General features: G+C 45.0%; 13 protein-coding genes, 2 long non-coding RNA genes, 2 other non-coding genes and 2 pseudogenes across 55 annotated transcripts; 8 read left to right on the top strand and 11 right to left on the bottom strand.

Annotated features, from left to right (window-relative positions):
- Positions 1-79,744: 79,744 nt before the first annotated feature.
- Positions 79,745-222,993, bottom strand: DAPK2 (death associated protein kinase 2). Of its 8 annotated transcripts, XM_033189819.1 has the most exons (13): positions 222,745-222,993; positions 216,315-216,412; positions 158,552-158,773; positions 146,169-146,307; positions 113,301-113,430; positions 103,900-103,948; positions 103,045-103,071; positions 99,461-99,613; positions 98,349-98,394; positions 96,585-96,892; positions 85,073-85,162; positions 84,880-84,963; positions 80,627-81,304 (listed from the first exon to the last, which is right to left on the bottom strand). In XM_033189819.1, the coding sequence occupies exons 2-12, from the start codon at positions 216,404-216,406 to the stop codon at positions 84,915-84,917; spliced, it is 1,305 nt and encodes a 434-aa protein (XP_033045710.1). In that variant the 5' UTR covers positions 216,407-216,412; positions 222,745-222,993; the 3' UTR covers positions 80,627-81,304; positions 84,880-84,914. The 8 variants fall into 8 exon arrangements, with proteins under 8 accessions (XP_033045712.1, XP_033045710.1, XP_033045705.1 ...); XM_033189821.1 differs by lacking the exon at positions 96,585-96,892 and having other exon boundaries at positions 79,745-81,304; XM_033189815.1 differs by lacking the exons at positions 80,627-81,304; positions 84,880-84,963; positions 85,073-85,162 and adding an exon at positions 219,721-219,794 and having other exon boundaries at positions 96,284-96,892; positions 222,745-222,902.
- Positions 222,994-248,079: 25,086 nt separating this feature from the next.
- Positions 248,080-272,886, bottom strand: CIAO2A (cytosolic iron-sulfur assembly component 2A). 4 transcript variants are annotated; one of them, XM_033189810.1, is made up of 6 exons: positions 272,467-272,886; positions 266,646-266,810; positions 258,398-258,447; positions 251,758-251,803; positions 248,705-248,827; positions 248,080-248,269 (listed from the first exon to the last, which is right to left on the bottom strand). In XM_033189810.1, exons 1-5 carry the CDS (start codon positions 272,588-272,590, stop codon positions 248,730-248,732), a joined length of 483 nt encoding a protein of 160 aa, XP_033045701.1. In that variant the 5' UTR covers positions 272,591-272,886; the 3' UTR covers positions 248,080-248,269; positions 248,705-248,729. The 4 variants fall into 4 exon arrangements, with proteins under 4 accessions (XP_033045701.1, XP_033045702.1, XP_033045704.1 ...); XM_033189811.1 differs by lacking the exon at positions 248,705-248,827; XM_033189813.1 differs by lacking the exons at positions 248,705-248,827; positions 258,398-258,447.
- A 73-nt stretch (positions 272,887-272,959) lies between these two features.
- SNX1 (sorting nexin 1) lies at positions 272,960-319,499 on the top strand. Of its 3 annotated transcripts, none has more exons than XM_033189808.1 (15): positions 272,960-272,989; positions 291,808-291,919; positions 298,031-298,158; positions 298,699-298,765; positions 303,407-303,450; positions 305,579-305,720; positions 306,678-306,756; positions 307,222-307,297; positions 309,703-309,816; positions 310,012-310,105; positions 311,470-311,675; positions 315,031-315,174; positions 317,013-317,093; positions 317,547-317,618; positions 318,256-318,694. In XM_033189808.1, exons 1-15 carry the CDS (start codon positions 272,975-272,977, stop codon positions 318,304-318,306), a joined length of 1,425 nt encoding a protein of 474 aa, XP_033045699.1. In that variant the 5' UTR covers positions 272,960-272,974; the 3' UTR covers positions 318,307-318,694. The 3 variants fall into 3 exon arrangements, with proteins under 3 accessions (XP_033045699.1, XP_033045700.1, XP_033045698.1); XM_033189809.1 differs by lacking the exons at positions 272,960-272,989; positions 318,256-318,694 and adding exons at positions 274,757-275,035; positions 318,727-319,499; XM_033189807.1 differs by lacking the exon at positions 272,960-272,989 and adding an exon at positions 274,757-275,035.
- A 13,664-nt stretch (positions 319,500-333,163) lies between these two features.
- Positions 333,164-336,380, top strand: SNX22 (sorting nexin 22). Of its 4 annotated transcripts, none has more exons than XM_033189803.1 (7): positions 333,168-333,335; positions 333,733-333,885; positions 334,134-334,238; positions 334,740-334,834; positions 335,156-335,188; positions 335,439-335,506; positions 335,891-336,261. In XM_033189803.1, exons 1-7 carry the CDS (start codon positions 333,261-333,263, stop codon positions 336,010-336,012), a joined length of 651 nt encoding a protein of 216 aa, XP_033045694.1. In that variant the 5' UTR covers positions 333,168-333,260; the 3' UTR covers positions 336,013-336,261. The 4 variants fall into 4 exon arrangements, with proteins under 4 accessions (XP_033045697.1, XP_033045695.1, XP_033045694.1 ...); XM_033189805.1 differs by having other exon boundaries at positions 333,169-333,335; positions 333,733-333,816; XM_033189804.1 differs by lacking the exon at positions 335,156-335,188 and having other exon boundaries at positions 333,167-333,335; positions 335,891-336,380.
- Positions 336,381-336,913: 533 nt separating this feature from the next.
- Positions 336,914-344,246, bottom strand: PPIB (peptidylprolyl isomerase B). The gene is made up of 5 exons (XM_033189802.1): positions 343,898-344,246; positions 343,089-343,202; positions 341,179-341,272; positions 337,818-338,002; positions 336,914-337,234 (listed from the first exon to the last, which is right to left on the bottom strand). The coding sequence occupies exons 1-5, from the start codon at positions 344,030-344,032 to the stop codon at positions 337,112-337,114; spliced, it is 651 nt and encodes a 216-aa protein (XP_033045693.1). The 5' UTR covers positions 344,033-344,246; the 3' UTR covers positions 336,914-337,111.
- Positions 344,247-347,427: 3,181 nt separating this feature from the next.
- On the bottom strand, positions 347,428-571,665 carry CSNK1G1 (casein kinase 1 gamma 1). 12 transcript variants are annotated; one of them, XM_033189794.1, is made up of 14 exons: positions 571,394-571,590; positions 532,690-532,769; positions 496,098-496,498; positions 447,641-447,681; positions 439,039-439,108; positions 402,631-402,782; positions 399,639-399,873; positions 393,470-393,555; positions 390,990-391,074; positions 390,563-390,711; positions 388,877-388,984; positions 371,861-371,971; positions 363,861-363,967; positions 347,428-347,772 (listed from the first exon to the last, which is right to left on the bottom strand). In XM_033189794.1, the coding sequence occupies exons 3-14, from the start codon at positions 496,276-496,278 to the stop codon at positions 347,670-347,672; spliced, it is 1,428 nt and encodes a 475-aa protein (XP_033045685.1). In that variant the 5' UTR covers positions 496,279-496,498; positions 532,690-532,769; positions 571,394-571,590; the 3' UTR covers positions 347,428-347,669. The 12 variants fall into 12 exon arrangements, 10 of the variants coding, with proteins under 10 accessions (XP_033045685.1, XP_033045681.1, XP_033045682.1 ...); XM_033189790.1 differs by lacking the exon at positions 532,690-532,769 and having other exon boundaries at positions 571,394-571,665; XM_033189791.1 differs by lacking the exons at positions 532,690-532,769; positions 571,394-571,590 and adding an exon at positions 511,587-511,672.
- On the top strand, positions 550,632-550,730 carry LOC117071668 (annotated as a pseudogene).
- LOC117071897 lies at positions 556,553-556,685 on the top strand. Its single transcript, XR_004432622.1, has one exon. It is a non-coding gene; the product is annotated as a small nucleolar RNA SNORA48 (small nucleolar RNA).
- A 9,447-nt stretch (positions 571,666-581,112) lies between the features above and the next one.
- Positions 581,113-599,147, bottom strand: PCLAF (PCNA clamp associated factor). 3 transcript variants are annotated; one of them, XR_004431948.1, is made up of 5 exons: positions 598,891-599,121; positions 598,527-598,607; positions 594,375-594,537; positions 590,361-590,924; positions 581,516-581,606 (listed from the first exon to the last, which is right to left on the bottom strand). XR_004431948.1 is itself a non-coding variant. In XM_033189788.1 (4 exons), exons 1-4 carry the CDS (start codon positions 598,934-598,936, stop codon positions 581,561-581,563), a joined length of 336 nt encoding a protein of 111 aa, XP_033045679.1. In that variant the 5' UTR covers positions 598,937-599,085; the 3' UTR covers positions 581,113-581,560. The 3 variants fall into 3 exon arrangements, 2 of the variants coding, with proteins under 2 accessions (XP_033045679.1, XP_033045680.1); XM_033189788.1 differs by lacking the exon at positions 590,361-590,924 and having other exon boundaries at positions 581,113-581,606; positions 598,891-599,085; XM_033189789.1 differs by lacking the exons at positions 590,361-590,924; positions 594,375-594,537 and having other exon boundaries at positions 581,113-581,606; positions 598,891-599,147.
- A 6,267-nt stretch (positions 599,148-605,414) lies between these two features.
- On the top strand, positions 605,415-675,864 carry TRIP4 (thyroid hormone receptor interactor 4). 3 transcript variants are annotated; one of them, XM_033189787.1, is made up of 13 exons: positions 605,415-605,505; positions 611,121-611,290; positions 612,567-612,700; positions 615,205-615,417; positions 619,047-619,125; positions 624,543-624,672; positions 627,505-627,720; positions 631,965-632,091; positions 637,364-637,551; positions 643,221-643,345; positions 644,738-644,829; positions 665,554-665,656; positions 675,559-675,864. In XM_033189787.1, the coding sequence occupies exons 5-13, from the start codon at positions 619,119-619,121 to the stop codon at positions 675,624-675,626; spliced, it is 1,056 nt and encodes a 351-aa protein (XP_033045678.1). In that variant the 5' UTR covers positions 605,415-605,505; positions 611,121-611,290; positions 612,567-612,700; positions 615,205-615,417; positions 619,047-619,118; the 3' UTR covers positions 675,627-675,864. The 3 variants fall into 3 exon arrangements, with proteins under 3 accessions (XP_033045678.1, XP_033045675.1, XP_033045676.1); XM_033189784.1 differs by lacking the exon at positions 605,415-605,505 and adding an exon at positions 605,526-605,681; XM_033189785.1 differs by lacking the exon at positions 605,415-605,505 and adding an exon at positions 605,567-605,681 and having other exon boundaries at positions 611,182-611,290.
- LOC117070523 lies at positions 665,321-681,979 on the bottom strand. Its single transcript, XR_004431947.1, has 3 exons — positions 681,815-681,979; positions 671,033-671,078; positions 665,321-665,434 (listed from the first exon to the last, which is right to left on the bottom strand). It is a non-coding gene; the product is annotated as an uncharacterized LOC117070523 (long non-coding RNA).
- Positions 681,980-681,988: 9 nt separating this feature from the next.
- ZNF609 (zinc finger protein 609) lies at positions 681,989-916,475 on the top strand. Of its 3 annotated transcripts, none has more exons than XM_033189782.1 (10): positions 681,989-682,136; positions 723,621-724,494; positions 850,377-850,602; positions 901,947-902,034; positions 904,568-906,908; positions 909,309-909,675; positions 910,588-910,763; positions 911,185-911,266; positions 911,731-911,809; positions 912,113-916,475. In XM_033189782.1, the coding sequence occupies exons 2-9, from the start codon at positions 723,748-723,750 to the stop codon at positions 911,802-911,804; spliced, it is 4,101 nt and encodes a 1,366-aa protein (XP_033045673.1). In that variant the 5' UTR covers positions 681,989-682,136; positions 723,621-723,747; the 3' UTR covers positions 911,805-911,809; positions 912,113-916,475. The 3 variants fall into 3 exon arrangements, with proteins under 3 accessions (XP_033045673.1, XP_033045672.1, XP_033045674.1); XM_033189781.1 differs by having other exon boundaries at positions 911,050-911,266; XM_033189783.1 differs by lacking the exons at positions 681,989-682,136; positions 723,621-724,494 and adding an exon at positions 725,478-725,570 and having other exon boundaries at positions 911,050-911,266.
- Positions 749,390-750,395, bottom strand: LOC117070521 (annotated as a pseudogene).
- Positions 851,251-862,970, bottom strand: LOC117070522. 2 transcript variants are annotated; one of them, XR_004431945.1, is made up of 4 exons: positions 862,888-862,952; positions 856,816-856,876; positions 853,491-853,595; positions 851,251-851,338 (listed from the first exon to the last, which is right to left on the bottom strand). It is a non-coding gene; the product is annotated as an uncharacterized LOC117070522 (long non-coding RNA). The 2 variants fall into 2 exon arrangements; XR_004431946.1 differs by lacking the exon at positions 856,816-856,876 and having other exon boundaries at positions 862,888-862,970.
- Positions 902,527-902,631, top strand: LOC117071639. Its single transcript, XR_004432407.1, has one exon. It is a non-coding gene; the product is annotated as a U6 spliceosomal RNA (small nuclear RNA).
- Positions 916,476-918,292: 1,817 nt separating the features above from the next.
- Positions 918,293-934,167, bottom strand: OAZ2 (ornithine decarboxylase antizyme 2). Its single transcript, XM_033189780.1, is given in 6 exon segments — positions 918,293-919,548; positions 919,804-919,889; positions 921,399-921,574; positions 922,470-922,550; positions 922,552-922,627; positions 933,951-934,167. Coding segments are annotated over 6 exon segments (570 nt in total). The 5' UTR covers positions 933,971-934,167; the 3' UTR covers positions 918,293-919,417.
- RBPMS2 (RNA binding protein, mRNA processing factor 2) lies at positions 918,294-1,008,595 on the bottom strand. 5 transcript variants are annotated; one of them, XR_004431944.1, is made up of 12 exons: positions 1,008,209-1,008,595; positions 983,036-983,113; positions 981,814-981,852; positions 980,904-980,966; positions 980,486-980,636; positions 979,908-980,056; positions 971,394-971,463; positions 935,427-935,504; positions 922,470-922,627; positions 921,399-921,574; positions 919,804-919,889; positions 918,294-919,548 (listed from the first exon to the last, which is right to left on the bottom strand). XR_004431944.1 is itself a non-coding variant. In XM_033189778.1 (8 exons), the coding sequence occupies exons 1-7, from the start codon at positions 1,008,293-1,008,295 to the stop codon at positions 971,401-971,403; spliced, it is 630 nt and encodes a 209-aa protein (XP_033045669.1). In that variant the 5' UTR covers positions 1,008,296-1,008,595; the 3' UTR covers positions 970,112-971,230; positions 971,394-971,400. The 5 variants fall into 5 exon arrangements, 4 of the variants coding, with proteins under 4 accessions (XP_033045669.1, XP_033045670.1, XP_033045668.1 ...); XM_033189778.1 differs by lacking the exons at positions 918,294-919,548; positions 919,804-919,889; positions 921,399-921,574; positions 922,470-922,627; positions 935,427-935,504 and adding an exon at positions 970,112-971,230; XM_033189779.1 differs by lacking the exons at positions 918,294-919,548; positions 919,804-919,889; positions 921,399-921,574; ... (1 more) ...; positions 935,427-935,504; positions 1,008,209-1,008,595 and adding exons at positions 970,112-971,230; positions 1,007,624-1,007,726.
- Positions 1,008,596-1,034,188: 25,593 nt separating this feature from the next.
- On the top strand, positions 1,034,189-1,034,601 carry LOC117071610 (ATP synthase subunit ATP5MPL, mitochondrial-like). Its single transcript, XM_033191709.1, has one exon. It carries the CDS (start codon positions 1,034,264-1,034,266, stop codon positions 1,034,438-1,034,440), a length of 177 nt encoding a protein of 58 aa, XP_033047600.1. The 5' UTR covers positions 1,034,189-1,034,263; the 3' UTR covers positions 1,034,441-1,034,601.
- A 24,309-nt stretch (positions 1,034,602-1,058,910) lies between these two features.
- On the bottom strand, positions 1,058,911-1,068,357 carry PIF1 (PIF1 5'-to-3' DNA helicase). Of its 2 annotated transcripts, XM_033189775.1 has the most exons (12): positions 1,067,582-1,068,355; positions 1,065,973-1,066,105; positions 1,065,762-1,065,887; positions 1,064,868-1,065,021; positions 1,064,668-1,064,782; positions 1,064,483-1,064,589; positions 1,063,031-1,063,170; positions 1,062,301-1,062,407; positions 1,061,444-1,061,531; positions 1,061,133-1,061,278; positions 1,059,823-1,060,014; positions 1,058,911-1,059,610 (listed from the first exon to the last, which is right to left on the bottom strand). In XM_033189775.1, exons 1-12 carry the CDS (start codon positions 1,068,137-1,068,139, stop codon positions 1,059,551-1,059,553), a joined length of 1,926 nt encoding a protein of 641 aa, XP_033045666.1. In that variant the 5' UTR covers positions 1,068,140-1,068,355; the 3' UTR covers positions 1,058,911-1,059,550. The 2 variants fall into 2 exon arrangements, with proteins under 2 accessions (XP_033045666.1, XP_033045665.1); XM_033189774.1 differs by having other exon boundaries at positions 1,061,133-1,061,531; positions 1,067,582-1,068,357.
- Positions 1,068,358-1,082,151: the final 13,794 nt, after the last annotated feature.

Below are 1,082,151 nucleotides of genomic sequence, written 5' to 3'. Positions count from 1 at the left end.
AAAAAGTAGAGTTGGCCTGTGCCTTCCAGAAGTTTGCCATCTAATTGGAGGCGTAGAAGAATCACACAAACATACGAGCCATGAATGTGTCACTAATGTAAGAAATTACGGTATAGACAGACGAGGGAGTACTTGCCCATTGTTAAATTAGATATATGTTTGTGTGTCACATGAGGCAGTTTAGTCCAAGAGTTAGGAGCCATGTGCTTCACTGTCAGACACTGGTGGGAATTCTGGAATCCAACTTATCCCAGGTGTGTGACCTTGGGCAAGTTGCTTGACCTCTCTGAACCTCAGTTCCTTATGCGTCAATTTATTATACCAGTTCTTATTATCACAAACTTCCTCTGAGAAGTAAAATATATGTAAAGCTCACATACGGCACATAGTAAGTACTCATTAAATGGTGGGTCTTACGTGTGTAGCTTTTAAGTTTCTATGTATAAAATGTGTATCTATTTCTGGTAAACGATGTAAGGGAGTAGCTACATGAGGAGTGATGTCATTGTTGCTAGTGCTTTATAATCTGGGTATTGTGTGTGAAGCTCACTCAAAAGCAACAAGCTGGCCGGGCGCGGTGGCTCACGCCTGTAATCCCAGCACTTTGGGAGGCCGAGGCGGGCGGATCACGAGGTCAGGAGATCGAGACCATCCTGTCTAACACAGTGAAACCCCGTCTCTACTAAAAATGCAAAAAATTAGCCCAGCATGGCAGCGGGCGCCTGTAGTCCCAGGTACTTGGGAGGCTGAGGCAGGAGAATGGCGTGAACCTGGAGGCGGAGCTTGCAGTGAGCCGAGATCGCGCCACTGCACTCCTTGTCCTCCTTTTAACTCATTAATGTACTCATCTATGCCACTCACAAATATCATGACATTCTGTTTTTCTTGAATTTGTAAAACTCTACTGGTTTTGCCCATTCTTTTTTTTTTTTTTTTTTTGAGACGGAGTTTTGCTCTTGTTGGCCAAGCTGGAGTGCAGTGGCACATCTTGGCTCACTGCAACCTCCGCCTCGCAGATTTAAGCGATTCTCCTGCCTCAGCCTCCCAAGTAGCTGGGATTACAGTCGTGTGTCACCATGCCCGGCTAATTTTTGCATTTTTAGTAGAGGCGGGGTTTCACCATGTTGGCCAGGCTGGTCTCGAACTCCTGAGCTCGTGACCCTCCCACCTCGGCTTCCCAAAGTGCTGGGATTACAGGCGTGAGCCACCGTGCCTAGCCTGGTTTTGCCCATTCTATTTCAAGAAAAGGACTGCTTACTTTATAAGACCAATCAAGAGACTCCCTGTTTTACCCTCTCCTTAGCTTCCACCCTCAGAGCTGTGTGTAAAAGAGAATTGAATACAATTGTGTTCAGTTGCATACAATTAGCAAATACTGTTAGTGTCAGCAAGTGAGCCCTAACTACTAGCCACCATCACCTTGACCACACCACTTTTTCCCAAAACACTGTTTCTTTCTTTTTTCTTTTTGAGGCGGAGTCTCACTCTGCTGCTCAGGCTGGAGTGCAGTGGCATGATCTTGGCTCACTGCAACCTCTGTCTCCCGGGTTCAAGCGATCCTCCTGCCTCAGTCTTCCAAGTAGCTGGGATTACAGGTGTGCTCCACCACGCCCGGCTAATTTTTTTGTATTTTTAGTAGAGACAGTGTTTCACCATGTTGCCCAGGCTGCTCTTGAACTCCTGACCTCAAATGATCTGCCTGCCTCAGCCTCCCAAAGTGCTGGGATTACAGGCATGAGCCACCACACTGTGCCAAAACACTGTTTCATACTCAAATCAGCATATCCTAGAACCTTGTTGTCAGCATTATTCTCCCAACTCCACCAGTTCATTTTATTCAGATTTCCCTAAAGAAAAATGTTGGATAGAGGGATTCAGAGCCACAGCCAAGTCCTCAGCATCACAAGCCCTTGGTCTGATAGCCCTCTGAGCAGCACACTTTGGCCATACCAGTCAGCCACATTTTCCTCCCCTCACACATGTCACCCCCACTTCATGCCTCATATTTCACAGTACCACACCACAGCTGGGAGGTTCCAGGCAAAGGAACTGGAGAATCAACGTAGAATACATAGTTTTCATCTTTCATCTGCATATGGGAAATGTGCAGCTCCTAAAGGGCTTAGTTGGAAGTGAAGAAATCCAGCAGAGCAGTGAAGTGTGGAAGCAGAGCAGCAGGGGTAAACGGACACTGGGAGTAAGTTTGTGTTGCCCTTGGCACTTGGCTCAGGAAACAAATCACTCTGAAAACAGAAAAGAACTCCAGAGCAGGAATCCATGGACATGAGTTCTGGTAGCTCCAGAAATTGCAGCCTAGTTGCCCTCTCATTACACACACAGTCTTTCTGAGCCTAGTCTCACATCTGTAAACAGCGGTGATAATAAAACCCACTGCCTGCCAGAGAGTATCATGGGAGTCAAATAACATAGGGAAGTACCTTATAACCATATTTGTAGCACTGTTTAACCGTGAGGTATGATTATTCATTGATTCATTCATTTAACAGATCTTTGTGGAATGCCTATCATAAGTCAGGCATTGTGCAAGGCACTAAATATGCTATTGAACAAGCTTAAATACCTGCCCTCAAGGAGCTTATGGTCTAATGGGAGGAGAGAGAGAAGAAAATAGATCATTATAATATCACAAGAGGAGAGTGCAAGTGATAAAGGTACAGTGGGAGGGAGCAAGCAAACCAGAAGAAGTGCAAAAAGTGCTGAAAGCTTTTTTGGAAGAGGTTTAGAAAACATACGTAATGGGCTAGGCTTGGTGGCTCACGCCTGTAATCCCAGCACTTTGGGAGGCTGAGGCAGGCAGACTACCTGAGATCAGGAGTTCAAGACCAGTCTGGCCAACAGGGCAAAACCCCATCTCTATTTAAAAAAATACAAAATTTAGCTGGGTGTGGTGGTGGGCACCTGTAATCCCAGGTACTCAGGAGGCTGAGGCAGGGAGAATCGCTTGAACCTGGGAGGCCGAGGTTGCAGTGAGCGGAAATCACACCACTGAACTCCAGCTTGGGTGACAGAGTGAGATTCTGTCTCAAAAAAAAAAAAAAAGTATCCGTAATGAAGATTCGGCACATTTCATGAAGAGCGATTCCTAAATCAATTCCAAAATAACTTCAACAAATTGCTCTGTTGTGGGCTATGAATTCTCCTTGGTTCTAATAAAACTCATATCTCCTAAACCATTTAGAAAAGAGTCTTTGATGTGGAGTCATTATATACACCCATTAGCTTTGAAGAAAGATGAAATTAATGGAGAGAAAAATCAGTGGTATCTTAATTAGAAATATTTTATTGTTACAGCTTGTGTTTAAACACCAGAAGAAGAATTCATTCCACCTCACATACTTGGTGCCCAATAGTTCCCTTCAGCCAGTCTTTCTGATCCAGGTAATATTGCAGATCAGAGCCTAAGAGGCATTTCCAAAATATGATAACACATACCTTATTTTCATTTATGGTTTATTTTTACAGATGGTCCCTGACTTCTGATTTTTCAGCCTTATGATGGTGTGAAAGCAATATGCATTCAGTAGAAACTATACTTCAAATTTTGAATTTTTATCTTTTCCCGGGCAATATGGATATTCTCCTACAGTCTTGGGCAGTGGCAGCAAGCTGCAGCTCCCAGTCAGCCACGCAGTCACCAACACTACAGTGTCCTGTTTTGCCAGATGATTTTGTCCAGCTATAGGCTAATGTAAGTGTTGTCAGCACTTTAAATTAGGGTGGGTTAAGCTATGATGTTCAATAGGTTAATTCTATTAAATGCATTTTTGACTTTTTTGTTGTTGTTGAGACAGACTTTTGTTATTATTGTTGTTGTTGCACTCACAGCTCACTGAAGCCTCTACCTCCCAGGCTCAAGCAATCCTCCCACTCAGCCTCCCAAGTAGCTGGGACTACAGGCACATGCCATCACACCCAGCTAATTTTTTTCTTTTTTCTTTTTTTTTTTTTTTCAGTAGAGATGAGGTCTGCTATGTTGTCCAGGATGGTCTTGAATTCTTGAACTCAAGCAGTCCTCCCGCCTCAGCCTCCCAAAATACTGGGATCACAAGCATGATCCACCACACCTGGCCTGACTTGACTTATGATGGATTTATTGGGACATAACCCCATGGTATGTGGAGGAGCATCTGTACTCTGCTTCTTTACAAAAGGCTTTGAGATAGCTATTAACACTTTATTCATAATCATATTCCCTACAAAGAAACTCCAAGAGAGTGCATCAGTCCATCATTTCTCACAATTATTGAGTGCCTACCATGTGTAAGACATTATGCTAGAACTATAAGCTGTATGAAGTATGTCCATACCCTTTAGGGGTCTGAAAACTATAGATGGAGATATATATCCATGAAAAGATAGCTAAATAATAAACAATTCTATCTTTTTATTCTTACAGTTGATTGTCTCTCTGTATTTCCTATTGGTTGTATGAGCAAAATTATAAAGTTAGGTGCCCAACTTCTGAAACTTTTTCACTGTACGCTGCTGCTTTTCCAGAGAAGCAGGATATCAAAGAAGGGCAAGATTTTAACTTGATAGTTATAGATCTATAATAGGTATTTTAGTAGGTCTTCTTGAATAACTCATCCTTTAAACAGAGCACAACCATGACAATGTTCTCGTGATATAGGTAAAATTTGAAATTGGCGAAACCTAAAGACTAATTTAAATTAATTCTGGAAGACAAAGACTTGCACAAAAAATAGCGTTTGATAAAAAGCAATATGATATAAAGTAAAAGAAAGTAAAGAAAAAAAATAAATATTCCCAGAACTCAAAAGAGACTCCTGGAGAGAATTTCATCCAGGTGGTAGAATTTGAGAGGGTAGCTGACAGCTAAATACAAAAAGTTACATATTCTGATAATAAGGTATTCTCAAAACACCAACCTCCAAGCCACAAAAGTTGCCTAGAATTTTTGTTAAAATTGGCCGGGCTCGGTGGCTCAAGCCTGTAATCCCAGCACTTTGGGAGGCCGAGACGGGCGGATCATGAGGTCAGGAGATCGAGACCATCCTGGCTAACACGGTGAAACCCCGTCTCTACTAAAAATACAAAAACTAGCCGGGCGAGGTGGCGGGCGTCTGTAGTCCCAGCTACTCGGGAGGCTGAGGCAGGAGAATGGCGTAAACCCGGGAGGTGGAGCTTGCAGTGAGCTGAGATCCGGCCACTGCACTCCAGTCCAGGCGACAGAGCGAGACTCCGCCTCAAAAAAAAAAAAAAAAAATGTATCTACAGATGAAAATACATTCATTGCCTCCTATCTCACTAACAGATAATTGATCTGCCAAAGAGGTTTGAAGGGAAGTAGGATACTAAAAATAGGATCATAAGATTGGCAGTTGGTTCTTTTGGAAACAGTTCTTTCTTGCTAAATGCAAACTTTCTAGGGTTTCTATTTGAAATCCATATCCTAAAATCAAATATTACGTACACTAGGACAACCCATCGTCTAAACAGTATTAAAGACTTCCCTTTCTAGCTGTTTCTTAGACCTACAATGCAATAACCATTTTTAGATAAATTATTTTTACAACAGTTAGTGTTGTTTCATCAAAACACAATACCCTGGGGCGGACACAGGTGAACATTTTCTCACTCAGCAGCAGGGAATGGAATGTTGATGCTGGGGAAAGAAAATGAAGCTACAGGGAGAAAAGCCTACTACGTAGGGAGAAGGGAAAGAAGAAGGGCACTAACAGTTATAGAGTGCTATCCATGCCAGACACTGTGGTAGCACATTGAGAAGAAGATGAACTAGGCACATCTTTGTTCTGGAAAGAAAATAATAAGCAGCATATATAAATGGTTTTACCTTTTTTCCACACTCTGTCAAGCCTCAGGATATATAAATAATCATAACACCAGTTAGAAAGTTGTGAGCACAATAAGAGGTATGTATCCCTTTTTCTCCTTTCAAAAAAGGACTAGGAGGCTTAGACGAGGTATAGTTAAATTACAGCAGATTGGATCAGGGACCCTCTGTTACCCAGCCTGGAGTGCAGTGGCGCGATCTTGGCTCACTGCAACCTCCTCCTCCCAAGTTCAAGCGATTCTCCTGCCTCAGCCTCCCAAGGCAGGAGAATGCACCACCAGGCCCAGCTAATTTTTTTTGTATTTTTATTAGGGATGAGGTTTCACCACGTTGGCCAGCCTGGTCTTGAGCTCCTGATCTCAAATGATCCACTTGTCTCGGCCTCCTGGAGTGCTGGAATTACAGGTGTGAGCCACTGAACCCAGCTAGAAATGGGTTCTTAAAGGTTGAGTGGTTAAATTTGGACAGTGGGAACAGGGCACATTCTAGGCACAAGAAATAGGATAAGCAAAAGTGTTCTCAGGATCAACAGGCAGTCCAGTTTAGTTGTAGCTCTGTGATGCTTATGTTTTCCAAAACTCTTGGTTGCAAGTGACAGAAACCAAACCTGAACTTGCTTAGGCAAAAGTGAAGAAGAATTAACTCAAGAGATCCAAAAAAGGGTTTAAATGTCAAGCTAGGATAGGGCAACAAGCCAAGGCTTCAGGAACTTCTGGAGCCAGGAACTCTCTTGCTTCTTTGCTCACCTTGCTGTCTTGGCTTCAATTTACCTGAACATAGACCGGCTTCCTTCATATAGCTGGATATATGGCACCCCTTAGCTTTATGTCTTACCGTTTCCACCCCTAGAATGGGAATAACATTCTTAAGTTTGAAAAAAAAAATCCTGTGGGAAGAATGCTAATTGGCCAGGCTTGGATGAGTGCTCAGCCTTAGACCAATCCCAGGGGACACAAGGGAGGGGCAGGGCATAGTAAAAGAGAAAATGGGTGATGGGGTCTGGAAAGCAGAGTCTTGTGAGGCTGTGTTCGGAGAATTGATAAGGACTGAAAGATTGCAACTTTACAAGAAGCATATCAACAGGTGAGGAAACATGTTGGCCCAAAATTATGGTAACATTTGCTGCACTACCAGGTTAAAATGAGGTTGAATATTTTATGGCATTGTTCAAATTATTAATGTTTTGTCATTTCAGTCAAGATGTGAAACTAGGTGGATCTCTCACACTGGCTTAATGACAGTAGGACCTGGAATCCTTCATCACTTATCTAGCCAGATGACTTTAGGTGAACATCTTAACCAACCTGAGCCTTGATTTCCTCACTGAAAAATAATAGTAATAATTATAGCTAACATCTGTTGAGTCTTGGTGTTCTAAGCACTTTTCAAATATTTAATATTCAAAACAAACCTATAAGGCTCTATAAATCTGATACAATAATCCCCATTCACAAGGTTATTGTAAAGATGAAAACCCATGCAAGGCCTGGTGTGGTGACTCACGCCTGTAATCCCAAGACTCTGGGAGGCCGAGGCAGGTGGATCACGAGGTCAGGAGATCGAGACCGTCCTGGCTAATATGGTGAAACCCCATCTCTACTAAAAATATAAAAAATCAGCCGGTCATGGTGGCGGTGGCCTGTAGTCCCAGCTACTCGGGAGGCTGAGGCAGGAGAATGCCGTGAACCCAGGAGGGGGAGCTTGTAGTGAGCCGAGATCATGCCACTGCGCTCCAGCCTGGGCGACAGAGCGAGACTCCATCTCAAAAAACAAAATCACCATGTAAGATGCATGGCCTGGGCTGGGTGTGGTGGTTCACACCTGTAATCCCAGGACTTTGGGAAGCCAAGGCAGGCAGATCCCTTGAGGTCAGGAGTTCGAGACCATCCTGGCCAACATGTTGAAACCCCATCTCTACTAAAAATACAAAAAGCCAGGCATGGTGGCGGGCGCCTGTAATCCCAGCTCCTCAGGAGGCTGAGGCAGAAGAATCACTTGAACCCAGGAGGTGGAGGTTGCAGTTAGCTGAGATCGTGCCATTGCACTCCAGGCTAGGCAGCAATAGTGAAACTCCATCTCAAAACAACAACAACAACAAAAACAGATGCATAGACCAATGTCTGGTGCACAGCCAGCCCTGAATACATCATAATTTTTAATGATCTGTTGTCCAAAAAAGGACACTCTGCATTTCCTGATTGCTTCGGGAACCAAAATCTTTGAAAAAACAAAAACAACAAATGGAAGGAAAGGACTCTAGACTCTGTGACTCCTTATCTCTAACATAGAAGGGGGTAGATAGAGTAGGACTTATTAGGGACTAAAATAAGCCAGGAGGAGAGCTACTAAAAAATAAACAGAAAGTAGGAAATTGAGAAGTGTGGTAGTGGAATGTCAAGCAAATGAGAGTGGCCTAGGTTTTTGGTTCTTTTTTCTTGCAGGATAGAACTTTCCAAAAAATGCCCATCTATAAAGCTGAGCCATTTAAAGTTCTCATGTCTTTGACCTGAATGCTTTCAAACAACTCAGATTATTCAACCAAGGACAGGAACTAACACTCATTGGCAAAATCCATTGTGTTTGGGCTCTGTGCTGAGCCCTTTATACACAGTTGACCCTTAAACAATACAAGGGCTGGGGGACTAACCACACCCCACCTGTGCAGTCAAAAATTAATATATAACTTTTGATTCCCCCAGAACTTAACTACTGATAGCCTACTGTTGACCAGAAGCTCTACTAATAACATTAAACAGTCTATTAATATGTATTTTGTATGTTATGTGTATTATATACTGTATTCTTAAAATGAAGCAAGCTAGAGAAAAGAAATCATAATAAAGATAATCATAAGGAGGCTGGGCACAGTGGCTCACGCCTTTAATCCCAGCACTTTGTGGGGCTGGGACTGGGGATCACTTGAGGCCAAGAATTCAAGACCAGTCTAGGCAGCATAGCAAGACAATGACTTTACAAAAAATTTTAAAAATTAGCTGAGTGTGGTGGCACACACCTATAGTCCCAGCTACTCGGGAGGCTGAGGCGGGAGGATTGCTTGAGCCCAGGAGTTCGAGGCTGTAGTGAGCTATGATTGCACCACTGCACTCTGGCCTGGGTGACAGAGTGACACTTTGTCTCTAAAAAAAAAGAAAGAAAATATAAATGACTTTCTGCAGGTCACCAGCTAGTAAGTAGCAAGACTGGGATTCAAACACAGGTCTGTCTCACTTCAAAGCCTAGACTAGAAAATAAGTCCTACTTCCTTACCAGGGTGAGATACTCAAGGCATGAGTACTGCCACAATCTGAGAAAACTGATGAAAGAATAGGCCCTTCTTAACTTGTCTTTCTCCTACCCTTTCTCCTGTGTTCATCCCCTTTACACAGCACCTCCTGGCTGCCCAGATCTGGAGGCTTTCCCCAAGGACTGTCTTCTCATCCAAATGTATCTGTCCTATTCTGCTCTTCACCATAGTGATATTGCACTGTAAAGAACTGATGTGCCTTTCTCTCTAGTTCACACATTTTTACATTCTAAGTTGGACTTCCTGGGAGTACTGAACAACATTAAGAAATAATTCAAAAGATGAAATTTAAGAACCTGGAAAAGGGACATGGATAAAACCAAAGCTGTTTACAGAGAAGTAGGCCTCTGAGAGTTCATCAGGTTGTACCATATAGATCTTCACAAACATATACACACACACCCCCAGCTGTGAGTTCCCTGAGAGCTGAAACTGGGGCTGTCTTGTTCAGTGCCTGGAAATTGATAAATATATTATGAATCAATGATATCTGAAATATACAGCTGCACTTTATTTTCCCTGGGCCTCAGACTAACCCAGCACACGGGCCAATTATTTCAGGTAACAGAATTTGTATTCATCTTGAGCAAAACACCCCTTCCTATCCCCTTTCTTAGTGAGCCCTGCTGACCCTCCAACAAGGTCAGAAAGAACCAAGCCTCAGTGAATGACAATGACCCCCATCATTGTGAAATATGGAATAAAGATTTCAAGAGCACTGAGAGAATGAAGACAAACAGGTCTGCCTGTGTGTGGTGGTGAATGTGCGTTACTGCAGACAGTTAAAGCAATCACCAAAAACTCAGCAAAACCAGCAGTTCCTTGAGAAACATTCACTAGCCTTATGAGGATCTACAGATATGTAGATGGACTCTCTTGGTTGCAAAGGGGGAACATTACTGATTCACATCACTGGAAATTCCATGATATATCCAGCTTCAGAAATGGCTGGATTCAGATAATCAAACAAGATCATCACGGCCTTTATGTATCATACTCTATCTCCAGGCACTGCATTCCTTTGGAATGGCTTCATTCCCTAGCAGCTCTCTCTCTCTCTGCATAGAGAAGGATCATGGCATCTAGCAGCTCTAAGCTTATGTTGTCATTAGAATTCTTTTTTTTTGCCAGGCATGGTGGCTCACGCCTGTAATCCCAGCACTTTGGGAGGCTGAGGTGGGCAGATCACGAGGTCAGGAGATCAAGACCATCCTGGCTAACACAGTGAAACCCCATCTCTACTAAAAATACAAAAAATTAGCTGGGCGTGGTGGCAGGTACCTGTAGTCCCAGCTACTCGGGGAGGCTGAGGCAGGAGAATGGTGTGAACCTGGGAGGCAGAACTTGCAGTGAGCCGAGGTCACGCTACTGCACTCCAGCTTGGGTGACGGAGCGAGACTCTGTCTCAAAAAAAAAAAAAGAAATAATTCAAAAGATGAAATTTAAGAACCTGGAAAAGGGACATGGATAAAACCAAAGCTGTTTACAGAGAAGTAGGCCTCTGAGAGTTCATCAGGTTGTACCATATAGATCTTCACAAACATATACACACACACCCCCAGCTGTGAGTTCCCTGAGAGCTGAAACTGGGGCTGTCTTGTTCAGTGCCTGGAAATTGATAAATATATTATGAATCAATGATATCTGAAATATACAGCTGCACTTTATTTTCCCTGGGCCTCAGACTAACCCAGCACACGGGCCAATTATTTCAGGTAACAGAATTTGTATTCATCTTGAGCAAAACACCCCTTCCTATCCCCTTCTTAGTGAGCCCTGCTGACCCTCCAACAAGGTCAGAAAGAACCAAGCCTCAGTGAATGACAATGACCCCCATCATTGTGAAATATGGAATAAAGATTTCAAGAGCACTGAGAGAATGAAGACAAACAGGTCTGCCTGTGTGTGGTGGTGAATGTGCGTTACTGCAGACAGTTAAAGCAATCACCAAAAACTCAGCAAAACCAGCAGTTCCTTGAGAAACATTCACTAGCCTTATGAGGATCTACAGATATGTAGATGGACTCTCTTGGTTGCAAAGGGGGAACATTACTGATTCACATCACTGGAAATTCCATGATATATCCAGCTTCAGAAATGGCTGGATTCAGATAATCAAACAAGATCATCACGGCCTTTATGTATCATACTCTATCTCCAGGCACTGCATTCCTTTGGAATGGCTTCATTCCCTAGCAGCTCTCTCTCTCTCTGCATAGAGAAGGATCATGGCATCTAGCAGCTCTAAGCTTATGTTGTCATTAGAATTCTTTTTTTTTGCCAGGCATGGTGGCTCACGCCTGTAATCCCAGCACTTTGGGAGGCTGAGGTGGGCAGATCACGAGGTCAGGAGATCAAGACCATCCTGGCTAACACAGTGAAACCCCATCTCTACTAAAAATACAAAAAATTAGCTGGGCGTGGTGGCAGGTACCTGTAGTCCCAGCTACTCGGGGAGGCTGAGGCAGGAGAATGGTGTGAACCTGGGAGGCAGAACTTGCAGTGAGCCGAGGTCACGCTACTGCACTCCAGCTTGGGTGACGGAGCGAGACTCTGTCTCAAAAAAAAAAAAGAATTAAAAAAAGCCTATAAAACACAGTTTCAAAAAACAAAACAAAACAAACAGGCTGGGCACAGTGGCGCATACCTGTAATCCCAGGACTTTAGGAGGTGGAGGTGGTAGGATTGCTTCAGCCCAGGAGTTTAAGACCACCCTGGGCAACATAGTGAGACCCTGTCTCTACAAAAAATAAAATATTAGCCAGGCATGGTGGCATGTGCCTCCAGTCCCAGCTACTTGGGAGGCTGAGGTGGAAGGATCGCTTGAGCCCAGTAGGTCAAGTTGCAGTGGGCCATGATTGTGCCACTGCACTCCAGCCTGGGAGACAGACCAAGCCCCTGTATCAAAAAATTAATTAACTAATTTTTTAAAAGCCCACCCAAAACAGGACCATGGTAGCCCACGGATTACAGTGCCTGTAATCCCAGCACTTTGGGAGGCCGAGGTGGGCAAATTGCTTGAGGTCAGGAAGGAGTTCGAGACCAGCCTGGCCAACATGATGAAACCTTGACTGTACTAAATTACCACTTTACTGTATTAGTCTGTTTTCACGCTGCTGACAAATACAAACATTAGCCAGATGCGGTGGTGAGTGCCTGTAATCCCAGCTATTCGGGAGGCTGAGGCAGGAGAATCACTTGAACCCAGGAGGCAGAGGTTGCAATGAGCCGAGTTCACAGCACTGCACTCCAGCCTGCACAATAGAGTGAGACTCCATCTCAAGAATAAATAGCAGCCGGGCGCGGTGGCTCAAGCCTGTAATCCCAGCACTTTGGGAGGCCGAGACGGGCGGATCACGAGGTCAGGAGATCGAGACCATCCTGGCTAACACGGTGAAACCCCGTCTCTACTAAAAAAAATACAAAAAATTAGCCGGGCGAGGTGGCGGGCGCCTGTAGTCCCAGCTACTCGGGAGGCTGAGGCAAGAGAATGGCGTAAACCCGGGAGGCAGAGCTTGCAGTGAGCTGAGATCCGGCCACTGCACTCCAGCCTGGGCGACAGAGCGAGACTCCGTCTCAAAAAAAAAAAAAAAGAATAAATAAACAAACAAACCCACCGAAAACAAATGCATAGCTCAATCTAAAGTGAAGATTCTTGTCAGCACCAAGTCAAGAAATAGAATATCTTGCCACCTACCCCAGAAGTTCCATCCATGAGCTCCTTCCCAATTGTAACCTTCCTCATATCCTGAGTTTTTTATTAATCACCCAAAGTGCATTATTAAACTAGGGTTCAGTCTTTCCCATTCTTCTCCAAGCTAATATGTCCCTAAGCTTCTTTCAACCCATATCTTCCTCTCTGATATGGTTTGGCTCTGTGTCCCCACCCAAATCTCACCTCGAATTGTACTCCCATAATTCCCACTTGTTGTGGGAGGGACCTGGTGGAAGATAATTTGAATTGGGGGGGGTTCCCCTATACTGTTCTCATAGTAGTGAATAAGTGTCACAAGATCTGATGGTTCTATAAGGAGTTTTTGCTTTTTCATCTTCCTCATTTTTCTCTTGCCACTGCCATGTAAGAAGTGCCTTTAACCTCTCACCATAATTCTGAGGCCTCCACAGCCACGTGGAACTGAAAGTCCAATTAAACCTCTTTTTCTTCCCAGACTTAGGTATGTCTTTATCAGCAGTGTGAAAACAGACTAATACAGCAAATTTGTATGAGTATAGGGGAGTGTTGCTGAAAAGATACCCAAAAATGTGGAAGTGACTTTGAAACTGGGTATCAGGCAGAGGTTGGAACAGTTTGGAGGCTCAGAAGAAGTCAGGAAAATGTGGGAAAGTTTGAAATCTCCTAAAGGCTTGTTGAATGGCTTTGACAAAAATGCTGATAGTGATATGAACAATAAGGTCCAAGCTGAGGTGGTCTCAGATGGAGATGAGAAACTTGTTGGGAACTGAAGCAAAGATAACTCTTGTTACATTTTTAGCAAAGACACTGGCAGCATCTTGCCGCTGCCCTAGAGATTTGTGGAAATTTGAACTTGAGAGAGATGATTTAGGGTATCTGGCAGAAGAAATTTCTTTTTTTTTTTTTTTTTTTTTTTAGAAATTTCTAAGCAGCAAAGCATTCAAGAGGTGACTTGGGTGCTGTTAAAGGCATTCAGTTTTATAAGGGAAACAGAATATAAGTTCATAAAATGTGCAGCCTGACAATGCAGTAGAAAAGGAAAACCCATTTTTTGAGGAGAAATTCAAGCTGGCTACAGAAATTTGCATAAAACAAGGAGCTGAATGTTAATCCCCAAGACAATGGATATATGTCTCCATGGCATCTTCACGGCAGCCCCTCCCATCACAGACTCAGAAGCCTAAGAGGAAAAAATGGTTTTTTTTTTGAGACGGAGTCTTGCTCTGCCACCCAGGCTGGAGTGCAGTGGCCGGCTCTCAGCTCACTGCAAGCTCCGCCTCCCGGGTTCACGCCATTCTCCTGTCTCAGCCTCCTGAGTACCTGGGACTACAGGTGCCCGCCTCGTCGCCCGGCTAGTTTTTTGTATTTTTTAGTAGAGACGGGGTTTCACCGTATTAGCCAGGATGGTCTCGATCTCCTGACCTCGTGATCCGCCCATCTCGGCCTCCCAAAGTGCTGGGATTACAGGCTTGAGCCACCGCGCCCGGCCGAAAAAATGGTTTTGTGGGCCAGCCCCAAGGTCCCCATGCTGTATGCAGCCGAGGGACTTGGTGCCCTATGTCCCAGCCACTCTAGCTGTTTCAGAGAGTGCAAGCCCCAAACCTTGGCAGCGTCAACATGATGCTGAGCCCATGAGTGCACAGAAGTCAAGAATTGAGGTTTGGGAACCTCCACCTAGATTTCAGAAGATGTATGGAAATGCCCAGATGCCCAGGCAGAGGTTTGCTGCAGGGGTGGGGCTCTCGTGGAGAACCTCTGCTAGGGCAGTGCACAAGGGAAATGTGGGGTTGGAGCTCCCACACAGAGTCCCTAATGGGACACTGCCTTTTGGAGCTGTGAGAAGAGGGCCAACATCCTCCAGACCCCAGAATGGTAGATCCACTGCTTGCACTATGTACCTGGGAAAACTGCAGACACTCAACATCAGCCTGTGAAAGCAGCCAGGAGGGGAGCTATACCCTGCAAAGCCACAGGGGTAGAGCTGCCCAAGACTATGGGAATCTACCTCTTGCATCAGTGTGACCTGGATGTGAGACATGGAGTGAAAGGAGATCATTTTGGAGCTTTAGAATTTGACTGCTCTGATAGATTTTGGACTTGCATGGGCCCTGTAACCCCTTTGTTTTGGCCAGTTTCTCCATTTGGAATGACTGTGTTTACCTAACACCTGTACCCTCATTGTGTCTAGGAAGTAACTAGCTTGCTTTTGATTTTACAGGCTCATAGGCAGAAGGGACTTACCTTGTCTCAGATGGACTTGGGAATGTGGACTTTTTGATTAATGCTGAAATGAGTTAAGAATTTAGGGGACTATTGGGAAGGTATGATTGGTTTTGAAATATGAAGACATGAAATTTGGAGGGGCCAGGGGTAGAATGATATGGTTTGGTTCTGTGTCCCCACCCAAATCTCATCTTGAATTGTACTCCCATAATTCCCAGATATTGTGGGAGGGACCCTGTGGGAAATAATTTGAATCATGGGGGCAGTTTCCCCCATACTGTTCTCATGGTAGTGAATAAGTCTCATGAGATCTGATGCTTTTATCAGGGGTTTCCGCTTTTGCATCTTTCTCATTCTCACTTGCCACCATGTAAGACGTGCCTTTTGGCTGGGCGCGGTGGCTCACACCTGTAATCCCAGCACTTTGGGAGGCCGAGGCAGGCAGATCACCTGAGGTCAGGAGTTCAAAACCAGCCTGGCCAACATGGTGAAACCCCGTCTCTACTAAAAATACAAAAATTAGCTGGGTGTGATGGCACATGCCTGTAGTCCCAGCTACTCAGGAGGCTGAGACAGGAGAATCGCTTGAACCTTGGAGGTGGAGGTCGCAGTGAGCCAAGTTCGTGCCACTGCACTCCAGCCTGGTGACAGAGCGAGACTCCGTCTAAAAAAAAAAAAAAGTGCCTTTTGCCTCCCGCCATGATTCTGAGGCCTCCCCAGCCATATGGAACTGTAAGTCTAATTAAACTTCTTTTTCTTTCCAGTCTCGAGTATGTCTTTATCAGCAGCATGAAAATAGACTAACACACCCTCTATCCCTTTTCTTTACCCAATCTGTTAAAGAATCGTTTTGACCTGCACAGCTTCCCATGGTCTAGATTTTGCTGATTGCATATTCTTGGTGCAGTTCAACTGGTTTTTCTGTCCCCTGTGTTTCCTGCCATCTGCAGCTGTATCCAAGGACTGGATTAAACTCAGGTTTGGTCCTTTGACAACAGAGTAAGAGGTGTTAGGTAAGACCATAGCAAACACACATGCCTGGTTATCTCCCTTTTTATGTTGGTAACAGCCATGTTAACATGTTATAGTGCCTAATGCCCATATGTGTTAATTCACTGAGGGTTGTTAAATGATGATATTCTCATTCAAGGGTTGGCAAACTATGGCCTGCAGGCCAAATCTGTCAAAATTCCCCTGTTTCTATAAGTAAAATGTTGTGGTCAGGAAGCAACAGTCAGGCATGGAAAGTCAAGATCTAAGGCATAGTCTCTGGAAACACCAGGCTGCTGGTCCCCTCTGAGGTCATGTCATCTCCCTGGGACTAGTCAGGTTAGAGTACAGGACCCCAAAGTCACAGAATCTACAGACTTCTATCCCCTCTTGTCTCAAGGACTCTCCCCTCACTTTCATGGCTTGTGCCTACCCTATCTTAGAACATCTAACCTCTCCCCCTTCCCCCAGAATAATCCCCTCAAAGAGCTCAAACTTTTGGAAACCTAACCCAGGAGAGCAAACCACCTCAGGTGACCCCTTCTGTCAGCCCTACAGTTCAAACTTCCTCTGAGGCAGGAAACTTAAAAACTTGCATACCTTTTTGGAAAACAAGGGGGAAACCCCAAGAATAACTAACTAAACAAATGGCTGTTATCCTTTCTAATTCTTTTTTTTTTTTTTTTTTCGTTTGAGACTGAGTCTTGCTCTATCGCCCAGGCTGGAATGCAGTGGCGTGATCTTGATTCACTTTAACCTCCGCCTCCTGGGTTCAAGTGATTCCCATGCCTCAGCCTCCCCAGTAGCTGGGATTACAGGCGCACACCACCACGCCGGCTAATTTTTGTATTTTTAGTAAAGATGGGCCAGGCTGGTCTCAAACTCCTGACCTCAAGTGATCCACCTGCCTCAGCCTCCCAAAGTGCTGGGATTACAGGCGTGAACCACTGTGCCCAGCCTTTTCTAATTCTTCCACAACAGCAAAGCAAACCACATCTCAGTTTCCTGCCACATTTTATTGGCTATCAAATACAGGAAAAAAAAAAAGGTTATTCTTGAGGGCTTTATCCTTATGAAGGCCACTTTTCTTGCACATGAAAGAAATATCATTTAAATTAGCTGAAGGAAAAATAGGACATCTATTAAAAGGACCAAAAAGGCAGGGCACTGTGGTTCTCGCCTGTAATCCCAGGACTTTGGCAGGCTGACATGGGAGAACTGCTTGCGTCCAGGAGTTCAAGACTAGGCTGGGCAACATGGTGAGATTCTGTGTTTACCAAAAATTTAAAAATTAGTTGGTTGTGGTGGTACACGCCCAGGAGGCTGGAATGGGAAGATTGCTTGAGCCCAGGAGGTCGAGGCTACAGTGAGCTATGATTGTGCCACTGCATTCCAGCCTAAGCAACAGAAACTCTGTCTCAAAAACAATAAAATAAAATAAGGACACAAGGACAGGACTGGAATAGCTGCTCTGAGCACCCTGGGACCTTATGGGATCCCAGCCTCAATTCTTCTGTTTTGCATGCGCTCCATTCTCCTTTCTCTGCAAAACATTTCTTCTCACTTCTCTTTTCTCCTGGCAGAAAACAGCCATCCTGTAGCTCTCAATTCTGTCTTTCAGTTCAAGAGACAGCGGATATTCACTAGTATTTCTCAAGGCCAAAATTTCCAGATGGATAAATCTGATTGTTTCACCCCCAGAGGTTGCACATATCCCTTGCACTCAAGCCCTGTTGGCCAGTACTTATTCATGTGGCTACATCTAGCTGTAAGGGAGGCTGGGTTTCATGGCCTCTAACTGGATGATCACAGGTTCTGTGGCTCTTCCTAAAAGGAAGAAAGGTAAAATGGCTACTGGAGACAGCTGCCTGTGCCACAGTCCGTATCAAATGCTTAGTTGTTTAAGACAAAGAATATGGCACCTCCTAGAGATAAGGCCAAAGACAGATGATAGCCTCAACTCAGGCTGGGAGCTGTAAGCTATAAAGAGAGAGAAAATGACACCAAAAAGAAACAGACCTGGTACCTTCTTTTTATAGGTTAAATTCACAAATATGGGATTCCCAGGTCAAAGATTATATGTATTTTAAATTATAATTCACATGGCCAGATTATTTTCCCACAAGGTTGTAGTAATTTCCATTTCTATCACCTAAGTACAAGGGCATCTGTTTTACTTGGTGCAGTTCAACGGGTTTTTCTGTCCCCCATATTTCCTACAATCTGCAGCTGTATCCAAGGACTGTATTAAACTCAGGTTTGGTCCTTTGACAACAGAATGAGACAGAGCCCTCCAGAATAACCTTTTTTTGTGTATTTGATAGCCAGTAAGATGTGGCATGTTTTCTCAGTCTTACAAGCATTGTATGTTATCTATTAGTCTTTTCAAGTTTTACCAATCTGAAAGATGAAAAAGGTATGCATTACCTAACTACAAGTCAGTTTGCAGGATAAACATGTTTCCTGTTTGTTGCTTTAGTCATGGCCTCAGGACACACCAATCTGTAATATGCTTTCAAGCCACCTCAGTTTGCAAAGCCTGACAGCACAATTCCACCTCTGCCTCAGCAGCTGCACCACTCTCTGTGCACTGATAAAGCCCTTCTGGAAAACAGTTTGCCGAAATAAATCATTGTTCTCACCTTTAGTTCAGTGACCCCTCTTCTGGAAATCTATCTTACAGAAGTAATCTAACTTACAGAGAAAACTATATGCACAAAGATGTTCATTACAGCATTATTTATAACAGAAGAATTTTAAAAGCAATCTAAGTAGCCAACAATATTACACAAGGGATAGTCAAGCTATGGTGTGATGCAATCCTAAATCCATTAAAATGGTAATTATGAAGACTATGGAGTGATATGCAAATTAATCATGATATAAAATATGGATAGAAAAGGTATGCATATATTAATTTGCTTGATTTACCTATATCACAATATATACATATTTCAAAACATCATGTTGTACCTCAAAATATTTATGACAAACCCACAGCCAACATCATGAACAGACAAAAGCTGGAAGCACGCCTTTTGAAAACAGAAACAAGGCTGGTGCTGTGGCTTATGCCTGTAATCCCAGCACTTTGGGAGGCTGAGGCAGGCAGATCACTTGAGGCCAGGAGTTTGAGACTGGCCTGGCCAACATGGCAAAACCCTGTCCCTACTACTAACAATTGGTCAGGTATTTTCGCACTTGCCTGTAATCCTGGCTACTCGGTAGTCTGACACATGAGAATCTCTTGCACTCTGGAGGCAGAGGTTGCAGTGAGCCTACCGTACCCCAGCCTGGGCAAAAAAACAAGACTCTATCTCAAAAAAAAAAAAAAAAAAAAAATTGGCCGGGCATGGTGGCTCATGCCTGTAATCCCAGCACTTTGGGAGACCGAGGCGGGCGGATCATCTGAGGTCAGGAGTTTGAGACCAACCTGGCCAACATGGTGAAACCACGTCTCTACTAAAAATACAAAATTCCCTGGGTGTGGTAGTGCATGCCTGTAATCCCAGCTACTCAGGAGGCTGAGGCAGGATAATTGCTTGAACCCAGGAGGTGGAGGTTGCAGTGAGCTGAGATCATGCCATTGCACTCCAGCCTGGGTGACAAGAGCAAAACTCCATCTCAAAAAATAAAAAAAATAATAAATTTAAAAAAATAAAAATAAGAACAAGACAAGGATGCCTAATTTCATCATTGCTATTCAAAATAATACCGGAAGTCCTAGTCGGAGCAATCAGGCAAAAGAGAAATAAATAGCATCCAAATAAAAAAGAAGACAAATTACCTTTCTTTGCTGACAATGTCATTCTATACCTAGAAAACCTTAAAGACTCTGCCAAAAGGCTCCTAGATCTGATTAATAACTTCAGTAAAGTTACAGGATACAAATTGATGTACAAAAATCATATCATTTTTATACATCAATAGCATTCATGCTGAGAGCCAAATCAAGAATGCAATGCCATTTACAAGAGCCACAAAAACAAAAAGTACCCAGGAATACATCTAACCAAGGAGGTGAACGATCTCTACAAGGAGAACTACAAAACAGTTCTGAAAGAAATCAGAGATGACACAAACAAATGGAAAAACATTCAGTACTCATGGACCAGAAGAGTTAATATCATTAAAATGGCCATACTGCCTAAAGCTATCTACAAATTCAACGCTATTCCTATCAAACTACCAATGTCATTTTTCACAGAATTAGGAAAAACTCTTTTAAAATTCATATGGAACCAAAAAAAGAGCCTGAATAGCCAAAGCAATCCTAAGCAAAAAGAACAAAGCCAAAGGCATCACATTACCCAACTTCAAACTATAAAGCTACAATAATCAAAACAGCATGATACTGGTAGAAAAACAGACACATAGACCAAACAGAATAGAGAACCCAGAAATACAGCCATACACTTAGAGCATCTGATCTTTGACAAAGTTGACAAAAACAAGCAATGGGAAAGGGATTCCCTATTTAATAAATGGTGCTGTGATAACTGGCTAGCCATATGCAGAAAAATGAAGCTGGACCCCTGCCTTTCACTGTATACAAAAATTAAATGAAGATGGATTAAATATTTAAATGTAAGATCTCAAACTACAAAAATCCTAGAAGAAAACCTAGGAAATACCATTCTGAACTTCAGCCTTGGCAAATAATTTATGGCTAAGTCCTCAAAAGCAATTGCAACAAAAACAAAAATTGACGAAATATTTGCAAAAATTGAGAAAATATTTGCAAACTATGCATCCAACAAAGGACTAATATCCAGATTGTTCTACAAAAAAATATACATGCACTCATATATTCATCGCAGCACAATTGACAATAGTAGAGATATGGAATCAACCTAGGTGCCCATCAACAGTGGACTGGACAAAGAAAATGTGCAGGTAGGTGCACTGGTTCATGCCTGTACTCTCAGCTTTTGGGAGGTTGAGGTCGGTGGATTGCTTGAGCTCAGGAGTCCAAGACCAGCCTGGGCAAGGTGATGAGACCCTGTCTCTACCAAAAAAAAAAAAAAAATTAATTGATTAGCCAGGTGTGGTGGCACACACCTGTAGTCCCAGCTACTTGAGAGGCCAAGGCCAAAGAATCCCTTGAGCCCAGGAGTTTCAGACTGCAGTGAGCTGCAATCAGGCCATTAACACTCCAACCTGGGTAACACAGCAAGACCCTGTCTCCAAAAAGGAAAGAAAATGTGGTACATATACACCATGGAATACTACACAGACATGAAAGAATGAAATCATGTCCTTTCCAGCAACATGGATGGGACTGGAGACCATTATCCTAAAGTAATTAATGCAGGAATGGAAAACTAAATATCACAAGTTCTCACTTATAAGTGGGAGCTAAACGCTGGGTACATATGGACATAAAAATGGGAACAATAGACACTGGGGCTACTAGAGGCGGGAAAGGGGGAGGAACGAGGACTGAAAAACTACCTGTTGGGTACTATGCTGGCTACCTGGGTGATGAGATCATTCATATGCCTAATCTCAGCATCATGCAATATACCAGGTAACAAATCTGCACATGTACCCTGTAAATCTAAAATAAAAGTTGTGGGCATGGTGGCTTACGCCTGTAATCCCAGCACTTTAGGAGGCCAAAGTGGGCAGATCACTTGAGGTTAGGAGTTCGAGACCAGTCTGGCCAACATGGTGAAATCCCATTTCAGCTAAAAATACAAAAATTAGCTGGGTGTGGTGGCATGCACCTGTAATCCCAGCTACTCAGGAGGCAAGGTTGCAGTGAGCCAAGATTGTACCACTGCACTCCAGCCTGGATGACAGAGCAAGACTCCATCTCAAAAAATAAAATAAAATAAAATAAAATAGTTGAATTTATTTTTACAAAATTATATTTGTAAATACATATGACTTTTATTCAATTTAAAACATAATAAATGTTAAAGAAAATAAAAATGGAATGAGGATAGCTGCTGCTTTTGCATGCCTTTAAGGAACTGCCCTCTTTCTGGCTGTATGCACTATTCCTCCCAGTCCCTGGCTGCAGGAGTGGGCATGTGACACAGGCCTGGACAATCACGATACCCTGTCATAACAAACTTAATGGCTTAAAACAACAAACATTTTTTATCTTATATTTGTGGGAAGTTAGAAGTTTGAAATAGGTCTAAATGGACTAAAGTCAAGGTGTTGGCTGAGCTGTGTTCCTTCTGGAGGATCTAGGGGACACTTTTTTTCAGTTTCTGAAAGTTGCCTACATTTCTTGGCTCGAAGCCCCTTCCTCCATCTTCAAAGCCAGGAGCACAACATTTTCAAACTGCTCTCTCACCCTGACTCTCCCAAACTGCCTTTTATAAGGACCTTTGTGATTCTACTCAACCCACCTGGATAATCCAGAATGCTCTCCCCGTCTGAAAATCCTTAACTTAATCACATCTGCAAAGCCCTCTTTGCCATGCAAGGTAACATATTCACAGGGGCCAGGGATTAAGACAAGGCAATCTTTGAAAGGTCATCATTCTATCTCCCACACAAGTTATATAACTTGGAACATGTGCAAAAAAGTTACCCACAATTTCTCCATCACCCTAAACACAATCACTAATATCTTTCTTGAGTCTTTCCAATCTTTTTTTCTATTACAGTTGTTCACATAGTTACAATTTCACCATTTTGTATTTAACTTTTTCACTTGATATATGCCACACACCATTTCCTATGCCTTTATGATACTCATTAGCAATGGCTGCATAATATGCCACTGAGTGGATATGTTCTCACTTATTTAACCAACTCCCTATTGTTAGACCTTTAGGTTCACGTGTAAATTTCCATCTTTTCACTCTTATACATAACGAGCCAGTGAACAAATATATGCATACAGCTCTTTCTAAATTTGTGGATTATTTCTTTAGAATGGATTCTCAGAGGTGGGATTACCAAGCCTAAAGAAATAAACAGTTTGATGTGAACAGCCAAATTACATCCCCAAAGACTGCAGTGATTTCACTGCCATCTGTGATAAAGGAGAATGCCTAATTCACTACCCCCCACCGGTTGTTGTCACTCCAGGGAGTGAATTCAAAGCCCTTGCCAAATGTCATTTGACTCATTCTCTATATCCTGTTTGTACTCAGGCATCTTGTCCCGAGTTATGACATTTACAGTAAACCTGAAGTGTCAAGGTTTCTCAGGTATGTTTTCATCACTCAGAACTAAATTAGCCAGTCAACTAAGTCAACATTTCATCCAAAGACATGTAAAGTTACAAATCAACTTCCCAGCAATGATTTTGATTTCTTTTTTTTTGTTTGTTTTAATTTTGAGACGGAGTCTCACTCTGTCGCCCGGGCTGGAGTGTAGTGGAGCAGTCTCGGCCCACTGCAACATCCACCTCCCAGGTTCAAGCGATTCTCCTGCCTCAGCCTCTCCGAGCAGCTGGGATTACAGACGCACACCACCATGCCTAGCTAATTTTTGTATTTTTAGTAGGGATGGATTTCACTATGTTGGCCAGGCTGGTCTCAAACTCCTGACCTCGTGATCCGCCCACCTTGGCCTCCCAAAGTGTTGAAATTACAAGCATGAGCCACCACACCTGGCCTCTTTTATTTCTTTCACTTTAAAAAATTTTTTATTTATTTTTTGAGACAGAGTTTCACTCTTGTTGCTCAGACTGGAGTGCAATGGTACAATCTCAGCTCCCTGCAACCTCTGCCTCCCGGGTTCAAGTGATTCTCCTGTCTCAGCCTCCCAGGTAGCTGAAATTACAGGTGCCTGCCACCACGTCTGGCTAATTTTTGTATTTTTAGTAGAGATGGGGTTTCACCATGTTGGCCAGGCTGGTTTTGAACTCCTGACCTCAGGTGATCTGCCTGCCTTGGCCTCCCAAAATGCTGGGTTTACAGGCGTGAGCCACTGTGTCCGGCCTCTTTTATGGTTTAGTATAATAAACAACACCAATCCCTGCCACAACAGCTGTGGCGCATCCCTGGAACATGTCAACATGTCTTCCTTGTTTGTAGAGCTGTGCCTGGCTGAACCCACCTGGTGGATCCTTAAGCTGCTCACCCTCCTGAACGCTGAAAGGGAAAGGGTCCTAACTTCCCAGACCTTGCCAAGCGTGCAGCCTCAGGCCACTATGACAACACAGAGAGGTAAAGCCATATTAGCATCTAGACTTGTGGCTGCCTCTGGTCCTGAGTTATGGCTATGCTCTGAAAGTGGTAACATCACAATAGCGCTAATAGCAATGACCCACATCTGCTGAGTAATGGCTAAAGTACAGGCACTGTGCTCAGTATGATTATATGAATCATCTCATTTCTCCTTCCAAGAACTCTAGAAGGTATCTACAATAAAACCATTATAAAATGAGGAAATTGAGCCTCAGAGAACTTAAAGAATTTGCCCAAGGCCACACAGTTAACAAGTAGCAAAGCCAGGATGTGAGGCCAGATGGTATCTGACTCCAGAGGAGAATTCTTAACAACATATTAGGTGGTATTGCTGCTAAAAATATCTGCAGCATACTGTCTTAGTGTGTTACTCATCAAAACCCAGAGTCTTAGGGAAAAGCAACCTGGTGCCTTTCTGTACATTCAAAGAAAAGCAGCAGGGTAGGCCCCTAAACAACAGTGAGGCGTTGGAAAAGAATCACAGAAATAATGAAGAGGCATTTGTACCTTGCCCACACATTCTTTTGCTGTCTGATTTGTCTTCTCAACTGGGAAATACAATGAGGAAATGGGTGTGTAACTGGGTTCAGGATCCTGGTTTGTCTCTAAGATCAAAAGGCCAGCACCTTGAATTCTGGCTATGTCACCTCTCTGCATTTCCACAGCATCCCGTAATTCCAGGCCTGGCCGAAGGGCACTGGGCCAGATAGAAGCACAGATGGAAGGCCTTGGTTGGTGATCCCGAGCCAGGGTCTCTTAGCCAGGAGGCTGCACCCCAGACACAGACACTCCAGCAGTGATGAGTGGGTGGATGCAGATGTTAACCTCCTCAGCCTCAAGAGCCCTCAGACCAGGCTTCAGACTCAAAATTCAATCCCAAACAGCAGTGTGAGCTTGTGACTTCCAGACTCTGACCCCTTCTAAGCACATCCTCCCTTATTGTTGCCGCTGTCTCTATTCATCCTTTTTGTGACTTCACCCCTGATCTTCAGGCATAGATTTGTTTTGTTTAGAAACAGTGTCTCGCTCTGTCGCACAGGCTGGAGTGCAGTGGCACGATCATAGCTCACAGCAACCTCAAACTCCTAGGCTCAAGCAGTCCTCCCACCTCAGCTTCTCAAGTAGCTAAGACTACAGATATGCGCTACTACGCCTAACTAATTTTTTCATTTTTATTTTTTGTAGAGATGGGGTCTTGCTGTGTCACCTAGGTGGGTCTCAAATTCTTGTGCTCAAGCAATCTTCCTGCCTCAGCCTCCCAAAGTTCTGAGATTACAGGAGTGCTTCACTGTGTCTGGCCCCAGGCATAGATATTGTTGTTGTAAATAGCAATAGTAATATTAGCAGTAGTAGTAGTAGCAGCAGCAACTGCAGTAGTATTGGTAGTAGCAATGTAACAGTAGTAGCAATGGTGGAGATGGTGGTAGGAGTAATAATAGCTGCCACTACTATTTACCTGAGCCTTTCCTATGTTCCAGGCCCTATGCTGAGTGCTTTAACTGCATTATTTTATTTCATCTTCACAACCACCTTGGGCAAGGTGGCTGTAACATTCCCATTTTATAGATGAAGAAATGAAGCTCTGAACTATCACGTAACCTAGCAGAGCTTGGATTTGAATCAGGTCTGTCTGCCTCCAAGGCCCAGGCTTTTAACTACCATGTTTGCTTCCTTCTTATGGAAAATGTTTTTTGTTTATTTTTTTTGAGACAGGGTCTTGCTCTGTTGCCCAGGCTGGAGTGCAGTGGTGCAATCTCGACTCATCGCAACCTCTGCCTCCTGGGTTCAAATGATTCTCGTGCCTCAACTTCCTGAGTAGCTGGGACTACAGGTGCCTGCCACCATGCCCGGTTAATTTTGTGTTTTTAGTAGGGATGGGGTTTCATCATATTGGCCAGGCTTGTCTTGAACTCCTGACCTCAAGTTACCCACCCTCCTTGGCCTCCCAAAGTGCTAGGATTACAGGTGTGAGCCACCATGCCTGGCCTTTTTTTTTTTTTTTTTTGTCAACTACCAGGCTGTTGTGTTGATTGTCATGGGAATTGATCATAAGTCCTCTATATTAGTTTCCTGTTTTGAAAATGAATTATGGGCCGGGCGCGGTGGCTCAAGCCTGTAATCCCAGCACTTTGGGAGGCCGAGACGGGTGGATCACGAGGTCAGGAGATGGAGACCATCCTGGCTAACACGGTGAAACCCCGTCTCTACTAAAAAAAAATACAAAAAACTAGCCGGGCGAGGTGGCGGGCGCCTGTAGTCCCAGCTACTCGGGAGGCTGAGGCAGGAGAATGGCGTAAACCCGGGAGGCGGAGCTTGCAGTGAGCTGAGATCCGGCCACTGTACTCCAGCCTGGGCGGCAGAGCGAGACACCGTCTCAAAAAAAAAAAAGAAAGAAAGAAAATGAATTATGACCAATGTAGTAGCTTGAAACAATACAAGTTTATTATCTTGCAGTTCTGGAGGTCAGAAGCCTGAAAAAAAATGAGTCTCATGGGGCTAAAAGCAAGGTGTTAGCAGGGCTGCATTCTTTCTGGAGGCTCTAGGGGAGATCCATTCCCTTACCTTTTCCAGCTTCTGATGTCACCTGCGTTATTTGGCTCATGGCTGCTTCCTCCATTTTTACAAAGAACATCACTCCAACCCCTGCTTCTGTCTTTTTTCCCTAGCCTGCCTTTCTTTTGTAAGGACTCTAGTGATTGCATTGGGCTTACCTGGCTAATCCGTGATCATCTCGCCATCCCATGATTTCTAATTTAATTACATCTGCAAGACCTCTTTTTGCTATGTAAAACAACGTAGGTTCAGGAATTAAGATGTGGACATCTTTGAGGGACTGTTATTTGCTCTACTACACTCAACAAGTGCCAGTTTCCGCAACCCAAAAGCTAGACTATGAGTTGGTCATGGGAGTGAGAAGTGAGGCAGGAGGGAAGGCCCATTGAGTGGCACATGCCAACCCTGCCCTCAGATGCTCTCTCACTGGGGTTATGAAACTTGCAGACATGGGGTTGGTCTGCAGAAGGATGTGTCAAGAATAGAGGGCCAGGCTGGGCATGGTGGCTCTTGCCTGTGATCTCAACATTTTGAGAGGCTGAGGCGGGCAGATCACTTGAGGTCAGGAGTTCGAGACCAGACTGGCCAATATGGCAAAACCCCATCTCTACTAAAAATACCAAAAGAATTAGCCAGGTGTCATGGTGCATGCCTGTAATCCCAGCTACTCAGGAGCCTGAGGCAGGACAATCACTTGAACCCAGGAAGTGGAGGTTGCAGTGAGCTGAGATGGCACCACTGCACTCCAGCCTGGGCGACACCAGTGATATGTCTCAAAAAAAAAAAAAAAAAAAAAGAATTCAGAGTTGGACAAAGTTAGAAGCAATGGAGAAGGCATTCGGCAGGCTTTTGTAGGCCGCTGTAGGCTTTCCTCACTGCAAGATTTTTGACAGACCGCTAGAATACCTTCTGGAGCAGGAAGCTCACTCCTTCACAAGAGAGCCAAGGCCATTACTGGCAGCTGTGTTAAAAACTTCTTCCTTAGTTGAAGCCTACTTCCTCAGAAATGCACCCATTGGTCCTATCTCTACTGCGGCTGAACAGCTACTCCCCCACCCACTGCCTTCCGGAGGTGAGGCTTTCAAGTGTAATGAGATCTTTGAAAGGTGCTTGTACTAAATTAAAGACACCAGCTGCACCCAGGGTGTATCCTGTCATCCTCCACTGCCACAGGAACAGTGGATCCTCTGGGTGCTATCAGAGTCCACGCATCAGTGGACAATACTAGTCTGGTACCTGTCATACACTAACAGGCTCTTTAAAGCAGTGCCCTGAATCAAAGAGCAGAACCAGATCATCCTTGGAAGAAAAGGGCAGAGCGGATTTGGAAACCCGGCCAGATGCCCCAGACTCCTCTCCTTACAGCAGCTGTCAGAATTATGAGAAAGTATCTGTTGGTGTCCCTGGTCCCTGTGCCCTGAATACCTTCCTTCTCACCCTCTGGCCTAGGAGAAATGGTTTCCTGCTGCTGCTGATCTGAGTTGCATCATACTCTCCAGTGTTTTCTTGATTCTTCCATTGCTTGTGTGATGTCTATTAACATCTCTCTGTTTTAAATACTCAAGGCGGTATTCGTTTTCAGACTAGATATTACTCATGTAGGCTATGTTACCTGTATTATGGGTACAGTGGCTCAAGCCTGTAAACCCAGCATTCTGGGAGGCCGAGGTGGGTGGAACACCTGAGGTCAAGAGTTTGAGACCAGCCTGGCCAATATAGTGAAACCCCGTCTCTACTAAAAATACAAAAATCAGCCAGGAGCAGTGGCTCATGCCTGTAGTCCCAGATACTTGGGAGGCTGGGGCAGGAAAATCGCTTGAACCTGGGAGGCAGAGGTTGCAGTGAGCCAAGATTGAACCACTGCACTTCAGCTTGGGCACAGAGCAAGACTCTGTCTCAAAGAAAAAAAAAAAAGAGTGGGATCCAGTTCCCCTCAATTCAACAAATATTCACTTGGTTCCAGCATTCATTCAACAAATATCTATTGAGCACTGCTATTTTCCAAGCACTGTTGTAATTGGAGGGATACAGCAGTGAACAAGACAAAGTCTTTGCCTTAATGGAGTTTATATTTAAGTGGGAAGAGATGGACAATGAACAAATAAGCAAATAAATCTACAGTATATCAGACTGTGATAAGAGCTACAGAGAAAATACAAAGCTGGGTAAAGGAGTGAAGAGTGCCCGGGTAGACATTGCTGGGATTGCTTGAGGTCAGGAGTTCAAGACCAGCCTGGGCAACATAGTTAAACCCAGTCTCTACTAAAAATACAAAAATTAATTGGGCATGGTAGCATGTGCCTGTAGTCCCAGCTACTTGGGAGGCTGAGGCACGAGAATTGCTTGAACCCGGGAGGCAGAGGTTACAGGGAGCCGAGATTGGGCCGCTGCGCTGTAGCCTGGGTGACAGAGTGAGACCCTGTCTCAAAAAAAAAAAAAAAAAAGTGAGTATAACAAGTGGGGAGGTTTGAGGACTGAACCCTGAACATTCCTGTGTTCAGAGGTTAGGAAAATATGGAAGAACCAGGAGAGGAGACTGAAAAGACAGGGTGTATGTGTGGAGAGAGGACAGACTGTGAATGATCCCTGGGTGACTGCTGTCCATGGCCGTGTCTGTCTGTAGGTCTTGTACCTCTGAGTTTGTGTAGCAGAGGGCAGCCGCGTGGACTCTGAGTCTGCAAGCAAAGTTCCAGGCATGCAGTGAGAGTTCAGTGACCTCCCCAAAAAGTGTCCATAAACTCAGTTCATGGGTCTCTCCAAGAAGCCCCTACAACTTGAGTTCAATGCAGTCCTCAAGAATGTCCTGTTGGACATGAGCTTATCAGCCTCCCTAGACAGCCTCACAGTTAGAGTCAGCACATTTCCTAAGAACCCCCTGCCTGAATTCAGTAAGCCCCTGCAGCCTCAATTTAGTGCATTTCCCAAAAAGGTCCCACAGCCTCGGTTCAGTCACTTCGCTAGGGTGTCCTTAGAATCTGAGTTGTGAGCACTTCTCAAAGATTCCTGTAGCCTGAGTTCAAAGCATTTTGACCTCCCTGCAGGCAGAATCCCTCTGTGTCCTACCCCCAGGAAACCCCTGTGCCTCCAGTCCCCATCACTCCAGGCTCAACCTCAGGCTCTAAGTTTCCAAGACCCAAGACCAGGAAGGCACGTGAAGCCAGGAGTCTTTTCCTTCAGGGAAGAGAGGACACTAGGTCTCTCTCTCTCTCCTCTCTCTCTCTCTCTCTCTCCTGCTTACTCTGACAAAGGCCTCTGCCCCTTTGGCAGCCTAGTGTCCCCATCTGCCAAGCCCCTAGGAGACCCTCAGTGATGACCACAGGTAGATCAGGGTGCAGACTCAGGATGGTGAGAAAGAAGGATCCCAGGAGAGAAGGGGCTGAGTCTCCCTGGCAGCTCACTTTCTCTCGTTCTTCTCTTTCTCTCACCTCTGCTAGTAGCAACACCCAGGTCATGCGCCCTGAATGGACTCTACAGTGAGTGGGAGGAGCAAAGGGAAAGGGAGGGCATAGAAGGCCAAGGGAGCCCTAAGCTAGGCCAGCATCTTGGCAAGGAGCTGGCAGAGCTCCCCGATGTCAGAGAGCTCGACACCACTCCCCTTGGGAGAGTCTCTGATTTTAGAGGGCTCTTCGCACACCCGCCAACCATCAGGAAAAAAGTTTTGGGCTGGGCGTGCCAAGGGCTCTGGTCCTCAGTCTGCTGCAGGGAGTAGAAAAACATTTATTTGAAACTATTCTCTAACCCCCTCAATGCCAAAACAGTTTATCCTCATATCAACAGGGACTCTTTGCAGGGTTTTAAGCAGGTGAGGGCAAGGTCATGCTGGGGCTATAGAAAGCATCCGCCAGCTGGTGCCCCAGGGAATGGGAGAGCAAAAGCAGAAAGACCAGGGAGGAGTTTGTTGCACTTGTCCTAGCAAGAGATGCAGGGGACTTAGAATAGGGGAGCAGCAGCGTTGTTGGAGGATGCAGAAGTATGTGAGAGAATGTTTGCATTTTATTCTTTTTTTAGGATGGGTCTTGCTATGTTCTGTAGGCCGGCCTTGAACTCCTGGAATTAAGTAATCCTCTTATCTCAGCCTCTGGAGTAGCTGGGACTACAAGTGTGCATCACCACACCAGGAAAGAGAATGTTTAAGGGGCAAAATGAACAGGTCTTGGAGATGGTTTTGGTACATGGGAGAAAGCAAGAATTCATTCAATGCCAGGTGTGGTTGCCCAGGCCTGTAATCCCAGCACTCTGGGAGGCTGAGGTGGGAGGATCAATTGAGGCCGGGAGTTCAAGACCAGCCTGGGCAACATAGTGAGACCCCATCTCTATTAAAAAAAATAAAAAGGAATTCATTCAACAAAGACTTATTAGGCACCTGCTAAGCCAGTTCCGGGTGCTTGGAATATAGGCTTTAAACAAGTAAGAAAAAAATCCCTGCCCTATGAGTTCACATTCCAGAGAGTGACTCCCAGGTTTCTGCTTCTGGTGACTGGGTAGATGATGAGGCGTGTCACTGAGATAGGGACATGGAAAGAGAAGCTGCTTTGGAAGGGGGAGAAGTGCTGAGGTCCATTAGACATGGTTCGCTTGAGGTGCCTGTGGGATGACCAGGGAGGGTGGCCAGGCAGGATTTGAGGCTGGAGCTCAGATGAGAGGTCTGCCCTGGCAGGAGGTAGAGATTTGGTAGTGGCCACACATGGATGGTTCTGAATCTAAGGAAGATGGGAGAATGACAAGGCAAGCAAGTGCAGTCCAAAGAGAGACCGGACTCTGAGGAAACACAGCATCTTAGGGAAGGACAGAGTGAGGGAAGCAGAGGAGTGGTGAGAGTTGGGAGAACCAGGAGAGTGGGGTGCCACTGAGCCACTGGAAAAGCCAGTACAGCCCCGAGAGAGGGATCCATTCGATTTGGTCACCAGGCCACTCAGTGACACCGATGGGGGCAGGTAGTATCAGAGGAATGACGGGATTGGATCTCAGTGGACTGAGGAATAACAAGGAACAAGGAATCAGAGAGAGCTGTGGGTCCTTCTTTCAAAAAGTTTGGCCAGGAGGAGGAGGAGGTAGCCCATCTGTGCCCTCTAGGGAGAACAGGTGACAGGGCACAAAAGAGAGTACATGTCACTGTGGTTCAAAGTCAAGTTAGGCGGGTCAGTGAGGAGCCATGAGGGACCAAAGCATGCTGTGAGGTTTCCCCTGGCTCCTTTAGGCAACGACAACCCCACCTTCCAGCTACTCTGGACGGCTGATGTGCCAGGAGCCTCTCTACCTTATAGAAGGCAACCTGGCCTGCTGGGAAGCACCCAGCCTTCAGCTTGACATTGAGTTTGCAACTCTACTTGGCCGCTTCCTAGTTGAGTAGCTATAGGTAAATTCATTAACTTAGCCTCAGTTTTCTCATCTGTAAAATGGCATCTTCACAGGGATTAAATAAAGGAACATTGTGAATATAATCAACTATGGACTTAAAAACGGTTACAATGGCAAATTTTAGGTTGTATTTTCTCACAATGTTAAGATTAATAAATTAATGTGCCAAAAGCCATTGAATTGTATAGTTTTTTGTTTTGTTTTGTTTTGTTTTTTTGAGGCGGAGTCTCACTCTGTCACCCAGGCTAGAGTACAGTAGCGTGATCTTGGCTCACTGCAGCCTCCATCTCCCAGGTTCCAGAGATTCTCCTGCCTCAGCTTCCAAGGTAGCTGGGATTACAGGCCCTCCCCATCACGCCTGGCTAATTTTTTAAAAATATTTTTAGTAGAGACGGGTTTCACCATGTTGGACAGGCTGGTCTCAAACTCCTGACCTCAAATGATCCGCCCACTTTGGCCTCCCAAAGTACTGGGATTACAGGCGTGAGCCACTGTGCCTGGCTGAATTGTACACTTTAAATTGGTATATTGTATGGTATGTGAATTATATATCCCTAAAGCTGTTAAAAAACATGAATGGGCATATTAATTTGCTTATTTAATTATTCCTATAAAGTGTTGTTTATAGGAATTGTGCCAATTTACTGCCCAAGTTAAGTTTTGTTTGTTGGTATGTATTAACCCATATACACACAGTTTATAATTTAATTTTCACCCTAAGTGGTGTACAGTCATTAAAGGGGCCGAGACCTCCAGGCTGCTCCAGGATAAGCACCTTGTCCACGTATCCTAGACCCTGAGTCCGGTCTTCGTCTCGGAGGTTGTCAAATTCCACCTGCAAAGCCCACTCTGGGGTAACTAAGCTCTGGAGAACCCAGGCCTCTGATGCAGATGCTTGAGAGGCTGATAAACAGGAAATCCAATGGATCCTTTTACCAGTGGGGACACACCGAGCAGTCCTGGGGCAGGGCCCTCCTGTCGCTGCCCGCCCAGCAGAGAGGAGGAACATGGGATGCTCAGTGTTCTTCAGCACCCTCTTCCTGGCAATAACAACCATGGTTTTCATTGGCTGGTTCAAGTTTATTGTGGGATAAAAGTCAATGATCAGAACAGATAGTAAATGAAGAGCATTAGAAAATAATGAATCAGAAACATTTGAAGTTTTTTTAAGAGTCCAGTTGTTCTACAAACCTGTTAGGAAAAACATCAGTCCCTACCACTCCCATTTCCCACTTTCCAGGGAAATCACATTCAGCTCTTTCAGTGTCTTAAAAAAGAAAAAATCTATGCCTTCCTGCTATTTTTCAGATTGGAAAACAGTTTGTAGAAGTCCTGGATGAGGGTCTTAATTTTGACAGCTGCTCTAAGAGAACCTGTAGAGCAATATGAAATCTTGTAGAGCAATAATAATTAGCTGTGGTAGAGGGTAGTTACAATAATGTAACTATTGCCTCCTAACCCCTCTACCACAGCTAATTATTTCACATTGCTGTACAGATTGCAAAGGACTCTCTTCTACAGTAGATCTTTTTTTTTTTTTTTTTTTTGAGATGGATTCTCACTCTGTCTCCCATGCTGGAATGCAGTGGCACGATCTCAGCTCACTGTAACCTCTGCCTCCCGGATTCATGCCATTCTCCTGCCTCAGCCTCCTGAGTACAGGCACCTGCCACCACACCCGGCGAATTGTATTTTTAGTAGAAACAGGGTTTCGCCGTGTTAGCCAGGATGGTCTCGATCTCCTGACCTCGTGATCTGCCCACCTCGCCCTCCCACAGTGCTGGGATTACAGGCGTGAGCCACTGCGCCCAGCCTATATATTTCTTTTTTAAAAAAAGTCATTTTTGGGCCGGGCGCGGTGGCTCAAGCCTGTAATCCCAGCACTTTGGGAGGCCGAGACGGCGGATCACGAGGTCAGGAGATCGATACCATCCTGGCTAATACGGTGAAACCCCGTCTCTACTAAAAAATACAAAAAACTAGCCAGGCGACAAGGCGGGCGCCTGTAGTCCCAGCTACTCGGAGGCTGAGACAGGAGAATGGCGTGAACCCGGGAGGCAGAGCTTGCAGTGAGCTGAGAGCCAGCCACTGCACTCCAGCCTGGGCAGCAGAGCAAGACTCCGTCTCAAAAAAAAAAAAAAAAAAAAAAAAGTCATTTTTATTGTGTTAAAATATACAAAATATAAAATTTATCTTTTTTACCTTTTTTTTTTTCTTTGAGACAAGGTCTCACTCTGTCACTCAGGCTGGAGTGCAGTGGCACAATCATAGCTCACTTCAGCCTTGAACTCCTGGACTCGAGCGGTCTTCCTGCCTTAGCCTCCAGAGTAGCTGGGCATTTTAACAATTTTTGACTGTAAAATTCTTTGGCATTAAGTATACTTATGTTGTGTAACCATCACCACCATCCATCTTAAAACTTTTTCACCATCTTAAATGGAAACTCTGTATCCATTAAACAGTAACTCCTCATTGCTTCCTCCTTCAGTTCCTAAAATGACTATTCTACTTTCCTTCTCTATGAGTTTGACTATTTTAGATACCTCATCTACCTGGAATCATACATTTGTCCTCCTTTTGTGTCTGCCTTCTTTTACTTAACATAGTGTTTTCCAGGATCATGTTGAAGCATGTATCGGAATTACATTCCTTCTTCAGGCTACATGGTATTCCATTGTGCATGTATCATATTTTGCTTATCCATTCATCCATTAGTGGACACGTGGGTTGTTTCCACTGTTAGGCTCTTGTGAATAACGCTGTTATGAACATGAGGGTACAAATATCTGTTCAAGTTCCTGCTTTCAATTATTTTATTTATTTATTGAGACAGGATCTCACTTTATCAGTCAGGCTGGAATGCAGTGTGGTGGGATCACAGATCACTGCAGCCTCAACCTTCCAGGCTCAAGCCATCCTCCCACCTCAGCCCCCTGAGTAGCCAGGATCAGAGGTGCATGCCACCTGGCCCAGCTAATTAAAAAAAAATTTTTTTTGTAGAGACAGGGATATCACTATATTTCCCAGGCTGGTCTTGAACTCCTGCCTCAAGCAGTCCTCCCCCTTCAGCCTCCCAAAGTTCTAGGATTACAAGTGTAGCCACTGAGCCCAGCCTCAATTCTTTTATATACCTAGAAGTGAAATTGCTGGATCATCTAGTAATTTTGTGTTTAATTTTTTGAGGGACCTGCTTTGTTTTTCTGACAATTTTATGACCAAGGTAAGGCAGACACTAAGACAACTGTTCTCATAAACAAGACAGGACACTTGGTGGCTTGCCCAGGGTCTCAAAGCCTATTGGAAAGTACAGCTGGGACTTGAACCTGGCTCTTCTGGCTTTAAGTTCAGCTTCTTTCTCTCTACCATGCTGTCTCCCCTATTGCATTGGCCTTCTTAAGCCTATAGTCCCCAACCAGGGGTCTCAGATAGATGTTCCCATTCCTCCAGAGCATGTAGAGGACCCTTCATTTATGCAGGCCATCCTCCTTTGTTTGCAATCATTGTTAGCATCTGTCAGTGGCATATGGTTGGTCTATTACAGTTCCTGGACTAGAGCCCACCTCTCTTCCATTTAGACTAACTCCTTGATAGGATGTAGAAGTCTCACTGGCACGTTGGGAAGAAGGGTGTGTCTTTGCAACAATTCATGTCTATCTTATATGAACACTTAATCCCTAAGGGAGGGGGGACTGTACTTTGATCCAAATTTTGGTCCCCCTCTATTCTGGACCAACTGCTCCACACATAACTCATGGCATTGAAATAACAATTTCAAAGTAGCTGCCACATTTCAGGAATGGAGGACTTTGCACATATTAGCTCATTTACTCATCTCATCCCAAGAGACAGAAAGCATCTTTCTGTTTTACAGATAAAGAAGCATAGGCCAGAGAGATCAAGCCACTTACTGGAGAGACGGCCCCAGATTTTCTGGGTGCCAACATTGGTGCCTCTATTTCCCCACCTCACAACACCTCCTTCCCAGGGATATCTCGCCACTATGTAAGACATTGTAATCTAAAGCTTATGCTCTTAACAGGAACAGAGGGATTTTTGAGTTGATGGGGTTTTTTTTTTTCTTTCTTTTTTCCTGCCTGGAGTTCAGACTTGATTTCTAATTGGTAGGGTTTTGTCCTCACTTCTTTGGACCCTCTCCTCCAAGACCAGTCACCCCCTGTCTGGGTCCTAATTGTGTGTGACTCTTTTTTCAGGGTGGGAGCAGGGTGGTTATGGAGTGCCCATGGGTCCTGGTATGTAATAGGTGGCCATGACCTGTAGGTCTCTGGGCTAACACCAAGTGTCCCTGTTTAGCCAGCTCTCATTGAAATGTATTGAATGAATAAATAAGCTCATGAAAAAAAATCAACCTAGACAATATTCTTCTCATCAAGAATTAAAAAAAAAATCAACCTGGACAACATTCTTCTCATCAAACAAAAACAAACAAACAAAAAACTCATAATTCTCCCCAGTGTTCTCTGCTTCAAAATAGTGGGGAGGTACTCAGGAGGCTGAGGTGGGAGGATCCCCTGAGGCCAGGAGTTTGAGACCAGCCTGGGCAATAGAGCAAGACCCCATCTCTAAAAAAAATTTGTTTTTTAAATTAGCCAGGTGTGGTGGTATGTGCCTATAGTCCCAGCTACTTGAGAGGCTAGGGTAGGAGGGTCATTTGAGCCCAGGAATTTGAGGCTGCAGTGAGCTATAATCTCACCACTGCACTCCAGCCTGAGTAACAGAGCAAGACCTTGTGTCTAAAACACACACACACACCACACACACACACACTAGTGAGGACAACTTGAATGCTCTGAGAAGTGGAGCGCTTAGGAGGTGAGAGGAGGCTAATTTGCTATGATGAAAAGTTTAGTGCCCTACGTTGAAATTCTAATTTCAGTCGCTTACTGTGTTCTGTGGCCCTGGGCACATCACTTAACTTCTCTGAGTCATATTTTTCTCATTTTTGAAAAGGGGATAATAATTCTTGCCTGGCTAAGACGGTTGTGAGGATTAAATAAAATGAGGGGTGTGAAGGTGAGAGCACAGCCTCCAGCACACAGGGGAAATGAGGAAGCAGAGAGGATACTGGATGGATGAGTGACCTAGCAAACAGTGCAATATAGAATCTGTTTAAAGAAGGGCAGCTTAAAAAATCTTCATATGATGTGTGTTATCTTTGGGGGCTATAAATGGCATTAGGCAATGAGGTATGTCAACGAACAATGATGACTCACCATGGAAATACCAAGTCTTTAAAACCTAAGAACCAATTACCAAATCCAGCATCAAAGACACACTGAAGCACTTAAAAAAAAATTCTTATAGTCTAGGATGTGACAAAATTGCTATGTGTGGGATAGAGCCCTTGATTGCTAAGAAGATTCTGAACATTCACAGTGGAAAATTTTTATCTTCCATAGGATCAAGTGAGAATCCTATATTCTATATGTGGATTAGAACCAATTAGGATGTCAGGGTCTAAAAGATTTTGGTGATCTTGGCCCTAAAGATTGCAGGCAAAACCCAAAAGTCACAGTCTCTGAGCTCCTCCACTAAGGATGTACCCAACCCCCTCCTGCTTCCCCTCTGAAGCACTGGAGCTCCTCGCTGCCGGTGCCAACCTCCTCTTCCAGGAGGGAGCTCCCCACTCTCCCACACCCCACTCTGGAGCTCTGGGTCTGATGTGTGCCTGGGCTTCCATGCTCCTGGCCTAAGGTGCTGTCCAGATGCTGAGAGTTGGGAGCCTTTGCTGTCTTCAGGAATATTAATAGCACAGGAGCTGTCCAGCTTAGGGAGCCAGCACTGAGAACAGGAACTGGGCAGGGAGGGCCTCAGCTCAGGCGATGCCTGCAGAGCCCAGGACCCAGAGCTTCTGAGCCAAGCTAGGATAGTCAGGAGGGCTCCTGGAGGCCATGCGCAAATGTACAAAGGAGGAAACTGAGGCCCAGGGAGGACAAGGCTTGGCTCAGGGACACAGAGCCCATCTGCAGCAGGGAGACTCAGGCCTTCTGACCCTGAGTCCAGTGCTTCTCTCATGTCCTCACATCATAGGCTTCCCCCAGCAACATACAGTATTATATGCTCACCAATGAGGTATGCATCTGTTGACACATACCTACCACTGACCATGACACTCACTGATACAGCCCCTCACAAGGTGCTTTTATCATCTCATTTAATTTTTACCACTACCCTGTGATTAGCTATGGTAGTACTATCATCATCACCCTATTTTCCTGCTACAGAAACTGAGGCACAGAGAGGTGGGGTGCCAGGCCTAGGGACTGGAGTCAGTTGTGAGAACACTGTGTCACGGAAGGCTGCCCAGAAGAAGGGACATTTGAGCTAGATAGAGAAGCAGGTGTTCACTAGGAGGGGAAAGACATTGTAAGGAGAGGGACCAGCAGGAACAAAGCCCAGATTTATGAGGTTGGGGAGAGAGAGACAGAGAGAGAAGAGCACTGCAGGAGCATGAGGCATGCGGAGGATGATAGAGGGTGCGGTGGAGACAGCGGGCAGAGTGGGGCTGGGGACTGCCTTACACAGCCATCCCTAAAGGCTCTCTCTGAGGGAACATGTGCATTAGTCCCAGGGCAGCAGATCCTCTGGACCCCAGCCTGAAAATTTTTGGAGCAGAGCTTCCCTAAGTGTCCTCCCTGAGGGTATTCCCAAGGGGTGTGGCTCATCCTTCCAACTACATAGTAACCTCTCCCAAGTAAGAATAGTATCTGGCCAGATGCAGTGAGTCATGTCTGTAATCCCAGCATTTTGGGAGGCTGAGGCAGGCAGATCACTTGAGGCCAGGAGTTCAAGACCAGCCTGGCCAACATGGCAAAACCCCATCTCTACTAAAAATGTAAAAATTAGCTGGGTGTGGTGGTGCACTTCTGTAAACCCAAGGCATGAGAATTGCTTGAACCTAGGAGGTGGAGGTTACAGTGAGCCGATATCACACCACTGTACTCCAGCCTGGGTGACAGAAAGAGACTATCGCTCTCTCAAAAAAAAAAAAAAAAAAAAAAAATGGTATCTCTCCTTCTGGGGTCTCCCTCCTCCACCCTAGCCTAGCCAAAGCCCCATGTTATCTAGGATAAAGGCTCAAGGCCTGGCTACCAAAACACAAAAACACAAGCACTCAGGCCCTGGCCTTTAGGGCCACATACTTGCCTCCTGTGTGTCTGGCTGGGGAGAGGGAGGAAGGATGACTGAAGGAAGGGCTGGGGACAGGAGTCATATTGCTGTGCCAAACTTGCCTCAGGATAGGTACAAGAAGACAAGGAAGGGAATTTATGTTCATTGAACATTTGTTAGGCAGTTGATTCCATTCTAAACACTTTTTTTTTTTTTTTGAGACAAAGTCTCTGTCACCCAGGCTGGAGTGCAGTGGGGCAATCTAGGCTCACTGCAAGCTCCGCCTCCCGGGTTCACACCATTCTCCTGCCTCAGCCTCCCGAGTAGCTGGGACTACAGGCACCTGCCACCATGCCTGGCTAATTTTTTTGTATTTTTAGTAGAGATGGGGTTTCACTGTGTTAGCCAGGATGGTCTCGATCTCCTGACCTCGTGATCTGCCTGCCTCGGCCTCCCAAAGTGCTGGGGTTACAGGCATGAGCCACAGCACCCCGGCCATAAACACTTTAATTTAAATATGCTATTTTATATAATCCTCTCAAAAACCTTCACTTTATAATTGAGGAAACCAAAACTCAGATAAGTTGCCTGAGGTGTTTGCCCTGAGGCCATACTTCCCACTAGTATCCACCTATGGGGATACTAAGGCAGACCTGGAAGTTGAGATTGAGGGCACTGCTCTGAAGGAAATCTTTAGCTCAAGGACCCCCCTCATCCACTGGCCTTGTTTTGACCTTTCTTAGAACTGCACCACAGTGTAAGATACTTTGATGTAAACTTCCTTCCTTCCCCTTCTCCATCACATGGGTCAGACCTGCATTGAAGTCTGATGGCTCTCTCAGCCTTGCCTGCTCCCTCTCTAGTTTTGCACACTTACCGAATAATCTCCTGCAGTCTAACCCTATCTTGGTGTCTGCTACTTGGAAGACCTGGGCTAACACAGCCACACGGCTAGTGGTAGCTGACTGGGCTTCTTCTGCACCATGTGCCACCTGCCATGACATGGAAACGTCAGGGACTAATGTGAGCTGCTGTCTGGTTTTCTTTAAACAGCACAGGACAGAACTCCTTAGCCCTCCATCCTCACACCTCCCTTGCCTCCTTCCAGAGGGAGTAACCAGCTGCCTCTGGAATCTCAGGGATCTCTTTGTGCCTGCCTGGCTGCTTCTCACTTTTCCCTGGGACTCCAGTGGGGAAGAAAGTCTACGTAGGTTTATTTATATCTTGAAATGAATCCTCAAGCCTGTTTTACACCTGCCTCTCAGTTTGAGGTTTTTTTTTGTTTAGACAGAGTCTCACTCTATTGCCCAGGCTGGAATGCAGTGGCATGATCTCCGCTCACTGCAACCTCCGCCTCCTGGGTTCAAGCGATCCTCCTGCCTCACCCTCCTGAGTAGCTGGGATTACAGGCACATACCACTATGCCTGGTTAATTTTTGTATTTTTAGTAGAGGCGGGGTTTCATGTAGGCCAGGCTGGTCTTGAACTGACCTCAAGTGATCCACCCACCTTGGCCTCCCAAAGTGCTAGGATTACAGGCATGAGCCACCACACCTGGCCTTCAGTTTCAGTTTTTATTTTGCCTCAGGTCTGAACAATTCCCTCCACAATGACAATGTTCCAAGCTTCCTGAGTGCTGCGCAGACTTTGTGACCTGAAAATAAATGAAATAGAAAGTAACCCTACAGATGGTACAGACACCCCAACTAGGAGCAGGAGCAAGCTTCCTGAAAAGCTGTATAAACAGCTCTTTCCTCAAATCGAATTAAGCTTTATAGTCAAGGGATAGAGGGACTCCCTATCTCAAAAACTCCTGAATCTATGGCTTATTCCCTTTTTTCCCCCAGACCCAGACTATACAGAGTGTTACTGGATAAATATTTTTAGTGTGAAAAAATGATTATCCTTAATGAAGTCATTTTACAAGTTCAGATTTTCTCATGACCGGTTTCTGGAAAGCAGAAAATCTGAACTTATAACATGGTTAATAATATGAATATTATTATTCATCAAAGTAATAAAATAATGATATAAAATTATTCCTGCTTTCAGAAATATATAAAGAGGCCACTGAGTCCATATCTTGAATCTATGAATTCTAAATAGCCCAGGCTGCAGTCTCAAGGATCCAGGCTGAAGAAATGAACATGAGTGTTTTGTTTTTTTGTTTTGTTTTGTTTTGTTTTGAGATGGAGGCTCATTCTATCACCCAGGCTGGAATGCAGTGGAGCAATTTCGGCTCACTGCAACCTCTGCCTCCTGGGTTCAAGCGATTCTCCTGCCTCAGCTTCCCAAGTAGCTGGGACTACAGGCTTGTGCCACCATGCCTGGCTACTTTTTTATATTTTTAGTAGAGACGGGGTTTCTCCATGTTGGCCAGGCTGGTCTCGAACTCCTAACCTCAGGTGATCCACCCACCTTGGCCTCCCAAAGTGCTGGGATTACAGGCATGAGCCATCGTGCCCGGCCAAAAGTGAGTGTTTTTAAGGACTCCTGGGAGGAGAGGCGAGAACACCTGGACTAAAAAACACACTGCACTTGGATATCCTGAGGCCAACCTTCATGGTTTTTATGCCCTTACCCACTTAGAGCATCACAAACACCTTTCTGCAAGGCAGCCTATTCTGACATTAGCCAGATTATGTCAGCCCTGGATTGTTCAGGCAAATTGTGACTGCCAAGGAATCCAGCCATGGCCTAGAAGAAAGGGGTCATAGCGTAACTGGCTGTTACAGGAATGCTGACAAACCAGAAAGGAGAGGACACCAGGCCCAAATGATGACTGCTCAGAATTCTATCCGAGGGTTCCAAAACAAAACTGCCCCCAGGCCTGGGCCATGCTACCCTAGTCCATATTTTTCTTTTCTTTTCTTTTCTTTTAAGATGGGGTCTCACTCTGTTGCCCAGGCTGGAGTGCAGTGGTGCAAACATGGCTCACTGTAACCTCAGTCTCCTGAGCTCAGGTGATCCTCCCAACTGAACCTCCTGAGTAGTTGGGATTACAGGCACATGTCACCACACCTGGCTAATTTGTGTAGTTTTTGTAGAAACGGGGTCTCGCCATGTTGCCCAGGCTGGTTTCAAACTCCTGGGCTCAAGTGATCTCCCTGCCTCAGCCTCCCAAAGTGCTGGGATTACAGGAGTGAGCCACTGTGGCCCGCCCCTATTTTTCTTTTCTATCTAAATCCTATCCATCCCTTAAAGCCAAGTTCAATTTTCACCTCCTCCATGAAGCCGTCTGTGGCTACCCCATTCCACAATGGCCTCTAGGCTGTCTCTAGCTTCCCGGGACGCTGTTCTGTACAACATGGCACTTATAGTGATAAGTCCTGCCTTTTATAGCTAGAGGTCTGCATTTGTGTAACATTTGCCTTCACAACTTGATTGCAAGTTTCTAGAGAGCAATAGATTTGTGTTCTCAGTTCCAGGAACACAGTAAATCAACACTTGTTGGTTTGGATATGCAGTAAGCACTCAATAAATGACTATTGATCTGGCATCCAATAGACGCTCAATAAATGCCTATTGGTTTGGTTTACAGAAAGTGCTCAATAAATGCCTACTAGCTTGGTACACAATAGGAGTGCAGTAAGTGATTGGCTTGATCTAATAGGGTTTTTTGAGTCTTTGTTGAGGACTGGCTAAGCCATTTGGGCACCAGGCAGCCAGCGGGAAGCTGGTTGGAAGATAGCTAGGACAGGAGAGCTCTCCATGGCAGGCCAAAGTGGAGAGCGAACAGTAGGGAAAACCCAAGCCAAATTATTGAGAGGGACTAAGAGTCAAGGTCTGGAAAGCCCAGACATAAACATCAGTTCCTAAGAAGCATCTTCCAGTAACTTCCAACAGCACTTCTTCAGTGAAGCCTTTCCTGACCTCACCATCCACAGTAGCCATCCGTCGCCCTGTCACTCTTTTGCACTCTCCCATCTTACTTGCTTCTTAGCATTCACACTACTTGATATTAGCATTTCTCCCCTACAGGGCACCCACCTCGCTTCCCCACTAGAATGTAATCCCTGTGAGGAAAGACTTCCTTGTTCATCAACACTTGCCTTGTTCACCAACATAACCCCAGGGCTACAAGAGTGCCAGCACATAGTAGATGCTGAATAAATAGAACTTGAATGAATGACTGGATGAACTGAGAGAAGTCAAGAGAAAGGAAGTCAGCAGGAAGTGAATTCAGATGGATCTGGATGGGAACTAGCAAGGTCCTAGGCCTCTGGCGAGAATGGCCCATGAGCTTGTGTGGGTGTTTTCCAACTTCCTTTATGAGCCTGTAGGTGCCATAAATGGTCGTATCTGGTTATCTTAAAGCGACGGAGAAGAAGGAAGAGAGGGTCAGCCTACGCCTTTCACATGATTTCTATCCTCAGGGCTGGGTGCAGTGGCTCATGCCTATAATCCCAGCACTTTGGGAGGCCGAGGTGGGTGGAGCTCTGAGCTCAGGAGTTCCAGACCAGCCTGGGCATCATGGCAAAACCCAATCTTTACCAACAACACAAAAACTTAGCTGGGTGTGGGGGTGCACACCTGTAGTCCCAGTTACTTGGGAGGCTAAGATGGAAGGATCATTTGAGCCTGGGAAGTAGAGGTTGTGGTGAGCCAGGATTGTGCCACTGTACTCCAGCCTGGGTGACAGAGTGAGACCCTGTTTCAAACAAACAAACAAACAAACAAAACACATTAATTCTATCCTCTAACTATAAAATTCTACAATGGCCCCACTTTCTTAACCTTGGGGAGCCCCGTAGGATACTCTCTAGTGGGGAACATAAAAACATAAAGCACATCATGTTTGCTTTATTATACAAGTAATAACAACAAACTGGGTTAGTACTCAGCATATACTCACTCCCCTCCCACTCCCACTGTGGGTGGCGTATACTTCCCTGCCCCATTGGTGTTGGGCTTGGCCATAGGACTTGCTTTAGCCAATGAAATGTTAGGAAATGAGGTAAACAGAGGCTTTATATGTGCTTGTGCATTTTGGCTTGTCTCTTGGACTCTGACAAGCTGGAAGGCGAAGCGAAGCAAGCTTTTATAGCTGTTGCCCCTTCAGCCAGAGCCCCAGAATGAAGGCACGTGGGGCATACAGCCTGACCTGTACTGAGAAGCCAGGCCCAGTCCAACTGCAATTTGACTGATTTAGGTTGGGCAGGGCAGGGCTGAGACAGAGCAGCTCTTCCATGCCCAACCTAAGTCAGTCAAATTGCAGTTGATCTGCAGACCTGTGAGCTTGAGAATAAATCCTTGTGTTGTAATCTACTAAGACTTGGGGCTGGTCTGTTATGCATTATTACTGTGGCAATAGCTAATAATTATATAATATATATTTACTGTAGAAAAAATTAAAAATATAGATAAGTGAAGAGGGAAAAACAATACACTCATGATCCTATCACCCAGAATAAGTGCTGTTAGCATAGTAGTATACGGCTCTTGGCTATTTTTCTATATTTCACAGCAACGGGGGCCTTTTTTGTAATCTGCTTTTTCATACCAACATATCGTGAGCATCTTTCTAAGGCCAAAAGCATTGCAGCATTGCCTCGTCACCCCTCCCAGCAACTTACAAGACAGGCGCAGTGGCAACCATATTTGCCCAAGTTCACTCCTCTAGAAATGAGCAGAGCGCACTGTGACTCCAAGCTCAGTACCCTTTCTACCGGGCAGGTGTTCTCTTGGGGCCTCATTAGCATTTTTGTCACCTGGCAAGGTCAGCTCTTTCCCCAGCGAGAAGAAAGTGAAACCTTTATCTTATCTGGAAGTGGAACAGAAGTGTTTCATTCCCTTGATTCACCTGGTCCCTGGGGCTGCAACAGGCCCCAGTTCCAGGGACCTACTGCCAACCTCCCACCACAAGCATCCCGGGGAACACTTGTTTCTGCCTTAGGGTATAGTGGGGCATGAGCAAGTGGTTGGTAAGTAATTTCTGACACCCACAGGTTTCTAGTTGCAGCTGAGGCTTTTTTTTTTCTTTTTTGAGATGGAGTCTTGCTCTGTTGCCCAGGCTGGAGTGCAGTGGCACAATCCCCGCTTACTGCAACCTGCACCTCCTGGGTTCAAGCGATTCTCCTGCCTCAGCCTCCCGAGTAGGTGGGATTACAAGTGCATATGCCACCACGCCCAGCTAAGTTTTGTATTTTTAGTAGAGACAGGGTTTCGCCATGTTGGCCAGGCTGGTCTCAAACTCCTGACCTCAAGTGATCTGCCCTCCTCTGCCTCCCAAAGTGCTGGGATTATAGTCATGAGCCACTGTGCCCAACCTATCTGAGGCATTCTTGTTAGCAGAAATGGAGCAGAGGGGAGCTCCCATTCCTGCAGTAAAGCTGGCCTGGGTGCTTCTGGCAGGAACCTAGGAAGCCCATGAAGCCAGGCTGCATTCCCAATTCAGACAGCTTCAGCAACAGAACCTCAGGGAGGTTGAAGAGAGAGGCACAGAATGACCAGATCAATGGCTGAAGTTACTCACCTAAGCAAAGTGCCAGGACTCAGAGATGGAAGGCCTGTCTCTTAGTAGCTGTGTGACCTCAGTTTTCTCATCGGTCAAATGGTCATGGAACTGTGTGCCATTGAACCCTCTCTGCCGACACAGGGTTGTTGTGAGGATGGTGAAGTAATAAACAGGAAAGAGCGATGGCCCTGCAGGGAGTGCTCACCCTCAGAATCCCAAGAGGCTGTGTCCTCCTGATCAAGCGGAGGAGGCAGGACTTGCAGGTCCCCACTCTCCAAGCCAAAGGGCAGCGGCAGGGAGAAGGAGCCTGGCTTTGGGGAGCTCCCGGCTGAGAGAGGCCAGTCTTACAGAATCCCTGACAGCCGGCAGAAAACAGGCTCCAGGCACAGAGTCTCCTGTGATCAGGGTTTTCCCTGAGGAAGGCCCTTTATTTGTATTTTCCTCCTTAAGTGGATTTTCTAGCCCCAGCTGGTGAAAGGGAAAGAGAGAGAAAGACAGGAAAAAAGAGAGAGGAAGGGAGGGGAGAAGATGAGAGGAGAGGAGAGCAGGAAAGAATAAAAACAGCCCACAGTATGTGGACCGGGGCCATTGCATGTGGGTGGGAGGGGGCATCTGAGAGCATCCAATGGGGCCACTCTGCAGCCAGAACCCCCCAGGAACCAGAAACCTCGATGCAAACCCAACCATAAAGAGTGGGGAACCCCTGGGCCTGGTGGCTCTGCTGGCAATGATTATATGCCCCTAGGGTAGGGGTGGGGCACGGCGTAGGCTTGTTTAGCCAAAGGGCTTCCTTCCTGCCTCCTCCTTTCACCAAGCCCAGCCTCTTTGCAGGATGAAGAGATGGGAGGACCAGAGACAGAGGAGATAAGAGAGAAAATGCTTTTTAAAAAAAGTGTGTAAAGGCCGGGCGCGGTGGCTCAACCCTGTAATCCCAGCACTTTGGGAGTCCGAGACGGGCGGATCACGAGGTCAGGAGATCAAGACCATCCTGGCTAACCCGGTGAAACCCCGTCTCTACTACAATACAAAAATCTAGCCGGGTGAGGTGGCGGGCGCCTGTAGTCCCAGCTACTCGGGAGGCTGAGCCAGGAGAATGGCGTGAACCCGGGAGCCGGAGCTTGCAGTGAGCTGAGATCCGGCCACTGCACTCCAGCCTGGGTGACAGAGCGAGACTCCATCTCAAAAAAAAAAAAAAAAGTGTGTAAAGTATCTTTTTTTTTTTTTTTTGAGATGGAGTCTCCCTCTGTTGTCTAGGCTGGAGTACAGTGGCGCAACCTCCACATCCTGAGTTCAAGCAATTCTCCTGCTTCAGTCTCCCGAGTAGCTGGGTTTACAGGCGCGTGCCACCATGCCCAGCTAATTTTTGTATTTTTAGTACAAACAGGGTTTCACTATGTTGGTCAGGCTGATCTTGAACTCCTGACTTCAGGTGATCCACTTGCTTCAGCCTCCCAAAGTGCTGGGGTTACAGGTGTGAGCCACCATGCCCGGCCTGAAGTGTGTTAAGTATCTTGCACAGTGTCTGGCACATATGAGGTAACAAATATGACCAAGTTTGCCCCGAGAATTAGTGGCAGGGCCAGGACTAGAGCCCAGGTCTCTGGACTCTATGTCCTAGACATGATTCTTTGATCTCTTGTTGGTAGCAGGGAACAGCTAGTGTCCAAACTAACCCTTGGTGATGAGGACAGCAGCTGGTTGAGTCCACAGGGGACCTGCCAGGCACACCCTCCCTCAGGATTCTGGTTGCCACGGCTGCCTCTCACTGAGGCCTGAGCACAATACGTTCACTCTCCCCTGGGCCAGGAGCAGCTCTGCACAGGCAGGGGCGGGCTCCTTAGGGCCAGCCCCCAGCCAGACTCCAGGAATGCTGAGGGAGTACCCCAAGAGATGGGTAGCCTAGAGGCAGCTCCCAAAATGCCCACCGCAGATCTCAACAGCTGTGCCCTCAGAGTCAGTAGGGACAAGTGGACCTCTTCAGAGAGCTGCCCTTATGGGGCCTGAGTCCCCCACAGAACACCTGGGAACCCCAATCCTAGGCAAAACTTGAGAGGACACTGGGGGACCCAAGTTACAGTCTGTGAGGGTCCTTTGCCCAGCTGGGAAGCCTCGCTCTACATTTTTCCTTCCTGTATGGAATTCCTTCATCTCTAAATACCATCCACTAAAAGGCTTTGATTTCCTTACTTCATCTGTCCAGTCACTCAAGGATGGCGATGATGACTTCTTCAGCACAATCCAAGTGCCTTAGCCCAGAGCCGAGATGCACAGTATTTAGAAAATGGGTTAAGTTGAAAGGAAAGAAACCCAGTCAGATTCTTTGGGGATTCTCAAAGGTACTTGGAAGTTCACAGAACCAAAATGATCAAGGAGAGTTTCTGCATCTTGATGCGCCTGCCAATACAGATTTCAGTACTTTATTTATTTATTTATTAATCTATTTATTGAGACAGGGTCTTGTTCTGTCACCCAAGCTGGAGTGCTGTGGTGCAAATATCACTCACTGCAGCCCTGACCTCCTGGGCTCAAGTGATCCTCCCGTCTCAGCCTCCTGTGTAGCTGGGACTACAGGCACGTGACACCACGCCTGGCTAATTTTTGTGTTTTTAGTAGAGATGGGGTTTCACCATGTTGGCCAGGCTGGTCTTGAACTCCTGACCCCAAGTGATCTGCCTGCCTCTGACTCCCAAAGTGCTGGGATTACAAGCATGAGCCACTGCACCTGGCTATTTTCTTTTTTATTATAAATATAATACATGTTCATTGAAAAATACATTAATGTACATAAAGACAATAAAGTCATGCAGATGTATGTATATACAGCATATATTTTTATGGACCCACAGCATACATACAATGCCACTGTTACTATTTCAGTATGTAGACTTGCAGTTATTTGCTAAGTATGGTTTTTAATTTATTTTTATTTATTTATTTACTTTTTTGAGACAGGGTCTCACTTCCATCACACAGGCTGGAGTGCAATGGCGTGATCTCAGCTCACTGTAGCCTCAACTTCCTGGGCTCAAGTGATTCTCCTACCTCAGCCTCCTGAGTAGTTGGTACTACAGGTGTGTGCCACCAGGCCTGGCTAACTTTTTGTGTTTTTTGTAGAGACGAGGTTTTGCCAGTTTGCCCAGGCTGGTCTCAAACTCCTGAGCTCAAGCAACCCTCCTGCCTCAATCCTCTGTACTAGGATTACAGGTGTGAGCCACTGTGCCTGGCGTAAGTATGTTTTGTTTTTGTTTTTGCTTTGTTTTTGTTTTTTTGAGACGGAGTCTCACTCTGTCGCTCTGTCTGGAGTACAGTGGCGTGATCTCGGCTCATGGCAACCTCCACCTCCTGGGTTCAAGTGATTCTCCTGCTTCACCCTCCCAAGTAGCTGGGATTATAGGTGCCCGCCACTATGCCCAGCTAATCTTTTGTATTTTTAGTAGAGGTGGGTTTCACCATGTTGGCCAGTCTGGTCTCGAACTTCTGACCTCAGGCAATCCGCTCACCTCAGCCTCCCAAGTGCTGGGATTACAGGCGTGAGCCACCCCGCCCACCAAGTATGGTTTTTTAAATGTACATTTAGACATGTTCCTTGATCGGAAGTGAGTTGTCTCTCAGCCATCCTGAGGCTCTTAGTGGCATGCCTCCTGAGGCAAACACAGAAGGAAGGGTTTCTGCAATTAGGAATCCAGGCTCCCTTGGGGTGCAAGCCTCAGACCCTTAGCGGCCAGATGAGTTTGTGGCTGAGGGCAGAGAAGAACAGGGGGCATCCAGGAACACATGGGAAAGGGAGTGACAAATGGAGAAGGTGACCTCACAGAAGCAGGGGGAAAAAGGAATTCCTAGTTATTGAACACCTACTATGCGCCAGGTCTAACTGGTCACACCTAAGGGTTCAATCACCACTCTCACCCAGTAGAGAGAGCTGGTTGACACCACTCTGGGCAGACAGCACCAGTTCCTGAAGTTGCCACAGAGTTGCTGGAATCTCTCAGTTTCTTGCCTATTTGGGATAGTGTTCTCCTTTTATGATGAGGAAGCTGAGGCTCAGAGAGATTAGGTCACCTCCCCTAAAGCACTCGGTGGCAAGTGGCAGTGCCAGGATTCAAATCCAGTCTGCCAGAATCCAAAGCCTGAATTCCCCCTCCCTGCTCAAGCCTGGAGACCTGGGATGAGTTCCATGGCAGCGGTCCCGGGGAGATCCACAGTGCTTTTGGAAGGATCTCTTATTTCCATTCCCATTCCTACCACTAGAATCAACAGCAGGGCCTGGCTGGGTGATAAGGTACCTTTAACTCCTGCTCCTTAGAACAAGGCTGGCAAAGAGTCTCACCGTCCCCACCTCACACCAACCATTTCCCCCATCTCCTGCCCTCAAGGATCACAGAACTCGTGCAGATGCCACAGAGACAAGTTGGAGATGCGAGGGGCAGAATACTAAGGCAGACTAGTGCTGCATCCCTGCCTTGACCTCTGGTCTGACCTGGAGCCAACCAGGTAGAAGGGGTAGGGAAGGAGGCTCTTGGGAACTTTCCAGTAAGACTTACAGAGAAATGCCTCAGCTTTAGGGGAAATTCCCAAAAGAAACAGTTCAGTTAAACTACTTTCTACGGTCTGAGGCCATCACATGGCCATGACTGGCTGTGAGGGAGATAGAGAAAGGTGAGACTTGGGTCCACATCTTGGAGCGCCTGGGAAAGAGGATATTATTAACCTATATTTGAATTCCAATGTGAATGAGTTCCCCCACTCATTTTTCCCAGAAACTAAGGAGACAGCTTAAGAGGTTACTTTTTTTTTTTTTTTTGACAGGGTCTCACTCTGCTGTCCAGACAGGAGTGTAGTGGAGTGGTCTCAGCAAACTGCAACCTCCACCTCCCAGGCTCAAGCGATTCTCCTGCCTCAGCCTCCCAAGTAGCTGGGATTACAGGCTACCACGCCCAGCTAATTTTTGTATTTTTAGCAGAGACAGGGTTTCACTATGTTGACCAGGCTGGTCTCAAACTCCTGACCTCAAATGATCCACCTGCCTCAGCCTTCCAAAGTGCTGGGATTACAGACATGAGCCACCATGCCCAGCCCAGAGGTTACAATTTGAATTGCAGACATGTGTGAAAAATCAGGCCTTAGTGATGACCTTGAGCCATAGGATATAAATAACTTCCACCTGCTTAGCATTCCAATAATGGAACACTAGGCAGAAGACCTTCTGGTGGACAGGTACCCATCTGGGAGGCTGCAACAGATTGTGGTTTCAAACACCATTTCTTCTACTTGCCAGCTGAGCGATTTAAGGTGAATGACCTGCCCCTTTGAGCCTCAGCTTCCTCATCCCCGAAGTGGGGAAGTGAAAAGTGCGAGGTTGTTTAGACCACGCATGGAGCTGCCTGAGTGAAGACGCTGGGCATGCAATAGGCGCTGGGCCATCCTACTTGCCAGCCTGCTTTTGTAGGGCAAAGAGGTGTAGTACCTTTTCCTCACCCATTCCAAGGTCCACGGCCAATACCCCCGTGACAAAAAACAGATTAACAAGAGAAAAGCGTAACACATTTATTTAACCTAAGTTTTACGTGATGCAAGAGCCTTCAGAAATGAAGACCCAGAGACAAAGGGAAAATGTGTATTTTTAAGCTTAGGTCCAATAAAGAACAGCCAGTCATGTAGAATTGCGATTGGAAAGAGGGTGTGCTCTAATGGTGATAGACTGAAGGTGGAACCCAGCAAGGCCTCTTGTTCAGATTCTCCATGGCCTCTCTGCATAGCGTTCTTTCCTTCCTAAGAGGCAGGATTCCTGTCATATGAGGGTCTTCCAGAGAGATGGGAAAAGGTTAGAGTGTCCTCTCATGGCTTGCACTGGGGAGAGGAGTTCTAGTTTCTATGACCTCCTTCAGAGGCAATATGGGGTAAGGAGAAAGGAGGGAAAGAAAAAGGAAGGCAGGAGAGGGTCAGGAAGACTTGGTTTCTGAGGCCCTTCCCATCCCTTCCAGTTCAAATAATTCAGAGTGCTAGAGCGCCATATTTTGGAATATTGTGTTCTGAGCCCCAATATTTGCTTGAGTTTTTTTGTCCCTCCCTTCCTTCCTTTCTTTCTTGCTTCCTCACTTCCTTCCTCCCTTCCCCAGGATCTCAGTCCTGGCAGGCTGAGGGGGGCTGCCCCGTCATAGCTACTCCACAGCAAGGCCTAGAGAGTAGCCACTGCGCCGAGAGCCTTGGGCCGAGCTCTGAGCACCCTGGCTAATACCAAAGCTGGAGTCCAGAGCGGGGTTCCCAGCAGGTTATCTGGGACGGGCCTTGACCACATTGGCTACAGCATGGCCTGTGGGTAGACATGCTTTGAACAGCTGAGGCTGACCTGAATGTTGGTATCATCAGCAGAATCATCTTCACCACGCAGGGTTTGAACTTGAGGTCAGTGACCCCAGGCAGTGTGGGAAGAGGGTTCTTCACCTGGCTGTGCCCCATGGATGGACAGCTAGGACTATACTCTGGGCCCTGCCCTATAGCTCAAGAAACATCCTTTACCCAGAGGAGGCAGAGACATCCCAGTTGGTTTTGGGAAACAAATATGAGAGATTCAGATCATATAAATGAAAGCTTGTCAGGCAGCAAGGGAAAGTGGGCAGAACGGTCCCTGCACCTTACACATCAATAAATCTGACCACACAGGAGTTCGATTTACACAGCCTGGCCAACGTGGTGAAACCCCATCTCTACTAACAACACAAAAATTAGCCAGGCGTGGTGGCGTGCTGTAGTCCCAGCTACTCGGGAGTCTGAGGTGGGAGAATCACTTGAACCTGGGAGGCGGAGGTTACAGTGAGCCAAGATCACGCCATTGCACTCCAGCCTGGGTGACAGAACGAGACTCCGTCTCCAAAAAATATATAATAAAATAAAATTAAAAATTAAAAATGTACTGCAATGTTATGATAGTATGAGCTCATGTTGCTAGGAAGTGTGTGTGTGTGTCTGTGTGTCTGGGTTGAAAAAATAAAGAATATATTCTAAAATATTACTAGTGGTTAGGTCTGAGTAGTGTTAATTGTGGAAATTTGGAGGATTTTGTGTGTTTCTCTGTTCTCCAAATTTTCTTTGAGTATCTTGTCTTTTATAATGAGAAAAAATTCTCCACAAAAATATAAATAAACATATTTTAAGAACAAACCTTCTCCTCGGTCTCTGGCACCCATAAGCTTCAGGCTGAATTAGTATGTGCTGAGTGGTCAGAGTCCAGGCTTGGAAAGCAGGGTTTGGGTTTTGTTTGTGGTCAGTCCAAGACTAGTGAAGGCTCTCCTTACCCTGACAGTCTTCAGAGCCCAGGCTCCTGGGAGTGAGAAGACCTTGGAGAGTTAAAGAGGATAAGCTTTCCCTGAGAGCAAGCATCCGCCCCCGGGTGCACCTTATAAAGGACCCAGGCCCATGGCCAGAGCCCACCAGCAGGTGAGGAGCTGGTCTCCAAATCACCAGCCTGTCCTCCCTGTGATCTCCTAGTTACTGTCCTTCTCAAGGCTGGTTCATTTCTTTGGCTTTGGTGAATTGCCTGGTAAATTCCTAACACTTGTTTTTTTTTCTTCTTTAAGTTAGCCCCGGTCAGTTTCTGCTGCTTTCAACTAAAGAACCATGTGATTCACCATTCAGACAGATTGGAGAACAAGAGAGATGAAGGAAGAAAGGAAGCCAGCTTTTAGTGCAGGCCTGCTATGTACAGGCATTGGGCTAGGTACCTCTCATTCATGCTCTCAACTTATTCTGATAACAGCATTTCAAGGTAGGTTTCGTTAGGCCCAGTCTAACAGAGGAGGAAACTGAGGCTTAACAGCGTGAAGTCACTTGTCTATTGCATATGGAGTTGGTGACAGAACCAGGTCCTAAGAGAATCAGGATTGTCTCATCACAAAGTTCACGCTCTCCCCAGTGTCTGAGGCACCTTCCTTTGGCACTTTGCTGATTTTTAGTTGACAAAAGAGAAGCATTGAAGAGCATTCTATTTTTTCACTCTGGAATTCAGAAGAGCAGACTCAGATCTGGCCCTGGGCACAACTGTGAGGCAGACGGTTCTCAGGAACCCTTTCTGTGACTTGTATTTCTTCCCGCCCACCTCCGGGCACTTCCTGGATACGTGTCCTTCTTTGCTTGCCCCACAGAAGCTTGCTCTTGGGAAGGAGCCTTCCTGAATCATTCCCATCCTACTCCCTGTGACGGAGAAGGCTTAAAATATTTTTATGTTCAGGGAAGCATCAAAGAGAACAATTTCTAGTTTTGGGATTGCAGGAGTCAGGAAGCAGGGCAGGGCTGTGAAGAGGACAGTTGTACCCTGAAGTCATAGTCACAGACCTCCTCGTGTTGATCAGGCCTGAGGGGTCAGGGCAAGATGCCCTGAGCAGAGGAGTGAATCAGGAGGTGTGAGACCTGAGCCTGTGAGGAGTGGCCTGTGCTCTGCCTGAGGCCAGGAAAGGCCAGGGCAGGGTGGCTGGCAGGGCCGGCCTCACACCATCCATGGCCAGCCAGGGATCCGGTATCCTGGGTTTTTTTGCCCTGGGTTGGCCCCCTCTGATAGTTACTCTCCCCTGAGGCTACCGCATGTCCTTCTGGGGAAATCCCTGGGAGTGAGGAAAGGGCAGACGGGGCCAGAGCTCCTAGGCCTCCAGAAGGCAGCCCGGCATGCAGAGAATTCCCACCAGGACCAGGGGGGTGGCAGGGCCATCACAACAACTGCTACCCACTACTGAGCACGGGTTGCGCGCCAGGTTCGCTCAGCACTTTCCCAGCATTTGTTGTGAGTCCTCAGAAGCAGATATGCCTCCAGTTTCCAAGTCATCAGGACCAGGATTGTGGCAGACAGCTACACCATCTTCCCACTGCCCAGGACTGCCCCAGAGCCGGTGGAGATGGCAGTGTGGGGAGAATATGACTGTTGTCTGAGAGGGATGGGGTTTGATTTTGCTTCCCTTCACTTTTTACTCAAGAAAACAAGACAGAATAATTTGGCTCTGAACAAACAATTCCCCATGCCAGGTATAGGCCAAAATGCCTAAGTTTGAAACGTAGAAGAAGCCTTGAGCTTATCATTCTAGAGCTGGAGAAACCGAGGCTCACAGGTGAAAGGACTGCCTTGACTTGCTGAACCAGGACTTAAACACAGGTGTCTCCGCTCCCAACAGGTTGCAATTTCCACTCCAGGAGTTGGGGGTCTATTATCTCAAAGTGGTCAGGTTGTAGGCAACAAAGGCCCTGCGTGGCTCCTGTTGTGCCCTCCTCTTCCTGACCACATTCCCACTCAGAACAGGTTGCCCTAGGACCACAGGAAATATATCGATTGTCTCTGGACTGCCACTTTTCTTTATTTTCAAAAAGACTTTTTTTTTTTGGAGACAAGCTCTTGCTCCATTTACCCAGGCCAGAGTGCAGTGCTGTGATCATGGCTCACTGCAGCCTTGACCTCCTGGGCTCAAGTGATCCTCCTGCCTCAGCCTCCACTCGGCTAATTTTTCTATTTTTTGTAGAGATGGGGGTCTTGCTTTGTTGCTCAGGCTGGTCTTGAACTCCTGGCCTTAAGAAATCCTCCTGCTTTGGTTTACCCAAAGTGTTGGGATTATAGGGGTGAGCCACCGCACCAGCCAAAGACTCTTTGCTTTTAGAAAGAAATAAGAAATAACCTCATTGCATCTCATTGAGAGATGCAGAATAGATCACCTCCCCCAAACTGCTCCATTTTAACTTTTTGTCAAGGCAGATAAATCCTTTAATTGTTTCAGATATACTGAATTGAGTCTTCCCTTGCTTGCTGACTAAAGCAAGGGCTGAAGGATACAGGCACCTAAATTTGCTGAGCCTCAGCTTAATGGTTCGTAGAGTGGCAGTGATAAGGAAGCCCACTTTGTAGTCTTGTTGGGGGATTAACTGAGATAACGTAAGGCAAAAGGCTTCAAACACAGTATGGATTTAATAAACATTTACTATTCTTCTTCTAATCCCAGCCAGGCCACAAGCGAGGATATATCATCCTAATCTCCTTGAAGTCTGAGTTCATTAATTTTTTTATTGTGGTAAAATATAGATAACATAAAATTTACCATTTTAACCATTTTTATGGCAGTGGGAAGCGCTGCCTCTCTCTCACCAGTGTCAGGTCTTAGGACCTCTTCAGCCCCTGAGTTGGGTTTCTGGATTTTTCTCTATGGTCTGAATTTACAGAAGGAGATCTCCATTTCTTCTTGGAAAGGCAACAGAAACACTGCCCATCCTCAGGGACCAATGGAAGTTGTTCTTTTCTTCGGTCTTCCCTGCCCCACTAGACTTTCTGTACCCTTCTGCCCACTCCCCAGTAGTGTTCCAGCTGTTCCAGCTGCTCCCAATGTCCCTCACTTTCCATGGGAATTGCTCCCTTTTTTTTTTTTTTTTTTGAAATGGAGTCTCGCTCTGCCACCCAGGCTGGAGTGCAGTGGCCAGATCTCAGCTCACTGCAAGCTCCGCCTCCGGGTTTACGCCATTCTCCTGCCTCAGCCTCCCGAGTAGCTGGGACTACAGGCGCCCGCCACCTCGCCTGGCTAGTTTTTTGTATTTTTTTAGTAGAGACGGGGTTTCACCGTGTTAGCCAGGATGGTCTCGATCTCCTGACCTCGTGATCCGCCCGCCTCGGCCTCCCAAAGTGCTGGGATTACAGGCTCGAGCCACCGCGCCCGGCCTGCTCCCTCTTTTTAACAGTGTTATTGAAATATAGTTCACACACCATAAATTTACCCACTTAAAGGGAATGATTCAATAGGTTTTAGTATGTTCAACGAATTCAGAATATGCTAAAATAAAAATGGTTAAAATGGTAAATTTTATGTTATCTATATTTTACCACAAAAAAAAGCTTTCAGAAGCATTAAGTACACTCACACTATTATGCAAACATCACCACCACCCATTTTCAAAACTTTTTCATCATCCCAAACTGAAATTCTGTAGCCACCAAACAATAACTCCCATTTCCCCTCCCCTGAGGCCCTCATTACCATGATTCTACTTTCAGGCGCTATGAACTTTAGGTGCCTCAGATAAGTGGCATCATACATTTGTCCTTTTGTGACTGGCTTCTTTCACTTAATATATGTTTTCAAGCTTCATCTATATTGTAGCAGAATTTCATTTCTCTTTTTTTTGAGGTCTCCCTCTGTCACCCAGGCTGCAGGCTGGAGTGCAGTGGCACGATCTTGGCTTGCTGCAGCTTCAATCTCCTGGGCTCACGCGATCCTCCCACCTCAGCCTCCCGAGTAGCTGACACTACAGGCGTGAGCCACCACGCCCAACCTGATTTCTTTTTATGGCTGAATAATATTCTGTTGTATGCATATACCACATTTTGTTTATCCATTCATTCACTGAGGAACATTTGGGTTGGTTCCACCTTTGGCTATTATGAAATAATGCTGCATGGTTCATTAATTGTGTAACCAATGTGTGCATAGCATTTACCAATTAGCATTACTTATTTATTTGCCTTAGATGACTTGATGAAGGCAGAGTAGATTCCTTATCCCATTTTGTTGAGGTTCAGACAGATCTGCAAGGCCCAACGCCATACACCTGGTAGAACTTGAACTTAATTCTCCCTTAAAATAGAGGCTGTTCTCAAAATCTAAGATTCTACGATTCAATCAGCAGGCTTCACAACACCCCTCCCTTCTACCAAAAAAAAGTGTTTTATGGTAAATTCAGACCTTGTGCCAGGCCTGGCTTGGGAGTTCCTTGGGGCCATGGCCTGTATCTTCCTGTGCCTTATGTTTGAAAGCAGAGGATGGGGGATGTTTAGTAAACATTTGATGAGAATCTGTTGGCAACCACTGGGACACTCAGGGATCTATGAGGCCACCGGCTGGTGAGATGCCAACCACAGGTCTCCTCTCTGTGGCCATGGGCAGTGCGTCTCCATTCTCGCCAGTGTCAGGTCTTAGGACTTCTCCAGCCCCTGAGTTGGGTTTCTGGATTTTTCTCTATGGTCTGAATTTACAGTTCTCCTAACATGATGCCCATGGGTTAAGAAGGAGCAAGGGGGAGAAGGAGATCTCCATTTCTTCTTGGAAAGGCAACAGAAACACTGCCCATCCTCAGGGACCAATGGAAGTTGTTCTTTTCTTCGGTCTTCCCTGCCCCACTAGGCTTTCTGTACCCTTCTGCCCACTCCCCAATAGGACCTGTTCCAACTGCTCCCAATGGGAACACTCTCCATGGGAATTGTTCCCTTTTTTTCTTTTTTGAGGCAGAGTCTCGCTCTGTTGCCCAGGCTGGAGTGCAGTGGTGTGATCTCAGCTCACTGCAAGCTCCACCCTCCAGGTTCATACTATTCTCCTGCCTCAGCCTCCCGAGTAGCTGGGACTACAGGCGCCCACCACCACACCCGGCTAAGGTTTTGTATTTTTAGTAGAGACGGGATTTCACTGTGTTAGCCAGGATGGTCTTGATCTCCTGACCTCGTGATCCACACCCACCTTGGCCTCCCAAAGTTCTGGGATTACAGGAGTGAACCACCACGCCCAGCCCCTGCTCCCTCTTTTTAACAGTGTCATTGAAATGTAATTCACACACCATACAATTCACCCATTTACAGTGAATGATTGAATAGGTTTTAGTATATTCAACGATATGTGTAACCATCATCGTAGTCAATTTTAGAACATTTTTGTAGCCATAAAGAGAAACCCCACACCCTTTAGCTATCACTCCCCCATCCCCAGGTCCCCTAGTCCCAAAGTCAACACTGATCTACTTTCTGTCTCTATAGATTCCCCCATCCTGGACATTTCATATAAATGGAATCATAGACGTGGTCTTTTGTGTCTGGCCTTTTTCACGAAGCATTCTATTTTCAAGGTCCATCTGTGCTGTGGGAATCTATGCTTGTGCATGTGTCTTCCTTCTCTGCCTGGGCCATGGAAACAAGGCCGTGTAAGCCACAGCAGTTTTCCAAAGGACGTGTCCCCTTTCTTCTCTCTTTTTGACTCCTGCTCTCCACTTCCATCCTTGGGAGGACTTCCTCCTCTTCCGGCCAGGCTTCTGTTGACCCTTCTGCCAACACTTCCTCTGATGGCCAGGCCCTGGGCTGGAGGCCTGGGAAAGCCGCCCCCAGCTCCTCTTCCAGTGCTGGGGCTAGGCCTGGGGAATTCTGCTTTGGAGTTGGTTTCAACATGGGGAAGTGGGTGGATAGGGCCTCTGGTCCTGCTCTGAGCTCAGCCCTTGTCATTCAGAAAGCCACAAGGCCTGGGGCAGGTCCCTGAAGTCCTTCCTCCTGACCCTACCCCTGACCACATGATGCCTCAACGGTTGCAGATGCTCTGGGGAGCCCTCATCAACATGTACACGCCCACACGTACATGCACAGAACCCAGGACTAATGCAACAGTGGAGACCCTTCTCAGTCTGCTGAAAACTGTGGAATCTTATATTGTATTTATAGAATATTATCTTTATTTGATTATGTTTTGTTTTAGATTTTAACTTCCAACATTTGTTTATCCAGGGCTTTTTTTCTGTCTCTCTTTCTCAGAGATGGCCAATGTTAGTTGACCATCAGTCAAGTACTGTGCCCATGCTGGGCAAACTAGGCTCCTTTGTCAGGCTGTGTGGGGAGAATGAGTGTGGAGCTGGCATTTTCCCTATTCCTGCCCGGCCTCAGCCTGGCCCTGGGGACATCTGCCCAGCAGGCCTATGTGGCTGGAACACATGGGTCCCACTACAGTTCACTGCCCTCCAGTCCATGATGAGGTCAGTTGCTCAGACTGTCCCCAGAACTGACTGAGTGGAAAGGTGACTCCTGACAGGGCAGGACTCTGGGGTTAGTCTCCATGAGATATGAGTCCCTACTTGCCCCAGAATATCAGCCTCATTGAGAGCTGCAGCAAATGGCCACCCTCCTTTAGGGCTAAGCATTGTCCTCACCCCACAGGGCCTCACGGGGATGAAGGCGCCACAAGAGGGCTCTTGGAGGGAAGTGACTCGTTGGGAGAGCTCATGAGCTCCCCAGCTTGCAGAAATATTCTTTCTGTACACACATGACACGTGCACTTATACTCACCACCTCTACTGTGGACACACCTCCACAGTGTGCCCCTTTGAATCCCGCCCCACACTTTAATCCGCCCTCTGCCACCATCTCCACAGCAGTGGTCTAGAGCTGACAACAATGGAGAAAAACACACCCGCTGTACAGATAAGATGCCTGAAGTGGAGGGACAAGAGACCTGCCCGAGGTTGCACAGGTGTAGGCAGAGCCAGAGTGGGAGCTCAGGCAGCTGTGGTGTGGTAGAAGCACACCACCTAATCTCTTCTCCCCAGCTGTGTGACCTAGGGCAGGTCACTTACCCTCTCTGAGCCTAGAGTCTGCATCTGTGAGATGATAACACCCACTTCAGAGGGCTTCCGTGAGGATCCAGGGAGTCATGTGGTACAAGCACCTCCTTACAAGCTATAAAGATGGTGAGAGCCAGTGGACAGTCAGAATTCCGGCCTTTTCCCTTCTTTTGGAAATTCAGCTGCAAGTTGTATTGGGACACAAGTTGCACAGATTTTTTTTTTCCTGTTATATCTTTTAACATTTAATGGTATTGTTTATCATATAGAAGTTTGTGATTTGAATGTTGTTACATTTATTCATCTTTTCCTTTAAGGTTTTTTTTTTTTTTTGAGACGGAGTCTTGCTCTGTCACCCAGGCTGGAGTGTAGTGGCGCGATCTCAGCTCACTGCAAGCTCCGCCTCCCAGGTTCACGCCATTCTCCTGCCTGAGCCTCCCGAGTAGCTGGGACTACAGGTGCCCACCACCACACCTGGCTAATTTTTTGTGTTTTTAGTAGAGACGGGGTTTTACCGTGTTAGCCAGGATGGTCTCGATCTCCTGACCTCGTGATTCGCCCGCGTCGGCCTCCCAAAGTGCTGGGATTACAGGCGTGAGCCACCACGCCCAGCCAGTTTTTTGTTTTTGTGTCTTGCCAAAGGTTATAAGTGAGGAACATTAAAAAAAAGGACAAATTCCCCAGACAAATCACAGAAAAGAAAATAGAAAAAGTTCTTGAAAATCTTTTTAAAAACTCACATAATAAGAGAAATACTAAGATGCCATTTCACATTATCAGATTAACAGAAGTTTTAAAGTTTGCTAACACTGTGTTGGTGAAACTGACGAGGAACAGGCACTCTCATACTTTGCTGGTAGATGTATACATTTGTAGAACTCTGATCAAGAGCAATTTGGCTATACTTGTAAAAATTAAAAACATACATACCACTTAATCTAGCAAGTCCACGTCTAGGAATGTATCCTCAGATATTACAGATGTATGAAATGACATCTGTGCAAGGTTATTCATTATAGTATTGTTTATAACAGCAAAGGAAACAACCACCATTAGGGAACTGGTAAAAATATGTTTCATCCATACAATGAACCACTGTACATTTGTGTCAAAGAATAAGGAAGCTTTTCTGAACTGATATGGAAAAATTATCTCTATATCCTTAGGTGAAAAAAGGAAAGTGCAGAACAGTATGTAAAATAGGCAATTGTGTCACCCTGTGAGGCGCACTGTGGCAACCAGATCTCTGGGTCGTGGAATCAGGTCCTGCAGGTCACCGTGGCTGGGGGACAGTGGCAGCTGCTGCCCCCATCTCAAGGAGACTTGAGCAGCCAGCACGTTGGTAACCTACAGCAGGAGATTAAGGGCCCCCCCTCCCAGATAGGCGATCATTAGAGCCAAGGCTCCCAAAGGTCAAGGTGCAGAGCAACACCTGGAGAATCTGCCACAGCCTTCAGAAGTATCGTGCTATTTTGACTTCTATATAGTCAGATAAGCAGGATTACTTGAAAGCCGAATGGGATCAGCCTAATGACCAAAGGTATTGAGACAGTCTTGTGTAAGCAAGAATTAAGAATGCCATACAAGCATTGGTCAGTAACACCGAAGGACGAAACGCACGGGGCACACAAACCTGGCGCCTTAGGCTATGAAACATTCCTAAAACCACAACTGGAGATTACCTAATCAAAAATCAAGTGAATTTGTCAAGTAAGGGTTACGGCTAGGATATTCATATTCCTACCAAATCAATAGCTATTGCTTGTTAATATTTTTTTGTTTTATCTATGTTTTGATGGAAAGCAAATTAATATATTGTTCATATTTTGTTACTTTGGTTAAAATCGGTTTGCTACTTTTGTTGAATATACAATTGACCCTTGAACAGCAAGGTTTTTATTTTTGTATTTTTGTTTTTTTGTTTTTTTTAAAGACAGGGTCTTGCTTTTTTGCCCAGGCTGTAGTGCAATGGTGTGATCTCAGCTCACTGCAACCTCCCCCTCCCCCTCCCAGCCTCCTGGGTTCAAGTAATTCTCATGCTTCCGCCTCCCAAGTCACTGGGACTACAGGTGTGCACCACCATGCCAGCTAATTTTTGCATTTTTAGTAGGACAGAGTTTCACTGTGTTGGCCAGGCTGGTCTTGAACTCCTGACCTCATGTGATCTGCCTGCCTCAGCCTCCCAAACTGCTGGGATTACAGGTATGAGCCACGGCACCTGGCCTTATATACCTTTTTATACTTTAAATGTTTTGAGCCATGTGAATGATATTTTACCAATGCAGAAAATTAACACCATTTTAAAATAATAACAGGTTCCCAGAATCCAATCCAAAATATCAAACCAGACACTCTGGGCCCATATATTTTTTTAAAAGTTTCCTAGGAATCTCTTAGGGGAATCCTGGCCTGTCATGAAAGATCCCTAAGAACCTACTGAGCCTTAGATCCAGCAGTCAAGGTCCCAGCCTTTGCAGCGCCACCTGGTGGCCTTAGTTACCAAGCATCCCTCAGAAAAATGTGTGTGGATGGCCACTGAATGCAGACTAGGGCAAAGGTAACATTGCACGGCGTCCGGCTGAGTGGGGCTGGCCCCAGCGGACACAAGGTGGACATCCAGGACTACCTGTGTGGGTCCTGAGGGAAATGAGGCACAGGTCCTCAAGTTCTACAGCCTCTGTCCCAAGGAGCCACCCAGAGGCAGCCTGCAAGAGCACACACCTGTGGACTTTAAAGTTAGACCTGAGTTCAAACCCCGGCTCCACCAGCTACTAGCCTCGTTATCTCATGCAGCACAACTTCTCAGGTCCTCTGTTTTCTCATATGCAAAACGGAGACAAGTATAAGTCTGTAGACACATCTAGAATAACGCCTGTGCTTAACAGGAACTTGATTAATGCTCATTGTCTTCCCTTTTGTTCCTTCCAGATAGCCTTACTCCCTGGCCCCAAAGAGCCTAGCTGGGCTCCTGGGAGCTTCCTGTGGCCTGGGAGGGTTCAAGCATTGGAGAGACTGAGGAAGAAGAAATCCATATGCTTCTTGTCTTTCTAAACCTCGCCTTCCTCCTTGCCCCTTCTTTAGCTAGCAAGGAATACATTTCAGGCCTGGCTGAGGTGGGGAGGGAGTTCAGGAAGTGGCTGCAGTTCCCACAAGCAGAGTCAGATGGGGTTCCAGTCCTGTGCTATAGGCCTGGGTGCTCCATCAATCGAGTCTTTTGGCCTGGGAGCAAGGCCCAGTCCCTGCCCTCCCTCGGGGAGCACATTATACTCAGGGAGAGCCGAATAGAGCACAAATCACAGTGAATATGCAGGGGACTAAGTGGACTCAGAGGCACTGATGAAGTTACTAAATTGACCATCTGCTCCTTTAGGTTGCGACACTATTCTAGAAGCTCCTGATAAAAATGCAACTAGGAGCCCATGAATTCCTCACCCTTTAGTTCAGATTAGCATCTCCGCTTCCTTCCTAGGTCTTCTGGAAGATGGCAGAACCCAAGACAGATGAGACATTATGAAAACGTAGACAAGACATTGAAACATTTTTGTTCGAAGCTGTAGAAAGGAATGTTCAGAGGACAGAGCAGAGCACTCCTAGAAGGGGTGACTGCAGGGTTCCAGACCCCCTGGCAGTGGGAAGACACCAGCCTGGCCAGAGGAGAGCCTCCCAAAGGGAAACTGGGAGATACTGAGATCGCCTGGGTCACAATTCTGCCCTTTGTACCCATGACAGCAAAGGACCTCCAAGAAGTCAGATGCTGAGAGAACAGAGTCTTAACCTTAGGCATTACCTGATTCCTAGGTGAGGAAACTGAGGACCAGCAAGGGGAGGTGCTTGCCTCAGTCCCATGTGAGTTAGTGGATGACCCTGACCTGGACTTCAAGTCTCCCGAGCCTCACTGTATGGTGCAAAGCACTGAGTCTTTGGAGCCAGGTAGAACTGAATTTGAACCCAATCTCCCCTGCTACTTTGCTAGCTGTTTGGTTTTAGAAAAGTCATCTACCTCTCTGAGCCTTGGTTTCCTGCCTTTGTAAAACAGACCAGAGCTCTTGCTCAGGAGTGTCATCAGGACTCAAGATAATATATGCAAGCCACCCGGCACATGGTAAGTGGGGATACTACGATTATTGCTTCTCCTACACAAACCACACCAGCCACAGACAGGCAGGAAGAGGGCTGGCTGCTGCAGCTGTCTGGCACAGTAGCTTTGCACTTGGTGGTGGTCATGGTAGGGGCATGGGGTTCTGGTTGAAGGAGTCAGATGTGTGGAAAGCAGAATGTGCCTTGTGGCTGGGTAGTGACACTCCTTCACTAACCCTAGAGTTGCAGAGTATGCAGGCCGTGGGAGCCACACACCCAGCCCATGGCATGCAGCAGCAAGAGGCATGACCCCTTATCCGTATGAAGGGCCCTACCAATCACATGCTTTGCAGTCGCCAGAGTGGTTGCCAGGGCCAGAACCACTACAGGGGATCTTCCTTCCCCTTTTGCTCCAGGCTCCTCACTTACATGTCTATTTTTATGCTGTACTGTATGCTGTCAATAAGAAGCATGGCTGTTACAGCAGCAACCACATTCCGAGTGCAACGGAACGGGAACTTCACCTGCATCAGCTCATTGCATTTCACCCTCATAGAAGCCCTGCAGGAGCTTACTGTCGTTCCCATTTTACAAGAGGGAGAACTGAGGCTCAGTTCCTTGCTAACAGTTACCCAGCCAAGAAGGTGCCAGAACTGGGATTCAGACGCTGAGGTCCAAGCTAACTCAAAAGCCAGGGTTTCCATGCCAGCACCTCCTGCCCACGTATGATGCTTCTTTCCAGGGAAGGGAGGTTGATAGAGGCAGGGCCTACAGGTTAACATTATTATTATTATTATTATTTTAAAGATGGGGGTCTTGCTGTGTTGCCCAGGCTGACGTGCAGTGGCATGATCATAGCTCACTGCAGCCTCAAACTCCTGCCCTCAAGTAATCCTCCTGCCTGCAGGTTTTGAAGGCTGTAGCAGGACCAACTCCTGGGCAGGTGTGTTGGGAGTAGGGGGCCTCATTTGAACCCCAGAAAGTTTGCTCACGAGGCAGTCCTGAACAAGTAGAAGGCACCAGCAGAGACAGCAGCAGAGAAAGAGAACTGAAGGAGACATGAGGTTCATCTCCCAGCAGCTGTTCCCCTTCTCTTAGCAATGAGCAGTGTTCCTCCTTCCAGTTTTGGGGGAGTTAACTCTACCTCAGGCTCTAAGGCCCCAGGTCTCACCCTCCTCCATCGCTTGGCCTCTGTGACTAGTCCACAGATAGAGCGTGTGCCTCCACAAGATATGGGGAGGGGCTCGCTAGGGTCTTCAGAAAGCAGCTGCCCCACTTCTCTGAGCAAGCTTCCATGGGCAGGCTTGCTGTCTGGTGTTTAACAGCTCGGTGAACATGATAAAGTCATTCTCCCCACCATCCCCGTATGTGTTGAAGGCAGCTGGGGTGATAAATAAAAAGGCTCCTGTTTTAAAAACCTCCACCTGTAGGAAAGGTGGGAGGCTGCAGTGTCCTGAAATCACCCCACAGAGGCCAGAGCCTGGCTGAGCCACCACAGCCTCTCCTCCGATTCCTGGCCCAGAGGAGCCACCCGGGCGCCCAGGCCAGGACCCTGGGTATTTTCAGCTTCCAGCAGCATCAGCAGGATCAGGAAGGCATCAGCCATATTGTATTTCATGTGACCAAGGTGCCTGGCCAGCAACATGGCCATGGAGAGCTAGCCTTGTATTCTTGTCACTGGCCTGGGCTCCACCTCCCTTTCTGCTCTGGTGTCCAGAGCCTGGCCACAGCAGAGGCATGTGGGAAGGCCTCCTACCAGGCACAGCGGGCACCAGAAACGGGTGACAAGAGGGACAGGCAACTTTAGCTACTACAAAGTCTTCGAGGATGGACTTCAGAGATGCTGGGAACTCCACCCTTCACCCGTTCCCCTCATAAGCATCCTGAGCAGACTTCTTCCTGGGCAGTGTTAAGGCAGGGTGGCTGACCATCCCAGTGTGCCCTGGACTCTCCTGGTTTTAGCACTGCAAGTCCCATGTCCCATGAAACCTCTCAGGTCCCAGGCAAGCTGGGACAGTTGGTTACTGTAGTTGGGAGCGTCGTTAGTGATATCTCCTCCCATGCTCGGGTCCATCCTCCGGCTGTGATTCCTTTTGGAGGATGCAGCAGCACCTGGCGCCTCTTCCAGGCTCCCCCACCTCCCCTCTCTCTCCCTCAGCTCTCAGGGTTGTTCTTCTCAAGCAGCAAATCAGAATCACCTGGAGAGCCTATTAAAGCGGCCTCAGAGTTTCTAATCCAGGAGGTCTGGAAGGCAGCTGGAGAATTTGCATTTCTAAGTTCCCAGATGACCCCAATGCTGCTGGCCAGGGACCACACTTTGAGAACCACTGATCTTAGCCACAGCTCTGATAAAGTCTCACAAAACCTCTAAACCCTTCCCATAACTTGCTGAATAAAGGCCTAAGCCTGGGTTGAAGCTCCTCTTTAGCCCTCATCCCCACCGCAGCAGGCCCCACCCCAACAGGGTGCCCCGCGTCCCCAGGGGATACCTTGCTCTCTCCCACCTCTGTGACTTGCTCAAGCTGTTCCTGGCCCGGACTCCGCAGCCCCCTCTGCCCACGTGAATCCTCTTCTCTGAAGCCCACTCAAATGCTACTTCCTCTGGATGCCTGCCTGGGCCCCCATCCCTTGGAACAAAGGACTCCTTCCTCAGCTCCCAGCTTAGCGCCTGTTTCATCCTTGACACTGCACCGTGGATTCCTTGAGGACGTGAACTATCTTTTCCCATCTTTGTCTATATATTTGCTAAATAGATATGACCCCAAAAGACAGAACCAGGACAATGGATGGATCTGCGGGGAGGCAGACTTGAGCTCAACCCGAGAAAGAACTTGTAACAACATGAACAGTTTGACACCAGCCCTTAAGGGTCCTGCCAAGAGATCCTGAGCTCCTTGTCACCCCTGGGCATCTTGAGTGGTGTTGGACAAGCATCTACAAAGTCTCTGAAACCCCTGCTTAGGCCAAGTACTGACTACCTCAATGTCCCTCTTGGGCCCCTTTCTCCGCAGGAGAACCTGACCCTCCACCAAACCCAGTGCCCCGCATGCCAGACTCACAAGGCCCCACAGGCTGGCTGGACCTTACTGGAGACCAGGGATCACAGCAAGCATGACATTTTGTCAGTGGCCTTCACTGAATACAAGGAGTGACCTGTGGTGAAGCCCTCCGACTCCAGGCCAGCCTCCCTGCCTCCCTCTGATCACTGCCTCCCCAGAAGGACCTCCCTCGATGCACTCACACCGCCTTTCCTTACCTCATCCATACCTCACGTGGCCAGGGGAAGCCGCTCATCTACGGGCAAGCTGAATATCTACAGGTGCGCTCTCAACTCGGGCTCCTTAGGAACAGGAATATCCTCCTGTAGAATATTCTCCAGTGCCTGGTACCATGCGTGTAAATGCTCAGAAGATGTGTGTTTCCCTTCGAGGTCCAGCTGGAATCCTTCCCTCACACTTGGTGCTCTCCCAGGTGTGCTCCAGCGGGCAAACGCCCTCCTCGCCCCTCCCCATCTGATCTTAGGAAAGAACCTGTGAAACTCATTCCAACCAAAAAGCCTGGGACTGAGGCTTTCTGCCTCTGTCATCCCTGGGGAAACATTACTGTTTCAATCCGATAGGCATGAAAGCCTCGCCTGATTGCATGGCAGCTAAGCATACTATGTGTAGTGGTGGGTGGTGTTTATTTGTTGGTTGGTTGGTTTGGAGCGGGAAGAGAAGGATTTTCCAGAGTCTGGACTCTTATGGCTTTGTGGGGCTTTCCAGAGTCAGCACTGATTGTGAGAGTTTGGTGAGCTTGGCAATTTGTATCATTTAAGAAAACCTGCCCATGCTTCCTCCCCCACCAGGAAGTGTCCCATCAGTTCCAAAGCCCACAGTTTAGTTATTGGAAAAGCCTGAGAAAGCCACGACCCAGCAGACCCAGCTGGGGAACGCCTGGGTCTCAGTTCACCTTCTGGCAACCTCCAGGTCTCCCGAGCATTCCTGTTTCCGCTCCTTCCCTGGGCTGCCTGAGGTCATGACCTTCTGAAAGAATGCAGGGTCAGCCAGCCTGGCTGAAATTTCCCCTCCGTGGGTGTGAAAGGCGATACGTCCAACTGTGAACACACAGGGCCCACATCCTTATGACTCAGCAGATGCGGCTGTCCTCAACCACATCACCCGGAATGTCACATTGACCTGCCTCAGAGGTCTGACAGCAGAATAGATTCTGCAAAGCCTGGGCCCAGAGGGCACTTTCTCCATGAGTCCTTTTAGACAACACACGTTCACCCAGACACACACACACACACAAAGACACACGCACACAGACACACACAGACACACAAAGACACGCACACACAGACACACAGACACACACAGACATGCACACACAGACACACAGACACACACAGACATGCACACACACACAGACACACATGCACACAGACAGACACGCACACACACGCACACAGACACAAACACAAAGACACAGACACACGCACACACACAGAGACACACAGACACACATACACACAGACACAGACACACAGACGCACACACACACGCACAGACACACACACACACCCCTACATCTACTACAGAGACAGATGTGCACACACTTATACCCAGACATACCCCAAACGCAAACACACAGACATGCACACACAGACACCCACATACACAGAGACGCCCAGACACCCAACACACATGCACACACAGACATCCAGACATAGCTACACACAGACATCCACAGTCAGATACACACATAAAGACATCCACACACACAACACCCAGACACATCCACACACATGTCCACGCATCCCACAGAGACACGCCCACAACAGGTGCCTAAGTATGCCCAGAAACACACAGATACCCAACTACAGCCACACACACACACACACACACACACACCACACAACTCCTCCAAAGGACTCAGAAAGAATCAGATCTGTCCTGTATGCCTGACCTTGAATGCCTCTGCCAACCCCAACAGATGGCCACTGGCTCTCTGACAGGGCCCTCTGGTCTCTGACCAAGAACCAGGGTCACAATGGACAGAGAAGAGGAAAATGGTAGAACTACGAATTCACCACCATCCAGTTAACCCCCAGAAAAGTAAACCCCCATTCTTTCATTTAATTGGTAGCTTTCCAAAGTTCAGCCACGAGAAGGACAAGCCATCAGAATACTAACCCATAACTTCCTGTCCCTTCTCTTAGCAGAAGCTTACCCAAAATTTAAGGCCAAATTAAAGTTCACCTTGTTCGTATAGTCCTCCAGATCCCCACAGTTAGAAACCGCGGCTTCTCCCATGCACCCCTCAGATCAGGCTTCTTGATCTCTCTCTCTCTCTTTTTTTTTGAGACGGAGTTTCACTATTGTTGCCCAGGCTGGAGTGCAATGGTGCCATCTTGGCTCACTGCAACCTCCGCCTCCTGGGTTCAAGCGATTCACCTGCCTCAGCTTCCCAAGTAGCTGGGATTACAGGCACCCACCACCATGCCCAGCTAATTTTTGTATTTTTAGTAGGGGCGGGGTTTCACCACATTGGCCAGGCCGGTCTCAAACTCCTGACCTCAGGTGATCTGCCCACCTCAGCCTCCCAAAGTGATGGGATTACAGATGTGAGCCACCATGCCCAGCCCACCATTGATTTTTTTTTTTTTTAAGACTAATTGAGTACCAACTGCTCTGTTCATAGCTTTCCTTTCCTTTCCTTTCTTTTTTTTTCTTTCTTTAAGAGACAGGTCTCACTGCGGTGACTATTCACAGATGCAATCATAGTGCAGTGTAGCCTCCAACTCCTGGACCCAAGCAATCCTCTTGCCTCAGACTCCCAAGTGGCTGGGACTACAGGTGCACCACTGTCCCCAGCTGACAGCTTTAAGGTGAGTGCAGTGGCTCTGTCAGTCCATGCCTGCCAAAGGAATCAATGGACATAAAAAGAAGGAGCAAATTCAAACTTTCCTCCTTTTGCCCTCTGTCCTGTGTGGGTTCAGATCCTTCAGGAAGCAGATGCCAAGATGGAATGAGAAGTGCTGGAGACCTGGGGTGGGGGATGAGGAACGCCTATGAAGGATAAAGGGGAAAGGAAGCAGGAGTAGGCAAGGGAGAGCTTTCAGGCCATGATGTAGGTGTGACACCTAAGGAAGGAGGGTGGGAAGGAAGGAGGGCTGGCTAGGAAGTGCCTCTGATGGCAGAGCAACCCAGAGAAGGGCTCAGTCAGGTGATGAGCTGTCCAAGAGCAAAGATTAGAAGGGTCCCACGCTGGGCAGGAATGGCTGGTTCGAGTACCCGCCGCCTGTCTCCCATCCCACCACGCTCAAACCCGCCGCCTGTCTCCCATCCCACCACGCTCAAACCCGCCGCCTGTCTCCCATCCCACCATGCTCAAACCCGCCGCCTGTCTCCCATCCCACCATGCTCAATCACTGGCCAAAAGCAGCCTACGGAGAGCGAAGGCCCTGTGACTACTCTGAGAATGCTCTAAGAACACCTGGGCTGGGATTTTTATATACCCCTTTTAAGGAGAAGGGGTAGAATATACCCCTGCCACCCCAGCCCTGCGTCCTCAAACATCACCTCCCCTTGGAGTTTGTGTAAAGACGTGGGTCTGAGGACAACTTTCAAGATCAGCGAGGCTGAGTTTGTCAGCTCATGCTCCAGGTACCTTCATGTCTCTTTGGACTTAAACCCAGAGGCTAGAACAGCATTTGAAAAGTCAGCTGGCACTCAGCAAACTAATCCAGTACCCTGAAGGTGTGGCAGCTGGGGGCCAGCCGTGAACAGCACTTCTTGCTGTGGGTTCTCTCTTGAAGGCACTTCTGGGGCTGCCACACTTCTTATTTCCTTCCCTCCTTCCCCTCGTTCCTTCCTTCATTCCCTCCCACCCCGCCTTTCCTCCTCAGATCTTCGTACTATCTGCCAGGCACCAGCACACTGCGGGGCCCCATAAATGAACTGACACAGTCCTTCCCTTCCAAGAGCTCCCATCCAGAGTTTCCTCTCATCCACAGACAGGAAGCTTGCACGTCCTGCCGTCAGGCTGCCCAGCCCTTGCAGACAGGTCTTCCAAGCACCTCTACAACCCTCTCTCTTGCCAGCCAGCCCAGAGACAAACACCCAGTTCCTGTTCACAGGGGCAAAGTGTGTAAGTAAGTGAAGCAGCCAAAACAATGAAACTCTTTGGCTATTTGAATTATATTTCTAAGTTTCAACGGCAACATAATTCTTCCCAGCTTCTTCTTCTTTTTTTCTCTCTTTGAGACAGAGTTTTGCTCTTCTTGCCCAGGCTGGAGTGCAGTGGTACCATCTCGGCTCCCTGCAATCTACACCTCCCGTGTTCAAGCGATTCTTCTGCTTCAGCCTCCTGAGTAGCTGGGATTACAGGCGCCTGCCACCATGCCTGGCTAATTTTTGTATTTTTAGTAGAGACAGGGTTTCACCATGTTGGCCAGGCTGGTCTCGAACTTCTGACCTCAGGTGATCTGCTCACCTCAGCCTCCCAAAGTGCTGGGATTACAGGCGTGAGCCACCGCGCCCGGCCAGCAAATGTTCTTTATTAAGCAGTAAGAAAAGAGGCAGGGTGTCCAATGCCCAAGGGTGCCTGGAACACAAAGCCTACAAAGATGCTTGTCTCTGCCCTGCTGTGGTTTGGCACAGCTGACCTCATACACCAAGGATGGTCTGTGCCAGGCTGGGCCCATAGCTCCATCTCCCAGGGGTATTCAGAAGCTGGATGTAAAACAGGAAGGCAAAGTACTTACTTACTTTTAATGAAGAATTAGATAGATTCACATCAGTGTATGGCCTGAATTAGGTCCCCACCAAATTCACATGTGGAAGCCCTAACCCTCAGTACCTCTGAATGTGACTGTATTTACAGAGAGAGCCTTCAAAGAGGTAATTAAGTTAAAATGAGGCTGTAAGGGCCCTAATCCAATCTGACAAGGAAATGTGGACACACGGGGGCACCAGGGACGCACATCCACTGAGGGATCACTGTGTGAAGAGGCAGCAAGGAGGCGGCTGTCTGCCAGCCAAGGAGAGAGGCCTCAGGAGAAACCGATCTTGCTGACACCTTGGTCTTGGACTTCTAGTCTCCATAACTGTGAGAAAATTAACTTCTGTTGTTTAAGCTGTCCAGTCTGTGATATTTGGTTATGGCATCCTTAACAAACAAATACAACACTCAAAATAAGAAAACGGGGTAGGGGCAAATAGTCAAGTCCCGCACTTAGTTCTTGAGTTATTACACGCTTTGTCTTCTCATTCAGAACCTGTGTTGGGTGCTGAATGAAAAGACAAAGGAGCGGGCCGGGCGCGGCGGCTCACGCCTGTCATCCCAGCACTTTCGGAAGCCGAGGCCGGTGGATCACGAGGTCAGGAGATGGAGACCATCCTGGCTAACACGGTGAAACCCCGTCTCTACTAAAAATACAAAAAATTAGCCAGGCGTGGTGGCAGGCACCTGTAGTCCCAGCTACTTGGGAGGCTGAGGCAGGAGAATGGCGTGAACTTGGGAGGCGGAGCTTGCAGTGAGCAGAGATTGCACCACTGCACTCCAGGCTGGGCGTGAGACTCCCGAATCAAAAAAAAAAAAGAGGGCCGGGCGCGGTGGCTCAAGCCTGTAATCCCAGCACTTTGGGAGGCCGAGGTGGGTGGATCACGAGGTCAGGAGATCGAGACCATCCTGGCTAACATGGTGAAACCCTGTCTCTACTAAAAATACAAAAAACTAGCCGGGCGTGGTGGCGGGCGCCTGTAGTCCCAGCTACTCGGAGGCTGGGGCAGGAGAATGGCGTGAACCCGGGAGGCGGAGCTTGCAGTGAGCCGAGATCACGCCACTGCACTCCAGCCTGGGCAACACAGCAAGACTCCATCTCAAAAAAAAAAAAAAAAAAAAAAAGAGTTGTTACACGTTTTGTCTTTTCATTCAGACGTGTGTTAGGGTGCTGCATGGAAAGACAAAGAAACAGTATACTGTCCTCTCAGCACCCTGACTCTCAGCAGCCCTTCTCGGAGGAGTGGGAGGAAGACAGCCAGCTGAGAGGCCCCTCACTGAGAGCCTCCAGCATCAACGTGATGCTTTCTCCCGTGTTTAAACCACTGCTGAGAGTCTGAGAGGTAAGAGGTACACCGATCTCCGGGAGCCCTCTGCCCAGAGTCTAGGTAAGCAGTGTTGAGTCTATTAGCCATGGTGGACTAACTTCTACATTTCTCAGAGGTGCTCTTATTGGGGTGGTATGCTGAGTGCTCTGAACAAAGGAGACCAAAAAGCGCCAGAGGAAAACTAAGGTCTCTCTCTGACCTTCTCCTTCCCACCCCTCTTTTTCTTCCCTAGGGCAGGGAGGAGCTCCCTCTGAAGTTCCTACCTGTTGACTGAGGGATGGTCTTCCCAAAGGAATGGAATTGTCTCGAAACCCTTCCCTAGGAATCTGATCAAATAACCAGGAAATGTTAATAACCACAAGGAGATGAAAAGTCATCACCACCCCTAGACAGGCTATTGCCTATTCTGGAGGAAGTTCCAAAACAACTTGATTGCCTGAGGGGTTTGTATTTGCATAAGACACCTTCAATCTCTGTGCAGTTCTTCCCCTTTCCTTCCCATAACTTACCACCACCTCCCCGGAAAGCCTCAAGGCTCTATTCCTTTAGGCCGTAAAAACTTCAACCACTGGGTCCCTCTCTGGAGCCTTATTCTTCTATGAGGCTCCTGTGTACAGGCACAAAATTAAAATGGTTTTTCTCCTGTAAATCTATTGTCAATTTATTTCAGAAGCAACTGTTGTGGAATCTTCAGAGGAAGTTGGAGCTTCCTTACACTCTTTATGCCTGTGGTCCCAGAGTGTAACTAAATTGTGTAAAAACAAATTCTTTATGCTTGCCAAGTCCTTCAAAGTTGACAAAGCTCGTTTACAAAATTGGTTTCAACAAGGCATTCATGACAAGTAACACTGATATCACCATTTCACAGATTAGAAGACTGAGGCCCAGAAAGGTTGAATGACAAGGCTAAGTTCCAACAGCTGCAAAGTGGCAGGACATAGCCCAGGCTTTTTGGATCTGAATGGTAAAATATAATAAAGACTGTTAAGAACTGGAGAAGGGAATTGAGGGATGATATAGGATCTCCCTGGCTCAATTCCAAAATGAGACAAAGAAACCCAAGTGCAATCCCATCTAGGAGCAGGATAATGGCCCAGCTGACTTTTCAAATGCTGTTCTGGCCTCTGGGTTTAAATCCAAAGAGACATGAAGGCACCCGGAGCATGAGCTGGCAAACTCAGCCTTGTCGGCCTTGGAAGTTGTCCTCAGACCCACGTCCTTACGCAAACTCCCAGGGGAGGCAATGTTTGAGGAGGCAGGGCTGCAAGGGCAAGAGAGTGTTTCCTACCCAGTCTCTTTAAAAAGGAAATAAAGGCCAGGCGGGCAGACCACCAGGTCAAGAGATCAAGACCATCCTGGCCAACATGGTGAAACCCTGTCTCTACTAAAAATACAAAGATTAGCTGGGCATGGTGGCAGGCACCTGTAGTCCCAGCTACTAGGGAGGCTGAGGCAGGAGAATCGCTTGAACCTGAGAGGCGGAAGTTGCAGTGAGCCGAGATTGCCCCACTGCACTCTAGCCTGGGCAACAGAGCGAGACTCCATCTCAAAAAAAATATATATATATATATAATAAAAAATAAATAAATAAATAGAAGGGAAATAAAAATTCCAGCCCACGGATTCTCACACTGAGTGATGTGATGACCTCTGATCTAGGTGCCAGTAGAAGAACACAAAGAAAAGCCCGCCATCGAGTCATGTGGGGAAAACACAGCAGGGAGGGGCACTATGTCCTGTCCCTAACAGAGGCCACTGCAGCAACTGGTGACCATTAGGATGGACTTTTTCCACCTCATTTTCTCCCTTTAACATAATGTTTGATACATGCAAAAGTATAGACAACTAATGTCATGCGCGTCCGTGTGAAGAGACCACCAAACAGGCTTTGTGTGAGCAATAAAGCTTCTTAATCACCTGGGTGCAGACGGGCTGAGTCCGAAAAGAGAGTCAGCGAAGGGAGATAAGGGTGGGGCCGTTTTATAGGATTTGGGTAGGAAAAGGAAAATTACAGTCAAAGGGGGGTTGTTCTCTGGTGGGCAGGAGTGGGGGTCACAAGGTGCTCAGTGGGGGAGCTTTTTGAGCCAGGAGGAGTCAGGCACAAGGTAATGTAATTGCTTAAGGCAATGACCGGCCATTTTTTCTTTTTTTTTTTTTTTTTTTTGAGACGGAGTCTGGCGCTGTCGCCCAGGCTGGAGTGCAGTGGCCGGATCTCGGCTCACTGCAAGCTCCGCCTCCCGGGTTCACGCCATTCTCCTGCCTCAGCCTCCCGAGTAGCTGGGACTACAGGCGCCCGCCACCTCGCCCGGCTAGTTTTTTGTATTTTTAGTAGAGACGGGGTTTCGCCGTGTTAGCCAGGATGGTCTCAATCTCCTGACCTCGTGATCCGCCCGTCTCGGCCTCCCAAAGTGCTGGGATTACAGGCTTGAGCCACTGCGCCCGGCCCATTTTCACTTCTTTTGTGGTGGAATGTCATCAGTTAAGGCGAGGCAGGGCATTTTCACTTCTTTCATGATTCTTCAGTTACTTCAGGCCATCTGGGCTTATACGTGCAAGTCACAGGGGATACGATGGCTTGGCTTGGGCTCAGGCCTGACAGCTAATATGTAAGTTAGAAAGCATTCTAATAAATAGAACTTGCAAGAGCCCACCATGAACTCAGTGTTGACTGGAACACTGCCAACAGCCCAGCGCCCACCCTTGTCCTCCTCCCATCTCAGCCACCCAGATGTAAGTTTCATCCTGAATTTTGAGAGTATTCCCTTGCTTTTAAAATTCCCTTGCTTTTAAAATTCAATTTTAGGCCAGGTGCGGTGGCTCACACCTGTAATCCCAACACTTTGGGAAGCTGAGGCGGATGGATGACCTGGGGTCAGGAGTTCAAGCCCAGCCTGGCTAACATGCTGAAACCCCGTCTCTACTAAAAATACAAAATCAGCTGGGCGTGGTGGCAGGCACCTGTAATCCCACCTAAAAGACAGGAGAATCACTTGAACCTGGAAGGCGGAGGTTGCAGTGAGCTGAGATCACGCCGTTACACTCCAGCCTGGGCAACTAGAAACTGTGTCTCAAAAATTAATTAATTTTATCACATTCACATGTATCTCTAAACAACTTATGGCATAGTTTGTGAGCTTTTAAAAAAGAGTATAATAGTGTACATGGTTCTCTGGGATTACTTTTTCATTGAACACTACTTCTCCAGGAAAAGTAGAGAAGAATGTGGATTTGAGGGTAGGCAAAGCTGGGCTAGAGTCCCGATTCTAAGTACTCCAGCTGTGTGACTGCATATGCAAATTTCCTCACTCCGCGGAATCTCAGCTGCATCATATAAATGGGGCTCTCATTTCCCTTCCAAGACTAGGACGAGGACTAAAGGAAATGTATGCAAAATGTTCCTGTTGCAGAGCAGAGTTTAAACAATTATTATGAGCTTCATTTTTTTTCTTTCACTCTTCCTCTAGCTTAGGGGTGGAGGATCACTGATCCATAGAGGAAAAAAATACTTAAAAAAAATTGTCCCTAGATAATATAATCAGCTGCTTTTTAGATTAAGAACTGGGAACATGAATTTTATTCAATAAGTAAATAAATTACTAAAATATATACTTCAGCTATATATTATGAATTGCTAATAGAGGAAGAGGGAGAGAAAAAGAACCAGTGGGAGAGGGAAAAACGGGAGGAGAGAAACTGTTAAGGGGAGCTTACCAATGGTGTGTCTGCTTTTTGAAATGTCAATTAACCATCGTTCACAGATCTTCAGCTGCTCAATCCTTAAGCCTATTAATATTTGCTTAGAATGGGATCCTCTCAGCAGACCACCAAGGAAGATATTGTCCTTGGGGATGCAGCTACAGTGAATCGAACAATGTTAGGCTGAAATCAAGTTGGGGACTCGATGGAAGGAAAGGTCTCCAATCCTATGCCAGATAAAATTCCCTGTGAGATACGAGTCCTCAAGTTAGTTCTTTCACATGTACTTACTTTGATTGTCTGTGGAGTCCAGGGCCTGACTTTTCCTTCATAGAGATGTTGTAGCTCACCTTACCGTATGGCTTTTGTCATGCGCATCCGTGTGAAGAGACCACCAAACAGGCTTTGTGTGAGCAGCATGGCTGTTTATTTCACCTGGGTGCAGATGGGCTGAGTCCAAAAAGAGAGTCAGCGAAGGGAGATAAGGGTGGGGCCGTTTTATAGGATTTGGGTAGGTAAAGGAAAATTACAGTCAAAGGGGGGTTGTTCTCTGGCGGGCAGGAGTGGGGGTCACAAGGTGCTCAGTGGGGGAGCTTTTTGAGCCAGGATGAGCCAGGAAAAGGAATTTCACAAGATAATATCATCGCTTAAGGCAAGGACTGGCCATTTTCACTTCTTTTGTGGTGGAATGTCATCAAGTTAAGGCGAGGCAGGGCATTTGCACTTCTTGTGTGATTCTTCAGTTACTTCAGGCCATCTGGGCGTATACGTGCAAGTCACAGGGGATGCGATGGCTTGACTTGGGCTCAGACGCCTGACAGCTTTCGTTTGCTTCCAAAATAAGGTTTTCAGCAAATAAATATACGAAGGGAAAAGGCAAAGGCAATCTAAGATTTGGAGTCAGGAAAGCTAGTGAGATTGACATCGAAATGCAACACACTAAAATATTTGTATGGATATTTGTGAAATATTAATGCAGCATCCAACACTCACGTAAGCACACACTCTGGGGCAGGACCCCTCCAGACCTCTTGAAAGAATTGCATTTGGTATGGCTTTCGTCACTGGAATGTTCCATTTGCCTCTGAGGATGCTGTGGTCTCTTTCAGCCCTGAAAGTGTCAGCTGGTCAACACATCCTTCTTCAGAGTCAACAGAACACACGTGGTGTTCTGGGCCCCCCGCGGTGCTCATCCTCACACCTGGGGGCCGCAGCCATCGGCTAGCTGAGAGGCCACAGGGACTGGGCCCCTGTCTGGGAGGCGCATGGGTGCCTGGCTTCTGTCTGCTGGTCCTCAAAGTCATCCTCAAAGGATTGCACATCCTCAAAGGCCCCCCTCGGCCCACTGCCTGGCCCTGTGCTTCCCAAGGGCTTCTGGGAAACACAGCAGTGCCATCCAACATGAGAAAGCTGGGCTAAGAGGACTCAGTCAGCAGGGCTTTATATAACCTGGATGAGAAGAGGGCCAGGAGGAGATATGGGCATGATGGAGTCCTGGTTTCCCAGGGCTTAGAGAACATGGACCCCTTTAGGACAGGGTCTGTGTCTGTCCTGCTCTGTTCCAACCCAGCATCTGGAACGGTGCCAAGCATACAGCAGGAGCCCAGTAAATACTGGTTCGCTGACTGCCTTGCAGCCTGTGGGGGTAGGCTGCTGAGATGCCCCCATCCAGGGGCAGTGTCCTTTACTGTGAAAGATGGGTAGAAGCAAGTGTGTCAATTTATTCCTTTTCCAAGAATGAAGGATGCGGCAAGCAACAGTCAAGAATAGATGAGACTCATTAACAATGAGGCAAAGCGAATGGTTCATCCTTTCCTGCAAGGTACACCGCAGTTTATCAGCTGAAGAAGTGAGCACTGTTACTAGGGGCCAGAAAGTCTGGGCTTTCATCAGATATTTTCACAAATTTGTTGCATGAAGCACTAGTCACTTCCTCTCTCTAGGCATCGGTTTCCTCTTCAGTGAAACGTAGTGGTTGGGCTAGACTAGTTGTAAAAGGCTAACTTTCTGATCAAGACTGGGTTCATCAAAGGTCTTCCCTGCTCTCCTTCTTAGCAGGAGGGCAGTCCCCCACCCCATTACCATAACTGACTTCCTAGGAGCTCCCAGTGAGCCCTGTTCCAGAACACGCCCTGCTGATTTTTGTAACCAACCACAGCCAAGAGCCCCTTGCAGGCCCAGGGCCCTCACCCACAGTCGGCAGTTCTTGGCCTCTGCTCTCCTTCCAGGGTGGAGGGAGGCACAGGACTGTTTCTACCTGAGATCTGGGGAAGCTCAAGAAGTCCAGGTCAGCTGCTAAGCTTTCTGCAACCAGCTTGTGGGCTCACTCCATTTCTGGCTGGACACTTTTCTGAAACTAGGTTGCCTTGCTGTTCCTGTGGGGCCATTTTGCTCTGGACCCATCCACTGTCTGCTGACAAAGAGAACTGGGACCTCTTTCCCCAGGACCCTTTCCTTTTAATAATAGTTTGCCCCTCTCTCCTTCCTGGCTCACTTCCTCAGCTCAGTTTCCTCACCTTCTAAAACTTCTCTTTCAGCCTCTTCCCATATACTTTCCCAACCTCCTGGCCTCGACCTGACTTTATTTCTGACTTCCATGGGTCGTCTCTTGAGTCTGCTCAGCAACACTGTTCTTGTGGCCTGAAAAACAGGGCCCACATTTCGATGCCATTGAGTGAACTTCCCTTGCCATTTCCAAGGGGCCAGGTCATCCGTCTCTTTGTCCTCTCCCTTCTCCCCGTGGATCCTTCTTTGCCCTTCTCCACCTACATCATTAGGAATTCTCCTGCCCCCATCTTGGCAGGTGTGTATTTTGCTAGGGCTGCCGTAACAAAGTACCACAGACTGAGTAGCTTAAAAGACAGAAGTTTATTTTCTTACAAATTTTGAGGCCAGCGTCTAAGACTGAGGTGTCAGCAGGGTTGGTTTCCTCTGAGGCCCCCCTCCTTAGTCTGTTGATGGCTATTCCCCCTCCCACTCCTGGGCCTTCACGTGGTCCTTCTTGCGTGTCCTACCCTCCCCTTCTTATAAGGACACCAATTCTATTGCATCAGGACCCACACCCGTGAGCTCGTTTTAATTTAAGTGCCTTTCTAAAGACCCCATCTCCAAATACAGTGATATTCTGTGGTACCGAGGGTTAAGACTTCAAGAACATGGGCATTTTAGGGAGACACACTCAGCCCCTAACAGCAGGAGTGGTGGCAGTGAGGTAGAGGGAGCACCGGCATGTTCGTGTCTGGCAACCTTTTTTTCTTTGGATACGGTCTCTCTCTGTCACCCAGGCTGGAGTGCAGGGGTGTGATCTCAGCTCACTGCAGCCTCGACCTTCTGGGCTTAAGCAATGCTCTTGCCTCAGCCCCTGGAGTAGCTGGGATGCCAGGTGCCCACCACTACACCTGGCTAATTTTTTGTAAAGACTGGGTTTTGCCATGTTGCCCAGGGTGGTCTCCAACTCCTGAGCTCAAGCAGTTCCCCTGCCTCGGACTACCAAAGCGCAGGGATTCCAGGCATGAGCCACCACTCCCAGTCTCTGGGTGGATTCTCTTGAACTGGACGCCTTCCTGTTAGGGAAGCGAGGAGGAGGCAGGCCCACTGCAGGCCTGCGGGGACAGTGCAGGAGGACCTTCTGAGATTCTGTCCACTCAGCACCCCACTGCGTGCCCCCCCAGAGTCACAGGCACACGGGCTCAAGGAAATCAGATGGGAGTAGCCCTAAAAGAAGCCGAGCATCAGGTAAGCCAGAAGTTTAATAAAAATGAGCAAAATGACACCATGGCAGGCCAGCAATGGGCTGCTTCAGAAGGTCTGAGGTGTTGGTCAGCCTGACGTCCTGGCTCCCGTGGTTCTGGGAGGTCCCAGGATGGGTCCCTCACACCCAAGGTTCACTTTCCTCAATCACCCTGTTCCCAATGGGGAGGACTGTGTCTTCCTGGTGTAATTTTTGGCCAGGCTGGTTCTGAACCCCCTCAGCCTGTGAGGAAGGCTGCCTGAGTCTGACCTTCACCACGTGATGATGAAGATGTCCTTTATATTGTTTTCCTAAGTCCACACCCCTATCCCAGGCTCTGAGGATGACAGACAGAGGAAAGCCCATTTTATGGAGAATTAAGAGCTTTGGGAAAGTCGGAGCCTCCTCCACAGGAGACAGCCACAGCTCCCAGGGTCTCCTGGCCCGCCTGCAAGCTCTTCTGAATTCTGTGGGCCCACCTCTCTTGCGAAGTGCTCAGGATGCCCGGGTGCTGGTGCTGAGCTAGGTCCAAGAGTCTGCACAGAAGGGAGCGCCGCTGGGCCCAGACTTCCCTGGCAGCCACTGCAGGCCAGGCCAGTTAGGAGGTGCTGCTCCTCCTCCGCGGGTGGAGGGCTTTCCTCCTGGCGATGTCCTCCTCAGTGTCACTCTCACAGTTCCTCTGGAGGAAACAAAGAGAAAGAGGTCCAGGGCAGGAGGATCATAAGATGCCAGGAATGGGGCTGTGCCGGGCAAGCTGGGTTGATTGACCTGGGCCAGGGGACTGCAAGCCAGGGAGGCGGGTGGTGAAAGCAAGCCTGTTGCGCCATCCAGGGGTTGGGGGAGGGGAGGGATCTGAAATGAGGCTAGACCAGCTACTTTGAGGAAGGACACTCCCAGGAGGAAGGAAAGCAGCAGGGCATCTAAGGGAAACCAGACATCAGGAGAGGCCAAATTATAATAAAGAAAATTACATCTAGTTCCCCTTGAGGCTGCCACATATCAAGGCCACTTGGCTGAGTGGTCTGTGGCTGCTGGGTCTCCTGAGCTTGGCCTAGAGAGACTGGCTCATGGAGGATGGCTCATGGAGGATGGCCATGAGCCACAGGGTCCTCCCCATGCTCTGACAGCCACCATCCCATGCCCCTTCTTCTTTGATGGGCTGCACCTTTAGCCACCTTGCCCAGTTTTTCCAGGGAAATGACTTCTGAGCTCCATTTTTATAAAAGAGGAAATGAGTCTAAAGTACTGTCTGTTAGCTCCTACATGGCAAACCAGAGCTGAGGCAGCCACCCTGAGGCCAAAATGTCTTTTCATCCAAGTCTTGATAATCTAATATAATTATTAAAATTATTAAAAGAAGTACTAATCCACAATGACTTCGGTCCTAAAATATCTGTTGTCCAATGTCCAATTCCAGTGCTTTTTTTTTTTTTTTGAGACAGTTATACTCTTGTTGCTCAGGCTGGAGTGCAATGGCATGATCTCGGCTCACTGCAACCTCCGCCTCCCGGGTCCCGGTTCAAGCAGTTCTCGTGCCTCAGCCTCCTGAGTAGCTGGGATTACAGGCACGTGCCACCACACCCAGCTAATTTTTGTATTTTTAGTAAAGACGGGGTTTCACCATGTTGGCCAGGCTGGTCTCGAACTCCTGACCTCGTGATCCACCCACCTCAGCCTCCCAAAGTGCTGGGATTACAGGCGTGAGCCACTGCGCTCAGCTTTTTTTTTTTTTTTTTTTAAGTAAAGTCCCTTTGGGAAAACTGTATAACAGATATCTGGGACCCAACCCTTTTCCACTTCTAGGATGAAACTTTGAGCTGATGATGCTTGCTGTTTGAGTAAAAAGAGTACTATTTAAGAATATTGGTACAAGAACAAAAGTTTGGAAAGAAATTGACATTCTTTTTGGCTGGGCGCGGTGGCTCACGCCTGTAATCCCACCATTTTGGGAGGCCAAGGCGGGCGGATCACCTGAGGTCAGGGGTTCGAGACCAGCCCGGCCAACATGGCAAAACCCCATCTCCACTAAAAATACAAAAATTAGCCGGGCATGGTGGTGCAGGCCTGTAATCCCAGTTAATCAGGAGGCTAAGGCAGGAGAATCTCTTGAACCCGGGAGGCGGAGGTCTTAGTGAGCTGAGATGGTGCCACTGCACTGCAGCCTGGGAGACAGAGTAAGACTCTGTCTCAAAAAAAAAAAAAAAAAATTGGCATTCTTCTCAATTACTCTGGTCCTCTCTCCCCACAGATTGCATCTGTCAGGGAAGCAGGGCCAGTGGCTCAGCCTGTGAGGCATGCCCACCATCTGCCACTCATCCTCCGAGGCCTTTTCCCCTTCCTCCAGCCTGAGCCAGCTGGAAATCCAAGGTCAAGATCAACTTTAGCCAAATACATCCTAGACCAAGCCCGGCTCTAACAATAAAAATAACTCAAGCTCTGCTGAATAGCACCTTTTTAGCATGAGTCAGAGCCAGACAGTAAAAAAATAAGCTGGGTAAAGTCTGCTTGTCATTATCAGGGATTCTCAGAGGGACAGCGGTCCAATCCCCTTCATAGGAGATGAGGAAAGCAGCCAGAGCAGGCACAAGGCTTGGCCAAAGCCACACAGTTGTTTGGGGCCTCTGGACCATAAATCCTCAAGTGCTGGCAAGAGATCACGCTGAAGAGAGAAGACCCCAGGCTGTGTGGAGGGAGTGGGGACAGCAGGGCTGTCCTGGGTCTAGCCGTGCACCATGAGGCTGTTCAGCCCTCTTAGGCACCCACCTCCCAGTCCCTCCCTGAGCAGGGCGTCCCCTTCTGTCCTGACCTGTGGCATCCCAGATACTCCTGAGCACCCTATACCACACTCCGTAAGTGGGGAGAGGGGCTATGCGGGGAACCCCTGCTAACTGCATTTTAAAGTCTACAGGAGGATTTTATTTTTAAAATTTTTAAATTTAATTTTCTTTAGAGGTAGGGTCATGCTCTGTTGCCCAGGCTGCAATGCAGTGGCGTGATAATTATTCACTGTAACCTTTAACTCCTGGGCTCACATGATCCTCCCACCTCAGCTCCCTGAGTAGCTAGGACTATAGGTGCGCGTCACCATACCCGGCTCATTTTGTTTGTTTTGTTTTGTAGAGTCAGGGTCTCACTATGTTGCCCAGGCTGGTCTTTAACTCCTGGCCTCAAGTGAACCTCCCGCCTCAGCCACCCAAAGTGCTGGGATTATAGGCACGAACCACTACTGATAGCCTACAGGAGGGTTTTAAGCAACAACAGTAATTGCTAACACTTACTGACCACTTACATACCAGGCTGTAAGAATATGTCATTACTGGGCGGGCACGGTGGCTCATGCCTGTAATCCCAGCACTTTGGGAGGCCAAGGTGGGCAGATCACCTGAAGTCAGGAGTTCAGGACCAGCCTGACCAACATGGAGAAACCCCAACTCTACTAAAAATATAAAATTAGCTGGGTGTGGTGGCACATGCCTGTAATCCCAGCTACTCGGGAGGCTGAGGCAGAAGAATCGCTTGAACCTGGGAAGTGGAGGTTGTGGTAAGCCGAGGTCACGCCATTGTACTCCAGCCTGGGCAAGAAGAGCAAAAATCAGTCTTTAAAAAAAAAAAAAGAATATATCATTATTTAACCTTTAGGAACTATTATTAACCGTATTTTACAAATGATGAAATCTCAGCACAGAGAGGTTAAGTAATTTCCTCAAGGTCACACAGTAAGTGGCAGATTTGAATCCTGGCACTCTGACTCCAGAGGCCACCCTCTTCACCAGTATATTCTGTTACGAGCTACTCCTTTTAAATATATACAAAATGGCAATAAAGCAATCAAATATAAGATCTTGTCTAAATATTATGATGATGGTAATCTGAAGCAAAGCAGACATGGAAATATGGAAAAGAGAACGTAAAGCTCCCATTCTAAAGCAGCTTTTGGGTTGTGTCAGAAACACATCTGAGGCTGTCTGTGGTCAGCTGGCAGCAGCAGCCCCTCTGAAGGCCCACCAGGAAAGGATGGGAGATCCTCCAGGAGTTCACGCTGCCGCATCCGCCCTCCCCTCCCGGCACCACCCAGAGGTCCCCACATTCCTCTGAGGATCACACTTCAGCCTTCAGGGAAGAGGACTGGGCCAGCAGAACTGGCTGGAAACAGTGAACACCCACCTGCCTTGCGAGGGGGAAGGGAACTCACTCATCCCTGAGCTCCAGGCTACCCCAGAATTCTGCCCAAGAAGAGGGCACGCATTTACCCACCAGGTCCTCATCTGGCCTCAAGTGCACCTTCTTCATCAGCGAGCGGGTGAGGTGGTTGCACAGGGACACGATGCTGAAGGAGAGCTGAGGGAGGCAGAGGAAAGGAACGCCCAGGTGAGAATGTGCACGGAGACCCAGGAGAGCCAGAACCTCCCCCCCGAGGTCCCCCGGGCCACCCCAGGCCTGGACACACCTTCCACCGCCGGCGGACATACTGCTTCTTGAAGTTCTCCAGATTGACCACAGACTCCCTGCGCACCATGGCTTGCTGGTTGTCCACCGGCTGAGAGACAAAGCAGAGCATGGCAGCTGCTGCTGGGCTTCAGACAGCAGCCACCCTCCTCGCCGCAGAACCCCCCACCCACCGCATGCCCTCCGCCCTTGGCTTGACCCTGGCATCTCCCCACCAGGCGGGGCACACTGTGGGAGCATCACAGTCAGGGCAACAGCTACACATGTCTCAGCTGTTCAGGAGATGCCTCTCAGCTATTATTACCACAGCCTGACACACAGGCAGCCTTGGCTGGAGGCTCAGCAGCTCCTGAAGGGGAACGGCAGGAGGCAGGGGCTTCAGTCACACATCACTTTGGGGAGAGGGTCATTTTACAGCAGTCTGGGATGCCTTCTGGGCACTGTGGCCATTCTGGGCTTAGCAAAACAAATGCCTTGTTGGTAGATAGAGAATTCATACTCCATTAAAAAATAAATGGAAGGAAATAAGGGCTCTGATGAAAGTCAAGAGGTGACAGGATGTGCAGTTGCTTTTCACAGGCTGGCAATCAAAGCTCAGCTTAAATCTTGACTTCTCCAAGAAGCTTGGGATGGTTTCTCTGAGCCTCAGTTTCCCCATCTGTAATATGGGGATAATAATATGTCACAGGGTTAAGAATTATATGATCACGCATATATAAAGTGCTTAGCCCAGCACCACTCAATACATAGTAATAAGTTATAGCGAGCTTTCCTGCCTTCTCCATTCCCTCTTCAACTCCCCGCTTTTGTAAAATAAGGTTTTCTGAAATCAAGAGAGGTTTCAGGGGTTCTGTGAACAAAATGTGCTATATCCATACAAAGGAATATTAGTCAGAAATACTATTCATAAAAAATTGAGTCCAATACATTTTACAACACGGATGAACCTTAAAAACATTATGTTAAATGAAAAAAGCCAGACACAAAAGGCTACCTGCTGTATGATTCAATTGAAAGAAAATGTCCAGAACAGACATATCCTTAGAAACAAAGCAGATGGGCAGCTGCCAGGGGCCAGGGAAAGGGGAGAATGGGGAATGGCTACTAAAGGGTATGACATTTCTTCCTGGGGTAATGTAACCATTCTGGAATTAGATAGTGGTAATGGTTACACAACCCTGTGAGTATACTAAAAACCACTGAATTGTACATTTTAAAATGGTGAATTTTATAGTATATACATTATAACTCAATTTTTAAAAGTTAGTGTGTATGTACAGACACGCATTTCTTTGGAGGAGCGTTGATAGCTTTTATTGATTCTCAAAGGCCCCCATGACCTCAAGAAAATGAACTGCCCAGAATGATCCCAAAGGTCCTGGGCAGCTCTGGGTTTCTCTGTGCTCTGATAGCCTTCCTGCCACAATGCCCCATTGGGCATCTGGTGAATGCTAAGCGAGCTTGCCCGTTGTTTCCCAAGTGTGGGTCTTGTCTCCTAACCATGCTCCAAGCACGCCTCCATGCTTGATTTTTCATCATGGCATCAGGCACCAGAAGAAAGCCAGTGCACACTGCTGGCCACACTGCTCTGGAGCTGGCACCCTCTGGCAGGAGGTCCATCCCATGGCAGGCCCTGCCGCCCGTCCCCCTGGAAGGCCTTCAAGTATTTCAAAGGCCAATTTCTGACATGATCTCCTCCAAGACAAATTTCAGAAAATCATGTCTCCCTCCCTGACATGAACAAAGCATGTGCTCCTTTATTAAGTCCAGCACCTGTCAGTCAGCCTTGCAGAGGATTCATCCCACTCCTGGAAAATGACTGGAGGGCACAGACTTTCTTCCTGTCTATGTCAGTGCCCCGCCCCCCACTCTCCTCCCAACCCAGAACCTACAACAGTGAGTGCTTAATAGTTGTACAACTAAGTCGTTTCCCCGAGCTGTTGGAGAGACAAGTTGGAATGAAATCCCAGGACCTGGGACCTACTCACTCCCACTGATGAGGTGCCCAGGTCACCTGGTCAGCCCAGTCACACCACCTTGAAAGGGTGTCAGGGCACAAAGGCTCCCCATGGCCCTGCCCAGGAGTCAGCAGGATGTAGAGCTCCACGGGCGGGGGTTGGGGTGACCCGGAGCTGGACGGGGAGTGCATGCCACCTAGAAGTGGATGGGAGATGAGAAACCAGGGGCTATTCACCCTTGAAACTGAAGCACAGTGCCTTGGGCCAAAGAGTGCAGAAGGAAAGACAGGAGGGGAAGAAGAAAGACAAGGAATGGGAAGGACGAGGCTGCCAGAGGAACCGCCAGGCCATGTCCAGTCCTCTAGATCCTGTCTTTAACTGTCACCCACTCTGTGCACCTGCGAGCCCAGCCCTGAGTCTAGTCCCCCCTGGGAGGCACAAAAGTAGGTGAAGGGTGACAAATCTGTGCTGAAGACCTTGCCTTTTTCCTTCTCCAAGCCTTCCAGTGGCTTCCCCGTGCTCTCTATACATCCCCATGAGCTCATGGAGACCCTCAAGGCCTGCACCCTCCACACTGATTTTCTTTTCTTTTTTTTTTTTTTTTTTTGAGACGGAGTCTTGCTCTGTCGCCCAGGCTGGAGCGCAGTGGCTGGATCTCAGCTCACTGCAAGCTCCGCCTCCCAGGTTTACGCCATTCTCCTGCCTTAGCCTCCCGAGTAGCTGGGACTACAGGCGCCCGCCACCTGGCCCGGCTAGTTTTTTGTATTTTTTTAGTAGAGACGGGGTTTCACCGTGTTAGCCAGGATGGTCTCAATCTCCTGACCTCGTGATCTGCCCGTCTCGGCCTCCCAAAGTGCTGGGATTACAGGCTTGAGCCACCGCGCCCGGCCTCCACCCTGATTTTCTACCTCTCTCTTTCCTGTCCATTTGGCTCCCATCGCACAGGTCCACTTGCTGGTCTGTTAATCCAAAGTCTCCGGGTCTTTGCCCTTGCTCCCTCCTATATTCACTTTGTCACGTTGTTCAAGTCTTTGCTCAAATGTTATCTCCTCAGGGAAGCCTTCCTTGACCACCCTATATAAAGTAGCAATCCAACTGCCCCCATGACTCCCTATGCCGGAGTACTAAATCTTCACTACACGTGGTGCTGCCTGATATTCTGTTCTGTATTTATTCACATTCACTCCTCAGTATCCTTGGAGGGTTGGTTCTAGGACTGCCACAGATACCAAAATCCATGGATGCTCAAGTCCCGTATTATAAAATGGTGTGGTATTTGCGTGTAACCTACACATACCCTCCCCTAATGCTTTAAATCTTCTCTAAATTACTTATAATAGCAAATATGATGCAAGTGCTATGTAAATAGTTATCACACTGTATTATTTGCACTTATTATTGTAATGTTATCTTTTTTACTTTTTGCATATTTTTGATCTGTGGTTGATTGAATCTGAGGATGTGGAACTTGCAGGTAGGGAGGGTTGACTGCTTGTTTTTTGTTAGTCCTCTCTCCCTCACACCTCCAAGCTCCTAGAATTTCCTTTCCAAGGTGCTTAGCACCCTCCCCAACCCATCAGTCGTTTCTAACTGTAACTTCACTGACGTCTGCAATTCCCTTGGGCATGAATGATCTTTGAGCCTAACCCTCACAGGGCCACTTGCACCTCTCAAGGACAGTTTGCTGAGATGGGATTAGTAGACTCTGGAGGAGAAGAGATTTCTTTTTGTCCACTTACTGATTGGCACCCTCACCCAGGGGAGGAAGAGCTAAGCCCATGGCTGGAAGGTCAACATGCAGGTGTGGGGGATCTCGTTAATGAGAATCCCACCCGCCTCCTGGTCCAGCAGTGCCAGCCACTGAGCAGAGGGGCCCAGCTAAAATGTCAGGTGAGATCATCTTCCCAGAGGCTATTAATGGGAGGTGATGCAATTCTTTTGAGGGCCCTGTTTATAGCTACACACAACAGCACCAACCCTGAGGCGGCGGCCATGGGGCTATCAATCTGTCAGGCTGGCCTTTTCTAATCAATGGGCCTTCCTGGTTGTTAAGAGCCTCACTAAACGCTGATGCTGACATCTCAGCCTGGAAACATGTAAATTCTGCAGCAGAGGTGAAAATTCTGCAGCAAAATTGTTCCCAGAGGGAATGTGGCACAAATACTTTTGATTCAAGTGGGGGTGTGAGGGGAAGATGGAACTGTGTCCTGCCTTCTCCTGACCCGCCCCTCCCTGCAAACAGAAAGTGCCCACCTTCTGGCCCTGTGGTCCATCTGTGATACCAGGGAGTCCCGGTGATTCTGACCAGGCTCCTAGGAGTGTGTTTGGTGTCTTGGAAAAATGTCCAAAAGGGAAGCAAGAAGACAGAAAACTGTGGGATAGTCAAGTTTTGTTTATGCAGCTGCAAATGCCTTTGACAAAGTCCAGTGGGGTGTGCCAGGTCAGTACCAACACCCACAGGCAGGGGCAGGAAGCAGCAGCTGCTGCTAAGGCACGAAAAAGGAATCCTGGCTTTACAGAAGAGGCGACTCCCCCAATTCCACCCCACACACAACAATTTTCTCTAGATACTAGGCCTCCTTTAGGAACTGCAAGCAGATTGCACCTCCAACCCCCATCTGTGCCATCTCTCCAGCCCCTTACTCCAGTGAAAGCCAGGGCACTCTCACACCCACTTCTCTCCTGCCCAGGACCCCTCCCTGCTGCCCTTCCCTCAATGGAGTTTTACAGGTGGCACCCCTCCACCCCTTCCCTTCACTGGCTGTTTTGATGGCTGAAGCCTGGGCTCTTCTGCCTTCACCCACCTGTTTTCCCAGGAAAGGAGCACATGGGGCTTGTGGGAGGCTTGAGTCTCTGCCTCCTCCTAAGTGGGAGGGGGAACTGCAGAAAGGCTATGAGCCTGCAGGCTGTCCCCTACAGTGAACAAGCCAGTGGAAGGAGGCAGAAATGTCCCTTTCCTTGCTTGGCCTGGTCTCACTTTTCTGAGTTAGGTCTCGACATGGATACACTCTTTTTTATTCTTCTTCTACGGGACCATCAGTTTTCTGAGCAATTTTTTTCCCCAGGAAAAGCTCCAAACATTCTTCCTTTTGTACTGTTATAAAACCCAAGAGACTTGAGAGACGTAGCAACCAAATGCCACATGTGGACTGTTTGGATCCTGATTTGAACAAACCAGCTGTAATGGGACACTGTTGGGAGTGGTGGGGACATGTGAGTATGGAGTGGGAATTCAGATGAGATAAAGGAACTATTGCTGATTTTGTCAGGTGTGATAATGGCACGGGGTTATATTAAAAAGGAAGTCCTGGCTGGGTGCAGTGGCTCATGCTTGTAATCCCAGTACTTCGGGAGGCCAAGGCAGGCAGATCACCTGAGGTCAGGAGTTCAAGACTAGCCTGGCCAACATGGTGAAACCCCATCTCTAGTAAAAATACAAAAACTAACCAGGTGTGGTGGTGGGTGCCTGTAATCTAAGCTACTTGGTAGGCTGAGGCAGGAGAAGAATCGCTTGAACCTGGGAGGTGGAGGTTGCAGTGAGCCAAGATTGCGCCATTGCGCTCCAGCCTAGGCGACAAGAGTGAAACTCTGTCTCAAAAAAGAAGAAGAAGAAGAAGAAGAAGAAGAAGAAGAAAATCCTTAGCAGAGATTTATGCTGGAGAATTTATGAGTTACGTAAGTCTGAAGTTTGCTTTAAAATATCCCAGAAGAAAAGTAATGGGAGAGATGAATGAAAGAGGACCCACATGACTTGATTCCTGCTGGAGCGGGGTCATAGGTCCTGGAATCCACTATCCCATTCCTTATACTTCTGTGCAAGTTTTGACAATTTTCCTGCTGAGGGGACCATAACAAAAAGTTTAAAACTCTCTTTTAAATCTCCGTCATCTCCCTGTCTTTCATCTCCATTCAACTGTTCCAAGTTCCCAACCCCAGTCTGGGCTCATCCCCCCGCCCTTCCAGATTTCACTCATGCCTTCCTCAAGGGACACAGTTTGGGGGTGGAAGGGGGTGGTCACTGGTGGGGACAGAGTCCCTGGGAAGGCCTCTTTTCTCTGCCACCCGCTTACCCTTTCTCAATCAGAATTCCTCTCTCCTTTGATTTCTAGGAGATGAGGAAGCTCTATTTTATCACTCCCCACAGCTTTTCCCATCTAGTTGGCTGGGTCCCCATCTGCCCCAGACACTGAGTCTTTTATTTGAGGTTGTCTTGTCGTTGTCTGTAACCTCCCCCTGAGCCAGAGCACAATTAGTGTTTGTTCAATGGCACTGCACCCTTCTGCAATGTGAACATGCCCACTGTGGGGTCAAGAATTTCACAGACCAAGGGAAAACAGCATCTAGTTCCACAGACATTTACAGCAAGTTGACAGTAGGGGTGACAGCTGGGCACACAGCCACCTCCAGCATGGGCCGGGCCACCTGCGCTGCGTGATGGAGTGAGGTAGGAAGCCACCATCTTCATGATCACCTGCAGGGGTGGGGAGGGCGCCCATGGGGGAGACTCCGACTCTTTCTGCCATTATTCCTCTGCTCATTCCCTTCACTGCCAGGCTCCCGCAGCTGCAGAATCATCAATTACCAAACCATCACCCCACCTTCTGAGACACAGTCAGGCAATGCTAGGCTGTGAGCACCTGCCTCACAGCAGGGACAGGCAGCTGCCTTCCCCAAGGGCCAGTTCACCAGCTTCCTTGAGAATCGTTATTCAGGGCAATGTCATACACTCACTTTCCCCTCCCAAACAGCCCAGAATGGTGTTTGAACAGAGCACAGAAGCCAACCTTTCATTTGCAGGCTGGGCTGGACTCAGTGGCTCATGCCTGTAATTCCAGCACTTTGGGAGGCCGAGGTGGGTGGATAACCTGAGGTCAGGAGTTCAAGACTAGCCTGATCAATATGGTGAAACCCCATCTCTACTAAAAATACAGAAATTAGCCGGGTGTGGTGGTACACACCTGTAGTCTCAGCTACTCAGGAGACCGAGGCAGGACAACTGCTTGAACCTGGGAGGCAGAGGTTGGAGTGAGCCGAGATCATGCCACTGCACTCCAGCCTGGACAACACAGTGAGACTGTCCCCCCACCCAAAAAAAAAAAAAAATTTGCAGTTTATTGAATTAAAAATCCTCAATGGCAGAGGGGCTGCCCACAGAGCAGCACCCACAAGCCTTCCCTCCTCTAGGCACCAGCGAAACAGTCCACTCCCATAGCCCTTCCCGCCATTGTTAACCCTCACCCATGTTGTAAAAAGTCAGCTGAGGGCGTGTGGGGAGCAGAGATAAGCAGGTCCTGTGGCTGCATCCCACAGGCCCCCTGGTCCCCCCAGCATCAGGTTCCGATGCTATGGGAGGACGGGACTTCGGCTGGCCAGGACACAGAAAAAGGTCATGGTCTCCTCTGCTTTCCCCAAAAGACTTGGGGGCATTTCTCAACTCTCTTTGTCTTTAGAAGCTCTTTGTACAGAGAAAGGCCTGTTTATGACACGTCTAAGTGAGAAGCAGTTACAATAACTGGACGTGAGCACAGAGAGGACGATCTCACTGCTGTAAGGAAAACCACTTAGAGTTCGGAGTCCAGCGTGGGGCCGACTAAACGGGTGACTCTCAGCACTGTGTGTAGCTGATCACGATTCTAAAATAACCACTTCTCCCTCCCTTTTCCCAATTTCCCCCATTCAAATCATTGCCGACATTTTACTCTTTTACTGTATTCTACTTTTATTTTTATTTTTTGAGACAGAGTCTCACTCTGTCACCCAGCCTGGAGTGCGGTGGTGCAATCTTGGCTCACTGCAACCTCCACCTTCCAGGTTCGAGAGATTCTCCTGCCTCAGCCTCCCGAGTATCCTGAGTAGCTGGCACTACAGGCACCTACCACCACGCCCAGCTAATTTTTATATCTTTAGTAGAGACAGGGTTTCTCCATGTTGGCCAGGCTAGTCTCGCACTTCTGATTCATTTGATCCACCCACCTCAGCCTCCCAAGGTGCTGGGATTACAGGCGTGAGCCACCACACCGGGCCTGCATTCTATTTTGACCTTCACTAAAGAGCTTGCCCTGTGTTGCCCCATCAGTGGCTTCCTCTCCTTAGAAACCTGGCTGTGTGAAGGTAAAGTTCTGTTAACACGACCAAAGGGACATTTAATATTTGCAGTGTCTCAGCACCAAACATGTATACAACTTCCTGTGACAGGGCAGGTAAGACCTTGCAGAGACTGTAGACAGGTCATTTGAACCAATTCTCTTGGGTGGGATGTAGGAAACGGAGCTTTTGTCATCTTTCATTGGTTCCAAGATGTACATTTTTGGATCTCTGAAGTCAGGAGGCATCGCCCAGATGATGGTATCATATTCTTACTGTTGGCCTGGAGAGAAGGCAGGTGCTCTGGAAGAGGACAGTACTATTTCTGCTAGCCATCCAGGGCCACCCAGCCTCAGACTGTTGGACATTACATTCTCTGCTTGATGTTCTTTTGGATCACACTGATTGTACAAATTCAGAAAGCAAACCTGCATGAGTACCACCGGCTTGGGACTCCTGTTCTCAGGGGAGGATTTCCCACCCCCACTTAGTGTCAAGGTTGAGACACATGGGTTTCCTTGCTCCCCCTTTCTCATTTACCCTCTCACTGAGGGCATCACAGCTCTATTCGGTGGGGATAGAGGGAGGTTCCTATTAGACTCCCCATCTTGGGCTTTTTTTCTTAGTGGTCCATAAAATGATGATGCATCTTATCACCATGGTTTCTTGTAAGTGATGAAGAAAGTTTCTGTTACAAATATTGTATATGATATTTGAAATGATCCTTCATGTGAATAGAAAAGGAGATAGGATTTTGAAGAAATGGTTTCATGAGATGAAACTTTCCTGTCTTGTCCTAAACCACTTCCTATCTGAGCTGTTTATGAGGCATTCCCTAGGGCCCCAGCACCGGGAACCCGCTGGTTTCCCTTGACTTTCGGGATAAAGGCAGAGTTCTTCTACATGGCCAAAGCCCTGCTGGTCCTGCCTGTTCTCTGGTCATTTCCACACTATATTCTATTCTCTCCCCTCCAGCTTTCAATCCTCGTATTCTCAATCTTCCACACCGTCTCTCATCACAGAGCCCTGGCATGGTGGCTGTTGGGAAACTTCTCTCTCCCTGGTTGGCTCAGCTGAGCTCCGTTCCAGTGTCACTCTTCAGGATGCTTCCCCCGACGCTGTCAGACCCCGACGGCAGGCCCCTGCAGCACTACGTGCTTCTCTCCCAGCAGAAACACAAGCTGCAGCTCTACCTTTCTGTGATTCTTGATCAATGTTCAAATCCTTCGCTGGACTGAGCACTCCATGAGGCAGGAATCAGGCCTGTTTTCACTCAACATTGTATCCCCAGAGTCAAGCCAGGCAACTGGAAGTTGGTTGATACCTAAGTATAATTTGTAAATGGATGGATGAATCCAGGTGTGAGCTGCCCCCACAAGCAGGGAATAAATCTCTGGAGCCTGGCGCAGCCAGGAGAAGCAGAAAGAGCAACAGACTTGTCATCAGAAGGCCTCTACTTTTGCCACAATGATGTGACCTTGGGAAAATCCCATCCTCTGTCTGTTTCCTCATCTCTAAATTGGGAATATCATTTAGTCTGCCTGTAAGATAGGGATGTTTTGTGAGGCCGTGAAGACACTTTGAACTATACAAGTTATGCCCCACCCACAAGCTTCTAGCTCAGCAATGGGCTCCTATGCCAAGCTCTGTTGATAGGAGTTGGTTGACTGTCCCCTCCCCCAGAGAAAGGGAGATGAGATCTTATCATCCTTGGGGAGGGGTGCTCAAAGCTTTGGGTCATGAAAGGACCATGTGGCCTTGCGCTTCCCCATCTTTACATTCGCCCTTTTCAAAAACCCTCATGGAATTTCTTAGGTCTTCAAGGCCCAATGGCCTAGGTATATAAGAAAAGGAACCTCCTGTTGAGGACCTTCTGGTCTCTATTCTCGACACAAAGTTGGGGCCGTTAGCCAGAAGAGGGGAAAGGGTGGGGAATGGGAAGACTCCTTCCTTCCTTCTCTCCTGCTTGCAGGCTGGTCTTCAGACAGAGACACAGCTGAGTAGGGACAATGACTGTACCTTCTGGGACAGAGCTCCTGGGACAATCATCTGCAGGTGTATGCATTGCACCTACACCTGGCAGAATGCATGAAGTTGCCTCTGGGACCTGGACTTTAATATTAAGGTAGCTATTTACAGCAAAGCCTTACTACTTTCTCCCATATACCTCATCTTAGAGATGGGAATCCTGGGTTTCTGTTTCATCCGTATTGATTGACTATATCATTTTCCCTCACTGAGTCAATTTTCTCATCAGTTGCATGGAAATAATAATAATAATGCCACCCACCTTCCTATCTCACTGAGTTCTTTTAAGGATCAAGTGAGGCCGGGCGCGGTGGCTCAAGCCTGTAATCCCAGCACTTTGGGAGGCCGAGTCGGGTGGATCACGAGGTCAGGAGATCGAGACCATCCTGGCTAACACGGTGAAACCCCGTCTCTACTAAAAAATACAAAAAACTAGCCGGGCGAGGTGGTGGGCGCCTGTAGTCCCAGCTGCTCGGGAGGCTGAGGCAGGAGAATGGCGTGAACCCGGGAGGCGGAGCTTGCAGTGAGCCGAGATCCGGCCACAGCACTCCAGCCTGGGCGACAGAGCGAGACTCCGTCTCAAAAAAAAAAAAAAAAAAAAGGATCAAGTGAGGTCATTTGTCAGACATATGTGCACGGTAAGTGAAAAATCAATGCAAACGAAAGGCAATATTATTTTCTCTATGCATTTTAAATCCCTGCTTCTGTAGCAGGAAAGCACCATGCTGACTTAGTTATTCCTAATTAACTCAAATACTACCCAAGATCTACAGTCCATAAGGTATGTAGGCAGAGAGTGAGATGTGAACAAATCCTTCATCACAAATCAATTCTCAAGCATCTCTCCAGGGCCAGCCATCCTCCCTCTGGAGAAGGGGACCCTGAGGGGTAATCACTCTCTAATTGTTTTAACAGCTTGGCTGCCCTGCCAGCACCCTCCCAGAAAACCAGATCGGTGAGGGGAGGTGCAGAATGAAGAATTAACTGGCACCTCAGCGATTCTGGATTCTGTGGAGAGGGTGGAAGGCTATACTACAGACACACACCCCTGCAGGATAATTCTAGCTGGATGCTGCAGCAGGATGGATGAGAACATGCTTCTGCAAACCTCTTGGAATGCATCACTGACTAGATTCTGGTGATCAGAGCTTCCAGCCGGCCAGAACTTCCTCAGTGCATGATCTGCTGAGCAGCTCTGACAGGGATTCACTGGTGTCCTGGTGGAATACGGAGCCCAGGCCCTCGGAGCTCCCACTCTCCAGCTGGAAGCTGCCCACCAGCTCCTGGATCCACTGCAGGTCTGCGGAGAACTCCTGCCTCAGAATCTCAAACTGGGTTTGCAGATGGTCCAGTTTCCTGGCCACGCTTCCGAGACTAGATCCCGTGGCCTGGATGTCTTCTCGCAGCAGCTTCTTCAGTGACTCTACCTTGCGGAACTCATACCTGAGCTGGGACAGGTCGTGCCGGGTGCTCTCATTCTCCTCTCGGTACCAAGCTTCCTTCTCATTGAAGATGGAGACCAGGGCCTCCACATCGTCCTGGATGGTATCGTTGGCCTCCACCAGGGCACGGCATCCCAGGTCCACCCGCGCCACGTCTTCCACCACACAGGCAAAACGTTCAAAGTTGACGTAGGAGTTGTTGGGAGGCATGCTTGAGTGGCATTTAAGAGTGTACTCTCTCAGGCGCTTGGTTTTCAGCTGGGTGGGCTCTGTCTTCCGCTCTTCGGGGGCTCTGACTTCTCCTTTTGACTGGTGGGTGTTCAGACAGAAGAACCAGAGTGTTAATTTGCCACCCACCCCAGAGGGCAGTCCAAGGGGCAGGCAGAAGGCACACACAAGCGGCCTCTGGCATTCATTGCATGCATCAGGGTGGGGAGAACCAGGGCGGGATGAGCAGCCCCACAGATCGTAAGTGAGGTCAAGGAGTGTGGGGCTGCTGCCTGCATGCTCATTCAGGGCAGAGGGGTCCACAGTCATTAGAGAGAGCTCCACACGCATAGCATTCAAGGGGTGCTCACGCAGACAAGCAGGTTGCAGCCAGGACTCCACAGGCATCTGCGCAGGGCTGCAGTGTGTGAGGCCAGGGCTCACGCAGCGGGGCTGAGGAGCATCTCTCCTTCAGGGCTCCTTGGGCCTTCCCCATCCTCCAATGAGCAGACGAAGCTGAGCAGATGAAGCCGACCTCCTCTCAGACTACTCCAGCCCTTCCTGTTCTGTCTTCCACAGGCCTCACCTTCTCTTTGTATTGATTGATTGATTATTATTTTTTAGAGAGATGGGGTCTTGGCATGTTGCTCAAGTTGGTCTTGAACCCTGGGGCTCAAGCCATCCTTCTGCTGCCTCGGCCTCCCAAAGTGCTGGGATTACAGGCATGAGCCACTGCGCCTGGCCTGCCTCACCCTCTCTTATCTCCACCTTTCTTACGGTCATTTCATCCTTGCTGGCCTTCTCATGTAACAGTTAAGGTGAATGGGAAGTCTGGTGATGTCCCTGGGTGTGCGTAGTTGGCCAGTCAGCAGAATTAGGGCCTGAATCCTGCTGAGTCTCACCCTCTCAAAGTGCTCTTCACTACACCAGACCGCAAGAGCCTCTGGAAAGCCAGCAGCCGGAAGCCCAACTGCAAGGCGAGTTAGGCAGGGATTCATCTTTTCGCCCCAACTCTCCCCACAGGGAACAGAATTGCCCTAACAGTGGCTGTCTCTCTTCCCCACCAGGCCTCTGTCTCAGGCCCCATTCCTCAGGGCCTGAGGAGGTTGGTGGCTGATTTAAGTGTCATCCTTGACTTAGAGCCCCAAAAATCAGAAGGAAGGAGGCCTGGTCACAAAGTTGGGGTTTTCAATTGTCATTGATCTCTCTACACCTGGGGAGTCCTGATTTCCATTTGGAGAAGTGGCAGTGACACACCCTCCAACAAAGAACACTGTGTAAGTTGGCCCCAAAGAAAAAGGGTTTCAACTGAGGTTTGTGAGAGTTTCATTTCATAAGTTACCTGAATTTGAGACACACAAACTTAAAATGGCAAGCAAACAAACCTATTTGAACAAGCCCAGGCCCTTTGGGGCCCCTGGCTAGCTTTCATCTGTGCCCAGGGTCAGCGTTTCAAGCAAAGGCCTCTCTACAGGCCCTCTGCATCTGGCTACCTAGGCCAACCCTGGCGACAGAGCAGGGACCCTTTGCCCATTGGAACTCATGGCTGTGCCCTTACCGTGATCCAGGGGTGTCTGAGAGCCTCTTGGATTGTGAGCCGTTTCCTGCAATGAGGATTGGGAAACAGTGATGATCCATGAGGACAGAAGTTGGGAGCAACCATCTCCATTCTCACTCTTTTTAGACCTATATTTTGGCATTATTTGGCCACTGCTGTCAAACCAGTGGAATGAAGGATGCAGAGATGGATGGGAACTGGCTGCAAATTCTACACTCCAGGGGAAGGAAGCAGTCCAGGCAGACCCCTCAATAGAGTGGCCTTGTTACCTTAAACCCATACTGTTAGTCCCAAAGCTGAATGGCCTAAGAAGAGTCATAAATGCTTTAATGAGCTTCCATAATCTTCCAAAAGCCAACCCTCCATTGCTAAATCCCTGGTCTCTGTTTTTCTCTTTGCCTCCTAGATCCGTTCTCTGCCTTTTGCTGCTCTGTACCCAGGTAAGCGACTCTCCCTAGCACTGCTCTTAGGCAGGAACATCAGGGCCCTTGCACTCCAGACAACCCCACTCTGGCCCTCTCTGAAGTCTGTGGGATAGAGAGGACATAGTGTTCTAGTCTGTGGACCTTTCTTCCTGCCCCATCCAGGGCATGCTCCGGGTACCCAGCACCCTGCAATTCCCTGCCTATTTCATTCTTTGACCCCACAGCCACGGGGCTCACCCTGGCCCCTGGAGAAGGGATAGGGTTAGCATGTCTTCCACCATCCCACTGTACTGACCTCTCTGAGCCTACTAGCTCCTACTCCCAACCTGAACTGGCTTAAAAACCCTGCCACTTAACCTTTTCAAATCTGAATTCCAGGTGCCTTTGGGACAGACTGCACAAGGTAATGAGCCCTAAAGAAACCCAGGCTGACTTCCAGCACACACACACACACACACACACACACACATTATTTACATTTCAACAGGAGAAGAAAGCAGAAAGACTTAAGCAAACAAGATGAATGCCACGTCTTGGCTAGGCCACACTTCCCAGCACCTGCCCGGATTAGACCACAATGGTGCAGATGACAGCTATGTCAAAGCAGGGACACACTGACAGGTCTTTGCCAGAGGTGACAGGAAGGGATCAGTACCTGAGAAACCAGTGGCTTCTCTGTCCTCTTACCGGGTCTCTTTAACCAGAAGTTTCCGAATGAAGTCCTTGGCCAGCTCACTCGTCTGGCTGAAGAATTCCTCATCAAAGTCGTAACTCACTGCTGTGATATTTGCCAGTGTTTCCTGCTTCGTGTCTCCCAGGAAAGGGGATGCTCCACTTAGGCTGAGTACAACAAGAGAGGGAATCACATAACTAAGGGAAAGTAGGTAGAAATGGCGATGATGGACTCGGGGAACCCTGCCCCATGACTGCTGCATGGAGCTGGAAGGCTTCCAGCAACACAGCCTGCCCGCTCTGGGCAGCCAACCAGCAACCTGTTCAGCTGAATCTAATTCAATACATGTTCACAGAGTTCCTCCTAAGCACCCGACAGAGAGAAACCATGTCTTCAAGGGATGTGAAAGCGGAGGGGAGAAAAACACAGAGATATGTCTCTTTGTGATCCCCAGCAGGACAAAGCAGAATATAATGGAAGGCCAGCCAAAGGACATGGGAGGACAGGAAAGAGGGAGGCCCAGTGCGGCTTCACGGTGGCATGGATATTTGCATCGTTTGTGTCTTGAAGAATAAAGAGGTTGTCAGCAGTCAGAGAAGGAGACAGAAAGGCCTTCTGGGTTACAGGGGCAACTTAAGCAGAGCCCAAGAAGTTTGGAAATAGATGGGCCATTAGGGATAAGAAGGATCTGTGTGGTTCCCCAACAGGGACTGTCAAAGATGTCATACAAATAAAGACTCCTAAATCTACTATCTCCTGATTCAGATTTCAGTTGCTCATGGGATGCCTTGGTGGAGGCATGATCCAGGGGTGTCTGGATCAGAAGTGCCATTGTCCCAAACTCATTGTGTCCAAACCCATTCCAAGCATTCCCTTGATGAATGACATTACTTCCTGAATGTCCCCAAGCTAGAAGCACAGGAGTCACCTTGGACCCTTCTTTCTATTCCCTTGACACATCTGACTGGCCAAAAGCTTCCTTGTTGGTTCCATTTACTAAATATCTCTTGAAAGTCATCCCCATTTTCCGCAGCCACTTTCTTAGCATGGCGGCAGCAAGATGCACTGGAAACATTTTGATATTGCAATCCTGGGTTTGAATCCCAGCTAAGCCACTCATTAGCTGTGTGAAGCTAGAACCCCTCTGAGCTGTAGTTTCCTCATCTGTAAAATAAAGAAAATAAAATTTCCACCTCACATGATTGTTGTAAAGAAAAAATGCATACAAAAGCCTTATGTAATCCTGGCCCGCATTAAGGGCTCTGGAATTAATGGCTATTATTATTGCTATTGTGAGAACACAAAAGCCCTCTATGGCCTTCCATCTTCTATAGGATCACATCTAAACTCCCGAGCAAGGCATCAAGAGTTGGTCCTTACCCCAGGCTTGGTACATTTCAGGGGAATTTAAGGTTTACCATTCGTTTTCTCACGCTGTTTCCCCAGCCAGCACAGCCCTTCCCTCCTTCTCCACCCACATTCCATTCATTCCCTACATCCCAGTTCAAATCGATCCATCAATCATGTACTCTATTTCTCTCTCAATAAACCTTCGGCAAACCAGTGGCTCCCATCTGTGTCTCAGAGAGGCGTGTTCACGCCTCCAGCCTAACCTTGGTCCCACTGGGTGTGAGTTAGGTGTATGGTGTGTTTCCCACACACAGGGAGCCCTGGCAAGCAGGGGAGACCCTCCTTCATGCCGCATCCTGGGGCCTGGTACGGTGCCTGCCATGGAGCACATCTCAACAAAGCGGTTACATTCAAACGAGCCACAAGAAGACCATGTCCTCAGTAGACACTGGGATTCCTTCTTTTTTGAGATGGGGTCTTGCTCTGTTGCCTAGGATGGAGTGCAGTTGTGCGACTACAACTCACTGTAACTTCTGGGCTCAAGTGATCCTCCTGTCTCAGCCTCCCAAGTAGCTTGGGACTGTAGATGTGCGCCAGCACACCCAGCTAGTTTTTTTTTTTTTTTTTTTTGTAGAGACGGGGTTTTGTCATATTGCCCAGGCTGGTCTTGAACTCCTGGACTTAAGCATCTGCCCACCTCAGCCTTCCAAAATGCTGGGATTACATGGGATTCCTTCATAGTTCAAATCAGAGTCCTGAAGAAATCAAAGTTTCAAGAGCCAGCGTCAGACTATTCTGGCTCTGATGTGAAACTATAGGTCGATGGTTCTCAGCCTTCTCTTTGCATCAAATTCAGCTGGAGTTTTAAAAGATGCAGATACTAAGACTCTGCCCCCAGCAATGGTGATATAATAGATCTGGGGTGGGGCCTGGGCCATGGTGGGTATTAAAAGCTCTGCTGTGCAGCCAGGGTTGAGATCTTCTGCTGCAGCTCAGGAGGATCCACCATGTCACACAAGGTTCCTACTCCAAGTGATGCTGGGAGAGTCAGAGACTTGGCTCATAGGGATCATTGAGAGAATGATCCCCTCAGCTGCTGAGCACTAGTGCCCCTGCCCCAACCGGTTGACTCTTACTCCAGTGTGCTATAAAAATAGCATTTTCCACGTGTGCCGTGAAGGGAAAATGGTTGGGAAGGGCTGATGGAATGAATACTCACTAGCCCACTGTGCATGTGCCAGAGCCAGGGCTAGGAAACTTGCACATATTGACTTATTTAGCTTTCACAACACGCCCATGGCAGGAAGTTTGTGATTCCCGTTTTTCTCATGAGAAAAACAAACCCAGAGGTTAAGTCCCTACCCAAGGTCACAGAGATGGACAGTGATAGTATCATGGGACTCCAGCCCCAGAGGTAACTCACTACACACTGGAGCTATGCAGGAAATCTCTGTCTAAGCAACTGAATACTTCAGGGACAGGCAAAGAGGAAGGAGAAAGGAGGAGAGAAACAGTGAGAGGAAGAAAAGGGGATCTGGGGAAATGAGGAAAGAAAGAAGAGGCAAGATTGGGGAGGGCATAAGTAGCTTCACAGGGCTGTCCAAAGAGTTCTGAGTGAAGGGCTGGGCGCAGTGACTCACTCCTGTAATCTCAGCACTTTGGGAGGCTGAAGCAGGTGGACCACGAGGTCAGGAATTCAAGACCAGTCTGGCCAACATGGTGAAACCCTGTCTCCACTAAAAATACAAAATTAGCCAGGCATGGTGGTAGGTGCCTGTAATCCCAGCTACTTGGGAGGGTGAGGCAGGAAAATTGCTTAAACCCGGGAGGCGGAGGTTGCAGGGAGCCAAGATCGTGCCACTGCACTCCAGTCTGGGTAACAGAGCAAGACTCTGTCTCAAAAAAAAAAAAAGAGTTCTGAGTGAAAAGTAACATTCTCCAGTACACCTCAGTCTGGGGGAGGTTAAACACGGGAGCCCTGGCATTCTACAGGAAAAATGCAGACACAGGCTGTACAGAGTGGAGAGCCTGAGGCTGCTCCCGTGGATGCCTACTCAACTTCAATGCCAGGGTCAGATGGATACAATGAACCTACAGCACTTAGCCTCAGGCTTGCTGTGTGGACTTAACGCATCTGGATTATGGTGGGTGCTTAGTAAATGTCAGTCTGTCAGCCTGCCCCTCTCTCATTCCTTCTGGTTCTCCCAGATCTAAGCTGAGCCAGAGCCCCTAGATCAGGGATACTCACAGGATGTAGGTGATGACGCCTATGCTCCTGCAAAATAAAGAACAGTCAAGTCAGGGCCACCTGGGTCCAATCCCCGACGAGCAAGGACATCCTTATGGATCTAAGGGGAAGAGGTCACTTGCCTCCTCCACAGCAGACCCTGGATGCCGTCTCATGCTCCACACCCCTCTCCATCCCTCTCTTCAGCAGCAGCCCAGGATGTGTGTGGAGTCATCGAGCTCCGAATCCTGAGTCTGAAGACCCAAGTTCAAGATCAGACTCTTGCACTTGCAGGCTGTGTGATTTAGGTAAGTCCCTTACCACCTGGGAGCCCTTTTCCCCTTATAAAATGAGGATAATGATAACTACCTCACAGGACTGTTGGCAGGATTTTAGAAAACTAGGTAACAAAGGTGCTTGGCCAACTGTAAAGCAGGGTCCAAATGAAACGAGTCCCCTCTGTGCAAAGAACTAATCCCTGCAGTATCCGCAGGTCCAGCACAGTGCCCAGAATGCATGGACTTTCAGTGACCACTTGGTTGGCCGACTGAGTGAGCTACTATTACTATTATATTTAACCTGGCTGGGGCAGGCCCAGGGGTGAGCCTGCACCCTCCACCTTGCCTCTCTTCTTGCTCCTCCATTCCTGACAAAGCTCTGACCTGGCCAGGAGCTAACTGGCCTCAGGTCCAGGCCTAGAGGCCTCCAGCTGCCCTGGCCACAGGTCTAACATATTGGGGGAGCAGCCAGAGGCTCTGAACAGTGAGTGTGGAGTAAGGGGCTTTCATGGTTAAGGGGATGTCACCTGGAGCAGGATCTGAGGCCTTCTGCCCTTGGAAAGATCGCTAGGTCACCTGGGTGGCCTGTCCAACTTACCACATGTCAGCCTCCAGACCCAGGGGTTCGTAGTTCACAATTTCTGGAGCTGAAAGAAGTCATATTAAATAGTCAACATGAGTGTGAAAATGAGAGGAGAGATGGTTGTAGGGAATTTTAGGGAATTTGGTGCCAAATGTCTCCATCCTGAATCTCCAGGAAAATTAGAGCAGCAGATAAAAGTGATCTGCATCTAAGATTTCTGAGGAAAGGAGTTGCCATGGCCCAAATGTTTGTGTGTCCCCAAAATTCATATGTTGAAAGCAAATCCCCAATGCAATAATATTAAGAGGTAGAGTCTTTAGGAGGTAACTAGGTCATGAGAATGGAAACCTCTCAAGTGGGACTAGTACCCCTATAAAGAGGCCTGAGGGCTGGGTGTGGTGGCTCACACCTGTAATCCCAGCACTTTGGGAGGGTGAGGCAGGAAGACTGCTGGAGCCCAGGAGTTGGAGACCAGCCTGGGCAACACAGTGAGACCCCATCTCCACAAAAAATTTTAAAAAATTACCTGGGTGTGGTGGCACATGCCTGTAGTCCCAGGTACTTGGGAAGAGGCTAAGGTGGGAGGATTGCTTGAGCCTGGGAAGGTTGAGGCTGCAGTGAGCCATAATTGCACTACTACTCCAGCCTGGGTGACAGAGTGAGACCCAATCTTAAAAAAAAAGAGAGAGAAAAAGAAAACGAGGCCTGAGAGAGCTTGTTTGCCCCTTTGGCCATTTGACAACTTAGCAAGAAGGTGCCATCTATGAAACAGGGTGAGCTCTCACCAGATTCCAAAGGTGCCTCACTGGCACCTTGACCTTGGCCTTCCCATCCTCCAAAACTGTAAGCAATAAATTTCTGTTGTTTATAAATGACCCACTTTAAGGTATTTCATTAAAGCAGCCCAAAAGGACTAAGAAAAGAGTTGTCTGTTATCCTGGTAGAAACCTTTTACAAACAGGCCTTGATAGGAAGAGGAAAAGTACACAGAACACCTGAAAAAGGAAGAGGAGAGCAGGGAGAGGAAGGTACAGGAAGGAGAAATGGGGCCTTGGCTATGCGGCCTGCTTTAGAACTCTCTGGTAAAGACCAGTCGTGTCAGTGCTGGAAAGCGATGAAGAAGGCGGCATTTTCCTCTGAGTCTGGTCTGAAAGAGGGTACCTCCCACCTGATGAGCAGGAGGACATTCTTGGGGGCCCCTGAGACAATGAGCTTGAGGTGCCTGAGGGGCAGCCAGGGGAAGATGTCCAGGGGCAGGCTTCAGGGGAGTGGGTCAGAGCCATCATGTTTGGAGCCATCCATGTACAGGAAGAAGCAGGAGCTGAGCCAACGATGTGATGACCAGGAGAGGGTGCAGAGTCTAGGAGAGATGGCTCTGCCAAGGAGAGAAGAAGACCAAATGCTCCCCAGAGATCAAGCAGATAATCCCTGGAAAGTGAGTGTTGAATTTCACAGCCCCGCAGCGTCCAGAGTGTCAAGAAGGTACAGGCTGGGCATGGTGGCTCACACCTATAATCCTAGCACTTTGGGAGGCTGAGGTGGGTGGATCACTTGAGGTCAAGATGCAAGACCAGCCTGGCCAACATGGCAAAACCTCATCTCTACTAAAAATACAAAAAAAATTAGCTTGGTATGGTGGCGGGTGCTTGTAATCCCAGCTACTTGGGAGGCTGAGGCATGAGAATTGCTTGAACCTGGGAGGTGGAGGTTGCAGTGAGCTGAGATCATGCCACTGTACTTCAGCCTGGGTGACAGAGTGAGACCCTGTCTGGAAAAAAAAAAAAAAGGCCAGGTGTGGTGGCTCATGGCGGTAATCCCAGCACTTTGGGAGGCCCAGGTGGGCAGATTACATGAGGTTGGGAGTTTGAGACCAGACTGACCAACATGGAGAAACCCTGTCTCTACTAAAAATACAAAATTAGCTGCGCGTGGTGGCACATGCCTGTAATCCCAGCTACTTGGGAGGCTGAGACAGGAGAATCGCTGGAACCCAGGAGATGGAGGCTGCAGTGAGCCGAGATCACACCATTGCACTCCAGCCTGGGCGACAAGAACGAAACTCCATCTCCAAAAAAAAAAAAAAGGTACAAAGAAGTGGAGGTAAGAGTATAGATGCCACTTTTTAAAAGCTTGGAGATTATGGAGACAAAAGAGAGGACAGTAGCTTGAGAAGGACTGTTCATCCATGCTTTTTACATTTTCACTGCTACACAGTAATCCATCATGTGAATGTGTATCATTTTTTAGTCATTCTCTCAGAGTTCGTTTAAATGGCTTCCATTTTAAAAAATTATTGAAACGACATTGCTATGAACTTTTTTTTTTGCATGTGGTTCCTAATGTGCACATGAAAGACTTTCTTTAGGTCAGTGATAACTCAAAGTGTGGTCTGCAGAGACAAACAGTCCATAGACTGTCACTTGGTCCAACAAGAAAGGCACAGAAATTTGGACTATGCATTTAGAGACTCTTATAGCAATGTGACACTGCTGTGACATCCAAACTGTGGTCATTTTTCTAATAATTTATTTGTTTTTATTTTTATTTTTTTGAGACAGAGTTTCACTCTTTTTGCCCTGGCTGGAGTGCAATGATGCGATCTCGGCTCACCGCAACCTCCACCTCCTGGGTTCAAGTGATTCTCCTGCCTCAGCCTCCCAAGTAGCTGGGATTATAGGCACGTGCCACCAAGACAAGCTAATTTTATATTTTTAGTAGAGACAGGGTTTCGCCATGTTGGCCAGGCTGGTCTCAAACTCCTGACCTCAGGTGATCCACCTCCCTCAGCCTCCCAAAGTGCTGGGATTACAGGCATGAGCCACAGCATCTGGCCTAATAATTTATTTTTTATTGTATCTTACTGAAGTAGCAGTTCAGGACAGACTGATTTTTTTTTTTTTTTTTGAGACAGGGTCTTGCTTATTTATCCAGGCTGGAGTGCAGTGGCACAATCACAGCTCACTGCTGACTCAACCCCCTGGGATTAAGCAATCCTCCCATCTCAGCCTCCCAAGTAGCTAGACCACAGGCATGTGCCCCTATACCAGCTATTTTTTTAATTGTTTTTGTAGAGATGAGGTCTCACTACATTGCCCAGGCTGGTCTCAAATTTCTAGGCTCAAGCCTCTGGCCTCAGCCTCCCAAAGCGCTGGGATTACAGACATGAGCCACCATGTCCAGCCGATTTTTTTTTTTTTTTTTAAAGCTTTCATCATAGATTGAGAAGCAGAACTCACTTTCTCATGCCATTGATCTGAGATATATACACTTTTATTTCTGTCATCAACATGCTTTTATTTGTCTGTTTTTTTTTCTGTGCCTTTCTTTTCCTTTCTTGCCTTCTTTAAAAAATGAAGACTTTCGGTTTTATTGTTTTTCCCCAACTTCTTTTTTTTAACAACTATCTTTGAGACATAACTGTGGATATCTAACAAATTCTAATATAAATCAACATTTTGATGCTCCTCTAACAATCTAAAAACCTCAGAACATTAATTTTAAATACTGCTCCATCTAACATTTTCTTCATGTTTTAGTTTTATCCTGTTTTTTTTTTGAGACGGAGTCTTGCTCTTATCGCCCAGGATGGAGTGCAATGGTGCCAACTTGGCTCACTGCAACCTGCACCTCCTGGGTTCAAGCAATTCTCCTGCCTCAGCCTTCCGAGTAGCTGAGATTACAGGCACCCACCACCACTCCCAGCTAATTTTTGTATTTTTAGTAGAGATGGGGTTTCACCATGTTAGCCAGGCTGGCTGAGCTCGAACTCCTGACCTCAGGTGATCTGCCCGTCTCAGCCTCCCAAAGCGCTGAGATTACAGGTGTGAGCCATAGTGCCCGGCCTATTGTTTTGTTTTTTGAAACAGACTCTCACTGTCGTCCATGCTGGAGTACAGTGGTGCTATCTCGGCTCTCTGCGACCTCCACCTCCCAGGTTCAAGCAATTATCCTACTTCAGCGTCCAGAGTAGCTGGGACTACAGGCATGAGCCACAATGCCTGGCTAATTTTTTGTATTTTTAGTAGAGGTGGGGTCTCACCATGTTGCCCAGGCTGGTCTCGAACTCCTGACCTCAAGTGATCTTCCCGTCTTGGCCTCCCAAAAATGCTTGGATTATAGGCATGAGCCACTGCGCCCAGCCATCATCACAATTTTAGGCAGAAAAAATGTTTATATTTGCTTAGTATTTACCAATTTCTTTGCTTCTCTTACTTCTTGCTTTGAGGCCTCCATTTAGAGTTCATTTCTTTAATTCAGAAATACATCTTTTAGAACATCTGCTAATGATGGTCTATTGGTGGTAAACTCTATATCAATGTTTTGGGGGTTTTTTAATTGTTCTTTTTTGTTTTTCTTACATCTTTGCCCTCATTTTTTTTTTTTTTTTCCTGATACATGGTCTCACTCTGTCGTTCAGGCTAGAGTGCAATGGCGTGATCTCAGCTCACGACAACCTCTGCCACCTGGGTTCAAGTGATCCTCCTGCCTTAGCCTCCCAAGTAGCTGGGATTACAAGCGTGTGCCACCACATCTGGCTAATTTTTGTATTTTACTTGGGAGGCTGAGATGGGAGGATTGCTTAATCCCAGGGGGTTGAGTCAGCAGTGAGCTGTGATTGTGCCACTGCACTCCAGCCTGGATAAATAAGCAAGACCCTGTCTCAAAAAAAAAAAAAAATCAGTCTGTCCTGAACTGCTACTTCAGTAAGATACAATAAAAAATAAATTATTAGGCCAGATGCTGTGGCTCATGCCTGTAATCCCAGCACTTTGGGAGGCCGAGGGAGGTGGATCACCTGAGGTCAGGAGTTTGAGACCAGCCTGGCCAACATGGCGAAACCCTGTCTCTACTAAAAATATAAAATTAGCTTGTCTTGGTGGCACGTGCCTATAATCCCAGCTACTTGGGAGGCTGAGGCAGGAGAATCACTTGAACCCAGGAGGTGGAGGTTGCGGTGAGCCGAGATCGCATCATTGCACTCCAGCCAGGGCAAAAAGAGTGAAACTCTGTCTCAAAAAAATAAAAATAAAAACAAATAAATTATTAGAAAAATGACCACAGTTTGGATGTTGGTCAGGCTGGTCTCGAGCTCCTGACCTCAAGTGATCCACCCGCCTTGGCCTCCCAAAGTGCTGGGATTACAGACATAAGCCACCATGCCTGCCCTCATTCTTGAGATATATTTCTGGGCACACAATTATAGGTTTACTTTTATTTTTCCTCAGCTCTTTGGAGATAATATTCCACTGGATACTGGCTTCCACTGTTGTTTGGAGAAATATGCTGTTGATCTTATTATTGTTCTTTTGTAGGTATTTGTCTTCTCTGACTGCTTTGTCTTGGTACCCTTCAGTTTCACTATAATGTGTCTAGGTAAGATTTTTGTTTTTTCTGCATGGTATATATTGTCCTTTCTGTGTCTGTGGATGCATGGATGCAGTTCAGAAAATTCTCAGCCATTCTCTTCAAATAGTGCTTCTCCTTTTTTTGTCTCTATTTCCTCCTTTCAGAATTCCAAAGAGACCTGTGATGGGTTTTCTCTTTTTACCCTCTTGCTTTTCCTCTCTTTCATTTTCTACATCTTTGTCACTCTGTGGTGCTCTAGCTAACTTTTTTTTTTTTTTTGAAATGGAGTCTCGCTCTGTCGCCCAGGCTGGAGTGCAGTGGTGCGATCTTGGCTCACTGCAAGTTCCGCCTGCCGGTTCACGCCATTCTTTTTTTTTTTTTTTTTTTTTTTTTGAGACGGAGTCTCGCTCTGTCGCCCAGGCTGGAGTGCAGTGGCCGGATCTCAGCTCACTGCAAGCTCCGCCTCCCGGGTTTACGCCATTCTCCTGCCTCAGCCTCCCGAGTAGCTGGGACTACAGGCGCCCGCCACCTCGCCCAGCTAATTTTTTGTATTTTCAGTAGAGATGGGGTTTCACCGTGTTAGCCAGAATAGTCTCAATCTCCCGACCTTGTGATCCGCCCACCTTGGCCTCCCAAAGTGCTGGGATTACAGGCGTGAGCCACTGCGCCCGGCCTCTAGCTAACTTTTTTCAGCTCTTTCAGTTCTTCGACTCTCTCCTTCGCTGTATATAATCTGATGTTTAACCCATTCACAGAGTTTTAAATTTCAGCAATTAAATTCCTTCAAGTTCTATTATCCAGTTCTTTTTAAAATTCATCTGGTCATTTTTGACACCTCTTATTGCTTGCTCATTCTTGTGAGTCTACCTTTTATTTCTATGTATATAAAATGTACTTTAATGTGTGTATTCCACTAGTGTATATATTCCATCCACCAGATGTTATAGTCAACATCTGATAATTTCAATATCTTATGTCCTTGAACGTCTAAATTTTGCTGGTCTCTAACTGAAGTGGTGACAAGCGAACTTGCCTCTAGGGGAGGTCCTTCTATTGAATTTTCTTGCTGCTCACTGCTCTAGCTCTACCTCCAACTCATCAGCTTTTGGGGGTGGGACAGGTGGTGCTGAAGGAGTTACTATGTTCAAAGATTTCTCTGGCCAGGAGCAGTGGCTCACTGGCTCACGTCTGTAATCCCAGTACTTTGGGAGGCCAAGGCAGGGGGATCACTTGAGGTCAGGAGTTCGAGACCTGCCTGGCCAACAGGGTGAAACCCTATCTCTACTAAAAATACAAAAATTAGCCAGGCATGGTGGTGGGTGCCTGTAATCCCAGCTACTAGGGAGGCTGAGGCACGAGAATCACTTGAACCCAGGAGGTGGAGGTTGCAGTGAGCTGAGATCACACCAGTGCACTCCAGCATGGGTGACAGAGTGAGACTCTGTCTCAATAAATAAATAAAAATAAAGATTTCTCTTACTTCCCATGAGACCAGAATTTCATGAAAAAGACAATTTTTCTCAGGAATCCAGTTTTGGAAGCCAGGCATGGTGGCTCACACCTGTCACCCAGCACTTTGGCAGGCTGAGGTGGGAGGATCACTTGGGTCCGGGAATTTGAGATCAGCCTGGGCAATATAGTGAGACCCCACCTCTACAAAACATTTTAAAAATTTGCCAGGCATAATGATGCATGCCTGTAGACCAAGCTACTCAGGAGGCTGAGGTGGGAGGTTTACTGGAGCCCAGGACATTGAATCTGTGGTGAGGTATGATGGCACCACTGCACTCCAGCCTGGGTGACAGAGTGAGACCCTGTCTCAAAAAAAAAGAAAAAAAAAAAAATTCCAGTTTTGTAGCTGGAGGGCTTTTTAGAACACCGAATCCACCCTAGTACTAAAAGCTGACACTAATTTTTTGACCCTGGGTCTCAGGTTACAGTATCAAAGGAATGGTAGGAGCAGGGGAAAATGGTTATAACCTGTTTCTCAGGGATCTTGGGAAAGAAAGTCATCATAATTTAGCCAAGGGTTGGGAGAAGTCATCTTACACATTTTAAGGTAAGACAAAACCAGTGCAAACAAAACCATACTGGCTCACAAAAGCCAATGATGTGTACATCTTTCCAACTCTGTATTGAGTGACAACATGCCAGTATCTTGAAATTGGCCAATGCTATAAATTAGGGAATTTGTTTTTGAGACCTGGTTGTTATTTATCAGCATACCACTGGGCAAAACTCTCCATAGTACAGCCTCATCCATCAATAACCCACTCACACTAACAGTCTAGTGTGAACTCTCAGTTCCATTTGCAGTGGACAGTGACTTGTCCCTGATAAATGGCTTACTCTGGCCTTACTCCCCTGATAGGGTATCAGTGAACCTGGGAGGTGTTCCTCCTCTCCTCTGGCTCCCTCCCCACCCCTCTTCAGATACCTCTCCCACCCCAACACCAGACCTTTTTCCCTCACTCACTCAAGGCCATGACTGATCCCATTGACTTTGCCAGAGTGGATATCTCATATGAACAGTCTTTTCAGAACATCTATTTCACTTGCTTTACACTTAATCACATCCTGTCTTGTGATACCTCTTCCATTATTGCTCTGAGTTTCTAGTTGTTTATTGTTAACAATTAGAATAAATGTAACTAATAGACATGGGTTTTTATCACATATGAGAATGGTGGGTAGCAACCGCTCTTTCAGACAAAGCTTGAGTCTAGATGTCTGTGCCCCGGGTTTAAGTTGGCTTGGCCACCAACTTGTGACCTTGGGTGTGTCATTCTGAGTATGGCTCCTTAACATCACTGTGTCCCCCATACATCACCTAATATCTGTCATACAGTAGGTGACAAATAACTTGAGTTGACCTTAACTAAAATCCCCCAGCCTGCCATCTCCACATTTGTTAAACTGGACCAGAGAATCCAAAAAGATCCTTCTGGCACTCCTATTTGGTGGTTTGATGACTTGTCTCTACAACTGAATTGTAAGCTCTTTGAGGGCAGGGTTTCCTTAGACAACCTGGCATAATGGGAAGAGCACAGGCTTTGCTGTTGGCTGTATCTGTATTTGAATCTCAGCTCCACTGCCTACTGGTTGTGTTGCCTTGAACAAGTCACTTGTTGGAGAAAATAATTAACTCTGCTTCATGAAGCCATTTGAAGATAATTAAGAGAATGTTTGTAGAGCATGCGACATAGTGCCTGGTATACAGCAAGGGCTTCCTGCCCTGGGATCTGTGGGGTCTCTGAACAGCATTCTACAGTGGCTGCAGAGCCTGAAAATCCATCAGGTTGGTCTGACACGTTCTTTCTTTTTGACTTGACCGTGGTCAGAAGTTTTAGCACCCAGATTTTGAGGACATCATGCATGCCCTCCCTATCTCCAAGACTACTCCAACTCCCAAAGCAGATACACAGATGGTGGTTCTCAGGGCTCATTCCTTCCCCCTGTACAAGCTGTTTCTTCATGACCCCAACTTCCTCCCCAAGCCCTGTAAGGAGGCTTCTGGGGTACAGAACGGGCAGGGGCCTGGGCCAAGGGTGAGAGAAACAGAGGGAAGAGAAAGCAGCCAGGGCCCCACTGGAGCTGGGCACCCCCATGCATGAATAAAGCCAGGCATAGAGGAGAGGCGAGTGGGTGGATGTGGAATTTGGCAGATGATTTCCCTTTTCCTTTTCAGGAAATCAAAAGCTAGTTCAGAGAAGGTTGAGTTTATGGGAATTCAAGAGGGCGAGGTAATTTTAAATCTTCACAAGAATAAACTCATCTAAGAGCAGGAAGTGGGGCCAGGGCTGCGAGGGTTTAACCGTATAGGCTGTACCCCACTGAGAGCCACTGGGCCCCATTCAGCCCTTGCCCCACTGAGCACTCAGAGGCTACACCTGGGCCCTCACCCCCAGGCCCAACAAGACATTTCCTTCTCCACCCATTAGGTTTCTAGGGATGTCCCAACGCATCATCTCTTTGCCCAGAGGCCATAGCCCCAAACACAGGTTTCTTCCCAGGATCTCCACCTTTGATGCCAGATTCTTAGCTGAGAGAGAAACAGGCCTAAAACTCACCGACAAATTCCGGCGTCCCAAAAATGTTCTTAAATTCAACCCCATCTTCTATTTCGTGAGCCAGACCAAAGTCAATCAGCTTGATGTGTGGAATAGGAATATTCTTGTCTAACAACATAATGTTTTCTGGCTGGACAACAAAAAGGAGAAAAAAAAAAAGGAAAGAAGGAAGAAAAGAAAAAAAAAAGACGATAATTAAAGGCTGGTTGGTTTGTGTTTTGGCTTTGGGGTTTGGGGTGGGAAACTGAAACAGCATAAACTCTTCCTTGTTTTTGTGTCCTCAGTCTTCTCTGTGAACTCAAAGACAGGCAAAGCATTGAGGGCAAGGCCTGGGTTTTACTAAACCTTCTGCTCACAGCAGAACTGAAGACTCCAGCCTTCATCTCCGTTCTGTCTCTGAGTGGCAGATCCCTTTAATGCAGTGCCTCTGTTTTCCCATCTGTCAAATGGGGTCTGAGATACTTGCAGCGGGCAGCGTTTCCTGTAAACAAACCCAGCACTGCTGTGTGAGTGTGAAAGGGAGGGGGACATCCCAGCTTAGCCTCTGTTTATACTTGGTTTACTGACTTGGTCTTCCTGACCGCCTCTTTCCCCTGGCCAGCCAGCTTCCTGTTGACAACATTCCCCTCCTCTAGACTAACTGTGTAGCCCACATTTCTCTCTGTGTTTAACTAATTTTGGTCCTCAGCAGGACACAGGAAAAAATGCACCTCATTTCCAGGGAAAATACCAGCCGCTCAGGCTATTTCCAGCCCAGCAAGCAGCTGCCAGGTCTGACACAACAATGCAGGTGGGTGCGGGGTAGGGGACAGCCCCTCACACACCCATGGGCCTGGCCCTCGCACATCCCAAACTCCCAGTGAGGCTGCAATGGAATCCTGAGCTCTCCCTTCTCACTCCCACCCAACCACTCAGACTACAGTCCCCTCTGCTTCACCCACTTTCTCCCACCACACAACTTTCCTTCACTCCACTCTAAAGGAAATGTCCCGAAAACACACATCCAACCAAAATCTATATACAAATGTTCACAGCAGCATATTCCCAATAGCCCTGAAGGGGAAACAGTGAATGAATGGATAAACAAGATGTGAACACCCATAGCACATCTAGTATCCACATGTGAATGTTATTGGGCCATAAAAAGGAATGAAGTCAAAAAAATAAAAAGGAATGAAATACTGCTGGGCACGGTGGCTCACGCCCGTAATCCTAGAACTTTGGGAGGTCGAGGCGGGTGGATTACTTGAGGTCAGGAGTTCGAGACCAGCCGGGCCAACATGGCAAAACCCCTGTCTCTTCAAAAAATACAAAAGCTGGGTGTGGTGATGCACTCCTGTAGTCCCAGCTACTCAGGAGGCTGAGGCAGGAGAATCGCTTAACCCAGGAGGTGGAGGTTGCAGTGAGCCAAGATCATGCCACTGCACTCCAGCCTGGGCAACAGAGTGAGTCTCCATCTCAATAAATAAATTAATTAATTAATTAATTAATTAAAATATAAAGAGGAATGAAGTATTGATACCTGCTACAGCAGCAATGAACCTTGAAAACATTATGCTAAGGGAAACAACCAGTCACAAAAGACAAAATATATTCCATTGATACAAAATACCCAGAGTAGGCAAATTCACAGAGACAGAAAATAGATTAGTAGTCGCCTAGGACTGGGGGAATGGAGAGATGGGGAGTACAAGGTTTCTTTTCTATTTTCTATAAATGATGGTGGTGTTGGTTATTTAACTTCGTAAACGGTACACATTAAGTGAATAAATTGTATAGTATGTGAATTATATCACCATAAAGCTATTAAATAAAAAAAATGTTTAAGAAAATCGAACATCCTTGTTTCTTAAAGCACTGAAGGGCTTCCATACCTTGCACCTTTGGCATGCCATCTGCTCTGCCTGGAAAGCCTTCTGTTCAGTCTCTGCCCATTGAAATCCTAGCTGGGCTTCAAAGTCTAACTCAATCCACCGTGTTCTTGCAGACTTTCCTCAGCAACCCTAAGCACCCTCCACCACCCCCAGGAGTGAGCCCCACCCTCCTCCAGGCCCCACCAAGCTTATTTGAACCTTTCTGTGATGAATATTTGGCATGCTTTCTCTTGTCTAGCGGTCCTTTGCTGTTTTTATCATAGCTCCCCTATCAGAGCTGTCTTCAGCTGGAAGGAGGATTCATATCTTTGCATGTTTGCATCTTTGCCCCTGCAGTGCACAGCATAGCAGCTGGCGTGCTGAGGGTGACTCTAACTGTTAGCTGGACTGACACTGAATCTGGACGGATGCCTTCCCCCATGTGCCCCTGGCTGCCTATGGTCTCTGTGACCTTCCAGCTGGAAACTTCCACTCAAGGGAGCTGGCCGAGGCCTTCCCCAACTTTTTTTCCTTTTTTAAAAAAATAAATAACACATTTCCTTTTGCAGTTTTTGCTTTTTTATTCTTCTTCCCCTCTGGAGATTACTCTCAACATGGTTTTGAAAATGTGTCCAAGTCTTTCCCCAAGGCACTGCAAATTTCCCCAAGGCCATACAGAAAGGAGCATGAGGGTAGGCGAGGGCAGCTTATGACCTGGAGAGGATCCAGGAAAGTGGTCCCACTCCAGCACCCCTGACCATCCCACTGGGGGCTGCCCATGGACCCCAAGTGTCCTGGCACCTCATGCAGTCCGCTGCAACCTCCCGACTGCCAACTATCTCCCAGGTAGACAGTTTCACCCTCTTAGGAACTTCTCCTCTCCTCCAGGGAAAAGACCCTGAGACATCTCTCCGGTACTGAAAGGCCATGACCCCACCCCTCCCAACCACCATAGCTGAGGGCCTAGGATCCCGCCACACACCACACGCCGACTGGGGGTGGGAGCCACGGTGGGCAGAGGTGGAAACACTACATGTAGTGATCCCCAGGACTATGGAGCAGCAGGGATGAGGTGGTGGAGGGGAAGAATCGAGGCTGAAATCTCCAAGGCAATGCTGCCTAAGAGATGGGAAGTCTCCTTCTTCACATCCACTCACCTCTGTGGCACCCAGTCCAGGAGAGATGGTTTCCCCACTGGCCTATAAGAACCTCAGGGCAGGCCGGGCACAGTGGCTCACGCGTGTAATCCCAGCACTTTGGGAGGCCGAGGCTGGGGGGATCACCTGAGGTCAGGAGTTTGAGACCAACCTGGCCAATATGGTGAAACCCCATCTCTACTAAAAATATAAAAATTAGCTGGGAGTGGTGGCATGCGCCTGTAATTCCAGCTACTCGGGTGGCTGAGATAGAAGAATCACTTGAACCCAGAAGGCGGAGGCTGCAGTGAGCCGAGAACACACCACTACTCTCCAGCCTGGGCAACAAAGTGAGACTCCATTTCAAAACAACAACAACAACAAAAAAAGAACCTCAGGGCAAGACCATGTTTCCCACCCCCCCCTCTCGCCGAGTCCCATCTGTCCTCAGCCCCACCCTAAGAACCTAACACACAGCAGGTGACTTCTCTCCTGCTTGGAACGCTCTCCCTGCACTACCCCAACCCCAAACCTGGTTAGTTCCTGTTCACATTTCAGCAAAGGTGGTACCTCCTCCAGAAGGCCTTCCCTGCTCTCTCCCTGCCTCAGTTCCCAAAGTACCCTGTAATACCCGAATGCAGTGCTTCTTACTCTGATGAGCTTGTCTGCTTGTCTCCGTCTACTGGGTTGCCCAAGGGTTTTGTTCCTGTCATCTCCCCAGAGGTTGGGATAGAGCCTGATATCCAGCAGGCGCTCAATATATGTGCCCTAAGTGAAGACAGGTGCCGCTGATTAAGCCCCTGCAATATACAGGACCCAGTGCTAAGCAAACATTGGACATACTTTATACTTCATTGAACTCTCAACTACCTCACATGGTGGGTGTTATCATTCCTCTTTTGAAAAAAAAAGAAAGAAACCAAGACTGGCCAGGTGTGGTGGCTCACGCCTGTAATCCCAAAACTTTGGGAGGCAGAGACAGGAGGATTGCTTAAGCCCAGGAGTTCAAGACCAGCCAAGGCAACATGGCAAAACCCTGTCTCTACAAAAAAAAAATTTAAAAATTAGCCCAGCATGGTGGCACACACTTTTAGTCCCAGCTACTCAGGATGCTGAAGTGGGAGGATCACCTGAGCCCAGGAGGTTGAGGCTGCAATAAGCTATGATTGTGCCACTATACTCCAGACCTGGCAACAAAGTGAGACCCTGTCAAAAAGAAAAAAAGAAAAGAAAAGAAAAGAAACCAAGACTATAACATTAGCTTGTATTATCCCTCATTAGGAATTTTAACCTTTATCTCTCCGGCCCCAAAGCCTGTGCTCCTAACCACTAAACTAAATGATTCCCCTTCCTTGCTTCTCAGGGGTTTTATTAATCTAGCCCGGGGGGGCGGGTGCAGTGGCTCATGCCTATAATCCCAGCACTTTGGGAGGCTGAAGTAGGTGGATCACTTGAGGTCAGGAGTTCAAGACTAGCCCAACATGGTGAAACCCCGACTCTACTAAAAAAAATACAAAAATTAGTTGGGCGTGGTGGCACACACCTGTAGTCACCACTATTCAGGAAGCTGAGGCCAGAGAATTGCTTGAACCCGGGAAGCAGAGGCTGCAGTGAGCTGAGATCATACCACTGTAATCCAGTCTGGGCAACAGAGAGGGACTCTGTCTCAAAAAAAAAAAAAAAAAATCTATCCCAGACAGAAGCAGCAATGCCACTCTGGCCTGGCAACCTGGGGCAACCTCGTGCCTGGCTCAGACACAGCTGTTTTCCTCCTCTGGCACCTGTGTCCCACCCCAGGTTGCCTTTTCTTCTGGTGATGCTTCCATGCAAGTGAGTAGCCCCAGACCCCATCCCTGGCCTCAGGAGCTCCTGAGCAGGAGGTCCTCAAGTCAGATGAGAAAACAGAGGTCCTGGCAGGGGGAACACCCAAGCTGGGTCTGGATAAAGGATGTAGCCTGGGGGTTTCAGGCTGGAAGGTGGCCATGGGGCAGCAGGAATGCTCTGTTGGGTGGTCAGGACCCGGGTTCTTGTCCCCACCTTCACCACTCATTGGGCCATTTGGACCAGACATACCCACAGACTCAGACCTACCCTGATTGGGAGTAAAGAGAGGCCATGGCTCCCTGCCATCCAGCGATGTTTCTGCTTCCGTCCTAGGCCACCACGGTGCCTATAGGCTGGCCAGGGGATTTGGGCCCCCAAACCTGAAGCTCCACCTGCTTTCAGACAGGCTTCCTTCTTGCTGTCCCAAGCTCTACTACTGGCCTGATGACAGCCAGGACAGAGGGCAGGGACTAACATTTACAGCATGTTTACTAAGCCAGATTAGATGCTAGTGCTCTGTGTGACCCTTGCAGCCATCCTGAGTGACAGGTACTGTTACCGACTCCATTTCACAGATAAGCAAACGGGGCTCACACAGGGCTAAATGATTTGCCCAAGGTGCGACAGTTTGTAATGTCACAGTCAGTGGGGAGCAGTGGGGTGGGGGCTTCCCTGGCAGTCCAATCCCTTTCTCCCCAACACATCACTGAGTCTGGCTAAATATCTTCAGTGTTCCCACTGGCCACCGGAGAAAGTCCAAACACCCTGCCTGACATTTGAGGTAGTCAAGGCACTGACTGCCCCATGCTCTCTTTCCAGCCTCACCACCCATCCCTTGCCTGTACCTGCTCTATATCCCCGCAGGGTGGGCACTACCACTCCAGAACGACATCTCAGCTCCATCCTTGCTCTGGCTTGGAATGGCTGTCCTACTCCTCTTCATTTTCAGAGCCTCCTCCCCCTCAACCCTGCCTCCTCTTACTCCCTTACTTAAAAGAGAAAGAATCTTTTTTTAAAAAAAAGAGATGAGATGTTGCCCAGACTGGATTTAAACTCATGAGCTCAAGTGATCCTCCCCGCTCAGCCTCCTGAGTAGTTGGGATTACAGACATCAGCCACCCTAACACCCAGCTAACTCCCTTACTTCTCACTGAGCTTCCCCCGACCCTGTGCTCTAACCCCTCAGTGTTAATGACCCTGGCCTGCTGGCAATCCTAAGCTGTAGGCTGTGTCTCACAGGTGATGCCACTTTCCTAGGTGGCAGCCTTTTCTCTGGGAAAATTCAAATTGGTTTTAGGGTTCCTGGCATCCCCTGCGGCGTCTTGCATCCTGCATGTTCCATTAATATTTGGGGAAATGAATTGAAAGAATCCAGGCTCAGAGGCTCCTCTTTTTCTGCCCCATGGAGGCCCCGCACCACCACTAGGGGCTCCAGAGTGCACTCCTCCCATAGGACTGTGATGGGGATTGAGCAGGAGGGAACGGGACTAAGGGAGGGTCCAAAAGGAAGCTAAGGGTCAGCAAAGTGGCAGTTCCCCAGGGATTTGGTCTAAGCTTCTCTGCTTCCTCCCTCCCCAAACAGAGCAGCGTGATGAAAAAGAGGCCAGGCCTGAGGATTGGAAAACTGCAGATCCAGCTCCACCACCCAAGGCCGTGTGAGCTTAAGCAGGCCACGTCCTTTCTCTGGGCCTCAGTCCCCCAACTCTGAGTCAGGCAGTGGATGGTATCCAAAGCCCCTTCAAGCTCTAGGCTCTGCAGTTTCGAGATGGCACAACCTCCCAAGCTGGCTGGGAAAATTCCTACTGCTTTGGGTTCTAAGGCAGGACTTGTAAAGGCCCAGGTCTCCTGGCCCCAGGTCAGGAAGGAAGAACAGGCTGCTGCAACCACACACTGCTGGGTCCAAGCCACAGTGCCCTCTGGGGCAGTCTGATCCTATCCATACTCCTCACTCCTGTCATTCTCCTCCAGCTTTATTTACTTCAACCAAATACTTCACCCACACACCTGACATCACCTCCAAAGCACGGCTGGAAGGAGGGGTCACATTCCCACAGATGCCGCCACTGCCCAGCCCAGGGCCTGCCTGCCACCAGGAGGCAGAAATACCCTTGTCAAAACAAACCCACCCAGCTCCTCCCACCAGGGAGGCACCCATGGGAGAGGCCAATGTGCTCCTTTGTGCCCTGGGGGATCTGGCCAGAGGTGCCTGCTGTGGTGCTGATGAGAAGGTGGTCATCCGGTGGGGCACCCATGGCCTGTGGGCCCAGCACAACATGTCCTGAAGTCTGAGCAGGATGAAGACACCCTTGGGGGGCTATGTAGTAAAGTACAAAAGACAAAGGCAAGTCTGGGTTCAAATCCCAGCTCTGCTATTCACAATATGAAAATTGGACAAAGACACTGGAGCTCTTAGAGGCTCAGTTTCCCATCTACAAAATGGGGGCAATACCTACTAAGCCATGGGTTGCTCTGGGATTGAGAGAGATGGTTTATGTAAGGAGCCGCACCCTGTGAGATTTCAGAGAACAGCGGCTATGTTTGCCCATTCTTTTCTGGGATGCAGCATGAACTGGGAGCTCAGACCAAATCACCGTTGAATGGTGAATTACCTGCACTCAGCTGAAGAGCCATACCCTTTCACACACCCACCTCCTCCTCCCCACTCAGCTTGTTTCCCTCCTCCCACCCCATTTCACCCCCAGACTCGCATTTTTGGGGCCGCAAGGGACCTCAGAGATCATTTAGTCCCTTCATGTCACAGCAGCCCAGAGACATCAAGAAACTACCAAGGTCACTGAGCAAGAACCCCCAGCCGGGCGCCCTCTCCAGATGCCCGTGTGGCCTGCTTGCTGCTGAGTGAGGCTGCTCTGCTCAGCAAAGCAGAGGCCCAGCCAGGGCTGTGCTGTGGGGACAAGGAAGCTACCTACCAGTCTTCACCGGCCATGTCAAGCACAGCCCCAGATTATTCAGGCAGTGCTGGGCAACCTGAGAAAGGAAGGCCGCTCCATGTCAGGCCTCTGTGGACAGGTTTCCAGGGTGCTCAGCTCCCTCTCCTCACACACTGTCGATGGGACCACAGGCAGCACCTCCCCACAAGTCTCCAGTGTGGCCCATGTCCAATGCCTGCCTCTGTGTGGCATTCAAGACCCTGCTGCCCCACCTCCTACTGCCTGCCGCTTTCCCTCCGCTACATCCCTACCACCTCTTCATTACCCCATCCCACCCTGCAGTTCACTCCGCTGGAACAGCCTTCCTGACAAGCTTTCTCCCCCTCCCCACCCAGTTCCCACACACACTGGAACTTCTTCTATGACCTCCCTCCCCTCCAACACAGAGCTAGTTGTTCCCAGCTTGCACACGCTTCTAGCAGAGAGCCAGCTGCACTACAATTCCTTCCTTACATGTCCTATCCCCACTGTATTAAAGCCCCATGAGAGAAGACAAGAGCCTTGCCTTTCATTTCCATCCCCAGCACCCCAGGGTGGCTGGCATTACAGCAGGGCCCAGTTATTGTTTACTGGACAAATAAAGAAATGGGCCAATGCAGTCACATATGCATCTCTTGCACATCCGGCTTTTGAAGAATATAGATAATGGCTAAGTGCGCATGCCTTGCAATCTGGGTTCGGATCCCAGCTCTGCCATTTACCAGCAGCCTGACACTGGGCAAGTTATTGAACCTCTCTCAGCATAGGTTTCTCACCTATAAATTAGGAATAACAATCATAAAACCTACCTCAAGAAGGTTACTAGGAGGATCAAACAAGGCATATAAAGAGGCCTATAGGTGTTATCTTAATTTCTGTGACTATTTCCTTGATGATGTCTCTCCCTCCCAGAATAAGAATCTTTATCATCTGCCTTTTGAACTCCTAACCACATTTCCAGGCCCTGCCCAAATCTTCTGTCCTCCAGAAGCATCATCTGGATATGCAGCCCAGCTCTTCTTCCTTCTCCCATCTCCATTCATGCAACAAGTTTGACCCATAGCACCAACCAATGCCAAGAGTTCTGTGAGTTAGTCTTGCCTTCCCCACTTGTATTTGTTCATTCTCGAATTGCTGTAATGAAATACCTGATGGGCGCGGTGGCTCATGCCTGTAATCCCAGCACTTTGGGAGGCAGAGGTGGGCAAATTACCTGAGGTCAGGAGTTCAAGACTAGCCTGGCCAACATAGCAAAACCCCATCTCTAAAAAAAAATGCAAAAATATTAGCTGGGTGTGATGGCACACACCTGTAATCCCAGCTACTTCTGAGGCTGAGGTAGGAGAATCACTTGAATCTGGGAGGCGGAGGTTGCAGTGAGCGGAGATCGCACCACTGCACTCCAGCCTGCATGATGGAGTGAGACTCCATCTCAAAAAAAAAAAATAAAAAGATTTAACTGTCTCATGGTTCCATAGGCTGTACAGGAAGTATAGCAGCTTTTGCTTCTGGAGAGGCCTCAAGAAACTTACAATCATGGCAGAAGACGAAGGGAAAGCAGGCACATCTTACCTGGCCAGAGAAGGAGCAAGAGAGAGAGAGAGGGGAGGTGCCTCACACTTTTAAACAACCTGATTTTGTGAGAACTCACTATCATGAGAATAGCACCAAGGCACTAAGGGGGAAATCCGCCCCCATGATCCAGTCACCTCCCAACAGGCCCCATCTCCAACACTGAGGATCACAATTCAACATGAGATTTGGGTGGGGACACAGATCCAAACCATATCACTGCCAGACTGCACACTTGCTGAAGGCAGGGCCTGCTTCTTACACTCCTCCTGCGTCCCTCCAGACACCCAGCCTAGAGGTCCGTGTAGAACAAAACTTGTAGCACTTCACATTTGCTCCTCACCCTGTGAAGCAAGTGCTGCCATGACCCCAGTTTTACAGATGAAAAAACCAAGGCACAAGAGATCATTTGCCTACATTGCCTCAGCTAATAGGTAGTGGAGCTGAGATTCAAGCGCAGCCTGACCCCAAATCCTGTGAGCTTTCCACTCTCCCACACAGCCTCCCTTCCTCTAGCTGATGCCAGCGTGCCTTCTGAGATCACCCTTGCCTGCTGGTTTGCCATTTGCAACCTAGCTCTAGTGCCTCATCAGTTTGCTGCCCAGCTCCACGTTTTTCCCAGAAAACCCACAGTTGTGGCTTAGGAAAGGGCCTGAACTCAGTTGCACTTGGATTTCTTAAACCACAGCCTCTGGCTATCACCCATGGCTGCCTCCTCCTCTGGGGTAGGCCACTGTGTGGCTCTGACCTCCTGTTGCCCTACTGGGTAAAGCAGGAAAGAAAACCACTACCTGCCCTGTCTCTATACTCTCATGGGATAAAGGGAGAGAAATAAAAATTCAATTTCAAGGCCATTCCAGGACCACTGGCTTTCAGTCCTGGGCTAAGCAGCACACTTGCTTTACGGTCTGTGCCACACAACACCAGCATTTGCCGCGGGTTCTCCCTGCCCTTCCCTTTGTCAGACCATCAAAGCCAATGGGTGAGGCTGGGATGGACGTTGCCCCCATCTAACCAGCGAGGAGCCTGGGCCTGCATTCAGGCATTCTGAGCACCCAGCTGTGATTTAGGGAGTCCCCTATCTGTGCTAATTGCCTATTGGTATTCCCAAACCAACTAAATCCAACTCACCAGGATCTGGGCTCCAAGAGTCATGACTTTGAAGCAAGCCTGCAAGGAAGTCAAAATCAGTCGGGGTCCAGTGTTTAGAAAACCAGTGCTAAAGAGGGCCCCATCCTTAGGTAGATAGGGGTTCGATTCCACTTCTATCCATCCCAGCTCTGTGACCTTAGCAAGTCACTCATCTCTTTGAGCCTTGGGTACCCTCACTTGCAAAATGGGAATGTTAAGATGGTAAAGTAAATATGGCTGAACGTTGAATGTAGGGAGAGGGTTTAATGATGTCTATCGTATTCTCCCAATTTCTTCAAGTGTTCTGAAATTTTTTTCCCAATAAAAAGTTTTGAAGGAAAAAGACTTCCATGCTGTGACTGCTGATAGAAACTCTTTGGTCTGGCCCTGAACCTTTACAGTCTCATCCTAACAGATCTTGCCAGTTAGATTTCTACCAAGTCTCACCTACACTCTATGCCGTCAGGTTTTAGTATGGAAATAGCTCCAGGCATAAGTTCTACTTTCAAATGTATGCACAATTAATAAATTAATGGTTAATTAATAATTAATTACTACAATACAAATTAATTTTTTAAGTATGAGGGATAACTTATTAGAAAGAGAAAGCAATTTTTTTTTTTTGAGACATAGTCTCACTCTATCACCCAAGCTGGAGTGCAGTGGTGCAATCACAGCTCACTGCAGCCTCAACTTCCTGGGCTCAAGTGATCCTCCCATCTCAGCCTCTTGAATAGCTGGGACTACAGGTATGCACCACCATACCTGGCTAATTAAAAAACTTTTTTTTTTTTTTTTTTTTGTAGAGACTCACTCTGTTGCCCAGAGTCTCAAACTCCTGGAGTCAAGCAATCCTCCTGCCTCAGCCTCCCAAAGTGCTGGGATTACAGCCATGAGCCACAGTGCCCAGCCAGAAAAACAACTATTAGAAAGAAAAAAATACAGTGTAACCAGATGAGAAATTAACTGTGTAAAGGATAAATTTATGGCACAGGATAGGGCTTTGGATTGACTGTGTATAAAAGGCATGACCTAAGGAAGTAAGAAATCTATAATGTTAGAATCTGGTAAAATAAAATTTGGTGACCTCCAGCTTTGTTTAGTGTTTCCTCACTGGCTAAGTTCAAGTCTCAGCCCTGTCACTTAATACTGTGTGATCTTGGGCAAGTTACTTAACCTCTCTGAATCTCCATTGCCTGTATGTAAAAAAGTGACAAGATCCTATACTTCAGTGAGGATCAAATGAGAAAACAGACATGTAAACACACCATGTTCTAGAAAGTTCCACACACATTTGAAGTATTATCATCCTCATGACAGCTTGGCCAGCAGACTTCATCGCACATTATTAAAGGACAGCTCACAGAATGACTCAGGGCATAGAGGAATTCGGATTTTTTGGAATATCTTACTCAAGGATTCACCCCTCTTAACACTATTTATATAAAGCAATTTCCCCCTGCCTGGGGTTCTGGATTCCTGGCCCGCACAGAATTTTCATCAGTTCTCATGATGTGTTATTTTGGCATAAAATGCCATCAGGCCTGAAAACTTCACCTTCCATTTCTGAGTTCTCAAGTTGGATCAGGCTTGGGTGCAGATTGGGAGTGAGGGAAGGACACACCCATACTCGGAGGGGAAGCTCCCAAATCCGAAACAGACAAAAAACCACACAAAAATGCCCTCTACAAGGCCTCTTTGTGTTGGAATCACGCACGGGGGTGAGGTTACTGGGTGATACTGAGCCCTGTTTCCTGGTGATCCATTCCGCGGAAGGTATATCTGGTGCTACCAGGTACCGAAGGGCAGTCAGCCTCAGTATCCCTTCCACCTATATCAAGATAGGTGACACCATCTATGCACATCACCTCCACCTACCCACATCAGAGGGCTTTCTGTGGTGAATGTACAACACACACCAGGATGATCTCCACTCTGCAGAGACAGAGAGCACACTCCTTGGCAGTGAGCGTTTGTTGGTGAGAATTGGTTACCTTTTATTTCCGATGGCACCCCCACCAAGTCTCACTGTGGCCAGCTCCTAGTAGATGATGGGCTCTTGGAAGGCAGGTACCATAGCACACTGATGTTTGTCACTCTACCCCCTGGCATACAGTAGACCTTCAACAAATGTTCATATCGATAACATTGAAATCCACCTGCAATCTCCTCTGTATTTTCCAGGTAAGAGGTAAAAAGGCCTTGGCCATCCGTGTGTGCCTGGTTTTCACTAACGCATTCACTCATTCATTCTTTCATTCACCCATTCACTCATTTGTTCAACACTAACTCAGCATGTGTTGGGCACTAGGTAGCAGAAAGTGACTCACTGTGATCAATACTCAGCAGAAGTTTGTACAAAGGGCCAGGTGTGCTGGCTCATGCCTGTAATCTCAGCACTTTGGGAGGCTGAGGTGGGTGGATCACCTGAGGTCAGGAGTTCAAGACCAGCCTGGCCAACATGCTGAAAACCCATCTCTACTAAAAATACAAACATTAGCTGGGAATGGTGACTGGTGCCTGCAATCCCAGCTACTTGGGAGGCTGAGACAGGAGAATTGTTTCAACCTGGGAGGCGGAGGTTGCAGTGAGTCAAGATCCTGCCACTGCACTCCAGCCCGGGAAACAGAGCAAGATTCCATCTCAAAAAAAAAAAAAAAAAAAGTTTTTACAAAGAACAATGGAAGCAGAAAGGCAGATTAGTTCTTAGTTATGCTTTTCAGAGGTAGCAAGGATGGTGAAGATGTTTCAGAGGAAATGGCACTTCTGTTGGGCCTTGAGTGATTAGCAGGAAGTCCATGAGCAGAAAAAAGGAAGAGCAGCAGCATCCGGGATGAGAATAGCACAAACAGAGGAGAAGAGAGGCCAGGATATGTATCTGTGTCTTGTTGCCCGGGGCTAGGTTTTGGAGAGAGGAACAGTGGACGAGGCCAGAAACAGAGCTAAGGCAGTGCAAGAAAGGCCCGAGAACGCCATGCTAAGAGTGGGTTCATTTATCCTATGGCTAACAAGGACGGATTACAGACTGTTGGGCAAGAGCAAGCCATGATCTGCTTTTTTTTATTTTTTAATTTTTGTGGGTACATGGTAGGTGTATATATTTATGGGGTATGTGAGATATTTTGATACAGGCATACAATGCATAAGAATCATATCAGGATAAATGGGGTATCCATCATCTTAAGCATTTACCCTTTGTGTTACCAACAATGCAATTACGCTCTTTTAGTAATTTTAAAATGTACAATAACTTATTGTCGGCTATACTCTACTGTGCTATCAAATACTAGATCATCTTCATTTATCTAACTATATATTTGTACCCATTAACCAATCTCCCTTCCCCGCACCCCTGACCTGGCCCCTCTATCCTTCCTAGGCTCTGGCAACCAGAAATATTTTTTTATTTCCATGGGATTTGGGGGTACAGGTGGTATTTGGTTACGTAAGTTCGTTAGCGGTCATTTGTGAGATTTGGTGCTCCCATCACCTGAGTAGTATACACTGAACCCAATTTGCAGTCTTTTATCCCTCACCCCCCACCCACCCTTCCCCCAAGTCCCCAAAGTCCATTGTATCATTCTCGTGCCTTTGCATCCTCATAACTTAGCTCCCACTTATGAGTGAGAACATACAATGTTTGGTTTTCCATTCCTGAGTTATTTCACTCAGGACAATAGTCTCCAGCTCCATCCAAGTTCTGGCAACCCTTTTTCTACTCTCAATCTCTCATGAGTTCAACTGTTTTAATTTTTAGCTTCCATAAATGAGAACATACCAAGTTTTTCTTTCTGTACCTGGCTTATTTCACGTAACATAATGAGCTTCAGTTCCATCCAAGTTGTTGCAAATGACAGGATCTCATTCTCTTTATGGCTGAATAGTACTTATTTGTGTATATTTACTACATTTTCTTTATCCATTTGTCTGCTGATGGACACTTTGGTGGCTTCCAATTCTTGGCAATTGTGAACAGTACTGCAATAAACCACAAGTGCAGATATTTCTCCAATATACTGATTTCCTTTCTTTGGGGTATATATCTAGCAGTGGGATTGCTGGATCATATGTTAGTTCTATTTTTGGTTTTTTGAGGAACCTGCAAATGTTCTCCATAGTGGTTATATTAATTTACCTTCCCACCAACAGTGTACGAGGGTTCCCCTTTCTCAGCGTTGTTACCAGCATGTTATTGACTGTCTTTTGGATAAAAGCCATTTTAAATGGGGTGAGACAATGTCTCACTGTAGTTTCGATTTGCATTTCTCTGATGATCAATGGTGTCGAGTACCTTTTCATATACCTGTTTGCCATTTGTATGTCTTCTTTTTAGAAATGTCTATTCAGCTCTTTTGCCCATTTTTTAACCTTTCCTCTGGTGCTGAGTTTGCCTATTTGAATCAGATTATTAGATTTTTTCCTACAGACTTGTTTGAGCTTCTTATACATTCTGGTTATTAATCCCTTGTCACATGGGTTGTTTGCAAATATTTTCTCCCATTCGGTGGGTTGTCTCTCTGTTAATTGTTTTCTTTGCTGTGCAGAAGCTTTTTAACTTGATGTGATCCCATTTGTCTATGTTTCTTGGTTACCTGTGCTTGTGGGGTATTATATTACTCAAGAAATCTTTGCCTAATCCAATGTCTTGGAAAGTTTCTCCAACGTTTTCTTTTAGTAGTTTCATAGTTTGAAGTCTTAGGTTTAAGTCTTTAATCCATTTTGAATTTTTCTACACGGTACGAGACAGGGGTCTAGTTTCATTCTTCTGCATATGGGTATGTAGTTTTCCCAGTACCATTTATTGAAGAGATTGTCCTTTCCCCAGTTATGTTGTTGGCATCTTTGTTGAAAATGAGTTCACTGTAGATGTATGTATTTGTTTCTGAGTTCTCTACTCTGTTTCATTGGTCTATGTGTCTGTTTTTATGCCAGTACGATGCTGTTTTGGTTACTATATAGCTTTGTAGTAAAATTTGAAGTCAGATAATGTGATTCCTCCAGTTTTGTTTTTTTCTCAGGGTAGCTTTGGCTATTCTGCGTCTTTTGTGGTTCCACATAAATTTTAGGTTTTGTTTTTTCTATTTCTGTTAAGAATGTCACTGGTATTTTGATAGGGATTGCAATGAATCTATAGGCTGCTTTAGGTAGTATGGACATTTTAACAATATTAATTCTCCCAATCCATGAACGTGGAATATCTTTCCATTTTTTTGTGTGTCCTCTTCAATTTCTTTCATCAATGTTTTATAGTTTTCATTATAGAGATCTTTCACTTCTTTGGTTAAGGTAATCCTAGGTTTATTTTTAGCTATTGTAAGTGAGATTACTTTCTTGATTTCTTTTTCAGATAGTTCACTGTTGGAATATAGAAATACTACTGATTTTTATATGTTGATTTTTTATGCTGCAATTTTATTGAACTTGTTTATCAGTTCTAACAATTTTTTTGGTGGAGTCTTCAGGTTTTTCCAAATATGAGATTATATCTGCAAACAAGGATAATTTTATTTCTTCCTTTCCAATTTGGATGCCCTTTATTTCTTCCTCTTGTCTGATTGCTCTAGCTAGGACTTCCAGTGCTATGTTGAATAACAGTGGTGAAAGTGGGCATCCTTGTTGTGTTCCAGATTTTAGAGGAAAGGCTTTCAGGTTTTACCCACTCAGTACGATACTAGCAGTGGGTCTGTTATATTCATGCGTGGATGTTGAATTCCATCAAATGCTTTTTCAGCATCAATTGAAACGATTATATGTTTTTTCCTTAATTCTGTTGATATAATGCAACAATGTTCATCAAGGATATAGTCCATAGTTTTCTTTGATGTGTTTTTGTCTGGTTTTGGTATAAGAATAATACTGGCCTCTTAGAATTTTTGGAAGTATTCCCCCCTCCATTTTTCAGGATAGTTTGAGTAGGATTGGTATTAGTTCTTTCTTGTTGTTGTTGTCGTTTGAGACAGGGTCTTGCTCTGTCACCTAGGCTGGAGTGAAATGGGGTGATCATGGTTCACGTGGCCTCTGCCTCCAGGGTTCAGGTGATCCTCCTATCTCAGCCTCCCAACTAACTGGGACTACAGGCATGCACCACCACACCCAGCTAATTTTTGTATTTTCAGTAGAGACGGAGCTTCTCCATGTTGCCCAGGCTGGTCTTGAACTCCTGAGCTCAAGTGCTCTCCCTACCTCAGCCTCCCAAAGTGCTGGGATTATAGGCATAAGCCACACCACCTGGCCTGGTATTAGTTCTTATTTAAATGTTTGATAGAATTTAGCATTAAAGCCACAGGGTCTCAGGCTTTTCTTTGCCAGGAAACTTCTTATTACAGCTTTGATCTTCTTACTTGTTATTGGTGTGTGCGGGTTTTGGATTTCTTCATGGTTCAATCCTGGTAGGTTGTACATGTCTAGGAATGTATCCATTTCCTCTAGGTTTTCCAGCCTATTGGAAATCATATAGTTGTTCACAGTAGCCACTAATGATCCTTTGAGTTTCTGCAGTATCAGTTGTAATGTCTCCTTTTTCATCTCTGATTTTATTTATTTGGGTCTTTTTTCCTCTAACTAGGTCTGGTTAAAAGTTTGTTGATTTTATCTTTTCAAAAAACCAACTTTTTGTTTTATTGATCTTTTGTATTGCTTTCTTCATTTCACTTCTATTTATTTCTCTTCTGATCTTTATTATTTCTTTTCTTCTACTAATTTTGGGTTTAGTTTGCTTTTGCAAACCTCTTAAGACTGCTTTCAATATATCCCATAGGTTTTGGTATGTTGTATTCCCATTATCATTTGTTTCAAGAAATTTTTCAATTTCCTTCTTAATTTCTTCAATAGCCCACTGGTCATTCGAAGCATATTACTTAATTCCCATGTGTTTGTATAGTTTCCAAAATTCCTCTGTTATTGTTTTTTAGTTTTATTCCATTGTGGTCAGAGAAGATACTTGATATGATTTCAATTAAAAGTTTTTTTATTTTTTTTTTTATTTTTATTTTTTTTTTTGAGACGGAGTCTCGCAGTCGCCCAGGCTGGAGTGCAGTGGCCGGATCTCAGCTCACTGCAAGCTCCGCCTCCCGGGTTTACGCCATTCTCCTGCCTCAGCCTCCCGAGTAGCTGGGACTACAGGCGCCCGCCAACTCGCCCGGCTAGTTTTTTCTATTTTTTAGTAGAGACGGGGTTTCGCCGTGTTAGCCAGGATGGTCTCGATCTCCTGACCTCGCGATCCACCCGTCTCGGCCTCCCAAAGTGCTGGGATTACAGGCTTGAGCCAAAAGTTTTTTTTTTAGACGGAGTCTCACTCTGTCACCCAGGCTGGAGTGCAGTGGTGCAATCTCGGCTCACTGCAAGCTCGGCCTCCTGGGTTCACTCCATTCTCCTGCCTCAGCCTCCCAAGTAGCTGGGGCTACAAGCACCCATCACAATGCCCGGCTAATTTGTCTGTATTTTTAGTAGAGATGGGATTTCACCATGTTAACTAGGATGGTCTCAATCTCCTGACCTCATGATCCACCTGCCTCAACCTCCCAAAGTGCTGGGATTAGAGACATGAGCCACCGCGCTCAGCCAAAATTTCTTTTAAAGACTTGTATTGTGGTCTAACATGGTCCATCCTTGAGAATGATCCATGTGCTGAGTAGAATGTGTATTCTGCAACTATTAGATGAAACGTTCTGTAAGAATCTATTAGGTCCATTTGGTCTATAATACATATTAAGTCCAATGTTTCTTTGTTGATTTTCTGTCTGGATGGTCTGTCCAATGCTGCAAGCAGGGTCCTCCAGTGTTGGATGTGTATATATTTACAATCGTTATCTCTTCTTGCTGAACTGACCCTTTTATCATTATACAATAGCTTTGTCTCTCTAAAGTTTTTATCCTGAAATCTATTTTGTATGATATAAATATAGCCAGTCCTGCTCTTTTTTGGTTTCCATTGACCTGGAACATCTTTTTACATCTCTTTATTTTTAGTCTATGTGTGCCTTTGTAGGTACAATGAATTTCTTGTAGGCAACATATCACTGGGTCTGTTGTTTGTTTTATTATTATACTTTAAGTTCTAGGGTACATGTGCACAACGTGCACGTTTGTTACATATGTATACATGTGCCATGTTGGTGTGCTGCACCTGTTAACTCGTCATTTACATTAGGTATATCTCCTAATGCTATCCCTCCCCCCTCTCCCTACCCGACAGGCCCCAGTGTGTGATGTTCCCCACCCTGTGTCCAAGTGTTCTCATTGTTCAATTCCCACCTATGAGAGAGGACAAGCGGTGTTTGGCTTTCTGTCCTTGCATTAGTTTGCTCAGAATGATGGTTTCTAGCTTCATTCATGTCCCTACAAAAGACATGAACTCATCCTTTTTTATGGCTGCATAGTATTCCACAATGTATATGTGCCACATTTTCTTAATCCAGTCTATCATTGATGGACATTTGGGTTGGTTCCAAGTCTTTGCTATTGTGAATAGTGCCACAATAAACATATGTGTGCATGTGTCTTTATAGCAGCATGATTTATAATCCTTTGGGTATATGCCCAGTAATGGGATGGCTGGGTTAAATGGTATTTCTAGTTCTAGATCCTTGAGGAGTCACCACACTGTCTTCCACAATGGTTGAACTAGTTTACAGTCCAACCAACAGTGTAAAAGCATTCCTATTTCTCCATATCTTCTCCAGCACCTGTTGTTTCCTGACTTTTTAATGATTGCCATTCTAACTGGCGTGAGATGGTATCTCATTGTGGTTTTGATTTGCATTTCTCTGATGGCCAGTGATGATGAGCATTTTTTCATGTGTCTGTTGGCTGCATAAATGTCTTCTTTTGAGAAGTGTCTGTTCATATCCTTTGCCCACTTTTTGATAGGGTTGATTTTTTCTTGTAAATTTGTTTAAGTTCTTTGTAGATTCTGGATATTAGCCCTTTGTCAGATAGGTAGATTGTAAAAATTTTCTCCCATTCTGTAGGTTGCCTGTTCACTCTGATGGTAGTTTCTTTTGCTGTGCAGAAGCTCTTTAGTTTAATTAGATCCTATTTGTCAATTTTGGCTTTTGTTGTCATTGCTTTTGGTGTTTTAGTCATGAAGTCCTTGCCCATGCCAATGGCCTGAATGGTATTGCCTAGGTTTTCTTCTAGGGTTTTTATGGTTTTAGGTCTAACATTTAAGTCTTTAATCCATCTTGAATTAATTTTTGTATAAGGTGTAAGGAAGGGATCCAGTTTCAGCTTTCTACATATGGCTAGCCAGATTTCCCAGCACCATTTATTAAATATGGAATCCTTTCCCTATTTCTTGTTTTTGTCAGGTTTGTCAAAGATCAGATGGTTGTAGATGTGTAGTATTATTTCCGAGGGTTCTATTCTGTTCTATTGGTCTAAATCTCTGTTTTGGTACCAGTACCATGCTGTTTTGGTTACTGTAGCCTTGTAGTATAGTTTGAAGTCAGGTAGCGTGATGTCTCCAGCTTTGTTCTTTTGGCTTAGGATTGTCTTGGCAATGCAGGCTCTTTTTTGGTTCTATATGAACTTTAAAGTAGTTTTTCCAATTGTGTGAAGAAAGTCATTGGTAGCTTGATGGGGATGGCACTGAATCTATAAATTACCTTAGGCATTATGGCCATTTTCACAATATTGATTCTTCCTATCCATGAGCATGGAATGTTCTTCCACTTGTTTGTGTCCTCTTTCATTTCATTGGGCAGTGGTTTGTAGTTCTCCTTGAAGAGGTCCTTCACAGCCCTTGTAAGTTGGATTCCTAGGTATTTTATTCTCTTTGAAGCAACTGTGAATGGCAGTTCACTAACGATTTGGCTCTCTCTTTGTCTGTTATTGGTGTATAGGAATGCTTGTGATTTTTACACATTGATTTTGTGTCCTGAGACTTTGCTGAAGTTGCTTATCAGCTTAAGGAGATTTGGGGTGGAGACGATGGGGTTTCCTAAATATACAATCATGTCATCTGCAAACAGAGACAATTTGACTTCCTCTTTTCCTAATTGAATACCCTTTATTTCTTTTTCTTGCCTGATTGCCCTGGCCAGAACTTCCAACATTATGTTGAATAGGAGTGGTGAGAGAGGACATCCCTGTCTTGTGCCAGTTTTCAAAGGGAATGCTTCCAGGTTTTGCCCATTCAGTATGATATTGGCTGTGGGGTTGTCATAAATAGCTCTTATTATTTTGAGATATATCCCATCAATACCCGGTTTATAGAGAGTTTTTAGCATGAAAGGCTGTTGAATTTTGTCGAAGGCCTTTTTTGCATCTATTGAGATAGTCATGTGGTTTTTGTCTTTGGTTCTGTTTATATGATGGATTACATTTATTGATTTGCGTATGTTGAACCAGCCTTACATCCCAGGGATGAAGCCACCTTGATCGTGGTGGATAAGCTTTTTGATGTACTGCTGGATTTGGTTTGCCAGTATTTTACTGAGGAGTTTTGCATTGATGTTCATCAGGGATATTGGTCTAAAATTCTCCTTTTTTGTCATGTCTCTGCCAGGCTTTGGTATCAGGATGATGCTGGACTCATAAAATGAATTAGGGAGGATTCCGTGTTTTTCTATTGATTGGAATCGTTTCAGAAGGAATGGTATCAGCTCCTCTTTGCACCTCTGGTAGAATACGGCTGTGAATCTGTCTGGTCCTGGACTTTTTTTTGGTTGGTAGGCTATTAATTATTGCTTCAATTTCAGAGCCTGTTATTGGTCTATTCAGGGATTCAAATTCTTCCTGGTTTAGTCTTGGGAGGGTGGATGTGTCCAAGAATTTATCCATTTCTTCTAGATTTTCTAGTTTATTTGCACAGAGGTGTTTATAGTATTCTCTGATGGTAGTTTGTATTTCTGCGGGATTGATGGTGATATCCCCTTTATCATTTTTTATTGCATCTGTTTGATTCTTCTCTCTTTTCTTATTAGTCTTGCTAGTGGTCTATCAATTTGGTTGATCTTTTCAAAAAACCAGCTCCTGGATTCATTGATTTTTTGAAGGGTTTTTTGTGTCTCTATCTCCTTCAGTTCTGCTCTGATCTTAGTTATTTCTTGCCTTCTGCTAGCTTTTGAATATGTTTGCTCTTGCTTCTCTAGTTCTTTTAATTGTGATGTTAGGGCGTTGATTTTAGATCTTTCCTGCTTTCTCTTGTGGGCATTTAGTGCCATAAATTTCCCTCTACACACTGCTTTAAATGTGTCCCAGAGATTCTGATACGTTGTATATTTGTTCTCATTGGTTTCAAAGAACATGTTTATTTCTGCCTTCATTTTATTATGTACCCAGTAGTCATTCAGGAGCAGGTTGTTCAGTTTCCATGTAGTTGAGCAGTTTTGAGTGAGTTTCTTAATCCTGAGCTCTAGTTTGATTGCACTGTGGTCTGAGAGACAGTTTGTTATAATTTCTGTTCTTTTACATTTGCTGAGGAATGCTTTACTTCCAACTATATGGTGAATTTTGGAATAAGTGTGATGTGGTGCTGAGAAGAATGTATATTCTGTTGATTTGGGGTGAAGAGTTCTGTAGATGTCTATTAGGTCCACTTGGTGCAGAGCTGAGTTCAATTCCTGGATATCCTTGTTAACTTACTGTCTCATTGATCTGTCTAATGCTGACAGTGGGGTGTAAACGTCTCCCATTATTATTGTGTGGGAGTCTAAGTCTCTTTGTAGGTCTCTAAGGACTTGCTTTATGAATCTGGGTGCTCCTGTATTGGGTGCATATATATTTAGGATAGTTAACTCTTCTTGTTGAATTGATCCCTTGACCATTATGTAATGGCCTTCTTTGTCTCTTCTGATCTTTGTTGGTTTAAAGTCTGTTTTATCAGAGACTGGGATTGCAACCCCTGCGTTTTTTTGTTTTCCATTTGCTTCGTAGATCTTCCTCCATCCCTTTTATTTTGAGCCTATGTGTGTCTCTGCACGTGAGAACAGCACACTGATGGGTCTTGACTCTATCCAATTTGCCAGTCTGTGTCTTTTAATTGGAGCATTTAGCCCATTTACATTTAAGGTTAATATTGTTATGTGTGAACTTGATCCTGTCATTATGATGTCAGCTGGTTATTTTGCTCGTTAGTTGATGCAGTTTCTTCCTAGCATTGATGGTCTTTACAATTTGGTATGTTTTTACAATGGCTGGTACCAGTTGTTCCTTTCCATGTTTAGTGCTTTCTTCAGGAGCTCTTGTAAGGCAGGCCTGGTGGTTACAAAATCTCTCAGCATTTGTTTGTCTGTAAAGGATTTTATTTCTCCTTCACTTATGAAACTTAGTTTGGCTGAATATGAGATTCTGGGTTGAAAATTCTTTTCTTTAAGAATGTTGAATATTGGTCCCCACTCTCTTCTGGCTTGTAGAGTTTCTGCTGAGAGATCCACTGTTAGTCTGATCAGCTTCCCTTTGTGGGTAACCCGACCTTTCTCTCTGGCTGCGCTGAACATTTTTTCCTTCATTTCAACTTTGGTGAATCTGACAATTATGTGTCTTGGGGTTGCTCTTCTTGAGGAGTATCTTTGTGGCATTCTCTGTATTTCCTGAATTTGAATGTTGGCCTGCCTTGCTAAGTTAGGGAAGTTCTCCTGGATATATCCTGAAGAGTGTTTTCCAACTTGGTTCCATTCTCCCTGTCACTTTCAGGTACACCAATCAGACATAGATTTGGTCTTTTCACATAGTCTCATATTTCTTGGAGGCTTTGTTCGTTTCTTTTTACTCTGTTTTGTCTAAACTTCTCTTCTTGCTTCATTTCATTCATTTGATCTTCAATCACTGATACCCTTTCTTCCACTTGATCAAATCGGCTACTGAAGCTTGTGCATGTGTCACATAGTTCTTGTGCCATGGTTTTCAGCTCCATCACATCATTTAAGGACTTCTCTACACTGTATATTTTAGTTAGCCATTCGTCTAATCTTTTTTCAAAGTTTTCAGCTTATTTGCAATGGGTTCGAACATCCTCCTTTAGTTTGGAGAAGTTTGTTATTACCAATTGTCTGAAGCCTCCTTCTCTCAACTAGTCAAAGTCATTCTCCGTCTAGCTTTGCTTCATTGCTGGCAAGGTGCTGTGTTCCTTTGAAGGAGAAGAGGCGCTCTGAATTTTAGAATTTTCAGCTTTTCTGCTCTGGTTTCTCCCCATCTTTGTGGTTTTATCTACCTTTGGTCTTTGATGATGGTGACATACAGATGGGGTTCTGGTGTGGATGTCCTTTCTGTTTGTTAGTTTTCCTTCTAATAGTCAGGATCCTCAGCTGCAGGTCTGTTGGAGTTTGCTGGAGGTCCACTCCAGACCCTGTTTGCCTGGGTATCACCAGCAGAGGCTGCAGAACAGCAAATATTGCAGAATGGTAGATGTTGCTGCCTGATCCTTCCTCTGGAAGCTTCCTCTCAGAGGTGCACCCTGCTGTATGGCGTGTCAGTCGGCCCCTACTGGGAGGTTTCTCCCAGTTAGGCTACTTGGGGGCCAGGGACCCACTTGAGGAAGCAGTCTGTCCGTTCTCAGATCTCAAACTCTGTGCTGGAAGAACCACTACTCTCTTCAAAGCTGTCAGACAGGGACGTTTAAGTCTGCAGAAGTTTCTGCTGCCTTTTGTTCAGCTATGCCCTGCCCCCGGAGGTGGAGTCTACAGAGGCACGCAGGTCTCTTTGAGCTGTGCTGGGCTCCACCCAGTTCCAGCTTCCCAGCCACTTTGTTTACCTACTCAAGCCTCGGCAATGGCAGACGCCCCTCCCCAAGCCTCACTGCCGCCTTGCAGTTCAATCTCAGACTGCTGTGCTAGCAGTGAGTGAGGCTCCATGGGTATGGGACCCTCCGAGCCAGGCGCGGGATATAATCTCCTGGTGTGCTGTTTGCCAAGGCCATTGGAAAAGCGCAGTATCAGGGTAGGAGTGTCTGGATTTTCCAGGTACCGTCTGTCACGGCTTCCCTTTGCCAGGAAAGGGAATTCCCTGACCCCTTGTGCTTCCTGGGTGAGGCAATGCCCCACCCTGCTCCATGGGCTGCACCCACTGTCTGACAAGCCCCAGTGAGATGAACCCGGTACCTCAGTTGGAAATGCAGAAATCACCTGTCTTCTGCATCGCTCATGCTGGGAGCTACAGACTGGAGCTGTTCCTATTCGGCCATATTGGAACCTCTTAACCGTTTTTTTGTTTTTTAATCCATTCAGCCAATCTATGTCTTTTTTTTTTTTGAGACGGAGTCTTGCTCTGTCGCCCGGGCTGGAGTGCAGTGGCCGGATCTCGGCTCACTGCAAGCTCTGCCTCCCGGGTTTACGCCATTCTCCTGCCTCAGCCTCCGGAGTAGCTGGGACTACAGGCGCCCGCCACCTCGCCCGGCTAGTTTTTTTTTTGTATTTTTAGTAGAGACGGGGTTTCACCGTGTTAGCCAGGATGGTCTCGATCTCCTGACCTCGTGATCCACCCGTCTCGGCCTCCCAAAGTGCTGGGATTACAGGCTTGAGCCACCGCGCCCGGCCCAATCTATGTCTTTTAATTGGAGAATTTAGTCCATTTACATTCAATGTTATTACTGATAAGTAAGGACTTACTCCTGCCACTTTGCTTTTCATTTCTGGTTGTTTTGTGGTCTTCTTTTCCTTCTTTCCTTCCTTCCTGTCTTCCTTTTAGTGAAGGTAATTTTTTTCTGGTGTTAAGTTTTAATTTCTTGCTTTTTATTTTGTGTCTCTGCTGTAGGTTTTTTGGTGTGAGGTTACCATGCGGCTTGCAAATACTATCATATAATCCATTATTTTAAACTGATGACAACTTAATGCTGATTGCATAAACAAGCTAACAAGCAAAGAGAAAACTAACAAAAACTCTACACTTTCTCTCCTCACTACTATTTATATCTTATTGTACTGTCTGTCTTGAAACATTGTAGTTATTTTTGATCAGTTCATCATTTAATCTTTCTACTCAAGATACAAGTATTTTACACACAATTACAGTGTTACGATATTCTGTGTTTTGCTGTGTACTTAATATTACAAGTTCTGCACCTTCAGATGGTTTCTTATTGCTCATTAATGTCCTTCTCCTTTAGATTGAAGAATTCCCTGTAGCATTTCTTGTAGGACAGGTCTGGTATTGATGACATCCTCAGATTTTCTTTGTTTGGGAAAGTCTTTATTTCTCCTTCATGTTTGAAGGATATTTTTGCTGGATATACTATTCTACAATAAAGGTTTCTTCCTCAGCACTTTAAATATGTCATGCCACCCTCTCCTGGCCTGTAAGATTTCCACTACAAAGTCCACTGCCAGACATATTGGAGTTTCATTGTATGTTATTTGTTTCTTTTCTCTTGCATTTAAGATCCTTTCTTTACTCTTAACTTTTGGGAGTTTGATTATTAAATGTCTTTATTTTAATTTATGGGAGTTTGATTATTATTTGGGTTTAACCTGCTTTGTGTTCTATAACCTTCCTGTACTTGAATATTGATATCTTTCTCTAGCTTTAGGAAGTTCTCTGTTATTATCCCTTTGAATAAGCTTTCTACCTCTATCTCTCTACCTCCTCATTAGGGCCAATAACTCTTAAATTTGCCTTTTTGAAGCTATTTTCTAGATCTTATAGGAATGCTTCATTCTTTTTTTTTCTTTTGTCTCCTCTGACTGTGTATTTTCAAATGGTCTGTCTTTAAGCTCACTAATTCTTTCTTCTGCTTGATCAATTATGCTGCTAAGAGACTCTGACACATTCTTCAGTACGTCAACTGCATTTTTCACTTCCAGAATTTGATTTTTTAATTATTTCAATCTCTTTGTTAAATTTATCTGATATAATTCTGAATTCTTTCTCTGTGTTATCTTGATTTTCGTTGAGTTTCCTCAAAACAGCTATTTTGAATTCTCTGTCTGAAAGGTAACATATCTCTGTCTCTCCAGGATGGGTCCCTGGTGACTTATTTAGTTTATTTGGTGAAGTCATGTTTTCCTGGATGGTTTTGATGTTTGCGGATGTTTATTGATGTCTGGGCATTGAAGAGTTAGGTATTTATTCTAGTCTTCACCGTCTTGGTTTGTTTGTACCCATCTTTTTGGGAAGGCTTTCCAGATATTTGAAGAGACGTAAATGTTGTAATCTAAGTTTTTGGTCACTCTAGCCATATCTGCATTGGAGGACACCCCAAGCCCAGTAATGCTGTGGTTCTTGCAGGCTTGTAAAGGTATTGCCTTGAAGATTTAGAAAAATTATCTGGTTTAAGAGGCAGAGACTCTTGTTCTCTTCCCTTACTTTCTTCCAAACAAATGAAGTCTCTCTCTGTACTGAGCTGCCTGTGACAGGGGGAGGGGTAACATAAGCACCCCTGTGGCCATCACCACTGGGATTGTGCTAGGTCAGACTTGAAGCCAGCATGGCACTGAGTCTTGCCCAAGGCTTATAACAGCTGCCTGGCTACTAGTTATGTCTGCTGAAGGCCCTAGGGCTCTACAATAGGCAGGTGGCAAAGCCAGCCAGGCTTATGTCCTTCCCTCAGGGTGATGAGCTTCCCCACTGCCTTGGGTGGACCAGAGACGCCATCTAGGAGTCAGGGCTTGGAGTTGGAAACCTTGGGAATCTACCTGGTGCTCTATTCTAATGTGGCCCAGCCGGTATCTAAGCCACAAGACAAAGCCCTTCCCACTCTTCCATCCCCTTTCCATAAGCAGAGGCATCTCTCCCCATGGCCACCACTGCCCCAGGCCTATGGCAAGTACTCCGTGACTACTTCCAGTGTATATTCAAGACCTCAGGGCTCTTCAGTCAGCTTATGGCAAATGCTGTCAGGCCTACGACTCTCCCTTCAGGGCAGTGGGCTCCCCTTTGGCCCAGGGTAGGTCCAGAAATGCTGTCCAAGAGCCAAGGCCTGAAACTGGAAACCCAAAGAGCCCACTTGGTTCTCTACCCCACTGTGGCCAAGCTAGTACCTAAGCTGCAAGACAAAGTACCCTTTATCATTAACTTTCCTTTTCTCAAGCAGAAGGAGCCTCTTCCCATAACCACCACAGCTGGGAATGTGCTGGGTCATGCCTGAAGCCAGCATGTCTCTGAGTGCATGTATCTGAGTGATACACTGGATATCACTGCTGACTATTCAGGGCCCAGGGCCTCTTTAGTCAGCAGGTGATGAATCCTGCCAGGATTGGGTCCTTTCCTTCAAGACAGTGGATTCCCTTCTGGCCCAGGGAGTGTCTAGAAATGTCTGAGATCTAGGGCCTGGAATGGAGTCCTTAAGACTCTGCCTTGTGCCCCATCTGACTGTGGCTGAGCTGGTATCCAAATTGCAAGACAAAGTCCTCTTCACTCTTCCCTCTTTTCTCCTCTAGTGAAGGGAAGGATTCTCTCCTGGAGTTGCAAGCTATGCTGCCTGGGGGTAGGGGAGGTGTGGTACAAGCACTTCCTTGGCCACCCCAGCTGATGTCTTACTAGGTGTACCCTCCAAGTCCACCGGCTCCAAGCACAGCACAGGACCAGGACTTGTCCAGGAATTGCAGTCCTTGTGGCCTAAACCTCCTTTCGAGTTTACTTAGAAACCCAGAGCACTTTAGTCTGCAGTGGTGAGGCTTGCTGGAACTCAGCTTCTGACCACTGGGATGAGTGATTCTCCTCTGTCTAGGGCTAGTTTAAATGCTCCTTCCATGGGTTCCAGCTGGGTTCTACCTGGTATTGCGTTCTGCTGTGACAGGGTAGCACTGACTTTCAATGCAAAGTCCCACAATTGCTGCACTCTCCCTCCCCCAAGTGCACAGGTTCTTTCTCCATGCAACACGGCTGCTGCCAGAGGATGGGGAAAGGGTGGTATAGATGATTCAAGACTGTCTTTCCTACCCTGTTCAGTGCCTCTTTCTGTGATATGAAATTAAAACCGGGTACTGTGGGCTGGGCACGGTGGCTCATGCCTGTAATCCCAGCACTTTGGGAGGCCGAGGCAGGTGGATCATGAGGTCAGGAGATCAAGACCATCCTGGCTAACACAGTGAAACCCCATCTCTACTAAAAATACAAAAAAATTAGCCGGGCATGGTGGCAGGTGCCTGTAGTCCCAGCTGCTATGGAGGCTGAGGCAGGAGAATGGTATGAACCCAGGAGGCGGACTTTGCAGGGAACCGAGATCGTGCCACTTGCACTCCTGCCTGGGCAACAGTGCCAGACTTGGTCTCAAAAAAATAATAATAATAATAAAATAAAATAAAATAATGAATAAAACCAGGTACTGTGACTGCTCACCTGATTTTTGGTTCTCATAAAGGTGCTTTTTTGTGTGTGGATAGCTGTCAATTTGGTGTTCTTACAGGGAGGATGATCAGTGAAGGTTTCTATTTGGTCATCTTGCTCTGTCTCTTGTTTTTACCAATACTGCTTATCTCATATTAATTTGTCCATTTGGGCTGGCCATGGTGGCTCATGCCTATAATCTCAGTACTTTGGGAGACCAAGGTGGGGTCGGTGGGGATCACCTGAGGTCAGCAGTTCATGACCAGCCTGGCCAACGTGGTGAAACCCTGTCTCTACTAAAAATACAAAAATTAGCTGGGCATGGTGGCGGGGGCCTGTCATCCCAGCTACTCAGGAGGCTAAGGCAGGAGAATCACTTGAACCCAGGAGGTGGAGGATGCAGGGAGACGAGATTGTGCCACTGCACTCCAGCCTGGGGGACAGAGCAAGACCCTATCTAGAAAAGAAAAAAAAAAAAATTGTCCACTTGTCTGCTCCCTGCAACCAGGGAGCAGGGATAGAGCCTGACTGTCCATTGCACAATGGCTGAACATAGGAGGAGCTGATCAAATACCAGTTGAAGAGAGGTTGTTCACATTCCAAAGGCAGGCAAGAGAGCGAACCCTCTTCCACTACCTGCCCCTTCAAGCTGGAAGGTGTGCATGGAGAACAGTTACGGGTAAGGGTGTGGAGACAACATGCTGGCTGTGTTCCTTGGGTAGTAAGGACCCTGAGCTTGGCGAGGAGTAACAGAATATAAGCAGGAGAGGAAAGTGAAAGTCCATCATGGAGAATGAAAATCAGGAAGAAAAATGTGGATTCTATATGGTGGGAAACAACACAGAACCAAGAGGCCTCCTCTAAACTACCAGCTGGATCTTAATTGCATGATCCCCTCCAGTTGACGGAATGTTCCAGCCAGGAGGCATGCATACCCACATTCTGGCTCCAGGAAACATCTACCCAATCATGAGGTAATCTTTCTGAGTTTCAGCTACTCATCACTTCCTGAAGTTGCCCAGGTGGGCCTAGGCCAAGGGACCCATAGGTGGAAGAATCAGAAAGCTCAAGTCCTCACAACTCTAAGGATATCTGGCTATGGTGGGGACTAGCAGCATCCTCACCTCACATGCATCCAGGGAAAACCCAGACCGCTGGGTTTTCCACCACCATGCCCAGCTAATTTTATATTTTCCAGACCGTTTCCAGGTCATGGAAAATGTCCAGGTTAGGCCCAGAGTCTTACCGGCCCTCGCCAGCAGTTCTACCTAGCAACCAACTCAGCTCTCTGCTGGGCAATTTATTAACAGAACTGTACTCGCAGGGTTTGTTTTCCTAGTCAATGGGGCCCAAAACACTGTAACGAAAGTTCTATTTCCTTTTTCCTCTATTCTGAGAAGGGGAATAACAATAACAACTACTATTACAGAGCACCTATTCCATATTTGGCACTTAATGCTTCTCTCTAACACTTACAACTCTGCCAGGTAGATATTATTATTTGCACTGAAGCTGAAAAGCTGAGGTTCAGGTGTATCATGGTATATGATAACCCAGCCTGCTAAATGCAAGCCTAGTTAACTCTCCCCACCACAGCGAGCTGCCATAAAGGCAAGCCAAACATCACGAACCTGCTGCGGTCATTGGTGCCTGCTGGGCTCCAGCCACTCCTCCTACCAGACCCATTCGAGAAAAGACAAAGAAGCTCATTTTGAAGCTGGTCTCCTGGAGCCAGCAAAGACACAAGAAAACAACAAGTCAATTGTCCATAGCAGTACCAGGAAGGCAACACAGGTGCAATCAAGGAAGACCATTTCTTGCCATTACCACCCTGAGGTCCAAAGGCCTGCCCAGGCCTCACCATCCTCGGTGACCCCAATTTTTACCCGTGACGCCTCAGTAAAACTCTGGAAGACTTCTGTTGGAGGTATTAAAAAAATACTGTGACAGCCAGGAGCAGTGGCTCATGCCTGTAGTCCCAACACTTTGGGAGACTGAGGTGGGCAGATTGCTTGAGCCTAGGAGTTCCAGACCAGCCTGGGCAAAATGGCGAAAACCCATTTCTATGAAAAATGCAAAATTTAGCCGGCCATGGCGGTGTGTTCCTGTAGTCCCAGCTACTTGGGAGGCTGAGGTGGGAGGATCACCTGAGCCTGGGAGGTCAAGTCTGCAGTGAGCTGAGATCGCACCACTGCACTCCAGCCTGGGTGACAGAGTGAGATCCTGTCTCCCCGCCACCAAAAAAAAAAAAAAAAAACGGTGACAATCATGGCCAGATGCAGTGGCTCATGCCTGTAATTCCAACACTTCTGAGAGGCTGAGGTGGGTGGACCACTTGAGCCCAGGAGCTCAGGACCAGCCTGGGCAACATGGCAAGACCCCGCCTCTACAAAAAATACAAAAATTAGCCAGGTATGAGTCCCAGCTATTCAGGAGGCTAAGGCAGGCGGATAGATTGAGCCCAGGAAGTCGAGGCTGCAGTGAGCTGTGATCACTCCACTGTGCTCCAGTTGGGTGACAGAGCAAGACTGTCTGTATTTAAAAAAAAAAAAAAAAAAAGGTGACAATCAGCATAAGGAAGGGGGACCATGCTAAGGGGACTCATAGAAGGTCACCCTACCAGGCAGAGTAGAGTAAGAGAGGGGTAGGGACTCATATAGGAACTGAGCCCATGCCCCGGCATAGCCACTGTGAGACAATGGACATGCCAGACCCTCTCTGGGCCAGGGGCACAAGCCAGAACTTGGGTGTCATCCAGAACTCTGTCCCCTCCTTCATCTCTACCTCTAATTAGGCACCTAATCAATCCTCAAATTGACCTCTGCAAAAGATCTTGACTCTGTCCCCTCCTCACATCTTACCTAGATTATTGCATTAGCCTCTTAGCTGAGCCCCAGCCTCCAGGCTGTCTTCAGCCTGTCCATTCTCCCAGCCAGAGGGATCATTCTGAAACATGTACATGCTCACCTCACTTCTCTGCTCACTGGAACCCTTATCTCTCAGGGTAAAGTGCAAGCTCCTTGGCTTAGCTCCCAGATTCTTGTGTCTGCCTCCTGCACTCTTCCCGGCTTCTTTCCCAGCCACTCAGCACACACTTCCTGTGCCTGTACTTCCCTGAATGCACTGCGCTGTTTTGTGACCATGTATTTTGTTGGCCTTTCTTCCTTAGAAGGCCCTTCCCTTCTTCGAATTCCTGCCATTCCTTCAGAACTCAACTAAATAGCACTTCTTCCAGGGAGCCCTCTCTGATACCCCGGTTGGACTTAGATGTCCCCTCCTTTAGCCTCCCCACCCACCCTGGGCTTCCTTCTAGCATAGTACTTAGAGTTGCTGGTTTTTCTATCTCTTACACCAAGGTCCCTGGAAAAGAGAAAGTAATCTTAGACAGGGCCTCAGTGAATTTTGTATCTGCAGCAATACCCAGGCACCCAGCACCATGCTTGAAAGACCACAGGGATTTCTGGATAGAAAAATGAAGGGATCTCCCCAGCAAACAGGTCATAGAATTGATCACAAGTTAGAGAACATTTACACATTAAGTATCTATATAGGCTCATCAGTCTGATCAACTGAGCTCAGTTACTAAGGGAACTGTCCTTCTAATTTGACCACATTCTTGCTTTATAAAGTCCTATGCGGTCACAGTGAACTTTCTCAATCCTGAATACCAGTTACCACAAATGATCAGTGACCCCTGGAAGCAGTTTTATGGCCACAGTTTGGAGCAGAGTGGGGGTGGTGAGTGGGGGAGAGCAGCCAGTGGTCCCTGGGCTCCAGGATTTACAAGCTCTGGTCATGGGATGATGGAGGCTGCACTGTGAAAGGGTCTGGTGAGTCAGCCAACTTCAGCAATCCTCCAAACACTTCTAGTTCTTTGTTATCGAAAAGTTCAGTCTTGTGAAAGGTGTTTGGTTTCAAGTTTCCTGTCACTGGTCTACTTATTTAGAAAGCGTTATTCCCGCTCCCTGAAATAAATAAGGTGCCTGAAGTCTGATTTAAGGAGCTTCTTGCAGTCAGCTCCTTGTGCAGAAAACCTGTTATGCGAAATAAAACTGAGAAGGTGGACCTTTCTGTAGCATCATCTCTCCCAGGAGCTCAGGGTTTTTCATTGTAAGATGAGAAAGGAGGGCTGGTGGGCACTGGGCCCATCCTGGGAAAGACACCAGGAGGGACTAAGCCTCTTCTTCCTCAACTTGATTCTTTTCTCTTTCTCCCCTTACTGACCTTGAGATCAAAGTGAGCAATTTTCTTTGTGTGAAGGTAGTTCACCCCATCCAGGATCTGCTTAATGAAGCTGGTGGCCTCCTCCTCACTCAGTGACTCCTTCTGGGCCAGGAAATCGAAGAGCTCTCCTCCAGACACTCTGTAAAACACCAGCGGGGGGAGGGGAGGCCCAGGCCCAGTCAGCTCTGCATGTCATGAGGCTGGGCTGACGGGTGCAAGCCTGATCCTGATCCCCCAGGGACCTCGTATGGCAGAATCCCCCTTGCTTATGTCTGGGGCTTTGTCTCTCTGACCAGTGCCAGGGACTGACTTTGCTTCTATTTGCTTTGTTTTCTTTTGGATCACAAGGGCAGGAATCACTCTGGAGATGTTGTCAGAGGGGCCTCTGCTCCCACTCTAGGCCCTGGTCCCAGTCACCCCGGAGGTTGCCCTCTCCCCCCAACATGCCTGAGATGGCAGGGGACAAAAACAAGCAGATTCTTTAGCCGGAATGTTTGTGTTCCTCCAAATTCATATTTTGAAATTCCAACCCCCAAGGTGATGGTATTAGGAGATACAGCCTTTGGGAAGTAATTAAGTCATGAAGTCAGAGCCCTCACAAATGAGATTAGTGCCCTTATAAAAGAGACCCCAGAGGGCTCACTTTCCCCTTGCACTATGTGAAGTTACAGTCAAAAGACAGCCATCTAATGAGGAAGTGAACCTTCATCTTGATCTTAGACTTCCCAGACTCCAGGACTGTGAGAAATAAATTTATGTTGTTTGTCAGCCACCCAGTTTATGGTTATTGTGTTATACAGCAGCCTGAATGAACTGAGAAAGGAAATTGGTACCAAGTATGGAGTGCTACTGTAACAGATACCTAAAAATGTAGAAGTTGCTTTGGAATCAGCTAACAAGTAGAGGCTGGAAGAGGTTTGGGGTGCCAACTAGAAAAAGCCTACATTGCCACGAAAGAATGGACTGTAAGGGTGGTTCTGGTGAGGGATCACAAAGAGAGGAGATTCTCAATCTTCTTAGAGAATACCTAAGTGGTCATCAACAAAATATTTGTAGAAATACAGATGGAAAGGCCATTCTGATAATGTTTCAGATGGATACGAGGAACTTGTTACTGGTCTGGTCAATGGGGGAAAGGGCGTCCTTCTTATAAAGTAGCCGAGAACGTGGCTGAATTGTGTGTGTGCCCTACTGTTTTGTAGAAGGTAGAACTTGTAAGCAATAAAAATGGAATATTTGGCTGAGGAAATTTCTAAGCAAAGTATTGAAAGAGTGTCCTGGTTCCTCTTGACTACTTATAGTAAAATGTGAAAAGAAATGATTTAAAGACAAAATTGTTACTCAAAGGGAAGAAAGCTTAAAAGTATGAAAAATTCTCAGCCTCCTCATATTGGAAAAACTAAGAAAACCTGTTTGGGAAAGAACAAAGGTGTGACCAAGCAACCATTTGATAAAAAGATTAATATGATTCTCAGGGAAGCCAGGTGCTATTCATCAAGACAATAGGGGGATTAGTCAGCCATCTAAATAGAAGCCAGGACCTATTGTTCAAGACAATGGAAGAATGACCCTGAAGTCATTTCAGAGATCATGGGGGTGAAAAGAGGGGTGTCCCTCCCATCACAGGTTCATAGTGCCAGAGCCTAGAGGCAGAATGATATCAAAGGAGGGGCCTCTACTGCCCAGTGCTGCCTCACATTGTGGGCTTTGCTCTCCAAACTCTGTTGCCACACTCCTCAGACATACCAGGTGTGGCTCCTGGAGGGCAACAGTGTGGCATGCTCTGTGCCAAGCAAAGCTGGTGGATGTGTGGCTGCCTTTACCTGTATTTCAAAAGATGCCTTAAGGGAGCTAGTGGGCCCCTGGGCAGAGGACTGCCTTTCGGGTGGGGGTCAATGTTTGGAGAGCAAAGCCTTATGGGTATGGTTGCCCAAAGTTGCAGGGGCAAGACCTCCATTCTACTCCTGTGGGCCTGGAAGGCAGAGCATTGAGCCAAAGATTATTCTCAATATTTTATACTGGCTCAGAACCTGTCACTCCTTTATTCTTTCCCAATCCTTCTTCTAGAATGGGAATGTGTATCCTCTGCCTGTCCCACCATCATATTTTGTACACGACATGTTTGATGTCATTGGTTCACAGCTGGAGAGCAACTTGCCTCAGAATGAATCCTACCTTGAGTCTCACCCACATCTGATTTAGATATTTAGATGAGACTTTGAACTTTAAACTTTGGAGTTGATGCTGGAATTAAGACTTTTGCAACTATTGGAATGAAAGGAATGTATTTTACATTTGAGAAGGACATTAATTGGGGTGGGGGGCAGAGACAGAATGCCAGAGTCTGAATGAACTAAGACAGATGACAAAGAGGAAAAATGCTGTGCCAGAAACTAAAGACCTAGGTTCCATTCCAGCCTTGCCACTGACCTTAGACAACTCATTTCCCTTCTCCAGGCAGGACCTGGTTTCATTACATACAAAAAAAGCAGATTGGGCAAGAGAGCCCCCAAAGCCCCCTTTCTTTAATTTTATAAAAGATGGCCCCCCTTTATGGGGTTCAAAAGAATCTAAGTATGGCCCCTAACTTAAGCAGAAGACCCCATTAATTATATTAATCTCTAAAGACTCTAGAATACTACTTTTGATGCTTGATAATACTTTTTCACACTCTACATTCTTGCATCCTATAGTTGATGTGACAGAGCAAAAAAAATCTCCCCTGAGATTTAGGATTGCCAGATAAAATAGGTTTTTACTTGCTAAATCTGGCAACCCTACTTGGGCTTGTTTATTCTGTCAACAAAAAGAGTCAAACTCTGTACAATATTTAAAGATGTTTATTCTGAGCCAAATACGAGTGCCCAAGACCCGTGACACAGTCCCAGAAGGTCCTCAGAACATGTGCCCAAGGTAGTTGGGTAACAGCTTGATTTTATACATTTTAGGGGGACAGAAGTTACAGGCTGAATCAATCAATAAATGTAAGGTGCACATTGGTTCCGTCTGGAAAAGTGGAAAAACTTGAAGGTGAGGATAGGGAGTTGGGAGGGCTTCTAGGTCACAGGTGGATTTTATGATTGGCAATTGGTTATTATCAAAAGAATCAATAGAAAAGAGTGTCTGAGTTAAGACAAGGGTTATGGATACCAAGGTTTTTATTATGTAGACAACGTCTCACAGATGGCTGCCCTTGGAGGCAATAGATGGCAAATGTCCATTCACATTCTTAAAAGGTGCTAGACTCTCAGCTAATCTCTTCAGGATCAGAAAAAGACATGGAAAGGAACAGAGATTCTCCAGAGAATATAGATTTTTCCCACAAGAGTCAGCTTTGCAGGGTCACTTCAAAATATGTCAAAAGATTTATTAGGGTAAAATACTTCTATTTATTTCAGGGCCTGCTATTTGTCATGTGATGTTATAGTAGAGTCAGGCTGGAATTTGTTATCTTATTGCTGCAAAGAGTCTGTTTTGTTAGTCTTAAGTTCACTGTTTTTATATTAATGTTGGTCACTTGTGCCCGAATTTCAATGGGTGGAGAGTATAATGAGGCATGTCCAACCCCTCTTCCCATCATAGCCTGAAAGTTTTTCAGGTTTACTTTGGAATCCCGTTGGCTGAGAGAGGGGTCTATTCAGCTGGGGGGCTTAGAATTTAATTTTTAGTTTACAATCCTCTGACAGGAGCTGGGGTATGCTGCCAGCGTGAGCTCCGCTGGGGCTGAAATAAAGCCAAGGGCCCAAAGGGAAAGATCTCAGGAAGGGTTCTAGGCCAAGGGATCCAGGACCTTTGGATCACTTGGAGAACTTGTTTTAAAATGCAGATTTCCAGATCCCACCATAGACTTTAACAAATTAGATTCTCCAGCAGTGAGGCCTTAAAACCTGTATTTTTACTATGCCAACATAATAATAGTAATTACTATTCATTGAACATGTACTCTGTTACATGCCTTACGCACATTATCTCATTTCATCATCACAATATCCTATGATCTAAGGACTATCATTTTTCTATTTCACACTTAAATAAACAAAGGCTCAGAGAGGTTAAGCAACTTGCCCACAGTCCCATAGCTAGTAAATAGAGTCAGGATTCAAACCCAGGCAGAACAGCTCTCAAGCACTACAGCATACTGAGTATTGCAGATTATTCTTTTCTTTTCTTTTCTTTTTTTTTTTTTTTTTTTGAGACAGTCTCATTCTGTTGCCCAGGCTGGAGTGCAGTGATGTGATCTCAGCTCACTGCAACCTCTGCCTCCCAGGTTCAACTGATTCTCATGCCTCAGTCTCCCAAGTAGCTGGGGTTACAGGTGCATGCATGCGCCACCACGCCCAGCTAACTTTTGTATTTTTAGTAGAAATGAGGTTTCACCATGTTGGCCAAGCTGGAACTCCTGACCTCAAGCAATCCATCCACCTCAGCCCCCAAAGTATTGGGATTACAGGTGTGAGCCATTGCGCCCGGCTCCAGATGATTCTTATATGGCTAAAATGGCTCTGACCCAACTTTGGGGATCATTCTCTGCCCCCTAGTCCATCCTAAATAAAGAGCATCAAAATCTTCTTTTCTCCTTTCTTTAAACATTTCCAGAAGCACACTTGGACCCACTCAGTAATCTTAGCATCATGAAAAATAGAACAACCGGACATAAAATAGTGCAATAGAAAGGACACAGCAACACCTATGAGATGTTGTGACTTAAAAAATGGAACCTAAATCTGCTTAAGCCTCTTGTTCAGCACTATCAATAGAACTTTCTACAATGATGAAAATGTTCTAGATATGTGCTGTCCAATAGAGTAGCCACTAGTCACATGTGGTTACTGAGCACTTGAAATGTGGCTAGTGTAATAGAGAAACTGAATTTTAATTTTGATTTAATTTTAATTGTTCTAATTTAAAAACTGAAGTGGTATAAAATATTTTCCATTAAATACAACTTTATTGTTTCAGTAGAACTGCATTTCACTTTAACCGTTGCATTACTTTGCATAAGAATTGAAATGTGGGCTGGGCACAGTGGCTCACACCTGTAATCTCAGCACTTTGGGAGGCTGAGGCAGGCAGATCACTTGAGCCTAAGAGTTCAAGACCAGCCTGGGCAACATAGTGAGACACTGTCTCTACAAAAAATACAAAAATTAGCCAGGCATGGTGATGTGCACCTGTAGTTCCAGCTACTTAGGAGGTTGAGGTGAGAGGATCACCTGAGGTCGAGGTTGCAGTGAGCTGTGTTTGTGCCATAGCACTCCACACTGGGCAACAGAGTGAGATCCGGTCTCAAAAAAAAAAAAAAAGAGGTTGAGATGTGCTCTAAGTATAAAATTCACACTGGATTTTGAAGACTTAGTTTGAAAAATAGAATGTGAAATATCTCATTAATAATTTTAAATAAAAATATTATTAAAATCAATTCACCTATTTCTTTTTGTTTAGTCAGTGTGGCAACTAGGAAATTTAACATTACGTATGTGGTTCACATTACATTTCTATTGGACAGCACCAATAGGCAGGGTATCTCCTCTAGATCTAACTACTAGTTACAGGAAATACAGGGGACAGAGGAATGAGGTAAAGAACACCATGAGGAAGGAAAAAGTCTAATCTAGACTGTGAGACAGGACAAGTGGCCTAGTTTTCCAACATCTCAATGGCATCAAAAAAGAGGCAAAAAAATAGAAGGGGGAAGGGGGAAGGTGAAAGAGTGAAGAGAGACTGAGATAAGATGGCACAGTTGAGCATATGTACTGTCTGCCATAGCTGCAGCGCCCCTCTGCTCAGGGTGAGCAGGGTGTGGCCTAAGGTGGCTGCGTTGGTGTTGGGGACCCGGCTGGTGCACTATTTTCTCAGTGTTTTATGGGTGAGGCCATCCTGTGCCCCACTCTAACCCTTGCCCCCACCTTGGGCAGGTGCTGGAAGCTGAGCACCGTCCCAGCTGCTAGAGTAACCCTGGGTCTGCTCTGCAGGCTGGGGTCAAAGGGCCAAGATAATGGCTCCAATCCTTCAGCAGCAAAGACACAACCTTCACCTTGGGGTGGGGCATGTGAGAGTTCTAGGGCTCAGCTTTTCTTCTTGTGAAACAGGAGTGAGAAAAAAAAAATGCTTTCATTACCTGCTTTGGAGGTGAGGGTGGGAGTGAGAGGAATCTCTATGAGATCCTTGATAAAGTCCTTGACATGAACACCATACATAGTGTCATCATCGGGGTGGCAGTGGTGGAAGGGGGCTTGATTTAGAGTTTATCTGAAGTTTGCCACCAGTGCAATGTGCTTTCCCAAACATTCCCTCACTTGAGCTTGATATGCACCCGGAGGGCATCCTCATTCTCAGATGAGAAAACGGAAGTCTCAGCAGAGCAAGGGACTTGCCCAAGATCACATAGCGAGTAAGTGGCAGAACCAGGATTTAGACCCAGATTTTCCCAGCCCCAGTTCACCACATGTCCCTCTCACCACAGTCCTTCCACATTACAACGGCTGAGGTGCAGATGCAAAACAGAAAGCCCTGAAGCAGCCCCAGGCACTAGGCCGTCCTCTGACATCCCTGTTCTGCTGCATCCATGCTCTCATCACAGTGGGCTTCACTATCTGTCTTTCTCTCTCCCCAGCTAGATTATTTTTGCTTCCACAGCAAGAAAGACATTCAATAGAAGTTTGGTGAATAAAAGAACAAGGAAAGAAATAAAACGTTAAAAATAACACGATGTAGAATATTCTGTATCATATAGACAGTGAAGCCTTGGATTTGTGAAAGACCTGTCCAGAGCCCTCTGAAAATGTTCACATCTGCAGTGCCCCCTCTGAAACATAGAACTTAGCTCCACGCTTAGTCTGCCAGCCCCTGCCAGGTTGTGTGGGCCTGTGACCTCAGCGAATATCTAAATAAATAATAACCCTGCAATTCCTACTTTAAATAAAATGCTGCATCAATGTAAAAGCATCTTAGCGTAGCATTCCCAAAAGCCACTGACATGAAGGCTTGGGTTGAGTGAGGACTTTGGGGGGGCGGTAATCAGTCATCTGTTTGAAGGTGGGATCTGGGCAGGAGACCTGGTGAGACATGATCTCCTTGGGATGAAGAAGGGAACAGCCACTGTGCTCCCTAGAATCTCCCCCAGAAACTCAGAAAGGTGGGAGGCTGATGACCTGCCACCGTCTAGGCCCTGGATACCCAGGCTGGGACATTCACATTAATGCTCAGTCACCTCTTTTCGAAGCCTAATCAAGGAGCCTGGGTGTCATTTCTTTAGCCTCTAAGACCTCTGCCCTGGAGCCACCCCCCCCATCTCTTTCCAAGTTTCTTTCCTCTTACATCCCACATCTCTTTAAGATGAAAAACAAAGCCTAAAGACTTGGCCTCATCTCTTCTTCTAGTGTTCCCAGGATCATCCCCTTCCTGCAAATCTGACCTTTGCCTCCTTCCTCCCTGCAGGGTGGCGTGCCTGCTGGAAATGCTTTTCAGACTCTTCTGGGAATGTATACACGAATGACCTGCACAGGCAGCGACGGGGGGGGGGGGGGGGGGGGGGGGAAATGCTGCCAGAGCTGCTGGGCCCAGGAAGCTGGGCTCAATTCGGGAACCTGGGAAGCATCACTGCCACCGTGGAGCACGCTGCCAGGCAGTTCTCTGGTATGCAACCACTGCACTATTGCTTTCCACAGGCTTGGAATCAAGGAGGTCCCAGAGCAGTCAGGGGCTTGTGATGGGAGGCCAGCCCAACCTTCACAGGGAGACTTACATTTTTCAGGGCTAGTTCCACATGTGACATGAGTTAAGCTACTGAGATTTTTAATATATTCTATACCCCATAGAGAAGTCAACTTACACGGACAATAAAATCCTTCCCAGTCCTGCCTTCAATAGTCATAACCAGAGGTAGCTGCTTCTAGGGAGGTCACAGATGGGATAATAACAGCTGAAAGGGATCAGGGCCAGGCATGTCCTCCTTGTGCTGGCCACTTTAGCAGAGAGCAGGAGGAAGCCTTGCACCAGACAACAGTTGCTGAGAGGGGGAGTGGGATCAGGGTAGACTCATTCATAAAACCTGCAACTGGGCAGCTTTCAACTGAGTAGGTGGATACTAACACTCACTGGGCAAACCCACTAACCTATTAGGAGGCCGAAGACTTCTGACCAGCCTAACAGGTGTCACTAAGTCTAAGCACAAAAGCCCATGAGGCCGGGTGTGGTGGCTCATGCCTGTAATCCCAGCAATTTGGGAGGCCAAAGCGAGTAGATCACTGGAGGCCAGGGGTTCGAGACCAGTCTGGCCAACAGAGTGAAACCTCACCTCTACTAAAAATACAAAAAAAATTAGCCAGGTGGGGGGCACATGCCAGTGGTCCCAGCTACATGGGAGGCTAAGGCATCAGGATCACTGGAACCTGGGAGGTGAGATTGCAGTGAGCCGAGATCACGCCACTGCACTCCAGACTGGGTGACAGAGCAAGACTCCATCTCAAAAAACAAAAACAAACAAAACAAAAGCCCAGGAACTCCTCTCCTGGGAGGTCCTCCCTCTCAGACCCTTGCCATACATGGCTTAGGCAAGTCTTAGAATGCTTGGGTCTTCTCCAATCTCATAAATTCTTAGCAATCCATAGACAGGCACCCTGAGAACAATGAGACAGCTTGGAAGTGAAGGGGGAGACAGAAACGGGACAGAACTTAACAACCACAGAGGCCCAAACAAGTCATGGGAGCACCAGCGTGACAACTGATGTTACGGATGGTGCACCTGAGCTCACAAGAAGCTGGCACATAACTGGCTGACCATGAGCCCTGTTGGGAAAAACATGGACATCTCAAGAGCATCTACCTGCCACACCCCTGCCACCCACTCCTAGGCTTCTACAAACAAGAAGCAGGCAATTTCCCCAGCAATTAAAGACACGCCAGTTACAATAAGAAAGTATCAATTTATAGCTATAAAGATCAATAAATAATGAAGCACGTTTCAAAACAAATGACCCAGGGCTGGCAGGGCTGCAGGCACACAGCAACACTCCTACACTGTGGTGGTAATGGTTAACCAGGACCATCTTTGAAAAGCGAGGATATTGAGTCCCAAAAATGTCAACCTTTGGCCTAGTCATCCCATTCCTGGTGATTTTAGCTAAATCCTGGGGACTCTGCTGAAAGGATTAATTAAAAAGAAAAGGGGAAGATCTTGAGAAGAAAGTTGTTTTATCAGTAAAATTTGTAATGGTTAAAAGCTAGCAAATAAAAACCATGTGTCCAACAACAAGGATGCTATGGTTTGACTATTTGTGCCCTACAAACTTGCATTGAAATTTAATCCCCAATGTGGCTGTATTAGGCAGTGGGACCTTTGAGACATGATTGGGTCAGGGTGTGGTGGCTCACGCCTGTAATCCCAGCACCTTGGGAAGCCAAGGCAGGCAGATCATCTAAGGTCAGGAGTTCAAGACCAGCTAGGGCACCACGGCAAAATCCTGTCTCCACTAAAAATACAAAAATTGAGCTGGGTGTGGTGGTGGGTGCCATAATCCCAGCTACTTGGGAGGCTGAGGCAGGAGAATAGGTTGAACCCAGGAGGCAAAGGCTGTATAGTGAGCCAGGATCATGCCATTGCACTCTAGCCTGGAAGACAGAGCGAGACTCTATCTCAAAAAAAAGAGAAGCAATTGGGTTATGAGGACTCTGTCCTTATGAATGGATTAATCCATTCATGCATTAGTGGATTAATAGGTTAATGGATTAATGGGTTATCATGGATGGAACTGGTAGCTATATAAGAAGAAGAAGAGAGAACTGAGATATCCCACTCTGCCCCTCACCATGTGATACACTGGGCTGCCTTGGGGGACTCTGTAGAGAGTCCCCATTAGCAAGAAGGTCCTAATCAAATGTGTCCCCTCAATCTCAGACTCCTCAGCCTCCATAACTGTAAGAAATAAATACCTTTTCCTTATAAATTAACCAGTTTCAGATATTCTATTACAAGCCACAGAAAGTGGACTAAGACAAGGGAAATACTGGTGTGCAATTCAGTGAAACATTATTGTCAGTTAAAAGAGAAAAGCCAATTTTTAGAATTATGTTAACTGAGGGAAAAAGTAGAGCAGGAAATTATACAAGTACAATCATTGTATACAAATAGATAAAGATTGAGAGGAACCACAGAAAAACATAAATAGCTGCGTTTGGGTTGTAGGATTATAAATGTAATTTCTTTTCCATTTGGCTTAGATTTTTTTTCCCCCCCAAAATAGATTTTTAAGAAGTGGCTTGGCCCTTCCAGCAAGGTGCGCTTGTCACTCTCTGCTGGGAATCAGGATGCTGACTGCTGACCCTCAGCTTCTCTCCGGGTCAGGCAGGGCAGGCATCCAGTAATCCAACCAGCTGGGAGGTCCATGGGAGAAACATGGAGGACACTGGGAGCTAGCGAAGGGAAAAGCACAGGCAATTCTATACATTTAAACACGAGATGGATAATTTAAGAATCAAATGCGAGAGTATGCAAATGCCCATCTGCTACTTAAATCTATATCCTGCCCATACCAGAGCATAGTTCTCAAATTAGAATGATCTCAAATGTCAGGTGGTCCACCCAGTCTGTAGGCAGGTTAAGGATGGCTGCCTGCTTTACAGATGAGATCTAAAGCTCAGGGAATTGAGGTGACTTGCCCAAGGGCACAAAATCAGGGATTCCTGAGAGATTCTATCACTCCCACTACCAGGAAGGTGCATACGTGCTTATGAGCCTCAGAACATTCTTTTTTTTTTTTTTTCCCAAGACGGAGTCTTGCTGTGTCACCCAGGCTGGAGTGCAGTGATGCAATCTCAGCTCACTGCAACCTCCGCCTCCCGGGTTCAAGCAATTCTCCTGCCTCAGCCTCCCAAGTAGCTGAGATTACAGACACCTGCCACCATGCCTGGCTAATTTTTGTATTTTCAGTAGAGACGGGGTTTCACCCTGTTAGCCAGGTTGGTCTCAAACTCTGACCTCATGATCTGCCTGCCTTGCCTCCCAAAGTGCTAGGATTACAGGTGTGAGCCACGGCACCAGGCCAGAACATTCTTTACATAGGCCTTGCTGCTTGTCTGGACACAGCTACTGTAACTTGTGCCACAACCCAACTCAAACTCTATTGTGTGTCAGAGCCCCACCTGCCCAGGAGGATACCAGGGTGGCCAACTAACCCCTAGAGTCTTGGGCTCATCTATCCAAATTCCATCATACACTGTGAGGTCTTCCTCTGCTAAGCCAGCATAAGGCCAACCCGCCTCACACTCATAGCTGTCTGAACAAGCCGTGTGGACTAAAGTCCGGGTTCTGCCACTTTCCGGCTATAGGATCTTGTAAGTGACCCGGCCTGCCAGTGTTCTTGTCTGTAAAATGCGGATAATAAGAGTGTCTGTGCGACAGCATCATTATGAGGATTAAACAAGGTACAGAAGTACTTGGCTTGCACAATGAATACAAAATAACCTGTCTGGCCGGGCGCGGTGGCTCAAGCCTGTAATCCCAGCACTTTGGGAGGCCGAGACGGGCGGATCACAAGGTCAGGAGATCGAGACCATCCTGGCGAACACAGTGAAACCCCGTCTCTACTAAAAATACAAAAAACTAGCTGGGCGAGGTGGTGGGCGCCTGTAGTCCCAGCTACTTGGGAGGCTGAGGCAGGAGAATGGCGGGAACCCGGGAGGCGGAGCTTGCAGTGAGCTGAGATCCGGCCACTGCACTCCAGCCTGGGTGACAGAGCAAGACTCCGCCTCAAAAAAAAAATAAAATAAAATAACCTGTCTGCATTAGTAAGACATTTCCCTCATCATAGTCTTTAAAGATTGAACAAGACGACAGATACAAAGCGCCTAGCAAATTCTTGGCTTACAGTAGGACTCTCTAAATAATAGCTATTATTATAACAATAAAGGTGTCAATCACAGCACAAATGCAGTGGACTTTCCCCCGGAAAGGGCTGGAGAAGGGCTTCACAGAGCCCGGAGATGTTTGTACTTCCCCTCTTCATAGTACACATCCCTCCCTGACAGCCTCCCCTGGCCCCACCCCACCCTCCGTCCCCCTCACCCTCCCACATGCTTCTCCAGCCAGGAAAAGACCCCAGTGCAGTCATTTCTTTCCTTTGATCTCCAGGATCCAGTGAAAGCCAGACTTAGGCCATCGCCCTCTGCCCCTGCTACTCAGCAAACCTGCCCCTCCTTTGGCTCAGTTTCAGAAGAAGGATGGGGGTAACTGAGGCAGAGGGGATCTGCCCACCACTGACTTCACCTCCTCTGGGCTGAGCTTAGGCCTGGTTGCTGCTGCCACCTGGGGCCTGTGACTAGAGCTTCCACCGCCCTGCCTGCTCCTGCTGCCCCCTAACCCTGTGGGTCCTGGGGACCCCACTCACAGCTCAAGGATGAGCACCACGTCGGTGCGGTTCTCGTAGACGTCGTGCAGCGTGATGACATTGCGGTGCAGCACCTGCCGCAGGATGCTCACCTCCCGCTCGATCTCCTCCCGGCTCACACCACGCCGGCTCGCCCGGCTCTGCCGCTTCTTGATGAACTTGGCTGCATACTCAAGCCCCGTGCTCTTCTCCCGGCACTTCTTCACGATGGCAAATTGGCCACTGTGGGGACACATACCCACAAGATGAGGTTGTCACTGTGGTCACTGGGGAAGTGACCCCACTGTCAGCTACCAGGTCACACAAATTCAGAGTGATTCTGCCAGGACAGGACAAATCACGCCACCAGTCTGCATCCCCACCTGGATGACAACCTGTGGCTGAGATGTGGCAGGGACTGGGCTTCCCTTCTGTGCATTCCTTCTATGAGGAATGAATGTTAGTATTGTCAGTCCCAGCGTACAGAGGTGAACACTGAGGCCCAGAAAGGTTATTGATCAGGTGACACAGTCTTGTCATTGCAAAGTCTCAGCTAGCACCCAAGTCTAGGATCCACCAGATGAAATCACAATGTCCATAAGCAGACTGGGCTGATGGGGATCCAGGTTTGGGTAGAGTCTGGAGAGGAGGCAACCTAACAAGGTTAATCATTATAGTGGGGGAGCATCACAGTCAGAGGACTTGGTATAAACAGAGAGTTATACAATCAGGAAACTGAGGCATAAGGATAGGTCATGTGACTCACCTGAGGTCATCGCAGAGTTAATGGCAAAGCCAAGCCTCAAAGTCAGATACCCAACCAGCTGTCCACAAAGCCTCTGAGATAGTTTAGAGCAGTCTAGACCACTATTAGTCCCCTTCAGGCACTAGCACCCAGGGCTGGGCTCAGAAACCCCTCACTCCAGGGACAGAGACAGCAACCATGAAATGGAGTCCATGGCAGAGCAGCAGGCAGCCCTGAGCCAGCTTCCCTGAGTGCTCCAGGGGTCCTCCCCACAGAGAAGGGCACCAACCACCTGCTTCTGCACCTCAGTTCAGTGACCAGCATGAGCTGATCTAAGTACCCAGAGACTTCCCAGTGGCCATTTTCTCAGGGGTCCTCCCATCCCCTCACTGCCATTTGCCATCATTGTCCCATGTTTTCTTGCCACTCAAAATACCCACTGTTTAGGTAACTGAGAAAGTTTTCTGGTTCAGCTTAATGGCTTAATAAGTGGCCAGCAGACTCCAGACTTGCGAGGTACGCTCTTAGTGGCTCTGGGGTAAAAGCTAAATACAAGGAAATGCTTGGGATATTTGCTCCAACCGCAGAAAATAGCAAAATAGCACTGCATCTGGACCACTCCATCATTAGCATCATCCTCAGTGAGACAGTCTTCAAAATACCCGGAGTGGCAATAACAACAACAAAGTCTAGATGAGCAAGCAACAGATAGATAGACCAACACTTATATAGCATTCTATGGCAGCCACTTCAGAGACGTTCCCAAACACAAACTCATGCATCTCTCCATCCCCTCAACCTCCATTCACTCAACACTGTCTGGGCATCCACTCTGTGCCAGGATCTGTGCTGGGCACTACCGGGCAGGGACCAAAGGCACAGACAACAGGTACAGATGGAGCTCTGGGGAGAGAGAAGACCCTGGGGGCTGGACTGGGCAGAGAATGCTTTGTGGAGCCAAATTTATCTTACATCGTCCACTGACTCTAAAGTTTCAGCTATTTCGGTTCCAAATATTGGCTCTGAAATGTCCACACACTGGGGCTGACGCAGATGGAGTGGAGCCAGGCCTCCCAGAGCCAGAGTGAACACATTCAGTGTGATCTCTAACACATATGGTCTCTTGGAGCCACTCTGGGCCTCGAGGACAGCGGGTGCCTTGGTAGGTGCCAACAAACACTTGACCAAACTTCCAGGCCCAGGTGGCTCTGGGTCTCAGTGTCAAGACAGCCACATGCCTCTCCTCTCCCTCTGACACCTCAAGTGGCCGCTGACAGGGCCTGGCTTTTGAGAGTCCCTGTGACCTTGTCACAGAATTCCTGAGCTCCTACTTGACTGGTGGGGAAAGCAAGGCTTAACGGTGGTAAGGGACACACTTAGGTTTACAGAGCACACAGGTAGTGGCGCAGGGCTTGGCTTGGCATCCAAATCCCCCAGCTCCCAGCCCCACACTGTGTTGACAGCCTTAGGACTTGTGAAGGGGCAGAAAAGCTTTTGCAAACTAGAGCTAAACATTTCAGGCCACCTTGACATTGTTTCCCCTTTGTCTTATGAGGGAAACAGAGGCATTTTTTTCCATATCGCATGCCTAAAAAATTCCCCAGACTCTCAAAAAGCAAATGAGTGTTTGCTTTCCTGCCTGAGTTTTCTCTCTGCAAGACAGCTGTGGCAACAAGTGGTGACCGGGGCAGGCCCACTGCACAGGCATCTTCCCCTCCCCAAACGGAGGTATTTTAAGAGTGGGTGACTAAGATGGCGCCGAATACCACACACCACTACTCATCTCACCTGTCTTCACTCAGGCACAGCCTTCTGCTCAACCTGTGAAGGGGAGCCTCAGAGGGAGCCAAGGCCACTGGCTGGTGTCCCCCACTCCTTGGGCTGTTTCCAGAAGAGTGGAGAACACCCTCCACCAGACCCAGCCCCCAGGCTTCAAGGTCAGACAGGCCTGGCCTCAGGAACTTATGCTTTCACCTGCTCTGAACATAGATTTGCTCATCTGTCAAATAGGAATCAGGATTCCCCGCTAGAAAGTTGTGAAGACTGGAAATATTTGTAATATTGGCCCATGGTATTCATAAGTGGTTCACGCGAATGCTAGGCAAGAGACACCCAGAGACGTAAGTCACTGATTCAAATGGTCTGGAATGTGAAACCAGGGAATTGGTTTAATTTTATTTATTTTTAGAGATGGGGTCTGGCTCTGCTGCCAGGGTGGAGTGCAGTGGTGTGATCATAACTCACTGCAGCCTCAAATTCCTGGGCTCAAGCAATCCTCCCAACCTCAGACTCCCTAGTAGCTGGGACCACAGGCACATGCCACACCACCCAGCTTCAGTTTAATTTTAAAAGCACCACCCTATCCCTCCCCCACTCCCCGCCCCCAATGATTCCCACGCACAGCCAGATGTGAAAATATCTCTATTCCAAGCAATTGGCCAACTCCTTTAATCCTAGAGCAGTAGTTCTCAACCCAGGCAACACATTGATATTGCCTGGGGAATTTTAAAATTCCTAGTGTTTAAGTCTCACCCTGAGAGATTCTGACCTGGGTTTGGGCCTGAAGATGTGGGTTATTTAAAAGCCCGCTAGGTAACTGACATGCAGCCAGGGCTGAGAACCATTGACTTACGACAGCTTTCTGATTATCTCCATTTCACAAATGAAGAAACTATACCACTGTTACTCATACTAGTTCCTGCTTTTCAGTATTACACTTCCCCATAGTTCTCTGATCTGATCACCTCAGGAAAGGAGTAAAGAAAGTGAATCAGAGGGGAGGGGTTGTCTCTCCCATCAGCATGATTTTTCCTTGAGGGCTTCACCAGTCTAACCGCTGTGTTATGAATCTGCAAATCAAGACAGAAGACTACTCTAGGTTTTGGAGGATAACAGGAGTGAAAATTTGTAGTCAGGCACTCCCTGGCCACTGTACTCAGCAGTTGCACAAAAGCAGAACCTGAGGTGGCTCTAGTATGCCCATCGGAGGGCCCAGCCAACCCAAGGGCAGGTGAAGACTGTGACAGCAACGGGCCCTTGTCTGCATACAGAAGGCTCTGCAGCCAGAAGTTGAGGACCCACAGTGCAGAAGTCACCAGCTAGGCTACAGGGATGATGGGTGGGAGGCAAGGGCCTGTCCACTTTAGGACAGAGCCACCCAGAATGTCATCCAGGAAGGGAGCAGAGGGGAGCAATTCAACCTCTAATGAAGGTCGTTGCTAACACTAAATCAAAAATGATGGGAATACTGGAATCTGGTATACACATGCAAAGCACACATATTCTAGTATCTCTGCCCCACCATAGCAACAATCAATACCTATGCATGGTCTACTGCAGCACGGGGCTCGTAGGAGGCCCGATTCCTGGTCCTAACCTGCTGTCAAAGTTTCATGGGCTTGACAAGGAGCTGCCTTTTCAGTTCATGTTTCTCCACCTGCCACCTCAGGTCTCACCTTAGAAAGCTTCCTGTCAGAAAGCTCCAAAGAGCCTGGGACAACTCTAAACAGGAATGAAGCCCTTTCCCTTCACTCTCCAAATTCCTCTGGGCTGGTGTCAGGAGACTGGGAGTCTAGTCAGAGCCCTACCACTAACGAGCCAGGACCCTGGGCAGCCTGTTCAACTCCCCGGGCCTCAGTTTCCTTCTTCGTCAAGTGGGGACAATAACACCTGCCCTGCCCACTTCCCAGGGTTGTTTGGGAAATCACGGGGTAATGTCTGAGATAAGACTTTACCATCTAGCCTTGCAGAAGAGCATGAGGCGTGGGTGGGTGGGAACTCTGTGCTTAAGGCTGGCTTGCAAAAGTCACGTAGGATGGTTACGTGAGGGACAGTAAATCCGCAAGATACAGAAAACATCCCGCTTCTGCCAGCACACTCTCCTGCAATTCTGTCAGGAACACACTCCTCTTCCCAGGCAGAGGACTCAGCTCCGCACTCACTCAGCACCCGGGAGGACGAGTGGGCTGTGTCGACATCAATGTTACTGGCAGATGGGCCTCATTCCCAAACTTGTCAGGCCCCCAGGTGGCACCTCATAAGGGCTCTCTAGTTGTCTGCCCAGGAGTCAAATTAAAATGGGTACAGCTAGAATAGCTTCTCAGTGCTCAGAAATGTCCCCAACCTTAGCTCTTAAAGTTCATGGAGGAGCCTGGCTTAATCCCCACCTCTCAAAGTCTTCACGGTCAAGGGTGAATAACCAGGGCATGACTCAAATATCATAGCAATGTGAACATTACAACATTTACATCCAGCTTTTCTGAGACGGAGTCTCCTCTGTGCCCAGGATGGAGTGCAGTGGCACAATCTCAGCTCACTGCAAGCTCCATCTCCTGGGTTTAAGTGACTCTCCTGCCTCAGTCTCCTGAGTAGCTTGGATTACAGGCACCCACCACCATGGCTGGCTTTTTTGTTTTGTTTTGTTTTGTTTTGTTTTTTGAGACGGAGTCTCGCTCTGTCACCCAGGCTGGAGTGCAGTGGCCAGATCTCAGCTCACTGCAAGCTCCGCCTCCCGGGTTTACACCATTCTCCTGCCTCAGCCTCCCGAGTAGCTGGGACTACAGGCGCCCACCACCTCGCCTGGTTGGTTTTTTTTGTTTTGTATTTTTTAGTAGAGACGGGGTTTTACCGTGTTAGCCAGGATGGTCTCGATCTCCTGACCTTGTGATCCGCCCGTCTCGGCCTCCCAAAGTGCTGGGATTACAGGCTTGAGACACCACGCCCGGCCATTTTTTTGTATTTTTAGTAGAGATGAGATTTCACCATGTTGGCCAGGCTGGTCTTAAACTCCTGACCTCAAGTGATCTGCCTGCCTCAGCCTCCCAAAGTGCTGGGATTACAGGCGTGAGCCACCACACCTGGTCAGCTTTTCTCTTAATGAGCTAACTTCATATTCATTCTCTTTTTTAATATTTGCAAGTATCATTTTTAGTTCCATTTCACAGATAAGAAAACTGGAGAGGTATGGTGGCTTATACCTGTCATCCCAGTGCTTTGGGAGGCTGAGGCAGGGGAATCGCTTGAGGCCAGGAGTATGAGACCAGCCTGGTCAATGTGGTGAAACCCTGTCTCTACTAAAAATATAAAAATTACCCAGGCATGGTGGCGTAAGCCTATGATTCCAAGTACTTGGGAGGCTGAGGCACGAGAATCACTTGAACCCAGGAGGCAGAGGTGCCAGTGAGCTGAGATCATGCCACTGCACTGCAGCCTGGGTGACAGGGTGAGACTTTGTCTTCCAAAAAAAAAAAAAAAGCCAGGCAAGGTGGCACAACCTGCAGTCCCAGCTACTCAGGGTGCTGAGGTGTGAGGATGACTTTCAGCCCAGCAGTTGGAGGCTCAGTGAGCTATGATCATACCACTGCACTTCAGCCTGGGCAACAAGCAAGACTCTGTCTCTAAAAAAAGTCAATTAAAAAAAAAGAGAGAAAAAAACCTGGGCTTAGAGAAGTAAAGTGACTTGGTAGTTGGGCCAGGGAACAGGGCTAGGACACAGATCCATGTCACTGACTCCGGCTACAGCGAGGTTCTTGAGGTAACTGACCAGCAGTGTGTACCAAGTAGTGAGGAGAGGGGCCCATCCCAAAAGAGAACAGTATTTGACATTGTTTTTAATTGCTGGCATGTGGTGATAGTAAAAGCAGACTGATTTTTATTTGATTTTATTATCAGTTTGTTTGATTTATTTATACACGCATGCATACATACATACATACATACATACATACATAGTCTCGCTCTGTTGCCCAGGCTGGAGTGCAGTGGTACAATCTCGGCTCACTGCAACATCCACCTCCCAACTTCAAGCAATTCTCCTGCCTCATCTTCCCAAGTAGCTGGGATTACAGGTGCGCAGCACTATGCCTGTCTAATTTTTGTATTTTTAGTAGAGATGAGGTTTCACTGTGTTGACCAGGCTGATCTTGAACTCCTGGTCTCCAGTGATCTGCCTGCCTCAGCCTCCCAAAGTGCTGGGATTACAGGCATGAGCCACTGCGCCGGGCCTACTATTGGTTTTAAATTCTTAAAAAGAAATGCACCCCTCACAGCCTGCATCAAGGTAGACCACTCCCACTGTCCACCCACCCTCACCCTCTGTGGTAAGCCACAGCTAACCAGACTTGTTCTGTCAATTACCAGGGCCAAGCTGCTAAAGTCTTTGAAAGGTCTATGGACTGGGTGTGGTTGTTGTAATCCCAGCACTTTGGGAGGCGGGAGGATCACCTGAGGTCAGGAGTTTGAGACCAGCCTGGGCCAACAGGCAAAACCCCATCTCTCCTAAAAATACAAAAATTAGCTAGGTGTGATGGTACACACCTATAGTCCCAGCTACTCGAGAGGCTGAAGCACAAGAATCGTTTGAACCTGGGAGGTGGAGGTTGCAGTGAGCTGAGATCATACCACTGCACTCCAGCCTGGGTGACAGAGCAAGACTCCATCTCAAAAAAAAGAAAAGAAAAGAAAAGAAAAGTCTATGGATTGAGTGGGTCGACCTCATTCCCTCTCTTAGTCAACTCTAAAGTGTCCACAAATTGAGTGATGTGCCCCTAAGTCACCAGTCTCTCAAGGTGGAAATGAGGCAGAGCTGCAGAGAACACAGGGTCCCAGCTGAGGGACAAGATGCCATCAGAGGTGAGAATACCAAAGGGGAAGTGTTCCAAAGCAGAGGGTCGTGGAGACTGGCTTCCTCCTCCTGCTTCCCCACCGCAGTCATCACAGTTCCTCTTTCCTCTCTGGAGAACAATGAGCTGTGATTCCTCTGGAATTACCCTGTGAGGTTTCAGGGCCATAGGGCAGGGATAATGCTTAGGAACTTCCAGCCAAGGACCTTCAGCCAATGTGTCTCAAAGGCAGGAGCAGCTCAAAGCTGTAGTCCACAAGAACCAGGTCAGCCTGATCCCGGAGGACCCACACCCACATCTCACAGCCACAGCCTGCTTGGGGATGGTGTCACTGAGCCTCCTCCCTACTCCTCTGCCTGGCCAGGCTCTACTGTGAGCCTCCGTGACTGACCCTGTCCCTTATCTCCCACCCTTTCCCAGCACATCCATCTTCCAGCCAGGCCACTCCAAATCCTATGAACAAGAGGCAGAAAACACTTAGGGACACATTCCCCAAGATCACAGCAAGCAAGGGACCAGATATTCAGGAAACCAAAACAGAGTGAAGAAACATAATGTTATCCGAGGTCAGAGCAGGAAACAGGTCAGGGTTTTAGGCCAGAGAGACAAGGGTAAGGAGGAAAAGTTTACCAAAGCCAGGTGGGCAGTGCGCTGGGAACTAGACGGGCAAGACAGGAGTGAGAAACACTCAGGGAGCAGCAGCAAAGTCAGCAGCAGGTGGAAAGTCTGGAACAACAGAAACGCCAGCCAAGAACCTGCAAACAGAAGAGGGCACAGGGCTGCCCACTAGGACTCTTCTCCCAGCTAATGACCCAGGCCCCCCATTTCATGAGCCTGTTTCCCCTCCCTGACCTTGTTGCTACTGTCTTTCCAGTCCCTTGACAATGGCTTTGAAATTTGAGGTGTGGAACCCTCTCTCAAATCTTTCACCGAAGTCCAATATGTAAAACAGATAAAAAGCTGTGCTTCTTTTAGAGAGGCACCCAGAGCCCACCCACTGACCACCCCCACCCATGAGGCCTAAAGGGGCTTCATGGAACCCCAAAAGCTCCAGGGAACACAGTTTGAGAAGTACTGCTCTATAGCATGGAAGCACAGCATGCTCTAGGTGATCCCAAAGAAGTTTCAAACCATCAATGAAAATGAAAAACAGAAATGCAGATACTTCTCAGTATTATTATCTAGTCTTTTAGGAAGTCACTCCAACCAAGCCGAACTCAGGGTCAGCGGTGAGCAGCACACGTAGGCTAAGTACCAGGAGCCAGAGTCTCCAGGCAACTGACTCCTGACCTGTAAATGGCCCCTATCCACAAAGTCACAGGTGGCTGCTCTGTATGGGCCTGCAGCAGCTGCTTTTATGGGCTGGCTTGTTTCGTTCCCAGGTCCTACAGACTAACTTCCTTCCTCTAGACATTTTTTTTTTTTTTCAGGGGACAGGGGTTCAGAAAAACTAAGGCACAAAAAGGAAGGAATCATTTAGCAGGGCCAAGTCGGGTTAAAGGATGACAACTATTTTTCAACTTAAGTACATTTTGATGCTGTTGTCAAATGAGCTCAAGCCTGCAAGTCTAGGACATGTAATAAGTTAGGCTCAATTAAAGTTTGACTTGGCTATGTAAAGAAAGATTTTCACTGAAAATATAGTTCAGTATCCTCTGATATTTCCCTTAGTCTAGAGTCTAGATTCTAGACACTAAACATGATGTAGGTTACTGAGGAAATGCTGGGCTTGGAAGGTACCACCCACCCGCCTGCCCACGTACTCACCCAACCATCCACCCATGCATCCTCCTAACTGTCCACTCACCTATCCATCTGTCTCTCATTTACTGATCATCGTCCTAAGTGCTGTAAACAAGACACACCCCACAACTCAAAAGGCATATATAGTCTATTGCAGAGATTAGACAAACACAGATGAAAAGGAAATATAGCCCGGGCATGAACGAAATATCTGCAACAGCTGGAGAGGCAGGGAGTGATCCACCAACGCTTCATTCTGTGGCGGCCCCGACTAACCTCTCACCTTCACTCCCTCCCTATCAGGTTATGGCTGCTTTCTCAAGGAAATACATCAGCAAGATGAACCTGCCCTTTCCTTTCCTCCTCATGGGAGCACAGGAAAGGAGAGAACAAGCAGTCAAGGGGCCAGTCGTGCTCAGTTGGGTCAGGCGTCCTTCCCACCACCTGAGTTCCTGAGAGTCAGATGTATCTTTGAGTAACAAAAGAACTTCAACAGAACAGGTCAGTTTGCTCCCTCCTAGAAATGCCAGCCAAGCCTATAGCCTGGGCAAAGCCCAGGAGACAGAATCAAAGGATAATACCTTAAACACAAGCTTGTGCTGCCACGCAGGAAAAAGACTGCAGAAAGAAGATGGGAATATCCAGGATGGTTTGAGGCTCTCCTATTACTGTGGGGGTACAGGATTACCCCTCATAAAATGGTAAAGTAAACCGTTCATGTTCCAGAATACCTCCTTCCCCACTTTCCCTCCCCTCTCCTGCATCCAGCCCATCTCCTGTGAACTTTCCGCCTCTTCCTGGCCCACATCCCGGTGATCCTTCCCATAATTCATGTAAGGTGACAAAGGATTCCTAAGGGTTATCCTGGCCTCCCTCCAAAGTAACACCTTCACAGTTTAACACCATTTGTGACCAAGAAGGGGCTTTAATAGTGGCAAGTTTAGGCACACATGGGGCAAGTGGTAGGACGACTTGGAGACAGAAAGGTCTTTTTACTTTCCCAAGATTCACACTAAATAGGTGGCTCTGCAGAGGGCTATGTGTATCTGTGTATGTGAATGTGGATGGTGTACGAATCATAACCAGTTATTTCTTGCCCATTTTCTTCTGTCCACCTGGATCTTAAGGCCTGAAAGATTCTTGATGCAAGAATCTCATTCTTCATTGATATAGTCAGCTCTTAGCCATCTAGAATGGATGGTCTCTGTTTCTCAAAATGTTTGTGAATTTTTTATCCCAAGTTTATTTATTCACCATGACTTGAAAATGCCCAAGATTGCTTGCCTCTCCCAGATATGCAGGGCTGTGAATGGGGAAGACTACGTATCATGGGCAAAGTACAGGGTTAGGAGTCCTGGCTCTACCACCAACTTCCAAGCTTCCTTTTCCCTTGGGGCCTCATCTAAAAATGAAGGATTGGAGCAAGTTATCTCTTTCAGGTCCTCAACCCAATCTCTGTTAGAGTCTCTGATGCAGGTCAGTGGGTGACATATGACATATCAATACATATGAAACATTCCACAGACACACAGGGTGATTTCTGGGTTTCCTACCACACAGGGCCCAGCCATTGGTCCAGGCTACTGACATTGATCTGTCATGTGTCAGCCAACTAAATTTTCAAAGACAAAGGAGCACCAGGGCTTCAGGCAAGGAGAGCAGATCTCAGGCACTATATTCATGGCCAGGAAAATGCTAACTCTCCAAACACCACAAAAGTATTTCTATAACAAATGACCTGGGCATTCATCTTAGTGCTCAACTATCAGCCAGCCTATAAGAGCCTGGAGAGTAAGAGCTGTTATCTTTATAACTCTCACAGGTCCCAGCTCAGCACCTGGCACAAAACAGGTATTCAGCCAGTGTCTGTAGAAATGATGATCTGAGCTGAAGAACTGGGAAGTGTGATAAAGGGCCTTGTCGCCCTTGGCCGGCCCCCAGTGCAGCAGGAGCCCTTCATTGGCAGACTCACTTAAAAATAAAACATTCTTGATTGTTTTTAATTAGAAAAAGAAGACTGTTTAAAAAAAAAAAAAAAAGGAAGGAAGGAAGGAGAAAAGCACAAAAAGAAGCTAAAAATGTTCCTTAGCTCCACCTTCCTGAGATGACCATTGTTATCATCTTGGTGTCTGCCCCCTCAGATGTTTTCCAATACATACTAAAATCTTTTTTACTTTTTTTTTTTTTTTTTTTTTTTGAGACGGAATCTCCCTCTGTTGCCCAGGCTGGAGTGCAGTGGCTCCATCTCGGCTCACTGCAACCTCCGCCTCCCGGGTTGAAGCAATTCTTCTGCCTCAGGCACCCACCATTACGCCTGGCTAATTTTTGTATTTTTAGTAGAGATGGGGTTTCACCATGTTGGCCAGGCTGGTCTCAAATTCCTGATGTCAGGTGATCTGTCCACCTCAGCCTCCCAAAGTGCTAGGATCACAGGTGTAAGCCAAGGTATTGCCTGGCCTGTTTTTTCATTTTTTAATGTAAGTGGGATGGTACTGTAGATACTATTTTGAAGCCTGCTTTTTAAAAATTCTCCCCTTGGCCGGGCGCGGTGGCTCAAGCCTGTAATCCCAGCACTTTGGGAGGCCGAGACGGGCGGATCACGAGGTCAGGAGATCCAGACCATCCTGGCTAACACGGTGAAACCCCGTCTCTACTAAAAAATACAAAAAACTAGCCGGGCGAGGTGGCGGGCGCCTGTAGTCCCAGCTACTCGGGAGGCTGAGGCAGGAGAATGGCGTGAACCCGGGAAGCGGAGCTTGCAGTGAGCTGAGAACCGGCCACTGCACTCCAGCCCAGGCGACAGAGCGAGACTCCGTCTCAAAAAAAAAAAAAAAAATTCTCCCCTTAACAATAGATCATTAACATTTCCTCATATAATTAAAAATTATTTGAATATCTAATTTTAAATGGCTGTATAATATCATATTATACAGGTAAACCATGGTTTTTAAAGCAAATTCTCAATTTTGGACATTTATATCATTTCCAATTTTTAATACCATTATGATACTGTTATAAATACTCACGTGTATACATCTCTGCATACATCCCTGGTTGTTGTTGTTGTTGTTGTTGTTTTCTTTTTGAGACAGGGTCTCACTCTGTAACCCAGGCTGGACTACAGTGGCACAATCATAGCTCACTGTGTGGCCTCAGCCTCCCGAGTAGCTAGGACTACAGGCGCCCGCCACCACGCCCAGCTATTCCTTTTTCTTATTACTCATAAAAGCTCTTTATGTATTCGCGATATTTAACCTTTTGTCAACTATGTTGAAAAGATCTTCCCTAACTGATTTTCTTATAGGCCAGAGTGGTTATGGGTTTATTGTCTAAAGGAGCTATAGGTCTTTCTTAGCATCAGGTGGTATTAACAAGTTTTTTCCCTTCACTTCTCCTCCTGCCTGTTAACTCAGTCACACAACCGCTGTGTCTTAGGGCTACTCTGAAGGGAGCAATTCTGTGCCTCAGTAAGACTCTTGCCATTGCTGGTCACATTGCTGGTCACTCCATGCAGGGTGTACCTTCAAACTTACTGCATGGCCCAGGGGACCCACTGCCATCCCTTGTCCCCCACCCCCCGCCCTGGTCCTTTCCTCAAAGTCACTGCGCTCTTGCTCTGAGCAATGTCCCTCCTGTTAGCTGACTAAAATAAGGCATGGCATTGGAAGGTGAGCAGGCCCTGCTGCAGGAGTGTAGCCCCCGGGTGGGCCACAGCTGTGAGGCAACCAGCACAAGACCCCTTTAGAGAAGCAAAGCATCTCTCCTGACCCCAAATTATCCAGCATGTGTGTAGTGTCCTTTATAGTAGGACTCACATGTTGGCTTTTTTTTTTCAGAAATTACCATAAAGATGTTTGTCTACTGTGGAAAAGTGATACCCTTCCTCATTTCAGATAATGAAAGTGACATCATCTATCTTATTTCCTTTTTGTTATCTTGGTACCAAATGACAACAACTATAATGACCTAGATGTTGGGTGTATTTCCTCCTTCTTCCTTTGCACCATGGATTCTCAAACTTGGGGGCATATCAGAATCATTTGGGGAGCTGGTTAAATATTCGGGCACAGCCAGATGCAGTGGCTCACACCTATAATGCCAGCACTTTGCAAGGCTGAGACAGGAGGATCACTTGAGGCCAGGAGTTGAAGACCAGCCAGGGCAACATAGTGAGATCCCATCTCTATCCCCTCAAAATTGTTTTAATTAGCTAGGCATGGTGGCATGTGCCTGTAGTCCCAGCTACTCAGCAGGCTGAGGTGGGAGGATCGTTTCAGCTTAGGAACATGAGACTGCAGTGAGCTATGATGGTGCCACAGCACTCCAGCCTGACAACAGAGCAAGACCCTAGCTCTAAACACAAAAATATTAAAAATAAATAAAAATAAATGAGACATCCGGGCCTTATCACACATTTGCTAAATCATACTCTTCTGGAGGACATCTGGCTTTTGATCTTCCACTTCTGTGTTCGCTTTCTATCCACGTGCCTCTCATCATAGGGTGCCTCAAATTCTTAACATGCATGAGCAAGAGGAATCATAATGGTTCTGTGCTGCCATCACTGCAGCGTTCACTCCAGGACACAAGCATGGAGAAATATAGTGAGCTGCAGAGCATGTCTTCCAAGACAGAACTTAGCCTGTTTCACAGCCAGCTAAAGAGAGTCCCAAAGTGTGAAACGCTTTGCTCAAGGGAGGACCACTCAATCATTTACAGCCAATCCTAATGGCCAAGTTGATTGCAGAGCAAAAAGCATTTCCCACAGGAATAAAATGGTGCCATCCCATCCCCTTCTGCCTCCATGCTTGCAGGTGGCCTATTCCCTCATCCCCACTCTCAAAGGATTTGGCTTTCGGTCCACACCCAGCCTCTCTCTGCCCACAAGCATGGAGGGATGGGTGGGGACAGAAGGAACAGGTCCAAGTCCTCTTAGAAGCACATCTTCCTCTACACCTCTCTCACCCAGCCCTACTCCCCAGCAGACGCCAGAGCCTCTGTCAGGCAAGCATCTCAGAGTGCAGCTGCGCCATCTCCCCTGTCATCACCACCCCCAGTTAGCAACTCCCAGGTGCCTTCAGGGTTGCCACTCCTGCCCCACTCCTCCAACTGTGCTCTAAGCCATGACAGGCTTTGGCACTGCCTGACAGGTTTCCTTCAAGCCTAATTGTCAGGGCGCAGGAAAGGTATGTGTCACATCCAACGTGATTTATTTGCCCTCTGTCTACCCCAGCTGCAATTTATTTTATTTTATTTTTGAGACAGATTCTCATTCTGTCACCCAGGCTGGAGTGCAGTGGCACAATCTTGGCTCACTGCAACCTCCACCTCCCAGGTTCAAGCAATTCTTCTGCTGCCTCAGCCTCCCAAGTAGCTGGGACTACAGGCGCCTGCCACCACACCCAACTAATTTTTGTACTTTTAGTAGCCATGGGTTTTCACAATGTTGGCCAGGCTGGTCTCAAACTCCTGACTTCAGGTGATCTGCCTCCCTTGACTTTCCAAAGTGCTAGGATGACAGACGTGAGCCACCATGCCCAGCCTTAGCTGCAATTTAAAATGGACCCTAGCCTCTAAAATGGTCTCTTTCTTCTAGAAACACCCCCCCACCCCCATCAAGTTTCCCACACTAACTGCCTCCAATTGCCCTTGTCCTCACCCACATGGCCCACACTGGAGTCACAGAGGGGCAGAGGTTAACTAGCAGTGCTCTGAGGGCGCGGGGGTCTCTGGAAAGGACTCCAGGATAACTCCAGCCCAGTTCTGTCACGAGCTGGCTGTGAGACCCTGGGCGAGTTTCATCATCAGTGAGACAGGGATGAAAATCGCTTCATAAGCTATGACGATTTCAGGCACTGATCCACACAAGTGCCCACAATAGCATCCAGCACGTGGTAAACACCAACAAATAGGATTTTATCCTTAGCACTCTGGGCTCAGTTTCCTTGCCTTTGAAATGAAAGTAATACACTTATCTCATAGTCAGTTAAGAAAACTGAATTTGAGAATTGGAGAACACAGCACAGAGCCTGACATAACCTTGGTGCTGAAAAAATGGTTTCTGATTGATGAAGGATGAAGCAGTCAGACAGTGAATGTCATGGGTCAGAGCAGACATTCTTACCCATGGGTGCAGGCTGCCCTTTCCTGCCCCTCAATATCCCAGAAAATTACCTCCATCTTCAGGGAAGCAGGCCCACAGAGCAGTCATGGGCTCCCACACGGATGTGGGCTGACCAAACAAGCACATTCCTGCCTTATCTTGAGAGAGGGCAGGTCCAGGCTCTCCCTCTGGGACAGAGAGAGAGAAGCCAGGTTGTGTCTCAACATGTCAGGTCCCAGGACAGCCAAAGGATGGACTGTCTCCCTCAGGCTGTCTGCCACCACACTGTTCCTCCAGGCTGGGCACTCTGTGGGGTCTCTCCTGCCAGAGGCTGGGCCTGGCTGGCAAGCCTCCTCTATGCAGAGAAGTGTCCCCACATACGCCAGGCTCTCTGACTCCCTGGGTCCCTGCAGGGTGGACCCATGCTCAGAGGGGACCCAGGGGAATCGCCAGGAAGCCCAGGCACGAGCAGCTGAGGTTGCCATGGCCACAATAGCAGGTGCTTTCCGTGTGCACAGCTGGGCATCCTCCCCCTTACAGCTCGTCCTGCCCAGCACTGTTCTGTCTCTTTCCCCAAATCCCACCGTGGGCTGTGGTCTCCTGAAAGGAAGGGACAGTGCTGCTTGTTCACTGTTGTGCATTTGTGCTTGATGAGGATTAGTTGAATAATGAGTTTTGAGCGTAAGCACCGGGAACAGGAAGATGAACAAGATGCAGTCCCCATCCACGGAAGAACCACCAAATATTGGAAGAAGGCAGCTTCCTCGCAAATCTTCTCTTTCCTAAAGGAAATATTCTATGTATTGACTCTCCTGTGCGCTTGGAGGGCAGAGCTGTTTTGTGAAATTTTCTACCTCCCAATCCCCCACAAAGTACACACTAGGCGCTTTGACACAAAGTAAACTTAGCTCAGGAGCTGGCACGGACACTGTGCTGAAAACCCGCCCGTTCACCCTTGGGCAGTCACTCTCGGGCAGTCACTCTCTGTTCTGGGAGGAATTTTCCAACGGATCCCAGAGGCCAGTAAGAAGCAAACTAATTTGGTCAAAATCTCTCTTCCTCTCCAGCCCAGGAATGATCTGACCAAGCTAGGGCTGGGGGTCAGGACTCTCCGTGGGCCAGGCATCAGACCCGAGCCTTTCCAGAGCATGTGGGGACTAGGAGGACAGTTCTGCCCCCACAGCTGCCAACAGCTGCTTCTCGTGGAACTGCAGGGCCAAACCACAGGGGAGAGGAAGGATCATCTCCCCTCCTATCTCATAATTGAGGAAACACTCACAGCAGCTTGCCCAAGGTCACAAAGCAGTTCACAGTCACACAGTCCAGGACCCCAGGTCTCTTACTCCTATTCCTGTGTCTTTCTACAACAGCTAGGCTTTCCAAACTTACTCCATCAGCAGGGGTCTTTTTCTTTTCATTATTTTAAAATTTTTTTAGCAGAATAATATACACAAACATGGTTAAGTAAAAATGAGATGGCACAGAAAGCCTTATAATGGAAACAAGAGTCCCCTGCCCCATTCCTCTTCTGCCCTAGCTCTGCTTGCCAGAGGCAACCATTTTTAAGTCTTCTTGTACTTAAGATTGCTTTTTTCCTGCTTTTTTTTTTTTTTTTTTTTTGAGACAAGGTCTTGCTCTGTTGCCCCAGCTGGAGTGCAGAGGTGCAATTACAGTTCACTGCAGCCTCAAACTCCTAGGCTGAAGCTATCCTCCCACCTCAGCCTCCTGAGTAGGTAAAACCACAGTCACACAACCACCATGCCTAATTTTTATATTTTCTGTAGAGATGGGGTTTTGCCACGTTGCCCAGGCTAGTCAAACTCCTGGGCTCAAACTATCCACCTGCCTCGGCCTCCCAAAGTACTAGCATTACAGGCATGAGCCACCACATCCGGTCAAGAACATTTTCAAATAAACCTTACATAGATGTTTAATGTACAAAATAGATCAAAGCATCTTGGCTTTGGTTGAAAGGGGGATGATACAAAGCACTTGCTTGACTACTACGACTACTACTACTACTATACACACACACACACACACGCACACAGCCCCTAGGTCTGCTCCACAGGACTTTGTGTAAAAACTGCACCGCTACAGCAAACTCCCCCTTACATCACAGCCTCCCACTTTTACTGGGGCCTGCTTGCTATGGTGTAGAAGAAACCTTTCTCCCTGAACAAACGCCTGCACCACGCATACCTGGACTTTGTCCCCACACCCAGACTCCTGAGGTGTCACCATCTACAGCAAAAGAGACCTCTACAAAGCCTCTGGTTTTCCCTAAAGCGTAGCCTCTGAATGGGAGGAGAGAACTGGGGAGGAACCCCTGTGTGTCACAACTCACAAAAATGCAACTAATAGCTGGTTGGATCAGTAGCCATGTATTCCTTAATATGACTGAATGCGACTGCTTTCCTACCAGTTGGCAGAATTCAGGTATGCAGGGGTAAAAAATGACATTTCAACGTAATGAGAGAAGGCATGATGCTGGGGGTGGGGAGAACCGTGGTAATCAGTGGGAAGGCAGATCAAGATGGCTGCACAGTGGAGGTCTTTGGGGTACTGGAGAGCCACATGAGGGCGCCCAGAGCCTGGCAAGCTGGGAATAGGTGATAACAAAGTGTCTGATGAATGTAAAACGAACGTGGTGAGGGCACCCTCTGATTGCTTACTCCCCAATCCTTCCCTTCTTCAAAACACTTAAGTCAACCTCTTTTTTTTTTTTTTTTGAGACGGAGTTTTGCTCTTGTCGCCCAGGCTGGAGTGCAATGGCGTGATCTCGGCTCACTACAACTTCTGCTTCCCAGGTTCAAGTGATTCTCCTGCCTCAGCCTCCCAAGTAGGTGGGATTACAGGTGCGTGCCACCACACGCAGCTAATTTTTGTATTTTTCGTAGAGACGGGGTTTCACCATGTTGGCCAGGCTGGTCTAGAACTCCTGACCTCAGGTGATCCACCCGCCTCAGCCTCCCAAAGTGCTGCAACTGCAGGCATGAGCCACCGCACCTGGCCAGATTCAACACTCTTTAACCACCTCCACTACCTGCCAAAAAAAAAAAAAACAAACTCTGGTCTGCGCTGGATTCCGCTGTGCTGCACCATCAGATGCTGAAGGCAGGCACTGGCTCAGTCCGCTATCTCTAGATCACAGTCCAGCCATGCTTCCCCAAGCAGCTTGGCCTGACAAAGAACAGTTACTGTATGTGATGGTGTAATCTCCTTCCTTCCTCCTCCTACCCCCAGATGGGGCTCAAGCACTCACAATATACATTTTCTCTCCAAAATTAATAGCAAATACACAGCCTAAGAAGACAACCACCTCTTCCCACTTGATGAGGATGGGAAGGAAGTGGGGCTACTAAGCAGCGATCAGAGCTCCCAAGAAGACCTTTCTGGAAATCTCCCCCTACAGCACAAATAGGTCAGCAGCGTGCCCCCCTCCACATTCTAGGGGCCCTGGGCTGTACTTCCCCTCCTCTCCTCTCAATTACACCCTTAAGAGCATTGCTCCTCAAATGTTGGACAGGCGGCATTGACTCCACCTGGGAGCTTTTCAGAAAAGTAGAATCTTAGAGCTCATCTCAGCTCTACTGAATCAGAATCTGTGTGTTAATACAACTCCCAGGTGATCCATGTACACATTAAAGTTTGAGAAGTGCTGTTTTAGAAAATATTACAGCAAGGCCCCAATCCACTGCTTAACAGAATCCTAGACACCCCAATATTCATGCCACATTTCCTTTGGTTCTGACCCTCTTTGCTGAAAATTTGCTTTCCTACCTTGGCAAAGGCAGTATTATGAGCAAACACAAATTAATAAATATCTGCTGAGTGACTCCTTCTGTGAATAAAAGTAGCCCTTGAAGAGCAACTTCATGATTTGCAAAGTGGTTTCACATGATTCCTCTCATTTTTACATTCTCAAATTCTCGGGAGGCCCATGGGGACAGGTATTGCCAACTCCTACTACAGAAGAGCCAAGCTCAGGGCCCTGGGGAGAGTGGCATAGTCAACCTCCAAGGTGGCATCTCTGATCCACATCTGGTGGAAATGTCCCAGCTCAACGCAGATCAACCATAGTGTTGAGAGGAAAGGATGGACTACTTTAAAACATTTTTATTAACAGAGTTCATCAGAAATTCCTTTTTTTATGTAAGTCTTCTTATTGGAAACACAGATGAGTTTTACATGCTCTAGCAATAAACAATATATGTCCTTCAATAAAATACGTTTTGAAGATGAACACATTTTGAAAGGTTTTAACAGTTTCTTCTATTGTCCCTGTGTCTTCCATAGCATCTATCAGTATAATTTGTACATAATAATAAAAAATATTTCAAAATTAATGGATGGATGGATAGATGACCAACTGGAGGACTTGGCAGAACACATACTAAACTCTACCAGCTCCAATTTCCTCTTCTGTAAAATGAGGCTAATATCTACCTATGTCAGGCTTCTATGAGGCTCACATAGCAATGCAAGTGAACATGCTTTGTAAACTGCAAAAGGCCACACACAGGCAAGGGATGATAGTATGAACTCCCATCAATCTCACACACAGATACAGTAGGCTGCTATTTGGTAAGAGTTCAGGGGGCCTTTGTGCCCCCACCCACCCAGTAAACTCACTGACATCTCATCTGTAAAGTATCATTCCTTAGAGTCTTGGGTCTTTTAAACAGAAAATTGCCTAATTAATGAAACCAGCAGCAGAGGTAGGGGGAGAGACTAAGACTCTGTGTGTGTGTGCGTGTGTGTGTGCATGCGCATGCATGCTTGCACGTGTGTGTCATGGGAGCAGAGGTGGTGGGGTAGTGTTAAGACTGACTCTTTTATTAATTTACCCAAAGCAGGAATTAGCAGGAATGGGACCCAGGCTTGCAGGCTGAGGAGGGTGGGTGGATGCAATGAGGCAATGAGGTAAGGTGGGGAGGAAGTGATCTCAGGGGAGACCCCTTGAGGATAGAATGGAGAGACAACCTCCTACTGGCTCTTCTCTTCTAGCTCTGAAGGCTGGCTTCAGTCCAGAGCACATCTCTAGATTTTGTCCCTCTTCAGTGGCCGAGTGAGGAAAAGCTTGGAATAGCAACACTTCCAAAGGGTGTGAAATTGATCTGCATTAGTGGGAAGGTTTGCCAGTAGCACTCTATCATAGGCACTGCATTGCTCTGGCAGAGACCTAGACACACTTTGCAGACTGCAAAATAATGTCCTTACAGGGCATCCAATGCTTCCAGCATCACCAGGATTCACCTACTTCTTTGCTGACCCATGGTGGCATTACCTGGGTTTAACCAGCTGAGTGATCAAGAGCAAATCAGCTATCCTCTCTTGGGTCTTAAGTTTCTTTTCTTTCCCTTCCTTCTTTTCTTTTCTTTCTGACAGTCTTGCTGTGTCACCCAGGCTGGAGTGCAGTGGCACAATCTCAGCTCACTGCAACCTCTGCCTCCCAGGTTCAAGAAATTCTCTTGCTTTAGCCTCCCAAGTAGCTGGGACTACAGGTGCCCACCACCACACCTGGCTAATTTTTATATTTTTAGTAGAGACGGGGTTTCACTGTGTTGGTCAGGCTGGTCTCAAACTCCTGACCTCAAGTGTCTGCCTGCCTCGGCCTCCCAAAGTGCTTGGATTACAGGCATGGGCCATGGCATCCAGGCTATCACACCTTTTTTTTTTTTTTTTTTTTTTTTTGAGACGGAGTCTCGCTCTGTCACCCAGGCTGGAGTGCAGTGGCCGGATCTCAGCTCACTGCAAGCTCCGCCTCCCGGGTTTACGCCATTCTCCTGCCTCAGCCTCCCGAGTAGCTGGGACTACAGGCACCCACCACCTCGCCCGGCTAGTTTTTTTTTTTGTATTTTTTTTTTAGTAGAGACAGGGTTTCACCGTGTTAGCCAGGATGGTCTTGATCTCCTGACCTTGTGATCCGCCCGTCTCGGCCTCCCAAAGTGCTGGGATTACGGGCTTGAGCCACCGCGCCCGGCCTATCACACCTTTTAAAATTAACAATCATTCTTTAATGTCATCAATATCCATTTGGTGTTCATATTTCCCCCATGTGCCTTAAACTTTTTTTTTTTTTACAGTTTGTTCCATCAAATCAAAACCCAAGGAAGGTCACATATTGCAAATGATATGTCTCTTAAGCCTCTTTTAATCTTTAGGTTCTTCTCTCTCTTACTCGCTCTCTCCCTTCCCACAGCTCCCCTCCATCTCTCCGTTTTTCTCTTTTTCTTATACTTCATTTGTCAAAAATACCAGGTCTTTTGACCTATACCATTTCTCACAGTCTGGATTTTATGGACCACTTCCTCATAGTATTGTTTACATGTTCCTCTGTCCCCTGTATTTCCTGTAAATGAGTAGCTGGATCTAGAGGCTTGATCATTTTAGGTTTGAGTTTCTTGCAAGACTCCTTCATTGGTGGTGCTGTGCGTTCCCATCAGGAGACGCCTAACGTTGGCTATCTCTCCCTTTGTGATATTATCAGCTTCTGATGATCACTGCCTAGATCCATTAATTCAACATGGGGACCCTCACTTTTAAAAAAAATCCTCATCATAATCTATGGCTTGCCTCATACTGATACCTTTGCCTGGATGAGGCAGTTTGGTTTAGACGAGTGTTCTGAGGACTTTGAGCACCTTAGTGGAATGGAGACTTTCAAAGACATTACCGCCCCTCTTCAGGGGTGGAAGTAGGGGTCTCTGCTAGGCCTCAATGGAAACTGCTGGCTGGTTTGGTGGGGTCTTTCCCCTCAGCTTGCATAACAATAATCCCACAGTGGGCCCCTTGGTGTGGCAGTGGGCTTTCGCACAGGCTCCAGGGCACACATACAAAAGCACTAAGCACGTGCAGCACCGCTCCTGAGTCATCCAAGCACGTGCAGCACCGCTCCTGAGTCATCCAAGGACACAACCCAATGATCCTATAACTCTGAGAGCCACACCCTCCCTTTCAGCAGCCACAGGTTGTTCTCTGACCTCACACTCTTGGCTTCAGTGCCAAAATCAGTGATGACTTCTCTTTCCTTTGAAAAGTTAACTCCTTCTACTCCCAGAGTTCCTTTGAGATGAGGGTTTTCATGAGCTTTCAAAACACTCTCACCTAAGCCTCCTAGCACTTAAGTAAGGATGAAAGGTGACTAGCAGAGAGACCCCACTTCCCAAACAGGGAAACTGAGCCCAAAGCTTAACTGATCCACCTGCTGTCATACTCTGTCCTCAGGTCTGCACTTCAGGGTGCAAGATTGTGGGCTTGACAAGACAAAGACATGTCTTCTGAGTGAATCCGATACCCATCCTTGAGTGGTGCTCTGTCCTGTGGTCTTGAGGAAGCCAGGAGGCTCTTCTCAGGAGGGGTATCCAGTTAGCTCAGGGCAAGTCATCCTACCTAGATTCTCCCAAAGAGCAGTAATTTCAAGCCCTTTGATTCACTTCCAGGCTCTGTGTGTGAGGGTGTGTGTTTGATCAAAGGGTTGGTCAGTTCAGCCACCACAGATAGTAGATACGAGAGCAGAAACTTATCTTCCCTTGACCTAAGTCATAGATGCCAATGCAGGAATATCCTGTGCAGTTCAAGAAAGATGTGCAGGTGCTGGAGAAGATGTGGAAAGGGAATATCTGAAACAACACAGAGGGTGGGAAGACAGCCATGTGCCCTCCCAACACGGGAATGTGCTTGTACCAATCTGCCCAGAGTCCCTCATACCTAAGGCCAACAGCAAATACTGGGAGACAGATAGCCAAGGTAGGGGTGGGCAGAGAGGAAAACAAAAAACTGTCTTGCCCACAAATGAGAAGAAGTGAACAAAGACTAGATCTGGGAGAAGAACCAGATTCAACAACCCACGTAAAACTCTGCAACATGGCTGGGCATGGTGGTGCATGCCTGTAATCCCAGCTACTCGAGAGGCTGAGGTGGGATGATCACTGGAGACCAGGAGTTCAGGACCAGCCAGGGCAACATAGTGAAACTCCGTCTCTAAAAAAAAATTTTTTTTTAATTAGCTAGGTGTGTTGGCACACATTTGTAGTCCTAGCTACCTGGGAGGCTGAGGTGGAAAGATCACTTGAGCCCAGAAGTTTAAGGAGCTATATCTAATCAAGCTAGAGTGAGCTATGATTGCACTATTGCAATCCAGCCTGAGTGACAGAGCCAGACCCTGTCTCAAAAAAACAAAAACAAAACAAAACAAAAAACACACAGAAAATCCTCTGCAACACGTACAAACCCAGCCAGCTCAGCATGGTTCTCCCTACAGCATCTCCTGGCATCCTATCACTCCTGAGAGGGTGTCAGGACCAACCCACACTCAGTGGTCTCCACTCACCACACTGGTCCATTCAGCTTTCCCAGGCCAACCTGACCCCTCTGCCACCAAAGCAGCACCTGCCACCAAGATGTGTACCCACCTAATTTCTGACACATGTAGCTTTTGCCAATTTACTAAAAAACAGCCAGGAGGCAGAGTGTCAGCCCTTACCATCAGAGGCCATAGGCCCCCAGACTGACCAGTCAGGGAGCAGAAATGACTTTTTTCTCCTTATATCATGTCCTGGTCTATACAGTATATGTCAGCCCTTGGCAACCACCAGCTAAGGACATACAACATCGTCACCTATATTAGGACGCTCAAGAGAAGGAGAAACTCCCCCAACTCCATTTCCACTTCACTAAAGGAGGGCAGAACCAACCAAGAAAGACATCAGAGATCCCCCAGTATACAATAAAACTTGGCAAACCTCATGGAACCATGGAAATAAAAGGAATTTCTCACCATCACCTCACTTTATAGATGGGGAAACAGCAAAGGAAAGGAACTTGCCCACATCACCTATTCTCCCGGGCAGTGACAGATGCAGGACTAGACAGGTCTCCTGTCAGGTGGCCCCATTCTCTTCCCTTCTCATCCTGCCTCATGTTTCAGACAACTCAGCCTTGGTGCCTGCCGGGGAAGGCAGCTGGAGGAGGTGAGGCCAAGCACAGATTACATCAATCTAGCAGGTAGCCAAGAAGGAAGTAGACATTATTCTTTCCTCCCACACATAGGGAGCCCAACTCCAGGAAGCCACTGAAATGCAGGGAGGCTCAAACCTTAACTCAGAAAAACCTGCACAGGCTGCAGGGGAGTGGAGCTAAAGGCAGTGGTGGGCCCACCCTCACTTTACTGTGCTCATGATCACACAACCCTTTCTCACTCTCCCCAAAATTACCAGAAGGTACAGGGTCCCCTCAGCCTGTTTTCTGGCCCCCACTCAGTTTCCAGTTACCCCCAGTCTTCCTTCCTCTCCCCTATCATGGCAACCTGTCCCCTGCTCACATTTCGTCTTAGCTCTAGCCAGAGCTCTCCATCCTCCAAGGGCCAGTAGGAAGCCTCTTCTGCCTTCTGATCTACCAGCCTCAGAGAAAGTCAATGCTGGGAAGGCAGGCACAGGTCCCCTCCCGGAGGGGACAGGCTTACTCTGCATGGGAGTTTCCCAAAACCCCCTTGGATAGCTCTATGATGCTTCTCCTAACAGTTACCTTATGTCTGCAGTTTGTTTAACTATAAAATTCTGCATAAGGGACCAAGAGTCTTACTTTTTTGGCAGATCAAATAGCTTGGAGCATACGACTATGTTTGCTGTGTGCCATTTAGCACTAAATGTGAAGACCATACAGTCCAAATGTTCATCATCTAGTGAACAGATGAACAAAAGGTGGTATAGCCATACAAATGGATATTATTTGGCAATTAAAAGGAAAAAAAGTACTGATCCATGCTATATCATGGATGAACCTTGAAAATACTATGCTAAGTAAAAGAAGCCAGTCACAAAGGACTGCATGTTGTATGATTGCACTTTTACCAAATGTCTAGAATAGGCAAATCCACAGACAGAAGGAAGATTAGTGATTGCCTAGGGCTAGTGGGTTTGGGAGAAGTGGGGAGTGACTGCTAATGGGTAAGGGGGTTTTCTGAGTGGTAATGAAATGTTCTAAAATTGATGATGATGGTCACACAACTCTGAATGTATCAATGCCATTTAATGGCTTTAATACACTATATGCTAAAGTACTAATGGCTTTAGTATACTATAAATGGGTGAATTGTATATCAATTATATCTGTTTTTTCTTAAATAAGAACCATAAAAATACTCACATACTTTCACCAGGTGATATCAACTCTACCTTATATGTAGGTTCTTTATGAAGCACTTCTCATATATTGGCCTCAGACCATATCTCAACACCCTGCACTGTCAGTGCTATCCCCATTATAGAGATCAGGAAGTGAGACTCAGAGAGTTACGGTCACAGAGCCAATTTGCCACAGATCTAGAACTTAAAATCAGATTACCTGAGTCCAAGTGCATTGTATTCTGGGAATTTGGCCTCTAGAGAGACTTCAGATGAAAGAACATAGTTTCATAGACAAGAAAAAGCTGGAAACAGGCTAAGCATTCTCCACTAAGGAACAGCTGTGGCAATCAGATGTGCTGGATGCAATAGACAATTATATAAACATTAAAATAGCAAGTAGGAACATCATGAGGGACATGTTTATAAAATAATAAGTGAACATGCACAAACGATATGTATGGTTTGATTCAATTTTTGATTTTAAATACACTTGTATTAGAGAACACAGATGCAAAAGTGCATGAGGATAACAAATAGTTGAGTGAAACTTTTCCTTTTAAAATTTCCTGTGTTTTAGCCGGGCGCGGTGGCTCAAGCCTGTAATCTCAGCACTTTGGGAGGCCGAGACGGGCGGATCACAAGGTCAGGAGATCGAGACCATCCTGGCTAACCTGGTGAAACCCCGTCTCTACTAAAAAATATAAAAAACTAGCCGGGCGAGGCGGCGGGCGCCTGTAGTCCCAGCTACTCGGGAGGCTGATGAGGAGAATGGCGTAAACCCAGGAGGCGGAGCTTGCAGTGAGCTGAGATCCGGCCACTGCACTCCAGCCTGGGTGACAGAGCAAGACTTCGTCTCAAAAAAAAAAAAATAAATAAATAAAATAAAATAAAATAAAATTTCCTGTGTTTTAAAAGTAAGAAAATGAGAAGAAACACCTGCATGGACATTCCTAACCAACACAGCAGTGCACTGCTGTCATCCAATCAAGGGACAGGCCACAGAGCTGCAGCATCACCAAGGGCCTTACAGAAGACAGGAGAGGAAAGGGTAGGATCCCCTTTTCAGTCTGCAAACAGAAGACCTCTTTGTTAAAAGGAGGCATAGGAAACTTGGCCAGAATTTATTATCACAACTGATCCTTCCCTCAAGATGTTCTGTGTATCCTGGACATGAGGCCTTCCTCTAATTTCACCTCCTGTGCACACCTCCATCATGGGATTCAGCCCATTTTACTGAAATTCTCTATATATTATTCTTCCTCACTAGACTGTAATTGTCCAGCCTTGTACCCCCAGGCACCAACTACAGTGGATACACAGTAGATCTGCAGTGCATGTTTTCTGAGTGGACTTGGGCTAGTGTCTCTTCATTACCTGCCACCCTCTTGAGCTAGACTTTTACAGACCAACACTTAGTACAGCCTCCTGATCAGTGTTCCTGTCTTCAGCCCTCCACCCACACTCCCAATCCACACCCCACATCCCCTAGTATATTTTCCTAAAATGCAGACATCACCATGTTCTCTGCTCAATATTATTTTCTCCTTCCCATCAAGCCTGAGCTCCTCGGTTGGGCCCCAGGGGCCTTTCACCACTTAGCCCCATTCTACTTGCCCAAATATACTCTGCTTCCCAGCAGACACACCCCAACTCACTCATTCCCACCTCTGGGCTTCTGCTAGCCCTATTTGCTTACACTCGGAGGTCGTCTGTCTACCCAAATGCTACTCCTGTTTTAAGTTCAAGTTCCAACTCCTCCTGGAAATCTTCCCTGACCATGCCACCCCCCAGGAATCCTCACCTTGGAATGTGTCAGCTCCTAAAGTTCAGTACATTTAATTGTCTCTTTGTGCCCTTTTCTTTACTGTGTTTGCCTTTCCCCCGCCCCCAAACTAGGTTAATCTGCTTAAGGGCAGGGCAATGTCTTACACTTCATCTGTGTGACCCACCACACCCACTGTAAGAGAGGCACCTTACAGCAGCTCAAGACTTCGAGGTGGTTAGCCCTAAAAATCTGAAACACAGTCATGATGAGTAATGACAAAAGCAGTTTCCAGTGGCACAAAGGCTTGTTCTAGGCAGCCAGCACAGTTGGGCCATGGGTAAGACAGTTTGTCAAAGGGCCTTAGAATTGTAAACCTATGCCACGGAAACAAACTGAGTTCTCCCTAGCGCCTGATAGTATAAACCAGTGGTTCTCAAAGTGTGACCCCCAGACAGTAAGATCAGGATCATCTGGGAACCTGTCAGAAATGCAAATTATCAGGCCCTAAGCTCAGACCTACAGAGTCAGGCACTCTAGGGGTGGGACCCAGCATCTGTGGTTTGATGAGCCCTCTGAGGATTCTAATACCCACCAAAGTCTGAGAACCACGAGTTCTCCCACAACAGGAATATCCTGGTATGCCAGAAGGTTCGGTTTCTTCTATCTCTAAAGACAGCTTATAAATATCATTTTTAACTTATGTCTTTCTGTTTACTACTACTCCCAATAATAATAGTAATAATATAACAACAGTATTGACTGCTTAGCATCCTCTGCCAACTTTCCCAACTACCGTTTTCAGGAGCAAGAGGTTATCAGCATAGATATAGGCATGGGGATCCGCATTCTTGGCTTTTTCAATGTGATGATGATCCCCACATTTGTCTTTCAGCCTCAAACCAGTTATTTCTCATCACTCCCAAAACCCCAGCTGACCCCTTCAGGCAAAGGCCCCACCCGCCTGCCTTATTGTCTTGATTTTCAGAGTTTGCACTATAATTGTTCTGAGCCCCTACTGCAGTTTTGGTCTCTCATTTGTCTACCCATCCCCACTTTGGACAACACTGGGTCAGTCTGCTACCAGCTTGGGTTTTATCCCATCCATGAAGACAAGCTTCTCATGGCCTCATTCTTCAGCACCTGTCCCAGCTCTGCAGGTGAGTGGGTGGGGTGGGTTTGTGAGCAGAATAGCAGCCAAGCTTCCTGTAATCTTGTTTATAAACTGTTGATGCATGTCCTGACCGCATCAGAAGAGGGTTCACAGGGAAGCCTTCAGTCTTGGGGCAGAATCTGCAGGGCACCAGCATCCCCACGTGGAGGTGGCTGACTCACTCTGTGGTCTCCTGTCTGGGGACACAGCAACAACAGACCCAGAGCTACTTGGCAGAGGGCCCCACTCATGGCAGGCACCCAATCTGAACCTTCCAGATTAGCATAAAGGCAGGACAAGAGAACAGATAAAGCCGTATGCAAAGGGGTCCTCAGGATCAGCAGGGCAGGTTGGAGTGGAAAAAATACAGGTGGAGGATCAGCTGTGCTTGTGGCTTTGCACTCCCAACTACGTGACTTCTGGCACCAAGTCAGCTCTTGCCTGTCAGCCTCCATTCCCCAAAAGTTAGAGAGTAAAGATGATCTCAGGCTGGGTGCGATGGCTCATGCCTGTAATCTCAGCATTTTGGGAGGCTGAGGCGGGTGGATCACTTGAGGTCAGGAGTTCAAGACCAGCCTGGCCAACATGATGAAACTCCATCTCTAACTGAAAATAGAAAAATTAGCCGGGCATGGTGGTAGGCACCTATAATCCAGCCTACTCAGGAGGCTGAGGCAGGAGAATTGCTTAAACCAGGAGGCGGAAGTTGCAGTGAGCCAAGATCGCATCACTGCACTCCAGCCTGGGCGATGGAGCGAGACTAAGGAAAGGAAAGGAAAGGAAGAAAGAAAGAAAGAAAGAAAGAAAGAAAGAAAGAAAGAAAGAAGGAAGGAAGGAAGGAAGGAAGGAAGGAAGGAAGGAAGGCAGGCAGGCAGGCTCAAGTGTTTGTGGAAGTATTTAGGAGAAAAACAATGCTACAGCCTTATAGACACTCTAAGTTGATGCTTGGATAATGAAAATATTCTATATCTGTGCTGTCTAATGTGGTAGCTGCTAGCCACATGTGGCTACTGAACACTCGAAATGTGGATAGTACAACTGAGAAACTAATTTGCAATTTTACTCATTTTTAATTACATTTAAATTTAAGTAGTCAGATGTTGTTGGTGACTACCACATTGGACAGTGCAGCTCTAACTGAATTCATGAAATTCTAGTCCTTGAGAACTTTGTCTCCATATAGTAAGTGAAAAAACAAAACTGCTCCTCCAATTTGCATATGCTTTACTCTAAGTAGGAGAAATTCCAGTGACCCCTTAAAGAAGTTGCAGGAAGCAAAGTCTCTCTTCTTGGGCCCTCAGACCAGCTTGGCCACCAACCACCTTCATGGAAAGTGATGAGTCTCTTCCAGCCCCCCAGCCTTGATCTCTCTGTGTGTCAATTTCTTCTGTAAAGTGCAGACCAGCCACTCTGATTTCCTCACACAGTTGCGAGAACACACTGCAAAGCTCTACCATAAGGAACCTTAAAAGTCCTGGCAAACATACATTACTGACTATCACTACCCCTCACTGCTGCAGCCTTCCTGAAGCCTCAATACAAGACCCATTAACCACTGAGAGGCTGGAAAGAGGTGACCATACTGTGGGATGGGAGAACATCCACTGATTTATCAAACATTCAGTGAAATAGTCTACGTGGCTTACACGCCACATAAATTCAAGAAATGTGATAAATCGATGTGCTAACAATTCCATTTTCCAGAATTTCTCTGACAATTTTACCAGCACACGGATGACACAAGAGTTTGTCTTGTTTGCAGTTAAACCCTTAGTGCCTAGAACCATACTTGGCAGACAGCAGATGAGCAAATGAGGTAGGCAGATGTATGTAGAAAGATGCGCATTTCAGCAACAACCTAAATGTCTATCGAGAGGTGGTTAAATTAATTATGGTCCATTCATAATAGGTGGTCTATGCAGCTTTTAAAAAGATACACATACCCCGATCTGGGAAAATACACAAGATTAAAATACAAAGTTACAGAAAAACATTCTGATCCCATCTGAGTATATAGTCTGATCTACCTTTTGGAAAATATAGACTGTGCATATGTATGTTCATATATGCATTGACAATTTCTGGAAGGATATACAAGAAACTTAATGATCACTTCTGAGGAACAGGACTAGAGAGGTTGAGGAAGATGGTGGGAGGGAACTTTTAAATGCACTATTTGATTTTTTTATTAACTGATTTTCCTTCTTAACTATATAAGTTAAACACAATCATGTTAAACATTCTATCTGGGGCATGGCACAGCCAATGAATATATTTATATAGGGAATGACAGTAAAATGTTTACACTACAACATAAACAGAGAAATGGGATATAAATTGTATCTTTGGTATGATCATGTCAAACAGACAAGAAAGAATTCACAGAAGCAAAACTATGACAGTCCCTACCAGCCTAGTCCCTGAAAGGAGGCCTGAGATCTCTGCCTCCCCAGACCCCCAGACAATCCACAAGGTGGCAACTAAATCATTAAAGAGCCGACTCATTCCACGGTGCACATGCACAAAGCAGTCACAATAACATTTCAGTTGTTCTGTAAAATGAGACCAGTCGAACTCCCTTGTTCTGCACGGGATTATGGAAATGGGGTAACCTGCCATTACCTTTATACAAGGGTTAAGACCTTGTTCTCCATTACTGAGATTTTAAGCTGGGAGGCTGCAAGTCAGAAGACATTAAGTGAATCAGGGCAGTCTTAAGAGACCAGGAACTGCCGGGCGCGGTGGCTCCAGCCTGTAATCCCAGCACTTTGGGAGGCCGAGGCAGGCGGATCACGAGGTCAGGAGATCGAGACCATCCTGGCTAACACGGTGAAACCCCGTCTCTACTAAAAACTACAAAAAACTAGCCGGGCAACGTGGCGGCGCCTGTAGTCCCAGCTACCCGGGAGGCTGAGACAGGAGAATGGCGTGAACTCGGGAGGCGGAGCTTGCAGTGAGCTGAGATCCGGCCACAGCACTCCAGCCTGGGTGACAGAGCAAGACTCCGTCTCAAAAAAAAAAAAAAAAAAAAAAGAGACCAGGAACTAACAGCTTAAACTATACTACGTAACTTTAAGGCTTAGTAATCGGGCAGAAAAGTGAAACCAGGAGAGAAGCTTTCAACAGCTATGTCTGATCACCTTGCATTCAGTCCTATGGAAGCAAATACCTTAAGAAAACATGAGGAGAAGGGGCAAGAATTTTAAAAGTAAAAAAAACTGAAGGGCTAGAAAGGCCCTGAGATACCATCTAGCCTAACCCGCACACTGCCAGAGAAGTAACTGAGCCCCAGATAAGAATGCATTCTTTCTAAAACGATTGCAGACCCGGGAAACACGGTGCTATTAAGTGACCAGAGTTACAGGTTTCCTGGCAGCGGTGACTGAGAAAGCAAGCTGGATTTGAGAAATTATTCATTCTGGAAAACTACAGTTGGCTGCATATCACATCAAAGCCACAGGAAACACGGGCCCAGTCCTTGTAAGCATTCCAGGCTCACATGAATAAATCACGATGCCATTATGAGCAGATAGAAATCTCCTGCTTCAGGACTAATTAGTCATTTCACTTAGCAAATGGGAGAGGCCTCAGCCTTCTCTGGGTGTGGCTGACAGCTGTGCCAGAAAGAAACACCTTCTAGCCAGGGTTCTGGCCAGGAGGTTAGGCTGCCAGAGGCCTTGCTGAGGCTGCACCAATACAGGTCAAGTGTTCGTTTACTTGGTTTTCCTCTAACTAGGCTCCCAGATGGACTTCACCTACCCACGGAGAATCTGATCCTTGGGAAATGGGGTTATCACAGAGAACGCTTTACAGGGAAAAGCATGGTCCATCCTGCAGTTTGGGTTTTTAGGAATACTACCTGTGGAGGCAGCACTGCTGGGGCCAGGATCGGGGAATGGGATCTCTGACCCCACCTTGGCCACAGGGAGAACACTCATGTTGGTCTAGGCCCTGGCCTTATCAGACATGAGCCTTCAGAGACCTGAGAGCTGTTGGGACAATCACACAGCATTCAGCCTGAAAAGGACCTTTGATAGTATCCAATAGTCCAACATTCTGGCTTCCCAAAGGAAGAAATGAAAACCCTGGGAGTAGGTCACTTGTTCAAAATCACCCAACAATTTAGGAACAGAGAGGAGACGAGACCAAACACTTTCCTATGCCAGTTGAGCAGCCAAGGAGGCATTGACAGGTGTTTACCAAAGACTGCATGGTACTGCAGGGGGGCTTACATCTAATTGGAAAAACAAGGCCTGATCCCTCAGAAAAGTTAATATTATTACATAAAAATAAGACCTGGCCGGGCACGGTGGCTCACGCCTGTAATCCCAGCACTTTGGGAGGCCAAGGCAGGTGAATCATCTGAGGTCAGGAGTTCGAGACCAGCCTGGTCAACATGGTGAAACCCCATCTCTACTAAAAATACAAAAATTCGCTAGGCATGGTGGTGGGCACCTGTAATCCCAGCTACTTGGGAGGCTGAGGCTAGAGAATCACTTGAACCTGGGAGGTGGAGGTTGCAGTAAGCTGAAATCGTGCCACTTCACTCCAGCCTGGGTGAAAGAGCGAGACTCCATCTCAAAAACAAACAAACAAACAAACAAACAAAACTGACATTGTTGAAGGAGGACAGATAAATTACCAGATGCATGGAGAGCCAAGAGGCTTGCAGTAAGGAAGAATGCTAAGAGGAAGTGCACAGGGAATGATAGGGAGATCTGGACAGAAGAAGAGAGAAGAGCAGACTTTTGCAGAGTGGTAAGTAAGGATAAGGCAGCAGGAAAGGGTACTGTGTGGTCAGGGATCTGTGCCAGCTGCAGTCTGGCAGGAGAACAAACAGCCTGGCTGACCCACAGGGCCCTGCCATGCCAAGGACATCCTCTCTCTCACTTATGCCACACAGGACAACAACAGCATGTTCAAGGTGGGAATTACCACTCTGATGTTCAAAAGTAGCTAATCCCAGAGCTCTGTGAGCTCTTCATATAAGGTCTTCCCATTGCTGGTCTACAAGGGTCGAGACCACTTGACTACAACATTCAGGACACTGGTATAGGCAGAGCAGAGGCAGCTGCTGTCAGCTCAGGGCCCAGCCTGCAGTGAGTGGACTGACCCCCAAAGTTCTCATGCAACTCCAAGAAGAAACAGGGGTGGGCAGTCATAGTAGGTTGAATAGTGGCTCCCCAAAATATATGTCCATATCCTAACCCCTGGCACATGTGACCGTGACCTCATTTGGGAAAAGGGCCTTTGCAGATGTAATTAATTTAAGGATCTTATAATGAGATCATTTTGGATTACCTGAGTGGGCCCCAAATCCAATGACAGATGCCATAAGAGTGAGGCAGGCAGAGATTAGACAGAGGAGAACTCACAGAGACACACGGGGAGAAAGCAACATGAAGATGGAGGCAGAGACTGGAGTGACATGTCTACAAGCAGGAACATCAAGGATCACCAGCAGCCACCAGACGCTAGGAGACAGGTATGGAACCTATTCTGTCTTGGAAACTCCCCAAGGAATCAACCCTGCTGACACCTTGATTTTGGACTTCCGACCTCTACAACTGGGAGAGAATAAATTTATGTTGTTTGACCCAGTTTGTGGTCATTTGTTATGGGAGCCCCAACAAACTAACACAGCAGGGAAAGGGGGCATAGGGAGGAAGGCGTGAGTTCTTCAGGAAAGCATCCGAGAGGACAAAGCAGCCTCTGCTCTTCAGGGCCCACACAGCACAGGGAGGGCTGGCTCCTGGGGACTGCAGGTCAGCAGGACCATGAGCAGGAGAGCCCTCCTCTCTCTCCGGTACTGCCGCCACCAGCAGGACACATGACCTCTTACAGATTCTCTGCCCAGAGCCATGGTCCTGTCCACCTCTCCAGCATCTTCCACATCTGACCCCCCTTATCTGTGACTTTCCCAAAGTAACTGGCACTATCCTTCTCCAACTCTTACAGTCCATTATCACACAGAGGCAGTGTAGTTCAGTGGAAATTGTTCTGGCTCTGGAGCCAAAGAGACCTGGATTTTAATCTTAGGCTGACTTGGGATATGAGTGATTTGACTTCAGTGAGCCTCAGTGTTCTCATCTGTAAAGTGGGGTAAATAATCGCTGCCTTAGAAGGTTATTGTGACAGTTAGAAATAGCCTAGGCTGGGTGCAATGGCTCAAGCCTCTAATCCGAATACTTTGGAAGGCTGAGGTAGGAGGATTGATTCAGGCCAGGAGTTCAAGACCAGCCTAGGCAAGTAGCAAGACCCTGTCTCTACAAAAAATTTAAAAATTAGCTGGGCATGTTTGCTCATGCTTGTAGTCCTAGCCGCTTCAGAGGCTGAGGCGGGAAGATCGCTTGAGCCCAGGAGGTCAAGGCCACAGTGAGCCATGACCATGCCACTGAGTTCTAGTCTGGGTGGCAGAGAAGAAAGAAAGGAGGAAAGAAGGGAGGAAAGGAAGGGAGGAAAGGAGGAAGGGGGGAAGGAGGGAAGGGGAGAAAGGAGGAAGGGAGGGAGGGAGAGAGGGAGGAGGGAGGGAGGAAGGAAGGAAGGAAGGAAGGAAGGAAGGAAGGACATGTAAAATGCCCAGCATATGTTCTGCTATACAACAGGAGCACAATAAATGGCAGGAATTTTCATCACCACTATTTACATCACAACAAAGTTTTTCTAGAACACTGGCCTGAGCCCTACTTGTTCTGATTGCTGTTGTGGATACAAAGAGATCCACAACGTGGAGGCTGTCCTCAGGGGCTCTCACTCAGCAGGGAGTTCTAGGGACCTACTGTGTTCTGTTTTCTTACTTGCCTTCAAGTCTCTTCCCCAGACACTGGCTGTGACCTCAGTCCCCTAGGTACCTTCAGTAGGCACCTAATACATGTTTGTTTTGTGACTAATAAATACATGATGTTGAGTGAGTCACCCAACCTTTTGAAACATAGTTCCCTCATCTATAAAATGCAGTTAATAGTGTCTACCTACCCTGCTGCCTCACAGGGCAGTTGTAAAGACCAAATACAGACAACAGCCAAGGAAGGCATAGGAAGAGAGCAAAGCACTACACAAAGCCCCACCTGCACCTCAAAGGCTGTCCCACCCTCCACTGAGGTGGCCCTACTGGGCCTAGGACAGTCACAGTCAGGTCTCAAGGTGCTTGCATCTCTTCGTGCCTAGAGAGCCACATTCCAGGACACGGACAGGTCTGCACCTTAAGAGCTGCAAACCTCCCTGCTTTCCCTGGTCTGGAGTCGGAAAGACTTGACTCAACTCTGACGCTGCCTTTTCCTAGCTGTGTGTCCAGGCCACTTAACGTCTCCAAGCCTCAGTTTTCTCTTTTGTAAAAAATGGTCAATTATCCCTGCCTAACTAGAAATGTAACCATGAGCATTGAAACAGACAATGCATGTCAATGTGCTTTGTAAACTATACAGTTCTGTACAAATTCAGGTGATTATTACAATGATTCCCATTGTGTTGAAAAGCAGCCACACTGGCCTGAGTCTCAGAGGAATACAGACTCCTGGAGAAGGAAGAGACGACAAATGCCACTGCTCCTTGCAATTCCTGTAACTTTGAAACCTGCTCCATAAAATTGCAAAATCCTATATGCCTTTGCCAGGAGATCAAAAATATTCTAGCCACGACTCTAGAGAACCACAAGATGAGCCATTTCCATAATGGGCACTGCTGGGCTTCAATCAACTCAGTTGCCTGGGTCAAAAAAGTTATTTTTTAAAAACACCACATACCACAATTTGGCCTCTCCCCCAAAACATACATCCTTTCTCCTAAGAAATTAAGTGAAACCCAACTCTGAGGCATTCATTCTCGGAGAGCAGGCCCCTCGTTCCCTGGTGAGGCGGGCAGACAAGCATTTCCAAATGACAGTTTACACGTAGAGAGATCTCCAGTGGAGGTGGAAGAAATCAGCACCTGGCCAGTCCCAAGGGCTGTGAGGACAGGACCTGTGAGTCCAAGGAAGCAACTGCTGCCTCAGACTCAGAAATTAGCTCTACTAACCCAGCGAGAAAGCTCAACAGCCTTAAGACTCTTTTACTGGTTGTTTTAATCAACCAGGTACGAAGAAAATGAGAGACCAACTCCTCCTCACCCACAGGCCTGGATGCCACAACCGCACACTCCAACTCCCTGCCTCTAAACAAATGGCCTCCCCCATCACACAGGCAGCCAGCAGATGAAAGTCCCTCCCAGACTGGAAATGGCCACCTACCCCACAGTTCTCTGGGTCCCACAACCCAGGCCACCTGGCCCCTCTAGGTTGCACCAGGCTGAGGAAAGCAGACACACCCAGTCCTGGGTTCAGGGCTAACAAGGCCAGGATCTTACCAGCAGCCCACCTTTTACACCTGGGGCTACCAATTACTTCAAAGGTTCTCAGTCCTGGATGGAGATGCATGTACCTTATTTGTTAGCTCAGGATCCCTTTAGCAGTTTCTGTTCTCTGTTGTAAAACTCTGAACCCTTTGAGAGACACCCTAGCATGGTAGAAAGAGCAAATACTTTGAGGTCAGGTTTGAGTCCAGGGCCTGCTGCTGACTGCCTCTGAGGATTTAGAGAAGTGACTTCTCCTGGCCTTGGTTTCCTCCTCCTTAAAAGGTGGCTAATGTCTATCCAATAAGGCTTTGTAAGGTTATAACAATATGTGGATGGTGCCTGGTGTTCGGTTGGTGCTTAACCAGTGATAATTACTACTATAATGCCATTCTCACCCCTATTCCCACCCCAACACTCCAAACCCTGAGGTCTAGTCAATCCTCCAGAACCGGTTCCTTCCACCTTCAGGTCACATGCAACCATTTACCAGAGTACCTTGTCTCAGACCTGCCCACTTCTGGGCCAAGCGGAGCTAGCTGCTGTGAAGTACAGAATGCACCCAAAGCAGTTAAGTGTCTGTTTACACAGAAAAAGATTCTCAAATCTTATACGATTGCAATATTTTCCCACCACATCTGCTTTTATGGATATATCAGTAAACACATTTAGATCAGGATTTATTCAAAAGAGTAGCTTCTCTTACATGGACTTTTCTCTTTTGATAACTATGGTACTACCCAGTGTCCAGTAGGCAAAACACAAAGGTCTGAGGTACTCGCATGATTCTGAAAGTTCCTTCAGACTCTTCAGAAAGAATTATCTTATGTCTAATACATTGTCCTTTTCAGATTACAAAAGTAATATGTGCTCATTGTAGACCATGAGGAAAAGAGAAAAAGTATTTGAAAGTACAAATCTGTGGCAATTTCACTGTCTCTAGAGAATGCCGCAGTGGAGGCCGGGCGTGGTGGCTCAAGCCTGTAATCCTAGCACTTTGGGAGGCCGAGATGGGCGGATCACGAGGTCAGGAGATCGAGACCATCCTGGCTAACACGGTGAAACCCCGTCTCTACTAAAAATACAAAAACTAGCCGGGCGAAGTGGCGGGCGCCTGTAGTCCCAGCTACTCGGGAGGCTGAGGCAGGAGAATGGCGTAAACCGGGGAGGCGGAGCTTGCAGTGAGCTGAGATCCGGCCACTGCACTCCGGCCCGGGTGACAGAGCAAGACTCCGCCTCAAAAAAAAAAAAAAAAAAAAGAGAATGCCGCAGTGAATGCTTTGGTGTATTTCTTTCTAGCATTTTTTTTTGTATATGCCTGTGTGTATGTAGGTATCCATTCATTTTAAAGTGAAGAAATGAATAAGCCAGCCAGACAGTGCAGACAGGAAAGCATCTGTTAATTGCTCATGGAATGCTTCCTTGTCTTGTTTTCCATTCTCCCTGCCCCCAAACAACTTATTTATTAGTGACACACCCATGCGCTGCATAACTACATCTTACCAGAGGTAGGTGAATGTCTATCCTCTGAGTGAGTTGACATAGTCATCTCTGCTTTCCATTTTCATGCCACAGAGTCAATATTTACTAGCCATGTTGCTAAAAACAGCCACTGGTCACAGACTTGGTGCCAAACCGCTGTGTCTAATCTCAGCAGAAGCAGTCTCAGTGGCACCCGCAGGCTTTACTGTGCCATAAGCCATGGCTCTAGATGAGTGATTCCTGCCCCAGCTGAGTAGACAGCCCATGGCCCAGCAAGAACACTTCACATAATCATGAAGTTGCAGGACGCTAAGTGCCAGAAGGCACTTACATGTTAGAGATGGGGAAAGGAAACTTAGGACTTGCCTAAGCACATGCAGCTCCAGAGTCAAAGCCAGGACCCCTTTCTCTCCTACGCCAGCACACTCTTATTGCACTGCCTTGTTGAATGCATCAACATGAAGAAATAGCTGAGAAGGCAGTGGGGGACAGAACCCACTTCATCAGGACTGGAAACTGGGCACTTGCTCTGAGATGGTCAATTTCACAGGGGGTCTTCCCCAAGAGTGGCATGTTCTCTCGAAGTAATGATTAAGGTGATACCATGACATCATCAATTCTCTTGCCTCTTGCTGTCATTTATTCATTCACATCACAGATTTTTATTAAGCACCAACTATGGAAAGGTATCGCTTGCTTCACCAAAGCAGCACTACTTTGCCCATCTCTTCTGGGAAGGATTTATAGTTGACAAAAGAGACACACCCATTTGATAGCACAAAGAAATCTAGGCTTAAAGAAAAATATTTATAGAAAGGAAATGTAGGAGAATCATGGAATGACGTCAGGGTAGCCCCTTGACAGCAGGCCTCTAAAGAAAGTCCCTGTTCTCAAAAGCACCTCAGGTACTAGAAGGAATAAATCAAAAGGGAAAGGATAGGTAACTTGGTATAATACCAAATGCCTATAGTGTTTCTATGGAGTAATGGAAAGGGCAACGGACCCGGAGTGCAAAGACCCACATTCAGCTCTCACTTCTGCCACCAAAATGCCTCATGGCCCAGAGACAGAAAGTGCCTTGACCAAGTGCATTAACGTATTAGTAGCCAAAGCAGTATATGAAGCAAGTTCTTTACTCCAAGTCCATGGCAGTGGGCCAGATGCCACAGAAAAGTCTTTCTACTCCTCTTATCATTAGCCTTAAAGAAAGTTACAACCCCGATCTAGAACATCCATGGCAACAAAATTTCTCTTCATCCTTCCCCTCAGTTGAGATCAGACCTTGCCCACAAGGGGAAGCCCTGGCATCTTCTCCTGGGAGGAGGCACTTCAGTAGGGTTCAGTTTCAGTCACTTTCTGGAGGAACAGGACAGGGGCCCCCAGGCTTACATCAGCACAGGATGATACTGCAATGTGGGGTGACTCTGGCACATGAAAGGGAGCGCAAGTGAGCATTCCATACAGTTGCTGGGATGTCAAGCAGCTCTGCACACTTGGTCTGTTCCCCTGCCCCATCCCCTCCAGGCAAGAAAATAAAGAAGCTCATGTGAGCAGGGCCTTGATGAAAATGTTGCTGCTGAATTTCTACCTTCTCCTGGGCTTGTGGACACAAGCTGAGCGCCCTTGGGGCCTCAAAGCTGGCTAAGCACAGCTGACGGCTGTACCAGTCCCTGTGCTCGTTGAGTGCCTACTGTGGATCCAGCCACATGCCAAAGGTGGAAGGGACACAAAGAAGGATAAAACGTGGCCCCATCCTCAATGGGCTCACAATCTGGCTTGAAATACAGAATGAATCCCCAGAAAACCTTCTACTTTGGAATAACTGTGTATGAGGCACAGACACTAAGGGCTATGGATGCTCAAAGCTGGAGGGATAGATGGGGCTGGAAGGAAGAACCCGTGGGAAGGCCTCAGAGGGACAGGAAGTATTTTCACTGGACTTGAGAACTAAGTAGAATTAGGTAAGTGGAAGACAAGAAGAGACAGAAAGGAGAAAAAGAACATCTCATAAAAAGGCTTAGACTAAGCAGCTAGAGAGGAGAAAGCTTGGAAGTACTGGGAGGTAAGTTTGGCAGCAGAGTGGGCAAAGCAAGGAGACTAAGTTGGTCACATCATTCAGTTTAATCTGCCAGCCACTTTCCTGACTCTGTATCAGACGCTGGAGAGGGTAGAGATGGCCTGGACGTTGGTCTGGAAGCACTTACCCAGGAAGAGGAAAGTAAAGTAACAAAAAGGGAAGGGAAACATATTAGAAACACAAACCACAGGCACAGAGTACAATTTTCCAAGGGTAATCATCCAAATGCTGATGAATATCAACAAGGGAACTAATCTGGGCAATGCTATAGGTAGTGGCTATTGGGTGATCTCACAGAGGCAAAAAGAAATGTACAACACCATTATTACTAAAAGAGCATCTGCAATTATTAACATTTAAATAGTTTAAGTTATATTTTTCTGTTAACAGTCATTTTCTTCAAAGCATTAGGCAAAGGTTTCCTAGACTTATTTCTGAGAAGAGCTTCCTAAAGACAGCATTAGCTGGAATTAGGGCTTGAGCTAGAATACATACAAGTATTCTTCACTTCACCCAACAGACGAGTTCCCTTGTGCATGGTGACTACTTCTGTAAAGAACTGACTACTTAAAATTTTTAAATGATCCTAAAGAGTTCACAGCCCAATGGGCATGGTGGCTCAAACCTGTAATCTCAGCACTTTGGGAGGCTGAGGCGGGTGAACACTTGAGCCCAGAAGGTCAAGACCAGCCTAGGCAATATGGCGAGATGCCGTCTCTACAAAAACATAACACAAATTAGCTGAGTGTGGTCATGTGCATCTACAGTCCCAGCTACTCAGGAGGCTGAAGTGGGAGGATCTCTTGAGCCCAGGAGGCAGAGGTTGCAGTGAGCCGAGATTGCATCACTGCACTCCAGTCTGGGTGACAGAGCGAGACCAAGTGAAGACTACTTGTGTGTATTCTAGCTCAAGCCCTAAAAGAGTTCACAGTTCATCAAAGGGGGTTAGACAGATGATATCTTGGGGCCCTTCTAGTCTAAATTCTAAGATAGCATGATGAGAAATGACTCTTTCCAAACCCTCTTAGGGTATCTCTGCCACAAATTTTCTGGCAAAAGTGCTGGGAGATTCACTGTATGTACCAGTATACAATCCTCACCATCTCTTTACCTTCCCTTTTAGTTGCTGCCATCTTAACTTATTCATCCTTCATTCAGCAAGAGTTTAGAGAGTCTCTTCTCTTTGTCAAGGGGCGATGTGGAGGAGGGTGAAAGCTGACTCTCAGGCAAAGAATGACAACAGGAATACTCACAACATGCTGTGGGAACACAGAACAGGCTTGCCCAACCCTGCCTGCAGTAGTCAGGGCAGGCTTCCCAGAGGAAGCAGAACTTGAGTAGGGCTCAATGCATGGGTGAGACCTAGATGAACATAGGACTCTAAGGAAAAGGTGGCCACTGAAAGGCTACACCTAGGAGTGGGAAGTAAACCTAGAAGCCATAAAGGAATTGGCTTGTGGAGTCACTGTTGGGTGTGGTAGACACATATATGGTGGGGGAAGGGCAGATCCCAGCAGATGTCTAATGTGAGCAAAGGCAAAGAGAGAGAATTAACAGAGCTGGGACAGAGGATAATAAACCGACTCACTCAATCAAGGGAGGAAAGGAATAAACTAACATCTCTGAGAGCCTCTGATGTGTCTCAAGTACCATTTTGAAGAACTAATGGTGGATCCAGTTGTACATTCTACTCAAACTGGGCATATAAAAAATACCGATGCCAGGGCCTCACTGCAACTCCTCCCTGTGAACTCTTCAAAACAACTGATGACCACTGGGCCTTTAAGGAAATGATGTTGATATCTGCAACCATTTGCTGGGCACTTCTCACGTGCCACGCTATGTCCCTTACATCTGTGGCAGGAATGGAAAAGGTGCTATTTTGAAAGGCTGCTCAAAACCATTACCATCTGCTACAGGAGGCAGAAGACTGCATTGTGTGGGTGTCAGAGATGGCTTTTTATTTAAGAAAAACTTTAAAGGACCTTTGGTTCTGCAAAAGAGAGGCCTGGGGTCCACTCAGGGAGGTGCCGCAACAACAAGGAGTTTAACTGCCTATGTGAAAGAAAAGGGGAGTCTCCCTTGTGTGGTAAGTATAAAGGATGGTAGCAGATCTGGGGCCTAGGCTGGGGTCCTGGAAGGCCCTAGTATCACAGCAGAGGTCAGAAGTCAAAGAAGCAGAGGTTTTGTTACCCAACTTTAAGCCATTTCCTTCTCTGTGCAGCAATTCCTCTCATCAACCCCAAGCCTTAGATGAAAATCAGTTCATCCTGCAACCAGTCTCAGTGGCAAGGGAGGGACTCAGAAATGGGCCAGGGTCCTTGCCTGAGACTCTAGGGTCACAGAGGAGGTGCAGCCTTGTCTCGAAGGAGGAAAGTGATCCTCAAGTTGCAAGGGCCTAGGGCATGGAGGAAGATGTGAGCATGCCCTGGGGAGGCTCGGAAAGCCTGGGTTGGGGAACAGGACTTCCTGTTGCCTGGAATGGAATGCTTGTTCTTATTTGGACATTAAAGGATGGAGACCCCAGAAAGCTGGAAAAGAAGAGACTCAGATTCCACATGTGGTATTTCAACAACCCCGTGAGATAGCAACCATCTTACGATGAAGAAACAGAGCCTACAAGTGCAAAGCATCAAGGAGCTCATAGTGGCAGAGCCAGGATCAGACTTGGACTTGGTGATTCCAATGCCCAAAACAGTCACTGCCAGGCTGTCCTGCCCTGAGCCTGTCCTTCTGCCTAGGTCTCTCCACTGCCCTTCTCCCCTCTGCCCAGTCCATCTTGTCTCTTAGCCTGCAAACCATAGACAGGGAGGAATGCTTCACCAACTAGAGACACACCACAGCCCTGAGTAGTCAAGTTCAGCTAGTGGGGCCTGCCCCCAGGGTGCTAAATAAAACTCACCCCAAGGAGGGGAGGATATTTCGTCACCCTTCAGGCCCTGTGGCCAGGCCACCAGGGGCATTTCAGGATTCAAGATCAGGGTCCTAAGGCCTCAGGGTTAGAAGCTACCAGCAAGGAGGTGGAGGTGAGCAGGGAGGCAGTGCCAGCCCTGGAAATGGATTAGACACAGGACAACTGGACCCTCAGCAGGCTCCCCAGTAAACCACCAAGACCCCCAGACACCATCCCTGTTCTCTGGAGGGGATCCCAGGGTCACAGACAAAAAGAAAATTCTAGGCAACTTGGTACTTCAAAGAGAGCACTGGACCAGGAGTCAGAAGTCATAGGTTTAAATCCCAGCTCAGACACTTACCAAGGTAAGTTAGTTCAATGTCTAAGATTCAGCTTCCTCATCTGTAAAAAGGGAAAAATACCTATAATCCCATAGGACTGTAAGAGGATGAAGCCAGGTAACATACCTCAGAGCTTAGTGCAGGGCAGGGCCAAGTGTAGAGGAGACACTCGATCCCCAATATCCAGAGCTCCCTTTCTTCTTCTTACCCCAGCCACACTCCGAAGAGGGCAGGATTGACCGAGGTGGACAGTGCTTCTGGGCTTCCCAGGGCCCTGAGTCCCTGGAGGGATGTCAGGGCGAGGGGCAGGTGGCCTCTGCTCACCGCTGCATCCTCCTTTCCCAACACTGCACCTTCACTTTGATCTGCACCCCATTCCATCATAAATTACTTTTACAGTTTTGCTGCTTCAATGGTAGACCCTACTGGAGTAGATCAGGAGTAGCCCACCTTTTCTGCAAAGGACCAGATGGTAAATATTTGAGGTATTGCAAGCCAAGGAGCAAAATGTAGGATATTATGTAGGCATCTGTATAACAAAGGAGAAAATGGAATTTCCACAAGTTTTTAAGTTTTTAATTCATTAATTAATGAAATTCAAAATATAATAATTGAGTTTTATTTTGTTTTTATAATACAGGTATTCCAATGAGAAGAATGGAAATATGGACATTGTGGGGGATGGATAACATTTTGCTTAATTGGGGTCTAAAGTTAGCATTCTCTATCATCAAATCTATTGGAAACGTTCCTCTGTAAAAGCCAATCTTAGCTCCAAGGCCACTCACACACAGGGTGCTGGCCTGATTTTGGCTGTGGGGCTATAGTTTTCTGTGTCCCACACTCAACAATGTAGGAGCCTTTGCAGGTGAAAGTTCCTGGTTCTAGACCCTGTGGATGGCTGACTGGGGGTGAGGGGCAATCTCGAGAAGAGAGGCTGGGGGCTGAGCCATCCACTCTGTGGAAGGCTCTGGAAGCTGGGGATCTCACACAACCTCCCACCTTCCCTACCAGAGCCCTGGGGTGCTTTGCTACAGCTGAGGTGATAGGGTACCTCTTTTTTTTAAATTAATTTCTTTTTTTGAGAGAGTCTCTTACTCTGTTGCCCAGGCTGGAGTGCAGTGGCATGAACTCCATTCACGACAACATCTGCCTTCGGGCTCAAGTGATCCTCCCACCTCAGCCCCCCAGGTAGCTGGGACTACAGGAGCACGCCACCACACCAGGCTAATTTTTGTATTTTTCGTAGAGTCAGGGTTTCGCCATGTTGGCCAGGCTCATCTCAAACTCCTGGGCTCAAGCTATCTGCCCACCTCCACCTTCCAAAGTGCTGGGATTACAGGAGTGAGCCACCACACCCGGCCTGATAGGGTACCTCTTAAGCCTCACTTTGGTTTCCCTAGCAAGGTGGAGGACAGAAGCTCTCCCTTTTGCCCTCTCAAAAGCACTCCCCATCCCAAGCACCCGCTTCTCCCAATGGTATTCTCTCAGAAAACTTCCTAAGAAAATCCTGTGAGCCAGCTTCTAAAAGCAGAGACAAAGGAGCAGACCCCGTGGCAGGAGTTCTAGGCCCCTTAAAGACATGTATACTCTACTTCTCAGAGAAGGAAGGTGACACCATCAGTCTACAGGGAAGAACTCTGCCTTTAGTCCTGACTGGCCTGGGTTGGGTAGAGCCTCTGAGCCTCCTTTTTATCACTTACAAAATGGGAACTATTATGTTTGCCTTACCTATCTTGTGTTGCTACTGGAACTTCAAAATATCCATTAAAATATAATGGTGACTTACATAGTGGCTCACTGCCTGTAATCCCAGCACTTTGGGAGGCCAAGGCAAGCAGATCACTTGAGCCCAGGAGTTCAAGACCAGCCTGGGCAACATGACAAAACCCTGTCTCCATAAAAAATACAAAACATGAGGCCAGGTGCGGTGGCTCATGCCTGTAATTCCAGCACTTTGGGAGGCCAAGGCAGGTGGGTCATCTGAGGTCAGGAGTTCGAGACCAGCCTGGCCAACATGGTGAAACCCTGTCTCTACTAAAAATACAAAAAAACTAACCAGGCGTGGTGGTGCATGCCTGTAATCTTACCTGCTTGGGAGGCTGAGACAGGAGAATCACTTGAACCTGGGAGGTGGAGGTTGCAGTGAGCTGAGATTGTGCCACTGCATTCCAGCCTGGGCAACAGAGTAAGACTCTGTCTCAAAACAAAACAAAACAAAACAAAAACTCCAAAACTTAGCCAGGTTTGGTGGCACATGCCTGCAGTCCCAGCTACTCAAGAGGTTGAGGTGGGAGGATCGCCTGAACCCAAGGAGGTCGGAGGCTGCACTGAGCTGTGATCACGCCACTGCCCTCCAGCCTGGGTGACAGAGCAAGATCCTGTCTCAAAAAAAAAAAAAAAAGAAAGAAAAGATAAAAATGAAATGCAAACACCATGAAGAAAAGTAAAGTGCAGGAGAGAATATGGTTTAAAATTAAGGAGAAAGTACAGAAAACTTGAACTACTTTAAATTTCCCCACAGTGAAAATGTTAATGTATCTTTACAATATTTATAAGCTACCAAAAATACATAAAAACAATAAAAGAGTATTGGCAAAGCCACAAGGAAATAAGTACATGCTGATGACACTGTAAAGTGATTCACTATTTCCAGTTTAAACCATTAAGGAAATAAGTCATAACCTTTGACCTGGCATGCAACCTCTGGGAATACACCCAACCAAAATAATGCAGAGGGGAAATTAAACAAATATATTCATCAAAACACCAATATTTTTAGCAGTGAGAAACAATAGGGGAAAGTTACCTAAATTGGGCATACCTGGAGAGAATATTATGAAGTTAACAGAAGTACATAAACTGTTATCTATCTATCTATCTGTTTATATTTTTTGAGATGGAATCTCACTGTGTTGCCCAGGCTGGAGTACAGAGGTGCTATCTCAGCTCACTGCAACCTCCACTTCTGGAGTTCAAGTGATTCTCTGGCCTCAGCCTCCTGGGTAGCTGGGACTACAGGCATGCGCCACCACACCTGGCTAATTTTTCTATTTTTCGTAGAGATGGGGTTTCACCATGTCGGCCATACTTGTCTCGAACTCCTGACCTCAAGTGATCTGCCCACCTTAGCCTCCCAAAGTGCTGGGATTACAGGCATGAACCACTGCACCCGACCCTATTTATTTTTTAATAGTGCAGTAGTCTTTAAAAATGTTAGTGTCATGAAAGTCAAAAAAAGGGTGTTCCCAGTTAAAGGAGACTGGAGACATATAACAACAAGATGCAACACATGATCCTGCCCTGGATCTTTCACTGTATGGAGAAAAACAGCTATAAAGAACACTAATAAGAAAACTGACAAAATTAGAGCAAGAGTGATAGCTTAGGTAAAAATATTTTATTGGTATTAAATGCCTGAATTTGTAACTGTATAGTGGTTATGAAAGAGAATGTCCATGTACTTAACACTTCACTAGGAAATCCATAGTGAAGTATTAAGGGGTGAAGAGGCATAATGTCTGCAACCTATCCTCAAATGGTTTAGAAACTAGGATGGATGGATATGTAGGTAGGCAGGTAGACAGACAGACAGAGAGACAGACAGACAGATAACCCACAGACGAAAAGAAGGAAGGAGGAAAGGAGGCAGGTAGAGAAGGGGAGAGAGAGAGAGAGAAATGACAAAATGTTAAAAACTGGTACATATAGGTCAAGGGTATACGGGAGTTTTGTTATTCTTATAACTTTTTTTTTATCACATTTCAAATTATTTCCAAACAAAAATATTTTTAAGTAGATGAACTCTGGATTTGTGGAAAGGTACATATTTAAAAACAACATGGAGTCAAAAAACAACAATCCAACACAAAATGTATACACTGGCAATAAATAAGTAGAAAAGCAAGGCTATCCAGAAGATACAGGCACACTGGTGGTTTCCATTTCCCCCACAGAAGCACTGCCCCCCGCCCCCAGCTCTTACGTTTCCATAATGCAGACAGAGCTCAATGAGACCTACCCTTAGGGCAAGCGATTTGCACTGTGTGCTGAGCTTCTAACTCAAGCTGTGCAATGCAGCCACTTTGTTTGAGTGGCTTTGTGCTTTGTTTTCCTAACAATGGGTGATGAAAGCGCCTCCCTCTCTCATCCACAGCCTCTGTCACCCAGGGCCCCTTGTAGTCGTCAGTCCTCCTGGCAGCCCCATCCCTTCACCCTCTCCATGTGCCCTCTTGCCCAAGCCTGGGCCTCTGTTCCTTGGTTGTGGCAGAGCCCTCACCCTTGAGGTAGTTACCGGCCTCTCTCCTGGATTAGACCCTGCCCCACCCAGGGTGATAGCTTCCTCCTCTGATCTCCTGGAACGTGTTTTTGGGTTCTACTATTAGCACATGGTCTAGTACATCTCATTTCATTTGTTTAGGAGGAGAGTATTCCTGTGCCCCAACTGAGCCTTAGCTCTTCTGGGGCAAGGCCTGAGCCCTAAGTCTCCTCCCCGACACACAGTGGGTGCCCAAGAATATTTATTGTTGACTGTGATAGTGACCTACATACAGTACAGACGTGCACGTACTCATGAGCTCCTTCACACACACACATCCACACACACCCACTAACCTTTTGGAAACCACCAGCTGGTCTAGGGTGCTGCTGTGGTGGAGGAGGTTTCCTTGCTATTAACTAAGTTCATCTAGCTCTCAGTCTACAACCTGAGTAACAAGAGGTCACTTGTACCGTTTTACATTTGGCCAGCTCACAGTTCCTTATACCCCTCAGGAGGACCAGTGTAGGGAGCCCCTCTCTGACACCCCTCTGTCTAAAGTCTGCTGTATGGCTGGGCGCAATGGCTCACACCTGTAATCCCAGCACTTTGGGAGGCCGAGGCGGGCAGATCACTTGAGGTCAGGAGTTGGAAACCAGCCTGGCCAACATGGTGGAACTAGGTCTCTATTAAAAATACAAATATTAGCCGTACTTGGCAGGTGCCTATAGCCCCAGCTACTGGGGAGGCTGAGGCAGGAGAATCGCTTGAACCCAGGAGGCAGAGGTTGCAGTGAGCTGAGATGATGCCACTGCACTCTAGCCTGGGCGACAGAGCAAAACTCTGTCTCCAAAAACAAAAACAAAAACCAAAAACCAAAGTCTGTTGTGGTGTTGACAGGACCAAAGATGATGTAAATATGATACCTTTGCACCTAGATGTTGACGGGGCTGTTGCTCCCCTTACCTGCCTCTCCTGTTTGTGGCCACTCCCCAACCCTGAACTGGGCCCTAGTCCTGTGGCTGCAAGTCTCATGGGTTTAAGAACCTCATCAAGGCTGCAGGATGGAATCCCACCAAGGGAATTTGGTGGCTTGGTGTGGTCCTCACTGCTGCCCTATGCAGAGAATGGATGTATCTTCCCTGCCTCCTTTCCTTGCCTTCCAGCCCCTTTTACTGACAAACTCTTTGACCCCCCCAACCCTACTCACCCTCAACCACCCTGAGCCCTGGGCCTTTACTATAATAGATGACCTCTGAAGAATCTCCTGGATTGATTTTTATTAAATTATAGAATTAGGCTGAGGTGAGAAGATCGCTTGAGGCCAGGAGGTCAAGATCAGCCTGGGCAATACAGTAAGACACCCATCTCTACAAAAATTTTTTAAATTATCAAAGTCTAGGGCACGTGCCTATAGCCCTAGCTACTCAGGAAACTGAGGTGGGAGGATTGCCCCACCTCAAGCGATCTTCTCGCCTCAGCCTAATTCTATAATTTAATAAAAATTCACCTCTATGTGACACAGAAAATCTCAAAGACTGTTGGAAATAAAAGCCAGAAACTTCCTCTGGGCAAGGCCCTGTTCACTACCCTGGCCTGGGATTTTTGTGCCTCTCCGATCACAGACATGTCCACTTGGCATCTCCTTGATGAGGTAGGTTTGTCTTTCTTGAACCAGTTACCTAAAATTTTGGAGACTGAGTTTTTTCATCTATAAAATGGGAATAATAACTACTTCACAAGGTGTTATAAGAATTAAACATAATAATGTATGTCCAGTAAATAGAAGTAATTTCTGTGTTTTGTTTCCCACGTTGTGTTTGGGGAATCCTGGACATTCACGAATTCCAGGGTTTATGGGGGCTGTGAGCTTGCTTGGCTGAGGTTTTCTGCCTTAGATTTAAATTTAACTCAAGGCAGATCCCAGATGTTCTACAGTTAACTCATGGGTGTCTGTGGGTGTTAAGCACTTATCAAGTATAAAAGGCCTGGGCTGGACACCACAGCAGAGGAGATGGATGGATAAAAGCTGATGTACACAGGAGCCCAGCCTGGAAACCTTCAGTCCAACAGGGAGGATGACCAGGAAAACCCTATGTGTAACATGAGGTATGATCACAGACGTGGTCCAGAATAAGAGGTAATTAAATCTGACAGAAGGGAGTGGGATGGATGGGACGGGGCATGGCCGCTTTTGTCAGTGACTGTGTTTGATCTGGACCTTGAAGAAAAAGTATAATTTTTCTAAAAGTGAGGAAACAGCAAGAGCAAAGATAAGTCACATACATTCTGGGGGCCTCTGGCCTCTGTCTTGAGTGCTGCAGTGAAATTCCAAATAGGAGAACAGCTCTGAACCTGCTTTCAAAGAGTTGATAAACAACTGCCAGATAAGTCTCATCTCATCACTGGCTCTTATAGGGCCGTTAGTGCTACTCGGCCCAGCCTCTCCAACCTGCCCCTGCTTAGCACTTGGGGGAATGTGAACTACATGCAAATGCATGTGACACAGTAGCTGCAAAGGGCAGGAGGTCTGTGGGTATGAGAAATACCCCTGCAAAGATCAGTAGGCAAGATTCAGAAATAAAAATAGCCAGGTGTGGTAGCTCATGCCTATAATCCCAGCACTTTGAGAGGCCAAAATAGGAGGACTGCTTGAGCCCAGGAGTTCAAGACCAGCCTGGGTAACATGGTAAAACCCTGTCCCTACAAAAAATTTTTAAATTAGGTGGGTGTGGTGGCTCATGCCTGTAATCCCAGCACTTCGGGAGCCTGAGGTGGGCAGATCACCTGAGGTCAGACCAATCTGGCCAACATGGTGAAACCCCATCTCTACTAAAAATAAAAAAATTAGACAGGCATGGTTGTGCACACCTGTAATCCCAGCTAGTTGGGAGGCTGAGGCATGAGAATTGCTTGAACCCAGGAGGTGGAGGTTGCAGTGAGCCAAGATGGCACCACTGCACTCCAGCCGAGAAACAGAGGGAGTCTCTGTCTCAAAAAATATATATATATTTAAATTAGCTAATCATGGTGGCACATGCCTGTAGTCCCAGTTACTTGGAAGGCTGAGGTGGGAGCACTGCTTGAGCCCCGGAGGTCGAGGCTGCAATGAGCCATGATTGAACCACTGCACTCCAGCCTGAGTAACAGAGAGACCCCGGGCAGGGGGAGGGGGAGGGGAAGGGAAGGAAGGAAAATAGCTGCTGGGTTAACTCCCCACCTGATGATCCACCCGCTTTGGCATCCCAAAGTGCTGGGATTACAGGTGTGAGCCACAGCACCCAGCCTTAAATTGATTAATTTTAAAAAACCATTCATCCAAAATAAGTCTCACAGATCTACCTGCACTGCTATAAAAAGATATTCAACAGATTTCATTAAGTGAGAAAAGCAAGTTGTTGATCATTATGGTCATGTGGTCCCCTCTGTCCACACATACACTTGCTTCACTTAGAAAGGTTCTGAATGGCAATAGAAGAAAACTACCATCAAAGTCTACCTGTGAGGTATGAGACTCGGCAAGAGGGCAGAGGGAGTCTAGTTTTTACTTTATACTCTTCATAATTTTCTGACATTCACCTTGAATAACTTTTTTTTTTTGAGACGGAGTCTGACTCTGTTGCCCAGCTGGAGTGCAGTGGCACTATCTCGGCTCACTGCAACATCCGCCTCCCGGGTTCACATGATTCTCCTGCCTCAGCCTCCCAAGTAGCTGGGATTACAGGCGCCTGCCACCACGCCCGGCTAATTTTTGTATTTTTAGTAGAGACAGGGTTTCACCATGTTGTCCAGGCTGGTCTCGAACTCCTGAGCTCAGGCGATCCGCCCGCCTCAGCCTCCCAAAGTGCTGGGATTACAGGTGTGAGCCACAGCCCCCATCTCACCTTGAATAACTTCTATAATAAACAAACATGTTTTTAATTTAAAAGGGGTCATAAAAGCCCCCTTGCTTCAGGGTTAGTCTCAGAAGCTCTTTTGCCAAGGGCTGAGATGAGTAAATCTAACACCTACGTTTGTTGTTTTCTATAGTGCCCAGTGTGGCTAGACTGGGCTACTGAACCCAGCCTGGGAAAATTTGAACTTCACACGTTTCCTAGAGGATGTTGTTTCTTTCCCCAAAGAGGTTATCCTGACTAAGCTGAACGTGTGGTGGCTGATCTTAACCACAGATGATCCCACTGGGAGACTCCAGTCTGGCTACTCCCTGCCCCCATCAATATGACTGCCTCAGGGAATTCTTTGTCCACGTTCAGGAAGGCTGAGGCTTTAGTGCAGAGGCTCCTTCCCCCACCCAAGTCTCTCATCCCCACCCAAGGAGACTGCAGGTTGGGTGTCTGGCAGGGTGTCTTGCATACATGAGCCTCTTCTAAGTGGTAGCAATTATATGGTTGCTGTCTTCTTCAGGGCAGAGGTGACATGTGGGGTAATGGTAAGGTAAGATCCTTAAGAGAAGTGGGGGCTATGGATAAAGGTTGGATGTAGATTTAAATAAGTTCTTATCTCTTTCTTTCTTTGTTTATTTTTTTAAACCAGCACAGAAGTCAAGAAGGTTCTGCCTTTGAGTTCTACTTCCTCCAATTCTTGTTTACAACCTTAGACAAATAACCTCCCCTCTATGGGCCTCACTTTCCTCATCTATAAAATGGTAGATTTGGATTAAATTTTTGTTGAAATCCAGCTCAACAGAAACGTCTTATGATTTTATGTTAATATAATGTTGTTAATATAATGTAAGTAAAGAAAATCTGGCCCAGTGCGATGGCTCACTCCTGTAATCCCAGCACTTTGGGAGGCCGAGGCAGGCAGATCACCTAAGGTCAGGAGTTTGAGATGAACCTGGCCAACATGGTGAAACCCCGTCTCTACTAAAAGTACAAAAATTAGCCAGGCATGGTGGTGGGTGCCTGTAATCCCAGCTACTCAGGAGGCTGAGGCAGGAGAATCGCTTGAACTCGGGAGGCGGAGGTTGCAGTGAAGTGAGATCATGCGACTGTACTCCAGCCTGGGTGACAGAGTGAGGCTCCATCTCACAAAAACAAACAAACAAACCAAAAAAAAAAAAAAAAAATCCATCTAAGTAAAGGAAAGTAATCAAAGGATAGGAAACAAGGAATCACTCTTCATTATATGCTGCTAACATTAAATTACTTTATATCATCGTGCATGCAGTAGTTGTCTATGCAGAAGTTCACGAAACCATAACTGGGCCTACCTACTAGCACCCTCCCCCTGAGAAACATCACTCCTTCCCAAAGTCTCGTTCTCCTAACTTTGACCGTGCTACACTACCCTCAAGTACAAACAGAAAAGACTTCCTTCCCTTATATTCTCTCCCACTGCTCAGAAGCATTCCAATTAAAGGAAGAAATGACTTTGTGTCTTGTGGGTCCTTAAGATGTGGTGGCCAGAGTCCTGGGCTAGGAGTCAGACTACCAGACCCCACCCTGGTTCTATCACCAGTTCACCACTTCTCCTCTCTGGCCTTAGCCTCATCTATAAAATGAGGAGTTGGATGAGTTTCTCTTTATGAGCCCTGCTGTAATGTTTCCCTGCTCTGCTTTACTGATTGCTACCAAGGCTGGGAGATGCCAACATCTGCAAGCCAACGTTTCTCCAAACACTCCCAGAAACAGCAGACAACCTCCAGCATCCCAAGCGGGCTGGTGCCAAAAGGGTGAGCACAGCCAACTGCCTGCACTCAGCGCTGGAAGCTAGAAATCAGGCAAATGAGCAGAGCCAGGGAGGGTCCCAGCAGAGTGCAGGATGCTCCTGCCAGGGTATCCCATTTCCATCCAAAGCTTTTCCTACAGAGATGCTCTTACTCATAGGATAAGGATAGACAAAGCCTCTAAAGGAATCAGAAACATGTGAACCAGGCCAGGGCAGGAAGTAGAGTTAAAGGTTATTTATTTTTGGGGGGATGCCGAGGCGGGCGGATCACAAGGTCAAGAGATCAAGACCTTCCTGGCCAGTATGGTGAAACCCCATCTCTACTAAAAATACAAAAATTATCTGGGCGTGGTGGCACGCATCTGTAGTCTCAGCTACTCAGGAGGCTGAGGCAGGAGAATAGCTTGAACCCGGGAGGCGGAGGTTGCAGGAGGATAGGAAACAAGGAATCACTCTTTATTATCTGCTGCTGACGTTAAATTACTTTATATCATCGTGCATGCAGTAGTTTTCTATGCTGAAGTTCACAAAACCATCACTGGGCCTACCTACTGGCACCCTCCCCCTGAGATCTCACCACCGCACTCCAACCTGGCGACAGAGTGAAACTTCATCTCAAAACAAAACAAAACAAAAATACATATATATATATATATTTATACAGTTTTAGTTAAGGACTAATAAACAGGAAAATGCCCATATGCATGTATGTCTTCATATAAATACTCATAAAATGAACACATCTGTGAAACAGACACCCAGATCAAGAAACAGAATACAGCACCCCAGAAATCCCTTTTGTGCCCCCTTTCAGTCACTAGTCCCCAAAGGATAACCACCATTCAGACTTCTGGCACCATTGATTCCTTTTGCCCATTTTGAACTTTCACAAATGAAATAAAGCAGTACAGACCCTTCTGAGTCTGCCTTCCTTTGCTCAACATTACGTGTCTGAGCTTTATTCATTGTTACATGTAACAAACTGTTGTACATTTTCATTTTTGCATAGTTCGGACTTAATGAAGAGCTAAAATCAATGAGAGGGGCCTGAGTCTACACTAGGATACTCACTGACAGCCAAGTAAGGAGGTTTACATTGAGCTCCCCAGACATCAGGATGATCCCCCTGCTCTTCTTCCTGCAGAGTCCCACGCCTTCCTCCTAGAAGGCTGCAGAGGCAGAAGATGGGGCCTTGACACTACAAACCTACTTCAAAGGCTCGATCTGGTCACTGTTGAAAGCCAGAAGCTCTTGTTCATGAACACTTACCCCATGCCCAGCTCTGAGAGGGATTCCCGACTTGGCATCTCATTTCATCCCCATGACCATGAGCTAGGTAATGGTACTCTTTCTGTCTCACAGGTAAAAAAGCTGAGGCTCAGAGAGGGCAGACTGTCCTAATGTTGCACAACTAGGACAGGGACCCAAACCCCAACCCATGTGACCCCAAAGGCTAAACCTCTCCACCACTCTGTGTTGGCAGGGAATTCACCAACTGGATCTAGTCCCCATTCCATCAGCCTCATGTAACACTGCTTGCCCCTGGCCCACTTTCCAAGGCCATACCAGCCTCCTGCCGGCTCCCCAGGTCCCAGGCACTTCCCCACTTCAGGGCTCATCCATGCTGCTGACTTGGCTTGTGCATTTACCCCTCAGTTCTCAAAGGAGCAGTCACTTCCTCAGAGCAATCTTCTCTAACCACCCAGTTGGAACTACATCCCCCATCATTCCCTTGCAGGGCATCCTTTTCTCTCTTTTCTTAGCCCTTAACACACCTTATGGTGATTTATCCCTTAGCGTCCACTTATCTAGTGCCTTTCTCCACCAGACTGGGGAGCATAAACTGCCAGAGGACAGGACTATGTCTGTTTTGTTTTCCACTGCTCGGATGGTGCATGGCACACAGTAGGTCCCCAAGAATATGTTAAGTGAAGACCAGGAGGGCAGGAGAGAAGAATAGGACTGTCCCTTCAGAAGCTGAGTGGTCATCCAAAGGCAGCTCTAGTTCTAGCCTGTTCTGTGGCCCCAGGCAAGACCCTTCCCCTCTCTGAGCCTCCATTTCTTCAACTGTCAAGTGAGAGGCCTGAAAGACAGGACCTCTAAAGGCCTTCTAGGTCATCTGACCTCTAGACCACAAATCCTAGGACATCTGGCCACTCCAAAGGCCCCTGGCCCCTAGTCCCTGGGCCTTATCAGCTGCTTACTCACCTTTTGCCCCATTAGCACTTTAGAAGAATAGGGGAGGTGAGAATCACCCCAAGACATCCCAGACTATGAGATGCATGGGATCTCCACGCCCTGTTGCAGGTAGAGGACCAGAAAACATGAGGTCTCTTCTGGGTCTAATAGCACATGTCCTTGGTATATGGAGTCAGGGAGAGACAAGACTAAGAAGGAATCATAAATGCAATCCCCAGGAAGCTGGTTCTACTTCCTTCTTCAGAGTCCCACTCCCCACAACTTCTCAGTTTCTCTGCCCACCCAGACTCTAGTCCAATCCAAGACTGCCCTTGTTAGCATGTGTGTAGCTGTCTCGCTGCCAGGGTGGAGCTCCAGGAGGGCAGAGACTGTCTGATCTTGCTCATCTTGGTACCCACAGTACTCACACGCAGGGCATGGCCAAGTGAGGGCACTGAATCGAGCACCATTGGCAGGGCTGGCCGTGGTTTTTTGCTGAGAATGTCACCTTTCTGCTGGAGCCACCAAGGGCAGAAGAAGAACCTGAGGCAAAGAGAACCTGGCTTCCCATAAGGCAGGCTCCAGTGACCAACCCCAGCCTCTGGTCCTATGTTCTCTTCCTATCCCTTCACCAGGCCCGAGACTGGGAGAAGTCATCCCCCTCTGGGTTCTCTGCAGTTATTTCTCCCCCACGCACCATCCTGCCAGCCAGAATGAGCTCCCTGATCTTGAAGCACCTGCTGTCTCTCATTCTCTTTGGAGTGAAGCTCTTCTGGCTTTGAAGCCCTGTTTTATCTTTGAGAGTTAAAAAAAAAAAAGCAAGACAATTAGTCCTGACCTAGGAGTTCTATAAAGCGAAAAGAACTCCTGTTTTGCCTGTTGGATACAGTAGACACTTGCGAAAGGAAACTAAATCTTGGGGCCTCCACGTCCCTAAGCTAAAGGGAAAAGTCAAGCTGGGAACCGCTCAGGGCAAACCTGCCTCCCGTTCTATTCAAAGTCACCCCTCTACTAACTGAGATAAATGCATATCTGATTGCCTCCTTTAGAAAGGCTGACCAGAAACTCAAACGAATGCAACCATCTGTCTCTTATCTACCTATGACCTGGAAGCCCCCTCCCCATTAGAGTCTTCCCTTTGGAGTTGGAGTTGTCCTGCCCTTCCAGACCAAACCAATGTTCATCTTGCATATTTGATTGATGTCTCATGTCTCCCTAGAAGGTATAAAACCAAACTGTGCTGTGACAACCTTGGGCACAGGTCGTCAGGACCTCCTGAGGCTGTCATGGGCATGCGTCCTCAACTTTGACAAAATAAACTTTCTAAATTAACTGAGACCCGTCTCAGATTTTCCAGGTCTACACACTCTAAATTCCCATGTTTTCATGCTGCACTGTGTGTGAAGGGGTGAGGTTAGGTGCTCTGATGAGCATGTGTGAGTGTACAAATGCCAGGCTTATGGGAGACGGCATAACAGGTGTGCAGGTGCAAAATGGACTGGTCAGAACCTTGGCTATGTCACTCACTGGCTCAGCAACTTTGGGCAACTTGCCCAAATGCTGGACCACAGTTTCCTCATCTGGAAAATGACAGTAAAAATAATGCCTATTTCATGCACTGTTGTGAGACTCAAACTTCAGGACTGCTATTTTGTAATCACTACACTACCACCTAAATCTTAGCAGCTGGTAGAAATGGAAGGCAAGAAAAGAGCTTCAGAAAACCTTAATTTCTATCCAAATAGTAACTATAGTACTATCAGATCTGATTTTCACCCTGGCTGTGTTCTGGGCTCAGCAAACCTGAAAATGCACCAAGTAACAAAGATCCCAGAAAAACTTCATGACAGGGCTCGTGTGGCTGGTTACTCAACATAAATCCATTCTCAGGATTACCTCACCTCCCATCCAGGTTCTGAGCTTAAAACAAAACCCTGGGAACCATGGAGAATCCCAAGTGAGACTCAGAAGAAAACCAACAAGTCAGGTCTCTATCCAGAGCCTGGGGGAACTTCATGAAAAAAGTAACAGATCAAACAAAAATCATGAAGGTTTTCCCTGCCAGCTAGATTATGCTGAAAACACAGAACTCAACAATTCTCATCCCTTTTACTGGCAAGTCATTATTTTCAGAGCAATGACTATGTGCAAAGTCACCCAGGCAGGTGAATAATCCTCAGGTTCATTTTCAAAGCTTCCCACTGGTCCTGTGGCCCTGCCTTCCAACACCAACTGACAATTGTGCTAGAATAAGCATGACTTTGGCTCCCTCGGCATCCCCCCACCTCTTACACAGTCTCCTACCTCCCCAGCTCCTCTCCGATGTCATAAAAGTCCTCCACCTTCTGCTGCTTGAATGGCTCCATGTTTGGGCTCCTCATTGAGGCCTTGAACATACAACCCTGAAATGAGAAGAAACCTGTGGTTAGGACAGTCATCCAAATTAGCACAAGCCTAAGAGTCTAAGGCCTAAACATAATTGGCTGCAAGGGAGCTAATAATTTAGTAATAATCCACAGCCTTGGCTCCTCAAGAACTGCCCTGTTCAAGCCTTTTCTCACTTGCAGCTGATGATGTGTGGTTCTTATTTAATTTACATGAATTCAAATTTGTTAAGGAGACAGGAAAGGAGAGCTCCTCAGGTCTTCAGATCTGTTTGAAAAAGTTCAGAAAAACATCCATGGTGAACTTCAGCTATTTGTTTTCATTAAATTCAAAACTACTGCAAAAAGAGGCAGCTATTGTACAGTTTTATAAAAAAAAGGCCAGGCACGATGCTCACACCTGTAATCCCAGCACTTTGGGAGGCCAAGGTAGGTGGAGCACTTGAGGTCAGGAGTTCGAGACCAGCCTGGCCAACATGGTGACACTCCATCTCTACCAAAAATACAAAAATTAATCGGGTATGGTGGCACGCACCTGTAATCCCAGCTACTCGGGAGGAGGCTGAGGCATGAGAATCACTTGAACCCGGGAGGCAGAGGTGTAGTGAGCCGAGATCACGCCACTGCACTGCAGCCTGGGCAATAGAAAAAAAAGAAAAGAAAAGAAAAAGAAAAAGAAAAAAAGCACTAGTTTTAAAGTCAGAAGTCCTAGGTACAAGTCCCAGTCTTGCTTGGGTAAGCCACCTAAGCTGCCAGAGACTTAGCTTCTTCATCTGTAAAATGGGGCTAATACTGTCAAATCAACTTCAAGTCATGAAATTATTTTGTAAACTAGAAAATGCTGTTAAAAGGTGAGATCAGCCGGGCGCAGTGGCTCAAGCCTGTAATCCCAGCACTTTGGGAGGCCGAGACGGGCGGATCACGAGGTCAGGAGATCGAGACCATCCTGGCTAATACGGTGAAACCCTGTCTCTACTTAAAAATACAAAAAAACTAGCCGGGCGACGAGGCGGGCGCCTGTAGTCCCAGCTACTCGGGAGGCTGAGGCAGGAGAATGGCGTAAACCCGGGAGGCGGAGCTTGCAGTGAGCTGAGATCCAGCCACTGCACTCCAGCCTGGGTGGCAGATCAAGACTCCGCCTCAAAAAAAACAAAAAAAAGGTGAGATCATTATCATGATCTCAGCTCCCTCAGGGGTTGTACCACCCAACTGCGTGTCTGAACTAATCTGTAAACTCTCTCACTCATCACCCCCGAAAGAAAGATGGGCAGGAGGAGCGAGGCAAATTCCAAAAGGTGCCAGGAGTCAGGAGGCTGAGGTGCTAGTTCCAGCTTTGCCTGCAACTAGCCCTGTGATCTCCTCTCTTGTCAGAAGGGCTTCAGTGTCCTCATCTGTAAAATCGAGCCAACTCTGCCTGCCCCAGGCATCTCACTGAAAGCCATAGGCCAACTCTGAGCCATGGGGAGCACTTACCACTCCACCAGAAAAGACTGTCTGCATCCTCTCCTGGGATCCCTCTGCCCCAAGGGGCTTACCCATTCCTGGGACAGCCACGTGCCACTCTGGACAACACCCCAAGAGCAGGGCCCAGGGCATAGTCTGCAAATCGCAAGAATAAAACCAGCTGCCAGTGGATCTGTCTTCCAAGGGTCTTTAGCAAAGGCCTCTCAGAGCTCATTTTGGTTAGCACTGGCAGCTTTTCTGCTGACCGCCAATCAGATCCCAACCACATGTGGGCTCCATGAACCCCAAAAGACTAGTTTCACCAGGCTAGGTGGAGGAACCATTCCATAAGGGCACATCTCATCAACGCCAAGTGGCTGGAGCTGTCCTAACTCTCAGGGGGTATATAGATTTCACCCTCTTTCCACCACTTTAGCCCCCTGCAAACCAGAGCTTCATTACCAAGACGCCATCTGCCTCTCTCCCTTCCACCGAGGCACACAGAACCTGAAGACCCTCAGGAGGAGCTGGCCTGGCTCACAGGGCTTACTCTCAGGGTCACCTGCCTGTGGGTGCCCAGGCTCCCTCATTCATCCTCCATGCTTGGCCAGGGCCGGGGTAAGCATGAAAAGAGCAGGCTCCAGGAGCCCCAGTTCCAGACCAGCGTGAGTGTATGTTAGCCTTGTGACCCACAGCAGGTGGGCACCCTCTCTGGGACTCATCCCCTCACCTGTAAACAGAGTGATGCTATTTATATCACATACTTCACACATCCATGTGGGGATAAGGATATAAACTACTGTACAACTAAGAAAGATTATTGCTGTGATTTAACCCATGCCAGGGAGCCCTCTAGCAAGTTTGGCTTGACCATAATCAGAAGTTTGGCGCCCCCTCACCCCCAACATCCTGGCAAATCTCCTGAGATTGGCCCAGGGAGTAAAGGGAGTACTATCTACCATCTTATTTTTGCTGAAAAAACAATTTTTCCTTCCAAATAAACAATTTGGGTCAGGTCCTGTGGGGTGGGGTTACCAATTTCACACAGCTAGATGGAAGCAGGAAACTCCAAAAAAATTCTGTTGGCAGAAACCCTGAGAGTGGTCCCAGGAACAGCTAAGATCTACCATTTGGTGAGAGGCCAGCTCCATTTGCTGAGAGTAGGATTCAAAGAAGCCCCAGTTCCCAGCAAAACGGTGAGCCTCTGCCTGGGGTTCTACATCCTGGGTGGCTGGGGGGGGGGGGGGGCAGGTGAGCCCCCTAGGGACAAACTAGGTCCACCAATTAGGCTTAGGTCATCTTTCCAGCCTTTGCCTCCTCCCTTACATATCCTATATTCCTGTCAAAGTTGACCTTTCCCATGCCCTTAAAACTTTCATCCCTGCTACGTCTTGGCTGAAGTGGGGACCTTGCCAGGGCAGGCCCAGCTGGAAAGCCCTGGAGAGTGGGCAAAACTGCCCACTTCCCAAAAGACCCAGCCAAATGCTACCATCTCTGTGTGGCTCCATGATCTTTGCCCTCCCAAAAACAGATGACAATTCTCCACCTCTTCAAGTTCCCAAAGAGTGCTCTTCATACATTTTTAGGGCTTGAGTTGATCACATTCTGGCTACGTTTATGTCTAACCCAGAGGGTGGGAACAGATTCCATAGTCATCACATAGACCAGGGTTCAAATCCCAGCTCCTTCACTTACTGGCACATTGTGCTTAGCTGAGCACAGATACCTTTTCTGAGTTTCACATTCCTTCCATGGAAAGTGAACGTAAGACAATGTCTAGTGTTGGTGAGTATGTGCGGCAACTAGAGCTCTCAAACACTGCTGGGAGGGGTATACACTGGGACCACCTTTGGAAAACTGTTCGGCAATTTCTTGGGACATACCTAAGAGAAATGCATGCAGATGTTTTCCCAAATGATCCACGTTAGAATGGTCACCGCAATACAATTAGTAATAACTAAAAATTGGAAACCACCAAACGGTTATCAATAGAAGACTGGATAAACAAATTGAAGTACTATATACCCATACAATGGAATCATTATCCAGCAATGAGATGAACAAACTACTGCTACCTGCAACAACATGGACGAATCTCAGAAACATAATGTTAAATGGAAGTAGCCAGACATAAAAGACTGCGTACTGTGTGATCCCATTTAGGGAAAATTAATGCATGGTGCTAGACGTCAGAAGAGTGGTTATCCCCTTCCTCGGGATAGTTGGAAGAGGAGCTTCTGAGGCTTCAGAGTGCCGGCAATGTTGTTTTCTGATCTGGGTGGTAGTTAGACGGATATATGGGATGTAGGTTTATTTTGTATGTGGTCAAAATTTTACATAATTTTAAAAAATGAAACTAATATGAAACAAATGAGATAACCCATGTGTAATTTTTTAAATGGTCCCTGGATAATGTGAATTCCTTCCCTCCTCTTGCCCCATAAGGGCAAGAATTGTGACATTCTCACCCCTTGTAGTAGGCTAGTATACAGCAGGCACTATATAAGTGTTGGCTGATTTTAACTTAGCTCCCCAGCCTCCTTTCTCAAGGCCGCTGCTCAGATGCTCATCAGATAAAACAACTGATAGCCACTTCAAGCACTTTCCTAACACCGCTCCTAAGGAGAATTTGCATTGTACCAGTTTAGACACAAACTAAAGGGGTGAAATGAGGTGCAATTATTGTCACCAGCTATGACCCAGATAAGGACCCAGAGGCACAAGGACCTCTCCAGCCTCAAAAGCTGAAATCACATGGCAGAGGGGAGGGACACAGTTACAACTTTTGGCCAGAGGCACAGGCCATCAGCTCCAGATGCTCCCAGGAAGACACCCACCTTAATGCCCACATTTCTCCTGAAGGAGTCCTTGGAATTCAAATTCCTGCCTACAACTCTAATAGGAGGCAACACTTGAGGGGGCTACCACAGATTTCCTAGAACTCCACAGAAAGGGATCCCACAGATCATCTATTTAGGGATTTTTAGACCTGCTTCAGGATCACCAGGGTGAGAAGGGGAAGCCAGAGCAGTTCCATGTTATCCATACTACATGTTGGGGTTCTGGGTAAGAATTCACTGTGAAATAGAAGTTTGAAAACCACTGCTGTCTGGTCTAACCCACTTGTTTTTACAAGAGGAAGCTGAGATCCAGACAGGGAAGAGACTCGCTGAACATCACATGTGTGACCCACCCTACTCCTCTTCCCAGGGTTTCTTCTGTTGATTGCCACCCCAACTCCTCCAAGATGGCACCAGGGTTGGCAAAGTCGATGGCCTCCTGAGGGACAAGCTAGGAGGATGTGTCTAGGGCTGGAAGATCACCTCACAGGAAACTCTCAACACTCACGAAGCCCTCTCCCGCACTGGCCCAGCTCACTCTGCAAAGTGAACTCTCTCAGTTCCTCACCCCACCTCACCAAGTGCAAGTGAGTGAAACGGGACCACAGCAAGAGGGCAGGCAATGGTTGGGCCAAACACACACAACTGTCTCATTACACACACCCCCATTAGGAATCAGCATACTCAGGCTCTGGAGAGGCTACCAACAGAAGGGATGGGGTGCTGGCATTACAGAGCTCCTCTCTATATTCCAGGCTTTGACCATCATGGTCTCTGATGAGGAAGCTGGGGCCCACAGAAGGTCAGCCACCTGCCTGAGTTGACCCAAGAGAAACTTGGTCCCTCTGGCAAAGATCCAGCTCCCTTGGGAAGCCTGCTTGTTCACCCCACAGCTAACAAATCAGGAGGCCTCAGGGAGGTGGGCAGGTTGGGTGCGGGTCTCATTCCTGCCAGCCAGGAACTTACCCCAGAGGAGCAGACCTCCAGCCACATCCACACACCCCTAACTCCTCTGCCCAAGTCTCCTCAGAAGCTGCTGAATCATCAGTGGTGCCACTTGAGGTGCTCAAAAAACATCTTGGGAGATGAGTGGTTTGGGGAAGGACAGGGCTCTGAAGTTAGCTGTGAAGAGGCCAAGGCACCAGGGCCTCTTAGGTCAACAGGACTCTCCCAGGAATACCTTCCACAGAGGCAGTTGAGAAACGCAGTGTCAGAAACCAGAGCAGCTGCCCTCCAATGGATTCCAGTGTACAAGATGTCAGGCACTGTCCCTGCATCTGCCCCCGAGGCAGCCAGCTATGATGCCCTCTCTTCCAGTGTGCACCCCTACCTTACCATTACCTGCACGGCTTCAACGAAGCTCACCTCTCTGGGCCTCGTTTTCTCTTTTGTAAAGTAAGAATACCAGTTTCCACCGTGCAGAGTTATAGTGAGGGTTAGCCAGACCTATGCAGGCCTTGGGACCTCCACAACGCCTGGCCCAGAGTCCTAGTCAACTGTTAGCAACGCCCTTCCAAGCCCTTCCACCCCAACCTGCAGCACGCGTGCTTGCTGCCCCTTGCCCACCCTAGCTCTGCCCCAGGCAGGGGCGCCTGACGGCGGGGACCACAGCTTCATTCGGCCCCACAGGAGGCTCAGACATCTGAGCACCCTCCTCGCATCACCTCCTTGTGCCAGGCGGGAGCAGGAGGTGAGAGAGTCGGCCCAAGCTGAGAAGACTTGGCCGGGAGCTGGGCGTGCTCTGCTCGTTCCAGGGGGCCTAACTTGATGGACGTCTGTGTCCCATCTCCCTGCTGGGTGCTTGGCTCTGCCCACCGCCCCTATCCTGTCTCCCAGGTCAAAGTGCCAGGCTCCGGAGGGCGCCCCAGGGCAGCAGCGGGCAGCTCCAGCGCTCGGGTGCCGGCCACAATGCCGCGGGCCGTGGCGTCAGGCACTGGGGCGGCGGGCCCGGGATCTGCGAGCGAGTGCCTGGATCTCTTGGCCCCGCCAGCCCCAGCCCCGGGCATTGCTACTGTCAGGCCGCGCGCCCCGTCCTGCCCGTCGAGCCCGCAGACAGGTGCTACTCACGGCGGGAGGCTGCGCTGCGGCGACCGCGGCGGGCACGGTGGGCAATGGGGACACGGCGGGGTGAGCAGGGCTCGGCCCTGCAGTCCTCTCCTCCCAGAGCGCCCGGCGCCCGCCCGCCGAGCAGCCGAGGAGCCGAGGGGGCGGAGCGGCCAGCCCCGTCCCAGGCGCCGGCTGGAGGCGCGCCCGACTGCCCGGGACGGGGCTCTGGGCGCCCCCTGCTGGAGCCCCCTCCGGACAGCCCCGGGGCAAGAGCCCAGCTTCCCGACCAGGTAGGGGACGCCCCAGGGCTCCCAGGCTCCCGGGAGAGCGGGGAGAGTCGGTAGCAAGACCCTCTGCGCGTCCCTACCGGCTCTGCCGCGCACATGCTACGTGGTCTTGGGCAAGTCGGCTACCCTCCCCCGGCCTTATCTGGAAATCGATTTGAATGAGCTTATATGTGTGATATGGTCTGACACAATCTTCAGAAAATGGCAATTGCGTGCTCCTCTCCCCACCATACACACCGTGAGCGAGGAAGCCCCACTGAGGAATAGGCCGCCTCCTCCCTCCCAGCCAGCTCTGCTCCCTATACCGCAGACTCTCCTGGAAACCTCACGCCCACAGCGCATGGCAAGGTGGAGGCTGCAATGAGAAGGGCCGCTCTGCTCCTCACTGCCCCCGACCCAGCCTGGGAGCAGCCTGCCCTAGTTTGCCCTTTGTCCTAGCATGGTTGGTAAGTGAAGCCCCCATCTCGCCATCACGCCTTCCTAATAGAGGACTTGGGAGGGGTTCCTCCTCTCTGCCCTCGGCCAAAAAATCCTGAAGAAAAAAAGGAATGAGAGTGGAGTGGGTGAAGGGAGGAAGGAAGGGAAAACAGAACTTAAGCCAAGTTCATTAGTCTTATTTCAAAACAAGAGGCTATTTAGAGGAAGCAAACGAGGACCCCCCCAACCCCTGGAATTTCCATCCCTAAGTCACCCACGGGGCTCCTCAAAAGGGCCTTAGATTCAGTCCTACCACCAGGTTCAAAGCCCTGCCCTGCCACTCCGTATATATGTTCTTGGGCATGGCTCTTTCTTCATCAGTAAAGTGGGAGAAATGCTCCTTCCAGTAGCTCCTAATGAAGCTATGGTGGGGTTGAGATGAGATGGAGTGTGTAAGATGCACCTAGAGGACCTCTACCAGTGTGAGCACACACACACCGTTCAGCCTTTTGGACACTGGGACAAATACAGATGGACCCTGCCCTCCAGCTGAGCAGTGCCTCCGCGTCCAGGACATCCTTGAGAAAGAGTTCCTTGTTTACAAACTTCACAATAATCCAGAACAGTGCAGTGAGCGAGCCTCCTCTCCTAAGAGCACCATGATATATAGAGTAATATCCAAGACCAGAGGTGGCTTCTGACGTCGATGGACCTAGGGGAAGGACACCCACTGGTGAAGTTTCACCAACATGGGGAGTCCCCCACCAAACTATCCCTAAACACCTCTTCCTCCATTTCCATTTATCTGTCACTGATGACAAACCATTACCAGCCTTGGTGGCACAGGACAACAATTTCACTATGTTCATGCATTCTGAGGGACAGAAGTTCAGACAGCACAGTGTGTATGGCTTTATTTCTACCGTGCAGTGTCTGGGATTTCAACTGGGAACACCTGAATAGCTGGGGGCTGACATCATCTGGAGGCGTCTCCATTCCCATACCCACCTGAGCTGTGATGAATCCAAGCCTGGACCCAGCTGACCCTGCTGATCACCTACATGTGGCCTCTTCATCTCTTTCCCTTGAGCCTCATGCTTAATACCTCATTTTCAGCAGCAGCAGCCCCTTGCATGAGTCAAAAGAAACATTCCTGGATTTAGCAATTGACAAAGTTAGTCAGAGTCCATTGCAGCTGGAAGGGTCATTGTCAATTGACCCATTGCAGCTGGAAGGGTCATTGTCAATTGACCCATTGCAGCTGGAAGGGTCATTGTCAATTGACCCATCCAGCCTGGCCACTTTTCAGATGAGGAAACTGAAGCTGGGAGAAGGGAAGTGACGTGCCCAACATCACACAGCTGATGAGAGACAGAGCTAGGATTAGAACCAGGCCTCCTCCAGATTCTGTCTGGTGCCCCTTCCACTGTACCTGCCAAAATGCAATTACCTAGGAAGGTACCATCTGGAGATGCATCTTATGCTTGAGGTTGGGTGAGTTCATCAGACCCTTACCTGAGGACAGCGACAGGGCACTGAACATAGGACCAAGGTGGACATCAGCAGAAAAGGGGAGGCCCCAAGGACAGTGGCAATGAAGACACAAACTCCAGAATGAAGCCAGAGGCAGTCCAGGTATTAAGAACTAAGAATTATCCAACCCAGCTCCAGTCCCTGCATAGTTCCCACGGCTGACCAAATCGAGTGTAAATGCCTTACCCTGGCATTTAAGGCTCCAACCCTGATTTTCCTGCCGTGTATGCACACTCTCTTCCCTCCTCTGCATGTATATCCAGCTCTTTTGCCAGGTTGGATTATTGGCTGTTCCTGCCTCCGTGCTTTTGTTTATTTCCACTACCACTCATCCCATTCTACAAAATCTTATCTATCCTCTAAGGGCCTTCTAAAGTATCATGTCTTCCACAGAAACTTCCCTGGTCTGCCCTCTAAATACCTCTCTCCTTTGAACCCCACCACTCTTGGTTCGTAACCTTCTTGTCATCTTCCTTCCTCTATTTTAATTAGTGTCTACTACTCTTTTTCTCAAGGGCAAGTACAATTTCTTGTCCATCTTTGAACCCATACAATGTTTGATATCCCAAACCCAGTAAAAGTTTCTTAAACTGAATTAAGGAAGGTAAATATCACAAGATAAGGAGCCACAGCTGTCTTGTTTTCTATTGTCCCCTAAGAGCACCCAAGCACCTGGCACTTAGTAGATGCTCAATAATCTTACTTCAAGCATTTCCCTTCTAGGGGGGTGTCATTATCCTCTTTTACAGATGATGTAACTGAGGCTTGGGAAAGTTGATTTGCCCAAACTCATCCAATTTGTAAGTGACTGAGCTGTGATGTGAATCTTGCCTACTGGTCTCCAAAGCTGTTCCCTCTGCTGCCTTCCCTCAAGTGAAACTTCCAAGATTTCTAAAACAGTGTTAATATGGGACTTTTCAGCCCAGGCAGTACATCAAAATAACTGTGAATAACATGGGGTGTTTAGAATCCCCCATGCTCAGACTGCACCCTACATCAATTACATCAGAACCTCTGAGGATGGGTTCTGGGTATCAGTTTTTGTTAAACTCCCCACGTGATTCCCAGTGCACAGGTTGAGACCCAGATCCAGTCTGTTCATGTCACAGAGACCTGGGGAAATTCTCAACCCCTCAATGGCAAACGCATCTGAGTACCTGCTTTGTACAAGACATTCCAAGGGACTGTGAGATGGTAGAGTCACAGGAACTGTGCTTCCCAGGAATGAGAATACAAGCCCATATATAAAGATGTAACCATGGCAGGCAGCAAAGGGCACTAGTCATGGTGATATCCTAAAGCATACTTTGGTGGCTGGCACGTTTACAGTGCCTAAAAACCTCCTGACAAGGGGGCAAAGTGGGGATTAAGATGCTGCATGTGTTGGCCATGGCAGATGGCACCTGGGCTGGCTTACAGCATGTGTAATGTGAGGGCTAAATGCAGAGACTCTGACGCCTGACTGCCTGGGTCCACACTCAGGCATCCCAGTATGTAGCTTACGTACCATGTGGTCTGGGGCAGGCTACTTGATCTCTCTGTGCCTCATTATCCCCACAGGTCAAATGGAGCTTCTGGTAGCATTTATCTCTTGGGCTGTTGTGAGCGTGCAGTTACTTTTCAATTAGATCAGTGTCTGGCACTTGGTAAAGTGCTCAATGATTGTTATTATTCCCTAAATGTCTGGCAGTAAGCTCCCCTGGGGAGGAAATGGATCTTATTCATCTCTGCATCCCATCCCACCTCTAGCCGGGCCCAGAGAATTGCCAAATGCAGTCTGAAATGCAGTCTTCTTGACAAGGGGTCCAGCCCTGACTCTCAGGCTCTCCGCCAAGGGAGTGCACAGGTGATTCCTCCCCAGCAGACTTGCCTACTGGGTGGAAGGCCGGCAGGAAGCTTCTTCCTCCCAAACTGACCTGGTGGCCTGGCTTCTCAGCCCTTCCCAGCCGTGCCCTCCCTGCCCTAGATGGGAGGTGTGGAGCAGGCTTGGCTTGGCAACCCTTCCTGCTTCCCCCCGACCCCTGGGCCCACTGGTTCTTGCAGCCAGAGGCAGCTGCTTCAACCTCCAGCCTTGCTGGACTCAGCACCACAGGGATGGGGCAGGGAAGGGGAGGAGAGAAGAGAGGAAGGAGGTGGGGGATGGGAGGCTTTGCCTCTCTCTAGAGAATCTGGGGGATGGGGATTTCCTGGACATGTGTACACACTCATTCACTCTGCAAACATTCAATAGGACCTCCTGGGGTTACGTGCTGGAGCAGGGTCAAATAAAGACCCAATGCCATGAAAGGTCAGATCTACTCCAGAAGGAGCCTCCAGAGAAAAGGGAGGCTTGAGTCAAGCTTGAAAGAAGAGTAGGGATCACCTGGAGGACCAGAAAAGTCCATAGTGGGGCAAGGGAGGCAGGGCACATGGGGTATGAGCAGCTGTGCAGGTAAAGGGCTGTGGGTATGAAACCACTTGTCATTTACCGCCCCTATTTCCACCTAAGCCAGCACAGGGGCCACACTATGGGATCATGACCCATGCATATGCCATTGCCTTCTATTCGGGACGGAGGCTGGTAACATATTGTGTGGCCAGGACCCCTCAAACTATGCCCACCTTCAGGGCTACAAAGTCCAACCACCTACTTCTTTAGGCTCAGAAATCAGACAGGCCTATTTGTATTCCTGCTCATCCGTTTTCTGAGCCTCCGTTATCTCATCAATAAAATGGGAATAATTACGTCTTTTTCTCAGGGCTGATGTGAGGACCAAACTCACAAACACTGTGGCAGATGTTTGAGAGAGCACTGGCTTAGCACCATAGGAAAGGTTTGAGAGAGAGAGAACTGGCACAAATATCAACCTCCCTCCCAAACCAGATCCTTCTGTCCCTGAAGACATGTCGGTCACGTGTGCCCTATCTTTCCAGCCATGTTGTTCCTGCCTCTGTCTCTGAAATGCTTTCTTCTTTTCTCCTTTATCTATCCAAGGTTCAGCTCAATTCCAACTTCATTCATTCTTCAAACCTTTCTCGGTGCCCTTTGGGCCAGACTCTGGGCTGGGCCCTGAGAGAAATGAGACACTGGCTCTGCCCTGCAGGAACTCAGAGCCAAGCAGAGGAAATACCCTGGGAACAAAATGCCTGGAATCCTGTGTTCTGAGACCAGATCAGGGGCTGGGCAGATCCCAGAGGGAGCCCAGACATGGGAGGGGTAGACCCTGAGTGCCTGGAAGGTGGGCGGGGGGGCAGGGAGACTCCTCAGAGGAAAGGACCTCTTCCTAGATCTCATTAGTTAAGAGTTCACAGCCATATCTGCTGAGCTGAAGATAAGATTTCACCTTTCTGTGTTTGCTAATGTGTCGCCTGAGTGACCCCTCTCACCCTCTCCACCGTGCCAGGGATGTAGTTGGAGTCCTCTGGGGCCTTTGGTGGATCCATGCAGGAAGGATGGGTAGGACAGCGACTCCTTCCACACCTGCGCCTGAGCCCTGACCTCTGTGTGGGCTGGTCCTCCCACCTGGGCCCTACTCAGCCTGGGGCCCTGCTCTGCCCTCCCTGACCTGCATGGTGACTCCATCTCAGCTGAGCCCAGGTCCTGACCCAGTTATGAACAGCTGCATCCAGGAAAACGAAGACACAGGAGGCCAAGTTCAACCATCTACAGTGGCCTCTGCCCTAAACAGGACTAGGCCCTGTTCTGCCCCCTCCAGATCTGCTCTCCAAGATAAAGGACTCCAGGCTCCCTCAGCCCTTCTCTTTCATGAGATTTTTTTGGGCTCTCAGCCTTAGTTTCCATCACTCCAACTACATAAAATATTTTCATCCTTCCACCCAGATCAAATCAAAATTTGTAGAGAATTTATCATGAGCCAAGGCACTGTGCTGTTTTCTAATTTTCTCACTTAATCCTCAAGCTGAATGCATTTTTGAGACCAATATGAATTGTTTTAAGTTATATAGATGGGGAAACAGATTCAATCAAAGAGCACGGTGGGTATTTACATTGAGTTTTGCTGCCCAATTTCCAATCCCGCTTCCTATCTGGGAGGAAACGACTATGGTGGCTGTGTAAGTGGATATAATGCACCATCCCTCACCACCAAAGTGGAAGGAAGGCCAGGCATGGTGGCACTTTGGGAGGCCAAGACAGGCAGATTGCTTGCACGTAGGATGTCAAGACCAGACTGGGCAACACAGCAAAACCCCGTCTCTATAAAAGAAAATACAAAAATTTTCCAGGCCTGGTGGCATGCTGAGGCGGGGGATCGCTTAAGCCTGGGAGGTCGAGGCTGCAGTGAGCTGAGATTGCTTCACTGCACTCCAGCCTGGGTGATGGAGCGGCAACACCCTGTCTCTAAAAAAAAAAGTTGAAGGAAGGAAATCTTCTTTCCTCATGTCCATGAGACTTAGGCATGGCCAATCAGATACTTCTGCCCAGCACTTTGAATCCCAAATAAGTAATGCCAAGATGTTCACAGTGGGGTCAGCAGCAGTTGAGGCCTCCTGGACAGATGATTGTTCCAGCCTCAAGCCCCTTTGGTTCCTGCTGCTCCGGCTTCATTGATGCTGTGTCCCCCTCGCCCTCCAGCACATCTTTTGTGCTGAGTTGGCAAGAACCTTAATGATACTGGGAGACCCAAGAGTGTGCTCAATGCTGAAGGGCCAGGAACCATACATCTTCTTTCACACCCAGAGTAATCCACCTCATCACAGAGCTTCCAACACAGGAGAAAGCTGGAGAGAATTCCCAGGCTCCTGGGGAAGGGAAGCCTGGCATACAGCAGGGCTAGAGAGCAATCAGACCTGACAGCCCAGGGGCACAGCAGGCTCCAGGGGCAATGTCTCCAAGAAAAAAGTGAACCTCGTACATCAGGTAATCTGTTTTCACCTACTGAGTGGCGCTCTTTGAGAGGAAAGTTGGGGATGAATTTATTATAAGTACATAGAAAAATTAAATGAATAAATAACAAAGTGATTATTACTTCTAGAAAAAAACAAAAAGGTGTATAAGGAAATGTCATCATTTTACACTATGGCTCAGCTTTGAGTGGTGAATAATGTTTACATGTCATCATAATGTGAACAATAGATTTTTGTCTTGTCTCAATAGACAGAAGGATGGGGTTGGGGAAAAGTATAAGAATTAAGTGGCGGCCAGGCCGGGTGCGGTGGCTCAAGCCTGTAATCCCAGCACTTTGGGAGGCCGAGACGGGCGGATCACGAGGTCAGGAGTTCAAGACCATCCTGGCTAACACGGTGAAACCCCGTCTCTACTAAAAAATACAAAGAGCTAGCCGGGCGAGGTGGCTGGCGCCTGTAGTCCCAGCTACTCGGGAGGCTGAGGCAGCAGAATGGCATAAACCCGGGAGGCGGAGCTTGCAGTGAGCCGAGATCCGGCCACTGCACTCCAGCCCGGGTGACAGAGCAAGACCCCGTCTCAAAAAAAAAAAAAAAAGAATTAAGTGGCTAGGCGTGGTGGCTCACACCTGTCATCCCAGCACTTTGGGAGGCCGAGGCAGGTGGATCACGAGGTCAGGAGTTCGAGACCAGCCTGGCCAATAGAGTGAAACCCCGTCTCTACTAAAAATACAAAAATTAGCTGCACATGGTGCACCTGTAGTCCCAGCTACTCAGAAGGCTGAGGCAGAAGAATCGTTTGAACCCAGGAGGCAAAGGATACAGTGAGCTGAGATCACACCACTGCACTCCAGCTTGGGCGACAGAGTGAGAGTCTGTCTCAAAAAAAAATGATTAAGTCCTCGTCTTTCATAATAGGAAGTCAATAGATACATGAAATTGAAAACTCATGAAGCAGTATTATAACGTTTCTTGGAAATAAAAGAGTTTTCAGCGTTGAAACCGGTGGTCTTGGGGCTCAAGTGTGGAACAAGATGGGCAGGGGATAATGATTCTTAGTTATAAGACTTATAAAGTTTTTGCTCTTTAAAACAATATAAATATGTTACTTGGATAAAAAAATATAAAAAATGGGTAGGATCAGATTGATTTTTTTAAAAGAAAATAAAAATCACAACTCAAGATATCAGAGTTGAGCCAGGCACAGTGGCTCATGCCTATAATCCCAGCCCCTTGGGAGGTCGAGGCAGGCAGACCACCTGGGGTCAGGAGTTCGAGACCAGCCTGGCCAACATGGTGAAACCCAGTCTCTACTAAAAATACAAAAAAAATTATCCAGGCATGGAGGTGTGTACCTGTAATCCCAGCTACTGCAGAGGCTGAGGCAGGAGAATCACTTGAACCTGGGAGGCGGAGGTTGCAGTGAGCCAAAATTGCACCACTGCACTCCAGCCTAGGCAACAGAGCAAGACTCCATCTCACACACACAAAAAAAAAGATATCAGAGTTAATAATCTTCGTAGTCACTAATAATAATTGAGCATTTACTGTACACAAAACACTGCATTATTATTATCCCCACTTTACAGATGATATCTAGTGAGACTCATGTAGTTAACACAAAAAGAGACGGGATTTAAACCCAGGCAGTTTGACTTAGAGCCCCAGTGACAGAATACGCTGAAGCTCCAAATTCCGCATTAAACATTAGGAAGAGCAGAAGAGCAGGACTGGGTGGTGACCATCAGAATCATGCATGAATTACATGAATTGCACAGCACGGTCAGTAGGCTCCTCTCCCTTGTTTCCACCTAACAGTGGCTAGAGGATACAGCTTTGGATTTGGGGAAAAGCTGAATGAGAATAACTCCATGAAGGGGAGAACAACTTGACTAGGGAAACAAATAGGGCGGCCGTAAGAGCCACAGAGAAAAGCAGAACAGAGGTAACTCCGGTCCTCCATGAGGGACAGAGGGGGAAAAAGACAAACACAGCTTCATCTAGAAGGGAGATACACCACAGGGCACTTTACTCAGAGTAAAGCTCTACTTTTTTGGCAGTTTGTCCCCAACCTGTGTGCTTCCCACCCAGTCCCCAACAAGAAAGCTAGTCTAACATGCCCAATCCACTCCCAACCCCCTTACGCAGTTTGTAAACTGGAAAATAAAGAAGTCTCAAGCCAGGTGCAATGGCTCATGCCTGTAATCCCAACACTTTAGCCAGGTGCAATGGCTCATGCCTGTAATCCCAACACTTTAGCCAGGTGCAATGGCTCATGCCTGTAATCCCAACACTTTAGCCAGGTGCAATGGCTCATGCCTGTAATCCCAACACTTTAGCCAGGTGCAATGGCTCATGCCTGTAATCCCAACACTTTAGCCAGGTGCAATGGCTCATGCCTATAATCCCAACACTTTAGCCAGGTGCAATGGCTCATGCCTGTAATCCCAACACTTTGGGAATCTAAGGTGAGAGCGTTGCTTGAGCCTAAGAGTGCAAGACCACCCTGGGAAACATAGTGAGACCCTGTCTTTAGTAAAGATTTAAAAAACAAATTAGTTGGGCATGGCAGCATATGCCTGTAGTCCCAGCTACTCAGGAAGTTGAGGCAGGTGGATTGCTTGAGCCTAGGAGGTCAAGACTGCAGACTGCAGTGAGGCGTGACTGCGCTACTGCACTCCGGCCTGGGCAATAGAGCAAGACACTGTCTCAAAATAATTAAATAATTAATTTTAAAACATCAAAAAATAAAGAAAAGAAGTCTACCCGAACATAACAAAAAGATGAAAAATACTGACAAAATTTTTCAAGCAAGGAGAATATATCTAGGAAGTCTAGTATTTGTTTAAAATGAATACTAGGAGAGAAGAGAGAAAATTGAAAGAAAGAAATAGCAAAAAACATACCAAGAGTAAATTGTCTTTAGCTAAAGAAAAAAGATAAAAATCTTCAGATTAAAGGACCCCACCAATTGCCAAGTATGGTTAAAAAGGGTTAAACAATGCCTATACCAAGGCACATCATGTTGAAGTTTTAGAATTCCAAGAATGTAGAAAAAAACAAGAATTAAGAGGGGAAAAGTAGCTTGATTCCAGGAGTTCAAAACCAGCCTTGGCAACATAGTAAGACCTCATCTCTAGTGAAAACAAATAAAAATAAAAATGAAAAAGAGGCATCTTGCCTCAAGAATGCATATCAGAACAACAACGGACTTTAGTCAAGCCAAACTGTCTTCGAAGTATGACAGCAAAATGAAGCTATTTTTGTAAAATGGCTCAGAAATTTTAACATACAAAAGAGATATGAAAAAATTACTCTAGAAAGTGTAAAAAAAATAGTTTAAAGAATCCAAGAAAGAAGGAATGTATATTCAGAAAAAAAGAAGAATCAAAGAAAGAGGGAAATATGGTATATAAGAAATAGTTTGGGCCAAATAAGACTCAAGAAAACACAGCTAGAAAGAAAACAGGGGCTGACATTTGGAGGACTCTTAGACAAGTTGCCAAAGTTTAATAGCATGAAATTACATTACCTTCTTTCTTTGTATACCCAATAACATCTCTTCAGAATGTACTAGAATCACTGGGCCCCTTAAAATTGATTCAGAACTTCTGGGGCTAAGAAATGTGAATCTTCAATAGGCCCTGAAGGAGATGCATATCTACAAAAATTTGCGACCGAATGTGTAATTGGTTCTAGAGAAAATATATATATAAAATCATAAAATGAGTCATTTATTGGCTTTTAATTTTTTAGAATCAGCCTATGAGCACAAGGGATTGACTAGTTTATAGGCACACATCAAAATGTCATCTTATTCATCTTGACAATGAAAAAAATGTATAGCAAATTTGGGAAGTGGAAAGGAAAAAGGCAATAGAAGGAAGGGAATTTGCTCCAGCTTATGTTATTTTAAGTTATTAATGGTAGCCAGGTGTGGTGGCGTGCCTGTAGCCCCAGCTACTTGGAAGGCTGAAGTGAGAGGATCACTTCAGCCCAGGAGGCGGAGGTCGCAGTGAGCCGAGATCATGCCACTGCACTCCAGCCTGGGTGACACAGTGAGACTCCCTCTCAAAAATAAATACATAAATCTAAATTATAACAGAAGATTCCTAACGGAAATGGCTGATACCAGGGCTGGAACAGGAAGAGTACAAAGTAACCTAGAGCATCTTGTGCCACAAAGTAAGAAAGTGCTCAAAAATGACAGTCACATGCCAAGAGGACAAGGAAGCCAACTTGAAAGGGCTCTCACTGGCCAGATTGGGAATTATTTCAGTATTGAAATAATGACAGGACCAGATTAGAACACATCAGCTAATTTTTTTTTTTCTTTTGAGTTGAAGTCTCGCTCTTGTCCCCCAGGCCGGAGTGCAATGGCGAGATCTCGGCTCACTGCAACCTCCGTCTCCCAGGTTCCAGCGATTCTCCTGCCTCAGCCTCACAAGTAGCTGGATTACAGGTGCCTGCCACCACGCCTGGCTAATTTTTGTATTTTTAGTAGAGATGGTGTTTTACCATGTTGACTAGGCTGGTCTCGAACTCCTGACATCAGTTGATCCACCTGCCTTGGCCTCCCAAAGTGCTGGGATTACAGGCATGAGCCACCGTGCCTGGCCACACATCAGATAATTTTAAAAGAATCTATGTGTTACAATCTATTTTAAAATAAAAATGTTTGGCCAAGTGCAGTGGCTTACATCTGTAATGCCAGCACTTTGGGAGGCCAAGGCAGGAGAATTGCTTGAGGCCAGGAGTTTGAGCCTAGCCTGGGCAACATAGCAAGATTCTGTCTCTAAAAAACAGAAAAACTTAATTGGGAATTATAGTGCATGCTTGTAGTCTCAGCTATGTGGGAGGTTGAGTCAGGAGGATCACTTGAGCCCAGGATTTCAAGGTTGCAGTGAGCTATTATCACACCACTGCATGCCAACCTGGGTGACAGAGCAAGACCCTGTCTCTATAAAAAATAAAAATAAATACTAAAATTTTAAAAAATTAATTTTTTAAAGGAGAAGGAAAGAAAGGAAAATGATATTTTCAAGAAACATGTCAACTAATAAGTACAGAAGAAGTAATGGAATTTTTAAAATCACCACTTTAGCAGCACATAGTAGTAAGTGATTCAGGCAAGGAGCATCACTGGATAATAAAACCACTGAGGCCAGGCACGGTGGCTCATGCCTGTAATCCCAGCACTTTGTGAAGCCGAGGTGGGTGGATTACCTGAGGTCAGGAGTTCGAGACCAGCCTGGTCAACATGGTGAAACCCTATCTCTACTAAAAATACAAAAATTTAGCTGGGTGTGGTGGCAGGTGCCTGTAATCCCAGCTACTTGGGATGCTGAGGCAGGAGAATTGCTTCAACCCAAGAGGCGGAGGTTGCAGTGAGCTAAGAGCACGCCATTGCACTCCAGTCTGGGTGACAAAGTGAGACTCTGTCTCAAAAACAAAAAACAAAAAACCACAACACAGTGAACAATTGTTGGAGAACAGGGTACTCATCTGGTCTCTAGGTATCACCTCACAAATTACTCATTTGTGAGTAATCTGAGAGGAATCTGACAGATACCTCCTTAAGGAAATGACCAAACTAACTTAGCATCAATTATAACAAGACAAACTGACACCAAGTGTCTACTGGTGTGCAACACTAAGATATCACATCATCGCTGGAGTTCTCCTGTCAAAAATGTAGACTCTGAATCTAATCATGAGGACGCAATCAGACAAGTCCAGATTGAGGGATATTCTAAAAAACAACTGACCTGTACCCTTCAAAAATATCAGTGTCATGAAAGAAAAATATAGCTGAAGAGACATAACAAATTCAGTGTCATGTGTGATGAGTGATTGGATCCTGGATTGAAATAAATTATTTCAATAATGTTGAAAGAGACATCGAACAATTATGGAAATCTGAAAATGGACATTTTATTAGATAATCATGTCAGTGATAACATTTTCCTAAGTGGGAGAAGTATATTGTGGTTATAGGGGAGAATGTCCTTAATTCTTTTTTTTTTTTTTTTTTTTTGAGAGTCTCACTCTGGCATGATCTTGGCTCACTACAACCTCTATCTCCCAGGTTCAAGCGATTCTCGTGCCTCAGCCTTCCTAGTGACTGGGATTACAGGCACCTGCCACCATGCCTGGCTAATAGTTTTATTTTTAGTAGAGATGGGGTTTCACCATCTTGGCCAGGCTTTTCTTGAACTCTTGATCCACCTCCTCAGCCTCCCAAAGTGCTGGGATTACAGCCGTGAGCCACCGTGCCCGGCCAGTTTGAAATTTCTTTAAATCAAAAGTTGGGGAACATAGCAGTGATCACTCTGTGATCACCCCCATGTACACGTTAATAAAATGTGTATGTTTTTTCTCTAAACAAAGGAAAAGGCCAGGTGTGGTGGCTCATGTCTGTAATCCCAGCACTTTGGGAGGCTGAGGGAGGAGGATTACTTGACACCAGGGGTCTGAGATCAGCCCGGGCAACAGAGTGAGACCTCATTGCTACTAAAAATTAAAAAAAAAAAAAAAAGTTAGGGGAAAATAAAACATAAAATTTACTACAGTAGGCTGGGCATGGTGGCTCACACCTGTAATCCCAGCACTTTGGGAGGTGAAGGCAGGCGGATCACCTGAGGTCAGGAGTTCAAGACCAACCTGGCCAACATGGGTGAAAGCCCATTTCTACAAAAATTAGCTAGGAGTAGTGGCATGCACCTGTAATCCCAGCTACCCAGGAGGATGAGGCAGGAGAATCGCTGGAACCCGGGAGGCAGAGGCTGCAGTGAGCCAAGATCACACCATTGTACTCCAGCCTGGGCAACAGAGCAAGACTGCATCTCAAAAAAAAAAAAAAAAAAAAAAAAAAATTTACTAATGGTAATTAGCAGAAAGAGCAAAACTAAAAATTTTTGAAAGTGGTTTTCTCTAGGGATATCTTAGTCTATTTGGACTGGTATAACAAAATACCATAAACTGAGTAGTTTAAAACAACAGAAATGTATTTCTTACAGTTCTGGAGGCTAGGAAGTCCAAGGTCAAAGCACTGGCAAATTGGTCTGGTGAGGGCCAACTCTCTAGCTCATAGATGGAGCCTTCTCATTGTGTCTTCACATGATGGTAGGGGCAATGCAGCTGTCCCAGGTCTCTTTTATAAGGGCACTAATCTTTTAAAAGGGCTCTGGGACAGGCATAGTGGCTCATGTCTGTAATCCCAGAGCTTTGGGAGTCTGAGGTGGGAGGATTGCTTGAGGCAGAAGTTTGAGACCAGCCTGGGCAACATAGCGAGACCCTCTCTACCAAAAAATTAAAATTAGCTGAGCATAGTGGTGTGCACCCATAGTCCTGGCTACTTGAGAGGCTGAGGCTGGAGAATTGCTTGAGCCCAGGAGTGTGTGGTTTCAGTAAGCTATGATTGTGCTACTGCACTCTGGCCTAGAAGGCAGAGTGAGACCCTGTCTCAAAAAGAAAAAAGAAAGCAAGGGGTGGGAAGAGGGGGTGTGCTCTGCTCTCATGACCTAATCAACACCTGCCTCCTAATATTCTAATAAATTCCCATCTCCTAATACCATCACTTTGGGGGTTAGGATTTCAACATATGAATTTAGAGGGTACATAAACATTCAGACCACAGTAGTGAGTATCACTGGGTTGGGCCAAAAGGGGTACTTCTGGTTTTCATCTTATATTTTTTGAACTTTTTTGGTTTTGCTATATTTCTATATTACTTCTATGATTAAAGAAAACTAGGTTAATTAATAAAACAAAATATCTATAATAGAAGCTGTTCTGAGGATGGTAAGCTTATATCCATGGGGATCTGTTCATTCCAGAAAAAAAAAGAATAAGCATTGCATTTAATGCCCATTAATGCTCACTGAATTTTTAGACCTACTAGTGAGTGCTGAGGTCCTTAGAGATCATGCGGGTTTCCTTGGCTTCATTTCCGTTCAACAACGGTACTTAGTAAAGGGTCATGTATTCTTCTGCGAAATCTTGCTAAGAGGAAAATAATTGCCAAGAGCATCAAACATTGCTAACGTGAAGACACATTAAGCTGTAAATATCCTTCAGAAAATGATGAAAATGGCAAATAAGTAAAATCATATCTTGATTTTTGTGTCCAGCTCAGTCCCATTTATTTCACCAGGAAGTTCTACGTCTGTCAATCTACCTAGACCCTATTTTCTTTTTTTTTTCTTGAGACAGAGTCTAGCTCTGTCACCCAGGCTGGAGTGCAGTGGCCGATCTCAGCTCACTGCAAGCTCCGCCTCCCGGGTTCACGCCATTCTCCTGCCTCAGCCTCCTGAGTAGCTGGGACTACAGGCGCCCACCACCTCGCCCGGCTAGGTTTTTGTATTTTTTAGTAGAGACAGGGTTTCACCGGGTTAGCCAGGATGGTCTCGATCTCCTGACCTCGTGATCCGCCCGTCTCCGCCTCCCAAAGTGCTGGGATTACAGGCTTGAGCCACCGCGCCCGGCCTAGACCCTATTTTCAATCCACAAAATAGATAAGGAACCTAGAAAATTTTGCATTGTGTTCTGTTAATTCACTTTAATCAGTAGGGAAAATGACTTGCCCAAATCACACTGCTGATTTTTGGCAAATGTTCAACTGGAAATCAGGCCTCCTCCGGTATATCCTAAGCCCATAGGTCCTGACCCCATGGGCTCGGATTCTTCCATGCTATGTGAGTATGGACAGGTCACTCAACATTTCCTGGCCCTCAGAGTTCTTTCCTGGAAAATGAAGTTGTAGGTTTAGATTAACACAAAATTAGCCCTCGTTGTCCCTGATGGTAGCCACATTTTTCAGCGGGAGAAATGCAGGTCTCACAAGGCCTTGCAACTTGGTAAGTTTCACCCTGCAAGGCAATCTTGCACACATATTCACAATACATTCTGTCTCATCTGAATAGACTCAGCTTAATGTAGCCAAAACCAACCAACCAACCAACCAACCAACCAACCAAATCCCACAGTTGTGACAGCCTGAGGAATCCAGCTACAAGAAAACTCAGTTGATAGGACCCAGTTTAGCTAAATTTGCTTAATCAGAACAACAGAAAAAACCTAGGAACCATGACACTCCTTAAAAAACAAAAAGCAGGCTGGTAGCATTGGCTCGCACCTATAATTCCAGCACTTTGGGAGGCCGAGGCAGGCGAATCACGAGGTCAGCAGTTTGAGACCAGGCTAGCCAACATGGTGAAACCCCATCTCTACTAAAAACACAAAAAATTAGCTGGGCGTGGTGGCGGGCACCCGTAATCCCAGCTCCTCAGAAGGCTGAGGCAGAAGAATTGCTTGAACCGCCCGTTTGTTGTTAATGATGCTAAAGGATCCTTGGAACCCCTGGAAAGCCAAGATTTACTGTGGCTTCTATAGTTAGACATTCAAAACCAGAAGGAACTTTAGAGATCACCTAACACATTCACTTTATAGAAGACAGAAGGAGGCCCACCAGAGCAAGAGTGACTTACCCAAGTTCACACTTGTCTAGGGCAGAGCCAAGATTAAAAGTCAGGCCTCTTGACCCCCAGCTCAGTGGGTATTCCTCATGTGAAATGCCAAAGGCTGAAGCCCTGGGTAAAGCCAGGTCCACTCATTATGACCAAGGTGAGCCTGAAATAATTCAACAAGAAATGTTGGAAGGCCAATATTCAAACACTACACAAGTAGCTGTAGGAGACACCTGAGGAGACATGAAAGAGAAAACACATTCGAGATAGCCAAGAATGTGAGCAGTGGGCTGCAGCACCAGCCCCCAGGAATTTGGATAAAATCAAGGGAAACTTTCCCAAGAGGAAAAATACATTGTATTTCCCACCTTAAAAATATATTTTTAAAAGTGGTTTTATAAAAGACACATATACCACAAGAGGTGTTTTGGTTTTGTTTTAAAGACAAGGTCTTGCTCCGTCACCTAGGTGGGAGTGCACCACTGCACACTGCAGCCTTGCTCCTGAGTTCAAGTGATCCTCTGCCTTAGCTTCCCTAGTAGCTAGGATGGCAGTCACATGCCACTATGCGCAACTAAGTTTGTTTTTAATTTATTTTTGTAGAGACAGGGTCTTGCTATGTTGCCCAGGCTGGTCTCAAACTCCTAGCCTTAATTGATCCTCCCGCCTTGCCCTCCCAAAGTGCTGGGATTACAGACGTGAGCCACTGTGCCCTGGCCTACCACACGAGTCTTTTTTGGTGTTTTAAATAATATTTATTAGGGGTTATCAACTTATCAAAAGGAAACATTCCTTGCAGATAAACATTTTAAAAGACAGAAATAAATTCTCTTAAAATGTTGATATGTCTTCTAGCTATTTTTACACATAAATGTACTCTTGTTTTTAATTGGGATCACTTGGCATATATTATTTTGTATCTTGCCTTTCTGTCTTAATTTTGTCTTGAGAATCTCCCATGTAATTAAAGAGTCTTTGAAAACACCAAGATTCCTTAAATAAGTGTAGTATCAATTATTTAACGCTTTACATATTGTTAGTCATTAAGTTGCACAATTTTCATTACAAAAAATAATGCTGTGATCATATGATTCATAACATATGGTTTGAAAATAGTGGTCATGGATAAGATAAACTATTCAATAAGTGATATCAAGACAATAACTAGTCATCTGGATACAAAACTGAGTTGGCTCAGTATTTATACCAGTATAAATTCTCAGTAGTTTGTACTGAGTATTTATACTGAGTATTTAGTAAATTATACTGAGTATTTATACCGAGTATTCTCAGAAAATAGTATTTATGCCAGCGTAAATTCCAAATGGATCAAAGATTAAAATGTTTAAAAATAAAATCATAAAAGTATTAAAGGGAACGATAGGAAAAATATTCCCCTAGGAAAGGGGACCAAAAAAATCCAGGATACATAAAATAAAGGAATGACAACTTAAATGCCATAAAAGTATATTAATGGCAATTAAAAAAGTAAAAAAGGACAAACTGGACACGCATGGTGGCTCATACCTGTAATCCCCACACTTTGGGAGGCTGAGGCAGGAGGATTGCTTGAGGCCAGAAGTTCAAGAGTCTGGACAACACAGCAAAACCCTGCGTCTACAAAAAATTTAAAAATTAGCCAGGCGTGGTGGCCCACACCTGTAGTCCCAGCTACTTGGGAGGCTGAAATGGGGGGATTGCTTGAGCCTGGTGATTGTGCCACTGCACTCTAGCACAACATATGCTAAAACGTAAGCAAAAAAGGGGTATATGTGTTTGTATTGGCTTTTACAGGCATAAAAAACTCTGAAGCTACAAGTACAGAGTGATTAATCATGAAACCTACTGGAAAAGGATGTGAACTAAATCGGGAAGGAGTCTTCACTGTATACCTTTGAATGCTTTTTGATGTTGAACCACCTGTGGTATTACTCATTCAAAAACTGAATAAAAGCCAGGCATGGTGGCACGCAGCTGTCATCCCAGCTACTTGGGAGGCTGAAGCAGGAGAATCGCTTGAACCCAGGAGGCGTAGGTTGCAGTTAATGGAGACTGCAACACTGCACTCCAGCCTGGGCGACAGAGCAAGACTCTGTCTCAAAAAAAAAAAAAAAAAAATTGAATAAAAATATAAAAATCTCAGCTACTTGGGAGGCTGAAATGGGAGAACCACTTGAGCCCAGGAGTTCAAGACCAGCCTGGGCAACATAGCAAGACCTGATCTCTACAAAAAACAAACATACAAAAAGTAGCTGGGTGTGGTGGCTCGCACCTGTAGTCCCAGCTATTCAGGAAGCTGAGACAGGAGGATTGCTTGAGCCCAAGAGTTAGAGGCTACAGTGAGCTATTATCTTGCTGCTGCACCTAGCCTGGGCAACAGAGCAAGATCCTGGTATCTTAAACAAACAAAAAACCTGAATAGGGTTAAACATGTTTACACAAGAAAATAGGAAATATATATGCAGTATATGTGACAGAAAATGCTATTGAAAGAGATCAAATGAAAAGACTAAAAGGCAGAAATGAAGTCCACAGGCAAACAGCCCGGGCGGCGCCCTGAGCCTAGTTAAAGATCGGCCCTGGACCTAACCGATTAGGTTATCTACAGATTCCAGACGTTGTAAGGACAAGCGTTGTGAAAGTCCCTGTCCTGCCCTGTTCTGTTCTAATTACCAGTGTCTGCCATATATCTCAGTCCTGGGCCCAGTACAAACACATTCTTCTATTTGTCCCAACTTCCTGAGCCCAACACAAAGACATCCCCCCATATATCTCAGAAACACCACCTAGAGAGCCCCTGATAAGGTCACAACCGTTTGTAGTTTTACTAAATGCGCGGGAACAAATAGAAAACTGTTAAATGTATAACTTAAAATATTAACCAATTGTGATGCTGCGACCAAAAGAATTCCTTTGTTCCTCTGTAACCTTACATATCCTGTATACATCGGGCTATAAAAAGCGGGCACATGCATTGTTCGGGGCCCTCTTGTATGTTGTGGAACGGAGGGACCAAGTTCGAACTTGCAGTAAAGATCCTTGCCGCTTGGCTTTGACTCTGGACTCTGGTGGTCTTCTTTGGGGAATAAACGGTCTGGGCATAACACTATTTGTATTGTATAATTAGCTTTTTAAAACATGAACATTCCAGTAGAGGCCAGACACAGTGGCTCACACATGTTATCCCAGTGCTTTGGGAGGCTGAGGCTGGAGGATTGCTTGAGCCTAGGAGTCTGCTGCTGCAGTGAGTATGAAAGCACCACTGCAATCCAGCCTGGATGACAGAGCAAGATTCTTATCTCAAAAAAATTTCTACATGTTTAACCTTACAAATAGATGCTAATGAAAAACCTTTTTAAAATCCTCCACCTTGGGCAATTTTGTTTAAATAATAATACCCAATATTAGCATAGGGCAGGAACACCTACCCAACTCTTGGTTGGGTATCATTCGGTACAATTTCTCCAGAGGCCAATTCAACAATATGTATCAAAGCCTCAAAATCATTCACAATCTTTGGCAAAGTAGTTCCACATCTAAGAAAGTCATCAATGACTGGCCACACGTGGAGGCTCACGCCTGTAATCCCAGCACTTTGGGAGGCCGAGGCAGGCGGATCAAGAGATCAAGGTGGGTCAGGAGATCAAGACCATCCTGGCTAACTCGGTGAAACCACGTCTCTGTTAAAAATACAAAAATTAGCCGAGCATGATGGCGTGCACCTGTGATCCCAGCTACTCAGGAGGCTAAGGCAGGAGAATTGGTTGAACCTGGGAGGTGAAGGTTGCAGTGAGCTGAGATTATGCCACTGCACTCCAGCCTGGGTAACAGAGCAAGACTCCTCTCAAAAAAAAAAAAAAAAAGTCTTCAGTGATAATCACCCTGGTCAGAACAAAGGCGCAGGCTGCAATGAGTCCATGGTAGTCTGGTGCCATTTAGCACAGCCTGGTTAGAGCAGGAGTGAGTGTGCCCTCAGGGTCTTTGGGAAAACCCAGGGCAGCTGATGCAAAGTGGGGATGCTCTATCACCAAGAAATAATGCTTTGCTGCCATCTGGTGTTCTCCTAGGCCATCGCATCCACCCCAGAGGAAAAACTCTCCAAGTTTACTTAGCACCAAGCAGCCCTTTCCTCTATTCTTTCCTACCCCGGAAGTTGGGGACCTCGCTCTGTCACCCAGGAGGGGGAGTGCAGTGGCGTGATCAGGGTTCACTGCGCCTCAATATCCTGGCTTCAAGCGATGCTCCCATCTCAGCCCCTCAAGCAGCTGGAACTACAGGCGTGCACTACCACGCCGTGCTAATTTTTTGATTTTTTGTAGAGACAGGGTCCTGCTATGTTGCCTAGGCTGGTCTCAAACTCTTGAGCTCAAGCCATCCGCCCACCTTGGCCTCCCAAACGTTGGGATTACAGGCGTGAGTCACTGCATCTGGCCTTCTCTATTTTTAACAAACCCTAATAAAGCATTTACTAGGTTCCAGGCATTGTGCTCAGCACTTTACAAGCATTCCTTTTTAGTTATCATAAGGGCCCCATGAAATAGGTTAATTTTATCATCCCCATTTTACAAATGAGGGAACTGAAATACAGAGAGGCTAGGTAACTTGCCCAAAGTCACACAGCTACTAAGTGACTGAGTATTGGATTAGAACAAGATGGCATTTTGGCACCAGTTTCTGTGCTCTTGACCGCATCCTTTGTGAAGAGGATCCAGAGTCTGTGTAGTGCTAACAGCACCTGGAGAGAACCTCACCGCCCATACAGCAGCATCCTCTCCACATCCAGTACATCTGCCCCAAATAAGTCCACACCAGAACTGGGTTCGCCCATGCCCTATAGGCAGTCTAACCTGAGTCATGGACAACCACCAGTTCAGGCTAAATCCAATGGAGTTTTTTGGAAAAATCTTTATTTGTATTTCATATATACAAAAAGATATTAGAAATAATGTGGCTGAGCGCAGTGACTCATGCCTTTAATCCCAATACTTTGGGAGACCGAAGTGGGAGGATCACTTGAGCCCAGGAATTTGAGACCCCCTAGGCAATATAGTGAGACCTCATCTCTACAAGAAATTTAAAAATTAGCTAGCTTTAGTGGTGTGCATCTGTAGTCCCAGCTACCCGGGAGGCTAGGGTGGGTGGATAGCTTGAGCCTGGGAGATACAGCCATGATCGTGTCACTGCACTCCAGCCCCAGTGACAGAGTGAGACTGTGTCTCAAAAAAAAAAAAAAAATTAACAGTAGTGGTGCATCAGTAATGAGTTTGAACCCCGACAGTTCACTGGCTTGTTTTCTACCATGGTATTAACACATATGTGGAAAACCACCTGGGATATAAGTGCAATGAGACTTTTATAGCAATCCTGTCCCTTCCTAGTAAACTGTCCCCCACTAACTATAGTTAATTGTGTCCTGCTGGACCCATCTACAGTTTTGGTAGCAGTTGCTTCATGGTGGGGCTGGGAAAGCTGCTTTTTTTTTTTTTTTTTTTGAGATGGCGTCTCACTCTGTCGCCAAGACTGGAGTGCAGTGACACAATCTTGGCTCACTGCAACTGCCACCCCCCAGGTTTAAGCAATTCTCTGCCTCAGCCTCCGGAGTAGCTGGGATTACAGGCATGTGCCACCATGCCCAGCTAATTTTTGTATTTTTAGTAGAGATGGGGTTTCACCATCTTGGCCAGGCTGGTCTTGAACTCCTGACCTCGTGACCCACCCACCTCGGCCTCCCAAACTGCTTGGATTACAGGCATGAGCCGCCGTACCCAGCCTAAGCCACCAGGCCCAGCCATAAGCTTCTTATTTGTAATGGTCTAAGAAAGTAGTTGATAAATAATTAGCTGAGCCTGGTAGCTCTCATCTGTAGTCCCAGCTTCTTGGGCGGCTGAGGTGGGACAATTGCTTGAGCCCAGTAGTTTGAGGCTGCAGTGAGCCCTGATGGTGCCTTTGCACTCCAGCAAGGGCGACAGAGAGAGACTCTGTCTCACAAACAAAAACAAGAAGGTGGCTCCTACTGGGGCTCAGAGAGCAATAATCCAAAATACGGCTCCTTGGCATGCTGTGAATTAAAGGAGAATAGAAAGCCTCAGAAGCAGCATCAAAAGCAAAGACTCTCACGATATCCTGTCCTCCTGTCACCTGCCCCTTCCTCCTCCAAAGGGAGTCACAGAAAACAGAATCTCTCTTCCTCAAGGGAGGTAACAGAAACCAGAACCTCTTTCCAAAGCAAGCCATACCAGTCTGGGAAACATGGGAAAATTCCCATCTCTACAAAAAAATACAAAAAAAAAAAAAATTAGCTGGGCATGGTGGCGTGCACCTGTGATCCCAGCTACTTGGGAAGTTGGGGTGGGAGGATCACTTGAGCCTGAGAGGTTGGGGCTGCAGTGAGCTGTGATTGTGCCACTGCACTCCAGCCTGGGCAACAGAGCAAGACCGTCTCAAAAACAAAAACAATGACAACAACAACAAAAAGCAAATCATAAAACCTAGAAATATTACTCTAAATTTCCCCCGCCTTTCTGTGCATGAGTTGGCCATAAAGAAATTCTGGCCGGGCGCGGTGGCTCAAGCCTGTAATCCCAGCACTTTGGGAGGCCGAGACGGGCGGATCACGAGGTCAGGAGATCAAGACCATCCTGGCTAATACGGTGAAACCCCATCTCTACTAAAAAATACAAAAAACTAGCCGGGTGAGGTGGCGGGCGCCTGTAGTCCCAGCTACTCGGGAGGCTGAGGCAGGAGAATGGCGTAAACCCGGGAGGCGGAGCTTGCAGTGAGCTGAGATCCCGCCACAGCACTCCAGCCTGGGCGGCAGAGCCAGACTACGTCTCAAAAAAAAAAAAAAAAAAAAAAAAGAAATTCTCTGACCTACCTTATCTAACAATGGGTCGGTCATAAGACTGCTCTATACCCAGGAGGGAGGAATGCTACACAGAAAGGCCAAGAAGAATCTGAAGAAAGGCCTTGCTGGGTTTCCCCACTTAGTCCATTACCATTAGATCACACTCTTTTTGTCCAATCACATTTCTACACAATTGTCCACTCTTCATCAAACGTAAGCAGAAAAACAAGACAGTTTTCCCTGGGTCTTTGGATTCTTCCTATCTGAAGCCTGCTGTGTCACATAAAACTTGGATTGACTACATTTGTTGTGCTTTTCTCTTGTTATCCTGTCTTTTGTCATGGGGGTGTTGGTCATGACCTTTATGATGGGTGAGGAAAGGTATCACACCTTTCTGCTCCTACACTCCCAGCCAAAGCTGTGAACTCGCAGGGCTCTGAGCGGTTATTAAAGGAGGGGGAAGCCCAGTGACCAGCTAGCATTACTTGTAAAGCAGAGTTATTAACCCGGATCCACTGGCTCCTTAGCAGTCTGTGAATGTCCTGGAGTCACATGCAGAGTTTCATGTGAGTGCCTTTTTCCCCCTATGGAGAAGGCCCATTCCACATCTTTTATGTGATTTTCCAATTGGTCTGACTTTCTAGAAAGGATAATCATTCTTGTAAATCAGGAGTTTGCTAATGGCACACAGGCCAAATCCAGCCCAATGTTGGAATTTTGTACAACTCACAAGCTAATATGGTTTTTATATTTTTAAACAGTTGAAAAAATCAAAAGGAAAATAGTAATTCATGGCACATGAAAATTATATGAAATTCAAATTTGTGTCCATAAGTTTTCTTGGAGTGCAATCATGCTTATTTGTTCACAGACTATCGGCTGCTTTTGTGCTACAAGGGCAGAGTTGAATAGTTACAACAGAGCATATGGCTTAAAAAGTCTAAAATACTGCCTATGTGGCCCTTTTCCAAAAACATTTCCTAACCCTTGCCAAAGATGGACTATTAATGCAATAGACGTTAGTTTTTTGATCCCTGTCACTCTACTATAGAATTCCCACCATGTGAGTCTTTCTGGGGGGACAGAGTCCACCTCTCCACACCAAAGGTCAGATTTTCTTTTCTCCTACCTCCTTGGCAGCCAGGACACGGACATGTGACTTGAGATCAACCGACTAGAGATCTCAACTAGGACTAGGAAGCTGGAGTGAGTCACACAAAAATGAGAAATCATTCTGGCAGTAGCAGAGACAACAGAAGTCACATGTAGCTTCCAGGAGCAGCAGGGCCAGCAGCTCAGGTGACTCCTGTAGCAATGATCCACTTGGAGTTGCATGTCAGTAGCGTCCTCACCAGACAGTCCCCTAAGGCATGGTTTTGTCTTTGGACCTGCTGCCTAGCTTCTGTTTCTACTTGGCCAGGGCTAGCTCAGGCACTAGATAAGACTGAGCCTGAATCACTCACTGCCTAGAGCAGAGAGAAGCTGAAGGTACAGGTTGATAAGTATGAACTCCAGGACAGACAATGGCTGATTTATCTTTGTGTCCTTGGTACCTAAGACAGTGCCTGGGTCCAGACTTTGGGAGCTAGACAGTTCTGGCTCAGGAGTTCACTCACATGGTTTGCAAACTGGCGCTGGTTGTTGCTGGGAGGCTTCAGTTGCACTCCATGTGGAATTCTCCACAGGGTGGCTTGAGTTCTCGTGACATAGTAGCTGGATTCCCACAGAATGAGCAATCCAAGAGACTAAGGTGGAAACAGCAATACCTTTTATGATCTAGCCTCAGAAGTCACCCACTGTCACTTCTGTTATTCTTTATCAGTCACACCCATCAGCTCTAATTCAATATGGAAGGAAACTATACAAGGTCACGAATACCAGGAAGTGAGGATCATGGGCGCCATGTTGGAGGCTACTGTACGTCACATAACCATTAACCCCTAAAACAAACCAAATGAAGTACAAATAAAGTGCAGACCATACATTTAGGTTGGTTTAATCAAAACTTCTTTGGTGGACTTCTTGATCTTCAAAACTGTGTATGCCATCTAGCCTTCTCCACATTTGTTCCTTATCTATGAAGGGGTCCAGGACTCTCCTTGGAAGGAAGGTAGGCCCGATCTTAAGGGTTCCTTTTGGTTCTCACATCTCTGATTCTACAAAATAATCAGCAAAAATAAAGCTTTGAAGATATCTTTTAGGAGTTGACATTTACACTGGAATTTACAATCCAATAAAAACAGTGAGTCATTACAAGAATCATCTGTTTATTTTACAGAGTAATGATTTAAATTGAGTACATTTGCGCACAGTAGATATTTGACACGAAAAGTAGTTGTATCAGAATGAGCATCAGAAAAATAGCAATTCATCTTACACATAATAACTAGAAAATATTATTCTGTCTGATCATTTAAGTGTTACAAATCCTGAGAATGTTATACATTGAACAAATTAGGTACTACCTTACAATTAAATCTGGCTTGGAAAGAATCCTTTAAAAAATGCTCTGAGGTACCAAATCACCTATGTATTAAACATGAGTCTTTGACATTATACAAAGAGTTTAAACAAATATATCAAACAATTACAGGCCAATGGCTCTTAAAACAGCTATCAGTCAGGTTCAAGGACACACTGTTCCACAATTTCCCGTAAGTTGGGGTTTTCCATTGCAGCTGCCACTCGCTCTTTGTCATTTATCTGCTTATTGACTGAAAAATACACAGACAAAAGTTAGCAGAAGAACTGTGTCAATATACAGCACCAGACAGTATTTTTATTAGTCTGCTGAAACAAAAACTTGAACTCCTTGAGAACTTAAAGCTGTTTTTGGCTAATTACTGATAATGTAATTTCCCATCTAGAAGGCAGACTTAAGAGAAAAATATCTACTAGAATTCTACTACTTACCACATCTATTTTTTTCTTTCTAGTCTTTGTCCATATACATATTTTTATACAGTTATATTCAGAGTAAATACAATTTTGAAAATTGCTATTTTCCTCCCTTAAGCCTGTATTTTAAACTACAGGGTCATTTAACATGGTAAAAGTCTTAAGTGTTCTAAAGTAATTATGAACACAATGCTACAATGAATACCTTTAAACATATAGCCTTCTTTTTGGAAATATTCTCAAAAATGGGATTTTTTTAAGAGTATGAATATTTTTATGGTGTGATTCATATCAATGATTTACTTCCCAAAATTACTCACCAATTTATATTGTCAACACCAATACATGAGCTATCACTTTGGCAGCAATATCTGGTGGTATTATCATTATTATTATTATCCTTTGAGACAGGGTCCTGCTCTGTCATCCAGGCTTGAGTGCAGTGGAGGAATCATAGCTCACTGTAACCTCCAACTCCTGGGCTCAAGAGATCCTCCTGCCTCAGCCTCCCACAGGCATGAGCCACCACACCTGGCTAATTTTCAAATTTTTTTGTAGAGACAGGGTCTCACTATGTTGCCCAGGCTACTCTTGAAATCCTGGCCTCAAATTCTGGCCTCAAGGCATTCTCTCACCTTGGCCTCCCAAAGTGCTAGGGTTACAGGTGTGAACCACCATGCCCAGGCAACAGCTGGTATTATTCAATAAAAACAAATACACACATATACGTACATAAAACAGGAGATGGAAAATGGCTCAATGTTATTGTTATAATTTGCATTTCCTTAACTAATAGGAAAATAGAACATTTTCCATGTGCATATATTAATTCTTCTTGCATGAATTTCCTGTTCATGTCTCTTTCTATTAATCTACTAGATCTTTTTTTAAAATTAGTTTGAATGGACCTTCATATAATAAAGGTATTGGCCCATTATGTTTTCTGTAATTAGCTAACAGCACTCTTAACAGAAGAGTTCAAAAGAGAGACGACTATATTCTTAATGTGGATTGAGTTTTCTGGGATGCTGCTAAAATGTCTCATGTAGAATACACACAAACATACACATATTCCTGTGAAAATATTTTCAATTTAGTTTCTTCCTACTACAATGTAGGCTCCACAAAGGCAGGAATGCATCTCAAAGGCTGAACTGTACCCACACATAGAAGGCACTTAGTATATATTTACTAAATGAAAAACAAGAATCATAAGACTTAATACTATTGCTGTTGTAAAATCCCATCATTCAAGGAATTTCAAAAGGATAACCTGAGTGGATTTATGGTACCTAAATTCTTATTTTCTTTTAATTTTTTTAAATTATTTTTTATTTTTTTATTTTTTAAATTTTTTTATTTTTATTTTTATTTTTTATTATACTTTAAGTTCGAGGGTACATGTGCATAACGTGCAGGTTTGTTACATATGTATACTTGCGCCAAATTCTTATTTTCTAAATTAGAGGTAGAAGCCCTCAGCTCATGGGGTTTAAAGAAATTCGAATCACAAAGAGTATAATAATCTACATGTCTAGAACTATAGATAGGACATGGTTTTTAGCAGCTTTCATGACAGTACCTAAAAAGTTTCCTGGATGGGCTGTTCCTCTGGAAGCAGCAGGCTTCCCTCTCTATAGCTCTCTTTTATGTAGGAGATTTTGTGTCTCTCTCCAGCCCTGTGTATGCCTTTCTGAGTCTTCTGGGTATCTATCTCACTGTTGCCCTTCCTCTATTATCTCTTTCTTCCATTCCTCTGCTATTTCTTCCCACCTTCTCAATTTACTTAGTGATGAAACTTAAGTAAAACGTGCCTTTTAAATGTATTTCTCATTATTTGCACTGTATCATTTGTAGATTAAAAACATTGAAATTCTGTTTCTAATGTAACACATGGCTCATACAGAACATTTTGTCTTTTGCTTTTCCCAAACCCCACTTCTGCTATTTTTAAGTAGCTACTGATTGATTTCTCTCTGTAGGCCAGAGGTCCTCTATATAAAACCCACTCCCATTCTAATATACTAACCCAGAGAGACAGCACCTACCCCAAGATTCACTAAAGCTCTACTTGCTAGACTTTCAATTTCTTTTTTTTTTTTTGAGACGGAGTCTTGCTCTGTCGCCCAGGCTGGAGTACAGTGGCCAGATCTCAGCTCACTGCAAGCTCCGCCTCCCGGGTTTACGCCATTCTCCTGCCTCAGCCTCCTGAGTAGCTGGGACTACAGGCGCCCGCCACCTCACCCGGCTAGTTTTTTGTATTTTTTAGTAGAGACGGGGTTTCACCGTGTTAGCCAGGATGGTCTCGATCTCCTGACCTCGTGATCCGCCCATCTCGGCCTCCCAAAGTGCTGGGATTACAGGCTTGAGCCACCGCGCCCGGCCTTAGACTTTCAATTTCAAGTACACAGCTCTCTATCCTGCCACCAAAGAAAAGAAGCCTACTTAGAGCTCGTAAGTCAAGGTCCCTAGCGCTGGATATTCTTTACAGATGTGTGGCCACTGGCCCAAACCAGTCAACATTCATGGGCTCCAGCGCACTCAAGAGTCCACTGCAAAAATTACTTTTTTGAAATGCCTAGGTTTCCTCACCTAGGAAGGAAGAGCTAATAACTGTGTACCTTTTTAAAAGTAACCCAGTAGATACTTGGCTGGCAGAAGAATCCAATATCCAAGATATTGGATCCAAATACTATCTGAAATTGTTTTTCAATTATTTTTCAATTATGTTTTAACATTCACTTACTGTCTTCTTCTGTTGAATGGGTTCCTTCAGAAATGTAGATTTCCAACTGGAAAGGGAAAAAAAAGTAAAAGAAAAAACATTAGCGCATTCTAAGAGAGTGAAGTGGAATGTACAGTAAATTCAAACATCTAGGGATGAGGGCCCAAATCCTGTTTGTTTGTTTTTTTTTTTCTTTTTGAGATGGAGTCTCACTCTGTTGCCCAGGCTGGAGTGCAGTGGCGTGATCTCGGCTCACTGCAACCTTCACCTCCCAGGTTCAACCGATTCTCCTGCCTTAGCCTCCTGAGTAGCTGGGATCACAGGCGCATGCCACCACACCCAGCTAATTTTTTTTCGTTTTTTTTAGTAGAGATGGGGTTTTGCCATGTTGGCCAGACTGGTCTCAAACTCCTGACCTCAGGTGATCCACCTGCCTCGGCTTCCCAAAGTGTTGGGATTACAGGCATGAGCCACTGTGCCCAGCAGCCCCAAATCTTGTTTCTAACATCAGAGACTTAGGGACAAGCCTCCCACATCCTTCTCTAAAGAAAAAGGACCGAGGCCGGGCGCGGTGGCTCAAGCCTGTAATCCCAGCACTTTGGGAGGCCGAGACGGGTGGATCACGAGGTCAGGAGATCGAGACCATCCTGGCTAACACAGTGAAATCCCGTCTCTACTAAAAAATGCAAAAAACTAGCTGGGTGAGGTGGCGGGTGCCTGTAGTCCTAGCTACTGGGGAGGCTGAGGCAGGAGAATGGCGTGACCCTGGGAGGTGGAGCTTGCAGTGAGCTGAGATGCGGCCACTGCACTCCAGCCTGGGTGACACAGTGAGACTCCGTCTCAAAAAAAAAAAAGAAAAAAGAAAAAGGACCGAAATAAGTAGGATTTTTTATTTTGATCACCTGGGAAAGGGCTGCCAGTGGTACTTCCATTAATTTTTTCATGAATACACAAAAATACCATTTTACACAAATGAGATCTCATATGTGTTGTTTTACTTAAGAATATCTCTCTTCTGCACTCTACTTCTTCCCAACTCAGTATCTAAACTTCCTGCTGTCCTGCCACTGACCCAGGAAATCTACAAGAATGATCTAGTGTGGTTTGTTCCATATTCTTCTCTATACCCACATAATCTTACACGGATTTTACATACACACACACACACACACACATACACACACCAGGGTTGGATGTTTCTTCACATTGCTTGTTTTACAAAAATGGGATCACAATATGCAGTTTTCAGCATCCTAGACATGAGCTACCCTCCAAGACCCAGAGCTTCTGAGACAACCTACAAAATTATTGCAAATCCTGTGGTAAAGACAGTATGCTGGAATGAAGACATCTACTTTCCAGAGAACATTGGAACATATGAACTAATTTTTATCTACTTATTTACTACTGAGATAAATATTTCTCATGAGTGAGAAAAATCATAACTTATTATAGTTAAAAGGGACCTTAAAGGTCATCTAGGTCAATTTTTTTTGTTGTTTTTTTTTGAGACAGGTCTTACACTGTCACCCAGGCTGGAGTGCAGTGATACGATCATGTCTCACTACAGCCTTGACTTCCTGGGCTCAGGTGATCCTCCCACCTCAGCTCCCACACTCCCATCCCTCTCCTCCCTCGTCTCTATTTTTTTTTGTAGAGATACAGTTTCGCGGCCGGGCGCGGTGGCTCAAGCCTGTAATCCCAGCACTTTGGGAGGCCGAGACGGGCGGATCACGAGGTCAGGAGATCGAGACCATCCTGGCTAACATGGTGAAACCCCGTCTCTACTAAAAATACAAAAAAAAAAAAACTAGCCGGGCAAGGTGGCGGGCGCCTGTAGTCCCAGCTACTCCGGAGGCTGAGACAGGAGAATGGTGTAAACCCGGGAGGCAGAGCTTGCAGTGAGCTGAGATCCGGCCACTGCACTCCAGCCTGGGTGGCAGAGCAAGACTCCGTCTCAAAAAAAAAAAAAAAAAAAAAAAAAAGAGATAGGGTTTCGCCATATTGCCCAAGCTGGTCTTGAATTCCTGAGCTCAAGTGATCTGCTCACCTAGGTCTCCCAAAGTACAGAGACTATAGGCGTGAGCCACTGCACCTGGCCCCAATCTCCTTAAAAAAACAAAACAGGCCAGGCGCGGTGGCTCATGCCTGTAATCCCAGCACTTTGGGAGGCCGAGGCAGGTGAATCATGAGGTCAGAAGATCGAAACCATCCTGGCTAACATAGTAAAACCCCATCTTTACTAAAAATACAAAAAATTAGCCAGGCCTGGTGGCATGAGCCTGTAGTCCCAGCTACTCGGGAGGCTGAGGCAGGAGAATCCCTTGAACCTGGGAGGCGGAGGTTGTAGTAAGCTGAGATTGTGCCACTGCACTTCAGCCTGGGTGAGAGAGCAAGACTTTGTCTCAAAAAAAAAAAAGCGAAACAAAACAAAACACCTTTCTCCTACTCTTATTCTAGACCGCAAAGCAACAGGTATAGAATCACTCTAGGCCGGGCGCGGTGGCTCAAGCCTGTAATCCCAGCACTTTGGGAGGCCGAAACGGGCGGATCACGAGGTCAGGAGATCGAGACCATCCTGGCTAACACGGTGAAACCTCGTCTCTACTAAAAAAAATACAAAAAGCTAGCCGGGCGAGGTGGCGGGCGTCTGTAGTCCCAGCTACTCGGGAGGCTGAGGCAGGAGAATGGCGTAAACCTGGGAGGCGGAGCTTGCAATGAGCTGAGATCTGGCCACTGCACTCCAGCCCGGGTGACAGAGCGAGACTCCGTCTCAAGAAAAAAAACAAACAAACAAAAAAAAAAACAAAACAACAACAAAAAAGAATCACTCTATACCGATTTACTTCAGTATAAATTTATGCAAGACTCATTATTCTAAAAATGATAAAGGGGAAGAGGCAGCATTTATGCAGCTATTCCTATATGAACTATACTTCGGGGTAACTAAACAATTGAGGGGAGCTGTCACCAATAATGGGACAAACTGAATTTATAGGCCTCTGATGTGATGCAATGAGAACACACTTACTCAGTATTCTTGCCAAAAATGCATAAACTGAATCTAACCATAAAATGCAATTTATGCATTTCAATGCATAAATTGAAAACTCAATTTGAGGGACAATCTATAAAATATCTGGTTTACATTCTTCAAAACTATCAAGATCATGAAACAAAGGCTAAGGAACTACTCCAAATTAAATGAGACTAAAAGACATGACAACTAATGCAATGTGTGATGGGGAGAGGACCAGAGCCAGGAGGAGGAACTGCCATGAAGGATGTTACCAGACAACAGGGGAAATTTGAATATATGCTGAAGAGTAGATGACAGTACTGTATCAATGTGCTGGTTTTGAAATTTATACTGTGGTAATGTAAGAGAATGTCCTTGTTTTCAGGAAATACATCCTATGGTATTTAGAGTAACGGGGCATTACATCTGCACTCAAACATTTCCAAAAAATGTGTGTGTGTGTGTGTGTATACATATATATAGAGAAATTAATGATAAACCAAATGTGGCAAAATGTTAACAATTAGTGAATCTGAATCTGGGTGAAGGATATATGGAATTTCTTTGTACTGTTCTTCACTATTTTATTTATTTTCTTTTATTATTTTAATTTCAATTAAAAAGTTAAACACTGTAATTAAAACAGTTAAAAATGCAAAGTATAATAAAATTCACAGGGCATCATAAACCACTAGTATTATAATTTATTAATTTACTCAATTTAAAACATATTTATTAAGCTGCTAATATGTATAAGATCATAGCAGGAACACAGAGATGTATCATATATGAATCTTGACTTCAAGAAGCTGACAGCTGGTCAGGTGTGGTGGCTCATGACTGTGATCCCAGCACTTTGGGAGGTTGAGGCAGGTGTATCACCTGAAGTCAGGAGTTCGAGACCAAACTGGCCAACATGGCGAAACTCTGTCTCTACTAAAAACACAAAAATTTGGCTGGGTGTGGTGGGGTGCGCCTGTAATCCCAGCTATTTGGGAGGTTGAGGCAGGAAAATTGCTTGAACCCAGGAGACAGAGACTGCACTGAGCCTAGATCGCACCACTGCATTCCAGCCTGGGCAACAGAGCGAGATTCCATCACAAAGGAAAAAAAAAAAGCAGCAGCAGCAGCTGACAGTCCAGGAGGGAAGATGAAAATTAAATAGTTAGAACACAAGTTAGAAAATGACACTCTCTACATCAGAAGACAAAGAAAGAGCCATGGGGCCAGGTGCAGTGGCTCATGCCTGTAATCCCAAACACTTTGGGAGACTGAGGAGGGAGGACTGCCTGAGCCCAGGAGTTCGAGACCAGCTTGGGCAACATAGTGAGACTCTGTCACTATAAAATTAGCTGGGCATGGTGGCATATGCCTGTGGTTCCAGCTACTTGGGAGGGTAAGGAGGGAGGCTCACTTGAACCCAGGAGATCAGAGGTTCGGTGAGCTGTAATCATACCACTGTACTCCAGCTTGGGCAACAGGGTGAGATCCTGTCTTTAAAAAGAAAGAAAAAAGAAAGAGCTATGGCAATTCAAAAAAAGAAATAGCTTTAGTTATGGAAATCAGGACTAGTAGTATTGAAAGGTGAATACAAAAAATTTTTTTAAAATTAAAGATAAAAAAGAAAGAAATTTAAAAAGATAAATAAAAATTCATTTTAAAAAAGAGAAAGAAATCAGGACTGACATCATGGAAAATAAAAAAAGTATTTCACTGGGCCTTAAAACGTGGGTAGGATTTGGCCAGGCCAGTGGTTCATGCCTATAATCCCAACACTTTGGGAGGCCAAGGCAAGATGATCACTTGAGCCCTGGAGTTTGAGACTAGCTTGGGCAACAAAGAGAGACCTCATCTCTACCAAAAATTAAGAAAAAATTAGCCAGGCATGGCGGTACGTGCCTATAGTCCCAGCTACTTGGGAGGCTGAGGTGGGAGGATCACTTGAGCCTGGGAGATAGAGGCTGCATTAAGCAGTGATCACACCACTGCACTCCAGCCTGGGAGACAGAGCAAGACGCTGTCTCAAGAGCAAACAAAAAGGATGTGTAGGATTTGAACATATGAGATGGGAGGAAAGGAACTCCAAGTAGACAGGGTACTCTGTGTAAAGGCTAGGCAGCAGCAAGATAGAGAAGGCATAATTGCCCAGCAATTACAAGAGGCAATAAGAGACAAGCCTGAATCACTCATGAGCTATAACCAATTACTATGAATTAACTGTGATATTCATATTCTTGCTCAATAGTAGGGTTAAAAACATTTTCCTCAGATATCACACCAGAAGCACAAGTAAAAAAATTAAAAACAAATGAGACTTCATCAAAATTTAAAGTTTTTGTACTGTAAAGGACACCTTCAAGAAACTGAAAAGGTAACACACAGAATGGGAGAACATATTTGCCAATCATATCTGATAAGGGATTTGTATTTAGAATATATAAAGAACTCTTATAATTCAATAATAAAAAGACATCCTTATTTTAAAATGGGCAAGGGATCTGAATAGACAGCTCTCCAAAGATACACAAATGGCCAAAAAGCACATGAAAAGGTTCTCAACATTATTAGCCACCAGAGCAATAAAAATCATAACCACCATGACAGCAGGATGTGGTAGCTCACGCCTGTAATCCCAGCACTTTGGGAGGCCGAGGCAGTGGATTACTTGAGGCCAAGAGTTCAAGACCAGCCTGGCCAACATGGTGAAACCCTGTCTCTACTAAAAATTAAAAAAAATTAGCCGGGAATGGTGGTACATGCTTATAATCCCAGCTGTCTGGGAGGCTGAAGCATGAGAATCACTTGAACCCTGGAGGAGGAGGTTACAGTGAGTCGAGATTGTGCCACTGCACTCTAGCCTGGCGACAGAGCGAGACTGTCTCAAAACTAAAATCAAGGCTGGGTGTGGTGGCTCACCCCTGTAATCCCAGCACTTTGGGAGGCCGAGGCGGGCAGATCACGAGGTCAGGAGTTGGAGACCAGCCTGGCCAATATGGGGAAACCCAGTCTCTACTAAAAATACAAAAAATTAGCCAGGCGTGGTGGCGGGTGCCTGTAGTCCCAGCTACTCAGGAGGCTGAGGCAGGAGAATCACTTGAACCCAGAAGGAAGAGACTGCAGTGAGCTGAGATGGTGCCACTGCACTCCAGCCTGGGTGACAGAGTGAGATTCCGACTCAAAAAAAAAACAAAAACAAAAAACCATCACTTCATACCCACTAGAATGGCTATAATCAAAGATAATAATAAACATTAGCAAGGATGTAGAGAAGTGGGAACCCTTATACAGTGTTGGTGGGAATGCAGAATGGTGTAGCCACTGTGGAAAACAAACAATTCCTCAAAATGTTAACCACAGAGTTACCATAGGACTGGGCAATTCCACTCACAGGTGGAAAAGAAATGAAAACACATGCCTACACAAAAACTTATACATGAATGTTCATAGCAGCATTACCTATAATAGACAAAAAGTAGAAACAACCTAAATGTCCATCAACTGAATAACAGATAAGCAAATGAGTAACAGACAAGCAAAAACCACTGAATTAGTATACTATAAATACGTGAATTATGTGGTATGTGAATTATATCTCAACAAAGCTGTTTTACAACAACAACAACAAAAACACATCTTTCTTACCTTATGTTTAAATGGTAAACATCGCTGAAGTTTTACTCTTAAGCACAGCCCTGTGGAGGGAAAAAAACACCTCCAATCATCTCTTTATTGTTTCTTATTGGTTCTCGAAAAAGCATACAGCTTCGTTTATGTGCCCCCATACACCATAGTCGCTGAAAACAGCTTTGGCTCAATCCAGAGCAGAGCTCCTTTGAGTCTGGCACCACACAAGGACATTTACTATATAATCTTACACATTCCCTAGGATAATCCAATAAGCTATTACTAACCCCCTTCTACAAATTATTAAACCAAGGTCACAATGTAACTTCCTCAAGGTCACTGAGTTACAACAGTGGCAGAATTTGGATTGGAACCTATGACCACTGGAAAGCCCAGGCCATTTTTACTACATTAGTTGGCCTTCCAGCAAAAGTCAATTAACTCATTAAGCCTTTTTTTTTTTTTGAGATGGAGTCTCGCACTGTCACCCAGGCTGGAGTGCAGGGGTGCGATCTCGGCTCACTGCAACCTCTGCCTCTCGGTTCAAGCAATTCTCCTGCCTCAGCCTCCTGAGTAGCTGGGATTACAGGTGCATGCCACCACATCCAGCTAATTTTTTATATTTTTGGTAGACATGGGGTTTTGCCTTGTTGGCCAGGCTGGTCTCAAACTCCCTACCCCAAGTGATCCGCCTGCCTCAGCCTCCCAAAGTGCTGGGATTACAGGCATGAGCCACCCCACCCGGCCAATTCAATTAACTTTTTAAAATGCCCCACAACAGGCCAGGCCACACAAAAAAATAAAACCAAGTCAAAGCCATTTTAAAAGGGCCATATAAAACCTCTCAGATTTGTAATCCTTTATGCCTGCAAGGTACAAACACAGTAACTTCTTTAAAAAAAATTCCACTGAAGTTCAGTTTATCATCCCATGCTAAGACACATCAACAAAACCTCAAACCATACAGCAATACAGCAAGATATAATTGTTAGACTACGTATCTTTTAGGGAGGTAATAACTTGGTTTTGGTTTTCTAAGTACCATTTGGTTTTCTAAGAGAATTTTTTGAAAAATCCCAAAACAGGAAAAAGGATTAGATGAGATATAATGAGGTGGTGCTTGCCACAGGGTCTTTATTTACTTACTTATTTATTTTTTTGAGCCAGAGTCTTGCTCTGTCGCCCAGGCTGGAGTGCAGTGGCGAGATCTTAGCTCACTGCAACCTTCACCTCCCGGGTTCAAGAGATTCTCTTGTCTCAGTCTCCCGAGTAGCTGGGACTACAGAAGCAAACCACCACACCCACTAATTTTTGTATTTTTAGTAGAGACGAGGTTTCATCATGTTGGCCAGGCTGGTCTCGAACTCCTGACCTCAAGTGATCTACCCGCCTCACCTTCCCAAAGTGCTCGTATTACAGGCGTGAGCCACTGCACCTGGCCTCATACAGTCTTGAACACAGTAGTTCTATAATAAATATTAGAGAATTCTAAAGAAAATATATCATTTCCTTAAGAGGGTCTCTCTTCAGAGGATCTGCCTTAAAGCATATTTGGGAGAGTTCCTCTTCCCCCGGCCCCACCATTGTCTCCTTAATTTGTTATCTGTGTACTGTCTGAATATCCTCGTGTATTTTAGTCACTGTTGGTAGGTGTTTTACAATTCACAAAGCACTTTTTTGAGCATCATTATCCTCAAGAGAGGTAGTACAGCATAATTGAGATACTTTAGGTTTCAAAAGTAGCTTCACTTCAGACTCGCTATGATCCTGCATAAGTTACTTAACCTCTCTGGGCTTCGGTTTCCTTATCTGTAAAACAGGTATTATAGTATCAGCTGGGCAAGGTGGCTCATGCCTGTAATCCCAGCACTTTTGGGAAACCAAGGCATGAGGATTGCTTGAGCCCAGGAGTTCAAGACCAGCCTGGGCAATGCAGAAAGACCCCATCTCTAAAAGTAATAATAATAAGAAGAATAATAAATTTAAAAATATAATAATATCACAATATATAGGGTTGCTATGAGGAATAACTTGTTATGCAATGTGTTTAAAACAGTACCTGACACACAAGTGTACAATAATAGTATAAAAATAGCTAATACTATTTTATACTATTTTATAATTTTCATTTTACAGCCAAGAAACCAAGGTAAGTGATTTGTTTAACATTGATTAGTTAACAAGTGGCAGAGGTAGAACCCAAACCTACACCTCTGACCTCCAAACCCTATGACCCTTCCCATTGGACCACAGCTGCCTTCAGCCATTCTTATCTGGAATAAGTCACCACAAATGATTATCAACTTGTTTCCCTGCCTTACCCTCTTGTTCCCTTGGAGTCTTCCTTGTCATCACTTACCAAGGTAACACTGAATAGGTGATACTCCTACTCAGGCACCTTTCCGAGCTCGGGAGGAATATGTCTTAACACATCAGAGACAAAGGGCTCTCTCAAGTTTTCCAGCTGTGTTGACTGAACATAACTAGTATGACACACTATTATACAATTCTCTAAAAAGCCAATAGGCTGGGCATGGTAGCTCACACTTGTAATCCCAGCACTTTGGGAGGTCAAGGCGGGCAGATTACTTGAGGCCAGGAGTTTGCATGGAGAAACCCCATCTCTATTGAAAACACAAAAAATTAGTTGGGCATGGTAGCACGTGCCTGTAATCCCAGCTACTTGGAGGCAGAGGCACAAGAATCGCTCGAACCCAGGAGGCGGAGGTTGCAGTGAGCCAAGATAGCACCACTGCATTCCAACCTGGGCAACAGAGAAAGACTCTGTCTCAAAAAAATAAATAAATAAATAAAAATAAAAAGCCAATGGTCTTCGTCGAAATCCATAACAAAAGGGCTAAGACAAAACTTTCTTCAGGAAGTGTACATATCTGAAATACCAACCATAATCTAATGTTAGCACCCTTACAGAACAGTTATTTTTATTTCATGCACTCTCCTGATATTTCTATAACTGCAATCAAGATGCAATTTGAACTTATTCAAGTTTTTTTCATGTTTTTTTTTTTTTCTTTTTTAGAGATTGCTGGTTTCAAACTCCTAGGCTCCAGTGATCCTCTGACCTCTGCCTCCCAAAGTGTTACAATTACAGGTGTGGGCCACCACATCTGGTGAATATTTTCTTCTATAAAATTATTTCCTTAACTCCTGCATCAAAGAGTATGAACTTCCAAATAGGTATTTACCAATTTATACCATGAGGCTTCAAAATACTTACATAATCTAACCCAATTATTCCATGTATAGGAATTTATCCTGAGGCAATAATGAGATCTATAAAAATATTTATATAAGGCCAGGCATGATGGCTCACCCCTATAATTCCAGCACTTTGGGAGGCCAAGGTGGGAGGATCACCTGAGGTTGGGAGTTCGAGACCAGCCTGACCAACATGGAGAAATCACATCTTTTTTTTTTTTTTGAGACGGAGTCTCACTCTGTCGCCCAGGCTGGAGTGCGGTGGCACGATCTCGGCTCACTGCAAGCTCTGCCTCCTGGGTTCATGCCATTCTCCTGCCTCAGCCTCCTGAGTAGCTGGGACTACAGGTGTCCACCACCACGCCCAGCTAATTTTTTGTATTTTTAGTAGAGATGGGGTTTCCCCGTGTTAGCCAGGATGGTCTCGAGCTCCTGACCTCGTGATCTGCCCGTCTTGGCCTCCCAAAGTGCTGGGATTACAGGTGTGAGCCACCGCGCTCGGCCCAAGAAACCACATCTCTATTAAAAATACAAAATTAGCTGGGTGTGGTGGCGCATGTCTGTAATCCCAGCTGCTCGGGAGGCTGAGGCAGGAGAATCGCTTGAACCTGGGAAGTGGAGGTTGTGGTAAGCCAAGATCGTGCTATTGCACTCCAGTCTGGGCAACAAGAACGAAACTCCATCTCAAAAAAATAAATAAAAAAAAATATTTATACATAAAGTTGTCCAGTCAGGCGCGATGGCTCACTCCTGTAATCCCAGCACTTTGGTAGGCCGAAGTGGGCAGATCACTTGAGGCCAGGAGTTCGAGACCAGGCTGGCCAACATGGTAAAACCCCGTATCTACTAAAAATACAAAATTAGCCGGGCATGGTGGAAGACACCTGTAATCCTAGCTACTTGGGAGGCTGAGGCAGGAGAATCACTTGAACCTGGGAGGTGGAAGCTCCAGTGAGCCAAGATTGCACCACTACACTCCAGCCTGGGCAATAAAGTGAGATTCCGTCTCAAAAAATAAAATAAAATAAAGTTGCTCATCACAGTATTATTTATAATTGCAAAAGGCTAGAAGTAGTCCAAATGGTTACAAAACTTACGATGTATCAATATGATTAGCATGTAACCTATAACTATATAATTAAATAATATTTACTGATGGCCGGGTATGGTGGCTTATGTCTGTAATCCCAGCACTTGGGGAGGCTGAGGCATGTGTATTGCTTGAGCCCAGGAATTTGAGACCAGCCCGGGCAACATGGCGAAACTAGCCAGACATGGTGGCGCCTGCCTGAAGTTCTAACTTTTCAGGAGACTGAGGAGGGAGGATCACTTGAGCCCGGGAGGTGGAGGCTGCCTGCAGTGAGCCGAGATTGTGTCATTGCATTCCAGCCTGGGCGAGAGTGAGACCCTGTCTCAACAACAACAAAAGTTTAAAAAAAGAAATATTTAATGAGAAAAATAATTCAGATATTTCATGTTATTACTTAACTCTTACAACTCTATAGATATCCTTATTATTCCTATTTTACAGATAAGGAAACTGGGTCGTAGAAAAGTCAAGAAACTTGCCCAAGCCCACAATACAGGACAGCCAACAGATCTGGAATTTTAGCCCAGAGCATATATTCTTTTTTTTTTTTTTTTTTTTTTTGAGACGGAGTCTCACACTGTTGCCTAGGCTGGAGTGCAGTGATCTTGGCTTCCTGCAGCCTCCGCCTCCCAGGTTCAAGTGATTCTCCTGCCTCAGCCTCCCACATAGCTAGGAGTCCAGCCACATTCTTTCATAATAGCTAATTTTTTTCTTTATGTTTTTGTGGGGTATCAAAATTACTGCCAATAAACATGTTACTTGTATAATTGAAATAAACGTTAATTTAAAAAATGAATTTGCTGGCTGGGCATGGTGGTTCGCGCCTATAATCCCAGCACTTTGGGAGGCTGAGGCGGGCGGATCACCTGATATTGTAAGTTCGAGACCAGCCTGGCCAAAATAGTGAAACCCCATCTCTACTAAAACTACAAAAAAATTAGCCAGGTGTGGTGGCAGGCACCTGTAATTCCAGCTACTTGGGAGGCTGAGGCAGAAGAATTGCTTGAACCCTGTAGGTGGAGGTTGCAGTGAGCCAAGATTACACGACTGCACTACAGCCTGGGCGACAAGCGTTAAACTCCATCTCAAAAAATGAATAAATAAATAAATTTGCTATAGGTTATTGAACTCTCTATTTAAGAACTCTTGCTCATATGTCAAAATATTTTAAGACATCCCCTCCACAACACCCACAGCAGTACTTTCAGTATCTGTTCGTTCACAAATTGTCCAATGACCAAAAATAACCATGCATTCAACATTCAGTAATGTTTTTTTCTAGCAATGGGATTTTTTTTTTTTTTTTTTTTTTGAGACAGAGTCTTGCTCTGCTACTTAGGCTGGAGTGCAGTGGCGCAATCTCAGCTCACTGCAACCTCCACTTCCCATGTTCAAGTGATTCTCCTGCCTCACCCTCCTGAGTAGCTGGGATTACAGGTGCATGCCACCATGCCCACCTAATTTTTGTATTTTTAGTAGAGATGGGGTTTCACTATGTTGGCCAGGCTGGTCTTGAACTTTGGATCTCAAGTGATCCGCTGCCTCAGCCTTCCAAAGTGCTGGGATTACAGGCATGAGCCGCCATGCCAATGGGAAATTTTTATTTTATTTATTTTTTTTTTTGAGACGGAGTCTCGCTCTATCGCCCAAGCTGGAGTGCAGTGGCCCGATCTCAGTTCACTGCAATCTCTGCCTCCCAGGTTCACGCCATTCTCCTGCCTCAGCCTCCCAAGTAGCTGGGACTACAGGCGCCCGCCACCTCGCCTGGCTAGTTTTTTGTACTTTTTAGTAGAGATGGGGTTTCACCGTGTTAGCCAGGATGGTCTCGATCTCCCGACCTTGTGATCCGCCCGCCTCGGCCTCCCAAAGTGCTGGGATTACAGGCTTGAGCCACCACGCCCGGCCGGAAATTTTTTTTTTGAGATGAAGTTTTTGCTCTTGTTGCCCAGGCTGATGTGCAATGGCATGATCTCAGCTCAGTGAAACCTCAGCCTCCCAAGTTCAAGTGATTTTCCTGCCTCAGCCTCTCAAGTAGCTGGGATTACAGGTGTGAGCCACTATGCCCAGCTAATTTTTTCTTTTTTGAGATGGAGTCTCACTCTGACGCCCAGGCTGGAGTGCAGTGGCGCAATCTCAGCTCACTGCAAACTCCGCTTCCCGGGTTCACGCCATTCTCCTGCCTCAGCCTCCCGAGTAGCTGGGACTATAGGTACCCACCACCATGCCCAGCTAATTTTTTGTAGTTTTAGTAGAGACAGGGTTTCACCGTGTTACCCATCTCCTGACCTCATGATCTGTCCGCCTTGGCCTCCCAAAGTGCTGGGATTACAGGTGTGAGCCACCGCGCCTGGCCTAATTTTGTATTTTTTTTAGTAGAGACAGGGTTTCACCATGTTGGTCAGGCTGGTCTCGAACTCCTGACCTCAAGTGATCTACCCACCTTGGCCTCCCAAAGTGCTGGGATTACAGGTGTGAGCCACTACACCCGCTCAGCAATGGGATTTTAATAACGACAATACCTATGGATTCAGTACCTCCAGTCCCTCAAGATGTGGCCTATATGGTGGAAACCACTAATAGAGGGAACCCAGGTCAACCAGTGAGAAAAGACAGAAATCACAATAGTGGAAATAATAATGAAATAGTGACCTTTTCAATATTTTTTATAAACTTGTTGATTTTTAATAGGTGAGATAGTCCCATGGTTCAAAAATGCAAAAACATGGCCGGGCGCGGTGGCTCAAGCCTGTAATCCCAGCACTTTGGGAGGCCGAGACGGGCGGATCACGAGGTCAGGAGATCGAGATCATCCCGGCTAACACGGTGAAACCCCGTCTCTACTAAAAAATACAAAAATCTAGCCGGGCGAGGTGGCGGGCGCCTGTAGTCCCAGCTACTCGGGAGGCTGAGGCAGGAGAATGGCGTAAACCCGGGAGGCGGAGCTTGCAGTGAGCTGAGATCCGGCCACAGCACTCCAGCCTGGGCGACAGAGCGAGACTCTGTCTCAAAAAAAAAAAAAAAAAAAATGCAAAAACATAAAAAGGTATAAAGTCTCCCTCCCAGCCTTTCCCCCATCTGCCCAGCTCCCACCACTACTATTACTCGCTAACACCCTTATAGGCATTCATTTACGTATTAATATTACTCAGGCATGTGCAATCAAATACAAATGTATATTTTTGCTTTTACACAAATGATAGCAAAATGATACTTGCTTTTATTTCTTAACAGTGTGTCATAGAGATCTCTCCATATCAGTACCTGCAGAGCTTCCTCATTCTTTATAGCTGCATAGTATTCCACTGTTTACATTCACCATCCCTGATTATTTAATCAATCCCCTACTCATGAACATTTGGTTTGAAATAAAATCCCTTTATAACAAAGCATGTGTTCAAAGACACTTACTGTACCTGCTAACAAGTCCAAAATACTGGGAATCCAGCCTCCTAACAGGACTCCTGCCCATACTACGTAGAAGGCAGAAGAGTCACTGAAAGGAGATAGTGATGGCAGCAATGCTAGTCTGACACCACCGACTCCGACCTCTACAACTGAGGAAAAGCACTGGCCCACATGCACTCTCCATTACTTGTGGGCATGTATACCTGGGAGGGGCAACCTGACATAACTAAAGGAGAAGCAGATTTGGAGTCAGGAAACCTGGGTATGAGCCTTAGTTTCACCATTTCCTGGCTACCTGATTCTGTGCAAGTCACTTAAACTCTCTGAGCTTCAGGTTCTTCATATGCAAAATGAAGGTAATAATATTTTAACTCAACGAGCTAATTGTGAGGACTACAGAAGATGAATACACAAAAATACTGTGCAAACCATAAATGTAATACATACACTGTATGGTTTGTCAACAATGATGCAAATTGTTATTATGGGTCAATATCAGCAAGAATAATTTAGAATTTATATAAATATACATGTATGCACATAAAAACTTACCAATAAGAGTCGCCAAAGAGCAATGAGGTACTGTTGGCGTGAACCTGATAATAACCAGATATTCTTCTTCATTTATCTCCTGAACTTCCACACAACTTTCCGAGACCACTTCCAGTTCTTCTAAAGTATTGGGCTTTTCTGGGTCCCGGATAGTTCTAATCAAATCTAAAGAATCATCAGAGATAAGATATTCTATTAAAAATGACTATTCTAAATAAAGATGATTTTGCCAGGCCTAATTTAAGCACTGACTTCTCTTACATTTAAGTAAATACTACAGCAACTCCCAGGTTTCTGACAGAAATTTTCACTACTGGTTTCCTCTTGAGAAAACTGTTTTCTTGGATTACTATAAGACCATATCCAGTTTCTCTAATCGGACATTGCAGAGAAAACATAATAAGAATGGAAACAGTCTCATGGAAGCTCAAGAGGAAGAAATAACTTTCAGCTTGAAATAATGTGGTATCAGGCTTCATAGGAGTGGAATCTGAATAAAACCTTGAAAAATAGGTAACATAATATTTGACATTTAAAGTGAAATAAAGTAGCTGGGCATGGTGGCTTACACTTGTAAACCAAACACTTTGAGAGGCAAAGGCAGGAAGATCACTTGAACTCAGAAGTTCGAGACCAGCCTTGGCAACATAGTGAGACCACCCCACCCCCCCCCCCCCCCCCACCCCCGTCTCTATAAAAAATACACACAAAAATTACCCGGTGTGGTGGTACAGGCTACTCAGGAGGATCGCTTGAGCCTAGGAGGCAGAGGTTGCAGTGAGAGCGGAGATCGTGTCACTGCACTCTAGCCTAGGCAACAGAGCGAGATCCTGTCTCAAAAAAAAAAAAAAAAAAAAAAAGGCTGGGTGTGGTGGCTCATGCATGTAATCCTAGCACTTTGGGTGGATCACAAGGTCAGGAGATCAAGACTATCCTGGCTAACACGGTGAAACCCCGTCCCTACTAAAAATACAAAAAAACAAAATTAGCCAGGCATGGTGGCAGGCGCCTGTAGTCCCAGCTACTCGGGAGGCTGAGGCAGGAGCATGGTGTGAACCCAGGAGGCAGAGTTTGCAGTAAGCCAAGATCCAGCCACTGCTCTCCAGCCTGGGCGACAGAGTGAGACTCCATCTCAAAAAAAAAAGAAGTGAAGGGGCCGGGCGCGGTGGCTCAAGCCTGTAATCCCAGCACTTTGGGAGGCCGAGACGGGCGGATCACGAGGTCAGGAGATCCAGACCATCCTGGCTAACATGGTGAAACCCCGTCTCTACTAAAAATACAAAAACTAGCCGGGCGACGTGGCGGGCGCCTGTAGTCCCAGCTACTCCGAAGGCTGAGGCAGGAGAATGGCGTAAACCCGGGAGGCGGAGCTTGCAGTGAGCTGAGATCCGGCCACTGCACTCCAGCCTGGGCGACAGAGCGAGACTCCGCCTCAAAAAAAAAAAAAAAAAAAAGAAGTGAAGGAAAGTAAAGAAGAATCCTAGTTTGCCTGGAAGCAGGCATAAGTGAAAGGAGTATTAGAGTATGAGATTTGGGTCTGACCATCCAGTGTCTTTTACAGCCAGCTACTGGCAATAGGGAGTCCTCAAGAGGTTTGAGACAAGTGACATGGACAACACTGTGCTGTCAGCTGGTAACTCATCATCAGCTGCTAGACTCAGACTAAAAAGCAGAACCAATGATACCAGCTAAAAACACCAGGCCTAAAATAGTACCTAGGAGAACACTGGCAGAATTAAAAGAAACAGAACAAGGGAGACATCTGGGTGGGGCATAGGGCAAATGAGTTCAATTTCATACAGAATGATTTTGAGGTGCTTAAGGGGTTATCCAGTGGAGTTTTCTAGCAAGTGGCGAACTGTAGCATAGGGTTTAAAACAGCACCAAAGCTAGAGTGGTTGTTAAACCCACCGGATTCACAAAGAATAAGTAGAACCTTGGCTGAACATTGGAATTACCAAGAATGTTTCAAAACAAACAACAAGGCCCGGTGCAGTGGCTCAGGCCCGTAATCCTAGCACTTTGGAGGCTGAGGCTGGTGGATCACCTTAGGTCAAAACTTCGAGACCAGCCTGGTGAACATGGTGAAACCTCACCTCTACTAAAAATACAAAAATTACCCAGGCGTGGTGCTGGGCACCTGTAATCCCAGCTACTTGGGAGACTGAGGCAGGAGAATCACTTGAACCCAGAAGGCAGAGGTTGCAGTGAGCTGAGATCCCACCATTGCACTGCAACCTGGGCAACAGAGCAAAAACTCCATCTAAAAAACAAAAACAAACAAACAAAAAACTGACGCTGGGCCCCAATTCCAGAGACTCTGATTTAATTGGTTTGCTGGTCTTTGAGTTTTAAAAATTCCTCAGGTTGGCCGGGCGCGGTGGCTCAAGCCTGTAATCCCAGCACTTTGGGAGGCCGAGACGGGCGGATCACGAGGTCAGGAGATCGAGACCATCCTGGCTAACACGGTGAAACCCCGTCTCTACTAAAAAATACAAAAAACTAGCCGGGCGAGGTGGCGGGCGCCTGTAGTCCCAGCTACTCGGGAGGCTGAGGCAGGAGAATGGTGTAAACCTGGGAGGCGGAGCTTACAGTGAGCTGAGATCCGGCCACTGCACTCCAGCCTGGGCGATAGAGCGAGACTCCGTCTCAAAAAAAAAAAAAAAAATTCCTCAGGTTGTTCTTAGGTACAACCCAGTCTGAGAATCAGTGGTATAAAGAAAAAAGAGACCCAAAAGATCCATGCGAAGCACCTAATTTAGGGATCAGAATGAGAAATAAAAGCAAAAAGAACTAGAGAAAGGAAGGCAGGGATGGTTAATAATATTAAATGCTGCAGAAAAATTCAGGCTGATGAGAGCTAAAACAGGTCTTTCATTCGTCACCCCGGTCAGCTGTAAGAAAGCAGTTTCAGTAGAGAAGGGGTGGGCTGAAGCTGGATTGCAAAAGGGGAAGCAAGCAGGAACTGAAAATGTCTTCCCAGGGCCTTAGCTGGGAAAGGAGGGACAGGAAAAGGACAGTGACTTTATAAGGAAGCTAGAACAATGACAAGTATAAGGGCAACTTTGAGAAGAGAAATTGAAAATATAAGTGGGGAGGAGGGGAGACTGGTAAAATAAGCAGAAGTGAGTGGGATCAAATATTCAGGAGTCTGGGTTGGCCTTGGAAAAGACAAGATTTCTGTCTTACTCTTGAGGCTGGAGAAAAAGATGAAGGAAAGGAGAACAATAAGGAGAAATGGTGAGGTAGAAAGGAAAGAAGCAGAACTTTACATAGAATGTGCTTGAGGTTCTCAAATCTGAAGTTTTGTTCTATTATTTATCACACAAAATTATATGTAATCAGAAATGCAACTGAGAAAAACAAGAACAAATTCTATTTTCTCTTTAAGTTGCTCCTGGGCTTGTCACTTGATTAGAAACAGAATTTTGCCAAGCATGATGGCTCATGCCTGTAATCCCAGCACTTTGGGAGGCTGAGGCAAGTGGACCACCAACCTGAGTTCAGGAGTTCAAGACCAGCCTGGTCAACACGGCGAAAACCCGTCTCTACTAAAAATATAAAAATTAGCCGGGTGTAGTGGCATGTGCCTGTAATCACAGCTACTCAGGAGGATGAGGTAGGAGAATCACTTGAACCCAGGAGGCTGAGGTTGCAGTGAGCCAAAATTGTGTCACTGCACTCCAGCCTGGGTGACAGGATAAAAAAAAAAAAAGAAAAAGAAACAGAATTGGAAAATACAGGAAAGAAAGTGGATAAAGTTTCTCTTTCACAGAGCTGTGTTATCATGGGACTTAGGGAAACAGAGTTTTCTGAAAAGGAATTTTCTGCCTCTCATACTAGGCTTTCTCCCCATAAGGCTCATTTAACTGTATTATATTCTTTATATGCCACTAAACCCTGAAATTAAATCTCATCCTTATTAAATTTCTCTAGTTTTCTAGTTTCTAGATTTGAGAGGTTTGGCTTTATTTCTTTAAAAAGAAAGAAGGGTCGGGTGTGGTGGCTCACGCCTGTAATCCCAGCCTTTGGAAGGCCGAGACAGGCAGATCACTTGAGCTCAGGAGTCCAAGACCAGCCTGGGTAACACAGCAAAACCTCATCTCTACAAAAAAATACGAAAATCAGCTGGGCATGGTGGTGCATGCCTATAGTCCCAGTGAGTCAGGAGGCTGAAGTGGGACGATGGCTTGAGCCTCGAGGTCAAGGCTGCAGTGAACCGTGATTGCACCACTGCACTCCAGCCTGGGCACCAGAGTGAGACCCTGTCTCAAAAAAAATAATAATAATTAAAAGAAAGCTCTCCTCATACTCCCAAGACTAACATTCTTCCACAGCCCTGCACTGATATTAAAATTCTTCATTTATATTTAAAACCTTTAGTATCCAATTGTATCCCACTACCTAAAACAACATTCAACCATATCTCCACCTTTAACCCCAAACCCTATCCTATAGCCCCATCTGTCATTTCCTATCTTCTTATCTCCATACTTTTAAGTTTCCTCTTAGTATGCCCTCTGACCCTCTACATATCTAGATCCTAATTATTCTTTGAGGCCCAACTCAAGTGACTCCTCTTTATTTCAAAGTCTTTCCAGATTCCCTCAGTCAGAGACTAGTATCTCCCCTTCTCTAAATTTCTGTATCTCTTTTTCAGTCTACGGCCTTCTATTACATACTCTATTTTTGCATAAATAGGTTTCCTTCAGTATCAGTTTGAAGACTAGAGTCACTCTCTTCCAAAGTTATATCTCCACTGCTCTACCATCCCTAGATTATGTGAACAGAGATCTGGCACGACAGGGATGTGGTCTGTCTGCTTTGTGGAGATCATTTCACTCATAATTATCATCTGCCTGGGGGTTGATTAGGTAAGTCCTGCCTCCATTAAGAGAGGTCAACCAGATTAGCTCCCAAAGTATTTCCTAACCCTGGCGTCCTTCTACTGGCCTATAATCCTTACTTGAATTATATTTGTATTCTATGTTTAGATCTCTCAATATTATATCCAGTCTTTTCGGTTTTCAAAAACAATACAACATAATTTAAAAAACAAAAAACAGTTGTAAGTCAATTGTGAAATGGTGGAAAGTGCATTAAGTTTAGAGCCAGAAGGCACAGTCTTCGCTTTTTTGCTCTGTTCCTTACTGGCAGTGTGACCTCCAGGTAGTTCTTTAAACCTTTGTTTCCTTGTTTGTACAATAAAGATGGCCCCAAGGGTTAAACAGAAAATATTTAATATACAATATGTAAGAGTGTGTATGTGTGTATGTGTGATGTGTGTGTATACAAGGCCTCGCTACAAGAAGCCAATCTCGTTCTCTTCTTTCGGGGACCTCTGCTTACTGACTTTGCCGGAGAGAGAGGCTGTGACCTTGGGCCAGTCCCCAACTCGACTGTCACCCATAAATGCCCTCAGCGGTAGCAAAAGTGCTTGTCCAGGAGACAAAGAACGAGGCTCTAGTAGTGCAATCAGGCCAGTTTTGCTTCCTAACCAAGCACCCTAGACTTGTGCTCTTCCCACAAGTCTTGGAATGGTCACTAAGACGTAGGCCACACGTGGAGAATGAAGCTCTTGGGACCTCCGAAGTCGGCTTGCCCCAGGTTTACTTTCAGAGTCCAGTTCCCAGAAAGACCCACACTCCCACGTGACTTAGGACCCCGAAGAAAGCGCCTGCTACGCCCGGGACAAGATCTGGACAAAAAAAAAAAAAACCGGTCTTCCCTCCCAGCCCCCAGGTGAGGCCATCATCCCCGCACCCCTCAGCTCTGGCCTGCACCTATAACGCCAAATGCTGAGCCGGGTAAAATTAATTACCATAAACCTCTAGCGCTTTCTCTTCCATGATCCGGGGCTGCCGGGCAGCTCCCGGCTCAGAGAGGCCCGAGAGCCACAAGACTCTGCTCAGCGTCCAGGAGAGCAGCCCGGACACCCGCTGCATCCTCACGCTCAGCCATCCCTGGCGACTGTCCCACTCGCGCCACCGTCTCTCAGCAGCCTCGGGATTGATCAACTTCCTGGTCTTCAAATGGGCCGAGACGAGCCTAAAGGTTCAGGAGAGCAGAGAATAGGCGGGGCCGGACGGAGTAGCTTGAAGGACCTAAGCAAGGGGCCTCAAGGACTACAAGTTCCAGCGTGCTTTGCTTGGTTTCGGCGGGACAAAATCTTCGCGGCCTCGTTAGCCATTGCATGCTGGGATGCGTGAGCTATTTTCTTCGGAAGGCAGCGAACTGTATTCTGGGTCTTGTAGTGTCTGCCGGGTAGAAGGGGAAGTAACGGTCTGTTAACCGCGACTGTCTCACTCAGTATCCGTGATAAGTTAAAGATGAATCCCAAAGAGGTAGGGGAAAGGAGATCTTGAGTTCTAGTGTTGGAGGAGGTTTCCAGCACGGAAACTCTTTACAGTTATATCTCCGCGGGAGCCGCTAACAGCCAAAATCTTTCTTACTTCCTGATCGGACAGGAAGTGGGTTTCAGTTGCTGTGAAAAGTAACGTCAGGGGAAGCCAGTAAGGTCGTCAGGCATGGCATGGGAAAGGCTTTTTGGCTTTCTCGTCTCCTAGGGAACTCAGTCCAGCACAGCTTCCCACCTTTGAACGAATATTTCTTCTAATGGCCTCCAAAGACAACTTAGAAGAGGAAAACTTTTCCTCTGTCTAATGTGTACAGTGGTGACATAATGGAGATCGTCATCCTTAAAAGTGTATCTTGGCCGGGCCCGGTGGCTCACGCCTGTAATCCCAGCACTTTGGGAGGCCGAGGCGGGCGGATCACGTGAGGCCAGGAGTTCGAGACCAGCCTGGCCAACATGGGCAACCCCCGTCTTTACTAAAAAATACAAAAATTAGCCAGGCGTGGTGGCAGGGACCTTAATCCCAGCTACTTGGAAGGCAGAGGCAGGAGAATCGTTTGAACTCGGGAGACGGAGGTTGCAGTGAGCCGAGATCGAGCCATTGCACTCAAGCCTGGGGGAGAAGGGCGAGACTTCTCTCGAAGAAAAAAAAAAAGTGTATCTTAAGCCCTCTGGTGTTCGTGGGTGTAATGGATGCCAGTAACAAAATCGATTTTATTTTATCCATCCATCCCTCCGATCAAATTTATAGGTACTAATTTGCCATAGGTGATCCATAGGCATGGAAGATACAAAGATAAAACGCTGCCCCTGCCTTCAAACAGCTCACATGACCTGTGAGGGAGTCCATCCCTGAATTTGCAGTTAACAACCAAACTAAACTTCTTGTCAAAGTTGGTGACAAATGTCATCTCTATTGAGAAGACAGGATTATCTTGAAGAATTGTCCCATGCTAACATGCCCATTTATCTTTAAACTCCAGTCCTGTTTGTCTAGTTAATGTAGGCTTTAGGATCACCAGACAATGAATTGCTTAGGTCCCAGGGAAATTTTGATCAGGATTTAATAATTTCCCTGCCCTCTATGCCACTCCACTTACTCCGCAGCAATTGAGAGGATAATCCTAACATTTTTCCAGCCAAATCGAGGACACTGAAGTCTCACTTCCTCTGTGAGGCCTCCCGACTTCTCCAAGCAGAATTGATAATCTCTTTCCCTGTGCTCCCACAGCACACCATAGCATTGAACATGTTGAACTGTCGATTAAATACCTTCCTTATTTCTGTATCTGAAACTCATAGCAAGGTGCCAGGCATACAGTAGATGCTCAATATCTATATTTCTTAATGAATTGACTGAATGTTGCTCAAGGAATAAGTGGTGAAGCTTTCTTCCAGTCTTGTTCAGATACCTCAATCGAAATATTTATTTTTGGGGGCGAGGAATCTAAGGCCAATTTGTGCTGACTTCTGTGAGGGCATTGTGCTTGGCATGGGTAGATGGCATATAGAGGTTTTCAAACATTTTAGTCACACTCCTTCATTCAGACGAACTCTTAGAAGCCTGTTGGATAAAGCTATCCAGAGCACAAAGGGCCCTAGGAACCAGAGCAGCCCCTAACTCCTACTTTTCTGCCCCTTTGGCCCCACTCATTAATATCTCAGCATCGCGATCCAGGCCTCGGATTTGCCGGGCAGCCTCAGTGGCCGGGTGCCGCCCAGCCCCCGGCGCCTGGGCCCCGCCCCTGCGCCTCCGCCCCTTGGATCCCACGGGTCCCTTGCGGCCCTCCCACTCCTCGCACCGTTGGATCGCTTTGCTCACGGCGCTATCTCTCGATAAAGTTGTTGTTGCGGCTTCCGCCGCGGGTGGAGGAAGATGGCGTCGGGTGGTGGTGGCTGTAGCGCTGCGGAGAGACTCCCTCCGCCTTTCCCCGGCCTGGAGCCGGAGTCCGAGGGAGCGGCCGGGGGGTCAGAACCCGAGGCTGGGGACAGCGACACCGAGGGGGAGGACATTTTCACCGGCGCCGCGTTGGTCGTGAGTTAGCACCCCTCGGGGTAGCAGGCGGGAGGGCACCCCGAAAGGGAAGAGACGCTAAGCGAGAATCGGGGAGGTTGGGCAGAGTGGGCCTGGTGAGACCTTGCCTCGGTGTCAGCACTCCGGGCCCGGGGACTCTGGATGTGCTCAGAGCGGTAGGCTTGGCTTCCCGGCCCCCAGGCGGGAAGAGTAACGAATGAGGGTTGTGGTGCCTTCCTCGGCTAGGTCCCTAACAGCGGAGAGCCGCTGACGCCGTCCTTTGACCCTGCAGTATGGTGACTCCACGGATCCACGGGGTTATTTTGCAGGTCGTGTCCTACCAAGGCTGATTTCGTAGGACCGAATAAGCGAATGGGATGCAAACCTTTCCCCCGTCTTACTGCTTCGAAGATGAATAGCGTTATGTGGAGTAGCCTGGGGTGGTGACCCGCCCACCAATTCTTTCTTTAGCCCAGCATTTACTGATAATAACCAAAGTCCCTTTCTGGATCTTAGTTTACAAAAGTTATGTTGATTCATCTGATCTTCAGGAAAATAAGGCCAGAGGCTGGTGGAGAGAAGGCACTGCCAGATAAATCACTACATAGATCAGAAAGCTTTCTCCTTTTTAAATGGATGCGTTCAAGTGCCCAAGTACCTCACTGGGAGCAAATCTGAAATGTGAGGAGGAAATGGTATTTCCCGTAATGTTACCAGTAGGAGGCCCTTGAGTGTAAGGTGTCGAGGTTCTTGGCATTTTGAACAAATAATTGGACAAAACGCACAAAATAACAAAGGAATGAAACACAAACGAAGCAGCGAAAGCAGGAATTTATTAAAGTGAGAAAGCACCCCACAGGGTGGGAGTGGCCCGGAGCAAGGGACTCAAGAGCCCACTTACAAAGTTTTCTGGGTTTTAAGTGCTCCTTTTGTGGTTCCTATGGGTTACCCCTTATCTGGATGAAGGATTTGGTCTGTGGCTAATTAAAGGCCGAGGTGAATTGGCATCCTGCACAGATGAACGATGGTCTCTGCTTGGCCTGTGGCCAGTCTAAGGCACTCTCCCTTTCCATCTGAGATGTGGAAGGGGAGGGTTGCAGGGATAGTAGCCTTTAATCCTTTGCCACTCGGGCGTGGGAGATGGGGTTTTTTCTTTTGGTTTAGCTTTAGGAAGTTGGCCTTAGTTGGCCTTAGGTTCCGTGCCCCCAGACCCAGGGGGTTCCTTTTGGGAATTCAGCTTTGGGAAGTCAGCACGAATTGGCCTTAGATTCCTTGCCCCCAGACCTTGGTGTTTTCTCTTTTAGAAAGTTAACATAAATTGACCTCAGATTCCCTGCCCCCAAACCTTGGTGTTTTTCCTTGATTCAGCATGAATTGCCCTTAAGTTCCCTGCCTGCTGACCCTATTCTCCTGCCTCAATAATAAATATCCGGGTCTCTAATAAGAGTTAGATATTGGAAAAAAACTAATCTTTGTGATGTGGAAATCAGTAATCAGTTATTGGAACCAGTGGAGATGTTTTGGGCTGTTTGATGAGAATATTTACTGATACCACTTGGTATAGGTTGTTCCAGGCTGTAAAAGTCATTGCTGGGTCTGTGAATTTATCTATTTGGATGCTTCTTTTCTAGTACTCAGTGTGTAACCAACTAAATAAAACAGATATAAATTCGTTATGCAACATGTGGTCTGAAAAAGTTTGAGGCTTTCCTCATTTATGTCAGATTTTCCCTGTCCTGTATTCAGAAATTGAGTCCATAATCTCAGCTCATAAGGTGCTTGATAATTCTAATATAACAACTAAAACTGTCAAGTGAAGTCTGTTATTCTGAGAAATAATAAATCTTTGTGACTGTCATAAAACAGGAGAAACTTTTTGTTTGTTTTTAGAGACATAGTCCCCCTGTATTGCCCAGGCTTGTCTTGAACTTCTGGGCTCAATGGATCCTCCCTTCCTCCTAAGTAGCTGGGATTGCATAATTCTTGCTGCTAATTTAGTCTTTCTGTATGTTATTTAAAATAAATATTTAGTCTGTTCCTTTAGTAATTCTCCTGTAAGTCATGGAAGACAGCTACTGTTGGCAACTGCTGGAATGATGTACAGACTGAGAATGTGAAAACAGAAACTCTGACACTGAAAGTGATTGGTCATGTAGGCAAATGTTGATTTATTTTCCAAAAAGGAACCTGGAAGGGTGAGGAGTTACTTTCTAGAATTACCTAAAGCAGTGGCCAAGTGCCATGGCTCACACCTGTAATCCCAGCACTTTGGGAGGCCGAAGCAGGAGGATCACTTGAGGCCAGGAGTTTGAGACCAGCCTGGCCAACATGGCAAAACCTCGTCTCTACTAAAAAAACAAAAATTATCCGAGCATGGTGGCACGTGCCTGTAATCCCAGCTAGGGAGGCTGAGGCACAAGAATCACTTGAACCCGGGAGGCAGAGGTTGCAGTGGGCCGAGATTGTGCCACTGCGCTCTAGCCCAGGTGACAGAGCAAGACTCTGTCTCAAAAAAAAAAAAAAAAGAAATTTAAAAAATAAATATAAGAGGCTTCAGTTTGATTCATCTTACCATACTTTATGGAGTTATCAATATCTCTTTTTTGTAAGACTGTAAAAATCCTTTGCCTAATTTCCAGCTAAAAGGGAGGTGAGGAGGTCAGAATGACCTTGTTCTACTGCAGAAAGCATAATTATTTTTATTTAGGTATGACCTAGGAAAATTGAGTAGCTAAAGAAACTAAAATGCCACCTGTAGCCATTTTTCAAGCTGCCCATCCTGATGTTAATCTTCAGGATGCCAAGACCCCAAGATAACTCACTAGTTTAACTGTCTTGTTAAACAGCCATAAAGAACAAATTATAATCCAATAAATACTTCAGTTGTGAGCCAAAGAAGATAGAGGATTGTAGCACTTGTGGTATTTTAAAGAACAACATTGAAGAATAAAGTAAGAGTGTGGGCTTTGAAGTCTGTTTTAAATCTAGGCTCTACGGCAGGCTAGCTTATCCCTGGACATGGTACTTAATTACTCTCTGCAGTTTCCTCACCTGTAAAAAGTGAGTAATACTAGTATTTACCTCCACCACTATTGTGAAGATTAAATTAAAATGCCGTAAAGTGCTTAGAAGAGTTCCCTCTATAATAAACGTTTAAAGAGTGCTTACTTTTTGAGGGCATGAGCTGTATTTGTTGGTGAGCATTTTGTAAACTGGAATTACTCAAAAAACCCCCACAACATCTAATAGTGGATTAGAAAAGTTAACCTTAAAAATGGGTAACACAGTTGATCAAAGTCAAAACTATTATTAACCTGGCATGGTGGTCTGTAGTCTCACCTACTTGTGAGGCTGAGGTGGGAGGATCACTTGAGCCCAGGAGCTTGAAGCTCTAGTGATTCGGGATTGCACCACTGCACTCTAGCCTGGGCGAAAAAGTGAAGCCCCATCTCAAAACAACGACAAAACTAGTAATATTTATTTGATTAGCTAAAAGCCATCAAATAGACACTTAATGACTTCATTTTTCTGAGATGGAGTCTCACTCTTTTTGTTCAGGCTGAAGTGCAGTGGTGCAATCTTAGCTCACTGCAGCCTCTACCTCCTGGGTTTAAGCAATTCTTCTGCCTCAGCCTCCTGAGTAGCTGGGATTACAGGCACGCACTACCGTGCCTGGCCAATTTTTGTATTTTTAATAGAGACGGGGTTTTACCATGTTGGCCAGGCTGGTCAGGAACTCCTGACATTAAGGGATCTGCCCGCCTTGGCATCCCAAGTGCTGGGATTACAGGCATGAGCCACCATGCCCGGCCAACTTCAATAGCATTTTACTAATTTAAGTTAATCTTCATCTTTCATTTTGTTGCATGTTGGAGACAGAGAGGAGCATTGAAGAATTTTGAAGTTGAGGCATGTAAAGTTAAAACTAATTTATGGTATGCCCGTAATTGCCTGGGCATTGATACAACAACTGCTGCTGTTAATCATCCCATCTGCTCTTTTTTACAGCCCAAGAGGCTTTGTTAGTTCAGTAATTAAAATATGGTTTCATTATAATTGAAAGAGCAGCCTTAGACATGCATCTCAGAATCTATAAACCAGTTACTTCAATGGGAGAGACTTGACCAGGCGCGGTGGCTCATGCTTATAATCCCAGCATTTTGACAGGCTGAGGCAGGCAGATCACAAGGTCAGGAGTTCTAGACCAGCCTGGCCAACATGGTGAAACCCTGTTTCTACTAAAAACACAGAAATTAGCCTGGCATGGTGGCACGTACCTGTAATCCTAGCTGCTGGGGAGGCTGAGGCAAGAGAATCTCTTGGCTTGAACCTGGGAGTTGGAGCTTGCAGTGAGCCGAGATCATGCCAGGGCACTCCAGCCTGGGCAACAGAGCAAAACTCCATCTCAAAAAAAAAAAAAAAAAAAAAGAGAGAGATAGAGACTCAAAAAAATTACTGAAATAAATTTGAAGTCATTGCTTTAAAACTACAAATAGTTTAGAGAGTTATATAAGTTATGTATTAGCATTTAGGCAGGAAAGGACATGGTCTTTTCAGAAACTACTCCTAAATCTGTGATCACTGTAATATCTTGCGAGAGGAGGCGAAAGCTTTTTATTTGTTGATAAATAAATACAAGGTTTCTGTCTGTCTCCCAGGCTAGAGTGCAGTGGTGCAATCATGGCTCACTGCAGCCTTTACCTCTTGGGCTAAGTGATCCTCTCACCTCAGCCTCCTGAGTAGCATGTGCCACCATGCCCAGCTAATTTTTCATTTATTTATTTTTTTGTAGAGATGGTGTCTCCCTATGTTGCCCAGACTGGGCTCTTAACTACTGGGCTCAAGTGATCCTCCCACCTTGGCCTCCCAAAGTGCTCGAATCATAGGCGTGAATCACCACGCTTGGCCCAAAAAAAATCTTTTTGAAAAAATTGAGGTAAAATTCACATAACAAAATTTACCCTCTTAATCATTTTTAAGTATATAGTTTAGTAGCGCTAAGTATATTCACATTATTGTGAAACAGAGATCCAGAACGTCCTCATTTTGCAAATTTGAAACTCTATACTTATTAACAGCTCCCACACTCCCTGGTAATCAATCATCATTCTGACTTTGTTTCTGTCAATTTGTATGTTTTCAATACCTCATATAAGTTGGAGTCAGACAGTATTTGTTTTGTGACTGGCTTATTTTACTTAGCACAGTGTCCTCAAGGTTCATCCGTGTTATAACATGTGACAAGATTTTCCTCTTTTTAAGGCTGAATAATATTGCATTGAATGTATATAGCACATTTGATTTTTCTGCCAGTGGCATTTGAGTTTGCTTCCTCCTCTTGGCGATTGTAAATAGTGCTGATGTCAATATGAGCGTGCAAACATCTCCTCAAAATCCTGCTTTTAAATCTTTTGGATATATACCCAGAAGTGGGATTCCTGGATCTTGTGGTAGTTCTATTCTCAATTGTTTGAAGAACTTCCATACTGCTTTGCATGGTAGCTGCACCATTTTATGGTCCTACCTCAGCATTTTTTTTTTTTTTTTGAGACGGAGTCTTGCTTTGTCACCCAGGCTAGATTGCAGTGGTCTGCTCTCAGCTCACTGCAAGCTCCGCCTCCCAGGTTCACGCCATTCTCCTGCCTCAGCCTCCCGAGTAGCTGGGACTACAGGCGCCTGCCACCTCGCCCGGCTAGTTTTTTGTATTTTTTTAGTAGAGACGGGGTTTCACCGTGTCAGCCAGGATGGTCTCGATCTCCTGACCTTGTGATCCGCCCGTCTCGGCCTCCCAAAGTGCTGGGATCACAGGCGTGAGCCACCGCGCCCGGCCCACCTCAGCTTTTTAAAATCTGTTTAATTTTGTATCCTAATCAACCTCTGGTAACAGATACCAAATTACAGCTAGATAAGAGGAATGAGCTCTCTTGTTCTGTAGCACTGTAGAGTGAATGTGGTTAACTGTATTTATGGTATATTTTCAAAAAGCTGAAAGAGAGGATTTTGAATGTTGACAGCACGAAGAAATGATAAATGTTTGAGGTGCTAGATACACTCATTGTCCTGATTTGATCATTGTACATTGTATGCATATATTGAAATATCACTCAGAATCCCATAAACATGTACAATTGTCAACTAAGCATAAAAATAAAAAAAATTTTAAGAATGATGCTTGTTAAAGATTTTTTGTAGATATCAAGTTTTTTAAAAAAGTTTCCTTCTAGGCCGGGCGCGGTGGCTCAAGCCTGTAATCCCAGCACTTTGGGAGGCTGAGACGGGCGGATCACGAAGTCAGGAGATCAAGACCATCCTGGCGAACACGGTGAAACCCCATCTCTACTAAAAAAAATACAAAAAACTAGCCGGGCGAGGTGGCCGGCAGAGCTGAGATCCAGCCACTGCACTCCAGCCTGGGTGACAGAGCGAGACTCCGTCTCAAAAAAAAAAAAAAAAAAAGTTTCCTTCTGTTGCTGTTTTGATAAGGATTATAAAATATCGAATTTTATTATTTTTTGACATCCCTTGGTCATGGGGTTTCTGTCTTAAATCTGTTATATCATGAGCTGCTTTACTGGAATGGACTCAACATGGTTATGGTATATTGTCTTTTTTGTATTTTTTATTGATATCTTTTTATTGTACATCTTTTTGGGATACACATGGTATTTTGATACCTGTATACAATGTGTAATGATCAAATCAAGGTATTTGGGATATTCATCACCTCAAGCATTTATCTTTTTGTTGAGAACATTAGAATTCTTCTCTTCTAGCTCTTGAAATATATGATAAATTATTGCTAACTATAATCTTCCTGCTATGCTATCAAATACTAGAACTTATTCCTTCTGTCTAACTGTATTTTTGTACCCATTAACCAACTTCTCCCCGTTCTGCCCTGCCTTCCCTTCTCAGCTTCTGGTACTCACCATTGTACCGTCTACCTCCATGAGGTCCATGGTTTTGGCTCCCACAGATGAGTGAGAACAGTTGACATTTGTCTTTTTGCGCCTGGCATCTTTCACTTAATGTAATGACCTCCAGTTCTATCCATTTTGCTGTAAATAACAGGAGTTCATTCTTTTTTATGCCTGAATAATAATCCATTTTGTATATATACCACATGTTCTGTTTTTTTTGTTTTTTTGTTTTTGGCACAGGTTCTTACTCTGTCTCCTAGGCTGGAGTGCAGTGGCGCAATCATGGCCCACTTCATCCTTGACCTCCTGTGCTCCGGTGATCCTCCCACCATAGCCTCCCAAGTAGCTGGGGTTACAGGTGCATGCCACCATGCCCAGCTAATTTTTGTATTTTTTGTAGAGACGGGGTTTTGCCACATTGCCCAGGCTGGTCTCAAACTCCTGGGCTCAAGTGATGCGCCCTCCTTGGCCTCCCAAAGTGTTGGGATTACGGGTGTGAGCCACCATGCCTAGCCTATACCACATATTCTTTAGCCATTCATCCATTCATGGACACTTAGGTTGATTCCGTATCTTGACTGTTGTGAATAGTGTGCTGCAATAAACATGAACATGCAGAAGAAATATATATACTTTGATATATTTACTTTCTTTTGGATACATACCTAGTAGTGGGGTTACTGGATGCTATGGTGGTTCTATTTTTAGTTATTTTAGTAATCTCCATACTGTTTTCCATAATGGCTGTGCTACTTCACATTCCCACCCACAGTGTATGAGTGTTCCCCTTTCTCCATTTCCTTGCCAGCATTTGTTGTTTTTTTGCACTTTTAGGAATATATTGTCAGGGGCCGGGCGCGGTGGCTCAAGCCTGTAATCCCAGCACTTTGGGAGGCCGAGACGGGCGGATCACGAGGTCAGGAGATCGAGACCATCCTGGCTAATACGGTGAAACCCTGTCTCTACATAAAAATACAAAAAACTAGCCGGGCGAGGTGGCGGGCGCCTGTAGTCCCAGCTACTCGGGAGGCTGAGGCAGGAGAATGGCGTAAACCCAGGAGGCGGAGCTTGCAGTGAGCTGAGATCCGGCCACTGCACTCCAGCCTGGGTGGCAGAGCAAGACTCCGTCTCAAAAAAAAAAAAAAAAAAAAAAAAGGAATATATTGTCTTTTTTTATACATTGCTGGGTTTGGATTGCTGTTATATATTCTTTTACATCTGTGCTCATAAGATAAACCTATAGTTTCTTTCACATGAAAATTGTATGGTTTGAGGAATTAAGATTATATGGTACTTTCTTTTTCTATTCTTTCAAGAATGTTTATATGATTGGAATGATCTGTTTCTTAAAAATTGGTGGTACTTACCTGTAAAACTGTTCGGGCTTGATATTTTTCTTTATGCTTTATGGAAAGATTGTTAACTATAAACAGTTTATTTCTTTTTGAGTGTTTACAGGATGACTTCTTTAGATCTGGACAGAGTTTGGTAGTTTTATTAAAAGCCATAAGGAAATTGATGGTTCAGCTTTCTCTGTTCTGTGAAACATGCATGGTGGTTGTTCCCAAATATGTTAACACATCCTCATTAAGTTTCTTGATATTAGCCCTTCTCTGGTCTTAATCAGACTTCTGAAAGTGAATCTATATAACAGTGTCTTTAAACAAAGGTATATCACTTAGTTTGTTTCCTTACTAGTTTAGTCATTTACAGCTAATATTAGTAAAAAGTCTAGTGTGTAGTGTTTTCTACGGGGATATTGCCTCAAACACTTGTTTTTGGAGTTAACATTACATCAAGTGGTCAGATCTGGTCAAATGATCAGAAGTTGAAATTCTACCTTATGGTAAATATATTCTTGAAAAAAGTAATAGGTATATGCAAAGACTCATTTTAGTGCTCAGCTCAAATAGTAAAGTTTTACTTTTCATAAGTTTAGATTTTCCAGAAGTACATAAACTCATTAATTTCTTGATCATTTTATTGTACTAGCAGTTAACTTAGCTTTCAGAATTATGGAGGAAAAGTTAATAAAAGTAATTATAAAACACTACTTTTGGAATAAAGGGAGAAGACTTTTAAAGCTGGCTAATAAGCCAGGAGCTGTGGCTCATGTCTGTGATCCCAGCACTTTGGGAGGCCGAGGCAGGTGGATCACCTGAGGTCGGGAGTTCAAGACCAGCCTGGCCAACATAGTGAAACCCCGTGTCTACTAAAAATACAAAAATTAGCTAGGCGTGACGACACACGTCTGTAATCCCAGCTACTTGGAAGGCTGAGACAGGAGAATCCCTTGAACCCGGGAGGCAGAGGTTGTAGTGAGCCGAGATTGTGTCACTGTACTCCAACCTGGGCGACAGAGCAAGACTCGGTCTTAAAAAAAAAATGGCTAATAACAACCTGACTTAAAATTTATTTAAACTTAGGGTTTGGTGCCAGGCGCGGTGACTCATGCCTGTAATCCCAGCACTTTGGGAGGCCGAGGTGGCTGAATCACCTGAGGTCAGGAGTTCGAGACCAGCCTGGCCAACATGGCGAAACCCTGTCTCTACTAAAAATACAAAAATTAGCTGGGCGTGGTCGTGTGTGCCTGTAATCACAGCTACTCAGGAGGCTGAGACAGGAGAATCATTTGAACCCGGGAAGCAGAGGTTGCACCACTGCACTCCAGCCTAGGGGATACAGCGAGACTTTGTCTCAAAAAAAAAAAAAAAAAAAAAAAATTAAGGTTTGGGGCTTATGAGAGAAACAGTAAAGGTTGCAGTCAGACTTCCAGTTTCTGTAAGGGGTTGCCAAGCCTTCGTTTACTTAGGTGGTAAGGCCACTCTGACAACTTAGTCATTTGCGGTTCATTAGGTTGGACTGGAGAAAAGAAAAAAAAAGTAATCTGATATCTCTTCCTTGGTCCTCAAGCTTCTCAGCACTCTTAAGTCACTTTTGACATAAATAAATCACGAGTAGTTGATAGTTACTAGAGCAAGTAGCCATAAGTATCTCATCTCCAGGAAAAGCTGTTGCTCAACTTTTTCTGGCTTATTCTTGTGCTTCGTCACATGCACAGCTGGGGCTTCATTCTGCTTTCAGAGCAGATTTGAACTGGGTTTGCTTTTTCAGTTTAGAAGGTAATCCATCCATTAGTGCTGTGACTCTTCTGCAGTTTTCTGGGCCCTTCTAAGTTTTGTTAGGTTGAGACCCAAAAAGTTTAGTTGGGAAATTAAACCAGAGAATTCAGTAGAATGTGAGGCTAAATTTGGGGGCTCATGAGGTCTCTAATGGCCTTGCTTATGGTTTTCCTTAACTAGCTCAGTGGTCAGCTTCATGCTATTTTCCCCATCCTTCCAGCTGTCCCTTTTCCATTTTCATTAGTCCCTCTACTCTGTATCTCAGAAGTTCTTTACCTTTTTTGTGCTGTGGGCCAATTGGCAGGCTAGTAAAGCCTGTGGACACATCCCCAGAATAATGTTTTTAAATGTATAAAATAAAATAAATTATGAAGGAAACCAATTATATTGAAATACAATTTTAATACATTAAAACAATTTTACATTAATAATGTACTTAAATAGAGATGAGCATAAATGAGATTTTGAGATCTGTAAAAACCATACTCTCATATAAAAATACCTAACATCAGTTACAGTCTCAGGTACTGCTATTACTATTATGATTTGTTGACTATGATTATTGGAAATGCCAAATTTCAGTTCAAGGTTAATGAAAATGAAATTATAATAATTTAATTCCCATCCAAGTTCATAGATTACCCCCTGAAGTATGTGGCTAATGGACCCCAAGATAACCCCTGGTTTAACTCTTTAAGCTATGGAGTTAAACTAATTTGTAGAGTTAGATACACCCTATTCTGAAGTCCAGTGGATATTGAATGTCCATTCTCCCAAGCACAAATACTTGTAGTGCATCTGTGCCAGTTTTGAAACATGGTGGGAGAGGAGTCACTGTCTGCTGTAGGCTGAATAATGCTCCCCGTCCTTTTCCCAAAGAAGTCCACATCTTTTTTTTTTTTTTTGAGGCGGAGTCTTGCCCTGTTGCCCAGGCTGGAGTGCAGTGGCGCGATCTGGGATCACTGCAACCTCCGCCTCCCGGGTTCAAGCGATTCTCCTGCCCCAGCCTCCCGAGTAGCTGGGATTACAGGTGCACGCCACCATGCTCAGCTAATTTTTGCATTTTTAGTAGAGATGGGATTTCACCATGTTGGTCAGGCTGGTCTCGAACTTCTGACTTCCTGATCCACCCGCCTCGGCCTCCCAAAGTGCTGGGATTACAGGCATGAGCCACTGCACCTGGCTGAAGTCCACATCTTAATCCTGGAACCAGTGAGTATGTTAGGTTATGTAGCAAGCGGGAGTTAAGGTTGAAGATGGAATTAAGATTGCTAATCAGCTGACCTTAAGATATGGAAGTTACCCTGGATTATCTGGGCGGGACCGTGTAATCACAAGGATTGTTAAAAATGTAAGACAGGCTATGAAAGATGATATGGAAGAGATACAAAGAGATGCAATGTTGCTGGCTTTGAAGATGGAAGAAGTGGTCCGTGAGCCAAAGAACCCTAGAAGCCAGAAAGGGCAAGGAAACAGATTGTTTCCTAGAACCGCCAGAAAGGAACACAGCCCTACTGACACCTTGATTTTTTTTTTTTTTTTTGAGACGGAGTCTCACTCTGTCGCCCAGGCTGGAGTGCAGTGGCCAGATCTCAGCTCACTGCAAGCTCCGCCCCCTGGGTTTACGCCATTCTCCTGCCTCAGCCCCCTTCCCCCCCCACCCCCCCAGTAGCTGGGACTACAGGCACCCGCCACCACGCCCGGCTACTTTTTTGTATTTTTTTTAGTAGAGACGGGGTTTCACCGGGTTAGCCAGGATGGTCTCAATCTCCTGACCTCGGTCTCGGCCTTCCAAAGTGCTGGGATTACAGGCTTGAGCAACTGCGCCCGGCGACACCTTGATTTTAACTCATCAAAACCCACTGGACTTTTTCAGAACTGTAAGATAATTTGCATTGTTTAAACTGTTAAATTTGTGATAATTTGTTGCAGCAGCAATAAAAACTAATAGGCTGTCCCGCCTCACTCATTTCTTCCTAGAAGTAAAGGTGGCAAAACCAACAGTATTTCATGGTAAGTTCTTCCAGGGTAATTTTTAAAGACTCCATGGCTGCTCCCTTATGATCTGGGTTTAGCTCCTGGGATAGACTTACTCCTAATTGTTCTTGTCTTGTTACATTAGTGTGATCACACAAACTCCTTAACTCTACTTGGAAGAGTTGCCTTACTATAAAGTATACTAATTTTCCCTCCAAAAATGAGTTACCTCATCCTCCAAGAGCCATGTTACCTGACCATTTAATTTGGATTTGACCTCTAAATACAGTTGAGTTTTAACAGTACCTCCCCTTTTGAGATCCTTTGACTGTAATGTAAGGGTTCTGTGTGAGCAGAGAGCAGTTAAGCAACATGAGGAAGAATCACAACTGGACAACCTTAAAGGGAAGTTGCCCAGAATCACAGCAGTACTTCAAATTCTGAATGGCTTTGTCAGCTCTGAGGGGCAACAAGCCCGTATCTGTCCTTCTCTGAGCTAAGAAAATGGTGCTAGTGGCCTAGAATGGCTTGAGGCTGGTAATTGTGGAGAAATACCTGCTCTCAACAAAAGTGCTCTCTCTTTCTGGCATACCTTTCTAGTACCTCTCTGCCAAGACCACACCACTACACAATTTTAAAAAAGAAAAAGAAAAATGCACACCTAACTAAGTAATGCCAACTTAGCATAGAAAAATAGGTGAAGAACATCAAGGCAAGTCACAGGTTCAAATGACCAGCAAAATGAGTGGAAAGAAATTTTCTCTACTCAACCTAGTGAAAATTTTTTTTTTTTTTTTTTTTTTTTGAGACAGAGTCTCACTCTGTCATCCAGGCTGGAGTGCAGTGTCTCGATAGCTCACTGCAACCTCTGCCTCCTGGATTCAAGCAATTCTCCCTGCCTCACCCTCCCAAGTAGCTGGGATTATAGGCACCTGCCACCACACCCAGCTAATTTTTGTATTTTTAGTAGAGACAGGGTTTCACCATGTTGACCAGGCTGGTCTCAAACTCTTGACCTCGGGTTATGTGGGCACCTCTGCCTCCCAAAGGTTATTTGCTCACCTCTGCTTCCCAGAGTGCTGGGATTACAGGTGTGAGCCACTGTGCCCGGCGCAAAGATTTTTTAAAAGAATGCTTAGTGTTGCTGTGGATGCCGCACGCATACACACTTCTGGGGGAATGTAAATTGTTTGTCTTTCTGAAAGGGAGCGTAGCAGAGCCTTTGAAACTTTTATGTCTGACAATTCTACTTAAGACTCTATCCCGGCCGGGCGCGGTGGCTCAAGCCTGTAATCCCAGCACTTTGGGAGGCCGAGACGGGCGGATCACGAGGTCAGGAGATCCAGACCATCCTGGCTAACATGGTAAAACCCCGTCTCTACTAAAAATACAAAAAAATTAGCCGGGCGAGGTGGTGGGCGCCTGTAGTCCCAGCTACTTGGGAGACTGAGGCAGGAGAATGGCGTGAACCCGGGAGGCGGAGCTTGCAGTGAGCTGAGAGCCGGCCACTGCACTCCAGCCCGGGCGACAGAGCGAGACTCCGTCTCAAAAAAAAAAAAAGACTCTATCCCAAGAAAATAATCAGATGTGGATTTATATATAGGATGGGTCTTACAGTAGTATTTGGTGGAACCTGGAAACTGTCCAGCCTTAGGGGAAGATTATGTCGTATATCCATATAATGGAGAGTTAAATAACTAAAAGTGGGATTTTTGTACACTTTTTAATGACATGAGAAAATGCTCAGGTAGTAGAGGGGAAAAAACAGGATACAGAGTTTTACATAGGTAGAAGTAAGTATGGTCATGTCTATCTTCAGCTCTCTTAGAACTCAGCCATGTGTGATTTTTGGGGTGGAGTCCCAGAGGATATCTGAGAGCAGTTTTCTGTTCTCACAGGTAGTTGTTATCTAGCTTTCTAAGGGAACATAAGTCTGTTTTAATTACAGTTTGGGTTTGTTTTGTTTTTGAGACAGGGTCTTGCTCTGTCACCCAGACTGGAGTGCAGTGGTGTGGTATGATCATGGCTCACTGCAACCTTGACTTCCTGGGCTCAAGTGATCCTCCCACCTTAGCCTCCAGAGTAGCTGAGGCTACAGGTGCACACTGTCAGGCTAGGCTACTTTTTTAAAAAATTTTTTTCTAGGGACAGGGCCTCACTGTGTTGCTGAGGCTGGTCTCCAACTCCTGGGCTCAAGCAATCCTCCCACCTTGGCCTCCCAAAGTGGTAGGTTTATAGGTGTGAGCCACCACATGTGGCCACAGTTTGGGCTTTTGAAAAGGGTTAGGTGAAGGTAGAGAAGTATTAGTACTCTAGTTTTCACTGCAGTATCCCATTCCTGTGGGTCTGTCTCTTGAGGAAAAGATAGAGTACTGTTCTTTTTTTTTTTTTTTTTTTGAGACGGAGTCTCGCTCTGTCGCCCGGACTGGAGTGCAGTGGCCGGATCTCAGCTCACTGCAAGCTCCGCCTCCTGGTTTACGCCATTCTCCTGCCTCAGCCTCCGGAGTAGCTGGGACTACAGGCGCCCGCCACCTCGCCCGGCTAGGTTTTTTGTATCTTTTAGTAGAGACGGGGTTTCACCGTGTTAGCCAGGATGGTCTCGATCTCCTGACCTTGTGATCCGCCCGTCTCGGCCTCCCAAAGTGCTGGGATTACAGGCTTGAGCCACCGCGCCCGGCCGGATAGAGTACTGTTCTAACACTGCTCCAGAAAATATTCTTAGTCATTAACCTTCCAAGTTAAATGGTGGATCAGAAATGGAAAGTTGGCTTTATTCATATTCATATCACAGGAATGGGTCCTTCTAGGCATTTTTTAAATGGCTATATTCTGACCTATGCCTTTTCTGTTGTTTTAGTCTCCCCCATGAGCTACTAGTAAATTACATTTGTATACATGTATCCTTAATGTATACTGGATTTTAATCTCTCATAGATCTCCATTTGGAGATGACTGGTGTCAGTGGGAAGTGAATGAAATCAGGTGGCTTCATATGAGATCTATGTACTGTGCAAGAGTGTAGGAAGGAAGTAGTTGTGGAAGAAGGTGGGTGGTGATTGGTGATGTGTGAAGCAAAAGGGAAATGCTGCTTTTGTATTTATCCTGTCTGTCTTTCTGCAGTGATTTTTTAGTTTTGTTTTTAAGATTGTTAAAGCAGCTAGAGGACAGGACCACTGTCTCTAACAGACTTGGAATTCACATTTAAGCTTATACAACTAAGTGTTCATGAAACTTCATTAGCAGGGAATAGTTCCAGTAGAAGGATTGTTTGCTCATATAAGTCTAAATATTGGTATGTTTCTTTTCTTTTTCTTTTTTTTTTCTCAAAGATTTTTTAAGACTAGTCAAGTGCAGTAGTGAGAAGTGGGGAAATAACAAACAAGGTTTCGATCTGTAACTGACTGTTAACAGTTAATTGAGATAATTCACTAGCTTCAGACCAGCTAACAGTTTCTTTTCTGAAAGGTGTCCCCAATATTTAGATGAAGCTATTTGCAAATTTAGAGTACCCAAATAGGCCGGGCGCGGTGGCTCAAGCCTGTAATCCCAGCACTTTGGGAGGCCGAGACGGGCGATCACAAGGTCAGGAGATCGAGACCATCCTGGCGAACACAGTGAAACCCTGTCTCTACTAAAAATACAAAAAACTAGCTGGGCGAGGTGGCGGGCGCCTGTAGTCCAGCTACTTGGGAGGCTGAGGCAGGAGAATGGCGGGAACCGGGAGGCGGAGCTTGCAGTGAGCTGAGATCCGGCCACTGCACTCCAGCCTGGGCGACAGAGCGAGACTCCGCCTCAAAAAAAAAAAAAAAAAAAAAAAAAAAAAAAAAATAGAGTACCCAAATAGATCTGTCTTTTCACTTTGTTCCGTTGGGTCAGAAAAGGTCTGTCTCCAAGGAACAAATTCCCTCAGATTTGTTAAGGAAATGTTTCATAAAAGGTTCCTTAAGCCAGGTCTTTTAACTGATTTGCCCTTAGGGTCTGACTTCAAAACCCTGCAGTACCATGCCATGGCTTTTGAAGCCAGATTCTCAACTTTCAGTTCATGTTCTGCACAATCCAGCTTTGTTCACTCGGTACCGGTCTGGGGACCCACTCCACCCTTGTTTGCGGCTGATCACTGAGCTTTGAATAAAGGCCATGGACTGACTGTATTTTCACCATGTGCCCACTAGGCTAAGCATGATTAGTTTTTATTCTCCTAGCTTGAAACAGAGTGTTAATTGAAAATTGTATTTGTGTGAATTAAGGATGAAAAGATAAATTATACTTTTAAACAGCATTAGAACGTAGTGTTATACCTTCCTCTGCCTGTTAGATGGGTCAGTAATATCCACACAACTGGGCTTCAGTTAACAGTTTAGCTGAGGCTACAAAGTGTCAAAGCATCAATTTTGGACTCCAGTGCTGTATCCTGGTCACTAGAAAGTGCACAGTCAGCATTTGAAAGAATAAAGGTCATCAACAGAGAAAGAGAAATACATTTGGACAGGTTCTTTTGAAAATTATCTGTGTGTACACATACCCATGTTGGTATCATGTGCTTTGGGGCAGGGCATTTTAGCAAGGTCGTGTTGTTAGAAATTAACCCTAAAATGTATGGACTTCTTTTTGCTCCGTCATTACTTGGGCAGCACTTACTTTACTAATAATGATTTGCTGCTTATTGAACTGGCTGACTGGTGGCAACTGAGGGAGGCATTAAAAGTTGCTTTCTAGGCAAGTTGGGTTTGTTTTTCATGGTAATGTTTTATTCAGAGTATCTCTTTGTTTTCAGAGTAAGCACCAGTCTCCAAAGAGAACTACATCCCTTCTTCCCATCAACAATGGCTCCAAAGAAAATGGGATCCATGAAGAACAAGACCAAGAGCCACAGGATCTCTTTGCAGGCAAGTTTGGACTCAAGAGTTATTCTAGGAACCTCCTAAATGGCTTTGTTAAGTTGCTGAGTTAAAGTCAAAACCAAAGGGGGAAAAAAATATTGGGAACATAACTTTTTGTAAAATACTTTTGTGGAGGATTCCAAAGTACATGAAATACAGGCCCTGCCATCAAGATTCTTTCAGATTTAGGGAGTAATATTTAGGGAGATTTAGGGAGTATTTAGATATAAATACACAGTTGTTTCAGAAGGTGAGTTGAACTGTTGAAACAATAACAGAAATGCAGCTGGAGGAATGATAGAAATACTAAGTCACAGGAGCTCAGGGGAGTGTGAGACCAGTATCTAAAGCAGTGCCTATAGCCTTGTGTGACCAAGACTAGGAGTAAGAAATGCAGGCCGGGCGCGGTGGCTCAAGCCTGTAATCCCAGCACTTTGGGAGGCCGAGACGGGCGGATCACGAGGTCAGGAGATCGAGACCATCCTGGCTAACACGGTGAAACCCCGTCTCTACTAAAAAATACAAAAAACTAGCCGGGCGACGAGGCGGGCGCCTGTAGTCCCAGCTACTCGGGAGGCTGAGACAGGAGAATGGCGTGAACCCGGGAGGCGGAGCTTGCAGTGAGCTGAGAGCCGGCCACTGCACTCCAGCCTGGGCGACAGAGCGAGACTCCGTCTCAAAAAAAAAAAAAAAAAAAAGAAATGCATTTGGTGTCATAATCCAAAATATGTGCATACTGGTACAAAATAAACAAAAGTTTTATTAAATGACTTGCCCTTACTACTTCTAATACAGCCTGAAACTTTTTCTGTTGTTTCCTTTTTCGGTGCTCTTTGCAACACATTGAATTGATTTCACAATCCACCAACAAGCTGTAACCTCCAGTTTGAAAAACACTAGTATAGGACAGTTTCTCAACCTTGGCACTATTAGCATTTTGGGCTGGATGATTCTTTGTTCAGGGGTGCTACACTGTTCTCAACAGAGGGGGTGCTTTTGCCCCCCAGAAAACATTTGGAAATGGTTGGAGACATTTTTGGTTGTCACAGCTGGGAATGCTAATGTTATCTAGGGGGTAGAGGCCATGGATTCTGCTAAACACTATACACAGGACAGGCCCTCACAACAAGGAATTATTTAGCCTAAAATGTCAGTAGTGCAATTGTTGAAAAAACCCTGTCTAAAGTGATCTTGGGCCGGGCACAGTGGCTCACACCCATAATCCCAGCACTTTGGGTGGCCAAGGTGGGTGGATCACTTGAGGTCAGGAGTTTGAGACCAGCCTGGCCAACATAGTGAAACCCTGTCTCTACTAAAAATACAAAAAATTAGCTGGGTGCTGTGGTGTGCACCTGTGCTCCCAGCTACTCAGGAGGCTGAGGCAGGAGAATTGCTTGAATCCTGGAGGTGGAGGTTGCAGTGAGCTGAGATCGTGCCACTGTACTCCAGCCTGGGTGACAGAGCAAGACCCCATCTCAAAAAAATAAAAAAATAAATAAAGTGATCTTGGAAGAAGCAGGATTTATGTAGGAGAAAAGGAAAAAAGGGCCCCATGGTTGGGCAGGAAGTGTAAGGTATGTTTGAGCAGCAGTCAGTAAAGTTGGTGGACCACAGCAGGACATTCTTGGAGAAGTCATGGAAGATAACGCTGGAAATGTAATTTGTAAAGAGATTTGGGAGGACCTTAGACATTAATAATTCGAGTCTGGATTTTCATCTTAATGCCAATTAAAAGCCATTGGCAGCTTTGTGTAAGGAATGTGATATGGGCAAAGTAATGTTTTAGGAAGACTGACCTAGTGGAATTGGAATTATATTAAATTAGTTGCAGTGGGCAGAGACCAGATAATATTTTAGAAGGCAATCACAAGTTAGTTCAAGAATGAAATGGCAAAGACTGAACATAAGGTAATAAAAGCAAGAAAGGAAAGGCGAAAACTTTTCAAAAGGGAAATCAACAAAATCTGATTTTAGTGATTGAATATAATGGGTATCAAAAAAAAATGCGGATTGAAGACCAAGTCAGAGGTTTCAAGTCCAAGGATTGAGAAGAAAATGGCATCGTTATAGAACCCCATTCTAAAGAAAAAATTGTCTTTGGGGAAAAAGTTAGCTTTGGTTTTAGATACTTTAAATTTGAAATGCAAAGGGAAATACCCAGGAGGTGACTTGAACTTGTCTTTCCTACCTGAGGAAAGACAAGCATTGGACATATGGGAATCATCTTTCTAGAGGTGGTAGTTGAAACTTCCATGTGAGCGAGATCCTCAAAAGAGTGAATGATGAGGAGGGAGAAAGACGAGGGTGGAGGGTAAGATCTTGGGACAACTTTTACGTTAGAACTCTGGTAGGAAATTGAAAAGACATACAAGGAAAGGAGAGTAGAAGAAGGAATATAAAAATTGGAATTTTCCCCTTCCCTTCATCCCTGAAATTTAAATATACAGTATTTATTCTGGTACTGATTATTTTTTGGATAAAATTTCCGGAGGAGGCCAGGCACGGTGGCTCAGGCCTGTAATCCCAGCACTTTGGGAGGCCAAGGTGGAAGGATTCCTTGAGCCTGGGATTTAAGACCAGCCTGGGCAACATAGCAAAACCTCATCTCTATTAAAAAATAAAAATACAAGTAAATTTCTGGAGGAGAAGTGATGTGAAGGCAAATAATGAATTTTCTTTGGTTACATGGAAGATTGAAAAGAAAGTGAATTTTCTATCTCTGGGACCTTAACATTTATATGATCCTTCATTATAAGAAGACCTGACCTGACAGTTTAGTGTGATAGTTACCCAGTGATTGGGTTTTATACACATGAACTTGTAGATCTTTATTAGGGGCATACTTGTTCATAGTGAGGATTCTGATTTACTTCATTCCCCTACTAGTTTTATAAGTAGCCAATACCTGCTTCACTTCTAAGAAAGGAACATAAGATATCTCTAGAATGGAATGTCTGCAAGGAGACATTTAGTTTAGGACTTGAATAGCTTCCCAGTTGTTTTAGATATTTGACTGTGGAAACTTAAATGTTCCGATTTCATTTTTAAATAATAAATCTAGTGATGATCAGAGTCTCTGATGGAGCCTGAATGCTTTTCCATTACTCTTAACAGGAGTTCGAAGAAAAAAGCATGTTTTAATATAAGTTTTGGCATCTTTATCATGTGAATTTCAGTAGATGATGCACAGTTCTTCAAAAGGCTGTTTTTTGTTTTGTTTTGGTTTTTGGTTTTTGGTTTTTGTTTTCCCCAAGGCTGGAGTGCGGTGGTGTGTGGTCATGGCTCACTGCAGCCTTGACCTCCCAGGCTCAAGTGATCCCCCCACCTCAACCTCCTGAGTAGCTAGGACCACAGGCGGGCACCACCACGCCTGGTTAATATTTGTGTATTTGTTTTGTTTTATTTTTTATAGAGACGGGCTTTTGTCATGTTGCCCAAGCGGGCAAAAGGTTTTTAGTAGCATTCTAGTAAGTCAAATATTTTAGATGAGCAATACTTCTTGTTTCATTTCCAAACATGTTTGTTAACTGAATTATTTGTGTGGGACCTGCATGATGTGAATATCCAACGCATATTTCAACTGGTTGCTTGTTTCAGAGACTCCTAATATCCTAACATGTTCATTATATATATGGTTAATCCTCGAACAATGCAGGCGCAGTCAAAAATTTGTTTATAACTTCCCCAAAACTTTTCTAATAGCCTACTAATAGCTTACTGTTGACTGGAAGTCTTACTGATAAGATAATCAATTAACTAATCAGTTAACATATCTTCTGTATGTTACATGTATTATATACTGTATTCTTACAATAAAGTAAGCTAGAGAAAATAAAATATTAAGAAAATCATAGGAAATGAAATGTATGTACCTTTCATTAAATGGAAGTGGTTCATCATAAAGGTTTTCATTCTTGCATCCTCACATTGAGTAAGTAGGCTGAGGCAGAGGAGGGGTTGGTCTTGCTGCCTCAGGGTGGCAGAGGCAGAGGAAAATTCATGTATAAACGGACCCATGCAGTTCAAACCTGTGTTGTTCAAGGGTCAGCTGTACTTTTTTGCTTGTTTGTTTTATACTCCCACCCCAGAGTCAGATTATGTTACCACCTCTCTAGCTTTCCTGATAGGAATCAGATTTCATTTCTTTTTTTTTTTTTTTTTTTTTTTTTTGAGGCGGAGTCTCGCTCTGTCGCCCGGACTGGAGTGCAGTGGCCAGATCTCAGCTCACTGCAAGCTCCGCCTCCCGGGTTTACGCCATTCTCCTGCCTCAGCCTCCCGAGTAGCTGGGACTACAGGCGCCCGCCACCTCGCCCGGCTAGTTTTTGTATTTTTAGTAGAGACGGGGTTTCACCGTGTTAGCCAGGATGGTCTCGATCTCCTGACCTCGTGATCCGCCCGTCTTGGCCTCCCAAAGTGCTGGGATTACAGGCTTGAGCCACCGCGCCCGGCCTCAGATTTCATTTCTAACAGTGTGGCAACCCTGTTTGCATACTTGATTCACATTTAATGATTAGAATACTGATCTGGGACTTGATTATGCTATAGGCATATATGCGTAAACCATAATCTCTGCTTTTGTTTAGCTCCAAATGAAAAAAGAAGAAGAAACAGCATTCTTTGAATTTCCTAAGATTAAAATAGAATACCTGCTGATCAGACCAAACCCAAATTGATATTTATGTTTTCTGTTACTAAAAAAGAAAAAAAGTTTGTACTGTTTAGGCTTAGAGCATCTAGTTCCATTGCTCCAAGTTGAAAGTGCATTCTTTTTATTTGCATAAAAAATTTTGATGCCTAAAAATGGTACATAATGCTATTTTTAAAGTCCTTTCTCTGGAACACTGAGGGAATGAGTCGTTCTGTTCAACTGAGTTCTTTCCGGATAGACAAAGGCAGCCCTTAAGCACTGTTTTTTAAACTGTTTTGAATAGAAGGATTTTCAGATATTACATGACTTTTCGCAAATTGGATAGCATATATTAAGTATAATTTAACCTTTACAAGGAGATCTAAACCATTAGGAAAAATTCTTAAATCATGCTAAAATAACAGTGCTGTCATCAGGTGTGGAAAACTTCCCTTTCCCAAATGTTACTATGTTTGTGTCATGGCTCCATGTTTTTCTAGCTTATAGTTTTCCTGACTCGTCCTTTGATGTCATTTTTTTCCTATCAGTACGCCTGCCTCTTCTATCATATTGGTGTGTAAAGCGAATATCTGAACTTCTTTTACAAACAATTTTTTCTTTTTTTGGGGGGGAGATGGGGTCTCCCTCTTGTCGCCCAGACTGGAGTGCAGTGGCGTAATCTCGGCTCACTGCAACCTCCGCCTCCCGGGTTCAAGCAATTCTCCTGCCTCAGCCTCCCGGTAGCTAGGACTACAGGCTCAGGCCGCCACACCCGGCTATTGTTGTTTTGTATTTTTAGTAGAGATGGGTTTTCACCACGTTGCCCAGGCTGGTTTCAAACTTCTGAGCTCAGGCAATCTGCCCACCTTGGCCTCCCAAAGTGCTAGGATTACAGGTATGAGCCACCACGCCCAGCCCTTTACAAGTAATTATAATAAATAGGGCTCATATAATGTTCTAAAAGGAATACTCCTAAGATTAAAATTGACAAATAAATTAGCCAGGCATAGTGGTATGCACCTGTAGTACCAGCTATTCAGGAGGCTGAGGCAGGAGAATCACTTGAACCCGCGAGGTAGAGGTTGCAGTGAGCCCAGATCGTGCCCTGCTGCACTCCAACCTGGGCAACAGAGTGAGACTCTGTCTAAAAAATAAATACAATTTAAAACATAAAATTAATAAAGTTGTTTTGGCTGTGTTGTCTTTTTGTTTATCCTTGGTTCTTGCCTAAATTCTAGGTAGGAGAGGGTAGCCAAGTGGTTGTACTTGGAAAGGAGAAGGAGAGGTTGTTCTGCTAAGCCTGTGCTAGAAGAACACTTCCCTTACCTTCCTCCCCTTTTCTCCTTGTAAACATTTTTATGACTCTTAGTCTGAGAGCCTCTGTGTATTGAGAGTGCTTGCTATTGTTCTTGTAAGTTCTTAGCCTATACAAGTTTAGCCTTCAAAGACCCACTACTGACCTTCATTTTAAAATATCAACTTCATTTTAGATGCCACAGTGGAGCTATCCTTGGACAACACACAAAATAATCAGAAGAAGGTGCCAGCCAAAACACTCATTTCTCTTCCTCCGCAGGAAGCCCCAAATTCTTCGAAGCACCAGCCAACCTATGAGGAGGTGAGAATCTGCGCTGTTTGTCTCACCACTTTTAGGTATTTAGGACTGTGTACTGCCAGTCTGAAGTGTGGTTGAGTATGAACCCTGAGAACATAGTTATGACTCTTGAAGGAGATCTTTATGCTTAATGGACAGCCAGAATCCAATACAGGAGTCTTTCTTGGGCAGGGTATCTATTGCCCAGAGCACAAGGGCTTTCAATGGTTACTCAAGATACTTGGTGTGTGAAGCTTCCATATTCAGGAGTATAGTTTCTCCTCACTCCCTTCCTAGCCTGCAAGAGGCAAGTCTTTCTAAATCTGGCGGTTATTCATTGTCATCAAAATAAGATTTTAAGAGGATAGATGTAACAAAGACTTGTAAGCTGGCTCCTAATTTAAAATTTTGAGGGTTGGTTCATTGGGATTGTTGGGAATGGACAAAAGCTGAACACTGAAGGATACATCTTGATTTTATTAGATTGATATAAGGTTATTAACAGGGTAAAATTAGTAGCTTTTTTTCGTATCAACTCTCATGATTTGTCTTTTCTTGAAAAAGCTAGAGGAAGAAGAACAGGAGGATCAATTTGATTTGACAGTCGGTATAACTGATCCTGAGAAGATAGGTAAGTGGTTCTTAGGTTCTTAGGACTCCTTGTGATGTTAGGATGTGGCTGTGGAAAGCATAGGTAGCTAGTTTCAAGATGGCTACCCTCAGAGTTGAACTAGCCAATGTGAAGTACTTCATTAGTATCTTTTCTGTAAAAGTAGACCCCTTGCTATGCTTCTAAGGCCAGAAACTGCAGTTACTCAATGCATTAGTCAGTCTCTTCTTGGCTTTAGGAAGAAAAATCAGAATCATCAAATACTACTAGAATCCCTTTTTATTTTTATTCTTTTTGTTTTTTGTTTTTTAGAGACAGGGTCTCATTTTATCACCCAGAATGGAGTGCAATAGCACTATCATAGCTCACTATCACCTCCAGCTTCTGGACTCAAGCAATCCTCCTGCCTCAGCCACCCAACTAGGTGGGACTACAAGCATGTGCTACCATGCCGACTAATTTTTTTTTTTAAGAGATGAGATCTTGCTATATTGCCCAGGCTGGTCTCAAACTCCTGGCCTCAAGTGATCCTCCCACCTTAGCCTCTTAAAGCACTAAGATTACAGGCATGTGCCACTGCACCCAGCTAGATTCTCTTTTTAAAAACCCAAACAGGCTGGCTGTGGTGGCTCACACCTGTAATCCCAGCACTTTGGGAGGCCAAGGCAGGCAGATCACTTGAGGTCAGGAGTTCGAGAACAGCCAGGCTAACATGGTGAGACCCCGTCTATACTAAAAATGTAAAAATTAGCCAGTCGTGGTGGTGTGCACCTATAATTGGACCTACTCAGGAGGCTGAGGCCAGAGAATTGCTTGAACCCAGGAGGTGGAGGCTGCAGTGAGCTGAGATCATGCCACTGCACTCCATCCTGGGTGACAGAGCAAGACTGTGTCTCAAAAAAAAAACACACAAAAAAAAACCCAAACATTATCTTCTCCTTCAGGGTTGATAAGACCCTTTTTTTTAAGATAGTAAATTCCATGTGAGCACCCTAAAAAATACATGTTCTCAAATTGAGAGACACTGAACTTATTTTTTCCCTCAAGAAGTTTGAAACTCTCATTTATACACATACTTTTGATAACCTTATGAGGTGGAGAAGTCCATCTGTGGGGTCCAGGTTGAATTGTACTCAAATTGAAGTTAGATCTTCAAAAAGCATAACACTTAACTTTGTCTGAACTTGGATTTTTATGATGGTTTTTCCCTCTCCCAAGCTTGCAAGAGTTATCCCTGAGTGGAGAACAATAGGCCTCGTCTTTCCTTATTCTAGCTGTAGTCCCTTACAGAAGAGGCTATACAGAACCTGTCTTCCTAAACAGGAGTGTTTATACAGTTAACAGGACAAATGTAATTCTCAACTCTTGGTCTATTTGAAACTAGGGACAGGAACTCGTTAGACTTTATGCCAAAATGGTTGTCTTTTTTTTTTTTTTTTTTTTTTTTTTTGAGACAGGGTCTCACTCTGTCACTCAGACTGGAGTGCAGCGGTACAATCACAGCTTACTGCAGCCTCCACCTCCCCAAGCTCAGACGATCCTTCCACCTCAGCCTCCTGAGTAACTAGAACTACGGGTATGCATCACCATGCCTAGCTAATTTTTTTGTATTTTTTGTAGAGACGGGGTTTCACTATGTTGCCTACCCTGGTCTCTGGCCAAAATGATTGTCATTAAACTGTTGATTTTAGGCCAGGTGCAGTGGCTTACATATGTAATCCCAGCACTTTGGAAGGCCAAGGCAGGAGGATCACTTGAACCCAGGAGTTCAGGACCAGCCTGCCCAACATGGCAAGACCATGACTCTACAAAAAATAAAAAATTAGCCCTGTCTCTACAAAAAAATTAAAAATTATAGAGGCATGGTGGTACATGCCTGTAGTCCCAGGTACTTGGGAGGCTGAGGCAGGAGGATCACTTGAGCCTGGAAGGTCAAGGCTGCAGTGAGACAAGATAACGCTACTACATTCTAGCTTGGGTGACAGAGTGAGATCCTGTCTCAAAAAAAAAAATTTTTTTTTGTATTTGAACTGTTGAGTTTCACTTTTCCCAGACTGTTGCACTAGTAGGATGTTTTTGAGCTTCTTACACAGTTCTATCATTTAACAGAAAAGGAAATTGAGGACCAAAAAGGAAGTAGCTTTCCTGTTAGGGCACAGTGTGGCCCGTGGTAGAGCCTGGGCCAGGATTTTGGATTATATGTCTAGATTCACTCTTGCTTCTCTAATATTTATGGATATTCTATAAACACATTAATTTTAAGCTAGTTATTCACTGCTTTAAATCCTTGATGGAATAAGATGAATGAATGGCACTAATTCTCTTAAAATGTGATAAGTCATGATGTCTGAACCAGGAGAGGGAACATACTGGTTTCCTGAGGCTGCTGTAGCAAAGTACCACAAACTGGTTAAAACAACAGACATTTCTCACAGTTTTGGAGGCCAGAAATCTCAAATCCTGGTGTCGGCAGGCCATTCTCCCTGTGAAGATGCTAGGGAAGGACTGTTCATGCCTCTCTCCCAGCTTCTGGCAGCCTCAGGCCTTCCTCCGCTTGTCGATGCATCACTTCAGTCTCTGCCTTTGCTGTCATGTGGCATTCTTCCTAAGAGTGTCCACATTGCCTTCTCTCTATACATGTCTATCTGTGCACACATTCCCTCTTTAGCAAATAAGGACACCAACCTGAGTGGAGTAGGGCCCACCCTAATGTCTTCATTTTAACTTGATACATCTGTAAAGACCCTGTTACTAAATAAGATCACATTCTGAGGAACTGGGAGTTAGAACTTAAAATGCACCTATTTTGAAGGGAACACAATTTATCCCATTACAGAGAGGAAATTAAACAGTCCATGGATCAGATGCCTTTAAACACAAATCACTCTTGGTGATAAGTTTTCATCTCCTTGCACTGTAGTCTAGATTCTTAGTCATGTTGATGCCAAGAAACCAGCTAATTAAAATATTTTCATATTCAAGGCCTGACCTTTGTAACAACACATTTTGTTTGTGTGGGCTGTTTATTCAACATGTGCTTCTTGTTTCTGCACACATCTAAATAATCTAGAATTTAACTTTTTCCAGGATATGCTTTTTAGAGCCTTGGTAATTTGCATGTGTTATCTTCAACTCTGAAATTATTCTGGAAATTTACGTAAATTTAAAACCTTGTATTACTAGCTCATTTGCAGATCTGTGTGCTCTCTATGTGCATGCAGTATGTCTCTTTTCATGTACATTGCCTAAGTAAAAGCAGCTGAGAAACAAAATATCTGAAGATCCTGCTTTTCTATTTTCTCTGTGTTTGCATTTAGACTTTCTTAATTGCAGGCACTAAATTATGGGATTGACTTCTTGGACATTTGACCATAACTATTCTGCTGTGAATGAAATGTTGAGTATTACTTCTATAAAGTAAACTTAAATTTCTTTTTTTTTTTTTTTCTTTTATCAGTAGTAAACATCCTTAGTAGTATTGGGTAATGTTAGTAAGGTGGTTTAGAAGAGAACTAAAGTTGGTAATCCGTATAAAGTAATTTTTAAAGTTTAGCTTATGGGTTCTGTTGTATATACACCCTTTTGGTAGGGGCTGGGGAAGTACAGCAGACAAACCCTCTGTTCCTGTGTAATACTCAAATTCTTGGTACATTTTGCAAAAAGCAGGCATTTCCAGCCATCTTACTGAAACCAAGTTGTAATGTGTGACCCTGCTGATCCAGTACTGCCTGCTCTTCCTTCCCTTGGCCCCTCACCCGTCCCCCCAGAACCAGTTCAGGGACTTAAGCAGCTGGTAACTGTTGACCTAGGTTTTCCTGTTTGATGTGGGAAGGAATCAAGGGTGGGGGAGGCAGGGAACAAAACCAACACCAAACATCATAGTCCAGCACTGGAGCTGTGTCTGTTTGGATTCTAGAATATGTCTTTTCAGTGCTCAGGGTATCAATGGCATCTTTATCTCCTTAAGTGGTCTAGGTCAGGACACCGCCACAGAGAAAAACAATAGCTTGAATCCCAAATTATTTAACAGTCAAAGGCTTTTTCATAAAAATAATTGCTCCAGGAAAGGGAGATTTGTGTGACATTAGGCAGCCAAAGTGTCTTCCTGCCAGACCCTTTGCTCTTGGTGAACATGCTAGATCAGAGAGGTCAGTGTCCCCCCCAGCACCAGTGGAGGGGGTTGCGACGGTATTTCTGAAAGAGCAAATCAAGCCCAGAGCTAGCCTAGGGTAGAACTACTTGTTTCCTTTTACATCAGTTGCTTCCTTCTCCTGCTTTATACAGCAAGAGAATTGTTTGGTTTCGGACAGATGTGTGTAACCAGACCAAATATTGGCATGGTAACAACTGATGGATTGTCAGTATCCAGTGCTGCTTTGTGGAGAGTATAAATGGAGCCTGGCTTTGAAACAGAGGGCTGACTCTCTTGTGTAACTCAAACTGGGACCCAGCCAGCATCCATGGGGGCTTGCTATGTGCCGCAGAGGCCCTGAGGCAAAGTAGGAACTGGATTCTAAGATTGCATATAAAGCTTGGAGATGAAACAAGTGTCCCTTCTTATCCAGGGTTCCTATGGCTTATGATTCCTGGTTAAATGTTAGTTGGATTGGCACTGTTTTGGTTTATAAGATAATCTTCTTCTGCTTTCTTGTTCTCCCACAGGGGATGGTATGAATGCATATGTAGCCTACAAAGTTACAACACAGGTGAGTCCAGGTGACCCTGCTGAAGACCATCTTCGTAGACTTTGGTGCTTATACCAAGGTCATCATTCAGACTATTTCTAGGTATCTCCTTTGTTTCTTTGCCAACATCTTCATGTTTACTCAAGATGGAGCAAACCTGCATCCCCTTGGTAATCTCATCTGGGTACTCCAGACTGAGTCTTTTTAATACTCTTCTAGAAAGCTAACATTTCAGTGTGATTCTATGAAGTCGTGTGGTATATCTGATACAGCTCCATCCCTTTTAGAGAACCATGTGGTGTGGAGCTAGATTCACAGATTGCCTTAAACTATCTTTTAAAATCTTCAGTGCTTCTGAGGTTTCAGAGAACTTCTTGTGATACTTAACCTTTTGCCCCTCTGGTCGGGTCTTCTTTTGTATATAATATTAATGCATAGAAAATATACACAATGTGGTATACAAGTTATGAAGCATAATAAATGAAGCTCTAAACTTACCACTAGTCTTGAGTGCCATTGAATCCACCTAGGTGTTTTTCCATCATATCCCCTGCCTCATACCTTAGGGGCGCCCTTTCTCCTGAGTTGTCTCTCATTTCTTTTATAAGAAATCTTTACATATATATTTATATATTAGACTGTTTTGCTTTGAGTTTCATAAAAATAATATCATGCTGATAATTGTGCTTGCTTTATTTAGCATTGTTTCTTTCACCCATCCTTGATGGTCATAGCTGTAGTTAGTTCATATACCACAAAATATTTGTGTTTTCCTGTTGTGGACATTTTCTCCTGTCAACATGTTTCTGGTTTTTGTAACTGGGAACTGTCTTGCATGTCTCAAGTACACACGTGGAAGGGTTTCTCTAGAGTATGTAACCAGGAGTAATTCCCGTGGGTCATAGGTACTGCAAATATTGGACACAAGGAATACCAACTGTTATTTAAAGTCTTTGTACCAATTTATACCCCATCAGCAGTGTATAAAAGTTCCCATTGATTCACGTCCTTGCCAGCAATTGGTGAGGCCAACCTCCTTAAATTTTGCCTGTCTGGTGAGTATAAAGTGAACTCTCATTGTGATGTAGGCCTAACCTTTTTTGGTAGAAATCTGCTTTATATTGTCTCTCTACTACTTGTTGGCCTGTGTCCTGTGAACTCTAGATTATGATACTTTAGAGGTTACTGTCTACAGCTTAGACATTTCATCCAATTCCCACCCTGCTCCTCACCTGCTTCCCCTTCTTAGAAGTACTTTTTGTCTGTTTTTAGTTTGGCTGCTATAATTCCAGCAGCTAATACCCTTAAATAAGTCAATGAGGCCTGGCGCAGTGGCTCACACCTGTAATCCCAACACTTTGGGAGGCTGAGACAGGTGGATCACCTGAGGTCAGGAGTTCAAGACCAGCCTGGCCAACATGGTGAAACCCCATCTCTACTAAAAAACTACAAAAATTAGCCAGGCATGGTGGCAGGAGCCTGTAATCCCAGCCACTCGGGAGGCTGAGACAAGAGAATTGCTTGAACCTGGGAGGAGGAGGTTGCAGTGAGCCAAGATTGTGCCACTGCACTCCAGCCGGGCATGGTAACGTGTGCCTGTATTCCTAGCTACTTGGGATGCTGAGGCAGGAGGATCGCTTAAGCCCGGGAGTCTGAGGCTGCAGTGAGCTGTGATCGCACCATTGCACTCCAGCCTGGGCAACAAAGTGAGATCCTGTATCAAAAAAAAAAAAAGTCAATAAAAGATGAATGGGTTACTGTAGAATTCTAGCTTTAAACTAGAACTGAACATTTCTTTCTTTAGAACAAGAGTTCTTAACCTGGAAATGAAACTGTATTTGAATTTTTATTTCCTCGAAGGTCACCATGGCTTCAGATGTATTTGAATTTAATTGATTGCCTTTATAATCCTATATATTTTTTGCATTTAAAATCATTATTCTGAGAAGAGCTCCTTAGGCTCCCAGACTGCCAAAGGGGGAACTATAGTTTTAAAAAGTTTAAGACTCTGCCTTGGAGAAAGTTATTTACCAGGTGACTGAAGGGCAGGGATCTGGGAAATGGGTTTCTTTAATGTCAATTGGATGGCTTTCAAGATACCATCTCCTGTTTGGAATGAAATTGCCTTGTGTTTTTTCCCATCCCCAAGACGAGCTTACCATTGTTCAGAAGCAAACAGTTTGCAGTAAAAAGAAGATTTAGTGACTTTCTGGGTCTTTATGAGAAGCTTTCCGAGAAGCACTCTCAGAATGGCTTCATTGTCCCGCCTCCACCGGAGAAGAGCCTCATAGGTAAGTAAGCCTGTGGTCTTTCATTCCACTCGGATTGTTTTCCTTTGCATTCTCTCCAAAATTCACTTACTGTTTAGTATATGAGACTACTTCTATTAACAGTCTTGTGGTGAGAAAAGAGACATTTCCAGTGTTTTCCGACCCTGGAGGTCTAGAGAAAAATAGAATATTTTGGCGTGTTCTCTCCTTGGGTGCAGTAGGAGCTCTGGGTTTAGCCTCCAGAGTTGTTATGTTCGTTTGTTTTCTGGTGGTCTTCAGGAGTCTTAAATGATTGCGGTTCCCTCCAAATTGAAATAGACTACATTGGATTAGGGATCAGAGGAAGGAACCTCTTCATTTTTGTTTGTTTGTTTTTTTGGTTTTTTGGTGTTTGTTTTTGAGGTGAAGTCTTGCTCTGTCACCAGGCTGGAGTGCAGTGGCGTGATCCCAGCTCACTGCAAGCTCTGCCTCCCAGGTTCAAGTCTGCCTCCCAGATTCTCCGGCCCAGCCTCCCACATAGCTGGGACTACAGGTGCCCACCACCATGCCCAGCTAAGTTTTATATTTTTAGTAGAGACGGGGTTTCACCACATTGGCCAGGATGGTCTTGATCTCTCGACCTCATGATCCGCCTGCCTTGGCCTCCCAAAGTGCTGGGATTCCAGGTGTGCACCACTGCACCTGGCCAGGAGCCTCTTCATTAACATCAGTTGATGTTTGTACTCAGGGTTCCATGGCCACCTTTTTAAGAAAATGTATTATCTGCAAGTCCTAGAGTTTAGAACCTTCAGCACTTAGAGACTAGTTTTCAAAAGTAGTTCTCAGGTAAAGAACCTTTTGTTCATCCCTGCACATGACACAGAAGTGGCCTTAGGCTGTATGCATTGCCTTTCCTCCTGTTGACACTTAAAAAAAGAAGAGAGATGTATCCTCTTCATTATGATTTATGGTTATTTTGCTTTTTAAATTCCATTCTAGGGATGACAAAAGTGAAAGTTGGGAAGGAAGATTCTTCTTCTGCAGAATTTCTTGAAAAACGGAGGGCTGCTTTAGAAAGGTAAGTTCCATACAGCCATTTTCCTGAATAACGTGAGGACAAATGAGAAGCTGAAAAGTGAGTCTAAATGATGAGACAGTCCATTGAGTTAGAGATGAAACGTGAATGAATTGAAGTTCCTCACCTCCATATTATCTCTCAACTTTTCCTGAGTTGCCTATTTTCCCACCTTGGGAATAGGCCATCTTCTGTTTTTTCCCCATCCCGAGTGAGCAGGCAGTCTATTCTTAGACAATCAAATATGAATGGCTCTGAGGTTTCTTTCTGACCAGTTATTTTTCTCTCCCTTTTTGGAAATGTCAGGAATGTGAACTTGAATATGCTTACAAGGAGAGTCCTACTTAAGTACCTTATCTCAGGGTACTTTAAGTAACAGAAGACGTGGTATCACTGCCAGCACTGTGTGACGCCCAGAGCCTTCTGAGGCCAGCTCAACTAACCAGATGGAAACTGCTTACCTTGTAGGTACCTTCAGAGGATTGTGAATCATCCTACCATGTTACAGGACCCTGATGTCAGAGAGTTCTTGGAGAAAGAAGAGGTTAGTATTCAGTGCAAACTGAATTTCATAATTTATGTCTGCTCCTACTGAAATGAAACTAGTTCATTCCAAAAATATGTGAGCACTTCACATGACTAGTACCAGACTGTATCCTAGTTTTGTGTGAAACCCTGAGAGTGACAAGTATTTTTCATCCTTTGAAATAAAAGAAGCTCTGCCTGAAGTCAAAAGTAGTTGGTTGTAGGGGTCAAATGGCAGCCTAGTATTGTCTTTTTTTTTTTTTTTTTTTTTGTTGAGACGGAGTCTTGCTCTGTCGCCCGGGCTGGAGTGCAGTGGCCGGATCTCAGCTCACTGCAAGCTCCGCCTCCCGGGTTTACGCCATTCTCCTGCCTCAGCCTCCCGAGTAGCTGGGACTACAGGCGCCCGCCACCTCGCCTGGCTAGTTTTTTGTATTTTTTAGTAGAGACGGGGTTTCACCGTGTTAGCCAGGATGGTCTCGATCTCCTGACCTCGTGATCAGCCCGTCTCGGCCTCCCAAAGTGCTGGGATTACAGGCTTGAGCCACCGCGCCCGGCCAGTATTGTCTTACTGGATCAACACAGTGGTCTCTTTGGCAGGTCCTTGGCATGTCGTAGGTTACTTCTTGGCTCAGGTTGAATGCATATTTTATGCCAGGCGGGGCATTGATTAAAAACCAGTTACCACACACCACAGAACTGCCATGTAGGAAAAGTGTTGATTGAGGTAGACAGTCTTTTTTGCAGGCCATGTGTAGGCTAGTCCTGATTGTCAAAAATGGAAAACAGCTCAATTGCTAACAGTGGAAGAATTAAGTAAAATATATAACCAAATATTTGATTCTCATCATAAACAAAGTATACAGAAATGTTAGTACATGGACGTGTATGTTAAAAGAATTATAAAATGTGAAACATGAAATAGCATGTAAATACAGCTGTAGAAACATGTGAGTCATTAAGGATCAAAAGAAACACTTGAGTGAAATGTTTTATCTCACAGGAAAGCAAACTAGAAGGAAGTAAGTGACTGCATAGGGCTGTCATTTTGCTTTAATTTTTATTTTTAAATTTTTCTTTCATTTGTATATAATATGTGTTATTCCAGTGAAGAAAATGATACTAAATAAATTCGGAGTTTTTTTCTCTGAAATGAAATGTTTTAATTAAAAATTCCCTGTCAAATGCTTCAGATCTTTTAGTCTTCTCTTGTGAATATTCTTAAATCCCTTCTTCCTTTTCACCCTCTCATCTTTACTCCGTACCCCTAAGCAGGGTATGTCTGTAGCAGCACTGTGGACCCTTTGGGTAAGATAGTTCTTTGTCGTAGGGATTGTCCTGTGCATTGCAGGGGGTTTTAGCAGCATTCCTGGTACCTACCCACTAGATCCAGGTAGCACCCCCTCCCCAGTTATAACAACCACATTTTCCAGACATTGCCAAATGTCCCCTAGGAAGCAAAGTGGCCCGACGTTTAGAACTACTGCCAGGCCGAGCACGGTTGCTCATGCCTGTAATCCCAGCACTTTGGGAGGCTGAGACAGGAGGTTCACCTGAAGCCAGGAGTGCGAGACCAGCCTGGCCAACATGGCAAAACCCCATCTCTACTAAAAATACAAAAATTAGCTAGGTGTGGTGACGGGTACCTATAATCCCAGCTACTTGGGAGGCTGAGGCAGGAGAATCACTTGAACCTTGGAGGCAGAGGCTGCAGTGAGGTGAGATCGTGCCACTACACTCCAGCCTGGGCGACAAGAGCAAGACTCCATCTCAAAAAAAAGAGCTACTGCCATAGAGTCCTGAACACTAAAATCTGACTTTTTAGCATGCTATATATGTTATAGATTTTTCAGCATCCTTTCCATGCCCTAGGAGAGTACTGGGGAGACTGAACAGCAATCAGATTGTTTCTAAATATTTGGCATGCTTGGCTACTAGGTCATCCCTGAAAGTAGCCTTGATCTGAATCAGTAATTCTCTTGTCCTTGGATATTTGTTCACTGAAGAAAATTCTAGCACAGCAAGATTTCAATGTCTTGAGACTTTTAAGTCCAGTTGTGTACAAAGTATGCTAATCCAAGGGAACTTTTGACTTTTAACAAGAGTATGCTTGATACTGAGGCAGTTCATGCCTGGGTAGGCAGACAATCTCAATTTGAAGTCACCTGGCTGTGTAACACCCCAGTCTACTTTTTTCTGTATAAAATATCAAAAGCTGAAAATGTTGGCTGATTCTTTTTAACGTGGTTCTTTGATTTTTCTTTACGGATGTGTTGTGGATTCCTCAGACTGCCTTTGAAAAAACAATTTACAGTTCACATAATTTTTCTGGCAAGTTTTGGGCATGCCATCTGATGGATACTAATTCTTCTGAACTTAAAGTAGGGCAGCAGATAACTTGCCATCCCTGCCTTCTTGGTCTTGTAGCTGCCACGTGCCGTGGGTACCCAGACGTTGAGTGGTGCTGGTCTCCTCAAGATGTTCAACAAAGCCACAGATGCCGTCAGCAAAATGACCATCAAGATGAATGAATCAGACATTGTGAGTTAGCCTGGTGCCTCTTACCTTCACCTACACCTCAGGCTTATGGGTCACAACCCCTAAGGAGTCCTGAAATTTCTGAGATTAGAAAGTTTTTTTATAATTTAGTCCCTTTTTGAAAAACAACTGCTAAAGAAAGACTGCACTGCACCTATAGAAGTAATCTCATTAAAGCTCTGGGCTTTTGTGTTTCAGTGGTTTGAGGAGAAGCTCCAGGAGGTAGAGTGTGAGGAGCAGCGCTTACGGAAACTGCATGCTGTTGTAGAAACTCTAGTCAACCATAGGAAAGGTAACAAGCTCTGAAATGCACTTGGAGCTAGGGGAAATTGTTGTCTCTAGTGAACTGGAGATGGGAGGGCATGCCGTTCCAATCCTCTCAGCCATCCAAGTTGAAATTCTCAGCCCACCAGGTCCTTGATGTTCTGATTAAAAAAGGTATGCCCTGCATATCCTGGCAGAAAACATGATTCAACCACTGTGGGCATTGTACTTTCTACCCGGGAGGGGTGCAGGGAAGCCGTCTCAGATACAGCATGACCTGGGATGCTGGCTTCTGTTGATTTTGAGTTGATGGCTTATATCCAAAATGATGTCATACATGCTTTAGCTACATGGTCAAACCAGCAATGCGTAAATGCAAGGAAGCCACCTGTCTCCTAATCCTTCTGCGTCTTTCTTTAGTGAAATTTGCTTAAGAGCTAGTGAAATTTTCCCAGTTTGAATCTTTTCCCTGTCTGCCTTAAACATGCTGATAATTAGAAATCTAAACAGATAGAAGATCCATAGCATAAGACCAGTGTAAGTAAGGGTTGGCAAACTATAATCTGGCCCATGGGCCAAATCTGACCCTTGTTACTATTGCCATGAGCTACAAATTTAGGTTTTTACATTTTTAAAGGAATGAATGGGAGGAGAAAAGAATCTCTAGCAGACTATGTGTAGCCTGCAAACCCTAAAAAAATTATCAGCTGGGCATGGTGGCTCAGACCTGTAATCCCAGCACTTTGGGAGGCCAAGGCGGGTGGATCACGAGGTCAAGAGTTCAAGACCAGCCTGGCCAAGATGGTGAAACCCTGTCTCTACTAAAAATACAAAAACTTAGCCAGGTGTGGTGGTGGGCATCTGTAATCCTATCTACTTGGGAGACTGAGGCAGAGAATTGCTTGATCCCGGGAGGCAGAGGTTGCAGTGAGCTGAGATCGTGCCACTGCACTCCTTTACACAAAGAGTTTACCCTACTCTAGAACATTCAAGACTATACAGTGTGCACATATATTCACTCTTCTCTCTTGTACAGAGAGGCTACCACTCATGAGTTTTAACAAAAATATAAGAATAGTTTATTTGGCCTGTTTGTTATTTAACGAGTGAGCTTTGGTTCTTCAGGGATATTGGAGCTGCTTCCTTCAGGTAGGCCTAACCCAGTAAAACTTGGGACAAGCTGGTGCCTCTCCCTCCTGCTTCTGTGACCAGGCCACATTCTCTTTACTTTCTGAATACAGTTAACTGTGGTGTAAGTGACTGGGTTGCGGAACCCTCGTTTCCCAGATACGCAGTGGGCGGCATTGCTAAGACATGCCATGCAGTGTCAGCTGATTTGTCCCTTTTCCTTGTGAGATCAGAGAGGCCTCTGCTGTCTTTTCCTCCTTCCAGAGCTAGCGCTGAACACAGCCCAGTTTGCAAAGAGTCTAGCCATGCTTGGGAGCTCTGAGGACAACACGGCATTGTCACGGGCACTCTCCCAGCTGGCTGAGGTGGAAGAAAAAATTGAGCAGCTCCACCAGGAACAGGCCAACAATGACTTCTTCCTCCTTGCTGAGCTCCTGAGTGACTACATTCGCCTCCTGGCCATAGTCCGGGTAAGCTTCTGTTTCCTTTTCTCCTCCTTCCCTTGATTTGAATTGTTTTCCTTTTGCTGGTCCCCTTCCCAAGACAGTTTCATCCCATTATAGCTTGTAAATAGGTGTTACTTTTTCTACTTTTAAGCGGAAAGGTATCCTATAAACCAAGCAATCTGTTCACCTGTTAGCTAGTTATCACTGACTCATTTTGAGCCCTACAACCAAGATTCCTAGACGGCATTTGGAGAACAGATCACTCTTGAATCTCCAAATAGGTTGCCCTTCATTGTTGAGGCTGGACGGTGTCCTCTGTGGTTCTTTCTTTTCTTTTCTTTTCTTTTTTTTTTTTTGAGATGGAGTCTCGCTGTGTCTCCCAGACTGGAGTGCAGTGGCGCGATCTCGGCTCACTGCAAGCTCCGCCTCCCGGGTTCACACCATTTTCCTGCCTCAGCCTCCCAAGTAGCTGGGACTACAGGCGCCCGCCACCACGCCTGGCTAATTTTTTGTATCTTTAGTAGATATGGGGTTTCATGGTGTTAGCCAGGATGGTCTCGATCTCCTGACCTCGTGATCCGCCCACCTTGGCCTCCCAAAGTACTGGGATTACAGGCGTGAGCCACCACGCCCGGCCTGTGGTCATTTGTTGAAGGAACATTGCTTATAGTCCTGATCTCTTGGCCCCCTGGAGCAGTGACTTTCTCAGTCCTTTGATCTTTGCCTCCTTAACAGTAACTGGTGGCTTTGGTGGCTTCCACTTGTCCTTCCAGTGCGGGCAGTCAGGTAACTACATGGAACTGGCTTGGCATTGCATGGAGGAGTGTGGCCAGGGACTGAGAGAGCTCGCCACCAGAGCCTTCCTGTGCTGTGCCACCCCCACTGATAACATTCCAGCCTGCCCCTCATCAAGCACCTCACTCTCTCCTGGTGATCTAGCAGTGTGGTTTCCCCATGAGCACTCCCAGGGGTTAAGCTTAAGGAATTTTGACAGTGGCATTAGCTCTTGCATGGCCTCCCTAAGGCAGAAGAAAGAACCAAGAGGAAGCCTGGCGCCTACACTCTAAGGGCTTAAGTCTGTCCCTGATTCGGCTTGGGATCAGGTTGCGCCTCAGAGTTAGAACAGTGCCACCCCTCGGTCCCCGTCCCCAACATATCTCCCATCAGGGAGCTTGTGCGTCGTGTCAGGAGCTGAGCTGCTCCCCGGCTGGCGCTTCCCCCGTGGTGGACTTGCCTCATAGAGCCTGGGAGGTTACTCATTGTCCTCTCCCATTGCTATTTGGTTTGCTGCTAACTCCAGAGTGATAAGAGGTTTTAAAAATAACCTGCTATGTAATTCTTAGAACTGGTCAGGCTACTTAGACTGGAGAGCAAGCCACAGGGAGGGCACTCTCTGGGGGAAGCTTTCTATGCGGAGCGTTGTTTGGAATCTCTGGGGAGCACAGTTCTTGGATATGGCCCCCAGGCAGAGTGAGCTTGTACCACAGGGATGAGGGCCTTGCCTAGAGCTCCATGGGCTGGGGCTGGGGAAGGATGCCTCACGGTACAGAACTGCGAATGGTCTTTTCTCAGAGACCCTCCATCTGCCTGCCTCATGCTTATGAGCCTGGTGGTGGGATTGGAGAGAACAACAAAGTTTTCTTTTCTGCTCTTCTCTGAGCGTGGAGCCGGACCACTGTTAGGCCAGTGGGTTGGGCTTGAGTCTAACTCGGATATGAGATCACCCTTTACCTAATCTTTTGACATTGAGGTGTTAAGATGCTGCAGGGGAACAGCAGTGACAATACTGGGGCAGGTGAATTTGGTGGCATTGCATTCCCTAAGGTTCAAGTTTTGGCATAAACCTGTGCTAAGGAGGCATAGACAATATTCAGGGAAGGCCAGGCGCGGTGGCTCACGCCTGTAATCCTAGCACTTTGGGAGGCTGAGGCAGGTGGATCACCTGAGGTCAGGAGTTTGAGACCAGCCTGGCCAATGTGGCGAAACCCCATCTCTACTAAAAATACAAAAATTATCTGGGCATGGTGGCGGGCGCCTGTAGTCCCAGCTACTCAGGAGACTTAAGGCAGGAGAATCGCTTGAACCCAAGAGGTGGAGGTTGCAGTGAGCCGAGATCGCTCCATTGCACTACAGCCTGGGTGACAAGAGTGAAACTCCGGCTAAAAAAAAGAAAATATTCAGAGAACTTTTGCAGGGCAGCGAGGGAGCTGATGGAACCTGGCTGGGTGGCTGGCCCCAGGCACAGATCGTTGATCCAGGCTGCTGCTTGTGGCCTATTAAGCAAGTCCGGGCGGGTGTGGGTTAGTCAGGCTAGCAGCTTCCTTCCCTGGAAATGTTGATTGTGGTCAAGAAACTGGAAACAAGGGGCCGAGACGGGCGGATCACAAGGTCAGGAGATCGAGACCATCCTGGCTAATACGGTGAAACCCCGTCTCTACTAAAGAATACAAAAAACTAGCCGGGCGACGAGGCGGGCGCCTGTAGTCCCAGCTACTTGGGAGGCTGAGGCAGGAGAATGGCGTGAACCCGGGAGGCGGAGCTTGCAGTGAGCTGAGATCTGGCCACTGCACTCCAGCCTGGGTGACAGAGCGAGACTCCGTCTCAAAAAAAAAAAAAAAAAAAAAAAAAAAGAAACTGGAAACAAGGAAAACTAGCAAATAGATTTTAGGGAGCTTCTTGGAGGCCTTGGTAGCCTAGAGCAGGTGAGTGTGTGGTTGGGAAAAAGCAGTGTGGCCCTATTGTGGTTTTAGGTGTTGATTTAAAGATTTGTTAAGCTAACCTTGTAGATTATTTGGGTGTCAGTTTAAAGGTTGGGTCCTTAGGGTGGACTTCCCTGACATATTTCCCAGGCTAAGCTGGGCCCCTGGTTTTATGTTATAGTACCCTGCTGCATTCCCAGTAGTCTGCATACTTGTAAGTATCTATTTGTAATTGTGAATGTAATGTTGGCCGTTTCCATTAGATGACAAATTCCATGAAAACGGGACCATGAGTTTCATCCACTGTATTCTTAGCTCCTGGCACATGGCAGGCACTCAGGGAAAGTATGTAGCCTTGTGAACTGACTGATCTGAGGGAGATATTTTTGTAAGCCATAGTATTGGTCACTGGCATGAGGCCACCTACTGGCTCCCTGCCATCCAGCCCTGGGAGTAGCATGAAGCAGCATGGCACTGGCCTCCTAGAAGCTTGGAGAGAAGTATTACCCAAGCTTTGCTCCTAGACATTAAACTTCCCAGCTGGGCACTAACATGCGGCTGCAGAACCTGCCCTTGCTCAGTCTGTCCCTGGCGCAGCTGCTGGGAGAGCCTGCCCCGAGGAAGAGCCAGCAGAGCTCTTGAAGAGCTGGTTGTGGTCCTCCTCAACCCCACCCCCACAGGCTGCCTTCGACCAGCGCATGAAGACATGGCAGCGCTGGCAGGATGCCCAAGCCACACTGCAGAAGAAGCGGGAGGCCGAGGCTCGACTGCTGTGGGCCAACAAGCCTGATAAGCTGCAGCTGGCCAAGGATGAGATCCTTGAGGTGAGTCCCCTGAGGCAGCCCAGCCGGGGGTGTTCTGCTGCTTCCAAATGAACCCAGGTCCCATCCCACCCAGAGGCTTGGAACCCCACAGCAAGCAAGAGCGCTGATGGAGTCTAAAGGGCCGTGGCTGCTGAGGAAGCCTCTGAGAATAACTCCAGGCCTTCCTGAGGCCTAGTCCCCCTGTTCTCTTCCTCCTCTACCCAGACTTGTCAAATCAGAATCTCTGGCCTGGCACGGTGGCTCATGCCTGTAGTCCTAGCGCTTTGGGAGGCCAAGGTGGGCAGATCACTTGAGGTCAGAGTTTTTTTTTTTTTTTGAGAAGGAGTCTCACGCTGTCGCCCAGGCTGGAGTGCAGTGGCGTGATCTCAGCTCACTGCAAGCTCCGCCTCCCAGATTCACACCATTCTCCTCCCTCAGCCTCCCTAGTAGCTGGGATTACAGTCGCCCACCACCATGCCTGGCTAATTTTTTGTATTTTTAGTAGAGATGGGGTTTCACCATGTTAGCCAGGATGGTCTCAATCTCCTGACCTGGTGATCTGCCTGCCTCGGCCTTCCAGAGTGCTGGGATTATAGGCGTGAGCCACCACGCCCGGGTTTTTTTTTTCTTTTTTTTTTTTCTTTTTTAGATGGAGTCTTGCTCTGTCGCCTAGGCTGGAGTACAGTGGCATGATCTCAGCTCACTGCAAGCTCTGCCTCCTGAGTTGATGCCATTCTCCTGCCTGAGCCTCCCAAGTAGCTGGGACTACAGGCTCCCACCATCACGCCTGGCTAATTTTTTGTATTTTTGGTAGAGACGGGGTTTCACTGTATTAGTAGCCAAGATGGTCTCGATCTCTTGACCTCGTGATCCACCTGCCTCAGGCTCCCAAAGTGCCGGGATTATAGGTGTGAGCCACTGCGCCCGGCCGAGATCAGGAGTTCTAGACCAGCCTGACTAACATGGTAAAACCCCGTCTCTGCTAGAAACACAAAAATTAGCCGAGGCCAGGTGCGGTGGCTCACGCCTGTAATCCCAGCACTTTGGGAGGCCAAGGGGGGCGCATCACGAGGTCAAGAGATTGAGACCATCTTGGCCAACATAGTAAAACCCTGTCTCTACTAAAAAAAATACAAAAATTAGCTGAGCGTGGTAGCACCCGCCTATAGTCCCAGATACTCAGGAGGCTGAGGCAGGAGAATCGCTTGAACCTGGGAGGCAGAGGTTGCAGTGAGCTGAGATCACGCCACTGCGCTCCAGTCTGGCGACAGAGCAAGATTCTGTCTCAAAAAAAAGTAGCCAGGTGTGGTGGCACACGTCTGCAGTCCTAGCTACTCAGGAGGCTGAGGCACGAGAATCACTTGAACCCGAGAGGCAGAGGTTGCAGTGAGCCAAGATTACGCCACTGCACTCCAGCCTGGATGACAGAGAAAGACTCCATCTCAAAAAAAAAAAAAAAGAATCTCGGCAGGAGGGGTCCTGGCTGGGTCTTTGAAAAGCTACGTAGCTGGTTCAGATATGCCTTCTCATGAGAACTAAATTAAGTTTTCCAGGCCTTCCAACCCTGCTGGTGAGTACCTAAACTGGAGGCTGCTGCAGTATCAGAGCCTTCTTGAAGGACCACACTTGGTCCCAAATGCCTGAAATATAGGCATCTCTTTTCCAATCAGCCCCTAAAGTGGCCCTCTGCTGCACTCTGACTTACATGCGAAATCCTCTGTGACACCTCATCTTACCCACAGGGACAGACAGACATAATGATCAATTGAGGCTTCATATGTAAAATTGATGTCCAAATGTGAAGGCTTAGTAATGATGCCATAATATGAGGTGATCCTTTCTTTCCTCTTTCTTCCCAGTGGGAGTCTCGGGTGACTCAATATGAAAGGGACTTCGAGAGGATTTCAACAGTGGTCCGAAAAGAAGTGATGCGGTTTGAGGTGAGATAGAAGATCCTACTTCTCACTTAGCATGCAGTGCATGTTTTAGAATACTCTTGGTGTTGTCCAACTCTATTGGGTAAAGAGATAGAGGTACCAGTGACTTGGCAATTCTCGTGAGCAGGCGTGGCCTTCTTTGGGGAGTGTGTGTTTGTTCCTAGGCACAGTGGCAGTCTTACACTTGTGGCTGGACCAGAGCAATTAAACACAAAGCTTGCAGCTGCCACATAACCTCGGCCCCCAGTCCTTTCTTCTCCACTCTCCTTCATCTCCTGCCCTCCCACAAAACCTTTCAAGGCCTTGGCAGACCCTCTTTGGCTGGAAATTACAGCTATTCCACCTGCTGCCTCTACTTTCTGAGATTGTGTTTGGCCTTGGTCAGCAATAAACACCATCATCCCATCGAAAGGGAAAGCGAAAACTGGGTGGTCAGTGTAGAATCTTGTCTCCTAGAAAGAGAAATCCAAGGACTTCAAGAACCACGTGATCAAGTACCTTGAGACACTCCTTTACTCACAGCAGCAGGTATGTAAGTTGTGTGTGACCGTCATCCTCTACTGCCCGCTCCAGAGGCGAGCTGCCTCCTTGGGACTTCTACGACAAGATGTGCAGGCCCTGCTTCTGAGGGGCTGTGCCCTCCTCTAGTCGATCATTGAAAATAGGCCCTGTTGCTCTGACATGGAGCATCCAACAGGGTCTTTTACTAAGCAGGAGGGCCAGGCTCTGCTGCCCTCATTCTGAGGTGAGTTAGTTTTTGAGGACAAACCCCATCTCCCTGTAACTGCTTACCCTTCGAGAAGCCACCCCATGGTACCACCTGGCCTTCCTGAGACTGAGGCCTCATCAGTATGTGAAACAGTGGCCCCACTGTGAGGAGCTAACCGAGCCAGGCAAAGCTGTGGCCACCACAGGGGTGCTCCCTCTGGGGTGGAGCCAAGACTGTCTTCAGAGACTGGCCTTGCACTTGGGGCTCAGGAACTGCTGCCTTCCCTGTCAAGAGGGAGGTGTGAGGGTCGTGTGGCCTGTGCAGCTGCTCAGAGCCTGCCTTTGTGGGGCAGAGGCGCTTGGGGAGCGCCAGGGTACTGTGCTTGATTCCTCCCAGGCTGGCTTAGGCTCTGCCACTAGGTGGGGGCACTTGCTTACTGTCCCCACTTCTTTGCAGCTGGCAAAGTACTGGGAAGCCTTCCTTCCTGAGGCAAAGGCCATCTCCTAATGGACCAAGGACCCCAGAGCCTACCTGTGTGACGCTGCCTTTTTATACACTGTCCTCCACCTTGATGGACCCCTGGTGATGCATCCTGCCTAGGCTGGACTTAACCCCTTCCTCCCTGTCCCCACGACCAACTGTCCCCAGTTACTCTAACCGTTATTTCATTTAGCTTCCATATATATTTTCTTACCTAAGAGAATAGTTTCCTGCTTTAAGCAAAAGACCTACAATAGGTGGTGGAATTATGGGATGGGGTGGAGTATTGATATAAATATATAAATACAAATGTATATTTTTCAGGATGTGGTGTAGGAACTGGGAATAACGTTTTCTGTTACTCCTGATGGTGCCATGAAAAGGTTATGTAATAAAATATTTTAAAATCAGGTCACATGACTCAGAATGTTGGTGGTTTTTGCTTAGGCTGGGGAGCAGTTGGGAATCAGGTCTGGAATACTCCTAACAAAGAAGTTGCCCAGGTATAGTAAGTTTTTCTCTACCGTTCATGAGTTTTTTGCTGCTGCTTCCCTCTGGAAATGGGGTTTCTTTCTCTCTGCCTACCTCAGCTACCTGTTCTGAGGGTCTCAATCTGTGTCGTATTCCCACTTCTTTAGGGAAGGAGTTTTAAAAACATCTCTTAAAATAAGAGGAGCAAAATCTATTAAAACCTATTCTCCTGCAAAGGAGGCAGAGACTTTCTCACTCTCTCTTTTTTTTGGTATCCCCATCATTAAGCAAGAACCTTTCTCTTTTATTCTTCCTGTTTTCCTAAGCTGCTCAGGGTTCTGAGTCTTGCCCTCCGATGGCAAGTCTTATTTATAACTAAACCTATTTTTGTCACCCATCAAAACACATCCTCAGTAGACTGTGTGAAGATCTGATAAGGACTTGATGCTTTATCTCCATAGACATGAAAGCCATGCCCTCTGCCTCTAGATAGGGTGATCCAAGAGCTCCTGAACCTTAGGATGTTCAAAGAAGCTCTACTGTCTGTGCCCAGGAGGTAGCCTGCCAGCAAGAGCCCCCAGGAGTTGCACGCACCGCCAAAGGGTGTTCACACAGATCTCTGCCAGTCTAGCCAGGGGAGGCCAGAGTCTCAGGTCAGTCAAGGCTGGGCTTCCCCCTTAGCTGTGTCAACAGCTGCTCAAGCTGTACTGGTCAGAGTGGGCTTTGAAGCTCCTTTGTTAGCTCGAGCTGCTGACTGCCACTATGGGAGCCTTGCGACCTCCAGCTCCTCCAACCCAAAGACACTCCTGCCACTGGGGCCCCAGGTCCTGCTCTATCAGTTCTCTTTGGTGGGGGGCTAAGGTTTGCGGTGAGGCAACCTGAGGCAAGACAATGCAGTAAACATTCTGATTCCCTGTACACTGACGCGGCAGCAGGGGAAGAGCCAGTGATGCAAGTATTTTTTTTAACAGGTGAATTTTTTGGAAAAATTCACTCTCCCTACCCCTCAGTATCCTTATCATCAACTTTGGTTTTATCCTTCCAGTCTTTATTATATGCTTGCTTTTACATAGTTGTAATAATATGCACATAAAATATTTTGTATCCTGCTTTTATCATTCAACATTGTACATGTTATAAGCATTTTTCTATATTGTTATATATCTTCACAAAGTTGATTTGTAAAGCTGTGTAATTTGAAGGCCTCCATAGGGTGACTGTACCATAATTTTGATTGATCCCTTGTTGGATTCTTGGTCGGGGGTTGTTTGTTTTGTTGGTAACCTTAAAATTTTTAATATAATTTCAGATTTACAGAAAAGTCGCAGGAATATCACAAAGAACTCCTATATATCTTTTATCCAGATTTACTGAGTGTTTACATTTTATCCCATTTGCCTTATCTACTTCATGTTGTATTTTCTTAATCATTTGAGAGTAATTTGCACAGATGCCCCATTATGCCCAAAACAGTATGCATTTCCGTAACAACAGGACATTCTCTTCTAAGAGAAGAAGAGAATTATTATTATTATTTTGTTGTTGTTGTTGTTGAGACGGAGTCTCGCTCTGTCGCCCAGGCTGGAGTGCAGTGGCCAGATCTCAGCTCACTGCAAGCTCCGCCTCCCGGGTTTACGCCATTCTCCTGCTCAGCCTCCCGAGTAGCTGGGACTACAGGCACCCGCCACCTCGCCCAGCTAGTTTTTTTTTTTTTTTTTTTTTTTTTTTTTAGTAGAGACGGGGTTTCACCGTGTTAGCCAGGATGGTCTCGATCTCCTGACTTCGTGATCCGCCCGTCTCGGCCTCCCAAAGTGCTGGGATTACAGGCTTGAGCCACCGTGCCCGGCCGAGATTATTCAGTATTTTTTTAAGTATTATTGTCAAAATCAGGAAGTTTAACAGTGATTTAATACTGTTATCTAACCCATGATTCATATTTAAATTTTGTCAGTTATCCCAATAATGTCTTTTGTAGCCATTCATGCAGGATCGTGTGTTAACATTTGTAAACGTGTATCTTAATACTGCAGATTCCTCAGCCTTCTTTTGTCTTTCATTACCATGACATTTTTGAAGAATACAGACTATTTTGTTGAATGTGCCTCAGTTTGGTTTTGTGTGATGGTTCTGCATGGCTAGGTGAGGGTTTTGCATTCTGGGAAGGAACATCACAGAAGCAGTGTGTCCTCAGTGCATCGTGATCAGCATATAATGTCAGCTGGTCCCATTGATGTTGTTAACTCTGTTCCGCGGTTAGGTTGGTGTCTGCCAGATTTCATTTTAAATTTACGATTTCCCCTTTGTAATTTACAAGTAATTTGTGGGGAGATACTTTGAGACTATATAAGTGTTTTGTTCCTCATTCACGAGTTATATAGTATCAGTTGATTAGTCTTGTCCGAGTTATTACTGTCATGATTGACCAACATGATTTCCTAACTCCATAATGCCTTCTACATTTATTGGTTGGCATTCTACTATAAAGAAAAACATCCTTTCCCACCATTTGTTTATTCACTTGTTTATCAATATGGATGCAGGGATTCCTATTTTATTCAGAATTGCAAGCCATTGCTTTGATTTTATCTTGATTCTCAAATTGTCCCAGATGTATAGCAGCCTCTTGTGTGTTTTTAGCTTGCCCCCATCATGTTTTGAGTACTTTCATACCTTCTGGCATAACAAGATGTTCCAGGCTAATCTTGAATGTTCCCTGCCCCAGCCCTGGAATCAGCCATTTCTCCAGGGAGTCTTGGTTCCTTATAATGGAGAATGGTATTTATTTATTTTTATTTGATTTGATTATTATTACTATTTTTGAGACAGAGTCTCACCCTTGTCACCCAGGCTGGATTGCAATGGCACAATCTCAGCTCACTGCAACCTCCACCTACCGGGTTCAAGCAGTTCTCCTCCCTCAGCCTTCCAAGTAGCTGGGATTACAGGTGCCTGCCCCCACACCCGGCTAATTTTTGCATTTTTGGTAGAAACGGGGTTTTACCATGTTGGCGAGGCTGGTCTTGAACTCCTGACCTCAGGTGATCTGCCCATCTCAGCCTCCCAAAGTGCTGGGATTACAGGTGTGAGCCACCGTACCTGGCCAGAGAAGGTTATTTAGAAACCAAGATCTGGGTGCCAAATGTGCTTCTTGTTACTGGAATGTCATTGCCTCTTTGCACTCTCACCATACAGTGCAAAGATATATAGAGATAGATAGATTTATAGAAACAAGATAGGGTAGAGATACCTGACATAAACAGATGTTACAAATCAGGAATTCACATGGATGCTTTGAGTGCGGACCTGTAGGTTTATTCCAGTCTGCCCCCTTTTCCACGTTGTTAACTCTTTCCCCCAGAGAGACAAAGACTTCGGGTTGCTTTGTTAAGTTCCATCTGATGATCATTCTGACTTAAGTCTTATTTTTTTTCTTATTTCCTTGGAATGATGTCTCCTCTGGTTTCAGAACTTCCTCCTCTGCTTCCTGTATCCTGAGGCTGGCGGGGCCAGTTGTCTTTAGGGCTTGTGCATTTTTGTAAAGAGCTTGCACGTGTGGAAATCAAGTAGGCCAGTAGTGGGTTAGGGGTACTGAGCCAGAAGCCTCTCAAGGAATAATAGGAGCACAAAGGAAGAAGGTGGTGTTCCAGCTGGGGGCCCCACGGGGAGGAAGACGGTGGTGCCCCAGCTGGGGCCCCGCGGGGAGGAAGAAGGTGGTGTTCCAGCTGGGGGCCCCGCGGGGGGGAACTTTGTGAAGAACCTGATGCTTGAACTGAGTCTAAAAGGTGTAAAAGTGTTTGTTGCTTCTACCTCCCTGTCTGTCTGGCAGTGTGAGGTAGGCGCCTCTAGGGAAATGTCAAGTGGTTTGGTGTGGGTGAAGTCAGTGAGGCCCATGGAGAAAAATGAGCAGGAGCCACATCACAGGGGTGCCTGATAGGACCAGGGAGGCACTTTCCACATTACCATTGTCGCTTCGTGATCTGGACACACCAGAAGGCGGGAGACTGGAGGCAGGAAGAGCAGGCAGGCTCATCCCTACCCTCAGGAGAGCTAAGAAGGGCAGGTGTGGTGGGGCCAGAGCTCAGGAGAGTTTCGGAACCACTGAGATCCGGTCCCTGAGTTGATGAGAGGCCTGAGGGGAGAGGGAGGTAGCTAGCATGCCCCGCAGCCTTCTGGCTCAGACACTACATTGGGTAGACAGTGAAGCCCTTTGTAACACATGAGGCAATAGGTTTGGGGCAGATGGGAGGGGAAGCAGGGCAGTGAGTGCTGAAGGTGTTTAAGAAGCGGCTCTGGGCCAGGCACAGTGGCTTATGCCTGTATTCCTAGCATTTTGGGAGGCCAAGGTGGGAGGATCACTTGAGCCCAAGAATTTGAGACCAGCCTGGGGAATATAGTGAGACCCTGTCTCTACAAAAATAAAAACAACTAGCTGGGTGTGTGGTGTTGCATGCCTGTAGCCCTAGCTATGCAGGAACATCGCCTGAGCCCAGGAGTTTGAGGCTGCAGTGAGCTACGATTGCACAACTGCACTCCAGCCTAGGTGACAGAGCAAGATCTTGTCACAAAAAGAAAAAAAAAAAAAAAACGCTCTGGATTGGAAGGGAGGCCCGTTGCTTTAAGTAGGGGAGATAGAGTAAAAGGAGGCTTTGATTTATTTAAAGGTGGGGCAAACTTAAGCATGTTAATAAAAATCAGAGAAGAGAAAGAGAATGACTATCAGAGGCATGTTTGGAAGAAAATGCAGTCCAGAGCACAGGAAGGGGACCTGTGTTCAGAGGGTGCCTCACTGCTGAGGCCACAGGAAAGAATCTGTAGGTGGAGGGGAGGCCGAAGAGGGGAAGATTCATGCTTGATAATTAAACTTTTCTGAGCTAGGAATGTCGTGTTTACCTATTTAAGCCAGGTGGTTTAGATAAAAGGTATGGGGACAAGTCGACATTTCCCTGCTTTCCCCTTGGCTAGTTCAGCATTTGGGCTCCAGAGCGCTGAAGATGAGGACTGGACTTCGAGCTGGTGTGATCCCAGTATTCGGTGTCAGTACTCAGTGGCAGAATAAATGAGAGAAATGGTAATAAGACAGAATTGTCGCTTATACAAAAATGCTAGCAACTGTTAGCTCTTCCCAGAAGATTTTCATTCTGAATGCTCCTGGAACTGGGAACCCTAAAAAAAAAAGTCTTTGAAGCAACTCAAGTTTTAAAAAAGGAGAGGAACTCATGGAAATCTCAGGATGGGGCCAAGATGTGGCTGGAGGGCGCGTGGTGCTGGAGGGCGCGTGGTGCTGGAGGGCGCGTCCTTTGCCGAGCACACTCAGGGCCCACGGGAAGCCCATAGACTTCAGGGACATCAAGCCCCAAGGTGGTGGGACTTTCCCCACCAGTACTTGGCAGCCTAGGGGGAAGGGGAGGGCGGGAGAAGATGATGGGGATCCCCGGCTCCAAGCATAGAAGGACACATCTGTGCTACAGCGTGCACATGCCTGGATATACACTCTGTCTTTGGAGACACTGGCCAAGATTCTCTGCTCCATGTTTGGACAGGGTCATGCCTGATCTGAGATAAATGGACAAGAACAACTGAAGCCTGTCTCCTGGTGCACGTGTCACCTGCCGATACGGCATCTTGTGATAAAGTTGGGTGATGTACAGTCTCCACCAAATGGTAAACTCTGGGGTCTTATGCCTTTATAACTCCATGGCCCTGGCAAAGGTTCAGGCTCAAAACAGGTATCAAATAGATAACTGTCAAATGATTGTTCCCTAGTCACAGGCTCTGCCACTTGACAATCATACTGTCTGTGAGAGGACCCAGCTCACCCTTCCCTCCTTATTTCCCAGTCCTTCCCAACAGTGCCGACACCTCATGGAAACTGATTGCAAATGTGCTACTTCTCACTTCTGTGTGGCCCAAGGAGGCTGGGGTAATGCTGGGCTTGGTACCTTAAGCACCCTTTCTCCCTTCCCCATCTTCAGTCTCAGAATTACACCTGTCTGAAGCAGGCATTTTCCAGTGCCCTAGATGAGAGTATAAGTGTAAGGAGATGGGGCGCATTTGCCTGTGTGTCCGAACATTCACCGAGGATCCTCATAAGTGCTTCTAGAAACCAAATCCTTGAAGATGACTAACCAGAAACGCCCATCATAGCACTGTGCACAGTTGCAAAAACTGAAGCCAATTAAAATGTCCATCAGGAGGGGATTAAATGAATTATGGTACAGTCACACCGTTGAATATTTTACAGCCATTGAAGATGATATATAGCTCTATTCATTGACAAGGAAAACTCATTTTTGAGTGAAAAAAGCAGGTTATAGAATTGCATGATATTCACATTTATATAAAACTTTATGGGAAGGATGTTGATTGAATTGTTAATAAATATGGTCACCTCTAGAGATGGAAGTTTGCATTACCTTTAATTTTTAATACCATTTTGTATTGCTTAAAATTTCTATGTATTATCGTTAAAATGCGAAAAATCAAATAAAGCTATTTTCATTATGGGAAAACAATCCAGTGCATCTTTTGAGGCCCGCGTCACATACCTCTTCTTCGGGCAGCTTCCCCTGATCCGCCCCTCTGCCCTACCCTGACTAGCGTTGGGCCCCATGTCCGTCGTCCTCTTCAGCCTCTGGTTTTCCTCTCCTGTGTAGTGTCAGCTCTGAGGCGGTCTCTGTAGCCTCCTGAGCCGGGACTCCCTGGGGTCCTGGACTGCACTGTCTCTGCCCATCCCGGTGTCCTCCTCCACCTGCAGAGGAGCCTCTGGGGCAATGGCTGCTCCTCAGCTCAAGATCATTGCTGTAGAAGCCTGTGGGCCACTGAGGCCAGATCTGGGAATTTTTCAAGAGATCTGGAAATCTGGCCTAATTTGAGGTTTAATAGGCCTCACCATGGTTGGTAAGACTGGTGCTCAGTGCCCTGGGGAAGCCTGCAGGCCCCACAAGGCTTGCCCCAGACAGGCCTTTCACTCCTTTGGCCCTTGTCTGTTGTGGAAATGCTCCTCTGGCTCTGATGACCAGACCTTGGGTTTTCACCCACCCAAGGCTGCTCAGAGGAAGCCAGCTGCTCGCCCTCCACAGGATGCTCTTTGTCTGAGTCCAGAAAAGAAACAGAAAAACCCTGTCCAATCCGAGACAGGACGTTTCCATAAAGAGATGTGACTGTTTCCAACTGACTGCCCCGTCGGGGCTTCAGAGCTCGCTGCTTCCTCTTCCATTATGAGCGGCAGTGGCAATGGCCACAAGGGCCCCACCCGCAGGTTTCCCCTTAGGGGAGCACCGGCAGCCTCTCAAGAAAAATAGACGAGGCTCCTGCGGCCAGGAGCATGTTCCGGAGCAGGGGACAGACTGCCCATGACCGCCCCTTCCCACTCTCGGGCCTAATTATTAACTATAGTAAGAACTGCCTCTGGGTCCTGAGATAGCTCAAATCCAGTGCTGTCACCCTGCCGGGTGTACTCATGACCCACACTAAGGACAGGTTCAGGGAGCTGAAGCAGCTGGCCCAGGTCACACCCCGGAGCTAAGACGAACTCAAGCTCTTCTCATGGCCTCTCTGCCACACCCTATCCTACACAGTCTAGGTATCTAGATGGGGACAGACAAGAGGAACCTGGAAATCAACCCGCTAAGTTTTTTTTTTTTTTTTGAGACGGAGCCTCACTCTGTCGCCCAGGCTGGAATGCAGTGGCGTGATCTCAGCTCACTGCAAGCTCCGCCTCCCAGGTTTACGCCATTCTCCTGCCTCAGCCTCCCGAGTAGCTGGGACTACAGGCGCCCGCCACCACGCCCAGCTAATTTTTTATATTTTTAGTAGAGACAGGGTTTCGCTGTGTTAGCCAGGATAGTCTCGATCTCCTGACCTCATGATTCACCCGCCTTGGCCTCCCAAAGTGCTGAGATTACAGACGTGAGCCACCACGCCCGGCCCTCAACCTGCTAAGTTTTTTTGTTGTTGTTGTTGTTTGTTTTTGTTTTTGTTTTGAGGCAGAGTTTTGCTCTTGTTGCCCAGGCTGGAGTGCAATGGCACAATCTCAGCTCACCGCAACCTCCGCCTCCTGGGTTCAAGCGATTCTCCTGACTCAGCCTCCCAAGTAGCTGAGATTACAGGCACATGCCACCATGCCTGGCAAATTTTGTATTTTTATAGAGATGGGGGTTTCTCTATTTTGGCCAGGCTGGTCTCGAACTCCCCACTTCAGGTGATCTGCCCGCCTCAGCCTCCCAAAGTGCTGGGATTACAGGCGTGAGCCACCATACCCGGCCCTAGGTTGTTTTCTTGAAGACCTGAAGGCATCCACACAGTAGGCCTGTTAAGGACAAGTCCCATTTGTGTACACACCTGACCTGGTAAGCATTGGAGCTTTTCTGACATCTGTGAGACACTCTTTCCCCAGATGGGCAGGGGTTGCCCAGTGGAGTAGTAGCAGAGGCTGGAAGACAGAAGCAGCTTTGCTGAGTAGCTGCAGAGCTTAATGGCAGACATGAAAAACTCCACTTGCTGAGAAGCCACCGGCAGCACCCTGGGGACGGCTAGCATATGAGGCAGGGCCGCCTCCCTTCCAGACCTTGAGGCCTGGAGTTCCTGCCCCTTCTGGCTTCTGCCTGTTGTCCCCAGTTCTTGGTCCTTCAGCTGTCTTCACAATGAACCCCTATTACTTGAGGGACCCGAGCATGTCTTTGTTTCTTGAACCGCGGTGCTTGGCACACCAGAGGGGCCGCTTGGTTGACTGGCTGACAGGGCTCTGAAAGGCACTGGGAGTTGCTGTATCGCCTGGAGAGCTGTGCCGTCAAAGTGCTGGGGTGGCCTCTGCCAGCTCTCCCTGTGCGAGACCTGAGTCATGTTGTGTGAAGCAGCTGAGCTGCTGCTGTCCTATCTGGGCAGGGGATAGGAGACTCCTAGAAGTGACATTGCTGGCTGGAGTCCCGGGTCTGGGGCCTGCCTGTCCTGGGCCAAGCTTTGTTCTAAGGACTTGGACGGGACATGCTTGTCAGAGGTGCCGTCTAACAGCCGCTTCCAATACCCCACCTCTCCCTCACGCCTCGCTTCCGCCTGTTGACAGAAATGTAGAGTTTGGACCAACTTAGTAACAATGCTTTTTAGTAGCACTCTTTTTAAAAGACATGTTACACCAAAATCTAATAAACATAATGATGTTTTTCAATGTTCTATTTTATTATTTTGTAGCAGGACGAGCCGCAGACAAAACTCCTCAGACACTGAAATAAAGAAGGAAGGTGTTTGTTCGGCCGGGGGCATCGGCAAGACTCCTGTCTCAAGAGCCGAGCTCCCCGAGTGAGCGATTCCTGTCCCTTTTAAGGGCTCACAACTCTAAGGGGGTGCGCGTGAGAGGGTCGTGATTGATTGAGCAAGCAGGGGGTACATGACTGGGGGCTGCATGCACCGGTAATTAGATCGGAACAAAACAGGACAGGGATTTTCACAGTGCTTTTCTGCACAGTGTCTGTAATCTATAGATAACATAACCGATTAGGTCAGGGGTCGATCTTTAACTGCCAGGCCCAGGGTGTGGCGCCGGGCTGTCTGCTTGTGGATTTCATTTCTGCCTTTTAGTTTTTACTTCTTCTTTCTTTGGAGGCAGAAATTGGGCATAAGACAATATGAGGGGTGGTCTCCTCAATTTCAATTTATAAAATGTACTTATTAACAAGGTAATCAGTAGGAACTCTGAGGCTGTTCTGATGAACAGCATAATTGGTGATTTATATCAACCTCTGCTTCCAATTTATTTCTTTACTATTTTTGGTTGCACAATATGGAGGAAATCAGAAAAATCCTTATTGCAGTGTTAGTAGTTGAAATTGTTAATTTTTTTTTTTTTAATGCTGACCTTGCCATCTCAGGGTACGGAAGAAATAGGAGAATCTGCTTTTGTTGTCAGTGAGTCAGTATCCATCAGGATGAACCATGTCATTGGTAAGACCCTGCTGTTTTTTGCCTACGAAAACAGCACATTCACATAATTCAGTCAATAATAGCTAACATCTCTCTGCTGTGTGAAGGGCCCCATGCCAAACACTGTGAAAGCTGCTGTCATTTAATCCACACACCACTCTTGTGTGAGGACCCTGGATAAGGACAGATAAGAACCCTGAGCCTCAGGGGGGGTTCGTCCAAGGTGATACTGGTGACCAGAGCTGGGCTGGGGTGGTGTAGGCAAGGTCCACCGTGGCTCAGACAGCCCCCAGTGGCTGGGCCCCTCCTGGCCAGTCCACCCCTCTGCTGCCAACCGCCTAGCCCGGGCCCAGAGAAGAATCCAGCCTCTGTGCCCCGTGGCGCCCACAAGCTCGTGGCCCAGGGGCTGTTTGTTTTCTTAACGAGGTTAACCAAACCTCCTGAGCAGCCTCTGTGGTGCAGCAGAAGCCTTGCCGGTGAAAGGGGGCTTTGTGTGACTGCAGTGGAAGCCAGGGCCTGAGCTAAGGCAGGGCTCTGGGCCAGCCTACCCGTGTACAGGAATGGGGCGAGTCGGGGGACATCTTCACTCCCCAGCCCTTCCTGCCCTCTGCTCAGGCCTTGGTTCTATTTCCAAGTGGTAAACTGCCAGCTCTGTGTCTGCATAGAGGAGTGAGTGGATCCTGGCCCCCGGTGGGGCTGCTGCAGCCATCAGGAGACTGGTGCTTGCTTAGTGTGATCTCCAACCAGGAGCTTCAGCGCCACCAGGGAGCTTGTTGAAGATGACCGCTTCAGGCTCCACCCCAGCCCAGCAATTAGAAAATCCGGGGCCAGGGCACTCAAATCTGAGATGTCATAGCCCTACAGGTGGTGAAGATGGCTAAAGTCTGATAACTACTATAATCTAATATGGAAATACAATCCATGTGCTAGATCGTGGTGGAGAAAAGACAAAAGCTTGTATCGTAAAACAGCTCATTCTAAAAAGAGAAGTTACTTTGAGGTCTGCACACCCGTCACATAGAGTCTGGAATATGCTGTTCATATGCTAAACTGGCCAGAGCTGGAAGTGTATATACAGAAAGCAAACTTTCTTTGATTGTAATAACTGCTATGGTATTTATATCATGTCATGTGTTCCTCTTTATAGGAAAATATTTGGCCAGGCACGGTGGCTCACACCTATAATCCCAGCACTTTGGGAGGCCCAGGCAGGAGGATCAGTTGAGCCCAGGACTTGGAGACTAGCTTGGGCAGTATTGTGAGACCCTGTCTCTAAAAAACAAAACAAAACAAAAATTAGCCAGGCTTAATAGTGCATACCTATACTCCCAGCTACTCGGGAGGCTGAGCGCTTGAGCCTGGCATGTCAAGGCTGTAGTGAGCCACGATTGTGCCACTTCACTCCAGCCTCAAAAAAAGAGTGAGACCCTGTCTCAATAAATTAGTACATAATTGATTTTTAAAAATTGGAAAACATTCTCCAGACCTTGTTTTATCTCCCCAAAGACATCTTAAATGCCTCCGTTTCAAGGATCTTGTTTTTCTTCGTTTGTACCTGCACTCTTGTGCCGTGGAACCCTGTGCAATTAGGAGCTGCAGGTTCACTGTCGCATGTTTGGCAAGTCAGCTGCATGGAATCTCTTTCCACAACTGGTGATGAAAATCAACTGATCTGAGGCTTCCTGGAACACCTGAAAATTAAGTGAATGGATAAAGTAGACAACGATCTGCCAAGAGAGAAGACAGGAGAGGTGTGTTTAACTCTGGAGGTGGGAAGAAGATTCTTGTTGTTCCACCTTGCAGGCAGCCTTTAACCCTTCAGCAGCCCCTGCTCCTTCCCCTCCCTAGTTTTTTCTCAACACACCCCTACTGCCCATTCATTCATATAGTCTTTCAATAACAAATATTCACATAGTCTTTCAACCCAAATGTTTTTGAGACACACAGTAACCAAACAGTAACTGCAGACTGTAATAAGTGCATAGAAAGGGTCGTATGATAGGGTAGTCAAGAAGGAAGCCCTGGTCAGGTGCGGTGGCTCACGCCTGTTATCCCAACACTTCGGGAGGTCAAGGTGGGTGGATAGCTTTAGCCCAGGAGCTCGAGACCAGCCTGGCCAACATGGCCAAACTCCATCTCTACAAAAATTAGCTGGGTGTGGTGGTGCACCTGTAGCCCCAGTTACTCAGGAGGCTGATGTGGGAAAATCACCTAAGCTGCAGTGAGCCCCTTGATTGTATCACTGCACCCCAGCCTGGGTGACTAAAGTGAGGCCCTGTCTGGAAAAAAAAAAAAGTCTTTTTGAGTTGAGTTTTAGGCTAAGAATTGGAGGATGAGTCCAATCCTTGAAGAGTCAAGGAAGAGTGTCCCCAGGTGGAGCAAACAGCCTAATGCAAAGGCCCTGAGGCAGGAAAGAGCTTGTCGGGTTGGAAGAGCCTGGTGCATGATGGGGAGAGGAGAGGAATGAGGTGGAAGATGGAGGCTGGGCTGGGGGCTGGGTGGTTTACAGCTTTGTGGATTGCATAGGGAGAGTGGGTTTTATTCTAAGTGCAGTGGGAAACATTGGAAGGTTTTAAGCACATGCCTTGATAACAGTTTGTGCTGCAGGGTAGAGAATGGACGTTCTATTGGGGATGAAGGCAGGAAAAAACGGAGACCCAGAGACAGAGGGGCAGTCATTAGGATGGGGACCAAGAAATCTGAGGCTCCCTGGAGAGGTCTCCCTGGACAGCGGCAGTTGGGGAGGCCCTGTAGGCCAGGGAAAGCTGGGTGCCTGAATGATGGGGCCCTAGGGAGGAAATGAAAGCACAGCACTTCTCCTCACTCTGGGCTGCTTTTCTTCTAGAGGACCCCACTAGAATCTGGGAAGTTTCAGCTTCCTGATTCTGTGGTCCTTGTGTGATGCAATTTGGAAAAAGAGAGTGTGGGACATGGTATTGGTGAGATCTGTTTGCCCCATTTTGGGGTAGTCATCTCAGCCCTTTTCTGGGGACAGGGCTGGGGATGGAGGTTTTTGCTCCAGCTCAGAGGCATCTCTGCAGGAGCAGGGGAGGGGTGAGTCCCCTCAACTCCAGCCCTGAAAACAAGCACTCTGCTTCCTCCTGCCCACCGCAAGACCTCCCACTACGTATGAGCTTTGGAAGGCAGGGCCTCCCCTCTTCGCATGTCACCGGGCCTTTGTAGGGGAAGTCAGTGGAGTAGAGGACCTGCCATGGTGCTGCTGATGATAGCTCTGCCGACAGCTGGAGGGTGCAGGGCTGAGAGGTGGGAACAGAGGCCCTTTCCAGCACATGGCCTGAAAAGAGTTCTGGATCAAAATCCTGCCGCATATCCAGGAAGAACCTGCCCAGAGAGGTGGACAAGAGCAACCCGGTGCCAACCCCCAGAGTCCCTCTTCCCATCTACTGCCCTGTGCCCACTAATCCTAGTCATCCAGGACAAGCCCACAGTCAAGCTGCTACTCAATGCTTCTGTTAAGGGCCTAACATGAATCATCTCACTTTTTTTTAGACAGAGTCTTGCTGTCGCCCGGTCTGGAGTGCAATGGCTTGATCTTGGCTCACTGCAGCCTCTGCCTCTCAGGTTCAAGCGAGTCTCCCACCTCAGCCTCCTGAGTAGCTGGGATTACAGGCATGTACCACCACACCTGGCTGATTTTTTGTATTTTTAGTAGAGACGGGGGGTTCACCATGTTGGTCAGGCTGGTCTTGAACTCCTGACCTCAGGTGATCCGCCTGCCTTGGCCTCCCAAAGTGCTGGGATTACAGGCGTGAGCCACCGTGCCCCGCCAAATCATCTCACTTTATACACTCGCCTGAAGGAGTCACATTATCCCTATTTTGCAGATGAGCAAAGGTCTACAGAGCTCCTGAAATCCATGCTGTCTGACCCCCAAATCGGAGCCTAGGTCCCTAAACTGCCTCTTCCCCACAAACAGCCTGGAGACCCTTAGGGTTGGAAGATAGGAGTGAATGGATGGATGAAAACAATGAATGAATGTGTGTGTATGTGTGTGTGTGTGGGGGGGTGCTGTGGATGCTGGGGAAGGGGGCATCAAAGCTGGATTTGGGTTCAAGCCTTGCTCCGGTGTGGCCTCAGCCGCGGACTCCATATCACAATCCCAGGGAACAGGCTGAAAGGAGGGAAAGGCTTGGGAAGGGACTGAGGAACGCAAGACAGGTCCCTGGTTGGCCCCAGGCCCGGGGCTGAGGCCCGGGTCCCGCCTCCGGCCACGCCGGGAGCCACAGGCTGGTCCTTAGTTCATAGCAGGCGTTTAACTCAGGATGGGTGACATTTTTGCTCCCCAGTTCCTGGCATCAGTGAGTGCTCCGTCAATGTTTGACAAACGGGTGACTCCACCGCCCTGCGCTGCGGGCGCACTAGACTTTGGGGGCGGTGTCCGGGTCCCGCTTAATCTTCTAGGCTCAGGACCCGCCGCTCAAGGGAACGCCCGGGGCGGGGTCGCCTGGGGGCGGGGCCTGGGGTGGGGCCTGCGGGCCGAGGGGGCGGGGCCGGCCGCGCCGGGGTCCTCCGTCAGCTCCCGGAGAGTTAGGGGTCCGAGTCGAGCGCGCGGAGCGGCCGGGGCCGGGGAGCGGATGCTGGAAGTTCACATCCCGTCGGTGGGGCCTGAGGCCGAGGGGCCCAGGCAGAGCCCGGAGAAAGGCCACATGGTGAGCGCGGCCCCTGGATGGGGAGGGGCGCCCGTACCCGCAGGATTTGCCCGCGCTGCACTCAGTGGGGACCCGGAGCCCTGGCCCGGGTGAACGAGCGCTGCGGGCTGGACCGTCGGGGGAAACCTTGTCAAGGGTTTGGGGGCCGCTTGGATTTGCCAGCCTCGCGGACCGTGGTTCGAGCTCTTGAGGGACCCCAGGGCGCCGAGGGGAGGGTCCGCCAGCCCGTTCTTTCAGGTGTGCGGGAACGAAGCGTCCCCGAGGAGCCGCGGCGCCGCAAGGCCGCTTTGTGCCTTTGAGCGCGGGAGGGTGGGCGCGTCGCCGGGCGCAGGTTCTGCTGTGTCCTCCCCGCGGGGCCTCACGCGTACCCCTGCTGCCTGCCCGCCCGCGCCGCCAGGTGTTCCAAGTGGAGGTGCTGTGCAGCGGGCGCAGACACACGGTGCCGAGGCGCTACAGCGAGTTCCACGCGCTGCACAAGCGGGTGAGGCGGCGCCGACCTCCCACCGGCCCCGGCCCAACCTCCGTCCAGCCCCTGCCGAGGCCCTGTGAGGTGGGCGGACGAGCTCCAGCCCCAGCCTCCGCCACCCCTATTACTGCCTCAGTCCCTGCGAGGCCGGTCAGCCCCCGGGCGTCTGTGGGTGGGTTGGAGCCTTCCTCGCCCTCCGCCTGTCCACCACTCACCAGGGTCTGTCCCAGGGTACAGCCCGAAGGCGGGGTGCGGGAGGGTTTCTGGCTCGGCTGAAGAGGGCTTGAGGGCTCAGTCGGGATGCTGTGATCGCACGGGTAAACCTCCAGTAGATCAAGAAGCTGTACAAAGTGCCCGACTTCCCCTCGAAACGCCTGCCCAACTGGAGGACCAGAGGGTTGGAACAGCGCCGGCAGGGCTTGGAGGCCTACATCCAGGTAGGCGAGGGCACACTTGGTTGCCCCCCAGCCTGCTGTGCCAGGGGTGTGGCCCAGACAGAGAGGTGTGGGGGCATGGCAGGGAGGGAACCCACAACTTGGGGGTTATTCACCACCTCAAGCATCAATTTTCTGAAGAGTAATATAGGTCCAAACACCCACCTCTGGGTTGGTGAAAGGACTGAATGAGGTGATGGACACAGGTAGTCCCAGCTCCATGAAAGCCAGGTCCTGTCCCCTCCAGGGTGAGGTCCTGTGCTGCCCTCCTGATAGGATGTAGGGTGAGGGTCCTTCCCCCAACAGCGAAGTTATACCACATCATGGGGTACAACCTGTGCACACAGGGCCCGGCGCTCAGAAGGGCCCTGAGCCTAGTTCACTGCTCTGCTGTCATTGTCTTGAAGTTCTTTTTTTGGAACAAAGAGCCCTGCATTTTCATTGGCACCGCACTATGCAAATTAGTAGCTGGGTCCGATTGCAAGTCTCCTCTGTCCTCTCCAGGGCATCCTGCACCTGAACCAGGAGGTGCCCAAGGAGTTACTGGAATTCCTGAAACTTCGGCACTTCCCCACAGATCCCAAGGCTAGCAACTGGGGGTAAGGGGGGCCGGTGGCGGGGGCCAGGGGCTGTCGTCAGTGGACAGGTGAGGAAAGGTGTTAGAGGGTAAGCCCTTTCGTCTCACATCTGCCGGGATCCAGCCTGACATGACCGCCGTCACCAGCCTTCTTGACCTGGGTGGAGGGGCTTTTCTTTGGACAGCCTTGGTTACCCCAGCCACCTCCGGAACTGGGGCTTGTTACAAATAGAAGCAGTGGTCCCCTGGGAGGCGCAGTTCTGGGCTCTGGTGTCTCCACCCCTTCCTCACGCTCCCCGGGCATCCCCAGGCAGCTTACAGTGTGTGTTTCTCTTCTCTTCAGCACCCTAGGGGAGTTCCTGCCTGGCGAGAGCAGGCAAGTCAAAGCCCCAGCCCGCGCCTGGCCCCTGCCGCCCCCTAGTGGCCATATGCTAGCAGGCGGGCCTGCTGCCTGGGCCTGTCTGGCCTGGGCCCTGAAGTCTGTTTTCCCTTTGGTGCCTCCTGAGCCCATTTCCCACTCATCTTTTCCTTCATGGGTCCCTGGTGATCTCAGCCCCGTCTCCACCCCTCTGTGGGATTCTGCCCTGCCTCCCGCACCCATGGTTCATGATCCTCTTTCCTCCCAGCTCCCAGCAGCACCAGCGGCCTGTCCTGAGCTTCCATATGGATCCCTATGTTTGCACCCCCTCCCCAGGTGAGGAGGTGCCTAGATACGGGGCTACAGGGGTAGGGTGTGGGCTTGGCATTTCTCAGCTCCTGGGACCGTCAGGCAGCATCTCCTTCCTGCTGCCCACCTCTGGAGCCACTACCTCCTGCTCCTGTTCCCTGGAGCCTGCTTTGTAGACACAAGGAAAACAAGTTTGGCTTCCCTGGTCTCCATTTCCTCAGCAACCTGACTTCTTTACCAAGCTGATGTGAACAGAATGTGACCTGGGAATGCTGAGGCTTCATTTGGGGTGGACAGCTGCTGTCTGCTACCTTGGCAAGGGCTCCTACTCCCAAGTGGGGGCTGAGCCCATATGCAGGAGCTCAAGGAGCTGTGGGCCTGAGGCCAGACCTGCTTAATTCTATCCCACAGAGCCGCTGCCCAACGTGGTGGTGAATGGTGTGCTCCAGGGCCTCTACAGCTTCAGCATCAGCCCAGATAAAGCCCAGCCAAAGGCGGCCTGTCACCCTGCTCCTCTGCCACCGATGCCCTAATCAGTCCAGAGGCCTTTGGCTGCCTCCTAAGAAAGTTATGTGCCTCTGTCCTATGAACTCCATGTAAGGCTAGGTCCTCCCTGGGCCTGGACTCAGGACTTAACTACCCAGTGTCCAGTTGTGCCACATTCCCACTCAAGGCTCAGAACTTAGCTTGCACTGGTAGCTGGAGGTAGTAGAATCTGCATGCTCTTAGAGCCCAAGAACCAAGGCAGGGTCAAGAAGATAAGTAATAAAGGAAGAAGTCAGCCAGGCGCGGTGGCTCACGCCGGTAATCCCAGCACTTTGGGAGGCCAAGGTGGGTGGATCACCTGAGGTCAGGAGTTCGAGACCAGCCTGACCACCATAGAGAAATCCCCGTCTCTACTAAAAATACAAGATTAGCCAGGCGTTGTGGTGGTGCATGCCTATAATCCCAGCTACTCAGGAGGCTGAGGCAGAAGTCGTGGTGAGCCGAGATCGCGCCCCTGCACTCCAGCCTGGACAAGAGCAAAACTCCGTCTCAAAAAACAAATAAATAATAAAGGAAGAAGTCAGCTGGGTACACAGGCTCACGCCTGTAATCCCAACACTTTGGGAGGCCAAGGCAGGAGGATGCTTGAGTCTGGAAGTTTGAGACCAGCCTGCCCACATAGTGAGATCTGTCTCTACCGAAAGTACAGGTATATCCTTAACAGAGACTGGAGAGTGGCGGCAAGGGGAGCAAATGGGGAGGCCCAGTAGCTGGCAAAGTTTAGAAGCAGGGGGCAAAAGCTCCTGCCTGACTTTTCCTGGGTAGCTCCTGGGTCAAAGTTTCAGGCAGGATCCCAGGGAAGGGGCAGGCACAGCAGAGTCACAGGCATGTTGGGATGTAGGCCTAGGGGAAGTGCTGCAGGCTCAAGAACCAGGCCCACACGTTATCTATAAAAAAACCCACATTTTTTTTATTCGTCAGTGTTGGTAGGAGTCTGTTACAAAACTGAGTCCGTGGGCCTGTGGAATGTGAGGGGAATGGGTCCGCTCCACCAGATGCCAGCACTGGGGCCAGTGCAGCTCAGGGCCCTGTGGCAGACTACAGGGCCTGCACAGACGGTCACTCAAAGAAAGAGGTCCCTGGGTCCTACTCCTTGGCGATGGCAAAGGGCTTCTCCACCTCGATCTTGCCGCAGTCTGCGATGATCACATCCTTCAGGGGTTTATCCCGGCTGTCTGTCTTGGTGCTCTCCACCTTCCGCACCACCTCCTGGAAAAGAAAGGTGGAAGTAGGAGAGCACAGTGGGTAAGGAGGTCCACCGCTCAGGAGAAAGGCCCCAGCGTATGACTCAGGAGGGCTGAGACCCACAAGTCATCAACAGCACACAAAACTGGAGGCACCAAAATTCTAACAGACTCCTGGCCAGAGCAGAGAGAATGCAGATTTGACAAGGGGATGCAGGAATTATATTCCTTTGAAGACCCAGGTTTGGCCAAGGGCAAGGAGGAGGAAGAGGGTGACCAGGAAATGTGGCTTCTCCGGGACATTGTGTTCAGCTGCACTCTGTACACCTCAGGGGTGGGACCAGCACATTCCTGAGTAAATGAGGGGAGGGAGGCTCCGGCAGTTGTGCAGCCTTAACAAGGCTTCCTGGCTGGGTTCTGACGGGGCTGGAAGAATGTAGAACGTTGGGCATGGAGGTACAGGGTTTATTCTGGACAGGAGCACTGGGCCGCATCTGTGGGTTAGGTCCTTTTGGGAAAGGGATGGACACATGGAGCTCCTGCCCTAGGGTCTGTGTTGGATCCCCAGTGAGGACAGCCCAGTAGTAGCCCTTGCTTCCAGAACTCACCATGCCCTCTAGAACTTTGCCAAACACCACATGCTTGCCATCTAGCCAGGCCGTCTTGACCGTCGTGATGAAGAACTGGGAGCCGTTGGTGTCTTTGCCTGCGTTGGCCATGCTCACCCAGCCGGGCCCGTAGTGCTTCAGCTTGAAGTTCTCATCGGGGAAGCGCTCACCATAGATGCTCTTTCCTGGGAAAAAAGAGCAGGTCGGGGGCACTGGATTGGGCCAAACCAAGCAGACATTCGGGGCCAGGACGGATGGGGCTTAACCTGTCCTCTGTGCCAGGCTGGGCTTGAGTGGAGTACAAGGACATAAAAGCTGCACCCTTCCTATCTTCTGGACTCAGAGCCAAGCCACGCTGACTGAGGCCAAGTGGGGGCATCAGGCCAGGCTGATGTGGTGAACAGCTCACAGAAGGATTACTTCGAGAGGATAGTTTTGTGGCTTTTAAATAAAGTGCATGTTATCAGCTTCCCTTGGCTATGTGGCCCAGGCCTGCCGCGGAGGGACTTTGGTGGAGGGAGGTGCTGTGCAGGATGCAGGGGCATCTGCAGAGTTGGAACTCTCCAGAAAAGGAGGACTGCTGTGGCTGCCCAGCTTGTTTTCCTATGAGCACAAAAGACACAGGCATAGCTGCAGAGGAGAAAGCAGCCAGAGATGGGTGGGGAAGGGCAGAAAAGAGAGGCTGCCCGGGGGTTCTGAAGGGTCAAAGCCTCTTAACAAGGAATGAACAGGAATAAAAGACAGCTGTGAGTGTGCGTAATGCATCTGTCCACGTGGGGCTTGGGGATATGACAAGCGCAATCCAGGGTGATCTCTACGCCGTTTCGGAGATCCTAGTTCCAAAGCTGCTTCCAGAAGGAACACTGAAACGCTTCTTTTTCCCTGTCACCCCTTGGAGACTGACACTGTGCCTTAGGCCCCAAGAAACTCAGCCAAAAATGGGGTCATTTTCATTTTGTTTTATCTAACACTTTTCAAACGTATTTGCATGCAAAACCCTGTTTTCCTTCTCACTGCACCTACCTTCATCCTGTGGTTCCACAGAATGGAACTGAGCTGGCAAACTGTCCTAGAGCGATGCCAACCAGGAAGGTATTTCTGACTGGGCAGCAAGTAGGACAACTGAAAACCAAAAATGACCAGACTCTGGCTGGTGGGGACAGGGGTGCTTGTGCCTGTGCTCCACCTCTCACCCCCACGCTGGGGAGACTGAACTCTGCCACATGTGCAGTGAGTCCTGGCTGGAGTGCTGGCTAAAAGCCTCCCCCATCTGAGCCAACTGTGGGATTTTGATTATAGTTGTTATCCAGAAAACCCCCAAATCTCCATCCTTAGCTCCAATCACTCCCCCAAGATACAGGGGTTCCAAACCCAAATGGACATTTCTATTTAAACTCAACATACCTTGTCATCTTTCTCTCCAGACCTCAGTTATTCTTTTGATCCCTTTTCCTCTGCACGTGGCTCAGGTTGTCCCCAGCCACTCCCCATGTACTTACTCTTTCTTTCCATTCCCTCGACCACCGCTGCAGTAGGCGAGTGCTTAGGGCGCCAACAGTGTGTGCCACAGACTGTTCCAAGCATCTTACATATTTAACAATCCACCGTATGAGGAGGAGCTAACTCCGCTTCAAAGATGAAGAAACTGAGGCACAGAGAATAAAAGGAGCCCCAGCAAAGCAGCAGCAGAGCTAGAGTTCAGACCAAGGTGGTCTGCTCTCAAATCTCTGCTCTCAGCCACCTCAGGATTAGGCCCAAATCTCCCTGCCCAGGGTCAGCTGCACCAGTGCCCCCAGCAGCCTGCCTGCCCTGGCCTCCACATTCTGGATCTGCCACCACACGACTCCCCTGGCACCCCAAGCGAGGGGTCATCCTCTTACTCAGCTCCATGGCCCTGACTCCCTGCAGGCCGAAGCCCAGGCTGCAGGCCATCACCCACCTCTCTGCACTCTGGGTACAGATGCCCTCACCGCACCTTTGGCCAAGCTCCTGCCACAGAACAGAACCGGGCTCATGCCCTAATCCTGCCCATTCAAATTCTCCTCATTCAGAACCCCACAGAAATCTTCCCTCACATCCGCAAGGCCATTCCCTGTTCCCTGGCCTGAGAGGATTCCTTTGCTTGTCAGCACTCCAACAGTGGCTGACTTCCTGAGCACTCACTGCACGCCAGGCACTTCACATTCCAGACCTAGCCCAGTCCTCATGGCCCCACAACTCTCTCCACCCTCACTGTACAGAACAGGAAACTGAAGCTCCAAGGACTCACTTGCCTGAGGTCACAAAACAAGAAGGTGGCAGACGCTGGATCCAGCCCAACTGCGCCTGACCCCACAAATACAGTTCTTCGGTCTCCTTTGTGAGCTCAAGTCCTAAATGCTGCATCATGGCCTACTTGTACATTTTCAGTTGTTGGAAGTAAAAGGGAACCACTGCCCCATAGGTCTTTACATCCTCAACCCCCACCGCAGAGCCCCACAGACACTCCTCGAGGAGTGAGCTGTGTTCTAAGGGTGCAGCAGGCTGTACCTGAGCTCAGTGAGACTCATGCAGGGGTCCGGGGATCTTTCTGTCTTCCTTGTGCAAGTTAATGCTGAGGTAAGGGTCGGCCCTCACAGAGTGGTCTCTGGTGAAAGACTGTCAAGGAAAGCAACTGCTCCCACTCTTTTTTTTTTTTTGAGATGGAGTCTCGCTCTGTTGCCCAGGCTGGAGTGCAGTGGCGCGATCTTGGCTCACTGCAACCTCCGCCTCCTGGGATCAAGCAATTCTCCTGCCTCAGCCTTCAGAGTAACTGGGATTACAGGTGTGCGCCACCACACCCAGCTAATCTTTTATATTTTTAGTAGATATGGGGTTTCAACATGTTGGCCAGGCTGGTCTTGAACTCCTGGCCTCAAGTGATCCAGCCGCCTTGGCCTCCCAAAGTGCTGGGATTACAGAGTCACCATGCCTGTCCCTCCTACTCTTGCTGGGGCTTCCAGGGTAGCCTGGACAGGCTTTGGGCACCTGACCTAGAATCACGTACCCACGTCTTCACTTTGCTTCCACATGCCTCTCTCCCCAGTCCCCATTCTGAAGAGGTATCAGGAAAGGTCACCAGGCTATAGGCCTGGATCAACAGGACGGCCACCTGGGAAAGATCCTCTTAGGTTTACCATCAGGTCCACCCCATTATTCTCTCTCCTTTGTACTGGGTTCCCTCTCCAAAGAAGGGTGCCGCTGGTCTCAAAGTAGGTAGGTAATAAGTAGGCCTGCCTCTAGAGCTGGGGAAGAAAGAGGCCTTGTCTCCCCAGCAGAGTCTGGCTCTCCCACCGTGGAGGCTACACGGACATACTCCTTGGCCCAGAGGACCTGTGGTTACCTCCTGTGCCATCTCCCCTGGTGAAGTCTCCGCCCTGGATCATGAAGTCCTTGATTACACGATGGAATTTGCTGTTTTTGTAGCCAAATCCTTTCTAGAAAGAGGGAAGAGAAGGTAAGGAGGTGGTAAGGGGCAGCAGTAAGACATTACATTTAATAGGCCCCGCAGGAACAAGCCCACAACTCCTGCTCGCAGAAGAGACACCACTGCTGACCACTTTCACCGTTCAATGTGCTACTGAGTGAGCGGGCAGGCACCATAGGACAGGCATGGCACACACACATGTGGACGTTCGTCTGCCTCCATACAATTCCCAGGCTTTACACAATTCTACATCACATAACGCCTTTCCCTTCATTTCTTCCAATCATAAGAACAGATACAAGAAAACTGAGAAGAAAGGTCACCTGCTGGTTCAATGGAAAGTTAATCTAAACTGAAACAGGGCACTGTTGTTTCCTTAAAACCCATGGCCCTCACCCTAGGTGAAGTCTTCCCAGGCAGCTGTGGACCCCCTACTCTTTTTTATTTTATTTTAAAAATTTATTATTATTTTTTTGAGGCAGAGTTTCTCTCTTATCGCCCAGGCTGGAGTGCAATGGCACAATCTCCGCTCACTGCAACCTCCGCCTCCCAGGTTCAAGCGATTCTCCAGCCTCAGCCTCCTGAGTAGCTGGGATTACAGGCATGTGCCACCACAATGCCCAGCTAATTTCTGTATTTTCAGTAGAGACGAGGTTTCACCGTGTTGCCCAGGCTGTTCTTGAACTCCTGAGCTCAGGTGATCCACCCTCCTCAGCCTCCCAAAGTGCTGGGATTACAGGCGTGAGCCACCACACCCGGCCTATTTTTTTATTTTTTATTTTTATTTTTGAGATGGAGTTTCCCTGGGGTTGCCCAGGCTAGAGTGCAGTGGGCAATCTTGGCTCACTGCAACCTCCACCTCCTGGGTTCAACCAATTCTCCTGCCTCAGCCTCCTGAGTAGCTGGGATTACAGGCGCCTACTACCATGCCTGGCTAAATTTTTGTATTCTTAGTAGAGAGAGGGTTTTGCCATGTTGGCCAGGCTAGTCTCTAACTCCTGACCTCAGGTGATCTACCCGCCTCAGTCTCCCAAAGTGCTGGGATTACAGGTGTGAGTTACTATACCCAGCCTTTTATTTAAAAAAAATTTTTTTGAGACAGGGTCTCACTGTATTGCCCAGGCTGGAGTGCAGTGGTGGGATCATGGCTCACTGCAGCCTCCATTTCACTTCAGCCTCCTGAGTAGCTGCAGCTGGGACCACAGGTGCACCCCGTCACACCCCGCTCATTAAAAATAATTTTTTTTTTGGCCGGGTACAGTGGCTCACGCCTCTAATCCCAGCACTTTGGGAGGCCGAGGCAGGTGGATCACCTGAGGTCAGGAGTTCGAGACCAGCCCAACCCTGTCACTACTAAAAATACAAAATTAGCTAGGCGTGGTGGCGCATGCCTGTAATTCCAGCTACTCGGGAGGCTGAGGCAGGAGAATCACTTGAACTCAGGAGGCGGAGGTTGCAATGAGCTGAGGCCGTGCCATTGCACTCCAGCCTGGGCAACAAGAGTGAAACTCTGTCTCAAAAAAAAAATTCTGGGGGGGTAGAGACAGGGTCTTGCTATGTTACCCAGGTTGGTCTTGAATTCCTGGGCTCAAACAATCCTTCTACCTTGGCCTCCAAAAGTGCTTGGATTATAAGTGTGAGCCACTGTGCCTGGTCAGGGGCCCCTTACTCTTAAGAAAGGACAATACTGTGTTCCCAGGGCAACAGGCAGTCGGTGCTCAGTGAGGTCCACTACAGATGGGCTGAACTCTGCAGGTCAGTTTGCTGCCATCCCCAGTGCCAGCTTCACTTCATTTGAGTTGACTACCCCTGCTCCAGCCACTTACCTCTCCTGTAGCTAAGGCCACAAAATTATCCACTGTTTTTGGAACAGTCTTTCCGAAGAGACCAAAGATCACCCGGCCTACATCTTCATCTCCAATTCGCAGGTCAAAATACACCTGAGGAAAGAGACCACTGCCAACTTAGCTTCTTTAAAGGGGCGTTGATAGGGGACGGAAGATACAAGAAGCTACCCTGAGGATGGGAGAGAGAATAGAGCCATATTTTTAGAGACGTGGTTCTGAATCTGATTTTGGTGAAGGTAAAAATCCTGGGAATCTAATGAAAGCTCCAGACCCTTTTCTTGGAAAACATGCTTATCTACACCCTCCTTGAACTACAGGATAACAATATTTGCTCTAAAAAGCTAATGGACCCAGATTCTAAAAATTAACATTTAAAAACCCATAAGGAGGGGAGTCTAAGTTCACCACTTAAGTTTGAACTCTACATACTGTGCTTTGTAATTGGAAGTGGCTAAAATTTGGCTTAAGGAGAGAAAGGATTAGGAATCTGGCAGGCGTGATCTTTCACCACCTCCCCAGCACTGAGGGGTGTTTGCAAAAAGGCTGCTCTGAGGCTGCTAGTGCCAGCCCCAGATGGGTATTCGCGGATCCAACTAACTCCCTGGGTCAGGGCAGGGGCTGGGGGTCTCGGGGTGGGTCCGGGTCGTTCTCTGGACTGAATGGGCAGGACGGCCCAGACGCCACGAGGCCACAGACAGAAGCCGAGGGAGGAGGGGCTGAACCAAGGCCAAGCCAAGGCCGCCCGGGCCCGAGCTCCGGCACCGTAAATGCCGCGGACTCCACCGGACCTTGACGGTGACTTTGGGCCCCTTCTTCTTCTCATCGGCTGCAGAAGGTCCCGGCAGCAGCAGGAAGAAGACGGACCCCGCGATGAGGGCGGCGGCAAGAAGCACCTTCATGTTGCGTTCAGAGAGGCGCAGCATCCACAGGCGGTGGCGAGCGCGGCCCGGACAGCCGAGGCCGGAAGAGGGTGGGGCCGCGGCGGCTAGGGAGCCGGCGCCGCCACGCGCGGGTGGGGGGGACTGGGGCTGCTCGCCGGCTCCGGGCGGGCGGCGGGCGCCGTTTCCCCCCTCCGGCTCGGCGCCGGATAGTAGGTCCCCCTGCGGGGCGGGCACCGACGCGGGCTCGTGGGTGGTTGCCACGTTATTGCTCCCTCATTGGGCTCCCGGCCGCCCTCTCCCACCCACAGGAAGGCCACCGGCGGAAGGCGGCCCCGCCGAGCACGGGCTCGGGCTCCGAGAAGACCACAAGCCCCGGCATGCTCCGCGGCCCGCCCGTCCGCCCTGCCCGGAGCGCGGTTCCACTGGCCTGCGGTTGCTGGCGCTTGAGGTTAGCAAATACGTGGGCCTGGACCGGGGAACGGGACGTTTGTCACTGTTTTGGGCCCGTCAAGTGTTTGTCACCGCCAGATTGGCTCTAAACGTTGTGACTTCCAAACACTCCAGGGACATTTATTCTTACCGAGCGTGACCTTGTACGGCTCCTTCCACTTGTTTTGCAAAACTTGCTGCACAACCCACTTCCCTTTTTACTGAGGCCAAGTTACTACCCATTTTTCTCTCCCTTCTGTAATCTTGCTGTGCTTACTGATGTATGTATCAATGGACATCTTACTGTATACGCTGTTCTTCCTTTACCTATTTGTTTTCCCCAGTAGACTACATTTTTTTTCTGCGCAAGGGACTGTGTTGCATTTACTCTGTCCACAGCTCCCTCACAGCGCTGCAGTACAGAGTGTCCAACAAGTCCTGGTTGGGATAGCTTCACATCCGCACTGACATGAGAAATAATTTATGTCACGGCCTGAGGATACAATGCCTTTTTTCCAGAGGTCAGGGATATTACTAGATGTCCCCACAGGGCTATTTTCGGTCTTCACACACTTAGTGTTGTCCCACTCTACAACATAGATACTTTGGTACTGGAAGTCTTACACACCAAAACAAACCAAAACACCAACTTCCAAAATTTGGACCTATGGCGTTAAAACGTCTTTAAAACTAATTTTCAAAGATTAACTTCGTAGAAATTTCAGGTCGGCACAGCACAGATTATAGGCAGGGCTCCATTTCCATAAACTATGCAATGTAGTCTTCATGAGGCGCTGACCTGAGACTGATGTTATGCAAGGCCACTGGCATTAACTTTGTCCTTCATTACAGCTGCCATGCACAGGTTGTAGAGCTTCGAGACAATTCTCTTATTTCCTGTCCTTGCACCTCAATTCAGACACCAATCAGGTGGAAGTTTTTTTTTTTTTTTTTTTTTTTGAGACGGAGTCTTGCTCTGTCGCCCGGTCTGGAGTGCAGTGGCCGGATCTCAGCTCACTGCAAGCTCCGCCTCCCGGGTTCACGCCATTCTCCTGCCTCAGCCTCCCGAGTAGCTGGGACCACAGGCGCCCGCCACCTCGCCCGGCTAGTTTTTTGTATTTTTAGTAGAGACGGGGTTTCACCGTGTTAGCCAGGATGGTCTCGATCTCCTGACCTCGTGATCCGCCCGTCTCGGCCTCCCAAAGTGCTGGGATTACAGGCTTGAGCCACCGCGCCCGGCCAGGTGGAAGTTTTAAACGTTGTTATATTGACACAGATGATCTTCCAGATCCATCTCGCATCCCTTTTTTTTTTTTTTTTTTTTTGTCCTATTTTGTTAAGCCTCTTTCCTCACTCGCTGGTCTCAGGCTGCCATAGCCAGAGAAAAATGTTTACTAAATCCTGTTTTCAAAGTAGCCTCCGGCTGGGCACAGTAGCTCATATCTGTAATCCCAGCACTTTGAGAGGCTGTGGCAGGCAGATGGCTTGAGTCCAGGAGTTTGAGCCTGGGCAACATGGTGAAACCTGTCTCTACAAAAAATACAAAAATTAGCGGGGCGTGGTGGTGCGCATCTGTAGTCACAGCTATCCAGAGGCTGAGATTGGGGGATCACCTGAGCCCAGGAGGTCAAGGCTGCAAGTGTACTGTGATCGTGCCACTGCACTCAAGCCTGTCTCAAAAACAAGGAAACACTCAAAAAACCCAAGTAGCCTCCTGCACACGAGGAGCTAAGGCTAAAATGGCATTACAGCAGCCTTTCTCCCATTCCCACTTTCACAAGAAATCAGGTTGATGGATAAAATGCTCTCAACGTGAAACTTTTCTCTCATGATTCTTCGGCTACTTGCCTGTGAAAAAGTAATTAAAGAATAGTAACAAACTGGAAGGAGTCAATCATGCCCAGATTGACAGTTGTTCTGTTGGCTACACATGCAGTATGGTTTTACATTGCTCATCACAGTTCTATCTTCTGTCTGGACACATATTCCGCATTTGTAGAGCAGAATTATAAAGCTACTAAAAGTTGTTCCACAGAACAGATCCTGATTTCCTGTGTTCTACCACCTGAGAACAACAGGGACACAGGAACTAACATGTGAGTGATAATGTCCAAATTCTTTCAGGAATATTTATTTGAGACGGAGTCTTGCTCTGAAGCCCATACTGGAGTGCAGTGGTGCGATCTTGACTCACCACAAACTCCACCTCCCTGGTTCAAGCAATTGGCCTGCCTCAGCCTCCTGAGTAGCTGGGATTATAGGTGTGCACCACCATACCCAACTAATTTTTGCATTTTTAGTAGAGACAGGGTTTCATCATGTTGGCCAGGCTGGTCTCAAACTCTTGACCTCAAGTGATCCACCTGCCTTGGCCTCCCAGAGTGCTGGGATTACAGGCGTGAGCCACCGTGCCCGGCCAATATTTTTTTTTTTTAATTAAAAAATAATTTTATTCTTTAGCACTTGACGAGATACAGCAATATTTATTTTTGAAGTGACTCAAGGGAGAAGACAATGTTTAGTCCAAGGAATGAAACAAGAATGCCAAATTATCAGGCATTTATTTTTGTTCACAGGAGACTTGAATCGCATCAAAGTGAGTTCTAGCTAGATTGTTTATTACAAATGAGCTGAGGGAGATGAAAAACAGACAAACCAGGCCGGGTGCGGTGGCTGACGCCTGTAATCCCAGCACTTTGGGAGGCCAAGGCAGGCAGATCACGAGATCAGGAGATTGAGACCATCCTGGCTAACACGGTGAAACCCCGTCTCTACTAAAAATGCAAAAAATTAGCCGGGCATGGCGGCGGGCGCCTGTAGTCCCAGCTACTCGGGAGGCTGAGGCAGGAGAATGGCGTAAACCCGGGAGGCGGAGCTTGCAGTGAGCTGAGATCGCGCCACTGCACTCCAGCCTGGGCGACTGAGCGAGACTCTGTCTCAAAAAAAAAAACCAAAACCAAAAACAAAAAAAAACAGACAAACCAATCAACCAACCAAACAAGTAGAAGTAGCCAAGAAAGGTAAGACATTTTATTTTACATACAAAAAGGGTGCAAACTGAGTCCTTTCCTCCCCAAACTGGGGAAGAGGTATACTTAAATATCACATTTGTGTTTTCCATGGTGCCCTAGGAAATGGGCTACTCTGAGATAACATATCAGAACCCATTTTCCATTTTCTCCAAAGGCTACTTCCTCTGCAGAGAAGATTTTCCTAATGGTGCACAAGTATCTCTCCTGCAGGAACCATTTCAAATACACTTGAAATTGACATTCATGTTTAAAAATACTACAAATTTCATTTTCACAGCTGAGCTTTGTGACCAGTGCCAGGGTTTATGAAACATTATACATCTAAAAAAAAAAGTAAAAAAAGAGGCATTTAACAATAATCAGACACATCCACACATTAAAACTGATTTCCACAGCTGATTTATACATTATCAAGTTGTTTAAAAATCGCAATCAACATCCCAACATCTTTTTAAGAGTACAGTGGGCAAAGATCAAAGACATACAAATAATAATATAATAAATTAGAGCATGTAATACATCCGATGGGAATTGCTGAATCAACATTATTTTCCATTGGGGTATATATTTTTGGTTTATCTTTATCTTTTCTGCTGTTATTTTTTTTCTCTGCTTGATAAATAGGGCTCATTCCTAAAGCCAGCTTGCTGAGACACTAATTTCAGAAGCTCACTTGTCACTTGTTTACCTCAGAATACTCAGGAACACATGGTTCCGAGCAGATTGGGCTGGATCTTTATGGAAGTGAAATGCACATAGATGGACGCACGCACTCAACGTGCGCACACACACCACACACACACAGACACGCAATCACACACTTCCATCTGTAAATATATTTCTCCCCAAAGAAATGGCTCATCTTTCCTGAGACATTCCTAATAGACTGATAAGCCTTCTAAAAAAGGCTTTTGGTGCAAGGGCCGGCCTGGGATTTGGTCTGGAGCTCATGAACTGAAAATGTTTCACCTGTACTGAAAGAAGGGTGGGTGGGGACATTCAGAACAGCTGTCCTCTTGTGGGTGTTACTGGAATGGCTGCACCGCACCCCCACTTATTACCGTGAATAATCCTCTGCTCTGAGACCTTATAGGTGGTGATGGCACCGGGAAAGTGATTGTGAGGAGTAAAAGAAGAAAAATAAAAGAAATTCTGTCTACAGAACTGAGGTTTCTTTGTAACATCAAGTTTGGTAATCAAACTAGAAATACATGGAACACATGTTCACTTCTTCCTTTGAAAGGTGATTTACAAATACTGGAAGTGGGTTTTCTGGTTGTGTTTTCAGAAAATGTCAACTACCATTGTGTATTATCCAGGGAACCTACTCACTATTTCGAATACAATGAGAAACCTATTTTTTTTTTGTACTTAGTCACCTGCAAAAGCAGTTAGGAAAACATTTTTAAGACTGCTTGCTGGATAAAAGACTTTTAAGATTCCTTACTTGTGGCTAAAACACTGCTCAAAACTTTATAAACCCACGTTAAGGGCCATGGTTGCCTCTTCTTTTTCTTATTCAGAAACAAAATCACCCCCCATACACCAAAAAACAAACTGAAAAAAACAAAAAAACACCAAAACCCCAAGCCAAAGGAATCCCTATTTGATTCCTATCAACCCCTCATGGGAAAGACTAGGAGTCTCTGCCTTCGACCTCTAGATAGGACTTCCCTGCAGTCTGCAAGAGCAAGAACCCGAGAGATAAGTGCCTGTCACTCACGTGGCCAATTCAGATGGGGTGCCTAATTGTCCTGGCTCCCTGAGGGTTTCTAGAATTAATCTGCCCACCATAGGGCAATAGTGGGGATGGTGGCAGTGGCGTGGCAAAGGCAATGTTGGCTGTATGGTGTTGCAGGCTCCCAATCTGAGAAACGAACCCTAATACAGTTCTGACACTGGAGACAATGTTGTTAGGGCAACTCCATGGGAATGGAGAGCTGGTTTAAATGTGAAAATGGAAGAGGTGGCTGGGACACAGGAGGCATGTGGGCTTGGGAGATGCATCAAACAAAAGTTCCTCTGAGAAGACGTTTTCTTGGCTGCCATGGAAGTTCTCATTTTTGAGAAATGCAAGCCATGCTTGCTCACTGGGAGGAGGAATGGATTTTATTTTTTACATAAAAAAGTTAAGGCTATAATCTTTTTTTTTTTTTGAGACGGAGTCTTGCTCTGTCACCCAGGCTAGAGTGCAGTGGCGAGATCTCGGCTCACTGCAAGCTCTGCCTCCTGGGTTCACGACATTCTCCTGCCTCAGCCTCCTGAGTAGCTGGGACTACAGGCGCCCGCCACCACGCCCGGCTAATTTTTTTTTTTTTTGTATTTTTAGTAGAGATGGGGTTTTGGGGTTTCAATGTGTTAGCCAAGATTGTCTCGATCTCCTGACCTCATGATCCGTCTGCCTCAGCCTCCCAAAGTGCTGGGATTACAGGCGTGAGCCACCATGCCCGGCCAAGGCTATAATCTTTAGTAACCACTTTGACATTACATTATCATTGTTACGTATTTCCGGCACTGAAAGTGGTTACTAGCACTGAAAATCAACACTGAATATGCACTACCAGCGTATTTTTCCACTGAACTAAGTCTGGAAATTACTTTAGAGGTGATGGTCACCTTTACTGGCTAATAGGCAGGGACGGTTTTCCAAGTACTTGGAGTTCATTTAGAAAAAAGAGACAATCAACACTTCTAGAAACCTCAGGATCTCTGCTGTCATCTGTAGTTCATGCATTCCAATGTAAAATGCGATTTTAACTGGAAGCTAACCTTGTACCTTCCTAGACCCTGTTTATTGCCAGACAGGCCCCATAATAGCAGAAGAATGTTAAGGCAGTCATGAGTGCAAACTGGCTGTCAGGATGCTCTCTCCACCCTTGGGGGCAGTCTGGAGTGAGATCTGGGGAAAGCGCCAAGGTGCGCAGAGCAACTTGACCAGCTCTTACTGCAAAGACACAAGTGATACCCTGATCAAAAGGGAGTAGGGGGGACCATTTATGCCTTTGTGGAGTCTTGGCCTGTTTAGGATGCAATGTCTGAGGGACTGTAGAGCTTGGGAAAACTCCTAATGTATAATATTAAGGGTTTTTATGAACAGATGCTGAGTTAGTTTTCAGAAAAAACAATTGCATCAATCCCAAAGAAAAAGATCCTTAGGCACCATAGTTGTGAAATGGAGAAAGCTCAGAAACTACAGAGCGAGTGGATGAGTGGGGACAGTCAGCGAGTGCATGCCCTAACCCCAAGGATCTCGCTGAGGCATACAGCTAAGCAACTGTAGCAATAGGGCCGAGAAGGGAGCCCTGATTTGCTGAGGGCTGAAGCGATGGCCAATTGCGTCTAGGGTACTCATGTTTTTTGCTTAATTTTAAGGACGATCACATCAGAATCTCCCAGGTCTGGGACCACTTTGAAGTGCCAATGGCCCTGGAGGGATCACCATTACCCTGCATGCTAAAGGGACCTGGGATTCTTTACCTTTGCTATGAAAACCAAGTATCTAGTAAGAGATCTGTGGAGGCTGTAAGGTGAGAACAGTATATTAGGAAGGACACTCCCCTACAACTGATCCAGTAAAAATTTTAAGACAAAAAAAAAAGTCACAAATCCAGCTGCAAGGAAGCTTGCCCTGCAGCCAAGCTGATCACTGCCTTTGCTTTTGTGTGTGTGGAAGCAGGGTGAGAGGCTGAAGGGAGGCACTCAATAGGGTACAGAGTGCCAGGATGCTCCAGGCATTGCCAACATTTCCCTCTGCCCTTTTCTTTTTTCTTTAAAGACAGAGTCTCACTCTGTTGCCCAGGCTGGCGTGCAGTGGCGCGATCTTGGCTCACTGCAACTTCTGCCTCCCTTGGCCGGGCGCGGTGGCTCAAGCCTGTAATCCCAGCACTTTGGGAGGCCGAGACGGGTGGATCACAAGGTCAGGAGATCGAGACCATCCTGGCTAATACGGTGAAACCCCGTCTCTACTAAAGAATACAAAAAACTAGCCGGGCGACGAGGCGGGCGCCTGTAGTCCCAGCGCCTTGGGAGGCGGAGGCAGGAGAATGGCGTGAACCCGGGAGGCGGAGCTTGCAGTGAGCTGAGATCCGGCCACTGCACTCCAGCTGGGCGAGAGAGCCAGACTCCGTCTCAAAAAAAAAAAAAAAAAAAAAAACAACTTCTGCCTCCCAGGCTCAAGTGATTCTCCTCCCTCAGCCTCCCGAGTAGCTGGGACTACGGGTGCATGCCACCACACCCGACTAATTTTTCTATTTTTTGTAGAGATGGGGTTTCACCACGTTGGCCAGGCTGGTCTCGAACTCCTGACCTCACGTGATCCACTCGTCTTGGCCTCCCATAGCGCTGGGATTACAGGCATGAGCCACTGCGCCAGGCCCCCCTCTGCCCTCTTTTGAGAGGCAAGGCATTTTCTATACAGGGGTGAGGAAAAGTTAAACTTTCTATACAGTAAGTTAGCATTGCCGAAATCCCAACTGAGAAATGATGTAAATTTTAGTGACATGGCTGTAACCACTAGGTAATGGCAAGGACATAAATCCCAATATTCACAGTCCTTGTGGGGAAGGGGTGTGATACTGCATCTCCCTGCCACTCTATGTTCCATATATAGAAACATTTATAGAAATGACATATTACCAGCCAGGCGTGGTGGCTCAAGCCTGTAATCCCAGCACTTTGGGAGGCTGAGACGGGTGGATCACGAGGTCAGGAGATCGAGACCATCCGGGCTAACACAGTGAAACCCCGTCTCTACTAAAAAATACAAAAAACTAGCCGGGCGAGGTGGCGGGCGCCTGTGGTCCCAGCTGCTCGGGAGGCTGAGGCAGGAGAATGGCGTAAACCTGGGAGGCGGAGCTTGCAGTGAGCTGAGATCTGGCCACTGCACTCCAGCCTGAACGACAGAGAGAGACTCCGTCTCAAAAAAAAAAAAAAAAAAAAAAAAGAAATGACATATTACCATCTTTCCATAAGCTAAGCAGGTTTGATGCAAGTGAAATGATATTCCCTAGCCAAGATCCAATGGAACAGATGAAGCCCAGTACCTCTGATACTGTTAATGCTATTTCTGCTCTCTGCAAGGTACATCACGGGAATTTTTCAAGAAATGGCAACTACCAGAAAATATCCCCACACCCTCCAGTCTAAAAGATAGCCCTATACCTCAAGCTAGAGGCGAAGACTTCTATGCTCCACAAACCATCAGACTAAGTCACCCACCAGCCACTGTGCTCCATGGTTAGCTCTCTACTCTCAGATACAAGACCTCTTTCCTGATGTAAATGACCCTTTCTCTTCTGTCACCTCTGGAATGGGGAGTCATTGTTTGGGTAAGCTACTAAACTCAAATGAAAATTGGGTATGAGAAGAGTAACTCCCCACATGAAAGACTTGTCAAACAGTGAATGAGGAACCAAGATCCTTCACAGTAGTACCTCCTATGAAAACACCACGGGGGGAGGCCGAGGGCATACTGGCGAAAACGTGCTTAGAGGCATGGCCACCTTTCTGGAAGGAGTCTATGTCCAATTGAGAAGATAATTTCAGACCTTTCACTCCAGTTTCCTTTTCCCTGGAATATTCCAGCACCAATCAATCTTTCCCTCCTTTTAAATGCAGCCCCATATACTGCATCCTAAGCCTACTGCTATGGACCTGCTGGGAGAAGATCTTCATAAGCTTGGTTTCTGATAAGGCAGGCCAGCCCAAATGCTACAGCTCAGCTATTGGGGGAGATAGGATACACTGATTTTCTTTTCCTGGCCCTATAATGCCACACCCCGAGGTCCCTCTGGCAGGTGGAAGGTAGGTTCACTGTCCTCCTCTTTTTTTCCACTAATGGCAATATGGTGGTGGCTGTTTCATCACTAATTTGTCCCCCAAGTCACCAGGAAATCACATGGCTATCTAGCTGGAAGTCCCTGGCAGCAGAGGAAACAATTTCATTATTATTTTTTTTTTGTTAAGCATCTCCTTCTCTGGGATGAGCTGTTTCCTGGTCACAGTCTGGTTCGGCTGGCTCATCTCATGTGCTGGAGAGCTAGGTTTTCAAACTGTAAGCTGATTAGGTCAAGATGCTCTGGTAGGGACATTCTTCAGCTGCTGAGAAGATGAATGAAAATTCAAGTATGTTTTCTTGCCAACCTGAGTGTTCACTCAGATTGACACCGAGTTTGGCTTCTCTTCTGGGTGGTGCAGATCAAACTCTTTCCACTGAGAATGTCCTCTGGACCCATGTTCTCTCTGAATGGCTTGGCTGGCCCCATCCCCCTCAAAACAGGTAAAAGTGAAACCCCCAATATAACCAGACACAATATGCATCTGCCATGTTTTTGTTTTTGTTTTTTTAAAAAAAAACTAAAAGTGCAACAAAGTCAGTTTTCTTTCCTTTGCTCAGAACAATTTTCATTGTCCTACTACCACCTGGAAAAAAGAATTTGTCAAAAAAGCTAAGAACGCCAACACACAGGGACAGTAGACTGCAGATTGCTCACAGCTTGTGTCCTACAGTGTAACTTCACAGGAGGGAGGGAAGAAGGAACCTGAACCCCATGGCCAGCTGGGATGAATGCTGCACAGGCACAGAAGAAGAGGAAACCATACTGCCAGGCGCACCTGGGACACGGAGAAGGTTCTTCTCCAACCCAGGTCTCCATTTTCCTCCTACCTTCTTGGCCTTACCCCCAGCCTTTTGATCTCCTTCTGCAAACAAAGTCTTTAGCTCACTAGGTTTTATGCTGGAGAGGGTTGAGGGTGGGGTAAAAACCAGGAGTAAACCAAGGGGAGGAAGGAGAATAGTAGTCCTTGAGTTTTTGTGAATGACACCTTCACTGTAAACAATGGGAAGGAGAGTCAACCAGGCAGCCCTATGGGCAAGCAGTGGAGGAACAGCAGCTCTGGGACCTGCTCAGAGCCTTAGGCAGGCGGGGATGGCCAATGACCCACTAGGCCCTGGCTGCCCACACTGGCTCCTTCTGGGGGCATCTGTTTTCTTCTTTTTGGTTTGGATATCCACCCTCCCCCAAAGAGGAGTCCCTTCCAGTGAGAAATGGCAGGAGCTGCAGGTACAATTGAGTCAGAGTCCCCAGGGCCTGAGGACTCCTGGGAGGCACTGGTCACTTGTGGCGCTGAGCAGTCTTCTTCCTTTTCCTCTTAAAGAAACAGCAGCACCTGGAGCACAAGGAACATTGCAAGTCAGTGCGGGAGGCCTGCAGCTTCCAGCAGACTTCTGCCTGCTTCTGCTTACTGCAGGGGGTGGAATTTTCCCCCTGGCACCCACCCATAGGGACCGCCCATCATCTACAGTGCACGCACTGGAGGCAGTGGGCAGTGTCTGCCAGAAAAGCCAAAGGAAATAGCTGCTTGATTTCAATCTGCAGTCATCCTACCTAATTATAAGATGATGAAGGCTAGACAGGGCTGAAATAGGCATTACTGGAAGGAGGATGAAGAAGGTTCATACTTTAGCACCCAACCCAGATGCCTCACCTTATCAAGAGCCAAGACTGGGGATCCTCAGGGCTGCATAAAAATAGTCTACATTGTCTACTCCTTGATAATGAGGGCGCAATTATTTAATGCAACTCACTGGCCAGAGGGCAGGGAGGCTAAATTAAGGCAAACAAATCCCGTGATAAGTATGATGTCTGGAACTCTAGGAGGATCTCAGGATGTTACCAATGAAGGATTAAGGATTCTCTCCATCCCCCTCTCTGCCCTCACCCAAGTACCTGAAGTAGGCAGGAGAGGCCCTGACTCTAATAATGACTGTGAGCCACATCTCCTGACTGACATCAGTACAGCTCCCCCTTTTCATTTGGAGGGGACCACTGTCACAGCCCCAATGGTCAGCTCTCACTCCCCAATTTAGGGAGTGAGATACAGGGCACTCCCCAGTTTAGCTTCCTGAGATTGCTGCTGTGCCAGATGGGGTTTATGAACTGGCCCTGTTTAGGATGGAGGTGGGGTTGGCTCCTTTACGAGTCCTCCAAGTTCTGCTCCCTGGGGACTAGCCACAGTTCTGGCACATCCTTAAGTCTGAGTATCCCCCCTCCTCACTCCTGTCTTTAGAACAGGAATATCACTCTTGCTCAGGCAGTCCAGAAGCGGGTAATGAGTACTGTGGCAAGGTGCACAAGATATGTCCTTTCCAGGGAGCTGACACATGGGGAATGAGAATGAAAGGGACAGAAGGTGGTGGATGAGTCAAAGATGCAGGATGATGGAGGGCAGTAAAGTTGGAAGCATAGCTCAGACTTGCTAGACCCTTGAAAGAAAAGCTTTTCTGAGAAAACTATCTTTGAGTCTCTTGCCTAATCATTGCAGGTGTAATGCCAGCAATATTCATATGGAAATAAAGGCTGTTACTTACTTCCCATACCCCTAGGCATTCCACTGTAGCCAAGATTCCCTCTTTTTAGTTAGACTCCTTGGTATTCCTACATCCAATGTTATCAAAAACTGGAGAAAGTTTCTAAGAATGCAGAAACAAACATTTACACAGACCATGATGGGCTTTAATCATATCTGAATGAATCAAACATGAAAATTTTAGAAATGGGAGATTCTTTTTTTTTTTTTTGAGACAGTGTCTTGCACTGTTGCCCAGGCTAGAGTGCAGTGGCACGATCTCGGCTCACTGCAAGCTCTGCCTCCTGGGTTCACGCCATTCTTCTGCCTCAGCCTCCCGAGTAGCTGGGACTACAGGCGCCCGCCACCACGCCCGGCTAATTTTTTTTTTTTTTTTTTTTTTTTTTTTGAGACGGAGTCTCGCTCTGTCCCCCTGGCTGTAGTGCAGTGGCGCGATCTCGGCTCACTGCAAGCTCCGCCTCCTGGGTTCACGCCATTCTCCTGCCTCAGCCTCCTGAGTAGCTGGGACTACAGGCGCCCGCCACTGCGCCCTGCTAATTTTTTGTATTTTTAGTAGAGACGGGGTTTCACCATGGTCTCGATCTCCTGACCTTGTGATCCGCCCGCCTCGGCCTCCCAAAGTGCTGGGATTACAGGCGTGAGCCACCGCGCCCGGCCTGCCCGGCTAATTTTTTGTACTTTTAGTAGAGACGGGGTTTCACCGTGTTAGCCAGGATGGTCTCGATCTCCTGACTTCATGATTCACCCGCCCTGGCCTCCCAGAGTGCTGGGATTACAGGCATGAGCCACCACACCCGGCCTGAAATAGGAGATTCTTAAGAGGGTCTTTGGAAAGATTTTCTCTGAAAGTATCAATGACATTTGTGAGGTACTATTAATGGGTGAAAATATAATCACTAAGCAAAGTGTAATATGTATATGGAAACTAAATTCTTTTAAATAAAAGTGACCAACATTTTTGATTGTTAAAAATAATCCTCAATGGAAACCCTGGATAAGAATTCAAGAACAAATTTTTTTTTTTTTTTTTTTTTGAGACAGAGTCTTGCTCTGTCGTCCAGGCTGGAGTGCAGTGGCCAGATCTCAGCTCACTGCAAGCTCCGCCTCCCAGGTTTACGCCATTCTCCTGCCTCAGCCTCCTGAGTAGCTGGGACTACAGGTGTTGCCACCATGCTGGGCTAATTTTTTTTTATTTTTAGTAGAGACGGGGTTTCACCATGTTAGCCAGGATGGTCGCCATCTCCTGACCTCATGATCCACCTGTCTCGGCCTCCCAAAGTGCTGGGATTACAGGTTTGAGCCACCGCGCCTGGCCTCTTTTTTTTTTTTTTTTTTTTTTTTTTTTGTGAGACTGAGTTTCACTCTGTTGCCCAGGCTGGAATACAGTGGCGCTCACTGCAACCTCCACCTATTGGGCTCAAGCAATTCTCCTGCCTCAGCCTCCCGAATTGTTGGGATTACAGGTGCCCACAGCACGCCCGGCTAATTTTTGTATTTTTAATAGAGATGGGGTTTCACCATGTTGGCCGGGCTGGTCTCGAACTCCTGACCTCAAATGATCCACCTGCCTTGGCCTCCCAAAGTGCTGGGATTACAGGTGTAAGCCACTATGCCTGGCCCAAATGGCGTTTTTCTATAGGTATGCTTTAGAAATGGACATTTTCCAAGTTGAATGTCCTGAAATTAATAATAAAAGAGGCAAATTAAATCTCTATTTCAATAGACTTACCTCTTTTCTTCTGAACCATGATTTTCAGAGGCATTACTAACTTTTAAGTCAACCTCTATTCTTAATCTTTTTGGAGGATGCAAAGATGATGATTTTGTGTTTTTAAGAAAGCAATAAAAAAAGTTTAAAATACTGTTTAGGTCCACTTCAAACTGTACAATGACTTCTCTTTTACCTCCTCCAAGGCGAGCCATAAGAATTAATGTCTGCTTATATGCATATCATAACTGGATGTGTAATGCTGAACCCACCTGACTAAAAGGGAGTGTGAGCTATGGTTCAAAGGAGTTGGAATATTTCAAATTTAGAACCCTGAATTTATCTTTGCTAGTTATTGTAGTTAAAGCTTCAGCACTGGCAAAGGCTTTTAATGATTCTACCTACAAAAAAGCAGGCCTCACAATCTGCTCTTCAACTCTTTGGTGTCTGTGGTGACTACTGGCAACAGGATCTATTAAATTGGGTCTGACTCTAGACCAAGTCCACTGACTGACTTTCAGATGTGTTCCTCTCAGAAGAGAATGAAGGCAGGTGATGGACCCCTCATGGCTTAGGTTTTCTTCCAGTTGATTAACTGTTTAGATGACTAGAAGTTCTCAACATGCTGGAGTCAAAATTGATCCAAATCTCTCTACTCTTAAGCCATCTAGTGCTCTTACCCCAGGCCTCTGACCCACTACCTTTTCCATACAGCATTCTTACTATGTCATGGCCCTCTCTCTTCAGCTATTCCCTTGCTATGTTCCTTTTCTCTGCCATACGTGTATATTCTTCCTTTCTTCTAATACTTGACTTAAGTCCTACAGTGTTTACAAGGACTTATTTGACTATCTTGTCCATGGTGACCTCCTGGCCCCTCAGTCTCTTAAGGGCAATAATCTAAATGTCCTGGAAAACTCCTTGTCCTTTCATGTGTAATTCTGATCTCTTCAGCTAGATGGTACCCAAGCTCTTTGGGGCAAATTTTGCAACCCGCCCCGCCACCCCGCTAGAGTTCCAAGCACAGGGTTGGATAAGCATATAGGAGGCCCTCAAGTATCTGTAGTAAGGATCATGTGACTGACACCTCACAGGAAAAAATAGACCACCACAATGTCAGATTACACAGACACATATTTGCAAAACAAATAGCCAAAGGGATTCTTTGATCCCCTAAGACTATAAATCTGACCTCCACAAAACCCAGTTGTTTTCTTTAATATATTCCTGTCTCTAAGGAAGCCCCTGTAGGCAATCTGGCTTAGACAGTTAGGGTTCAGAAACCAGTGCCCAACCCAGTCACTGAAGACACACAAACATGGCAGTCATGAAACTAGCAGGCTGTTACCTCCATGTAGAACATGACTTTATGCATGCGGACAATGCGGGAGAGTTACAATTCCAGACTGCTACAGACCAACAAGTTCAGGAGTACCTGGAAGGTCATAGGCTAGAGAGCAGGGGAAGGGGCTATGTCTTGTAGCAAGAATGTTCCTCACCACACATGGATTCTTGAGGGCTTCTCCTTCCATAAACTCCATGTTATTCCTAAAAATACATTCCAGGAACCTTTTCCAGGAATGGAACAGACAGGCTCCAATATATCAATTAGCTGAGTCAGCCCTTGGCCTACTAAACTCTCACATAGGAATAAAGAAAAAGACAATAAACAAAAACAACTCTCAAAACAACAACAAAACTTCCACCTCTCCCTGAAGGAGCTCCCCCTTTTTTGAGGTTCCTACTCTACAGATGGAAGAGCCAGCCAAATCAAAAAAAGTCAGATTTTCCCAAAGCAGCCAATTTCCAGGTTAGAGACCACACTGCAGAATGTGAGATTATCCAGCAACAACTCACTATCCTTGTGGCTGTGAGCAAACACAACTGCTAAGTAAAAACTGATACAGTAATCTTGCCCTTTTACCTCTGTCCCTCTCCATATCTGGTTGTATTAATTGGGAGAAAATTCACTCAGCTAAAAACAGATAATTTTGGATATGTGGGATACTGTTATGGCAGGAGGAGACAGCTATAAGGTGGGTTTGAAAGAAGGAATAGATTATTTCCTGGGTACAGGCCTGCCCCATCCCCACCTTATGGATCTAGATCCCCAGTCAGGGTGGTTATGGCACAAGGAGTCCTATGGAAGTTATTTAATGTTCCTAAGACATTTTGTTTGGCTTTGCCAATCCCAGCCTAGTCTGGTCCACTCCCCTTGCAATGGACTGGAGAGAGGGACTCACCACAGGTTGAGCATTTTCAGGCAGCTACAGAGTATATAGAGAAAAACACAGAAAGGAAGAGAGAGAAAGAGAGAGATATTAGTCCACAGAGGTGAAATGGAAGCGACTCCCTGTGAGCCATGCAAACATGCAGTATGTGTCTGTGTTTAGTTTCTTCTTCTGTCAAGGTAGGGTGAGTAGGCCCAGGCCACTTGGTCCCCACGTTAAAGTGGAGGTTCGGACAGGAGCCTGACAGAAGCATCAAGGTGGGATTTGGATCTCAGGGGTAAGGCAAAACAGAAAGAGTTGGTGGGAGCTCCAGGGTGGGCTTTCCTGGGTAACTTCTAGGAAGGCAGCAGGGGAAAGAGCAAATGACCCTGCCGGTAAGAACTCAATCAAGCACCAGGGGTGGACCATTTTGGTTCCCACATGAAGTCTCACTGTGCAGTATTAAGCTAGCCTCCCAAATATTCTGAGGGAAAAAGAAAGTCCCTAGCCTTTGTACAAGTCCAACATGCCTGATCAAAGCAGCTAGCAGTTAGCTCTTCCTCTAGAGAGGGAGAAAAAGTTTAAGTGACACTTACTTTATCTTATTAGAAGATGAATCAGAGGGAGGAGGGTCACTGCTCTGTATTAAGGTATAACTACCAGAGAAGGACCTAAATTCTACTCTTGTTAATGCTCAGGAGAAATGAGGTTCACATTTGTTAAATTATAGCTAAAGTCCGGATAACCAAAAATTCCTGTATTCTTACTGTAACAAAAATCAACCAAAAAGCTGCCTGTCCTCATCCACCCTTTAAACCATAAACAAGGACATAAGTCCTGGAGCTAGAGAAAAAGGGAATTCACATGTTCATTTTGTACATAGAACAAAACCTAAGACCCTGTTATTTCTTTCAACCTTTACACTAAACAAGCTGGGTGAGGAACCCAAAATCAAAAGCCTGAAAGTGAAGGTTTCACACAGTCTCCCCAGTACTGAGGTGCGTCTCAATATAAGCATCAGCCCCCTCTACCCCACAAGCAGGCTGCATGAACAAATGGCATCACAGCTGCGTGCAATGAGGGGCTGTTTGGAACACCTCGTGCTTCTCTAGCTGTGACTTCTTCCCATGAAAATGATCAACCAGGTGGACATAGGGCTACCCTTTCCTTGCCTCCACACACAAAGGCCAAGAAAAACAACACATGGCTGGGCCCTGACAGTTCTCTGGGCAAGATGGATTGGTAGCCCATGAAATCACTAAATGCCCTAAGCCATGAGCTTCGGGATGACATCTGGTCAAATATAATTGCTCCCCTATGCTTTCTACATCTTTTAGAAGATCCAAACCTGAAGCTGATGGCAAAGAGGCACACTTGTCCTTTTTGCTAAATGACAAGACTTTAAACTCTCCTTACATTCTAGACGTTAAATTATACCAATACAGAATACACCAGATTGAAATCTCTGTGTGAATGAGCCCGTATCTTACACACAGAACACAAATACCACACTCACATACACGATTAGTATACACATTTACCAAAATGAGATGAGATGAATGGGTTCAAAAGATAAACCTATATAGGGCATAATATAAAACTAAAGCCCATTTGATTATTGCATTCAAAGTATACTATTAAATCCAAAGCTAAACTTCTAGCCTTCAAAGTAACAGCCACAAAGGTGAATTGAGAATGGGGTGGGAGCTGGGAACACGTATGGCCATCCTTCAAGCTCTGACAATGTTTGGATCAGACCATGCTTAGTACAGTGGTTCTCAACATTGGCTACATGTTAGAATGACCTGAACTTTTAAAACTATTGATGCTCAGGCCACATTTCAATAAATTAAATCAGAATGCCTGAGGCCAGACTCAGACATTTGTATTTTCTAACATGCCCCAGATGACTCCAAAGTGCAGCCAGTTGAGAGCCGAGAGGTTGGGAGTAACATATTGTTTATTTAAGAGAATGTAGATTTGTATGGAAATTGAAAAAATGTAAGTACATTAATATCTCCAAAGTCCCTGAGAATAGAGAGCATGTTTCCTTACTAAAACGGTCTTTTCCTGGCATAACCAGCTTAACCCTCACCTCCTTACATATCAGTGCCTTACGCAAGCTGGGATAAGAGCTCTGAAGCTGCCTACAGTTAGCAGCGGCTCAACAAGAGACAGTCAAATCATCCTCATTTACTTTTGATATATTGGGTAGGAATCCTTAAGTCCTGGTTTTCCAAGCAAAAACTTTTTTTTTTTTTTTTGAGACGGTGTCTCACTCTGTCGCCAGGCTGGAGTGCAGTGGCGTGATCTCAGCTCACCACCACCTCTGCCTCCCGGGTTCAAGTGATTCTCCTGCCTCAGCCTCCCGAGTAGCTGGGACTACAGGTGCATGCCACCACACCCAGCTAATTTTTGTATTTTTAGTAGAGATGGGGTTTCACCATGTTGGCCAGCATGGTCTCAATCTCTTGACCTCGTGATCCTCCTGCCTCAGCCTCCCAAAGTGCTGGGATTACACACGTGAGCCACCACACCTGGCCAAAAACGTGTGTGTGTGTGTGTGTGTGTGTGTGTGTGTGTGACAGGGTCTCACCTGTCACCCAGGTTGGAGTACAGTGACATGACCATAGCTCACTGCAGCCTCAACCTTCCAAGTACCTGGAACTACAGGTGCATACCACCATGCCCAGCTAATTTTTAATTTTTTTATAGAAATGGGGTCTCATTATGTTGCCCAGGCTGGTCTCAAACCCCTAGACTCAAGTGATCCTCCTGCCTCAGCCTCCCAAAGTGCTACGATTACAGGCATGAATCACCACATCTGGTTGGAAAGGACTTCTTGAAGGTAAAGTGAGTTCATCAAATAGATTGTCAGGGCTGGGCACGGTGGTTCATACCTGTAATTTCAGGACTTTGGGAGACTAAGGCAGGAGGATCATTTGAGCTTGGGGAATAGAGGCTGCAGTGAGCCATGATCATGCCAGTACACTCCAGCTTTGGCAATAGAGAGAGACCCTGTCTCAAAAAACAAATAAATAAAAAAGATGGGCAGGAGACCAGGGGAATAGGCAGGAAAGACAACAATACACAGTGCATCTGGAAGGTGGAAGTCTCAGTGGCATCTCACTAACTTACATTTAGAGGTATAAGAGTGTTCTGGCTTGTATTAAGCTACTTGGGGGCTCATGAGACTACTTCGGTACAATATCACTATAAATACATTGTCTGCTTCAGAAAACGAGACACTGGGATATCCTGAAGGTTCTCAGAGGGCTCACAAGAAAGGTCCTCCATATCAGGGATAGCAGCAGTTACTGACTCATGGTGTGTCTATCTCTCCCTACCTGGTATCTTCTTGAAGTCTAAATCTGGATCTAAATTTGGGATGGGGAAAAAAGGGGAAAAAGTAGAAACACTGCTTTTGCAGCAGAATTGGCAGTTATCTCACCTTCCACCCCAGATTTTAAGAGTTTAAACACAGACCATGCAGCGCACCAAGGGGCTGGTGGTATGGGTGGGGCAAGACATACACATGCAAGAGAAGCAGAAAAGGGCGTGGGGCAACCTCCTTACCCTTCTGAGATGAGTATGACTTCATTCTTTTCCCACACTCTCATTCACAGATGCAGACTATAATATTTTTCTTGCCTGACTTAGTCTCTCTGAAGCCAGAATCATTTGAGAGTGAACAAAATGTCCCTGAACTCCTTGTTCCATGATTATACATCCAGTTGTTAGCCCACAATCAGAAATCAAATGCTATTCAGCATGGCCCATGGTTTAACAGCAGATTTTTCTCTATATCCCATACAGAGCAAGAAGCTCCACAGCCCCAGGAAGCTCATGGCTACTATCTATTGTAGCCCTGATAACATGATTCTTTCGGTTCACTATGTCTTTTTCATGTGAACTAGAAAAATGTGACTGTCTTCCCCGAAATCACAGCTAAAGAAGGGCAGTAGCAGCCTTAAAGTACCATGCAAAAATTAAAACAGTTAAGGAAGAAAGCTGTGGTTACAAGCATGAGAAATCCAGTCTGAGATGAGCAGCACACAGAGAGGAAGAGACAGAAAACGTTTTTCAACCCATAACTTAAGAGCCCCCTTGGAAGATGTACGTACTTAGCTTCCTCCACTACCTCCACCTCGGCATGAGCTGTGATTGGTGCATTGGAGTGGGCTCCCGTGGGATCATCAACATTCAGCTCTCCATTGGTTGAGCTAACCACCTGAAACAGAAAGACAAGAGTGTGTGACAGGAAACATGGCATCAGAAATCTCTTGCCAGCACCAGACAGGGTCACTAAACAGGCAGTGTCTGGAATGTTTGTTTTCCTGGGTTAAGGGATCAATTTAGGGAAGGTTCCCAGGCCCATATCATGTGAGAACACTAAAATCCATGATGTAATCATATAATGATGATAATAACTTCCATACTGAGTGCCTACTCTGTCTGGCACTCTGCTACACTGTGTGTGTAAATTTAAATCCTTACAAAAATCTTATGAAATAGGTCTTTTGACAGATGGAAACACTAACAAATGACTTAACCAAGGTTTAGAGTTAATATCGGTGAATTTCCGTGAGGAAAATTTGTTCTAAACACACAGATTCTTTCATATTGCAAAAACACACACATTATTAAGTTAAAAATAACTGCATGGCTGACTTCTAAAGGTAAAATCACTTGGCTCCCTTGAATGTGATGGGTGAAGTCTCCTTCTCTCAGTTTATGATGCTATAATTATATAGACTTAGTGATGATGTTGAAAGAAAAAGTTCAAAAAAGGAAGTCAACAGTGGGTACCAGAAACTATAAACAATCACACTTTCCTTCAGAAATTTCCTCATGGCTTTGAGCATTGGTTTGAAGTTACACAAATAAAAAGACTGTTACATCCTCTCCGGCAAGAGGGAAGATGGTAAAAAAAATTCTCCCTTGGAAAGCCAGTCTTATTTCAACGATCTTTATTTCAGGTTCACTGTCATCCCACTTCTCACTGATGGTCCCCGAAATGTAAGTGAAGGCTCTCACTCCTGTCATCTGGTTAATGTGGACCCGATCAGGCTTCTCTTGCATGTGTAGCTGCTTCTGCCACCTGGTTGCATTTCCAGCACATGATTCCTGTTTATGTGGGTGCTGGGAAGTGGGAAAAGGGGCCTCACTGCTGGACAAAACACTCTGCTTGTTAAAGACCTTGGCTGAAACATGGGAGAGAACACAAAATAGGATAAACAATTTGGATATCATACGCCCTTGGATAAGTACTTCCATCTATTTGAGATTGTTTCTTATAGGTTGATGAGAGAATTATACAAGAAAATGTATAAGACTATCTAGTATAATACCTAGTAGAAATAAGGGAAGCAGCATAGTGTAGAAATTGCCCTCATTAGCCCTAAGTTTGAACCCCAGCTCCACCACTTATTTGCTGTGGGTCCTTGGGCAAGATCCTCAGTCTATGCCGAAGCTTCCTAATCTGTAAAATGGGAGAATAATGCTGCTTACCTAATGGTGTTTACTGTGCAGACAACCCACAGAAAGTGCTTAGCCCAGTGCCATGACACATAGTAACAGCTCAATAAGTGGTCATCTTACTGTTCCTCTCTCTCCATAACTGTTTATTCTTATCTGCCTCTAGCTCAGGGGTCCTCACCAGCAGTTAATCTATAAAAATTTCCTGAATAGTCATAAAGAGGAGGATGGGAGGAAATATTTAGTACATGTAGCCTTTGGGACAGGTAGAGTGAAAATTACTTACTAGCAATCTATATCTACCATTATTTCTAAACAAGAAATAATTATTGTTCTCATTAATAACACTTTTTTTTTTTGAGAGACAGTCTTGCTGTGCCTCCCAGGCTGGAGTGCAGTGGCACGATCTTGGCTCACTGCAACCTCTGCCTCCCAGATTCAAGCAGTTCTACTGCCTCAGTCTCCCAAGTAGCTGAGATGACAGGCATGTGCCACCATGCCTGGCTAATTGTTTGTATTTTTTTTTTAGTAGACATGGGGTTTCACGATGTTGGCCAGGCTAGTCTTGAACTCCTGACCTCAGGTTATCCACCCACCTCGGCCTCCCGAAGTGCTGGGATTACAGGCATGAAGCATTGTGCCCAGCCTCCAGCTGAATCTTTATAAAAGACTTTTATTTATTTAAACACAGGGAGACTTAAAGATTAAAATGTATTAAAAGAGACTAAGACATTGTAAAAGACTGATGAGGCAAATTGCATTGGTTAATGCAAGGCATGAACCTTGATTAAATCCTGGACACTACAATATTAATTCTGGGGACAACTGGAATTAGGTAGAATGTGATATGAACTGTATCTTAGATATTATGAAATTAACTTTCTTAGAATGTCTTTGTTCTTAGGAGACACAGGCTGTAGTATTTTGGGATAAGATGTAATGATGTCTGCAACTTACTTTCATATGGTTTAGCAAGCCAACACAAAACACACACTTTCACTCACAGATTTAAAGCAAATATGGCAAAATCTTAATAATTCATTCAGCGAGGTTAAAGATACACAAGAGTTGATTGCATTTCCTTCCCGATTTCTCTGTAGAGTTGATATTTTCAATACAAAAAGTTGGGGAAAAACCAGCAAAACCAAAAAGTTGAGGAAAGAGGGTATATGGATTGGAAAACCACAGCTCCTCACTCTAATGCTATCCTGTTAATTTCCTCAGTGCTTCATTTGCTTCTTGTGGATATATTCTGGTTGCACACCAGTGATAATGCTGGTAAGCTCATTCTGTGAGCACAAGGGTTACAGGAGAAAATATAGTTAAGTTTCTAGTGGACAGTTCAGGAACTAGACAGGATGTTAAATAAAATGTCTTGGCTTCTACTCACACGAAGGAAACATTAGTAAGCATCACCACTGAGAACTACCTGGTGACTCTTGGTCATGGGGCCTGCTCACAGAGTCTCTCATGGCTTATACTTCCTAATTTCTCCTCGCTACAAATTACCATTTAGGCCATAAGCACTGTCCTTGGGCAATCTAAGGAATAAGAGGTTATCCCCATTTTACAGACTAGACATCTTGTCTGTATCAATGAGCATCTGGTCTCAAATGACTGAGACATAAACAGAGCTTCCATTCTCTACTTTTAAACTTAATTGTACCAAAAACATACCTAAGACTTAAAGGCTACACATCTGAGCCTTCACAGCATCCGCTTAATTATTTCAGGTTGGAGGTCTGGTTTGTCAAACTACTGAACTGCAGGCAGTGGAACAAATACCATGTAAATGACAGAAGAGTTGGATTCTAGGCCTTGTTCTACCATTAACATCCTCTGTGAGCCCTGTTTTCTAATTCTATAAGACAAGGCAAATGACCATGATCCTATCAACTTCATAAATATGAAGGGAATTAAATACAATGATGTTTAGAAAACAAATTTAAATAATTATAAAGAAACTTATGTATGTAAAAAATTACTGACATTTTGAACAATATTATCTTTATGGGTTTTTTTTCTTTTTTTGAGACAGAATCTGACTCTGTTGCCCAGGCTGCAGTGCAGTGGTATGATCTTGGCTCACTGCAACCTCTGCCTCCTGAGCTCAAGCGATTCTCCTGCCTCAGGCTCCCGAGTAGATGGGACTACAGGCATGCACCACCACGTCTGGCTAATTTTTGTATTTTTTCCTAGAGAGGGGGTTTCACCATATTGGCCAGGCTGGTCTTGAACTCCTGACCCCAAGTGATCTGGCTGTTTTTTCTATTAAATTTTTAGTATAACTTCATGGCTGGGTGCGGTGGCTCATGCCTATAATCCCAGCACTTTGGGAGGCCGAGGCGGGCAGATCACGAGGTCAGGAGATTGAGACCATCCTAACACGGTGACCCCATCTCTACTACAAATACAAAAAATTAGCGGGGCGTAGTGGCGCACGCCTGTAGTCCCAGCCACTCAGGAGGCTGAGGCAGGAGAATGGTGTGAACCCCAGAGACAGAGCTTGCAGTGAGCAGAGATCACACCACTGCACTCCAGCCTAGGTGACAGAGCAAGACTTCGTCTCAAAAAATAAATAAATAAATAAATAAACAAACAAATAAGTAAATAAATAAATTTTTAGTATAACTTCATTATAAAAGATAATAAAAAATAAGCTTCATTATAAAAAGCTTTATTTGTGGCTGGGCATGGTGGCTTGCACCTGTAATCCTAGCACTTTGGGAGGTCAAGACAGGTAGATTGCCTGAGCTCAGGAGTTCGAGACCAGCCTGGACAAGACAGTGAAACCCCATCTCTACTAAAATAAAAAAAACCAGCTGGGCATGGTGGCGGGCGCCCGTAATCCCAGCTACTCAGGAGGCTGAGGCATGAGAATTGCTTGAACCTGGGAGGCGGAGGTTATAGTGAGCCAAGATCATGCCATTGAACCCCAGCCTAGACAACACTGTGAAACGCTGTCTCAAAAAAAAAAAAAAAAAGCTTTATTTGCATACTTCAAATAGACATTTATTTTGCTTTAATCACTTAATTGCTCATTACTCTGGCTATACCAAACAAGACCAATTAATATCTTACAGCATTACTCACAAGAAAGACTAAGGTGAAGGACTGTTTTGACATTCAAACCTGGTAATATCCCTTTTAGGAGTCTCAATATCAATAACTTGGGTTATTAGTTTCATTTCTCAAAATGTCACTGTGAGGAGAAATCAGAGCTGTGTACCAAAGGAAACAGTACTTTAACTCATGTGTCATTCTAAGTCTTAAGTCCTTACTTGGTCCTGAACATTTCTAAAAACTCCCTAAACATTTTAATTTAGACAACTTTAGAGGAATTTCTTGAAAGAGAAAATATATTATCTTCTGGCACTGAGGCCTTCTACACATATAAGATCTGTGGAAATACTGGAAGGATGAGAACCATGGGGGTCTGCCCATTAAATATCTTGGAACAGGAGTGTCCATGTGCCTTATCAGAACAAACTTTTCTTATCTCTTAACATTCTGCACTCCTCCCTGGGTCATGGTATCTGCAAGTCACCCAGGTTAGGCCAAACATGTTTTTACTACATTACCTCTAGCAAGTGAGACAACTCATAAATATGTGGACATCTGTTGTGTTAGGAAAGTATTGTTAATTTGGTTTGCAAAAGGTATGCTAAAAACAGTGTAAGCCCAAAGAGGCCAATGTAATGAGGAGCAGCAGAGCTGAACATAATATTAGGTAAATGGTGAAACTGCCTGTCCCCTATCTAAGTGCCAAGGAAGCTGGTAAAGCTTAGTTTATAGGGAGTAGAGGCAGCTGCATATTTCAAAAGAGCCGATGGCTCATGCCTGTAATCCTTGGACTTTGTGAGGCCTATGCGGGTGGATCACTTGAGGTCAGGAGTTTGAGACTAGCCTGGGCAACGTGGCAAAAACCCATCTCTTTCAAAAATTAGCTGAGTGTAGTGGCAGGTGCCTGTAATCCCAGCTGCTCCGGAGGCTGAGACAGGAGAATCGCTTGAACCCGGGAAACAGCAGTTGCAGTGAGCCAAGATTGCACCACTGCACTCTAGCCTGGATGACAGAGCAAGACTCCATCTCAGAAAAAAAAAAAAAAAGAAAAAGAAAAAAAAGAAAAAAAGAAAATTGAAAAAAAGAAATATGCTTATTTTGTAATTATAAAAAAACAAGGATAAACCATAATGTTAAAAAGGAAAACACCAAAGAGCTGCTCTTGCAGCTCTGTTTTGAACAAGCTGCTCTCTTCTATTGGTGTATAGATCCCAGGATCTCCTAACTTTATTATTATACTAGGGATTCACTTTGTTTCTTTCCTATGCTGGAGCTCTGGTTTCCTGGATCCCAGATATTCCTTTATTTTTATTTTTTTTTTGAGACAGAGTCTCGCTGTGTCACCCAGGCTGGAATGCAGGGGCGCAATCTCAGCTCACTGCAACCTCTGCCTCCCGAGTTCAAGTGATTCTCCTGCCTCAGCCTCCCAAGTAGCTGGGACTACAGGTATCCACCACCATGCCCAGATAATTATTTTTTTTTTTTTGTATTTTTTAGTAGAGACGGGGTTTCACTATGTTGGCCAGGCTGGTCTTGAACTCCTGACCTTGTGATCTGCCCGCCTCAGCCTCCCAAAGTGCTGGGATTACAGGCGTGAGCCACTGCGCACGGCTGCTACTCTCTTGTTCTATTAATTTTGATAACACACATCCTCTTGTGGCTTCATAAGAAAGGGTGCCTGAGAAATAAAATTGAGAGGTTTTTTTTCGTTTTGTTTTGTTTTTTAAGAGACAGGGTCTTGCTCTGTCACCCAGGCTGAAATGCTGTGGTATGATCATGGCTCACTGCAGCGTCAAACTACGCAAGCGATCCTCTCGCCTAAGCCTTCCTAGCAGCTAGGACTATAGGCACACACCACCACACCTAGCCAATTTTTCTGTTTTGTGTAAAGACAAGATCTTGCTATATTGCCAGGATGGTCAAGAACTCCTGGCCTCAAGTGATCCTCCTGCCTAGGCCTCTCAAAATGCTGGAATTTTAAGTGTAAGCCACTGTGCCTGGCTCCTAAGAGCAACGTTTTTTTTGTTTGTTTGTTTTTTGTTTTGGAGACAGAGTCTCACTCCGTCACCCAGGCTGGAGTGCAGTGGCGGGATCTGGGCTCACTGCAACCTCTGCCTCCCGGGTTCAAGTGATTCTCCTGCCTCAGCCTCCTGAGTAGCTGAAACTATAGGCATGCGCCACCATGCCCAGCTAATTTTTGTATTTTTAGTAGAGACAGGGTTTACCATGTTGGCCAAGATGGTTTTAATCACTTGACCTCGTGATCCGCCCTCCTTGGCCTCCCAAAGTGCTGGGATTACAGGCGTGAGCCACCAGGCCCGGCCATCCTAATTTTCTAACTTTCTATAGAGACGAGCTCTCCCTTTGTTGCTCAGTCTTGTCCAATCCATTAAGGTTTTTTTTTTTTTTTTTTTTTTTTTTGACATGGAGTCTCATTCTGTCACCCAGGCTGGAGTGTGCAGTGGCACGAACTCGGCTCACTGCAACTTCTGCCTCCCAGATTCAGGCAATCCTCCCACCTCAGCCTCCTGAGTAGCTAGGATTACAGGCATGCGCCACCAGGCCTGGCTAATTTTTTTTTTTTGTATTTATAGTAGAGATGGGGTTTCACCATGTTGGCCAGGCTGGTCTTGAACTCCTGACCTCAAGTGATCCGCCTGCCTCGGCCTCCCAAAGTGCTGGGATTACAGGAACTACCATGCCCAGCCTCAATCCATAATTTTAACCTATATGATCCTATGTGGTTTTTTACAGGGCCAAAACTGTCTTTCAAGCTGTGATTAAGATCTTTCCATTAATCACTCCTTTTAACAGCATATCCTAGATGATCAAGGCTACCAAGATGCATTTCTATATGCACAAACCCGTCTGCACCTTTATAAGAATTTATGTTTGACAGCTCTGAGGTCACTGTGTGTCCCAACTGACGGTGTCACCAGTATGAGAACAATATTGAGGCTAAGATTATTAAAAAATCCACATATAAGACAAGTTAAGAGATACAAGATGTTCTAGTACTAAAGAGAAAACAAGAGTTTCAGAATAGCCCAAATGAAATCAGAAATAATTTTCTTAAGGTCACATTGATTTCAGGGAGAAAAATGGAAACAGTCCAACTTCTTGGGTACCCACTCAGAAAAAGATGACTTATACAAATTAACATTCTCAGCTTATGCATTAAGGCACATATCATGGAATGAGCAACATATGCAGTCCTTTAGTCCTGTATTCAAAAAATATTTTTAAGTTTCAGGTCTTTAAAATTCACAGACTTGACACTAACACAATTCCACCTTGATGTTATTTTTATGGTTTATCATGAATGCATCAAGGTGGTAGGACTAGCTTAACCAGAAATCAGTATCAGAAATCATTCAGGTGTTTCTCAGTCAATGACAACAGGAAGTAATCATCTTAACAAGCGACTCTTACCCAAGTCCACCTAGACAAAAAATCTGCACAGATACTCAACTAGCCCTTCCTATAAGCTTCCTTTCTAAAGCCGCCAAAGTTTCTGAAGCAAGCCAACATTCTACCAGCCAAGCTGGAAAGGCCAGGAAAAGGCAATAAAGGCAGTAAATACCTGCACTGATCCCCCATGGCGATCTGCAGCCAAGTGAGACGTCAGGTATGAGGTATTGGTCTGCCGGCTGGGCTGAATTTCCCATTCTCCTCGGCGCTCTGATGATGTATTCTGCTTAGGCATTAGAAAGCATGAGAGCAAGATATGGAAGGAAAGGTGAAGCAACAGCAAGCCATAACAAAATCAAGTACATTCGTGTCCCTGTAGGTTTTTCTTTTGGTTTTGAATTTTAAACTAACAACCACTGGAAAGCACTGAGGAAAAGGAAGCTTGTCTACATTCACTTTAGCCTAAGGAGTCAATACATGAATCTATAGCACACCCTTCTTATCCACACCCAGAAAACCAATAACAACCAAAAGAGGAGGAAGGGGGAAAAAACACACACTCAAAGCTGGGATCATCTTTTAGTTTCCACACAGGTAAAATTTCAGTAGCCACTGCAGATCAAACTTAGAATGTTAAGATTGTTGGACAGGCGGGGGCAGTGGCACACACCTATAATCTCAGCACTTTGGGAGGCCAAGGCGGGCGGATCACGAGGTCTGGAGTTCGAGACCAGCCTGACCAACATGGTGAAACCCTGTCTCTACTAAAAATACAAAAATGAGCTCGGCGTGGTGGCGCATGCCTGTAATCCCAGCTACTCGGGAGACTGAGGCAGGAGAATTGCTTAAACCCGGGAGGCGGAGGTTGCAGTGAGCTGAGATCATGCCACTGCACTCCAGCCTGCTCGACAGAGCAAGACTCCATCTCGAAAAAATAATAATAATAACAACAACAAAAAATAGCTACATTGTTTGCCTGGTTCTTCTAACAGTTTCTAAACTGGAATCAGAAAATGTTTACTTATTAATATGATACTATGAATTATTTTCTTCTGGAAAGCAAAAGGAGGGTCAACCTTCAATTAAAAACCTCTTTGGATTCTGCTTTCACCTTAGTATCATTCAAGTCTCTTCCTTCTTTACCTGCTTTTTAGATCTCCTACTATTCTGATCTTGCTCATATGTGACTTTTGTTCAGAAGAATCTGTTTAGGTGCCTCTTCCCCTGTGCCAGATGGCTGAGTTGTTAACATCATAATGCTCAGCTGTAACAGTCCTAAGGCTCTACAAAAATGAAAAATGAGTAGTTGGAGAGTCAGCAATGAGGGATTAGTATATCAAATTTTAATTGCTGCTGATATAAACAGCTACAGGGGTTAGGATGTGATATTGCTGCTCTGCATGAAAACCAGAAAGGATGATAAAGCTTACAAACGTTCACGGCTATAAAAGTTGTATTCTATAAAAAAGGAAGAGCAAGGAAGTAATGGTTTGAGGGTCTATATTCACTCCCCATCAATATCTCATTGACAAGAGTTGCTTAAGGCTCATCCGTAAGTCACCAAAAAGGCATTTCTCATAAAAATCAGAGCTTTGTACACCAGCTACAATTTACTTTTTTTTTTTTTTTGAGACAGAGTCGTGCTCTGTAGCCCAGGCTGGAATGCAGTGCATGATCTCAGCTCACTGCAAGCTCTGCCTCCCAGGTTTACGCCATTCTCCTGCCTCAGCTTCCCGAGTAGCTGGGACTACAGGTGCGTGCCACCATGCCCAGCTAATTTTTTGGTATTTTTAGTAGAGACGGGGTTTCACCGTGTTAGCCAGGATGGTCTCGATCTCCTGACCTCATGATTCACTTGCCATGGCCTCCCAAAGTGCTGGGATTACAGGCATGAGCTACCACGCCCAGCCACGCCCAGCTAATTTTTGTATTTTAGTAGAGATGGGGTTTCGCCATGTTGGCAAGGATGGTCTTGATCTCCTGACCTCATGATCCACCCGCCTAGGCCTCCCAAAGTGCTGGCATTACAGGTGTGAGCCACTATGCCCGGCCAATTTACTCCTTTTTATTAATGGAATATGAAGTCATATGGACAAGAGTACTAAAGAGGATCCTGTTCATATTTTCTCTGCTATTCCTCAGAGAATAAACATATTCTATGAGAAGGCAGCTGTATGAACTTGCATTATAATCTTATAAATGAGGGGTTTGATTTTATGCTGCTAGTTATATTAGAGAGAATCAAAGCTACCCAAAATAAATTATTTCTGCCAAAAGAGGTTCAAATGTTTCATTTTCCAAAATAAGACTGGTGTGTAACATAATCATAAGCTTATTTTTATTTTTATTTTTTTGGTTGAGATGGAGTTTCGCTCTTGATGTCCAGGCTGAAGTGCAGTGGCGCAATCTCGGCTCGCCACAACCTCCATCTCCCAAGTTCAAGCGATTCTCCTGCCTCAGCCTCCCAAGTAGCTGGGATTACAGGCATGTGCCACCATGCCTGGCTAATTTTGTATTTTTAGTAGAGACGGGGTTTCTCCATGTTAGTCAGACTGATCTCGAACTCCCGACCTCAGGTGATCCACCAACTGCCTCGGCCTCCCAAAGTGCTCGAATTATAGGCGTGAGCCACCGTGCCGGCCATATTTTATAAATTTATTGACGTTGTCTATATCCTCAGAGCACTTAGTCTCATTTATTCTGACTGCTGGTGATCTGAGAATAAACCTATTCTTGTAATATTAGAAGTAATATCTATAAACCTATTAGTGATAGACTTTTTCAGTTCTCTAGAACTTTTTATTTTTTTGTAATATTTAAATATAACATTTAAGCTCTTAAACTATTATATAGTACTGTCAGGTTTCTTTTTTTTTTTCTTGAGACGGAGTCTGGCTTTGCGCCCAGGCTGGAGTGCAGTGGCGTGGTCTCGGCTCATTGCAAGCTCTGCCTCCTGAGTTCATGCCATTCTCTTGCCTCAGCCTCCCAAGTAGTTGGGACTACAGGTGCTGCCACCATGCCCGGCTAACTTTTTGTATTTTTAGTAGAGATGGGTTTCACTGTGTTAGCCAGGATGGTCTTGATCTCCTGACCTCGTGATATGCCTGCCTTGGCCTCCCAAAGTGCTAGGATTAGCAGGCGTGAGCCACTGCGCCTGGCTGTACTATCAGGTTTCTAGAAACTTAAGTACTTAAAAAAAATCCAGGCATTGATAAGCCATTTAGTGTTGAGTTCTATAATACATACTAAATGCAATTACATCTCATGAATGCTCTGTTTTTGCATTTGTTTTTTTTTGTTTTTGTTTTTGTTTTTGAGACAGAGTCTTGCTCTGTCGCCCAGGCTGAACTGCAGGGGTACAATCTCGGCTCACTGTAAGCTCAGCCTCCTGGATTCATGCCATTCTCCTGCCTCAGCCTCCCCAGTAGCTGGGACTACAGGCGCGTGCCACCAGGTTGCTAATTTTTTTGTATTTTTAGTAGAGACAGGGTTTCACCTTGTTAGCCAGGATGGTCTTGATCTCCTGACCTTGTGATCTGACCGCCTCAGCCTCCCGAAGTGCTAAGATTACAGGCGTGAGCCCCTGTGCCCGGCCTGCATTTGTTTTTAAGGCAGATAAAATAGAAAATGGCTGGAAATGTATGTTCATGTATGCTCATGGGCTTTTAAAGTTAAGAAAACCCTGGACAGCTGATCAACAATTATTTCCATTTTTACTGACTACACATAAGAACTTTGGTTTTAAGGCTATTGTCTGATTCACAGGGCTATGTGGTTCTTTATATTCATTCTAGTTCAATAAATAATTTGTTAAAATATTTAAGATTTTTGTTTAAATGAAAATAACAAGACATTTTTCAAAGGCCTAAAAATCACATTCCATCTCCATTCTCAAAGCAATATGCTATTTATCTTTTAAAGATAAACAGAAAACTAATGTTAACACTCTAGATTGCCTCATAAATGCTTCCACTATGATGAAAGAAAACATACTATACCATACTACTGCCCACCAATGCCTTCCGTATCTGTTGAAAGCATCAAAACTAAGTATAGATGTGAACGTAGGGGTTGCTGGTTTATTACTTTGGAAACAAGTGTTCAGTAGGACGTTAAACTCTAGGGCTACTGTTTTCTGGAATTTAAGAGCTTGGACCAGTATCTAGAGGATAACATAGTAGAAAGGGCCATTTGCGGTTTTAGAAAGCAACAGAGTGCCTAGGATATAGATGAAACCAAAGAAAGGTGACAACTACAGCAGTCTGCTAGTGTAACTCTCCAAAAAAGGTATTCTAGGCAATACTGTGTACACAGGAGTTATGATTAGGCCTCACTAGCACAGTAGCTAGTTAGATTAAGCAAAGCAGCAGAGGAGATCAGCATGTAAATCCTTCATTCTTAAAGACCACTCATACATACACATCTAATTAAATGTCACTCAAGAGGTGCATGAGTAGAAAAGTCATTCAGCAAAGTCAATTTCTCTGCATTACTTGAAAAGCAGAGGTCCACATGGAGTGTGTAAGTCCCCCAAAGCAGGAGCAGAAATCTCAAGTAGTGGTAACTCTGTGGGGGAATGCTTTAAAATTTTCAGTTGTGATTGCATCACCTTTGTGGAAATGACTGGTTTACTACGCAATAGGTAAATCTTGAAACCACAAAGTAGCAATCCAGCATAGCATACATGAAAGGTAAAGGTAACAAAAATACTTCAGAAAACATAGAAGACTGTTGAAAAAGTGAAAACCCCCACCTATGCCCTAAGGCAGGGGAAACAAATCTCTCCCAGCAGTCATTTGGCAGGGATTAATGGATAGCAGCCAGTAAGAGTGACACTAACAAGGAGGGAGGAAAACACAATCTGAAGACATCTCAAGTATCATCCCTATCTATGGCTTGAAAATTATTTCAAATTCTGTGGGTGTGGTGGCTCACACCTGTAACCCTAGCACTTTGGGAGGCCGAGGTGGGCGGATCACGAGGTCAAGAGATCGAGACCATCTTGGCCAATACGGTGAAACTCCGTCTCTACTAAAACACAAAAAATTAGCTGAGCGTGGTGGCGCGCGCCTGTAGTCCCAGCTACTTGGGAGGCTGAGGTAGGGGAATAGCTTGAACCTGGGAGGTGGAGGTTGCAGTGAACCGAGATTGTGTCACTGCACTCCCGCCTGGCGACAGAGCAAGACTCCATCTCGGGGAGAAAAAAAAATTATTTCAAATTCTTAGTGGGGATAAAGCTACTATTCTGAAGCAAAGGGAGGCAAACACCCTTTCTCTTGTAGCAAAAAAATCACCAGGCCAGGCACAGTAGGCTAGGAGGCAGAGGTTGCAGTGAGCTGAGATTGTGCCGCTGCAGTCCACCCTGGACGACAGAGTGAGATCTGCCTCAAAAAAAAAAAAAAAAAAAAAAAAAAAAAAAATCACCAAATTCTATTCTTCATAAAAAGCTCATTTAAAAAAAATTAATGTTGATTATATATACAAACAACTTTATCTACTTCACTTTATGGCTCAAAAAATACCTTAAAAGCTGCCATTTATAAAAAAACATTTTGGCCTCTCATGTAAGTCTTCTCAGCCTCATTAACTGTCTTCAACTACAAATTAACAAGAATAGAGACTGAATAGTACCAAAAGATTAGCAAAGAGAATATACTGGATTACATTCTGGTTTTATCACATTTCCAATATTAAAATTTCTCTTTCTTTTATGATATGGTAGGGGTAAGATGGAAGATGAAAAGAATGGAACAGGAGCTAGGCGCAGTGGCTCACGCCTGTAATCCCAGCACTTTGGGAGGCTGAGGTGGATGGATCATGAGGTCAGGAGACTGAGACCATCCTGGCCAACATGGTGAAACCCCGTCTCTACTAAAAATACAAAAAAAGTAGCCGGGCATGGTGATGCACACCTGTAGTCCCAGCTACTCAGGAGGCTAAGGCAGGAGAACCACCTGAACCCGGGAGGCAGGGGTTGCAGTGAGCCGAGATCATGCCACTGCACTCCAGCCTGGGCAACAGAGTAAGACTCTGTCTTTAAAAAAAAAAAAAAAGTATATACTTGAACAAAACTAAAAACTTCCTTCTATTAAGATCATGAAACAGAACCAGTTTTCCCATGCCAGACAGGGGTTATGCCATGTAATCTGTCATGTGTGCAGAGATATCCTGTATTCTATAAACTTTATCAAATATGAGGGAAGTTTAAAAATCACTGACAACAACCTGAAAAGGGGATTATTCCCAGGCTCAATACTATCTAGAGACGAGATTATTAATTCTGTGACGCTTTTAGAAAAATCATGGAAACCACCCTAGAAGTCTGCAACTCTCTATTCAAACTCTGCCCTATCCTTACAATGGTGTAAGATACCTCCCTAGGAAATGTTGGTTTATCTAGGTAGGATTACTTCAGAATCACCAAGTTTCCTCCTACAAGGAGCTGGGTTAGAACACAGGGTGTCTGCTGAAATACAAAACACTTAAGAATGCATACAGAAAGAAAAAAACTTTCACTATGGAATACAGAATTAAGAGAAAAGGTGAGCAGCAGTGACTAGGTGATAGAACAGAAGACGCTAATTCAGTTTTGCACTTGCTTGTTTCAAATCTCCTCTCAGAGTAAAGGTCCCAGAAACTAGGAGGGGCAGTCCTATCCTGCACTGAGCTCTATGTGGAGCTGTGGCCATCCTGTGGCCAGGAGGAGTGTGCAATCTCTGTCTGTGTTCCTACTAGATGGCAGGCAGCATGTTAGGAAACTGCACACATGTCAGAAGGAGGCAGATTATCTCTGGGCAAACACATCAGCCCCTTCAACTAGCAAACCCTGAGCCTCAGTCAGAACTAAACAGTGCTCTGTAAAAAGACAGCAACGGATAACTAATCAGCTTTTTAAAAATTTTTTCAGGTATTCATTTTATGAAAATCTCTGACTACCTTGGCTATTTAGCAATCTGGCCTAATGTTTCCTTTAGAAAAATTATGCTCATAACAAGCTTTATTCAGTAAGCATGACAGCACTAAACCACAATATATTTTTCTTTTCTTTTCTTTTTTTTTTTTGAGACAGAGTTTCACTCTTGTTGCCCAGGCTGGAGTGCAATGGTGCAATCTCGGGTCATTGCAACCTCCGACTCCTGGGTTCAAGCGATTCTCCTACCTCAGCCTCCCAAGTAGCTGGGATTGCAGGCATGCGCCACCATGCCCAGCTAATTCTGTAGTTTTAGTAGAGACAAGGTTTCACCATGTTGGTCAGGCTTGTTTTGAACTCCCGGCCTCAAGTGATCCACCGCCTCAGCTTCCCAAAGTGCAGACGTGAGCCACCAACCCTGGCCAGCCACAATATATTTTTCTAAGGCTCCATGTCCTTTAAATGTATTCCCTTACAGTCTAGATACAAACAAATCCAAACCACTCTTTTACAGGAGGCATATCTTCTTCAGACCCCATATGATTTGACTCTTTTAAATTCTGTGTTTATTTTTCCGTGTATTATAAGGTATTGAGTTAGTTTAAATATAGTTCTTTTGGAAGGATGAGAGATTACTTTACTGATCTTTGATTCATATTTTCCTAGTCAAATTGGAGAACTTGCAAGGAAACAGTTCACCCGGTACAAAATTACAAAGAATAAATTCTTTCCCTTAAACACATGCTACGCATCTCTTTTCACACGGCGAATGAAAACAAAACAAAACACCTATACTACATGTACAAAAACACAAAAAAGAGTAAGTGACATTTTGAGGTAGGATACCATGTCTCTTACCATTTAAAAGCTTTTAATAGTCAATATGACTCTCTCCAATGTCAAAATAGGATCTGTTCTCTCTAATCTGCTAGGCTAAGTAGCCCTTCTTTTTCACGTGCCCACAACAAAACCCACCATAATAAAAGAGGTCAGCCAGAGAAAAAGGAAACACTTATCATAACTCCTGAACCATTGCGGTGTAATGTTTATGTAGCATTTACATGAGTAAAGATTGTCATAAGCTTGGATTTAAAGTACTGAAAGGGCAGGAAGAGTGCTGCTGCATGCACATAGTAGTCAACGCAACAGTCTACATTTAGTGTGTTGAACAAGCACACTGAGTAAAACCTATGACAGTACAATATGTTGTACTCACATAGCAGTCAACGCAACAGTCTACATTTAGTGTGTTGAACGAGCACACTGAATAAAACCTATGACAGTACAATATGTTGTACTCTAATATCAGATCTGTGGATACCGGCAGGACTTGCTTCCTGATTGATCAGATAATGCAAAGGAATTTGCCAGGTAGAAGCAGGCAGAACTATTAAGGTTTTCATCCCCTTTCTGCTGGATGGTAATGCAGAGTTCTTCAGAGAGGAATCAGAGCCATGGCAAGATTTACAACATTTTGTACTGGGAAAGGACAAACACGAAGTGTAAAATGATGTAAAGACTAACTCAACTGGGATCTTTCTGAATGGATCTAGCTTTTAGGAACATTTATTCTATCCAAATTCATAGTTTAATTATAGTTCTCTGGTTAAGTAAAATTTGTGTTCAAAAAAATTGTGCTTGGCCAGGCATGGTAGCTCACACTTGTAATCCCAGTTATTTGGAAGGCTGAGGCAGAAGGATCACTTGAGGCCAGGAGTTTGAGGCCAGTGAGGCCCTGTCTCTACAAAAAGCAAATAAACATTAGTCAGGTGTCGTGGCTCACACCTGTAGTCCCAGCTATTTGGGAGGCTGGGGTGGGAAGACTGCTTGGGCCCAGGAGGTCAAGGTTGCTGCGAGCTATCATCATGCCACTGCACTCTATCCTGAGAGATGGAGTGGGATCCCATCTCTATTAAAAAGAAAAAAGTGCTTAAGTATCTGGTATTAAGATAGTTTTAAAAGGTAGATCCAATGTATGTGAGTTCAAATGTAGTCCTTTAGGAACCATATTTGGGATCTATTATTGTATATAGATAACCCAAACAGTACTCAATTGACTATGCCTAAAATCTAAATGAGCAAAGCAAAATTTTCCCAGAATACAAGCAAAATCGGATTCTTGTTGTGATAGAAAACAACTAATAAGATCACCTGAACTTTTTTTTTTTTGAGATGGAGTTTTACTCTTGTTGCCCAGGCTGGAGTGCAATAGCACGATCTTGGCTCACCACAAACTCTGCCTCCCGAGTTCAAGTGATTCTGCCTCAGCCTCCCAAGTAGCTGGGATTACAGACGGGCACCACCATGCCCAGCTAATTTTGTATTTTTTAGTAGAGATGGGGTTTCTCCATGTTGGTCAGGCTGGGCTCGAACTCTTGACCTCAGGTGATCTGCCCGCCTTGGCCTCCCAAAGTGCTGAGATTACAGGCAGGAGCCACCGAGCCCAGCAATCAACTGAACTTTCATTGCAGCAAAAAGACTGCTGTGTGTTTTTTTTTTTTTTTTAAACACCCCTCCCCTTGAGCAGACAATCCAGCCCTACTCTAGCTGCCAAACAGAGGCAAAATGGTTCTTTGTAGAAACAAAAACAAGTAGGAAGAAAAGCTTAAAATTTGTTTTTCAATAAAGGTTAAATAAAAATCTATGCTATAAACAAATACCCGTTTACATCTACACCCTTCATTTGGCAGATTCATTCATTCACTCATTCATTCAAACAAGTATGTATCAAGTGCCCACTATTCTAAACATTGGTTTGGGTGTTAGGGTTAAAGCAGTGAACAAAACAACAAAAACCTCTGCTCTTACAACGTTCCAATTTGAGAATGCTGACACCCTAAATAGGTTAAATGTCCTACGGCCAAAGTTTTGGGATAAGATAAAACCAAGGTCTGAGCTCTTCTTCCTTCTACTGTAAGTATGAGACTAAACAAGTTTGTTGAGCCCTAGGCTCAGATTTCCCAGAATAAGGAGACTCTTTAGCATTATCACCAATATCATCTCTATGCCTTGACTCCCAACTATCTCTCTAGTTGTCTCTGGAAAACCATCCTCTGCCTGCTAGACCTCTTCAGGTGGAATACATTGCTAGTATTTCATACTCAAGATATCTAAATTCAAATTCCAAACAAGTTCCTCCCCCAACTTTCCTATCTCTAGTAATAGTACCACATGCCTCCTAATTATCCAGGCTCAAGATCTCTGCAACAGCTTTGACTCTTCCTTCTCCCTTAATCCTGACATTCATGTGGGCTGCCAACTCTGGTAGATTATATCACTGTAGCATTGTTCAATTTGGTTTCATTTGCCCTACTATAACCCATCTAGGCTCCTTCTACGTCTCAAGGGAATTCACTGCCTGCTTATTGATTTCCATGTTTGCTGCCAGGCTAATACCACATTTTGTGCCAAAATATTTCAAAAGCAGAGTTTTAATCATATCACTCCTTTGTTTAAAAATCTTTAGTCCCTATTCCTACTTAAAATAAGCACCAACTCGCCAGCCCAACATTCCAGGAGCTTTACCAAATGGTTTCAACCTACTTTCCTAGCCTTGTCTCCTAGGACTCCTTTATTCACATATTTTAGAAAACTGAACTAGATACAACTTTGTTGTTGATCATATATTCTTTTTTTTTTTTTTTTGAGAGTCTTGCTCTGTCGTCCAGGCTGGAGTGCAGTGGTGCGATCTCGGCTCACTGCAAACTCCACCTCCCAGATTGACACCATTCTCCTGCCTCAGCCTCCCGAGTAGCTGGGACTACAGGCGCCCACCCCCACGCCTGGCTAATTTTTTGTATTTTTTTTTAGTAGAGACGGAGTTTCACCGTGTTAGCCAGGATGGTCTCGATCTCCTGACCTCGTGATCTGCCCACCTCAGCCTCCCAAAGCGCTGGGATTACAGGCGTGAGCCACTGCGCCTGGCCGATCATATATTCTTCTGCTTGGAATGCCTCTTCCATCTCATTTAATTGTGCTAAGAGCATGTCAAATGCAGATTCTCTCATCAAATTATTTGTCTTGCTCAGACTAGATGACATTTCTTCTTCTTCCAAACCCAGATGACAATAATTTGCAACTTGGGATGCATATCTGTTCTGCCTTGTGTTATAGTTATCTGTCCATTTGGCTTATCTACTTGTCAGCTCTTTGAGGACAAGGACTCCCCGCTTACCTTGGTATCCACAGGATATATATTTTTTTTTTTTCAAACAAAGTCTCTGTCCCACTGGCTGGAGTGCAGTGACACAGTCTCAGCTCACTGCAACCTCCGCCTCCCAGGTTCAAGTGATTCTTCTGCCTCAGCCTCCCAAGTAGCTGAGATTACAGACACCTGCCACCACACCCGGCTAATTTTTGTATTTTTAGTAGCCAGGCTGGTCTCGAACTCCTGACCTCAAGTTATCCACCCCCCTCAGCCTTCCAAAGTGCTGGGATTATAAGTGTGAGCTACGGTGCCACACGTGCCCGGCCCATAGGATACGGTTTCACATAGCAGGTCCTCAGCTCAGATTTACTGAGTCAAAGTAGCTGATATAAGGTTAGCTGTTCCTGAAGTCAATACCCGTCAATCTTGCTCAAGTAGAAACTGTATTTTTCTTTTGCTAATTTCAAAACTTGAAAGGAATTATTCTAGAAAATTATCTTGTCTTAAATTCTTAGAGTAATAAAAGAGACAGATTTGAAGGCTGGGCGCAGTGGCTCACGCCTATAATCCCAGCACTTTGGGAGGCTGAGGTGGGTGGATCACAAGGTCAGGAGATTGAGACCATCCTGGTTAACACAGTCAAACCCCGTCTCTACTAAAAATACAAAACATTAGCCAGGTGTGGTGGCAGGCACCTGTAATCCCAGCTGCTCCGGAGGTTGAGGCAGGAGAATGGCGTGAACCCAGGAGGCGGAGGTTGCAGTGAGCCGAGATCACACACTGCACTCCAGCCTGGGCTACAGAACGAGACCCTGTCTTTAAAAAAAAAAAAAAAAAAAGCGGCCGGGCGCGGTGGCTCAAGCCTGTAATCCCAGCACTTTGGGAGGCCGAGACGGGCGGATCACAAGGTCAGGAGATCGAGACCATCCTGGCGAACACTGTGAAACCCCGTCTCTACTAAAAATACAAAAAACTAGCCGGGCGAGGTGGCGGGCGTCTGTAGTCCCAGCTACTCGGGAGGCTGAGGCAGGAGAATGGCGTGAACCCGGGAGGCGGAGCTTGCAGTGAGCTGAGATCCGGCCACTGCACTCCAGCCCCGGCGACAGAGCAAGACTCCGTCTCAAAAAAAAAAAAAAAAAAAAAAAGAAAGAAAGAAAGATTTGGCTGCAAACATTCTTAGAAACAAACAAACAAAAAAGAGCATAAGAAAACAACCCTAAAGATGGAAGAAATGTAATATTAACACAGACCTAGATGCTGTAAAGGTTGAAGCGACACTAGAAATCCATTATCCACAGTGCAGAAAGAATTTTACCCAACAAGGATTCGGAATCCTGGTGGGAAGGAGGTATAACATTTACATGAACGTGGAGGAATTCCAATCTCTTAGCGGCCATAGGATACTAAAAACTCTAAAATTAAAAAAATAGGGCCAGGCATGGTGGCTTCCAGCATTTTGGGAGGCAGAGGTGGGCAGATTGCTTGAACTCAGGAATTTGAGAACAGCCTGGGAAACACAGTGAAACTGTCTCTACAGAAAACACGAAAAAAAAAAAAAAAAAAAAAAGCTGGGCATGGTGGCGTATGCCTGTAATCCCAGCTACTCACTAGGCTAAGGTGGAAGGATCACTTTAGCCCAGGAAGGTGAGGCTGCAGTGAGCTGTGATTGCCCTACTGTACTCCAGCCTGGGCAACAGAGTGAAATCCTTTCTCAAAAAAAAAAAAGAAAAGAAAAGAAAAAGAGAAAAAAAAAATATCAAAGAGTGATATTCAAGATTCAACTTTTCAAAAATAAGCATATTAGTTAAATAAAGATGAGATTTTCCTAAATAATTATATACCGTGGCCAGAGACTTTTCATTTAAAAGTACACTGAAATTCACTAGTCAGTTTTTACCCTGACAACCGAAGTTTTCAATCACCTCTTTTCCTTATACTTTAAAAATCCATGCAAAACCAAAGCATTGGTTGTAAACTCACTGAAGCAGGAAAGTAAAGGAAACACATATTTTAAGATATTCTGGGCCAGGCGCGGTGGCTCACGCTTGTAATCCCAGCACTTTGGGAAGCCGAGGCGGGCGGATCACGAGGTCAGGAGATAGAGACACTACTGGCTAATATGGTGAAACCCCGTCTCTACTAAAAACACAAAAAATTAGCCAGGCATGGTGGCAGGCGCCTGTAATCCCAGCTACTCGGGAGACTGAGGCTGGAGAATGGTGTGAACCCAGGAGGCAGAGCTTGCAGTGAGCCGAGATTGAGCCACTGCACTCCAGCCTGGGAGATAGCCAGACTCCGTCTCAAAAAAAAAAAAAAGATATTCTAGGACGGGCGCGGTGGCTCATGCCTGTAATCCCAGCATTTTGGGAGGCCGAGGCGGGCGGATTGCCTGAGCTCAGGAGTTCACGACCAGCCTGGGCAACGTGATGAAACCCCATCTCTACTAAAATACAAAACATTAGCCGGGTGTGGTGGCGTGCGCTTATAGTCCCAGCTACTCGGGAGGCTGAGGCGGAAGAATTGCTTGAACCTGGGAGGTGGAAGTTGCAGTGAGCTGAGATCGCGCCACTGCATGCCACCCTGGGCGGCAGACTGAGACTCCGTCTCCAAAAAAAAAAAAAAATTCTATCACATTCTGAGAGAATGGAGGTGAAAAAGAATTTTAAAAAATAAAAAATATTCTAAAAAACAGGTACAAGGGGCCAGGTATGGTGGTTCATGCTTGTAATCGCAGCACTTTGTGAGACTGAGGCAGGTGGATCATCTGAGGTCAGGAGTTCCAGACTAGCCTGGCCAACATGGTGAAACCCCATCTCCACTAAAAATACAAAAATTAGCCAGGTGTGATGGCGGGCACCTGTAATCCCAGCTACTCGGGAAGCTGGAGCAGAAGAATCACTTGAACTCAGGAGGCGGAGGTTGCAGTGAGCCAAGATCATACTCCAGCTTAGGTGATAAGAGCGAAACTGTCTCAAAAAAAAGACACAAGGATATATATTGACTGTGATATCACACTACTTATCTATTTTTTCTTTACATACATTTTCTACTTAAATGCATTTTTTTTTTAAGATGGAGTTTCTCTCTTGTTGCCCAGGCTGGAGTGCAATGGTGCTCAGGCTACAGTGTAATGGCACCATCTCGGCTCACTGCAACCTCCGCCTCCCAGGTTCAAGTGACTCTCCTGCCTCAGCCTCCTGAGTAGCTGGGATTTGAGGCATGTGCCACCACGCCCAGCTAATTTTTATATTTTTAGTAGAGACTGGGTTTCACCATGTTGGCCAGGCCAGTCTCGAACTCCTGACCTCAGGTGATCCACCTGCTTCAGCCTCCCAAAGTGCTGGGATTACAGGCGTGAGCCACTGCGCCTGGCTGCATTTTTCATTATAGAGTAATAAAACTTCATTTAAAATATTTTAGAATATATTACTACACTTCCAACACTATTTCTGTTAATAATTTTGATCTCCTCCCATTGATTCTGCTTATTTCCCCACCCCTCCAGCTCACTTTACTATAACCCAGTTTATTCAATAAAGGATGTGAAGCAGATTTATAACCACGCCTTTATAAGTAGATAGGCAGATCATTTCTATATCTTTGCTACCAATGACAATGCAACAGTTTTATGCACATAACCTACACTTTGGGTTGTTTTACTGATTGATTTCAAGAAGGTATTTCATCAGAGAAGAAAATAACTTGATTAAATTGCTTTCTAGCCAGGCGCAGTGGCTCACGCCTGTAATCCTAGTACTTTGGGAGGCCGAGGCAGGTGGATCAACTGAAGTCAGGAGTTCGAGACCAGCCTGGCCAACATGGCGAAACACCATCTCTAATAAAAATACAAAAATTAGCCGGGTATGGTGGTGTGCGCCTGTAATCCCAGCTACTCAGGAGGCTGAGGCAGGAGAATCGCTTGAATCCGGGAGACAGAGGGTGAAGTGAGCTGAGATCGCACCACTGCACTCCAGCCTGGGTGACAGAGTAAGACGCTGTCTCAAAAAAAAAAAAGAAGAAGAAAGAAAGAAAGAAAAATAAAAAGAAAAAAAGAAGAAATTGCTTTCTAGAGAATTTGCATCAATTTGTAAAATCAGCAGCAATATGTCAGTTTAACTGTGCCCTCACCTGCACTAGCTATTAGCTTTTAAAAAGGGAGGGATGGGAGAGAACTGCAGAAGTCAACATTGTCTTTTGTTGTCAAACCAGAAGTCAGTCAAATTATAAGTCTTAAACAACAACTTTAATTAAAGGATGTGACTATGGACCCAATTATGCCCAGAGTTTGCTAAACCCTTTCTTTTTTGTCTACCTATCTTCTCCTTTATATTTACTCTCTAGTACATGGCTTTCCTTCTTTCACATACCTTTTTCTTACCCACCAAACCACATATTTTGCCAAGAGTATATACTTACTGGTAAGAAAATATATTTGTGGGTGTACTCCACTGGACATATGTGTGTGTGTGTTTGTATATACTATTCTTAACATATATACTTGCACATGTGCATCTATGAAACAAATGTTTTTGTATTTTCTTGTAAAAATGTTAATACAAAAAAGTGAGGTCATAAGGAGAGGAAATAAGCTAATTTGATGTGTGATAATTATTTTAAAAATATGTAATCTGTTTATTATGTTTTGCTTATTTACCTACTGTGGTCTCTGTTTTTCTTTTAGTAATAAATTTAATATAAAGATAAAATCCTATGTCATATTTACTTCCCAAATACATAAGCCCTTTTAAAAAAGGTCAAATTTGTTGATTTTTTGGTGTGTTTGCCTCATCTGTCTCTAAGCTGAGAGATGTCCCTCATTTAGACCACTAGTTTTCCAAACAATGAACACTGAAGGACAGATGACATGACCTAATCTGAGTCTTCACTGCAGGTCCATCTCAAATCTTGACCAGCTCTATAATTTTCCCAGGTAGACATTTCGTGCTCAAGTCAGTTGGAAGTCCAAATTACCTACCACTCTTTTTTTTTTTTTTTTGAGACACAGTCTCACTCTGTCGCCTAGGCTGGAGTGCAGTGGCGCGATCTTGGCTCACTGCAAGCTCCGCCTCCTGGGTTCACACCATTCTCTTCTCTCAGCTTCCCAAGTAGCTGGGACTACAGGTTTTCCTGCCTCAGCCTCCTGAGTAGCTGGGACTACAGGCGCCCACCACCACGCCCAGCTAATTTTTTTTTTTGTATTTTTTAGTAGAGACGGGGTTTCACCGTGTCAGCCAGGATGGTCTCGATCTCCTGACTTTGTGATCCGCCCGCCTCGGCCTCCCAAAGTGCTGGGATTACAGGCATGAGCCACCGCGCTGGGCCTTATCTACCCCTCTTAACCAGCAAGGAAAAACTAGAACTGGCAAGAGCTCTAGACTAGACTACAGATGAGACCCAAAGTGGGCTACCTGGTACATCCTGTCTGTCCAACAGGTCTTTTTTTTTTTTTTTTTTTTTAAACTGTTCCTTGGTGAGCAGGGCTACTCCACAGGCACTGTGTGCCCAGAGTAGCCTCCAACAGGTCTTTTGGTCCTATGGTAGATGCCTCAGATCCTAACATATAGCTAGTTCCCCCTACAGCCAACAGACTCTAACAGGCCAACACTCTTTTTTTTCTTTTTTTTTGAGACAGGGTCTACCCAGGCTGGAGTGCAAAGGCGCAAGCAATCTTGGCTCACTGCTGCCTCAACTTCCCAGGCTCAGGTGATTCTTCCACCTCAGCCTCCAAAGTAGCTGGGACTACAGGCATGTGCCACCATGCCCAACTAATCTTTTGTATTTTATGTAGAGACAGGGTTTCGCCACGTTGCCCAGGCTGGTCTTGAACTCCTGGCTCAAGTGATCTACCTGCCTTGGCCTCCCAAAGTGCTGGAATTACAGGCATGAGCCACCGCACTTGGCCAGGCCGACTCTTTAGACTGGATACTTCATATAAGGCACCTGGCCACATTTCAGTGCAACTATACATGCCCTGAGGGTTGCTTGAGAGTCATACCACACCTGTAAGAAATAGTAAGCATTTGATCTTTATTTTCAGTATATACACTAAAGCAGAGAAGCTGAAGAATTTGGGTTTTAATATTCGCCATGAAGAAGTGGAGTCTCTGAAAGAATGAAGGATTAACACATACCTGATTTCGAAGAGGCTGCTGTTGTGATGGCCGATCCCTGTGTGTGTGGCTTTCTCGAGTTATTGCAGATGCACCAGAATCTACGTGAACTGACCCTACTGGAGTAGGCTGGAAAAATGAAACAAAAAGTCAAATGGGGGAAAGAGGTCCAACTTGATGCATATGCAAAGGACAGAATCATTCTAATTCTAATAGCGTAGTAGTAATTATTTTCAGCTACCAAGAGCACTTTCAAGTTGTCTTGTCTTCTCAGTTTGCTCATCTGCAAAAGGGAGGCAGCCTGGTCCTCAATAGTTCATTGGAGAGTAGCTTACCTTCGAAAATAAAAAACCAGGGTCGGGTGCAGTGGCTCACGCCTGTAATCCCAGCACTTTGGGAGGCCAAGGTGAGTGGATCACCTGAGAGGTCAGAAGTTCGAGACCAGCCTGACCAACGTGGAGAAACCCCATCTCTACTAAAAATACAAAATTAGTCAGGTGTGGCAGCACGTGCCTGTAATCCCAGCTACTCGGGACGCTGAGGCAGGAGAATCACTTGAACCCGGGAGGTGGAGGTTGTGGTGAGCCGAGTTCACGCCACTGCACTCCAGCTTGGGCAACAAGAGTGAAACTCCGAAAAAAAAAATCCTCCAGTGGTATCTGTTTGGCCCTGTGAACCCCTGACCAGAACAACAAATTCAAAAGCTTCCTATGATGCTGGGTTCCACTCCTACAAAGGTCAAGTACATTAACAGCGTATGTGGCATCAACTTCTGAATCATGGGGCCGGGCATGGTGGCTCATGCCTGTAATCCCAGCACTTTTGGAGGCCGAAGCGGGCAGATCACCTCAGGTCAGGAGTTTGAGATCAGCCTGGCCAACATGGCAAAACCCCGTCTCTGCTAAAAATATAAAAATTACCCAGGTGTGGTGGTACATGCCTACAATCCCAGCTACTTGAGAGGCTGAGGCAGGAGAATTGCTTGAACCCAGGAGGCAGAGGTTGCATTGAGCCGAGAATGGCGCCATTGCACTCCGGCCTGGGCGACAGCGAGACTCTCTGAAAAACAAAACAAAACAAAACAAAACAAAAAACAACTTCTGAATCATTCAAATGAAACTTCTTCTAAAAACCGGGCTTTTTTTTTTTTTTTGAGACGGAGTCTTGCTCTTTCGCCCGGGCTGGAGTGCAGTGGCCAGATCTCAGCTCACTGCAAGCTCCGCCTCCCGGGTTTTACGCCATTCTCCTGCCTCAGCCTCCGGAGTAGCTGGGACTACAGGCGCCCGCCACCTCGCCCAGCTAGTTTTTTGTATTTTTAGTAGAGACGGGGTTTCACCGTGTTAGCCAGGATGGTCTCGATCTCCTGACCTCGTGATCCGCCCGTCTCGGCCTCCCAAAGTGCTGGGATAACAGGCTTGAGCCACCGCGCCCGGCCAAAACCGGGCTTAAATTCTGTTATCTTAGGATATACAAGTTATTGTCTTCCTATATCACTAGGAAAAAATACATAACTCCTACCTACTTCTGAACTAGTAAGAGCAACCTATGGCAACACCCAGACAAGGCTGGTAAATATACAGTCTACAATCAAAGGAATATTTTTACTAAAGATTCAAGCAGGAAGACTGACAAGTAAAGGCATGAGGCAGTGCTGGTTGAAGAAAGGAGGTAATGAGGTAAAAAAAAAAAAAAAAAAAGGATACTTACAATAGGTCTCCCAACCCAATCATAGGCATAGTCAAAGGTGTAGCCTTTCTTTTCAAAGAGGTCTGTGAAGAGGGTCCGTAAATACTCATAATCAGGTTTTTCAAAGAAGTCCAATCGCCTGACATATCGAAGGTAGGTTGCCATCTCCTCTGTCAGGAAAGAGATGAAAGGCCCTGCTCATTAGCTGAATGCTTTCCATAGTGGTTGTGGGGAAGTACTGGGCCACAAAGGGGTTATTTATACAGACAATTTAACACTGATGTTTTCTTTACGGACAAAATAAAAGCGATAAAACCTCTTTGGTCTGTATCACAAAAAGAAATGTTAATTACCTAAACAGCACCCTTATCTAGAGATACCCAGTCATGGACTCTACCTACTTTCAAAGCTCAGTCACACTGACTGGAATGTCTTTTTAGCATCCCACCTGGAAAGTTTTCACAGAGAGCTTCAATGGGAGTATTCCTTTTGGTGTCACCAATTTTTTGATATCTCTCTTTTAACGTGTCAGCCTGTAGAGAGTAAAGAGAAAGTTATTTGAAAAGATGTCCTAAGCATGGGAGATTCAGTATGTTTTTGGACACAATGGTTGTTTCACTCAAATTCACAGTATTTGTTGGTCTTGATTTTTTTCTAACACAAATAAGAAATGTAGTAGAAATTATATATTTAGATATATACAAACATCTGCTGTGTTTACTTGTGAAAATACTTAGTTGTCTCAGATAAACACCATCAGATACAATGGATGAGTGGCTAGGATAAGAAAATAACAATATTATGTGGCAATATTTTCAAAATTGCAGAAGCTTAGTAATCTCCCATGGCCACCATAATTCAATGTGATTCAGCATTCTCTCTTAGATCAGCTCTAAAAGTATTGCTAATCCAGGTGGGGGAAACAGATAAGTAATTCTACTACATATATAGAAAGACTTTGAACAACAACAACAAAAAAACAATAACTGAAAAATGTCTTTCAATAACATGCTTCCAGAGGGAAAAAAGTTGTCTATGGTACAGCCATGGCTAACAGTTGGTGTATGTCAGTATCTCAAAAGCAGCCCAAGGCTGGTATGCTCAGAGCTATAGCCAGAGGGCTTCTGAACCCTGGACCAACAGTGGGCTCCTAGGGAATTCTTGTCAGGCTTTACCTAGCTTACTGCACTCAGACTTAAGCAATAGTGTTCTGAAGTGAGTAAGAGAAATGTCAGGTCTACAACTACCACTAAAATGATTTATGGACGAGAGCGTTTCAAGCAATTAATAATACACTAATGCATTGTTTGGCTGTATGATGACCAAGTTTGACATGAAACTCTATTTGAAAGCTATAAACATCAATGAGAAGATGTATATAACAGGAGAGGAATTTAAGAGTGAAGAAATAAAATCTAAAAGGCAATGGGTAGAAGTCTTACGTTTTAGGACAGTATTCTAGAAAGCCTACAGCAAAATGAACCATCCTGCCTTTCTGGAAGACGGGATGTAGGAGTACCCCAAACTGCTGATTAAGTTTCTTTCCATGTTAATATGTTGAAATAAATTACAACCAAAAAATATGTCTTGGGCCAGGCGCGATGGCTCACGCCTGTAATCCTAGCACTTTGAGAGGCCGAGGCAGGCGGATCACGAGGTTAGGAGCTTGAGACCAGCCTGGCCAATATGGTGAAACCCCATCTCTAATAAAAATACAAAAATTAGCCAGGCGTGGTGGCATGTGCCTATAGTCCCAGCTACTCAGGAGGCTGAGACAGGAGAATTGCTTGAACCCAGGGGGCGGAGGTTGCAGTGAGCTGAGATCACACCACTGCACTCCAGCCTGGGCAACAAAGCCAGAGTCCGTCTCAAGAAAAACCCAATAAATTAGCTGGATGTGGTGGCGTGCACCTGTAATCCCAATTACTCAGGAGGCTGAGGTGGGAGAGCTGCTGGAACTTGGGAGGTGGAGGTTGCAGTGAGCCAAGATTGCACCACTGTACTCCAGCCTGGGAAACAGAGCAAAACTCTGTCTAAAAAAAAAAGTCTCACAAAATACTAATGGGACTTACAAGGGGTTAGAAGCTTACCATTTCCTAGTCAAACAGCCAAATGCACAGAGTAATGATAATGCTCATAATTATCATAGTAAACTGACATGTAACCACTGTACTCACACGTACCTAAGGAAGGCTATTTAAACTTTACACATTTCACAATGAATAGCTATTGTCTGAATAGGCATTTATTCAATAATACACTTGAACAGCAATGTTAAACCTGGATTTTCATTTTAGTTCAGGTGAGTTCTTAGCCTACATAGGATAAACAAATATTTTCTAAGTTTTCCTAAGGAGCACACCCTGCTGGCCTTTCTGGTAAAATGTATAGCAGCTGTTGTCAACAATTTGTTTCAGAAATTCCCTTACATACTGGGAACACTCCTCCTGCTACATAATGGTAGTGGAGGAGGAATAGCAACACAGAGAGAAAAGCAGCACTGTCAAGGCTGGGAGGAAATGAGAGAAAAGATCACGGAAAATCCAAAAACAAGGAAAAATTAAGAAAGGGAAGACAAACAGTGAACAAAACAGTTTCTAAAGCCCAGGAGAGCATTTATAATGTAGACTAATGTAACTAGTCCTTGTTTCTTATCTCCATAATCAATAATCCTTTTTGTGTGTTGTTTTAAAAAATATTTATTTATCTATCTTTAAATAGAGATGGGGTCTCACTATGTTGCTGATCTCAAACTCCTGGACTCAAGCAATCCTCCCACCCCAGCCTCCCAAAGTGCTGGGATTATAGGCATGAGCCACCACATCCGGCCAGCCCTCTATGCATTTCTTAAAAACATGAAGCCAGAGGCCTCTTCATTAACAACTGAGCATAGAAACAAAGCCCTCCACTGAACACTTTCAAGGATACCTTGAGTCCTTGCCAGGGGAGGCTGCCTCGAAGGAAATACATGAACATATGGCCTAGGGCTTCCAAATCATCTCTCCGGCTTTGCTCTAAAAGGGAAGACAGATCACACATTATGTTTGCAGTTATTACAGCAGAAAAAGGTTCAAAACCAAGTAATCCCTTCAGAAACCCTTCGGCTCTGTAAAGGCTCTGCTTACTCATTACTTGTATATTTAAACCAAGGATAGTATTTTAGATCAAAACCTCAAACCAATGTGTACTTCCTTTGTCTAGATCTGTTGATGGTAAGTAAATATCAAGAGAAAAGAGCAAATCCTGAATTAAAACCAAGCCCAAATCACTAAACAATGAATTACCACCCCTCACTCAATGCTGTCACCTTCCTGAAAGTGATAAAATTTTAATGAAATGTTATTTCCAGTATATGGGCTACAATTACCCTTTAGTTACTACCACGGAGTGAGTAGCAGATTAAGCAACCCAAACTGTTAAAACAGTCCATTCTGGCTAGGCCTGCAAAGATACAAGATGCAAAATGCCTAGCAAACATGTCAAGTGCTTTTTATTAATCATAAAAATTAACACTTAAAATTCAGTTTCATATCAATGAACATCAGTACATACTCTCTTGGCTCCCATTCAATTTGTACCATGTCCTATAGCCTCAAAAACATTTTAAAATTTATTACTAAGGTCCCCTCAAAATTAGATGGGTAAGGCTGCACACATCTGTAGTCCCAGCTACTTAAGAGGCTGAAGTGAGAGGATCGCTACGGCCCAGGAGTTCAAGATAAGCCTGGGCAACATAATGAGATCTCATCCCAAAACAAAATAAAACAAAAAACCAAAGTCCCTGCATTCTGGAAGCGTATCTAAAACAAGTTGCTGGGTTTTTCTCTCCTTTTAACTGGGAAGGTGAAGATGACAAAGAACTGCAAAACAGTTAACACAAAACTGCAGCTTCATCTCGGAAAACATCCTACACATTCTTTGTTAGACAGAATCTCAGTAGTACACGCCTCGTTTCTTTTTTCTTCTTTCTTAAAGACAGAGTCCTTGCTCTGTTGCCTAGTCTGGAGTGCAGTGTTGTGATCATGGCCCACTGCAGCCTCAAATTCCTGACCCCAAGGGACCCTTCTACCTTAGCTGAGTAGCTAGGAATCTAAGTGTGTGGAACGACACTTGGCTAATTTATTTATTTTTATTTTTTGTGAAGATGGGGTCTTGCTATGGCTAGTCTCAAACTACTGGCCTCAGGCAAACCTAATATATCAGCCTCCCACACTGTGGGATTACTCATGTGAGCCACTGCACCCAGCCCATGCATTCATTTTGAATTTGCCAATTATGGTTTGGTCTCAGACATTTTTTTTTTTTTTTTGAGACGAGGTCTTACTCTGTTGCCTAGGCTAGAGTGCAGTAGCATGATCTTGGACACTGCAGCCTCGCCCTCCTGGGCTCAAGTGATCCTCCCACCTCAGCTTCCTGACTAGCTGGGACTACAGGCATGCACCACCACTATCACCCCGGCTACTTTTTGTATTTTTTATACAGACTGGGTTTTGCCATGTTGCTCAGGCTGGTCTTAAAGTCCTGGGCCAATCTAGCAATCAACCAGCCTTGGCCTCCCAAAGTGCTGGGACTACAGTTGTGAGCCACCACACCTGGCCCATCTCAGACATTTTATGTGTTTATTTTTCAGAATCAAGTTTAGGGCTTTATCAGAATAAACGACAGAAGCAAGACTAAGAGGCTACCTTCAACTTGATTGTGCTTTCTTTGTACAGAAAGTAAAACCCAAGAGAGCCAGAGAAAGCCACTCAGCTAACTGAAAATACAGAAGTGCAACATGTTTAACTACTGCCTTAAATTATAGGAAATTTGCATGAAAAAGAATAGTAGTCTACAGGGTAGATGAAGAAAGGAACGGCAACTTTTAAAATAGCGATTTGATGGAGGCTGTAAAAAGATGGTTACTAATGGAAAGGAGGGGTACCCTGACAGAGATAAATAACATAAAACCAAGTTGGTATACATCAATTGAAACAATCTTAAAAAGAATGAAATAAAACAGCACGACCATCAGAATCCTTTGTCTATATGACTTGTCTGGTGTGTAATAAAATATTCACAATTGAAAACAAAAAAGCAGTTATACAAAAACAGTTTGTTGACAGAATCTAAAGATGCACAAATGAAAAAGAGAAAAGAACAAGGAGAATGAGTGGAGGCCTCCCACAAAGCAGGGCAGATAGAAAAACGACTCTGCAGTTTCTCATACTGTATCACACCCACTCATCGCCTCTCCATTTTTATATCCACTTCCTGTAACAAGAGGCCCCTTGGTTATTAAAAATTCACTGGACAAATGTTTGAATTTTAGATAGCTGAGCACTAGAGGGCAAAACTCTCCACATTTTCAATATTGATCAGGCCTACAGAAAAAAGATTTCACAGCAAAATAAATTATGAGATTAAAAAATTTTTAAACTCACTGGAATAAGTAATAAAGTAACTTTTCAAATCCTGAGAACTATGAAAAAGAACTGTAGAATATGGGACAACAGGAAAAATAAAGGTTCCTAAATCAGGAAGGGTATTTAAATAAGGGTACCTAAATAAGGTACCTAAAATAAGGGTACCTAAATCACCAGCCATGCTTTATTTTCATACGACTTTGAACACTCCACACTTGTCCAATTCATTATTTCTACATGCCCTCATTTCTTCATGCAGAATATTTTCATTTTCAAAGAAGAAAGGTTTCCAATACCAGTGAGACCAGCAGGACACAAAATTCTTCAGTTCTGATTGGTTGAAAGGTGTGCTTTCATCCAATCAGAAAGATGTGCTTGGTTTACATGCATAACATCCCTGATTTTAGGTTAAATATATTTGTTGAAGGCAGGGGGCAAGGCAACCCAGTGTTCTCACCCTAATTTCAACCATTAAATAATATAAATTGGGCTGTCTCAGTCACGGCTTAATCAGTGCAAATGTGGCTGCTATGGTAATGGATTTCTATCTTTCCCCGGACCCCCCAACACACACAAACCTCACATTGAAATTTGATCCCAATGTTCAAAGTTGGGCCAAATGGAAGGTGTCTGGGTCATGGGGGTAGATCCCTCATTAATTGATTAATGACCTCCTTTAGGGATGAGTTCCCAAGAAAGCAGGTTGGTGAGAAGAGCCTAGCACCCCCTTCCCCATGTGATCTGCACATGCTGGCTGCTCCCCTTCCCCTTACACCATGAGTGGAAGCAGCATGAAGTCCCTGAGGCCCTCACCAGATGCAGATGCCAGTGCCATGCTTCTTGTACAGCCTGCAGAACTCTAAGTCAAATTTAAATGTCTTTTCTTTATAATATGACCCAGCCTGAGGTATTCCTTTATAGCAACACAAAATGGACTAAGTGTGGCTACTCTGATGTGGCAACTAATGTAAAGTTTAGGAGGATTCTTCTCTTGTTCTCCTCCTCCATAAAACTAAGAAGTGATTTTCCCAAAGCCATTTGAAAACACACATCCCAGTCTCTTCTTCTTCATTGCAACACAAAAAATGCAACACATTTAAAAACCAATAGCATTAGAGTTCCTACAAAGGCCTCTATCGTTTGAGGCATGGGAAAGGGTTTAAAAAGCAATGACAACTTTCTGTATGTATTCTCTATAATGTGGAGAATACAAAATATGATGACCGGTTAGATTTGATCTGAAAAACTCTGGTACTCAGTAAGCCAAGTCTGGGGGTAAACTCAAAATTTCCGGCAGGAATGGCAGTACACCAAGAGATGAAACAGTCTGATGCACAGTAGATGCTTAAAACAGATTTTGTTGAATAAATAACAATCAGGATAATTACAATATGGACTGATCTTACTATTATAAGGCATTATGCTAAACATTTTACATACATTATCTCACAGAACCATATATTACAGGCATAAATATCATATCCATTTCATACACGAGATAACCAAGGCTAAGTGAAGAAGGTTATTGGATCAAAATTACATAGCTATTAAGTAAGAGCGCCAGGATTTGCATACTTTTTCTTAACCATTACTCTTTATCTTATACAAACACAACATGAACACCCATCCCTCGTCTGTTCTTGTCTTTCCTCTTAAGAACAATAAAATTAGTACACGAATGGCTGAGCCCAGGAAGCGAGCATTAAAACAACTTCTAGAGTTTGTCAGTTAAACCGCACAATCATAAGTTTATTATTTAAGATACAGTTTTTGTTTCCTTGTAAAATGGAAAATTACTTGTCATTATAAAGGAAGAAGGGGATGCTAAGCACTATGCAAGAGACCTAAGTCAGACATGGTGCTTTCACATATATTATCCATTCAACCCTTCAAATATCCCTGTGAAGCTTTACCCTCATTTTACAGAGGAGTTTCAGTGAGATTAAGTAACTTGTCCACAGTAACACTGATAATAAGTGCCAGACGACTTCTAGTCTAATTTTAAAGTATTACATTTATTTAAGTGAGGATTTCCATGTGGTTACTGAAAAAATCCTGATAATATCATAATTTCAAATCAAATTGTATCATACTACTTTGTAATGCCATTTTTTACTCTTCACTATCACTTGAATTCCTCAGGTGAATAACCTGTGTAGTTTACTCAATGAGGCTACTTAGTAGATATTACATTAGTCTTTAAAATACTTATTAAAGTGCAGGCCAGGCACGGTGGCTCACATCTATAATCCCAGCGCGCTGAGAGGCTGAGGCAACAGGATCTCTTGAAACCAGGAGTTTGAGACTGGCCTGGGGAACACAGTGAGATTCTGTCTCTATAAAAAAATTTAAAAGTTAGCTGGACATGATGGCATGCGCCAATAGCCCTAGCTACTGAGGAGGCTCAGAAAGATCTCTCCAGCTCAGGTGACTGAGGTTATAGTGAGCTATGATCACACTGCTGTACTCCAGCCTGAGTGAGAGTGAGATTCTGTCTCTAAAAATAAAATAAATATGCTGGGCACAGTGGCTCACACCTGTAATCCCAGCACTTTGGGAGGTCAAGGCAGGTGGATCACTTGAGGTCAGGAGTTCAAGACCATCCTGGCTAACATGGTGAAATCCCGTCTGTACTAAAAATACAAAAATTAGCTAGGTGTGGTGGTGCATGCCTGTAATCCCAGCTACTCGGGAGGCTAAGGGAGGAGAATTGCTTGAACCCGGGAGGCAGAGGTTGCAGTGGGCTGAGACTGCACGACTGCACTCCAGCCTGGGTGACAGAGTGAGACTCCATCTCAAAAAAAAAAATAAATAAATGAAATAAATACATCTTAGTGTGCAGTAGTTCATTAATATTTAAGAATATTTTATAATTATTTCTGTCTAGGAGTATGGAATCTGAGAATATTCTGCCTGTGTACTCTCTAGAATGTTGATTTTCAAACATGCTTTTTTTCAATCACCTAGGAGTCTTTTCTCCAAATAGAGGCTTCCATGGAAGCCCAATATATGAAACATAAAAAAGGGAGGCTTTTTTGAAGCAGAAAAGCCCAGGGCTCTGCCTGCTTGGACTCCCCACTGTTCTTTAGGCTTCTCTGACAAATACTCTCCCCCTTGGAATAGTTCCTCACAGGTAAGGTCTTCTGCCTTGATTAGAGCATTTAACAACATTTGTGCAAATTGTTTATCCTGAGTAAAATGCAAGACTAATGGGAAACCAAGCATATTTTCACTGAATAAGACAGAAGCTCTTCCTTGAAGACTTCTGTGCAGAACTATGTGCAGTGAACAGAAGTCTACTCCATTTTTAGTGAGGCGCTCTTCCCCACTGCTGACCCAGCCTGATGTCCTTTTCAGGACTGTCATAAATGGGGTCATACATAAGTAAATACCAAATTCATTACTAAATTCACTAAAATGCTATCCTCTTTTTACAATAATTCAAGTACTCACACTGCTCAGAAACTAAACATTTGGAAGCACAGTGTAAAGAATTAAGAACCTATGCATAGTCTATAGGAGTCTTTGAAAAGTCATTAACTTACCATCTCAACTTCTCATGTATAAAAATCACTTAACCTTGTGAAGCAATAAAAACCGCAAGTTGTAATGCACAATGACGATATAAGTGTTACAGGAATAATAAACTGTTCTAATGACTCGCCCCTTTCATGGAACAGAAAAAAACACACCTTTGCCAAGATGCGTGTTGATAGACATATATCTTGCAGTTCCAGTTAAACTTTTGTGTTCCCTATAAGGTATGTGTTTTTTGGTTTCAGGGTCAATGTATTCCTTGGCCAGTCCAAAGTCTATAATGTGTATAACATGTTCTTTCTTATTGCCTTGTCGACCAATCAGGAAGTTCTCTGGCTTGACATCTCGGTAAATGAGGTTCTTTGAGTGTACATATTCCATTCGAGAAAGCTAAAAGAGAAACAAATGATGGAAATACTCTAAAGAAGTATATTAGGAAAATACATCAAAACATTTTCTTTAACGAGACCAAGGTTTTAATTACTGAAATAATGTAAAATTCATCTCCTTTCATCACCCAGAGTCACTTCACTGACTTGTAAACAAAAAAATATTTTGTTATAAATAGGTACATAACAAATATCAAGACTAGGAAAAGAAAGTGAGATAGTACAGATCTGCTAAAATGATAGCTAAATTTTACCTCATAATGTCACAATTTGCAAATGATGAATGAAATTAGTTGTTTATATGCTACTTCAGAAAATTAAGCATTTGAGAGAAAAGAAGTATTCCCAGGTACGATATCAAACTGTTGGTGACCTTTGAGACAAATGCCACTGCCACATTCACCTTCTGCCCACATCTTCCTATCCTTAGTTGGACAAGACTACCCAACCCAACTTTCGGTGTTGTGAGGCTCAGAGAAGTTAATACTGGACTGACATCACATAGCTAATTAACAGCAGAGACAGGGAAACAGTTCATTATTATTATTGTTGTTATTATAATTATTATTATTTTTTGAGATGGAGTCTTGCTCTCTCACCCAGGGTGGAGTGCAGCCTCAGCCTCCTGGGTTCCAGCAATTCTCGTGCCTCAGCTTCCCGGGTAGCTGGGATTACAGGCACGTGCCACCATGCCTGGCTAAGTTTTGTATTTTTAGTAGAGACAAGGTTTCACCATGTTGGCCATGCTGGTCTCACACTCCTGACCTTGGGTGATCCGCCCTCCTCGGCCTCCCAAAGTGCTAGGATTACAGGCATGAGCCACCGTGCCTGACCAAAACAGTTCATTCTTGTTGTTGTTTTAAATTTATTTTAAGATTATTTTTGTAGAGATGGGGTCTATGTTGCCTAGGATGGTCTCAAACTCTTGGCCTCAAGTGATCCTCCCACCTGAGCCTCCCAAAGTGCTGGGATTACAGATATGAGCCACCATGCTGGCCAGGGCTACAGTTTTTATGTTAAGTTAAATATAATAAAAAATAATAGTCATAAGAGTATTTCAAATTTTATTAAGTATTTCTATCTACTAAGCTTTTCTAGTAACTATTTTTTTTCTTTTGGAGACAGAGGCTCGCTCTGTCTCCCAGGCTGGAGTGCAGTGGCGCAATCTCAGCTCACTGCAAGCTCCACCTCCCAAGTTCACAACATTCTTCTGCCTCAGCCCGCCAACTTCCTGGGCCCACAGGCGCCTGCCACCATGCCTGACTAATTTTTTATATTTTAGTAGAGATGGGGTTTCATCATGTTAGCCAGGATGGTCTCAATCTCCTGACCTCGTGATTCGTCCGCCTCGGCCTCCCAAAGTGCTGGGATTACAGGCATGAGCCACCGTGCCCAGCCCTTTTCTACTAACTTTTAGTAGAGAAAGAGAAGCTCAGATATTTGAATTTGGGGCTCAAAAGTCAAAGTCAATTATCTAACATTTCCAAATTTTTATAGGACAGTGGGAGAGACCATTACCATTTCAAACAAATGAAGATATATTTGCATCCTTCCCCAAAGGGCTTGTGTCAAACTTCTCAAAGGAACTGTAGGAACTGCTTATTAAACTGGTATTGGGGGTGTAATTTGGTAGGCGCCACAAGAGCTGCCTCTTCAGCTGAAATTTGTTTTTTTTTTTTTTTTTTTGAGACGGAGTCTCGCTCTGTCACCCAGGCTGGAGTGCAGTGGCCAGATCTCAGCTCACTGTAAGCTCCGCCTCCCGGGTTTACGCCATTCTCCTGCCTCAGCCTCCCGAGTAGCTGGGATTACAGGCGCCGCCACCTCGCCCTGCTAGTTTTTTGTATTTTTAGTAGAGACGGGGTTTCACAGTGTTAGCCAGGATGGTGTCGATCTCCCGACCTCATGATCCACCTGCCTCGGCCTCCCAAAGTGCTGGGATTACAGGCTTGAGCCACCGCGCCCGGCTTCAGCTGAAATTTGTCTCTGAGAGAACTGGAGGCCAGAGAACTACCGCAAATTCCTGGTCACACAACTGTGAATCTGAGTGTTAGTGCAATGGGTTATATCGTCAATATTTTCTTGGTTGCAACACTGAAGGGAGAGAGAGGACATGACAAAACCTTACAGCTATATTTAAAACACATAAATAGGCTGGGTGCAGTGGTTCATGCCTGCAATCCCAGCACATTGGGAGGCCGAGGTGGGAGGACCAGTTGAGACCAGGAGTTCAGACCAGCCTGGGCAACATAGTGGGAGCCTGTCTCCACAACATTTTTTTAAAAAATGAGCTGGCATGGCACCTGCAGTTCTAGCTGCTGCAGAGGCTGAGGCAGGAGAATCGCTTGAGCCTAGGAGTTTGAGGTTTCAGTGAGCTATGATCATGCTACTGCACTCTAGGCTGGGAGACAGAAACCCTGTCTCAAAAACGAAAAACAAAACAAAACAAAATCGAAAAAATTATTCACATTTTTACAACTCTAATCGTCCTCTTTTCCCCTAATCTAAATTATATACTTCCTCTTCAGTTAAGGGCAGAGCATTGCTCCAAGGTGCAAAGTCTTAAAATAGAGCAAATTGCAGATGTAGTGTGACTTCTCTGAATTTACCCTTTTTGCCCCAGCCAGCTTCCCAGAATGCCATCAAGCCTGTGAGTACTAATTCTTGATGTGTCGCTATGGTTAGTAAATCACCAAAAGGCCCACAAGGATGTGGCTGAGGAACCAGCCTATTCTCTTCTAGAATAGCAATTCCAACTTACCAACTGAATGGCTATCATTAACACCGTCTTCAAAGTAAATGTTCGGTCACAGAGGTCAAACAAGTCCTCCAAGCTAGGGCCAAGGAGCTCCAGCACCATGGCATTATATTTCCCACATGGTCCAAAGTAATACACCTGTGGGAGACCTTCACCTGAAAGCAGAGGGGAAATGGGGGTATATAGTGGGAGACACAAAAGCCAAAATATGAGATAACGGTATTAGCACTGAATAAAATATTTTTAAAAGTACAATTTGTGAGATTTCTATTTTCTTTCATAATCCCTACTGGAAACTTAAACTGAGCACAACAGCTTCAATGGGAACTAATAATGATGGGAAAGGCTAAGTCATTGCATAATATGTTCAAATGAGTAGTTATTTAATACCACAGTGCCAAAAACATTTCCACTGCTATAAGACAGAGAATGGTCCCTGATCAATTAGATCTTCCCAAAAGGATGCCTAAAAGTGCAGTATCGTAAAAGACTCAAAGGATGGTTCACTGAGCTCAAAGGCCAGGTAACAGAACTTGTTACGTTAGCTGGTTCATGAGCACTCCCTATGCTTACTGACATAGCCACATGGGTTATTTGGAACTGTTGCCCTATGGAGAACTCAGATTGAAAAGGCAAGGTCACAGAGAATGCAGCCTGGCCCCAGGCCAGCACAACTGGCCCTCTTTTCACAGGGAATCTCTATAGTTTTTTGTTTTCTATCAGCTGGAGAAAAGTCAACAGACACTTAGTGTTTGGTTGCTGATAAGTACTGATGAAAGGAAAAGGGGGAAAAAACACAAGGCTGGGTTTTCCCCACATCTGAAATTCATAGCTATTAAGAAGCCAAAATCCAGACTTTTTCACCTAAGTGGCAAATTGTGAATAAATTTCCTTTATAAAGTGCATCGTAAATATGAGGCATTCACTAAATATATAACTGGTACCATGAGAATAGTAGATACTAAATAAGATTACAGAGGCCAGGTGCGGTGGCTTGGGAGGCCGAGGTGGTCAGGAGTTTTGAGACCAGCCTGGCCAACATGGTGAAACCCTGTCTCTATTGAAAATACAAAAATTAGCTGGGCGTGGTGGTACACACCTATAATCCCAGCTACTCAGGAGGCTGAGGCAGGAGAATCGTTTGAACTCGGGAGGCGGAGGTTGCAGTGAGCTGAGATGGCGCCACTGTACTCCAGCCTGGGTGACAGAGCGAGACTCCATCTCAAAAAAAAAAAAAAAAAAAGATTACAGAACACTTAAAAAATTATCTGGTTTCATAGAGCAGAAACATTCCCATCTCACACATTTATGTATATAGTGGTCTACAGTTGAATATGTTGTAGATTATTGCTTGCTTCTTCCTCTAAGTGTTTTAACTTGAGACAAGGTCTCCCTGTCACCCAGGCTGGAGTGCAGTGGTGAGATCTTGGCTGGCTGCAATCTCTGCCTCCCAGACTAACGCAATCTTCCCAGCTTAGACTCCCAAGTAGCAGCTGGGACTGGAGGTGTGCTCTACCACACCAGACTAAGTTTTTGATTTTTTGTAGAGATGGGGTCTCACTATGTTACCCAGGTTGGTCCTGAACAACTCCCAAGCTCAAGCAATCCTCCCTCCTTTGCCTCCCAAAGTGCTGCAATTACAGGCATGAGCTACTGTGCCTGGCCCCATTCCCTTTTTATTTCTATGGGTGGGATATAGGCAGATGTACATCTAACACATACTTCTCTCAAGGATAGGTCTCACATATTTGGAATTAATAACTATTTCATATATTGTATTAGTCTATCTTGATTCATCAAATCCTAAACAACTTTTTTTTTTTTGAGACACAGTCTCATTCTGTCACCCAGGCTGGAGTACAGTGGCGCAATCTTGGCCCACTGTAACCTCCGCCTCCTGGGTTCAAGCAATTCTCGCGCCTCAGTCTCCCAAGTAGCTGAGATTACAGGCGTGGTGTCCAGCAATTTTTTTTGTATCTTTTGGAGAGACAGGGTTTCGCCATGTTGGCCAGGCTGGTCTTGAATTCCAGACCTCAAGTGATCTGTCCGCCTCAGCCTCCCAAAGTGCTGGGATTACAGGCATGAGCTACCATGCATGGCCTAAGCCCTAAACAACTTGAACACTTTCTTTAAATATGTTTATTCCTAGCTTGTATCCTCTAATATACATTACTCCTGCTAGTTCAACAAATATCTGTTCAATTGTTTTTGTGGTTGTCTTGAGTCTTCCTATCTCCAAAAGAGAAAAGGATTTAATTTGAAGTGTCTTTTTTTTTTTTTTTTTTTTTGAGATGGAGTTTCACTCTGTAGCCCAGGCTGGAGTGCACTGGCGTCATCTCGACTCATTGCAACCTCTGCCTCCCGAGTTCAAGCCATTCTCCTGCCTCAGCCTCCTGAGTAGCTGGGATTATAGGTGCACACCGCCACGCCCAGCTAATTTTTCTATTTTTAGTAGAGACAGCGTTTCCCCATGTTGGCCAGGCTGGTCTCAAACTCCTGACCTCAGGTGATCTACCCGCCTCGGCCTCCCAAAGTACTGGTATTACAGGCGTGAGTCACCACACCAGGCCCCAAAGAGTCTTTTTTTCCCTGTTGTTTTGAAGAAGTCATTTTTCAGTTTTTTAAAAATACACAAAACTCAACAGTTGTTTCCAATGACTCCTGCTGAGACATCCAAAGCAGAACACTTTGTCCTAGAGATTTACTGCTTTTATTAATCAGACACATGGTAAATGCAGTTTGGGGATCTTTTAAATTTATGTCCTATATATGGATTTGATGACACTAAAATGTTATTTTCCTAATATAAATATTATATTCTTCAAAGCAGGTTGTGGCAGCGCCTGTTTGCATGCCCAATACCCACATATCCACTCTCCCTCTCCTTTTTCTTTTGAGACAGGGTCTCACTGTGTCACCCAGGCTGGAGGGCGGTGGTGTGACCATGGGTCACTGCAGCCTCAACCTCCTAGGACAAGAAATCCTCCTGCCTCAGACTCCCAAACAGCTGGAAGTACAGGCACATGCCACCACATTGGGCTAGCTTTTTAAAATTTTTTCCAGAGATGAGCTCCCACTATGTTGCCAGACTGGTCTTGAATCTCTGGGCTCAACTGATCCTCCTGCTTTGACCTCCCAAAGTGAGATTACAGGGATGCCTCTCCCCTTCTTTTTTTTTTTTTTTTTTTTTTGAGATAAGAGTCTCTCTCGGTCGCCAGGCTGGAGTGCAGTGGCACGATCTCGGCTCAATGCAACCTTCACCTCCTGAGTTCAAGTGATTCTCATGCCTCAGTCTCCCAAGTAGCTGGGATTGACAGGCATGTGTTACCACATCCAGCTAATTTTTAAATTTTTAGTAGAGATGGGATTTCACCATGTTGGCCAGCATGGTCTCCATCTCCTGACCTCGTGATCTGCCTGCCTTGGCCTCCCAAAGTGCTGGGATTACAGGTGTGAGCCACCACGCCCAGCCTCCCCTTCTTTTAAAATAACGTAACTTTTTTTTTTTTTTGAGACAGAGGCTTGCTCTTTTGCTGAGGCTGGAATGCAGTGGCGTGATCTCAGCTTACTGCAACCTCCGCCTCCTGGGTTCAAGCCCTTCTCCTGCCTCAGCCTCCCGAGTAGCTGAGATTACAGGCACCTGCCACCATGCCCGGATAATTTTTGTATTTTTAGTAAAGACGAAGTTTCATCTTGCTGGTCAGGCTGGTCTTGAACTCCTTATCTCAAGTGACCCACCCAACTCGGGCTCCCAAAGTGCTATTATTATAGGCATGAGCCACCACGCGTGGCCCAGAACTTCTAATTGTTGCAAATAGCAACTTGCCCAGTTATAACTCCAGCCTCCCTTGACAATTAGGAAAGACCAATGAGATGGAAGGAGAAATGAGTGTATAATTCTTTTTTTTTTTTATTCAGTCTTGCTCTGCTGCCCAGGCTGGAGTGTAGTTGCATGATCGCAGCTTACTGCAACCTCCGCCTCCTGGGTTCAAGCCATTCTCTTGCCTCAGCCTCCTTAGTAGCTGGGACTACCGACTCGGCCTCGGCTAATTTTTTTAGTTTTAGGCTTGCCTCAGCCTTCTGAGTAGCTGGGACTACCGACTCGGCTAATTTTTTTTTTTTTTTAGTTTTTGGTAGAGATGAGATTTCACCATGTTGGCCAGGCTGGTTTCCAACTCCTGGCCTCAAGTGATCTGCCTGCCTTGGCCTCCCAAAGTGCTGGGATTACAGGCATGAGCCACTGCGCCTGGCCACTGAGTGTATAATTCTAAAAATTCTTTCAAGAGAGATGGCTAGAATGAAAGGTGAAAGATGTGACCTTCTAAAGGTCCAGAAGCCATCTAGAATCACCAGACATCTTGAGGATGTAAAGTAGTGCCAAGAATAGATGAGCAAAAAAGAGAAGAACCTAAGTCCCTGATGGCTGTGGAGTAACCATGCCAATGTTGGACTTTTCTTCCCTCTGGATGTTTTTTATCAAAAAGAAAAATCAATCTCCACCTTGACTGAGCTACTTGTATTTGGATTTTTAAAAAGCAGCCAACTTTAATCCTAATTAGTAAACATATTACTACATTCGTTGGCTAAACTACAAATCTAGGCATAATATCCTCTTTTTAAAGTAAAAGCTAAAAGTCAGGCTTGCTTAGAAATATAATATTGGCATAATTTCCTACACTTGTTGCCAATACTTAAGGTTCAGTTTAAATGAGACAACTGATCCTGTTCTCAATGATCTTTAGTATCAAATCTAGATTATCTTTTGCCAGAAGTTTCCATGTTTACAACGAAGTCACAAAAGGATTCTGAGTAATATTTGTAATTTCTAACTATAATGTCACCCATTACTCCCACCTAGGAACTTTGAAGAATTAAGAGTTCCTGCTTGCTGCATTATTGCTTTTATTAAGTACCCTGAGACCTCACAACACACTGGCAGGCTTTGGGATGCTCAAAGCAACTTCTAGACCACTGAGTGGCTTTGAAGCATTTCTAGGGGAAGATCAAGGTCCGAGATCCTAGTGTAGAAAGAGCTCAAGTCTAGGATCAAGGTCCGAGATACTAGTATAGAAAGAGCTCAAGAGTCTTAGATCTAGTATTTGCTTCTGCTTTCAACTCTGGCACATTCCGTAGCCTCTCTGGGTTAGCTAATTCATCTGTAAAGAGGAAGGGGTTTACACAATGAGATACCATCTCAACGCCAGTCAGAATGGTGATTATTAGAAACTCAGGAAACAACACACGCTGGCGAGGCTGTGGAGAAATAGGAATGCTTTTACATTGTTGGTAGGCATGTAAATTAGTTCAACCATTGTGGAAGACAGTATGGTGATTCCTTAAGGATCTAGAACCAGAAATACCATTTGACCCAGCAATCGCATTACTGAGTATATACCCAAAGTAATATAAATCATTCTACTATAAAGAGACATGCACATGTATGTTTATTGCAGCACTATTTACAATATCAAAGACATGGAACCAACCCAAATGTGCATCAATGACAGACTGGATAAAGAAAATGTGGTACATATATACCATGGAATACTATGCAGCCATAAAAAGGAATGAGATCATGTCCTTTACAGGGACATGGATGAAGCTGGAAGCCATCATCCTCAGCAAACTAACACAGGAACAGAAAACCAAACACCACATGTTCTCACTCATAAGTGGGAGTTGAACACTGAGAACACGTGGACACAGAGAGGGGAACAACACACACCAGGGCCTGTTGATGGATGGGGGGTGGGGGGAGGGAACTTAGAGGACGGGTCAATAGGTGCAGCAAACCACCATGGCACAAGTGTACCTATGTAACAAACCTGCACGTTCTGCACATGTATTCCGTTTTTTTTTCTTTAGAAGAAATAAGGAAAAACAACAACAACACAAAAAAAAAAAAAAAAAGAAGAAGAGGGGGTTTAGACTGGTTCCTTTCAAAACCCAAATTCTTATTATGGCCAGGATTTCCTTCTAGCTACCTTCTGGGTTCCTCTCTGTAAAGCCACAGAACTACTATGAATGAAACTCACCTCCATATTTTATGAAATAACGTGTGGCACCAATTCAAACATAAGCTGGTAGTGAAACTCAACTGGAAGTGTATCCATCAGAAATATCTTTAAAACTTAAAAAAAAAAAAAATACCCAAAATGAGATGCAGTGACTTCACCTCCTACCTACTGAGTCAGAATTTCTAGGAGTGGAAGCAAACATTGCTCTACAAGTGATTCTGATGTGTAACCTCAGCTGAAAAACACTATATCTAGAGAGTAGAAATAAAGGGTATGCTTTGTTTTATGATTAATATATCATAAGGATTCAGAATACAGTGACAGGCCTCTTTCAGAAGTTATTTCAGATCAAAACAACTGGACTCAATCCTTTCGAAGGAAAGAATTTTAAGGCAAGTTAAAAAGATTTCTCTGTTTAAAGTTTCTGAGTTATTTTCTTACAGAAAATATACCTTTGAGCATAAAAGTTCCTTTGGGAGATGTAGCTGTAATTTATTAGAACTATCTGTACAGAAAGCTCTCCATGCAAGTTCTACTCTGAGCCTGTTTTTTCACATGACTGCCCATAAAGTGGTCTGTGCTGGTGGTAAAAGACACAAACACAGGCACATTAGGAAAGTCTGTCTCTTTGGTCAGAGATTACCACACATTAATGGTTTATCAGCTGGGCTGCATTTAAATGAAAAAAAAAAAATCCTGTATATTTCATTCTTCTTTTGCAGAGCCATATCTAATCCACTGCTTAAGAAATTTTTAATTAATCAACATTATGCTATGAAATCCTTTAATGAGACTGGGGAGAAGGGCAGATCCTTAAGTGCAACATAAGGTACACATGTGGTAAAAAGGTACTTTCTATAAATAATTATGAGGGAATGGAAAGGAAGTGGGAGACTCAGTCAAGATATGTGCTGGATTCTTTGATCAATGGTATATTGGAAACTAAGGTATTAATAGTTTTATAATCTCTCATCTGCTCTGGGAATAATGTGCTAATGAGGTCTCCCCCTCCTAAATTGGTAAACTGCACAGAAACCTGGAAACTAAAGGAGTGACTACTGAATTTTCCAATAGATTTCATTATATTTCCTTTAACTACAAGTTAAATCTCTTATAAACCAAAACTGCAAGGTTATATATACAGTACATATGTTATCTTGTATATTTTCCTTAGTACTATGAAACAGCCTTTCCATCATCAATAACATGATGTTATAAACCCTGCCGGACATACGGCTCACACATATACCAAGCTGCACAGAATAGGGAATGAATGTAGAACACTAGAGCTAATTTTCAGTCTATACTAAGTTTAACTTGAGTTAAATACACCAAATCAAGGATAATGGCTTCTTTTATAATCCAAGCTGTTATCTGAAAACAATCCATAACACATTATGAACAGTAACTACTCTAAATAGAGATATTATAAAAGGCACATCAGGTTGAGAACTGAAATAGAACCACCTCAAAGGTTTTGGTAATTAGATCCTATTATTAGTCTATCCTAATAATTAGTCTTTCATTCTTTTTTAAAAACTAAATTACCTAACTTTGAAGGACAATGACCTTGGCAAGCCCATTCTTTTGCTTTGTTTATATAGTGTATTATTTAATGTTTAAAGAAAATAGAATAATTTTTTTCCCAAATTAAATTATCTTCTCGGCCCCATCAATGGTAATAGTTTCTAGCACAACTACTAAATGCTCTGTAATGTTTCTGAGGGATCAGGCAATTATTATTATAATACATGGGCAATTATCATTAAAGAAAATAATCTTAAACATGTACCCTTAGCAAGAAATCAGAAATAGGTAGATAAACGAGATGATATTCCATTGTAAGCAGTGAAAGGGAAAAATGGAAGCATAGTCTTTAAAACTCAGAGAATAAATCCATAAAAACAATGCATTATTACAAAGATAGGAGATAACATGTAGTATTTCTTTTTTAAAAAAGAACAATCCCTCTCATGTCTCTGGCTCTGAAAAATGTCTCTTTGCAACATGAACCAGTTAAACATAAGAATTTACTCAAAATGCTGGTTTAATAACAAAAACAGCTAGGCCCAGAATTAAGAAAACAGGATTACTTTGTCCTGTAATGAAAAATGTTTTACAATCATCTTGTTTAAATGCTTCCTGGGAACTGGAATACTGCCAAACATAGGCTGCTGCTAGCACGAGCTCAAATTTGTATGGCAGGGGAAGAGGCAGTGAGGCAAGGCAAAAGAAGAGGAATAATTTCACATTTCTGAGCCACAGACATTGAGCTTTAACAGTGTCTCTATTACATACACATAATTATGAAGGCCTTGAGCCTTAAAGCAGGCTTAACATTTTATTTACCCAAAAGGAGTCAGAAAAGAAAGCCCAAGACAGGACAGATTTCCTCTACACACATTTTTATTTTATTTTATTTTTTGGAGACAGAATGTTGCTCTGTAGCCCAGGCCAGAGTACAGTGGTGCAATTTTGGGTCACTGCAACCTCTACCTCCTGGGTTCAAGTGATTCTCTTGCCTCAGCCACCCGAGTGGCTGGGATTACTGGCATGTGCCACCATGCCTGGCTAATTTTTGCATTTTTAGTAGACCTGGGGTTTCACCACGTTAGCCAGGCTGGTCTCAAACTCCTGGCCTCAAGTGGTCCGCATGCCTCTGAGGCAGGAGAATAGGGTCTGAAAACAGTAAACCTAAGGCCAACCTATGCCTGCCTTCTTGGAATGGACTAAGACAAAAACCCCACCTGTCCACAACCAAGTCATAAGGGGCCAAAGGCCCATCCCTCTCCAAACTTCCCCTCCCCTATGCCAGGAATGGGAATGTCTGGTTTTGGTCCATTCTGGGACCTTCATCTGCATATATGCCATAGGTGAGATGTCTCTGATTGGTCCTGGGAAGAATCTTGCTTCTGACTGGTCCTGGGCAGAATCCTGCCTCTGACTGGTCTGGGGCAGAATCCTTCATTTCCATAGGGCATAACCTATCAGAAGCCTCTAAAGGTACTTAGGCGTCTTACCATGCTCTTTTGTTGTTGTTGAGATAGAGTTTCGCTCTTGTCACCCAGGCTGGAGTGCAATGGTGTGATCTCGGCTCACTGCAACCTCTGCCTCCTGGGTTCAAGTGATTCTCCTGCCTCAGCCTCCCAAGTAGCTGGGATTACAGGTGCCTAACACCACACCTAGCTAATTTTTGTATTTTTAGTAGAGTTGGGGTTTCACCATGTTGCCCAGGCTGATCTCAAACTCCTGACCTCAGGTGATCCACCTGCCTCGGCCTCCCGACGTGCTGGGATTACAGGCATGAGTCACTGCGCCTGACCTACCATACTCTTTTAAATCAATAAAAATCCCAAGGAACATTACTATCAGGGCTCTTGAGCCACCTGCTCAAGCCCACTCCCACTCTGTGGAGTGTACTTTCACTTCAATAAATCTATGCCTTCGCCTTCCGTTGTTCAATTCTTTGCTCAAGGCACCAAGAACTTAGACAACTCACAGTCAAGACTTTCCATCTGGTAACACCTTGGCCACCCAATGTGCTGGGCACGTGAGTCACTGTGCCTGGCCCAAGATAAAAACAGGTAAAAGTGTGTTGTGTATTGGAGGTGGGGTGGAAGCAAAGGAGTAAAGTCCTTTCTCTTTCCAAAAAGACTAACTTGGCTGGGTGCAGTGGCTCATGCCTGTAATCCCAGCACTTTGGGAGACCAAGGTAGGTGGATCATGAGGTCAGGAGATCAAGACCATCTCGGCCAACATGGAGAAACCCCGTCTCTACTAAAATACAAAAAATTAGTTGGGTGTGGTGGTGCATGCCTGTAGTCCCAGACTAGGGAGGCTGAGGCAGGGGAATCGCTCGAATCCAGGAGGTGGAGGCTGCAGTGAGCCAAGATCGCACCACTGCACTCCAGCCTGGTAACAGAACAAGACTCTGTTAAAAAAAAAAAAAGAAAGAAAGAAAGAAAAGAAAAGAAAGAACGAATAAACGAATGAACGAACTCAGCTCTGCTGAGTTACTAACACACTAACTTTACTCAGATGGTAAATTCATGAGATTAAAAAACCCAGTATTTGCCATTTTTCCACCTTCCTTAGTACTATAGTTCCTGCGATTTAAAACACAAAGATGGAATATCTATTGAATTTCAAACTCTGCCTCAAAACCTAAGAGAAGACACCTGACTCTTCTTAAAACACACCTGAACAATTAACAACTAAAAAGTCAAGAAGGTTCCACCAAGCATCTAAAAGGAATGAAAAGGAAAAAACGAGGTTACCCAAAGTACAGTGATCACCTTCCTGACAATCCTGCCCCATTCCCATTACACTTTCTTTATCCATGTGTCTGTGTTCCCTACTAACGGTAGGCTATTTGAAAGCAGCAATTACTGTGTGTTAATATTTTTGTATGTCAGCACCTAGCACTGGTCCAAGCATATGGTAGATATGGTTAAAATAAGTACTAAGTAAATTAATAACTACAACTCAATGCGATGGCACTTGAGTTTTCCATTTGGAATGCCTAATGCTTTCCTCAAAATGCTGAAATACACACAATACATACAGAGCAAAGCAAATTCATTGGATTTAAAATGTGCAGGGAATACTAACACAATTGATTTTTCTGAGTTCTTGCTTACATTTCATGGGAATACTTTTAAAAGACAGTTCTGTTGCGCAAGCCACAAGTATGAATACTTCAAGTAAATTCAGAGTTGCAACATTTCTACATTGACTTCCGTGTATTTTAAAACTTCCATGATGACTATAAATGGTATCTACAGTTTATCTTGCTGTTCCCATATGTAGGTAAGCAACTATGCAGAATTACTTATTTCAGTTAACAGCACTGAAAACTACACACAAACGTCTTCTCCTCTCTCAAAACAGCACCTGCCCATCCAAACAGATTAAATGACCAAAGAAATTAGTCATCTAAATCATCTAATATGAAAGGAAGTCCAGTAACTTCTTCTTATCCTTATTTTCTCCCTCTCAATTTGTAAACAAATTCTTTATTTTGGTCCCATTTAACTTGGAAATACACAGTCTTTTCTTCACCTAAGTAGCCTTTTCCTACCACACTTGAATCTCATGGTCATCCTGTGAGGAAAAACAGGGCAAGTACTAAAGACCCCATTTTACAGATGAAATAAAAACCCCAAGAAATATTGTGTGAACTCTCCTAGGTTCCCAAATAATACAACCAAATCTCTCAATTCCAGATTCACTATTCTCTTCTCTACACTAAGATGTCTGCATTCTCTTACTCTAATGTTCTTTTTCATTTATGTTGTTGTCAAAATTATTCTCCATGCTCCCCAACCCAACTCTTCCAAACCCCATGTTCTGCCCTTTTGGTTAACATTTTATTTTTTTCCAGTAGTTCTTTATCATCTTTCCAGTACATAAATCCCGCCACTATGCTCCACAGGCAGCTTGATTTGTCCTATCCATCCCTTTGGCTTCCCTTATTTTTAAGAAATGTTCTTGCCCTCGCCCCCATTATTTTAAAATCAGCTCCACAAACACTATCTTTTCACCTTTCCTGTCCACCTGTCTGCGGTTCTCAAGCCTTGTCAATTCCAGTCCCTGGTGTGGAACAGGAGCCACCTGGGGCATTACTTTTTTAAATTATAAAAGTGATAAATAGACAGATATAGCAGGGATATCTATATTACCCATTTTTAGACAATCAAACATAACAGCAAACCAAAAGCAGTAAAAAGCATATAAAGAAAAGGTATTCACAGCCGGGCACAGTGGCTCACGTCTGTAATCCCAGTACTTTGGGAGGGCGAGGAAGGTGGATCACAAGGTCAGGAGATCGACACCATCCTTGTGAAACCTCGTCTCTACTAAAATACAAAAAATTAGCTGGGCATGGTGGCGCATGCCTGTATTCCTAGCTACTCGGGGGGCTGAGGCAGGGGAATCACTTGAACCCGGGAGGCAGAGGTTGCAGTGAGCTGAGATCGTGCCACTGCACTCCAGCCTGGCAACAGAGCAAGACTCCGTCTCAAAAAAAGAAAAGAAAAAGAAAAAGTATTCATAACCACAAAGGCACATGATTAATAGTGTACTGAAACTTCATTTTTAATTTAATACTATAGTGTGGGCCACACATGGTGGCTCATGCCCATAATCCCAACACTCTGGGAGGCTAAGGCAGGTGGACTGCTTGTGCTCAGAAGTTCAACATCAGCCTACGCAACATGGTGAAACCCCTGTCTCTACCACAACTACAAAAAATTAGTCAGGTATGGTGGTGCATATCTGTGGTCCCAGTTACTTGGGAGGCTAAGACAAGAGGATCACTTGAGCTTCAGAGGCAGTGGTTGTAGTGAGCTGAGATGACACCACTGTACGCCAGCCTGGGTGACAGAGTGAGACTCTGTCTCAAAAAAAAAAAAAAGAAGAAGAAAAAGAAAAATGCTACAAGAGTGGATACTTTTTCTTATCAACATATGGACCTAACTTATTCATTTTAATAGCTACATATTAATAGTAGTATAATAGTATTCCGCCATGTATCATACCTGTTTAACTCTCCCCCTACTGATGGGCATTTATGCTATTTCCATGTGTTAATTAGAAATATATATTATAGGGAACAGCTATTGCTTTTGCCTGGTCTGCATCCTTTTGTTCCTTCTGATAACACCACCTTACTCTTACAGTAGGGAAGCACCATTTCCCCAGTGTTACTTCATGTGGTTAAAGTGGGGCCAACCCATTTCCCATCGCCGTCCCGAGGATGCAACAAGCCCAGTTAATCAGAATACTCTATCTGCCTGCCTAGGAAAACTGGCTCAGGAATGGGTGCCATGTCTCTCATGTAACAGAAGTCAACTCTAGGACTTTTGTGGAACTAGAGAGAAGAAGGAGTACTCTTTCTCTTTCTGTCTCTCTCCCTGATTGCTAAACTGAAAGCAGTTCAGTCTGGAGTTGCCAGGGACCAGCACATGGAGAAAGCCTATTTGAGAATGAAGCTAATGCAGAGAAAGAAGAGGTGAGAAAAAAAAAAGAGGTAAATGTATCACATACCTATGGACCAAGGACATTATTAGTCCTGTATCTGGATGGCTTGAGGTGAGAATGCTTTTGACTTCTCAGTTCTGTGAGCCAAGAAATTCTCCTCTCCCTCTCTCAAGTGAGCTTGAACTGGGATTCTACTCTTTGTAAATAAAAGCATCTAGACAAATAGGCATGCAATACTACAAAAAAAAAAAAAAGTCCTTATGCCTACGTTTTCAGGCATGTTTGTAAATTTATCTTTTTTTTTTTTTTTTTTAAGACAGAGTCTCATTCTCTCGCCCAGGCTGGAGTGCAGTGGTGTGATCTTGGCTTACTGCAACTTCCGCCCCCTGGGTTCAAGCGATTCTCCTGTCTCAGCCTCTGGAGTAGCTGGGATTACAGGCATGTGTCACCATGCCTGGCTAATTTTTGTATTTTTAGTAGAGACAGGGTTTCACCATGTTTCACCTCAGGTGATCTGCCCTCCTTGGCCTCCCAAAGTGCTGGGATTATAGGTGTGAGCCACGATGCCTGGCCCCATAAACATATCTTGAATGTTCATTTCCTTTTTTTTTTTTTTTTTTTTTTTGAGGCGGAGTCTCGCTCTGTCGCCCGGGCTGGAGTGCAGTGGCCGGATCTCAGCTCACTGCAAGCTCCGCCTCCCGGGTTTATGCCATTCTCCTGCCTCAGCCTCCCGAGTAGCTGGGACTACAGGCGCCCGCCACCTCGCCCGGCTAGTTTTTGTATTTTTAGTAGAGACGGGGTTTCACCGTGTTAGGCAGGATGGTCTTGATCTCCTGACCTCGTGATCCGCCCATCTCGGCCTCCCAAAGTGCTGGGATTACAGGCTTGAGCCACCGCGCCCGGCCGAATGTTCATTTCTTAAAGAGGAAATGCTGAGTCAAATGCTTGCATAGTTAACATTTTAGCATTATGTGCCAAATTGCCAGTTTTTGTTTTTGTTTTTTTTAAATCAGGGTCTCACTCTATTACCCAGGCTAGAGTGCAGTGGCATGAATCATGGCTCACAGCAGCCTTGACTTCCCAGGCTCAAGCAATATTCCCACCTCAGCCTCCCAAGTGGCTGGGACTTACAGATATGTGACACCACCCCTGGCTAATTTTTAATTTTTTGTTGAGACAGGGTCCCACTAGGTTGCCCAGGTTGGTCTTGAACTCCTGGGCTCGAGCAGTTCTCCCCACCTCACCCTCCCCAAACTGCCAGAGTTCTAAATCTTCTTTGGTCCCTATTCTGACTCTAGGCCTGGGCTCATTTTCAACATTTAGCACTGCAGTCCCCATTACTTGAATACTCAGGTCTGTGGGGGTATTTAAAAATAAAATGGCAGCTGGGCACAGTGGCTCACACCTGTAATCCCAGCACTTTGGGAGGCCGAGGCAGGAGGATACAAAAAAATTAGCAGGGCATGGTGGCGGGTGCCTGTAGTCCCAACTACTTGGGAGGCTGAGGCAGGAGAATGGCGTGAACCCAGGAGGTGGAGCTTGCAGAGAGCCGAGATCGCGCCACTGCACTCCAGCCTGGGTGACAGAGCGAGAATCCATCTCAAAAAAAAAAATAATATTCCTTTTAGAATATTAATTAAGCCTGGGCACAGTGGCTCACACCTGTAATCTCAGCACTTTGGGAGGCTGAGGTGGGAGGACTGCTTGAGGCCAAAAATTTGAGACTAGCCTGGGCAACACAGGGAGACCCCATGTTTACAAAAAATAAAAAATCAGTTGGGCATGTGATGCATGCCTGTGGTCCCAGCTACTGAGGAAGCTGGGGTGGGAGAATCTCTTGAGCCCAGGAGGTTGAGGCTGCAGTGAGCTGTGATGACACCACTGCACTTCAGCCTAGGTGATAGAGCAAGACCTCATCTCCAAATACACACACACACACACACACAGACACACACACACACACACATATCTATTTGGAGATGAGGTCTTGCTCTATCACCTAGGCTGAAGTGCAGTGTGTGTGTGTGTGTGTGTGTGTGTGTATTTGGAGATGAGGTCTTGCTCTATCTTATATATATACACATATATAATATATATAAGGAGCTGTGCCTATCTTGTTCACTATTGTATCCCTAAGACTTAGCTTAGAATAGTACTTAACCCGCCGGGCGCGGTGGCTCAAGCCTGTAATCCCAGCACTTTGGGAGGCCGAGTCGGGTGGATCACGAGGTCAGGAGATCGAGACCATCCTGGCTAACACGGTGAAACCCCGTCTCTACTAAAAAATACAAAAAACTAGCTGGGCGAGGTGGTGGGCGCCTGTAGTCCCAGCTGCTCGGGAGGCTGAGGCAGGAGAATGGCGTGAACCCGGGAGGCGGAGCTTGCAGTGAGCCGAGATCCGGCCACAGCACTCCAGCCTGGGCGACAGAGCGAGACTCCGTCTCAAAAAAAAAAAAAAAAAAAAGAATAGTACTTAACCCAAGTGTGATGCTCAAGAATCTCTCTTTAATAAATGCATGAACAGAGACATAGCAGCCTCTGGGCCTTGGTTTATTTTTTGTACTTGGAAAGCTTTCCTTACTCTTCCATTTTTATATGTCCAAATAAATCATAATCCGTTTTTAAAGCTCAGCCCCATACATGCCACTCTCGCTATAAAACCTTTTCTCTTTCCCAAAATTAGAAACCATTTTTTTCTTTCAGAACTTCCTCATTTTATATGTATCTTAAAATATATGTATAACATTCTACTGTTTTAGCTTGTGTTACAGTTACTTACCATTATTGTAATACCATTAACCTTACTGTCCTACCATGAACACACTGTAAGCTCAGTAAATATTACATTTTCCACCCAATGACACTCTAGTCTCCTGAAGGACAGAGATCATCTTATTCGTAATTCTTTGGCCCTCAAATTACCCAGCATAGTGCTAGCTATAAACACAGTGATGTGTAGTGTTTTGTTAGTGAAAATGTCATCTCCTTGCATTATCGCTAATGTAGAAGAGATTACTTACAGGCTGGCCTTAAGGCAGTATGAAGTATAAAGAAAGGACAATGCAGAAAAATGTTAAAAGTGTGTTAGACTGCTGAAAGCACAAGAATGCAGAATCGTGCAGAGCTGACAAACTCTTCTTTTAGTGGGTGGAATATAAATTATTTTTGTAGAAAGAAAATGACAATATAATTGGTCACAAATGTTAAAAATTGATCTTTCTATTGGCTTTTGTTCCAAGCACACTTACAAATAACTTATATTCTACAAATATAAAAGGGCTTAGCTAGCAACTAGATTACTATTATGATAGTAGGCACAGGGAGTTATCTATCTTTAAATAGTTTGTTACTGGAACTTAAGGAAATGTTTTCTTACCAATGACACTGACAGATACTGGAAAGGAACTAGTTAAGTTTTAACATAAGACAGTAGATACATACTTCTGCCTTCTCATAATCATAGGAATAATTCTCTTCAATGACTCACCTTCTTCTTTCCATAGTACTCCACAGCTTTGGGAATGCTAAATGTTAACTCCCTTCTAAATGATTAACCTTGACATACTATGAGCTAGGAGGAAGAGTGACTAACGGCTCTGGTCAGTCCTTTGGGGGTCACCGAGCTTACTTCTAGTCCTTATTTTAGACTTAGACTTCCCTTGTCTTTGACCTCCTTAACAAGCATTCTCTAAGGGCAGCCACTAAAAGCCCTACTCAATGCCAGAAAAATGGCTGTGAGAATACAGATGGAAGAGAAACATACAGATATACAGTAAGAGAGATATGAGTAAAGGCCCAAAAAATGTCAAAATATGACCTAGAATTAAAGGGAGAAAATAGCACCAGAACCTTCAGGGTCTGTGTCTATTACCAAGCAAGCTCCCACTGACAGGTTTTGGTGATCTACCTTCTTCAAACCTCTGCCTGCATAAGCACTATATCGATTTCCTGTAACTAATCACAACTCTTCAGTCCAGTTCACTTATACGTAAGTTACATGGGTGTATTTCTAGAACCTTACCTTCTATTTTTCATGAAGCCCTTTAAAATAAAACAAAATCTAAGTAGCAAATTCTACCTTCACACCGAGCAAATAACCTCAAGCAGTTCTGCATTTTGCAAAATGATGCGCTGAAAAGGTGTCAGTACTTTGTGTTACTGTGGGATGTATGAAGCCAAACAATTTCTATAATAAACTCACAACAGTCTATTTGGAATTAAGGAAATTATTGGTCCAGAATGTGTAAAATATAAGTGTTTTTCTTTTGCAGGAGGGAAAAGGACAGAATCTCTCTCCTCCCCCGTCCTTTTTTTTTTTACATTTTCCCTTCCCCAATGCAAAATTCTCTAAAATTTTATAAATGTAATTAAAGGCAATTACTCTATGTGGCTCAGGTGATTTAGAGCTATTTGAGAATTTCTTTTTTTTTTTTTTGAGATGGAGTCTCGCTCTGTCGCCCAGGCTGGAGTGCAGTGGCCGGATCTCAGCTCACTGCAAGCTCCGCCTCCCGGGTTCACGCCATTCTCCTGCCTCAGCCTCCCGAGTAGCTGGGACTACAGGCGCCCGCCACCTCGCCCAGCTAATTTTTTGTATTTTTTTAGTAGAGACGGGATTTCATCATGTTAGCCAGGATGGTCTCGATCTCCTGACCTCGTGATCCGCCCGTCTCAGCCTCCCAAAGTGCTGGGATTACAGGCTTGAGCCACCGCGCCCGGCCAGAAAAGAAAGCCAGGGACCAAGAGTAGTTGTCTTGGTTCCTAGAGATTCTCCAAGTGCTTTGTTCTAATCTCTAGATAGGCCTATATATTTCCTTTCTTGGTTTCATGACATATCCTGCTGGTCTTCCAGTAAATCCTTTTTTTGAGTTTAAGCTAATTTAAATAGATGCTGTTATTTGCAATCAAAACAGTGTTGACTAAGAACATATATAACTGCTCTACCTCCTCTTAAACCAACATTTTTTATTGGCTTGCTTCACACAATAGACAACTGGAAAAGCATCCAAATGTGAGATAAAATGTTTGATGGCAATTTAACACATGTATCAGTAAAATGAAATTTCAGCTCCAAAGTGGGTGTCTGAGAAATCATGGCAAACCAGAGTGATGCCTCAGTATTTCCAAGGATACTGAAAAGGAAAAAAGCCTCATTGGGCTTTATAAATCAACAAAATATACGTAGATTAAATCTCTTCTATAGAAATATAGCAGAAGCAGAAAGAGTCTAAAATTTTTAAAAGCCATAAAAAGTTTTTGGGTAAAGGAAAGGGGGTTCTGGATTATCTTCCCTGCAAAGTAGAAGTTAAACTCCTGAGTGGATGGTAACTTAAGGACTGTGTTAATGAGAACATATTTGGCAATGATTGTGCAACTCCAAGAGAGGTGACTGAGAAAGATTCAAACATTGAACTCATTTGTATTTTATATATTTATTTTCCGTATATCAAACATTTCTTAAATACTATGTATAAGATGCTACACTAGACAGTTAAGGGAAGAAAGAGAAAAAAGATAAATAAGGTACAGACTCTATCCACAGGGAAAGTAACAGGTAGAAAACTATTAGGTAAACAGCTAACATGGTCCTGGAACTGTTAAGTCAACAAAATTAGCTGGGTGTGGTGGCACACGCCTGTAATCCCAACTACTCAGGAGGCTGAGGCAGGAGAATCGCTTGAACCCAGGAGGCAGAGATTGTAGTGAGCTGAGATCGCGCCACCACACTCCAGCCTGGGCAATGGAGCGAGACTCCATCTCAAAAAAAAAAAAAAAAAAAAAAACAGGAAAAGAAAACAGTGAGGAAAACTTAAGCTAAACTTTTTCTCACTTCAATTCATGGTTTTCTCCACCTATTCACACTATCTAGAATTGGAGATGACAATGTCTAAATCTTCAGTCCTCAAAATGTAATTGCAAAGCTATCCATTCATAGTTTTGCACAGCAAAAGAAATAATCAACAGGTAGAGGAGATACCCTGTTGAATGGGAGAAAATAACTGCAACTATTCATCTGACAGGGGATTAATAACCAGAATATACAAGGAACTAAAATAACAAAAGCTGCCACAAATAATCCCATTTAAAAGTGCGAAAAGAACATTAATAGACATTTTTCAAAAGAAGACACACATAGTCAAGAGGTTATTAAAAAATGTTCAACATTAGTACTTATTAAAGAAATGCAAATCAAAACCACAATGATATTATCATCTTACTGCAGTCAGAACAGCTACTAATAAATTAAGAAAATAACAGATGTTAGCAAGGATGCAGAGAAAGGGAACTCTTTTACACTGTTGGTGGGAATGAAATTAGTACAGTCTCTATGGAAGACAATATGGAGATTTCCCAAAGAACTAAAAATAGAACTACTATTGGATCTAGCAATCCCAGTACTGGGTATCTACTCAAAGGAAAATAAATCAATATATCAAAAAGATATCTGTACTCATGTATTTTTCACAGCACTATGCACAACAGCAAAGATACGGAATTAACCTAAGTGTCCATCAATGGATGAATAGATAAAGAAAATGTGGTATACATACACAATAGAGTACTATCCAGCCACAAAAAGTGTGAGATCCTGTCATTTGTAGCAACAAGGATGGAACCTAAGTTAAAACAAACCAGGCACAGAAAGACAAATACTGTATGATCTCACTCATAAATGAGTGCTAAAAAATCCATGTAAATATGTTTACATGGATGTTGAGAGTGGAATTATAGAGAATGGAAACTTGGAATGGTGAGGGGGTGGGAGGGGGAAGGAAGATGAGAAATTGGTCGGTGGGTACATAATGTATGTTATTTGGGTGATGAATACCCTAAAAACCCTGACTTGACCACTGTGCAATCTATGCATGTAACAAAACTGCACATGTATCCTCAAAATTTGTACAAATATAACAGGAAGACAAAATAACTTTTCCCTGAATTTAGGAGTATATATAATACCTCTGGCAGAGAGATCTCTGAAAAATTTATACATAGCAAGAAAAGATCCAAATTTTACTCTCTTTTGCCAAGTTCACTATTTCATCCTTTCTTCCCAGGTTATGTAAACTTTCTACCCAAATGAAGATCAAAAGGTTTCTTCTAAGTTCCTTAAGCACTCCTGGGGGACAACTAAGTTGAGGTATGTTCCTTGTTCACAACTACCTGTGTTAAAAGAGTCCTCTCTAAGTAAAATTCCCATTTTTTCTAGTGTATCTTCAGAAGTTTGTACTCTTGAATTCTTGTGTTCTGTTTCCTGTGTTGCTCAGCTTATTTATAATGTACTTCTAAGGATGTTCACAACATTATAAAAGGGTCTTATCAATATTACACTTTCTTATGACTTCTTCAGATTTATAATAATTGCTCTGTTGAAACAGAACCATGCTCCTGTTAATTTACAGTTGCCTAGATTCAAAGCTCTTTTGTGGTACTAACCAGCACTGCTTGTCTTTTATGAAGGCATACAAAACCATTCCCTCCAAGCGACTTCAAAATTGCAAAGTCTGATAAGCTCTATTAACACTTACTTTATTCACAGCACAAAGGTTTTGGTGGGTGAAACAGTTTGAATACAGAAGCTCTAAGCTTCTCAGTTGTATACATGGCACATGCATTCAACATGATTGATTTACTGTGGGAAAAAAATTTCAAAACCTAAAAAGCTCAAGGCCACAAAAGGTTTTGGAAGTAACAAAGGTAGCCTTCTGAATCACAAAATTAGGGGGCGTCACGTGAAACAGGAAATTCTGCTCTTTCACTGGGGGAAATTTCCAATCTTTGCCCCAGTTAAAAGCTTTCATGACTGTCTTTTGCCACTGTTTTAAAATTAGGTAAGGGATAATGTGTGGATGGCTCTAGGAATCTGCTGGGTATATCGGTATATATGCACATAAAAAAATCTGTACAAAAATAGAGACTGGGCAACAAAGCAAAACCCCATCTCTACAAAAAATAAAAAGTTAGGAAGGCATGGTAGTGTGCACCTGTATTCCCAGCTACTCTACTTGGGAGGCTGAAGTGAGAGGATCCCTTGAGCCCAGGAGTTTGAGGCTGCAGTAAGCTATGATTGTGCCACTACACTCCAGCCTGGGTGACAGAGCAAGACCCTATCCTTAAAAAAAAAAAAAAAAAAAAAAAAAAAAAAAAACTATGTATGTATGTATGAAAAAAAAAAAAAAAAACCACACACATTCCTAGGGCAGATTTGCTTACTGTGTGACCCTAGGTAAGTCACTAAAGTTCCTGTGCTCAAAAATGGGAAAAAAAGAAATAACCACATAAAGTGCCTACTAGACTGAGCCCTACCGACTTGGGCTCCTGAATTACAGCTATGGCTTGTATTCTGAATTCAAACCTCCAGAGTACCCTTTTTTTCCCCAGAGTTGGGCCAGGGCTGTGCTCTGCCCCCCAGGGATAGAGATTCACAGCTGGAACCCAACCCCCTGGATCTGGGCTGCTAAAGGTACCTCAAGACCCTGAGCCTAGGAGCCTAGTCTCACAGCTGTTTGTAGGCTCTGTCAGATACCAAGAGTCTCCCCATTGTTGGGAAAATGAGAACAGGAGGACCCAAAAGTCTTTATCAACAAGGATATTAACAACCTACTGCCATCACTACCAAAAAATTCTATACCCTAGCCCACTAAGGCATCCACACTTATTCCTGATGTTCAATGTAGCCAAAGAAGTTGCACAGAGACTATATCACTAAACCTACCTGCACATAGATTCATCACACTCTTCCCAACCGGCACACTAAGACCCAACTGCAGGTGAAACTCTTTGTCTATCAAAGCCACTTTAGAAAGTTTAAGAGAGTCAACAGTTCCGTTAGATGCACAAATATCAACACAGTGGTATAGAAACATGAAAAAGGAAGAAATATGACACCACCAAAGAAACATAACAACTCTTTAGTAATAGACCCTAATAAAAAGAAAATTTAAAACTGCTGGAAAAGGAACTCAATGATCTTTTTTGTTGTTGTTGTATGGCTTTTTTTTTTGAGACAGGATCTCACTCTGTTGCTCAGGCTGGAGTGCAGTGGTGCAAACATGGCTCACTGCAACCTCAACTTCCTGGGCTCAAGCAATCCTCCTGCCTCAGCCCCGCAAGTAGCTGGGACTATAGGGTGCGTACCACCACACCTGGCTCATTTTTTTGTTGTTTTCATAGAGATGGGGTCTTGCTATGTTCCCTAGGTTGATCTCAAACTCCTGAGCTCAAGTGATCCACCTGCCTTGGCCTCCCAAAGTGATGGGATAACAGGTGTAAGTCACCCATGCCTGGCCTAAAATAATAATCTTAAGGAAGCTTAATAAGATACCAGAAAATACAGACAGGTGAGTCAACAAAACCAGACAAATAATTCATGATATAAACAAGAAATTCAACAAAGAGACAGATATAAAAAAGAACCAAACAGATATCCCACCGCTGAAGAATTCGATGAATTAAATAAAAAGTACAACAGAAAGTTTCAATAGCAGACTTAAGCAGAATAAAGTCTCTGAACTTGATGACAGGCCATTTGAAACTACTACTCGGTTAACAGAACAAAACAAAATAAGGCTGGGCACAGTGGTTCATGACTGTAATCCTAACACTCTGGGAGGCTGAGGCAGGTGGATCACTTGAGGTCAGGAGTTCGAGACCAGCCTGGTTAACATGGTAAAACCTTGTCTCTACTAAAAATACAAAAATTAGCCAGGCATGGTGGCGCATGCCTGTAATCCCAGCTACTGGGGAGGTTGAGGCAGGAGAATAGCTGGAACCTCGGAGGCGGAGACTGCAGTGAGCTGAGATTGTGCCACTGCACCCCAACCTGGGCGACAGAGCAAGACTCTCTCCAAAAACAAAATAAAACAAAACAAAAATAATGAAAAAGAGTGAAGAAAGCTTGCAAGACTTATGGGACACCACTAAGTGAACAAATATGCATATTATATGATTTCTAGAACAAGAGATGAAAAAAGGCATAGAAAACCTATTTAATGAAATAACAACTGAAAACTGTTCATATATGAGGAGAGATATGAACATCCAGGTCCAGGGAGCTCAAAGGTTCCCAAATATATTTAACCCAGAAAGGTCCACTTTATATTATAGTCCTAAATAATGAAAAGTCAAACATAAAGAGAGTACTCTAAAAATAGCAAGAAAAAAGAGTCAAGAAAATTATAAGGGAATAACAGCATATTTCTCAGTGGAAACCTTACAGGCCAGGAGAGAATGAAATGATATGTGCAAAGCAATGGAAAGAAAAAAAAACCCATCAGCCAGAAATACTATATATAGCAAAGCTATCCTTCAGAAATGAGAGAGCAATAAAGTCTTTCCCAGACAACCAAAAACTGAGGAAATTTTTCACCACTAGACTGGCCTTACAAGAAATGCTCAAGAGAAACCTGCATCTGGAGGTCAAAAGATGATAATTACCATCATAAAAACAGGTAAATCTATAAAACTCACTGATAAAGCAGATACACAAAGGAGAAAAAGAATCAAACTGTATCACTACAGAAAACCACCAAGTTGTGATGGTTAACAGTAAGAGAAGAGAGGAACAAATAATATATAAAGCAACCAGAAAAAGATTAACAAAATGAGAGGAGTAATTCCTCACCTGTGAAAAACAGCCTTGAATATAAACCGATTATATTCCCCCATTTACAAGATGCAGACTGGATGAACAGATAAAAAACCATGACCCAACTATATGCTGCCTACAAGAAACTCACTTCACCTATAAAGTTATATACAGGCTAAAAATGAAGGGATGGAAAAAGATATTCTACACAAATGGAAACCAAAAGCAAGAAGGAGTAGATATATCAAAAGATCTTAAGTCAAAGCTGTAAAAAGGGACAAAGAAGGTAATTATATAATGATAAAGGAACAATTCAGCAATAGGATATAACTAATTATAAATATATGTGTGCTCAACATCAGAGCACTCAGAAAGATAAAATATTATTGGATCTAATGGGAAAGCTAGATTCCAATATGATAATTGTTGGGGGCTTCAACATCCCATCCATTCTCAGCACTGGATAGATCATCTAGACAGAAAATCAACAAAGCAGCACTGGATTTAAACATCACTTTAGACCAAATATACCTGACAGACATTTACAAAACGTTCCATCCAACAGATTCAGAGTACATTCTTTTCATCAGCACATGGAATATTCTCCAGGACAGGCAACATGTTAGGCCTCAAAACAAGTTTCAACAAGTTTAATATAAATGGTATATCAAATATCTTTTCTGACCATAAGGGAATAAAACTAGAGATCAATAACAAGAGGAACTTTAGAAACTGTCTAAACACATGGAAATTCAACAACATGCTCCTGAATATGGTGTCAATGAAGAAATCAAGAAGAAAAATTTTAAATTTCTTAAAACAACTGAAAATAGAAACACCATACTACAGCCTAAGGGGTATAGCAATAAACACATCAAAAAAGTAGAGATTTCAAATAAATCTAATGATGCATATCAAGAAACCAGAAAAGAAAAAAAAAACAAGTCCAAATTCAGTAGAAGGAAAGAAATAACAAAGAGCAGAAATCAAAAAAATTAAGACCAAAAGTTGCAAAAGATCAATGAAACAAAAAGTTGTTTTTTTAAAAAAAAGATAGACAAAACCAACAAAACATTAGCTAGACTAACCAAGAAAAAAATGAGAAGACCCAAATAAATGAAATCAGAAACGAAAAAGGAGACATTACAACTGATACCACAGAAATACAAAGAATCATTAGAGACTATTATGAACAACTATATGCTAACGAACTGGAAAATCTAATGGAAATGGATAAATTCCTGGACATACACCACCAACCAAAATTGAACCATGAAGAAACAGAAAACCTGAACTAATTATAAGTAATAAGACTGAAGCAGTAATAAAACTTGTCCATCGAAGGAAAGGCCAGAACCTGATGGCTTCTGATATAGTTCAAATATTTGCCCCTGTTCAAATTTCATGTAGAATTGTAATCTCCAATGCTGGAGGTGGGGCCTGATGGGAAGTGTTTGAATCATGCCAGTGCTGTCTTCATGATAAGTGACTTCTCATGAGATCTGGTCATTTAAAAGGATGTGGCACTTCCCCCCTACCCCAGTTGCTCTTGTTCCTGCTTTTGTATTGTGATGTACCAGTCCCCACTCTGCCTTCTGCCATGACTGTAAGCTTTCTGAGGCCTCATCAGAAGCCAAGCAGAAGCCTGGTGCCACATTTCCTGTACAGCCTGTAGAACCATGAGCCAATTAAACCTCTTTTCTTTATAATTTATACAGTTTCAGGTGTTTCCTCATAGCAATGCAAGAATGGCCTAATACAGCTTCACTACTGAATTCTACCAGATTTATATAAAGAACTAATATAAATTCTTCTAAAACACTTCCAGAGAAGTGAAAAGGAGAAAATTCTTCCAAACTCATTCTGAGACCAGGATTACCCTGATGCCAAAACCAGACTGGGACACAACAATAAAACTACACAGCAATATTCCTCATGAACACAGATGCAAAAATCCTTAACAAAATACTGCAAATCAAATCCAACAATGTATAAAAAAGATAATTCACCATGATCAAGTGGGATTTATTCCAGGGATGCAAGAATGATTCAACATACATAAATTAATATATGTGATATATCTCATGAATAGAATAATGGACAAAACCATATGGTCATCTCAATAGACACAGAAAAGGCATTTGATACAATTCAACATCCTTTCATGATTTAAAAAAAAAATCCTTGGCTGGGCGTGGTGGCTCTCGCCTGTAATCCCATCACTTTGGGAGGCTAAGGAGGGAGGATCACGAGGTCAAGAGATTGAGACCATCCTGGCCAACATGGTGAAACCTCATCTCTACTAAAAATACAAAAATTAGCTAGGTGTGGCGGCATGTGCCTGTAATCCCAGCTACTCGGAAGGCTGAGGCAGGAGAATCGCTTAAACCAGGGAGGCAGGGGTTACAGTGAGCTGAGATTGTGCCACTGCACTCTAGCCTGGGAGACAGAGCAAGACTCCGTCTCAAACAAAACAAAACAAAACAAAACAAAACAATACCAAACCCTCAACAAACTAGGTACGGAAGGAACATACCTCAATACCACAAAGGTCATATAGGACAAATACAGGTAACATCATTCCAAACACGGAAAAGCTGAATTTCTCCCAAAAAAATTGGAACAAGACAGGATGCCCACTCTTACCACTCTAATTCAACGCAGTACTAGAAGTACTATCCAGAGCAAACAGGCAAGAAAAAGACATAAAGGGTATCCAAATTGAAAAGGAGGAAGTCAAATTGTCCCTATATGAAAATGACATGATTGTATATGTGGAAAATCCTAAAACCGCCACCAAAAAATTCCTTAAATGAATTTAAAAATTTAGTAAAGTTACAAGATACAAAAGCGACATACAAAAATTATTAGCCATGTGCCTGTAGTCCCAGCTACTCAGGAGGCTGAGACAGAAGGATCACCTGAGCCTGAGAAGTGGAGGTTGCAGGTTGCAGTGAGCCGAGATCATACACCACTGCACTCCAGCCTGGGTGACTGAGTGAGACCCTGTTTCAAAAAAATAAATAAATAGGCCGGGCATAGTGGCTCATGCCTGTAATCCCAGCACTTTGGGAGGCCTAGGTGGGTGGATCACCTGAGGTCAGGAGTTCGAAAACAGCCTGGCCAACATGGTGAAATCCTGTCTCTACTAAAAATACAAAAATTAGACAGGCGTGATGGTGGGCACCTGTAATGCCAGCTACTTGGGAGGCTGAGGCAGGAGAATTGCTTGAACCTGGGAGGCAGAGGTTGCAGTGAGCCAAGATCGCGCCACTGCACTCCAGCCTGGGCGACAGAGTGAGACTCTGTCTCAAAAAATAAAAATAAAATAAAAAATAAATAAATTAGTAGCATCTCTACATACCAATAACAAACTAGTGGAAAAAAATCAAGAAAAAATTCCATTTACAATAGCTACAAAAAAAAAAAAAAAAAAAACCCCTAGAAATAAATTCAACCAATGATATGAAAGATCTCTACAAGGGAAACTATAAAACACTGATGAAGGAAACTGAAAAATTAAAAAAAAAAAAAAAAAAGAGTGTAGGCCGGGGGGAGACATCCCTTATTCATAGATTGGAAGAATACTGTAAAAATATTCATAATGCCAAAAGCAATATATAGCTTCAACACAATCTGTATCAAAATACCAATGATATCCTTCACAGAAATAGAAAAAACAATCCTAAAACTCTTAGGAAATCACAGAAGAATCTGAATAGCCAAAGCAATCCTAAGCAAATAGAACAAGCAAGGCCAGGCATAATGGCTCACACCTGTAATCCCAGCACTTTGGGAGGCTGAGGCAGGCGGATCACTGGAGTCCAGGAGTTTGATGCCTGCCTGTGTAATATGGTGAAACCCTGCCTCTACAAAAAATTAGCTGGGCATGGTGAGGGAGGCTGAGGTGGGAGGATCACCTCAGCCTGGGAGACTGAAGCTGTAGTGAGCTGTGATCACACCACTGCACTACAACTTGGGTAACACAGTAAGACTCTGTCTCAAGGGGGGAAAAAAAAGAAAGAACACAGCTGGAGGCATCACCCACTAATCATGTACTACTTGATGTCAAAATATACTACAAAGCTACAGTAACCAAACAGCATGTTACTGGCATAAATAGACAAACAGACCAAGGGAAGAGAGGAGAGAACTCAGAAATAAACCCATGTATTTAGAACCAGCTAATTTTCAACAAACGTGCCAAGAATATTCAGTAGGGAAAAGATGGTCTGTTTAGAAAAATAAAACCAGACCCCTATCTCTAACTATACAAAAAAAAAATCAAATCGAAGTGGATTAAAGACTTAGATGTAAGACCTGAAACTATGAAACTACTAGAATAAAACACTGGGGAAATGCTTCACGACATTGGTCTGGGCAAAAATCTTTCAGGTAAGACCTCAAAAACACAGGCAACAGAAGTAAAAATAGACAAACGGAATTTCATCAAGCTAAGAAGCTTCTGCACAGCAAAGGAAACAACTGAGTGAAGAGACAACCAGTAGAATAAGAGAAAATATAATATATGCAAACCATGTATCTAATATATAACAGCCAGGATATATATGCAATTCAAACAACTCAATAGCAAAAAATAGTACCAATAATAATCTGATTTAAAAATGGGCAAATGATCTTCATAGTCATTATCAAATCAGTTTATCAAAAACATATGTGTACGTCCATGTTTATTACAGCACTATTCATTAATAGCAAAGATAATGCAATTAACCTAAGTGTCCATTAACAGATGAAAGGATAAAGAAAATGTGGTACATATACATAAGGAAATACTATTCACCCATAAAAAAGAATGAAATTCATGCCAATAATCCCAGCTCTCAGGGAGGCAGAGGCGGGAGGATAGTTTGATCCCAGGAGTTCGGGACCTGACTGGGCAGTATAGCGAGACCCTGTGCTCCACAAAAAGGAAAAAAAAAAAAGAATGAAATTCTGTCATTTGCAGCAACACAGATGGAACTGGCGGCCTTTATGATAAGTGAAATAAGCTAGGCAGGGAAAGATAAATATCACATGTTCCCGCTCATGTGAAAACTTAAAAAGTTGATCTCATATAGAATGATGGTTACCAGAGGCTGGGAACGTTTGGCTGTGGGGAAGATGAAGAGAGTTTGGTTAAGGGGTACAAACATACAGTTAGAAGCAATAAATTCTAGTGTTGACAGCACAGCAGAGTGACTATAGTTAATAATAATTTATTGTATATTTCAAAACAGCCAGATGAGTAAATTTGAAATGTTCCCAACACAAAGAAATGGTAAATGTTTGAGGTAATGCATATCTTAACCACCCTGACTTGATAATTATACATAGATATGCATGTATCAAAATATCACATATATCCCATAAATAGGTGTTATTATGTACCAATTTTAAAAATGAACTGGTATTTAACAAGTTCATCGGCTTTCTCTGCCCAATGAGATTTTGTTTTGATTACTGCATTGGTGAAGTTTCAATTATGGTCTTGTTAAGGCTAGACAGAGTGGTTCATGCCCAGCACTTTGGGCAGCCAAGGCAAGAGGATCACCTGGGGCCAAGAGTTCAAGACCAGCCTGGTCAACATAATGAGACTCCGTCCCTACAAAAAACTAAAAATATTAGCCAGTTATGGTGTCATGCGCCTGTAGTCCCAGCTACTTGGGAGGCTGAGGTGGGAGGATCACTAGAGCCCAAGAATTTGAGGCTGCAGCAAGCTAAGATTGCACCACCACACTCTAGCCTCAGAATCAGAGCAAGAATCTGTTACCTTAAAAAAAAAGGGGGGGGGATGGGAATCTTGTCATTTTTTAATTTCAGGATTAGCTTCTCCTTTATAAGAGAGTGAAAGCAGAAGAGTCACTAGATCACAATAGCTGCTGGAAAGCCTGGATATGGCAGCCCAGACTTAAAAATTTCAGGCTATGTCAGAGACCCCCATTTTCCTGTCATTTACTGCAGAGAATCCTATTTTCCTGCCATTTACCTACCCTCTAAACCCTCAATCCTCCTTCATTTGCTCCTGTCTTTCCTGACTCATTCCCCTCCCTCTCTTTTTCCTCCCACTTCAGCTGCATGCTTGGTTCTGGCTTATTCATCTTCTCTTCAATTACCGAATATACACCAGGCTGTTGTCATGTTGTCAGCCCGTACCTAGCTATGGAGTCATTCTCATACTGTCACTCTTCCTAATATGGATCTGTTTCAGCCACAGGCTCTTTCATATCTCTGTCCCAAACCTCTCATCCACCAAATCTTGTTCCTGTGTGCTAGAATACAAGCAAAAGTGAGAGCTATGCTGGACAAAAGATTTGTGGACTGGGAAATTTTTTAATTGATAATGTATGTACCTTCCTAAGTAAAAGACCCTAAGGGAATACTGAAACCTAAAATAATTCCCACAAAAAGAAAATGAAATTAAAACTTGCCTATGGTGACTATAATATAATTAACATAACAATGATTGAAGAAAATAAGAAAAATAGTTACAAGATTTTACAATTTGATTTCCATAAGAAATGAAAAAATGATAGCTAACAGGAAGATAAAATGTTTATTCTGTTTCAAGGTTTTCACGGTCCCCTTTACTTTCTTTCTTGATTATCTTGGAGATATCAACTCTTAAGCATTAAGTCTTGAAAATACTGGTGGTAAAACGATAACCAACAAATGAAGCTTGAAAAGTGCAACCAGTCAGTAGAAAACAAAGTGGAATGGAAGGGAAAGAGTTAGAGGTCACACAAGGAAAAGCAGAGACAATGTAGAAGACCTCCAACCAGAACCACATTCACAATTATCCAGTGCTGTCATTTTTGTTCTATCTCTACATAATTAGAGAACTGGTATGAATTTCTAGATCAGGTGGTCAAAGTGAAACTGGGGTCCAAAAGGCCAAGATAATGATTAAGAGTTGGGTACTGGTCCGGGCGCGGTGGCTCAAGCCTGTAATCCCAGCACTTTGGGAAGCCGAAACGGGCGGATCACGAGGTCAGAAGATCGAGACCATCCTGGCTAACACGGTGAAACCCCGTCTCTACTAAAAAAATACAAAAAAAACCAGCCGGGCGAGATGGCGGGCGACTGTAGTACCAGCTACTCGGGAGGCTGAGACGGGAGAATGGCGTAAACCCAGGAGGCGGAGCTTGCAGTGAGCTGAGATCCGGCCACTGCACTCCAGCCTGGGTGACAGAGCGAGACTCAGTCTCAACAAAAAAAAAAAAAAAAAAAAAAAAAAAGAGTTGGGTACTGAAGAAACTGGTCATAGTCCCAGGACAACAAAAAAGCAAAAAAGTTCCTATTTTTGGAATTTAATGTCTCAAGCTCTGGATATCACAGCAACAGGTATTGTTTAAATTCATAATCAATCATTTCTCCCAAATAATTTCATACATTTATTTTATAAGCAATGATTAATTCACCGAACAAACCTAAGTCACAAAGGGCACAAAGGGCTTTCTGTTTAAGTCTTCCTAATCCAAATATTTTATAATTTATAGGACAGTAATGAACAATTACAGACAAAACACTAGTGAGTAAAAATACTAATTATGTTACTGTGGTCTTTGTGTGGCTCTGGCACAAAAGGTTGTTTATTTACAACGCTGCAACATCACCTTGGTAATGAAAAGAGTGGCATATGTGTGCTGGCTGCTCAAATATTAACTACCAATGAGTCATACTTGCAGCTGAGACTTACTCTGAAAAAAATAGGGGGAAGAATGCTGTGCCTGTAAGTGAGAAACAACCCCTGGTGTTCATGCTCACATTTACAATGAGACATGGTGAAATCTTGTCTATTTTCTTGTCAACTGATCTTTCAAAATAAATTTCCTTTTTTTGACCATCACAAGGAATATTATTATTAATAACATTGGTAAAAATCTAAAAAGGCAAGCTTATTAAATCTTCCTAACTTCTTTCTGACACTAAACTACTTACTGACTGCTTACTATGTGACAGAATGACATCACACTCGGCCTTAAGATACACTTGAGATACAAGGGTGAAGAAGACACAAGCCTTGTTTTCAAGGAGCTTGTAATCTTACGGCAGGGAGTGGGAGAGAGTGGAACCAATATGCAATTACAATTTTAAAAAAGTCAAGGTATAATCATCAATAGGATAATATAATCATGATTTTAAAAATATCCCAATCTCCTTCCTCATCTGGACTCTGGAAAAAATAAAATAAAAAATATGGCCAGGCACAGTGGCTCATGTCTGTAATCCCAGCACTTAGAGAGGCCGAGGCAGGTGGATCACAAGGTCTGGAAATCAAGACCATCCTGGCCAACATGGTGAAACCCCGTCTCTACCAAAAATATAAAAAAAACTAGCTGGGTGTGGTGGTGTGCGCCTGTAATTCCAGCTACTTGGGAGGCTGAGGCAGAAGAATCGCTTGAACCCGGGAGGCAAACATTGCAGTGAGCCGAGATCGCGCCACTGCACTCCAGCCTGGCGACAGAGTGAGATTCTGTTTCAAAAAAAAAAATATATATATATACATATACACACACATATATATATCTGTATATAGATATAGACATCTATCTATCTCCATCCCAGTGAGGTAATAATGGGATAAAATAAAATGACATTTCAGAGGTTTAGGAGCTCAAAATCAATTCTATAACTATAAAGTTCAGAAAGCCTTGATTGATGGCAGTTATGTTTTTAAAAAAAGATTTATAGGTTTTAGCTGAGTACAATTCCATAAAAGCACAAAAGTCAACTATGTGAAATGGCTGCTAAAAAACTACTGTATGTGGTTATCACTTCATAACGTATATCAAAAATCATGCTGTACATCTTAAAATATACAATTTTTATTTATCAATTCTACCTGAATGAAGCTGAGGGAAGAAAAAGAAAATGTAGCCGGGCACAGTGGCTCAAGCCTGCAATCCCAGCACTTTGGGAGGCCGAGACGGGCGGATCACGAGGTCAGGAGATCGAGACCATCCTGGCTAACACGGTGAAACCCCGTCTCTACTAAAAAATACAAAAAAAACTAGCCGGGCGAGGTGGCAGGCGCCTGTAGTCCCAGCTACTTGGGAGACTGAGGCAGGAGAATGGCATGAACCTGGGAGGCAGAGCTTGCAGTGAGCTGAGATCCGGCCACTGCACTCCAGCCCGGGCGACAGAGTGAGACTCCGTCTCAAAAAAAAAAAAGAAAAAGAAAATGTAATTAAAAGAAATGTGTCCAGATGAAGGAGGATAGTAATCCCACTATCTCCATGTCTACAGTTACTTGTGCTATTTTATGAGGCTCACTCAAGACGAGCATCAAAAAACTAGCCATGTTGAATATGTATGTGCCCATGCTTGCTAGTGGAGCACCGATACTGAAGTATCTGTGTAAACCATGTTATGTAAAAAGGTGGATACCTGGCTTAAAAGAAGCCTTAGAGGTGGATGGTAGAGAGGACAATGTATAACAACTGTGACAAATGTCTCTGAGCTGGTAGAAAATTAAAAAAAAATAAAAAAGGCCCCAACGGTGTTTCATAGAAATAAAAAGGCAAATTTGGCCAGGCGCGGTGGCTCATACCTATAATCCCAGCAATTTGAGAGGCCAAGATGGGTGGATCACGAGGTCAGGAGATCAAGACCATCCTGACTAACATGGTGAAAACCCATCTCTACTAAAAAAATACAAAAAATTGGCCAGGAGTGGTGGCTCATACCTGTAATCCCAGCACTTTGGGAGGCCAAGGCAGGCGGATCATGAGGTCAGGAGATTGAGACCATCCTGGCTAACACAGTGAAACCCTGTCTCTACTAAAAATACAAAAAAAAAAAAACTAGCTGGGCATGGTGGCGGGCGCCTGTAGTCCCAGCTACTCAGAAGGCTGAGGCAGGAGAATGGCATGAACCCGGGAGGCAGAGCTTGCAGTGAGCCAAGATCGTGCCACTGCACTCCAGCCTGATCGACAGAGTCCCTGTCTCAAAAAAAAGAAAAAGAAAAAAGGAAAAAATTACCCGGGCATGGTGGCACATGCCTATAGTCCTAGCTACTCGGGAGGCTGAGGCAGGGGAATCACTTGAACCTGGGAGGCGGAAGTTGTAGTGAGCCAAAATCGTGCCACTGCACTCCAGCCTGGTGACAGAGCAAGACTCCATCTAAATTTAAAAATAATAATAATAATAAAATAATAACTAAATAAATAAATGGCAAATTTGGGCCTAATATGAAGGACTTCAAATACATTGGACTTTCCCACATTAAATTAGCCTGAAGAGTGGTAAACTCTATGACTAGAAGAAAGTAGTCAAGCAGATTTAGATGACTATTAAGAAAATCCTGAAAGCAATTCTTACACTAGGAGGTAGGGGTATCAAGGGGATTTGAAACAGATAACTAAAGCTCTTCCTATCTTGGAAAAGTATATAGCTACCTTGTTGGCTGCAGGCAAGGGTATTAAGATGATGCCCACCACAGCTCTTTTAAGAGTAGTGGGTGATCTCAAGAAGCAGAAAAGAGGCCAGTAATCACCACTGAACTGCATATAAGACCTAAAAGGCTTTGTGATCTTTACATGTTTGTTAGAAAAGGTACAGGGAGACAGACCAACAATGGCCAGCCTACCTGACTATGAGTCAACAGTTGGCCTAAACAGTACAACAGAGCCCTCCTATTCCCACTCATGACAATGATGGACGTACCAGTCTCAGAGATTCCAGTTTTTCCTTGCTGCTTAAGTGAAAGGCAATTTGTATAGTCACCTTTCCTCTAATGCCCTCCCTATTTACTCCTTGTTTTTAGTGCACAGAGAATGCTGAAACTTCAAGGGCTTGCAATTTTCTGTATTTGGGGAGAGTACCAACCCGGCAGCACAGATGTTATTCCTACCTAACAAATTCATTAGATTTTTTGGCTCTATATTGAAAAGGGAAGATTGGTCTGATTTGGTGGATCTATTTGAAAGGGCTTACAGAGGAAATCCTGAAAACTGGCCTGTTCACTTCCCCACTTAAACTTCTAAGTTGGACTGGATTAAGCATGTTTTTACCTGACCCTTAGATTTATGAGACATACACAAACATGCTTATCATAAGTGGGCTGTGACAGTCTTTTCCCTAAAATTTATGAAACCTGGAATAACTTAACAACATTATGAAACCAGGAATATAAGAGGAACAACAATTAAAATGTAGTTCTGGGGCATCTGGGAAGATAAGCCTCAAGTTATGTATACATCCTGTGAACTCAGTTGCCAGTCTTAAATCTTATGCCAAAAACATTCCAATCAATTAACAAATATATACTGAGAGGTGACTGTGAGCAATAACTCATACTAAGTTCAATGGAAGACAAGTCCATTGTGGGCTCTCTGGGTTATGACTATAGCTGATTATTGCTATAGTTAGGGTATAATAAAACTTGAATAACACACAATGACTCATATAATTCTAAATATTTTAGGAAGTAGAACTCAAATTCCTTCAGTAGTACCTTCAATAGGGTTACCTGAAATAGAAACCAATGGTATGATGGCTCATGCCTGTAATCCCAGCATTTTGGGAAGCTAAAGGCAGGAGGATCCCTTGAGTCCAGGAGTTCAAGACCAGCCTGGGCAACACGGCAAAACCCCATCTCAACTAAAAATACAGAAAATTAGCCTGGTGCGGTGGTGCATGCCTACAGTCCCAGCTACTCAGGAGGCTGAGGCAGGAGAACTGCTTGAGCCTAGGAGGTCAAGGCTATAGTGAGCTGTGATCCTGCCACTGCACTCTAGCCTGGGTGATGGGAGTGAGGCCCTGTAGAAAGAAAAGAAAAGGAAAGGAAAAAGGAAAAAGGAAACAGGAAAAAGAAAAGGAAAGGAAAGGAAAGGGGAAAAAGGAAAAAGGAAAGAAAAGGAGGAGACCCAAGAAAGAAAGAAAGAAAGAAAGAAAGAAAGAAAGAAAGAAAGAAAGAAAGAAAGAAAGAAAGAAAGAGAAGAGAAGAGAGGGAGGGGAAGGAGGGAGGAGAAGGAGGGAGGGGAGGGAGGAGGGAGGGAGGGAGGGAGGAGGGAGGGAGGAAGGAAGGAAGGAAGGAAGGAAGGAAGGAGGAAGAAAGGAAGGGAGGAAGGGAGGAAGGGAGGGAGGAAACCGAGCTTTAGTCATTCACAGAAAACCTGTCACAGTGAAGGGGGCATAAAGCAGAGGAAATTCTACTAATGTCAAATAGTGAAAATAGCTCTGAAAGATTTCATCTTCTGAGAGATTTGTCTCTACAGGTAAACATTAGCAAAATATTTTTCTGGAAGCCAGTAAGATACTTGAGAAATCAGAGCTTTTAGGTAAAAAACAAACATTTTTTAAAGTGATTAACTTAATTTTTAAAAACTGTCAAAGGTCATAGGTTATTACAGTCATATGGATAGCTCTTGCAAATTAATGAAAACAATGGATAAAATGACAGTGCTGTAGTATTTCAGAATGTATATTTTAGTATGTCTTTAAAACAGATAAACCACCTCAATGTGGTAAAGTATATTTTGCAAATTACCAAAATTTCCTCCTTTCTTTTGGTATAGGTAAAGAAATGAAAAGAGAATGAACTACTGAAAAGCAAATCCTTCACACTATGTGTATTTGACAAGTAGAAAGCATCTGCAGGTTGGTCTGTGGGCACAGTCATAGCAACACAATTCCCCTGTCAACTCAACTCCAGGAACCAGACAGCAAGTAGCTTTGCATTTGACTATGTTTGTTTACCTATCTGGCAAGCAGGGGAGACAGATGGTTTGGTAAAAAGGGTAAACCAGACAAAAACATCTGTATATTTTAGGGCTTCCAGCCAAGCTACATGCTAAGTAAGTGAAGAAGAAAGACTTGACTTACCTGCACTGCCAAGCTGTTTATAAAATCTGTACTCTAAATGAAGCTGTGGAGCACGTGATTTTATTGGTTCCTGAAATCCAAAAAGAAAAACTGATCAGATTTCAACAAATGGGATTTTTCCATTCTTAAACTTTTGGAGTAAACAACGGTTAAGATCACCTGATGTTTTAGAGATGATATCCATATATAAGAGTCTTTTCTAACCACAATTTGTCTTAGACAGTACAGCTAAGAGAAGATGAAGGTGAATTACATACAACTCCTTCCATGGATAGTTAAATAAAAATAGACTTTGCATGAGCTACCATTCAAGGATACCTTTCTTGCAATGAAATATTCTCGCCGGGCGCGGTGGCTCAAGCCTGTAATCCCAGCACTTTGGGAGGCCGAAACGGGCGGATCACGAGGTCAGGAGATCGAGACCATCCTGGCTAATACGGTGAAACCCCATCTCTACTAAAAAATACAAAAAACTGGCCGGGCGAGGTGGCGGGCGCCTGTAGTCCCAGCTACTCGGGAGGCTGAGGCAGGAGAATGGCGTAAGCCCGGGAGGCGGAGCTTGCAGTGAGCTGAGATCCGGCCACTGCACTCCAGCCTGGGCGACAGAGCAGACTCCGTCTCAAAAAAAAAAAAAGAAAAGAAATATTCTCCTGATATGTATTTTCCCCGGAAACTTGATGCCAAACCTTTAAATAAAAAAAAATACCAGAATGTATTTCCTGCTTGTTTGTTCTGAATTTTGGGAGGTTCACCGTTTTATTATTTTTAGAAAAATAATGCATGCTCAGAAGAAAATTCCAATATACAAAAATTAGAAAGCAAAAATCATCTGTGATTCCGCCACTTTAAAGAGTGGCACTATTAACATTTTAGTGAATGCCTTTCCAATTATTTATCTATATATGTATTTATATATAATATAGACTGATGAACTTAATTTTATATAAATGAGATTATAATATATTTGCTGTTCATTAATGTGCTGTTGAATTCAACAATGTAATAACGTTTTCCCATGGCAGTAAATAAACGTGTATAATGTCTTGTTTTTTTTTTAAAGACAGGGTCTCGCGCACTGCAGTCGAAACCTCCCAGGTTCAAGTCATCCTCCTATCTTAGCCTCCCGAGCGGCTGGGACCACAAGTGTGCGCCATCACTCACAGCTAATTTTTATTTTTTCGTAGAGATAGGATCTTACTATGTTGCCCAGGCTGGTCCCAAATTCCTGGGCTCAAGCAATCCTCCTACTTCAGCCACCCAAAGTGCTGTGGGATTATAGGCATAAGCCACTGCACCTGGCTTATATTATTTTTAATGGTTTAAGTATTGCCCTGTATGTGTATATGTATTTTGTATTTACGTATGTACGTATACACACCCTCCCCATAATTTTTGGACATGTGAACTGTTTTCACTTTCCAATACTATGAACAATGCTTTTAGGAACATGCTTATGTATATTTCTTTTTAAACTACTGAGAATTAAAGATTATAAATACAATTAAAATACGTAACTTCAATCAATGTGGTGTTCAAGTTTCCAAACATTGAGTTTTCTAAAAACCTCAGAGATAAGGCAGCCAAACAACCACACTTTGCTCTATACCAGTTGAGCAACTGGCTAGTTGATTATTCTAAACTGACAGTGTACTGGGCAACTGGCTAACAAGAAAACCAAACATTACCCTAAACACATTATAATCTCTCTTTAAAAGCTCAACAGTAGCTGACATGGTGGCTCATGTCTGCAATCCAGCACTTTCAGAGGCTGAGACAGGAGGATCACTCGATACCAGGAGTTTGAGACCAGCCTGGGCAACACAGCAAAACCTCATCTTTACAAATAAATAAAATAGGACGGGCATGGTGGCTCATGCCTGTAATCCCAGCACTTTGGGAGGCTGAGGCGGGACAACTGCTTAAGTCCAGGAGTTGGAGACCAGCCTGGGCAACATAGGGAGACCCTGTCTCTACCAAAAATTAAAAAATTAGCCTGGCAGGATGGCACACTCCTGTAGTCCCAGCTACTCAGAAAGATGAGGTGGGAGGACTGCTTGAGTCCCAGAGATCAAGACTGCAGGGAGCTGTGATTGTGCCACTGTACTCCAGCCTGGGCGACAGAGTGAGACCTTGTCTCAATCAATCAATCAATAAAATAAAGTTCAACATCTGCACACCCATTAGGATGGCTATTATCAAAAACAGAAAATAACAAGTGTTGACGAGGATGTGGAGAAACTGGAACCCTTGTGCACTGCTGATGGGAATGCAAAATGGTGCAGTGACTGCTCGGGAAAATGGTATGGCAATTTTTCAAAAAATTAAACACAGAATCATTATGATGCACAATTCTCTTTCGGGATAGATGCTCCAAAGAAGTGGAAGCAGGAACTCAGATTTATTTGTACATGCATGTTCATAGCATTATTATTCACAATAACTAACAGGTGGAAGCAACCTAAGTGCGTATATTGGATGAATGGATAAACAAAATTGGGTATATACATATGATTAAGTATTACTCAACCTTAAAAAGGAAATTCCGACACATGCTACAACATGGGCAAACCTTGAGGGCAAACCTATGCTCAGTGAAATAAGCCAGTTATAAAGGACAAATATTGCATGAGTCCACTTAATATTAAGTACATAGTAGCCAGGTGCAGTGGCTCATGCCTGTAATCCTAGCACTTTGGGAGGCTGAGACAGGTGGACTGCCTGAGCTCAGGAGTTCGAGAGCAGCCTAGGCAACATGGTGAAACTCTGTCTCTACTAAAATACAAAAAATTAGCCAGGAGTGTCAGCGTGCACCTGTAGTCCCAGCTACTCAGGAGGCTGAGGCAGGAGAATTGCTTGAACCCCGGAGGTGGAGGTTGCAGTTAGCCTAGATCGCACCACTGCACTCCAGCCTGGGCGACAAAGCAAGACTCCATCTCCAAAAAAACAAACAACAACAAAAAATTAAGTATCTAGTGTAGTCAAATTCATAGAGACAGACAGAATGATGGTTGCCAAGGGGTTGGGGGGAGGGGAGTGTTTAACAGATAGGAAATTTCAGTTAGGGAAGATGAAAAAGTTCTGGAGATGGATGGTGGTGATGGTTATACACCAATGTAAATGTACTTAATGCCATTGAACTTTTTTTTTTTTTTTTTTTGAGACGGAGTTTCACTCTTGTTGCCCAGGCTGGACTGTAATGGCATGATATTGGCTCACCACAACCTCCACCTTCCAGGTTCAGCGATTTTCCTGCCTCAGCCTCCCAAGTAGCTGGGATTACAGGCATGTCCCACCACTCCTGGCTAATTTTTGTATTTTTAGTGGAGATGGGGTTTCTCCATGTTGGTCAGGCTGGTATCAAACCCCTGACCTCAGGTGATCTGCCCGCCTCAGCCTCCCAAAGTGCTGGGATTACAGGCATGAGCCATTGCACCTGGTCAATGCCACTGAACTTAAAAAAATTGTTATAATGGTAAATTCTGGATATCATCTGTTATTAGATAATATTATTTTCTCCTATTCCTTTCCACGGGTTGCCCTTTTTAAAATTCTGTTGACAGTATGCAAAAGTTTTAAATTTTGCTGAAGTCCAACTTAGCTAGCTTTTTCTTTTGTTGTCTGTGATTTTGGTGTCATATCCAAGAAATCACTGCCAAATTCAATGTCATGAAGCTTTTCCCATGTATATTCTGGTTAAAAGTATTATAGTTTCAATCTTATATTTAGGTCTTTGATCCACTCTGAATTGTTGAATACAATGTAAAGTAAGAATCCAACTTCACTGTTATGTGGGTATCCAGTTTTTCTAGCATCATTTGTTGAAAAGACTGTCCTTTCCTCCACTGAGTGGTTATTTGTCCTTTTTTTTTTTGTTTGTTTTTTGAGATGGAGTCTTACTCTGTCACCCAGGCTGGAGTGCAATGGCACGATCTCAGCTCACTGCAACCTCCACTTCCGGTGTTCAAGCAATTCTTCTGCCTCAGCCTCCCAAGTAGCTGGGACTACAGACGCACGCCACCACACTTGGCTAATTTTGTATTTTTAGTAGAGACGAGATTTTACCATAGTGGCCAGGCTGATCTCAAACTCCCGACCTCATGATCCACCCACTTCAGCCTCCCAAAGTGCTGAGATTACAGATGTGAGCCCCCATGCCCAGCCTATTTGTCTTATGTTTAAGACAGACTCCAAGGAAGAAGATTCCATAACTTCTCTCAATAATTCATGCTGATGTTGAACAAGTTTCATGGTTTGGAACACTTTTATATTATACTCAAATCTCACTACTGAAACTTAAGCCTATTTTTCTTAAGTCCTCAGCAAAAAAATAAAAAAACTCCTCAATAACCTCAAATACTATTAAGTAGCTCTCTTCAAATAACAAAACAATCTAATGATTTCCTAGACTGTCTTTCCTCAGGCAAAGTAATTTCAAATTCCTTTCACCTTTCCTCATAGGTCCTAGTTTTTAATTCTTTGATCATCTTTGAAGGCTCTTTCCTGAATCCATTTGAAGTTTTCTGCATTTTTCTTAAGATATAGAATCCATTAACCAAATAATTCAGAAGTTTCTCTGAAGTTGTCTAGTCTATCCCTCTGCTTCTAGGAAGATTTTATCGAAATCAATTCAGGCCAGACTGGAATGTTCATATCTGTAGGAAGCGCTAGGAAGAAAGAACTCATACACTTCTTTGAGTATAAAATCAGCAATCATTAGAGTTGGACTTCAAGTGTCTCAAGACTTTTAGTCAAAAGAAAAGTACATGGCCAGGCATGGTGGCTCATGCCTGTAATCCCAGCACTTTGGGAGGCTGGGGTGGGTGAATCACGAGGTCAGGAGATGGAGACCATCCTGGCCAACATGGTGAAACCCCTTCTCTACTAAAAATACAAAAATTAGCTGGGCATGGTGGTGCATGCCTGTAATCCCAGCTACTCAGGAGGCTGAGGCAAGAGAATCGCTTGAACCAGGGGAGTTGGAGGTTGCAGTGAGCCGAGATCGTGCCACTGCACTCCAGCCTGGTGACTGAGCAAGATTCCATCTCAAAAAAAAAAAAAAAAGAAAAAGAAAAAGAAAAGTACATAGGACTAATTATATTGTAGAGTCCCTTTCCTATTTCTCTCTTCAGATAGAGAGGTATCATATCACTCTTGTGTCTCCATTTGGTTGCAGATCTTCCACTGAATCACTATCAAAACAGCCAGGTATAGAATTTTTCCATTAGCAAAGTAACTAAGAATTCACAAGGAACCAAACAGAAACAGTGATGACAAATCAACATGGAACTAGAAGTTGATCAAAACACTAGAAAAGGGACTATTCCTTCCGGAGAAATCACTTTTGGATTCTGACAAACCACAGAGGCAATTAATTTTAAAAACCACAGATACTTCCTCAAATATTATACTCTCAATCTTCATGCTGGAAAGCGTAATAGAGTAGCTAAGCTAGTAAATTAAAAATGCAAAACTCCATAGAGTTCAAGGGTTGAAAGGTATACACATCATATATTCAGACATGAGGGTCTTATGAAGACTGAGAGAATTACACACTTCAGCCAACTCCTTAGTACATGGCCATAGCCTGCTCAGCCAACTGGGCTTCAAGGTGCTTTTCTGGAAGCACTATAAGTAGAAGGCACTGCAAAACTCAGTCTACAGATTGCAGAAGGCAGCAATATTAGCAGCACAGAGAGATTTTTTTTTAAACCCAATTGTTAGAAAACCTCTGTTAAAAAGAACCCTTAGAAATGTGGGTGATGGATAAAGGAGGGGCTCATTACATTATTTTGTTTACTTTGTGTATGTTTTTTTAAAGGTTTGTAGACATCTAAGAAAAAAGAGTCCACAATGAAGATCCAAACAAAGTACAACTGAAACAGCAGCAGCAGAGTCCTTGCATTTCTGTGCCAGATGCTGATTACATTTCCATAGAGGCTGTGCATTTGCCAGAATATTTGCCACAGTTATTCTGGAAAACACATGCCTGCCTAAAATCCTAAACAAACAGCAGACAGCTACCTTATAGGAGTATAGTGCTTAAGGCAAATTTACCATTACAATCCAAAGAGCTCAATTACTGCCTTCATAGCTCCCTTTGAAGAACAGAAGCCCAAAAGGAAGAGAGAAAGCCTGTAGACAAAAATTGTTATCCTCTAAAATGCCTTTCAGACTTATTTGAAAGAGAAATGCAGTACCTGAGTCACATCATACTAGATTGCAAGAGTTCCATTTTTAGCTTTAAATAGTGGCCATACAAAGCAAAATAAAAGTTTTTTTTTTTTTTTTTTTTTTTTTTGAGACGGAGTCTCGCTCTGTCGCCCAGGCTGGAGTGCAGTGGCGCGATCTTGGCTCACTGCAAGTTCCGCCTCCCGGGTTCACGCCATTCTCCTGCCTCAGCCTCCTGAGTAGCTGGGACTACAGGCGCCCGCCACCGCGCCTGGCTAATTTTTTGTATTTTTAGTAGAGACGGGGTTTCACCATGGTCTCGATCTCCTGACCTTGTGATCCGCCCATCTCGGCCTCCCAAAGTGCTGGGATTACAGGCGTGAGCCACCACGCCCGGCCAAAATAAAAGTTTTTAAAAAGGAAAGTGAAATGTAATGATCAATCATGTCAACAATATGTCATGTAAGCTTATCTATACAGGTTAATTGGTATAACCTGGCAGAAGAAATCAAGATGAAAGAACTGTCCCTAACAGAAAGCCCAACAAATATGTAGTAATGTGGCCAATTTTTTAAGTGTTTTAGGAAGTGCTTCGTTCTCTTAGTAGTCCCAAAAAATCAGAGATTATTCCAACTTATCAGAATAATAAAACAGAAAAAGTAAAAAAAGTTGGTGTACTAGAGAACACTTTAATAGAATAACCAAATTCCTATAAATTAAAAAAATGTGGTTAATCCTATTTTTTTGAGACAGGGTATCACTCTGTCTCTCAGGCTGAAGTGCACAGGTGCTGAGCGCACAGGTGCAAGCAATCTCGGCTCACTGCAGACTCAACTTCCTGGGCTCAGGTTATTCTCCCACATTAGCCTCCAAATTAGCGGGGACTACAGGTGTGTGCCAGCACATCTGACAAATTTTTTATATTTTTTGTAGAGACAGGGTTTCGCCTTGTTGCCCAGGCTGGTCTGAACTTCTGGGCTCAAGCGATCTGCCTGTCTTGGCTTCCTAAAGTGGATTACAGGCATGAGCCACTGCGTCTGGCCGGTTAATCCTCTAATATTCAATCTAAGAGGATATTTAACCTGCATTGTTAACATGTATTACCTCTCTTCCTGCTCCCATCTATCCAACAAGAGTTCCAAGTCAAAATACAAAAAGAAAACAATTGGTTTCCTAGAAGTTACCTGCTGCTCTAAGCCCTGCTCCCTGTCCACCCACCCCTTTGTAGGGAAACAAATCTGGTAACTGTCAGTTCCTCACAAGACAACCCTACCTCCTCCACAAGCAAGCTGGATGAGAAGAACGACCAATCACAGAACAAGTGTGGATGTGGTAAGTGCAATTAATTAGAAAAGAATAACAATGCCAGGCATGGTGGCTCACACCTGTAATCCCAGCACTTTGGGAGGCCGAGCTGGGTGGATCACCTGAGCTCAGGAGTTCAAGACCAACTGGGCAACATGATGAAACACTGTCTCTACAAAAAATACAAAACTTAGCCAGGTGTGGTGGCACACATCTGTAGTCCCAGCTACTTAGGAGGCAGACTGAGGTGGAAGGATCGCTTGAGCCCAGGAGGCAGAGGTTGCAGTGAGCCAAGATCACATCACTGCACTCCAGCCTGGGCAACCGCGTGAGACCCTGTTTCTAAAAAATAAATAAAAAGAAGGAAAAGAAAAGAATTACATAGATTTCCTTCAATCATTAACTCCTCTAGCTTCCAACTAATAAAACAAAGCTACCTGTAAATCCTGGGATACCTACTATGAGGACAAACACAGAATTTCAGTGAAACTAGTCATATGAAACATTTCACATGAAAAAATGGTTTTGTTATCCACCTTAAATATAAGACAAAGAATTCTGTCTTTTAAAATTATTAGTCCTCACAAATAATAAAATTATTACTTCTCTTTTTTAATAGGATATCATTTTCAATGACTAGTTTAATTATTCACAAGGTTAGTATTAATATACCAATTGACTTCTTTGCTTCTAATTTGACCATATGGTGTTTTTCAAGCTTGACAGATTTTTAAGGCCATGATTAGATGATCAGTTATGATTTTCTTCTAAGTACAAAAAATAAATCAGTTTAGAGAAAAAAACAGTAAAATTTTTGAATGATTTTATCTTTTTAATTAAGATACCTCTGTGAAAGATTGTTCAATTACTAGTTCTTCCAGCTTTTTTTAATCAACTAATTTTTGAGTCATCATTGCTAACACTAAAGTTAGTATCATTTAATTATATAGTGTTATATAGTATACAGTGATTCATCACTGTAACACTATCATTGAAGAAAAACATGGGATCATATATTTAAAAAAACCATTAGCATTTTTGTGAATGAATGCTTAAAACTATTTCCTATAAGAAGATATAAGCAATGGGAGCACCAAAACATTAATTACCACAAACAGATTCTACTCACCAGTTTGATTGCTACATATTCATTGGTGTAGAGATTTTTACCTAAGGGGAAAGCAGAATGTATACGTTTTAGTGACATTTATTCCGGGAAAAGCAAAGCAAAATATTAGCTTACAGGGTCATGAGAAAGGTTATATTCCCAATGCTGCTCACATAAATGAAACTTGATTCATAAGTGAAAAGCTACAGAGATAATCAGATCCAGCAAGGCTAGAACAGCTTGAAAATTTAGAAATTTAAGCTACACCTGAGAATTTTCCTAAAAGCGAAAACATATCTCTCTTATACACACACACACACGCGCGTGTTAATACTTCTCATCTATTAAGTCACAAGGCAATTCAAGAAGAAATTCCAGAATTTCAAAGAGATTTTAGCTCTTGGCACAATAAACACAAACGTTCATTCTTCGAACTAACTGGCAAATAGAATTCTATATATTTTGTCACGGTATGTCGTGTCAACTTTAGATGGCATAAAGGATAGTGTGAATAAAACCAATTATTGCCCAAACCTACTTTTGGAGAATTCATCTACTGCTTGTAAGCAGATGATTCTCAAAGTTGTTTTGACTGTTCACCAGAACAATAGCTTTATATCTTTTAACTATTTATAGGAAACAGACCTGCAGTTAGATAACACTTACACATCGCAAAGTTCTTCCTGCAATAATGCTTTTTTCTTTAAACTTTCCTATTTCTACAAATGTAATCAATATTCCCAGACGTTTAGATTAAGAACTTGGAATGATGATGAGGACCAGAGCAATAACTTTCAATTAGTGAACCTGTAATATATGCTGGGTACTCAGCTCCTCTCACCTCCCCACCGTCACTAATCCTTGGAAGCCTTAACTTTAATTCCTCCTGAGTGCTTAGTACATACCATGTAGTTTAGCCACTGCACCAAACTTCATATCTCTTCTTACACATTTGCCTTCTTATCCAGCTACAGTGTAAATATCTTGAGGATAGGGATTTTAAGTTTTCTCAATACCCTATGGTGCTTAAGACCATGTTCAGCACATATAAGACACTCAAAATCTCGACTGATTAAAAGTTATTGGTACTGCACCTATAGTACGGCTATTTTAAAAATAATATACCAGTAAATGTTACATTCCTATAATACACAGCTGAATATATGTGTGTGAAAAATAATATAAAAGGAATATAAAAGTTTTTAGTATTTTCTGATTTTTATATAATGTACATTGTTTTTATAAATAAAAAAACAAGCTGGGTGTGGTGTAATCCCAACACTTTGGGAGGCTGAGGCAGGTGGATCACTTGAGGTCAGGAGTTCAAGACCAGCCTGGCCAACATGGTGAAACCCTGTCTCTACTAAAAATACAAAAATTAGCTAGGCGTGGTGGTGAACACTTGTAATCTCAGATACTTGTGAGGCTGAGGCGGGAAAATCACTTGAACCTGGGAGGTGTAGGCTACAGTGAGCCAAGATTACACCATTGTACTCCAGCCTGGGCAACAGAGTGAGATGCCATCTCATAAATAAATAAATAAACAAAGAAAGATAAAAAGCTGCTTACAAGTTTTCATTTACACACCTCTAGACAACTAAGGCCCTCTGCAATATAACTACATCATTAAACTTTTCATACTGCCATCAGATTGCGAGTACTTTTGTGTCAAACAGTACACTAATTTAGGAATAATTTTTGTCTGCAATTAAGATAAAAAGAAGACTAACAGGTTGGTTTCTTAGGTGTTTGACCTAAGAAACCATAAGAAACACCTAGGCCGGGCGCGGTGGCTCAAGCCTGTAATCCCAGCACTTTGGGAGGCCGAGATGGGCGGATCACGAGGTCAGGAGATCGAGACCATCCTGGCTAATACGGTGAAACCCCATCTCTACTAAAAAATACAAAAAACTAGCCGGGCGAGGTGGCAGGCGCCTGTAGTCCCAGCTACTCGGGAGACTGAGGCAGGAGAATGGCGTAAACCCAGGGGGCGGAGCTTGCAGTGAGCTGAGATCTGGCCACTGCACTCCAGCCTGGGCGACAGAGCGAGACTCCGTCTCAAAAAAAAAAAAAAAAAAAAAAAAAGAAACACCTAAGAAACCATAAGATGAATAACTTCTTTTTTAGGGGAGCACAAGTAGAAAATAGGCATTTCTCTCATATATATAGTGTTTGCATTAACTTTCTAAAGGTTACTTTATGTTTCTGATTACTGTTCCCACCAAAACCATTTTAAAATATATTTCATGAAATTATAAAAAGGCTAGTAATAAGAGAGGAACAGATGAGGCAGTAACAAATAGCCAACTCCCAGGCAGATTAAAACTTTAATTTGGCCCACGACTTCTTCTTGCACACCAGATGTGATGCTGCGCAAAGATTTTTCTTTTTTTTTTTTGAGACGGAGTCTCGCTCTGTTGCCCAGGCTGGAGTGCAGTGGCCGGATCTCAGCTCACTGCAAGCTCCGCCTCCCGGGCTTACGCCATTCTCCTGCCTCAGCCTCCCGAGTAGCTGGGACTGCAGGCGCCCGCCACCTCGCCCAGCTAGTTTTTTGTATTTTTTAGTAGAGATGGGGTTTCACCGTATTAGCCAGGATGGTCTCGATCTCCTGACCTCGTGATCCGCCCGTCTCGGCCTCCCAAAGTGCTGGGATTACAGGCTTGAGCCACCGTGCCTGGCCCAAGATTTTTCAGGATAGCTCTTCGTGAAATGAAATGAGCATTGTTACTGTGACTTAAAACTAATTTTAGGGCCAGGTGCAGTGGCTCATGCCTGTAATCCCAGCACTTTGGGAGGCCAAGGTGGGTGGATCACCTGAGGTCAGGAGTTCGAGAACAGCCTAGCCAACATGGTGAAACCCTGTCTCTACTAAAAATACAAAAATTAGTTGCGGGGGGTGGTAATCCCAGCTACTCGGCAGACTGATGCAGGAGGATCACTTGAACCTGGGACACAGAGGTTGCAGTGAGCTGAGATCACGCCATTGCATTCCAGCATGGGAGACAGGAGCAAAACTGTCTCAAAAAAAAAAAAAAAAAACTAATTTTAGCACAAGCTTAACCCTAAGAACTTAATTACAGCTCATGCCTGTAATCCCAGCACTTGGGGAGGGCAAGGCAGGTGGATCATGAGGCCAGCCTGACCAACAGGGTGAAATGCCGTCTCTACTAAAAATACAAAAATTAGGCGGGCGTGGTGGCATGTGCCTATAATCCCAGCTACTCGGGAGGCTGAGACAGGAAAATCGCTTGACCCGGGAGGCAGAGGTTGCAGTGAGCCGATATCGCACCATTGCACTCCAGCCTGGGCAACAGAGCAAGACTGCGTCAAAAAAAAAAAAAAAAAGCAAGCCATTAATACCATTTTTCCCTGTTCCTACTGCCTGTATAATTGCAGAACATCAATGCTATCTTAAAGTTTAAAATGAAAGGTTTTGTGACCTGATAAGATCTGGGATTTTGCATGAGCATTGTGAGGTAGTACAAGATTAACTAGAAAAATAAGAGAACAGAGGTAGGGAAAAATGTGACTATTTAATGCCCATCTACACAGATACCAGACATCTAAGATGAGCAACCTCAGTTCTCACCCTTCATAGACTGTATTCTAGCTCCTCACACAGGGTCTTGTATGTGGTGGCTCAAAAGTGTGTCAAATAAATCACATGACATGGTGTGGGTTAAAAATGAAATACAAACAAGTCAGTAGAAGAGCTTGGATATGGAGGTTAATGAATTTGGGCAGAAGCAGCACTTGAAGTGAGCCCTGAAGGATGAACAGAGGAGAGAATAAAAGGCATTTCCTATTTTTAAAAAATACTAATTTGAACAATGATATGGAGAAATGATAGAAAATGCACAGGATTTGATATGCTGTGGGTAGACCCATATAATCAGAGCACATAGTGTGTGGGAAGAAACAGAAGAAAAGCCATAAAGATCCACTAAGCTAAGCACAGGTTATGAATAATATTGAATGCCAGGCCCCCACTCTAAGGTACGTATGCCCGCGGGTACCTGGAGTGTGCCAAGGCACTTGTGTACTAAGCTATAGGACAAATAATACACACTTTTCTTGAATCCTCATTTTCATTTGAAGATTTGGAGAAAGTCTTTTTTTATATAAAAACAAACCTACTATATTATAGAAATTGTGCATAGATTTCTTTTGAAGAAAAAAATGCAGCTGGGTGTGGTGGCTCACACCTGTAATCCCAGCACTTTGGGAGACCAAGGTGGGCGGATCACCTGAGGTCAGGAGTTCGAGACCAGCCTGACCAACATGGAGAAACCCTCATCTCTACTAAAAATACAAAATTAGCTAGGCATGGTGGTGCATGCCTGTAATCTCATCTAATCGGGAGGCTGAGACAGGAGAATCGCTTGAACCTGGGAGGCGGAGGTTGCAGTCAGCCGAGATCGTACCACTGCACTCCAGCCTGGGCAACAAGAGCAAAACTCCATCTCAAAAAAAAAAAAAAAAAAAAGTTTCAAAGAAATCCTGGGCACTTACATATTTGTTTCTTCACAAGTCCTGAGGAGTCTCATCATTCAGTGTGCAACCTTTTTCTCTTTTTTTTTTGAGACTGAGTCTCACTTTTCTGCCCAGGCTGGAGTGCAGTGGCGCGATCTCAGCAACCTCTGCCTCCATGGTTCAAGCGATTCTCCTGCCTCAGCCTCCAGAGTGGCTGGGATTACAGGTGTGCGTCACCATGCCCAGCTAATTTTTGTATCTTTAGTAGAGACAGGGTTTCACCATATTGGCCAGGATGGGCTCGATCTCTTGACTTTGTGACCCGCCCGCCTCGGCCTCCCAAAGTGTTGGGATTACAGGCATGAGCCACTGCGCCCGGCCTCAGTGTGCAACCTTTTTCTTATTTTTCCTATATTTAGCTGGGTAGCCGCTTTTCACAGTGTAGCTGACGTTCAGCTAAATTTTCCATTTTTAGCCCCTTCTGCATCCCACCTTTGTGAAGTTCCTAGTGTCTCCAATTCCTAAGTCTATCTGGTATAGTATTACCTGGCCTGCCCCTTCAGGCAAGCCTTCTCTGGAGTGCTAAGTGAGTTACCACCTAACCATCTGTGTTTCAGCTTCCAAAATTTTGTTAACATTTCTCAATCTGTTTTCACCTTCTCTTCCATTTTTTTGGTTCCTTGTGGTTTTATGCCTTTTTGTTTAAAAAAAAAAAAAAAGCCTTTTTCTAAATACACTTTCTAGTCTTAAGAGTAAGCCAACACCCAATTTCATAAACTTCTACCTATAACTAGTTATGCATATATCTTTTTATTTCCACTCAGCCATAAATTTCCAGAGGACAAGAATGTTTAATTCATCTTTTTATCCCTAGAAACAAACATAGTATCTGACATTCAGTAGGTAAGACATGCTAAAGTGAACAAATTGACTTGATATTTGTAGAAAGTTCTCGTGAGAAAGTTCTTGGGTGATAAAAAAGAAAGGCTAGTTTAGAATAAGATTATGGATAATCCTAAATGCAAATATGGGAGTTTTAACTCCTTTCTTCAGCTTGCTATGAATGACGTGAAAAAGCAAATGGTGAAAGTTGTATTTTTAGAATATTAATCTGACAACTATATGGGAACAAATGTTTAATCCGAAGAAATGGACAAGTTCCTGGAAACATACATACAACCTACCAAGATCGAGTCAGAAGAAATAGAAAACCTGAACAGAATAATAGCCAAGTAATAAGATTGAAGTAATGATAAAGACTCCCCCAACAAAGAAAAAGCCCAGGACCTGATGGCTTCACTGCTGAATTCTATCCAACATTGAAAGAACAAACATAAATTCTTTTCAAACTATTCCAAAAAACCCAAGAGGAGGGGAATACTTCTAAACTTATTCTGAGTCCAGCATTATGCTGATACCAAAACCAGGCCAGGATACAACAAAATAAAACTACAGGCCAATATCCCTGATGAAAATAGAGGTACAAATCCTCAACAAAATACTAACAAACTAAATCCAACCACACACTAAAAGAGGATTCACCATGATCAAGTGGGATATATCCCAGGGACGTAAGGATGCTTGAACATATGCATATCAATACACATGATACATCACATGAACAGAATGAAAGACAAAAACTATATGATCATCTCAACAGACACAGAAGACATTTGATAAAATTCAACATCCTTTCATGATAAAAACTCTCAATAAATTTAGGCATAAAAGGAACACATTTCAAAATAATAAAGGCCATATATGACAAACTCACAGCTAATATCAGACTGAATGGGGAAAAATTAAAAGCTTTTCCTCAAAAGACTAGAACAAGACAAGGATGCTCACTTTCACCAATTTTATACAACATAGTATTCAAAGTACTATCCAAAGCACTGAGGCAAAAGACAGGGCGTCCAAACAGGAAAGGAGGAAATCAGACTGTTCCTGTTTGCAGATGACATAATCATATATATAGAAAATCCCAAAGACTCCTCCAAAAAACTATTAGAACTAATAAATGAATTCAGTAAAGTTACAGGATAGAAAATTAACATACAAAAATTAGTAGCATTTCTAATGCCAAAAACAAACCAGTGGAAAAAGAAATTGAGAATATAATCGGAGCACACAGTGTGAGGGAGGAAATATGGTTTGGCTGTGTCCTCACCCAAATATCATCTTGAATCATAGCTCCCATAAGTCCCATGTATAGTGGGAGAGACCCAAAGGGAGGTAAATGAATCATGGGGTAGGTTTTTCACATGCTGTTCTCATGATAGTGAATAAGTCTCACGAGATCTGATGGTTTTATAAAGGGGAGTTCCCTTGCACATGCTCTCTTTGCCTGCCGCCACGTAAGATGTGACTTTGCTCCTCCTTTGCTTTCTGCCATGATTGTGAGGCCTCCCAGCTATGTGGAACTGTGAATCAGTTAAACCTCTTTCCTTCATAAATTAGCCAGTCTTGGGTATGTCTTTATTAGCAGTATGAGAACAGACTAATACAGAAGGCAATCCCATTTACAATAGCTTAAAAAAAAAAAAAAAGGAATAAATTCAGCCAAAGAGGTGAATGATCTCTACAAGGGAAACTATAAATTACTAACAAAAGAAACTGAAGAAGACACACACACACAAATGAAATATATCCATTGGAAGAAAATTGGCCAGTCACAGTGGCTTATGCCTATTACTGCCAGCACTTTAGGAGGCCAAGGCAGGAAGATCATTTCAGGCCAGGAGTTTGAGAGCAGCTAGGCAACATAGTGAGACACTGTATCTGCAAAAAAAAAAAAAAAATTTAATTAGTCAGGTGTAGGGGTAAGTGCCTATAATCCTAGCTAGTAGGTAGACTGAGATGGGAAGAATGTTTGAGTACAGGAGTTCATGGTTACAGTGAGCTATGATCATGTCACTACACTCCAGCCTACGTGACAAACAAGACCTTGTCTCTTTTTTCTGAGACAGAGTCTCGCTCTGTCGCCAGGCTGGAGTGCAGTGGCACGATCTCGGCTCAATGCTAGTTCCCAGGTTCAAGTGATTCTCCTGCCTCAGCCTCCCAAGTAGCTGGGACTACACGCATGTGCCACCACACCCAGCTAATTTTTATATTTTTAGTAGAGACAGGGTTTCACTATGTTGGCCAGGATGATCTAGATCTCCTGACCTCGTGATACACCTGCCTCAGCCTCCCAAAGTGCTGGGATTACAGGCGTGAGCCACCTCACCCAGCGCCTGACCTTGTCTCTTAAAAAAATAAAAATAAAAATAAAAAATTGGAAGAATATTGTTACAATGTCCATTCTACCCAAAGTGATCTACAAGATTCAATGCAATCTCTATCAAAATACCAATGACATTCAATACAGAAATAGAAAAAAAAAATCCTAAAATTCATATGGAACCACAAAAGACTCCAATAGCCAAAATAATCTTGAGCAAAAAGAACAAAGCAAAAAAATCACTCTACCCAATGCAAAAATCTCCTAGAAAACTATAGTAGCCAAAGCAGCATGGTACTGGAATAAAAACAGACAAGTGAAACAGAATAGGCCGGGCGCGGTGGCTCAAGCCTGTAATCCCAGCACTTTGGGAGGCCGAGACGGGCGGATCACGAGGTCAGGAGATCGAGACCATCCTGGCTAACACAGTGAAACCTCGTCCCTACTAAAAAATACAAAAAACTAGCCCGGCGTGTTGGCGGGCGCCTGTAGTCCCAGCTACTCGGGAGGCTGAGGCAGGAGAATGGCATAAACCCGGGAGGCGGAGCTTGCAGTGAGCTGAGATCCGGCCACTGCACTCCAGCCTGGGCGACAGAGTGAGACTCCGTCTCAAAAAAAAGAAAAAAAAAAAAAAAAAAGAAACAGAATAGAGAACTCAGAAATAAATCTACACATTTACAAGTAACTGATTTTCGACAGAGGTGCCAAGAATATACACTGGGGAAAACAGTCTTTTCAATAAATGGTGCTAGGAAAACCGGATATTCACACACAGAAGGAAAGTAGACCCTTATCTCTCACCTTTTGCAAAAATCAACTCAAAATGAATTAAAGACTTAAATGTAAGACCCAAAACTATAAAACTACTAGAATAAAACACAAGGGAAATGCTTCATGACATTCTCTAGGCAAGGATATTTTGGATGGGATCTCAAAAGCAAGGCAGGCTCACGCCTCTAATCCTAGCACTGTGGGAGGTCACGACGGGTGGATCACTTGAGGACAGGAGTTCAAGAACAGCCTGGCCAACATGGTAAAATCTCATCTCTACTAAAAACACAAAAATTTAGCTGGGTGTGGTGGTGCATGCCTGTAATCCCAATTACTTGGGAGGCTGAGGCAGAAGAATCACTTGAACCCAGGAGGAAGAGGAGGTTATAGTGAGCCAAGACTGTGCCACTGCACTCCAACCTGGGCGACAAAGCAAGATCTTGTCTCAAAAAGAAAGAAAGAAAGAAAAGAAACAGAAAAAGAAAAGAAAAGAAAAAAGCACAGGCAACAAAAGTGAAAACAGGCAAATAGGATTATATCAAATTAAAAAGTTTCTCAACACAGTGAAGAGGCAACCTAGAGGGAAAAAATATTTGCAAATTATTCATCTGACAAAGGGTTAATATCCAGACCATATAAGGAACTTGAACAACTCACTAACAAAAAAACCCAAATAATCCAATTTAAAAATGGGCAAAAAAACCGAAATGGACATTTCTCAAAAGAAGACATTCAAATGGCCGGCAGATACATGACAAAATGCTCAACATTACAAATCATCAGGGAAATGCAAGTCAAAACCACAAAGAGAAACCACCACACCCCAGTTAAAGTGGCAATTATCAAAAAAACAAATGAAGAGAGGGAAATTTTTATACTCTGTTGGTAGGAATGTAGATTAGTACAGCCATTATGGAAAACAATATGAAGAGTTCTCAAAAAATTAAAAACAAAACTACCATATGACCCAACAATTCCACTACTGGTTATATATTCAAAGGAATGGAAACCAGTATGTCAGCCAGACATGGTGGTTGATGCCTATAGGTCCAACACTTTGGGAGGCCAAGGTGAGGAGATTACTTGAGCCCAGGAGTTTAAGACCAACCTGAGCAACATGGCAAAACCCATCTCTAAAAAAAAATAAAATAAAATAAATTTTATTTTTTAAATAAAACTGGGGAGAGGAGGGGAGGAAACCAGTATGCCGAAAAGGTATCTGCACTCCCATATTTATTGCAGCAATATTCACAACAGTCAAGATATGGAATCAACCTAAGTGTATACCAATAGATGAAAAGAAAATGTACACATATACAATAGAATACTATTCAGTTATAAAAAGGAAATGTTGTCATTTGTGGGCAAAGGGATAAACATGGAGAACACGTTAAGTGAAATAAGCCAGGCACAGAAACACAAATACTGCATGATCTCACTTATATGTGGAAACTAGGAAAGCTGATCTCATAGGAGACAACATAATGGTGGTTATCAGAGGCTGAGGAGGGAGGAAATAAGGAATAAGGAAAGGTTTGTCAATGGGTACAAAGTTACAGTGAGATTTTAAGAATAAGTTCTAGTGTTCTATTAAGTAGTAGAATGACTATAGCTAACAACAGGACCTCAAATAACATCATTTCATGTTGTAACATGGATGAGAAAAAAATCAATTCCCAGCCAGAACCACCATCTGTGTAGAGTTTGCAGGTTCTCCTCATGTCTGTGTGGGCTTCCTCTGGGTACTCCAGTTTCTTCTCACATCCCAAAGATGTGTACCTGAGGTTAACTGGGGTGTTTTGTTTGTTTTTCTTAGGGAAAATACAGGATTTCATTTTTTATTATTTTTATTTCAATTGTTTTTGAGGTAACTGGGGTGTTTAAATCATCCCAGGATGAGTGAATGTGGGTATGTGTGTCAGCATCCTGCCATGGAATGACATTCCTCCAGGGTTGATTCCCACCTTGTGCCCTAAACTGCTGGGATAGGGACTGGCCACCTGAGACCCTGAACTGGCATAAGTGGGTTGGAAAAATGCATGAATACAAATTATTGTAAAATTAAAATTCTAGTCTATGGTAATCATACATATGCAAGACAATCAACTATGCAGTACAAAAGTGCTCAAGGACCCTGCTTTATTTGTTTTTGCACTGCATGGCAGTAAGACATTCTCCTTACCATTTTTGCTTTGCAAACATTTATTCCTTGATTTTACCCACCACCATTGTGCTGCCATCACTCACTGATTCACCAAAAAAAAAAAAGGGTAATTATCTTGTTTTTATATTATCTGCCTTAAATGTATGTATAGCCCACATTTATTTCAGTGTTTATAAGTGTCTTGGGCCTTTATCTAGAAGCTTGGTGATGTTTTTGTGACCAGAAGTATGCCATAGGTAGCACTCCTCCTCAACTTTTTGAAACAGTTTCAGCAGAAATGGCACCAGTTCTTCTTTATACACCTGGTAGAATTAGGCTATGAATCCATCTGGTACTGGGTTTTTGGTTGGTAGCCTACTTATTACTGATTTGATTTTGGAGCTCATTCTTGGTGTGTTCAAGAAATCAATTTCTTCCTTCAGTCTTGCACAAGTGTGTGTGCCCAGAAATTTATGCATCTCTTCTAGGTGTTCTAGCTTGTGTGCACAGAGGTGTTTGTAGTAGTTTCTGATGGCTTTTTTTTTTTTTTTTTTGAGATGGAGTCTTGCTCTGTGGCCCAGGCTGGAGTGCAGTGGTGCGATCTCAGCTCACGGCAACCTCTGCCTCCCGGGTTCAAGTGATTCTCCTGCCTCAGCCTCTCAAGTAGGTGGGATTACAGGTGCATATCACTACATCCAGCTAATTTTTGTATTTTTAGTAGAGATAAGAATTTCGCCATGTTGGCCAGATTGGTCTCGAACTCCTGACGTCAGGTGATCTGCCCGCCTCGGCCTCCCAAAATGCTGGGATTACAGGCGTGAGCGACCGTGCCTGGCCTCTGATGGCTATTTTTATTTTTGACATGGAGTCTCACTCTGCCACCCACGTTGGAGTGCAGGGGTGCAATCTCAGCTCACTGCAACCTCCACCTCCCAGGCTCAAGTGATTCTGCCACCTCAGCCTCCCCAGCAGCTGAAATTATAGGTGCACACCACCAGACCTGGCTAATTTTTTTGTATTTTTAGTAGAGACAGGGTTTCGCCATATTGGTTAGGCTGGTCTTGAACTCCTGACCTCCAGTGATCCACCCACCTTGGCCTCCCTAAGTGCTGGGATTATAGGCATGAGCCACCACACCTGGCCTCTGATGGCTGTTTTTATTTCTGTGGTCAGTGGTAACATCCCCTTCATCATTTTTAATTGTGTTTATTTGGATCTTCTCTCTTTTATTCTTTACTAGTCTAGCTAGTGGCCTATTAATTTTTTTTTCAAGAAACCAACTTCTAGATTTGTTGATCTTTTGAATGGCTTTTTGTGTCTTAATTTCCTTCGGTTCATCTCTGATTTTGGTTATTTTTTGTCTTCTCTGCTAGCTTTGGGGATGTTCTTGTTTCTCTAATTCTTTTCATTGTGATACTAGGTTGTTAATTTGAGATCTTTCTAACTTTTTGATGTGGACATTTAGTGCTATGAATTTCCCTGTTAACACTACCTGAGCTGTGTCCCAGAGATTCTGGTATGTTGTATCTTTGTTCTCATTAACTTCAAAGAACTTCTTGATTTCTGTCTTTATTATTTACCCAAAAGTCATTCAGGAGCAGGTTGTTTAATTTCCATGTAATTGCATGGTTTTGAGTGATTTTCTTAGTCTTGACTTCTATTTTATTTTAGTATATATGTATGTATGTACTTTTTAAATTTAATTATTTCTGAGACGGAGTCTTGCTTTGTCTCCCAGGCTGGAGCGTAGCAACATGATCTCAGCTCACTGCAACCTCTGCCTCCTGGGTTCAAGTGATTGTCCTGCCTCAGTCTCCTGAGTAGAGTAGCTGGGACTACAGACATGCGACACCACATCCGGCTAATTTTTGTATTTTTAGTAGAGACAGGGGTTCACCATGTTGGCCAGGCTGGTCTTGAACTCCTGAACTCAAGTGAACCATCTGTCTCGGTCTGCCAAACTGCTGTGATTACAGGTGTGAGCCACTGAACTTGGCCAATTTTATTTATTTTGAGACAGAGTCTAACTCTGTCACCCAGGCTGGAGTCCAATGGCCCCATCTCGGTGCACTGCAACAAGGCTCAAGCAATCCTCTATCTCAGCCTCCCAAGTAGCTGAGACCACAGGTGCATATCATCACACCTGTTTTTTTCTGGTATTTTTAGTAGAGACAGGGTCTCGCCATGTTGGTCTTAAATTCCCGAGCTCAGGCAATCAGCCCACTTTGGCCTCCCAAAGTGCTGGGATTAAAGGTGTTAGCTGTGGTGCCCAGCCTTGACTTCCATTTTAATTGTACTGTGGAGAAAGAATGTTTGATATGATTTTGGTTCTTCTGAATTTGCTGAGAATTGTCTTATGTCCAAATATGTGGTTGATTTTGGAGTATGTGCCATGTGATCATGAGAAGAATGTATATTCTGTTTTGGAGTGCAGAGCTCTGTAGAGCTCTGTAAGATCCATTTGGTGCAATGTTGAGTTCAGGTCCTGAGTATCTTTGTTAATTTTCTGCCTCAATGATCTGTTCGATACTGTCAGTGGAGTGCTGCTGTTATTGTGTGGGAGTCTACGTCTCTCTGTAGGTCTCTAAAAACTTGCTTTATGAATCTGGGTGCTCCTGTGTTGGGTGCATATATACTTAGGACAGTTAGGTCTTCTTGTTGAATTGAACCTTTTACCACTATGTAATGTCCTCCTTTTTTTTTTTTGATCTTTGTTGGCTTAAAGTCTGTTTTGCCTGAAATTAGAACTGTAATCCCTGCTTTTTTCTGTTTTCCATTTGCTTGGTAGATTTTCCTCCATCCTTTTATTTTGAGCCTACAGGTATCATTACATGTGAGACGGATCTCTTGAAGACAACATACTATCGGGTCTTGCTTTTTATCCAGCTTGCCACTCTGTGCCTTTTAAATGGGGGTCTTTAGCCCGTTTACATTCAAGGTTAGTACTGATAGGTATGGATTTGATCCTGACATTGTGTGTTAGCTGGTTATTATGCTGGCTTGTTTGTGTGGTTGCTTTATAGTGTCACTAGTCTGTATATTTAAGTGTGTTTTGTATTAGCTGGTAGTGGTCTTTCCTTTCTTTATTTATTGCTCCTTTCAAGATCTCTTGTAAGGCAGGTCTGGTGTTGTTTTGGGATGGGGCCTTGCTCTGTCACCCAGGCTGGAGTGCAGCGGCGCAATCACGGCTCACTGCAGTCTCAATCTCCTAGGCTCAAGAAATCTTGGAATGCACCACCACACCCAGCTAATTTTTGTAGAGACAGGGTGTCGCCATGTTGCCCAGGCTGGTCTCAAACTCCTGGGCTCAAGAGATCCACCCACCTTGGCTTCCCAAAGTGCTGAAATTACAGGCATGAGCCACTATGCCTGGCCTTATCTCTTGTTTTTATCAATTACCCTATTGTAAAACTAGTTTCTTCATACATAGTTTCACTTAAAATCAGTGTTCAAGAACCTATTGATGAAGTTAAGTGAGGACTTACTGTACTGTATATATCAAGATAGTTAGACGAGAGAATCTTCAAAGTTATTATCACAAAGGAATAATAAAGACTGGAGGTTATGAATATGCTAACTACCCTTATTTTATTATATAATGTACACATGTATTGAAACATCACACTGTACTCCATAAGCATGTACAATTATTATGTGTCAATGAAAAACAAAATAAAAAATATTAATCTGGCCCCAATGTATAAAACAGAAGTGAATGAGTAATTAGAAAGAAGATGAATAAGATGTTTTTATAATAGAACATTTAAAGAATAACTACTACACAGAGCTGTTATGAAGATGATAGAAAATGTGCAAATATTTTGTAAAGTGCAAGGTGCTAGACAAGTCTAATTTTTATTACTTCTATTATTATAGCAGAGAAGAGGTAATAATTCCTGAGAGGACTAAAACAGGATCTTCATGCAAGGTATTTTGAAGGAAAACCTAACAAAGTTTGGATTACATGTAATGTGAGGGATAAGAAAAATGGAAGGGTCTAAATGATGGGTGTCCAATCTAAATGATGGCTTCACTGGGCCACACTGGGAGAATTGTCTTGGGCCACACACAAAATACATGAACACCAACAAAAGCTGATGAGCTAAAAAAAAAAAAAAAAAATCACATAATGTTTCAAGAAAGTTTGCAATTTTGTGCTGGGCTGCATTCAAAGCTGTCCTGGGCCACATGTGGCCCACAGGTCACAGGTTGGACATGCTTGGTCTAAATGATGTTCTTAATTAGTGGAGAACAGAGTTAGAGTAAACAATATCATTTCATGCTACCACGATATACTCCACCAAATTCTCACGAAACCTAAAAGTGATAGACAAATTATAAAATGCTTCTTAGCTTCTATTTTCACATGTATATAAAAGAGTATAATCACAGAAGTATGATAAATGAGACAAGCCTATATAACAGCCAACATAGTGGCTGATACATCACAAAATGCTAGCTTGCGTTTACTTAATTTCTCTAAAGGCACCCAAAGAATCAAATACATGTTACCCTCTTATTATCCTTTTTCTTAAGAGGCACTGGAAGTGACTTGATAATTCTTCTGAGCTAAGCATTGCCTCAAATGAATTTCTTTGCAAGGGCACAAATGCATCATTAAAATTTTATAGGTCAACACAAAATGCAGCCATGTTTCAGAAATTTAGACAATCACTCAGCCACTATCCTAAATAATATACAGTACTCAGAAATTTTGCTCCAGATGAATTTAATTACAAAGATTGTGTTAAAACCCTGCTCATTTAAAATAAATAACTGCTTCAGCTAAAAAAATAAAAATCAAAGCACACCAATAACTACGAGAAAGGCAGGCCGTGTAATGGACAGAAAAGTACCATTGATGAACTGGCACAATTCCAAGCAATGAAAGCTTTTAGTATCTGTTGCACAAAATCCACAATGCTTCCCAAGCTCACTTCCTGGCTAAGGGTTCTTTTATTGTTAATGGAAAGAAACTGCATTACACAGTAGTTTTTGGAGCTTCATATTTAAACTCAGCCCTTTCAAAGCAGCAGTCCTGGATGTGATGTTGTCCATAAAACCCTCTGCATGAAGACTTCCTGTTTCTGTAAGTCACCGACAGAGACAACATTTACTGTAAGCTTCATTAGACACTGCATTATTTCAAAGAACTATGAGTTCTCAGAGTCATACTGATAAAGGAACATACAGTCTGTTTAATTAGAGCTCCAGCTGTCACATTTTCTTGCCCTTCAGTGAAAACACTACATGTATAAATTACTACCTAGAACTCGTAAAAAATCCAGCCAAATGAACTTGAGGCAATTAGTAGTTAAAACAAGTAAGTACTTTTACATAACTCAGATGATTACCATGTCTATTTAGGCAAAGAGGACAGGCTGGCCTATTGCCTCCTCCACCCAAAGAGCATCTCTTTTTTTTCTGTGGAGACAGAGTCTTGCTATGTTGCCCAGGCTGGAGTGCAGTGGCACGATCTCGGCTCACTGAAACTCTGCCTCCCAGGTTCAAGCAATTCTCCTGCCTCTGCCTCCTGAGTAACTGGGATTACAGGTGCACACCACCACACCCAGCTAACTTTTGTATTTTAGTAGAAACGGGTTTCACCTTGTTGCTAGGCAGGTCTCGAACTCTTGACCTCAGGTGATCCTCCCGCCTGGGTCTCCCAAAGTGCTGGGAGGCATGAGCCACTGTGCCCGGCCGAAAGAGCATCTCTTTGAGCAGTGTGATTAGGCGTAAGAAGATAATGATAGTAATACAACTCATACAACTTGAAAGAAAAAAAGCAGATAATTTTTTTCACTTTTACTAACTTAATAGTATTAAAATATTTGTATACTACGAAGAAACATTTCCCAAATGATTAGCAGTTAATAGCAAGAATAATTTTTTCTTGTGTCAAGTTTTTTAAAGGGCTTACCTATCAATAACAGTAAGTACATTATAATAAAAGAAAATATTATTAAAGTTTAATATCACTGGGATGGTATATACAGCGTGTTTATTATTAACAACACAGACAATGCTCAAATGTTTTCTAAACTGTAGAACATGATCCATTAGTGGGATATAAAGTAAATAAATACATTCAAATATTTATATGAAATAATGTCTTGACCAAATTTTTTAAAGAAAAAATATATAAAAGTATCAGAGTACATTATACTTAGTAAGGATAAATATTATTTCATGAAACTTTTCATATACAGATATTAACTATGTGTAAACTAAATCACAATTTTTTTTTTTTAGTGTGAGTTATGATCAAAAAATAGTAAGAGCCATCAATAAAAATCTTCTAAAAAGTAGTTTCAATTATTTCATTTTGCAATGAAAAGCTTAGGTCAGTGGCTGGACTAGCTTTTATATAACTTTCCTAAGGTATTACACATTATATTCTGATTAATCTGTTAGTAAGAAAAATGAGAGTGCTTCTAACAACTGAAAGTCTAAAGTGAGGCTACGTGGAGCAAGGTAAAAGGCAGCAAGGGCCAAAAGAAAGGGACACGTTGAAAGTCATTTATAAACACCATCAAAGCAGGACTCATACTCCATTTCTGAGAACATGTCTATGTACTTTCAAGGGCCTATGCTTTACAAAGCAAATTTATAAAATGTTCTACATTACAGTGGTAGGCAGAAAAACTGGAATGAATCATTCTAGAAAGTATGATTTTCTGCAGCAGAAAAATACTGAAGTATTTTTGCATTTTTAAAATTTTTATGCATAATTTCAAAGGCATATGATTTTCCCCCATGTAACCTACCCAATTTCAGTAACTTTATTATTTTGAAACAAACATCAGATGTTATATCATTCTATCAGTAAATATTTCATTATAGGTCTGAAATAGAGTTGAAGTACTTTTTCAGAACAGATGGATCACTGATTATTTGAAGACCTCTACAATATCAATGTGGAAAATTAAAAGATCAAATGGGAACCCATGAAAACGAAAAAGAGTGAAGTACCAATGAGACATTTCAGCCACCCAGATAGAAAAAAAAAAAAAAAGGTCCAACAGTCCTTTGAAAACTAAAAGAGTTGAAAGTGAAAAAATAATCATGAACAGAGTTCAAGGAAAAGCAATCAATTCCGGAAGAACTTAAAACCATGCAATGTCAGTGACGTGAAACTGATCATTAGACAAAATAGTCAAATACATTTTCCTGCCAATAAGAATACAGACCTCTATTCTAGACAGTGACGCAGGTTTCGAGAGGAAATATAGATGTTATTTAAAAAGTTGTAGGCCGGGCGCGGTGGCTCAAGCCTGTAATCCCAGCACTTTGGGAGGCCGAGACGGGCGGATCACGAGGTCAGGAGATCGAGACCATCCTGGCTAACACGGTGAAACCCCGTCTCTACTAAAAAATACAAAAAACTAGCCGGGCGAGGTGGCGGGTGCCTGTAGTCCCAGCTACTCGGAGGCTGAGGCAGGAGAATGGCATAAACCTGGGAGGCGGAGCTTGCAGTGAGCTGAGAACTGGCCACTGCACTCCAGCCAGGGCGACAGAGCGAGACTCTGTCTCAAAAAAAAAAAAAGTTGTAGGCTGGGTGCTGTGGCGCAAGCCTGTAATCCCAAAACTTCGGGAGGTCAAGGTAAGAGAATCACTTGAGGCCAGGGATTTGAGATCAGCCTAGGCAACAAAATGAGACTCTGTCTCCACAAAAAAATTAAATAATTAGCCAGGCATGGTGGTGCACCACCCTTCATCCCTAGCTACTTGGGAGGCTGAAATAGGAGGATTCTTTGAGTCCTGGAGTTCAAGGTTACAGTGAGCTGTGATTGCACCACTGCACTCCAGCCTGGGCAACAGAGTGAGACCCTGTCATTCATTCATTCATAAGTACATACATAAAATAATATATATACACACACTTTTACCCCTGCTACAAATATTTTAATAGTTTATTAATATTAAAATAAAATTTTAATATAAAATATTTAATATTAATATTTAATATATTTTAATACTATATTATTTTATTATATACTAAAATATATATATATTTTTTTGAGATGGAGTCTCACTCCGTCGCCCAGACTGGAGTGCAGTGGCACTATCTCAGCTCACTGCAACCTCTGCCACCCAGTTTCAAGCAATTCTTCCACCTCGGCCTCCCGAGTAGCTGGGATTGCAGGTGCCCACCACCACTCTTGGCTAATTTTTGTATTTTCAGTAGAGACGGGGTTTTGCCATGTTGGCCAGGCTGGTCTCGAACTCCTGACCTCAGGTAATCCACTCGCCTTGGCCTCCCAAAGTGCTGGGATTGCAGGTGTGAGCCACCACACCCAGTCTCCAGGGGAAAAAGTATATATGCATGTGTGTGTGTGTGTGTCTTTGTGTGTGTATATACATATATATATATATATATTTTTTTTTTTTTTTTTTTTTTTTGACACAGAGTCTCACTCTACCACCCAGGTTGGAGTGCAGTGGCACAATTTCAGCTCACTGCAACCTCTGCCTCCTGGGTTCAAGTGATTCTCCTGCCTTAGCCTTCCAAGTAGTTGGTACTACAGACACACACCACCACGCCCGGCTAATTTTTGTATTTTTAGTAGAGACGGGGTTTCACCATGTTGGCCAAGTTGGTCTCGAACTCCTGACCTCATGATCTGCCCATCTTGGTCTCCGAAGTGCTGGGATTACAGGCATGAGCCATCATGCCCAGACATAAAAGTAGATTTTTATGTAAAATTAGGCACTCAACTAATGTACATATAGGAGAAGCCAGAGTATAATGAGAACTTCATAGATCCCACTGATGCAACTACACCCTGTATCTAAAAATTTTTAATCCTAATGAAAGTATTTATGTAAAAAGGAGCAACGTTAACCTACGTGTTTCATTTTCTTCTAAGTCTTGCTTTACTGTTAATTATGTGGACAATTTCCTAAAGAGTCTGGCACATAATTTTCAGCTTTGTTTAGAGCCAGTGATTGTGAAGCAGCTCCACCTAAGTGGTGTGAAGATCACTGACATATACTGTTAACATCAAAAAACAAATTTCAATCTTCTTGCACAAATGATGTACCTTTTTTTGTAATTTTGTTTATACCTACTTTTTCTTTTTTACTGAGGTATAACTTACATGCAGTAAAGCACACAAACATTAACTGTAGAGCTCAGTGAATTTTTATATATCCATACATACAACCATGTAACTACCATTTGGAAAGAGAACATTTTCAGCATAACAGTAGGCTTTTTGGTACCTCCTCTCAATGACTAACTCCTACTTATCACAACCAAAGGTAATCTGTTTTTTGATTTTTTTTTTTTTTTGAGACGGAGTCTTGCTCAGTCACCCAGGCTGGAGTACAGTGGCACGATCTCAGCTCACTGCAAGCTCCGCCTCCCAGGTTCACACCATTCTCCTGCCTCAGCCTCCCAAGTAGCTAGGGCTACAGGCGCCCGCCACCACGCCCGGCTAATTTTTTGCATTTTTAGTAGAGACGGGGTTTCACCGTGTTAGCCAGGATGGTCTCGATCTCCTGACCTCATGATCCACCCGCCTCGGCCTCCCAAAGTGCTGGGATTACAGGCTTGAGCCACTGAGCCCGGCCAGGTAATCTGTTTTGATTGCTATTGTAGGAAATCACATTTGCTTATTTTTGACATCATATGGATGGAATTATCTAATAAGCATTCTTATGTATCTGCATTCTTTTCCTTGATTATGTCCGTGAGATTCATGTACTTTGTTGCATGCATTAGTAGTTCATACTTTTTCATTACTATATGGTATGACATTGTATGAATATACCACAATTTATTTATCTGTCCTACTGTTGATGGACATTTGGGCTGTTTTCAGTTTGGGCCATTAGGAACAATGCTGCTATGAATATTATTATTATTTATTTTTTTCTTTTTTTTTTTGAGATGGAGTCTCGCTCTGCCGCCCAGGCTGGAGTGCTGTGGTCGGATCTCAGCTCACTGCAAGCTCCGCCTCCCAGGTTCACGCCATTCTCCCGCCTCAGCCTCCCGGGTAGCTGGGACTACAGGCGCCCGCCACCACGCCCGGCTAGTTTTTTGTAGTTTTTAGTAGAGACGGGGTTTCACCGTGTTAGCCAGGATGGTCTCGATCTCCTGACCTCATGATCCGCCCGTCTCGGCCTCCCAAAGTGCTGGGATTACAGGCTTGAGCCACCGCGCCCGGCCAGAATATTATTAAATATATTTCTTGGTGCACATATATATGTATTTTCTTAAGTGAATATCCAGAGTGGAATTTCTGGAACATAGAATATTCATACACACAAACAAACAGGCCAGGCATAGTGGCTCATGCCTTTAATCCTGGGACTTTGGGAGGCCGAGGCGGGTGGATCATGAGGTCAGGAGTTTGAGACAAGCCTGGCCAACATAGTGAAACTCCGTCTCTACTGAAAATACAAAAATTAGGCAGGCATGGTGGCATGCACCTGTAATCCCAGCTACTCAGGAGGCTGAGGCAGGAGAATCCCTTGAACCCAGGAGGATGAGGTTGTGATGCACCAAGATCATGCCACTGCACTCCAGCCTGGGCAACAGAGCGAGACTCCATCTCAAAAAAAACAAAACAAAACAAACAAACAAAAAACAAATAAAATACCCATCAACTGATAAATGCATAAACAAAATGTGGTATATCCATACACTGGATGAGGACACGACCTAGTTTTACTAAAATGATAAATAAGAAAGCATAAGTCCTCCTATATTAGAGGGTCATACTGTTAATTAAAAAGTACACATATATACGCGTGCACACACACACAAAGGTTTCAGCTTGTTCAAGCCCTTTCTTTCTGAATAAGGATAATAAGCTTATCAAATTCACTTTGCATTCCATCAAGCAGCATGTTGAAAAAAGACAGGCCTTCTCAAGAAGTCTTTGGAAACTGTGAGTTGAGCTGATATTACAGTCGTCATTAACCATCCAGGACAACCAGGACAAATATAGGTAGTCATTCAACTCAGACCTACCTTTTCTTTTCTTTTTTTTTGAGACAGAGTCTCACTCTGTTGCCCAGGCTGGAGTGCAGTGGCACAATCTCAGCTCACTGCAACCTTTGCTTCCCAGGTTCAAGCGATTCTCCTGCCTCAGCCTCCCAAGTAGCTGCGACTACAGACACGTGCCACCACGCCTGGCTAATTTATATTTTGTATTTTTAGTAGAGACAGGATTTCACTGTGTTAGCCAGGATGGTCTCAATCTCCTGACCTCGTGATCTGCCTGGCTCAGCCTCCCAAAGTGCTAAGGATTACAGGTGTGAGCCACCGCACCCCGCCCCTTTTCTCATATTTTATCTTCAGAACTGCTGCTTCTCCCTCCAAATCAAAACGATTCTGTTGGTGTCTTATGCTGAGCATTCACAAATAGCCAACTTAGTTCCATTTACAATAGCCCAAAGATAGCGGCAACCCAAATGTCCACTGATGAATGAATGGCTAAACAAAATATGACATATACATATAATGGATTATTCAACTTGAAAAAGGAAGGAAAAATTTTTTTTTTCTTTGAGACGGAGTCTTGCTCTGTCGCCCAGGCTGCAGTGCAGTGGCACGATCTTGGCTCACTGCAAGTTCCGCCTCCAGGGTTCACACCATTATCCTGCCTCAGCCTCCCAAGTAGCTGGGACTACAGGCACCCGCTACCACACCCGGCTAATTTTTTGTATTTTTAGTAGAGACGTGGTTTTACCATGTTAGCCAGGATGGTCTTGATCTCCTGACCTCGTGATCCGCCCACCTCAGCTTCCCAAAGTGCTGGGATTACAGGCGTGAGCCACCATCCCGGACAAAAGGAAGGAAATTCTGATACACACTATTAACAGGGATGAACCTTGAGGATGTTATACAAAGTAAAATAAACTTGCCACAAAAAGACAACTACTGTATGATTCCACTTTTATCAAATATCTGAAGTAGTCAAATTCACACAGACAGAAAGTAGGGGCTGGGTGCAGCAGCTCACACCTGTAATCCCAAAACTTTGGAAGGGCAAAGCAGGAAGATCACTTAAGGCCAGGAGTTCCAGACCAGTCTGAGCAACATAGTGAGACTCCACCTCTACAAAAATAAAAAAAATAAAAAGAGACAGAAAGTAGAGTCATAGTTACCTGGGAAGAGGGGAAAGTAGGAGTTGTTTAATGAGCATAGAGTTTCCAATTCTCAAGATGAAAAAGTTCTAGGCTGGGGACAGTGGCTCACGCCTGCAATCCCAGGACTTTGGGAAGTCAAGGCGGGTGGACCACGTGAGGTCAGGAGTTCAAGGCCAGTCTGGCCTACATGGCAAAACCCCGTCTCTATTAAAAAAATACAAAAAGTAGCTGGGTGTGGTGGCAGGCACCTGTAATCCCAGCTACTCGGGAGGCGGAGGCAGGAGAATTGCTTGAACCTGGGAGGCAGAAGTTGCAGTAAGCCAAGACTGTGCCAAGAAAAAAAACAAAGAAAAGGAAAAGTTCTAGAGACCTATTTCACAATAATGTGACTATACTAACCACTACTGAATTGTACACTTAAAAATGATTGAGATAGCAAATTTTATAATTTCATGGAGTTTTTGTTTTTTGTTTTTTTAAACACAGTATCTATTCTGTTGCCCAGCCTGGAGTGTAGTGGCACAATCTAGGCTTAGCGCAGACTCAATCTCCTGAGCTCAAGTAATCCTCTCACTTTAGCCTCCCAAGTAATTGGGATTGCAGGCATACATCACCAAGCCTGGCTAATTTTTTTTTTTTAAACATTTTTTGTGGAGATGTGGTCTTGCTATGTTGTCCAGGCTGGTCTCAAATGCCTGGCTTCAAGTGATCCTCCTGCCTTGGCCTCCCAAAGTGCTGGGATTGCAGGCATGAACCATCATGCCCGGCCTCTACTTTTTGTCTCTACAGAATTTGCCTATTTTTTTTTTTTTTTTTTTTTTTTGAGACACGGTCTTAGTTGGTTGCCCAGGCTGGAGTATAGTGGTATGATCTCAGCTCACTGCAACCTCAGCCACCCGGGTTCAAGCAATTCGTGCCTCAGCCACCCAAGTAGCTGGGATTACAGGCATGTGCCACCATACCTGGCTAATTTTTGTATATTTTTGTAGAGACAGGGTTTCACCATGTTGACCAGGCTGGTCTCAAACTCCTGACCTCAAGCGATCCGCCCACCTCAGTCTCCCATGAATTTTTCATATGAAATGGAATCATAAAATAAATGATCTTTTTGTTACTGGATCTGTTCATTTAACATGTCAAGATTCATCTATGTTGTAGCATGTACCTTTATTCATTTTTATGGGCTGATAATACCACATTTTGTTTATTTCATCAGGTGATAAACATTTGGGGTGTTTCCACTTTTTAAGAAATTGTCAGGCCGGGCGCGGTGGCTCAAGCCTGTAATCCCAGCACTTTGGGAGGCCGAGACGGGCGGATCACGAGGTCAGGAGTTCGAGACCATCCTGGCTAACACGGTGAAACCCCGTCTCTACTAAAAAATACAAAAAAAGCTAGCCGGGCGAGGTGGCTGGCGCCTGTAGTCCCAGCTACTCGGGAGGCTGAGGCAGGAGAATGGCGTAAACCCGGGAGGCGGAGCTTGCAGTGAGCTGAGATCTGGCCACTGCACTCCAGCCCGGGCGACAGAGCGAGACTCCGTCTCAAAAAAAAAAAAAAAAGAGAAATTGTCAGACTGTTTTCCAAAGTGGTTATAGCATTTTACATTCCCAGCAGCAATGTATAAAGACTCAGATTTCTACACTTCCTCCCTAGCTAACAATTGTTATTATCTGATTCTAGTCACCCTAGAGGGTATGAAATGGTAACTGTGGTTTTGATATGCATTTCCCCAATGACTAATAATGTTGAGCATCAAATCACGTGCTTACTGGTCATCCTTACATTGTTTCTGGAGAAAAGTCTATTCGAATCTTTGGCCTATTCTCATAAGAATGATACAGTGGACTTTGGGCACTTGGGCAGAAGGGTGGGAGGGGGACAAGGGATAAAAAAAACTACAGATAGGGTGCAGTGTACACTGCTTAGGTGATGGGTGCACCAAAATCTCACAAATCACCACTGAAGAACTTACTCATGTAACCAAACACCATCTGTACCCCAATAACCTGTGCAAAAACAAACAAAAAGTATATCTAAAGTGACCATAAAAAAAATCCTTTGCCTATTCTTAAATTGGGTTGTCTTTTTATGAATGAGTTGTAACAGTCTTCTATATATTCTGAATACTAGTCCACTATTAGATACATAATTTCCAAATATTTTTCTCCCATTACGTGGGGTGACTTTTAACTTTTATTTTATTTTATTTTTTGAGACGGAGCCTCACTCTGTCACCCAGGCTGGATTGCAGTGGTATGATCTTGGCTTCCTGCAACCTCTGCCTCTTGGGTTCATGCAATTCTCCTGCCTCAGCCTCCTGAGTAGCTGGGATTACAGGAGCACACCACCACACCCAACTAATTTTTGTATTTCAGTGGAGACGGGATTTCACCATGGTGGCCAGGCTGGTCTCAAACTCCTGACCTCAAGCGATCCACCCCCCCTCTGCTTCCCAAAGTGCTGGGATTACAGTCATGAGCCACTGCACCTGGTCAACTTTTAACTTACTTGATGGTGTTCTTCGTAACACACAAGTTTTAAATTTTGATGAAATTCAATTTATCTGTTTTTTTTCTTCTGTTTATGCTTTTGGTGTCATAACTAAGAATCCACTGGCAAATATGAAGGCAGTAAGATTCACCCTTATATTTGTTGTTTTTTTTTTTTAAAGAGTTTTATAGTTTTGACTCTTACATTTAGTCCTTTGATCTACTTTGGGTTAATTTTTTATTTATGGTATGAGGTAAGGGTTCAACTTGAATCTTTTGAACGTGGCTATCCGGTTGTCCCAATACCACTTGTCGAAATTATTATTATTTCCCCACTGAATGCTCTTGGCACACCTGTCAAAAGCAATTGACCAGAGATTCATGGGTATATGTCAAATCTACTTCACTGATCTATATGTCTACCCTGACGGGAACACCACATTGTCTGCTTTGTAGTAAATTTTGAAATCAAAAGTATGAGTCATCCAACTTTGTTCTTCTTTTTTCAAGATTGTTTTGGCTCTTCTGGGTTTCTTGAAATTCCATATGAATTTTAGAATCAGACTGTCAGTTTCCATAAAGAAGCCAGCTGAGATTCTGATAAGGACTGTACTGAATCTGTACATCAACTTGGGGAGTGCTGCCATCTTAACAATATTAAGTATTGAGATCCATGAATGTGGAATGTCTTACCATGTAGTTAGATCTTAAATTCCCTATGACAATATTTTATAGTTTTCAGAATATAAATTTTCTACTCATTTTGTTAAATTTATTCCTAAGTATTTTATTCTTGATGCTAATGTAAGTGAAATTTTTAAATTTTAAAAAATTTTTGATTTAAATATATATACTTTTGTGTAATATTGATTTAGATTCAGACCTCTTCTCTCATGATCCATCCCCAGAAACATATTATGTCTTTTAATCCGAATAATACTATTATCTCTTAAATGTCTACTAGGGAACTATTTTGGCTGCTAAGATATTGTTAATTTTTATTATTATTTTGATTGGTTTCCTAGTCCTCAGCCTTGTTCCAGACAGCTGGAGCTTATTAACACAAGTGATACCATATGAAAGTTTTACTAAGACACAGCTAAAAATTTCAGCAAATATAATTTATAATTCTAATTCATATTACTGTTAACTTATACTGTATACAAATTTTGTGAAAAATTCTACATTGAGCCTTGACTCCTCAATACAAATATTTTAGAGTAGAATAAAACTATTGAAAAATATAGTTGTATCACCAATTATAAATTTTCTGTGCAATTTATACAAAATAAAATTTATCCAGAAGATACAGAGGAAGATATATTTCTGATAATAACCTCTATTTTCATGAAAATGTTTGTGTTATTTATAATAAAATCTAGATTTAACTGGAAGCCCAATTTTATGGTTAACAGTTCCACTGCTCCACTTGAAGAAATAGAATGTAGCCATTAAAATTACAATCATGAAAACTACCTAGCAATTTAGTTAATAAAAAAGCCGAATCCCAAAGTATATCCAACTTCATTTATATCAAAGTACACACATACGTGAACAAAGTCTTTGTTCTAATTTTTGTGATGACATTGCAATACTGCCTACCAAAAAAACCTGCCCAAACCAACAAAACAAAAAAGCTTCATAAATTAGAATTATCCTAAACCTGTCTGTAGTCTAGATGTTCAAATCCAAAAAAATTGTTTATCATTTAGGTTAATCTATTCGCTGAAGTACTTTATAAAATAAAGAAGACTGGCAAGTATAAAAAGTAGCATTACGACCCTCAAAAAGGATCCCACTCTGCTGAGACATTGTTAACATGTTAACGTCTAGTTTCACAGTACAAACATTAACCCAAACTACCTGGAATAGTCCTTTAATCAAAAAACACTCAAAATTATTTAAATCACAAAGCATTTACTGTTTCAGCTTTTTGCCCTGATAAACTGGAAAAAAAATCTTACTATTCTTTAGATATGAACACCTCTGGATAAAAACAGATTGCTCCGGGCCGGGCGCGGTGGCTCAAGCCTGTAATCCCAGCACTTTGGGAGGCCGAGACGGGCGGATCACGAGGTCAGGAGATCGAGACCATCCTGGCTAACACGGTGAAACCCCGTCTCTACTAAAAAAAATACAAAAAACTAGCCGGGCGAGGTGGTGGGCGCCTGTAGTCCCAGCTACTCGGGAGGCTGCGGCAGGAGAATGGCGTAAACCCGGGAGGCGGAGCTTGCAGTGAGCTGAGATCCGGCCACCGCACTCCAGCCTGGGCGACAGAGCGAGACTCCGTCTCAAAAAAAAAAAAAAAAAAAAAAAACAGATTGCTCCATGTTTTCTAAAAGTACACAAAAACTACATTTTGGAGGAAAAGGGAGTGAAATCACTCTAATTTATCTTCTCCAAGAAGGGGAAAAAACCAAATGATGACTTGTAATTCCTCCTGAGTTTTTTCATGGCCTACACAATAAAGTACAAAATCTCTATCATGGTCAAGAACAGGCTTTGCTCACATCTCTGGCCTCACTTCCTAATACCAATTCCAATGAACAACACCCTGTGGATCTTAGCCACACATGCTTTCCAGTACTGCTGAGGTTCCTTATATTTTCTTGTGTTTCACACTTCCATGCCTTTTGTATGGTGCGGCTTCCTCTTTTGAGAATGTTCTTTCACATTCTCACCCCGTGATCCCAGCCCTTTCTCCTTACTGTCCAACTCAAGCCTTAAAGGTTCAACTCAGAGTGTCTTACTTGTGCAGGTTTTCTGCCATTTGCCAATTCCAGCAGAGATATCACTCTTTTTTTTTTTTTTTTATACTTTAAGTTCTAGGGTACATGTGCATAACGTGCAGGTTTGTTACATATGTATACTAGTGCCATGTTGGTATGCTGCACCCATCAACTCGTCAGCTCCCATCAATTCGTCATTTATATCAGGTATAACTCCCAATGCAATCCCTCCCGCCTCCCCCTTCCCCATGATAGGCCCCGGTGTGTGATGTTCCCCTTCCCGAGTCCAAGTGATCTCATTGTTCAGTTCCCACCTATGAGTGAGAACATGCGGTGTTTGGTTTTCTCTTCTTGTGATACTTTGCTAAGAATGATGGTTTCCAGCTGCATCCATGTCCCTACAAAGGACGCAAACTCATCCTTTTTTATGGCTGCATAATATTCCATGGTGTATATGTGCCACATTTTCTTAATCCAGTCTGTCACTGATGGACATTTGGGTTGATTCCAAGTCTTTGCTATTGTGAATAGTGCCACAATAAACATACGTGTGCATGTGTCTTCATGGCAGCATGATTTGGGATGGCTGGGTCATATGGTACATCTAGTTCTAGATCCTTGAGGAATTGCCATACTGTTTTCCATAATGGTTGAACTAGTTTACAATCCCACCAACAGTGTAAAAGTGTTCCTATTTCTCCACATCCTGTCCAACACCTGTTGTTTCCTGACTTTTTAATGATTGCCATTCTAACTGGTGTGAGATGGTATCTCATTGTGGTTTTGATTTGCATTTCTCTGATGACAAGTGATGATGAGAATTTTTTCTTTTTTTTTTTTTTGAGGCGGTGTCTCGCTCTGTCGCCCGGACCGGAGTGCAGTGGCCGGATCTCAGCTCACTGCAAGCTCCGCCTCCCGGGTTCACGCCATTCTCCTGCCTCAGCCTCCCGAGCAGCTGGGACTACAGGCGCCCGCCACCTCGCCCAGCTAGTTTTTTTGTATTTTTAGTAGAGACGGGGTTTCACCGTGTTAGCCAGGATGGTCTCGATCTCCTGACCTCGTGATCCGCCCGTCTCGGCCTCCCAAAGTGCTGGGATTACAGGCTTGAGCCACCGCGCCCGGCCGAGAATTTTTTCATGTGTCTGTTGGCTGTATGAATGTCTTCTTTTGAGAAATGTCTGTTCATATCCTTTGCCCACTTTTTGATGGGGTTGTTTGTTTTTTTCTTGTAAATTTGTTTGACTTCTTTGTAGGTTTTGGATATTAGCCCTTTGTCAGATGAATAGATTGCAAAAATTTTCTCCCATTCTATAGGTTGCCTGTTCAGTCTGATGGTAGTTTCTTTTGCTGTGCAGAAGCTCTTTAGTTTAATTAGATCCCATTTGTCAATTTTGGCTTTTGTTGCCATTGCTTTTGGTGTTTTAGACATGAAGTCCTTGCCCATGCCTATGTCCTGAATGGTACTACCTAGGTTTTCTTCTAGGGTTTTTATGGTATTAAGTCTAACATTTAAGTCTCTAATCCATCTTGAATTAATTTTCGTATAAGGAGTAAGGAGAGGATCCAGTTTCAGCTTTCTACTTATGGCTAGCCAATTTTCCCAGCACTATTTATTAAATAGGGAATCCTTTCCCCATTTCTTGTTTCTCTCTGGTTTGTCAAAGATCAGATGGCTGTAGATGTGTGGTATTATTTCTGAGGACTCTGTTCTGTTCCATTGGTCTATATCTCTGTTTTGGTACCAGTACCATGCTGTTTTGGTTACTGTAGCCTTGTAGTATAGTTTGAAGTCAGGTAGCGTGATGCCTCCAGCTTTGTCCTTTTGACTTAGGATTGTCTTGGCAATGCGGGCTCTTTTTTGGTTCCATATGAACTTTAAAGCAGTTTTTTCCAATTCTGTGAAGAAACTCATTGGTAGCTTGATGGGGATGGCATTGAATCTATAAATAACCTTGGGCAGTATGGCCGTTTTCACAATATTGATTCTTCCTATCCACGAGCATGGTATGTTCTTCCATTTGTTTGTGTCCTCTTTTATTTCACTGAGCAGTGGTTTGTAGTTCTCCTTGAAGAGGTCCTTTACATCTCTTGTAAGTTGGATTCCTAGGTATTTTATTCTCTTTGAAGCAATTGTGAATGGAAGTTCATTCATGATTTGGCTCTCTGTTTGTCTGTTACTGGTGTATAAGAATGCTTGTGATTTTTGCACATTAATTTTGTATCCTGAGACTTTGCTGAAGTTGCTTATCAGCTTAAGGAGATTTTGGGCTGAGACAATGGGGTTTTCTAAATATACAATCATGTCATCTGCAAACAGGAACAATTTGACTTCTTCTTTTCCTAACTGGATACCCTTGATTTCTTTCTCTTGCCTGATTGCCCTAGCCAGAACTTCCAACACTATGTTGAATAGGAGTGGTGAGAGAGGGCATCCCTGTCTTGTGCCAGTTTTCAAAGGGAATTTTTCCAGTTTTTGCCCATTCAGTATGATATTGGCTGTGGGTTTGTCATAAATAGCTCTTATTATTTTGAGGTACGTTCCATCAATACCGAATTTATTGAGCGTTTTTAGCATGAAGGGCTGTTGAATTTTGTCAAAAGCCTTTTCTGCATCTATTGAGATAATCATGTGGTTCTTGTCTTTGGTTCTGTTTATATGCTGGATTACGTTTATTGATTTGCAAATGTTGAACCAGCCTTGCATCCCAGGGATGAAGCCCACTTGATCATGGTGGATAAGCTTTTTGATGTGCTGCTGAATCCGGTTTGCCAGTATTTTATTGAGGATTTTTACATCGATGTTCATCAGGGATATTGGTCTAAAATTCTCTTTTTTTGTTGTGTCTCTGCCAGGCTTTGGTATCAGGATGATGTTGGCCTCATAAAATGAGTTAGGGAGGATTCCCTCTTTTTCTATTGATTGGAATAGTTTCAGAAGGAACGGTACCAGCTCCTCCTTGTACCTCTGGTAGAATTCAGCTGTGAATCCATCTGGTCCTGGACTTTTTTTGGTGGTAGGCTATTAGTTATTGCCTCAATTTCAGAGCCTGCTATTGGTCTATTCAGGGATTCAACTTCTTCCTGGTTTAGTCTTGGAAGAGTGTAAGTGTCCAGGAAATTATCCATTTCTTCTAGATTTTCTAGTTGATTTGCGTAGAGGTGTTTATAGTATTCTCTGATGGTAGTTTGTATTTCTGTGGGGTCGGTGGTGATATCCCCTTTATCATTTTTTATTGTGTCTATTTGATTCTTCTCTCTTTTCTTCTTTATTAGTCTTGCTAGCGGTCTGTCGATTTTGTTGATTTTTTCAAAAAACCAACTCCTGGATTCATTGATTTTTTGGAGGGTTTTTTGTGTCTCTACCTCCTTCAGTTCTGCTCTGATCTTCGTTATTTCTTGCCTTCTGCTAGCTTTTGAATGTGTTTGCTCTTGCTTCTCCAGTTCTTTTAATTGTGATGTTAGAGTGTCAATTTTAGATCTTTCCAGCTTTCTCTTGTGGGCATTTAGTGCTATAAATTTCCCTCTACACACTGCTTTCAATGTGTCTGCAAAGGAGCGCAGCTCATCGCCAGCAACGGATCAAAGCTGGTCAGAGAATGACTTTGACGAGATGAGAGAAGGCTTCAGTCCATCAAACTTCTCAGAGCTAAAGGAGGAATTACGTACTCAGCGCAAAGAAACTAAAAATCTTGAAAAAAGAGTGGAAGAATTGATAGCTAGAATAATTAATGCAGAGAAGGTCATAAACGAAATGACAGAGATGAAAACCATGACACGAGAAATACGTGACAAATCCACAAGCTTCAGTAACCGACTCAATCAACTGGAAGAAAGAGTATCAGCGATTGAGGATCAAATGAATGAAATGAAGCGAGAAGATAAACCAAAAGAAAAAAGAAGAAAAAAAAATGAACAAAGCCTGCAAGAAGTATGGGATTATGTAAAAAGACCAAATCTACGTCTGATTGGGGTGCCTGAAAGTGAGGGGGAAAATGGAACCAAGTTGGAAAACACTCTTCAGGATATCATCCAGGAGAACTTCCCCAACCTAGTAGGGCAGGCCAACATTCAAATTCAGGAAATACAGAGAACACCACAAAGATACTCCTCGAGAAGAGCAACTCCAAGACACATAATTGCCAGATTCACCAAAGTTGAAATGAAGGAAAAATACTTAAGGGCAGCCAGAGAGAAAGGTCGGGTTACCCACAAAGGGAAGCCCATCAGACTAACAGCAGACCTCTCAGCAGAAACTCTACAAGCCAGAAGAGAGTGGGGGCCAATATTCAACATTCTTAAAGAAAAGAATTTTAAACCCAGAATTTCATATCCAGCCAAACTAAGTTTCATCAGTGAAGGAGAAATAAAATCCTTTACAGATAAGCAAATGCTTAGAGATTTTGTCACCACCAGGCCTGCCTTACAAGAGACCCTGAAGGAAGCCCTAAACATGGAAAGGAACAACCGGTACCAGCCATTGCAAAAACATGCCAAAATGTAAAGACCATCAAGGCTAGGAAGAAACTGCATCAACTAACGAGCAAAATAACCAGTTAATATCATAATGGCAGGATCAAGTTCACACATAACAATATTAACCTTAAATGTAAATGGACTAAATGCTCCAATTAAAAGACACAGACTGGCAAACTGGATAAAGAGTCAAGACCCATCAGTCTGCTGTATTCAGGAGACCCATCTCACATGCAGAGACATACATAGGCTCAAAATAAAGGGATGGAGGAAGATCTACCAAGCAAATGGAGAACAAAAAAAAGCAGGGGTTGCAATCCTAGTCTCTGATAAAATAGACTTTAAACCATCAAAGATCATAAGAGACAAAGAAGGCCATTACATAATGGTAAAGGGATCAATTCAACAGGAAGAGCTAACTATCCTAAATATATATGCACCCAATACAGGAGCACCCAAATTCATAAAGTCCTTAGAGACTTACAAAGAGACTTAGACTCCCATACAATAATAATGGGAGACTTCAACACTCCACTGTCAATATTAGACAGATCAACGAGACAGAAAGTTAACAAGGATATCCAGGAATTGAACTCATCTCTGCACCAAGCGGACCTAATAGACATCTATGGAACTCTCCACCCCAAATCAACAGAATATACATTCTTCTCAGCACCACATCGCACTTATTCCAAAATTGACCAGATAATTGGAAGTAAAGCATTCCTTAGCAAATGTAAAAGAACAGAAATTATAACAAACTGTCTCTCAGACCACAGTGCAATCAAACTAGAACTCAGGACTAAGAAACTCAATCAAAACCGCTCAACTACATGGAAACTGAACAACCTGCTCCTGAATGACTACTGGGTACATAACGAAATGAAGGCAGAAATAAAGATGTTCTTTGAAACCAATGAGAACAAAGATACAACATACCAGAATCTCTGAGATATCACTCTTTCTAAGCTACATTACATCTTGTATATATTTTCCATTATTTTACTTACTGCATAGCATTATAGTTACTAATTTCTAAGTGTGACTCCCCAAATAACGATCTTGGCAAAAGCAGGGTCCATGTCTTATTTATGATGTTTGTACCCCCAGGGCCTAGTTAAATGCCTGCCAAAAAACCAGATGCTCAATACAATTCGTTAAATGAATAAATGGCTAGGTAATTATGGAAATCTACCCCTAGCCTTTTATTTGAAAGAGACACAGTGTTTATAACATCCTCCACTTTGATTCTGCTTTAAATTTACTTTGCAATAGTATAGTATTAAACTTCGCAATCATTAATGTTGGGGATGATTCATCATAAAAACTAGATGGTGTCACTTAAAAGATCATTAGTTATCATTTTATACTTTATTTATATTTCTTTTTCTGGTAACATGTAATTATATTAAATGCAAATGACTATCATCTTTGTATTATAATTAGACATTTATCCTGATGTCCTTTTTAACTATTTTTTTCTAGTATGTGGTATTTCAACTATACACCTGACCAGTAACTGGTAAGACTACATGGCATATAATAGAAATAGCTGTCTGTGATGTCTTGGATCTGGGCTGTAGTTCCAATTCTATGACAAGCTGGTTGTTCTCCCTAGACCAAGTCACTTAATTTTTCATTCCTCTCATCTTTAAAATGATGACAGTTGAACTAGACAATGCTAAGGTTCCTTATAGGTCTAAAACTTTTGTTGATCTGGACTTCACATATTAAGTTACTCAAAGTTACCATAAACTTTTGGGAAGCCTGGGACCATTCTTGTCTCATTCTAAACTTACAGTCATCTTTTTCATATTAATTGTTGCTAATCTAGTTGTCAAATCCAAAACTGTACAGTAGAACTGGTTTATGAACCATGGTCAGGACTTTTGTTCAACTCTTTGCTTATTTAAGATAAAGCTGAATCTTTATTCTGTTAACCAGCAATACATATTAGCTGCCCCACCCAAAGCATTGTGTTGTGTACAGCTTTCATCAGTATGTCCTTCAAAGGTTCGATCCAATTCACTGTTGAAGTGGATAAGACTAAAATACAGAACTCTACTGTTTAGCATCAGTGAGGGCAATGATCCATTAACTCATTCTCTTTGATGAAGATGGTTAAAGAAATGACAACTACTTAATTATCTTATCAGTCACCTCACATTTCTATATATGTTACCAGAATATCACAAAGTCTGTCAAATAAATGCCTTGCTGAAATAAAAATGTGTAACATAGACATCTAGTTTAACATGGCAGAAAAAAATTGAGGCATTTAGCTCTATTTATTTCCAAAACCCCACTGAAAGGATAAAGGAAACAAGAAAGGACAAAGAGAATAGGTGAGGAAACAGCAGACTAGAGATGTCAACATTTTGGAAGATGAGAACTGAATAAACAAATGGTAAATGACTTAGCAAAACTAAGCCATCCAGCAGAAAAGGAATCTAAACCCAGAATTACCTAATATCACTGACAAATTTTTTAATTGTTGGACTTGAGGGAAAAAAATTAATGAAAGGTATATAGATAACTAAGAATTTTTTTAAAAAATCAAGTATCAGCAATCTTTAATTCTGAGGGAAGGAATGATGGAGTCATACTAAAAAGGACGTACAATAACAGTGCTCTCATAGCTCAGTTGCAAACAATACTTCCACAGCCAGAAAGCTGTAAATGTAAAAAAATTATTGAACCAAAAAATATGACATAAATATATTGGGAGAATGTGGGCAAGGTATGTATGTCATTAGGAATGGCAAGCATGAGAAAATCAGTAATGATATCTAATACTGAAAAAAATCAAGAAATAATATTTAGAAATAAGGAGGTATCTAGATGACATGGATAAAATAATTGAACCACTTGCCTGTAGGGTTCAGGACTTTAGAATCTATATAACCTAGTTATTGGAATTAAAGATAAATTATAAAAAATATTACATATGATACTTTATAAAGTTATATATATGTGTGTGTGTGTGTGTGTATGTGTGTGTGTATATATACATTTCCTCTTGCCCTAGTAACTTCAACATAGAAAAAAGAAAAAGTTTGAATCAATCCAGCATCACCTGGTCTTTGAAAGCCCACAACAGCTGGCAGTAAGCTCCACTTTCTTTGACAAGAGCTTTGCCTTCTTCTGGAAAAGTAGGCCATAAGTTCAGACCGTTTTTTCCTTAGGATGCATGATGACATCATGTAAATACTGCTTCTGAATCACCCTCATAAACACATCTTTCTATAAACTTCTATTACCCATAACCATCCTACTTTCTTTTTTTTTTTTTTTTTTTTTTTGAGACGGAGTCTCCCTCTGCCACCGGAGCTGGAGTGCAGTGGCGCGATCTCGGCTCACTGCAAGCTCCGCCTCCCGGGTTTACGCCATTCTCCTGCCTCAGCCTCCCGAGTAGCTGGGGCTACAGGCGCCCGCCACGTCGCCCGGCTAGTTTTTTGAATTTTTTAGTAGAGATGAGGTTTCACCATGTTAGCCAGGATGGTCTCGATCTCCTGACCTCGTAATCCGCCCATCTCGGCCTCCCAAAGTGCTGAGATTACAGGCTTGAGCCACCGCGCCCGGCCAACCATCCTACTTTCATAGTCCTCCTAAAAACTTTTAGCCAGACACGGTGCCTCACGCCTGTAATCCCAGCAATTGGAAAGCCAAGGTGGGCAGATCACCTAAAGTCAGGAGTTTGAGACCAGCCTGGCAACATGGCGAAACGCCATCTCCACTAAAAATACAAAAATTAGCCGGGCGTGGTGGCGTATGCCTGTAACTCCAGCCACTCCAGAGGCTGAGGCAAGGCACGAGAATCACTTGAACCCAAGAGATGGAGGCTGCAGTGAGCCGAGATCACAACACTGCACTCCAGCCTGGGCGACCGAGTGAGACTCTGTCTCAAAAAAGAAAAAAAAAAAAAAATTCCGGAATTGTTTGGCAAGCCTAGAAATTTTACCATTACATTCTCCTGGTTAACCAGTCAAGATGTCAATGCATAATCCTGCAAGTATTATATCTGCGACACTTTGAAAATTACCATATTAATGCAATGCAGACTGTGTGTCAGCTAATGTGGTTAGAACTCTTCACTTCTACTTTATTTTGATGGATTATGCTATTGACAGAAATAATAATTCTCCAAGATCTGTTAGAACTGCTTAACCTTAATAAATTGTGCCTACGTTAAACTAGGTGTAATTCCAAAAGAAATTTAAACTACGATACTACTACAAACAAGAATCTCACATACATCTGATATTGTTCCAAGAAAATTAAAATGTACAACAAAAACAAAAATAGACAAATGGGACTTAATTAAACTAAAAAGCGTCTGCATAGCAAAAGAAATAATCAACAGAGTGAAAAGACAACCTGCTGAATGGGAGAAAATATTTGCAAACTCTGCATCTAACAGGAAACTAATATCCAATTACAAGGATATTATAGTATTTACAATACTAATTGTAAGAATTTACAAGGAACTCAAACAAACAACAACAACAACAAAACCCGTATATCCCCATGTAAAAGTGAGCAAAGGACATGAACATTTTTCAAATGAAGACATACAAATGACCAAGAAGCATATGAAAAAACGCTCAAAAGAACTAATCAGCAGAGAGATGCAAATTAAAACCACAATGAGATATAATTTTATACCAGTCACAATGGCTACTATTATTATTTTTTGTTTGGTTGGTTTTTCCAATAAGCCTTTTACACTCTAACGATGGCTATTAAAAAGTCAAAAAATAAAAGATGTTGGCAAGGGTGCGGAGAAGAGAGAACACTTATACACTGTTGGCAGGAATGTAAATGAGTGCACCCTTTATGAAAAATAGTATGGAAGTTTCTCAAAAAACTGGAACAACCATTCGATCCTGCAATCTCACTGCTGGGCACCTACCCAAAAGAAAAGAAATTATTACATCAAAAAGACACATGCACATGTTATGTTTATCGCCAAAGATATGCAAACAAGTTAAGTGTCCTTCATGGATGATTTTATATATATATATATAGTCATACACACACACACCACACACACAACACATTTTCTACATACACACACACAACACATTTTCACACACACACACACAACATTTTCACACACACACACAACACATTTTCTACATACACAAACACACACACACAGAGACAGGCAATGAACAACTATTCAGCCCTTAAAAAAACAATAAAATTTCACGTCTTTTGCGGCAACATGGATGGAACTGCAGGCCATTAACTTAAGTGAAACAACGCAGAAACAGAAAATCAAAAAACGCATGCTCTCACTTGTAAGTGGGAGCTACATATTGTGTACACATGGACACAGAATGTGGAATAACAGACACCGAAGAATTAAAAGGGTGGAAGAGAGGTGAGAAATGAGAAATTATTTAATGGATACAATGCATATTATTCAGGTGATAGATAGTTACACAAAAAATCCAGACTTCACCATTAGGGAATATATCCACATAAAAACAAAAACAACAACAAAATAGAATGCATTTTGTTTAAAGTTATCATTTAATTTTAATTTTTTTTTTTTTTTTGAGACAGAGTCTCGTTCTTGTAACCCAGGCTAGAGTGCAATGGCACGATCTTTGCTCACTGCAACATCTGCCTCCCATGTTCAAGCAATTCTCCAATCTCAGCCTCCCGAGTAGCTGGGATTACAGGCGCCTGCAACCATGTCTGGCTAATTTTTGTATTTTTAGTAGAGACGGGGTTTCATTGTGTTGGCCAGGCTGGTCTCGAACTCCTGACCTCAGATGATCCACCCGCTTCGGCCTCCCAAAGTGATGAGATTACAGGCATGAGCCACCATGCCCGGCCAAGAGTCCTATTTTTAATCACTTAAGCAGAAGAATAATGACATGATTTCTAAAACTTGTTTTTGTTCCATCCACAGAAGCTAAAAATTTGTAAATTTATAAGAAAACTTTAACACGGTTACAAACATATATCAATGTTTCTGGTTAATTAGGTGTTTGGCTGATACAGTTTTATTTGTTTAAAATACCATGATTTTCTAAGAAACTATTAAAAGCAAAAATTTGATTTTAAAATGCCTTCACTTTGAACTACAAAAGAAATATCTTCAAATTATGTTCCATCTTGGGCTGGGTACGGTGCCTCCCAGGCCTGTAATCCCAGCACTTTGGGAGGCCGAAGCAGGCAGATCACCTGAAGTTAGGAGTTCGAGACCAGCCTGGCCAACATGGTGAAACTCCATCTCTACTGAAAATACAAAAAATTAGCTGGCTGTGGTGGCGGGCACCTGTAATCCCAGCTACTCGGGAGGCTGATACAGGAGAATCACTTGAACCCGGGAGGCAGAGGTTGCAGTGAGCCAAGATTGCGCCGCTGCATTCCAGCCTGGGCAACAAGAGTGACTCAAAAATAAAATAAAATTATGTTTCATCTTAAGCCTGCATTCTCTCAAGATGATTTTCAAAAATGTTTAAAGCAGCAGAATCATACGTTTCAAACAAAATCTTATTGAAAACTCAATGTATAAAACAGATAACATGGAAAGTTCTGCCTGCTCACTTTTCTTTTCCCATCGACTTGGAGTGGAAACTAAGGGATCTAAGACTGTGGGATATAACACAAAATGAACTGCTTTAGATAGTACTCATCTGTAAATTGTTAATAATCACAACTGCCAAAAAAAGAATGGCTAGCAGCAGAAATTAAAAGTTCCAATTTAGGCTGGGCACGGTGGCTCACGCCTGTAATCCCAGAACTTTGGGAGGCCGAAGTGGGCAGATCACAAGGTCGGGAGATCAAGACCATCCTGGCTAACACGGTGAAACCCCGTCTCTACTAAAAATATATTAAAAAACAAAATTAGTCTCGCATGGTGGCAGGCACCTATAGTCCCAGCTACTCGGGAGGCTGAGGCAGGAGAATGGCGTGAATCCGGGAGGCGGAGCTTGTAGTGAGCAGAGCTCGAGCCACTGCACTCCAGCCTGGGCGACAGAGTGACACTCTGTCTCAAAAAAAAAAAAGTTCCAATTTAAGTTCACAAGTGACAGTTCAGTAATTCAGAACAGGAAAGAACAACAGGAACAGCCTGTCATATAAACCCTATGTCAATCACAGAAATAAGTGTCTTACTTTAGAAGCCATGCAGGAGTGTCACAAAACAAGCTGCTACCCTTAGCCAATTTATTTACCTTTGTCAGAAGTATCCTGTGCTAATGCATTTTTGCATATTTCATCAGACACCAAAGATGGAAAAGATCAAAAAGGTCAATTTGTTGTGCCTTCATTTTCCTGTATGCAAATAATAACATCCTCTCACCCTATCCTACTTCAAAAGGATAATATGAATATTATTAAAATTATATGCCTGCCTCTCTAGTCTAACAGGTCTCCCATAAACATACGTGCACCCCTATGTGGATATGAAAGAAGTATCACCGGCCAGGTGCAGTGGCCCACATCTGTAATCCCAGCATCTTGGGAGGCCAAGGCGGGCAGATCACTAGGTTAGGAGATCGAGACCATCCTGGTCAACATGGTGAAACCCTGTCTCTATTAAAAAAATACAAATAATAATTAACCGGGCATGGTGGCGGGCACCTGTAATCCCAGCTACTTGGGAGGCTGAGGCAGAAGAATTGCTTGAACCCAGGAGGCAGAGGCTGCAGTGAGCCAAGATCATACCACTGCACTCCAGCCTGGTGACAGAGCCAGACTCTGTCTCATAAATAAATAAGTAAATACCACCTACCTACTTATTCTTGCAACTAAGAAGAAAAACACTAGCAATTATTTGTACATTGAGGATGTATATTTTCTTAACTCTGGAGGAAAATAATCTTCTTATTTTGATGTTTACATGATTCTTTCTAGGCCTAATTCAGCAGAAGGCTCAAAACTTTAAAAATGAGAAAGTTCTCACAAGATTTGCCACGTTTTTCAGTTAGTATCAATCTGTAAAATCTGTTTTCATCCCATCATGTCCTCCTACCTACATAATCACTATCCATCAATTTTCCCTTCTCTTAAATCTTCGTAATTCTCCTTTCATTGAGGCAGTACACAAAAGACTCCACAGAAATAATCTTTCCATTGAAAATGGGCAAAGGCCACGTAGAAATAACTCTTTAAAAAAATAAGCAAATATGTGTAAATATGTTTAACTTCACCTATGAACACATACACATTTAAGTGATACCATTTTCCCCTATCAGACTGGCAGAGATGAAAAGATTCTTGATATTGTTTAAGATTTCTGAAGTACTGGAGGAAATGAGCCAAAGGACACACACACACACAAACTGAAACATCTTTTTGGAGGATAAACTGACAATGTGTAACAAAATTGCAAACGTACATATCCTTTGACACAAAAAGTATGCTTCCAGGATGTAGTCTAAGAAATTAAACCAACTTTAAACTACAAGGATATCGAGTAGACCACTGCCAGCCCGTGGCCTGTTAGGAACCAGACTGCATGGCAGGAAGTGAGCACTGGGTAAGCAAACATTACCGCCTGAGTGTCACCTGAAAGATCAGTAGCAGCACTGGATTCTCACAGGCATGCACAGGCATGCAAACCCTATTACTGCGCATGTGAGGGATCTAGGCTACATCTAATACTTGATGATCTGAGGTGGAATAGTTTCATTCTGAAACCATCCCCCACCCCGGTACATGGAAAAACTGTCTTCCATGAAATGGGTCTCTGGTGCCAAAAAAGTTGGGGACTTCAGGAGTACTGTATTAATTAAAATATTAAAAATACAAAATAATTTGTGTGTATATTGATAATGGCTAAACTGAATAATACAGAAATATTTAAAATTGATAAGATATATTTAAGTTGAAACAAGATGTTCATGCTTCTATTGAGGAATAAAAAAAGGCTTTTTTTTTTTTTTTTGAGATGGAGTCTCACTCTGTCTCCCAGGCTGGAGTGCAGTGGTGCAATCTCAGTTCACTGCAACCTCTGCCTCCTGCCTCAGCCTCCCCAGTAGCTGGGATTACGGGCGCCCACTACCATGCCCAGCTAATTTTTGTATTTTTAGTAGAGACGGGGTTTCACCATGTTGGCCAGGCTGGTCACCAACTCCCGACTTCAGGTGATCTGTCCACCTTCGCCTCCGAAAGTGCTGGGATTACAGGCATGAGTCACCAGGCCCAGTCATAAAAGGAGGCTTAGAGCACAATTTGATTGCATTTCTAAAATATATACTAATACACATTTTTGAGCTCTAGAAAATTAAACCATCATTAGTGGTTATCTCCACAGACACCTCCAAAGTAGAATTTAAAAAAATTTTTTTGATTTTTTTTTTTTTTGAGACAGAGTCTCGCTCTGTCTCCCAGGCTGGAGTGCAGTGGCGCAGGGTCTCTGCTCACTGCAAGCTCCGCCTCCCGGGTTCACACCATTCTCCTGCCTCAGCCTCCCAAGTAGCTGGGACTACAGGTGCCCGCCACGTCCAGCTAATTTTTTGCTTTTTTTTTTTTAAGTAGAGATAGGGTTTCACCGTGTTAGCCAGGATGGTCTCGATCTCCTGACCTCGTGATCCGCCCGCCTCGGCCTCCCAAAATTCTGGGATTACAGGCGTGAGCCACTGCGCCCGACCACTTAAGTGAATTTTTTTAAAAAATTTAAGCAATAAACGTATTTTCTTTTTAGAAAAATTTGCTATAATGATTTTTTTTTTTTTTTTTTGCTTTGATTACTACCTTTTTCTGATTACAAAACACACAGGCTCATTTTAAAAAGATAGGGAAGGGCCGGGCGCAGTGGCTCACGCCTGTAATCCCAGCACTTCCAGAGGCCGAGGTGGGCGGATCATGAGGTCAGCAGATGGAGACCATCCTGGCTAACATGGTGAAACCCCGTCTCTACTAAAATATTAGCCGGGCGTGGTGGCGGGCGCCTGTAGTCCCAGCTACTCAAGAGACTGAAGCAAGGAAAATGGCGTGAACCCGGGAGGCGGAGCTTGCAGTGAACCAAGATCGTGCCACTGCACTCCAGCCTGGGTGACAGAGCGAGACTCCATCTCAAAAAAAATAAAAATAAAAATAAAAATAGAAATAAAAGGGGAGGGGGCCAGGCGTGATGGCTCACGTTTGTAATCCCAGCACTTTGGGAGGCCGAGGCGGGCGAATCACAAGGTCAAGAGTTCGAGGCTAGCCTGGCCAACATGGGGAAACCTTGTGTCTACTAAGAATACAAAAATTAGCCGTGCGTGGTGGTATATGCCCATAATCCCAGCTATTCGGGAGGCTGAGGCAGGAGAATTGCTTGAACCTGGGAGGTAGAGGTTGCAGTGAGCCAAGATCATGCCATTGTCCTCCAGCCTGGGAGACAGAGCAAGACTCCGCCTCGAAAAAAAAAAAAGTGGGGGTTGCTGGGGGTGGCGGAGAAGAAGGGAAAGGAAGCATTTTAGAAAATATAAACAATAGTGAAAGACCAAAGGGAATAATTAGCCTTCTCCTGCTTAACCCCTCTACTCTTCCTTTTCCATCATTCTTCCTTCTCTCAGTCATACAAGCTCCACAAAGCATCACTCTTCAGACTTTCTACGTTCATTAACACCTATAAGGTGATGATTTCTTTGCTTGTTTTGTACTTTTGAGACGGAGTCTCACTCTGTCACCCAGGCTGGAGTGCAATGGCATGATCTCAGTTCACTGCAACCTCTGCCTCCCGGGTTCAAGTAATTCTCCTGCCTCAGCCTCTGGAGTAGCTGGGACTACAAACGTGTGCCACCACGCCTGGCGAATTTTTGTATGTTTAGTAGAGACAGGGTTTCACCATGTTGGCCAGGCTGGTCTCGAACTCCTTACCTCAGGTGATCCACTCGCCTGGGATTCCCAAAGTGGTGGGATTACAGGCGTGAGCCACTGCACCTGGTCTGGTGGTGATTTCTTAATCCCTATCTCAAGCCTAACTTTCTAAGTCTCAGATATGCATTTCTGCATATGTGTCACACAGTCCTCAAATATTCACAAACTCTATCTTACTTGCCTTCCCAACCACTCTCTCCCTAGTCCTATATTTTCTATCTCGATTAATTCATTGATGCCTAGTGTTCCAATAGTGGGGGTTAGTTTTATCCTACTGCTCAAGGTCATCACCAAGGTCTGATTTTTCACAAAAAAATTTGCAACCTCCAGCATAAATGGGTTTACATCTTCCTCATTTGTAAGGTCTCTTCAAGCTGGCACATTTAGTCATCTTTGACTCCTTCCCATCACACAATTAGTGACTAAATCCTGCCTATAGTCTACATCTAAAATTTCTAATTTACCCAGTCCTCTCCTCTCTCCATCTCACTTCCGTTTTCAGATGTAAGACCAAAGGCCCACTTTGGGAGGCCGAGACGGGCGGATCACAAGGTCAGGAGATCGAGACCATCCTGGCTAACACAGGTGAAACCCCGTCTCCTACTAAAAAACACAAAAAAATTAGCCGGGCGAGGTGGCGGGCGCCTGTAGTCCCAGCTACTCGGCAGGCTGAGGTAGGAGAATGGCGTAAACCCGGGAGGCGGAGCTTGCAGTGAGCTGAGATCCGGCCACTGCACTCCAGCGTGGGCGACAGAGCGAGACTCCGTCTCAAAAAAAAAAAAAAAAAAAAAAAAAAAGACCAAAGGCCCTGCTACTTCTGACCTAGACAATTCAGCCTTTCTTGAGTACCCATTACATACCACACACAGTGAAAGGAATTAGAATATGAGGACTAATAAAGCAAAGTAATACCGTTACATCTATCTTGGGAGAGAGAAATGGAAGAATAAAGTACAACACGATAAATATTACAATTAGAGCAAAACCTACAAGATGTCAACTTCTTTCCTATTTGATCTAATCTTACAATACAACCTGAATTCTCTTTCTGGAATATAAACTAGATTATGTCACCGTGTTGTAAGACCCCTGATGATTCGACCCCATTGCCTACAGGATAAAGTCCAAATGTTTTAATATATGCAAACACTTCACAATTTCGTCCCAACTTACCTAAAAACTTCATTCTATTACTTTTCTTTCACTTCACATCCTATGACCCAGTCACGTATAACTAAATGCTGCTGTGATATGCTGGGCACTTGCATAATATTTAGTGATTGTGTATCCTGCACAAGTTCTTCTTCCTTATGTCTACCAGCAGAAATCCTGTCCTATCATCAAATCAAACCTCCTCTTTGAAGCCTTTATTAACCTTCTCTGCCAATGTAGTTTCTATACAATCTGGTTTTTTGTTTGTTTGAGACAGGGTCTCACTCTGTCACCCAGGCTGGAGTGCAGTGATGTGATCTTGGCTCATGGTAGCATCAGGCTCCCAGGCTCAAGCCATCCTCCCATCTCAGCTTCCCAAGTACATATAGATGTAGTACTTCCCAAGTACTACAGATGCGTATCACCATACCCAGCTAATTTTGTATTTTTTGTAGAGACGAGGTTTTGCCACATTGCTCACACTGATATTGAAATCCTGAGCTCAAGTGATCTGCCTGCCTTGGCCTCACAAAGTGCTGGGATTACAGGCATAAACCACTACACCCAGCCCACAATCTGCTGTATTATCACTTTGTATTGCAACTTGTTTTTTTCTATCTACCACTAGACTGTGGTATTTGTAGGGACAATAACTATATCTTGTTATTTCTATCCTTCCCAGAGTCTAGTATCAGTAAATATTCAAGAAATAGTTGTTAAATGTATAATGGGGACTGGGTGCAGTGGCTCACGTCTGTAATCCCAGCACTTTGGGAGGCTGAGGTGGATGGATCACCTGAGGTCAGGAGTTCAAGACCAGCCTGGTCAACATGGTGAAACCCCGCCTCAACTAAAAATAAAAAATTAGATGGGCATGGTGGCACACACCTGTAATCCCAGCTACTTGGGAAGCTGAGACAGGAAACTATCACCTGAACCTGGGAGGCAGAGGTTGCAGTGAGCTGAGATTGTGCCAACACACTCTAGCCTGGGAAAAAAGAGTGAAACTCCACCTAAACAAAACAAACAAACAAACAAACAAAACAGCTGTGTAACAGGGTGGAAACATTTGCAGAGAACCAAAATGCACTATCGTTACTTTTTTTTTTTTTTTTTTTTGCTGTTTGGAATCAATAGGTCTACTGTCTGCCACCACTCCCGCATAAACCTGGAGCCCAAAGGAAAGTATGCTTTATTTCCCCCCTCTTCCTATTCATCAGCTTTTTATCCTTCCATCTCATAAATAACAGTAAACAATACAGAAAGAATCCCTGCCCTCTAAAGGGCGTATATTCAAGTAAGGAGAGGCAATTAAAAGGGAAACATACATATATATGGTCATTTCAGATAGTGATGAATGCAATGAATAAAATAAAGTAGTTTGACGAGACAGAATGTGCTAGAGGAGAAACGTGCTATTTTAAATGGGAATGAGGAAGAAGTGATAGAATGTTTCTCTGAGAAGGTAAGACATAAGCTGAGGCCTAAAGGATGAGAAACAACCCACTATGCAAAATTTTAGGGAAATAATTCTGCAAGCAGAAGGAATTGCAAGTGTAAAGTCTCTGAAGCAGAAATGCGCATGGTTGGTCAGGCATGGTGGCTCACATCTGTAATCCCAACACTTTGGGAGGCTGAGGCAGGAAAAGTGCTTGAGGCCAGGAGTTCGAGACCAGGCTGCGAAACATCATCTCTACAAAACATTTAAAAATAAAAAGATAAGCTGGGTGTGTTCTTATGCACCAGCTATTAAGTAGGCTGAAGTAGGAGGATCGCTTGAGTCCAGGAGCTGGAGGTTGCGTGAGCTATGATCATGCCACTGCACTCCAGTGTGGGCAACAGAGCAAGACCCTGTCTCAAAAAAAAAAAGAGAGAGAGAATAAGAAGAAATTCACTTGGCTGTTTGAGAGACTGTGTGTCTAAGAAAGGAAATTAGTTTAGAGAAGCAGGACCTTGTAGGTGGTAGCCATGATGGAGGCCTGACTGCACCTGCCTTGACTTTGGAATTTTGTAGGTTACAATCTTCTCCTCGGTAATATTAGAGCAATAAAATGATGGAATGCAGTATGCAGCCCGCTCTATTGTTAGGAAGAGGCCAAATAATTCTGAAAGTATCTTTTCTAGATACAAGGCCATAACAGTATGGTCCCAGGGCTAATGAAAACTTGACAAGCAGAGAAGAGTAAAAGCACCTAAAAAGAAAGACAAGTTCTTCTGACTACAAGCAAGTCCAAATGAGAAACATCAAAATTATCTCAGATTCAAAGAGGAAACAAAACACAATACTACTCTGAAAATATATACGGGCTATAAATGTATGCTTTTAACTGAATGAATTTTTCCATTCCCATGTAAACTTATAATACAAATCTAGACTAAAGTGATTAAACAGATTTCCACTTTTAATTCACCAAGGTTTTTCTTCACTTTCACAGAAATGAAACAATTGTCTGATGTTTTGAGATTTCAAAGATTTAGATGCATTAGAAACTGCCTCTTAGCAATCATTTTGTGGATGTTTATGTCATAATTATTTAATCCATCCAAGTAGTACTGTGATGTTAAAGTCAATCTATGACATAAAGAAATATTCACAAAACTATTCATTAAAGCAACTCTGTAACTGCTATAAAGTAAAGCAGTATGAAATTACACATCTTACTCCTATTCTAAGTAGCATCTGCTGGCTTTGCTAACCTGAACACAATTCTGAATATAAAGATCCTTTCACTATCCTAATTAAATCCTGAATTTCCAGGTTACCAGCCTTCTAACAGTAAAAATAAATCCATTCTCATCATTCTTAAATTCAAATGGTCTCTGACTAGTACAGTGATGTTTCTCCAAGGTTCTCTATGAGGGATCAGAGGTAAGATTTTGTCCATGTTCTCTATGCAGGACCATCACAAATAGCAGAGGTGGTCAGGCGCAGTGGCTCATGCCTGCAATCCCAGCACTTTGGGAGGCCGAGGCAGGTGGATCACTTGAGGCCAGGAGTTCGAGACCAGCCTGGCCAACATAGCAAGAGCCCGTCTCCATAAAAATACAAAAATAATAATAATAATAAGCTGGGCATGGTGGCACATGCCTGTAGTCCCAGCTACTCTGGAGGTTGAGGCAAAATAATCACTTCAACCTGGGAGGTGGAGGTTGCAGTGAGCTGAGATCGCACCACTGCACTCCAGTCTGGGTGACAGAGTGACACTCCATCTCAAAAAAAAAAAAAAAAAAAAAGGAAGTAGCAGAGGTAAAAACATAATTACATTATGTTCCCACCCTCCCACCATTCCCCACAAGAGCCAAAGTTTCTTAAAATGAGTCTTCATATTAATCCACAGTCTCAAGAGCTATGAAGAAAAAGAAAATACTTTAGCCTCAAAGATGACCTTTCCACATTCTCCAAGCTAATCTCCAGCTTCATATATTTATACGGCCTTCTATTTTCTCTATCCCACTCATCAAGGGAGAGCCATTAAAAAGTATATAAATGGCTGGGCGCGGAGGCTCACTCCTGTAATCCCAGCACTTTCGGAGGCCGAGGTGGGCAGATCACGAGGTCAGGAGATCAAAACCATCCTGGCTAATCCCATCTCTAATAAAACACACAAAAAAATTAGCCGGACGTGGTGGCAGACGCCTGTAGTCCCAGCTACTTGGGAGGCTGAGGCAGGAGAATGGCGTGAACCCGAGAGGCAGAGTCTGAATTAAACCAAGGCCTTATGCCCTTCTTAAAGGACCAACAGCATCTGCATCACCTGGAGTTTGCAAAAATATGCAGAATCTGGGGCTCCACCTCAGACCTCCTAAATCAGAGTCTGCGCTTTACTGATACCTGTAAGCAACTCTATGTTCATCAGAAAATCTCAGAACTGGTAGAAAATTTAAAAGCCCATTGCACACACATAAAGACAGATGAGCCCTGGATAACAAATAATTGATAATGACCATAGTGCTCCTTCACAAATTATTTCCTATAACAACAGGTTCTCCTTAAGAAAAATTTCTTGCAAAACTATAAACGGCTTGTCTTGAAACACACAAAGCTTATTACAGGTATTGTTGTTAGTAGAAGTCACCGACATAACCAAGTTCTTACCTAATCTGAGCTCTCCAAAGTTCCCACACCCTATCTTCTTGCCAACCCTGAAGTTGGGTCCCACCATAAGAACCCCAGAGGATGATGAGGAGCCAGATGGTCGAGAGCAGTGTGCACTCCTTTGTGCCATGGGTTTAGTTGTCCGTTGTCTTTCATCCTTTTCCCTACTAGGATGGTCCATGATCCTACAGGACAGCGTCTCCGTACAGCAAGTAGCTTCAGTGTGTATACCTCTCTTTAATACAAAAGTATGTCCAAATAAATTGTAGTCAGAGAAAGGTAAGGAGTTCTTTTAGCACCATATTTGTTTCTAATGTATCTCCGGGAGATGAAAAACCATTGATTTGTTCCCGTAGGAAATGTAGTCACTAGGTCTCAAGCTTAGTTGAACATCTTGTAACCTAGGTAAAAATCAAGAAAACACGTAGTTAAAAATTAAATTTTAAAACAAACTCAGAAAGTCTCTACTAATTAGAATGAATCCTATCCAAAGGTGAGCAAAATGCATACCTTTCTGAAATGGGTTTTGGTTTTCTATCCTTCAACAGTTTAACATCTAGATTAGTTATTCACATGGTATCATAAGCTCAGGAGGCTGCAAACCATAGAAGCTAAGGAAACACACAAGCCTTAAATATAAAATGCTTTCTTCTAGCAATGCACATATGACCAAAAAGAAAGACAACTGTTGTTTTTTTCATCACTGGCTAACAGAAATACATAGCAGTGCTGAAACCAAGTTAAAGAAACTGAGGACGATTTAATTTTAAGCTCTTCCTTTTAATTTTGCCAAGAATTAGAACAAATGTTTGGTTATCATCACCAGTTACACAACAGAACAAAGATGCCTATACTCTAAACTTCCTGAGGACACCTGTAATTCCCTACTAAAGTAACAAGCAAAAAGTTGTCAGCTGACTGTACAAGTGGGCACATAATCCAATAATACAATCTGTTGGCTTTATTTATTTACTTTTGAGATGGAGTTTCACTCTTGTTGCCAAGGCTGAGTGCAATGGCGCAATCTAGGCTCGCTGCAACCTCCGCCTCCCAAGTTCACGCGATTCTCCTGCCTCAGCCTCCGAAGTAGCTAGAATTACAGGTCCCTGCCACCATACCCAGCGAATTTTTTGTATTTTTAGTAAAGATGGGGTTTCACCATGTTGGCTGGGCTGGTCTCAAACTCCTGACCTCAGGTGATCCACCCACTTTGGCTTCCCAAAGTGCTGGGATTACAGGCATCAGCCACTGTGCCTGGCTTCTGTTTGCTTTATTATAGTTTAAATAAACTGCTTATTTTCATTTTTTGTTTGTTTTGCTTTACAATAGATTTACATTTATAATGTATATTCTGTAAAGGAAAAAAAATCAAAGCAATGTAAGGAGGTCAGCAACTACTGAACTTCCTACATGAACAACATTAAGAATTCATATTTCCTTATTGTTTCTCCTATTTCCAACTATATCCACTATCCCCTGATTATCCTCGTCTTTAATCCAAATCCCTCAAATGATATTAGAAAGAGAAAAAAAATCATAATTATTGGGAGTATGTCTATGTGTGAGACTGCCAACTATATTTCCTTCCATTATAAGTTAATATGAGGACAGAGGCAGAATGTGTCTTAGTCCAATTCAGTCAATTTGTAAGTATTCAATGAACTCACAAATTTTCAAAAATTATCACTACGATAGCCTCATTTATAAGATTTAGAAACTGTATTACATTGTCTATTTCTCTTCATATTTTTCATTTTTGCTCACTCTGTTTCTTCCAACAAATGGATGTTATTTTTATGATACTTTGCATTAATTTCTTCCATTGCACTTAGACTAGTATAACATTAGGTGGAATAATCACACATAGCCTTCATTATCCATGTTTACTTACATGTATGTATTAGAAGAATTAGAATTCTGAAAACCTGTAGAAGCCAGGTGCAATGGTATGTGCCTACAATCCCCAGCTACTTGGGAGGCCGAGATGGGAGTACTGCTCAAGCCCAGGAGTTTAAAGCTGGAATGTGTTATCATCATGCCAGTAAATAGCTACTGAACTCCAGCCTGGGCAACACAGAAAGACCCTGTCTCTAAAAAAAAAAAAAAAAAAAAAAAAATTAAAAATTAATTTAAAAAATATATATTAAAAATTAAATTTAAAAAAAACCCTATAGAAAGCCAAAAATTGTCTGGGCGTGGTGGCTCGTCCATGTAATCTCAGCACTTTGGGAGGCCAAGGTAGAAGGATTACTTGAGCCTAGAAGTTTGAAATGAGCCTGGGCAACATAGAGAGACCCCATGTCTACAAAAAATTTAAAAATTAGGGCCAGGCACGGTGGCTCATGCCTATAATCCTGGCGCTTTGGGAGACCAAGGCGGGTGGATCACCCGAGGTCAGGAGTTCAAGACCAGCCTGGCCAACATAGCGAAACCCCGTCTCTATTAAAAACAAAAAAATTAGCCAGGCGTGGTTGTGCTGGCCTGTAATCCCAGCTACTTGGGAGGCTGAGGCAGGAGAATTTCTTGGACCCAGGAGACAGAGGTTGCAGTGAGCTGAGATCGCGCCATTGCACTTCAGCCTGGGCGATGAGCAAAACCCCGTCTTAATGAAAAAAAAAAAATTAGCTAGGCATAGTGGTGCACACCTGTGGTCCCAGTGACTTCCGGAGGCTGAAGTTTAAGGATTGCTTGAGCCTGGGAGGTTCAAGGATGCAGTGAGCCATGATTGTGCCATTGCACTCCAGTATGGGTGACAGAGCAAGACTCTGTCAAAAAAAAAAAAAAGTCAAAAATCTCACTCAGCTGGGGAAAAATGTTCGTAACACCTACTTGTAGAACAGAACAATCACTTTACTTCCCACAACCATGACAAAAACCGACACTAAAGGTGCTGTGTCAATTTTCTAATCTATGCATGGGACATAAGCATTGCTCAATCTATAATTATGAAAGATGAGGACGGGCACAGTGGCTCACGCCTAAAATCCCAGTACTTTGGAAGGCCGAGGTGGCCAAATCACCTGAGGTCAGGAGTTCAAAACCAGCCTGGCCAACATGGTGACACCCTGTCTCTACTAAAAATACAAAAAAAATTAGCCAGACATGGTGGTGGGCGCCTATAATCCCAGCTACTTGGGTGGCTGAGGCAGGAGAACCACTTGACCTGGGAGGCGGAGGTGGCAGTGGGCTGAGATTGCGCCATTGCACTCCAGCCTGGGCAACAAGAGCGAAACTCCGCCTCAAAAAAAGAAAGAAAGATGAATAATATTCAATACTACTTTATGTGGCATCTCTCATTTAAGAAATTAAAGTTACTAAGTTTTTTAGAATCCTATTTCTTAATCACTACCCTCTGCTCAATTACAAACTCTTTGGCTTATCATTTGAACTCTCTACTTAAATTCATGTAAAACAGTATATGGGAGGTTGCATGAAGTCTAAAAGAAAATTAAGTCGTATTATAAAAGCATCAAAAAAAGTTTCACTAATTTACTGTTTGTGTATTTCAGATTCTCATATATTGGCTTTATCAAAAGTGAGGCATATAAATATTTAAATTTCAAAGTCAAAACACCCTGGGTTTTTGTTAATAATCAAAAGAGAGATTGCCAGGCTTCTAAATCTCTCTTCTTACACAACTTATGATGAAATTATTTATAGGTATAGGACTGCTGGATCATACGGTAAGTGTATGTGAAACTCAAAAGCAAACCAGGCTCTTTCTGATCTACTACTTCTTCATCCACCACATATTGCTTTTGGTCCTCATGCTTGCTGTTTCTTGGTTATGAGTTTCAGCTTCAGGCATCACTTCCCATGCTACTGTCCAAAACAGAAATAATACGACAAAAACAAAAGTCTTTCTCCTTGTAAGTCTTTTTTCTTTTAAATTTTTTTGGTCAAGGATAAAAATTATTCTAAGAAACACCCCAACAAATTTCCCCTTATGTTGGGTTGCCAATGGTTTTTGTACCAATATCTGTCATTCCAATTGTAAGCTTTTCAAAGAATGAGATCAAAGCCTAACCTGATGTTTAAAACACAGGGTAAGTTTCAAAAGCAGTATCACGCCCAGGGTAAGTATTTAGCAAACATTAAGCAAAAATGATATCTGTGTGCTCATATGCACACATGAATGTGTGTTTATAAAACTATCAAAAACTATAGGACAAATTAAAAGACACTGTAGGACAATTTAAGTACCAATACAAGGCTTGGAATGCATTTAAGCTAAAACAAAACAAAACAAAAGGCCAGGTGCAGTAACTCATATCTGTAATCCCAGTGCGTTGGGAGGCCACAGTGGGAGAATCACTTGAGCCCAGGAGTTCAAGACCAGCTTGGGCAACAAAACGAGATCCTGTCTCTACAAAATAAAAATAAAAATTGGCCAGGCAAGGTGGTGCACACCTATGGAACCAGCTACTGAGGAGGCAGAACTGGGAGGACTGTTTGAGCCCAGGAGTTCAAGGCTGCAGTGAGCTATGATAGTGCCACTGCACCACTTCAGTATGACCCTGTCACCAAAATAAATAAATAAATAGATAGATAGATAAATAAACAACTACTATAAAGCTACAGTACTCAAGACAGTGTGATATTGACAAAAAAATAAATAAATAAATACACAAATCAATGGAACAGAATGGAAAGTCCAGAAATAGATTCACACAAATATAGTCTATTCACACAAAAATAGATTCACACAAATATACCAATCTTTGACAAAGGAGCAAAGGCAATTCAATGGAGAAAGGATAGTCTTTTTAACAAATGGTGCTGCAACAGTTAGACATATACTTGCAAACAAACAAAAATAATCTAGAAACAGACCTTACATCTTTCACAAAAATAAAATCAAAATGGATCACAACCTAAATGTAAAACATAAAATAAAACTCCTACAATATACCATAGGAAAAAATCTAAATGACTTAGGGTTTGACAATGACTTCTTAGATATACCAACAAAAGCATGATCAATGAAAGAAGAAATTGTTAAGTTTAACTTCACTAAAATTAAAAACTTCTGCTCTGGGGAAGACACTGCTAAGAGAATGAAAAGACAAGCCACTGATTAGGAAAAAATACTTACAAAACACTTACTTGATAGAGGCCTGTTATTTAAAATATACAAAACTCTTAAAACTCAACAATCAGAAAACAACCCAGTTAAAATATAAGCAAAAGATTTGTATCAGACATCTCATCAAAGAAGATATACAGATGGAAAATAAATACATGAAAATATGCTCGATACCATAGGTCACAAGGGAATTGCAAATTCAAACAATGATACCACTATACACTTATTAGAATAGTGAAAATCCAAAACATTGACAACATCAAATGCTAAGGAAGATATGGAGCAACAGGAACTCTCATTCACTGCTGGTGAGAATGCAAAATGGTATGGCTATTTTGGAAGAAAGTTTGGCAGCTTCTTATGTAACTAAACATACTCTTACCTATGACCCAGGAATCGTATTTCTTGGTATCCACCAAAATGAAATGAAAACTTAAGTCCACACAAAAACCACCACCTAAATGTTTACAGCAGCTTCACTTGTAATTGTCAAAAAATGAAAACACTAAAATTTCCTTCAATAGGTGAATGAATAAACAAATTTGCGGTATAGCTATGCAACGGAATATTGTTCAGTAATAAAAGGAAATGAATTATTCAAAGCTACAAAAAGACATAGAAGAACCTAAAATGCATATTGCTAAGTGAAAGAAATCCATTTGAAAAAGCTAAATACTACATTCCAAATTCATGACATTCTAGAAAAGTCCTAACTATGGAGATGGTAAAAAGATCAATGGTTGCCAGATATTCTGGGTGAGGAGGGGAGCGGGTGAACAGGTGGAACCCAGGGGATTTTTAGAGCAGGAAAACTATTCTGTATGATACTGTAATGGTAGATGCATGTCATTATACATTTGTCCAAATCCATAGAATGTATAATACAAATAGTGTAATACATTCTATCTAATGTAAACTACCGACTTTAGTTTATAATGTGTCAATATTGGTTCATTAACTACTACAAACGTACCACAGTAATGAAAGACGTTAATAATAGGGGAAAACGGGGGTGGAGGAGTGTTAGGGAATATATAGGAACTCTGTACTTTCCACTCCATTTCTCTGTAAACCTAAAACTGTACCTAAAGAATCTAAAAATAAAGCCTGTTAATTAAAATAATAATTCTATCTAAAAAAAGCAACAAGAAACTTAGGAAGCTATATTACAAAACCTGTATTAAAAAAATCTATGCTCAAAACTACAAAATACTGGCCAGGCACGGTGGCTCACGCCTGTAGTCCCAGCACTTTGGGAGGCTGAGGCAGGTGGATCACTTGAGGCCAGGAGTTCAAGACCAGCCTGGGCAATGTGGCGAAACCTTGTCTGTATTTAGTATATACTACTATATTTCATGCACATACATATATACACACACACACCACAGTATATCTAATCTTCAGACTACATTTTAGTAGCATACTAAAGTACTGGGATTTATGAAACATCTTGTAAGCGACTTTTTTTTTTTTTGGAGACGGAGTCTCGCTCTGTTGTCCAGGTTGGAGTGCAGTGGTGCGATCTCGGTTCACTGCGAGCTCCACCTCTCGGGTTCACGCCATTCTCCTGCCTCAGCCTCCCGAATAGCTGGGACTACAGACGTCCGCCACCACGCCTGTCTAATTTTTTGTATTTTTAGTAGAGATGGAGTTTCACCGTGTTAGCCAGGATGGTTTTGATCTTCTGACCTCATGATCCACCTGCCTCAGCCTCCCAAAGTGCTGGGATTACAGGCGTGAGCCACCGCGCCCAGCCTGTCAGCAACTTACGTGGTCAGGGTAAAAAATGTTCTTTGTATTGTACTTGCCAAAAAGGCACAGAAAACACTGTCCACTTAATCTGTAATACTTATTTTTATCTTATTTCTTTATAACATTGATCTCTGGAAATGACTGGATCCTATAACTAAAAAGTAAATTATAAATAAAATTTATGACTTTGGGCTTACATCTTCAGATCCCTTACTTTTATCAGTGAAAACAACTAATCTCAATGTCATAAATTCGTCTATTCTACCTGTTGTACATTTTTTTTTGTAGAGACGAGGTCTCACTATATTGCCCAGGTTGGTCTCAAACTCCTGGGTTCAAGAGATCCTCCAGCTTTGGCTTCCCACAGGGCTGGGATGACAGGCATGAGCTACAATGCCCAGCCCCACTAGTTATATACACATTTTTAGAAGAGCTGTTCATTATTAAAGTAAGGGAGCCAAAGCAAAATACAGTGGCACTTTGATTTTATTTGCCTTCCAGCTCTCTCACTCATTTACTCTCATTGTACTTGTTCTATGATTTCACCAACCTCTGAGGACCCTCAACTCTCTAGTAGCCTCTTCCAGTCTCCCAACTTTCTTTAGAATAAAACAAAATCTTTACATGGCTTGAGGTCATTCCAGATCTGGCACTTGCTTACCTCTTCCACTTAATTTCTGTCAAACTGTTCCCTTACATTTTATGTTAATGAACATCAAACTTACTTCAAGGCTTCCAAAGGGCCCTGGACCTGGATCTCCCTTTATCTCTGCTCTTCATTATGTTAACTTATGCTCATATTTAGTTTTCACCTTAAATATCTGTTTCCCAAAACAAGCAATTACAGTGCCCCTCTTATGTACTCCTTTTAGTAACTCACCACAGCAGTAATCACACTGCACTGTTTGTTTGTTTTGCTTGTTTACTCTTGTTTGTTTACTCTTGTATTAGCTGTGTGAAGGTAAAAACTGTTGTCACATTCACCATTTTATTTGCAGGGCCTAGCATGGTAAGTTCCCAAAGACTTAGTGAATAAAACACACACACACACACACTCACTCACACATAAAAATGAGTTCTCAATCTTGGTTTTCAACCAATGAACAGATCTCATAAGGCTAAAAAAATCCAAACTCCAGACATCATAATTCTTGCCATCATTCTGAGTAGAAAGAAAAAGATAATCACAAGTACCATGACTACAGTACCTGTCACAAGTACCCTGCAAATAAAATGGTGAATGTGACAACCTTCACCAAGCTACTAGAGCTACTACACAAGTAAACAAGCAATTACAATGCATTGTGATTAGTGCTATGGTGAGTTGCTAAAAGGAGTACAAAAGAAGGGCACTGTAATAGCTTGTTTTGGGAAACAGACATTTAAGGTATATCCTGCCCTAATTATGTGCCATGTGTTATCACTGTGATCACTGTGAAAAGGCAACAGTCATTAGAAAACTATAACCCAAATTTTCACCCATTTTAAATGGCATAAGAGAACATCAGAAGATGAAAACTTATAGCCAAGAAACTGATTTTGGCCAGGTGTGGTGGCTCACGCCTATAATCCTAGAACTCTGGGAGGTCAAGATAAGAGAATCGCTTGAGCCCAAGAGTTCAATATCAGCTTGGTCAACATACTGAGACCCCATCTCTACAAACAGACATTTTTTTAAATTAGGAGGGTGGCACATGCCTGTAGTCTCAACTACTTGGGTGGCTGAAGCAGGAAGATCACTTGAGCCCAGGAGGTCAAGGCTGTAGTGAGCTGTGATCACACCACTACCCTCCAGCCTGGGAGACAAACAGACCCTGTCTCTCCCCAAAAAAGAGGTGGGTAGGTTTTGTTTTAGATCCAATTCTAAGTATTCTTATCTGGGTGCTTTCTGGAATTGTCAATAGTCAGCTCCTATTTCATTTTTTCCTGGCGATGAAGAAACAGCCTATTTACATAGGCACAAAGTAGGTGAGAGGTAGAAAAATCAGGCTAGAAATCTGCTATTCTCAGCCTCAATATCAGTTTACTTCCCTCCACTTGATTCACCTTCTCCAACAGGAAAAGAGGCATATGTGAAATGTACTGTATCTTGTACAAGAAAAGAAGATTTAAATAACTGTTTAAAAAAAAAAAGGCCGGGTGTGGTGGCTCATACCTGTAATCCCAGCACTTTGGAAGGTCAAGACAGAAGGATTGCTTGAGCCCAGCAGTTCAAGACCAACCTGGGTGATGTGGTGAGACCATGTCTCTCTAAAAAAAAAAAAAAAAAAAAAAAAAAAAAAAATTCGCTGGGCACAGTGGTGTGTACCTGTAGTCCCAGCTACTTGGGAGGCTGAGGTGAAAGGATCCCTTCAGCCTAGGAGTTCGAGGTTGCAGTGAGCTATGACTGTGTTACTGCCTGGATGACAGAGAAAGACTCTATCTCAAAAAAAAAAGGAAAAGAGGCTGGGCACGGTGGCTCACGCCTGTAATCCCCAGCACTTTGGGAGGCCGAGGCAGGCAGATCACAAGGTCAGAAGATTGAGACCATCCTGGCCAACATGGTGAAACCCCGTCTCTACTAAAAATACAAAAATTAGCTGGGTGTGGTGGTACGTGCCTGTAATCCCAGCTACTCGGGAGGCTGAGGCAGGAGACTTGAGCCCAGGAGGCGGAAGTTGCAGTGAGCAGAGATTGCGCCACTGCACTCCAGCCTGGCAAGAGAGCTAGACTCCATCTCAAAAAAAAAAAAGAGAGAAAAAAGAAAAACATACATATGCATTTTATTTTATTCATTTTTTTTTTTGAGACAGTCTGGCTCTGTTACCCAGGCTGGAGTGCAGTGGCACGATCTCAGCTCTCTGCAACCTCCACCTCCCAGGATTCTCCTGTCTCAGCCTCCCAAGCAGCTGGGATTACAGGCATGCACCACCATGCCCAGCTAATTTTGGTATTTTTAGTAGAGATGGGGTTTCACTGTGTTGGCCAGGTTAGTTGCGAACTCCTGACCTCAGGTGATCCGCCTGCCTCAGCCTTGCAAAGTGCTGGGATTACAGGCGTGAGCCTGTAAAAATGCAGCTTACATATGCATTTTTAAATACTATTTCTACATAAATAAACCTTAAAGAATAATAGCAATTACTGAAGGAGCTTGGATAATTTCCAGGTGTCAAAAAGGAAAAATACAAACCACTACATTTATTCAAAGTGTTCCTAGTTCAATCAACAAATATTTTGTGAAGCCAGGTGTGGTGTCACACACATATATTCCCAGATACTTGGGAGGCTGTGGTGAGAGGCTCACTTGAGCCCACAAATTCGAGGCTGATGTGCACGATGATCAGGCCTGTGAACAGCCACTACATTCCAGCCTGGACAACATAGTGAGAGCCAGTCTTCTTAAAAAATAGTTAAAAAAAAAAAAAAGTCGCTGGGTGTGGTAGCTCATGCCTATAAAAATTAGTCAGGTGTAGTGGTGCATGCATGTAATCCCAGCTACTCGGGTGGCTGAGGCACGAGAATTGCTTAAACCTGGGAGGTGGTGATTGCAATGAGCTGACATCGCACCACTGCACTGCAGTGTGGGCGACAGAGTGAGACCATGCCTCAAAATCTCCTTAAGCTGATAAGCAACTTCAGCAAAGTCCAAGGATACAAAGTCAATGTGCAAAAATCACAAGCATTCCTATATACCAGTAACAGACAAACAAGAGAGCCAAATCATGAGTAAACTCCCATTCACAATTGCTACTAAGAGAATAAAATACCTAGGAATACAACTTATATGGGATGTGAAGGACCTCTTCAAGGAGAACTACAAACCACTGCTGAATGAAATAAGAGAGCACAGAAACAAATGGAAAAACATTCCATGCTCATGGATAGGAAGAATCAATATCGCGAAAATGACCATACTGCCCAAAGTAATTTATACATTCAATGCTATCCCCATCAAGCTACCATTGATTTTCTTCACAGAATTGGAAAAAACTACTTTAAACTTCATATAGAACCAAAAAAGAGTCCGCATAGCCAAGACAATCCTAAGCAAAAAGAACAAAGCTGGAGGCATCAGGCTACCTGACTTCAAACTATACTACAAGGCTACAGTTACCAAAACAGCACGGTACTGGGACCAAAACAGATATATATAGACCAATGGAACAGAACAGTGGCCTCAGAAATAACACCACACATACGATCTTTGACAAAGCTGACACAAACAAGCAATGGGGAAAGGATTCCCTATTTAATAAATGGTGTTGGGAAAAACTGGCTAGCCATATGCAGAAACCTGAAACAGGACCCCTTCCTTACACCTTATACAAAAATTAACTCAAGATGGATTAAAGACTTAAACGTAAGACCTAAAACCATAAAAATCCTAGATAAAAACCTAGTCAATACCATTCAGGACACAGGTATGGGCAAAGACTTCATGTCCAAAAAACCAAAAGCAATGGCAATAAAAGCCAAAATTGGCAAATGGGATCTAATTAAACTAAAGAGTTTCTTTCTGCACATCTAAAGAAACTATCATCAGAGTGAACAGACAACCTACACAACGGGAGAAAAATTTTGCAATCTATCCATCTGACAAAGGGCTAATATCCAGAATCTACAAAGAACTTAAACAAATTTACAAGGAAAAAAACAAACAACCCCATCAAAAAGTGGGCAAAGGATATAAACAGACACTTGTCAAAAGAAGACATTTATGCAGCCAACAAACATATGGAAAAAAGGCTCACCATCAACAGTCATTAGAGAAATGCAAATCAAAACCACAATGAGATACCATCTCACGCCAGTTAGAATGGCGATCATTAAAAAGTCAGGAAACAGATGCTGGAGAGGATGTGGTGAAATAGGAATGCTTTTACACTGTTGGTGGGAGTGTAAATTAGTTCAACCATTGTGGAAGACAATGTGGCAATTCCTCAAGGATCTAGAACTAGAAATACCATTTGACCCAGGAATCCCATTACTGGGTAAATACCCACAGGATTATAAATCATTCTACTATAAACACACATGCACATGTATGTTTACTGCGGCACTATTCACAATAGCAAAGACTTGGAGCCAACCCAAATGTCCATCAATGATAGACTGCATGAAGAAAATGTGGCACATACACACCATGGAATACTATGAGGCCATAAAAAAAAGATGTGTTCATGACCTTTGCAGGGACATGGATGAAGCTGGAAACCATCATTCTCAGCAAACTAACACAAGAACAGAAAATCAAACACCGCATGTTCTCACTCATAAGTGGGAGTTGAACAATGAGAACACATAGACACAGGGAGGGGAATATCACACACTAGGGTCTGCTGCGGGGTGGGGGACTAGGGGAGGGATAGCATTAGGAGAAATACCTAATGTAGGTGAAGGGTTGATGGGTGCAGCAAACTACCATGGCACGTGTATACCTATGTAACAAAACTGCATGTTTTGCACATGTACCCCAGAACTTAAAGTATAGTAATAATAATAATAATTTTTAAAACGTAAGAAAAAAATCTCAAAGTAGTTGTTTCCTGCTGGAAGCCAAAAAAAAAAAAGAAAAAGAAAAAGAAAAAACTCAAAAACCAAGAACATTTTTTGTTTTAATCTTAAAAATAAAAGTAAGAAGGTTGTAGGTATATGGCAAAAAAAAATTTTTTTTTAATAAATAACTATTCAGTGAGTGCCTCCTATGTGACTAAAACTGGGTTATTCCACCGAGGATGTAACAGTGAACTTGACATATATAGCTCCTCTGCTCACAGAACTTCTAGTGTAGACAGGGCCTCACCAACACATGAATAAAAAAACCACAAATCAGGACCATGCTACATATCAAAGATCTGCTAAACTAAGGATTACAGTGAAATCAAAGAGGAAAGTTTTACTTTATTCATATTTAGAGATGTGTTCTTGCTATGTAGTCCAGGCTGGAGTGCAGTGGCTCTTCACAGGTGCGATCACAGTGCAATGGTGCGATCACAGTGCAATGCATCCTTGAACGCATGGGTTCAAGAGATTCTCCCACCTCAGCCTCCTGAGAAACTGGGATTACAGGCACGTGTCACCATGCACAGCATGGAAGAGTTTTAGACAGAGGGGTGAGAAGCCTTTTATTAGAAGACACATTTATTTAAAAATTTTTTTTAAATTGTATGTTGACAATTTATAATTATATAAATGTAAGGAGTACAAAGTAATGTTATAATTTATGAATATAATGTATAATTAAATCAAGCTAGTAAACATATCCATTACCTTAAATACTTAACTTTTTTGTGATAAGAATATTTGAAATTTATTCTCTCAGCAATTTAAAAATGTACAAAAACTATCTTCACCACACTGTACAACAGAATTAAAAATATATATATTATATATATCCCTTAGCTGAGATTTTGTACCCTTTAACCATGGTCTCTCCACTTCCTCAACCCTCCAGCCTCTGTATGCTTCTACGAGTTCAATTGTTTTAGATTCCACATATAAGTAAGAACACACGGTGTTTGTCTTTCAGTGCCTGGCTTATTTCACTTAGCATAATAAAATATTCTCCAATTCCATCCAAGTTGCCACAAATGACATAATTCCTTCTTTAAGGCTGAATATGTATATGTGTGTGTGCATGCGTGTGTGTGTACATTTTCTTTATTGATTCATGTGCTGAACACTTAGATTGATTCCGTAACTTGGCTATTGTGAATAATGCTACAATGAACATAAGAAAGCAGACATCTCTTCAACAAATTGATTTCAAATCTTTTGGGTAAATACTCAGAAGTAGGATTGCTGCATCATGTAGTAATTCTATTTTTAAGTTTTTTGACAAACCTCCATACAGTTTTGCATAATAGGAGATACTAACTTACATTCTCACTCTATCAGATGGCAATTATAAAAAAAACTAAAGATAACAAGTATTGGTGTGGATGAGAAGAAAAGGGAATCCTTGTACACTGTTGTGAAAATATAAATTAGAAGCCACACTTAAACAGTGTCTTTGTCAAGAGCTAGGGAACACAGTTTCCAGACAGGGAAGAGCAGTAGCCTATTAAGAAAGGCTTTTGGTGAAAGAAGACCAGCAACACAGGGATTACAATGAGCAAAGTGAAGAGGTAGCAGGAGTCCATTGTTCAGGATTTTATAGGTCGCTGATATTCCAATAAGAAGCCATTTAAGAAGCGAAATGACATTTACGCTTAAAGGGATTTAGCTTTCAAAAAGCATTTACATTTTCTAAATGATTGACTCTAGGTGCTGTGTGACCTATTCAGTGGAGTCAAACTGGAATTACTTGCCTTAGTAAAGGCAATTATTCCTTTTCAAAGAGGACACTGAGACTCAGAGAATTATGTTCACTGACTAGGTCACACTGTCAAACACAGCCAGAGGAGTCCAAAGCCTGAGCCCTCCTCCCTTCTGCCACACCAACCAAATGATCCTGCTTGCCCACTCACTTACCCATTCATCCCAATTGAGCAAAAAGTGCACTGGCCTCACAACTGTCTCCCTAAAACAATCTTTTTTTAAATCTGTGCAGTGATTTTAACATGTCCACAAATTTTTTTCAAAGGAGCTAATTCTCCTTCCCTTGAGTGACTTAAAATTTCTTCTAACACACTGAATGCTCTTCCTCACTTGAATACTATATTTATGCTCCCTTTCTGTGGCAAAATTTCTCCATGGGTCAAATCTGTGTTTTTTAAAAATGGCTTTATTAAGATATAATTCACCTACCATAAAATTTATCTATTTAAAGCACACATTTGGGTTTTTTTGGTTGTTTGTTTTAAGATACAGGGTCTCGCTCTGTCAGCTACGCCCGAGTGCAGGAGCATGATCAGAGCTCACTGCAGCCCTGAACTTCTGGCCTTTAGCAATCCTCCAACCCCAGCCTCTCAAAGCACTGGGATTAAAAACATAAGCCACTGGCACTCAGCTTTGCTTTTTAAAACAAACAAAAAAAAAAAAACAGAAAAAGTTAATGCAGGTTGGGCGCAGTGGCTCACGCATGTAATCCCAACACTTTGGGAGGCCAAGACGAGCTCATCATTTGAGGCCAGGAGTTCAGGAAAGCCTGGAAAACAGGGCAAAACTTGTCTCTATTAAAACTACAAAAATTAGCCAGGCATGGTGGCACACGCCTGTAGTCCCAGCTACTTGGAAGGCTAAGGCAGGAGAATCACTTGAACCCAAGAGGCTGAGGGTGCAGTGAGCTGAGATCATGCCACTGTACTCCAGCCTGGATGAGAGAGCCAGACTCTGTCTGAAAAGAAAAAGAAAAAGAAAAAAAGTTAATATAGCTTGTCTATCATAAAGGGAGGAGACCATTCCTCATATTGTCTTATGCCCAATTTCTGCCTCCAAAGAAAAAAGAAGTAAAAACTCAAAGGCAGAAATGAAATCCACAGGCAGACAGCCCAGCGCTGCGCCCTGGGCCTCGTAGTTAAAAATCAACCCCTGACTTAACTGCTTGTGTTATCTACAGATTCCAGACGTTGTAAGGAAAAGCATCACGAAAATCCCTGTCCTGTTCTGTTCTGATTACCCATGCATGCAGCCCCCAGTCACATACCCCCTGCTTGTTCAATCGATCATGACCCTGTCATACGGACCCCCTTAAGAGTTGTAAGCCCTTAAAAGGGACAGGAATTGCTCACTCGGAGAGCTCGGTTTTTTGAGACCTAAGTCTGCTGATGCTCCTGGCCGAATAAAGCCCTTTGGTGTCTGAGGGGTTTTGTCTGCAGCTCGTACTGCTACATCATAATTCGTACTATTGTTATTATTATGTCACAGCCTTTAGGGACATGGAACTTTTTTTCTGAGACGGAGTCTCACTCTGTCATCCATGCTGGAGTGCAGTGGCGGGATCTAGGCTCACTGCAATCTCCACGTCCCAGGTTCAAGCAATTCTCCTGCCTCAGCCTCCTATGCAGCTGGGATTACAGGTGTGCGCCACCACACCCAGCTAATTTTTGTATTTTTAGTAGAGACAAAGTGTTTCATTCACCATGTTGGCCAGGCTGGTCTCAAACTCCTGACCTCAGGTGATCCACCAGCCTCAGCCTCCCAAAGTGCTGGGATTACAGGCATGAGCCACTATGCCCGACCTAAAGTTTTCCATAGAGTTGTTGTATAGTCTTTATCAGATTAAGTTCCTTTTAAATCCTATTGTGAAGCTTTTCCTATTATGAACTATTAGTGAATATTATCAAAGACTTTTTTTGTATCCATCAAAGTGATAAGGTTTCTCTCTTTATTTTTGTTAATGTGGTGAATTACATTTCATCTGTTTTTACTTGTTGATTTGTTTTGCAACAGGGATTCATTGTGTTGGCCAGGATGGAGTTCAGTGGTGTGATCAAAATTCACTGCAGCTTTGAACTCCTGGGCTCAAGTGATCCTCCCACTTTGGCCTCCCAAGTATAGCTGGGAATACAGGGGCATACCATCACACTCACCTAATTTTTAAATTCTTTTGCAGAGACTTGGTCTTACTATGTCCCCCAGGCTGGTCTCAAACGCCTGGCTTCAAACAATCCTCACACTTTAGTCTCCCGAAGTGCTGGGATTATAGGCATGAGAAACCACATTCAGCCTCATGTCTGTTTTCAAAATAATTTTTCAACTGGGAGATTTCAAACGTGGTCTATCTTTAACCTACAATTAGTGCAATTATTTTTTCTTGAGTTTACCTGGTAAATATGTTTCTCTAGTTGGTTCATTCATTTCACCTGACAAAGATGGACAGGAAGCCAGGGGCTTAAGCAACTGCTATATAGCTGGGAAAAGGATTTCGAGACTGCTGCCAATTTTCTCACCTAATGACCTCACTTCTAAACCTTATCCAACTTAGGTGGGGAGTTCTTCCAGGTAAAACTAAGTCAACTGTGACTTACTTTTAGGAGCTTTTATTAAAGAGGAGGGACATATATATTTATATAAAAATTTTTACAAATAAATTAATCATATATTTTTTATGGCTTTGTTGTTGTGGCCTCAAGACACAACTGAATTACATACCCAACTAACTTTCTTCTTCCTGTGACGTATCAGTAGGAGTTTCTAAACTTTATGTGGTTCTAACAACAGTGTATGGTAAAAAAAAAAAAAAAAAAAAAAAAGCTGCAAATGATTTTCTTTCCATCTGGTATAAATAATACTGTTTCTGAAAGACATTTCTAGAAATTTGTGGCATGAGATTAGGGCAGTCACCTGGTTTTCATCACTCTGAAGTTTTCTTTGTTACTGATGCTTTGGTATTATTGTTTTTTGGTTAATTCATTATATCATATTATTTTGGGAGGGACATAAGTTTGAAGGGCTCCTGGGTATAAACTTGTCCCTTTCCTTCCTTTTTCCTCCCTTCTTTCCTTTCTTTTTCTTTCTTTCATTCATTCTTGACAGGCTCTCACTCTGTTGCCCAGACTGGAGTGCGGTAGTATGCTCTTTTTTTTTTCTTGAGACAGAATTTCGCCCTGTCGCCCAGGCTGGAGTGCAGTGGTGCAATCTCAGCTCACTGCAACCTCCGCCTCCCAGGTTCAAGCAATTCTCCTTCCTCAGCCTCCCAAGTAGTTGGGATTACAGGTGCATGCTACCGCGCCTGGCTAATTTTTGTATTTTTAGTAGAGAGGAGGTTTTTTCACCATGTTGGCCAGGCTGGTCTTGAACTCCTTACCTCAGGTGATCTGCCCATCTCGGCCTCCCAAAGTGGTGGGATTACAGGCGTAAACCACCGTGCCTGGCCAACATGATCTTGGCTCACTGCAACCTCTACTTCCCGGGCTCAAATGATCTCTGGCTCAGCCTCCTGAGTAGCTGGAACTACAGGCACACACCACCACCCTGGCTAAATTTTGTACTTTTTTTTAAGAGACAAGGTTTTGCCATGTTGCCCAGGCTGGTCTTGAACTCCTGGGCTCAAAGTGATCCACCTGCCTCAGCCTCCCAAACTGTTGGAATTACAGGTGTGAGCCACGGCGCCTGACCTAAACTTACATTTATAATATCATCTTTTCCAGAGAACTATTTACTTTGGACAAATGTTTCTAATGAGGTTCAAATTTACTGTGATGCTGGATAAAACCTGGTATCATCCAGAGTCTCACACGTTAGACTTTGAGCTGGTTTCTCACTACTTAATAAAATTTGTCCCATTTGATTTTTTTGTCAAATTACATGTATTACTATTATTAAAATGCATCTACTCTCAAAGGATAACAGACATTCTGAGAATATTCAAAGGAAATATACCTTTTTTTTCCCCAAAAATGCTTTGAGTAGCACTTTTAGAATAAGTAGTTTCTTGAGGTGATTGCTTTATGGAAGCAATACTTGCCTGAATTTTAAATTACTATAAGCTTATTTCAGTTCGTTGAATTTGTTTTGTTTTGAGACAGAGTCTCCCTCTGTTGCCCAGACTGCAGTGGCACGATCTCGTTCACTGCAACCTCCGCCTCCCAGGTTCAAACAATTCTCCTGCCTTAGCCTCCTGAGTAGTTGGGATTACAGGCCCATGCCGCCATGCCCGGCTAATTTTTTTTTTGTATTTTAGTAGAGATGAGGTTTCACCGTGTTGCCCAGGCTGGTCTTAAACTCCTGAGCTCAGGCAATCTGCTATCATGGTTCACCCCCTGTATTCATGTTACAAAAAATACTGCTTGTATAAAATAAATGACTGCCTAAGTAGACCAGGGCTTTTTTTTTTTTTTTTTGAGACAGGGTCTCACTCTGCTACACAGGCTAGAGTGCAGTGATGCCTCAGCCTTCTGGGCTCAAGCAATCCTCCCACTTCAGCCTCCTGAGTAGCTGGTAAAACAAGTGAGCACCATGACATCTGGCTAATTTTTGTTTAGTTTTTGGAGAGACAGAGTCTCACTATGCTTCTCAGGTTGGGCTCAAGCGATCCACACGCTTGGCCTCCCTAAGTGCTGGGATTACAGAGTAAGCCACTGCACCCAGCCCTTTTTCTTATTCTCTAGATAATTCCACCAAAACAGGCACATGTCAAAAAAAAAAAAAACAAATGCATTAATGAAGAGGTTACAATGCTCAGAAGTACCAGATATTGATTCTTTACTGGGAAGGTGTAGAGTAGCAAAGTGAATAGTGGGTGTTCCACCTAACAGGCACAGCTGTTTCTGCTCCTGTTGAATTTTGCCATATAAAAATATGGGGCCGGGCACAGTGGCTCATGCCTGTAATCCCAGCACTTTGGGAGGCCGAGACAGGCGGATCACTTGAGGTCAGGAGTTCAAGACCAGGCTGGCCAACATGGTGAAATCCTGTCTCTACTAAAAATACAAAACTTAGCCAGGCGTGGTGGCAAGTGCCTGTAATCCTAGCTACTTGGGAGGCTGAGGCAGGAGAATCGCTTGAGCCTGGGAGGCGGAGGTTGCAGTGAGCTGAGATCGCATCAGTGCACTCCAGCCTGGGCTACAGAACAAGGCTCTGTCTCAAAAAACAAAAAGAACATGGGTCCCATGCAATGTTGCCAGCTCTGAGTTTTCAGAAGTTGCTTAACACTGAAATTTTAATAAAATCTCCCAGTTTTTATACATTGGCAATTAATTTTTTAAAATTTTTAAACACTGTCCACACCACCAGTTTGTAACCTCTGGTCTCAAGTTCTTAAAGTGAAATATGACTTTTAAAATCTTCAGTGTAAGTGATCTACATTGCCAAAAACAAGGGTGGGAATTCACAAAACACAAAGGAAAATACCCTGTTTATGATAAAAAGTATCTTGTTCACCCTATAATACAAATTTGTAATATAAAAGCAAGAGTATGAGATATTTATAATGCTCTCTATAGAGAAATTCAGAATAGTATGATTAGTATTGGTAATGAGATAAGTCTGATTCATTTCTGTTTCTTATTCAAGAGAAAAATTCCAATTTTTCAATTTCATATACAAAAAAATAACAATGTAATGTATTATTTAAGGAAATGAGCATCACACAAAATAACAGCTTATTCTCCACTGAAATAATAAAAGCATTTTTTTTTTTTTTTGGAGACAGGGACTTGCTCTGTTGCCCAGGCTGGAATGCAGCAGTGCAATCATGGCTCAATGGAGCTTCAACCTCCTGGGCTCAAGCAATCCTCCCGCCTCAGTTTTCCCCGCAGCTGGAACCACAGTCACACACCACCATGCCCAGCTAATTTTTCTGTTTTTTGGTGGGGGAAGAGACTAGGTTGTGCTATGTTGCCCAAGCTGGTTTCAAACTCTTGGGCTCAAGCGAACCTCCTGCCTCAGCCTCCCAAAGGGCTGGGATTATAGGCACAAGCCATTGCACCCAGCATAATTAAAGCATTTCTATGACAGATAGTTTTATAATATAAAGAGAAATGGCCATAATATACCATGCACAAAATTAATAAAAATGTATGGGCTGTTCGCTAATATGAAGACAGCTGCTTCTGATATTGTACTAAATTAAGGCCATGAACACGCTAAGTTTAAAAGTGTCTGGTCAAAGACCTAACACCAGTATTAATAAAGTTTTCTAATTATGAAATGGCCATATTGTTAAATTTTCCTTGAGCAATACTTTCCTCCACCTAATGAAAGCAGAGAAGAATGGAGGGAGTTAGAGTTATGATTTTGGACATAAAGCCTGAATTATTTTTCTTTTTTTTTTTTTTTTTTTTTTTTGAGACGGAGTCTCGCTCTGTCACCCAGGCTGGAGTGCAATGGCCGGATCTCAGCTCACTGCAAGCTCCGCCTCCCGGGTTCACGCCATTCTCCTGCCTCAGCCTCCCAGGTAGCTGGGACTACAGGCGCCGCCACCTCGCCCGGCTAGTTTTTTGTATTTTTTAGTAGAGACGGGGTTTCACCGTGTTAGCCAGGATGGTCTCGATCTCCTGACCTCGCGATCCGCCCGTCTCGGCCTCCCAAAGTGCTAGGATTACAGGCTTGAGCCACCGCGCCCGGCCGCCTGAATTATTTTTCTGTAGTTCCCACTAAGCTACTGATAAACCACAGAAGGCAGTAACAAACCTCACAAGAGTGCCTGGTAGGCTCTAATTGGATCTTATCTAACATTTTACTGTATTTTTTTTCTTAAATATCTTTTGCCTTCTGAAATCAATATTCTGTAATATGTAATATCCTCCTCTCATGGAACATAAAGTCTTATTATAACTTGAATCCTCCCATATTCATTTCTCTTTCCTAGTTTTGTGCATGAAATACCCACAAAGCAATTTGGTTATTTCTCCCAAATCTGTTCAACAGCTAAACCTTTTTCCCTTCAAGCACATACTATACTCTTAATTGGTACATACAAAACAAGTTTTGTTTTCTTTCTCTCTCTCTCTCTCTTTTTTTTTTAATACAGACAAGTCTTACTACATTGCCCAGGCTGGTCTCGAACTCCTGGGCTCAAGCAATCCTCCTGCCTTGACTTCCCAAAGTGCTGGTATTACCAGTGCGAGCTGCCATGTCTGGCCCAAAGCAAGTTTTTAATCTCATTTGGTACGGGCCAGGCACAGAGGCTCATGCCTGTAATCCCGGCACTTTGGGAGGCCAAGATGGGTGGATCCCTTGAGCCCAGTAGTTCAAGACCAGCCAGGGCAACATGGCGAAACACTGTCTCTAGCAAAAAAATAAATTAATTAAACAATACAAAAATTAGCCAGACATGGTAGTGTGCATTATAGTCCCAGCTACTCAGGAGGCTGAAGTGGGAGGATCACTGAAGCCCAGGAGGCAGAGGCTGGAGTGAGCAGGAGACTGTGCCACTGCATTCCAGCCTGGGTAACAGAGGAGATCCTACCTCAAAAAATAAATAAGTAAAATAAAGTCAGTTTTTATATAATTTAAGATAGAGTTCACTTTAATCATAGCGTTGTAAAATGCATTGCACTTTTACATTCCTCTTGTTTTTTGTTTTTTTTTTCCCTCGCTCTGTTGCCCAGGCTGGAGTGCAGTGGCACAATCATCTCACTGTAGCCTCAAATTCCTGGGCTCAAGCAATCCTCTTGTCTCAGCTTCCTGAGTACCTAGGACCAGAGGCTCACGCCACTATGCTGGGCTGATTTTTCCTTTTTACTTTTTGAAAAATGGAGTCTCAGTATGTTGCCCGGGCTGGTCTTGAACTCCTGGCCTCAAGCGATCCTCCTGCCTTGGCCTCGCAAAGTGCTAGGATTACAAGCGTAAGCTACTACAACCAGCCTCCTCTTGCGTTTGCATGGTATTTACAGGCAACTTGAAAAGCTGTGGTTTAAAATCTGCTATGACATTGAATATAATTACTATTCTTTTATTTAACTTTTGTCCAGTCTCAAAAAAATATTTAATTACTGACTATACTTAAAACATATAAACAATTTCACCCATCCAGTTAAAATCTTTAAAGTTATATATTCTCCCCTCTTTCCTTCAAAAGGCCATTATCCCCTTATCTTCTCACTCTATAGCTATGTGGAAATGCAAAAGGAATACTAGCGTTCTTAACATGAAGCCTCTGTTTTCCCAGCCGATTTTACTGTTCTCTAAAAATAGTTCACTTTAAGACATCTGTCACACTGTAGAACAGTAAAAACTATACCATCTAAATCTTATTGGGCCTTTATGCACCAGGTATACTTTAAATGATTTAAATATATTAATTCATTAAATCCTTCCAGAAGCTACCTTATGGATAGTAATACTGTTACTATAATTCTCACTTCATAGATGAGGAAACCAAGTAAGGTGCGTAACAAAACTAGAAAGCAGTAGAGGCTTTGACACTTTTGTCAAGTGGATACTTGACAGCCTGACTCAAAAGCCCCTGACTTACTCTACTATGTATTTATAAACACTACACTGATTACCCAAACCTATAAATACAGAAGCACACGATTGTCCTATGTGATGGTTAATACTGAGTGTCAACTTGATTGCACTGAAGGATGCAAAGTAATGTTCCTGGGTGTTTCTGTGAGGCTACTGCCAAAGAAGATTACCATTTGAGTCAGTGGCCTGGGAAAGGCAGACCCACCATTAATCTGGATGGCACCATCTAATCAGCTGCCAAAATGACTAGAATAAAGCAGGCAAAAGAAGACAGAGAGAGCAGACTTGCTGAGTCTTCCAGTCTTCATCTATCTCCCGTGCTGGAAGCTTCCTACCCTCGAAGAACATCGGACTCCAAGTTCTTCAGCTTTTGGTCTCTTGGACTTACATCAGTGGTTTGCCAGAGGCTCTCAGGCCTTCAGCCACAGACTGGAGGCTGCACTGTCCGCTTCCCTACTTTCGATGTTTTGGGACTTGGACTGGCTTCCCTGCTCCTCAGGTTGCAGATGGCCTATGGTGAGTCTTCACCTTGTGACTGTGTGAGTCAATTCAGCTTAATGAACTCCCCTTCATATATACATATATTCTATTAGTTCTGTCCTTCTAGAGAACCTAATACACCCTAGGACCACATATTCTTGTTGCCTAATTATAAAGGAACGTCATGAAATTTATTTAATGCTTCTTAAGAGTCACTGCTGACTGTGCAACAAATGCACATATTATCACAAGAAAATTTATTCTTTTAGGGAATAAGTACATTTTCATGTATAAATACATTCAAGTTTTCATCAATAGAATGCTACTAAATTAGCTTGTATTGTACAGTGAAATTATTACCATACAGTCCGGTACTCTGTAATGTGTTAGCAGGGTTACTATTGAACATGTAAAAAGCATCTGAATCATGAGAACTCGATTAATACAGGATTTAATAAATAATTCTTTTGTTGTTTTCAGTATTTGTGATAATCTGGGCAATGGACACTTTTTCCTGTAATCATCCCCTATAGCGACACAGTAATAAAAGTATATTTTAAGGAGAATCGAGCAACATAATTTCAAGTGGTTGTTAGCGTTATTTTACCTTCACTGGGATATAGCTACAATTACATTATCTCACTCATAAGCAGCATAGCAGGCATCCAATTGAATTCTATAAATGTATATGCTCAGCTTTCAGATTCATCTTTTATTATTTTCAGTAAAAACAACTCCAATTTCTATTAATTGGAGAAGGTATAGGTGGTGAGCTTGCCTAAAAACTAATGCACATAACCTGACAGTTAGTACTGCCTTATTCTCATATTATAATGGCTTACTTACTCCATACCAAGAGAAACTCTTAGAGCCCCAGAATCACAAAAGAGTATATAATCATTTCTATAACAAATTTACTAAAACAGCAGAGTAGTAGATTCACAACTACTTTAAATAAAGGTTTTAAAAGTTCCATAATTATAACTACCTTTAACTATTATAACTTTAGGCCTTAAATCACATCTCTAAATTTTTACAGTAATAAGACAAGCATCTTTTAAGTGCCTACTGCATACCAGGCACTATACAAGACACTTCACCTGGACTATCTTAACAACTATCCTATGAAAGAGGTATGATTATCACTTTACATGAAAGAAAAGATTAGAGAGGATAAGTAATTGGCCTAATACTACACAGCTAAGAAATGGCAGATCATGTGAGACTACTATGTACACCTCTATGCACACAAACTAGAAAATCTAGATGAAATGGATACATTCCTGGAAACATACAACCCTCCTCACTTGAATCAGGAAGAAACAGAAATCCTGAGCAGACCAATAATAAGCAATGAGATTGACTCTGTCATTTTTTAAATGCCAACAAATAAAAGCCCAGGGCCAGACAGGTTCACAGCCAAATTCTACCAGACACTCTGAGAAGAACTGGGGTACCAGTCCTACTGAAAGTATTCCAAAAGATTGAGAAAGAGGAAAGCTTCCCTAACTGAAAAAGTATAACAAAAAAAGAAACTAGAGACCAATATCCCTGATGAACATAAATTAAAATACCTCAACAAAATACCAGCAAACTGAGTCCAACAGCACGTCAAAAAGATAATTCACCATGATCAAGTGTGTTTCATCCCAGGGATGGAGAAATGGTTCTACTTACACAAGTCAGTAAGTATGATCCACCACATAAACAGAACTTAAAAAAAATATATATATATATATGTGTGTATATATATATATATGATCATCTCAATAGACACAGAAAAAGCATTCAATAAAATTCAGCATCCTTTTAAAATAAAAACCTCAACAAACTAGGCACAAAAGGAACATACCTTAAAATAATAAAAGCCATGTGACAAACCACAGCCAACATCATACTAAATGGGAAAAGGTGAAAGCATTCCCCCTAAGAACTGGAATAAGAAAAAACTGCCCAGCTTCACCACTTTTATTCAACACAGTATTGGAAGTCCTAAACAGAGCAATCAGACAAGAAGAAATAAAAGGCATCAAAATTGAAAAAGAGGAAATCACACTGTTTGCCAATGATATTGTATACCCAGAAAACTCGAAAGACTCTTCCAAAAGACTCTTAGATTTGATAAATTCAGTAAAGTCTCAGGTTACAAAATTAATGTACATGAATAAGTGGCACTGCTATACAACTAATAATGATCAAGCTGAGAATCAAATCAAGAATTCAATCTCTTTTACAACAGGTACAAAAAAATTTTTTTTTAAATGAAATACCTAGGAATATATATAACCAAGGAGGTGAAAGATCTCTACAAGGAGAACTACCAAACATTGCTGAAACAAATCATAGATAACACAAACAAATGGAAATACATCCCATATTCATGGATTGGAAGAATCAATATTGTGAAAATGACCATACTGTCAAAGCAAGCTACAGATTCAGTGCAATTACTACCAAAATATCAACATTGTTTTTCACAGAATTCGAAAACACAATCCTAAAATTCATATGCAACCAAAAAAAGAGCCTAAATAGCCAAAGCAATCCTAAGTAAAAAGAACAAAGCTGGAGGCAATCACATTACCTGACTTCAAATTGTATTACAAGGCTACAGTAACCCAAATAGTATGGTGCTGGTATGAAAATAGATAAACAGACCAATGGACCAACCAATCCTCAGCAAGGCATACAAAAAACAAAATGGGAAAAGGACATGCTATTCAATATATGGTGCTGGGAAAACTGGAGAGCCACATGTAAAAGACGAAACTGGATCCCTGTCTCTCACCACATATAAAAATCAACTCAAGATGGATTAAAGACTTCAGTCTAACACCTGAAACCATGACAATTCTAGAAGAGGTCAGGCGCGGTGGCTCACGCTTGTGAGCACTTTGGGAGGCCAAGGCGGGTGGATCATGAGGTCAAGAGATAGAGACCATCCTGGCCAACATGGTGAAACCCCGTCTCCATAAAAATACAAAAATTAGCTGGGTGTGGTGATGCATGCTTGTAGTCCCAGCTACTCGGGAGGCTGAGGGAGGAGAATCGCTTGAACCTGGAAGGCAGAGGTTGCAGTGAGTCGAGATTGCACCACTGCACTCCAGTCTGGTGACAGAGCAAGACTCCGTTTCAAAAAAAAAAAAAAATTCTAGAAGAATTTTGGACACTGGCCTAGACAAGGAATTTATAACTGAGACCCCAAAAGCAAATGCAACGAAAACAAAAATAAATGAAACCTAAACGAAAAAGCTTCTACAGAGCGAAAGAAATAATCATCAGAGTAAACAGACAACCCACAGAATGGAAGAAAATAGTTGCAAACTGCATCCAACGAAGGACTAATACCCAGAATCTACAAGGAACTCAAACATATCAGCAAGGGGAAAAAAATCCCATCAAAGAGTGGGCAAACCTGCAATCCCAGCAAAGGCCGAGGCGGGCGGATCATGAGGTCAGGTGATCGAGACCATCCTGGCTAACATGGTGAAACCCCGTCTCTACTAAAAAAAATTAGCCGGGCATGGTGGTGGGCGCCTGTAGTCCCAGCTACTCGGGAGGCTGAGGCAGGAGAATGGCGTGAACCCGGGAGGCAGAGCTTGCAGTGAGCCAAGATGACGCCACTGCACTCCAGCCTGGGCAACAGAGCGAGACTCCATCTCAAAAAAAAAGGGGGGCAAATGACATGAATAGATACTTCTCAAAAGAAGATACACAAATGGCCACCAAAATATGAAAAAATGCTCAACATCACTAGTCATCAGAAAAATGCAAATTACAACCATGAGACACCACCTTATCCCAATCAGAACGGCTATTAAAAAAAAAAAAAGACATTGGCACACATACGGTGAAAGGGAAAACTTATACACTGCTGGTGGGAATGTAAATTAGTACCTCTATGGAAAATACCATGAAGATTTCCCAAAGAACAAAAAGTAGGCAGGGCACCGTGGCTCATGGCTGTAATCCTAACATTTTGGGAAGCCAAGGCAGGTGGATCACTTGAGCTCTGGATTTCGAGACCAGCCCTGGCAACATAGTAAGCCATCATCTCTACAAAAAAATACAAAAATTAGCTGGGTGTGGTGGTGTGTGCCTGTAATCCCAGCTACTCAAGAGGCTGAGGTGGGAGGCTGGCTTGAGCCCAGGAGGTGGAGGTTGCAGTGAGCCAAGGTCATGTCACTGCACTCCAGCCTGGGCGACAGAGCCAGAGCCAGACCCTGTCTCAAAAACACACACACACACACACACACACACACTCACACACAACAAAAAACTAAAATAGATCTACCACTTGATTCAGCAGTCTCACTAGTAGGTACCTACCCACCAAAAAAGAAGTCATTATATCAAAAAGACACCTGCACACATGATTATCACAGCACAACTCACAACTGCAAAAATATGGAACCAACCTAAGTGCCCATCAACCCATGAGTGGATAAAGAAAATGTGATATATATACACCAAAGACTACTACTCAGCCTTTTTTTTAAAACTAAAATAATGTCTTTTTCAGCAGCTCGGATGAAGCTGGAGCCCACTATTCTAAAATACCCGTAATGTTCTCACTTACAAGAAGGAGCTAAGCTATGAGTATGCAAAGGCATATAGAGTGGTATAACAGACACTTGAGACTCAGAAGAAGGGAAGGTAGGAGGGGTGGTGAGGGTTAAAAAAAAACCCTACATATTGAGTACAATGTACACTACTCAGGTGGCAGGTGCGCTAAAATCTCAGAGTTCACCAGTATACAATTCATCCATGTAACCAAAAATCACTTTTACCCCAAAAGCTATTGAAATTTTAAAAAATAAACATATAAAAATTATCAACTTATAAACACATCAACTTAAACACATTAATACCAATTGTTCTGATAAATACAATTTATACTAATTTACAGGCATTGAAAATTTTAGTATAAAAAGTATTATATGGCTAGAAAATTCATCTTTGTTTTCATAAGTTATGTACTCAGCTTTAAACATGAGCTAAAATTACTTGGGAGGGAAGGAATAAAGAAACCCTAACATTGTACGTCTCAGGAGTAAAACAAAAGAATACTATTTTCTAAGAGCATTTCATCCAGAGAGCTTGAAAGAGGTGCTTTTAATTAAAAACTATCTTGAGCCTATATAGGTCTCTGCATGTGAGATGGGTCTCCTGAATACAGCAGACTGATGGGTCTTGACTCTTTATCCAGTTTGCCAGTCTGTGTCTTTTTTTTTTTTTTTTTTTTGAGGCGGAGTCTCGCTCTGTCGCCGGGACTGGAGTGCAGTGGCCGGATCTCAGCTCACTGCAAGCTCCGCCTCCCGGGTTTACGCCATTCTCCTGCCTCAGCCTCCCGAGTAGCTGGGACTACAGGCGCCCGCCACCTCACCCGCCTAGTTTTTGTGTTTTTAGTAGAGACGGGGTTTCACCGTGTTAGCCAGGATGGTCTCAATCTCCTGACCTCGTGATCCGCCCGTCTCGGCCTCCCAAAGTGCTGGGATTACAGGCTTGAGCCACCGCGCCCGGCCAGTCTGTGTCTTTTAATTGGAGCATTTAGTCCATTTACATTTAAGGTTAATATTGTTATGTGTGAACTTGATCCTGCCATTATGTATTAACTGGTTATTTTGCTCGTTAGTTGATGCAGTTTCTTCCTAGCTTCGATGGTCTTTACATTATGGAAAACAGTACAGCGATTCCTCAAGGATCTAGAACTAGATGTACCATACGACCCAGCCATCCCATTACTGGGTATATACCCAAAGGATCATAAATCATGCTGCTATAAAGACACATGCATACGTATGTTTATTGCGGCACTATTCACAATAGCAAAGACTTGGAATCAACCCAAATGTCCATCAGTGACAGACTGGATTAAGAAAATGTGGCACATATACACCATGGAATACTACGCAGCCATAAAAAAGGATGAGTTTGTGTCCTTTGTAGGGACTTGGATGCAGCTGGAAACCATTATTCTTAGCAAACTATCACAAGAACAGAAAACCAAACACCGCATGTTCTCACTCATAGGTTGGAACTGAACAATGAGATCACTTGGACTCGGGAAGGGGAACATCACACACCGGGGCCTATCATGGGGAAGGGGGAGGGGGGAGGGATTGCATTGGGAGTTATACCTGATGTAAATGACAAGTTGATGGGTGCTGACGAGTTGATGGGTGCAGCACACCAACATGGCACACGTATATATATGTAACAAACCTGCACGTTATGCACATGTACCCTAGAACTTAAAGTATAATAATAATAAAAAAAATAGATTTAGGAGAACTGACAAAAAAAAAAAAAAAAAAGAAAAGAAAACTATTGCAATGAAGCCAGCAAAGCTACTAAGACCTTTTCTTTTTTTTGAGATGGAGTCTCGCTCTGTCACCCAGGCTGGAGTGCAGTGGTGCAATTTCGACTCACTGCAACCTCTGCCTCCCAGGTTCAAGCGATCCTCCCACCTCAGCCTCCCCAGTAGCTAGGATTACAGGCATGCACTGACCACCACGCCCAGCTAATTTTTTTGCATTTCAGTAGAGATGGTGTTTCACCATGTTGGCCAGACTGGTCCTTGAACTCCTGACCTCAAGTGTTATGCCTGCCTCAGCCTGCCGAAGTGCTGGGATTATAGGAGTGAGCCACTGTGCCCAGCCTAAAGTCTTTTATCTCAGTAGTCCCCAACCTTTTTGGCACATGGACCAGTTTTACAGAAGACAATTTTTCCACAAACTGGGGATGGAGGGGCGGGGGGAATGGTTTAGGGATGATTCAAGCACACTACATTTATTATGCACTGCATTTCCATTATTATTACATTGTAATATACAATGAAATAATTATACAACTCACCATAACGTAGAATCAGTGGGAGCCCTGAGCTTGTTTTCCTGCAACTGGATGGTCCCTTCTGCAGGTGATGGGAGACTCTGGCCAATCATCAGGCATTAGATTCTCATAAGGAGCGCACAACCTAGATCCTTCTCATGTGCAGTTCACAATAGGATTCACGCTCCTACGAGAATCTAATGTTGCCACTGATCTGACAGGAGGTGGAGCTCAGGCAGTAATGCAAGTGATGGGGAGTGGCTTTAAACACAGATGAAGCTTTACTCGCTCACCTGCCACTCACCTCCTGCTGTGCAGCCCGGTTCCTAATGGGCCATGGACCACTACTGGTCTGTGGCCCAGAGCTTCAGGACCCCTGTTTTATTTAATAGATGACAGCAGTTAAACTTACCTTCACCAAAAAGTATACTTCTGTAACTACCTAATTTAGGGTAAGCCTAGAAACCACAATATTATTTCCATTTTTGCTTTTCCTAATAACTCCAGAAGAGGTACTACAAAGATTCAGATTACTGAATTATTTTAGAAGTACTGCTCAGTTAACATAGTCTACAAAGAAAATGAGAATCTGTTGCAAATCTGTCATTTCAGAACACATCCTGTGTGAGAAGGGCAGCCTAATACATGCTTTTAGGAAAAACATATTTCAATACCTGATAAAGAGTTTTATCTACCTCACTAAAAATTTTTCTAAGCAAAGCTAGGCTAAAACAATAAAAAAAAAAAAAAAAACTTATCTGAGAGATGGCTTTTCTTCCCCACTCAAGGAAAATAAATAATAAAACAATCAAGATTAAACCAGTATTAAGGAGCCAGACACTTCTTACCGGCATAAAAATAAAGTGTCACAAAGGTCCTGATCCTCATGTTTCTTTGAATTATTATACTTTTCCTTAAAAAATAAGGGCTTTGATAACTGCACTTTGGTAACACAGGCAGTTACCATGACTGCCTACAGAACACGAAAAGGCAGCCTTGATGACTGTCCCAAGAAATTACTGACTTGATTTTTCCATTAACTGCCTCATCACAATCTACCTCCTAAAGAATCAGTATGTTTCTGAGTTGGGAGTGGTGACTCACACCTGCAATCCCAGCACTTTGGGAGGCTGAGGCAGGTGGATCACCTGAGGTCAGGAGTTTGAGACCAGCCTGGCCAACACAGTGAAACCCCGTCTCTACTAAAATACAAAAAAGTAGCTGGACATGGTGGTGGGTGCTTGCAATCCCGGCTACTAGGGAGGCTGAGCCAGGAGAATCGCTTGAACCCGAGAGGTGGAGGTTGCAAGGAGCCAAGATCACGCCATTGCACTCCTGCCTGGGCAACAAGAGCGAAACTCTGTCTCAAAAAAAAAAAAAAAAAGAATATACCAGTATGTTTCTCTCATGAATATTTACTTTGTGACTGACGATTTGAATTTTAAGCTTTAATAACCAACTTTAAAAATTATTATTCTTTTAAAAAACCCTATCACAAAGCTTAGTGGAATCCTTCTAATGTTGATGGAAACAATTAGAATTTCAACCTTTTCTGTTGATCAAGAAAATACTAGACTGTCACTGGATTAAGAAAATGTGGCATATATACACCATGGAATACTATGCAGCCATAAAAAATGATGAGTTCGTGTTCTTTGTAGGGACATGGATGCAGCTGGAAACCATCATTCTCAGCAAACTATCGCAAGAACAGAAAACCAAACACCGCATGTTCTCACTCATAGGTGGGAACTGAACAACGAAATCACTTGGACACGGGAAGGGGAACATCACACACCGGGGCCTATTGTGGGGAGGGGGGAGGGAGGAGGGACGTCATTGGGAGTTATATCTGATGTAAATGACGAGTTGATGGGTGCTAATGAGTTGATGGGTGCAGCACACCAACATGGCACATGTATACATATGTAACAAACCTGCACGTTGTGCACATGTACCCTAGAACTTAAAGTATAATAAAAAAAAAAAAAAAGAAAATACTAGACTGTTATACAAACTACATCTTCACTTGAGTTCCTCCAAGGTTGACTCAACAAATTCTTGCTGTTGTTCCTGTCTTGTCCTAGTTATTTCATTTCAAAATTGTAAGAATAAGGAGAAAATAAAATTTACCTGCAACATGCCAATGATCTTTTTCAATGTAAGCACAAATATTTCCTGTTTGTCACTATACCCCCAGTACCTACACCAGTCCTAACACATAGCATTAACAGTTGCTCAATAAATTTATGGAGCATGAACGAATAATATTAATGTTAACTCATATATCCATCTATCCATTTATGTGGCTATTTTATACCTGTCTGCCTACCAAACCATTCTGCGGAACTCTATGGGACTAGGGACTGCTCTCTGACTTATGTACCTAAACCGTTCAAAGCACTGTGCCCAAAACAGAGTAAACAAATGTAAAATTGAATTGACTGTTTTCAAGTAACTGACATTTACTTGACAAATTATCTTGATTAACTAGATTAAATCTCTCTCATTTCACTCCTTATTCTATTCACAAGAAAATTACCAAACAAAACCACAATATCCTCAAAGTGTATAAGCCACACTCAACATACTTCCTTTCTTCTTTTCTTTCTCATTTGTTTCAAAGACCAGGAATTCTACTGAAGTCAGCATAAATGCTACCTGCACTCAATACTTACCTTTGTCACTGAACATGATTAACTGCTTAATTGATAAATTTAAAAAATAATTTTGGCAGGTCCTGTGGTATGTGCCTATAACCCTGGCTACTCAAGAGACTGAGGTGGGAGGATCACTCTGAGTCCAGGAGTTCATGACCAGCCTGGGCAACTTAGCAAGACTCCATCTCAAACAAAAAAACAACAATAATAATAATTTTTGATGTGAAATGTAAGAGGTTCAAAATAGCTGACATAGATATAACAAATTAGAAAACATCTATAACCAAGGAAAATATAACTTTTATTAGAGAGGAAGTTTACAGGTTAGTAACAGTTCTATGGAAAACTCAGTTTTAGTCATAATCCTATGGAAAAATCATCTACTCAAGTAATATAAAAATTTTAACTAGTGAGATTTACATTACAGAAAATTCTTCACATAAACATATTTAATAAATATTCACATATCTTTTTAACATATATTTGCTTTTTTCTGATTACAGAAACATATGCTTGTTATTTTGAAAAAAGCAGAACTCGGTCGGGCACAGTGGCTCACACCTGTAATCCCAGCACTTTGGGAGGCCAAGATGGGCAGATCACCTGAGGTCAGGAGTTCAAGACCAGCCTGGCCAACATGGTGAAACCCCATCTCTACTAAAAATACAAAAATTAGCTGGGCGTGGTGGCGGGCACCTGTAATCCCAGCTACTTATGAGGCTGAGGCAGAAGAATCGCTTGAACCTGGGAGATGGAGGTTGCAGTGAGCCAAGATCTTGCCACTGCACACCAGCCTGGGCGACAGAACAAGACTCCGTCTCAAACAAAACAATACAAAACAAAAAGCAAGCGGAACTCATAGAAACATACGGCAAAAAAACGAAAGTGAAACTTTATCACCATAAAAGACTTCTAATAAGTTTTTCCAGTAATATACTAACATTTTTCTTTGTCTGTTTTAAGAGACAAAATCTTGCTCTGTCACCCAGGCTGAAATGCAGTCATACCATGAGAGCTCATTGCAGTCTCGAACTCCTGGGTTCAAGCTATTCTACCACTTCAGCCTCCCGAACAGCTAGGACTACAGGTACCACCATGCCTATTTTATTTTTTGTAGAATGGGTCTCATTATGTTGCCTAGGCTGGTCTCAAACTCCTAACCTCAAGTGATCCTCCCACCTCAGCTTCCCAAAGCTCTGGGATTACAGATGTGAACCTACCCGGTTTTGTTTTTTACTGTGATAAAATATATATAACATAATATTTATAACTTAACCTTTTGTAAATGTACAATTTGTGGCATTAAACACATTCACAATACTGTGTAACAGTCTCCAGTATCTATACCCAAAATATTTTTATTACCCTCAACATTAATTCTGAACCCATTAAACAAAAGCTCCGCTTTTCTCTGCCCCATCAGCCCCTGATAACCTCTGTTCTACTTTGTCTTTGAATTTGTCTATCCTAGGTAGCTCATAAGTGAAATCATGCAATATTTGTCCTGTGTCTGACTTATTACACTAAGCATGTTTCCAAAGTCCACCCATGTCATAGCATGTGTCAGAATTTCCTTCCTTTGTATGTACATATTGTTTATCCACTCATCTGTCAACAGGCACTTGGTTGGCTATCATGGATGCTGCTATAAAGGTATTGTACAAGTATCTGTTTAAAACCCTGTTTTTGATTCTTTTAGATATATGCCTAAGAGAGGACTGCTGGGTCTATATGGTAGTCCTATGTGTAACCTTTTGACAAACTGCCAAGCTGTTTTCCACAATGGCTGCGGCATTTTATATTCCCACCAGCAATAAATAGAGTTTCAATTTCTCCACATCTTCACCACTTTTTTACTTTCTGTGTGTGTGTGTGTGTGTGTGTGTGTGTATTTTAATAGCTATCTTAATGAATGTGAAGTGATATTTAGTATGATAGCAAGATGAGGACTTTTACAGATGTGCAAGAACCATTTTCTAAGTAAGCATAGGCATGGGACATCTAACAACTTGATGGTTAAAAACACTTCCAGCCAGGTGTGGTGGCTTACGCCTGTAATCCCAGCACTTTGGGTGGCGGAGGCGGGTGGATCACCTGAGGTCGGGAGTTCAAGATCAGCCTGACCAACATGGTAAAACCCCATCTCTACTAAAAACACAAAATTAGCCAGGCATGGTGATGTATGCCTGTAATCACAGCTACTTGGGAGGCTGAGGCAGGAGAATGACTTGAACCTGGGAGGTGGAGGTAGCAGTGAGCCAAGATCACACCAGTGCACTCTAGCCTGGGCAACAAGAGAGAAACTCCATCTCAAAAAAAAAATACTTCCAAGAAAAGGGGAGAGTTAAAGTGTGGGATTCTGAGGGGAAAAAGTTAAGGAGGAGAGAAAAGGGGCTGTAGGAAAAGAACTAGCCGTTACAAGGGGTACAGTCAAGAGAATGTAATCTCTAGTACAGTGATTCTCAAAGCATTGTCTCTAGGTCACCAGCATGAACAACATCTGCAAATTTGCTGAAAACGGAAATTTGGGGGCCCTACCCCAGATGAGTTGAATCAGAAATTCAGGGGGTGAGGCCCAGAAATCTGTGTTTTTTTGTTTTTCATTATTGTTGTTGTTTTGAGGTCGAGTCTCACTCTCTCACCCAGGCTGGAGTATAGTGGCACGATCTCAGCTCACTGCAGCCTCCGCCTCCCAGGTTCAAGCCATTCTCCTGCCCAACAACTCCCAAGTAGTTGGGATTATAGGCACCCACCACCATGCCCGGCTAATTTCTGTATTTTTAGTAGAGACAGCGATTCACCATGTTGGCCAGGCTGGTCTCAAACTCCTGACATCAGGTGATCCACCCCCCTCGGCCTCCCAAAGTGCTGGGATTATAGACATGAGCCACAGCGCCCAGCTAGCAATTTATGTTTTAACAAACCCTCCAGAAAATTCCAATACATGCTAACATTTTAGAACCACTAGTCTCTAATGAGGGAACTGTAATTATGTAATTAAGGTTAAAACAAAAGAAATAGGAGGAGCAGTAGTGCTCACTGACAACAGTCAGAGGACAAATTGCACAAGGCCTTGAATGCTAATATTAAATCAGGAGGAGTGACTGACAGTTCTCAATTTCTGAAGCTCTTTTCCTCTATTATTAATACCATTGCCCTCAACTAAAGAATGGTCTTTTCAAACTCTCACAGAATATTTATGAAACTTGACTATATGCTATGCCCAAGAACCACTAAGTTGCATCCATAAATTTTGATGTTTTTTTTAAATTAACATTCAATATTACATGTTGGTAAACCTCTATCATTATTTCTTTTGTAACCTCAAGAGTCATTTAGATGTGTTCTTTTAAATTTCCAAACATTTTTAAAGGTGATCTTTTAAAAAAAACTGAGTCCTGGCCAGGCACAGTGGCTCAAGCCTATAATCCCAGCACTTTGGGAGGTCGAGATGGGCGGATCACGAGGTCAGGAGATTGAGACCATCCTGGCTAACACGGTGAAACCCCGTCTCTACTAAAAAAATACAAAAAAACTAGCCAGGCGAGGTGGCGGGTGCCTGTAGTCCCAGCTACTCGGGAGGCTGGGGCAAGAGAATGGTGTAAACCCGGGAGGCGGAGCTTGCAGTGAGCTGAGATCCGGCCACTGCAATCTAGCCTGGGTGACAAAGCAAGACTCTGTCTCAAAAAAAAAACAAAAAACAAAAAACAAAACTGAGTCTTAATTTAGCTTGCACTGTCAGCGAAGGTTTGGTCTATACAATACATATTCTTTTAATTTGTTGAGATTTTCAGGTCTACTTTTAAGGTTGCTACCTCTTGCATTATCAGAAATTTTGGATTCCACAAAGTAACTATATCTGCAAATAGTAGTAACTGTATGAAACTAATTCTTTTTTTTTTTTTTTTTTTTTTTTTTTTGAGACGGAGTCTCGCTCTGTCGCCCGGGCTGGAGAAAGGTAAACTGGCAAACATTCCAAATAAGTAAAAAAAACAAAAATTACCTGCTGTTAGCTGCTGAACCAGATTGCCAGGATCACTAGATGAAAATACTCTGACTGGAAAATAGCCCCTCTATTGAAACCTAGTGAACAAGTAAAAAGATCATGTTTGAGAGAAGTAGGAAGCTATTGCCTCCCCCACGGCTTCAATGTGGGAAAAGTACCGCTAACTCTGTATTCAATACCAGCTGACAAAAATGAGACTTGAGTATCAGTTTCATTTTAAAATATTAAAAGCACTGAGTGAAAACGTGTTTCTTCTTTAAAGCCAAAAAAGGCACAATGAAAAAGGAAATAACTGGTTGGTCCACCACAACAAAGCCCACTGTAAAAAAATAATAATAATAAAGCCCAAAACTCATATTTCAGCATTGCTTTGTGAAGCATTAATTAAAACCAACTCTCCTCTAGTAGCCTGCTCAGAAGCCAAAAATACAGAGACAAAAACACCTAACACACCCACAGGATTCCCATGAGCCTGGGCCAATTTCAATGATAAAGACAATGTAGTGAAACTCACATAATTTTGTAATTTGGCTGCATAAAAGTCCACGTCTGAATCAATGCTTTATAATTCTAGAATAGGAAAAATGCTGTTACTCAAGAGATAACTGGGTTTCACTTACCCCTTTTTCTTTTATACCCTTGATAATAATAATAAACAATTTTATGCCAGGCGCAGTGGCTCACTTCTGTAATCCCAACACACTAGAAGGCTGAGGCAGGCGGATCACCTGAGGTCAGGAGTTCGAGACTAGCGTGGCCAACATGGCAAAACTCTGTTTCTACTAAAAATACAAAAATTAGCCAGGGATGATGGTATGCACCTGTAATCTCAGCTACTCAGGGGGCTGAGATACAAGAATCATTTGGAACCAGGAGATGGAGGTTGCAGTTTGTAGTAAGCCAAAATTGTGCCACCGCATTCTAACCTGGGCGACAAAGTAAGATTACTCTATCTCAAAAAATAATAATAAAATAAATAAATAATTTTAATCACCAACAACATAAAATCTCCACTTTTAAAGATGAAAGGATAATGTCTCATATATAAAATGGCTAGGATACATGGGACATAATCAAAATAGAAAATGCAAAGCTCCCTTTTAACAACTATTACCGAGATTTAAAGTATTAGCATATTGATAGCATACTGATTTTCAGACAAATCTTGTTTTCTCTTCCCCAACATCTACTCTTCTATAATTAGCTTTCTTTTTGAGACAGAGTCTCATTCTCATCACCCAGGCTGGAGTGCAGTGGCATGAACCCAGTTCACTGCAACCTCCGCCTCCTGGGCTCAAGTGATCCTCCCACCTCAGCCCCGACTGGCTGGGACTCCAGTGGCATGCCACAATGCCTCGTTAATTTTTATATTTTTATATTTTTTGTAGAGGGTTTCATCATGCTGCCCACACTGGTCTCAAACTCCTGGGCTCAACTGATCTGCCCACCTCAACCTCCCAAAGTGCTGGGATTACACACATGCACCAGGCTATAATTCGCTTTTGTCTTGTCCCACCTTCTAAACTGCTCATGCCTTTACCAATCACAATTCATATAACGAAATACTTTCTAAAACTATATATGTAGGTTAGGCACAGTGGCTCACATCTGTAACACTAGTACTTTGGGAGGCTGAAGTGGGAGGATCACTCGAGGTCAGGAGTTTGAGATCAGCCTGGCCAACACGGTGAAACCCCGTCTCTACTAAAAATACAAAAAGTAGCCAGGCGTGGTAGCAGGTGCCTGTAATTCCAGCTACTCAGGAAGCTGAGGCAGGAGAATTGCTTGAACCTGGGAGGCAGAGGTTGTAGTGAGCTGGGATCATGGTATTGCACTCCAGCCCGGGCGACAGAGTAACAATCTGCCTCAAAAAAAAAAAAACTATATATATATATACACACACACACACACACACACACGTAAGCACACATATATGTACACATATATACGTAGACATGCATGCCAAACTTTATCTGTGCATAAATATCTTTAAGTATACCAATCCCTCATTAGTCTAATCATTACAAAATTATGTCTTAAATCAATGAATGTACTAGAAGATTGAAGTTTTTTTTTTTGACTTTTGTTTGTTTGTTTTGTTTTTTGAGACAGGGTCTCACCTTTCACCCAGGCTGGAGTACAGTGGCATGATCTCAGCTCACTGTAACCTCCGTTTCCTGAGCCCAAGCAACCCATCTCAGCCTCCTGAGTAGCTGGGACTACAGGTGTGTGCCACCACACCTGGCTAATTTTTGTATTTTGGGTAGAGACAGGGTTTTGCCATGTTGCGCAGCCTGTGTGGCTGAGCTCAAGTGATTCGTCCACCTCAGCCTCCCGAAGTGTTGTGACTACAACGCATAAGTCTGTAAACCCTAAAACTAAGTTTAAGATATAGTACACTTTATACTTAATGAGAGCCACCATGAAAATAATTTAACCCACAGTCCAAGCCAATTCGATCAAATAAGAAAAAGAAATGAGATAAACAAATACTGGAAAGGAAGAGATAAGAATTTTAGGTCGTTTTGGCCGGGCGCGGTGGCTCATGCCTGTAATCCCAGCACTTTGGGAGGCCGAGGCAGGTGGATAACGAGGTCAGGAGATTGAGATCATCCTGGCTAACACGGTGAAACTCCGTCTCTACAAAAAATACAAAAAAAAAAAAAAAAATACAGGCGTGGTAGTGGGCGCCTGTAGTCCCAGCTACTCGGGAGGCTGAGGCAGGAGAATGGCGTGAACCCAGGAGGCAGAGTTTGCAGTAAGCCAAGATCGTGCCACTGCACTCCAGCCTGGGTGACAGAGCAAGACTCCATTTCAAAAAAAAAAAAAAGAATTTTAGGTCATTTTCCTCACACATGAACTCTTAGGCAGTCAAACATATGATATGTAAACTTAACTTTTTTGGATAAGGGATGAAAACCACTGTCTTGTTCTATTTAAAAAGAAAAAAAAATGATATCCTTTTGCCTTAATGAAGTGTATAAGGCCAATGCTACTACACTAAATGCTACTATACTAAAATCCTCTGCTACTGAGTTTTTTGTTTTATCTTATTTTTCAGACAGCGTCTCACTCTGTCGCCCAAACTGGAGTGCATGAGTGTGATCTTGGCTCAATGCAACCTCCGCCTCCCAGGTTCAAGTGATTTTTGTGCCTCAGCCTCCCGAGTGTCTGACATTACAGGCGTGTGCCACTATGCCTGGCTAGTTTTTATATTTTTAGTAGAGACAGGGTTTCACCATATTGGCCAGGCTGGTCTCGACCTCCTGGCCTCAAGCAATCCGCCTGCATCAGCCTCCAAAAGTGCTGAGATTACGGACGTGCCGACTGCTACTGAATTTTAAGATGATACTTTTCCCCTTTCCTTTGTATCAAAAGTCACCTTTTGCTGTTGTTATGTTTGGTTCTAGTACACCTTCCTTTCCTGTTTTGTATTCTTTCTCCTTTAACTTACTATATGCTATAACCAAATCTATCGGTAAAGTTTTGTAAAGGTCAGGTGACAATGCTCCTGGAAGTTTCAGAAGTACACCCTCGAGGCAAAGAACAGTGGCTCACACCTGCAATCTTGGCACTTTGGTAGGCTGAGGCAGGAGGATCCTTGTGGCCAAGAGTTTGAGACCAGCCTGGTCTTCATAGTGATACCCTATCTCTACAACAAATTTAAACATTAATCAGGTGTGGGCCAGGCTCAATGGCTCATGCCCATAATCCCACCACCTTGGGAGCCCGAGGTGGGCAGATCACCAGAGGTAAGGAGTTTGAAACCAGTCTGGCCAACATGGTGAAACCCCGTCTCTACTAAAAATACAAAAATTAGCCAGGTGTGGTGGCACGTGCCTGTAGTCCCAGTTACTAGGGAGACTGAGCCAGAAGAATCGCTAGAACCCGGGAGGCAGAAGTTGAAAGAGAGCCAAGATTGTGCCATGCACTCCAGCCTGAGCCACAAGAGTGAGACACTGTCTCAAAAAAAAAAAAAATTAGTCAGGTGTGGTGGTGCACACCTGTAGTCCTAGTTACTTGGGAGGCTGAGGCAAGAGGATCACTGGAGCCCAAGAGGTCAAGGTGTGGTGGCACCAGCCTGTAATCCCAGCTACTCAAGAGGCTGAGGCAGGAGAATCATTTGAACCTGGGAGGCAGAGGTTGCAGTGAGCTGAGAACATACCACTGCACTCCAGTCTGGGCAACAGAGCAAGACTCTGTCTCAAACAATCAAACAAAATAAAATAAAATATATGAAGTACACACCAAAGACGGAACACAAAAAGGCCGGGTGTAGTGACTCATGCCTGTAATCCCAGTACTTTGGGAGGCTGAGGCGGGTGGATCACCAGAGGTCAGGAGTTCAAGACCAGTCTGGCCAACATGGTGAAACCCTGTCTCAACTAAAAATACAAAAATTAGCCAGGCCTGGTGGCAGGTGCCTGTAATCCCAGCTACTTGGGGGGGCCAAGGCAGGAGATTCGCTTGAACCCAGGAGGCATAGTTTGCAGTGAGCCGAGATCACGCCATCACACTCCAGCCTGGGGCACAAGAGAGAGATTTCGTCTCAAAAAAAAAAAAAAGATGTGACGCAGAGAGAAGATGTTTTTCATCTATAAAATTGGCAAATGTGACAGGGAGGGAGGAAAGAAAACAAAATAAAATTTGCAAATGTGACAGAAAATCATGACACTGAATGTTGCCAGAATCCATAGAAATACACTCACTCTCATGCCTTGCTGAGGGGACCATACCTCTTTGGAAGACTATCTGGCAAAATGCTCATTGACTGAACCCCAAGGAATAAATAATAATGTTCACCTAGTAAGTCTAAGGAAATGAGTTTCCCAAGGAAATAATCAAAAATTAACATAAAAGATAATGCTTGTATCAGGAATTTATAAGAGCAAAAATCTGAAAATAACCTAAAAACCAACAATTGAGTTGTAACTAAATAATTTATGTGTAATATACCATTAAATAACTATCCAATGTAATGGAAAACTCTATAATCCAAATTCCATTGAAAATATTTATACATATAATCACAAGACAAACTGGAAAGAAAATTTCACTGCTCATAATAATTACTCTTTTGGAAGCATTTCACATGGTTTTCTTTTGTTTTTTATCACTTTTATATTTTGTCCAAATTTTTACAATGATCACATATTAAATAATTACATAAACTATTTTTTAAAAAATTAAACCAGGCCGGGCGCGGTGGCTCAGCACTTTGGGAGGCCGAGACGGGCGGATCACGAGGTCAGGAGATCAAGACCATCCTGGCTAACAGGGTGAAACCCCGTCTCTACTAAAAAAAAAAAAAAAATACAAAAAACTAGCCGGGCGAGGTAGCGGGCGCCTGTAGTCCCAGCTACTCGGGAGACTGAGGCAGGAGAATGGCGTAAACCCGGGAGGTGGAGCTTGCAGTGAGCTGAGATCCAGCCACTGCACTCTAGCCTGGGCGGCAGAGCGAGACTCCGTCTCAAAAAAAAAAAAAAAAAAAAAAAAATTAAACCAAATGTCTTGTCTGTATCCTCAAAACAAATGAGGCATTGCTAAGAAAAAGCTTTTTGGTTTTTTTTTTTTTGGTTTTTTTTGAGATGGAGTCTCACTTTGTCACCCAGGCTGGAGTGCAGTGGTGCGATCTCGGCTCACTGCAACCTCTGCCTGCTGGGTTCAAGCTATTCTCCTACCTCAGCCTCCTGAGTAGCTGGGACTACAGGCGTGCACGACCATGCTTGGCTAATTTTTTGTATTTTTAGTAGAGACGGGGTTTCACCACCCTGGCCAGGCAACTCCTGACCTCATGATCCGCCTGCCTTGGCCTCCCAAAGTCCTGGGATTACAGGCATGAGCCATGGCGCCCGGCCAAGGGAAAGATTTTTTAAGCAAGAAAATAATAAATATAATGAAACAGAATTTAAAGGAATACACACCATACTGGTGAATTTCTCAATGGAGGTAAAACTGTAAGCATTTATACTTTGTTACAAATGTATAAAACATTCAAACTTTTTATAAGGAATATTTTACCTCTGTAAGCAGCTCTCAATGGTGAAAACTCTTACTAATAATGTTTAAATGAAAAATGACATTGGCAGGGAAACATCAGCCCAAAGTTTAACAAAAACTGCCACACAAAACACCAAGTAGTTACTGGTTTGAAGTATACATTATGCCAAAGTTAATACTACTTTATCTTTTATGCCTTATTACGATATTGCAATTAAATCACACTAGATTCAGAATATTATAAAACAATCACGTATGCTATAGTTATACATGCTACACTCCTTGAAAAATTAAGTTTCAGCCAGGAGCCATGGCTCACATCTATAATCTCAGCACTTTGGGAGGTCAAGGCGGGCGGATCACGAGGATCAGGAGATCAAGACCATCTCGGCTAACACCGTGAAACCCCGTCTCTACTAAAAATACAAAAACAAAATTAGCCAGGCATGGTGGTGGGTGCCTGTAGTCCCAGCCACTGGGGAGGCTGAGGCAGGAGAATGGCGTGAACCCGGGAGGCGGAGCTTGTAGTGAGCCGAGATGACGCCACTGCACTCCAGCCTGGGCGATAAAGCGTGACTCCTTCTCAAAAAAAAAAGAAAGAAAGAAAAATTAAGTTTCATAGTAGCATGCTTCTAGGAGAAGTGTTTTATTATTTTAAAACCAAAACTTCTGTACATATTACTTCTTAACTGAGCATGCCAAAGACTATTCTCAAACTATTCTCAGAGGTTTAAACTCTCCTCTTATCACTCTTGTCAAAGACAAAATTAAATTCTCCTTAGTAACTGGTCATCCTGGAGAATCAAAATAATTTTACTTTTAATGATTAAGTGGAATCAATGTTTAGCACCTTTCAAATAAGAAGTACTTGATGATTCTGAATAAACAACTAAACATCTTAATATATCTTAGTATCAAAAGAAAACCAACACAAGAAACCCATAGGTGAACAGAAAAAAATGCCCCAAATAGAGGAACTAAATGTAAAAACTAAACAAAAGCCTAAAAAAATTCTGAATTCTAAACATAGATAAGACAGTAACCCATGTCAGTATCTCTTAACTTTCTCAACCAGAAACTGGTATGAATATTCAAATATAAGCTATAATGTTTGAAAAAAATGAATTAAAACTTAAAAATCTTAATTTAAAAAAAATCCATCATCCTAACCTGGTCCATGCATAGATAAATCCCAATGGCCCTGAAATCAGTACTGGTAAGTGCGGCAACTTAAAAAGTTTTCAATATGTTTAGTAACTGGGAGTTGGTATGTTTATAACAAGGATGTAACCTTAGTTTAATCATAGCTGAGTGCATAAAGAGGTTCAGTACTGTCCTAACAACAGGATGGTAAATTTTAAGGATGTAGCACAGTCTTGCCTATGAAATGATTAGGTATATACTTCAAGATCAAAAGATAATGATTAATTATATAAAAATATAGTTAAAAAGTGGATGTTCATCATGATGACTTAAAATGCTTTTAATTAAGCAATTTTCAATTTTTGTTTGTTTGTTTGAGACGGACTCTCTCAATGTGCTGTAATGTGCTGTAATGCCAGCACATTGTGAGGCCAAGGAAACACAATTTGTGTTTAATCATTCTCCAACATTCCTATAGTAAATACTCAGCTCCTACTTTAATGATATTAGTCCTTATTTCATTCACTCATTACACACCTTGGTTACCTGTTTCTGAATCACAGAATTTTCATCTTTTATTATCTGACCAAAGCAATATTACTGACAATCTTCATTTGACAACTTAAAGCTAAATTGAAATTGTATCTCCAACTTTCAAAAACTACCACATTGGGTGAAAGTTACTAACATGAAAAATAAAATAATGAAACTGGAAAAGAGCAAGGCTCTTTGGGACTTACTATACCAAAAAACCCCCACACAATTAGAGGAAAACAATGCATCTATGCTTTCATTTCTGGAAATATGGCCAATTACCAAAATACACTGTCAACTAAAAGTTGAAATCTGCGGCTGGGTGTAGTGATTCACACCTATAATCCCAGCACTTTGGGAGGGGGAGGCAGGCAGATCACAAGGTCAGGAGTTTGAGACCTGCCTGACCAGCATGGTGAAATCCCATCTCTACTAAAAATACAAAAATGAGCCGAGCGTGGTGGCATGCGCTTGTAGTCCCAGCTACTCGGGAGGCTGAGGCAGGAGAATTGCTTGAACCCTGGAGGCAGAGGTTGCAGTGAGCTGAGATCATGTCACTGGACTCCAGCCTGGGCAACAGAGCAAGAGTCTGTCTCAAACAAACAAACAAAAATTGAAAATTGCTTAATTAAAAGTAACAATTCAGGTATTTTTCAGCACTACAAGTTTTAGTTGGTTCTTATACCTTCCATTTGTCTCTCCAGTATTTTCATATTTGCTTTAAATTCTTAAACTTACTGCTCGGTGCGGTGGCTCACGCCTGTAATCCCAGCACACTGGGAGGCCAAGGCAGGCAGATCACTTGAGGTCAGGCGTTTGAGATCAGCTTGGCTAATATGGTGAAACCCCATCTCCACAAAAAACACAAAAATTAGCCGGGCATGGTGACACACACCTGTAATCTCAGCTATCTGGGAGGCTGAGGCAAGAGAATTACTTGAACCCAGAAGGCAGAGGTTGTAATGAGCCGAGATTGCGCCACTGCACTCCAACCTCTGCGACAGAGTGAGACTTCATCTCAAAAAAAAAAAATCTTAAACTTACTTTTCTTGTTTTCATCTCCTTGTGTACTAATTCCATCATCTCAACTTTTTTTTTTTTTTGAGACAACGTCTGACTCTATCACCCAGGCTGGAGTGCAGTGGTACAATCTCGGCTCACTGCCATCTCCACCTCCCAGGCTCAAGCCATCCTCCCACCTCAGCCTCATGAGTAGCTGGGAGTACAGGTACATATTACCACACCTGGCTAATTTTTGTATTTTTTCTAGAGACAGGGTTTCACCGTGTTGCCCAGGCTGGTCTCAAACCCAGGCTGAGTTCAAGTGATCCGCCTACCTCGGCATCCCAAAGTGCAGAGATTACTGGCATGAACTACTGCACCAGGCCTAATCTCAACATTTTTACAGCTGTTTCTGTTGACTGATTTTCTTCTAATGAACCAGATTTTTCTGGGTGAAATTTTCCTACTTGTATGTATATCTAGCTATCACAAAATAAAGTACAGCAGAGCCTGCTAGTAGGCCAGAAAAAAGATAGGCAGACACAGAGCCTTCTCAGACACTGGTCATGTTCCACTTCTCTGAAAGACGGGTACACAGTGTTCACTTTTGATCTTAAGACTACATGGAACTCTTTATCTGTATGCTGTAGTTCTTGAAAAATATTGTAAAAATTAGGCTGAATGCTTTGAAAAGATGCAGGCCAGGAGCAGTGGCTCAACCTATAATCCTATCAATTTGAGAAGCCAAGCTGGGAGGGCTTCTTGAGGCCAGAAGTTTGAGGCCAGCCTGGGTAACATAGCACAACCCCATACCCACAAAAAACTTAAAAAATTAGCTGAGCATGGTAGTATGTGCCTGTAGTCATAGCTACTCAGGAGGCTTACGTGGGAGGATAGCCTGAGCATAGGACTTTGAAAATGCAGTCAGCTATGGCACCACTGCATTCCAGCCTGTGCAACACAGTGAGATCCTGTCTCTAAAAATACATAAAAAATAAGATACTAGAAAACTTAATTCAACAACACATTACAAAGATCATAAGCTGGACATGGTAGCTCACGCTTGTAATCCCAACACTTTGGAAGGCTGAGGCGGATGGATTGCTTGAGCTCAGGAGTTCGAGACCAGCCTCAGCAACATGATAAAATCCCATGTCTACAAAAAAAATACATACATACATGTGTGTGTGTGTGTGTGTGTGCGTATATATATATATCCTGGCCAGCTACTCAAGAGGCTGAAGTAGAAGGACTGCTTGAGCCCTGGATGCTGAGGCAATAGCGAGCCAAGATCATGCCACTGTACTCCAGCTTGAGAAACAGAGTGAGAACCTACTTCAAAAAATAAATAGGCCAGGCAGGGTGGCTCACGCCTGTAATCCCAGGACTTTGGGAGGCTGAGGTGGGTGGATCACAAGGTCAGGAGATCGAGACCATCCCAGCCAACATGGTGAAAACCCATCTCTACTAAAATACTTTTAAAAAAATTAGCCAGGCGTGGTGGTGCACGCTTATAGTTCCAGCTACTCAGGAGGCTGAGGCAGGGGAATCACTTGAACCCAGGAGGCAGAGGTTGTAGTGAGCAGAGATCATGCCATTGTACTCCAGCCCGGCAACAGAATGACACTCCATCTCAAAATAAATAAATTAATTAATTAAATTAAAAATTCAAGGAGGATTCAACATATGTAAATCAATAAATGTGATACATTACATGAGCAGAATAAAGGACAGAAACCATATAATCATTTTAACAGATGCTGAAAATGTGTTCGATAAAATTCAGAACATTTCTTCACGATAAAAACTCTCAACAAATTCGGTATAGAAACGAAATACTTCGGCCGGGTACAGTGGCTCATGCCTGTAATGCCGGCACTTTGGGAGGCCAAGTAGGGCAGATCATTTGAGGTCAGGAGTTCAAGATCAGCCTGGCCAACATAGTGAAACCCCATCTCTACCAAAAATACAAGAATTAGCTGAGAATGGTGGTGCATGCCTGTAATCCCAGCTACTTGGGAGGCGAAGGCAGGAGAACTGCTTGAACCTGGGAGGTGGAGGTTGCTGTGAGCAGAGATCACGCCACTGCACTCCAGCCTGGGTGACAGAGCGAGATTCCGTCTCAAAAAAAAAAAAAAAAAAAAGATCAGCCTGGGCAACATGGCAAAACCCTGTCTCTACTAAAAATACAAAAATTAGCCAGATATGGTGGCACACATCTGTAATCCCAGCTACTGGGGAGGCTGAGGCACGAGGCTTGCTTGAGCCTGGGAAGCAGAGGTTGCAGTGAGCCAAGATCAGGCCACTGCACTCTGGCCTGGGTGACAGAGCAAGAATCTGTCTCCCCAACAGCAGAAAAAAAAAAAAAAAAAAAGTAGCATTTCTATACACCATAATAATCTGAAAAAGAAATCAAGAAAACAATCTCAATTAAAAGAGCTACAGAACAAAAAATAAAATACCTAGAAATAAATTTAACCAAAGAAGTGAAAGATCTCTACAAAAACACACTATAAAACACTGATGAAAGAAACCGAAGAGGACACAAAAAATGGAACGATATTATTATCCTCGATTAGAAGACTTAATATTGTTAAATATCTATACTACTCAAAGCAATCTACAGATTCAATGCAATCCATATCAAAATATTTACATTCTTCACAGAAATAGAAAAACAATCCAAAATTCATATGGAACTACAATAGACCTGATAGCTAAAGCAATTATAAGAAAAAAGAACCAAGTCGGTCATGGTGGCTCACGCCTGTGATCCCAACACTTTGGGAGGCCAAGGTGGGTGGATCACCTGAGGTCGGGAGTTCAAGATCAGCCTGACCAAGATGGAGAAACCCTATCGCTACTAAAAATACAAAATTAGCTGGGTGTGGTGGTGCATGTCTGTAATCCCAGCTATTTGGGAGGCTGAGGCAGAAGAATCGCTTGAATCTGGGAGGTGGAGGTTGCGGTGAGCCAAGATCACACTATTGCACTCCAGCCTGGGCAACAAGAGTGAAACCCCGTCTCAAAAAAAGAAAAAAAAAAAAAAGAAGAAACAAAAAAAGAAAAAAGATCAAAGCTGGAGGCATTACCACTACTTGATTTCAAATTATACTACAAAGCTATAGCAATCAAAACAGCATGGTACTGGCATAAAAACCGACACACGGGCTGGGCACAGTGGCTCATGCCTGAATTCCCAGCACTTTGGGAAGCTGAGGTGGGTGGATCACTTGAGTCCAGGAGTTCGAGACCAGAATGGGCAACATGGCAAAATCCTTTGTCTACCAAAAATACAAAACTTGGTCAGTCTCAAACTAAATAAATATGTTAACAAAAAAAATTTTTTTTTAGGCCGGGCGCGGTGGCTCAAGCCTGTAATCCCAGCACTTTGGGAGGCCGAGACGGGCGGATCATGAGGTCAGGAGATCGAGACCATCCTGGCTAATACGGTGAAACCCTGTCTCTACTAAAAAATACAAAAAACTAGCTGGGCGAGGTGGCGGGCGCCTGTAGTCCCAGCTACTCGGGAGGCTGAGGCAGGAGAATGGCGTAAACCCGGGGGGCGGAGCTTGCAGTGAGCTGAGATCTGGCCACTGCACTCCAGCCTGGGCGACAGAGCGAGACTCCATCTCAAAAAAAAAAAAATTTTTTTTTTTTGAGACGAGGTCTCACTCCGTCACCAGGCTGGAGTGCAGTGGCACAATCTCTCTGCCTCCTGGGTTCAAGCGATTCTCCTGCCTCAGCCTCCTGAGTAGCTGGGACTACAGGCACATGTCACGACGTGCACCTAATTTTCATATTTTTATATTTTACATTTTTAGTAGAGATGGGGTTCCACCATGTTGGCCAGGATGGTCTCGATCTCTCGACCTCATGATCCACTCACCTCGGCCTCCTAAAGTGCTGGGATTACAGGTGTGAGCCACGGTGCCCGGCCATATGTAAAAATTTTTAAAAAACAAAAACAGACATATAGACTAATAGAACAAAACAGAGAATCCAGAAATAAATCCACGTATTTAGAGCCAAGTCATTTTTGACAAAGGCACCAAGAAGAACATACGTTCCGGAAAGGATAGTACTTTTAACAAATGATGCCAGGGGTTGGGTGCAGTGGCTCACGCTTGTTGGGAGGCAGAGGTGGGCAGATCACTTGAGGCCAGGAGTTTGAGACCAGCCTGATCAGCATGGTGACACTCTGTCTCAAAAAAAATTTAAAAATTAGCCGGACCTGGTGGCACACGCCTGTAATTTCAGCTACTTGGGAGGCTGAGGCACGAGAATTGCTTGAATTCTCCCTGGGGGGTGGAAGTTGCAGTGAGCAGAAATTGTAACACTACACTCCAACCTGGATGATAGAGCGAAACTCCATCTCAAAAAAAAAAAAAAAAAAAAAATGCCAGGTCTGGGTGCAGTGGCTCACACCTGTAATATTAATGCTTTGGAAGGCCAAGGAGGACTGCTTGAGGTCAAGAGTTCGAGCCAGGATGGTGGCTCACGCCTGTAATCCTAGCACTTTGGGAAGCGAGGCGAGTGGATCATGAGGTAAGGAATTCAAGACCAGCCTAGCCAGCATAGTGAAACCCCGTCTCTACTGAAAATACAAAAATTAGCCAAGCATGGTGGCATATGGCTGTAGTCCCAGGTACTCAGGAGGCTGAGGCAGGAGAATTGCTTGAACCCAGGAGGTAGAGGTTGCAGTGAGCCAAGATTGTGCCACCACACTCCATCCTCGGCAACAGAGTGAGACTCTGCCTCAAAAAAAAAAAAAAAAAAAAAACAAAGAGTTTGAGAACAGCCTGAGTAATACGGTGAGACCCTCACCTGTAAAAAAAGTTTTTTAAATTAGCTAGCATGGTTAATATGACTATTCCCTGCAGTCTTGGCTACTTGGGAGTTTGAAGAAAGAGGATCCCTTGAGCCTAGGCGTTCAGAGGCTGTAGTGAGCTATGATCATGTCACTGCATTCCAGCCTGGGCAACAAAGTGACAACTCGTCTTTTTTTAAAAGGGTGCTAGAAGGATGCATCAATAAAATGTGATACATCACATAAACAGAATGAAAGACAAAACCTATCTGATCATCTCAAGGGATACAGAAAATCATTTGATAAAATTAAGCATCATTTCATGATAAAAGTCAAAAAACTTGGCAAAAAAAAAAAAAAAAAACCTCAACATAATAAAGGCCATATACGACAAACCCACAGCCAACATTATATTTAATGGGGAAAAGCTGAAAGCAATTCCTCTATGAACTGAAACAAGAGAAGGATGCCCATTTTCACTTCTATTCACCATAGTAAGAAATCAGGTAAGGAAAAAAAAAAAGCACTAAAATTGGAAAAGAGGAAGTTAAGCTGTCCGTGTTCGCTGATACCAATCTTATATCCAGAAAACTCTAAAGACTTCAGAAAACACACTTTTAGATTTGATAAATGAATTTGGTAAAGTTTCAGGATACAAATTTAACGTGCAGAAATCAGTAGCATTTCTTTTTTTTTTTTTTTTTTTTTGAGACGGAGTCTCGCTCTGTCACCCAGGCTGGAGTGCAGTGGCCAGATCTCGGCTCACTGCAAGCTCCGCCTCCCGGGTTCACGCCATTCTCCTGCCTCAGCCTCCCGAGTAGCTGGGACTACAGGCGCCACCACCTTGCCCGGCTAGTTTTTTGTATTTTTAGTAGAGACGGGGTTTCACTGTGTTAGCCAGGATGGTCTCGATCTCCTGACCTTGTGATCCGCCCGTCTCAGCCTCCCAAAGTGCTGGGATTACAGGCTTGAGCCACCGCGCCCGGCCAATCAGTAGCATTTCTATACACTAATAACAATCTAGTGGAGGACAAAAATAGAGAAGGCAATCCCATTTACAATAGCTACAAAAACAATAAAATACACAGGTTAAATACATTTAACATCAAATACATTTAAATACATTTAACCAAGGACGTGAAAGATGTCTATAAGGACAACTAGAAAACACTGATGAAAGAAATCACAGATGACACAAACAAATGGAAATACATCCCACACTCACAGATTGGAAGAATCATATCATTAAAATGACCATACTTCCCAAAGCAATTAACAGATTCAACACAATCCCTATCAAATTACCATCATTTTTTACAGAATTAGAAAAAATATCCTAAAATTCATATGCAACTAAAACAGAGCCCAAATAACTAAAGCAATCCTAAGCAAAAAGAACAAAGCTGGGACACATCACACTACCTGACTTCAAATTATACTTCAAGGTTATAGTAACCAAAACAGCATGGTACTGGCATAAAAATAAGCATGTAGTTCAAAGAAATGGAATAGAGAATCCAGAAATAAAGCCACCTACCTAGATCCAACTGATCTTCAACAAAGTCAACAAAAATACACACTGGGAAAAGAACACCCTATTCAATAAATGGTACTGGGAAAATCAGGTAGCTAAACGCGTAAAAATAAAACTGGACTCATACCTCTCACCAGATACAAAACATAACTCAAGATGGTTTAAAGACCTAAATTTAAGACATGAAACTAGAAAAACCCTAGATAAAAAATTAGGAAAAACTCTCAGACTTCAAAAGGGTAAATGTAACAAAAACAGACAAGTGTGGTAGCTCATGCCTGTAATCCCAGTACCTTGGGAGGCTGAGGCGGACGGATCACGAGGTCAGGAGATCAAGACCATCCTGGCTAACAAGGTGAAATGCCGTCTCTACTAAAAATACAAAAATTAGCTGGGTGTGGTGGCGCCTGTAGTCCCAGCTACTTGGGAGGCTGAGGCAGGAGAATCGCTTGAATCTGGGAGGGGGAGGCTGCAGTGAGCCGAGATCACACCACTGCACTTCAGCCTGGTGACAGAGCGAGACTCCATCTCAATAAATAAATAAACATAGACCAGGCATGGTGGCTCACATCTGTACTCCCAGCACTTTATCTAAGGCAGGAGGATCACTTGAGCCTAGGAGGTGAAGGCTGCCGCGAGCTATGATCACGCCACTGCACTCCAGCTTGGGCAACAGAGTGAGACCCCATCTCAAAAAACAAATCAATCAATCAATATAAAATAAATGGTGCTGGGAAAACTGGATATCCATATGCAGAAGAATGAAACTATATTCCTGTTTTTCACCACATGCAAAAGTCAACTCAAAATGGATTAAAGGCTGAAATGTAAGTGTAAGATTCAAAACTATGAAACTACAGATGAAAACATTGGGGAAATGCTATAGGACTACGTGGGCAAAAATGAATGCATATTGGTAGCATATAAATTCAGAGTCAGGAATGATGATGATGACAAGCAACCACAGATTGTCCACATGGGTGGCAGAGATAATGACACTTTTCTTTCCTTCTTTCCTTTTTTTTGAGATGGAGTCTCGCTCTGTCACCCAGGCTGGCGTGCAGTGGCGCGATCTCAGCTCACTGCAAGCTCCGCCTCCCGAGTTCACGCCATTCTCCTGCCTCAGCCTCCCAAGTAGCTGGGACTACAGGCGCCCGCCAACACGCCCGGCTAATTTTTTGTATTTTTAGTAGAGATGGGGTTTCACCATGTTAGCCAGGATGGTGTCGATCTCCTGACCTTGTGATCTGCCCACCTCAGACTCCCAAAGTTCTAGGATTACAGGCGTGAGCCACCGTGCCCAGCTCCTTCTTTCCTTTCTTTTAGACAGGGTAGAGTGCAGTGGCATGATCATAGCTCAACGCAGCCTCCAACTCCTAGCCTCAAGTGATCATCCCATCTTAGCCTCCTGAGTAGCTGGGACTACAGGTGCACTTCATCACACCTGGCTAATTAAACAAAATTTTTTTTTTTTTTTGTAGAGATGAAGTCGCACTATGTTCCCTAGGCTGGTCTCAAACTCCTGGGCTCAAGCAATCCTCCTGCTGCAACCTCCCAAAGTGCTGAGATTACAGGTATGAGCCATCACAGCCAGCCTCTTTGAAAAAAGTGCTCACAGGAAGAGAAAGTGACATTTTTGCTTTCAGATGGTTCAATACACACAAACTTTGTCTCATGCACAAAACTATTAAAAATATGCTATAAAATTACCTTCAGGTTATATGCATATGGTATATACAAAACAGAAATGAATTTCTTTTCATTCATAAGATACCCTATTATATAGTAGCAATATTCAAAATTCCAAAAAAATCCAAAATCTGAAACACTTCTGGTCCTAACCATTTCAGATAAAGGATACTCAGCCTGTAGCAGACAAAATGAAATTTACGATAAAAATTGTGATGACAGGAGGCTGAGATAGGCGGGCTGCTGAAGCCCAAGAGTTCAAGATTCCTGTGAGCAGTGATCACACCACTACACTCCAATCTCAGCAACAGAGCTAGACACCCCATTTCTAGAAAAAAAATGCAAGAAAATAGTTATGAGGCAAAGAAGGTCACTAAGTATTGCTATAATAGTTCTTCAAGAAGACAATAATATACACAAATCTAATAAGAGCATACCAAAATGTATAAAGCTAAAAACTGACAGAACTGGAGAAACTGACAGTTCTACAACAGTTAAGACTTTCACAACCCACTTTGAAAAATAAAGCAGATATAAGATCAATAAAGAAATAGAGTACTTACATAATACCATAAACCAACTAAAGCTAAACAAATACGAACACTCCAACCCACAAAAGCAGAATAGACTTTTTTTAAGTGCGCTTAGAGGCTGAGACAGGAGGTGCACTTGAGCGTAAGAGTTTGAGGCTGTAGTGAGCTATGGTCACGCCACTGCACTTTAGCCTGGGCAACATAGCAAGATCTCATCTCTAAATATATAAATGAATGAGTGAATGAATGAATGAAAAAGACGAAAGAACCCAGATCAATACCTTAGGCAAGCAGAAAAAGAAGAGCAAGCTAAACTCAAAGCTAGCAGAAGGAAGGAAATAAAGATCAGATCAGAGACGAACAAGACATGGAAGAGAAAAATAGAAAAAAAGTAAAACCAAAAGCTGTTTTTTTGAAAAGATCAATAAAACTGATAAACATTTAGCTACACTGACCAAGATTTTAAAAAAGCACTCAAATTACTAACTTCAGAAAGTAGAGACAATTCTGCATACCTTAAAAATGAAAAGAATCAGAATACTATTAATAATTTGTACACCAACAGATTAGATAATCTAGGTGATACAGAGTCCTAGAAATACACAAAGTAGCAAAACTGATTCAAGAAGACAGAAAATCTAAACAAATCTTAGACTGAATAAATAGTCAAAAACCTCCTGAAAAAGAAAAGCCCATGCTCACTTCGGCAACACATATATTAAAATTGGAACAGAGATTAGCATGGCCTCTGTGCAAGGATGACACGTAAACTTGTGAAGCGTTTCATATTTTTTTTAATTAAAAGAAAAAAAATAGAAAAGTCCAACAGCACAAGGCTTTACAGGTTCTACCAAACATTTTTCTTTTTATTTTAAGACAAGGTTTCACTCTGTAACCCAGGCTAGGGTTCAGTGGCACCATTACAGATCACTGCAACCTTGAACCCCTGGCTCAAGCAATCCTCCCATCTCAGCCTCCCAAGTAGTTGGAACTACACATGCTGCTGCCAGGCCCAGCTAACTTTTTTTATATTTAATTTTCTTAGTAGAGATAAGGTCTCACTATATTGCACTGGCTAGTCTCAAAACTCAAGGCCCCAAATGATCCTCCTGCCTCTGCCTATGTGTTGGGATTATAGAAGTGAGCCACCCACTCAGTCTTACCAAACATTTAAAGAATAATTAACACCAATCCTCCTCAAACTCTTTCAAAAAACAAGAGGCGAGACATGTTCTCACTCATAGGTGGGAACTGAACAATGAGATCACTTGGACACAGGGTGGGGAACATCATACACCAGGGTCTGTCGGGGGAGGGGGGCTGGAGGAGGGATAGCATTAGGAGAAATACCTAATGTAAATGACAAATTGATGGGTGCAGCAAACCAACATGGCACATGTATACCTATGTATCAAACCTGCACATTGTGCACATGTACCCTAGAACTTAATTAAAAAAAAAAAAAAAAAGCAAGAATACTAACTCACTTTATGAAGGCAGGATACCTTACTACCAGGCAAAAACATCACAAGAAAATTACAGACAGAATATGCCTTACAAACACAGATGCAAAAGATCCTAAACAAACTACTAGCAAATCTAATCCAACCGTATATTAAGAGGATTATATATTACAACAAACTGGGAATTATCCCAGGGATGCCAGGGTGGCTCACTTTATGAAAATCAAGTAATACTGGGTTTTTTTGTTTTTGTTTTTTAATGAGATGGGGTCTCCCCTTGCTGCCCAAGCTGGTCTCAAACTCCTGGGCTCAAGTGATCCTCCTGCCTTGGCCTTACAGGTGTGAGCCACTGCACCTGGCCCACTGTACTAACTGAATGAAGGAGAAAAATCATAATCATGTGGCCATCACAATTGATGCAAAAAGAAAAAAGCATTTGACAAAATCCAATACCCTTTCCTGACAAAATCACTCAAACTATATATAGAAGGGAACTTCTTCAACGTGACAAAAAGATTTCATAAAAAACACACTGTTAACATTATATTTAATCCTGAAAGACTGAAAGCTTTCCTCTTAAGATCAGGAACAAAACAAGATGCCTTCTTTTGCCGTTTCTATTCCACACTGTAATGCAAGTTCTAGTCAGAGCAATTAGGGAAGAAAAAGATGTAACAGCCATCTATATTGGAAAGGAAACACTAAAATTCTCTATCTGCAGATGACTTCATCCTATATATGGAAAACCTAAATATGCATACACGAGCTATTAGAGCTAATATATAAATTCAGTACAGAATCAATTTTATGTCTGTGTGTATCTTCATATATACTAGTAATGTACAATCTGAAAATGAAACCAAAACAATTCCATTTACAATAGCATCAAAAAGAATAACATTACAGGTATAAAGCACCACATCCTGCCCACATACTTAGGAATAAATTTATCCAAGGAGGGAAAAGAATTGTACACTGAAAACTAGCAAATATTGGTCAAAGAAATTAAATGATAAAAAGATGCCCTATGTTCATGGATTGGGGGAATCAGTATTGTTAAGACAGCAATATAACACAAACTGGTCCACAGATTCAGTGCAATCCCTTTCAAAATCTCAATGGTCTTTGTTGCAGAAATGGAAAAGTTATTCCTAAAATTCATATGGAGACTTCTGCTCCAAGATGTAAAGGGCTTGGAAGCTGTCAATACCATCCTCACAAGGAAAATAAACAAACAAAAATGAAAAACCTGAAAAACAAGAACCCTCTTAGATCCATCAGAGAACTTAGGTCATAGGGCAAGCCACTGCCCTATAAGCTGGAGAGAGAAACAGATACAAAGAATCACAGCTTTCCAGAAAAAAAAAGCCCAGGGGCAAAAGCCTATTGCTAGAGACCTTATTTTTTTTCACAAAACCTACAAGCAAGAAGACAGTGGAATTAACTACTTAAACTGATGAAAGATGGCCAGGCATGGTGGCTCATGCTTGTAATCTCAGCACTTTGGGAGGCCTAGATGGGTGGGTCACTTGAGTCCAGGAGTTCGAGACCAGCCGGGTCAACATGGAGAAACCCCACCTCTATTAAAAATACAAAAATTAGTCAGGCATGGTGGTGGGTGGCTGTAATCCCAGCTACTCGAGAGGCTGAGGCAGGAAAATCGCTTGAACTCGGGAGGTAGAAGTTGCAGTGTGCTGAGATCACGCCACTGCACTCATGCCTCCGGGGACAGAGTGAGACTCTGTCTCAAAAAAAAATAAAACAAATAAAATGTTGAAAGAAAGAAAAAAACCCACAAAAGTGAAGAAGAAATAAAGACCTTCTCAGATAAACAAGAACTGTGAGAATTTGTTGCCAGTAGACCTGCCTCACAAGAAATGTCAAAGGAAGTTCTTCAGAGAGGAAGAAAGTATAGATAAAAAACTTGGGCCGGGCGCGGTGGCTCACACCTGTAATCCCAGCACTTTGGGAGGCCGGGACGGGCGGATCACGAGGTCAGAAGACCAAGACCATCCTGGCTAACACGGTGAAACCCCGTCTCTACTAAAAAATACAAAAAACTAGCCGGGCGAGGTGACTGGCGCCTGTAGTCCCAGCTACTCGGGAGGCTGCGGCAGGAGAATGGCGTAAACCCGGGAGGCAGAGCTTGCAGTGAGCTGAGATCCGGCCACTGCACTCCAGCCTGGGCGACAGAGCAAGACTCCATCTCAAAAAAAAAAAAAAAAAAGGCCAGGTATGGTGGCATGCGCCTGTTATCTCAGCTACTCAGGAAGCTGAGGCACAAGAATCACTTGAAGCTGGAAGGTGGAGGTTACAGTGAGCTGAGATCACACCACTGCACTCCAGGGCAACAGAGCATGACTCTGTCTCAGAAAAAAAAAAAAAGGATGAAATTAGAACCCTCTACACTGCTGGTGGGAGTGTAATATGGTACACCCAGAGTTGAAAACAATTTGGCAGTTCCTTTAAAAATAAAAGGTAAAAGAAATACTGCACAACCCAGGTACATATCCAAAACAACTGAAAAAAGGTATTCAAACAAAAACTTGTACATCAGTGTTCATAGCAGCACTATTCACAATGCCAAAAGATGGAAAAACCAAAATGCCCAAGAATAGATAAATATAGCATAGCCATACAATGAAATATTATTCAGCCATTAAAAAAATGAAGTACTGGCTGGGCGTGGTGGCTCACACCTGTAATCCCAGCACTTTGAGAGGCCAAGGCGGGCGGACCACAAGGTCAGGAGTTCGAGAGCAGTGTGGCCAGCATAGTGAAACCTCATCTCTAATAAAAATACAAAAAACTAGCCGGGCGTTGTGGCACGCACCTGTAATCCCAGCTATTCAGGAGGCTGAGGCAGGAGAATCGCTTGAAACCAGGAGGCAGAGGTTGCAATGAGCCGAGATGGAGCCATTGCCCTCCAGCCAGAGCAACGATGCAAGACTCTGTCTCAAAAAAAAAAAAAAGTACTTTTGAGATTACTTATCCCAGAGGATATTTTTTAAAATGAAGTACTTACACATGCTACAACATGGATGAACCCAGAAAACATAAAGCTAAATTAAAGAAATATACACAAAAAGTCACATATTATATGACTCCACTTCTGTGAAATACAAAGAATGAGTAAACCCATACAGAAAGAAATCAGATTAGTGTTTTGCAGGAGTTTCAGGGAGGGAGGAGCAGACAGTAACTGCTTAATAGGTATGACGTTTTGGCCAAGTGCAGTGACTCACACCTGTAATCCCAACACTTTGGGAGGCCAAGGTGGGCAGATCACCTGAGGTCAGGAGTTCAAGACCAGTCTGGCCAACATGGTGAAACCTCGTCTCTACTAAAAACACAAAACTTAGCCAGGTTAGGTGGCGGGCACCTATAATCCCGGCAACTTGGGAGGCTGAGGCAGGAAAATTTTTTGAACCTGGGAGGCAGAGGATGCAGTGAGCCGAGATGGTGCCACTGAAAATAAATAAATAAAGTTTCCTTTTGGGATGATGAAAATATTTTGGAGAGAGTTCATGGTTGTACAACATTGAAAATGTACCAAATGCCACTAAATCGTGCACTTTACAATGGTCGATTTTCTGTTACATAAATTTTACCTCAGTAAATAAGAGGATGCTCTGATAGCATCTTACAAAAGCAATTACCCAAACATGAAGAATTTTACTACTTATCACCTCCCAATTAAAACAAAATAACACTGAATTTTTTTTTTTTTTCTTTTTGAGACGGAGTCTCTCTCTGTTGCCAGGCTGGAGTGCAGTGGCGCAATCCCGGCTCACTGCAACCTCTGACTCCCCCAGTTCAAGTGATTCTCTTACCTCAGCCTCCCAAGTAGCTAGGATTATAGGCATACACCACCACATCCAGCTAATTTTTATATTTTTAGTAGAGTCAGGGTTTCACCATGTTGGCCAGAATGCTCTTGATCTCCTAACCTCGTGATCCACCAGCCTCGGTCTCCCAAAGTGCTGGGATTACAGGCGTGAGCCACAGTGCTTGGCCTGAAATATTTATTAAACTGTCATTTATTTATTTTGTTGGTTGGTTGGTTGGTTGGTTGGTTTCAGAGACAGGGTTTTGCCCTGTCACTCAGGATGGAGTACAGTGGCGTGATCAGATCTCACTGCAGCCTCAAAGTCCTGGGCTCAAGCAATCCTCTTGCCTCAGTCTCTTGAGTAGCTGAGACTACCAGCTTGCGCCATGACACCCAGCTAATATTTTTTATTTTTTATAGAGACAGAGTCTTGCTATGTTGCCCAAGCTGGTCTTGAACTCCTGGCCTCAAGTGATCCTCCATAAGCAACCACACTCGGCTTAAACTGCCTTAAGACGAAGATGCTTAGAGAGGAAAAAGTGGTATTACAGTAAGCTTCTTGGGCATGATTTACTCACAGACTATTTACTCTAAAATCTAAAAGACACTTTTTAAAAGCCGGATGAGGTGACTCTTCTAATTTAGTCAGCATGAGCAAGAACAAAACCTATAAACTCAACTATTGAAAGTTACTTCGAACTTTATACTGAAAAAGTACTATACAAAAATTTCCATTGGTTATTCCTCATGGTCACTTTTACAAGATGGTTTGTTCCCAACCGGCTAAATGACTTCCCTTGTTACCCACTGTATGCACTATTTCCCTTCCGACAGTGACATCCCCTTGCTCTCTGTCAAGTAGGATTAAAACTTTTCAGACTCAAGTCTTTTCCTTCTTCTCGTGGCTCTCCAGATATTATTAGCTGTTTCTTTAAGAGGCTTTAGAGGCAGAGATTCTTGAGCTTCACATCCTGGCTCCACCATATACCAGCAGTGTGAACTTCAGAAGTAACCTTCCTTTCTCTGCATCATTTGCTGATCTGTAAAAACTGGAATAGACACACTTCAGTGGCTTGCTGTGAGAATAAAATGCATTTAACATGCCACTTGTTATGTAAACTCTAAATAAATTGCCATCACTATTATTAGTATTATGTTTTCTCACTACTACTTCCCTAGAACAGGCCTTTACTGCTGCTAGATTACGTCCACTAGATTATGTCTGCATTTCCTCAACCAGCCCACTCCATTCATGTCTTTTAGTAATCCAAAGTATTGTGCAGATCACCATCAGATTTACCTTGAATACACACAAATACCTCCTGTTATTCCGTAGCTTAAGAACCTTTAATGTGGTGATGACCATCTCATGTCATCCAGGGACAAAGCAACCCTTGTTTATCCCAGTGTGGCTCTTGGTCTGTGCCCATGGCTGGTTCGTGCCTTGGATACATGGAAAATAAGTAAATGATTAAAAAATAAAAATTAAAAATCTTCTATGGATCCCTGCTTACCAGCACATCAAATCTAATTTACTCTGCCTAACTTTCATTATCCTCTCTTAACAGCAGTTTCCAAACTTTCAGTGTACATCAGAATCATCTGGCATGCTTGTTAAGATACAGACTGCTGGACCCCAGTACAGAGTTTCCAATTCAGTAGGTATGGGAGCAGGGCCTTAAAATCTGCATTTATAATAAATTTCCAGGAGATGCAGTCGCTGCTGCTGCTGGTCAAGAAACCACATTCTGAAAAGTACTCTTCTATCGTGACCAGCCTGACCAACATGAAGAAACCCTATTCCGACTAAAAATACAAAATTAGCCAGGTGTAGTGGTGCATGCCTGTAATCCCAGCTACTTGGGAGGCCAAGGCAGGAGAATCGCTTGAACCTGGGAGGCAGAGGTTGTGGTGAGCTGAGATCGTGCCATTGCACTCCAGCCTGGGCAACAAGAGCGAAACTCCGTCTTACAAAAAAAAAGACAGAAAGAAAAGTACTCTTCTAAAATAGACCCCATTCTGCCTCTGTAGGCTTATTTCTCCTATCTCCCCACCTAGCACACACTGCTTTGACTAGATCAATCTTTTCATAGACTGTGGCCAATTCTCCCACCCTGCGCTGGCCTAGCACACTTTCTTGCTTTTCCAAATCAAACCCAGCCTTTAAGCCTGTAATTCTTAACACTGCCTGCACATTACAAACATCTGGGAAAGCTTTTAAAAACTGCAGGTGCACCTCACCCAAGATTCTGATTCATCTGATTTTTGATTAAGTTTTCCCAAGTGATTCTAATGAGCAGTCAGAATTGAGATCCACTACTTAAACTTTAATCTCCTTCCTCTCAGAATTGTGAATACTCACTGGATTTTCTCCCCTCTAAATTACTGTAATGTTGACAGATTAGATCAAGTTTTTGCTTCATTACATATCTGTGTTATTCTCTACCTTTCTTTTTTTTTTTTAATTTTTTTTTTTTTTTTGAGACGGAGTCTCGCTCTGTCGCCCAGGCTGGAGTGCAGTGGCACGATCTCGGCTCACTGCAAGCTCCGCCTCCCGGGTTCACACCATTCTCCTGCTTCAGCCTCTCGAGTAGCTGGGACTACAGGCGACCGCCACCTCGCCTGGCTAGTTTTTTTTTTGTATTTTTTAGTAGAGACGGGGGTTTCACCGTGTCAGCCAGGATGGTCTCGATCTCCTGACCTCATGATCCGCCCGTCTCGGCCTTCCGATCTACCTTTCATTTTAAGTCTTGTTTCTTTCAACTTGAAACTGAAGATACAGACTATATATCTTCTATACATTAGTCTATATCTTCAATTTCTAAATTACTACAGCTCTAGTACGGTGATGAATACACAGTAGAAACTGATTATTTCTTCACTGATTATGAGTTCAAATTAGAATTCAGAGCCTTAAAATATTTTTTGGCGTATTATTTTAACAAAGTCTGAAAATATTTCTAATCTATTGAATTCAGCAAATTATATTTTTCTTTTTAAATATGGTTCTGCAACAAACTCATTTTGTTATGGTGAGTCATTTAGCCCCTTCCCCAATAAATAAATTGGAAAGAAAAATAGTAATGTATAAAAATGCTTTAAAAAATAAAATGAATAATAGCATTGTAAGTGGCTTCACAGTTGCTTCCTTAGAGCAAATGGCCTTTTCTAAATAAAGACTGTTTCAAAACAGTTAAAACAGAATCAAAGCACATATATTTAAAGATGCTGAAACTCTGAATAGTTCTATGATTTGTTTTCTCAACAGATGTGCATCCTTCAAGCCCTGAATTCATCAGATGCATATTAAATTAATCTGTACTTTTAGTTTTTACATAACACTCTACTCTAGTTTTATAAATACACCACATGAAAGCAGAATTCTATCGTTGCTTTATGGCATTAAATATTAACAGATTATCTCCACTGTGCAAAGCATACATTAAGATTCATTTTAATGCAGCCAAATGTGTGCTCATTAAATATAGGCTATAATAACTTCACCATTATTTTTAAATTGGCTGATTTCTATCTGCAATGTGAAACACAACAAATTTACTCATAAAAATCCAATGACACCTGGTACCTGAAAGAAATACACACATTTAAATTATAAGAAATACTTAATTTAAGTCCACTTAAACCTCCTGGAAAATTTACTTCTTATAAATCCATAATTTGTTCACTAACTGCAATGAAAAAATTAGCACAGTTATATCAGAAATAAGACTACACTGGGAGTCAGGAGGCCTGAATTCCAGTGTGACTCATTAATTAGCTGTACAATCTTGAGCAAGTCACTTAGTCTCTCTGCACTTAAGTAGTCTCAGCTGTAAAATGAAAGGGTCTAACTAGACCATCTCCGTATTTTCTTTTAGCTTTATGATTTCATAATCTATGAAACTCAAGAAACACAGCATTAACCAGATGGATCCCATTAAAGACAAAGTGAGCTTTCATATTGATTGATTTGGAGATAATGTATCTCTGGAGAATCTAAGCGCTTTCACACAGACAGTTCCTTGAGTTGACTTATTTAACTAGGTGAAAAAGCAAACAAAACTCACCAAACAAAGAGTTATTAAACATTTCTTGCATCATACCCTAGATGACCAGAATATTTAGATGTCATGATACCAATTAAGGTTAAAATGTTTTAGAAAATACAAGCTGTTCTAGAAGTACAGGACAGGACAGTTATAAAGCCAAGTGAAAGAGGATTCTAGCTAACAATTAGTACTTAGGCTACATCAGAATAAAATGTCTCAGGACAGCATTCTATTGCTTTTAGAATCAAGATTCTCAGCCTGAGTCAGAATTGAAAATATTCAGGAAAGTACAGCAGTACCCATGGAAGCGCTTCCTACTCAGTTTTTGCCAGCTCAAGCTTCTGGATAGTCTTCAACAAGTGTAATAAGCAGCAGCAAACACTAGAGAGAGTGATCAAAAATCTGTATAGTTGAAACCCTTCACAACAATAAAACCAAGTGGCAAAGGCTCTTATCCTTAGTGACAGCTGAAAAATTCTGCATTCAGGCCGGGTGCAGTGGCTCATGCCTGTAATCCCAGCACTTTGGGAGGCCGAGGCGGGCGAATCACGAGGTCAGGAGATCAAGACCATCCTGGCTAACACGGTGAAACCCCGTCTCTACTAAAAAAGTACAAAAAATTAGCCGGGCGTGGTGGCAGGCGCCTGTAGTCCCAGCTACCCGGGAGGCTGAGGCAGGAGAATGGCGTGATCCCGGGAGGTGGAGCTTGCAGTGAGCCAAGATCGTGCCACTGCACTCCAGCCTAGGCGACAGAGCGAGACTCTGTCTCAAAAAAAAAAAAAGAAAAAGAAAAATTCTGCATTTAAATCTCCTATCAAGCCCCTTTACAACCTGGAACTGTCACATGACTGTGCCACATTTAGCTCATACTTCCTAATACTATAATACATGTATGAAATAATTAAGCACTTGTCAATTAAGACCTAATGACCTAAAATCAATCTTCTTGAAAGGGAAAACCACACTCTGAACAATGCTTCTAATTACATTCGAGAACGTTAGGAAACTCTCATTTAAAAACAACTCCCACAAATTATTTCATTTGGTTTAGTTTCTTTAAGAACATCCTGGTGGGGTGCGGTGGCTCACGCCTGTAATCACAGCACTTTGGTAGGCCGAGGCGGGCGGATCACGAGGTCAGGAGATTAAGACCATCCTGACTAACACGATGAAACCCCGTCTCTACCAAAAAATACAAAAAATTAGCCAGGCGCGGTGGCGGGCGCCTGTAGTCCCAGCTAGCCGGGAGGCTGAGGCAGGAGAATGGAGTGAACCTGGGAGGCGGAGCTTGCAGTGAGCCGAGATCGCGGCACTGCACTCCAGCCTGGGTGACAGAGCAAGATTCCGCCATAAATAAATAAATAAATAAATAAATAAATAGAACATCCTTATTAACCCTTGTAGAATAGGAAAAAAAAAAAACCTTTTTTTTTTTTTTTGAGATGGAGTCTTGCTCTGTTGCTAGGCTGGAGTGCAGTGGCGCAATCTCAGCTCAAGGCAACCTCCTACTCCCTGGTTAAGCGATTCTCCTGCCTCAACCTCCCAAGTAGCTAGGACTACAGGCACATGCCACCACGCCCAGCTAATTTTTGTATTTTTAGTAGAGACAGGGTTCCACCTTGTTGGCCAGGATGGTCTTGATCTCCTGACTTCGTGATCCGCCCATCTGGGCCTCCCAAAGTGCTGGGATTACAGGCGTGAGCCACGGCACGCAGCAGAAAAATATCTGTATAAACCAATTGGTCATGACTGGATGCAGTGGCTCACACTTACAATCCCAGCACTTTTGGAGGCCAAGGTGGGCAGATCACTTGAGCCCAGGAATGCAAGACCAGCCTGGGCAATATAGTGAGACCTCATCTCTGTTGTTTTTTTTTTTTTTTTTAATTAATTTTTAAAAAAATTGGTCACCCATGTGCATGCATATACACATATTCCTTACGCCTTTCAAAAAAAAAAGCTAACTTAAAATATTAAAACTAAATGTAAAATACAAAACTATAAAAAAATTCTTGAAGATAAATAGGAGAAAACCTAAGTGACACTGGGTTTGGAAATGAGTTTTTATTTTATTTATTTATTTGTTTATTTTGAGACATAGGTTGGCTCTTTTTGCCCAAACTGGAGTACAATGGTGCCATCTCGGCTCACTGCAAATTCCGCCTCCCAGGTTCAAGTGATTCTCCTGCCTCAGCCTCCTGAGTAGCTGGGAGTACAGGCGCACACCACCACACCCGGCAAATTTTTGTATTTTTAGTAGAGACGGGGATTCACCATGTTGGCCATGCTGGTCTTGAACCCCTGACCTCAGGTGATCTGCCTGCCTTGGCCCCCCAAAGTGCTGAGATTGCAGGCGTGAGCCACCACACCTGGCTGGAAATGAGTTTTTAGATATAACACTAAAAGCACTACCAATGAAAGAGAAGATGTTAACTTGGACCTTATTAAAATTAAAAACTTTTGCACTATGAAAGGTACTATTAAGAGAATAAAAAGACAAGCCATAGACTGGAAAAACTATTAGCAAAAAATATATCTGATAAGGGATTTGTATCCAAAATATACAATGACCACTTAAAACTCAACAAGAAGCAAACAACCTTATTTTAAAATGGGCAAAAGACCTGAACAGATACCTCATCCAAAAAGATATAGAAATGTCAAATAAACATATGAAAAGATGCCCAACATCTTAAAGAACTGCAAATTAAAACGAGATACTACTATACATCTATAAGATAATGAGTAAAATACAGAAAAAAAAAAAAAGACAATACCAAATGCTAGCGAGGATGTGAAACAACAGGAACTCTCATTATTTATTACTGGTGGGAATGCAAAATGGTATATACCACTTTGGGAAACAGTTTGACAATTTCTTACCAAATTAAATAGTCTTATACGATCCAACCACCACACTCCTGGGTATTTACTCAAAAGAGCTGAAAACTTTTAATGATAGAAAAACCTACACATGTATGTCTATACCAGCTTTATGCATCATTATCAAAAACTAGAAGTAACCAAGATGTCCTTCGAATGGTGAAGGGATCAACAAATTGTGGTACATCTGTGTAACAGAAAATTATTCAGCAATACCAACTGGGCATGGTGGCATGCACCTGTAGTCCAAGGTACTCGGGAGGCTGAAGCAGGAGGATCGCTCAAGCCTAGGAATTCAAGGCCAGCCTGGTCAAAATAGCAACACCCCATCAAAAAAAAAAAAAGAAAGAAAGAAAGAACAAAGAGAGAAATAGAGAGAGAGAGAGAAGAAGAGAGAGAGAGAGAGAGAAAGAAAGAAAGGAAAGAAAGAAAGAAAGAAAGAAAAAGAAAGAAAGAAAGAAAGAAAGAAAGAAAGAAAGAAAGAAAGAAAGAAAGAAAGAAAGAAAGAAAAGAAAAGAAAAGGAAAATTATCCTGCAATAAAAAGAAATGAGCTATGAAGCCACAAAAAGACATGAAGAGGCTGGGCACAGGGGCTCATGCCTGTAATCCCAGCACTTTAGCAGGCTGAGGCGGGCAGATCACGAGGTCAGGAGATCGAGACCATCTTGGCTAACGTTGTGAAACCCCGTCTCTACTAAAACAAAAAATTAGTCAGGAGTGGTGGCGTGTGCCTGTAATCCCAGCTACTTGGGAAGCTGAGGCAGAGGAATCGCTTGAACCTGGGAGGCAGAGGTTGCAGTGAGCTGAGATCGTTCTACTGCACTCCAGCCTGGCGACAGAGCAAGACTCCATGTCAGAAAAAAAAAAAAAAAAAAAAGACATGAAGAACATCCAATGTATAATTGCTAAGGTGGGGGGGGGAGTCTTAAAAAGCTCTGTTATATGATTCTTAACTATATGACATTTTGGAAAAGGCAATACTATAGAGACAGTAAAATGGTCAGTGTCTGCCAGTAATTCAGGGAGGAGAGGAGGGATGTAAAGCACACAGGATTTTTAGGGTGATGAAACTATGTGTAGGAAACTTTGATGGTGGATACATGTCATTACGCATTTGTCAAAATCCACAAAATGTACAATGTAAAGAGTGAACCTTAGTGTAAACCAGATGCTATAGTTAACAATAATGTATCAACATTATTTCATTAATTGAAACAAATGTACCACACTAATGCAAGATGTTAATAATAGGGGAAACTGGGGGATGGAGGAGAGAAGCACAGTGAACTCTATGTACTATCCGCTCTATTATTCCAGAAATCTAAAAGTATTCTAAAAAAAATTTATGATAAAAACACAATAAGGCATACATGATCTCAAATAGTAAATACTGCCACTGTAGACTACAAAAATTCTAGCAAAGTGAAAAAAAAATTAAGAGATTTTAATCCCCTTGCCTTTTCCTGGTATTGGTCATTTCTCTCTGCTCACCAGCACCCACATCAGAGAGTGACCTCTAGGAAACGGAAAAGAACTCCAGTGGGGAAGTGGCTTGATCACAGTTGTGGTTAGTAATTTATCCTAAAGCTAAAATGAGATCTGGTGATTATCATGGACACTCAAACACCAAAAAAAACAAAAAAAAAATTCACATCATTCATTATGGCCAACAGAGAAATTAAAGTGTATTTTAAAATTTATTGGCCAGGCACAGTGGCTCACACCTGTAATCCCAGCACTCTGGGAGGCCGAGGCGGGTGGATCACCTGAGGTCAGGAGTTTGAGACCAGCCTGGCCAACGTGGTGAAACCCCGTCTCTACTAAAAATACAAAAAATTAGCCGGGCGTGGTGGCGGGCACCTGTAATCCCAGCTACTCAGGATGCTGAGTCAGGAAGATTGCCTGAACCCGGGATGTGGAGGTTGCAGTGAGCCGCGATCACACCACTGCACTCCTGCCTGGGCAACAAAAGCGAAACTCCACCTCAAAAAAAAAAAAGTATCAAGAGAGAAGTAAATGTATAACTTTCATTCAGAAAGTCCTAAATGCCCCTTTTTCTAGGCTAAGGAGTTAGAATGTATAAGGAGCAGAAATCCACTGGGATCCAATGCTACTGTTCCCTGGCAAATTTATGTAGCATTTTGATGGAGACATCAAACTGCAGCTCTCTGACAGACTTTCTCCGCACCCAGGCTTCTCCCTTTGGTGGCAAGGGCAATGGCTACCTGTTCATCTGACATCTTTGGGAAAGGCAAAAACTAAGAGAATATCCCTCTTCTCAGTATCTCCACACCTCTAATGTGATGGGTGAGAAATTATTAAGAAATAATTCCCACCCCTAGTACCCCAACCCCCACTATAACTACACTCCCCACTTGTAGCTTCCGGGTGAGGGACAGACTACATTAGTGTGGGGACAGTCCATCTGTCTTTCTACCTCATCAGAACATTCCTGCTGCAGACAAAGCATGGCTTCTCTTCTATCCAGATGGCTCTCTCTTTAGGCCATTTCTGGGATACCACATTAGTGCTATTTCACAGTTTCTCAGAGATGATTGAGTCTTTCCGGTCTGCTAAGTTAAGGTTATAACTTCAGCAAGTTTGGTCTTTTACAGCTTAGTAACCTAAAAGCCTGCCCTCAGAATTAAGATCCAAAATGAACCTAGCATGGTGGTTAGCATCTGTAATCCCAGCTACTCCGGAGGCTGAGGTGGAAGGATCACTTGAGCTCAGGAGTTCAAGACCAGCCTGAGCAACACACTGAGAACCTCGTCCCTAAAAATTAAAAAAAAAAAAAAAAAAATTAAAAATTAAAAAAATCCCAAATGAAAAGTGCCAACTATGTGCACACATTTAGATGAAAACTAAGCAACTGGCACAGAGGTAAGATAAAATCCACTACTGAGAGAGTAAATTTAAGTAAGCTTATTTTAAGTTAAAAATCCTCAGAAGAAGCTTCTCTTCTGGTTTTTTTTGTTGTTGTTTTTGTTTTTTTTTGTTTTTGTTTTTTTTTTTTTGAGACGGAGTCTCGCTGTGTCGCCTGGGCTGGAGTGCAGTGGCCAGATCTCAGCTCACTGCAAGCTCCGCTGCCTCTCGGGTTCACGCCATTCTCTCGCCTCAGCCTCCCAAGTAGCTGGGACTACAGGCGCCTGCCACCTCGCCCGGCTAGTTTTTTTTTTTTGTATTTTTTAGTAGAGACGGAGTTTCACCATGTTAGCCAGGATGGTCTCGATCTCCTGACCTTGTGATCCACCCGTCTCGGCCTCCCAAAGTGCTGGGATTACAGGCTTGAGCCACCGCGCCCGGCCTCTCTTCTGGTTTTAAGACATCAAGTGAGGCCGGGCGCGGTGGCTCAAGCCTGTAATCCCAGCACTTTGGGAGGCCGAGACGGGCGAATCACGAGGTCAGGAGATCGAGACCATCCTGGCTAATACGGTACTTAAAAAAAAAAATACAAAAAACTAGCCGGGCGACGAGGCGGGCGCCTGTAGTCCCAGCTACTCGGGAGGCTGAGGCAGGAGAATGGCGTAAACCCGGGAGGCGGAGCTTGCAGTGAGCTGAGATCCGGCCACTGCACTCCAGCCTGGGCGACAGAGCGAGACTCCGTCTCAACAACAACAACAACAACAACAACAAAAAAAGACATCAAGTGAATAAAGCTTTAATCTAAAATATCTTTTTATCAATTTTTTTAAGCAACTTCCATCAACAAGTGGACTATGTTAAACACTACTTACAAAAATGGTTTATCAAGTGAACAGTGAGAATTAAAGATGCATGAAGGTACCATTCATATAGTTTGAAATAACAATTAACTTTAAACAATATCTGTCATCATCCTGTATAACTCAATATAAAAATGCAAGATCTTTGGTTACATGTTCACTGATAGAGCTGATATTATATAACCTAAATCCACTGAGGATTTTTATTTTTATAAAATAATCTGATGAACACAAAGCCATAAAACATAAAAGGGGTTGGAAGAGAAAGAATTTGAAACAGATGGCATCTAAGTTTTTTTTCCTGAGTCCATCTTGAACACAATCCCAATAATGTCAAAATCCAATTTTGCTCTCCAAATAAGTAATCTCCAAAACTTAAAATGGTAATTCTGAAGTAAATTCATTCTTTTTTTTTTTTTCCTCCCAGCTTCTCAGAGCTTCTATATTGGGCAGAAATGAGTAAAGACAAGTTAGCTGTTAAAAAGAGAAAAACTATCATCCCACAAATTCAAAAGTTCTTTCAGGAAAGTACACTTATCTAAAACCACTGAAGCAGTTTCTATCAAGATGTAGCATTAAAATCTATGACACCAGCCTTTTTTTCCTTACAATGATTATTTATCCTTATTAGAGACTAAATCACAGCTCCATAAAAGAAATATGCTTTAAAATAAAAATAAGCTCTGGAAGAATACTCATTTGGTTTGTGTAAAAAGAAAGCACTGCCTAGACTTTTTAATAACATTTTCAAAGTAACTCACTCCTGATTTTATAGCACCAATAAATTTAGCTGCATTTTGTTCATTATCTAATTCTATTATATGGTAGATATATAAACCTTTCTAATCTTTCCTAAAACTTTCTGAGGTCATCCAAGAGATAGATATTAAACAAAGGTTTAGTCATTTTCAGATTTCCTGACAAGCAAATTCCCTAACTGACAACTAACTGCAAAGATCCTTGGAATGGCCACAGACTTTGAGAGGAAGTGGTCATTGAGAAATCTCTAACCGTCTCTATTCATTGCACACAATTAAAATAGAATTTTTTACTCTAGCAGCTAGTATCCTATCTCTTATATCAAAATTAATAGATTATTGGGCCAGGCACAGTGGCTCATGCCTGTAGTCCCAGCACTTTGGGAGGCCGAGGCAGGCCGATCACTTGAGGCCAGGAGTTCGAGACCATCGTAGTCAAAATGGCAAAACCCCATCTCCACTAAAAATACAAAAACTAGCTGGGTATGGTGGCACACATCTGTATTCCCAGTAAATCAGGAGACTGAGGCAGGAGCGGCGCTTGAACCTGGGGGGCGGAGGCTGCACTAAGCTAAGATCACACCACTGCACTCCAGCCTGGGCAACAGAGACTCCATCTCAAATACAAAAAAGATTTTTAAAAATATTAATGCAGTATTAAAGTTTGAGAAGAAGACAGGGGAAAAAGTGGGAGTTTCTGAGAGCTTTACCAAAGCATATGATCTCAACTTTAAGATTTAAAGGATGACAAAAAATGATACAAGAAAACACAGCAGGCCGGGCACAGTAGTTCACACCTGTAATCCCAGCACCTTGGGAGGCCGAGGTGGGTGGATCACCTGAGGTCACAAGTTCAAGAGCAGCAAGGCCAACATGGTGAATACCGTCTCTACTAAAAGTACAAAAATTAGCCAGCGTGGTGGCACTTGCCTATAGTTCCAGCTTACTCAGGAGGCTGAGGCAGCAAAATTGCTTAAACCCAGGAGGCGGAGGTTGCAGTGAGCCAAGATAGTGCCACTGCACTCCAGCATGGGTGACAGAGCAAGACTCCATCTCAAAAAAAATAAAAATAAAAATAAAAAAGAAAACACAGCAAAAAGCTTAGATATATACAGACCTTACACTCTCAGAAGAGCCATTTAGAAAGCTGAATAATCGTACCAAAAATCTGTAACTATCACAAAACATAATTTCAACTCTTCTTTTTTTTTTTTTTTTTTGAGATGGAGTTTTGCTCTTGCCCAGGTTGGAGTGAACGGCGCAATCTCGGCTCACTGCAACCTCCGCCTCCCGGGTTCAAGTGGTTCTCTTGCCTCAGCCTCCCGAGTAGCTGGGATTACAGGCATGCGCCATCACGCTTGACTAATTTTGTATTTTTAGTAGAGACGGGATTTCTCCATGTTACTCAGGCTGGTCTCGAACTCCTGACCTCAGGTGATCTGCCCGCCTCGGCCTCCCAAGGTGCTGGGATTACAGGCATGAGCCACCGTGCCCGGCCTAATTTCAACTCTTTATAAAAGAGATATGGGGAAGAAATATACTTGAAAATTCCTCAGGGCTGTGTGTGTTGGTTCATGCCTGTAATCCCAGCACTTTGGGAAGTGAAAGCTGGCGGATCACTTGAGGTTAGGAGTTCGAAACCTGCCTGGCCAACATGGTGAAACCCCTTCTTTACTAAAAACACAAAAATTAGCTGGACATGGTGGCGCACACCTGTAGTCCCAGCTACCTGGAAGGCTGAGGTGGGAGAAATGTTTGAACCTAGCAGGCGGAGGCTGCAGTGAGCAGAGATTGCGCCACTGCACTCCAGCCTAGACAACAGAGTGAGACTCTGCCTCAAAAAAAAAAAAAAAAAAGAAAAGAAAATTTCTCACAAATGTACACAAAACCTATGAACTTCTCAAAAAAGGTCATAGTGAATTACAAACTTTGTATTCTCACAAACATCTATTATTACAGCAAGTTATTTGATGTTTGTCCTCTGAGTATAAATTACATTTGAAAATTACTAACTATAAGTTACCTCAAAAAGCAAACTACGTTAGCTGAAAATCTGACATATAATAGATGACACATAACTATATTATTTTAAATCCACAAAACAAATGAGTATAAAGACTTCAGCCAGGCACAGTGGCTCATGCCTGTAATCCCAGCACTTTGGGAGGCCGAGGCAGGTGGATCATGAGGTCGGGAGATCGACACCATCCTGGCTAACACGGTAACACCCCGTCTCTACTAAAAATACAAAAAAATTAGCCGGGTGTGGTAGCATGTGCCTGTAATCCCAGCTACTTGGGAGGCTGAGGCAGGAGAATCGCTTAAACCCGGGAGGTAGAGGTTTCAGTGAGCCGAAATCGTGCCACTGCACTCCAGCCTGGGTGACAAAGTGAGACTCCGTTCCAAAAAAAAAGAAAAAGACTTCATGGGCTGGGTGAGGTGGTTCACACCTGTAATCTTAACACTTTGGAAAGGCGACACAGGAGGATTACTTGAGCCCAGGGGTTTGAGGTTGCAGTGAGTATAATTGTCCCAGTGTACTCATTCTGGCCTAAGTGACAGAGAAAGACCTTGTCACTAAAAATAAATAAAAATCAGACTTCATGTTTCTTGGATTTATTTCCATATTGTAATAACGAATGATTTAAAGGCAGAAATTTATTCAATTTTCATTTATTTTCTGAATATTATATATGTTTTTCTAGTAGTGTAAATCTAATTGAGATGAGAGATGCTGCTGCTGCTGCTGCCTAAGATGATGATGATGATTTTTATCTTAAAATTACAAGTAGGCCGGGCACGGTGGCTCACACCTGTAATCCCAGCACTTCAGGAGGCTGAGGCGGGTGGATTACAAGGTCAGGAGTTCAAGACCAACCTGGCCAACACGGTGAAACCCTGTCTCTACTAAAAACATAAAAAATTAGCTCGGCATAGTGGCAGGCACCTGTAATCCCAGCTACTCAGGAAGCTGAGGCAGGAGAATCGCTTGAATCCTGGAGGCGGAGGTTGCAGTGAGCTGAGATCGCGCCACTGCACTCCAGCCTGGGTGACAGAGCAAGACTGCTTCTCGAACAAACAAACAAACAAACAAAAAAAGTACTTTCTATTTTACACCCCAATTTTAATTCTCTTTAAAGAGACGTGATGTTAAGATTTACATACATTACTTTTTCATGTATTCTGTGTTAATCTATACTATAAACACCAATATGGTGTAGCTGAGAAAAACCTATAAAATATATTTTGCTTGTTTCAATAAATGGGTTATATTCTACTTTATTATTTTGAATTTTAAGAAACTACTGATGATTGAATTTCATGCTACTTATGATCAATTTCAAGAAGACACTGAAAGTCCTATTGTATACCTTTTTTTGAAGTATTATCCAGTTGCCTTCCTATCTCAAACCTCGTTTCACAAAACTGGGCTGCCTTGACTGTGTACAGTTAATTATAATAATTTATCTTGTAATTCAAAGGTGGTTCCGTTTAAAATGGGCTGTTACTTATAACACAGGTAAGAATTTTAACTCATATTACTTATGAGGAAACGGAAGCTCTGGTAGGTTCCATGACTTGCCCAAGATCAGTAACTAGCAACTGGCATAGTCTAGGTTCAACCCAAGATTTATCTGCCTGAAAGCCAATACTTCCACCTGACCGCAATTATCTCCTTAAAAGATTAAGACACAGGCTCAACAGCAGAATATTCATTTTCTCTCTGAAAATTCACATATCTATTCTGAGACATCACTACACAGCACCTAGCATTCAGTCACTGATTGAAACAAAAATGAAGAGGATCTTTCTACTTCATTTAAATTAGGGCAGGTTTACTGGCAGGTAAGAAAGAGGTTGGAAAAGCCTTGCCTCAACATGTCTTGCCTACACCTCTAATACATCTATATGGTTTCCTCATTCCATTTTTTAAAAATAAACACGTACAACTACTACACAAGGTTACACCTGGACTAGCCTATTGTTAAATGCTTTTCAGAATTCAACTTTTCTAAGGTAATTTACACCGGAATTAATATCGAGCTGGGAGACTTGGTTGAATATGTCATTCAGGCACTTTCTAAACATCTTAAGTATAATTTAGGGGCAACAAACCCAGTTTCACTCTCTTTTACAATGTGATGCCTGCCCACTTGGGGGACACTGCTCCTGTAGGACGTGGGGGCGAGGGAACAGTAAAGGAAGAAGTGGGGGAAGCGCACGGAAGTTGGGTAGAGGGAGGTCTCATTACCCACTCTTGTGTCCTAGCTCCGCAAGGGCGGCTCCCCGCGGTGCCCAGCCGACTCAGAACCCCCACAACCCTGGAAGTCCAGCTCTGTCCCAGCGGGGTGGGTAGGGAAAGAGGGCAATGGAACCACGGGATTGCCCCAGCCACCCTGACAAGATCTGCGCCCTCCTTTTGGCTCCCAGAGGATGCTCCCCCTTACAGAGTAAGCCCTCCAGGTGGCAAACTCCCGGTCCACAACGGCCGAAGTCGGCTTTCTCGGAAGGGGTGCCTCCTCCGCCTACCTCTACCCCGCTAACCGAAACTCTCCACCCGCTGTGTCCCTCAGCCCCTCCATTCCGCCCCCGCAACCCTCCACAGACACAAACGCCAGACTGCGCCCCACCCGGGATCCCGGCGTCCCCCACCCACACCCAGGAAAGGGCCCCCCACCAACCCCCTCAGACACACACACACGCTCAGACTTCAGCCTACAGAACCCCGTCGAAGCCGGCGCAGGTACCTGATCCAGCAGTGCTGCAAGGCGCAAATGAGGCGGGCCCGGTCCCCTCCCTGAGGCGCCGAGTGCTTCTCTACCCACCCGCAGCGGTGGTTTCTCTCTTTCCCAGGAGCGGGAGGGAGGGGAGAAGGCGGAGGGGAGGGAGAAGGCTAGGAGCCGAGGAGCGGCTGGAGCCGAACCGGAACCATTAGCGTGGCCCCGCCCTCGTCCCGGAGCCGCAGAGTACCCTGGCGCACCTAATAGGACAAACCTTGTGCAAGCAACGATAAACTGACACCATCACTTCCGGGTTATCCCCACGGCTTCCCCCTCCTTAGCAACCGCGTGGGGTTGCTAAGCGGAAGTGCCTTCAAAGCAACCCACCCCCATTTCTTCTGGGACTACCAGGAGATATATCGGGAGCACTCAGCTCTCCTTTGGCAACACGCTCTTACCTTCTGCCCAAGATCTTAGACCGAGTACACGCTTCGCTGCCAGAGGCACGAACCCCATCCCGCTTTTCCCTTCAACTGTACTCCTCCACCAAGCCCCCCATCTCTATATACTCCTGCTCCCTCCCACCCTCAATCCCGTGGCTGACCCAGTGGCTGTTCCTAAGGCTCCGCTCTCAGGTGCCTCGAGGGAATTGTTTTCTGACGGTTTAGCAAGCATCTCCCTCTTGTGGATTTTTAATTGTGTTTCAACCAGATTTTTAAAATTTCCTTCAATGTTGTGAAAGCTTTTTCATGCACTTAGTTCTCCTGTGACAGCCCATGAAGACGAATGGTTAGAAAAATGTTTGTCTTCACCTATGTTTTATAAGAGCTGCACATGTTTGTGTAAGGTCTGGAATTAACCTAGCCAAATGGAAGAGGCAAAAAAGATTCAATGTAACTCGACACTTACTTTAATCCTTAAAACAGAGAGTAGGGCACATGTTCTCAGGACCTCTTGAGACTGCGTCTCGGGAAAAGAAAAAAAAAAACCCCAAGAAAAGGAAAAAACAAAACAAAACAAAACAGAAAACAAAGAAAAAGGCTAAAGGGAGCCCATAATCAAGTTCGGGAAGGAAGACTGTCTAATCCTCCACTCAAAACTCAAAATAGGCCGGGCGCAATGACTAACACCTGTAATCCCAACACTTTGGGAAGCCCCGGCGGGCGGATCACGAGGTTAGGAGATGGAGACCATCCTGGCCAACATGGTGAAACCCTGTCTCTACTAAAGTACAAAAGATTGGCTGGGGGTGGTGGCGCGGGCCTGTAGTCCCAGTTACACGGGAGGATGAGACAGGGGAATTGCCTGAACCCGGGAGGTGGAGATTGCAGTGAGCCAAGATTGTGCCATTGCACTCCAATGGCACTCCAGCCTGGCGACAGGGCGAGACTCCGTCCCAAAAATAATAAATAAATAAATAAATATACAAAAATTAACCAGGCGTGGTGGCGTGTGCCTGTAGTCCCAGCTACTCGGGAGGCTGAGGCAGGAGAATCGCTGGAACCCGGGAGGTGGAGGTTGCAGTGAGCCAAGATCGCGCCACTGCACTCCAGCCTGGTGACAGAGATAGACTCCGTCTCAAAAAAAAAGAAAAAAAAAATCCTCAAAATAAACTTTCATATCGGCACTATGGATAAGAAAAGAGACCTCATTTATTGTGTCTGGGTGATTTGGGGTTTGAAAACATTTGAATTGGTTGAGGTAAAAGTCAACAAAATAATACTGGAGAACAAGAACTGGTATCTGGGGGCCTGGCGCGGTGGTTCATGCCTGTAATCTCAGCACTTTGGGAGGCCAAGACCTGCGGATCACCTGAGGTAAGGAGTTCGAGACCAGCCTGGCCAACCAGGTGAAACCCCGTCTCTACTAAAAATACAAAAATTAGCTGGGCGTGGTGGCCGGCGCCTGTGATCCCACCTACTCGGAAAGCTGAGGCAGGAGAATAACTTGAACCCAGGAGGCGGAGGTTGCAGTGAGCCAAGATTGCACCATTGCACTCCAGCCTGGGCGACAGAGCGAGAGTCCGTTTCAAAAAAAAAGAAAAAAGAAAAAAGAAAGGAAAAGAACCCATATCGTTATGGCAGGTAAATATTCAGAGTAATGCAGTTGGGCATTCAGAGAAAAATGAGTAAAAATCTTCATTTGGTTTTCTGATCTTAAATAAGTCTGCTTACAAGCAGAATGCTTAACAGTAGCTCCTAAATTTGTTTTCTATTCCATGGTAGTGAATATACTTGACACGACAGGCTCTAATTTTATTGATCATGATAACCTCTTTATAGTCACCAAAATTGAACTGTTGTCCACCTTAACTGGGACAGACAGGAAATTAGCTTTGGTCACTTAAACAAAACACCGTCTATTGGTTTCATGTATGCATGAGACAGGGTTAAATTGATTCACCATAGGTAATCACTTCAGCAAAACCTTTAAGAAATCACTTCAAGCTCAAATGAGTCTATAGGATGTTTAATACATTTCCACTTCTGCCATTGACATGAATACATGTGGGAGCATATACACATGCACAATTCAAATGGAATTTGAGCTCATCCACTAATTGTTCCTTTAAAAACCTGGGCAGGATGCAGTGGCTCATGCCTGTAACCTCAGCACTTTGGGAGGCCAAGGAGGGTGGCTCAAATGAGGTCAGAAGTTTGAGATCAGCCTGGCCAACATGGAGAAACCCCATCTCTACCAAAAATAAAAAAAATAAAAAATAAAAATTAGCCGGGTGTGGTTGTGGATGCCTGTAATCCCATCTACTTGGGAGGCTGGGCAGGAGAATTGCCTGAAACCAGGAGGCGGAGGTTGCAATGAGCTGAGATCACGCCATTGCACTCCAGGCTGGGACACAGCAAGACTCCCTCTCCAAGAAAAAAAAAAAAAAAAAATCTGGCTGAAAGTGACAAGTGGTAAACATGTTACCCTGACAAAACAGAGCTTGGTATTTCAATTGCCAAACAGGTTTAAATGTCAAAAAACCCTGAAATAGTAAACAAAATGAGCTCAATGAATAATAACATATCTAAAACTATGATAGACTAGGATGTTTCAAAAAATTAAAACATGATTATGGTAAATAATAAATGTGTTATATAGAAAGAAATGTTTTATTGAGAAAATCAATAGTTACGATTAAATGTGATAGTGTAAGCCAGTGTAGAAATTCAAATTCCTATGCATCACTCATTTTACCCACTGCCTGAAGAAAAATGATTTATAAGCAGCATTTGTTTACATCCTCTCTTCCTACAGCTTTTTTTTTTTTTTTTGAGATGGAGTCTGGCTCTGTCGCCCAGGCTGGAGTATGGTAGCACAATCTCGGCTCACTGCACACTCCACCTCCCGGGTTCACGCCATTCTCCTGCCTCAGCCTCCCGAATAGCTGGAACTACAGGCACCCGTCACTGCACCTGGTTAATATTTTGTGTTTTTTTTAGTAGAGATGGGGTTTCACTGTCGTCTCGATCTCCTGACCTCATGACGTACAGCTTTTTAAAAACTGACACTTTTGTATAGGTATATGAATAACTGGCTTGACTCCTAATTCGTAACATGTCCTCTATTCTATTATTTCAACATACTCATTGCTTTGAAGTCTCTAAAGATGGATAGTACAAACCCCACCTAAAATTAGGTATGTGAGTTTAACTACACTTTTGTGATTTTTGTGAGGAATCCATATTCTCTGTTTTTTTTTTTTTCTTCATTTTAGACAGGGTCTCATTCTGTCACCCAGGCTGGAGTGCAGTGGCACGATCTTGGCTCACTGCAGCCTCCACCTTGTTGGCTCAAGCGATCCTTCTACCTCAGCCTCCCAAATAGCTGGGACTACAGGTGTGCAGAGCGCCACCACACTCGGCTGATTTTTGTATTTTTTTGTAGAGATGGGATCTCACTATGTTGCCCAGGCCGGTCTTGAACTCCTGATCTCAAGCAATCCGCTTGCCTCAGCCTCCCAAAGTGCTGGGATTATAGGTGTGAACTACCACACCTGGCTAATTTTTGTATTTTTTGTAGAGATGGGGGTCTCATTCTGTTGCCCAGGCTGGTCTTGAACTCCTGAGGCCTCAGTCTTTCCAAGTGCTTGGATTACAGGTGTGAACTACCACACCCGGCCACGAATCCATATTCTTAATATGAACTATAAGACAGTGCTCTCAGATCTGGGCTAGATCTCAAACAGCCCTCATTAAGTCAGTACAGTACCTTCATCCTACAAATCAATATGGGACTTCCAAACTTTTCTCCCACTCTCTTGAGCTATCTTCATTTTTTTATTGCCCTTTGTAATCATTTCAAAACTTAACATATCTAATGTATATTGGGGAAACCCAATATGCTGTGACTCAATTATTAATATTTAAGTATTGTTAGAGTTACATTGGCATCTTCAAACATAAAATACCAGAACTAGGCCAGGCATGGTGGCTCATGCCTGTAATCCCAACACTTTGGGAGGCCAAGGTGAGTGGATCACTTGAGGTCAGGAGTTTCAGACCAGCCTGTCTCTACTAGAAAAAAAAAAAATACAAAAAATTAGCCGGCTGTGGTGCTGGGTGCCTGTAATCCCAGTTACTTGGGAGGCTGAGGCAGGAGAACCTGGGAGGTGGAGGTTGCAGTGAGCCAAGATCACACCACTGAACTCCAGCCTGGGTGACAGAGCCAGACTCTGTCTCAAACAATAAAAAATAAAATAAAATATCAAAACTAGAGTCTAACAATTAATGAATGTGTGGAGTCAATAAGAAGAAATTTAGCCAAACTTACCATTTATGTGCCTAAGCAATATACAATATAAAAGACATAATCCCTTACACAAGGGACTTAGAAAAAGTCACTTAGGATACATATGACATAAACCATTGAATGTTAAGGCTTAGAAAGCTTGAAGACATAACATCCTTAGGAAGGCTAAAGATATAACAACTACCTAACAATTGAAGGTCGTGGCCAGGCACAGAGGCTCACACCTGTAATCTCTCTCCCACTTCCATATGCTATTCTCAAAGGTAAAAGAAACCATCATAACAATGATGATTGAACCAAGGCTCAGTTGAACATTTTTTTCTGAAAGTGAGTTAGCTTGAAGATTCTAAGTACAGTAGAATTTGTAAGTAGTGTACACATGAGAAAAGTGCATTTAGTTTAGGCTTTATATTCCAAAAACGTTTTTGTCTGTTGAAACAGGGTCTCTCTCTATTATGCAGGTTAGAGTGCAGTGATGTGATCATGACTCACTGCAGCCTCAACCTCCTGGACTCAAGCAATTCTCCCGCCTCAGCCTACAAAGTAGCTGGGACCAGAGATGTGTGCCACCATGCCCAGCTAATTTTTTTATTCTTTGTAGAAATGAGGCTTATGATGCCCGGGCTGGTCTCAAACTCCTGAGCTCAAGTGATCCTCCGACCTCAGCCTCCCAAAGTGCTGGGAGTACAGGTGTGAGTCACTGCACACAGGCAAAATTCTACTTTTTTAAGAATCTCATTGGAGAGATGTGCGAGAAAAAACAATAAGCATTAGACATCTTTTAAATAAGTCTTTGAGCTCTCTTTATAATTTTCTCTTGAATATTTGCTCTTCAGGGCCGGGCGCGGTGGCTCAAGCCTGTAATCCCAGCACTTTGGGAGGCCGAGACGGGCGGATCACGAGGTCAGGAGATCAAGACCATCCTGGCTAACACAGTGAAACCCCGTCTCTACTAAAAAATACAAAAAAACTAGCCGGGCGAGGTGGCGGGCGCCTGTAGTCCCATCTACTCAGGAGGCTGAGGCAGGAAAATGGCGTGAACCCGGGAGGCGGAGCTTGCAGTGAGCTGAGATCCGGCCACTGCACTCCAGCCTGGGCGACAGAGCAAGACTCCGTCTCAAAAAAAAAAAAAAAAAAAAAAAAGAATATTTGCTCTTCCTTTGTAAAACTATGGAAACACAAAATACATATGATGCTCACAATGCTCTAGCATTCAAAACTTCAGGAGTAGTTTTAACCATTATCTGGTCAGGAATAACACTAGCAGTAAAATTTGAATAATGCATTAAAAGAAAAAAAACCAAACTGGGCGCGGTGACTCATGCCTATAATTCCAACACTTTGGGAGGCTGAGGCTTGTGGATCACCTGAGGTCAGGAGTTCGAGACCAGCCTGACTAACATAGACAAACCGTGTCTCTACTAAAAATACAAAATTAGCCTGGCATGGTGGCACATGCCTGTAATCCCAGCTACTCGGGAGGCTGAGGCAGAAGGATCGCTTGAACCCGGGAGGCAGAGGTTGCAGTGAGTCGAGATTGTGCCATTGCACTCCAGCCTGGGCAACAAGAGTGAAACTCCATCTCAGAAAAAAAAAAAAAAAAAGATAGATTAACTTTGTGAAGGGTAAAAAATTAAAACCTTGGTTTTGGCTGGGCGTGGTGGCTCACACCTTTAACCCCAGCAGTTTCAGAGGCTGAGGTGGAAGGATCGCTTGAGCTCAGGGGTTCAAGACCAGCTTGTGACAGAGCAAGACCGCATATCTAAAAAAAATTAAAAATTAGCTAGGCATGGTGGCGCATGCCTTAGTCCCAGCTACTCAGGAGGTTGACGCAGGAGGATCATTTGAGCAAGGGAGGTTGAGGCTGCAGTGAGCTGAGATCACACCACTGCACTCTGGCCTAGGCAACAGAGTGAGACCCTGCCTCAAAAGCAATCTATCTATCTTAGTTTAACTATCTTCTTAATGGGTAGATTTTACTTTTTTTTTTCCCCTGAGACGGAGTCTCGCTCTGTCACCCAGGCTGGAGTACAATGGCACGATCTCGACTCACTGCAAGCTCTGCCTCCCGGGTTCATGCCATTCTCCTGCCTCAGCCTCCCGAGTAGCTGGGACTATAGGCACCCGCCACCACGACCGGCTAAGTTTTTGTATTTTTAGTAGAGACGGGGTTTCACCATGTTAGCCAGGATGGTCTCGATCTCCTGACCTCGTGATCCGCCCGCCTTGGCCTCCCAAAGTGCTGGGATTACAGGCGTGAACCACTGCGCCTGGCCAGATTTTACTTTTTAATTCAGTTTCAATGAAAAGAAGGGGTCTATACTTCCCTTCTGTTTAGAAAAGCTAAGTTGCCATGGTACATTTTGAAAATGCTTTGTAAAGGAAACCTTGTGTATAAATTTGCCTAATCAAAGTGATACATCATCAAACATGTACTTGAAAAGATTCATTTTTTTTTTTTTTCAGAGGGAGTCCCGCTCTGTGGCCCAGGCTGGAGTGCAGTGACATGATCTCAGCTCACTACAACCTCTACCTCCCAGGTTCAAGTGATTCTCTTGCCTCGGCCTCGCAAGTAATTGGGACTACAGGCACCAACCACCATGCCCAGCTAATTTTTGCATTTTTATTATGTATGTATATATGTATGTATGTATGTATGTATTTATTTAAGATAGAGTCTCACTCTGTCACCCACCCTGGAGTGCAGTGGCGCAATCTGGGCTCACTGCAACCTCCGCCTCCCGGGTTCAAGTGATCCTCCTGCCTCAGCCTCCCCAGTTAGCTGGGATTATAGGTGCCCGCCATTACGCCCGGCTAATTTTTGTATTTTTAGTAGAGATGGGGTTTACCATGTTGACCAGGCTGATCTTGAACCCCTGACCTCAGGTCATCTGCCCACCTTGGCCTCCCAAAGTGCTAGGATTATAGGCGTGAGACACCACGCCCAGTCTTTTTCTGCAGTTTTAGTAGAGTCGGAGTTTCACTATGTTGGCCAGGCTGGTCTCGAACTCCTGACCTCATGTGATTCACCTGCCTTGGCCTCCCAAAGTGCTGGGAATATAGGCATGAGCCACTGCTCCCAGATTGAAGTTGAATTTAGGCGCGTAATTGTTTCTAAAAAATTTGAACCTTGGCCGGGTGCAGTGACTCATACCTGTAATCCTAGCATTTTGGGAGGCCGAGGCGGATGGATCACAAGGTCAGAAGATCAAGACCATCCTGGCTAACACGGTGAAACCCCGTCTCTTCTAAAAATATTTAAAAAATTAGTCAGGCATGGTGGCAGGCACCTGTAATCCCAGCTACTCAGGAGGCTGAGGCAGGAGAATAGTGTGAACCCGGGAGGTGGAGCTTGCAGTAAGCCAACATTGCGCCACTGCACTCCAGCCTGGGCAACAGAGCAAGCCTGTCTCAAAAAAAAAAAATCCCAGCACTTTGGGAGGCCCAGTCAGGCGGATCACCTGAGGTCAGGAGTTAGGAGTTGGAGACCAACCTGGCCAACATGGTGAAATCCCGCCTCTACTAAAAATGCAAAAATTAGCAGGGCGTGGTGGCAAGCGCCTGTAGTCCCAGCTACTCTGGAGTCTGAGGTAGGAGAATTGCTTGAACCTGGGAGGCGGAAGTTGTTGTGAGCTGAGATCATGCCACTGCACCGGAAGTTGTTGTGAGCTGAGATCATGCCACTGCACTCTGGCCTGGGGGGTGACAGAGCGAGACTCCATCTGAAAAAAAAAAAAAGAAGAAAAGAAAAATAGCAAATCAAGTGTCAGACCCATTAAAACTTGACTTTACTAGATTTTTTTAAACTACTCCTTAAAAATAAACCTAATTATCGAATACTTGGGGTTTTAGAAACTCAGCTCCCAATTCAGTAACATTCTGTTTAATACTATCCAGCTCTAAAAGACAAAGCAAAAAATATAATCTACGATCATCAGGACTCAAACAGTTTGGAAGGTGTTAAAATCAGGTCAATGCTCTGATTTGTATTTGGAAAGAATAAAATAGGACATAATTTTAGGAAGCACACAAATGGATAGTGTATTGTAAAAATAAGTATACACTTATTACAAACATATTTCAGAAAAATATGCCTACTAAAATGATTAATTTTGACTACAGGCTGCTGCAAAAAGTGTGATGAGGAATATTATACCTACTTCTTCAATTATACCTCTGGTTATGTTGAAAAATGTCATAGCAGCTCTGAGGAGTTTTGCCATGCCTATGGGTTTATGGCATGATTTGCTTTTCATGTTATATTGACTTCCAAGTTTAAAATTGTATTTTATGATAGCGAATCAAATGCATATCCCAGGAAAAATTCTTTTTTTTAAGAGATGGGATCTGGTTCCACTGTGCATGCCACCATGCCAGGCTAATTTTTTAATTATTGTTTACATCTTTTTTCTTTTTTTTTTTTTGAAGACATTGTCTCACTCTGTTGCTCAGGCTGGAGTGCAGTGGCACTATCTTGGCTCACTGCAACCTCCGCCTCCCGTGTTCAAGCAATTCTCCTGCCTCAGCCTCCTGAGTAGCTGGGATTACAGGCATGTGCCACCACGCCTGGCTCATTTTTTCATTTTTAGTAGAGACAGAGTTTCACCACATTGGCTAGGCTGGTCTTGAACTCCTATCTCAGGTGATCCTCCTACCTTGGCCTCCCAAAGTGCTGGGATTACAGGTGTGAACCACTGCGCCCAGCCTTTTTAAAAATTTTTTTAGAGATAGGGTTTCTCTATGTTGCCTGGGTTGGTCTCCCAACTCCTGGACTCAAGCAAACCTCCCTCCTCGGTCTCCTGAGAAGCCACTGTGCCCACCATGATTCTATCCTAGTATTTTATCTTTTTTGTTATTGTTGTGTAGAGGCATTTTCAACCGTTTAAACCCTCAAGACCAAATTATCTTTAAATTTTTTTAAAGAGAAGATATCCACCCAAGGTTTTTCAACATTGCGTCTTTGGCCTCCTTGACAAAAAAAAGGGTAGAGTAAGTAAGGTTTAATTAATACTGAATTTTTTTAATGTGCAAAAGTCTAACTCTGCTTTTTAAAGCAAATAGAAGGAGTGACAATATGGCACCATTCCAATAATCAAACACCAATAAAAATGGCAGCAGTACAACAATTTAAGCAAATCTCAAATACAGCATACTTGTAATTAGAACACAATGCAATGACTAGATTTTAGCAAGAACAAGACACTTAATTTGGTAAAAGAAACCAAACAATGCATTATACTGAATACTAAGCTAAGTTACTATAATTAGTCTTACAAATTCTCAAATTTCACAACTACTTTTGAACATCTAAATTTAAACCTAAATTTCTTAATTAAATGCCTGTTCAACAAAGCTAATTGGAATAAACACATTTATTTAAATTTACATTCTAGAATACCAGGGTAAACAAGGAGACGTTATTTAAAGATGAATGAGAAAGTTCTATTCTTTTTCATCATTTGTGTGATCAGGTTGCAAAGGACATGCTCTGTGGAAAAAAGAGAGAACATCAGTAGCCATCCAAGTATCAACTGTTTGAAAAAAATAGTTACAAACCTATACAAATCAGGAACACTAATTAATAGCGCAGTAGATCTGGTCAAATGACTAGAAGTGAAAGAAAATTAAACTTCATTAATTAACAAACACCTACAAATTTCAAGTATTAATGCAACAAAATTTTTAACAATTTGCCTGTTAATTTTCAGCATCAGTGTTTCTCCTTTAAACTACGTTGTCATTTTTATTAAAAAAAGGGAATCTGGCCGGGCGCGGTGGCTCAAGCCTGTAATCCCAGCACTTTGGGAGGCCGAAACGGGCGGATCACGAGGTCAGGAGATCGAGACCATCCTGGCTAACATGGTGAAACCCCGTCTCTACTAAAAAATACAAAAAACTAGCCGGGCGATGTGGCGGGCGCCTGTAGTCCCAGCTACTCGGGAGGCTGAGGCAGGAGAATGGCGTAAACCCAGGAGGCGGAGCTTGCAGTGAGCTGAGATCCGGACACTGCACTCCAGCCTGGGGGCAGAGCGAGACTCCGTCTCAAAAAAAAAAAAAAAAGGGAATCTATTTATATAGAATATTATTTCAACATATTAAATGGATTGATAAACAATATAATCCTTCAGCAAGAACTTTGTGATAACAAAAAGTAAAAAAATTAACCAATCCACTTTAGCAGAGAAAACATATAGCAAGTTGTCATTTGACTACATATACTCTTTTGAACCATATGATTACATTAACTAATTAGGAAAAACCCCAGATTGGCCAGGCACAGTGACTATACCTGTAATCCCAGCACTTTGGGAGGATGAGGCAGGAGGATTGCTTGAGCCCGAGAGTTTGAGACCAACCTGAGGAGGATTGCTTGAGCCCAAGAGTTTGAGCCCAACCTGAGGAGGATTGCTTGAGCCCAAGAGTTTGAGACCAACCTGAGGAGGATTGCTTGAGCCCAAGAGTTTGAGACCAACCTGAGGAGGATTGCTTGAGCCCAAGAGTTTGAGACCAACCTGGGAAACTTAGTGACACCCCATCTCTACAAAAAATGAAAAATCAGGCCGGGGTCGGTGGCTCACGCCTGTAATCCCAGCACTTTGGGAGGCCAAGGTGGATGGAACATTTGAGGTCAGGAGTTCGAGACCAGCCTAGCCAACATGGTGAAACCCCATCTCTACTAAAAATACAAAAATAGCCAGGCAGTGGTGGTGTGTGCCTGTAATCCCAGCTACTTGGGAGGCTAAGCCAGGAGAATCACTTGAGTGTGGTGGGTGGAGGTTGAAGTGAGCTGAGACTGTGCCATTGCACTCCAGCCTGGGGGACAGAAACCCTGTCCAAAAAAAATTAGCTGGTCGTGGTGGCACATGCCTATAGTTCCAGCTACTCAGGAGGCTAAGGCAGGAGGATTACTTCAAGGCTGCAGTGAGCCATAATTGATTGTTCTACTGCACTCCAGCCTGGGAAACAGAGCAGGATTCTGTGTCAAAAAAAAAAAAAAAAGAAAAAAAAAGAAAAACCCCAAAATTGTTAGAATAGAATAGTTGCAGCATTTGAAAAATAATTTACATTATCCCAAAGTCAGGCAGGGCACTATGGCTCATGCCTCTAATCTCAGCACTTTGGGAGGCCGAGGCGGGTAGATCACCTGAGGTCAGGAGTTCGCGACCAGCCTGGCCAAAATGGTGAAACCCATCTCTACTAAAAATACAAAAATTAGCTGGGCATGGTAGCAGGTGCCTGTAATCCCAGCTACTTGGGAGGCTCAGGCGGGAGAATCGCTTGAACCTAGGAGGCGGAGGTTGCCATGAGCCAAGACTGAGCCATTGCACTCCAGCCTGGGCAACAAGAGTGAAACTCCATCTCAAAAAAAAAACAAAAAAAAAAAAAAAAACAAAGTCATTTTGTACTGATTACAGTTTTTTTTTTTGAGACGGGGTCTCACTCTGTCACCAGGCTGGAGTGCAGTGGCGCAATCTCGGCTCACTGCAACCTCTGCCTCCTGGGTTCAAACGATTCTCCCGCATTAGCCTCCCGAGTAGCTGGGACTACAGGCACGCACCACCACGCCCAGTTAATTTTTTTGTATTTTTAGTAGAGATGGGGTTTCACCATGTTGGCAAGGATGGTCTTGATCTCTTGACTTCATGATCCGCCTACCTTGGCCTCCCAAATGCTGGCATTACAGTCATGAGTCACCGTGCCCGGCCTCATTACACTTTTTATGGAGGAAAAGTCCATTCAAAACTTAATCAAAAACTACTTTTTTTTGGTTTATTAGAGTTGACAAAGATTTGTGAGATCTACTCTAAATTCTTGGTTTTCAAATTAGATCCAGCAATCCTTGACAGTCATAGAACTAGGTAGTGAAAGAAGGAAGTAAAAATGAAGGCACTCAGCCGGGCGCGGTGGCTCAAGCCTGTAATCCCAGCACTTTGGGAGGCCAACACGGGCAGATCATGAGATCAGGAGATCGAAACCATCCTGGCTAACTCGGTGAAACCCCGTCTCTACTAAAAAATATGAAAAACTAGCCGGGCGAGGTGGCGGGCGCCTGTAGTCCCAGCTACTCGGGAGGCTGAGGCAGGAGAATGGCGTGAACCCGGGAGGTGGAGCTTGCAGTGAGCCGAGATCGCGCCACTGCACTCCAGCCTGGGCGACAGAGCCAGGCTCTGTCTCCAAAAAAAAAAAAAAAAAAATGAAGGCACTCAGATTTGGTATAAGATTATCATTAGCCGGGCACAGTGGCTCACACCTGTAACCCCAGCACTTTGGGAGGCCAACACGGGCAGATCATGAGATCAGGAGATCGAAACCATCCTGGCTAACTCGGTGAAACCCCGTCTCTACTAAAAAATATGAAAAACTAGCCGGGCGAGGTGGCGGGCGCCTGTAGTCCCAGCTACTCGGGAGGCTGAGGCAGGAGAATGGCGTGAACCCGGGAGGTGGAGCTTGCAGTGAGCCGAGATCGCGCCACTGCACTCCAGCCTGGGCGACAGAGCCAGGCTCTGTCTCCAAAAAAAAAAAAAAAAATGAAGGCACTCAGATTTGGTATAAGATTATCATTAGCCGGGCACAGTGGCTCACACCTGTAACCCCAGCACTTTGGGAGGCCGACGTGGGCAGATCACGAGGTCAGGAGATCAAGACCATCCTGGCTAACACAGTGAAACCCCATTTCTACTAAAAAAAATACAAAAAAATTAGCCGAGCATGGTAGCTGGTGCCTGTAGTCCCAGCTACTAGGGAGGCTGAGGCAGAATGGTGTGAACCCGGGAGGTGGAGCTTGCAGTGAGCCCAGATCACGCCACTGCACTCCAGCCTGGGTGATAGAGCGGGACTCCATCTCAAAAAAAAAAAAAAAAGATTATCGTTAATGGCTGGGGGCGGTAGCTCATGCCTGTAATCCCCAGCACTTTGGGAGGCTGAGGCAGGCAGATCACAAGGTCAGGAGTTTGAGACCAGCCTGGCCAATATGGTCTTATTAGGTTTAGTATAAACCCTGTCTCTACTAAAAATAGAAAAATCATCTGGGCATGGTGGTGGGTGCCGGCAGTCCCAGCTACTCGGGAGGCTGAGGCAGGAGAATCGCTTGAACGCGCAAGGCAGAGGTTGTAGTGAGCCAAGATTGCACCATTGCACACTAGCCTGGGTGACAGAGCGAGACTCCGTCTCAAAAAAAAGAAAAAGAAAAAAGATTATCGTTAATGGCCGGGCGCGGTGACTCCACGCCTGTAATCCTAGCACTTTGGGAGGCCAAGCAAGGCAGGTGGATCACCTGAGGTCAGGAGTTCGAGAGCAGCCTGGCCAACATAATGAAACCCCGTCTCTACTAAAAATACAAAAAAAATTAGCTGGACATGGTGGCACATGCCTGTAATCCCAGCTACTCAGGAGGCTGAGGCAGGAGAATCACTTGAACCCAGGAGGCAGACTCCAGCCTGGGCAACAAGAGCAAAAACTCCGTCTCAAAACAAAAACAAAAACAAAAAAAGATTATCATTAACTCGTTATTAGATAACAAAGATATCTTCATTGTATTTTCCTGGAAATTAAATCAAATTAACAAATGGACATTATCATAACCCAGACTTCCTTTGTGCAAGGTTCTGATTTACTTTAGGCATCATAACTCTGTTAAAGGTTTAAGTAGATAGTCTTTCTTGATTCTGACTCTTCCCCCATGCAACTACTGGGAGTTTACCCTGCCTTTGGGAAAAAAATAAGGCCATGGGAATAACCATATTCCATAGAGATGGATTTATATCATAAATCCTTTCTAATAAACTCATTTATTATTTCAATAAAGGGGTAATTACAATGCTCCTAAACAATGGCAAATCTAAGAACAGGACCTAAAGAAATAATATAAACCTCTATTGCCTAGGTTTATGTCACAGATTTTATAATACCATGGATTAAAGTTCTTTATGAGAATATATGTGTAATCTCTTTTCATATGGTGGAAAGGCTACAATGTAGGTTTTATTCCTGTGATGACCAGTGTTATAGTCACATTTGGCTATATTGCTAAATATTTTATTTCCTTAATGTAAGTCACAAGTAATTCAAGAAGTCTGAAATATATTCTAAAGCTAGTCTTGACTATTAGCTTGTTCCTATTGGAAAAAAGAACGAGGAAGAATGGTACCAGACATTGAGAGAGAACTAGAAGAAATTGATAGGATCAGGAAAGCAAGCCTATTAAAAAGCTTTATCTAAAATGTATCCCTTTGGGGCCAGGCATCATGGCTCAGCGTAATCCCAACACTTTGGGAGGCTGAGGTGGTGGGATTGCTTGAGCCCAGGAGTTCAAGTCCAGCATAGGCAACATAGCAAGGCCTGGTCTCCACTAAAAATTTAAAATTAGCCAGGAGCAATGGCATGCATCTATAGTCCCAGCTACTCAGGAGGCTGAAGTGGGAAGACTGCTTGAGTACAAGAGGTCAAGGCTGCAGCGAGCTATGATCTCACCACTGCACTCCAGGCTGGGTAACAGCAAAATCCTGTCTCTAAAAAAACAAAAAAAAGGTATCCCTTTGGTTGTTGATTTTTATGGAAACCAGAAATCATGATAGTGATATAACAACAAAGCCTAAGATTTAGTTACTGTAAATAACTCACAACATGGATCATAGGCACTCAATTACCATTTACCAAATGAGCTTATGAACAGCACTGAATAATTTCTTTTTTTTGAAATGGAGTCTCACTTTGTTGCCCAGGCTGGAGTGCAGTGATGGCTCACTGCAACCTCTGCCTCCCAGGGTCAAGTGATTCTCCTATCTCAGCCTCCCCAGTAGCTAAGATCACAGGCATGTGCCACCATACTCAGCTAACTTTTGTAATGAATAATTCTTAATATTTTATATGCTTTCATATGTCAAATACTTTGTTTTAATTACTCGTTCAGCCATCTATTTTTATCTAGTTTGTGTTCAAGGCAAATCCATTCCAAACACAATGTACAATCCAAAACAGATGTAACAGATATAGAACGTACAAATAAGAAGTAAAAGGGACTGTTCAGTCACATATACCATAGGTCAAGATCTGTTGGATCTGCTTGTTCCCTTGTAGGTTTCTAAAGATGGCAAACATTGCCTTAAGACTTATTAAAGCTACTATGGCCATATGGGATACAGGAACAACTAAGCATCAGTGTGTGACCATGTGAACCAAAGATTTCATGGAATGTCCTTTTTTTTTTTTTTTTTTGATAGAAACACAGTCTGGCTCTGTCACCCAGGCTGGAGTTCAGTGGCACAATCACAACTCACTGCAGCCTTGAATGCCTGGGCTCAAGCAATCCTCCCACCTTAGCCTCCAAAGTAGTCAGGACTACAGGTGTGCGCCACCATACCCGGCTAATTTTTTTTTTTTTTTTCCTGTAGAGACATGGTCTCATTATGTTGCCCAAGCTGGTCTCGAACTGCTGGGCTCAAGCAATCCTCTCCCTTCAGCCTCCCAAAGTGCTGGGCATGCCTGGCCTCATGGAGTATAGATTTCTTTTTTTTTTTCTTGAGACAGATTCTCGCTCTGTTGCCCAGGGTGGAGTGCAATGGCATGATCTCGGCTCACTGCAACCCCCACCGCCCGAGTTCAAGTGATTCTCCTGCCTCAGTCTCTGGAGTAGCCGGGATTATGGGCACCTGCCACTAAGCCCAGTTAATTTTTGTATTTTTAGTAGAGATGGGTTTCGCCACGTTGGCCAGGCTGGTCTCAAACTCCTGACCTCGGGTGATGCACCCGCCTTGGACTCTCAAAATGTTGGGATTACAGGCATGAGCCACCGCGCCCAGAATGGAGTGTCTGTTCCTAAAAAGGCTTCTATACATCAAGACAGTTGTAAAAGTTTTACTTACAGGAATCAAGTCCACTTATGCTTAGGCTCAGGCTCTATCTAAAAATATTGACTAATTATAGAAAGTGTCCCCAATGTAGCTAATCAGACTCATAATTTTTTTTTTTTTAACTATTTGCAGAAAGCACAAAAGCATTGTGAATTTAATGCAGACAAATTTCTGGTCTTCACTTTGTAAATACAGAACCAGATTTGTTATTTTGCTTATTTCATGGTGTTTTTTTTTTTTTTTTGACACGGAGTCTCACTCACGGAGTGCAGTGGCATGATCTGGGCTCACTGCAAGCTCCACCTCCCGGGTTCACGTCATTCTCCTGGCTCAGCCTCCCGAGTAGGCGGGACTACAGGCGCCCGCCACCATGACCGGCTAATTTTCGTATTTTTAGTAGAGATGGGGTTTCACCGTGTTAGCCAGGATGGTCTTGATCTCCTGACTTCGTGATCCGTCTGCCTCGGCCTCCCAAAGTGCTGGAATTACAGGCGTGAGCCACCGTACCCAGTCTTTTTTTTTTTTAGATGAAGTCTCACTCTGTTGCCCAGGCTAGGCTGGAGTGCAGTAGCACGATCTCGGCTTACTGCAACCTCTGCCTCCTGAGTTCAAGTGATTCTCCTGCTTCAGCCACCTGAGTAACTGGGATTACAGGCACTCACCACCATGCCCAGTTAATATTTGTATTTTTAGTAGAGATGGGGTTTCACCATGTTGGCCAGGTTGGTCTCAAACTCCTGACCTCAGGTGATCCGCCCGCCTCGGCCTCCCAAAGTACTGGGATTACAGGCGTGAGCCACTGCGCCCAGCCCACAACTTTATTTAAAGATTAATCAAATATGCCTTCAAAACAGATCAATTTTTTTTTTGAGACAGAGTCTCGCTATGTCATCCAGGCTGGAGTGCAGTGGCACAATCTTGGCTCACTCCACCTCCAGGGTTCATGTGATTCTTGTGCCTCAGCCTCCTGAGTAGCTGGGATTACAGGTGTGTGCCACCACATCCAACTAATTTTTGTATTTGTAGTAGAGACCGAGTTTCACCATGTTCGCCAGGATGGTCTTGAATTCCTGGTCTCAAGTGATCCACCCACCTTGGCCTCCCAAAGTGCTGGGATTACAGGCATTAGCCACCGTGCCTGGCCCAGATGAACCTTTTTTTTTTTTTTTTGAGACGGAGTCTCGCTCTGTCACCCAGGCTGGAGTGCAGTGGCGCGATCTCGGCTTACTGCAAGCTCCGCCTCCCGGGTTCACGCCATTCTCCTGCCTCAGCCTCCCTATTAGCTGAGACTACAGACACCTGCCACCATGCCCGGCTAATTTTTTTGTATTTTTAGTAGAGACAGGGTTTCACCGTGTTTGCCAGGATGGTCTCGATCTCCTGACCTCGTAATCCGCCCGCCTCAGCCTCCCAAAGTGCTGGGATTACAGGTGTGAGCCACTGCACCCGGCCAGATCAACTTTTTTAACCCACCTTCTGCACAAAAAATGATCAATTTTTAAGTTGTAAAAATTATTCAACATGTACAAAGTCACCTCTTAATTTCAAGATTAATCAAATGTGCCTTCAAAAGAGATCAAATTTTAACCCATCTCCTGCACCAAAAAAAATCAGTTAAGTTGTGAAAATTATTTGACATATACAAAGATAAAAAAGGTACTATTTTAAAATTAGTTGAAGTCAATGCACTTCTAATTTTTGGAATCCAGTTAAGTATGGTTACTAAAAAATCTGGCATTCTCGTTGAATTGGAATGGGTGATAGGAAATGCCTACTATTTCACTTTTAAGTGTATATGCAAGAATTAGTCATGCTTGGATTTGGAGTAGATTCCAGTCTATCATTGCTCTGGCACATTTCAATTACCACATAGAAAGTCAAATGCAATGGCAAATCCAAAGCCCTAGACTAAAGAGTTAAGTGCCCTTGGCCGGGAGCGGTGGCTCACGCCTGTAATCCCCGCACTTTGGGAGGCCAAGGTGGGTGGATCATGAGGTCAGGAGATCGAGACCATCCTGGCCAACATGGTGAAATCCCGTCTCCACTAAAAATACAAAAATTTGCTGGGTGTGGTGGCACATGCCTGTAATCCCAGTTACTCAAGAAAGGCACGAAAATCGCTTGAACCCAGGAGGCAGAGGTTGCAGTGAGCCAAGATGGCACCACTGTACTCCAGCCTAGGCGACAGAGTGAGACTCCATCTCAAAACAAACAAATAAAAGAAACAGAGTTAAGTGCCCAAGAGGAGTGAAAACTTAGCAACGCAAATCTGGAGCATATCAGCATTAAATCAGGATGGCTGAAACCATACAGAGAATATTTATAGTAACATCTGGTAGTTTCTTCCAATGCACATATATAATAAATAGAATCATGGAAGCTTTTTATATTACCTAATCATTTTACAGCCTTGTAGATTTAACAAACTAAAATGAAAACTGAATCTCCATTCCATAGCTCATCCTTTTTCTCTAGATGAAGTGAAATTATTATTAGCAAAAAAGAGGTTTTTTTAAAGATAGAGTTTTAAGTGTCCATATTTCTTAAGCCGCGTTTAATAATCTCTTTAACTAATTTTTGATGTTGTCTTTCTCCTCTGTCTTATACATGAAACTCCACAACAGATTTAATATTGGCATTTATCATCTAGTCCAATCCTTCAGATGCTCTTTAAACCAGTCCAGTTTGAGACTCTCAAGCGTTTCTCTGTTAATAAAATATGGAGTGAAATTAGTAGATTTGATGAAGACCTGGTTTTTTTTCCTTGCCACACTGAACTTCTAGGCACCATTTGGATTCGCTTTTAGAGTTCGAGTTGGAGAACTGTAGCTGTTTCTTGACCTGTCTCTTAATGGTAGAGATGTAGAAGGGCAAGCAAGACCACAAGGAGACTGGCTGTAGGCTGTAGGGCGCTGTTGGAGGGCTTTGTGGTCTCAGCTGCAGTAGCTTCCGGCATGCTGGTTAAAGGAACAAAGGAAGAAACCAGAAGGGGTAGGAGCAGCGCCAGAAGCAGCAGACCCAGACAAAGCATGGCCACCATCCCCTTACCCATTTGGATCAGCGCGCCGTGTGTCCAGCTTGCTGCTCAGTGTGCTAAAGGATGGGTGGCTCCTGGCTGGTGCAGGGGAGATAGCAAGTAGGGTTTTATATTCAAGGGGCATCATAATGGCAGTGACATCACTCCCTTTCCTCCTACATCCAGGCAAATACTTTGTTTTGAAACAAAACATTTAAGTTGTTTAGAAAGCCTGGACCTGGCCGGGTGCAGTGGCTCACGCCTGTAATCTCAGCACTTTGGGAGGCCAAGGTGGGCGGATCACGAGGTCAGGAGATCGAGACCATCCTGGCTAACACGGTAAAACCCCATCTCTACTGAAAATACAAAAAATTAGCCAGGCATGGTGGCAGGTGCCTGTAGTCCCAGCTACTCGGGAGGCTGAGGCAGGAGAATGGCATGAACCTGGGAGGTGGAGCTTGCAGTGCGTCGAGATCATGCCACTGCACTCCAGCCTGGGTGACAGAGTGAGACTCCATCTCAAAAAACAAAACAAAAAAAAGAGAGTCTGGACCTTATTAATTACAAATCTATAAAAAGGCAGGTTTCGAATCTTTTTTTCCCAAGTGGCATGATTTTTCCCTTGTATTTTTTTTCTGTCCCATACGACCTTCAGAAATTTTTCTTGATTCTTAAAAGTGATGCATATTTGTTGTTAAAAGTTGTTAGCACAGAGTATGAGAAGAGGTTTTTACCCAGAGATAAGCATTATTGATATGTGGTATATTTTCATATAGTACATATACATTATTTACACAGTAAAGATTGTACTTTTGTATCCAGAATTTTGGGTTAACAATTATTGTGAGCATTTTCCTGTCATTAAAAATGTAAAAGGTATGGTTTAATTAGCTTCTTAAAAAGTCTGTGGCCGGGCGCGGTGCCTCATGCCTGTAATCCCAGCACTTTGGGAGGCTGAGGCAGGCAGATCATGAGGTCAGGAGATTGAGACAATCCTGGCTAACACAGTGAAACCCTGTCTCTACTAAAAATACAACAAAATTAGCCGGGTGTGGTGGCGGGCACCTGTAGTCCCAGCTACTCAGGAGGCTGAGGGAGGAGACTGGCGTGAACCTGGGAGGCAGGGGTTGCAGTGAGCCGAGATTGTACACTGCACTCCAGCCTAGGCAACAGGGCGAAACTCCATCTCAAAAAAAATAAAAAATAAAAAAAGTTTGCACACTGGCCAGGTGTGGCAGTTTATGCCTGTAATCCCAGCACAGTAGGAGGCCAAGGCAAGCGGATTACCTGAGCTCAGGAGTTCGAGACCAGCCTAGGCAATGTGGTGAAACCTCATCTCTACCAAAAATACAAAAAATGAGCTGAACTCCATGGCACATGCCTGTAATTCCAGCTACTTGGAAGGCTGAGGTGGGAGAATCAATCGAACCCAGGAGGCGGAGGTTGAAGTGAGCAAAGATTGGGCCACTGCATTACCGCCTGGGTGACAGAGTGAGACCCTCATATCAGGAAAAAAAAAAAAAAGAAGAAAGAAAGGAAAGAATGAGATATTCATGAAATACAATGGATGAATGAAACTTGGAAACTTTTTTTTAAAGGTTGCACACCAAGTTTGGTGTGTATAGTTTTATCCCTACTTTTTGTTTTTCACTATTCTTATGTACTTACAGAGAAGTTGTAAAGACAACACACCATGGTATTAGTCTTGGTTGGTTCCAGGTGATGGGGATTTCTGTATTTTCCAACTTTTCCATATTGGTGATATTTTTTATTTTTATTTTACTTGATTTTTTTTGAGATGGAGTCTCACTCTGTCCCCCAGGCTGGAGTACAGTGGCGCAATCTCAGCTCACTGCAACTAACACCTCTCAGGTTCAAGCAATTCTCCTGCCTCAGGCTCCTGAGTAGCTGAGATTACAAGCATGCCCAGCTAATTTTTTGTATTTTTAGTAGAGATGGGGTTTCACGATGTTGCAAGATGGTCTTGATCTCCTGATATCGTGATCTGCCCGCCTCGGACTCCCAAAGTGCTGGGATTACAGGGGTGAGCCACCACGCCCGGCCTATTTCTATTTTTATTTTTGAGACAGGGTGTCACTTTGTCACCCATGCTGGAGTACAGTGGCGGGATCTCAGTTCACTGCAACCTTCGTCTCCCGGGGTCAAGTGATTCTCCCACCTCAGCCTCCCGAGTGGCTGGGATTATAGGCGGCGCCACCACCCTCTTGGTAGAGAAGGGGTCTCACCATGTTGCCCAGGCTGGTCTGGAACTCCTGAGCTCAAGCGATCTGCCCACTGAAGCCTCCCAAAGTGCTAGGATTACAGGCATGAGCCACCGTACTTAGCCTGGTTATATATTTCTTGTGGAAGTTGAATTGGTAGTTTTTTAAAGGGCAGGATTAATGGAATTCAAGCTAGATAAGCCAACATGGAAATTGCCTTGTAAGAATTTCCTAAAGGAAAAAGAGAGTAAAAATTAAAGACTCAATACACTAAGTTCATGGTTAATGACATAGCACTTATGTGAATGGGAAATGATCCTCTTTGAGAGATTGGGAAGAGTAAAAAGAATACTTTTTACTAATGTTTGAAATTTGGTGGCTGGGTACAGTGGTTCACGCCTGTAATCCCGTAATTTGGGAGGTTAAGGTGGGTAGATCACGATGTCAAGAGTTCAAGACCAGCCTGGCCAACAAGGTGAAACCCCGTCTCTACTAAAAATACGAAAATTAACTGGGCATGGTGGCGCATGCCTGTAATCCCAGCTACTTGGGAGGCTGAGGCAGGAAAATTGCTTGAACCTGGGAGACGAAGGTTGCAGTGAGTTGAGATACCACCACTGCCCTCCAGCCTGGGCAACAGAGCAAGACTGTCTCAGAAAAAAAAAAGAAATTTGGGAGTGAGTTATAATAAGAAATTAGTAGAAGTTTTAAAAAACTTTTTTTGCATTTTCTCATCAGCTTGAAGAGAAAATTGACTCAATATCCTGTATGTCCTTTACTTTCAAGAAGATAAATATTTTCTTTATTTATTAATTAATTTTTTTTTTTTGAGACAGTCTCACTCTGTACCCCAGGCTGGAGTGCAGTGGCACGAAAATGAGATACATGTGCAGAACATGCAGTTTTGTTACATAGGTTTATGTGTGCATGGTAGTTTGCTGCACCAAGCAATTCTTTTGTTTCAGCCTCCTGAGTAGCTGGGACCAGAGGTGTGCACCACCACGCCCAGCTAATTTTGTATTTTTAGTAGAGACAGGGTTTCGCCATGTTGGCCAGGCTGGTCTCAAACTCCTGGCCTCAAGTGATCCTCCTGCCTCAGCCTCCCAAAGTGCTGGGATTACAGGCGTGAGATAAATATTTTCTTTATATTCCAGAATATAACAACTTACTTTCTCTTTGCTTTTCCTAAGCCACTGCTTCCTGCCTCTTCAGGAATCTGATTCTCTTTTTCAGAATCTTTAGAGGACAACCTAAAGAATTCTCCAATTCCTTTTTGCCACTTGGGAGTTGGGCGCACGCAAACGGGATTCCCTCCTGCATATTTATTTTCAGCTGTAAAATATAAACAGATGGAACTAGATAAGTGCTAAGAATACAATCGCCATTCCTTAAACAACTTAATTCCTTCTTTAAGATCAAATTCTCAAAGGTATCAAATAATCCTTATTTAAGATATACAACTTAAAGAATTAGAAAATGCGACACAATAAAGCTGTATTCAACCAATAAACTCTGTGATGGTTACCTTAGCAAAAACAGTAGTAACAGAATTTCTACAACTGAAAAATATTTTTATATTTTGTCCACAAGCAGAGCTATTCAAATACTCTTGCCAGGCACAGTGGTTCATGCCTGTAATCCCAGCACTTTGGGAGGCTGAGGAGGGTGGATCACAAGGTCAGGAGTTCGAGACCAACCTGGTCAACATGGTGAAACCCCATCTCTACTAAAAATACAAAAATTAGCTGGGTGTGGTGTCACGTGCCTGTATTCCCAGCTACTCAGAAGGCTTAGGCAGGAGAGTCACTTGAACCAGGGAGTCGGAGATTACAGTGAGCCGAGACCACGCCACTGCACACCCCAGTCTGGCAACAGAGCGAAACTCTATCTCAAAAAATATATATATATATATTCTTATATGTACTGACATACTGAAGTTTGACACACTTTTTCCTAAGATAGGACCATGTAGTATAAAGTGCTAACATTTTACTTACTAAGGTCATTTAGTTAAAGCACATATAAGAGGCAATGTGAAAGTCTCCACAAATGTAGATTCCATTTTTCAAAGCACTTGGCTCCTTTATCAATTCATAAGAGAAATCCAGTTCCTGGTGGTTTTCTTTTTTCTTTTTTTTACGGAGTCTAGCTCTGTCGCCTAGGCTGGAGTGCAGTGGCACAATCTCAGCTTACTGTAATCTCTGCCTCCCGGGTTCAAGCGATTCTCCTGCCTCAGCGTCCCAAGTAGCTGGGATTACAGGCACCGCCACCACACCCAGCTAATTTTTTGAGGGGGGGGAGACGGAGTCTCGCTCTGTTGCCCAGGCTGGAGCGCAGTGGCATGATCTCAGCTCACTGCAAGCTCCGCCTCCCGGCTTCACGACATTCTCCTGCCTCAGCCTTCCTAGCAGTTGGGACTACAGGCGCATGATACCATGCCTGGCTAATTTTTTTATTTTTAGTAGAGACAGGATTTCACCGTGCTAGCCAGGATGGTCTTGATCTCCTGACCTCGTGATCCGCCCACCTTGGCCTCCCAAAGTGCTGGGATTACAAGCATGAACCACCCCGCCCAGCCAATTCCTGGTTATTTTTAAACAGTAATATAAGGAGAAATTGAGGGAAAATTTTTGCCTTTTTATGAAGTAATGACCAGGAACAAATTTTTCAGTTACTACAAATCTTTTGCTTTAAGCTAAAACATTTGCTTTAACAACTCTAGTTGTTAAAGAACGCTTACAAAAGTTGTTTCCTTATAGACTCTGAAGTTATATTGTTTGTACTTATTTATTTATTTACATTTATAAAAATAGCAATGGGATTTTGCCATGTTGCCCAGGTTGGTCTGAAACTCCTAGCTGAGGCAACCCTCCTGCCTTGGCCTCCAAAAGAAGGAATGGTATGTAAAAGATAGTGATCTTTTGGTTCACAATTTTCCCAAAGGAACCTTACAGGAATGCTTTTACTACTAGAAAACATACAGCAGCAGCTGGGCGCGGTGGCTCACGCCTGTAATCACAGCACTTTGTGAGGCTGAGGCAGTCGGATCATGAGGTCAGGCACTAGACAGCAGCCTGGTCAACAAGGTGAAACCCTCGCTCCACTAAAGATACAAAAATTAGCCGGGTGTGGTGGTGCATGCCTGTAATCCCAGCTACTCAGGAGGCTGAGGCAGAAGAATTGCTTGAACCTGGGAGGCGGAGGTTGCAGTGAGCCGAGATCATGCCACTGCACTCCAGCCTTGGTGACAGAGCGAAACTCTGTCCCAAAAAACAAAAACAAAAAAAAACCGTATAGCAGCAACAGATTCAAACCCAACTCCACTGATTTAGTTGTGTGACCTTTATCAAGTTATATAACCCGAGATTAAATTTCCTTATCTTTAAAATAAGGATATTACCCATTTCATACATTCAATTATTGGGATTAAAAATAGAGATTTTTTTTAAAATGCCTTAAAGGATGCATTTATTCAACATATATTCAGTAAGGGCCTATTCAGTTGGCTCTGGTGATTCAACAGTGGACCAGACAATGGGATGTGACTCTAATGAAATTTCATCAGGCCAGGCATAGTGGCTCATGCCTGTGATCCCAGCACTTTGGTAGGCTGAGATGGGAGGATTGCTTCAGCCCAGGAGTTTGAGACCAGCCTGGGCAACATGATGAAACCCCGTCTTTACAAAAAACACAAAAATTAGGCGGGCGTGTAGTGGCATGTGCCTGCAGTCCAGCTACTTGGGAGGAGCCTGAAGTGGGAGGTTCATTTGAGCCCTGGGGTCAAAGCTGCAGTACAGTGTGATTGCACCACTGCACTAAGCCTGGGCAACGGACTGAGACCCTGTCTCAAAACAAAAAAAAAAAAAAAAAGAAAAAAAGAAAAGAAAAAGAAACTTAGTCTAGTGGTACAGGGTATAAGTTACTCTCAAACAATTCATCAACTTTTATTTCCTTTTATCTGAAGAGATCAAAGTAGTAAATGTTTTCTAATGAGATGTTTCGAATAGGGAGAAATTTGAATTGACTTAAAAACCCATGAAGTCCTAAACAGTGTTCCCCTTTACGTTCTTAACTAAATCTTGTAGCGTTAATCTCCCTGTCTGCCAAACTTCCTACTGAAAGGAATGAGGCACCAGATGGCAGGGCATTTTCTCATCTTCCATGCACAGAAGGACCAGCGTGAAACTATTTCCCTTGCCGGGTTTCACTCCTACTCTCCCAAAGACAATATTAGGAGCTGCAACATTGGAGAAAACCCACAGACATTACATTCAAAAAAAAAAAAAGAAGAAGAAGAGTAAGGAAGAAAGGAAAAACAAGCAAACAAAAATATTTTTATTAAAGTTTAGTAGACATTGCAATGAGCACTCAGCACTGTTAATGATTGTCCAAACCCTTAATCTAATAAGGGGGCTTTTAAATAGCCTCTGACAGTATTTAAATAACCTCTGTCAATATTAAGAAAAATAATAGCTGGGAGTGGTGACTCATGTCTGTGGTCCCAGCACTTTGGGAAGCTGAGGCAGGCGGATCATGAGGTCAGGAGTTTGAGATCAGTCTGGCCAACACAGTGAAACCCCATATCTACTAAAACTACAAAAAAATTAGCCAGGTGTGGTGGTGTGCACCTGTAATCCCAGCCACTCGGGAGGCTGAGGCAGGAGAATCGTGTGAACCTGAGAGGCAGAGGTTGCAGTGAACCAAGTTCACACCATTGCACTCAAGCCTGGGCAACAGTGCAAGACTGTCTCAAAAAAATAAAAAAGAAAAAGAAAAATACTAAACCAAAAAAGAAAAATTGATAGGCTGGCCACGGTGGCTCATGCCTGTAATCCCACTGGGAGGACTGTTTGAGCCCAGGAGTTTGAGAAGACCAGCTTAGGCAACATAGTGAGACCCCCGTCTCTACAAAAAATAGAAAAAAAAAGCCTGGCGTGTTGGCATGCACCTGTAGTCCCAGCTACTTGGGAGGCTGAGGTGGGAGGATTGCTTAAGCCCCATAAGTGGAAGCTGCAGTGAGTAGTGATTGCACCACTGCACTCCAACCTGAGCGACAAAGTGAGATCCTGTCTAAAAAAATAAAAGAAAAATAGGCTTGAAGATAAGCTGTGCCGGTCCTTAACTCCAAGGCTCGAGATTCTCTTCCATGAGACCCCCCCTCACCTCTACCCTAGCCAGCCAAAAGGCCCAGCCTTTCTCATTACATCACAGGGCGAGGAAGAAATTCGGGCGTGAGTACCTCAAGAAAAAGAAATTCATGGCAAGCCAGGGACTTGCAGGTGCCAGGCCTGATCCCCTAATTTTAGGAGGGCTCTTCTTACCTTTCCTCGATGAAACTGGTGTCGAATTAGTGGCAGAGGTGGAAGAACCAAGCACCTTCCTGGGGGCTCGAGCAGCCACCACTGTGAAGAGAGGCAAAGAGGGTATTCAGAAGGGGCAGGAGGGTTTGGATACCGAGTCCTGGACCCAGCGGCTTGGAGAGGAGAGCCTGGCGATCCAGAACAGCAGGATAACCTTACCCTGGCCCTGAGACTTCATCTTCAAGGTAAAGGGGCCGGGCGGCTGCTCCCTGGCTAGCTAGATTAGTTTGGCGCACAGGGCCCAGGGGGACCTCTGGCGTCTGTCGCCCGCGGCAGGGCTGCCGGGAGGACCCCCGCCCTCCAGTACCACACTCGATTGCCTCACCTTTTCTGTAAGTGCCTGGAACACTGTCTGCTTTGGTCCGCACCATGGTCAAACAAGACGAGAGAAGAGGAGAGAACGAACTGACTTCACAGACGACCAACAGTGTTTCACTGGACAAGGACCCGAAAACTAATCTCCCGCCACAGTTTATATTGGTCTCTTTCCCGCGCGCTCCAAGGATTCTCCGGAGCCACGGCTCCCATTGGTTCCGCGCCGTTCCCCCTGAACCAATTGCCAATGCCCAATGGTGACAGCGGCGAGGCTTCTTGCAGCGCGGATCCGTCCATCAACACGCAAAGGCCTAGGATTCGTAGGCGCCCCAGGTGGGCGGTACCAGGACTCTCCGGGGTACCCAATAAGTGGGTGCTAAGTTTCTGAACTAGAGAAATGAGCCTGCTTAGAAAAGAAAACCCAGCAAAGACAGCGAATTACAAACTATCTTCAAAAGTTACTATAGCCTTAAGTCCATAATGATTGACTCCAGGAGGTGAAACCTGAAATTAAGCGGACTTCTTGATGTAAATCAAAATAAAAAGAACTTGAGAACTTTCCTTTAGTACCCCAGGCATGAACTCTTTGTACAGCATCCACACTAAAACAATTCTATGGAATGGGGGAAAGTAAGCTAATACAGCTTATTTACAAGAGTGTTTTTAAATGTCTTTAGTATGATGTGAGACTAAACGAAAACTAGGGGGACTGTATATACATACACACATAAAAAGAAACTAATAAAACGTCTTCCTGAGAACTCAGTGGTCTCAGAGCTCCTAAATAATCTGCCAAATCTGCTGGGCGCGGGTACTCATGGCTGTAATCCTAGCACTTTGGGAGGCCGAGGCAGGCAGATCGCTTGACCCCAGGAGTTCGAGACCAGCCTGGCCAACATGGTGAAACTCGTCTCTACAAAAAAATATACAAAAATTAGCCGGGTGCAGTGGCATGTTCCTGTAATCCCAGCTACTCGGGAGGCTGAAGTGGGAGGATGGCTTGAGTCCAGGAGACGGGAGATTGCTTGCGCCTAGGAGGCAGAGGTTGCAGTGAGTCATAATCACACCACTACTCTCCAGTCTGGGCGACAGAGTGAGATCCTGTCTCAAAAAAGAGGAGAGGAGAGGAGAGGAGAGGAGAGGAGAGGGGAGGAGGGAAGCAGGGGAGGAGGAGAGGAGGAGAGGAGGAGAAGAGGAGACGAGCAGAAGAGGAGAAGAGGAAAAGAGAAAAGGGAAGAGAAAAGAAAAACCCTGCCAAATGTGGTAAGACCACATTCCTGGCACACAGTGAGCATAACTCTAGGATACGAGGTCATAATTTTTTTCTATCTTTATGCTTACCTTCTAATTACTCACAACACCCCTGGGGAGTGATTTTCACTTTCTAAATACTATACATAAAACAGAATTGGTCAGGCGTAGTGGCTCATTCCTGTAATCCTAGCATTTTGGGAGGCCAAGGAGGGCGGATTGCCTGAGCTCAGGAGTTGGAGACAAGCCTGGGCAACATGGTGAAACCCTATCTCTACTAGAAAAAAAAAAAAAAAAATTAGCCGGGAGTGGCGGCATGTGCCTGTAGTCCCAGCTACTCGGGAGGCTGAGGCAGGAGACTGGCGTAAACCTGAGAGGCGGAGCTTGCAGTGAGCTGAGATCCGGCCACTGCACTCCAGCGGAGGGAGACTCCGTCTCAAAAAAAAAAAAAAAAAAAAAAAAAGGCTACCCTAGAAGTGTAATCACAGCGTTATTTCCAATGAATTGCTTGAATTTAAAACAAAATTAGCCGGGCGCGGTGGCTCACGCCTGTAATCCCAGCACTTTGGGAGGCCGAGACTGGCGGATCACGAGGTCAGGAGATCGAGACCATCCTGGCTAACACAGTGAAACCTCATCTCTACTAAAAATACAAAAAAATTAGCCGGGCGTAGCGGCGGGCGCCTGTAGTCCCAGCTACTCGGGAGGCTGAGGCAGGAGAATGGCGGGAACCCGGGAAGAGGAGCTTGCAGTGAGCCGAGATCGCGCCACTGCACTCCAGCCTGGGGGCAGAGCGAGACTCCGTCTCCAAAAAAAAAAAAAAACAAACAAAATTAGGCTACTCAGTACTTTAACAGAATCAACAACTGCATTCTAAAACACAGATTTAAAGAATCTAGGCAACAGGTTAAATTAACACAATAATAGAAAATGTATTGGCAATTACCTGTAGCTTTGTCTTAACCTTGGAGTCTAAGGTTACAGCCAAATCAACCGAAAAAATCCACAAGACCCAGGGCATTCCTTTGTTTTTTGTCCTCATGCTCTATCTCATTGCACAGTGGTTTTTTGTTTTGTTTTGTTTTTTGAGATGGAGTCACGCATCTTTGCCCAAGTTGGAATGCAGTGGCGCATTCTCGGCTCACTGCAATCTCCGCCTCCTGGGTTCAAGCAATTCTCCTGCCTCAGCCTCCCACGTAGCTGGGATTACAGGCACGTCCCAGCACACTCGGCTAATTTTTGCATTTTCAGTAGAGACAGGGTTTCACCATGTTGGCCAGGCTGGTCTTGAACTCCTGACCTCAAGTGATCCGCCTGCCTCCGCCTTCCAAAGTGCTGGGATTACAGCTATAAGCCACCACACCCAGCCAGCACAGTGGTTCTTAAATGCCATTATTTCCTTTTCAGTTTAAGTGGCTTCTACATAGGTCTGAATTACTTAATTTGAACTCATATTCCAGATTCCTGCAGAAAGAATCGGATAGTCTTTTCTCCTTGCCCATCTGCCAAGTAAGTTGCCAGAAAGAGTATCAAATATACATTTCCACCCAGGGGCAGTCTACATATTACTATAGTTGTGTGTTTGTTTTTGTTTGCATGTTTGTCTTTTTAATACCAATGATGATAATGAAGAATGCATGTTAGAGAAAAAAGAAAAAAGTACTGATGCCTAGTAAAAGTTCTTCATTGAAATGTGTGCTTTGCAGAAGCAATTAAACACAATTTTTATAAGGAAATAAAACAGAGAGTGGTGTGGAGTCAACCTAAAAATTTCGAAGGTCTAGGGCATTAAGAAAAGTTACAGTATGTATGAATACAATTTCTGCCTAAATTTATTTATTTTATTTATTTATTTTGAGATAGAGTCTCACTCTGTCATCCAGGCTGGAATGCAGTGGCATGATCTCAGCTCACTGCAACCTCTGTCTCCCGGTTCAAGCAATTCTTTTCCTCAGCTGCCCACGTAGCTGGGATTACAGGTATGTGCCACCACATTCAGCTAATTTTTGTATTTTTAGTAGAGACAGGGTTTCACCATGGTGGCCAGGCCGGTCTCGAACTCCTGACCTCAGGTGATCTGCCCACCTCGGCCTCCCGAAGTGCTGGGATTACAGGTGTGAGCCACTGCAACTGGCGTGCCTACATTTATACCAAAGAAAATCTTGGCCGGCAGGGTGGCTCATGCCTATAATCCCAGCACTTTTGGAGGCCAAGGCAGGCGGATCAACTGAGGTCAGGAGTTCAAGACCAGCCTGGCCAAAATGGTGAAACCCCAACTGTACAAAAATACAAAAATTAGCCAGGCATGATGGCAGGTGCCTGTAATTCCAGCTACTTAGGAGGCTGAGACAGGAGAATCGCTTGAACCTGGGAGGTGGAGGTTGCAGTGATCCCAGATCACGCCATTGTACTCCAGCCTGCGTGACTGAGCAAGACTCTGTCTCAAAAAGAAAAAAAGGAAGAAAAGAAAAGAAATCTTTAAGTCTTGCTAAATGGGTGTGCTTGCATTGCTCAGGCAGAAATGTAATTTAACAAACAATAGTAATAGTAAATTGCATTATAATATGCAATAGTAAATTGCATTAAAACATATGACTTATGAGAAAAGAATGCTTTTTTGTTTGTTTTTGTTTGTTTGTTTTTTGAGACAAGGTCTCACTCTGTCATGCAGGCTAGAGTGCAGTGGTGTGATCATAGTTTACCGCAGCCTCGCCTCCTGAGCTCAGGTGATCCACTCCCAAGTAGCTGGGAACACAGGCGCTTGCCACCACACCTAGCTAATTTTTAGATTTTTTTGTAGAGACAGGGTCTCCCGATGTTGCCCAGGCTGGTCTTGAACTTCTGAGCTCAATCAATCTTCCCACCTCGGCCTCCCAAAATGCTGAGATTACAGGTGTGAGTCAGTGGACTGAGCGGGGCAGATCTGCTCTCAATGTGAGTGGGCACCATCCAATTGACCGAGGACCCAGAACAAAAGAGGTGAGAAAAAATATTTCTTTCCTTCTGGAGCTGAGACACTCTTCTGCTCTCAGACATCAGAACTCCAGGCCCTCCGCCTTGAGACTTGAAGATTTCACAATTTAGACTGAGCCAGCTACCAGCATTCCAGGGTCTCCGGCTTGCAGATGGCCTGTCATGGGACTTTTCAGTCTCCATAATTTTCTGAGCCAATTCCCTAATAAATCTCCTCATAGATCTATATCTATAACTATCTGTTATCTATCCTATTGGTTCTGTCTCTCTGGAGAACCCTAACACAGGGACTGAATAAATAGACAGGTAAATGACTTTGATACCTTATAATTATTATTAAATGTAGAAGTTTCACAAAGAAAACTTCTACCCACAATTAATAAACATTCACAGAGTATTTTGTCTTTTTCTTTTCTTTTAATTATACTTTAAGTTCTAGGGTACATGTGCACAACGTGCAGGTTTGTTACATATGTATACTTGTGCCATGTTGGTGTGCTGCACCCATCAACTCGTCATTTACATCAGGTATAACTCCCAATGCCATCCCTCCCCCCACCCCCCATTTTGTCTTTTTCTTAAAAAAAAAAAACTCTGGAAAATCATACGCTTTCCAAATTAATGATATCTATGACAATCTAAATGTAATGTAAATCAATACACTTACGAGGTTTTGTTTTGTTTTGTTTTTGTAACAAGGCCTTGCTCTGTCGCCCAGCCTGGAGTGCAGTGGTGCAATCAGGGCTCACTCCAAGCTTGACCTTCTGGGCCCAAGTGATCCTCCCACCTCAGCCTTCCAAGTAGCTGAGACCACAGGCATGTGCCACCACACCAGGCTATTTTTTTTCATTTTTATAGAGATGGGGATTCTCCTTATGTTGCCCAGAATGGTCTGGAACTCCTGGGCTCAAGTGATCCTCTTGCCTCTGATTCCCAAGTGCTGACATTACAGGCGTGATCCACTGTGCCCAGTGTGAGTGTGTGTGTGTGTGTCTCCGCGTTCGCTTGAGTGATCCTCCTGCCTCGGCCTCCCAAAGCGCTGGGATTACAGGCATGAGACACTGCGCCCGGCCAATACACTTACGATTTTAATTATAACATTTACGGGAATGAAAACACTAGCAAAAAGCTGCCAATTTAATGTGACCACTTAGTCTAAACAGGCTAGTAGAAATGAAGAACTTTTAACCTGTAAATGCAACAAAAAGCCAGAAATGAATGGGAAGACATGTCCAGAAAAGTGTGGCTAAATTTTCCCCAGTCCATTGTCTTAACAGGGTAGGGAATTGCAGACGGCACTTAAATATGGTAATTTTGGGTTGAGAACTCATGTGGAAAGTCCTCAAAGCCAAATTCCAAAGCCAAATTCTAACTCCTGTTTGACTGTTTTATCCTCTCGAGCGTGCTGAGCTGTCTTGGCTCTCCTGGAAAATACATGGCTCAAAAAATGGCGCGGTGGCTCAAGCCTGTAATCCCAGCACTTTGGGAGGTCGAGACGGGCGGATCACGAGGTCAGGAGATGGAGACTATCCTGGCTAACATGGTGAAACCCCGTCTCTACTAAAAAATACAAAAAACTAGCCAGGCGAGGTGGCGGGCGCCTGTAGTACCAGCTACTCGGGAGGCTGAGGGAGGAGAATGGCGTGAACCCAGGAGGCGGAGCTTGCAATGAGCGGAGATCCGGCCACTGCACTCCAGCCCCGGCGACAGAGCGAGACTCCATCTCAAAAAAAAAAAAAAAAAAGAAGTTTTAGCGGTGTGAATCTAGTAGTCGACTATAGGGCGTATTAAAAATAAACACTCCATCCTGGCTAACACGGTGAAACCCTGTCTCTACTAAAAATACAAAAAAATTAGCCGGGCGTGGTGGCGGGTACCTGTAGTCTCAGCTACTTGGGAGACTGAGGCAGGAGAATGGCGTGAACCCGGGAGGCGGAGCTTGCAGTGAGCCAAGATCATGCCACTGCACTCTAGCCTGGGCGACAGTGCGAGACTCCGTCTCAAAAAATAAATAAATAAAAATAAAAATAATTAAACCACCACCAGAGCAAAAACTTACAGCGCTTACAATACCTTCCACGTGCTGTTTTATTTTACATAAAACCATGACGATTAAAAAGCTGGTCTCTCAGTTTTCCGGGTATTGGTTTGTTTCCCCCCTAAACTGTCGTTTTTATAGGCACTTGCACTGTCTTCTCAGCAGAAGTGCCAATGGCCTTCCTCGAGTCCTACGTTTAGCGACTGGCAAGAATCACGCACTGACAGAGCTCGACTCAGGTGGGTACAAGGAAGTAGACAAGGAAGCAGGAAGAAGCAAGAGACGCACAGGTGGGCGGGATCCGCACTGGAGGCGGTGCGACCTTGCGGGGCGGTGCAAGCTGGCGGAACCCGCGTGAGTGAGGTTGGTGTTGCGAAGGGAACTAGTCCGGTGCAGGACGTGGGGCTTTTGCAGCCCAGCTGGTTCCGGCTGGGGAAGATGGCGGTGGCTGGGGCGGTGTCCGGGGAGCCGCTGGTGCACTGGTGCACCCTGCAGTTGCGGAAAACTTTCGGTCTGGACGTCAGCGAGGAGATCATTCAGTGAGAACAGTTCGGGTCCAAGCGGGGAGGGAGCTCTGGGATGTGCACTGCCTGAGCGAACAGGGAAGCGGGGACGACTGAAAAGTTGAGAGAGAAATGTGATAAAGGGGCTGCAGTCTGTAGGCGTCGAATTTTGGCCTGCACCTTTGTAGTTTAGTTTCTGGAATAGGGTGTCCGGCTCCGCAATCTGCCGTTCAGGCTTTTTTCCTGGGAAGACGCCCAGTCTGTAATAAGTACTGCAGGACTGTCCCAGGAGGCAGTTTCCTTTCTAGAGAGAAGGGGCAGGTCAAATTGTATTTCCTAACTCTTAACTCCTTATTTATTTATTTATTTATTTATTATTGTTATTATTGAGACCGAGTCTCTGTCGCCCAGGCTGGAGTACAGTGGCGCGATCTTGGCTCACTGCAACCTCCGCCTCCCGGGTTCAGGCGATTCACCTGCCTCCGCCTCCCAAGTAGCTGGAATTACAGGCACGCACCAGCACACCCGGCTAATTTTTTTTTTTTTTCTGAGACGGAGTCTCGTCCTGTCGCCCAGGCTGGAGTGCAGTGGCGCAATCTCAGCTCACTGCAAGCTCCGCATCCCGGGTTCCGGCCATTCTCCTGCCTCAGCCTCCCGAGTAGCTGGGACTACAGGCGCCCGCCACCTCGCCCGGCTAGTTTTTTGTATTTTTTAGTAGAGACGGGGTTTCACTCTGTTAGCAAGGATGGTCTCGATTTCCTGACCTCATGATCCGCCCGTCTCGGCCTCCCAAAGTGCTGGGATTACAGGCGTGAGCCACCGCACCCAGACATACTCTGAACATTTTAGTCTGCCCAGTCTGAGTTGTGTCAGTACGGCCAACAGGGTCAGCTGTGTCAATAGGACCTAGAATTTAAGTGGAAGCAGCGTGGTAGAGTACAAATAGCTTCCGACTCTGGAGTCACAGGTTCTATATTCTGTTGTCGTTTACCTGTTTTAGAACCCAGGACAACTTAATTTTTCTCTCTGTACCTTGGTTTCTTCATCTATAAGATGAATCATTAGTAGAGCTTATCATGCTTTATGACTCTTACGAAATGGAGATGGTGAACATGATTTAATGTCTGCTTTCAACTGATTAAAGAACATTTGTTGCACTGTTACACGCCAGGTATTGGGGTAACAAAGACAAGACAGTTGGGTTCCCCTTCGTTGATGAGTGCTGAGATTGGGGAAGTGAAGGGGCTTGTTGGAGCACAAAATAAATGATCCTTATTAAGATCTGAAAAACTCGGAAGGTTTACTGGAACGGATGACTTTCACCTGAGAACTAAGGAATAGACAGAGGTGGAGGTCCAAAGTGTTCAGGCAGGGGAGAAAGCTACAAAAATGGGACTTGATCAAAGAACCGAAAGTGCTCCTTAATTTGATTCCTTGGTCACTAATGCTGAAACCTAAATTGCAGCTTTAGGGCTTTTGTAGGAAGTAAGATGAGTTTCTGAATTTGGGAGAAAATAGACTTTTGGCAAGGAGAGAGTTAAAGTAGGCTATTTTAATGGATTTTTTTTGAGGCCCTGGGAGCTCAAGCCCTTATTCCCAGCACTTTGGGAGGTGGAGGTGGGAGGATCGCTTGAGACTGGGAGTTGGAGAGCAGTCTGGGCAACATAGCAAGACCCTGTCTCTACAGAAATAAAAAAAGTAAACAACAAGATAAGGGATTTTTTTGAACAGTCGAATAGACAACAAAACAAAACAACAGCAAAATCTTATGGTTTGGCTTTACCCTTGCTTGAAGGCAGTCAAATTAAGTATTTAGTAGTTTTCAAACATTTTTAAAAGCAGTACAGTGCTATCAAATGAAATAATGCAACTTTGCAATATATAAAACAGAAAAGTGTTTTTTACGAATATAAGTTCAATATTTTCACTTTTTTTTTTTTTTTTTTTTGACACGGAGTCTCACTGTTGCCCAGGCTGGAGTGCAGTGGTGCAATCTCAGCTCACTGCAACCTCCGCCTCCCGGGTTCAAGCGATTCTCCTGCCTCGGCCTGCCGAGCAGCTGGGATTACAGGTGTGCACCGCCATGCCTGGCTAATTTTTGTATTTTTAGTAGAGACGGGGTTTCACTATGTTGACCAGGGTGGTCTCGAACTCCTGACCTCAGATCCACCTGCCTTGGCTGCCCAAAATGCTGGGGTTACAGGCGTGAGCTGCCACACCTGGCCCAATTTTCACATATTTATTATAAAGTTACCCAGTATTAAAAAAAAAAAGATTGAGGTGGCCAGGCGCAGTGATTCCTGCCTGTAATCTAAGCACTTTGGGAAGCCAAGGCAGGCAGATCACTTGAGGTCAGGAATTGCAGACTAGCCTGGCCAACATGGTGAAACCCCCACTCTATTAAAAATACAAAACTTAGCTAGGTGTGTTGGAGAGTGCAGGTCATCTCAGCTACTCGGAAGGCTGAGGCAGGAGAATCCCTTGAACCTGGGGGCAGAGGTTGCAGTGAGCTGATACCGCACCACTGCACTCCATCCTGGGTGACAGAGTAAGACCTCGTCTCAAAAAAAAAAAAAAAAAGGAAAAATGAAAGATTGAGGCTATTTTTTTTTTTTTTAAGACAAAGTCTGACTCTGTCGCCCAGGCTGGAGTGTAGTGGCCGGATCCCGGCTCACTGCAAGCTCCGCCTCCCGGGTTCACGCCATTCTCCTGCCTCAGCCTCCCGAGTAGCTGGGCTACAGGCGCCCGCCACCTCGTCCGGCTAGTTTTTTGTATTTTTTAGTAGAGACGGGGTTTCACCATGTTAGCCAGGATGGTCTCGATGTCCTGACCTTGTGATCTGCCCGTCTCGGCCTCCCAAAGTGCTGGGATTACAGGCTTGAGCCACCGCACCCGGCCGATTGAGGCTATTTTTGATAAATTAACAGTTTGAAATAGGGTAAGAATGATAGATGTAGTCTTCTCAGTCTAGAATCCAGTTGTATTTTGTTTGGATTACACAGTATCAAGAACATGGTTTCTCAGGCCAGGTGTGGTGGCTCATGCCTATAATCCTAGCACTTTAGGAGGCCAAGGCAGGCAGATCAGGAGGTCAGGAGTTCGAGACCAGCCTGGCCAACATAGCGAAACCCCATCTCTACTAAAAATACAAAAAAAATTAGCCAGGTGTGGTGGTGGGCACCTGTAATCCCAGCTACTCAGGAGACTGAGGCAGGAGAATCACTTGAACCCAGGAGGGAAAGGTTGCAGTGAGTCGCGATCTCACTACTGCACTCCAGCCTGGGCGACAGAGCAAGATTCCATCTCAAAAAAAAAAAAAAAATTGTCTTCCCCCTGGGAAGAAGGTCAGTGCCCATCGGCATGTATTATGCTAAGATACTATTTGAATCATTAGGTATTCACTAGTATTGCACAACAGGCTGTTACGCCACGATGAAAGCATTTGCTGTGCCTTGCCTGGCATTTAATTGAGAATTACCCAGGTGTACATACTACAGTAATGTACTAACTTGAACAATTTTATATGAGTGACCTGAATTTTTAAAATAGCACGGAGCTATTAACTTTTTTTTTTTCTTTTTTGAGATGGAAACTCACTCTGTCGCCCAGGCTGGAGTGCAGTGACAGGATCTTGGCTCACTGCAACCTCTACCTCCCAGTTCAAACAGTTCTCCTGCCTCAGCCTTCCCAGTAGCTAGGAGTACAGGCTCGTGACACCATGCCCAGCTAATGTTTGTATTTTTAGTAGAGATGGGGTTTCACCATGTTGGCCAGGCTGGTCTCTAACTCATGACCTCAGGTGATTCACCCACTTCAGCCTCCCAAAGTGCTGGAAGCTACCATGCCCCGCCATTTTTGTTTGTTTGAGAGAGAGTCTCATTCTGTTGCTCAGGCTGGAATGTAGTGATGCAATCATGGCTCTGCAGCCTTCACCTCTGAGACTCAAAGAATCCTTCCACCTCAGCCTCTCAAGTAGCTAGGACTACAAGCAGGTACCTCCATGCCTGGCTAATTTTAATTTTTCTTCTAGAGACAAGGTCTCCCTATGTTGCCCAGGCTGGTCTGAAACTCCTGGGCCCAAGTGATCCTCCAGCCTCAGCCTCCCAAATTGTTGGGATTACAGGCATGGGCTCCCGCACCCAGTCAGAAGATTCTCTTAATGAGGCCCAAAGGCACAGATTTGTTTACCTCTAGAGCATAATTCTGCAGTTCCACCACTACACTATGAAAAGAATGCAGTACATATGCTACCAATCATGGGACAATTTCATAATTTTTAAAAATTTAAAGGATATAGCACGATGGTAATTTTCTTGCGTTCCATATCATTGTGTCTGAATTACAGTTTCTTCAGGTTTTATACTGTTTTCAGTGTCTTGTATGTTAATTTGTAAGTAATTTTTTTCACTTTTTTCTCCTGTAATAAGATGTTCACTGTAGAAAACTAAAAAAATCAGAAAAGGATAAAAGAGTAAACCAAAATTACTGTAATACTACAACCCAGAAATAAGCACTGTTTCTTTCTGTTTTTTCCTGTATATATAATAATGTAATACTTTTAAAAACATATTTATTCGCCGGGAGCAGTGGCTCACGCCTGTAATCCTAGTACTTTGGGAGGCCGAGGCGGGTGGATCACGAGGTCAGAAGATCGAGACCATCCTGGCTAACATGTTGAAACCCCGTCTATGCTAAAAAATACAAAAAATTAGCCAGGCGTGGTGGTGGGCGCCTGTAGTCCCAGCTACTCAGGAGGCTGAGGCAAGAGAATGGCATGAACCTGGGAGACGGAGCTTGCAGTGAGCTGACATGGCACCACTGCACTCCAGCCTGGGCGACAGAGTGAGATTTTGTCTCAAAAAAAAAAAAGAAAAAAGTAAGAAAAAAGAGAATAGGCCGGGCGCGGTGGCTCAAGCCTGTAATCCCAGCACTTTGGGAGGCCGAGACGGGCGGATCACGAGGTCAGGAGATTGAGACCATCCTGGCTAACACGGTGAAACCCCATCTCTACTAAAAAATACAAAAAACTAGCCGGGTGAAGTGGCGGGCACCTGTAGTCCCAGCTACTCGGGAGGCTGAGGCAGGAGAATGGCGTGAACCCAGGAGGCGGAGCTTGCAGTGAGCTGAGATCCGGCCACTGCACTCCAGCCTGGGCGACAGAGCGAGACGCCATCTCAAAAAAAAATAAAAATAAAAAGAAAATAAAAATAAATTAAAACTACCTTTAATCCCATCACTCACTAGTAATCATTTTGGTGTATAACGTTGTTTTTTTCCTACACATAAGTGTATGTATGTATGCCTTCATACCAGTTAGGATCATATTGTATTTCTAGCATCTAGTATAGTACTTGGCTCAAAGTAAACACTCTAATAGATTAATGAATGGTTTTTACTACCTAGATCTCTATTAAGATTACTGAGAAACAGTGTAAGTTAGTCTTGTTTCAACAACTTATATCTTTGCCTCCTGAGGTATGTTTTGTCAATTGAGAGTGCTGAAGAGATACGAGAATATGTTACTGATCTCCTCCAGGGAAATGAAGGCAAAAAAGGTCAATTCATAGAAGAACTTATAACCAAATGGCAAAAGAATGATCAGGAGTTGATTTCTGATCCTTTGCAGCAGTGCTTCAAAAAAGACGGTGAGTAATGTAATTAAGCAAATGTTGAAATATTGGTAAGTGGGCAGGCTTAAAGAATTTAATTTTTTTTTTTTTGCCATCTTGTATTTCTTCACAACTAACTTAAACAGAATCATATGTATACATATTTTTAGTTCAGTTCTACTCAATCCATAATGAATATTGCTCTAGTTCTTTTTTTTTTTTTTTTTTTTTTTTTTTTTTTTGAGACGGAGTCTCGCTCTGTCACCCAGGCTGGAGTGCAGTGGTGCGATCTCGGCTCACTGCAAGCTCCGCCTCCCGGGTTTACACCATTCTCCTGCTTCAGCCTCCCGAGTAGCTGGGACTACAGGCGCCCGCCACCTCGCCCGGCTAATTTTTTGTATTTTTTTAGTAGAGACGGGGTTTCACCGTGTTAGCCAGGATGGTCTCGATCTCCTGACCTCGTGATCCACCCGTCTCGGCCTCCCAAAGTGCTGGGATTACAGGCTTGAGCCACCGCACCCGGCCGCTCTAGTTCTTTTTTAACTTAGAAAATATCACCAAAAAATGCCTGTTTACAGACACAAATGTGGCTTCAGAATAATTTGAAAAATTTATACATAAAGAAACATTTTTCAGTCATATGCATACCTGTATCTAAGTAAAGTGTTGATTGACTATAGTATGAATAGCATTTAGAGATAACTACTTAAACAGTACAAAAGACGAGCACCAAACTAAATAAGTTATTATGCAATCTACAATATCAGAATTTTGTTTGTTTTAAGACATGGTCTCACTTTCATTGCCCGGGCTGGAATGGTGTGGCTTGATCACAGCTCACTGCAGCCTCTGCTTCCTGGGCTCAGATGATTCTCCCACCTCAGCCTCCCGAGTAGCTGGGACTACAGGCGTGTGTTACCACACCTGGCTAATTTTTGTATTTTTTTCTAGAGATAGGGTCTCACTCTGTTGTCCAGACTGCTCTCAAACTCCTTGGTTCAAACAATCCACCTGCCTCGGCCTCTCAAAATACTGGGATTATACATGTGAGCCACTGAGCCTGATTTTAGAATATCAGATTTTAATTTAACTTAATTCCAGCCACTTGTTTGAGTTCTTTTTCATTGACTGCACTCTTAAAAATGATGATTTAAATTTTATTCTGGTTTGGCAGGAAAAGATAATTAAAAATTTTCCTGATGATATCTTGACTCTAAATACTAAGCATCACCTTAGTTTATTAGCTGTAGAAGTTCACCAGGAATCCTCTTATCAATCTGTGTGTGTGTATTTTTTTTTTCTATTTTTAAAGAAATTTTAGATGGGCAGAAATCAGGAGACCATCTAAAGCGGGGTAGGAGGAAAGGGAGAAACAGACAGGAAGTTCCTGCATTTACTGAACCTGACACGACTGCAGAAGTTAAAACACCTTTTGATTTGGCCAAGGTGAGTGCTTATAGATTGAAGCTTTTTCTGGCTATTGGAGAAGAGGAAGTGACTAATACATTTCAGAGAGCAAAGTGTACAAATTGGTCTAGAATGGCAATTTTTCAACAAATGCATGAATTTTGGAAGACAAATTATATGTACTCCTTTCTATATGGTAGATTTTTTCTTTGGCAACCTGATTAGTATTATAAAGGCATCTTTGCTTTTTTTTTTTTTTCCCCAAGACGGAGTCTTGCTCCATTGCCGGGACTGGAGTGCAGTCGCACCATCTTGGCTCACTGCAGCTTCTGCCTCCTGAATTCAAGCAGTTCTCCTGCCTCAGCCTCCCAAGTAGCTGGGTGCTCGTCACCATGCCCGGCTAATTGACATCTTTGCTTTGAGATGAGATTCAGGCAGATAAATATAAGTTGAAAAATATTTAATGAAGTGTGTCCCATGCGGCTGGTGCTTTTTTTTTTTTTTTAGTATGGAACACTTCGTGAGTTTTTTTTTTTTTTTGAGACAGAGTCTCGCTCTGTGCCCAGGCTGGAATGCAGTGGCGCAATCTTAGCTCACCACAACCTCTGCCTCCTGGGTTCAAGCGATTCTTCTGCTTCAGCCTCCGGAGTAGCTGGGACTACATGCCCACACTGCCACGCCCAGCTAATTTTTCGTATTTTAGTAGAGACGGGGTTTCACCAAGTTGCCCAGGCTGGTCTCGAACTCCTGAGCTCAGGCAATCCACCCACATTGGCTTCCCAAAGTGCTAGGATTATAGGCATGAGCCACCGCACCTGGCCCTGTTTTTGAACTTTAAATACATGGAGCTAAATAGTGTATACTCTTGTATCTAGCTGCTTTTTTTTTTTGGAGATGGAGTCTTGCTCTGTCACCCAGGCTGGAATGCAGTGGTGCAATCTTGACCCACTGCAACCTCTGCCTTCGGGTTCAAGTGATTGGCCAGCCTCAGCCTCCCGAGTAGCTGAGATTACAGGCGCGCACACTACCACACCCAGCTAATTTTTGTATTTTTAGTAGAGATGGGATTTCACCATGTTGGCCAGGCTGTCTTAAACTCCTGACCTCAAGCAATTTGCCTGCCTTGGCCTCTCAAAGTGCTGGGATTACAGGCGTGAGCCACCGTGCCTAGCCAGTGTCTAACTTCTTTCAATTTATGAGATTCATCTCTATTCTGGACAGCTATACTTTCTCATTCTCATTGCTACACAGAATTTTATTAAGTGAATACATCACAATTTGTCCATTCTAATATTTGGATCATTACCAATTCCAATGCAACAGTGAACATTCTTGTATGTATTTTTGGTGAACATATTTACACATTTCTGTTTAGTATGTATCTAGGAGTTGAATTGCTGTGTCATAGAACATGCATATGTTCAACTTTAATTGATATGAGTTTGCAGTCCTGCCAGCAGTCTATGAGAGGTCTAATTCTTTTGTATCTTTGCTAACACTTTATATTTTCTCTTTTTCAGTTTAGCCATTCTGGTTGGTATTTAGTGGTATTGCATTTTGTTTCCGTTTTTGCATTATTTTTACAACTAATGAAATCGAGAACTTTTTCATATGCCTGTTAGTCATTAGGATATCTTTTGTTACGAAGTTCTTTTTTTTTTTTTTTTTTTGAGACGGAGTCTTGCTCTGTCGCCCAGGCTGGAGTGCAGTGGCCGAGTGCAGTGGCCGGATCTCAGCTCACTGCAAGCTCCGCCTTCTGGGTTTAGGCCATTCTCCTGGCTCAGCCTCCCGAGTAGCTGGGACTACAGGTGCCCGCCACCTCCGTCTGGCTAGTTTTTTGTATTTTTTAGTAGAGATGGGGTTTCACCATATTAGCCAGGATGGTCTCGATCTCCTGACCTCGTGATCCGCCCGTCTCGGCCTCCCAAAGTGCTGGGATTACAGGCTTGAGCCACCGCACCCGGCCCACGAAGTTCTTATTTAGGTTTTTTTTTTTGCCCTTTTTTTTTTTTTTTTGAGATAGGATCTCACTCTGTTGCCCAGTGGCGCAAACTCAACTAACTGCAACCTTCACCTTCTGTTTGCCCATTTTTCTATTGTATTATCTGTCCTTTTCTTACTGGTTTCTGATTGAGTCAACTTTATATTTATTTTTCTTATTTTATTGATCGCCCATATTTCCAAATCTGTGAATATCATCTGCTTTTAGAGGCATTCTTGTTTCTTATGATCTCCAATTTAGCTGTTTTTAAAGATATCATATAAACAGATCTAACTGCTACATTTACCTTCCACTAGCCATAGTAACGGGCTGAAAGCTACTAGCAGAAAAGACAAGGTAATTACCAGCTAGTTTTTCTAGAGTATAACCTTTCCTCAGAATCTTGATTATACCTAATTTGTATTTCTTCCTTTCCCTGCCTTCTTTCTTTGTTCTTGGATAGTATATAAGTTGTTATTGAACAGAACTGAGCATTTTCTCCCTTGACTTTTTACATTGTCATTAATTATTTGATGTTATTCTGATGTCTTTGTACAATTAGGCACAAGAGAACAGCAACTCCGTAAAGAAGAAAACAAAGTTTGTCAATTTATACACAAGAGAGGGACAGGACAGGCTTGCAGTCCTGCTCCCTGGTCGCCACCCTTGTGATTGCCTGGGCCAGAAGCACAAGCTCATCAATAACTGTCTGATCTGTGGGCGCATTGTCTGTGAACAAGAAGGCTCTGGCCCTTGCTTATTCTGTGGCACTCTGGTAAATTATTTCTTTTCTTTTTTATTTTACTGTGCTTTGTGTTAATATGCAGGGCCATTCAGATATCAAATAATTTCTTTTTCTTTTTCTTTTTTTTTTTTTTGTTGAGACAGAGTCTCACTCTGTTGCCCAGGCTGGAGTGCAGTGGCGCGATCTCGGCTCACGCAAGCTCTGTCTCCCGGGTTCATGCTATTCTCCTGTCTCAGCCTTCCAAGTAACTGGGACTACAGGCACCCGCCACCATGCCTGGCTAATTTTTTGTACTTTTAGTAGAGATGGGGTTTTACAGTGTTAGCCAGGATGGTCTCGACCTCCTGACCTCGTGATCCACCCACCTTGGCCTCCCAAAGTTCTGGAATTACAGGCGTGAGCCACGGTGCCTGGCCTTCTCTTTTTGTTAGTAAATTTTTTCCCTAAAATATCCAGTGGACTCGAGTAGCAGGGATATGATTAGTTAGAAACCCAAGGTTAGGCCAGGCATGGTGGCGTACGCCTAAAGTCCCAACACTTTGGGAGGCCAAGGCGGGTTTTGGGAGGCTGAGGTGGGAGGATCCCTTGAGCCCAGGAGTTTGAGACCAGCCTGGGCAATGTAGGAAGACCCTGTCTCTACAAAAAAAATATATATTTTTAATTAGTTGGGCTGGTGTGGTGGTGTGCACCCGTGGTAGCAGTTACTTGAGGAGCTGAAGTGGGAGCGTCACATGATCCCAGGACGTCCAGGCTGCAGTGAGAGAGTGAGTCCTTGTCTCAGAAGAAAGAAAGAAACCCCAGGTTATATCCTACTACTGAGGCCATTAATGAGAAGGGTTTTGAGAACATACATTGTTGAGAGATCCAAGTCTTCTTGTGTCAGATTAACTTTAAGAAAACTATAGGGCCTGAAATGTCAAAATTTTTTGTCTAAGTCTTCAGTTCTGATGTGGCTCCTAGCCCTAGGAGAACAGAGACACTGTGACAGAATCCTCAGGTCATTATAGCTTCTATTTCCAGGACACCACCTTGTCATAGCTCTGGTTTGTGTGAGAGAATGACCTCAAGAATGTAGTGATAATGACTCGCAAAAACCCTTAATGAGCTATCTAGAAAGCTAATATTACCAAGTTGAGCTGGCTAGCAGAAGCAGTGACATTTGGTGTTGGTAAAGGCATCCATTTTATATTACTTCATTTTCTCCTCTTTTCTGATGGGGCCCTTAATTTTTTCTTTTTTCTTTTTTTTCTTTTTTTTGGGGGGGATGGAGTCTTGCTCTGTCGCCCAGGCTGGAGTGCAGTGGTGTAATCTCAGCTCACTGTAACCTCCGCCTCCTGGGTTCAAGCAGTTCTCCTGTCTCAGCCTCCCTAGTAGCTGGGACAACAGGTGCACACCACCATGCCCGGCTAATTTTTTGTATTTTTAGTAGAGACAGGGTTTCACCATATTGGTCAAGCTGGTCTCGGAACTCCTGACCTCAGGTGATCTACCCTCTTCAGCCTCCCAAAGTGCTGGGATTACAGGTGTGAGCCACTGTGCCTAGTGAAACCCTTAATTTTTTCATATGCTCAGAATAAGCTGATAGACATTGGATGACCTGAAAAATGTAGTGTCTACTAATAAAAATGTCCATTAAATGGCAGTAAATCTCCTCCCATATGGAGCTTTCTCTTTAGAGCAATCTCCTATAGCTGCTCTCAGGAATTCTGTATGTCATTGAGGCAACTACTGGGAAGTATCGTACAGTGTTTTCTCCTAGGTCCTTGAATCTTTTAGTTCAAGAAACAAAGTAATGTAAAGCAGATTGGCCTTGAAGTCTTTGTTTGTTTGTTTGTTTGTTTGTTTTTGAGGACAGAGTCTCGTTCTCTTGCCCAGCCTGGAGTGCAGTGGCTCACTGCAACTTCCACCTCCCAGCTTCAAGCGATTCTCCTGCCTCAGCCTCTCGAGTAGCTGGGATTACAGGTGCCCACTACCACGCCCAGCTAATTTTTGTATTTTTAGTAGAGACAGGGTTTCTCCATATTGACCAGGCTGATCTTGAACTCCTGACCTCAGGTGATCCACCTGCCTTGGCCTCCCAAAGTGCTGGGATTACAGGCGTGAACCACTGCACCTGTCCCTTGTTTGTTTTTTAGACAGAGTCTCAGGCCAGGCATGATGGCTTATGTCTGTAATCCCAGCAGTTTGGGAGGCTGAGTTGGGAGGATGACTTGAGCCCGGGAGGTAGAGGTTGCAGTGAGCAGAGATGGTGCCACCGCACTCCCGTCTAGGTGACAAAGCCACACCCTGACTCAAAAAAAAAAAAAAAAAAAGAAGAAAAAATAACGTACTTTCTTTTTTTTTTTTTTTTTTTGAGACGGAGTCTCGCTCTGTCGCCCAGGCTAGAGTGCAGTGGCCGGATCTCAGCTCACTGCAAGCTCCACCTCCCGGGTTCACGCCATTCTCCTGCCTCAGCCTCCCGAGTAGCTGGGACTACAGGCACCCACCACCTCGCCCGGCTAGTTTTTTATATTTTTTAGTAGAGACGGGGTTTCACCGTGTTAGCCAGGATGGTCTTGATCTCCTGACCTTGTGATCCGCCCGTCTCGGCCTCCCAAAGTGCTGGGATTACAGGCTTGAGCCACCGCGCCCGGCCAATAACGTACTTTCAAAGGATAAATATTTCCCACTGTTGCGAATACTGGATAAAACATATGAGATTTTACCATAAAAAGTAACCCAGTTCTAATCATGAAGTCCAAATCTGACAAGAGAAGTTAATTATAAGAAGATGTCTTATTGAAAAGAACCCTCAAGCCTGTAATCCCAGCACTTTGGGAGGCCGAGACGGGCGGATCACGAGGTCAGGAGATCGAGACCATCCTGGCTAACACAGTGAAACCCCGTCTCTACTAAAATACAAAAAACTAGCCGGGCGAGGTGGCGGGCGCCTGTAGTCCCAGCTACTCAGGAGGCTGAGGCAGGAGAATGGCGTAAACCCGGGAGGCAGAGCTTGCAGTGAGCTGAGATCCGGCCACTGCACTCCAGCCTGGGTGGCAGAGCGAGACTCCGTCTCAAAAAAAAAAAAAAAGAAAAGAACCAAAAGCCGGGTATGGTGGCTGATGCCTATAATCCCATTGCTTTCAGAGGCTGAGGAGGGAAGACTGTTTGAGCCCAGGAATTCAGGACCAGCCTGGGCAACATGGCAAAACCCTGTATCTACCAAGAAGTCCCAGCTCCTGAGTAGCTGGGACTACAGGCACACACCACCATGCCAGGCTAATTTTTGTATTTTTTTGTTGAGATGGGATTTGACCATGTTGCCCAGGCTGGTCTTGAATTCCTGCGCTCAAGCAATCTGCCCACCTCAGCCTACCAAAGTGCTGGGATTACAGTCATGAGCCACTGTGCCCAGCCTTTTTTTTCCTAAACCATTAAGTCATTCAGGGAGATGTGCAGTGATATAAGTTTTTTGTTTGGTTCATAAAAAAGAAATGGAAAGAGATCTGGAGAAAAACTCATTTGCATTTTTATATTTTGATGTGTTTGGATTAAAAAAACACCAGTAGTCTCATAATTTTACCCCACCTAATGTGTAATTTCAGGTTACTTTTAGATATATCAAGAAAACAATATAATTTAACTATTGGATCACATGTCTTACTCTTATTATTTTACAGGTGTGTACTCATGAGGAACAAGGTATTTTACAGCGTGACTCAAACAAGAGCCAGAAACTCTTAAAGAAACTCATGTCAGGTAGACAGCAATCTTCTAATTGGATGACTCGGATGATGGGTGTCTTGTTGCGTCTGTGGTTGTTTCTCTTTTCTGTATCCTGGAGTGCAAGATGCAGTTTATTCACTCATTCTCTGTTTTTTTTTTTGTTTTTTTGAGATGGAGTCTCACTCTTATCACCCAGGCTGGAGTGCAGTGCGCGATCTCGGCTCTCTGCAACCTCTGCCTCCTGGACTCAAGTGATTCTCTTGCCTCAAACTTCTGAGTAGCTGGGATTGCAGGTGTGTGCCATCACGTGTGGCTAATATTTACTTTTTTTTTGAGATGGAGTAGTGCTCTTTTGCCCAGGTTGCAGTGCAGTGGCGCTGATCTCAGCTCACTGCAACCTCTTCCTCTTGGGTTCAACTGATTCGCCAGCCTCAGCCTCCCAAGTAGCTGGGACTACTTGTGGTGGCGCATGCCACCACACCTGGCTAATTTTTTGTATTTTTAGTAGAGACAAGGTTTCACCATGTTAGCCAGGATGGTCTTGATGTCCCGACCTTGTCATCTGCCCACCTTGGCCTCCCAAAGTGCTGAGATTACAGGCGTAAGCCACTGCGCCCAGCCAATATTTACATTTTTTTTAGTAGCGATGGGGTTTTGCCATGTTGGCCAGGTTGGTCTTGAACTCATTACCTCAAGTGATCTGCCTGCCTCGGCCTCCCAAAGCGTTGGGATTACAGGTATGACCCACTGTGCCTGGCCTATTCACTCATTCTATAAGCGTCTATTTTTTAGAAAAATTATTAAGACTACATAACATTAAACAGCAAAATAAATATTAGTATTACATTATAATCTAAATAATAAAATTAATATTCTTGCGACCATACTTGTATAAAAAACTGAATAAGTTAATAAAATGGAGAAAGGACAGCGCTTCTTATAAAAGAATTCCAGTTAATAAAGTGCAAGAAATGAAAATACCAGAAAATCACAATTAGAACACTGCAGTAGTAACTGCCACAAGCATGATCCACCAACGGATACTGAAATTATTGTGTGAAAGTTTAAGAACAAGAGATTTACAATGTCATGAAAGACAAGATTGAAGAAATGTCACAGATTGGAGTAAACTAAGGATATATGTGATGACTAATTGCAGTATAGATCCAGTATTGGATCCTAGAACAGAAAAATGACATTAATGGGAAAAAAAAAGTTAAAATCCTAATAGTTTGTTCATAGTGTTATACCAATGTTAATTTCTTATTTTTGATAATTATACTATGGTTTTGTAAGATAAGACAATAACATTAAAGGAAGCTATGTGAAGGTTATATAGGAACTCTACTTATTTTTTAATTATTTTATATGCCTTTTATGCTTGAAACACACCTGACAAAAATAGTTAAGGACTTCCTTTATTTTTTTTATTTTTGAGACGGAGTTCGCTCTTTTTGCCCAGGCTGGAGTGCAATGGTGCAATCTCGGCTCACCGCAACCTCCGCCTCCCGGGTTCAAGCAATTCTCCTGCCTCAGCCTCCCCAGTGGCTGGGATTACAGGCATGTGCCATCACCCTGGCTAATTTTGTTTTTAGTAGAGACAGGGTTTCTCCATGTTGGTCAGGCTGGTCTTGAACTCCCAACCTCAGGTGATCTACCTGCTTCAGCCTCCCAAAGTGCTGGGATTACAGGCGTGAGCCACCGTGCCCGGCCAACAATTTTTTTTTTTTTTTCTGAGACAGAGTTTTGCTCTTGTTGCCCAGGCTGGAGTGCAATGGCGCGATCTTGGCTCACTGCAACCTCCGCCACCTGGGTTCAAGCGATTCTCCTGCCTCAGCCTCTCGAGTAGCTGGGATTACAGGCGTGTGCCACCATGCCCGGCCAATTTTTTTGTATTTTGAGTAGAGATGGGGTTTCCCCATATTGGCCAGGCTAGTCTGGAACTCCTGACCTCAGGTGATCCGCCCACGTCAACCTCCCGAAGTGCTGGGATTACAGGCGTGAGCCACAGCACTCGGTTAGTTAAGGGCATTATTTTTATTTATTTTATTATTTATTTATTTATTTTTGAGACGGAGTTTCTCTCTGTCTCCCAGGCTGGAGTGCAGTGTCGCATTCTCGGCTCACTGCAAGCTCCGCCTCCCGAGTTCACGCCATTCTCCTCCCTCAGCCTCCTAAGTAGCTGGGACTAGAGGCGCCCGCCACCACGCCCGGCTAATTTTTTTGTAACAGACGGTGTTTCACCATGTTAGCCAGTATGGTCTCGATCTCCTGACCTTGTGATCCGCCTGCCTCGGCCTCCCAAAGTGCTGGGATTACAGGCGTGAGCCACCGCACCCCCCCTATTTTTAATTTTTTTAGAGGGAGTCTTGCTCTGTCGCCTGGGCTGGAGTGCAGTGGGCGATCTTGGCTCGCTGCAACCTCCGCCTCCCGGGTTCAAGCGATTCTCCTGCCTCAGCCTCCCAAGTAGCTGGGACTACAGGAGTGCGCCACTATGCCCAGCTAAATTTTGTATTTTTAGTAGAGATGGGGTTTCACCAAGTTGGTTGGCCAGGATGGTCTTGATCTCTTGACTTCTTGATCTGCCCGCCTCGGCCACCCAAAGTGCTGGAATTACAGGCATGAGCCACCGCGCCCGGCAGTTAAGGACGGTATTAAAAGGAAAAACAATATACTCATTACCCACTACTTAATGCAAATATTTCATTTTGTTCCTGCCTTGGTTCATAGTACTTTTTGTTTTATATAGACAGATTGGTTAGGATTATAATGTAGTAATCTGTGTAAAAACATTTGTTTTTCCATTTTTCCAACTAATTCATAATTAGCTGCTATCTTGCTATATATTCTTCATAATTGTTTTTAGTAGCTAAAAATAGGCTTTTAACTTGGTTTATTATAATATGATTATTTCCTAATTACTGGATATTTGTTTCCAAATTTTAAATAATATCACAAATCGTCACCTTTATTAAGATAGCTTTTGATTTATTTCCTTGTGATAAGTTTCTAAGAATAATGTTACTACGTCAAATAATGTGATCTTTTTTTGACACTTGAGATGTATTTGCCAGATTATTTTGTCCAAATATCATATAAATCGCCGGGCATGGTAGCTTATGCCTGTAATCCCAGCAATTTGAGAGGCTGAGACGGGTGGATCACCTGAGGTCAGGAGTTTGAAACCAGCCTGACCAATGTGGATAAACCCTGTCTGTACCAAAAATACAAAATTAGCCGGGCATGGTGGTACATGCCTGTACTCTCAGATACTCGAGAGGCTGAGGCTGGGAATTGCTTGAACCTGGGAGGCAGAGGTTGTGATGAGCCAAGATTGCACCATTGCACTCCAGCCTGGCAACAAAAGCAAAACTCCATCTCAAAAAAAAAAAAAAATCATACTAATCTATAGCAGTATTAGCGTTGTACCCAGAAACCTGTTCACTCTTGAGTTTTGACATTTCAAATTTGTTTTAGTTGTAAAAGGCTGTAATTTTTTAAAAATTATTATTATTTTTTGTTTGTTTGTTTGAGACGGAGTCTCTGTCACCTAGGCTGGAGTTCAGTGATGTGTTCTCGGCTCACTGCAACTTCTGCTTCCCAGGTTCAAGCAATTCTTCTGCCTCAGCCTCCTGAGTAGCTGGGATTACAGGCGCCTGCCACCACACCCAGCTAATTTTCGCATTTTTAGTAGAGACAGAGTTTTGCCATGTTGGCCAGGCCTCCTGACCTCAGGTAATCCACCCACCTCGGCCTCCCAAAGTGCTGAGGTTACAGGCATGAGCCACTGTGCCGGCCTGTAATTTTATTATTAAAGAGGTTGCACATGCCTCTATATTTTTTTCAATTAGATGTTAAGGTAATCATTCTGAGAAAAAATGGTTCTGATTCTACGTACTCTCCTTGTTTGTTCGTTTTTAGACAGTCTCTGTCAGGCTGGAGTACATTGGTATGAACACATTTTACTGCAGCAATTCTCCTGCCTCAGCCTCCCAAGTAGCTGGGTCTACAGACATGTACCACCATGTCTGGCTAATTTTTAAATTGTTTGTACAGATGGGCTCTCATCATGTTGCCCAGGCTAGTCTTGAACTCCTAGACTCAAGTGATCCTCCCACCTCAGTCTCCCAAAGTGTTGCAATTACAGGATTGAGCCACTGCACCCAGCCACCTAACCCATTTTGGATCTTGGGTGTATCATAATCTATGGCTCTCTTTTTTGGGATATATAAATTTATAATATGCTGTCAAAGAAGATAGCACAACCGTGGAATCAGTGTTGGCTTTAGAGTTATACTCGAGCTCAGATTTTGTTTCTAGGGTCTAATTTCTTTCTTTTTTTTTTTGAGATGGAGTCTTGCTCTGTCGCCCAGGCTGGAGTGCAGTGGCACGGTCTCGGCTCACTGCAAGCGCTGCACCCTGGGTTCACGCCATTCTCCTGCCTCAGCCTCCCGAGTAGCTGGGACTACAGGTGCCCGCCACAACGCCTGGCTATTTTTTTGTTATTTTAGTGGAAACAGGGTTTCACCGTGTTAGCCAGGATGGTCAAGTGCTGGGATTACAGGCGTGAGCCACCGTGCCCGGCCACTTGTCTAATTTCTAACTGTGTGAACTCAGTAAATTTATAGTCATCTCTGAACTTTAGTTACTTTATCTGTAAAATAAAGATAGTACAAACTGTCTTACAGGATTATTGTGAAAATTAAATAACATGTATACTAAGTGCCTCAGCATTTAGCAGGTTCTCATTAAACTGACACTGTTCATTTCTGCCCCTTTTGTGAAATTTTCTTTTTTCTTCCATTATTTATTGTTTAGTTTTGATAATATAAAAGTATATTTAGGCTGGTGTGGTGGATCATGTTTGGAATCCCAGTACTTTGAGAGGCTGAGTTGGGAAGATTGCTTGAAGCCTGGACTTTGAGACCAGCGTGGGCAACATAGTGAGACCCCCTTTTTACAGAAATTTAAAAATTCAGACACAATGGCATGTGCCTGTTGTCTCAGCTACTCAGGAGGCTGAGGTGAGAGGATCGCTTGAGCCTAAGTTTGAGACTGCAGTGAGCTATGATCACACCACTGCACTCCAGACTGGGCAACAGCATTAGATCCTATCTTGAAAAAACGTATATTTAAAGGTAATATTCAGCAAATTTTTTCACTAAGAAGGCATTTTTATGTCACATTCTTAAATACTTTGGTGCCCTTAGTGAACCAAATTTTTATAAAGGAAGAAAAGATCCCTACCATTTATTGAAAACCTGTCATGTGTCTTACTTGTAATGCTGTACAAGTAAGTCCTGGACTGTGTACTTGTTTTCCGTTGAAATGAAGGCTCCAGGCCATCAGGCCAGAACTAGATCTTCTGATGTTTTGTTCTTTGTTGCACACTGGTACAACTAATTTGTATTTAGAGGCTGACACCATTTGACTTCCTTATTGAATTTCAGGGGTGGAGAATTCTGGAAAGGTGGACATCTCTACCAAGGACCTTCTTCCTCATCAAGAATTGCGAATTAAGTCTGGTCTGGAGAAGGCTATCAAGCATAAAGACAAACTGTTAGAGTTTGACAGAACTAGGTATGAAAGGGTTAGAATAACAAATGCTAAGAAATAAACTAGTCCACAGATTCTGGCCATTATTTTGGTACTCGATACCTTCTCAAAGTGGAGTGTGAAAGAGTTTATAGCAAAAGAAGAGCTGGATGCTCTACATAGGAGGCCTACATCTTGTTTTTTAATCCATGTTTGAATAATATAGGCTCCCACCAAAAGAATCCTGTCCCATAGCATTTTTTGATTCCTGGTAAATGTTAGTCTATTCCCTGGACAGTTGATGTGAGTTGACATAATTCACCACTTGTTTTACTTGTAGCCATTCATTCAGTCACCTGTATTAGAGTACCTATTATGTGCAAACTGTTAGGCTGGGCTCTGGAGAATCTATAAGGAATTGCCTCTGGGAGAACATAGGTTATGCCTTATCATAGGAAGGCATGATTTACCCTTCTCCTTTCCTTTGACTAAATTTGTTTTTTGATTCAATAATCAGTATATTAAAATACAACTAAATTAACGTTATACTCCTGCATTATTATTGTTTAGCCCATTGACTTCTCTTTATGAGATAGATTTATGATAATTCTGTTTTTGACTTCCTCCTTATTTTTTTCTTTTGAACAAAATATTCGTTGAAAACCAGTTGGTGGTAAAAAATGTTTGGATAGGATTTATATGTTCCCTTCTCAAATGACTCTGTGAGGGTCCTCAGAGAGACCCTGAATCTCTTGTAACCTGAGAGTCTATTCCTGGCATTGTAATCTTTTGATGAGACATTCCTGCTACTTTCAAACCATTTGCTATGAATACATGAGATCAGATTTAGAAAACTATTCCTTAAATAAACCCATCACAAGGTGTGTAACTCATATTCACTCTTCATCCTTTCAGTATCACATTTCACCATACTCAGTAAAACGTAGTTTTAGAAATAGAAATGGAGGCCGGGTGTGGTGGCTCATGCCTGTAATCCCAGCACTTTGGGAGGCCGAGGCGGATGGATCACGAGGTCCGGAGATCCAGACCATCCTGGCTAACACGGTGAAACCCCGTCTCTACTAAAAATACAAAAAAATTAGCCGAGCGTAGTGGTGGGCACCTGTAGTCCCAGCTACTCAGGAGGCTGAGGCAGGAGAATGGTGGGAACCCAGGAGGCAGAGGTTGCGGTAAGCTGAGATCGCGCCACTGCACTCTAGCCTAGGCGACAGAGCAAGACTCTGTCTCAAAAAAAAAAAAAGAGAGAAATGGAATGCACTTCTCGATCAACAGAAACTGGAAAAGGGTCTCTCCCTATTATTGCTGCTTTGCTGGTGTGTTCATGGGTACCAGTTTCATTATCTAGGTTTTTGTATAAGACCAATTTCCACCAGGCACAGTGGCTCGGCTCACGCCTGTAAGCCTAACATTTTGGGAGGCCAAGGCAGACGGATTGTTTGAACCTGAAAGTTTGAGAGTAGCCTGGACAACATAGCAAAACCCCGTCTGTACAAAAAATACAGAAATTACCTAGGCATAATGTCACATGCCTGTAATCCCAGCTACTTGGGAGGCTGAGGTGGGAGGATCGATTTAGACTGGGAGGTGGAGGTTACAGTGAGCCGAGATTAATCCAGTGCACTCCAGCCTGGGTGTCATAGCGAGATTGTCTCAAAAAAAAAAAAAAAAAATTTCTCCCAGGGTACTGTTAAAAATGTTTCTATTCTAAGTCTGCTTTATTTTTGTTTTATTTTTGTGTGTATGATCCGCCAGCCTCAGTCTCCCAAAGTGCTGGAATTACAGGTGTGAGCCACCGCGCCTGGCCTAAGAAGACAGTTTTTTTACAATTCTAGCTGAGTATGAAAATTTGAAGTCAATATATGAATCTAACTTCAGTATTTCACTTATGTCTATTTATGTCACTATTTGTAATTATGGGGAAACTTAATCTTAACTGGATTTATGACATTGGAGTAATCACTCAACTTCTGTGAGCCCCAGGCTTATTATATGTAGAATGAGAGAATTAGACCATCAAGATTGCTTCCAGTTTTTAGTTTCTCTGTCAGTACGATCTTAGAAATAGGCCTGACTGTCATATCTTGGAACTTGGCCCCAGTGCATTAGTGAGAGCCTGCAAAGTGGGGTATAGGTAATACCATATAGTATAGGGTAATAGAATGTCTTAAGAGTAAAAAGTTGACCAGGCGCAGTGACTTACACCTGTAATCCTAGCACTTTGGGAGGCCAAGGTGGGTGGATCACGAGACCAGGAGTTCAAGACCAGCCTGGCCAAGATGGTGAAACCCCATCCCTACTAAAAATACAAAAATTAGCCAGGCATGGTGTCGCGCCTGTAATCCCAGCCACTTGGGAGGCTGAGGCAGAGAATTGCTTGAACTGAGGAGATAGTCATGCCACCGCACTCCAGCCTGGGCGACAGAGCAAGACTTTGTTTCAAAAAAAAAAAAGAAAAAAGTAGTTAAGCTACAGAACTGAGACTTCAGCAAACTCCAGTAAGCAAATAAGCCTAGGAAGAATAGACTGGATCCCAGTTACAGAGGGACTAGGATATTTAGTAAGCTGTCAGACATGAACTCAGATGCAGCAAAACTAGGCTGAAGCCTAGCTTTCAGAAGGTAGAGGCTGGACTAATATGAAAGGTAGAAGGAAAATGGATTACGGTACTGTGTCTTTTCTTGCTGAGGTTGAGATAAGTTCTAAGAGCTGAGCCTACACTGGAAATAAAACATATGCAGAGCTTGACTTGATTTTGGAACATATTTGAGATATTAAGCTACCTTGAAACTGTTTTCCAATAATCGGTCCTTATTTGTCAACAGATGACCTAATTACCATGTGTTCCCTTTTTCTCAGTATTCGAAGGACCCAAGTCATTGATGATGAGTCAGATTACTTTGCCAGTGATTCTAACCAATGGTTGTCCAAACTTGAGCGGGAAACCTTGCAGAAGCGAGAGGAGGAGCTGAGAGAACTTCGACACGCCTCTCGACTTTCTAAGAAGGTCACCATTGACTTTGCAGGAAGGAAGATCCTGGAAGAAGAAAATTCACTAGCAGAATATCATAGCAGGTGAGTGAGCAGCACTTGGAAGGGTGTCAAAGAAGGAATAGGTTGACCATAAAGGATTTTCCCTTTCTAGTGGATCTTTTATTTTTGTTGATTTAAAAAATGTGTTTATTTGGAATGGAAAGCATGTAAGAATAGCTAAGAAAAAGTTTTTAAATGAACACTCCTACTAGATAATTACTGATTTTTGTCGGTTTTTTTTTTGAGATGGAGTCTCGCTTTGTTGCCCAGGCTGGAGCACAGTGACCCGATCTTGGCTCACTGCAACCTCCGCTCCCGGGTTCAAGCCATTCTCCTACCTCAGCCCCTTGAGTAGCTGGGATTACAGGTGCCTGCCACCATGCCCAGCTAATTTTTGTATTTTTAGTAGAGACAGGTTTTCACCATGTTGGCCAGGCTGGTCTCAAACTCCTGACCTCAAGTGATCCACCTGCCTCAGCCTCCCAAGTTGCTGGGATTATAGGCATGAGTCACTGTGCCCAGCAAAAAAAAAATTTTTAAAACAATGAGATATAGTTTGGGCACAGAAATAGATTAATGAAACAGAATCCAGAAAGATATTGGTATGTTTACATTGTGTGTGTATGTGTGCACGGGTGTGTGTATATATATATGTGAGTTTAGTAATCAATAAAGCTAACATTTTTAATCACTAAAAAATAATTAAAATTGTTATTTTGGAATAATTGCCTGTTTGGAAAAAAATCTAGGTAATGTCTCTACCTCAAACCATTCTATGATGCTGTAATAAGTTTCACTAAAGAGTTAAATATAAATAATACAAAGGGATCAGAAAGAAATACAGAATCATAGGAGAACATAATTATAGTCTTGGTGTGATAAAGCTCTTCCGAAGCAAGATACAAAATCCTGAAGTCATGACTACATAAGATATTTTAAATAAAAAGACAGTACCAAGTTGGAAGAAAGTATTTTAAGTGGTTTTAACAGTCAAAGGAGCAATTTCCATACTATATAAGTAAGAACTCTAGCAAATTAAAAGAAAATGACCAAAAACTCCAGCAGAAAAATGGACAAAAACTAAGAACAAACAATTTACAAGTGGGGACGTACAAATAGCCAATAACATTTGAAAAGATGTTCAACTAGCCATCAGGAAATATGGATTTAAAAACATAATATATTAGTTTTTTTTGGTGCATCAAATTTGGCTTAAATTTTTTAAAAAAAATACTGCATATTGTGTGGTTATAGGAAAATGGGGATATTCTGTTACTGTGAATGGGAGTATTAAAATGGTGTAGCCTACATACTGTATGATTTTAACTATTCAGTAGTTTCCAGGGATTAGAAGAGAGGGAGGAATAAATAGAAGGAGCACAGAGAAGATTTTTAAGGCAGCGAAACTACTCTGTATGTAATTATAATGGTAAATACATGTCATTATAAATTTGTCCAAATCCATAAATTGTACAACACCAGGAGTGAACGCTAATGTAAACCATGGCTTTTGGGTGATAATGATGTGTCAGTGTAAGTTGATCAGTTGTAACAAATGTACCACTCTGGTGAGGGATGCTAATAATGGCGGAGCCTATGTATTTGGGAGGTCTTGGGGAATGTGGATGACCTCTGTATATTCCTCTCAGTTTTGCTCTGAACCTAAAACTGATCTAAAAAATAAAACCTAAGGCTGGGTGCAGTGGCTCACACCTGTAATTTCAGCACTTTGGGAGGCCAAGGTGGGAGGATCACTTGAGGCCAGGAGTTCAAGACCAGCCTGGGCAACATATTGAGACCCCACCTTAAAAATAAAGTCTATTAGGCCAGGCGCGGTGGCTCAAGCCTGTAATCGCAGCACTTTGGGAGGCCGAGACAGGCGGATCACAAGGTCAAGGAGTTCGAGACCAGCCTGGCCAATATGGTGAAACCCCATCTGTACTGAAAATACAAAAATTAGCCGGGAGTGGTGGCGGACGCCTGTAGTCCCAGCTACTCGGGAGGCTGAGGCAGGAGAATCGCTTGAACCCGGGAGGTGGAGGTGGTAGTGAGCCAACGTCGGGCCACTGCACTCCAGCCTGGGAGACAGAGCAAGACTCCGTCTCAAAAAAAAAACAACAAAAAATAAAGTCTATTAACATAAATACATAAAAAAGTTACAACTTTTTAGAAGATAATATTTAAATTGTGCATTCTTTGACTTATCAGCTACACACCAGATATCAATATAACAATTTCCTTTTCCCTTGTCAAAGATGTTTAAAAAATATTTGCCATTCTGAGATGAAAAATGATATTTCATTCTAATTTTTATTCACATTCCTTTGCTTTAGTTGTATGCTAGTAAGTTTGAGAGTTCATTTGAAATGAAAACTGTGTTCATTTGCTTTTTTATTATTTCTTTTATAGATTCTAGAGTTCTGGATATACTTATCATTATACTGTGTCAAATCTATTCCCCTCTTTCAGACCTCACTGTCCCCACCCTATTTTAGACTCACCTCATCATACAAATTCTTATACTTTTTAAAAGCTTCAGACCTTTGTTTCTGATTTTTCCTTGGTTTGGAAATTTCTCCCCCAATCTTTGCGTTTCACATACCTACCTCTCCCTTGAACCTACATGATACAACATGTTGGATGAAGGAATAATAACCACTAAACGGACTGTGCCTGTTTCATAGTAATTATTACATCCCCTCATGTATGATTCATCATCTGTAAGGCTGTCTTAAATCTGCCACTTGGATTGAAAGTCTCTTAAAAAAAAACAAAAAAGAAAGCCTCTTGAAGGCAGGAACAGTGTCTTCCCCACCTTTTAAGCTGCCTTACATATGAGATATTCCTAACAAACATATATTGAATTGAACTGAAGGTCGTTTAGCCTTTCCTGTTAGTTGAAGCTTTTCATTATGTTGTGCCTCAGAATTATTATTGTTATCCACAAACGTTTGTCAAGCATCCAACAGGAGCATTGAATAGAGTAGCAAGTACTGTAGAGCTATAGAATGAATTAAGATAGGGTTCCTTCAGGGCTTATGATCTCTTACTAACTAACCAGTAGGTTTCCACAATCTTTAAATGAAAATCATCACATTCTTTTATAGGTTTAGAGCCAGATATCCAGTGCCAACATCATAGGCACGGGATAACATGGGATATATCCAATGGTTGTTTAGATAGTGGGTAATATAGGACCTTAGAGAAAGGATTAAGCATTTTTGTGCTGGGCCAGTAGGGTACCTCTTTATAATTTCTGAGCCTTCAAGCAAAGATAGAATGCAGACCAGTGAGAAGGAGTGGAAAAAGGACTGCTGAGTAGGCAGAGGAATAACTATATAGGTTGTATTGAGAAGATGAGCTGCCATAGAATACTCTTTGTGGGTCAGGGTATTCCTAGGCAACTTTTTTTTTTTTTCTTTTTGTGACAGGGCCTTATTGACTGTTGCCCAAGCTGGAGGGCAGTGGCACCTCGAACTCCTGGGCTCAAGAGATCCTCCCATCTCATCCTCCCAAGTAGCTGGGACTACAGGTGTGAGCCACCACGCCCAGCTAATTTATTTTTTGTAGAACCAGGGTCTCTCTATGTTGCCCAAGCTGGTCTCAAACTCCAGGCCTCAAGTGATCCTCCCTCTTTGGCCTATGAAAGTGTTGGAATTATAGGTATGAGCTACCACTCCTGACCTCTAGGCAGCTTTTCTGGTCTTGGCCTGTTTAATGATCTTGTTGAGCAGGTGAATGACTGTAGTGTGCCCTGTGTATTTTCTTGGTATTCTGGAACTTTATTTTATTTTATTTTATTTTTTGAGACAGAATCTCGCTCTATTGCCCAGGTTGGAGTGCAGTGGCACAATCTTGGCTCACTGCAACCTCCTCCTTGCAGTTTCAAGTGATTCTCCTGCCTCAGCCTCTCAAGTAGCTGGGACTACAGGCGTGTGCCACCATGCTAAACTAATTTTTGTATTTTTAGTAGAGACGGGGTTTCACCATATTGGCCAGGATGGTCTCAATCTCTTGACCTTGTGATCCACCCACCTTGGCCTCCCAAAGTGCTGGAATTACAGGAGTGAGCCACTGTGCCTAGACATTCTGGAACATTTATTAACTCATATTCCTTAGGGTTTTTGGTATGAGAAGGGGTTGGAGTGGGGAGGAGGGAAGGTCATCCATAGACTCCTCTTTATATTCCAAATTTTATTACTATTAAAGCATTTTATGTTGGTGGTAAGGACATTCTGAGCATAGAACATTACCAATTGTTGCATCCTTTTGGTTTATTGTCACAGACTAGATGAGACAATACAGGCCATTGCCAATGGAACCTTGAACCAGCCACTGACCAAATTGGATAGATCTTCTGAAGAGCCTTTGGGAGTTCTGGTAAATCCCAACATGTACCAGTCCCCTCCCCAGGTTAGTGGACCTTTGCTCTAACTGTTAATAAGAGAAGTTTGGCCCTAAATTTACCTTCTTTTAAGTATGTATATTTCATAGACTTTAGATACCAATCAGCTGTCTCAACACACCTGCCAACCTTATTCTCTGGCCCACGTTTTTTCCATTTTTATTGTAGTACTTCTGACAAATTGGCTTGTTTTATCTTCCAAGTGTTTCCCAAGAAAGAGTTTTGTTAAGTACTATAGAAATTTAGACAAAAATACCATGGTCGTTTTGTTAATGTTTTTATTTTATTTTATTTATTTCTGTCTTTTTTTTTGAGATGGAGTCTCACTCTGTCGCCCAGGCTGGAGTGCAGTGGCGTGATCTCGGCTCACTGCAAGCTCTGCCTCCCGGGTTCACGCCATTCTCCTGCCTCAGCCTCCCGAGTAGCTGGGACTACAGGTGCCCGCCACCACGCCCAGCTAATTTTTGTATCTTTTAGTAGAGATGGGGTTTCACCGTGTTAGCCAGGATGGTCTCGATCTCCTGACCTCGTGATCCACCTACCTCGGCCTCCCAAAGTGCTGGGATTACAGACGTGAGCCACTGCGCCTGGTCTCTTTATCTTTTATAGAATATGGGTAGTCCCATAGAGTGGTGTTTTAAATTAATTTATCAATTCACTCATTATCATTATCCTTTGTTTTACCATCCAGTATATTGAAACTCTACTATGGATAAGCACAATAATAAGTGATCAAGCAGACACTGATTCTATCCTCAAATAACTCACAAACTAGTAGGGGTAAAGATCTATGTAAGCAGCTCTAATAAATGCTAATAGAGTGTAAGTATTAAGTGCTGTGGAAATCCAGAGGAGCGGGAGACTACTGCTAGCTGAGGGCAGTCCATGGGTTTTATAGGGAAGCTGGCATTCGTTAAAAGTTAGTATTCACCGGGCGCACTTTGGGAGGCTGAGGCGGGCAGACTGCTTGAGCCTGGGAGTTCTAGACCAGCCTGAGCAACATGGCGAAACCCCGTCTCTACTAAAAATACAAAAATTAGCTGGGCATGGTGGCGTGGTGCCTGTAGTCCCAGCTACTTAGGAGGCTGAGTTGGGAGAATCACCTGAGCCCAGGAGGCAGAGGTTGCAGTGAGCTATGATCATGCCACTGCACTCCAGCCTGGGCGACAGAGTGAGACCCTGTCTCAAAAAAAAAAAAAAGTAAATATTTGAGAAAAATGTATGTTTGGGAATGGTGGAGAAAATAATTGCAGGCAGAATGAATTGTAGGAACAAGAGCTTGTATACATAAAAACATGGGATATAGATATAGGAATTTCCAAGCACACAAATCTGGAGAGGGAATTCCAGGCAGAAGGTACAACACGTACAAAGGCTCAGCAGCTTGAGAGCATTGCAGGTTTGGGGAATCACATATAATTAACTATTGTTATGGACTGGTAAGTGTATTAGTTTCCCAGGGCTGCTGTAACAAAGTACCACAAACTAGGTGACTTAAAACAACAGAAATTTATTCTCCCACACCTGGGGACTAAAAGCCCGAAATCAAGGTGTTGAAAAGACTACATTCCCTCCGAAGGCTTTACAGGAGAATGCTTCCTTACCTCTTTAAGCTTCTGGTGGCTCTAGGTGTCTTTTGCCTTGTAGCTCATCACTCTAATCTCTGCCTCTGTCTTCACATAGACTTCTTCCCTGTGTGTGTCTCTGTCACTGTGTGCCCTCTCCTCTTACAAGGATACAAGTCATTGGATTTAGGGCCTACTATAATCCAATATAACCTCACCTTAAACTGATTACATCTGTAAAGACTATTTCCAAGTAAGGTTGTATTCACACATTCTATCTAGGTGGACATTGATTTTGGGGGATACTACTCAACCCAGTACAGTAAGCAACATCTGATCATGAAAGATTTTTTATCTTATGCTAATGAGTTTAGGTTTTGTCCTAAAGTAGGCAGTGAAGGGTTCTGGAAGAATTTTAACAGATGATTGGCATGGCTTCCATGCCTACGTAGAGAATGAATTGGAAGGAAGAGTAAGTAAGATTAGAAGCTGAGAAATTGCCAAGGAAGTCATTGCAATAGCACCATGGAAAGATGATGCAAGCCCAAATTAGTATTATAGCACTAGTGGGGCAATAGAGAGTTATTTAAAGACCAAAAATGGGAGCTGGGCCTGAGACGCAGTGATACACATCTATAGTCCTAGATACTTGGGAAGCTGAGGTGGGAGGATCACTTGAGCCCAGGAGTTGGAGGCTGCAGTGAGCTATGATTAAGCCACTACACTCCAGCCTGGATGACACAAGTGAGATCCCATCTCTAAAAAAAAAAAAATAATTATCATCATAAAATAAAGACTAAAAATGTAGATGAAGATACCTGCTGGCAGATTCTTTAATAGTATTATTGAAAGATAATGAGGAATTAATTTAGGAAAGTGGCTGTGTAATTAGAGGCAACAGCTGTAGTAGAAATAGAAAAAATCATTTGAGCCTCAAGATTGTTCACATACTAACATTTTATGAAATTATTTATTTCCATCTACGTGTGGTGACTGACATCTGTAATCCTAGCATTTTGGGAGGCCGAGGCGGGAGGATCACTTGAAGTCAAGAGGTCAAGACCAGCCTGGGCAACAGAGCAAGACAGTGTTTGAAAAAAAATTTTTGTAAAATAAATTATTTACCCTATAGTGGATCAATTCTTTTTCCTCTTTGGTCCTCTGTAAGAACTTCTATCTCCTATTTAGTATGTAGTCAATTCTGCCTTATGTTTTGAATAGTTACTTATGTGTCTGTCTTCCACTAGGCTTTAAGTACCTTGCCATCAAGAACCGTATCTTTTTCATATTTTATGTCTCCCTAGTTAATATGCTTTTCACAGTTAAGTACTCAATAAATGTGTATTTAATTTGTAAAAATGTGTATTTTTAAGATATGCCACAATTGACAAGAATCATAAAATTGTATGGCCGAAAGATCCTTAGAAATTCATTTAGTCCAACTTCATCCTTTTCTAGTTGGAAAAACTGAAATCTTTAGGGGTTAAATGATTGCCTAGGGTTTTGACTACTGCTTGAAGTTTTTTCCTGTAAGTTATTATATTTTCATATGTATGTATTTATTTTTGAGACAGGATATTGTTCTGTCATCCAGGCAAGAATGCAGTGGTATGATTACAGCCCACTGCAACCTTGACCTCCCAGTCTCAAGAGATCCTCCCATCTCAGCTTCTCAAGTGGCTCAGACTACAGTAGCCACGTGCCATCATACCTTACTAATTTGTATATTTTTTGTAGAGAAGGAGTTTCGCCTTGTTGCCCAGATTGGTCTTAAACTTCTGGGCTCAAGTAATCCTCCTGCCTTGGCCTCCTCAAGTGCTGGGATTACAGACATCAGCCATCGTGCCTGGCCCTTATTATTATTTTTATTTTATTATTTTATTTTTTTAGTCATAGTCTCGCTCTGTCACCCAGGCTGGAGTGCAGTGGCACGATCTCGGCTAACTGCAAGCTCCACCTCCTGGGTTCCCGCCATTCTCCTGCTTCAACCTCCCAAGTGGCTGGGAGTACAGGCACCCGCCACCATGCCCGGCTAACTTTTTTTGTATTTTTAGTAGAGACAGGGTTTCACTGTGTTAGCCAGGATGGTCTCGATCTCCTGACGTCATGATCTGCCCGCCTCAGTCTCCCAAAGTGCTGAAGTGCTGGGATTACAGGCGTGAGCCACCGCTCCCGGCCTCATATTATTTTTAAAGACACAGGATCTCACCATGTTGCCCAGGCTGGCCTTGAACTTATGAGCTCAAGTGATCCTCCTGCCTCACCTTCTGAGTAGCTAGTGAAGTTACAGGCATGCATCACTGTATCCAGCTTTATAAATTATTCAATTTTTAAAAATTAAGATAACCCCAAATATTATCATGCTAATTGCCTTTATTTTTAAATTTTAATTTTGGAGCACATGGTATTGTTGCTCTGGAAGAAACATTAACCTTTGCCATTCTGTCTGAACTGTAGCCAAAACTCTTCACTCTTATGTAATTACCTGTACCTTATAATTCTCTATTCTTTTTATATGATGGGAGCCCTGTTTTAGTAGTCCTCCATCCTCTCTTTCAGGAGACAAGTTCTTCATTTTAGGTAAGAGAATATTTCATGCATCCAGTAGTCAGAAGTGCTGCCTCTGACCTGACAGCATCTGTTTGGCTTTGTCATGGTGCCAGCATGTGACACTGCCCATAAGCACATGCAGAATTGTGGATCAAAATGTTGAACCTTCATTTAGCTCACAGAATTCTATTGAAAAATTATCCAGAACCAAGTATGGATCATTAAGTATAAAGTGGAAATAATTATAAACTCTTTTGGTTTGATATTTGTGCTGTTGCTAGAATTAGTAAGCATTGTATGGAGATTTCAACATTCTAATTATTCTTTAAGATGGGCCTTGTTATCATACCTGAGACTTCTACTGAATTTATACTATCTCTACCCTTTTGGCCTTATTTCAGATAAAGATGGGATATATTTTTCATTTGTTGTTGTTGTGGTTGTTCTGAGACAGAGTCTCACTCTCTTCCCCAGGCTGGAGTGCAATGGCACGATCTTGGCTCACTGCAACCTCCACCTCCCGGGTTCAAATGATTCTCCTGCCTCCGCCTCCCGAGTTGTTGGGACTACAGGCGCCCGCCACCACGCCCCACTAATTTTTTGCATTTTTAGTAGAGACGGGGTTTCACCGCGTTAGCCAGGATGGTCTCAATCTCCTGACCTCGTGATCCGCCCACCGCGGCCTCCCAAAGTGCTGGGATTACAGGCGTGAACAATTTTCCGTGGGATATATTTTTTAAGAAAAATGTTTCCAATATGGCCGGGCGCTGTGGTTCACGCCTGTAATCCCAGCACTTTGGGAGGCCGCGGTGGGCGGATCACGAGGTCAGGAGATTGAGACCATCCTGGCTAACGCGGTGAAACCCCGTCTCTACTAAAAATGCAAAAAATTAGTGGGGCGTGGTGGCGGGCGCCTGTAGTCCCAACTACTCGGGAGGCGGAGGCAGGAGAATCATTTGAACCCGGGAGGTGGAGGTTGCAGTGAGCCAAGATGGCGCCACTGCACTCCAGCCTGGGTGACAGAGCAAGACTCCATCTCAAAGAAAAAAAAAAAGAAAAATGCTCCCCGTATGATTTCCTCATTATTAGCATTCGCTTCATTTTGTCTACCTACCCCAGATTCTTGCCTTATAAGACAGAACTGTATGTTTGTTTTTCTGTGTAGTGGGTTGACCACACAGGTGCAGCCTCACAGAAGAAGGCTTTCCGTTCTTCAGGATTGGGACTAGAGTTCAACTCGCTTCAGCACCAGTTGCGAATCCAGGATCAAGAATTTCAGGAAGGCTTTGATGGTGGCTGGTGCCTCTCTATACATCAGCCCTGGGCTTCTCTGCTTGTCAGAGGGATTAAAAGGTAAGAATAAAAATGAATCTGGGCAGTGGAAGATCTTAGAGTGACATAAATTTAATTTAGAAATATGGATTGAAATTAGTTTTCCTCAATCTGGTGATGAGTTATAACACTTTTCAATAAATAGAACTTTGAACATCATATTCATGTTACTGACTTGGTAGTAGTATATTTTAAAACTAATTTTAAAACATTTAAATTGACAAATATAGTGTTAGTTTTTGTACAATTAGCTTAAAAAACAAACTGAGCTTAAAAATGCTAAGAAAGATAGAAGACTAATTTTTCATCTTTGGAGGGAAATCTATTGAAAAACTTCTCTTGATTTTGTCTTTGTAATATACTACTCAGCAACCTTAATAATTTGATCCTATTTGAAACATAGTTTTGATGCCTATTTACTTGTTAAGATACCAGCATAACTGATTTTATTTTCCTGTCCATATATCTAACTATTAATCTGGCTAATAATATTGAGAAACTGTTTTATCACAAAATCCTTTTCTACAAAAGTAGGGGAAATTGAGATAAGTAGAGGTATTATAGAGCTGAGTTATACCTGTTACTGTTGATAATATTTAATAGCTTACTATTCCATGGTATCTTGTGTTTTTCCTTTTCTTTTTTTTTTTTTTTTTTTTTTGAGATGGAGTCTCACTCTGTCGCCCAGGCTGGAGTGCAGTGGCGTGGTCTCAGCTCGTTGCAACCTCCGCCTCCCGGGTTCACGCCATTCTCCTGCCTCAGCCTTCCAGGTAACTGGAACTACAGGCACTCAGCACCACACCTGGATGATTTTTTGCATTTTTAGTAGAGACAGGGTTTCACTGTGTTAGCCAGGATGGTCTCGATCTCCTGACCTTGTGATCCACCTGCCTTGGCCTTCCAAAGTGCTGGGATTACAGGCATGAGCCACCGTGCCCAGCATGTTTTTTTCTTAATTCGGTTTTTAAAAAGTGTTTTTCTTGGCTTTTATTATACATGTAAATGGAAAGCTGTAAAGCACAGAAAAGTAGCTAGAAAAAGAAAGATTACTTGTAGTCCCACACCAAGAAACTGCTGTTATTAGCATTTTGGAGTGTTTCTATTTTTATTTTATTTATTTATATATTTTTTGAGACGGAGTCTTGTTCTGTCGCCCAGGCTGAAGTGCAGTGGCCCAATATCGGCTCACTGCAACCTCCGCCTCCTGGGTTCAAGCAATTCCCCTGCCTCAGCCTCCCAAGTAGCTGGGATTATAGGCGCCTGCCACCATGCCTGGTTAATTTTTGTATTTTCAGTAGAGATGGGGTTTCACCATGTTGGTCAGACTGGTCTCGAACTCCTGATACCGTGATCCGCCCACCTTGGCCTCCCAAAGTGCTGGGATTACAGGTGTGAGCCACTGTGCCTGCTTTCTTTCTTTTTTTTTTTTTGAGACCAAGTTTTGCTCTTGTTTCCCAGGCTGTAGTGCAATGGTGTGTTATCAGCTCACTGCAACTTCCACCTCCCGGGTTCAAGTCATTCTCCTGCCTCAGCCTCCTAAATAGCTGGGATTACATGCATGTGCCACCATGCCCGACTAATTTTGTATTTTTAGTAGAGATGAGGTTTCTCCATGTTGGTCAGGCTGGTCTCAAACTCCCAAACTCAGGTGATCTGACTGCCTCAGCCTCCCAAAGTGCTGGGATTACAGGCGTGAGCCACTGCGCCGGGCTGTTTCTGTTTTTCTTGTGTAAATTGTTAAATGATGAGAGCATGATATATATGTTTGTGTTTTTTTTTCTTTCACTTATCATTACAACATACTTCTTTCCCTTCTTATTTCTTTTTTTTTTTTTTTGAGATGGAGTCTCGCTCTGTCACCCTGGCTGGAGTGCAGTGTGGCGCGATCTTGGCTCACTGCAAGCTCCGCCTCCCAGGTTCACACCATTCTCCTGCCTCAGCCATCCGAGTAGCTGGGACTACGGGTGCCCACCACCACACCCAGCAAATTTTCTTTTTTTTTTTTTTTTTTTTTTTTTTTGTATTTTTAGTAGAGACGGGGTTTCACCGTGTTAGCCAGGATGGTCTTGGATCTCCTGATCTCATGATCGGCCCACCTCAGCCTCCCAAAGTGCTGGGATTACAGGCGTGAGCCACTATGCCAGCCATTTCTTACTTTTTTCTATTAGAATTTTATATACCTGGCAATGTCCCAACTCATAACAGTAAAAATACCTTATATTTAAATAGGATTTTAGTTTTCAAAGCAGTAGCTCTGTGAAATACAGTCATGTGCTGCTGCATAACAACTTTTTTTTTTTTTTTTTGAGATGGAGTCTTGCTCTGCCACCCAGGCTGGAGTGCTGTGGCTGGATCTCAGCTCACTGCAAGCTCCGCCTCCCGAGTTCATGCCATTCTCCTGCCTCAGCCTCCCGAGTGGCCGGGACTACAGGTGCCCGCCACCTCGCCCGGCTAATTTTTTGTATTTTTTAGTAGAGACGGGGTTTCACCGTGTTAGCCAGGATGGTCTCGATCTCCTGACCTCGTGATCCGCCCGTCTCGGCCTCCCAAAGTGCTGGGATTACAGGCTTGAGCCACCGCGCCCAGCCTGCATAACAATTTTTCAATTAGTAATGGAACACATGTACAACAGTGGTCCCATAAGATTATAATACTGGCTGGTCATGGTGGCTCACTCCTGTAATTCCAGCATTTTGGGAGGCCGAGGCAGGCGGATCACAAGGTCATGGTGAAACCCCTTATTTACTAAAAATATAAAAATTAGCCAGGCATAGTGGTGCATGCCTGTAATCCCAGCTACTCGGGAGGCTGAGGCAGGAGAATTTCTTGAACCCGGGAGGTGGAGGTTGCAGTGAGCCAAGATTATGCCATTGCACTCCAGCCTGGGCGACAGAGCAAGACTCCATCTGAAAAAAAAAAAAATTATAATCCCTTATTTTTTTACAGTACCTCCTTTTCTTTTCTTTTCTTTTTTCTTTTCTTTCCTTTTCTTTCTTTTCTTTTTTTAGACAGGATATCGCTCTGTTGCCCAGGCTGGAGTGCAGTGGCGTGATCTCGGCTTGCTGCAACTTCTGCCTTCCAGGTTCAAGCATTCTCCTGCCTCATCCTCTTGAGTAGCTGGGATTACAGACGTGCACCACCACGCCCGGCTAATTTTTGTATTTTTAGTAGAGATGGGGTTTTGCCCTGTTGGCCAGGCTAGTCTCAAACACCTGACCTCAAGTGATCCACCTGCCTCCACCTCCTAAAGTGTTGGGATTACAGGCATGAGCCACCGTGCTTAGCCTTTACTGTACTTTTTCTATGTCTAGATATATTTACATATATACATAGTTACCACTGTGTTCCAGTTGCCTACAGTATTCTGTACAGTAACATGCCGTACAAGTTTGTAACTTAAGAACAAGAGGCTGCCAGCACGGTGGCTCACTCCTATAATCCCAGCACTTTGGGAGGCCAAGGTGGGTAGATTACCTGAGTTCAGGAGTTCAAGACCATCCTAGCCAACATGGCGAAACCCTATTTCTACTAAAAATATAAAAATTAGCTGGGCGTGGTGGCGTGTGCCTGTAATTCTAGCTACTCGGGAGGCTGAGGCAGGAGAATTGCTTGAACCCAGGAGGTGGAGGCTGCAGTGAGCCGAGATTGTCTGGGTGACAGAGTGAGACTCAGTCTCAAAAAAAAAAAAAAAAAAAAAGAGCAAGAGGCTATACCGTAGCCTAGGTGTGTAGTAGGTTATACCATCTAGTTTGTGTAAGTTCAGCCAATGAAATTGCCCAAAGACACATTTCTTAGGACATATCCCCATTGTTAAGCAAGATATGACTATAGATTAGGCCAGTATTATTATAGTCTTTGACAAATGAGGATACTGAAGCAGGCAAAGGTAAAATAGATTGCCCTGAAATATGAAGCTAGTTAATGACAGAGATGGAACTAGAGTTCTGGTTTTCAGAGTGCTCTTTCCTCTCTACTGTTCAGGCTTCAGACATTTCTCTACTTTCCTTAAAGACAAATGATAATCAGCATTTAGGCATAATAATTGCTACTTTGGTAGTTTCACTATTAGATGCCATTTCTCTATTTTGTTAAGGTGGACTACACCTTATCTCCCCTCTCGGAGGTCAGGTTTTCTTGCTTTGGCTCCTAATTGTTTCATAGTTCATGTCTGTAAATGCCATTGGAACAAGTGCATGGGAATCCGCTTCTGCTCCAGGATGATCAAACCCTTAGATGTCTGTTCTTCTCATAGAGTTTTCTGCAATTTAGGTGTCTTGCTTTTCCAAAGTAGAAAACTAAACAACTTGCCTTCTGCTAAGGGAATCAGAGTGTTTGCATTTCTCTCATCCTATTTGGATCTGTTATTTAAATTTTCTCACAGAATTGAACAGAATGAGCAGCATCTAGTGCACAGTCACTTTATTTTATTCCCATAGAAATAAAGGAGGTGGATTTGCCACATTTGTGGGACGATTTTCCCAGTAATTCTTCAGGTTATTTGGCCTAGAGGGAAGATATACATTGGTCCATTTCCAATATCGTGCACCTACTATGTGCCTGGCACTCTTCCAATTTATCTATGTTGGGAAACCAAGGATATGAAAAATTCATAACACCATTTTCCATTATAAGAATGGGATAAGAGGGACATATTATCAAGGTACTTTATTTAATTTGGTGGGAGGGGAAAGAGAAACATCTTTTTGTAACCCTTGGAAAGTAGCAATTAGCAATTAAGTTCTCCTGAATGCATTCTGTTATTCTCCTTACAGGTTCTTTCAAACTACTTCACAAGTTGTTTAATAATCCACAAAGAAAACCCTGAATACAATTTAAAAATGCAAATGGGGACGGGCATGGTGGCTCACGCCTGTAATCCCAGCACTTTGGGAGGCTAAGGCAGATCACGAGGTCAAGAGATTGAGACCATCCTGACCAACATAGTGAAATCCTGTATCTACTGAAAATACAAAAATTAGCTGGGCGTGGTGGCGGGTGCCTATAGTCCCAGCTAGTCAGGAGGCTGAGGCAGGAGAATCACTTGAACCCGGGAGGCAGAGGTTGCAGTGAGCCGAAGTCGCGCCACTGCTCTCCAGCCTGGCGACAGAGCGAGACTCCATCTCAAAAAAAAAAAAAAAAGAAAAAGAAATGGGTGTGGTTCTAATTGAAAGAGTAAAGATAAGCATTTTTATTTACTTAAATTATTTTAAATAATAAATAAAAAGTTACATTCTTGGGAGTTATGTGTAGGTGAGGATTTTTCCGTCAGGTTGGAGAACAAATCAACTAATCTTCTAGGGAAAGGTTAGCCTTTGACTCAAGGGCAAGGATTTCCATATCTCTGATATGACTGTATGCCTTGAATATATACGATTTGTATTGTAGAAGCACCAAGACTGGTGAGGGCTCCAAATCTGAGTTGTAGGGATCAGGTGAAAAGCAGTCAGGAGTTGAGAGAGATGACTTGTTGCTATTCTGATGGAAGAGAAACTAGTGGACAGAGTTCATCCTCAAGCGAAAGGTATCGTCAGAGGAAAATGTTTTTGACAAAAGATATTCCTCTTGGTAAGACATCATCCATAGACCTCTTGGTTCAACTGGATAATCTGCTATAGGATTTGTTATATATTATGGGATATTCCAGGAAACTAGAATTTAGATCCTTTCCACTAAATTTTTATTTGTTTAAGGGTGGAGGGCAGATCCTGGTACACCCCCCACAGAGGACGACTTTGGATAGCAGCCACAGCTAAAAAACCCTCCCCTCAAGAAGTCTCAGAACTCCAGGCTACATATCGTCTTCTTCGTGGGAAAGGTAAGAGCCGTATGTTCTTCTTTCACTTTTACTTTGTGGAGAGAAGTCATTGACGTTCATCTTCTTTCACTTCCTTCTTTCTTTGGCTTTTTCTTTGTTAAAAGAGACTTAATCTTTGTATATGTTTGTTTAGTGGTAAAATCATTGACAGCGTTCAAAGCATTAATCTGTCAGAACAGTGCAAATAAAAATATCAATTTCCAACACAAGAAATCAACTAGTTTTCATTTTTTTATCTGAGAAAATCAACATCTTTACTCTAAAGTTAAAATGACTGCTGTAAACTCTGAGATCCTTACATTGGGAAGAACAACCACATATAGGAATTTTCATTGAGAGTGGCCTAAATAGACACCTACTATTGGATTTGGACACATCAAACTTGATTGACTTAAGCAACGTATTTTGGGAATCACCCCAAGAATACTAACTTTGGATCCTTAAAAAGACTTCTGACCTTTGGGCATCCTGTTTTTCCTTCCTCTTATCCAGCTCATACAGTTGTTTTGAGGGTAGAATAAAAGGACAACTACACAACCATCTTTAAAGGTTTTTAAGAAATGAGGCCCAAAGAATCACTAGGAATAAAAAGTTCATGCTTCCTTAAAAGCACTTTTCTTTTTTATTTTTTTTTTGAGACAGAGTCTCGTTCTGCAATCCAGGCTGGAGTGCAGTGGTGCGATCTCTCCTCACTGCAAACTCCGCCTTCCAGGTTCAAGTGATTCTCCTGCCTCAACCTTCCGAGTAGCTGGGACCACACGTGCCCGCCACCACACCCAGCTAATTTTTTGTGTTTTTAGTAGAGACAGGGTTTCACCACGTTGGCCAGGCTGGTCTTGAGCTCCTGACCTCAAGTGATCTGCCTGTCTTGGCCTCTCAAAGTGCTGGGGTTACAGATGTGAGCCACTGCGCCCGGCCTGAAAGCACACTTCTATTTCGATTAATATGACTGGCTTGTTTTAAAGACATTCATTCTTACGGTTTTAACCACATTTTGATGTTTATTTGTTTATTTGTTTTTCTTGTCACCTGTGACTGCCTTACTTTGCTTCCAAAACTCATCACTGCCAAACTCCAATCTGATCCAATGGCGTAGAGTAAATCGATTTGTTTTAGGATGAATATGTGGGGTCCTTGAACCTGATGGTATGAGGGCAAAGGAAAAATTTTCTACCTTAACATGTGGATAGTGCACTAAGCGAGCCACTCACTAGATTTTTTTGCTAAAATGCAAACAGTTGTGCCAAGTAAATCTCACTGTTTACCTTATGTCTACAAATAGATAATGGAAAAAGTTATTAATGTTTGTTCAGAACTGAAAACAGATTCCTGAGTTCCAAGATCATCACAAAGAAGGAAATTTATTCACTCCTTTTGTTATTCCTGATTCAGATGTGGAATTTCCTAATGACTATCCGTCAGGTTGTCTTCTGGGCTGTGTGGACCTAACTGACTGCTTGTCCCAGAAGCAATTCAAGGAGCAGGTGAGTAAAGAATACTTTTTTTTTTTGAAATAGAGACAGGGTTTTGCCATGTTGGCCAGGCTGGTGTTGAACTTCTGGCATCAAGTGATCCTCCTGTCTTGGCCTCTTAAAAGTGCTGGGAGTATAGGCGTGAGCCACCACACCCAGCCTGGTGCATATAAATATCTGTATAAAAAGCTATTTCCAGGCTGGCCGCTGGTGGCTCAGGCCTGTAATTCCAGCACTTTGGGAGGCCGAGGCGGGCAGATCACGAGGTCAGGAGATCAAGACCATCCTGGTAACACGGTGAAACCCCATCTCTACTAAAAATACAAAAATTTAGCCGGGCGTGTTGGTGGGCGCCTGTAGTCCTAGCTACTCCGAAGGCTGAGGCAGGAGAATAGCTTGAACCCAGGAGGTGGAGGTTGCATTGAGCCGAGTTCCCGCCACTGCACTCCAGCCTGGGCGACAGAGTGAGATTCCTTCTGGGGGGAAAAAGAAGCTATTGCCACAATCCAGCTAACAAGTATATAGGGTCTTCGTCCCTTACCAAAACCTTGCTTCTTTTGAAGAAACTCTTGATTATCCCTTGAATCATTTTGACTGGGGGGTGGGAATACTAGGATCTGTTATTGCTAATTCTGGAGCTTTTGGTCCAGGCTATTGAATTCATGATAGGCAAATGTATTTGACTCTGATTGCCAGGACTGTGTCATATTTGGGAGGAGGTATGTGTATTTATGTATGAATGTACATATGTATGCATTTATATATTTTTATTTTTATCACTAAAGATTGAATTGATAGGTCGGGCACAGTGGCTCACACCTGCAATCCCAGCACTTTGGTAGGCTGAGGCGAGTGGATCAGTTGAGGTCAGGAGTTTGAGACCAACCTGGCCAACATGGTGAAACCCTGCTTCTACTAAAAATACAAAAATTAGCCTGGTGTGGTGGCGCGTGCCTGTAATCCCAGCTACTCAGGAGTCTGAGGCAGGAGAATTGCTTGAACCCAGGAGGCGGAGGTTGCAGTGAGCTGAGATTGTGCCCCTGCACTCCAGCCTGGGTGACAGAGTGAGACTCTGTCTCAAAAAAAGAAAAGAAAAAGAACAGGCACAGTGGCTCATGCCTGTAATCCCAGCACTTTGGGAGGCCAAGGTGGGCAGATCATGAGGTCAGATCAAGCCTACCCTGGCTAACACGGTCAAACCCCATCTCTACTAAAAATACAAAAAAATTTGCTGCGTGTGATGGCACGCTCTTGTGGTCCCAGCTACTTGGGAGGCTGAGGCAGGAGAATCGCCTGAACCCGGAAGGTGGAGGTTGCAGTGAGCTGAGATCATGACACTGCACTCAGGCCTGGAGGACAGAGCGAGACTCTTGTCTCAAAAGAAAAAAAAAAAAAAAAAGATTGAACTGACATAACTAAAGTACATTTTTGAACAGCAGAGGGAGCTGAAAGACTTTAACTTAATTAGAAAATTCCTGAAATGTAGGACCTTTAAGATTAGACTCAGAACTAGCCGAAATCCAAAATAATAAAAGTCCATCCTTGAAGCACAAACAGTATGGTTTTCCTGTTCTTTGAACAGTTGCTTTAGATAATAGGGTTTCCACCAGTGTGCTGAAGAAAAAGCTTCGGTTTCATTTTTCTCAGCAAATTCTCTTTCTCAGACTTACTTACCTTTAATTACTGTTATTACTGTCTACTGTTTTCCTTTACTGTTCCCAGCCATTTTATCCTCTCTATTCTTTACTCTTTTTTTTTTTTTTGGAAACTGAGTCTCACTCTGTCGCCCAGGCTGGAGTGTCAATCTTGGCTCACTGCATCCTCTGCCTCCTGGGCTTCAGTGATCCTCCCACCTCAGCCTCCCAGTAGCTTGGACTACAGGCACACACCACCATGTCCAGCTAATTTTTGTATTTTTAGTAGAGACAAGGTTTCACCATGTTGGCCAAGCTGGTCTTGAACTCCTGGCCTCAAGTGAACCACCTGCCTAAGCTTCCCAAAGTGCTTTGATTATAGCTGTGAGCCACTGTGGCCAGCCTAGTCACTGATTTTTACTAACACTTGTTATCCCTCTAGATTTATGTCTTTCATTTCCTTGTGAGTTACCTCCTTGGCCTCCTCTGATTATGTGTGCGAGTACAATGCATGCATTTTGGTGTGAGTTTTGAGTTCTAGCCTTTTGTTCTTCCCTTAGTATCTGATCCAGACCTAGGCAAAACCATAAACACATGGAGGCTATCCCCCACGCTCTTGTGCCTGCACTATCCCTCTGAGCCTTTTGCCCATTTTTTTCAATGTCTACTTTCTTCCTCCCCACTCCCTTTTTTTCCCCCAGTCTAGAAGTAATACTATAAAAATATCTTACACTGGTGTAGGCTTTACAGTTTTAGAGATTCACAATCATTAACAGCTTACTATAACATACTGCATTATGTTTTCTTCCTGGGATATGTATTTGCATTCTAAAAGAGAACCCAGGAGCATCTGGCAGTGTGGATGATGGTTTTTGGCAAGGGGCCTTGCTTTATTTTCTCATCTGTTGATCAAGCAAACCACCACCTGATGCAAGGTCAAATGATTTCAATCTCTAGACAGCCAATCTTCTCTGTGCCACAAATTTGTGTAGAGAAGGGTAGGAAACTATACTATGGAATACTATGAAGGTTATAGGGATTAGAAATCTAACTAAAACAAGTCTTGTTGATTTCCGAAGGATACCTCTTTTTCATGATAGTTCTCCTTGAACTTATATTCTGTCTCATGTCCTGAGGTTGCTTCAAACAGCATGTAGAAGTGCAGGAATCCTCCCATATGTTTCCAGCTAGAGGTGCTGGCAACTCTCTTTATGAATGACTCTGATATGTAACATTAAAATATAACAGAAGCTAGAAGCCACTAGGCTTCATCAGACATGGGAATCCCATACACATTTTCCCTATGGTTGGTTTTTCTGGAGCTTTTTTCCACTGTTTCTTTTTTTTTTTTGGAGACGGAGTCTCACTCTGTCACCCAGGCTGGAGTGCAGTGGTGTGATCTTGGCTCACTGCAACCTCCACCTCTCAGGATCAAGCGATTCTTCTGCCTCACCCTCCTCAGTAGCTGGGATTACAGGCACGTACCAGCACACCTGGCTAATTTTTTTGTATTTTTAGTAGAGGCAGGGTTTCACCATGTTGATCAGGCTGATCTCAAACTCCTGACCTCAGGTGATCCACCCACATTGACCTCCCAAAGTGCTGGGATTACAGGTGTGAGCCACTGTGCCTGGCCTCCACTGTTTCTTTTCTGTGTTTAAGAGTAGCATATTAATTTATTCAGAATTGATGTTAGCCCAATTTTTGTCTTATTTGTTTAGTAAAGAGTTTATCAATTTTAAAAGTTGTAGCTTTTGGGTTGGGTGTGGTGGCTCACGCCTAGAATCCCAGCACTTTGGGAGGCCAAGGCGGGTGGATCACTTGAGGCTAGGAGTTCAAGACCAACCTGGCAACATGGCAAAACCCCATCTCTACTAAAGAAACAAAAATTAGCTGGGTGTGGTAGCGCATACCTGTAATCCCAGCTACTAGAGAGACTGAAAAAAAAAAAAAGCAAAAAAGCAGCTTTGGTGTTAGAAAATATCAAGACCACCCTTTGTAATTTACTTGTCTCTGTTTGAGCTAGAGTTCTGTGGTGTAAGAAATGTAGTTGTCAGGCCGGGCACGGTGGCTCACACCTGTAATCCCAGCACTTTGGGAGGCTGATGCAGGTGGATCACTTGAGGTCAGGAGTTTGAGACCAGCCTGGCCAACATGGTGAAACCCTGTTTTTACTAAAAAACTACAAAAATTAGCCAGGCGTGGTGGCAGGAGCCTGTAATCACATATTCTCAGGAGGCTGAGGCAGGAGAATTGCTTGAACCTGGGAGGCGGAGGATGCAGTGAGCCGAGATTGGGCCACTGCACTCCAGCCTGAGTGACAAGAGCAAAATTCTGTCTCAAAAAATAAATAAATAAATAAAAGTTTTTTAAAAATATAGTTGTCTCCGGGCGTGGTGGCTCAAGCCTGTAATCCCAGCACTTTGGGAGGCCGAGACGGGCGGATCACGAGGTCAGGAGATCGAGACCATCCTGGCTAACACGGTGAAACCCCGTCTCTACTAAAAAAAAATACAAAAAACTAGCCGGGCGTGGTGGCAGGCGCTTGTAGTCCCAGCTACTCGGGAGGCTGAGACGGGAGAATGGCGTAAACCCGGGAGGCGGAGGTTGCAGTGAGCTGAGATCTGGCCACTGCACTCCAGACTGGGCGACAGAGCGAGACTCCGTCTCAAAAAAATAAAAAAAAAATAAAAATAAAATCAAGTCACTACACTGTTAAGTGGCTTTAAAAAATATGTGCTTTCCCCTGAGCCATGAACTAGTCTTCCTTTTATCTTCTAAGACTAGTATGGCCAGCATGACTAATTTGTGCCAGAAACAATTCCACTAGACCCTCAACCCTCCGAGTAATGGCAGAGGATCCGCCTAGAGAAGGCAGAAGTGATATAGAAAAGGCTATGGGTTCAATTCAGGGTAAAAAGGTAGATGAGAGCCATGTCGTTAAAGCTTCTCCTGTGATTCCCCTGGAAGGAGCCCATGCCTTTTGCCAGCATTTTATCTGCCAGTAGCAGATGTAAGCTCTCAAAAACAGCAGGGAGCATGTTGACTGCAACAATGCATCAAGGCTGTGGTTTGTAACCTCAATAGTAAGGCAGTTAAAACTTTTTTTTTTTTTAACAAAGACATTTTGATTGCCAAATCCATAACCATTAGCAGCTGTGGTTTGAACAGTTCTCTAGACCTAACAAGTTTTCAAAAAAAAAGTTGAGTTGGTGGCTTTTGTTTCTACGTGTCTGTGTTGTGTTTGTGCTATTTATATCCCTGCCTTCAATAGAAAATCTGATTTGTTTGAAATCTCCAAGGTCATTGATTATTCTATTTCTTCTTTTTTTTTTTTGAGACGGAGTCTCGCTCTGTCGCCCAGGCTGGAGTGCAGTGGCACGATCTCGGCTCACTGCAAGCTCCGCCTCCCGGGCTCACGCCATTCTCCTGCCTCAGCCTCCTGAGTAGCTGGGACTACAGGCGCCCGCCACGGCGCCCGGCTAATTTTTTGTATTTTTAGTAGAGACGGGGTTTCACCATGGTCTCGATCTCCTGACCTTGTGATCCGCCCGTCTCGGCCTCCCAAAGTGCTGGGATTACAGGCGTGAGCCACCACGCCCGGCCTATTCTATTTCTTCTGAACTGAATCCATTCCTTTCCTGCCAGCTTACTGACCCTTTAGTCTATTTGATCTTATAGCTTTTATAACAGCCAAGACCCTATCTTCAAGGAATTATATGCTGAAGCAGTTATACTGCTGGGTGCCTGTTTCCAATAATTGACAGCAGTAGACTTGTAGTCTTCCAGTAGGGAAGAGAATATTACTTGTTCCTTTTTCTAGAAAAAGTATCCTCAGGATCTAGGAGAATTGCTAGAAGAAAAGTAAACAATTTTTAAAAATTAAAAAAAAAAAGTGTACAAGCAACATAGACCTTCAGGAAGATTCCAAGTATCACTTCATTTGTGGAAATCATCAGCTTCTATCACCAGTGGATTGTCTGTGAGTCTGAGAGGTGAGAAAGTTAGAAAATGAAGGATTTAATAGTGAGTATTCAAGCCAGGCACTGGAATTCAAAATGCAGTCCACAAATTCTCTTTTAAAATATGTGAAAATGTCCTGTCTGTTGTACTGAGAAAATCTGCCAATATATAGACCTCAAAATATTCCAATAACAGCCCTCATTGTGAGGGCTGTTATCTGAGACTCAACAAGAGGAAAAATTGTTACGTTACTAAGAACTAACTTAACCCTGGACAATTCATTAAAATCACAGCTCACTTCAGTGAGATATAGGGAATGTATTTTTGGAATTCTCTTGAAGACTGGAACTTTGACAGGGTGGGCGCGGTGGCTCATGCCTGTAATCCCAACACTTTTGGGAGGCCAAGGCTGGCAGATCACGAGGTCAGGAGTTCAAGACCAGCATGGCCAACATGGTGAAATCCTGTCTCTACTAAAAGTACAAAAAAAAAAAAAAATTAGCTGGGTATGGTGGTGGGCACCTGTAATCCCAGCTACTCGGGAGACTGAGACAGGAGAATTGCTTGAACCGGGAGACGGAGATTGCAGTGAGCAGAGATTGCACCACTGCACTCCAGCCTGGGAAACAGTGTGAGGCTCTGTCTCAAATTTAAAAAAAAAAAAAGACTGGAACATTGACTAGAGGTTCTAGATCAAAACAGACTATCTTTAGAGTTATTTGCAGTCTGGGTACTAAGTACCCACTTAAATGGTTTCAGAAACAACCATGTATATATATATATTTTATCCAAAGAGCATTTTTTTTTTTTTTTTTCTTTTGAGATGGAGTCTCGCTGTGTCGCCTGGGCTGGAGTGCAGTGGCCAGATCTCAACTCACTGCAAGCTCTGCTGCCTCCCAGGTTCACGCCATTCTCCTGCCTCAGCCTCCCAAGTAGCTGGGACTACAGGCGCCCGCCACCTCGCCCGGCTAGTTTTTTGTATTTTTTAGTAGAGACGGAGTTTCACCATGTTAGCCAGGATGGTCTCGATCTCCTGACCTTGTGATCCGCCCGTCTCGGCCTCCCAAAGTGCTGGGATTACAGGCTTGAGCCACCGCGCCCGGCCTCTTTTTTTTTTTTTTTTTTTTGAGACAGAGTCTCTCACTCTGTCGCCCTGAGTGGAGTGCAGTGGTGTGATCTTGGCTCACTGCTACAAACCTCTGCCTCCCTGGTTCAAGCGATTCTCCTGCCCCAGCCTCCCGAGTAGCTGGGATTGCAGGCACACACCACCACGCCCGGCTAATTTTTGTATTTTTAGTAGAGACAGGGTTTCACCATGTTGGCCAGGCTGGTCTTGAACTCCTGACCTCGTGATCCGCCTGCCTTGGCCTCCCAAAGTGGTGGGATTAGAGGCATAAACTACCGTACCCGGCTGAGCATTGTGTTTTCTGTTATAGTTATCCTGAAGAGAGATGGGGAATATTTACACTTTTCCATGTATTTAGTATTTTGTTTTTCATCTGAAAATAAACATGAAGTTCTTAAGATTTTCATATATATTTATTCATTAATAAATACTTGAGCCAGGTGCAGTGGCTTATGTCTGTAATCCTACCACTTTGGGAGACCGAGGTGGGTGGATCACTCAAGGTCAGGCTTTTGAGACCAGCTTGACCAGCTTGGTGAAACCCCATCTCTACTAAAAATACAAAAATTAGCCAGGCATGGTGGAACACGCCTGTAATCGCAGCTACTTGGGTCGCTGAGGCAAGAGAATCGCTTGAACCCGGGAGGTGGAGGTTGCAGTGAGCCGAGATTGTGCCACTGCACTCCTGTCTGGGTGACTGAGCAAGACTCTGTCTGAAAAATAAATAAAAATAAATATGGCCGGGCGTGGTGGCTCATACCTTTAATCCCAGCACTTTGGGAGGCCAAGACGGGTGGATCACAAGGTCAGGAGATCAAGACTATCCTGGCTAACACGGTGAAACCCTGTCTCTACTAAAAGTACAAAAAATTAGCTGGGTGTGGTGGCATGTGTCTATAATCCCAGCTACTCGGGAGGCTGAGGCAGGAGAATCACTTGAACCCGGAAGGTAGAGGTTGTAGTGAGCCGAGATCGTGCCACTGCACTCCAGCCTGGGTGACAGAGCGAGACTCCATCTCAAAAATAAATAAAAATAAATACATTAAATAAATAAATAAATACTTGAGTGCCTATTATAAATCAGACATTGTTCTAGACACTAAGGGAAACAAAAGGATGAATCAGCTGTGGATTCTGTCCTCAGATGTTTGAAAGACTTCTAGGTAGATATGTATATAAACCAAATATAAAATAAAAAGTCAAGCTAACTGTCTTAAGTAAAGACTGTCTCTGAGAAATATAAAGGAGGGAAAGGTAGCTGGGAAGGATCCCAAAAGACTTTATTTAAAAAGATGGATTTGAATTAGCTTTGAAGGATAGTAATGAAATCTATCACTTTTTGATCAGTTATTATGTGCCACATTCATTATGCTATTTTTTAATCCTTACAACAATTCCAAGCAGGGTGTCATTTCCCCTCCTTTAGAGATGAAATATCATCCCTAAAGTGTCAAAAGAGTTAAATAACTTGTGTAATTTCCCAAGGTGAGGAGTTCGAGACCAGCCTGGTCAACATAATGAAACCTCATCTCTACTAAAAATACAAAAATTAACCAGGCATGGTGATGTGCCCCTGTAATCCCAGCCACTTGGGAGGCTGAGGCAGGAGAATTGCGTGAACCCAGGAGGCAAGGTTGCAGTGAGCCGAGATCGCACCATTGCACTCCAGCCCAGGCAATAGTGCAAGACTCCATCTCAAAAAAAAGTAAATAAATAAAAAATAACTTATGTAATGTCAGTTAATGGTAGAGTTATGATTTTGCTGTTCAAGTGTTCCTACTGAGATGGTAGAAAAGCATATTACAAGGATGAGGAGTGATGGGAGCAAAGGCACAGAGGTAAAAAGTTATGGGCCTCGATGGAGAATAATGGCAAACCACTTCATTGAAAGAAAAGTGCGAGTATAGAGCAAGCTCTTCCAACCTGTGGCTCGTGGGATGCATGTGGTCCAGGACGGCTTTGAATGAGACCAAACACAAATTTGTAAACTTTCTTAAAACATTATGAGATTTTTTTGTATGTGATTTTCTTGTTTTTTTTAAGCTCATCAGCCGTCATTAGTGTATTTTATGTGTGGCCCAGGACAATTCTTCCAGTGTGGCCCAGGGAAGCCAAAAGATTGAACACCCCTGGTATAGAGGAACAAGCAGCAAACAAAAAATGAAATGGGCAGTCCCTCTGAACCTAATCTGTTTCTGGGACTACCCAATACAAAAAAAAAAAGGGCCGGGCACAGTGGCTCACACCTGTAATCCCAGCACTTTGGGAGGCCGAGGCAGGCAGATCACTTGAGGTGGAGAGTTCAAGACCAGCCAGACCAACATGGAAAAACCCCATCTCTACTAAAAGTATAAAATTAGCCGGGCATGGTGGCGCATGCCTGTAATCCCAGCTACTCAGGAGGCTGAGGCAGGAGAATCACTTGAACCTGGGAGGCAGAGGTTGTGGTGAGTCGAGATTGTGCCATTGCACTCCAGCCTGGGCAACAAGAGTGAAACTCCATCTCAAGGGAAAAAAAAAAGAATGAAAAGGTAGGTTTGTTCAGATGATAGATAGTTTTGAATGATAGGCATTCAAATCTATCAAATGATAGGCATGTCAGTTGTGGGATGGGAAAGAGTGTTTTGAAGGTTTTTTTTTGAGGCATTAACATGATCGGGGGCTTGCTTGAGGGAAAACTAATTTGGCAGAAATGTGGAAGATGAAGTGGAGAGATTCTGAAGATGGGAAGACTAGTGAGAAGACAGTTGTAGTCCAGGATAGAGATATTTGAAAAATCTGTTCTAGGATAAGGCCAGTGGAATTAGGCAAGACAGGAACAATGATGCAAGAGGTTTTATGTAGGTAGAATCAATTACTTGATATGATGCCTTTATTTTGCCTTTAAGTAAACCAAGGCTTAGATAAAGTGGTCTATTTGATCTAGAAAGAATATGCTGGCCGGGCGCGGTGGCTCACGCCTGTAATCCCAGCACTTTGGGAGGCCGAGACGGGCGGATCACGAGGTCAGCAGATGGAGACCATCCTGGCTAACACGGTGAAACCCCGTCTCTACTAAAAATACAAAAAACTAGCCGGGTGAGGTGGCGGGCACCTGTAGTCCCAGCTACTCGGGAGGCTGAGGCAGGAGAATGGCGTAAACCCGGGAGGCGGAGCTTGCAGTGAGCTGAGATCGGCCACTGCACTCCAGCCTGGGCGACAGAGCGAGACTCCGTCTCAAAAAAAAAAAAAAGGAATATGCTGTAGTCTTGCAGGAATCTGTTCAAGATTTCTTGGTTTGTCATCTAGTCTACCATGTAAACCAAATGGCAACTTATCTTCCAATTTAAGATATTATTGGCTAGGCATGTGGCTCATGCCTGTAATCCCAGCACTTTGGGAGGCTCGGGTGGGCAGGTCTTGAGCCCAGGAGTTCAAGACCAGCCTGGGCAACATGGTGAAACCCCATCTCTACAAAAAATACAAAAATTAGCTGGGCATGGTGGCGTGCACCTGTAAACCCAACTACTAAGGAGACTGAGGTGGGAGGATCCCTTGACCCGGGGAGGCAGAGGTTGCAATGAGCAGATTGCACCACTGCACTCCAGCCTGAGTGACAGAGTGAGACCCCATCTCAAAAAAAAAAAGATGCTGGGTGCAGTGGCTCACTCCTGTAATCCCAGCACTTTGGGAGGCCATGGCGGGCAGATCACGAGGTCAGGAGTTCGAGACCAACCTGGTCAATATGATGAAACCCCATCTCTACTAAAAAATAAAAAGTAATCCGCCGGGTGTGGTGGCGGGTGCCTATAATCCCAGCTACTTGGAAGGCTGAGGCAGGAGAATCACTGGATCCCAGGAGGCGGAGCTTGCAGTGAGCAGATTGCACCACTGTACTCCAGCCTGGGCGACAGAGTGAGACTCTTGTCTCAAAAAAAAAAAAAAAGATATTTATTATTGCTTAGAATATTATATAATCATACATTCATTAATTATTATCTGTCATGTGCCAGGCACTGTGTTAAATACTAAGGATCCAGAGTTTTAACAACATTATTCCATTCCCTCTAGATCTTTAAGTATATTAGATGAAACTGAGACAAGAAAATGCAACCATAATAATTATCATATGAATAGTGGAATATACGAAGGAAGGGACCTGTTAACTTTGAATGGCTGGAAGTGGGATGGGAGGGGGAGTATAAAGGAAGCTTCTAAGTGGGATGGGAGGGGGAGTATAAAGGAAGCTTCTAAGAAAAGACAAGTCCTGAAGAAAGTGAAATTTATATTTTCTTCAATAAACCATTCTATATCATGTCACCATGCCCTTGTCCACTAGGACAGCTCCTGCTTATCCTTTAAAACATCTCAGGCTGAGCAGGTGGCTCACGCCTGTAATCCCAGCACTTTGGGAGGCTGAGACGGGCGGATCATGAGGTCAGGAGATTGAGACCATCCTGGCTAACAGGGTGAAACCCCGTCTCTACTAAAGTACAAAAAAAATTAGCCGGGCGAGTTGGCGGGCACCTGTAGTCCCAGCTACTGGGGAGGCTGAGGCAGGAGAATGGCGTGAACCTGGGAGGCGGAGCTTGCAGTGAGCCGAGATCAAGCCACTGCACTCCAGCCTGGGCGACAGAGTGAGACTCCGTCTCAAAAAAAAAACAGAATACAAAATTAGCTGGGCATGGTGGCAGGCGCCTGTAATCCCAGCTACTCGGGAGGCTGAGGCAGAGAATTGCTTGAACCTGGGAGGCGGAGGTTGCAATGAGCTGAGATCGCGCCACTGCACTGTAGCCTGGGCGACAGAGCAAGACTCCATCTAAACAACTACAAAAAAAATCTCAGATGTTACTCTCTGAAGTCTTCCCTGACCCCAGCCCATTTCCTCCCTAACAGGATTAATTTCCTTCTTTGGGCTCCTACTGTGTTCATACTTTCATTACTGCTTTTTTTTTGTTTTTTAATTTATATGTTGACATGTAGTTCTTTAGGTGACGATCTATGCCTTTTTTTTTTTTTTTTAAATAAGGAGTCTCACTCTGTTGCCTGGCTGGAGTGCAGTGCCATGATCTCGGCTACAGGTTTGTGCCACCACACCCAGCTAATTTTTATATTTTTAGTAGAGACGGGGTTGCACCATGTTGGCCAGGATGGTCTCCATCTCCTGACCTTGTGAGCTGCCTGCCTCAGCCTCCCAGAGTGCTGGGATTACAGGCATGAGCCACCAGGCCTGGCCTAGGTGACCATCTATGTCTTATTCACCTTTATATCTCCAGTGTCCTAACATACAGCCTGGCATATAGTAGGTGTACAATAAGTGGTCACGACAATAAATAGAGAGGCAGACAATGGTGGATATATGAAAAATCTTGGCTGGATACAGTGGCTCACGCCTGTAATCCCAGCACTTTGGGAGGCTGAGGTGGGTGGATCACGAGGTTGGGAGTTCAAGAGCAGCCCAGCCAACATGGTGAAACTCTGTCCGTACTAAACATAAAAACAAAAATTAGCGGGGCATGGTGGCGCATGCCTGTAATCCCAGCTACTGGGGAGGCCGAGGCTGGAGAATCTCTTGAACCCTGGAGGCAGAGGTTGCAGTGAGCTGAGATCGCACCATTGCACTCCAGCCTGGGTCACAGGGTGAGATTCCATCTCAAAAAAACAAAAAAGAAAAATCTTAAATGCCATGTGAAAGGATTTGAACTGTGTTCTAAAGATACCCATATAAAGTTGTTTTACTTTGTTTTTGTTTTTGTTTTTTGGAGGCAGAGTCTCACTCTGTTGTGCAGGCTAGAGTGCAGTGGTATTATCTCGGCTCACTGCAACCTCCACCTCCCAGGTTCAAGCAATTCTTCTCTTTCAGCCTCCTGAGTAGCTGGTATTACAGGTGCGTGCCACCACACCCAGCTAATTTTTTGTATTTTCAGTAGAGATGGGTTTCACCATATTGTCCAGTCTGGTCTTGAACTACTGACCTCAGGTGATTCGCCCACCTGGGGTTCCCTAAGTGCTGGGATTACAGGCCTGAGCCACCACACCCAGCCAAAGTCATGTTTTAGAAGGATTGTCCTGGCAGCCGTAGGAAGGATGCACTGGATGGGACAAGCCTGAAAACGGGGATGATTTAGGAAATTACCATGGTTGTCCAGGTGAGTTATGATGAAGGTCTGCAGCAATGCTGTGTCAGTTGAGTTGAAGAGAAAGGAACTGATGATTGGAATGTTTAGGAGGTAAAGTTTATAGGACTTAGTAATTTGACTGGATATGAAGGGTGAGAGAAGTCTAAGATCAACTTGTTTCTTTTTTGTTCTAAAAGATATGTTATTTGATAAAGGAGTATTGTTGACATTAATAACACCAGATTGCTTGACAATGACCTTACCTTGATATGTTAAGTGAAGTCAGAGATCTCTCAGAGCACTGCCTTGGAATAGTTTTCAGTTGAGTCAGACTAGCCATTGGGAAAATAAAATCTAAAATTGGCACAGCCCTTGATTCAAGAGGAGTCTTCAGCATTCTGAGGTAATAGTCTCAGAATGGACTTTGTTGGTTAAAGAGCTTACCACGTACTGTCATTCATTCATTCATTCATTCATTTATTTTGAGTTTCGCTCTTGTTGCCTAGGCTGGAGTGCAATGGCACGATCTTGGCTCACCGCAACCTCCACCTCCCAGGTTTAAGCGATTCTCCTGCCTTAGCCTCCCAAGTAGCTGGGATTACAGGCACGTACCACCACATCTGGCTAATTTTGTATTTTTAGTAGAGACATGGTTTCTCTATGTTGGTCAGGCTGGTCTCGAACTCCCGACCTCAGGTGATCCACCTGCCTCAGCCTCCCAAAACTGTCTTTAATTAAAAGCAGTTTTCTTCTGGTTTTCACTGCTTTAAGTTGGAGTGAAAACCTATTATATTAAAATCAAGACCAAAAATAAATGATTGTCATGAGTGGGTGATTCCCAGTTAGGCCTTGAAGAATCAGGCCAGAAAAGCTATGAGGTTAATTTTAGAGAAAATATATTTGCTTGAGTTCTTTTATGTAGAGGTTCTAGCATATGATTCCACAGGGCACAGAAAACCACAGTGGAAATGTTACTGTGAATAGAATGAGACCTGGTTGTAGCTGCTTCAACCAGATTGTCTTCCACAAATGGCTATAAGATCCGTAAATTTGTGTATGTCTTATCACTTATCCCTTTCACCTGGTGCATATATGAATTGTCTCTGTAGCATTGAGCTGGAAGCTCCTGTCTTAGATATTAGGCACGTGACTTGAATTGGGTTACTGGTATATGGGAGTTCAGCTATCCCACTTTGGGCCAACTGGTATGATCTTTATTCAACCCTAGTCAAATATAGAATTGTCCTCTGGTCAAAGTACTATGATCAGTAGTACCCTGAAGTAAGAAAACATTTATCTTCTAGTAGAGTGGGGCCTGGGTGGTAGTTTTCCTGTGACACCTTGAATTGCTTTGAAGGAAAATATAAATGAGAACTGTTTATCACAGAGCACTGTTGCTTGCGGGGTATGCTTCCTTGGATCTCTTGTTCTTGCACCTCCTTATCAGACTCATTTCCTTCTCTCTTTCTGCATATTATCACCTCAGTCTTCTTGGAGTTGGTTTTCAGCTAATGAGATTTCAGACCCTGATTTCATGTTCTATCTAGTTCCTCAAAATTCAAACCAAGAAAGCCTACAGCAAATATATGTTCTTTGTTAATGAATTCCCTATTATTGTTGCTTTAGTTATTAGTTCTTCAACTAACAACTTATAAATCTTTTTTTTTTTTTTTCGAGATGGAGTTTCACTCTTGTTGCCCAGGCTGGAGTGCAATGGTGTGATCTTGGCTCACTGCAACCTCCATCTCCCAGGTTCAGGTGATCTTCCCGCCTCAGCCTCCCGGGTGGCTGGGATTACAGGTGCCCGCCACCACGCCCAGCTAATTTTTTGTATTTTTAGTAGAAACGGGGTTTCACCATACTGGCCAGGCTGGTTTTGAACTCCTGGCCTCAAGCAATCCACCTGTCTCGGCCTCCCAAAGTGCTAGGATTATAGGCATGAGCCACCACGCCTGGCCAACTTATAAATCTTATATCTGGAGACAGATATACCATTTAAAGATCATCTGGGAATTTGTTGTGAAGAGTGACTAGTTTAGGAGTTATTGATCATTTCAGTACAAGAATGAGTAAGAATGAAGGGGAGGCCTGAAGATTTGGTGAAAATGCCCATTTGCCACTGAATCAGTGGTGGTTGACAAAAACTGCTAATGAACTTTTTCTCTTATGAAAATGGCAAAAGAAATGAGATTATATATATAATATATATATAAATATATAATTTTTTTTTTTTTAATAGAGATGAAGTCTCATCATGTTGCCCAGGCTGGTCTTGAACTCCTGGTTCAAGCGATCTGCCTGCCATGGCTTCCCAAAGTGCTGGGATTACAGTCCTGAGCCATTGCACCTGGCCTAAAAGAAATTTTTTTTTAGATGACTGGTGAACAATTTTCCTCTGGATAGGAGAAGAAAATGGCTGTTTAGTGGTTAATTACCTGTTATGTTAGACAGATATGAAATTTGTGAAGTATGAAAGCAGAGTAGGCTCACCTCCCCTACTTCTCAGGCTGGAAACCTGGTGAATCAGAGTCCTCATTGGCAAGGATACCAGCAACTTCCTGGAGTCTTTTATCTGTTTGGTTAGATGCTTGATTTTAGAACCCAAATTCCCTGATCTGTCTATTGTGCTGTGTCAGTGACCCTTAATCTAGCGTTGTCTCTAAACTGGATGTGCAGTCAAAGGTGGTGGCTCACTTTGGGAGGCCAAGGAAGGAGGATTCCTTGAGCCCAGGAGTTCAAGACCAGCCTGGGCAACATAGTGAGACCCCATCTCTTGAAAAAAATAAAATTAGCCAGGTCTGGTGGTGTGCACCTGTAGTCTCCAGTACTCAGGAGGCTGAGGTAGGGTGGGTTGAGCCCTCCAGGTCAAGGCTGTAGTGAGCTACAAACATACCACTGCACTCCAGCCTGGGTGAGAGTGAAACCTTGTCTTTTAAAAAAAAAAAGTTGGCACATCTGTAGTTCCAGCTACTTGGGAGGCTGAGTCAGGAGGATCACTTGAGCCCAGAAGGTCCAGGCTACATTGAGCTGTGCTCGCACCAGTGCACTCTAGCCTGGGCAACTGAGTGAGACCCTATCTCAAAATAATAATTATTTAATAATAAATATAAAATATAAAATAAATATATATAAATAAAAATATAAAATAAATATAATAAATATACAATAAAATGTGACATCCAGAGCTTATTCACATCCTTCACCTCCCTTCTCTTACTCTTTCTCTGGGTAAGCTGCATTTTAGTTTTCTGACTTTCAGACCAAATATCTCTTACTTGTTAGGATACAATGTAAGCATATACCGGCTTGTTAGTATGTAATGTGGTCTTTAGTGTCCAGGCCCTGGTTGTGGGGATTATGTTTTTTTCTTTTTTCTGGAGGTACTGAGGCTCTGCCAAGCTCCCTTTGTTTTAATGCATTTAATAATGAAAAATAACCTCTTCATCCAATGCATAGGCTTTACTTTATTCCTTGTAGGCCACTTTGCTTTTCACCTCTGTTTCTTGTAAGTTCCCTGAAGTTCAGTGCTAGTAGTAGGAAAAGGGATATTCACCTGGAACTTAGAGATTCACCTGGGAAAGTTGATTTTTATGTTTGTCTTTACTGTGAGGCATGATGGGTCCAAGGAACCTATTGTTATTTAATTTTTCCAGTTTTTCCCACTATTTAACATTTGCTTACTCTGTTAATACACATCAGGGTGGTTTTTCTTAAACATAGAGCCGTATTGACCACTTGCCAAGACACAAGTTTAAGGATAACACATTAAGAGTAATATCTACTTTTACTTAGAGTTACAGTTCTAAGAGTGTCTAATTCCCAGCATGTGTGTATTCACCATGAATAAAATAACGTTAATGCACAAGTTGGTAAAATCATTTTTTTTTTGATATGGAGTCTCGCTCTGTCACCCAGCCTGGATAGAGTGCAGTGGCGCGATCTCGGCTCACCGTGCCCGGCCAATTCATTGTGTTTTTATTCAACAAGTATTTATTGATTGCCTGCTGTGAACCAGGCACTGTCCTAGATGCTGATGAGTAAACAAAACAAAAATCCCTGTCCTCATAGAGCTTTCGTCCTAGTGAGATGAGACCAAGTAAAAGTTTTAAATAAGTAAATTACAGTGTATCAGATGATGGTAAAATAAGGCTGGAGAGGACTGGGTGTGGTGGCTCATGCCTGTAATCCCAGCACTTTGGGAGGCCGAGGCAGGTGGATCACGAGGTCAATAGATTGAAGCCATCCTGGCTAACACGGTGAAACCCCGTCTCTTCTAAAATACAAAAAATTAGCCGGGCGTAGTGGTGGGCACTTGTAGTCCCAGCCACTTGAGAGGCTGAGGCCAGAGAATGGCGTGAACCCAGGAGGCGGAGGTTGCAGTGAACCGAGATCGCACCACTGCACTCCAGCCTGGGCGACAGAGCGAGCCTCCGTCTCAAAAAAAAAAATAAAAAATAAGACTGGAGAGGTAGGTTAAGAGTACCAAGTTTGTGGGGAATTGGGTGCTGTGATTTTAAATAGGGTTATCAAGAATATTCACTAAATGTTGACATTTGAACAAAGTTCTGAAGGAAGAGAGGGAAGAAGCCATGGAAATATCTAGGGTGAAAAGCATTCCAGGAAGAAGGAAAAGGCAAGTCCAAAAACCTGAGGCAGGAACAACAAAGAAGCCAGTGTGGCAAGAGTGGAGTGAAAATGAGGGAGATAAGTAAGAGAAAGTATCAGAGAGGAAATGGGGGGCCAGATTGTCCAGGGACTTGTAGGTGGTAAGCAAGGACTTAGACTTTTATTCTGATTGAGATGAAATCCCATTGGAGAGTTTTAAGCAGAATGACGTGATCTGATTTTAAAAAAAAAAAAAATTAGTTCTGGTGGCTCTGTTGAGAATAGACCAAGAGGGAAGTTAAGGGCAGAAACAAACCACTTAGGAGGTTGTTACAGAAACCCAGGGAGACATTATGATGGCTTGGACCAGGGAAGTAGCCACTGAAGTCTTAAGAAATGGTGAGCTATTGGATATACTTTTGCTTTTTTGTTTTGAGACAGGGTCTCACTCTGTTGCCCAGGCTAGAGTGTGTGCCACCATCCTTGGCTAATTTTTTTAATGTTTTATTTTTTGTAGAGATGGAGTCTTGCCATGTTGCCCAGGCTGGTCCCAAACTCCTGGGCTCAAGCAGTCCTCCTGCCTGGGCCTTCCAAAGTTCTGGGATTAGAAGTGTGAGCCACCTGCCTAACCAGAGAAAAGAATTCTATCTCTGGATGGCAAGAGTAAAGATTTAAAAAAAAGCTATCAAGTTCTACTACAGATAGATCAATTGAGAACTGAGCCAGGCGTGGTGGCTCACACCTGTAATCTCAACACTTTGGGAGGCTGAGACGGGTGGATTACTTGAGGTCAGGAGTTCAAGACCAGCCTGGCCAACATGGTGAGTCCCCATTTCTACTAAAAATACAAAATCAGCTGGGCATGGTGGCAGACGCCTGTAATCCCAGCTACTCGGGAGGCTGAGGCAGGAGAATCGCTTGAACCCGGGAGGCAGAGGTTGCAGTGAGCCAAGATCACGCCATTGCACTCCAGCCTGGGTGACAGAGTGAGATTCCATCTCAAAAAAAAAAAAAAAAAAAAGGCCAGGCGCAGTGGCTCACGCCTGTAATCCCAGCACTTTGGGAGGCCGAGGCAGGCGGATCACAAGGTCAAGAGATCGAGACCATCCTGGCCAACATGGTGAAACCCCGTCTCTACTAAAAAAACAAAAATTAGCTGGGCATGGTGGCGGGTGCCTGTAATCCCAGCTACTCGGGAGTCTGAGGCAGGAGAATTGCTTGAACACAGGAGGCAGAGGTTGCAGTGAGCCGAGATTGTGCCACTGCACTCCAGCCTGGGTGAGAGCGCAAGACCCCGTCTCAAACAAAAAAAAAGGTGAGAACTGAGAATTGACCATTTGATTTAGCAACATGGAAGTCAACAGTGACCTTTACAAGAATAATTTTGATGGAATGATGAGAGCGAAAGCCTATTTACAGTGAATTGGAGAAAAAAGTAGGAGAGAAATTAAAGGCAGGGAGTACAGATAATCTTTTGATGAATTTTGTTGTAATGGGAATCTGAGAAATGAGTAGTAGCTGGAGGAGGATGTGGGATCTGGATAAGAGACTTTGTTTCATGTCAGACATTACAGAATGTTTGTGTGTTAATAGGATTGATCCATTAGAGAGGCAAAAGTTATTGATATGGAAGAAAGAGGAGAGATTGGCTGAAATGGTTTGTGGGGTTGGAAAAGCAGAGTTGTGATTGTCCTTTGCCTCAATGGTCTCTAAGCCACAGGGAAGGAAAAATAGGAAAATTAAAGAGATGGTAATTATGACTGCTGCTGCTCTGGTCTCTGTAGAATTAGGTTTAGAGATCTTGATGGCAGCCTCTGGTTTTATTTGTGCCAAAGCACCTCAGCATGGATCTTGTGCAGAGCTTATTTCCTTCTAATACCCAGCAATAACAGCTGGGCCCTGCTTTTCTTTGGCTTCTGAAGATAAAAGGGGTAAGAAAGAAGAGGGTTTACCCTTGTGTCTTTAGCCTTACTTTTCTACCATGAACATTTGACCCTGCCTATTAATATGATTTTGGCCAATAGTTAATATTAAGTTTGTTTTATTGGCTGGGTGTGGTGGCTCTCTCCTATAATCCCAGAACTTTGGGAGGTTGAGGCAGGAGAATCATTTGGGTCCAGGAGTTTGAGATCAGCCTGGGCAACATAGCGAGACCCCCATCTCTTAAAACAAAACAAAACAAAAACAAAGTACATGTCCCACCTCTTCCACACTGAAAGCCATGGTGTGTGGGCAGGACCAGATGCTGCTAAAAATCCCTTCCGTTTTCCCCACAGCATCACTTATCATGTAGGACAAGAGTGGTCAGTAAAAAAGTTTAACTATTCATGCTTCTAGTTACAGAGAAATTTGAATTTCCTTACTTTTTAAAATGAAACTTTTAGTGGCTTAGACTTCAGGAGGCATATCTTAGCAGTCAAATAAGGGTGGAAAATACAGGTCATTTCATACTTTTGATGGTAGTTACTAGGAGAAAGGCTTCTCTGGTAATGAAGTCTGACCCAGAAGCCTGTGAGTCATATTTGTTGAACATGCCAAACATAAGACATAATAAGATAGGAAATAATGAAATTCCAGATCAGTTAACCATTGCTAACCCCCAATTGTTCTTAAATTGTGATTGTGTAGCCAGCATAGTCTTACTCTAGGTTCTGTGTCTGTTTTTACAAAAAAAGTAAAAGTCCTAACTATTCACACAGATTTGTTTTATGATAAGAGATCCAAAGGAGGTTTCTAAATAATTTTCAGAATTGCTCTACCAGTTACCTTTTCACCCGAAGTAGATCTGGAAAGCATCCAGCAAAACAGCTTTTGCATGTTCATACCTTTCAGAATGAATCATCTTCCTTCCGTTTAGCGAGAGAAGGGCTATGTATACTGTTTCTGGCAGAATTTCCACAGATGTTTTATTTTTCTTAAGTCTTCCAGTGCTTCACATGAGTTGAACCTTGTGGGTACCTGATGTTCCCCAAGGAGATCTCTGAATCTCCTGATTCTTGGTTGTGATAAAAGAGCAATCAGTTCTGATTCTTCTGGGAGGATTTCAGGTATCCTTTTTTTTTTTTTTTTAAAATGAAGTTGTTCCCACTATAGGAAATCAGAGATGGCAGGCAATAGACTGTATAATGCTGTACTAAGGATTGTAGAAAGGTGAAGGTTTGTTCTTGCTTGTTAAGCATAATCCTCTTCACCTGTGAAACGGAGAGTACTATCATCAGAATGTTGAAGTGAAATCTGGGACATCTTCTGATCTCCTTAAATTCAAAACTTGTCCCAACTAGCCTGAACTTTTTATTTTTATATTTCACAGTTTCCAGACATCAGTCAAGAATCTGATTCTCCATTTGTTTTCATCTGCAAAAATCCTCAGGAAATGGTTGTGAAGTTTCCTATTAAAGGAAATCCAAAAATCTGTAAGTCATGATTTTTTTTTCTTTAAGACTAGTCAAGTGCAGTAGTGAGGAATGGGGAAAAAAGTAGAACAAGGAATTTAATCTGTAACTGACTGTGAACAATCAGTTGAAGTAACCCATTACCTTTGGATCAGCCTGTAAGTCATAATCTTTGATGGTCTAATTTTCTTTTCTTTTTTTATTTTTTTGTCTTGCATCTCACTTGTCTAGATTTTTATAAAATCTTTCCTTTTGGCTGGGCACAGTGGCTCATGCCTGTAATCCCAGCACTTTGGGAGGCTGAGGCAGGTGGATCACGAGGTCAAGACATCAAGACCATCCTGGCCAACATGGTGAAACCCCATCTCTACTAAGATTAAAAAAAAAAAATAGCTGGGTGTGATGGCATGCGCCTGTAGTGCCTGTAGTCCCAGCTGAGGACTGGGAAGCTGAGGCAGGAAAAGCGCTTGAACCTGGGAGGCAGAGGTTACAGTGAGCTGAGATTGTACCATTGCACTCCAGCCTGATAACACAGTGAGGCTCCGTCTCAAAAAAAAAAAAAAAAAAAAAAAATTTTTCTTACTGTGTTCTGTGTGTCCCTTGTGTTGGAGGCTTAATATAATTATGCTTATCAATAACTTTGTTAGGTTAACTACAGTAAAGCCTTTCCAAATTATACCTTGATCCACAATTATCGGCATAGTAAATCACTCGAAACTTCTATTTCAGATCCTATTAACATTAAAATGCTATTTGTCAGCCAAAAGAGTGTTTTGCCCCACTGTACTGCTCATTAAAGGAAGTAGTAAGGCAGTGCAGTGGCAACATTGTCATTTATCCATTTATTCATTGTTCAGTATTCAACTCAAGAATAAGAGCTGGGCATGGTGGCTCATGCCTATAATCCCAGCACTTTGGGAGGCTGAGACGGGTGGATCATCTGAGGTTAGGAGTTCGAGACCAGCCTGGCCAACATGGTGAAACCCTGTCTCTACTAAAAATACAAAAAATTAACTGAGCATGGTGGTGGGCACCTATAATCCCAGCTACTCGGGAGGCTGAGACAGGAGAGTCGCTTGAACTTGGGAGATGGAGGTTGCAGTGAGCCGAGATCGTGCCACTGCACTCCAGCCTAGGCAACAAGAGTGAAACTCCATCTCAAAAAAAAAACTTAACATTTTAAGTATTTATTGAGCATCTGTTTTAGAGACACCACTTCCCACATTTCTCTTCATTATTGGTTCCCAGAGTACGGCCTTGGCTCTCTTGCTTTTCATTCCTTTTTAAAATTTTTATTAGTTAATTGATTAAGACAGGGTCTTGCTCTGTCCCCAGGCTGGAGTGCAGTGGCATGATCATGGCCCACTGCAGCCTCAGCCTCCCAGGTCTAATCCTCCCACATTAGCCTCCTGAGTAGCTGGGACCCATCTTGTCTTCCTCTGTCCCAGAGCAGCCTCTTCCATTTCAAAGCAGTCTCAAAGTGGGCCAGGCACTATGGCTTATGCCTGTAATCCCAGCACTTGGGGAGGCCGAGGCAGGTGGATCACAAGGTCAGAAGATCGAGACATCCTGGCTAACACAGTGAAACCCTATCTGTACTAAAAATACAAAAAATTAGCCAGGCATGGTAGCAGGTGCCTGTAGTCCCGGCTACTCGGGAGGCTGAGGCAGGAGAATGGCGTGAACCCGGGAGGTGGAGCTTACAGTGAGTTAAGATTGCACCACTGCACTCCAGCCTGGGCGACAGAGCGAGACTCTGTCTCAAAAAAAATAAAAATAAAAATAAAAAACCACATACATAGTAGTGGTGTCCTCCCTGCCTAACATACTTAGAAAAGCAACATCAGCAACTCTCCCATTTGCTCATGTCAGTTACCATTTTGTGCCTTTTTGTCACTGCTTTCCCATCGTGTGAATTGCGTGATTCTAGGGCATGCATTGTCCTCACTGGTGCACAACTCTCCCTCATCCAATACTTTGGGGACCAACTAGCCATTTTATAAATCTATGACCTAGAGAAGTACTTCTCAAACTATAATGTAACTAAAAATCACCTAGCAAACTGTTAAAACACAGGTTCCTCAATCCTGCTCTCAGGTGATACTGATGCTGTTGGCCAGCTGGCTACACTTTAAGTAACACTGCTTTGAATCACAAAATGAAATGCTTGGAGTAGGAATTTATATTAATGTATATTTACTGCAACATTCAGGCAACATTTTGATTGATAAGATCCTAAGATTCCTACACATTGGAAGATCTGAACCAAGTTGCCCTTAACTGACACAAATTATTTACTTCACACGGTACTCCAGTTGGTGGCCCAGTAGCCCTGGAAATCCTTTCTTTTCTCCACTATTAAGGATTTATTTATTTTTGAGATAGGGCCTCGGCCTGTCACCCAGCCTGGAGTGCAGTTGTGCAATTATGACTCATTGCAGCCTCCACTTCCTGGGATAAAGTAATCCTCCCACCTCATCCCCCAAAGTAGCTGGGACTACAGGTATGTGCCACCACACCCAGATGATTTTTAAATTTTTGGTAGAGATGAGGTTTCACTATGTTGCCCAGTTTGGTCTCAAGTGATCCTCCTGCCTTGGCCTCCTAAAGTGTTAGGATTACAGGTGTGAGCCACCACACCTGGCCCTGTTTAGAATTTAGATCTCCATTTTACCCTCTCTCTGTTTTGGTTCTGGCAGTCTACCCCTTCCTCCTCCATTTCATTTTCACCTTCCTCTAGGCACTGGTGGCAACACTGGTGGTAGGAGGAAACGGTGGTAGATCCTCTCTCTCACACCCACTGTTACTTGATCTTTAGTCCTACTTCCCTTTTCGTAGCTTCTTCCCCTGGCTTGGTTTTCATCTGCTGCCTAAAGTCCTGTGAGAAAATGTTCTGTGTGGGGTTTGGATATTTCTCTGAAACATATTACTTTAGTACTTTCTCTACACCTTCAGGACCTTTAGGGCCTTCATTTTTCTCCATAAGGTTTCATGATGGGGAGGGGAGTGACATTCTTAGGAGAAAGCTTTAATAAATTCCTATCTTTAGGCCGGGCACAGTGGCTCACTCCTGTAATCCCAGCACTTTGGGAGGCTGAGGCGGGTGGATCACAAGGTCAGGAGATCGGGACCACAGTGAAACCCTGTCTCTACTAAAAATACAAAAAATTAGCCGGGCGTGGTGGCGGGCGCCTGTAGTCCCAGCTACTCGGGAGGCTGAGGCAGGAGAATGGCGTGAACCCAGGAGGCGGAGTTTGCAGTGAGCTGAGATCACGCCACTGCACTCCAGCCTGGGTGACAGAGCGAGACTCTGTCTCAAAAAAAAAAAATTCCTATCTTTTTCCTATTGTTTCCGTTAGTTAATGGTAGACTAGACAAGGTTAAAAACTGCACAGAAACAATAGGTAGTGAAAATCTTATTTTGAGATGGGGTCTCACTCTGTCATCCAGGTTGGAGTGCAGTGGCACAATCTCGACTCACTGCAACCTCCACCTCCCAGGCTCAAGTGAGCCTCCCACCTCAGCCTCCTAGGTAGCTGGGACCACAGGTGCACACCACCATGCTTGGCTAATTTTTTGTATTTTTGCTACAAACGGGGTCTTGCCATGTTGCCCAGGCTGATCTTGAATTCCTGAGCTCAGGTGATCCATCCACCTCGGCTTCTCTAAAAACCTCCTACTCTGCCAGAACTCTCTTCCATTAGGTCCTAGGGGATACCTCCAGTAGTTTAAGCTGGAAAAGTCTTTAATCCCAGTTACACTGGGGAAAATACATACACACCTCTTAATTTGGAATGGTTATCATATTTTCCCCTAGATATATTATTACATGAAGTGATTAAGTTTAATAGCGTTAATAATATTAATACTTGGTCAGGCACAGTGGCTCATGTCTGTAATCCCAGCACTTTAGGAAGCTGAGGCAGGAGGATCACTTGAAGCCAGGAATTTGAGACCAGCCTGAGTAACATAGCGAGACCCTGTCTCTACAAAAAAAAAAAAAAAATTATTCCAGTGTGGTGGCGTGTGCCTATAGTGCCAGCTACTTGGGAGGCTGAGGCAGAAATATTGCTTCAGCCCAGTTGTTCAAGGCTGCAATGGGCTATGATTGCAATACTGCACTCCAGCTTGGATGACAGAGCGAGATCCTGTCTCTAAAAAAAATTAATAGTCTGCTTTACTTATAACAGTATGGCTTAATTTTTTTTTTTTTTTTTTTTTTTGGTGGGATGGCTTAGGAACGTAGCCACCCTTTACAGATTAGTTCTATGATAAATATATTTGAAATTCCAAACTTTTATTTTTGAGACAGGGGTCTCACTATGTTGCCTAGGCTGGCCTTGAACTCTGGGTTCAAGAGATCCTCCTGCCTGAGCCTCCCAAGTAGCTGGAACTACAGATATACACTACTACTCCTGGCTTCAGGTTCCAAACTTCAGACTTGCAAATAAACTTTTAGAATATGACCCATTTATGTGTTATATATATATATTATGTGTTGTATCATATATATGTATATAAATGCCTTGAATTAAAGGTGTGTACTTTGATTTGTTTTTGGAAGTGTAAATTTGAGTTTGCTTGACGTTAATTGTGTCTCCTGAAATTGAAATAATTCAGAAAAAAGCAATATACAGTAGGGTATCACCTGGCTCTGTGTCTGCTTTATATAGGTTGAATACTCAGATAAAGGAACATTTTTAAATTTAACAACATGCTCTATAAACTAATGCACCTTATATCTTTTGCAAACCATGTGAAAATTCCTGTGAGAGTTATATCAATTGATGACAAATATTTTTTCCCCTTTTAACTTCTTGCCCATCTGCTGCACATGCATTTGATTTTCTTTTAGGCACTATGATTGGGGATGTGGTTTAACACTGAAATGATTTAGGTACTAAATGTAAAAATACTGGGGAAATACAGAAACTAAGTGTTACACCCTACCCTGAAGAGGATGTATTGTATGTCACTGTGGTTCACTATCCAGATCCTGATCTTAGAAGCCCAGGCTGAACTAGAATTCAGAGCTTAAAGTTCCTGCAATCTAAGGACAGTCATGATGACTGCTGCTTTCCACAAGAAGCCCTGGTCCCTTGCCATCATTGCCCACAGCTGGCCCAAGAGTTGCCTCTATTGGCAATCCCTCTGTTAGACTTTAGGGATACAAAATGTCCATGATTGTAAGGAGTTCACAGATTGTTGGCAAAAGTCTGATTTTTTTTAGGCAGCCTATGGGATGAAAGAACGTCTGAATTCCTGGGAATATCCTGGAAATCCTTGTTCTTCTTGTATCTTGTTTCTTCTATTAGCTTTCCATTTTAGACATCATCATTGAAGCCAGAGATTAGTCTGCCTACCATTGGGTGTTTTATTCTGATGGGTTGATCTTACCTGAGCTGGTCTCACTTGAGGGCTTTCATAATCATACTGGAGTTTCCTGAAATGTAAAATAGGAATGTTCTTATTCAGTGAAGCTTTAAGAATGTGAAGAAAGGCCGGGCGCGGTGGCTTAAGCCTGTAATCCCAGCACATTGGGAGGCCGAGACGGGCGGATCACGAGGTCAGGAGATCGAGACCATCCTGGCTAACCCGGTGAAACCCCGTCTCTACTAAAAAAAAAAAAATACAAAAAAACTAGCTGGGCGAGGTGGCGGGCGCCTGTAGTCCCAGCTACTGGGGAGGCTGAGGCAGGAGAATGGCGTTAATCCGGGAGACGGAGCTTGCAGTGAGCCAAGATCCGGCCACTGCACTCCAGCCTGGGTGACAGAGCGAGACTCCGTCTCAAAAAAAAAAAAAAAAAAAAAAGTGAAGAAAATGATATGTCTTTTTTTCTTATGAGGAATCTGAAATAAATAATTAAAAGACTTGCCTGGGGTTATATGGTAAATGAAAGGTGAAAATGTAACCATAACTAAGAAACCTAACTCCCAAGCCTCAGCATAAATAATATAACCACCCTTACTTCTTCCGGAGACTTTGAATTTATGAAGCCCCCCCCCTTTTTTTTTTTTGAGATGTGGTCTTGCTCTGTTGCCCAGGCTGGAGTGCACTGGCAAGATCTCAGCCCACTGCAACCTCCGCCTCCTGGGTTCAAGCAATTCTCTTGCCTCAGCCTCCCGAGTAGCTGGGATTACAGGCGAGTGCCACCACACCCAACTAATGTTTGTATTTTTAGTAGAGACGGGGTTTCACCATGTTGGTCAGGCTGGTCTTGAACTCCTGACCTCAATTTATTTGCTTGCCTTGGCCTCCCAAAGTGCTGGGAGTACAGACATAAGCCACACCCAGCCTGAAGCACTTTAATATATATTATTTTAGTTATAGGCTAAGCATCCCAAATCTGAATTTTTTTTTGTTTTTTTGGGGGTTTCTTTTTTTTTTTTTTGAGACTGAGTCTCACTCTGTCACCCAGGCTGGAGTGTAGTGGGGTGAACTCAGCTCACTGCAACCTCTGTTTCCCTGGCTGAAGCAATTCTCCCACCTCCGCCTCCCAAGTAGCTGGGACTATAAGCCTGTACCATCATACCCGGCTAATTTTTTATTGCTTTTATTTTTATTATTATTTTTATTTATTTATTTATTTATTTTTTAGTTTTATTCTTGTTGCCCAGGCTGGAGTGCAATGGTACAATCTCAGCTCACTGGAACTTCCACCTCCTAGGTTCAAGCGATTCTCCTGCCTCAGCCTCCTGAGTAGCTGGAATTATAGATGCCCTCCACCATACCCAACTAATTTTTGTATTTTTAGTAGAGACGGGGTTTCACCATTTTGACCAGTCTAGTTTTGAACTTCTGACCTCAGGTGATCTGCCTGCGTCCCAAAGTGCAGTGATTACAGACGTGAGCCACTGTGCCCGGCCAAAAAAAAAAAAAAATCTTTTTTTTAGATAGGGTCTCACTCTGTTGCTCACGCTGGAGGGCAATGGCATGGTATCTTGGCTCACTGCAGCCTCCGCCTCCTGGGCTCAAGCCATCCTCCTGTCTCACCCTCCCGAGTAGCTGGGACTCCAGGCTTGCACCACCATATCCGGCAGATTTTTGGGGGGGGTGGGGGTGGGGGAAGGTTTGGTTTTTTTTGGTACAGACGGAGTTTCGCCTTGTTGGCCAGACTGCTCTGGAACTCCTGGGCTCAAGCGATCTGCCTGCCTTGGCCTCCCAAAGTACTGGGATTACAGGCATGAGCCACCACACCCTGCCCCAAATCTGAAAATCTGAAATGCAAAATCTAAACCTTTTTGAGCTTCAACATGATGCTCAAAGGATATGCTAATTGGAGCATTTGGGATTTTGGATTTCTGGATTTGGGATACTTAACCAGTAAGTATATATAATGCAAATATTCCAAAATCCAAAAAAATCTGAAATTTAAAACACTTCTGGTCCCAAGCATTTTAGATAAGGAGTACTGAACCTGTAGTTATTTGATTAAAGGACTTAGTGTATGTGTAATACACCTAGCTCAGTGACTGGTCTATAGAAAGCACTTTGTGTTAGCTAGAATCTTCTCAATAACTATGTGTTAGTAAGGGCTTTTTCCTCCTTTCATTTTACAGGTTTATAGAAGTTATTTTACTCAAGTTTTTCTGGTGCAAGATTTCCTGTTCTTTTCACTATATCAGACTGCCTCAGGAACAAATTATTCCAATTTACATTTCATTTCTAGGGCACAATATCATAGAGTTGGAAGGAACCTTCAGTATTTTATAGTCCAGTTTCCTCTTAGAGTTGATAAAATTGAGGACAAGAGTGACTAGGTAACATACTCAAGATTATACAGCTAGGAAGTCTCAGGATTAAAACTGAGTTTTTCAGCCAGGCGTGGTGGCTCACGCCTGTAATCCCAGGCACTTTGGGAGGCTGAGGTGGGGTGGGGGATCACTTGAGGTCAGGAATTCAAGACCAACCTGGCCAACATGGTGAAACCCTATCTCTACCACAAAATAAAAAAATTAGCTGGGCATGATGGCACACACCTGTAGTCCCAGCTACAGGGGAGGCTAAGGCAGCATAATTGCTTGAACCTGGGTGGTGGAGGTTGCAGTGAGCCGAGATCACGCCATTGTACTCCAGCCTGGGCGACAGAGACTCTGTCTCAATAAATAAACTAACAAACAAACAGAGTCTTTCAACTTATGCAATACAGACAACTGGATGTCTGGAGTCCTAGACGGAATTCTAAATTCTGTCCTAGCTTGTCCTAAAAAGCTGAATGAGACTCACCTCTGGGTACTACCACCTTTACAATCTGTACTCTTACATTTACCTGTTATCTGCTACTTGTGGTTACTTAGTACTGTCTATAATATAAAGGTTTTGAAATGTGTAGTGTCTACCTTTGTTTAATTCATTTGGTGAGAGCATTTATTGAGCATCTACCATTTGGCAGTCACTATGGTAGTGTTAGGGATACAAAGGCTGACTTGCCTTGTAACAGGGCTCTTTGCCAGATGGCTGGCGCATGTTCAGGTTTTCAGCCAGGAAGCACAGGGGATAAAAGAACTCCTAAATCCCTGGGAATGCCCTGTGCTCTAAAGCCCAAATGAAAATCAACAGCATTGTGATTATTGTTAAATGATATTCAGGGTATCACTTAGTGGATGGTTTCTGAGGAAGCCCAGAAAAGGACATAATGTTCTTCTAGAAGCAGGTGTAGCCTGAAAGAGAGAGAGAGAGAAACAGACAAAGAGAGACACACAGACTAATGTTAGATAGGAGGAGATTTAAGTAAACAGGGAAACTTGTTAGGCTGAAGCTAATTTTCCTCACAATCTTACTGTGCCATGGTCGGTACATGTATTCTTAACTTAATTGGACAAGTGAAAATACTGAAATCCAGAGAAATTGAATGACTCGCCCAGGTCATATAGCTAGTTAATACCAGAGTAGGGTGGACTAGAACCTGGGTCTTCTGACTTTTAGTCCAGTGCTCCTTCTGTTATGCCTGATTGCTGCAACAAATGAAAATGACAACATATTGAGAGGCAGTGGTTATGGGCATGGGCCTGTGGTATACTCAGCTGCCTTTGAAGGGGAAGACTCCTTGTTTTTTTTTTTTTTTTTTAGTGCTGAGACTGAACTGAATTATGTTTCTATTTTCAGCATAAGCATCACTATTGACTTAGATGAGACTTTTTGTGGGAGAAAGCAAACTGCCAAACTGTTCTCAGGCCAGACAGACAGGTATTCTCTTAAGATTCTCCTAATGAGATGGATGGTTCCTAAGGCTGCTACCACTGAGCCAAACTCGATCCTGGTAGATCTGAGAAGAGGTCAGAGACCACATCAGTAATATACCTTTCATTAGGGTCACCTGGGATGGGAACGTTGCTTGTTTTCTAAGTTTAATACTTAGAGAGTCATATAATAGCCTATGACCTTTAACCTTCTTAGCTGGTGATAGGGGCCCTTTGTCAGTAAAGCATTCATGTGGATTCTATTCCACTGTTGCAGGTCACTCCCCCTATTAAGTCTGAGGCAGCAAAGGAGTGTTGAACTGCTTTTCTCACTGTGAAGGTTCATGCATTATGCTCAGCCAGTTAACAGGTCAGAGGAATGGGTTTCCCACTGTGTGAAATGCCTTCCTTTATTGCATGTGTATATTCTTAAAAATTTGCCTTAGCATCGAACACCCTTAAAAATGTGGTATTTCTTTTCTAGTAGCTACAAAATTAGAAATAATTAACTTCTTAGATTCTTAGGACAAATACTCATTGTATGCATTTGTGTATCCCTGTACAGTGTTCCCATTGCTTCCTTATTCTTACAGAATGAAACTCTGAAGTTTGGAAGTGTCTAAGTCCTGAAATAAGATAATTGAATGTGACAGGAACACAGTAACCAGAAGACCTGGGAGGCTACAAAAGATTTGCATTGCAAATACAAAAATAAATAATGAGACTTCTTTTTCTCCCTTACAGGGAAACTGGATTCCAAGATCCATCAAGGAGCAAAGAAGGGGTTAATGAAGCAGAATAAAGCTGTCTGACCTAGGAGAAAATGTACTATACAGCATAGTGGAGTTTTATGTACTAAAATTGCTATCTACTGGTCCTTTGGAATTGAAGTAGTAGAAACCTAAAGGCTTGGCATCAGGCTTGAATATCTCAGAACTTAAACTCTTACCAAAACCTGTATATTTTTCTTAAGGAGTGGGATTCCTACTTTATGTAATGGGTCAAAATCTTTGAATACATTATTTATAAAAACCTATTTAAAAATTCTAAGTCTTTTGACATTTTTCTCAGAATAGTATCAAAAGAGATGGGAACAAGTTGGAAATTCCTTTCCTTTTCGAGACTTGTATTTGTAGTTAGAAAGTGTTTAACATGGCCGGGCGCGGTGGCTCACACCTGTAATCCCAGCACTTTGGGAGGCCGAGGCAGGCGGATCATGAGGTCAGGAGATCGAGACCATCCTGGCTAACACAGTGAAACCTCGTCTCTACTAAAAGTGCAAAAAAGTTAGTCGGGCGTGGTGGCAGGCGCCTGTAGTCCCAGCTACTCGGAAGGCTGAGGCAGGAGAATGGCATGAACCCGGGAGGCGGAGCTTGCAGTGAGCCCAGATCCTGCCACTGGACCCCAGCCTGGGCGACAGAGTGAGTCTCCGTCTCAAAAAAAAAAAGAAAAAAAAGTGTTTAACCTAGGTTAATTACTTTTTTTGAGGGATCCTCTCAGATTTTAACGTTTCTTATCAAAGGGATAATCTGGTAGAGTAATAGGATGTTTGAGGAATCCTGTGCTTAATACAAACCTGTGATGGGACAAAAAGGTTTGTAACAAGTTTTCTCCTCCAATCCAATGTCTCTTGAACAGTCTGAGTGAAATGTGAAAAGCTGAGTAACCCTCATTGGCAATTTTTTTTTTTTTTTTGGAAGGAATAAGCTGAAGAAGTGCTTCCACTTCTTGGGTTTGAGAAGCCAGGATATGGATGGTTCAGACTGGGAGAAGATGGAGCCACCTGCTAAAGCAGCATGAAGCTGCCCTATTTATTTTGTTGGTATTGCAAAAGCATCACTTGGATGGGGCAATTAGAAACAAACTAAAACATAAAATCGCCTTAGTAAATGCATCCAAATACCCCCCAAATGCTGAAATCAAATCTTTTAAACCATTCACATCCCAAAAAGCTATGTGCTTTGGAAAAAGAAGAGGTTAGTTTGAAATGAGGTTTTTGCTTGTCAGTCTGGCCGTCCTTAGTGAAACACTTTCTGAGGCTGTTCTGAAGAGCTGTCAGAATCTCAGTTGCTGGCATCCTGAGGAAATTCATGGTCTTAAATGTGTATGTTCTGCTTTTTATAAAACACCACCACCACACTGGGGAAGTTGGACTCCCTCCAGCAGTTGTGTGCATGACTTAAAAAAGAGAGCAAGGGAGAGAAAAAAATGTGCCCTGTGTTATGAAAAAGATTAATTTCCCCTTTCTTTAATCCTTCATATTCAGCGTTTATTTGCATTGAAATGCCTCCACTCATTATGCATTGATGTTCACTCAACTGTGAACCCTGCTTGTTGCATAGCTCTAGGCATTGGTTTTGCAGGGCCTGATCACTCTGGATTCCCAGGGAAAACCCACCCGATTCTTGTTCCGGTGATGCAAACATGTATTCCCTTTTTCTGTTCAACCTCTGGAGAAAGAGGAAAGGACTGCTAATGTCCACTTCTTTGGCGGGGGGCATGTCTGGGGAGTCTCTTTCTGGCTTCTTGCAGACCCTACTATTAATGAAGCCATCCTGGATTCACTATGCAGCTAATAGTTTACCAAGCAGTAGCACCTTGAATTCTATGCTGGAGTTGTCTGGCTCTCTTAATACCAAAATAAAACTAGAAGGCAGGAGGTGAAGAGCCTAGGGAGGGAGGAAAAATGTTTATTTGAACAACAGCCTGAGCATAGAGGTGTCTGGATTGATTTTTTCATCTGGATAGACTGTGTGCATGCCGAAAGAAAAACAGGAGCTGCAACAGATTAGGTTATGCAACCATTTTGTGTGCTGAGATAAGACAGTTTACAAGAACTTTACAAGTTTACAAGAACCCACCTTAGCATCCAAAATATGCAACTGGAACCTCATTAGTAAATGGCAGAATAACATGGAAACTTCTCCTTTTCATGGTTAGACTGTGAAAGTCTGTCTTTAGTTCATATGGTGGTGGTAGTATAAGGTCTCTCTTTTATTTGTGGAGACACCAGGGAGGAAGTGTGGGAGAAACTTGGGGGTAGATGGCCTTCAGTTGCTCAGTGATGAATAGCACAATTTAAAGCCTAGTGGAAATTCTTAGCAGCCTGAGTGCAAACTTGCCCAGGAATAGCCTTTTAGTACTTTACAACACTTTGCTCTGACTGTGTAACTCTGGGACAGTGTGGCCTAAAGGAAGTTTCACATTTCTGAGCTGGTTTTTTGTTGCAGTCTAAATATCTGTACCCCCTTTTGAATAGTTGGGTTCAATTGCTGTCGACTTCTCAGCTTTTTGGGTTTTTTGTTTTTGTTTTTCCAGGCAGGACTCAGTCTCATTTATATAAAGTCAGAGTAGGCGATATATGAAACTGGAGACTTTCTCTGACGGGGTTTAGGAAGCCTTGGCTTTATTGCTTCTTGGCCTTTTGGCTAAGGTCAAATGTAGGAAGCCTTGGCTTTGCAGTTAGATGTTTGGAAGAGAGTAAGGGTTTTTGTTTGTTTCTTGGTATAGCTAATCTGGAAAAAGAAAACTAGGTATCCCCTCTTTTAAGTCAGACGTTTACATAAATTCATTTTTTCCTAGGAAGTAAGTGTGAAAAATTTAGACTTCAAAACCATTTTTACAAATAATTACAAAGTTATGGCTTCTTTGGATTATAATCTGTAATCTCTTTCCACTTTATTGTCTCTACTAAAGCCCATTATTGTGGATTTCATTTAATTTAGTAAATTTGAAAAATGCACCTAGCCGAGATCAAGACAGTGTGGGGTTATTCTCAAAAAGCCAGCTCAAAAAGACCAGTAAAAAGCAAGCATCTCTTAAAGAAATTAGTTAACTTCAGTTTGTTAGGCCTGGTGAGGGACAGAAAATCCAATGATGAAGGAATTTTTTTTCCTAGAGATTCAAATAGCAAGTATACATCTGCTGCTCTTAGCTTCTGTGAATGTGTTCAGAGGGAGGTGATCCATACCACAGGCACCAGCAGCAACAAGGGATCCAGCATGTGGAGGACTTTTCTACTTCTCTCATGCAGAGAAGAAAGAATACAGCCTCAGTGCCATCCTCTGACACAAAGAAACTTGTGTAAATGTCCATTTATGTGTATGTACATAATGTGGCTTAATTCATAGGGTGACAATTGATAACCTGATCCATTTTCAGACTTCATTTGTGACAATGGAGAGTCCAGAGAGACAACCTAGTAAGTGTACCCTAGCTTGAGGTCAGAAAAATGGATGTGTATATAGTGAGTGGGACTGTGGAACAGTGGGGTGGTGGGGAGTTCCTGAGAATCCATAGAGGAATGTCACAGGAAGGGAGTAAGATTGTGGCATAAGGAGAGAAAAAAGCGTCAGTACAAAATATTTAAGAGTCTAGAGCCGTACTGTCTATTATGGTAGCCACTAGCCACTTGTGGTTATGAAAATTTAATTATATGAAAGTAAGGATTCAGTTATTCAGTCACTGTTGACCATATTTCAAGTGCCCAAATAGCTACATGTGGCTAGCGACTTTTGCATTGGACAGCAGAGATACAGAACATTTCCATTGCTCCAAAAAGTTCTGTTGGATAGTGCTTATCTGGAGCAGGGGTTGGCAAACTTTTTCTGGAAGGGGTCAGATAGCAAATATTTTAGGCTTTACACAGGCCATGCAGTCCTTGTTTCAACTGTTCAACTCTGCTGTTGTAGTAAAAATGCATCTATAGATGATAATGTAAATGAATGAGCTTGGCTAGAGCCAATAAAACTATTTTTTGTTTGTTTGTTTGTTTGTTTGAGACAGTTTCACTCTTGTTGCCCAGGCTGGAGTGCAATGGCGCGATCTTGGCTCACCACAACCTCCACCTCCCTGCAACCTCCACCTCCCAGGTTCAAGCAAATCTCCTGCCTCAGCCTCCTGAGTATCTGGGATTACAAGCATGCGCCACCAGGCCCGGCTAACTTTGTATTTTTAGTAGAGATAGGGTTTCTCCATGTTGGTCAAGCTGGTCTCGAATTCCTGACCTCAGGTGATCCACCCGCCTTGGCCTTCCAAAGTGCTGGGATTACAGGTGTGAGCCACCGGCCCAATAAAACTATTTACAGACACTCAAATTTGAATTTCTTTTCTTTTTCTTTCTTTCTTTTTTTTTTTTTTTTTTTTTTTTTTGTGAAACAGGGTTTTGCTCTTGTTGCCCAGGCTGGAGTGCAATGGCGAGATCTTGGCTCACTGTGACCTCCGCCTCCAGGTTCAAGCGATTCTGCTGTCTCAGCCTCCCGAGTAGCTGGGATTACAGGCATGCGCCACCATGCCTGGCTACTTTTGTATTTTTACGGGGTTTCTCCATGCTGGTCAGCCTGGTCTCGAATTCCTGACCTCACGTGATCAGCCCGCCTCAGCCTCCCAAAGTGCTGAGATTACAGGCATGAGCCACCAAACCTGGCCTGAAATTTCAATTTCATATCATTTTCACATTATGAAATAGTTTTCTGATTATTTAACTGTTTAAAAATGTAAAAATCATTCTAGCTCATGGGACATACTAAAACAGGTGGTGAGCCTGATTTGACCTGTGAGATGCAGTTTGCCAACCCTTGGTCTAGAGGAACAGTAAATAAAAACTTAAGATTTGTTTACTATGTAGGACATCTGATCACTTGAAAATTTTTAGTGGTTCTTCCAGGCTTGAGAACTTTCTCTGGCTAAAACTTGGAGTTCACTGCAGGAATGTTTACTTTCCTTTATTCCCTATTTTTGCAGTCTAGTTCTCTCCAGTGGCAGAGTCATGCTCCTTCAGTGGGAGATGACTACTGGAATGTTTAATCCTTAATTAAATCACGCCTAAGTCTAAAACACTAAATCCTTCTCTGTCTCCACCTGCTAAGTAGCTGAATCCTCACTTGTAACTTTGTCTAGTATACATTGGAAGTTCGCCGTCACCTGGGATCAGTTCTGCCCCTGTACTGTCTAACAACGTGACTACTGGTCGACCAAAGAGAGATTATTTTTCCTAAACCAGACAGGTTTAGTTTTTATCTTTAGCTATCAACCCCTCCCCCCTCTTTTTATGACCTCACTTTATCTCCAAGTCACATGCTATCTTGAGTGGCACTGTTGAAGGATGCCTCAGGATAGGGGAAAAAAAGGTAAGATAAATGCAAAGCAGAATAAAATGGTCAAGGACACAGGAAGGACATAATAGGGGCTAGGATGTGGGAGGCCTTGAGAATTAAGGTAAATTTGTTTGCTATGGAATGAGGTGGAAGTCTTAAGAGGTCGTCATGAATAGATGTTTCACAAGTGAGAGCTGGGTGGGAGGGCTCACTTAAACATGGACTGAATGCCTACTGTGCACTAGATAGTGTGCTGGGCAATCAGAGATGAATGGCAGATAAGGAAAGATAAAAGCTACAATCCTTAGAATGGTGGGTTGGAGAAGGACAGAATAAGACTTTTAGATAATAAAAGGCTACAAGATTTAGTGATATAGGATGGTGAGGGGGAAAGGGATATACAGAGGGATTAGAAATGGGTGCTTTGGGGAGAAAAGTAAGTGGTAATCCTAAAAGAAAAAGCTGCAGAACAAAGGATAAAAAATTAGGAGGTTGGTACTTCACTGAACTAAGGGCTAAAATGGATGAAACCATCAGGAGCTGTGATTGTTCTTCTGTTCTTTGTGGATGCCCATGTTCAGACCCCCTACGGCCCTTTCCTCTCTGTGGCTGAAGGACAACTACAGAAGAGGTGTCTTCTGTATTATAAGGTGCAATACTCCGCCCAGAGACCTCTCTATGAGGAAGTCTGATCCAGCCAGAGTTCTACTGCTCAAGAGGGGACAGCGTTAGGTTCGAGCTCTCCAATCCATGTTTCTTTGAGTTTATCTTGGTTCTAACCGGCACGCCGGGTTTTCCAGCATTCCCTGAGCTAAGACTCCCTAATCTGGGCTCCCGGTGAGCGCGCATTCCAAGACCCAGGATTTCGCTCCTTCATCCAGGTTCCGGGTTTCCACTGCGCTCACCCGCTCCTGACTCCACACACGCGCAGAATCCGGATCCGAGGGCCTGGTAATCCAGTGTCCGTGTCTTCCGGGTGACTCTGGTTGTCCCGGATCGCGGCGGTGGCGGCGGTGGCGGCGGCTGAGGGACCCGCGGCCCCGGACACAGCGGCACCGGCCGGGCGGGGCGGAGCGGCGCGGGGAGGGGGCGGAGAGCCGGAGCCGGGGTGGGGTGGGGGGGAGGGGCCGCGGGAACGGATGGCGGCCTGGGCCGCGTAGCAGCGGCGGCTCTACGGCCCGGGGCCCCGGGCGGGCGGAGGTGGCGGCTCCCGGGACCGGCCGCGCGGTGAGTCCGGAGCTTTGTGTGGAGCCGGGACTGGGGGAGGAAGAGACGGCGGCACCGATGGGGCGCGGGGCTGAGGGGAGCTGATGGGGGCCGGGGGCGGCGGCGCTGCCTGACGGAGGAAGTGGGGGTTGGGGGGGCTGGGGCGGAGCGAGGGGAAGGTGTGTAGGGGGGGTTGTTGCGTGGGTGGGGGAGGGGGCGTCGAGGGGCGCTGGGTGAAGTTCAAAGCGTGGCCAGGGCCGGTTCAGGCTGAGGGTAGGGGTGCACGGGAGGGGATTAGGGTCTGGCTAGGTTATGGGAGCAGGCCAGAGAGTTTCCGAGGCGAGTCTGGGTACGTTGAGGGCGCTCAGGGCGACTGGGGCCAGTCAGGGAGTTGGCGGGGTGGGGGGGAGGGCGGGGGTTGTTCAGAGCATAGGGTCGGAAGCAGGACGTGTGCGTGACCTAGGAGTGGGGAGCAAGGTGGCTGGGATTGTGCAGTAAGAAGGTTGTGGGTGTGTGCCCCTAACAGTCTTCAGGTCACATTTACTCCTGTCCTTTTCTTCAAGATGGAGGGATCCCTGGGCCTGGACCTTAACTGCTATCCTTGTACCCCCGGGAGGGTTTGTGACCCTATCCTGTTTGGAAAATCCATGCTGCCCTCTTTTCCCTTTATGTGTAATTACGGTTGGATCATCTCTGTGCTTTGCTCAGATTCTCCTTCCTCCCTCTGGGGTTGAGGAGGAGGAGACACATCTGACCAATTAATGTGTGTTTGTGAAACAGGCAGCAGCAAATAGTCATTTCAGCTTCTAGGAATTAGGCTCACACAGGGTGGAGAGATCAGAGCCCTTCAGGGGGAATATTTCTGAACAAATCACAGATGATTAAATTCTCTAAGAAACAGCTCCCTACCTAAATCAGAGTGGGAAAGATGGGGAAAAAAGCCTGTCTGTTTCCAGCCATGTGTCCAGAGCCTCAGGGGTTGAGGAGAGTCCCCAAGCCCCGACAGGCCTCCTTTTTCTGTATTAGGCTTTGCTCTGCATCCTTGAGTTAATTTCACCCCTGCTGCTTTGTCTTGGGGGAGGGAGTGCTGGTTTAGGCTGTTGTGAGGAGATGACTATTCTGCTGCCACACACAATAGTCGTGTCATTTTATCGGGAGTGCTACCCCAGGGCTGAGAACTGCTGCAGCAGAGATAAACCGGTCCCTCTCACCCGCCTATTGTGTACACAGTGAAGGTCATAGGTTCAAGTCTTGTCTGAGAGCTTTGGATATGCTCCATCTCCCAGGCTCCTCAGTGCCATTTTCTTCCTTTTCCAGACTAGGGCTTGCCATTGGAGGAGGCCAGACAGAAAGGCTCTTCTTTTTGAGTGAGGAACAATGCAGAGCTCATTGGCACACATTTTTTAAAAGAATAGGGGATGCCAGCCATGTTGTGCCTGCCTCTTTGGCTAACCTGTACTAAGTTGTGAAGGAATAGTGTCTGGTAGACTCAACTATGATGTTTGTTTCAGACCCTTAAGGAAGAAGACTTCAAGGGAAGGTTCTACTCTTAGTTGAATCATCATATTTAATTCTTTTATATAAATGGAACACTCATGCAGTGATTTTTGTTTGTTTAGGAATACCACTAAAAACCTGTGCAGGGTTAAGATGGGAGTCAAGCCCAGGTGCGGTGGCTCATGCTTGTAATCTCGGCACTTTGGGAGACTGAAGCCAGAGGATGGCTGGAGCCCAGGAGTTCAAGACCAGCCTTGGGCAACAAAGCAATACCCTGTTTCTTTAAAAATAAAAAATGAAAAAGTCAAGAACCAAGTACCTTTTTAATGGTGACTTCCTGGTCAATAATAATAGCACAATAAAAAAGCCACAGAATTTGCCTGTCTGGGCGAGGGCTGTGGGAACAAACCTTTCAATATTTTAACTCTAATGAAAGGACATGACTTGCTCATTGTGCAAAAGTCTGTATCTTCCTCTCTATTAAGAAATTTGCCAAAGAAATAAACATTTTTGAAAAAATGTATAGGTCTTAGGGATAATTAGAGAAGTATGAGAACTAGAAGGAATTCTATTGTACATATCTGATAGAAGTGCCCAAATAATGTTTATGTACTATTAGTTTATTAGTTGTATAAAAAATTATTTGGGACCAGGCATGGTGCACACACCTGTAATCCCAGCACTTTGGGAGGCTGAGGCAGGAGTATCACTTGAGCCTAGGAGTTTGAGAATGGCCTGGGCAACATAGTGAGAACCCATCTCTACAAAAATTTAAAAAAATAAAGCTACCTGGGCATAGTGGTACATGCCAGTGGTCCCAGCTACTCAGGAGGCTGAGGTGGGAAGATGACTTGAGTTCAGCAGTTTGAGACCAGCTTGGGCAACATGGCAAAACCCCATCTCAACAAGAAATATAAAAAATATTAGCTGGGTGTAGTGGCATACACCTGTGGTCGCAGCTACTTGGGAGGGCGAGGTAGAAAGATCTCATTGAGCCCAGGAGGTTGAGGCTGCAGTGAGCCGTGATTGCACCGCTGTACTCCAGCCTGGGTGATAGACCAGGACCTTGTCTCAAAAAACAACAACAAAAAATTATTTGGGCCTGGAAAAGGGGTTTCCATTTAGAACATTAAGTACAACTTTTCTTTAAAAAGAGATTAGAAGTAAAAATCATTTTGAGTGGGGAATTGTATATAATGTACTGTGTACACAATAGCCAACCATTTCCCATAGGATATTGTTGAATAAGAACTTTAGCCTTTGGTTTTGGTAAAGGTCTTTCTGAGGCAGTGAGTCTGACTATGGTGCCTCCCTTATCCCTTTATTTCAGTGAGTTTCTTTAAATGATGCCCTGGCACTTAGGTGTTGGGCCTTTGATAGGAGGGAACAGGTTGTTCTGACCTTTATATATTTTTCGATAACAGAACTGTCTTCAGGCCTTACTGGTGGTGGTGTCTGTCTTTAGACTATTTCCAGCTCTGTGTTCTAGGCATATTTGAGTGAAGCCTCAGCTAAACTGAGTCCAAAGCTTTTTGCTCTTGGGCTCTTAGCATTTATTTCTGAATGCTGTCAGGTGACAGTGAAGGCAGAAGCCTCAGATTAAATTTGTCCTGATTAGATTTAGTGGCTTCAGAGTTGGGCCCTTGCCACAAGGAATCTCATGTGAGTCTTCTGATTGTAACCATCATTCAAAGAGTGCTTTGGATTCCCCCCCAACCACCCCTCCCAGCTTCTTGGTAGAAAAAAATTTCCCTGTGATAGAGGTCTAGAAAGTTGGACAGATTAGTGCTTATTTTTTGAGGATATGGAAGCATAATTTTGGCTCCTGGTAGCAATTATGTAGCAATTAGCATATAGCAACTAAATGACTGGAACACGATAATTTGTTGAGGGGTTTACTGATTGCTCTGTCAAGTGGAAGTGCCACTCCTTATTTATTTGACTCAGAACACTGTTGCCTGAGCTTAGCCATGGAGACTAAGTATAGCAATGATATGTGTTCTCCAGAAGTTCCCACTCTGCTTCCTCTTTGTATTTACTTCTTTGCCAGGTACCTTAGTACTTGTACTGCCCTTTTCTCCTACTACGAAGCAATTGTTACTTCCCTCATGGAAAACTGGTCATGGATAGGAATACTGTCAGGCAGATGGAACTAGCCTGAGATAAGGTAGCCTTATATTGTGTGGGAAGTTTTCAGTCAGTTAATTCTCTCTTCTACTTGATTTTTCAAAATCAGTTTCCTTTAAAAAAAATAAATAAAAACCCCACAAAATGCAAAATATCGTAGTGTATTAAATACGCCTTCATGATACCTTCCTTATAAAAGTCTGTGACAGACAAAATGAAGATAGGTGATGTTGATTGGCAGGTTCTGGGTCCACTAAGTGTCAGTGAAGGACTCTTTTCACAAGGGAACAGGTAATTCACCAAAGCACCTGCCTAGCTGGGCATGTGGAATTGGCAGCAGCTGTGCAGCTGAAGAGGGATTACTGAGCAGGTGGTTGAAGAATCACATGCCACAGTGACAAGAAATACTTGGTCTTCTGTGGTTTAGGTTCAGTTTGTATGTGTGAAATTGCACTTTGTTTCACATTTCTTAATGCTTGTTGATTTGTTAGTAAGATGGTAATAGAATAGAGAAAGAGATTCTTCTGTATCTGTGGTTTTTTAGATCACTGAGTAGCATGCCCTAGACATGGCCCTACACTGCTCTATTGTATTTATGGGAGTTCTGGCTTGGGAGGGAATGGGGAGGAAATAGTGGTAATTCAGTGTTTCTAGTACTTGTTTATTAAAGGGAAATGGGAAGGAGAACATTCCTTGCTTTCAGTGTGGTGAAAAAGATTTAACCTACTGGGTGGATACCTAATAGGTTTTATGCAAATGATGTAATTGATTTTTTGTGTAAGTGTTCCTGACATGCCTTACTCAAGACATTTGCATGTGTTTTTATATTATGAATGTATTTCCCCACGTGAAGTTTGCATCTCTTCAGTTTTTTGTGTTTTTTTTTTTAGACGGAGTTTCGCTCCTGTTGCCCAGGCTGGTGTATAATGGTGCGATCTCGGCTCACTGCAATCTCTGCCTCCCAGATTCAAGCGATTCCTTGGGTCAGCCTCCCGAATAGCTGGGACTACAGGCGCCCACCACCAAGCCCAGCTAATTTTTGTATTTTTAGTAGAGACAGGGTTTCATCATGTTGGCCAGGCTGCTGTCGAGCTTCTGACTCAGGTGATCCACCCGCCTCGGCCTCCCAAAGTGCTGAGATTACAGGTGTGAGCTATCACGCCCTGCCAGTTTTTTTTTTTTTTTTCAATTTTTAGTTTCTCCCAGCACCTTTGTAACTCTTTCCTGACATTGACATTAACATCACTTGTTAGAACCAAGTCGTCACCAGAACAAATAATGTTAAGAAACATCACCACTAAATATTTATCTTAAAAATGGATATAGGGCCGAGTTTGGTGGCTCACACCTGTAATCTCAGCACTTTGGGAGGCCAAGGTGGGCGGATCACGAGGTCAGGAGGTTGAGACCATCCTGGCTAACATGGTGAAACGCCGTCTCTACTAAAAATACAAAAAATTAGCTGGGCGTGGTGGCAGGTGCCTGTAGTTCCAGCTAGTTGGGAGGCTGAGGCAGGAGAATGGTGTGAACCCAAGAGGCGGAGCTTGCAGTGAGCCAAGATTGCTCCACTGCACTCCAGCCTGGGCAATAGAGCGAGACTCCGTCTCAAAAAAAAAAAAAAAGGATATAGGCTGAGCGCAGTGGTTCATGCCTGTAATCCCAGCACTTTGAGAGGCTGAGGCGGGCAGATCATCTGAGGTCAGGAGTTTGAGACCAGCCTGGCTGACATGGTGAAATTCCGTCTCTACTAATAAAATAAAAATTAGCCAGGCGTGGTAGTGCACTCCTGTAGTAATTCCAGCTACTCGGGAGGCCGAGGCAGGAGAATCGCTTGAACCGGGAGGTGGAGGTTGCAGTGAGTTGAGATTGCGCCATCGTACTCCAGCCTGGTCAACAAGAGTGAAACCCTGTCTCAAAAAAAAAAAAAAGTTGGTGGGGAGTATGGCATTTCCTATAACTTGGGAAAAGTCTATTTGAGGTTTTCTGAAAATTCAGATTTTTTTTAATAGATTATCACCTTCTGTTAATATGATTTTCCCTTCATATGTTCGTGCCACCAATAGGCAATGCCATAGAGCCTAAAACTTATAAGCATGTAACTTTGTGTTTATTTTCTGACCTTTTTAGTGCCTTCCATTCATTTTCTATATTAGGCCAACAGGTTGTGTGCCCCTTCTCTTGAAACATACACACAGGACCTAATGGAATTCACAGGGTACTAATTAATGGGTGATTGAAGATAAATGAGCCATATGAACTGTTTTAAAGTTCAGAACTCTCTTTCCCACAGCACAAGTGGAGTGAAGGCTCTTTGAGGGAAAGTGAGGCCAAACTATGACTCAGGTCAGGGCCTATGGAGCACTGTGTAGACGGGACATTTGCAGTAATCTACCTAAACCTGGTTTATAAACTAGCTCTAAGTGGAAGCCTAGCGACAGCAGTTAGTTGTTTAGTATTCACTTCTAGGAAAGAATGTCAAGTTCTTGATTTCCTCATATGAAGCTATGGCAGTTTTTGTGTTTGTTTTATTAAAACTGTTCACAAACCACTTACCCTTTCCTAGCACTCTCAGTAGTTTGCTTCCTTTTACCTCTCCCCCACCCCCATCTCTTATCCCACTTCTCTACCCTGAAGACTTCTTCTCTAGCAGCTTGGAAACACTAATTACTGTAGCTATTATAGTCACAACCCAGATCCTCCACCTCCTTCTCTCTCACCCCTTTCTTTCTTCCCCCCTCCCCTTGCTCTAGCAGCAGGAGTTGAGCTGCAGTCTCATGAGCACAGTCAGATCTATGAATGAGCTTTATATCTTGTCAAGGCAGAACTCCAGATCCAACAGGGCTAATTTTTCATGGTTCTCTTGCTGTTTGTTCTTGGATCAGAGTCCCAGAAATAAGAGATGGCAAATACCTATCAGGTCATATCTAGTCCATCACTCAGGGACAAACCTAGGATTTTTCTCTTGTCTCTGAGAACTTTTTCCTTCTTTCTTTTGCAGTTGAGAGCTGTCTGATGCCACGCAAGCTCTGAAACTGCCTTCTTTTTTTTTTTTTTTTTTTTTTTTTTTTTTTTTTTGAGGCGGAGTTTCGCTCTGTCGCCCGGACTGGAGTGCAGTGGCCGGATCTCAGCTCACTGCAAGCTCCGCCTCCCGGGTTTATGCCATTCTCCTGCCTCAGCCTCCCGAGTAGCTGGACTACAGGCGCCCGCCACCTCGCCCGGCTAGTTTTTGTATTTTTAGTAGAGACGGGGTTTCACCGTGTTAGCCAGGATGGTCTCGATCTCCTGACCTCGTGATCCGCCCGTCTCGGCCTCCCAAAGTGCTGGGATTACAGGCTTGAGCCACCGCGCCCGGCAACTGCCTTCTTTTTATTGTGTTCTCTGGTGATTAGTGTCTGGCCAACTACTTTTTTTTTTTTTTTTTTTTAATTCCATTTTCAGGAATACTTGCTCCCAGCAATATCTCTACCCCTTCTTCAGTCCTTTCTTCTTGATTGTTGGCATTCACCTTTATGGATTCCTTTTGTACCATCAGTTATCTATGCCAGAAGTATCACTTTTCTGATCTTTGCCACAAGTGTCACTGTGGCCTGCTTTTAAGGAGGTAATTTGATGGAAACACAGGACATAAATTCTAGCAGGTGGTAATTAATAAAATACTTTAGAAAATATGTGCCTCAGCCAGGTGCAGTGGCTCACGCCTGTAATCTGAGCACTTTGGAAGGCAGATCATGAGGTCAAGGAATCGAGACCATCCTGGCCAACATGGTGAAATCCCGTCTCTACTAAAAATACAAAAATTAGCTGAGCTTGGTGGCGCACATCTTTAGTCCCATCTTCTCGGGAGGCTGAGGCAGGAGAATTGCTTGAATCTGAGAGATGGAGGTTGCAGTGAGCAGAGATCATGCCATTACACTCCAGCCTGGCAACAGAGCAAGACTCTGTCAAAAAAAAAAAAAAAAGAAAATATATGCCTTAAGTAACCCCTGTACTATATGAACAAATGTTGCTTCTTCTGTTCTAACACTTCTCTTTATGTGGATGAAATTTTATTATTCTGTGTCTTTGTTACAGTTAAGATATTGTATAAGAGTGTTATGCTTTCTTTACTAGTATGCCTTTTTTTTTTTTTTTCTTTTTTGAAACCGGGCCTTGCTGTCACCAGGCTGGAGCATAGTGGCACAATCACCATCACAGCTCACTGCAGGCTCAACCTCCTGAACTCAAGCAATTCTCCCACCTCAGCCTCCCAAGCATTTGGCAGTACAGGCAGGCACCACCACAGCCAGCTAATTTTTTTTTCCTCCCTCCCTTCCTCCCTTCGTCCCTCCTTTCCTTTCCTTTCCTTTCCTTTCCTTTCCTTTCCTTTCCTTTCCTTTCCTTTCCTTTCCTTTCCTTCCTTTCTCTCCTTCCTTCCTTCCTTTCTTTCCCTTTCTCTTTTTCTTGCTTTCTTTCTTTTCCTTCCTTCCTTCCTTTCTTTCTCTCTTTCTCCCTTTCTTTCCCTCCCTCCCTCCCTCCCTCCCTTCCTCCCTTCCTTCCTTCCTTCCTTCCTTCCTTCCTTCCCTCCTTCCCTCCTTCCCTCCTTCCCTCCCTCCTCTCTCTTCCTCCTCCTTCTCCTTCCTTGAGACAGAGTCTCACTCTGTTGCCTAGGCTAGAGTGCAATGGCACAATCACAGCTCATTCCAGCCTCGACGCCACCACACCTGGCTCATTTTTTGTGTGTTTTTTGTTTCACTGTGTTGCCCAGGCTTGTCTCGAACTCCTGGGCTCAAGCTGCCTTCCCACCTTGGCCTCCCAAAGTGCTGAGATTATAGGTGTGAGCCACTATGACCAGCCCAATTTTTAAATTGTTTTTGTAGAGATGGAGTCTTACTATGTTGTGTGCCACTATACTCCAGCCTGGCTGTCCAGGCTGGTCTTGAACTCCTGGACTCAAGCCACAGGCATGAGCCACCATGCCTGGCTAGTATAGCTTTTCAAAGAATAGAGGGGAAATAAATCATAGAATTGAGAGTCATAAAACTGAGATTCTGATCATTACTATGCCTCTAATTAGCTCTTTGACCTTGTGCAAGTCATGCCCCTGTTTTCATGTGCCTCATCTGTAAAATGAACACATTAGACAGGATGATCACTGCGGTTCCATTTAGCTGTAGAATTTCACAATACCAAGATTGAGAGTCGGGTTGACACCTATAGTCCTAGCACTTTGGGAGGCTGAGGCAGGAGGATCACTTGAGCCCAGGAGTTGGAGACCAGCCTGGGCAACAGAGAGGCCTCATATCTTAAAAAAAAAAAAAAAAATTCAGCCTGGCCAACATGGAGAAACCTTGTCTCTACTAAAAATACAAAATTAGCCAGGCATGGTGGTGCATGCCTGTAATCCCAGCTATTTGAGAGGCTGAGGCAGGAGAATCACTTGAACTTGGGAGGTAGAAGTTGCAGTGAGCCAATATCAAACCATTGCACTCCAGCCTGGGCAACAGGAGAAAAACACCGTTTCAATAAATAAGTAAATAATTAGCCAGGTGTTGTGCACTGTGATCCCAGCTCCTTAGGAAGCAGAGATGGGAGGATCGCTTGAGCCCAGGAGGTTGAGGCTGCAGTGAGCTGTGATCTCACCACTGCACTTCAGCCTTAGTGACAGAGCAAGACCCTATTTCCAAAAAAAAAAAAAAAAAAAGATTATAGATTATGGTGGAAGAACAGGACAAAAGTTTTTGACATGTGAGCTTTTTTTTTTTTTTCTATTGCTGTGTCAAAAATATAGCCAGTATTGTATTCAGAAGGGCTAATGAGTGCAATTTCAGCTCCCTGGGGCTTGACTCTCACTAGTCTTTGATTTGTTTGGAAAGCTGTACTTTTTATTAGGCCATCTTTTTTTGGAGGGTTTTGTAGCCGCATTCTGCAGGCTCACCAACTTGCCACATATATCTTTTTCTAGTGTGCTTAAGACATAGGAGTGGAAATCAGAAAGCTGCAAAAAAGGCTGGCCTGGCATGGTGGCTCACGCCTGTAATCCCAGCACTTTGGGAGGCCGAGGCGGGTGGATCAGCTTGAGGTCAGGAGTTTGAGAAAGCTGCAGAATAGAAACCTTAGCTTGTGAGAAGAAAGTTGTACCTGGAAGGATTTGCCATCTATCAATAAGAAGTAACTTTGTAAGTTGAGTCAAGGATCTAATAATCTATTATATCTGAAATCTGGGAGCTAAATTGGACTGATTATGGAGGTTAGTTGGGTATTTTTCCACTTTTGACTAGTCAGTAGAAACTCCACTTTGAATTAACTTCTTGGGACTGAGTACAAGTTGAGTTGCCCACAGTATTTTGTTCAGAAAATAAAATTATGTTGTTATTTATATATTTTTGACAGGCTCTTACCCAGCCTTGACCTAGTGGGTTCACCTCAGCCTTCCAAGTAGCTGGGACTACAAAAGTGTGCCACCATTCCTGGCTAATTTTTGCATTTTTTTGTGTAGAGATGATGTTTGCCATGTTGCTCAAGCTAGTCTTGAACTCCTAGGCTCAAGCCATCCTCTTGCTTCATCCTCCCAAAGTGAATTACAGGTGTGAGCCACTGCACCCAGCCAATGACGTTATTTTTAATGCTGAAAATGCGCATTGATGACATTTGGTGACGTATGACGAACAAGGGGTACTCTGAAATACCCTTCTAAAAGAGACGAGAAATTAAAAGCTGGTTGGTTGGTAAGTGTTTCAGGAACTTTCAGATTGAGAGTAATGTTAGGAAGTATTTGCTTTTAAGCAGTTTTTTTTTTTTTTTTTTTTTTTTTGAGACGAAGTCGCTCTGTTGCCCAGGCTGGAATGCGTTGGCATGATCTTGGTTCACTGCAACCTCTGCCTCCTGGGTTCAAGCAATTCTCCTGCCTCAGTCTCCTGAGTAGCTGGGATTACAGGCATGTGCCACCACGCCTGGCCGATTTTTGTATTTTTAGTAGAGATGAGGTTTCACTATGTTGGTCAGGCTGGTCTCGAACTCCTGGCCTCATGATCTGCCTGCCTTGGCCTCCCAAAGTGTTGGGATTATTGGCGTGAGCCACTGCACCTGGCCGCTTTCAAGCAGTTTTAAGAAAATGAAATTACACAACCAAGTTGTTAATTCTCTGTGTTAGAATTTTTATCGGCGTTTTCCAGTTAATTCTTTGATATGGGACTTTGAGTAGCAGCTATTAATACTTTTTGAATGGTAAGAGGATGCTGGTCTTTTAGTCTGTTGTTGTTGTTAACATAGCAGAATCACAGGTTTAATCTACCTTTGAACATTGGAAATAATGTTCACTGTTTTCAGATTTGTACTTAAAACATCTGTTGGTCCAGGCACGATGGCTCACACCTGTAATCCCAGCACTTTGAGAGGCCAAGGCTGGCAGATCACTTGAGGCCAGGAAGAGACCAGCCTGGTGAACATGCTGAAATCCCATCTCTCCTAAAAATACAAAAAAATAAGCTGGGCGTAGTGGCATATGCCTGTAATCCCAGCTACTGGGGAGGCTAAGGCATTAGAATCATTTGAACCTGGGAGGCAGAGGTTGCAGTGAGCCGAGATTGCACTACTGTACTCCAGCCTGGGTGACAGAGCAAGATTGTGTCTTTAAAAAAAAAAAAAAAATTCTGTTGGTCTGGAGTAGAAAAGTTTGGTAGACAAAACTATTGTTTGTTTTGGATCATTAAAAAGTCCTGAGAGTGGGCCGGGCACGGTGGCTCACACCTGTAATCCCAGCACTTTGGGAGGCCAAGGTGGGCAGATCACCCGAGGTCAGGAGTTTGAGACCAATCTGACCAAAGTGGAGAAACCCCATCTCTACTAAAAATACAAAATTAGCCAGGCGTGGTGATGCATGCCTGTAATTCCAGCTACTTGGGAGGCTGAGGCAGGAGAATCGCTTGAACCCGGAAGGCGGAGGTTGCCGTGACCCGAGATCCTGCCATTGCACTCGAGTCTGGGTGACAAGAGCGAAACTCCGTCTCAAAAAAAAAAAAAAACTTGAGAGTGCCTTGCTTTGTTCCCAGCCATCTGTAGCACATTGCTAATTTTTAGGTCATCTAAAAGTTATTTGGGGAAGTGTTCCACTTGAATGTGAGATTTTAGAATGATTTATATTAGAAAGATGGCCGGATGCAGTGGCTTGCGCCTGTAATCCCAGCACTTTGGGAGACCAAGGCGGGCGGATCACCTGAGGTCAGAAGTTCAAGACCAGCCTGACCAACATGGAGAAACCCTGTCTCTACTAAAACACAAAAAAATTAGCCGGGCGTGGTGGCGCATCCCTGTAATCCCAGCTACTCGGGAGGCTGAGGCAGAAGAATCGCTTGAACCCGGGAGGCGGAGGTTTCAGTGAGCTGAGATCGCACCATTGCACTCCAGCCTGGGCAACAAGAGTGAAACTCTGTCTCAAAAAAAAAAAAAAAAAAGATTTATATTAGAAATATAAGTAGTTTTCTTCCCCCGCCCCCCCGAGGTGGAGTTTCGCTTCGTTGCCCAGGCTGGAGTGCAGTGGCACAGTCTCGGTTCACCGCGACTTCCGCCTCCCGGGTTCAAGCGATTCTCCTGCCTCAGCCTCCTGAGTAGCTAGCATCAAAGGCATGCGGCACCTCGCCTGGCTAATTTTGTATTTTTAGTAGACATGGGGTTTCTCCATGTTGGTCATGCTGGTCTCAAATTCCCAACCTCAGGTGTTCAGCCAACCTCAGCTTCTCAAAGTTCTAGGATTACAGGCATGAGCCACCTCACCTGACCAATATAAGTAGTTTTTTTGTTTGTTTTTGTTTTGTTTGTTTGTGACGAACTGTCGCTCCGTCGCCCAGGCTGGAGTGCAATGGTGCAGTCTCAGCTCACTGCATCCTCAGCCACCTGGGTTCAAGTGATTCCCCTGCCTCAACCTCCCGAGTAGTTGGGATTATAGGTGTCTGCCACCATGCCCAGCTAATTTTTCTATTTTTTAGTAGAGATGGGGTTTCTCCATGTTGGTCAGGCTTGGTCTCAAACTCCTGATCTCAGGTAATCCACCCTCCTCGGCCTACCAAAGTGCTGGGATTACAGCTGGGAGCCACCGCGCCCAGCCTATAAGTAGTTTTTATAGATGGTTTAACAAAAAGTGCGAAGTGCAGCATAGGGCTTGGATTGCAAAGTAGCCAAAGTGGGTACCACGAAACCTTTGGCTATCAGACCACAGCATGAAATCCAGATTGGGCAGTTAGTCCACATTGCTGGTACCACATTTCATGCTGGTATCTATAGAAAGTTTCTTAGACTGTAGTTCAGTATTTGTGGCGAAAGATAGCAGTGTCTGCTCTATCCTGTGTACAAAGTACAGCTAGTGGGGTCTTGGGATATTAGCAGCAGCATACCTAGCAACATTCCTAGGTGGGCACTTTCTGTCCAGTTGAGATGAATTTTCATTCATGTAAACAGAAGTGGGCCGGGCGCGGTGGCTCAAGCCTGTAATCCCAGCACTTTGGGAGGCCGAGACGGGCGGATCACGAGGTCAGGAGATCGAGACCATCCTGGCTAACACGGTGAAACCCCGTCTCTACTAAAAATACAAAATAATTAGCCGGGCGAGGTGGCGGGCGCCTGTGGTCCCAGCTACTTGGGAGGCTGAGGCAGGAGAATGGCGTGAACCCAGGAGGCGGAGCTTGCCGTGAGCTGAGATCCGGCCACTGCACTCCAGCCTGGGCGACAGAGCAAGACTCCGTCTCAAAAAAAAAAAAAAAAAAAACAGAAGTGAATGTTCATGAATATAAGACAGGTGCGGTGGCTCTTGCTTGTAATCCCAGCACTTTGGGAGGCCAAGATTGGAGGATCACATGAGCCCAGGAGTTCGAGGCCAACCTGGACACATAGTGAGACCCCATCTCTACAAAAAGTTTGAAAACTTGCCATGGTGGCACACTCCTGTAGTTCCAGCTACATGGGAAGTGGATCACTTGAGCTCAGGAGGTTGAGGCTACAGTGAGCTGTGATCATGCCACTTTATTCCAGCCTGGGCAATAGTGAGACCGTGTCTCCAAAAATAATAAAAAAAAAATAAAGACCAAGAATGTACCTTGTAAATTTCAGTTACAAATTCTGAAATTCGGTGTAAAACTCAGCATTTATCTTTGTTTTGGAACGGATGCTTCTAGAGCAGAGTTCTAAAGAATGGTATTAGAAATGAAACTATAAGAAAAGACATGGAATTGTGAAGCTTATGAGATGTATATCTGAAAGGTATATAGGGAAGGGAAGAAATTTGTTTCTACTTGACATATGCTTTCAGATGTACTTCCAGTTCATAATTTGAAACCTGTCTATGCTTTTCTCTTTGAAGTACTGCTGTTCTTCCAGTTGCTTTGGCTTAAAACTTTTGACTTATATTTGGTTCTTTTGTTTTGTTTTGTTTTGAGATGGCGTCTTGCTCTGTAGCCCAGGCTGGAGTCCAGTGGCATAGTCTTGGCTCACTGCAACCTCTGCCTCCCAAGTGGAAGTGATTCTCCTACCTCAGCCTCCCAAGTAGCTGGGATTACAGGTGCCCATCACCATACCTGGCTAATTTTTGTATTTTTAGTAGAGACAGGATTTCACCATGTTGGCCAGGCTGGTCTCGAACTGCTGACCTCGTGATCTGCCTGCCTCGGCCTCCCAAAGTGCTGGGATTACAGGCATGAGCCACCGCGCCTGGCCTCATATTTGGTTCTTTTTTTCTTCCTCACCACCTCATTTGAATCATTCACCAAATTAAGTATCTAAGGATTCACTAATTGGATAGCCTGACATTTAGCCTCACTTTTTCTTTCTTTCTTTCTTTTTATTTTTACGTAGAGTCTTGCTCTGTCACCCAGGCTGGAGTGCAGTGGTGCAGTATCAGCTCACTGCAACCTCCACCTCCTGGGTTCAAGCGATTCTCCTGTCTCAGCCTCCCAAGGAGCTGAGATTACAGGTGCGTTCCACCACGCCCAACTAATTTCTCAGTCTGTCACCCAGGCTGGAGTGCAGTGGAGTGATCTCAGCTCATTGCAACTTCCGCCGCCCAGGTTCAAGCAATTCTCTTGCCGCAGCCTCCCGAGTAGTTGGGATTACAGGCACCTGCCACTGCACCCGTCTAATTTTTGTATTTTTAGTAGAGACGGGGTTTCACCATCTTGGCCAGGCTGGTCTTGAACTCCTGATCTTGTGATCCACCCGCCTTGGCCTCCCAAAGAGTGGAGATTACAGGTGTGAGCCACGGTGCCCGGCCTGTTTTTGTGTTTTTAGTAGAGACGGGGTTTTGCCATGTTGGTCAGGCTCGTCTTAAACTCCTGATCTCAGGTGATCCTCCTGCCTTGGCTTCCCAAAGTGCTGGGATTATAGGCGTGAGCCACCACACTCTGCCTAGCCTTGCCTTTTTTTTTTTTTTTCAGACTAAGTTTTGCTCTTGTTGCCCAGGCTGGAGTGCAATGGGACGATCTCGGCTCACTGCAACCTCTGCCTCCCAGGTTCAAGCAGTTTTCCTGCCTCAGCCTCCAGAGTAGCTGGGATTATAGGCATATACCACCATGCCTGGCTAATTTTGTATTTTTAGTAGAGACTGTCTCGAACTCCCGACCTCAGGTGATCTGCCTGCCTCAGTCTCCCAAAGTGCTGGGATTATAGGCGTGAGCCACGGTGCCCGGCCTGGCCTCACTTTTTAATCTGACCTAGTTCAGGTCTTCATCTTCTATATATTATTGCAATAACCTCATGGTTAATGCCTCTTTCTGTATTGCATACTACATATAGCTGCTGTATTTTAGTTTTTATTTACTCATTTAGGTAATATTTATTGGGCATTTATATGCCAGGCCACACATGGTCTTGTCCTGTTAGGACTTGTAGTCTAGTGGGAGAGACAATTAGTGAATTTATGATTATGAACTAAAGTGCTCTGAAAGATAAGAATTTTGTTCTAGAAGAGTGTGTAGCAAAGAAAGCCAGCATGGACCTTTAAAATTACAGTTCCGATCATTTTGCTTCTTTTTATAAAACCTTTGACGGTTCCCATTGCCTATATAGGTCAGTATTCAAGGTTCTTTATGATTTGACCAAACCTGGCCTTCCTCAACCTTATTTCATATTTTTCATTGTATCCATATCTTTTTTGTTTGTTTTTAAGATGCAGGCTCTTGCTATGTTCCCAGGCTGGCCTCAAACTCCTGGGCTCAAGTGACCTCCTGCCTCAGCCTTTCAAGTAGCTGAGTTTACAGGCCTGCGCTAGCATACCAAGTTTATCCATTTTTTTTTTTTTTTACAGCTATGCCTTCAAGTTACCCTGCATTTTTCAGTCTCCCTATCTTAGGGTTTTTTCCTCTTCCGTTCTGTTGGAATGCACTACCTTGCTTACAGGACACTTAACTCTGAAATCTAACCATTCCTTCAACCCAGCAAAAAATTTCCTTCCTGAAGCCTTTCTTATCCCACTTCTTCCTATCCACCTATCTCCAGAATTGATTTCATCTTCCTCTGTATCTCTTTGACTTTTTCCTGGGATCTCTGTTGTAGTACTTTATCACATGTTGTCTTTTTTTTTTTTTTTCTCTTTTGAGAAGGAGTCTTGCTGTCATCCAGGCTAGAGTACAGCGATCTCAGCTCACTGAAACCTCTGCCTCCCAGGTTCAAGCAAGTCTCCTGCCTCAGCCTCCCAAGTAACTGAGATTACAGGTGCCCGCCACCACACCTGGCTAATTTTTGTATTTTAGTAGAGGCGGGGTTGGATTTCACCATCTTGGCCAGGCTGGTCTCAAACTCCTGACCTCGTGATCCAGCTGCCTCAGCCTCCCAAAGTGCTGGGATTACAGGTGTGAGCCACTGCGCCCAGCACACATGTTGTCTTTAATTGTAATTATTTGTGACTATATTTTCTTCATCCCTCATTTTAAGCTCATGAGACACCTGTGTCTCCTCTGTTCCCTAAACTCTTAGTGCTTCTTTGAGTATAACTTTATGCTTAATTAATGCTTGATGAATTGAATTAGAACTTGATTCTCAAAAAAAGAAATTATGATTTTTTTGGACTTCTTTTTATGCAAAAGTAACATAACTTCCATTCAACACGTTTTATCCCAAATTGAACAAACTAGGAAAAAGGCAGACGGTGAAAGCCTTAAGAAATTGTTCAGATTCAAGGACAAGCATTTGTTGCCTTTATTGCATATAACTGTACTGTGGTTCCATACATCCGAGCTGATAGAAAACTTGGAGGAGGGGTCTAGTGGTGGTGCATGGCAGGTGGAGGTGAGGTAAATTAGTCACAGGAATCAAATTGGTTCTTTTACGGCAATATAGGCATTATTGGGCCATCTGGGTGTGGTTGACCTCTAGGAAGTCTTTTTAGTTTTTCTTTCTCACTTCGTTCCATAAATATTTACTGGATGCCCTGTTCTAGTTAAGATCTATCAATGAACAAAATAGACAAAAAAAAAAAAAATCAAACCTCATGGATTTTATCTTTGAATAGGAGATTGAAATAAACACAATCATGTATAAAATTAGGAAGGTAATAAATGATATGGGGAAAAGTACAACAGGATAAGGAGAATTGAGAGTGGAAGAGGGTTAGGTAAGAGAGGTGGGAGGGGTTGCAACCCTAAATAAGATGATCAAAGTAGAGATCTTCCAGAAATGTGTTACTGGGTTGTTAGGCACTTCCCTGAGGATAGTGGATTCTCTTCTGCCCAGCAGAGAGAAAGACACAATGTCTACAGTTGTTCCAGAGTCCAGCTGACACTGAGGAGAAACAGCTACTCCTTATGTTCTTTTCTCCTGGCTGTTCCTCTGGCTGGCATCGCTGGAAGTTAACTGGGGTGAAAATTACAGTCAGTCATGTCTGGAAGACAGCAGGGGTGAAACTAGAGGCCTTCTAACCCAGTTCCCAGAGGGGTGGGATTTACCCTTCTGCTGACTAAGCCTCGGTTGCCTGGAGTGATGTGTGAGATAGGCCTCTGACTTTTTTCCTTCCTCAAAGGGAGAAGCCCAGTATCATAACCTTCTCTCTTCTTAGTGAGGCCTCAGCAACTTTATTTCAGGTAACTCTTTAAAAATAAGCTTTCAAAGAGTGTGTACTATGCTCCTGACTTAAAGCATGAATTTTCAGGTTTTTGGTGCTTTGACTTCCTCTCAACACATTAGCTATGTTTTGGAAGTCTCAGTACCTAATTCAGCAGCCTAAAGATGAAGTTTTCTTATGTTTAGATGCTCTCTTGTTTGAATTGTGCATTGTAAATTTATTTATTTATTCCCTTGCTTACCCTTTTCTTTTTTCTTTTTTTTTTGGAGACGGAGTCTCGCTCTGTCATCCAGGCTGGAGTGCAGTGGTGCAATCTCGGCTCACTGCAAGCTCTGCCTCCCCAATTCACACCATTCTCCTGCCCTCCCGAGTAGCTGGGACTACAGGCGCCCGCCACCACGCCTGGCTAATTTTTTGTATTTTTAGTTGAGACGGGGTTTCACTGTGTTAGCCAGGATGGTCTCTATCTACTGACCTCGTGATCCACCCGCCTTGGACTTCCAAAGTGCTGGGATTACAGGTGTGAGCCACCGCGCCCCGTCTGCTTTGCTTACTCTTTTCTAACCCTTCTACTTCATTATTTTTCTTGTTACCCCTTCCCTTTTCTCCTTTCATGAAGCTGATAGGAAACAGAAGTCCCTTAGGCCAGACAGCTATTTGGGTAATTGGCTAAAAGCTAAAGTTTATAACTAATATGCAAGCAATGGAATGGAGTGTCTTACTTCCTTTTTTTTTTTTTGAGACGGAGTCTCGCTCTGTCACCCAGGCTGGAGTGCAGTGGTGCCATCTTGGCTCACTGCAACCTCTAACTCCCAGATTCAAGCGATTCTCCCACCTCAGCCTCCCGAGTAGCTGGGATTACAGGCATGCGCCACTATACCCAGCTAATTTTTGTATTTTTACTAGAAATGGGATTTTACTCTGTTGGCCAGGCTGGTCTCGGAACTCCTGACCTCAGGTGATCTACCCACCTCGGCCTCCCAAAGTGCTGGGATTACAGGCGTGAGCCACTGCGCCTGGCTGAATGTCTTATTTCTGTCTACATGTTACATTGGTTTCAGCTTGTGAACATCAAGCTCTCAGCCTGTTACACTGTATGCCATTTGATGTAGCTGAGGATATATTGGGACCTGTTTACTCTGTTTTTGGTTATTTATAACACCAGCTTGTGTAGTTGTAGTATACAAGAAGGCCTATTTGCCATTTTGTAGAAATGTGGTATTTTTCATATATAATTTTAGAATAAGGGTGTGTGTTTGTGTGTGTCTGTTTAAAGAGGTGGCGTCTTGCTGTGTTGCCTGGGCTGGAGGACAGTGGCTCTTCACAGATGTGATCATAAGTGTGCCATGGCCTCAAACTCATAGGCTTGAGCTGTCTTCCTACGTCAGCCTCCTGAGTAGCTGGGACTACAGGCACATGGCACTGCACCTGGCAGAATAAATGAACTTCTTTTTTTTTTTTATTTTGAGACAGAGCCTTGCTCTGTTGCCCAGGGTGTGGTGAATTATTGCGATCTCGGCTCACTGCAACCTCTGCCTCCTGGGTTCAAGTGAGTCTCCTGCTGCAGCCTCCCGAGTAGCTGGGATTACAGGTGCCTGCCACCAAGCCTAGCTAATTTTTGTATTTTTAGTTTTTAGTAGAGACAGGGTTTCACCATGTTGGCCAGGCTGGACTCAAACTCCTGACCTCAAGTGATCCCCCTCTCCCTGGCCTCCCAAAGCGCTGAGATTACAAGTGTGAGCCACCACCTGGCCAGAATAAATGAATTTTGTAGTGAACTCAGATCCATACTAAGGAAAAATTTGTTACTTTTAAGCAGATAGAGTTCTAATATTGGGTGGTCTTCTGGGCAGATTTTATATTACCTTTGTCTGGGAGAGTTTGCCGTATATCAGACTTGAAGTCATACATTCTCATTACCTATGCTTAAGTAGCACTATAACATATTACTGATACTGTGAATTTTAAAGCCAGCAGCTATTAATCCAAGTGTATGTTGTTGTTTTCTTTAGTGGTTGAAAGAATATCAGTTTAACTGACCAAACTGTATTGCTTTTATTAGTAAGAGAACTTGAACATAGCTTGTTTGCTGCTGTTTACTTAATAATGTTTCTGTGGTTTGTGTTAGTAGGCCCTTGCAGTTGCAGAGCTAGAAATCTAGGCAATGTGGATTTCAGATGAGTTTCATAACACTATCTGACATAGTGGGAAGTGCAAGGAAGTATCTGGCAATATTATTTTTCTTATGGAGCCTTTCCATAAGAAAGAAATTAAGTTATAACAAGGTCATATTTGGGTAGGTAACATTTTTTGCCAATAACAAAACCTATATATTGTACCTGTGTGATCTTAAGCATTTGATATATTTAAAAGTGTTACCGGGACTAGGCGTGGTGGCTCACACCTGTAATCCCAGCGCTTTGGGAAGCCGAGGTGGGTGAATCACTTGAGGTCAGAAGTTTGAGACCAGCCTAGCCAACATGGTGAAACCACGTCTCTACTAAAAATACAAACATTAGCTGGGCATGGTGGCACGCACCTGTAATCCCAGCTACTCAGGAGGCTGAGGCAGGAGAATGGTTTGAACCCAGGAGGCAGAGGTCGTAGTGAGCCGTGATCACACCACTGTACTCCAGCCTGGGCAACAGACTGAGACTCTGTCTCAAATTAAAAATAAATAAATAAATAGAAGTGTTATTGGCCAGGAGCGGTAGCTCACCCCTGTAATCCCAGCACTTTGGGAGGCTGAGGCAGGCAGATCACCGTGAAGTCAGAAGCTCGAAACCAGCCTGGCCAACATGGCAAAACCCCATGTCTACTGAAAATACAAAAAAATTAGCCTGGCATGGTGGCAGACGCCTGTAATCCCAGCTCCTCAGGGGGTCTCAGGCAGGAGAATCACTTGAACCTGGGAAGCAGAGGTTGCAATGAGCCGATATCATGTCACTGCAGTCCAGCCTGGGCAACAGAGCAAGACTCCATCTCCAAAAAAAAAAAGTGTGCTGGGTGCGGTGGCTCACGCCTGTAGTAATCCCAGCACCTTGGGAGGCCGAGGCGGGTGGATCACCTGAGGTCAGGAGTTCGAGACCAGCCTGACCAACATGGTGAAACCCTGTCTCTACATTTTAGTATTTTACATTTTAGTATTTTATATTTTAGTATTTTTATATTTTAACAAAAATTAGCTGGGTGTAGTGGCAGATGCCTGTAATCTCAGCTACTTGGGAGGCTGAGGTGGGAGAATAGCTTGAACCCAGGAGGCGGAAGTTGCAGTGAGCCGAGATCATACCACTGCACTCCAGCCTGGACAACAGGAGTGAGACTCTGTCTCAAAAAAAAAAAAAAGTGTTACCAATAATTTAATTCTCATATGCTTGATGGAAAGAGACTAACTGTTGAGGTGTAGAGCTGCTGGGCTATATACTTCATAGGAATGACAGAGGCAGCAAGTGATTATTATAAGGAATAACAAGCAATAGTAATGTTAATTTTTTCCCTATAACCAGGGAAGTAGCATGGAAGCTTGAAAAGTTTAAATCCTTGCTTAAATAAAAATGTCAATTCTGATCAGAATAATGTGACTGAACTTGAAATGTTAAAGGAGTTGGAGAAGCTGCTAAATTAGGTCAGATAGTAATACAAGGTTTATTTATACATAGGTTGGTTAAATTCTTCATTGAGAGCAAATGTGGTTTTGACTAAGATAAGCTACTCCCAACAATTGGCAGTTTTAGAACCTACAGAGGAAATAAAAAACCTGAATTTTACCTGGAGGAACAAATAAGAATTGATTCAGGTTTCTGTAGGTCAGGCATTATTTCATAATAATTATACCATGATTAAGTTCAGCATTCTTCAGAAAGGAGAACAAAATCTATCATACGAGGATTCATTTTTAGGAAATTGAACTATGATCACGTATATATTAGGGTGAGTGGAAAGATAGATTTTAAAGAGAAACCTACTGGAAATTTAAAATTTAAAAATCATCATATTTGAAATACACATTAAAAGAATGCAAGAGGGCCGGGCACGGTGGCTCAAGCATGTAATCCCAGCACTTTGGGAGGCCGAGACGGACGGATCACGACGTCAGGAGATCGAGACCATCCTGGCTAACACGGTGAAACCCCGTCTCTACTAAAAACTACAAAAAACTAGCCGGGCGACGTGGCGGCGCCTGTAGTCCCAGCTACTTGGGAGGCTGAGGCAGGAGAATGGCTTAAACCCGGGAGGCGGAGCTTGCAGTGAGCTGAGATCTGGCCACAGCACTCCAGCCTGGGTGACAGAGCGAGACTCCGTCTCAAAAAATAAATAAATAAATAAATAAAAGAATGCAAGAGATCAAAAGGACCATACAAAACAGATGGTTATTTGGCATAGGCTTAGAGGCTATGGAGAGAAGAAAGGCATCTTTCTTTTTCTTTTTTTTTTTTTGAGACAGAGTTTCACTCATGTTGCCCAGGCTGGAGTACAATTGCGCAATCTTGGCTCACCGCAACCTCTGCCTCCCAGGTTCAAGTGATTCTCTTGCCTCAGCCTCCCTAGTAGCTGGGATTACAGGCATGTGCCACCATACCTGGCTAAGTTTGTATTTTTGGTAGAGACGGGGTTTCTCCACATTGGTCAGGCTGGTCTTGAACTCCCGACCTCAGGTGATCTGCCCGCGTTGGCCTCCCAAAGTGCTGGAATTACAGGCATGAGCCACTGCGAAGAAAGGCGTCTTTCTAAGAATAAGGCATCTCTAAAATATTAGAAATGTTTTCAGTCAAGGCCAGAGAAGCCCACAGAGTGAATAGGAACAACCTAGAAATTAGGTGAATAAAAGACAGATTCAATAAACCTCTTTGTACAAGTGATTAGGTATGATATTTTATTTGTTTGTTTGTTTGTTTGTTTGTTTTTTGAGACGGAGTCTCGCTCTGTCGCCCAGGCTGGAGTGCAGTGGCGCGATCTCAGCTCACTGCAAACTCCGCTTCCCGGGTTTACGCCATTCTCCTGCCTCAGCCTCCCGAGTAGCTGGGACTACAGGTGCCCGCCACCTCACCCGGTTAGTTTTTTGTATTTTTTTTTTTAGCAGAGACGGGGTTTCACCGTGTTAGCCAGAATGGTCTCGATCTCCTAACCTCGTGATCTGCCCGTCTTGGCCTCCCAAAGTGCTGGGATTACAGGCTTGAGCCACCGCGCCCGGCCTTTTGTTTGTTTTTGAGATGGAGTCTCGCTCTGTTGCCCAGGCTGGAGTACAGTGGCGCAACCTTGGCTCACTTCAACCGCCACCTCCCAGGTTCAAGCGATTCTCCTGCCTCAGCCTCCAGAGTAGCTGGGATTATAGGCGCACACCACCACACCTGGCTAATTTTTATATTTTTAGTAGAGATGGGGTTTCACCATGTTGGTCAGGCTGGTCTCGAACTCCTGACTTTGTGATCCGCCTGTCTTGGCCTCCCAAAGTGCTGGGATAACAGGCGTGAGCCACCGTGCCCAGCCTTGTTTTTGTTTTTAAAAAAGATATGTTATAATGAAAAGGGCACCCAGAGAATTGGTAAGACTACTTAATCGTGGTGTGAAAGATCCATTATTTGAGGATGAAAACATTAGAGAATTTCCATTATTTCTTTCCAACGGATTACAGTTTCTAGTACAAATGATGATAGATGCTTAACTTTTTTAAAAAGTTTTTTCTGATTAGAACATGAATAAATCCTCTAGAAAGTACAGAAAAATATGTAGAAGTCCCAGGAATTATCCCAGAAATGTTAACATTTATTTAATATTTCCTTCACTTTTTTTTTTTGAGACGGAGTTGGAGTGCAGTGGCCGGATCTCAGCTCACTGCAAGCTCCGCCTCCCGGGTTTACGCCATTCTCCTGCCTCAGCCTCCCGAGTAGCTGGGACTACAGGCGCCCACCACCTCGCCCGGCTAGTTTTTTGTATTTTTTAGTAGAGACGGGGTTTCACCATGTTAGCCAGGATGGTCTCGATCTCCTGACCTCGTGATCCGCCCGTCTCGGCCTCCCAAAGTGCTGGGATTACAGGCTTGAGTCACCGCGCCCGGCTACACTTTTTTTTTCTAGCTGCCTAGATTAAATCAGGAAACTTGATGAGCTCAAATTTATCTACCCAAGAATTTAGGAAGAATTCAGAGATAACCTGTGGAATGCTTAGTGAAAGTATATCACCTTAAGTTGTAAGTGGCGTGGTCACTATACTAAGGAACTGGTGTAGATTTCAGATGTGGTTCTGTCCATAAGAAGGGTTCAAAGTGAAGGGACTAAAAGCTATACCATATTAGAAAGTTGGTAAATGTAGATTAAAGATTGAGATGACTTGGTGCCATTCATATAATTTGTTGGCGTCAAGGCAATGGGTTAGTTTACATAAGGAAAAGTCACATATGACAAATCATTAATGCTTTTATGTGAACACAGTTGTTATCAGTGGACATTGTTTAGTTTGAAAAGACTTACGGTAAGGAAGGTTAGACCAAAGACTGCTTAAAAACTTTAGTCATGGAGTGGCAGAAAATTGTTTTGTTGTGAATTAGCAAACTGATTTTCTGATAATAAATACTTCCCTAGGTCTACAGTCCCTTTTCTTCAGTTCTAAAAACCTCCAAAAGCTCTGAAAACTGAAAGATTTTTGGAAACATATGCACAAATCTGACTTCAACTAATAAAAGGCTATTTATAGTCTTTTTTATGTAAAGTAAATATTCATATTGCTGGAGGAATGTTAACGAGTTTGATTACAGGATTCTGTTTCAGTTTTTTCTTTCTTTCTTTTCCCTGAGAAGGAGTTTCAGTCTTGTCACCCAGGCTGGAGTGCAGTGGTCCTGGGTTCAGGCGATTCTCCTGCCTCAGCCTCCTGAGTTGCTGGGATAACAGGCATGTGCCACTACGCTCGGCTAGTTTTGTATTTTTAGTGGAGACAGGGTTTCTCCATGTTGGTCAGGCTGGTCTTGAACTCCCAACCTTAGGTGATCCGCCCACCTCAGCCTCCCAAAGTGCTGGGATTACAGGCGTGAGCCACCATGCCCGGCCTCTTTTTTTTTTCTCTCCTGAGGCAAGTTCTCACCTGTTGGCCAGGCTGGAGTGCAGTGGCAGAATCATGGCTCACTGCTGCATCAGCCTCCTGGGCTCCAGTTATCATCCCATCTCAGCCTTCTGCGTAGCTGGGACTACAGATGCACACCACCACGCCTGGCTACATTTCTTATTTTAGTAGAGACAAGGTCTCGCTATGTTGCCCAGGCTGGTCTTGAACTCCTGAGCTCAGATGACCCTTCCACCTTGGCCTCCCAAAGTGCTGAGATTACAGGTGTGAGCCACCATGCCCAGCACTGTTTCAGTGTCTACTGACAGCATTACACTCACTCTACTATATAAGGTGTATTATCTGAGCTGGCCTTGAACTCCTGGGCTCAAAAATCATCCTCTTGCCTCAGCCTCCAGAATAGCTAGGACTATAAGCACACATCATCACACCTGGCTATTTCAACTTCTTACAGATGAAATAACTGAGGCCCAAATAGCTATAGTGACTTCCCAATGTTATTACACATCTAGGGAGAATAAAGAGTAGAATTGAGTTTTTCTGCTTGCTTACTTGGTTTTGTGGGTTTTTTTCCCCATTGCACTGTGCTGCTTCCTTGTTAATCAAATATTAACAAGTTTGATTAGAGGGTGCTGTTTCAGTTTCTCTTTTTTTTTTTTTGTCCTGGTGACATTGCCTCCAAAGACCATCTTGATGATAACTTCTATGTGGAAGAGTTCAGTGACATTCATCTTATTTGACATTTTAATAAATGTTTCACATAAGTGAAATATTGAGATTTTCCTATGACATTAAACTCTTCCAGGTAGTTAGGTCCCCAGATTGTTGAGATTATGCTTCAGGAATATCTTGACTGATGTGAAGCTTCAGTGTGGTTAAGAATTGCATTTAAAAAGAGGGAGAAAGTCTAAACTACTTTGTTAGGATGTGTAATTTTTAGCTATGAATTGCAGCCCCCAGTATAAACTAAGAATCTTGGCCAGGCATGGTGTCTCATGCCTGTAATCCTAGCACTTTGGGAGGTGGAGACGGACGGATCACGAGGTCAGGAATTCAAGACCAGCCTGGCCAACAGGGGGAAACCCTGTCTCTACTAAAAATACAAAAATTAGTTGGGCGTGGTGGCAGGTGCCTGTAATCCCAGCTATTTGGGAGGCTGAGGCAGGAGAATGGTTTGAGCCTGGGAGGTGGAGTTTGCAGTGAGCCAAGATTGCGCCATTGCACTCCAGCCTGGGCAACAGGGTGAGACTCTGTCTCAAAAAAAAAAAAAAGTAAAAAGAAACTAGGAATCTTGGTAAGGTATTCCTTGAAAAATTAACTCAGTGTACTGCCAGGGAAATCCTAGGCATCATTAGGAAGAGAATCAGTACCAAATAAAGATAAAAATACACTTCCATCTGTGTAAAACCAAGGTTTGTTCATATTTATGATACTGTGTATTCTGTTGACCCTGAAGAAGTATTTACTATACATAGCTGATGACCAAAGAAGGTGAAGCCTTTAATGAATACGTGGAAAAAAAATTTTTTTTCCGCTTTTAAAGACAAAGGGAATATTATGAAACCCTGTCAAGTGATGAAAAGAACATATAGTTCTCAGGATCCTGTATTAGATATAGAACACTCAAGTTAGAAGTGATTTTAGCTTAATGATTGGGCTACTCTTTTTTTTTTTTTTTTTTTTTGAGACGGAGTCTCGCTCTGTCGCCCAGGCTGGAGTGCAGTGGCCAGATCTCAGCTCACTGCAAGCTCCGCCTCCCGGGTTTACGCCATTCTCTCGCCTCAGCCTCCCGAGTAGCTGGGACTACAGGCGCCCGCCATCTCGCCCGGCTAATTTTGTATTTTTTTAGTAGAGACGGGGTTTCACCGTGTTAGCCAGGATGGTCTCGATCTCCTGACCTCGTGATCCGCCCGTCTCGGCCTGATTGGGCTACTCTTATAAATAGTAAATAAATAAAATATGCTTAACGGTAGCAGAAATTTAAAAATGGAAGATTAACAAAGTGTTTGCATGTTTTTTTAATTACACTTTTTATTTTGAGATAATTATAGAGTCTTATGCAGTTGTAAGAATAATGCAGTGGGGCCAGGTGCAGTGGCTCATGCCTGTAACCCCAACACTTTGGGAGATTGAGGTGAGAGGATCACTTAAGTCCAAAAGTTCAAGACAAGCCTGGGTAACATAGTGAGACCGTGTCTCTACAAAAAAAAAAATTTTTTTTTAATTCACTAGGCATGGTCATGCACCCCTGTAGTCCCAGCTATTCTGGAAGCTGAGAGGATTGCTTGAGCCCAGGAGGCAGAAACTGGAGTGAGCCATGATAGCGCCACTCTACTCCAGCCCCGCAAAAGAGCAAGACTGTCTCAAAAAATAGTAATCATGATGCAGAGGGATCGTTTGTACCCTTTACCTAGTTTCATCCAGTGGTAACATCTTGCTAAAGTACAATATCATAATTTTGACATTGATATAAGCCATCTATCTTGTTCAGACCTCCCCATTTTACTCATAATCAATTTTGTATATATGTGTTTTCAGTTCTGTGCAGACTTAATCACGTGTAGAGACGTGCTGTTTTCACCACCACAGTCAAGATACAGAACAGCTCCATCATCACAAATGTCCCTCATGTTGTCCTTTTATAGCCACATCCACATCCTTTCTACTGTCCCCTTCTCCCATCTCCCACAATAAGATTTTTGATAAATTATTGGATTGGTACATTTTATAATAACTTGTTAAGGGAATCCAGGAGTATTTGAGGAATTATATCCTTGACTTTTCATAAAATTATTTAAAATTTATTTTATCAGCCAGGCGCAGTGGTTCACACCTGTAATCCCAGCACTTTGGAAGGCTGAGGTGGGCGAATCACCTGAGGTTAGGAGTTGTAGACAAGCCTGCCCAACGTAGCAAAACCCTGTCTCTACTAAAAATACAAAAATTAGCCGGGTGTGGTGGCATGCACCTGTAGTCCCAGCTATTCAGGAGACTGAGGTAGGAGAATCACTTGAACCCAGGAGGTGGAGGTTTCAGTGAGCTGAGATCACACCACTGCACTCCAGCCTGGGTGACAGAGTGAGACTCTGTCTCAAAAAAAAAAAAAGTTTTATCTATCCAAATAGAAGATAAATTATTTTTGTTTTCCTATGAACTTTGTATTAAAAGTCAAATAGTGGGGCAGCTTTTTTTTTTCGAGACACAGTCTCACTGTGTCACCCAGCCCAGAGTGCAGTGGCATGATCTCAGGTCAATGTAGCCTCTACCTCCCAGGTTCGAGTGATTCTCATGCCTCAGCCTCCTGAGTAGCTGGGACTATATGCATGTACCACCATGTGATGTTAATTTTTTGTATTTTTAGTAGAGGCAGGTTTTGCCATGTTGGCCAAGATGACCTGAAGTAATCTGTCCGCCTTGGCCTCCCAAAATGCTGGCATTACAGGTGTGAGCCACCATGCCTGACCTTTACTCCCATTTTTCTAAATAATAATGTGTTTTCTTACTGCTCTTCTGTTCTTATCGGATCATCCCAATATAGTTGTGTCACAGTTTTTGGTTAGGTCGATATTCATTATTGTGCTGAGTAAATAATGTTTATTATTGAGCCATCTGATACACTACTATTACATTTTTGGTGCAACTTTTCCCCCCCAGGATTTAATATCATTACTTATTTTTTTTTTGGTTTGTTGTTATATCCGTATTTCTGATTAATTTTTTTCAGACTCTCCAACAGATCTATAAATCTCATAGTCAAACATCAAGTAATCTGTAAGTTAGTTTCTTACTGTCTCCCTTCATCCCTCCCTTCCTGTTATCCCTCTAAATAGCCTAACCTGTGACGAGTAATGGCATGATTCCCTTTACATATACTACTACTTTAGGATCAGGACTGTGTTATAGCAAGACAGTTCTCTTGTTCGTAGGTATTTATTCTTTTACTTTTTAAAAAAGTATAATATGTATGTAATAAAGTACAGTAAGTGCATGAATCTTTTGCACAACTCAATTTTTCCATATGTATACAGCCATGTAACCACTATCCAGTTCAAGATATAGAACATTTATTTCCAGTACCCTGCAAGATTCGCTTGTGTTTCTTCCCAGCTGGTATCCCTCTCCCCAAGCATGACCACTTTTCATGACTACTTTTTTCACCTTTGATTCAGAGGTGTTCTTTTTTGTTGTTGTTTTTTGCTTTAATTTTTTTTTTTTTTTTTGAGACAGAGTCTCACTCTGTCGCCCTGGCTGCAGTGCAGTGGCACAATCTCGGCTCACTCCAACCTCCGCCTCCTGGGTTTAAGCGATTCTTCTGCCTCAGCCTCCCAAGTAGCTGGAACTACAAGCGAGCACCACCACGCCTGGCTAATTTTTTTTTTTTTTTTTTGGTATTTTTAGCAGAAACGGGGGTTTCACCATACTGGCCAGGCTGGTCTCGAACTCCTGACCTTGTGATCTGCCTGCCTCGGCCTCCCAAAGTGCTGGGATTACAGGCATGAACCACCACGTCCGACCGATTCATAGGTGTTTTAAGTGTGATACTTGAGTAGTTTAAGTCTGATAGAAATTTTACATTTATTATACATTTAAATATATACCTGGGGGCGTTCAGGAGTTTGTGGACTAGTCCTTTTTTGGGAAGCGACTGTGCATGAATGAGACTGTTGCAAGGCTATGATAATACTCAGAAATGGTTAGGAATTTTAAGAAATATGGAAGCTGCTTTGTTTTCTTAACATTTCCCTTAGATTCTTAATGAATCTGAATTCTTTTTCCTGGAGAAAGGAATCCACACTCTGATCTAGTAGAACTGAAGGCTGACTGCTAATTGAGAGAGTTTACAACTAGTGACAAATCAAGGTGAAGTAAGAATGGAGAGGAGAAATGCCAGCAGGGCATTGATATAATTCTGTTCATTGAGGAAAACAGTGTTCATTCACTCATTTGTTGACCAAAATTTAGTAGAGACCAAAATACTTTATGAAGGTGGACTGTAAACCAAACACTGGTTCTTCAATGGTCAGCAAAAGAGAGACAGCCTCTGCCCTCAGGGTGCTTGCAGTGTAATGGAGGAAACAAATGAGACATCCTTGAAGCAAAATGGTGGCAGTTGTGACCATACCTCAACGCTGGAGAAGTAACATTAGGTATCTTTAAGGATATTTATGTGGATCCCACCCTTTTTTATGGCTAATCTAGCCTTATTTATATGTTTTGATAAGGGAAGTTTTCTTTGTCCCTTCAGATTTACTGTAGCGCTTCTTGTAGAATAGATCTGGAAAGGGAGATAAGGTCTAGAATATGAAAAATGAAGGCAATTCCTTGTCTGTTCTGAAAAATGCTAAATGTTTTTTCCTTTCCCTGAGACTATGAATTTGACTATGTTTAGAGATGAGGAACTAGGCATGATGTAATCCCAACACTTTGGGAGGCCAAGGTGAGAGGATCTCTTGAACGCAGGAGTTTGAGACCAGTCTGGGCGACAGAGACCTTGTTTCTACAAAAAAAAAAAAAAAAAAAGGAAAGAAAAAGTTAGCCGGGTATAGTGGTGGTGCAGGCCTGTGGTCCCAGCTACATGGGAGGCTGAAGCAGGAGGAGGATCCCTTGAACCCAGGAGGTCAAGACTGTAGTGAGCTTGTGTTTGCACCACTGTATTTCTGCCTGGGTGGCAGAGTGAGGCCCTATCTCAAAAAAAAAAAAAAAAAAAAAAAAAGGCCAGGCGTGGTGGCTCAAGCCTGTAATCCCAGCACTTTGGGAGGCCGAGACGGGCGGATCACGAGGTCAGGAGATCGAGACCATCCTGGCGAACACGGTGAAACCCCATCTCTACTAAAAAAAATACAAAAAACTAGCCGGGCGAGGTGGCAGGCGCCTGTAATCCCAGCTACTCGGGAGGCTGAGGCAGGAGAATGGCGTAAACCCGGCAGGCGGAGCTTGCAGTGAGCTGAGATCTGGCCACTGCACTCCAGCCTGGGCGACAGAGCGAGACTCCGTCTCAAAAAAAAAAAAGGAAAATTAATGCTTCGACACAACAGTTCTGTGTGCAAACCTAGTTTGTTGCTGTTTTGTTTTGTTTTGTTTAAGTTGGAGTCTCACTCTCTCGCTCAGGGGAGTGGTACAGTGGTGCAATCTGCTCAGGTACAGTGGTGCAATCTTGGCTCACTGCAACCTCCGCCCTCCAAGTTCAAGCGATTCTCCTGCCTCAGCCTCCCCAGTCGCTGGGATTACAGGCGCCTGCCACTGCGCCCGGCTAATTTTTTTTTTTTTTTTTTTTTTAGTAGAGACGGGGTTTCACCATCTTGGCCAGGCTATTCTTGAACTCCTGGCCTCGTGATCCACCCGCCTTGGCCTCCCAAAGTGCTGGAATTACAGGCTTGAGCCACCTTGCCTGGCACAAGCCTAGTTTTTTAGATGTTTTGAATGCTACCATCTCCACTATTCACTTTTTTTTTTTTTTTTTTTTGAGATTGAGTCTCGCTCTGTCACCCAGGCTGGAGTGCAGTGGCATGATCTCAGCTCACTGCAACCTCTGCCTCCTGGATTCAAGCAATTCTCCTGCCTCAGCCTCCCAAGTAGCTCGGATTACAGGTGCCCGCCACCATGCATGGCTAATTTTTGTATTGAATAGAGACAGAGTTTCCTCATGTTGGCTAGGCTGGTCTCGAACTCCTGACCTCAGGTGATCTGCCCGCCTCAGCCTCCCAGAGTGCTGGAATTACAGGCATGAGCCACCACGCCCAGCTACTTTTTTTCTAACAATTTGAAGTCACCTTCTTAGCACAAAAAGTTTAGCTCTGGGGATAAGAACTTCTAAAGGGCTAAATAGCCATCCAATTATGAGGGGAAGAGGCATGGCAGAGCTTATTTTTAAATTTTTAATTACTTGTTTATTTTGAGACAGTATCTTACTCTGTCACCCAGGCTGGAGTGCAGTGGCATGATCACAGCTCACTGCAGCCTCAACCTCTTGGGCTCAACCAATAATCCCATCTCAGCCTACCAAATAGCTGAGACTATAAGCATTCACCACCATATCTGGCTAATTTTTTATTTTTATTTTTGTAGAGATAGGGTCCCATTATGTTACCCAAGCTGGTCTCAAACTTGTGGGCTCGAGTGATCCTCCCGCCTCAGTCTATCAAAGTACTGGGAGTACAAAGGCATGAGCCACTGTACCCGGCCAGTAGGTTTTTTTTTTGTTTTTTTGAGACGGAGTTTTGCTCTTATTGCCCAGGCTGGAGTACCATGGCACAATCTCGGCTCACTGCTACCTCTGCCTCCTGGGTTCAAGCGATTCTCCTGCCTCAGCCTCCCAAGTAGCTGGGATTACAGGCATGCGTCACCACGCCCGGCTAGTTTTTATATTTTTAGTAGAGACGGGGTTTCTCCATGTTGGTCAGGCTGGTCTTGAACTCCTGACCTCAGGTGATCTATCCACCTTGGCCTCCCAAAGTGCTGGGGTTACAGGCATGAGCCGCTGTGCCCAGCCGCTGGCCAGTAGTTTTTAAAAATTGTTTACTTTAGATCATCTTCCTCTGCTTTTTGCCCTACCTATACACAGGCTTTGGTAAGGGTTTTCTGTGTGGATCACTTTCACCAAATGAATCTCTATAGGTTCAGGACTGAATTATTTACATATTCAGTATACCATTTACCCTATTGTGGGATGTATGCTGGCACAGAGCAGTAGTGACAAACACCAAGGATCTAAACCTGAACCCAGTTGAATTGCTATGTGCTGGTGGAAGAGTCAGTTACTTATGTGAAATGAAACAGGTCAAGCCTTGTAATCTTTGTTGGAGAATAGCAGCTTGTGAGGACTATAAAACTATTGATGAGTTGCAGCATATAAAGACTCAGGGACTAAGAGATGCTGCTGTTTTGCTCTCCCGTCCTTACGTGACACATGGTCAGATAAGCCCTGTTGAATTGGATCTGTCTTCTCAAATGGGCTCTGTTAGTCTGTTCTTTATCTAATCTCCATTGGAGATATAAGCTGAGAGCTATGGTACTTGAGGAGATGACACAGTTCCTTTGTTACAGTAATTAATGTAATAAATTAAGGGAGAGGCCCAAAGGGAAGGTGATTGTTTCTCGTTAGAGCCCTAGGTGGAAATTCATTTGATTAGCAAGCTCCCATGAAGTGTGGCAGGTGGAGAGGGAGATGCCTGTTTTTATAGTTGGGTAAGCTGAGAGTCACTGAGGATGGTTTACACATTGTACTAACCATACTGAAGCTGGCTAAGTATGAATTGATTTCAGGGCAACATCTAGAATTCAGGGAAGATGGTATAATATGGTTACCTTCTCAGCAACTTTGTTGTATCCCATTAGTTTATTGACAGTTCCCTGAGACATCAAATTCTGTAAACCTCACACAGTTTATATTCGAAGGCCTATCCTGTCAGTGGAATCAACAACTTTGTGGGTTAGAACACTTGGCAAAAGAGGTAGTACAGATGTTAAAACCATGAGTCTTGCCGGGTGCGGTGGCTCACGCCTGTAATCCCAGCACTTTGGGAGGCCGAGGTGGGCAGATCACTAGGTCAGGAGTTTGAGGCCAGCCTGGCCAACATGGTGAAACCTTGTCCCTATCAAAAATAAAAAAATTAGCTGAGAGTGGTGGCGCCCCCTGCAATCCCAGCTACTCAGGAAGCTGAGGCAGAAGAATCGCTTGAACCTGGGAGGTGGAGGTTGCAGTGAGCCGAGATCGCGCCATTGCACTCCAGCCTGGGCGAAAGAGCAAGTCTCTATCTCAAAAATAAATAAGTAAAACCATGAATCTTGAGATTGGTACCTTGTCCCTGAGAGATTTCTGAAGCAAGATGGAGTCTGTCAGTCACTACAGTGTATGGCTTTAGGAGCCACATCTAGCTGGGCGGGGTGGCTTGCGCCTGTAATCGTAGCACTTTAGAAGGCCAAGGCAGGCGGATCACCTGAGATCAGGAGTTCGAGACCAGCATGGCCAACATAGCGAAACCCCATTACTAAAAGTACAAAAAATTAGCCAGGTGTGGTGGCATATGCCTGTAGTCCCAGCTACTTGGGAAGCTGAGGCAGGAGAATTGCTTGAAGCCGGGAGGCGGAGGTTGCAGTGAGCCGAGATCACATTACTGCACTCCAGCCTGGGGAGACAGAGCAAGACTCTGTCTCAAAGCAAAAAAAAAAAAAAAAAAAGTCACATGTGAAGGTAGGCATAGCCTAAAAGGAAAACTGGAATCACTGAGTTCATGGAAGAAGAAAAGATTGCCATTTCCTTTCATAGAACTCAAATGGGTATTGGTACAACCTGTAATTTAATTTGTAAAAAATATATATATATATATTTTTTTTTTTTAACATTTTCCATTATTTTTCTTAATACTTTAGATGCCTTGTAAAAGGTAGAACCATGAAACAGTTCCCCCTAAGTTCAGACTAGAACCTTATAAGAGTAGTTGGTTCATATATTTTCAAGTTGTCTTCTTTTTCTTTTTATTTTTTTTTATTTTATTTATTTGTTTTTTTGAGACGGAATCTCACTCTGCCGCCCAGGCTGGAGTGCAGTGGCCGGATCTCAGCTCACTGCAAGCTCCGCCTCCCGGGTTTACGCCATTCTCCTGCCTCAGCCTCCTGAGTAGCTGGGACTACAGGCGCCCACCACCGCGCCCGGCTAGTTTTTTGTATTTTTTAGTAGAGACGGGGTTTCACCGTGTTAGCCAGGATGGTCTCGATCTCCCGACCTCGTGATCCGCCCATCTCGGCCTCCCAAAGTGCTGGGATTACAGGCTTGAGCCACCGCGCCCGGCCTTTCTTTTTATTTTTTAAATAAATAGAGATGGGGTCTTGCTATGTTGCCTAGGCTGGTCTAGAACTACTGGGCTCAAGTGATCCTCTCACCTCAGCCTCCCAAAGTGCTGAGATTACAGTCGTGAGGTGATGTACCCAGTTTTGACTTGTCTTACATTTTTCAGATTTATATCCTCATGATATGCTTAGAATGTGATAGATTCTTCCTCCATCTTATAATGAGAAAATATTTAATGAAGCAGCTTAGCTAGTGTCAATGGAAATTTGAGTCCAGAAATGACATCTCCTGACTCAGAGTTCAGTGTTCTTTTTACTACACCATGCTACCCTCCTCGAATTGAGTATAGCATTTTAACTTTGGCATGCAGCTTTTGGAGGGGGATACCTGGCTAGACAGATAGCCCTAATATCCATATTTTATGTGTGACCTGTGTGGTCTCAAGCAGATTATAATTCATATATAACTGTCACATGCTCAGGCCAAAGCCTATAAGAAGATTGATCCAAAATCCGTAAGAAAAGGAGAGGACAGATAAATTTACAGTAGAACAGTATTAGACAATTTACTGCTTATACTGGATTATCTGTGGGTAGTTACCAATTAAAGGAATTGGCTCTTTGAAGCCCTCTTGGATGGATACAGAGATCTCTCTGTGAAAGAAATGTAGTGTTTCTTGTTATGTTTGGATATGAGTAGGGTCCAGTTGCTGTTTTTGCTCTCTGAGCTGGGACAGAACCGTCACATGAAAACTCTTTTTCATTCTTACCCTTCTGGAAGGAGAGGCCTTGTTCATTCCTGAGGTAGAAGAGTGGTATGGTCTCTGACATATGTCCTTAAAATTGCAATTAATGACCTGAAATGTATAATTTACAAATGTACAAGCCTGTGGGCTGGGAGTCAAAGAGATGGATGTTGTTATGATACGTTTTTTAAGCAGGCATGCTTTGGGTAAATACAGGGTATGGAAAATGGTTGTCATGACCTATCTTGGTCCCTTAAACATGTCCATGTAGAGAGGAGTTTCTTAACGATCAGGTGTAGGAACAAAACACAGATAGTACCGACAACTCATGGTGGATAAGCGATTCCAGAGGCTGTTGAGTTGCAGTCCTAAAGAAAGAAGTGGAGTACAATTAGGCAGAAGGAGAGAAAAGAGAGGAAAATTATCACAGAAGCTTGTGCAAGTTGTTAAATGCTTTGTGGTCTCTGTAAGATATTGGTTCTCCTGATTCAACACTTTCTCTGCCATGAAAGCAAGAGGTCAGTGCTTTTCGTTTCCCACTAGCATTCTGGTTACCCTACCTCCTGGGGTTAAACATCTCTGCAATGACCTGTCAAAGAGTTGATTATTAGCTGCATAAAGCCAGGGATGCTGTAGGGAGCAGATGGGAAGTGGTTTGGCTGCTGCAGCCAGGCTGATTGAAGAATCTTTGGCAATTTTACAGTGTATCTTTGGAAATGTACCACCAAAGTTACTATGAAGCCTGCTGGGTTTGGAAACCTAGATTTCTGAAAAGTCACCTGGTTGAAAAGTAGTACTTATGAAAACTCTTCACTCTCAAAAATAGGAATATAGGGACTTTCTAAAAGAACATCAGGACCACCAAAGATCAGTCCTTGGGATATGTTTTCTTTGCATCCTGCTCGTTCAGAAATTTTGGGTAGTTTTCTAGTAGGGAAAGCACTTTTTTGATAGGTATATTAGTAGAATTATAAATTTGAAAAAGGCCTTAGGCATGTCTAGACTAACCCTACCACACACAGGGGAATCTTTTATGTATTTGCCTCACAGTTGATTATGCTTTTTCTGCTTAAATACTTTCAGTAAAATAGACATTAAACATTGTGGATCATTGTTGGGAATCTCAGGATATTAAACTTTTTTTTTTTTTTTTTTTTTTGGGATGGAGTTTCGCTCTGTCACCCAGGCTGGAGTGCTGTGGCCGGATCTCAGCTCACTGCAAGCTCCACCTCCCGGGTTCACGCCATTCTCCTGCCTCAGCCTCCCGGGTAGCTGGGACTACAGGCGCCGCCACCTCGCCTGGCTAGTTTTTTGTAGTTTTTTTTAGTAGATACGGGGTTTCACCGTGTTAGCCAGGATGGTCTTGATCTCCTGACCTCGTGAACCGCCTGTCTCGGCCTCCCAAAGTGCTGGGATTACAGGCTTGAGCCACCGCACCCGGCCAGGATATTAAACTTTTTCCTGAGTTAAATATCTGTCTTTCTGTAACTTCTACTCACTGACTCTTATTTCTACCCTCAGAGTCACAGAGTTACTTTCTCTCTTCCACACTGCAGACATCATATACATATTTTTTTTTTCTTTTTGAGACAGAGTCTTGCTCTGTCACCCAGACTGGAGTGCAATGGCGCGATCTCAGCTCACTGCCTCCCAGCCACTCTCCTACCTCAGCCACCCAAGTAGCTGGCATTACAGGTGCCCGCCACCACGCCTGGCTAATTTTTTGTGTTTTTAGTAGAGGTGGGGTTTCGCCATGTTGGCCAGGCTGGTCTTAAACTCTGACCTCAGGTGATCCACCCATCTCGGCCTCCCAAAGTGCTGGGATAACAGGCATGAGCCACCTTGCCTGGCACAATCATATATTTGAAGCTAACAGCCTGTCTTCCTTCAGTGTTCTCCTTTCCAGACTAAAGAATCCCAGTTTCTAAGGCCTTTCCTCTTATGAAATGGCTTCCCAGTCTTGTACCATACTGTGCTCTGTAGTACATCATTTCAGTTTATTAATATCACACTTAAGATGTGGAATCTGGAAATGAGCACAGATCATCAGATGTTGTTTTTGCCTCCAGCTACCGTTTCAGAAAAAGTACAATTTTTAAAAAGTATAATGGCAGTATTACTTACTTACTAGAAAAAAATCCCAAAAAACAAAACAATTTGCCATGGCATATGAAATTGGAACAAGAAGAATTTGAAAGAGTGTAAGCTTTATAACTTACAGTTTGTCTTTCCTTATTGTTAAGGCTTTTTGAGGTACATTATCAAAGTACTGGTTTTGCCTCACATGTTATTCAGGGATAATTGTTAATATCTGAATTGAGTTTTCAGATTACAAAATGCAGTTGATATTTGTATTTATAGGACTTATTTAAATTTATGCTACATTAAACTGATTTCAGTATTTCAGGTAGTTTTTTGTTTGCTGGTTGGTTTTTTGAGATGGCATCTTGCTCTGTCACTCAGTCTAGAGTGCAGTGGCACAATCTTGGCTCACTGCAACCTCTGCCTCCTGGGTTCAAGCAATTCTCCTGCCTCAGCCTCCCAAGTAGCTGAGATTATAGGATGTACTATCACACCTGGTTAATTTTTGTATTTTTAGTAGAGACAGGGTTTTGCCATGTTGGCTAGGCTGATCTCGAACTCCTGACCTCAAGTGATCCACCCACCTGGGCCTCCCAAAGTGCTGGAATTACAGGCCTGAGCCACTATGTCCAGCTTTCTTTATGAATTTTAATTGATACCGCATTGTTTGTTTCCTTGCATTTTTTTATTATATCCTTTTGTCCTTCAACTAAGTTACACATTTTCATTTTAACCTGTTAACCTTTTTTTTTTTTTTTGAGACACAATTTCACTCTCTCGCTCAGACTGGAGTGCAGTGGCGTGATCTTGGCTCACTGCAACTTCTGCTTCCCAGATTCAAGTGATTCTCGTGCCTCAGCCTCCCAAGTAAGTGGGATTACAGGCATATGCCACCACACCCAGCTAATTTTGTATTATTGGTAGAGATGAGGTTTCGCCATGTTGGCCAGGCTGGTCTTGAACTCCTGACCTCAAGTGATCTGCCTGCCTCGGCCTCCGAAAGTGCTGGGATTACAGACGTGAGCCACTGTGGCTGGCCTCTGTTATCTTTTTAATGCTCTCTTCCTTACTGGCATACTTTGTTTATCATGCATCCTGCAGCAGGGCAGGCAGTACAGTAGACTGAGAACTGTCAGAAGCTCTCAGTGAGCACTAACATTTTTCTGTTTTATATGCTTTCCTTACTCCTCCAGAGTCTCTCTTCCATTACCATTCTATTTTCTAGAGGAAGGTCTTTTGAAACTAAGGAAAGCTTTATTGTTTTTCTAAGGATAAAACAAGGTGGGGTTGTTTTAATGGTTAAATTACATACTGAGGATAGTGAGTAACCCTTAGATTGATGTAGGTTATACTCTAAGTCTAGCCACAATTGCAAAGATTAGAGAACTAAAAAATTATGATTTAGGGAAGAACTGTGCTTTAATAATTCTCTATCATGGAAATTCAGTTGGCATCTCCTTTCCTAGAGATGCCCTCTGCCCCTCATAATAGAAAAATTATTTTCAGTACCGTGTTCCATTGCCTTACTCACTGTCTTATTTGCTGCTGTATTTTCAGCACCTATTTAGTGCCTGGCACATCGTAGGCAATAAATAAAAGATTTTCTAACAAATGAACAGGTATCTACTATGCTATTTCATGGAGGCCAAGTCTCTTGTGTAGTGTTGAGAATTCCAAACAGCTTACTGATTTCTTCAGAATCCTACATCATTTTCAGAGTATCTTTTCTTTCTTTTTTTTTTTTTTTTTGAGACAGTGTCTCGCTCTGTCACCCAGGCTGGAGTGAAGTGGCACAACCTCAGGTCACTGCAGTCTTGACCTCCCAGGCTCAAGCTATCCTCCCACCTTTCAGCTCCCTGAGTAGCTGGGGCTACAGGCATTAACCATCACACCCAGCTAATTTTTGTATTTTTTATAGAGACGGGGTTTTGCCATGTTGCCCAGACTGGTCTCGAACTCCTGGGCTCAAGTGATTCTCCCGCCTTGGCTTTCCAAAGTGCTGGGATTACAGGCATGAGCCACCATGCCTGGCCTCGAGGTATCGTTTCGTAAGAGATTATGTTTCCTTTACCTTGTGGGTAACTTTTTTCATAGGTTCTACATCATATCCCCCACCCCCACTTTTTGCTCTTCTCTTATAAAGTAGGATCTATGTAGACTTGGCATTTACTAATAAATAGTGGTTGGTTGCTGTTAACACTAAGATCTCCACTTGGGTAATGCATATATTTTCTTTTCACATCTACAGCTAAACAGCAGATAAATGTGCACACCTCTGCCTCTTAAATTCCAGTTGCTAGAAGGCATTCACCTGGCTCCTCTCCTTTGTTCTCCTACTGTGACATCTTTTCTTGCCCCTACACCCTAGTTCTTTGACATTACTCTGAGGGAGTAGGTAAAAAAGTACAATTTGTCTTGTCTCCCTCCTATCTGTAGCATTTACAGATCTCTACAAAGTTAGAGATCCACTTTGCAGAATTCACTGTGACCCCACTGGCTTGTTCTTTCTACTCAATTATCTTATAAAAATTACTTTTTGGCTGGACACAGTGGCTCACACCTGTAATCCCAACACTTTGGAAGGTCGAGGCAGGCAGATCACATGAGGTCAGGAGGTCGAGACCAGCCTGGCCAACGTGGCGAAACCCCGTCTCTACTAAAAATACAAAAGTTAGCCAGTCATTGTGGTGCATGCCTGTAATCCCAGCCTCTTGGGAGGCTGAGGTAAAGAGAATTGCTTGAACCTGGGAGGCAGAGGTTGCAGTTAGCCAAGATCACGCCACTGCCCTCCAGCCTGGGCAATAGAACAAGACTCTGACTCAAAAAAAAAAAAAAAAAAAAAATTAATGGATACAGAAAGATGGTGGACAGAGGAATAAGCAAGAACAGAACTCTTTGACTTTATCCTAAAATAATACTGGATGGTATATGTTGACTGCCAGGTTTTCTAGATGGCACACTCCTCAAGTCTCGTTAGTCAGGAGATAGTGTAGACAGAGTCTTACTCCGTCACCCAGGCTGGAGTGCAGTGGCCTGATCTCAGCTCACTGCAACCTCTGCCTCCCAGGTTCAAGTGATTCTCCTGCCTCAGCCTCCCGAGTAGCTGGGATTACAGGTGTCTGACACCGCATCCGGCTAATTTTTATATTTTTAGTAGAGACAGAGTTTTGCCATGTTGGCCAGGCTGATCTTGAACTCCTGACCTCAGTTGATTCACCTGCCTCTGCCTCCCACAGTGCTGGGATTACAGGCATGAGCCACAGTGCCTGGCTGTAAATTGCCTTTTTAATACCCCATCACCACCACCCCCCTTTTGTAGCCAATCTCTGTTTCCTGTGGTGTGAGGCCTGGTGTTTGTCAAAACAGTGCCATCAATATTACATGAGAAAGTGAAGCGTTATCCTACATCCTGGTGTTAGGATTTTTAGTAGTGTCCAGTTTTTCATGGAGTACACATTTTTCTTTTTTTTTTGCGTGTCTTCCTATTTTAGTGGGAAAGGCCTGCTATTGAGATATAATTTGAAACCTGGAGTTTGAGAAGGCTGATTTAGCTTCTCTGAACTTAAGCTGATTGGTTGAGTCCCCTCTGAGATTGTCGCTAGTTCAAGTCTTAGCCCCCTGTCCTGAAGTTGTATTTTCCCCAGTTCTGCTTGTTTTTCTCTTTTATTCTTAACCATAAGACTTTTCCTTCCCAGTAATAGGAGGAATCTGTACTATTTGTACTAGAGACAGACCCTGTTAGAGAGTTTTTAAAGCTTTTGCTAGATCATGTCCCGAGTCTCTGATAATGTAAGAAAAAGCAAGGAGAAATGGGGGCATGAGTAAAGTTGTGCTGGAGCTTGAATCTATGATATGCCAGGACCTGTATTGATGGAGGAAGGATTGCCAGCTGACAGGGGTAGTAGAAATAGTTCTCTTAGGAATGGGAAATTAACTCTAGAGGACTCCTAGTTAAGACTTACCATGGAATCTCTGGGCAATTGGAAATACTGTACTTTCCCCTAGGGAGATGGAGTGGGAATTGATTTTTCCTTAGGTCCATTGTAACTCGGTTAGAAATACAATTGGACCTGTTTGTCCTGTCTGTTGTGATATTATAGCCCCATAGGAAGGGTCTTTTTTTGTGTGGGAGTTTATTTCCGGCGTCTCTTGCCTGTATTGTTTCCTTTAACAGCTTTTTAAATTTTCTTTTTCCAGCAATGATGTTGTCCACTGGGCATGTACTGACCAATGTGGCAGGTCTGAGAACATAGCTGAAGCTGAAAATAGGAAAGCTGGGGGCAAGGAAGAGCCTTGAATCTTGAGGTGGGACGTTGACTCTAAGATGTCCTTGAGCAGTGGAGCCTCCGGAGGGAAAGGAGTGGATGCAAACCCGGTTGAGACATACGACAGTGGGGATGAATGGGACATTGGAGTAGGGAATCTCATCATTGACCTGGACGCCGATCTGGAAAAGGACCAGCAGAAACTGGAAATGTCAGGCTCAAAGGAGGTGGGGATACCGGCTCCCAATGCTGTGGCCACACTACCAGACAACATCAAGTTTGTGACCCCAGTGCCAGGTCCTCAAGGGAAGGAAGGCAAATCAAAATCCAAAAGGAATAAGAGTGGCAAAGACACTAGCAAACCCACTCCAGGGACTTCCCTGTTCACTCCAAGTGAGGGGGCAGCTAGCAAGAAAGAGGTGCAGGGGCGCTCAGGAGATGGTGCCAATGCTGGAGGCCTGGTTGCTGCTATTGCTCCCAAGGGCTCAGAGAAGGCGGCTAAGGCATCCCGCAGTGTAGCCGGTTCCAAAAAGGAGAAGGAGAACAGCTCATCTAAGAGCAAGAAGGAGAGAAGCGAAGGAGTGGGGACTTGTTCAGAAAAGGATCCTGGGGTCCTCCAGCCAGTTCCCTTGGGAGGACGGGGTGGTCAGTATGATGGAAGTGCAGGGGTGGATACAGGAGCTGTGGAACCACTTGGGAGTATAGCTATTGAGCCTGGGGCAGCGCTCAATCCTTTGGGAACTAAACCGGAGCCAGAGGAAGGGGAGAATGAGTGTCGCCCGCTAAAGAAAGTCAAGTCTGAAAAGGTAAGAGGTGGCCAGATATGGCTGCCCACTGACTGCCAGTCAGAACTGCCCTGGACTAACTGCCAAACACTATGTGTACTCTGTGGGAGGCTCATTAGTGTGGGTAATGACCAATTACAAGGTCAGAGCAGCTGGTAATGATAATGTGGTTTTGTTCCAAATTAGAGGATTCCCCTACAGACTCATTTACAGCAGGCCTGGACATTTTGGAACAGGATATTTGTTGTTGGGGGCAGCTACTTTGTAGAATGAACTTTCTGTAGTCTGAGTTGAGACCTTCCCACCTTGTCTTTGCCCAACTCAGACGTTTGTTGGTAGAGATTGGCATCAAACCTTTATTTGGTTCCCAGCTTGACTGGCATTTCATCATCAGACTCATAATAGTTGATAAACAATACGCCTTTGGTCATAATACAGATTGAGTACGGTTCTTGATGGGATAAATGGTGCTGTTGGGTCTCTGGTAGAACAAAGGGTTAAATTTCATGGCATATCTACCAAGTGTTCTATTGCTGGCTACCAAAGAGCAAAGGGGCACATTTTTGGGGCAAGAGGTACTCATTGTACTTTGAGGTACTTAGATCTTATGAGTTACTGTTGCGGCTATGACAGTTTGGCCTAGAAAGAGATTCTTTGGCCACTAAAGGTGTAGCTTTGTGCCAGGTATCTCCCACAACTATTAGGAATCAAAGTCTCCTGGTGGTTTAATAGCTGCCAAACAGTGTAATGATACCTTGCCTTCTGCTTGACTTGAAAGGACAGGTGCCTGCAGCCCCAGGAGGGGTTAGAACTGGTCCCTCCTCTGGGAAGATGATCTTAGTTCATGCTTCAGGAAATGGAACTTGCAGGGCTGGAGGAGAATAGGTGTGAGTCTCGGGTCAGCTCAGGCAGCTTTAAAGTTCAGCAGCTTGTAATTTCCTGCAAAACAGTGGCCTTGTGGTGAGCTGTTCATTGGCTCTTGATTTTCTGCTCTGTGCTCTGCTCACCCTGTGCTTTCAGCTGATCCCAGCAGATGCAGTATAAATTGATTTCTCTGTAATTACATCAGCTGCAGCAGGGAATACCTATTTCCATATGTAAGTGTTAATAAATAAAGGCTGGATATGTATGTTTGGGTGGTGGTGCCTGGATTCCAGTGGTAGCTCATGCTTTCTTTGCTATCGGTATTTTGGTCTTTGCCTCTGGCACATCTGTAGCTCTTAGCAACATCTGGGCCTCTCTGGTAACAGGGCTGTGAGTTTCTTCCACTAATAATACAGTGGCTCATTCCCTTTTACCAGTGGCAGCTGCCAGAGAGGCTGCCTGTGTTTAGGTGGCAGATGCTATAGTCCACTTCAGCAGAGTTAAGTTCCAGCTGGTTACTAGCTTGGCTCCTCCTGTGCTGGCTGTGATTTGCTATTTTCTCTCGGGTACAGATGGATAATACTGTTTTAAAGAGGCTTAGGAATACTAGCAGTTGTTGCTTCTGTTCCAGGCCCATTAGACTGTTCCCTACATCTGGCTTCAAGAAACTCTTGCCATATATCCATATTCATAATCATTATTCTTCCTGTACTAAAAAGTACTTCTGAGGATGACCTTCATTCTCCTGTCTAAATTTTAGAGTACTTGACTCATGTTGCAATTCTCTAAGCCCTGTAGTAGTCTGTGGATGAAAGGATTAATATTGCTTAGCTTTGTATTGGATTTAAGTGTAAATGTCCATGATTGTCTCTAACAGAGAAGCAAATGGAACCCATTTTCTCACATATAGGTGCAGGGACTGATTGGGTGGCTGCCCTTCAGATTATAATTGAGTTAAAAGATGCAGTGTATTCAGCTAAGAATACATCTTGGTGCCAGGGAATTTTGTTCCTTAATAATGCTGCTTTGTCATACAAGCTTTGCCTCCCAGGGAGACTGTGAGAATGGGACAGCAGAATGAGAAAGAAAAGGGAAAGAGACTGCACTTCAGTTTTTGAAAGAGAAAATTGCTGGCAATTACTATTAGAAGCAGAAAATTTGCTATACAGTTTCATGTAACCATAAGCAAGAACCTGCTTTCTCCATTCCTTCCCCTGTTCCCTCAACCCTTTTGGACAGTCTGGTTCTGGGGGTGCCTTTCCATATTACCTTTGGCTATTGAAATAAATAATTATTGAAATAAATGTTTGGAAGTTGCTAGGAGATTAAAACATGCTGTGCAGGGAGAGAACATTTCTGGACTGGGAGCAGCAGAAGAGGCAAGTTAAAGGAAAGAAAGTAGGAACCATGCAGAGGAGCAGCTTTTGAGAAGCAAGAATCTCTCGGTTTGGGGCATAATAGGTGCTCAGTGAGTATTCAATGATTAGTACTATAATTTATAAGCAAAGTCTTTGAAAACTTCTTTAAAATCTTCTCTCTGAGAAATGGGCTTGCCTGTGGTTTGGGATGTTTCTATGTAGGGACAACCAACAGAACAAAAATAGCTAAACAGATGTTTTGATATAATCTAGGAATTGCATCTTCTAAACTGGGAGCTGTCATGAAGAGGAAGAACTCATAAAATTTGGGAATTTTCTTGACTGAAGTCTGTGGTGCAGAGTAGCAATGTTGACTACTAGCCAATGAGGAAGATTTGAATATTGAAATTACTGGCTGGACCTGGTGACTCATGCCTGTAATCCCAGCACTTTGGGAGGCCAAGGTGGGCAGATTGCTTAAGCTCAGGAGTTTGAGACCAGCCTAGGCAACATGGTGAAACCCTATCTCTACAAAAACTACAAAAATTAGCCAGGCATGGGTGGTGTGCACCCGCAGTCCCAGCTACTGGGGAGGCTGAGGTGGAAGGATAGCTTGAGCCTGGGAGGTAGAGGATGCATTGAGCTGAGGTGACACCACTGGACTCCAGCCTAGGCAATACAGCCAGACCTTGTCTCAAAAGAAAAAAAGACAGAGAGAAAGAGAGAGAGAAAAATTATCTATCTCATGCTTTTCTCTCTTGTGAAGGTAGATATCTCAGGCTATGGCCTAGGAAATTTTCTATCAGATGGGGATGTGGATTTCCCTTCATGGGATCCCACTTTTGCTCATCATACCTTCCTCTGACAGGGCTCTCTCTGTGCTGTTTCCCAGAGTTCTAGGAGAGACCAGAGATGGCTCTTAGCAACTGCTGCTGCTCTGAATTGTTATTGAACACTTTTGCCTCATACTTCCTGCCAGCTGAAGAGATGGGGGAGGGAATGTTGAGGAATAAACAAGACAGAGCCTTCTGGCTCCTGCCTGTTCCCTTGCCTTTGGTTTGATTGATGGGTTGTTAAGTTAGGGATGGAAGGGGAGGTAGGGAGGAGGGCAGGCGCCTATCTCAGTGTCCTGAGCTTAGTGCTTATGTCGCCACTCTGACAGGAAAGAAAAAAGGAATTTACAAACCACAGATGGCAACGATCTATCTGTGCTGACTTTGTCAGGGCTTATGACCAGGAGTTTAAGGTGAGACTCCTTCTTTTCCCCCGAATCATATAAAATAGCCAAGTAGGCTCTAGTAGTTAAAGAGAGGATCTAGAAGTTTCCAACCAGAAGCTCCCCCTCACATGTCTTTAGCTGCTGCTTTTGATCTTGCAAGGTAGGAACACTGCACTTTGCTTTTCCCGTGTTTGAATGTCAGCTTCTGCTGCTTTCAGAATGCCGCATATATTTACCACTTCCCCCATTAGTTTAGGATACAAAGAAAACCATAAAATGTGCTCTTTGCTCTTTCAACTTCTGATCATGCGTGCTGTCATATCCTGTGTTCTTAAGAGCATCTTCCTTTGCCGTTGGTTTTGTATTCCTGCCCTAATTTGTGCCTTCTAGCTCAGTTCTCTTGTATTGCAGTCCCTCATTGCCCAACCAAGGTCAGGTCTCTTTTATTCCTTCTGATCCAAGGCTTTCTTAACACCTTCTTCCACTAGCTGTTATCTCTCAGCTATTGATGGCATAGCAGTCAACTTTGCTTCCTGAAACCAAATGCCCTCAAGCATTTTCCTTCATGGAAAACATTAAAAAGAAGTTGATATTTATGTCAGACAGAGTTGCATTCTGTAACTACAAGCTTAATTTATTTTTTCATTCAGAAACTCTGTTTTCCTTCTAGGTGTTGTAATTCAAGGTGGTCCCAGAGAAAGATTATCTTGTCCAATTTCCTCATTTTATAGAAGAAACTAAGACCAGTGAGGTCTTGTGACTTGCTCAGCATCTCACAGGTAGTCACTGGCAAAGCCAGGTTTGCAGACACCAAATTCTTATGGCGTGTTGTGATTCTCCATTTTCCCACTTTATTTGTTATTTTCTTAGTATTATTATTTTTGAGATGGAGACTCACTCTGTCACCTAAGCTGGAGTGCAGTGGCACAATCTCGGCTCATTGCAGCCTCTGCCTCTGAGTTCCAGCGATTCTCCTGCCTTAGCTCCCCGAGTAGCTGGGATTACAAGTGCGCACCACCATGTCTGGCTAATTTTTTTTTTAGTAGGGATAGGGTTTCACCATGTTGGCCAGGCTGGTCTCAAACTCCTGACTTCAAGTGATCCACCTGCTTCGGCCTCCCAAAGTGCAGAGATAACAGGCATGAGCCACCACGCCCAGCCTATTTGCTTATTTTTAAGGCAGGGTCTCGCTATGTTGCCTATGCTGATCTTGAACTCCTGGGCTTATGCACTTCTGCCTTGGCCTCGCGAGTAGCTGGGACTACAAGTGTGTGCCACCACATCCAGCCATTTTTCCAATGTAAAGATTACCTTGAAACATTAGATGAAAATGCTTACATACTCCAGAATTGCTTTTACCCCAAAACTGCTTTCACTTGTTTTTCACAGTGACTTTAACACTGTAGACACTCAATAAACAAAGGATCTTTGAGTTTAGGATTTTAGGTAAGGTGATGAATGATGTTTGCAAAGAATAACCATTACAGCTGGCACTGAACCTATCCTGTTATTTATAAAGAAGAAAAGTTACTTTAAAACTGCTACTTTGAGCTTGACTACTTATGATATATGTGTGTGTGTTCTGGAATATTTCATTCAGCCAAATTTTCATTGTAATAATTGAGGAATAGTTCTTTCTTTACTTGGCAATTGCAGATAAGAAAAAAAACCCTGTTCTAGTGCTTCTTCCTTGGACACATCACTAATAGGCAGACCTTCAAATGTATCGTGGATATTACTAAGTATTTTGTAGAGAAGATATACTGTTGGATAATTGTTATCACTTTTCGTTCAGTCAGTACATTAATTGGATGCATTTTAGATACTAGATTTTCTACTTGGTATTGGGTATACACTGGTGAATAAAGCAGAAATAGTCTCTGCTTTTTGAGGGGCTTACAGTTTACCATCTAGAGCAGAGTTCCTAAAAGGGCGTTCCATAAAACCATGTACATCACCAGAGTATCAAAAACGCATATTCTTGGACCCTACCCCAGATCTGCTAAATAAGTTTTTGGGGTAAGGGCCCAGAAATCTGTACTTCCAGAAGTCTCTCCAGATAATTGCTATATACATCAAAGTTTGAGAACCTTTTGTGACTTTTTCTTTCAAGATAGGTATTGGGGGCCACTTCTCATTTAAAACACCAGCCTTCTAAACTTGATTTTCACATCAACTCTTATGTATAATTTAGTGACTAAGAGCATAAACTCTAGCCAGGCGTCCTGGCTTGAGCCTGGGAGGTTGAGTTTGCAGTAGTAAGCTGTGATCACACTAGTGCACTCCAGCCTGGGCAGCAGAGTGAGACTTCATCTCAAAAAAATAATAAATTTTTTAAAAATGTGAACTCTGGAACCAGAGTACCTGGCTTTGTATCCTACCTTTGCACTTACTTACTGAGTGATCTTGACCAAGTTTCTTAATTGTTCTTCCTCAGTTTTCTTATCTGCAAAATGAGAGAAACAGCACCTACATAAGTTTGTATTTATTTATCTATTTATGAGAAGGAGTCTCACTCTGCTGCCCAGGCTGGAGTGCAGTGGTGCAATCTCTGCTCATTGCAACCTCTGCCTTAGCCTCCAGAGTAGCTGGGACTACAGGCAGGCACCACCACGCCTGGCTAATTTTTGTATTTTTAGTAGAGACAGGGTTTCACTGTGTTGACCAGGCTGGTCTCGAGCTCCTGGGCTCAAGTGATCCACCCACCTTGGCCTCCCAAAGTGCTGAGATTACAGGCGTGAGCCGCCACACCCGACCTTACTAAGTTCGTCTTTAGATTAAGTTAGCTAATTCATATAAGACACTTAGTGCCTGGCACTTGGGAAGCATTCAATAAATATTAGAAAAAAGAAAAATACAGTTTGAGTGGAAAGTGGTTTTAGTCTGTTTTAGGCAATAATGTACTGAAATACATAACATTCCACTTTACAGGAATTCCAGTATGAACAGATAAACATGTTAGCTAAGATTTTTAGCACTATGGTCTGAAGAAGTTCAGAATCTAGGCCGGGAAATGTTCATGGTGGTGATGTGTTCTAAAGCCCCTGATATTTATAGTTGGAGGTGGGGGGAAGACCAAAAATTAGCTTAGGGCATATTGAAGTGGCCTGTTGAATTTCAGACTTCATATGTTGAATTTCAGACTTCGATATGAATCGAGCTTCCTTTCTGGCCATATCCCTGGTGTGAGTTTGGGTATGTTGGATGGATGTTACTGTAGTTTTGCCAGCATATGCAATCTCACGGACACAGGAGTAGCACTAAGTGTTTTTGTTTCTGCACAAGAGTGCGTGGAACAAAATCTAAGTCTTAGCCCTTAATCTTCCTCCCCTAGTGTGAACTTGTATTTTTGCCATTTGGGTATAAGAGCTTTTACCAGCAGAGCTCATCCAGGGAGGCAGCAGGGCTTGGGCTTTCAGGCTGGAGGTGGCAGTAACATACACAGCTGAGATCCTGCCACTGCTGGCTGTCTGAGCCCTCTCTCTGTGGTTTTCACTCTTCAAGCCATGCTTGAGTAACCCGCCTCCAGAGCTGCTGACAGGGCTGTGTTCAGAGGCCTTGGAAATTACACTGTTCATTTCCTTATCATCCCCTGACCTGCAGTGCAGAGCCTTCTGGTGCAGGAACAAGGCAGAAAAAAATCCAGACGGCTCCCAGCCAGCATGTGTCAAGAGCTACAAAGAAGGAAATTGGACTTGCTCACTTAAAAACCATGGGGTTAGGCTTTGATTTTCAGTTCCTGTGGAGAGTTATTTGTGTGTATGAACATGTCCTATCTCTGTATATGTATAGAATGAGTCTGTGCATGGCAAAGCTGTGGAGGAGGAGCATCTGAAAGTAGAGAGCAGAAGGAAGATGGCTTTTCTCTTCAGTTAATTTCCCAGTTGTGCCATTGGGGTGGGCCTGGAACCATTAGCATCAGGAAGGTGCCAGACCATATTAATATTTTAAAATATATTTCTCTCAGTACAGTTTAGTCATGGTTCAGAGCACCCACAGAAGAACCTTTCCTGGCTGACCAAGGAGACATTTTTAACAAATCCTATTCCCTAAAGTCATTCATCCTAGATGACATTGACATAATCAATATTTAGGCTGCCTAAGAAAGTGTAGACTTTGAGTCAGTACTGGGTAAGAGCAATGGCTCTTTTGAGATGAAGGATAGTGTGATAAAAGAGAGACCTTTGTGATAGCTAAGGTGAACTAAGGAGGAATTTGGAGCATTTTGAGATTTTCTGTTCATAGGGTAAAGCTCTGTTATATTTTAAGAGCCCAGCCTTGTTTTGGGGGTTGGTATTACAAAGGAATCTACTTTTCTTTTGGCATCTGTTGCTCAAGGAGGCCTAAAGGAAAGACTTCAGGCTGAAGTAAAATGTGAGCGGTAAGAAGTTCTTAGCAAAGTTTACAAACATTCTGTCCTTAATTTTCCTTTTTCTGGATTTCATGTACCTTCATGTTAGTGGTGCCATTGAAGCCTTGGTGTGAAGTGGGGAAGAAAAAGAAAGAAATCTTTAAGCTTTCAGACCCCGGAGGTGTTTTAAACCCTAAGTGTCTGTCTTGTTGAAAGTACTCTGTAGAGAAGTGTCTTCACATGAGGTGATAGCTAAGGTGAGAGGGGATTACTTCCTTTTCTCTTCATATAAATTAGTGGGCCCTGTATCAGCAGCATCTGAGAATTTGATAAAAATTTGGATCTCAGACCTCTTCCCAGGCCCTAAAGTTAGACACCCTAGACTTGAGACCCAGCAAATTTTTTTTTTTCTTTTGAAACAGGGTCTTACTTTGTTGCCCAGGCTGGAATACAGTGGCAGAATCAAGGCTCACTGCAGCCTCAACCTCCCATGCTCAAGTGATTCTCCTGCCTCACTTCCTACCTTCCCAGTAGCTGGGACTACAAGTGTGTGCCATCACACCCAGCTAATTTTAAAATTTTTTTAGAGACGGGGTCTCACTATGTTGTCCAGGCTGGTCTTGAACTCCTAACCTCAAGCGATCCTCCTGCCTTGGCCTCCCAAAGTGTTGGGGTTACAGGCGTGAGCCACTGTGCCCAGCTGAGACCCAACAACTTGCATTTTAACATTAGCGGTCCTGTTGATTGTGATACACACTAAAGTTTGATATCTACTATTGTAGAGCACCCGTCCCTCTTAATAGTGAAATTGAAATTTCCAAAAACTTGAAAGGGTAAAGTGTAACACTGGGCAGTAGGTATGGTTTTTTTCTCTTCTTTGAGTGATATCCATATATATCTTTAACTCTTTATGGACAAACTGACAGGAACCTAAAATTGGAATGAATATCTAAGGGTTTGGGACTTTGAGAGCAGAAGAGCAGAAAAGATATTTAAAAAAGACCCACTTTTCTCATCTCAATGGAGGAAGTAAATAATAGTACTGACTTCATAGGGTTATTGTGAGGATTAAATGAGATAAAAAGATGTTAAGCACACAGCACAGTGCCTAGCATTATAGTAAGTAACCAATAAATGTTAGTTGTTGCTGATGTTACTGTTCTTAGCTTTGAGGTACGAGATCATTGTGAAATTAAGGAGAAAGGATATCCTTAGAGACTTTGAAGAATTAATCCTCTGAAGGCTTTGGAAAATAATGAATTTATGATAGCTAATATTCCAGCTCCTACTGATTTCCAAGAAGGCTTGAGGGAGAGATTGATTCAGAGCATTTAGAGGCATTGAAGTTTGGGGTTTTGTTGTTTGGTCAGTTTGGAAGTGTTTGTTGGACTTCTTTTGGCAGAAGGCTGATCTCAGGTTGAGAACCATGGCTTTTGTTTATTCTCCATTAAGGTCAGTTTCTTTGGATATAACCAGCTTCTTCTGAATTATTTTCCTAAGGATTGAAATGAAGATAACATGATTGTTTTCGTATAGGAAGTTTCTTTCCTCTGTCTGCTAATCCTTGTAAGGTACAGACTTTAGCCTTTTGAAGGGATTAGCTGAGGTAGCCAGAACAGTCAAGAGAAGAATGAGGATTGAGGTACTGTAGTCCCCCACTTATCCTTGTTTTTGCTCTCTCTGATTTCAGTTACCCTCAGTCAACCAACATGTGAAAATATTAAATGGAAAATTCCAGAGATAAATAAATCACTAAGTTTTAAACACTATTCACCCCATTTCATCTCATCACGTAGGCATTTTATCATCTCACATCATCACAAAGAGGGTGAGTACAGAACAGTGTTTTGATAGAGAGAAAGAAAAAGACACCATATTGACACAACTTTCATTACAACACATTGTTATAATTTGTTTTTATAGTTTTAGGTTTTTTTTTGTTTTTTTTTTTTAACAGACAGGGTCTCCCTCTGTTGCCTAGGCTGGAGTGCAGTAGTACGATCACAGCTCACTGCAGCCTCAAACTCCTGGGCTCAAGTGATCTTCCTGCCTCAGCCTTCCAAGTAGCAGGGGCTGCAGGCATATATCACCACGTCGGGCTAATTTTTAAATTTTTTATATAGTTAGGATCTTGCTAGTTGTCCAGACTGGTCTGAAACTCCTGAGCTCAAGTGATTCCCCTGCCTCAGCCTCCCAAAGTGCTGGGATTACGGTGTGAGCATGCTCACAACCTGTGTCTTACTGCTCACACCTGCTCTTACTACTGTGTCTAATTTATAAATTAAATTTTATTATAGGTACGTATGTAAAGAAAAAAACCTAGTGTATGTAGGGTTTGATAATATCTGCCATTTCAGACATCTACTGGGCGTTTTTGAATGTATGTCCTGTGCTTAAAAGGAGGCTACTACTTTTTTGTGAGGAAATAAAAAAGACAGTTGTTAGATGTTTTGAGGTGGTCAGTTTTTACCCTGAAATGTTTGTTGTCCATTGGGACATGACAATTTGTGCACCTGTGAAATACTCTAATTGCTTTTTAAATTTAAGATTGCTGGGTTACAGCCCTGGTGGCAAATACTAGATTATGTTTTGATGAGCCAGACCTGGGCATTAAATCCTTTCTTGGGGTCTGTTTTCATTTGGTAATGAGTTCTTTTTTATTTTTATTTTTATCTTGTATTATTTTATTTTACAGGTTTCCACACAGCATTGATTGATTTTTTTGTTTTGTTTTTTTTTTGTTGTTGTTGTTTTTTGGTTCCTTAACTGTAAAAAGTTTTTATAAACTGGTACCTAACTCACCCAGCTCAGAGTTGATATTTCCTGGCTTATGTGTCCCTTTTTTTTTTTCTTTTTTGTTTCTTCAGAAGTCATACTTAGCTCTGCACTGAATCAAACCTTAGTGAAAGATAACAGAGTGTTGTAGAAAGGAGGTATAGAGGCCGGGCATGGTGGCTCACGCCTGTAATTCCAGCACTTTGGGAGGCCGGGGAAGGTGGATCATCTGAGGTCAGGAGTTTGAAACCAGCCTGGCCAATACAGTGAAACTCCATCTCTACTAAAAATACAAAAACTTAGCCAGACATGGTGGTGTGGTGGAGTGTGCCTGTAATCCCAGCTACTCGGGAGGCTGAGGCAGGAGAATTGCTTGAACCTGGAAGGAGGAGGTTGCAGTGAGCTGAGAACAGGCCATTGCATTCCAGCCTGGGCAACAAGAGTGAAACTCCGTCTCAAAAAAAAAAAAAGAAAGGAGGTATACATAGTCATCATATTTAGATCAACCAAATCAGCACACTGTTACAGAAATTAACATTCAGGTTGCAGAGTTTCTTGGTCATGAAACATCTTAGCTTAGGGTGCATATCAGAGTCACTTCTGGAGCTTTTGCAAAGTGTAAGTGTCCTACTGGATAAAATCTTTGGGGCTGAAGACTCCAAGCCTGTACTTTTTTTTTTTTTTTTGAGACGGAGTCTCGCTCTGATGCCAGGCTGGAGTGCAGTGGTGCAATCTTGGCTCACTGCAACTTCTGCCTCCTGGTTTCAAGCGATTCTCCTGCCTCAGCCTCCCAAGTAGCTGGGATTACAGGCACACTCCACTACACCCAGCTAATTTTTGTATTTTTAGTAGAGACAGGATTTCACCATGTTGCCCAGGATGGTTTTGATCTCCTGACCCCGTGATCCACCCACCTCAGCCTCCCAAAGTGCTGGGATTACAGGCGTGAGCCACCGCACCCCGCTTATTTTTTTAATTTTTATTAAGTTCAACAGGTGCGTGTAATGTTCCTCTTAGTTAAAAATCACTGTCATGTGAAAAGGACTCTTCTTTTTCATTGCTCAGTCTACAGGATGCTTATGTTGGGGTCAGACATTTTGGAATTCAACTATAATGAACCTGATTTCTCATTATGACCTTAATTAGGATAATTAATTATTGAATTTCTGACAGCCTTTAAGGTAGAGCATCCATATCTATGTTACTAATTCAGTTTTAAATTATTGTTTCAGAATTTTTAAGGCATTTAAGGAAAATTCTTATGAGTAGATGTATTTGCCACATATAGGCTATTTGTGCTTTTTTTCTATGTAGATTAGAAAGGGGCAGGAGACAGATTTGGATAATTAAAATTTATAGCTAATCCGAAACCAGTCTCTTTTCTCATTGGTTTGTAAATGTATTTCTGTGCTTATATTGGGTAATAGGTGTTCCTAATTTTCTGGAAATTCATGACATTCGAAAATAAAATAATGTAGCAATACAAAAAAGACTTTATTCCTGAGTCTGCTTCTGGATGCATTCAAAGTAAACATGCTGTTTTCAGAAGAGGAAATATTGCGTCACAGAAATAGAGCAAGTCCCTTATTTCTTAGTTCTTTGTTGTTGATTTTTATTTATTTATTTATTTATTTTTATTTTTATTTATTTTTTTTTTGAGATGGAGTCTCGCTCTGTCGCCCGGGCTGGAGTGCAGTGGCCGGATCTCAGCTCACTGCAAGCTCCGCCTCCCGGGTTTACGCCATTCTCCTGCCTCAGCCTCCCGAGTAGCTGGGACTACAGGCGCCCGCCACCTCGCCCGGCTAGTTTTTTGTATTTTTTAGTAGAGACGGGGTTTCACCGTGTTAGCCAGGATGGTCTCGATCTCCTGACCTCGTGATTCGCCTGTCTCGGCCTCCCAAAGTGCTGGGATTACAGGCTTGAGCCACCGCACCTGGCCGATTTTTTTTTTAAATAAATACAATTTCTTTGAAATCAAAAAGAGCATTAATGTTTTGGGGTATAAAGTATTTCCTTTCTGAGATTTTAAGTCTTATGCCTGAAGAAGAGTAATTAGAATGCTAATTGTTATCAGAGATGAACACATACCTAATTGTGCAGCAAACACATACTTTTTTTAAAAAAACCTTTAGGTTTAGGGATACATGTTGCAGGTTTGTTAGATGGATAAATTGTGTGTCACATGGGTTTGGTGTGCAGATTATTTCCTCATCCAGGTAATAAGCATAGCAAACTCATACTAGAAAACATTGTGGTATGTCATACTTTAGCCAAAATAATAATTACATAACCTTAAATTCTCATAAAATTTAAATAATAAATAATATAAAAATTTAGAAGTTTAAGTATGGTTTTTAGTACTGGTACATGCATTACCTATGTTCTCAGAATTTGTATTAATCTGTACTTTAGATGGATTTTTTTTAGGTTTTGGAGTATCTCAAATTCATATACCACTGTGAGTAGGAGGAGAAAAAATTGGCAAATGTGGGGAAAAACTCATCATACAAAGTGACTACACATTTATATACACCATATTAGACTAGATCTTAATTTCATCACTATGCAGATTCTTAAACATCTGGTAGAGTGTCTGTTTTAAATAAAATATGCCATAAGGCATTTTTCATTTTGCTTGTACATATGTGCTTGGATTGAGAATGTAGGGATTTGAAATCAAACAAGCTGATTGCTTATTACAATTTCAGAAAGAGACTGAGAAATTCTTTCATTTTTGTTGGCTTCTAGTATCTCTCCTGTCCTTTCCCATCTCTTACAAGGATTAGGTTCTAAAGTCAAGATGTGAGGCACTCAGTCAGAAGTTACCTGCAGAATTTCTTAGGATGATTTCTTGAAGATTGACATACAGGCTCCATGAATTGAACACAATCAGTTTTTTCTTTAGCATTGAGACAAGCCATTATTTCTTCAGCTGAGGTCCCCACATAAGAGCTGACTTGTGTGAGAGCTAGACTATATTAATGAAAAACATGTATTTGTGAATACTAGAATCACCCTAAGCCTAGTAAAATGCTTATATTATGAGAGGCACATGGGAGTGGAAACCAGATTTAAGGAATTAGCCAATTGGCTGGGCATGGTGGCTTACACCTGTAATCCCAGCACTTCAAGAGGCCAAGGTGGGAGGATTGCTTGAGCTCAGAAGTTCAAAACCAGCCTGAGAAACATAGGGAGGCCCCGTCTGTACAAAAAACTAAAAAATTAACTGGGTGGGGTGATACGTGCCTGTGGTCCCAGCTACTTGGGAGGCTGAGGCGGGAGGATCACTTGAGCCTAGGAGGTTGAGGCTGCAGTGAACCATGATCACGCCACTGCACTCCACCCTGGGCAAGAGCAAGACCCCCCCCCCAAAAAAAAAAAAAAAAAGCTAGTTCAAATCTCCTATCTCTGGCTTCCTCCAGAGCATACACTCAAGCAGAACAGCTATGAGGCCCAAACCATTCAAATTGGTTTTTGTTCCTTCCTTTCTTTTTTTGCCAGTTACATATAGTTGATTTTATAATGTTAAATATTATCCATTTAGTATACAAAGGTATTTTATGACAATAGAGCAGATCTTAGGATCCAGATTCTCTATGTAGTGGAAGCTTTGGGTCCATGGAATGAATATAGCTTAATGTAATGATTATTATAGTATTTACATTTCAGTCCCAACCTTCATGTTCCTCACAGTGCCCACAAATTCCTTCCCTTTATTTCTGTATGGTAACCTCAGATCTTACCCTTGAATTGAACAGAACTATCATGTAGGCAGAGCTGTTCTCCTCTTAACAACATAAATATTTCTAAGCCTAGTTTCGCTTTCTTAGGCCCATTGCCTTTTGGAAGGTCCTTTGAGGTATACCTTTCACCTTCTAGCCTTTTCTCACTTTCACCTTTAGATTCTATCTAAACTATGCCCTTTTTTTTTTAAGAGACTGGGTCTCACTACGTTGCCCAAGTTGGACTTGAACTCCTGGGCTGAAGCAGTTCTCCCACCTCTGCCTCCTGAGTAAGTGGAACTATAGGCCTGCACTACTGAACCTAGCTTAAACCATGCTTGGTTTTTTCTTTTTTTTTGAGACGGAGGCGCGCTCTGTCGTCCCAGGCTAGAGTGCAGTGGTGCGATCTGGATTCACTGCAACCTCCCGGGTTCAAGTGATTCTCCTGCCGTAGCCACCCCAGTAGCTAGGATTACAAGCGTGTACCACCACACCTGGCTAATTTTTGTATTTTTTGTAGTGATGGATTTCACCGTATTGGCCAGGCTGGCCTCGAACTCCTGAGTTCAAGTGATCCTGCCACCTCGGCCTCCCAAAGTGCTGAGATTACAGGTGTGAACCACTGCATCCAGCCTTTTTTTTTTTTTTATCCTGCTTTAATTTTTTGTTGTTGTTTTTATTTCTGAAATAACATTTTACATTTGTTGTTGGTCTTGCCTTAAGCAAATGGGATTATATTTAGTTATGCAGATTTAGGAAGGGCTCCTCCTTTCTTCTCAAATAAAAATAACCAGGAAAAAGCAGTCATTTTCATATGTTCTACCTTGGATATTCATTATAGTCTGGGTACAGCATTGTCTGTATCTTGAAAAACTACTATACTGCCTTTGATGGTGAGTGTTTTTTGTTTTTTTTTTTTGACAGTGAGACGTTTCACCCATAGTTCAAAATTGCTGTTACTGCCTAGAGATGACACTGCTGTGAATAGTGTACCTCATTTGAAGGCTTGGTGCTTTTAGGCATGGACTGGTAGCATCTCTTGGACAAGGCATTGCAGTTGCCCTGGAGGACTGGCCAAAGAGAAGTTTTCATGTTGAAAAGCTGAGTAAAAATAACTCTGGGTGTAGGCCAATATAGTATCACTCGGGAAAAAGAAAAGCACAATGCGCCTCTCCCTGGGAAGCAGTTTGGCCAGGGCAAAGCTCCCAGAAATGGAAATTTAAGCTTATTGATTTGGGAAACTCTTAGTATTTGCCCCTCAGCCTTTGTGAAATGGATCTTCTTTTTAAAGGGGGGAGGGGTAGGATAGAGGAGACTTAAAGACTTAAAATAATGTCCCCTCTGAACCATCGAATCACCTCCTCAGAACTAAGCAGGTAAGGCCAGGCGCGGTGGCTCACGCCTGTAATCCCAGCACTTTGGGAGGCCGAGGCAGGCGAATAACCTGAGGTCAGGAGTTCGAGACCAGCCTAGCTAACATGGTGAAATCCCATTTCTACTAAAAATACAACAAATTAACTGGTCGTAGTGGCACACACATGTAATCCCAGCTACTCTGGAGGCCTAGGCAGGAGAATTGCTTGAACCTGGGAGGTAAGGGTTACAGTGAGCTGAGATCACGCCGTTGCACTCCAGCTTGGGCAACAAGAGCGAAACTCTGTCTCAAAAAAAAAAAAAAAAAAGAACTAAGCAGGTAAATGTCCTCATGTCACAGAAGAAAAGATCGACTTGTTTAGAAACCAAGTTAGGTAGGGCTATCTGTAGTTCGTAGTAAATTACCAACCTGAAGTGGCATTCAGGCCAGAGAAAATTCTGGGAAGATAGTTGGAAAATAAAACCCCAATGACATTTTCATATTTAACTAAAATTTTCAGATCTCTCATTGTTCTTATTCCTTAGTCATATTTCACCCTCCTTCCTGTTTTACATCTAATAACCTGAAGCAGAAAAGGGCCAGCCCAGTCCTACTTTAATCTCTTCCATTCCCCTGCCCCCATGGAGTATATTTCTTAGTTTTAAAAATTTATTTGTATTTGTTTTTTTGTTTTGTTTTGTTTTGTTTTTTTTTGAGACGGAGTCTCGCTCTGTTGCCCAGGCTGGAGTGCATTGGCCGGACCTCAGCTCACTGCAAGCTCCGCCTCCCGGGTTCACGCCATTCTCCTGCCTCAGCCTCCCAAGTAGCTGGGACTACAGGTGCCCGCCACCTCGCCCGGCTAGTTTTTTGTATTTTTTAGTAGAGACGGGGTTTCACCGTGTTAGCCAGGATGGTCTCGATCTCCTGACCTTGTGATCCACCCGTCTCGGCCTCCCAAAGTGCTGGGATTACAGGCTTGAGCCACCGCGCCCGGCCGAAGAGATTCTTTTATCGTCTTTCTTCCCACCTTCTCTGCTATACTGTGACAGCAAAGGAGAGGCTCACCTGATTTTGGTCGCTTCAGCTGCTATCTTTACCTGATGGCCACTGAAGTTATTTCTGAAAGGGTTTGCTTTTACTTTTAATGTAAAATCTTTCCGTTCTTCTTTACTTTGTAAAGGTGGGTAGAAAGTCGTTCCATATTAGATAATGTTGGCTACTCCCAGAGAAGTCCTTGGATAGCACCCAAGCTGGAAGCAACAGGTTAAGTAACACACGTCCATGTCTTGAGAGGAGTCCAAGAAAAGATCCCTTTTTGAAGTTTGAAAGATCCTGTAAAGAGAGGGCAGACCTTGGGCCAAGCAGCCTTTGAGGTGGTAACCAGCTCATAAACAAGAGCTGGCATGTGCCAACAAAGTCTCTCATCCTGGCTCCAGAGTTGGCTGAGGAGAGAAATTTGTGGAAGCCTCTGTAAATGGAGGCTTGTTCTTGGCTTTAGCTTTAGTGTGGCTGAAAATGCAGTAGGGAGAGAGCTTGGACTTGATCTCTGGGGTGTAGGCATTTCCCTGAGAGGAGGATTTTTTTTTCCTTTCCTTATTTTTTCCTCCCTGTCCTTCCCTTAGTGTTAACATTTCAAGGTACAGGAAATGATGGGATACTGAGTGTTTTACAACTCTTTTAAGACAGCCTATTAATATTCTGCTGCCAAGACGACAGCCAGGAGAAATTTAGGTAGAAGCAAGGCTTATAACCTTTATGAAAATACCCTAAGCAGGGAACTCTCAATTTATTTTGAAGTGTTTGAGTTTTACTAAAAGCCCATCATTGCCAGTGTGGTTTTTTAAAATGGACAGCCCTAATGGCTAAGGAGACCAGTAAGACCTGGAGTTGGCAGCAGAGTGAGCTATCTGAGGAAAATGGGAAGAGGAGTATTGGTGTGGGAAAGAGGTGCAACTGTGCCACTGGATCCCTGTCCCTTCTTTATTCTTTACTGGCCCTGGCAGCTGTCAAAGTTTGCTTAATAGAGTTGTGGGCTGGAGATTGTTTCTTAATCTCCGTATAGGAGTACCAAGCTCCAGCTGTGTTATCTAGGCTCTAGGGCCCTGGCACTTGGCTAACTAATGCTGAGGCATCTGGTGACTTGAGACAAAAGCCTATTTTGTCAGAGAGAAGATTGGGCAAAGTGCAAGCATTGTTATCTCTAATGCCCCCAGGGCAAACTGTCTACTTGGCAAGTGAGAATGCCTTGATCTTGTGAGTTTACAGCAACCTGTCCACTTGGTTTTATGTTTCTTTGAGATTATTTTCTTTTTTTTTTTTTTTTTTTTTTTTTTTTTTTTTTTTTTTTTTTTGAGGCAGAGTCTCGCTCTGTCGCCCGGACTGGAGTGCAGTGGCCAGATCTCAGCTCACTGCAAGCTCCGCCTCCCGGGTTTACGCCATTCTCCTGCCTCAGCCTCCCGAGTAGCTGGGACTACAGGCGCCGGCCACCTCGCCCGGCTAGTTTTTGTATTTTTAGTAGAGACGGGGTTTCACCGTGTTAGCCGGGATGGTCTCGATCTCCTGACCTCGTGATCCGCCCGTCTCGGCCTCCCAAAGTGCTGGGATTACAGGCTTGAGCCACCGCGCCCGGCCGAGATTATTTTCTACTAACGAGGTTTCAGCATTCTGATATTGAAATCTATAAGTGCTTTATTGTAAAGAATTTGGAAAATGCAGAAAAGTAAAAGGAAGAACATAAAAATTGTACTTCATTCTACCAGATTCTTAAGAGAAGAATTTCTTTAATGTTGTGGAACTGGCTGAGATTATTGGTTCAGGACTGGCTTGGGCATGATCTATACCTCATGTATCTCAACCTTGTCCCTTTAAGCATCCTTAATTTTTCCATTAGAGATCTGACCTGGTTTGGCCCTGCTTTGCTAGATTTTCTTACAGTTGATGTGATCTCACCCTGGACTATGAAACTTATCTTCTGTGTTTAGCTTTTTATAACTTGTCTCAAACCAATTTTTTATCTTCATTTGTGATTGTCTTCAGAAGTCTGGGTGTTTGTTTTTTTAAACTGATGGTGGTGAGTATGTAGGGGGAGAGTGGTTTTACAATTTTTAAAGACTTATGTTGACCTGCTTTCTTCTCTTTGGAAAGAGGTGTCTGTGATGTCAGTTAACATAATTTACTTTTGTTGATAAGATTGCTCAATACATAAGCTTATGAGATTTCTAGTTGTATAAAAAGGAAAGGGCTGTCTTTCATGTTTTCTTTTCCTCTGCTGGAGTAACATTTGAGTTAAGGAAGTTGCACAAAAACAAACCCATCTTTTTTCTGTGTAATTTTCTATATGGATTTCTATGTTGAACAGCCTAGACCTTTTGTCTGTTCGATGTTTACATAGATGTTTAGATTTAACTTTTAATACATTTGTGGTTAAAAAAAAAAAGGAAATTTTGGTGCAATAGAGAAATGTATTTTGGATTTATTTATTGTTCCTTTTAAATGTTAAAATGAGGCGGGAATACAGTACTTTCAGCCTATTGTCTAAGAGTACTCTTTGACATTTATAATATCAGATACAGGCATTTCCAAAAGAAATCTTTAACATACCATACCCTTAATGATCTTTTGACAGGACAGAAATGGGGAGAAATGTTAGCAGGGTATATTTTAATTTATATTCTCTAAAAGTATACATTCTATACTATGACAAATTATTATAGATTTTATTTTCTTCTGTGTTTAGCTTTTTATAACTTAAACCAATTTTTTATCTTCATTTGTGATTGTCTTCAGAAGTCTGGGTGTTTGGTTTTTTTAAACTGATGGTGGTGAGTATGTAGGGGGAGAGTAGTTTTGCAATTTTTAAAGACTTAATGTTGACCTGCTCAAAACTTACCTCAAAAATTGGTTTGAAGTAAGTTATAAAAAGCTAAACACTCCTTGCATAACTGGAGAGAAAGAGCTTCCAATTAAAGTAATTATGCTAGCAGCTCTGAGACTGCTCTTTGGAACTGTTGTCAGCACTTTGGTTTGAAGAAATCAGATCAGAATTGACTGCCTAATAGTAGGCTTTTACCAAGAGCCTGACATAAGAATTTCAGGAAATCTGGGAAAATCTTTGAAAATCTTCTATATTATAGGCTGGGCACAGTAGCTCAAATCTGTAATCCCAGCACTTTGGGAGGCTGAGGCAGGAGGATCACTTCAAGTGAGGAGTTTGAAACCAGCCTGGCCAACATGGTGAAACCCTGTCTCTAAAAATATAAAATTAGCCAGGTGTGGTGATGCACACTTGTAATCCCAGCTACTTGGGAGACTGAGGTGAGAGGATCGCTTGAACCTGGGAGGCAGAGATTGAAGTAAGCAGAGATCACGCCATTGTACTCCAGCCTGGACAACAGAGTGAGACTCCGTCTCAAAAAAAAAAAAAGAAAAAGAAAAGAAAATCTTCTATGTTATAAACTTAAATTTCATGTGAATGGAAGATTGAGAAATGATGGCTGATGGCCTAAGCTATGGGTAGAATTTCAGCTTTTTGCATGTTTATCAGATGGCTTGAATGTTCCTGCCTTTTCCTGGTTATTATTTTAAAAAGTAGTGTTTCCAGAACCCATTTAACAACTGATAACTGGAAAAATTTTTGTGAGAGGTTAGCTAGACAGGTTATATGGTTTTTTTTTTGTTTTTGTTTTTCCCTCATACAGTTTTTTTTTAAAAATTGAGAAATCATGTTTTTTTTTTTTTCAGTATACAATTCAGTGGTTTGTACTATATTCACAAACTGTAACCATCACATCACAAATTCCAGAATATTTTCATTTCCTCAAAAAGAAATTCTGTACCCATCAGTAGTCACCCTCATTCTTCATTTTCCTCAGCCCCTGGCAGTCTACTTCTGTCTCTCTAGAAATTTCATGTAAGTGGAGTCATATAATCTGTGGCCTTTGGCCGGGCACAATGGGTCACGCCTGTAATCCCAGCACTTTGGGAGGCTGAGGTGGGCAGATCATGAAGTCAGGAGTTCGAGACCAGCCTGACCAACATGGTGAAACCCTGTCTCTACTAAAAATACAAAAATTAGCCAGGCATGGTGACACTTGCCTATAGTCCCAGCTACTTGGGAGGCTGAGGCAGGAGAATTGCTTGAACCCGGGAGGTGGAGGTTGCAATGAGGCAAGATTGCGTCATTGCACTCCAGACTGGGCGACAGAGCGAGACTCCATCTCAAAAAAAAAAAAAAGTGGCCTTTTGTGTCTGACTCCTTTCACTTAGCATAATTCATTTTGTAGCATGTATCAGCAGTACTCCATTCCTCTTTATGGTTGAATAATATTCCATTATGTATATATACCACATTTGTTTATCCATTCATCAGGTGATGGATATTTGGTTTTTTCCCTTATTTTGACTGTTATGGATAGTGCTGCTATGAACATTCATATACAAGTTTTTGTGTGGACATATGTCTTCAGTTTTTTTCATTATATACCTAGGGATAGAATTGCTGGGTTATATGGTAACTCTTTGTTTAACTTTGTTTGGAGCTGGCAAACTGTTTGCCAGAATGTAAATGGCTGTGCCATTTTACATTCCCACTAGCAATGTACAAGAATTCCAATTTCCCTATACTTTCAACAATACTTGTTATTGTTCATTTGTTTAATAGCCATCCTGGTGGGTGTAAAGTGGTATCTCATTGTGGTTTTGACTTGCATTTCTTTAATAACTAATGATTCAGAGCATCTTTTCATGTGCTTATATGCTTGTATATCTCCTTTGAAGATACCTGATTCTTTGTCGATATTTTAATTAGGTTGTCTTTGTAAGAATATATTCTGAATATTAGTGTCTTCTAAGATTTTTATGGTTATAGCTCTCACATTTAGGTCTTTGATCCATTTTGAGTTATCTTTTCTATATGGTGTGAAGTAGAGATCCAGCTTCATTCTTTTACATGTAGATATGCAGTTTTCCTAGCACCCGTTGTTGAAAAGACTATTCTTACCCTGCATTGGATTTTCTTGACATCCTTGTTGAAAATTAATTGACCATAAATGTATAGGCTTTTGTCTAGAGTCTTAGTTTTGTTTCATTGATCAACATGTCTATCCGTATGGCAGTATTATAATCTTGGTTACTCATCTTTGTAGTAAGTGTTGAGAATTGTGAGTCTTTCAACTTTATTCTTCTTTTTGAGATTGTTTTGGCTATTCTGAGTCCTTTGTATTTCCATATGAATTTTAGGATCAGCTTGTCAATTTCTGCAAGAAGCAGGCTGGAATTTTGATGGAGATTGTATTGAATCTGTCAGTTTGGAGAGTTCTGCAACTTAACAATATAAAATCTTCCAATCCATGAACATGAGATGTCTTTCCATTTATTTAGAACTTCTTTAATTTCCATCAATGATGTTTTGTAGTTTCAGTGTATAAATCTTGCACTTTTTTTTTTTTTTTTTTTTTTTTGAGACAGAGTCTTACTCTGTCCCCCAGGCAGGGGTACAGTGGCACAATCTTGGCTTGGCTCACTGCAACCTTCACCCACCAGTTTCAAGCAATTCTCCTGTTTCAGCCTCCCGAATAACTGGGACTACAGGTGCGCGCCACTACGCCCAGCTAATTTTTTGTATTTTTAGTAGAGATCGGGTTTCACCATGTTGGCCAGGCTGGTTTCGAACTCCTGGCCTCAAGTGATCCGCCTGCCTTGGCCTCCCAAAGTGCAGGGATTACAAGCATGAGCTACCGTGCTCAACCCTGTTTTTTCTTTTCTTTTTTTTTTTTAAGCCAGTCACATTTAGGGGTTGTATACCAAAATCTTGCACTTCTTTTGTTAAATTTATTCCTCAGGATTTTATTTTTTTAGTTGTTATTGTAAATGGAATTGTTTTCTCAATTTCATATTTGGATTATGCATTGCTAGAGTACAGAAATACTATTGTTTTGTCTATACTGATCTTGTATCTTACAACCTTGTGTAATTCATTTGTTGACTCTGGTATGATTTTTGTGCATTCCTTAGGGTTTTCTACATATGAGATCATGTTATCTGCAAATTGAGATCATTTTACTTCTTACTTACAATCTCGATGTCTTTTTTCTTTATTTCTTGTCTAATTTTTCTAACTGTAACCTCCAGTACAATGTTGAATAGAAGTGGCAAGAGCAGATATCCTTAACTTCTTCACTGATTTTAAGGAGTAACTTTCAGTCTTAATTATTAAATATGATGTTAATTAACTGTGGACTTTTTTATAGATGACTTTTATCAATATGGGATTTTTTTTTTTCTTAGAGATGGGGTCTTGCCCTGTCATTCACAGCCTACTGCAATGGCATAATCACAGTCCACTGCAGCCTTGACCTCCCAGGCTCAAGCAATCCTCCTACCTCAGCCTTGCAAGTAGCTGGGACTACAGACACATGCCACCACATGTGGCTATTTTTGTTTTGTTTTGTTTTTGTAGACACAGGGTTTCACTATGTTGCCAGTCTAGTCTCAAACTCTTGGGCTCAAATGATCTTCCCACCTCGGCAATCCCAAAGTGCTGGGATTACAGGCATAAGGCACCATACCCAGCCCAATATGAGATTTTGAAGGGAACATTTATACTGTAGTTTGAGATTTTAAAGTATGTTGATATTTTTCAGAACAAGTTAATTATTGAGGGACAAGTGAGGAAGGAGGCTTGGAGAAACCTCTGGAATGTAAAGTACACAAGATTGAGAGCACCTAGCTTCTAGTGTCCATTCCCCTACTTAAGCTGAGTAACATTGGAAATTCTGTTTAATTCTTTGTGCTTCCTTCATTCATGCTTTCTGTTCATCACATATTTATTGATCATCTAGTTTACCAGGTATTTTGAGGATGCAGGGTTAAAAGACTAACGGCTGTCTGAGTTGTTGTCCTCAGATATCAGTTATACTCCATTCCCAACAGTTTTCTTTTTTTTCTGTAAAGATGGAGGTGTTGGGCATATGTTGATTTGTGGGGACATATTACAACCTTGCTTATTTTCAGAGTTCAGTATATTCTCAGTGTTAAGACCAGCCGTACACGTAAGATAGCATGAGTACTACCTATGTGTCAGTCTCTTACACAGTTATTATTTCAAACTACTGTAGGTATAGCAGTGACTCCCAAATATCCATTCCCTGCCCTGACATCTTTCCTAAATTTGACCATGATTTCCAGTTGCCTGACAGATTTCCTTGCTTACTTGTCCCAAATGTACTTCAAATTCACAAAGTTCAAAGAAAAGTCATACTTTGTCCCTAAAGTCCTCCTCTCTCCATCCCTTTCTCTAGTACTTTCTCAATTTTAGTAGTGGGAATACTTCTACCCAGTCACCCAAACTAGAAACTTGTGAGTCATCCTTGATACCTTTCCCTCACTGCTCACATCTAGTACATCACAAAGGTTCTTTAAGAGATTATCTCCTGCTTGTCTCTTGTAACTTCCCCTCTTTATACTTGTTGCCACTTCCTTTGTTCAGACCCTCATCATTTTTAATGTGGACCAAACTCTACTCTTACCCCCTTTCTTTCCCACTTGTCATTCAGGATCCAACTTAAATATCACTTTCTCTTTACAGCACATTCTTGTTAGCCAGTTCCTCAGACTTCCAAATGAAATTAAACACCTATTAATTTTATAGAAATATTGAATATTATATAGGGGTTAATAGCACATATTATAGAATTATACAGGCCTGAGTTTGAATCCTGGCTCCACAGAGTGAGGCTCCTATCTCACTCTGTTGCCCAGGCTGAAGTGCGATGGCGTGATCTTGGCTCATTGCAACTCCGCCTCCTGGGTTCAAGCGATTCTGCTGCCTCAGCCTCCCGAGTAGCCGGGACTACAGGTGTTTACCACCATGCCCGGCTAATTTTTGAATTTTTTAGTAGAGACGGGGTTTCACCATATTAGCCAGGCTGGTCTTGAACTCCTGACCTCGTGATCCAGAATCTTGGCTCTTTTTTATTGGTGGGGGTTTTTTAAACAATTTTTATTATTACTATTTTTAATTTTTTATGGGTTTTTTACTTGTTTCTTTTGTTGTTGTTGTTTGTTTTTTGTTTTTTTCACTGAGCACAGGGGACTTTATTGATGGTACATGACAAGGTAGGGCTCCCTAGGCCCCTCCCTCTCCAAGGGGTCTGCATGGAGACTGTGAGGAGGGGAGATTCAGTCTGGTAGGGGACTGATTGTGGCAGGGACTCCCCAGCAGTGAGTGCCTCTCTCTTCCTCTCGTGCTCTCGCTGGGCTGGTGGTCCAGAGTTCTTACTCCTTGGAGGCAATGTGGGCCATGAGGGGCACCACCCTGTTGCTATAGCCAAATTCATCGTCATACCAGGAAATTAGCTTGACAAAGTGGTCGTTGAGGGCAATGGCAGCCCCAGCATCAAAGGTAGAAGAGTAGGTGTCGCTGTTGAAGTTGGAGGAGACCACCTGGTGCTCAGTGTAGCCCAGGATGTCCTTGAGGGGGCCCTCCGATGCCTACTTCACCACCTTCTTGATGTCATCATATTGGCAGGTTTTTCCAGACAACAAGTCAGGTCCACCACTGACGCATTGGCAGTGGGGACATGGAAGGCCATGCCAGTGAGCTTCCCGTTCACCTCAGGGATGACCTTACCCACATCCTTGGCAGTGCCAGTAGAGACAGGGATGATGTCCTGGAGAGCCCTGCAGCTGTCACGTGACAGTTTCCTGGAGGAGCCATTTATAGTCTTCTGGGTGGCAGTGATGGCGTGGACTGTGGTCATGAATCCTTCTATGATACCAAAGTTGTTATGGATGACCTTGGCCAGGGGCGCTAAGTAGTTGGTGATGCAGGAGGCATTGCTGACGATCTTGAGGCTGTTGTCATACTTCTCATGCTTCGCGCACATCACAAACATGGAGGCGTCAACAGGGGACAGACATGTTGACCCTTTTGGCTCCCCCCTGCAAGTGAGCCCCGGCCTTCTCCATGCTGGTGAAGACACCAATGGACTCCACGATGTACTCAGTACCAGCATCGCCCCATGTGATTTTGGAGGGATCTCACTCCTGGAAGATGGTGATGGGATTTCTATTGATGACAAGAGTCCCGTTCTCAGCCTTGACAGTGCCATGGAATTTGCCATGTGTACAATCATACAGGAACATGTAGACCATGTAGTTGAGGTCAATGAAGGGGTCATTGATGGCAACAGTATCCACTTTACCAGACTTAAAAGCAGTCCTGGTGCACCAGGCACCCAGTACGACCAAATCCGTTGACTCCGACCTTCACCTTCCCCATGGTGTCACAGGGATGCACTGCCAATGCAAGAGAATATGCAGCTGTCTGCCGAACAGGAGGAGGAGAGACTTTTTTGAGATGGAGTTTTGCTCGTTACCCAGGCTGGAGTGCAATGGCACGATCTCGGCTCACCACAACCTTTGCCTCCTGGGTTCGAGTGATTCTCCTGCCTCAGCCTCCTGCGTAGCTGGGATTACATACATGCGCCACCACCCCTGGATAATTTTGTATTTTTGGTAGAGACAGGGTTTTTCCATGTTGGTCAGGCTGGACTTGAACTCCTGACCTCAGGTGATCTGCCCTCCTCGGCCTCCCAAAGTGCCAGGATTACAGGTGTGAGCCACCTGGTCTTGTTTTTTTTTCACACTCTGTCACCCTGTCTGGACTGCAGTGGTGTGATCTCAGCTCACTGCAACCTCTGCCTCCCAGGTTCAAGTGGTTCTCCCACCTCAGCCTCCCGAGTAGCTGGGACTACAGATGCATGCCGCCGTGCCTGGCTAATTTTTTGAATTTTGGTTAGAGATGGTGTTTCATCATGTTGGCCAGGCTGGTCTCAAGCTCCTGACCTCAAGTGATATGCTTGCCTCTCAAAGTGCTGGGATTATAGGCATGAGCCATGGTGCTGGGCCTGAATCCTGGCTCCTAATAGCTGTATGGCCTTGAGCATGTTACCTAGCCTCTGGGCCTCAGTTTCCTTTTATCTGTAAAGTAACACTGATAACTACTTTATAGAGAAGTGAAGATTAAATGCAATTACAAAGGTTATAATTATACTATCATGGCTACAATATATTGAACATACATTATTTGCTAATCACTGTGCTAAGAATAATACTTGATACTTACGTGGAAGGTAGTTAGGTCAATGCCTAATATTTAGTAGGTATTCAGTAAACAAAAGCTAGTATTTTCTGTGTGGTCTTCTTCCATTCTTAGCATCTTAAGGGCAAGAACCATGTCTTATCTTTGTGACTGACAGTATGGTAGATAACAATAAACAGTTGTTGAGTTTGAATTTATTTAATGGGATTTGAGTAACTGCCAAGAGGTCTTCTTTAGTATAATATTCCCTGCTAACTTGACTGCAATTCCTTTGGAATTGAAGGTTTTGAGTTTTCTATTAAAGTACACATACCTCTAGAGAGAAGTAATACTTTGAGCTATTATCAACAGTCATCTCATGGGAATCAGTTGTTTATCAGCTGTTTTCAAATCCGAGAAAGATCTTGCAGGATGAGACTTGGCTAGGAATGAAAGAAGAGGGGAAAAAGAGACCTGAGCTCACAATATCATGTGGAACAAAATCACTCTTTTTTTTTTTTTGAGACGGAGTCTCTCTCTTTCGCCCAGGCTGGAGTGCAGTGTCCGGATCTCAGCTCACTGCAAGCTCCGCCTCCTGGGTTCACGCCATTCTCCTGCGGCAGCCTCCCGAGTAGCTGGGACTACAGGCGCCTGCCACCACGCCCGGCTAATTTTTTTTGTATTTTTAGTAGAGACGGGGTTTCACCATGTTAGCCAGGACGGTCTCGATCTCCTGACCTTGTGATCTGCCCACCTCGGCCTCCCAAAGTGCTGGGATTACAGGCGTGAGCCACCATGCCCGGCCCAAAATCACTCTTTCCTATTTGCCTCAGAATTACTCTTTTTCCTAATTTGTAATGTATATCATTCCACTTAACATACATATACTGCATTTAATAGCAGTGGCTCTCCTGTGGGACCATGGAATTAGATCAGCAGAAATGAGTTATTTCCATTACTTGAATTACTTAGGTTATTTAGCACTTTGTGATATTATGGGCATGATGGCAGATTCACTCTCTATGTAGTCAATAGCTTTATATTAAGTACTGAGAGAGGATATTCTAGACCTGGTCCCTAATTTTGGCCAGCTATTTTGGCCAAATGAATGTCAGTTATCAGCTGCCGTATGAACTGCCCAGAGGATTGCTGAATACAAGATGAGATGATAAACGTAAAAACACTGAAAAGGCTACACAAATGCAAAGTGGATTATTCCAGACGTTATTATTATTATTATTATTATTATTATTATTATTTGAGACAATCTTGCTCTGTCACCCAGGCTGCAGTTCAGTGGCGACAATCATGGCTCACTGCAGCCTCTGCCCCCTGGGTTCAAGTGATCCTTCTACCTCAGCCTCCCAAGTAGCTGGGACTACAGATGTTAGCCACCATGCCCAGCCACTTTTTTCTATTTTTTTGTAGAGATGGGGTCTCCCTGTGTTGCCCAGGCTGGTCTTAAACTCCTGAGCTCAAGAGCCTCCCACCTCAGCCTCCCAAAGTGCTGGGATTACAAATGTGAGCCATTGTTCCCAGCCTTATTTCAGACTTTAACACATGACCTTGGAAAACTCAATGTTGTGGGCCTCTGTTTCCTTATCTCTAAAATGAAAGACTTGGGAAAAAATTACTTCCAACACCATTGTCAACTCTAACATTTTGAGAAATTCCATCCCCTCTCTTTCTTACTTATGTCCCTTGCTTCCATATAGTCTCTTCTTAGCACAGCAGCCAAAATAATTCTTTGAAACTTTGCTCAGAACCCTCCATTGGCTCTTAATTTCATTCAGAGAAAAAGTCAATGATCCACATGATCTGTGCTTCTCTCTGCCATACCTCTGTGGCCTTATCTCCTATTTCTCCCTACTCTCATGCCCCTCCAGCCATACTGATTCTGCTGTTCCTTGAAATGCAGCTCCTCTTGCCTTGGGTCTCTTACATCAAAGGTTCTGGCTACTAGAATTCTTTTTTCACAGTTAAGTACGTAGCATGGCCAACTCCCTCATTTCTCTCAAGTATTCATTCAAATGTCAACCTATTTGAAATTGGGAACCACCTCTGTACCCTCCTTTTATCCTGTCCCATTATTTTTTCTCGAAGCACTAATCTTTTTAGTTTACTATTTGTATACTTTATTATGCTTATTGTTTATTATCTGTCTGCTAGAATGTAAGCTCTACCAGGGCAGAGATTTTGTTTTGTTTTGTTTTGCTTTGTGAATCTTTGTTTCCCAAGCACCTATAATAGTACCTGACCCAATAAATATTTATTAAACATATGAATGAACCGTGCAAAATGGTAATACTAATCTCATTTTTAGCTGATGTGAGCCTCAGTTGACTGATTTATGAAATGCTGGTTTGTTCTCCATCTTTTTTTTAGAGGCATTCCTCAAATGTCTGGTAGTGCTTGATTGTCTGCTCATGTTTTAAACATCTTTAAGATGGAGCGCTGAAAGTTATATTTGAAGCTGTGAGTGCATTTGCAGGACATATTTATGGTGAGCTTCACAGCAAGATGACTGTTAAGTTGGGAAACCCCAGATGTCAAGATCTTTAGGTGTTTCCTCATAGGCTTACCAGATTTCTTAGAAAAATAACAAGCCCCTTCCAATCCTCCTGGAGAGTAAAGATTTCTTTGAGCTAGGTGAAAAAGAGGACTAGGGCTTCAGCCTTCAGCATTCAGTATGTTTAAATCTACATTTAATCTCCTTATTTTAGGTATGGTACTCATGTCCTCCACTATGTCTAGAGCACCCTGGTCCAGAGATCCTCTATTTGAGAAACTAGCATCTCTCGTTTTTGGGGTCAGGGGTGGTATCTGAGTGAGAAAAGGAATTAAATAAATAATTGCTGCTTTTTTTTTTTTTTAAGACAGTCTCACTCTGTCACCAAGGCTGGAGTGCAGTGGCGCCATCTTGGCTGACCGCAACCTCTACCTCCCACGTTTAAGCGATCTTCCTGCCTCAGCCTCCTGAGTAGCTGGGGCCACAGATGTTTGCCACCACACCTGGCTAATGTTTGTATTTTTAGTAGAGATGGACTTTCATCATGTTGTCCAGGCTGGTCTCGAACTCATGGGCTCAAGCCACCTTCCCGTCTCAGCCCCCACAAAGTACTGGGATTACAGGCATGAGCCACTGTGCCCAGCCATAATTGCTTCTTATATAGTTTTCAATCAGTGTTATTCATCCTAAATCATCGGTTTCACATCTTGAGTCATCTGGTACTGCCAGTTTCTAAGCTTTTAGGGGAAGATTCTGTAGTGTTGATTGGTATAGTTCAAAGTTTCTTTCTATTGCATGCTTATAATTCAATATAGCATTCTTAGGTTTGCTTAGTCAGTTATCCTTCCTTCGTTTGCTTTCCAAGTTCCAAAATATTGTTGTCTCCTCTTTAGTTCATCCCCGTACTTGTGGGTTTAAGTCTTTTAAAATTCTTTATTGTGTTAGTGTGGTTTTTGTCTACTCTATTTATTGCAACTATTTTCTTGTCTGCCATTTTTCTTGTTTGCTTTCAATTGACAATTTCAATGAGATAACTGTAGAATCACATGTAGTTTATAAAACAATACAGAGAGATCCCTTGTACATTTTACCCAATTTCCTCCAATAGCAACATTTTCCAAAACTAGTATAACAACCAGGGTATTGGTATTGATACAGTCCACCAATCTTACTCAGATTTGCCTTGTTTTGCTTATTGATGTCTGCGTATGTGTGGTTGTTTCTATACAATTTTATATCACGTGTAGGTTTCTGTATCCACACCACTGTCAAGACTGAACAGTTCCATCAACACAGCAATCACTGTTATTAACCTTTTTTTTTTTCCTTTGAGACGGAGTTTCACTGTTGTTGCCCAGGCTGGAGTGCAATGGCACAATCTCAGCTCACCGCAACCTCTGCCTCCCGGGTTCAAGCGATTCTCCTACCTCAGCCTCCTGAGTAGCTGGGATTGTAGGTATTCGTCACCACGCCTGGCTAATTTTTGTATTTTTAGTAAAGATGGGGTTTCACCATGTTGGCCAGGCTTGCCTCGAACTCCTGACTTTAGGTGATCCGCCCGCCTCGGCCTCCCAAAGTGCTGGGATTACAGGTTTGAGCCACAGCGCCTGGCCGTGTTAACTTTTTTATACCATACCCACTTTCCCTGCACATGTGAATACAGTATTTTCCCACTTCCATCCCTAATCTCTTATAACCACTAACCTATTCTCCATTTCAAAAATTTTGTTACATAAAAACTGTTATTTAGGCTGGGTGTGGTGGCTTATGCCTGTAATCCCAGCACTTTGGGACGCCAAGGTGGGTGGATCACTTGTAGTCATAAGATTGAGACCAGCCTTCCCAACATGGTGAAACACCGTCTCCACTAAAAATACAAAAATTAGCCGGGCATGGTGGCGTGCGCCTGTAACCCCAGCTACTCGGGAAGCTAAGGTAGGAGAATTGCTTGAACCTGGGAGACAGAGGTTGCAGTGAGCTGAGATCATGCCATTGTACTCTGCACTTCAGCTTGGGTGACAGAGTGAAACTCTGTCTCAAAAAAAAAAAAAAAAGAAACCTGTTATTTATATATACATGTATAAATATTTATATACGTAAAGTGAAACAGGGTCTGTCACCCAGGCTTCAGTGCAGTGATGTGATCATAGTTTACAATAATCTTGAACTTCTAGGCTCAAACTATCCTCCTGCCTCAACCTCCCGAGTAACTAGGCGCACACCACCACCCCGACTAATTTTTATAATTTTTGGTAGATATGAGGTCTCCCTATGTTGTCCAGGCTGGTCTGGAACTCCTGGCCTCAAATGATTATCCTGCCTCTACCTCTCATAGCACTGGGATTATAGTCATGAACCTGGACAAAAATGTTATTGTGTAAATGGAATCATACCATATGTAACCTTCTGGGATTGGCTTTTTCAATCAGCGTAATTTTCTGGAGATTCATCCAGGTTGTTGCATGTATCAATAGTTCATTCCTTTTTGCTGCTGAACGGTAGTATTCCATGGTATGGATGTACCACAGTTTGTTTTACCATTTACCTGTTGGAGGTCAGCTGGGCTGTTTCCAGTTTGGGACTATTATGAAAAAAAAATGGCTATGCACATTTATATACAGGTTTTTGTGTGTGTTTGAATATAAGTTTCCATTTCTCTGGGACAAATGCCCAAGAGTGCAGTTGCTGGGTCATATGGTAATTGTGTTTAGTTTTTTAAGAAACTGGTTTTCAGAGTGGCTGTACCATTTTACATTACCACCAGCAATGTGTGAGAAATCTAGTTTCTTTGCATCCTTGCCAATATTTATTTTATCTCTATTTTTTATTTTAGCTATCCTGGCAGGTGTGTAATGGTGCCTCATCGTGGTTTTAATTTGCATTTCTCTAATGATTAACAGTGTTCAAGTTATTTTCATGTGCTTGTTTATCACCTGTGTGTTCTCTTCAGTGAATCGTCTCTGGATGTCTTTTGCCCACTTTCTTTTTTTTTTTTCATTTTTATTTTTTCATTAATTTTTTTCTTTTGCCACTGGAATAAAGACTCACCATTTTCTAACTGAGTGATTTTTTAAAAATATATATTTTTTAGAGACAGGGTCTCACTCTGTGGCACAGGTTGGAGTGCAGTGGCACTATCATAGCTCATTGCAGCTTTGAACTCCTGGGCTCAAGCTGTCCTCCCGCCTCAGCCTCATGAGTAGCTAGGATTACAGGCACATGCCACTACACCTGGCTAATTTTTTAATTTGTTTGTTGAGACGGGGTCTTGCTATGTTGTCCAGGCTGGTGTTGAACTCCTGGCCTGCAGTGACCCTCTCATCTCAGCCTCCCAAAGTGTTGGGATTATAGGCATGAACCCCTGTGCCCAGCCTATGGCATGATTTTAGAAGAGATTTATGACTGTATAGCCTCTTCCTGTTCTTGCTTGTTTTCTGAGCCTGGTTCTCCAGACTTCCTGGGATTCAGTGAGTCACCCACTACTAACCTTTCATCTTTTACTTGAATCAGCTGGGGTTGGTTTCTGTATGCAGCTAGGGACCTTGAGTTATATAGTTTCTGAATTTTGAGAGTAAAAACCTCAATACATATTAAAGAAGTGCACCATCTTACCAGGGAGACAGGACTTAATGAAATACTAGAACTGGCCGGGCTCAGTGGCTCATGTCTATAATTCCAGCACTTTGGGAGGCCGAAGCAGGAGGATCACTAGAGCTAAGGAGTTCGAGACCAGCCTGGGCAACCTAGCAAGACCTTGTCTCTACTAAAATTCTAACCCCCCACCAAAAAAAAAATTAGCTGGCATGCAAGGTGGCATGCACCTATAGTCCCAGCTACTCTGGGGGCTGAGGTGGAAGGATTGCTTGAACCCGGAAGATTAAGGCTGCAGTGAGTCCGAATTGTGTCACTGCACTCCAGCCTGGGCGACAGAGAGAGACTCTGTCTCCAAAAAAAAAAAAAAAAAAAAAAAAAGGGGGCGCCAGGCGCAGTGGCTCACGCCTGTAATGCCAGCACTTTGGGAGGCCAAAGTGGGCGGATCACCTGAGGTCAGGAGTTTGAGACCAGCCTGGCCAACATGGCGAAACCCCATCTCTACTGAAAATATAAAAATTAGCCAGGTGTGGTGGTGGGCACTTGTAATCCCAGTTACTCAGGAGACTGGGGCAGGAGAATCGCTTGAATCTGGGAGGCGGAGGTTGCAGTGAGTTGAGATCGCGCCACTGCATTCCAGCCTGGGTAACAGAGTGAGACTCGCTGTGCGTGGTGGCTCACGCCTGTAATCCCAGCACTTTGGGAGGCCAAGGTGGGTGGATCACCTGAGGTTGGGAGTTCGAGACCACCTTGACCAACATGGAGAAACCCCATCTGTACTAAAAATACAAAAATAGCTGGGGTGGTGGCACATGCCTGTAATCCCAGCTACTCCAGAGGCTGAGGCAGGAGAATGGCTTGAACCCGGGAGGCGGAGGTTGCAGTGAGCAGGAGGTCGCGCCATTGCATTCCAGCCTGGGCAACAAGAGCGAAACTCTCTCTCAAAAAAAAAAAAAACAGAGTGAGACTCCATCTAAAAAAAAGAAAAAGAAAGAAATACTAGAACTGTATTACACAGAAATGCGATAGCTTATCTAACACAGATAAGTGATATAAATAAAGGGGAAATTAACAGCTGGAGCATGTGGAACAGGTTTATAGAAAAACTGGATGCAAAAATTTACATAGAAAAAAGAAGTGTTTATATTCTGTGGCCCTTTGGCAGAACACAAACTGTAATATGATTGTTTTGCCCCCTTAGGAGCACTGTCTTCATTGAAAATGTGTATCCTAGGATATTGTTCTAATTAGGTTAATCTCTTTCCTTTGTTGCATTAGGAGGTGAAAAAAATTTTTACATGGGTTAGATTTCCCTGAAAAATATTTCTAGTGATAAGATCTTCAAATAGTATATTGGGGTCTGCTGCTAAATCAAAAAGTCAGTTGCTAAGAGACTTGATTGTCACAAACTGTTACCATCCTGGCATTTTAAGCTTTTGAGAAGTGTAAAATAATTATTCTCCACCAAAATGTTTGAGGCTTTTGCTTTAGTTTATAGACTGGTTTATTATACAGTTTATTTGTAAATTTGGCTCATCATAGAATGTATTAGTAAATTTGTCTATAGGCAGAAGCCAGAGAGTTTGGTTTTTAAAAATATTATCTGTAAAGTGAGGATTTTTGTTTGGTTTTATTTATTTTTTATTTTTAATTTTTTGAGATGGAGTTTCGCTCTTGTTGCCCAGGCTGGGGTTCAGTGGGGCGATCGTGGCTCACCGCAACCTCTGCCTCCTGGGTTCAAGCGATTCTCCTGCCTCAGCCTCCTGAGTAGCTGGGATTACAGGCATGCACCATCACGCCTGGCTAATTTTGTATTTTTAGTAGAGACGGGTTTTCTCCATGTTAGTCAGGCTGGTCTTGAACTCCCGACCTCAAGTGATTCACCGCCTTGACCTCCCAAAGTGCTGAGATTACAGGCATAAGCCACTGCACCAGGCTGGTTTTATTTTTTTATACAGATCTGTCACGCAGGCTAGAGTGCAATGATGTGATCATAGTTCACTGCAGCCTGGAATTCCTGGGCTCAGGCAATCCTCCCGCTTCAGTCTTCTGAGTAGCTGAGACTACAGGCATGCACCACCATGCCTGACTGGTTTTTGTATATTTTTCTTTTGAGATGGAGTCTTGCTCTGTCACCCAGGCTGGAGTGTAGTGGCGCGATCTCAGCTCACTGCAGTGTAGTCATCTTGGCTCACTGCAACCTCCACCTCCCAGGTTCAAGTGATTCTCCTGCCTCAGCCTCCCAAGTAGCTGAGACTACAGGCACCCACCCCATGCCTTCCTTTCTTTCTTTCTTTCTTTCTTTCTTTCTTTCTTTTCTTTCTTTTCTTTCTTTTCTTTCTTTCTTTCTTAGATGGAGTCTCTGTTCCCCAGGCTGGAATGCAGTGGCACTATCTCAACTCACTGCAAGCTCCGCCTCCTGGGTTCACGCCATTGTCCTGCGTCAGCCTCCGAGTAGCTGGGACTACAGGCGTGTGCCTCCACGCCCAGCTAATTTTTTGTATTTTTAGTAGAGACGGGTTTTCTCCATGTTAGTCAGGCTGGTCTTGAACTCCCGACCTCAAGTGATTCACCGCCTTGACCTCCCAAAGTGCTGAGATTACAGGCATAAGCCACTGCACCAGGCTGGTTTTATTTTTTTATACAGATCTGTCACGCAGGCTAGAGTGCAATGATGTGATCATAGTTCACTGCAGCCTGGAATTCCTGGGCTCAGGCAATCCTCCCGCTTCAGTCTTCTGAGTAGCTGAGACTACAGGCATGCACCACCATGCCTGACTGGTTTTTGTATATTTTTCTTTTGAGATGGAGTCTTGCTCTGTCACCCAGGCTGGAGTGTAGTGGCGCGATCTCAGCTCACTGCAGTGTAGTCATCTTGGCTCACTGCAACCTCCACCTCCCAGGTTCAAGTGATTCTCCTGCCTCAGCCTCCCAAGTAGCTGAGACTACAGGCACCCACCCCATGCCTTCTTTCTTTCTTTCTTTCTTTCTTCTTTCTTTCTTTCTTTCTTCTTTCTTTCTTTCTTTTCTTTTCTTTCTTTCTTTCTTTCTTTCTTCTTTCTTAGATGGAGTCTCTGTTCCCCAGGCTGGAATGCAGTGGCACTATCTCAACTCACTGCAAGCTCCGCCTCCTGGGTTCACGCCATTGTCCTGCGTCAGCCTCCCGAGTAGCTGGGACTACAGGCGTGTGCCTCCACGCCCAGCTAATTTTTTGTATTTTTAGTAGAGACGGGGTTTCAGTGTTAGCCAGGATGGTCTCGATCTCCTGACCTTGTGATCCACCCGCCTCGGCCTCCCAAAGGGCTGGGATTACAGGCGTGAGCCCCCGCACCTGGCCAATTTTTTTTTTTATTTTTGAGACAGAGTCTTACTCTGTCACCCAAGCTGGAGTGCAGTGGCACAATCGCAGCTCACTGCAACCTCCACCTCCCTGGTTCAAGCAATTCTCCTGCCTCAGCCTTTGGAGTAGGTGGGATTACAGGTGCCTGCCACTATTCCCGGCTAATTTTTGTATTTTTAGTAGAGACAGTGTTTCACTATATTGTCCAGGCTGGTCTCAAACTCCTGACCATCTACCTCAGTCTTCCAAAGTGCTGCGATTACAAGCTTGAGTCACTACGCCCAGCCTGCCTGCCTAATTTTTATATTTTTAGTAGTGACGGGTTTCGCCATGTTGGCCAGGCTGGTCTCAAACTCCTGACCCCAGATGATCAGCCCGCCCTGGCCTCCCAAAGTGCTAGGATTACAGACCTGAGCCACCACGCCCAGCCTATTTTCTTTATTTTTGTAGAGATAGGGTCCCACCATCTTGTCCAGGCCGGTCTCACACTCTTGGGCTCACGTGATCCTCTTGCCACACCTCCCAAAGTGGTGGGATTACAGGTGTGAACTAGCTCACCTGGCCAAGAGTTTTATTACTAGCTGGTTTATGATATTAGCCTGTTGTGTATCTTGTATACTTTATGTTAGGATTCTTTTCTCCCATCTTCCCCACCTTCATCTTTTCTTCCCCACAGATTATTCTTGAAGAGAAAGAAGTAGGCAGGAGTTTGCTATTTGAGGGCAAGTGGGGAGAGAGATGTGGGGAGGCTGGTCAAAAGAGGAAACTCAAGTTTAAAGCAATGAAACACCAACAGTAACTACTTTTCTTTTTCTAAGTTGCTGATGGCTTTGTGTTTAGTAATCCAGATTAGGTCATGAATCTTTTGATACAGATAGGTTTTTTTGTGTGTTTTGTTTTTTGTTTTTTTGTTTTTGTTTTTGTTTGATACAGAGTCTCACTGTGTCACCCAGGTTGGAGTGTAGTGGTGCAATCTGGACTCACTGCAACCTTCGCCTCCAGGGTTCAAGTGAGTCTCCTGGTTTAGCCTCCCAAGTAGCTGGGACTACAGGCACGTGCCACTGTGCCCAGCTAATTTTTGTATTTTTAGTGGAGATGGAGTTTCACCATGTTGACCAGGCTGGTCTTGAACCCCTTACCTCGTGATCTGCACCCCTTGGCCTCCCAAAGTGCTGGGATTACAGGCATGAGCCACCGTGCCCGGCCACAGATAGGTTTTTAAAATGTAGATTAAAATAACTTTTGTGTCTGGCCGGGCGCGGTGGCTCACGCCTGTAATCCCAGCACTTTGGGAGGCCGAGGTGGGCAGATCACGAGGTCAAGAGATCGAGACCATCCTGGTCAACATGGTAAAACCCCGTCTCTACTAAAAATACAAAAATTAGCTGAGCATGGTGGCGTGCACTTGTAGTCCCAGCTACTCGGGAGGCTGAGGCAGGAAAATCGCTTGAACCCAAGAGGCAGAGTTTGCAGTGAGCCGAGATTGTGCCACTGCACTCCAGCCTGACCACAGAGTGAGACTCTGTCTCAAAAAAAAAAAAAAAAAAAAAAAACTTTTGTGTCTAACAGCAAAGCAGAATCCATCTTTGTTTCCTTCATCTTCTCCATCAAATAGGAAATATGGAAAAGCAGAAAAGAATTGCATTTTTCTGAAAAGAGAATAATTGGCAGAGTAGAACGCTTGCTAGTGAATTACAGTGAGACTATAACTGATTTTATAGAAAAGGAATTGTTATTCAAGTAGAATTCCTTCTCTTGCCCTTCCCTTTTGGCTTCTATAGTTTACTTAACTGAAACTTAATGGGTCCATTTTTTCCTTTCTCTTCCTTCCCTTTCTTTTCAGTGGATCTATTTATTCCCTTTAAAAATTAGGTTGAGTTGGGCGTGGTAGTATAGACCTGTAATTCCAGCTATTCAAGGAGGCTGATGCCAGGAGTTTGAGACCAGTCTGGGCAACATAGGGAGACCCCCATCTCTCTCTCTCTCTCACACACACACACACACACACACATACACACACAGAGACACACACACAGAGTAGGTATTTCTGAGAAAGTTGAACCTAAAACCAGTAGATATTTTTATGCTGTGTGAGAGTAAGGAAGCTTAGAAAATGACCTAAAACCATTTTTTCTCAAACTTTGAACTTTGCATACAATATTTATGGGCCTCTTGGGCAAAACTATAGATATAATTTTACCTGAATCCATTTGGATTATTTTTCAAGTAGTTAATGTGAGGGAGAAAGGCAGAAATGATAACCTCTTCTAAGGCCACTTTTTTCTAGAACTTCCTTCCTGACTTAAGATTTCTCTGTGTTATTTTCTCTCATCATCAAATGGAACTTCAACTCTGTAACACTGAAATACGATTTAAATATTGTCACCTTTCAAATTTCTGTGCACTACAGTATAATACTCACTATATTTTAATCAGTGCATCTAAAGTTTTTATTGTTCAACCTAAACCTGATTGTCTAGTGATATTCCGTATCTTACTGATGGTTAATGCACCAACCACTGAAATGCTGAGGCTGAAACAGAGATCATCTTAGACTCTCTCCTTTTCTTTTCTTTTTTTTTTTTTTTTTTGAGATGGAGTCTGGCTGTGTGGCCCAGGCTGGAGTGCAGCGGCCGGATCTCAGCTAACTGCAAGCTCCTCTTCCCGGGTTCACGCCATTCTCCTGCCTCAGCCTCCCAAGTAGCTGGAACTACAGGCGCCCACCACCATGCCTGGCTAATTTTTTGTATTTTTTTAATAGAGACAGGATTTCACCGTGTTAGTCAGGATGGTCTCGATCTCCTGACCTCGTGATCCGCCCGTCTCGGCCTCCCAAAGTGCTGGGATTACAGGCTTGAGCCACCGCGCCCGGCCCGACTCTTTCCTTTTCACTTATTCAGAAGTCACATGTCCTGCAGATGATTCTTCTTTTTAACAATATCCACTCTCCTTCTCTCCATCCCCACTTTTTCTGCCTTAATTGGACCTTAACACTTTTTACCTACATCATTCAGGTTGGTCTCCTGGCTTCTGGTCTAGCATCTCTCCAGTCCGTTCTCTACGTTGCTGCCAGGTTATCTCTAAACATTCTGGATTAAATTCATATAACATTGTAGATTAAATTCCAGTTCCAGTGAGAACACATGGACACAGGGAGGGGAACATCACACACTGGGGCCTGTCAGGGGGTTGGGGGCAAGGGGAGGGAGAGCATTAGGACAAATATCTAATCCATCTGGGGCTTAAAACCTAGATGATGGGTTGAGAGGTGCAGCAAATCACCGTGGCACATGTATACCTATGTAACAAACCTGCACGTTCTGCACATGTATCCCAGAACTTAAAATTTAAAAAATTTAAAAATAAATGTAAAAATCTCAGTCTCTTAATTTTAAGATGCACAGCCCTTCGGAATTCCATCCCAGTCTGTTTTTTTTTTTTCTAATTTCATCTTCTACCATTCATTCTTTGTTTCAGCCATACCAAAGTATGGCAGTTCCCTAGACATGCCATGGGGGTTTATACTTTCTGTTGTTTCATATCATTGTGCCTTTGCATATATATACTTTTTTCTCTGCTTAGAACACCTTTCCCTGCCTTTTTGTTTGTTTTTTACTTTTCTTTTTCTTTTCTTTTCTTTTTTTTTTTTTTTTGAGACGGAGCCTCCCTCTGTTGCCCAGGCTGGAGTGCAGTGGCGCAATCTCGGCTCACTGCAGCCTCCACCTCTGGGTTCAAACGATTCTCCTGCTTCAACCTCCTAAGTAGCTGGGATTACGGCGCCCACCACCACGCCTGGCTAATATTTGTATGTTTAGTAGAGATGGGGTTTCACTATGTTGGCCAGGCTGGTCTTAAACTCCTGACCTCAAGTGATCCACCCACCTCAGCCTTCCAATGTGCTAGGATTACAGGCGTAAGCCACCACGCTCAGCCTCTGTGCCTTTTTAAATCAAAAACTAGTTCTTTTTTAAGAATTAATCAAAGTTTTATGCTGATGAATTTTTGTTTCCCAGAACCTCATATATATTTGTGTCATAGTAGTTATCACGCCATACAATATGATCTAATTCTTTTCCACCTAGACTGGAAGATCTTTTTGAAGGCAGGTCTTGTGTTGTCTTTGCCTTGGGCTAAGTGTTACTTAGCACAACCCCTAGTAGTAGCTGTTCCATAAATGCTCTTTGACTGACTCTCATTTATGTTAAAAAGAAAAAAAAATCCATACAGCAGAAAATTTTTCAACTTTGAGACCAGGCACAGTAGCTCACAGGTGTAATCCCAACACTTTGGAGGCCAAGGAGGACAGATCACCTGAGGTCAGGAGTTTGAGACCAGCCTGGCCGACATGGTGAAACCCCATCTCTATTTCAAAATACAAAAATTAGCCGGGCGTGGTGGCGTGCACCTGTAATCCCTGCTACTCAGGAGGCTGAGGCAGGAGAATCGCGTGAACCTGGGAGGCGGAGGTTGCAGTGAGCTGAGATCATGCCACTGCCCTGAGCCTGGGTGACATAGTGAGACTCTGTCTTAAGGAAAGTTTTCGGCCGGGCGCAGTGGCTCAAGCCTGTAATCCCAGCACTTTGGGAGGCCGAGACGGGTGGATCACGAGGTCAAGAGATCGAGACCATCCTGGCTAACACTGTGAAACCCCGTCTCTACTAAAAAATACAAAAAAACTAGCCGGGCGAGGTGGCGGGCGCCTGTAGTCCCAGCTACTTGGGAGGCTGAGGCAGGAGAATGGCGTGAACCCGGGAGGCGGAGCGTGCAGTGAGCTGAGATCCGGCCACTGCACTCCAGCCCCGGCGACAGAGTGAGACTCCGTCTCAAAAAAAAAAAAAAAGAAAAGTTTTCAACTTGAGCACTGGACTCGTTTATTTTAAGTAATAATCATTAAAACCAAAGCCCAGCAAAATCAAATAATTTGAAAGGACTTCAGAGCTGTAATATAATTTGATGTGCTTTATAAGTTTGAAAGTTTTTGGTAAGCAGATCTATGCAGAATGTGATTAAAATAATTTTTTGGCTCACAGTGTCAACCAGACAGATGATGTTGAGGTTAGTTGCTAGGCTGGTTCTCCTTCCTTTATGTTGAAACAACAGGCAGCATTCATTGTAGCTCATGAGGCAGACCTGGTTTCTTCTACAGCCTTATCTGAAATGCCTTTCCAAAGCCAGCAGTCACTGTCAGACTGTCCAGAGTTCTTTCAACAGGAAAACCAGGACTAATCCCTTCTCTTAACTCCTCTAAGCTGTCAGCAAGCAAACTGCTTCTTACCAATCTAGCATGAAAGCCATGAGCCAGGAATACAGGGCAGATACATTGATTGTTAAAGGGCATTTGGTTTTCAGTCTCTGGATTCCAAGTCAGTGCCTTCTCCTCTGCTGTCAGACCATCAAGTTGTAGGTAGGTGTTGTGCTGCATGTTTCAAGGTGGCCCCATAGATGCTGGACAATTCCAGAAAGCAATGGTTTCCCTATTATGAGAAGACTATGTACCTGTCATTTCTGCCATTCTGTTAAGCAGATAAAAGAGATTAAGACGGGCTATTTAGCAATATTAAATGAGACTAGTACCCTGCTTCTTTCTTGAAGCCTTTGTGTCTCTCCTGTCTGTACATTTAGACCTTTCTTTTGCAACCAGATCTACTTGTTAAAAGGTGGGGAATGGGGTTGGCATGATGAGAGAGTATGCGGTATACAGGATTTTTTTTTTTCTTGGAGGCAGGGTCTAGCTCTGTAACCCAAACTGGAGTACAGTGGCACGATCTTGGCTCATTGTAACCTTCGTCTCCTGGGCTCAAGCCAACCTCCCACCTCACCCTCCCGAGTAGCTGGAACTATAGGCTCACGCTACCATGCCCAGCTAATGTTTGTACTTTTTGTAGAGATGGGGTTTCACCGTGTTGCCCAGGCTGGTCTTGAACTCCTGAGCTCAAGCAATTCACCTGCCTCAGCCACCCAAAGTGCTGGGATAACAGACATTAGCCACCACGCTTGGCTAGGATTTTTAATAATACATTCATCATCATCGAAGCATATATCTGTATAATAAAAATCACTGATTTTGAGTGTGCAGACTGATGACTTTTGTGAAATGGATGCATCTGTTTAACCACCCCCAAAACCAAGATGTAGAACATTTTAATTTTCCCACCAAGTTCCTTTGTGTCCCTTTACAGTTTTCTCTCCCTGCCACCATTGCAATCAACCACTAATCTTACTTCCAGTATTTGCTTTGCCTGTTCTAGAATATGTATAAGAGAAATCATACAGTGAGTACTTTTTTGAGTCCAGCTTCTTTCACTAAATATGATCTCCTTGGAAGTTGTCTGTGTTGTTGCCTTTATCAGCAGTTTGTTTCTTTTTATTGCTGAGTACTATTTCATTGTATAGATATACCGCATTTGTTTACCTGCTTACCAGTTGGATCATTTCCAAATTCTGGCTGTTACAAATAAAGATGTGAACATTCATGTATACAAGGTTTTTTGTGGATAGAGGGTTTTATTTTTCTTAGATAAATACATAAACATGAAATTACTGGGTCATATGGTAAGTGTATATTTACCTTTATGAGAAAGTGGCAAAATGTTTTCCTAAGTGGTTGCACCATTTTGTACTCTTACCAGCTATATATGAGAGTTCTAGTTGCTGCAAATCCTTGCCAATACTTGATATTGTCTGTTGTTTTCATTTCAAATGGCTATACATCTTAGTCACTGTGAAGGAGTACATATCTCATTGTGATTTTAATTTTTCTTTTTTCCTTTGAGACAAGGTCTCCCTGTGTTGCCCACATGGGAGTGCAGTGGCATGATCACAGCTCACTGCAGCCTTGACCTCACAGGCTCAAGTGATCCTCCCACTTCAGCCTCCCAAGTAGCTAGGACTACAGGCATGCACCACCATGTCTGGCTAAGATTTTAATGTTTCATGTTTCTTTCTTTCTTTTTTCTTTTGGAGATGGTGCCTTGTTCTGTCACCCAGGTTGGAGTGCGGTGGTGCAATCAGGGCTCACCATAGCCCCAGCCTCCCAAGCTCAAGCAGTCCTCCTACCTTAGCCTCCTGAGTAGCTGGGACCACAGGTGCATGCCACTATGCCCAGCTAATTTTTAAAATTTTTGTAGCAATGGGGTCTTCCTACATTGCTTAAGCTTTTCTTGAGCTCCTAGACTCAGGCAGTCCACCTGCCTATGCCTCTCAAAGTGCTGGGATTACATGCATGAGCCACCACAACCCAGCCAGTTTTTCATGTTTCTTTTTTTTTCTTTTCTTTTCTTTTTTTTTTTTTTTTTTTTTTTGAGATGGAGTCTTGCTCTATCACCCAGACTGGAATGCAGTGGCGCAATCCTGGCTCACTGCAAGCTCCGCCTCCTGGTTCACGCCATTCTCCTGCCTCAGCCTCTGGAGTAGCTGGGACCACAGGTGCCCGCCACCATGCCCGGCTAATTTTTTTTATTTTTAGTGGAGACAGGGTTTCACTGTGCTAGCCAGGATGGTCTGGATCTCCTGACCTTGTGATCCACCCACTTCGGCCTCCCAAAGTAGTGGGATTACAGGCGTGAGCCACCACGTTCGGCCCAGTTTTTCATGTTTCTTTTTTTTTCTTTTCTTTTCTTTTCTTTTTTTTTTTTTTTTTTTTTTGAGATGGAGTCTTGCTCTATCACCCAGACTGGAATGCAGTGGCGCAATCCTGGCTCACTGCAAGCTCCGCCTCCTGGGTTCACGCCATTCTCCTGCCTCAGCCTCTGGAGTAGCTGGGACCACAGGTGCCCGCCACCATGCCCGGCTAATTTTTTTTATTTTTAGTGGAGACAGGGTTTCACTGTGCTAGCCAGGATGGTCTGGATCTCCTGACCTTGTGATCCACCCACTTCGGCCTCCCAAAGTAGTGGGATTACAGGCGTGAGCCACCACGTTCGGCCCAGTTTTTCATGTTTCTTGATGCAAATAGTATTTTTAAAATTTCATTTTTAATTTGTTTGCTGCTAGCATATAGAAATGCAGTTGATTTCTGTGTATGACCTTGTATCAATGTCAATTAGCCCTTATTTCTAGCAGTTGTTTTGTTTTATTTTAGATTTCCTAGGCATTTTGGAGCTAGTCATGGTGTTAATATTGGGCTTACTCAAGTTTAGACAGTGAGAATAAGATCCACATGATCTAGATGTTTGGATTTTTTGGCTTTCTGGATATTTGAGAGCCTTATATTCATAGGTGCCTGCGTGCATGTTGGGATGACATAATTGAAGTAAACCATGAATATAAAGTGGAATGAATACAGTTGCAATAATAATTCTATGTAGAATTGACATGCTAGATGGGAAACAAGGCTGCTTTGCCCTCTGGGCTTTTGAAAAATTGGAAAGTAGGCCCTGTGCTCTGAAGAACAATAAAATTTGGCTCTGGCTCATAAGAAGTACTTCCTAAAACCAGGTTGCTCAGAAGGATGATGGAATTACCTCTAGCCATTTGTAAAGCCATTTACCAATTTATTTTTTTGGACAAGTATTTCATTAGTGAGTCCCCACCAGTGTACCAGGCACTGTTTTAGTGCTTGGGATACACCAGTGAACAAAACAGTAAAACAAATAAACAAATTTTAAAAATCCTGTTTAAATTACATTGTAGTGGGGGGAATACATAATAAATATTAAGCATGAAAATACTGATTTTTTGTTAGTGGTGAGAAGGGCTCTGGAAAAAAATGAGGCAAAGCAGGAGGATGGGGGTGTAGAGAAATATCTGATTTTAATACCCTTGTAGATTACTTTTTGATTAACACTGAAAAGTCATCATAAAACAAATAGCAGGAAAAAAAGCTAGTTCATAATTAATTACTGGGTGATGACCCGTTGATGAGGATTATCTCAAGTTTACATATGTATTCCCCAGTGATTTTTTTCTCCAACCGAATTGTCTAATTTGCAAGGAAGTTTTTAGAAGAAATGGTTCCAAGCAAGCTACACTGCGATCCCTCAACCACAAAAGATCTAATTTTCGTAGAAAAAGATTTGAATATTTTCAACAGGTTCAAACACAAAGTAGGAAACAAAGGTCCTAGCCTTACCCAGTTGCAGAATTTCTCATTTTACCATCTCACTTAGGAATGGTCAATATTATGTTTGAGAATAATAAAGCAAAGGAAGTAAAAAAGGTGCCACTTTTTAATCATTTTACTTGTGTACACTCTAACAAAACATGAGATGCCAAAGAGACAACCCTACACCAGATGGCTATTAAATCAAATGCTTTTCTTTACAGGTTGATGAATCAATAGACTTTAGTGAATGTGCTCAGTTAATAGAACTGCTTAGGCTGGTCTGGGTGGCTCATGTCTGTAATCCTAACACTTTGGGAGGCTCTGGCAGGCAGATTGCTGGAGCCTAGGAGTTCAAGACCAGCCTGGACAACATGGCAAAACCCATCTCTACAAAAAACAAACAAACAAACAAAAACGAAAATTATCTGGGCGTTGTAGTATGTGCCTATATTCCAAGCTACTTGGGAGGCTAAAGCAGGACTTTGAACTCAGGAGGTTGAGGCTGCAGTGAGCTGTGATCTTGTCACTGCACCCCAGCCTAGGCAACAGAATGAGATCCTGTCTTTTAAAAAAAGAAATAAATAAAAATAAACTGCTTAGAGCCCTTGAAGAGAAATTCTTAGAGAGTTATTTGTTCTGCATATATGTCAAAACAACCTACTTGAGATGAAATATTCAAAATTATAAATGAAATCTTTTAAAAAAGATGATACAGAAATCTTCTGTTCATGTAGTGGTAATGCTGGTGCAAAAATGGGTGTATAGATATAAAGGCTTCATGTCAAGAATTCACCTGAAAACCCTGAAATTTAGGCACATGAATTGTTTTTATTCAGTTTTGCATAGGAGAAATTCAGTTTCACCTGTAGGTCTGAATTGCACATTAAATTATATTTTCAAAATGGTGAATCTAATAATAATAAGTACTTAAAAATAAAATAGTACTCACTGTGTGCCAAGACTGTTTTTGTTTGTTTTTGTTTTGTTTTGGTTTGGTTTTTTTGAGACGGAGTTTAGCTTTCGTAGCCCAAGCTGGAGTGCAATGGCGTGATCTTGGCTCACCACAACCTCCACCTCCCGGGTTCAAGTAATTCTCCTGCCTCAGCCTCCCAAGTAGCTAGGATTACAGGTGTGCACCACCACGCCCAGCTAATTTTTTTTTGTATTTTTATTAGAAACAGGGTGTCACCATGTTAGCCAGGCTGGTCTCGAACCCCTGACCTCAGGTGATCCCCCCCCCCACCAAGGCCTCCCAAAGTGCTGGGATTACAGGCATGAGCCACTGTGCCAAGACTGTTGTAAGAAGTTTATTTATATTTACTAATTTAATCCTCACAGTTAATGATGTAGGTACTATTAATATCATCCCCATCTACAGCTAAGGAAACTGAGACAGAGCAGTTAGGTTATTTTCCCAAGGTTACATTGGCAGAGCCAAAATTCAAAGCCAGGTAATCTGGCTTCAGAGTCTGTACTTTGTGTGTGTGTGTGTGTGTGTGTGTGTGTGTGTGTGTGTGTGAGAGAGAGAAAGAGGGAGAGAGGGAGAGAGAGGGAGAGAGGGAGAAAGAAAACACACATAACATAAAATTTACCATCTTAACCGTTTATTTTTGGTCTATTTTTTTTATTTTTTGGCTTAATTTAATTTATTTTTGAGATGGAGTCTCGCTCTGACATCCAGGTTGGAGAGCAGTGCAGCTTCAGTCTCCTGTGCCCAAGCAATTCCCCTACCTTAGTCACCCAAGTAGTTGAAACTACAGGTATCTGTCACCACGCCAAACTATTTTTTTTCTGTTCTTCGCCCAGGTTTGAATTGGGGTTTTTTGTTGTTGTTGTTGTTAAATTGTGGGAGTTCTTTATATATTTTGGATATTAATCTCTTATTAGATGTATGATTTGCAGGCCGGGTATGGTGGCTCATGCCTCTAATCCCAGCACTCTGGGAAGCCAAGGCAAGAAGACTGCTTGATGCCAAGAGTTTAAGACCATCCTGGGTAACATAGCAAGATCCTGTTTTTAAAAATAAATAAATAATTTATTTTTTTTAAAGAAAAGAATAGATGACCAGGCACAGTGGCTCATGCCTGTAATCCCAGCACTTTGGGAGACCAAGATGGGCAGATCACCTGAGGTCAGGAGTTTGAGACCAGCCTGACCAACATGACGAAACCCTGTCTACTAAAAATACAAAAATTAGCTGGGTGTGGTGGCACGTGCCTGTAATCCCAGCTACTTGAGAGGCCGAGACAGGAGAATCCCTTGAACCCAGGCAATGGAAGTTGCAGTGAGCCGATGATCATGCCACTGCGCTCCAGCCTGGGCGACAGAGCAAGACTCTGTCTCAATAAAATAAAATAAAAAATAAAATAAAAAGAATAGATACAGGCCGGGCGCGGTGGCTCAAGCCTGTAATCCCAGCACTTTGGGAGGCTGAGACGGGTGGATCACAAGGTCAGGAGATCGAGACCATCCTGGTGAACACGGTGAAACCCCGTCTCTACTAAAAAATACAAAAATCTAGCCGGGCGAGGTGGCAGGCGCCTGTAGTCCCAGCTACTCGGGAGGCTGAGGCAGGAGAATGGCGTAAACCCAGGAGGCAGAGCTTGCAGTGAGCTGAGATCCGGCCACTGCACTCCCGCCTGGGCGACAGAGCGAGACTCCGTCTCAAAAAAAAAAAAAAAAAAAAAAAAGAAATTTTATTATGTAAACATTCAGAACTGGATTTTAAAAATACCATTTACAATAGCCTCAAAACATAAAATAGGTAAAGTATGAAATACTTAAAAATGTATAAAATATACACACTGAAAACAAAATATTGTGAAGAGAAATTAGAGACCTAAAATGAAAGAGAGATAAACTGTGTTCATAGATTAGAGGGCAATATTGTTAAGATGGCAGTTCTCTCCATATTTGTTGACAGATTCAATGCAATTCCAATTAAAGTCCCACCAGGCTTTTTTTTTTTTTTAAGGCATGGACAAGCTGAATCTAAAATGTTTATGACAATCAAATAATCTATAACAGCCAAATAACTTTGAAAGGGCAAAGTTGAAAGACTTAAATCATATGACTTCAACATTTATTATAAAGTTATAGTAATCAAGACTTAATAATGCCAACTAAGATCAACAAATTAAATCGGAGACTCCAGAAATAGAACCACACATCTATGATAAATGGTCAACTGACTTTTGACAAGGTGAAAATGCAGCTCAGGAGAAAAAGAATAGCCTTTTAAACAGTGCTGGACCACTGGATACCCCCATAAACAAAACCAAAAATTTTAAAAACTCATTTTGGCTGGGTGCAATGGCTTATGCCTGTAATCCCAGCACTCTGGGGAGGCAGAGGTGGGAGGACTGCTTGAGGCCAGGAGTTTGAGACCTGCCTGGTCAACATAGACCCCTTCTATACAAAAGAAAAAAATTAGTCAGGCGTGGTTGCACGTGCCTGCAGTCCCAGCTACTTGGGAGTCTGAGGCCAACAATCACTTAAGCCCAGGAGTTTAGGGCTGCAGTGAGCCATGATCCCATCACTGCACTCCAGCCTGGGCCCTACAGCAGCAAGACCTTGTTTCTAAAAAAAAACAATGGCTGGGAGCAGTGGCTCAAGTCTGTAATTCCAGCACTTTGGGAGGCCGAAGCAGGCGGATCGCTTGAGGTCAGGAGTTCCAGACCACCCTGGTCAACATGGCGAAATCCCATCCCTACTAAAAACAGAAAAATTAGCCAGGTGTTGTGGTGTGTGCCTGTAGGAGGCTGAGGCAGGAGAACTGCTTGAACCTGAGAAGCGGAGGTTGCAGTGAGCCAAGATCGCACCACTGCACTCCAGTCTGGGCAACAGAGCAAGACTGTCTCAAAAACAAAAAACCAAAACAACAACAACAAAACCATTTTAATCCATACCTTGCAACATATATAAACATTAACTAAAGTTGGATGATAGATCTAAATATATAACCTACAACTACAAAACTTTAGGAATAAAATAGAATATGTTTGTAAGCTTAGGTTAGACAAAGATTTTAGATATGAAAAGCATAGCATGACCCATTAACGAAAGCAATGATGAACTAAACTTTAAAATTAAGAACTTATGTTCTCTTATCACTGATAATGAAAAGACACGCCACAGACTGGAAGAAAATATTTGCTAATCACATCTGATAAAGGACTTACATGCACAATGTATCAAGAACTCTCAAAACACAATAATAAGAAAACAACCCAATTTAAAATAAGAAAAAACTTTTTTTTTTTTTTTTTTGAGACAGAGTCTTACTCTGTCACCTAGGCTGGAGTGCAGTGGGCGACCTTGGCTCACTGCAACCTCTGCCTCCTGGTTCAAGCAATTCTCCCGCCTCAGCCTCCTAAGTAGCTGGAAATACAAGCACCTGCCACCACGCCTGGCTAATTTTTGTATTTTTAGTAGAGACGTTTAGTAGTTGCCACAAAATGTGCGATATAAGAGGGTAAGCTTAATCAATAAATGTGTAAGTTTTCACTGCCCCATTGATCAGCTGTTCTCTTGTCTTTCTCCCTCTCCTTGGTCATCCCTTCCCTGAGACATCTACTTTTCTTTTCTTTTTTTGAGACAGAGTTTCGCTCTTGTTGCCCAGGCTGGAGTGCAGTGGCGCGATCTCAGCTCACTGCAAGCTCCGCCTCCCAGGTTCACGCCATTCTCCTGCCTCAGCCTCCCGAGTAGCTGGGACTACAGGCACCCGCCACCACACCCAGCTAATTTTTTGTTTTTTTTTTTAGTAGAGATGGGGTTTCACTGTGTTAGCCACAATGGTCTCGATCTCCTGACCTCGTGATCCGCCTGCCCCGGCCAGAAATGAAAAGAAGTCATAACAGTTGGACCCTTACCTTACACCATAACAAAAATTAATTCAAAATGAACCAGCTGGGCATAGTAGTGCATACCTGTAGTACCAGATATTCAGGAGTTCGAGGTGGGAGGACTGTTTGAGCCTAGGAGTTGTGAGTCCAGCCTGGGCAACATAGTGAGACTTCATCTCAAAACAAACAAACAAAAAAAGGGACTATCCTAAATGTAGAAGCTAAAATTATAAAACTCTTAGAGAAAAACATAGAGGAAAAGCTTCTTGACACTGGATTGGCAGTGATTTCTTGACTAAGACACCAAAAGGTACAGGTAACAAATGTTAAAATAGATAAACTGGACTTCACCAAACTGAAAACTTATGCATAAGAAGAATAAAATGACTACCTATGGAATGGGAGAAAATATTTGCAAATCATGTATCTATTCTTTTTTTTTTTTTTTTTTTTTTTTTGAGACAGAGTCTCGCTCTATCACCCAGGCTGGAGTGCAGTGGCACAATCTTGGCTCACTGCAAGCTCCGCCTCCCGGGTTCACGCCATTCTCCTGCCTCAGCCTCCCGAGTAGCTGGGACTGCAGGCACCTGCCACCATCCCCAACTAATTTTTTGTATTTTTAGTGGAGACAGGGTTTCATTGTGTTAGCCAGGATGGTCTCGATCTCCTCACCTCGTGATCCTCCCGCCTCGGCCTCCCAAAGTGCTGGGATTACAGGCGTGAGCCACTGCGCCCAGCCTATAAAATTTATTTTCATAAAGTAATCTTATATGCTGCAATCGTGCTAAACTGATATATCAGTTCTTAGTAGCTTTTTTAAAGATTCCACAGCATTTGCTAGCTAGACAATCATGTCATGTTCAGATTAGGAAAGTTTTACTTCCTTTCCATTTAGATGCCTTTTGCTTATTTTTCTTGCCTTTATTGAACTAAACAGAACCTCTATTACTATGCTCCATAGAAGTGCTAAGAGTAGACATCCTTACCTTGTTTCTGATTTTGAGGGGAAAGCATTCAGTTTTTACCATTAAATATGACGTTAGCTGTATTTTTTCATAAATTTTCTTTTTTGGATTGGGAAAGTCCTCTTCTATTCCTGGTGTGTTGAGTGTTTTATCAGGAATGGATATTAAATTTTGCCAAATGCTCTTTCTGGATTATCCAGATAAATACATATACTTTTTAAAATTTTAGTCTCTTGGCCTGGCACAGTGGCTCACACCTCTAATCCCAGTACTTGGGAGGCCAAGGCGGGCAGATTGCTTGAGCCCAGGAGTTCAAGACCAGCCTGGACAACATGACAAAACCCCATCTCTACAAACAAAACAAAACCACAAAAATTAGCCAGGCAATTAGACTACAGGCATGCACTTGTAGTCCCAGCTACTCTGGAGGCTGAGGGGAGAAATCAGTTGAGCCCAGGAGGTCGAGGCTACAGGGAACTATGATAGTGCCACTGCATTCCAGACTGGGCAACAGATCAAGACCTTGCCTCAAAAAAAATCTAGTCTCTCACTATGGTGAATTACATTGATTAAATTTCAGGTGTTCAAACAAATTTATATTCCTGGTATAAACCACTTGATCATGATTTATTAACCTTTTTATATATTCTTGGATTTGATCTCTGCTAATTTTTAAAGAATTTTCCAGCCAGGTGTGGTGGCTCACATCTGTAATCCCAGTACTTTGGGAGGCTGAGGTAGGTGGATCACCTGAGGTCAGGAGTTCAAGACCAGCCTGGCCAACATGCTGAAACCCCATCTCCACTAAAAATACAATAATTAGCTGGACGCAGTGGTGTGAACCTGTAATTCCAGCTACTTGGGAGGCTGAGGCAGGAGAATCACTCGAACCCAGGAGGCAGAGGTTGCGGTGAGCCAAGATCACACCATTGCACTCCAACTTCAGCAACAGACCAAGACTCCATCTCAAAAAAAAAAAAAAAAGAATTTTCCACTCTGGGAGACCAAAGTGGGAGGATCGCTTGAGCCCAGGAGTTCAAGACCAGCCTGGGCACAATCTAGTGATACCTCATCTCTACAAAAAATAAACAAAATTAGCCAACTGTGGTGACACAAGCCTGCAGTCCCAGCTACTCCAGAGGCTGAGATGGGAGGATCACTTGAGCCTGGGAGGTCGAGGCTGTAGTGAGCCGAGATCACGCCACTGCACTCCAGTCTTGGTGACAGAGTGACACCCTGTCTCAAAAATGAATAAATAGGGCTGGGCACTGTGGTGCATGCCTGTAATCCCAGCACTTTAGAGGCCAAGACGTGTGGATCACTTGAGGCCAGGCTGGGCAGCATGGTGAAACCTCATCTCTACTAAAAATACAAAAATTAGCCAGGCATGGTGTTGCATGCCTGTAATCCCAGTTACTTGGGAAGCTGAGGCAGGAGAATTGCTTGAACCTGGGAGGTTGCAGTGAGCCAAGATTGCGCCATTGCACTCCAGCCTGGGCAACAAAAGCAAAACTGTCTCAAAAAAAAAAAAGAGAGCTGGATGCAGTGCATCATGCCTGCAATCCCAGCACTTTGGGAGGCCGAGGCAGGCAGATCATGAGGTCAAGCGTTTGAGACCAGCCTGGCCAACATGGTGAAACCCTGTCTCTACTAAGAATACAAAAATTAGCCGGGCGTGGTGGTATGTGCCTGTAATCCCAGCTACTTGGGAGGCTGAGACAGGAGAATCGCCTGAACTCAGGAGGCAGAGGTTGCAGTGAGCCGAGATTGTGCCACTACACTCCAGCCTGGGTGACAGAGCAAGACTCCGTCACGGAGGAAAAAAAAAGGAAAGAAAACCTGAAGATTCAGTGAAGTATAGAAAACAGAAATCACCCATAATCCTACATATAGCAATAACACAATAACTACTTTTTTTTTTTTCTTAGTTGGAGACAGGGTCTCCCTCCATCGCCCAGGCTGGAGTAGAGTGGCATGATCATGGCTCACTGCAGCTTCAGCTTCCCAGGTTCAAGCGATCCTCCTTCGTTAGCCTCCCAAGGAGCTGGGACTACAGGCACGCACCACCAAACCTGGCCAATTTTTTTTTTTTTTTTTTTTTGTAGATAAAATGTCTTGCTATGTTGCTCAGGCTGGTCTCAAACTCCTGGGCTCAAACAGTCCTCTTGTCTTGGCTGCCCAAAGTGCTGGGATTACAGGCATGAGCCACCACTCTTGGGTAATTTAAAAATTTTTTTTTAGAGACTGGAGCCTGGCAATGTTGCCCAGACTGGTCTCGAACTCCTGGTCTCTAGTGATCTTCCCGCTTCAGCTTCCCCAAGTGCTAGGAATACAGGCATGAATCACTGCTCCCAGCCAGCGCTTATTTTAAATGCCAGCCATTATTCTAAATGCTTCATATATATATTAGTTTGTTTAACCCTCATGACAATCTGATATTATCTATTTGCATTTTATAGATGAAGAAACCAAATGAAAGGTTAAGTAAGTGATCAGTTTCCCGAGCCTAACTAAAAATTTAACAGAAATTATTGCCCTTCCCTCCTAGCCACTAAATGCTTAGCACTGCTTTACTAGTCTTTGACATAATGCCAGTGTATTTAGTCTGTTTGTAATCTATAAACACCATGTTGACCAGTTCTTAGTTGTTATATACAGTGTTTACCTTCCAATTTTTAGTCTCTGTAATACAGTTATAGCGTTACCTAGGTTTATTGAGTTTTTTTGTAGTTACTAGATTTAGTGTATACTTAGTTATCAGTTTTTGAGGGAATTTCAAAATATTATTTATATCCTATCTGCTTTTTAAAAGGATTTAATGCCATTTATAATAAGTCATACAATGAATTGTTAAACATTGAAGATTAACAACTATAAAGAGGAGCCAGGATAATTATATCCAAAATGTAAGATCATTTAGTAATAACAAGTTAATATTAAATTTAGTTCTTCTTTCTGACATTTTTGGTAAGAATGAGATTCTTGGTTTTGGAGATAGCACAGACTATTAGTTTGAAATTATGGGATTTGGTATGTCAGATATTATTCAGAATGCTAAAATATCTGCCACTGAACAAACCTGAAATGTAATTCTTTTTTCTTATTTTTTTGACAACTTCTGATACCAAAAATATACATAATTCTTTACATACCTCTAATAGTAGATGATCAAATTTTTTATATGTGCAGTGATTTCAAATAACGTTGAAAAATAATCAGGAACTCGTTCAGTTTGCACAAATTTACTCTTCTACTCCTTCCTCTGCATCCACTAAAAATTGTGAAACTGTGCAGGTGTAATAAATATATTGTGTGTAGGTTGAAGTATGATACAGAGTGTGAAACTGAAATATTTATTCCAAATTTTTATTCAGCAATGAATAAAAATTCCCAGAGCAATGAATAATTCTATGTAGGGCTGAAATTGGTGATAGGGATTGGTAGAAAGAGAGATGGAGCTCATTTTGTGAAGGCTCATAAATTTGGCGTGAATCTTATAATCAGTGAAGAGCTATTAAAGACTTTTTGATCAGGGTAGTGTCATGAAATTGAATTTTAGGAATTTTTTAGGAAGCTGAATTTTTTAGTAATATATAGAAAGATTTTCTTAAAGGAGGAGATACCAGGAAATCATGTTATAGTCCACTGGTGTATATAATACATAGACTACTCCTTTTTTGGTTTGGTATTAACTACTCTAATTCAAGGTGTAATTAGCCCCAGCTTAATCTAGTTTCTCATAAATTTTCATTCTTAACCTCTCCCAGAAGCTCACCATACTTAACTTTCCATTATTGCTGTAGCTTTTTTGTTCTCCAAATTGTAATACATACATTTCTCTGCCTGTCACCCTTTGATTTCCCCTTCTCTTGCCATCTCTTGCCACCCCTACCGCCACCTCCTACCTGGGTTCCAAGCCTGGTTCTGCTTACCATGTAACCGTGGCAGTTTACTTAATCTCTCAAAGCCTCAATTTCCTTATCTATACAATGTGAATAATAATCATAGTTTCAGCTTCATAGGGTGGTTGGGAGAGTTATTAGGTAAATATATGCAATACTCTTAAAATAATGCTTGGCACTTAATAAGTACTATGTAAGTATTGTTACTGTTGTCTGGCTCATATTTATTTTTCTGATCTTAGCTTAGAGTTTACTTCTTCCTTCTGGGAAGTCTTTTCTGGCCAAAGCTGAGTTACATATTCCTCTTTGTGTTGCCACAGATTCCTGTGCCTCCCTTGCCGTGTTGTATTGTCACAGCCTAATTGTTTCATTGCCATAAGTTCTTTTTCTGCTTCCTTCACATCATCAAATCCTTCTTGACTGGCAAATATTAACTACTCAATAAATATTTGTTGTCTAGCACACACATACAGTTCAAACAGAAAACTGAAATAGACTAAAGTGTGAGGAAATCTTCGTATTGGAACTTAACTATTGAGGTTTATTTCGAAGAATTGTATTTTGCAGCTTTTATATAGCTTTGAAACTCTAAAATATTTCCTTTTTTTTTTTTTTAGTTGCCATTTCCTTTGAGTCAGCAGGCCTTTCATCTGGACCTTGACCCAAGAAGTTATGATTTTTCTCACTGTTTCACTCTATCTCCCAGTCTGAAATAGAGCATTGCACTTTTTAGTGTCTGAGAGACATCATGCATTTGCAGTTAAATGCTATTCTGTGGCTTTGGCTGGAATGTGAGTGAATTTCCAAGGAGGATACATAATTCCCAGGCTGAACTGTGACCTTGTGAACTATTTTAATGTGTGGCCTCATAAATGTAAATTTTTAAAATTTTAGACCAAGGAGGTGCTTGTTGTTCTGCCTTAATTGCAACTTCTGTTTAGAAAGAAAGGATCTTTTGGCTGTAAGATGGAATCAAGAGGTGATAGTAGCGAGACTCAAGTCCTGAAGATAAAAACGGAAAGAGCCCAAAGCTCACCTTCTTGGTTAATCAGGCAGGTATGGAGGTGGTGGAAATCCTCAAAGATAAAAAGTGCCTGATGGCAGCAACCAAGGGGAAAGGAAGATTGGCTGAGCCCCTGGAGTGTGTAGCAAGGAGACCATTGGTAGCCAAGTTAGAATGTGAGAAGCGGCCCTGTAGCTGAACACTAGAAAAGCCTTTGCATGAGGTATTCCCAGTTCTAACATTTATTTATCACCTTCTGTGTACCAGGTTCTGTGATCATTGTTAGAAGGAATAAAATAGTGACATAGCCTCCTAGAGAACCTCAGTATCCAGTAGGAAAGATGGGCATATAATGAATAATTATATTAATAACTTTAATAAAATCCCCTAACACCTCCAAGAATATAAACTTCATGAGAACATAGAACATGTCTATTTTGTGTCTAGCACTGAGTGGTTGCTCAGTAAGTATTTATTGAATAAATGAATTTGTTTAGCCCTTTCTAGTTTACTGTATGCCTTCACAGATATCTCGTTTAATATTCTACTTTCCTTTTCTATTCACCCACTTTGTGATGTAAGCAAGATAAATAATAGTATCCATAGCAATGATAGTATAAGATAATAAATTGAGTTAAATAGAAGTTAAAATGATAAACGGAGAGTAGAGTAAAATAGGAGCTTTTGTAGCTACATCTTTTTTTTTTTTTTTTTTTTTGAGACGGAGTCTGGCTGTGTCGCCCAGGCTGGAGTGCAGTGGCCGGATCTCAGCTCACTGCAAGCTCCGCCTCCCGGGTTCACGTCATTCTCCTGCCTCAGCCTCCCGAGTAGCTGGGACTACAGGCGCCCACCACCTCGCCCGGCTAGTTTTTTTTTGTATTTTTTAGTAGAGACGGGGTTTCACCAGGATAGCCAGGATGGTCTCGATCTCCTGACCTCATGATCCGCCCGTCTCGGCCTTCCAAAGTGCTGGGATTACAGGCTTGAGCCACCGCGCCCGGCCGTAGCTACATCTTGATCAGATGACTTGTTATATCTCTGTCCAGGATCTAGAGTAATTAAATACTTACCACCCTTCCTCTTGTTTCTCTGTTTTTTTTGGTTTTTTTTTGTTTTGTTTTGTTTTGTTTTGTTTTTGAGACTTGAGTCTCGCTCTGTCACCAGGCTGGAGTGCAGTGGCACAATCTCAGCTCACTGTAACCTCTGCCTCCCAGGTTCAGGTGATTCTCTTGCCTCAGCCTCCCGAGTAACTAGGATTACAGGCACATGCCACCACACCCAGCTAATTTTTTTGTATTTTTAATAGAGATGGGGTTTCACCATGTTGGCCAAGATGGTCTCGATCTCTTGACCTCGTGAGCCACCCGCCTCGGCCTCCCAAAGTGCTGGGACTACAGGCATGAGCCACCACACCCGGCGTCTCTCTGGTTTTTTAATTTGTTTTTTTTTCCCCCCACAGAAGATCCTTTGGTTTTCTACTAGATAGTGTTTGTTTCTTGTTCATAGTCATCTCTTACCCAGGGATTTCCTTATTTTCTATTCCTGAAATCGAAATATTCTTTTATACTCATTATTTAGATGCTAAGAGAAAACTTGGGGACCTCTCTTCCCAACAAGATTGTCTCAAATTTTGTGCCCATCTGTGTGCATTCACGCACATGAGCATGTGTGTGGAAGAGAGGAGGAAAAGAACAGAAATGGAAAAGATTTTGAAGTGGGATGCTTGGCAAGAGGAGTAAATAGATGATAATTATGAAGGAGAAACTGGCAGGATTTCTCAACTGACTAGATTGTGGGAACAAGGAATAGAGAAACAGGTCAGAGTTGGCTGAAGTCCATAGAATGTATATTTTAATTTAAGTGCTAAATTTCCTCCATACATTTTTCATGAACTTTGAAAGATTTGTTGGCTTTATACGAACCTGTGAACTTTAACAAGAAAAACAGCATCTTTAGATTTTGAGTATAGTCCCAATGTCACTAATTTTTCTGCTTAAAAATCCTCAAATGATTTACCAAATTAGGATAAAATCTAAATTCTATTACCAGGGCCCCAAATTTCTACGTATCTGACTGCAACTGCCTACTTAAACTGATCTTACCATTATTCCCATTCATTATACCATCCACACAGGCTTTATATCTGCTCTTACCTCAGAGTTTTTATACTTCCTGGTCCCTCATCCTGGTTGTTCCTCCCCAGTACTTGGCTTATTCAGTTATCAGCTCTTCCATACGCCTTTGTCTAACGTGGTACCCTCAGTGACTTGTTATCTAACCTATTGCTTTGTTTTGTTTTGTTTTTATAACAGCACCTACTACTTTCTGATATTGTCATTTTGTTTGTCAGTTTTTTCTCTTCTAGAGAAATCTTTGTGAGGGCAGTTTCTTGGCGCTCTACTGATTACTTGAGTCTCCATTGCCCAACCTTCTTGTTGTATCCGTTTTAATACAGCAAACCAAAATAGGATCTTAATTTTAAAAAATAGTAATGCTACTTAAGATTTGACTACTTAAGACCTAATGTTTCTGTATGCTAACTCCCTTTTTATAATGCAAAATGATTTATTCTCTCATAATATTTTTCTTTCTTTTCTTTTTTTTTTTTTTTTTTAATGATTTAGACGGGGTCTGCCTGTGTTGGCCCAGGCTAGCCAGGAACTCCTGGGCACAGGCAGTCTCTTGCCTCAGCCTCCTAAAGTGCTGGGATTACAGGTGTGAGCCACCACGCCTGGGCAGTCTCATAATAATTTTCATTCCTGACTCTTTTTTCAGATCTAGTCTCTAGAAAGAAACTTGTGCATACCAAGACAGTATGGCCAAAAACCTATCCTAGCAAGTATTAATACTATGTTTCCACTCCTGAATGCCAGGAACTGAAAACTGTTGTGTTTGGGTCTTGTGAGTATGGAAGTCATTTAATTATTTTTCAAAGCGGGCTTAGTACATGATGTTTTGTTAAGCTACCTTGAGAACTGGAGTTTGTATTTAAGTTTCAGTGAGATAAGGGTAGACCTCCTAATGCCTGTGAAAATTTTGATAATATGTTCTATAATATACCACCTGACATCATAAAGTACTGCCTGACATCCAAATCATCTTTTTGAGTTTTATAAATCTCCAAACTTCAAAACTAGTAGATGCTAGTATAAAACCTAATAATTTCAGTTCAATCTTTTCATTCTCCAGGGTCCACTTTTCATTCTCTTAAGTACAAGCCTATTTCTCAGTTTGGCATAGTGCCAAGACCATTGATAAATGTTGGCCCCAAAATAATTGTCAAAATTCTGTTCACTTAAATTCACTGCAATTAGTAATAATAGCTATCATTTATTTTGGGTGCCTTCAAAGTAGACTATGCTAGGCAACAATTTATCTTGATAATCTCACAACAGCCTTGGCATTTGAAGAAACTTTGGCCTAGAAACATTTATGCCCCCAAGATCACACAACTAGAAAGAAGCAGAAGTTGATTTATCTCCTAAATCTATGTGACTTCAAAGCTGGTCATCCTACCACTATGCCTGGTTGCCTGTATCATGTAATGTGATGAAGGCACTAATGTGACACCCACACTGGGCTCATGTTATTAGTAATCCTTCTATATCACAGCCACACAAATGCTTAGAGTTCCTGGTTGAGATCAGTCTACATAATTATATTACACTTCTCAAGTTTAATAGCACTAAACAAATAGGAAGGGAGTTTTATGTTCTTTGTTTATTTGCAATAATTTCATGATTGTCATAATTAAACTATAGCCTGAGTTTAAAGTTCAGAAAGCAGAAGCTAGTCAAAAAAAAAAAAAATTAACTCATACATTCATCCCAAAGCAATCAAATCTCAGCAAAAAATTTTAATATTAGCAACAACTTCTTTTTATTTTCTAGCAGCAGCTTCTTAAGAGAGAGAAAATGAGTGTGAGTGTGTGTGTGTGTGTGTCCAGGAGAGAGGGAGAGCACCTATGTCAACTAAGAGGTGAGTTCACTTCTGAAATCCAATTGTCTAAGGTATGGAGGGAGGATAACCTCCAGCCTTGGTGGTGCACACCTGTAGTTCCAGCTACTCCGGAGGCTGCAGTGGAAGGATCACTTAAGCCTGGGGGGTCAAGGCTGCAGTGAGCCTTGATCATGCCACTGCACTCCAGCCTGGGCAATGGAGCAAGACCGTGTCTCAAAAAATAAAAACTAAAAAATTTTAGTCTGGGCATGGTGGCTCACATCTGTAATCCCAGCTTTTTGGGAGGCCAAGGTAGGAGGATCACGTGAGCCCAGGAGTTCAAGACAAGCCTGGGGAACATGGTAAAATCTCATCTCTACAAAATATACAGAAATTAGCCAGGTGTGGTGGCACATGCCTGTAGTCCCAGCTACTCGGGAGGCTTAGGTGGGAGGATTGATGGAACCCAGGAAATCGAGGCTGCAGTAAGCCATGATCACACCACTGCGCTCCAGCCTGGGTGATAGAACAAAACCCTGTCTCAAAAAATAATAATAATAATTGAAAATTTAAAAGATTGGCCGGGCACAGTGGCTCACGCCTATAATCCCAGCACTTTGGGAGGCTGAGGTGGTTGGATCACCTGAGGTAGGGAGTTCAAAGCCAGCCTGACCAACATGGAGAAACCCTGTCTCTATGAAAAACAAAATTTAACTGTACGTGGTGGCACATGCATGTAATCCCAGCTACTCAAGAGGCTGAGGCAAGAGAATACCTTGAACGAGGGAGACAGAGGTTGCAGTGAGCCGAGATCGCGCCATTGTACTCCAGCCTGGGCAACAAAAGCGAAACTCTGTCAAAAAAAAAAAAAATTAAAGATTAAGAAGATAACTATGCAAAATGCTATAGGAGTGATACTGACAATGCAGTAGTCCCTCTTTCCATGGTTTTGCTTTCCAGGTTTTGCTTTCCACAGTTTCACTTACCTAAAGTCAACCACGATCTAAAAATATTAAATGGAAAATTCCAGAAGTAAATAATTCATCAATTTTATTTTAGTTTAGTTTAAGACAGAGTCGCACTCTGTTGCCCAGGCTGGAGTGCAGTGGTGCAATCTCGGCTCACTACCAGCTCTGCCTCCCGGGTTCACGCCATTCTCCTGCCTCAGCCTCCCGAGTAGCTGGGACTACAGGTGCCCACCACCACCCCCGGCTAATTTTTTTTATTTTTAGTAGAGATGGTGTTTCACCGTGTTAGCCAGGATGGTCTCAATCTCCTGACCTGGTGATCCACCTACCTCGGCCTCCCAAGTGCTGGGATTACAGGCATGAGCCACAGCGCCTGGCCTATTTATTTATTTTTTGAGATGGAGTCTTGCTCTGTCACCCAGGCTGGAGTGCAGTGACACGATCTCACTGCAACCTCCACCTCCTGGGTTCAAGCGATTCTCCTGCCTCAGCCTCCCGAGTAGCTGGGACTGCAGACACGAGCCACCACACCCGGCCTAAATTTTAAATTGTGCCTCATTCTGAGTAGCATGATGAAATCTCGCATCATCTCACCCTGTCCCACCCAGGATGTAAACTATTAGCCTTTATCTGGTATATTCATGTTGTATACACTGGCTGCTACAAAGTTGGGCACTTCATATAGCTGTGTTGGTTATCAGATCTAAAAGTTTATGTAAGGTTAGGTACTATTCGTAGTTTCAGGTACCCACTGGGGGTCTTGGAATGTATCCCCCAAGGTTAAGGGCAGGGGGAACTACTGTGATTGCTTAAGTGGCTCAGAAGGGAGAGCTGTTGTGACCAGAGAAGCTGCTGCTTATGTAACTCACATTAGTACAAGATAATCATAAGATGAACTCTAAGTATAGTGGGTGTTAGATCACTGCTGGGTTTTTAGATGGCAGGGGTGTTAGGGTAACATTTAGAAGTTCAGAGCCAAGAGTAAGGTTTGTTTTGACTTTATACAACACTTGAAGTAAAAAGCAGTTTGTTTTGTTTTCAGGCATAAAGGTATCTATCCATGCGTTTGTTGTGTTGTTTTTGGTTTTTGTGGAGTTTTTTTTTTTTTTAAGTCATATTCACAAGGGAAACCAGAATCTGTATGTTCCTTTGGAAGATCAGGTGAAGAGAAGTATAACCTATTTCAGTGTGGCTTCAGTCTATGGTCTGGGTTTAATTAAACCAGATACATATAAGAGCATGTCAAATTTAGCCACCTCCCTTCATCCACTAGATTACAGTGAATGACAGTAATGTTACTGATACATTGCTCACTTTTTTTTTCTTTTTTTTTTTTTGAGACGGAGTCTCAAGTCTCAGTCTGTTGCCCAGGCTGGAGTGCAGTGGCGTGATCTCTGTTCACTGCAACCTCTGCCTCCTGCGTTCAAGCAGTTCTCCTGCCTCAGCCTCCCGAGTAGCTGGGACTACAAGCAGGTGCCACCATGCCTGGCTAATTTTTGTATTATTATTATTATTTAATTTTTTTTTTTTTTAGTAGAGACGGAGTTTCACCATGTTGGCCAGTCTGGTCTTGAACTCCTAACCTCAGGTGATCCACCCACCTTGACTTCCCAAAGTTCTGGGATTACAGGCATGAGCCACCACACCCAGCCACTAACATCTTTTATCCATTAATAGTTCTTAATTTTGTTTTGCTTGTCTTTAAGTGCTTGTCCATTTACTAGGATAAAGTAAGTACTATTGATAATTTACAAAAGTGCTCCATCTTTACTGTTTACATCTACTTGCTAGAATGTCTAGCAAGTTATGTAAGCATTTTAATAAATGCATGTATTGCCTTTAATTTTACAAATATTGAGAGAATGGAACACTGACAATCAGATTTGGCAAAGGCATGCAAAGTGATTGTTATGGTGATTCTGATCATCTCTTTAAGATAAATGAGTTAGGAAGATTACTAGAATAAGCATCTTTAATATTGAGCTAAGATTCATTTTTGTGTTCCTTAAAATTCACCATAGTTTTGGCTAAAGTAAGGAGGACGGTGAGTACTTACTTTACACTGACCTGTACATTCATTTAAAAGCATTCTTTAATTGACGTACTTTATTTTATTTTATTTTATTTTATTTTTTTTAAGATAGGGTCTTGTTCTGTCACCCAGGCTGGAGTGCAGTGGTACAGTAATGGCTCACCGGAGCTTCAACCTCCTAGGCTCAAGCAACCCTTCCACCTCAACCTCTTGAGTAGCTGGAACTAAAGGTGTGCACCACCATGCCCAGCTAATTTTGTTTATTTTTTATAGAGACAAGGTCTCACTATGTGGGCCAGGCTGGTCTCAAACTCCTAGACTCAAACAATTCTCCCGCCTCAACCTCCCAAAGTGTTGGGATTACAGGCTTGAGCCCCATGCCTGGCCCAATTGAGGTATTTTAGATGCATCTCCTAGCCAGGCAAGGTGGCTCACACCTGAAATCCCAGCATCTTGGGAGGCTGAGGCAGGAGCATTGCTTGAACCCAGGAGTTTAAGGCTGTAGTGAGCCCTGATCATGTGACTACACTCCAGCTGGGGCCACAGATTGAGACCTTGTCTCTAAGAATGAATGAATGAATGAATGTATGCATGAGCCTCCTGAGAAGCCATGGAGAAAGAAGAAAGCATGACCAGTCAGTCAGTGACTGACATTTAAACTGGAAGAAAAATTGACTTCATTTTATATGAACTTTAAAGGAGACGCTGTGTAGGTAGGTACTTCAAAATATGTATAATTGTGTCAGAATAGGTGACCATGATGTGATTTGATGAGACTACCAAGAGCTAGAAATTCTAGCTGTTTCTTAAGAGGCCAGTTAACTAGTTAGGATTCATTTACTTAATTGATTCACAGTTTAAATTTAAGTGTAGTAAAGGAAACAGATATAGAAGAGATAGGGAAAGGTTTAGAGCTGGAGGGTCCTCAGCTGCTTGTGGAGGGAGGGAGTGGTAGAGACAGTGTTACCTACTTCCCAGTTTTACCTTGGATGACCCTTGTTACAGATCACTACTTCTGAGCTGCTTTTGAGAGCTAGTGGAGAGAGATTATATTACGTCGCAGAAGAATAGAACTCAGTTCTACTGGAGGCCACCATTCTCTTCAGGTCATGGGTGGTATCTCTTAGTGTCATTCAGAGGTGAGGACTATTTCATGGCAGGCAACCTTAAGCTGCTGACAGGACAGAAACCTTTGTGATAAGCATTGGGAAATCTGACTCCTAGAAAGAGTGAAACATCAGAAACTCTGTAGAGTATATGAGTTTCGTATATTAGGCAGTTATAAGGAAATAGAGGGCTAAAAAGGAACTGGCTAACTAGTTGAGAGACAATATTTATAAACGGGCTTTAAATACTTTAAAAGCAGTCTTTTATTTTGTATTCTTTCAGTGGGGATAGCGTGAACTGGCACCTCCTTTAAAACACCTTGCACTCCGACTGGGCACCGTGACTCACGCCTGTAATCCCAGCACTTTGGGAGGCCGAGGTGAGCGGATCACGAGGTCAGGAGATTGAGACCATATGGCCAACATGGTGAAACCCTGTCTCTACTAAAAATACAAAAATTAGCTGGACATGGTGGTGTGCGCACCTGTAGTCCCAGCTACTCTGGAGGCTGAGTCAGGAGAATCGTTTGAACCTTGGAGGTGGAGGTTACAGTTGAGCCGAGATCACACCACTGCACTCCAGCCTGGTGACAGAGCAAGACTCTGTCTCAAAAAAAAAAAAAAAAAGCCTTGCTTTCCATCTTAAAAAATTACCATTTACTTGCAGATGTTTTCTTGTGGAAGAATAAAGTTTAAAAAAAAAAGAAATAAATTACCAAGACAGCTTTCCAAACATGATGGACTAATTATCTGTATATTGTGGCAAGATATTTCCCCCTCCCAACGCTTTTTTTTTTTTTTTTTTTTTTTTGAGACAGGCTCTCACTCTGTCGCCCAGACTGGAGTGCAGTGGTGTGATCTCGGCTCACTGTGACCTCTGCCTCCCAGGTTCAAGCAGTTCTCCTGCCTCAGCCTCCCAAGTAGCTGGGACTACAGACATGTGCCACCATGCCCGGCCAATTTTTTGTATTTTTAGTAGAGACAGGATTTCAGCATGTTGGCCAGGATTGTCCTGACCTCGTTATCCACCCGCCTCGGCCTCCCAAAGTGCTGGGATTATAGGCATTAGCCACCGTGCCCAACTGCGATATTTTGCCTCTCCCAACATTTTATTATGAATAATTTTAAACATACAGAAAAGTTAAGAGAAGTAAAATGATCACCCACCACCTAGATTCAATTCAATAATTGTCAATGTTTTCTCATATGTGCTTTATCTATATATGTGATTGTGTTTGTTTTGCTGAACAATTTGGAGGTTTTAAACATTATGACATTTCTCTCCCAAATACTTTATCATGACTCTCCAAAAACATGAGGACATTTGCATATATAACTGTAATACTATTATTATACTACATAGTACTTCCTTACTGTCATCTTTTATCCATGTGTAGCAAAGATATTTAGCCACTTTTAAATTTGTTTCTCCTTACTCCAGTAACCCTGCACCCCCCAAAACCTTATTGTTCCTTGTCACTTTGTCATGGACCTCATGCCCAGCAGCAATTGGTGAGATGACTTTTTCATATAGTTTTATATTTGGAAACATCTAGATCAATGGTTCTCAACATAGGCTGGACATTAGAATAACTTGAGGAACTCTTGAAAATCCCAATCCCCCTACATCCCAGACCACATATATCAGAATTTCTGATATTCTGATGATTTCCATGCATCAGTATTTCTTAAAGTTTCCCAGGTGATTCTGGTGTGCCTCCATGATTAAGAATCACAACTGTAGGTCCTGTTAATCTTCAGTAAGAGTATTCAGTGTTTGGATAGGTACTTGACATTTTTCTGACCAGAACAGAGATGAAAAGTGGTATGCCTAGGTATTTAGGCTTTTTCCTTTTCTTTCGATAAACATTTACTGAACATCTGCAATGTGTAAAACACTGAACTAGGTTTCCATTCATAACGATGAAGAAGATATGTTAACTGTGGTGTTCTAGAAAGACCATGGACTTAGGGTTAGACTTCTATGGAGTTAAATTCTAACTTTGCTGAGAACAAGTTGTGTGATTTTTAACTAAGTCCTAAATCTCTCTGGGGCTTTAACATTATCTGGTTTGTTTACCTTGCAGATGTTATCTCAACCACTCTTACTACCTCTGTACTCCAGCCACACTGGCCTTCTTTCTGTTTCTCAAACATATGAAGCTTGTTCTCTCTAAATATATGGCTTACTACTACCTTCTTTTCCCACTCCCTCTCATACCCCTCTGGGATGCAAACTGGCCCTTGCTAGTCATTCAGGTTTCAGTTAAAATATCATCTTCTCATTGAAGCTTCTCCTGACCATCTAATCTAAAATAACTTACTGGATAGTCCATATCATATCATGGTGTTTGATTTTCATTGTGGCATTCATTCCTCTTAGATAGTTTCTTGTTTGTTATGGGCTTACTTTCTCCTCTATTGTATAAGAGTACCAGGAGAGCTAGGACCTCATCTGTTTGGTTTCCCTTATTCTCAGGAACTATAAAGGATGCCTAATAAATAGTAATTGAATTAATAAAGTGGTAACAGTAATTCTACATTGTTTGAGATAGTTTAGGAAAAGCTCCTGGGGACAATTTCCTATAAATTCCCTCATGCTCTTTCTCCAAGGAGTATCTTTTCTCTTAAATGCTAAAAGCCAAAGCCTTTGTTGTGCTTAGAAAATCCAAGCAGGTAGAAGATACTTCTGGATATGTAAAAAGTGTGCCAGTTCAGTAGCCCCCTCCCCAGACTGGGGTTAGAGGGTTCCCTTTTGCTCTCACAGTGAGTCTCCTTGTGAAAAAGAATCAATAGGTTTGTCATCTTGTCTTAGCATTTCTCCCTCTGAACAGAAATGTGTTGTTTAACCTTTGGGTTTATGCTGGAGAAACAATATATTGATAAGCCATCCTTTTGTGTGTATCATTGAGAGCTAAGACGGAAGCAGTGTTAGCCAGCTAGTTAAGTTTTTTTCTGTAGTGTCTTTTCTGAGCTAAAAAGCAAATACAGTAAGTGCCCACAGAATGTTCTTGACTTTTTCTTTCTGGTGTATTTTTTTAAGCTTTAATTTATTGCTCTTGCACTGTGTGCCAAGAATGGAATTGCCTAGAGGTCACATCTTACAACATCTCTTTGAGATAGAAACTCTTTCTTTCTTACTTTTTTAAATAGAGATAGGGTCTCGCTATATCGCCCAGGCTTGTCTCAAACTCCTGTGCTCAAGTGATCCCCCTGCCTTGACTTCCCAAAGTGTTGAGATTATAGGCATGAGCCTGTAATCATGCCTGACTGGTCAGGAGCTCTCTTATTCCCACTTTATACATGCCTGACTGGCCAGGAGCTCTCTTATTCCCACTTTATACATGAGTATAGTGAGTTTTAGCAAGTTAAGAAACGTGGCCTGGTTGGTAGTCTGTGGAGCCAGGATTAAAATCCAGGTAATCTGACTTTATCTACCACAGTTATAGCCATACTACCTCTCATGATATCTTTTTCTCTTCTCATCTTTATCATTTAAATATTTTTATAAAAGGCATTTGAGATGGGTAAGCATAAATCTATTTCTCAAAGCAATAGATACCAGGAAAACAGTTCCTGGTGGCCTTGCTTAGAAGCCATGTTCTAATCAATCAAGATTCTTAAGGAAGAGTAGCATCATCATTTGTTCATGTATATTAGTAGGTGAGTCTGGAAAGTAGAACCAAGGTTCTGGACTTCTGTGTTTCTTTAAGCCTTCTAATTATTTTTTGATGCTTATGGTCAAGTATATGGATTCTAGTTTGTCTTTAGTGAGAGATTCAAAAGGAGCATTGTGTTTAATTCTAGAAACTCGAGATACTAATAATATCAAAATGAGTTCACTCCTATTATTTTCATGTTATGTTAGTAAAATTAGCTTAGTTTTGGCCAGAGGCAGTGGCTCATGCCTGTAATCCCAGCACTTTGGGAGGCCGAGGCAGGTGGATCACCTGAGGTCAGGAGTTCGAGATGAGCCTGGCCAACATAGCAAAACCCTGTCTCTACTAAAAATACAAACGTTAGCCAGGTGTGGTGGCACGCACCTGTCGTCCCAGCTACCTAGGAGGCTGAGGCAGGAGAATCGCTTGAACCCAGGAGGCGGAAGTTGCAGTAAGCCAGGATCGTGCCACTGCACTCCAGCCTGGGTGACAGAGTGTGACTCTGTCTCTAAATAAATAAATAAAGCATGGCCGGGCGCGGTGGCTGAAGCCTGTAATCCCAGCACTTTGGGAGGCCGAGACGGGTGGATCACAAGGTCAGGAGATCGAGACCATCCTGGCTAAAACGGTGAAACCCCGTCTCTACTAAAAAAAATACAAAAAAAACTAGCCGGGCAATGTGGCGGGCGCCTGTAGTCCCAGTTACTCGGGAGGCTGAGGCAGGAGAATGGCGTAAACCCGGGAGGCGGAGCTTGCAGTGAGCTGAGATCCGGCCACTACCCTCCAGCCCAGGCTACAGAGCGAGACTCTATCTCAAAAAATAAATAAATAAATAAATTAAATAAATAAATAAAGCATATGATCTATATGGACAGTCATGTCTTTTTCATTTTAAAAGTCCATGCTGATGCTAGACGTAAGAGATGATTTGCACAGAGTAAGTGCTAAGGTTGATAAAAAATTCCTTCTGTAGGGTGTTAATCCTAGAGGGAAAAATAGGAAACTTTGGGGTATAGATCCCTCAGCAGAGCAGAGACACAGAGGGCTTAGGCACCTCATAAGAAGAGCTAATACTGCCACTGATCATGGTGATAATAAGAAAGAGAACAAACATGTATTTACTGTTTGCTAAATACAGTGCTGGCACTTTAAATGTATTACGTGAATAGATTAAATGGGTTATTAAATGTAGAATACATAGAATAATGCCTGGTGCATGGTAAAAAGCTATATAAACAGTAGCTGCTATTTTTATTGTTGTACTTTTATATTTTTATATACTATATACATTTTTATTGTTATTGTCATACTTTTGGGTGGTGATTGTAATTATTCTTCACAGCAACCATATAAGTTAAGTACTATTAGTATCCATTTTACAGATGGGAAAACTAGATGCCAGGGGTTAAGCCAGGAAATGGTAGAACAGGATTCAAAATCTCTATTTTTATTTAGTTGAGCCTTTTTTTTCAGACAGTCTCACCCAGGATCGTGAGGATCGCCCAGGCTGGAGGGGCAGTCGTGAGACCTTCACTCACTGCAACCTCTGCCTCCTGGGTTCAAGCAATTCTCTTGCCTCAGCCTCCCGAGTAGCTGGGGTTATAGGTGCCCACCACAACACCTGGCTAATTTTTGTATTTTTTTTAGTAGAGACAACGTTTCACCATGTTGGTCAGGCTGGTCTCAAACTCCTGACCTCAAGTGACCTCCAAAGTGCTGGTATTACAGGTATGAGCCACCATGCCTGGCCTTGAGTCTTTGTTTGGTTCTGACTGCCTAGGAATATAGGTAGCTATTCTACTTAGTGTTGCTGGGAAGTTGCCCTTAAGGAAGTGACATTTAGGTTGATACTGAAAGATAAAAAGCTACATATGCAAAAGTTGAGAAAGGGAAAGAGGAGTTTTAGGCAGAGAGTACAGCAAGTGCAAAGGCCTGAGGGGAAATGGGTTTGATACGGTTCTGTAAACAAAAATGTCATCTTCTGAGTGAGTTCTTCCCTGAATACTATATTTAAAACTGGCCAGGTGTGGTAACTGATGCCTATAATTCCAACACCTTGAGAGGCGGAAGCAGGCAGATCATTTGAGTCTGGAAGTTCAAGACCAGCCTGAGCCACATTGTGAGACCTCCTTCTTTACAAAACATCAATTCGCTGGGCATGGTGGCATGTGCCTGTAGTCCCAGCTACTTGGGAGACTGAGATGGGAGGATCACTTGAGCCAGGGAGATTGATCAAGGCTGCAGTGCGCCATAATTATACCACTGCACTCCAGCCTGGGTGACAGAGGGAAACCCAATCTCAAAAAAATTAAAAAAGAATAAAATAAAATCACCTGCCTACACAAACTTTCTATACCTTCTTCCCTGTTTTATTTTCTCCATAACACTTATTACTGTCCCATATACTATATAATTTGTTTTGGTTGTCTCTCCCACAATGGGATATAAGCTTCATGAGGACAGGGATGATTGACTGATTTGTTCATTGTTATTGCCAGGGCCTCTCTTAGCCCATGGGACTTTGTCCAGTAAATTAGAAAAGAAGGCCAGGTGTGGTGGCTCACACCTATAATCCCAGCACTTTGGGAGGTCGAGGCGGGCAGATCACCTGAGGTCAGGAGTTCAAGACCAGCCTGACTTCTAAGGAGTTTGATGTTTTCTTTCTTTTTTCTAAATAGCAGTCAACTGACAAGTCCCATGGAATACTTTTCATTAAATCATAATCTGTATTTTCAAAAAGCAGTGCAAGTAATTCTGCAGTAGAGTTAGTGGTCAAGTTAGTGGTCCAACTTTCCTTTTTTTTTTTTGAGACGGAGTCTTGCTCCGTCGCCCAGGCTGGAGTGCAGTGGTGCAATCTTGGCTCACTGCAAGCTCCGCCTCCCAGGCAAGTTCACGCCATTCTTCTGCCTCAGCCTCTCGAGTAGCTGGGACTACAGGCGCATGCCACCACACCTGGCTAATTTTTAAAAAATTTTTTTTTGTATTTTTAGTAGAGATGAGGTTTCACCTTGTTGGACAGGGTGGTCTCAATCTGACTTCGCGATCTGCCTGCCTCAGCCTCCCAAAGTCCTGGGATTACAGGCGTGAGCCACCACGCCCGGCCAGTGGTCCAACTTTCAATGCTTTTGGGCCTTGACTTCAGGGATCCATCTCCTGCCTATTTCATCCTTGTCTATTTGGCATTTTACTTTGCCTGCAAATGTGGGTTTACCATGTGCTTTCAAACTCTGTGCAAGGGAGTTTGGGATGAACTATATGTAAAATGATCATTTTTTCTTGGAACCCCAAATCCAGACACAGTAGGATGGAGTTTTTAATCAGGGTTATTGCAGAAAACCCAGGACCTCAGGTCCTTGTGATTGAATGGTGAGTAAAGGGGAAAATGAGGCCACTTGAACATTATTCTGTTTAGGAACTTGCTGTATAGACCATCACATTTTTCATCAATTCCTACTCTCACCACACACCCCATTGCCCCCGCCAAAAACTACCAGCTTTCTCTGATGTTATGATTTAGGGGCCCTGCCCTGTTTACTGAGGGGATAACAGCTGGAATTATGGCACTATATTAGCCTTTTTTGAGCTTTTATTTATCTTTCATGCTGGTTTTTTTTTTTTTTTTTTTTTTTGGCACCCACTCTCCATTTGAGAATTTACTTTCTCTTTGAGAAGTTTTTGTTGGCAGTTTTTTGTTTTATTGCCTTTTCTGTGATAGGTTAAGGATACAGCTTAGTAAAGAAGGAACCTGCAGGGATTTATTGATGTTGTTCCTGTCCCACCATGCCCTAGGCCTAGTATATACATGCTTCTGATGAATCACTGCTGTTAGTATTTAGTATCTCCTGATCCTCGTAGTCCATATTATGCAAAGCATAGAATCTGCCGAAGGGACTTAATAGCTGAATCACTCACTTGATCTGTTGTCTTTCACTCTTTCTTCCCTTTGTTGGTGGCTGCAGGGAAAAGTATGAGAGATATAAAACTGTAAGCAAGAAAAAAATCCTGACTATGTATCTTTATTGCTGCTTGGGAAGTGGCCTGGGAGTTCAAATGCAAGGATTTGAAGCTTTGTGCACCTGCCACAGATAACCTGCTCTCATTGGGATGAGGATGAAGTATTTCCACATGATTGCTCAAGTCCCTTTTCTCTTTGCCCTGATGCCCCCTCCCTCCTCTCTATTTCATTAATTGCTTAGCAGTTGCTGATGCAATTAAAACGAGATGTGTCTTCAGCCTCTGTGGTTTGCTGTCAGAGCCCTCTTTCTAAGGTCTTTATCTTACTGCTAGGGATGGGTGAACATCTGATTTTGAAGCAAGAGGAGGGAGGGACCTGTGGCTATAGTTAAATACATTTTTCTAAAAGCAGCAGCTTACAGAGTTGGACTTCTCCTGACATTCTTCATTTTACCAAGCCACGCCCTAGTCCCTCATGCTGTTTATTGGTAAGGCTTATATGTGGCAGCACAGTATATAGAAATGAATCCTGCTGAATTGCTTTTGTTGGTGATGTGGAAAGTATTTTTCATTTTTAACTAAGAGAGAACAAGAAGGAAACAGCCTCAAAGTGTGAAAGAGTCAAAACCAAATTCAGGGGTTTCTGTGAAAGACAAGAATCTGGATAGGTTTAAAGGGCTGGAACACTTAACAATCCCCCAGGAAGTGCTGATGCTGCCAGTCTGGAGACCACACTTTGAGTAGTTCTGGCCTAAGCATAATCCCTTACACATAGCTAAGACTCAGTATTTGTTGACTAGTTTTTCTCATAGTCTCTCTTAGGATGTGATAGTTTACAAAGATTTTTTTTAAAAAACACTTTATTTAACATTTTTTGAGACAGGGTCTCGCTATATGGCCCAGGCTGATTTGGAACTCCTTGGCTCAAGCAGTCCTCCTGCCTTGGCCTCCCAAAGTTCTGGGATTACAGGCATGAGCTACCATGCCCTGCCTTTCCAAAGATTTTTATGAGCATTTACTTTCAAGCAAAACTGGTCAATTAAAATCATTGCCTGAGCTTTGTACTTTTAAGCCACCCTCTCTCACAGTTCCCTTGTCAGCTTATTCATGTTCCTTCCTAGCTGTGTGTCTGTGAGGGTGCTTGATTCTGAAATGCAAAGATGTAGTTACTCTGCAACTTAAGTGTTTTTGTTTTGTTTGTTTTTTTGAGAAGGAGTCTCACTCTGTTACCCAGGCTGGAATGCATGGTGCGATCTTGGCTCACTGCAGCCTCCACCTCCTGGGTTCAAGAGATTCTCCTGTCTCAGCCTCCTGAGTAGCTGGGACTACAGGTGCACACCACCACATCCAGCTAATTTTTGTATTTTTAGTAGAGAGGGGTTTCACCATACTGGTCGGGCTGGTCTTGAACTCCTGACCTTAGGTGATCCACCTGCCTTGGCCTCCCAAAATGCTGGGATTACAGGCGTGAGCCACTTCGCCTGGCCCATTTTGTTTGTTTTATTAAGAGACAGGGTTTCAGGCGGGGCGCAGTGGCTCACGCCTGTAATCCCAGCACTGTGGGAGGCTGAGGTGGGCGGATCACCTAAGGTTGGGAGTTCGAGACCACAGCCTGACCAACATGGAAAAACCTTGTCTCTACTAAAAATACAACAACAACAAAAAAAATAGCAGGGTGTGGTGACACATGCCTGTAACCCCAGCTACTCAGGAGGCTAAGGCAGGAGAATCACTTGAACCTGGGAGGCAGATGTTTCCGTGAGCCAAGATCGCGCCATTGCACTGCAGCCTGGGCAACAAGAGCGAACCTCCATCTCAAAAAAAAAAAAAAAAAAAAGAGAGTTTCACGCTGTCGCCCAGGCTGGAGTACAGTGATGCAATCAGAACTCACTGCAGCCTTGAACTCCTGGCTTCAAGTAATCCTCCCTCCTCAGCCTCCTGAGTAGCTAGGACTACAAGTGTGTGCCACCGTGCCTGGCTTTTAGGTGTCTTTTTCTTTTCTTGTTTTATTATATTTTTTGTGGAGATGGAGTCTTGCTATGTTGCCCAGGCTACTCTCAGACTCCTGGCCTCAAGTAATCATCCAGCCTCAGCCCCCCAAAGTGCTGGGAGTATAGGCATGAGGCACCACACCCAGCCTATTTTAGAGATAAATGTATTATTTCCATTGCTTTATAGTTTTAATTGTATTAGTAAACAAATGTGTTGTTATTCTTAAGTTTAAATATACTTCTTACAGAGGTTGAGGCTACATTGTATACAATCTATATTAATCCTTCAAATGCTAATTAATATTTTAGATATCCTATGTAGTTGCATGAAGTTAGTGGGAATTTTTCTCGGCCGTATTTTAAATCTGCCCTTTAATCCCTTTTCCTAGTATCCTAACTATTCTACATGAGATTGCTGGATTTATTGTAGACATAAGTGACAAGACCTCAGGGAACGGAAAGGATGGCTAGAATGTCTCCTACTTAACATTTCTTATTAAGGGACTACAGGTGCACACCACCACATCCAGCTAATTTTTTTTACACCAGTGTTTTGAACATTGACACTTAAGAGACTGGATGTGGAGAGTGGAAGAAAGAAGAGGGGTAGGCCAGGCATGGTGGCTCACACTTGTAATCCCAAAACTTTGGGAGGCTGAGGCGGGTGGATCACCTGAGGTCTGGAGTTCGAGACCAGCCTAACCAACATGGAGAAACCCATCTCTACTAAAAAACAAATACAAAATTAGCCGGGAGTGGTGGCACATGCCTGTATTCCCAGCTACTCAGGAGGCTGAGGCAGGAAAATCACTTGAACCTGGGAGGCAGAGGTTGCAGTGAGCCTAGATCGCACCATTGCACTCCAGTCTGGGCAACAAGAACTCCATTTCAAAGAAAAAAAAAAAAGGAAGAGGGGGAAAACCAGAGGTTATCTATAATCAGTAGCATTTTTTTGCACATGTAGAATTTCTGGCAATAATAATCTTTTGGACACAGGATGGGAATAACAACCATGGAGGAACTTCTGTTTTCTTAGGAGGTAAACGTGTTTATTTTCTCTTGATACTGAATTCTCTTTTCTTATTCATGGTTTTGTGTACTATTAATTATATAAATTAATGGGCTCCCAGGTAGTATTTGTGTATTTACAAAAAGGTTATGAAACTTTAGCAAGGTAAACTTAAAGATAGCCACTTGAATTTTGCCAAAATTTGGAACTTAATCTACATTCTAACCAAGCAAGCTGGTTTTATCTGAGAAAATATAAATAATTACTTGATATACTTGAGAAATTAATAAAAATGGGGACTAATCAGGAAACTAACCTTGAGAAACCAAAACCCCTGGTTTGGCTTCATTTAGGTCAAATTTATCTACTTAGTTTATATTATAACTTACAGGTTTAAATGTGGTTATTCATAATCATCTTTTATTCAGTGTCTACTTACTGCCAATTTCATGAGGCTTTCTTTAAACATTAATACTGAGTTTAGGCTAGCTTAAATATATTATAAATTCTGATACAAATTTCTCTAGTCATGTGCTTCTTAGTTACTATGTCAATTCAGAATTTATCATCAGATTTTTGTTCTAGAAATAAAAAACAAAAAAGTCAACACATGTCACTGCTATTGATTATATCCAAGAATGGGGGCTAAAATAAACCTACAATATCTTGAAAAATTTAACTTCCATGCCCTATTCTAGAAAGCTACTGGATATTTTCTACAAAAAGGAAGATGTGATAGAGGAAAGACAAAATTCAATAAACCATAAAGGTTAAAAGAATCCTCAAAATAGTGGATGGAGCCAGGCGTGGTGGCTGAAGCCTATAAGCCCAGCACTTTGGGAGACTGAAGCAAATGGAACGCTTGAGGTGGTCAGGAGTTCGAGACCAGCCTTGGAGGTGGAGGTTGTTGCAGTAAGCTAAGATGGTGCCACTGCACTCTAGCCTGGGAGACAGAGCGAGACTCCATCTCAAAAAAAAAAAAAAAAAAAAAAAAACAGAAGAATGAACTGAGGGCCTAAGTTAAGAATCTTATATATATAAAGAAAACAAGGCTGGGTATGGGGGCACATGCTATAATCCCAGCTACTTGGGAGGCTGAGGCAGGAGAATCGCTTGAACCCAGGAGTCAGAGGTTGCAGTAAGCAGAGATTGCACCACTCCAGCCTGGGCAACAAGAGCGAAACTCCGTCTCAAAAAAAGAAAACAGGCTTAGTTCAGTGGCTCATGCCTGTAAACCCAACACTTTGGGAGGTCAAGGTGAGAGGACTGCTTAAGGCCAGGAGTTCAAGACTAGCCTGGGCAACATAGTGAAACCCACCCCTCTTGCCTGCAAGTAAACAGAAAAAATAAAAATAAAATATAGATAAATATTTTTTATCTGCTTGTTAGGATATGAATGACTTTGTAAGTGTGACTGCATAGGGAAAATAGCATAAAGGAAAAGACTGATAGATTTTTACTAAATAAAAGTTTTAAGATTTATTTTTTATTTTATTTTATTTTTTTGAGAGGGTCTCGCACTGTCGCCCAGCCTGGAGTGCAACAGCGTGATCTCAGCTCACTGCGCCCGGCCACAATTTTTTTATATCAAAAAAGATTACGAGCATTACTGAATGATCTTGCTTCACTGCAGTCCTAAGTCTTGTCATTAGTCTATTTTAGTTATCTTATAGATTCTGGAGTTGCTCCCTCTTATTCTTTACTTGGAATGATTAATTTACAGGAAAATTAATAAGATTTATGGGCCAGGCGCAGTTGCTCACGACTGTAATCACAGCACCTTGGGAGGCAGAGGCAGGCGGATCACAAGGTCAGGAGTTCGAGACCAGCCTGACCAACATGGTGAAACCCCGTCTCTACTAAAAATACAAAAATTAGCCGTGTGTGGTGGCATGTACCTGTAGTCCTACCTAAGTCAGGAGGCTGAGGCAGGAGAATAGCTTGAACCCACCAGGTGGAGGTTGCAGTAGCCGAGATCATGCCATTACACTCTAGCCTAGGTGACAGAACAACACTCTGTCTCAAAAAAAAAAAAAAAAAAAAATTATGACCAGACACGGTGGCTCGGGCCTGTAATTCTAGCACTTTGGGAGGCCAAGTTGCATGGATTGCATGAGCTCAGGAGTTTAAGACCAGCCTGAGCACTTGGCGAAATCCCATCTGTACAAAAAAATACAAAAACTATCTGGGTATAGTGGCATGTGCGTGTAGTCCTGGCTACTCTAGAGGCTGAGGTGGGCGGATTGCTTGAGCCCAAGAGGTTGAGGCTGCAGCGAGCTTTGATAGGGCCACTGTATTCCAACCTGGGTGACAGAGAGAGACCTTGTCTCAGAAAAAACAACAAAATTGTGCAGGATCTGGATTTTTTAAAAATTTGAAAAATTTACGTTAAAAATTATAAAACAAAAAGATTTGCATCTGCATTTTGCTATTTATTTTTCTATGTCTTTTTTGTTCCTCTTTCCCTCCATCACAGCCCTCTTTTGTGTTAAATAGATATGTTCTATTGTATATAGTGTAGGGAGACCCATCTCTACAAAAAATTTAAGAATTAGCTAGAACAGAGAAAAAAAAAAAGAATTAGCTAGGAGTGATGGTGCATGCATGCCTATAGTCTCAGCTACTTGGGAGGCTGAGGTGGGAGGATCAGTTGAGCCCAGGAGGTCGAGCTGCAGTCAGTTGTGATTGTTGCACTGCTCTACAGTCTGGGTGATAGAGCAAGACCCTGTCTCAAAAAAAAAAAAAAAAAAAAAAAAGCCAGGCATACTGGCTCACACCTGAAATCCCAGCACTTTGGGAGGCCTAGGTGGGTGGATCATTTGAGGTCAGGGGTTCGATACCAGCCTGGCCAACATGGTGAAACCCTGTCTCCACTAAAAGTACCAAAAACATTAGGCGTGGTGGTGTGTGCCTGTAGTCTCAGCTACTTGGGAGGGTGAGGCAGGAGAATCACTTAAACCCAGGAGGCAGAGGTTGCAGTGAGCTGAGATCTTGCTACTGCACTCCAGCCTGGGTGACACAGTGAGACTTTTTTTTAAGTGTGTCTCAAAAAAAAAAAAAAGCTTTTGTTTTCGTATAGGTTTGTTCCTTTCTTTGTCCTTTGTGCTATTGTCATGCAAATGACATATACCTATCAACACAGATTATAAATATTGCTTTATGCAGTTGTCTTTTAAGTCAGATACGAGAAAAAAGTTATAAATAAAAAATACGTTTATACAGTCTTTTCTATTTACCTACTATGGTAGGTAGGCAGAATACTGCCTCCTCCAAAAAATCTATGTCTTATTCCCTGGAGCCTGTGAATATGTTACCTTACTTGGCAAAAGAGATTTTATAGATGTGATTAAATTAAGGATTTCGAGGTGGGGAGTCAGCCTGGATTATCCAGTTTTTCCAATGTAATCACAAGAGTTCTTGTAAGGGAAACAAGGGAGTAAGAGAGTCAGTCAGAGAGATTTAAAGATGGTATACTACTTGGTTTGAAGATGGAGGTAGGGGATGAGCCAAGGAATTCAGACAGCCTCTTAAAGCCTAGAAAAGGCAAGAAAAATGGATTCTCTCCTAGAGCCTCCACAAAGAAATGCAGCCCTGCTGACATCTTAATTTTAGCTCAGAGAACTATTGTAGACTTTGGAACTCCGGAACTATATGATAATAAATTTGCATCGTTTTAAGCCACTAAGTTTTTAGTAATAGTTTCTTATTGCTGCTGTAACTTAATACAGCTATGGGGGAGTTAGCTTTACTGACATTCTTTCTTTGTATGGATTCAAGTTATTGCCTAATGCCCTATCATTTTGCTTAAATATTCCCTTTAGTATTTCTTATAGGGCAGGTCTACTAGCAATGAACTCTCTGAGTTCTTTTCTTTTCTTTTCTTTTCTTTTTTGAGACAGAATCTCGTTCTGTTGGCTAGGCTGAAGTATAGTGGTGAAATCTGCAGCCTCTGCCTCTTGGGTTGAAGTGATTCTCCTGGCTCAGCCTCCCAAGTAGCTGGGACTACAGGCATATGCCACCATGCCTAGCTAATTTTTGTTGAGATGGGTTTTCACCTTGTTGGCCAGGCTGGTCTCGAACTCCTGACCTCAAGTGATCCTCCCACTGTGGCCTCCCAAAGTGCTAGGATTACAGGTATGAGCCACCACACCCGCCCTCTTAGTTCTTGGTTATCTGGGAATATCTTAGTTTTTCCTTTTTTTTTTTTTTTTTGATGGATAGTTTTGCTGGATATAGAATTAAATACTCAGCAGTTGACAACTCTGTTTTTTAGCCTTCAATTTTTTTTTTTTTTCGAGACAGTCTCGCTCTGTTGCCCAGACAATTCCATATTGCCCAGGCTGGTTCAGTGGCTATTCACAGGTATGCTCCTAGAACACTGTGACCTTGAACTCCTGGCCTCAAGCTGTCTTCCTGCTTCCTCCTCCTGAGTAGCTGGGACTATATGCATGCCACCATCCTGGCCTAGCCTTCACTTTCTGATTGTGCAGAGCTTCAAGGTCAACCGGAGGTAAGAGTTTAGGGCCTTCTCAGTACTTTACTGAGCATGGCCTCAGCCCTGGGCATGTATACAGCCTTGTGCATCCATGTGGCTTGCTTTTTTTAAAGATTTTCTTCTACTCTCAGACAATCTAGAAAACATGGCTTTCTAGATTTCCAGGAAAGCCCTGTAAACATGTCCTTCCCCAGCTTTTCCTTTTAAGTTTTTTGGTCAAGTAGCCACAAAATTAAGCAGTTCCCTGTATTTTTCACAAATACTCCTACCTCCCAAAAAAAGGCTTTTTATGCTGGGTAAGCTCTGAGTCTGGTCAGATATAGATAACCTTGCAAGTGGGGCCTTCCAGGGTACCACCAGAAAGGTCGAATAATGATCATTCCCTGGGAATGAAGCTTCAACGGTACCCCAACCCTGTTCTGCCCCTTCTAGTGATTGTCAGGCAGCTGCTTTTTCACTGTGATTGCAGGCTTTTGATTTTTCAGAGCAGGAGATGGGAGTAGGGCAAGTTAAGGTGCTTAAAAAGCTCAGTGTTCTTACTGTTATTCAGGCGTTTTGCTTGAATAAATGCTCTTAGATTGTTGTAAGCCTTTGGTGTCCATTTCCAGAATTCTGAAAAACTTGATTTTGACAATTTTTGTTTTATGGAGAAGGGCATTTTCAAAGATCCTTTACTCTGCCAATTTTGCCGATGTCCTCCCTCACTCTTTAAAGGCTTTTTTAGTTCCTGGCTCAGAGTCACCCTCTTCAACTCTATTCCTGGCTTAATTATTGGTAAATTCTATGTCCATATTAATTATCTTTCCAATATCTTTGTTTCTTAGTTCCTTGTCCATGTCTCTCCCAAAGATTTTTGACCTCTATCCTGTCTCAGCTACTACTCCCATAGTCATATTCTAGACCAGTGCACCAGGACCAAGCTGTCTATGTTTGTAAATAAAGTTTGTTTAAATATAGCCTTGCTCCTTCATTTATGTATCGTCTACAGCTTCTTTCATACTACAACAGCCGAGTTGAGTAATTGCGACAGACACCACTGACTCTCAAAGCCTAAGGTATCTTTACAGAGTTTGCTGACTCCTGCCCTAGACCTAGTCAATTAGAGCTACATCTCCTCTGTTATTTCAGTATCAAGCATGCTATTCTTCCGTCACTCACTTCTATTCTCACAACCTGCTTCCTCTGGAATCTCTGCTCTGTCAATTCTTTGACACTGTGAATCATCACTTTTTGTTCTGTGCATTACACTCTTTTTCAAGTACTTCCCTACTGAACTTATATTCATTATACTTTCTTCGCTGCATTCTTAAATTTCTCACCGACAAAACCTCAGTCCAACTTTTTGCTTACTTCATGCCTGTACCTGTGTATCTACATGTGGCTGAAAAAACTGTTCTGCCTATTCTTACTTTAAATTCACAATTATTAGCCTTAAGCAATCCTACATTTCCCTTCCATTCACTTTCTTTTCCTTTCTTTTTTCTTTTCTTTTTCTTTCTCTCTTTCTCTCTCCTTCCTTTTTTTCCTTCCTTCTTTCCTTTCTTCTTTCCTTTCTTCTTTCCTTCCTTCCTTCTTTCTTTCTTTCCTTCCTTCTTTTTCTTCCTTCTTCCTTTCCTTCCCTTCCTTCCCTTCCTTCCTTCCGTCTGTCTGTCTTGACAGAATCTTGCTTTGTTGCCCAGGCTGGAGTGCAGTGGTACAATCTCAGCTCACTGCAACCTCTGCCTCCCAGGTTCAGATAACTCAGTGTCAGCCTCCAGAGTAGCTGGGATTACAGGCGCCTGCCACCACACCTGGCTAATTTTTGTATTTTTAGTAGAGATGGGGTTTCATCATCTTGGCCAGGCTGGTCTTGAACTCCTGACCTCATGATCCACCCTCCTCGGCCTCTCAAAGAGCTGGGATTACAGGCATGAGTTACTGCGCCCAGCTCATTCACTCTTTTGTAACTGCTTATCTCCTCAAACTTCCTGCAGTTATCCCTCATCTTCACTCTTGTTTACTGTTTCAGTGAAAAATAGAAATACGTTTTTCTACCCATATGCACACATCTTCCCATTTATTTTTACTCATATCTACACATTTGTCTGTGTCTTCGACTGTGAGCTGCCTGTGTCCCTGTCTAGGGCTGATGTCTCCTCTTCTGCACAAGATCTCATTTTCTTGTCTATTCAAGGACTTGACTGTAACAAACCTCCTTTGTGCCACTGCACTCCAGCCTGGACGACAGGCGAGACTCCATCTCAAAAAATAAAATAAAATAAAATAAAATAATAAAATAAGTAAAATAAAATAAAATAGTGAGATATGATAGTCCTGTTTTAGAAGCTCTGTTTTCATTGGTGGGGCTTGTCATTTGGTGGCCCTTACTATATAGGAGTTGATTGACCATTGATGAGGGATCATCCACCTTCCAGCATCCGTAGGTCTTTTGTCTTAGGCAAGTCATTTTTCCCTCAGAGGAATCAACCCATCTTTTGCCTGCTTTCTCATAGTCCAGGGAGCAAAAAGGGGTTTGTGTTTGACTGTTGCTGTCAGTGTTGCACTTCATCTCTGTTCGTAGTTGTGCATGGTGCAGGTGAGTACCCAGTCTGTCTGTTCAACATATTCTGAGTAAATGTTCAGACTTTTGCTAGAATCGTGAAGGTAGGGGAGGTGGGAGGAGGCTGCCTTGGGTAGTGGAGATGATCTAGAGCTCTGATTGTATCTTTTAGGACTTTGAGCTATCTTCCTGTTTTGAACCCTACGCTCTTTTCAGAGTACCTGATGCCACAAGTTGCTGATCTTTTCCTGGGTTTTGTGTGTTTGCTAACATAGTTTCTTCACTTCCACCTCTACCAATTTTATAGGCTTAGGTTTCATCTTTTTTTGGTCTCTAGGTTAACGTTTATCCATCGGCTTTCCAGTTCCCAAAATGGTTTTCACATCTCTTGTCTGCTATTCTCTTCTCTCTTGCTCTTTGTCCTCAAGGATTTATGCCTATTTTTGTTTATTTGGTTTCATTTTAACAAGGTTTTAAAAGAGAAAAGAGGGGAATGTATAAGTAGAGCGACTCACCCTCAGTTGTACAGGGTGTTCCTTTTAAGAGGGTTCCCTGCTGATCAGAACTAGGATCTCTGACTTGGCACTTTGGGAGGCCAAGGGAAGTGGATTGTTTGAGTCTAGGAGTTCGAGACCAGCCTGGGCAACATGGCGAAACCCAGTCTGTATTTTAATTTATTTATTATCTATTTATTTTTATTTATTTATTTTTTGAGACAGAGTCTTGCTCTATCACCTGGCTGACAGACTGGAGTCCAATGGCCTGATCTCTACTCACTGCCACCTCAGCCTCCCAAGAAGCTGGGATTACAGTTATGTGCCACCATCCCTGGCTCATTTTTGTATTTTTAGTAGAGACAGGGTTTCGCCATGTTGGCCAGGCTGGTCTCAAACTCCTGGCCTCAAGTAATCCACCCACCCAGCCTCTCAAAGTGCTGGGGTTACAGGAATGAGCCACCACGCCTGGCCAGCCACTGCACCCAGCCCCGTCTCTATTTTTATTTGTATTTTCTTCAGGCTTAATTCACTTTATTTTTCTTGTATAAAAACCTATGTTGTAGCCACAGCTGGAGCCTGGGCCCGCTTCACGGAGACTCTGGTGTGGGTCTTGACAAGGTAGTCAGTGAATTCCTGATAGGGAGACTTGGTAAATACAGTCTCCTTCCAGAGGTCAGGGGTCAGGTAGCTGTAGGTCTTAGAGATGGCATCAAAGTTGGCCTTGCCCAGGGTGGCAGTGCAGCCCCGGGCTGAGGTGTAGCAGTCATCGATACCAGCCATCATGAGCAGCTTCTTGGGCACAGGCGCTGAGACGATGCTAGTGCCCCCGGGTGCAGGGATGAGGCACACCAGCACAGAGCCGCAGCCACTTGTCACCTTGCAAGGGACCGTGTGGGGCTTGCTGATCTTGTTCCCCCAGAAGCCTCTGCGCACGGGGACAATGGAGAGTTTGGCCAGGATGTTGGCCCCACGGATGGCAGTGGCCACCTCCTTGGAGCACTTAACACCCAGGCACCCAGGCCGACGGGGCCATTGTAGTCCCAGATAGCAACAAACGCCTTGAACCTGGTGCGCTGGCCAGCACAGGTCTGCTTCTGCACCGGCATAATCTTCAAAACCTCGTCTTTGAGAGAGGCCCCCAAGAAAAAGTCAGTGATCTCAGATTCTTTAATGGGCAGGGAGAAGAGGTAGATCTCCTCCAGGGACTTGATCTTCATGTCCTTGACCAAGCGGCCCAGCTTGGTGAGGGCCATCCACTCCTTATCCTCGGCCGTGCCTCCGCGAGCTCCGTGGCCTTGGCCCGGCCCGTCCACTGCGGCGATCCCGCCCCGGATGCCACTGCTGAAACCTCCATGGAAGCCACCGCGGTTCCCCATCCCAGGGCCACCAGGCCCCGCCGCTGCACCGGCGTCATCCGCCATTTGGTGTTTTCTCGGAGAAGAAGTATTTTTATTTTATTTCTTTTTTTGAGATGGAGTTTCGCTCTTGTTGCCCAGGCTGGAGTGCAATGGTGCAAGCTCGGCTCACGGCAACCTCCGCCTCCCGACTTCAAGCGATTCTCCTGCCTCAGCCTCCTGAGTAGCTGGGACTACGGGCGCATGCCACCATGCCCAGCTAATTTTTGTATTTTTAGTAGAGATGGGGTTTCACCATGTTGGCCAGGATGGTCTCAATCTCTTGACCTCGTGATCCACAGGCCTCAGCCTCCCAAAGTGCTGAGATTACAGGCGTGAGCCACCACGCCTGGCTGCTAGTTTCAAAAATATTAAAAAAAAATAAGGAACTAGGCTCTCTAAGAAAACAAACAAACAACAACAACAACAAAAAGAGGGGGCCCTGCTTAAGGTATTTGAAATGAAGGGTTAAAATCCATCCTGGACCTGGTGTGGTGGCTCATGCCTATAATCCCAGAACTTTGAGAGGCCAAGGCGGGAGGATCACTTGAGGTCAGGAATTTGAGACCAGTCTGGCCAACATGGTGAAAACTTCTCTACTAAAAATACAAAAATTAGTCAGGTGTGGTGATGCACACCTGTAATTCCGGCTACTCGGGAGGCTGAGGCACAAGAATCACTTGCACCTGGGAGGCAGAGGTTGCAGTGAGCCAAGATCATGCCACTGCACTCCAGCCTGGGTGACAGAGCAAGACTCTGGGGGAAAAAAAAAAAATCCAACCTGAGCTTGATTCACAGTGCCTTGAACTTGTTTAGCCCCGAGGAAGGCAGCGTCTCTAATTCACAATGGTCTTATGCTGAGGGTAGCCTTGGACATATGTATTTGTTGCTGTTGTCTTTAGCTAGTAACTTGAATCTGAGGTATATTTCTGCTTTGTTTCTTTAAAATTCTATAGTAAATTGTTGATGGTTTTTCCTGGGTGAAGATATCTTTTTTTTTTTTTTATGGTAAATGTCCCTATGTATTTCCTGTGAATATAGTAACAAATTAGTTTTATCTCTAAATCTCTAAAATTCTATAGTAAATTGTTGATGGTTTTTCCTGGGTGAAGATATCTTTTTTTTTTTTTTTTTGGTAAATGTCCCTATGTATTTCCTGTGAATATAGTAACAAATTAGTTTTATCTCTAAATCTCTAGACTAGTTTCCAGTGTAGCTAGCTAGCTGACACCTAATTGGGCACTCAGTAACCTTAGTTAATGCTCATTTACTTTTGCCTTCATGCCATCCAAACTCAGATTCAAGCATGACTTTATTACTTCAAAATTCTGAGTAACAAATTCTTGTCCCATAAACAGTGACTCACAGAAGGAGACTGATTCTAAAGGATTCTGAAATATATTTTTTACTTTTTGTTTTTTTGTTTGGTTTTGTTTTTTGAGACAGAGTCTTCCTCTGTTGTTCAGACTAGAGTGCAGGGGCATGATCATGGCTCATTGCCACCTCCACTTTCCAGGCTTACCTGATCTTCCCACCTCAGCCTCCTGAGTAGCAGGGACCACAGATATGTGACATCATACCTGGCTAATTGTTATTTTTGTAGAAATGGGGTCTTGCCATGTTGCCTACACTAGTCTTGAACTCCTGGGCTCAAGGGATCTTCCCACCTCGGCCTCCTAAAATGCTGGGATTACAGGTGTGAGCCACCACGTTTGGCCTGAATATATTTTTTACTTTTTGTTTTTTTGTTTGGTTTTGTTTTTTGAGACAGAGTCTTCCTCTGTTGTTCAGACTAGAGTGCAGGGGCATGATCATGGCTCATTGCCACCTCCACTTTCCAGGCTTACCTGATCTTCCCACCTCAGCCTCCTGAGTAGCAGGGACCACAGATATGTGACATCATACCTGGCTAATTGTTATTTTTGTAGAAATGGGGTCTTGCCATGTTGCCTACACTAGTCTTGAACTCCTGGGCTCAAGGGATCTTCCCACCTCGGCCTCCTAAAATGCTGGGATTACAGGTGTGAGCCACCACGTTTGGCCTGAAATATATTTTTTAAATTGAAATAATGTATAAAAGGAAATACACCTCATGAAGGCTAGTTAACTGATGACCTTGTTCAGTATTCAAGGAGAAGTTAAAAGTTAGTTCTCAAAGAAGACAATAGATGCAAAGTTCATGTTGAAGGGAGTTTGTTGTCCTGTTCATGTCCTACCTAATTCTACTACTCACCATCTTTGATTTCTTAACTTTGGCATAAAGAAGAGAGAGGAAGGAGGAGAAAGGAGATAAAGAATAACTATTGGACGCCGGGTGCGGTGGCTGACGCCTGTAATCCCAGCACTTTGGGAGGCCAAGGCAGGCGAATCATGAGGTCAGGCGTTCGAGACCATCCTGGCTAACATGGTAGAAACCCCATCTCTAGTAAAAATACAAAAAAATTAGCCGGGCGTGGTGACGGGCGTCTGTAGTCCCAGCTACTCAGGAGGTTGAGGCAAGAGAATGGCATAAACCTGGGAGGCGGAGCTTGCAGTGAGCCGAGATCGCGCCACTGCACTCCAGCCTGGGCGACAGAGCCAGACTCCATCTCAAAAAAAAAAAAGAATAACTATTAAGTCGGGCACAGTGGCTCACGCCTGTAATCCTAGCACTTTGGGAGGCTGAGGCAGGCAGATTGCCTGAGTTCAGGAGTTCGAGAACAGCCTGGGCAACATGGTGAAACCCTGTCTCTACTAAAGTACAAAAAATTAGCTGGGCGTGGCGTTGTGCGCCTATAATCCCAGCTACTCCGGAGGCTGAGGCAGGAGAGTTGCTTGAACCTGGGAGGCAGAGGTTGCAGTGAGCCGAAATCGTGCCACTGCACTCCAGCCTGGCAACAGAGTGAGACTCCGTCTCAAAAAAAAAAAAGAATAACTTGAGCTGATAATGAGTGTCAGCAACATTTTCTACTGTGGCCTTTGTAGCTACAGACTGGTACTGGTCCATGGCCTGTTAGGAACCTGGCCCCACAGCAGGAGGTGAGCAGTGGCTGAGCAAGGATTAGCATCTGAGCTCTGCCTCCTGTCAGATCAGCAGCAGCAGCATTAGATTCTCATAGGAGCAAGAACCCTATTGTGAACTGCACATGAGAGAGACCTAAGTTATGCATTCCTTATGTGAATCTAAAAAATGCCCGATGATCTGAGGTGGAACAGTTATATCCCTGAACCATCCCCCCTCCTGCCAACCCCCCTCTGTCTGTGGAAAAATTGTCTTCCAGGAAATTGGTCCCTGGTGCCAAAAAGGTTGGGGACCAGTGCTTTATAGGAATACTGGGTAGAATGTTGATTACAGTATTGGAACACAATTAAAGACAGCAAAAATCTTGAGTTCAGTGAAACAAAATACTTCTCAAATTTATTAGACCCATCATATATGCTTTTTAATTAGTTGTCTCTAGTTTTAACCTTTCCCATATATTTCATACAGAGAGACAGCTATATTGTAGCAACCTGTGGCTCTTGTCTTTTATTTTCAGAATAATGATGTTTTTCTTTAAGATAATAATTTCTTTTCTTTGTAGCTTTTCTTCCTGTGAGTTGTTATTCTGTCTGTTGCTTTCTAGAAGAGGATCCAAAAGGAAAATGCCTTGCTGTTTAATCAATGTTTTAGGAGAGGCTACTCTACAGAACAGAGAGTGACATAATTTAACTCACAAGGATGGCAAAAACTAAAAGAATTAGTTTATCTGTTTAGAGTATCTGAAGAAAATATCTGCTCATTGTTCTCTAAAGTGGATCTTGCCACCCACCAGTTGTTGAAATCTCAGCCTTGTCTTTGTACATCTCAGTGTGGAAAGAGGTCAGGGAAAAAATCCTATCTTGACATCTTCCTTTATATATGGAATAGTTATTGTTTAGATGAAACTGTATCTGTCTGATAGTATCATATCTGTAGTACCTAGCAGCACAGTACTTACTAGTAGTAGGGCTTCAGTACATTTTTTTTTTTTTTTTTTTGCATAAATCCTGAAGTAACTATTAAGTTCTGGGACAGTGGTTCAAAGGGCATAATAAAAAGGGATGAAACATCAAGTTTCTGGAAAATTGTGGTGTATTTGTGTATTTTCTTGCATTTGTGCAGAGACTAGTAAAAGTAAACCTAATTAGATTTTCAAAAGTATTCATTGATTATACTCAAAAAATATTTATGGAGTACTTCCTGTGATCAGGCACAGCGTTAACCCCTGGTATAGAGTGTCGAAGGAGACCTTTAGGAGTCATGAAAGAGGGAATACTCTCCTTCATGAAACTTCCAACAGTTTATTCTGGTAAGGAAACACTATAAAAATAACTCTTCTGCCTGAGATAAGTGTTACAAAGGAAAATTACTCCTGATTGTCTATGGATGTGGTGTCTCCAGGTTAATTTTTCTGAAAATGAATGTGGGTAGTAGAGTCTCTAAAGAAGTTATCAGGCCAGGCACTGTGGATCACTTGAGGCCAGGAGTTTGAAATGAGCCTGGCCAACAGGGCAAAACCCCACCTCTACTAAAAATACAAAAATTAGCCAGATGTAGTGGCACACAGCTGTAATTCCAGCTACCAGTGAGGCTGCGGCAGGAGAATCGCTTGAACCTAGGAGGCAGAGGTTACAGTGAGCCAAGATCGCGCCATTGCACTCCAGCCTGGGTGACAGAGCAAGACTCTGTCTCAGAAAAAAAAAAAATACATATATATAGGATGGGTGAGACATATATGTCCTTTGTATGTACTTGTTAGAAATGCGAAAATGAGGCCCGGCGCAGTGGCTCAAGCCTGTAATCCCAGCACTTTGGGAGGCCGAGACGGGCGGATCACGAGGTCAGGAGATCAAGACCATCCTGACTCACATGGTGAAACCCCGTCTCTACTAAAAAAAATACAAAAAACTAGCTGGGCGAGGTGGCCGGCGCCTGTAGTCCCAGCTACTCGGGAGGCTGAGGCAGGAGAATGGCATAAACCTGGGAGGCGGAGCTTGCAGTGAGCTGAGATCTGGCCACCGCACTCCAGCCTGGGCGACAGAGCGAGACTCCGTCTCAAAAAAAAAAAAAAGAAAGAAAGAAATGCAAAAATGATATTTTTGATATATAATGCTCTCTCCCTCCATTCTTGCAGTTTGGCTTGATTTATTTAATTTCTTGTTAGCTCTTATTTTTTTTTAAATGATTGTGAGAGACTGGGTGTATTATATTTGTAATACACATATTTCTGTGGGGCTCAAAAGTTGTGATTTTCAGCCAGGTGTAGTGGCTTACACCTGTAATCTCAGCACTTTGGGAGGCTGAGGCAGGAGGATCTCTTGAGGCCAGGAGTTTGAGACCAGCCTAGGCAACATAGTGAGACTCTGTCTCTACATGCATTCATAAAAAAATTGTGATTTTTTTTTTTTCAATACCTATCACGCTTGGACCCTAAGCCTGATGTCAATCCAGAATCATTGGGTTTAGGTGCTGCTTTTATCTAAGTCCTAGCATTTTGAAGAAGTTCCTACTTGGCAGTGAAAATGCCTGTCTGGATGTAGAGGTTCTCATTTCGATAGATACAGGTAATAAAACTCAAGTTAATAGTAGTGCTGTTAAGGATAACTGCTTTTGATGGTCATACCAGTTTGTATTTAGACAGGATTAGGGCTGGGTGTGGTGGCTCATGCCCGTAATCTCAGCACTTTGGGAGGCTGAGGCCAGAGAATTGCTTGAGCTCCGGAGTTTGAGACCAGCCGGTAACATAGTGAGACCCTGTCTCTACAAAAAAAAAAAAAATGCCAGGTATGGTGGCAGGCACCTGTAGTCCCAGCTCCTCAAGTGTCTGGGGTGGGAGGATCACTTGAGCCTGGGAGGCAGAGGTTGTAGTGAGCTGAGATCACAGCACTGTACTCCAGCCTAGGTGACAGAGCAAGACACTCTAAAAAAAAAAAAAAATGCCAGGTATGGTGGCAGGCACCTGTAGTCCCAGCTCCTCAAGTGTCTGGGGTGGGAGGATCACTTGAGCCTGGGAGGCAGAGGTTGTAGTGAGCTGAGATCACAGCACTGTACTCCAGCCTAGGTGACAGAGCAAGACACTCTAAAAAAAAACAAAAGGGCTGGGCGCGGTTTCTCACGCCTGTAATCCCAGCACTTTGGGAGGCCAAGGCAGGTGAATCACAGGGTCAAGAGATCGAGACCATCCTGGCCAACATGGTGAAACCCCTTCTCTACTAAGAATACTAAAATTAGCTGGGCATTGTGGCGCACACCTGTAGTCCCAGCTACTTGGGAGGCTGAAGCAGGAGAATCACTTAAACCCAGGAGGCAGAGGTTGCAGTAAGTCGAGATCGTGCCACTGCACTCCAGCCTGGCAACAGAGCAAGACTCCATCTCAAAATAAATAAATAAATAAATAAAAAAGGATTAGAATTTAGAAGAGAGAATACAATTCTGACATTTTATTAATCTTTAAGGCATCTCTGAGGCCAAGAAAGCTTAAGTGATCACAACTAATGTCTAGATATCTTGAAGGTGCTAGAAAACCGTAATAGAAGCCAGGAAAGCGTCCTTTGCACAATTAAGGTCTACTTGTTATAGAGGGAATGGTAGGAGCAGATTGGGAGAGACCTCCCAAATCTTTTTAAAGACAGCTAAAGTATTTGCATTGTAGGTATTTCCCTCCATTAGAAGCTGTCCCTCCCAATTTTTCCCCCATAGGTTCCTTCTCAGATAAGTGATTAGCCAAATGCCTCATTAAAGTGGAGATTTAGTGCCTTCTCTCCATTTCCTTAGAGAATTACAGGATTATTACCGATTTGTCCCCTGCTGACCAGTTTTATCTGACTGGGGAAACTTTGTGCTCTTGGATTATGCCATTTATTCTATAAGAAGGGGAAGAGGGGTCAGGTGGGGTGGCTCATGTCTGTAATCCCAACACTTTGGGAGTTCGAGGTGTGAGGATCACTTGAGCCCACCAGAAATTTGAGACCAGCTTGGTCAACATAGTGAGACCCTGTCTCTTAAAAAAAAAAAAAAAAGAAAGAAAGAAAAATAAAAAATAGAAAAAATTAGCTAAGGATTGTGGTGGGTACCTGTGGTCCCAGCTACTTGGGAGCCTGAGATAGGAGGATCTCTCTTTTTTTTTTTTTTGAGACGGAGTTTCACTCTTGTCGCCCAGGCTGGAGTGCAATGGCACTATCTGGACTCACCGCAACCTCCGCCTCCCAGGTTCAAGCCATTCTTCTGCCTCCGCCTCCCAGGTAGCTGGGATTACAGGCATGTGCCACCACGCCCAGCTAATTTGTATTTTTAGTAGAGACAGGGTTTTTCCATGTTGGTCAGGCTGATCTTGAACTCTCAGCCTCCCAAAGTGCTGGGATTACAGGCATGAGCCACTGTGACCAGCCAGTAGGAGGATCTCTTAAGCCCGGGAAGTTGAGACTGCAGTGAGCTGCTGCGATCAAGCCACTACACTCCAGCCTGGGCAGTGGAGTGAGACCTTAAAAAGAAGGGGAAGAGGAAGGCTGTAGAGACTACTGGAGATTATGGCAACCTCTTTCTCAGTCTTGTTTTTTGTTTGTTATTTGTGGAGATGGAATCTCACTTTGTTGCCCATGGTGGTCTCAAACTCCTGGGCTCAGGTGGTCCTCCTGCTTCAGCCTCCCATAGTGCTGGAATTATAGCGTGAACCACCATGCTTGGCCCGTAGTCTTTTTTTTTTTTTTTTTTGAGATGGAGTTTCACTCTTGTTGCCCAGGCTGGAGTGCAATGGCAACCTCCACCTCTGGGGTTCAAGCAATTCTTCTGCCTCAGCCTCCCAAGTAGCTGGGATTACAGGCATGTGCCGCCACACCTGGCTAATTTTGCATTTTTAATAGAGATGGGGTTTCACCATATTGGTCAGGCTGGTCTCGAACTTCTGACCTCAGGTTATCCACCCACGTCAGCCTTCCAAAATGGTGGGATTATAGGCATGAGCTACCACACCTGGCTGTGGCCCTCAGTCTTAATAGTGCAACCAAGAAAATGTCTCAGCTACCTAAATAGGGGAGATGGTTTACACATCAGAATGTTATTTGGGGACTTTATCTCCTGAATTTGGTCCTGGGTTGCTCAAATGAACACTAGCTAGTTCCATTTTAGCTCTTCTGATGGAGCCCAGCATAAACTGGTACAAGAATTGTGGAGGAAAGCCTGTAATCCCAGCACTTTGGGAGGCCGAGACGGGCGGATCACGAGGTCAGGAGATCGAGACCATCCTGGCTAACATGGTGAAACCCCGTCTCTACTAAAAAAAAAAAAAATACAAAAAACTAGCCGGGCGAGGTGGCGGGCGCCTGTAGTCCCAGCTACTCGGGAGGCTGAGGCGGGAGAATGGCGTAAACCCGGGAGGCGGAGCTTGCAGTGAGCTGAGATCCGGCCACTGCACTCCAGCCTGGGCGACAGAGCGAGACTCCGTCTCAAAAAAAAAAAAAAAAAAAAAAAAAAAGAATTGTGGAGGATGTCCCTGCCTTGTGTGCACATGTTCCAACCTGAAATAAGGGTGGTCTTGAGAAGCTAAAAAAGAAGAAGAACTCAATTGATTTTTTTTTTTTTTTTTTTTTGAGACGGAGTCTTGCTCTGCTGCCCAGGCTGGAGTGCAGTGGCCGGATCTCAGCTCACTGCAAGCTCCGCCTCCCGGGTTTACGCCATTCTCCTGCCTCAGCCTCCCAAGTAGCTGGGACTACAGGCGCCCGCCTCGTCGCCCGGCTAGTTTTTTGTTTTTTGTTTTTTTTTTTAGTAGAGACGGGGTTTCACCGTATTACCCAGGATGGTCTCGATCTCCTGACCTCGTGATCCGCCCGTCTCGGCCTCCCACAGTGCTGGGATTACAGGCTTGAGCCACCGCGCCCGGCCTCAATTGATTTTTTTAATTGATGGTTTAGTAGTCCACTTCTGACCTGTTCTTAGCATGAAAAGAGCTACTGATATCAGGCTAATCGTGGTTCTGAGATAAAGGTCAGTGGATGAAGCCCTTTTGGAGGATCCCTAGGGCACATTTAATAACAACAGAAACTGCAGCAGCAGCAGCAGCATTTATCAGACTGTGTTCCAGGCAACAATACCAAATGCTTCTTATATATTTCATTTAATTATTGCAATAGCTCTATGCAATACGTACTAGCATAATTTTTATTTTACTAATGAGAAAATTGTGGCTTAAAGAAGTTAAATAACTTGCCTAAAGTTGTACAGTCAGTGGAGGATCTGTTTAAAGCCAAGATGGCTCTCTTCAAAGTCCATTTGTCATAATCATTATCTCCTATGTATCTTCATCCCCTTTACTTCTATTTGAATAGTCTTTCTTTCCTTATCTCATCTGTTCTTAACCAAGGCCCTCCTCTACTTCTTCCTAAAATAGTCCACATCTATGGAGCTTCTCAGGGATATACTTTTTTTGTGAGATTTTTCTTCCTATAAGATTAAAATTGTAAATCAAATGGCTAAAGATTTTTACATATTATAAACAGACCCAGACACTTACAGAGATTATAGAGATTTGGCAGGAAAAACTCAATGCTTTTGGAAAGCTCTTGATGGTATTCACAGATAAGCAATAGTGAAAATTGAGACTAATGGATACTGGTAAAAAAATTAGATGTGGTATAGCTGATCATACTGGTTGTGATTAAAGCTAAAACATTAAAGTTTGCTAGAAAGTTGAAGAGCTGACTTTGGGCTGGATGGAGAAGGGAAGAAAAAAACACACTGCACATGGTCCTCGTTTATGAACTTAAATCTTTCCTGGCTGCTGACTACATGCTGATTAGAAATCTGAACTCCCAACCTGTGTGCTAGGAAATCTAGCCTTTCATTGTCCTGGTTTAAAAGGGATTTAGATTGTGCTCAGTATTGAAGTTTTTGGGTCGGAACTATTTTAATATTATCTGTGGATAAATATAAGGTCATACATACTAGTAGGGGAGAGAGCGTATGGGATAAATTGATCTCTTTCTCTTTTTGCTCTCTATTTATTTTTAGAGAGGGGGTCTTGCTCTGTTGCCCAGGCTAGAATGCAGTGGCACGATATCAGCTCACTGCAACTTCTGCTTCCTGGTTTCAAGCGATTCTACTGCCTCAGCTTCCTGAGTAGCTGGGATTAAAGGTATGCGCCACCACACCCAGCTAATTTTTGTATTAGTAGAGATGGGGTTCACCATGTTGGCCAGACTGGTCTTGGACTCCTGGCCTCAGATGATCCATCCACCTCGGCCTCCCAAAGTGTTGGAACTGCACACGTGACCCACCTGGCCTTTATATAGAGAAAATATGTATTTATTTTACATACACATAACACACACACATATACATGCATATATAGTATATATATATATATATATATAAAACTTATCTGGGTTTTCAGGAGTCATGTAACCCAGGAAAGGAATCCAGAAATCAGTATAGACCTCCTTAAGATAAGAGCAGTAGCTTTCAATGTCAGTTTACAAGCTAATGGTTGTGCAGACCATAATCATTTGTTGTTTGTTGGCATTGAAAACAAACACAAAATGTTATCCCTTGAAGATAAAGACAAATAAGTTCAAAAGTAGAAAACTTTGTACATTTCTGAATAATACCTTAAAAAGGTCCTGAGAAGAGTAAATAAACTACCCTGGAAATGTAAGCAATACCATAAAGTTTTCTTTAAGTTTCAGAAAGCCTGGAAGTTGGTTGAGTAGTATGTATCAAAAAGCCTTAAAAGACCAGGCATGCTCGTTTATGCATATAATCCCAGCACTTCGGGAGGCTGAGGTGGGAGGATTCCTTGAGTCCAGGAGTTCAAGACCAGCCTCCGAGGCCGGGTGCAATGGCTCACGCCTGCAATCTCATCACTTTGGGAGGCCAAGGCGGGCAGATCATGAGGTCAAGAGATCGAGACCATCCTGACCAACATGGTGAAACCTCATATCTACTAAAAATACAAAAATTAGCTGGGTGTGGTGGCACATGCCTGTAGTCCTAGCTACTCAAGAGGCTGAGGCAGGAGAATTGCTTGAACCTGGGAGGCGGAGGTTGCAGTGAGCCAACATTGTACCACTGCACTCCAGCCTGGGTGACAGAGCGAGACTCTGTCTCAAAAAAAAAAAAAAAAAAAAAAAACCCAGCCTCCTCAACAAAACGAGATCCTGTCTCTATAACAAATGCTTTTAAAAAGCCTTAAAATGTGCATACCCTTTTACTTGCTTATATGTAGGACTTTACCCTGTGAAACTAGTGAAACAGTTGCAAAGATATTTCTCTCAGCCAGGCGTGGTGGCTCATGCCTGTAATCCCAGCACTTTGGGAGGTCGAGGTGGGTAGATCACTTGAGCCCATGAGATTGAGAACAGCCTGGGCAACATGGTGAGACCCTATCTCTACTAAAAAAAAATTTTTTTTTTTTTTGAGACAGAGTGTTGCTCTGTCACTAGGCTGGAGTGCAGTGTCACAATCTCAACCTACTACAACCTCTGCCCACCGGGTTCAAGTGATTCTCTTGCCTCAGCCTCCCAAATAGCTGGGACTACAGGCACGCACCACCACGCCTGGCTAATTTTTGTATTTTCAGTAGAGACAGAGTTTCACCATGTTGGCCAGGCTGGTCTCGAACTGACTTCAGGTGATCTGCCCGCCTTGGCCTCCCAAATTGCTGGGATTGCAGGCGTTAGCCACTACACCTGGCCTTTTTTAAATCACCTGGTGGAATGTGCCTGTGGTCTCAGCTGCTTGGCAGACGAGGTAGATCACTGGAGCTCTGGGGGTCAAGGCTGTAGTGAGCTGTGATCACACCACTGCACTCCAGCTTGTCAACCGAGGGAAGACTCTGCCTCAAAAAAAAAAAAGAAAGAAAATATTTCTCTCAGCCTTGTTTATACAAGTGAAAATTAGGACAACCTAAATATCCATTTATAGTTAATTGGTCAAATGAATAGTGGTTTGTTTGTTCAAAATAATTCTATTCAGCTGGGCATGGTGGCTCACACCAATAATCCTGGCACTTTGGGAGGCCAAGGCAGATGGATCACTTGAGGCCAGGAATTCGAGACCAGTCTGGCCAACATGGTGAAACCCCATCTCTACTAAAAATACAAAAAGTTTAGCCAGCTCTGGTGGCAGGTGCCTGTAATCCCAGCTTGGGAGGCTAAGGCATGAGAATTGCCTGAACCCAAAAGGTGGAGGCTGCAGTGAGCTGGGATCGCGTCACTACGCTCCAGCCTGCGTGACAAAGTGAGACTCTGTCTCAAAAAAAAAATAATGGTAATAATTCTGTTCAGGCATTTAAAATTATGTTTTAAGTTGGCCAGGCGTGGTGGCTCACGAGGCCCACAATCCCAGCATTCTGGGAAGCCAAAGCAGGCAGATCACCTGCGGTCAGGAGTTCAAGACCAGACTGGCCAACATGGTGAACCCCATCTCTACTAAAAAAAAAAAAAAAAAAAAAAAAAAATAGCCGGGCATGGTGGCGGGCATCTGAAATACCAGCTGCTTGGGAGGCTGAGGCAGGAGAATCGCTTGAACCCAGGAGGCGAAAGTTGCAGTGAGCTGGGATCATGCCACTGCACCCTAGCCTGGGCAACAGAGCAAGACTCTGTCTCAAAAAAACACATAAATAAATAAAATAAAAATAATGTTTTAAGTTATAGCTAATTGACACAAAAATGTTCATGATGCAGTGAAATTCTGGTAATCTGGCCTTTCATAGTCTGAAAAATCGAGTTCTAGGAGAAATAAGAATCATCCAGAATGTTCTATTGTTTGTTTTTGAGACAGAGTCTTGTTCTCTCACCCAGGCTGGAGTGCAGTGGTGCAATCACAGCTCACTGCAACCTCCGCCTCCCAGACTGACGTTAATACTCCCACCTCAGCTTCCCCAGTAGCTGGGACTACAGGTGTGTGCCACTACACCTGGCTAATGTTTTGTAATTTTTTTTGTAGATACAGGGTTTCACCATGTTGCCCAGCCTGGTCTCAAACTCCTAGACTCAAGTGATCCACCCACCTTGGCCTCCAACAGTTCTGGGATTACAGGTGTAAGCCACTGTACCCAGACATTCCAGAACATTCTGATGATTCAACCATAACTCATTTCATAGTATAATTGAGTGGATAAGAAGGGTTGATGTTTGCTCTCTCACCATGTTAATAGTTTTGTGTTGGAACTCCTTGACTGTCAATCAAGTATTACGTTTGAGGAAGATGTAAAAATTTAATACTTTTAAGATTAGGAGAGGTTTGAAGGGTTTTATATCGTGAACACACATATTAAGGATGAAGCATGACCCTGCCCTCTTAAAAGACTAAAGAAATATTCCATCAGCAGTTTACTTTAGAAGAACTGTAAGAATAGGTTGATACTGAACCCACTCCCAGAGCCAGGTAGCTAAAAGGGCATTGTGATTGTTATCTTACTAGGAACACATGGAGTGAGACTAAGGCAGTTTTCTGCAGAAAAGAGGGATTCTGGACAGACAGAAACTACAGGTGCACTATGTTTTGTTTTGTTTTTGTTTGTTTTAAATTAAAACTAGAAAAGGCAAAGACTTGGAGAACATATGCTCAATTTTTTTTTTTTTTTTTTTTTTTGAGACGGAGTCTCGCTCTGCCACCCAGGCTGGAGTGCAGTGGCCGGATCTCAGCTCACTGCAAGCTCCGCCTCCCGGGTTTACGCCATTCTCCTGCCTCAGCCTCCCGAGTAGCTGGGACTACAGGCGCCCGCCTCGTCGCCCGGCTAGTTTTTTGTATTTTTAAGTAGAGATGGGGTTTCACCGTGTTAGCCAGGATGGTCTCGATCTCCTGACCTCGTGATCCGCCCGTCTCGGCCTCCCAAAGTGCTGGGATTACAGGCTTGAGCCACCGCGCCCGGCCTTTTTTTTTTTTTTTTTTTTTTTTGAGCCGTTGTCTCACTCTGTCACCCAGGCTGGAGTGCAGTGGCATGATCTCAGCTCACTGCAACCTCCACCTTCTGAACTCAGGTGATCCTCTTACCTCAGCCACCTGAGTAGCTAGGACTACAGGCTCTTGACACCACATCCGGCTAATTTTTTTTATCTGGCTAATTTTTTTTTTTTTTGTATTTTTGATAAAGACAGGGTTTCAGCATGTTGCCCAGCCTGGTCTCTAACTCCTGAGCTCAAGCAATCTGCCTGCCTCGGCCTCCCAAAGTGCTGGGATTAGAGGCATGAGCCAGTGTGCCTGGTCACAAAATGTAAAGATTTTGAGGGCCATTGACTTAAACTCCAGAAGCTGGTCCAATCAGAATGAATGTAAGGATTTTTGTTAGTGTGATTAGAAAAGAACGTGTCTCTTTCTACTGGGTTTGGAGCTATGAGTTTATAAAATTTGGGCCGGGCATGGTGGCTCACGCCTGTAATCTCAGCACTTTGGGAGGCTGAGACAGGTGGATCACCTGAGGTCAGGAGTTTGAGACCAGCCTGGCCAACATGGTGAAACCCCATCTCTACTAAAAATACAAAAAATTAGCCGGGTGTGGTGGTGGGCATCTGAAATGCCAGGTACTCTGGAGGCTGAGGCAGGAGAATCACTTGCACCCAGGAGGCAGAGGTTGCAGTGAGCTGAGATCTTACTACTGCCTGAGCAACAGAGGAAGAGTCTGTCTCAGAATAAAAAAAAAAAAAAAAAAAAAATTTGAAGTGCTACAGCCACCTTGCCATCCAGGAGGAGATCCTGGCTGACAATGCAGCTGTGCCAGAGAAAACACTGAGAGAGAGGGTTCAAAATTGGGCCCCAAGACATCATTTGAGCCCCTACATCAGGCCATGCCTGATTTGGACTTTTTCAGTTACACGAGAGCCACTAAATTCTCTTTTTGAATCAGGTTGGCAGTGATTTTATATCACTTCTAGCTGAACGAGTCCTAATACAATATCCTTAGGGGTCATAACCCCCAGCTACATGTCTTGAAGTTTGGAGAAGTGAAGTGACTTACTTAAGGTTATACAGATAAATAGCAAAAAACTGGGACTAAAACTTGGCCCCTTCCCACCTCCTTTAATAAGATAATTACTCCAGTGTGTAAATCACTTTAAGGAGGCTTGGGGTAAAGTCTGTGATGGGTTTGAGGATGCCATTTAAGTAATGGAAATCAGCCCTGCTCTCATAGTGTCATTTGGAATGACAATGACTGCTATTGACAGAAAACCGACCCCACCATCATAGCTCTTATTTTTTTCAGACTTTGGATAAGTGGGCTGTCCATAGATCATAGTATCTTCATGATTGGTAGCTTAATAAGTAATTTGTGAACTCACTGGATAACATTTGGCTAGCTGTTTTATTTTTTTTTTTTTTTTTTTTTTGGCTAGCTGTTTTAATGTTGCCCATTCCCTCGGCCTCCTGAGCTTCTAGAATCAACAGACTCGTTTTTCCATGGTATGTCTAGTAATATGAAATGAAATATATGAAATATGGATCTCAAATATATAAATATATGCCAAGCTCTTTTGTTTTTTTTTTGGAGACAGAGTCTCACTCTGTTGCCCAGGCTAAAGTGCCGTGGCGCAATCTCAGCTCACTGCAACCTCTGCCTCCCAGGTTCAAGCAATTCTCCTGACTCAGCCTCCAGAGTAGCTGGGCTGGGATTACAGGCATGCACCACCATGCCCAGCTAATTTTTTTGTATTTTTAGTAGAGACGGGGTTTCACCATATTGGCCAGGCTAGTCTCGAACTCCTGACCTTGTGATCCGGCCGCCTCAGCCTCCCAAAGGGCTGGGATTACAGGCGTGAGCCACTGTGCTCTATGCCAAACTCTTTCTTGCCTTAGGAGTTTGCATATGCTGTTCCCTCGGCCTGTAGTGCTTATCCCTTGGCTCTTCACATGGATGGCTCCTTCTCATCTTCTCATCTTTCGGGCCTCAGTTTAAATCCCAGACTTAGGCCAGGCGCAGTGGCCCACGCCTGTAATCCCAGCACTTTGGGAGGCTGAGGCGGGCGGATCACAAGGTCAGGAGTTCAAGACCAGCCTGACCAACATGATGAAACCCCATCTCTACTAAAAATACAAAAATTATCCAGGCATGGTGGTGCATGCCTGAAATCCCAGCTACTTGGGAGGCTGAGGCAGGAGAATCGCTTGAACCTGGGAGACGGAGGTTGCAGGGAGCCGACATCAGGCCTCTGCACTCCAGCCTGGGCGACAGAGCAAGACTCTGTCTCAAAAAAAAAAAAAATCCAGTCTTAGAGATGCCATCTCTGATTACCCAAGGTAGCTCCCTTCTCATTGTTCTCTTTATCACATGACCTATTTGTTTCCTAATAACAGTTTCTAATTTGTATCTAATTTGTATTTACTTAGCAGTCCCTTTCATTTAGCACCTATACTCTGTGTATAGCGTAGGAGCCACACATAAGAAGTACTCAATAATTATTTGTTAAATGATTGGGTTCTGTGTATCCTAGGCTTGAAAAACACTAAAAAGCACTATTTGCACCTTTTCACCAACCCTGCCCCCAGGTACCTTAATTGCTCTTATACCTGTACTGACTGAAAATACGACACAAATCCTGAAGAGAAAGGGAAACTAAAAGCTGTGCTTAACTACTATGCTGAGAGTTGTCTCAGGCAGTTTTGAATTAATATTTTATTATCTCTATTCTTCAGCTTGTCGTGCCTTGTTTTTTCTCTTCTCTGTGACTTCTCACCTACCCACTTGACTCTGACTCAGATTCCTGACACTTAAAGGGTATATCAGAGAAGTGAGATGGCCCTGAGCACAGGGGAGGAAGGGTGGAATGACAAGGGCCACCAGAAACCTCTTTCAGGACTCTAATCACTCTAAGGTCACAGTTTAGAGTCTAGAATGAGAGGGACTTTTTGAGTGCCTCTTTTTCTTGCTCAGTGCCCTCAGCTTGAGTGCTTAGCTGGCAGGCGGGCACCTTTTCCTCCTCAGTTACTGTCAAAGCATCATGAAGGTCAGGCAGAGAGAGACAAATGAGAGCAGCTCAGGGAAAGGAGGTTACCACGGTAACAAGCAGGAGGGACTGCTATTTGGAAACAGGCCTAATCTTTCTCCTCCTTCTCCCTGCTTCTCAGCACAGGAAGATGGGTATTGTTTAGCTGACCTGCATCCTTGGGGTGGGAACTGTAATCCCTTTCTGACAGTTCCCAATGACACTGAAGTGAGCTGCTTTGCATTTTAATTTGATAAGCAGCAGCGGCAGTTTTCTCTGAAGTGCTGAAAACATGGCTTTTTCTGGCCCTGTTCCAGATAGGATTCTGGTTGCCACAGAGAGGGGTTTGATATTGTTGTTTATTTCTCAACAAAGATCTTGCATATTTGCATAAATGTGGAAGATGCTGCTTGGTTCTAGACAACCAGAATCAAATGAATACAGGCTATCTTTAGGTTATGAATATCTGCCCTAGGAAGGTCACAGAGATACTGCCCCCATCCTCAGCTCATAGGACCACCCAGTGACCTGTGCAGTGGATCTTCTGACATAATGTCCTTACTCTTCTGCCTCCCCCATCTACTTATATATCACACTATTCTCAGTCTCTTCCTTTACGTACCCTATCCTTATGGTAACCCTTCACTATGTATATAAATATTCCTTCCTTTTCTTTCAAAATAAAAAGAGCATTTTAAACTAGAAAAATAAATTATCAGTGTAATGAAAAAGTAAATGCCAAAAAACATAAGAGAAACTAAAAATCATCTAGAATCTTACTATAGACATGATGGCTAGAACATCCTTCCAGATCTAAACCTCTGATTCTATCTGCTTTGTTTTGTTTTGAAACAGTCTCGCTCCATCCCCCAGCCTGGAGTGCAGTGGCACGGTCTCAGCTCACTGCAAACTCTGCCTCCAGGTTCAAGCGATTCTTGTGCCTCAGCCACCCAAGTACCTGGGATTACAGGTATGCACCATCATGCCTGGCTAATTTTTGTATTTTTAATAGAGATGGGGTTTTGCCATGTTGTCCATGCTGGTCTCAGACTCCTGGCCTCAAGTGATCCCCTGCTTCAACCTCCCAAAGTGCTGGGACTACAGGCATGAGCCACCACATCCAGCCTCTATCTGCTGATCTACGCGTTTTATGAGTTGTATATACTTATGTATAGATCAATTTACTTTTATTTATTTATCTTTAATTTTTTAACTTTTTAACACTTCTCAAAAAAAAAGTAGAGTTAAATTTAAAAGTAGAGTTAAATTTTTAAAAAAAGTAGAGTTAAAATGGACCAATATAGTACATGCTGCATTGTACTCCTTTTTCCTTTTATTCACTAAAATATATGTTGTAGGTATGTCATTGATGTAGATAGAGATCTATGCTATGATGGACATATAGATTGTTTCTGGTTTTGTGGTTTTTATTTTTTGGTTTGGCTATTAAAAAACAACATTGAAGAAAACCGTCCATCATACATCTTTGTATATATATCCTGTTATCTTCTTGATACAAATTCTAGAAATTGAATTTTGGGACAAAAGAACATGTGCATTTTTATTTTGATACATATTGCCAAACTGCCCTTTAGAGAGGGCACCAACTAATACTGCATAAGAGTCCCTATTGTTTTTACATACTCTTACCAACTGGGATATGTTCAACTCTCTCATCTTTGCCAAATAGATGGGAAATTATACTGTGTTTTTCTTTGTGTTTATGTATATTATTGAATCCTTAAAAATACTCACATGACTCCTTCAGATTTTACACTGAAGACCTATCTACTTCTTTCCCCATAATGTACTTCCAGGGTTCCCTTTCCTATAGTGCTGGCAACTAAGTAAAAAAAAAAAAAAAAAATTATTTTGTGGTGGTTTTTTTTTTTTTTTTTTTTTTTTTTTTAGTTTTTGAGAAGATATCAAAAAAAGTAAAAAAATTTAAAAGCACCTAATAACATTTATCTCTGCAACCTCCCCCCAAACCAAAACCAAACCTGTTTTTTTCTTTTTCTTTCAGTGATGGACTATCATTCACTCAGATTTAAGCTCCAAAGACTGCGATGTTTGTCTGTTTGTTCATAGCTGTATTCTCAATGCCTAGATTAGTGCCTGGCATGTATTAGGTGCTCAGTAAATATTTGTGGAATAAATCATCTCTCAGCCATCTTAATCAGAAATTCTAATCATACCTAACTCCTTTACTGATTACGTACATGTCTGACGCCTTGCAAAGTCAAATTGCTTATAGGTCCTGAATGTTTCTTGAGTTCTTCCCTTTATCCCCCTACTTCTGATCATTCTTACTTATGTTTTTGTTCCCACGAGCCCTCCTTTTCAATCTCTCTAGTTTACTCCCCTCCTTCTACTAATTTTACCTTTGGATATACAAATACAATAACATCATCTCCTTTCTTTCATTCTTCAGTGGCTGCTTAATACCTGCAAGGTTAAGCCCCAATTTAACTCTCTCTGTACTGTTTAACCAAACCAAACAAGTTGTGGTTCTTTAAATTCATTGTGTTTGTTCATGCCTGTGTGCCTTTGAAGAGGCTGTTCCTTCTGCCTGGAATATGCTCTCTTCTTTTCTTAGGAAACTACTACTTGTTCTTCAGGTCTACTCCAGCATGAAGTCATCCCTATTCCCTCTGGCAGTTATTCCCTGGGCAGGATACTTGCAGTCCTTTGGTCACTTCTGTTATGATTATTTGTTTGCCAATTAATCTCATCTAAAATGAAACTTTGTGGCCGGGCGTGGTGGCTCACGCCTGTGGTCCCAACACTTTGGGAGACCAAGGCGGGCAGATAAGGCCAGGAGTTCCAGACAAACCTGGCCAACACAGTGAAACTCCGTCTCTAAAAATAGAAAAATTAGCCAAGCGCGGTGGCTCATGCCTGTAATCCCAGCACTTTGGGAGGCCGAGGCGGGCGGATCTTGAGGTCAGGAGATTGAGACCATGCTGGCTAACATGGTGAAACCCCGTCCCTACTAAAAATACAAAAAATTAGCCAGACGTGGTGGCGGGCACCTGTAGTCCCAGCTACTCGGGAGGCTGAGGCAAGAGAATGGCATGAGGTTGGCGGAGGCAGGAGGCGGAGGTTGCCGTGAGTAGAGATTGCGCCACTGCACTCCAGCCTGGGCGACAGTGCAAGACTCTGTCTCAAAAAAAAAAAAAAGAGAGAGAAAGAAAAATTAGGTGTAGTGGCGGCATGCCTGTAGTCCCAGCTACTCGGGAGGCTGAGGCACAAGAATCACTTAAACCTGGGAGACAGAGTTTGCAGTGAGCCAAGATTGTGCCACTGTACTCCAGCTTGGGTAACAGGGCAAGATCCCATCTCTGAAAGAAAGAAAGAAAGCAGGGATGGGGGGTAGGGGTGGGAGAAGAGGGAGGGAGGGAGGGAAGAAGGAAGAAAGGAAGGGAAAGAAAAAAAAGAAAAATTAATTGCCTCTCTTAATTTTTATAAACCCTATATGTTAAGTATGTTCTACAAAATTCTAAATTTATATAGTCTTTGTTATTTGATATTTTGGGTTTTGTTGGTCTGTTTTAGAAGAGGTTTGCTCTAAGGAGTCGTTGTAGAGTGAAATTTAGTTTATCAAGGCTTGACAGCTTTATTATTTCAGTTCGACTTCAGAGTATATTTGTACTGAAAAATCAGAGCCATTTTATGATGCAAAATTAAGCAAATATCAATATTTTGTGTGCCCTTGCCCATTCCACATTCTCCCACCACCCACTTGGTCTGGTAAGCCATGCAGTTCAGCCATCACTTTCTCCCATTTGTTCCCCACACTTCAAATCTCTGTGTCCTCTGTGTTGTGCCTCTTCCTTACCCAACAGGTTGTCAGGTCCTGTGATTTGGCCCTCTTGTTCCTGATGCCACCACTCTAGTTGAACCTTGCCGTTAATTTTTTATGTAAAACAATATTATTTTACAATAAAGCCCTTTCTTCCCATGAAACCTAGAGCATAAAGTGGGAGGAGAGCAGTAATGGATGATGAGGCTGAGGAAGGAGACAAATAAATCGTTATCGCATTTATCGAGCATGAACTGAAGTGGACAGTGTGCTAAGTGGTCTAGGGGCCTCATCTCTTCTATTCCCAACGGCCATGTGAGATAGTTAAATCCCCATCTTACAGATGATGACACACTCATGTGGAAAGTTTAAATCACTTGAGGAAGGTAATAGAGCTAGTGAGGATAGAACTGAGACTCATACGTAAGGACTTACCAAAATTAATGTGCAAATGAAGATCTAAAAATAAATAAAATTATTGAATAATCTTTCACTGTCCTTTTTACAAAAGATGAATGTGCTTAAGCAGACGACTACTAAATAACAAGTACCCTCTTAGAAAAGAGGGTCTCTGGCCGAGTGCGGTGGCTCAAGCCTGTAATCCCAGCACTTTGGGAGGCCAAGACCGGCGGATCACGAGGTCAGGAGATTGAGACCATCCTGGCTAACACGGTGAAACCCTGTCTCTACTAAAAAAATGCAAAAATCTAGCCGGGTGAGGTGACGGGCGCCTGTAGTCCCAGCTACTCGGGAGGCTGAGGCAGGAGAATGGCGTAAACCCGGGAGGCGGAGCTTGCAGTGAGCTGAGATCAGCCACTGCACTCCAGCCTGGGTGACAGAACGAGACTCCGTCTCAAAAAAAAGCAAGGAAAGAAAAGAGGGTCTGACAAAGCACCTTGAGTTTTATTGAGCTCAAACATCTAAGTCCAAATTAATAATATTTGAGAAGAATTTTCATACAGTGATCCTATTGTGTAGAATATTCTGCTAAATGAGAGCATACCAGAAGACTAGATAGGCAAATGTTCAAATTTTCAAAATTGCAGACCATACATGGTGCTTAACAGTGATCTTCAGCAAAATCTTAGAACAGAATATAAACAGATCACTTGTGAACTACTTGTTCTGTCCTTCCTTGGCCTTCTAAGCTTCTTTGCAGTAGCACAGTATAGTGGAAAAGAGCATAAGCTTCAAAGTCAGACATATATTGGTTCAAATCCTGACCCTGTCACTTAATAACTGAGTAATTGCAGGCAAGTCAGTTAACCTTCCTGCAACTCTATTTATTTTCTATAAAAAAAGCTATCATTTATTTAAAAGGAGTGTTACGAGATTTAATAAGATAACATGTAGAACTCCTGGCACACAGTAGGCATACAATAAATTCTAATTATCTTCCCTTCACCTCATCATGCTTTCCTTTACCCAGTACAGTTTAGCTTTTGGGCCTTATTTTTTCTGCAACTGGAACTCCCTCCAACCCCTTTATGCCAAACTATTGTGGCCTCTGTTGCACCTGACTAAAATAACCAACTCTTTTCTTGTTCCTCTGTTGAATTTATCCCTTAAGATTCAGCTGAGGCCGGGCGTGGTGGCTCACGCTTGTAATCCCAGCACTTTAGGAGGCCAAGGCAGGTGGATCACAAGGTCAGGAGTTTGAGATCAGCCTGGCTAAGGTGGTGAAACCCATCTTTACTAAAAATTTAAAAAAAATAGCCAGGCGTCCTGGTGGTCACCGGTAATCCCAGCTACTCAGGAGGCTGAGGCAAGAGAACTGCTTGAACCCAGGAGATGGAGGTTGCAGTGAGCCGAGATCGCACCACTGCACTCCAGTCTGGGCAACAGAGTGAGACTCTGTCTCAAAAAAAAAAAAAAAAAAGGCTAAAATGTCACCTGCCTCTCCCTCAGGTAGACACAAATGATTCTGCTCCTTTTGTACTTACCTCTATTACCTTCTTTATGACATTAATTACTTGTTCACATTTGTTTAACTCACCCAACCTTGGGATAGGGATCATATTATGTTTTTCACTTGGTATAGTATAATGGTTACACCATAGTAAGTATTTAATGTCATTGAAAAGAATCCAGAAAAAGAATGCTTACTAGGAACCAAATTAAGTTCTAAAGCAAGGCTTGCTAAACTACTTTCTTTCTCTCCGCTTTTCCCCCCAATAGAGTTGTTAGGGGGGTAGATTAGAGTGCCTTGATTTCTTCAAGGTATTTGAAAAAGCCTTTTATGATATTCTTGATGACATGTTGATGAAATGTGGACTGGCTGGTGATACAGTTGGGTGATTTTATAGCTGACTAAAGAGCTATATTTAAAGATTATAGGTGACTAGATGTTTGTCAGCTAGGATAGAGGTGGTATACCACAAGACTATTGCCTTTGGTCCATTCTTGTTCAACATTTGTATTATAACACCAGTAACTAAATAAAATGTACGTGTATAAATTTGTGGGTAATGTAGTGGTCAGGACTTTTCCAGTTGTGACAGAAATCTGGCTCAAGCTAGTTTAAGCAAACAAAGAATTTATAGATTCCCAGGAATTGAGTTTATTAGTTTAGGCAGAGTCTCAAATAATCCCATCAGGATTCTGTCTTTGCTTACCTCCATTCTGCTTTCCCCTAATTTGGCTTTATTCTTAGGGAAGTTTTCTTTGTGAGTCTGGCAAAATGGCCTCTGGCAGCTTCAGATTTTATTAGTCCTTCTAGCTTAACGTACCAAAGGAAGAAACAGTATAACCTGTATAGAACCTATTTCATGTAGTTTTGGTAGATCTGCCCACTCCTATAGTGCAGTGAGGTGAAGGAATGTATTTCCCAAAGGTAATAGAGATTCCCCTGTTAGAAGAAGGGAGGGAAAGCATGATAAAAAGCCACAACTATACCACCATGAACCACTACAGGTGGATATCGCAAGCCTGGAAGTCTGAATAGAGATTAACAATGTTGCAAGACACTAGAAAGGTGGAGTTAAGTTAACAAGATACTACCATTACCATTACCATTATTATTGTCTAATATTTTTTGAACTTTTACTGTATATAAAATTTATTTATTTATATATTTATTTTAGGGATAGAGTCTCACTCTGTCACCCAGGCTGCAGTGCAGCGGCACAGTCATGGCTCACTGCAGCCTCAACCTCCTGGGCTCAAGCAATCCTCCTGCCTCAGCCTTATGGGTCTACAAGGACCCGCCACCACGCCTGGCTAATGTTAAAACTTTTTGTAGTCTGGGCGCGGTGGCTCACGCCTGTAATCTCAGCACTTTGGGAGGCTGAGGCAAGCGCAGGAGTTCGAGATCAACTTGGCCAACATGGTGAAACCTTGTCTCTACTAAAAATACAAAAATTTACCCAGGCATAGTAGCAGGCGCCTGTAATCTCAGCTACTTGGGAGGCTGAGGCAGGAGAATTGCTTGAACCAGAAGGCAGAGGTTGCAGTGAGCTGAGACCACGCCACTGCACTCCAGCCTGGGCAACAGGGCAAAACTCCATCTCAAAAAAAAAAAAAAGAAAAACAGAAAAACTTTTTATAGAGACAGGATCTCACTATGTTCCCCAAGCTTTTCTCAAATTCCTGAGTTCAAGCAACCCTCCCATCTTGGCCTACCAAAGAGCTAGGATTATAGGCATGAGCTACCACTTCTGCCAAGATTAGCATTTAAAGTTTAAAATGGTCGCATCAGTAATACCAACACTTTGGGAGGCCGAGGCAGTAGGGTCACCTGAGGTCAGGAGTTCAAGGTCAGTCTGGCCAACATGGTGAAACCCTGTCTCTACTAAAAATATAAAAATCAGCCAGGCATGGACTAGGCGTGGTGGTTCACACCTGTAATCCCAGCACTTTGGGAGGCCCATGCTGGCACATAACCTGAGGTTAGGAGTTTGAGACCAGCCTGATCAACATGGAGAAACCCCGTCTCTATTAAAAAATACAAAATTAGCCAGGCGTGGTGGCACATGCCTATAATCCCAGCTACTCGGGAGGCTGAGGCAGGAGAATCGCTTGAACTCGGGAGGTGGAGGTTGCGGTGAGCTGAGATCACGCCATTGCACTCCAGCCTGGGCAAATAAGAGTGAAACTCCGTCAAAATAAATAAATAAATAATAGAACTATCATTTGCTGAATTTTGGTGTCACATCAAGGAATAATATCCACAATTATCTGAAAAGGCAATTAAATACAAACGTTATATATATTATTGATAAAACAACGCGCACATATACATATATCTGTACCATATATATTCTATTTAAGGCTGATTTTCTTTATATACTTCAACCAAAACATTTCACCAACAGATTGAATGGAGAATCCAGCTGTCTTATATTAAACCAGACTTTGAAGATAACATGTTAATATTTAACAGATTTTTTATGTTATTTTAACTAACTTAATGTGTACTTGTTTGTTTGTTTGTGACAGAATCTCACTCTGTTGCCCAGGCTGGAGTGCAGTGGCACGATCTCGGTCCACTGCAACCTCTGCCTCCCAGGTTCAAGTGATTCTCTTGCCCCAGCCTCCCGAGTAGCTGGAATTACAGGCATCTGCCACCACGCCTGGCTAATTTTTGTATTTTTAGTACTGACAGGGTTTCAACATGTTGGTTGGGCTGGTCTTGAACTCCTGAATTTAGGTGATCAACCCTCCTTGGCCCCCCAAAGTGCTGGGATTACAGGCATGAGCCACTGCGCCTGGCCTTAAATGTTTTCTTTTTTCTTTTTTTCTTTTTTTTTTTTTTTGAGACAGAGTCTTACTCTGTTGCCCAGACTGCAGTGAGGTGGCGGGATCTCGGCTCACTGCAACCCCCTCCTTCTGGGTTCAAGTGATTCTCCTGCCCCAGCTTCCCAAGTAGCAGGGATTACAGGCATGCGCCGCCATGCCCAGCTAACTTTTGTATTTTTAGAAGAGACGGGTTCACCATGTTGGTCAGGGTAGTCTCAAACTCCTGACCTCAGGCGATCTGCCCGCCTTGGCCTCCCAAAGTGCTAGGATTACAAGCCTGAGCCACCACACCAGGGCAAATTATTTTTTATTTTAATTCTAGTCTGGTAAACATCAGTCAACTTATCCCACATAAATAAAAGTTCTTTGGGGTTCTTAACTTTTTTAAAAATCTTTTTATTTTAATATAATTGTATTTGTAATAAATACTATAGTAATCTCAGGTACCATGTACCCTTTTCCTACGTTTCCCCAATGATAATATCTTGCAGAACTGTAGTACAATATTGCAACTGGGGTGGTAATATTGATTCTTTCACCTATTTTGTTCAGATGGCCCCCATTTTACTTGTACTCATTTGTGTATTTTTCTGGGTGTGTGTAGTTCCATACAGTTTAGTCCCATGTATACGTTCATGTATCCACCACCCAGTCAAGATACAGAACAGTTACATCACCATAAGGATCTCTTGTGTTGACTATTTACAACCACATTTACCTTTCTTCCACCTTCCCCTGCCCACCCCTAATTCCTGGCAGCTGCCAATCTGTTCTCTTTGTCTCTTATTTTATTTCAAAATTGTTATGTGTGTGTGTATGTGTGTGCATGTGTGTGTGTGTGTTTATCTTTTTGATACAGCATCTCACTTTGTCCCCCAAGCTGGAAAGCAGTGGCATGATCAGGGCTCACTGCAGCCTCAGCCTCCTGGGTCCAAGTGATCCTCCCACCTCAGCCTTCTAAGCAGCTGGGACTACAGGCGTGTGCCACCATGCCCAGCTAATTTTTTTTTAGTGGCTCAAGCCTGTAATCCCAGCACTTTGGGAGGCTGAGACGGGCGGATCACGAGGTCAGGAGATCGAGACCATCCTGGCTAACACTGTGAAACCCCGTCTCTACTAAAAAATACAAAAAACTAGCCGGGCGAGGTGGCGGGCACCTGTAGTCCCAGCTACTCGGGAGGCTGAGGCAGGAGAATGGCGTGAACCCGGGAGGCGGAGCTTGTAGTGAGCTGAGATCTGGCCACTGCACTCCAGCCCCGGCGACAGAGTGAGACTCCATCTCAAAAATAAAAAAAATAAAAAAATAAAATAAAGATGGGGTATTTCTATGTTGCCCCTGCAGGTCTGGAAATCCTGGGCTAAAGCATTCTACCCACCTCAGCCTCCCAAAGTGCTGAGATGATAGGCGTGAGCTACCACACCCAGCCTTGTTAGTTGCATGTTTTAGTTTTAATTTCTTTTTGTTTTTCTTTTTTTCTTTTTTTTTTTCTTTTGAGACAGGGTATCACTTTGTCGCCCAGGCTGGTGTGCGGTGGCACAGTCTCAGCTCACTGCAACCTCTGCTTCCCAGATTCAAGCAATTGTTGTGCCTCAGCCTCCGAAGTATCTGGGAGGCTAATTTTTGTATTTTTTTGTAGAGATGGGTTTTCAGCATGTTGGCCAGGCTGGTCTTGAACTCCTGACCTCAGGTGATCCACCCGCCTCGGGCTCCCAAAGTGCTGGGATTACAGGCGTAAGCCACTGTGCCTGGCCTCATTTTAATTTCTAATATATTAAATATCAAGGGATATAGCCTACATAAACCGAAGCTCTTTAAGGTTCTCAGTTTTTTTGTGAGACTAGGTATGAGAGGGGGAAAAGATGTTAAGTAAATGAAAAAAATAAGGCCGGGCATGGTGGCTCACACCTGTAATCCTAGCACTTTGGGAGGCCAAGGCAGGTGGATTGCTTGAGGTTAGGAGTTCAAGACCAATCTGGCTAACATGGTAAAACCCTGTCTCTACTAAAAATACAAAAATTAGCCCGGTGTGGTGGCATGCACCTGTAATCCCAGCTGCTCAGGAGACTGAGGCACGAGAATTGCTTGAACCCAGGAGGCAGGGATCAAGCCACTGCATTCCAGCCTGGGTGACAGCATGAGATGCTGTCTCAAAATAGTAATAATAAGGTTTTCAGTTTTTAAGAATTTCCTGCAAGGTGTGGCACACACCTGTAATCCTAGCACTCTGGGAGGCCGAGGCGCAAGGATCTCTTGAGCCCAGGAGTTCAAGAGCAGTTTAGGCAACATAAGGAGACCTACATCTTTACAAATTTAAAAATTAAAAATTGAGCGAACCAATGCAGAAACAGAAAACCAAATACCATTTGTTCTCACTTATAAGTGAAAGCTAAATGATGAGAACACATGGACACTTAGAGGGGAACAAATAGACATGGGCCTACTCAGAGTGGAGTCAAAAAGTAGAGGGTGGGAGGAGAGAGAGGACTAGGAAAAATTTACTAGGCCTAATACCTGGGTGATGAAATAATCTGTACAACAAACCCTCGTGACAGAAGTTTACCTGTATAACAAACTTGCATATGTACCCCTGAACTTAAAATAAAAGTTAAAAAAAAAAATAGCCAAGTGCAGTGGTGTGTGCCTGTAGTCCCAAGCTACTCAGGAGGCTGAGGCCAGAGGATCATTGAGTCCAGGAGTTCCAGGCCATAGTGGGCAATGATTGAGCCACTGTACTCTGGCCTGGGTGACAGAGCAAGACCCTGTCTCTAAAATAATAATTTTTTTTTAAGAATTTCCATGACCAGAAAGTTTTAGAACAGCTAACTTATAGCAGGGAGAATCATCCTATTCCTCCTTCCTAAGCCACAGCAGAGCAAAATGTGATTTGTGATGTCTCAATTTAGAACTCATGTTTTCTCACAGGATTGACAATATGAATGATGATTCATTAGTTCTTTAGTACAGTTTGGTCCAGCCACGTTATAGGTTACATAGGCTTGGGTGGGCTGGCCTAGGAATCACTGCTTAAGACATCTGACATCTGTGATTATTAATGTTTCAGAAAATGGCTTCAACTTTCTGTTGTGTTTATTTGGTTTGTGGAGTTTTTAAATTTTGCATTTTGTTTGCTTATTTGTTTTTATATTCTCAAAGGTGGAGTAAAGATGACACACTTAAGTCCTGACTTTTTAGGAAATGCATATGTGAAAGGAAGTAAAAGAGGCCGGGCGCAGTGGCTCAAGCCTGTAATCCCAGCACTTTGGGAGGCCGAGATGGGCGGATCACGAGGTCAGGAGATCGAGACCATCCGGGCTAACACGGTGAAACCCCGTCTCTACTAAAAAATACAAAAAACTAGCCGGGCAAGGTGGCGGGCGCCTGTCGTCCCAGCTACTCGGGAGGCTGAGGCAGGAGAATGGCGTGAACCCGGGAGGCGGAGCTTGCAGTGAGCTGAGATCCGGCCACTGCACTCCAGCCTGGGCGACAGAGCGAGACTCCGTCTCAAAAAAAAAAAAGAAGTGTGTTGAGGAAAGGAAGTAATTGCAGAAGTTCTTTATTCTTAGGAAGCAAATCCTAATGCTTACCTTGTAACCATACAGGAATGGGAGGAATCATCAGCCTTCTATGGTAAACATACAGTCAGCTTCAGAGGAAGACTTAGGTCGCTATCATCATTCATCAGCTGCAAAGTTAATAAGCTTTGCTGAAGGAAAATGTGAATTTCAAGCAGGCAGGAGATTGTAGAGTGAGAAGACTTAGGGAAGAGAAATGGAGATGCTTCATTCAGCAAAAACCTTTGCCACAATAATGGACACGGCCATGTGATTTGTGTTGCACATTGATTTTGCTTATGAGATTTTTTTCCTTTGTTAAATTTCAAGCATAATTTCTCTGTTCCCACACACTGGGAATTTCTAGACAGTCTTGAATATCAGGATTGTTTGATCTGCTGTCTCCTCTTTAGCAGAAAAGGCTTTAGGGTCTGAGCCCAAGAATGTATAGGGATCACTGCAGAACAGACTATAGACTACAAGTCTGTAGTCTTCAAATTATATGTTCAAAAGCAAAAACAAACCAAAATCAAGAGAGAAAGAAAAACAAAAACAAAATTTAATGTTCACTGTACTTGCATTTTCTTTTTCTTTTTTTTGAGGCAGAGTCTTGCTCTGATGTCGAGGCTGAAATGCAGTGGTGCGATCTCGGCTCACTGCAACCTCTGCCTCCCAGGTTCAAGCAGTCCTCTGTCTCAGCCTCCTGAGTAGCTGAGATTATAGGCACCAGCCACCATGCCTGGCTTTTTTTTTCTTTTTGTATTTTTTGTATTTTTTGTAGAGATGGGGTTTCACCATGTTGGCCAGGCTGGTCTTAAACTCCTGACCTCAGGATCCGCCCACCTCAGCCTCCCAAAGTGCTGGGATTACAGGCGTGAGCCACCACGCTGGGCCTATACTTGCATTTTCTAGTGCACAATGGGACAGCCTTCACTGCTGACCTTGACTAGGTACTGATTGGTTAAAATTAAGTACTACATTAAGTCTTCTGTGAATAATAGAATATATAGCTTTTTTTCTTTTTTTTTTTTTTCTTTTTTTTTGAGACGGAGTCTCGCTCTGTCGCCCAGGCTGGAGTGCAGTGGCCAGATCCCAGCTCACTGCAAGCTCTGCCTCCCGGGTTTACGCCATTCTCCTGCCTCAGCCTCCCGAGTAGCTGGGACTACAGGCGCCTGCCACCTCACCTGGCTAGTTTTTTGTGTTTTTTTAGTAGAGACGGGGTTTCACCGTGTTAGCCAGGATGGTCTCGATCTCCTGACCTTGTGATCCACCTGTCTCGGCCTCCCAAAGTGCTGGGATTACAGGCTTGAGCCACTGCGCCCGGCAGCTTTTTTTCTTTTCTTTTTTTTTTTTTTTTTTTTTGAGGTGGAGTCTCCCTCTGTTGCCCAGGCTGGAGCGCAGTGGCACGCTCTTTGCAAACTGCAACCTCCGCCTCCCAGGTTCAACAGATTCTTCTGCCTCAGTCTTCCAAGTAGCTGGGACTACAGGTGCCCGCCACCACACCCAGCTTTTTTTTTTTTTTTTTTTTTGTATTTTTAGTAGAGATGTGGTTCTACTGAGTTAGCCAGGATGTTCTTGATCTCCTGACCTTGTGATCCACCCACCTCGGCCTCCCAAAGTGCTGGGATTACAGGTGGGAGCCACCGTGCCCGGCCTATATATAGCTTCTAAGAACTGTTTGAAGACTGGTTATGTTGCCAGCTACTCTGTCCTTTTCTCTTTTTCTTCCTTGCCTCCTGCTATAAGATATTTTGGAAATTAACCAGATTTATAATCAAAATTCTTTTTCAGGACAGCCTAAGTGAAATCTGGAAGCTCAGCAGTCCAGGAGCCTCTTTCTTTTGTTTTTTGTTTTTTTTTTCCAAAGGCACGGGAGAGGCAAGGTCCAAGTGTACTTACTGTTTGAAAAGGACCCACCAGGCATGGTGGCTCATGCCTGTAATCCCAGCACTTTGGGAGGCTGAGGCGGGCGGATCGCTTGAGGTCAGGAGTTCAAGACCAGCCTGGCCAACATAGTGAAACCCTGTCTCTACTAAAAATACAGAAATTAGCCAGGTGTGGTGGCATGTACATGTAATCCCAGCTACTCGGGAGGCTGAGTCAGGAGAATGGCTTGAACTGTGGAAGCAGAGGTTGCAGTGAGCCGAGATCACGCCACTGCACTCCAGCCTGGGCAACAGAGTCAGACTCTGTCTAAAACACAGAAAAGAAAAGGATCTGAGGCCAGGCACAGTGGCTCACACCTGTAATCCCAGCACTTTGGGAGGCCACAGCAGGTAGATCACAAGGTCAGGAGATCGAGACCACGGTGCAACCCCGTCTCTACTAAAAATACGAAAAATTAGCCGGGCGCGTTAGCAGGCACCTGTCGTCCCAGCTACTTGGGAGGCTGAGGCAGGAAAATGGTGTGAACCCAGGAGGCAGAGCTTGCAGTGAGCCGAGATCGCGCCACTTCACTCCAGCCTGGGCAACAGAGCGAGACTCCATCTCAAAAAAAAAAAAGAAAGAAAAAAAAAAAAGACCAGCCTCGGAAACACGGCAAAACCTTGTCTCTACAAAAAATACAAAAGTTAACTGGTCATGGTGGCATGCACCTATAGTCCCAGCTACTTGAGAGGCTGAAGTGGGAGGACTGCTTGAGCCTGAGAGGTCAAGGCTGCAGTGAGCCATAATCACACGAGCCTGGAAGACAGAGTGAGACCCTGTCTCAGAAAAAACGAAGAAGAAGAAAGAAAAGGACTTGAATTTCCTCTACTTATAGTTAAATATTGTATTGTTTTGGCATTTACTCAGGATATTCTGTTGAATTCTGACAAGAGCTTTGTGGAAAGGAGGCATTCAAATTTCTCCTTCCATCCTTAATTATCCCATAATATCAACCTGCCAGCCTCTCATTACAAGGAATTGCTGATTTTTCAGAATAAGCAAAAATCATCCTTATTTAAACTTACTTATTTTTTGAGACGGAATCTTGCACTGTCGCACAGGCTGGAGTGCAGTGGTGCAATCTCAGCTCACTGCAAGCTCCGCCTGCAGGGTTCAAGTGATTCTCCTGCCTCAGCCTCCTGAGTAGCTGGGACTACAGGGATGCGCCGCCATGCCAGGCTAATTTTTTGTATTTGTGGTAGAGACAAGGTTTCATCATGTTGGTCAGGCTGGTCTAACTCCTGACCTCGTGATCCGCCCGCCTCGGCCTCCCAAAGTGCTGGGATTACAGGCGTGAGCTACCGCGCCCAGCCTAAACTTGTTCATTGAATGTAATTTTGTCTCAGAATTCCAGTCAACAGAAGGTGGCTCACATAATTGAGGATTTTTTTTTTTTTTCCTGATTTTTGTTTTGAGACAGTCATGCTCCATCACCCATGGGGGCTGAAGTACAAGAGTGCGATCTCAGCTCACTGCAACTTCTGCCTCCTGGGTTCAAGCGATTCTTGTGCGTCAGCCTCCAAAGTAGCTGGCATTACAGGCACCCACCACCATGCCTGACTAATTCTTTTTGTATTTTTAGTAGAGACGGGGTTTCACCATGTTGGCCAGGCTAGTCTCGAACTCCTGTCCTCAAGTGATCTGCCCACCTCAGACTCCCAAAGTGCTGGGATTACAGGCGTGAGCCATGTGCCCAGTCTTTTTTCTAGATAGATAGATAGATAGATAGATATACATACATACATACACACATACATACATACATACATATATACGTACATATATACATACGTACATAGAATTTTTTTTTTTTTTTGAGACGGAATCTCTCTCTGTCACCCAGGCTGGAGTGGCGTGATCTTGGCTCACTACAAGCTCTGCCTCCTAGGTTCATGCCATTCCCCTTCTTCAGCCTCCTGAGTAGCTGGGAATATAGGCACCCGCCATCATGCCCGGCTAGTTGTTTTGTTTTTTGTTTTTTTTTTTTCCTCGTATTTTTAGTAGAGACAGAGTTTCACCGTGTTAGCCAGGATGGTCTTGACATCCTGACCTTGTGATCCACCCACCTTGGCCTCCCAAAGTGCTGGCATTACAGACGTGAGCCACCGCGCCCGGCCTTTTCTGTATTTCAAGAGACAAAAATAGGTAATAAGTACATAAATGGGGTTTTATTTGCCATTCTTTTAAATAACCCACAATAAGAATTTGGTGAGCAAATTAAGTTTTATGTAATACCTTGGGGGATTATTTATATGTTTATCCATTAATCAGTGAGTATTCATTTTAATCCCTCTGCTCTGTGCACCTTTATTACTGTTAATATTGCTGATGTTGAGTCACTGTAAAATCTCAAAGCACTTTTGGGATTATTGGTAAAGATAACATCTCGCTTTTTTTTTTTAAGACAGAGTCTTGTTCTGTCACCCAGGTTGGAGCGTAGTGGCACAATCTCGACTCTTTGCAACCTCTGTCTCCTGGGTTCAAGGGATTCTCCTGCCTCAGCCTCCTGAGTAGCTGGGATTGCAGGCACCCATCACCACACCTGGCTAATTTTTGTATTTTTAGTAGTGACGGGTTTTCACCTTGTTGGCCAGGCTGGTCTCAAACTCCTGACCTCGTGATCTGCCCGCCTCGGTCTCCCAAAGTGCTGAGATTACAGGCGTGAGCCACCACACCTGGCCTGTTTTTTGTTTGTTTTTGTTTGTTTTAAGACAGTATCTCATTCTGTTGCCCAGGCTAGAGTACAGTGGTACTACCTTGGCTCACTGCAGCTTCAACCTTCTGGTTGCAATCCTCCCATCCTCTCAAGCAGTTCTTTCATCTCAGCCTCCTCAGCAGCTAAGACTACAGGTGCACACCACCATGCCTAGCTAGTTTTTGAATTTTTTTTGTAGAGACAAGGTCTCCGTATGTTGCCCAGGCTGGTCTCAAACTCCTGAGCTCAAGTGATCCTCTGTCCTTGGCCTCCCAAAGTGCTGGGATTACAGGTATGAGCCACTGCCTCTGTCTTGATAACGTCTTATCAACATAATGTTTAGTGTATTTGATGACATCCTACTTTGGTTTTTTTTTTTTGGGGGGGTTTTTTTTTCCGAGATGGAGGTTCACTTGTGTTGCCCTTGCTGTAGTGCAATAGCACAATCTCGGCTCAATGCAACCTCCACCTCCTGGGTTCAAACGATTCTCCTGCCTCAGCCTCCCGAGTAGCTGGGATTACAGGCATGCACCGCCACGACTGGCTAATTTTTGTGTTTATCGTAGAGATGGGGTTTTCCCATGTTGGTCAGGCTGGTCTCGAACTCCTGACATCAGGTGATCCATCTGCCTCAGCCTCTTAAAGTGCTGGGATTACAGGTGTGAGCCACTGTGCCCAGCCAGTGACATCTTACTTTCTACAGTCTTATCTGATAATTCTGAATAAATCTGAACATTCATGTAACCATCATTCCCAACTACCTTTTTATTTTTGGATAAAAGAAAGTTTCTTAGAACTACTGTTATCAGTAGAACTAACTTCCTTCCTGCGTTTTTGTCTGTGAAGGTGAAGATAAAGACTCATTGTGAAGGGGAGAAGGAAAGGTCTATCTCAAATATCTCTTCAGTGAATTTTCTTTATTTTTTTTTTTTCAGATAAGGTCTCCCATTTTGTCGCTCAGGCTGGAGCACAGTGGTGCAGTCATAGCTAACTGCTGCCTCGTCCTCCTGCCTCTCAGTCTCCCGAGTAGCTGGGACTACAGGGATGTGCCACCATACCCAGCTAATTTTTTATTTTTTGTAAAGATAGGCTTTTGCTGGCCAGGCACGGTGGCTCACACCTCTAATCCCAGCAGTTCGGGAGGCTGAGATGGGCGGATCACGAGGTCAGGAGATCGAGACCATCCTGGCTAACACAGTGAAACCCCGTCTCTACTAAAAATGCAAAAAAATTAGCTGGGCGTGGTGGTGTGTGCCTGTAGTCCCAGCTACTTGGGAGGCTGAGGCAGGAGAATGGCATGAACCTGGGAGGCGGAGCTTGCAGTGAGCCGAGATCAAGCCACTGCACTCCAGCCTGGATGACAGAGCGAGATTCTGTCTCAAAAAAGAAAAAAAAAAAAAAGATAGGCTTCTGCCATGTTGCCCAGGCTGGTCTAGAGCTCCTGAGCTCAAGTAGTCCTCCCGCCTTGGCCTCCCAGAATGCTGGGATTACGGGTATAAGCCACACATTTGGCCTTCAGTGCATTTTCTACCCATAAAGTTATATTGCAGCCATGAAGATTTTTCTCCATCAGTGCCTCTCATCTGTGAGAGGCAGTTGAAGTAGGTATATTATTATAATTACTCCTTGTGGGGAGATGAATGACGCTGGCCTTTCCCTATTCTCTCAAGTCCCCATTTCTGTGTCATCTGCCTATCAGCATTCAGATCCTTATATGTTACTAAACTGATCTCTTTTTTTTTTTTTTTGAGACGGAGTCTCACTCTGTCACCCAGGCTGGAATGCAGTGGCGCAATCTCTGCTCACTGCAAGCTCTGCCTCCCGGATTCACGCCATTCTCCTGCTTTAGCCTCCCGAGTAGCTGGGATTACATGAGCTCGCCACCAAGCCCGGCTAATTTTTTGTGTTTCTGGTAGAGACGGGGTTTCACCCTGTTAGCCAGGATGGTCTCGATCTCCTGACCTTGTGATCCGCCCGCCTTGACTTCCCAAAGTGCTGGGATTACAGGTGTAAGCCACCGCGCCCGGTCTTTTTTTTTTTTTTTTGCACTCTGTCGCCCAGGATGGAGTACAATTGCGCAGTCTCGGCTCACTGTAACCTCCGCCTCCCAGGTTCAAGCGATTCTCATGCCTCAGTGTTCGAAGTAGTTGGGATTACAGGTGCATGCCACCATGCCCAGCTAATTTTTTATTTGTAGTAGAGATGGGGTTTCACCATGTTGGCCAGGCTGGTCTTGAACTCCTGGCCTCAGGTGATCCACCTGCCTCGGCCTCCCAAAGTGCTGGGATTACAGGCGTGAGCCACTGCGCCCGGCCTTAAACTGCTATCTAAAGGTCAATTGAGAAGCATCATTTTAGGATGGGCAACATAGGGAGACTCTTTCTCTACAAACTTTTTGTTTTTATTTTTATTTTTATTTTTTATTTTTTTTATTTTTTTATTTTTTTGGAGACAAAATTTCACTGTATTGCCCAGGCTAGTCTCAAACTCCTGGACTCAAACAGTCCCCCCACTTCAGCTTCCCCAAGTGCTAGGATTACAGGCATGAGCTACCATTCCTGGCCAAAAAAAAAAAAAAATAGCCTAGCATGTGGTGCACATGTAGTCCCAGCTACTTGGGAGGCTTCGGTGGGAGGATTGCTTGAGCCAGAGAGGTTGAAGCTACAGTGAGCCATGATCACTGCACTGCACTCCAGCCTGGACGACATTGCGATACCCTGTCTCAAAGAAAAGAGAATTATTGCCAGGCACATCTGTAATCCCAGCATTTTGGGAGGCTGTGGCGGTTGGATCACCTGAGGTCAGGAGTTCGAGACCAGCCTGGCCAACATGCTGAAACCTAGTCTCTACTAAAAATACAAAAAATAGCCAGGCATGGTGGTGGGAGCCCATAATCCCAGCTACTTGGGAGACTGAGGCAGGAGAATCGCCTGAACCTGGGAGGCGGAGATTGTAGCGAGCTGAGATCACACCATTGCACTCCAGCCTGGGCAACAGGAGTGAAACTCCATCTCAAAAAACAAACAAACAAACAAAAATTATCATTAAAAGATAAAGGACATAAAGTGTTGGGAAACTCCAGAGATCTCCTCTTTAAATTCTCTATAAGTCTGTTTTCAAGCTTTTGATTGTTTTGTTATTTACCTCCCCAGTAAGCTGAGCCCTAGGAGCCATGATGGCACTTCTTAGCATTTCAAAGACTGAGAATTAGCCTAACTTTTGTTGGTGTAGTTATTAAGGCATCTAATTACCTTAACTTTTTAATATTCCTATTCCTTATTTTCCCTCTTGGCCCCAATCTCCTGACAATCCCTGCTTATATTTTAGGTATATGAGAAAGATGGCAAAATGAGTCCTTTTCTGATTTTTTTTTTTTCCCTTTTTTGAGACAGCGTCTTGCTCTGTTGCACAGGCTAGAGTACAGTGGTGCGATCACAGTGCACTGCAGCCTTCACCCCCGTAGCTAAAATTTCCTCCTGAAATGGGAAAAGTTCCCTTGTCCCCCTCACAGGGCGTGTGATGGGAGTGTGGCTCACTTCTTCACTGCCTCACTGCTCAAACCTCTAGGGTAGCATAGAGACGGGCAGGCTGTGGGGCTCCAACCCTGGCAGTGTCTAGGGGTGAATGCTTACAGCTGAAGCCCCAGTGGGTGTGTGTTACAGGGTGCTCTTTTAGTTTAGCTGTCCTTAGGTGTTTTGTGTTAGCTCAGTTAGACCCCTGCCTTATCCCAAGAACAGAGGGCTTTCTGTATCCCAAGGTTCTTGTCTTGGTGTACTGGAAGAATCAGATCACATGTGGGCTTGGAGAATGAGTGTAAAGTTTTATTGAGTGGAAGTAACGCTCAGTAGATTGGGGAGCCAGAAGGGAGATGGTTTTCCCCTGGAGTTCGGCTACTTAGTGGCCCAGGCTCTTCTCCCACTGCCCCAGCCAAACTCTGCTTCGTTCCACGGCCTGCCAGCGTCTGTCGTGTGGTCTTCCACCGTCGTGTGCTTTCCTGCTGGCATGCTCCTCTCAACGCCCTCTCGAGGTCCAGCCGCTGTGTCTTCTTCTGCCAATGTGTTCCTCTAAAAGTCCAACCGCTTATGTGTCTGTCTGCTAGGGTCTGGGGAGTTTTTATAGGCACAGGGAGGGGCCGTGGCAGACCAGGGTGGTCTTGGGAAATCCAGCATTTGGGCAGGAAAACAAAAATGCCAATCTTCACCTAGGTCCGTGGACACAGGCCCCAGATGGAGCCTTAGCCAGGGACCATGCCCTCCTCTACCCAGCACTTCCCTTACCCCCTTCCGTATCATTTAAAGGGACTATGTTCTTCTCTACCCAACACATCCCTATCACTCCTACCTCCGCCTCCCGAGTAGCTAGGACTGTAGATGTGTGCCAACACACCCAGCTAGTTTTTTGTTTGTTTGTTTTGGTTTTGGTTTTAATTTTTTGTAAAAATTTTTTGTTTTAATTTTGTCTCACAGTGTTGCCCTGGCTGGTCTCAAACTCCTGGACTCAAGCACTCCGCCCACCTTGGCATCCCAAAGTGCTGGGACTACAGGCTTGAGCCATTGCACCCAGCCCCCTTTTTCTGATTGTTATCTTCTCCTGGAAAGTGATAAATGAAGCTATGTTTGTTTCAGTGAATAATAGAATATGAAATCCTGTAAAGCCACATAAGTTATTAGATGAATATCACAGAGCTTATTATGCACTATGGCTTAATGTTAGATTATAGATGTGACCAAATGGTAATTAACAGAGCTGGAGCTGTAATTAAATACTATTATGCTGCTCTGTGATCTCTCCTTAGATTTCTGTTGCAAAGTAAACGGAAAATGAAGAGTTCAAACCCATAGGTGGATTTTGTCACTTCTCTCCATCCCCAAACATCTCTTTTAATTAACTAAGTAATTAAATAAAGTCATCTTCATACAACAGAGATGCCAAACTCTGCCTAGTAACTCTAATCAGTAAGGGTAGTTTGATGCATACTTGTTAATGAGTTCCTCATGTATATGAGTCTGTTCTGTTATTCTTAGTGATCAGTTCGGGTAAAGTTTCTTCTCCTCAGTTATTCTATAGCGGGTATAATTTGGCAAACTGCTTGAATGCAACAGTGATGTTTCCAATCTACATTTTAGGTGTTGTTTTCTGGATTTCTCGGTGCAAAACTGGGGACTTCATTTTATCTAGAATGTATTAGCATATCTTTCTCCTAGCCTGCCAGGAGCACTGAATAACCTAGCAGGAAATGAAACTACTTCCAGAAAAGAGCTGTCCTCAGTGGCTAAGAGAAAGGGTGTGTAGATGTCTCCATGGGGTAAACTTCCTTCGGTGCCTAGGGTTGCTGCCTGAGCTGTGGAACAGGTTGGCAATAGGACATGTGCAAGCAAGGCAATCAGAAAGTTCACAGGAGTGATCTGGAAGGTTTAGGCCAATGTCTGTGTCCAGTAGGACGTTGCAGGAATTTCTCTTGCGAGTAGAAGTATAGAAAAGGGAACAAACCCTAAGCAAACGAAGTACACATATAGGCTGTGAAACTGCTTCTGTCACGGTTCTTCCCCAAGAGAAAGAATAGATAAACAGAGGTGAGGCCAAGAGTAAAGATAATCTGTATACTCTAACTTTCCCTCTCTAGTGACTCTCAAGAGTTTCTTCAGCACTGCAGAGGAGTGAGTAGGGAGGCTCCAGTTTACTTTTTCTGTGTTGTTTTTACCTTCACTTCTGTGCATGGAAATTTTAAAGGATCTTTCCAGGATCTACCACACCCCAAGAAGGTTGGCAAATTAAATTATAAATGTACATTTTCAAGAGAGCAAATATGCCTTTTGGCATTTATCATAAATGTCAATGATTCATTATACAGGCTTCCACTTCCATTTCATTTCATGAAAAAGGTGGAGTTAGGGAAGTACAAGGGGTATGTGTATGAGACAAGCAGGATAAGGATGTCTTGGCAGCTCTTCAGGGACCAGAATTAATCAGAATCAGTGTGTGAACATTCTGTGGACTCACAGTGATGATCTGCAAATAGTGATGACTTACTAAGCCAAGAAGTCAGAGCCAACTGTGGAGAATGGATCTGGTACCCAGACCTCAGCTTGTAGGCTAGTTGTCAAGGCCAGGAAGATGTTTGTCTCTGTGTGTGTTGTGAGAGGGAAATGGATTATAGATAGAATGATAGTCATGTAGTAAATTATTCCAGAATCAGAGTTTTGTTGCAGAACTATTTAGAAGCTTGGATTATGGATTCATGTATGATTTTCTCTGAATGTCTCTACTGAAGGACTACATTTAACCTAGACTAAGAAGTCCTCACAAAGGGAAGAGTCCCAAGGATTGGGAAAGTTCCAATCTTAGACTCTCATTTTCTAGGTCTGCTGATTAATATCATACTTAATCTTTGGAGGAAATAAGCCGGTGTGTGCATTAAGTGTCTTTGCATATGCAAGATATTATGCTTATTCAGGATTGGGGCATCAATCACTGGAGCATAATAGACTTTGTCAGCCTCATAAATTCTGGAATTTAAAGAGTTAAATGATCACTGCCCACTTCATTCTTTTTTTTTTTTTTTTTTTTTTTTGAGATAGGGTTTCACTCTGTCACCCAGACTGGAGTACAGTGGTACAATCATAGGTCATTGTAGCCTCAGCCTCCTGGGCTTAAGTGGTCCTCCCACCTCAGCCTCCGGAGTAGCTGAGAATACAGGCATATGCCACCACACACAGATACTTTTTTTATTTTTATTTTTTATAGAGGTGGGGTCTTGCTATGTTACCCAGGCTAGTCTTGAACTCCTGGCTACACATGATCTTCCTCCCTAGGCCTCCCAAAACATTGGGACTACAGGCATGAACCACTGCACCTGACCCATCACAACTTTTATATTGTCTCTAGATGTGTTGCATTCTTCTTGGAACCTAACTAATTACATTTTTTTTGTTGTTGTTGTTGTTTTTTTTTTTTTTCTTTTCTTTCCTTTTCTTTTCTTTTTTATTTTTTTTATTTTTTTTTATTTTGAGGACGGAGTCTTGCTCTGTCACCAGGCTGGAGTGCAGTGGCATGATCTCGGTTCACTGCAACCTCCGCCTCCCAGGTTCAAGCGATTCTCCTGCCTCAGCCTCCCACGTAGCTGGGACTACAGGCACCTGCCACCACACCCGGATAATTTTTTATTTTTAGTAGAGATGGGGTTTCAGCTTGTTGGGCAGGATGGTCTCGGACCTCGTGATCCGTCTGCCTCGGCCTCCCAAAGTGCTGGGATTGCAGGCGTGAGCCACTGCACCCGGCCCAACTAATTACATTCTTGTGAGAGGTTCTGGTTTCTGGTTTTGGAGGCAGATTGCTTATTTATTTATTTCCTGGGTTTTTTTGGGGAAGGAGTCTTGCTCTGTCACCCAGGCTAGAATGCAATGGTGCGATCTCGGCTCACTGCAACCTCCGCCTCCCAGGTTCAAGCGATTCTCCTGCCTCGGGCTCCTGAATAGCTCAGATTACAGACGCCCGCCACTACGCCTGGCTAATTTTTGTATTTTTAGTAGAGACATGGTTTCACCATGTTAGTCAGGCTGGTCTTGAACTCTTGACCTGCCCACCTCGGCCTCCCAAAGTGCTAGGATTATAAGTGTGAGCCACCACGCCCGGCCGTGTTTGACTATTTCTATCTTTGTGTACATAATCAACTACATCTTCAGACTGCTATTGATTGGCTTCTGGGTGGCAACAGCACTTACTTTTTTTTGTTTTGTTTTGTTTTGTTTTGTTTTTTTGAGACGGAGTCTCGCTCATCGCCCGGGCTGGAGTGCAGTGGCGCAATTTCGGCTCACTGCAAGCTCCGCCTCCCGGGTTCACGCCATTCTCCTGCCTCAGCCTCCCAAGTAGCTGGAACTACAGGCGCCCACCACCATGCCCAGCTAATTTTTTTGTATTTTTAGTAGAGACAGGGTTTCACGGTGTTAGCCAGGATGGTCTCAATCTCCTGACCTCGTGATCCGCCCATCTCAGCCTCCCAAAGTGCTGGGATTACAGGTGTGAGCCGGTGCACCCAGTGCACCTCCTGTTTCTTATAGATAAATTTGATGTTAGAATTATATTCCAAGATGCCATTCTCATTAAACAACCACTGTTACAGTCTCTAAGGGTTAGAAATTCCCACCAGGTTAATCCCAGCCCTGCTATAACTTTTAAGTAGATTCCTTCTAGCCAAAGATGTATTAAAGCACCTAGGATCATTAGGAATCATGGCATGCCTAGGATTTAGCTATTTCTTCCTCTCTTTATCCCCACCCAAATTCATGGATTTTATGCCAGACTAATGTACTGTTTGCTGAATGATAGATTGGTAGGAAGCATAGTGTGGTGGTAGCAGAACCTAGCTCAGATGCTGGGCCTTGTCTTTCTCATCAGTCTGTGTGCTCTGTTACTATTGAAATCTGGCCTTGATTCTCTTTCATTACAGACTTTTAAATGAGATGAGAAAAAATTGAACTTTTTAAAAAACAATTTTAGCCAAGTGTAGTTTATGAGGAAGATCATATTAATAAGAATCATTAATAAGATCATTATATGCTCATTAATAAGAGTTTCTCTTAGCACAGGATGCTCTCATCTAAACCACTAGATTTGTAGTGGTATCATAAGCCAGAACTTGAAAGGAAGAACCAAAGTTTTACTTATAGCCGTCTGCACTCTGACAGGAATAGATATAGGACTAGATTAAATACAGAAAAGGTATTTCCTCTAAATGTTCTCCCTGCAACTCAGCTACTACTTTTTCTTCCCCCCTACAGATGGAGTCCCCTGTTTCCACACCAGCAGTGCTGCCAATACACCTTTTGGTGCCAGTGGTCAATAATGACATCTCATCTCCTTGTGAGCAGATCATGGTTCGTACCCGATCAGTTGGGGTCAACACATGTGATGTGGCTCTAGCCACAGAGCCTGAGTGCTTGGGCCCCTGTGAACCTGGAACTAGCGTCAACCTTGAAGGCATCGTGTGGCAGGAAACAGAAGATGGTAAGTGTGATATGTGACTTTCCCATCCCTTCTTAACCTGCTTCTGCAGGGGAGCCACCAGGGGCTTATTGTTGTAAATATTGCCAAGTGGTTATTAGAGTCTCAAGTGTCCACAGTCTGTGGGATATACCCACACAGAGGATTTTAGCAGACTTAGGAAAATTTCCCAGCTTCTAGAGATTGCCAATACCAGTTTTTTAGATTAATTATCTTCCCTTCATAGCTATTGAACAGTGTTGATCCTGGTACTTAAGCAGTCATGTGATAGGTGTTGGGGAGGTAATTCAAACTGTATCTGTATTCTCCATATCCTTTCTATTATTTTATATGGGAGAGTTAAATTATAAATTAAATTTGAGGTCAGGCCTGAAGAGAAAAAGTAACAAAAGGGCAGCTGAGGGAGTCAAGGGGATGAAGAATAGTCACTCTTAAATTGACTTAATGTTGGCTCATTGCATATGCAGCTCTTGCCTTTTTTAACACCTATAGGTACAGCCAGCTCACTCTTCCCACTGATTGCCTCATTGCCCAGCCACCCACACCACTTCATGTATCTGTCACTTGGTACAGATTTTATAGGCTGAGGCAACGGGGAAATGTTTAGATGGTCTTATTTTCAGGCATCCACTAAGCAGCTGACTCACTGTAGGTTGCTGCTGCCCAAGGCATCCAGACTTCTTGCATGTTCCATTTGCCCCTGATAATGGAATGTCTTCTGTTTTGGAAATTCATGAACCTGAAAAAATGGAAGGAAGTGTAAAGGGACTTAATGGGGTATTTCAGATCTTTTGGTAACATCTGGTGGCAATTTGATTTTTGCATATTCTTTTTATAAAGAATCCAAGTCCTTGTCAGAGTATATGTGGTTAGAGAGGCTGGGCCTCAGAGTCCCATCATGTTTCTGCATCAGTAACCAGACTTTCAAACTATCCTCACTCTGAGGAGTTTAGAGACCCAGAGGAGCACAGCTAATCATCTCTGATTATCACAGAGTTATTTTGTCAGTCTGCCCCTGGAAATTCAGGCATTTCATTCTAACAAAAGTCTGTTCCCCTGAATATTTTGTTGTCATTCAGTATTTATTTAAAGTTTACCATGCAGTAGGTGCTGATGTGTTACAGGTTAAGAACTCTGTGTTCTTGTCTGTCTCATCATTAGGGATATAATACATCTTCAGCTTTCAGAATAACATTGCTAATGGGTTTTATTGTGTGCCTGAGTGGTAGATGCTGATGCAGAGAAGGTAGAGAGATAGTTTAACTCTAGAGGTTAACTCTGGATATGTGTATAAAATATACAATCTGAAAATCACAAAGTGGCTATCTGATTTTTAAAATGTCATCTGCTTATGGACTAATGTCTGAATCAGAGTGTGTTGAAATGGCAGACATATCCGGACCATATCTCTGTGCCACCAAGCAACCTTCAAGGCCTCTTGCTTCAGTATATTGAAGATAGAATAAATCAATTTCCTTCCTATTTGTTCTGCTTGTCTTTATGATGGTGACTCTTTTCCAAGAATAAGATGCTTTTTTTTATGTGAACCTAACAAAAACTTTGAGAGAGTGAGGCTAGTGCTTTCACTCTCCTGAGGACAATGAATACCTTTTTATCTGAGGATCCCTTCCTGCCAGGGCAAAATTAACACATAATTTTTTTTTTTATTATTTTTTGTAAATCATTTGCTCTGAAAGGCTTTCAGGTTTGTCAGGTTGTCACAGGCAGCCTATTATTACCAAGTTCCCCTGTTATGTACTCTCTTTTTTTTTTTTTTTTTTTGAGACAGAGTCTCGCTCTGTCACCCAGGCTGGAGTGCAGTGGCGCGATCTTGGCTCACTGCAACCTCTGCCTCCCGGGTTCAAGCGATTCTCCTCTCTCAGCTTCTTGAGTAGCTGGGACTATAGGCGCGCACCACCATGCCTAGCCCATTTTTGTATTTTTGGTAGAGACGGGGTTTCACCATGCTGGCCAGGCTGGTCTTGATCTCCTGACCTTGTGATCCACCTGCCTCAGCCTCCCAAAGTGCTGGGATTACAGGTCTGAGCTACCACGCCCAGTCCAGTATGTACTCTTAAGGTACTCTGTACTTTATTTCATAGCACACATCACAGTTTGCAACTTTATCATTTTATGATTTTTCTCTTAATGTGAATCTCTTCTACTGTGTTCGAAGTTCTGAGATCAGGCAGTCTATTTTGCTCACCATTGTATTCAAGGTACTTAACATAGGTGGCAACTGACACCTATAGTAGTAGACTGTCAAAAATACTTGTTTAAGGCCAGGTGCAGTTTATCACCTGATGTCAGGAGTTCAAGACCAGCCTGGCCCACATGGCGAAACCCCATCTCTACTAAAAATACAAAAAAATAGCTGGCTGTGGTGGCATGCCCCTGTAATCCCAGCTACTTGGGAGGCTGAGGCAGGAGAATCGCTTGAACCCTGGAGGTGGAGGTTGCGGTGAGCCAAGATCGCACCATTGCACTCCGGCCTGGGCGACAGAGAAAAAAAAAGAAAGAAAAATGTATTTGTTTGAATGAAGGAATGCTTGCATCTATGTTATTGTCGTTTCTGGATCTATCTTAATATATATCTAGAGGATATTAAAATATTGCTTGAACTTAGGAATGGTGTCAAAATACTTCCCAAAAATCTAAATCTTCTCTGAAACTCAGAATAAATACTGCTTTCACCAGGTTTGAGATCCGTCTCGTTGTCTAAATCTGTAAGATTTTTAATCCTACTTTTAATACCAGGTTTTCTCCCACTTACTGTATTTCAAGGCTTAGCTCTCTTCTTTATTTTTTCTTTCATCCCAAGGGAAAGAGAACTGTCTGCAATAATATACTCATCTTTTCTTTGCTTTCTGGTCACCCCAGAGGGCCTTCACCTGAACTGTCAGTTGACGAAGGTCTGAATTGGGATCACAGTTGGTTCACATTCCTTTTCATCTTCAGGTAACAGAGATTTCCTGCAAAGATCATTCTCTGAAGATCTGTAAGATCCAGTATACCGAGTCAGTCCTCAAGTTAATCCTAAGAACTATATACAGATACTTTTTTAAAAATTCTTCCAGACTTCTAGGTTTTTTGTCTGCCTCTCGACATTTTGTACTTCTGTCTGTCTCTTTGTCCAGCAAACTACACTGTCTTCAAACAGAAAAGTCCTTACAGCTCAGAGAGAAGCTGTGAATGCTTGGCCTCTGAGGGGAATGGAGGACACTGAGGTCCCTGTAGAACTGAGCCACCTTGCTGAGAACAGGTGTAGGAGTCATGGCCTCAATTATTCCTAGTTTCTTTGCCTACTTGTCCTACAGTGTTACTTCTTTCTTTCCTCTTCTCTCCCTGTCACTCACTTTAAACCTTGGATGCATTTTCAAATTCCTGCAGATTCCATTTCTTTTTAGGCTGTTCATAATTCAGTAAGCACTGCGAAGATCCTACTTGACTAGATTAAACCATGGAACTGTTAAGAAGACCCAAGTGTAACGTAGAATTTTTTTGTTTGTTTGTTTTTGAGACATCCTCGGCACCACATAAGGGCTAGTTCCACTGGATTTTGCTTTATCTCACCTCACTTCAAATCAAAATACTGAATACCTCCGAGGCGAGTGGATCACTTGAGATCAGGAGTTTGAGACCAGCCTGGCCAACATGGCAAAACCCCGTCTCTACTAAAAGTGCAAAAATTAGCCTGTAATCCCAGCTACTTGGGAGGCTGAGGGAGGGGAGTCGCTTGGACCCAGGAGGTGGAGGTTGCAGTGAGCCGAGATTGTGCCACTGCACTCCAGCCTGGGCAACAGAGTGAGACTTCATCTCACAAAAAAAGAAAAAAAAAAACTACCAAGTCTATTCTGGGTTCGCAAGGCTTAACTCTAATCTAGGATCCTGAAAAAATGTATAAGAAGCCTTAAAGCAGACTATGTACTTTTAGGGACACAAAATTGCTTACTGGCTTGTGCGGTATTTTAAAAAGAAAGGCAAGGCTGACTTTAGGTTAGAGTTATAGGAGATGCTATAGGTTCTCCTTTTTGGATAGTAGCACTAACCCAAAGGCCAATACCAGTGATGTAGTTTACTTTGGCAAATGTGCTTTATTGAAGAATTTATGGTATAGTGGAAGGAGCACTAGAGTAAAAATCTGAAGACTTCTATATCTCTGCCACTATCATTATGACCTTGGAAAAATCCCTTAATTTTCTGGGCCTTAGTTACCTCTTAAGTTGAACTAGGTGACCAGTTAGGACCTGTCAGTTCTTTTTTCTTTTTCTTTTTTTTTTTTTGAGACAGGGTCAAGCTGTGTCACCCAGACTGGAATGTAGCAACAACATTATGTCTCACTGCAGCCTCAAACTCTTGAGCTGAAGTGATCCTCCTACCTTGGCCTCCTGAGTAGCTAAAACTACAGGCATGTGCCTCTGTACTCAGCTAATTTTTTATAGAGACAGAGTCTTGCTACATTGTTCAGACTGGTCTCAAACTCCTGGCCTCAAGTGACCATCCTACCTCAGCCTCCCAAAGTGCTGGGATTACAGGCATGAACCACCATGCCCAACGTGTCAGCTCTTAAGTTATAAAAATCTATGCAGGGCAGGTGTGGTGGCTCATGCCTGTAATCCCAGCACTTTGGTAGGCTGATGCAGATGGATCACTTGAGCTCAGGAGTTTGAGACCAGCCTGGGTAACATAGCAAGACCCTATCTCTACAAAAAAAAATTTTTTTTAATCTATGCCTTAAACCATGGAATCAGGGCCAGGCACAGTGGCTTGTGCCTGTAGTCCCAGCTACTCAGGAGGCCAAGGCAGGAGGATCACTTAGTCCAGGAGTTCGAGGCAACAGTGAACTATAATTGTGCCACTGCATTCCAGGCTGGGTGACAGAGTGAGACCCCATCTCAAAAAAGAAAAGAAACATGGAATCAGCATGGATCCAACACTGGTTGACTATGGCAACTTGAAAACGAACAAGTGGACTGGCATGGTGGCTCACACCTGTAATCCCAACACTGGGAAGCTGAAGCAGGTAGATCACTTGAGACCAGGAGTTTGAGACCAGCCTGGCCAACATGGTGAAACCCTGTCTCTACCACAAAAATTAGCCAGGTGTGGTGACACATGCCTGTAATCCCATCTACTCCAGAGGCTGAGGCAGGAGAATCCCATGAACCCGGGAGGCAGAGGTTGCAGTGAGCTAGGATGTCAGAGAATATGTGGCTCTCTGTCAGACAGGAGGAGCAGGGACTTTTTTTGAGACAGAGTTGCTCTCTTCTTGCCCAGGCTGGAGTACAATGGCATGATCTGGGCTCACTGCAACCTCCACCTTCTGGGTTCAAGCGATTCTCCTGCCTCAGCCTCCCGAGTAGCTGGGATTACAGGCATACGCCACCACGCCCGGCTAATTTTTTATTTTTAGTAGTGATGGGGTTTTTCCATGTTGGTCAGGCTGATCTCGAACTCCTGATCTCAGGTGATCCGCCCGCCTCAGCCTTCCAAAGTGCTGGGATTATAGGTGTAAGCCACCATGCCCAGCCCCTGCTTGCTATTGTAATAACATCCTGTCATCAGATTTCTTCTACCACCATTTGACTGAAACATTTCTCATACCAGTTTTCCAGAGGTCTTCTCTCAGTCCTTCCTAGACTTCTATTAGCTCTCTTATTTCTTTATTCTTGAAACTCTCCTCTCTTGCCTTGGTCATAAATCTCATTTCTCTTTATAACTGGTTATTCTCTCTATTTTGTGCCAGTCTCTCATCCTCCTTGTATTCATTTAATCAGAAATTCCTGTTGAGATTCAGGATGCTGAAATATTGGTCAATTCAGTCCTATCAGCCTCTAGATAGGGTCTGTAGCAGCTGGTGCCCTGCTGTATTTCCCACAGGCAAACAGACTTATCCACAATATATTTTTTCATTTATTGTGTGTGCCATACTGGGGAAAGTTGAGGAAACATTGAGTTAGGAATGGCATTTAGCTGCTTGGAGAAGAAATGAAACTATAATAATGATTTCATATAAGAGAATTTGGAGGTAGGGAGGCAAGTAGTCTAGGGCTGGTATGATGATGTCATAACGGAATCACTGTTTCAGGCTCCTTAAAGTTACTTCTTTATTGCAAAATTGCTTCTGTAGCTCCAGCCATCACATTTACTTTCCAGTCTTGAAAGAAAAGGAAGGTAGAAGAGAAAAAGCACCTGCCTCCCATCTTAGTCTGTTACCTTTGGAGAGGTTTCCCAGAAGCCACACCAAAGGACTTCTGCTTACATCTTGTTGGCTACCCTGTGTGCAAGGAAGGCAAAGAAATGTAGCCTTTTAGCTGGATACATTACTTCCCCACACAAAATAGGGACTCTTACTAAGGGAAAGGGGAAGAAATTAGCAGAATCTGCCACTCTTCTGCTCTGCATAGCCTTCATATATCATAACTTCCAAAAGCTATTACTTTAGCAGCTTTCTATTGTAAGTATTCTCCTATATAGCCATGTCTTTAATTGTCTACCTTGTATGAACAATACCCAGAACTTTATCTCTATACTTGACCTTTTGCCTAATAGTTTCACTGATGAACATCACCAGAAACTGATTTATTAAATTCAAATGTCTAAAAAGGAGTATTCACCATTTTTTACCAAAAATTTCTTTCTCTTCTCTATTTCTCTTCATTACACCTACATTACCATCCTCCTAATTTTCTTTTTTTTCTTTTTCTTTTTCTTTTTTTTTTTTTTTTGAGAGAAAGTCTCGCTCTGTTGCCCAGAGTGCAATGGCGCGATCTCAGCTCACCGCAACCTCCACCTACGGGGTTCAAGCAATTCTTCTGCCTCAGCCTCCCAAGTTGCTCGGATTACAGGTGCCCACCACCACGCCCAGCTAATTTTTGTATTTTGAGTAGAGATGGGTTTTCACCATATTGGCCAGGCTGGTCTCGAACTCCTGACCTCAGGTGATCCACCCGCCTCAGCCTCCCAAAATGCTGGGATTACAGGCATGAGCCACCGCGCCCAGCACCATCCTCCTAATTTTCTAGGCTCAAACCTCCCTAGTCATCTCTTGACTCTTCACTCTTCATCTCTGTATAATTGTTTAGTGGTTTCTCTAGGAATTACAATATATAGATTTAACTTTTCACAGTTTAATTAAAATTAATATCTCAAGTGGAATGTAGAAATCTTACTACCATATAAGTAAGTTCTGTTACTCTCCATTCTTGTTTCTTTTTTTTTTTTTTTTTTTTTTGAGATGGAGTTTCACTGTGTCACCCAGGCTGGAGTGCAGTGGTGTGACCTTGACTCACTGAAACCTCCAAGAAGAGATGGAGTTTCACCATGTTAGCCAGGCTTATCTCAGACTCCTGGCCTCAAATAATCTGCCTGCCTCAGCCTCCAAAGTGCTAGGATTACAGGCAAGAGCCACTGCACCAGGCCTTACTCTCCATTCTTTTGTTTTCTTTTTTTTTTTTTTTTTTTTTGAGCCAGAGTCTGGCTCTGTTGCCCAGGCTGGAGTGCAGTGGCCAGATCCCAGCTCACTGCAAGCTCTGCCTCCCGGGTTTACACCATTCTCCTGCCTCAGCCTCCCGAGTAGCTGGGACTACAGGCGCCTGCCACCTCACCCGGCTAGTTTTTTGTGTTTTTTTAGTAGAGACGGGGTTTCACCGTGTTAGCCAGGATGGTCTCGATCTCCTGACCTTGTGATCCACCTGTCTCGGCCTCCCAAAGTGCTGGGATTACAGGCTTGAGCCACCGCGCCCGGCCTTTTTTTTTTTTAGCTTTGTAAATTATTTTATTTCTTCCATGATGATTTAGAGGCACTGTCTTCAAACCAATACAAATATTTCATAAATAATACTTGGCTGTTTTCTAACCAGTTGAGTAATTTGTTGCACAATAAGCTACCTCACATCTTTCAGCAAGAAATACAGTAAATTTGAAAATAAAAACATTACATAATGAATTAGGACACAATTAAAATTTGCTTTAAATATTTTTTTAGGGGAGAGGACACAACACTTCTACTCAATGAAGGGAAACATTTTTACAGTCCTGAGGTCATTTTTTTTTTTAACACCCGTTATTCTGTGAATTTGTAGGGAAGAGGTTCCAGCAGCTCAGGCTCCTTCCTATTGGTTCTCACAAAGTGTGCTTCTCTGGGTACAGGCTGCTGCTTCAGGTGAACCCAGGTGCCTTTCTCTTTGGCTTTCTTTTCCTGATCATTTTCCTTCACGTTTCAGGAAGCTATCTCGGCTCTTAGAGTGCTTAATGTGCTCAATACACACGTTAATTCTCTTGGCAAGAATCTTGTCCTTAACTTGTTTGTTTACAACAATGCCAACAGCATGCTGGGGGACACTGTAGATCTTCAGTTTTGCCATGGTAACACTTGTGGGGCATTCCTTTTTGAACAGTACCCATTCCCTTGATGTCTACAATATCACCTTTCTTATAGATTCGCATATGTATGGCCAAAGAAACAACTTCATGTTTTCTTTTCTTTTCTTTTTTTTTTTCTTTTTTTTTCTTTAGACAGAGTTTTGCTCTTGTTGCCCAGGCTGGAGTGCAATGGCGCGATCTCAGCTCACCGCAACCTCTGCCTCCCAGGTTCAAGCGATTTTCCTACCTCAGCCTCCCGAGTATCTGGGATTACAGGCATATGCCACCATGCCCGGCTAATTTTGTAATTTTTTAAGTAGAGACGGGGTTTCTCCATGTTGGTCAGGCTGGTCCCCAATTCCTGACCTCAGGTGATACCCCGCTTCAGCCTCCCAAAGTGCTGGGATTACAGGCGTGAGCCACTGCACCCGGCCACAACTCCATATTTTCTAAAAGGCCTAGAGAACGTATATTGGGTGCCTCTCTTCTTAACCTTTGTGTTTGTTGAATTACTGGAAGATGGCGGTTCCGATCGAAAAGCTCTCCATTCTTTATGTTGTAGTTGTCTTACAGTAGCACATTGCCTGCTTTTGTATGGCCTATGAGCTAAGAATGGTGTGTGTGTGTGTGTGTGTATATATATATATATATATTTTTGAGACGGTCTTGCTCTTTCAAGACGGGAGTGCAGTGGCACAATCATGGCTCACTGCGGCCTCAGCCTACCAGGCTCAAGTAATCCTCCCACCTCAGCCTCCCAAGTAAGTAGGACCACCAGAGCATGCCACTATGCCCGGGTAATTAAAATTTTTTTGGTAGATACAGTGTCTTACTACGTTACACAGGCTGATCTTGAATTCCTGGGCTCAAGCAATCCTCCCGCCTCACCTCCCAAAGTACTGGTATTACACGCATAAGCAACCACACCCAGCCTGTATTTTTTAATGGTTGAAAAAAAACGCAAAACCCAACAATATTTGTGAGGCATGAAAATTACATGGAATTCAAATTTCAATGTCTATAAATAAAGGGTTTTTTTGTTTGTTTGTTGTTTTTATTTTATTTATTTTTTTTTTTTTTGAGACAGAGTCTTACTCTGTCACCCAGGCTGGAGTGCCGTGGTACAATCTTGGCTCACTGCAACCTGTGCCTCCTGGGTTCAAATGATTCTCCTGCCTCAGCCTCCCGAGTAGCTGGAATCACACGCCTGGCTGATTTTTTTTTTTTTTTTTTTTTTTTTTTGTATTTTTAGTAGAGATGCGGTTTCGCCATGTTGGCCAGGCTAATCTGGAACTCTTGACCTCAGGTCCACCTGCCTTGGCCTCCCAAAGTACTGGAATTACAGCCGTGAGCCACCATGCCTGGCTGTTGTTGTTTTATTTTGTTTTTTTTTTGAGATAGAATCTTGCTTTGTTTCCCAGGCTGGAGTGCAGTGGTGTGATCATGGTTCACTGCAGGCTCAAGTGATGCTCTCACCTCAGCCTCCCAAGTAGCTGGGACTACAGGCACACACCACCATGCCCAACTAATTTTTTTTGTTTTAAATTTTTTTTGTGGAGATGGGGTCTCACTTTGTTTTTCAGGCTGGTTTCAAACTCCTAGGCTCTAGCAATCGTCCTGCCTCAGCCTCACAAAGTTCTGGGATTACAAGTGTGAGCCACCATACCTGGTCCATATATATTGTTTTTTGTTTTTGTTTTTGTTTTTTGTTTTTCTGTAACCTTCTATTAGAAGTGACGTGTTTTGGCCGGGCGCGGTGGCTCAAGCCTGTAATCCCAGCACTTTGGGAGGCCGAGACGGGCGGATCACGAGGTCAGGAGATCGAGACCATCCTGGCTAACACGGTGAAACCCCGTCTCTACTAAAAAGTACAAAAAACTAGCTGGGCGAGGTGGCGGGCGCCTGTAGTCCCAGCTACTCGGGAGGCTGAGGCAGGAGAATGGCGTGAACCCGGGAGGCGGAGCTTGCAGTGAGCTGAGATCCAGCCACTGCACTCTAGCTTGGGCGACAGAGCGAGACTCCATCTCAAAAAAAAAAAAAAAAAAAAAAAAAGTGACGTGTTTTGTTTTGTTTCATTTTTTGACACGGTCTCATTCTTTTGCCCAGGCTGGAGTGCAGTGGCGTGATCACAGCTCCCTGCAGCCTCCACCTCCTGGGCTCAAGTAATCCTCCCACCTCAGCCTCCCAAGTAGCTGAGACTACAGGCATGTGCCATCCCATCTGGCTAATTTTGTACTTTTTGTGGTGACAGGGTATTGCCATATTGCCCAGGCTGTCTCAAACTCCTGGGCTCAAGTGATCCGCCCACCTCAGCCTGCCAAAGTGCTGGGACTGTAGGCATGAGCCACCACACCTGGCCTATAATATTTTCTTATGGAAATGAGATCTCACTGTGTTGCCCAGGCTTATCTTCAACTCCTGGGCTCAAGCAATCCTCCTACCTCAGCCTCCCAAGATGCTGGGATTACAGGTGTAAGCCACTGGGCCTGGACCCATAAATAAAGTTTTATTGGAAGACAGTCATTCTCATTTAATGTATTTTGGCCACATTTGCCCTACAGTGGCAGAGTTGAGAAGTTGTAACAGAGACCATGTGGCCTGCAAGGCCCAAAATATTTGATATCTGGTCTTTTGTTGAAAAAGTTTAGCCGGGCATGGTGGCAGGCACCTGTAATCCCAGCTACTTGGGAGGCTGAGGCAGGAGAATTGCTTGAACCCAGGAGGTAGAGGTTGCAGTGAGCCGAGATGGTGCCACTGCACTCCATCCTGGGCAACAGAGTGAGACTCCATCTCAAAAAGAAAAAATTTATTTATTATTATTATTATTATTATTATTATTTTCTTTTTTTTTTTTTTTTTGAGAAGGAGTCTCGCTCTGCTGCCCAGGCTGGAGTGCAGTGGCCGGATCTCAGCTCACTGCAAGCCCCGCCTCCTGGGTTTACGCCATTCTCCTGCCTCAGCCTCCCAAGTAGCTGGGACTACAGGCACCCACCACGTCGCCCGGCTAGTTTTTTTTTGTATTTTTTAGTAGAGACGGGGTTTCACCTTGTTAGCCAGGATGGTCACAATCTCCTGACCTCGTGATCCGCCCGTCTCGGCCTCCCAAAGTGCTGGGATTACAGGCTTGAGCCACCGCGCCCGGCCAAAAAATGTATATATATATTTAAAAAAAAAAGTTTACCAATCTCATGCCTCATATAGCCACCATGCCTGGCCGAGAGTCTGAATGTTTAATTTTATTAAATTTAAATGTAAATAGCCATATGTTAACTACTGGCTTATGGTATTGACAGCACAGGGGCTAGATCTTTAAAATATATATACACAGACATGCATATATATATATTGTGTGTGTGTGTGTCTGTATATACTCTGAGATGGAAAGAAGAGTAATTGTGTGGGAGTATGAAGAAGGTGGGTAAGTATCTGACATCTAAACAGACCCATGGTGACTTCTGTGTACTCTGGCCCCTGTTATCCAGGAGAACATTCGGCCCTACCTCAGACTCTGTGGTTGAGCCCTTTACTTTGGTCTGTGGGCTGCAGTTTTCTCATTATCAGAGTAATAGGCTATGGTTTTGCTTAGCAGGAAGTTAGTCTGCCTGTGGTAGCTCCGCTGAGAACCTGCCCCAGCTATTCTTGATCCTCATCTGATTGCAGATCCCAGCTGTGGGTCATTATCCTTTTCACTAAAGGAAAGGGGCTCTCCATTAATCTTCTTTCATGGAAATGGTAACCTTCGTAGTTACCCTTGGTTTTTCCTGTGTGATTTTGATGTAGAAAAGTATGTGTGTGAACTGTGAAATATCTAATTTTAGATATTTGCACTGGAAAAGCAAGGTGGCATTCAGCTATTGGTTTTTCTTTCTCATATGCTATAATTAATGCCCCTTCACCTTCAGTCTTGCCCCAGGCAATACTTACCTAGAGGAGAGATGGGGCACAATAACAACCAAGCTTTCTCCACTGTTTAGCCAATTGCATACCAGCTTGAATCTGGAAGAAATAGCTCTACCAATAGCACAGTCATAAAGAGCCTAGCAGCCATTGTCTGGCACCACAAATCTTCATAGCAACAGACCACCACATGGCAACAGCAGCCACACAAAGGAAATTTTCATTAGGGAAATCAGTACCTACTTTCTCCCACCCCTCCCCCACCAAAAACAACAGCCAACAGATTCCCACCAAGCAGCTTACTCCCAGAGGATACTTTAGAGAAGTGGTGTGTTTATATACCTTTGTGGATTGTGTTATATGTCCACTGTCATACATTTAAATCCGGAAGACCTTGGGAAAAATTTCAGTCACGGGCTTTTTGAGTTCCATTTTGCAAATGGCAAAATAGACTAATCTCCAGGGGAGAGAGATATTCTCCCCTTTGTGCACGCTCACCCATCTCCTCCCTCCCCCCAAACAAAGCATAGTCAGGCAGTATATGTAGGTGACTAGGCTGTGAGCTTGCCAGATAGGTAAGGTCATTTGCAAATGAGATTCTTTTTATAGTTCAGTAACAAAACCCAGACCTATTGTTATCAAAATCATGCTGATACTTACGAATTCAGGTGAGTGATACCTAGGCAATAAATTTCTTACTGGTATTGCCTGGGATTTATCACTAGCCCTAACTAACTTAACTTTGAAGTATGATTCAAAGGGGAAAAAGTCCTATTTGAGAGTCTTGGTGTTTTCTTTCTCTGTTAATAAGGTCGTTTGACTAGTCTGGGCCTTAATTTTCTTATTTGTAAAATGAGGAGGTTGGACTACATGATCTCTATGGTCCTTCTAGCTCTGATATTTACAATTCTGTAATCATTTATGTGGAACAGAAGAGGGAATTGTCTGTTAGTCATTGGTTGTGATGAGATCTGCTGGAAGATGTTGAGCCCTCTGGTCTTAGTGCTTACACTGCTAAAAACAGGTCCTGGCCCTGCCCTATTTGATAAAGCTGCTGTAACAATGATAGGCAGAAGCTATTAACAAAGTTGGCAACTAGCCTTTTCTCCCATGGCAGTAGTTTCAGACTAGTTCAAGCAGAGCTTTGCTCCCAAGCTATTGCTACTGAGGCTGCTGCTGCCTCTTAATGATACCGGTGAGAACTAACTCGATTTCTCTCTTTAACTCTCTCTCTCTCTCTCTCTGACTACTCTATGAAACAAGGGGCCGTTCTCTACCTCTTCTGATACCTCATTATTCCATCTCCCTCAGGCTTTACAGAACAAAGAAATCACAGGGCACCAACTTTATAATTTAGGCAGCTGGAGATAATTTCCCCAGGATAGGGTGGGTAGGTAGCTGATTCCTCCTGGCATTAGGCCGCATTGCTAAATGGCCTTGTGTTTTGTCTGCCAGGCTTATGCTTTGTTAGGCCCATTCAGGCTTCTCTGTGTTTCTGTTAAATTATAGTGGTAAACCAAGCCCGTGTACTTTCAGAGGGGTAAGGGTTAGGAAAAACAAGAAAAGTATGTCATTTATAGGCCCTGCTACTCGCTAATTGCTCAAGAAATTTTTGTTTAATCTACTATCCCTGTGCTTACTCCTGCCAGATCCTTTATTTCCTTTAGTTGCTGCCTTCACGGCCTTCTCCATAGCAACAAGCTATATGACAAAAAGGCTATGGTGAGAAATTGAGCAGTCACCCCTCCCCCAGATTGTACTCTGTTTTCTCCTTAGGGTATCTAAAAGCAGCCCAAAAGACTGCTGTCAAATAATTTTCTACCCCCATTGAACACATATTCAAATGAAACTTTTAACCCTGAACTAATTTGGTGAACAACCTGCATTCTCCTTATTTGACTCTGATTATCCCCACCTTTTGAAAATTTTCTAGATCATTCAATATACTTGAAATACCGTGCATCTTCTCATTTATGAAGCTCCCTTTTGCTTTTTAGCTTTCAGTGTATTCCTTAGAATTATGCAGAAAATCTCCTGGAGTGAAGTATGGAGAAAGAGTAGATGAAGAAGGCGGAACCCTCCCCTTTTCTGCCATGTGCTGTTGCCTTAGATACTAGACTAGTCTGCTGCCCTAGAGATTGGGCAAGCTGCCTAAAGTATAGAACTGACCTGCATCTTGGCTAATCCTGGCGTAGCCTAATCTGTTATCCTTTGTTATCTTCCCAGTCACTTGTCTACAGGAGTCACAAACCCAAAGGTTTTGTTTTTGTTTTATATTAATAGGTCTTACTGAAAGTAATATAAACATGTACCCAAATCCTAAGTGTGCAAGTTTGCATTTTCAAAGTGAACACACCATGTGGTACCAGCACCTAGATGAGGAAACACAGTATTGCCAGAACCCCAAAACCTCTTTCATGCCTCCCTTCTAATAGCTAGCCCTTCTCCCCACCCCAGGTAACCAATCTCACCATTAATATCATAGATTAGTATTACCCATTTTGAACTTCATGTAAATAGAATCATTACAGTATGAGCTTTTTTATGTTGAGCTGTTCAACATTATGCCAGTGAGATTCATCCATATTGTTGCATGTTGTTGAACTTTGTTTATTTTTATTATAGTATTCCATTATGTGAGTATACTGCTAGTTATTCAGTTGTTGATGGGCATTTGGGTTATTTGCAGTTTGAGGCTGTTATAAAAAGTGCTGCTGTGAAAATTCTTGTACATGTCTTTTTGGGACTATATATACATATATACATCATATTCCTATCTATCTATACTTAGAAATGGAATTATTGAATCACAAGGTATGTGTATGATCAACTTGAATAGATATCACAAGTTTCCGGAAATGTCTAAACCAATTTACATTCCTACTTCCAATGTATTAGAATCCTGATTGCTCTGCGTTCTAGCCAACACTTGACCTTATTTGTCTTTTTCATTTTAGCCATTCTGGTGGTGTGTAGTGGTATCTCATTGTGGTATTAATTTGCATTTCCCTGGTGAGTAATGAAATTGAGCATCTTTTCATGTGTTCATTGGCCATTTGGAAATCTCTTTTACAAAGTGTCTGTTCAAGTCTTTTGCCCATTTTTGGATTGGGTTGTGTGTCTTTTTCTTATTGATTTATAGGAATATTCTGGTTATGAGTCCTTCGTGAGATTTATGTGATATAAATATATTCTGTGTCTTGACTTTTCTGTTAATGGTGTCTTTGTCTTCATTTTTATGTAGTCTATTTTATCTTTTTAAAATTCTTGTTTTTTCCTTTTATTGTTAGTGCTTTCTGTGCCCTGTTTAACAAAGTTTTGCCCATCCCAAGATAATACATTCTTCTATGTTTTTTCTGAGAACCTTGTATATATATATATATATATATATATACACACACATATTTACATCCACAATCTATCTGGAATTTATTTTGTTTAGGGTGTAAGTTGGGAGTCAAGATTCTTATTTTTTTATATGGATATCTAATTGACCCAGCACCTTACTAAAAAGACCATCCTTTCCCCCATTGCACAGCAGTGTCACATTTGTCATAAACCAGTTAACATGTGTGGGTTTATTTATGGGTTCTTTTCTGTTCCATTTATACATTTACCTGTTCTTGTGTCAATACTACATTATCTTGATAACTACAGCTTTGTAAATCTTGTTACCTAGTAGTATAAGTCTTTCAGTTTTGTTGTACTTCTTCAAGATTGCCTTGGCTTTACTTGGCCTTTTGCATTTCCATGTAAATTTTAGGATCATCTTTGTGAATTTTTATAGAAAAAAAAAGTGCTGAAATTTTGATTAGGATCTACAGATGAATTTAGAGAAGACCCAAAGTTTTATCCTTTTACTTAAGCTAGTAAACCCAGCAGTTACTGAGGGAGAATTGAGGGGAGGGGGGATCAGAGCAAGTCACTGATATCATTTGGGGATCTTGTTTAAAATGTATGTTAACTGGCCGGGCACCGTGGCTCACACCTGTAATCCCAGCACTTTGGGAGGCTGAAGTGGACAGATTGCTTGAGCCCGGGAGTTCAAGACCAGCCTGGGCAACATGGCGAAACTCTATCTCTACAAAAAGTAGAAAATTAGCCAGGCTTGGTTGCAAGCGCCTGTTATCTCAGCTACTAGGAAGACCGAGGTGGGAGGATCACCTGAGTCCAGGAAGGCTGAGGCTGCAGTGAACTGTGATTGCACCACTGCATTCCAGCCTAGGCGACAGTGAGGCCCTGTCTCAAAATAAAATAAAATAAAAAACATAAAATAAAATATTAGCTGTCTCCTGCTCCTATTCTGAATCAGCAGGTTCAAGATGGAGCTTGGAACCAGGTGCAGTGGCTCACACCTGTAATCTCAGCACTTTAGGAGGCCAAGGCGGAAGGATCATTTGAGCCCAGGAGTTTGAAACCAGCCTGGCCAACATAGTGAGACCTGTCTTTATTTAAAAAATAAAATAAACAAGATGGAGCTTGGACATGCTTATTGTAAAAAATACTCCCCAAGAAATTATGGTTTGCTGCCATCACCACTGTTCTCCACCAACCCTATCTGCAAACCACTTAGACTGCAGTCTAGCAGCAATTCAGTAAGGCTAGTTAAGGTAAAATCTGACTGATTTAATCACCACCACATTTGCCTTTGGGGCTGTATTAGTTTCCTAGGCAGCTGTAACAATGTACCACAAACTGAGTACCTTAAAACAACAGAAAGTTATTATTTCACAGTTCCTGAGGCTAGGCGTCTGAGATCAAGGTGTTGGCAGGACCATCTGTCTCCTGAAGCTCTAGGGAAGAATCCTTCTTTTCTTCTGCTCTTTGCTGGCAATCTGTGGTGTTCCTTGGCCTTGTAGCTGCATCATTCCAGTCACATGGCTGTCTTCCCTCTGTGCATATCTGTGTCCAAATTGCTCCATTTTATAAGGACACCAGTCACTGGATTAGGGCAGACCCTGATGACCTTATCTTGATATCTTGATTGCCTCTGTAAAGACCCTATTTCCAAGGCCGGGCGCGGTGGCACAAGCCTGTAATCCCAGCACTTTGGGAGGCCGAGACGGGCGGATCACGAGGTCAGGAGATCAAGACCATCCTGACTAACACGGTGAAACCCCGTCTCTACTAAAAAATACAAAAAACTAGCCGGGCAACGTGGCGGGCGCCTGTAGTCCCAGCTACTGGGGAGGCTGAGGCAGGAGAATGGTGTAAACCCAGGAGGCGGAGCTTGCAGTGAGCTGAGACCCGGCCACTGCACTCCAGCCTGGGCAGCAGAGCGAGACTCCATTTCAAAAAAAAAAGACCCTATTTCCAAATAAGGTCATTGCTGAGGTACTAGGGGTTAGAACTTCAATATACCTTTTTTTGGCAGGGGAAGGGTGGGACAGGACACAGTTCAACTCATAAAAGGGGCAAATGCAAATTTCAGAATAATTATTGTCACAAGTTGGAGAGAGATTTTCTAGAAATGTGCATTATAATGACAGACATTGCTTCCCAAAGTCAATCTGAGTAGATCATCCACCCTCTGACCCCAACTGTTACTGGGTTGAGTTCCTCTTTTTTTTTTTTTTTTTTTTTTTTTGAGTCTTGCTCTGTCGCCCAGGCTGGAGTGCAGTGGCGCGATCTTCACTCACTGTAACCTCTGCCTCCTGGGTTCAAGCGATTCTTTTGTCTCAGCCTCCTGAGTAGTTGCAACTACAGGTGCCCACCACCACACCCAGCAAATTTTTTTTTTTTTTTTTTTTTTTTTTTTTGAGATGGAGTCTCGCTCTGTCACCCGGGCTGGAGTGCAGTGGCCGGATCTCTGCTCACTGCAAGCTCCGCCTCCCGGGTTTACGCCATTCTCCTGCCTCAGCCTCCCGAGTAGCTGGGACTACAGGCGCCCGCCACCTCGCCCGGCTAGTTTTTTGTATTTTTTAGTAGAGACGGGGTTTCACCATGTTAGCCAGGATGGTTTCGATCTCCTGACCTCGTGATCCGCCCGTCTCGGCCTCCCAAAGTGCTGGGATTACAGGCTTGAGCCACCGCGCCCGGCTGTATTTTTTTTTTTAATAGAAACGGGGTTTCACCATGTTGGCCAGGATGGTGTTGATCTCCTGACCTCATGAGCCACCGCGCCCGGCCTTCTCTCTCTTTTTTTAATCTATTTATTTATTTTACTTTTTGAAGAGCTGGAATCTCACTGTGCTGCCCTGGCTGGTCTCACTCTGTTGCCCTAGCTGGTTCAAGCAATTCTCTTGCCTCAGCCTCCCGAGTAGCTGGGATTACAGGCATGCACCACCGCGCCTGGCTAGTTTTATATTTTTAGTAGAGACGGGGTTTCTCCATGTTGAGGCTGGTCTCGAACTCCTGACCTCAGGTGATCCACCCGCCTCGGCCTCCCAAAGTGCTGGGATTACAGGCGTGAGCCACTACACCCGGCCTGCACTTGTGCTTTCTTTGGGTCCTTGAATCCCAGAAGATCTCAGAATTAAGGGTTTAGGGTTTTTGTTTTCCCTCCATCCCAGACTTGAAGGTGGACAAATTTGAAGACACCATTTTCTTTAGCAGGAGTTTCCATATTTTGCTGCACATTAGAGTGTAGGAGTAGGACTTTTTAAAATCCCAATCCCCACACCTCACCCGATTAGATTGGATCAGAATAACTGTGGATGGCAGCTAGGTGTCAGTATTTTTTTAAGGGTCTCCAGAGGCTTTGAACATTTTTACAAACTATCCCAAATTGCTTATTGGATCACCTGAGAGATTTATACTTAGACTATTAATAAAAGAACTCCTGGATAATGTATAGATTCTCTTTGGAAGTATCCTCTCTAAAGGAACAGTAACCACATTTCTGCCTTTAGGTTTCTGGTTTTGGAAGACTCGTACATGATTTGACCCTTCCTTATAGTCAGATCCATGAATTGAGGATGAATAGTTTGCCAGGATAAGTAGGATAAAAACCTGGAGATGTTGCTGTTAATGTGATTGGAGGTTCTGCCTACATGAGATTTGGTAGGGCATAAGTATTTATAGCATGGCAAAAGCATTCTGTCTAATAATTTGCATTGCAGCAACAAATTTGGAGCTAAAATACAGGTTTTTGGTTTTTGTTTTTATTTTTTTGAAACAGAGTCTCATTCTGTCACCCAGGTTGGAGTGCAGTGTGCAGTCATGGTTCACTGCAGCCTCCAACTCCTGGGCTCAAGCAACCCTCTCACTTCAACTTCTCAAGTAGCTGGAACCACAGGCGTGTACCACCATGTCTGGCTAACTTTTTTTTTCTTTTGTAGAGACTGGGTCTCACTATGTTGACCAGACTGGTTTCGAACTCCTGGCCTCAAGTGATCTTCCTGCCTCAGTCTCCCAAAGGGCTGGGATTACAGGCGTGAGCCATCACGCCCAGCCAGTATGATAGTTAAAAAAAAAAAATAGGGCTGGGCGCGGTGGCTCAAGCCTGTAATCCCAGCACTTTGGAGGGCCGAGACGGGCGGATCACGAGGTCAGGAGATAGAGACCCTCCTGGCTAACACAGTGAAACCCCGTCTCTACTAAAAAAAATACAAAAAACTAGCCAGGCGAGGTGGCGGGCACCTGTAGTCCCAGCTACTCGGGAGGCTGAGGCAGGAGAATGGCATGAACCCGGGAGGCGGAGCTAGCAGTGAGCCCAGATCGCGCCACTGCACTCCAGCCTGGGTGACAGAGCAAGACTCCATCTCAAAAAAAAAAGAAAAAAACAGTTTGGCCAGACATAGTGACTCACATTTGTCATCCTAGCACCTTGGGAGGCCAAGGTGGGAGGATTACTTGAGCCCAGGAGGTCAAGACCAGCCTGTGCAACATTATGAGACCTCTTCTCTACCAAAACTCAAAAAAATTAGCCAGGCAAGTGGCACAGTCCCACAGTCCCACCTACGTAGGAGGCTGAAGCAGGAGGATCTCTAGAGTCCAGGAGATCGAGGCTGCAGTGAGCTCTGATTGTGCCACTGCACTCTAGGCTGGGTGACAGAACAAGACCCTGTCTCAAAAAATAATTATTATTAAGAATGGTTTTCATTTTCTGTAAATCTAAATTTTTTTAAGTGGTTTTCAGATAACAACTGTTCACCAGTCTAAGAAGAAAATCTTAGCTAGTACGTAACCACAGATGGTTCTAATTTTTTCTAGTTTCTTCATTTCTGGAGGCAACTCACTCTTGGAAGTTTCTGAATATATTTACCCTTTCCCTACATCTCTGGTTTGAACTTTCATCCTGGAGGAAATAGTGCTCATAAATGCACATAATCTCTAATCACATGTCAAAGTTAATTATTAGACAGTAACATACCAGAGATCAGCTGTGGAAGGAAACAATTTCTACATTCTTCCAGCTGAGGCTTCTGCAGAGGTAGTAGCATGTAGAGTTCCATACCAGCCTTCCTCACGGACATCCTCTTGCAACTCTCCCTCAGCTCTCAGTCCTACCAATTTCCTGCAACATTCCTTGATGCAGGCAAGATGCAGCTCTGCTTATGGGTTTCCAGAAACTAAGTCACATTATAATAAGAGGAGGAATACGAATGCTTAGAACACTTTGTTAGCTACCCTTACTGTGCTTTGAATTCAAAGCATAATTTCAGAGATAATGAGCTATATCTTCTCCTAAATTTTATCTTTCTTTCCTTCTTTCCTTCCTTCGTTCCTTCTTTTTTTTTTTTTTTTTTTTTTTTTTTTGTCAGGGTCTTGCTCTGTTACCCAGGCTGGAGTGCAGTGGTGCAGTCTTGGCTCATGGCAACCTCCATCTCCTGAGCTCAACATATCCTCCTACCTCAGCCCTCTAAGTAGCTGAGACTACAGGCGTGTGCCACCATGCTCAGCTAACTTTTCTATTTTTTGTAGAGATGGGGTCTCACCATGTTACTTAGGCTGGTGCTGAACTCCTGGGCTCAAGTGATCTGCCTGTCACAGCCTCCCAAAGTGCTGGGATTACAGGCGTGAGCCATTGCGCTCAGCCTCCTACATCTTCTGCCCCACAACTAGCAACTGTTTTTTCCTCTGATTTTTTTTTTAATTTTTGAAATTATTTTATGATTTAAAAAGTAATGCCTGATTTTTTACCTATGACACCAAAAGCATAGGGCAACAAAGAAAAATTAGATAAATTGTATTTCATCAAAATTAATAACTTTTGTTTATCAAAAGATACTACCAAGAGAATAAAGACAGAATGAGATAAAATATTTGCAAATCATATATCTGATAAGTGATTAATATCTAGAATAAAGAACTCCTACAGATCGATAATAAAAACCCAAAAAACTGAATTCAAAAACGGGCATAAGACTCGAATAGACATTTTGCCAAAGAAGATATCTAAATGACCAATAGGTCATGAAAAGATGCTCAGAATCATTAATTATAAGGGAAATGAACACAAAAATCATGATGAGTTACCACTTCACACCTACTAGGATGGCTGTTATCAAAAATATGGAAAATAAAAAGTGTTCAAGAGGATTTGGAGAAATTAGAACCCTTGTGAATTGTTGGTTGGAACATAAAATGGGTACAAGCCATTGTGGAAAACAGTTTGGTGGATCCTCAAAAAAGCTAAACAGAATTAACATATGATCCATCAATTTTACTCCTAGGTATATACTTAAAAAAATGGAAAACAGATGTTCACACAAAAACTTGTATGTGAATATATGGCAATATTATTCACAATATTCAGGAGGTGGAAATAACCCGTGTCCATCAACAGATGAATGGATAAACAAAATGTGGTATAGTCATACAATTGAATATTATTCAGCAATAAAAAAGTAATGAAAGCTGGCACAGTGATTCATGCCTCTAATCCCAGCACTTTGGGTGGCTGAGATGGGAGGATCACTTGAGCCCAGGAATTCAAGACCAGCCTGGGCAACATAGCGAGACTGCATCTCTAGAAAAACATAGAAAAAATGGGCCAGGCATGGTGGCTTATGCCTGTAATCATAGCACTTCAGGAGGCTGACGCGGATGGATCAGCTGAGGTCAGGAGTTTGAGAGCAGCCTGGCAGACATGGCGAGACCCCATCTTTACTAAAAATACAAAAAAAATTAGCCAGGCGTGGTGGTGCATGCCTGTAACCCCAGCTACATGGGAGGCTGAGGAAGAAGAATCGCTTGAACCTCAGAGGGGTGGAGGTTGCAGTGAGCCAAGATCGCGCCACTGCACAATGGAAACGTCTGCGCAATGGAAACGAGACTCTATCTCAAAAAAAAAAAAAAAACTGGGCACAGTGGCTCATGCCTGTAATCCTAGCACTTTGGGAGGCCGAGACAGGTGGATCACTTGAGGTCTGGAATTCAAGACCAGCCTGGCCAACATGATGAAACCTCATCTCTACTAAAAATACAAAAAATTAGCTGGGCGTGCTGACACACGCCTGTAGTCCCAGCTACTCGGGAGGCTGAGGCAGGAGAATCGCTTGAACCTGGGAGACGGAGGTTGCAGTGAGTCGAGAGCGTGCCATGGCGCTCCAGCCTGGATGACAGAGGGAGACTGTGTCAAAAAAAAAAAAAAATGAGGTATGGTGACACATGCAGTGATAAACTCATTATCACTGTATAGGATGTTGTCAGTTAGGCTTACTCAGTACTCCCAGCTACTCAGGAGGCTGAGGCAGGTGGATTGCTTGAGCTATGATCACACCACTGCCATCCAGCCTGGAGGACAAAGTGAGACCCTGTCTCTAAAAACAAAAAGAGTGAAGTTCTGATATATGCCACAATGTGGATGAACCTTGAAAATACATGTTAAATGAAATAAGCCAGTCACGAAAGGACAAATGATGTATTTTTCCACTTAGGTACCTAGAATGGATACATTTATATAGACGAAGAATATTAAGGGTGAATATTAAGGATGGTGGGGAGCATAGGGAATGGAAAATTACTGCTTAATGGCTACAGAGTTTCTATTTCAGGTGATGAAAAAGTTTCAGATATTGTGATGGTTCAAAAGAAAAAAGTAATAATTTTTATTGTTGAAAATTTAGGAGACAAAGCAAAGTCAAAATTCACCAAGAGGAAAAGAATAAATTACCCAGAGATAATCACTGTTTGAATTTTTATATTATACATATATTTTTGTTGCTTATATTTTATATTTTTATATTTTTAACAAATTGAGACTCTCCTTTATATATTTCATAATCTTCTTTGTTTAGAGAAATATATTCCTGTAACATATTCCCATATAATTAAACGACCTCCTGTAATATTTTAAATAACTACGTCGTATTCCATGTTAAGGATGTATCATAATGGATTTAGTCACTATATCTTTTTTATGGTTTAAAAAAAGATACTTCTTAAATTTTCCTTAAATACTTCTTCAAGAGCTGAGCTTTATTTTTTACATCATCAATAAAGTACATCACATACAAAGGAGACACATTATGTGTTTCATAATAACCTTGCAGCTTTGGACTTTTCAGTGTTTGTCCCAACTCCCTTTTCTCTTTTTATCCTCTTGTTGCATTTTGCCTACTTGGACATTTTCTCTTTGCTTCTTCCGCCTGTTCTATGTGTCTTTCACTTTACCACTAGTATGTAGCTTTATTGCTGCATCTGTTTCTTTTCTGGTAGAGACAGGTCAAAAGTAAAATCAATAATCTGCTTCTCAGCCCAAAATAAACCTACAGGTGTTGATGTCTTTTGCTTTAGTCCACAATTTTATTCTCAAGTGCAGTGCATAGACCATTTAGTGTTTTACACTGAAAATACGAGCTCCTGAGAACCAAGAAAGTGTAATCTTATCTTGTGAGGCAGCATAGTTAAAAATATGTGTAAGGCCATGCAGTATGGCTTACACCTGTAATCTCAACACTTTGGGAGGCCAGACAGGAGGATCGCTTGAGCCCATAAGTTTAAGACCAGACTGGGCAACATAGCAAAACCTTGTCCCTACTGAAAACTAAAACATAAAAATTAGCCAGGCATGGTGTCATATACCTGTAGTCCCAGCTATTTGGGAGGCTGAGGTGGGAGGACTGCTTGAGGCCAGAAGTTTGAGGTTGCAGTGAGCTATGATCACTGCACTCCAGCCTGAGCAACAGAGTGAGACTTAACCTCAAACAAAACAAACCATACAGGCTTTAGTTTAGAGTCATATTGTTTGGGATTTAGATTCTAGCTTTTGCATCTTATTTAGCTATATAACATTGGAACAGATTGCTCTGAGTTTCCAGTTCCTCGTCTGTAAAATGGTCATAATTATACTTTAGAGGTTGCTAAGAGAATTAAATAGGAGATAATATATAGAAGATGCTAAAGCACAATAAGTTGTATGCATTATTGGAAATACTGTCTGACCACCACCACATACCAAAAAAAAAAAAAAAAATTAGGGAAAGCAACCAAATATCTAACCCATTGTATCTGGGACTAAGCATCCTTTTTGTATCATTAGGACTTGAGAAACCTCTTCCACAATTTTAGTGGGATTATGTTGGAGTCTGAATCTTACTTGAGTGGCCAGATTCAGTGTGTAGTAACAGTTAAGGTCTAGGATGCTTCTAATTGTTCATTTCATAGGTGGAGGAGGAAGATGGATACTTACTGCAAAGTATACAGCAAATTTTGTCTGGCAGCAAGACATAAATAAGAGAAAGAATTTGAAATGACTACAGCTTTCATTGGCAAATTCTGACAATTACTTTTAAATGTAAGCCCAATGAAGTCAAATATCTATAGTGAGTTTGGTCTTTATAGTGACTGTTATCCCCTAGATGAATTTTGAGGAAAAAAAAATAGAATTGTTGTAAATTAAATGAAGCTTCAGAAAGATAGGACTCAATTTAGTCATACTGGTGGTTTTTAAAAAGTTCAGAATCTTTACATTGTATTTTAATGCCATAAACTCATTATCACTGTGTAGGATGTTGTCAGTTAGGCTTACTAACGCTTCTTCTCCACCCCCCAACACACACAAATCATATATCTGATTTAAATCAGAACTCTTGTCTCACACAAACTCACACTCACTCTCTCACACACACATGCACACACCCATACTGCTGGAAATTTGGGGAACCACACTGGGTTGAGAATCAGAAAGTAACTGAGATTCTTATCTTTGGAAGGAAAGGTAAGTAAGCAGCTGAGGAGTTCCTATTCTTCTGTCAGCTCATCAGCCAGAGATGAGATCTGGTGCCTCTCCAAACCCTGCCTGGGTTAAACCAGTATTAGGGTTATTTATTCTGTTCAGTACTTACTGAGTACCTGCTAAGTATTTAGATAGAGAAAAGACAAATGTATAGATAGATGTTACATCTTCTAATAAAGCATCATTTTTATGGGAGAGGGGTTGCTTTTTATTTTGTACATGAATACATGAAGTGGCACAACATTCAAAAGAGATGAAAAGGATAGGCAGTAAAAAGTAAGTCTTCTTTCCCTGTTCCTAGCCCACCTAGTTCCTCTACCTTGAGGCAACTACAGTTATAATTTCAAAGTATAATTTTTAATATTTTTTAAATATTTTAATATTTTAAAAATCAGAACATTTATCTAGGAATAGAATAATATAGCAGGCATAGGGACACACTTTGACACATCACATAAGAAATTAGGTAAAGAGCCAGGTATATTGTGGCATGTACCAACTACTTGGTAAACTGAGGCAGGAGGCTCACTTGATTCCAAAAGTTCAAGTCCAGCCTAGGCAACATGGTGAGAACCCATCTCAAAAAAAAAAAAAAAAAAAAGTGTAGCCCACGCCTGTAATCCTAGCACTTTGGGAGGCCCAAAGTGGGCAGTTTGCCTGAGCTCAGTAGTTCAGGACCAGCCTGGGCAACACAGTGAAACCCCATCTCTACTAAAATACAAAAGGGGAAAAAAAAAAAAAGAAAATTAGCCAGGCGCCGCAGCATGCACCTGTAGTCCCAGCTACTCGGGAGGCTGAGACAGGAGGTGGAGGTTGCAGTGAGCCAAGACCTCACTGCTGCACTGCAGCCTGGGCAACAGAGTGACGTTCCAACTCCAAAAAAAAAAAAAAAAAGTGTAAAAAAAAGAAAATAGGTAAAGTAAGTCATTAATTTCTAAATCAAATAAATTCAGTCATGACAGACAACATAAAATTTGTATGTGGAAGTCTTGGGGCTTAAGAGAGGATAAAAGTTAGGGCCGGGCGCGGTGGCTCAAGCCTGTAATCCCAGCACTTTGGGAGGCCGAGACGGGCGGATCACGAGGTCAGGAGATCGAGACCATCCTGGCTAACACTGTGAAACCCCGTCTCTACTAAAAAAATACAAAAAAAAAAACTAGCTGGGCGAGGTGGCGGACGCCTGTAGTCCCAGCTACACGCGAGGCTGAGGCAGGAGAATGGCATAAACCTGGGAGGCGGAGCTTGCAGGGAGCTGAGATCTGGCCACTGCACTCCAGCCCGGGCGACAGAGCAAGACTCCGTCTCAAAAAAAATAAAAATAAAAATAAAAAGTTAGATTAACATTAGAAGAAGGTATGGAAAATCTGTAGACAAAACAGTACCTATACTTTAGCAGGGCAGCCAGTGAATCAGAAATGTGTTAAAGGGAAAGAGGTCCTCTCTTTAGATCCAATAACTGTATCTTTAGCATCTCAACCTCCTGAAAGTAAGAAGCTGAGGAGTTAGAGGTAGCTAGAGGGAGAGACCAGACCATCCCTTTGCACAGAATATTCAGAAAGGAGTCTGTAGAACTTTGAGAAAAACCTTGCAGAGTGTACATCTTCACCTAAGACTAGAATAGCTAATGTGATTGTGAAATAGAATCTTTATTTAGTGTATAAGTTTTGTGTTGCTGGGTGGGGGGCAGGATCCTTTGTCATTTATTTAAAAGTAATATAAAATTATAAAAATACTGTTTGGTACTGGCCCGGGAGAACCGATTTGGCAGTCCAGAAGAAGTCTGGATTTATAAGCACACCAATGGAGATGGGAAGATTTTTTTAGTAATAGTTTTAAGGAAACTCGTAAGGAGGGAATAAGTTGATTTACAGACCCATCTCAAACTATCTGTAAACATGTATATACATATATACACATGAACATCTTAACTTTATGTAAGCCTGGTCCTATTTACTTTCAAATGGACTGGTATGAAAAGAATTATACCTTGTTGCATTTTTTGTCATGTAGTCCCAAGTAGGCAGCTTTGCTTCCTAAGATTTGTGGGGTGTTTTCTTCATATTTGCTTTGTATATGAGAGCTCATTTTCAGGAAGTTTTATAACCGAAATATCTTCAAATACATATATGCAAATAATACCACAAAATAGCATGTCATAAGAGCCCTACTAATGATACAGTCAGCAGATGCCATATAATTGTGAACTGAAAGAGATCACTTCTGGCTAAATTATAAAGCTTAGTTCATTTTCAGCTTTTCCTGAAAAGGTGACTCTAGGTAAAAGTCAGCTGAGCAGACCACAACAGCTCTTGTTCATCTTGGTTATTTTAAACTAGGAAACCAGGTAACTGTAGTAGATGCCTGCTATTATGAGGGATTAGATAGGAGCAGTGAGCCCATTGCTCAACTCCTGTTCAGTGTGGGGGTTCCCCAGCCAGTTAATCATGGGTATCAGAGGGCAAACACTGTGACAGGAGCTGTCAGGAGGACTATACAAAGAGAAAGCATTCTTTATTATTATTATTATTATTATACTTTAAGTTCTAGGGTACATGTGCACAATGTGCAGGTTTGTTACATATGTATACATGTGCCATGTTGGTGTGCTGCACCCATTAACTCGTCATTTACATTAGGTATATCTCCTAATGCTATCCCTCCCCGCTGAGAAAGCATTCTTGACACAGCAAAGACATGAGGTGACCTAGAGGTTTGTAAGCCACTCTGGCAGCTACAGCTGAGGGAGCAGGTCTGGTTAGAGATTTCTCACAGGTATTCTCCAGACCCAAACACAGTTTTATATAGATTGCTCCCCTCTTGGGAAGGAAGCGCTGTTTTGTTTCTATTCACGTGTTATGTATTATCTGTCTCACTATCTCATTAACCAATATTGTCACCACCATCCCCAACTCTGTGTACTAAATTTTGTTGTTCAGAAATTTAAAAAAAACTTAAAACATGAAATCGGAGAGCCCAGTTTACATTTTTCTTTTATTTATTTATTTATTTACTTGGAGACCAGGTCTCTCTCTGTCACCCACGCTGGAGTGCAGTGGTGTGATCGCAGCTCACTGCAACCTCCGCCTATTCTCATGCCTCGGCATCCTAAGTAGCTGGAATTACAGGCAAGCCAACACACCTGACTAAATTTTGGATTTTTGGTGGAGATGGGGTTTCACCATATTGCCCAGGCTGGTCTCCAATTCCTGGCCTCAAGTGATCCGCCCACCTCGGCCTCCCAAAAGTGCTCAAATTGCAGTCATGAGCCACCATGCCCAGCCTTATTTTTATTTTATGTAATTTTTTTTAGCTGGGACTACAGGCACACACCACCATGCCTGGCTAATTTTTTTTTTTTTTTCAAACAGGGTCTCACTGTTTTTTGTTTTTTGTATTTTTAGTAGAGACGAGGTTTCACCATGTTGGCCAGGCTGGTCTCCAACTCCTGACCTTAGGTGATCCGCCTGCCTCGGCCTCCCAAAGTGTTGGGCTTACAGGCGTGAGCCACCACGCCCAGCTGGCATATGTTCTTATAAATGTATATTATATATATTATTGTTTTGTTTTCATATATTTTATTTTGCTTATTTAGTATTATGTTATAGATATCATTCTGGGTCTCACTGTGTCACCCGGGCTGGAGTGCAGTTCACTGCAGCCTTGGCCTCCCAGGCTCAGCCACTCTCCCCACCTCAGCCTTCCAAGTAGCTGGGACTACAGGCACGTACCACCACACCTGGCTACTTTTTGTATTTTTTGTAGATACGGGGGTTTCGCCATGTTACCTAGGCTGATCTCAAATTCCTAGGCTCAAACAATCCTCCCACCTTGCCCTCTCAAAGTGCTGAGACTACAGGTGTGAATCACTGTGCCTGGCCAACACCTGACTAATGTTTAAAAAATTTTAGAGATGGAGCCTTACTGCGTTTCCCAGGCTGATCTTCAACTCCTGGACTCAAGCAGTCCTCCTGCTTCAGCCTCCCTAAGTAGTTGGGACTACAGGTGTGAGCTCCCACACCTAGTTCAGTTTACATGTTTCTATCATTAGGACATATTACCTAAGATACTGCAAGTCTGGGCTGGTCTGAGTGCAGTGGTGTTTACAACTAATTGATCACAACCAGTTACAGATGTCTTTGTTCCTTCTCTAATCCCATTGCTTCACTTAACCTTTAAAAATAAATAAAAAGATACTGCAAGTGTGTACAGAATGTGCACTGTGGCTCTTCCTGGACAGGGCATCCAGCTCTGTGCCCTATTTGGAAACCAGGGCTTCCATCTGGCTCCGGATGCCTGATAGGACAGAGCTGAAGATAGCTACTATAAAATATGTTCAACAGTAATTTTATTTTAAAACCATCTCTGGAGACTTGTTACTTGTCTTTAAAGAACCCCTTATTTCCTTAGGCAGATTAGGATATTCATTACCCTATGCATCTTTGTGATCTTTTGGATTGTTAGAGGTAAGCCTTGCGGTGATAATGTCTTCTGTTTTACATTAGAGTTTTGTCCCCCTCATTCTGGATTATAACCTTCCTGGAAGCACCGGGCGCAGTGGCTCACACCTGTACTCCTAGCACTTTGGGAGGCCGAGGCGGGTGGATTGCCTGAGTTCAGGAGTTTGAGAACACACTGGGCAACACAGTGAAACCCCCTCTCTACTAAAAATACAAAAAATTAGCTAGGCGTGGCGGCGTGCACCTGTAGTCCCAGCTACTCAGGAGGCTGAGGCAGGAGAATTGCTTGAACCGGGGAGGCGGAGGTTGCAGTGAGCCAAGATCGTGCCACTGCACTCCACCCTGGACGACAGAGAGAGACTCCGTCTCCAAAAAAATTAAATAAATAAAAAATAAACTTCCTAGAAGCAAAGACACATTTATTCAGCCCCACTCCCCCAACCCCTAAACAAACACACAAGTAGAATATAGCTTTGAATAGTAGCTCCTTGCAGATTGAATGAGAAACTACTAGAGGTTGCATTATCTGTTATTTTAGTTTCTTTTTTCTTTTTTTTTTTTTTTTTTTGAGACAGAGTCTCTCTCTGTTGCCCAGGCTAGAGTGCAGTGGCACGATCTCGGCTCACTGCAACCTCCACCTCCCGGGTTCAAGCAATTCTCTGCCTCAGCCTCTGAGTAGCTGGGATTACAGGCGCCCGCCACCATGCCTGGCTAATTTTTTTGTATTTTTAGTAGAGACGGGGTTTCACCATGTTGGCCAGGCTAATCTTGAACTCCTGACCTTGTGATCCACCCACCTCGGCCTCCCAAAGTGCTGGGATTACAGGCGTGAGCCACCGCACCTGGCTTGTTATTTTAATTTATTAGCAGTGTCCAAGATATCACTCTCCTAGACTGGGAGCCAAAGAGCTATAAAAAATTGGTAGCAGAGCCACCAACTTGCTAAGAGTAGTAAATTACCCCTTACTCTTAAAGGCTACAGGAAATTTGAGTTACAAAAGACAATATGGTTACTCCAGCACCATCTAGAGGACAGTCTAGAAATGTTTAAAATGGTATTTTACAACTTCACTATATCAGTTTGTTTATTTTTTTAGAGACAGAGTCTCACTCTGCCGCCCAGGCTGGAGTGCAGTGGTGTGACCTGGGCTCACTGCAACCTCTGCCTCCTGGGTTCAAGCAATTCTCCTGCTTCAGCCTCCCAAGTAGCTGGGATTGCGGTGTGCACCACCATGCCCGGCTAATTTTTGTATTTTTTGTGGAGATGGGGTTTCTTCATGTTGGCCAGGCTGGTCTCAAACTCCTGACCTCAGGTGATCCACCCGCCTCGTCCTCCCAAAGTGCTGGGATTACAGACACTTCATCACTAGGTCACGCCCTGCCATCAGTTCAGTTAAATGTAGGTATCACATCCTTCCTATCCTTTTTATTACATATGTCATGATATGGTAAGATATAGTTCACTTGGCCATTCAACCAAACTTTACTCTGTTCTTTATTTATTTTACATATATATTTTATTTTTTATAGAGATGAGAGCCTTGTGATGTTGACCAGGCTGGTCTTGAACTCCTGACCTCAAGCAATCCTCCCATCTCGTCCTCCCAGAGTACTCTGTTCTCATCTACTGCCTGATAGCATGTTATTTCTGTGTGTGTTTATCTCAACTGGATTGTAAAGTGTGTGAGAATAGATTGAGATCATGTCTTCTATTTCTATAATATGTATCTCCATAGCCCCTTACTGCTGATAGGAAGTCATTAAAGATTGATTATTAAATGATAGGTATAGGTATTACAGCCTTATAGGCTAGATATAATATAGCAATATGGAAGATTCTTAAAAGTATAGCACCACGTTGAGGAGAAAAAAACAGAATAGGCCAGGCATGGTGGCTCACGCCTGTTGGATCACCTGAGGTCAGGAGTTCGAGACCAGCCTGACTAGCATGGAGAAACCCCGTCTCTGCTAAAAATACAAAATTAGCTAGTGTGGTGGCACATACCTGTACTCCCAGCTACTTGGGAGGCAGGAGAATCGCTTGAACCCAGGAAGCGGAGGTTGTGGTAAGCCAAGATTGTGCTATTGCACTCCAGCTGGGACAACAAGAGCAAAACTCCATTCCCCCCAAAAACACCAGAATGATATCTATAACATAATACTAAATAAGCAAAATAAAATATGTGAAAACAAAACAATAATATATATAATATACATTTATAAGAACATATGCCAGCTGGGCGTGGTGGCTCACGCCTATAAGCCCAACACTTTGGGAGGCCGAGGCAGGCGGATCACCTAAGGTCAGGAGTTGGAGACCAGCCTGGCCAACATGGTGAAACCTCGTCTCTACTAAAAATACAAAAAATAAATTAGCCGGGCGTGGTGGCGGGTGGCTGTAATCCCAGCTACATGGGAGGCTGAGGCAGGAGAACTATTTGAACCCGGTGGGTGGAGGTTGCAGCAAGCCGAGATCACACCATTGTATTCCAGCCTGGGCGACAAGAGAGAAACTCAAGAAAAATAAATAAAATAAAAAGAACATACACAGGCCAGGCGCGGTGGCTCAAGCCTGTAATCCCAGCACTTTGGGAGGCCGAGGCGGGCGGATCACGAGGTCAGGAGATCGAGACCATCCTGGCTAATACGGTGAAACCCCGTCTCTACTAAAAATACAAAAAACTAGCCAGGCGAGGTGGCGGGCGCCTGTAGTCCCAGCTACTCCGGAGGCTGAGGCAGGAGAATGGCGTGAACCCGGGAGGCGGAGCTTGCAGTGAGCTGAGATCTGGCCACTGCACTCCAGCCTGGGCGGCAGAGCGAGACTCCGTCTCAAAAAAAAAAAAAAAAATACACAAACAAAAATGTGTACATTAAACATAAAGAATGGCTGTGGGGGGCAGGGGCATGGAAATTCTGTAAAATGGAATAATTAACTAACAAGGGGAAGCTGAAAACAACAACTTTACCAGATTTAGGAAACAGCATGGATAAGTAGCAGCTGTTGGCGAAGGATGAATTAAGCAACTCAGTGCTCAAAAGTTTTTCCCTTTTCTTTTTTCCTTTTTGGAGACTGAGTCTCACTCTGTCACCCAGGCTGGAGTGCAATGGCCCAATCTCAGCCCACTGCAACCTCCGCCTCCCACGTGCAGGCAATTCTCCTGCCTCAGTCTCCCAAGTAGCTGGGATTGCAGGCACCCACCACCACGCCCAGCCAATTTTTTTTTTTTTTTTTTTTTTGAGACGGAGTCTCGCTGTGTCTCCCAGACTGGAGTGCAGTGGCACAATCTCGGCTCACTGCAAGCTCCACCTCCCGGGTTCACACCATTCTCCTGCCTCAGTCTCCCGAGTAGCTGGGACTACAGGCGCCCGCCACCACGCCCAGCTATTTTTTTGTATTTTTAGTAGAGACAGGGTTTCACCGTGTTAGCCAGGATGGTCTCGATCTCCTGACCTCGTGATCCACCCGCCTCAGCCTCCCAAAGTGCTGGGATTACAGGCGTGAGCCACCACGCCTGGCCTCCAATTTTTGTATTTTTAGTAGATACGGGGTTTTACCATGTTGCCCAGGCTAGTCTCGAACTCCTGACCTCAAGTGATCAGCCTGCCTCGGCCTCCCAAAGTGCTGAGATTATAGGCATGAGCCACCATGCTCAGCTATCTTATTTTCTATAACTTAATTTAATATATTAGCCCACCAATCAGTAACAATTGACAAATACTTATTTAGCGTCAAGTATTAGGTCAGCTTTTTCCATGTCTCCTTCCTGCTCTCTGACACATGCTTCAGTTCTTCACTGGTGGTTTGCTCTCACTCTTCTTCGTGTGTGTCATGCTTATCCCAAATCCCTTTAGGATTATAAAATTCTCCCTATTCTTTCTCTGACCTAACACTCCATGGCTTTACCATAGTTTGTAGTGCAGCATATGGTTTTGGGTTTTTAACTAATGGGTTTTCTCCTTTTTCTTTTTTTTATTTCTCTTTCTCTGTCTTTCTGTTTTCTTTTTTCTTTCCTCCCTCGCTCCCTCCCTCTTTCCTCCCTCCCTCTTTTCTCCCTCCCTCCCTGTTTCCTCCCTCCCTCCTTCCCCTCCTCTCCCCTCCCTGTTTCCTCCCTCCCTACTTCCCCTCCTCTCCCCTCCCTTCCTCCCTTCCTCTTTCTTTAGATCCAGCATCCCAACTAATGGTTTTGAATATATCCATTCTCCGATACCACCCCCCTACACACACACCTCCAAGATTAGAACACAACTTTCCATTCAGTAGCCATATCTCTATTCTGTTTTGAATCTTCAGTAGCACTTGGTGCAATGACGGAGTATGGTAAGTAATATGGGCCGGGCACAGTGGCTCACGCCTGTAATCCCAGCACTTTGGGAGGCCAAGGCAGGCAGATCACTTAAGGCCAGGAGTTCAAGACCTGCCTGGCCAACAAGGTAAAACCCGTCTCTACTGAAAATACAAAAAATTAGCCGGACGTGGTGATGCGTGCCTGTAGTCCCAGGGACTTGGGAGGCTGAGGCAGGAGAATCGCTTGAACCCAGGAGGCGGAGGGTTGCAGTGATCCACGATGCGCCACTGCGCTCCAGCCTGAGTGACAGAGCAAGACTGTGTCTCAAAAAAAAATAAAACATTATAAAAAATAATAATAATAGGTAGTATGTATTTGCTGACTAGTTGCATAAAAGCAGCATTTGAGGCCGTGTGTGGTGGCTCAAAGCAGCGTCTGAGGTAAATTTGTCTGACAATAGTTTACCACCTGGATTGACAGAGCTAAAGAGTGGAGTTAGGGAGCACAATTCAAAGGCTGTTGGGATAGTCTACAGGTAAGTTAATGAGGACTTAGACGCTAGTGGTTGTGGGGATGTGGAGAGGAAGACATTATTCAGAGATTTCAAAGACAGAATGGGCAGGTCATGGTGGCTGACTTGTCCAAATGCCAGAAAGTCAACTCTATTTACTTCTTTTTTTTAACCCTTGATCCCTCCTGGTTATGCCCAAAGTTTCCTGCTTCCTTTACAGATCATCAGTTGCCTCTCCTCAGGATCCAGAATTCTCACAACTTTCAAGAATTCCAGCTGGGCAAGCAAATCCCTGAAAGGCAAAACTGACAGCACTGGTAGAACTGGCTGATCCCCAACTTTCTGTCTCCTGGCATGAAGATAGCAGCAGCTTAGTTAACTTCTCTATAAAGAGGCAGGAGGAAAACAATGCTTGGCTTTTATGCCTTATGTGTAGCAGTTCTTATACTTTTTGGTCTCAGGACCCTTTTCATTTACCATAAAAATTACTGAAGGGCCAGGTACCATGGCTCACACCTATAATCCCAGCACTTTGGAAGATATATATATATACATATATATATAAAATATATATGTATATATGTTGGGTGTGGTGGTACACGCCTATGGTCCTAGATACTTAGAAAACTGAGAGAGCAGGATCACTTGAGCTTTGGAGGTTGAGGCTTTGGTGAGCCGTAATCATACCACTACACTCCAGCCTGGATGACAAAGATCCTGTCTCAAAAAAAAAAAAAAGGTATTGAGGACCTCAATGAACTTTTGTTTTTATAGATTATATCTATTGATATTTACCGTTTAGGAATTAAAATTTAGAAATTCAAAGTGTATATTATTCATAATGAACCTGTTACATGTTTAATATAAATAGTATTTTTAATAGAAAATAACTATTTTCATATTTTTAGTAGAGACGGGGTTTCACCATGTTGGCCAGGCTAGTGTCCAGCTGGCCTCAAGTGATCCGCTCACCTCAGCCTCCCAAAGCGCTGGGATTACAGGCGTGAACCACTGCACCCAACTGGTAAATAACTATTTTATAAAACAAAAAAATACTTAATGAGAAAAGTGGCTTGTTTTTTTGTTTTTGTTTTTTTTGTTTCGTTTTGTTTTGTTTTTGAGACAGGGTCTTGCTCTGTCACCCAGGCTGGAAGTGCAGTGGAACGATCTCGGCACACTGCAACTTCCACTTCCCGGGTTCAAGCAATCATCCTGCCTTAGTCACTGTAATAACTGGGATTACAAGTGCATGCCACCACACCTGGCTAATTTTTTGTATTTTTAGTAGATATAGGGTTTCACCATGATGGCCAGGCTAGTCTCAAACTCCTAATCTCAAATGATCCACCCACCTTGCCTCCCAAAGTGCTGATATTACAGGTGTGAGCCACCGCGCCTGGCCTGTTTTACATTTATACAAATCTGTTTAATGTCTGGCTTAATATATGACAAGCTGGTTTCTCATTTACGCTTCCACATTAATTTTTTGAAATATCATGTGTCAGCTGGGCACAGTGTCTCACGCTTGTAAACCTAACATGTTGGGAGGCTGAGGCCGGCAGATGACATTGAAATAGGAGAGTTCCCTGATTCCCCTTGCAGGACATGTGACAGGGGTGTGGCTCGCCTGCTCACACCCCTAAGGGGAACATTCCGACCAGCAGGTGCAGAGGCCAGGGCAAGCGCTTTTGGGCTCTGGCGCCATGGCAGCATCTGGTGGTGGATGTCTGCAACTCCCGAAGCCCAAGTGAGGATGTGTTACAAGGCTCTTTCAGATTTGCCATTTGTGGATGACTTGTGTGTTAATCAGCTCAATGGGCTCTCTGCCTTATTACGAGGGCAGAGGGCCAGTGTAACAGCCTTCTGTATCCTGAGCTCTTGTCCAGTGTCCCGAGAGAATCGGATCACACACGGGCTCGAAGGATGAGGGCAAGGTTTTATTGAGTGGTGGAGGTGGCTGTCAGATGTACGGGGAGCTGGAAGTGGGGATGGAGTGAGAAGGTGGTCTTCAAGGCCCTTGGAGTCGGGCTGCCCAGCAGCCGGACACTTCTCTGGCCACCCCCGGCCCGAATTCCCCTTGGCATCCAGACTTCCCTCCTCTTCTCTCTTTCTCTGCCATGTCATTCTGCCATCATTGGTCTGCTTGTCTGCTTGTCTTGACGTTCAGCCACTTGTGTGGGTGCCCACTAAGACCTCAGGTTTACATGGGCAGAGGATGGAGGGTGTAGCAGGCCAGAAGGGTCTTAGAAAATGCAACATTCGGGTGTGAAAACAGGAGTGCCTGTTCTCACTTAGGTCTGCAGGCACAGGCCCGAGGGTGGAGCCCTTGCTAGGGACCCCACCTTTCTCTACCCAACTCTCTCTTGCCCCTCTCCCATATCAACATGAGGCCAGGATTACAAGCCTGGCCACATGGTGAAACCCTATCTCTACTAAAAAGTACTAAAATGGCAGGGCACAATGGCTCAGGTGTGTAATCCCAGTACTTTGGGAGACCAGGACAGGTGGATCACTTGAGGTCAGGAGTTCAAGACCAGCCCGACCAACATGGCGAAACCCCGTCTCTATTAAATGAAAAAAATTAACCAGGTGTGGTGGTGCGCGCATGTTATCTCAGTTACTTGGGAGACTGAGGCAGGAGAATAACTTGAACCCGAGAGGCAGAGGTTGCAGTGAGCCAAGATTGCACCATTGCACTCCAGACTGGGCACAAGAGTGAAAACTCCATCTCAAAATAAAAAACAAAAATTAGCCCATAATCCCAGAACTTTGGGAGGTGGGCAGATCACTTGAGGTCAGGAGTTTGAGACCAGCCTAGGCAACATGGTAAAACCCTGTCTCGCAAAAAAAAAAAAAAAAAAAAAATTAGCTAGGTATGGTGACACATACCTGTAATCCCAGCTGCTTGGGAGGCTGAGGCACAAGAATCACTTGGACCTGGAACGCAGAGGTTGCAGTGAACTTAGATTGTACCACTGCGCTACGGCCTGCGCAACAGAGCAAGACAATGTTTCAAAAAATAAAAATAAAACCAGGAAAATTAGCTGGGCCTGGTGGCACATGCCTATGATCCAAGCTACTGAGAAGGCTGAGGCAGGAGAATCGCTTGAACCCAGGAGACGGAGGTTGCAGTGAGCCAAGATCATGCCATTTCACTCCAGCCTGGACAGCAGAGCGAGATTCTGTCTCAAAAAGAAGAAATATAGGCTGAGCGTGGTGGCTCATGCCTGTAATCCCAGCACTTTGAGAGGCCAAGATGGGCAGATTACGAGGTCAAGAGATCAAGACCATCCTGGCCAACATGGTGAAACACCATCTCTACTAAAAATACAAAAATTAGCTGGGCATGGTGGCACGTGCCTATAGTCCCTGCTATTCCGGAGGCTGAGGCAGAAGTATGGCATGAACCCGGGAGGAAGCGGAGCTTGCAGTGAGTCAAGATTGTGCCACTGCTCTCCAGCCTGGGCTACAGAGCAAGACTCCATCTCAAAAGAAAAAAAGAAATATCACGTGTCACATAGCCTCTGGAAAACTTGTATATACACATGAGAGAATGAGAGTGGAAAGACAAATTTGGCTTAGTATTATTGTGAAAATAATTTTGACTTTGCAGACTCCTTGAAAGTGCCTTTGGGACTTCCGGGGGTCCCTGAACCACACTTTGAGAACCACTGCCCTAAGTTGTGCTTTTTCATTTCTCTGTCTAGGAGAGCCTTAAGGATCTATGTTTCCTTTTTAGACATTTCTAGGAATTCTTGGCACCTGAACTGAGATCCTCATTACCCGCTGTTGTTAAAAATAACATGTTCAAAAGAGGAATAAAACACGGTTTTAATTTTTTTAAAGTTTTTTATTGGACATTTACCACACACACTCACACACTGCATTCAAAGCTTACTGGCAAACTATAGTTGTAGGGAGTTACCAAAAATCGTTTTCAGACTGATTCCTTTGGTTAGTAGCTATAGAGTTTTTCCCCATGGACTTTGAGTTCCAAATAACAGACCCTTAAGAGAATCATGTAATTAGTGGATGATAGAGCTACGTTAGTATTTACTCCCTGATTTCCTAGCCTGGAGTAGATTGGAAGAAGGAAGTTGGATGTAATAGAGAGGTTGGTGATAAGGGAAAGAATACTGCAGAAGGCAGACATATTAATGACAAGAAAAAGAAACTGCTGATAGCCAAAGAGGAGACTGAGAAGCAAAACACAGAAACATAGCAGTGTAGTTTGGTCTCAGTTAAAGAGGGCCATTAACCCCTAATATCTCAGGAACCTTTAAAGGGACATCTCTTTACCACACCACAGAATAATCGTATCTAGAATAATGTCCCTGAGTCATCAAGAAAATTTTAAAACACACTCTGTATAGGGGAAGTCCCCAACTTATGAATGGTTTGTGGTCCAAAGTTAATTTCCAAAATATTTTTTGGAACTCAAAACACTTTTCTTTATTTTATTTATTTTATTTTATTTTATTTATTTATTTATTTATTGAGACTGAATCTTGCTCTGTTGCCCAGGCTGGAGTGCAGTGGCGTGATCTCAGCTCACCGCAACCTCTGCCCCCCGGGTTCAAGCGATTCTCCTGCCTCAGCCTCCTGAGTAGCTGGGATTAAGGTGCGTGCCACCATGCCTGGCTAATTTTTGTATTTTTAGTAGAGATGGGGTTTCACCATGTTGGCCAGGCTGGTCTTGAACTCCTGACCTCAGGTGATCCGCCCACCTCGACCTCCCAAAGTGCTGGGATTACAGGCATGAGCCGCCGCAACTGGCCTCAAAACATTTTTCTATAGAAATAATGAAATAATTATTTTGGCCTTAGACAAGCTGCTTTTTCATTTTATCAGTCCAATAAGCAACCTTTGAATGCCTAATATTAATAAAAGTATTTCTTTTATATCTGGCTCTCATTTATAGCTTTGTTTCAGTGTGAGTGCATTCTGAGGCCAGAGCCTGAACATAAATACAGTTCCCCTCTGGCCTCATCATCTGTTCCGCAAGGTGCAGACAGTCTATATCATGGATTAGCAAGTTAGGGCTCAGTTACCAAATCCAGTCCCACTTCCTGTTTTTGTAATACAGTTTTATTGGAACACAACTATACCTATTTGTTTACATATTGTCTGGGGCTCTTTTTCTACTGTAAGAGTTGAGAATTTATGACAGAGACTGTGTGGCCTGCAAAGCTTTAAATATGTGCTGTCTGTCCCTTACTTTAAAAGCCTGCCAATCCCCAGTCCCCGTGATTTGGTCCACCATTGTCACTAATATGCTGTCTCTCCGACCTCATGTGTTCTCACTCTTCCTCTCACTTATTCCACTACAGCCACACTATCCTCTTTGCTCTTCTGAATGTGCCATGCGCGTTCCCACCACAGGGCCTTTGTACTTGCTTTTTCCTCTACCTAAAATGTTCTAATTTCCATAGGGCTCGCTGTCTCACCTCTTACAGATTTCTCTACTTGAATGTCATCTTCTTGAGAAGGCTTTTTAAAATTGCCCTTTATAAAATACCAGCATCACCATCCCTCACATTCTCTGTTCCTCTTCTGCTTTGTTTTTCTCCATAGCTTATCACTATCTGGGGTTTTGTTGTTGTTTGTTTGTTTGTTTGTTCGTTGAGACAGGGTTTCACCCACGTCACCCAGGCTGGAGTGCAGTGGCGTGATGTGGACTCACTGCAACCTCCACCTCCTGGGCTCAAGCAAGTCTGCCTCAGTCTCCCAAGTAGCTGGGACTACAGGTGTGTGCCACCATATCTGGCTAATTTTGGTATTTTTTGTAGAGACAGGATTTCACCATGTTGGCCAGGCTGGTCTCAAACTCCTAGGCTCAAGCAGTCCTCCTGCCTCAGCCTTCCAAAGTGCTGGGATTACAGGTGTGAGCCACCGTGCCTGGCCACGTATCACTATCTGACATATGCTTACATGTTCCTTTATTTATTGTCTTTCTCCTCTTATCTGAATGTGAGCGCAGAGACTTGGTCAGTTTTGTGTGTTGCCATGTCCTGGTACTTTAGAACAGTGTCTGGCCCAGAGTAGATGCTCATTTGTTGAATAATAGAATGAATGAAAGCATGTATGCATGCTAACCTGCACTTTACCCAAGTTAGTTAGGGTGTATCTGTATCCAGTTAGGGTGTAGTTGTCAACATCAACCAGGATTGAAAATTAGGATTAAAATAAGAATTAAAAACAGCATATAGGCAAATGCTGATGTTTCCATTTGGAAACTCAATGCTACTGGAATATTCAGGTACACTTAATCTCTTCCCTTTTTTCTTTTTTAGTCTCTTATGTTGAGGGCAAGCATCTGGCCTTATTTATCCGTATTCTCTAGTACCTAGTCCAGCACATTCCATAAAGTTGGCTCTTAATAAACATTTGCTCCCAACCCAGGAGTGGACCTCAGCATTTCTTCACCGTGTTTTGTAACTTCAGTACTTTACAGAATGCTTGGCAAATAATAGATGCTCAGTAAATATTTGTTCCAGGTAGGAATGAATTATTTGTCTACATAGGATAGACATTATTCCAGGTTATCTGTTATGTAACAAATTAACCTAAAGCATAGCTGTCTAAAACAATATTATCTCACAGAGTTTCTGTGGCTCAGGAATTCAGGAGTAGCTTAACTGGGTGGTCTGACTCAGGGTCTCTCATGAGGTGGTTGACTGGGGCTGCCATCATCTGAAAGCATATCTGGGGCTGGAGGATCCTCTTCCAAGTTGCTTTACTACGTGACTATTGGCAGGGCGCCTCAGTTGCTGGCCTCATGGACTTCTCCATAGGGCTGCTTAAGCTTTCTCACAAAGTGGCTGCTGTCATCCCTAAGGGAAGAAATCCCAGAGAGAAAGCAAGGAGGAACCCACAATAATACCTTTAATCACCTTGTCTCAAAAGTCATTCACCATCATTTCTGCAAGTTGCTAAAGGCAGCTCACACTCCAGGGGATGACAATTAGGCCCCACCTTTTTTTTTTTCTTCTGTGACTTAGGCTGGAGTGCAGGGGCAACATCTCGACTCATTACAGCCTAGATCTCCCGGGCTCAAGTGATCCCCCCACGTCAGCCTCCGTAGTAGCTGGGACTACAGGCACATGCCACCAAGCCCAGATAATTTTTAAATTTTTTTTAGAGACAGGGTCTCACTGCATTGCCCAGGCTAATTTTGAACTCCTGTGCTCAAGCAATCCTCCTGCCTTGGCCTCCCAAAGTGCTGAGATTACAGGCTTGAGCCACCATGCTTGGCCATGAAGCATTTTTAAAACATTGAGATATTTCTACTAAAACTAATTTTTTTTTTTTTTTTTCTTGAGACAGGGTCTCATTCTGTTGCCTAGACAGGAGTGCAGTGACACAATCTCGGCTCACTACAACCGAGTGATTGTAGTGATTCTACAGGCTCAAGTGATTCTCTTTCCTCAGCCTCCTCAGGAGCTGGGAGGTTACAGGCCACTACCGCCCAGCTAATTTTTATATGTTTAGTGAAGATGGGGTTTTACCATGTTGACCAGGCTGGTCTCAAACTCCAGACCTCAGATGGTCCACCTGCCTTGGCCTCCCAGATTGCTGAGATTACAGGCATGAGCCACCGCACCTGGCCAACCAATAACTATTTTTATGTTTATTTTTTTGAATAGGTAATACTTACAGATGTATTACCTATTGTATACAGATGTATGTTATTACCTATACCTGTATGTACCAGTTCAAAAGCTAAAATGTTTTATGCAGAGAAATGATAGGATATGAGAGGTTTTATTTAGCAGGATCTCTCTGGCCTCTGTGTTGAGAACAGGTCAGAAAGTGATAAGGATGGAAGCAAGTTAGGAAGCTATTGAAATAATTTAAGGAGTGCTTGGAGCAGTAGAAGCAAAGCTAATGAGAAATGATCAAAATCTGGATATATTTTGAAGGTTGAGCCAAAAAGATTTGCTGATGGTCAGATGTGGGGACGTGATAGTAGGAGAGGAATCAAGTAAAACTCTAAGGATTTTCACCTGAACACCTAGAAGGATGTACATGCCATTACCTCAGATAGGGAGAACTCAGGTCAAGTTATTTTTGTTATTCTTGGTGTTAAGGAGAGGATGGGTATCAGGAGCTCAGTTTGGAACATGTTAAGTTTGCGATCTACATTTAGACATCCAATGGAAATGTCAAGTTTGTGATTAGATACATGAATCTGGAGTTTAGGGGAGAGGGTGGGGCTAGGGATAGAAGTTTGAGTCATCAGCTACACATGAAGTACCAGCAAAAGATGCTGAGGAATGGCCAGAGAGATAGGAGGAAGACCAGGAGAGTATGGTGTTCTGGAAGCCAAGAGAAGGAAGTGTTTCAAGAAGGGAATTGATCTGAGCATGAAAGAGCTGAGCATGAGGGTACCAGATCCCTGAGAGAAAGTGTGTACTAATGGAAACAGTAAAAATGAGGGACCTAGAAAAAATCTCTCTCTCTCTTTCCACTATTATACTTGGATCAGCCTTGACTACATAAATGTTTTGAGGTTTTGAATTCTTATCTGAAACAAAGCAGTGCTGCTTTGGGATTGGGTTTGTCTCAGCATTTCACTCCTAAGAACTGTGGGAACCTGGCCAGGCGTGGTGGCTCACGCCTACAATCCCAGCACTTTGGGAGCCCGAGGCAGGTGGATCACCTGAGGTCAGGAGTTCGAGACCAGCCTGGCCAACATGGTGAAACCATATCTTTACTAATAATACAAAAATTAGCAAGGTGTGGTGGTGCACATCTGTAATCCCAGCTGCTCAGGAGGCTGAGGCAGGAGTTGCGCTTGAACCTGGGAGGTGGAGGCTGGAGTGAGCTGAGATTGCACCACTGCACCCCAGCCTAGGTGACAGAGTGAGTCTCCATCTCAAAAATAATAATAATAATAGGGGAACCTGACTAGTGCCTCATACATGTCATCAGTTCCCCTTTACTCTGCTCCAATATTGATCACCTTTAAGAAGGGAGAATAGGCCGGGCGCGGTGGCTCAAGCCTGTAATCCCAGCACTTTGGGAGGCCGAGATGGGCGGATTACGAGGTCAGGAGATCGAGACCATCCTGGCTAACACGGTGAAACCCCGTCTCTACTAAAAAGTACAAAAAAATTAGCCGGGCGAGGTGGCGGTTGCCTGTAGTCCCAGCTACTCAGGAGGCTGAGGCAGGAGAATGGCGTGAACCCGGGAGGCGGAGCTTGCAGTGAGCTGAGATCCGGCCACAGCACTCCAGCCTGGGTAGCAGTGCGAGACTCCGTCTCAAAAAAAAAAAGAAAAAAAAAAAACAGGGAGAATAGTGAATACTCTAAATCCTAATAATGGGTAATTAGATTATGTCCATAAGACTCTTGGTAAATCTGAAAGTAAGATTCTAGAGAAACATGGAGCACTCTTTATTACTGCTATTTTTTAGCAGTATTATCCTCAAACATGCTGAGCCTTTCCTTATTTTGTGAACACTTATGAAAAATAGTAAGTTTTCCAAGATGAAGACCAGTTTTTCTTTCTCTTCAGCCTACTTGCTTCCGTAAAGCTAGCCCCTAATAAGGAAACTAGGTCTGTTAAGTGTTATTTGCTGCTTTTCTTTCCTATCGTCCTATTCTCCCAGCTGTCTCAACTCGGAACCTTGTAGGAAGAGTATTACACCTCATCAGTGTGTGTTTCCTTTGACATTTAAACAAGCCTCCATTTTGTCTTTCCATATTAGAATTTTTTCTCTTCCCTTCTGCCATCTCCAGTGCCTTGTTTGACCTGTCTTCTCTTCAGCTCATTCATTATTGCTAAAGTTTGCAGATTATACCAAAGGAAGAAGCCAGATTTATAAACATGTGTTCCCACCCAGCTGTTTCAAGAATAGTAATGACAGTCATCTTCTAGTTGTGTGCCTGCTCTCTGTGTACAGCTGTGCTCATCTGCCCTTGTAAATGAGATGCCTATCTCTAAGTCTTACCTTGTCTAGAAATAAATGGACTCTGTTCCTATTAAATTGATTATGCAGTAATCAGAGCAGGCCATCTTTTGGGGGAGACATTCACTTGAAATCACTTTGCTAATAGCTAGAGAGAATTCAGTCTAATTACTTCTTTAGGAGATATGCCGTTTCCCTTAAGATGCCAGGGCACTGAAAAGAGGTAGGATTCCTATCCTTTTCCCCTCTGGATGACCCCCTACAATCCTGTATGTGTGTATGTCTTTTATCTAAGGTGAAGGTAACAATATTCTAAGAAAATTGTGTGAAAAGAATCAGAATCCATTAGAGATAGCTGTGTCAGGCCTTAGAGTCTGAAAGATCTGACCACTAATAGTGAACCCTTGAGTAAATGATTTATCCTTCTGGTGTTTCATTTCCTCCCTTGCAAAGTAGCCTTAACAATCCTTATATGACAGGATTTTTGGCACCCATTTACGGCCTGCCTTCCTCAAAAAGTGATTTAAGACCAGGTGCCATGGCTCATGCCTGTAATCCCAGCTCTTTAGGAAACCAAGGCAGGAGGATCACTTGAGACCAGGAGTTCGAAACCAGCCTGGGCAACATAGTGAGACTCCGTCTCTATTTTTAAACAAACAAAAAATTTTTAAAAATTAACAAGGCCGGGCGCGGTCGCTCAAGCCTGTAATCCCAGCACTTTGGGAGGCAGAGGCGGGCGGATCACGAGGTCAGGAGATCTAGACCATCCTGGCTAACACGGTGAAACCCCGTGTCTACTAAAAACTACAAAAAAAAACTAGCCGGGCAAGGTGGCGGGCGCCTGTAGTGCCAGCTACTCAGGAGGCTGAGGCAGGAGAATGGCGTAAACCCGGGAGGCGGAGCTTGCAGTGAGCTGAGATCCGGTCACTACACTCCAGCCTGGGCAACAGAGCGAGACTCTCTCTCAAAAAAAAAAAAAAAATTAACAAATACCAGCTACTCAAGAGGCTGAGGCAGGAGAATCACTTGAACCCAGGATGCAGAGGTTGCAGTGAGTAGAGATCGTGCCACTGCACTCCACCCTGGGCAACAAAGCAAGACTTCATCTCAAACACACACACACACACACACACAAATAAATACAAGTAAAAGTGATTGGCCAAGTACAGTGACTACTATAATCTCGGCACTTTGGGAGGCCAAGTTGGGTGGATCACTTGAGGCCAGGAGTTCAAAACCAGCCTGGCCAACATGGTGTGACCCTGTCTTTACTAAAAATACAAAAATTAGCCGTGCGTGGTGGTGCACGTCTGTAATCCCAGCTACTTGGGAGGCTGAGGCACAAAAATTGCTTGAACCTGGGAAGCGGAGGTTGCAGTGAGCGAAAGTTGCACCACTGCACTCTAGCCTGGACAACAGAGCGAGACTCTGTCTGAAATAAAAATAAAAGTGATTTAAGGCTGTAAATATTCAATAAGATAATATGAAAACATCTAGCACATAATAGTTTTTTCTTTTTTACTTTATTGTATTTATTTTTTGAGATGAAACCTTGCTCTGTCGCCGAGGCTGGGGTGCAGTAGCACAATCTCAGCTCACTGCAACCTCCGCCTCCTGGGTTCAAGCAATTCTCTGCCACAGCCTCCTGAGTAGCTGGGACTACAGGCACCTGCCACCATGCCTGGCTAATTCTTTTATTTTTAATAGAGATGGGGTTTCACCATCTTGGCCAGCCTGGCTGGTCCTGGACTCCTGACCTTAAGTGATCACCCGCCTCCCAAAGTGCTGGGATTACGGGCATGAGCCACTGCACCTGGCCGAAAGTTTTTTCTTTTTTTTTTTTTTCTTTTTTTTTTTTTTTTGAGACAGTTTCGCCCTTGCTACCCAAGCTGGAGTGCAATGGCACGATCTCAGCTCACTACAACCTCCAACTGCTGGGTTCAAGTGATTCTCCTGCCTCAGCCTCCCAAGTAGCTGAGATTACAGGCACCCGCCACTATGCCCAGCTAATTTTTGTATTTTAGTAGTGATGGTGTTTCACCATGTTGGTCAGGCTGGTCTCGAACTCCTAACCTCAGGTGGTCCACCCACCTCAGCCTCCCAGAGTTCTGGGATTACAGGCGTGAGCCACTGCGTCTGGCCAAGTTTTTTTTTTTTTAGAGATGTAGTCTCACCCTGTCACCCAGGCTGGAGTACAGTGGCACAGGCATAGCTTCACTGCAGCCTTGAACTACTGGACTCAAGTGATCCTCCCACCTTAGCCTCTCAGGTAGTTGGGACTTCAGGTGGGCACCACCACAACTGGCTAGTTTTTAAATTTTTTTGTAGAGACAGGTTTCGCTGTGTTGCCCAGGCTGGTCTTGAACACCTGGCCTTGAACGATCCTCCTGCCTCAGCCTCCCAAAGCGCTGGGGTTCCAGGCATGAGCCACTGTGCCACGCCCATAATATATGTTTGATGAATGTTTGAATCACAATCCAATGGATTGTTCTGCTTCACTTGGTAAGACTGAAAAAGAATCCAACTTACTAAACCAAAGTTCTTTCCTGCCATAATTTTACTAGAATGAGACTTCCTGGGTAGGATAATTCTTTTTCTCCCTCTCCCTTGTCTGATTTGGTTTTGTGATAAAGCACCCTAAATTTCAATTTCAAAGAAAACAAGGGCTAAGGGCCGGGCGCGGTGGCTCATGCCTGTAATCCAGCACTTTGGGAGGCCAAGGTGGGTGGATCACAAGGTCAGGGGTTCGAGACCAGCCTGACCAACATGGTGAAATCCCGTCTCTACTAAAAATACAAAAATTAGCTGGGTGTGGTGCATGCCTGTAATCCCAGCTACTCAGGAGGCTGAGGCAGGAGAATTGCTTGAACCTGGGAGGCAGAGGTTGCAGTGAGCCGAGATCGTGCCACTGCACTCCAGCCTAGGCAACAGAGCAAGACTCCATCTCAGAAAAAAAAAAAAAAAAAAGGCTGAATAAGGTTTTATTTAAAGCCATGACCGGCCGGCGCGGTGGCTCAAGCCTGTAATCCCAGCACTTTGGGAGGCCGAGACGGGCGGATCACAAGGTCAGGAGATCGAGACCATCCTGGCTAACACGGTGAAACCCCGTCTCTACTAAAAATACAAAAAACTAGCCGGGCGAGGTGGCGGCGCCTGTAGTCCCAGCTACTCGGGAGGCTGAGGCAGGAGAATGGCGTGAACCCGGGAGGCGGAGCTTGCAGTGAGCTGAGATCTGGCCACTGCACTCCAGCCTGGGTGACAGAGTGAGACTCCGTCTCAAAAAAAAAAAAAAAAAAAAGCCATGACCAACTCAAGTCCTGATACTCCATAGTTTTGTATAAAGCACTCCCTTTGTATTTATTTATTGAAAACCTACTGTGAGTTAGTTGTCTGATTTTTTTTTTTTTACTTTTTTTTTTTTTTTTTTTTTGAGGCGGAGTCTCGCTCTGTCGCCCGGACTGGAGTGCAGTGGCCGGATCTCAGCTCACTGCAAGCTCCGCCTCCCGGGTTTATGCCATTCTCCTGCCTCAGCCTCCCGAGTAGCTGGGACTACAGGCGCCCGCCACCTCGCCCGGCTAGTTTTTGTATTTTTAGTAGAGACGGGGTTTCACCGTGTTAGCCAGGATGGTCTCGATCTCCTGACCTCGTGATCCGCCCGTCTTGGCCTCCCAAAGTGCTGGGATTACAGGCTTGAGCCACCGCGCCCGGCTTTTTTTTTATTTTGAGATGGAGTCTGGCTCTGTAGCCCAGGCTGGAGTGCAGTGGCATGATCTCTGCTCACTGTAAGCTCCGCCTCCTGGGTTTACGCCATTCTCCTGCCTCAGCCTTCCGAGTAGCTGGGACTACATCCGCCCAACCAGCCTTATGAAAGGAGGCTGAAGCCAGGTGTGGTGGCTCTTGCGTGTAATCCCAACACTTTGGGAGGCCGAGGCGGGCGGATCATGAGGTCAGGAGATCGAGACCATCCTGGCTAACACAGTGAAACCCCATCTCTACCAAAAATACAAAAAAAAAAAAAATTAGCCGGGCGTGATGGCGGACGCCTGTAGTCCCAGCTACTCAGGAGGCTGAGGCAGGAGAATGGTGCGAACCCGGGAGGCAGAGGCTGCAGTGAGCCAAGATCTCCCACTCCCACTAAATACAACTAAAAGCTCTGGAAATTATTTATAAAACAAATATAACAGGACTGTGAAAGGTGGAAGAAAGAAAGCACACCAGCTCTAAGGGTCGCAAGACCTTAGAAACAACATGGTGATGAGTTCCCTGGGTCTTCTTTTTGTCTCTAATATCCCAAACATGTTGCTAAAACTGAATATTATATTTAATGGTAAAAGACTGAATGGAGCCGCCAGACGCGGTGGCTCACGCCTGTAATCCCAGCACTTTGGGAGGCTGAGGCGGGCGGATCACAAGGTGAGGAGATCAAGACCACGGTGAAACCCTGTCTCTACTAAAAATACAAAAAATTAGCTGGGCGTGGTGGTGGGCGCCTGTAGTCCCCGCTACTCGGGAGGCTGAGACAGGAGAATGGCGTGAACCCGGGAGGCGGAGCTTGCAGTGAGCCGAGATCGCGCCACTGCACTGCAGCCTGGGCGACAGAGCCAGACTCCATCTCAAAAAAAAAAAAAAAGACTGAATGGAGCCAAGTGTGCTGGCTCATGCCTATAATCCCAGCACCCTGGAAGGCCAAGGCAGATGGATTGCTTGAGCTCAGGAGTTCAAGACCAGCCTGGGCAAAATGGTCTTGACAAGAGGATTGCTTGAGGCCAAGAGTTTTAGCCGAATCTGGGCAACATTAACAAGACATTGTCTCTAAAAGAATTAAAATTGCCGGCCAGGCGAGGTGGCTCATGCCTGTAATCCCAGCACTTTGGGAGGCCGAGGCAGGCAAATTACCTGAGGTTGGGAGATTGAGACCAGCCTGACCAACATGGAGAAACTCTGTTTCTGCTAAAAATACAAAATTAGCTGGGGGTGGTGGTGCATGCCTATAATCCCAGCTACTCGGGAGGCTGAAGCGGAGAATTGCTTGAACCCAGGAGGCGGAAGTTGCAGTGAGCAGAGATCGCACTATTGCACTCCAGCTTGGGCAACAAGAGCAAAACTCCATTTTAAAAAAAAGGAATTAAAATTCCAAAAAAAAAAAAACATATAAAACAATTTTTCTTTTATAAGATTGACAAAGAACAAAATGAGAACACCATGTTGCCAAAGGAAAAGGGCAAGAGGTATTCATGGGCTTCTATAAATGGGTATATGAATGAGTACATCTTCTTTGAGGCAGTTTGGAGGTGGTTTGGCCGTATTTATCAGAACTCCAAATACAAGTGCACTGTGATTAACAGTTTTACTTACAGGAATTCATCTTACAGACGTATTCGTGTAGGTAAAATGAAGCATTTGTACAAGATTATTCATTGCAGTTTATTTGTAATAGCAGAAGATTGAAACAACCTAAATGTCCATTCAAAAGCTGCCATTGAAAAGAATGAAGTAGCTCTCTGTGTACACATACGGAATGATCCAAAATATTTGGGTACATGAAAAAAGCAGTGTGCAGAACATTGTATGTATATTGCTATCATTTAAGGAAGAATGTTTGAACATATTTGCATATATACATATAAAATATCTGTGGAATACTTTTGGATGTTTCCAAGTAGGGGAGCTGGAAGACTGAAGAATAGTTATGGAAAGGACACTTTTTTTATTTTTTTGAGACGGAGTCTCGCTCTGTCACCCAGGCTGGGGTGCAGTGGCCGGATCTCAGCTCACTGCAAGCTCCGCCTCCTGGGTTTACGCCATTCTCCTGCGTGAGCCTCCCGAGTAGCTGGGACTACAGGCGCCCGCCACCTCGCCCGGCTAGTTTTTTGACTTTTTTTAGTAGAGACGGGGTTTCACCGTGTTAGCCAGGATGGTCTCGATCTCCTGACCTCGTGATCCGCCCGTCTCGGCCTCCCAAAGTGCTGGGATTATAGGCTTGCACCACCGCACCCGGCCCACTGGACACTTCATTTTATATTAGAGTTTGTTGGGGATTTTTTTTTTTTTTGCAGGGGCAAGTGGGGGCTACCTTTTGAATTTTGGAGTAAGGCTACATTACCTAATCAAAAGCTTTTTTTTTTTTTTTCTTTTTGAGACGGAGTCTCACTCTGTCACCCAGGCTGGAGTGCAGTGGCACAATCTCGGCTCACTGCAAACTCCGCCTCCTGGGTTCAAGCGATTCTCCTGCCTCAGCCTCCTGAGTAGCTGGGATTACAGGCACGCGCCAGCATGCCTGGCTAATTTTTGTAATTTTAGTAGAGATAGGTTTTCCCCATATTGGCCAGGCTGATCTTGAGCTCCTGGCCACAAGTGATCTGTCTACCTTAGCCTCCCAAAGTACTGAGATTACAGGCATGAGCCACCACTCCTGGACAAAAAAAATTTTTTTAAATTATCGAGGTGTGGTGACATGCTCCTGTGGTCCCAGCTACTTGGGAGACTGAGGTGGGACAATTGCTTGAGGCTGCACTCCAGCCTGGGCAGCAGAGCAAGACCCCATCTCCAAAAATAAAAATAAAATGTATCTTGACAAAACCATGAAGTCTTTACAACTGTTAACCATCCTAAGGGGCCTCAGTAGCATTGTAGGCAATTCCTGTGGAACTATTCTGGCCCAATCCTATTTGTCTCGTTGGTACCCAGAGCACCTCCTAAACCCTCTTATAGAAGTCACAGTGCTGATCAAAAGTATACTCTTCTCAGTGGCAAATGGGGTGTGTCTCGTCTATATCTATGTGCTCTTATTTTCCAGGGATGTTGGTGGTAAATGTAACGTGGAGGAACAAGACATATGTAGGTACACTCCTTGACTGCACACGACATGATTGGGCACCCCCAAGGTAAGCACTTACAGCTATTTAGTTTATATTAAGTCTGAACCACTCTAATTGGTGATCTCTTATACTTTTATCCTGCTAGAATTGTACACCCAGCTCTTAAGGGACACGATGGTGTAGATACCAGGGAAAGCATTGTATTTATCTGACATTCAAGAAGACTGAATGGCTGGGCGCAGTGGCTCACGCCTGTAATCCCTGCACTTTGGGAAGCTGAGGCGGGCGGATCACCTGAGGTCGGGAGTTGAAGACTAGCCTGACCAACATGGAGAAACCCCATCTCTACTAAAAATACAAAATTAGCCAGGTGTGGTGGTGCATGCCTGTAATCCCAGCTACTCGAGAGGCTGAGGCAGGAGAATCACTTGAAGCCAGGAGGCGGAGGTTGCGGTGAGCCAAGATCGCGCCATTGCACTCCAGCCTGGGCAACAAAAAGTGAAACCCCATCTCAAAAAAAAAAAGAAGATGAATTATGTATGAAAGTGTTCAGGGGATGCTCACTTCAGAGGTACATATACTAAAATTGGAACAATACAGAAAAGATTAACATGGCCCCTGCACAAGGGTGACATGCAAATTTGTGAAGTGTTCCATATTTTTAAAATTAGCAAAAAAAAAAGTGTTGAAGAGATGCATTGGGGGAATGGGGAGAAAATCCTATTTAAGCCTTTGACTGGAATTATTAAAGCCACCTTGAGACCATCTAACCATGGGTGAGCAAACATTCATTGATAGTAGCTATTTCTCACAAATTTGAACTTAAGAACATGCTTAGTTTTAGAACATATGGGTTTCACAAGGACCTTTTCATGTTGCAATTTGACCTTTAGATGGATATTTCAATCAATGGCACCTAATAGCTTGTTCCTAATATTAGTACCCAGTTTGTCAGGGTTTGGGGAACCCAGGCGCTGGGGGTAATTTACAACTAACATACACGTAACATCCTAGGAGCTTACCAATTAATGCCACTCCCATGCAGTCACAAGTTCCTTTATTGAATCATATTCATTGAAAATGGTAGTTACTATCTGGACAGTTCTTTTAGGAAAAGTATCTTAAACCTTCATCTGTCCATTGTTCCCATGAAACTGAGATGGGCAGAAATGTCCCAAGGAAAAGTATTTTAAAGTTATTGATTCCATACCACTTTCCTTTTCTCAGATGTGATTAGGCTCTACTGAGGGCTATTTATGCCTCCTAATTTTCAGAGATGCTGGGCCAGGTTTCTAGAGGCTTAGACTTTTATAAGTCTATATTCAGGCTGGGCGTGGTGGCTCACACCTGTAATCCCAGCACTTTGGGAGGCTGAGGCAGGTGGATCACGTGAGGTCAGGCAGGTCGAAACCAGCCCGGTCAACATGGTGAAACCCTGTCTCTACTAAAAATACAAAAATTAGCCGGGCGTGGTGGCGGATGCTTATAATCCCAGCTACTGGGGAGGCTGAGGCAGGAGAATTGCTTGAACTCAGGAGGCAGAAGTTGCATTGAGCCTAGATCACTCCAGTGCACTCCAGCCTGGGCGACAGAGCAACACTCCGTCTCAAAAATAAAAAAATAAAAAAAAAGACTATATTCAGACCATAATAGTTGCCCTGATAAGAATCAGAAGCAGATGAGCTAAAACAAGTTAGTAAAGTTCTTTACACCCTCCCTTTGCATTTCTGAGAAACTTATTGGAAGGACTTATTTCTGCTTTGGGCATGCAAGAATCCAGAGAGATAGGAGCTGAGTGAGTAGGTTGATAACAGGGAAGCAATAAGTAGCTTTACAGTAGGACTGTTCTGAGAACCCAAAGGAGATATTTGACAAAATTTGCCTTTTTTCTGCAATAGCTTTGGTTCCTACTGTCTTAGAAACAACCTACTCCCATTGCCCCCTGGGACAAGAGAGTCAAAACCATCTTTAGATCTACAAGGGAACCAATCTTAGCTAAAGGTTTAATTCTAGTCAGTGTTTTAAGCTCCATGAAAAGCTACTTTAGGGCCTATGAGGAATGACCCCTACGTGCAGATCTCCGGACATTCAAAGAACTCATGTACTCTTGGTTATATCTGATGTTTAGGGAACTCTTAAATGGATAGGTGCTTTGTTCTACCTTTCTATGTCTTCATAGTGAGGTATGTAAGAAAAAGGCACTGGGCTACAGGTAGAGCTAGAGTCTTGTCATATGTTGCCATTAATCAATGATGTTACCTTAGACAAGTCACTTAGCATGCGTGGCCTCAATTTCCTGGATGATCTCTAACATCTTTTCTGAAACCATGACTATGGCTGTATATAGGAAATGTAGACATGACTGTCTTATGGAACAGACTGCATGGCTTTAGAGGTAAATGTTGGAGAATAATTTGCAGCTAACATGCATCCCAGGAGTTCACCATTTAGTGCAGTTCCCAATCAGAATTTCTTTTAACAAATCGTATTCATTGAAAATGATAGTCACCATCTGGACAGTTCTGGAGCCTACAGCTAAACTGGTTTGAAGATGTTTTCTCTTCTTAATAATATCCTGTTGTGTTTATCCTTTGCCAAGGTTCTGTGACTCCCCGACCAGTGACCTGGAAATGCGCAATGGTCGGGGTAGAGGCAAACGCATGCGTCCCAACAGTAACACTCCTGTCAATGAGACAGCCACAGCCTCTGACAGCAAAGGGACCAGTAGCAGCAGCAAAACCCGGGCAGGAGCCAATAGCAAAGGCCGACGGGGCAGCCAGAATTCTTCAGAGCATCGCCCACCTGCCAGCAGCACTTCTGAGGATGTCAAGGCCAGCCCTTCCTCAGCTAATAAGCGGAAAAACAAACCCCTTTCAGACATGGAGCTGAACTCTAGCTCAGAGGACTCCAAAGGGAGCAAGCGTGTCCGTACTAATTCCATGGGCTCAGCCACTGGCCCCCTTCCTGGGACCAAGGTAGAACCCACTGTTCTGGACAGAAACTGTCCCTCCCCAGTCCTGATTGACTGTCCCCACCCAAACTGCAACAAGAAGTACAAGCACATCAATGGACTTAAGTACCACCAAGCTCATGCCCATACAGATGATGACAGCAAGCCAGAAGCAGATGGGGACAGTGAGTACGGAGAGGAACCTATTCTCCATGCAGATCTCGGGAGCTGCAATGGTGCATCTGTCTCACAAAAAGGTTCCTTGTCCCCTGCCCGCTCAGCTACCCCCAAAGTTCGACTTGTAGAGCCCCACAGCCCTTCTCCTTCAAGCAAATTCAGCACAAAAGGCCTCTGTAAGAAAAAGTTGAGTGGGGAAGGGGACACAGACCTTGGGGCCTTATCCAATGATGGCTCTGATGATGGACCCTCAGTGATGGATGAAACAAGCAATGATGCCTTTGATTCTTTAGAAAGGAAGTGTATGGAAAAAGAAAAATGTAAAAAACCCTCTAGTTTAAAACCTGAAAAGATTCCTTCCAAGAGCTTAAAGTCAGCCCGTCCCATTGCCCCTGCCATCCCCCCACAGCAAATCTACACCTTCCAGACAGCCACCTTCACAGCAGCGAGCCCAGGCTCTTCCTCAGGCTTGACCGCCACAGTGGCACAAGCCATGCCCAACAGTCCCCAGCTCAAGCCCATTCAGCCCAAGCCCACTGTTATGGGAGAACCTTTCACAGTCAACCCTGCTTTGACTACAGCCAAGGACAAGAAAAAGAAAGACAAAAAAAAGAAGGAATCTTCAAAGGAACTTGAAAGTCCTCTGACCCCTGGGAAGGTGTGTCGAGTAGAAGAAGGCAAAAGCCCATTCAGGGAATCTTCAGGAGATGGGATGAAAATGGAGGGACTCCTAAATGGCTCATCAGACCCCCACCAAAGCCGACTGGCTAGCATCAAGGCTGAAGCCGACAAGATCTACAGTTTCACAGATAATGCCCCCAGCCCTTCCATTGGAGGCAGTAGCCGCCTTGAAAACACTACCCCTACTCAGCCCCTGACTCCCTTACATGTAGTGACCCAGAATGGAGCTGAAGCCAGCTCAGTCAAAACCAACAGCCCTGCATACTCTGACATCTCTGATGCTGGGGAGGATGGGGAGGGCAAAGTAGACAGTGTCAAATCAAAGGATGCTGAACAGTTGGTTAAAGAAGGGGCTAAGAAAACTCTTTTTCCCCCTCAGCCTCAGAGCAAAGACTCACCATATTACCAAGGCTTTGAGAGTTACTATTCTCCAAGTTACGCACAGTCCAGCCCTGGGGCTCTCAACCCCAGCAGCCAGGCAGGAGTGGAGAGCCAGGCCCTGAAGACAAAAAAGGATGAGGAACCTGAGAGCATAGAAGGAAAAGTGAAGAACGATGTCTGTGAGGAAAAGAAGCCCGAGCTGAGCAGTTCCAGTCAGCAGCCCTCGGTCATCCAGCAGCGTCCCAACATGTATATGCAGTCCCTGTACTATAACCAGTATGCCTATGTGCCCCCCTATGGCTACAGCGACCAGAGTTACCACACCCACCTTCTGAGCACTAACACAGCTTACCGGCAGCAGTACGAAGAACAGCAGAAACGCCAGAGCTTAGAGCAGCAGCAGCGGGGAGTGGACAAGAAGGCAGAGATGGGCCTGAAGGAGCGTGAGGCAGCACTCAAGGAAGAGTGGAAGCAAAAGCCGTCAATTCCACCAACTCTCACCAAGGCCCCCAGCCTGACAGACCTTGTGAAGTCAGGACCTGGCAAGGCCAAGGAGCCAGGGGCTGACTCAGCCAAATCAGTCATCATTCCCAAGTTAGATGACTCTTCAAAACTCCCGGGCCAGGCCCCTGAAGGCCTTAAAGTGAAGCTGAGTGATGCCAGCCACCTAAGCAAGGAGGCCTCTGAGGCCAAGACAGGCGCTGAGTGTGGTCGACAGGCAGAGGTGGATCCAATACTCTGGTACCGACAGGTAACTGTTGCTCTGGGAGGAAGTGGAAATACCGTATGATAATCATCTGTCTTCCTCACAAACAAGGGCTGTCCTTATATAGGGGTTCAACGGAATTGCGATTAGCAGGAGAGATGTGTAATTTTAAGGATTCTTTACCTTTATAAACCATTTTAATGTTTTTTATTTTATTTTAATGTTATTTTTTCGAGATGGAGTCTCACTCTGTTGCCCAGGCTAGAGTGCAGTGGTGCTATCTTGGCTCACTGCAACATTCACCACACCCAGCTAATTTTTTTTGTATTTTTAGTAGAGATGGGGCTTCACCATGTTGGTCAGGCTGGTCTCAAACTCCTGACCTCAAGTAATCCACCTGCCTCAGCCTTCCAAAGTGGTGGGATTACAGACATGAGCCACTGCACCCAGCCAATTTTTTTATTTTTATGGTTTTTGTTGTTGTTGTTGTTGTTGTTTGGTTTTTTTTTTGAGACGGAGTCTTGCTCTGTTGCCCAGGCTGGAGTGCAGTGGCCGGATCTCAGCTCACTGCAAGCTCCACCTCCCGGATTTACGCCATTCTCCTGCCTCCGCCTCCCAAGTAGCTGGGACTACAGGCGCCCGCCTCATCGCCCGGCTAGTTTTTTGTATTCTTTAGTAGAGACGGGGTTTCACCGTGTTAGCCAGGGTGGTCTCGATCTCCTGACCTTGTGATCCGCCCGTCTCGGCCTCCCAAAGTGCTGGGATTACAGGCTTGAGCCACCGCGCCCGGCCTGTTTGGTTTTTTTTTTGAGACGGAGTCTTGCTCTGTCACCCAGGCTGGAGTGCAGTGGCCGGATCTCAGCTCACTGCAAGCTCCGCCTCCCAGGTTCACGCCATTCTCCTGCCTCAGCCTCCCGAGTAGCTGGGACTACAGGCGCCCGCCACCTCGCCTGGCTAGTTTTCTGTATTTTTTAGTAGAGACGGGGTTTCACCGTATTAGCCAGGATGGTCTCGATCTCCTGACCTCGTGATCCGCCCGTCTCGGCCTCCCAAAGTGCTGGGATTACAGGCTTGAGCCACCGCGCCCGGCCTACTTTTATGTTTTTATAGAGACCAGAGTCCCTCTCTATTGCCCAGGCTGGAATGCAATGACATAGTAATAGCTCACAGCAATTTCCAACTCCTAGGCCCAAGCAATCTTCCTGCCTCAGCCTCCCAATTAACCAGGACTACAGATGCATGCCACCACACCCAGATGTTTTAATTTTTTGTAGAGAGAGGTCTCACTATGTTGCCCAGGCTGGTCTTGAACTCCTGGCCTCAAGTAGTCTTCCCGCCTCAGCTTCCCAGAGCACTGGGATTCATATTAATGTTTTTTTAAAAGCACTTTTATATCCATAGCAGGTGTTTTTTCCATTTGACAAGAAAGGCCCAGACAAGTTAGCTTGATTTGTCTAGGATTTCTTAAGACCTCACTAGCCAAGCCAGGATTAGAACTGAGGTGTCTCGATTCCTTGTCTGGGTTTCTTCCACTGTTTGGTTCCTGTGAAATGAGTTATTGATGGTCTCTCTATTTTTTAGAGTAGGTACAAAGTATACTCATTTACTGAGTTTCTTTAACAAGGATTTTATAGGTTGAGTTAGAACTAAGAACTTGGAATCTCATATCTTGATCTGCTCATGAGACTTAGAATGTCTTCCCTTCCCTCTTAGTACAATAGTTATGCCTCCCTCCCTCCTCTGATCTGAGTGTCACTCACAAGCTTTCCACCCCCCTGAGCGTGCTCTGAAATAGTGAAACAACCTAAACATCTTGGAAGGGGCAGCCTCTCCTATTTCAGTCATTTCCCCAGAACGTTTGTTCTTACCTAGAAAACATCCACTGATGCACGGACAGATTTTCCTTTTCTCCCCCTGCCCCATCTTGTTCCCTGTGGGCGGGTGCAGAGGTGGGGGCAGGGGCTTTTTTTTTTTTTTGAGGCGGAGTCTCGCTCTGTGGCCCGGACTGGAGTGCAGTGGCCGGATCTCAGCTCACTGCAACCTCCGCCTCCTGGGTTTACGCCATTCTCCTGCCTCAGCCTCCCGAGTAGCTGGGACTACAGGCACCCGCCACCTCGCCCAGCTAGTTTTTGTATTTTTAGTAGAGACGGGGTTTCACCGTGTTAGCCAGGATGGTCTCGATCTCCTGACCTCGTGATCCGCCCGTCTCGGCCTCCCAAAGTGCTGGGATTACAGGCTTGAGCCACCGCGCCCGGCCGGGGCGGGGGCTTTTTAACCAAAAGGGAGCAGAGTGGGATTATAAACAAGATCAATAAGAGGCCAAGATCCTACTCTGCCCCAGGTGTCTAGTAATTATCTGCTCTGGTGGTTCTACTGGGACCTTGGGCTTGAAATATATCTGTCTTATCTCTACAACACCCAGTCGTTGTTCTGTGATTTTTGTAGGAGGCAGAGCCCCGGATGTGGACATATGTTTATCCTGCCAAGTACTCAGACATCAAGTCGGAGGATGAGCGGTGGAAGGAGGAGCGGGACCGCAAATTGAAGGAGGAAAGGAGTCGGAGTAAGGACTCTGTCCCCAAGGAAGATGGGAAGGAAAGCACAAGTAGTGACTGCAAGCTGCCCACGTCGGAGGAGTCTCGCCTTGGGAGCAAGGAGCCCCGACCAAGTGTCCATGTGCCTGTGTCCTCCCCACTCACCCAGCACCAGTCCTACATCCCCTACATGCACGGCTATTCCTACAGTCAGTCCTATGACCCCAACCACCCCAGCTACCGGAGCATGCCTGCTGTGATGATGCAGAACTACCCAGGTATAGCACCAAGTGCCAGCCGCTATTCCATTCACTGGAAGGGGGAATGAAGCACAGATTTCACATCCCGAGTTTTCTTGCTCAGCCCCAAGGCATATTGAGGCTCACCTAGATGACAGCGCTTTTTTCACTGAGTCGTTCTATGAGGTACCCACCCTAACCCATAGTTCCTTGAATGACCCATAATGATAGTCTTTAGCCTCTTTAGCCTCACTCCTTAGAGCTTCCAGCTTCCTACAGCAGCCTAAATAGTCTGAACATTCTGGTGACATTATTATAAAGCACACTCTAAATAGAAGTAAGCGTTTCAAACAGAAATAGGAAATTTCTTACCCTTGAGGCATTCCTTTCTCCCTGTCACTCACACCTGTCAATATAAAAATCATAGTTGCATTTGTTGAGTGCTCCCCCAGAGCCAGGCGCTGTCCTCTGAGATTTATACATATTATCTTTTTTAATCCTCCCCATCACCTTAAGTAGTAAGTATTGGTATCTTCATTTTTGATGATGAAGAAATTGAAGCTCAAAACAGTTATTTATTTGTTCAAGGTTACCAAGCTGGTAAGTCTCAGAATAAGGTTTTGAGCCCAAGGCTCTGACTCCAGATCCTGTGATCTTTCCACTTTATCATATCACTTCTCCAAGATGAATCTGAGACCAGTTCAAAGAACAGTATCGGATCTATGGAAGTTGGCTGCAGGAAACAGGGCTGTGTTCCTAGTATCCCTTAGCTAATTTTTCCTGTAGAGCTCAGTAAGGAAAGGTCAAGCCAACAGTCTCAGCAAAGACACTATGTTAGAAAATACCTCAGCCTGTGCCTTGGAAAGCTGATGCCCGCCTAATCAAGCTCACTAAAGCAGAGCTTCCTCTACCTCTCCCATCTCTTTGAATGTTTGATTTCTCCTTCCACAGGTTCATACCTGCCTTCCAGCTACTCTTTTTCTCCATATGGCAGCAAGGTCTCAGGTGGTGAAGATGCTGACAAGGCACGAGCCAGCCCCAGTGTCAGTTGTAAATCCAGCTCCGAGTCCAAAGCCCTGGACATCTTGCAGCAGCATGCCAGTCACTACAAGAGCAAGTCTCCCACGGTAAGAGAAGTACAGTGATGCTGGCTGTTACCCAAAACCAGTAAGGCCAGATCCAGGGTCTGGGAGAAGGTGGGCAAGTTCAGGTCCTGACCACAGTGCAGCTTGGCTGACTTGACATTGGCAGCCCCCAGGGCATCTTCTTGATTCTTACATGTCTTGCGCTTTTAGGGGTCATAAGGTGGCACCCTGGGCATCTCACTCATGGGTGGGTGTGTGTGTGTGTGTGTGTGGTTGTATGTATGTGTGTCTCACTATAGTGCTTTTGTGTCTCTGGTTTCCTTTCCAGATAAGTGATAAAACTTCTCAGGAGAGAGATCGAGGAGGCTGTGGGGTGGTTGGGGGTGGTGGCAGCTGTAGCAGCGTTGGGGGAGCAGGTGGGGGTGAACGGAGTGTTGACCGGCCCCGCACCTCTCCTTCCCAGCGCCTGATGTCCACACACCACCACCACCACCACTTGGGGTACTCGTTGCTCCCAGCACAGTACAACTTACCCTATGCAGCAGGTAAGCCTATTTTCCCTACCACCTGTTGTTTTGTCTTGTTTTGTTTATCTTCATCCCAGTAGTATGTCTACATCTTCATCCCAGTAGTATGTCCACAGCTAGGACCCTCCTCCCTGCCTCATAAGAATCCTTTTTTAATTTTTTTTTTTTTTTGAGCTTCTAATCTGTGCACAGTCCTAACCTCCTGCTGTCATTAAAGCATATGATATTTATTCCTCCCTTGGAGTTTGAGGACTCTTAAATTCCTCCAGAATACTAGCCTTGATATTCAGAAGAATATGGAACAGGTGTTCCCCAAAGGCAAAGAGAAACAATCAGCTGAGAAATACAGCCTTATTATCTATCTTCAGCAAATATATCTGGCTATCAGATTTTTTTTTCTGTCAGCACCCCAAAACTCAGGGAAAATGGTTAATGGAAGGTTTCTATGAGTGCTGCACTAACATGTTCTCCTGCTCGCTCAGGGCTTTCTTCTACAGCCATTGTTGCCAGCCAACAAGGCTCAACTCCCTCACTCTACCCACCCCCCAGGAGGTGAGAATGGTAAGTAACTTTTGTTAATTTGGGGCAACACGTAAAGCTGGGATAGTTGCTACCGGATCACAGAACCCCTAGGTGAGGAATAGCTATGAGAGGTCAGCGGTCTGGAATCCATAGAACCCCGGCCAAGCCTCTTGTACAAGAGTCTCCCATGAAGCCATGTGCCTCTGAGAGGACCTGTGGAACACAGTGTCCCCTAGGGACCAGTGTTGGCCACTCCTGCAGGTCATTTTCTTGGAGTGCCACCTTGTGGTTGTTTTACCAGCAGGCTGAGTGCCTGGTTATCTGTCCATGTTTCCCTTGCAGACATCAAGTGCCCGGATAAAATCAGCTTCATGGGCCCGGACTGGCTCACCCAAGGAGGTGCTGAAGGTGCCATTTAGACATCAGTTAAATGGTGTTGATCATCCTGTTTGCCGTTTCCTCCATCACTGAAGGCAGACCCTTGGCTATTTCACCTCCACCAGACCTCCGGACTCCCTGACCCTCCATCTTCCTCAGGAGCTGGAGAGCTGGTACTTAGCAAAAATATTTATTCTCTCAGCCACAGTCATGACTGTGGTGGCCTCTGTGGAGATGAAGGCACGGAAAGCAACCAGGGGAACATGGCCTCAGCCCAGAGAAGCCACCGCTCTGTTCCCCAACCCTTGGTCTGCTGCCAGAGCAGTACCAGCCCCCCTGCCCACCAGGGAGGGACCCCCACCCCCAAGCACTGGGTAAGGTTGAAGACAGCACAGCAGCCATACCCCTCACCATCATTACCACCATCACCAGATTCTGCATCTCCCTAGTGCTTTGCACCCTGGGAATTGGCAGCATGTGGAGGAACTAGAATCTCAGGAAAGAAATTGGGGGTTGTTTTCAACGTAATTGTGAAAACAAGGTCTTCAAATGTGGAGACTTCTCCCCATTTACATGAGCACATGTAAACAAACGCTCACAACCTAGCCTGGAAAGGAAGACCAAGGCATCTGCCCCAATATGGCCTTGAGCTGCCTGTGAGGCAGGGGGCAAGGGTTCCACCACCAGCACAGGGCTCCCCAGGGACACTGGGAGCAAGCTGGTGCTGGAGCATGAATGGCATCTGTGAAGTAGAACCTGCGTCCCCACTAAGTCCTGCTGCTTCTTATTCCCCAACTCCTTGCCCTTTTCCCTTCCCTCCTAACCCCTTGGTGCCTTTCCCAGGGGGATCCCCACACTGGTCTTGCCTCTTCTTTTCCACTGCTTGGCTCTTAAGCCTCAGGCAGATAAACTAGTATTCTCCCCAGCATGGGGAACCTTGGAGTCTGCCAGGTCACCTTAGGGCAAGGCCCAGAAGGCAGCCCCTGGGAGCACCCAGCAGTTCTTGGAGATGTACTGTCATCTAGCCATCTGATATCTTCCTCATTTGGGGCCACAAATGTATACAGCCCAATTCCTCTGTCTACAAGTACATGATTTTATATAGCTCAGTCTATAACTTCCATGTGAGCCAATATAAGCTGTGTTTCTTGGTAACACGTATTTTGTTTGAGGGGCTACTGGCCGTGGGAGGTTATTTGTTCCTTAGACCCTGGGATAACACATCCAAGCCATTACTTATTAGAGTCTCAGAATGTACTCAGTGGAGCTGTGCTTTGAGGCAGCCAACATTTCTCTGCTCTCCTTAGAAATGCAGTCTCCCAATGGAAGCTTTATGCTCTTTGTACTGGGAAAGTGAGGATGATTTGGTAGCTTTATTGGGGTCACGTCTTCCCCAAGGTGTGGGGAGCTTTAGCTTATGTGGCTTTTGAGGTATCATCCCTCTATTCTCCCCTCCTATCTTTCCATGACCCTCTGGATTGAGAGAGGTAAAGACTGACAGACACCAGCGTAGGCTGGAAAAGGGAGTGTGTGACCAGAGTGCCAAAAATGACTAGGAGCAGGAACTGCTCCGACTCAGTTTGGAGAATGGGAAACAGGACAGTAAGCACAATGCCCAGTAGTACTTGATTTCCAAGGACCCTGGAACCCTACACGAGAGGCTTAGGGTCACCATCTGCTCAAGAGGATCCCCTCTGATCTACAGGCCTTTCCCCTAGGTGTCTACGTCCTCGTTTTTGTTCAAGTTGGGTTCTGAGCCCTCCCCCAAAACCATTGTTTTAGACCTCTTGGCAGGGCCCCAAAACAACCTCCCTCATACCCATCATATTCCCTCTGCCTCCTGCTGCCCTCGTGGGCAGTGCTCTGAGCAGTGACCTCCCTTTCCTCCATGGAAGTAGCTAGTGCAGACACCTTCACCCCACCTCACCTGAGTCACCTCAACCAAGAGGGTGACTGAATTTCGGCCTGATTATGCCCTCCTGGAGCTCCTGTGAGGTGGAGCCAAGGGCCCCTCTCTGTTCCTGTTTGTTTTAAAATATTGTTGTGTGTTTTGTATCTGTGGCATTGGCCTGCAGCATACTCTGTACATATTGTAAAGAAACCGTTTGGAGTAATTTTCTTTTGCATTGGGCAGGTATGGCCCTGCATTCCTGCCCTTTCCACTCGTTCTGTAACAGAGGATGAACTTCTGTATTAGCTGGGCAGCCTTGGGTTCTCCAGAAGAGAACAGGTTTTTCTTTTCCTTTTTAAATTTTCTTCTTAAACATTTGGCTCTTTGATCCTTATATCCAAGTCTCCCCTGAAGAGTAGGAGCTGCTCAGAAGAGCAGGTGAAAGCCACAATGGCAGATCCTGATGCTTGCCAGGCCTAGTCTTCCCTCCAAAATAACATGAAGCAGCAGCTGTGGAGATTTTTGACAAGTGCTAAGTGAAAGATTTGCTGTCCACCTCTACATGGGGAGGAGAAACACAGGTGGGAGCTACCTGTGGCATCCATGATCTAGTCAGAGGGATGAGATGCTCAGCAGGGATCCCCATCCTATCCCACCCCACAAAGAAAGGCTGGAAAAATTTGCTACCAAGGGCCAAGACCACCAGACCAAGCCTGTCTCTGAGCCACCCCTGCCCAGGCCCTCACAGACATTGCTCACTGGGCTTCCCATCGAGGAGAAGCTGAAGAGAGAGGGGGCCTCATCCCCAGATAGATCAGGCAAGGCTTGGAGAGCTGCTGTTTAGGATCCACATCAACTACTTCCTCATTTTAAGGTATGGCAGTTCCCTTCATCCCCTTTTCCTGCCTTGTACATGTACATGTATGAAATTTCCTTCTCTTACCCAACTCTCTCCACACATCACAAGGTCAAAGAACCACACGCTTAGAAGGGTAAGAGGGCACCCTATGAAATGAAATGGTGATTTCTTGAGTCTCTTCTTTCCAGGTTTCAAGGGGCCATGGGAGGACTTAGAGAGTTGCAAGTGAAGACTGCAGAGAGGGCTAGGAAAGTATTGTATACAGGTTTTGAGGCCACCCATGTCACTTATCCCGTATACCCTCTACCATTCCCTTGTCTACTCTGATGCCCCCAAGATGCAACTGGGCAGCTAGTTGGCCCCGTAATTCTGGGCCTTTGTTGTTTGTTTTATTATTTGGAAATCCCAGGAAGTTTTCCAGTGATCTCCTACCATGGGGCCCTCCTGGGATCAAGCCCCTCCCAGGCCCTGTCCCCAGCCCCTCCTGCCCCAGCCCACCCGCTTGCCTTGGTGCTCAGCCCTCCCACTGGGAGCAGGTTGGGGCGAGCTGGAGGCCCGGGCTGGAGGGGCAGTGTTGCTGTTCATAGATTTTGTTCCATTGGCGTTGCTCTGTTGGATTTAATTTCAGTCTTCCTGATTCTTCCCTTCTGTAAAGTGTACATTACCAAGTTCCTTGTTTTTTTATATATATATATAAATATATATATATACAAACTGTACTCTTTTTGCCTTTGTACATTCAGGCAAGAAGAGAAAATAAATCTTTTTAAGAGACAATCACAAATCTGTGAGGGCTGCTGGTTATTTCTCCTGGAGTTTGCTGCTGAGCTGCCTCTTCCTTCCTCCCAACTTTCCTGTTCTCCCTCAGCTTTCCTGATCTTCCTGGCCCTGCTCCATATGCATCCTCAGCTTCACTTTCCCTGGCTGATGGCAAATTGTTGAATCCAGTGTCCAGACTACCTGCCTTGTAACCCTTTTCTGCCCAGCATTGTTTTCTGGCTTGGCCAGTGGCTTAGCCCAGGAGCTTTACTCTGTGCCCTGGCCTCCCCTCTCTTCACCTTTAGATTCCATTCACCGAAGTGACTTTGGACCCCTGGGTACTCTGGGACCTGTTTCCTGGAGGCCCTGGCTTGGGAAACTCACCTGTGAAACTATGCAGCTGGGAGCTCTCTGCCTAAGAGTTTGCACTATTTAAACCTGCCTGGGAGTTAGGACGGATGGTTTTAGGAATGACCAGGAAACTACCCCTAAAACTCTGCCTACATTCCAGCCTCTAGAATGCTCTGATCCAGAGCTCAGTGGATGATTCCCAGCTGGTGGACTCTGTGGCTACCCCATCAGAACAAGGGCTAAGGGTTTATGGGTCAAAAGTATTTGATCAGAATTTTAAAGGGTGGTACACTCTGAAACACAGCCCAACCAAACCATTGTTTGGCCTCTTTCTTTTCCTCTACCTTCCTCCTCCCCCCTTTTTCCCCTCTCTACTTCCTCTTCTTAATTGGCTTTGAAATTGAAGTATATTTTTAAATTATTTGTTGTATTTATTGAATAAAGTTTTTAATGTCCCTGTTCTTAAATTTAGACTTAGTTTGCCTTTCACACTCCACTCCCACCCCACCCCCAAAATATTCTACCTTCTAAGTTGCTTTTTAAACTGTAGTGCAGCCTTTTGGGTACCATATTTCTTTCCTGTCAGTGGTCTTCAATAACAAAAGTTTTTTTTGAAAAGGAAAATCTTCCACTGGGTGCCTGGGTTTCCAATTTAGCCTTTCTGACTCTAGCTGTATTGAAGAGGAACCACCAATAGGTGGCAGCAGAATCTCAAGCAGGTTTCTTGGGAAAAAGTAAGGGACTGAGTTTTGTATTGGTTCTTTTTCATCTGTCTTGTAAATTCCTTGTGTTTGAGTTTAGTATCTGCATCCTAAACTGCCAGCTGCCTTTAGGAATTACCTGCCCAGTGGGGGACATCTGATTTCCACTGAATGTCTGTAGTCCCAGACTTGTTCTAGTAACACCTGCCAGGCACAGTGGCTCACGCCTATAATCCCAACACTTTGGGAGGCTGAGGTGTGTGAATCACTTGAGGCCAGGAGTTCGAGACCAGCCTGGGCAACATGGCAAAACCCCATCTCTACTGAAAATACAAAAAAGTGAGCTGGGTGTGATGGTGGGCACCTGTAATCCCAGCTAGTCAGGAGCCTGAGGCAGGAGAATCACTTGAACCCAGGAGGCAGAGGTTGCAGTGAGCCAAGATTACACCACTGTACTCCAGCCTGGGCAACAGAGTGAGATTCCATCTTAAAAAAAAAAAAAAAAGCCGGGCGCGGTGGCTCAAGCCTGTAATCCCAGCACTTTGGGAGGCCGAGACGGGCGGATCACGAGGTCAGGAGATCGAGACCATCCTGGCTAATACGGTGAAACCCCGTCTCTACTAAAAATACAAAAACTAGCCGGGCGAGGTGGCGGGCGCCTGTAGTCCCAGCTACTCGGGAGGCTGAGGCAGGAGAATGGCGGAACCCCGGGAGGCGGAGCTTGCAGTGAGCTGAGATCTGGCCACTGCACTCCAGTCCGGGCGACAGAGCGAGACTCCGCCTCTAAAAAAAAAAAAAAAACAAAACTTGGGAGTGGAGCTCATTACTTTTAATGAATACAAGTTAAAGAGTCCAAGATTAATTACTTGGCCCACAGTGAAAACACAAGCAGGCTCCATAAAGAGCCATGTGAGAGCCACAGCTGAACAGTAGACAGTTGCAAAAATGTAGGCGGTGGAAGAACATGCCCTTCACTTGGCAAAACAGAAGCAACAGAAAAAAAGTCCTAGTAAATCCTTGTGAAATTTAAAAAACTGTGGTGAGAAGGATTCCATCCCCCCCGGGTGCCACTGAGAGCTTATTCATCAGGCTGTTGTATGGGGGACTGGAAACCACACCTTAGGACACTGAGCTCCAAAAGGAGAAAACTAGGGATTCTAGAAAACTATTCTTCTAGAAAACTAGAAGAATAGGGAAGGTGTGTGCTGCACCCTTCAAAGACCTCAGGAATGGGAATGTCAGGAGCTCCATGCGCCAAAACCCAGTTTCAGGACCCAACCTCCCCGCCTTTTATAGAAAAGGAAGAGCTAAGAGCAGATTAGATCTTGGGTATAGCCTCTCCTAGATGAAGCTGATGTGTACACATCTGTCTCTCCAGGGGGCTCTGGCAGTGAGTCTCAGACTCCTAGAAACCCTGCATTTCACAGTGTAATATGGCCCCAGAGACCTGGGCCAGTTTATCTGTCCTCCTACACTGCAGCTTTTTTTCCCAAGGAGCACGCACCACACCTCTATTAGGCTCTGGACTCAAAACAGTTTGGTAGGGAGTTGGTCCTAGTTCAGAAATAAAGAATAGACCAACCACAACTTTAAATCAGTTTATTGACACAGTAACACAACACACTTGCCTCCCTGACATCCCTGTCCCCCTCACCAAATCTAGATCTCTTCCCACTTCCTCTCCCCTTAGAAAAATCTGTTTAGTGAAAACAGTTAAGGGCAGGCCACTTCTACACTCCCAGCGCTACCCTAGGCCCTGCAGAGCAGGGTCTCAGGCACTACTCAGAACCTGGTGGGGAGGCAGCTAGTGCTATACTCAGCCAGCCAGAGGCATCCAGTCCCTAAGAACAGATTCCCCCACAATTCCCAGGCCCTGAGTTGCTATATATTCCTCTTCCTCTCTGCTCTTTGTGACCCCAGGAAGGAGACCTTGGGGCCTGGGCCTGCAGCCAGGAGCAATAACTCCTGGCAGTGATTTGAGAATTAGAGTTTGGCTAGTGTTTTTATGGCCCAGGCATCCCCCTAAAAAGCCCTGGTGGTGGGAATAAATTTCAATGCCCCTATTTAAAATGTACTGATAACATTAAACAGATTAAGCCAGCTTAACCAAATGCCAGAATAACACTAAGCTGTAAAGAAGGAGGGGTCTGACCTGCTTACTCCAGGCCAGACACAAATGCACACAGAGAAGCCCAGGTAAGAGTGTCAAAAAACAACTCAAGGACACTGCCCAGGGACTGAAAAGCCTATACTCAGGAGCCCCTGGGGTGACAGGAAGCAAAGAAAGAAAATACACAGTCTTAATAACCAAAACAGAAAGCCAACAGCAGGGAAACCTGAGCCTGACAGTGCTGCCCACCAGCCCTCCAGGCCATGCCCCTGAACCCAGACAGTCCCTCCCCCTCTAGGCAACGTCCTCCCCTAGGCTAGATAGAACACATCACACAGCGCAGTTTAAAAAGCTTCTAATGCCAGTTCATAAACATCTTCATTTACTATTGGTGATTACATGTGAATAATATGTTTATACTGTTCTTTATGGAAAACAATTTCAACGAGTCAACTCCGAGAACACAACAGGCAACCCTCATCCTGAGCCCCTCAGTGTCCTTCCCTAGACAGCGAGGAGCCCTCTCGTCTGTCCCAGGGCTGCCTAACTTCCCCTCTTCCCCCACTGTTGGTCTTGGGCAAAGCATCCTCTATGACTATTAGTCCTCATCGGACAAGTTCTGGTCCAGGGGATAAACCATGAACATCACATCTGGCCGAGAGGGGACACAGGGATGGCCTGGACGTACAATCTCAAAGCCCAAGAAGCTGAAGGTCTTCAGGAGTGGAGCTGCAGAAGACAGAGTGTTAAAAAGTCTGATGAGAAACACAGGGTAGGCTGAAGGTAGGCTGAAATCAAAACCCCAAAGATGGAACAAATAAGCACTAGGCTTTTACTAACCCTTCGGGCACTTGCCCTCCCGCCATGATTTCCCAGGGTTTGAAAGGCAAATTCAAGAGTCCCACCTCATCATGGAGGTGCTCCCTTCTCTCCCCCAGGCCCCACTGTCTGGGCTATAAGGCTCAGGCTGCTCTGACTCCTCACCTCTGTCTTCTCGGCCCTTCCTGAAGCAGATGAAGACATAGTTCACTTTCATCTTCTCTTCAGCAAACTCTAGCAGTGCTAACAATCTGCAGGAAGCAAAGAGAAGTACTGAGGCCCATCGCCACCTTCCTAGACCTCCCTCCCACTCACACCCCACCCCCACCAACCCAAAGGCTTTTCTGAGGCCTACAACCAGCAGTATAAATGCAGAAGCTCTGGGCGGGGCTCACGCCTGTAATCCCAGCACTTTGGGAGGCCGAGATGAGCGGATCACGAGGTCAGGAGATCAAGACCATCCTGGCTAACACAGTGAAACCCCACCTCTACTAAAAATACAAAAAATTAGCTGGGCGTGGTGGCGGGCGCCTGTAGTCCCAGCTACTCTGGAGGCTGAGGCAGGAGAATGGCGTGAACCCAGGACGCGGAGCTTGCAGTGAGCAGAGATTGTGCCACTGCACTCCAACCTGGGCAACAAAGCGAGGCTGTCTCAAAAAAAAAAAAAAATGCAGAAGCTCCAGGAGGAAGATTCCTATGTCAAGACCTCAAGAGCCTTGAATTCAGAAAAAAAAGCCACAGCACCTGAGAAAAATGTTATTGACTTTTCCTGTAATGGGAGTTCTTCATCTGAAAGTAACACTACTCATCTTAAGTAATGTTGTTCACAAGACAGAGTTTGGGACCTAGAAAGAAAACCCAGTTATTCAGGTGTCCGCCAGATTGCCAAGTTCGATATGATCACCTGCCACTGACAGGGACACTCTGGGCTCTAACACAGCCTAAAAGGATTTTCTAAAGAGGCTGGGACCACTCAGGAACTCTGTCCCCAGGACATTTCTTACACATCTTGGCCTCTTGGAGAGTCTGCCCAATCCAGTGAAATCCCACTTACCTCTGAGCTTCCTGGGTGGGGTGTGAATGGGAGGGGGGAAGTCTAGGAAGGTGGTAATGGGCCTAAGTACTTCTCTTTGCTTCCTGGCCTTTTAAACTACACCACTGTGTAGCTAAAGGGGGATTTAGTGTCTGCTGGGAAGAGTGAACCATGGGGCGATTAACCGGCAGGCATTTGGTTAATGTGGTAACAATCTGCTTTTTTTTTTTTTGAGACGGAGTCTCGCTCTGTCACCCGGGCTGGAATGCAGTGGCCGGATCTCAGCTCACTGCAAGCTCCGCCTCCCGGGTTTACGCCATTCTCCTGCCTCAGCCTCCCGAGTAGCTGGGACTACAGGCGCCCACCACATCGCCCGGCTAGTTTTTTTTTTTTTTTTTTTGTATTTTTTTAGTAGAGACAGGGTTTCACCATGTTAGCCAGGATGGTCTCGATCTCCTGACCTCGTGATCCGCCCGTCTCGGCCTCCCAAAGTGCTGGGATTACAGGCTTGAGCCACCGCGCCCGGCCAACAATCTGCTTTAATTGTAACCTAGAGCAGGCCTGTCTTACTGGCTAAAAATAACCTGTTACAAAACGGTATCTGCTTGGGGAGTCTAGAGCTAAGGGAGAAGGCACAGACTCCCCTACAATTCTGTTACCCGCAGTAAACATATACTCTTCTCTGGAATGGGAACTCCTTTCCCTTCCCCAGCATTTGGCTCTTTACCCTTCTTTGCTCCCATCAGCTAATAATCCATCTGGGATTTCTACAAACAGGCTCTGGCTGGACAGGACTGCATCCCAAGAAGAGACCTTCACCTCGGTGACCTCATACTGGAAGTGGACGGTGTGAGGTTTTCCATCATTCACAGGGAGGTCCTGGGTCACAGTGAGCTTCTCGTCCTGGGAAGGAAAGCAGGGCAGAGGACCAGGTCACTACTGCTTCTGGCCATATCATCCACTCCCTAATCTAGGCAATGCCGGGAGTCCCCTTAGGCCAGTCTCAGGGTAGCGTGGGATAGAGGCCATGCTGAAAATGCAGAGTGTCATGATGGCTAAAAGGAACTGTCACTTACCAGGCACTAAGACCAGTTGATGGTAGTAAAAGCTAGCAAGGTAGGAAGGGAAATATTTACCAATTGTCCACTAGGTGCCAAGTACAAAGTGCTGTCCCATATATTACCTTTATCACCATGACAAGCACTTCAGATGGTAATTAACAACTCCACTTTAAGTCTGAGAATAATGAAGCAACTGACCCGAGGCTCCAAAGACAGTGAATGGCAGAGATGAGATTCAAACCCAGGTCTCCCTGACTCGAAAGCCCACACTTTCCCCCAACACCATGTTCTTTTCCTTCCCTGTCAGAAAGGGAAACATCAAAAACAAATGAGGATATGTGTGAGGGTTTGGCTAGAGCCCCAGTCAGCCAAAGTCTGATTCCAAGCGGACTGTAGGGTCCGTGTTATCTTCCGTGTTACCTCCCTTGGGCACAATCTCTAAAGCCCAGAATTCAGCTACCCTGCTAACCTTCCATCCCAGTCTTAGTGAGAAGCTAAACTAACTTCTGGGCCTCAATTACAGCAGATTAAAAGGCAACAAATGGTGCTGTTATCTTTCCTCTAGTATTCCCAATAAGCCATGCAACAGCCTCAGCTGAAAGAGTCCTTCACAGTACCCCCACTGGCCTAGGCTAAGAGCCAGAGGACTACAAAAAATGATTACCGCCCTTGAGCAGCAGCTCAGTGGAGTCTGAGAAGGCTCCATCCCCAGCCTTCCATCCCAGGGTCCTCCTTACCTTATATATTAGAGCTGAGAGAGAAGGATCCCTGCCGCCCCCTCGCCCACCGGGGATCTTCGACAGTGGGTGAGGGGCATCAGGAGCACCACAGAGGCCCTGGAACAATGTGCCTGCAGCACTGGAGCTGGGGACAGTTACTCAAAGGCAAAATACTACTGTAAGAGACAGAGAGAGTGAGACAGTAAACACCAAGACTTGAAGATTTTTTTTTTCTTTTTGAGGCGGAGTCTCACTCTGTCGCCCAGACTGGAGTGCAATGGCATGATCTCGGCTCACTGCAACCTCTACCTCCCAAGCTCAAGCAATTCTTCTGCCTCAGCCTCCCGAGGAGCTGGGACTACAGGCGCATGCCACCACACCCAGCTAATTTTTGTATTTTTAGTAGAGATGGGGTTTCACCATGTTGGCCAGGCTGGTCTCCAACTCCTGACCTCGTGATCCAGCCACCTCAGCCTCCCAAAGTGCTAGGACTATAGGCGTAAACCATGGCGCCCAGCAAAGATGTAAAGGTATAACTCAAATCCCACCCCCACCCATCCCGGCTCTCTCTAAACAAGGGAAGGCTTATGAAGGCTCCCCAACTGCCCCAGTCCTGTGGGCTTCAGCTTCCAGAATTATGCTGCTGTCTTAGGGGGAACCCACCGTGTTGCAGAGGCATGGGGAAGGAGTCTCAAAAGGGCCAAGCTGGTGCGAACCTGGCTCACTGCAACCTCCGCCTCCCAGGCTCAAGTGATTCTCCTGCCTCAGCCTCCCAAGTAGCTGGGATTACAGGCATGTGCCACCACGCCTGGCTGATTTTGTATTTTTTAGTAGAGACGGGGTTTCACCATGTTGGTCAGGCTGGTCTCGAACTGCTGACCTCCAGTCATCCGCTGGCCTCAACCTCCCAAAGTGTTGGGATTACAAGCATGAGCCACCACACCCGGCTAGAGTGAGAAATCATTTAACTAAATTCCTTAATGGTTAAGAATAAAACTAAATCCAGGGATTTAGCTCCCAGAGCAGAGGTACACAATAGTACATAGAATACTGTGATATCTGATTGGCCCTGGTGTGCCACCAAATGCGGGGCCTTCTTGCCCTTCTTTGCTCATCCTTTTGTGACCTGAGCGTGGGAGGTCAGGTAATAGTGATATGGTCAGAACAGACACTCAGATGTGCTGGGTGCAGGGTATGTGCTGGGAGAGGATACATGCTATGACCTGAGTAAAGAATCCAATAATCAGACAGATTATAGCAGGTAAAAGGCTCCTAAAGGAGCTCCCTGTCACCTTACTGGCCACCTTGATTTTCGGATGGACCCAACAGGGCTGTAGATCTGCTCAACGGTCTTTGAATCCAATTTAGTGGTTCCTTAGGCTGAGATGTAGTTCATTCCCTAGGCCAAGGGCCAAGTGAAGCAGAGAAAGAGGTAAATTGTGTGTGCGTGTACACACCACGACTCAGCAACAGGCCTGTTCCCCAGCCACCACACATCAGCCTCAGAGCAGCTGGAATGCAGTGGACACATATGGGGGTACTGCAGTGGTGTGCTGGGGCCAGCTCACACAATCGTGCACATCTCTTCCCAAATATGTGTTTAATGATGTCATGTTGGTAGCTTGAATTGGCCAGAGGAGGAGTATTTACACTGCAAAAGTCTCCAAATGTTAAAGGGCTTTTTTCCCCCTGAAAGACATTGTAAAATGGTGTGAGATAACTATTCTTCACACTGTCCTTTGTTTTATATAGCATGGCATGCCAATTTTGGACTCTCCTAAATGAAGAACAACAAAACTGAACTCACACCTAACATGGCAATGGTACAGTAACCGAAGGGGCAGTCCTATTAGCAGAACTGTATCTGCACTCCAGCTGAAAATGGAAGTCCAAATCCATCACTGCTCAACTCCTAGGATCTGTTCTCTCAAAGATTTCAAAGGGAGGCCTACAGGTATACTTGGAAATTTCTTTGAGAAATGGATTTCCCACAAAAGTGTCCATGGGTGAGGAGCAGCGTCATTATCTAGGGGTGCACTTTGGGAGGCCAAAGAGGGAGGATCACTTGAGCTCAGGAGTTCAAGACCAGCCTGGCCAACATGGCGAAACCCCATCTCTACTAAAATTACAAAAATTAGCTGGGTGTGGTGGCAGGCGCCTGTAATCCCAGGTATTCAAAAGGCTGAGGCAGAAGAATTTATTGAACCCAGGAGGTGGAGGCTGCAGTTAGCCGAGATTGCGCCACTGCACTCTAGCCTGGGTGACAGAGCCAGACTCCTCCAAAACAAAAAAAAAAATCTAGGGCTGTAACCACATATCCACCTCTTCCCTCCTCTGGAAAACCTCTGGTCATCCTCACCTCCTCCACTCTTGGCCTCACCAACAGCTGTTAACAGAAAGGGCTGAACTGGGCGCGGTGGCTCACGCCTGTAATCCCAACACTTTGGGAGACTGAGGCGGGTGGATCACTTGAGGTCAGGAGTTTGAGAGCAGCCTGGCCAATATGGTGAAACCCCATCTCTACTAAAAACACACAAAAACAATTTAGCCGGGTGTGGTGGTGTGCACCTGTAGACCCAGCTACTCAGGAGGCTGACGCAGGAGAATCGCTTGACCCTGGGAGGCGGAGGCTGCAGTGAGCTAATATTGTGCCACTGCACTCCAGCCTGGGTGATGGAGTGAAACTTCAGCTCAAAACAAAAATGGCCAGGCATGGTGGCTCACACCTGTAATCTCAGCAGTTTGGGAGGCCGAGGTGGGTGGATCACCTGAGGTCAGGAGTTTGAGACCAGCCTGGCCAACATGGTGAAACCCCATCTCTACTGAAAATACAAAAATTAGCTGGGCGTGGTGGTGTGTGCCTGTAATCCAAGCTACTAAGGAGGCTGAGGCAGGAGAATCCCTTGAACCTGGGAGGTGGAGGTTGCAGTGAGCAAAGATCGCACCACTGCACTCCAGCCTGGGCAACAAAAGCAAAACTCTGTCTCAAAAAAAACAAAAACAAACAAACAAAAAAACAAAGGGCTTAACAGAGGACTATGCTACTGTTTTCAAGGACAGGAGTTATTTTCTGCTGGGGACAATGAGCTATTGTGATTCCGCCTTCCAATGTGTTAAGTGTCCAGACTAGAAAAAATAAGACAAGAGTTGGAGGCGGGGGGGAGTTTCCCCAAACAAATGCACACACATGCACCACATCATATGATTCCCTTCTCATTCTCCAATGACTACTTCTGGCCTGTGCTGAGGTTCCTGCAGGGGCATGAGGAGGGCTGGGCCACTGGAGAAAGCTGATTTGCTTCTATTGGTCAGTGGAGTTAGCCAAAGATGGGGCAAACCCCTCTGAGATAGACAGATTATCATCTTGTATACAAGGAGAATTAATTAGGTTCACAAAATAACCCTATCAATCACCAAGGCCCTTGCAATTCTAGAATTCTGGTGCCAGGCTCCTACTTCCAAAGGAATTATTCCTCAAATGGTCTTTAGATGAGCAAGCTACATTCAACCTCTGCCCTGCATTCCAGCTACCATCTTGATTCTTAGCTAATTTTTACTTGCAAACAGCAGAAGCAATGGGGCCAACTCACTGAAACGATGAGAAAAAAGTGAGGATATTGTTTTTAGACCATAATCCCCTTTGTCTTCCTAGAAATAATCCCTGGAGCCGGCCTGCCCTGTGTCCAGCACTAATCTATGAGCTTGTGATATTTCTTTTTTTAAGCTAGTCATATTTAGCAGTGGGGCTTGTGATATTTCTGGTTTCCTGATCTCTCTCCTCTTCAAATAAATGCAAGATATCTACGCCATGGTAACATGTCATTTACTTCCCCACTCTCACATACAAGGATCCTGGAGGCTCTGCTCCTCCCCCATAAATCTGTGCAGGAAAGCGAGTGTGTATGTGAGTGGGGGTGAAGGGGTATTTCAAGCCCCCGCTCTGGGAACTAGTTCCAGTTCCCCAAAAGAAACAGCTGGGGTTTCGGATAAGCTTAGTAGACAGTAGATGACAATAATTATCTTCATCGTCCACATAAAGCATCTGTTATTAGTTACTTGCTGTGAATGGCAAATTGCTTCTCTTCCAAAAAACCTGACTGTCATTTCTGAATTGAGAAAGGAAGGGGATGGGTACGTATGCGGTAGTTAAAGACATTAAGGGGCATGAAATTACCCAGTAATGGCCTTCTCTTCTAATAATCGCTTTAGTGTTCAAATGGTATTAAAGATCCGCTACCAAGCTCATTAGGAATAGTGAATCCTGGAAGAATTTAAGCACAACAGTGACTTCTAAACACAAGTATTCCTATCCTAAGATCCAAACCAGGTTGGGTTTCATATTCAGTTTAGTCTTGTTTCTAACTGGCTCCTATCCCCAGCTTTTTCCAATCCTTCCTCATCTCCTGGTCACACCACTTGAGGACAGGCATGCTTTAATCTCAGCCACCGAAAGGATGATTTAAGAAACAGGCTGGGCATGGTGGCTCATGCCTGTAATCCCAGCACTTTGGGAGGCTGAGGTAGGAGAAATGCTTGAACCAGGGGGGCGGAGGGTGCAGTGAGCTGAGATCGCACCACTGCACTCCAGCCTGGGTGACAGAGTGAGACTCTGCCTCAAAAAAAAAAAAAAAAAAAAAAAGCTAAGTCCTTTTCAGAAGCTGAAAAGATCAGGCTGATTAAGGAGAATCAAATGTATCAGACTGAACCCAAACATCCAGCTGGGCTGGTCCTGCTTTGCAGGAGATAACAGAAATACACCATGCTGGAAACTATCATGTCAGGTATCCAGCATACAAGGCAATTCGGAAGAGAGATGGAACATTAGAGTCAATCTGTTAGTGCCTTTTATTTTCTCAGTGATAGGACATGCCCTTGGAAACACTCCTCAGAATACATATGAGTGCTACTAACATATCACATCCTGCTGTCTCTAAAGTGTCTGTGAAACTGTTGTATGAAATGCCCTTAGCAGGTTACAATTTCACACACTGACTACAGATTGGCAGTGTATGCAGCAGATGTATAGCTGGGCAATGACGATGGTAAATAAAATTTTTATAATTCAAATGCTATTTCTAAATCTCTAGGGTACTTACTATTTAGAATTAACCCTTAAGTCTCTTGATAAAAGTAAAGGATCTTCTGTTAAAGAATCACTTCCAGCTGGGCACAGTAGCTCACGCCTGTAATCCCAGCACTTTGGGAGGCAGAGGCGGGCAGATCACAAAGTCAGGAGATCAAGACCATCCTGGTCAACACAGTGAAACCCCATCTCTACTAAAAATACAAAAATTAGCTGGGCATGGTGGTGCACACCTGTAGTCCCAGCTACTTGGGAGGCTGAGGCAGCAGAATCGCTTGAACACGGGAGGCAGAGGTTGCAATGAGCCGAGACCGCGCCACAGTACTCCAGCCTGGCAACAGAGCAAGACTCCGTCTCAAAAAAAAAAAATCACTTCCGGCTGTCTTTAAGTCAGTTTTGATTTACACACAGTTGGTCCTCTATATCTACAGGTTCCACATTCATGGATTCAACCAACCATGGGTCAAAAATACTCAGATAAAAAATAGTACAAATAAAACAGCACTAAAACTATTTACATAGCATTTACATTGTGTTATGTATCATAAGTAATCTAGAGATAATTTAAAGTATATGGGAAGATATACGTAGGTTATATGTAAATACTACACCATTTTATATAATGGAATTGAGCACCCTTGGATTCTAGTAAGGGGGAGGTCCTGAAACCAATCCCCCACAGATGGCTACCGAAAGAGTACAAAGAGAAGAGATTCCATATAAAAGTAATTCTGTGAGTAACTTCCACTTAGCTACATCTAAAATATACTTGAATTCAAATTCTCCTTAATACACTTCTGATCATGTTTCACTTGAATCAGTGGCCTCCTTCGCTCATTCAATTCTGCACCCTTTCTCTCTGGTTTCTATTACCTGCCGGAGAAAGTCAGATGGCCTTGATATTAGCTACCTTTTGGTATCAAATGAAGACAGGAAAACCACATTCCCAACACAGTTCTACATTCATTTCCCCCTCTCAACCTCTTCTGACCCATTCTTTCTCAGGCCCTGTCTCACAGAACACCCAAAGGTGCCCTCACTTCCCTCATACAGGTCGCTTTTACTCTGAGACTAGGAATGTCTTTGATGACTAATCCCTACGCAAAAAGACATGCCATCACTTAGCGAAACAGAAAGTAAGAAAGGTTGGAGGTGATGACCACCTCCAGTCTAGTGTGGCCCTAGAGGCTGATTTCCAGCTGTCAATGCCCCTTCCATCTGAGAAAGGGCCCCTGGCAGATGCCAGGCATAAGTCATTTCACTAGGGCTGCTCTGCATTCCACAGGGAGTCTTCTTGCTAAGCACAATTATAAAGAAAATGACATCACCACTCTGAATCACAGGCTGAAAGCAAAATTGGGTTTTGGTTGATTCTCCACAAGAAACAGTTACAGTGGTAGCTAGAATATCTGTGCCTTTGAGGTTTGCTTATCACACAGCTGATATTGGTACATATGCCAAAGGTAGGTAGGCACAATCACATATGCTACCAGAGGTGAGTGGACAGCTAGGTAATCAGGCTTTAAAATAAGACTTTACGGCCGGGCGCGGTGGCTCAAGCCTGTAATCCCAGCACTTTGGGAGGCCGAGACGGGCGGATCACGAGGTCAGGAGATCGAGACCATCCTGGCTAATACGGTGAAACCCTGTCTCTACTTAAAAATACAAAAAACTAGCCGGGCAACGAGGCGGGCGCCTGTAGTCCCAGCTACTCGGGAGGCTGAGGCAGGAGAATGGCGTAAACCCGGGAGGCGGAGCTTGCAGTGAGCTGAGATCCGGCCACTGCACTCCAGCCTGGGTGGCAGAGCAAGACTCCGTCTCAAAAAATAAAATAAAATAAAATAAAATAAGACTTTACTTTTACATATTAGTATCTCAATCTAGTTTGTAGAGTAAGGTCATCACACAGTGCCAGCCTCTTCCCAGGATAGAATTACATCATTGTTTATATAGTATCAAAGGCCTAACAAATTTTCTTAAGGTTTATCTAATACAAAGCATTTACGCTACTGCTGCTAACCAGACATTACCCGTTTTGTTCACTTTAAGTGACAAAATTCTTGCCTGCCTACTTCTCCATTTCTGGTCTGTAACTTTTTTTTTTTAGAGATGGGCTCTCACTGTGTTGCCCAGGCTGGTCTCAAACTCCTGGGCTCAAGCAATCATCTCAGCCTTCCAAAGTGCTGGGATTACAGGTGTGAGCCACCATGCCTGGCCTGGTCTGTAACTTTCAGTTAGGCTGGCTGCATAATGTTCTAAATCATGGCACCAACTTGAATCAACACTGTATATTCTTTCAAAAAGGGAAGAATTACTCATTTTGTTTTTCTAGAAATGCACATTTGTAACATCCCTCTATCCCACTCCTCAGTCCCGTTTTTTATATTTTTGAGCAGCTCTGAGACTAAATTTGGATTTCTTGGCAGAGTGAGGAATTGCTATTATTAGCCCACACTGCTTTCTGAAGCTTAGCTCTGATTTGGGGGGATTCCTGACTATACTAGGAGAGTGCCTCTCTCTCTCTCTCTCCCCTCTTTCACTCTCTCCTGTCTCTCTCCCCTCTCTCCTCTCCCCCAACCCTCCTACCTATAGGGTGACCTTGCAGGCACATCATAGGAAAACTGGCTCTCCCTACCACTCCACGCCCAACAAGCCATAGTGCCAACAAATAAGGAATAACTGAAACCAGACTCTTTAGGAAGAGACAGAAATTCCATTACCCAGGAAACCACTCAGTGAAGATGCCAATAGTTCTGATATGTTCTTGTGCCCTGCCCCCTTCCCCACAAAAACCACCTGTAGAACCAAATGTGTCTCTTCAAAGCCCATCAGCACAGATTGATAATATCACTATCAAGCCAGGGCTAGTGCTTCTCTACATACTGTACTGTCTCAGGTACAAAGCAAGCCCTAGACAGATACTGTCTCCCTGCCCCCGCAAATCCAGGGACAAAAAGGCCAGGAAGCTTGATGTCCTTGGATTTAAACCTCATGTTCAAAAAGGGTAATAAAGGTGCTTGTACTTGTATCTTCTTCCCTCCCCCACCATCAGGAATTCTGACATTTTGGAAGTACCAATCAGAACAACACTGGAAAGGAAGAGCCTTGTTTTCAAAACATGGTGCCAGCGCCTCTGCAACTATTTCTTCCAGGAAACCAAGCCTCCACCTCCTGAGTTTTTCACTGGAGCCAGGGAAGCTGAAAATCCCATCCCCCACCCAATGGGAACTAAACCCAGCCAGCTCCCCGCTCTATGGATATGAAACACCCGAGAACACTGACTGGGAAGAACAGCTCTTATCGGAATCCCTAGTTAGGACTCTACCAGGATTCCTTTTAGAAAGTTAGGGGCAGGCCCGAGGAAGCTAGGAAACATGCTATGGAAACGGGATTGCCATCACTCAAAGAAATCAGACACCCTGCACACAACACCCCACCCCCAGGCCAAGTGGAGAAGCCTGATCCAAGGCCTAGCTCCTACCCAGGCCCTGGCAGGCCAGTTGGCTCCTCTCTCCACCTGCCTCTCATACAGCCAGGCCCCTCAAATTACCAACACGCTAAGCAAGGGCCCTGGAGACAAGCAAGCCTGTTTTGCCACTTAGGAAGCTGGAAAGAATTTTTGAGTCAAGTTAACCCAACCCCCTCTTCTTTACACATGTAAGCACACTGGCTCGGCCAGAACTCAGGTCTTTCAACCTCACAGTTGGTGAAGACTCTTACGTGTTGGTTCCAAGTTGCTCAACTCTCAGGGCTCAGCCTGCAAAAGACTCGGCACTTCGACCAGCTCAGTCCAGAGGACTCCAGAGAATGACTGCTGAGACCACCCCACCTTCCAACCCCCACTACAGACACACAAAAAGAAGTGGAAAAAAAGTCCATCTCACATACCCCCTTGAGTGGGTTTTGTTGTAGGTCCCTCTGCTTCCCTCCACCCGTGCTTCATCCTGCCCTCTCTCATACCTGCCATCTATCCTCAGCACACACGGCGCCTTTGCCACAAGTAACACCTTTGCATCCAGCACTCTCTACATCCGCCTCCACCTCCTCAGCTCCAGAGGGGCTGGGTTACAGAAGATGGAGTGAAAGAGGGGAATGCATAGGGAATGGACATGGAGACTCTTGGAAAAGGAAACTCTAACAGCTGATGGGCTATAGGGTAAAGAGAACTTGGGAGGCAGGGATAACAGGTCAAATAAGACCATAACAAATTATCAAATGGGGAATGAATTTTCTTTCTACATGTAAAGAAGAAATGGGGGTGGGGGCACTGGGTAACAGTCTGAGACTTGGGGGAAGAAAATGGCCAATAGCTGAGAAATAAGTAACTAGAGACAGGAACTTCAGAGGCTGTTGCAGGTATTGTATCTTGGGTACTTCTGGACAGTACCTGAGAGAGAAAGACTAAGAAATCCCTGAAGAAATGGAGTCCAGGAGGCAGAGGTTGCACTGAGCCCAGACCGCATCACTGCACTCCAGCTTTTGCCACAGAGTGAGACCCTGTCTAAAAAAAAAAAAAAAATTCCTCCAAGAATTTAGGCCCTTGTCAGTAGAAAAAGAGCTGACACCCACTACAGGAATAGGATGGGAAAAGCTGCGGGAAGGAAGCAGTGGTTTTTAACCCTGGCTTCCCATTATAATTACCTGGGGAGCTTTAAAACTGTATGCTAATAATCAGGACACTCTAGGCCAGTAAGACCAATCTTTGAAGGTGGGGCCCAAGTGACTGCTTTCTCAAATGTGAAGCCAGGGTAAGAAACACTGAAATACAAGAAAAGCTGAAAACCCAGTTGGAATATTTAAGGCTGGTGCTGTTAACAAGTGGGAAAGGAAAGTTGGTAGACTATTTCAGTAAGAAGAGTACCCAAGTTTGAGAGGAACCCTGAGTGGCAGTTAGAGGGCTCTATGCAAAGAAAAGCAATAAAGAAGGCAATGCTTTCAAGAGGAACTGGTCTAATTCTGAATAGAACATGGCCCAATTTAAGAAAGATTTACAGGGAATGGATCTGCTTGCAAAATAATGAGGCCCAAGTGAGAGGCAGAGGCCATAAGGCCAAATCTGGGGACAAAAGGTCTGGTGTGGGGAACTAATGAGCTTCAGACACGGTTTGGACAGGACAGCAACAAGTCTGGGAAAAAAATGAGGAAGAGAATTAGGTCCAAATTGTAAATGAAAGCCATTCTGATGTATAAGGAGCAACTGGAATTAAAAATTCTGGGGAATTAGGAAATTGTGGAACAGTTTCAGAGAACAGAGGCAGAAATATGGAATATATTAAAATTTGAGGGAAGACAGGTAAGAAGGATTGCCTTGGAGAAAGAGAGGCATGCAGAGAAAGGAAAATTGAGCAGCTATCTGCAGGGGGAAGGGTATACCATGCAAGTTTGGAAAACCAGGGTGCTCGGTCTGAGAAAGACGTGCAGCCCTTCTCTAATTAATGGGGGAAGACTAGGGTTGGGTTTTGAGGGAGGAAATTGCAAAGGCCTAGCGTCCAGAATATATAGCTTGGTTTGAAGGCACTGGAGGTACAGGGGGAAGGTTCACTGGAAGCGGGATGGCTGAGTCCTGTGATCTAATGATCCAAAGATGGGGTTCAGGTAAGAGGGGAGGGAGAAGGATGAGTTCCAGCTGAGAGAAGATGTTTACAGGGTAAGAATGTTTCCAAGAGTGTTGGGGGTATACCATTGGGGCAATAGGATGGAGCACAGAATCAAACCCAGTGTTTGATAAATAAAAGGAATGGCGTTAAGAGACTGGGAAAATGGGGCCTAACTGGGAGAGGGGTGTGGAGGGAGGAAAGTGGGGGAAAGATAAAGCTGAAGTATGGGACCAGGAGGAAGGCTGGACATACGTGTAAGGACTGCTAGGCCTGAAGAGAATGGGGGGAGGGTGATGAGTGAGGGTAACTGAGAACTGAGGGATGGAGGTTGACTTTGGGCGGGGGGCAGTGATACGAGAAGAGTCTGGGTGGGGGGTGCAGTTTTCATCAGGGAGGGGATTCAAAGCGAAGGGTTAAGTGACTTATAAGGGGAGTAAGAAAGATCTGAGGAAGACAGGAAACAATTTGGGGAATCTGGATGCGGGGGAAAGCCCAGTTTGGGGAATGGGGCACAGTTCGGTGGGGCTGAGGAAAAAAAGGGGAACTGGTTGGAAGGTTGGGTTCCGGCTTTTGGGGGCTTTAGGGGAGGAGGAGGCCCGGATGAGGGGGATGGGCCCGGCTGAAGAGAGGGGGCTAAAGGACATAAGAAGGCCCAGCTGCAGGGCTGAGGACCGGACTAGGGTGGCTAAAGTGGTGAAGGGAGCTGACTGGGGGCGGATGGCCCCGTTGCGGGGGGCGGGGGCCGGCTAGGGGTATGGGAGAGGCCCTCTGGAGCAGATGAGGGAGGATGGGGGCGGGGAGCCTGGGCCGGGCCGTTACCTGTCCTGGGTGTTTATCATCCTCGGCGGCTCTGCTCAGGGTGGGAGGAGGCGGCGCAGGGAGTGGATAGGTGGATGAGTGGGTGGGTGTGGGGTCGCGCGCGCGGGGTCGATCTCTGCGGGCTAAGTCCCTGTCAGGCCGCGGGCCGAGCGCCTCCTCCTGCCTCAGCGAGCGCCTGCCTCCAACTGACCCTCCCCGGCCGCCGCAGCCGCCCCGCCCCCGAGTGTCTCATCTGCATAGCCCCACCCCAGCGCCGCGCGGTGTCCTGGGAAACTGGGGCCCACAACAAAGGGCAAAGCTCCGCCCCGCCTCCGAGCAGGCGCACCAGGGACCAATCGTGGGGGTGGGGGTGGGGGTGGGGGTAGGGGGTCCGAATGAAGGGCAGGCTGTGATGGAGGCCATGGCCAAGGCGGTGGCTTTGCCCGCGGCTGCGGCAGCGCGGCCCGGAAGATGCGTTGTGTTTCCTGTAGAGTTTTCTGTGAGGATTGACTCAACCTGGTCCTCATCCCTATTCCTCTTTTGCGTGGGGCCGAACAGGGCTGTGCCATTTGGGAGGATATTAAAACAAAATCAGAAATCTAAGAGAACTACACACATATTAGCACCATTCCCAGTATGAGTCCAGGCCCACAGATCTGTTATCTCAACTCATAATGCAGAACCTCAGCTGTCAGCGTAGATCAACAATCTCAGCATCTGGCACACATCTCATGTCAGTCGTCAAGGCTGCTCCAAGCACTGGCTTAGGGTCGGTCATCTGAAGCCAGAACTCTAGATCATGAGCACAGTTACAGCAAGATAGTCGTGGAAAGCGTTGTCACTAACTTGTTCACAGTGACTTCAGATCACAATCAGTGCAAGTTACTTCAACCGATCATGCAAGGTTACTAGTTCAGTCACCTCCATTCATTATCCCTACTGGTCCTTATCACAGATTAGTGCCTGAAGGCCACAGTCACTGGTGCGCAGAGCCCTCAGATCACAGTCCTTGCAGGTTACAATCACAGGCACTTCAACATAATCATCAAAAGCCCCGACTTTGTTCACAGTCAACCTAGATTGCAATCAAGAGAGGTCACATTATCTCAGATCACGGTGGGTCACTGTCACCTCAGATTACATCCATTCCGTTATTCAACAAATAATTATTTTATTTATTTATTTTTGAGATGGAGTCTCACTCTGTGGCCCAGGCTGGAGTGCAGGGGCACCATCTCAGCTCACTGCAACCTCCACCTCCTGGGTTCAAGCGATTCTCCTGCCTCAGCCTCCTGAGTAGCTGGGATTACAGACGTGTACCACCATGCCCAGCTAATTTTTGTATTTTTAGTAGAGACAAGGTTTCACTATGTTGGCCAAGCTGGTCTTGAAGTCCTGACTTTAGGTGATCCACCCTCCTTGGCCTCCCAAAGTACTGGGATTACAGACATGACCCACCGTGCCCAGCCAACAAATAATTATTGAATAGCTACTTACTGTGTGCTCCAGGCATGTGCTAAGTCCAAGAATACTCCGTAATCAACCAGGCAAGGTTCCTGCCTTGGATGTCACAATCTGGTCAAGGGAAGAGACACAGGCCATCACAATACCAGGTAAGTAAGTGCTCAATCTGAGGAATGCCACAGAGGAAGTAATTTAGGGAATTAAGGACAGCTTTGCAGAAAGGGTGGTAATTTGGAGAAAGGGTGATACTCCAGATCGGTGGTCACTATGACTTTCAGTTCACAAATGTCTCACATCAGAGTCATCCCAGGATATGGTTACTCTACTTCACAAACAGCATGCTTTTGGGTTTGGATGATGGGGATGGAGGTACAGAAGAAAGGTTGGAGCTGCCAAGCTAAGGCTTTTTCAGCACGAATTAAAGTGGTAAATGATACCCAAACTGCCCAGATTATCACGAGATATTCAGGCAAGGCTGGTCTTATACTCTGGTTCATTTTAAGATCCTCCACTTTGTCCCTCAGCTATCCCTACCTACTCCTCCAGGTTCAAGTCAGGTACATTGTTACATTAGTACTTAGCAAAATTGAACACTTAAACCCAGCCCTGATCTACCCCATCGCATAGTCCCAGAGACTTGGGCAATCCTCTTGGCCTTCAAAGGGAGCTGGAATGCCTCACTTCTGCCAGCCCGCTCCTGGACAAGTAACCCTTTGACCTGAAGGGCAGTTTTTGACCCATGAATCAACAAATATTGAGAACTCACTATGTCAATAATAGCGACCATTTATTGAGCATCATGGGTAAAGTACTACATTTGAAAACAGCTCTCCACCCTCATTTTAAGGATGAAGAGAATTAAACCTCAGGGAGATTTATTCTGTCATCCAATATTTAATGAGGGTCTGTCTATACCAGACATGTTAACATGCTAGCTTTAATTCAAAGTGATTAAGTGGTGTAGTTAGAACTTGGATCCCAAGTTGCCTGATCCTGTGCTTTGTCTGGATCTGCATGGTGGAAGAGTCGGAACCTCTCTGGACAGTTTTCTGTTTGAAGGAGTGGCCACCCTGATAGCCACCTGGCAAGTGAAAAATTCACAAAAACTGAGGTCTTTAAATCTAAATTAATTAAAATGAAATAAAGTTAAAAGTTCAATTCCTCAGTCCCACTAGCCACATTTCTTTTTCTTTTTTTGAAACGAAGTCTCACTCTGTCGCCTAAGCTGAAGTGCAGTGGGATGATCTCAGCTCACTGCAACCTCTGCCTCCCAGGTTCAAGCAATTCTTCTGCCTCAGCCTCCCGAGTAGCTGGGATTACAGGCGCCCACTACCACACCTGGCTAATTTTTATTTATTTATTATTTATTTATTTTGAGACGGAGTCTGTCTCCCAGGTTGGAGTACAGTGGCGTGATCTCGGTTCACTGCAAGCTCCGTCTCCTGGGTTCACGCCATTCTCCTACCTCAGCCTCCCAAGTAGCTGGGACTATAGGCGCCCACGACCACGCCTGGCTAACTTTTTGTATTTTTAGTAGAGACGGGGTTTCACAGTGTTAGCCAGGATGGTCTCAATCTCTTGACCTTGTGATCCACCCGCCTCAGCCTCCCAAAGTGCTGGGATTACAGGCATGAGCCACCATGCCCGGCCTAATTTTTATATTTTTAGTAGAGACGGGGTTTCATCATGTTGGCCAGGTTGGTCTTGAACTCCTGACCTCAGGTGACCCACCGGCCTCGGCTTCCCAAAGTGCTGGGATTACAGGCGTGAGCCACCTCGCCCAGTCCACTAGTCACACTTCATATGCTTAATAGCCACATGTGGCTAGCAGCCACAGTATTACAGAGTATACATATGGAACATGTCTATCATCACAGAAACTTCTACGACAGCACTATATCCCATTACCCCTCTATCCCTGTCTACCCCTGTCACCACCACAGGTTCAAGTTCCTTCTCATCCATTGTCATCTGCATCCTTGCCCTCACACTGGCAATCTATCAGACTCTGCTTCCTGCCCCTAGCCATACCCTCCCACTGTGCCTTCTGCAACGTGTGATCAGCAAACTCTTCCACATCCTCAGTCTTTTCTCAGCATCCTTGCTTTATCTGAAATTTGGCTATCCACTAACCGCTGCTTCTCCAGCAGCTCTATTAGGTGAATTCTGTTTCTCATTCTCACGTGTCTCAGCGTCAGAAGTGGGTAATGCCATTTCTGGCATTGGGGTAATGCCACCCCAATGCCATTTCTAGACCAGTGTTTAGCTTCCCCTCCCTCCCACAAAATCCCTGTTCCATTGGGGCTTCACCCTCTAGATATACTATCTTGGTTAATGTCATCAGCCAACCTCCTGGTTGATGCCCCTTATTTGGCTCATGGCTTTCTGCCTCTCTCTTCGCCCCAAATGTTGTCATATTTGGTGAGCTCAAGGTCCACGTGATGGCCTCTCAGCCATGCTCCTCTCACTTCCTTGACTTTCTCATCTCCAGTGAGATTTTCAGCACTCCACAGCAGCTGCTCACTCCTGTAGTCACACCCTCAACTTTGTTTTCACCAAAAATCATTTCACGTCCAAAATGTTGACTCTCCAACCATAACTTTTGCCTTAATTAAACCCCTAAATAAGTCTTTGACCTGTATCAGGAGCTTAACGCTTGACCTCACTAATTTCTCACTATTCATTAGCCCTAAGTTTTTTTTTGTTTTGTTTTGTTTTGTTTTGCTTTTTTGTTTTTTAAGAGGAAGAAACTTGTTAAGAGAGATTAGAAAGTAATCTGTCTATGACTGAGCGTGGCAGCTCATTCCTACAATGTCAACACTTTGAGAGGTCCAGGTGGGAGGATCACTTGAGCCCAGGAGTTTAAGACTAGCTGTGGGTAATGAGGAGACCCTATAAAAATTTAAAAAAAAAAAAAAAATAGCCAGCATGGTGTCACACACCTGTGGTTCCAGCTACTCAGGAGGCTGTGGCAGGAGGATCACTTGAGCCTGGGAGGTCAAGGCTGCAGTGAGCTGTGATTGCACTACTGCCTAATGTGTCAAAGCTTTAGTGCAAATACTTGGGTCCAAACTCAGTAGTCATTGTTACCAATTACAGATTTTTACATGGGACTGAATTATATGGTAAGCCATAAAAATTTGGAATAACTGAAACTCTCCTATTTGAGTCCACTGCCAGCTAATTATATTTTTTTTCTCAGTTTCTCTTGGCAAAGAGAGATAACAGTTTTTTATAAAAGTAGTCGTGCACCATAAGTGTAAAATTATGTTAAAATATTTCCCACAAAAATCATTATGTCTTTATGCATATTTTTAAAATTTTAACAAAGATTGTATATATTTATGGTATACATCATGTTTTCATATATGTATACATTGTAGAAGAGTTAATCAATGGTTAAATAAAGCGTTTTGTTTTTTTGTTTGTTTTTGTTTTTTTTTTTGAGATGGAGTCTCGCTCTGTTGCCCAGGCTGGAATGCAGTGGCGTAATCTCGGCTCACTGCAACCTCCACCTCCCGGGTTCAAGCGATACTCCTGCCTCAGCCTCCTAAGTAGCTGGGATTACAGGCGTGCGCCACCATGCCAGGCTAATTTTCGTATTTTTAGTAGAGACGGGCTTTTACCAAGTTGGCCAGGCTGGTCTCTAACTCCTAACCTCAAGTGATCCACATGCCTCAGCCTCCCAAAGTGCTGGGATTACAGGCGTAAGCCACTGCACCCAGCCAAATCAAGCTTTTTAACATATTTATTATCTTACATCCTTATCATTTTTTTGCAAATATACACTATGTTGTTATTAACTCTAACTATCATGATGTAACACAGATCTCTTGAACATACTCCTCTTGCCTAACTGAAAATTTGTGTCCTTTGACCAACACTTTTCCAATTCCTCTACCCGCCCCCGGCCTCTGCTGACCATCATTTTACTCTCTATTTCTATGAGTTTGACTTTTTGGGTTTTTGTTTTTTTTGACACAGGGTTTCATTCTTTTGCCTAGGCTGGAGTGCAGTGGAACCAGTATAGCTCACTGGAGCCTCAAATTCCTGGCCCAAAAGGATCCTCCTGCCTCAGTCTCCCCAGTAGCTAGGACCACAGGCACACGCCACCATGCCTAGCTAATTGCTTTACTCTTTTGTTTCCCTGTGTTGCCCAGATTGGTCTCAAACTCCTAGTCTCAAGGGATCCTCCTGTCTTAGCCTCCCAAAGCAATGGATGGGATTACAGGTCTGAGCCACCATTCTTGGTCTGAGTTTGATTTTTTCACACTCTACATATAAGTGAAATCACGCAGTATTTCTTGCTTTGTGCCTGGTTTGTATCACACAACATAACATCTCCCAGGTTCATCCATGTTGTTGCAAATGATAGTTTCCTTCTTTTTTTAAGGCTGAATAGTACCCCATTGTCCATATGTACATTTTTCTTTATCCATTTGTGTGTTGTTGGGCACTGTGGTTGTTCCCATGTGTTGGCTGTTGTGAATAATGCTGCAATGAACACAGGAATACAAATCTCTTTGACATGCTGATTTCAGTTCCTTTGGATATATACCCAGTAGTAGGATTCCTGGATCATACAGTAGTTCTATTCTTAATGTTTTTGTTGTTTTTTGTTTTTTATTTTGAGATGGAGTCTCACTCTGTCGCCCAATGGATGTCCCTTTACTAAAGACTAGCCAATCCTGGCCAGGCATGGTGGCTCACACCTATAATCCCAGCAGTTTGGGAGGCCAAGGCAGGCAGATTGCTTGAGGCCAGGAGTTTGAGACCAGCCTGGGCAATGTAGAGAGACCCCCATCTCTACATTGGCTAGTAATAAAAAATTAGCCAGGCATGCTGATACACCCCTGCAGTCCCAGTTACTTGGGAGGCTGAGGTAGGAGGATAGCTTGGGCCCAGGAGGTCGAGGCTACAGTGAGCTGTGATCATGCCACTGCACTCCAGCCCAAATGACCCTGTCTAAAAAAGCAAAAGCAAAAAAAAAAAAAAAAAAAACTAGCCAATCCCTCTGCAAAACCTATAGAAATTTCCTCTCTCCCATCTTCAAGGACCTGGTTCCTAAAATCTAAATCTTCCCCTTCAGCACACAAACATGCTCTCTAGTCTTTAAAAAATAGTAACACAGGCTGGGTGCAGTGGCTCACGCCTGTAATCCCAGCACTTTGGGAGGCCAAGGTGGACAGATCACAAGGTCAGGAGTTCAAGACCAGCCTGACCAATATGGTGAAACCCTGTCTCTGCTAAAAATACAAAAATTAGCCAGGCGTGGTGGCACACACCTGTAGTCCCAGCTACTCAGGAGGCTGAGGCAAGAGAATCGCTTGAACCCAGGAGGTGGAGGTTGCAGTGAGCCAAGATCGCTCCACTGCACTCCAGCCTGGGCAACAAAGTGAGACTCCATCTAAAAAAAAAAAAAAATAGTAACACAGTCACTCTGGAAAAGAGTTTGGCATTTTCTTCGAAAACTAAACGTGCAGCTACCACATGACCCAGAAATTGCATGCCTGGGCATTTATCCCAGAGAAATGAAGACTTATGTTCACACAAAAACCGGTACACATAGGTTCATAGCAGCTTTATCCATAATAATAGCAAAAACTTAAAATTAGCTCAGGTATCCTTCAGTAGGTGAATGGTTAAAGAAACCATGGTACATCCACACCATGGAATATTGCTTAGCAACAAACAGGAATGAACTATCAACACACAGCAACTTGGATGACTCTCCAAGGAATTATGCTGGTTATTTGTTGTTGTTGTTTTGAGACAGGGTCTCACTCTGTCACCCAGACTGGCATGCAGTGGCATGATCACAGTTCACTGAAGCCTCGCCTTGAACTTCCAATCTCAAGTGATCCTCCCACCTCAGCCTCCCAAGTAGCTGGGACTGTAAGTGTGCACCACCACATGAGGCTAATTTTTAAATTTTTTGTAGAGATGGGATCTCACTATGTTGCCCAGGCTGGTCTCAAACTCCCAGAATCAAGCAATCCTCCTGCCTCAGCCTCCCAAAGTGCTGGGATTACAGACACGAGCCAACGAGCCTGGCCCTGATTTTAGAAAGGTTACATACTGTATGATTCTATTTATACAATAGTTTTGGTGTTGGTTTTTTTTTTTTTTTTTTTTTGGTTGTTTTTTTGAGACAGAGTCTCGCTCTATAGCCCAGGCTGGACAGCAGTAGCGCAATCTCGGCTCACTGTAAGCTCCGCCTTCCAGGTTCATGCCATTCTCCTGCCTCAGCCTCCCTCCTGAGTAGCTGGGACTACAGGCACCCGCCACCACACCCGGCTAATTTTTTGTATTTTCAGTAGAGACCAGGTTTTACCATGTTAGCCAGGATGGTCTTGATCTCCTGACCTTGTGATCCGCCTGCCTCGGCCTCCCAAAGTGCTGGGATTACAAGCGTGAGTCACCGCGCTGGCCTGTTTTTTTTGTTTTTTGAGACAGGGTCTCACTCTGTCACCCAGGTTGGAGTGCAGTGGTGCAATCTCGTCCACTGCAGCCTTCGCCTCGTGGGTTCAAGCAATTCTCCTGCCTCAGCCTCCTGAGTAGCTGGGATTACAGGTGTGCAGCACCATGCCTGGCTAATTTTTTTATTTTTAGGAGAGATGGGGTTTCACCATGTTGGCCAGGCTGGTCTCAAACTCCTGGCCTCAGGTGATTGGCCTGCCTCGGCCTCCCAAAGTGCTGGGATTACATGTGTGAGCCACCGCACCCGGCCTTACATAACAGTTTTTGAAATGACAAAATTTTCGGCCGGGCACGGTAGCTCACGCCTATAATCCCAGCACTGTGGAAGGCCGAGATGGGCAGATCACCTGAGTTCGAGACCAGCCTGGCCAACATGCCAAAACCCCATTGCTACTAAAAATACAAAAAAAAATTAGTCACTGTGGTGGCGGGCACCTGTAATTCCATTTACTCGGAAGGCTGAGGCAGGAGAATCTCTTGAACCTGGGAGGTGGAGGTTGCAGTGAACTGAGATTGCTCCATTGCTTCCAGCCTGGGCAACAAAAGCGAAATTCCGTCCTCTCCCAAAAAAAGATGACAACATTTTCAAAATGAAGGTTGCCAGGAGTTTGGAATGGGGGCTGGGAGGAGTCAGGAGGGAAATAGGTGTGGATATCAAAGGGCAACCCTGAGGGATCTTTGTGGTACTGGAACTGTTCAGCAGTGGAGGATATACGAACCTACATGTGTGATGAAATTGTACTGAACTACACACCCATGCACATACACACACACTCACACACACAAGTACAAATAAAACTGGGGACATCTGAATAAGTTTGGTGGATTTTATCAATGTCAGTATCCTGGTTATGATAGTGTGCCATAGTTTTGCATAATGTTACCACTGGGGTAACTGGGAAAAGTGTGTAAGGGATCTCTCACTATTATTTCTTATTGCATGTAAGTCTACAATTACCTCAATAAAGCGTTTTTCTTTTTCTTTTTGAGATGGAGTCTCACTCTGTCACCCAGGCTGGAATGCAGTGGCGCAATCTTGGCTCGCCGCGAGCTCCGCCTTCCAGGTTCACACCACTGTCCTGCTTCAGCCTTCCAAGTAGCTGGGACTACAGGTGTCCACCACCACGCCCAGCTAATTTTTTTGTATTTTTAGTAGAGATGGTCTCAATCTCCTGACCTCGTGATCTGCCCGCCTCAGCCTCCCAAAGTGCTGAGATTATAGGCGTGAGCCACCGCGCCCAGCCTTTTTTTCTTTTTTTTCAGACACAGCCTTGCTGTGTTGCCCATGCTGGAGTGCAGTGGTACCATCTCAGCTCACTGCAACCTCTGCCTCCCGGGTTCAAGCAATTCTTGTGCCTTAGCCTCCTGGGTAGCTGGGATTACAGGTGTGTGCCACTACGCCCAACTACTTTTTTTTTTTGAGACAGTTTTGCTCTTGTTGCCCAGGCTAGAGTGCAATGGCGCAATCTCGGCTCACTGCAACCTCCGCCCCCCAGGTTCAAGCGATTATCCTGCCTCAGCCTCCCAAGTAGCTGTGATTACAGGCATGCACCATCACTCCCGGCTAATTTTTACATTAATAGTAGAGACAGGGTTTTACCACGTTGGCCAGGCTGGTCTCGAACTCTGAACTTCAGGTGATTCGCCCGCCTCAGCCTCCCAAAATACTGGGATTACAGGCGTGAGCCACTGCGCCCTGCCAATTTTTGTATTTTTAGTAGAGATGGGGTTTTGCCATGATGGCCGGGCTATATACGTTTTGGGTTTTTTTGTTTTTTTGAGATGGAGTCTCTCTCTGTCGCCCAGGCTGGAGTGCAGTGGTGCAGTCTCGGCTCACTACAAGCTCCACCTCCCAGGTTCACGCCATTCTCCTGTCTCAGCCTCCCAAGTAGCTGGGACTACAGGTGCCTGCCACCATGCCCAGCTAATTTTTTGTATTTTTAGTATACACAGGGTTTCACTGTGTTAGCCAGGATGGTCTCAATCTTCTGACCTCATGATCCACCCGCCTCAGCCTCCCAAAGTGCTGGGATTACAGGCGTGAGCCACCGCACCCAGCCAGTTTTTTGGTTTTTTTGTTTTTTGTTTTTTTTGAGATAGAGTCTCGCTCTGTCACCCAGGCTGGACTGCAGTGGCGCGATCTCGGCTCACTGCAAGCTTTACCTCCCGGGTTTACGCCATTCTCCTGCCTCAGCCTCCCGAGTAGCTGGGACTACAGGCGTCCGCCACCATGCCCGGCTAATTTTTTGTATTTTTAGTAGAGACGGGGTTTCACCGTGTTAGCCAGGATGGTCTTGATCTCCTGACCTTGTGATCCGCCCGCCTTGGCCTCCCAAAGTGCTAGGATTACAGGCATGAGCCACTGCACCAGAACTCTCAGTTTTTTAAATTAAGCATTTTATTGGTGGGGCATGGTGGCTCAAGCCTGTAATCTCAGCACTTTGGGAGGCCAAGGTAGGCAGATCACTTGAGGCCAGGAGTTTGAGACCAGCCTGGCCAACATGGTGAAACGCTGAGTCCACCAAAAATTAGCCAGGCATGGTGGCATGCACCTGTAGTCCCAGCTACTTGAGAGGCTGAGGTGGGATAATCACTTGACCCTGGAAGATGGAGGTTGCAGTGAGCTGAGATCAACACCACTGTACTCCAGCCTGGGTGACAGAGCAAGACTCAAAAAAAAAAAATTATATATATATATATACATATATATATATAATGTGCTAAAATGTGCTAAGTTTGCATGTAGGTAAAATCATACATGTAAATGTAATAAAATGTATTCAAAAATGTGAGCTGAGCCCAGAGGCTTACTTCTGTAATCCTAACACTTTGGGAGGTCAAGGCAGGAGGATCACTTCAGCCCAGGAGTTCAAGAGTAGCCTGGGCAACATAGTGAGACTTTGTTTCTACAAAAAATAAAATTAGGCCAGCCACAGTGGCTCACACCTATAATCCCAGCACTTTGGGAGGCTGAGGTGGGCGGATCACTTGAGGCCAGGAGTTTGAGACCTCCATCTCTCCTAAAAATACAAAAATTAGCCAGGTGTGGTGGTGCGCATCTGTGGTCCCAGCTACTCGGGAGACTGAGGCAGGAGACTCTCTTGAACCCGGGAGGTTGCAGTGAGCTGCAGTCGCGCCACTGTACTCCAGCCTGGGCAACGGACTGAGGCTCAGTCTCAAGGAAAAAAAAAAAGCTGGCCAAGTGTTGTGGTGCATACATGTAGTCCTAGCTACTCAGGAGGCTGAGGTGGATCATTTGAGCCCAGGAGTTTGAGACCAGCCTGGGCAACATAGGGAAAGCCTGTCTCTACAAAAAAAGTTAATAATTAGCCAGGCATGGTGGTACACACCTGTAGTCCTCAGTCTCAGGAGGCTGAGGTGGGAGGATCACATAAGCCCAGGAATTTGAGGCTGCAATTGAGCTATGTATGACTGCACCACTGTACTCTAGCAGAGTGAGACCTCTGGGCAGCAGAGGGAGACCCTGTCCCTAAAAACAAAACAAAACAAAAAGTTGTAGAGGATCTAAGCCCTCCTGCCCCTCCAGCCTCATCCTGTGCTCTTCTCTTTAGTGGAGCAACCCTGGCTTCTTCTCAGGACCTCAAACAGGACCAGCCTCTTACTATCCCCTGACCTGGACCACCCTTCCCCAGATCCTCCTGAGGCAGGGCTGGCTCCCCATCCTCAGACAGCCTTTGGCAGCATCCCTGTTCCCTGTGTATTCCCTCATGGCAATGGCCATATCTGTAATGCATTCATCTGCTGCATCTGCTGCTTCTGTGTTCACTGTGTGAGACTCGTGTTGGACTGAAAGCTCCATGTGGGTGAGAAGTGAAAAGCCTGGGCCACATTAGGTGCTCAGTGAATACTTTTGTGTATGGTAAAATTCAGTGAAGAAATTTAAAGCATGAAAGCTTACAGCAGAGTTGGAGAGATGTAACTTACATATCTGAAACAAGGCAGAAGCACGAGAAGACAGCAGCATCAGTGCAGAAGTAGGCCGCTCAGCCCGCGAGTGCAGGAGGCTCAGCCCGGGAGTGCAGGAGGCGCTGAGATGAATGGGTGTTAGCTCTCTGCGGAGAACAAAGACAATTCAAATGCCACTTTTTCAAGGTCAAAAAGGAGATTAAAAATAAAGGTTCTTCGAGGCCCAAGCAAGATCAGGATGTCAAGAGCCTGGCATTTTTCTTCTGCTCCCTCCCAAAGCTGCCTTTCAACATTGCACGGTGTTCCTGAAAGACAGCACCAAAGAGTCAGAAAACCCGCGAGTCCTGGTTCTCCCCCTTTTCCTGGCTGCTGATCCTGGCAAGGCACACGTGCTCTTTGTACCTCTGTTTCTCAGCTAAAATTTGAGGTTGGGAGTAGACTCTTAGGGTTCTTTTCCACAATAAAGACTTTTCCAAGTGGTCACTTGAGCCACCTCATAGGGTCTAGCTTGGATCCCGCTACCAACCCTTGAGTCAGGATCGTGGTTGGGGGCGGGGGGAGGAACTGGCTTCTAGAGGCAGCAAAATACTTGTGAGGAACCCTGCCCCTTGGCTCACAGGGCAGGAAGCGCCTAGCGGAAGGTGAAGCAGTTGAAAGCACTAGAGTTGGGAGTGAGCAAGGGGTAGTCCTGCCTGGGGTGTAGGGTTCCGGTCCCAGGCAAAACATTATTTTAGACCAACAGGAAAAACAAAAGTAGTGGTTCCCACCAACTTCCCAGCTCCAGGAAGCTGGGCATGACTAGTGATTTTTTTTTCTGTTCCTCTGGCCTGTGAGCACTTCCACTTGGCTGCCAAGGCAGAGACGGCCCCATCCAGAAGCGAGAATGAGACCTCGGGGCCCTGGCGCCCTTGTGCCAACCCCCTCTCTGTTCTCACAACTTGCCTTGCCCGACCTCTGGAGAAAAACTTTAGAAAAAAATCACGCTGGCCGGGCGCGGTGGCTCAAGCCTGTAATCCCAGCACTTTGGGAGGCCGAGACGGGCGGATCACGAGGTCAGGAGATCGAGACCATCCTGGCTAACACGGTGAAACCCCGTCTCTACTAAAAAAATACAAAAAACTAGCCGGGCGAGGTGGCGGGCGCCTGTAGTCCCAGCTACTCGGGAGGCTGAGGCAGGAGAATGGCGTAAACCCGGGAGGCGGAGCTTGCAGTGAGCTGAGATCCGGCCACTGCACTCCAGCCTGGGCGACAGAGCAAGACTCCGTCTCAAAAAAAAAAAAAAAAGGGCCGGGCGCGGTGGCTCAAGCCTGTAATCCCAGCACTTTGGGAGGCCGAGACGGGCGGATCACGAGGTCAGGAGATCGAGACCATCCTGGCTAACACGGTGAAACCCCATCTCTACTAAAAATACAAAAACTAGCCGGGCGAAGTGGCAGGCGCCTGTAGTCCCAGCTACTCGGGAGGCTGAGGCAGGAGAATGGCGTGAACCCGGGAGGCGGAGCTTGCAGTGAGCTGAGATCCGGCCACTGCACTCCAGTCCGGGCGACAGAGCGAGACTCCGCCTCAAAAAAAAAAAGAAAAGAAAAGAAAAAGAAAAAGAAAAAAATCACGCTTTCTTCCCACCTGCTCCCACTGGCCAAAATCTCCCTCAAAGCCTGGCTTCAGCCCTTCAGACTGGGAACTCTACCCAAATGGAGTGTGGGAGTGCGGGTGAGGAAGGACGGAAGGAATTAGGTCACACGCTAGCCACCGCACAACGGGGAAGAGGCCAGCCTTGGAAAGGCAGAAGAGTGGCTGCCATGCCGAGCTTCCAGGGATGGAGAGAAGGTCTAGGAAGTCACCTTGGGGAAGCTGCCTGAGTGGGAGCAGGGCAGCCAGGGGTCAGAGCCCACGGCCTGCTGAGGACCCATCCGGGGCACGGGGCTCTGGGCTCTGTGCCCATTCTCTGATGTGCCACATTGTTCTGTTACTTCCTTCTCTGGAAGTAATAAGGGGGTTGGGGGTGGGACGGCATGGCCAGGAGTAGATGGAGCAGGGTGGAGCTGCCACTGGGGGAGGAGGCTGCGGTCCATTCCCACGACCAGCTGCCCTTCTGGCGGTCCTGGGTCTGTGTGGGAAAAGGTCTGGGAAGTGTGGGGGATGGTGTGTGTGTGTGTGTGTGTGTGTGTGTGTGTGTGTGTGTTTTCATGTGTCTGACTCCCTGGCTTGGCTTCAGTCACAGGACAAAGCCCTTTGAGAAACAGTCACCAGCCTGTGTTCCCACTGGGCTCTGTCCTGGGAGAGGCACAAGAACCCGCCCTGATGCCTGAGAGAAAGACTCTGAAGGCCTCAGGACCAATTCCCTGGAGGGGTCTTGGCGTCTAATGAATCTAGATTGGCTGACTTCCCTGGGATGCTTCTGGAACCTTCTGCTAGGCCCCCAGCTTCTTGGCAGAGCTCTATTACTAGCTGCATATCAGAATATGGGTGCAAACTAGACATGGAGAGTGAAGTCAACCATTCTCACAGCATCTACCTAAGAAGGCCAGGATCCTCCACAGCCATGTAGATCATAGAGCCAGTGGCATGCTGGGGACGATATACAAAGACAAGAAACTCTGAAACAGAGAACACAAACTAACAGCCCAGAAGCCAAATGCAGCCCACAGGCACATGGCTTATTTGGCCAACATAGCATTTAAGAAATGTTTGAGCCAAGGCTGGGTGAGGTGGCTTATACCTGTAATCCTAGCACTTTGGTAGGCTAAGGCAGGTGGATCACCTGAGGTCAGGAGTTCGAGACCAGCCTGGCCAACATGACAAAACCCTGCCTCTACTAAAAATACAAGAATTAGTCGGGTGTGGTGACCCATGCCTGCAGTCCCAGCTACTTGGGAGGCTGAGGCAGGAGAATCGCTTGAACCTGGGGCAGGAGAATCGCTTGAATCGCTTTTACTGTGAGCTGAGATCGCACCACTGCACTCCAGCCTGGGTGACAGAGTGAGAATCCATCTCAAAAAAAAAAAAAAAAAATCCCAATTTCTACAGTCTCTTGAAAAATCAGGTGATGCGGCTAACATTGATGCATATGGCCCCAGGACCACAGTTGATGAGGCTGAATATTGACCACCCTTTAGAAAGACCTTGGGCTGTCCATTTTGCCACTGTCCACACCACTCTGCATTGTCTCCAGCACTGAAGCCGAGTATCAGTTGCTGTTGCTCATCACACTTGAATGGTTATTCCACAGTTTTCTATACCCTCATCTCATTCAAAAGTGGAGACATGGCCAGGTGTGGTGGCTCACGCCTGTAATCCCAGCACTTCGGGAGGCCGAGGCAGGTGGATCACTTGAGCCCAGGAGTTCAAGACCAAACTGGGCAACATGGAGAAACCCCTTCTCTACTAAAAATACAAAAAATTAGCCGCGTGCAGTGGCGTGCACATGTGGTCTCAGCTACTCGGGAGGCTGAGGTGGGAGGATCGCTTGAGCCCAGGAGTTGGAGGTTGTAGTGAGCCAAGATTGCAGCACTGCACTCCAGGCCTGGGCAACCGTGTTTCAAAAAAAAAAGTGGGGACACAAAAGAAACTAAGAGGGCCACCTGTTTGTAGACAGCACATTTCTACCCAGTCAGGCCTATCCATAAGCAAATAAAGATGGGATTTCATGTCCTCCCATCTGCTTTTCTGCACCCTACCTTCTACCTTCCAGTGGCACAGTGCTTAATGACAGCTGCTGACAATACAGTGTCACAGGCCTTGCGCCAAGATTACCCCCAACTCCTTCCCTCACTCCCAAATCACAACTCTTATTATCTAAGCGACCAAACCCCAGTTGCAAAACACAAAGGAGTAATAAGTCCTGTAGAAATTCCCAGCTCCATCCCAGCCCCCAGTTGCCAATGACCCTGTAACGAAGCTAAAACTCCTTGGCTTGGACATTCTGCCATGTACAGACCTGCGGCATGTGCCAGATGAACTTACACCAACTGAAAACCAAGGTCACCTCTGGAGACCAGAAATGGAAGTGACAGTCCTAGGCTATTCATAAAGCTTCGGGTTTTTACAAGGAGATTGTAATCATGCATAACTTGCATAATTAAAATTAATAATAAACAGAAATGCCTCAGCCTACTTCCTGTTAGTCTGACCCCAACGTACATTTCCAGCTTTTTTTTTTTTTTTAAGACATGGTGTCACTACAGTGCCCAGGCTAGAGTGCAATAGCGTGATCTCAGCTCACTGCAACCTCCACCTCCTGGGCTCAGGCGATACCCCATGCCTTAGCCTCCCAAGTAGCTGGGACTACAGGTACATGCCACCATGCCCAGCTACTTTTTGTATTTTTTGTAGAGATAGGGTATCTCTCTGTTGCCCAGGATGGATACATTTCCAGTTTATCTCAGATTACTCCCTTCCGTGAACAAGTCAACTCGCAGAACCTGCTCTTTCTCCTACAAAGAATCTCTTTCTCCTCTTCCTTTGCCAAGCAACCTGTAGCTCATCTCTCAAGACTGTAGTCTTTCAATAATTTAGCTCATGCATACCCTAAACATTTTGAAAAATTATGTACCCCTTCAATAAAGCTTGTTTTAAAAGTGAAATTTTTAGGCCAGGTGTGGTGGCTCACACCTGTAATCCCAACACTTTGGGAGTCCGAGGTGGGTGAATTACCTGAGGTCAGGAGTTCAAGATGAGCCTGGACAACATGGCAAAACCCTGTCTCTACTAAAAATCCAAAACTTAGCTGGGCATGGTGGCGGGTGCCTGTAATCCCAGCTACTCGGAGGGTGAGGCAGAAGAATCGCTTGAACCTGGCGGGTGGAGGTTGCAGTAAGCCGAGGTCACATCATTGCACTCCAGCCTGGGAGACAAGAGCAAAACTCTGTCTCAAAAAAAAAAAAAGAAATTTTTAAATTTGATTTTAAAAAAGTTTAACCATGTTTAAATAGTTGCAAAAGGCTGGGCACAGTGGGACATATCTGTAATCCCAGCACTTTGGGAGGCTATGGTAGGAGGATTGCTTGAGGCCAGCTATTCAAATTACAGTGAGTAATGATCATAGCACTGCATTCCAGCCTGAGTAGACTGAGACCCTGTCTCCACACAAAAATATAAAAATAGTTCCAAAGGATGTGATTTCTTTGCAACTATTTTTTTGTATTAGAAATATTAAAACTGGATGCAGTGGCTCACGCCTGTAATCCCAGCACTTTGGGAGGCCGAGGTGGCGGGCAGATTGCTTGAGGCCAGTAGTTCAAGTCCAGCCTGGCCAACAAAGCAAAACCCCATCTCTACTAAAAGTACAAAAATTAGCTGGGCACGGTGATGCGTACCTGTAATCCCAACAACTCGGGAGGGCTGAAGCATTAGAAGTGCTTGAACCCAGGAGGCAGAGGTTGCAGTGAGTTGAGATCACCCCAGTGCACTCCAGTCTGGGTGACAGAGTGAGATTCTGTCTCAAAAAAGAAAAAGAAAAGAAAAAGAGGCTAAGTACGGTGGCTCACGCCTGTAATCCCAGCACTTTGGGAGGCAGAGGCGGGCAGATCACTTGAGGTCAGGAGTTTGAGACTAGCCTGGCCAACATGGTGAAACCCTGTCTCTACTAAAAATACAAAAAATAGCCAGGCATGGTGGTACATGCATGTAATCCCAGCTGCTTGGGAGGCTGAGGTAGGAGAATTGCTTGAACCCAGGTGGCGGAGGTTGCAGTGAGCCAAGACCGTGCCACTGCACTCCAGCCTGGGCGACAGTGTGAGACTCTCTCTCAAAAAAAAAAAAAGGGCCGGGCGCGGTGGCTCAAGCCTGTAATCCCAGCACTTTGGGAGGCCGAGACGGGCGGATCACGAGGTCAGGAAATCGAGACCATCCTGGCTAACACGGTGAAACCCCCATCTCTACTAAAAATACAAAAACTAGCCGGGCGAGGTGGCGGGCGCCTGTAGTCCCAGCTGCTCAGGAGGCTGAGGCAGGAGAATGGCGTAAACCCGGGAGGCGGAGCTTGCAGTGAGCTGAGATCTGGCCACTGCACTCCAGCCCAGGCGACAGAGCGAGACTCCGCCTCAAAAAAAAAAAAAGAAAGAAAGAAAGAAGGCCGGGCGTGGTGGCTTACGCCTGTAATCCTAGCACTTTGGGAGGCCGAGACGGGCGGATCATGAGGTCAGGAGATCTGAGGCCATCCTGGCTAACACGGTGAAACCCCGTCTCTACTAAAAATAAAAAAATTAGCCAGGCGCAGTGGCGGGCGCCCGTAGTCCCAGCTACGTGGGAGGCTGAGGCAGGAGAATGGCGTGAACCTGGGAGGCAGAGCTTGCAGTGAGTGGAGATCGCGCCACTGCACTCTAGCCTGGGTGACAGAGTGAGACTCCCTCTCAAAAAAAATTAAAAAAATAAAGAAAAAGAAAAGGAAAGCTGTTCTTTAGCACAGGAAATTCTACATCACTCCTTTTTCTCCTTAAACTTGTATTTTCTTTTTACGTCTCTCACATAATGCTTTCCTAATGTAATATGTACTGTATTCTTTTTTTTTTTTTGATATGGAGTCTTGCTCTGTTGCACAGCCCAGGCTGGAGTGCAGTGGTGCAATCTCGGTTTACAGCAATCCCCACCTCCTGGATTCAGATGATTCTGCTGCCTCAGCCTCCCGAGTAGCTGGGATTACAGGTGCCTGCCACCATGCCCAGCTAATTTTTGTATTTTGAGCAGAGACAGGGTTTCACCACGTGAAGTGTCTTGAACACCTGACCTCAGGTGACCCACCCATCTCAGCCTCCCAAAGTGCTAGGTTTTCAGGCGTGAGCCACCATGCCCAGCACTTCCCCCCCACCCCCCACCGCGAGATGGAGTTTCACTCCTGTCGCCCAGGCAGGAGTGTAAAGGCGAGATATCAGTTCACTGCAAGCTCCACCTCCCAGGTTCCAGCGATTTGCCTGCCTCAGCCTCCCCAAGTAACTGGGATTACAGGCATGCACCACCAAGCCCAGGTTACTTTCTGTGTCTTAAAATTTTTTTTTTTTTTTTTTTTTTTGAGACAGAGTCTTGCTCTGTCACCAGGCTTAAGTGCAGTGGCGCTGCCCTTAAATTGCTTACAGCAATTTCCGCCTCCTGGGTTCAGATAATTCTCCTGCCTCAGCCTCCTGAGTAGCTGAGATTACAGGCACCTGCCACCGCGCCCAGTTAATTTTTGTATTTTGAGCAGAGACAGGGTTTCACCATGTTGGCCAGGCAGGTCTCGAACACCTGACCTCAGGTGATCCACCCACCTCAGCCTCCCAAAGTGCTGGGATTATAGGTGTGAGTCACTGCGCCCAGCACTCCCCCCTCCCCCCCCCCCCCCCCCCCCGCAGCCCCGAGATGGAGTTTCGCTTTTGTTGCCCAGGATGGAGTGCAATGATATCAGCTCACTGCAACCTCCGCCTCCCAGGTTGCAGCGATTTGCCTGCCTCAGGCTCCCAAGTAGTTGGGATTACAGGCATGCACCACCACACCTGGCTTACTTTTTGTATTTTTTATTTTTTTTATTTTTTATTTTTGAGACGGAGTCTCGCCCTGTCTCCCAGGCTGGAGTGCAGTGGTGTAATCTCGTCTCACTGCAAGCTCTGCCTCCTGGGTTCACGCCATTCTCCTGCCTCAGCCTCCCAAGTAGCTGGGACTACAGGTGCCCGTCACCACGCCCAGCTAATTTTTTTGTATTTTTAGTAGAGATGGGGTTTCACCATGTTAGCCAGGATGGTCTCAATCTCCTGACCTCGTGATCCGCCTGCCTCGGCCTCCCAAAGTGCTGGGATCACAGGCGTGAGCCACCGTGCCCGGCCACTTTTTGTATTTTTAGTAGAGATGGGATTTCTCCATGTTGGTCAAGCTAGTCTCGAACTCCTGACCTCAGGTGATCCGCCCGCCTTGGCCTCCCAAAGTGCTAGCTAGGATTACAGGCGTGAGCAACCGTGCCTGGCCAAGAATTCTTAAATATAAGACATTAAATTGTATAGGAAATACAACTTATATTGAGATAGATGTTCTCATGCTAGAGTGAGACAACGATAAGCATCAATGTTTTTGTTGGCTCGTTGGTTGTTTTGCTGAGACAGAGTCTGGCTCTGTTGCCTACGCTGGAGTGCAGTGGTACAAACATGGTTCACTGCAGCCTCAACCTCTTGGGCTCAGGCAATCTCCTGCCTCAGCCTCCTATGTAGATAGGAATACAGGTGTGCATGACCATGCTCAGCTAATTTTTTGTAGAGCGAGGGGACTCACTTTGTTGCCCAGGCTGGTCTCCCGGGCTCAAGCCTTGGCCTCTTGAAGTGCTGGGATTACAGGTGTGAGTCATCATGTTTAGTCTGTTTTTTCATTGTTGTTGTTGTTGTCTTTTTCTGTTTTTTTAGAGACAGAGTCTGGCTATGTTGCCCAGCCTGGAGTGCAGTAGCTGTTCACAGGCATGATCATAGTTCACTGCAGCCTTGAACTTCTAGGCTCAAGTGATCCTCCTGCCTCAGTCTCCTGAGTAGCTGGGACTACAAGTGCACACCACCGCACCTGGCTAGCCTCAATTTTATTTCAACGTTTCAATCTGGTTTTTTTTCGTTTTGTTTTGTTTTTGTTTTGAGACAGAGTCTCACTCTGTCACCCAGGCTGGAGTGCAGTGGCACGATCTCGGCTCACTGCAAGCTCCGCCTCCCAGGTTCACGCCACTCTGCTGCCTCAGCCTCCTGAGTAGCTGGGACTACAGGCGCCCACCACCACGTCTGGCTAATTTTCTGTATTTTTAGTAGAGACGGGGTTTTGCCATGTTAGCCACAATGGTCTTGATCTCCTGACTTAGTGATCCGCCGGCCTCGGTCTCCCAAAGTGCTGGGATTACAGGCTTGAGCCACCGCACCCGGCTCAATGTTTCAATCTTATACATGGTAATGCTGAGGTATCTTATTCACATAAGTACCTGGGAAAGGAAGAAGTTCTAGCAGAGTCACTCAGTACCACCAAATCATCAAGCAGATGACAACAAAATTTGTTTCAGCTCCTTCCATTTGAAAGCAAAACATTGGGAAAACTTTAGTTTGCAGAAAGGATCTATAATGCAGTCATTTGAGTCATTCACTTTCTCAATATTGAAATCAATATTTCAAATTGTTTCTTTGTTTCAAGCCCCAGAGATTTTTACACATCAAGACAATATACCAAATATCAGATCTCCCAACATACCAAATATCAGATCTCCCAACATATCAAATATCAGATCTCCCAACATACCAAATACCAGATCTCCAACATGCCAAAACCAGATCACCAACATACCAAATGCCAGATCAACAACATGCCAAATACCAGATCTCCAACATACCACATACCAGATCTCCCAACATACCAAATAGCAGACCAACATACCAAAACCAGATCACCAACATACCAAACATCAGATCTCCAACATACCAAATACCAGATCTCCCAACCAAATACCAGATCAACAACTTACTAGATCTCCTAAGATCTAGGATGAAGGTCCAGGCATGATGGCTCATGCCTATAATCCTAGCACTTTGGGAGCCTGAGGTAGGTGAATCACTTAAGCCCAGGAGTTTAAGACCAACCGGGCAACATGGCAAAACCCCATCTCTACTAAAAATACAAAAATTAGCCAGGCATGGTGGCACACGCCTGTAATTGTAGCTACTCAGGAGGCTGAGGCAGGAGAATCGCTCAAACCTGGGAGGCAGAGGTTACAGTGAACCAAGATCGCGCCATTGCACTCCAGCCTGGGTGACAGAGCAAGACTCTGTCTCAAATAAAAAAACATTTAGGATGGGTGAGATATATTTGTCCTCTGTAGCGTAGAGTGAGATATATTTGTCCTCTGTAGCGTATCCACTAAATTATGCTGTAATAACAACCAACATCAAAATCTATGTTGCTTAAACCAACAAAGATTCCTCCCCATCTTCCCCACCAAAACTCTATGTTCATCACAAGCTGGTTGGGGTTCTGATACATGCCATCATCACTCAGGGATCCAGACTCTATCAGCTAAAATGTCATCAGTCACCAATGGCAGAGAGAAGGTAAGAAGGAGAATCATACACTGGCTCTTAAATGCTTCTACCCAGAAGAGACACTTTCGCTCATAGTTCACTGGCCAAAACAAGTCACATCAGCCTTGGGAGGCTGAGGCGGGAGGATCACGAGTCCAGGGGTTTGAGACCAGCCTGGGCAACATAGTGAGACCCTGCCTCTGCAAAAAATAAACAAAATTAGCCAGGTGTGGTGGCATGTGCCTATGGTCCCAGCTACTTGGAAGGCTGAGGTGGAAGTGCCTGAGCCAGGGAAGTCAAGGCTGCAGTGAACCAAAATCGAGCCACTGTACTTCAGCCTGGGTGAGAGAGTGAGACTCTGTCAAAAAGACTCTGTCAAAAAAAAAAGAAAAAAAAAAAGCCGGGTGCAGTGGCTCATGCCTGTAATCCCAGTACTTTGGGAGGCCAAGGCGGGCGGATCACAAGGTCAGGAGATCAAGACCATTCTGGCTAACACGGTAAAACCCCGTCTCTACTAAAAATATAAAAAATTAGCCTGACGTGGTGGCAGGCACCTGTAGTCCCAGCTACTCAGGAGGTTGAGGCAGGAGAGTGGCGTGAACCTGGGAGGCGGAGCTTGCAGTGAGCTGAGATTGTGCCACTGCACTCCAGCCTGGGCAACAGAGCGAGACTCCATCTCTAAAAAACAAAAAGGAAAGAAGGCCGGGCGCAGTGGCTCAAGCCTATAATCCCAGCACTTTGGGAGGCCAAGACGGGCGGATCACGAGGTCAGGAGATCGAGACCATCCTGGCTAACACAGTGAAACCCCGTCTCTACTAAAAAAATACAAAAAACTAGCCGGGCGAGGTGGCAGGCACCTGTAGTCCCAGCTACTCGGGAGGCTGAGGCAGGAGAATGCCGTGAACCCGGGAGGCGGAGCTTGCTGTGAGCTGATATCTGGCCACCGCACTCCAGCCTGGGCAACAGAGCGACACTCCGTCTCAAAAAAAAAAAAAAAAAAAAGACTTTTTGGAAATTGATTCCCTTAAACATAACCCTACCTGTCCTCAGAAAATTCTTTTTGTAGCCAGGCACAGTGGCTCACACCTGTAATCCTAACACTTTGGCAGGCCAAGGAGAGAGGATCACTTGAGACCCAGAGTTCAAGACCAGTCTGGTCAACATGGTGAAACCCCGTCTCTACTAAAAATACAAAAATTAAGGCTGGGCGAGGTGGTTCATGCCTGTAATCCCAGCACTTTGGGAGGCCAACGAGGGTGGATCACCTGAGGTCAGGAGTTCGAGACCAGCCTGACCAACATGGTGAAGCCCTGTCTCTACTAAAAATACAAAATTAGCCAGGCGTGGTGGCACATGTCTGTAATCTCGGCTACTTGGGAGGCTGAGGCAGAGAATTGCTTGAACCCAGGAGGTGAAGGTTGCAGTGAGCTGAGATCGCACCACTGCACTCCAGCCTGGCCAACAAGAGTGAAACTCCGTCTCAAAAAAAAAAAAATTAGCTAGGCATGGTAGTATGCACCTGTAATCCCAGCTACTCAGGAGGTTGAGACAGGAGAATTGCTTGAACCCGGGAGGTGGAGTTTGCAGTGAGCCAAGATTGTGCCACTGCACTCCAGCCCAGGTGACAGAGCAAAAACTCCGCCTCAAAAAACACATAAATAAAATAAAAATAAAAATATAAAAATTAGCTGGACATGGAGGTGTATGCCTGTAATCCCAGCTACTGGAGAGGCTGAGGAGAATCTCTTAAACCTAGGAGGCAGAGGTTGCAGTGAGCTGAGATTGCACCACTGCACTCTAGCCTGGGCTACGAAGCAAGACTTCATCTCAAAAAGTAAGTAAATAAATAAAAATTTAAAAATTAAAGAAATAAAAATAAAAAGAGTGAAAATTCTTTTTGTACCTCTTGAGGTGTACATGCCTTTGTTTGAAGACAATTACTTCCTTTGTGAAGCCTTCCCCTTACATCCGGGGACCTCTCTCTGACGTTCCCACTGTTGCTATTGTACCATCTACTTGAAAGCTGCTGGGAGCTGGTTATATTTTTAGATGAGTACCATGTTTTCCTAACAGGTTGTATAGTCTCTTTGAGGATGGGAACCCTATCTTCAGGTTTTTTGTATCCCCTATACCATCAAGCACGGATACTCAGAAAATATTTGCGTTCAGTTTGAGGACAGACACTTTTCTCCACGTGCTTCATCTCCTCATGTATGAAGTTGGAACAGCAAGGCCTGCCCTTACAATTACATTGAGATGAAGGAAATAAGAGCCTCTCCAGCTCACTCTCACTCACCTAACTGGGATCAGCATCTTGATGCTCCACTTCTGAGAAACTGGATGGTCCAGCTTTATGTAACAAGGAGCTATTGAAGGCTCTTGACAAGGTCTGTAGCGAGTGGGTCTGGGGCAGACCAAGCTGATATCAGTGACTGCTGGGTGGTTGGGAGGCATGAGAAACAGTGTGTGTTATGGGAAAACAGCTAAGGACAGAAAATACCGAGAGAAAGTTACTCCTATGCGCCAGGCACAGTGGCTCATGCCTCTAATCCAGTACTTTCAAAGGCTGAGGGCAGGAGGATTGCTTGAATCCAGGAGTTTGGGACCAGCCTGGGCAACACAGTGAGATCGCCATCTCTACAAAATTTCATTTTAATTAGCTGGTGGTGGTGGCTAGTGCTATTGCACTCCAGCCTGGGTGGCTTTTTTTTCTTTTTTTTTTAAGAAAGAAAGTTGCTCCTATGGTCCAGAAACGAGGTGATTTTGGGCATCCACTGGGAGGTGTGTCTGGGAATGGTAAGCCACACTGCACCCTCAGGGAGCAACCCTAGATGCCTTCCTGAACCCTCAAACCTGGATGCCAGACTGAGATCACAACCCCCCAGCTCCACTAGCCCAAACCGATAGTTTTCGGCATTCCACCCTGCCCTCTGGTGGCCTCTGGAAGCATTGCAGATACAGCGTTCTAAGGAAGCCCAGCGCTGGTTCTTCCTCAGGGCAGATGGGATGGATGTGGGTAAGGGCAAGGTGCTCAGGTAGCCCAGCTCTTTGATGGCGTTAAAAAAAAAAAAAAAAGCCGGGCGTGGTGGCTCAAGCCTGTAATCCCAGCACTTTGGGAGGCCGAGACGGGCGGATCACGAGGTCAGGAGATCGAGACCATCCTAGCTAACATGGTGAAACCCCCGTATCTACTAAAAAATACAAAAAACTAGCTGGGCGAGGTGGCGGGCGCCTGTAGTCCCAGCTACTCGGGAGGCTGAGGCAGGAGAATGGCGTGAACCCGGGAGGCGGAGCTTGCAGTGAGCCGAGATCCGGCCACTGCACTCCAGCCTGGGCGACAGAGCGAGACTCTGTCTCAAAAAAAAATAATAAAATAAAATATAAAATAAATAAGGCCGGGCGCGGTGGCTCAAGCCTGTAATCCCAGCACTTTGGGAGGCCGAGGCGGGTGGATCACGAGGTCAGGAGATCGAGACCCTCCTGGCTAACACGGTGAAACCCCGTCTCTACTAAAAAGTACAAAAAACTAGCCGGGCGAGGTGGCGGGCGCCTGTAGTCCCAGCTACTCGGAGGCTGAGGCGGGAGAATGGCGGGAACCCGGGAGGCGAAGCTTGCAGTGAGCCGAGATCACGCCACTGCACTCCAGCCTGGGCGACAGAGCGAGACTTCTCCTCAAAAAAAAAATAAAAAATAAAATAAAATAAATAAAATAAAATAAAATCTGAATGTCCAGTTTCTGCTGAAAAATCAAAACATGAAGCCACATGGGGTTCCCACCTTTCTGAGCAGCAGCTGGCCAGGGCTGAGGGGTAGCCACTGCCCCCTTCTCCTTTCACCCAGCACGCTTCCCTCAGACTCCTCACTTCCCGCAGAGTGCGAGTTTCCAACTCTTGACTAAGTCCAGCACTTCATGATGGACAGCAGGGTCAAAAAATACCAGGACAGCACCCAGCGCAGTGGCTCATGCCTGTAATCCCAGCACTTTGGGAAGCCAAGTTGGGCGGATCACCTGAGGTCAGGAGTTCAAGACCAGCCTGGCCAACATGGTGAAACCCCGTCTCTACTGATACAAAAATCTGTCAGGCATGGTGGCATGCACTTGTACCACCACTAGCATCGCCAGCATATACTCAAAGACCTGCAGGGACAGGAAAGTCACTGCCTGCCTGTAATCCCAGCACTGTGGGAGGATGAGGGAGGCAGATCACTTGAGTCCAGGAGTTTGAGACCAGCCTGGGCACCATAGTGAGACCCTGTCTCTACAAAAAATGTTTAAAAATATTAGACAGGTGTGGCCGGGCATGGTGGTTCAAGCCTGTAATCCCAGCACTTTGGGAGGCCGAAGCGGGAGGATCATCTGAGATCAGGAGTTCGAGACCAGCCTGACCAACATGGAGAAACCCTATCTCTACTAAAAATACAAAAATCAGCCAGGTGTGATGGCAGGCGCCTGTGATCCCAGCTACTCGGGAGGCTGAGGCAGGAGAATCACTTGAACCCGAGAGGCGGAGGTTGCATTGAGCCGAGATAGCACCATTGAACTCCAGCCTGAGCAACAAAAGCAAAACTCCGTCTCAAGAAAAAAAGAAAAAAAACATTAGCCAGGCGTGGTGGTGCACACCTGTAGTCCCAGCTACTTGGGAGACTGAGGCAAGAGGATCACCTGAGCCCAGGATGGAGGCTGCAATGAGCTGACTGTGCTGCTGCACTCCAGCCTGGGTGACAGAGCAAGACCCTGTCTCAAAAAAAAAAAAAAAAGTGAAGTAGCCTTTCTCAGTCACGTGTTAGGTATCACCAAAGGCCCTGGACTGTGCTGGTGAGTGATAATGGCATGACCTATGCCCTGAAAAAACGTCCAGTCTGTGCAGGCACAAGCAAGGTTTGCAGACAAGACAATGCCTGGCAGTACTGACAACAGAGTGACCCCTAAGAACAGCGCACTGACAGAGAACAGCCCAAATTTGAGTTTCCATGGGGTCTATCCCCTGGATTTTACCCATTCCAATAGGTAAAATCTCCCAGACGTGAGAAATTAGGAATGTAATTCCTGAAAATATCAATAGTGAGGTCTACGCTTTGTTCCTATGACATCCAGGGTTTTCTTTTTTTTTTAGACGGAGTGTCTGTTGCCCAGGCTGGAGTGCAGTGGCGTGATCTTGGCTCACTGCAAGCTCCACCTCCCAGGTTCATGCCATTCTCATGCCTCAGCCTCCCAAGTAGCTGGGACTACAGGTGCCCGCCACCACACCCGACTAATTTTTTGTATTTTTTTTAGTGGAGACAGGGTTTCACTGTGTTAGCCAGGATGGTCTCGATCTCCTGATCTTATGGATCCGCCCGCCTCGGCCTCCCAAGTGCTGGGACTACAGGAGTGAGCCACCGTGCCCAGCTGACATCCAGGGGTTTCATCAGTGAGATGGAAGCTGACTTGATTTCCTGTGATAGTCGGGACACCTGAGTTTTGTGTCAAGCCCACAAAACCAAATGAGCTTGGCACATCTCTCTGCTTCTGAAGGCTGAAGCTTCTCCATTCGTGAACCGAGGATATTGGATCAAATCTCTCTGGGCCCAATATTCACTTTTGTATCCCCAGTGCCAGCAGAGTGACTACTAGCATGTAAGTATGCACAAATGCAGGAGGCGCTCCATGAGTGCTTGTGTTTGTTTGTGACCAACTGCCTGACTCTGCATCTGGGAACAGAGGCACCCATAGAGTCCAGAATAAATGACCCCAGGAAAAGGTTAATTTGGAAAAGCCAAAGGGAAAAAATATAGATGAGGGTTGTGAGCATCTTCAACCACGAGAGGGCGCCCTAGGATCACGCAGCCCCGCCAGCTCCCAGAGGAAGGAGGCTGTGCCAGAGGTACCTGCCTAGTGCTAAGTCTTAGGTGAGCAGAAATTTCACCTTGGTCACCACTGGGCCAAGTCAAGGGGCCTGAGATGTAAATAAAGGTGGGCATAGGAGACGGAGGGGCCAAAGAAAGGGACTTGCTGGGGCCACAGAGCATGCCTACAGATATATCAGGACACGGAACGAGATCCAGGTGGGGTCAGTTTCCCATTACCTGAAGATGAAGGCAATGCCCGATCTAGTAGAAAGAGAAAAGCTGCTCTGTAGTACAAGGAAGCCGATGGTGGTTAGCAAATGTCTCTTGGAGCAAATGTCTCCAAGAGAAGAAGAGGCCAGAAGCCAGGTGGGGGTGTCCTGAATGTGTGACACTGGCCATCAGCCCATATGCGGTAGAGAACCATGGAATGAAGTTCTTCTAACTTGTGAAAGTGGCGTCTTGGCATGATTCACCTGGCAGCCACAGACAGGAGAAATTTCAGAATGTAGGCCCTGGAGAAGCGCACATGAATGGATACTCAGGAGTGTGGCCTTTGGGGAGAACCCTGGCAGAGGCCACTGTTCCAAAAGGGGGTGGCTTTTGCTCCTCCCACCCCCACCCCCACCCCCCGGCCCCTCTCCCTCCATGTCTTTCTGGAGACACAAGCTAGCTTTTAGGAAACACAGTCCTGCTTTCAGGAATGAGAACCTGGGTCTGAGAGAGACACAGGCCCATCTGAGAAGCCTCTAATCTAAGACACCACCTTCAGCAGGGGACAGAGCCTGAGGGTATCCTACTGTGGAAGCTGCAGTCACCCTGAGGTGGGAGATGGGGCATGTCCCTCTGTACACAGCTCTTACACCACCCATGCAGTTCTGAGAGGCCAAGCACAGAACCATGATACCACGGGGCCCAGAGCAGTACTCTGGACCTGTAGGGTAAGGCGGGCAGCAGCCCAGCCTCCAGGGAAAGAGGGAAGCAGAGGTTTAGAACCAATAACCCCCAACTTTCCCTGCTTGAGTAGCTCCACAGCCCAGACTCCCACACTGCAGGCTGTGCCTCACCTGAGAACAGAAACTGTGCCTTACCCTCCACCTCAGCACCAAACACAAGCTCAGCGAAGGGCAGGTGCACGACAAATGTTTGCTGGAAGGAATGACTGAACGAAGGAGGATGCAAAGGTCAGTCAGCGTGGTCCTTCCCCCTTGAGGGCAGGAGCCCAGAGCTCAGGGCTCTGGCTCAGCTCATCATGATCAAACATGACCTTGGCACCTTTCTGAACTTGAACTTCCTGTCCATGGGATGGAGGTGAACCTTCCCAAACAGCCTTCCCAGGACAGCTTCGAGGATCTGGGCAGGACTACCTTGTAGCAGCCTATAGACTTAGCTCTTCCCTTCTTTCTTATCCCACTTGGTAATGTTAAGTGATGGAGAACAAACTCAGTTCACCTTGATGAATAAAAACTACTCATTCAGGCGGCATTGTGAAGATGTAGTTGCTCACAAACTCTGAAGTGATAAACAAATTCAGATATAGGTAGCTGATACTGACACATGCATAATCTAGTTTGGTCAAATTAGGAAGCAGGTTTACCTTGAGAGATGTCTAGGCTCTGCCCACCCTTGTCTGGGTTATTAAAAGCTTTTTCCCCTCACATATTCAAGTGGTTGGAGGGTTTTTCTGTTTAATGGTTTTTATTTTTGTTTTTGGCCTATTTCTTTTCTTTTCTTTTTTTTTTCTTGTGAGACGGAGTCTTGCTCTGTCACCCAGGCTGGAGTGCAGTGGCGTGATCTCGGCTCACTGCAAACTCCACCTCCTGAGTTCAAGCTATTCTCCTGCCTCAGCCTCCTGAGTAGCTGGAATTATAGGTGCCCACCACCACACCTGGCTAATTTTTGTATTTTTTAGTAGAGACGAGGTTTCACCATCTTGGCCAGGCTGGTCTCCTGACCTCATGATCCACCTGCCTCGACCTCCCAAAGTGATGCGATTACAGGCGTGAGCCACCATGCCTGGCCGTTTTTGGCCTATTTCTTAACCAGGCTACTATTTGATGGTTTTTATTATTTATTTATCTATCTATTTTTGAGAAGGAGTGTCTCTCTCACTCAGGCTGGAGTGCAGTGGCATGATCTCGGCTCACTGCAACCTCTGCCTCCCAGTTTCAAGCGATTCTCCTGCCTCCCAAGTAGCTGGGACTACAGACATGTGCCACCACACACAGCTAATTTTTGTATTTTTAGTAGAGATGGTGTTTCATCATGTTGGCCAGGTTGGTCTTGAACTCTGACCTCAGGTGATCCTCCACCCGGCCTCCCTAAGTGCTGGGATTACAGGGGTAAGCCACTGTACCCAGCCATGGTGAAGCCTTTTTTACTCTAGTTTCCACAGCTATAAAAGTAGATGATTGATGGGCATGGTGGCTCACACCTATATTCCCAGCATTTTGGTAGGTTAAGGAGGACAGATTGCTTGAGCTCGTTCAAGACCAACTTGGGCAATACGGAGAAACCCCAGCTCCACAAAATATACAAAAATTAGCCAGGTGTGGTGGTGCACGCCTGTAGTCCCAGCTACTTGGGAGGCTGAGGGTATAGTGGGCTGAGATCGGGTCACTGCACTCCAGCCTGGGCGGCAGGGTGGAGTAAACTTTCCTTTTTTTTTTTTTTTTTTTTGAGGCGGAGTCTCGCTCTGTCGCCCAGGCTGGAGTGCAGTGGCCGGATCTCAGCTCACTGCAAGCTCCGCCTCCCAGATTTACGCCATTCTCCTGCCTCAGCCTCCCGAGTAGCTGGGACTACAGGCGCCCGCCACCACCTCGCCCGGCTAGCTTTTTGTATTTTTAGTAGAGACGAGGTTTCACCGTGTTAGCCAGGATGGTCTTGATCTCCTGACCTCGTGATCTGCCCGTCTCGGCCTCCCAAAGTGCTGGGATTACAGGCTTGAGCCACCGCGCCCGGCCAAACTTTCCTTTTTTTGAGACTGAGTCTTGCTCTGTTGTCCAGGCTGGAGTGGAGTGGCATGGTATCGGCTCACTGCAACCTCCGCCTCCCAGGTTCAAGTGATTATCCTGCCTCAGCCTCCCTAAATATCTGGGATTACAGGCACATGCTACCACGCCTGGCTACTTCTTGTATTTTTAGTAGAGATGAGGTTTCACCATGTTGGCCAGGCTGATTGTGAACTCCTGACCTCAGGTGATTCGCCCACCTTGGCCTCCCAAAGTGCTGGTATTACAGGCGTGAGTCACCGCCCTGGTAAACACCTTTCTTATGTATGTCAGCAGGCTTTTTATGGCAATCATGGGAGATAGCGAATGTATGTATCATAAACTCTGAAGCAGTATATGAATACAACTACTGTCAGAACTCTGAAGCCCTAAATGGCTTGATAAAAAGGCTAGAAGTCCACCTATAATTCCAGCACTTTGGGAGGCTGAGGCTGGTTGATCACTTGAGGTTAGGAGTTCAAGATCAGCCCAGCCAAGATGGCGAAACCCTGTCTCTACTGAAAATACAAAAATCAGCCAGGCATGGTGGCACACACCTATAATTGTAGCTACTCAGGCTCACTGCAACCTCTGCCTCCCAGTTTCAAGTGATTCTCCTGCCTCCGCCTCCCAAGTAGCTGGGACTACAGACATGTGCCACCATACCCGGCTGAGGTGGAGATTGCAGTGAGCTGAGATGATGCCCTGCACTCCAGCCTGGGGAACAGAGTAAGACTGTCTCAAAAAAAAAAAAAAAAAAAAAAAAGCTACAGTTAGAGTCAGTGCCAAAAACTACTAGCTCCAGGGTTTTATGTGTGTTCTAGATTCCTGGGCCCCACCCTGTCCTTCTTTCACCTCCCTCCCAGGTAGAATATGGGGTTAAAAATCTTTCAATGACTACTGATCCATTGAAAAAACAGTCAAGGAGTACGTCAATTGGAATCGATTCAATTTCAGTACTTGTTAAGGATGAAATATTATCTTTTTAACATAACCGCAGGCCAGGTGTGGTGGTTCACACCTGTAATCCCAGCACTTTGGAAGGCCGAGGCAGGCGGATCACTTGAGTCCAGGAGTTCGAGACCAGCCTGGCTAACATGGCGAACCCCATCTCTACTAAAAATCAGGGAGAATCGCTTGAACCTGGGAGGCGGAGGTTGCAGTAGCCAAGATTGCACCACTGTACCCCAGCCTGGGCGACACAGCAAGACTCCATCTCAAAAAAAAAAGAAAGATAAGCATAGGAAACATTTAGGGAGTACCTACTATGTGTTAGGCACATTATTGTGTCATCATTAAAACTCATAACCTTGTGAGGGAAGGAAACAGAGTCACAAAGAAATACACACTCCAAGAGAAGGCACAGGCTTTTCTGGGATGAGACAGCCATTCCTATCTCTTAGGCTCCTCCTACTAAACCGCTGCATTTTCTCTACTACAGGCAGAAATGGAGATGGTTCCATTTCTGGAACCACTGTCTTGGTTCTTACACAAGCTGATAGCCAAATGGATCCTGCATGTCCAACAACCCTAATCACTGGGTTAAAGGCCAGAGACTACCCAAGGCTAGGCTGAGGCTAGATGGGTCACTGAGGGCTTCTCTTTGTCCCTTACTCAGGGAGTAAGACCCAGTGCCCTAGGGAAAGATGGGGTCATATTTAGACCAAGACAGAAGACAAGAAAGTATGGCATGCCAAGAAGAGGTCTGCAGCCAGCATCCCTGAGCTGTAACCACGGCTCTAGCACTGCAGGGAGAGGCTTCCAAGCCTGTGGGGTGAGGTGTCTGCTGCCTGCCTGCCCTGTGGGGTGCTGGACTGGCTGGAAGACAGGAGACACCAGTGGAGCGTGCATTGGCCACTGTCTCCATAACAACAAAGGGCTTGCTTTAGGGCAAACCACTCACCTCTGTGCTTCACATTCTCCATCGTGAATGGGAGAGTTGGGTGGACTCAATCCTCAATGCCAATGTCCGATCCTGGTTTCCTGGGGTCACTTGAAGGGCCCCTCAGAAGAATAGATTTAAGGGGATGGCTGGAAGGTCATGAAGACAATGGCCAAGGGCACCTGACCTCCCTCCAAACTCTTGCAGAGGCTCTCACTCCCTCACCCCAACCAGAGGCCAGGGAGCTGGGGGATGATGTTCAAGGAGGTGGGGGAGGGGGTATAGAATGGACCAGGAGCACATGTCCCTCTCCTGGCTGTGCTGGAAAGTTGTCAGGGCAGTGATCCCATCCAGCCTTGCTCCCCTTGCTCCTGGAGCCCCTCCTCTGCCTGAGAGCAGGTGTTGGGGTGGGGCCTGCACTCCTGCAGCTCCACCTGGGTGGAGGCTGGCAGAGGATGTGAGGCAGGGCAGGCCTGCAGCTGAGTGGGGCGGCTCTGCTCCCTCCTCCTGATACCTTTGCAGGAGTCTTTATCCTCCCATTTTCCACCTTACCCTTTGGTTGTTCCCTTCTGGCACTTTCCCTACTTCCCTCCTCTGATGGACTTAGCCTGGTTTCTCAAGGATATCGCCCTCTGACAAAGAACTCAAGATCCAAAGGCTTTATTCCAGAGCTCGGGAAATGGAGCTCTGCGGGGCACGTGGGGGTTGGGCAGGGTGGGGCGGAATGGTGGGCACGAGGGAGGCACCCCCCCACTCCCGCCCCTAACCCAGAACTCTGGACCCCACGCGGCTTGCACTCTTACCTTGCACTGATCCCCAGGGACATCATGTCAGGCCACACAGCCTGGAACCTAGGAACCTGCCTGGGAAAGCTCCAAGATAAGTCACATCCCTTAAAAACACTGGCCAGGGCTGGGCATAGTGGCTCATGTCTGTAATCCCAGCACTTTGGGAGGCCGAGGCAGGTGGATCACTTGAGCCCAGAAGTTTGAGACCAGCCTGATCAACATGGTGAAACCCCTGGGTCAATACAAAAAATACAAAAATTAACCAGGCACGGTGGTGTGTGCCTGTGGTCCCAGCTACTACTCTGGAGGCTAAGGTGGGAGGTTCAACTGAGCCCAGGAGGCAGAGGTTGCAGTGAACCATGATCACACCACCACACTCCAGCGTGGGTGACAGAGACACCCTGTCTCCAGAAAAAAAAAAGAAAAAGAAAAATGCTGGCTAGGTAGCAGCACCCAAGGATGGTCGTCAGGATGACAAGCACCATCTCTGTTGCAAGGAGAGCTGGCTCTGGCCAGGGCACAGGGGCAACAGGGGCTTCCCAGTGGCTCACAAGCATCTGTTTAGTACTGGCCTCACTTGTGTGCTTACAGGGAGGGGGTGGGGGTTACATGGAAAGACAGCCTCTCCTGCCAATGATGGGGGGATTTCATCACTGCTGGGAAGGGACCCCACACCAAAAGAACCCTGGTGGGGGCTGGGCACAGTGGCTCACGCCTGTAATCCTAGCACTTTGGGAGGCCAAGGCAGGCAGATCATGAGGTCAGGAGTTCAAGACCAGCCAGGCCAACATGATGAAACCCCGTCTCTACCAAAAATACAAAAATTAGCTGAGTGTGGTGGTGCATGCCTGTAATCCCAGCTACTCGGGAGGCTGAGGCAGGAGCATGGCTTGAACCCGGGAAGCAGAGGTTGCGGTGAGCCGAGATCGCGCCACTGCACTCCAGCCTGGGCGACAGTGAGACTCCATCATCCATGGGTGGGAGAGGTGGGGGGAAGAAACCTGGTGGTTCCTAGATGCCTAACTGCCTTTCAGAAGAGAAGGAACACTTTCAACTGTGATCAGGACTCAACACCTCTGGGGGGAACGAGCTGCTTTCTGGAAAGAGCAGGACAGGGAATCAGGACACAGATGCTTCTGACCTCAGCCAGGAAGCCCTGATCTACTGAAGGCTCCCCAACCCAAGTTCAGTCTAAACGTGACTGTCCACTAGGCCTTTCTGCAGAGGCCCTACGCTGAGAAAAGCCCCCAGTCCGGCTGAGAGCGCCCTCTGGAATGGCTGCAGGGCTCCTCCTTCCCTGGCTCCTCCTCCTCTCAGACCCAGGCCTGGGCCCTGCTGGCTAAAGCGTGAAGGAGGCCCCCTAGAGAAGCCGCAGGCACAGGGGCCTATAAATTATAGAGCAGCTTTCTTAGCCCCTCTCAGAAAGGCCCAGGCACCTTCACTAAATAATTCACCACCTCAGGAAGACCCACTGGTTCTTGACACAGATGAAGTAGGTCAGCCCTGGGTGGCCCTGGGTGGGGGCTGTAGGGCTCAGAGCAGCTTCCCCACTGGCACAGGCAGGGGCTGAAGGCTGGGCGGCCTTGCCAGCTGGTCCGACACTGAAGCGAGGCAAGGGGCACAGCGTGGCAGACGAGTAACCCCAGACTCCTCCAGGCATGAACACAGCCACCCTCTGAGGTCCAGGCAACTCACCCACAGCCACCCAGGGTTACCTACAGGGCCTGGTCCTGGACAGGTTCCTCCTCCTCCTCCCTCACAACACCTGGGTCGCCAGCAGTGACAGCTTAGACCCAAGCCAACCCGTGGTGCAGGACTGGGATTCAGGAGATGGGGGTAAGGCGGGGAGCGGTCACCTGAGCAGCAAGTGAGGAAGTGACCACAGCCAGCCACAGCCACTTTAGTTTTGCTCAGAGCAAGGCTGGAGCAACACCTGTTTTGGGAGGGGGGGGGTTCCAGGGCCCCTGCTGTCCTCCCTTTCCAGGCACAGCTTTGGGTCTGAGGTGGGGTGGGGTGCAGGGCAGCTCTTCCAGGAACGAATGAAAAAACAAACAGTTAAACCCTGAGTTCAGCGCACCAGTCCTCCAGTAAGAGCTGGAAAGGATTTCAAACCACCTCTTCACAGACAAGGAACCAAAGACCCTAAGTCACAAAAGGGAAGCCTGAGGGCCACGGCAGGCATTCCTGACACCTGGCCCAGGCCAGCCTGGGCTCTTAGCACTGCACAGTTTCCCTGAGCCTCACACCCATTTGCTCCTGCTCCAGGAATCAGAGTTGCAGCCCATAGACTACAGGGTGGATAAGGTTAATCCCTTCTGGCGAAGATTCCAGGTCCTAGCCTTCCCTCCAGTAACAGCCTCACAAGAGGCAAGCCAAGGGCAGATACCACCTGGCAAAGCCCAAGAGCCCAAACCTCAGTCCTCTTCTATTAGAGCAAGGCTCGAAAAGACCACAGGCCGTAAATGGTTAAGCCAAGTAGATTACTGCGCCCCAGAAAAGGAAGGTCCCACCTGGGAGCCTGCTCTGGGTGCAGGGAGTCTCTCCCTACCCTGCCAGCCTGGAAACTGAGGAAGTGAAGCCACAGCTGCCGGGTCCTTAGGCAAGTCACTTTCCCTAGGACTTTGTTTCTCCAGCTTACAAACAGAGAGGCCAGAGAGGCTAAGCGAGCTCCAAGGTCCTCCCCCGCCACCTTTACAGTCACAAGCCAGCTGCCAGCAGGCCAGGCCCACTTCACTTCCTTCCCCCGACTCCACGTCTCTCTGGCTCTGCCTTCCCAATGGCAGTCTGCGTCCACGGAAGGGGGAAGCAAAGGCCAGAGAGCAGTCATTTTGATTTTGTTTTATTTTGCATTTCATATATTATCCAGTTTCACATTCTCACAGGATCAGCAATGACAACAGCCGCCTCATCTCCCAAGTCTGAAATGGCCAGACAGTCACAGCTGCGGCTGACGGTAAAGCACTGATATGCTCAAAACAAAAAACATTGCACAGTGTTTCCTTCATTTCATTTTCTTAAACAAATGCCTGACACAAAGGCGTACTGCTGAAGAATGGAAACGCTTTTCTTCTTCATGCCTCAAACTAAACATTAAACTTATCTGACAGGGCGAACGAGGTCGCTTTAATAATTAATGGTACACACATGAAAAATCCTTTATGATGCATAAATATTTTGTTACACAGGGTACAAAAATACTTCTCACGTTTTGGTTGGTTTTGAGGTTTAGAAAGAATGAGGAGCAGTGGCAGGCAGGGTGCGCTGTGGAGAGGTGAACAGAACGGGCAGAGAGGGCTTTCTTACAACTGTTGGCCCATCCGAGAAGAAGACAGGAGCGGAGGAGTCCAGTGTGAAATGAAAAAGCAAACCCCATCTATCTGTTGGGTGGAGGTGGGAGCCGAGCCCGGAAGCGTGTGGGGCCACGGGGCTTGGGCCTCCCTGAAGCGGGGTGGGTGTAGGGGTGGGGCGAGGAGAGAGGGGCCAGGCAGGATGAACCACTGGGAGCCAGGACCTGTCGCTATGGTGACAGTGTGAGAATAAACTGTACACTCACATATACACAAGTGTAAGTGTCTTAATTCATGCCAGAAAACATGCAAAATTAAACGCCTCGCTTCCTCAAGGGGGAGCTACAGAGGCAAGTTTGGGCGGGAGGTCAGGCCTGGCCAGGTCCCAGTGAGGTCTCCGAGCTGGATCTGGGTGCCCCAGCGAGAAGGTCCCCAAATCCTCCTGGGAGGCATTGGAGAAAGGCTTGAGGGTGCAGAACAAGATGAGGAAAAGGAGGGAGGGGAAGAGGAAGCAGTCCACTGAGTCAGGCTTAGGATTCACAGTCTCTGGAGGGCAGCAGCAGCTCTGTACAGGCCGCCCGGGGGCAGTGGGAACTCAGGGTGCCTGTCCCAGCACCACCATAGATTCCCAGAACCACCTCCCTGGTGACCAGACCTGGAGGGAGGGAGAGAGGCGGCCGTGAGCAGAGGCGTGGGACTAGAGCTAAAGCCAGGCCTGCTCTGGGCTCGGCTAAGCTCTTGAGACCCGGGCAGAGGGAGGAACCACGGCCCTGCAGGGAGCAGGACACTTGTCCTGGGCCTCTGGGGCCAACACTTACTGAAGAACTAACAGAACTGACGGTACTTCCATCCTTGCTGGGTGGTGTCAGAGGAAGGGTACCAGCGCACCTGCAAGAGAAGCCAGTGTCAGGAGCCAGCTGTGCATCCCTTCCCTCAACGAGAAGCTCGGTAACCATGGCTGTCGGTATCTCCGTTGGAGTCCTGGTTCTGTCACTGACTGGCTGGCAGACATCGGGCCAGTTACTTACCTTTAAGCATCAGTTTCTCTATCCGGAAAGTGGCAGTGCATTGCCTGATGTGCCTCCTCTGCAGGACACGGGTTCTAGCGAAAGAAGGTCACACAGGCATCTCATACCCCAATAAGCCCAATCCAAATGGGCCACTATACTGGCAGGAGCCCTGGCAGCTGAGGGCAGTGGTGTCAGCAACCTACCCTTCCCCTTTACTGACACAGCATGGAATTACTAATTCCACGGAGGAGGAGGAAGAGAATGAGCCTCGTACATTTGTGTTTAACTTCTTTGGGTCTCAGTGTCCTCATCTAGCTATAGGACAGAAATGATGAAGACACGAGTGGTTGTGAGGATCAGGTAAGACAGGATGCAAAGACAGAGTAAGGCCAGGTGCAGTGGCACACACCTGTAATCCCAACACTTTGGGAAGCTGAGGTGGGAGGATCACATGGGATCAAGAGTTCAAGACCAGCCTGGGCAACGTAGTGAGACACTGTCTCTATTAAAACAAGGCCAGGCGTGGTGGCTCATGCCTGTAATCCCAGCACTTTGGGAGGTCGAGGGAGGCGGACCACCTGAGGTCAGGAGTTCAAGACCAGCCTGACCAATATGGAGAAACCCAGTCTCTACTAAAAATACAAAATTAGGCCAGGCTCGGTGGCTCACGCCTGTAATCCCAGCACTTTGGGAGGCCAAGGCAGGTGGATCACAAGGTCAGGAGATCGAGACCATCCTGGATAACACAGTGAAACCCCGTCTCTACTAAAAATACAAAAAAATTAGCCAGGCGAGGTGGCAGGCGCCTGAAGTCCCAGCTATTCAGGAGGCTGAGGCAGGAGAATGGCATGAACCCGGGACATGGAGGTTGTAGCAAGCTGAGATTGCACCACTGCACTCCAGCCTGGGCGACAGAGTAAGACTCCATCTCAAAAAGAAAACAACAACAACAACAAAAATACAAAATTGGCCGGGCATGGTGGTGCATGCCTGTAATCCCAGCTACTCGGGAGGCTGAGGCAGGACAATCGCTTGAACCCGGGAGGCAGAGGTTGCGGCGAGCCAAGATCACACCATAGCACTCCTGCCTGGGCAATAAGGGCAAAACTCCGTCTCAAAAAAAAAAAAAAAAAAAAAAAACGTCCATGTGGACCCTAAGGGGTAAGGACTCTCTAACATCTGTCCATCTGTCCTGATTCTTCTGAGAAGCCATGGATGAGACCCAGCTGAGGCTCCCCTATTTTGACCTTCCCTCCCCACTGTGCCATGCCCTCCATCACAAGCTAGAAGTCTATAACGTCAGGGGGGTGGCAGCTATCTGAGCTCATCCTCACCAGTGCCTGGAAGCTGCCTAAACCCTGGCACTTGCCAGAAGGCCCCACAGAGCAGTAGCCCCAAAGCTGGGTTCCCAGAGACTCGTCAAGAAAATGACACATTCCTAGGGGCCGGGCGCGGTGGCTCAAGCCTGTAATCCCAGCACTGTGGGAGGCCGAGACGGGCGGATCACAAGGTCAGGAGATCGAGACCATCCTGGCTAACACGGTGAAACCCTGTCTCTACTTAAAAATACAAAAACTAGCCGGGCGAGGTGACGGGCGCCTGTAGTCCCAGCTACTCGGGAGGCTGAGGCAGGAGAATGGTGTAAACCCGGGAGGCGGAGCTTGCAGTGAGCTGAGATCCGGCCACTGCACTCCAGCCTGGGCGACAGAGCAAGACTCCATCTCAAACAAAAAAAAAAAGAAAATGACACATTCCCTCCTCCCGTGGGCCAGTCATCTGGAAGGCAAGTATGCTGACTGCCAAGACCGCAGGGAAGGCCGCCTGCCCCAGTTATGCACGGTGAAGCATGTCTGTCCCAGCCTGACCCAGGACAGGGAGAAGGGGGTGGGGGTGGGGGTGGGGGGACAGGACAACACAGGACCTTGAGTTGGGGTTGGGGGATGAGCATCCAGGGAGGGGAGCTGGAGTCCCCTCAGGAAGGGAAGGGGCAGCACATGAGCATGTGGTAGGAAAGGAGTAGAAGCTGGGTCTGCAGACAGCTCCCTTGAGGTTGGAGCAGGCAGACCCAGTTACCCACTTGGCTGCTGGAAACTCCTGCTTCCTGGGTAAGCCATGCCAGGCCATCTGGGGGCTGATGGAAGCTTCCTAAGAACCTGTTCCTATCCCCGCCGAATTCTAGGTGCTGTTTTGTACACCGCAGAATTCCAGCCACCACATCCTCCCAGGAGCTCAGCAGGAAGTTAGACGCCTGGCTGGACACTAGCACTTATTCCACAAGAGGACACACGAGGAAACCAGCAATGCTGCTACCAGAGAAGCCAGCGGCTGGCACCAGCTCAGGGAGCCCCTTAGTGGGCCCTGACCACTGCCCTTCATGTAGCCTCCAGCTGGCGCAGCCCCACAACAAGGGAAGTCCCTGACAGGCTGGGTGTCCCACAGGGCTGGACAAGGGGACAACATGGATGACAGAGTGAAAAGAGCTCAGGAGGCCTGCAACCCACCTGCTTTCACCACTGGCCAGCGGAGGCCCTGAATGACTGCTTAAGGCCGCCCTCAGCAAATCTGCTGGACCCTGCCCTACACTCTTGCTACAAGGTGCTCGGACTCCTGCTTCTCAAGCAGCGACTTTCCCTCCAGCTTGAGGGACTCCTTGGGGAGAAAGTAGAGGAAAGCTCCCATATTTGGGCCTGGGACAGCTGTGCCACTGAAGCAGACAGAATGCATTTAGAAGGGCTGCTTGGCCGGGCGCGGTGGCTCAAGCCTGTAATCCCAGCACTTTGGGAGGCCGAGACGGGCGGATCACAAGGTCAGGAGATCGAGACCATCCTGGCTAATACGGTGAAACCCCGTCTCTACTAAAGAATACAAAAAACTAGCCGGGCGACGAGGCGGGCGCCTGTAGTCCCAGCTACTTGGGAGGCGGAGGCAGGAGAATGGCATGAACCTGGAAGGCGGATGGCGTGAACCTGGGAGGCGGAGCTTGCAGTGAGCTGAGATCCGGCCACCGCACTACAGCCTGGGTGACAGAGCCAGACTCCGTCTCAAAAAAAAAAAAAAAAAAAAAAGAAGGCTGCTTTTCTACTTCCTTTGGTTGCCTGGCATAGACCAGTGGCCTGGGTCCTCTAGAAGCCACACAGTCCCTTCCTAGAGCTCTTCTTTCTGCTCCAGCTCCGAACAGGAGAACTGCCGGGGGACCAGGCCAGCAAGACAGGGCACCCACAGTGTCCTTTCAGGGCCTCCAGTTGTGTCCAGGGGGAGAGGCGGCTCCTGAGAGTCCACCCTACAGGCTCCAAGAGGGCTGCTTCAAAACAAAGAGCGGAGGATGCAAACTCAGCCCTCTCTCAGATCCTGGGACCGACCAGTTGAGAAGATGCACCAGAAAGCAAGAAACGGGATGAACCTACATAAGAATAAATATAAGGCCAGGTGCGCCAGCTCACGCCTGTAATCCCAGCACTCTAGGAGGCAGAGGTGGGCGGATCTCTTGAGCCTTGAGACCAGCATGGCCAATATGATGAAACCCTGTCTCTGCAAAAAATACAAGAATTAGCTGGGCTTGGTAGCACACACCTGTAATCCCAGCAATTCAGGAGGCTGAGGCAGGAGGATTGTGCTTGAGCCCAGGAGGCAGAGGTTGCAAAGAGCGAAGATCATGCCACTGCACTCTAGCCTGGGCAATGGAGTGAGACTCTGTCTCAAAAAAAAAAAAAAGTAACTGAAAAAAGAAAAACAAAAAAAAGATACAAACAACCAAAACTATGGAAGCCTCACTCATCTGAAATTAAAACAATATTTAACCCAGATTGGTAAGTCTACACTTTGACCTTGTCATAGTTCTAGGAATTTATCATAAAGAAAACAAAACAATGGCCGGGCACGGTGGCTCATGCCTGTAATCCCAGCACTTTGGGAGGCTGAGGAGGGCAGATCACCTGAGATCGGGAGTTCGAGACCAGCCTGATCAACATGGAGAAACTCCGTCCCTACTAAAACTACAAAATGAGCCGGGTGTGGTGGCACATGCCTGTAATCCCAGCTACTAGGGAGGCTGAGGCAGGAGAATTGCTTGAACCTGGGAGGCAAAGGTTGCTGTGAGTCAAGATAGTGCCACTGCACTCTAACCTGGGCAACAAGAGTGAAACTCTGTCTCAAAAAAAAAAAAGAAAAAGAAAAAGGAAAAAACAAAACAGAAGAGGTGCCCAGAGAAGTACGCACAAGGATATCCATTGTTGTATAGCTATCAGTAAGCAAAAACTGTACAAACAAACCAACTTACCATCTACAGGGAGCTGGACACATTCGTACAATGGTATACTAGCCAGGCACCCAAAATGCAGAGCTACACTTACTAATATTTTCTTAAGTCCTCATATTTAAGTTTTTTTTTTTGAGATAGAGTCTTGCTCTGTCACCCAGGCTGGAGTGCAGTGGCACTATCTTGGCTCACTGCAACCGCTGCCTCCTGGGTTCAAGCAATTCTTCTGCCTCAGCCTCCCGAGTAGCTGGGATTACAGGTGCCCGCTACCACGCCCAGCTAATTTTTGTATTTTTGTAGAGACGGGGTTTCACCTTGTTGGCCGGGCTGGTCTTGACCTCCTGACCTCACGTGATCTCCCCACCTCAGCCTCCCAAAGTACTGGGATTACAGGTGTGAGCCACTGCACCTGGCCCTAATATTTAAGTTTTTAAAAGATTATGTATTATAGTTTTTCTAAGATTCATACCTATAGATTTACTTACACACCTGCTCCAAACTACCTACCAAACTGAAGAATTAAAAGTACAGGTTTTCTGGGGATTGGATAAGCCAAAGGGAAGAGAACAAAACTGCCTATTTTTTTCCATAAATGCAGATATGCTAATACAATAATAGCTACTGCTCATGAAGCACTTCCACTGTGACCAATGCTGTTCTAGGTAGATAACATATACTAAGTTCATTTAATCCTCATAAAAACCCTATGAAGTAGATGCTATTATCATCTCCATTATACAGATAAGAAAATAGAGGCAAGGGAGTTTATGTAACCTTAAGGTCACTGGTAAATGGCTGAACCAGTTTAAGGGGGAGAAAAAGCCATAGAAGACCCACATATCCTCAGTTTGGAATGGAAAATGAAATCCAGTCTGGGAGGACCCTGGGATGCAATAGGACACTGAGAACCCCTGCTTTTTTAGGCCACCATCTTTCTATGCTGAACCCCATTGGGCCTGCCATCCACAGTTGCTTTTGTGCCTCACCCTCTTAAAAGGGAAGATTCCGTCAGGAGGGTCAGAAGGCCAGACAAGGTGGCCTCCTGCCAAGACAGAGCAGGACCGAACAACCTCCAGGACCCCTCCTGCAGGTCTGGTCTCCGTAGCTACGCAGCTGTGGGCTCAGGCTGGGCTACTGGCAAAGGGCATGCAGCTGGGGTAGAGGTACTTGTTCTCATCCCCTTGTCTTTTAGCTGCTACCTTCTCCTGAAGTCACCTCCTTGCCCCCAGGCACAGAAAAACTCAGTCCTATTGGTCCTTTGGGTTCAGAACAATCCACTCAAGCTCAACAGTGTCCATACTTCCTTTATTTATTTTTATTTTTATTTTATTTATTCATTTTTTTGAGATGGAGTCTCACTCTGCCGCCCAGGCTGGAGTGCAGTGGCATGATCTCGGCTCACTGCAAGCTCCACCTCCCAGGTTCACGCCATTCTCCTGCCTCTCAGCCTCCCGAGTAGCTGGGATTATAGGCGCCTGCCACCACATCTGTCTAATTTTTTGGATTTTTAGTAGAGACAGGGTATCACCATGTTAGCCAGGATGGTCTCGATCTCCTGACCTCGTGATCTGCCCTCCTCGGCCTCCCAAAGCACTGGGATTACAGGCATGAGCCACCGCACCCGGCCCATATTTCCTTTATTTAGACACTATTATCCCCCATCTCTGGGGCAGCACTGTCAGGGGGCAAGCAGTGGGGCTATTGGAAGGAAAATAATAAAATGTTCTTAGTTGGCGAACAGTAAAACAACCCGTTTTACTATTGAGGAAATGGGTGCCCAGAGAGTCTGAGTAGCAAGGACAGAACTAATGATTCCCTGGTCTAATCTTTTCCCATTAGCCCGCCTCCCCAAAAATGCCACTATCCTTTGGGGTGGGTGGCTTGTATCCCAGTCCCCGTCCAAGGAAGGCCAGAAGGCAGGAACTCAGGCACGAAGAGGCCTCCAGCCTCAGAGAGGACCCAAGGGGACCCAGACAATAATGATATTAAGTAACAATCACGACCATCTGCACTTGCACAGCACTCCCTCCACGCCATCATGCGACTCCACGCCATCATGTGACTCCACGCCATCATGTGAACAACACACCTATCAAGTAGGCATTATCATCACCATTTTACAGAAACAGAGACAGTGGGTAACGTGCCCAACGTCCCACAGCTGTTGAGAACCAGGATTTAGGCCAGAGTTGGACAGGTGCAGAGTGTGGACGGGGTGGGAGAAAACTGGGAGGGAAGCCAACAGGAGGAAGGAAGCCCTATGGCGTGGAGCTCAGGGCGAGAGAGCACTGCCACCCCCAGCTGGCTGGGAAGAGGTGCCCTCTCTGATTCATTTGACAAACTCATTGTCCCTGGCTCCCAACCTCTGTCACAGCCTAGCAACTCAGAGGATGGGGCAGAACCTCTCCACCTGACCTAGTCTATCCCTCTCATTTTACAGATGGGGACACAGAGGCCCAGAGGTGAGGATCATGTAGCTAACTGGTGCCAAAGCTGGGATCAGAGGTGAGGAGCCCAGTGAGGTGGGAGCCTGTGATTCCTTTCAGTGACTCCCAGGGCCTTACAGTTAAACATCCTCTTGACCTGAAGCACCAAGTCACTGCCCAGGTCAGGGTAGACAGGATGGGCTTCCCTGTTGGCCGCTCTCTTCCAGCCACAGAACCCAGTTTGCAGTAAATACCCAACAATTCCCTCCAGGGGAGGGTCTTTACCACCTTCCTTATTCTCTGATCAATTTTTGAGCTATTTGTGGTGCTCAGCTGGGGAAGAGTGCCAAGGTTAACCACAATTCTGCCCTCAGTACAACTGAATGTTGTGGAGCCAGGGAGCACTCCCCTGCTGGGGAAAACAGTTGGCTAGGGTAGTGGCTCCTTTCTGCTTTGGAACTGGACAAACCCAGGTGTCACTAAGCCCCTGGAAGAGCCTGAAAATGGACGTGCACACAGCTCTCGGGCAGAGCACCCGACTCTTCCCGCCTCAGCTCTGGCTCCTGTGAACCCTCCTTTCTGGCTTCTCCTACTTTCCTTCCCCATCCCCTCCTGCTCCCCAGCCAGGTCCCAGCAACCTGGATTCTCTCCTTCACAGCAGCACAGCACACCCTGGCCAGGCAGCTCTTCCTGGGGATCAGCGCTCATCACCTGGCCGGTCAGAGGTTGAGATGGGCTCAAAAGTGCCCCCCAGCCCCTTCCTGTGGCTGCCTGGCCACATCCTGTCATAGCCACTGTGAGGCACCCCCCTGCTCCCCGACACACACAGTGGGAAGAGACCTCCCCTGCAGTGTGCTCCAGTGGCCTGCACTTGTGACCGAATCAGACGAGAGGAAGTGCCTGCATGGCCAGGGGAGAGCCTGATCCCCTGCCTGCCCATTGGGCACCCAGCCCAGCACCCCACACAGAGCTTTCCTGGCCCTGTTCTAATAGCCCCGACTCTCCCCAGAAGCATTCACTCCCTGTTTCCTGCCCAGCACAGGTTCACAGTGAACAGTGTCCAGCCTTCATGGAAACGAGAGCTAACACTCAGTGAGCTCTCAGGGTGCTCCAGGTTACATCCTAGCACTCACTAGTCACTTCGTCTTGACATCTAACTTTCATAACAACCCGAAGGCAGATTATCCGAGCATTCCCATTTTTCACATGACTAAAAAAAAAGAAAAAAAAAAAAAATTGAGGCACAGCAATCTGTAAGAGCTTGATGAAAGAGATAGGAAGGGGCAGAGGCAGATGGTCTGGCTCCCGAGATCATACCCAGGTTAGGACTGGCGTCATAGTCCCATCACCATGGGAGAACACAGTCGGTGGCTGGGCAGGAGTGCTCGGGGCTGGGGAACCGCAGCTGGGCTGCCTGGCATCCTCCACGGGAACTCGTGGGTTATCTTCTCCCTCCCCGTCAGATCCTAAACCCAAGGGCAGGGACAAATAGGTCCTTGGTGTCTGGGCTTTCAAACCATCAAGGAAGACAAGAGTTCTGCTGCAGCTCTGGGACAGCAGCGGCCAAGTGGCCAGGCACATGCAAAGTCTGGCCAGCTAAGAGCCCTCGTTCTTCGCCCTCCCTAACCTGAAGGGGCTTACCTGAGCATGGAGGGCGGCAGCAGCGGCAGTGGCAGCTGGATAGGTGAACGCAGCGTGGGAGATGGCTGGGGCCAGCTCTGTGGTGTACAAAGGGTAGGGGGCCCAGGCCTCTGGAGATGCAGGGATCAGAGCAGCCCCCATCAGGTCATCTACAACAGGAGACAACGGCCTCCACCATCAGAACACTCGCCTCCCCTTCCAAACAGAGAAGGCGACCTAGCACTATGGTTGAGCCATATGCCCCACACTGAGGCCAGACCACCCCCAACCACCAAGGACCCCGAGACCATGCAAGGAAGTCACATTAAATTGGCCTGGCATGGTGTGCATCCTGCCTGCTTTCAGGCAGGCCTCAGCCCGTCTCAAATGAAAAATCAAAGAAGGTTTCAGGGAAGCTGGAAGCCCTGGCAGCTCAGAAGCTCTAAGAAGGCTGCAGGGGAGGGAAAACCAGGTGTTTCAAAAATGGGTGGCCATGGACACAAAAAGCCTCCTGGGAAAGGGGCTCCCCTCTGCAAGAGTCTGTAAGTCTGCCCCGAATGCAACTCCATGAGGGCCTGTCAGCTCAGAGTGCCACTCACAGGGGTCCCGTGCGACGAAGTGTGCTCCCAGGGCGGGGTGCACGTTGCTGGGATTTGGGGTTGCCATTAGCTTGCTCTTGGCCATCTTGGTGTTGGCTTTGGCAAACTCTAGCCTCAGGGTCTGTGGATTCTCGGGATCAAAACGAATACCCTACATGGGTAGAGAAAAGAAGAGAAAGGCTTACTCTGGAGGACCCAGAGTGTTAATGGCAGAGAGTAGAGAAGAGCCCTGTAAACAAGCTCGCCTGGAAGACTTGCCCACACAGTGGCTGAGGCAGAGGAAAGGCAGCTCAGGCCTTTGGCACAGACAGTTTCGCCAAGGACTCTGCCCAGGAATGGCTGGGAAATAAGATACATCTGCACACCCACTGCCTAAGAGGGCTGTGGGTCAGAGAAGACCCATTCTCCACCTACTCACGTTCAGTGCATTCTTGGCTGCTTCTGCTCCTGCCCGGCTGTCAAAGATCACAAAACCAACAGGCTAGTAGGAAAAAGAGAGAACACCCTTATATCTCTGCCAGCATTCCACCTCTCCCTCCAAAATAACAACAAAAAAGAGTATCACCTATGTGGAAACAGTATTTGCCCTGCTGATGAGAATACAAAAGGAAAAAAAGCCCCCCAGAACTCCAGCCCATGTCCTCCCTATGTTCACCGGAACAGCAGCTTAATGTGCACCAAAAGTCAAGTCTCCTTCCCCAGGAATACCCTGTGGGAAATGATGTCAAGGGAGCTTAATTCCACCGAATTAAACGTTGCCCTTTTAGTAAAAGTATTGTTTTTAATGCATGTAGATAACTAAAAGTCAGTCCCAGTGTTTTCCCCAGCAAGAAAGGAGACACCAATGTATCAAGGGCATGGGAAGACTCCGGTTCTATCGAGGAGCAATAGCTTGAAAACTGCTCCAACTTCATTTTCCCAAGAATCAGTCTAGACCCCAAACAACCCCCGACGGCTAGCAGGCCCTGGCCTCCTCGTATCAAAAGCAAGAGCTCAATCACGCCATTGCACTCCAGCCTGGGCAGCAAGAGCAAAACTCCGTCTCAAAACAAAAAAAACCAGAGCTCAGCTAACTGCTCTACTATCCTCAGCCAGCCGGGCTCCCAGATTCCCAAGAAACAGACAGGGAGGACCAGGAGCTGGCTGGGCTCAGACGGCCAGTAAAGGGACAGTGGGACCTACAGAGGCTGCTCTGTGAGAAACGGGACAACAGGGAGCAAGTCTCTACCGCCAGATGCCTCTAGATTAGGGAAAGGTTAACAGGCCCCTGTTCGAAGCTCAGCAATCAGTCTGGGCTGGGAGGAAGAAAACCCTAGGAGAGAAATTACCTGTCTCGCGGTGAGCTTGATCAGGGACCCTTCATACCCCTGCGGAGAGAGGCGGCTGTTACTGCGGAAGGTCAGAAGCATGTGTTGTGCTAACCCAGCGCTGCCACCTCATCAGCTCCCGCTTTCCCCAGGGCTCCCCTGAATCATTCTCACAGCCTTCTCCCTGTCAACATCAACCCACCCTGACCTCCACCACTGCCAAGCGTTCACCGCCTTGCATTCTGAATCACACGGTCTGGCACATGGGGTGGGCATAAGGCGGCAGCACTCATCACTTCAGGCAGAAATTCCCATTTGCTCCACTAACTAGTAACCCGAGAGCACAGACCTTACCTTTTAAGTTTTCTCATCTGCAAACTGAAAAGGCTACATTGAATCTCAAAGATTCTTTATATAACCACATATATTTAAAGATTCTTACTGTTAGCTGAGCACCATGGCTCACGCCTGTAATCCCAGCACTTTGGGAGGCCAAGGCGGGCAGATCACAAGGTCAAGAGATCCAGACCATCATGGCCAACATGGTGAAACCTCATCTCTACTAAACATACAAAAACTAGCTAGGCATGGTGGAGGGTGCCTGTAGTCCCAGGTACTCAGGAGGCAGAGGCAGGAGAATCGCTTGAACCCGGGAGGCGGAGGTTGCAGTGAGCCAAGATCACGCCACTGCACTCCAGCTTGGGCGACAGAGCGAGACTCTGTCTCAAAACAAAACAAACCAAAAAAAAAGGCCAAGTGCCGTGGCTCACACCTGTAATCCCAGCACTTTGGGAGGCTGAGGCGGGTGGATCACGAGGTCAGGAGTTCAAGACCAGCCTGACCAACATGGTGAAACCCCATCTCTACTAAAAACACAAATATTAGCCAGGCATAATGGTGCGTGCCTGTAATCCCAGCTACTCAGGAGGCTTAGGCAGGAGAATTGCTTGAACCCAGGAGGCGGAGGTTGCAGTGAGCCAAGATCAAGCCACTGCACCCTAGCCTGGGCAACACAGCAAGACTCTGTCTCAAGGGGAAAAAAAAAGATTCTTACTGTCTCCATTTAACTGGCGAGGAAACAGGCTCAGAAGGCAGCGTGGGAATTCGCACAACCAGGACAGAGGGCTGGACCTGCCCCCACAGCTTCTGCCACACCTTCCCGCATCACCCTGCTGCCCGGCCCGACCCGGCTGCTTCTCCAGGGTCCCAGGCTCCACCCAGGGGTGGCCAGGTCCTGACTCACCTTGAACGGCCGGAAGAGCAAGTAGAGTTCTCTGGGTTTAATGTCCACAGGGAGGCCGCTGACAAACAGTGTCCGGACCTGGGGACAGAGACCAGTGATCAGGGCCAGGCTGCCCAAGACGGACAGGGATGACAACAGCTCTTCCTTCAGGCAGGCCACTGGAATCCTTCTAGAGGTTAGAGGAATTCAGCCTTTCCTGGGCCTCTTTGGACACCCAAGGCAAATTAACATTATTTCACAGCACTGAATTTCCCAAAGCCTTTTTCCTTCTCTGGGTACATCCCAGAGGCATCATGCAGAGTCTGCCCAATGCCTCTGCACACAGACTGAGTCTGCTGGTGAACAGAGGCAAAAAGAAAGCCCTGTTCAACAAGGGTACAAATCCAGCCCCAGCATGCCCTTTTTTCTTTTTTGAGACGGAATCTTACTGTCACCCAGGCTAAACTGCAGTGGCATGATCTCAGCTCACTGCAACCTCCACCTCCTGGGTTCAAGAGATTCTCCTGCCTCAGCCTCCTGAGTAGCTGGGATTACAGGGGTAACCACCACACCATGCTAATCAGTATGCCTTTTCAAACCAAAGCCTCCTCTAAGAATCTGAAGACCCAGCACTCTGGGAGGCCGAGACGGGCGGATCACGAGGTCAGGAGATCAATACCATCCTGGCTAACACGGTGAAACCCCATCTCTACTAAAAATACAAAAAATTAGCCGGGTACGGTGGTGGGCGCCTGTAGTCCCAGCTACACAGGAGGCTGAGGCAGGAGAATGGCGTGAACCTGGGAGGCGGAGCTTGCAGTGAGCTGAGATTGCGCCACTGCACTCCAGCCTGGGTGATAGAGTCAGACTCCGTCTCCAAAAAAACAAAAAAAAGGGGCCGGGCGCGGTGGCTCAAGCCTGTAATCCCAGCACTTTGGGAGGCCGAGGCAGGCGGATCACAAGGTCAGGAGATCGAGACCACGGTGAAACCCCGTCTCTACTAAAAATACAAAAAAAAATAAGCCGGGCGCGGTGGTGGGCGCCTGTAGTCCCAGCTACTCAGGAGGCTGAGCCAGGAGAATGGCGTGAACCCGGGAGGTGGAGCTTGCAGTGAGCCGAGATCGCGCCACTGCACTCCAGCCTGGGAGACACAGCAAGACTCCGTCTCAAAAAAAAAAAAAAAAAGAATCTGAAGAAAGCTGCAGTGCCTGACCCCAAAAAAATGTACATGTAAAAATCTATCTTTTTTTTAATCCATTGCACCACTGGCCCCTCAGACAAAAAAGTATCTATTTTCTAGATGATACCCATGGCCTTCTGGTAGAGAGGCTCCAGTCTAGTCGAGGGGAGGAGCGAAGATGTAAAGGAAACAGAGTCCCATGCCCACTATGCCCTGTAGTGATTTCGGCAGAGGTCCTGGCACTTTCTCATCCATCTCCTGCTCCTACACAAGATGTGGGGCCTTCAATGTCAAGAAACACCTTATACTCCTGTCTCTCTCCCTGCTCTTAGCATGGTGATGGTACTAAATGTTGACTGAACAGGGTAATGGGTAAAGAGTCAAAACCATTACGTTGAGTTTTGAAGAACATGCCAAGATCTTGCCAGCTTCAGGTGGAGCATTTGATGCTGTGAGGTTTTTTTTGTTTTTGTTTTTTTTGAGATGGCGTTTCACTCTGTCACCCGGACTGGAGTGCAGTGGCGCCATCACGGCTCACTGCAACCTCTGCCTCCTGGGTTCAAGCAATTCTCCTGCCTCAGCCTCCCATGTACCTGGGACTACACGCATGAACCACCATGCCCAGCTAATTCTTTGTATTTTTAGTAGAGACAGGGTTACCACGTTGGCCACGCTGGTCTCAAACTCCTGACCTCAAGTTATCCACCCACCTCGACCTCCCAAAGTGCTGAGATGACAGGAGTGAGCCACCACGCCCAGCAGATGCTGTGAGTTTTGAGCACTGCCCCCAACATAGTTACAAGCCAGGTCTAAATACCAGGTGTCCATCCTGTGGCTGTACCCACTGCTGCTATTTAAATGCTGCTGGCACTGGATGCTAAACTAGCAAGCCCTGATCAGCCAAAAATTGTGATGGGGGAGGGGAGATTTTCCATAGCTTAGATCCATTAAAAACATTTTTTGAAACTGTGGCTTCCTGAATAATGAAAAATGTGAACAAGCAGAGCATCCCTACACGCTTGACTTCTGCTCTGGGCCACATCTCCTCCTGCGAAGCCAAGCACAGGTCTTCTGAACTGACCACTGCAGATTTTAGAAGTTCACGTCTCACCCCATCATGCAGCCATTCTTGAAAGCATTTAGTTGCCCTACAGTGGGTCACATCTCCTTCTTGAGAGGTACCAAAGAACTTGCTCCACGCTCTAGTGATGGCTCGCTGACTCCAGACAGCAGCCTTTCTGAGACAATGGCTTTTATCAGTGGCTTGTATCAGGGAGCTGGAGCAGTGTTAGGCAAAACTGCACCCAATGCACCCAGCAAACTCAATAGAGCCAAGAATGTCAAAGGAAACCAGCCAGGATAGCTGCTGGTTACTGGTGTCACCACTCCCACCCACACAAGAATGACTCTCAGCCATGGTGAAGAGAAACTTTTTCCCTCATGTGAGCTTTTGCCAAGCCCATCCAGCAGAATCTCTGGCCACTCGGGATGCATCTTCTCCCTTGGGACACGTCTTTCCCTCAGCAGAGGCGCTACTATACCAGCCTCTGTGCCCAGGCTTGGGGTGATGGCACCTCACACCTCACAGCCCTGGCAGCTCATGTTCCACGGAGACACCACTATTATCCTGTCTTGTTGTTAGCAGTATTTGGAGGTCCAGACAGCTGAGGCTCCAGGATGGGCCAAACCGAGCTCCTGATCTGAGCCCAGTAGGCCTCTCTGCCATTTGACGTAAGGGCCTTGAGTTGTGTGTGTGAATCCTCAAGCGGAAGTGACATGGCTTATTCTTTAAAGGCAGCAGACCTGGAACTCAAAACCCAGGCCTCGGCCAGGTGCAGTGGCTCATGCCTGTAATCCTAGCACTTTGGGAGGCTGGGGCGGGCGGATCACTTGAGGTGAAGAGTTTGAGACCAGCCTGGCTTACATGGTAAAACCCCATCTCTACTAAAAATACAAAAAATTAGCCAGGTATGGTGGCCCATCCCTGCAGTCCCAGCTACTTGGGAGGCTGAAGCAAGAGAATCACTAGAACCCAGGAGGCAGAGTTTGCAGTGAGCCAAGATCATGCCACTGCACTCCAGCCTGGGTGGGAAACAGAGTGAGATTCCATCTCAAAAAAAAAAAAAAAAAAAAGGTCGGGCACGGTGGCTTACACCTGTAATCCCAGCACTTTGGGAGGCCAAGGAGGGCGGATCACCTGAGATCGAGAGTTCGAGACCAGCCTGATCAACATGGAGAAACCCCGTCCCTATTAAAACTACAAAATTAACCGGATGTGGTGGCACATGCCTGTAATCCCAGCTACAAGGGAGGCTGAGGTAGGAGAATTCCTTGAACCCAGAAGGCGAGGTTACGGTGAGCCGAGATCGCACAACTGCTCTCCAGCCTGGGCAACAAGATCAAAACTCCGTCTCAAAAAAAAAAAAAAAACCAAAACCCAAGTCTTCCTACTACATGCCCAGCCTGGCAGAGGTGATGGGTGCGGGGAAAGGACGACAGGACCTGAGCACCAAGCCCTCTGGGTGGCTCAGGGTCAGCCCGCAACACCCCACCCCCAGAGGATGGGCCAAGAGTGCAGTCGCCAGTGCCCTGATGGAGGGACCTAGATCAGTACCACTCCCTTCTCTCCTCCCCTTCCTCCCCAGGAAAGCAGGACATGATTTGAGTCAAAGACCCAGACCAGAGCAGACCCACAGAAACCTCTGCTTCAGCTCTACCCAGGGGTCACACATTTCACCCGGGCTAATTTTAAACCCTCCTTCAAATGCCTCCTTTCTGGCCAGACCTCCCCAGAGGCCTCTTAAATAGCAAGTTCTCAGCACAGAGTTTCCTGCTTGAGGTGGGGTGGGGTGAGTGTAGGGGCTGTTTCCTCATCCCGGCTCAAGACTCGTTTCCAGGATTCCCTCTGGGCCCGATGACCCTTTTCCTCAGGGTTCCATCTTTCGGGTTCTATGGAGTCCAAAAGGCTACCCCACAGCTCCCATCCTGTCCCTGGTCACCTCTCAGGTGATCAAGGCAGTCACGGATGAGCTGGTGGGCCCGTGTGCCTGAGCACAGATGCTCTGTGGGGAGCAGTCTGGGAGGCTAAGTCACAGCAAGTGTGACCCCCAAACACCTGCCTTGGTTCCTACTCAATTCCAGCCACCCCAGCAGATGACATCTCAAAGCCCACCCCCTTGTACAGACAGGGAAACTGAGACCCAGAAAGACTCGGTAATTTGTCAATGGCACACAGCTGAGTTCACGGAGGAGCAGGGCTCCTGAGACCAGGCACCCTGACTCTGCTGTTTGTGAGGACACGGGGAGTGGCACAGGGCAGCCTCATCAGCCTCATGGGTGGGTAAGTGCTGCCATCCACCCACTCTGTATGACACTTGTTTAGGATGACGGCCACACCAGAGTGAGGAGGGCAGAAAAAGGGGAAACTGGCAAACCAGGAGCGGGGGAAGCATGGGCTCTGCAGGCTGACCAGCCACACGTGGGGAGGACAAGAGGTTCCAAAGCCGCCCAACAACTGCTTCCATCAAGCCTACCCAGCCCATCCACTCCAGGGCCCTGACAAGCGTCCACAAAGCTGCCTGCACTGGCCCCTTGGCTCACGCCTTCCTCACTCCTTAACTAAAGGTATCCAGCCTTCAGGTCTTTCTGGCGTCTTCAGCTCCCCTTTCCTTCCTCTGAAGTCCCACAGTGGCCGTTAGGACCCTTCGCCTTACAGTTCCCAGCAGTCTGAGGTACCACTCACCTTGACTACAGAAAGCTAGGGCAGGAACCAAGCCTCAAAACATTTCCATCTCCCAATGTCCCTAGAGTCAGGTCTAAGCACTGGAGATCTCCCCCATCTCTACACACCTCAGTTCCTGCAGAGAAGAAACTCACAGCCAGAGACCGGATGTGATCCAGCATAGCAGAACGATACCATAAATGGCAGAGAGGGCCCGGCATGGTGGCTCACGCCTGTAATCCCAGCACTCTGGGAGGCCGAGGAGGGCAGATCACTTGCGGTCAGGAGCTTGAGACCAGCCTGGCCACCATGATGAAACCCCATCTCTACTAAAAATATGGTTAGCTGGGTGTGGTGGCACACACCTGTAATCCCAGCTACTTGGGAGGCTGAGGCACGAGAATCCCTTGAACCCGGGAGGTGGAGATTGCAGTAAGCCAAGATCATGCTACTGTACTCCAGCCTGGGCAGCAGAGCGAGACCCTGTCTCAAAAAAAAAAAAAAAGGCAAAGACAGACCTCAGTTACACTGGAGTTTGCTTTCTAGCTTCATGCTTGGCCTGAGGAAGCCACTTCATCTTTCCGAATCTCAGTTTTTTATTTTTATTCTTTTTCTTTTTTTTTTTTTTTTTTTTTGAGATGGAGTCTCACTCTGTTGCCCAGGCTGGAGTGCAGTGGCACAAACTCTGCTCACTGCAACCTCCACCCTCTGGGTTCAAGTGATTCTCCTGCCTCAGCCTCCCAAGTAACTGGGATTACAGGCGCCTGTCACCATGCCCAGCTATTTCTTTTTTTTCTAGTAGAGACAGGGTTTCACCATGTTGGCCAGGCTGGTCTCCTCACCTCAAGGAGTTCCTTAAGGTCAGGCTGGTCTCACCTCACCTCCTCACCTCAAGAAGTTCCTTGGGGTCAGGAACTCCTGACCTTGGCCTCCCAAAGTACTGGGATTATAGGTGTAAGGCACCATGTCTGGCCTCTTTTTTTTTTTTTTTTTTTTTGGAAATAGAGTCTCAGTCTGTCCCCCAGGTTAGAGTGCAGTGGTGCTATCATAGCTCATTGCAGCATCAAACTCCTAGGCTTAAGAGATCTTCCTGCCTCCACCTCCAGAGTATCTGGGACTATAGTTGTGCACCATAATGCCTGGCTAGCTTTTCCATTTTTGTAGAGAGGAGGTCTCACTATGTTGCCTGGGCTGGTTTTTAACTCCTGGGCTCAGGGAATCCTTCTGCTCCAGCCTCACCAAAAGTGTTGGGATTAGAGGTATGAGCCACCATGCCTGGCCTCAGTTTCTTTATCTTCACAACACAAACACCATCTACCTCCAAGACTGAGAGAGCTCACCTTACTCTCTCCATTACTTGTGAGAGCAATAAAATGCTGGCTTCATTTAGGGCTCCTGCATTTACCCGCACAAGGACCTCCCTCATCAAGTGCCATGAGCCACTTATTAAGGTTGTCTACTGAAGCTGGATTGGGTCCAGGTCAGACTGAAGCTGGGAATGTGGGTGAGATGTCCTAAGGTGGTCACTAGAGTCTAGTTTTTCTCTTCCCCAGGGGAGGTAATGTCCAAAATAGAAGACACATCACGGAGATCAGCTAGTTCAACCCCTTCATTTTATAGATGCGGAAATTGAAGCCAAGAACAAGGTGACAAGGCAAGCTGATGGCACAGCCAGGATCCTTCAGCAATGGCAGGAACAGAGACATGCAGTTACTTCTCCAAGGTCCAGCCAACTAGTCTTGTGTCTCAGGCCAGTACTGGGGACCACCATAGCACCTATGTCAGGGTAACAGGGCCTGACATTCAGGAAACAGGCTGGATGTTCCAACCTGGGCAATATAGTAAGGCCCTATCCCCCCAAAAAAATCAGCCAGGCGTGCTGGAAGGCATCTGAAGTCTGAGCAACTCGGGAGGCTGAGGTGGGAGCATTGCTTGAGCCCAGGAATTCGCGGCTGCAGTGAGTCATGATCGCAACACTTGCATTCCAGCCTAGGCAACAGAGCAAGACCCTACCTCTAAAAAATAAAAATAAAAATAAAATAAAGGGTAGGTGCAGCCAAGGACTCAGGCACCAACAGCTAGTTGATGACAAGAAGGAAAGCTCAACCAAAGAACTCATGTCCTGCCTATTGGGTTTAACTCAGAATAAACTCATGGGTTTATTACAAGAATTCAGCACATACGCAAAATGTTGTAAAGCATTTGAAGAGTGCATGGGGTGGTTCTCACAATCTCAGGCTGCTGGAAGGCACCAAACACATTCATGTGGGCCCGTCTCCTTCCATACTCTCATCCCTTCTGCAGAAGCATCTAGCAACCCAAAATGTGAAGAGCAACCATGGCCCTTCCAAAAAATCACCCTTATGGGAAGTAAGAGCAGAAATGCTGGGAGCACAGTCAGGTCCTCAGCACAGCTGGAAGGTATGCCTGTAGTCAGATGCAGCAGGTATGGGGGAGACCTGGGGAACAGACGGAGGATGATCCTGAGAACTCAGTCAAAGATACTTGTTGAGGAACAACCCTTCTGGTGGAACCTGCTGCAAGCAACAATATAGGCAAGGAACGTGGCCAGGGTTGAGTACCCATACAGAATACCACAGACATGGCTGTGTGGCTCTCATGGCCCACAGGAGCAGACCCAGCCCTGCTGGAGGTCCCAGTCAGTGCCAGGCCTACCTAGGGGAACTGACCAACTTTTGGCACAACTGTGTATCTGCCCAGCAAAGCTTTGGGGGCACCCAGAGTTGCTCTTTTCTGAAGCAAGTCTTGCTGCTTGTCTTCCCTCTAGAGTCACAGGGAGTGGGTGGGTGGGAGAGGGGTCCATGGACCCCATGGGCTATCACTCACGGGCACTTCCTGGAGTCCTCTAGGTCTTTGTTGCCAATTGTTTATAAGCCTGACTCCTTTGGGGAGAAGGGCCTGTCTGTTCTTGAGCTCTTTCTCTCCAGCCAGTACTAGACCTAGGGTGCCTGGGAGCTACCTATATTTATTTTTAAATAAAAATCAAACGTTTATTTTTATTTTTTATTTATTTATTTATTTTGAGATAGGGCATCACTGTGTGGCCTGGGCTGGTCTCGAACTCATGGGCTCAAGTGATCCTCCCACCCTAGCCTCCCAAAGCGCTGGAATTATAGGTGTGAGCCACCTCACCCATCCTGAGCCACCTCTTGACCTCTCCCCACCTCCCTGGGAGGCCCCTCAGTCTCACTCCCAGCTCCAGCATCGTAACTCAGTCCTGGGTCCTGGGGAAGGGGAGAGCAGCACCTGGGTGGCACAAGAAGTAGAGCTCCCCATCCTCAGCCTTGTTTCTGGAGGCCTCTGGAATGGGGAATCCCCTCCCAGTAGAAATAGGTCTAGAAGGAGCTTCTGGACCATGCTGTCTAATCCCACCACGATGGAGGAGCCTGCCCAGGCTGCGCAGGTCACCCAGCCCTCTCCTTCAGGAAGGTGTGAGCTGCAAACTGACATCCAAATGTTCTTCCTCCACAGCCCTCTCCAGCCGAGAGGTTAAGGGGTCATTTTTTAGAGAAGAGAAGTAGGAAGACGGGGCTCCAACCAACCTATTCCCATCTACGTGTCAGTGATGTTTTTCCTTCAGACAAACTGACATTTATTTCAGTATCTTCAGAAAAAAACAAATTAAACAACCCTTCAGGAGCAAAGTATCAGAAGCACTCAAGACACCAGCACAAATCCAGGCTTGTATGGAAAGGGACTCAGCCTGTTTCTTTCTTTTTTTAATTATTTTTTAATTTTTTTGAGATGGAGTCTTGCTGTCACCCAGGCTGGAGTACAGTGGCACCATCTCAGCTCACTGCAACCTCTACTTCCCGTGTTCAAGTGATTCTCCTGCCTCAGCCTCCCGAGTAGCTATGACTACAGGATTGTGCCACCACGCCTGGCCAATTTTTGCATTTTTAGTAGAGATGGGTTTTCGCCATGTTGACCAGGATGGTCTTGAACTCCTGACCTCAAGTGATCCGCCCACCTTGGCCTCCCAAAATGCTGGGATTACAGGCGTGAGCCACCGCGCCTGGCCTACTCAGCCTGATTCTATCAGCTCAGGTAGTCGTCTCTCTTGGCCCTGGACACTGCCATAGGCAGACCTGGCATTCAAGCTGCTGCCACAAAAGGCCAGTGACCCGGACAGTAGATGCTTAGGGTCCGTCCTCCCAGGGCACACACAGGGCCCAGCTCACACGGGGGTCCTGCAGGAATAGGGAACAGGCTGGTGGGGGACAAGGAGGGGCCAAAGCAGCTGAGCAAAGCCTCCATGAAGAGCAGGACTGGGACGCCAGGTTGGCCAGGAGCCACGACCATGGGGACCCCACACTTGGTCAGAAGTGGCTGCGGCCTGGCCGCTCACCAGAAGCACGTCTCCCTCTGCAAGGGGAAGGACGAGCCCGATGCTGAGGGATCCAGCTTCTCAGATACTGTGACCATGAGGACAAGCTCCATAAGTGCTGGCTTTTATAAGCAATGGAAAAGGAAAAGGTAAACACTGCTTTCAAAAACAGTGGTAGGCTCAGGGATATTAAAGTCTCTTATGCTTTAAGTCTAGGGGACAAATCCTAGCCTTAGAATAGCCACAAAAGGACCATAAACTCTAGGAACCACCACCTAAAATACAGATCCTTCTCCGGATCACCTGAGGTCAGGAGTTCTAGACGAGCCTGGCTAACATGGTGAAACCCCATTTCCACTAAAAATACAAAAATCAGCCGGGCATGGTAACGCATGCCTGTAATCCCAGCTACTTGGGAAGTTGAGGCAGGAGAATCACTTGAACCCAGGAGACGGAGGTTGCAGTGAGCCGATACCACACCACTGCCCTCCAGCTTGGGCAAAAAGAGTGAAACTCCATCTCAAAAACAAAAGAAAGAAAACAGACCCTTCTCCACCAAGGACACTGAGGCAAGAAACCACTGGAACCACTCCCCACTCTTCCCCACCCACAGACAACCCACCAACCCACCAGGAACTGTCACCCCTCGAGGCCAACTCTGGCCTTCTGTAATTTCCTGCCTCACAGTATTGGGACTTGGATAGAAGACACCCCAGGAAAATCTCACTGCAGGCAATAGAAATATCCTACAAAAAAAAAAAAAAAAAATGACTTTTGCAGCAACCCTTTAGCATCTCTAAAAGTTAGAATTCAATCTGGAAAGGAAGAATGTTTCAACCGCCCACTCACAATGTTCAAGTAACGAATGTGCGTGCTTCAGAAGTCCCCTACCCACTGCTTTGAGTGAGCTCTCCTGGTGTCATCTGGATGGAAAATACTACTTTGGGAAGGGGGTCAGAAGAGGAGGGAAATCCAAAAAGGGAAAAATGAGCCTCTTATAAGCCCCTCCCACACCCTTCCCCAACTCCCAGCCCTCAGCAGCAACCCAAATACAGAACATCTGAGCTGGAAGAAACCTTATTTTTAGACAAGGAAACCAGGGCCTAGGGGTCGAGCGAGTTGCTTGCAGTTACCGAGCATGTCAGAAACAGCCTGTGTCCCCAAGTAACCAGCTCACGAGTCAATGCTCTTTTGCAGACCTTGATCTCACACCAACCCACTCAGACCCAGTGGGGCCAGCCCAAGCTACCCAGGAACAAGTGACCTTCAGCTTTTTTTTTGAGACAGGGTCTTGCTCTGTTGTTCAGGCTGGAGTGCAATGGCACAAACATGGCTCACTGCAGCCTTGATTTCCTGGACTCAAGCGATCCTCTTGCCTCAATCTCCTGAATAACTGGGACCACAGGTACATACCACAAAGCCCAGCTAATTTTTTTTTTTTTTTTTTTGAGACAGAGTCTCACTCTGTCGCCCAGGCTGCAGTGCAATGGCATGATCTTGGCTCACTGCAACTTCCGCCTCCGCCTCCTGGGTTCAAGTGATTCTCCTGCCTCAGCCTCCCAAATAGCTCGGATTACAGGCACCCACCACCATGCCCAACTAATTTTTGTAGTTTTAGTAGAGATGGGGTTCCACCATGTTGGCCAAGCTGGTCTCAAACTGCTGACCTCAAGTGATCCATCTGCCTCAGCCTCCAAAAGTGCTGGGATTATAAGCATGAGCCTCTGTGCCCAGCCCCCAGCTAATTTTTTAAGTTCGTGTAGAGTTAGGGTCTCACCATGTTGCCCAAGCTGATCTCGAATTCCTGGGCTCAAGCGATCCTCCTGCAATCCCAAAGTGATTCACGCCTACAGTCCCAAAGTGCTGGGATTACAGGTGTGAGTCACTGCACCTGGCCTGGTCTTCGGCTCATGAGCACAGAGGACACACACAGTATCTTGCAAAAGGTTGTGGTAGGTGTGATGGTGGCAGTGGCAGGGGGGTGGGGGGTGGTCCCACTGGATGATGCCATGGTGAGTCCTTCATGGTTACAGGCCAACGACAAGACTGAATGACAGACTGCCAACTCCCACAGCTGAGTGTGAGTGGCCTCGTGTCCCACTAGCTGCGGGGAGGTTGGGGGTGGGTGGATGGAGCAGGCCCAGCCATCCCTACCAGCCCAGACCACAGAGCACATGAGCTGCAGCCTACATTTCTAAGTTTACGGCTTTCCTGTTATAAAGACACTGAACAGGTTTTTAGAATTTGCTGCCATCATCATCACACCCAGATCCGATCTGGCTCCCCCAAGGGAAAGAGACCCCATTGAGAACCAGGACACTGCACTCAGGGTCCAGCTCAGAAGACATCCGCTGACGAGACTTCAAACAAAAGACAAAGAACCTCAAAACAACGTCAGGAAACCCAGGTTGAAGACCCAGCCCTGTCACCGGCCATGGCAGGTGGCTTTGTGGCCTTCTCTAGTCAGCCTCAGCTACAGGAGAGTAGACTTGCCTCAGGTCCTGTCACACAGACACTCCATGACACCAGGCATTTTAAAGGGCAGTAGAAGAATGTGACTGAGTCTCAGATAAGACTCAGTCACTGTCCTCCATCTGCTCAGAGCTTCAGTGACTCCTTCTGCCCACAAGAAGGCAAAGAAGTGGTGTGAACAGAGAACAGAAGGGGACAGAGCTGGAAGTCAGGAGCCAGCTCTGGGCCCTAGACCAAGCTGGGCCTGGGAGCTTGAGGGGGGTCTCTGCAGAGCCAATGTTAGGGCTGCTGAACAGAAACCTCAGGGCAGTCACACCCTTGGTATGGTCTTGGTCGCCGTGGTGGGTGTGGGGTGGGGGTGGGAGTGTTTTGGGGAATCGGGTCCTGCCTGGGTCCCGCGCTTAGGTTTGGCACCAGCAGGTTGCTCTTATGCCTCCCACAGGAAAGAAGGCCCTCTGAGTATGGCCACTTGACGTGAGGTGGATGGAATGTGGCGACTGGCCCGCAGACCCAGGACTTATAAGGCTCTGAATAACGACACGGGAAGACAGCGAGCAGCACACAGCCAGACAGTGGATGTGAACCTAGATCCACACACTTCACAACATGTTTCCCATGCTTCCTGTAAGGAGCTCTGGGGCCGCTCAGCTACCCAGGCAAGGACGATGCCCAGATCCCCTTCCAAGAAGCCCCCATCTAGAGGATACTTGGCCCCAGAGTTTACCAGTGTCACCACAGCCTGGCCTAGTATAGTAAGGACAAGTGCCAGGTTCAGGTGGGATCTGGTGTTCTGCCTGCCCCTGCTATCCTAACTCTTGCCCCAAATCCCATGTTATCAGGGCTTGCCTATAAGGCCCCATCCTGGGCTGCACCATGTAGTTTCATTCCTTTACACAAACCATCAGCAAGCAAAGCTCACAGTCCTTTAAGCAACAGGTAGAACAGGTATGGAGTCCCCATTTTACAGATGCAGAGATTAGTTTAGGGATCAGGTGCCTGGCTGGCCAGTGGCAGAGCTGAGGCTCAAGTCCAAGTTGCCTGAAAAGTTTGGGGCTCTTCCCCATAATGTGTGATATGTCCTAGACTTCCAACTGTGTGTGTGTGTAGGGGTTGGGGAAACAGAGACTAGGGGGAACTGAGCCAGGGTGAAAAGTTCTTTAAAAGGAGGGACAGGGCTGGGCATCTACAAGGTGGCTTCAGACCTCATTCTCCAACCCACTTCCAGCCCCAGGAAGAGAAGGCTTAATGTCGCAGGAACACACCTGGTCAAAGCCTGTCGTGTACACTTCACCTACACCTCATTTAGGGAACTAGACCAAACAGAGAATGAGCTGTGCTTGCAAACTTGGTGTCAGGGCAGGCTGGCTGAAGCAAGCTTTCCATCAGGCTCCAGACAGAGCCAGGGGCCAGGACTTGGCTTTCGGAGGCAAAGTTCACTGGGCACCCCGGCATGGAAGCCTCCCAGGCCCACCCATCTCCTGCAGCCTTCTTGGTGTTGTGTGGCCAGCTAACAGGGATCTATTGCCTGCCTGTGTGCCTGGCAAGGGTTGCAGTTACCACCACTGCCATACAATACCTCACAGAAGGGACTAGATTCAAGGCATTGGGCTAGAGGACCCCTACACCCCTCACTGCCAGCTCCTAAATCAATACCTCCAACACTTAAAAACCACATGATGCTATGCTGGCATGAACACACGGCCCCGAGCCCACCACACCTAGCCCATCACTTGACAAAGGCAAATGAAACCTGACAGGAGAGATGTTTCCTAACATGATGCTCCTGTCAGGAGAATGTTTCTGTTCAGAGGTAGAAGCTGCTTCTGCAACCTGCATTCTGGTTTGCAGCTCCCTGCCACAAACATAGTAGGACCCTCCACCGCAAGCTGTGCCTGGATATGGCCATGACTGTACATCAAGAACAAGAGGCCGGGCGCGGTGGCTCACGCCTGTAATCCCAGCACTTTGGGAGGCCGAGGCAGGCGGATCACGAGGTCAAGAGCTCGAGACCATCCTGGCTAACACAGTGAAACCCCGTCTCTACTAAAAAAATATAAAAAATTAGCCGGGCGCGGTGGCGGGCACCTGTAGTTCCAGCTACTCGGGAGGCTGAGGCAGGAGAATGGCGTGAACCCGGGAGGTGCAACTGACAGTGAGCCAAGACGGTGCCACTGCACTCCAGCCTGGGTGACAAAGCGAGACTCCATCTCAAAAACAAAAACAAAAACAAACAAGAACTGGCCAGGTGCAGTGGCTCACGACTGTAATCCCGGCACTTTGGGAGGTCGAGGTGGATGATCGCCTGAGGACAGGAGTTCGAGACCAGCCTGGCCAACATGGTGAAACCCCGTCTCTACTAAAAATAAAAAAAAAATTAGCCAGGCATGGTGGCGTGCGCCTGTAATCGCAGATACTCGGGAGGCTGAGGCAGGAGAACTGCTTGAAGCAGGGAGGTGGAGGTTGCAGTGAGCCGAGATTGGGCGACAGAGGCAGGAGAACTGCTTGAAGCAGGGAGGTGGAGGTTGCAGTGAGCCGAGATTGGGCGACAGAGCGAGACTCCATCTCAAAAAAAAAAAAAAAAGAACAAGAACCAGGCTGGGAGCAGTGGCTCACGCATATAGGCCTAGCACCTTGGGAGGCTGAGGTGGGAAGGATCACTTGAGCCTAGGAGTTCAAGATCAGCATGGGCAACACAGTGAGACCTCGTCTCTATAAAAAGTCAAAACATTAGCCAGGGGCCGGGCATGGTGGCTCACTCCTGTAATCCCAGCACTTCGGGAGGCCGAGGCGGGCAGATCAGGAGGTCAGGAAATCAAAACCATCCTGGTCAACATGGGGAAACCCCGTCTCTACTAAAAATACAAAAATTGGCCAGGGGCAGTGGCTCACGCCTGTAATCCCAGCACTTTGGGAGGCCAAGATGTGAGGATCACGAGGTCAGGAAATCGAGATCATCCCGGTTAACATGGTGAAACCCCATCTCTATTAAAAACACAAAAAATTAGCTGGGAGTGGTGGCGGGCGCCTGTAGTCCCAGCTACTTGGGAGGCTGAGGCAGGAGAATGGCATGAACCCACAAAGGGGGAGGTTGCAGTGAGCCGAGATTGCGCCACTGCACTCCAACCTAAGCAACAGAGTGAGATTCCATCTCAAAAAAAAAAAAGAAGAAAAATACAAAAATTAGCCAGGTGTGTTGGTGTGCACCTGTAGTCCCAGCTACTCTAAAATCCCTTGAACCCAGGAGGTGGAAGTTGTAGTGAGACGAGATCACACCACTGCACTCCAGCCTGGCAACAGAGCAAGACTCCATCTCAAAAAAAAAAAAAATTAGCCAGGCATGGTGGCGTGTACCAGTGATCTCAGCTACTCAGGATGCTGAAGCTAGGGGATGGCTTGAGCCCAGGAGCTCGAGGCTACATTGAGTCATAATCATGCCACTACACTCCAGCCTGGACAATGAAGCAAGATCCTGTATCAGGAAAAAGAAAAAAAAGGACCAGTCTGGGCAAAAGCTGGAAGGTACAGAGCCTTTTCATCAACAGTTCTTCAAAAATGGGCTAGGCGCAGGGGCTCACGCTTGTAATCCCAGTGCTCTGGGAGGCCGAGGTGGGCGGATTACTAGGTCAGGATTTCGAGACCAGCCTAGCCAACATGGCCAAACCCTATCTCTACTAAAAATACAAAAAATTAGCCAGATCACTTCTCTGCCTTTTGGCTAAGATCAAGTGTGAAAAATTAGCTGGGCGTGGTGGTAGGTGCCTGTAATCCTAGCTACTCAGGAGGCTGAGGCAGGAGAATCACTTGAACCTGGGAGGCAGAGGTTGCAGTGAGCTAAGACTGAGCCACTGCACTCCAGCCTGGCAACAGAGCAAGACTCCGTCTCAAAAAAAAAAAAAAAGAAATGGTCTCAGCTCCTATGCCAGTATCCTCTCCTAATTCCCCGCCCCCACCTGCACTAAAAGCGTAAGATAGTTGGAGAGGGGGAGATTAGTTAACTACAAAGAAGGGCTAAGTACTCCAGACTTCTGCCATGGCCTGGTCCAAGTCAGGGCCTTCCCGTCCTCCCTGGAGGTTGGAGGCGGCCTTGATAGCTTGTGACAGTCAAGAGCCTCTGCTCAGTTGGCCGTGAGTGACTGACAGCCAACGCAGATGGGCCTAGGCAAACGCTCCCACCACGCCCAGGCTCTGCTGCACTCCAGAGGCCTCCAATGCTGATAGAGCCATCAGTGCACTCTTCAGGAAGGGAAGGCCCAACAATCCTGCCACCTGTCTAGTGTTGGCACGTATCAAAGGTAACCATACTCTCTCCATCAAAGGGTGGAATGTGGGAAGAAGCAGAATACAAGGAGGCCATGCCGGTGCCTGGGCAGGCAGTGGACGGGTTCTGGCATATGAAGCCTCATGGGTTGCCCACAGTTCCCACCTAATGGTGGCCTTTTTTTTTTTTTTTTTGAGATGGAGTCTCGCTCTATTGCCCAGGCTGGAGTGCAGTGGCACAATCTCAGCTCACTGCAAGCTCCGCCTCCTGGGTTCCCTCCATTCTCCTGCCTCAGCCTCCCAAGTAGCTGGGACTACAGGCGCCTGTCACCATGCCCAGTTTTTTTTTTTTTCTTTTTTTTGTATTTTTAGTAGAGACGGAGTTTCACCATGTTAGCCAAGATGATCTCGATCTCCTGACCTTGTGATCCACCCACCTCGGCCTCCCAAAGTGCTGGGATTACAGGTGTGAGCCACTGCGCCCGGCCTGTTTTTGTTTTTTGAGACCAAGTCTCATTCTGTCACCTCTTAGCTCATTGTAACCTCCGCCTCCCAAGTTTAAGCAATTCTCCTGCCTCGGTCTCCTGAGTAGCTGGGATTACAGGTGTGCACCGCCACACTCGGTTAATTTTTGTATTTTTAATAGAGACAGGGTTTCACCACGTTGCCCAGGCTGGTCTCGAACTCCTGGGCTCAAGTGATCATCCACCCATCTCAGTCTCCTAAAGTGCTGGAATTACAGGCGTGAGCCACCGTGTTTTTTTTGTTTTTTACTTTTTTGTTTGTTTGTTTGAGACAGGTTCTCTAGCTCTATCGCTCAGGCTCAAGTGCAGTGGTGGGATAGTGGCTCATTGCAGCCTTGACTTCCTGGGCTCAAGCAATCCTCCCACCTCAGCCTCCTAAGAAGCTGAGACTACAGGCGTGTGCCAACATGCCCAGCTAGCCAGCATCGTTTTTGAAGTGTAGGGGACAGGTTTTGCCCCACTGCCTCATTATTTTGCCAGAGGCATGTGAATCCTTCTGGGGCAGCCATGGGCGGACGACAGAGGAAGTGACATGACACCAGATGCTGCTGCCCATAACCAGTGCCAGAGTAGATCCAGTACCCAGCTCGGTAGTTCGGTTCTAGGTAATCTTGGACCATGAGCTCCGCACTCAGGGCAGGTGGGACTCACTCTGCCTCCAGTTCTCAGGATTGTCCTGAGGACCCGTGGGATAAAAGGGTTGAGAGCATGAGAGCCAAGCAAAGGCTCAGCATCCACAAGCCATGGCTTCCTCTACTTACAGCACTTGCCTGTCCCACCCTGGACATGGGGAGGAGAGGAAGTCAGCATGTCCCAGCCTTGAGTGGGATTTTTTTTTTCTTTTGGGACAAAGTCTCACTCTGTCACCCAGGCTGGAGTGCAGTGTGGCATAATCTCAGCTCACTGCAACCCCTGCCTCCCAGGTTCAAGCCATTCTCCCACCTCAGCCTCCTGAGTAGCTGGGACTACAGGCATGCACCACCACACCCAGCTAATTTTTTGTTTTTGTAAGGACGGAGCTTAATCACGTTGCCCAGGCTGCTCTTGAACTCCTGGGCTCAAGTGATCCTCCTGCCTTGGCCTCTTAAAATGCAGGGGATTACAGGAATGAGTCAACGTACCTGGCTGGCCTCCGTGAGTGGGATTTACAAGCTGGTTCTTTCTGGGGCAGACTAAACAGACTGCCCGTATGTGGAAAAGGAAGGGACAAGGAGACACAAAAGAATGCCCCCCAGAATATCAGCTAAATGGCTCTTTAGAGCAAGAATCATTTCTTTAGTTAAAATGCCCAAAGTAAAGGGTAGTGGAGGACTATGTGAAAGTAGTCACCCCCAGGTACAGGAAATAAGGAAGCGTGCCATTTGTAGAGAATTTAAAATAAAACTGCTTGGGCATGGCAACTCACATCTGTAATTCCAGCAGTTTGGGAGGCAAGGCAGGACAATCGCTTGAGGCCACAAGTTTGAGACCAGCCTGGGCAGAAAAGCAGACACTGTCTCTATAAAAAATTAGATGGGGCCAGGTGTAGTGACTCACACCTGTAACACAGCACTTTAGAAGGCCAAGGCAGACGGATCACCTACAGTCAGGAGTTCGAGACCAGCCTGCCAACATGGTGAAACCTCATCTCTACTAAAAATACAAAACTTAGCCGGGCGTGGTGGCAGGTGTCTATAATCCCAACTACTCGGGAAGATGAGGCAGGAGAATCACTTGAACCTGAAAGGCGGAGATTGCAGTGAGCCAAGATCGTGCCACTGCACTCCAGCCTGGGCAACAAAGCAAGACTCTGTCTCGGGGGGAAAAAAAATTAGCCGGGCGTGGTGCTTGTAGTCCCACCTACTAGGGAGGCTGAGGTGGGAAGATCGTTTGAGCCCAGGAGATCGAGGCTGCAGTGAGCTATTATCATGCCACTGCACTCCAGCCTGGGCGACAACGAGACCCCATTTATTTTATTTATTTATTTTTTTCTTTTGAGACGGAGTCTCGCTGTGTCGCCCAGGCTGGGGTGCAGTGGCACAATCTCGGCTCACTGCAAGCTCCGCTTTCTGGGTTCACGCCATTCTCCCGCCTCAGCCTCCAGAGTAGCTGGGACTACAGGCACCCGCCACCACGCCCGGCTAATTTCTTTTTTTTGTATTTTTAGTAGAGACGGGGTTTCACCATGTTAGCCAGGATGGTCTCCATCTCCTGACTTCGTGATCCACCCGCCTCGGCCTCCCAAAGTGCTGGGATTACAGGCGTGAGCCACTGCGACCGGCCGAGACCCCATTTATTAAAAAAAGAATTTAAGGCCGGGCGCCGTGGATCATGTCTGTAATTCCAGCACTTTGGGAGACTGAGGACGGCAGATCACGAGGTCAGGAGTTTGAGACCAGCCTGACCAACGTGGTGAAACCCCGCCTCTGCTCAAAAAAAAAAATACCCATCCTGGCTAACACAGTGAAACCGCGTCTCTACTAAAAAATACAAAAAATTAGCCGGGCATGGCAGCGGGCACCTATAGTCCCAGCTACTAGGGAGGCTGAGGCAGGAGAATGGCATGAACCTGGGAGGCGGAGCTTGCAGTGAGCTGAGATCGCACCACTGCACTCCAGCCTGGGAGAGAGAGCGAGACTCCATCTCAAAAAATAAATAAACAATAAAAATAAAAAGTAAAATAAAACTGGCTTGGTTTATTATCTTCATGCAACGACAACTCTAAAGAGTACCTGTGATGAAAGGCTCCTCCTAGCAGGGGCTGACAGCCCCCATCACCCGTCTTGGGATGCCACCAACCCAAAGGAAACTAGTCCCGAGTCAGTCTCTGGGTTTCTGGTTGGCATCACCCAAAACTCAGCCGTTAGAAATTTTAGTTGCAGATACCTGGCTGGGCGTGGTGGCTCACACCTGTAATCCCAGCACTCTGTGAGGTCGACGTGGACCGATCACGAGGTCAAGAGTTCGAGACCAGCCTGATCAACACAGTGAAACCCTGTCTCTACTCTAAAAATACAAAAATTAGCTGGGCGTAGTGGTGCATGCCTATAATCCCAGCTACTTGGGAGGCTGGGGCAGGAGAATTGCTTGAAGCAGGAGGCGGAGGTTACAGTGAGCCCAGATCGTACCACTGCACTCCAGCCTGGGCGACAGGGCAAGACTCCATCTCAAAACAAAAGAAAACTGCAGATACCTTTTCTCCCCCGCCTTGAAGTCTCACCAAAATCCCTAATACAAAACACAATAGCAGGTATACTGGGTGGTTAAGAGTAAACTCTGGGTTCAAATCCCAACCTCCCCACTTAATAGCTACAAGAAAGTTATTTAATCTCTCTGTGCCTCACTTTCCTCATTTATGAAATGGTGGTAATAATGTAAGTACTTCATAATGCTCTTACAAAGATTAAATTAAGAGTTAAAAGAAAAAAAAAAAGACAAAAAAGTAAATAAATAAAGACCGGGCACGGTGGCTCATGCCTGTAATCCCAGCTCTCAGGGAGGCAGAGGCGGGAGGATAGCTTGAGCCCAGGAGTTCGAGACCTGCCTGGGTAATATAGCGAGACCCCGTTCTCCACAAAAAGGGGAAAAAAAAAAAAAAAAGAGTTAAAATGGTGCAGTACATATAACAATGCCTGGCATAAATACAATATACAGGTTCACTATTATTAGTACAGCCTCTCCCTTAGATTACTTAGGTAGAGGGGACACATCCATGATAACTCCCAGGAAGGAGGGGAACCTGACCTCCTACTGCTATCTGCCTGGCCCTTCTTCTAGGTGAGTGCCCAGAAACAGAGAAGCCTCCCTTCCCTCATACTCAAAAAAAGCCGCAGACCAAGATGTCCCAGATGCTTTCAAATGCTATTGATGTTAAAGAAAAGGGAGGTGCCCAAATAGCACACTGGATCTAGGAATTACCTCGCAATCATCTAGAGTGCCTTATCCCCCACCTCCCACGCCCCCCTCCCTGTTCCATCCACACAAGTCTAAGCACCTGTTCACCCACATCTCAGGGAGGGCTGACCTCAAGCCACCCAGTGGTCCCAGGGCCCTGGCTACTGCCTGACACCCCTCTGAGGACACATGATGGGCTCTAGGGTACCAGGCCTGTAAGAAGCAGGCCTGTCCCAGACACACTGGGATGAGGTGGAGGGAAGGGCCAAGCCCCTCAGGTCAAACTGTAGTCCCCTTAGCTGCCATTAACCCCTGCCTTTCTATAGCTTACTGTTAAGCTGGCAAAAACTTTTTTAACTCTTAGAAACTTATATCCTCCCTCAACCCAATAGTATAAACACCACTCTCCCTCTTTCAGGGTGCCTCCCAGTTAAAAATTACTCTAACAATCTCCAAACTCATCAAGTTGTATACACTAAACATACAGCCTTATATATGCCAATCATACCTCAAAAAAGTGGTTTTTAAAAATTACTATAACTTGGCTGGGCACAGTGGCTCACACCTGTAATCCCAGCACTTTGGGAGGCTGAGGCGGGCGGATCACGAGGTCAGGAGATGGAGATCATCCTGGCGAACACGATGAAACCCCGTCTCTACTAAAAATATAAAAAAATTAGCCGGGCGTGGTGATGGGCACCTATAGTCCCAGCATCTCGGAAGGCTGAGGCAGGAGAATGGCGTGAACCTGGGAGGCGGCGGAGCTTGCAGTGTGCGGAGATTGCACCACTGTACTCTAGCGTGGGCAACAGAGCGAGACTTCATCTCAAAAAAAAAAAAAAATTACTATACTTAATATCACCTCGTACTGTTAGTTGTCCCTCGATATCTGAGGGAGATTGGTTCCAGGGTTCCCCCTTGGATATCAAAATCTCCCAATGTTCAAGTCCCTTATATAAAACGTGTATATAACCTATGCACAGGCCAGGCGCAGTGACTCATGTCTGTAATCTCAGCACTTTGGGAGGCCAAGCTGAGACCACTTGAGGTCAGGAGTTGAAGACCAGCCTGGCCAACATGGTGAAACCCTATCTCTACTAAAAATACAAAAATTAGCCAGGCATGGTGGTGTGCACCTGCAATCCTGGAGGCTGAGGCAGGAGAATCACTTGAACCTGGGGGGAGGAGGAAGTTGCAGTGAGCCGAAATCATACCACCGCACTCCAACCTGGGCAACAGAGTCTCTGTCTCAAAAACAAAACAAGGATGGGCACGGTGGCTCAGGCCTGTAATCCCAGAACTTTGGGAGACTGAGGCGGGCAGATCACCTGAGGTCAGGAGTTCAAGACCAGCCTGGCCAACATGGTGAAATTCCGTCTCTACTAAAAAAACAAAAATTAGCCAGGTATGGTGGCGGGCGCCTGGAATCCCAGCTACTAGGGAGGCCAAGGCAGAAGAATTTCTTGAACCTGGGAGGCGGAGGTTGCAGTGAGCTGAGATCGCGCCATTGCACTCCAGCGTGGGTGACAAGAGTGAAACTCCCCTTCAAAAAAATGTAAAAAAAGAAAAATCTATGCACATTTTCTGGATACTTTAACTCATCTCTAGATTACTCACAATACCTAATACAATGTGAATGCTATGTAAATAGTTGTTTTTATTTGTATTATTTTTGATTGTATTTTTTATCTACAACTGGATTCGTGGATGGGAAACTCATAGATACGGAAGGCCAACAGGAAGCAAGGTCTCCATTTTCAAAATAAAAATCACAATTACCCCTCCTCAGAGACACAGTAACTACCCAGTTATCCCTTGAGAATCACTAAGACAGGACATGTTTAGGTTGGAAGTTTGGCAGCACTGACACAGCCTGCCCTGGGCAGGTTCATGTACTGTATTACCTCACGTGGTCTCTAGCTCCAGCCAAGATTTACCTGCAGGACAGCGGAGCCTCTGGATTGGGAGGGACATTCAGCTCCTCCCCTTAATTCCCTACTGCCCTCTTTAGCTTTCAAAGGGTATCAAAGCTCTGAACACATCTTCCCAAGTGGCAGAAAAATGCTAATTTTCCTATAATCCCACAGTCATTACTGCCCTAAACCCAAAGTCTCATTATGGCTGCATTGCCTGATATTGCTGCAATATAGCAAACTCCAGGTAGTTACCCAAACAAGCCATGTGGTTACACAAACCCACCCCCTCACTTATACATGTGACTCCCTCCTCTTGGAATGCCTTTTCCACCCCCACAGATCTAACCTGGCTCCTCCTACTCACTCACATCTCAGGGAAGGCTGACCTCTAATCTCTCAGGAGCACCATGGTACCATGTGCTGATATGCCTTTATTTTATCTACCATTGCATTTCACATACCACCACTTCCTGGCAAGTCCTTCTCACCTCCTAGGCTGAGAATTATTCCTTGTATCCTTAACCCCTGGGTCCAGAAAGAGAAGTTAATGGGTATGACATGGATAAAGCCTATAGGTAGGGCAGGCAAACAGGCAGAGTCAAGGCTATCCAAAGAAGTTCAGGACAAGCAGCCCCATTGATAACTGCCAGAACCATGAAAATACACTCCCTTCTCCAGTGACCCAGTGCCTCTAGGAATTGAGGTCTTATGATGTGCAGCAGCATTCCTTGGTTTTCTGGGCTTGCTCTCACTAGTCTCCAAGAGTTGACTGGGAAGAGCCTGCCTGAGTCAGCCATGGGAGTAAACCACCACTGCTAACGCTGATTCTCCAGATGGTGGCTCTTAGGGGTTGCAGAACTGACTGCCTAGGGAGCATCTAAACTACAGAGAGGATTCCAGTTCCAGCCTACACCACCAATCCAAGATGGAGCCACCAGCAGAGGAGCTCAGGGCCCACTATTCAGAAGACTAGACCAGGGCTTGGGCGACAACCCTTTCCCTTACCAGACCAGACAGACACCTGGCTCCAGGAGACCCTCAGAACCCTTCGTTTTGGACCTCTGCTAAATGCGAGCCCACCATGCCCTTTCGCAAGTGCATTGACTTTAAACCACCATAGGGCCGCAGGCCATCTCAATCCCCAAGGAGGAATAGTAGGGATTCCACTTTTTGAAGATCCTGCCCTCTTTCCCAGAAAAGGTACTTAGAAAGGAGTGGCTAAAACCTCAAATGCTTTTTTCAAGACTTTAGAATGGCCACATGGGTCACCCTTCTCACCCAACAGCAGTGGGTCTGAGAGTTTGCCCAGTCACTGCCTCTTGGGCCGTGTGAATTCCCCACTGAAGTCGACCCTTCAGCAGAAGTGGGGTTCTGGGTCCCCACCCAGCTTCATAGGAGACATGCTCTCCCCTAGTTTCAGCCCACAGCAGGGGGCCAAGCAGAGACTCCAAGTATGCTGGCAACCCTGTCACCCTCCTCAACTGTCAAGGGAGATTCTGAACAGCCAGGTAGAGTCAGGATGGGGGCAAAATCCCCAAAGCCAAGAGCCTGTTGGCATCAAGGAACAAGGAGGGCAAGGCGGAGCCCAAACAAACCCACCACACTCAAACCATTAGCGGACAGATGTCACAGCTGTATATTCTTCCCTTCCCCTTCCGCCAAAAAGTGGGGATCCAGACCTAGATTCTCATCGACTGGGGCTAGCTGAAGGTCTCTGAATTGCCGAGTGGGAGCTGGCGGCGCTTAGCCCAGCCCAGCCGAGGGCCACCGGCGCCATTCTGCACCAACCCCCCGCACAAGGGGAGGAGGCAACACCAGTCCACACCAGGGGCTCTGCGGTTTCTCCCCCAGGCCAAGGGGAAGGACGCCCAAGGTGGATAACCAGCCCTTGGTTTCCTGGGCGAGAACATGCCAGGGCAGGGGCAGGAAGGGTCTCTCACCCCTGGAATGACGCAGCAGAGGCCAGAGGCCCTGCGAAGCCTGTCCCCTTTCACTCCAGTTCTTGTCTCCGCCAGCGTAGCTCCTCGTCCCTATTCACTGATAGCTTTGAGGCTTTTATCCAGCACCCCACCCCGCACACACATCCTCCCTACCATCCATTAACCACCCAGCTGCTAGCAGTTCCACGGAGCCGCCTCACACTCCCTCCCTCTCGCACATGGCCAGTGGACGACATGATTTCGCCCCTCCTGGCAGGATCCCACCCAGGCCAGCTTTGGGGTCCTGGCTTGGCTGCCAGGACAAACCCAAAGAGAAGAGAGGGAAGAACTGAGTATCTTTAGTCATCTCCTTCCAAACTAATTAAATTGTGGGCTCACCTCTGCTAAAGCCCAGGTTCTGGGGCTGTGAAGAAAGCCCGCCCACCCCCATGACAACAGCTCGCGTGAACCGAGAAGCCGGCCAGTCGGCCGGCCCAGGCCTCCAAGGTCACGGGGAGGGGGTCAGGGTGGAAAAGGCAGTGGAGTGAGGGTGCTGCCCTCGGGCCGTGCTAATCCCGCTCAGCTCCGTGCCGCCGAGGCGCGGTCCTGGCCACGCCGGAGGTGCGCCCTCGGAGGAGGGTGGCGAGCAGGTCCGGTGTGGGGAGCCAAGGGCGCGCGGGCGGCAGGCGTGGAACGGACGCGGCGCCTCTCGCCCACTGCGGGACGCCCGGACGGCGGCAGGCGCGTGCGGCCCGCCTCGAGCCCGAGAAGGCGGGGAGACAATGCCTGTCCGGCGGGGCAGTCCAGGCCGCACGCCCCCACCCGCGGACACGGGCCGCTCCTCTCCGGCCGAGAAGCAGCGGCGGGAAGGCGCTGGGAGCGATGGCCACCCCGGCCCCGCGCGGCGCGGCAGGCCCCGCTCGCCCTCTCCAGCGCCCGCCTCGCGTGCGCTTCACCCGGCAAGTCCCGGGGCCACAAACCCACCTCCTCCTCCAGGGCGCCGCCGGAGCCCGCGCTGGAGCCGGTGCCGGTGCTGCCGCCGTGCTCGCCGTCCGGCTTCAGGTTGCTCATGGTGCGGGGGAGGGGGCGGCGGGAAGGAACGCGAGGGCGAGCGCGGCGCCGGCCCCGCGGGGAGTGGGAAGGGGCGCGGGGAGCAGTGCGCTCGCGGGGGCGGAGCGGGTGGCGGGGGACCCGCGGGGCGGTGAGAGGGGCAGCAGCCGCGTCGGGCCAGGGTCACATCAAGTTTGGCGGGTGCGGGAGGTGAGGAGGGGGTGCGGCGGGGGAGGCAGTGGGAGCCGGAGCGGCCGCCGCCTCCGCCTTTTCACTGCGACCGGCGAGTGCGCCCGCGGCGGCGGCGGCGGCGACGGGGGGCGGGCGCCGGGGGAGGGGGCGGGCGCCGGGCGGTGGCGGGGGGCGGGGGCCGGAACCGGCCTCAGCTGGGGCCCTGCCAGCCCCCTCCCCCGCCTGCCGCACGGTCTCCGGGGGAACGCGTAGCCAATCCCCACCGCCCACCGCGGGCTCGCCCCGGTCCGGGCCGCGGCGCGCCGGCCTCCGGCCGGGCCTTTCCACTCTCTCTTGCCTGGGTCAGCGCTCTCCCTCTCTCTTCTTCCCCCGCTCCCTTCTCCACGGCAAGTTTTTAAACTTTGATAAACTCGCCCAGCGAACTTTCTTAAAGGGGCCGCGCGCTGCGCGCCCCAGCCCGCAGGAGGTGGAGCCCCGTGCCCGGTACCCAGCGCCCCCGTCCCTGGACGGCCCTGCCCTGGCAGCCTCGCGCTTGGGACGCCCGCAGCGAGGTTTCCGGGCCGTCTACTCCCCTTGTATCTTGACCTGCGGTTTTGGGGTGGCCGACGCACTCATTTTGCCCTCAAATCCAGTCGCCGAGACCTCAGCTCCGGGGAGCCGGGTTCTGGGGATGATGGTCGGGGAGAGGGGTTTGGGAGACACCTGGGCTTGTGCCCGGGCTGGGCGCTGTTTTGCTGAGTGACCTTGAGGAAATCACTTCCCCTCTCTGGCCTCAGGCTCCCATCCCAGAGGGTGGGATTTAGGATCTCAAACTCCCTCCCCCTCCCAGTCACTATCTGAATAGGACTTAGGTGGGGAGTCGAGTGTTGGGACCCTAATGGTCATTAGATAGGGGTGCCTTGAATGACCAAGAACACGCCTGGCTTTCGGGTCTTCTCGCTCGTCCCCTGACCTCAGTGCCCCTCACACCTTTCCCTACCTCCTATTGCGAGCCCGAAGGCTAAGGACGGATGTAACAGCCTGGAGGCTCGGGCGGGGTCATCGTGACTCGCCACCCCACCCCCGCGCAGGTCAGGGCTTTCTTTTGTATTTGAAAACCCAGCAGATAGGGGCCGGCCCTGCCGCCACACTAGAAACCCGCACCCACCTCGGGGAGTGCTGGAAGCGCCGCAGCCCGAATCCGGCTGAGCCGCGGAAGAACTGGGTCCCGCCTCAGTGCCCCTTCTCCTGGACTCGTGCTGCCATCCCAGGGGTCCCTGCCAGGGGCGCCATCCGGCCTTAGAAGCCACTGGCGAGAAGTGAGGGGAGTCCTGCGGAACCCTGGCCCGGGTCGGGCATCACCTAGAGTAATCTACCGCCCGACGCCTAGTTTCTGTCCTGGCTTAACCCGCCAAGCTAGGTCTTAGCAGCTAGGTTTTAGTATGGAAGTCTGTGTACTCAGAAAAGCTGGATTTGGGCCGGGCGAGTGGCTCACTCCTGTAATCCCAACACTTTGGAAGGCTGAGGTGGGGAGATTACCTGAGGTCGGGAGATAGAGACCATCCTGGCCAACATGGTGAAACCCCATCTCTATTAAAAATACAAAAAATTAGCCGGGCATGGTGGCACATGCCTGTAATCCCAGTTACTCGGGAGGTTGAGGCAGGAGAATTGCTTGAACCCGGGAAGCGGAGGTTGGGGTGACCCGTGATTGTGCCATTGCACTCCAGCCAGGGCAACAAGAGCAAAACTCCGTCCCAAAAAATAAAGGAAAGAAAGAAAAAAAAGAAAAGCTGGATTTGCAGTCACGGACTGGTTAGGATCCCAGACGGTGGACAAGTGCCTGAACCCTCAGAACCTCTGTGTGTAGACCTCCTGAATTAGGGCTAGCACCACAGGATCACTGTGCTGTGGTTTAGTCTCCCCAGTAAATTATAATCTCCATCCTGACCTGCCATCTCACAGATAAATTGAGGTCTAGAGATGGGCAATGTCTTTTTTTTTTCCAGATTGGCCTCTCATTATGTTGTCCCAAGCTGGTCTTGAACTCCCAGGCTCAAGTGATCCTCCCACCTTGGCCTCCTAAAGTACGGGTATTATAGGCGTGAGCCACCACACCCAGCCTGCATTTCTTAAGTTCTTCATAATTTGTAATAATTCCTTAACCCTTATTAGATTGCTATTACTTATTTAACCTGTCTCTTGTTAGATATTTGTATTATTTCTAGTTTTTTTTCTCTTTTGCCTTCATAGGCAAACTTTATATGAGGATTATTTTTTTCTTTTTCTTTGAGACGAAGTCTCGCTGTGTCACCCAGGCTTGAGTGCAGTACATCCTCCATCTCCCAGGTTCAAGCATTTCTCATGCCTCAGCCTCCTGAGTAGCTGGGATTATAGGTGCCTGCCACCACACCTACTATCACACCTGACTAATTTTTGTATTTTTAGTAGGGACAAGATTTCACCATGTGGGTCAGGCTGGTCTTGAACTCCTGGCCTCAAGTGATCTGCCCACCTCAGCCTCTCAAAGTGCTGAGATTACAGGCATGAGCCTGGCCTCTTACATGAGCATTCTTAATGCCTCAGAAAGTTTCCTGTATGTGACCAGCCCTTAAGCCCTTTGGAAGCAACAACTGTCTTTTCCCTCTCTGTGGACCCCTACAGACCCTGAAATGGCAGAATCAAAATCCAAATCCCACATGGATTTGGAGATTATATAAACACAAAGCGTGAGTAATCATGCGTACCCATCGGTGCTGACCCAGAAGCTGATCTGAAGAAGGAGGCTGGAGAGAGGAGTTTGGGGTGTACAGCTCTTCCAGACATCTGATGGGTAGGAACTTATATCTCTGTGTCCCCAGCTATGACCTATTAGTGCAGCCTCTAGTAATCTCTTCAGTGCTCCAGGCCTCCCCCACTGCTGTGCTCCATATCACCTCTGAGCTTCTGGAATTTCTATTCCTTTTATCTGGAATCCTCCCATCCTCACTCTCCACCCCCAGCTTCCAGACCTTTCCCAGTACCCATTCTCCTTCCCCTGTGCTCTCAGAGTTCCTTCTCTGTGTCCTGTGGAGCCTGGGAATACCTTGTCTTGAAGTCTCACCCACCACATGGGAAGCTTTCTGACTCCAAGGAGTGGCCGTAAACGCTACTAAGTGAGTAAGTAGAACTCCTTAACCTCTGCAGCCCCCTCGCCTCCAGCAAGGAGCAGATGATGATGGGCATTTTCAGTAGTAGGTGTTTAATAAACCTTTGCTGAACCAATACTGGGCTATTCCTGGAGCTTCTGGGCTATCTGAAGCCAATGGCCCTTTCTCTTTGATGTACTGTACATACATCACCCTTCAATATTTCATCCTTAGGGTAGGGAAAAGAGATGGCCTCACTCCTGGGAAGCACTGCCTTGGAACTCAACTCCTGAGAGTGTGCCTGACTACTTCAGGGCAGGCCCCCATTCTGACCCCAACTTTCCCACCACCAGGAAAGCCTAGGCAATAAGAAGGCAGGTAGAAGCTGGGCTTGGTGGTGTGTGCCTGTAGTCCCTGCCACTTGGGAGGCTGAGCTGGGAGGATTAATTGAGGCCAGACTCAAGTCCAGACGGAGCAACATAGCAAGATCCCCTCTTTATTTAAAAGAAAAAGAAGAAAGGCAGGTAGAAAGGATGACCTTGAAGCTTAAAGGCTGAGATGTGTCTAAGTTATATTTTCTTTATCTTCAGTTTTTTGGGGGAGTGGGGGTCAGGGCCTTGCCCTGTCACCCAGGCTGGAATGTAGTAGCGCGATCTTGGCTCACTGCAACCTTCGCCTTCTGGTTCAAGTGATTCTCCCACCTCAGCCTCCCAAGTAGCTGGGAATACAGGATCCCACCACCACGCCCGTCTAACTTTCCCTAGTAGAGACAGGGTTTCACCATGTTGTCCAGGCTGGTTTTGAACTCCTGACCTCAAGTGATCCGCCTGCCTCAGCCTCCCAAAGTGCTAAGATTACAGGTGTTAGCCACCGTGCCTGGCCATAATTTTTGTATTTTGGTAGAGATGGGTTTTGCCACATTGCCCGGGCTGGTCTCAAACTCCTGGCCTCAAGTGATCCACCTGCCTTGGCCTCCCAAAGTGCTGAGATTATATGCGTAAGCCACCACACCCAGCCATCTCAGGTATATTTTCTTGGTGCTCCTAGGTTTTTGTTTATTCATTTTGAGACAGTCTCATTCTGTTGTCCAGGCTGGAATGCAGTGGTGCGATCTCAACTCACCACAACCTCTATCTCTCAGGTTCAATCGATTCTTCTGCCTGCCTCAATCAGCCTCCTGAGTAGCTGAGATTACAGGTGTGCACCACCATGCCCAGCTAATTTTTGTATTTTTAGTAGAGATGGGGTTTTACCATGTTGGCCAGGCTGGTCACGAACTCCTGACCTCAAGTGATCCGCCTGCCTCAGCCTCTCAAAGTGCTGAAATTATAGGGTGTGAGCCACCACACCCACCCAGTGTTTATAGGTTTAAGCTCCACATGAGTGCAACTGGTCTCTGGAAGGAAAGGGGACAGGCTGCTGCCCCAAGCAGTTAATATAATCTTTCTATTGTTCCTGCTATCCCTAGTTATAGGATTAGGGGACCTTCACTAGCCACTAGTAGATGGAATGGTTGGTGGGAAAAGCATGACATAGCCCTGTGATAGGATTCTGATTCTATAACCTTGGGCAAGTCTCCAGTTAGTATCAGTCAGTTCATCTGTAAAATGGGAATACTAGCGCACAATTGCAGGGATGTGTTAAGTAAGGTAAGAGCTCATGGTAAGCTCTTGGAGGTTGTGATTATTGCCCTGGGTCCACTGCTAGTTTACACGTCAAGGTCATAGACTGAGTAATTTCTTTTTTTTTTCCTTTGAGATGGAGTCTTGCTCTGTCACCCAGGCTGGAGTGCAATGGTGCGATCTTGGCTCACTGCAAGCTCTGCCTCCCAGGTTCAAGTGATTCTCCCGCCTCAGACTTCCCAGTAGCTGGGATTACAGGCACCTACCATCATGCCTGGTTAATTTTTGTATTTTTGTAGAGACAGGATTTCACCATGTTGGCCAGACTGGTCTCGAACTCCTGACCTCAGGTGATCTGCCCAACTTCGGCCTCCCAAAGTACTGGGATTGCAAGCATGAGCCACCGAGCCCAGGCAGCTGGTTAATTTCAGCCCCAAATCCCTGAGCTCTCCCTTTCTCTCCTTGCCTTCCTCTGGGCCACATTGTGAACCTGGATCCCAGGTTCCAATCTAAGACAAACAGTATTTCCAAAGTAGCTGTGCCAGAAGACCTGGATCTGCGTCCAGGTCACCATGGCAACCCGTGTGACCATAGGCAGATAGTTTAATCTCTCCAAGGGTTTGTTTTCTCAAGGTAAAACTAGAGAACTAGAGACACCTTTCAGGCTCTCATGAGTGTTCCCCAGGCTTCTGTAAGAATTAAATGAGATCCTGATGCTGAAAGTTCTTTGAAGTCCTCAAAGCCCCAGGACAGACAACAGGAGGGGCAATTGTAAAGTCAGCAAAGGAACAACACAAAAACTTCACTTCAGATCGAGCCTTCCTGAGAGGTGGTGTCTCCTCCCTGCACACCCTCTCCCAAAGACATTATTTCTTCTGTCCCCACCACATAGCTGAAAATTAGCGGGGGACCACCTGAGGACAGGGATAGCATCTCTTCATCTTTGAATCAAATCCTGGAAGCCCAGCTCAGGTCCTGGCAGAGGGGCTTCAGTAATGAATATTGAATGATTGAAAGGCTAGGGTTGCTAAGGAAATATCTCTGACAGCAGTTTTTTTGTTTTGTTTTGTTTTGAGATGGAGTCTTGCTTTGTTGCCCAGGCTGGAGTGCAGTGGTGCAAGCTTGGCCCACTGCAACCTCCTCCTCCTGGGTTCAAGCAATTTTCTTTGTCTCATCCTCCAGAGTAGCTGGTATTACAGGCATTTGCCACCATGCCCGGCTAATTTTTGTATTTTTAGTAGAGACGGGGTTTCACCATGTTCATCAAGCTGGTCTCAAACTCCTGACCTTGTGATCCGCCTGCCTTGGGCTCCCAAAGTGCTGGGATTACAGGCGTGAGCCACCACGCCCTACCCTACAGTATTTTTACACTAACATGTCAATGGCTGCTTTTCCTCTCTTCCAAGATGGGAGGGAAAGTGAGATGCCAGGAACCTGAATAGGGAGAGGACCCAGGATTGAAAAACAAAGAGAAGCCCCAAAGGGATGTCTGGGCCGGCCAAAGGTTTCTGTCTGAACCCTGAGCTCCCTACTCATACCTCCTTCTCAGCACCCAGGGCCTATGAAACCACAGGGCCCATGCCCTGCTTCACTGCCAGTTCCTATGAAACCACAGCCTTGGCCGGGCGCGGTGGCTCAAGCCTGTAATCCCAGCACTTTGGGAGGCCGAGACGCGCGGATCACGAGGTCAGGAGATCAAGACCATCCTGGCTAATACGGTGAAACCCCATCTCTACTAAAAAAATACAAAAAACTAGCTGGGTGAGGTGGCGGGCGCCTGTAGTCCCAGCTACTCAGGAGGCTGAGGCAGGAGAATGGCATAAACCCGGGAGGCGGAGCTTGCAGTGAGCTGAGATCCGGCCACTGCACTCCAGCCTGGGCGACAGAGCAAGACTCCGTCTCAAAAAAAAAAAAAAAAAAGAAACCACAGCCTTTGCTGATGGGGAAACTGAGGTTCAGCAGCCAAAATCAACTAGCTTGAAGTTACACAGCAAAGTACTGAATTCATTTAATACTTTGTTTAATTTCAAAAGCAGGTAGCTTAAAAGCTTTCTTTCTAAGAAAAAGAAAATCAAACCTAATCAAAGATATTTTCATACATACCCCCCCAAATGATCTTTTATCCTCTAGAAAGTGTGTGTGTGTGTGTGTGTGTGTGTGCAGTTTTTAAAATGAGGTTTTTTTGTTTGTTTGTTTGTTTGTTTGTTTTGAGACAGAGTCGCCGAGGCTGGAGTGCAGTGTCGCCCAGGCTGGAGTGCAGTGGCGCGATCTCGGCTCACTGCAAGCTCCACCTCCCGGGTTCACGCCATTCTCCCGCCTCAGCCTCCGAGTAGCTGGACTACAGGCGCCCGCCACCACGCCCGGCTAGTTTTTTGTATTTTTAGTAGAGACGGGGTTTCACCATGTTAGCCAGGATGGTCTCGATCTCCTGACCTTGTGATCCACCCGCCTCGGCCTCCCAAAGTGCTGGGATTACAGGCTTGAGCCACCGCGCCCAGCTAAAATGAGTTTTTTTTTTTTTTTTTTTTTTTTTTTTTTTTTTGAGGCGGAGTCTCGCTCTGTCGCCCAGGCTGGAGTGCAGTGGCCGGATCTCAGCTCACTGCAAGCTCCGCCTCCGGGTTTACGCCATTCTCCTGCCTCAGCCTCCCGAGTAGCTGGACTACAGGCGCCCGCCACCTCGCCCGGCTAGTTTTTGTATTTTTAGTAGAGACGGGGTTTCACAGTGTTCGCCAGGATGGTCTCGATCTCCTGACCTCGTGATCCGCCCGTCTCGGCCTCCCAAAGTGCTGGGATTACAGGCTTGAGCCACCGCGCCCGCCTAAAATGAGTTTTAAGTTCTGGCAACAATTTAATGACACTTGCTAAACTTTTACTGGTTTTGAGTCCTTCCCAGGGAACCAAAGGTCACTGAAAGCCTCTCTGGCCTGCTTCCCTGCCTGAGTCCCTGGCCTCCCAGAGCCTGGGAGAGGGCCTTCTGGGCCAAACCAACTACAGAATTGCCCAGCATTCTCGGGAGGCTGGCTATACCGGGCTACTTTTCTAAGGGATTTAAAGTAGGAATTGTTACACTTGACTAGAGTCCAGTGGGGCAACTGACAGTCTCAGGGACAGGGGCTCCACATGGAATGAGGTGGGATAGGGTGAGGAGGGAAGATGAGCTGTCTCTACCCTCACCACTGAAGGTGGCAGTGTGAGCCTATGCCCTCCTTTACTGCCTTTTTTTACCATCCAGAAGAGTCTATTGCCCATGAGGGGAAGGGTGCACTCATCCTCTGTAAGGCCTTAGAAATTTAAGGAGGCAGTAGGAGGACAGGGCAATGCCTAACCCAAAGGAATATTCCCAATGGTGTGTTAGGGCACCACAGGTCATAGAACCTATGCAGAAGGGGTTTAGGGCCAGGCACGGTCACTCACACCTGTAATCCCAGCACTTTGGGAGGCTAAGGCTGGAGGATCCCTCGAGGCTAAAGGATTGAGACCAACCTAGGCAACACAGCAAAACCCTGTCTCTGTAGAGAAAAACAACAACAACAACAACTAGGCTGGGCACCGTGACTCACACCTATAATCCCAGTACTTTGGGAGGCTGAGGCAGGTGGTTCATGAGGTCAGGAGATCGAGACTATCCTGGCCAACATAGTGAAATCCCGTCTCTACTAAAAATACAAAATTAGCTGGGTATGTGGTGTGTGCCTGTAATCCCAGCTACTCAGGAGGCTGAGGCACGAGAATCGCTTGAACCCAGGAGGCAGAGCTTCCAGTGAGCCAAGATCTTGCAGTGAGCCACTGCAATCCAGCCTGGCGACAGGGCAAGACAATGTCTCAAAAAAACACACAAAAACTAGCCGGCCATGGTGGTGTGTGCCAGTGGTCCCAGCTACTCAGGAGGCTGAGGTAGAATTGCTTTAGTCCTGAAGGTAGAGGCTATAGAGAGCTGTGATACTACCACTGCACTTCAGCCTGTGTAACATAAAAGATCTCTGAAGGTCAGCCAAGCCAGTGGAACCCACGCTTGGCTGCAGTCCAGAATTGCCTTTTTTTTTTTTTTTTTTTTTTTTTGAGACCGAGTCTCGCTCTGTCACCCAGGCTGGAGTGCAGTGGTGTGATCTCGGCTCACTGCAAGCTCTGCCTCCTGGGTTCATGCTATCCTCCTGCCTCAGCCTCCCGAGTAGCTGGGACTACAGGCACCCACAACCACACCCAGCTAATTTTTTTTGTATTTTTAGTAGAGACGGGGTTCCGGCGTGTTAGCCAGGACGGTCTCGATCTCCTGACCTCATGATCCGCCCACCTCGGCCTCCGAAAGTGCTGGGATTACAGGCGTGAGCCACTGCGCCCAGCCTCAGATTTGCCTTTTGAAAAAGACAGATTTTGGCTGGGCGGGGTGGATCACGAGGTCAGGAGATCGAGATCATTCTGGCTAACACGGTGAAACCCCATCTCTACTAAAAATATGAAAAATGAGCCGGGCGTGGTGGCGGGCGCCTGTAGTCCAGCTACTCGGGAGGCTGAGGCAGGAGAATGGCATGAACCCGGGAGGCAGAGCTTACAGTGAGCCGAGATCGCGCCACTGCACTCCAGCCTGGGCAACAGAGCGAGACTCCGTCTCAAAAAGAAAAAAAAGAAAAAGACAGATTTCAGGGCCAGGTGCGGTGGCTCATGCCTATAATCCTTTTTTCTTTTTTTTTTTTTTTTTTTTTTTTGAGACGGAGTCTTGCTCTGTCGCCCAGGCTGGAGTGCAGTGGCGGGACCTCAGCTCACTGCAAGCTCCGCCCCCCAGGTTCACGCCATTCTTCTGCCTCAGCCTCCCGAGCAGCTGGGACTACAGGCGTCCGCCACCATGCCCGGCTAATTTTTTTGCATTTTTTAGTAGAGACGGGGTTTCACCGTGTTAACCAGGATGGTCTCGATCTCCTGACCTCGTGATCTGCCCGTCTCGGCCTCCCAAAGTGCTGGGATTACAGGCTTGAGCCACCGCGCCCGGCCTTCATGCCTATAATCCTAGCACTTTGTGAGGCTGAGGCAGGCAGATTGCATGAGTTCAGGAGTTTGAGACCACCCTGGGCAACATGGTGAAACCCCATCTCTAAACCCCATCGCTACAAAATATAGGAAAAAATTAGCCAGGCTTGGGAACTTGCACCTGTAGTCCTAGCTACTCGGAAAGCTGAGGTAGAAGGATCACCCAAGCCTGGGAGTTCCAGGCTACAGTGAGCTATGGTGGCACTATCGCCCTCCAGCCTGACTGACAGAGTGAAACCCTTCCCCTGGAAAAAAGATCGCTGGGAACAGGCCTTGGAAATCTTGTACCCCCACAACTAGAACCTTAGGGCCCCAATCCAAATGTCTGTGCTAAACACTTGAATCTCTATCAGAAGCTAATCCAACCTTTGCCTGAACTGGAGGAGAAGCAACTCCCATCCCCCACCCCAAATTGCTCGTTCCACTGCCAAACCTCTAGCTCTCATTAAAGTAGAATTGTTGTCAGATAATGATAACAATTTAGTGATAATTAACATTTGTTCAATACTTGGCCTTTGACTTCTTTTTTTTTTTTTTTGAGACGGAGTCTCGCCCAGCTGCCCAGGCTGGAGTGCAGTGGCGCGATCTTGGCTCACTGCAACCTTTGTCTCCTGGGTTCAAGTGATTCTCCTGTCTCAGCCTCCCAAATAGCTGGGATTACAGGCACCCACCATCATGCCCGGCTAATTTTTGTATTTTAGTAGAGACGGAGTTTCACCATGTTGGCCAGGTGTGTATTGAACTCCTGACCTCAGGTAATCCCCCAGCCTCCACCTTCCAAAATGCTAGGATTACAGGTGTGAGTCATGGCGCACAGTGATTTTTTTTTTTTTTTTTGAGACGGAGTCTCACCCAGCTACCCAGGCTCGAGTGCAGTGGTGTGATCTTGGCTCGCTATAACCTCTACCTCCCAGGTTCAAGCAGTTCTCCTGCCTCATCCTCCCAAGTAGCTGGGACTACAGGCACATGCCACCATGCTCAGCTAATTTTTTATATTTTTAGTAGAGACGGGGTTTCACCATGTTGCCTAGGCTGGTGTCAAACTCCTGAGCTCAGGAGATCCACCCGCCTCAGCCTTCCAAAGTGCTGGGATTACAGGTATGAGCCGCTGCGCCTGGCCAGCCTTTGACTTTTTTTTTTTTTTTTGAGACAGAGTCCCACTCTGTCACCCAAGCTGGAGTGCAGTGGTGTGATCTTGGCTCACTGCAACCTCTGCCTCCTGGGTTTAAGCAATTCTGCCTCAGCCTCCCGAGCAGCTGGGACTACAGGCGTGCACCACCACTCCTGGCTAATTTTTGTATTTTTATTAGAGACAAGGTTTCACTGTATTGGCCAGGCTGGTCTTGAACTCCTGACCTCGTAATCTGCCAGCCTCGGCCTCCCAAAGTGCTGGGATTACAGGCATGAACCACTGTGCCTGGCCTGACTTCTTAACACAGTGTTTAAGCTTCCAAGTTTTGCACTAAGGTAGGCCTGGATTCAAACTTTGATACATTTTATATTTGTTTCTGTAACTTTGGACAAGTGATGAGGGACTCTGAGCCTTGGTTTCTTTATCTATAAAATGGGGATAGTACCTATCTCATAAGGTTTGTGTGCAATCAAATGAGATGACATATAGCAAGTCCTTGGCTTAGTGCCTGGCATGATGTCCTCTCAAATATATAATTCAGGTCAGGTGTGGTGGTGCACGCCTGTAATCCCAGCTACTTGGAAGGCTGAGGCAGAAGAATCACTTGAACCCAGGAGGCAGAGGTTGCAGGGAACCGAGATTGCACCACTGCACTCCAGCCTAGGCAGCAGAGCGAGACTCTCAAAAAAAAAAAAAAGGCTTGGTGTGGTGGCTGACACCTGTAATCCCAGCACTTTGGGAGGCCAAGGCGGGCGAATCACAAGGTCAAGAGATTGAAACCATCCTGGCCAAAATGCTGGAACCCCGTCTCTACTAAAAATACAAAAATTAGCTGGGCGTGGTGGCATATGCCTGTAGTCCCAGCTTCTTGGGAGGCTGAGGCAGAAGAATTGCTTGAACCCGGGAGGTGGAGGTTGCGGTGAGCCGAGATCGTGCCATTGCGCTCCAACCTGGGCAACAAGAGCAAAACTCCATCTCAAAAAATAAATAAATATATATATATGTATGTATATATATGTGTATACATATGTATGTTTGTATATATGTGTGTATACACACAATTCAGTTAAACCAGCCAGGTGTGGTGGCTCACACCTGTAATCCCAGCACTTTGGGAGGCCGAGGTGACAGATCACTTAATGTCAGGAGTTTGAGACCAGCCTGGCCAACATGGTGAAACCCCATCTCTACTAAAAATAAAAAAAGTTAGGCTGGGCACGGTAGCTCACGCCTGTAATCCCAGCACTTTGGGAGGCCAAGGCGGTCAGATCACCTGAGTTTGGGAGTTTGAGACCAGCCTGACCAACATGGAGAAACCCCATCTCTACTAAAAATACAAAATTAGCCAGGCATGTGCCAACATGCCTGTAATCCCAGCTACTCGGGAGGCTGAGGCAGGAGAATCGCTTGAACCTGGGAGGCGGATATTGCAGTGAGCCAAGATTGCACCATTGCACTCCAGCTTGGGCAACAAATGAAACTCCATCTCAAAAAAAACAAAAAAAAGCAAAAATTAGTCGAGCGTGCTCACTTGAACCCAGGAGGCAGAGGTTGCAATGAGCCGAGATAGTGCCACTGCACTCCAGCCTGGATGACAGAGCAAGACTCTGTCTCAAAAAAAAAAAATTAGTTAAACCCAAATCTCTCTCCCTGTGCCTCCACTCAACTCCTCTATATATAACAGCCCTGGGTTCTACAATCCCATAGAGCAAACCCATGTTCCCTGTCCTAGAGCAGCCTTGGCAGACAGCCAACCCATTCCTAGCACCAGACTGATTCCTGTCACCTCAAACCTTGGTTGAGCCCTCTTCCAGACTGGCAATGAGGGTGGTGAAATATTTTGGGAAGGGAATTCTGCCCAGAAGGCCAGGCCTCTAGGAGTACCTTGAAGATGTAGGAAAGAAACAACTTATGTGGAAAGGCTGTAGAGACTGGTGATCTCAGTAGAGAAGAGGATGATGGCCCCTGCACCCTGATGATGTTAGGCCGCTAAGGCCATCTATGTGCTGGGCACAAAGTTAGGCGTATCTCATCCCTGAGTTCATTTATCTCTCCTGGCTGCTCCATGAAGTGATTTTTCGTTATTTTATATTTCCAGTGCACAGAGGTTAAGTAACCTGGACTGTGATGTACAGCTATAACTGACAGAATTGGAATTGGAAGCCAGGACTCTCCCAACTTCTGGTACAAGAGCATAACAAAGGAGTTAAGTTTGAATTGAGGTCTAGAGTCTAAAATGCAGTTTTAGGCCAGGCACAGTGGCTCACACCTTTAGTCCCAGCACTTTGGGAGGCCGAAGCAGGAGGATTGCTAGAAACCTGGAGTTCAAGACCAGGCTGGTCTAACATAGACCCCCATGGCTAAAAATAGATATATTATTAATGTATATTTATTATTAATATATACGTAATATATATGTTATATGTCATATGTTTTATATGTGCATTTTATTTTGTTTTTTATTTTTTATTTATTTATTTTTTTTTATTTATTTATTTATTTATTTATTTATTTTATTTATTTTATTTTTTTTTTTTGAGACAGAGTCTCGCTTTGCCCCCAGGCTGGAGTGCAGTGGCCGGATCTCAGCTCACTGCAAGCTCCGCCTCCCGGGTTCCCGCCATTCTCCTGCCTCAGCCTCCGGAGTAGCTGGGACTGACTACAGGCGCCCGCCACCTCGCCCAGCTAATTTTTTTGTATTTTTAGTAGAGACGGGGTTTCACCGTGTTAGCCAGGATGGTTTCGATCTCCTGACCTCGTGATTCGCCCGTCTCGGCCTCCCAAAGTGCTGGGATTACAGGCTTGAGCCACCGCGCCCGGCCGATTTTTTATTTTTTTATTTTTTATTTTTTTATTTTTTTGAGACGGAGTTTCGCTCTGTCACCCAGGCTGGAGTGCAGTGGCCGCATCTCAGCTCACTGCAAGCTCCGCCTCCCGGGTTCACGCCATTCTCCTGCCTCAGCCTCCCGAGTAGCTGGGACTACAGGCACCAGCCACGTCGCCCGGCTAGTTTTTTGTATTTTTAGTAGAGACAGGGTTTCACCATGTTAGCCAGGATGGTCTCAATCTCCTGACCTCGTGATCCGCCCGTCTCGGCCTCCCAAAGTGCTGGGATTACAGGCTTGAGCCACCACGCCCGCCTTGTTTTTTATTTTTATGTCTTTCTTTGCTCTTGTTGCCCAGGCTGGAGTGCAATGGCGTGATCTCGGCTCACCGCAACCTCCGCTTCCAGAGTTCAAGTGATTCTCCTGCCTCAGCCTCCCAAGTAGCTGGGATTACAGGCATGTGCCACCACACCCAGCTAATTTTGTATTTTTAGTAGAGACAGGGTTTCTCCATGTTGGTCAGGCTGGCCTTGAATTCCCAACCTCAGGTGATCCGCTCACCTCGGCCTCCCGAAGTACTGGGATTACAAGGCATGAGCCACCACACCTGGCCTTATTTTTTTTATTCTTATTTTATTTATTTATTTATTTATTTATTTATTTTCAGACGGAGTCTCGCTCTGTTGCCCAGGCTGGAGTGCAGTGGCCAGATCTCAGCTCACTGCAAGCTCCACCTCCCGGGTTCATACCATTCTCCTGCCTCAGCCTCCAGAGTAGCTGGGACTACAGGCGCCTGCCACCTCGCCCGGCTAGTTTTTTGTATTTTTTATTTTTATTTTTTTTTTATTTTTATTTTTATTTTTATTTCTTTTTTTTGAGACGGAGTCTCTGCTCTGCCACCCAGGCTGGAGTGCAGTGGCGGATCTCAGCTCACTGCAAGCTCGCCTCCTGGGTTTACGCCATTCTCCTGCCTCAGCCTCCCGAGTAGCTGGGACTACAGGCGCCCGCCTCGTCGCCGGCTAGTTTTTTGTATTTTTAAGTAGAGACAGGGTTTCACCGTATTAGCCAGGATGGTCTCGATCTCCTGACCTCGTGATCCGCCGTCTCGGCTCCCAAAGTGCTGGGATTACAGGCTTGAGCCACCGCGCCCGGCCTGTATTTTAGTAGAGACAGGATTTCACCGTGTTAGCCAGGATGTCTCGATCTCCTGACCTCATGATCCGCCTGTCTCGGCCTCCCAAAGTGCTGGGATTAGAGGCTGGAGCCACTGCGCCGGCCTATTTTTTATTTTTTAAGAAAAATGAGCGGGCGCGGTGGCTCCAGCTGTAATCCAGCACTTTGGGAGGCCGAGACGGGCGGATCACGAGGTCGGGAGATCGAGACATCCTGGCTAATACGGTGAAACCCGTCTCTACTAAAAATACAAAAACTAGCCGGGCGAGGTGGCGGGCGCTGTAGTCCCAGCTATCGGGAGGCTGAGCAGGAGAATGGCGGAAACCGGGAGGCGGAGCTTGCAGTGAGCTGAGATCTGGCACTGCACTCCAGTCCGGGCGACAGAGCGAGACTCCGCCTCAAAAAAAAAAAAAAAAAAAAAAAAAGAAAAATGAAAAACAAAATAAAATGCAGCTCTTCCAGAATCATCAAGATAAACATTTTTTTTTATTCATTTATTTATTTATTGAGACAGAGTCTCACTCTGTTCCCCAGGCTGGAGTGCAGTAGTATGAGCTCAGCTCACTGCAGCCTTGATCTCCCCTGCTGGAACAATCCTCCCACTTCAGTCTCCTGAGTAGCTGGGACTACAGGTGTATGCCACCATACCTGGCTAATTGTTTTTGTTATTTGTAGAGATGGGGTCTCCCTATATTGCCCAGGCTAGTCTTGAACTCCTGGGCTCAAGTGATTCTCCTGCCTAGGCCTCCCAAAGTGCTGGGATTACATAAAGGCATGAGCCACCATGCCTGACTCGTGTGTGTCATTTTTCATATAAATGGTAACATCCTGCATACATTGTTTCTTTTACTTAGTAAAGATCTTGGAGATGTTTCTACATCTATGCTTATAGATTTGCTATGTTCTTTCTTCTTTCTTTGTTTTAGAGACAAGGTCCAGGCTGATCTTGAATTCCTGGGTTTAAGGGATCCTCCTGTCTTGGCCGCCAAAAGTGCTGGGATTACAAGTACGAGCCACTGCACCCAGTCTGCTATGTTCTCTCTCTCTCTCTTTTTTTTTTTTTTTTTTTGAGACGGAGTTTCGCTCTTGTTGCCCAGGCTAGAGTGCAATGGTGCAATCTCGGCTCACCACAACCTCCGCCTCCCGGGTTCAAGCGATTCTCCTGCCTCAGCTTCCCGAGTAGCTGGGATTACAGGTATGCACCACCATGCGCAGCTAATTTTGTATTTTTAGTAGAGACAAGGTTTCTTCTTGTCGGTCAGGCTGGTCTCGAACTCCTGACCTCAGGTGATCTGCTTGCCTTGGCCTTCCAAAGTGCCGGGATTATAGGTGTGAGCCACCGCCTCCAGCCTATGTTCTCTTTAACATCCCCACATTGGTCCATTTCGTGAATATGTCTGGTTTATCCAGCTTGCACCTACTGATGGACATTTAGATTGTTTCTACTATTTTGATATTTTATTTTTATTTTTGAGACAAAGTCTTATTCTGTCTCTTAGGCTGGAGTGCAGTGGTGCGACCTTGGCTCACTGCAGCCTCAACATCCCGGGCTCAAGCAGTCCTCCCACCTCAGTTTCTCTGGTACCTGGAATTACGGGCATGTGCCACCACACCTGGCTAATTTATTTTTAAATTTTATTTATTATTATTATTTTGAGACAGAGTCTTGCTCTGTTACCCAAGCTGGAGTGCAGTGGCACGATCTTGGCTTACTGCAACCTCCGTCTCCTGGGTTCATGCGATTTTACTGCCTCAGCCTCCTGAGTAGCTGGGATTACAGGCGTGTGCCACCACGCCCGGCTAATTTTTGTATTTTTTTAGTAGAGACAGGGATTCCCCATGTTGGCCAGGCTGGTCTTGAACTCCTGACCTCAGGTGATCCACCTGACTTCGCCTCCCAAAGTGCTGGGATTACAGTTGTGAGCCACTGCACCCAGCCATGTTTTAAATTTATTTTTGTAGAGGTGGGGTTTCGACATGTTGCTAAGGCTGATCTCGAACTCCTGAGCTCAAGTGATCCACCTGCCTTGGCCTCCCAAAGTGCTGGGTTTACAGGCATGAATCACCACACCCAACCTCTTTTGCTATTTTAAACAAGGCTGCTGTGAATAGCTTTGTATGCAGATCACTTCACTCATGCTTCTATCTATGAGGAAATTTCTAGAAGTGTAATTGCTGGGTCAAAGAGTATGTGCAAGGCTGGGTGAGGTGGCTCATGCCTGTAATCCCAGTACTTTGGGAGGCTGAGACGGGAGGATCACCTGAGCTCAGGAGTTCGAGACCAGCCTAACCAACACGGAGAAACCCTGTCTCTACTAAAAATACAAAATTAGCTGGGGATGGTGGTACATGCCTATAATCCCAGATACTCAGGAGGCTGAGGCAGGAGAATTGCTTGAACCTGGGAGGTGGAGGTTGCAGGGAGGTGGAGGTTGTGGTGAGCCGAGATCGCGCCATTGCACTCTAGTCTGGGTGACAGAGCAAGACTCTGTCTCAAAAAAAAAAAAAAGGCCGGGCGCGGTGGCTCAAGCCTGTAATCCCAGCACTTTGGGAGGCCGAGACGGGCGGATCACGAGGTCAGGAGATCAAGACCATCCTGGCTAACACGGTGAAACCCCGTCTCTACTAAAAATACAAAAAACTAGCGGGCGAGGTGGCGGGCGCCTGTAGTCCCAGCTACTCGGGAGGCTGAAGCAGGAGAATGGCGTAAACCTGGGAGACGGAGCTTGCAGTGAGCTGAGATCCGGCCACTGCACTCCAGTCCGGTCGACAGAGTGAGACTCCGCCTCAAAAAAAAAAAAAAAAAAGAAAAAAAAAAAAGATACAAAAAACTAGCCGGGCGACGAGGCGGGCGCCTGTAGTCCCAGCTACTTGGGAGGCGGAGGCAGGAGAATGGCGTGAACCTGGGAGGCGGAGCTTGCAGTGAGCTGAGATCCGGCCACCGCACTCCAGCCTGGCGACAGAGCCAGACTCCGTCTCAAAAAAAAAAAAAAAAAAAAAAAGTGCTGTTTTATTTTTCCACTTGCAAAATAATACACGCTTTTTACACAAATTTCAAACAACTCTGAAGCTTATAGGCTAAAAGTAAAAGAGCCCTCCCCACCACCCTAATCCTATCCTCAACAGCAGAGTTTCCTCTCTTCCTCCCTGGCCCCTGGCCTACAGCTCTCACATCTGCAGGAGCCTTTCCTACCTGCCCAGCTCTGCCTGGCCCTGCAGCCTGATTCTGAGTCTCTCGTCCTACTTCACCACCTATTTCTTCCCTCATCCCTCAGTAGAAACATTCTCGCCTATCCCCAGGGCCTGCACTGGGCCTGAGGCCCACAGTCAAATATAAACTGTTACCACCAGACCTAGCAATGGCAGATCCCCAGCAAGTGCTTCCAAAACAGAATGTTCAAACAAAAAGGTTAGGGGCATCTCATCCAATTCTCAAGCTCCAATTTACATAGAAGGCAACTGAGGCCCACAGAAGAGAAATGTGGCTCAGTGAGTGGGTTAACAGAGCCAGAAAGAGAAGCCACATCTCTCGACACCCTGATCAGGGATCATTTCATTCATTTAATAAATGGTTACTGGGGCCATGCAGTGGCTCACACCTGTAATCCCAGCACTTGGGGAAGCTGAGGCAGGAGGATTCCTTGAGCCCCAGAGTTTGAGATTAGCATGGGCAACATAGTGAGACCCCATTGCTACAAAAAATTGAAAAATTAGCTGGGAATGATGGTAGGCACTTGTAGTCCCAGCTACTTAGGAGGCTGAGGTAGGAGTATCCCTTGAGCGCAGGAATGCAAGGCTGCAGTGAACCATTGATGACACCATTGCACTCCAGTCTGGGCATTGGAGCAAGAATTTGTCTCAAAAAAAAAAAGGTTATTGGGTGGGGTGCCATGACTGCCTACTACACCAGACACTGGTATAGGCAGTGGGCTCCAGCAGTGAATGAGACAGAAACGCTTGTCTTCCTGGAGCCCACATTATATTCAGAGAGACCAACAACAAAAAAGCAAACACAGGCCGGGCGCAGTGGCTCAAGCCTGTAATCCCAGCACTTTGGGAGGCCGAGACGGGCGGATCACGAGGTCAGGAGTTCGAGACCATCCTGGCTAACACGGTGAAACCCCGTCTCTACTAAAAAATACAAAAAGCTAGCCGGTCGAGGTGGCTGGTGCCTGTAGTCCCAGCTACTCGGGAGGCTGAGGCAGGAGAATGGCGTAAGCCCAGGAGGCGGAGCTTGCAGTGAGCTGAGATCCGGCCACTGCACTCCAGCCTGGGTGACAGAGCGAGACTCCGTCTCAAAAAAAAAAAAAACAAACACAGCCCGGGCACAGTGGCTCATGCCTGTAATCCCAGCACTTTGGGAGGCTGAGGCGGGCTGACCACAAGGTCAGGAGATCGAGACTATCCTGGCTAACACAGTGAAACCCCATCTCTACTAAAAATGCAAAAAATTAGCTGGGTATGGTGGCAGGCGCCTGTAGTCCCAGCTACTCTGGAGGCTGAGGTAGGAGAATCACTTGAATCCGGGAGGTGGGGGTTGCAGTGAGCTGAGATCACGCCACTGCACTCCAGCCTGGGCAACAGAGCAAGACTCCGTCTCAAAAAAAAAGAAAGCAAACAAAATATTTCACATTATATTAATAGTAAGTACTATGGCCGGGCGCGGTGGCTCAAGCCTGTAATTCCAGCACTTTGGGAGGCCGAGACGGGCGGATCACGAGGTCAGGAGATCGAGACCATCCTGGCTAACATGATGAAACTCCGTCTCTACTAAAAAATACAAAAAACTAGCCAGGCGACGTGGCGGGCGCCTGTAGTCCCAGCTGCTTGGGAGGCTGAGGCAGGAGAATGGCGTGAACCCGGGAGGCGGAGCTTGCAGTGAGCTGAGATCCGGCCACTGCACTCCAGCCTGGGCGGCAGAGCGAGACTCCGTCTCAAAAAAAAAAAAAAAAAAAAAAAAAAAAAAAAAATAGTAAGTACTATGTGAAGCAGGGTTAGGCCAGGAGTAACTTGGGCTCAGCAATCTTTTTTTTTTTTTTTTTTGAGATGGAGTTTCGCTCATAGCCCAGGCTGGAGTACAGTGGCACGATCTTGGCTCACCACAACCTCTGCCTCCTGGGTTCAAGCAATTCTCCTGCCTCAGCCTCCTGAGTAGCTGGGATTACAGGCATGCTCCATCACAGCCAGCTAATGTATTTTTAGTAGAGACGGGATTTCTTCATGTTCGTCAGGCTAGTCTCGAATTCCTGACCTCTGGTAATCCACCCGCCTCGGCCTCCCAGAGTGCTGGGATTACAGGCATGAGCTAGCTACGTCCGGCCTTTTTTTTTTCCTCTTTTGAGACAGGGTCTTGCTGTTTCCCAGGCTGTAAAATCACACAGCAGTGTGATTTTAGCTCACTGCAACCTCTGCCTCCCAGGCTCAAGCTATCCTCCCACCTCAGTCTCCCAGTTAGCTGTGACTACAAGTGCCCACCATCATGCCTGGCTAATTTTTTCATTTTTTTAAAGAGATAGGGTCTTATGGCCAGGTGTCGTGGCTCGCGTCTGTAATCTCAGCACTTTAGGAGGCTGAGGTGGGCGGATCATGAGGTCAGGAGATCGAGACCATCCTGGCTAACACAGTGAAACCCCATCTCCACTAAAAATACAAGAAATTAGCCGGGCGTGGTGGCAGGCGCCTGTAGTCCCAGCTAGTCGGGAGGCTGAAGCAGGAGAATGGTGTGAACCTGGGAGGCGGAGCTTGCAGTGAGCTGAGATCGTGCCACTACACTCCAATCTGAGCGACAGAGCGAGACTCTGTCTCAAAAAAAAAAAAAAAAGAGAGAGATAGGGTCTTGCCTCGTGGCCCAAGATGATCTTGAACTCTTGGACTCAAGCAGTCCTCACACCTCAACGTCCCAAAGTGCTGGGATTACAGGCATGAGCCACTGTGCCTAGCCAGGTCCAATAATCTTAATGGGTGTTGGATATCTGAGCTGGGACTTGCATGACTAGAAAGAACCAGCTAGGCCGGGCGCGGTGGCTCAAGCCTGTAATCCCAGCACTTTGGGAGGCCAAGGCGGGCGGATCACAAGGTCAGGAGATCGAGACCATCCTGGCTAACACAGTGAAACCCCGTCTCTACTAAAAAAAGTACAAAAAACTAGCCGGGCGAGGTGGCGGGCGCCTGTAGTCCCAGCTACTCGGGAGGCTGAGGCACGAGAATGGCGTGAACCCGGGAGGCGGAGCTTGCAGTGAGCTGAGATCCGGCCACTGCACTCCAGCTTGGGTGACAGAGCGAGACTCCGTCTCAAAAAAAAAAAAAAGAAAAGAAAAAAGAAAGAACCAGCTAAACCAGCATATGCAAAGGTCCTGAGGTAGGAAGAAAATTTTTATTTGACAGGCAAAAGAAGGACTGGAGCAAATGAGGGAGATGCAGCAACAAAGGTACACAAAGCTGATCATTTAAGGCCCTGGAGGCAGGGTGATACTGTGCTGCAAAGCCATAAAGTCAGCCTGCCACTGCGGTGGCTCATGCCTGTAATCCTAGTGCTTTAAGAACCCAAGACAAGGCCGGGCGCGGTGGCTCAAGCCTGTAATCCCAGCACTTTGGGAGGCCGAGACGGGCGGATCATGAGGTCAGGAGATCGAGACCATCCTGGCTAACACAGTGAAACCCCGTCTCTACTAAAAACTACAAAAAACTAGCCAGGCGAGGTGGTGGCACCTGTAGTCCCAGCTACCCGGGAGGCTGAGGCAGGAGAATGGCGTGAACCCGGGAGGCGGAGCTTGCAGTGAGCTGAGATCCAGCCACAGCACTCCAGCCTGGGTGAGAGAGCGAGACTCCGTCTCAAAAAAAAAAAAAAAAATCCAAGACAAGAGGGTTACATAAGGGCAGGAATTCAAAACCAGCCTGAGCAACATAGCAAGACCTTCTCTCTACAAAAGTAAAAAAATTAGCCCGTGATCAGTCTGCTATGTTCTTTTTAACATTTCTACACTGTGGTGCACACCTGTAGTTCCAGCTGCTTGGGAGGCTGAGACCAAAGGATCAATTGAGCCCAGGAGTTTGAGGCTCCAGTGAACTATGATTAGACCACTGCACTCCAATGTGGGCAGCAGAGCAAGACCCTGTCTCTTGAAAAAAAAAAAAAAAATAGGACGGGCGCGGTGGCTCACGCCTGTAATCCCAGCACTTTGGGAGGCCGACGCGGGCAGATCACGAGGTCAGGAGATCGAGACCATCCTGGCTAACAGGGTGAAACCCCGTCTCTACTAAAAATACAAAAAATTAGCCAGGCATGGTGGCAGGCGCTCCAGCCTGGGCAACAGAGCAAGACTCTGTCTCAAACAATAATAATGATAAAATAAATATAAATAAACATATATATATATATATATATATATAGCCAGTCACAGGCCAGGCGCGGTGGCTCAGTCCTGTAATCCCAACACTTTGGGAGGCCGAGGTGTGCGGATCACTTGAGGTCAGGAGTTCGAGACTCAGCCTGGCCAACATGGTGAAACCCCATCTTTACTAAAAATACAAAAATTAGCCAGGTGTGGGGGCAGGCAGCTGTAATCCCAGCTACTTGGGAGGCTGAGGCAGAAGAATCACTTGAACCCGGGAGGCAGAGGTTGCAGTGAGCTGAGATTGTGCCATTGCACTCCAGCCTGGGGGACAAGAGCGAGACTTCATCTCAAAAAAAAAAAAAAGTAGCCAGGCACAGTGGCTCACACTTATAATCCCAGGACTTTTGGAGACTGAGGTGGGAGAATCTCTTGAGCCCAGAAGTTTCATACCAGCCTGGGCAACGTAGTGAGACCTCATCTCTACAAAAAAAAAAAAATTTGGCCCGGCGCAGTGGCTAACCCCTGTAATCCCAGCACTTTGGGAGGCCGAGATAGGCAGATCACTTGAGATCAGGAATTCGAGACCAGTCTGGCTAACATGGTGAAACCCCGGCTCTCCTAAAAAAAATTAATTAATTAGTTAATTAATTAGCTGGGCGTTGTGGCAGGTGCCTGTAATCCCAGCTACTTGAGAGGCTGAGGCAGGAGAATCTTGAGCCTGGGAAGCAGAGACTGCACTGAGCTGAGATTGTGTCCCTGCACTCCAGCCTGGGTGACAGAATGAGACTCTGTCTCAAAAAAAATTTTTTCCCCGGGCGCAGTATAATCCTAGCACTTTGGGAGGCCGAGGTGGGTGGATCACCTGAGGTCAGGAGTTCAAGACCAGCCTGACCAACATAGTGAAACCCTATCTCTACTAAAAATACAAAATTAGCTGGGCGTGATGTCGCATGCCTGTAATCCCAGCTACTTGGGAGGCTGAGGCAGGAGAATCGGGTGAACCCGGGAGGCAGAGGTTGCAGTGGGCGAAGATCGTGCCATTGCACTCCAGCCTGGGCATTAAAGTGAAACTCCATCTCAAATTTTAAAAAAAATTTTTTTTTTTTAATTAGCCAGGGATGGTGGTGCACACGTGGTTTGAACTACCCGGGAGGCAGAGGCAGAGCGATTGCTTGAGCCAGGGAGATGGAGGCTGCAGTGAGCTGTGATTGCACCACTGCATTCCAGCCTGGATAACAAATTGAGGCTCTGTCTGAAAAGTAATAATAATTTAAAATATAAAAAGATTCAAAAAAGGAATAAAAAAGAGAGGCAGAGGGACATTACAAAATCCTTGAACAGGCCGGGCATGGTGGCTTACACCTGTAATCCCAGCACTTTGGGAGGCTGAGGAAGGCAGATCACTTGAGGTCAGGAGTTTGAGACCAGCCTGCCCAACATTGTGAAACCCCAGTCTCTTTTTTTTTTTTTTTTTTTTTTGAGACGGACTCTTGCTCTGTCGCCCAGGCTGGAGTGCAGTGGCCGGATCTCAGCTCACTGCAAGCTCCGCCTCCCGGGTTTACGCCATTCTCCTGCCTCAGCCTCCTGAGTAGCTGGGACTACAAGCGCCCGCCACCTCGCCCGGTTAGTTTTTTTTTGTATTTTTTAGTAGAGACGGGGTTTCACTGTGTTAGCCAGGATGGTCTCGATCTCCTGACCTCGTGATCCACCCGTCTCGGCCTCCCAAAGTGCTGGGATTACAGGCTTGAGCCACCGCGCCCGGCCGAAACCCCAGTCTCTACTAAAAATACAAAAATTAGCCAGATGTGCTTGCTTGAAACCAGAAGGCACATAATTTCAGTGAGCCAAGATCATGCCACTGCATTCCAGCCTAGGCGACAGAGCGAGACTCTTGTCTCAAAAAAAAAAAATTCTGTGAACAGAATTCTGTGAATGGTCATCATTTTAATGGCAGCCAACAGTTAGAGAATTCTGCGAGCCCCACAGTTGGATCTGTGTTGCAAGTCTTCAACACTGCCCTCGTAGCTGTATTGTAGGAAAGCACTCAGATGATACAAAAAGAAGTGGCTATGGCTGTGTTCCAGTAAGATTTGATTTACAAAACCAGGCTATAGGACCAACCCATGCCTCAGAGAGCACTTAAAGTATATGTATTACACCTTTATAATGAGGAGCTGGACAGATCAATTATCCTTCACCTCATTTAGGTCTTAGATCCCCATTGAGATTTAGGTGGCCTCTCTGTGAGGTAGGAGGTAGGACTTGACTTCAGAGGCAGGGCTTGGACAGTGGACCAAATTGAGGACTAGTTAAAACAGGGAAAGGGTGAAAGCAGCTTTCCATAAGGCACGCCCACCAGTGTTCCATGTCAGTTTGCCATTGCCATGGCAACACCCAGAAGTTACCACCCTTTCTCTAGAAATTTCTGTATAAATTTCCCCTTAATTTATGTGTAATTAAAAGTGGCAGTCCAGCGTGGTAGTTCACACCTGTAATCCCAGCACTTTGGGAGGCCGAGGTGGGCAGATCATTTGGGGTCAGAAGTTCGAGACCCAGCCTGGCTGACATGGTGAAACCCCATCTCTACTAAAAATACAAAAAATTAGGCCAGGTGCGGTGGCGCAAGCCTGTAATCCCAGCACTTTGGGAGGCCGAGACGGGCGGATCACGAGGTCAGGAGATCGAGACCATCCTGGCTAACACGGTGAAACCCCGTCTCTACTAAAAAAAATACAAAAAACTAGCCGGGCGAGGTGGCGGGCGCCTGTAGTCCCAGCTACTCGGGAGGCTGAGGCAGGAGAATGGCGTGAACCCGGGAGGCGGAGCTTGCAGTGAGCTGAGATCAGGCCACTGCACTCCAGCCTGGGCGACAGAGCGAGACTCCGTCTCAAAAAAAAAAAAACAAAAAAACCAAAAAATTAGCCTGGCATGGTGGTGGGCGCCTGTAATCCCAGCTACTTGGGTGGCTGAGGCAGGAGAATCTCTTGAACCTGGGAGGCAAAAGTTGCAGTGAAGCAAGACTGTGCCACTGCACTCCAGCCCAAGTGACAATGAGAGACTCTGTCTTAGAAAAAAAAAAAAAGTGGGTATAAATATGACCACAAAACTGCCCTGAGCTGCTACTGTCAGCACACTGCCTATGGGGTAGCCCTGCTCTGCGGGAGTGGGCACGGAGCTGTAACACTGCCAGGGCTGTAACATGCTGCTCAATAAAGCTGTTTTCTTCTACTACTGGCCCACCTTGAATTCTTTTCTGGGCAAGGTCTAGAACCCTCCCATGCTAAGCCCCAATTTGGGACTCATCTGCCCTGCATCATCCGCATGCCTGCTCCCAAAATCTATACACACACACACAAGTTGTGAGCGGCCCAGTGCGGTGGCTCACGCCTGTAATCCCAGCACTTTGGGAGGCTGAGATGGGCGATCACCTGAGGTCAGAAGTTCGAGACCAGCCTGGCCAACATGGCAAAACCCCGTCTCTACTAAAAATACAAAAAAACGGCACGTGCGTGCGCGCTCGGTGACCTTTCTGAGTTGGCTGCAGGTTTGTGGTGCTCTCTGAGGCGTCTGTCTTGCGTCAAGATGCTTCAAAATATTATTAAAAATGTGTGGATCCCCATGAAGCCCTACTACACCCAAGTTTACCAGGAGATTTGGATAGGAATGGGGCTGACAGGCTTCATTGTTTATAAAATCCGGGCCGCTGATAAAAGAAGTAAGGCTTTGAAAGCTTTGGCGCCTGCTCCTGGTCATCACTAACCAGATTTACTTGGAGTACATGTGAAAGAAAACATCAGTCCGCCTGTAAATTTAAGCAAGCCGTGTTAGATGGGGAGTGTGGAACGTCCCTGTACACTTGTATAAGTACCATTTACTTCATGGCATGAATAAATGGATCTGTGAGATGAAAAAAAAAAAAATACAAAAAAACTAGCCGGACATGGCAGCGGGCGCCTGTAATCCCAGCCACTCAGGATGCTGAGGCAGGAGAATTGCTTGAACCTGGGAGGCGGAGGTTGCAGTGAGCTGAGATTGCACCACTGCACTCCAGCCTGGGCAATAGGAGTGAAACTCTGCCTAAAAAAATTTAAAAAAAAAAAAGAGTTTTGAGCACAGCTAGAGAGGGCAGAGTTTGAAAACCTGAGGACTTTGTGAACCCTATGGATGGATAATCCCCAAGGGCCTTTCTGCCTCGACAGTGACCAGATGCTAGAGATGCTGGGAACTGTGGGATGGCCAGTAGGAAGGCTCTGAGAGATACGGCAGGAACCAGCAACTTCCTGGAGTAGATGGGTGCAGTCTGGGATAGTGACTGAGGGCTGGCTGGCAGAAGGCCACCACCTGACCTCTTTTCTCCCTGGAGGAATTCCTTCTCAAAGTGAGTGGCAGAAAAAGCCTAGCTTGGGGAGGAGCCCTATGGGGGAATCCCATCCTAGGTCCTGTCTCCTTGCTGGTGATAGTAGAACAAGCACATGCCTTCCACTCTGTGTCTCCACTGTAAGATGGGGGAGTTGGATTAGACTCACTCTTTCCAACTACACATATTTAAGGGACATCTGCTGTGCACCAAGGACTACATCAGACCCCGCCACTGATGAACCTGACTTGAGCACAAAGAACTACACCCAAGGGGAAGGAGAGACCACTTGCAGCTTTCAGCTAGCCAGCTGGGAAGGACCCTGGAAGACCACTGCTTGGGATGGAACCTGAAGATGGGTAGTAGGGGGCATTCTGGACAGAGGGAAGGGCATGAGGAAGAAAAGTCTGGGTACACAGGGCCTGGTGTAGTTGGAGTGTCAGGTAAACAGAGAGGCGTTCTCATGAACAAGGCAAGAATTGGATGGAGGCCTGGGTGGGAGCTAGACCAAGAGTCATCAGGGCATAACAACTGCAGGGCCATAAAGGTGGAGGGAGGAGGAAGCACTGGGTCTCGGAGAGCTTTGCAGGAGGGAAGTGGGAGGGGCCTGGACAGAGGGCCCTGGGGACAGGACCCAGAGGAATGTGGAGGCAGTCACTTGGGACCAGCTAGTTGTCCGGATGTGGTAGGAAATCGCTCTCAGGCAGATGGAAATAGGAACCTAGCGCAGTAGAGAGATTAGGGCAGAGAAGACTGCCCAAAGTGGAAGCTGGGAATGGTGGCTCATGCCTGTAACCCCAGTGGTTTGGGAGGCCGAGGCAAGAGGATCACTTGAGGCTAGGAGTTCAAGACCAGCCTGAACAACATAGTGAGATTCTGTCTCTATAGAAGAATAAAATAAAAAATTAGCTGGGTGTAGTGGCATGCCCTTCTAGTTCCAGCTACTTGGGAGGCTGAGTCAGGTGGACCACTTGAGCACAGGAATTCGAGGTTGCAGTGACCTTTGATCATGCCATTGCACTCCAGCCTGGGCAACAGAGAACTACTCTGTCTCTTTAAAACAAACAAACAAAACAAAAAAACAGCTATGTGACTTGGACAATAAGTAAACATCCGAGCCTCAGTTTCCCCAAATTGTAAAGTAGGGATGTAATAGTATCTACACCTTACAGTGTGTGTGAAGAGGAAATGCCGTGCTACGTATTCCACAAAACTCGAGGCCTCAGTACTGTGTATGATATAGCAGCCATATACGTGATTTTTTTTTTTTTGAGACAAAGTCTTGCTCTGTCACCCAGGCTGGAGAGAAGTCAGGCTGGAGAGAAGTGGTGCAATCTCAGCTCACTGCAACCTCCACCTCCTGGGTTCAAGCGATTCTCCTCCTTCAGCCTCCCGAATAGCTGGAACTGCAGGCACCCCCATCATGCCCAGCTAATTTTTCTTTTTTTTTTTTTTTTTTTTGAGACGGAGTCTGGCTCTGTCGCCCAGGCTGCTCACTACAAGCTCCACCTCCCGGGTTTACGCCATTCTCCTGCCTCAGCCTCCCGAGTAGCTGGGACTACAGGCGCCTGCCACCTTGCCCGGCTAGTTTTTTGTATTTTTTAGTAGAGACGGGGTTTCACTGTGTTAGCCAGGATGGTCTTGATCTCCTGACCTCGTGATCCGCCCGTCTCGGCCTCCCAAAGTGCTGGGATTACAGGCTTGAGCCACCGCGCCCGGCCTAATTTTTCTATTTTTATAGAGACGGGGTTTCACCATTTTGTCCAGGCTGATCTCAAACTCCTGATGTCAGGTGATCTGCCCACCTTGGCCTCCCAAAGTGCTGGGATTACAGACATGAGCCACCACGGCCGGCCCATATATGTGATCGTGGTTTTTATGGTTAATGTTGTTATCTTTAGGTTGTTGAGGTGGATCCTGAGGTTTCTTTGACATTCTGCAGGACTCTGGTAAATTCACAGTTTGAGTCTGAGATCCTGCCCGCTGATGGATCTGCAGGACTGGAGGTCAGGAGAGAGGTCCGTGGCACAGCTCACAGGTGATCTCTGGGTATCTGGAATCAGGCTGGAGAGTGGACATCTTCTGGGGGACATGGAATGCAGAGGGGCCCAGAGATGCCACCTAAGCTCCTTCCCTTCCCTTTCAGTCCTGCTCAGCACTCACCAGTGAGCCTTCCCCTCTTGGTGTCAGACTTGGATAGGAAACAAGCTAGGGCTCCAGAGTCAAAACACTGGAGTTCACACCTTGCCCTGCCAAGCTACATGAATATGGTCAAGTCATGCAGTGTCTCTACTCTGCAGTTTCCCAAGTGCAAAGGAGGGTATCCTTATGCTAACTACAGAGAAGTTTACAGGATGAAAAGCATTTAGTAAACTTTACAGGCCATGTAAATACAGGACATAACTTTCCTCACAGGCTGGATACAAAAAGCATCTCTTCCATGAAGCCTTCCCAGACTGCTCCACCGGAGGTGATTTCTTCTCCCACTGAGCTCCCACTGCTGCTCACCTGAACCTTATATACACCTGCTGCCCCAATTAAGAGGCACAAGAAGGCTAGGTGTAGTGTCTCATGCCTGTAATCCCAGCACTTTTGGAGGCTGAGGCAGATCGCTTGAGCCTAAGGGTTCAATACAACCTGGACAGTACAGTGAAACCCCTGTCTCTACAAAAAAATGAAAAAAAAAATTAGCTAGGTGTGGTGGCGCACACTTTTAGTCCCAACTCCTCAGGAGGCTGAGGCAGGAGGATCCCTTGAGTCCAGGAGTTTAAGGCTGCAGTGAGCCATGATCGTGCCACTGCACTCCAGCCTGGGAAACAGTGAGTGTCTAAAAAAAAAAAAAAAAAAAAAAAGGCACAAGTTTGAGTACCACACAGGACAGGTTACCTGAATTCCAGCCAGCATCTTTGCAGTATCTCCTGACATCCTGCTGTGTGGTGGTCACCTTGTGGCCTGTCCACTCAGTACTTTCCTAGCACTTGTCCTCCACCTGTAGGATGCATGACCAGCCAGGTTCATAGTATGTGGTCCACTCCCTGACCACAGTATAGTTAATATAGCTGACTACTACACATCTAGGCTATATGAAATAGCCTGTTGCTTCTAGGCTACAAACCGTAGCCTACAAACAATGTTACCGTATACTGTAGGCAATTTAACACAATAGTAAGTATTTGTGTATCTAAACATAGAAAAAAATACCATAAAAATACAGCATACAGGGCAAGGCACGGTGGCTCATGCCTGTAATCCTAGCACTTTAGGAGGTGAGGCAGGCGGATCACAAGATCAGGAGTTCAAAACCAGCCTGGCCATTATTGTGAAACCCCATCTGTACTAAAAATACAAAAAATTAGCTGGGTGTTATGGTGCGTGCCTGTAGTCCCAGCTACTCAGGAGGCTGAGGCAGAAGAATAGCTTGAACTTGGGAGGTGGAGGTTGCAGTGAGCTCAGATCATGCCACTGCACTCCAGCCTGGGCAACAGAGCGAGACTCCATCTCAAAAAATAATAATAATAAATAAATAATAAAATAAAATACAGCATACAGGCCTCGGCACTATGGCTCAGGCCTATAATCCCAGCATTTTGGGAGGCTGAGGCAGGCGGATCACCTAAGGTGAGGAGTTAAAGACCAGCCTGGACAACATGGTGAAACCTCGTCTCTACTAAAAATACAAAAAATTAGCCACGTGTGGTGGTGTGTGCCTGTAGTCCCAGCTACTCAGGAGGCTGAGGCAAGAGAATTGCTCAAACCCAGGAGGTGGAAGTTGCAGTGAGCCGAGACTGTGCCACTGCACTCCAGCCTGGGTGACAGAGTGAGACTCCATCTCAAAAAATAAAATAAAATAAAATACAGCATACAGGCTCGGCACTGTGGCTCATGCCTATAATCCCAGCATTTTGGGAGGCCGAGGCAGGCAGATCACCTGAGGTCAGGAGTTCAAGACCAGCCTGAACAACATGGTGAAACCCTGTCTCTACTAAAAATACAAAACTTAGCTGGGCATGGTGGCACATGCCTGTATGCCTGTAGTCCCAGCTACTCAGGAGGCTGAGGCAGGAGAATCTCTCAAACCCAGGAGGTGGAGGTTGCAGTGAACTGAGATTATGTCACTGCACTCCAGCCTGGAGGACAGAACGAGACTCCATCTCATAAAACAGAAGAAGAAAAAAATACAAACAGCATACAAGATAATAAATGGTAAACCTATATAGGGCACTTATACAAGATAATAAATGGTACACATATATAGGGCACTTACACTTTTAATTAATTAATTAATTAATTTTTTGAGACAGAGTCTCACTCTGTCACCCAGGCTGGAGTGCAGTGCCGTGACCTTGGTTCCCTGCAACCTCTGACTCCCGGTTCAAGCAATTCTCCTGCCTGAGACTCCCGAGTAGCTGGGATTACAGACATGCACCACCATGCCCAGCTAAAAATTTTCAATTTTAATAGAGATAAGGTTTTGCCATGTTGGCCAGGCTGGTCTCAAACACCTGACTTCAAGTGATCTGTCCACCTCTGCCTCCTAAAGTGCTGGGATTATAGCCATGAGCCACTGCGCCTGACCTGAGCACCATTATTGAAAATCAATTGAGTCGGCTGGCACATGGCTCACACTTGTAATCCCAGCACTTTGGGAGGCCAAGGGAGGAGGATCACTTGAGGCCAGGAGGTGGAGACCAACCTGGACAACATAAGCGAGATCCCATCTTAATTAAATTAATAAATATTAAAAATAATATTAAAATTTTAAAAAGAAAATCAATTGGCCGGGCGCGGTGGCTCAAGCCTGTAATCCCAGCACTTTGGGAGGCCGAGACGGGCGGATTACGAGGTCAGGAGATCGAGACCATCCTGGCTAACATGGTGAAACCCCGTCTCTACTAAAAAAATACAAAAAAAAAATAGCCGGGCGAGGTGGTGGGCACCTGTAGTCCCAGCTACTCGGGAGGCTGAGGCAGGAGAATGGCGTAAACCCGGGAGGCGGAGCTTGCAGTGAGCTGAGATCCGGCCACTGCACTCCAGCCTGGGCGACAGGGCGAGACTCCGTCTAAAAAAAAAAAAAGAAAATCAATTGACATGAATTTGTTTCTAGCGTCTGTCGCCCAGGCTGGAGTGCAGTGGAACAGTCTCGGCTCATTGCAACCTCCTGGGTTTGAGAGATTCTCCTGCCTCAACTCTATTCCATTGAGTTATATGTCTATCCTTATGCCAGTATTAAACAATCTTGATTACTATTAGTTGTTTTGTAATAAGTTTTGAAATCAGAAGTGAAGGTTGCCCAACTTTTTCTTCCCTTTCAATGTTGTTTTGGCTATCCTGAGTCCTTTGCAATTCCGTATAAATTTCAATATTAGCTTGTCCATTTCTATAAGGAAGTCAGCTAGGATTGTATAAGAGATTGCATTGAATCTGTAGATCAATCTGGGGACTATTACTATCCTAACAAATAGTCTCTGAATCCTGGTCGGGCATGGTGGCTCATGCCTGTAATCCCAGCATTTTGGAAAGCCAAGGTGGGTGGATCACCTAAGGTCAGGAGTTCGAGACCAGCCTGACCTGGTGAACATGGTGAAACCTTGTCTCTACTAAAAATACAAACATTAGCCAGGCATGGTAGCGTGAGCCTGTCTTCCCAGCCACTCAGGAGGCTGAGACAGGAGAATCGTTTGAACCTGGGAAGTGGAGGTTGCAACGAGCCAAGGTTGTACCAGTGCACTCCAGCCTGGGCAACAGAGCAAGATTTCATTAAAAAAAAAAAAAAAAAAGTATCTGAATCCATTAACATGGCATTTTTTTCCATTTATTTATGTCTTTTAAATTTATTTTATTTTATTTATTTATTTATTTATTTTTTTGAGACAGAGTCTTGCTCTGTCGCCCAGGCTGGAGTGCAGTGGCCGGACCTCAGCTCACTGCAAGGTCCGCCTCCTGGGTTCACGCCATTCTCCTGTCTCAGCCTCCCGAGTAGCTGGGACTACAGGTGCCCGCCACCGTGCCCGGCTAGTTTTTTGTATTTTTTTTTTACTAGAGACGGGGTTTCACCATGTTAGCCAGGATGGTCTCGATCTCCTGACCTTGTGATCCGCCCGTCTCGGCCTCCCAAAGTGCTGGGATTACAGGCTTGAGCCACTGCGCCCGGCCTAAAATTTATTTTAATGTTGTTTTCAGAGTATAAGTTTTATACTTCTACTGCTAAATTTATTCCTAAGTATTTTATCCTTTTTGATGCTATTGTAAATGGAATTGTGATTTTTTCTGTTTTTTTTTTTTTTGAGATGGAGTCTCGCTCCGTCGCCCAGGCTGGAGTGAAGTGGCCGGATCTCAGCTCACTGCAAGCTCCGCCTCCCAGGTTTACGCCATTCTCCTGCCTCAGCCTCCCGAGTAGCCGGGACTACAGGCGCCTGCCACCTCGCCCGGCTAGTTTTTTGTATTTTTTTTTAGTAGAGACGGGGTTTCACCGTGTTAGCCAGGATGGTCTCGATCTCCTGACCTTGTGATCCGCCTGTCTCGGCCTCCCAAAGTGCTAGGATTACAGGCTTGAGCCACCGCGCCCGGCCTTTTTTTTCTTTTTTTTTTTTTGAGACAGAGTTTCACTCTTGTTGCCCAGGCTGGAGTGCAATGGCGTGATCTCGGCTCACTTCAACTTCCACCTCCCAGGTTCAAGGGATTCTCCCGCCTCAGCCTCCCTAGTAGCTAGGATTACAGGCATGTGCCAACCATGCCCGGCTAGTTTTGTATTTTTAGTAGAGACGGGGTTTCTCCATGTTGGTCAGGCTGGTCTCGAACTCCCAACCTCAGGTGATCCGCCCACTTCGGCCTCCCAAATGCTGGGATTACAAGCATGAGCCACTCGCACCCGGCCTTTGTTTGTTTGTTTGTTTGGTTTGTTTGGTTTTGTTTTTGAGACGGAGTCTCACTCTGTCGCCTAGGCTGGAGTGCAGCAGCCCAATCTCAGCTTACTACAAGCTCCACCTCCCGGGTTCATGCCATTCTCCTGCCTCAGCCTCCAGAGTAGCTGGGACTACAGATGCCTGCCACCACGACCTACTTTTTTTTGTATTTTTTAGTAGAGATGGGGTTTCACCATGTTAGCCAGGATGATCTCGATCTCCTGACCTCGTGATCCGCCCGCCTCGGCCTCCCAAAGTGCTGGGATTACAGGCGTGAGCCACCGTGCCCATCCTTTTTAACTTTTTTTTTTTTTTTTGAGATGGAGTCTTGCTGTGTCGCCCAGGCTGGAGTGTAGTGGCTGGATCTCAGCTCACTGCAAGCTCCGCCTCCCGGGTTTACGCCATTCTCCTGCCTCAGCCTCCGGAGTAGCTGGGACTACAGGCGCCCGCCACCTCGCCCGGCTAGTTTTTTTGTATTTTTAGTAGAGACGGGGTTTCACCGTGTTAGCCAGGATGGTCTCGATCTCCTGACCTCGTGATCCGCCCGTCTCGGCCTCCCAAAGTGCTGGGATTACAGGCTTGAGCCACCGCGCCCGGCCCTTTTCTTTTCTTTTCTTTTCTTTTTTTGAGATGGAGTCTCACTCTGTCATCCAGGCTGGAATACAGTGGCATGATCTCAGCTCACTGCAAAGTCTGCTGCCTGGGTTCAAGTGATTCTTCTGCCTCAGCCTCCTGAGTAGCTGTGATTACAGGTGTTTGCCATAGGGCCTGGCTAAGTTTTGTAGTTTTAGTAGACATGGGGTTTCACCATCTTGGCCAGGCCAGTCTTGAACTCCTGACCTCGTAATTTGCCCACGTCGTCCTCCCAAAGTGCTGGGATTACAGGTGTGAGCCACTGCACAGGGCCTTTTTTTTTTTTTTTTTTTTTTTAGACAAAGTTCTCACTCTGTCACCTACGCTGGAGTGCAGTGGCAAGATCTTGACTCACTGCAACCTCCGCCTCTTGAGTTCAAGCAATTCTCCTGCCTCAGCCTCCCCAGTAGCTGGGACTACAGGTGCGCACCGCCACACACCCAGCTAATTTTTTAATATTTTTAGCAGCGACAGGGTTTCACCATATTGGCTAGGCTAGTCTCAAACTCCTGACCTTGTGATCTTCCTGCCTTGGCCTCCCAAAGTGCTGGAATTACAGGCGTGAGCCACCATGCCTGGCCAAATTAATTATTAACATCATGTTTTGGAGACAGGGTCTTGCTCTGTTACCCAGGCTGGAGTGCAGTGGCATTATCATAGCTCACTGTAGCCTTGACCTCCTGGGCTCAAGTGATCCTTCTGCCTCAGCCTCCTAAATAGCTGGGACTTCAGGCACTTGCCACCATGCCTGGCTGTTTGTTTTTGCAGAGACAGGGTCTCACTATGCTGCCCAGGCTGGTCTCAGATGATCCTTCCACCCTGGCCTCTGGAAGTGCTGGGGTTACAGGTATGAGTCACAGTGCCAGGCCCTGGAAATTTTCTTTCTTTTTTTGAGACGGAGTCTCACTCTGTCGCCGGGGCTGGAGTGCAGTGGCCGGATCTCAGCTCACTGCAAGCTCCGCCTTCCGGGTTCACGCCATTCTCCTGCCTCAGCCTCCCGAGGAGCTGGGACTACAGGCGCCCGCCACCTCGCCCAGCTACCTTTTTGTATTTTTTAGTAGAGACGGGGGTTTCATCGTGTTAGCCAGGATGGTCTCGATCTCCTGACCTCATGATCTGCCCGTCTCGGCCTCCCAAAGTGCTGGGATTACAGGCTTGAGCCACCGCGCCCAGCCGGAAATTTTCTTTAGGCAGCCAGGTGGGGCATTTGTAGGGTTCTCCTCATTTGTTTGCTGACTCTCTGTAATCACTATTTTTCATCTTCTGGGCTTCAATGCTTTGAGAACCATATTTCACATACTTTGGGGAGTATTTTAATTGTTTTTAGATAGGAATGTAAATTATCTTGCCTAGAAGCAGAAATCCTTACAATCATTCGTTAATTTCTTTAGCGGGCATTTATTGAGGAAGAGCTTAGTGTGTGCGTGTGCCCACCGCTGGTCTTGCAACTCTCCAAACACTCCAAATTTTCCTGCCTTGGGGCCTTTGCACAATTTTTCCTTTGTCTAGAATGGTCTTTCTAGTTCTACTTTCCTCCGTCAGCTCAAAGGGACCTTCTCTGACTACTCTATTTGAAGTGAATCACTCTCTTTTTAATTTCCCATCACATTTCTGCTTTACTTTATAGCATCTTCTACTAGAATGGAGCCCGATTTTTTTTTTTTTTCTTTTTTAACCTTAAAAAAAAATTTTTTTTCCACGCACTTTGGGAGGCCGAGGTGGGTGGATCATGAGGTCAAGAGATCGAGACCATCCAGGCCAACATGGTGAAACCCCGTCTCTACTAAGCACCACTGCACTCCAACCTGGAGACAGAGCGAGACTGTGTCTCAAAAAAAAAAAATTTAGAGATGGGATCTCACTTTGTTGTCTAGGCTGGGCTCAAAGTCTTAGGCTCAAGGGATCCTCCCATCTAGGCCTCCCAAAGTGTTGGGATTACAGGTGTGAGCCACCATGCCTGGCCAGGCAGGAATTTTTGTGATTCCCTGGAAGTAGCTCAGGGCCAGGCACACTGTTAAGTGTTCAATAAATATTTACTGAATGAATGAATGAGGTCTTTGCATATTTCATGGTGTCTGTCACATAACAGAGCTCAGTCAAATTGCGGGTGCCTGGCTGAGGAACACAACTCCCTCCCCTGAGGTGCCCAGCAGGGATGGGATATTGGGCCTCTGGATTGCGGCTATGTTCAGCTCACCCTCAGTCTTACTCTCCTTAGTGATAACCAAAGGCCCCTGCTTGCCGGCCAGGGGAGGGCTGACAGGTGGGGCTGATGAGTTCCAGGCCCAGTCCTCTGGGCCCCAGCACAACCAGATAGAACCGGATGCTGGCTGGAAGCCAGAGCCAAGCTTCCATGACGTCGTTGCCTTCAAGGGGCGTGCCCTCTCTAGCCCCTGTGGGCCTTCAACTCTTGCCCACCCGGCTCTGAGCCGCCTTCCACTGGGCTCTGGGGAAAAACCGAGCCATCCTCGCTTGTTCTAGTTCCACATCTACTTGTGCGGCCACTGACAACTATTAGAATACAGAACTAAATAGTGGTCGGCTCTATAAAGTGAAAAATACTTTGTAGATTTAAAACATTCTGTAAGTACTCACTAAACTAGAAGGGACTTGGGAAGCTTCTGTTCAAAACCGCTACTTTTGACGGAGGAAGAAGCTGAGATTTAAATGAAATAATGGGCTGGGTGCAGTGGCTCACGCCTGTAATACCAACACTTTGGGATGCCCAGGTGGGCGGATCACTTGAGAGTTCATGAGTTCGATACTAGCCTGAGCAACGTGGCAAAACCTGTCTCTACTAAAAATACAAAAATGAGACAGGTGTGGTGCCACATGCCTGTAGTCCCAGCTACTGGGGAGGCTGAGGCAGAAGAATCACTTGAACCTGGGAGGCAGAGGTTGCAATGAGCCGAAATCATGCCACTGTACTTCAGCCCAGGCAAGAGAGCGAGACTCAGTCTCAAAATAAATAAATAAATAAATAAATAAAAATAAACAAATAAATGAAATAATGTATGTCGACTGCTTAACACCATACTTAGGACGTTGTGATTTTACTCTAGCTATTTACTGCCTGCCCGCCTCTGGCTAAGCAACCTCTGCCTTTGTGCCTCTCTACTTCGACACACTCCCCTCCCACCTTGTCAATGAATTTTTTGTTCATTTATGTCACTTCATAATAATATATGCAAAGTGCTTAGCTCAAGGCCTGGCATTTCATAAATGAACGAAAAATGGGCAGGGCGGGTGCAGTGGCTCACATCTGTAATCCCAGCATTTTGGGAGGCCGAGGCGGGTGGATCACCTGAGGTCAGGAGTTTGAGACCAGCCTGGCCAACATGGTGAAACCTCTGACTCTACTAAAAATACAAAAAATTAGGCCAAGGCTGGGCATGGTAGCTGACGCCTATAATCCCAGCACTTTGGGAGGCTGAGGCAGGTGGATCACTTGAGGTCAGGAGTTCGAGACCAGCCTGATCAATATGATGTAACCCCATCTCTACTAAAAATACAAAAATTAGCCGGGTGCAGTGGCAGGCGCCTGTAATCCCAACTACTCGGGAGGCTGAGGCAGAAGAATCGCTTAAACCCGGGAGGCAGAGGTTGAGGTGAGCTGAGATTGCGCCGTTGTACTCCAGCCTAGAAGACAAGAGTGAAACTCTGCCTCAAAAAAAAAAAATTAGGCATGGTGGCATGTGCCTGTAGTTCCAACTACTTGGAGGCTGAGGCAGTGAGGCAGGAGAATCACTTGAACCCGGGGGAAGGAGGTTGCAGTGAGCTGAGATCGTGCCAACCATACTCTCGCCTGGGTGACAGAGCAAGACTCTGTCTCAAAAAAAAAAAAAAAAAAGAACGGGCCGGGCGTGGTGACTCATGCACTTTGGGAGGCCAAGGCGGGCAGATCACGAGGTCAGGAGATCGAGACCATCCTGGCTAACATGGTGAAACCCCATCTCTACTAAAAATACAAAAAATTAGCCAGGGCGTGATGGCGGGTGCCTGTAGTCCCAGCAACTCTGGAGGCTGAGGCAGGAGAATGGTGTGAACCCGGGAGGCGGAGGTTGCAGTGAGCCGAGATCACGCCATTGCACTCCAGCCTGGATGACAGAGCGAGACTCAGTCTCAAAAAATAAATAAAAAGAAAAAGAAAAAGAACAAAAAATAGTAGCTACAGTTCTTATTGAAACAGGCTCGGCCGGGCGCGGTGGCTCAAGCCTGTAATCCCAGCACTTTGGGAGGCCGAGACGGGTGGATCACGAGGTCAGGAGATCGAGACCATCCTGGCTAACACGGTGAAACCCCGTCTCTACTAAAAATACAAAAACTAGCCGGGCGAGGTGGCGGGCGCCTGTAGTCCCAGCTCCTCGGGAGGCTGAGGCAGGAGAATGGCGTAAACCCGGGAGGCGGAGCTTGCAGTGAGCTGAGATCTGGCCACTGCACTCCAGTCCGGGCGACAGAGCGAGACTCCGCCTCAAAAAAAAAAAAAAGAAACAGGGGCTCTATCTGATATATGCAAAGCGAAGCACTTTGCATATGTCATTTAATTCTCATGTAGGATGAAATTGGTATCATTATTCCCATTTTACTGATGAGAAAACTGAGGCTTGAAGTAAGTGGCTGATGGAGTTCAGACCCCAGAGTAGGAAGTTACCAAGTTTGTAGGTTCTGGCTTCTCTTCCCTTAGTGGTATCTTCTAACAACTTGTATTTCCTGCCAGGTATACCTTCCTGTGCCTTTGGGGAAGGTCATTTGTTCCTGAACATTCATTTGGTCAATCACTGAAACAGGGTAAGATGGGGTCTAAAACCTCCAGCAGAATGTATGCCCTGGTGCCCAACTCTGGGCTTTTTTTACATTTTTTCCTTGAGACAGAGTCTTGCTCTGTCGCCAAACTGGAGTGCAGTGGCGCAATCTCGGCTCACTGCAACCTCTGCCTCCTGGGTTCAAGCAATTCTCCCGCCTCAGCCTCCCAAGTGGCTGGGACTACAGGCACATGCCACCACACCTAGATAATTTTTTTGTATTTTTAGTAGAGATGAGATTTCACCATGTTGGCCAGGGATGGTCTCAATCTCTTGACCTTGTGATCCACCTGCCTCAGCCTCCCAAAGTGCTGGAAATACAAGCATGAGCCACCACACCTGGCCAACTCTGAGCTTTTTTAGAGTTGGCAGCAAGGGTGTTTCTGAAGGTCAAAGATAATCCCGTGTTAAAAACAGCTCTGCAGCAGGAGGAGTCATGTTCTGTGGGAATGAGCCCACAGACCCAGCCACTTCTTCATCAAGTGTCCTGGTCTCCAGGAGCCCCTAGCTCTGTATTCCCACTGGATGGTAGGAGCTGCAGATGGAGGCAGGCAAGTGAAAGTCCAGCCCTGCAGGAGCTCCAGTTCACAGAGGGGAACTGAACTGGCCTTTTCGGAGGAAAAGAAGACTTGAACCACACTTGGAGGACCTGGTCAACTTTGATGAAGAAGAGTGGGGTGGGACGAGCAGACTTTCTGTTCAGTGCAGAAAAGCTGGGACTGCTGGTCAAGCCATCAGCATTTTCCAAGCCTCATGAGTGTGTTCCACTGGGTGTTCACACCACAGACCCTCCAAGAGAGGGTTGTCATTGCTGCATGGTAGATGAGGAAACTCAGCCAGGGTCCAAGACTGCAGGAGGGATGTGCTGAATGCATGTGATGAGGGGAGGGGGACCATTCATTTATTTTATTTTATTTATTTATTTATTGGAGACAAAGCTTGCTCTGTAACCCAGGTTGGAGTGCAGTGGCACAATCCTGGCTCACTGCAGCCTTGACCTCCCAGGCTCAAGCAGTCCTCCCACCTCAGCCTCCCAAGTAGCTGGGACCACAGGTGTGTGCTACCAGTGTGCTACCACAGTGGGCTAATTTTTCTTTTCTTTTTTTTCGAGATGGAGTCTCACTGTCACCCAGACTAGAGTACAGTGGTGCAATCTTGGCTCACTGCAACCTCTACAGGCTTGCACCACCACGCCTGGCTAATTTTTGTATTTTTAGTAGAGACAGGGTTTCACCATGTTGGGCAGGCTGGTCTTGAACTCCTGACCTCAAGTGATCCATCTGCCTCGGCCTACCAAAATGCTGGGATTACAGGTGTGAGCCACTGCCCAGTCCTTTCTTTCCCTTTTTTTTTTTTTTTTTTTTTTGAGACAGGATCTTGCTCTGTCCTTCAGGCTGGAGTGCAGTGGCACGATCAGCTCACTGCAGCCTTGACCTCTTGCGCTCAAGCAATCCTCCTGCCTCAGCCTCCTGAGTAGTTGGGACTACAGGTATGCATCACCACACCCAACTAATGTTTTTTTTTTTATTTTTTTGTAGAGACAAGGTCTCACCATGTTGTCTGGGCTGGACTTGAACTCCCAAAATTGTTGGGATTACAGGTGTAAGCTGCTGCGCCCAGCTGAAAGAGACCATTCTGAGAGAGGTTATGGGAGCCTCAGTAGGCTATGAGACAAGCCTCAGCCAGGGCAGGAGCCCGGAAGCAGGTGGGCAGATGAGGCTGGGCTGATGGGAGATGCATGAGGTCTGGGCTGGAAGGGATCTCAAAGATCTCTCCAACTCATTTTACAGGAGGAAACTGGGCCCAAAGAGGGAAAGGGGCTTGCCACAATGGCACATAAGAGGTTAATGGTAGAGCCAGGCTAGGAAGACCCTGAGAAGATCAAGTACACCCCCATTAAACCCAAAGTTCACCCCCACATACTCCCACCTCCAGGCACCCCCACCTCCGCCCCACCCAACAAGCACGCTAATACTGTGACAGTGACAGTGGCTGAATTTCCTCCTATAATAGACTCTCTTTTCCCAGGATGAAGCCCCCACCTTAAGTTATTAGGGGCTCCAGTCAGACCCAGCTCAGCTTCTGTTTCACTGTGGGGACCCCGGGGCCTTCCTTCCCATTCCCTGGGCCACAGTTTGCTCGTCTGTGACGTAAGGCCACTGGACCAACTGACCACTATGGCTTTTTCAGCTCTCAGTGAGCAGTGGAAGGCCAGGCTAGGGCTTCTTCCTCTCTCTGGTCCCCCAGCCCCCAGTCCAGCCTGACAGGGGTGGGGCCAGCCTGCTGGGGCTCACATGCCTGAGGAGTGAGCGCCTGGTCCCGAGCAGGCAACATGATCTGTAAAAGATCCCTGATCATCTTTTTGAACCCTGGAGAGGGCATTTCAGTCATGTGAGGACCACAGGGGGATTAGTGATGCTTAGAATGGAGGCCAGGGAGGCAGCCACCTGGGGGAAAGACTAGGAAGAGGGGAAGGGGGAGAGAAGGAAGTAGGAGTGGGGCAGGCCTGAGTCAGGGATCCAAGACTTGGGAAAGGCAGCTCTGGTGGGTCTGGAGAGGAGGCAGAAGAGAGGGAGGCAGGCGGAGGAAGGGTGTGTGCTCAGGGCTTTGAATGATGCCTGAAAAGGGCCTAGAAGTCATGTGTCACATACAGTCCCTGGCACAAGGAGACCTGGCAGAGAAGAGGAGAAAGTGTTAAATCTAGAGCCTGCCAACTTGGATTTCAGACCCTTCTACTGGGGCTGTGTGACCCTGGGCAGGTTTTTTGGCCTCTCTGAGCCTCATGTTCTAACAAAGAGAAGTTTTGGTGCATCATTCACACTGGGTGGGCTGTGAGGTCAGATGTCCATCCAATCCCAGACCCTCCAAGGCCCTTGCCGGTCTTCCTGGGTATGCCCCTCCTTTAGCCAAAGCGTATATCCCCCCATGCCCCTCCCCCAACTCCTACAAGAGCTGCCCTGTCCTAGCCTTCTGGGAGTGCCCCAGCCCCTCTGAAGGGGTTTGAGCCAATCCAGGGCCTATGCAATGAGGGACCAGCAGGATTGGGGGGATGGGGGAAAGGACCTTCTCAAGGCTCACTTTGGGAGGGGGAGTACATACCTGCTTCCCCCATCCATGCTCCCCCACGACCTACCCCATGGGATATTTGAGTCTCCTCCCCTTTCCTTGAGCTCAAGCCCTGCTTGCTTTCTCCGCAACAAGGAGCGAATGTTATTTAAAAGGAGATCAGGAGATTTGCCTTAAATAGGCATGGAGTGCTGTGCCAGGGCCCGGTTGAGGGGCGGGAGAGGAGGCCATCTGGGTGGAGGGGAGAAAGGAGTGGAGATGAGAGAGAGAACAACCTCCCAGAAGTGTGCAGAGCCCTTCACAGTTTACCAAGCACAGGCCCAGTCTGTGGGGAGATGCCCAGGTCTTCAGATGCCAGGAGTGGGGAGACGGTTTTCCGGGAGGCAAGGGAATAAGGTCTGCAGGGAGGGGGGCTGTCTTGAGACCTCTCCTGACACCTGCCCCCACCATCAGTTTCCAGACCTTTGGCCCCTGCCCCCTGGCTGCCCCTGCCTGTCCTCCCAGCCCCAGCTTGTAACTGGACGCCCTCCTCACTCTGCACCTTCCCAGGTGAGCTGGGGCTCTGCTTACTGAACCCAACACCCGCTGGGGGTGGGGATCGAGGGGGCACCCCTGGGGCAGGCACCTGCCTGGAGGCTGAGGCTGAAGGCGGGAGCTGGAGCTGCGGGGGAAGAGTGGGAGATGGGCTGGCTGTCTCATTCACAGCCCCCGCCCCAGGACTCCTCAGGAACTTGGGGTTCCAATTCCCTATTCAGGGTCATCTTCTAAGCCTTCAAGCCCCACCCCTCCCATCTTGGTCTGCCAGGGCCTGACCAACATGGAGAAACCCCGTCTCTACTAAAAATACAAAATTAGCCGGGCGTGGTGGTGCATGCCTGTAATCCCAGGTACTCAGGAGGCTGAGGCAGGAGAATTGCTTGAACCCAGGAGGGGGAGGTTGCAGTGAGCCGAGATCGCACCATTGCACTCCAGCCTGGGCAACAAAAGCGAAACTCTGTCCCAAAAAAAAAAAAAAAAAATTCCACTGTAGAGTTGTTGAAGTCAATTTCATGAGAAGATGGGCAGAAGAGAGAAGAGGGGTGATTATGCCCAAGTGCACTAACTGACTAGGACCCGGACCTCATGTGTGTTGTGGGAGGCAGAGAGGGGAGATTTCATCCTCCCCTTCCCCATGGTGGGTGGGCACAGCCCAGGTCATCCTGGAGGCCAGACAGGAAGGAAGGCTTTGTGAAAGAAGGCATTCATTTACTCTGGGCTGCTGTGAATTTTCTTTGTTATTCCTCAGAGGCTGCTCAAGAGGGGGTTGACGAGGCGGTTGAAGGGGTGGCCCCTTCAGGTGACAATAATCAAGACAAATAAATAAGAGCTAACCTTGAGGATTTGCTGCATCCCTGGCCTGACTCCAACTCTTCTGTCTTCCTAACTCCATCCATAGTTGATTGGCTTTATCCCCATTTCACCAACGATGAAACCAGAGCTCACATTTAAGCAGAATAACCATGGTCACACAGTTGGGAAGTGATGGAGCCAGTGTTTAAACACAGGAATCTGGCTTCAGGGCTCTCTGCTGACTTTGCAAAAATTCCAGGACCCTGTATCTGGGGCTTGGGTTCCAGATACAGCTTGCAGTGGGTCCATGGCCAAGTCACCTAACCTCTCAGAAGTTAGGTTTCTCAGCCAGGCGCAGTAGTTCACGCCTGCAATCCCAGCACTTTGGGAGAACAAGGTGGGCAGATCACTTGAGGCCGGGAGTTCGAGACCAGCCTGGTCTCGAACATAGTGAAACCCCATCTCTACTAAAAATACAAAAATTGGCCGGCTGTAATCCCAGCTACTTGGGAGGTTGAGGAAGGATAATCGCTTGAACCCGTGAGGCAGAGGTTGCAGTGAGCTGAGATCACACGACTGCACTGCAACCTGAGTGACAGAGCAAGACTCTGTCTCGGCCGGGCGCGGTGGCTCAAGCCTGTAATCCCAGCACTTGGGAGGCCGAGACGGGCGGATCACGAGGTCAGGAGATCGAGACCATCCTGGCTAATACGGTGAAACCCGTCTCTACTAAAAATACAAAAAACTAGCCGGGCGACGAGGCGGGCGCCTGTAGTCCCAGCTACTCGGGAGGCTGAGACAGGAGAATGGCGTGAACCCGGGAGGCGGAGCTTGCAGTGAGCTGAGAGCCGGCCACTGCACTCCAGCCAGGGCGACAGAGCAAGACTCCGTCTCAAAAAAAAAAAAAAAAAAAAAAGACTCTGTCTCAAAAAAAAAAAAAAAGAGAAAGAAAATAAAAATAAATTAGGTTTCTCTCTTTATAAAATGGGGACAATTGTCCCAACCTCCCAGGGTTATTGTGAAAAACAAACTAGAGGGTTAATGAGGCCGGGCATGGTGGCTCGCCCCTATAATCCCAATGCTTTGGGAGGCTGAGGCAGGAGGATTGCTTGAGCTCAGGAGTTCGAGGCTGCAGCAAGCTCTGACTGCGTCGCTGCACTCCAACCTGGGTGACAGAGCTAGACCCTATCTCAAAAACAAAAGCAAACCAAGAGGGTTAATGAGCACAAAGCAGATAATCTGATGGAAGATGATTTAAAACTTCCCTGCTCTACACTAACTCAGCCCCCACCTCCTGAAGTGTCCATGCATCCCCCACTTAAGCCCAGAGATTGGGAGACAAAGGCTCTGCGGGTCCCTGGGAAGGGACTAAATGACCAATTGGCGCCACCTAGTGGTCTATGGTGTGTGGGGAGCAGGCGGGCCCAGCTGCTCTGGGATTGGGGGTCAAGTAAGATCATCGGTCCAGTGCGGTTGGGAAAAATATACTAGGACCTCAGAAAGGATGAGGTCAGGCCTAGCTGGCACCCCACTGAAGACAGGGTGAAGGTGTGCACAGGGCACAGGGTTCTATTCTAGTTCCAGTTCTGCCACTAAGAACCTCTCCAGGCCTCAGCTACCTCCTCTGCAGAATGGGAGTAAAACATTCCCTACCTCTCAGGTCACAGTCCAAGGCTTTGTTCACTTATGAAACATTTAACAAAGCATCTGCTTTCAAAAGTCATCCTGCTGAGGGTTGTGAGGACACAAAGCCGTCTCAGCTGGGTCTCTCGGGATCAAGGGATCTGCTTCATCCTAGCAGGGAGGCTGACCTGTAAATTGCTCACTACCCTCAGTTGCAGATCCCAGGGAACACTGAGGAGGGAGCATGAAGCATGGGAGGCAAGTGGAGGGACAGCAGGAAGTGGGACTCCCCCTCCAAGGGTGAATGTCTTTGAGAAGGGGCAGGAACTGTGACAAGTCAGGTCATAGGATTATCTTTCTGAGGGCCATTGCCTGGCCCGTCCTGCCTGGCCCCCTGCCTGCCTGACAGCTGGGGGCTGGATTGCCCTGGGCTGAGCCCCCTACTCCGGGCTCAGCCCCCTCAGGGCCAGGCCAGCCTCCCCACACTACCACCTTGTCTTGCGTTGAGGCCTTTAAAGTGGACCATAGGTCCATCAGGGATAGTTCACACCGCTGTGCATTTGCACTGTATAGCTCCTCTGTCCAAACGCCTTTCTCCAACTCATTCACCTGGCAAACTCAACTCCAGCCTTCCTGTGGGAGAGTGGAGAGGAGAGTGGGAAATCCCCGCAACTAGGAAGGAAACAGAAGTCAAAGGGTGCCCCCCGCCCCCATCAGCAGTGGCACAGCCTGTGAGAATGTGAAATATACATTTGGTCTTCATCCTCATTTCCTGGCATGCAACTCCTAAAATCCTTGGAATCTCCAAAGTGATAAGTGTCTTTTTGTATGCTGATGATTGCCTGATGGCCGTCTGCCCCTAGGCAGCTTCAGGATTGGGCTGGTCATCAGAAAGACCAGGGCGGGATTAGAGGGTTGGGACTTTCAGCCCCACCCTATGATCTCGGGGGAGGGGAGGGAGCTGAAAGTTAAGTTGATGGCCAATGGTTAATCAATCATGCCTACATAATGAATTCTCCATAAAAGGCCCAAAAGCAGAGGGTTCTAAGAGCTTCCGGATAGCTGAGCACGTGGCGATTACTGGAGGGACGCTTGCCCGGAGAGGGAAGCTCCATGTCCCTTCCCCCACGTATCCTTCCCCCACGTATCCTTTTCTAATGAAGTGATAAACATGTTTCCCTGAGTTCTGTAACTCACTTTAGTAAATTAAACCCAGAGAGGGTGATCTTGGGAACCCCAACTTAAAGCCAGTCGGTCAGAAGTTCCGGAGGCCGATACTTGTGACTGTCTGAAGGGGTTGTCAGTTTTGGTACTGAGCCCTCAACCTGTGGGATCTGAGGCTGCCTCCAGGTAGATAGCTTCAGAATTAAATTAGAGGACACCCAGCTAGTGTCCGCTATAGAATTGATTGCTTGTTTGTTGACGGGGAGAAATCCCTGCATTTAGTCACAGAAGTCTTCTCTCTGTGTTAATTGTTGCTGTTTAGAGAACAGAAAAAAGCAGTTGGAGTTTTTCCACCCACACCCTGCTATATGAGGGCAGCTTTCTTGGGCAGGTAGCAAGTCCTGGTCGCCTAAGGGTAACCTCTCTACTTTTCTCATTTCTTCATTCCCTTGCCCCTTTCCATGTGCTAGGTTTCTCTCTCTCTCTCTCTTTCTCTTTCTGTGTGTGTGTGTGTGGTGTGTGTGTGTGTTGTTTTTTCTGTTTTGTTTTGTTTTGAGCTGGAGTCTCACTCTGTTACCCAGCCTGGGTTTCAACGGCATGATTGAAACTCACGCTCTCCGCTCACTGCACGCTCTCTGCTCACTGTCTCCGCTCACTGCAACCTCTGCCACCCGGCCTCAAGTAATCCTCCCACTTCAGCCTCCCGAGTACCTGGGACCACAGACACACACCACCATGCCTGGTTAATTTTTTGTATTTTTGGTAGAGATGGGTCTCACCTTGTTGCCCAGGCTGGTTTCGAACTCCTGATTTCAAGTGATTTGCCCACCTCAGCCTCCCAAAGTGCCAGGATTACAGGTGCGAACCACCGTATATGGCCCTCCCTGTGCTGCTTTGCCTCAAATTCTGAAGCTACCTAAGGACACAGTCTTTCCTGGCCTTTGCTTTGCAGGTCCAATTCCTTGAGAGGCTGATGCTGAGGGGAAGGAGAGGCAGAGAGAAGGAGGGTTCCGTAGACTGGGGAGGGGCAAGTGATCAAAGGGTCCCCTGGGAGCACCGCAGGGAGGTGGCAGGGGCCCGCAGGGCCTGGCATGAGGTACCTGGAGAATCTCAGAAAGCCTCCCACCCCATCCCAGGGCCCAGGCTGAGTTACTGCCTGCGGATGGTGATCAGGGCAGGCCCTGAAGATGAGGGTGGCTCCTATAAGCCTCACTCTCATAGGACCCTGGGGATTGAGGAGTCCCCTGTCTAACTGAGATAGGGTTTCCCTACACCCCTTGGGATACAGGCTCAAAGTTAAGTTAAATTAGGTGTCAAGAAAATAAAGAACCACCAGGTTTCTTCATAAAAGAATCCACTATTGTGATGCTGGTGTGCAGGTCAGGAATGTCTGGAGCTCCCCCACCATATGGAACTCACCTGTCTTCTTCTGGGGCCCTTCTAGAGAGCACCTTCACAATGAGAAGGGATTACTAAGGAGAGGACTTCCTGGCACCCAGGTAGTCTCATGAGAAAGACATCTTATATAGCAGAACAGATGCATATGAGACCAGGAAAAGCTGTGATCAGCTCCTGGGGAAGGGGAAGGGGCTGGGTGAGTGGGATGCCTCAGTTATGTGTGGAGGGTGGGGTCAGAGAGAGGAGTCCCAGGTGAGGATGCAGAAGATAACTGCATCACCGGACCCTCAGACATCCCCAGCAACCCCACCTTGGGGGATGATGGGAGAGTCATCCTGGGCAGAATCACAAGGCCCTCTTGCAGCCTGATGAAACATTCGGCCTCTTGCCAGTGGCCACAGGACTTGCGTGGGAGACCAAGGTCAACCAGCCCCATGCCCACCTTTAGGTCTGGACTGAGTCGGGGGAGGAGGTAGCAGAATGCAGAGCTCCTGCCCCTGGCAGCTATGCTTGGTGTCTGGTGGTGGCTGCAAAGGTCTTCCTGGCCTGACTGCTCCCAGCTCTACTGCCAGTGGCTCTAGCCTTTCTGATTCTTGTTTGTTTCCAAGCCTAGTTTTCTGGGCTTCGTATCAGTTCTTTGAGATAGCCGGTCATTATCTTCCTTTCCTGCTTCAATTATCCTGAGTCGGTTTCTCCTCTTTCTGTCCAAGAACTCCGAAGAGGCAGAGCTGTTAGAGAATATGAGATAGTGCTATCTGGGCTGAACTGGGTGGTCCCCAAACCGCGTGCTCAGTGAAGGAAAGAGTGAAAGAAGAAAGTGCAACCAGATCATAACTGCCCTGAGGGCAGGGCCTTAGTGTGACCTGCTCACAGATGGACTTGGGAGAAGGGATGTGTTGTATGGGGAAATTGGGAACATCTGAAATATAAATGGCATTTAAAGACCCCCATGGTTGCCCACTTGTTGTGGGGTAGGGGAAGGAGGTGTCACTCTGGTGGGCTTGTTTTCTGCTCCTAAGAGTGTCTTCTGTTTGGAACAGAGAAAAGAGATTGTGCCACAGAAAAACAATTGACTCAGCCGGGTGCGTTGGGAGGCCGAGGTGGGCGGATCACAAGGTCAAGAGATCGAGACCATCCTGACCAACATGGTGAAACCCCGTCTCTACTAAAAATACAAAAATTAGCTGGGTGTGGTGGCATGTGCCTGTAATCCCAGCTACTCAGGAGGCTGAGGCAGGAGAATCACTTGAACCAGGGAGGCAGAGGTTGTGGTGAGCTGAGATCACGCCACTGCACTCCAGCACTCCAGCCTGGCAACAGAGCGAGACTCCATCTCTTTTTTTTTTTTTTTATTATACATTAAGTTCTAGGGTACATGTGCATAACGTGCAGGTTTGTTACATATGTATACTTGTGCCATGTTGGTGTGCTGCACCCATCAACTCGTCAGCACCCATCAATTCGTCATTTATATCAGGTATAACTCCCAATGCAATCCCTCCCGCCTCCCCCCGCGAGACTCCCATCTCAAAAAAAAAAAGAAATGACTCAAGGTCAGGGAGGGTAGCACCACCATGCCTGGCTAATTTTTGTAGAGACGGGGTTTCACTGTGTTGGCCAGGCTGGCCTTGAACTCCTGACCTCAAGTCTCTGGAGTCCCTCCTGGACAGGGACTACAGGTGTACCACTGTGCCTGGCAAATTTTTGTTTTTTGGGTAGAGACGAGGGCTTCATGATGTTGCCCAGTCTGGTCTTGAACTCCTGGGCTCAAGCAATCCACCTGCCTTGGCCTCCCAATATGCTGGGCTTACAGGCATGAGCCACCGTATCTGACCATCTTTTTTTTTTTTTTGGAGACGGAGTCTCTCTCTGTTGCCCAGGCTGGAGGTGCAGTGGCGCCATCTCAGCTCACTGCAAGCTCCGCCTCCCGGGTTCACACCACTCTCCTGCCTCAGCCTCCAGGGTAGCAGGGACTACAGGTGCCCGCCACCATGCCTGGCTAATTTTTTTGTATTTTTAGTAGAGACAGGGTTTCACGTGTTATCCAGGATGATCTCGATCTCTGACCTCGTGATCCGCCCACCTCAGCCTCCCAAAGTGCTGGGATTACAGGTGTGAGCCACTGCGCCCGGCCCCGACCATCTTTTTTATGAATCTGACACCTGTAGCTGCCAATGCATGCCTCCACCATAACCCGTGTTTACCACCCAGAATTGATACCTTTTTGCTCACAAGCAGAGAATCTTAGTTTTAGCTAACCTATGAGGATCCCTGGGCAATTTCCATCAGGCTTTTTGAAAAACTGAAGTTAGTTTGTTGATGATCAGGTTCAAGCTGGGGAGATCAGCAAAGCTCAAACAGAAATTTCAACCGAGGCTCCTAGCAAATGCAGCAACACATAGGCCTGTTTGTTTCCCACCACGTGAATTCTCTAGTATGTCCTTGTCTGACTACTGGGTGATGGTAACTCACCTTCACCAAATGACAATGTCATTTCTTTTATTTTTGAGACAGAGTTTCGCTCTTGTTGCCCAGGCTGGAGTGCAGTGGCATAATCTCGGCTCACTGCAACCTCTGCCTCCTGGATTCAAGCAATTCTCCTGCCTCAGCCTCCTGAGTAGCTGGGATTACAGGCATGCACCACCATGCCTGGCTAATTTTGTATTTTTAGTAGAGACGGGGTTTCTCCATGTTAGGCTGGTCTCGAACTCCCGATCTCAGGTGATCCACCCTCCTCAGCCTCCCAAAGTGCTGGGATTACAGGCGTGAGCCACCATGCCCGGTGACAATGTCATTTTATTGCTAGTCACCAACATCAGATAACTCAGCTTTTCAAATGACCAGTGATACTAAGACCACCCCACAGAAGGTTGTGATTTCAGCCACTGTGGCCTAAGCAAATGCCTGTGTGCACGTGCACAAGTGAGAGGGAGACAGAGGAGGCAAGAGGCACAGTTTTTACACAATTCTCTAGTTTATTTGTCCAAAATAAATACAATCTGAGAACATCCATTTCAATGTCCCCAAACACTATTTATTCCCTGAAAAAGCAGCTTAAAATATAGGTGCACATTTTGCAGCTTATGTTCTTCAGTTAGGCTCTGAAGGGTGTTTGTTCTGGGCTGGGCCTAGCCGTGGAGATATACCTAAGTTCCGTTCTCTGTTTGGAGGCTGTACCCAGCCTGAGTCCCCCCCAGGTCACCCCCGAGAGCCCTGATGCTGCTTCCGGAGCACCTGTGTTCATTGCCTCTCCCTTCTGCAGCCCGAAAGGAGGGATGTTCAGGACTCTGCGGCTCTGTGTCCAGCCCTTGCAGAGAGCTTTGTCTTCTGACACCAGCTACCACACAGGCTCTTTCTCAACTGGCATAGAAAGGGTTACTTCTGACCCTGAAGCAACTCACCCAGGGCAAACTGAAGCACAGCTGGTACCCGGGTTTAAAGCACTCTCCCTTTAACCCTGCCAGGAGGCTGAGAGCCCCTACAAAATACAGAAGGGGACACTGCCCGCCTCCTCCCGTTATTCCCTGGGGCCCTGGCCCACTAGGGAGCAGGAGGACAGGGAGGCCACCCTTTGTCTTCTCTTTGCAGGTGAGGCTCAGAGGTTTGGGTCCACGTTCTCCTGGTCTGAGGCTGCCTCACAATCATCTGGGGACTCCTGGATCAGAGCCAGAGAAGCCCAGTCATGGGCTTGTGCTGTTCCCCAGGGCCATAACCTGGGGGCCAGCATCTCTTTCCTCTTGCCCTCACCCCCAAAGAAGCCAATAGAGGGCTCTCCTGCCCCCACCCCAGGTCCCACTGGGCCCTCCCTCTGTCCTAGCTCCCACCCCACCTATGGCCATAGCCCACCATTAGATGACTCCCTCTCACCAGACTGAGGCCCCTGCCCCTCTGCAGGGTGGCATAGAAGTGCAGCACACGGGGGTCACAGCGGACCGCCACAGGGTCAAAGTCCAGCACACGTAGGCCCTGCAGGCTGCGGGCCCGGGAAAGGGCCACGTAGGCCTGGCCACTGGCAAACACACGGCCCAGAGAAATCTCCACACAATCCAGGGTCATGCCCTGGGGGATGCAGGGACAGAGATGGAGCTAGCTCAGCCTGAAGTCCCTTGCCCTGAAGGGCCTGACCCTTTACCAGCCCTGCTACTGCCCCTGGATCTCCTTGTCCAGTCCAGAGAGTCTCTAGACAGAGGGAGAGCATGACAGCACGTGGCTGTCTGAGTAGGAAGGGGACTGGGGGACACAGATCCAGGTAAGAGTTGAGGGATGGAGTGAAAGAAAAGAGCTCAGGCTCTGGGTCAGACAGGCGTGGAGCTGAATCCAGGCTGCCACTCACTAACTGTGTGACATGGGACATGTTCCTTAACCTCTCTGAGCTCTGGTTTTTTTCTGTGCAAAACAGTATTGATTATTCATTATATCTACACTTTATACAATGGTTGTATACAATTTATACAATTTAACGTATCTAGTAGTGGCTTAGAAAATGGTGGGGAAAAAAAAAAGTGCAGTTTTTTTTTACAGGCGGGTGCAGTGGCTCATGCCTGTAATCCCAGCACTTTGGGAGGCCGAGGCGGGCGGATCACGAGGTCAGGAGATCGAGACCATCCTGGCTAACACGGTGAAACCCCGTCTCTGCTGAAAATACAAAAAATTAGCCGGGTGTGGTGGCGGGCGTCTGTAGTCCCAGCTACTCGGGAGGCTGAGGCAGGAGAATGGCATGAACCCGGGAGGCAGAGCTTGCAGTGAGCGGAGATCACGTCACTGCACTCCAGCCCGGGGGACAGAGCGAGTCTCAAAAAAAAAAAAAAGATACATAGGCTGGGCATGGTGGCTCACACCGGTAATCCCAGCACTTTGGGAGGCTGAGGTGGGTGAATCATAAGGTCAGGAGATTGAGGCCATCCTGGCCAACAAGGTGAAACCTCATCTTTACTAAAAATACAAAAATTAGGCATGGTGGCACGTGCCTGTAGTCCCAGCTACTCAGGAGGCTAAGGGAGGAGAATAGCTTGAACTCGGGAGGCGGAGGTTGCAGTGAGCCAAGATCACGCCACTGCACTCCAACCTGGGCGACAGAGCAAGACTCTGTCTCAGAAAAAAAAAAAAAGACACATAGACCCCAACATGCCTGACCTCCTTCTGCCTGCCCTGTCCCCACCCCCAACACCGGTGCTCACTTGGCTCTTGTGGATAGACATCGCCCAGGCCAGCTGGAGGGGCAGCTGCTGCCGGCTGAGGAGCTGGTTCCTGGTGGCCTGCACCGTCCAGCGGTCAGCGCGGATGACCTCAGTGACTCCACACAGGAACCGCACCTGGGGTAGCCCTAAGGAGGGCATGGAGCAGTCCAACTTTAGCTCTGCTTCAGGGCTCTGATGTGAGGAGCAAGGAGCCTTCGGAGCTTTCCTTCCTAGTGGTTTTCTCCCCCCACCATTCCGGGGGCCATGCTGCAAACCCTGTAGTAGGACTGCCACCTCCTCCCAACACTTACCTCTCCCTTCTGCCTCGAACCCGACTACCACCCCTCGGGCGCCATTCACCAGGCCCCGAGACACCGAGAGGTTTTTGACCAGCATCACCTGCAAGGAAGAGAGAGGAATGGACAGCAGCCCCCCTACCCATGCCTGGTCTTAGCTTAGCCATCGCTGTTCTCAGAGGCTGAGGGCAGGGAGTTGTCACAGGGGCACTGAATCCCAATCCTTAGCTCTGCCACCGGCTGCCTGTGACCCCTGTGGCAAGTCGCCTTATCTTCCGCAGTCCCAGTTGTCCTTTATGTCAAAGAGGAATAATATTTGCTCCATTTGCCCCAGAAGGAGGTGGTAAGGGATCAATAAGGCAACGTCTATCACAGGGCTTTGAAAATATCGGCTCTGTTATAGGTACATGTGTGGACCACAAATCTTGAGGGATGGCCTCTAGGTCCTGCCACCCCTCTCAGATACACTGTGCCTGTATTTTCCCCTTGGGTGCCCTAAGGAAAATCTTCTGCCCACCCCTAACATCGGGGGAGGAATCAGGACTCTCCCATTTATAAAGTATACTACAGAAGACAGCTGTGTGGGGCAGGTATTTCATTCCCCATGTTTAGGGATGAGGGGACAGAGCTTCAGCAAGGGAAAGAAACTTGCCCAAAACAACACTGTTTAGAGGACCTCCTGGTGTAGGTAGAGAAAAACAGTAGAAAGCTGAAGATGGGAAGGTGGGTAGGAACAGGAGGCAGGGAGGTTTTCAGTGCGGTCAAAGCTGGACCCACTGGCTGTAGAGTGGCGTAGGCAGAGGGGTAGGGATCAGCAAGGCCCATGCGGGACAGCCGAAGCTCCCAGGGGCTAGGCCCTGCGTCCCACTCACCTGGGCCCCCAGCTTTAGTTGAAGGAGCTGGCTAACGGGACACTGGGCATCCAGGATACTGGCCAGCTCAGGGTTGCTGTCCATAGCCTCAAATCTGTGTACCTTACCTGGAGAAAAAGAGTTGAGCAAGCAGATCACAAATCACTGACTTGTAACTCAGTATCCAAAAAAGACTTTTTTAAAAATTTTTTAAATTTTTTATTTTTTGAGATGGAGTTTTGCTCTGTCACCCAGGCTGGAGTATAATCACACGATCTCAGCTCACTGCAACCTCTGCCTCTTGGGTTCAAGCAATTCTCCTGCCTCAGCCTCCCGAGTAGCTGGGATTACAGGCGCCCACTAACACACCTAGCTAATGTTTTTGTATTTTTAGTAGAGACGGAGTTTTTCCATGTTGGGCAGGCTGGTCTTGAATGCCTGACTTCAGGTCATCTGCCTGCCTTGGCTTCCCAAAGTGCTAGGATTACAGGCGTGAGCCACTGTGCCCAGCCTCCAAAAAAAAACTGTTAGACCAGAGCATAGGGGTAGGGAGTAGAGGCAGCGCAGGCCTGAGGGGCTGTGGAATTTAGTTCATCATACCTCTCAAAGTCACAGTTGCATTTGCAAATATAAGGATCTTTATGACTACAGAGGTTGGGGGCCTAGGACCCAGAGGCCCAGGTTGCCTGGGGGCCACATCTGCTTATAACCCTTCCCAGCTGGTCTTGCCCAGCCCAGGCTCCCTGCTCACCTGGCAGCTCCTGAAGCCGCCTCTCGTTGGTGAGGGCCACGTCATCCTGGTGGGTGCAGAGCCTCGTGGCCACAATCCCATCTCTCCCCACCTTGTGGGAAGCTGTGGCCTGGAGCTGGTGGGTCACCTCATCTGAACACCTGTGGGGGCTGGACTGTCAGGGCAGAGCCCACCTGGGCAGCAGGGAAGGTGGGAACATGGGCAGGATGGCTCAAGCAGCAGGCCATGGGTCAGGCCTTGGGACTGGAAGAGGGCACCAGGGAATAGTTTCTGCCCCCCTCAAGCTGGCCAACCTGTCCCTTCCAAACTTGCACCCCAAACATGGGGAATAAGCAGGGGCAGGGTACTGAGCTTTGATCACAGGTGGGCACCCTTCCCTGTGCTGCCCCGGGTCAGAACTGGCCACCCTCCCACCCCAAAATGCTCCTGAGGAAGTTGGCTATGATGAGTGAGCACAGGCAGGAGATTTGCAGGACCCAGATTGGCCTCCAGGGTACAATCTTCTGTCTACTTGCCTGCTACCTTGGGTGAAAAATCTAGCTTATGTTTCTTTCTTCTTTTTTTTTTTTTTTTTTGAGACGAGTCTCGGTCTGTCACCAGACTGCAGTGCAGTGGCGTGATCTCAGCTCACTGCAACCTCTGCTTCCTGGGTTTAAGTGATTCTCCTGCCTCAGCCTCCCAAGTAGCTGGGACTACAGGCGCATGCCACCACACCCAGCTAATTTTTGTATTTTTAGTAGATACTGGGTTTCACCAGGTTGGCCAGGCTGGTCTCTTTTTTTTTTTTTTTTGAGACAGAGTCTCGCTCTGTCGCCCAGGCTGGAGTGCAGTGGCCGGATCTCAGCTCACTGCAAGCTCCGCCTCCCGGGTTTACGCCATTCTCCCGCCTCAGCCTCCTGAGTAGCTGGGACTACAGGCGCCCACCACCTCGCCCGGCTGGTTTTTTGTAATTTTTAGTAGAGACGGGGTTTCACCGTGTTAGCCAGGATGGTCTCGATCTCCTGACCTCGTGATCCGCCCGTCTCGGCCTCCCAAAGTGCTGGGATTACAGGCTTGAGCCACCGCGCCCGGCCCAGGCTGGTCTCAAACTCCTGACCTCGTGATCCACCTGCCTCAGCCTCCCAAAGTGCTAGGATTACAGGTGTGAGCCACTGCGCCCACCCCCTGACACCTACTTAATGCCAGGCCTTGTGCTAGGTGATGGAGACCCAACCCTGAGGGAGGCTGGGTCCTGATACTCACAGAGCGACCATCTCCTATGGGGCCATGAAGGTCCTGACTACAGTCCATCCTGAGTTGCCCAGTGCCATGCCCAAGGCTCCTTTTCTTGCATGGAGTGCTTGCTCCTCAGGGTAACCATTCTCCCCTTTCCCTGGGTCCCTCCCTGTGTTCCACTGTGGCCCATGCCTGGATCCTCATCCCATAGCCCCTTCCCCATCCAGCAGAGCTCACCTGCCCAGCCTCACGGCCTGCAGTAGAGAGATGAAGGTCTGATCTGCCTGCCTCCACACCTTGGTCAGCTCCAGGGTCACTGGCACACACCTCTTCCAGCTCTTGGCCTGATGGGAGCAGGGTGGGGGTGGGTCAAGGAGCAGAGCAGACCCCTAAGGAGAGCAGAGCTAGGAGGTGAGTAGTACCTGGAAGCAGAACCGTGGGGGCTGGGGGCCCTTGGTCACAGGTGGCAGCTGTAGAAAGTCCCCACAGATGATGAGCTGGATCCCTCCAAATGGCTTGTTCTGCTGCCGGACAGCTCTGGAGAGGAGCGTGGGGTGCTTTAGGGGCACACGGAAGACCACCAGGTCCCAGTTTTCACCTGCTGCCCTCTGAACATACTGACCTGGCCACGGCCTCCAGTTTGTCAAACAGGTCTGCCTCCACCATTGAGATCTCGTCAATGACCAACCGCTGGCAGTTCAGCCAGCCCTGCCGCACGCCTGGCCTTTGGGCCAGGGCAACACACTGGGCTAGAGGAGCCTGGCCTGAGCCGATGCCTGTGAGTGACACTATTTAGCCTGGGCTAATACCCAAACCCTCTCTCTCTCTCCCTCTTTTTTTTTTTTTGAGAGAAGGTCTCTCTCTGTCGCCCAGGCTGAAGTGCAGTGGCATGATCTTGGCTCACTATAACCTTGGCCTCATGGGCTCAAGCAATCCTCCCACCTCAACCTCCATAGTAGCCGGGGCTATAGGCACACACCACCATGCTCAGCTAATTTTTTTTTTTGAGACAGAGTGTAGCTCTGTCACCCAGGCTCGAGTGCAGTGGCGCAATCTTGGCTCACTGCAAGCTCTGCCTCCCGGGTTCATGCTATTCTCTCGCCTCAGCCTCCGGAGTAGCTGGGACTACAGACACTTGCCACCATGCCTGGCTAATTTTTTTGTATTTTTAGTAGAGATGGGGTTTCACCATGTTAGCCAGGATGGTCTCGATCTTCTGACCTTGTGATCCACCTGCCTTGGCCTCCCAAAGTGTTGGGATTACAGGCGTGAGCCACTGCGCCCGGCCGCTAATTTTTAAATTTTGTGGAGATGGGGTCTCACTGTGTTGGCCAGGCTGGTCTCAAACTCCTGGGCTCAAGCGATCCTCCCACCTTGGCCTCCTGAAGTTCTGGGATTACAGGCATGAGCCACCGCGCCCAGCCCCCCAAAACCCCCTCTTAATGCAGACTTCCCCTCTCTCCCTTCCCAGAAGCTGGGCTTGCTCTTAGCTCAAGCCCTAGTGGTTCCCACTTACCTGCAAAGGCATGGAGGGTGGTGCCCCCGATGTGGCAGGCTGCCACCCCAGTGCTGGCAGTGGCCACAGTGCCTGTGGGGGGCAGTGAGCCCAGGATTCGCTTCAGCAGATATGACTTCCCTGTTCCTGGACGGGGCAAAGTTAGACAGGTCTCCCTGTTCCTCTGTCCCACCCCACCACTGTCCCCCTACCTCCTTTCTGCTCCCACTACCTGCACTCCCAGTGAAGAAGATGCTCTGGCCTTTCAGGACAGCCCTCAGCACAGCAGCTTGTTCTTCAGAAAGCTGTGGCTTGGTGGAGGGCAAGCTCAGCCTCTTCACAGGCAGGGGCCACCTTGGGGCTTCCTGGGAGGAATAGAGCTATCTCAGAACATCCTCCCACCGGCTAGCCATTGCCCCCACCCTTCTTGGCCCACGTTCAGTGCTGGGCCTGGTAACCCTTTGTCCTCTGCTGCCTTCATTCCTAGAGCTCTTGGGTTCACCTGGAGAGCTTGCCAGCAACTATTGGAGTCTCTATCTCTCCTTGTGCCCTGAAGACTCCCATTGTCTGGTCCTGGACAGAACATCCCAGTGGGGTCCAGACCCTCCCTCAGCTCCTTCCCCTGGGTTCCCTAATCCTTGTCCTGTCACCTAAGTTTCTCTTCCTACCACAAACCTGTTTCTCACATCAAAACACCCAAGCAAAACCCTGCCTAGCCAGGGCCCCTTCTTGTCCTATCTCTGTCCTCTCGCCAGCTTAGTGTCAAACCCTGGTGGTCTATGATTCACCTGCCCCAGCCCACAAAAATTGTCAAACCCACCAGACTGCTCCCCTCATCTGCTTCAACTGTTGGCTGCCCAGGACACGAATGACCACTTCACTGTCTCCATAAGCTCCTCTCCTCTGGGCCTACTATCCTCTCCCAGCATTCCTTCTGGAGTCTCCTTTCCAAGCCTTCTCTGTTTTTTTTCCTCTTTCTTTCTTTTTTTTTTTTTTTTTTTTGAGATAGAGTCTCGCTCTGTTGCCCAGGCTGGAGTGCAGTGGCCGATCTCAGCTCACTGCAAGCTCCGCCTCCCGGGTTTACGCCATTCTCCTGCCTCCGCCTCCCGAGTAGCTGGGACTACAGGCGCCCGCCACCTCGCCCGGCTAGTTTTTTTTATTTTTTAGTAGAGACGGGGTTTCACCGTGTTAGCCAGGATGGTCTCGATCTCCTGACCTCGTGATCCGCCCGTCTTGGCCTCCCAAAGTGCTGGGATTACAGGCTTGAGCCACCGCACCCAGCTGCTGCTGCTGCTGCTTTTTTTTTTTTTTTTTGAGGAAGAGTCTTGCTCTGTCGCCCAGGCTGGAGTGCAGTAGCGCGATCTAGGCTCATTGCAAGCTCTGCCTCCCGGGTTCAAGCTATTCTGCCTCAGCCTCCCAAGTAGCTGGGATTACAGGCGCCCGCCACCAAGCCTGGCTAATTTTTGTATTTTTAGTAGAGACGAGGTTTCACCATGCTGGCCTCAGAACTCCTAACCTTAGGTGATCCGCCCACTTTAGCCTCCCAAAGTGCTGGGATTACAGGCGTGAGCCACCATGCCTGGCCTCTGCTTTCTCTTCTAATGTAGCCAGGTCCCATTTCCTGTTTTGACTTACACCATCTCAGGGGTTACACTATAACGACCACAGGCACAATTTCCACACCCCTGTCATACTCAGATGTCAGATGCGTATCTGAGATAACCAGCAGCGCCCTCAAATACCCCCACAGGTTTTCCCCCAAACTTCGGTATCTAGGTCTCTTCCATCTTAAAAGAATGGCACATCCACTCCTAAAGGTGTCCCCTCTTTCCCGTCCTCACTGTGCTAGGCTCGGTCCCAGTCTGGGGCTCCGCAGGGCGCTTCACCAGCGTAGTGTCCGGAACCCGGGTGGCCGCCCCGAGCCGCGGCTCCTCGGGCTGCACAGGGCTGATGGTGACGAAGTCGCGGGGCCTTGGGCCCAGCAGCTGTGCTCTGGCGGAGGCCGGCCCGGGACCCGGGGCCGCAGCCAGTTTGAGGCGCAATGTGCGCAGGAAGCGGCGCAGGCGGTCTGGGGGACAGTCTGAGAGCAGCAGCTGCACTGCGCCGGCCCCGGGGACGCCGTGGGCGGGGAGCCGCAGGGTGCTGCGTCCTGCCCCGGCGAAACGCGTGAAGAGCCGCGCGGCGCGCAGGGGGAAGCAGCGCGGCCGCCCCGCGGGCCCTGGCGCTTGTAGCCGCAGCATCAACTCGCGGCGCTCGTTGCGACCCAGGCTCAGCTCCGCGGTGCGTAGCGCCTGGCGCCTTCGCGGCTGCCCGCCCGGGCTCAGCTCCTCCACAGCCACGCGGCACCGCAGCTCCGAGTCCTCGTATTCCCCTGCCGCCGTCTCCGTGCCCGACAGCATTGCCACCGCCTCTGCAGGTCTGCAAAGACACCGGAGCACAGTGGTCCTGAGGATTCAGGGGACGTAATGGATGCTATAGGGGACGTAATGGGTGCTATAAAGGACGCGACTGGGAGCAAGGTCAAGGCCGTACAGGATGACGAGGACTGTCACTGGTAACACGAGGAGGTCACAGAGACGGAGAAAGGGCTTTGGGCTAACCGAAATTCCACTCTTAGAATGTATGCTGGGCCGGGCGTGGTGGCTCACGTTTGTAATCCCAGCACTTTGGGAGGCTAAAGTGGGCGGATCACTTGAGGTTAGGAGCTCTGAGACCAGCTTGGCCAACACGGTGAAACCTCGTCTCTACTAAAAATACAAAAATTAGCCGGACGTGGTGGCGGGCGCTTGTAATTCCAGCACTTTGGGAGGCTGAGGAAGATAGCTTGAGCCCAGGAGCTGGAGACCATCCTGGGCAACAGAGTGATACCCTCTAATTAAAAAACATACATACATAAAAATACATATATATGCATACATATGTGTGTGTGTATATATATACACACGCACCCTGCTACACAATTTCTATTTCTATATATACAATATATATACACACACAATTTCTATATAGATACACACAATATATACAATTTATATATACACACACACGCACCCTGCTACACAACAATTTCCAGAGCGGCGAATGGGCACCCAGGACTAGGGAGCCTCAGGTGTCCTGCAAGGACCTCACTAGAAGGGGGTCCCTGCGCAGAAAGAATCCTTCCCTGAGACCCAGGGCGAGCACAGGAATCCTCAGAGTCCTCTCCCCAGGAAGCAGCAGAATCGCCCGTGGGGAGATGCAAAGAGGGCTGCCGTGTAATAAGCCTTCTGCCTTGCAGGTAACATTCACTGGCTTATATGCAGCGGGCAGGTCTCACTATTCCCCGTATACAGACGTGGAAACAGGCTGGGAGAGGGAAACTCACTTGCCCTTCATAAGCCACAGCGGCTGGTAGTCAAAAGTCAGTGTGATTCCCATGCCCTCACGCTTCCCATCAGCAAGGTGGAGACCAGGTGGAAAATATTCGGGTAGGGAAATCGCAGGGGACCCTGGGACCGTAGAATCCATGCTCCCTCCGCCTGACCCACTTGTCTGCACCCTCCCGGCGGGAACCCCTAGATGAATCAGGCTCTTTGCTCCCCACCTCTGGGTTCGGGCAGACACTCACTTGCGCCGACACTCAGATGAACAAGCAGATCTATGGCGAAGCTCCGAAACTAGAAATTTTTCAAATGCTAGAGGCAGAAAATTACCCAATCACCGACTGGATCTTTAAATTCTCCAGCCAATCAGAGGTAGGGGCGTAACAATGGGTGTGTCTGCGTTTCTACTCCCGGAGCTTGGGCTGTACCAATCGCTTGCCAGAGGAAGGAGGTTTATGGCTGTGGCAGCGTACCAAATCCAGTGGACGGCTGGGCGTGGTGCGAGGATGCCGCGGCGGCTGCAGCCACTGGGCCGCGCGTGGTGTCGGGTCTGAAAACCCTGCACGACTCCGAAGAATTATTTTCAGAACCATCCTTCCAGCACACTGCCTTTCCCCTCTAGCCCGCACACAGAGGCTGGGCTTGGCCTTGGGGAGGACCTGCCTGTGGTCCCTCACACCCCTGTTTACACTCACAGTACCATTGTTCAGTGCTGGGCAGAACACCCCAAGGGCCTGCCCAGTCCCTCCGCCGCCCCCAACTCTACATTCTTCTCTGCCTTTTTAAAGGGCATTTTACGCGTTGGCTTTCCCATCCAGCTGAAGCCCATGAGTGAGAAACTCTGAGACCTGTGCAACGTACTAGAGGGTACAGCGGAAGCGAGTAGAGTCTCTGTCTTCAGAGAAATTTTATCCCTCTTCTTGCACAGGATGTTGAAAGAATTTACTTTTAATTATCTTTATTATGTCATTGAAGCTTGGAATTACATAGCTGGAAAGGATCTTACAGGTGAGTCTGGCTACCTCATTTTACAGATAATGATAGCTACCAAGGATTAAATTGCTCTCTCCTTTCCTTTTCCTTTCGTTTTTCCTTCCTAGGGCTCACTCTGTCACCCAGGCTGTAGTGGAGTACAGTGGCGCAATCTCGGCTTACTGCAACCTCTGCCGTGGCGCGGTCGTGACTCACTGCCCTCTGCCTCCTGGGCTCTGGTGATCCTCCCGCCTCAGCCCCTCCAGGTAGCTGGAACTACAGACGCACACCCGGCTACATTATTTATATATATATATATTTTTTTTTTTGTAAAGATGGGCTGTCACCATGTTTCCCAGGCTGGTCTCGAACTCCGGAGGTCAAACGATCCACCCACCTTGGCCTCCCAAAGTCCTAGGATTACAGGCATGAGCCACCGCGCCCAGACTTCATTTTTCTTTTTCTTTTTCTTTTTTTTTTTGAGACGGAGTCTTACTCTGTCGCCCAGGCTGGAGTGCAGTGGCCGGATCTCAGCTCACTGCAAGCTCCGCCTCCCGGGTTCATGCCATTCTCCTGCCTCAGCCTCCTGAGTAGCTGGGACTACAGGCGCCCGCCACCTCACCCGGCTAGTTTTTTTTTTTTTTTTTTTTTTTTTTTGTATTTTTTAGTAGAGTCGAGGTCTCACCGTGTTAGCCAGGATGGTCTCGATCTCCTGACCTCGTGATCCACCCGTCTCGGCCTCCCAAAGTGCTGGAATTACAGGCTTGAGCCACCGCGCCAGGCCTTCATTTTTCAAATAAGGAAAAAGCAAGACTCCCAGAGATTTTACTGAAGGTCACATAGCTGATATAGAGAGTAAAACCAAACATTGAACCCAGATTACTTGCTGGCTTAATCACTCCACGGGGCTTAGCTACTATAACACTTACACTGCTCCCAGGCTGTTAGCGGTAGAGGGTGGTGACTGAAAGTTGTCTAGGTTTTTGGCGTTTTGAACAAAGAATTGGACAAAATGCCCATCAAAGCAAAGAGAGAATGAAGCAACAAAATAACAAAAGCAGGGATTTTTTGAAAAACAAAGTACCACCAGGCATGGTGGCTCACGCCTGTAATCCCAGCACTTTGGGAGGCCGAGATGGGGGGATCACTTGAGGTCAGCAGTTCCAGACCACCCTCACCAACATGGTGAAACCCTGTCTCTACTAAAAATACAAAAATTGCTGGGTGTCATGGTGGGCACCTATAATCCCAGCTGCTTGGAAGGCTGAGGCATGAGAATCACTTGAACCCAGGAGGCAGAAGTTGCAGTGAGCCTCGATCGTGCCACGGCATTCCGGCCTGGGCGACAGAGTGAGAACTTGTCTCAAAACAAACAACAACAAAAAATCAAACACGAAAGTACACTCCACAGTGTGGGAGGGGATCTGAGATACAGAATTTTCTTGGGTTCAAATACCAGCTAGAAGTTTCCCATTGGCAACTTTATGCTTACTTCATATAACTGAAGTGGTAGCCACAATCAGTCTGATTGGTTGCAGACAGCAACCATTCAGAGGCCAGAGTGAAGTCACAAAGTTGCAAATGAAGACTGGACCCACACTCAGTATGATTTGTTGCAGACAGCCAATCTCCCATCTGCTATGCAGGAAAGGTCAAAGGGAGTAGCCTTTGGTCCTTTTGTTACTTAGGCATAGAAAGTTAGGGTTTTCCTTTTTTTTTTTTTTTTTTTTTTTTGAGAGATGGAGTCTCACTCTGTGCTCTGTCACCCAGGCCGGAGTGCAGTGGCGGGATCTCGGCTCACTGCAACCTCTGCCTCCTGGATTCAAGCAATTCTTCTGCCTCAACTTCCCAAGTAGCTGGAACTACAGGTGTGTGCCACCAGCCCATTTAATTTTTGTATATTTAGTAATGGGGTTTCACCATATTGGCCAGGCTGTTCTCTCGAACTCCTAACCTCGTGATCCGCCTGCCTTGGCCTCCCAAGTGCTGGAATTATAGGCATGAGGCACCATGTCTGGCCAGGGTATTCTTTTTCTTTTCTTTCCTTTTTTTTTTTTTTTTTTGAGATGGAGTCTCCATCTGTCACCAGGCTGGAGTGCAGTGGCACTATCTTGGCTCACTGCAACCTCTGCCTCCCCCATTCAAGTGATTCTCCTGCCTCAGCCTCCCAAGTAGCTAGGACTACAGGTGCATGCCACCATAACCAACTAATTTTTGTATATTTAATAGAGATGGGGTTTCACCATGTTGGCCTGGATGGTCTCGATCTCTTGACCTCGTGATCTGCCCGCCTAGGCCTCCCAAAGTGATGGGATTACAGGCGTGAGCCACTGTGCCCAGCCGGGTTTTCCTTTTAATTTAGTTCTAGGAAGTCGGCGTGAAACAGCCTTGGGTTCCCTGCCTCCAGACCCTATTCTTCTGCCTCAAGGTGACTGGCCTAGCTTCATGAAAGCTATAACCTGGACTGGAATGTCAGCTAATAACAGCCACTGCAATGCCTTTCCAGTGGATGCTACCCTAAGGAAGTTTCCATGTCTCAAGCCTCTGTTTTCTCAAAATGGGAGAAACATAAAAATATTCTAAAATTGATTGGTAATAGTTGCACAACCCCGTGACTATACTAAAAACCATTGAATCAAATACTTTGGATGCTTAGATTGTATGGTATGTGAATTATATCTCCATAAATCTTTTAGAAATCTTTTTTTTTTTTTTTGAGACAGGTTGTCACTCTGCCACCTAGGCTGGAGTACAGTGGCACAGTCACAGCTCATGGCAGCCTTGACCTTCCTGCTCAAGTGATCCCATCTCAGCCTCCCAAGTAGTTGGAACTACAGGTGACTGCCACCATGCCTAGCAAATTTTTGTATATTTTATAGAGACTAGGGTCTTGCCATATTGCCCAGGCTGGTCTCAAACTCCTGGGCTCAAGAGATCTGCCAGCCTCAGCCTCCCAGAGTGCTGGGATTACAGGCGTGTGCCAGCATACCTGGCTGGAAAGAAGTGTTGGGAGATATTTTTCTTCCGTATTGTCTTGACATACATTGATTATCAGTGGCATGCATCATTGTACATGAGTAAATGAGCAGATTTAGAAAAATTTTTGGCTGGGTGTGGTGGCTCACGCCTGTAATCCCACCACATTGGGAAGCTGAGGCAGGTGGATCACGAGGTCAGGAGTTCAGGACCATCCTGGCCAAGATAGTGAAACCCCATCTTTACTAAAAATACAAAAATTAGCTGGGTGTGGTGGCAGATGCCTGTAATCCCAGCTACTCGGGAGTCTGAGGCAGGATAATTGCTTGAACCCAGGAGACAGAGGTTGCAGTGAGCCGAGATCGCACCACTGCCCTCCAGCCTGGGCGACAGCAAGACTCCATCTCAAAAAAAAAAAAAAAAAAAGAGAGAAAAATTTTCAAGGTCATTATAGTAGGCAGAATAATGACCCGCTTCCCAAAAATGTCCATGTTCAAATCCCCAGAATTTGTGAATATTATCTTACGTTGGCAAAAGGGACTTTGCAGGTATGAATACGTTTTTTTTTTTCCTTTTTTTTTGAGATGGAGTTTCGCTCTTGTTGCCCACTCTGGACTGCAATGGCACGATCTCACAACCTCCACCTCCCGGGTTCAAGTGGTTCTCCTGCCTCAGCCTCCCTAGTAGCTGGGATTACAGGCATGTGCCACCACACCCGGCTAATTTTGTATTTTCAGTAGAGATGGGGTTTCTCCATGTTTGGTCAGGCTGGTCTTGAACTCCCTACCTCAGGTGATCCTCCCGCCCCAGCCTCCCAAAGTGCTGGGATTATAGGCATGAGCCACCATGCCCGGTCATGATTAAGTTTTTTGAGATGAAGACGTTATTCTGGATTATGTGAGTGGGCCAATGTCATCACAGGGGAAAGAAGGAAACAGGAATCAGAGAAGATATGACAGAGGAAGTAGAGTTGAGAGAGAGAGACATCCTCAAAGCCAGCAGAGAAGATGTTACTGCTGGCTTTGAGGATGGAGGCAAGGGCCACAGACTAAAACAAGGAAGGCAGGAGGCCTCTAGAAGCTGGAAACGGCAGGGAAATGGATTCTCTCCTGGAGTCTCCAGAAGGAAAACAGCTTTTGATTTCAGCACAGTAGGACACGTTTCAGACTCTTGGCTTCCAGAATGACAGGATAATAAATTTGTGTTGTTTTAAGTCACTAAATGTATGATAATTTGTTATAGCAGCCATAGCAATAAGAAACAAATACAGTCACATGGAGAGAAAATGAAAGAGCTGGGATTATGAACCCGGGTGTGTTTCCAAAGCCTGTGTTCTCTTTCCACTGCCCTCTGCTTACAATGGGCCTAGTGCACTTACATACAGGGGAAGCCAAATCCCTTACCCTGTTTCTGTGTGCAATACCCCAGACTGCTTCAAGGAAAGGCAACAGAATGTCCCAACAGATTTTCTCTTAATATGTTTTTTTGCTTTGGCTTTCAAACTTTTTTTAAAAATTTGTGGAAAAATATACATGATATTTATCATTTTAATTATTTTTAAGTGTATAATTCATGACATTAAGTACCTTCCAAATGTATAACCATCACCACAATTTATTTATTAATTTATTTATTTTGAGATAGAGTCTCGCTCTGCTGTCCAGGCTGGAGTGCAATGGCACAATCTTGGCTCATTGCAACCTCCGCCTCCCAGATTCAAGCGATTTTCCTGCCTCAGCTTCCTGAGCAGCTGGGACTACAGGCACCTGCCACCATGCCCGGCTAATTTTTGTATTTTTAGTAGAGACGGGGTTTCACTATACTGGCCAGGCTAGTCTCAAACTCCTGACCTCAGGCGATCCACGCTCCTCGGCCTCCAAAAGTACTGGGATTACAGGCATGAGCCACTGCACCTGGCCACAATTTATTTAATTTTTTCACTTCCCCCCACAATTTATTTTTCAATGTTTTCATTATTTCACATAGAAACTTCATCCAGTCCAGGCGTGGTGGTGGCTCACACCTATAATCCCAGCACTTGGGGAGGCCAAGGTGGGTGGATTACCTGAGGTCAGGAGTTCAAGGCCAGCCTGACCAACAAAGTGAAACCCCATCTCTATTAAAAATACAAAAATCCCAACTACTCGGGAGGCTGAGACAGGTGAATCGCTTGAACCCGGGAGGTGGAGGTTGCGGTGAGCCGAGATCACACCACTGCACTCCAGCCTGGGCAACAGAGCAAGACTCCATCTCAAAGAAAAGAAAAATGAAACTTCATCCATTAGGCAGTAATTCATTATTCCTACCTCCTCTCACACCTTAGTTCTCTTATTTTATCATGAAAATATCCAGGCCAGTCACGGTGGCTTACGCCTGTAATCCCAGCACTTTGGGAGGCTAAGGCGGGCAGATTGTGAGGTCAAGAGATCGAGACCATCCTGGCCAACATGGTGAAACCCCGTCTCTACTAAAAATACAAAAATTAACTGGGTGTGGTGGTGCACACCTGTAGTCCCAGCTACTGGAGAGGCTGAGGCAGGAGAATTGCTTGAACCCCGGAAGTGGAGGTTGCAGTGAGTTGAGATCACACTACTGCCCTCCAGCCTGGTGACAAAGCGAGATTCTGTCTCAAAAAAAAAAAAAAAAAAAAAAAAAAAAAATCCAAGCATATACAGAAAGATCGAACTAATTGTACAGTGAACACTGATATATTCATCACAAATCTACAATATTTTGCGGTATTTGTTTTATCACATCCATGTATCTATCCATCTCTTTGTTATGTACTTCAAAGTTATAGAGATGAGTACATTTCACTTCTAACACTTTAGCATGCATAGCATTAACCAGAATTTATGTTTACCTTTTCAAACAAATTTTTTGTTTGTGCCCTGTGCGGCGGCTCACACATGTAATCCCAGCACTTTGGGAGGCTGAGGTGGACAGATCACGAGATCAGGAGTTCAAGACCAGCCTGGCCAATATGGTGAAATCCTGTCTGTACTATAAATACAAAAATTAGCCGGGCATGGTGGCATGCGTCTGTAATCCCAGGTAGTTGGGAGGCTGAGGCAGAAGAATCGCTTGAATTCGGGAGGTGGAGGATGCAGTGAGCCGAGATCGCGCCACCACACTCCAGCTTGGGTGACAGAACCAAAGCAGATTTCATCTCAAAAAAAAAATTTTGCCGGGCGCGGTGGCTCAAGCCTGTAATCCCAGCACTTTGGGAGGCCGAGGCGGGCGGATCACGAGGTCAGGAGATCGAGACCATCCTGGCTAACATGGTGAAACCCCGTCTCTACTAAAAAATGCAAAAAACTAGCTGGGCGAAGTGGTGGGCGCCTGTAGTCCCAGCTACTCAGGAGGCTGAGGCAGGAGAATGGCGTGAACCCGGGAGGCGGAGCTTGCCGTGAGCTGAGATCCAGCCACTGCACTCCAGCCTGGGCCACAGAGCGAGACTCCGTCTCAAAAAAAAAAAAAAAATTTTTTTTTTTGTTTGTTTGAGACAGAGTTTTGCTCTTTTTTTTTTTTTTTTTGAGATGGAGTCTTGCTCTGTTGCCCAAGCTGGAGTGCAGTGCACAATCTCAGCTCACTGCAAACTCCGCCTCCCAGGTTCATGCCATTCTCCTGCCTCAGTCTCCTGAGTAGCTAGGGCTACAGGCGCCCGCCACCATGCTCGGCTAATTTTTTGTATTTTTAATAGAGACGGAGTTTCACTGTGTCAGCCAAGATGGTCTCGATCTCCTGACCTCGTGATCCACCTGCCTTGGCCTCCCAAAGTGCTGGGATTACAGGTGTGAGCCACCACGACCGGCCCTTGTATTTTTTTTTTTTTTTTTTTTTTGAGGCGGAGTCTCGCTCTGTCGCCCGGACTGGAGTGCAGTGGCCAGATCTCAGCTCACTGCAAGCTCCGCCTCCCGGGTTTATGCCATTCTCCTGCCTCCGCCACCTCGCCCGGCTAGTCTTTTGTATTTTTAGTAGAGACGGGGTTTCACCGTATTAGCCAGGATGGTCTCGATCTCCTGACCTCGTGATCCGCCCGTCTCGGCCTCCCAAAGTGCTGGGATTTACAGGCTTGAGCCACCGCGCCCGGCCTGGCCCTTGTATTTTTAGTAGAGACCAGGTTTCACCCTGTTGGCTAGGCTGGTCTTGAACTCCTGACCTCAGGTGATCTTGCCACCTCGACCTCCCAAAGGGCTGAGATTACAGGCATGAGCCACCGCGCTCAGCCTTTTTTTTTTTTCTCTAAAATTAAAAAGGCCAGGTGTTGTAGCTCATGCCTATAATCCCATCACTTTGGGAGGTCAAGGCAGGAGGAGCACTTGAGCCCAGGAGTTCCTGACCAGCCTGGGCATCCAGGTGAAACCCCCATCTCTACAAAAATAATTTTTAAAAAATGGACGTGGTGGCACATGCCTATGGTCCCAGCTACTTGGGAGGCTGAGGCTAGAGGATGACTTGAACCGAGATGGTCAATGCTACAGTGAGCTGTGATCACACCATTGCACTCCAGCCTGGGCAACAGAGCAAGACTCTGTCTCATAAAAAAAAAATAATGAATTACATTTAAAAATCTTTTTAGAGACAGAGTCTCACTCTGTTCACCAGGCTGGACTCAAATACTTGGGCTCAAGTGATCCTCTGGACTCAGCCTGTCTAGTAGCTGGGGCAACAGGTGCATGCCTGGCTATGTTTACTTTTTTTTTTGAGACGGAGTCTTGCCCTGTCACCCAGGCTGGAGTGCAATGGCGCGATCTCGGCTCACTACAACCTTCACCTCCCGTGTTCAAACCATTCTCCTGCCTCAGCCTCCCAAGTTGCTGGGATTACAGGCGCCCACCACCACACCCAGCTAATTTTTGTATTTTTAGTAGAGATGGGGTTTCACCATGTTGACCAGGCTGGTCTCGAACTCCTGACCTCATGATCCGCCCTCCTCGGCCTCTCAAAGTGCTGGGATTACAGGCACGAGCCACCGCTCATGGCCTTTTTTTTTTTTTTTTTGAGACGGAGTCTTGCTCTTTCGCCCAGGCTGGAGTGCAGTAGGTGATCTTGGCTCACTGCAACGTTCACCTCCTAGGTTCAACTGATTCTCCTGCCTCAGCCTCCGGAGCAGCTAGGACTATAGGCGTGCACCCCCATGCCCAGCTAATTTTTGTGTTTTTAGTAGACATGGGGTTTGCCATGTTGACAAGCTGGTCTTGAACTCCTGACCTTAGGTGATCTGCCCGTCTCAGCCTTCCAAAGTACTGGGATTACAGGAGTGAGCCACTGTGCCAGCCTACTTCTTTTGTGTGTGTGTAACAGAATCTTGCTCTGTCACCCAAGCTGGAGTGCAGTGCTGCGATCGTAGCTCACTGCAACTGGCTCACTGCAGCCTCCGCCTCCCAGGTTCTTTAAGCCTTTCTTGTGCCTCAGCCTCTCAAGTAGCTGGGATTATAGGCACGCGCCACCATACCTGGCTAATTTTTTGTATTTTTAGTAGAGTCAGGGTTTCACTATGTTGGCTAGGCTGGTCTTGAACTCCTGACTTTAAGTGATCCACCTGTCTCACCCTCCCAAAATGCTGGGATTACAGGTGTGAACCGCTGTGCCCAGCCCTGCCTTTTTTTTTTTTTTTTTTTTTTGAGACGGAGTCTCGCTCTGTCGCCCGGGCTGGAGTGCAGTGGCCGGATCTCAGCTCACTGCAAGCTCCGCCTCCCAGGTTTACGCCATTCTCCTGCCTCAGCCTCCCGAGTAGCTGGGACTACAGGCGCCCGCCACCTCGCCAGGCTAGTTTTTTTTGTATTTTTTAGTAGAGACGGGGTTTCACCGTGTTAGCCAGGATGGTCTCGATCTCCTGACCTCGTGATCCGCCCGTCTCGGCCTCCCAAAGTGCTGGGATTACAGGCTTGAGCCACCGCGCCCGGCCCCCCCTTTTTTTTTTGAGGCAGAGTCTTACTCTGTCTCCCAGGCTGAAGTGCAGTGGTGTAATCACAGATCACTGCAACCTCCATGTCCCAGGCAGAGACAGGGTCTCACTATGTTGCCCAAGCTGGTCTGGAACTCCTGGGCTCAAGCAACCCTCTAGCCTGGACCTCCTAAAGTACTGGGATTGTAGGCACGAGCCACTGCACACAGCCTTATGTTTACTTTTTTTTTTTGAGACAGAGTCTCGCTCTGTTGCCCAGGCTGGAGTGTAGCGGCCTGATCTCAGCCCACAGCAACCTCCACCTCCTGAGTTCAAGTGATTTTCGTGCCTTAGCCTCCTGAGTAGCTGAGACTACAGGTGTGCACCACCACACCTGGCTAATTTTTGTATTTTTACTAGAGACAGGGTTTCTAGTAAGAAACCTGCTTTCTAGCCATATTGGCTAGGCTGTTCTCCAACTCCTGACCTCAGGTGATCCACCTGCCTCAATCTCCCAAAGTGCTGGGATTACAGGTGTGTGCCACTGTGCCGGACTTTTTTCTTTTTCTTTTTTCTGAGACAGGGTCTGGCTCTGTCGCACAGGCTGGAGTGCAAGATCTTCACTCACTGCAGCTTCTGCCTCCTGGGCTCAAGCCAGCCTCCCACCCTCAGCCTCCCAAGTAGCTGGGGTTACAGGCACACACCACTATGCCCAACTAACTTTTGTATTTTTTGTAGAGACGAGGTCTCACTATGCTGCCCAGGCTGGTCTCAAACTCCTGCGTTCAACCAATCTGCCCGCCTTGGCCTCCCAAAGTGCTAGGATTATAGGCGTGAGCCACCACGCCCGCCTGACCATGTTTACATGTTTAATGTAAACTTCACATACAGTGAAACACACAAATCTTAGGGGTATCATTAGAGGACCTTTGCAAATTAATATACCTGTGTAGCCCAAACCCCTATCAGGATCTACAAACGTGCTGTCCAATAATACAGTGGCCACTAGCCACATGTGGCTATTTTAATTTAAACTTAAATCAATTAAAATTAAGTGAAACTCAAATCCAGTGCTCAATTGCTACATGTGGTTAGTGGCTATTACTTTTGGATAGCACAGATAGGGAACAATTTCCTTCACTGCATGAAATTATAAGAATATTATTATCACCTAGAAACTTCCTTTGTGCCCCTTCTCAGACAATCCCCACCCTCAGTCCTCAGACAACCTCTGTTTGTTGTGATTTTATTTTCAACCATGGATTAGTTTAGCTTGTTCTAGCTTTTTTTTTTTTTTTTTTTTTTTGAGACAGAGTCTCGCTCTGTAGCCCAGGCTGGAGTGCAGTGACGTGATCTTGGCCCACTGCAACCTCCGCCTTCCGGGTTCAAGCGATTCACCTGCCTCAGCCTCCCGAGTAGCTGGGACTACAGGCACGTGCCACTACACCCGGCTAATTTTTTGTATTTTTAGTAGAGACGGGGTTCCACCGTGTTGGTCTGGCTGGCCTTGAAGTCCCAACCTCAGGTGATCCGCCCGCCTCGGCCTCCCAAAGTTCTGGGTTTACAGGTGTGAGCTACCGCGCCCGGCTGGATTTACGCTTTTATTTTTTATTTATTTTTATTATTATTTTTTGAGACAGAGCCTCGCTCTGTCACCCAGGCTGGAGTGCAGTGGCGCGACCTCGGCCCACTGCAACCTTCACCTCCTGGGTTCATGCCATTCTGGTGCCTCAGCCTCCCGAGTAGCTGGGACTACAGGCGCCTGCCACCATGCCCGGCTTTTTGTATTTTTAGTAGAAACTGGGTTTCGCCATGTTGCCCTGGCTGGTCTTGAACTCCTTACAAGTGATCCACCCACCTCGGCCTTCTCAAGTGCTGGAATTACAGTCGTGAGCCACTGCGCCTGGCCTGGATTTATGTTTTAATTTATTTTGAATAAATACCTAGGTGAGAAATTCTGGGTCATAGAATAGTTGTATATTTAGTTTTATATGAAACTGCGAGATCTTTCTCCAAAGTGGTTGTACTCCCCGCACAGGTTTTTGTCTGAGCAACGAAGTCCCTGAACAAAAAGGTATCGAACGTGCAACTAGACACGGCCTGGTGGTGGACTAATGGTCCTCGGGTCTTCGCTCCTCCCCGCTGCCCGCGCCGTGGTCCTACCAGCTGCATCCTGATTGGCTGGCGGCAAAGGGAGGCGGGGCCAGAGGGAGCCCTCATTCCTAGGGCTGTACTTCCTCCCCTTCGGCTTCCGGCAGTTCTCGGCATCCGCCCGGCACTCTGCTCACTGGTGCCGCCGTAAGGTCAGTCTGGATTGAGGTGCAACGCTGCTCTCGGATCTCCTCGCCCAACCCAAAGCCTGGTTCGGAGGCAAGATCTCAAGAGGAAAGGGTTTTCTTCATTTTGAAATTTACTCCTCGGAATATCCTTCCACACGTCGTATCTGCTCGCTCTCTTTGAGAAGTCTCGGTTCAATCCCTGGCTCATTAATAACAGCTACAATGACATTAGCACAGAGGGGGTTACAAAATGCATTTTTGGCATTATCTCTTGTGATACTCAAAAGGCCCCGTCCCCTTCACCTTAGGATCCTTTCTCTCCAACCTTTTTGCCCTCCCGCTTTCGCAGCCCGAAGCTTAAAAAGACAGCCTGTAGAGGAGCTGAACGGGAAACGGTATTTATTTTACTTTCTTCCAGCTTCCAGAGCAGGACGACACCTTGCACTGTCATCACCGGGCAGCGGACACTCATTTTGTTGAATCTTTCATACAGCTGATCCTCTCTTAACTTCCACGACTTCACACTCCCCTCGTTTCTTCCTATCTACTGGCTGCTCCATGTTAATCTCCTTTGCTAACACCTCTTCCTCATTAGACCTCTCACTGATCCTCCCCTCCCCTTTCCTCTCCTCCCCTCCCTTCCTCCCTTCCTTCCTTCCTTCCCTCCCTCCATCTCTCCCTCCCTCCCTCTTTCCTTTCTTCTTCGGTGACTCAATTATCAACTACATGATGATTCCCAACATTCGATCTCCAGCCTGCCCTTCTTCCCGAAACACCAAACAATATCTTCATTTGTCTTCCTGATATTTCCACATGGATGCCAATAGGCATGTCAGACTCACTTTCTCCAAAACAGAGGTTTTAATCTCCTTCCCCAGTTTTCCTCCTGTCTTTATCATTTCAGTAAGTGGCACCACCATTTTGGACTCAAT

The sequence above is a fragment of the Trachypithecus francoisi genome, unplaced genomic scaffold (genome assembly GCF_009764315.1).
Source record: "Trachypithecus francoisi isolate TF-2019V2 unplaced genomic scaffold, Tfra_2.0 Lachesis_group3, whole genome shotgun sequence".
Lineage (NCBI taxonomy): Eukaryota > Metazoa > Chordata > Mammalia > Primates > Cercopithecidae > Trachypithecus > Trachypithecus francoisi.
This window is presented reverse-complemented; position numbering and strand designations above follow the sequence as displayed.

Excerpts from the sequence above, each read along its gene's own strand:
- DAPK2 (XM_033189814.1), bottom strand. The coding sequence starts at position 216,406 with ATGTTCAAGGCCTCAATGAGGAGCCCAAACATGGAGCCATTCAAGCAG. Across the intron at positions 158,774-216,314 it reads ATCGGAGAGGAGCTGGGGAG|TGGCCAATTTGCCATCGTGA; the intron begins GTAGGAGACTGT and ends GTGTCCCCACAG. Across the intron at positions 146,308-158,551 it reads GTGGTGCTCATCCTTGAGCT|AGTGTCTGGAGGAGAGCTCT; the intron begins GTGAGTGGGGTC and ends GGTGTTTTACAG.
- CIAO2A (XM_033189810.1), bottom strand. The coding sequence starts at position 272,590 with ATGCAGCGGGTGTCCGGGCTGCTCTCCTGGACGCTGAGCAGAGTCTTG. Across the intron at positions 266,811-272,466 it reads GAAAGCGCTAGAGGTTTATG|ATTTGATTAGAACTATCCGG; the intron begins GTAATTAATTTT and ends ATGATTCTTTAG. Across the intron at positions 251,804-258,397 it reads GTTTACCATTTAAACATAAG|TTGGAAATCTACATTTCTGA; the intron begins GTAAGAAAGATG and ends TTCCCTTTCCAG.
- SNX1 (XM_033189809.1), top strand. The coding sequence starts at position 274,877 with ATGGCGTCGGGTGGTGGTGGCTGTAGCGCTGCGGAGAGACTCCCTCCG. Across the intron at positions 305,721-306,677 it reads ACCGGAGAAGAGCCTCATAG|GGATGACAAAAGTGAAAGTT; the intron begins GTAAGTAAGCCT and ends ATTCCATTCTAG. Across the intron at positions 317,094-317,546 it reads AAGAAGTGATGCGGTTTGAG|AAAGAGAAATCCAAGGACTT; the intron begins GTGAGATAGAAG and ends CTTGTCTCCTAG.
- SNX22 (XM_033189803.1), top strand. The coding sequence starts at position 333,261 with ATGCTGGAAGTTCACATCCCGTCGGTGGGGCCTGAGGCCGAGGGGCCC. Across the intron at positions 333,886-334,133 it reads CCCTGCCGAGGCCCTGTGAG|ATCAAGAAGCTGTACAAAGT; the intron begins GTGGGCGGACGA and ends AACCTCCAGTAG. Across the intron at positions 334,835-335,155 it reads CCCAAGGCTAGCAACTGGGG|CACCCTAGGGGAGTTCCTGC; the intron begins GTAAGGGGGGCC and ends TCTTCTCTTCAG.
- PPIB (XM_033189802.1), bottom strand. The coding sequence starts at position 344,032 with ATGCTGCGCCTCTCTGAACGCAACATGAAGGTGCTTCTTGCCGCCGCC. Across the intron at positions 338,003-341,178 it reads CAGGGGAGATGGCACAGGAG|GAAAGAGCATCTATGGTGAG; the intron begins GTAACCACAGGT and ends CTTTTTTCCCAG. Across the intron at positions 337,235-337,817 it reads GCAAAGTTCTAGAGGGCATG|GAGGTGGTGCGGAAGGTGGA; the intron begins GTGAGTTCTGGA and ends TTTCTTTTCCAG.
- CSNK1G1 (XM_033189790.1), bottom strand. The coding sequence starts at position 496,278 with ATGGACCATCCTAGTAGGGAAAAGGATGAAAGACAACGGACAACTAAA. Across the intron at positions 439,109-447,640 it reads AATATGTAGCAATCAAACTG|GAACCAATAAAATCACGTGC; the intron begins GTGAGTAGAATC and ends TTTGGATTTCAG. Across the intron at positions 347,773-363,860 it reads GAGGTAGTGGAGGAAGCTAA|ATGTATAATGTTTCATAAAC; the intron begins GTACGTACATCT and ends TTTTTTTTTTAG.
- PCLAF (XM_033189788.1), bottom strand. The coding sequence starts at position 598,936 with ATGGTGCGGACCAAAGCAGACAGTGTTCCAGGCACTTACAGAAAAG. Across the intron at positions 594,538-598,526 it reads ACCAGTTTCATCGAGGAAAG|CTGAAAATAAATATGCAGGA; the intron begins GTAAGAAGAGCC and ends TATATTTTACAG. Across the intron at positions 581,607-594,374 it reads TTAGGAAAAGCAAAGAGAAA|AGCATGTCCTTTGCAACCTG; the intron begins GTAAGTTGTTAT and ends TTTTTTCCACAG.
- TRIP4 (XM_033189784.1), top strand. The coding sequence starts at position 605,581 with ATGGCGGTGGCTGGGGCGGTGTCCGGGGAGCCGCTGGTGCACTGGTGC. Across the intron at positions 615,418-619,046 it reads GCTTATTCTGTGGCACTCTG|GTGTGTACTCATGAGGAACA; the intron begins GTAAATTATTTC and ends ATTATTTTACAG. Across the intron at positions 632,092-637,363 it reads TGTACCAGTCCCCTCCCCAG|TGGGTTGACCACACAGGTGC; the intron begins GTTAGTGGACCT and ends TTTTCTGTGTAG.
- ZNF609 (XM_033189781.1), top strand. The coding sequence starts at position 723,748 with ATGTCCTTGAGCAGTGGAGCCTCCGGAGGGAAAGGAGTGGATGCAAAC. Across the intron at positions 850,603-901,946 it reads GTGGCAGGAAACAGAAGATG|GGATGTTGGTGGTAAATGTA; the intron begins GTAAGTGTGATA and ends CTTATTTTCCAG. Across the intron at positions 909,676-910,587 it reads GATGATGCAGAACTACCCAG|GTTCATACCTGCCTTCCAGC; the intron begins GTATAGCACCAA and ends CTCCTTCCACAG.
- RBPMS2 (XM_033189776.1), bottom strand. The coding sequence starts at position 1,008,295 with ATGAGCAACCTGAAGCCGGACGGCGAGCACGGCGGCAGCACCGGCACC. Across the intron at positions 983,114-1,008,208 it reads GCGGCGCCCTGGAGGAGGAG|GTCCGGACACTGTTTGTCAG; the intron begins GTGGGTTTGTGG and ends CTCTGTCCCCAG. Across the intron at positions 979,733-979,907 it reads CTGCCGCCCTCCATGCTCAG|GATCTGACGGGGAGGGAGAA; the intron begins GTAAGCCCCTTC and ends CCTTGGGTTTAG.
- LOC117071610 (XM_033191709.1), top strand. The coding sequence starts at position 1,034,264 with ATGCTTCAAAATATTATTAAAAATGTGTGGATCCCCATGAAGCCCTAC.
- PIF1 (XM_033189774.1), bottom strand. The coding sequence starts at position 1,068,139 with ATGCTGTCGGGCACGGAGACGGCGGCAGGGGAATACGAGGACTCGGAG. Across the intron at positions 1,064,783-1,064,867 it reads AAACTGGAGGCCGTGGCCAG|AGCTGTCCGGCAGCAGAACA; the intron begins GTCAGTATGTTC and ends GCTCCTCTCCAG. Across the intron at positions 1,061,532-1,062,300 it reads AACTAAAGCTGGGGGCCCAG|GTGATGCTGGTCAAAAACCT; the intron begins GTGAGTGGGACG and ends TCTTCCTTGCAG.